Here is a 1110381-nt window from a genome sequence, read left to right on the forward strand (position 1 = left end):
CTCCAGGATGAATCAAAACTGTTGTGAAAGAGCCCCTGGGAGGATGGGAAGAGGAGGGAACTTGGTGGAGGTGGCTGGGAGAAGCAAACACCATCAGACAGCTTCCCCATCAGCCCCGTCCATTACCTTCCCATTGACCACAGCCGCTGGGAGAAGGTCGGCCTTTGATGTTGACCACGCTTAACTGCAGCCTCATTAGTTCAACGGGGTAATTAACCTCGTCAAACTGCCTTCTGGCCCATAAAACCCTGTGGTTTATGGCCGGGTCCTATTTATCGCATTTGGGAGGACAGGAAAGCAGCTCTGGTTTCCCTGGGTCGCGTCCAAGCGGGGCTCGAGGGGTCGATGCTTTGATGGAGGAGGGAGACGAGGCCGGTGGGTGTGAGTGGCTCAAGTTCAAGCCTCATGAAGTGTTTTCCAGGCGTTTTCTCCTCTCGATGCCTGGCTGATCCATGAAACAGCAGCAAAAAAAAAGCCCCCAAATGAATGATTAAAAGCACCCAGACGGATTACCCTGAGCCGGCGTGGCTTGCAGTGCAAGCACAGATGTGTGCGGCAACGTCTGGGTTTGCATTTGCAGACGAGGCAGAGGGAAGGGGAGGCTGAAGAATTCGTGGAAAAAAGAGAAAGTTGGAGGTGGAGAGCAAAACTGCTCTGGCAGAGAACCTCCATGGGGCCTCTGCACGAGCCTGGGCGTGCTGGGGCCGGTCCTACCTGTGTGGATGGGGAGGAACAAAGCCCAGGAGGGATTGCATTGGGGTGCAAGGTACAAAACAGGATTTTGGAAAGGGTCTCTGGGGGTTCGGTGTGGTTTGGGGACGCAGTGCTGCTCCAGGTCCCCCTCTGTTATCCCACCGCTGCGTCCCCGCATCCCTTGGCAGCAAGGAAAGGAGTGGCTGGGAGCCCAGAGCAGCCAGGAATGCCCGTGTTTAGTCTAGTGCAGTCTGCACATCCAGCCCTGGAGCGCGCGGGTTCAACGCCATCAGGGAGAGGAACCACTGGGACGTGCTGGGGGGAAATGAAGTTCTTGGCTGCTTGGCTGTCTGCCGCCCGCATGAAGACCAGACCGACGTTGTGATGTGCAGGAGGCTCAGTGGGCTCACTGCAGGATTTCCTCTCCTTTGAGGTCCAGCCATGCGCGCCCACAGCTCATAATGTCTTCTATTTTTTTCTGCCAAAAGAGCCTTTTTTTCCCCACATCGTTTTGCTCCTAAACGCAGAGGGCCGGGCCCCCTCCAGTTCCAAACTTACGTTCAGTGGGCAAAAATGGTGTGCAAACCTCTGACACACAGCACTGGGAGACCCAGGGCAGCTGGCACGGAGCTGTGCCCTGTGCTGCCATATGCAGTCAATCTGCGGTGTCTGGGGAGGGAGCAGTTACCAGGGCTGCTTCCTTCTACCCCAGAAGGTAGAGCAAGCTCTGCAGGCTCTGCAGTGAGTCACGGAGCTGTGCCCTGTTTTACAGCACACGGAGGGCGGTGTCAGGCCGTGTGCTGGGCCATAAACCATTCGCTCATCATTTCGGGGAAAAAAGGGAGAGGATTGTGACACAGGGCTGCTTTCTTGTGAATTCAGCGTGCAGGAGAGGCTGGGAGCAGAAGTGCAGCTGTGAGCTTATCTCTTCTGTCTGAGCTCAGCCTTACAGCCCCGGTGGCATTAACCCGTCCCACCCAGGCAGCGACTCACACAGACAAGCAGGAGGCCGTCAGGAATTTAATTGTACTTGGCACTTGAAACTGTACAAAGCCATTTACAGAGAACCGTGCGGGTTTCGTGGCTGCGTGCCCCCTCTTCCCATTCCCAACAAAACCAGAACCTCATCCGAGACTCAGGGCTCCCAGGTTGGTGTCACGGAGGGCGGTGGGATCAGCCGTACTGCAGGAACAACCTTTTGGCTTTGATCAGAGCTGTCACCACTTCGTTTCCTACAACACTTTGCAGCACAGGTTCCAAGCTGGCATCTCACAAGAATCTTTGGATCACTGTAGAACATGGCAGTGCTACCATTGTACACCTATATACAGCCGTGTCTCTGTCTGTAACTCATCAGCTTCAGCTGCTTTCTTTTCTCTACGCTTTCTTTTCTCTATGCTTTCTACCACATGCAGTATCCTCTTGGTTGCCTCCACCCCTGCCTCTCACGGGCAGTGAGAGGCGTTTCATTTGCAAAAGACAACAGAACAATAAAGCTACTCCTGCTCCCTCTATTCCTTCTATCTGCTCTTCCCCCTCCCCAAACCCTTTGCAACGTGCCTAAAACCTTCCTACGCCCCGTACAACCCAGTTCTGTGAGTGACGTGAGAAGCAATTTGTACATCTCTGAACAAGAAGGATGGAGTACTCGAAAGGAAATGCCAAGTCTGAAAGACTAAAAGATGACAAGAGCAATACAAAAGTAAAAAAAGAAAACCAAAGAAAAACGGAACAAAAACCCCAAACCAACCCGAAACAAAAACAACTAATTAAAAAAAAAACAACAACAAAATTAAATACGTGGCAGGTTATGTGAGTGAAAATGAGGAATGTACAAATGGACACTCTAAAAATGAAAGATTCCAGTAGGTAAATTGAGAACCTGTTGAACCTGGGGTCTGTTTTTTTTTTGGTGGGATGGGTGGTGATAACCACACACTGCAAAAGACAGAAAGAAAATGGTGATTTCAGCTTCAGAGTGCTTGAGGGGATTCTCACAGCACTGATAGGACTGCGAGGAGGGGCTCTGCCAGGCTCCAGGTGAGGCACAAACTTCTGCTTTAGAAACCTCAACCACCACACGTGAAAATCTTCCCCAAACCAACAAGGTGTTCTTCACAAACCTGCTGTAAAGAGGTCAAAATGCTGCCTGGCAGTGGCAGAGCGGGCTCAGACTGCTCCCTTTTGTAAAAACAGACTCCGGTTCAACAGTGTTAACTGCATACCAGTAGCTGCCATTACAACATACAAAAAAAAAGACACTTCTGTTCAGTAGAGCAAATCCAATCGTGCTCACATGACAAGGAAAATGTACACGTTATTTATAAATAAGCAGTTCCACCAGGATGGCACTGGGCTCCTCCCTACACCAGTGTTTCTTTCCGCTTGCTGCTGAGCTGCTTCTCCCTGGTTTTCCTGTGCCCAGACAGTGTTCTGTGTGTTTTCGTGCCCTTGGCTGCTTCCTCTGAGTCCAGGACGGAGCCGCACTCGGCTGCGCTCTCATCGAGCTCCATCTCAGTGATGCCTGACATGGCAGATTGCCTCCTCTGCGCTCTGACGTTGGGCACGGAGGGGTTGTTCTCCTCTGACTCCTCGCTGAGCTCTGGCAGCTCCTTCAGCTCCGTGGCAGCAGCGGGTCGCTGGAAGGGGGCAATGGCGGTTCGGATGCAGTTCACCCACTGCTGCTTGTGGAAGATATCGTTGGCCTGCAGCGTGTGGGACTGGCCTGGGGAGGGGTCTTGGAAACGGACTCGGAAGATATTTTTAGCTGAAGGTAAACATAGGAAAAAGCAGATCAGTCCTGAGCTCAGTATTTAGATTCCGTTATTGGACCCAATCTGCCCTGTTTTGCTTCAGGGAAAGCGTTCAGCATCTCCCCAACATCCTCCCCCCCCTCTGAAAATCCCCAGCAATGATATGTTGAAGTATTTTCTAATCTTAGCACCGACTGCAAGGCGCCATTTCAAAGCTTACGGCCTCCAGATACAACAGTGCAGAGCTCAGCAATGACAGCACTGTGGTGGATCCCATAGGGATCCGTGCCCGGACGTACCCTCCTGTCCTCAAACAACCCCCACACGGAAGGGTTGGGTTGCTTTGTACCTTTATCTGAATTGCCAAACGCTCCTCGGAAAGAACCTCCCATTTTCACATCGCCGTCCTGCAGGTCTTCCAGGATCAGCTCCTGCACAGGGATGGGCTGCCTGTACACTTGGTAGGACTGACGTTCATTGCGAGTGACCGGCCGGGTCAGAACCAGGATGTCTTGGAAGAGGAAGACGTAGAGTTTCTGAAAGGGAAAGCGTGTGTGAGCATGAGGAAAACGTTGAGCTCTATATGCCAGGTGATTACACACCCTCTGCAATTCAAGGTCACATTATCTCAAGTCTCACCCATGTTAACTTTCAGATAGCTTTCTGTTGCAGTCACGTAGAGCTCTGACAGCAATGGCATATGCAGGATTTACATTAACAGGTTTACTGTCTTGTTACCCTTACATTGGATTACGATGTGCAGATGGCAAGGATAAAACAATGAGAACCAATACCTTTCCTGCCTATGTAAAATGCTCCATAGAATCACAGAATGGCCAGGGTTGGAAGGGACCTCAAGGGTCACGAAGCTCCAACCCTCCTGCTGCATGCAGGGCCACCAACCTCCATATTTAATACCAGCCCAGGCTGCCCAGGGCCCCATCCAACCAGGCCTTGAACACCTCCAGGATGGATGGGGCGTCCACAACCTCTCTGGGCAGCTGTTCCAGCACCTCACCACTCTCTCTGTAAAGAACTTCATGTCTCCTGTGGCGTAATGAGTGAATTCAACAAACCAATCAACCACACACAAAAAAAACCCAAAGAAAATAGAAAAAGATTTCATGTTTAAACTGAGGCTAAGTCAGGACAAAAGGCAGCAAACCCTTGAGTACAGCAGGGTCTTTCAGGGCTGCTGCAGAGGGAGATAAACTCCTGGCAGTTCATCTCAAAGCCAAACAGGCTTTTGCAGGAACGCTTTTGTTTGGAAGAACTGTGGCCAGTGTTCACAATGGGGAATGTCAGAGCACCTGAAAGTAAACAGCCGGCAGGAAATCCCTTCTGATGGAGTGCTGGGGCACGGAGCATACTTTCTACAGTAATTTTGTGCTAATTATTTTCCAGCTCCTGAAGGCCAATTGTCAAACTGTCAGCAGGAAACTTTCCCTTACACCCTGTAACGCGCTCTGCCATCAGGTCCTTTCTCTTCTGCTTCTAAAAACGTAGCTAATTGCCCAAACTAAGGAGATAAGAGCTCCTGGTCATGTTATGACAGACAGTTTCAATTGTTTCTGAGGGTAAGGTTTCAACGTTGATTATTAATTACTATCAACTGAAGGGACTTACATGCCCGTTTTTGTTCTTCAGCTCCCCATGGCACAGTAAAGCTTTGCTTCCTTCAATCCTCGGGTCCTTCTGCTTCTCATCCAGATACTCCAGTTTGTCAATGTAATACTGGCATTCCGACTCTCCCTTCTTTAAGTTGATGTCAGAGAGGACTCCTTGGATTATAGATATCTATAAAACAAAGCATTTAAAAATGATTCAATAAGGATTTACGCTTGAGCATCTTTCATCGAAGCGCTACTAAAGAAAAATCCCCATGATGGAACCCATGTGGACTGATTGCTCCTTTGCTTTCAGAAGGGGTTACAGCCACAGGTTTAAACCACTCCACAAAACTGCTGAAGGTTTAAGAAAGCCTTCTTTTTCCTCCCAAATGCCACGGTGCTGTCAGAAGCCCAATCCCACAAACGCTGTTACTTACAGCTTCTTCCAGAATCTGAATATCAGGATGGTCTTTGGGAGTGTGCCTCAGGATCTCCTTTAGGAGCAGTGGGTATTTGACCAGCCGACTTCGAGGGATGTCCAAGAAGCTCCAGAGGTCCAACTTGCGGCTGAAAGGAGACTCGAGGCAACGCTGCAGGAAGTCCTGCACCCTTCGGTCCTGTTTCTTCTGATCCAGCAGCGCTTTGGCTGCCAGCTGATTGCTGCAGTAACCTTTGTAGGCATGGAGTCGTGGTAACTGCAGGAGAACACAACCATGGAGTCAAACCAGGAGTCAAACTCTGCATGGCAAAAGCAAATTGCATTAACACGTCCAACTCGGGGAGTTCTGCTTCCCATTCTGCTTCCCAGGCTTTCCACTCTTGGCCCAATAAAAAAGCTAACAGAGCATCTTGTATGTGTAGCTACTCTTGAGTGAGGAGAACAGGGCGTCCTCCATGCAGTGCCTTTGAAGTTCAGATGTTTACTACTGTTAGCACTAACGAAATCACATCAGCTGCAAACAGCCCAGAAGATAGAGATATTTCTAACATAAATCACTAAGTAATTGTAGTCACACTACTGCGAGCCTCCCAGATGAAACAGTGGCCCATTAAAGCTGACAGAGTCCCATTGTTTTCAGTGCAGTCAGGATTTCCGTTTCAATCTTTCACTCCACGCCACAAAAGCCTGCGAGCTTTTCAGCTTCTAGCTCTAAATGTTCTTTAATCTCACAATCATTTTCAGCCTGGTGCCTGACAGTTATGTACTCACCCACTTCACAAGGATGGGCCCGATCTGCTCCACCGTTCCGTCTGGTTTTGTTGCTTCTCCTAAACTTGCCAACAAATCTGGAATTGAAACACACAAACAGAAGTTGCCACAATGCCCCAGCTAACTGTTCTGATGTGAGAAAGCACAGAGCATCACTCTTAGTCAATACGTCATGTTGGCTTAGCTCTTACCTTCGTGCAGAGGAATGTAAGAATCCAAGTCCCCAAATATGTGGGTGAGTTCCTCCTCAGACATGATAGAGAGTTTCAGCATAGGATCATGATAAGCCTGTCAAAGAAAGTCAGTATTAAAACACATCCAGATCTTGGAAGCCCAGAAGCTGACAATATTAATACAATATTAATGGGAGGTGGAGGGAGTGCAGGACAGATCTGAAGTGGAGCTGGTTGGAAGAGTGACTTGGATCAGTGCAAGACACAACTCTGCATAGAGGTATCAAGGCCTACAGATGAAATGGGCTTTCCTGTCCCAACAGGAGGAGTTCCCTTAGTTGTACCCAGGACTGCAAAGCTACACCTGCTTTTGGATGAGCTTGTTGCAATCAAACCAGTATTGCCAGCACTGCTCACTTCAGCTTTCCAGGATAGTTTTCAAAAGGTGGATGCTGGGCCTGACAAAGGTGACGTGCAATGTTTGCAGGTGTAAGTACACTTCTTTATTTACAGTATGATTACTGAGTGCAGGAAAAACTCACTCACCTTCCTGGCAAGCTTCAGATCTTCAATCAGGTCCTGTTCTCCTCTGGACATCTCATATATTGCCTGTGAGGAGGGGGATAAAGCATTGAGAGTCATTTTTAATCCCAGTCTTCCTCTGAAAGAGCCATTCAGTTCACATAATGTACATCCTGTCTTGAACAGGCAGCTTTGCCTTCTGAATCACTCAATGCCACCTGGGCACGACAACCTCGAGTCAATCTGCCCGCTTTCCCAGCTTGGAGAAAGCTGCATTCCTTACAACTGTGTGAAAGCTCTGCCACTCACACACAAGCCAAATTAAATATTAGCAACTTTTAAATCACTGCTTTTACACAGGCGAGTACGAAAAAGAACAAAACCCAGAAAACCGCAGAGGTCAAATCCCAGGCGCCTTTAAGTCAGCTTCTGTGTTGTCATTAGAAGATTTGTCTAAGAACTACAGGAAAAAAGCAAGCCAAGGCCTTGCTATTTGGCTTGCAACCAATTGTCAAGAGCTTTAAGAGAAAGACAGCTGGCTGCACAACCACCCGACTTCGGGTCTGCTGCAGAGCAACCAGTGTGGCTGGGGCTCAAATTTCAGCAATGCTGAGCACCCCTGTGGAAAGCGTTTGGCATCTCTGAAGGGTCAAAGAGGGGAGAGTAACTCCCCAGTGACTCACTTTGAGGGAGAAGCCTGCACCTTTTCCCGTGCCTACAGCCGAAATAAATCTAACAGCTCAGAAATGAAGGTGGGGAGGAAGATACAACCACCCAGAGATGCTCGTTTCTCCTTTTCCCACCCAGGCAATGGACCCAATGGAGGCTTCAGCTGCCTTTCCCTGCCCTGCTGCTTAACGGGCAGCTTACCTCCTGGCGTTTGATTTCTTTGGTGCTCAGGGATTCTTTCATGTTGACATCTAACATCTCAGACCAAAGGACGCTGTTTCTTCTTTTAGGAGGGGTAGGGGCAGCAGATCTGCTACATGACTTCTGGGCACAGCTGGGAGATTTGCTGTCACTGCGAAGGGCAAATGACTACAGGGATGGAAGAAAAAAAAAACAACAAACCACAACAGTAAAAAAATACAGTTTGGAGCCAACATTTCAGGAGTGCAGAAGTGTTATTCTATGCCCCTCCCAATCTTTCATCCTCCTCTGTTGTGCAGGGCAGGAAAACACACCCAGACACTTTTCCCTCAGATAAAGGAACACTTTAATCAAGTTGCTGAGAAGGCCCCCAGAGCCCTGAGGTTGGCAGCCTTTTCCCTGTGCCTCTCTGCACTGATCCAGCAGCACTGAGGAGGAAGGTGGGCTGCTAAAGCGTGGGTCTCTTGCCAAGGTATGAGGAAGTAGACGAATCAGAATCATAATTCTGCTTTTAATGGGGCTAATCAGGAGCCACTTGAACTTTGCTCTCCTGATCTGCCATGTTGTTACAACACAGCCTGAGCAGCGATCTTATCCGAGTGCATGGGGTGTGCAGCTCCTCAGACAACACTTCTCCAACCTTATCACTAAGCAGTGGGGTCATTTCACTTCTAGGCACACACTTCACGTACTGCAAGAGTTCAGCAACACGTTTCTCTCTATGTGAATCAGGCTTTATTTTTCTTGCCTCCCTAAACCTTCTATCACCTGATATCTAGCAAGCCACCTCTGAACTCCTGAACTCTTCTTTGTCCCCCAGGCAAGCTTTGTGTCCTTGCATTAATCAGACAGCAGATTTTCCTATCAATGCCTTGAAATCCCAGTGCCTGCTTTGCTCCCACACAGCCAGCATGGCCCTGTGTCTCCACAGAGGACCAGAAAGCTCTGCTTTTTACCTGTATCGTTTGCCCAAAGCGCCGAACTGCACCATTTCTTACAGGAGAGATCAAGTTGGCCAAGGATGTGACCCGTGCTAAAGGCCGAACCCGTTTATTGCTTGGCTCCTGTAAATAAAGCAGAGAACAAATTGTACTGGCTGCGACTCCCACTTCATTTCTCAAGCTGTCCGGGCAGGTTTAGAAAGCATCAACACCCTTAAGGAGTGGGAAACACTGCAAAGAAAGCATTCTGAAGTAGCCATTCATCTTAAATGGAAAGCAGAGGCTGTAAATATTTGTCTGAACTTTAGGGTTACAATTGGATTGCAAGGACCTTGCCCAGTGTGAGGGAGACAAGATAACACACACGTCAGAACTGAAAATAAGGCTCAAACTGGGACGGTTATGGGACAGAAATAGACTGAAGTGCTCTCCTTTACAGGGCAAGCGACTCATCTCAAGACGGAGCTGTGATCCACTCCTCCCTTTTATCATGCTTTCCTTTGTAGAACTAATGTGCTTTTCCATTTTTAATTCTGTTTTGGAGAGAAAAGGAGCAGTCAGAGCCCAGCACAGCCTCACAGCTCTTCTAACAAATGGCAAACGATGACATGCTGAACATTCCTGCGGGGGATACGCACGCATGAAGCAGATGAAGTTTAAAACCTTTGGTTTCCCAAAGCTCCCCTCCTCCTCCTGCTCTCCCCCCCACGGCAGCTTATTGTAATTTTTCTCCTGCGTTGTTTAGATTGGAGAAACAGCTTCTGCTTCTCTATGCCACTAATCTGTAGTGAGCCCAGTGTGCTAAATGCTGTCCTAACGCTGCCAAGAAAGAGGAAATGGCCCCAAGAAACCTACTGGTGCTTAAATTCACTCGTTAAAACCATGCTGGTGACCCCACATATCCTGGATCAAAAGCACTGTGCTGTAAGAACTGTAAAGGAAAGGCGTGCAGCTCCAAGAGGAACTTGGAGCTTGAGGCTGGGAGAAAGGCTGCAGAAGGTGCTCTTAAACATCTGGCAAATAGCTGGACTTGACTCATCAGGACAATCAAGCCTCTCAGCATGAAGGTAGGACGAGTTGATGGAAGCTTCTTCTTTGAATTGATCTTAGCTGAAGTTTTACCATAGCTTTATTAGGTGGTTTCGGTTTTTTTTTTGTTAATTGCAAAGATAAGGAGCCCAAACCCTTTGCTTCTGTATAGCAACGGAAGTGACAAATGCTGGGAACTGAAAAGGGGGAATAGGAACACACTGAGCTGGATTCCAGTTACAAGGCTGAGGAAGCATGAAGGCTACGTATGTCAGATCTGCTTTCAGTAACGTGAGCCCAGGGCTGCCCTGCCTGCCTGCCTACAGGCAGCGTGAAGCAACAGAGGAGCTTAACTCACACTGAATTAAGCCTTTAAAGTTGGAGGGGAGAACATGAAAAGAAACCATTTATGACTGATGCAGAGCAGAAAGAACCTCTCTGGCACAGCACAAAGGCTGTTCGAGGCTGTGCTTGAAATGCTTGGGTAATCTCAGGGCTATGAAATGGGAAAAAGCTACCAGAGCACCCTGGAGCCCAGGCCCCGAGCCTCAGCTGGCTGTAGGTACAGTGCTGAAGTCACTTCTCTCCTTCCAGCCTGAAGATACCACATTCAAGAAGGAGTCAGCTGGGAAAAGTGTTATCCAGACGGCTGGGAAGTCAGGCTGGGCACTTTAATTAACGACAGACACTTCTGGCCAGAGTAAAAGAAGAGGTAATTTAGTTCTATAAAACCATGTAACTGCGTGCTGGAATAAAGGGATACGAGCCAAGAGAAACTGCAGGAACGTAAGCAGACAATATACAGACACAAACCATCCACAGCTATGTCAAGGCTAGAGATATAAATAGCACAGCAAAGAAAAATGTGACACTGAAAATTAACAACCTCAGGACTTCGGGATGCTTGAGGGCTGCTTTACAGCTTGCTGTAGGAGGGTCAGCTGGGCATCCTTTCCAGCTATGAGACACAAGGACACACTATCTGGCCACAGGACGTGTGGGAATGCCTTCCCAGCACATCTGTGCCAGGCTGAGGGACACGTGCATATGCACACTGTCTTGCAGGAGGCATTCCTGCCTCTGCTTTGGGATGGGCAGCACAAAGGGGCTCCCTGTTCCCGTGGGATTATAAAGCAGCAGTTGATACTGAGCCACGCAAAGACAGGCGTGGAGCAAACAAGAGCAGCGCTGCTCGTTTGGAGGATTTTGCATGGGCTGGTGAGACCAGAGCGTTGCTGTGCATGCGATGCACTTCCTCGGGGTGTTTGGCCAGCAGAAAAACCTCTGTGTGCTATAAATTCAGTTTAGCACAAGGCCATTTCCTATGTCTTAAAGAAAAGGTAATCACGCTTTGTGATGTCTCGGACTCGAATGGCTCGACTGCCAAAAAACGGCATCTGTTTCTTCTTCTCTCCTTCTGATTGCATCACTTGACCCAAAGCAGAGGGGGAAAATTCCTCCTCCTTAGGACCCTCTCTTTCTCTGAGGTCTGCATTTCAGTTTGGGGTTACGTCCTCCCCTTACAGACTCGGCCGCGATGGAAGCTGAGACTCAGCACAGTTCATCCTATGGATAACTTTGGCTCAGCACCATTTGTTTCTTCTCAAAGCTCTGTATGTGCAAACAATGAGCAGACTGTCTCCACGCTGTATTACTTACGGAAGCCCAGATTAGAAGGAAGCCTGCAAAATTTCCTTCACAAGTTGCTGGTGTTAAGCATTACAGCACCGACAGATAATTACAACCCCCAGAGCTCAGCAGCACTCTGCTTCCATTCACACGTTCCCCAAAAACTCTATTAAAATCATATATACCTATATATATATAAACTCAGAATTGGACTAGATGACCTTTAAGGGTCCCTTCCAACTCAAGTGATTCTATTTCACAAAGATACACACAAAATCTCTGAGTGCTCCCACTGAAGGGCAAGGCTTCCACGTTAAAGAGGAGCACTTGAAGAAGCTCCACTAAAGTGTGGGGTTCCCTCGTTAGCGCAGCTTAGAATCATAGAATCCTTAAGGCTGGCAGAGACCTTTTGAGGTCACCTCATCCAACTCCCCTGCAAAACACAGGGACATCATCCAAAGCTCCATCACCTGAACTTCTTCACTTTGCATTGGGAAGACTTTGCCATCTTGCAGCCTCTACACCTGAACACAGAAACGCTTCCCCTCAGCAGCACGCACGCATGCAACCTTTACCTCTCTGCTAGGTAATAATTAGTGGTTTTTATAGGGATCATTTACTAGAGGACAATGTTCCAAGTGCCAGCCCCATGGCAAGGCACACAAACACGGTGACAAATCCAAAAACCATGCGTGGCCAAACTCCTACAGAGCAAAAGATGACCACAACCATTGGCTCGAAGGATTCCTGCTGGAAGTCACTGCCACCTGACTCTACCTGTAAGATCCACGTGCCAGCTCAACCCGAGCCATCACACTGCCATGGAGTTTTCCACCCACTGCCTTTGACCACCTCAATGGGGACAATCCAGCCCTGCTAAGTTCAGTGGCTCCTGATAGCACTGTTGGCTTTGGGGGCTTTGCTCGAGCCCAGACCCCCCCAGTGTCACTTCCCCAAATTACACCTTCCAGAAATACACATTTTTTTTTAACGACTAGAGGTGATTTGAAAGACTTTGACTCCTATTGGTTGATTTTACTTCTCTCTCAGGACCTGGTTTGCCTTTGATGCAGTGCAGTTGCCCAAATTTGGCCGTTTTAAGGCTGGATTTTCAGTCAGGGAGCTCAGAGCCCCCAAGCTGCCTTCTTTCTGCTGCTTTTTTTCCACTTCCCCATAATCTCAACAAAAAGCCCAGCCCAGGGCACCCTATGTCCGTGCTGGACTTTTTACCTGCAGATAATCTACTAGAAATGCAATTAACTTCATCTGCATAACAACGCAGCATAGAAATAACAACACTTCCAAACGAGTGAAGCAAAAGAAAGGAAACCCAAAACCAACACTTCCTTTTTTTTTTTGGTTTGAAAAGCAAACAGCCGCCTTAATAAGGAAAAAACCCTGCCAGCCACCCAAATGCACCGTATCTACCTTTAAAAAAAAACCCCAAACTCCCCCCAAAAACACACTCCCAACCCTCCGAGCCCCTCTCCTCCTCACCTCTTGCTCCCTGAAGGACTGGTTCTGTGAATCGATCACCCGAATAGTCCTTTTGATAGGCAGCAGCCCCCCGAGCTCATCGTGAGCCACCATGGCGCAGCCCCCCGGCCCTCAGCGCACCGCTCCGCTCTCCGCGCTCATCCCCACTCTGCGCCCGCAGCCGCACCGCGCCCCGATCTCACCGCTGGGGGCGGGGCCACGGCCCAAAGCCACGCCCACTCAGTGCAAAGCCACGCCCACCCTGCACGTGGCCCCGCCCCCTCGCTCTGCGGTCCCCCTGCCGGTGCTCGTGGGGTGAAGGTTCAATGGCGTCTTTACCTGCGCTGTTTCCCTCCCCAAGTCAGCTTTCCCTGCGCTGTTTTTTTCTCCTAAAACTCCCAAAAGAGAGGCTCTGCTTTAAGGCGGTGTGATGGCAGCTCCCTTCGAATGTCAAGAAGGGCGTGCCATCACGCTGTGTGATAGTTCTTTGCTATGAGAGTGGTGAAGTGCTGGAACTGCTGCCCAGAGAGGCTGTGGATGCCCCGTCCATCCCTGGAGGTGTCCGAGGGCAGACTGGATGGGGACCTGGGCACCTGGGTTGGTATTAAATGTGGAAGTTGGTGGCCCTGCATGTGGCAGTGGGGTTGGAGCTTCATGATCCTTGAGGTCCCTTCCAACCCGGGCCGTTCTGTGATTCTGTGATCTGTGAAAGTGTTTTGGAAAGCTGAGATTTTCCACTCTCTGTGCTGAAAAAAAAAAGGTGAAGCAAAACATTTGGGTAGTGAAGCACTGGCACAGGTTGCCCAGGGAAGTGGTGGGTGCCCCATCCCTGGAGAGACCCAAGGTCAGGCTGGACGGGGCTCTGAGCACTGTAGGTGTCCCTGTCATTGCACGGGGTTGGACCAAATGATCTTTAAAGGTCCTTTCCAGCTTAAATGCTTCTGTGATTTCATGTTTTCTGGTCTTATTTTCCTCTTCTTTTTGTTCACCATCTCACAAGGGCAGCGCGACATGCTCCTCCTGATGGCAGCGAAATCATTTGCTGCTGCAAATTGTGTTGCTTATTTTTTTGTTATGGTTTTTACCCTCGTGTGTTCAAAAAGCTGAATTCTTGTCTAGACCTGTGCTTTGAAGTCTGCTCTCAGCTTTCAAGGCTCTGCTGGCACCGCTCTGCTAGCCAGGGGCTGAGCCTCTCCCCCTCTGCTAACAGGGCAGCCTGTCCTGGCAAGCCTGGCTTTGGATGCAAAGGGTTTTGTACTTTTGTTTGTTTGTTCAAGTTATATTATTCCTGGCACTGCTGCAAATCTCCAAAGTAAAAGGTCTCTTGAGCTGGTAAAAACACACTGAGTTTATTTGGTGGCTGCGTGGCTGCTTATAGCTGCTGTTTGGAGGGGGAAGGGTGGCAGGAGGATATAGTGATAGGACAAGGGGGAATGGCTTTAAACTAAGAGGGGAGGATTTAGGTCAGATGTTAGGAGGAAAGTCTACTTAGAGGGCAGTGAGGAAGTGGCACAGGCTGCCCAAAGAATTGTGGGTGCCTCATCTGCAGCTCAAGGCAAGTTGGATGGGGTGGTGGGCAAGCTGATATGGTAGGGGGCGACCAGCCATGGCAGGGGTGGGGGCTGGGTGGGCTTTGAGATCCCTTCCAACCCAACCTTTCTGTGGTTCTGTGATCTTTAAGGCCCCTCCTAACCTATGATTCTATGATCTCTAAGGATATTTCCAGCCTGACCATCCCATAGTTCTGTAATCTTTAAGGACCATCCAGGCCATTCTATGATATGAATATTTGATGTGTTGGGATAAACCTCAGCTGAGAGCGGGATGTTTGGGGTCATCCAACACAGGATTCTCACAAACTCAAGGCACGGTGAGTTCCTGCAGACTCTCTGATGGGGCCAATCCTGTTTTTAAGACAACAAATAACCAACAGGACTGTGACTCTGGCAAACCATTCACTGAGTTTCATTAGGGTTTTCAGGAGTATCTAAATGCCTGCTTCCCCTTATAACCTGAAGACAGAGGTTTGTTAAACTCACTTTAAAGATCCAGGGTCTGTGATCTAGGGGTTGAGAGGAGGGAATGCTTATCAACCTAGCATCTCTTTCTTCATTGATGTAGATGGGCTGTCAACTAAAAATAGGGCACAAACAACCAGGACCCTGGAGGGAAGGCATGGAGCAGTCGCACGCACAAAGGCAGCACTTACACGAGTCTTGTTAGGACCAGAACGTGATGTCCTCCTGTGTCCTGAAGCACTTCATGCCATATTAAGTGGTTTTTGTGACGTAGGAGTTAAATTGTTCCCCTCCTTCCAGAGCCTTTGGGGAAGGGACAGCTCACGGGCAGGGAGATCCCTGTTTCACCACCTGGTGAGGGTGGCTCATCCGTGGTGATGCAAGCCCTGGCTGATGCAGACTGCTGAAGTCATGTTATGGAAACTTAAAGCTCTGGCCTGACACATTGGAGCTCCCTGTTTGCCTCCTGGTATGGCACGTGCAATGGGTTATGTGCCCTGGACAATGGGTTACATGCCCTAGAAGATGAGTTATTGCCCTGGATGAGGTTATTGCCCTGGACGACTGCCCTTTGTTCAAAGCAAGGTGTGGTTAAGGCTTTAATACAACACAGCGAACAGCAAGCATTTCCCAGCTGCCCCTATAGCAGATGGGATGATTTCTGTACATCAGTTTCAGGGTAAAATCCAACTGCAAGTAGATCTGTAATGGGTACTCCCTGAACAATGTGCAACACTGAGCATGCAGAGAAGGGAGTAAATCTGGAGAAGCTTAAAGATAGCAAGGGTGGAAGGTGAGCTTGCACAAGTTCCCAGGCTCATGCTGTTCTCTCAACAGCAATGCCATCAGTATGACCTTCGAGCAGCTCAGGGCGTGCTGTGATACCTGTGCTTTGCTTCATTGCCTCTGCTCCACTTACAACACAAGCAAGAGGCAGTGAGCAAAGCTGTGGTACTCCAATGAAAGCCAAAACAAATGAAAAAAGAAAGGAAAATCATTCCTTGTGTAGCAAAAGCAATGAAGCCTGACTTACGGATCTGTACCCTACACAAAATGTAGCCCAGATGGTATTTTTCTATCCAACCCCTCTGGGCTCTGGGTAGGGTCTGGCCCACGCTGCGGATCTGAAGCCACGAGAATGCTGCCTGGCTGGTCTCTGCATGGGGTGACGGAAAACAGACGAGTTCTTCCTGCTCTCCTGCCATTGAGTATTAATAGCATTCCTCACCTATACTCAAATGTGAATTTTCACTTCTAGGAGTGAAATACCTTGGTGACTCCTGTCGTGCTATCATTAAATTAGGGAGTCAGGAAGAGTTTGAGTGACAGAGGAATCACCTGGATCTCACTGATGCTCATTTTTAGCTTGGGTTTTTATTTCCATGGAGAAGAGTGGACTGCTGTTTCACTGAGAGTTTGCCTGTAGTCCTGGGCAGCTTCACACTTACTACTTTCTTTGCTCCTGTGCTTTATTCTAGGTGGGGTCGCTACTAAATAAAAGTTACCTCGGGGGATACTCACATGTTCTTTTGTTATTTTAGCCCCCAAAATGTTGTCAAATACATTTTAGATTAGAAATGATGAATTCCAATTTCCAGTGTGCAGTTCCTGACTGATCTGAGTTTTCACTGCTAAAAAAATACCCGGCTGCTTAAGCAACATGTGGTATCTGGCTAGAGCCAGGGGGTACCAAGCATGCCCTGCAGACCTCTCATGGCAGCAGGAGTGCTGTCCTATGGCTGAATACGTCCTCCAGCCCGTGTCCAGGGTGGCCAGCACTCAATGACCTGATATCTGCCTCTTCTTTTGTCAGCACTCAAGGAAATCACGTGTGACAACGGCAGGCAGATGCAATTAATATAAAATCTTAGCAGATCTGAATGTGACTTTCGGCCTATCTCCAAAGGAGGTTATTACAGCACTCTCAATATCCTCGCACCTCAAGTCTGCCCGGGTTACACAGCCCAGTCATCAGCCAGGACACTTCAGGTTGCTTTGTTTTATACCTAACCTTACGAGAAGGATGTTTGCTGCTGCAGACAGGAGCCAAAGACAAAAGATCTCAGTTCTGCCACTGCCCCGGGGTGAAAAAGACCCGAGCTGGTGCACAACAGCAGCCCAGAGGCAGGGGGCATTCCTCAGTGGGCACTCTTCCCAGTTTTCACAGGTCCCGGATGCCTCCAACGTGACTGACATCTGGATTCAATTTCTTCAAAGAAAGAACCTGCGACATTTTAATCCCTTTGGCGGCTCGAAGTCTCGCAGAAAACGAAAGCATCCATTACATTCGTGGCGTATTCATTTCCATTGTTGTGTGCGTACAGTTTGAGATGTCGCTTACTAGGAACTGAAATCCAACTGAAAACTACCATTACAGCTATTCTTAATGTGCCATATATAGCATAACATGCAGAACATTCGAGGACTGGAATAAATAAGAACTCCACGGGCAGTCTTCTTCCTTACATTTTCACGTCCTCGGAGCAGTCAGACCCCCGCTGCTGTACACAACATTGTTTACTGTCCATGAGCTGTGTTTAACATTCCACTCCCTGATATTTATATTCAGAGTGGAATTCGGAGCAGTATTCTGGAAAATGAGCAAAAGTAGGCTATGACCCATCCAGACACTGTTGGGTCATCTGAAATGTTTATGAGCCGGTCTGGAATCTAGCATTTATTTTGGATGGTGGAGGTCACTATAATTAGCTGCCATTCAACTCCATCATAAGTAGGAAAAAAAAAACCCATCCCGCAATGCAGATTGCATTTTTACTGAAACACAACCTACAGCATTTTGCAGAGCTTGCTAGAAAGGGTTACCTCAACTGAATGTTGGTGCGTTCAGGCTAGCAAAGCAATTTCCATCTTATGAATATGAATGCAACACCAGAAAACACAAACCTTCCGAGCCTGTGATATTATTAAACACAACATCTAACCTAACAACAGGGTAATGGAGCGAGAAGTTGACTTCAGCTCCCAACCTGCTCACGTGCCAAATGTTGTTTTTCAGTTGCAAAGCGCGGCCGATGCCAGCGATGTTCGTTTTGATCAAAGTCTGTTTCCAAATACAAATTGGTAACTTATGCATGGGCACGTTCCTGCATGAATCAGACACGCCAATAAAATTCCCATAAAAGTCCTCTGCAGCCGTTGTATCTCTGGGAGGGAGAAATGGAGGAGGGAGAGACTGTTTGTGTTCTTTCTTTAAAGCTTGTGGATGTATATTCTGAAGAAAGATGTTACAGCTGCAGTTTCTTGCATTATTTGGTGATGTTCTTTTGGCTGTGTTATCTCTGCCTCAAGCCAAGCTGCTTCTGGGGATTCCGACCATGGAAAGATACTTACTGGTGGCTTTCGGTGATCTGGACCGAAAGAATGCAGACATGTAGGGATTCTCTCTCCCCCTTCCTCTTCTTTCCAAGTCATTTTCTACCTTAAAAACATTCGTGGTTTATCTGCCTTTCCTGGGGAGATGGTTGCTGTCAGCTTTATCATCACAGCCTCTCTCTGCTGCCAGCACCAGTACAGCTCCAGGGCTTGTTTGGGCTGGACTCTTCTCTCATCCAGGATGAGTAATATTCACACAGCTGGTCCCAGGAGGTGAGTAAGGCTTGGAGAGGCCACAACATGGAGGTTCATGTAAGGGTCTTCACTACGATTTCACTTCCTCTGTGGAATCCCTCCTCCTAAGCCTTAAAAAGACATCCTATAACCACCAGAAAACACCATCCAGACCAGGCGTGATTCTTCCAGCATTACTCAGCCTGGCTTCGTTTTGCCTCAGGTAAAATACACTATCACATCCGTGTATTCCTTGTCATGCACTGAAAAGTATTTATCCAGTTGCTAACAAACATCAAGATATACACACACCTTCAAAAAACACAGTCCCGCTTCCTCCCGTGAATCATTCACCACCTTAATTAACTGTGGGGTAATATGCAATCAATTAGCAAAAAAGTAGCTCAGAAACCCACCTGAAATGCAAAAATACCTTTCAGTATCACAGCATGAAGATCTGCTTAACAAATTCCTGTCCTCAATTTCTTGTTTGGTTCCCTGCACTGCGGATCTCCCTTCTGCCTGACCCAGACAGTTATCAATAATGCAACTTGTGTGGAAATGATCTGGGGAGAAAATACCTTCATTTCTCCCGAAAGATGTGTGTTACTGGCACACGAGAAGGGCTGGGCTCAGCACTGAAGGAAGCAGATGCTCTACCTGCCTTCTCAGGTTATAACTTCTCACTCATATTTTGGTAATCTTTGGAGTGTTTTAGGCTGTATGTCAAAGAAGAAGCTTAGCAGGCCTAAGAGATCTGGTTCATTGTGGAGCAGGACTCTGGGGCCAAGGAGTAGGTGAACAAGACAAAATAAACAGGAATAGCCTGAGCATTGCAGACCGTCTGGGCTGGTGTCATCTCCCCTGTCATTTTGCATATCATCTTCCTGGTATGTGGCACAACTATCTACAGTATGTGAGTTTTAAACATTATTAAAGGACTGCTCAACTGCAGGTATACACATCCAAATTAAATTAAACCTTCTCTACTTATATTGGAAAAACACTCAGTGGGTAGAGTGCCAGGTTTGGGTACTTGGGTGCTCCAAAACAAGATCACGATTCTACACGAGGTAGTTTTGTCAGCACAAGTATGTCTAACAGGAGAGTAAATGCAGCATGCAGGCAAAACTTGGTGACAAAACAGCAGCTTGTCAGCTGAGCTATATTTGCTGGGTGAGATAGTGGAGCTGAAATAAGAGATACGTGATGGAGTTAGACACTTAATATAGACAAACTCTGAAAATCAGTTCCCATGTATAAGATGGGGGTAAACAATGTATGACCTAACCTACACATAACATCCTTAAATTATCTCGAAATTCTTTTGAGACCTTCTTTCATTAATGAAACAGATACATCTGTGTCTGCTGGAGCTAAATTTTAGCCTATGGGGTCACCCTCATAAAACCTAGACAGAGCAAAACATAATCTGTACTGCTGCATAAGTGCGTGATGAGCCTCTAAAGTCCCAGTGACGTGTTTTGAAAGTGTAACTATAAATAGCTGATAGTATTGCTTTTAAAACTTTTAATAACCTTGAGGACTGGAGTCAAAAAAAAGCCTGCAAAAGACAACCCAGTCCGTACCATTAACGTATTTTAACAAGGCTAGAGTGTGTTTGGTGGGTGTGCCTTAAGCTCTTAAATATCCCCCAGAGCCTGACCCTTTCAAAACAATAAGGTAAAAAGTCAGCTGGAACAAAAGCTGCAGTCTGAACTTTGACTGTTTTAGCCTAGGGATTTCCCTTCTTGTTGGAAGATTCCAGTTAAAACTCTTAAAAACGCAAACTATTGTTGATATTTCAGTTTTGCTTTCAAGCGATTGCTACGTGGGAGAATCTCTCATTTACCCAATTTTACCCAACACCCAAAAATATAGCCCAATTCAACAGAAGAAAAAAAAGAAAATCCTCTTCCCTGAGGGCAGCTTTCCTAGCTATCTGCATCAGAAAACCATGAAGACCTGAGAAAGGAAACAAGCCCCAAAACACTCACTTCAGAGGCATCAGCGCTGCTGTGTCAGAGCTCTCTGCAGATAATCTTTTCCCTTCCCTACTAGGTAATGACAGTATACACAGGGATGGTCTTATCTGGAACAGAAGATCTAGTCTAGAGCCCTGGAAGCCCAGAGTTAGGATAGTCAGCCATGGAACATTGCCAGCAGTAGCCAGGCTAAATTAGGCTCATAAATAATGCACAAATGCAAAGTAAATGTCAGCTACAGAGGATGAGCTGGTCATTAGGTCAAGCAGGAAATTCCCCACTAACAAATCACTTTTAACTCCAGTTTATTAACTGTAAAACCCACTTGTTAACTCTCACCTTAATAGCTCCTATTTCTCTTCCTTCCCTTCTTCAGATAAGTGATGGTGAGATCTTCGGGGTAGATGGAGAATTGGAAGCAGTTTCCCGTTAAGGAAACCAAGCTTGGGTTGTCCTTGGTAAGAGATACAATTCCTTACCCTCAACTTTTAAAGTCGCTTTAATCCTCAGCTTTACAGACAATTTACCACCCAGCCAGTCCAGCTTGTTTGCAATACAATGAAGTGCATTTGAAGGGCTTCTGCACAGTTTTCCTTCTCATGCTTGAAAATGCTTATGTTCTCCCTAAGTGCAGTTTACACACATTCATTTCACACAACACTAAAACTGAGGTGGATTTAGGATTCAGCTGATTAAAAGAGGAGATCACAAGCAGTGTTGTGGATATCCACAGCAGGACTCAGCCCACCCCAGAGGTGTAGCCGAGAGCTAACACAGCTGTACCTGTCTCTGAGCTCTTGATGGTGAAATGCAAACACAGAAAGTATGGCATTACCCAGTGTAAGCCGCTGGGGTTGCACAATACTTAAGAGCAATGTGTTTTCCTTACCTTAAAGTCAAGGCTGCAAAGACTGACAACATCATCGTCTTTGTCTCGGCGTTTCCTCTTCTGTAAGAAACAAAACCAAGTTATAGCAGTGCACTTGATTTGCAAACAGAAATCAGGCTCTGTTTTTTGCTATGGTCAGCGATAAACTTCAGCTTTTTGAAAGAGTTAGATATCGAGGGGGTCAGACTTGGTGATCATTAGGATTTGAGGTCTCCAGGAGGACACTGGATGATACCGTATCTAATTCTTATCGTGGTTAATCATCAGCCTGGCAGGGGTTCACGAGTGAGGGATCCACAGATTTTGTCCTGCATGAAGCAGTTTAGCACTAGGTTGCTTGAAGAGCTGTATGCACGTATGTGAGAGCTTTTAGATCTCCTATTTAATTAATTACAGTGGACAGGGCCAGCAGACAGCTGTGGCTGAAGCATCCCTGTCAAGGATGCAATGGGCTAAGAAATAAGCGTGTTTGTGGAAGAAAGATGAGGCTTTTGGCTGGGGTGCTCTCAGCTGTTTTCCTTTCTGAAGAGCACAAGCTGGTGGAACCATGATCAAAGACATCTGCACTGAGCTTCCTGATGCCTCCCACTATTTCTGTACTATCTGGGTTTCAGTGTTATTTTTACACTATCCAGATAATGGAAAACTAAACATGGATTCATCCTGTTAGACTGTGCCATCTTGGAAATCACCCCTTCTGGAAAAAAACATGGGTGATGGCATAAATTGTTTGGTTACCCACAGAACAAGTTGTTGATTTTCATCCTGTGTTTGACCCTCGTCGATCAAAATTAAAGGATGAGTAGAGGCCACCTTCTTCCACTTCACTAAGAACAATGGAAATCAAAAACAACGTTGTGTTTTGTCCCTGCCTATAGCAGGGGGGGGTGGAACTAGATGATCTTAAAGGTCCCATCCAACCAAAACCATTCAATGATTCTGTATTAGTCTAAATGTTACTGGCCTGTAACAGATTAGACATTGACCTGAAGTGAGAAGAGCTGCCTCTCAGCAGCTGCAGAGGAAACCACCACAATTCTGCTCTGAACTTCAGCAAATCTCTGTTCCTTGTGCTCTCCCAGTCTGACAGGTGCAAATAGGCAACTTCTTTTTTCTTAGAATAATCTATTCTAATAACTTAAAAGTTACAGCTTTAATTGGTATCATCACTGTAAATGTATTTGACTGCAAGTGTTTAAATTACTTTTAAACGTTGACCCGTCCACCTCCCATGGTTTCTCTGAAAATCTTATGCTGTTGAGGGGATGTCCAGTTTCCCTGCAGGGTTTTCACAAACCTGTCCTCTGGTTTCCTAGTCCCTTTAGACCAGGTTAGGCTTTCATACCATTCTTAGGCTCTAATGTGTTTTCTCACCTGTCCTCCTTATGCTGGCTCTACCATTTAACTATAAAGTTAAATACATGTATTTAATGGTGAGATATTGAAGCTCGCTGACAAGTTTCTTTTATTTGGGGTTCTGGTGTGGTGGTCTTTTTTATTTTTTTTCCTCTCAGTTGATCAAACTTAGCTCAATAATTGGATTCAATGACAAAGTTCTCCAGTTACTTCAAGCAGTGTTTCTGTTTTGTGTTTGGGAAGACAAGATACTGCTTCTGTTACGTCACAGAGCCCCTTCCCTGACACTTGCTAACTGCAGAGGAAAATTATTCTCATGTTAGACTTCTGTCTGACCAAATTGTAGCGTTGACACGGAATTAATGTCCCAGCACACTCCATCCTTTTTGAACAGTATTTTGGCAGGCTTGAGAACGCGTGGAAACGCAGACATTTGTTTTTTAGGTTTAGTAAAACATTCAGGGTTGGTTATTTATCAAAACCTACAATAAAAGACTGCTATAACCACACCTTTTTGGTCTGCAGATTATTTTTCCCATATGTAAGTCAAAGATATTAGCATCTATTTAACAGAAGAGAACTTGCAACAAAGACACCACGCCTTTCTGGTCTGAATATTATTCGTTCCTTATGTACTTGAGTATATTAACATCTTTAACATACAGCTCCAGACCAAAGCCCAGACACGAAAGGAAGGCCAAGGTTTTGTTTTTAAACTGGCTAGACTGATGCAATAAGTACTGCATTGGCTGGACCCCATTTCCTTTGCCCAATATAGTTTTGTACAAAAACTGAGACGTTTGAGTAGGGAGCCAGCTGTATCATTCCTGTATGGTGCCAAAACAGAAACAGATTCCAGGAAAACTGCCTCTTCAGCCTGCTCCAACCTGGGTGTTTAAAGCCACACGACAGAAAAGCAACGGCCCTGGCCCTGTTTTCTCACATTTTTGAGACGGTTGCAATCAAAGATCTGATACGTTCTCCTTCTCATGAAACTCGAGTGATGTGGAAAAAGTTACTTCGACGAAAGTTATTAAACTGTAAAAACCGTGAGACCTGATTTAGGCTCTCAAAGAGGTATTGTAAAGGAGAAGCCTTAAAAAAGCAAATCAGGAGGGGAAATCTAAATATTCATAGAACCTTTTGAGTTCGAAGAGACCTTTAAAAGTCATCTGCTTCCCTTGCAGTGAGCAGGGACACCCACACCTCCATCAGGTTGCTCAGAGCCCCATCCAGTCAGACCTCGGATGTCTCCAAGGACAGGGCTTCCAACACCTCTCTGGGCAACCTGTTCCAGTGCATCACCACCCTTATTGTGAAAATCTTCTTCCTTGTATCCAATCTAAATCTCTCCTCTTTTAGCTTGAAACCATTTTGCCTTGTATTATTTTAGAGAAACCTAATCAGTGCCGTGAGCACGAATGTTAATTACATTTCAAGGATTCTCTTTAAAGCTCCAGGAGAGCTTTTTAAGAATCTGCTGGTTTTCAGTTTGTAAATCATTCTAGTCATTTAGTTTTCCTCACTCAGTACTAAGAGCTTTTGCGTGAAAGCAGAATGCTTTTTTAATTAGGGATCAGCCTATTTTTGTGTTCATTACTGCCCACTTGAAGTTATAAAACACCAGTAAGGCACTGGGTGAGGAAATGCATCAGGACTGTTAAAACAACAAAGATCAAGTGATGGTTTCTCGTAAGTGCATCCTTCTTAATGGAGAAGAAGAAAGGAAAGCAGACCTTGAGTAACAGTGCTTTCAATATGAAGCCATCCAGAGAGGTGGTGGGTGCCCCGTTCCTGAAGCAGGCTCTGGGCACTGTGACTGTGTTCTAGGTGTTCCTGTTCATTGCAGGGGAGCTGGACTAGATGACCTTTAAAGGTCCCTTCCAAATCAAACGATTCCATGATTCTGTGTTTTGCCCTAGATTGCATTGGTCTTGTCTTAGCATTGTGTAGCATATGCATTGGTCCTTCTCTTTAAACCCACTCCATCTCTGCAGGCATGAAAACAACCTTAAGGACTGTATGACATTTGGCTTGGCTACCCACTACTCCTGAGACTCAGGCCAGGTATGTTTTACAGGCTGTTGGCTGAAGCACTGCACAAACTAAGGTAGGAAGAGATGCTGTTTTGCTCAGTACTCGAGTACTTGGTGGTGGCTGTGGGGAACAAAATGCCTCGTGTGTTGCACATGGGAGGGATGACAGGGAAAAGGGCAGTTCTCACTTGCCTATGGGCTGCTGCCAAAAGAAAGCTTTGGTCAGTAAACGTCAGCATAATTACACCAGCAAAGCCTCTGAGCAGAGACCTGGTCCCAGGCCATGTAGCAAGGGTATGTCTGCTCAGCAACTGAGGTGCACTCTCCTTCAATGTTTATTCTCTCCTCTATTTTCTTACCTGCCAATGGTAGGTTTATCTGTCCAAGATTAACTTCCAGGAAAGCTGGGATCTCCAGATAAGGTCTGGAGCTCAGGGGTGCTCAATGTAGCTATAAATAAAGCTATTTGGGCTCGGAGGGTGACGTGGAAGACCAGGATGATGAGGGACACGATGGAGAAATGCGAATAAGCAATCAAATCCTTCAAACAGTTTCTTTGCTTTTTGCAGTCTGTGTTATGACTACAAAGCCTAGCAATAAGTTCTAACTGTAACGGAGAGTTTAACTGAAGATGAGTACAGCCAAATAAAAGCAGACTTAAAAAACCATAGAGAGAACAAGAATGACTTGAAATTCAGTCAAAATACTTTTAATTTCTGATGATACAATACAATATTTTTCATTCTGAAAGAATGCAATTTCTAGGGCTTGGTAATATTCAAATGAATATGTTTAATGTAGCTGTAGTCACCAGATGAAAGTTCCTTAAATTAAGTGAAAACCATCAGGTCTGGTTTTTTCCATTCCCATGCTGGACTGGTGTTTGTGCAGCCTCAAAATTGCACATGGCTGCCCTTCAAGGCACAGGGAGAAAAGTGTCTGTCTACATACGTGCTTGCATAAGAAGCTCCAGCTGATTTGAGATTGGATTTCCTTCATAAAAGGTAGTCCTGCCCTTTTCCCCCCCCCGGAGATGCTGTCACACCCTTCCTCGTGCCGACACTGGCACGAGAATAAGACAGCTTGTGCAGTCATCTGGATCAGCTCATCCAAAACATCTTGTTTTCTTTTTGGTAAGGCAAAGTTTTTCAGCCAGGTCATTTTTGCTGGTCAATGATGGGATCACTGCTTCTAGGGACAGTAGGGTCAGGTCAGCTTAGGTGGCTCATGGAAATGAGCTTTAAGATAGGATGGCATTTCTATACACAGCACCTACTTCAGCTGACTAATCACATTGCAATCCTCAGTGCATGAAAGGGACAGACTTAATGAAGAAGCATAAGAGATACCCAGTAAAAGTGCTCTGCATCATTCTCCAGGGTGGTCTGTCTTTGTCTATCAGCTCTAAAAGCTGAAGCTAGATATGAACCACCTCCCTAATAGGGGATACCTGTTAGAGAATGGAAAGCAGAGTACAAGTCTTACAGCAGTAAGACCACACATTTGTTTTAAGCAGTCTCTATACTAAATAAAATACAGATTTTTGTATTTAAGAAAAAGAATCTTCACTTCTACAGCATGATTTACATCTCACATTGCTAGTTTGGTTAGCAGAATTTGTTTTTTCCCTTTTTTCAGTTTGGATATTAGGACAAATTTCTTGTCAGAAAGAATGGTGAGACATTGGAACACACTGCCCACGGAGGTGGTGGAGTCACTGTCCCTGGAGGTGGACAGAAGTGGCACTGGGGGATATGGTTAGTGGGCATGGTGGTGATGCACTGACAGTTGGTCTCGATGATCTTAGAAGTCTTTTCCAACCTTAATGATTCTATGATCTGCTGAAACACATCAGAAAGTAATCATAATCTCCATGACATCCTGTCTTCTCTTCACCTGTGTGTGAAAAGCACCCTCCAGGAGCTCGAGTGGCTCAGAATGTACATGTATAGCCAGGGAAAGGGAAGAATATGGTGATTTTCTTTTCTTTCTCCAGGAAGCAGGACCTTCACATCCCTATTCCTGATTTTGTTCATGTGCACCCACCAGTGGTTTACTTACCAGGGTGAAGTCCCAGTGTGGTCCTGGAGTGAGAAATGTGAAAGAGCTGCCTCGTCTCAGTGGGCACCTGTGAGCAGAAAAAAAGGATTAAGGTAAATAACTTGTGGTTTGCTGCATTAATAAACTACATCTGTTTTCCACAGCTTTGATGGTATCACAGGCCCTCAGCTCCAAGCCCCAGAAGTCTCAAAGATAATGACATAGAACAGTCTTTGGGAAGGAGAGCCAAAGGGATCGTGAGTATTCCCTGTGATAATTGCAGGAGTTAGATTAAAAATCCTGACTTACTCCAAGAAATGACTCTGTGCAGCAGAGGAAGGCAAAGTCCTCCCACTGAGCCCTCTTTTGACCACAAATCTAGCAATTGTTTTAAACCCAACCAAGAGGAAGGATAAAAATAATAATAATAACAATAAAAAATAATAATATTCTGACCTCATTTTCCAAGGTTAATGAAGCCGAAATGAAAGGAAGCACCAAACGGCACCTTTGACAATGCAGCCTTGTAGTTTCCCATAAAGTTACAACCAGGAATTGAGTCGTGGTCTTTCATTAAGTCATTCTCCATCCAAGAAAGTTAAACCACCAGAAAGTAATACATACAATGGACCGTTTGTATAATCCATGCTCTTTGAACAATGGTAAACGAATTGCCTTATGCAAGTCATTTATTGTACTAGCATGGAGTTAAGCAAACAAGTTACATTCCAACTTTCACTGTCTGGTGGACTTAAGGTATGTTTCCAGTAACTATTTTTTAAAGCTTATTCTGGCTGTAGCATGGAGAAACCTTTTTGTCTGTCACTGAGTTTCTGCATGCAGAACTTCAGTCCCAAATGGACCACACACTTTTTCTCAAAGACGGCCAGCTGCCTTACTGAATGGGGAGAACTTTTCCCCCTTGCTGTCAGAAATTCAGACAGAAAAAGCATCTCCCTGCCAGCTGCATCTTTCTTCTTCATGCTGATATCCCACAGGACTTTCAAAAACCTGGAAAGAATACAGGAATGCAAATCCTTCCGACTTTCAGGGGACTTACGCACCAGCATTGTTCAGGCATTGCTGAAAATTCATCACCCAGAGCATGAGTAGCATTTAACGTCAACAGCTCTCTGTATCAGAAGAGAAAAAGCACTTGTCTGTAAAAGGTTTGTGAGGATGCAGTGTTCCGGATTGGTATTTGGAAAATATAAGTCAACCACCCTGAAAATACTGCAGCACTTCGATGAGCACCAAGATAAATGTATTGTGAGCTGCACCATACTGGAAGAACGATGTGAAGGAAAGCAGGATGTTTTCAGTGATGAGACAAACATTTTATGCAGATGGTATACACTACAGAGGTGAGTTTATATTAGCAGATTCCTCCCCAAAATGATCCTTTGCTTAGCATCCTTCTAATAATGCAAGTGACTTGATGACTGTTTTACCTGCTGAGAAGACATCCAACCAACTGCTAAATGCCTAAGCTCGTGTTGCACTCCTGACTCCAGGAAGGGCAACAGATTTTGTTTCCTGAGATGACTGTAGAATCATAGAATGACTTGGGTTGGAAGGGACTTCTGAGATCATAGAATCACAGAATGGCTTGTATTGGAAGAGACCTTAAAGCCCATACAGCTCCAATCTCATGCTGTGGGCTGGTTGCCACCCATCAGATCAGGCTGCCCAGGGCTCCATCCAGCCTGACCTTCGGTTGGGAGAGACCTTAAAGATTATAGAATCACAGAATGGTTGGGTTGGAAGGGACCTCAAAAGCCATCCAGCCCCTACCCCTGCCATGGGCTGGTTGCCCTCCACCTGATCAGGCTGCCCAGGGCCCCATGCAACCTGGCCTTGAGCACCTTCAGGGATGGGGCATCCACAACTTCTGTGAGCAACCTAAATGATGCAAGGTGCCAAAACTGGTACCTGGTACCAAAAAGATGGAGCCACTCTGTGCAAGAAGGGCTTCTTCACTCCTCACCTGCAATGAAGAAATAGGTCTGCCAGACAAAAGAGCATGGAGTAGGAACAACTCTTTCCTGCAGGTTCTGGGGAGGCCGATGTCCCCTTAGGGCTAGTTTAGGGAACATTTCAGTTGTGCCAATGGTTTGTGCACAGCAGCCACAATGTGAAAATGCAAAGTAAGCAGCATCAGTGGAAAATCACAAAGCTGGAACGTTTAAAGTGGTTCGAACACTAAATATGCCATATGTGTTATATATACTCGTGTATTTAGATATTTAAATATAAAGATATCTATAATACCTAAAAAGCAGAAAATATATAAGTATAAAAAACAAGGCTTTTCAAAATATCATATGCACGTATTACAATTTACGTGAAGCCAGAGGAAATTATTCCTTAGACCACACCACTTTCAGGTACTTTATGATCAGCCAAAAGCTTTTAACACAATCACTTTGTCTCTGATACCTCTCCAGAAAGGAAGGTGGCATTTCCAAGGGCTGCATACCAGTACACTGGATGGGGAAGAAATTTCTAGAAGGGAACATTCTTTGGGATTTAAAAGAGTACATACTGCTCAAGAGAAAGAAATCTGGGAACGAGCGTTGGATTTCTTTGAAATTTAAAATAGAGCAATTTTTTTTGCTCACGAGAAAGCAAAATCCTCCCTGTTTAATCACAACCTGCTTGGCTGCCAAGAACAAAACTTGATTAAACTCTCCTTGAATACAAATAGAAAAGTAGAGAGGTGAATAGTCTGCAAACTGCAGCTATAAAGAGCCACCAGAATGGACCAAGCCTCAGGCTCTGATGAAGGCATGAGCTTTCATGCTGGGGAACGTGAATATGATTTTATTTCGTGACTCTTGATCTCAGACAAGAGAGTCGGCCAAGTGGTGAGCTGGAAGCCACGTGAGGCTTGTAAGCTGTTCAGAGCTGCTCCCAGTCATCCCAGTATGGATGTGGGTTTGCTGTCCCAGCTGTGTTGCCTGGGGTTCTTTGCAGTGGGGGAGAGGTGGGATGGCAGGCACGGAGCTGCCATGGAGAACCAGATGCAGCTTGGCCCACTTGTACGAGTGCACTCAGTTCCAAATGGGGATTTTATGAGGTTTAATCAAGTAAGTTTGGCAATAGCAGCTTTTCAAAAAGCTCAAATTTAAAGGTATTCTACACAATCATCACATCCTTAACCCTCACAGGTTTAAGGAAATTGCTGTAAAGAAATTGTGTAAATTTCCATTTACACATCTCCTTCCAATTATGTAGCTGTTATAACAGGATTTCAATCCAAAGCAGTGTTTAATTTTGTCCTGTGCATTATAAGACAGTGTGCCTCACAGGACTGCCTATGCAGTATTTCATTTTCCCCTCTGCTCATGCTGCAGTGTGGATCATTTAGCTGATTGTGTGAGGTGCCTCCCATGCTGACCCTTGCAAAAAAGCCTTACTTAACGTCAGTTGGGAATCCATGCAGAAAACAACCCACAGAGACCATCATACAGGTATTAACCTCTCTGCTGCTATTGCCCAATATCAAGAGCACACAGCCACTGTTCCTTCATGAGAAGGAGAAATGGTCGGGTATGAGAGGCACTAACTTGCAAACCTCAGCATTCTGAAATGAGTCAGAGGTGAGGAGAAGAGTAGGACCAAGGTTCAAAAGTCTGCCGACAGCTTGGTTTCCAGTTGTCCAACAGAGATGGAGAGAAATGTCTCCACCTCCCAGTCCATCATCTACATTTTCTTTGTTGCTCAATCACCACAAAAGGCAAGCAATACAGAAGCATCCACCCCAATGAGAAAGTTCCCTTCAGTTCTCCAAGTGCCCAACGTGTATCTTCTGCAGTACTGGAGCAGGTTGCAGACAGGCCGCTCTTTCCCTCTCTCCAGTGGTCCTCTAAGAGGAATAAATCAAGAGTGGAAGTCAGAAACTGCTCCTTCCCATGTGCCAACACCTACTGCAGTGCTGGAATATCCTCATTTCTTACAGGTCTTGGTACCACAGACATTTCTCAACTATCTTTTGTTAAAAGGAATAAGCCTTTTGTTGTGTAAAGAGTTCTTACTGAACCTCCTTCCTTTTCAGGTCTTTGGTAAAGCAGAGGGATCTGCCATCTGCCAGGAACTGTTGGGTTTGGACACTGAGGGTAACAGACCTTGGTGCTAAGTGGAAAAAGTAACTTCAGGAGAAGTAGCTTCCATCATCTCAAACTTCATCACACCTACTATCTGTATCCCTTCTTGCTAACCAAGTCACAATGAAGTATCATTTATGCAGAGATCGTGGGGACGACTGCCTGCAGTCCTTCAGCTTCAATTATCCTTCAGCTTTGCCTGCTTAACCCTGCAAAGCTCTCCAAAAACACAGAGCCAAATTTAGACATCTGCATGATTACCACGTGCATTATGTGCAAATGGATGAGTCACGATTGCAGTGCTCAGCTGGGCATCCCTCACAAGGTCCCTCAAGAACGTGAAGACAGCACTGGTGAAAGCAAGGTCAGCGATGATGGCAAGAGCAATCCTGGAAGTTTTACCTAACACATCTCACCACGCAGCAGGAAAAGAAGCAGAGCAGTGTGATGGAGCGCTGCACTGGAGGTCATTGCTCAAAACATTGTGTGATTAATGGAAAGAAGTGCAGAGCGGCTTTGATGTAATGTTTTAATTCCTGAAGACAGCAGAATAAAGCATTGTGTCGGTGCCAACAGTCGGATGGAGTTAATTGCTGTGTTTACAGCAAAATGTTGCAACAGGCCTGTTGTAGAAAGAACCATAGAAATTACTGCTGTGTCACCCAAACGAAGACTAAATTTGGGTTCCGTCACTTCCTGAGTTTCTTGAAAAAGATTCTTCTTGATAGACCGTGTCTGCCATCATTTTCTTGTTTATGGCAGGATGAGCAGATACGCAGGGAAAGAGAGCCCAGCCTCTTTCTTATCTTGTCAGGACTCAAGACAAGCAGAAGGAGTTAATTACAGTTGGCTAATACATTTCAAAGTGATGAAGAACTTTGGAGTTACGAAGAAGATTGCGTGAACAGACAAAATAATTTTCTAGATGTAAAACGTTGCGGCAACACGTTGGCAAAGCAAACTTCTCCCAACCGAGGGCAGGGGAGGGGCAACAGTGTTGAGACTGTACAGAGAGAACAAACAATTCTGTTTTGGTGCCCTCTGTTTGCTTTGAGAAATGAATGTTCCAGGCTGCTTACCAGCAAGTGATGACACTGCCATCTTGCCAAGAGAAAATCTTTTCACTGCTTGCTAAAATCCAAGTTGCCATGCTGGTGGTCCCTAAAGAGATCAGTTATGAAACATTCTTGACCTGAAAAGAACGTGTGTATACTTATAATATTCTCAAGCTGGTCTGCAAACAGTTAGAAAACCAGGTACTTAAATGGAGGAAAGCTGGGGAAGTCCTGAGCACAAAACTTGTTTGGCAACATAGCAGGAAAGGCAGTGAGGCCCCAATAATCTTAATAGAGGAAGTTTGGGTGATTTAGTAGATAACATATTGATAAAAGCCACCGGGCAGGCTCAATTGTTTCGCATGAAGCCAGGCTAAGGAAACAGTCATTGTTCAACACCCTCCTTGAATAAACATCAGGATCCTCTCACTAGTGTAGGTTGGGATGGATGCAATTGTGGCAGGGAGCTAAAGTTGTCCTCAGAATTTAATTTGAAGGTTGACAACACCATTCAGAGGTTGATAAATTTTGAAGCTGAGAAGGAGGTAAACAGCAGTGATACAAACACCTTGTCTTCAGTTTGTCAGCAAGCAAATGCTTCTGTCAAACAGTTTACACTGTGTGGCTTCTTAAGCATCTTTTGCTTTGCCTTATCCAGATATAGGTCTTCTTGTTTTGACTTTTGCTTAAGTTTTTGAGGAAGAAGGGGAAAAAAATTCATAAATCAGATCTTGGTGTAAACAGAAATCCAAAAGACATCCACAAAAGGCGTGCTAAAATGGATTCCCATTTTTCAGCCTACAGGGCAAAGCACAGCAGAGCTGCACTCATCAGGTTAGGGCAACTTCCCTTCAATGGTTTTTGAAACATTTTTCTCCCCTTTTACTGTAAATCCACACAGCCCAGTCAGCATCATTTGACAATCTGCACTCTTTTTTTTTTTTCTTTTGGCTTATTTTTGATGACTTATCCAGGAAACTGCAGAAATGCTTTGATCTGGCAGTTCTCTTCACTTTCTGAAGTTCCAAAATACATTCTTCAGACTGGGCAGCAGTTGTGTGTTTCCTTCCCCTCTGACTTCCAAACCATTTTTGGGGGGGGGGGGGAGGGAATGTTTTCAGTGCGAGCTGTTCTTAAATATAAACCACTTGTGCCAGCTAAGGACCGAGATGGTGAATATTACAGCAACATGTTGCCTAAACAAGCAACATCATTTTGAATGGGTGAGCCCCATTTTGAACGACAAGCACGGAAAGCTCCACAAAGAGCCTTTTGAATTTTAATGTAAAGCTTTTCTGTAGGAAAAAGAAGAAAAAAAAAAGAAGAAACAGCCTCTGGATCCCTAACTTAATGTCGTTAATATTTCCACTCCCAACAATATCCAGAGGCCTTGGCCAGTGTGAGAGGCCTCCCAAGCGCTGTGCAAACAACTGCTGACTAAGGGCACTTACTGTAGAGTTTGTCACGGTTCCTTATCTTGAAAAGCTCCAGGGTGAAAGCCTTAATTGGAGAAAAACCTATTGACAGACATTTTAAATATCTAAAAGCAAGACAGAAGGACTCAGTGCTTCAGTGGCTGAGAAGAAAATGGTGCGATGAACTCCGTGAGGAGTTCAAGTTTGCAGACTGCTTCTCCGTCATTAATGCTGCCTCATTAATGCTCTCACTGCACACAAAAGGAAGTGGGATACTTATAGCCGTAATTATACGGAGAGCAAAAGAATGACGGGTTGCTCTCTGGAAATGTGGTTTAGAAAGCTGCAATAACTTTCTGGCAGCAGCAGCATCACACTTTGCAACGCGGGTGCAATTAGGAATTCTAGCAGGCTCAGCTTTCAAACAGCCAAGCCATGAAAACGCGGGGCAGCGGAGTTAAACAGCGATCAAAACCACTCGAACCCATCCACCACTTGGACAGGAGCAAGCAGTGCTACTGCTGAGCTGAGAACTTCTTGTACTTTTGCAGACGCTCTGGAATAGCCATTACTTTCTTCTTTTCTGTTGGAACAAGCCCTGCTTCGAAAGGAAGCGCCTTCAGACACTCTGGGCAGGTTTACACTGTACAAAGAACATTTAATTTTAAGTAGCTTTATGAAGCTCGGTGCAGACTGAAGGGGAAGGCTGCTTTTCCATTTTAGAAGCGTTTGCTCCTCATGGGTAGGAGTGGATTATGGTGGCTATTTGTCTGAAGAAGCAATCTGCAGCAGCACCAAACATGAGCAGATAAGCGCTGAGGAGATTAAACACGCGCTGATATCCTTCCATAATCACACGTCTGACCTCTCCAGAGCTGCACACTAACAATCTCTCCACAGCCAACACAGCAACATCTAGTTCCATCTGAGCACTGAAATGATATCTTTGCACCACAGACTTCCCTTATGACCCAAGCATCTTCCTTCCAGTTTGCCTTCAGACTTCCCTCCCCGGCTGCGTATCTACTCCAAATTAAAGTCAGCAAACACTGAGCTCCTAGCAGTGCTGCTGAGGCTGGCAGCCAGATTTCTCTGCAAAAGAACAAGAAGGATATTTCAACAGCACATGGTCAGGTCTCCTCTCTCCAGCAAACCTCACCCCAACTGCTCAGATTACTCCAGCTCGGCACACAGTGGCATTTTCAAAGGCTTCTGGTCTGATGACACACTGCAGCACAACGTCATGAAAACAATAGTCTTTTGTGATGATTATTTGTAAGAGCACAGTTGCTGCGATTGAGTTAACAAGGTGACTGAACAAACATTTGCACTGGCCAAACTGAGAGGTAGCAAACATAAGCCTGGAGAGGAAAAGCTTTGGTGCTTTGCAAGCTGGCATGCTGAGGCAACTCTCTGTGTGTGCAAAATCAATCTTCAACAGTTGGGGCCTAAGGTCACCTCTACATTTGCACACCAATGTGCTGAGAAGGCAATGGGAACACCTTGAGAGAACCTACACTGTTGAGGAAACAAAGCCTACATGCCTCTATTGATCTTGCAGGGCACAAGAGGGAGATGGTATCTCTACAGACATCGATATTAACACCCTCATGGCTTCCACACGTGGCCATTCTCTCACCCTGCATTTGCCCTCACTTCCATCCATGCTTTCAAAGTGAAGACCAGCAAGAATGGGCTCTCCTCTGCAAAGACCCATGGCAGAGCTGGCTCTGAAAGCAGGTATTCTTGTTTGCAATCATGTAACAGAAGACTGTGGCAACTACCCATTATTAGAAAGAGGAAACTGTATTCCTCTTCATCAGACCAAATGAAAGCTACTGATAGAACAAATGTCTCCTGATACGCTGCGTGTAGTCATCCTGTCCATTTCACAGAGCTATTTGTACTCTCATTTCCAGAGATATGATGTAAATGCTGAAGCAGAAGGGGGAGGAGGACTTTAGGGAGAAGCTGTGCAGCTGCTGACAAAATATTTTGCTTGTCAGCAGCCATGCAATCGCTCTCACTGCTGCGGGGTCATCTCTGGCAGAAGAGTGCAGTGCATCCTCAGCCCCTGAGCCGCTGGGTTTCGTGCACCAGGCCCTTGTCAATCAGCTCTGTCAGTCCTGCATGGCTTCTCAGATGAATGATGGGCTGGAAGATAATCCTAACAATTAAAAAGCAGGAACAGAAATACAAGAGCACCGACCCCGCATGCCGAACCTCGGCTCCCCTTTTCCTGCTGTGCACGTGGCTCATCTGTCAGCCCATGACAGGCAGGCAGTTGTCCAGGCTTCCCTGTCAGTCCTGCAGGGAGGCTGACACCTCTGGCCAGGCATTTGAAGCTGCTTTGGCCATGCCCTGGAGGCGCCTCTCTTTCTGCGTGACTATAAAGGAACCTTGGGTGAGGCTCAGATTTAAGCAATCAGTTTTTTGGGGGGTCCAAAGTTAAGTGAAATGAAAGGGAAAAGTTTCTAGCAGGAGCTCAAATGCAATTGTCATTCAGTTATATAAAAGACTATCTACACCTTTTTTGACTCACTTAGTCATGCCCTAGATGTGCAGGCTTAGAGAAATCTTTAGTCAGGCTTTATCTTAAATAATTCCCATCCCCTCCAGCAGTTTTGGTCCCAGATTCAGTAGTGAGCTGGGTTCCAGAGAAACTGCCACTACTACAAAATGAAAGCAGGCTTCTCGGTAGAGCAGTGTTAAACTTTGCATCACCAGGTAACAAAAAACAAAAACCCCCATCAATAAATGTTTGGCTGCCTGGACTGCATTCAAGGAGGAAAGGGAAAGGAAACAAATGTTGTAAACAATACACAGTTTTACAGGAAAGCATCCTCTCATAGAGACTAGACTTGAAAATACAGTGTTTTGTGTACAGTGGTGAAGGCCACCATCTCTGAGTGCTTTATGAACCACTTACCCTTTCTGCTTAACTTCACCTGATGCTCAATTCCCACAAAACCACACACTCAATTCTCCAAGTGAACATTACGCTTTTTCAGCATTTCCAGGCAGGGAGCAAAAGGTTCCAAGTTCAGCTGAAATGAGTTGTACTTTAAACTGTTTCCATTGAATGCCATCCCCAGAGCCCCTTTCCCTCTGGTACCTATTTTGAATGCTCCCAGGGGAGAGCAGTCAGGATGGAGGAATTCCAAGTGCCCAGAAGCCATGGGAGCGAGCTCTGCGTCCCACAGCCATGCCAGCCGAGGAGGGCTGCGTCCCTTCAAATCCAGATGGCTATTTTGAGTTCTTGTGGGAACTAAGCTTGATGCAATAAATATTACAAATCATCACGAGAGAACGCTCGGGAAAAGATACGTTTCAGTGTTAACAGGCAGAAACTTTTTATTTTTTTTAATTCTAAATGGCTCCGTGTTTTTTCTCCTTTAAGCAAGCAGTTGCTGCAGCCCTTACTAGGAAAGCAGTTACGCCAGGGCTGGAAAAACAACACAGCATGACAAGTTACCAACAACCAATGCACTCCATATACATTCCCCACGCGTCCTTGCAACCTGCAGAAATACAAGGTAATCTGAATGACAAGGTAGGCTTGTGCTCAGTGAGACAATTATCTGCTTAAGCTGCACATGTGCATATGAAAAAGCTATGAAAGAACACTGCAATGCGGTTGCTTGCTTGTTTCTATTCCACAGGACGATATTGCAGCTCAGGACTCTTGTAAGTGGAGGTGGGGGATTGATGGCAGCAGTGGAATTGCTATGTTTGAAGGGAGCCATCCTGCCCTCCGCTACAGAGACTCATCAGCACCAGAATAACGCGTTTGTAATGATTTATGGTTCACAACAAAAGCAGAGTCACAGGATGACTTTGGCTTGAGCTCATCAAACCTCAGGGGCAGTTCTGCAGAAGCTGTGCAGCACAGGGGCAGGGCACATCTCTTTTCCTGCCTATTTCAGTGGAAAAGAGCCCTTTCCAGCCACGGAAAGAAAAAAAAAACGGAAAGAAAAAGAGCCCTTTCCACCTCACACAAACAACTGACCTGAGGGAATTCTTACCAAAAGCTGTCAGAAATACAAGCTGTCAGAAATTCCACATAGGGGAAGATGAAACTATCTGAAAGGAGGTTGTAGCAAGGTGAGGGTTGGTTCTTCTCCTGGGTAAAACAGTCATAGAAAGAGGGGTAGTGGGCTTCAGTTGCACCAGGGGAGATTCATGTGGGATATTAGGAAATATTTCTTCTCTGAAGAGTGATGAAGCATTGGCACAGGCTGCCCAGGGAGGCGGTGGAGTCACCATCCCTGCAGGCAAACAAGAAATGTGGAAATGTGGCACCGAGGGATGTGGTTCACTGGGCATAGTGGGGATGGGCTGACTGTTGGACTTGCTCGTAAAGGTCTTCCCCTACCTTAAAGATTCTATGATTAACTAGACCAGGCGTAGGAAGAGTTATTGAGTTGGTCTGAAAACTTCTGGAGACTGGGACAGTGTGGGAGAAAGGAGCATTATAAATGCCAGTTCTGATCCTAATAGTAGTCCCTTAGTGCCCAGAACAAGCACATCGGGTCAGAGGGACCCTTGGCCTGAATCAGCTCTTATGTTCTTAGGAAAGTTTAACTCCTCATCATCTTCAGCAGGGCTATAAAAAGATGCCCTGCACTGCTTTGGAAGCTGAAGGTGATTAGCACTTATCCCACACAGGGGAAAAAAGAACAGGAGAGAGGGCTAGATTTGGGCAGGCAGAGTAAGCCAGCAGCAGTTCAGGAACTTCACTTCCTAGACTCCAAAAAAAGCCAGAGCTGTAGGAAAAACAGAAAAGGAGACAGGAGAAAAAATAATTGGAAAAGAGTGAGAACTGAGGAGCTGGGCAGGAAATGGCTGCAGGGTGGAGTTGTGTAATGTAATGTCTATACAATTTCAGGGTAAGTCTGTAAGAGAAACAGACCTCAGTAGGTGGGTGGTAAGGCAGCACTGAATGACTTCATATTTTAAATATTTAAACATCATAAGGACTTGAAGGTGTACTTTACTCTTACAAAAGAGATTGTTTAATGCTTTTACTTTTTGAGGGGACAACCCTTTTCATTCTTCTCTTACTAAATGCAAGAAAAAGTAAACACATTTAGCGCTGATATCCCAGGCAGCTCTGCAAGCCAGTAACAAATTAGCCTGTGCTGAGTTGACATAGGCCAGTAACCACCCCAAGAGAATTTATTTTCACAAGCAGGGTTTGCACTGTTGTATTAAATCAGTTTAAGGCACTTCATCTAGTGCACCTTCTGTGCTCAGGCAAGACACTCTCCTTTCACAGAGACTACCTTTCCTAACTCTGTTTCAACCTTTAGCAATCTTTTTCTTCCCAGTGGCTTCACTTCTCACGCAGCATATTTTGGGCTTGTCCTTTTCACAGGAGCTTCAGCAGGAGGCTACAACTGAAGTTGGTCCAGCGGGCTGGCACCTGTGTCTGACCTAAGCTTGTAGTCAGAACCCTGATGTTAAGATCACAACAGTGCTTCTCGGTCCTCTGTAGCTACTGAAATATGTTTAGGAACATCTCACGATGCTTTGTACTGAGGCCCTCCAACCCCTTGTGCTGTTGGGAAAGCATTAGAGGAGCAAGTTCTGTTTGTTAAGTTCCAGTTGGTGAGCCTTCCTATTACCCACATCTAGCCCGTTTTACTCAGGTTGTGCACAGATGGCAGTAGAGATCAGGTTAGACGGCAGTGGAGAACAGATTAGACCAGTCTACAGCCCCAATTCCCTTGGAGGAGATGACAGCCACTGATATCATTTGGATATCTGACCATAAAGGTTTAGGAGGGAGCAGCCAATAAGGAACAGTGTAACGAAAGGCCTGCAAGGAGTGAAAGAGCTTGAAAATCAGACAAAGCAATAAAAGATGCAGGATTAAGAAATGTAGTTACTACAGTAGACGAGGAAACGTTGCCTGCAGGGATAATTTTATGGAGGCTGGCAGGGAAAGGCTGCATCTTGGGGGCCAAGGAAGACACATAAGCTGGCATGCTGAGAAGGGGAGGAGAGTTCAGACACAAGGCTCTAATCTCTTTCCATGGGAGAAGCATAAATACACCTGAAGTCTGTTTTCAATTCTTAAACACAGTAGGAATGCAGTTTTAATAAAAGCATTGTAGCCGCTTGCAGCTATAACAGCAAACAAACAAACCACCCACACACAAAATAAATCTCAGTGCAAGTGAAACAAACAGCACTTCACTAGAAAGAACATACAGGCTTTGGAGAAGAGAAAGTCTGCCAGACGTCCACAGGAAACCCGCTATTAAAACTCACTCAGCACAAGCAGTGGTTATACATGTTCAGCAGAACATTCTTGGACAGTTAGTACAAAGATTGCTGTGTCTCTTCTAAAGATTATCCCAAAGTCTTTTTTTTTTTTTTTTTTTCTTTTTACACAAAGAAAATGGAGTTTGGTTGCAGAATAATCTCAAATCTGCCCCCTTATGTGTATGAATTAGTACTGCAGCAGCCTCACTACATGGAGACCACAAAGTGTTGTAATCCGTGCAAAGAGATGAACACAAATGAAATCCAGGGTCCAAAACCAACAGGGAGTTGCATCAGTCTGCTGAAATAACAAGCAGCAGCACAGCACATCACACAGGTAAACTGGGTTCTGAAAACAGGGCCTGATGCAATGATAAAGATTGCTGCACTGACAACATGGTGCCTGTCAACACCTCACCCTTTGTAAAGAGCACTTTCTTTCTCACCTGTTGGCAGAACACAAAACAGTTTCCTGTGACTGATTAAAAACCCCCATAGGGAAGGTGATGGGACACTGACAGCAGCTGGCAGTCTTGTAGGTGGGAGAGGCAGAGGCCAAGCTGTGTCGTGGTTGATTTTGCTGAATGTCAGCTCTTCTGCACTGGCCTTGCTCTGTCGTTAACTGTTCTGAGTTTTGAAGCTGAGCCCTTTGTGAAACAGCCGTAACAAAATCAGCTGCCCAGCCCCACCGCAATGCTTTTGAGAAATGGCTGCGTGAAGTGCAAAGTCCCTGGAAGTAATGCATGGCATTAGGAAAGGACTTTGAGTACAGGCCACTAATTAGTTAATGCTTCATAGTACTCTGGGTGATATTTTCCAGTCAGTTCAAGGGACTTATGAACAAAACTGCCATTCAAAAAAACAACAAAACCCAAACCACTCACAGGAATTAAATCACTTCAGCTCACTGGAAGGCCTTGTTTCATCTAGGGATCTACGCTAAGCCAAGCACTATAACTGACTGTTCTCACTGAGCAAGATACAGAAGCAGTTCAGTCTTAACATACTTATGTGTGCGGGGGTGAGAAATCAGCTTAATTGGAACTTCATGCAATAAACTTTTGTGGTCTCTCTGATGCCAAAGAAAAATGTATTCTGGGTTGTCAGAAATGAACCTGGAACCATCCCGACCGCTTTGCAGAAGGGCTTTTAAGTGAAGATGCAGGTGATGAACACTCCCTGCCCTTCTGTGTGCCTCCTCCAGACCACCCACACTCCCAGATTTATTCATTTGTTTTGGTTCTCTGCTCGCTTTTCTTCCCCACAAGTCATCTTGGAGCTTGTAGAGCTTAAATGGTTTAAGAAAAGGACCTGGTCAGCAGGCAGCATGTCATGAAAGAAGATTAATTGTGCAGGAAACAGCAAAAAAAAAAAACTGTCATCCTGTAGTAGGCAAGAAATTATTTCCCTTCACCCTGGGTGGGGGAGCATTACACATTTGACTTGGTACAATGAAATTAATTCCAAATGTAGCCCAGCTGGTCGACTTACTGTAATATTAAACTCAAATATAAACCCTTAAGTTGTACCTTGGGGTGAAACCAAAGGGAGAGCTGTTTCCCAATCCAGAGGTGACATCTAGAGGAGGAGGATTTCATTGCATCCTCAGTGATGAAGTAAAGCTCTGCCTGATTCAGCCCCAGCAGTTCTGGAGTCTCTAAGCTTGTACTAGAAAATTCCCAGTGTGTGTACTCTAAAACACAAGGATGACAGACCAAGAAGAAAGCTCTTGCTGCACACCAAAGGAAAAGTGTATTGGATAGCATCAGTGGTTTGCAAATGATGCTCTGATGCCTCTGGGATCAGAGGCCAGGAGGGCCCAGAACCCCCAGCAGGGGTTTATTGGTTTATGCCTTCCCCAAAGCAACTTGCATCCATTGAACAGACTCACAGACTCAACTTTCACACACTTTATCTTTCCAAACCATTTTCTATCTCCACACATCATGAATGATGTGTTATGCTTCAGCCATGGAAGTGGAGATAAAAAGACATCAGTGAAGCCAAGCATGAGCCAGCTCCATAGGAAATCAGGCTACACCACTGCCTGTCCTTGGGACTACTTGCTGAAACATGCAGGAAACCTGAGCCAACGTTGTTGTTACTCCTACACGTTAGGCAGGGCTGACTCAGATTTGCAATTCTAATCACATTATTGGCTTTAGGCCTTTTTTGTTGTTGTCTGTTTTCTACAGCTTCACCAAAACAACCATTGGGAATAAAGGTGAGCAGCAAGCCATCCAAATAGAGCAGGGATTATGCTATGAGCGTGAAGTCTGCAGCCATGGGCTCACACAGAAGACCTTACATCCCTTTTTATGGGTATAAATACCTCTTTTGGAGAACTTGTTGGGAAGTACTGAGGGTCCTGATCAAGGAATAAAAATTATCTTGTCCACGTGGGAGCATCCATACATCTGACAGTCAGGTCTGATATTATCTGTGTCTTTTTCCTTCCTGTTAAAAGGCTACTTATTGGGAGGGTCTCCATCCAGCTTTAATTTCTGGAAAGACTTCAAAGTAACCCTAAATAAAATTGCCTGAGGAGAGCAAGACACCAGGAAGTCAAGTCCTGTGATCAAGCCTGCCTTCCTGTCCATTTGCAGGTAAAGTTGAAGGTTTGGTCAGGTAATTGCTTGCAATTATGGTAAACATTTAATAAGGTACTTCCCCTCTCACCAGGATGTGGTAACTGTGGGACCACCAACCCTATGGCACTGGAGTTAGGCAGATTTTGCTGGCAGGCTGTAATTCTCTGCGGGGAAACTGTGGAATTGTTTATACTTCTCACAACGAAGGAAGGAGATTCTGCAAGCGAATCAAAGCTGCAAATGTTAAACTGTTAAAAGAACAAGGCTGTATTTGGGCATGTGAACGCTACGTGCAACTGCAGCTGCTTCCCAGGGACTGCTGAGGTTTGCCCTGCAGAGTCTACATGCTAGAAGCAAAGAGTATGTGCAGCTAGGAAGGTAAACTTAATGGCCATTTAAAATGCTATTTGAAAGCAAGTCACAAGCCACTTGTGTTCTCCAACTCTGAGTATTTTAGTAGTATGGTTTGGTTCAGAAGACCAAGTTCCTTAAACTCACACCTGCAGTCTTCGTGGTCACAGCTTGTCAGGAGGTGACAAAGTCATGCCCCAATGGGACATGGCTCTCACATGAAAACCTGCACAAGGCAAAGCTTTGTTAGCTGTCCATGATGACACACGTAATACATTTAGTGGAGGCTCAGCACTACATGGCTCCCTCCCCACTGCATGAGGTATTTCCTAATCTGGAATATTTGATAGTTGTCTTTTAGCACGGGGCTGTCATGTTTATGTAGAATCAAAGAATGGTTTGGGTTGGATGGGACCTTTAAGATCATCTAGTTCCAACCCCCTGCTATAGGCAGGGACACCTCCCTCTAGACCAGGTAATTCTGATTAGCAGATGGAGCAATCCCTGCATTCACCTACATTTTAGGTTTCTAAAAAGTCCTTCAGTTGCAGCAATAAAAGGACACCAGCTTCACCATTACAGACATCCTCACTCAGTAAGAACCCACCTTATGTAAGATACATTGGGGGAAAAGGGCTTTTCCATCCTCATTAACTGTTTTACTCAGCAGCATCAAGTCCATCACCAAGTTTCCTCCTCACTTATGAATTATTTTTCAGGGAAATTTTCATTGTAGTTTCGTTTCTCACTGCAGTGCTTCCCAGCACTCATCCATCTTTCACTACTTATTGTGTTTCTTTCTGGGAAGAGTTCTTCCTTCCACAAATTATTCACAGGGCTCTTATCACTGCTTTCCTTTCTCAGGCATTTCAAAACGTTCCTTTAAGTTTCAGTGCTGCAGGGCCCTGACACTCACCAGAAAACCCCACACTTCCGCTGCTTCTTCAGAGCAAGAATGCAGTGATAGCAGACTCAAAGCTGCTTACATAAATGAAAGTATAAAATACATTGGCACATCTGCCTGGAAAGGAAGAGAAGGGAGAAAAGGAAAAAAAAAGAGGTGACAACAAGCAACTTTAGCCAACTGATAGCAGAGGTAGAAAGAAAGCATTTATTGTAAGGAGTTTTTCTAGTATCCAAAATAAGTCTTTACAAGTCAGGTTGGAAAGGACCTCAAGGATCATGAAGCTCCAACCCCCCTGCCTCATACAGAGCCACCAACCTCCACATTTCATAGCAGCCCAGGCTGCCCAGAGCCCCATCCAGCCTGGCCTTGATCACCTGCAGGGATGGATGGGGCATCACAGCCTCTCTGGGCAGCTGTTCCACCACCTCACCACTCTCAGAGCAAAGAACTTCCTCTGGACATCTCATCTAAATCTTCACTCCTTCAACTTCAAACCATTTCCCCTTGTATTTCCAAAGTAGAAAAATCAAACTGTAAAGACAAGTTCTCAGTGTAAGTAAGGTCCATATGAAATCAGGTGACTCTAGGTCCAGACAATGTTTACAGTCTAAGCTATCTTTTACCAGCATGCCTCGTTCACATACTTACAATCCTAAATTCTTAAGCTGTTTGTCACAAGCAGCAACATCCTCTGCTACTGCCAAAACAATATAAAGATACCTCTTCCCACCAGGGGACCTCGGCACGTGTAGGACATCTACTTTGGCACTTCTGAAAAGTGGCCTCAGATGTTTGCTCACATCCTTCCACATGTAAACAGTTCCCAAAATTCCAGCCCTCGGGAAGAAGAAACATTTTTTAATCCTCTTGGGCTCGGTTTTACCTCAAATGACTTTGGCAAGACCAATATCCCAGAAAATTGAAACCAAAAGCAATTAATGCAACAGAAACTGAAAGCCTTGAGGTCTGCTATGATGTCAGACTTGAGCACCAGCATTCATCTCAGCAGGAACAATGCGAATACTTCACTGTGTGCTCTGCTCTGGCATTTGGAAGCTTGACCTGACAGTGAAAGCTGCAATGTCCCATAAATTCTCAGCAGCACTGGCTTGCTCTTCTCTCATCAGATAAGTGAACACTTCTTTAATCTGTACACGATTTTCCTCCTCTCTTCCTTGCCCTTTATTTTCTTGAGCCTTCACTTTCACATGGTCTGAGGTCCAGCCCTGCAGGGAGCTGGCAATGCTATGGCTCTCCACTTCCTTGAGCTGCCTCACATTTCCATCCCTCCACTGCAGAATATCAAACACTAAAGCCTATCCACAAGACAGACAATTTCATAGGTTAATAACAATTCTGCCTCTACTTGACATGCTCAGCACTCTATTAAACTCACTCAAATCCCATTTCTGTGAAGAAGCAAAGAGTTTCGAGGCTGTCAGTTTTCCTCACTTCTGCAGTTTGCTTAACCATGCAAGCAGGGAGCAAAGCCTATGGCAAACAGTGATCACTGCCTTCCCTAGGGATGTTTTGGGATGTGTTCAGCAGGCATACCAAGGACATGAGGCTTGCTGGCTGCCACTTGGAAACCCACGTGCCATCATGTGAGAATGAATGACAGATGAATGGCAGCTGGTGAAATAGTCCAAGCTCAACAGTTTCAAAGGCAAAGCAGCTGCACCTTGAGTCTCTGTTAGTATCACAGAAAGAATGAAAGCACCACAATGTTGGTCTGAAGCACAGTATCCACACTCCCAGTTAGAGCTCAAGTTCTTACTCTCCTTTTTTATCCAGTAAAGATGTAAGTAAAAGGGCTGCTGCATTTCTGGAGTTGAGAAGATTAATAAAGCCAGGTCTTTTTTTCCTTCACAGTAAGCTGTTCTTCAACTATAAACTTTTCTCATCTAAGCTCATAAGTCCTCCATATTAACTGCATCATTCTCTGCACTTCCCAGCCCACTTTATAGGATTCCTCTTCTACTGCATCACATGCATTTGCCTTCTTTTAAAGACTCCTCAGAAGAGATCCACTGCTATCTTCAGATAAGCCTGTGCCTGTCACCACTGCTTGGAAGGAAGGCTGCCAGCCTCCTCTTGTTCTTGATTAGCTGATATCTGCTATTTCCCAATATAGTCTGGGACTATCTGCTGCCCTCCAGGGCAACAGAGACAATAATCCAAACTTGAAATCCCACTGCCTGCCCTTACCTGTTGTCTCTCACACTGGATTTCAGTCCTTTAAGAAAAACCACCTTTACATACTGACATTGCTGTAGTGCTTTGCTTTTTAAATTGTGGTCCCTTTCAACCCAGGCCATTCTATGATGAACTACTAATTAAGTGAAAAATAGAAAAACGAGGTCCTCTCCCCATCACATTGGACTGTGCCACTTTTGTGGGCTAAGCCCAACCTTTGCCTCACTCAGGCCAGAAGCAAAAGCAGCCAGAAAATACATTTAGAATTAAGAACATTTCTTTTTGAGGAAAAAGTACCTTCAGCACGTGGAAAAGGATTACTTCACTGGGTGCCAAGGCACTGATGGGATCTTCCTTATCATCAAAGGGCTATGTTTACAGAAGAGATGTCTTATCTTTTGACTGTAGGACTGAAGTTGTCTGGGCTGCAAAAATCTCTCCTCCTAACCCACCATGATTTACTTATCTGATGGAAGCATCCTGGAAGGCATCTGTGACAAGTTTGCCCTGAAAAATATTAATTGCAGCAGTAATAGCATGGATTAAGCAAATGAACATTGAGGATAATCGTTTATGAGTGAAGATAATTACTTGGTAAGTGTAGCGTGACTTCTGTTTTACAAGACAATAACGAGTCAGGCTATCATCAGCACATAGTAATTAAGAGACTGGTGTTAACCCACAATCAGCGTTCAGATAAAGGGAAGCTGAGAGTGCTAAAAGCTACCCGAGGTTTCAATAACTGGCTGGTGGCATTTGCCATGTATTTTGGCAAAGCACAAGCATCACGCTTTAGAAAAAAAGCTAAGTTTTGAATGATTTCACGGGTTTTTCTTTCGTCCCTCTGCTCCCATGTTATCTCCTCTGTGAGAAACCTAATTTCCATCATCTGCAAGCACTGAGGTGCACAGGGAGCACACACAGGAGGTGAGTGCTCCACAGGTGTTATCAACATTTCTTAGATATTTGCACAGAGGCCACTGAAAGCACACACAGTGCTTACTTCAGTTCGTTATATTCATTTTGTCTATGCTTTAATACACTCAGAATGGCCTGACAAAGAGATACAAGTGTACAGGGCTGTGACCAGTCAGGTATGCTCAGGTTTCTTTGCTCCTTGCAGAAGAACACCAGTATTCTTACATCAGCAGGTGTTAATTGGTGTCCAGTAAGGTCAGGATTTCAATCCAGTTTGCTACAGGAACATACAGATTTTATTAAACCTTCAGACACTCAAGAGTGCAGGGAGAGTTGAAAAGCATAAAAAGCTAACAGGTTTCACTGAAAATGAGTCTATCCGAGGCAAAAGTACAGTGCCACAATTTTATCACTTTAAATACAAAGCCCCAGTTTTAGAGATACTTTGTTCCCAGCTGTTGAAAAGTAGAGCTCCTGCACGAAAGAAAACTGAAGAGCAGAAGTAACAAAGTAAAAGCTTTTTAAAAGATGAAACCCTGATTGATTCCTGTTTACACCACTGCCCAAGTGCAGCATCTCCCACCTCCTGTGAGCTGGGCATTGAAGCACAACTGACTGAAGCCACTGCATGTTTGCATACCAAGCCCTGAACACATTGAGGCCCTGAACACATTGAGACCCAGACACTCACAGTCTGCTTTGGAATAAAAGCAGTGGTAATATGAGAGCCTCTAGACATTTTCTGAAAGCTGCACTGTAGCTTCCAATTATGTTCAAGCGATGCATTTTAATCGCTACCTTCTTCAGTGGAGTAAAAGTTTCCATTTGTGCTAACTTTGATGTGATAATAGGAAAGAAAAGTGTATGTTTGCACTCTGCATTATTATTTTACCAGTCCAAGAAAGTCTGACGGAATATAGGCTTTAATCACAAAAGAGATCAAGAGCAAACAAACATTCATTTCAGAAAAGCCATAATTAGAAAGAAGAAAGAGGTATCACCATCAAAACACTTGGCATTAGGTCATAGGCCAACAAACAACTGACATTAAACAGGCTAAATGTGTAGTGAATAAACACAAGCCAGTTGAAGACTTCACTGCAAACCGTGCAGAATAAATGGGTGATCACAGATTTCGAAAGACTTTTTGTTATTCAGAAAGGACTCGCTTCAGATGCCTCTTTAAAATCCATCCAAGTTGACAACCAGCTTCTTTGCTCCTAACTCAGCTATGAAATCTCTCTACAAAGCTCCTTCAGCAGCTGCAGCGAAGGCTCTTGCTTGACGTGACTGCAGGCTGACACCAAAAAATGCATCCCCCTCGCAGTCAGAACCCTAAAGCAGAGTTCAGCAATCCCCCAGCCATAAGGAAAGGTGGTTTGGTCAGCAATCACATGTTTTTTGGGGTGTTGGTTCAACAGAAAAACCCTGCAGTCACACTGAGTGGGATTTCTGCAAGGGAAGCAGCGGAAACAGAATTGTTTTGGGGAACACAAGCCCCCATCCACCCCCCTTTGGTAGGGGGTTCACAGTTGCACCACCCATGAGAAAACACACATGGATGCTGTCAGTCTCCAACACCTGCTGCTCTGCCAGTCCCATCCACTCACCACACTGCCAGCAGCTGTCTGTCCTTGCTTTCTCAGTCCAACAGTGGCCGGCCTCCTTCAGGCCTCAAAGGCTTAATGTGACACGAAGTTGACAACTGAGCAGCTTCTCCATCTTCCACACTAAATGTGATCTACATAAAAAGCACTTTCTTTAATCCTTACAAAGTCAGCAGGATAATTGGGATTAATCCCATTTGAATAACAACTGAGAACTGATGGTTACAATTAAAATGTTTACAAGTACATGAATATGCATCTTTCCCCTTCCCACTGCGGAGTTCGACTCAAGTAGCACCTCCTTGTTTTAATACTGAGACCTCAAAAGCTGAGCAAGGATCAGCCGACCACAGAACCACATTTGATCACAGGATCAGCTACAAATAACAGTGACTCTGTACTACCAAAACACGAGACACAGACACTAGAGCAGGGGAACGTGAGTTAGGGCTGAAATTAAATGATGCGACAGTCCACTTCTGTCCTCAGCACAGCAGTATTTCAACCCTGCACAATTCCCTCCGGCTGCTTTTGCAATATGAATGCCATGGACTATTTCTAGATACCAGAACAGTTAGACCCTGGACAAAGATAAGAACATTTTGCAAACTCCAGGCTTGCCTGGGGTTGGAGGGTACCTGTCTCCTCCCCTCAGGGTGCTGAGCTATGGGTCTTGCAGCTTGGCAGAAGAGGTATGAGAAGTGCAAACTGGGGTTAGATAGTGTGTCTGGGGCAAGAGAACACTCACTGTTTTATCTGTGTTGCCTCAGAAGAGATAACATGCCCCTGAGCCGTCAGCTTTACCTGGATTCACCTCAATACGAGATAAACTACGAAGTCAGGAACAGGATTACAGAACAAACAAAAACCCAAACAAGATTTCTTTTATCCATCCCAGAAGCCTTTTTGCAGTTTCTTCGCCACTCAGCTGTCAAAGCCAAGGACGTGAAGTTCATAGAAACATTCCCCTAGCACTGCACCCTGATTCCAGGTCTGAAACCAGCTGGCAATAGAGCAAATAATCTCAGTAAATGTACTCCTCTCTCTCACCTCAGCACTGCTCTGGGCACGTTATCTTCCTCTCCCTCTGTTAAACAGAGAAATTACCTGCCCTGCTCATACCTTAAATCCGACTGACATAATCATGGAAGAACTACTGCACCATTGTGGTTGGAGTAGATGATTTATGTTGGACTACATGATCTTAGTGGTCTTTTCTAACCTTGATTCTATTGCTGAAGGAAGGAAAGACCTAAAGGGAAAATAAGATGTTAGAGCAATCCCCAGATCAGAGCTCTCACGTGAAATACCCACAGCCAAGTGAAGTCACCATCTATCACACTAACTGTCTCCTCCCTTTTTTAGACACAGCTGTGGGATTACACAAAGGGCTGATTACAAATACTCTATCAAAACGGCATCCCTTCACATCTCCCTGGTCACAAACGCTTTTGGAAACAAAAATTGATGCTTTCTACAAAATATGGTGGTGAGGTGCTAGAACAGGTTGCAGTTGCCCCATCCCTGGAAGCATTCAGTGCCAGGGTGAGTGGGGCTCCGTGCAGTCTGGTTTACTACTCGATCAGTTGACAACCCTGGCACTTCACGACCCTTGAGGATCCTTCCAACCCAAACAATTTTATGCTAATCCTCAGCAGGTTTGAGACTGCTTGGGAACATCAACATCCATGAGGGTCTACGAGTAGAAAAGCAAAGCAGTGTGTGCAAAGGGGCACATCTAATAAAGGCTATTACCTCGCCCTCAAACACTGCTGAATGTATTTCACGCATTCATAGACTTTCAACGAGAGGCCCCAGGCCTGCAACCGGAGCTCCGGGTTTGCCTGGAGATATTTGACTAAAATCAGCCTGGTGGGCAGAGGACTCCTCCTCCAGGGTCGGGTTACAGGGCTGGAGACAAAAGGCTTTTTCATGCATGCCTGCACAAGTGTTAAGGCAAATCAATAGAGGATGGAGGTAGCCAAGGTCAGATTGGTTGAAAGCTTTAGAACTGAACCCTGTAGCAGGAGCATTCAGACATAAGACACAAACTTGGCTAAGGTGTAAACAAAAATAAAGCAGAGAAAACAAACCTATTTCCAGATATTTTTTTTGCTCCCTCCTCATTTTCCACTTCACCACAGTTGAGAAGATTAAGCAATGTAAATGATGTCACTTGTGTTCTGCAGCAAGGTGGCTGGATGGGGTGCTACAAGATATGGTTTACAGCTTGTGGCAGTAATGGAGACAGGAGGACAGTTAGGCTAGATGATCTTGTAGCTCCTTTCCAACCTTGTGATTCTACGATTCTCTCCATTAGTAGAGTAGCAAAACCACAGCAAACAGGTCAAGAGATGACAGTATTGGTGAGAATCCATCTACGGACCAGGTCCAGCTTTGGGCCTCCCAGCACAGGGAACATCAGTAACTAGAACACATCCAGACAAGGGCAAAAGAGAACGTGCTACAGCTGGAACACAGAATGGATGAAGAAAAACAGAATGGGCTTCCTTTGCATGAGGAGAGACTGCAAAGCAGGCTCTAGCTATCTGAAAAGAGGTAGAGAAGGCAAAAAACAGCTATCTTGTGTGCACACAGCAGAATGGAAAGAGTCACAGCAAGGAAAAATTCCATTAGATATGAAGAAAAATACATTTGCACAATAAATGTGGTCAAACTTTGAAATACAGACCCCCTAGAGGCAATGACATTTGTCTTTGGATGATTCTGATCTCACCTGGCCAATGCTCTGAGCAATTTGAGCTGAATTTGTAGTTGGCCCTATTTTAAGGAAGGGCTGAACTGGAGACCACCAAGAGTCTCTACTTGTTATTAAACTCTTCTGTTACTCTCAAGCCAGCAGCTTCATCATCTTGCCCATGTCTCAAGATGAAGACTTAATGCATATGTGTCCTTTCCACATCAACTCCTTTCCCAATTTCTCCATGATTTCTCTGAGTCTCTCCACACAGACAATCCTCACAATGGAATGTGTGACCATCCCAAAAACAGAGCCAGCCAGCGTGTTTCGCCACCTCACCAAGACACTGAAGCCTTCAATTACTCTGCATTTTTCAAATGTAGTAATTACAAGCTACAGTTTGATCATCAAGACAATACTGCAACATATTTCTATGAAAATGTGTGATTTAAGGCTCATTGAAGCATTCAACCATATGAAACACTCCCTGGGTACTAAAGCCAGCCATTATCAAAACCAACATTTTAACATTTATAACACCAACATTCACTTTGCTTTCATTTAAATCATAGAGCACACCCACACAGCTTGTGAGAGATTTCAACACATTTCAAAACAAGGGTTACCTTCCAAGGGCTCAAGCAGGACTGGAGGAAAAACAGGAGTTTTTCCTCACCACTCCAACCCAGGCAGGTTGCAGCAGCCAGGCAGGGTTACAAAGAACTGCAGTCTTGCAAAGGGCACAAAGAACCAGAGCAGTGAGGAAAAGATCCAGATCACAGGCCCACTGCCTCTAAATCTGTATCTATCTGAACATGAATTTGCTTTCTACATCACCAGCAAAGTTGGAAGAGTAATTTCCTAACCCTGAAAACAATAAAAACACAAACCTGTGCTGATCAAACTGAGTTTGTCCTGATAAAAATCAGGAGTTGAGTCACTCAGATCCACGACTGCCTATAAACACATTCAGGTATCAGGGTCAACACAGATAAGATCATCCATAGGTTAACTTAAGACATAATGGTTTCTTTCACAGGGTGGTCTCTAGAAGGGTCTCTCAAGTCCAGCACATCAAAATAACAGTAATAAATGGTACACAGAGGGATTTAAAAACAAGAGTAAAAGCCAGGGCTGACACCGGATCCCTTCCACACCCAAAGGACAGAGTTGATCTAGTGTTATGACTGGAGGAGATCCTGGAAGCTTGGCCCAGCCCTCCAAGAGTGCTGGTGATGGCCAAGGGATATTGACCCCAGCCCAATGCTCCCTAAAGGACCGAAACAGAGCAATCCCAAACTCTGTATTTAACAACAGCCACTACACCCAACAGGAGCCCTGCAGAAATCAGTATCTGAAATGGGTGATAAAGAGGCAGAGGGGGAGCAGCGTGACAACAGACAAGGGAAAGAGAAACCCCACCCCAACATTGCACCAACACCCACCCTGAGGAGCAAAGAGCCTCTCTTCCTTCTCCAAGACAAATAGGGGCTGCAAGGATCCCACAAAAGGTGGTGGGGAATAACATTTGCACAGAAACCTTTGAGCAGTTGGGGTCACAGGCTGAAATGGGACCAAAGTCCCCTTTTACGGGACAGAAATAGGCAGGAAAACGTGTGATAGCCTAAGGAATGCCCCCTCCCACACACATTTAAAGCGTACAACGGAGCAATGGGGAACCCTGTGCCCAATTACAGGACACTCAGGGCCCCCCGAAGCCGTGGACACATCCACCTTATAAGGTGGGAAAACCTGCAGCAGCGTGGGGAGAAAGCCCACTTTGTAAGGTGTCAGAGGTCCCGTAAAGCCGTCGGAAGGGAATTCCCCCATTAGACAGAAGGGCGCAGGGTCCCTTTTACAAGGCAAGGAAGCGCGGAGCTCCCCGAGGGTTGAGGAAACGTCCCCTTTACATTACAGGAAGACAAGAGGAAACCCCCTTTTCACGGTACGCGCACACCCAGGGAGAAGCACGGGCCGCAGCCCCTGACAGAAGGACGGGGAGGGATGGCGGCTCCTACCGGCTGCAGGACGCGGCCCCACCGGGGGTGCTGTCCGCCGGGGGCGAGCGGCCGGCGCTGGTCCCAGCACTGACCCTACTCCTTCTCCGCCGAGGGGGCTTCTGGCCCACGGGCTCGGCTTCCATGGTGAAGAGTCAGGTTGAGGAACGAGAGGAAGGGGGAAACCGGACGACACCGCGCCGCTTCCGCTCGGCGGAAAATGGCGGCAGCGAAAAACAGCGGCGGCGGCGAACCGGCGGTTTGAAAATGGCGGCGGTGGAGGTGGCAGCCAATCAGCGCGTTGCTGGGAGACGCGGGGGCGGGACGAGCGAGGGGGGAGGTGAGAGGAGTGGTTGGGGGGAAGACTGTCGCCGCCGTTGAGCACAGCGCCCCCTTGTGTCCTGCGCTGCATCGGGCAGCTTGGAGGACTTAGGAGAGGGGAAACTGAGGCACGGAGTCATTCCTCCCCCAACCTCTCCGTCCTCGTCCCATTCTCATCTTTTGACAGAATCACAGAATCACAGAATGGCCAGGGTTGGAAGGGACATCAAGGATCATGAAGCTCCCAACCCCCTGCCACATGCAGGGCCACCAACCTCCACACTCAATACCAGCCCAGGCTGCCCAGGGCCCCATCCAACCTGGCCTTGAAGACCTTCAGGGACGGACGGGGCATCCATAACCTCTCTGGGCAGCTGTTCCAGCACCTCACCACCCTCTCTGTAAAGAAAACCCCTCGGAAAACGCAGAGCCAACACCTCACAGCCTCGAGGAGGGTAGCAGTGTCAACCCCAAAGGCAGAAATCACCTGAGGAATAGAGGAAAAATGTGTCCCTCCTGAATCTCAAAAATATACCTTAAATAAAGAGGATGAAATATTTAAAAATATACCTCAGAAATAGGGTGAAATATTAAGAATATACCTCAGGCACTGCCTCAAAATACACACTGAAGTGGTTTAAATGTGGGATGCAGCCCAGCGTGGGTGAGATCCCACAGGCCATAGCCTTTTAGAGAAGCCTGCAGTGCCCCAGCATGAAACCGATGCGTAAACTGTTTTAAACGGGGTCTGAAGCTGTGATAGTGCTGGAGAAAAGCAGATGTCTTGGCTACAAACCCCCATAAATTCTGCCTTGGGAAGCTATCATGCACCTGTGAGCTCCCACCCACCCCACTTCAGCTTAAAGGGTGTTTTGAGCAAGGTGCTCGAATGGGAAAATGTGTCCTCCTTGGATGAAATCTCAATTTTCCTCCATTTCAGCCCTTCCCCTCTGTGAAAAGTGGCTGTTAATGGTGGGGCAGAGTCTGTCCTGGAGTGGCAGCCCCAAAGGGTCCCAGAAGAGAGGAGAGGTAATGGTTTATCTTCACTTAGAAATTGGAATGATCTCCTTTGGAATGCCTTTGGACCAGAAAGTTTTGGCCAAAAAATCTCCCTTTAACAACGCTGGCACCCCAGAGTGCTGTGTTGGAACCACCTTTTGCAATTTATCATGTTCATTCCAGGTGCAGGTCGGTCTCAAATTCTGTGCAGCAGTTAGACGAAATGCTTTGAAACCCATTTAAAACCCCACATATGTGCCAGGTATTGGCTGTTTTTTAGTCAGGAATCAGAAATGGATTCTTCAGAGGTACTAAAATACAAACCCAAACTTTTGAAGTGGGGTCTGCAACTTGATTCAGAAGTCGATACCCCTTCTTTAAGCTGAACAGAGAAGCCTGCCAAAGGGTTAAACATAACCATATGCAAGGCAAAGGTTTGGAGGTTTTAGAAAGAAGTTGTACTTCTATTTTGAAATGTACTGGTGGGAAGGGAGGAAGACTGAGCGCACGCAGTACACCAGACTTAGAGTATGCCAGAGTAGTCAGACTCAGCACTGATACCATGCCAAAGCAAAAGGAATTAGATGTGCTTATTCTATTTTAACACAGAATTAACATAACAAAACTGTGAAGTTTCTTTATTTGTCCAAGCCTGAACAGCTTAGCAAATTTTACTGCCCCACTCAGTATTTCTTTTACACTGCTAGGCATTCATCTGAACCAGACCAATTCTTTCATTTCTTTCCAGTCCTTCTCCAAAACTCTGTCTCCTACCCTAGAGACCCTTTTCTCCTCAGCGGAGTCCTGGTTTCTAGGTTTGAAAAGCTCCAAGTCTTTCAGAACCTCCTGATTTTTGCATTCTGCAGTGGCCTCAGCCACATCCATCCCCCCAGCAGTGGGCAGCAAGCCATGGTCAAATGATTTTTCCATCTGGTTGGAGGACTTGGAACAGGCATTTGTGATCTGAAAGGTACTTGGGGCATACTTCTTCTGCTAAAACTACAGGTGTGGAGGTCATGAGTGCATATCCAAAGATGGGGTCACCAGGCAGAGTCAATGCTCTCTTGCTGAAATCAAGGACAATATGGGGAGAACACCCATGGCAGGGAGGTTGGAACTTGATGATCTATAAGGTCCTTTCCAACCTAAGGCATTCTATGATACAATGACACATCATTTCATAGTACCATCATCAGGTACAGGTGAGATGCTGAGTATCCAGCTTGCAGTTGACATGGCTTTATTGCCCCCTGAGTCCTTCAGGGTAAGGTGGAAGGTCAGCATGGAGCTATATGTGGAAGGTGACAAGTTTTCCCATCTTCCAGGAGAACTGCAGAACTACAGCTTGGATCTGAATGACCAAAGCTTGGAATTTTAATAAGCATAAGTGGATTTAGGATACTATGTAGTAACAGCTCAAAGCCAGGCATTAAGCTCAATGCAGGTTGGTACATCATCCTCTTTCTTGGCAGTCAGGAGATCAGGACAGAATCTCCGTCTTCCTGCAGACAACATGCTGGCTTTATGGCCACATCCCCAGTAGTGTCTGAGGCATTTTATATCATTGAAGGTTGACTAAGGCAGCCCAGTGCATGTCAAAGACAAATTGGGGTTGAAGATTATGCCCACACAGGGTCTCATGAGCAGAGCAGAAGTAGAACTACTTACCAAACACACCTCTCAGGGGCTTGCAAGGGGGTGATGAGAGTCCCACGAGTGCTACAGGACCCACCTGCTAGCAAGTGCTGTTGGGTTTGAAAACTGCATTTCCAGAAGCCTGTGATGCTCCAGGAGAAATTTTAATTTTGATCTTTGCTTCACGCTTCATCTTCAGGGCGATAACATATTTTGCTCAAACCCAGCTTTTGCCTGCTGGGTTTTTTTTCTCCCTGTTCTCAGCAACGAGTAATAGGGACTACACCAACCTAAATGCATAGCCTGTCTCATTTTGGAAAGACTTTTTGGATTAAGTAGAGAACCAGTGACCCATGTGTTAAGGACTTATGGCTCTCAAACAAGAAAACTTAATTAAATGAAGATTAAAGCATGCTTCATTGACAGCAATCTTTTTCAGGATTCAGAGCATTGAGTTATTTTTCGGAATTTTATACCCTTGGCAACATTGCTCATTTAAGCACTTACACTACTTTGAAAGTAGTTGTCTTGAGGATTTGAAGCAGCTTAGACATTTACGATGCAGTAAAACCTTAGGCCATAAATTGCGCATGATTAAGGTGTGTGTCACCATCACTATTTAGAGCCATTAAAAATATTACTGTATTTTCATCTTGAAAAACCTAGAAAATAAATGCCATAACACTACAGGAAAATTGCCCTTGCGTTCCAGGTAGTCAGCGAGCATAAAGATAAATAGCACATGTGGTTCACAGTCACAGCAGGAACTCTGCCAAGTGACACAGTCAGTGTGTGAAAGCTCTTCCATAAGGCTTAGAAGATACCCTAGCTGCTGCTGTAAGCCTCGAGTGATGCGTTTCCCAACTGTCACACACCATACAGAATTAATTCCTTTTAGAATATAAAATTAAGTAAATTAATTTGGATAGTCCAAAACACTCTGCTCTTCCATTCTCACTTTCTACAGACATTACAGTTGGACCTCGTTTGTTTGTTGCCTCATCCTATGAGCTGGCCAATGTGAAAAAGAAACGGTTCTAATAACAATGAAGCCTTGCGTGTGTTATTACAGTGCATTCCATCTTTCAGAAAATAAAAGAAAAAAATGTTTTGCTTTTACATCTTCAAACCAGTTGTTTACACGGGCTCAACGACAGCATTTATCATTGTCAGAGATTTAGGGCCATTAGAGAAGCCACATGAGCTGCAAGTAATCAGAAATGTCAATCATGTGTTGGCTTTGTCTGCGGCGATTGGAAGGACCCTTGCTCAAAACTTTGCACAGCAGGGGAGCAGGTCTTCAACTGCAACGTTACAATGTCCTTTTGACAGTCTTGTGAATTTATTTTCAACACCACTCAACCAATCCTTTTCCAAAAAAGAATGGAGAGGCTTCCAGAAATGAGAAAATTTCATACCGCCAACAACAGTGGAATCGTAGAATCATAGAAGATCCCAAGTTGGAAGGAATCCATAAGGATGATCAAGTCCAACTCCGGAAAATCAAATGTGTCTACATGTCTACACAACGTTCAGATTAATCTTAATAATTCAAATTAATGGTGAAACTTAATTCTTCCAAATCTCTTGATGCAAAGCTTCAGTTTTCCATCCCACTAAAGGCAGTGCTGCTAGCTCTGAAATTGAACAAAGGGAAGCACGAATGCTGAGTTCTTAGATGGCTTATGAGCTTTCCTTGATCTTGGAGTTGAACTCAGTGATCCTCATGGTTCCCTTCCAACTCATAATATCCTATGATTCTTTGATTTTCTACCTCTACCTTCCTGTGGAGCCAAGGTATCTTTCAAATGACTCTCACAGAGGGAGGTGTTCAAGAAAAGCATAGATGAGGCACTGAGGGACATGGTTTAGTGGCCATAGTGGGGATGGGTTGATGGTTGGATTAAATGATCTTAGTGGCCTTTTCCAACTTTAATGATTCTATTAGGGTCAATGAAGAAGTGAATCCACGCTGAATTGGGGCAGTTTCACAGTATTAACAATAACGTCCTAGTGAACAATAAGGGATATGGCTCAGCTCTTCATTTGTTTTAAACAAAGACCTTGCAAGACTGGCAGTTGGGTCAGCCATTAAGAGCTGCTAGGTTACTCTGCAGAACCAGATAAAGTCACATCATTGGCAGGGGAAAAGACACAACCTTTCACCAAGGAATCTGCACTTGCTCTTGCTGGATGAGATGGTTTCGGCTTTACAGCCAGGGGAATGCAGGAAGTTGGTTACTTGAAGTCCTGCAGAACAAATTGAAAGTAAAAGTGCCCATGAGCTGATGCTAACGTTGGACAACATTCAAGGGCACGAGACGAATTGATGGCAGGGAAATGCATTGAGGGTTGTTGAGTATGTGGAAATCACACGTGGTTTGGAAAGTCCCTGAGCTGAATTAAAATCAGCAGGGAGACTACAGGGGATGTTATATGCATTTTCAATGCCCTCTGCACACCTCTAAGCAGCTGCTCGTAGGTATGGCTAGGAGCAGGGCACAGAGGGGCAGACCTTTGCCCCTCTGAAACTCATTAAAGATTAGAAGTCCATCTTTCTCCAATTTACATTAGAAGAATGCTTTTCCTTAAAGCATTTGCTTTGTTACTTTTAATGCAATTAAAGGAAGAAAGAAGAAATAACCCTTTGCAACTGGAGAATAAATAATAATATATTCTTGCTGCAGCTCATCTCTACCACTAAGAAGCCCCTTCCCCACAGCTGGTTGCTATCTGCTTTAGGGAATGCACAGCTGTGCAGACACAAATAGAGGGTGCTTTCTCCACCCTGGGTTATGGGAATAGCTCTGAGGCAGAGCTGGTTGGGAGAATTCTGCTGGAAGCTTGCTCTGCTGAAATATGCAGTTCCACTCCAATTGAGCTGTCTCACAGAATGGGGATGGGTCTGCCAGGGTTTTATTTGGAAAGAAAAATGAGAGGATAGGGAGGGGAGAACCTGGAACGTCAAAACAACCCATCGTGATAGCTCTGAAATGAAGGTTTTCAGTTTTAACCACTTTTTACTGTACGTTTTTGCATTGCAATGGAGAATGCTGAGATTTCCTACTGATACTGAATGCTTCTCTTGACAGTTTGTTCTTGTAGTAACACTTATTCTTTTTTTTTCTTTTAAAGCTATATCTGAAAGGATCCCTTCCATCCAATTTGCTCCTTTTGTCTTGCATTTCAAGGATGTGTTTTGCAGATGGTGTTGGCCAGGAGTAGGATACCATGTAAGCAAAAGAAGTACAGTTGTATCCCTCAAGCAGAAAAGCAGGGAAGCAGCAGTGTAAAACCAAACAGTGCGTGAACAGAGGCACACACAGTCAAATGCTAGAGATATCCAGGCTAATGCTTGGATAAATCATCTCTGCTTATCAGTAACAGATGCCTGAGCTGAGGTTGGGGCCTCAGTGCATGATAGATAAAGGACAACTGCTATCGGGAGCAGCACTTCAGCTTCAGCCCTGGCAAACCTAAAATAGGGTAACTGTGGCTAGAGGCCTTTTTTAAAGCCTGGAGGGAGAAGCACGGTGTCCAGAGGTCTAGGAGGCCCAGCAGTAAATGGGAGCCGTTTGGGAGGCTCTTCATTTGCTCACCAGATATGGCGCTGAAGACCATGTAATAAAATTTGCTTGGCCACCAAAGCCTCCTCAAGTTCTCAAATGTCTCGTGAGATGTGCCAGCCAGCCACTGGCTGAGCTTTGTGAGCTACTGGGTAGGATGAGTTCCTTCCCAATTGGAAGCTTGGTCGTTGTATTTGGTGTCGTGGTTTTAGTGTCTTTATGTCTCTGGATGACAATGGAGAAAGACAGAGAGCTGCTGGAGAACGGGATCTGGCAGTTCAGGCTAATGGAAAGGACGGAGATCTTTAGGACTATTGTTCTGAATATTTTTGGCCAGCCTTAAATTCACTTGAAAAGACAACAGCCGCCTTCAGAGGGATGAGGGTGTGGAAAGTTGGCAGCTTTCACTCCCCTGCAAAAGGCATAATGAGAGCCAGTGACTGAAAGCTGATGCTAGGCAAGTGCACGTGTAGAATGGAGCAAAATGAAGTAGGTGAACAATTAAAGACAGGAGCAAATTACTCCTAAAATGGTGGATTTCAGAGCTAAGTAAATCTCTTCTGTTTGTTTTTTTTTTTTCTTTCAGTTTAGCTAATTAACCAGAAAACACACTCACACACACAAAACAAACATTTGGCTCAGCCTGAAGCAAAATGAGGATTTTTTTTACCCTTCCTGATGATTCAAGAGCTTGCTCAGAGTGTGGCCACAGTTCTTTCTTCCACCTGAGGACTCCTTCTCTTTTGGGACAGCACTTGCATCCTCATAGGTAAAGATTTGCTCCATAGAGGCAAACAGCAGCTGGTGCCAGACTATGTGATGGGGACAGCAATAAGAGGACCAGGATGCAATATTTAGGACACTGGAGTGGGAAAAAAGAGGCAGCAGCTGTGAGGTCTGGCTATAAAAAGGCTGAGAGCTGCTGCAGTGGGTCTACAGGGGGGTTGGCCTCTGTCTTTCTCATTGATGCTGTTCTAAATATGTCCTGGAGCTGAGACTGCAGGCAGGTTGTCACCACCAGACTATAGTACTACTCTTCTTTACTCTCCATTTCCTTAGAAAGATGGAATTTAGCCACCCAAAAATGTGGACTTGTGAGCAGTTTTGGGTTGACCCCATCATCCAGCCAATGAATACTTTGTTCTCTGAGCTGCTGGAGCTCCTCATTTTCTCATTTCTTATTGAGAAATAGATGGCTCTTGAAAAAAGAAGATCTTGTCTGACTGGCATGCTTGGTGCACACGTTTTGGGAGCTGCTCACAAACAAATAGCTTCTCTGTCCTCAGAGGCCACTTTTATTCCCAGCAGAGGTTTGGAGACCACAACGCTGACAAACGTGTTTGCATGATGCTGTATCTAACAAAAGAACCCAGCCTGACCCAATTAGGTCTGAATTCTCCCACTTCCAAAACAGGCACAACCGTGCACTCAACCTGCTTAACTCGATTTCTCTAAACCTTTGGCATAGCCCTCAGCAAGAATAGGATAAAGCTCCCATCTGCCCTCAGAGACAGAGGCTGGGCTAAACACACCAGTGCTGAGCAGAGCTGTTCCATCTATGCCTCCCAAAACTCATCTCTTTACCCATCAAAACTGCAGCCTTGTGCTCATGTTTTTGGAAGAGTGGGAAGATAAACATCCTACACTTTAGGCTCCGCTGAGCCCATATATGATGTTGACATTAGAAGGTTACCTTATTGCTGATGATGTTCTAGCCTGGTCTAGTATTAGATATGGAGTTTGGTGGCCCTGCATGCAGCAGAGGGGTTGGAGCTTGATGATCCTTGAGGTCCCTTCCAACCCAAGCCATTCTATGATTCCACAATGCTATGATTCCATGTTCCTATAATCATCAGATGCATGTATATCCATAGTGAAAGGGTGAATTTTTACTTCCTACAAATACCTTACACTCATCTTGGGGATTTAGGGATTCAGGTTGCGTGAGGACTTGTGCAGGAGAATTCTGAATATATTCAAGGAAGAAAATTCCTCCATCTTTAGGTCCCTGTTCAATGCTTGACTACCCTCAGGATACAATGAAAGCATTCTGCTTTTTTTCGGCAATGAACAAGCTGCTCTCTAACCCTTTCTTGATATGTCCTGTCCTCCAAACCTGACCAGTTTGATTTTGCTGCAGTGTACCAATGGAAACATTGGAGAGCATCTCACAAAACAGAAAGAAACTCACTGCCCTTGGCTGCATTCATATCTGTTGCTGTCTGGGACGTGATTATCCTGCCTGACCCCAAGAGCTGCCAACTTACTGCAACAGTGGCTTAACCAAAGCAGGTTCAGGAACCTCTTAATGGCTGAATGAAGAGGTAAATAAAGATGTTCCTATGATGTGCAGGATACAGTCAAGGGCAAAACGAGCACTTTGTGTCTAGCAGATGGGGCAAACGGTGGATCTAAGCCTGAACCTTAATGCCATGGGGTACAAAAATCAGTGGATTCCCATGGAGGTTAGTGGAGATATGGAACAAAGACCAAAATAACAGGACTGGGTCTGAAACCAGACAAGATACAGCATATCACCAACACTGCTCTGAATAATGGCAAAGGGAAGATTGTTTCTTCTGGAAAAACTAAATTACATGGGGGCACTCAAACTTCCCCAGTTTCCTTCTTTCTAGCCAGGCTTTGACATCCATCACCCAACTCTGTGATGCCTTTGGGATCTGGGTCTCCAGCACTGTTGGGCTCTGGATCTTTGTCACCCAGATCTGTGATGCCAGTGGGGTCTGAAACTCTGGCACCACTGGGCTTTGGATCTTTTACACCCAGCTCTGTGATGCCTTTGAGGTCTGGATCTCCATCACCCGAATCTGAGGTTGGAAATAGCTGATCCTTAAGGTCCCTTCCAGCCCAACCATCCTTTGATTCTATAATTTTGCTTTCTTAGTTTTATTTTTTCCAGTTGAGGCAGTTTAGAAAACAAAAACAACTCACGCTGCACTGTGCCCAAGGCAGTTTAATCACAGGAATCACACCGTCCAGACACTAACAGATCATTTATCCTTTGCTCTTTCTGGGAATGCACAGGAAAAGGATCTCTGCTCCTTTAAGCTAGCAGAAAGCTTCTTTATATTCAGGTGGAGTCAAGCCTTCCTGGGCTATAAAGTTGCAGGGAGAGGCAGGGTAGCAGCTGTTTTGCTTAGATCTTAGCAAGTCTCCAGTCTCATCATGGTAAGAGCATGCCTTACGTTTGTATTAGCCTAAACTTAAAATACTGACTGTTTGTTTTCCAAGTGTGCCGAGCTGAACAGCTTGCTTGCTCTTTTCTTTCACCTTTCTCTCGTGGATGTTAATTCTAAGCAGCTTTGTTTAATTGCCAATTACCTTCTGGTTTATTGATTCAGTGTTTGCTCCTTATAAGGGAAAAGTGAGGGATGTGCAGAGCAGCTCCTTCAGTGGCCTCGCTGCTTTTTTCTGCTCTGAGTTTGCAGCTCCTGGGATGGGGTCTGTAGAGTCGTGACTGCCTCTTTAATGCAAGATGGGTTTTACTTTTTTTTTTGAGGTGGGGGGGGGGGACCAGTATATCTTGAGACACAAATATATGATATGCTAAAATTGAAAGTTTGACACTGTTGGCCTCGTTCCCGAATTGAACACTTCATCTCTCACACTGCTGTAGGGAACTTGTACAACTTGCAGAGACCTTTAGGGTTTTTTCCTTAGGAGTGAGCTGCCATGTTGCCTTTGTCTTCTAGAAACCCTTCCGATTAGATATTAAATGAATGAAATCCCTCCTCCCCCTTTTATTTTCTTTTCTCTGTTTGAATCTTTGCTCTTAGGAGTTTGCAGCTGTAAAACTGAAGTGGACTGATATGGTTCCTTAAAAAAACAAACCTGCGACTCCAAACAGCACTGGTTGAAACTTTTAGTGAGGAATGACACAACTGTCACTTTGTGAATGCAAAAGGGCAAATTGTTGGAAAATCTGATGGTGTCCTTTTGCATGTTGCAAGTAGAAAACTTCAAAGTAGCACCCAGTGAGGCAGCTTTTGAACTTTTTCCTTTTATCTGCTGACTTTTAGGACTCTGTCTTGGTTACAAAACAGTTAAAAATTTATGTGGGATTTCCAAAGGGAAAATCAGCTGGACAACAATAGGTTGCTTATAGCCAGAGTCTGTAAAATGCAATTTATCTGGATGCTAAAATTGAAAGTCTGGGATCTCAAAAAAAACCTTCCAGCATATGGGAGTGGGGATTAAAAAAACCCAAACCTGCAGAATATGAGATGTCTTCCCCCCTCCCCCCCCCCCCCTCCCCCCATCCAATAGGCTTTCTTTCTTTCTTTTTTTCCCCCCCTCTCTCCATTCCCTATGCTGAAAATGCCAGTGCCCCTTGAAGCAGGTGCTGGGACTGCAAGCTGGGAGAGGACAGAGAGCAGAGCAGCTGTCCCAGCGGGTCCTGGTGACCCATGCAAAGTGTGGTGAGGAGCTATTGCAACCATCTTGCTGGGAGGGATGGGCAAATGGCAGCCAGCATTTCCCAAATAGTGCAAATATCAACTGAGAGAGGAAGGGCTTAAAAACAGCCCCCACGCCCAGCCCAGACCTGGATTAGATTGTTCTCCCAGCTGTGGGCAAAGGGTTTGCTGTCTGTCTGCAAAGAGCGTTCATCCAGTTGGTGTCCAACCTTATGGCAGTTGACCTGGATGCACGGTGGCCATCAGTCTTGCTTGACTGCTGGGAAATCTCTTGGCACATCCATGGAGACAAAGGGGGGAGAAGTTGCCTTGCATCTGTCTCCTGATGACTCTTGCAGTGCTATGAGTAATGGGTCCCCAGGGCTGTCTAGCATTAGGGTAGTGCCTTTGAGGGCAGTCATGTCTGTGAGTGTGCATACACAAGGTGTCCTCTCCGTCAACACCAGGAAAAACTGTTGGCCATTCCTGGGTGGGCTCACCAGCTCCCTTCAATGGGAACCCATCAACACCAGGAACGATGGCACTGCTGGCCATTCCTGGGTGAGCTCACCATCTCCCTTCAATGGTAATCCCTGCGCTATGGGTGGCTACAACTGGGAGCTGAGATGTGAGCTGTTGTTGCTGCAGCAGCACTTTGATCTCGGGGTGGTGGAAACAGCAAAGATGCCAATTACTGAGGGGAGTGTACAACCATCAAAAGTATCTCAAAGATGTCGATGCCTCCACTATCCTGGAGGTTGCTGGGATGCTCCTGGAGGATGACCTGGTTACATCAGGACTTTGAGCCTCTCCCCAGGTGCTGGCTTCCCTTTGTTTTTGACTGGAGTGACTGCTGGTTTCCTCTGGCTTCGTTTCCTGGTATGACTCCATGCTTGGCTTCTCCCTGCTCGTTGAAGAGCTCTTTAGCTCAAGGAGCCTGGAGCTGTTGTCCTTGGGTCCCCATTGCCCTGGGACCCAGTGGATCCACTGCTCTGTAATGAAACCAGTTGAGCACTGCTGGCTCGGTGCTCAGCTTCTTCCTGCCTTGGCATGAAGCCCATCACCTCCTTCCTTCCTTCTCCCTTGGGCTGGGAGAGTCCTTCCTAGGGATGCTATGTGTCCAGCAGCCTACAGAACACAGTCTGATCCTTGCTCCAAGTCGTGGCAGTGGGCGGAAGCCACCTGTTTCCCTCATCATCTGCAGCAGCAAATGGCTCAAACAAGAACCACAGGGGCTAATGCTAGGCCACAGGATGTCTTAAAAAATCACCTTAACAAACCATTTCCCCTTGCAGAGGGAGTGCATTTCCATCCACATCGGGCAGGCTGGCGTGCAGATGGGCAATGCCTGTTGGGAGCTGTATTGCCTTGAGCATGGGATCCAGGCAGATGGGACCATTCCTGGCTCCAAGCTGGTGAAACCTGTGGAGCCGCAGTCTGAGCAAGTGGATTCTTCTTTTGAGACCTTCTTCTGTGAGACAGCGTCTGGGAAGCACGTGCCTCGGGCAGTGTTCATAGACTTGGAGCCCACTGTCATTGGTAATAATGGGTCGAGTGGGCATTGTGGCACCATAAAATGTGAATCTTGGGCAGGGATTGCATTTCCAAATGGACCGGGAAGTAACAAACCCATTACTCCTCATATGCTGACTTGTCTTCACCTGGAATAAGTTGCCCAGAGATCTGATGGGTGCCTTGTCATTCAAGATCAGGCTGGTGCAGGTTCTGAGCAACCTGATCTAGCTGTAGATGTCCCTGTTCATTGCAGGGGAGTTGCATTAGATGGCCTTTAATGGTCTCCCCCAACTCAAACAATTGTATGAATCTCTCTTTTTTAAGAGACCTGCATCTTAATTCTCAGCAGATATAGAGAGGTGTGGGTTTGTCAATCTCGTAGCTGTGGGCTGAATTGCACTATCCTATGACTTATTTGGCACATCTGGTTTTAAGACTGCCTCTGAAGCTTCTTTAAGCAGATGGGTGTTCGAAATTTCATGCTTCTGTATATTTTGCTACAGCAGCATTTCTGCTTCCCTTTCATCCCCAGCTCTGTTAGTGATCTCAGAGGGTTTGATTCAGTTTGGCATTTTGATTTAATTCAGAATACCTTCCTAGACAAATTCTTATTTCTCTACAACCTGGTGGAAATGACCTGGTGGAAACTGCATCCACTTTAGATTGCACACCCAACCTGCCTCTGCCTTCTAGGCTTCTCCTGTAGGTGAATGTGTCTGCTCTTATCTTAACATTTAAGATGTGACTCATTATTTTATTTAATGGAAGGAATGTAGACTTTGTTTTGGTTCCACTTAATTTTAGGCACCCAATCAAGGCACTAAATTGGGAACCAAGTCACTGAGCCAACAGAATATGAAATGTATCCAGCATTTTGACTGAGTGGGTCTAAATAACCTCTGGGGGTGTCTCACAACCTCATTGACTGAATGGAGCCTGGAGAAATTACTCCTAATGCCTGTCTCCATTAGATGCCTGAAGCTGGGAGGGATGGATCTGGCATGAATGTGTTTTGTTGTACTACACTGATGTCCAGAACCTGTAACTGTGCTGCTCTCCATGACTGCTTCTCCCTATAGATGAGATCCGAACTGGCACCTATCACGGACTCTTCCACCCAGAGCAGCTCATCAGTGGCAAGGAGGATGCTGCCAACAACTATGCCCGTGGCCACTACACCATTGGGAAGGAGATTATAGACACTGTCCTCAGCAGAATTCGCAAAATGGTAAGAGGAGAAGAGCCTTTCTCTTAAAACAGCACATCATGATCAATGCTGTTTAGCCTTTGGAGTAATAGATTTAAAGGGCTTTTTTTCTTCTGAGCTCAAGAGTTGCTGATGGCTGGATTAGGTTACCATAGTGGTCTTTCCAAACTTAATGATTCTATGGTCTTGTGAGTGAGATTCAATAAAGTGAGGGGCCATCTGATCATGTATGCCTACAATTAACACTGCACATTATACGTGTATTGGGGGCTAGAATGAGAAAACATTAGGTGTAAGAGAGAAAAGAGAAGGACTTCTGACCAGAGGGATTGTAAGATTGCAGAGATTAATTCCAAATGGACAATTGGTAGCCAGGCTGGGAAGACCTAACTCCACGTTTGATAAATGTGAAGCAAGTTTCTAACACTGCACTTGGATGCTAAAATGTTTTTAAGATCTCTTCTAGGGGTCCAGGACACACAGGCTACTTCCTTTTTCCTCTCAGATGCTTAGATGTACATCGAGCATTGATGTACAATTGAGTAACTTGGTCAGTTACCATTTGATAATGTGGATATTCTGCATCTACTTAAAGATGTAGAGCAGGTTGTAGCAGAATGAAAAAAAATGAGTGAATTCACTCTAGGGATTGAAAGTGCTCTAGATGGAACTTGGTTTTCATAGAATCATTAAAGTTGGAAAAGATTACTAAGATGATCTATTCCAATCATTGAGCCATCACAACCATGCGTGACAAACCATGTCCCTCAGTGTGATATACACCCTCTTCCTGAAAACCAACAGGTGTGGTGACTCCACCACTTCCCTGGACAACCTGTTCCCCTTCCTGACCACTCTTACTGAAAAGAATTTCCTCCTAATGTCTAACAAGAACCTCCCTCAGCAAAACTTAAGGCCACTGCCTACATTTACTGTTGTTTAGCTAATTAGCTTCTGGTGAGAAGATGCTCCAGGTAGAATTTATTGCTGTGTTATTTGGAATAATCCTTAAGAGAGAGGTAAATATGCATTGTTCCACTGTAGGCTGACCAGTGCAGCGGCCTCCAGGGGTTCCTGGTCTTCCACAGCTTTGGGGGAGGCACAGGCTCGGGGTTCACCTCCCTCCTCATGGAGCGGCTCTCTGTAGAGTACAGCAAGAAGTCCAAGCTGGAGTTCTCTGTGTACCCAGCACCACAGGTCTCCACGGCAGTGGTGGAGCCCTACAACTCCATCCTCACCACTCACACCACCCTGGAGCACTCGGACTGCTCCTTCATGGTGGACAACGAGGCCATCTATGACATCTGCAACCGCAACCTGGACATCGAGCGGCCCACCTACACCAACCTCAACAGGCTCATTGGGCAGATCGTCTCCTCCGTTACCGCCTCTTTGAGATTTAACGGTGCCTTGAACGTTGACCTGATTGAATTCCAGACCAACCTGGTGCCCTACCCACGGATACACTTCCCCCTCACCACCTATGCACCCATCATCTCGGCAGAGAAAGCCTACCACGAGCAGCTGTCGGTGCCAGAGATCACCAACGCTTGCTTTGAGTTCTCCAACCAGATGGTGAAATGTGACCCACGGCGTGGCAAGTACATGGCGTGCTGCCTGCTGTACCGCGGTGACGTGGTGCCCAAGGACGTGAACGCGGCCATTGCGGCCATCAAAACGCGCCGCTCCATCCAGTTTGTGGACTGGTGCCCCACTGGCTTCAAGGTGGGCATCAACTATCAGCCCCCAACGGTGGTGCCTGGTGGGGACCTGGCCAAGGTGCAGCGGGCTGTGTGCATGCTGAGCAACACCACGGCCATCGCCGAGGCCTGGGCGCGCCTGGACCACAAGTTTGACCTGATGTATGCCAAGCGAGCCTTTGTGCACTGGTACGTGGGTGAAGGCATGGAGGAGGGCGAGTTCTCAGAGGCCAGGGAGGACCTGGCTGCCCTGGAGAAGGATTACGAGGAGGTTGGAAGGGACTCAGCAGATGGAGAAGAAGATGAGGCTGATGAGGATGAGTACTAACAAACTTCTGTCTGTTCTTCTTGAAGTCAAACCTCAGATGAAATACAAACTCTCTGTCATCAGGCTAAACTGGTCTTGAGTGCCTGGAGGTGCCAAAGGATTGTCCTGAACCTCAGTGCTACTGTTTGACATATTATGCCTTTTTTGCTTGCGTAGTCTATGTGCTCATAGTGCACTTCTGTAGCATGGGTGTCTTGAGCTTAATCACACTGCTGTTTATCAATGAGTGAAGCTGAATAGGTGCCTGGCTCAGTGTTGGGGATGCGTCCTGCCTGAGCAGAGGACCCTGCTTGCTAGCCCAGGGAAACATTGCAAGCTGCCTGCTTTGGTTGACATGGCAAACTCTTGCTCTGGCTTTTACTGCAAAAAAGCACCTTTTAATTAAAATGTACCAGTACACTTCTATGCAACTGTCATTTGTATTTGAATAAAGATGTTCTATCACTCTGAGTTTTCTGGATTTAATGGATACTTTGTATGGAGAAGTCATTAGTGTGGGGATGTTGTCTTTAGGGAAATGGCCAATGGTCTGAGTACTTTGAATATTACTGATTGTAGTTATTGCTATGGGAAGTGTCCTATGTCCTGCAGAGCTTGCCTGGTTGAAGCTGGATGCTGCTTTTATCATCTTAAAGAAAGTAAGTCTGGGAGAAGGCACAAAAACTCCAATTGGACCACTGTCCAGTGGTGCTCATGTAAAGGGTACCATTCTGGTGGGGTTTTGCTGTATTCCCATCTCTGGTGCAGCTTGCTGGGAACCTGAACAAGTGCTCCCTGGGGCTATGGTGTCACTTGGGCATTCCATTAGCCTGTTGGTGTGAGCATGAAACCAACCTCATATGGCTGAGGTCAGAGTTTGCCCTGGGACTTCAGGTTCTGGTGACTCAGGAGAAAAGGCAATGAAGCGTCCCATTGATCAGACATGAAGAAAGAGTGTTTATAAACATCTGAGAGGTGAGAATGACTTTCTCCATGCTGAATTGTGTTTCTAAGTGCCCTGTTCATGGTGGGCTACGTCAGTACCATTGGACTGAAGCTTCTGTACTCAAATCACCATTGTGAGATTTACCAAGCTAAAAAAGTTACTAGGACTGTTGGAAATGATGGTCCTCATGGGGACATGGATGAGTTGAGGGTTGAACTGGGTGATCTTAGTGATCTTTTCCAACCTTAATGGTTCTATGAAGCAACCAGATCCTACCATATCTAAGTTGGCTTCTGGTCCATCTCCAGCTCTTGTGTGGCAACAGATCCCCAAAGCTGGTCAATCCAATGAACTCTACGCTTACAGGTAAACGTCTTGAGGTTTCCAAACTTGGTCTCAAGGGCTGCCACCTTCTCCTAATGGCTCCACTATCTATAAGCAGCAGGGTTTGAATCTGCTGGTTAAATTCCCCCCCGCAAAAAAACTCAACAAAACCAGTGACATTGGTGTGGACTTGGTTGAAGATCCCTCCTGCCCGGAGCTATGAGCCAGGGAAGGAGCACAGCCACACTTGCACCTAAGAAAGCAATCAGCTCAACGCCAGGGCTGATGTCATTGAAAAGGCTATTAATGAAGTCAACTATTGGGCACATCCATCAGCATGGCCCTGCTCCAGCCATCCCATGAACACATTGAGGGTGGGAAGGATTTTCCTTACTTTTGGGGAAGTAGTGTCCTTTGTTGATGATTGTAGGACGCACTCTGTCCCCTCCACAAGCAATGTATCCTACAGAATCTCTCCCAAGAGCAGTGCATTTTGTTGTGCAGTGTCTCTTTTATTTTCCCTATTTGTATACTGAGATAGCAGAGCTGGTCATAAAATAAAAAATAAGAGTCCTTTGGAATGCAATACACTGAGCCCTCAGGTCTGGGATTACCAGTACGTGGCTCCAGCCCATTTGTTAACTAATAAGGATAGATAGTGGGGTTGGGGGTCAGGTTTGTTCCTCAGTGTCCTACAGCAGAGAGTACACAGAGCTCCACCAACTCCTCCCTCGACTGACAGCCAGACTTCTCCTCCATCCCTGGTGCAGGGAAGAGCCACACACCAGTTCTTTGCAGCCATGGCACTGCCAACCCAAGCAGCTTTGCTCCCCCAGGCTGAGGGCAGCTAGAGGTGAGACAGCCCCTAGGAGCTCCTTTACTTGTTGACCTTGGGACACTGCCATTCCTTTGAGCCCAGCTGTGAAATGGCAAGCTGAGGCAGGTTTTAATAAGAACTCTCCCCATCATCTCAGGTTGTTTAAGCTTTCCTCCAGTGCAACCCAGAGCCAGCACTGTCAGCCCTTCAATTACAGCCTGACTACAGATCCAGCTTCCCCACTGCATCACAGCCAGTTCTTTTTCTCAAATCACTTACTGGGAGGAGACTCCCAGTGGTGTCATAACCTGCTCCAGACCAGAGATCAAGTTAAAAATCAATTTTTCCAACTAATTAGGTGCTTGCAGAGATTCTTGTGTAGTGCAAGGTGGGCAACTTTCACCCAGCTTCTTGATTTAATGCCTGGAATGAGCTAGACACAGGTCAAACACCCCCAGAGATGTCTGACAGACAGCAGAGTATTTCAGTTCTCATCTCCAGACTCCAATTAGACTTCCAGGCAAGCCCAGCCCTGGCAGCCAGACGTGGATTGCTTTAACAGGGCTCTGCATGATGGTGGGGGACTAGAGAAACCTGATCCCAGCCCCTGCTGCACCTCAGAGGGGAGAGCAGCCTGGAGCAGCAGAGCCAGCTGCATTTTGCAACAGGGAGAAAGCAGAGCCCAAGTGGGGTCACCAGCTCAAGGTGCATTTTAGCAGGGCACTTGGCAAATCCATCCCAGCACTTACAAGTGCAAAAACCCCATGGGTAGGGCTGCAGAAGCAAAGGCACCAGAGTGCACCCCCACCCCAACAATGAGCAAAATTCAGTGGTACTTCAATAAGAGAGTTCTTGTTTTTTGCTGGTCACCATTTATTCAAGCAAATTCATGCATAACAAAGAGTTGTTTTTGGCTAATCTGTGCAGTTCCCCAGTCACAATGCCTTAAATCCAGCCCCTAACTCCCTTCCAGCTCCTATAGGACAAAGGAAAAAAAGCTATTCACAACCCAAGCTGCCTTCCCATAGGTGGAGTTATTCCTCAAACTCTCCCCCATCTGCTGAGTCCCTTCCAACCTCCTCGTAATCCTTCTCCAGGGCAGCCAGGTCCTCCCTGGCCTCTGAGAACTCACCCTCCTCCATGCCTTCACCCACGTACCAATGCACAAAGGCTCGCTTGGCATACATCAGGTCAAACTTGTGGTCCAGGCGCGCCCAGGCCTCGGCGATGGCCGTGGTGTTGCTCAGCATGCACACAGCCTGCTGCACCTTGGCCAGGTCCCCACCAGGCACCACCGTTGGGGGCTGATAGTTGATGCCCACCTTGAAGCCAGTGGGGCACCAGTCCACAAACTGGATGGAGCGGCGCGTTTTGATGGCCGCAATGGCCGCGTTCACGTCCTTGGGCACCACGTCACCGCGGTACAGCAGGCAGCACGCCATGTACTTGCCACGCCGTGGGTCACATTTCACCATCTGGTTGGAGAACTCAAAGCAAGCGTTGGTGATCTCTGGCACCGACAGCTGCTCGTGGTAGGCTTTCTCTGCCGAGATGATGGGTGCATAGGTGGTGAGGGGGAAGTGTATCCGTGGGTAGGGCACCAGGTTGGTCTGGAATTCAATCAGGTCAACGTTCAAGGCACCGTTAAATCTCAAAGAGGCGGTAACGGAGGAGACAATCTGCCCAATGAGCCTGTTGAGGTTGGTGTAGGTGGGCCGCTCGATGTCCAGGTTGCGGTTGCAGATGTCATAGATGGCCTCGTTGTCCACCATGAAGGAGCAGTCTGAGTGCTCCAGGGTGGTGTGAGTGGTGAGGATGGAGTTGTAGGGCTCCACCACTGCCGTGGAGACCTGTGGTGCCGGGTACACAGAGAACTCCAGCTTGGACTTCTTGCTGTACTCTACAGAGAGCCGCTCCATGAGGAGGGAGGTGAACCCCGAGCCTGTGCCTCCCCCAAAGCTGTGGAAGACCAGGAACCCCTGGAGGCCGCTGCACTGGTCAGCCTGTAGCACCAGAAAGTGCCAGGACAATCAAGTCACTGGGGCTTCATCAGACTTAAGCTAGAAGTAGTGCATTCAACCATGAAATTTGTGGCCCTAAGTTTCACTTCTGCTTTTACCCTCCTTCTACTTCTAATAGTAAAAATGTTAAATACAATAAATTATCTTTTTTTCTTAGTAGAGAGAGGATCCTGGCCATGGCATTGTAGGGCAGGTAGAGATTCATAACATCAGCAGTCAATAGGACCAGCAGGTCACTATGAGGTTCTACCCAAATCAAGTATGCTTCAGAGTTATCACAGCACTTCTGAAGTTCTGCAGCAGGAAGACTGCACAGGGAAGAAGAGGCATAAAGAGAAAACACCAGCCAGAAGGTGACCTGTGACATTGGTTGGAATGAGTTCTTGGTGGATCTTCTGCCCCTTGTTTCCCAAGAAGGGCAACACACACCAGTGTGCATCTCATCACGTCACTCCAGGTCACAGTGGAAGGATCAATCTGATAAAGATCCATCCACACCATCACCTCTTGATGATCAGGGCAACAGCAACCACTGTCTAGTGCAGAGGACTTCCCTGTAGTGTTATTACCATTTTACGAGCTCTTTCAACAACTGGGTCTATGATCTCCTTCCCAGTGGTGTAGCGGCCCTGAGCGTAGTTGTTGGCAGCATCTTCTTTGCCACTGATGATTTGCTCTGGGTGGAAGAGCGTGCGGTAGGTCCCTGTCCTGATCTCATCTGGAAGAAATTGAGATATCATGATTGCCACTAGCATTGTCTGCCACATTACTTGCTCTAGTTTAGATGCGGTTCCATGCTGAAACTAGTAACCTCACTAGGAGTTTAGGTGGCCAACACCACTCTTCAGGTCAGCAGGAGTCACCCCAACAAGAGGTTTGGGGGACCTTCAACAACTTACCAATGACAGTGGGCTCCAGGTCAACAAACACTGCTCTAGGCACATGCTTCCCTGAGCCTGTCTCATTGAAGAAAGTCCCAAAGGAAGAGTCTGTTTGCCCTGAGGATGTCATGGAGGAGATGGTGCCATCTGACTGAATCCCATGCTCCAGGCAATACAGTTCCCAACAGGAATTGCCCATCTGGACACCAGCCTGGCCAATGTGGATGGAAATGCACTCCCTCTGCATTGGGATGGCAGAGGGAAGAAAGTTATGAGTATGCACTAAGGAAGTCTAAAGGAGCCATTTCTTTTTATATTTGTGGGGCATACAGCCCACAACCTACATCAAGAGGAACCTTATCCCAGCTTAATGGCAGCCAGAAGACTTTCTCCATAGCAGGCACTAAAGAAATACTGATCTAGCAGGAACTATGCATTCACCCTTCAGGGAGTTGTTGCAGTCTCTCACTAAGACAGATGCCTAGTGGTAGGTCCTTCTGCATCTCAGCACTGTCATTATATTGCACAATGATTCTGTTCCCAGGAACAGGCCACAGAGCTGATAACCTACAGCAATACTGTTGTCAAGTCAAACTGCTCATGATTTTTCTTTTCTCTGCTGTGGGGCAGAAGGCAAGGTGCCACCACAGCCTCCCCGTATGCTCTCACAGCCCAACTGATCTTGGGCAGCAGTACAAAGACACCCCTCCACTGCACAGATAAGTTAAGTTTGGAAAAGATCTCTTGATGAAGAAATGATGGGAGAGGTCCCTTTCACTGTTAGGACCCAGTTATTGACTTGCAGAACAGTTTCTCAACCTAATTTAGATTAAGTGTAGGATAAACCTTCTGGAGATAGCTAGAATGGATCCAAGGAAGGATGAGTAAGGACTGATAGCTCATCTCTCTACAAGAGTCATCCCATGAAGCAACTGCTCATAGCTTGAGCCATATGGAGAAGGGCTCATGCACAGGATGTAGCTAAGGTGCTGAACTCTTTGACAGAGGAAACTTCTGGGAGGAATGTGATGAAAACACCCAACACAAGCACCAAGCTTTCAGTTACAAGACTAGAGATACCCAAAGAGTATTAATAGAGAAAAGTTTTGTCTTCGGCCAAGAAGGCCCTGAGCTACAATATATTTAAGATAGATATGATAGGAAAGTTCATACCCATCTTAAATATCTTGATCTACAGCTTCCCTGAAGTTTGGTTTGCCTTTACTACCTGCTTTGAGTTATGGTCTGGGTAGGATTTGTGCCTGGAGAACCAACATAGCTGTAACACCCACTGCAGGGCCAACACATGGATGCAGGAACTGTCTCCTCAAGGAGAGACCTTCACCCCCCCCCCCCCCCCCCCCCACTCCTGATCTGTCCCAGCCCTACAGCAGCATCAGAGGCACATCCATCTTCATCTTAATATCACCACCAACACAACCTCCAAGTTATCCTCATAATAAAGTGGAGGAAGGTATGAAAACATCAGCAGGCAAGTCTTCCCAGGGCTAAGGGCCCATCACAGGAAACCTCTTTTCAAGGCTTCCACGTTCTTTATACCCCACAGCCACTTTCCTTCAATGAAACCCCAAAGTCAAGGGGAAGCACCTTCCCCCAGCAAGAAGGAAGACACCCCAGCTCCTACCCCCTGCACAGCTGTTGTCATGGTTTTATGATTTTTGGTCATCAGTATTCCACACCATAACATCATGTAATGCATTGGGGGTGGGGTTTGATATCTGCCGAATGTTCGTCCGTCGGAGAAGAACTACTTTTCCCCAGGAGACTTTGCGGTCAGCAAGGGGATATAACTCCAAGCAAGGTCACCTGATCCTTCTTCTTCGCCTGCTCTTCGCTGTCTGCGCTTCGCTATCTGCGCTTCGCCGCCTGCGCTTCGCCGCCTGCGCTTCGCCGCCTGCGCTTCGCCGTCTGTACTTCAGTCACTCAACTGGACTGCACTTCTCACCCCAGCATTGTGGTGAGGTCTATACAATTCAAACAGACTCTCTCTCTCTCTCTCTCTCTCTCTCTCTCATTGTATTTTACTAATACTATATTTAGTAAAATCATTTGTTTCACCTCAGATCAGTGCTGTTGTTTTCAAGTATTTTGGGGTCCCCTGCTTCCCCTTTCCCAGAGGCGCGGATCCGCAGATCCCTCCGCCCTGCTGGTCACGGAACTGGGCCGGACCAGCCCATAAACCGTTGACAGCTGTTGAAAAACAAGCCCAAGCATCACAACTACTCACCATGACTCCAAACTGGAATGGACTGCCAAGGGAGGTGGTGGAGTCACCGACCCTGGGGGTGTTCAAGGAAAGGCTGGATGTTGTGTTGAGGGCCATGGTTTAGTGGGAGCTATTGGGAATAGGTGAACGGTTGGACTGGATGATCTTTTAGGTCTTTTCCAACCTTGGTGATTCTATGATTCTATTCTATAAACCACCAAGGCTCCTCAACAAAAAACACAGCACCTAACTTGGAACATACCTGACTGCTCTCTTGGGGACTCTTCTGTAGGGAGGTAGAGCCAGGCTTGCACTTAGAGGGCTCCCTCCTGACTCCTTCCCCCTCCTCTTGCACCTGTGGGCAAAGTGTTCAGGTGTTTCTTTTCAGGAAGTGAATGTGGGGTAATGATGTACTCTGTAGGACTTGTACCTGCAGACTTGGAGATTCTTTGGTCTTTCAAATTTTCATTGCTGGTGGGAAATAGGACTGTTATGTGCCTCAGTTTCCCTCCTTTAAAATAGGGATAAGAAACATGGTATAGCAAAAATTGATCAGAGATGCTAAGGCTATTGTGGAACTGATGGATGTCCTGGAGGACCTGAAACAGCTGTGGGGAGAGGTGATGATACACAGTATAACACCAGGACTGAGAAGCACCAATGAGACCATCACACTGCAAATGGAAAATGCTTTTATTTTCTATACAGCATACACCAAAGCAAGAAACTCATTGACTTGGGACGTTCCAGAAGCTAGTAACACAAGTTTTAAAATGTGAAGTACACCAAGGTGTGGGGACTGACTCTATGAAGGCTACTAAACCTTATTGTATGGTCCCCCGAACATAGTTTGGTCAACCCAACTGTGGGGTTACCTACTGTAGGGAATCTGCTTTAGCAAGGGGTTGAACTCAGTGATCTTTAGAGGTCCCTTCTAAACCCTGTAGTACCGTGATTTTGTGAGCCCCCATCTCACCACCCTTTCTGGGTGCACCCCTGGGTGGTGGGGCCTGTGAAGGGGGAGAGCAGAAAATGAGGTGTGATGGGGAGGCTAAGCAGCTCTGTGTCTCCCAGAAAACTCTGTTTTTCCTCAAAGAGTGGCCAGGATGTGGCACTGGCAGCAAGGGAAGAGGACAGGTTCTTGAAGTTGTAGGTACTTGGTAAGAGTGAGGGAGTTTCTCATCCTTCTCAAGAGAGAGGGGTTGACTTTTGCACCTGATGTGCTCCATGCCCATGTCACCAGATGTGATGCAGGGGATCCATGTGGGCTGCTGGGGTTGGCTCTGTCCCTGGTCACAGCCCCTCCTGGCCCAGCTCAAAGTAGCACAGGACATCCCAGTGGCAGGGTAGGACATAGAGGAGTGGAACAGAACAACTCGTGTGTGGGATGGCGCATTGCAAGTGCAGGGTAGGGCATACAAAGAGGAGGAGAGGTCAACCTGGAACAAAATGGGACATCTCAAAGGTAGGATAGGACATCTCAGAACAAGATGAGACATCTCAGGGGCAGGGAAGGAAACGCCGGTGGTGGCTTCTGATGTATCACTATAGAAGGTCCCTATGCCCCTGGTGTTCTGTGTTTCTGGTACTTTATCTTCTGCATATATGGGATTCATGGGATACACCTTTTGTGGTCACAACTGGAAATCAGCTTGTTTTTTTCCCCAGCCAAGACCTCATAGATGTGAACACGGGCACCTTCCCATACAGCAGGAGGGTATTTTTGGCCAGATACTTGATGCTCATTACATTATACTGCCTGAATTCCTTCCTCAGCCAGATGGGCATGGGGTTCCGGGAAGGGATTCAGGACCTACTGTCCTTGGGGAATTGCCAAAATCCCTGCAACATCTCTGGTTTGCATTTATATGATAAAGGAGCATTGGCATGTGGAGGAGGAGAAGGAGGGTGAGGGGGGTCCTGGAGGCCAGGGGATGCCTGGGGGAAAGGATTATGTAGAGGCTGAAAGGGAGCCGACAGTAAAAACAGAAGGATATGATGGTCAGAGTAGACCCACACTTGACTGCACAGCAAAGTGCAATCAATACCTTTTGAATGCAATACCTGAAATTGTGTTCCATCCCTGCACAAAGTGTGGCAGGAAAGACTGAATCCTCACCCAGCTTTTAGGAAACTGCTGTCTGAAAGTCAGTGCTGTCCTTCCTAAGCCTTGGCTCCAGTTGCTGCCAGAACCAGGTGGTGGCTGATGGAGATTTCAGCGCTCCTGTTTCTATCCCACTTCCTTGGGAAATCCGGCTCCTCTGACCTTCGCCTCCCTCTTGGCCCCTCTGACCAGCCTCCAGCCTCGCTTGGCAGAGGCTAAGAAGGAGGATTAATTTTGGAAAGATTTGTCCAAACCGGTGCTGGCTGTGGGTGAGTCCCCCACAGGGATGCAGCTGAAGAGGGAGGATCTCTGCTTTCCCCATCACTTGCCGTCAGCTGCTATCTGCTGTCCCTGGCTCGGCTTTGAGCTTGTAGTCATGGTCTGGTGCTGGCATACACGTGTAGACACCCGTAGACAACCCTATGCTTTGGAAAGACAGTCTGGACAGCCTTGGGACATCTCTGGCCAAACCTACAAAGGGACAAGAGCATATCTGACCTTGCTTTTTCCAGTGAGATGTGTGTGAGCATCTCTCGATTTTCCAGCTGTAAAATGGGCACAACCACTGTGTAGCACTGAACAGCTCAATATACTCGTGGGGGATGGACATGTAGGTTGCTGGGCTGTAAAATGCATAAAGCTATGTAGATCTTTATGTAAAGATCCGTATAGACTAATGCTATAGAATAAGCTCACCGATCCATCCTCAGCTCCAGGGTGCAGGCAGGAGGGGGTCACTGCACAGAGATGCTGTGGGCATGTTGGTGTGTTTTCTGTTGGAAATGTGTGTTAGGAAGGGAAGATGCTGGAGGATTGGTATATTTATTTGATTTTTGCTTTTTGGTCAACTCCCAGTTCTAAGGCCCTGGGCTGGGGGTCAGCTAGGAGCCTTGGCTGCCCAACCGTGGTCTCTCTGGGCATGAATTCAGCTGTCTTGCCTCCAGCTATGTCCTTGCAAGTGGCTTGTGGATCTATCTGCCAACCCTTCAACCAAAGACCTGTCCTCCGTAATATCCCACCTGGTGTTCCCTGTAGCTATGACATGGATGGGATTGGTGGGAACTGTTTTGCTGCTCTTGGTAAATTTCTTCTGGAGGAAGAGGGCCAAATTTCTCTCCGTCTCCCAGTTTCCTCTCCACGTGCTGGGATGGAGGTCAGGAGAGGGTTTCATCTTGGAACTGGGCTGTGAGGTGAAGAGAGAAGGGGATTGAGAGGAAGGGATATATAGCCCAAAGTAAAGTGGGTGCTTGATGATCTCTGGCTTGATGGAGAGTGGGTGAAGGGAATCAGGGTGAGCAGGGGTGGTTTGGCCAGGAATATACCTTGAAAATGAAGCACCTGGATCTGCATGGATGGTGGGGATGTGGATGGGGGTAGACTGGACAACACAGACAGCCCTGCAGGTGGGTCTGGAGTGGCTGGTTAGTGATCCATGACTCTTGGGGTCCAAACTCACCTTAAGCTGTGAGAGAGAGGCAAAGCCATGCTGCATTCTGTGGTTGCTTATAAATGATCATTTGGATGAAAGGTGATGGCTTCTTGGATGAAGGTTTTGGCAGGGAAAAGAGTGGTTGCAAAATAACCTGAAATCTAGCATTCCCAGTAGGAGAAATTGTGAAATCTCTCTGGAGGTCATAGTCAGAGAATCATTTGAGTTGGAAGGGACCCTTAAATGTCATCTAGTCCAATTCCCCAGCAATGAATAGGGACATCTACAGCTGGATCAGGTTGCTTAGAATCCTCTCTAGCCTGACCTTGAATGTCTGCAGGTATGGGGCACGATCCTCTTACCAATCAAGGTTTTCCCTTCCCAATATAGTTGTGACTGTGTATGGGGACAACCGTGTTTGGAGACTTGAGTGAGAGCATGACCAGGGCTGTTGTAGGAAAGGGAGCTTTTACAAAGGCTATGGACCTCAATGAGCAGCCGCTGGAGGCGATGGGAGAACCAAGCATTGGAAACTCAACAGATTGTAGCTTTAATAGGGACCTTTCCAAAACAACATGTCCCCCTGCCCTGCTGAGGACACCACCCTCTTCCCCACACATGGAAATGTCCAGGAGAAGGAATAGGGGAGACTGGGAAGGAAAGCAGGAGGAAGAAGAGATATGAAAGTTAGGTAGCTCTATGGGTCAAAAATATACAACACTGATATCATACACGGCTGTCAGTCCTCTCCAACCAGCAGGTTGGGGCCGGGTGTTGGCCCCGTGTGGCCATCCCTGCTCCAAGTCAACCCCTGCCCCGCGAGCATCACTTCCGCCGCCCAATTTGGGCCATGAGGTGTGCATTGGCAGCAGCCTTCGCCCGCAAGTTTTTGGCTTTGGCGATGTTGAAGAGGATATTCATGATGTTGGTGGGGACGTCGAGGGACAGGGTGACCTTGGTGCGGCGGTCGCTTTTGGCACGGTTTTGGTAGGTCTTCCCCTTCACCTGCGCCTGGGAGGTGTATTTGTAATGGCCTTCCCCTGGGAATGTCCTTTTCCCTCTCTCTTCCTCTGCTTCCTCCTCCTCCTCGGATGCTTCCTCTGCTGGATGGTAGTCATAGCCACGCTTGTCCAAGACGGTGTTTTCCTCTGGGAGGCTCTTCTGGGCCTCGGTGATGGCCGCGTTGAGGCAGCTGAAAATGGAGGCAGCGTTGTAGAGGCGGAAGGCCCTGCTGGTTTCTGTGGCACAGAGGAGGGCGAGGAGGAGCAACAGCTTGGCGTGGGGCATGATGGTGGCCTGCCCAGTGGAGAGAGCAAGAGGAGGGCAGAGATGGGTGTCAGCTTCCCAGCAGGCATGGGGCAGAGTACCACCATCCCTTCATCATCTCCTGTCCCAGACTCATGGGTTCAACTCCCAGATCCCAAAATCATAGAATCATTTGGGTTGGAAGGGATCTTTAAGATCACCTAGTTCCAACCCCCTTGCTATAGGCAAGGACACTTTCCACTAGACCAGGTTGCTCAGAACCCCATCCAGCCTGGATTCACCTCCCATGTTTCAGAGTCTTGACTTCACCTCCCAGATCCCAAAGACTTGTGTTCACCTCCTGTGTCCCACAGTCCTGAGTTCATCTCCCTCATCCCACTCTCCTGGGTTCGCCTCCTACTTTCCGAGATCTCGGGTTCACCTCCCACATCTTGAAGTCCTGTGTTCACCTCCCACACCCCAAAGCCTTGGATTTGCCTCCCATATCCTACACTCTTGGGTTCACCTCTCATGTCCCAAAGTCCAGAACTCACCTCCTAAATCTCAAAGTCATGGGTTCATCTCCCATGTAAAAAAATCATGAGTTAATCTAACAAGTCTCCCCCAAGGTTCCATCTAACATTTGGGGCAAGTGGGAATGAATTACTTTAGGACATCTTCCTCTAAAGTTCAACCTCCAAACTCCGGGTTTGGGGGTACTGGGTAGGATGACCAAGGTGTTTTGCAAAATTGAAGCCTCTATGGAAGATTTGGCCTTCTCACTGTTGACATCATGACACAGTAACATCACTCACTACTTGAAATACGATCATTTTAATGTCCCAAAACCTTGGTTAAAAAAACTTGAAAATTTTTGAGATAACCTCAATATTGCAAAACCTTCCCATCTTCAAGTCCATATGTGCACCCATCTGCTCAGCTAAAGGTCTACAAAGAATTTCCAGGCGGGGATTCTTTCACCTTATCGACAACGGTACAACCAGCCCCCCAGCCAGCCCCAATGTCACCCTGACCCTGAAAGCACCTGGAGGTGGACTGCCATTCCCAATCTTCTGGCCCCATCTTGTGGCAAGAGCATCTCATGGCAAGCTCTGGCCAGCAGGACAAGTCAGTCACAAGGATGCAACAGCATCTCTTGGGGTCTTCTGGGTGAGTGGATGTCCTCCAAAATTCAACCAGCCCCCTTATCTCATGAAATGTCATCACGAATCTGCTCTTCAGTCAGTCTGTGAAATTGGAGTCATTTTAACTGTCCTTTGCTGTCCCTTGGGAGGAGCAGATCAGGGCAGGTTCATCCCCTTAACTCTGCCCTTTGCTGTCCCTTGGGAGGTGCAGATCAGGGCAAGTTCATCCCCTTAACTCTGCCCTTTCTTTCCCTGGCAGAGGGAGATCAGGGCAGGTTTATATCTTAAATCTGCCTTTTCGCTGTCCCTTGTGGAAGGGGTTAAGTGTGGATTTATCCCCTTTATCCAGAGAAAAGAAGGGTGTGAAACATCTGTGTTATGACCCAGGTAGCATTATCAAAACTGCTACTGCAGGACGATGAGCAAAACCATTCCCAGGCACACAACCCCCACATGAATGTGATTTGGGACCCAAAGTTCTTCTTCCTTCAGCCCCAAATCAGACATTGAGATCCTGGGGTTCAGGTTTTGCTTACAAATCCTATCAAGGCGAGCATCTGTTCTTCCACCCCAAAGCAGATGTCTTTTTTGCCCCAGATGATGCGGCCATCCCAGCAAACTCCTAGCAGAACAGAGGGGCTCAGGGCATGAATTTGGAAACTGCCATCCTTCCTCTTACCCTTTCCTGCTACCTTACACATCCCCAGGCTGCTATTGGAATGGCAGGAATAGCTCTGAAAATGCTCACAGAGACAGTGAGGCTGCTGGCAGTGAACTGCACTGATATGAGAAGCTGCTGCTGAGCATCTCCCTGTCCTCTTCACCTCTCCCTGGTATTTCTCAGCTGTTTGAAATGGGCGGTTTGGCTCCCCAGCTGGAAAAAAACCTCTGTGGGGACCTTGGCTGAGCAAAGAGAAAGGCAGGACAGAAATCAAAGCGAAGCAGTAAGGAAATGAAGCATCCTGATGAGCAAATCTGATTTCTAGCTTGTTATTATTTTTGCGTGGGGACTTTTCTCCCCTGTCAGAAAGTTTTGTTTCGTTTTGTTTTTAATAACTGGAAATGGGTCATCCCTTCCTAAGATCAGGAAGAAGAAGAAAAATTGCAGCAAATCTGAGAAAGTCGGAGTGAAATCTGCCGCTGCCGGAGGGTGACCCATGAGTGGGAATTGCAGGGACCCCGTGAGCAGTTTCCAGGCATTATTATGGGATGGTGCCCATCGATGGACAACTCTACCTCTTGGATTTAAAAGAGAAAAGTGAATCACTGCAGCACGGCAGCTCCGGCAGAGTGGGGACAGAGCTGTATCATCCACAGCAGAGGTATAGCATAAATCTGTTTTTTTTTTTTTCCCCAGCAGAAATGTAAGTCTGGAATAAAATAATACTGCAAATGAGACTTGCAGACTTTTAAACTCTTTCTGTCTGATGTTGCCTCCACTTCCCCAGTGAACCTCTCCTGGGAATGCTGATTCCCAGGGCTCCAAACCCATGCTGACCCGGTGAGGATAAGGCTATGCCCTCGTCTCTCCATCCCTTTACCCACAGCAGTGATTTATATTCCCACTTTCTGATTTCCCAACATTTCCATACCCTTTTCCTGCCTGGTCTCCCTCCAAAAATTGCTATAATAACCCCAAATCTATTTATTCTGGAGAGAGTCTTACTACTTTTCCCTATCCCATTTTTATTTTCTCTTGCAGAAAGACGTGGAACCTGATCTCCCGAGCACTGAAATATTTCAAGTTTGTGCAAACGAAGCTGGTTAATAAATGAAATCCAGGCACTCACCTGGCAGTCCTCGGTGCTGGGATGGGAAGGGGCTGCTGCGTGCGGCTCTCACTCCGAGCAGAGAGACATCAGCGCCTTCCCCTCAACTTCTGCACCCTCTCTTTTCTTTTATTGTTATTAAGAGGGCTGTGATATTTTTTCTCTCTATGGAAACGCTTTTCCCCTCCCTCGTGTATATATAAAAATGAGCGATCACGGGGTTTGAGTCGTAACTCCAGACGTGGAGCCTTCGTTTGGGCATGATTGCATTAAAATGAAATCAGAAGGAGCTGGCGACGTCACGGGGCTGCAGTGCCTCTCCCCATTCAGAAAGTAAAAAAATAAAAAGGGAGGGGGGGGAGAAAAAGACCTCTGAACCCGACAAGCAGGTGACGCTCACCCAAAAACAGGGCTGTCGTCAGTGCTGGGGCTTTGCAGGGTCACACAGACACGTTTCTTCCACTCTTCTTGCACTCAGTGCAAGGATATTTTAAATGCAAAGAATTGCTGTGGCCCCTAAAGATGCCCGTTTAGGTTTTCAGCAGCGTTATCCCAGTCATTTATTTTCAAAGTGTGGAGCTGGTGCATCTTCTTGGCTGGGTTTTGCCCACAAGCCCTGTCCACAGTCCCTCAGACTCCTTAAACACACTGAGATCCAGCAGAACAAATTCAGATTGCTCCAAGGTTGCAACCAAGAAGAAAACCTCAGTCCATTGCCCCAGGACTCCTGGTGTAGTCAGTCTGTAGTCCCAGCACTGCTCTAATCCTGGTGTAGTCTTGGTGCTAAAGAGAGAGTGAGATTGGAGGTCTTCCCCAAGTTCTTTACTATGAAAGTGGTGAGGTGCTGGAAAAGGCTGCCCAGAGAGGTTGTGGATGACCTGACCATCCCTGGAGGTGTTCAAGGTCAGGTTGGATGGGCCCTGGGAAGCCTGGCCCCTTCCAACCGGGCCATTCTGTGATTCCTGTTGGAAATGAGGACTGTTCCATGTGGTGCTGGTATGATAGACCTCAAAAAGTCACGTTTCTGGGAAAGGATTCCTCCAAAACTCACCACAGATTGGATGGGCTGCAGGCTCCTGAATGGCTTTAAAGCCCGTTATCATTAATTGTCATTGTCTGGGAAAAGAACAAATCCTACTGAACTTGGGGAAAGCCCTCTGAGTCCCCTGCCAAAAGTCTTGTCTTCCACAAATGACTCTGAGTGGGTTCTGAGTGAGGATGGGGAGATGCTCTCACCCCTGGACCACACGCCTGCAGTGGTCACAGGTGCTCCTTGGAGAAATAAAGCTGTGGATCTTCTTGGATGAAGATCTTTGGGCTTTTCACCAGGCCCTTGAAGTTTCCCTTGAAGCTGAAATGTAACAACTGTCAACAGCAAGAGCTCCCCATTGCCTTCTGTCCCAGGTTGAGCATTTTCCCCTTAACCGCCTCCAGCTGTTGGCTGAGACACGTTGGCACCCACTGCTGCAGCAATCCATTCCTCTTTTCATCCTAGGCTTCTAACTTCCCATTTCCATTTCCCCTCCATCACTAAGACCTGGAAGACAGTTTTGTTATCCAAATCCTTGGAGCCAGTGGTTGTCACCGGAAACCAACCTGCCTGCAGATGCTAGTGCAAGGACCTGAGTGAAAAAATCCATTGGAGGGACTCCTTCCTAGCAAAGAGAAAGGGAAACCACCACCTGGCCCACGATTCGCACTCTTCAGAAAACATTTCCAACCAAATTTGTTGCAGAGGGATGAACTTCCTCTAAGGGCTGCAGGATCTCTGAGCTATTGAAATCCTTCGTCTCATCCTTTGTGAAAACAGTGATGGATGAGAGCTATTTCCAACTCATCCCTCATGGTGGAGATCCACTAAAAATGATTTCCCTTTACTCTCATTGCAGACGTCGGAGTGCTGAATCTTGGCAACCTTTGGCTTCCTTGGGTTGTGTCCTCAACCTTGGTGAGGTGAGGAGGGCTGGGTCAGCCCCATTACCTGATGTATTATTTATCACTGGGGGACTGGTCCAACTCCTAAGTTTTGTGCCTAGAGTGAGTGGTGAGGGCTTGGCTAGGATTTATATCCTTGTGCTTCCTTGGAGACATGTTTGGCATCTTCTTGATCCCTGGGGACTGTACATAGCAGCAGTGGTCCTTGCAAAAAGCTCAGGAGAACCTTGGATCCTGTTGGGCTCAGACCACTGACAACTCCACGTGTTTCAAAGTGGGTTAGGGATGATCCACCCACTTTCTTCCCCTGATTTTATGGGGCTGAGGTTGGAAGAAGGGGGTTGAACTTGCAAATCCGTGTGGGATGGGGACTCTTAGTGCCAAGTTGGATGATGAGTGCTTCATGAATGGTGTGTGGGTCCCTCTGTTCCCCTGCCTATCAGAAGGATAGGCATGTCTCACTATGGCAGAGGGGAACCACTGAAAGTCTCTTGGGGGGGCATTTTGCATTTAACAGTCTGGAGATCAATGGAGGAACTCCTTCTTCTAGTGTGAGGCGTGGGTCTGGCATCCCATGGGCCCAAAGGTGGGGAAGAACTGCTAACCCCAAAATCAAAGCCTGTTGCACCTCTCTGACACAAGGACCTCATGGCTCTGATCATCTCCAGGAGTTTCAGACCTTCAGGTCAAGATGGAAACCCTGCCATTGCCAGAACTTTGTAACCTGGGGTACATGAGGAAGGGGTTATAGGATAGGGAGCAGTATGATGTTAAATTAGATTACCTGACCCATCTTAAAGCTCACATTCATCCAGAGGTGGTGGGGCCTTAAATTCATTTCAGTGCATCACTAAAGTGAATTAAATTGTATAAAATTGCAGCTGCTTTCACAACAGTGATCGGTGCTCCACCTTTTCAATTGGTCTGTCCCTTGTGAAGGGGTGCATGTCCTTCCACACTAATGTTTTCTTGGGGCTGGATGTGTGATGAGAACATATCAGCATGCAGTTTTTATCCATTGCAATCACTTCAGGTTGTGCCCATGGGTTGTGCCCATGCTCCAAATTGTTAGGCATGTGGTGATCAGCTCTTCTTGGTTGGTGGCAATGGGGACATGGTGGAGGGAAAGGCTGCTTCCATGCCAGGAGGTCTTGTAGGACCCTGAGGAGGTGTTTGGCAGTACCATCTCTCACTTGAGCTCTTTGACGTCTGCAGCTTTGCATGGGAGGGTGACAAGCAAGAGTCCATCAGGGTTGAGCACATCTCTGTTTGGGGAAATGTGATGGCAGCAGTTTCCAAAGATCAAAAAGCAAGGAAGGAGTTAATGGTTAATAAACTGCTTTCTTTCAGGTTAGGGATGATTTGTCCCCATGACTATCAAGTTGTTGGGTGAAAAGCAATCAAAGCCACACTGAAGACGCGCTACATTGGAAGGAAATGGGGTATACACATGGGTCTTGTTCAAAAGTCAATCAAGTCAATCCTGTAGTGCTAATAGCCCATATAATTCTGTGTTGTTGTGGGTTTCTTTTTGCTTAGTTTAGTTTTTTTCTTCTTCTTCTTTCTTTTTCTTTTTCAAATGATGAAAACTACCTAAGAATGAAGCCAAAGCATGGTGATGAATGCACTTATCATCCAGTAGATACTGGTGGAGCCATGTAGTGAAAGCCATCTCCATCTCCCATACTGCCAGCAGACGATGGGGCATATTTCTGTGGCTATTTACCCATAAAATGCTTCACTGTTGGGCAAGGAGGCAAATCTGCACGCTAGACATGGAGACTTCAGTGTGATTTTATTAGAGGAAAATAGAAAAGAGAGGCCAGTTCTTAAGGAAGAGAGATGAAAGAAGTCAAGCTGTCTGGTTCATCTCTATTGGACTGTTTTAGCTGTCACTGGCTACTGTGGCTCACCGATCCTTGCATTACTCTTTGCTTTTTGCGGAGCTCAGAGGGAAGATTTTTCCTGTACAATCTGAAAATATCAGAGCACAAAAATGAACCTCAGGAAAGGGCACTCTCAGGAGCTCGCAGGTGGCCCAAAGTCCCCAAAGTTTCTCCAAAGAATTACCTAACTTTGAAAAATGAAGGCTTTGTCATGAGCGTCCTCGCAGGTCTCCCTTTGTGCGTCTGTCTCTCCAGGAGCAGGACACTTTCCCACCTCTCCACAGCCTCTCTCACTCTTGCCAAGCTCAATTTCCTTCTGTGATTCATCATTTAAGTCTAAACGTGGGCAGCTGGAGAGGATCTTATTAAAATTTCATCACCACAAACGTTCCACTACTGGGAAAAATAAGACACAGTGTCTCATGGTCATAGCACACCAGAAGCAAAACTCACATCCCAAATACCCAGACGAAAGTTTTGACTTGATCAGGAAGGCAATGTGATGATGCACAGTCCTGGATTTACACCAGGATTGCATAGAGGAGGGGGACGTGGATGCTCTGAAGGTCCATGGATGGGCAAAAAAGGATTTTCTGAGTTGCTTTGTCTCATGTTTAATAACCTCTGGGACTCTTTACACTCCCAGGGCTATGGATGTTGGACACTCGAGTCTGCCTATTCTCCATCTCACTCTAACCCAATGGCAAAGGACTCTTCCTCTCCCACAAAGCTCATTTCTGTTGGGATTTTCCTCTCCATTACACAGTTTTGGGAGTGGTTTTTGCCCCTGCTGACAGCATGGCAGCTCCAAAAGGGATGTAGAGATCATGCCAATGGCTTGGAAAGTCCCATGACTTTAAGGTAGGACCTTGGTAATGTGTGCCAAATTTTTGTTGACCCAACCACTTTTTCAAGAACTACCAAGCTTTACCATTAACAGCTTATTGGCCATGAACTAGATCTTGGTTCTTGATGATTTCCCTCTAAGTGAAGAAAACAAAATAACACTGGAGAAGAAACATTAATCTGAAATCTTCCACATAACCTTCACCAGTGGTTTTTGTTTGCTATCTCTGTGTCACATTTCCTACCCATTCTCCAAATAGGCATTTCATATAATAGAATGACAGAATCATTAAGGTTGGAAAAGACCACTTAGATCATCTAGTCCAACCATCAACCCATCACCACCATGCCCACTAAACCATGTCCTGTGCACCGTGTGCACGGCGTGCGCCTGTAGCTATGTGGATATCACACCTCCAGTAGGAATAAACATCTGAAATGAAGAAAAAGTGCAAGAAATATAATGGCTGCATCTCTATTGTTGGGTTATATTGCTTCTCCAGCAATTTTTTGCTGCAGGAGACATGGCCAAGGACTGGCCACTTGGTTTCATGAGCCACATGGAGGTACTCAGGGTGGCTTTAAGGGCAAAGTTGGACGTATGCTGGGGACATGGAGACCTGGTGGTGGAGCTCCAAGTGTTGTGTAGGAAACGCTCAAGGCAGGAGATGGGTGAACTAAACCCTGAGGGATCAGAAAGGATTTTCCTTGGTGGTTTCTGGAGTGAGACCAAGGCAGCTCTTATCAATCACCAGTTCCTGGACAAGGAGTGTTTCTCTGTGGTTTTGCTCCAAACCCACGCAGTAATTCTGCTGGAGGTGAATCCATCCCAGTTTTTGCTCTTGCTCACCCCAGCTCAGAGCTGCCTGCCCAGCATCAAAGGATTTTGAGGATTTTTCAGTATTTTTCCTCCCTCTCCACAATGTCACAGCCATGGGGTTGCCATTCCATCTCTGCTATGGACAGAAGATAGTGCTCACCAACAGGATTCTTACCTTCACCAGCAGTGCTGCCAAGTGGCTGCATACACCAAAGCAGTGGCACAGTGATTGCTGTTACTCCACCAAGCAATGGATATCACCCAGAAGTCACCTCCATCACACAGACCAGACAAGGAGGATGGATGTTTTTGCAAGATGCACCTTGCTGATGCTTGGGTCCAGCCCTGCATTAACTCCATGCCCAATTGCATCTCCAGAGCCTAAATTACTCTCGCTCTGAAAATACTGGGTGATTAATTTACCTCACTGGATGTAATTCAGGCTGGTGACACAGTGGTGAACTTCTTTGTTGCTTTTGACTCTTGCAGGAGTGAAGACAGGGACTTTTGTCAGCTCCCTCCCAAACAACCTGTCTGCTTTCATCTGCCAGCAAGGCCAGAGGATGCTGGATGATGCTCGGGTCTTGGCTGTCATTGTGGCCGTTTCAAGGGCTGTATCATTACTGAATTACTCAATTACTCCAGTCCAGCCTCTTCATTTCTCACGGTCCATTTTCTTTTGTCAAGGTTGCTAAGGAACTACCTGCTGACTTTGGATACCTCGATCAGGCAAGTTTCTCCTCCCTGCACCTCCTTGCAAGGCTTTGCTGGCCTGATGTGCCAGACAGAGCTGAAATCCCAATGCTAAGAGGCTGAGTGTGCTTGAGCTATCGGTGCACATATGGCCATATAGCCCATGCACCTTCACAGCTGCAAAAGGAGCAGTGGGGCCACCCATGCTCTAAAATCACCCAGCACTTTGCAAACTCCACGAGGATTATTGAAGCTGACTTTATGTTAATTAAAACCCAAACGTGCATCTCTCCTCCTATGCTCTTCGCTTTTTATGGCCGTTCTCCAACGTGTGATGTTCAGGAATCTTCTGGCTTTGCCCCGTTTGGAGCAGCCCCAACTCCCTGCACCTGGAAAGCCAACAGCTTGCCAGCAAATCACTCGGCCCTAAAAGTCTCCCCGACCCCACAATCAAATCATTTCAAGAAACTCAATTAGAGTGACGTGACATTTCCAAGGAAACACCGAAGAGGCATTCCGGTAATATTTTGGCCCTGCCAAAACAGTTCAGATGGCAAATCAATAATAAATGTTTAAGGTTAGATGTATTAAAAAAAAAAAAAAAAAAATCAAGTTATCAATTTCCCATTATGCCTAAGCTCACAGAGCACTGATGGGAAATTCAAACTACATTTAATACACCCAGCAGAGGACTGAACAGCTTGATATTATACACTTGCCTACAGTACTGGCTTCCACTCCCCAGCTCTTCCAGGCTGCTTTGAAGACTGGATTAAATCTCCCATCTGCCTGGTGAGCTGCTGCTTTGACCTGTATTGTCAGCATGGTTTATGATGAAAAGTCCTGAGCAAAATCAGCCCCAGGAGGCTCTGCCCCTCTCCTTAACCATGAAATCAGGGAGCTAAATCGTAGAATCATGGAATGAATTGGGTTGGAAGGGACCTTTAAGATCATCTAGTTCCAACCTCCCTCCTATAGGCAGGGGCACCTCCCTCTAGACCAGGTTGCTCAAAGCCCCATCCAGCCTGGCCAATTCGACCACAAAATTTAGGTTTGAGATATGCTCTCTCCTGGCCAAGCATGGAACTCAAAACTGCCAAGAAATTCTGCACTCTCTGTGAGGAGACGAAGCCCTATTTAAGCTGATGGCAGTAGACTCAAGAGCAAAAATTTGTCCCATTCCTTCAGTGTCCTGGGAATAATGAGGCAGAAAGAGAAATTCTGGGAATCCTTTGTGTTCTCAGGTAGGTACCAGATCTTGTGTCCATGGTCCCACATCCATGGTCCCAGGTCCATTGTCTCACCCACAGCTGCCTCCTGACCATCACTGTGCTGCTGATTCACAGCAATAAAAATTATCTTCATGCAATTACCATTGCTTATCTTCTCCTCAGACTTGATGTCAGCATAACATGTCTGCCAAGTGCTTTGCTGGCCCACAGAAATACACCCTCCTGTTCTCCAATGCCCTGGTAAAATTGATAGGTGGACAAAGAAATGTGGGCCTGGGGCCACTCGGGGAGAAGCCAAGGGATGGAGGAAATCTTCCTGCCTTGTTTTTGATCTGCCCATATAAATATTTTTTGTTCCAATCCAGCTGTGGGCTGGTTTGCATCAGGAAGGATCATTCCATGTCCCTGTTCATTGCAGGGGAGTTGGACCAGATGTCCTGTAAGAGCCCCTTCCAACTCAAATGATTCTATGATTCTATGACTCAGGGCACGGGATGTTGCAGCTAGATACATCCCAGCTCAGGTCAGTGTGGATGAACTGCTATACAGGTGCCCTTCCTACATCCAAGTCCCTTTTCTCCATCTCTTTCAAGGCTCTGAAATGTTTGCTCTGCAAAACTGTGGCATTTCAACACATTGTTCCCCTTGGCAAGTTTCCACCTAAAGATGAATTTTCCTACCTGTGCATGGTGACTGTTCTTTCTCAGTCCAATATCTCCTGGGCTGCAGCACCTGCACAGCCGGGCACCCCAGAAACATCGCTTTATGCTGTGGCCTCACCTGGAAACACAGCAAAGCTTTAATTTGGATGAGGCTGCAGCCAATATTTTGCTCAGCCAGGAACATTTTGTTTCTACTCTGAGGGAATTTCTTTTTCTTTTTTTTTTCTTTTGCTGTGATGCAGTGCCTGAATGTTTTTTTGTCTTGCCGAAGTACAGGAGAGACTGGAAACGTTAGTCTGAAAATGTCACTTCTCTTGTTTCCAGCTTTTACCAAATTCTATTTATCTATCTATCTATCTATCTATTTATTATTATCTATTATTTTGGTTGCAGAAGGAATGAAAAACCCAGATTTTTCTGCTAAACTCTCCTTGGAACCTGGGACATTGTGGGCAAGGGAAATCCTGCTGTTCTACCTGTAGCAACGAGGCAACCCTGCTCAGCCTGGGAAATCTGAGCTCAACCTTTTAATAAACACCCCTGATAATTTCCTATTTATTTCCCCCAGTTTCTCACCACCATAAATCCTCATTTAACCATTACATTCTCACCAAGGCTGTTTGGAGGAAGAAAGGCAATCCCCAGTGCAATCCTTGAAGACATGATGCAGTGAGTGGTGTTGTTTTCAGGCACCACATTTCCTGCCTCGATGCATCACGACAGTGCTTTTTTCACTCTTGTAGAAGACAGAATCTTCCACTTTTGTGGTTGCTTTGGCAAATTATGAGTATTTGAGGACACAGGAGAGACTTTCACGCTGTTGGATCTGCTTTGTCCCTTCCAGGAGTCCATGTTGTCCCATGATATGCACGTGGAGGAGATGTTACTGGACAGGACCCCTCTAATCTGGGCCCACAGGGACTCCAAAACCCAAAGGTTTACCCTCCCACTTGATCTCCACGTCTCTCCTTGAAGACATGGAGATGGCATCTGTAGGGAGAAGTTCATTTGCTTTCTTATCATACAATCTGAGACAGAGAAATTGGACTTGCTGAAGACCAAGGGGAGTTTGTCTGCCATAGGATGGGGCTCAATCTACTCACTTGATTGGACACTGGGCAATGGAAATTTCCACTATTCTATCTGCTTTTCTTAAAAGGGTCACTGGTCCCGAGTTGAATTATGAGCTAGAAACGATACTCAGCAGCATTAACACACTTTTATTTTACAAAAATAAACTCATGGTAGGTGTCACCTGGATTTGCACAGTCATGCTGCAGGACAAAGAGTACAGTTGTGAGCCTCTGGGCTTTCCTGAGCACTCAGATGATTCCCTCTCTTCATACCATTTTGTTTCCTAATCATGATTACAAGTATTCCAACATTGCTTCTTCTTCATGTTGAATGGCTTGTCTTGCTTGTTAAGCCTCCAAAATGTCCCAGAGAAACTTCTTGCAGCTTCATTTATCTTTGATTTATGCATGGCAACTGCAGCTGATCACCTCCCTCTGACTGGTGTCGGAAAGCAAGGAAAGAGAAAACAAAGAGGATGTTGGAGGTTAGGTGTGGCATGGGCTTTATTTTGAACCTCCCCTGTCTGGAGAGGCTCAGGAGGTCTCTGACGCCATGGGATGTCCATGCCTGGTCACATTGTGACATGCCAGACATTGATACAGCAAATCCTGATCCAGGTCAGCTTTAGGAACTCTTCAGGGTCAGTGAGGAGAAATCATAAAATCATTGTAGAATCATTCAAGTTGGAAGGGACCCCAAAAGGTCATATAATCCAACTCCCCTGCAATGAACAGGGATACCTACAGCTTGATCAGGTTGCTCAGAGCTCCGAGCCTGACCGTGAATGTCTCCAAGGATGGAGCATCTACCACATCTCTGGGCAAACTCTTCCAGTGCTTCTCTACCCTTATGGTGGTTCATGGAGGACACTGACTTGGCCTGGTTTTGTAGGACTATTACTCCACAGTGGCTGCTTCTCTCTATAAAGGGAGATATGGAGCTGAAGATATCTACAGCTACTACAGGGAGCCTATATGCTCATTTAATGCTCATGCCCCAGGCTTGCAGCATTGGACATGAAGCAGCTCATTTCTTACTCAGGGATTTAAAGCACTGAGAGTGACTTCCCCAGGTGTGGTGCACTGCAAAGAGACAGACCAGTAAATGTGAGCACTAGCCAGGCTAAGTGAGTGCCAACTAGCAGATGAACCTCATCAAAATCATTATTGTATTATTTGTTTTGGAGAACTAATACATTTCTTCTGCTGCCCAGAAGGATTTCTTCCATTTAAAGAAAAGGCTGAGAGAGGAGCACCTTTCTAGGAAAGCATTTCAGCTGCAGCTCATGTATTGCTTGGCAGCCGTAGCATTTGCATTACTGTCAGGGCCAGGAGGAGCTAATTTCATACAATCATAGAATAGCTTATGTTGGAGGGGACCTTAATGATCGTCTCATTCCAACTCTCCCACCATGGACAGGATTGCCAGCCATCAGATCAGGCTGTTCAGGATCCCCCTCCAACCTGGCCTTGAATGCCCCCAAGGAAATCTTCCACTGGTGCTTGTATGGACCCTCCACCTCACCCCCATGTCCACCCTGTGTTTTATCAAGCTCAAGGAAGGAGATGTTCAGGAGCTTTCAGGATGGGCTGGAGGGGATCTGAGTGGGGAGTCCACTGGGAGCAAGAGGAGAAGCAGACTTTCAAACTAGAGGCACCACTCCAAGTGAAACTTGGATGTATGGATGGAGAAGGTTATAGGATTGCCTGGGCGGGAAGGGTATGTCAAAAGCTACAACAGCTGGGCAGCCCATCCGGAGAAGTCTATGGGCAAATTGGCCTCCTCAAGGCCTTTGCTGCCATAGAAAGTGGCAACTCTGCCTTGAAAACATCCTTTTTCCCTACAGGTGAAAGGAACAGCTTCTCCTCCTTCTCCCTTTTTCATCTGACCTCACCGCCATCCTCGCATGCTGCTCCAAATCATCCTTCTATCATCCTGGCTTATTAAAAGAAGCAGAGTAGCAGAGCTGCCCTCGTCCTGCTGCAGCTTGCAGCCTGGGTCCTTGGTGGCACACCATAAGGCAATGGAGGCGGACAGATCCTGGATGTGTTTTCCTGCTTCCTCCTAGGAGGAGGATCAGAGAGCCTAGTGGATTTCTCACCTGCTGAGATTTTGCACAGCCGTTCACACTTCCTTTTGGTTTCAAAGCGGTTGCTGTTCCCTTGGCATCCCCCAAAGATGAAGGGTCGACAGGCTTTTGCTGCTGGGTGGAAGTACCAGCGCAGGGTGTAGTGTCGACAGGAGCCCTCGTCCATTGGCTGTAGGCAGGGGGCTGCAGGGAGACACCCCACAACCACTCACATGTGGGATTTAGGTGAGAAAAGACCACCTTGGACAAACACATGGGGCTGGTGCAACGGCTCCCATTGTCCCACAGTCATCACAATGAGGTTGGAAGAGCAAAAGGGGCAGCAAGGACCAAGGGTGGATTCCCGTAGTGGGATAAGCACAAAGCTCCTTACTGTAGGGTTGGTTGCTTCCGGGGACATTGCACAGGAAGCTGTCACCCTGCACTTTTTTTTGGTATGGTTGGACAACACAGAATGGTCTGAAATCACCCCCTACTTTGTTCACTACCAGAACGAATGCAGCTACTTTAAGCCAAGCATGAAGCTGAGATTTGAACCTCTGCTTGCTGGCGTGTGTAGCTTTTTCAGCCCCACATCCCCTTGATCTCAGAGCCAAAAAGCACTTCCCACCCGAGTAGTGACTTCCCTAAATGTCACTTAATTCAGTTTATTTCACCTGGTAATTGATCGTGAGCTTCTCGGCGCTTGTACAAAGGAAGACCTCTTATTGGCTGCACACTGGAAGCTGCTGGGGAAGCAAAAGGAAATCACACATAATAAGGGCACGCAAACAAATTAGCCATCATTTAAATATTGATCATTGGAGCCTTACATGGCTTTCTGCTGGCTATCAAGTTCCCTTAATAAATGTCATGGAGTTATTGGTGAGGCAGGGGGAAGAACTGGCAGCAATAAAATTCTTAATGGTATTAAACAACTCAGTCAAAAAGGTTGGGTGTTAGTCAGAGAAAATGGAAGTATTTGTGGTTGCTTGCAGGAGATAAATGTCAGGCTGGAGTTTTGTAAATCTGGAAGCTTTGAAAAGCCAGCGGCGATTGTAATCTGGCAGTAATAACCCTCCGACTGCAGAATCCTGTTAACATTTCCAGCGCCTATCGGCACTCATCACTTAGTGGAGCGATTTATGGGCCCTCCTGCCTCAGACCCAGGCTTTAATGGGATTGTCGGCTGGCGACGGCGGCAGCTGTGATTCAATAACATGTGGTACGCTCTGCCGATCTCAAACCGCCCCGATCCCAAACACTGCCTTGATATAAAGTGAGTTTAAAGCCAGATGGATGACGTCTCCCAAATGCAGCACAGATATTAGGTGAGAGTTTGAGTGATGGGCAAGAGGAAAGCGGAGATGGTTGAGGCCAGCTTCAGGTTTAGCTGGATATGTGGGGATTATTTGTTCCTTAGAGGATTACATGGGGAAAAAAATGAGATAATCATCACTAGGTTTGACTTAAAACTCTTTCCAGAGCTCAGGAAAGTACCATCATGTGTAATAAAGGTAAAGATATTTAAAATGTAGGTCAACAACCTGTGTAGGCTGCCACTTGTTGTGAGGTTTGAAAGTATGTATTATTGGAGTCACACTTTTTAAATATATTCCAAAGTAGCAGAATTGATTGCCCAAATCATTTGTCTTTCAGAATGCATCTTGCCCTATCAATACCTATCTCTCTGAGCTGAATCAGTGACTGCTCCCCTCAGGGCTGCTCCCTTCATACAACTCAACCCTCCTCCTCCTGTTGACAAAATCTGAGAAGTCGTGGTGTAAACATCTGAATGTTTACTGAACTGGAAGAAGTGAGACTCAACTCTCCCCTCCTCTACTGCACTTTCTTGCAATATGTTTGGACTTTGAGTACTGAGTGAAGAAAGCAGTTCATAAGCAAGCCCATAATCGCCCTATTCCTGTCCACCACCATTTCTGCACAGTGCTTTCACTCTCTATCTCCCAAAAATCAAGACTAAAAGGCAAATGTCGCAGATGAAGTCAGAAGGACCATGGGTGAATGCGGAGTGGTCTGAAGATGTGATGGATATGTGGGAAGGTGGTTCATATGAGTCACATTTGGTGAAGGTAATTTCCATCTTGCTGCCAAGATTCAGGGCAGAAATGCTCAGAAACTCCTAAAATCAATTATATCAAAGGCTTTGCTCACCTCCATTTAGTGTGCACGGCACAGGGATGCCCATAGATCCCAGAAAAGCCACCCATGAGTTATTAGCCCATGGCGATAGAAGGAGGTATAAGACTTGTATTTGCTGAAGGGATCTGATGGGTCATCAGGTCTCCATGACTGAGCAAAGATGTTCCTCACTCTAATGCTCATAACAGTGGTTCACAGAAAAAAAGGGTTGATGATCTGAAATTAAGCTGAAACTGCCCCATCCTGTCTTTTCTCTGGAGAGATGGTCATTCTTAGCCAAGCTTTAATGGATCTCCTGGTACCCAACAGATCTGTCTCCTGGGCTTTTCTCCCAGGACACCATCCCAGTTAATCCCAGAGTGGTCCTGGAGCAAACTGGGGATTCATCCTATCTGTGCCTGCAGGCCAGGCCATAACATCTTTCCACTTCTGTACAGACAGGACTGTACTGCATGCATCTGCAGAGCAGGACCTTGGTTGTTCTGTCTCCCCCTCTCTCTTGGCCAACATAAAGGGTGAGAAATAGAGCCAGTTGTTTTTCCATTAGCTGCAATCATGAGTTTTACCCATTAATATGTTCATGAGGCCCTGGGCAGAAATAGTCTGTAATAGCTCGAGTGTTTGGTCTCAAAGATGCAATTTTTGGCTGATAGAAAGCCTTACTAGAAGTTGCAAAGGACATGAGGGGGACAGCATCAGCCTGAAAATGTTGGCTGCTTTCTTCCAGCACTTAAAAATGTGTTCTTTGGTAGGTGGTGATCTCCAATGGTGCCACGTGTGTTTGGCATTTCCCTCACCCACACACTGGAGTGTTGGATGATCTCACCTCTGAGTCACAGAGAAACACGGGGGATCTCATGTAGGAGCCCTTGTTGGAAATCCCATATCTGTGTCCTTTCTAACACAGAGGAAAGGAATTCAGCACTGGGTTCATGCTGTGTTCTGGGAGAGGTGAAGACATCATCTCCCATGATAGAAAAGCTCAAAAGCAATCAGCCAGGCAGCTGTACTTACCTGTCGTAAGAGAAGGTGTCTCCAGGAAGGACTCTGATGGTGTCATCCATGTGGTCATGCTCTGGGTTTTGTTAGGCATTTCCTCCCAGTTTTCACCATCCCTTCCAGGGTGTTTTTGAGGCTGAAAATACCCTTGAAGCTGCCTCTTGAGTTCAATTGCTCCCAGGCCTGTGGATTTAATTGCTGGGTCAGTGATGATGAAATCTGGCACCACAGTTTGACAGCTGAGCTCTTATGCTTAGAAAAAAAATTGTAGTTCAACAAAGTGACTACTAGTATGGGAGAAAAGTCACAACTCAATGTTGCACCTTCAAAAACTCACAGACTCACAGGTATGGCGTCAGATTAGGAAACCATTTTTCAAATCATATAAGCTGTAAAGAAGGGCAAGAGCTTATAGACAAATCATACTGTCTCCCATCTTCCCAAGGAAGGCTGGGATATGTTAAACTTACTCAGAATAAAGGTTGGTTTTAAAGGAAACTGTTCCCAAGGAGTGATGGATCTCATTGGTACCTCCATGGCTGTGTTCACAGTGTCATTTGGGATGGAGTTCTGATCAAAGCTATAATTAAAGGTCTGTGGGACCTGTAGCATCTTCATGACACGTTGAGCTGTGCCAGTCTTCTTGGTGGATGGGCAGCATGTTAGCAGGGCAGGTCTTTTATGAAGTTTTGGCTTTACGTATGTACAGGGTTGGAAACTACAGTGTGGTAGATCTAATGGAGCCTGGCTGTGCAAAATTGACCCAGAAACATGTTTTAAAGCAATGTGGACCAGCAAACTGAATCCATTCCATATCAACTCTGTAGCATGTCCACTGTGGTTTTGATCTGGCTTTGCAAACTTACTGCTATTTCTAAAAAGATGCCTTGAACATGAGTTGGAGACAGGACGATGTGCTTCTGGCTGAGCATCTGGATAACACACAGAGCCCTTGGGTAACATCCGAGTTATGAATGCAAAACATTTCACCAAAGGTTTTTTTTTTGTAGGAGCACGGAGGCTTCCGTGTCCAAGAGCATTCAGCACGCAGGATTCATTTGCCCTGATTTATTACAGCAGCAAGTAGAGGCCAATGCAAGGGCAGGATCCCAGGGATGGGGCCATGGATAATACCAGGGAGAAACCTCTACCCTGATAGCTTTGCTTTCTAAATACAGAGCAGGAGAGGGGGACGCAGAGTTTGGAAAGGACTATATTGTTCCTAATGTAATTGGGAATGTCCCATGCCAAGGGAGTCCCCATCTGCTCCGTGTGTCTGTGATTACATTGGCTCAGCACAACCAGAGCAAGGTTGCTGCCAAGCAGCTTGGCTATTTGCTTCTTGACCCATCTCTCTGTTTAGTAAGTCCCTGCCTTTGTGAAATGCTCTGCTTTATATACTATGAAACAATGTGCTATGAAGGCTAAAACAACAACAACAACAACAACAACAACAACAACAACAACAAACAATTATGGAGGAAAAATTAAAGCAAATCCATTTCTGGAGAAGGTATATTCATTTTAGAGGCAAGCTGCTGCTCATCCTTTGATTATGCCTGTTTTAAGCACTGAACAGGTAGGGAAAGACTAACTGCAGTGGCTGCAAGGAGAGTGTCTGGTGCCATCCAAGTCAGTAATGCCCTCATGTTACAAAGCCCAAAAACTTCCCATGATGACATACAGAGTGTAAGATACATCCACGCATACCTTTCCTGAGGTTGGATGCATCACCCTGGGCACTGCCCACCCAGAAAGTGACTCTTCTAAGTGTTCTTTAATTCAGCAGAGAGGATAAGCCCTTGGCCAAATGTTGGAGTTGGACTCCATGATCCTTATAGGTGCATTCTGACTCAGGATATTCTAAGATTCTATGATTCTGAATGTGGAGTCTCCTAAATATCAGCAGATTAACCATCCAGATGACATGGACCATAAGAAATAGGACTCCAAAGCAGGAGATGGAATGTTTTATTCTGTCTTGCAGTACAGGGTGGAAATTGGTGACCTCTTGGCTTTTCTCTTAACCCTGTTTCACCATTTCCCTCAAGAAATAGCCCTCCTAAAAGCTGGGACCTAAAAACGTTTGGTGATCCAGGGTCATTTTCCATGTTGAAACTCAGAAAAAGGTATTTAATGATATCTTTTCACTCAGTCTAGGGGTAAGGAGAAACATCCTCTAAGACAGAGCACACTCCCATGTATTTCAGTATGGATATCAGCAGACTTACCCTTTTCCACAAGCATCCTTCCCAGCTCATCTCCACAATCTGCAAAGAGAAGACAGGGCAGAGTTTGTTTGCTGCTTCTTTTTTTCTTTTTTGGCCATTGGAAAGAATTTTTTTAAATGAAATGATTATTGTTATTGGCAGCACATGCTTTCATGGGTTATATTCGATTTCTACCCCTTAAAACATTCAGATGTTTCCTAATGTCAGAAACAAGCGTGATTCCATTTTAATCATCTTGGCAAGTGCAGTGGTGACCTCCAATCCTCTTTGGCCATAGGAATGCTCGAAAGAGTTGGGCAGCTCTGCTGGACCTTTGCAGGGCAAGGAAGCAACAACCACAAAAGCCAAAAACCTTTGTGATGTGGGGGTTTGGGGTTTAAAAAATCCCAAAATGTGGTCTTCCCCACTATTTTTTTTGTCACCTTCTGGTCTTGGTTGACAGATCTGGAACAGGCTGCCCATGGAGCTGGTGGAGTCACTTGCCTGGAGATGTTCAAAATACGAGGAGATTTGGCACTGAGGGACATGGTTAGTGGGCAGTATTGGTGGACAGTTAGACTGGATGATCTTAGAGGTCTTTTCCAGCCTTAATGATTCTATTCTTCTGCTTTCACTGAAGAGGTGTCAAGAAGTGCCATGAAGCAGAGAGGAATTAAAGTGTTGTTATCAAGCAAAATTTCCCCCATTTATCTCCAAAGTTTATCTCCAAACTTTCCCCCGTGACCCAGAACCTTTCACCAATCAGTGGGGAAATGGAGATGAGCGGGGAGGAAAGCTTTGCTGACAAAACCACCAGGGAAGAAACGTGAAGACAGAGGTTTTAAAGGAAACGTGAAAACAGAGGTTTTAAAGGGAAAGATTTAAAGTGTGACTAGGAGGTCAGGGTTACAGCAGAGACTCTGCAGCCCAAAAGCCCACACTCATCTCCAAGTAGACGCGAGGTGACGCATCTCTGCTCACTGTTAATGGGGTGATATTTGCTGGGTCGAGCAAGCATGTGCTGCCACTCAAATTACTCCAATTTAGTCGCTGCCAGCAGCTCGCCAGCTGACTTACCACATTGGCCTCTCATTTCGCTCCTGACCACCTCCTTCACCTCTTCCTCCTGTGCCACAGGGAGAAAAAAAATGATTAATAGAGATTTTCTACCCCTGCACCATCTCCCTCAGCTTTTTCTTTCCCATTCTGCTGGTGCAACCTCACCTGGAGCACTCTTTGCAGTTTTGGGTGCCACAATAGAATAAAAACATAAAACGATTGGAAAGCACCCAAAGGAGGGATCTGAAGGTGGAGAAGGCTCTGGAGGGCAAGATGTGTGACGAGTGGCTGAGGTCCCTAGGTTTGTTTGGCCCAGAGCAGAAGAGGATGAGGAGAGGCCTCATGGCTGCCAACAATCACCTTGTGGTGGCCTAGAACTCCTTAATGGTGGCCCTACAGCCTTCTCATGTTAAGATTCTGCATCAGAGGATGATGGGCATGGAGCATGCTCCCAAGGATAGTGGGCCCAGCACCTAGCTGTTAGAGCTCAAGGAGTGCTTGGACAACACTCTCAGACATAGGGTTTAGGTGGTGTGGAGTCAGGGATCCTTGTGGGTCCCTTCCAAGTGGGGATATTCTATGATTATGTCCCAGCCAGACTTCTCTTCATAGAATCACAGAATCATTAAGGTTGGAAAAGACCATTAAGATCATCTAGTCCAACCATCAACCTGTTTTTACGATAAGGGTATTGAGGCACTGGAATGTGCTGCCAAGAGGTGTGTGGATGCCCCATACTTTGAGACATTCATGGTCAGGCTGGACCAGGCTCTGAGCACCTGATCAAGCTGTAGATGTCTCTTTTCACTGCAGGAGAATTGGACTAAATGCCCTTTTAAAGTCCCTTCCAACTCATATGGTTCTATGATTCTGTGAGTTTAAGTTGAGCATCCTGCATGTCCAGTGGCAGGCATCCTAATGCAACTTTGTATGATATGGTCACTGTTTTTTCAGGATGACAAATTTCGGGGCATTTGTTGTATAGAAAGCTTATCTTAACTCAGTATCCCATTCATAGGACACCCTTACCATTAACATCTATTATAAAACTAATAGTGCCAGATATCTACACACTGAAAAGATGCAAATACAGCATGGTATCAATCCTATCTGCCAAGCATGAGTTTGAAAAAACACGGTAAGGATGGAAGAGGAGAAATATGCCCCAAGCTCTGGGTCATTGTTTGCACTCTCAGTGTGCTGCCTAGCACACTGCTCCTGCTTCAGCCCATGCAAATCTGACCCATGTCTGGGTAAAGGCCAACACTCTCATTTCCCGGATATTCTCTGCATGAATTTATTTCTCATCATTTCCCTCCTCCCTTACGCTTCTTAGGGGCATTTTGCCCTATTTTCTCTATTCAGCCCTGTGTAACACGATGAAATCTTAGACTAAAGTACTCACAGAAAGACCAGGATCTCCCTTTTCTCCTTTCTGACCAGCTGGACCATTTTCACCCTGTTAAAAACACTTAAGTCATTACAAAAGCTCAGTAAATTGAACATTAAACGCTCCAAGAATAAGTGCACCTTAGAGAGGAAAGGATGCTCTAGAAATGGAGATGGGGAAAAATGCTCACGTGTTTTCTCATAAATTTAAGGGTTATCAGTGAGCAGGAAGGAATGGTATCATCCACATGCAGGGAGACAAAGCGTGTGTCAGAGGGCTGGTGCAGGCTCCCTCACCAGGACACAAGGATGGCTCATCCTCATACTGACCATTACTCCTTTTTGCCCATCCATGCCTGGAGGACCTCTGAGGCAGAGCTGAGGTCTTCCTCTTCTCCCTCGTGGACCCTAGAGAAGATGAGAACAGCTCCATTAGCAGTACTGGGACAATCTCTGGAGATCTTTCATGACACAACTTGGGGTATTTCCCCTAAAGCTCAGTGTGGGGATCAGTAGAGGAATTGAAGAGTCCTCTGGATCTCCAAACAGATCAGATGTGATGAGACAGAACCCTGGACTTTGCACCATCTGCCCCATGTGGGCAACCACAAGGATCTCCTTATAGCCAACAACCTTCAGAAAGGGCAAATGCTATGGGGCAGAAGTTTTCTTTCTCCAGCTCTTTGTTCAGCACTAATTTAAGAAGCAGAGTCTCAGCAGGAGGAGAAGGACTTGCAGAGTAAGATAACACCCTCTCACATTAGAAACAGTTCAAACCCAGCGGATTTCTCTTCTTATTTAGGGAAAAGACAAGTAGATGTTGTGAGTGTAGAAAGTGGCATCTCATAGTCTCTCGTTAATCACTGTCTAAATGAAAGTCATTTATTATCTCATACCTGGCTTTCTGAGCATGCAGTGCTTGTAAATGCTAATTTAAAAACTTCCAGCCTTTTTAAACATGCATGAAGGGCTCTCATACTTTTGGCTCCTTCCTCCTCTGTGTGATTCTTTCGATAAATTTTTCATGACAAGGTGCAGCCCGGGGAGTGAGGAAGGAAAGAGCAATGGTCTGGGGCTGGATTTGGCCCATACTTCAGTGTTCTAGAAAGGGGATTTCTATACTTTGCCCGCTGTAAGGACAGTTCTTCCAATAATCACCCATGGTTTCATGATGAAACACAGCGTGGGATTCAGCTGTAGCTGCTGAGCAATGCTGGAGTCCCAAAGCTTCCTCTATGTTCAGGCTGTTCTGAATCAAGCCTTTATTTGATGCCACAGGACACAATACAGACGATCAACCTGATTATCACTACAACACGGACTTGGCTCCACCACCTTCCTTAATTCTTCCCTAGGACTTAAACCCCAGCATTTGGTATTCCTTGTGTTCTGGTTACAAACTTTCTCAACACATGACATTCTTTTGGTTAATAATCAACAAACCTGCACAGATACCTTTAACCAATCCTCTGCTAGGCTCCAGTTGGAGTTGGAAGGCTTTAGAGTTGGAAGGGATTTTTAAAGGCCATCTGGTCCAACTCCCTTGCAATGAATAGGGACATCTACAGCTCAGTCAGGTGCTCAGACACACCATCCTGACCTTGGATGCCTCTAGGGACAAGGCATCCTCTATGTCACTGGGCAGCTTGTAAAGGTGCCTCACTGCCCTTATTGTAAAAATGGCAGTGAATCTAGTTGACCTAATGAGGTCCAGACTCATTTGGACTTCATACAGAATTGTGCCTGAACAATCCCAAATTCTACCTTTGACAGCAAGAACATTTTTCACTGATGTATCTTCACCAGCATAGACCTGTAATGTCAAATGTAGCTGCACATCGACTAAGTTCATCGTGCTTTTAAACGTGTTTGTAATTTGGCACAGGACCATGATGCAGTGGCCATGAGAGTTTGGATTATTTGGCTGGGATAAATCTGCAGTACATAAAAGATTAAAGCCAGAGTTCCTACTTCTTTTCCTTATCTCCAAACTACAGCGCAATCTACTTCCCATCTGGCAGCAAAATGAAGTATTTTTTTGCATTTGGGGATAAGGTTTAGTGGGCGTGGTGGTGTTGGGTTGATGGTTAATCTTGATGACCCTTGATTTCTTTTCCAGCCTTAATGATTCTATGATTTTGCAGACAGTATGTGTACACGTGTTGTCTACATACACACACACAGATGGATTAACTCCTTAGACTTACTTTTGTTAAGGACAAATCACTCAATGGTGTTACATGTCACACCAAGTGAGGCCAGTGCAAGTTAAAACAAGGCTATCTCTGAGATGGCTTATTTGACATAGTCCATCTTTCAGGTAGTTACTCAACTTCAGTTTTTCTTTTGTTCTCTCTTCCTTCATATTAATGTATATATTCTTTCATTCAAGCCTAAAACTCAGTCAGTTTCACCACTCGAAAAAGGTATTTTCACTTCCAGTCCTCTTCCACTTGAAAAACTTTTCGTTACTTAATGGATGCTATCTAAGGGTGGATGATTAACATTAATCTCTAGTATTGTCCCTCTGCATTGTGTTGGCAGCAGCAAGACACCCTTCATTACCATAGAATCTGGAGGCAGCATGTTCCTACTCATAAACAGCATTAGCATGTCTCATTTCCAAGTCTTTTTGTTACATTCAAAAGATGCCTAGCATGTCTTGCATGCAAAGACACCTGTTAAGAGTGGGCTTCAAACAGGGTTTGAAAGCCATTTGCTCCTTCTGGGGCCTGGGCATCCTGCTCCCTAGATAATTAGCAATAGGAGGGGTGCACTTGATGCTAACTTGAAATTAGCAGCCTTCCTTCCTTCACTGAGAGGTCATGTCTTGCACTGCAGATAGGAAGAGGGGAAAGGAAAAAATACTTATGGGGATAAATACACCAAGAGATGAAGTATATTGACCAAGATCCCACAGAAAGATAGCAGATGTTGCAGCCATCCTCTTTCAGTTTGGGAGACCTCAGGTGCCAGTTCGTAAGTGGAGGATATGTATAGAATCATAGAATCATTAAGGTTGGAAAAGACCTCTAAGATCAAGTCCAACCATCGACCCACTCCCACCATGTCCACTAAACCATGCCCTCAAAGTGCCACATCTCCACAGTTTTTGAGCACCTCCAGGGACAACAACTCCACCACATCCCTGGGCAGCCTGTATACATGGTGATGTGGGGGGATCCATCTGGGGTTCTGTGTCACATGAGGGTGTGAGATGCAACCCCTTGGATGGCAACTGGAGCAGAGCCCTCCAAGGAAGATAAATCCATGAGGTCTAGGGCAGTGTCTTATCTCCTCCAGCTCTTGGAGAAGCACAGCTGTGTGCTGATCCTTGCTGGAGTTGCTCTGTAAGCATTGGTATATGGGTTTCCAGACAGCACAGGTGTCATGGCATTAAGAATCATAGAATCATAGTATTGCTCAGGTTGGAAAAGACCTTAAAGATCATCAAGTCCAACAACAACCTAACCATACTACCCTAACTCTAGCAACCCTCTGCTTAATCACGTCCCTTGCTGCTCACCTGTGGTCCTGGTTTGCCCTGGGGCCCTTGAGGTCCATCTGGTCCTGCTGCTCCAGCTTTTCCAGGCCATCCCATTTGTCCTTTGAAGCCTCCCAAACCAGGAATTCCCTTTGACCCCTAAGAATCAGCAGTAGAGAGCAGTTCAGAGATTTTATCAAGCACAGGTGGTTTTAGAGACAGGCAAACCAGATATTATCCAAATATCTTCATGGGCCTTGGCTATACAGTGAGACCCTTCTGTTTTGCTTTCCATGTCCACTCTTCCAGAAAGCACATCATTGCTTGGTGACATGGATGTCCCTCCCCTCTAGGATGATGCCCAACAACTCCTAATGCCCAACTTTCTTTAAATATGTAAGAAGATTCCTTTAGTCTGTCTTTTCCCATATCCATGTCTACAGCACCTAGGAGGCAGCAGTGTTATCCATTTTCTCTCCTCTGCAGCATGCCCAGCATCCTGTGTATGGTGATGTTAAAATCATAGAACTACAGAAAATCCCAAGATGGGAGGGACCCATAAGGATCATCCAGTCCAAGTCATTGAGTTGAATAAACTCTGACAACTCATCCCACTTCAAAGGTCTGGATGGCTTTTCCTCATGCTAAGCATGCACCCTCCTGGGGTTTCATGCATCAGCAGGAGGTGAATTTAAGAAGACCTCCTTCTCCTGCCCTTTCCACCTGCAGTCCCAGCCTTAATGCTCCAGACAGTTGACATTTGACCGCTGAAAAGGGTACCTATGATGCATAAAGTGCATAATATTGTAAACTTGACCTGATGGATGTGGGATTCATTCTTTTATAAATGGCAGCTCGATGCAGTGTGGTAAGCACTAACCTTTTCTCCTTTCTCCCCAGGAATCCCAAAGGCACCGTCATCACCTGGTGCTCCTTGTTCACCCTGGAGGGAGCCAAGATAAAATCACTGCCGATGCAGACTTGGCATGGTTGCAATTTTCTGAACAAACCGCCTCTTCTTCACATTACAGTATTATTTATTAAGTGTAACCCATCAGAATCTCTCAGCCTGTGCACTAGTGCTACTCAAAGAGACTGAAAGTAATCATATTAAAAAGCCCCATTACTTATCATGTGCAGTAGTGCATGAGAAGCATCTGGGTGGGGGTGGATGAAGTTGGCTGAGTTGAGTGAAGAGGTCCCTAACCCCAGATGTCCAAGAATTTTCACCCAAATATATGTCGGGCTATAGGATTAGATACAGAATAACCCTGTTTGTGCTGTCAAAAAGAAAGAAGCACATTACACAGGTTGTTTCCCAAAGGTTTTAGGCAATTTCCCATTTGTTGGCAGATGTGCAATTTAGGTATTCACCTTTGGTCCATATGGTCCATCTGCTCCTGGGATTCCTGGTTTTCCAGGACTGCCAATTTCTCCCTATGGATGCAAAATCAATGAATGGGATGTAAGCAAACACAATCTCTAAAACACTGGGAAAACTAGCTCCAAAATGGCAAGGCGAGTAAATGGCACTGTGGAGGGTATGGAAATAATGACACTTCCGGTAGGAGAAACCCTAAATACAGGAAAATTCCTACTTCAGATTGATACAGACTTTAGACTGCCCTGACTTCATAATCACTTATGTGAAAGTAGGTGGGAAGTCCACTGAACAGTACTTAATTTGCCCAATAGGCCAAGGCAGATGAAGGAAAATATTAATAATAAAAATATATCCCCTTGGTTCAGTTGTCAAGTGTTCCCTTACATCTTACTGAGCTCTTCAAAACCCTTCATAAAAAGACCATTAAGGGCCATTATCCCTGTTTATAGAGAAAGGACTGCTGGTGCTGGCAATCAGTGCAATGTGCCTGGCAGTAATTGCAAATTAAGTCCAGGCAGTTGCTAAGCCACAGACCAGAAGGATATTTCAGAAGGAGTTCAGATTGTAAAAAAAAAAGGAAGTGTCAATCCCCAGACTGTGACCACATATCTCTATACTGCAGCCTGGAGCTTCAAGCCATAGAATCATAGAATCTTTAAGGTTGGGAAAGACCACTAAGATCATCTGGTCCAGCCATCAATCCAACACCACTGTGCAGAGGGTCTTCTGCATGAGCTAGCATGGTTTTTTCAAGCATGGTGCTACCCTCGTAACGAGTAAGAAATAGGAATGACTGCTGGAAATGGGGCTACCAGAGCAGGAGATAGAGCTAGGCTGAGCTCACCTTGATGCCCTTGGCTCCTGGAGCACCAATGCGTCCTGGCAGCCCACGTAAGCCCTGGGGAGAAAGCAAATCATGGGAAGTCATTGATGTTGTATCAAGGTGAAGGCAAGTAGGATGAAAACTGTGCACTTGGTTAGCCTTAGTGCAAGAATATCCCTGACCCACAGGACCCTTCCCCATGAACCCCATCCAGCCTGGAGTCTGATTTCTCCTCTCTGCCTGTTTCAACCTTTGTTTCACAGGATGACAGAGTGGCTGAGGTTGGAAGGGACCTTTGGAGGTCATTTTATCCAACCATTCTGCTCAAACAAGGCCATAAAGTGATGGCTGTCCAGGACAACATCCAGACAGTTTTTTGAATATGGAGATTTCATAGGATCTCACCCAGCTCCTACCTTTATTCCTTTCCGCCCAATGTCTCCAGTGATCCCAGGATCACCTTTTTCTCCCTAAAAATGAAATGAAATGAAATGAAATAAGATAAACATATAACACACATCCTGACAGGTTAAGAATGCCTCCCTGGTGGTTAAAGGTAGCATCATTTTACATTTCTTTGTTCTTTTAACCACTTGGGACTCCTGGAAAATTTGCAGATCATAGATTCATAGAATCACTGGATGATTTGGGTTGAGAGGGACCTTTAAAGATCATCTACTTCAGCACTCCTGCCATAAGCAGGGACATCTTTAAACAGAACAGCTTGTTTTAAACCCTGTCCAACATGACTTCCATATGGGAAATCCACAGCTTTTCTGGTCCAGGATTTCTCCACTCTCCTTATTGAAAATTTCTTCCTCATATCCAATCTAAATCTATACTTTTATTTTCTGTTTAAAACCTTTCCCCCTTGTTTTGTTACCATAGGACCAAATAAAAAGTCTTCCTTTGTCTTTCTTATAACCCCTGTTACACATGGAGTTAAACAACCCCAACTCTCAAGTAACAAAGGAAAACACATTGTGAATGGGAAAAGTTGAACGGCACCACTAGAGATACATACATAAATTCTCTACTGGCATCTAGAGAAGACTCCTAAAAACTGGGCCAGGATGTGCATTAGAGCCCTCTCTAGGAAGTTTAGGCAGAAATTTCATCTCTCTTTTTGAAAGAGTCGCCCTGAACTCTTATTTCTAATTCCAGTAATGGGAAACACAGGATGTGGGAGGAGAAATGAGCTCAGGTTTGAGAAAGACCAGGAGCCTCTTTCTGCCTTCCAAACTAACCATATCCTTTCTTGCTACTCACTGGCTTCCCCTTCTGTCCCTGAAGACCTCTGTCACCTTTGGCTCCCTTGATTCCATTCCTCCCATCGAGGCCTGCTGTACCCTGCCAAAGAGGAGCACAATGAATTTCTGGGTTAGCTTTTGCAAGGAGATCACAGAGTACAGTCATCAGGGTGGAAATTCAGTAGTAAGAGCCTGAGTAGAACGTTCCAACAGTTGGAGATCAGAAGCCATCCTAATACTAGTACTGAAAGATGAGGCTTGGGTTTACAACCATTGACAACCAGTAGCAAGTGCAATCCAGAAGCTGGCTTTTTTACAATCACAGGTTGGGAAACTGAGGCACACAGAGGTTAAAGAGTAGTTCTGGGGAAGAAAATTGGGATGGTGATGATTGCAGTTGGAAATAGGAGCAGAAACACTAAGCTGGCAGCATCCCACTGTGTGAGTTGTTTTGTTGGGTTGCCCACAATCCTGGGCACTGGGTCAGCAGCTCAGTTTCAGACCCATTCAGTCAAGGGAAGAAGTGCTATGTGGTGAAATTCAATTTGTGAACAACCATTCTACTTGCTGAGTGCAGATCCATGTATGGGGTTGTTCACCGTTGCAGTGCAGAGAATACCTCCCATCTGGGGATGAAAGAGATTCTCATCCAGCCCAAACACATGGGCAACATAGGACAGAGTTATTCCTCCATGAAAACACCACAGCATTGCAATCTGGAGGTCTATGAGCCATTCTACGTCTTAGCTCATCCTGGGACATACAGTACTTCATCAAATATTTATTTATATTTTGGATTAAAGGCAGTATTTGAGGACACACAGCATGCTCTTCCATGGCTCTGTTGATCACATCTGGATTGGGTAAAGTCCGTGCTCCTCAAGCCCTGCTTGCATGATCAGACCTGAATATCTCATGCATGCTGTTTATTTATTGGTAACTATTTATTGAAACAATCAATATGAAGCTCTTGCCGAGGAAGTAAATGGACTATAAAAAGCACAACTAATTAGAATTCCTGTTTGCTAGGACAGATTGAATGCTTAGAGGGTAATAAACCTTTTGGTTCAATGGTTAAATCTCAAGAGCCCAGGATACCTTCAATTGCCTGGCATTTTTCAGATTGCTCTGAACTAGGTACAGATCCATCTGGCTAGGGATTTATATATATACACCTGTACCCAAGGGGATGGGCTAAGGCTTATTCTTGAATACTGCCTGGTCCTGAAGGAACTTGACACTAGCTAGCAACTTCCCAATTAGCTCTAATAGCCCTCTCAGCACCTGAATTTATTCATCCATAGGGGTTTCTGTGTCAAAGTGAGACCTTTCTGTCTTTACTTGTGCTTCCTTTACCTTCCTGTCTCCAACTCATAGCTCTCCAGTGAGCCTTAGACTGCAAGGTGCTTCTTGCCTTCAGCCTGAAGGGAACCCAGATGGCTTTAGGAAGAGTAAAGCTCAGAGTATGTGCTGTTAAGTAGAAGGGTAAATGGTCTTAGGTACTCAGTACTCCAGTAAATCATAAAATCATTAAAGTTGGAAAAGGCCTCTAAGATAATCAGATCCAACCATCAACCCATTGCCACCATGCCCAGTAAGCCATGTCCCTCAGTGCCAAATCTCCTCATATCTTGAGCACCTCCAGGGATGGTGATTCCCCCACCTCCTTGACCATCCTGTTCCAATGCATCATCACTCTTTCAGAGAAGAAATTGCCCCTTATAACCAACTTGAACCTCCCTGTCTGAAAAGAGTCATGGAGGAAGAGGATTTAAAAACGAGAATGAGAGGAAAATGTTCATGCACTGAGCAAGGGAAACAAGCTGAATGGGAATTTGTTCCCTACGATTTACATTCTGTGTTTTGCCAGGACAAATGGAGGCTGGGCAATAAAAGCTAGTAAAATGACAGTTCAAAGGCAATTACTGGTGGACTACTGGAAACGGCTTTTGCTGTTTGGTTCTGTTATTAAAGTGTTGCTGGAACAGGCTTCATTTAACTGTAAAGACACCAGGTTCCACGAAAGCACGGCAATGGAGAAGCTTAGTCATAAGTCCTGACGCAAAGATGACTTTGAACTGAGGTTCTCTGCACAAATTCCTGCAAAGATTTGGGCTGGAGCCAGGGAGGAGCCTGTGTGATCACCAGGCTCAACGTCTCCATTCAGATGAGATGAGAAATTAGCTGGGTCACCCTTGGAAAGCATCAAATCCATCTGCAGGAATGCATTGCAACCCGAAAAAAATCAATCCAAAGCAGCAGGGAAGACACATGAAAGGACAAATGCATTTCCAAACCATGATAGAGGCCAGCCACGTTCAATCCAGGCACTGGGAGGGCAGTGATGTGCAGTGCAGACTCAATTGATAGCAAATAATTGTATGCATCTTGCTGCACTGGCTAAACACAGTGAAGAATATGCAGATGTTATTTCCATTTTGATAAAGGAGTTTGAAAACAGGTTTCAACATTGAAAAAAAAAATTAAAAAATCATAAATTTACGTTTACGGCACCATTTTCAGTTCATATCAATACAAGACCTGCAAGTCTTGGAACACATAGAGTTGCAATCAGATATGCAACTAAAAAAATCTGATCATGTCTCTCTACCCCTTTCATTACCCCTCTCTTACCAGAGAAAAATATCCCTTGCTTCACACTCACACCTTATTCATTAGCATACTGCCAAAAAGCAACGGCATTTGTGAACAGTTGTCAAGGATGAAGTGCAGGAAAAGTAAAGTTTCATCAAAAAAGCCCTGATGAACACCTTGAGAATGTTCTAAGAATTGCAGCCACTTCCACTGAACCAGACTGATGCATCACAAAATCAAGGTCAAATATTCCACCAGCTGTATGCTTTTGTTCCTCTCTCTCTTTTCTTTTAAACACTTTAAGAAAAATATTAAAAATTAAAATGTCTTGTTACTTATATTCTGATGATGGCATATAATTTAACTAGGGTTCCTCCAAAAGTAATGCCTCCTGTTTTATGATGTTGGCCCATAATGTCAGAGGCGGATGTTGATGATGATATGGTAGAAGTTGATTCTTCCCATCAGTATCCTCTCACATTTTTGTTGCTATGTGACAGGAGGCAGCAGAGGGGCACAGTCTGACAGAATGTCACTTGACATGGAAGTGTGTATGGAACAAGGGTGTATCACTGAATTCACCCATGTGGAAAATATTGCACCCATTGGTATTCACTGACACTTGCTGAATGTTTATGGAAACCAAACAATAAATGCTGCACAGTGAGGCAGTGGGTGGTACATTAAACAGTGGCAGTAATGGGTCACCTCTGCTGGTGCACATTTTTACGAGCACAACATGTGAGTTCTTGTCTATCATTGGTGAAAATACATAGCTGCTGGTGGTAACTCTGTTGAAAAATAGTAGCTCATAGCTGAGAATTTGCCCTATCAAACAGTGTTATTCTGCCCTCTGTGTCTGTCGTAGTCTTCATGGAAATAATTAGGAAGCATTACTTTCGGAGCAACTTATGTGCATGGGGCTCAAGGTCCAAGTATGCCAAAAGTTCGGAGACTCATGGCATAGGCTGTTAGCTTTGCTAAAATGTTTCCCACCTCCTGGCCTTCAGTGCTCAATATTTGATGGGATGATACACCTGAAGTAGCTGAGTGTCTCGATGTGAGAGTTCAACTGTGTTTTTATCCCTTCCCTGCTGTGTCTTGTATCTGGAAGTCAATTTGTTTGGGCAGAGATTTCCACCTGTGGCTACAAGGTCTAGATGACCAAAGTTCCTGATTACCTTGGACTTTCCAGAAATGCTCATGGCACCCTCTTTGGCAAAATCATCTCAGATAATGGCTTTTCCTACCCTACGTGGGAAGTCAGAGGCACCTCTTGTCAAGCCCAGGATGGACATCCACACCCCACCTATCCTCACCTCTGGCTTGAAACCACCCACTGCTCAGCAGGCAGGAGAATTGGGTTTCCAAATGGGGTTAACTATTAGGCTTTCATTAGGTTCATGCAGCTGGTGGAGGGAGGTAGGGCTCTCATGTTGGTTCCCTGAATAGCTCTTCAATAGCTCTATCTGCTTCAAGAGCTCTGGTGCTCTTATGTTGTCTGATAAAGTCAAATTCATGTTGGGTATTATCAAACCTAACATAGTCTTGAGTTAGAGGGCCTTGGTTGTAATGTAATGAAGTGGTTCTCTGCACAAATTCCTGCAAAGATTTGGGTTGGAGCCAGGGAGGAGCCTGAGTCAACAGCCATTTGGCTTCCTCAGATATAGGGCAAGGATCCAAGGACTGCTGGGCAGCTACAGAGCCCAGTTCTCATGAGGACATGAAGAACATCTTTGAGACTCTATCTGTAAAGCTAGTGAGGAGGACTGCAAGCCAGGATGGAGAGGGCCTAAGAACACTCATAACTGTGGACTCTGGAAACACAAAATAGGGAGTAATAGCAAGAGATGGGGAGAAGAGTATTCATAATACAGCTTTAGGGAGAATAATGGGTTAATCTGCCAGAATTTTAATGCATTGAAAGAAGAGGTATATAGAAGAGGAGTTGGAAGCTCTAATACATGATCAAGATTGCACTTTAATAGGCATAACACAGACTAGAATATTAATATCAAAGGTGAAGCAGGGCAGGAATATAAATGTAAGTGTGTAGTGCTTTTAGAAAAGAGGGAAGTGTCTTGAATACCAAGAATGCACTCATTTGCCTTGAGATCCAGTTGTAAAGTCATCTAAATCCATTGAAATTCTCTGGACAGTGATTATAGGGAGGGGATACAAACGTTGTCACTTGGTTGGGAAGTCCTATAGACCATCAAATCAAAAAGGTAATTGGATGAGACTTATTACAAGCTGGTTTACAGGAGTGATTTTTGGTCGTGCTGGAACTTCTGTCTCCCCAGATACCAGCCAGGAGGGAATGCAGTAGGATGTAAAGCAACTGGCAAGTTTTTGCAGTAAATTGGTGGTGATTTGTAGATACGATGGATGGAATTAGAGGTGGCTGAAGGAAAATGAAGACAGCGAGATATTATCACTGAGGCTTTGCATAAAAGATTGGGTACAGGCAGAGTGGAACAAGTCATATCTGCCTTGAAGAAAAGGGAAAAAGAAGACTAGAGCAATGATAGATGAAATAGCCTAAACCCCCCCTCTCCCTTAACATGGGAGAAAACAATCAAAGCATCTGTGAACACTCTGAAGACAAAGTGAGACATTGTCAACCTGGTTTTGTGCAGAGCAAGTTACACCGGGATGTCATGTCCTACCACGGGTGTCTGAAATAGATTATATGAGTCATGGTCTGAGAGTACCTAAAACTCTCTATTAAATAGTCTCAGTCCAGCGTGCTTGGATGCAGAAAGCGAACACGGCAGACATCTAACCTGAGGTCAGATGAATTTCATCCAGGCTGTCGTATATCATGGCTCCTCTGTCACAGCCCTGGCTTTGATGTGAGAGTTGCAATTTTAGAAATTTAATGAAAAAACAAAACCAAGCATAGTGTTCTTAGTCCAGCTCTAAGCACAGCAGGGATTGTGTTCCCTGCACCAGCAAAATCACCAAATATTTTCCAAAGAAGGATTACTTAGCTCTCCTCGGATAATGATCAACAAGATGCCAATTTCTGGTCATTAATTATGTCATGAACTGATCTTTATGGGTGCTGGTAGAAAACTGCACATCTCGCATCCACAGGTGGACTGCTGCTGGTCAGGATGGTGGATTCCCACTGGAATTCAATTGAGCTTCCTTTGATGCACTACAAACATCTCTATTCACTCCCTGCGAGTTGAATTTTAATGCTAATAGTTGTCACCTATGGATTCAGGTGCTCATAGTGAAGCAGTTTCCAAAATGTACTCTATACGCTGTGATCAGAGAATCATAGAGTGGCTTGGTTTGGAAGGGACCTCAAAGATCACCCATTTCCATCCCCCAGTAATGAGGGGTGCAGCATACTGATGTCTTATGTCGTTCTCATTGCTCTGGTGAAGTGCTCATCAGCTGCTTGCAGTCAAGCAGAGGTTGAAATGCTTAATTGAATGAGGGCATTTTTCTCAGTAAGCAATTACCAGTTTGGATCACGAGCTCATAAACACTACACAACCATCACCAGTAATCAGCTGAGCAACTTCATCTGTTCATGTCTGGAAATGCCCCTGGAAATGCTAAAGGCATTAAAAATAATAAGTAGATGCATATTTCATGTGCATTCATATTGCATGTTTGTGATGCAAAACACAATGTCCTATTACAACTTACCTTTGGCTTTGGTCCCTCTTGCCCAAGGCTGATTTTCCAGCAAAACCTCTCTGAATGTGGGCTTTGTGGAAAAGCACAGAGCCAACATCACCTCACCTCCCCCGTGACCCATTCATGTGGCCATAGGTGGAAGTGCCAGCCCAGCTATGTGCCCAAAGACAGAGAAACATGCTCCAACTCACGGCAGAGCCCAGCAGGCCTGGTTCTCCTGGCTCCCCCTGAAAGGAAAACGATGATGAGTAACAAGGGGAAAGTGCTGCTGTACTTCCTGTGGAATTGGGGATTGTCAGAGGACATAACTACAGCAGATGGAAGGGGCAGATAGGATCCCTTAAACATCTCAGATGGGCAACTGAAGGGAGCCCTACGTCTCCATTGAGTATGATTTAGACAGGAATTCATACCTTGCATATAAATGCTGACATTTCAGCAAACCATTACTATCATAGCACAGGGAAGATGTCAGAGCACTCTGCTGCTTTAGAAAAAGGGAAGAATCTCTTGGGCTTTCCTGGCTACTTCTGCTTTTTGGTAACTCCACAACATTTAAATCAGCGATTTCAAAGAAGAAATAATACAATCAATCATAGAATCATAGAATGGTTTAGCTTGGAAGGGACCTTAGTGATCATGCAACTCCAACCCCCCTGCTGTGGGCAGGCTGCCCCAAACCACATCAGGCAGCCCAGAGCTCCATCCAACCTGGCTTTGAATGCCTTCAAGGATGCAACATCCACACCTTCTTTGGGCAAAGAATCATATGTTGAAAAAAAGAAGTATATGAAATCCTGTCAAAGGATTTTATATATCAACTCATGTGTGATTTTACAGTTCAGTCCTTAAAGATGATACCTTAGAATAGGTGTTGGGCATACTCACTTTCTGTCCCACTGGTCCTCTTGTTCCAAAAAGCCCCATGGCTCCCTTGGAGCCAGCTTCACCTCTGATTCCCTAAAATTATAGAATATCTGTCAGATACATTCTGAGTACACTGTGCTCTTGAAGTGGCCCCTCCTGAGAGAGAACCCTATGAAGATGAAAGAGTGAAGGACAATAAGAATCACTTCTATAGCAGGCTTCACCTCCAAGGATCCCAAAGATGTTTATGGCAGCCAGTGCCAGGGAAGGAAGCCACCAGCAGAAACATGGCTCAGTTCTGAAAGGGAATTAGTGCCTGGTGATGGGGACCGAAGGAAAATAAGCAGAGAAGGGCCTCAGATATTTTAAAGAAGTTGCCTCTTTGCTAATGCTGAAGTACAAAACCCTGGTTGAATGTCTAGTGGTGGAGTAGTGGTGCTCCATCTAAATACACTCAGATATTCAGCCAAAAGGTGCTGTTGCTTTAGGAGACGCTTACATTTTATTATTATTATTATTATTATTTAATAAGAGAGCAGTCTGACAGATATTGTGTGTGAGACTTCATCTGACAAAAACACAAGTATCACCCATGGGACCTTCTGCACCTTGCTTTTACAGTCACTGGGGATCTAATCAGGGATGCTGCTGTTGTAGACACATTTATTCTGCACCATGTCAGACTTTTAGAACAAAACCCATTAACATGATACAAAAATAGGGATGACTGGTGCATGGAGATTTAATTCATGACTCAGTCTGAGTGGGAGAGCTATGTGATTCCTTCCAGTGGAGTGATGGGTTGAGACCTGACACCTCCACAGGTGCCAAGGCTCAAGTCCAATCCCAGCCCATCCCCATCGTATCCTTCAGTGCCACGTCTCCACATTTCTTGAACATCTCCAGGGACAGTGATTCCACCACCTCCCTGGCAGCCTGTGCCAATGCATTACCACTTTTTCTGAGCTTCAGGGTTTCAAGCAGCATGTCCAGCTCTTGGAGAGAAACAGGACTCTTCCAATGTTATGTGTCTCTGTCCCATTGGGAGGTTCATACCTTTTCTCCTGCAGGCCCATCCTCTCCCTTCTCGCCTTTGTCTCCATCAAAACCTGGCAGGCCTTGTTCACCCTGAATGATAGGACAGAAATTGTGGGGTTGTGCCTCTCTCAAGAAAGGACCCATCTCTCAGTCAGTGGCTTTGGAACAAAGCACTGGTTTGCAGTGGATACCCAAGCTGTGCTGAATCACAACAACAGTAGAACTTATAGAATAACCTGAATTGGAAAGGACTTATATAAGGGTCATCAACTTACAGGATCTCCTTTACTGCCTTTGTAGCCTTGGGGTCCAAAACCAGTCATGGTCTCACCCTAGAGAAAGGAGACACAGAAGAGATGTAGATAACAAGCGGTACCTGAACTCATGGCTCCCACTGGATAGGACCACACTTGCTGTGATGGGGAAAACAGCAAAACGGTAACAAACATCTGCAATGAAGGTGAGCATTTTCTAAACTGTGGTCCATATGGAAGGTATGGGTGGACAGTAATAAGTAAGTTTAATTTTTTCTCAACTAAAAGCTAGGTGATGAATATGCATGGAAGATAACAAGTTCTGAATTTTGACAGTGATCTCTTGCTCAAGAAAATGTTGGGGCCCAATGGCATAGCCAGTCTAGATGTCCCAACTAGAAGTGGAGCTGTGCATGGGAAAGTGGAACCCCAAGGTTCAATTCCCAATCTGAAGTCATGAGTGATCAGACAGGTCCATATCTGACATGGTGGCTTGGCTCCTTCATCACCATGTGTCACTTCGGATGTCAAGGTTTGCATCTCCTCCCACGTGCAGGACCTGGTTGTAGGCTCATGGTGCCCTGATTTATGGTCATGCAGCTGGAGCTGAGGTTGGTGAGTAGTACTTATGGCACCCATCAGAGCTAGCTTTTTTTACATCAGAAACATTGATTCTGCAAGCCAGGGCACTGTGACCAGCTGACAAGTACATGTTTCTAATATGCTTCCCCAAAAGCATTCCAGAGATTGCCATTAGCATCTCTGGGACACCCTGAAACTCTACATGGCAATAAGAAGAACAGGTGCAGATGCAGCAAGGCATGGGTTTTGGAGGCAGGACAGTATGGAGGGTGATCTCCTATTACAGACACAGAAAGAAGCACCTTTCCCCTTTGGAAGATTTTAAAATTCGATTTGGATGCTGAGTGCAGCCTGCAGTTAGAATTTCACTATTGTTATTAGCAGCGTACAGCATGGATTTATTCATTTTTTTCCCCTTGGAAGATAAATTAACCCCTTACAGGCTGGTAATTCTCCTTGCTAGCCCCTTTTGGCAACTGTAGCCTATCTGAAACAGTCTCCCTTTGTACCAGCTCTCTTCAATGTTGCAAATATCCATCCCTTTTCAGGAAGACTGTGTTTTGCTGCTAGACTCTTAACAAACATCCATGAATCAACATTCCCCAGAATTTGACCATCTTTTGCAACTTATACAGTGATCACTATCAGATCCTGCTCCAAGTCTATCTTCATATGCTTCCTGCTTTCCTGCTTTTCAGTGTTTGTAATGGAGATGGGATGGGGCTCGAGCAATTTTGCAGACAAAAGGGAGCATAAAGATTCTGTAGTTTAATCCAATGCACAGCAGAGGCTCTGAAAAGCACACAGTTCCACTTGTATTGATGGAGAGGGAGTTATAAAGTAAGTTAAACTGTAACCATGGGGAATGAATCCAAGCCAATCATCCCTCTCTCTCAGTTCTATCTCATACACCTCTTCATATTTTACTAAGGTATTCTTTGGAAAATGCATTACACATTCCTTCAACTCGGGAAGTGTTTTGGGGCCTCCTCACGAAGCAGATTAGGAGTTGATTTGTCTCTGGAGCAAGTCCCTTTTGAAAGCAGCCTCCTCAGAGACAAATTGGCCCTGATCATTTAATGCTGCATGACTCAAAGGCGAAATCATCATGTAGGTTTTCAAAAACTCATTTTCTTACAAGCCACCTCAGTAAGGGAGGAAGTTAACAAAACACTGGACAGAAATTCAGCATTTTCTGTTCACTTTCTGCTCTCGGGGTTATTTTGCATTACCTGCCATGAGCCAGACTGGGGTGTGCTTTGGGGCGAGCTCATTAACAAAAGTCAGTGGCACTTTTTTTTCTTCCCTTACATCATAGAAAGCATTTTTGTGCCCAAAAAAACTGCTGCTGAAATGACTTCTTTTTTGCTCCTATTGACAATGGCTGTTGTCAATGGCTGTTTGTCAGCCCATTAAAACTGTGGTGCCAGATCCACTCTGACCATTGCATAGAGTGCAAGCAAGAAGCCAGCAAAGTGGATTGAACCCACTGGGAAATCCCATGAAGGAAGGAAGCATCTAAAACTTGCATTCAACTGCATGGGTGTATAAATGTAGAGAGAATGGTCCCAAACTCTTGGGTGTACATAGTGAAGGGACCATCTGTAAATAGGGAAACACCCATTAGACAGAAGGAAAACACATACCAGTATTTCTTATCATTTATGTCTCTACTTTGTCTGATCACTGAACTGTTCAAATAACTGTCCATCTGCTCACAGGTAACAATAAAGCCCTAACAGCCTTTTACCCCATCTGCCCCAAAAGGTCACAATCTGGAACGTTCTTACTCTTTCTCCCTTGGGTCCCAGAAGTCCCCGATCACCCTGAAACCAAGCAAGAAATAAAGGCAGTGAGTGATTCCCTTTTTATTCACGCTTTCTGTGCTACTCAGTCCACTGATTTGCACACCAAGCCCACCTATCATAGCTGGGAGTCAGCTCCCCTAGGCACTCCGCCAAAGCTTACCATGGGAAATTGTGCACAACTAAAATATATTGTGCTGACCAAAATTAAAGACCTGGGACTGACATGTTTTGATTGACTTCATGCTCAATATGTCCACACTGCAGAACTGTCATTGGATTTCCACCTCCCAGTGGGGCATGGAAGCTCTGGTAACATGTCAGTATTACACCTAGGGTGGGAAGGCATCCTGTGTTTTATAGAATTTCCCAAATTTCAATCTCAAATCTTGGATTTTGCAGTAAAAGTGTATGAAATACTAACTCTTCCACAAGGCTTTTTGTAGGAGGTGGGATATGAAGCTAAAGGGCAGGATTTGGTACTGATGGCATCTCATACCCTTCTTCAGTGCTCATGACTGGCAAAGTGACAGCAGATGGAAGAGACTGGAAGGCCCAGGTGGGGATATGAGAGCAAAGAGAGACTGTAAAACTGCACTGAGTTGCTTTTGAGTAGCAGCATTATATGTGGTTGCCTTCATTCCAGTGTTTGATTGCACATCCCTACATTTGGACAAGATTTACTCTTCCCATTGCTGCATTTTTCAACTGCCCAAGGCTTGCAAGAGGGAAATGGCAGAAGGAGAGCAAAGGGATTCCTTTCTGTCCAAACTCCCAAATTTCCTCCCTTCCCACCATCCTAAAAAATACTTTAAAAAGAGGCTTGCAGAAAAATAACATGCACCCTGATCCCAGCCCAGACCTTACAGGGGACTGCTTGTCACTTCAGACTTCCACACATCGATTAAAGTTCCCTCCCAGTCTGTCCCAGAAAGATTCCCCACAATGGTGTGCCCTCCTTTTCAGGAACTGCATAGGAAAAGGTGACAGTGACTGTTGCTTACTCTTTCGCCTTTCACACCTGGGAGACCTTTTAGACCCTGCAAGGACACAAAACAAGATGTGAGGATAAATACAAGTGAGGGAAGATATTAGGAAAAAAAGAGCAGTCTACACTCTAAGACAGAGCTGCCTTCAAGAAGAGATTTCAGCATAGAGAAGCTGCTGGTGGAAGGGGTGCAGAAGCTAGATCGGACAACTTGCCCTGTTTTGCAAGCCTCATGTGGAGACTTCTGTATGCTTAACAGCAACTAGACACAGCCACAATCTCTCAGGTCTCCCATAGGCCCCTCTAGGTGGAGGTGACAGGATCTCCAGTCATCCCTCATCACAGGAGTGGGCAGGGACAGGATAGACTGGGATGGCCCATGGCCAAGTGGCCAAGAGGATAAAGCAATTATGCTTGGCATGACAGCTTATGTCTCACATGTGGCTAAAGGTTTTACAGTCAACCGTTCCAACACAGCATAAGAATTTGGGTTCCCTAAGTTTCTATTTCCCACTGGAAGCATCAAACTACTCAATTTTTTTTTAATTGCTCATAGGAATTTTTTTCCAGCTCTGAAGCTGCCCATACATCATGCAGCCCTGAAATTGTCTATACTGTGAAATCAGCACATTAACACTCACCATCATACCAATGGGGCCCTGGACTCCCATGATGCCCTCGTCACCCTGTTAGGAAAGAGAGGTGTAGTGATGGCCGTCAGCAGACACATGCAACACACACAGTTCCAGATCCACAATCCATCCCATGGGGGTCAATAGGAGTTGAGAATGCAGAAGCCTAGATCTGTAAAGGGAGTTTTGCAACTCCGTTCACTTATATGTCTACGTGCATTAGGTGTCCCATGGTTCTGGATTAAAGGACTTAAAGATCTCCATACCACACACATGCCACTGTAGTTGGACAATGTACTCTGTATTCAGAAAATACTCTGGTCAGCTTCAAGTTTCAGCTTCTCCTCAGCTTTCAAGAGAAACACATCTGTAGGATGATCTGAACCTGATTCAGCATGATATTAATCACTCTAAAAAGGTGCCTTCTCTCTGTTTCCATAGGGAGGCATTGGTTGGAATGGCTTAGAAGAAGCAATCTGAGGTTGGGTATCCTAGTGTGTCCTTTCTCAAGCTGTATTTACACGTGACAAAAGCATGGACAGCAAAGGGCAGAGGTCTGAGATGTTCCCAGTGTCCCAGGAGAATTCTCACCCTCAATCAGAGAGCTCAGTAGATTTTTATGTGCATTCATAACTTGATTTCAGTAGGACACACCACAGCAAAAAGGTAATCAGAAATTTATCTGAGAACCCACATCGCTGGCTTTCAGAAGGAAGATACCACCAGTCAACTGCTCAATTCATGCCTTTGGAGGCCAATGTGGGGCTTATCTTCATACCTAGCTCTTGCTCCCAGATGCCAGAGAACTTCTTAATGTTTCTTCAAGTGTGCTACTGACTCTTTTTAAACCTTACTACAAGGGATAGCTGGTGGATCTGTGAAGTGCTTCAATGATTTCACTGAGTAGAACCCACAAGACATACATGTCTTTGAGATGCCTAGACTTGGGCATCATCCCGCAAGGCCAAATCTCTCCTATCTGGTCAATATAGTCTGTGATTCTGTAATTCTCTCCAGATTTATGCTGGAGTCAGAAGAGCAGAAACATTATTTCATCTTTCCATTCAGATAATAAAGCTTGAGTGAGGTTTACCCCAGACCTTTCACAGCTGTTGACATTCTCATTAACTGTTTTGTCTCAGGGGCCTCATCGAACCATTCTGCTGGCAGATGGGGAATTTGCCTAAATGGATTGCACCATAAAATCAGTTTATTCATGGAACAGCCACAGATGGAGCAAATTGAAACGTGGCCCTTGATTATGACTCAAGAAGGTCTCCCTGGGGTCTTTGCCAGAAGGGGACCAAAACTTCTCAGCAGCCCGAGGAAAAGTGAGCATTGCTTCCCCAGGGATGACAGAGGGTCAGGAGGGAAGGGGGGAACAAGAGTAAGAAAGTTGGAGGTGGATTCCTGAAGGAATGAGTTTGCAGGTAGCATCCCTCAAGCATACAAAATGAGGTCCTTCCTCACTGAGATGTGCAGATGTATGAATGTAGATGTTACCACTGAAGCTTCCACAGCAAGGGCACAGACATGATGATCAATGCAACACACAGTGCTTGAGGGTGTTCTAATTGCAGAGAGGATTCTAATTGCAATCTGTGGAGAGAATCTGGTCAGTGCCAATTCCAGCTGGGTGTAGCAGTGTCTGTCACCTCCAAATCTGGCCAATGAAAAATTAAAGCAGGCTCTGTTATCAGCTCTTTTGGCATCTTCTGTGATGGGTGAGTAGACAGTGATGGTATATAGTTGCCTCCAAAGGAGGTTAGCTTGCAACAAGCCAAGCAAAGAACATTTACAGAGAACCTACTTGAGAACCAGGCAATCCTCGGGGACCTCTTGGACCAACAGCTCCAATCCCAGTTTCTCCCTGCAGGTCAGAAAGACAGAAGTCTAATTTGGAGGAAGGACACCATATGCCATGACTACTGCTCAGACTGACCATAGAATCATAGAATCATTAAAGTTGGAAAAGATCTCTAAGTTCATCTAATGCACCTGTCTACCTAACACAGTACTGCCCTCTAAACCATGCTGTCCCTAAGCACCACATCTCCATGTATCTTGAACACCTCCAGCAATAATGACTCCACCACCTCCCTGGGCAGCCTGTTCCAGAGCCTGACCACTTTCTTAGAGAAGATTTTTCTATTGTCCAACACTGTGGTGGGACTCGATGATCTTTAAGGTCTTTTCCGACCTCAGTGATTCTATGATTTTGTGGTTCTATGAAATGATTTAAAAGTTACAGAAAGGGGACTCATTTCCATTGACTTTGTGCAGCTCTCTCTGGAAAATGCCCCAACAAATTGGGGGAAGAAGGGCATGAAGGTGAGAGGGGGTGAAGCATCTAGATGGGATCAAAAATAAGGAGCCAGGAGATAGCAGTGGGCTGTCACATTACTGCCCAAGGTTCTAAGCTATCTGTGCCCTTCCTGGAAAGCTGGCACTCACCTTGTTGCCTTTGGGCCCAGGTGTCCCAGGAATCCCCTGTAGGATGAAAAAAAAAACAAAAAAACACAAACAACTTTATTTTGCAAGTCCTTGATGCTCTCCCATCCCAATGAAAAGATAAAAGCACACTCAGCCCAGATACCAGGGCCTCAGCCTCTCTCCCCAGCCAAGTCTCTATGTCTCGCAGAAGGCAAAGGGGGTGATGTATAAAAGTCACCTCTTTTCCTGGGGATCCTGATGGTCCTGCAGGCCCAGCAAGTCCATTCCGGCCTCTCTTCCCACTCTCACCCTTGAAAACAAAATCCTTTAAGGAGGAAAACATCAAAAGGCAAAAGTCCCACTTCTCCCAAGCCAGCCTGAAAGCAGAAGTGTGTCCCTAGGTGCTCCTAGGAGTAGTCTTTGAAATGCTCCCAATGTGGGGGCATCATTGAAGAGATTGTGGACTTCAGTGGACTGGTGTAGGCAGTATCAGGAGGACCACCCTTGTTTTCTCCTTGGGTTAGACAACACAACATGCACAGTGCCCTCACACCACCTGCCTTCTGTCCTGGTGTCCCACGTAGACCTGGAGCCCCTCTGTCTCCCTGTGAGCCAGGAATGCCAGCATTGCCACGAATACCTTGAATGCCCTGGGCTCCTGGAGGTCCTGGAGCCCCTGGCTCACCCTGTGGAATGAATAAGAAGGAATTTAGATTTGAGGTGAGATTAATAACCCTCCAGAAGTCCTGAAGAAAGCCCAGTGGTGTATCCTTGAATTCACATAAGTGGTACGTAGAAATGGGGGTTTTCCAGTAAGAGGTGTTCATAGGGATGGAGTAGAGGCTGTGCCATGCCTTAGTAAATGCAGAAGACCATGGACAGACATTTTTATCCTCTGGACCTGACTTGATCTAAAGTGGTCACTTGGAGGACACAGAACACTCCCTCCATCCCAAACCCTCTTACTGTCTTTGCAAGATGGGTCTAACTTCAATGCTGTTACCATCTTCAGTGTCTTTCCCATCTCAGTCACCACTGTGCCCCACACCTAGCAGTGGGATGATCAGCAAAGACAATGGAATGTAACACCCACAGAAAAGCAAGTGAGATCCTATCCAGAGGAGAAGAAAGATCTACCTTAAATCCTGGGGGTCCAGCCTGACCAACAGGGCCTCTGAACCCAATTCCTGGTTCTCCCTGTGAAGAGAAGAAGGTCAGGAAAAAGCAAGACCACTCTTTGCACTATGGGACCATCAAAAAGCACAAACTGGAACACAAGAGATTCCATGCCAGGAAACACTCCTTTCCTGTGTGGATGGTGGAGCACTGGAACACGTTGCCCAGATAGTCCTGTATCTTCTGACATTACCCTTTTATGATGTGTGCCCTGTCTATATAAGCCATCAGGAGTCCCTACATAGGAGGGATAAATGCTGGGTCCCCTGTGAGTATCCCATTCCAGTTGTGACAAGCCCACATCTCAGGAGTTTATCTGGACTCCTCAGCTTGAGATGGGAGGTTAGATATTGGGAAGGTAGAAGAGTCATAGTGGGAGAAGAGATACCTATGGTAACAGTGCTGTTCTTTACCTTTTGACCACTTTCACCTCTGTCTCCTTTGGTGCCCTGTGAAATGAAGAGAGAGAGTTATCAAGCCTGCTGGAGTGGCTGTGTGAAGCACAACCTCACTGGAACACTAAGCAAGAGAGAAGGTTTCCAGTTGTGCTCATAGTCTGTGGCAGGATGGAGTAACTGGAAGTTCAGGGACACCCCTAATGTCCAGTTCTTTTCCCCCGAGAAGGTTGGAAGTGGCTGTGTGCCAATGGAGGAGCCAAATGCTCTAACATAAGAGCATGCTGCTCCTGGTGTGTTACTGGGCTCTGGGTCTACTGGGCTGAGCTCAGCGGGTGATGGGTTCACATAGCGGCCAGGGATCTCACTTCTCTATGATAACCCTCAGTGCTGGATTTGGGCCACTTAGCTGGTGACACTGTCCTGTGCCAGTGGCTGAGCCTGACTCCACATCTCACCTTTTCTCCAGGCTCCCCCATCTCCCCAGGCTGCCCCTGCAAGACAAAAAGATCCATCTTCCAGCCACCTCCCTTCTCATGCCCATGGTCCCTGCACAAAGGCATTGAAATTCATGATAACCCATGCAAAATACCCTCTTTCCATTGGACTGTGAAACAACCCTCCCTTGTCCACTTTTCTTTTGAATATTTGGGTCCCAACACCTCAGATCTGTTTGTCCCTTATGAGAAGTATTCATGAAGAGGCACTTTGTATGGCTGAATGCCTGCTTTGGTGGCAGAAACCATAAGAAACCTGGGGCTGGATCTGACCCTTTCCTCTATCCCTGTTTACATCAGCACAATCTCCCACAGACCCTGAATGTCCACTTCACCAGGATGTCCCAGCTTCTTATCTTCCAGACCCTATTACAACAGGGAGCCTTCTCCAAGTCCCAGAGGCTCACAAAAGCCTTATTGCTACCTTTTCTCCTTTGTTTCCACGGGCTCCTGGAGCTCCCATTTCTCCCTGGAAAACAAATAGCCCCTTTAGTTCAAGTATAAGGAACATTTCCTTCCCTTTTTGGTCAAGGTAGGTGCTGCTTTCATTCCTGCATCATATTTCAGGAAGCAGTAATGGAGGACCATCTCCTTTCCATTGCATTTCTGATGGATCATCTGGTTGGGCTATCCCAACCAGATCCAAACCATAGAATCATAGAATATCCTGAGTTGGAAGGGAGCCATAAGGATTACTGAGTCCAACTCCTAAGTCCAACCAGAGTCCAACCAGATTAGGACTGTCCCTGAACCCATCCCTCCTATCCTGCACAGTGGAAATGCAGAGAGTGAAAACAAACTTGAGTAATTGTAAGATATGAGCAGTACTGTGAACCTCCCAGGCCAAGAATAATGCAGATATTAATGTAATACTGCAGATACCATGAGTTTGAGGGAGAAGGGAGAAGTTCACCAAGGAGAGAATTACTGAGGAGCCAAAAAACCACTACAAATATGTCTAAAGCAGATGTGAAAAACTCAAAGTAGGGTCCTCTGCTCATTCTCAGTGGTCCAAACCATGGATTACTAACTCCTGAACCCACCAGTTCCAATGGCCAATTTTTACCTGTGACTTTTAGCCTCTAAATGAGACTGCCCTGGGGAGATAGACCTCCATCCTGTCCCACACCAGCACTGTTAGGTATCTGCATTAAAGGTAGAACAAAAGCACTGACCTTTTGGCAATGGTAGAGTGGAACTGGACGGCCCATTTCCTCCTTCTGTAAGAAAACAAATGATGGTACAAAACAGAGTTTGGATTCTGCATGACGGGAGAAAAGACTATTCACATCTTCACCATGTGCAGTGGTGGTGAGAAGAGCCCTGGGCATGAATATTATAATATTATACCTTAATTCTCTTTGGGCGCTGAGGTCCTGGATATGTCTTGAAAAGAAAGGAAGAAAGCATGAGAGCAGATGGGGAAATGTTTCCCCTCTTGAGCTGTGGAAAGGCTATCTTCAAGCAGTGAGATGTTACACAGCAAATCACTGCATTGTAGCAGGGGTAGAGGTGTCTTGCAGGGCCTCCATGTGTGGTCAAGAATTGTGAGATCCTCATTGAAACACTCCTGGTTGGATATGAGGTGGTCTCCAGGCTCACTCTGAGCCACTCCAGCCTGGATAGGATACCTGAGATCTGATTGTACCCATTGGAAATGGGCTGTAGGGTCCACAAACCATGAAATGCCTTGGCACAGACATCCCACCATAACTCTGACTGTCTACAGACGTCTATGGAATCATAGAATCATTTGAGTTGGAAGGGACATTTAAAGCTCATCTAGTCCTCTGCAGTCAACAGGGACACCTACAGCTAGATCAAGAGCAACATGTCACCTCATGGCACAGATAAGCTGAGCTCAGTGCTACCATAGCCCACTGCAAGGACAGGGCAATGGTCAATTACTGCTTTCAAGTAAGTTAAATTAATTCAAACTCAGAGATCTAGATCTATGTGTTTATAAACACACATTTACATGTTTATATACTCCCACAAATATCTTCTATAGTCTCAGGACGAAAAAAAAACAAATCAGGCTATCATGTTCCATCATTGATTAAGTTTGATTTTCTCCACTTCTGCTTTGTGAGCATCACGTTTCCCTTGCCAAACACAGTGAGAACACTCTGCTCTGCCAAGAAATTCAGCTTCATCAGCAGATGTTCCTTGCTTTATTTATTAATATTTATCACTAACCTTTCACATACACCCTCTACATTCGCCACTGAGAAGAAGCAAATTGGGCTTCCTTTGCATCCATGTGTTTGAAGACAACCTTGTATCAGGTATTCACTTACCATGGATCCAGATGGGGATTTTGGAGCTCCTGGGGCACCAGGAGGGTGAACCTATGATAGAGCCAACAAGAAATGGTCCCCATTCCCTTATGGCTCTGCTCTTAGACATTGCTAGCCCAAAGCCATTGGGGTGTAATGAGGCCTTACCATGTGTCTGTCATGCTGGGTTGATCTCCTGGCTCTAGGATGCCTTGGGAGTGCAGAGCCATCTTCTGAATTCATGTTTTCCTACAGGAAAGAAAGCAGCATCATAGAATCACAGAATCATTAAGGTTGGAAAAGACCTCTAATCAACTCTCCACCTACCACCAACTACATCTTACAACCAATCATCCCACTGAGCATCTCTTGTGCAATTAACTTATGGCTATTTCAGAGGAATAATACCTAAAATCTTGCAACTTTGAACTCTACTTTCCTCCCTGCAGCATCCATGTCTGGGTAACACAGATATGCATTTACTGCACCCAATATATCTGACTGCAGTAATACAACTGCTGATGTTTGATCACTCTACTCAGTAATCTTGCTGACATTTGCAATGCTCATAGTTTTTGTTGATACATATTTAAGACACACATTGTAAAGCTTGTACAAATAGTTACTGGCTTGTATCATGAATTGGTCATAATACTAGCAACAGTCATTTATCTGCTTGCTGTTTTAAAACCAATCATACTCCTAGCTCAGCGTACAGCAATTATTCCCTGACCCACATGGTGGTGAACTGCAGAGCAGCTTTGACAAATATTCTGATATGAAAGCAAAAAAGCAATAGACTGATTCACAACAACAGAAGGCAGGAAGCCTCCGTGCACTAAAACCTCAGCCCTGAGCCTTGCCAGGAGCATAGGTAAAAGAGAAACGTTTTGGGATGGGATGCAGTTATTTGGCACTATTTCCACATTCATATTATTATTATTTTCAGAATCAAAGACCTGGATTGACCTCAAAATTTAATCTAGAATCATGTGTTGAGTTCTGTTTTGATGGATTTAACTAACTGGATGATAGTTTCATTTACTGGCTAATAAACACAGGAAGTTTCTGACTCACTAAAATACATAATGAAAAAAGATATTTTTGCCCAAAGAAAACTGAAATTCTTTACTGAATCATGGTGAGGAGCAAGAAAGAGGAAGAAAAGATTCACCAGTGATGTACTGGCACACATTGCTCAGGAGTGCTCGTTTGGGATGGGTTTTGGCCATCCTGCACTGGGTTGCAGCTGATCTGCATGCAGAGCAGATACAAAATGCTGCTGCTGCTTTGCTGTGGGTCCGTATTTACCGTGAAGAGCATCGTAAGGAAAAGGCAAGGCAAGCCCATGGGTTGCCAGGACCTTGCAGAGATTTTATGGCAACCCATATGCATGGGATCTGATAATGCTGCCATTTACAAGGATGGTGGGAAATTGCAGGGGGTAATAACTCTCCTTCATTCTGCAATTCCTCCGCAATTTTAGCAGTTTCCAGCTTTCCAAATCTGAGATGCCAGCAATAAGGTACCTCAAGAGAAAGGAGAGAAGCTGCTGCTTTCTGAAGCAGTGATTTGCTGATAGTGAGTGGCACTGTCAGGAAAAAGGAAAAAGGAGAAAGGAAAAGGGAAAGGAAAAATAGGGAAAGGATACAGAGGAGAGGAGAGGAGAGGAGAGGAGAGGAGAGGAGAGGAGAGGAGAGGAGAGGAGAGGAGAGGAGAGGAGAGGAGAGGAGAAGGAGAAGGAGAAGGAGAAGGAGAAGGAGAAGGAGAAGGAGAAGGAGAAGGAGAAGGGAAGGGAAGGGAAGGGAAGGGAAGGGAAGGGAAGGGAAGGGAAGGGAAGGGAAGGGAAGGGAAAGTGAAAAGAGAAAAGAGAAAAGAGAAAAGAGAAAAGAGAAAAGCAGAAGGAAAAGAGCTGATGTAATGAGCTCTGGAAAGAAAAAAACAGAAATAAAATGAGGAGGAAGAAATAGTTCTGCAAAGAAAGAGAGAAACAGCAAAGAGCATGAAGATATCAGGTTTAAAAAAAAAGAAAAAAAAAAAGGAGAGAGACTGAAGGTATATCCGTACGAAGAAAACAAGGGGCATTTATCTGTATTAACTCTGAAAACGAGTGAGTTGAGGCTGGGAGATGGAGGGGATTGACCTGTCCAATCCCATAATGCTAAAGAATTGGTTCACCCATGGAAAGAGTCACCTCCCACCTCTTCTTGCATGGGCATGTGTACCAGGGCTCATCCTGTCTCTATATCAGTTAATTTGCTTCCCCCATTAACTCCTGCCAGTCAGAAATTGCATCTCTGAGATGAAGCTTCTTGGGCTATTACAGACTGCTTCTCTCTGGGGCCCTGTGAACCTTTTAACAGGTAAAATTTGTGATTGCAGCTGCTGCTGACGGGAAAACAAGCGGCTCTTATTTTGCTCTCTTTGCATTGTGGGGATCTGTGCTGTGGGGAGAGAAGGACTGCTCCTGGCTCCTGCCTATGGGCCATGGTTTTTTTCTCTTCCTGAGGACAGAGGGGATAAATGGAGCAGGTGGTAAACCCAAAGTGCTAACTTTTGGATAAAGAGCATCTCAACGTTTGTCTCAAGCGATAAATAAGCCCCTGGTGATAAATGATTGTGACTCTGCTTCCCATGTAGGGGATGTAAGCCCAGATGTAGGGATTAATTGAACTAATGACACCCCTAATTACTGAAGACAACACTACATTTGGTCCCAAAGCTCTCTTCCTTCCCAGTGCCATGGTCATAATGTTTGCTCACACAGATGCATTTAGTTCCCTTAAAACAGACCAATAGGGCTCACTCACTTTTCATTAAGGTGGAAGATGCTCTGTCTGATTGATTAAATCCAGATGCAATGAGGTTGCTCATGAGAAGCATCCAGAATAACTCAAGTCCACAATTCCAGATTTGGGATGGTCTAATTCATAGGCTGTGGGTGCAGGTCCATAGGGTCTGAGGTCTGTTTACTTTAGAGAATGGGGCACTACAAAGCTCCTACCTCAGCCAGGGTCCTACAGCCATTAGAAATGAAGGGTCACTGTCCCTGGAGGTATACAAGGAAAGAGTAGATGTGGTACTGGTTTAGTGGACATGGAGGTGATGGGTTGATGGTTGGACTCGTTGATCTTAGACATCTTTCCAACCTTAATGATTCTGTGATTTTATGATTCCCTGTCTGCTGGAAACAGACTCTGCATGCTCCTGACTGCATGCACTGTGGCACACAAGTACGTGTGAATGCTCAGTTTGTGTGTTTGTGCTGGGAGCCCTCTCCTGGCTGCTGCAACTATTGTGAGTCTGTGCAGAGGTAATTTGCAATAGGAGAGGAGGCAACTTTCCAGCAAACTATTCAAATCAGAGCAAGATTTCCTCTTGACAGAGCCTCTCCACTTTAAGCTACCTCCCACATGGCTATTCCTAGAAATATTGGATGCTGTTCATAGCAGAAACAGTGCTTGCAGCTGTAAGCAAACGCTCAAGGGATTTTTCTGTTCAGGCTGTAGGCATCCTGTCTCCAAATGTTTTATACTGTCCCACATGACATCCTGGTCATCAAATGGGAGAAGAGTGGATGTGAAGGATGGACTCTGGATAAGGAATTGGCTGGATGATTGCACTCAGAGAACTGCAGTCAGTGGCTCAAATGGGAAGACATTATATTGAAATCATAGAATTGTAGAATCATTAAGGTTGGAAAAGACCTCTGAGATCATCCAGTCCAACCACCAACCCATCCCCACTATACCCACTAAACCATGACCCTCAATGCCACATCTCCATGTTTCTTGAACACATCCAAGGATGGTGACTCCACCACCTCCCTGGGCAGCCTGGTCCAATGTCTGACCACTCTCTTGGAAAAGGAATTTTTCCCAGTATCTGACCTGAGATGTGTTAAAACAGCACAGACGACTGCCTTTGTCCTCTCTTCATCACTGAGGTTGGTGTCACTTAGTACATGGTATTGGCGTAGGGTCTACCAGCATGACTCACTGCTCTCATAATTACAGTGATGTGAAAGCAAAAAGATGTTGGGTTTGGTAGATAGAAGTTGAGCATGACATGGGCTCTTGGAAGAAAATGAATATCTGGGAGAGCAGAAATAAAGAGTGAATTTGGATGCTAGGACTCAGACAACCACATCTTTGCAGAACACCAATGTATTGCTCATCAGCTCACCTCTGATAACTGCTATCAGCCTCAATGTACCATATAACTTTGCTGCAAATGTTATAACACAACTTAGAGGGTGAACATGGACTTTTAAAGCAGCTGTACCTCCTGATTATGGAAGAAGCCTCTCTCTTTCTTACTGTCCCTCAGTAACTCATCTCTTCAGTTTTTTAATAGACAAACTTCTCACAGATCTTGAAAAAGAGCTGTGTCACCCTACAACATTTCCTCTGGGACAGTCACTTTGTCTCAATCGACCCACAAAGTTTGTTATATTCCAATCTCATCTTGTTGAAATTGTCATTCCCCCCCCCCCATCAAAATGTGTAATTAACCTCCAAGAAAATTTATCAAGGGTTCTAGGGGATTCCCTGACATATATCAAGGACACAGTTGGCCAACAGCATCCTGCCCAGACCCCATGTCCAAGCAGTGCTCTTCTCTGTGGATGTGTTTGGGGGCTGTTTCAGGGCTCAGAGCAGTGGGTGTGAGATGAGCATCCCAGCCTCCTCCAGTCTATCACTGATCTCCACAATGGTCCTGGTATGACCTACTGCTGCTGGGGAATACCTACAAGTCTGTTGTCCTCTTGTGGTTGTCCTTCCATTCTTTCCTCCAGGGATTCGAGAAGCTCTATGGACAGGTTTCCTTCCAGATCATCTTCTGGTTGTGGTGAGAGCACAGAGAAGCTCTGCAGAAGGTGATGGAATAAATACAGCATAATCTTAATGATTACCAGAGTGGAACATGGAAAGCAAAGGTACTGAAAGTGATTCATGCAGAAATCCTTATCTTTTCACTAAATTAATTTTTCACTGCAGTAAAATAGAGGAAGAATCCACAATATTGCAAAGGGTTTGTCTAATCAAGTTCTTCAGAATGTAATCCCTTTGCATCTATTTAATCAGCACAAGTAGGAATGTAATTAAAAGTCACTGAACAGGCATTTACATACATTGCTGAGAGACATATTTGTCCCTTTTGAGTCTCCCTCCCTCTTTCTCTCCTCAGACTCCAATGATTCGGGAGTGTTCCCCAGGGGCTGGTGCTCAGAGTCAGAACCATCAACAGATGGACCCTGTGGAGAACAAAGTGACTGCTTTTCTACGTCAAGACCTAATCCACAACACACTGCTTTACTCACATTGCCATTCATTAGAGGCCCAGGACAAACCTGGAGAATCAAGCTGCCAAGGTCTCTCTTGCACCTTATTTGGGAAATGCCAATGATGTTGGGCTGTGGCATCCAACAAAGATCCCCAGTGGGTCAGGGGGCTGCTCAGGGGCTTTGAGGTGAATGTTTTGTCTCTTCTCACCTTAAACCCCAAACCAGGTCCTTAGAAAGAAGCGTTCAGCTCCTTCCCACTCTGTCCTGGACAAACAGCCCAAGCCATCTAATTATACCCCATACCCCCATTCATAGTGGCAGAGATAGTGACAACATTTATGAAAAACCCTGATCATTAAGATGAACAAAACTTCCTTATTGTCATAGCTTTGGTGTCTTTGCTTCCTAAATCTGGCTCCAGGCTTGCTGGTATTTGTCCATTTTTGGTTTCTTGGTACCTCTGATGCAAATAAACCTATTGGTGAGCACTTCATTCCCCCTCAAGGCCCTAAAATGTTGTCATCCTGGTTGCTGTGATCTGAAAAAGCACAGTAAGATCCTGGAGCAGAGTGAGGATGAGCCTGCCTTACCCTAAGTGCCTGAGCAACAGGTCATCATTGAACCAACCACAGAGAAAGACAAATTCACCATGAGCTGACTCCAAAAACTCCCACATCTCTTGTGCTCCAGTTACAAACAACATTTCCACCCATGACTAACAAGGGTTTATGGTGAGTCACTGCTTGACTGTCATAAGAGAAGATTAGAAAAGCCTCACCACAGCTGCCAGTGATGTTTTCCAGACTATCTTTTATAAGACTGTCTACTATGGGCAAATTAAGACCCAGGACTTGTCCTGCAGCTATGAGAGGTAGCCTGGATACAGCTCTCTATATTTATTCCTGGATGTGTACTGCAACATACAGGAACTTGGGTCCAGGATGGAGATGAGCCATAACATCACTAGTAAATTCCTAATTTCCATAACAACAAATTATCTGTTACTTGCAATTGCCAAGGCTGTAGGCAATTAGATTATCTCTAGAAATTAGCATGGTTACTTGAGCAAATGAGAGCCATGGAGTCATGGCAGGGACAAGAAGGAGCTGTATTTGAGTAGAGGGGAAAGGAGGATGAGGGATGAGCAGAATGCATCATTGGAGCATGGACTGGAAGCTCTGGCATGCATCAGAGGTGTGAGCTCTTACTGTTATTCCTGCAGAAAACTGAATGGACAAGAGCACAGATCTATGACTATACCTCATGAACTCTGTTGCTTGTTCCCACCTTAGGGAGTCCTTCAGACACCAGCACCCTAAATGGAGTGTCCACTGCCAGACTCTGTGCTTCTTCTGTCACCCCAGTGCTGGTCAGGACATCATGGGAATTATCAACTGTCAATGAACCCTGTAACATCAAAAAAAAACAACAACATGGTTTTGTGTGACCATGACAAACATGATCTTCTAGGAACCACAAATGAAAAAATACAGATTCTGATGACTTGTTTCTGCCCATCACCCTGGCACTCCAGCAGTCTCTGTCCCACATGCTGGTCTTCCTCTACCAAGATGGAGAGAGTAATAAGCAGTCCCTGCTCACCATTTCATAGAATCACGGAATCATAGCATCAGTCCCAGCACAGAGTACTGAGGGACAACACCTGTCATTGATCTTCATCTGGGCGTTGAGCCACTGACCTCTACTCTCTTTCCAGTTTAGAGAGAAGAATGCTATGGGGGACTGTGTCAAATGCTTTACTGAAGTCCAGATAGATGATATCAGTGGCTCTTCCCTTGTCCATTGCTGCAGCTATGCCATCGTAGGCCACTAGGTTGGTCAGGAAGGCCCTATTCTTGGTGAAGCCATACTAGTTGTCCTGTATCACCCCCTCTGTCTTACGTGTGCCTTAGCATAGCTTCCAGGAGGATCTACTCCATGATCTTCCCCAGCACAGGGATGGCGCTGACAGGTTGCGGTTTCCTGAGTTGTCCATTCTACCCTTCTTAAAAATGGGTGCACAGTGACTTTTTTTCCAGTCACCATGGACTTCACCATGATTTTTCAAATATCATCAAGAGTGGCTTGGTGACTACATCAGCCAATTCCCTCAAGACTCTAGGATGCATCTCAGTGGGATCCCAAGTCTTCCTACCCAGGCTATTCCGTGTCCTTTACTTTTGAAGCCAACCTTGTGATCATTTCTCATGTTTTCAGCTGCTTTGCTCTCCAAATCCCAATTCCAATCCAACAAACCTTCCTGGTGTGAGCCTTTAGCCTTTTTCAGATTAACATGCCTGCAAGTCACTATAAACTGGATGACTGAGGTGACCTTGAAGCCTTCATTGTCTCATTTCCTTCTAGGTCTGTCCATGCCCTGAAGATGACAAATACTTACACCATGTTTGGGTGTGTATGGAAATGCCTGCTTTCTCCTGGAGGTCTTAGAGCTGCCCAAGTGCTGCATCAGCCAATCCAGCCCCTCCTGCAGGATCGCGTTGGAGAGGTGCTTCAACAATGCCAGCTGCAACCAACAGAGGCCATAGTTTATTGTCACTCTCCCATCACCAAGAAATAACAGTGCTATAGCCAACCTGGAATGATGACTGATGTGTTTCCAAGAGGGTAACAGAGCATTTGGCCCTGAGTGCCAGCAGTTGATCTAAATGTAAGTGCTTATGGCTTGGGCATCTAGGAATTGATTGATGGAAGTTATGCAATGGCTCTCTCCATTCTAAATAAATCCCCCTACACTTGATTAGATAAGTCAGATCCTCATCTCCCTTACTTACTTCTCTAGGGCTTACAATAAGGAGCTGAGGGCGATGAGCTCATCTATAAAGGTGTAGTTAATGAGACACTAAAAGCTGGGGCTCATCGCAATTACTGAGCTTGCTGACTGCCATGAGATTGGAATGACACCATGGCTGTATTACACACTAAAAAGTGTGTACACTGTGATTTGGGTTATCAGCAAAGGAGAAACCCCAACTTCATGCTAAAGATAGACAATATGACCAACATCTACAACAGAGCCCTGTGGCTCACTTCTTCTTGGCTCTGCAGATGCAGAACTGAAGTACACTTCATACAAGCTAAGCCAAGTGGTAGCACCAAGCTCTAAGTGGGTATTTTCTAAGATCTCAATTTCACATGGGCCTCAAAGCCCCCGTTTATCCCAGGAGCAAAGCTGTCCAAGAAGAAGTTACATACACATGGAAAGTTGTAAAGTGAAATCTAATAACCCTGACTTCTTGTGAGGGCCAGTGATGGACTGGGAGGTGCACATGTCATCTCCAGAAGGCCACAGGGGATAGGTAGAAAAGTTATTAGAGTCATCTTATCAGAACGAAAGTCAGAGCATTACCTACCTTGATACCATTTTCTTCAAAAAGTCTCTCCAGATCCTGAAAGAAGAAAAAAGTGTAAGAATACAACCAAAGCTCTGACTCAAAGAGCAGCAGAAACGTCCCCCTCTGAGCAGGAGCCTGACTTCAGTGCTCTGGGAAGCACTGGGTGTAAGAAAATGGCATTTCTCAAAAGACTGAACACAGTGATATCTTTCCACTCCAACCTAGGGAGCTAGTCTTGCAGGTGGTGATGGCTAAGCCTGGTGCATTCATAAGGTCTCCTCTGATATCCTGAACACAGGCAGAGGGAAGGTGTTTCCAACATTAATATCTTCTGTAGTTTTTATTTTCCTTACCTTCATTTCCACTCCTTTTCCTGGTGGACCAGGCTCTCCCTTCAAACGAACAAGAACAATTCATTACTTATGACTGGCATCAAGAATGAACAGAGGTCACAGAAATCTGGCCCTTGCTTTGCTGCTATCCTGCTCCATTACCCCAAACAAATCCCTTTTGTTGATTCACAGGAGGATTTAAATCCCACCCTGATAAATTGGCTCCTTCCCCTCCCACCAGACACAGCTAGTGGTTGTGTTTTATAGCGCAGGGATGGACCAGGGCATTGCCAAAAAAAATTCTTGGAATGGAGCTTTGCACCATCTCCTTGGCTGGGGGAATGTGTTTTGTACTGAATTAGCAATGTTTCCCACCAGAGTTATGCAATTCTTTATTGAAAGGAGGGACAGATACCTGAAAACTGGTCCTCAGTCATTCATAATATGTAAACAGTGAAATCTGGATGGTTCTTCACTGCCACCAATGCTGCCACTACAGTAAAAATTGTGTGGAGATGGCAGCAAGGCAGAGGATGGGCAAGTTGCTCCCAAGGTTGGTGGTCCTGTTTAGAGGTGGCTGCGGTCCTGCTGGTCCTTCACACTACCACATTTGATCTGGGTCAGATGTCTCTGATAGGTTTAAGTGTGGACTTCCATATGCAAGTCCCAAGGACAGGTTGTCTACAGGTTGTCTACAGGGCTGTCTATGTCTCCTTGCCATCATCCAGCGTGATGTGGATCTTCAGGTGAGTGATCCTGGGCTGCTGACATGGATGAAATGCCAGATAAGCTGTAGCAGCTTTGGATCTCCTCTGGTAGGGGAAGGAGCTCTGATGAGACAGGGAGCTGAGCTGCCTCTCTGATGGGCTTCATTTCACTGAAATCTGGTTTCTGCATTGACAGATTCCGGTGGAATGAAGGGCATCAGGAAGGCCCTAGAAGTATATCTCATCCGGCTTCTGAACATCTTCCTGCCTAAATATTGTATATTTACCAAATGGAGTTGTAGAACTACAGCATCACTGTGACCACAAGTTTACAAGCCCAACTCATGACTTTGAGAAACCCAACATTCTGGGGAATAAGAGATCTGAGATAGGTGTTCTTCCCTTCTGGCCAACCCAACCCAACGGCACCAATGCAAAAATCCTTCCATACATCTGAGAACATACCTTTGGGCCTGGAGGACCTCTTTCACCTTTCAAACCATCCTTCCCTCGATCTCCCTGTAAGCCAGCAGGAACGTATTAGTTCTTTATCCCCTCTAAAATTCACAGTGATCATTGCACATTACGGTGTTTCCCATGTACTGGCCTCAGACTAACAACATCCAAGTCTTCGTCCACATGGACCAACCAGCCCTTTCTTCCAACTATCTCATTGACTCACATAAGGAAAAATCAGGAGTATCTCTGTCCTTTACTCGAAATACACTATTTAGGTCCTTGAGAGGAGTTCCCATGCCTGAGACCTTTTCTATTGATTCTTTTCCCTGATAATGACTTTGGTTAATAATGCCATTACTGCCCTTCACTGATGCTTCCATCTGTGCTGGATCCATTCTATTGGATAGAATAGGACCCACTCAAGCACTAGATAAAATCTCCTCTTACCCACTCAGAAGCAGAGCTATTGCTATAGCAAGGGAGCTTCTGTAATAGCAATATACTTGTTGTGCTAGAAAAAATGCCGGAGCCATTCTGGCATCCAAATCATCTTATTCCCTTTAAGCCGAACAGGCTGACAGCAAACTTCAGAACCTGAATGTATTCCCCTAATTACTGAGTTAACTCGTTTGCCCTGCAAAAACACATGGGTCTTGGAAGGAGAATTGATGTTCACCTTTTGTTGGAATCCTCAAAAGCAATACATTAATTTTGAAGTAGCTTTGCTGTTGAAGGTGGGAACAGCAAGAATTTGCTTGAGAGTTTCAGGATGTGTTTGCAGACTTTGTCTTATAAAAGCAATGAAGCTACGCAACATCTCAGAAATGCAGAATAGTTACACATTCAGCTTCAAGACAAATATTTTTAAGCAAAATACCTTTTCCCCTTTCAGGACGATGGTATTCTCCAGAGAAGACATCTGCAATAGATGGAAGAAACCTGGTGATGGAAGATGTCTCATCTCCACGTGCTTCTTATCCCAGATAAACCATAGGCACAAAGCCAGCAGCTCAACCAGCGATGTGAACATGCTGTGTTTGGACTCAAAACAAAAGGGAGCCAGTGTATCCTCCTCCTGCTCATGTATCAGAGATTCAGGGTGGTTGTGATGTTGGTATCTGTGTCTATGTTTCCAAAGTTCAAGTTCACAGCCAGGTTTTATTCTCTTCTGTGTCATGAGCTTCTTGCATGACCAGTGATAAATGATTTGGAGTGACATTCATTTGACCACATGCAGAGGAACTAGCTGTACTGCTTTATCTCTTCTGATAAGGCTAAGAGGTAAATTGTTCTACAGCATATACTATATGTTCTGGCAGTGTGTTGTGTTCCCTGTGGTACCCAGGATTCATGATAAATCTCAAAAATGAATCAAAGCATCCTTAAAGTTGGAAAGACCAATAAGATCATCTAGTCTAATCATCAACATATCCCTTTCCTGATGCCTAAATGCAAAATACATAAGTCAGCAGAAGAAGGCAATACTCACAATACTTCCAGGAGTCCCAGGCAGCCCAGGCATACCCTGTGAAAATACAATACCCCCATAAAAAGAGTGAGTGGTACAATTCAGCATTTTAGCCACCAAGCAGACATTCTATCATGCAAGTTTATAAATGAGAATGTGCAAACCTACAGATTCACCCTTGTCTCCCTTCTCTCCAGTAATTCCCTAGGAAGGGGAGAGAGAGGCAGGATGAGAACAAGCTGTGGTAGGGGAGGGGAGTCTCAGCATCTTCTAGCTGGCACAGCCTTCAATAGACTAACAAGCCCTTCCTTGAGCAGCTAAGCTAATAAAATCTGGAATTCACCCTCACTCCTGCAGAGGAACTCTGATATTTAATAAGGGGTGTGACTGTAGCCTCTTCCTCAGCAGGTAGGCTCATTAGGGACTTTCTCTCTCCCATTCAGTTGCTCATTTTCACAGAGTTTAGAAACATCACATCCTTAAGATCTCTGTCCCTTTGTTAACCAGTGTTTTCCTAAGCTGTTAGAGGGAGATCAGACAGAACATAGGTGCAGCTGCCCTTTTAGGATTTGCCTTACATCCTTTCCAGGTTCTCCTGGGTCGCCTTTTATCCCCTGCTCTCCAGGTCGTCCTGGGAGTCCAAGTGGACCCTAATGAGAAAAGGTTCAGAGAAACAATCAGAAAGAGAACACATCCAGCAGTTCCAAAAAGGGGAAGCAAACAAGAAAAATGCTCACCGAGGCAGAAAATTATGATAACAACAATTATTACCCTCATTCCTCTCTCTCCTGGTTCTCCTGGGGCACCAGCTTCTCCCTAAAAAAGAGAAGTAGAAGCTTTAAAAAGCCTTCTTTGTTCGAGCCTGAACCTTCACTGGTGGTACTAATTTTACTGCACTTTCACATAGAGAAAATATTTTAGAGGGTGAGAACCAAGCCCGGCTACTATTCCAATGGCTCCAAAGCAGCTAGGGTCTCCTCTTTGGAATTAATGCTTTTAAAGTTGGTACCAAGACAGCCCTATGGGGATCTGAATTATAATTAACCAGGGTTGATGTTTTGGATCTACCCTAGTGCTGGAGTAAATGGAGTTGAAGGTATATGGTAACACCAGACTACTCATATCTATGGAGGAAATGGGGTAATTTCCACCAGACCCCACTGTGAGTTGTTGTAATCTGCTTTCTGCTGCTGAGCATAAAGAACTATCTCCCAAATAAAACACGACTTGATTCTTTTTGGCCTTTCTTTTTCATCCTTTAGCTTTAGAAGATGAAAAATCAAACCTGAAACAAAATAAAGTCATAGGAAATATAATGAGTATTCTTCTCATAGTCTCATGTAATTCAAGGGCAAGGCAACAGAAAATAAAATAAGTAGAAGTTGGCTTCAAAGCAAATCAAAGGGACAGGTTTTGCAGATGCTGCTCAACTAATTCATGCTTAATTAACTGGAGAAGAGATTCTGGGCTACAAGGAACTTCACCCTAAGTACTACCATTCTCCTACACTGCTGTACCCACTGCAGTCATGAGTGAGGCTGTTGTCTTTGGCACCTACACAACCCCAGAAGAGTTGGAAATCCCCCTGATTACCTTCATCCCAGAGATGCCTTTCTTCCCTGGTTCTCCCTAAAACACAATGCAAAAATGCTAGGTTACATTTAGCCTTGTAACCATTTTATTTTCACTGTAATTTCCTCAAGCCTTCTCTTGGTGGTCCTATTCCACTTGATGCTCAGGCATCAACTCAGCCCTTTGGACTAAAGGAAAGTCTTCAGTGACTAATGGTAGGAGAGGTTTACCTGAACCCACCATGAAGCTCTTGGGGAATGCCACCTTGATTGACTGAAAGAGGGATCTATTGTACCATAAAAACAAAATAGTCAGGGCTGGTGTGACACCATGGTCGTTCTTGTACTTAACACTGATTCAACAACAAAAAAAGCTCACCATGTTGAATAGCAAATCAACTATGGTGCCGTGTGCTCATTTCACTTTGACCAAAGGTAAAGAGAATTCACCCCAAAACAGAGCCTGAAAAATACCCTGAAAAGGATCCATCTTCTCATCTGCTGTGAAAAGACAGAGCAAATAAGAAGGTGTATCCCTTGATGAACAACCCACTATGCCTAATTTGAGGCAGCCTGCCTAGACTCATGTTGCTGGCCACTATTGGGCTGAGACTTGTCTCTTCCCCTCCCCAGCCAGACTTATGTAAGATGTGTGTTTCTGACTGGTCCCATGTTGTCTCTTGCTCCTAATTCTGCAAGGGCATAACCTAGGGTTGTTGGCTTGGCCCAGTCTTATCAGCATAACCATCCACCTGTAGCTTCTACTTACATCTTTACCTCTTAGGCCGGTCTCGCCTGGTTTCCCAGGTAATCCTGGTTCACCTTTCTCTCCCTTTGGACCTATTTCCCCCTAAAGAAAGCAAGGCAGTTGTTACGTTCCTCTTGTGTATTTCATAGTGCTGTCATTTTAGACATCATGGGACAGGCTCACGGCACAATGGCCGTGCAATTGCTTCCACACTGCTGGCTGAAGTCTGGGCTCAGAGTATCTACCCTGCACTGGGAAAGGCTGTGTTCTGCTTTTTTGCTTAGCAGGCCTCGGATGGGAACATCCATCTTAAAATTGGCCCATTCAGATCCCACAGGCAGCCATTGCTCATAAATCCTACAAGACAGTGTTTGTAGAATTTATGCCTTTTGCCATGTCATCTTGTCATTATTTACCTGTGCAAGGCTCTGTGCGTCACATGGAGACTCCAGCAAAGCAGGATCTGTTCAAACTTTTCAGCTTTTGAATGCCCCTCACATCTTGACTCTACTCCCACAGCAAAGATAAAACTTCACTGACTCAAGTTATGTTGAGTGACACAGATATCAGTCATGAAACAGTGCTGCAGTCACTGCATCATATACTAACCTTGTAACCTGGTCTGCCAGACAAGCCTACGTTTCCCTGCAGAAATAGACACTATTAGTCACATGGTCAGAGTAACCAAGTAGGAAAATTTCAGATAAGGGTCCTTTGCCATATCTAAAGGGTCAGCATCAGACTTAATGCTGCAAAGCCGCTCCTTGATTGCAGGTACTAGCAGATGGAAAAGATTAGTATGATGCAGAGAAGGAGAAACCATATGGTGTCCCAGGAGATGAAGGGCTACTGCAAGCACACACTGTCTAGATGCATCTGTCTTCACCACTTCTAAAAACATTGACTTTGATAGAGGGGTGGGGATCTCAAAGATTCTGAATTTTACAAGTCATTGTTGGAGTAAATCAAAATGGACTATTAATATTCTCATAGGAGGAAACACAAACTCAACCCTCACTAGATATTAGTGAACACAAGTGGGAACCACCAGATTCTTGCACCTTTGACACATAAGTCAGGAAGATAAAGGTCAAGTTTCCTTTCATAGAATCACAGTATAATTAAGGTTGGAAAAGATCACTAGGAACCTCTAGTCCAACAATCACCAAGCCCATCACCATCATGCTCACTAAACCATGTCAGGACACAAAGCCATTGGAAATTGGGCTTCCTTGGTTTTGTTCCCCACAGAGTTCCCAGATGATCTTTGACTTTCCATGCTTTCTTCTAGAGTCAGGAGTGTTCTGCATTGCCTTCCACAGTTGGGTGCAGACTGCTCCGTAACACATGATCAGCATGGGAGCACCAAAGACAGAGTGACAGTTCAGCTTCTCATTACCAGTGTGGTATTAATTTGATGATGACTGGCCTTCTGAGTGACAGCCATTGAGCTCATATGCATGGAGGTGATTGAGAAATTGTTTCTGATTTGTATCCTTAGCTGTTCCCTATTCACACCCAGTGTGTTGCCCCACTTACCCTGTCCCCTGTGTCTCCCTTCAGCCCTGGTTGACCAGGAATGCCAAAACCTGGACTTCCCTGAAAAAATCAATGACAGTGACATAGTGTAAACCCTCTGCCAGTCTCACTTTCCAGTTCTCTGTATAGCTATCACATCCTTCTCCCCTCCCAAACACACTGCTTGCCACCTCTAGGAGATGCTATTGTGGAGAGACAACTTTCACTGAAACATGGCTTAGGAAACCCAGTGTCTCAATTTCCCCATCTGAAATTTGCACACCTTGGCTACTATTCTTCAATTGCCTTTCATTAGTTGTGGAGACACTATCCCACTCCACTCTTCATTCATGGTAGCATGCCCTGTGCCATATTAATTGTTAGCTATCTCTAACCCATTATCACTTTGCAGTCCTAAAAGGGCCAGCCTGTTCCTCCTCCTTGCTACAACTGTTGGGAATTATTTGCTAATGTTGTGCTTGGTTCTAAACAAGATGCAAAGGGAGATGATGCAGTGTCATGCAAGAGCAGCTTCCAAACTCAAGACATGAGTCATAGAATCATTAAGGTTGGAAATGACCACATCTAGTTCAACCATCAATCTAAAAACCAAACCACATCCCTAAGTGCCACACCTACCCCTCTCTTGAAAATGTTCAGAGAACAAGAGCAAGTATGTTACCTTCTCTCCTTTGTCTCCTTGTATTCCTTTGTCTCCTTGTGGTCCTGGGGCCCCTGTTGGTCCAATATCCCCCTATGTATGAAAACAACCCAAAAGCTAGTAACATCATGCAGGAAAACCAAGCCATTTTCAAGTGGTTTGCTAAAGCTACATTCTGCACTTTCAATCCACTCTGAAAATCCATTCTGTTGGGAAATCTATCCAATCCATCCATCCATACCATTCATCCTTCCATTCAGTCCATCCACCCCATTCCTCTTTGGGTTGAAGTTTTCCCTTTAGTACTTGGGGCTTCTACACAACTACGAAGTGCTATGTGGATTTAAAGTAGTATCAAGCAAGACAAAATTCAGGCCCAAGGTCATTACCTAACATCATTGAGACTAAAAGAAGAGAAATATTTTGATAACCACTATTAAGCAGTCTGGAGAATAAAATCAATGAATGGAGGTGACTCCAACATTCAAGTTCAGAGAGAAGGGCAGAACTCGTTATCTCTAAAGGGCAAGGGAAGTATGAAGATAATTTCATGAATGCCAGGAGTCAAAAAGCCAAGAGGAGTTTCTCCTGCAGTAAATACTCCTTGCAAAGATAAGAGAGATCTTTTATTTCTCTGCAGATTGACATTATAAAATATAATGAATTATAAAGAATAAAAAAAAATACGTGCTTTAAATACTCCAGGCCCTGTACAACCACAAAAACTTTGCAGAAGTGAACAATTTGTGCTGCACTATAGAGCAGATGCACAATATGGCCAACAGTCAGGGAGCAGCTCTATCTCAGGAATCACTTTCATTTGGGAAATTCAGATTCCTCCAGTCATGGAGAGGCCAATCACTGGCTCAGAGCCTCAGGTACTTGGGAACTCTCTGCCATTGGACATGCTTTCTAAATGGTTGAAGGAGTCTGACCTGGTATTGAAGTTGGCCATGTTTTAAGGAGGAGGTAAGACTAGAGACCCCTAGAAGTTCCCTCCTGCCTCATCTATTCTATGGTTTAATGTCAATGCCTTCCTTGTCTGGATAGTAACTTCTGTGTGTAGGCTGGATCTGTGCTTCTGTGAACCCTATGTCCTAAAACTAGCACATGGAAATACCAAATTTCCCCCATGGACTAGAGACAGAAGGAGAATGACAGGCACAAAATGTTAATAAAAGCAAAAGAATTATCAGCAGGGCAAGATTACCACTATTTTTCCAACCTCTCCTCTCCCATCTATCACAAGGGATATATGATTCACACAGTGAAACATAGTCCAGCCCTCCCTTTTTCAGGCAAAGTTTTATCTAAATTTCAAGCAGCACTAATTAGTGGACTTACCCTGACACCTTTCTTGCCTGGTGGCCCCAAAACCTGAGGATAAAATAAATCACAGAAGTACCCTCTTATTTAGGCAATAGTCTCCCTTTCGAAGAAGAGGCTCATATGGCCTCTTCCTAAACAAGATAATGTCAGCCTTGCTATGGGATAAGAAATGCATCACCTACAGTGGATCATAAAATGCCCAACAGGGATACAAGCTAAATCCCAAACTCAGTGAAGGTTGTGACAGAATCCCACCATCTCCAGTAGGTTTTGGGTCTAGGGATGAGACTGAAGGATCATTCTTATAAAAAGGGTAGTTGGCAAATAGCTGCTTTAGCCTGTGCTAATATACACCAAGGACTGACCTTTGGACAGCAATGAATCTTCATGTCTGTACTATGACCCTGATTTAGGGACTATAAAGCTGCCTTTCTTCCTTTTGTCTCTAAATCAATTCTGCCAATGCTACTCTGAAATAAACCAGCAGTGCATGCCCCTGATCATAAAATATCATGCAGGATGCACCAGTCTGTCTTGGTGATAGGTCTCGGCAGAAGACATGGTTGAAGGGTCAGGGGTGAGATCTTATAGTTTTCTCTGAAGTTTAGTGGGACACATCTGCCTCGGTCCTTGGTCTACTGGCACAACTGTTGGTGGTGCTCAATGGCTATAGCACAAGAAAGGCTGTAATCCACTCATAGTTACACCCAGAGCTGGAGTGCCTGGAAATCCTGTGTTCCCTTGCAAAGCAAGATGACATAAAGTGAACAATCTGGGGCAGTGCTCATTGTTCTCCTCCATACACTCCTGAAATCAACTCAAAACTCAGTTTTGCAAAACCAAAAGAGCAAAAGAGCAAAAGAGCAGAAGAGCAAAACAGAGCGGAGATTCTGAGCTTCCAGGGATGCTCACTTGACTCCCTGTTGGCTTATTCTCTGTGTAGCCCCACCATAAACACACCTGACTGTGTCTACAAACTGCAGAAATTCAAGACACCTTCAGCTGAGCTAGTCAAACCTATTCTCTTGCTATTTGACTTACTTGGACTCCCTTCTGCCCTGGAGGTCCTGGAAGTCCCTATAAGACATCAAAAGAGAATTTCCACCAGACTGAAAGCAGGTTCAGTATTTTCAATATGTGGGGTATAGTGTAAGTTATAAGTCCTTGGGTATGGGTAACATCACCAGTGACCACCCTAATAAGGTTTGCTTTTCCTCAGGAGGAGTCCATGGAGCATCTGGCCACAGGCTCACGTTTGTGTGGACCAGGACTGTGCAATTCAAAGACATCTTTTCTATCATGAAGAGCAATGCATGAACAGCAAGCTGGCTGTTACCACTTGCAATGACCTTACATTTTATGTAACAACCCTCCTCCATTTTATGATATGTATAGAAAACAACAACAACAACAAAAAAGAACCCAACAAAAAAGCAAAAAACCCCAAACCAACAAAAAACGAAAACACAGCAAAACAAAGAAAAATATTTTGTTGAATGAAACATTTCTTTGGAGATTACTTTTTCCTTCTCTTTTCACATCTCCTGAAAGTATGGCAAGAATTTATTTTGGGTTCAAGGTGAATATTTTTGACCTTATTTAACCTAACGTGGATATTCTTGACCTCATCTGACCTGAAATAAGTTAATCGGCTCAGATTTAATTGGTCATCATCTCAATGCCTGAGCTACTTGTAGAAGGGGACATGCAGAAAGCCATACAACCTGATCGTAAGAGTTTGCACCTCCAAGAGCTATAAGAACCTGGAAGAGTAATGAGGTAGCTTATGTACCACCTGAACCCATGCCTGGCACCCCTTGTGCCAGGCAAATTCAGGTCTCCTGAGCAAGGCCCGTGGAAATTTGGTGTGCTGGGTTGCAGTCTTGTTCTGGTATCAAACATCTATCCAAGGACATCTTTCTGCCCTCTTGAGTTCATTCCTGATCAGTCCTTGCTATGCTTCATCTACCTACGGTTCACAGCAGCATTGCCAGATATGGACTGGAGATACAGTAGTCCAGACCTTTGCCTCTGACAGCACCAGGACCCCCAGATCCTTCCTTCCCACAGCCCTCAAGCCTTTGAGCAAGCTGAAAGAATTGGCCAAGCTAAGGTTTCCTCTTTCCTCAACAGCTGGAAAAGATGGGCACTTCTTACCAAGACAGTGCATCTCACTGCCATTCCAATGTTTCCAACATCCCACAGCAATGACTTTTATGGGTCAGTGACTTCCATGGGTCAATGACTGCACAGAATTATTTCCATTGCTTTTCAGTAAGAGACCCACGTTTCTACAGCATATGATGATCATTAGAGCTGGTTTCTTTCCTTGGCACTTTTAGTGCCAGGCACAGTGACTCAGGTTCAGTGTTTTGGTACCTACCTTTGGTCCAGGTACTCCTGGAGGGCCCATCACCCCCTTAAAAAAAAAAAAAAAAAAAAAGAAAGAAAAAATGAAAGCTCAGACTTTAAAACTCACTTTCTGTATTCCTTTCCATTTGCAACCACAGGATGTACCCACTAGGGGCAACCTACAGAAGAGGTACTGGAGAAGACTCTGGAGACACTGAACGCTCCAAGGGGATTTTAGCAGAAATCTCACAGCAAAATGGCAAACCTACCTGCTGTCCTTCTTCCCCCTTTGGGCCAGCAGTGCCAGGAATGCCAATTCCTGCCATCCCCTGCAAGGTAAGCACAGCATTGTGCACACAAGTACCAAATGCTAAACTGCAAAGTATGATACATCCTATTCTCCCTGCAGTCTGCTTCAGAGCTCTGTTCTTAACCATCCTGCTGAGGAGCAGGTGAGAAATTTGCTCTCTAACCATTCAGCTAAGATATATGTCTAGCCAGTAACCTCAGACAAGGCACACACAATGATTTGGAGAAGAGAATTAAAAGCAAAGATGTTTTCAGGGACTACTTGAAGCAGTCCCATCCAGGGGGTAGGAAGCATGCAGGGCTGGGAGGCAGCAGGAACTGCAGAGATCTTCCACTGGTGGAAAAAAGAGCACAGAGAGAAAACAAGAGCTTGGATGGAGAGGAAGCAACTACTCCACCATGCACAGACTTGAGCACATATGAGCTGGGAGTAGAGAATGGGGGAAAATCCCTATATATCTCCACTTTATTTTCACATTGATATTACTTTATCTCAGCTACTCTTAAATCCCTCTTGGGATGATGGATCTCACAAGCATCTGATAAGAGTAATGACCTTCTCTCCCTTTTCTCCCTTTGGTCCAGGCAGTCCAGGGACACCATCCAGCCCTACAGGGCCTGGCAAGCCAGGTTTCCCCTGGAAAGGAAAATACATTATCACATCTTTCTTCTCTCATACTGTTTGTTACCAATCATACTGAAGAGAAGTCTGCAGAAACACAAGCAGAGAAATATATTTCCTGATGTGCCTGTCTTACCAGTTGCTTTGCAATTGAGGATTTACAGAGATGATTACGTGTACTCAAGATGTCCCCCATCTCCCCCCTCCCAAGAATGAGTTATGGATGATTGGTCACTCAGGAAGGGAAAAACAGAAGTGTTTGTTTGCTGTATGGGAAGATAGAGGCTGGGTACTCATCTCTCAAGTTTGAATTATTTGTACACACTTTCCAAACTGGACATGGTTTCTTTATCCTTAGTAGCTCCCCATGGACTATTTCTTTTCTTGTGTCTCTCTTCTGATGCTGAAAATATCCATGTGGGGTTTCTTGTGTGAAGAGTCACCTCCTTTTTGTTTGTCCCAAATCTGCCACCTGCACAGTCTGTTTACCATCCTACACTTTTGAGCCACCTCATTGCCCCCTCTGGACTTGCCCCAGCTCTTTTCTGTCCTCCTGAAAGGGGGAGAGAGTTGGGATGTGGGAAGGTGCCAGGCTGCACTCAGCTGCTCCATGGGTAATACAGGCACTCAAGGTGGAATCACTGCCACTTTGGAGTAGCCTTGATCATGTAGCATTTTCTATTGTCCATCAGCATGATTGATCATGTCAAAGGGTTTGTGGTCATTGTGAGCACAGTAATGGGTGTAGTTCTCACAGGTTTGCTCTGAGCCATGAGAACATGTCCTTGCTTTTAGTATAATGAGTGTCTGTTTTGTGATCCTAACTTTTTCCTTTTGGTTATTCACAAGTGGGGGATCAGCAGGATGAAGACTACAATGCAAGAAATGCTTAATTGGTCGTGCTTCATGTGCCAGTCCTCATCAGCAGATCAAAGCATCTCACAGTGGTGGCTGACATGAGCTGGCAGTAGATGCTGTCCCTCCCCACCCACCCTATGTGACAGCTGGTGTTCCCTGGCCAGTGCCCCCTCCCATTATGGCCAATGGCTCTTCCATAGTGACTGACCATTGATGGACAACTCACCGGCTCTCCCATGCCTCCTCTGTCCCCTTTGATGCCATTCCTTCCACGAGGGCCCTGCATGAAGCACAGAACAATCTTACATTTTGTCCCACTGATCCTTTCAGGTCTGGTTGGATGTCTGGAAAGTATTGAAATCAGAACCTATTGGGTGAGTTATAAATCATAAAAAAAGAAGATTGCCATCATACAGTAACATGAATGTCAATCTCAGGTACTTACCCTGAGACCTGAATCTCCTGGCTCACCCTGAAACACAAAAAAGACAAGGAGTATTCCTGCAGGATAATAATCTCTCTCCATTTAAATCCTGGCCAAAATCTCCTGCAGGATGACAGCCCCAGAGACCAAAACTTCCCACTCTCAAAGGAAATTGAGCTTCATTAGAGGTATCTGCTATCTTGCGTGGGCCAGACTCAGCCTGAAAAATTTATCAGCCACTACACTTGGGATAGATAAGAGGGGAGTTCAGGTCTCTATAACTCTTCTGAGACTTTTTGACACATTTTATTTATGTAGTTTTGGCTGTGCACAGCACAAGTAATCCTGGGTATTTCACTCCAGCTACTGAACAACCTTCATGGGGACCTAGAGTCGTAAATGGATATTGGGAAAATGTCTTCTCTGAAAGAGTGGTCAGGCACTGGAACAGGCTGCTCAGGGTTGTGGTGGAGTCACTGTCCCTGGAGATGTTCAAGAAACATGGAGATATGGCACTGAGGAACATGGTTTAGTGGGCAACACTGGTAGTGGCAGCGCATGGATGGTTGGACTAGATAATCTTAGAGGTCTTTTCCAACCTTAATGATTCTATGTCTTAGTGGCCACTGAATCTGCTTTCATGTCAGACAAAGCTGACTATATTACAAGCTCCATTACTGATCTCCACTGTGTTGAACAGCAGGGTCCTGGTGGCAAGGAAAGCCACGCAGAGTTCATCCCTCTGTGTCTCAGTGAGATCATCCCATGATGGAGAGAAGAAATGTGTGGTCTTAGGGCTCTCGAATAAGCAGAGTATCTAGAGGTTCTGGATTAAGGCAGATTCTCCCTTTCTGGGATGAGCATCACAGAGCTATGGTGCAGATAGCCTTGCTCACCTTGATGGAGATGCCTGGTGGCCCTTGTGGTCCTGGTAAGCCGGGTAAACCCTGTGGTCCTGCTACCCCAGGAACCCCTGGCTGTCCTTTCTGTCCCTGTAATAATGAAAACCAAGGGAAACAGAGATGTGATCTTTCCCAGATTCTTTGCTGCTCTGTCAGTGCCACAGACTGAAGGGAACAATACTCACAGGTGGACCAGGGTGCCCATTTCGGCCAGGAATCACCTCCACTCCTCCTAGAACATAACCAGGTTCTCCCTGTGAGCAAGGAAATAAAGATGCACATTCAGCTGTGTTGGGAGATCCAGGCAAAAGAGGGCACGGCACAGCCATACAGACAGCTCAAGTGGGTGCAAGGAAAGAGTAGAAACAAGTATTTGGGGACAAGGGAAGGACAGGACAGCTGCTTCTAGGAACTGCTTACAGCTGGTCTTGAAACCTTATCTTTCCGTGTCTTAAACATGTACAAACAGGCTTATTCATAATGAAAACTCTCAAAAATGCAGAATGACTCAACCAACAGCTACCTGCTACTGCAAATATCCCACTGAAACATGCCAAGGACCTGTGATAAGAACTGAGCAGTTTTCTCCATGAAGACACTAAATTTCTCCTAGCCAAACTGAAGGACAACTCCCACAGATGATGACTAGAGATGTTACACATAACTCAAAAGTTCATATACACCAAAGATCCCTGTGCAACTGCTCAGAAACAAGAGATCACAGCAATATACGAGCTTTTTTTGCAAATAAACCCAGGAATGAAACTCACCCTGTCACCTTTTGGCCCCACTGGTCCTGGATAGCCTGGAGATCCCTGGAATTAAAAATAAATCATGAAACATTAAACCACAAAGCACCCACAAAATCATCATTGTGAAATGATCAAGCTTTAGGTTCCCTCTGTATGATGATATTCACTACATTCAAAATACTTACAACATCACCTTGGATGCCAGGGAGACCCTGCGAAACAGGAAAGAGGGAATTGAGAGTCATGCTCACTTCTCCTCATTAAATGCCATTCTTATGGGGTTTGCTAAAGCAAGCACATACCATGAGTCCAGGGGGACCAGGAGGACCTGTTCGTCCAGGTCTGCCTGGCAGTCCAGGAATGCCATCCTTCCCAGGTAGACCCTAAATTAAAAATAATAGCCTGCAAGTTATGGGTGCAGACCTGCCAACCTGAATGTCTTAATGCATCACTGGCTTCCTGCACTGCTTGAGGGAATCCTCAGCTGCCAGTAAATACAAACATGTAAAAGTTCCTTTTTGCCTGATTTTCAAAGCCAGCATAGAGCAACATTTATTAAAACACCAGCATAAAAAGATCTGAAGATCTCCTTGTTGTTACTAGTCATTTAATTGTAATTAATTAACCAAGCAAATGAAATGGGACTCACCCTCTCTCCTTTCTCTCCCTTCATAGTAAACCCATATGGGTCATAACCTCCACGACCTGATGAGCCCCTGGAGTTCTTGAAAGGAAAAGGAAAATGGAAGAAATGATCTATAGATTCAGCAAAGGATGGCAAATAAAACCAAACGAATGTGACCATGAAACACAGGCTAGCACACGCCTTGTTTACAAAGCAGAAGTGAGGGATGAGCTCTACCACTATGGACTGGTTCCTATCCTCACTAAGGGATATAGTTTAGTGATGGGACTCAGTGGGTCAGGTTGGTGGTTGAACATAGTGGTCTTGAAGGTCTTCAACCTAGATGACTTGAAGATTCTATGTATTATTTACATTCCTGTGAATTGGTGAAGGAATTCTCACCTTTAGACACCAGGGACCACAAGCCTCCACTCCTTTCTGGATGTCTGGTTCAGCTGGTGATGGATCGGGGAGGTGTACCTTGTTGTCTGTATCATCAAATGGCAATTGCTTGTCAGCTTCAGGTCTGGCAACCTACAGCGTGGAGTTTGGGTTAGACTGGTGATCCACCATGTTTTGGGCCAGACATCACATATCAGCCCTCAACGTGTCTCAAGAGATTACTGTGCTTTCATGTCGCCAGCCTATTCATTGAAATAGCTGTAGCACTGTTAGAGAAAACCCATCATACACATCCTTACCAAAGATCCATAAATCAGAATTAGAAGAGGGCAAAATATTTATAATACATTCAAATACTTTGGCCCTGCAGGGGCTGTATGTGACAAAACATTTGAAGCTCTTTTCTGTCTTCCCCAGTTCTACTGCCTTGTTTTCAAAGTTTTTGTTCTTCACACTGATGGGTTGATGGCTGATGGTTGGACTAGATGATCTCAGTGGTCATTTCCAACCTTAATGATCCTATCATTCTATGGCCACTGTGACAGTGGGTGAATTCAGGATTGGACTCAGTATTCTGAATCTGTTACTTCCTTTCTTTGAAAGTTTGGTTTGGAAAGAAGATTGTCCTTGTGCATGACCTATGCCAGATAATTTCTTTTATTCAAAGTTCTGTAAAGCAGCTCACCTCCCCAGATGGCGGCGGGGCCCCTGAGGGCTGAAGGTCAGAGCAAATGACTTCTATTAGCTCTCGGAGGATCTGGGGGAACTCATCAAATGTGCTCACATAGAAAACATTCTGGAGGTTCTGCTGCAGTAAAATGTCGTTGAGCTCAGCAGGGTCAGCTCCCGAGACACCCACAGCAATGACGCGGATTCCTGAAACACATCACTCTTTCAACAGAAGCAAAAATGTCTAACATCAGAGTTTCCAAACCCCTCACCACAGCCTTGCTGTTAACAACCTCTGATGGGAGTAGGTACTCTACTAGCTGCTACAGAATTCACTGACAGCAGTGTGTGTGAGTTACAGCAACACAAAGGTTCTTAAGTCAGGAACAGGAAGAAGAAAGGATGAAGAAGTGATGAAAGCCAACGATGCACTTGAAGTGGACAGGTTGCCCAAGGAGGTTGTGGATGCCCCATCCCTGCAGGCATTCAAGGCCAAGCTGGATGTGGCTCTGGGCAGCCTGGTCTGGTGGCTGGTGACATAGCAGGGGGTTGAAACTGGATGATCATTGTGGTCCTTTTCAACCCAGGCCATTCTATGATCCTATGATTCTATGGATTCACATAAACCCTCTGGAAAGTCAGCACCTAGCTGTACATGGAGGACAACCAAGGCCTTAGGGAAACACAATAGGGTAATTCTTACCCAAAGCATGGGCTGCTCTGGCAGGTGGCAACACATCATCCTGGGATCGCCCATCAGTCACAAGCATCAGCACATGAGGGAACTCTGGTCTCATCCCTCTGGAGGGTTGGAATAACTCCTTTAGCATAAAGGCTATACCACGACCTGGGCAAACGTGGAGAGAAACAAATTAAATCTACAGAAGTGTTAAGTGTACAGGAAGGTTCCCATTCCATGCACAGAGGGATGAGGGCATTCAGTGTGGCCTCACAAATAGCCAGTAGACCTTAAAGAGGGGCAATGCATTTTGAGGGAGGAAGACAGCAGTAAATCAGACTGGCTGGAATGGTTCAGGTTGAAATCTGCAGATAGTTTTGGAAAAGGAAATATATTTGGGAGATATGAAGCATTTTCCATAAATTTTAGGAAAAAAAACCCACAGAATTCTCATTTCCAAATTTCCTTAGAAAGACCAGGAAAGTTTCCTAAAGGTCTCTCCCTCCAGCTGAAATGGGTAAGAAGCCCCAAAATAACATGGACTCCTAAGGGAGGTAAAATGCCTCTGTTGACACAAATCCCACACACACAAAAATAATAGTACTAGAGGCAAGGTAACTGAAGAGTTTGCAGTCTGCCCAGTTTCACAGCCACTCTCCCTATCCATTTGGATTTCCCATCCAAATTATTGCATTCTGACCACCTCTATATGTTCCTGACCAATACCATTGAGCCAGGATGAGGTTTACAAGTCTTTATTTAACGTATGTGGATTCCTCAAGGCTTCCTTTTACGTTTACTGATTAGAAGACATTTAGGTGGGCCATTTAAAGAAGTTAAAACTAATCACCTTCAATTTAATATTACTGCTTTTGTACTTTCAAGGAAGTAGGTATACCCCACCATCCTGCTGGGAACGTGTAGGTAGAAAGGGTTGCCTGAGGTTTTGACAGTATAAGATAAGTTTCTGAATTTCTGAGAAATGAAGCTGATGAAGAGCTGTGTTCTTTGTACAACAGGGGGAAACACAGAACATTTATGTGATGGCAAGTCATGAAAGTAAGACTAGGTTCATTGTTTTGTTGTTAGGGTAGCAAAGCAATAACCATTGGAACTTGCTGATTAAAATGTGCATGGAGAGGGTAATAAGGATGCTTCAGCATAAACCATCCTTATCTAATGTTTATGGGCTAGGTCTCCAAGCTAAGTATAAAAATCTCCCTCAAGGTTATAAAACAATGAAGAGAAACCCAGAGGTAAAACTAGGACACAAATAAAGGACACCAGACTAGTTGGATAGACCATCCCTGGGAATAAAAACACATATAATTCTCTGCTCTCAAATTTTACAGAACTTTAGACCGTAACTTTCTAACCAGGTAAACTGGTTCAAAATATTCATACAGCTTCTCAGGCCTCGACCCTCTGTCTTGGCCCAAAATTGCTTCCCAACCTGTATAGATTCACACATACACACCTGTTTTTGTGTTGCCTCCTAGGTAGTGTAGCTCCTTGACAGCTTTCAGAGCACCTTTGCGGTCCTGGTGCTGGTTGAAGTGGAAGGCTGCTCTGGGCTCCTCACTATACTGTGCAACAGCAACCTGATAAAAAAAAACCACAAATGGATGAGAGATGTGGAGGGCTCAGGAGCACAGCAAAGGTGTCATCACTTGGAGACATCCAAGGTCAGGCTGAACCAGGTTTTGAGCAAACTGATTTAGCTGTAGGTGTCCCTGTTCAATGTTGGAGAGTTGGGCTAGATGGCCATTAATTAAAGTCCCTTCCAACTCAAATGATTCTATGACTCACTGATCACTCAGTAAATCTTGAGTGGATAACACAACCACTGGCACTGCAATATAAGTGGTATTCCTTAGTCTGTATCTCTTACAGGTTAAAAAAAAAAAAAAAAGGCACAAAAACACCTATTTCACAGACAACACATATGTTACAATTCAAATGCTTAAGCATGGGCAAGGTACTATTTTGTACTCTAGGGCACCAGAAATTTTGGCACAGGCTCGTAGATACAGCATAGACCTGATGGGAAATACAATTCTGGCAGCTCATGAATGGGTGGGAGCAACATCTCCCCTGACACTGTGCATCCCTCCTCAATCAAATCTTCATCCTCCATCGACAGCAAAGAGAGCTCAGCTACTCAGTTCATGTGATACCAGCCTAAATTGAGGTGGCTTCATCTCCCCAGAATTATTTGTTAAATTAGGGTAAACTCATCACTTGCCTAAACCTTCAAGGCTGCCTACAAGGAAAGAGTGCAAGAAGCTTCCCATTTCCTTTTCAACTGAAAGCTGCATTCAATGGACTAGTTCATATAGAATGTTAATTAATCACAAATGACCCCAAATAAAATATTTACGGAGTCCTGTAGCTTTGCTTTGCTTGGTCATGGTTTTAATACTGTGGAAGTTTCATACCACAGATTGAGAATTGGGATTTCTTCTCATTAGTGGATTGGATGTGGGATGAAATAGGATCCCAGGAAGGCACCCAAAGGCTGATACATCACTGGGCTCTATAAACTGGATAGTATTTCAATAGGTTTGGAATTTGCATTCCTAATGACTTGTTCTTAGCAAAATAACCAAGCAATGGGAATGTCTCCATACAAATAGGGATTCAGGCTGAGATTTAGAAGATTTCTATTCTGGTCTTTGTTAGATGTGTGTTTTTAGTCAAAACCTCTCTGAATCTCAGCATGAGTGAGCAGACTGCTGGCACTGCAGAGGTGAGCAATGGGTAAAGACTTGGATGGAAATCACCTTCAGGAAACAGAATAACAAATGCTTGCCTGTGTCCCTTCAGGCCCAATCTTAGGGAAATAGGAAATGATCCGGAAGAGGAAATCCTTCACTTTGTTGAAATTACTCCAGCCAATACTTGAGGACTCATCCACCAGGAACCCAATGTCTGCTTTGAACTTGCCACAGACTGCAGAGAGAAGAGAGAATCTCTGTAAGTTGTGGGGCCCTAGAGTGTATGGAACAATGAAACAAATGCCAGCTCAAGTATATTCTGTGATGCCAAGTATTGGTGAGCAAGCACCTTCACCCCACAGGATGGTGCCGAGAGCTTAATTGCATTATATATGGTTTGTGTCTCCAATTTCCCCAACTCTGGCTACTCTTACTATATACTGAATGAAGATTAGGATTTCAGCTCCTGAGATCAGAGGAAAAAAATCATTCCTGGTGGTTTGACCCAGTTCTACATCATCCTGAAATCAAACATAGATAACACGCTCACTTGGCCCAGGGAGAGCTGTCAGCGGTGCAGAAGCTGTGGTAGATGACAGGAGGGTGTTTGGGGTTGGTTGTAATGTAGTGGTGGCTAATGGAAGAGGAGTGGTCTTCACATTGCTTGGAGATGGGGATCTCATGGTAGCCTGTTTTGCAGAAGTCATGGGAGAGACCAGTGGAGGTGAATCGCCGTGAGGTCCAGCTGTCAGCCGACATAGAACCAAAGAATCATTAAGGTTGGAAAGGACACTCAGATCATCTAGTCCATCAATCAACCCATCACTGTCAACATCTTAGTTATGATGGTATTACCTTGAAAAGCAACAGAATATTAGGAAAACAAAACAAAACAAAACAAAAAACAACAGGAAATTAACTTCAACAGCAGTTACCTAGGAAAAACTACAGAATGACCTTTCTGACTTCATACCTGTTTGCCCAACGAGTGTTGTCTCTGGTCCCTCTCTATCTCCAAAGACCGGTCTTATGGAAAACAAATACGTCTCCTCAGAGCTCAGTCCTGTCACTCGATACGATCTCAAAGCTGCTGGTAGCACTTCCAGGGAGAGATCAGAAGCTGAAAAAAAGGGAGAAACATCCATTATAGTTTGCAAAGGCCGGTGTGTATAAAAGCAGGACTCTTTGTTAATGAATGGAAAGCTTGCTGAGAAGTAAGCTTAACTTGAGAAATGCTTTTGTGTACCACAGATAGTTCTAGTTTAAAATGGTGGGAAAAAATCTGTGTAAAAGTCATAACAATGTTTTGACATTTTTAAAGTGTCTCATTTTTGAAAATGCTGAATGATGAGTTTTGACAGCGATCAAAATGAAATTTGTACCTTTTCATTCTGAAATAACATTTTTCCTTAAAAGAATAATGGTTAGCTTATAGGGAAATAAATTAAGTAGTTGTAAATAACCTGTTTCATTTACATTACATTACATTTACACTGTGGCTGTGCAGCTATCTAGCACTAAAAACCTTTGTTTCATGTTTGGTTTTTCACATAATGAGAAAGTGTAAGGTTACCACACTCTGCCACAAGCAGAAGTTGGTAGTAGACTGAGGTAGGAAATACCTCTGATCACATCCAGGGTAGAATACACGGCATGAGGCTGGTAAGCTTATGGAGGAAGAGGTCTACAAGCACTAGAGAAGGACCATGGTTTTTCTGGAGACAGTTTTCAAAGAATGAATGCAAAACATTGATTGAATAGAAGCAAACGTTGTGGCTTTTGTAGTACTCAAGAGATGAGAGAAAGAAGAGAGAGAAAGGCAACATGGTGAGGAGTTGATGGTGATCTTTTCCAAAATTAATGAGTCTGTGATTCTATAATATCTAGCTGAATCTCTCCAACGTCCCTCCTATCAGAGAGGGCAGGAAGATTGGATATGGATGGAGCCCTATCAAGGTGAATGGGGTTTGTTTTATGTAGCACCAGAGATGGAGATTTACAACTGTGATGACCTCCAGCTGAGTGGAAGGGGATCTAAACTCTTACAGAGCAGGATGGTTAGAGCAGGCAGGTAGGGAGGAGGGCATTAAATGAGCCCAACTGGAGGGAAAGGCAAATGAGTAATGAATGAGCATTCATTTAGAAAAAAATTCAAGTTGCTGAGAAAAAAATTAATAAAGGCACCAAGAGGAAAAAAAAAGGGCATAATTCTTAACGGTCTTTCTATACTTGGATAATTAAACAAGAGAAATTCGAACTACTCAAGAGCATAAATTTAATCTCATTGGTACTATTGAAACTCAGTGGCAAGATTCATGGGATTGTGATGTTAAATCAATAATTATAAACCTATTTCAGAAGGAGCGATCGAGTGAGGGCACAGTGGGACTGTCAGATGTGCTATTATCCATTTCTGAGCCCCTGACAACTCTGAAACCAATGATTTTTGAATGCTTACAGATCGATACTTTAACAGCACAGCACAGGGGAGGAACAGTTACATTAGATCACTTAAATCACCCTAGAGAGCTGAATGTTCTGTTCCCTAATCATTTATCTATAATATGTAGAGGAAAAAAAATGATGTTATCGCAGGAGACTTCATCCTGAGTGACATATGCTGCAAGCCTTAGGCTGCCAATACTAAAATGTCCTCGGAATTAAAAAAAAATTAAAGTTGATGACCTGGTAACTCATAAAGGCACTGCAGGGAGCACAGGGGAATTTTGTCGGATCTGTTTTCTTTATTGGCTTGTGAAGATTAAAAAAAAAGCTAGTAGCTGAAGCTGAAGCAATGACAGGAAAATTGCTATATCAAAACAGGCTTAAGCCTATTCCTGAAAAAATAAGAAACCTGGTTCTTTAAAATGACAAACCTATTAGGGCCAAATCAATTGGGTAAAAAAAAAACAAAAACAAACCGAAACAAATATATGCTAAAAATTATAAGCAATGATTAGGAAAGTTTTGAAAGATCTTTGCTGTATGGTAAAGCATTTGAACAGAAAGGAGTTAAGGCTATATGGAAAACAAAACCAACCACTTCTTGGTTAACTATTCCCAACAGCCTCAAGTTGCACTAGGGGAATTACAGGTTAGGTATTAGGAAAAGATTTCTTCTCAGAAAGAGTGGTGAGGCATTGAACAGACTGCCCACGGAAATGTGGAGTTGCCACAAGCCAGGTGAAAAGCCTTGCACTTGGCTTTGTTGAACCTCATGAGGGCCACCTGGGCACATTGCTCGTGCCTGCCTAGGGCTCTCTGGATGGTAATTAAGGCTGTTGGTGGAAAGAAATTTCTTCTATATTACCTGCCACTTTCATCTTCTGCTGCATCAGCTGTCTCTAAGACCAAGTACTGAACTGAATAGACCACAAGCCAAGCCACACTTGTCCATGCTCCATCCTCAAATACTCTTAGTTAGGGCAGCTCATCTCAGATGAGTCCAATTTACAAGCCATCCTTCCTTTCCAACCATATGAATATTACCTGAGGACAAGCGCCATGTTAGTAGGTACGTGGATACTCCAGGAACAGCAGTCCAAGTCAGCAAAACACTGGTCTCTGCAGCTTCCTGCATAGTGAACTCAGTCACTTTGGGTAAATCCACTGTTGCAAAGAAAAAGAAAGCAAGCTTATCATAGAATCATTAAGATTGGATAGACCACTAAGATCATCAAGTCCAAGTGACAACCCATCACTACCATGCCCTCTATGTCAGGGTGCAATGAAGGGTATGCTAGAAAACACGTCTTCATCCGTGATGAGTTTCAGAGACCTTCACCATTAAGGTTGGAAAAAACCTCTAGGATCATCTGGTCCAACTGTCCACCTACCATCAATATTGACCACTAAATCATTCCCTAAATGAGAACCGATATAATTTTATCAAATAATTGTCATATCTTCAGCCTGGATTTTGCCGGGTTTTTCTCCCAACCAATCATTAAATTTGAGTTGTTGAGGTGGGAAATTAACTTTATGCCTGTTCACTTGTACCAGATGCTATTACTCCTTGAAGCCTCCGTGACTGTTTTATGCACCTGATCTCCACCCCTGGATTTCCAAATCTCCCTATTCTGCAGCATCAGTCACATTACACGGTGCCATAAACTTGTGAATGATATTTACATTCAACCTGCTGAGAATGGTGAAGATATTTCCCATCGATACTGCCCAACTATATTTCTCCTTGCCCAATCCCATCTCCCATCACAATCCCTGGCACTGCCTGGTGACATTTATTCCATACTCACAAGTTTTGGCTGTGAGGAGTGTGGGGTTTCCCTCCTGTCCTCCAATCACTGCAGACACACCAATGGTGTAGGTGGTGCTCTCCTTCAGCTTGGGGATGGTGAATGAGTTGCTCTCGGCTCCAACTAACTGTGAGGTTTCCAAGCCACCTATCCACAATTGCAGCGACACCACAAAACAAATAAACAAACAAATAAATAAATCCATGATACTACATAGAAAGAGCAGGGTGAATTGCTATTAACAATTACTGTTACAGTTGTTTTCTTCCCTGGCCTGGCATCATATACACTGCTGGAATGGAATCCCTTCCCTGACTTCTTGAATACAACTACACTTAAATCCAACTGATCTCCAGATTACAGATGAAAACTTGGCCAACTTTCAGGCCTTCAACCTGTCCCTGGAGATACTATAGCCCCCATCCACCCTGATGATCTGTGGGAAAAGGATTGAGTTAAGTTTGTGTTTTCTGGTGATCTTTGTTCTTTGTCCTCACACTGCACCTAAGGGAGTAGGATGCTTACTTCTGAGTGGTACCCAGGATATCTTATAGTGAGTTGCCTCTGGAAGCCTCCTCCAAGACAGCTTCAAACTATTGATAGCAGTGTTGGTAATTTTCAGATCTTGGATGGTTTGGATGGGGCTGGAGTCTGTGAGAGATGCTGCAAAATAGAAAAGTGTAAAAATTCATGCACTAAGGGCAGTTTAATAAGAAAGAAATAAGGGGAAGTTAAAAAAATAAATAAAACAAATTTTTAAAAGTAAGTGATACAGAACACAGTTCCTCACCACTCCCTGACTGATGTTCAACCAGTCCCTGAGAAATGGTGGAGCCTTTGGCCTCAGTTTTACTGTTCAGCACGATGCCATATGATACGGGATGTCCCTGTGGCCACTTTGGGTCAGTTGTCCTGCCTCTGTCCCCTCCCAGCTCCTTGCTAGCAGGAGAGTGTGAGGAGCTGAAAAGTTCTTGTTTTAGTGTAAGTACTGCTCTGCAACAACTAAAACATTGGTGCGCTATCAAAGTTTTCTCATTCTAAATCCAAAACGCAGCATCAGATCAACTACTGGGAAGAAAAATTAACTCTATCCCAGCCAAAACTGGGTCAGATGTTGGAAGTAATGAAGTGCTTGTTGTTCTAAGTCATGACACTGAAGAAAAACTCAGTAGTTATGAATTATAACTCCCTAGTCGTTGATTGCATTTTGGAAGAAAAGGCAAGAGGTGAAGTTCAGGTTCAGGTTGGATATTAGGAAAAATTTCTTCAAGCAAAGGAACAGACTGCCCAGGGAAGATGTTGGGTCACCACCATCCCTGGAGGTGTTCAAGGAATGTGTAGTTATGACACTTAGGGACATGGTTGGTGGGCATGGTAAGGATGAGTTGATGGTTGGACTGGATGATCTCAGAGGTCCTTTCCAACCTCAGTGATTCTATGACTCTACCCAGAGATACCAGGCTGTATTTACTAGAAGAATCCATGAAGCAGAGCACTGTGCAGTTAAATTGAGGGGTCTCATCCATATTTTTATTGCCAGCACCAAACTCTGGTTGCAGATCACAGGGACGTGAAGGGAGGAACAAGAGGATAGATCATTCAGAGGCACATTTAAACGCTATGAGTTCTGATAAACTCGTGAAAAATATACTGGAAGAAGCAAAACCCCATGAATCCAACCCCAGTGTCCCAACACAGAGGGCTGTTCCATAAGGACGTACCTGTGCGGTGAGTCAGAGACACCTCTGGCCCCTCAGTCTTGCTGAAGACAGCCCTAATGCTGACTTTATACAGGGTGTCAGGTAACAGGTGGTCAATCTGGTGAGCCAACAACCTGCTGCCCAGGTACTGAGTCTTGGCCACCTGTTTTTCTGTAAAAGAAGGGATGCTTCTTATAGCTCATCAGTGAGGCTGGCGGCATCCCCTTCAAGGGAAACAGCCTTTCTTTGCTTCACTGCAATTCCAGAGCTTTGGGGATTAACTTCATAAATAGAAGAGCACGAACACAAAGAGAGAAAGATCTATCAGCAATGGGTGCTGGCTGAAGATTGTTTCGTAGCAGTGAGATCTCTTTCCTGCTCCAGGCAGTGGATAAGGACTTTGGAAAGGTATCTTCCATGGCCACTGACATGGGTCTTTGACAGGAATAAGTATGTTCACCCTTTTTCTGCTCACCATTGCTGGCTCCCACAGGTCTCCAGGTGACTTTGAATTTGGTGGCAGCCGACATGATGCTCCATGCCAGAGACAGGCTTGAGCTGGTGTAGGATGTCACCTTGAAGTTGGAGATGTAGCCAAGAGGAGCTGCAAGATTAAGTTGGCGTTAGTGCACTGATTGCTGCCCCGAAGGCTCCATGTTGGCAGTACAGTAAAGCCAAAATTGGAGAATATTTAAAAGTGCCATCTTTGCTTATCCCTGGTGCCTAATTGCTCTCATTTGGAGGGAAACTGATCTGAACACTCTAAGGCTTTGCATGTACATCCTATTGCCCTTAGCACCAAAGTGTATGTTTCATTGTAGCTTCAGCTAGGAGCATGTCTGTGAATCCAAAAGAGGCAGCATGGGGATTCAGACAGCTATGGGATCCTATCTGCAGGACTGAAACATCCACCTGGAGCTCCCATGGGTGCTGTGAATATGTTTGCCCATGTCAACCTTTCAATACAATGCTCAGGCCATTATCTCCGTACTGGATTCTAGTCCTCTTCCTCTACCTTTCCATCTCTGATGATAAATCTGGAACCTCCCCTCAGTAGACATACACCAACTTGAACCATCCACCCAATGGATGCATGCTATGGTAGTTACTTGAACACTCTGCTCATACTCACATGTCCTGGCTGTGGTTGTGATCCCTGGTCCTTCCACCGAGCCAAAGAGCACATAGAGGGAAATCACATACTCAGTGTCATGGGCCAGGTTGCGGAGCTGGTAGGTTGTGATTGACTTGTTGAGGGCCAGCTGCCGAGGTCGATCTTTCCCAAGAAATTCTTTGCAAAAGAGAGAAAAAGAAATAGAAGAGGATAAAGACTAAAATCTGGGGAGTAGCTTTATCGTACACTAGGAGATGCACCATAGTTTCCCCATCTTTGACTCAGCCTGTGTTTGTTGGAACAAGAGAATATTCCTTTGATTGTTTATTAAGGAATCTGAATGACCAAAGCAATTGAACTCACCAAGAGGATCCAAAAGAACCAGCTCTCACACCCAAGGCCCCAGTTAACATAATATGGGTCATAGGATGCACCTACATGTTCTCTGCCTCACCCCAGCCCTCCAGGGAGTTGCAGAGCCCCTGCACTGCTGATGTGACTCAGCTCATCCTCAAGGACCAGGCAAGGTAACGTAGAACCATTACCAGTGGTACCCACTGGGATATGAATTGGGATGGCGTCAGGTTGCAGAGACCCTATCTGCCAGCACTGCAAGACAGGCCCTGGAATAATTTCTGGTTTCAGCTCATGCCCTGAAGTAGCTCAGGTCAGTTAATGAGCTGGAGTTGTTCCTATGTTCATCATTCCTGAGGTTCCCAGAGCCTTATCTCCTGTGCTACTGGAGGAGGTGTGGGTGATTCAGGATGGAGGGCAGTGGGATCTTACCTGGTGTAGGACCCCAAGCTACTCGGTAGCCAGTGGCCCCAGCAACTGAGTCCCAGGAGACCAGAGCAGCATTGGTGGATATCTCACTCACATTCAACATCTGCACAGTGCTTGAAGCCACTGCAAGAAAGATTTGCCTGTTCAGTTCAAAGACCCCATAGCTTCTAAGTGACTCCCCCAGAAGCTACTATCAGAGTAGGATAGGATAGGATAGGATAGGATAGGATAGGATAGGATAGGATAGGATAGGATAGGATAGGATAGGACAGGACAGGACAGGACAGGACAGGATAGAACAGAACAGAACAGAACAGAACAGAACAGAACAGAATAGAATAGAATAGAATAGAATAGAATAGAATAGAATAGAATAGAATAGAATAGAATAGAATAGAATAGAATAGAATAGAATAGAATAGAATAGAACCACTGAGGTTGGAAGAGACCTCTAAGATCATCAAGTCCAACCATCAACCCATTGCCATGACACCCACCAAACGATGTCCCCAGGTGTCACACATCCACAGCTGCTCTTTACATCAGGTAACAGGCTAGATAGTGACCACAAATGACACCAACTTGGTGATGCCAGCACAATCTCACCCCAATCTATGTCCTCTTGGACTTCTTCCCCTGCCTATACTGCTATTGTGGGGCACACACCTGTGGTTGCTTTTCTGCTCACCACTGGCCCCTCAACATCTCCAAAGATGGGGTTGATGGTAACAGTGTATTCTGTGCCAGGCTGCAGCCCTTGGATCATGTAGTAGCTGTAGGTGCTGCTGAGGTTCACATCCTGGATGCTGCCATCTGCAAATGGAAATGATGGTTGATGAATAGGTCAGGCCAAGGAGGATCACCCAGCTGGGATCCTACAAACGATCACTTGAGGATTATATGGTTGCATGAGGTTGAATGGCATTTGTCCTCCTAGCTTGCACCTGTGCCCATGAGGTCCTCAAACCAAGGACAGTAGAGACAGGGCAGAATAAGCACAAGTATTTTTTGAGGAGATGATGGAAATAACCCACACCACCCAATAATCACCAACAGATCAAGGTGATTTGGGGCTTTTCAGGTCCAAGAAATCAGGTAGCGACAGAAAAATCATAAAATCATTAAGATTGGAAAAGATCACTCAGATCATCAAGTCCAACTGCACACCCATCCCCACCATATCCACTATGCCATGTCCCTCATTGCCACATCTACCCTTTTCTTGAACACCTCAAGGAATGGTGACTCCATCAGCTCCCTGGGCAGCCTGTTCCAAATGAATGTATATGGGGCTCAGAGCAGTCCTCTAACAGGGTCCACACTCTGTCCAGCCCTGGGTGACTTAGTGTTGGAGCCATCCTTCCTTCCCTGCTGGACATGGGAGACGAAATGCCACAAAAGACATATTCTCCATTGGTTTTGTATCCCTGCTACAGACTAGAATACTCTCAGCAGAACTTCTCAGCATCATTCTAGAGGGAGGCATGAACAGAGAAGAGTTAATACCTAATCCCTGCCGGTCGCAGCTCGTTTTCGGAGAAGCAGAGAGATGCTGGCAACACGATGGGAGTGAGGGAGGGGTGAGCGGAGGGATGCCATTTCCAGTTTGGTCACTGGAGGGTGCCATGTCCCCATTTTCTGCTTCCATCAGCACCCTACGCCCCATCCCCCTCTCTCAACCCATACACTATGGACGGTTATAAGGAGTTGGTTTGTTTTTGTCTATTCTCTGTTAAAGAGGAAAAATCAACATCCTCCAGCACTCGGCATGGCTGAACGGGGGCGGTCAGCACTGATCCCAGCACCACTGTAATGCATGACCTGGAATGGGATGGAGTGCGGGAGAACAGTGGTGACGGTGGGATTTTTGTCACCCCTGGATTTGGGGTGAGCTGGTATTGAGTGAAAGATCTGCTCATATACAATAAACCCAGCACAGAAGTGATGTGATCACACTTTGGCTGAACACATCTTGCTCATTCCCCTTCAGAAGAGGTGGAAGGCTGAGGGTGCTCTATTTAGCTTATAAATCAAAGACTGGATAAAAAGCAGTTTTGGGGTGTGCTTGGATTTCTTTTTATAGAGAACCATTCTTTACAAAGCAATAAAAGCAGTGTTATACCTTCCCTGGAAAGATTTTTCCCTTCTGATTACCTTAGAGCTGTTCTCCATCTAATCCCCTCCATCTCCAGTGAGAAATCTCTTCTTATTTCATAAGCCATAGGAAGGAATGCTGGTTTTTTTCAAAGTTTGTGATGGAGTCCAGGTGTCCTGACACACATCTCATCTTTGAACCACAGAATCATCCATCTCTCAAGGCTAAAATATGCCATCAAGCCTGAATTTCTAACTCCTGCTCCCCCACACCAGCAATGAAGCTATGTTTGGGCTCAGAGCATGGAGAGGCTCCAGCTGCAAATGCAGATCTGTCTTCAAACACAAAAATCTGCCTGAGAAAGAGGGTACAATATGGAATGATGGCAGATTAAGTCAGGTCTTGGTGCAACAGACCCAAAAAACCTGGGAATCATTTGAGTTGGAAGGGACCTTTAAAACTCATCTAGTCCAACTGCCCTGCAGTGAACAGGGAGACCTACAGCTAGCCTTTGCCAATTGTTGCATGCTCAGCAGAAAACTGGTCAGTGCTTCTAGTGCCTCCCCACCTCCCTGACCACCAATGCTTGCACCCCGTTCCCATGCTTTTACCTGCTGATGTCCAGGTGAGCCTGTAGCCTGTTGCTCCCCGGACAGAGCTCCACCGCATCTGGAGTGTATCAGTGGTCTCATTCTGCAGCAAAATGCTCCTCACAGGCAGGGGCTTCACTGGAAGGACAGGGAACAAATATTTCAAAGTGCATACTGACCAACAGAGGACTTTGTTGGCTGCCCTCCTGGTGCTGTTGTCTCCACTGATTGGAGAGGGATTTCCGAGGGCTCTGTCTTTGCCTGGAAGGACGAAAGCATCTTACGAAAATAGTGATGAGAAAACCTAAACCTATGGCCATTGCTTTTCAGGACTGATCCTTCACGGGCAACATTGCTTGCTTTCTGCAGCATGGGCACATAACAGATCTCCTTCCTTTCCTCTTGACTGGTGTGGTGTGGCCACATCCCATGCATGTGATGAGGGAAGAGCATGGCTCAAGGATGGACTTAGGAAGGACCTGTTGAGCAATGCTCTTTTGGTGCACACTTGCCACATGCCCAATGGTGGGGTGCTTATCAACAGCAAAGGGCGTGAATGCAGTGCCCAAGACAAGAAGGAGTCAAGGAGTCAAACCTCTTACATGTTCTCCCCATGGCAGTCACGGGCTGGCTTGGACCCTGGGGGTACACTGCATAGATGCTGATGCTGTACTCTCTATCCTCCTGCAAGTTATCTAGCACATGGGAGGAGACATCACCCTGCAGAACCCACTCGTAGGTCATTCCAGGTCTGTTGGCTGAAAAACCAAGGAGAAGAGTGATGGTGAAGCCTTCCCAGTGCCTAAAGTCTACACCCCATTGCAACGTACTCAAGGCAACAGCAAAGAGCATGCCTTTGAAATTTTGCTAACCCTCGGGTCTGTAGTTAAGACTTGATGCATCTGTGCTGTCCCCAGCCCCACAAACCACACAGAGGTGAATGTTGGCTATACCAAAGGCTTGAACTCATCCCACATGCACACCAAAGCAGGCACTTATGAAAAATATCCAGGGTGGTAGAGCGAACAGTATAATGCATCCACACCATCATCCCTATCTCTTCCTTCAAAAGATTCTTGTCCTTCATTCTAGAGGAACTATACTGACTGGAAAAACTAACTCAGCTTTATTCTGGAGTGATATCACTCTTTTCTTGGATGAAAAGGCACCTTTTCTGCTCTCAGGTCACTGCTCTTTTCAAAGCAAGCTCCAAGGAAACCAAACTCACCTCCAGGGATGTAGACTTTGTAGCCTTCCAGCTTGCCCAAGGGAGGAGTCCAAGCAACCTTCAAGCTAAAAAGTCCTTCTTCAATCACACGGAAATTAGTGACTGGAGGCACTGGTGCTATGGGGTACAAAAATTGATGGAACAGTGCTTTAATAGAGAGCCACATCAAAGACACCTGGAAAAGCTTTTGACTTCAAAGACAAAGAGACAAAACAGCGAGCAGCAACATTTCTCCCTATTCTATCAGCCATATCCTCAAAAGTAAACTCTTCCCTTGATCACAGCCTTGTCCACTTGAAAAATGAGCATAAAAACCCCATGACAGAGTGCCTGGGGGCTTCCTCTTTGAATGGTGTTGGAAACTGTGAAGTATCTACCCACAGGGCATTGTCTCCTGAGCAGAGAAAACTCCGCAGTGGTTTCAGGCAGGCTGAGCAAGAGCACATGAATCAAATGTTACTTGTACCTATGGATGCGACTCTTAGAAAGAGGAGCCCATTTCGATCCAGCCAGCCATGGCAGGCAGATTTATAGCTCCTGCCTCTGCCTTCACGTTGGGGATAATAAGAGAAGAGATCAAATGACTTTATCCCAACCCATAGAGCCATTCCATCTTATTTGTGGCAAGTACATATGAGTCAACCTTATTGAGGCTCTTTATTTATTCATCCTGTCAGAGATCTTCCCTCAAGAAGACAAACAATTTAGACATTGCGGAGATAGGGAGAAGAAGTAAAAGAAAAGGAAAAAGGAATCATTATTTTCAAAACCCCCTGGGCAAAGCAGGCTTGGTTCTTCATGCAAAACAGAGGGAGGAGTACAACTACTGTACTCCTTTAGCCTTTACATCATCTGAAAGTAGTGGAGAGATTTCTGGGCCAAAACTTGCTGAATTTGTCACTTCTGACCCAACGTCTTACAGTCCAGGGCTTGACCAAGAGTCCATTTACTTTTTTGTTTCCAAGAACCTCATTGTTACAGCCAGCAATATGACAGCAAAGGAATGTGGCATGGCCGACTGTAATCCAGGAGATATCTAGATCATTTCACAGGACAGAGATCACTACTTAGGACATTTCCTAAGGGCTGTGATCTTGCTCCCTTGGTGTTCTCCTTAAGTGAAGTGAAATTCTAAGTAGTACACAATGCCAACCCAAAGTTTTTGGTCCATCTGCTTCCAAACCAAGATATTTAGAACGTACATCTCTCCATAAAATTCATGTTTCTAAACACATGGTCTCCAGAAGCTTCTTTCATCCTATGTACATTAGAGTTACAGTAACTGAAGCCCAGCCTGGATTCATCAAATTCCACATCACAGCACACGAGATGAGCTATCCAATGGGCTGTACACATGGCACATGGTTGGGTTACTCTGCATCTGCTCATAGTGCTTCACTCCACACCAGGGACGTTTCTATAGATGTTTCTCCTACTCCTACATCCCCCACTCCTTGGGTGTATGATACTGATGTGGTTTCTTTTCCTGTGCCCACATGAACAAGAAGATGGAATGGTTTCAGAAGAGACACTCACTGGTTCTCCCCTTGACCGCTGCTGACTCTCCGAGGGCATCTGCATACATGGCTCTCACTGTGAAGACGTACTTGGTGTTGGGTTTCAGATCAGTCACCAGCACAGTGCATTTGTCACCATCCACCAAAATCTGTCACACAGGCGGACGAGAGTTATCATTACATCTCTGTGAGGGTAGAAGATTCCCACATTCACAGCAGTTTAGAAGCACAAGGCTTCTCCTCTAGTGCAAGGTGCTTCCATGAGCAGGATCAGTGCACTGCAATCCTTGAAAGATACCCAGGCTCTCAAGGGACATGTCACTGACACGGGATAACGCCAAAGCTGGATCGCATGCAGTAGAAACTCCATGAAAACAAGAACATTCACAATGGTGAGGGTCCCCAATCCTCACCTTAAAGAAAATGGAGGAAAACCCACTATTTTTGACAAAGAGAGTTTCTTTGAAGCTCATATAGGGAAATTTCAATATTGCCTGAGGGCGAAAGAAATAAACATAACTTCTGTGTTTTTATGATGTTCTTATGAGATTCTGAAGCAGTCAAGGATGATCATTCTTGTTAAATGCAATCTGAATAATTAATACAATTAATAATCTTAACTTTAATATTTTATGCTTTCATAGGTTTGTTCTATTATTAGAAATGAAAGCTTTCAGGCATACATTTTCTATCCTTCAGTCCTGCTTTGTTCAGTGACCAAGCTGTCCCAGAGTGAGCTGGTACACAGCATCATCCTTCTCACAAAGATATGGGAAAATAAAAATGTGCAGAAACCCTACCAAGATTTAAGGATGGCAACAAGAGGAATAGGAGCTGCTGTGGACTTATTTGAGAGGTCATGTCACAGAAGTAGGGAAAGAAAGGAGTGGTTCCCATTGACTTGTTCTTATCCATCCCAACAGAGTTAATGACAGCTTGTGTCATATTCTCCTTCCTTTCTTCCTTCCCTGCCTCACTCCCATAGTAATGCCATCATGCACAAACAGTCGACACATCTGCAAATTCGATGGTCCCCTATAGACCTTCACTTCAAAAAAAAGCAGTTTCAGCAATTTATTGGGATGCACTCAGCCACGACCTGGATGGCTGAGTGACACAGTGCCATCTCCCACCTGGACTGTGCCATCAACAGCCTCGGCAGAGGATTAATCTCCAACACTGTGAGCACAACTGGGGCTCTACAACAAGGGAATGCAAGCCTACCTGCTGCTGATCCTCCAAAACTGGCTGTCCTGAAGGCAACAAGGGATACACATGGACACGGTACCCCATCACCCTCCCTGTAGCTGGCATCCACGTGAACCTCAGCGAGCTGTGGCTGTGATCACTGACATGCAGATCCCAGGGGCCGATGATCTTCTCAACTGCAAAAGAAGATAAGAAGGGTCTTTTGTTTGGGCCACGATGGCACTGGTGTTGGATGCGTGAAGGTCTTTCACTGGGGGAGTCATAATATTCAGTGCAGAGAAAGAATTTGGTGTTGGACTTTATCCACAAAGTTCTCCCAAGCTCTGCTCTAAGCTTTTTTAACTTATCGTTTTTGGGTTCCAAGAGAACAATAAGAACTCATCGCCACCACCTCTGGACTTGGACATCTGCATCTTTTGGGAGAGATCTAGATCTCTATTGGGATCTTTTTATCTGCTCTTCGCATCTTCGTAAGGATGAAAATTATACCCAAGACTATGCCATCACAGTTCACCATGATAAGCCCATCATGAAAATCCCAAGGTGCAGAACTACTGCGCCAAAATATTGCTACTCTCCTGTCGAAAAGACAGTAAGAACTTCAGCATCTGGTATCACAGAATCATAAAGGTTGAAAAGACAACAAAGATCATCCAGTCTAACCATCAACCACCATGTCCACTAAACTATATATTCAGTGCCACATCTCCATGTTTCTTGAATGCCTCCAGGGACAGTGACTCCACCAGCTCCCTGGGCAGCCTGTTCCAATGCATTACCACTCTTTCGGAGAAGAAATTTTTCCTAATATCCAACCTGAGACTAACCATGGTAATGCGGACAACAAGCAAAATGCATAGGACCACTGCTCCTGAGCAACAGATGCTCCACTGAGCTGGTTGCTCCTCCAGGCTCAGCCAACCCATAGAGTTCCCCTGAGATGAATGAGAATATGGGAGACCCATCTCCATGGTGTGGTTGGCACATCTATGGAATAGGAATTGCCTGTTTGGGGCGGGATAAAAGGAGAACCCCAACAAACCTTGCACAGGTTGTTTGATGGGCCGTGGGGGCTCTGAGGCAGTGAAACAGAGCCTTCGTGAGAGTTTTTGGGCTGCATTGTGGAGCAGGTGAAAGTCATCAACATAAATCACATGCTCTGCTGTGGGTTCCGAAGCTATTTTGTTCAGTTCATGCTTGTCAGCATCTTTAATTCCTATAGGAAGAAAAAAAAAGAGAGAAAGGAGGACCCCAGAGACTCGCAGTGGAGGAGGTCAAGCATTAGTAAAAGTCTTTGAAGAATGAATGGGACAAATGTACTGGAATGGAATGGAGCCAAAATCTGGGTGGGGGATTGTGGAGCAGGTGTGGCCTTTTGCACAAGGGAAAAGAAGCCAAGTTTGTTTTCAGAGGCATATTAGAGACTGCCCAAGGGGACCTGGCCGTTAATGGGATGCTTTGGGTGGACAGTGAAAGGGAGGAGGGTAGGATCTGCCTTCATTCTCCCCATTAAACACAGAGTCATTTCTGTCCTTCTGACAGACAATCAGACAAAGAGAGTTTGAGGAGGCTGTGTGAAATTTTTCGGGTTTTCCAGTGGCTGAATTAAAAAAAAGTAATAATAATATTAAAAATAATAAAAAAATCAACCATAATTTTGTGCTTCCATTGGTCCAAATTAACCTAGCTGCTCTCCACAATAAAACACCACCAACTCTTTTTTCTCCCCAAACTGCTTGGCAAAGAGAAGGGTTTGACTTGTAATAAGTGGCTTTATTTGGCTTTTGGAAAGGGGTTAAAATTTTTCCATGCCTATGGAATTATTCTGATGGACAACTTAACACAGCTAAAGTCAGTCTCTAAATCCCGTTAAGAGAAACCTTCAAATGTGAAAAAAAAAAACACCCAAAACATTTCATTTTTGAAAATGCCGCATCAAAACATTTTGACTTTAATGGAACTATTTATTGAACTCCTCCTGAATTTGCAAGTCGTTTTGACAGATGCAAAACCACAGATATCAACTGAATAAATCAGCAATCGACAACAACAAAATCCAAGCACAGTGCAGATGTGATTTTCCTGTTCATGCAGTAGTTGCTAGTGGCTGTGCCAGGGGACGGATGCAATGTTTGGAGGTAGGTGCTGTTATACATCTGCAGCCTTCCCTGATGTGTAGATTGTGTACAGTGTTTGTGCACACTGTATTTGGTAGCTTAGCATGTCTAGAATCTAGTTGTAAATATCTCTGTTCATTGTAGGGTAGCTGGATCTTTGAAGGTTCCTTCCAACTCAAACAATTCTATGATTCTATGTCCATACATACCTACAGCAAACACGGTCACTCCTGCATCCTGCAGGACTTGGGCTTTGTCTTCAACCAAATCACTGGATTTCCCACTTGTGATCAAAACAACTACCTAAAAGAATTGGAATCAGGGCTAGAGAATGAGAGAGCACAATATGAGGAGTTCAAAGAGTCAACTGTAGGATTTCCAAACCAACATCTCAGATCTCGGTTGAGATTTAACCCACATGAGTTAGGAAGGAATTAAAACACAGATGCTTGAGAGATAATTCAATCAGTCCTTTGAAAATCTGGGCTTGCCTCTCTTTCTGCCATAGACCTGAACCTGAATGAGCTTATAAGTGAGGAACCTCAAAAACAAAAACAAAAACAAAAACAAAAAACAGATAGGGTGAATGCAACCCAACTGGCTCATTCATGCCTGGGTGAAACATCAGAACTCTGATCCCTACTGAGTGTTACATCAGAGCAATGGTAGAAGAAGGCTGCTTACCTTTGCTGCATCCTCTCGCAGTGTATCTGGGCGAGACATGGCATGAGCTGCAAATGCCAGGGCAGACCCCACTTTCAAGCTATTGCCTTTGATTGAAATTTCCTGAATTGCCACCAGCATTTCTTCGATGGTCACATAGTCTGTCAGTTCAATACACATCCTGGGAATGAGAAATGGGGGAATATGGGTGAATAAAGGGCAAGAAAGTGTTGTTATTACAGCAAGGATGCAACATTAATGGTAATGGCCAACAGTGAGGTTGACACTTAGATGGTTACACAAGGCTTATAGGTAGTCAGAATCTTCTTTACAGTGGTCAGGGAAGCCTTCTATCTTAAAACAGTATCTAAGATTAGAGAGCGGGGAGTTTCTTCCGTCTGCATTAAGTATCACCCTCCCTATCTGGGAAAAGTTCCCCATGGCCAAATGTCTCTGTACTTTGCTGACCTTGTTAGGGGTTGAACTCTTGCTTTGCTCTTGCAGCGGTTCAACCAAGTAGCAAGAGCCCTTTATTAAGAGAAATAGTTTCTTAGCAAAAATTGTCCCCATCTAGAGCTGTAGGGCTATAGGAACCCGTGTGCTGGTGGTAGAGGATGCACTGACCCACCTTGGTTTCTCTCCATAGAGTGCCACTGCCAGCCGGATGCCTCCTTTGCCCATCACCACATTCTCAAAGGAGCGGGCCACGCTGCTGATGAAGTCCTTGAGCAGTCGGGAGCTCTCTCTCCCTGCACCCTGGGATTGCCCCACGAGGAACAGGACATCGGCCACCTCTGCTGTCCTGCACACTGAAGGAGAAGAAGGGCAGAAAAGTCCATCTCATGAGTTGGACTCAATGATCCTTATGCGTCCCTTCCAACTTGGGACATTGTATGACTCTATGATCTCACCACACAGTGCGGCAGCCAGGAAAGAAACCCTTCATGTGAACACCTGAAATGTTACAGCTAAGAGAGAGACCCTCATCATCTTATAATCAGAGACAATGTAAGTCATCCAATGCACCTGTAGGGCCACCTAAAAGAACATCTTCTAGACTTGCATGCAGAGAGCCTGGGACACCCCATGCATTCAGATCTGCAATGTACTCCTCTTGCTAAACTTCCAGCACAAAAAAAAAGTCATTTGCAAGGAATGAACAATTTGAGTGTTTTTTTCTGTACAAGCCAGAACTAACCAATGGCAGCTGGCAGGGAACGGACAGGTGTATGAGAAAATCTGTTTAAAGAACATCAACTGTTTAGTCGTTTTAAATTTAATTTCACTTTCTTTAGGCATTCAATAAATACATTTCATGGACACAAATCTGGTGACTTTTAGGGATGCTTAAATTAAAGACTGCTTTAAAAGGGAAATTCAAAATGTCTATTTTCTTTGGCATTTCTCTCTTTTACAGATAGATGCTGAGTTATTACTGTTGGCCTGCTAAAAAGTGGAGTGTTCTGACTGCTGGAGGAAGGCTTCCACAGCAGGACTGGGGTCAACCTCTTCACCTTTTTTTTTCCATTTTGTTTCACTGATGCTTTGGACTTCATTCACTGCCTTGACTTTCAGCTGGGGACCCAACCCACACTCATCCAGGTTGAAGCATTTCCCGGGGAGAAGTGCTAGGTGGATTTTTCTCACTCTCTCACTATAGAAAGCCCATTTTAGCTCATCCTCTCTAATTTACCCAAGTTTTACCCCATTCCTAAGAGCAGGTTTCCTGTAGAGATTAGAAGGATGCAGGTTTTGTGCTCTCTTTCATTTCTACTTGTCCCTGATCAATCCCTTTGGCCACACAGCAGGAAAAGAGCATCATTTGCTGGCTGCAAACAGATATCTGTCCACAGCTCTTTATTGCCCAGGGTTTTTCATTTCTTCATTTTTCATTGTGCCTCCTGATGCTGAGCTCTTTACAACTTAACAGTTCTGTTTACTACAGAAAAAAAAAAAACCATGACTGGCTCTTTTTGGTTTAACTTACCCAACTGGAAATACAAAGTACTTTCCCCTGACAAAAAATGGCAGATAATTATTCCAATTTTCCTTTCCAGAGCTCCTTTTTAAGATCTCCTTTCCTTTCTCCATAAGTGCCTTTCAGCTGAAATGTCAGGGTTGTCTTGGAGGCAGCTCAGCCATTAACAGCAGATCACCATAAGCTTATTTTTGGATCAACCCCTCTCTCCCAAAGCCTGGACCTTGATGTCCCTTCTATCCCAGAAGACTCTGAGAGAAAGCAATGCCAATCCTTGGCTTCCTCACAGCTTTCCATGTTATCCATAACCTGTGTTATCATGAGAAAACCCCAACAAAAGCTGAACAAGACTGAGAACACTTTCCAAAATCTTTCCCAGAATCACCCACATCTTGGGGTTCTGTGTACAGAAATTTCCTGGAAGATCTGCATCTTCGTAACCAATCTGAAAATCTTGCTCAGAATGCTGTTGATATCAGAGGGCTATCTATCTCTACATCCCAAAACCCCAGAAAGAATCCTCCATCCATGACTTGTCCATGGGAGTCTTGCTCACCCTACAAAATGCTCCCACCCTTGTTTGCATTCAGGGATAACAAGGAGAAAGACAACGGTGAGCTGCAGGAGTTCCATGGGATTAAAAAGAGAAGGTCGGTGCCCTGTTCTCTACAAAGGGGCAACCAGAGCTCATTCTGTGAGACACTAAGCCAGAGGGGGCTGGCTTGGCAATGAAACCCAAATGCATTCACTACTTGGATCAGGTGTATCTGAAGCTGTCACTGGAAACATGTTATGTGAAGCATATTTGAATTGGTACCTTCTGGAGAAAATACCAACACAGACAGCTATATTAATCACCAGGGAATATGATTTTATTTGAAATTTTCCATGCACCTCCAAAATTACCACGTTTCATCAATCACAGGTTTGCCAGAGACATCTGTAAACATTGATTTATTGCACTGTTCCCAGCTTCAAATTAAATAGCATTATAGTCGAGTATATTGGCTTAATTGACGGACAGGAACTTAATCAAGTTAATTTTGCCTTTGATGCCAAAGCTTCCATTAACTCCTTGTTGAATGCACTGAATTTACTCCAGGTGAATTTACACTTTCACAGCTTGAGGGCTTGTTCCTGCAGAAGGATTCAAAGAGAAGGGCCCCACTGTTTCATACTGAGCCCACGGCACTCCTGGGAGCTTGCAAGGAGCCCTCCCTTCCCACAGGACCCTGAAGCTACAGAGACATGGGCTTGATTATGCTGTAAGTGTTTGAAGCTCTTCTCCAGGATCCCTTTGGCTCCTGTCTTTCAGATCTGGTTATTCCTCATCAAAAACTCTGTGGGTTTTTGGGGACATTGGGGAGCCAGGGAGGAGGTAAGACAATGTTATCATAGAATCACTGGAGTTGGAAGGGACTATTAAGGTCAGCTAGTCCAACTCCCTTGCAATGAACAGGAATATCTACAGCTAGATCGAGGTGCTCAGTCTTACTCTAGGGAGCAACAGGAGGTTTCAAGGCTACTTTGAGATCTTCTGCCTCATGTCCTCTGGTTGGTGGCTTGTACCAGCTTTCAGAGATCACTGTTGGCCAGCCATTCCCAACCAAAAAGAAGATCCCTAATGAAAAAGTCAAAGGAACCAGCACTACAGCTGCACCCCATACTCGCATTAGCAAAAACAGTTGCTTGGAAAACACTTTTTTCTCCTCAGTGTGTCATCACCACCCCCAGGGGTCACATTCACCCTCTTACCACATACCTTCGTGAACAGCCATGGCTCTGTAATGTGCCATGGCTACTGCCAGGGCAAGGATCTTGGCATACATTTTCTTTTCCCTTTGGAAGAGGCCACACAGTTCCTGGAGTCAACACCCAGCCTGGAAATTCATTCATCTGCAGGAGAGAAGAGGCTTTAAAACATGCCATCTGAATGAGATGCTCCTACCTGCTTGCAGTAGTAAGGGAAGCCTTCTTCCATCTACCAAAGTTCATCTTGACTTAGGGAATCAGCCTTAAACTCCTCCTTAAATTTCCCAATCACTTTGCTGAGGCTGGCTACAGGGGAGAGCTCTGCTTTGTTTTCCCAGCATCTTTCTCTGACAGCACCCTTCTTCAGGCAGTAACAACCATCAGCAATTAAACCTAAAGGTGAATATTACTGCTGCAGTAGAAGAGGGAAGCATCTGCTGCCTCAGTCACATGGGGAGCAAAGATCTGTCCATGAGCACCATTGCAGACATCAACCACTCACACTTTATCAGCCTGTTTTGCAAATATCCTCCAGGTCCCTAAATCCCATGCCTGGAAATCTATCCTATCATCATGGAGAAGTCAAAGAGACCTGAAAGCTGTGGTTCTGCTCACAGACAGTCCCCAAACAAATGCTCATTAGGGCTACAGAATAGCCCTTGGCAAAGCAGTGACTTATTTCTATGACATAATAACTACAGCGTTGCAAGAAGGGGTTTTATTCCTTTTTTTAGCGGGCAATAAAAATTTGTTCTCCTGTTCTGAGTCTCACCTGCATGTCTGGGGCTGAGCAGACTTCAAAGGGAGACATGGACTATTTCCAGGGTGGAAATTACAGACGTGGGGAAAAGATGAGCTTGATGACTTCATCTAGCTTTTTGCCATGGATGGAAATTTTCTTACAGCTAACCACATTCAGCTTCAAAATTCCACTGCATTATAGATTTGATCCCTTTTGGAAAACAAGACTAGGTGTGGGGTAGTCCAACCTAAATAAATCCCTATGTAAGATGAAGGTCAAGTGTCCACCTTAAAGAAGGCTGTTGTCACTTTGTTTATCATGTACACCAGCCTTTCAGACCATCAGGACTGAAGTGTCCCCAATGTGTTTTCTGTCTTTTTATTTCCCTCTCTATTCTAATTGCTGTCTGTACTTCAAGATCTTTGCCATGCAGTGATTGACTTGTGCTGCATACTTCCTTCCTACCTCCAGTGCAGTTGTTGTGGAAAGGAGTTCCGGGTGAAATCAACAGCAAAAATAATACAATCACCACAATTTGTAGGCTTTCAAAACATTCAAATAAAGGCTTAACAACAGGATCAAGCATCTAGGAAATCAAGTATTGGAGCTAAGATCTGAGACAACTGTTTCATCCCACATCTTCTGCAAGAGTCACATTATAAGTTTTGATGAGTTCACCCCACCACCTCTCAACATCCTTCTTGCAATGCTAACCTGACAGCATCCTCTTTTCCCTTGCTATTTATTTAATTCTCAGCTATGCAGTGCAGGGTCTGTTCTGGACCACGAGTGAACCCAGCACGGAGCACAAGAACACTCATCAACACCTTGACATGAACATTGAGCCATTGACCACAACTCTCTGGCTGTGACATCCAACCAATTCCTTATTCACCAAATAGTCCACCCTTAGAACCCACATTTCTCCAATGTAGAGGTAAGGATGTGATGCGGGACCTTGTCAAATGCCTTGCACAAATCTGGGTAGGTGACATCAGCTGCCCTTCCTTAAACCACTGATGCCATCACTCCATCATAGAAATATAAACAAGGTGAAAGATAATTTAGATTGTAAATACATCACTTTTTTTTTCTGGGAATATATGTATTTAAAATAACATCAGAAATGCTATATATTATGCACCAAGGTAGCTAACATATCTACTTCATGAGCACATATATGGCTGAGACTGAAGCCTGCTCTCATACACTTGCTGGTCTGTTTGGGGTAGGCATCCAGAAAAGCTTAAATGCTAACATACATCTCTCTCCCTCCTTGTAATTCCAAGAAAATATTGTTCTGTTCTTAAAAACTTCCTTGGCAGAGTGATGAGCCACAGGAAGGGGTCCATGGTGATGTCCTGGGAGCAATACACAGCCAAAGGGACAAAGGACAGAACTAAAAGCACATCTGAATGATCAGCAATTGCTGTCCATGGTCACACATACACAGGAAATTAAAAAAAAAAAAAGGCCTAAGCAGCCAATAAATAAATCTGAGGTTTTGCAGTCCCCATGTGCTATGCCAAAGCACATTTTTAAACATCTGATATGCAATTCTTTTCTTTTTTTTCTTTTCTCCTCAGTACTGTTTAATGGTTCAGCACTGAACAAATACACTAAGAATTCGCATTGCAAAGGTGAAAGAAAGGATGCAATCCCATAGATTTCACATGTTCATGTGCAGGGATGAACTCATATATGCAAACTTGCATGCAAGTTGAGCTTTTACACGTTACATTTTTGAACATGTTGGACTTGTGCTGGGTACTGCATTGGCACACCTGGATTTGCTCCTTCCATGCATTCCATCTTTCAGGATGCAACATTCTGTGTTGGCCAAGACCAATGAGGACTGCCATTTGCTGCATCATCCATCCTAGGGCAGCTCAGTTCAGTTTACCACTTAGGTGTCACCACAACACTCATTTTATGCATTAAATATTAGAAAAATGCAATCCAGCAGCTCTCAGCTCGTCTTGTAGACAATGACTGTCATCACCCTTGTTAAAGACCTCCTAAATCATTACAGAGAGCTACCAGGTTTAGTCGGAACAGGGCAATGACCCCATAAATTTCAGGGTTTTGCAAGCAATCCCAGTAATTTCTTTTATCTTTTATAGTGCCTGGTAAATAATCTATAGGAACAAACGTCCCCAGGTCCTCTAGGAGAACAAATAACCTCCAAACTCCAAAATGCTGAGGGACCAAGTTCTCCCTTTGCCACTCCTGGAACAGAAGAGTGAAAAGCATGACAAGAGGGGGAAGGAAGGAAACAGGTCTCACATACTTAACAGCAGTGCCAGAGGCTGAGCTGTTTCTCTGAATTTATTTTTTCCTGTGTATATGTTTGTAATAAACTCATACTCCATTTTGCTTTGCCAACAAATACGGAGATAAATAAATAACTCCTGTCAGCAAAGTCTGTCTAAAAATGATGGGACTCAGTGGGTTTGCAGACCCATCTGGCTGATGCTTGCCTCCTGTTTGGCTGCATCTCTAGCTGGATGCTATGCTTCTTTCATCCCTGGATCTCCCATAGCAGATGTTCCATCCACTAAAGAACTATCCCTGTTGCATACAGATAAAAAAACCTTCATCACAGTGCTATCTGGGCACCCAGAGCTTTTCCAGATGATCCACTCAAACTCACATCCCTACGCTTACCACCGTGCCATGGTGCACATCACACAACCACACAGATCCTCCACCTCAAAACCCAGCAAAATCTTGACAACTTCAGTCAAATCTGACAAAGGAAAACAAATATTGGAAATATTTTCATACAAGTCTCCTGCAAACAGCTACCTGGGCAGAGGAAGCATATCCAAGAGGTAATGGCCTTAAGTTGTGCTCAGGGAAGGTTCAGGTTGGATATTAGAAAAAATTCATTCTCAGAGAAAGCGGTGAGGCATTGGAACAGGCTGTCCAGGAAAGTGGGGGAGTCACTGGAGGTGTTCAAGAAACATGGAGATGTGGCACTGAGGGACGTTGTTAGTGGGGGTGGTTGGGATGGGTTGATGGTTGGACTTGATGATCTGGAAGGTCTTTTCTAGCCTTAATGACTCTATGGTTCTATTTGCAGCCACAGCACTCTAGGGCTCCTGTTCATGGAGCATCATCAGGGACATCACAAAATCCTACTGAGAAAGCTCAGCAGCCCCACAGGAGATCACACTGAGGTGTGTAATAGAAATAGTGAGGTTGCCCTAAATGAAGAATTAATGGGAACTTCAAGAAGCAGCAGAGATACCAGCAGGACAAGGGTATGAAGAAGGTCCAATATTGGATGGCATCGGTGTTAACAGATAACTGAGGTCCTAGCACATAGACATACCATTTTGGAGGACAATGAAGGAAAACGAAGAGACAGACTGCACCCAACCCAAAGCAAAGGCCAGGCACAAATCATTTGAGTGTCAAGATGAAAGATAAAAATAAGGACTTGAGGCTTAGCACACCAACAAGGATTCAAAGGATGGAATAAATCCTAATGGCTCATAAAAATGGAGCGAAAACGTCACAGTTTTTCCCAGTTCCTAAAAAGTAACAAGAACTCACTCAAAATAACCAATGTAAGTAAACTCAGGAGGCAGGTTGAAGGTGCAATAGCTGGTGTCAATTTGAGCAATATCAGCTTTGCAAGCAAACGTGTTCATAATTTGCTGCAGAGGAAATTCCAGCTCAGATTTTTGCTCCATCCCATACATCTCTGCTGTTTTAAGACTTCAGGTGCCATACACAACACACACCCTGATCTGAACATATAGACTCTGAGGAGTCCGCACTGAGCCTCCTCTGGTTACCAACACCTCGAACCCCTGACCATCAGATAGAAGGAACTGCCATGAAGTGAATTGATCTTTTTTGTCCCAGAAAGCAAACTGCAAGCCCTGCAGCACTTGGCATTCCCTACCCAAGGCACCTCCTGCTCCCCAGTGCCAATTGCATCCATGCTACCAGGATATCATAGAATCATTAAGATTGGAACAGCCTCTAAGATAATATAGTCCAACTCATGCCTGTGACTGCTCAAGACTGTATCACTCAGTTATGTTGTATAGGCATGGACATCTCAGAAGAAGAAAGTGCAGCAAGCCATGAGCTCATTCACTGCCATATGACAGAGCTAGTATCATGGAACACAGTGTTGCATCTAGACATTAAGAGGATGGATCAAAGTGGATGCATCCTCCTGAAGCACCCCCTACTGTTAGTGAGAGCTATGGACTGGATGATCTTTTCCAGTCTTGGTGATTCTATAATTCCACAACCCCAGAACTGATCAGACTCTTGCCAGATGATATTTTGAGTAACACATATCCATTCACCCCAGGTGACTGTATTTGACCACGTGAACTTTTTAGAGCAAAGCTCAAATTCTGAAATTCTGATCCAGCACCATCCCTAGGCAAGGTGTACCCATAAAGAATGTCCCAAAGGAAGCCTGAAGAGCCAAGAAGCTGCTATAGGGGCATACATTAAGGCATCTCTCATGCAGATGCTCGTATTTTGGAACAGGCTGCTTGGGAAAGAGGTGGAGCCACTTTCCCTAGAGGTGTTCAATGAATGTGGAGATGTGGCACTGAGAGATGTTGTTAGTAGCCACAGCGGAGATGGGTCAGTGGTTCTCCCACTCTGGAGGGCCTGCCCTCTCTGTTCCAGGTAATTCTGCCATGAAACAGGAGAAATTTAAAGCGATGAAAGGAGCAAACACTGCAGCACAGAGCCTGTTTAAACAGCAGCATCAGCAATAACAAGAAACTGCTGCTTCTTGCAGAATGGGTAAATAGCTAAACAGCTCCCCTCCCTCCCTCAGAGCAAGAGCTTTGAGCAAGTGTTTTGTAGATTTTTTTTATAAAATATATAAATATCATTGATCTTCAGATTTAAAGGGGTTGCTCTGCCTAGTAATGCTTAACAGAGATGGAGAGAGGAGGGGGGGAATCCTGAGAGGCTGCTCAATAAAAGAAGATGAAGTGAGAGTGGGAAGAAGCCTATTTTCTACTTCAGCACCCAAATGAACGTGCCTGGTTTGTCTAAAGGCAACGACTTTCAAGGGCTGTGCTGACTACCCGGCCCCACTGACTCACGGTTCGGACACCACAGCTGTTGATTCCCCAGGAAATGTCATTGTGGAAAGATGGAGCTAGATATTAAAAGAGGACAGATTGACATCTCATACAGGAGTACTAATGAGAGCATGGTAAGGTCTGGCTACAGCTTTTCTGTAAGGTGGAAGATGTGTTTTAGGGAGAGTTTCTGCCCCATGCATCAGTGTATCTCCAATATCCTTCTCCAGGACTCTTTGCAGTTGTTCACATCAGCATCACAAAACACAGGGCAAAGCACAGGTTAGGATTTGTGCTGATCCAGTGGAAACATCCTCCTGGGGGCAAAACAACATTGAGAAGAGATCTCAATGGACATTTTGGGCATTCCTTTCTAGGCAGTCAGTAGAAAAGTAGATGAAAAGGTGGCAAACAGCTAACTGGAAGTAACTGGTAGGTCATACCTCTTCCCCTACTATGGAACAACTTGAGAAGTATATCCAATTGGGGCTGGTTTTGCCATTTTCCACCCCTTACAGAAAATATTCATACAGCTTCTAGGACCACTGGATAGAATATTTCGGCTTAAAAGCACCAAGGAGAAAAGCAGAAAAATATCTTATAAACCCAAACCCTGGAAATGAAAGCTAGACTGCTTTTTTCCACACCGTGGTGACTTCCCCACACATCAGGTTTTCACATTAACAATAGTAAAAATACCTTCTCAGCTAAATCTAGAAAACTTTCCAAGCAGAATCACTGAACTGCTCAGAAATCTGCAGTTGGATGTTGGCTGTGGTGATCATCTCCATCCAATCTCCTTCTACAAGAGATCCTGTTTGGAGGGGACTGAAAGTTTTGCTTGCATAGCAAAGGAGGGTTTGGTGGCTTCCCTCAGCCTCTCCTTACAAAATAATGCAAAGGGTGCAGTAAAGGTTTGGTGTGGATAACTATGAAGGGGAGTTTTGATGGAGACCCTTGGTCACCAGAAGTTCACATAATACAAATGGCTCTGTCTTGACCCCAGTGGAGGAGTCCACAAGCTAGAAAGGAACACAATGCAGTTCCTACTTAAACAGTGAAAATTTCACTCAAAAAAAGTTAAGAGAGACACCTAGTAATGCTCGAACCATCATTGCATAAATAGGAAATACCCCCAAAACAATTCAGCTTCTTCCTGCCACCTCCATTCATTTTAACACTCTGCTTTGGAACAAGGCACCCTGCTTCATGTTGCAAGGTTAGGAGAATCCCTTCCCAAACATGACACAAAGACCCACTAAACAGGTCTCCCAGCATTCATAGTTTGAGGATGTTTGCATCTTCTCCATCCTATTACCATCTGGGACATTCATGAGATACAACTACTCATTAATCTGTCTTCCCATAGTGGAGGCGAAAGGTCTGCCCTGCAGGATTATGCATCAGCAGTGTCAAAGGCAATATTTCCAGGTGGGCATGTAGATGTTACAGGCAGGGAGATCAATAGAAGGGGAGGTTAAAAATAAAAGGGTTAAGGAAGTCAATGGATGAATGGATTGACTGCTTGGCTGGCAGCCAGGTCTGCATTGCTCGTGTTGCTCACTCTCAGGCTGGCTGCTTTCCAGGAGGCTGTTTGCTTTGCAAAGTGCCCCTCAGCATGACTGAGGGGAGTGGAGACAGAAAAACATCCCAGCCCAGGTGCCACATCCCCTGAGAGCAGAGGAATCTTGTTTTTGGGGCAGGAAAAATTCTCCCTGCTGTTGCTGGACCAATGCTGGTTCATTGCCTCCAACAGATTTGTTCTGCTCTTGCTGAGCCGAAGACTGTGGCTGATTGTTTTGGAGCAATAGAAGGGTGACTTGTGCATGGGACTTGCATGCCCCATTTCCTCTTCAGGACTCTCAGCCCTGACTCTCAACTCTAACAATCTGCTCCTCCAACCCTCCAAGCAAACCTATAGAACCCACATGCCACCCTAGTCAATGTGTGATACCATGTGATACCATGAACCCAGGTCATGATGATACCTGAGAACTGCACTTGTATGCACTCCCTACAATGAGTATTGACCCTGAATCTTCCCAAAGATCTCCTGGCATGATCATTAAGCAAACACCAATCACAGACTTACACTGACAGCCTCTGCTGAGTAAGATGGAGCCACCACAAATCTCCACTTTTGTTTTATAATGCAGAATAAACCCCTATGAGATTCCTCCTCCCATATTTTCCACACTGCTGAGATGGTGCGAAGGGATGGCCATGTTGATTTGAACTTTTATCTCTGGGTACTGAGCAACAGGATTGTGACAGACAGATATCTCCTTGAACAGACAGCACACAACATAATTCATCATTTTACCTTGCTTTTATGTTTTTATTATATATATATTAATTAGCTGTACCTATACTTGCCGCCTGGTGCAATCATATTTTATGTCCACCATAAATGGGCATTAATGGTTAACAAAAGGAGAACTGGCTTCACTTCTATGTCTAGTGTCAGGTTAGGTTTTTATGGACTGGCTGTACAAACAAAATCAATTGATATGATGCTGGTGACTGGGTGTTGATGAGTAAACTGTACAAGCCTTCCCCAAAACCCCTATCCTCCCACTGTGGGGCACCACAGGGTGTTCATACCAAGGCCTTTGCAGACACAGCTAATCCCAATTTTGGATGCTTCTCTCCCAGAAGTCACTGCTGGGTCTGTGCTCAGCAAGACATGGGAGAAGTGTTTTCAGATGTGGAGTTACTGAGCAAGGCATCCATTCCCCAGTCAGTGCAAGAGCATCCAGTCCTGGAGCCCTCAATAACCAGCCTATGGGGTCCATGAGAAGATTTGGACCCAAACCTCTCATCACTACATGAATTTCTTTACTGCCTTCCTTACACTCATTGGTGAAGTCCAAGATGAACAAATCACCACCTTTTCACCATCACCGCCACCTGCATCACCTCCTGAATTCCCTTCAAGTCTGCTCCCCACCATAGCATGATGACAAGATGACTTTTCCCATGGGCCAGGGGACATGGTACCCACACTATATCCTACAGCAGGGTTCCACACGGCCTGATAAAAGAGCTGAAGGTGTCTTCTCTGTCCACTACCTTGAAAGCAATGGCCAGAGGGACAGAACCATCAGAACTATTTGGGGCAGAAGGACCTGAAAACAGATGAAATGTGAGACAAGCCATGCCAGGCGGAAAAAGCAGACAGCCTTTCATGCACATAAGCTCTCTATCGAGAAAATAGCCCCAGTGCACCAATATTTAAGACCAGGGAGAGCTGACAGAGCTGCTCCATTGAGAAACCTGTAAATGGCCATTATCCAAATAGCCTCTGGAGAGGAAATATTCCACCCCCAAACATTCCCAGCCTCACTGTATAAAACATCACACCTCCAGCTCCTGCCTCAGCCAGGTTCACTCCTCCTGTGGGACCATGCCAGGACCTGCAGGTAAGGACATGTCCCCATGTCATTTATGTCAGTGAAGCACTGGAAAAGGTTGCCCAGAGAGGTGGTGGATGTCTCGCCCTTGGAGGCATTCAAGGTCAGGCTGGTGCAGGCTCTGAGCAACTTGACTGAGCTGTAGGTGTCCCTGTTCAATGCAGGGGAGCTGGACCAGATGATGACCTTTAAAGTTCCCTTCCAACTCAATTCTTTGATTCTGTGCTCCCTTCAAACAATCCGAAGCACTTTCCAGCCTAATGCATCTCCCCACCCATAACCAACCTGATGTTGTTTAGGGCATCAGAGGGGCCACTTTGCAGGAGCATCAGGGAGCCCAAACAGCATCCACCATCCATCCCCTTTCTGGATAGATCCGCTTCTTCAAACATACAGAATGAGATGCACACTTCATCCTACAACCTGATCAGAGCCACACAGACATTTCAGACACCCCATGAATCACCTGCCTGGTGGCCAATTTTCCTCTTTCCCTGGAAGGAAGGCATTTTCTTGTAATTCCTGATCGTAAGCAGAGATTACCTTATTTTGGGCCTGTGATGGCTTGCAGCCAAATGAAATTGTTCATTATTGCTGTTCCCTGTGAGATATCAATTTCAGAGGTTACAGGGAAGTGGTGGGCTGAAGGATCTTAGTCACTATAAACACTGGTGCTGCCGAGATTTGAAAGCCTCTGGGGTGACCAATTGAAAGATCAGGAAAGGAGCAGAGCCACATTGTAAAACTTTATAAACACAGTTTGCATCTGACTGGTCACTGCATCCACTGCAATTTATTGGATGCTACAATCATTACATCTCTGCAGTCTCACCCTTGTCCAGATGTAGGAAAGCAGAATCCAGCCCAGATGTATACAACCTCTCCCCTTAAAGAATCTAGCTTCCCCAGCCAGGAATGGCCTCAGACCGACCCTTTCTGCTATTTCTCTCATAACTCACTGAAATATTAATTGTGTCTGGAGTTATAACTAGTCCTGGAGGGGTTTGCTCCATTGTTGCAGCTTTGATCCAGGACTTGCTTTCAGTGCTAGCTATTTTACCAGCATCCACCTCACACAATCCAATCGAATAAGAGAAAAACTGTTTCTTATTCCACCAGTAGGAAGATAATCAGGGAAGTGTTCTGCCCATTGCAATGCTTGAATCCTCCAAGCACATGAAATTACACGATCAGAACCCAATTCCCCCCACACAGCCTCCAAAAGAAAAAAAAAAAAAAAAAAAAAAGAAAAAAAAGAAAACCCCACAAAAAAAAACTCCCATCAATCCACTGACATTTCTTTACAACATCTGAGACCAGCCACAAGTCACTTCCCATCATAAGGAGCCCAAAGTCACCCCCAGATTCACACCGCAGACTGGTTTAGGTGCTCTGGGAAGCTATGCTGCCATTTGCAGCCCTTTCTTCCCTCCCCACAGCCCCCAGCCTGTTCTCACGCCATTGCTCCTTGAACTGCAACCTGAGAACAGGAAGAGTGGAAAAAAACACAACCAGGCACAAAACCCAACACCTGAGCAGATGGACAGACAGCCACAGGCGGACGGCACCGCTTACCTGCACAAATCAGTTGCAAGTTGGCTTCTCCCCATGGGTAAGAGGGGGTGGCAGCCCTAAGAGCCTGTGAACACGTCAGCCAGGCTGCAGCGCAACTCCCTGCACACTTGGAAGGAGTTATGAAGCAGGAGGAGGGGCTGCTGTGGGTATCCCCCCCACCTCCAGCTCCTTCTGCACTGTTCACAGCTGGGACGAGCACCGGGCATGGGATGCCGCCCCGCGTGCTTTTGGCAGGAATGTGGGAGAGAAGGAGGGGAGAAAAAGGGAGGGGAGGGGAGATATATATATATATCTTCACTTTGTGGGTACAAAATAATAATAAAGCAACTGGGACGTTTGAAAAGGAAGGAGGCGGCTTGGGGAAAAGGTTTAAGGAGGGGGGAAAGTCTCTGTTTGCAGGCAGCTAAGGAGCTTTTCCCTTGTTGGAGAGGATGGAAACCCAAGGAGAAGGGTGCAAATCTAATTTATGGCTCAAGTGCAAGGGTCTGTTGAAGCATCTCAAAATGGGGAATCAAAACACCTCAAATATAATTGTGATTGCACTTTGTTCCATTGCACAACACTAGAGAGCTTTCTACAAGACCATCTCTTAGATGCATTCTTATGGAGGATATCAGCATTGCTATTGACAGAAAAGAAGCTGAGGTACAGGGTGGTGAAAAGAACTGGGATGTCCAGTTGACATATATGGGAAATTACTCCCAAAAGACTCCCATCATATCCTGCACCCAAACCCACAGGAGCTGCATCCTATGGCAACCCAACAAGAGGGTGAAATCCATCCATCCCTAGAGCTCAATCCTCTGGCTACCCAACCAGAGGGTGAAAATCATCCACTCCTAGAAGTCACGGCACTTAAATATAGGAGATTTTATCTCAGAAGACACTCAGAAGGAGAACCAGGGCTTTCATACTACAAGAGGTTGAGCTGCTGGAAGTTGGTGATCACCAAGGTCTTCTCCCTGCACTGATGGTCTTTTTGTAGTGCTGTGTGTTCATGCATCACCATGGTCAAATGCATCCATCCCTGCAGACCTCACAGCCAAGAGATAAACAGGCCAAAAAGGTGAAAGACAGAGGAAGAGTGAAAAAATAGGAACCTCTTTGAGGAAAAGGAAGGGCACTGGTTTGAGAAGCAAAGTGTGAGTGAATCCTTGTCCCGACCCAAAGTCAAAACATGATGCATAAAGTGGTCTTGGAGTTCTATCTTGCTACAGCTTATGGGAGCATCACAGCCTCAGTAATAACCACTTCATGCACATAAGTAAACAGATTTTTTTTTTGCCCATTCCTGCTTCAAAACACCCAAAGGTCTCCAGGATTACACCAACAAAGGACTGCCTGAAGATCCAAGACTTCAGAAGAGCACACCACAAGGCTCAGATTTAACAATTGAATCTAATTGAACCATATAAAGCTCCTAAATCCCTGAATGCCTTGTTACTGGACTGAATAGGCTTAATTTCAATTGCAATTGCTGCATTTGGAAATTAAATCTATTCACATCCCCCAAGTGGGGCAATCAGGACATATTTGTGTTCCAGCAGGGCTTCAACTGCCTTTTGGAGATGTCCAGAATGATGGAGGCCACCAAGCTGTGGGACCACCAGATTCACTGGGCTTTCACTGGACTGCAAATATGCCTGGGCATATTTGGCCTCTTGCTGCTCTGTGGAAATGCACTGAGCAAACAAGTAGGTTCTCAGTGACTGCAGTATCCATAGCAGCTTCCTCTTCAATACATAACAAATTGAGATTTCCCATTGCTTGTGGCATTTTTCTCCCAAAGCTCAGCCAACCTATTGTCTCAAAATCATACACCAAAGTCTTAAACAGGGATATCTCCACACCAGTTTGATCAGGTAGCCCTTGTTTCTCCAGGCATCCAGAGCCCTCCCAGCCTAAACAATCCATCAGAGTATGGCAGTGGGGAATGAACAAGGAGATGGTTAAGTGGTGGACAGAAAATCCCATTTTCTAAACTCATATTTATGACACCTCAAAGGAGACTTAGTGAAGTGCTTTGGATATACAAGTCTGCATGCACAGGACCAAACCTGAAACACCCAGAAGCCTTACTGTGGCTTCAACTCACACTTTGGGAACTGCATCTACAAGTAAAGGCATCTCTGTAGGCATTTGCATTACATCTATGTTCAGAGAGCTGTCTTGAGCAATGAGCCCAAGGATGTCCAGCATCTCCACTGGGCTGTTGAGAAGAGGCCCATTTAACCTTTATGTCACTGGTTACCTTTACCCGAGGAAATGGTCCCAAGCCATGTTGCAGATTTGAGTTAGATCATTGAGAAGTAGGTGGGTGTGATGTGAACACCCAGAGCTGAATGGTGAGGCATACTGTTACAAAATGCTACACCCAAACAATCCTTCTATTAAAAGGATGGGGCAAGGGTACAGAGTGAAACTATTTAATTGTAAAAAAAAAAAAAAAAAAAGGAATAAAATATGTACAAAATACCAAACTCAGGCCAAAGGCAAATAAAAAAAGAACACAAAACTGCACTGAAGTATATTTGGTAGATTTCCAAGAGAGTCTTCTCAGCTACTTCAGCAATCAGCAATATTTTAAAGCAATCAAGTGAAAGTAAGATAAGGCAAACAAAGAGGATCATTCATGTGCAGTTGTCACTTACCTTAATGCCAACCTTTCCGGAAAGGAAAGACTTTCCATTTTCTAAAGTTCAGGCTTAATATTTAGCCAAATGTCTCAGCACTCACACATAATTCATCAGATAAAAGCCAGGAACGCTCCAGCAGTGTTTTCTGATCCCCTACCACTTCTTGCCTCAAAAAGCCAATAGAAAAGAGATCAGATTGTGTTTCTCATGCCCTTGTCCTTCATTGGCTCATGGCCTGGGAAGCAGTGATGGGACCAGTATGGACGCAGCACTGTCCTCATTGAGCTGAGAGCCTGGACAAGGTGTCTGAAGGCAAACAAGATGTTACATGAGCTCTCATCCAAACTAGTTGTGCCCTGAAAATGCCCAGTTCCCAGGGTAGTTCATATCAGTCCCACTTCAAACTAAGTGCTCTCATTCAGCTTTGATCAATTCAGCCCTAAGTTCACTGGAGCAGCTTTTCCTCACAATTTTCCCTGCAGAGCTTTCCCACCACACCACTGCCTCCTGCAAATTGCACCCCTCTGTTCCCATTCATCCACCACTTCACTCCTGACAGAGGTCCTTCACAGCTTAATTTCTTCAGCCTCTTCCTCTGCTTCTCTAATTGCCTTTCCACAGCTTCCAAGGGCACGTGAACGTCTTTATGTAGCCCCACGATCCTCCAGAAACATCTTTAACTATCTGGAACATAGAACTTGGTCACACCCTTCATAGATGTTTGCACTTCTACACAGACTTTTTAAGAAGCACCTGGGCCTATTTCTTATTTCATCCTCAATTCCTCTTTCAAAAAGAAATGTCAACGAATGCTATGCAAAGAAGAAGTGGCACTTCAAAGGAGAAAAGCTGACCTTACAGAAAGCAGGTCCTTTAGGGATGCAGCCTTGTAGGATCACCTCCAAATCATGAGGCTGTATTGAGGCACAAGATAAACCAGAATTTATGGGAATGAGTCATCACAGAATCATTAAGGTGGGAGAAGACCATTAAGATCATCTAGTCCAACCATCAACCCATCCCTACCATGCCCACTAAACCACGTCCCTCAGTATCACACCTACCCTTTTCTTGAACGCCTCCAGGTATGGTAACTCCACCACCTCTCCGGGCAGACTGTTCCAATGTATCATCACTCTTTCTGAGGAGAAATTTTTCCTAACATCCAACCTGAACCTCACCCTGCAGACACTTAACACCTTTAAGACTACTGATAGAAGGACTGTAGCCCCATTATAATGACCTTGTCCAGAGCAATTGAAGCCCAGCTTCACCTGGTCATGAGCAGACAGTGACTTTGCCAGGAGGTGACATTATATGTACAGTATCAGACAACCCTACACAGATTCTGAGTATCATAGGAAATGAGATCAAGGGCAGAAGCCATGAGATACTAGAGGAACTGGGAATAGGGTTAGATGGAATTTTAGTGTGCGGTGTAGGGAATGGAAAGCACCAATCCTTCTCCATGCTCATCCTGATGGATCACAACGGCCATGGACTTTGCAGCCACTTTGGGAACTTCAATGCCCAGGCCTCTGGTGCATGGCAAGAGGATGAGGGGAAGCACTGGGAAACAGCAGGGACACCTTTGCTTCTCTGCTTCGTCTCATCTTGGCAAACCATCTCAGTGCCATGCACGTGGATCTACTGAGGTGTAGAACAAAGATGAGGATATTTAGCTCCCTTCTAATGCATAATAAGGTCTCTGAGTGAAAAACAAGCAGAATGAAACCTGGAGCACTTCTTAGAGACAACTGAACACATATACGTGCACATAGGATCATGATTTAGTGGATATGGTGGTGATGGGTCAACAGTTGGTCTAGAAGATCTTAGTAGTCTTTTTCAACCTTAATGATGACTGTTTTTCAATCTTGTATCAGTCTATGATATAAATGGTATTACAAGAAGTGGGTTATTCTGACCACTGCAGTTTTATATGGTTTCCCCTGCAGACACTTGTTACCTTTTAATTTATTTATTATCAAGCTAAGATTTGCTCTTTTTTCAATGGGGAATGTTGATAGCAACAAGAAATGACCTCCCAGGGAGCCATCCTTAAACCAGTGACATGTTTTTTTGTGTGTGGAAGGTTGCTTCAATTCATTGGAAAAATAATTAGAAAATGAAGATGATATGACTGAACTGACTTCCCTACATGGTCTGTGGCAGTGAGCCACATTAAATTTCCAGCAAGAAACTGAGCACAGCCACTCACATGGGATACCAGGGCAAACATGCTTAGAGAAGTAAAATTTGGCAGAGGTTTGGTATGCAACTTACCAAAGCATGACCCTCTTTATGTGTCCTATCGGAATATAGTGGAAACAACTTTAAATGTTCCCTGTCTATATTATTCATTAGCTTAGAAATAGCAAGTAAAGAAAGAAAAATCATGCAAACAATTTCTTTTTGGACAATAGTACCTTTTAGGTACTTCCAATCTCAGGATGAAAAAGATTTCATGGGAAAAGAGATTTTGCTTATGAGAATCAGAAAAAGGCTGCTATAGTACCCTGGTGGAGTCCTCTAAACTTGTACATCCAAGGAAATAAATGCCAGTCTAACTCAGAGATGCAGTCCAAACTAGTCACAGTGGACAGGCCGAAAAAATGAAGGGGATGGAGAAATGACCTCATTCTGGTAACTGAGTACAGAAGTAGACTGAGCTCTGAATTTCCAACCCAAGAGTCATGTTCTCACCAGTCTATGCAATGCTTTGTAGACCGAAAGGATATGACTTCAGTGCTCCTACCATAGATGTCCTCTAAATAGAGAATCTGTGCTTTTGAGACAGCAATGCAAGGTGGTTGCAAAACCACCAATGCTGGATGACTCTGGCAGTGTGTTCTGGACTCATCCCATTTCAATAAGGAGTGCAGTTCAGGAACTCAGGAGTGCTGGGAATTTTGGGCCACTCCATTACGAGGACAGAACAAATCAGGGAAAAATTCTGCTGCTCAAAAAATAAAAAAACAAACCAAACCAAAAGACACCTTAACTTTGGCTGAAGACATGAAGTATTTAAAGTTTTATCCACGTGATACATCTACTTTCACCATTTCAAAACACATCCTTGAGTCCAGGACAGAGAAATCTATCATTTCAGATGTTCCCAGCAAGCCGTTGCATTCTGACACCAATGGGAAATCAGTCTCTGACACATCCTCCTGCAGCCCAGCAACACCCAGCAGTGAAGCTGTTAACCCAGCATGGCTTGCAAGTGGTACCTTTGCCCCTTGCTGTTGTACAAAGTCTTCCTTGCAGAGTTTAGGAACTGAGGCTGATTACTTTCCCACTCAGGCTGGAGATTATGGCCGTTTTCCCATCTCTTCTGAAAGCTGTTTTCTAAGGCTGCTTTGGTCTATGAGCTCATTCTCATCTGGCACACAGAGCCAGATAGTATTACACTCCAGGAACGGATATTATTTGCAATTCAGTGCATTAGGGACCAAGGTAATTGCAGAGCAGGGTGACCCCTTGCTTACAATTCAGCAGCAATTTTGCCTGCCTTGCTTTTGTAATAGAATAAAGTCACGTGCAGCCATTTATTTCGAGTACATTTGCAGTTAGCCAAAACCATGTTCAAAATTTGCCTTTTCCCTTTTTAGCATTTACTGAATGAAAAAGGAAATAAACTGAAGGAAAGCCTTCAGAGAACTCAACTGTGGTTAAGCCTGTAAGTACCTATAAGGTAAGCCTATAAGTACCAACCATACAATGAAGGACAGAGACCCAGTCAAAACCCTATCCTTGATTCTGCCCAAGCATTGCAACAATATGCGTTTTAAACACGCAGAAATGTTATGTTTTTAAACCAAAATGACATCAAATCGTTGTAGCTTTTACTATTTCATAAAAGCCAGGGAGATTTAGGGCTTAAATCCATGAGCAAATTGCCATGGCTTAATGAAATGTCATGTTCAAGTGGAGAGAAAGCACTGCAGCAGGAAAACGCTTCTTGCTCAAAGTGTATACAAGGGAAGAGTGCTTTGTTTTAGGCACAGAGGAATAGGTGCAAACTCATCTGCCTTAAATTCGATAGTTTAGTAACCATTCAGCTTTATGGTTTGTTCCAACCCTAATTATTCCATGATTCTAAATCACAATGGCCATGGACAGCTCAGGACCATGCACACAGCACTGTGCACAGCTGTTTAGGTTCAGCTGGTGCCCAACAACTTCCTAAGGCGGAGTGGGTTTGGTTCTTTTGCCTAAATATTGGCATTTAGTGCCATAAGAAGTGCCACTGGACAGCTGGGACAGCTCTTCCTTGGAAGCATTTCAAATTTTTGAGCTATTTCCCTGCTTGCAAATCAGAGTTTCCCAAAAGAAATGCAACAATTCATATTTTCTTAATGAAGATCAACATCCAGAAAATTCACCTGTGCAATTCCACATTCACGAGCCCTTTTGCAGCATCTAAACTCCTGTGGACATTTCCCTGGTCCCATTGCCTTCACTTTTCCTAACATGATGGAGTTGGCCCTATTTGCTGTAAGGACACACTGCTAAGCACAGCACCCATCTTATTCAATTTCGTTTTTTTTCCCCACCTTTTTATGTGTATTTCTTGGAAAGGAGGCATGTGCTGGTGTATTATAGCTCAGCCTAGGGCTCCTTGTTCACTGAGATCACATTTTACATCAGTTCTTTCCCCCTCGAGCAGCAGATACTGCCTGTACTTGACAACCTTCCCATTCATTCCTGTCCTGTGCCGACTTAAAATTACAGCTTCCAAACTCAATTTGGAGACATGAGAAGAAACAGGAGCTCCTGGGCTTTTTTATATTTAATGTCGCTCAGCAAGTCCATTAATCTTCCCTGTCAAACTGCATGTTTCAGCAGCCCACAGCCCCTACCATTCCTGCACCTGAAGGGAAGGAACTAAACACCTGCTCACTTATAGGATATAGAATAGTTTGAGTTGGAAGGAACCCTTAAAGGTCATGTAGTCCAGCTCCCAAGCGATGAACAGGGACTCCAAGGTCTCAAAGCCTCCTCTTGTTCTAGGACACATGGGTGGAAGTGGTAGGAAGGGTTGCACATCTCACTTTCCTCACTTACCTCCTTGGAAAGGACTGGGAAGAGACTCATTGGGAAACTGATGACTGTGGTTCACCCTAAATTCATGCAAAACAAACACAACTGGAGAGGATTTGGCATGTCTCAGGTGGACCATCAGCACAATCCTTTATCCCCAGCTCTTTTGACCAGACCATGCAGGAAGAGACAGGTGCTCTTGGAAATAGGTTGCCAGAACTTGTGAGAAGAGCCTCTTCTTCTCATCGTCCTCTCCAAGATTTATTTCATGTTGCCTGTATGATTGTACACAGAGGCCAGAACATATGCCTACTGACGTCCCAACATCTGAAGAGAATGTCTCAGCTCCTAGAAGTTCTTGTATAGCCATTCTCATCACCCTACATTTGCAGACCTGTTGTATCCATAAAGTTTCAGCACAGACCTCCCTTTGGCACAGGTATCTCCCACGGGACATGGTCTACATCTAATCATGTTCCCAGCAGAATTACCACTGTTGGATGTGCTCTTGCTTTGAGCCAAGCCATGTCCATGCTCAGTCCAACAAAGGATGCATGGATCTGTCCAACCAGCACCTTTTTGGGTTAGGATGTAGACCAGAAGATCAAATCTGGATTAGGAATCACATTCTCCAATGTTCTTGAGCTTTCTATGTTTGAGGACACTGCAATCAGGTTGCAAGCAATAGATGTTAAGGTTTCACCCAAGGATTTGATCCCCACTGGAAGCAACTGAAACCCCAAATCCCAGCAATTTACACTACATTCAGCTCTTCATGTCCTACTTCATTCAGCACTATAAAAAAAATCTATAATTCCTCTGCCAAGTTTTATGGTAATCCCTGGTCACAGCTCTACTTTTGATGGAGAGAAGGCTGGAAGCACCAGCTTCAGCTCAGGGCAACACCACATTTTTCAGACCACAGAAAAAACTGCACACAAAGGGAGGAGAGTCAAGATAACAGATGAAAGCAGAGAACAAAACCCAGCCAAAATGAAAGGTTCAACATTTTAATATCTCATATCTTCCCTGTGCATTGTTTGGAGTACATGAACCAAATCAACCACTTCCAGCCTGTGACGGGTCACAAACTAGCTGAGGCATTTTCAACAGGCAATGATCAAAACACAAGTACAGGCATTCTCAAAACCTTTCTGCTTAGGCTCAAGTTATTAAAGCAACAGCAGCATGGCTCTGGAGGCTGCCAAGGGGTTATGAAATATCTCCCCTCTGGCCTATCTGCTCATCTTTGCTCATGGCTGAGCTCCACAAGCATCCATCAGCTATTTAATGCTCCATGTGGCTAAGGGACCATCTATATACAGTGACAGACCAAAGAAGTGTGGTCCTCCAATACCTGATAGGAAAGCCTATCCGATGGATGGAGAAGAGATCTCTCAATCCTATTTCTGGATCCAGGTGGGCTGCGCAGCACCTTATTGAGAAGGGTCAAAAGCGTATTGTGTCATGTTCATCATACCTTTCAGGGTCATATGTATAGAGTCCCAGATTTGCCCTATACAGATATAAAGGGCCCCAGTCTTCCATACCAACAACCTAAACTGGAGAGCACTGATCCATGTACTGCTTCAGCTCATGCACAGCAGCCTGTAAGATACCACTGTTGTAGCTTAAGATGTACTGTATAAATTACAAACCTTTGGGAACTGACATTCCCCTCTCTGGTATTTCACAGTGCTGATCCAGCAAGCACTAACCACCAAAAAAGACCAAAGCAGACCCCTGGAGCTACATATGAGATGTACGGAAATGGTTTCATTTATGTCATGTGATGCTAAGCCAGATCTCCAGACTTATCCATCTGTACATCCATATCTTTGGGGTTTTGCCATATTTTGCATAAGATTCCAAATGAAATTCCTACAGGTTTCACAGAAAACAGCAGCCAGGAAATGTCTGGTAAATGTCTCATCCCAAACATCCCATCCGCAGGAAAAATCCATATGTAGATCTCAGAGAAACAGGACAGGAGGGATAACTCAAATGTGAAGGCAATATGGCTTGGGACACCATGCAGGGGAAATATCCTTTATTAAATTAGGTGAATCAGGAACCATTTGATCAGTTAAATCCCACAGGGTAGAAGGCATATGGGAGAGAGAAAATACCTTGAGATTAAAAAAAAATAATCCTTTAAACAGTGTTACAAATAAATAAACTTAAGCCTGATCAGAAAAAAAGAGAGCTTCTTCATGCCCAATCCTTAGAAATAATACAGAGCACATTTCACTGACTGCAGCTGAATGCTCTGCAGAAGGCACAAGGAAATATCCTGCCAGGTTACATTCCCTTCCTGTCCAGATAGCATGGCAAGATGTGATTGAAAAAGCTGGGCTTGAGTGTCTGATGGACTGGTCCCATCTCCCATTCCAGTTACTGAGACTGTTTGGTAGTCCAATTCACTGTCACAGCAGACAATCAGACACATGGCAGATGTTAGAAATTGGAAACATGGCAGGGCATAAGTCCCAAGCCTACACATGGACAGATGTACAAGGAGCTCAAGATGGTATTTCCTCATGTGATGGCAGCAACTGTGCTTGCTGGTATTCTGTCCTCAGTTGGGGACATCTAATCTAATGTCTTTGTATGGTTATCCACATCGTTTGGATATGGTTATGGTATATATCCACTCTGCTCAGACATTCTTTAACAAGGCAACACTCAAATACTCAGTAGAAGTAAGATCTCTACTCCAGATACAAATGTTGGTCCCAGTCTTGCTAGACATTTTGTGTCTAGGGTGTCATTGCCTTTCATTTCCCAGTGGTCAACATCCAAGCTTGATGGGTCTTGAAAATGACAGTAATTGGTAGATCAGATGAGTAATGGGTAAAACATGTAGTAGATCATGGATTGTCTTGGAAGTACTTTCATGAGTTCACTGAACACAAAGAAACAACTTCTAAATATCTCCAGACAGATGTGAACCAACTACCAATGCAACTCAAGTTCGATTCCCACCAAATTTTAGTGAGAGCTCTGATGGCTTTACTTTGTCCTTCAAGATCTCAGAAAGAGTGGCGGCTGAAGAAATACCATCTCTATTATGAGTAGATGTTGGAATGAGTGAAGGATGCCTGATCACACAGAAATGAGCTCATCAGCTTGGAGTTAACAGTCCAAAGCTGGAAGGCAGCACTGTCAAGTTGTGTAACTTGATCATATTTTTAATTATTTAGAGTTGATGTTTAAAAAATTCCACGTCTCAGCTGAATTTTAGTTTCAGAAGTTCAAGAAGTTCTGAGAACAGGTGCAAAAGAAATGAGCACCTTTTTCATTTTAGGGTAGGGGATCCCTACAGAACCCTTCACCCTTCAGATGTATCGCAATGGGATTCACTGGGATAAATAACATCCTGCAAACTTGTAATCAGCACCCTTGCTTCTGCAGACAATACCCACTGAACTTAGTTTGGGAACAGATTTACCTGGAAAGTCCAAGCATGGCCTTTACCCCAACCACTGCCAATGGCCAGCGTGGCCAACACATGTGACATAGTCACATCGCTGTCCAGTTGTCTTTTCCCTGCTCCCTTTGGGTTTTCTAGTGATCATAGGCTTTATGTCACATTAGGAAGCATCAAAGCCCTTCCACAAAAGGTGGCAACAATGTGTGATAAGTTATGTTGATTTAAACCACACAAGAATGGCACCCTGCTCAGGGATGGCCAACCTGGTAGCAATAATGAGAAGAAAACAAGACAAGACACCATTCCTTTGGGATACTGAGCAACATTCCCAGACCTTTTGACACTTCAGTGCTAACACCCTTTGCAGGCTGAGAGCAAAGGATTTTCTTCCCTCGGTGTAACAAAGGCACATTTTGTGTCTTCAGCTGGAAGCTCCTTGCTCGTGTATTCAAAATTTGTGTCGGCAGGGTGGTTTCCACGTGGATCTGTAAGAGTGGAAACACAAATTGAATGTGGGATTGCAAACTTAAAGGCTCAGTCATACAGGGAAAAGCATCTGCAGTGGTGCACAAGGGTGTTGCAGGACCTCTGGAAACACTGAAAGGCAACAGTAATCTCAAAGTGATTTATCTACTGATATTTACCATGGCAAGGAGGATTTCAAGTCAGATATCAAGTGGGTTGACCAATGCTGCACTCCTGTATGTAGAACTGAAAAGCTTGTCAGGATACTGGCATGTCTACAGCTTCAAGTAAATAAATTAACAAGGGCAAAAGGAGTGATGTGTTAGCACGGAGACTAATGAGGACAAAGTCTGAGAGGACTCCAAAGCCCACCAGCCAAACTGATGTTCCCTCAAGTCAAAACTCCCTTAATTCTGGATCAAATTATCAGAACTAAATAAAGAAGTTCAAAAGGAAAGGACTCTCGCCTCCATTTCTTGCTTCTTCCTGAGATCACCATATGGCTCTTCAGTACCAGGGAAAGAAGCCATTGTGTTTGCATCAAAGGAAATTAAATGGACGGTAGAGATGAAATTAGGAATAACAGCCGTTTATGACATTAAACACCACCAGGCTGATAATTGTTACTTCAGAATAGAAAGAAACAGGGACAAGATAACACTGGGTGCCACATTCCCAAGTATTCACATCATCAAGAGCTGTTTGGCCACATAACCCACATGGCTGAATGTTTGGACACGGCGTCACCTCCACAGGCTTCCTAGGGTGGCACAGGGATTTAGGAATGCTGAATGGCTCCCAGGGCCAACTGGGGCCTTGCTTACTTGCTATCCCCTGTGATATCATAGCTTTGATGACAGTTACCCAGAGCAGACCTGGTACAGGATCTCAGCTGTGTATAATTGCAATTCTCATTTATACAGATGGAGATAACAAGGATTGATTATTAAAAATACTTAAAGCTACTCTTACACATGAGATTTTAAGACTGCTTCAAATTGTATCTACTCTGTAAATATTAGACCATAAGATTGGATCTAATGCTGAGGAGTAAGTTATCCCAAAAAGCACATCATAACCAGCTCACATCTCCTGAAATCAAGTTTCCAAAGGGGCACCTCACAGCTCTCCTCATTTTTGTCCTTTTCCAAATATGTCTTGCTAAAAGAAGGATTTTCCAAACTGCAAATTCATTAGAATGTCACAGAATAACACTCCAGCACAGTGGCAATAACAACATGCAAATGCCCCTCACTTTCCCCCTTTGCAATATTTTTTGCAGTATTCAGAATCGCAAAGAGAGTTGCATCATCTCATCTCCTCACTTTATTATTCCAGAGTGTTTGGACTGTGACTCACAGTGACTACAATATATATTCCATTTTCACTTACCTTGTCAACAAGAGACAAAATGAAAAGGGAGCATCGGATGCACCTGTAATGTGTTCCAGACTGCTTCTCCCTCTGAAACCTCGCCAAAGACAAAGCTTGGAGAAAGATGATGAACACTCTGACCTCTCTGGAGGATACTGTGAAAATCCTGCAGAGTCTGGGAAAGCTAAGAGAGCTGAGTGTCTATCCTGCTAGCTCTCATTCCGCCAGAGAGTTGCAGCTGGTGCCAGGGAAATATTTATGCAAAGACAGCAGATATTGTGAGCAATGTATGGAGAAAGAGATGAGAGCAGCAGTCCTAGGTTGGGGCAATCGGTGCAGCATGTGCTTCCTATAGTGACAAACATTAGATGGCTAACAAGAGTGTAAGAACAGGACTTTTCCTTTCTCTTTCCAGTCTCCAGAGACCTATAGCCTAGAGACTGTATGGAATAATAGCTTGGTTTGAGTTGGGAGAGACCTTCAAAGGCCATCTAGTCCAACTCCCATGCAGTGAACAGGGACATCTACAGCTCAGAGCCGAGTCCAGCCTGGCCTTGACCGTCCCTAGGATGGGGCATCCACCACTTCTCTGGGCAACTTGGTGCAATGCCTCACTACCCTTATGATAAACAACTTTTTCCTTACATCCAGTCTAAATCTTCCCTCTTTTGGTTTGAAATCATATGAGAGATTGCATCCTGCAGCCTTTGCATTCGAAACCCTGTGTGAACTTTCCTTTCTTTTTTTTTACTGAATGTCTGATTCTTCCATATCATCACTACCATCTCTAAGGCTTAGGAAAATTTGTCTGTACATGAGAGATAACATTTAATCATCAGTACTGCATACTGGATGGTAATGAAGTGCCTGTGGTCACGAAGAGACTGGAGAAGCCTGGAATCATAGAATCATCATGGTTGGAAAAGACCTCTAAGATCATCATGTCCAACTGTCCAGCTATGACATATATTGCCCACTAAACTATATGCACAAGCATCTCTTAACATAGAGCTCAACTGAACCCAGATCTTGGCTTAGCAATGACTATAAATGTCATGTTGCTCCAGTGCTAATTGTGAATATTTAGAGCATCTAGAGATGCCCAATGTCTGCCTGGCATCAGCCTCCTCTCAAAGAGATTTTTGCATCTAAGCAAAGCCCACAAGAAGTCAGATTGGCTGGTGCTACAGAAGAAGTGGGCTTAGCTGCATCCCATGTGAATCACAGAACCAGAGAATATCCCAAGCTGGAAGGGACCCACAAGGATCGTTGGATCCAACCTTTGGTTTCATTTGGTATAACCCCTTGAGCCTGACCCATCAGGCAATTGCTCACTCATCACATTATAAATCTTCCTAGCTATATGCTGGAAATAAATCTAAAATTGTCAGTTTTGGTAATAAATACATAAAGAAAAGGTATGAGAGAGCTGCTGCACTGCTTGCTGAGGGGTTAAATGCAGTGCTACCCAGAGATAGCTCCTTTCCCAGCTCATCTCCTAGCTGCTGGGCTCTGCAGTGTTTAATGAAGATGGATTGCCTACGGGAGGCCAGCTCTGTTTAGACTGCCTATGGCCCCTTTCTGTTACCCCCACCCACACAAGTGAACTCAGGACCCAGGCATGGAGAAATTCCAGACAGCAAAGCAACAAGTGAATAAATTGAGTTTACTCAGAGGAAACAGATCCAGGTCTTCCCCAGCTCTTTCTTTCAGGAGTGGATTCTCTTGGGTCTAATAAAGGCTGAGACGTTGGCATCTTTTTGTCAATAGGGGCCCAGAGAATGTTTCATTTCTCTACCTTGACCTATATTCATGAAGTTTGCGGTAATCTACTGCCTCCAAGGCCTTTTGTTTTTAGGTTATGACAGCATGGGGGAAGCTTGTGTCTTCGCTGCAACAACTTTGCTCAGCTATTACAGCTTGTGTATGCCTGCCTGCAGAAAGGCTAAAATGCAGAAGCTCCTGATGAGAGGCCCCTGGACTGCAGGACTTGTGCCTTACAGGCTTATCATAAGACAATGGGAGAGAAAAGGAGAACATGAGATTATTGATGGCCAACTAAAGAAAGCCCTCAGGCCATACTTATGTTATCGAGGAATTGGAGTAAGGGAATGTCTTCCAGCTCTGAGGCCAAAAGACAATATCATTTCTGTCCATAGAAATGGATTATCTTAATTCCACCAACCCCAATTAGGAGTTGTATTGGCACTGCTTAGTCTTTGGCCCATGCATTATTTAGGAGTGTGATAGTTCACTTTGACTGAAGGCATGCCAAGCACTGTGCTAGCCATGGAAAAAACTGACCATCCATTAACTTAGAAGCCCCAGTTTTGCTCATACCACAGGAATGAACAGAAGTCACAGGTGGAGCAATAAATAGAATCATAGAATCATTAAGGTTGGAAAGACTTCTAAGATCAACAAGACCAACTGTCAGCCCATCCTCATCATGCCCACTAATCCATGTCCCTAGAGAGGACCTAGACACAATGTCTGTTCTCTGAATGCACTCTTGAAGACAGTAAAAGCAGAGAAGGGGAAGGAAGACCAATACATGGGAATGGGTAGATAAGAACCAGACATGGATATATTCAATATGGGGAAAATTTAGAGTAGTAAATGTTTCCCACCACCTTGTTTAAGCTTGCATGAAGTCACATGAAGTCAGCTTGCTCGAGGAGTATCATGGTGCCAAAGGTCTTTGCTAGACCACAAAACTTCTTCAGAATAGGTGGTAGGTCCAATCTTCAAAATCTCACATGTTCCCCAGTGCACTGAAATGACAAATTGGTACCACAAGGTTGGAAAGAACTAATTCCCGTAGTGTTGGAGGCAATACAAAAAAAGTACATTAATAATGGACACGACACTTAGATAAAGACATCTTAGTGATGATTTCTATGGTTTTTATTGAAGAAAAAGTGAATTTGGGGCAACAATTTACAGAACACTGAGGAAAGGAAGGTTGGAGCAGTGGACTGCAATGCCACAGCTTGCACAACTCCCTACTACCTAGAGAAGCATTCCCTTTAATTTCCCTGTCATTAAAGGCTTTTAAAGCAACAAGCTCTACCCTTGGTGAACGCATAGTTTAGATGTTTAATGATAATGATTCCCTGATGCCTTGAGGGTAAAGTGAATTAGTGCGTTCATTCTTCATCTCAAGGCATGAAGGGGGTCAAACTCAGCCTTAAATCATATGAAAAAAATAAATCCTGTAGTTATCACTCATGGTCATGTGCCTGCAACCCTTTATGAACACCCAGGCCTCTCGTTGCAGAAAGGAAGCAGCTGTGTTCAAGGAGACCCACTGCCATGACTTAATGGAGAGGATAAGCTGAGCTCACTCAAATGCTGCTTTCCAGGGGTAAGGTGTGTTAAAGCAGATGGTGCTGGGGATCAGGACTGGGTGTTGGGAGGGAAGCCAGTTAAATGTGAGGCTCCACAAGACGAGAAAACTTATCAGTGTATTGGATGCAGCTAATTCTGATTTACTGCCTAGGTAATAGTGAAAACCCATAATTTTTTCCCCCATCTTTGGATGCGTGGGGGTTATTTTAATTGAAAGAACACTTCAACGAGTTCCCATCAATCACCTCTGGAAAGTCATGTTCACTCACCTCCAGCATTGAGAGATATGTTCAGTGCGGGGAAATTCTCAAAACTGCTTCAGGTTGAAGTTCTTCCAGCTCATGTTAAGAGATGTCAAGTTAATGATTCTAAGGAATGAAGAGGAGGAAGGGGGAGAGAGGTAAAAAAGAAGAAGCTATTTCCAGTTTTCCCCCAGGCAACCCCCCAAATATGCCTGGAGTTTATAGCCTTTATCATTTTTGACATGTAGAAACACACATAGGCAATTCCAGCACCAGTACTGCTTGATGGAGTGGGTCTGCCTTGGAAATCACCCAAATAAAATCTGGCAGGGAAAAAATAGAAGAAAGAAAAAAAGAAAAAGAAAAAAAGAAAGAAAGGAAAAGGGAAAAGAAAGAAAAAAAAAAAGGAAAGGGGAAAGGGGACAGGGAAAGGGAAAGGGAAAGGGAAAGGGAAAGGGAAAGGGAAAGGGAAAGGGAAAGGAAGAGGGAAAGGGAAAGGGAAAGGGAAAGGGAAAGGGAAAGGGAAAGGGAAAGGGAAAGGGAAAGGGAAAGGGAAAGGGAAAGGGAAAGGGAAAGGGAAAGGGAAAGGAGAAGAAGAAAAAGAAGGGAGGGGGAGTTTAAGAAGTGACAGAGCATCCTCAGCCGAGCATCTCTTCTTTGTCAAGGGAGCCCTGCTGCTTTACACTACTAAGTGACAAGTTCTGAGCATGCAGAAAAACATTTGTGAGCAAACCAGCTCATGTCCCTCACTGAAAATGAAATGGTTGGAGGAGCCAGCAGGAATGTCTCCTGCTCTATTCAGAGACATGGTGATCGTTTCTGATCTGTACAGGAACGTGCATGTTGCTGAGCTGAGATGCATTTAGCAAATAGCTGAAATTGCTGAGAAGATATCTACTGGGGAAAGGAGGAATGTTTGGGGGACCTGGAAATTGACTGATCATGTAAATCCCAGGAATGTGACAATTTAAGGAAAGGAAAGGTGTTTGCCTCATCTAATGCATGTAAAAATGCATCAGTGATTTATTTTAGTTATTTGAAATGATGTGATATCACAAAGGAAAACGAAATTTTAAGCTGACTACCACAAAAACCTTCCTTACAGAGAAGGAAAAGACTCCTCCCCTGGCCAAAGCTATAAAAGCCCAAAGGTTGAGGGCATTTCAAACAAAACTGGTAAAATTGAAGTACCACTTCTCAAAGGTTTCCACTGCCATATCCTGACAGCTCCTGGTTTGTAGCCAAAGAGATGCAGCTCAGCCTCCCTTACAGTGGAAGGGTTTGCATGTTGGGAAGTGCTCAGATGAGCAGTAATGGAATCTTGGTCATAGGATGACCATATTTGCTCACAGGTGCTAAGGAGATGAAAGTAATGCTTCCTCTTGGAGTGAGACTCTCAGCAGATCAAGTCTCACCACTGCCTGCTATCCTGTTAAATCCATTCTCTCACCTTGCCAACACACTATTCAGAGAACATGCTTGTGATGAAAAATGGTTGAAATAAACCCATGAGTTCACTCTCTGCATTTTCTTCCCCAGATTGACAGAACTGATGTTGGTTTAAAACCTGAAATCTCTTCTTTACCCTTCAGGGAATTCAGTTATAGGAAACAAGAAGGAAACTGAATTTGTTCTGATAGGACAAAGGGAAATGGTACCAAACTAAAAGAGGGGAGATTTGGACTGGGTATAAAGACAAAAAAAGTTATGATAAGGATAGTGAAGAGCTGGAACAGGCTGACCAGAGAAGTGGTGGATTCCCCATCCCTGGAGACAAGGCTGGATGGGGCTGTAAGCACCTGATCTGGTTATATGTGTCCCTGTTCATTGCATGGGAGTTGGATTAGATGGTCTTTGAACGCCCCTTCCAACTCAAACAATTCTATGACACTATGAAATAACTGCCTGGAAGAGAAAATGAGTCCAGCCTCGTTAGCACAGCCAAATACCTCAAGAGTTCTTCATCTTTTAGTATGATAATCAGCCTGATTTGATTCAGACCTAAGCAGGGTCACCACTGCCCAACATTATTGTTGTCAAAATGATGTTGTCCTTAGAGATGATACATCATCACACTCCATTTCAGCAGAGACATCATTCCTGGAAGGGAGTTGAGAAGTGCCCAGGGAGGTCGTGGAGTCTCCTTCTCTGGAGATGTTCAAGACCTGCCTGGATGCCTACCTGTGTGACCTGCTGTAGGGAACCTGCTTTGGCAGGGGGGTTGGACTCGATGACCTCTGGAGGTCCCTTCCAACCCCTACAGTTCTGTGATTCTGTGATTCTGTGAAGTCTGGAAGAACTGCATAATATATAGAATCACAGAATCATTACGGTTGGCAAAGACCTCTGAAGATCATCAAGCACAGCTGCCAACCCATCCCCACTATGCCTGCTGATCCACGTCCCACACTGCCACATCTCCATGGTTCATGAACACCTCCAGGGACAGTGACTCCACCACCTCCCTGGGCAGCCTGCTCCAATGCATCACCACTCTTTCAGAGAAGAATTTTTTTCCTTACATCCAACCTAGTGACTAGTGAAGCAGCACAGACACTTATTAATATTTATATGCTTCCCTATGTATATATCTAATTCGATATGTATATATCTAAAATCAAACCAGTGCAGCGCTCACCAAATTGCTTGTTCTGGCTTTAGCTGGGATGGAGCTGATTTTTGTTTCGGATACACCAAAGATCCTGGTAAACAAGAATCAGAGAATCATAGAATGGCCTGGGTTGAAAAGGACCACGAAGATCATCTAGTTTCAACTCCCCTGCTATGTGCAGGGTCACCAACCCTAGACCAGGCTGCCCAGTTAATGTCTCCATTTGCAGTAGCTCTGTATAATAAATGGTGTATCCTTATGTATCCTACGTATCTAAATGGCATATCCTATGGTATCTCCATTTGACTACAAAGCCACAGGTGAAATAGTCTATGAAATCATGACTGGCCAGGACTGCAGAATTCACTGTCTCAGAGATGCTTCAATTAAACATGCTGCTTTGGCACCTCTGCTTCAGTGATAGCCCCACCACCTCTGGTATCCTAGGGCTCCAATGGGCACCTGCAGCACTGAAAGAACAGTTTTAGGCTGAGCCAAAGGTCTGTGATGGATTCATGGATTGCCTGTATCCCACAGCCTCTGCAGAACAGTGTCCATTTCAGAATGAGGTGCCCTTTCCTGGCTTTTCCATATGCACTGACTGCAGAACAGGAAAAATTGCTTTGATTGATCTACTGCCCACACGTAGAGAATGCAGTCAGTTTACTTTTTTATTATTTTTTATTCTTCCTGGAAATGAAACAAGAACTTTTCATGTCCTGGAGCTTGCAGCTTTGTCTGGTTTTGTTCATCACTGCATTTGTTCCTAAAGCAAAGGCTGAATATCTACGTCCCTTTGGGAAGTCAAGGACTGACTGTGTGTTGGGGCAAACAAACTACCAAACAGAACTGGATTCTTACATGCTTTGTTTTCATTCTCTTGCTGATAACACAGACAGGCACTCACAATGTAGTTTCCAGACAGAGCTGAAGGACAGATTTCTGATGTATTCAGCAAGTCAACACCAAAGAGCTGACTCTTTCCCCCAGCAAAGGGTCCGCAATTCTGCTTTGAACTGTGTTTCAGAAGACAGGAATTTAAAATGTTTACACAAACCTTGAAGTGCTGCAGATTGGTACTACAGAAAACATTGCTGTGCACTCAGCCTGCCCGCTTTCCAGGCAGAAACAGACTCCCCAGTGTTTCCGTGATGTGAAAACACATACTGGTTCATTTTAGCCACCTCAGAAGGAAACCCAAATAACAGTGGCAGAAGCAAAGTGATGTTTGTAGGTAGAAGAAATATCTTTTCTAAGAACATCTGCTGTTGTTGGGAAAAGAAATAATAGTACAGATAAGCCCTGGGCAGTAAAGAAAAGCTTTTGTCCTATAGCTGAAAGCTTATTTAATTTTCCAGCTATATTATCATGACCTACAAACCTTAGCTTGTCTGTGTGTTTAGACTGTTCCAGCTGCAGAACATGGCCTTGAGAGCAACACTGTCCAATCATGGTATGCAAGAATCACAGAATCATAGAATGGCTTGGGTTGGAAGGGACATCAAGGATCACGAAGCTCCAACCCTCCCACCACAGGCAGGGCCACCAACCTCCACATTTAATACCAGACCAGGCTGCCCAGGGCCCCATCCAACCTGGCCTTGAACACCTCCAGGGATGGACGGGGCATCCACAACCTCTCTGGGCAGCTGTTCCAGCACCTCACCACTCTCACAGTAAAGAACTTCCCCTGACATCCAACCTCTTCCCTCCTTTAACTTCAAACCATTTTCTGCTATTATCTACCCTTGTAAAGAGTTGAGTAAGTCACTACGTGCTCCTGGTAGAGAGATGGGGCTAAAAAATCACTCCTGATCATCAGACGTTCACACTGACATCACTGGGCTTGTGCCTTTTCAATACAATTTAATGGAGCTGAATTTAAATAACTTCTGAAATCATATTTATTATGCAATATGCTTTTTTTCCCCCCTATTTTCTGACATTATTTGTCATTCATTGCAATGTGATACAGAATCACAGAGTACTATAATTGATATGAGTTTCCAACAAAGTGGATTTTGATTTTAATGAGAGAGAGGTGTAATGAGAGCTAGGTCTGTGACTGGGATTGCTTGTGAGGAACACATGAATCTGCAAACAGGGAGCTCAGCAAGCTGGTCCAGCGTCAAAGCTGGGATGAACCAAGGGAAAAAAGCAAGTCCAGGAATGACACCCTCTATCCCTGCATTGAGATGACCTCGAAGTTTATGCAGAGATTTGAGCCTCCATCCCTGAAGAATTAGAGCATAAACTCAGCCTGACAATTCATCCCAGAACCTACCCTGTAGTTAGAACATTAGAAAGGATGTTGAGTACTCACTAAGCCATACAGAACTGCCCTCCCAGAGGTGTCAGGCTACAATGCACAGCTCAAAATGCTTTATGAGCTGAGATTTGGGTTTCACTGTTACACTGGAGCAGTTCAAAAGAAGCAATTTGTTCTGTGGCTTAATGCATTTAGCAACGGAGGTGCGGCACATTTATTGTGGCAGAAAAACAACCTCAGCCCCCCTACCCTTTGAAGCACAAAGAAAGCAAATGAAAGGCAAAGAAGTGAGCACCTACGGTAGCAAAATCTTATTAGTGAAGGGAACGTAAAAATCGATCATTCTGACCTATGCAGCAGCTGAGGATGTGGAAGCAGGAAACCCTGGAGACGTTACAGAGAGCCAGCGAGCCTGAACAATCTTCTTTGTTTGTCGCTAATGAACCGTGGTGCTTTTTAATAATATATAAGCCGTTTAAAAGGACTTGATAGGAAGCTCAGGAAAGTAAGCTGAGGCATTTCTACCTGGAGCGAGGTCAGAAAACACTGATTTATTATTATTATTATTATTATTATTATTATTATTATTATTATTATTATTATTATTATTTTGTAGAAAGGGGGGAACAGTGAACTTCAGCCAACTACAGAGTAAAATCACAGGGGTTCCCAGACGGTCTGACAGTTGGATCCCCAAAGTACTGTTTTCTGGCAGACTGCTCTCCTAGAAAACATATCATCAGCTAGGATTCCTGGAAACACCACAAGAGAGGCCCCAGATTCTTTGGGTCTCTGGTACTTTTAGCAAGAAATGCAGGGTTTCTATCTGTAGGCGAAGCCCAGCAGGTACCCAAGGATTCTTGGATATCATTGCTGTAGTTTCCAGGCTTTCAGCCACAGGTTGTGTAAGCCCTGAGGTCACATGGAATCATAAAGATTGGAAAAGATCACTAAGATCATCTAGTTCAACCATCAACCCATCAAACCCATGCTACAACCAGTCTTGGTTTCCAGACCTTAGTAAGGAGCTTGGAAGCCCTGAGATCAACTTGGAGTCAAGGAACTCTCACAATGAGCAAATAAAATGGGGAAATTCTGGCAAATTCACCACTGTCATTAGTTGATTTTGATAACAGGGAACCAGGTCTGGCATTCCTCAAAAATCTGGAATTCATTTAAAAAATAATAATAATAATTTTTGGACTCACTGTAGTTCTTTGCAATATTTTCATGGGATTTCACACTTGTGGGAAAGAAAGGAAAAGAAGAAATAAAGAATGAGTGAAAGGGAAGAAAAGAAAGAAAGAAAAAGAAAGAGAAGGGCAAAAGGAGAGAAAGATGGAAGGGAAGGGAAGGGAAGGGAAGGGAAGGGAAGGGAAGGGAAGGGAAGGGAAGGGAAGGGAAGGGAAGGGAAGGGAAGGGAAGGGAAGGGAAGGGAAGGGAAGGGAAGGGAAGGGAAGGGAAGGGAAGGGAAGGGAAGGGAAGGGAAGGGAAGGGAAGGGAAGGGAAGGGAAGGGAAGGGAAGGGAAGGGAAGGGAAGGGAAGGGAAGGGGAGGGAAGGGAAGGGAAGTGGGAGAAACAATAAAAGATTTGGGTCTGATTCAAATAAAAACTTTGTAAAAATCAAAATGAAACATCTACAGGATAAAAATCCCACTTTTTGATCCTTCTGGCTTCACTTGATCACAGAGATCTTGGACAGATGCTGGTACATCTCAGTAGGGCTCCACACAAGCTTAGGAAAGAAGACCCTACATCCATAATGAATATACATACACAGCTGTATTAATAACGTTAAACTTATGGTGCTCCAACTGCAGGAATGCAAGAACAGGGATCAGGAATGAAAAAAAAACAACCCACACAGTAGGAACAGGGATGAAGAATAGGAGAGCAACAACGCAATGTGAAATATCTGTAGAAATTCAATACTCTTTTTTTCTTTTTACAATGTTTCCAGAGCAGACAGAAATGGATCTTTTGTCTGTAATTACTTCTGGTCTTTCCCATTTCTCAACTGCTGCTGAAGGCTCATGCTTGGTGTTTGGTTCACATAAAACTCCAGCAGTCTTCTCACTTGATATTCTATTCTAGCCTGAAGAAGCACGTTGGGATGACAACTTATCAAGCAGTAAATATTCTGAGGAGGATCATGAAGCAGAGTCCATCTACTGGGACAGGATCACAAAATGATAGAATCATAGGATCTTTGGGGCAGGGCATGGCAGTGATAGGTCAGTGGTTGGAGTAGATGATCTCAGTGCTCTTTTCCAACCTTATCAGCAGTTGCACTGTTTGATTTGTGTTTCTTCTGTCATTGACACAACAGTGTCTTCACCCTTGATGAGGGAAGCCAAAGCGCTGAGACATGAGGGTAAATTATTCATTGTGGATGGGTTCTTGCATGTGTCATGGTCAGGGATACAAGGAGGACACATTATTTTTTCCTCTGTCTTCTTCATGAAGCAGTTGGCACCTCATGGTGCCACTGGGTTTGGTAGGTCCCCAAAACACGCTCAGAGGATCACACCATTGGGTCAGCTCTATTTCACATCTCAGCAAATAGTTTCATTATCTAAAACCCAAAACGGCAATGGCCAGCTGTTTGATTTGTGTTCGAGCCCGTTTCCTTCACTCGTCCTCATCAGCCACATCAGCGCCGCCATTACAGCCCGCCCTCCCACCAGCGTGAAACTACAAGTCCCATCATGCCCCGCGCGTCCATCCCCATGGGAGGAGACGGGAAGGCGCCGCGGGGGTTGCTGGGATTTGTAGCCCGGACCGTGACGGAGCGGCGGTGATCGCGAACGTGCAGCGGGCGGAGAGCGAACTACCGGCTGCCGGGAGGAAGCGGGGGTGGCGGGGCCGACAGCGGGGCAGAGGCCCGGGAACGGGATGAGGTGGAGGCCCGGGAAGGCCGCTTCGTTGCTTGGGGTTGCGCTATGCACCCGGCCTTGGCGGTGTGTTTGGTGTTCTGCGGCTGCTGCAGCAACGTGGTGTTCCTGGAGCTGCTGGTCAGGTGAGGGCGGGGGGGGGGAAGGGGGGGAGGGGAATGAAGGGAGGGGGAATGCAGAGCCTGGGTGCACATTGCAATGGCAGTGATGGGTTTTGTGGGGTTGTCCAGCTCTACGAGTGCCTGGATTGATTTTGTTGCTGCAGGCAGGCCTCAGCATCCCATCACAGATGCGGGGGCCACCAAAATGTCCCCTCAGTCTTTTCTCTCTGCTCCCTGCTCCTCATGGAGTGGAAATCCCAAAAAGAAAATGCACAGTAGCTGGCTAGGGACAGCAGGTAAAGCCAAGGGAATGCCTTCCATCCATCTTCAACAGCCTCATGTGGCAGCCAAGCCAAGGCAATGAGGATGAGGATTCTCAGGGTGAAGGTGAACTGTCATGTGGCAGAGAAAGGAGAGCTGATGTTTGGGATCCATCTGAGCTCTGCACATCACCTTCCTCACCCTGATGGAGGCAGAGAAAGGAGAGCTGATGTTTGGGATCCATCTGAGCTGTGCATCGCCTTCCTCATCCTGAGGGAGGTAGGCTGCTGCAGCTTGGAGGAAGCAATGGTCTGTTGGTTTGGTTTCCAGGTCAAGTCTGCCAGCAAAAGTACTAGATCTGACTGGAAAAAATAAGGATTGAATTGGTTGTGTGTCTACCTTCATACTTAGTCATCATGGAGTGGCGTTCCCTGACTGACTGTTGGCTGTGTGCACTATAAAAATGCCCATGCTTTAGAAATAATAAGCCTTAAAGCCTGTCCTCACTTCCTCCCCACCCATCACTGTCTCAGACTATTAGACAAAAGGGAGTGGGAAAATGAACCCAGTACTCCAGTAGTAGGGTTAATTGCTTCAAAGTGGAAGACCAGTAACACAAGGTTGCACAATCACTCAGCAATCACTGGATAAATCACGAAGCTGCTCTTGGAGGGAGAGACCTTACATAACAAAATATCCCCTTCCTCTTGAGGATTGCTCTAATCTGTGCTACAGCATCACTGAGGGAGAAGGAATGACCCTTTCTCCCCACCCTCCAAGATAAAAAGAGCTTGGGATTGGGGTTTTTCCATTTGCTTGTCACCAGACTTCTGTTTCCTCCAGCCATTTGGCCCTGCTCAAAGGCTGCTCAAATATATCTAAGAAAAGGAGCTTTTCACAAGTAAGCTCTTGAGCCTTGCCTCATATCCACTGTAGAAATTCCCCTGTTCCCAGTAGTCCAGTTCCTGTGTCCTCCCTTCTGTTCACCTTCAGTCCCCAAACTGGGGCAGTACTGCTTGTTTCTTTGGGTCTTGCTGTTGTCTGAAGGGAAGAGGCCTTGAAAATGAACGTGCCTATAACAAAGGAGATCTTGGAGCTGAACAACAGAAAAATGCAGTAACCAGAGTCTAGTGGGGAATGACAGAGGTGATTGAAAGAAATTTGCTTGGGATCCATGTGGAAAGAGTAAAGGAACGAGGACTGCTTAGTCTAAAGATGCTGAAGGACAGACAGAAGACTTGAAATACACAGAAAATGGCTGTGGAGAAGAGGAGACAGGACAAGAAATAATGGGCTTCAGTTGCTATGAAAGTGATGTAAAGCAGGCCAAACAAACAGGTTTGCTCCCTCCTGGTGTAGTGAAGTGGGTCCCTAAGAGGGAGGGCAGGGAAACTCCTTGTTGGATGTTTTCAAGAGCATGTTAAGCAATCTGCTGTCTGAAGAAAAGGGGCTTGAGTAGAGCAAGAAACACTTCAATTCTTCCCATCTCCTGCATTCAGAGCCTTTTCTGCTGGCATCCTTTCCTCGTTGATACTGTGGGACTGTCCTTGTGCCAGGCTTGCTTAGAAAGCCCATGATATGCATGTGACCTTCTGAAGTCGTGTCCTTGGGAGGTGTCTTCCCTGTAAAGATATTTGAAGCACTGCTTGTTAGATCTCAACAGGGTTTCTCCCCTTGTCATCCACCATCTGCTGAGGCTGCTAGATGCTGATAGCCCGGGCAGTTCAATCCTAGGAAGCATCATAGATTGACAGTGCTTTGCTTCTGAAGGTCTCTCAATCAGTTGTCTACAGCTGAAGAATTTATTTGGTTGACACACTCAGACTACTTGCTGTTTCTTTTAAGTCTATGAGTGTGCTAGGATTGTGAGTCAAGCATCTGGGTGGATACAGCCTGGGTTTGTTTATTTTGGAGGTCTTTTTTTGTTTGTTTGCCTTTTTATTATCTGTCAACACATAACCCTCTGCCAACGTTGTATTGGTAATGTAAGGTGATATGTACAGCAAGCAGCTGGATGCAAGGATCTGTGAATTGGGAGGAAAGAAAAGCTAGTGTTTGAGAACAGTCTTGGCTTGTTTTCAGTCCAGGTTTACTCTTGCTTTATGTTTTCCTGCAGAGGCATGGTTTATAATCCTGAGCCTGGCCTTTGTGATTCAGTTTCTCTTCTTTTCCCCCATGCAACCTGGCTTCTGGTCTCAGGTTCACTCTGCTTTCTATTCCATCACGTAACTTCTGAACCTTTTAACCATGTTGGACAGCAGGAATTGGAGTTCTGTGGACTATTGATCTTTAAAAAACGTGGAAGTTGGCAGGTGGGTAGAGGGGTGGCACTCAGGGTGATGCCATGAAACATACAGGGAGAAGATGGCCTTTCCAGGAGCTGTTTGGTGGTAGGGTGTTTACATGAGCAAGCTGCCTGCTGGTGCAGCAGGGACTTGGCAGCATGCATTGCCTCCATTAAGTCCTTGGCCTCAGCTTCTGTCTTGCAGCAGAGGAAGAGAAGTCCTCCCTGTGTCTCCTGCTGCAAATAACAACAAGCTTTCTGATCATCTGATGTCTCATAGCCTCTCAACAGCTGACAGTGTGCCTGCTGGGAAATCTCTTGTTCCATATAAACTTCTTAGGAAGAAGGCAGAGCCTGCAGCAGGCACACCCACCAGGGGTGCTTTAGCTACCAGGGTCTCTTCTTTGAGGTCAGACACCATTTTGTGCCTTTCAGTACCTTGTAGTGGTTGAAAACTTCAGTGGAAAGCAACATTGCATTAGCAAACTCGCTGTCTTGCTGTCTGTCCTGTGGCATTTAGTGCTGGCACCTTTTTGGGTTCCAGTGATGAGCTGTTATAGGCTCCTTGCCTACAGCAAATGCAGCAGGGCAGGAAGCTGAAGTTTGCTGAGCGAGTTAAAAGCAGCTCCAAGCTGATGTTTGTGTGTTGTGGGGATGGGGTACACGCAGAACCAAGGCCATAAAGCCTTGCTGTGCTGACATGAGCCTCACCTCAGCTCTTCCTTCCCATGGTGGAAATAGGGGTTATGAGAAATCCTGCTGCCTTCTTGCAATCATAGTCATCATTTCACCTGGCCTGTACACAGCAGCGTGAATGGAGTGAGAGAGCCCTGTCAAAACCACTTCCCCATGAGAATGGAGACCCTGCTTCACTATGGTTACATCAGTGCTCGATGTTGTGCATTCACACCTTGTACCATGGTGGGGCACTATGGAGATCCAGATCAGAGCAATTTCTTCTTTCACTTCTTGACCTATTTCACTGTGTCCGCCATAAAGGGAATGGCTGCTTCCTTCATCTTTGGAAATGGAAGGGGAACAGGTGAGTCAGTGCCTGCAGGGAAGCATTTAACAAAAGCAACATGAGAATCTGGGCAGATAAAACAGTGGAGTCCCTCCAGGTTGATGTTTGCTGTGAGATTGCGAGCTGCTAGACAGATTTTATTACAGCCCAGTGCACTGTGCTCTGTGACATTGCTCTTATGCTTGTCTTTCTTCTCCACACCTGCAGGCAGTTTCCAGGATGTGGGAACATAGTGACATTCTCCCAGTTCCTATTTATTGCAGTGGAAGGCTTTATCTTCGAAGCCAACTTCGGGAGGAAGCGGCCAGCCATACCAATGAGGTACAGTGGGCCTGAATGTTTTCACCTGTTGCAAATTGGCTGGCTATATTATCTCAAGAAGTGTTTAATAAAATGGCTTATCTGTTTATCCTGTCCAAATCCTATCCATTCTGCAGCATTTGCAAAGCCTCATTGAGAACCTGTCATGCCTGGTAAAATACAAACTCCTTTTTTATCGAGAATGCTTAATAGGAAATTGCTGTCAGATATGCACCTGTCTGAGAAACAGGGCAATATTTTGCACATTTAAGAATCTTTTGTGGTTGAAGAGCTCACTGTCTCTCTGGGGCTTCCTGCAGTGGATGTGGAAGGGAGAGCTTTACTGGAAATCTAGCTGGATTCACTTTCACTTTTCTGCCTCAGGGTTTAATTTGTCCCAGGTTTAGCCTGGCGTGTTCATGCTCTCCTCTCTGGCACTCTGTAGTTGATGTGACATGGGGAACTTTTGTGGGGTTTCTTAGCAGACTGCCTCGCCTGCAGCAGAATGCTGTGCTCAGCACTTGGGATACAGATCCTCCTGCTAAATGCAAATTCATGGCTGCATGACAGCAAGGAGCTCCCTAGGTTAGGTGTGGGACCATGGAAGTGTTCAGCCTAGGTTTGAATGATTTCTTCTTTTGTTCAGGGTAGTGATGCCTGCTGACAGAAATCAAATTCCTCAAATCAAGCCCTGTCTTAAACCACATTCCTTAGGTGAAAGGGGTCTGGAGGAAGTCCATGCTAAGAGATTCCAGCTGGGGTATCCTCAGCTCCCCTTTGCTTCTGCAGTTGGCAAAAGGGAGCTGGTGTAGATCAGCCCACTTCCAATTTCACTTTCTTGCTGCATCCAAATTGTACTGATCTCTTTGTCACAGACCAAGAGTTATGTGGGTTCCTGCTCAGCTCCAGGCCTCTCTTTGTACCACTTGTCTCTTCTCAAGGTGTGTCCCAGCGTGCTCAGCCATGGGCTGATTTTGCTGACCACCACTTTGTGTTTGTGTTCCAGGTATTACCTCATCATGGTGGCCATGTTCTTCACTGTCAGTGTGGTGAATAACTATGCTTTGAACTTAAATATTGCCATGCCACTGCACATGATCTTCAGATCGGTGAGTACTGCCATACTGTCCTTTCCTACCTCCTGTGACATCTCTCCCCATCATCTCTGCAAACGCTCTCTCTGGTGCATCTGTTCTTAGACCATTTTTTCTTTCCTGAGGACAACAAAATCCTGTGCAAAAACAATTCCAGCCCACAATTAATTGTGGGGAGAGCAGCCTTGCTGTGATAGCTCAGCTCTAAGTCTTACTTTCATAATTTTAACCATTAGATGTCCCTAGACAGGTGAAGAAACTGAAGCATACTTCATCTTTCTTGAGCTGATGAGGAAGTAAGAGTGACAAAACCAAGCCCAGGCTCTATCTGTCAGACTTACATGGGCTCAGTTGCTGGCCAGAGGAACTCAGCTTTCCTTTCCACCTCATAATTAAGCAAAATGGTTCATGTTCTACAGTAGGTGCCTTTGTTAAATGCCTTGGGTCAGAGAGGACGCATTTGGCCATGTGCTCCCTGGGCCTCTGCTCTGGAAGGTGCTATTAAAATGCATCTTCACTTAAGTGTTTGCACGTGAGTGTCTGGCTAAAAATACCTATTAAAACCAAAGAAAATAGAGCCCTGGTTGCTGGGAATAACAGAATCTGCTGGGCACATCTGCTGGGTGGAGGCTTTTCTTCCACAACTTATAGCATAAAGCTTCATAGCTTTATAGCATCTTCATAGCATTGAGATACGTGCAATCAAGGGGCATTAAAAAGAAGAAAAACAGACAGTGCTGTAGGAGCCCTGTCCTGCATTAACCATGAGAGATTTGTGTATTGCAGCCCTGCAGTCAATCTCTGCAGCTGCACTCCTGTTCCCAATTAAAAACACAGTGGTTTGGCTACGTGCTGCTCTGTAGCACGTTGAGTGTTGGGAGTGGGCAAAAAAAGGGAAGGTCCATGGGCCAGGAGACCTTAAGAGCCTGTTGGCATCCTTGTTCCCAAAACATTTGGCTTGATTTCTCCCTTGCTGATAGTTGAAGTGAGACTCCCTTTACCTTGTCAGACTCCCTCATCCCGTTCTTCCATTTCACTTGATGCTTTCATGGTAGTTGTACTGAGCTCAAGGTTATTTGTCTGAGCACAAGGAATTCCATCATGCTGACCTTCTGTTTTGTGTTTTTCTTTCTGTCTTTTCCTTTCCCCAGGGCTCTCTCATAGCAAGCATGGCTCTAGGTATCATCATTTTGAAAAAAAGGTAAATCACAAGCACTTTTCTTACCATCTTACACCATCATGCAATGCACTGCCACTGGCTTAATCCTGACTGATGTTAAATGCCTTCCCCTTTCCTCATAAATAGCCTTGTTTTACTGATAGTGAAGATGAGGCACAGGGTCTGCCTGGACTAAAGGTCCTTTCCAGCACTCTCACTGCCCCTCACTCCTTCACTTAAGGCAAGTGTAGACTGGATGAGAGTTTTTAAACATGGCTGCAGACCACTGTTAGCTCTTTTCTTTCCTATTCCATCTCACATTTACTTCTCTTCTACTTGGTATACTGACTCTGGCTGGGACAGAGTTAACTTTCTTCACAGCAGCTCATAAGAGTTCTGTTTTTTGGCTTTCTAAGACACTGTTGATAACACACCAACGTGTCCAGGCTTCTTTTTTATGAACTCTGCCTCTCTGCTCAGTAAGTTGACCTTCTGTTCCCAGCAATGTCCAGCATTAGGTAAAGTGTTTGTTCCCATGGTGCCAAGTCCGTAACAGTGTAACAGAACAAAATACAAAGCAAAGGAGAAATAGATGAACCTTGTAAATCTGAGCTGATCACTGGCATTTCTCTTCTCTCCTGTGCAGATACAGTTTGTCAAAATACACGTCCATAGCCCTGGTTTCCATGGGGATCTTTACCTGCACTTTCATGTCTGCAAAGCAAGTGGTAAGGATTGCAAGGGGCCTGAAGTCACAGCTGTGAAACTTTTTGACAGGAGGAGCTGCCCTGGGCACCTTCATCAGTAATTCCCTTTGCCTGAGTGTTCATAGAGAGGCAAGATGTCTCCTAGATCTGCTCCCTGAAATGATTTGTTCTTCATTTTTCAGTAGGCCAGAGGGAAGGAAAACACCTGCATATGGCTTAATTAGAGATGCCTTACCCTGTGTTACTCAGGTTGCTTTTTGTTGAGAATCATCCATTATTTTTTTTGCCACACAGGTAACAGCTAGGAGCTATTTTCTCTTGCCCTTACTGCAATGTGTTACAGTCAGGAGCAAGAAAATCTTTAACAGAAATGAGCCATTTTATTTCTTTTCTCTCTTTATCCTGGAAGAGTCTGTCAGGATTCACAGTTTTCCAAATCTGTTATCATCCAACATGACTTTCTCTGACCCTTGAAATGAAATACATATGCTTGGAGAACAGGAGGGAGTGAAGAAAATCCACGGGTAGCACCAGTTTGGGCTTTATTTGGGTCAGCATTCACAGCCTGATCTTGTCAGCTATAAAGTGACAGTCAAGTGAAAACCTGTTTCACTTCATCCAGCTCTAAGAGACTGGATAGCTGTCAAGCACAAAGAATGCCATCATTTCATAGCTACTTATCCTCTCAGGGTCTGAGGAAGGTCTGTGCTTTACAGCCTTGCTCTGTATTAATCCAGATTATCTATTAATAGGTGTGGGGTTTTGGAAGGAATGACATATGGTATGCAGAGTTACAGAAATATAATGTGTAATCTAATTTGCCCTAAACCATAGCAGAAGAGTTTAGATAAATCATGCCACCAAGTGTTTTACCATCAGCTAACAGCATGGACAGGTCTGGTTCCCTCAGTGCCTTGACCATAAGCCAGTTGTAGCACCTCACTGGGACTTGGCCAGAGCCCTTGTTGTTTCCTCTGTGTCCACTGTGACATGTGGACAGATGAGGCTGCCAGTGGGCCATCTGAGAGCTTTCTAAGCAGCACTGGTTATTTTTATTGTTGAAGAGTTCGGTCTTTGGCCAAGCCAGGCCATTTCTGTAAGAAAAATGCCTTTCTTGATCAGACATTTATACTTTTAACTGGGATCTGGTTTGTTCCTCAAAGCAGAGTGGAAATGTGCTGTAGTTGCTGTCACTTCCATTTAGCTGAAGAAGCAACTCTGGAGTGAGCATTCTTTTCTTTATGGGCTTGCTTGAAGCATAACACAAGCCAGGAATGAGGTAGAGACAGGCTGAAGGAATGCAGAGCTGTGGTAGCTCATGATGACTGCTGTGTCTTCCTCCACCAGGCATCCGACTCCAGCTTGAATGAAGAGGATGGACTCCATGTTTTCTTGTGGTGGCTGCTAGGTATGTGAGCACATCTCCAGCCACCCCTGCTGAGATGCAGGCAAGGCTCAGCTCTTTGAGGTCTCAAACTTGGACACGTGGGTTGCGCAGAGCAGACTGTGGTGGGAGTCCATGTGCTGGTGTTGTTAACATTAAGCTTCCAGTAGATGTTGATTTGCAAAGAGTGGGAGTTTGTGGCACTCATTAGGAGCTTTGTGCAAGGAGGTGCTTTTCGTTTGGCCAACAAGTCAAATACAGCACCTGAAGGATAGTTGCAGGGTAGTAGTCTAGTGAGGGAATGAGACTACAGTCAGGCATGGTTGCAGGTACCTTCTTGATTCCTCCCTGCCTGTTGTAGCTGAGGCTGTGAGCTTTGCAGCAGTGAGGAAGAGGGGCAGTTGCCAGTTCAAGTTTTTACTCAGCACAGTGCTTCATGGAGGACATTTTACAGTCTGGCAGTTGTTTTATACATTCCAGCCTATATTTACTGATGGCTTTTCAGGGAACCTGAGGTTGATATTTCATCCACAGTTACAAGTAACTGCATATTCCACCAACTCTGTTTTCCAGCGCTGTGTCCCTGCTTTTAAGATATATTCAGGACTGTTTTGGCATCTCAAGCTTTGCAAATAAGATACCTCTGTTCCAAGGACCACTAATAGTTTTCTGCCCATCTTGCCAAGTCTGGGAGTTCTGTCTTCTCTCAGTCTTTTCTCTCACTGCAAGCCAAATCACAGGAGTCCTTAGGCTGGTTGACTTGAGCTGAGCCATGCTTAAGCAATGCTTCCAGGCTGTGCTTCTCTTCCAGGTATTGCTGCACTCACCTTTGCCCTCCTCATGTCTGCAAGAATGGGAATTTTCCAGGAGACACTGTACAAGCAGTTTGGGAAGCACTCCAAAGAGGCCCTTTTTTACAACGTGAGTCACTGCATCTTTTCTGTTTTTTTTCACTGGGCACAGAGAGCTATTCAGACACCCTTTCCCTCCCTCCATCCAGCACTCAGATCCATACTGGCAGCCCTGTGAGCTACTTCAAATGATGGTGGTTTCAACTGTGTGTAGTCCTCAGAACCCAAAAGATTCCTTTGGAGGTGCAGCCCATGTGGTGAATTTTAAAAAGAGGGGAGGCTTGGCTTCCTGAATTTTCCCTGCTCAGCAGCAGACTGGTGACTTCTCTACAACAGTGCTTTGCATGGTGGAATTCACAGTCTGTATACCTGGGCTGTAGTAGATCCTTCTTCATCAGGGGGAAGTTTTCCACAGAGAAAGTGGTGAGGTGCTGGAACAGCTGCCCAGAGAGGCTGTGGATGCCCCGTCCATCCCTGAAGGTGTTCAAGGCCAGGTTGGATGGAGCCCTGGGCAGCCTGGGCTGCTGTGAAATGTGGAGGTTGGTGGCCCTGCATGTGGTAGAGGGCTTCATGATCCTTGAGGTCCCTTCCAAACCAGGCCATTGTTTGTTCTGCGATCCTATCTTCCCCCTTTGCTTCCTAGAGGGAGGAGGTTTTTTTGCTGCTGTAGGTGCACAGGGCATGTTAAAAACAGGCAATATTCCTGATTGTGAGGATGGAGCAGTGAAGCATGCGCTTGCATCCACAGAGATGTGTGAGACTGATTTTTCAGAATGAGAAGTGAGTGGATTCACGTGATTTATTAACATCATGCCTTCCTTTACCTTTTCTTTCCAGCATGCGTTACCACTCCCTGGCTTTGTCCTCCTGGCTCCAAACATCTACCACCATGCAGTTCTCTTCAGCCAGTCTGGTGAGTGTTGCATAGGTGGAGCCTTGTTCTTACACCTTTCTGTCCTCTGGAAAATGCTGGATGAAGTTTTTGTCATTCATGGACAGGAGAGACGTTCTTTCTCCTTGCATCTCCTCTTAGCATTAGCAAGCCTTGCTCCCTTCTGGCCCACGCTTTGTGTGCCTACAGCAGATAACATTTTTTCTTGAAATAATTGATGTTGAGAGACCTCCTTGTCCTTTCTCCCCACAGAGCCATTCCAGATCCCAGTGATTGGGCTGACCATGCCAATCATGTGGTTCTACCTCCTCATGAACGTCATCACTCAGTATCCTTCCAGTGTGCAGCTTGAGACGAGCTCTGGAGACAGCAGCACAATGGGAGAGGTGAAATGGAGTGGGGATGCTGAGCTGATGGTGCCTTCCCTGCATTTTGGTAGCTGATGTTTGTGTAACTCTTGGAAAACACAGAGTGGAATTTAACCTGGAACTTTGAAGTTGTCCAGGATGGCTGAAATCTGCCACCACCTCTCCAGGGTCAGGCTGGCTGGTAAAAGCTCACAGTGGTTCTGCCAGCCATTAGAAGGGATAACTGTCACTCATATCTGTGTGCAATCTCCCAGGCAGCAAGGGAAGATCTGCAAGTCTGATGAAGCCAAGGTACCCTGGAAAATGGGGCCATTCAGTTAGCAATTTTGTCACTGTTGACAGGTTAGTGTGCCTTATAGCTGCTCAGGCCCTTCAGTGAGACCACCCATTTATCTGCCTTTCCTTTGCCCCCTTCGGGAGGAAAGGGAACTTCTGTTAGTTACAGATGCAGAAGTCTGATTTTAGTTTCCCTTAGCTTCATTGCGAGAGCTGCAAACCCTGTTTGCCATTAACCTTTTGCTAGCACATCAGCTCTGGCTCCTGTAGTGGAGGAGTTTTGCTTTCCCATAGAGCAGGCTGAAGGGGATTTTGAGAATCCAAGGTGTCCCTGAGGTTCAGAGCTGTAGCACAGCTGAGCTGGGAAGGGACGTTTATTCCTCTATAACCAAACCGGGGTTATCCATTGCCCAAACCTTTGCATTCCTGAGGCTAGGAGAACCTGCCTTTTCAGCTCTGATGCTCCCTAACCTCCCACCAACCAAGATACGTCTGCATTCGGGGCGTCTTCATCCTCACCACGGAGTGCACCTCCCTCACTGTCACACTGGTGGTGACGCTGCGCAAGTTCGTCAGCCTCATCTTCTCCATCCTCTATTTCCGCAACCCCTTCACGGTCTGGCACTGGCTGGGCACTGCCTTTGTCTTCGTGGGGACTCTCATGTACACAGAGGTGTGGAACAGCCTCGGGCCCCTCCTGGCCCGCTGGAGGAAGAGGCCGAAGGAGGAATAGCAGCTGGATACTCTCTGCATGGACCTTTTTATTGTTTTATAGAGCAGAGCAGCAGGAAATCCCCCTAAAGGGGTTCCTTTTTATAACACAGGGGAGGTGTTGGCTGTGCCAAGCTCCTGGGAAACGTGGAGCCTCTGCTTGGAACCTGCCTGGAGTAATGGATCGTGGTGGGAGGATACGGTTACATTTGAGAGGTGCATTTTGTTATGCAACCCATTTTGCTTCCCCCCTTTTTCCCACCCCCCAGCCCTTCACCTCCTTCACGTTTAAATAACCCTTTTAAAGTAATTTAAAAGCTGACCCAACTCTTGATTAGGATCCCAACCTTGTGCTTTTCTCCAATCCTGCCAGCTTTGTTGAACTGAACACTGAGCCTGTTTGGTGCCGTCCTTTAACAGCCAGGTTACTGTAGTGGATGACTGAGCCCCAGGGAGCCACCAAGACACTGCTGTTCATGGAGCAGGTTTTTAGTTGCACTGGAAATGCCAGGCTGTCCTTGTTGCCTGATCCTACCACTTTTGCTGCGAGTTACAACCCATAGCTTCCACTTTCTCCAGACTCTCTACCAGGGAGTGGCTTTGGGGACTTACCTCTAAGCCACCAAGCTCCTGTCACTAATATCATGATGCTGCGCTGGTACTTAATGAGGTAGAGGGTGTCAGGGGTTCCTGCTTCTGGTAGTCCTTAGTGTAGGTCACTTTTCAGCCACCTCTTCCTCCTTTTTCCATCATCCCAAGCGTGGCCACAGGGGAATTTATTACCTACAGTCAGCTGCAGTGATTTGTGCTGAATCACTTGTGGGCCTGGGACATTCCAGTGTAGAATCATGGAACAGTTTGGCTTGGGAAGGACCTTCTATGAACCCCACCACCAGAAAGGTTGCCTAAAGGCCCATCCAGCCTGGTCTTGAGCATTTTGAGGGATGATCCACGGCCTCTCTGGGCAGTCTGTTCCAGTGCCTCCCCACCCTCAGAGCGAAGAATTTGTTTTTAACACCAAATCTAACTCTTATTTTAAAACAGCTACCCCTTGCCCTATCACTACACACCTCAGGGTACAAACATTACCAAGGAATTTCAGAAGGGCCAGAACAGCTGAACTTACTTCTATTGCTGGAAAGGGGCTGGTTTTCCTGTCCTTTTACTCAGCCCTCCCCTTTTCTTTCTGTCTACCACTCCTAGGGGATCAGCTTCACTCATGACATTTCTATGCACCCACCTGGTGCAGGACCAGTGTCCCATACCATCCCCTCTTGCACAGCACATGGGAACACTTGCAAGAGCTTTGGATGCGTGTCTTCCAGGAAGGCAAAGAGCAGCACTGTTCTAGGAGCTGTTCGTGGTTGAGCAAATCAAAGGTTGACAGGCAGCCTTGTTTTTCTTGGTCTTGAAGCGGCAGGGGAGCACATGCATGGATTTTATTGTCTTGATTTTCCTTTAGCACCGTGGTTACTTCATTGTGATGCTCCCCCTATTCAGCCATGAGAGCATCCAGTAGTGTCAAGTTGATCACATCAAGCTTGGCCAAGGGAGGAGAGCAGTAATCTGATATTCCTCCACCAACATCTTCATGGCTTTTGGCTTCAGTATCTACAGCCCCTTCAACATGAGAGCTGTGCTTGTAGTGCATTGCTCTTGTCAGTAACAGAGCTCCAGACGGCCCTGGGTGTAGGGAGAAGAAAGAGCAAAACCTGCAGTACTTGTGAGTACTGCTAATAAGCAAAGAAAAGAAGAAGAAGGAAAAACAAACATGATGCAAAGACAATCCCTCACTGCCTCCCAGTTAAACCAATGCCAACCACTCCCCGAGCAATGGCTGCCATCCCAAAACTCCTTCCCCTCCTTTTTATTGCAGATTTTTATTGAGAGCAGCTGTGTGGCTGTCCCCCAGCTTATTACCAGTCCATGGCCTAATCACAATGAGGGCAGAGTGGGGGGAAAAAGAGAAAGCATTGACCCTGTGCTGCTCAGCAATAGGTTAAACACTGGTGTACTGTTAGCATTAACCCCATCCCAGCCAGAACCAGGTGAAGGTTTTGTCCTTCTAGGTTGATTTCTCCTGAGCAGCAAAAAAACCTTTCATATTATCAGAACTGGGATATTTCCAAGGATTTTCTGGATGTGGAAACCCAGCAGCTTCCCTGTATGTCGTGCAGCTCAGCTCTTGCTTGTGGCTGTGGTTTTTGCAGCCTGGGTTGAGGACTTAGCAAAACAACAGCTGAGCAGGTGCCTGAGTGCCTGTAACATAGTGTACATAGCCTACTCCCCAGGTTGCTGCCCTTTGTATCAACAAAACTGCATGTTGTCACCCATTTCTGTGTGATGATGGTACATTTGGGAATGTTTGGGTTCCTTTTTTTTTTAAGCTGTAATTCCCTCAAACCAGGTATCAATCATGGGTTATATTTTTATTGTTATCCCGTACTTTTTTTTTTAACTGTCTGCAGTGTGATTCTGTGTGTTTCCAAGTGTTTATTGTTGTAGAAGTGTCAGCGATTCCTTTTCTGCTGTGGGAGAGCTCCCCTGGTTTGTGAGGTGAAGGGAAGGTCCGTGCAAAAGTGTCCCAATAGCCAAAAATAATATTTGAGTCCTCCTTACCCAGAATGGGGTACTGATCTGTTTGGGTTTTACGTTTGAAGTAGAAATGATAGAGTGATAGGACCCTTTTTTGTTTTTCTTTTAGCAGAGGCAGGCAAAGTGATGAGCCAAGATGCTTTTAGACCAGCGCTTTGGATTGACAGCCTTTGGGTTGGCTGGTTGGGCTTGGGGGCATTTTTGATGTTGAGGTTTGGTTTTGTTGAACAAAATAAATATCTCCTGTTCAAAACATGAGGGTCCTTTTGTTTCTCCTTGCGTATTTGGCTTCTGGCCGTCGGCTGGCGGCGATCAGAAAATTACAGGGGAACTGAAAACACACAATTTATCCTCCCTTTAATATGAGGAAAGGTAGGAATGATTCAGTCTTGCTGAGCTTCAAGGGAAGAACTCAGCCTTATCTCCTTTTCCTGCCGGTGGCACACAGCAGGAGATGTGTTTTTCTTGGCAACGCTGCTGGAAGGAAAAGCCCAATAAAGGACCCTTTTCCCTAATCCATCTCCCTGCAGCAAGGACACGGTTGGGATGTTCCCGAGCCAGTGGTTATGCCATGGTTAATGGAACAATGCCAGCAACAAGATGTCCTGTGGCAAAGTGTGCTGTAGGACTTTCTTGGTTGTGCCGTGATGAGTCCATCAGCTCAGCCCCAGTTGTGTATCTGCCCTGTTTGCCTGCTCAGTGCCCATGGGCTTACCGTGACAGACTTGGGGGTCAACTACCCTCACCTTCACTTACCAGAGAATGGCTTAGGTTGGAAAGGGACCTTAAAGTTCATCCGCTTCCAACCCCCCACTGTGGTCTTACCACCCATCAGATCAGGTTGCCCAGCGCCCCGTCCAACCTGCCTTTGAGCACCTCCAGGAACTGGGCATCCACTTTGGGCACTTCCATCTTGCACAAGGGAAATGCAGCTAAAACAATAACGAGCTGCACATCTGTGGTGCCTACAGAATGGTGGGGTGGCTGTTTTCCTCCTCTGCAGCCCTAAATCGCGACCACCTGCCTTGTCCCCTTGTGTCCATCCCTTTTAGCCTTGGTTCCTACTGATGGGAGAAATTAAGTGAGATCTGGGCTGAGTGCAGGAAGAGGAAGATGGCAGGAAAGAGAAAGGGGGCTATGGGGAAGGCTCCTATTTAATTGCATTTATAATAACTGATATCCACTAACAGTCCTAATTGCACTCAGGTGGGTGAGTTGGGCAGCCAAATCTGCACCTGCAGAGTTGGGCAGCTGAGGTGCCCATGTTCTGGACTTGGGGCCATGGCTCAGATCTGGATGAGAGCTGGAACCCCAACTCAGTTGGTGCTGAGGACACCAGCAGGATTTGAAGACCCCAAACTAGACCCATGGGTTGCTTCAGGCTCCTGGGAATCTTGTCCATGCTGCACTGCTTTACTTGCCATGGTTTTATTCCCTCAAACCTCCCCACCTCACTGCATCAATGGGTGTATAACTCCCAAGCAGTTACCAAGTGTATACATTTCTAACTCAACAAATCATCTTTCCCCAGACTCCTTCATTTAATAAATCCTCATTGGCTGGGCACTGCTTTCATCAACTCAACACTTCTGTTCCAAATCTTTACCTTTCATTACATTTAGGTTTGTGTTTATTAATGCTTTCAATCTGTCCTCACCATGGTTCACCACGGTGGGATGGAGAAAAACAAGGGATTTTTTTTTATTAAGTGAGAGGGAAACTCTTGAACTCCTTTGGGAACCTCCATGAGATCTCTGTCACTTCCTAAGTGTAAAAAACTTACTCCCAATACTAAATTAAATGAGAAAGGAAGGAGAGGGATAAAGATGTCTCTGTAAATCACTTGGAGACACACAGTTAGTTTCTGTTCAGCATCATTCATTATACCAATCATAAATCAGCAGCTGAAACCCAAGAGAGTACGAAGGTGAGATTTATTGACATGGAAAACCTGGGAGAGAAAGATCTTGGAGGATATAGAGCCATTATTTTTGCCTCCAGCATAGGTTGTGGATCTCTTCTGGCCCCCTTCCTTCTCCAAAACGTGCTGGAAATTTTTTGTAATTACTATTATTTTCCCTCTTCCATACAATTATAATCAACTTGGCTTCACCTTTCACCCTCTGCTCTTTGTGAAGATGGATGCGCTGACCCTGCATTGACCAAAGGACAGCAGTGCAGGGAATACATGTTAATTTACCCCTTTAAAGCCTGAGAGAGAGGAGGCAAAGTGGGAGCATCTGTCAGAGCCACAAGGTCCCATTTGGCATGGAGGAGGTGCGAGGGGACAGCCATGGGAAGATGCATGTTGTCTTCCACGTCCAGACAGAGGGTTAACCCTGCTTTGAGTCACCATGGGTGGAAATAATCCCTGGGCTGGCAGCTGCCCAAAGCTTAGCACAGAGGTGATGGCTGGTGACCTGGTGACCTTGAAGCAAAACGAGGAAAACTAATGTTATGTAAAGCAGAGATGTCTTCTGTCAGGATCATAGAATGGCTGGGTTGGAAGGAGCCTTAAAGCTCACCCTGATCCAGTAGTGGTTACCCCCTACCTGATCAGGCTGCCCACGGCCCCTTCTAACATGCCCTTGAGCACCTCCAGGGATGGGTCTTCCAGAACGTCTTCATGCAGCCTGTTTCAGGGCCCCCCACCCCCTGAGAAAAGACTTTGATTCTCACATTTCACCTAAATCTCCCCTCTTTTAGTTTAAGACCATTCCCTGTTGTCCTGTCACTATCAGACCATGTTAAAGGTAGGGGAGGAGAGCAGCACAGTCCTTCATGGTCTCCATGGTTGATTACAGGAAGCCATAACACATGGGATTAATGCAAGAAAAACTACTCCAGGCTCATTTTAAACCAAAGGAAATCTCTCCTTTCTCCCTGGACAGGGATGTTTTCTATGTTGATACCCGCAGGGAAGCACAAGATTGCCACGTGGGTCCAAAGAGAAGATATAATCTCTGGAAGTACCTGTGGCACAAGGGATTTTTCACCATGGAGCTCTCGTGACTCTGATGGACACTGTTTTATACCTTCATGCTTCTACTTGCTCTGAGGTATAAGTGGGGAGAAGCAAGAATGATAAAAATGTAGGAGCTGCATCCCCCTCCTCCCCACAGCAAAAAAGGCTCAGCAACAAGGGCTCTTCTCTCTCTACCCTCCAGGAGACAGAACAAATATCTCAGAAGCTTGAAATATTTCAGGAGGGTTACCAAAAGGGTATGTCCAAGCAGCAAGATTTACTGCAGAGGCTACGGTGGGTAGCAAGAAGCATTTGCTTAAGCTCCAGCTCCAATGGAATGGGCACCTGAGTTGGGTTTGCAAACAGAGCAAAGTGGAAACAGTGACTAGGAACACTGTTGGAAGAGCTGGAGCTGTTGAATGTGTGTGGGGTGAGATCAAGGAAGGACCTAAATGGGCCTTCATCAAACCCTTTTTTGGCTCTCCCTTAATTGAGGGATGCAAAGAGGAACATGGTCAGTTGGTGTAACCACACCACGCAACAACTTCTCTCACCCCCACTGCTCTACTGTTAAAGAAAAAAAATTGTAATTCAGTTTGACAGCTGCCAAATTAGCAGCATATTATGCAGCATATTCAATTAGACAAGCTCCTGAGGGAGCAGGCAGAGCTAGCAGGGCAGCCAGCTGCTGCCGGGATGCAATGCAGTGCTTCAATAAAGTATTTTTAGACATGGACGTGGGCATTCAGCAAAGGAATAAGGATCCCTTTGGTCAATCCAAGCCAACTCTTCACCATCTGCTTCCAAAAAATATTTGTAAAAAGTAAAAATAAAAAGGTGTTGCTGCTGGATTCACAGTAGTTCTTGCATCAAGCCTCTACCAGCCTGTATCAGTGAGGTTAGTGGGGGAGGAAGCAGGGCAGTGATGGTACAAAAGTAGCAAAGCAAATAATTTCATGTCCATTTTTTCCCAGGTCCAACTGTCTAATTTGGGAAGTGGGTGCTGGAGAATTGAGCCAGCACTTGTCTCCTGCTCTCGTCTTCCACTGAGCCCATAGCTGCTTGCCCTGGCTGTCTACATTCTCCTTGTCCATGGAGCACTCAGCCTCTAGCACTCAATGTGCTGAGCAATTTGCACGAGGAAACATTTATGGACCTCTGCAAGTCTTTCTTGAGTTGTAAAACGTTTAGCCAACAAATTTCATATCCCCTCATTTGGGAGGATGTCTGAATCAATGCACTCTACTCTTATTCATCATTCCTTAATTCAGCAGCTCCTTGTCCTACAGCATCCACATGGTCCTACGCCATCCATGGTTACTTCTACCACGTTGCTATGGGCTTGGGGGAGGAATGGGGATAACAGGATCATAGAATCATTAAGGTTGGAAAAAACCACTAAGATCATCTGGCCCAACCATCCACCTACCACCAATATTGCCCACTATGCCACCATGCCCCTCAGTCCACATTTCTTGAACATCTCTAGAGACAGGGATTCTACCACCTCCCTGGGCAGCCTCTTCCAGTGCCAAATCACTCTTTTGGAGAAGTTTTCCTCCAGCATCCAATCTGAAGAGCTGCCTTCAGCATAAAGCAAAGACTGGTAAAGTCTTTTCCATTCATGTGGATCACCAGTATGGATTTTATTGGATGCTGAATATTTAATTAAAAAAAAAAAAGGGGGGGAATTAAAGAGCTTGTTATGCTCCCCTCCATAAAATTCAGGACTCAGAGACTTGTTTGACTATGACTAACTTAAGGTGTTACTCTGCTGTAATCCAAACATGCTTTCTGCCAATGAAAACAGAGTTCCCTGAAACAGCCCTGCTTTTATCTGCCAGCCTATAAATAAAAAGGCACCGAGTTGCAAGTTCTGTACTTTCAGCCAAAAATAAACCTTCTAAACTAAGAACACCGAACTGCAAAGCTTCACAATCTGCTGAACAAAACGTAAATATTGCACTATGGCAATCCAACAGCACTGCTGCCTTCTGACTTGGCCAGATGTTCCATGCTTTAGGGTGCTGTGGGCAAAAGACGAGTCCACATAACATGGTTTTTGCTGGGAATCTCGTAAATTGAGTGAGCAATTTGATCTGCAGTCTGCTGGGAAATGGGAGGAAACCAAGCAAAAGTGCATGGAGGTAAAATGTTGGGGAGGGAAGGCAAGAAATGGTTTCTAACTATAAGAGGGGAGATGGAATACAGATAAAAGAGGAAAAAAATCACAGTGAGGTAATGAAGCATTGGAACAGGTTGCTCAGACAGGTGGTGGATGCCACATTCCTGGAGACATTCAGGGTCAGGCTGGATGAGGCTCTGAACACTGAGGTGTCCCTGTTCAGTGCAATGGAGTCGGACCAGAAGATCTTTAAGGGTCCCTTCCAACTCAAACGATCTATGAAAGTGAATATTTGGCTGAATTGGCTTCAGCATGTTTCTAACCTGAGCTTCTCTCTGGTATTTTTAAAATCCCATGGTCTATTCGCCCACTGGGGATGAGTAACCCTATGGAATGTCCCACATTTGGAAGCATTTGAGAGCTCAGGGTCCAGTAATTGCTTGCAAACTGGGAGATTCTCTTCCAGTTATGTTATTCTGATACATGTTCTATTATTATCTGATACAAACCCAAGCAAGCTAACCAAAATCCCAAAGGAGACACTGATGTAGCTGGGGTATCACCCACCACTGCCCTGATTTTCCAGACATACAGAAATTAGTGTCTAGGAAACAAACAAACAAACAAACAACAAAACAACTGATCCATCTGCACTGCATTCCTAATTTAAGCAGCTCTGTTACCAGGCTCAGCTAGGAGGTGTGATCACCCCTGGCTCTGCTGCATGCAAAACACGAGCTATCTTGTACATATTCATTAACCATGACATTAACAATACTACTATCACCTGTACAACAGCACAAACTGATGCACTGATCAGCATCCATGTCAATCAAGCGTGCAGTCGGCCGTAACAGCCAGGATAACATCTGCAAAGGTATTTGTAGAGACAACACAGCCATGCAGAGATCTGTTGGAGATACTGTGATGATGCGGTGGCAGTCAGGCACTCACCTGGCTGTGATGCCATGGTCAAAGCCATCAAGGTTCACACTGCAGCCTCAGCTACTTGAACTCCTGCTGAACCCAACAGAGCTGCCCTGCTTTTTGTTCTGTCCAAAAGTGGTAATAACTGGTGCTTCTGACAGGCTGTGCTTCAGTTTGAGGATATGGTCAGCTGCAGTGTGGAAAGGAAGCTACTTAATAAAAGGCCGAGCTGTTTTACAAGCTTGCCTGGAATTTAAGGTCAGGGTATCTGCATTGACTCATTACTTACTTTGCTCACTTCATCCTATTTAAACAACATAACCACTCAGCCACATTCTGAACAGGCATAGTGAGATACTGCAAAGCTGTTCCATGGACATGAAGCTGCACTGTGGCAGCGAGTTGTATCTTCTATGCACACAAGGACTACTGAGGACCTCTGTCATGTAAATAGCAAACAGTCTTCTTCTGGGGAGGCTGCTCAGGTAAAGGGCTGTACTATCTGTTCTACGAATGGATGGCAATGGAAATTAATCAGGACATACACTGACTCAAGAGTTTTATTTATTTGTCAGAGCTCTGTTCCACATATAGAAGAACAAGTCTTCACTGACCGCTTCAGCCAGTTCTCAAAAATTGTTACAATTTTTCTGAGGTTGTTTGTATAAATACATGTGCAAATGAAATAATTATGTCTCCTCTCTTAAGAAAACACATTTTATTAAAAAAAACAACCCAACAACTTGCAACCAGTTTTCACTACCAACAATCCTGAACGTTTCGCAAAATCGCTCTTGAAAATAATTCACTACTCCTACAGCACAGGCAATATTACCAGGAGCTCTTATGCTTCCACACCTCAATTAAATCTATAAAACGAGAGGGGGAGGAAATAAATAAATGAACAGAAGATATGGACGTGTGGTGGTGAGGAAAAATTCTACAGCATTTCCCAGCTGAGAATGCCTGGGGAAATCATTTCTAGCGTTGGGAAACACAGAAATTACTTTTTAATAAAGTTATAAATAAATAACTTTTTTTGGAGAGTTAATCAGAAATGGATTTAGAAATAATCTTTGATAGACTTTGCTTTGTCAAAGAGAAATTCTATCAAATTCAGTACTGCTGCTAGACAGAAAGCTTCAGTGTGATTGAGACCAAGATTCCTAGCCGTGGCCATCAAGGATTGGTGCCCTTTCGCCCAGATGGGATTGGAGGCAGGACAGGTTTGGAGTTGGTGAGCTGAGGCATGTGGGAAGAACCAGTCTTGGCTTTGCTGTATTTTCTCTGAAGATTGTCACTATGAAGTTCAGTCTCTGCAGAAATTATAAATAAATAAGTGAAGAAACTTAAGGGGTATTGATTTTAATGAAAAGCCAGAATTTACCAACACAAAGTGCATCTCCAGCTGAAAATCCTGTGTGTTGTAGGGAAGAAAGACTACTATATACAGGTAGTCTAACAGCAATACTAACTCATGTAAACAGAGGGGTAATTTTATGCCAAAGCAGCCATTATTTTGAATTTTTCCTGAAATTCACTGCTGCATTAAGCATGTTGCCTCTGCAATGTGATGATGCTGTCACATCAGAACGTTGCTTTTTGTGTCATTACCACAGAGGCACAAAGGCTGCCCTATCACCCAAATAAAGCTAATATAGAATCATAAAATTGTTTGAGATGGAAGAGACCTTTAAAGGCCACCTAATCCAAGTGCCCTGCAATGAACAGGGACATCTACAGCTACATCAGGTGCTCAGAGCCTGCTCCAGCCTGACATCAGTTATCTCCAGAGATGGGGCATCTACCACCTCTCTAGGCAACTTGTTCTACTGCCTCACCACCCTTACTGTTCTATCCTTCTTCCTTATGTCCAATCTAAATCTCTCTTCTTTCAGCTTGAAACCATTTTCCTTTGTCCTGTCAGAACAGACCTTACTAAGAAGTCTGTCCTCTTCTTTCTCAGTGCCCCCTTTAGATAGCATTCCCTTCTCCAGGCTGAACAGACCCAGTGCCCTTAGCCTGTCCTCATAGGGGATGTGTTCCAACCCTAGGATAATTTTTGTGGCCCTCCTCTGGACACGTTCCAACAGATCTATGTCTCAGTTGTACTGAGGACTCCACATACCTGCACTATCTGAAGAATAGTTGGACTAAATGACCTTTAAATGTCCCTTTCAACTGAAACAAATTCTATGATTCTACGATCGTTACAGTAAGCATAAGCAAGACTGTTACTTTGAATAAGCTTCAAACCTTTCAAACTGTCCACTCCATTTTCAGCTCCCCTTGGACCTTGATGCTGAGCTTTGGCAGCTTCAGGAAGATGAGCAGGGGGAAGAGGGCTCCGAACGGGCAAAGCTTCAGCAGCAGGTGCACCAGTTGAGTTTAGAAATAGTCTGCTAGCAGGACCAAATCCTCTACAGCTAAGAGAAGAAAATGATTTATGCTTTAAAATAACGATTAAAAAAGCATATATACCAAGTCTGGTATTATTAGTAATGTTGCAAACACACAACTCAACCAGAAGTCAGAAATAAATGCCAGTGCTCATCAGTTACAGAAAGATTTTTCACACACTACAGTTCTCTCAAAACATCCAGCGCTTGCAAATACAACTGCTGTCTCTCTCCATTTTCATTTATCAATTTACCTAATTAATCACACAAAGAGGTGTTACAAAGGGGTTCATGCCACACAGTGAATCAACTTCAGAGCATCACAGAGCTTAAAGTGGAAAGGACCTCTGAATCTATCTAGTCCAACTCCCCTGCTCAAGCATGGCCAACTAGAGCAGGTTGTCCAAGACCATGGCCAGATGGCTTTTGAATCTGAAATGGCTTTTTGATCTGAAATCAGAACTCATGGCTCCTTATTTGGAGTCTGACAGTGATAGGATAGGGGTTATTGTTTTAAACTAAAAGAGGTGAGATTTAGGTCAGATGTTAGAAGGAAATACTTTACTCAGAGGGTGTGAGGAACTGGAGCAGTTGACTAGGGAACTTGTGGATGCCCATCCATGGAGGTGCTCCAGGCTAGGCTGGATGGGGTCCTGGGCAGCCTGATTTGGTGAGAGGCAGCCAGGATCCCTTCCAAACCAATCATTGTATGAGTCTATGATTCTGCAGACAATGGCTTCTTTTGGTAAGTAAAATAAAATGGGAATTGCCTTGAAAAGCAGCAGTTCTGTAGTACTCACTGACAACCTGGATCACAAGTAGCCATCTACCAATGAGATGCAACTAAGGCACCTCTGACCTATTAGGTGTCTTACAGAAAAACTAACCCAAAACAAAGCCTGAGTGGTCTGAAAGACTCTTCCCCCTGTACTCAGCACTGGTGAGGCCGCACCTCGAGTATTGTGTTCAGTTTTGGGCCCCTCACTACAAGAAAGACATTGAGGAACATGTCCAGAGAAGGGCAACGAAACTGGTGAGGGGTCTGGAGCACAAGTCTTATGAGGAGCAGCTGTAGGAGCTGGGATTGTTCAGTCTAGAGAAGAGGAGGCTCAGGGGAGACCTCATTGCACTCTACAACTTCCTGAAGGGAGGTTGTGGTGCAAAAGGGTCTGGCCTCTTCTCCCAGGCAAATAGTAGGACTGAGGAAATGGCCAGAAGTTATACCAGAGGAGGTTTAGGTTGGATATTAGGAGAAACTTTCTCTCAAAGGGTGGTCAGGCACTGGAATGGCTGCCCAGGGAGGTGGTGGAGTCGCCGTCCCTGGTAGTGTTCAAGAGACTCCTGGATGAGGAGCTACGAGAGATGGTTTAGTAGCTTGTGGCACTGATAGGAATGGGAGGGTGGTTGGACTGGATGATCTTGCAGGTTGTTTCCAACCTTGTGATTCTGTGATTCTGTGATTCATATTAAGGCAAAAATGAGTAAATGTGACAAAGATAATGACCAGACTGTAGCTTATTATGATATAGGATTTCCATTTCATATCTAGGTTCATATCTATATAATATCAATTTACTTGAAGAAAAGTGAAAGGCCCTGATTGATACAGAGAGATCAGTAACTCCTCTTCAATGCAAAACCATAACGTATTTCTGGAGCAACGCCTAAGACATTTGATAATGTCTGTCTTCATGTGCTTTTCATACTGCTTTTCTAAGCACTGTTCTGATCTGCAAGGTCGAACTGATTCATAGGTTTAATGAACTTGTGAGGAAGCTCTAAGATTATCCACCCTGACCCTACTGATAGTGCAGGCCAAAAGAATTTCACCCTCTAATTCTTGCAAGATGCATTATATCTTGTGAGAATACTGTGATTACAGCATTCCAAGGAATAGAGAGAGAATTTCTGTGGTATTTTAATAAAACCATGCAGTAAGAAGAAAGGATCATGAATAATGAGATTGAAAAGTGTGTTACTCCCATAAGAAACAGGTAATTATCTTCTAACTAGAGGTAGTGTAGAAGTCCATGTGATTTTTCTACTGCCTTCAAGGTAAAGGAATATTACATTCTGTAATGAGTGTTCCTGTCCTCTATTGAGGTCTAATTGAATCCAAGGATGCTCACCAAACACTGAATGCTATAGCCCTGTGCTCAACCCTAGCTGTAATCCCATTTTAGCTGCCCATAATATGCATCAGACGTAACTGTGGGAAGGATGAGAAATTATGAGCAGTGAATCCAGCTTCAGTATAAAAACAGCTTGGACAATTCAACAGCATCAAAATCCAGCATGCTTAGTGTTGAAGAAACATTGTCACTGCTCCTGAGTGTAGCAGTAAGGCAGGCACCCATGTCCCCCTCAAACTATACAGATAGGTTAATGACAAGAACCCTACCAATGCAGCACTACAGCAGAAATCTCGGTACGTAGCTTGTAAGCAAGCAACTCACAAGATAAAAACCAAATTACCAATATGATTATCCTGTGTTGGCTGTAATTATGATTTCTCTGTGAGGAAATAGTGCTTTTGATGTAGCACCTTCTTCCACACAGGGAAGTAGTGTAAATTATAATGACAGCTGCAGTCTTGCAAGTGTAACCCATGTTTACTTGTGGCAGCAGACAAGCACTTTGTCTTAGGACACTCAATAATTCTGACTAAGGAGTTATAGTATGTTAGCTCTGACAGCAGCTATAACAAAACTAACACAGGGGAAGACTGGGTGCTTCACTAAATGCCTCACTATTATTTCAGTCTTATCCAAGCAGTGAGTTTTAATAAACCTTGACATGAGGCTTTAGTGTAATGCTCATTTCCTTGTTTAGTTGCACAGAGTTTAGCAAAAGGCTTCTCTAGCACAAACATCATGGGAAATGATTAAGGTTTCTTGGAATGCTACTCAGAATAAGAAAGCTATCAAAAAATAAGTGGAGAAATTACAGCTTAAAGTCTGCTAATAATCTATAGTCTATATAATCTAATCTAATAGTCTAGACCTTCCCCAGCACAGAAAACTACCACATATGGAGTAGGAATGTGCCCTAACTTTAAGCTTTTACCTCTACCTATATTTTCCCATCATTTAAATGGAAAGAAAATGAATTTTTAAAAGAGGACCTGAATACCCCATGGAATAATGAGAATAATGGAGTCTGTGTGCACTAAACACAGATTGTGTTAGTAATGAGTAGAAGACTAAAGACTAAAGCCCTGGACTGCTACACGTTCTGTTTAGATTATGCTTGCACTGGACTGCCAAACCCCAACATACATCATTTCATATGTTGGCACAATATTTCAATTGACAGATATTCTTCATTTGATTGTATTTTGAGATAGCTCCTTGCTAAATGCATAGTTCAGTTATAGGTGAGGTTCTGCCTCCACTCTCAAAAGTACAGATGAAGGTACACTAACAGGTTAAGAAGTTTCCACTCACCAGCTACTAGTTCCTAACTCCACTCTGTATTTCACTCCTCCTCTCTTCTCCTCACCTTGCTATGCTGTAACCAGATCATTTTAATAGCTGGCTTATACAGTAGCCTTACAAGAACCTCTACTGGTACAGGTGAATACCCCTCTAGAATGAGAAGTAATGGCCTTAAGCAGTGTCAGGGGAGGTTCTGTTGGAAATTAGAAAACATTTATTCTCAGAAAGAGTGTTGAGGCATTGGAACAAGCTGCTCAGGGAGATGGGGAACTCACTGTCCCTGGAGGTGTACAAGAAACATGAGATTGGCACTGAGGGACATGGTTAATGGGCATGATGGGTCGATGGTTGGACTTTATGATCTTAGAGATCTTTCCCAACCTTAATGACTCTGTGGTCCTATTTGCAGTCCCAGCACCCTAGGGTTTATGTTCATGGAGCATCATAAGGGACATCATACAATCCTACTAAGAAAGATCTCAGCATTGAGAAATAAAGCAACAAAATTGGGACCTGGACACAGTTGTCCAGCAAGATGTCAGACTAATCTGCAGACCCTGATCCTGGCAAACAATATTTGCATTTTTTGCCTGTGCCTGGAGGTCAAAACATTAATGATCTTACCCCTTGTTGGCTTTTTTAATTTTACTCTTTCTTCCATTCCAAATGTGAAAAGCATAACATTGGGAAAAAGCAAAAGAAAAGATTAAACCACCTCAATATTCAGACAAGTAAAATCACTACAGGTTTTACTGCAGTACTTCAGAAGGAAGGGATTATTTCTGCCAGTATTTCAAATGCATTTACACAACAGCATTTCCAACAACCATTCCTATTAGAAAATTTATTCCAACCTTCCCTTATTTCCCTTGCAAAAGAATTTGACAACATGACTCCGTACAGTTTTGTGGTAGGCCTTGATGCACGCACAGAAAATGAATCAGATTAGCAGTTTGCATTTTCCCTCCTCACAGTTGTTTTTCCACTCTGTTATTAACAGTGCTAAATGAAAACACTGTTAAAGTCAAAACACCAAAATGTGGTGGAGTGGAAAGACATATTTATTCCCATATGCGAAGGGTGAGACCTTTACAATTCATCAGAGCCTCACACTCATTTGAGTTATAGGTCTTGCCACTTACTGCTAAGGACAGATGATGCATAACCCCTCTGCAACCTATTATGCACTCAGTTTCTCTCATATGCTCACTCTGTTCCCCTTCAGCACACTCCACTGTGGCACAAATACTCAGGACAAATGAATCTGCAGAGGCCTACGGTTTCAACCTCTTTACAGCATGCTAATTAACTACTTGTAATTACAGTGGCAGGTAGTACATCACATAGAGGGAACTGGCAGCCTCCCTAGGATATAAAAGGAACACAGATTTCTTTTTTTCAATAGTAAGTTTATCTAAGAATTCTGCTTCAATAGATCGAGAACGCAGTGAATGGGTTGAAATCTTACAAAGATATTAGCATTTCTCATTGCTTTGACTTATGTGAAAAGCTTTCTAATGTGTGTTTTGGTTTTGTTATTTAATGCAGTGATTTGTTCACTTAAATAGTTGGAAAATACATGGTATGGGTGTTTTAATACATCTGGAAAGGTAGCTTGGTTTGTATGGAGTGAGAATAAGGTATCAGCTATGGGATTCAACCCATGATCTAATTCCAGATTTCCATCAGCCATACAGCATAGACATCAGCTCACAGTTGCAGCTTTCAGATGAGCTTTCCGCAGGTTCATAAGAGTGAGGAAAGCTCATTTTAAGGTGGCCCAGGGCACAGCCATAAGTGCAAACCCATTTCCATGTGTGGATGGGGGTTCTGGCATGTTACACTGCACTGGGTCATGCTGTGTGGCACCTGCTGCTTCTGTGTATCCCATCTGGGCGTGAGATTACAACAGATGGCCAGGAGAGGGGAAAAAAAGCTTATTCAGAATTCTGCATAGAAAAGCTGCAGTGTCACTTGCTCTAATAGTTGGCAGCCAGAGCTCAGACATTCTTATGGAACAGGACAATAAGAGCAAGTCACAGCTGTCTTGGCAGGATGGCAACGTGGACTTGCAAAACTAGTCAGCAAAACATAGCTTCCTTCATAGCAGGATGCCTGAAAGACAGTGTAGATGTAGCTTTTTCAAATCTTCTTTACTTCTCTCTCTACAAGCTTTACATGAGATAGGAGCTGTCTCCATTTCATACTTCGAAACATATGAACATATAAATGAGGATGCTCATCACTCATTGGATGAGATATGCCACATAGCAACAATGTCTGAGTAAGGAAAGGCAAAGGTACTACAGAGGATCCTGGCAGGGTCTGCTGTTATCATCGATGAGATATGAATCTGAAGATTGTGCTATTACCCATAGCTATTACCCACACCTCCCAAATGGTATTCAATGTTAACTATGATAATCCTTCAAAAAGGGAAAGAAATAATTCTGATAGCAATATCTGACAATTTGTCTAAAAAAAATAGGTGTCACTGAAGTTCTTTTTCTCTATACCTGGGCCAAGTTTCGTTCAGCATCATTTCCCCTTCAAATATCCTGTTAATTGAAAGCTCTGGAAATTCTCTCTCTTTTTTATGAATTATGGTGCCTAAATGAAACCATTCCTGTGAATGACAAGATTTGTATACTGTACATTTAATAAGGCTGTTGTGACAGATGAGACAACTGCATTACTTTGGACAGTAGTTTTACATCTTATGTACTGCAGCATTAACTTTCACTGCACTCAGTGGCAGTCTCAGAAATGGAACTCACCTGCTTTCTGTGTTAATCAGGGGGAAGCTGTGGGCTTGGGTGACACTCTTTCCATCTGAGACCAGAGAACTATGTGTTGTTGGCTCCAATAATTGTTGCTGGGAGCTGCCTGGTGCAGGAGTGATTCCAACGTCCCTGGAAAAAAAAAACACAAAAAGAAAATACAGGGCTTGTTACAGGCTTTTATATACTCTGACAGAATAGTTAGTGCTTAGCTAGCTCATCAGATGTGAACTATCTCCAGTAGAAGAGAAGCAGGAATAAGCAGTTGAGATAGTAGTCCAGGTTCTGCTTAGAGCCAGTGGAAAGGAACAGTCACATTCATGGCGATTGCAGTATTGACATCACTTCATTTATAGACTTGAACCATAGAATTATTTGAGTTGGAAGGGACCTTTAAAGGTCATTTAGCCCAGCTGCCCTGCAATGAAGAGGGATACCTAGTCAGGGATCCTGTAGAACTAAGACCAAGCACAAGCAGCACTGAAGACTGCCAGAAATAAGACATTCCCAATGAAATGCTGAATTTAAAATTGCACCTCTTAGGAGATTCCATACATCTACTCTACTAAAGCCACCCCACTGACACAGCTTAATGACCTCGGAAGGAATCAATGTATTTCTAAGGGCTAAGAGGCCATTTAAGTTCCGCATTTTCTGCTTTCCCTAGGAAGCTTGTTAAGAGCATTTTTAATCACAGCAGCAACTGCTGAATGCTTGTTCCATGTGAGAAACGAGGTTTCAAAGAATCAGTGGAAAAGACCCCTAAGATCATGTAGTCTGACCATCAGCCTGTCCCACTAACCATGACCCTCAGTGCACCATCTCCATGCTTCTTGAACACCTCCAAGGATGACGACTCCCATCTCCACAATTTCTTAGTTTAAATTTATTTAAATCTTCCTATGCTTCAAGCTTTTGTTTCATTGTCATCCACTGCTGGCTAGCAATGGTTTGTTCATTATTGGCTCAGATAAAAACCTGAACCAAATTCATGGAAAAAAAGGGTCCCTAGAGCTATTGAGTGCTCTCAGAAATCAATTTGTGTACATCAGCAAAATGGAAATAAAAATTAAAAAGAAATTAAGAAATTTTTGTAACAGAAAACTTTGGTCAATGGAAGGTAGAAGAATTAAGGCAGAAGTCTGAAGGCAAACTTCAAGGCCACACCTCTAAGGACTGGATCCCCACAACAAAATGGTCTCTACTATTTGGAGTAAAGCTTGGTATACACAACCTATGATCAACTCAGAAGCTACATCTCAGCTGAAAAATAAATTTAAACCAATCTATCAGACAGTTAAGGAACACAAGCATTTTTAAAGTTGAAAGGGATGTTTTTCCACTACCTACCTGTGTGCCAAATGTCTTCTTCACACTTGGTCTTGAGTTTTGTGCTGTTGTTAGAGGTTTATAAGGCTTAGTGTAGCTCTAATTGCACTAGTATGCCTCAGATCAAATGAAAAAAGGAAATTGGTTGAGATAATTTAAATAGCTCCCATGTAGTTCATACCCATGTAGTTCTGTCCTAGTTTTGTCACTAGCATGGGCATAAAAAGAAAACTGAAAAGTGAAATTATATTGAAGTCAGAAGCTGGCCAGACAACAGGGTCTGCAAGACATGTAGGCTAAATGCATGCAAATCTTATGCTTACAGCAAGCAAATCCAGCCTGAAGAGAGTGTCAACCATAGGTAGACCACACACCTTTGCTCTTCCAGTTCTGGCAGGGAGCTCTTTTGAGACTGTAAAGTGTATGAATCTCCTCCAACTCAGAAACGTGAGTTCACAGGTTATAAATGTTCTGCTTGGAGATGTCTGCTCTTGCTTACTTCAGTTCTTTCAGCAACATTCCAAGAAAAACCAACAAGTTAATCATTAGACAAAGGTCTGATCTGAATGAGACTTCACCCCAACTCCTTATTTATTACCCTCAGCCACAGAGACAGTGAAATTATTCAGATCAAACCACGAAACATTGCCTTTACATTGTATCAGGCAATGAGACATCAGAATGACTTTAATTACACACAGCCGCAGGCAGAAAAAAAAAGAGGCTAGGTTTTCAGTAATTTAGATTTAAGAATCCAAATTTATGTAGATAACCCTGTGGGGTTGCAATAAATAAAGCAGGATGGATGCTTGTGTGACACCACTTTTAAAATTTTCTAATGCATGCTTTGGAAAATTGAGCAATATATATCAGTCTGGATTAAAATGTGCAATGGAGAGATTAAGCATTAAAGAATCTTTTAATATTTACTGATATATGAGAAATTCAAAACATTTAGTACCTTAAGAACTTTTTTGCATCTATCACTCTTGGCACCAGTTTGATATATCTCCCAGTATTTAGATACACTCCTAGCTGAAGTAGGGTTTTCATTCTCTGCAATAGCACTGCTCAGAAGCAAGTTGACATGCTTCTGTCCTCCACCATTTTGGGTCCACAGCCACTCACTCACCCTCCCAGTCTGCTGTCAGCATCACACCAGCATAATTAATTATTCTGCAAGTGAGTGAAATGGATTAGAGGACTGAACAAAAACAAAACCAAAACAACAAAATCCACCAAAACTCACCACCTTTTTTGGCTTTGCAAAACCTATGGCAGCAAGTTTCCTACATTTAGGTGCTGGAACAGGCTGCCCAGAGAGATTGTGGATGCCCCGTCCATCCCTGGAGGTGTTCAAGGCCAGGTTGGATGGAGCCCTGGGCAGACTGGTCTAGTATTAAATGGGGAGGTTGGTGGCCCTGCCTGTGGTAGAGGGGTTGGAGCTTTGTGATCCTTGAGGTCACTCCCAACCCTGGCCATTTTGTGATTCTGTGATTAAGACTCATCTGCTAAAAGCCTCTGTAAGGTCAGAGATGTTACCAGTGAAAGAAATTATTTTTACACAAACAGCAGATTAGGCAGACAGATTTTATGCACTGCTGCTGACAATGGAAATTAAAAAAAGGTGTCTCATATTCTAAAAAAAAAAAAAAAAAAAATTAAATTTAGGACAAAGCTGATGAGATTCAAGCAAAAAAAGCGTGTTTTTCAAAAGCAGATTTCAAACAGCATGATTTCTGTCCTATTTACATAGCTGAGTAAAAAGAGAAAGAAAAACCTCCAAATAGCTTAAAATAAGTATTTTTCCATGAGAGAGAAAAACCTGATGAGTATTGAAGACAAGGTGGATCTAGACATAATAGTGAGATGAGATGTCTAACCTGAATGCCTATTGCAATTTGACTGCATGAAAGGATTGATGCCCATTTTTAGTATCATATACTGAGACAATAAAGTGGTGTGCCTCAGACATGCTATTGACTTTTATTTGCCTGCACTTCTAAGGACGTTTAATGTTCTCTGGTCAATTTTGAGAGTTAATTCACAAATTAGAGAGAACTTACAGTAACATTACTGAATTTACTAAGCACAGGCTTGCAGAGAAAGGTGAAAGGACATGGATTTGAAGGGTGGACTGTCAGGTGCATAAACAATTGGGTGAATGGTTGCAGCCAGAGGGATTTAGTCAATGGTTTGATGTTCAGGTGGAGGCAGTGATGAGAGGTGTCCTCTAGGGGTCCATCTTGGGAACAATGCTCTTCAAGACCTTTATCAATGACATCAGTGATGGAATTGAGTGTACCCTCAGCAAGTTTCTGATGACAGCACGTTGAGTGATGCAGTTGACACAACAGAAGGAAAGGGAAGGAATCCAGAGTGACTTGGAAAGGGTTGAAAAGTGGGCCCCATGAGAACATAGTGAACTCTAACTAGGCCATACGCAGAGTGTTGGGTTGAGGCAATCCCAGATATGTCTACAGATTGGAAAAAGAAATAATTGCAAGCAGCCCTGATGAGAAGGACTGGGGGTTCTAATGGACAAAAAAGCTGGACATTAGCCAGTAGTGTGCTCTTGAAGCCTGGAAGGCCATCTGCATCAAAAGAGGGGAGGCAGCAGAGTTAGGAGGTGATTGGCTCTCTCTCCTCTGTCCTTGTGAGGCCCCCATCTGGAGTACTGCATCCAGGTCTGGGTCTCTCAGTACAGTAGGAATGTAGACCTCCTGGACTGGGGCCAGAGGAGGGCCATGAAAATAATCAAAGGGCTCCACTACCTAATAGTTATGTTCCAGGAATCAGATTCTCTCTCAGAATTTAAATCATTTTGTAACATTTACATTAATGGCATTTCTTGACTTCTTGCATGGAATGGTGCGTTGTCTACTCTTGCCTCCAATTCTGCTGAGTGCATCTATCCCTTGAGGCCTGGTAATTGCAAACACTGATTGGGAGTGACAGGATTTTCTCTCACCTGCCTGACAGCTCTGCTGAAACAGCTTCATATTTAACTCCTCAACCAGTTTCCTTGGAATGACTATTATGGAATAGAGGCTGCAAAGAGCAATGGATGCAAGAGAACAGTTTACACTGCCACACTAAATCAAAACCAAAACATCCAGCATAAGGAAATACTGATTTCCATTCTTCTTCTCAGTACAACATAGTTTAAATGAATGAGTGGAAAGAAAAGTCTTCCTTCAGCTACTTAAAAAACTTTTTTTTAAGGTTTAGAAAATGTTTCATAATTATGCATCTCTGCTGTAAGCTTCTGCCATTGTTTTTTCTAAAGATAGTTTAACCCACTGATTTGTTTCTTTCCTTATTTATTTTTAAAGAATCAATTTTCAGTCTTCATTACAGAAAAGTTGATATGTGTAATTAATGAACTGAAAGTCTGTTCTATTCATTTTGATAGGTGCTGATATAGAGGCCCATGTGCTACTTTTAAGTGTCAACATTGTGATGAGCCTTTTCACAACAGGTAGGAGAAGCAAGCAAAAAAGAATCCAAAATAGGAAGATTTGCAATGGTATTTATCAGGGAAAGGAAGAGCTACCACAAAAGGCCAACCAAAGAAAATACACTAAGATTTACAGACTTAACACTATTTTTGCAGGGCTGTGACTATAAGAAAAGGCAGAAGAGACAGTAAAGATATGATCCACCTTCATTAAAGAAAAAGAGCCAGAAAATGGAGTCAGCTTTCAGAAATTCTGCTTTAAACAAAAGTATGCACACAAGTGCACTGCAAAGAACCTCGTGCTAAGCAAGGTCCAGCACTAATCAGCAGAAGCACTAAAAAACATCTTGGAGACTGTGTACTGCCAGAAGCAGCCTTTCAGTATGTAAATGGAGGCTATGAGAAAGAAGGGGATAGAGTCTTTAGCAGGGTCTGTTGTGATAGAACAGGGGGAAATGGTTTCAAGCCTAAAGAGGGGAGATTTAGGCTAGATATAAGGAAAAAGTATTTTACACTGAGGGTGGTGAGGCACTGGAACAGGTTGACCAGAGAGGTGGTGGATGCCCTGCTCCTGCCTGCAGACATCCAAAGAGTAGAGCTGGAGTAGGCTCTGAGCACCTGATCTAGCTGTAGATGTCTCTATTCATTGCAGGGAAGCTGGACTAGACGAGCTCAAAGGATCCCTTCCAACTCAAATGATTCTGTGGTTCTACATTACCTTTGAAACAGCTGGACATATGCACTAGGAGCCTTTCCTGACAGAGCCTGACGTGCTGCAGCATGACGTCTTCGGAGAGAAGCTTCTTCCTGATGAAGAAATACAACCAACTTCACACAGGAACTTAAAGGTATATAGGGTAACTTAATTGGTTGTGATATTCCTCTCTATTGTTAAGTTTCTAAAATGTATGCATTTATTCTGGGAAAATAGAGTTTCGCTATAAGTAACAAGATGCTAAGTATAATTCACCAATAACAAGATGCTAAGTATAATTCACCAATCTGTACAAAGCAAATTTTGGTCTGAAATCCTGTAGGCTTTGAATAATGAAAATATTCATCTCCAGTGAAGCCCTATTTCTTCATACAACATTCAAAACTGCCAGGACATAGCAGGAAGGAGCATCTGCAGAGAACTGCTTCTGATGCATTCCTACCTCATAGTATAACAGAGTTGGGATAATTCAAGGTATGCTCTTGTCTTCAGCTTGTTATCACCAGCAAGGGGTTGAACTCAGAAAAAAACTGCTTCTGCTACAACTTAAATACATCAGCTTTCTCTCTTTGCTCCAACAATAATGAAAACCTGTGTTTCTTTCTATATAAACCAATAACCAGTATTTCCCTCTCAGAGTTGGAATTAACCAACTGAAATTTGCATAAGGTAAAATGATTCCATACAACGAACACATTATGATCTTAGCAGACTGAAAAATATGGTCTTGATTTTCAAGGGTGTGTTAATTAACATGTGTTGTGCACAGTGTAATTTCTCAGGTCAGACAAACACCGAACAACAGCGTGCTTAAAAAATGAAACGTAAATCTCAGAGCAAAGTTATTACATCCTGCTTTGTTATCAACTGATAGCCATCGATAGTTATCAATTTAATAGCTAAATCACATGTCTGTAACAGAGGTGTTTTGTTATGGTATGAGGAATGAAAGAGAATACAGTGAATCTGCTAACAGCTCACATGATGAATACTGTGAATTCCTGCACTTTCCTTCACTATCACGATAAATAAGGGTCTGTTTAAAAGCTCACTGAGCTTGAGTTACGTTTTGCTTTCTTTTGATAAAGATGCAGCTCCGTTCCTGCTTTTGTTGGTGCGGATTACAGGCATGGATTCCTTTATGTTCATCCCTTATATAGTTAATTGCAGCTACGTGACATTGGTGCTCGTTTGGCATGCTCACAAGGGAGAAGGCTGTAGGGAATCAGATCTGCTGTCTTTCTCTAAGCAGCAGACTCTGCTTCTTAATTTGCTCATGGACAACTCACATCCATGATTTCTTCTTTTTTTTTTTTTTTTTTACTTTCTCATTCTACATGATGGGAGTGGAATGCAGTTACTGCAGTGACAGCAAATTATTTCAGTGCTTAAAGTAAAAAAAAAAAAAAAAGCATAGTCTCAAATGTAACAGTTTAGACAAAATTTTACTTTAAAGCCACAGACATATTTATATTCTTCTCATTAAATACAGTCCAAGAGGCACCTGTGTTTCACCTTGGATGTTTTACTACATTCACACTTCAGCTGATGCTATAAAGCTTCCTCTGCACATAAAAATGTATTGGAAACTTAGCATAGTAAATAACTAAAAGTTATTACCAGCATCGAACAAGGAGACTAATAAGAAAGAGAGCCTTGCAGCCACCAAGTAAGTAGAACCCACATTAAATGATTGCCTACTTCATCATAAACCACTTCTCCCTGACTTGACAAAATGTAAACGTTCAAGATAATATTAAAAAAAAAAGATGAAATAAAAAGTGAGAGAAATAAATTGCTGGGGCAGGAGAGCTGTCAGAGAGCCACCAAGGTAAGAAAAATCCTGCTTTCTGTCTCACCTTAAACTAACAAACCTTTACATGAAAGAAACATGAAAATGAACAACACTTGTGACAGTTTTTGAATTCTGCAAGGCTTGAACAGAGGCATTTCATTTCAGAAAATTGGAAGATAGGAGGTTCCTTATTTATGTCAGCCATTTTACCATCATACCCTTCCCCACACTCAAGAGAGCCTTTTTTAAACCCTGGGAAGCCCAGGAGGGGGTCTTCTACTTTGCTCCATCTAGAACACTAATTCTATACATCAGAGGTAGTTATAAATATAGAGATAGTGGCAAAATTGTGCAGCAAGTCATCCTGCCCAGCCATCATTCATCATAATGACATCATAAACCTGGAATGGAACAAAGTTTAAAGCCTTCATTTTTCTTTTTCTCTTTCTCCTGTCATTGACATATAAAAAGAGCATTAGACACATCTGCTTCGTATTCTCAGCTCCCCCACTGCCTGCAAGGAGAATGAATACCTTTAGGGAAAACACTATTGAGAAGGAAAAAAAAAAAAAAGAGATGAAGCCAAAGTTGCAAGAGGTTATTTGAAATCCAAGCACACTGTTGGATCTGTTGATTGAAAAAGTGAAAGCAGGTGAAAAATGTGCTTAAATTTGATCCCTGGCAGTCATTACCAGCACTCACTCTGAGACACTTGGCTGAATGAGTTTTTCCACTGCCACGGGATGGCATTCATAAGTAATCTTCATTGTCCTGTTAACTGCATCTAACTGTTTGCTCTGAACAGGAAGGTTTCAATGTTATGTAACAGAACTGAGAGAGATGCTATTCAGCTCCCTTACATCAGGGCATAACTGGATGAAATCCATTATGATAAATGGTTTTATTTTGGTGTGAAATTGAGCAGATAAGTTAGTCTTACTCATCTGCCTTGAACTCTAGGTAACTTGTAAATGGTTGGAAGGAAAGATAGCCAGAGAACAGAATTTAATTCTTTTCTGGAGAAAGAAAAGTCTGATATACAAATAGTTTTCTTTCCATATAAGTTACTTCTATCCTAAGACTAGAGCAAATGCTACTTACCACAGCGCTCAGTTGTGCAGTAAGTTTGTCTAAAGTCTCTCCTGAATAATTTTTGGCAGAAGAGTCCAAGAATTCATTGATAGTTGAAGACTGAGTACTGCCAGTCACTCCTCTGCTGGGTGACAATCTTTGCTCTTGCAAGAAACGTACCCTTGAACCTAACATGGAAAAGACACTTCTCAAAAAATAAAATTCTGAACAGCACTTTGCTTACAGCAGTCAGAAAGAACCTGGGCATTTGCAGCTATGAACTGGCTTTCGGTACCATTTTGGATTTACAAAAGATAACTGAGAAGGTTACAAAGGATATAAACCATTCCAAGCTAACTGAAATCCACTTACTTAGGAATTTTTACTTTCTTATTGTGGTCAGAATGTGATAGGGAGCTAGAATGGGACATCTGTTCATAGAATCATAGAATGGCTTGGGTTGGAAGTGACCTCAGGGATCATCAAGTTCCAACTCCCTACCACAAGCAGGACCACCAACCTCTAGAGCTGGTACCAGACCAGGCTGTCCAGGGCCCCATCCAACCTGGCCTGGAACACCTCCAGGGATGGACGGGGCATCCACAGCGTCTCTGGACAGCTGTTCCAGTACCTCACCACTCTCTCTATGGAGAACTTCCCCCTGACATCCGAATTTTTTTCTGTTACTTCTCTAAAGTTTAAAAAACAAGAAATCCAAAGACTTGTAATATGCTGTACTGCAAGGAATCAAACAAAAATGTAAGCTGAAAATACAGGTAACTCCTTCATTTTTAAATTTTTTTCGAATTTGAGAAATCTGTAAGCTGGAATGGGTGAATGGATGAAAGATAGATGTCCCGTTCCTGGAGCTATTCAAGGTCAGGCTGGACAGGGTGCTGAGCAACCTGATCCAGCTGTAGGTGTCCTTGTTCATTGCAGGGGAGCTGGACAAGATCGTTCTTAAGGGTCCCTTCCAATTCAAACAATTCTATGACTTATTCTGTCTATAAAGTAATATCTAAATATTACACTCAATCACAGAAAAATATCTACTATTGGTACATGGCACATTTTGTAGAAATTCAATCATTTCTTACTGTAAATTCACTCATTTAATCTTACTGTACTGTGTGTCATGTCATATATTATCACACACAATCGGGATAGACGAGAGTCAAAAAGATATCCAATCCATTTGCATGTTCATATCACAGAATCACAGAATCACAAGGTTGGAAACGACCTGCAAGATCATCTAGTCCAACCACCCTCCCATTCCTATCAGTGCCACAAGCTACTAAACCATCTCTCGTAGCTCCTCATCCAGGCGCCTCTTGAACACTGCCAGGGATGGCGACTCCACCACCTCCCTGGGCAGCCATTCCAGTGCCTGACCACCCTTTGAGAGAAAGTTTCTCCTAATATCCAACCTAAACCTCCTCTGGTATAACTTCTTGCCATTTCCTCGGGTCCTACTATTTGCCTGGGAGAAGAGGCCAGACCCTTTTGCACCACAACCTCCCTTCAGGAAGTTGTAGAGTGCAATGAGGTCTCCCCTGAGCCTCCTCTTCTCCAGACTGAACAATCCCAGCTCCTTCAGCCGCTCCTCATAAGACTTGTGCTCCAGACCCCTCACCAGTTTCGTTGCCCTTCTCTGGACACGCTCCAGGGCCTCAATGACTTTCTTGAAGTGAGGGGCCCAAAACTGAACACAGTACTCGAGGTGCGGCCTCACCAGAGCTGAGTACAGGGGGATGATCACCTCCCTGCTCCTGCTGGCCACACTATTTATATAACCATATATTAAAAATGGTTACTTTTCTTACTATATGCACCTATTAAAAAAAAGTTTCAACAGTCATCAGATGACTTTCAGCCCAGCCATTAAATATATACTGCTGGCTTGTAGCTGCCAGGAATTCTGGTGTTAAAAACAGAGGAGACAAGACGTGAGATTGGTAGGCTCTGTTTCACTCACAGTAAATCACTCATTTTGACACTGAGTAAGTGGTGGAGTCCAACCTTCAGAAGCGCAGAGCTTCACAATACAAAAAATTCTGTGGGCTTGCTGGTGCCCAGCATCACAAATAATCAGTCTTTAACGCAAATGTTCCTTTACTCACTTGTAAAATACAAATAGTAACACATACTCTACAGGACTGCTGGAGGAAATAATTAATAGTTGTATAGTACCAAGTTCTGTGGATGAAAGCTGATAACACAAGTATAAAACATTATCAGTCCTGCACTGTATTAAATTTCTCCTCTAAAAAGTTTCTAAAAAGAAGAACTTATCTATTTTCTCCCAGTATTTTCACTTTGCATATGAGCAAAGGATCTTGCACAGCAGTTCATTAAAAAGAGAATTAACAACCTATCATAATCTCACACAACCAATCTTCCCCCTGCTTCTATCTTACTAAAAATGTCCATTTAAAGACAACCTTGAGGCAAGTTTTAAAAAATAAATTATTTCACACAGTCCATAAGAAGGGATGATCACTAGAAACAGGATAGTTAAATTCATTTAAACACCTATAAATGAAGCTCCAAATGAATTTAATGGTGCATAGTAAATTTAAAAGTTGCTTTATAGACAGTAGAATTACCAAAATGTAGCACTGTTAATGAAGTTTCTGTAACTAGTGACAAGCCACTCACAGAAAGAACTCAGAACCTCTGAGGAATACAGAGACCTTTAAAGAAACCTCACGTATGTACACACACATCTTCAAAAATGTGATTGCATACAAATCTTTTGTCTTTATACCTTTTCCTTTTTGTCCTGATAATCTAGTTAGGGCTTGGTGGGTTTTATTGCCTCTCAGGACAAAACATCTCCAGTGATTTTAAGACAAATAAGTACCAAGACTATAGGCAGTAAGGCAAGGAATTCCTCCCCTCTGACTTCAAACAAATACGCAAGCCCTAGAAATAAAAATAAAATCTATATAGATAAGATTAAATAAGATTCTTCAGAAAATGTGCTCACTGTTATAGCACTGGGACACCACAATATGCATAGGAGCTTTTCCGTCCCCCCCTGGGAAATCAGTATTTATTAATTCTTTCAGGAGACAAAATTACTTGAAATGATGAACTGATGAATTTTGCACTATCCTTCATTAACATTTTCAAACGTTTTTGCCCTCCTTCATCTACTTTTATTTGCAGCCTTCTGAGCCACACAGAAGGTCATGAATATTGGCTCTATGTAACTTCGGAAACTAATTACTCTCCTATTGCAATGGATCTAACCAAGAGAGCCATAAACCACAGAGGTTCTTAGAGGTAAGAGTTCACATAAATGAGCTTGTTGTTAGTCTCTGTTGTGTAACATCTTACTGCTGTGATATCTCCTTCTTATTCCTTTTTCTCCCATCCTTTAGAGACTATATTCTTCTGCTTTTATCTCAGGTTGTAATGTGTCCTGTTTGGAATAAATCATGAGTAGAGCTGGGTTCTCATAAGCTAATCTTAGGACTTCTCTCTGACAAGAGCAGTCCTTTCTTCTAGAAGCACTCGTGAAGCTCTTCTCCCCTACCCTTCTCTCCTTGAGCCAACCCTGTAGCTACAGAATGAGGTTGATCAAGGAATTACTCTGTCTGAAAGTCAGGTGTGTTCTTTTCTGGGTTAGTTTTTGGAGGAATTATATGTGACTGCACTATCAGGGGAATGAGAGCAAGGGAGGACTAGAAACGTACAGGCAGGAGAGGTAAGTTGGGCAGAACTGCTTTTTGTAGCAGCATGTGTTTGGGTTAGCCTGAAGTCATCAAGAGGCTTCATCTTCAGTTATTCAAGTAGTTAAAGGGTTCTTTTAAACACAGTGCCAATCATCTGGGTTTATGCTGCAGTGGGTAACCCCAAAAGCACTTGGAGTGAATTTTTAAGATGCCTTCACTCATCTTACTATCCTGGTTTTCATATATCTCTTCATGCTTCTGGCTATCCTGAGGGAAAGAGAAAACTAAGCTCTCAATGCTATGCCCTTTTCTTGTTGTTCGAGTTTGATAGGCACAAAGCTCTCAGCCAGGGACACATATCCAGCTTGTGATTCATCTGGAATGAATGGGAGATCCCCAGCCCAAAAGCATCCTCAGAAGAGTCTGGTAACTTTACTTTCTGCATATTATTGCCTCAGGGCACACAGCAGTATAAAATACCAAGAAAGATCTCCATTAAAGATTTACATCCCAGGGAGGAAACAGCCCAGGAGACCCATTACAGAGAAACACACAAAGCTTTCAGAGGCGAGCGGTCTCACAGGTTGCATCATTCACAGATTTTAATTCTCATAACAAATAAGCAGGAATACTCTACTGATAAAAGCAAAAGTAGCATGTGCCCAGACACAGTACCTGTTCCTGCTTTGCTATTCATGTTTTGACTGCTATCAGAAACTGCAGGTGGCTCCAGACCCAGGTATGCCTTTATCAGGAAACTCAGCTCTGCAAATGCCTCATCCAATTCATCTGCAGAAAGGGATAAGCATTTGGTGAAAAAACAAGCTTCCATCAGAACAAAGTCACAAATCACAGAAACTGCAATCTTAACTCATGCATTCTGAACTCATCCAGCTCATCTCTGAAAAATCTTCCTCTTCATAAGCAGCACATTCAAGCAAATAATCTGGAATTCAGCTTGAAGTTTCTACACTCTTCTACAGTTTGGTTTACTGTGTTTTAGGGTGGTTTTTTTTATGCTTTATTTTAACTGTAAGCTCCATAAACCCTTGACAATGACTACAGATAATGTTTTTGTTACCACTATGATATAAATATTTCACCATCACTGTGATGAACTGAAAAGTGACCTCAACAAAAGGGCACATGCTGAATGAATTAGAGAAAGATTCCTCTCCACCTTCTGCTGCCCTCAATCCCTTAATATCAAGAAGCAAACACTGGTTTTAATGAAATATTGACCACTCATGCGTTGCCTGTCTCAGGCTGGAAGACTTGAACAAGTTACTAATTAGAAGAGTCCGACAAGGAAAATCATTGCAGCAACCTCTCCTTTATAGCAAGATGCATATCAGCCGTCAATTCAACACTTGAAAAAGTCTATCTGGTCCAGAGATAATTAGATCTGTTAGGTCAAAAGCTCCTCCGACCTCTACTCAGAAGCTAACAGACAATTAACATAAATCACTGAACATCTGTTTGACATTCTTACAGGAGACAACTCTTAGTGTTGCTGAGTTCAATTATTTGGTTTCCTTTCTAGATGGCCTTGAGACAACTTGGACACAAAATAATTCACTCCTGACAAATCTGCAGAGTGTTTGGATTCCCGGGACAAAAATGAACACAGCAAATCAATGATGGGATCCACCTGTTGTTGTAACAGTCCATTTACTGCTGTAACATGAGAAGTCAGGTTTAAAGTATAAAAGAGATTAACTCACCTGTGCTGATTACCGCATCAAAGTATCCTGGGATGTCCTCACTTGTTCTGATGTACATGCCCACTCTGGATACAGCTTCTTCTATCTCTGGCCTGCTGAATAATCCTGTCCTTCGCAGATGTCCCTCATATTTTACTTTGTTCATTGGTACCACCAGGATATATCTGGGTTTAAAGTAGGTAGTTTTCAAGCTCCGCACACCCTTTAGAACGAAACAGAAAATCACAATGTTTTGTTCCTGAAACCGAGTGTCCATTGAATTTATACCTGAGCTGAGGACAACTCTATTTATCACAAAGCACTGTAAAAGCAGTACTGGTAACCTGAGTCCAAGATCTCAAGATCCAGAATCCAGCTTGACAAAAGCGGTAAGTTCCAGGTGAAGTGCCACGATGTTTACATGTGATGAATGTAAGAATAGCACTACTTTATTCCAAACACACTTCTAAAGGAATCCCTTCAGTCAAATTCTTACAGCGATTTAAAGCATTATACTTCATCATACTTCTGATTTAGGTACCAATTCTGAACTTTCAACAGCTCTCATTTGCACCAACTCATATATCGAATAATCTTTTTTCTCTCCTTCTACATAAATAAAACAGAATACTGTAACCATGGAGCCCTATAATATGGTATTGCCACTGCTTGTGATACTGAGTTTTCAGGGCTTCAGGACTAAGGCTTGTCCTGCTCCCTCTGGACATCTCTTGACTTACCCTTATCTTTGTTTTACTTGGCTCAGCTGTGACAGCAATTTCTTTTGTTGACCAGATGTGGTATCTATCTGATTTTTTTTTCTCTTAGTGTAGTAAAACCATAGTTTTATTTAGATAGCAGTAACAAGCAATTGTTCCAGGTACTATGGGATGTTTACAACTGAACATAACAATATAGAGTAGATAAATAAAGGCCTAATACAATAGCAGAGACCTGAAGAAGCTGAGACAGGACACAGTGCAAAGGAGTACAGACACACGACAGTAGCAGATGGGGCACAGGCCTGACAGTACAGATCTCACAGCAATAAACTGTCAGTAATAGTCATTAAAAAATGCAGATCTGGAGGTGGACAACGCTGGTTAAAGGGGGACAAATTAAAAACAGTGTGTAGCACTGTTTAGTAATAGGAATCCTATATAGCCCAGAGCTGCAGACCAGCGATGAAAGAGAAAGGTGTAAATGTGTGCTACCAAAAACATAAAGAAGTTCTCAAGATAATCTCAGAAAGAAAAAGAAGCTACAAGCATGAATATTCTCTGAGCAAAGGACTCAAATGTTGACAACTCATTTTAAACCCCCCCTGCTAACAACACCAAAGGCAAAACACCTTTCCCTTTTTAGGGCCAAAATTCTTCAGAGATTACAGAAGAATAGCAAAGGATTGTTTTGACCATTTTGGAAGAACACCAATATCAAGGACTGCCAACAATCATTGTATTGCACAGTGATGAACAAATTATCTTGAGAGCATACACTTACTGCACTATAGAAAATGCAGGGAAGCTTACTTTGTTTTCATTGAGGCATGCTTCTTTGCTACAGTGGGCAGGAATAGAAGGGAACTAATATGACAAAACTGAACACTGTTGTTCCATCAGAACTGAAAGCCACATGCTTAAAGCTGGGGTTTCCCATGATAATTCAATAGTCAAATATAAGCCAAATTATACAACAAGCAATAACTGGCTGAACACTTACTGGCTTTTAATTTGCTTAGCATGCTAGGTATGGAACTGTATTTCGATCCATTCAAACAAGTTTCAGGGAATAATTCTGGGGAAAATCCTATTAATTTTGGTGAAAAATGGAAAGGAGAATTTGGGGCACAAATCTTTGGCTTCTGGCTATGTGGCCACCTACAGCTATGCTTGTAAATTTTCAGAGATGAAACAACCGGCAGAAAGCACCCCTACATTCAAGCCGAGGAACATCCTCCACATCTCAAGCCACACCATGAGTTATGTCTCTTTCTGATCAGGAAGTAACGTAGCAAACAATTTACATGACCACACACTTCATTGGAATAGGAAGGTGGCACATCAGGGATGGACAGGGAAGAGAAATAAAGAAGAGATACAGAAAGTTCCTGGTGTGCCCAATAAATTTACTACATGGAGACTATAGGTTGAGTGACTAATGTGAAATAAAAAAAAATGACCTTAAAATAAAGAATAAGAAAATGCAGAAGTTGAAACTGTTTGAAAGCAACGAGATACTCAGAAAATTAGAAAAAAAGCATTTTGAGTTTCCTGAGATTCTGTATGAGAATCATAGAATCACAGAATCATAGAATCATAGAATCACCAAGGTTGGAAAAGACCTAAAAGATCATCCAGTCCAACCGTTCACCTATTCCCAGTAGCTCCCACTAAACCATGTCCCTCAACACAACATCCAGCCTTTCCTTGAACACCCCCAGGCTCGGTGACTCCACCACCTCCCTGGGCATCCATTCCAGTGCCTGACCACCCTTTCTGAAAAGTAATACTTCCTCATGTCCAGCCTGAATCTCCCCTGCCGTAGCTTGAAGTCATTCCCTCTGGTCCTATCACTAACGACACGAGAGAAGAGGCCGACCCCCAGCTCACTACAACCTCCCTTCAGGAAGTTAGAGAGAGCAATGAGGTCTCCCCTGAGCCTCCTCTTCTCCAGGCTGAACATTCCCAGCTCCTTCAGCCTCTCCTCATATGGCCTGTGTTCCAGAACCCTCACCAGCTTTGTTGCCCTCCTTTGAACACGTTCCAGGGCCTCAATATCTTTCTTGCAGTGAGGGGCCCAAAACTGAACACAGCACTCGAGGTGCGGCCTCACTAGTGCTGAATATAGGGGAACAATCACCTCTCTGCTCCTGCTTGCAACGCTGTTTCTGATGCAAGCCAGGATGCCATTGACCTTCTTGGCCACCTGGGCACACTGTCGGCTCATGTTCAGCCAAGCATCAATCAATACCCCCAGGTCCATTTCCTCTACGCAGTCCTCCAGCCACACTGCCCCAAGCCTGTAGCGTCGCCTGGGGTTGTTGTAGCCGAAGTGCAGGACCCGGCATTTGGCCTTGTTGAACCTCATCCCATTGGCTTCAGCCCAGCTCTCCAGCCTGTCCAGATCCCTCTGTAGGGCCTCGCTACCCCCAGGCAGATCCACACTTCCAGCCAATTTGGTGTCATCTGTGAATTTACTGAGGGTGCACTCGATGCCCACATCAAGGTCATCAATAAAGATATTGAAGAGGACAGGCCCCAGCACCAACGCCTGGGGAACACCACTCATGACCGGTCACCAGCTGGATTTGACTCCATTCACCACCACAATCACAGCATCATAGAATGGCCTGGGTTGAAAAGGACCACAATGATCATTGAGTTTCACCCCCCTGCTGTGTACAGGGTCACCAACGACCAGACCAGGCTGCCCAGAGCCACATCCAGCCTGGCCTTGAATGCATCCAGGGATGGGGCACCCACAACCTCCTTGGGCAACCTGTTCCAGTTTGTCACCACCCTCTGTGCGAAAAACTTCCTCCTGATACCTAACCTAAACCTTCCCTGTCTAAGTTTAAAGCCATTCCCCTTTGTCATATCACTATCCACCCTCATAAACAGCCGTTCCCCCTCCTGTTTATACGCTCCCTTCAAATACTGGAAGGCCACTATGCGACTTTCTTGGAGCCTTCTCTAAGTCAAACAAGCCCAGTTCCCTCAAACTTTCTTCATAGGAGAGGTGCTCCAGCCCTCTGATCATCTTAGTGACCCTCCTCTGGACCATTCTAAGAGCTCCAGATCCTTCCTGTACTGAGGTCAAGAAAGGCCAAAGGGCTACCTGACTTAAAGATGCCCATCCATTTAAAGTTTCTTCAGTTAACAGCATGGGATTATGGAAAAGATATAACTAACATTTACCTAATTTCCTCTGACTCCACAGCCTGGATCTATAACCAGCATCAAATGCAAAGGAATATGATCTTAGGGAGGAGACAAGGTGTACAAGGTGGAATCGTTGCCCAGTTCAAGAAAAGGGTAGATGCCACACTAAGGGACAACGCTTACTGGGCATGATTAGGACAGGTTGATGGTTGGACTAGATGATCTTTGTAGTGTTTTCCAGCCTTAATGACCCTATGTTTCTGCTTACAGTCCTGGGAGCATAATGAAACACGTGAGCCACTCTGCCACTAAGCCCTCAGCTGGAACATGCAGCTCCTCTGTTACTATCTAGATATTCATGGCTGCACAAGCAAATGAAAAGCACTGCAAATGTGCATATTGTGTGTCAGAATTGCAGCAGCTTCACTAACTGCAAGTGTGGACTCAGCGAGATATAAATGTTAAAATCTGCGTCAGTCTCCTTTATCAGTAAAAGATATACTGTAGATTAAAGGGAATGAACAGCTCTAAATTTTTAGTCTCAGCCTATGGACCATAATTAAAATTTCTTTTAATGGTGCTAAATCACTTTTGTTATGAGCCTAGCAGAAGATAATGGAGTTGGATAATTTCTATTCAGGTACATAACTCACCATTATTGTTTCTCATCTGCTAGAAGAGTCCACAGTGATACGAGAGTGCACATTATAACTATGTGACCTCAAAACTTCAGTGACAAAGGAATTTCCTAGCTGTCTGTCCATTCCAACAACTTCAGTAATACCCAGAGGTGTAGTAGTATCTATGAACTTGTAGCAATCCCTTAGAGGTAGAGCTAAGCCCTACAAACACAGTGAAATACAGAAATATTCAGTATCATGTTTTGGGCACTCCGTAGAGTCTCTTGTTCTGGAAACTTACGTAGATAGATGGAGCTTTGGATTTTAGCAGCAAATGAAGCCTGCCTTTCCTCTTTGTTTCTTCAACCCTTGCCTAGTATACCATCTAAGGTAATGAAATGTTCTTAATTAGAGAGCGAGGTAAAATGTTGTTATTTGGGGATTCCAATAGATGGGTTTTGGCACATTGTTGTGACTTTGTTTCCTAACACAGCAAGACTTTTGAGATTCTGCCATCTGTGCATGTGCACCTGACAAATCTCAAAGAAGGTAAAATAATCCCTTACAGAGATTCCATCTTTTAACCGTTCTGCCCCAAATATTGCTCCTCTGTTGCCTCATCAGGAAAGGAGAAGCATGGCATTGTTTTAGAGAATGTGCAGCTCTAGACCACTCCCTCTCTAAGCTGGGGATAGGTGGAAAGAACGTGGATGAAAAGTTGAAGATACCATAATGGAAATATCAATGACATGGAGGGGAGATAAGGTGACTGAAGATGGGAAAAATTAAGAAATTTTAAGATGCCAGCCATGGGGTGCACGTGACTAAATGTGGGTATCTGTAAAGGAAATGTTAGGTATTGTTTCATGCATAGACAATGGAGAGCTACTTGATGCAAGCGGAGGAATTAAAGATACCATTCATTCAACCCAAAGAGTGCATTTCCAATGACACAAAAGAAGCCCAAAGAAGTCACTGAAATCCATCCAAGGAACCTGCTTTGGCAGGGGGGTTGGACTCGATGATCTCTGGAGGTCCCTTCCAACCCCTACGATTCTGTTTGTGATTTTGTGATCCACAGCAGGCCTGGTGTAAGGCCTTAGAATGCCTCTAAAGTCACTAAGTTGATAGGTCTAGGCTGCTGAAACAAACCTTAGTCAAACTGCACGAACTCCTCCCCGCAGCAGTTCTCACAAAATTATTTATTCAAAAATGTTAAAGCAAGATCAATTCTTACCTCCAGTTCTAAATGAATACATGTCGCAAGACCCTCTCTGGCAATTGAATCCACAGTGTCTCTTCCAAGTCCATAGTAATAGCCACTGTATTTATAGGTTGCTATAAACTTCCCCTGAAATTCAAAACAGTGAGTATAATGACAAAGGAAGTACTTTAATGAAAACACTTTCTTAAAGGAGCATAATTACTGTGAACTTCTTAGCTTGCTTTACCAACAGATTTTCTCTCTGACTAAATCATCAATGATAATAAGGCCAGTGGGAACACAACATTTGCAGAGAAGAGCACATAGCTAGCCTGCAGGGTATGGGTTTATATGCTGTTCATGGATAATAAAACACCAGAGCCTTGAAAACAAGCTGCTGACAGGTTACAGCTTTCATTGGTTATTCATTCCCTCTGTAAAAAAGCAGGATCTAAAATGAAGGGGCATCCTTTTTTTTGACAATACATCAAACCATATGGCTATGCCAGATAAAATGGGAGATGCCAAAGAAAAGAGGACAGAAACAATCCTGCAAGGAGAATGCATAATTGGCCAAGACATTTCAAAGTTAATACCTAACAACTGAAAATTTGGTTTCTAGCAGTATTTCTAGAGAAATGTAAGCAAAACTGCTTGGTTACTGAGAGTTACTATTAAGAACCATTAAAATCAGTCACTTAAGACTGTGTTGTCTCCCTTGTTTGCACATGTACAAAATAATGAGCTCTGTTGTGGCTTTTCAAGCCAAAATTTTATTGCAGGCAGCAAAAGACATCAGAAACAATAGCTGGAGGCACAATGCCTTCAGGGGGAATTTGCTAAAATTCAAAAGACTGCATTCCCTGCAGGGTTACTAGAAAATTTAGAGTGGAGATGACAGATATTTCATGAATTTATGTTTCTTGTACCCGCATTAGATACTTGTACATGCAAATAAGATTATTTCTACTTTATAATGCTATTTAAAGATTCCTACTGACCATTAGGCCTGCTGAATAGCTCCTATGTATGCATACAGAAGAAGAGACAACATAAATATACAATGAACTTTTGGTTGTTTTATATGAGCTTTCATATTCATTCACATAACTGTGAATGATGACTTGGATGGAAAAGTTGAGTTAACTCTGCAGCAAACAGTCCTGCCAGAATACTAGTGAGGCACTCACCGCTTTCAACATTTTGTCAAATGCTTCTTGAGAAACAAAATGATAATCAAGTCTGTTTTCTTCACCAAAGTAAGCTGCCCTGGTGGTGTGACAGGGACTGGAAGATAAATGGTGTAATAAAGAAAAAACCTGTTTTCAATCACAGAAGCAGCCATGGGATAGGAAGGGGGGAAAAAAAAGGAAGAGTTCTACAAATCATTTTATTTTTAAGAAGAGAAGAAATATGAGAAATACAAAGAGGTGCAAATCATACCACTAATGCTGCATGTTTGAAAGATTAACTCATAAATACACACAAAAAAGTTTAAATGTAACATTACATTTTGGCTATAAATCCCCTCCAACCCAGGATAGCCAGAGCTGAAGCTGTCATAGCACCCTGTAATAGAGAAATGATGAAACCATTTTTTCCCAGTTATGTCAGCTTGTGAATGATATAAAGTAGAATCCTGAATACAGAAAAGGAGACCAGGAATTAGGCTGAACTGTGAGGTTAAGAAAGAGATACAAAGACCAATCTTTAAATAGTGCCCTAATATCGAGAGGAGATACAGTCCTGAAACTAGGGAGATAAGTGGGACGCAAGGCAAGAAAAGTAATTGCCTGTCACCATGTAAGGATAATGGGATAAGCCTCAGAAATGGGAACTTAACTACCAGAAAAAAAAAACAAAAAACAACAAAAAACACTAAAACAAGACCAGTCCAAAAAGCCCCAGCTAAGTCAATGCATGTAGCAAGTTTGGATTAAGCTTGGATTAATACCAGCTTTGCTATTCAGTGGCTCATGTTCTTAGGAAATGATATTTTGCTAATTGTTTCTGGTTTGATTTTGCTTCTAATTTTCACATTGTTGGATAACAGGAATAAAAGCATGACATGGAATTCACGCTGACAGCATTTTCTCCTTAACTGCTGTTGGACTGTTTTGGAAAATATGGCAAAAAACATACCATGCTAGTATAACACCTACTGGGTTCACCCACATTGCCATATTTCTGGAGAAAGTTTTAATAGATTTTCAAGAGACAGGGAAAGGTAACTTAGAGATTAGAGCTGGAAGTGATAGAAAACCAGGAGCCACTTCATACCAAGTCAGTATTGTCTAAAACATGGGCCAAGGACTCAACTCTTGTTTTTCTAGCCTAGGATTTGCCCAGAGCATTGCTATTCTGAGTCATTAATTTTCTTTCTTTCTTTTCTTTTCACATCAGGAAGCAATGGCAAATGAGAACAACGTGCTACACATGGAGTCTGTAAAATAGCACTTCAAAGGCTTGATTTTTTCTTAAGATACTATGAACGCATCCAGCTTTAAAGGTCAATCCTGAGCACAAGCCAGATGGTTTGAGGGTCTAATTTCACTTTATTTTTTGAAACACTTTTAAACATTACAACCCTTTTTAATTGCAAAGCCATGTTTACATTCAAACTGCTAGAGTATCTTGCATGAAATACATTTTTAATGAGTGGAATGTTTGAAATTTAAAAGAGTAAGCCATAAAATTGCTTAAATCTCCACTGAATAATTAAAATACAACTTTGCTTTATGGTTGCAATTATCTGCTCTGTTAAGATTCTGTCTCTATTCCCCTTCCCGCCCCCCTCCCCCCTTGTGCATAAAACTTTTAGGAAATAAAATAGTATAAACAGTATAAAAACAATGCTCCTGAAAAAAAAACAAAGCAAAACAAAACTCAACACACAGTGCTTAGAAAATTTCAATTGACATTCAATTAGTTTGTAATTTCCCATCTCATCTTTCAAAACACTGCAGTTTTTTGGTTTTTTTTTAAGATAAAGAAAATACATTTTTCCAATTGCATAACCCTCTCAGGTCTTTTCTTACAATGTCCTTTTGATTCGCCCATTTATAGCCATGTGCTGGATTGGGTCATTAATCTGAGAACAGTGCAGGAATGTAAGCTTCTTCACTGTGGAATATTGTGGTAGCCAAGAAAGGTATATCAGATATTGAGAGATGTGGTTTAGTGGGCATGGTGGTGATGGCTGGACTGGATGACCTGTTTTTCAACCTCGATGATTTTATGTTATTACAACAACATGCAGATTGTGGTTCCATGATGTTGTGAAACTGAGAAATATTTCTCAAATATTCACTTGCCCATGGTCCATTTCTTACAAATTATGCTCAGTATGACAGCATGAATATGGATCCAAGATATTGTGACAAATACCATATGTACAAAACTATGGCCAAGGTATGGTTAAAAAAATTAACAGATAAAGTTGTGTGATTATAAAAACAACAAACAATTCAGGAAGAGTGACAAAAATAGAGGAGAGATGGTATAAGAGGCATACAGGGTTTCAGATCAGTGCCATATAGTGCACAGATCTATAAGAGGATCTCTGGAAATTAGCTACCATGAATAATGAGGTGAGTAGACAAAAGAAACAGCTTGTACCACCTAGTTTTAGGTGCCAGACAGTGGTGATTTGACTTAGCCACAATTCCTATCCATAGGCACTGAGGAAAGGTATGTGATTCACAAAAGCTGAATCCCCTCTGGAAAGAGCTGGTTTCTCTCCACTAAATACACAGGGAGCCCAAGGCAGAAAGGATCCTAATTCAGGCCTTTCAGAGTGGGAGAATTACTCCTCCCAGCAGGTGGTGAAGGCTGCAAAGTGCCATTTACTTTGATAGCACTACTTGCAAGATAATAAACTGGTCCAGCAATTGCACTTGCTTCTTGCCTAGCTTCTGGATGCAGCGTGCACATGCATGCTAATGTGTTTACATGCAGGTACATTATAAAAATTTAAGAGAAATGGATACATATCTAAACAGATGTTTAGACTGAAGGGCATGTGTGAGAGTAGATAGAACAGATCAATAAACAGAGCATAAATGACACTTTCTTGTTTGCTTCCTTGCCATTCACCTTTGAAAAGAACAAGACAATTTAAATGGCATTTCTTTTAAAGAAAGTATCTGATGACTTCAGGCAATTAAGCACTACAAAGAGATAAAATGCACAGCTACTAACATTTATTGGTTGTATTTAACTTTTAACTTCTTTGGGGAAAAAAAAAAAAAAACAATAAAAAACCCCAGCAATTTAAGTCTTGATCTCTGTGTTCTTTTAACCTCAAGGAGTGAACTTACCCATATCTGAAGAAATTATTGAACTGTCTGCAGATCCTATGAGCAAGCTCTCTCTTCCCACAGGCGAGAGGGCCAACCAATACCAGCATGGGGTAGGGAGCATCGAGACTAGGGAGAGTGCTACAAGAAAGGAAAACAAGGAGGCGTTAGGTTAGTTGGAAATAAAGTCTTCACAACATTGCATAAAGCTTCTGCAGAGACTTCATCATCATTTCCACTAATTTCCTCTATCAATCACGATATTCACATTGTTCACAGCATAGATTAAGATGAGGAAAAGCATGTGCTCAATTTGACACACTCTAAACATAAAAACAGAATAGAATGCTACAATAAAGACCCCTGGGTCTCTTTTGCTGAGGGTATAATATTATGTGTACAATATCTTCTCTGATTTACAGTCTTTTTGAAGTTGCCTCTGCAGTTATGGCATTGCTGGGTTTTGTTAAGAGTTTTCCAATTCTATTGCAGGGATGGTAATATTTTAATGATCGGGACAATAAACCTGGAGTGAACCCCAACTCAGTCCTACAAATCTTTATGTGCTCCTGCATATATTCTTGCTAACCTTGCCAGATGAAGGTAGTAATTTGTGAAGAGTTCTTCAGTTCAGTACAATGAGAGACACTAAGAAACTTAAACTCCACTGAACACAAATAACACTACAATGAAAGAAATCAAATCGTTGCAAAAACACAAAGCCTTCACTTTGGCTCCATTTTCTCCATGCTGTGCAGATGGTTTGATTCTTGAATTTTCTCTTCCAGCTTTAAATACTGGAATAAATGGTATTTCTGCATTTCTGAAAGTCCAGCAATTTAGGGATATAAAAATAGAATTCAACTTTAAACTCATTTTTTACTCTCACTTGGGCTGTAAGATCATGCCACTTGATGACATGTCAAAAATAGCTGAAATGATTTCAGAAACACACGTTTTTAACTAATGAATAGCTTTAAAACAACTTCAATTTTAAAGGAAGAAAACCACCTCTGTGCACTAGGATTACATTTAATGTGATTTACAGCAGGTGAGCATAAATTCCTGAAAACAGATTCCTTTCTTTTAACTCTTCCCTTGCACAGGACAAGATCCACAAGAAGTAATGATGGCCATCAAACACAAGCATGGGGAGAAATAACTATAAATAAATAAATAAATGAAATCACAGTAATAGCTTTACCTCTACTTAGGTTCAACAAAACAACTCCATCTTCTACCAGATTATACGGATGTAATGGGACTGAATGTTTGAGAAGCACTGAGATAATAATGTAATTCAGTCTCCTAGTTCTCCAGTGAAGTAGATAAATACTACCCTCACAGAAGACATAGCACACACACACCTAATAAATTGGCTGGCTTGAGGCTGTATATATGTGGGGTTACTAAATTGTAAAATGAAGTAAGACCCTGGTCCAGTGCTCCATTTACTGGACTAATTTCAAGCAAGAGAGCAGCAGCACCATTTGGAGACCTAAGGTTGTTTTGGTTTTGTTTATAAATGTACTGTGACATTTACAAAAATTAGACAACATTGACACAATAAGCTTATTAGCAGAATCATAGAATGATTTTGAGTTGGAATGGATCTTTAAAGGTCATCTAGCCCAACTTCCCTGCAAGGAACAGGGACACTTACAGCAAGATCAGGGCCTATTTACTTGGGATTGTCACTCTCTCTAAATAAATTCCCATTACTGGAACAGAGAACATATCTTCACATTCCTTGGCTTTATTGTTTCCACAGTACTATCTCTCATTACATCACCACTTACCTATTTTCAGAAGTTTTGGTTTTGCTAAAATGTAAAAGCAGGATCTGGTAAGGAGTTCTTGGTTTATTTAATGTTCATCTTTCAACTTCCTTTAGTGAGTAGAGCAATACACTGCTGTGAACAATTAATAGATTTCAAGGCCAGAAGGGACTCATGATCATCTAGCCAGATCCCCTTCATCACACTGGCTCCCCAAGTCAGTTCTTGTTTCAAGCCTGACGCTGAGGGTTCTGTCAGAGCATATTTTAATTAAAACGTTCCAGTTGTGGAGATTTCTTGGTACCCATGGTAAATTGTTCCAGTGGTTAATTACATTCATTGTTTAAAATAATCCTGCCCTCTTTTTTCTCTGAATAAATTTATCCTCAAAAGCCAGATAGTAAGTCTCATCATGTGCTTGCCCAATAGACTGAAGAGCCCTCTGTTATTAAATTTCCACTCCCCCCACAGCAGTTATAACTATGTCAAGCCACCTTTTTAAATGTCACATGCATTTAGAGTCAGGGAAAAAATATACATAATATTGTTCAGTGGTCTGTTACTATGTAATTAAAGATAGCATCAGGAAGCACACAGAGAGGGAATGGCATAAGTAACTTATGTTAATATTTTCTGACTGGAGTAAGTAACAGTATAACCTTTTCCTTTGATTTCAGGCTTTATTTTTAATAGAAATATTACTAAAACCAGAATTAATTATAAACTCATCTAACAAGATCGATGCAAATGAACTACAGCAATCTTGTTCCAGTAAGCAGTTTATAGCGTGGAAGACAGCAACGTATCATCATTAGGAAGATTTCATTAATGACTGTGTTGTGTATTTTCCAGCTGAGCATAGGCAAACACTCGAAGCATCATTAACAATTTTGGTCAGTACCATAAAGATTGCTTTGCTTATTTATATGTTTGTGTACACGATGCCTCTGACAGAGCTGTTCCTTTCTAGCAATGAAGACACACATGCACAATCCAATAAACAAATATTTAAATAAGGCCTATGTCTGCATTGGAAGAAATCCATGCCTTTAGGTAAAACTACTCTTTTTGGTTTGGTTGGTTGGCTTTTCTGTTTTTTTTAATAGGCTGATACAAATTCTCAGAGCTATCATCACCACAGGGATAGTTCCTATCTGTCATCATCAAGCCCAGAAATAAAACCAGCTTTACAATACAGACATCTAAAAATGTAAATTAAGTCACTGAATCATGGATCTTGAATCACGTTACTTAGCTATGAATTAAGATGCCCATAATGATGCTAAGACAGGATGTTGGGCACAAACTGATTTCAACACCCACTGTAGCTGATAAAATAACAAACCACTTATATGTCATTGCATCCTCCATCAGTGTACGTCAAAGCACTTTCCAAACTTATCAAGCAACTATCATAATTCGTCTACAGAACAGCAAAGTATGCTGATTTCCATTTTCTAAATGAGAAAGAAGACAGAATGAAGTCACCTGGCATGACAATGGCAATGTCAGAAAAAGAACATTGATTTGCTTCTCCCTTCTGTTCTTTAAATGGCAGACAGCATCATCTCCTCCCACGGGCACAAGTTGGACTTCCTTAAGTACAAACTTGAAAATTTTGCCTTATGAATATAGAAACGTGTCCCAGAGCCACAAAATAAAGCCATTCTGCTCACGCCGGTACGCCAGTAGCGTGAAGAGGAATAAGCAGAACAGGAAGAAATGTTTTACAGCTCTCTTCTCCCTCTAGAGACTTTCAAATTGCCTTTTAGAAATAGAAATTTTACATCTCTCATTTATGGTGCAAATGGCCATCTGTTTCAACAGATTGTTTAAAAGAAATGGAGTTGTGGACAATCTGTCTCCGACTTCAGAGGTGAATGACTAACTTCATTTCATAATCCATTTCAACCAAACAAGATCTGCCTAATTTGCAGACTGCTAACAGAATGCGATGGAACATGTCCTCTTCATTAGATTAATTTAAAGGTGGGAGAGGGATGGAAAAAAATGTCCCTCTAAATATGCCAACATATTCTGCTTTACATGAGTGCCACCCTCAGGAGCAGATGTGAAGTGGAGGTAAGCTTACCTGTCAAAGATTCTCTGGGGCTGCAGCATGCTATACATAAGCTGAGTCATATGATCTTTAGCAGCAACAACTTCTGGAGGAGGATCATATTGATTCACAGCATCAACCTGTCTCCAGAGTTTAGGGACAAAAGAAAGAAGAAGGGCAGTGATGTAATTGTTTCCAACTGCAATACGTTTCTAAGATCACTATGAATAAAGAGGGCTTCGTACTTTTGATAGTCAGTCCTTGCATTTGGCTTGTCTACACTCTGCTACATAAATGTGTTGGGGAGATTTAAACACAGTCTGATAGATGGATGGAAGGTAGCCAGAAGTAGCTCACCATCGTTAATATATTCAACCTTTTACTGGAAAGAAAACAGGATGCTACATAAGACACAAGGTAATTCTGCTTAGGTTTTAATTATCCATTAATTTGCATCCTTTCAGTGCTGGTAGAAGATGCCAAATTAAAATCCTTGGGGACTGAAGCCATTCATTTATTTGTTAGAAGAGAAACAATGGGTATTAACAAAGTAAGCAAACTGCAATTTTCTCCTGACAAAGCATTTCTGCCTTTCCTGGGAGGAAGAGCATTGAAACTACAAGGATTCTCCCTATTTATTCTATTGAAGGTACTGACCTCTAATGGGCTGTATTTATTTTATTTTACTTTTTTTGTTATTAATGCTTGCCTCTCCTACAATAACCTGAGGAAAGGATTTTTGAAGTAACTTCAACCACACAAAAGTTGTGTGCTAGTCTCAATCAGTCATCTAGGCTTACTCTTACAGTCCATAAAGAAAGAAAGATTTCTTGAATATATGAGTGTGGAAGGAAAGCAGATAGTCACATGAGACAAAGAATAAGATCAACATCTCTGGTATCATCCATTCATACTCATGATAGCAAGAGGCTGGCATTAAACAAGAGCCTTGATCCCTGATGTTTATGCAGCTGAAGTTAGGAGTGACGAATTTCCTGCAAGGATCCTTTATACATTTTTTTTTAAAGAATGCTTCCCTTAAATCCAACACCAATATGCAACTGTTAACCCTAGCAGTTCTAGATATGGCAGCACTAGAAGAAAAGTTTACAATAGAAAGTTACTGTAAGCAGTCTGAGCATTTATCTAAGGGAGGAAGATTTTACAGAGAAAATTGTATTGAGTAGACCTGGAAACAAATATCATTATAACATCCAGAATACATTATAAAAGAACACATTATAACCACAGCTGCTAAGTAAATATTCTGCCCAGAATGCTCCATCCCCAGAGGTGTTCAAAGCCAGGTTGGATGGGGCCCTGGGCAGCCTGGTCTAGTATTAGATATGGAGGTTGATGGCCCTGCCTGCGCTGGGGAGGTTGGAGCTTCATGATCCTTGGGGTCCCTTTCGACTCAAGCCATTTCATGATGGCTTTTAGCTAAGTTTTGCATTTTCACTTACATGCACGTGCTCCATATCTGGATTTAGAAGCAGAAGTCTCTGAATTTGTAGTCTATCAGATAGTCTGAAATATGGGACACCCATCACACTCAAATGACAAAAATCCTGTATTTGCATGCACAGCTGTTCAGGTTTTTTGTTTGTTTGTTTGTTTGCTTGTTTTTGTATTTGCATTCTTTACTTAGAAAAAAATCAGAATGATACACTTACATACCTTTTCTTCCACTGAAATATTCTTGAGATCCAGTTCTGTTAGTTGTTGCAACATGAAAATCACCAAGAGCCAATAATCTGTTTGTTCCTGAAGGAAAAAAGAACCTAGATTCATCAATCTAATATTTAATATCTCTCAGCTGAAATTAAGTTGGTTTTAATACAGTGTGATATAAGAAGACTGCTGGAGAACCAAAAGCATTATCTATTCTGGGACTACATGATCATCCATGTCTAATACTTCCAACCTTAGAAGGACTGCAGGAACTTTAGAAGAGAACTTGCATTATATAAGCATTTATAACAATGAATTTAAGTCTGGGACAATAAAAACGAATAATTAAAATTCAAATAAAAAGTTGACACCAATAAACAAAACTCAAATGGCTGTCTTAAGGTGATTGTTGTTCATGTAAGCTATTGAAACAGTAATTTAAAGGAATAAGATCAGAATCTGCTTAAGAGAAGGTCATATAAAGAGAAAAAGGTTTTCAGTACAGGGAGGGGCCTGGGACAGCCTATCTCAAAAGAAGAGTCAAAGCAAAGTTGAGCTGTGTAAGAAGATGGAGAGGATGTGTTTTCAGCCATTGTTTTGGCTTAACTAGCCTACTCTACTTTTAATTGGTAATAAATGAATCTTCCCCCAGTCAAGTCTGTTTTGCCTGTGATCATGATTGGTGACTTATCTCCCTGTCCTTATTCTGAATCATGAGTGTTTTAATCTTATTTTCTCCCCATCTTGCTGAGAAGGGGAAGTGAGAGCATGGTTTGGTGAGCAACTGGAGGAGAACCAAGGTCAATTCAGCACCATCTCAAACAACCTAGAAGTCACAAAAGTCAGGAGAGAGTCATCTTGGATTACTGAGGACAAGTTACAAATGCAAAGTCAGTATATCTGACATTTTGTGAATCATAAAATCGTTAAGGTTGAAAAAGACCTCCAAGATCAGATAGTCCAACTGTCCACATATTACCACCATGCCCACTAAACCACATCCCTCAGTGCCACATCTACACATTTCTTGAAAACCTGAGTAAAACAGATGTTTAATTCATTAGTTGAGGAATAGGGAGCCATAAACGAGGACTGAGTAAATCCTGGATGAAAAGATGATAGAGATTCCAGAGACACATTATTTGAAAAGGGCTACTATTAAGTTCCTTTCAGCTTTTCTCATGAACAAGACAGTACCTTCAAAGCAAACAAAAATGGGATCTTCTACCCAAAAAAATATCATTGCATACTATGAATACAAAAGTATTAACAAATTGATCAAATTCATGGATTTATTGTGTGAATATGAAACATGATACATTTGTAGCTTTGGCTAGGAAGTTCCCAAAGAAAGGTGGGTAAACATGCTGGCAGAACAACTGCTCATCACTACTTTGTTCCTAATCTTCACTCCCTGAGATGACCTGGCTACTCTCAGCGACAGAAAAGGAATCTAAATGGAATCTAGTGTGACACAAAACAGCAGCTCTAGGTTCATATTTTTGCCTTCATTTTTACTTTCTTCTTACCTGCACAGGATTTTTCAAAAGATTTAAAGCCCTGAGGAGAGGCAGATCTTGAATACTTTCAAGTTCACTCAGCTCAGCAATCTAATTAGCAACAAAAACAGAACATAAATTAGCAGCAACAGAGTCAATGATAACTATGGGGAAAAAAAAGTTTTTCATTCCTGTTCCTAAAATCTGGAAATAAAGAAGTCATTATACTCACAAACTGGGTATACATGTTAACTGCATTCAATAAGGCATTTTCAGCCACAAAAGGCAGACAACTTGGATGTTAGCTGGAGAAGCAATATAACACAGTAATTTCGAACCACCTGCGTTTTTCCCGTTCTTTCAAACGTCAAGCCATAACACATTTAACTTTTATGTGGCTGATGTGCTTAAGTGAGGCAATTCTGCAGTTATATTTGTGCTTCATGACTAGCGAAAATAATTCCTTCTAAGGAGATTTTCTTTTCACTGAAGCTCAAGTTAGAACACCCTATCTAACTTGCAGCACTTAACTGAAAAGCATCAGCATACTTATTCTTACCTCTATTTATGTCCAGAGGGTAATGCATCCCACTTAACGTCTCATCTGTTCACAAAGAAAACCTTGGTTGGCTGCACTCAGCCATAGCCATTAAGCTTTAGAAGTTACGTGGGACTGACCAAAGCTTGTGTGCCCAAAGTGAAGTCACGCCAGTGGCACTCAGTGAACACTTGTAAGGCTATCAGTTAAAACAAAGTGGGTAAAAAGGAATTCCTTCTGACTCATTTTAACCATCTGTAAATTAATTAGCCCAGATCAGCCACTTAGCAATTTCACTTTATAATCAGTGGAAAAAGACAGTTTCAGAGGACATGACCCATGCAAGGCTGGGATGAATGGAATTCTAAAGAAACTAATTTTCCTTTAAATGCTGGAAGATGGAGCCATCCCCATGTGTTAGTTAGCTTATGTGAGGTTCCTAAAAACCTTCAACCACACTCAATTCAATATTCCTTCTGAGATAACAAGCCCCCTGCAGAACAATTTTGACTAGGTTGTCATTTGAGTGGATTTCCCAGATAAGTCATAGAAAACCAACAGTCCATAACTGAAAACCCCTAAATATGTACAGGTTATATATGGGTTATACATGGGGCACCCAGCATAAGAAAGACAGGGAGCTCTTGGAATGGTCCAGAGGAGGACCACTAAGATGATCAGAGAGCTGGAGCACCTCTCCTAAGAAAAAAAGTTGAGGGAATTGGGCTTGTTTGACTTGGAGAAGAGAAGACTCCAGGAGATCTCATTGTGGCCTTCCAGTATTTGAAGGGAGCGTATAAACAGGAGGGGGAACGGCTGTTTATGAGGGTGGATAGTGATAGGACAAAGGGGAATGGTTTTAAACTTAGACAGGGAAGGTTTAGGTTAGATATCAGGAGGAAGTTTTTTGCACAGAGGGTGGTGACACACTGGAACAGGTTGCCCAAGGAGGTTGTGGATGCCCCATCCCTGGATGCATTCAAGGCCAGGCTGGATGTGGCTCTGGGCAGCCTGGTGTGGTGGTTGGCAACCCTGCACATAGCAGGGGGGTGAAACTCAATGATCATTGTGGTCCTTTTCAACCCAGGCCATTCTGTGATTCTATATATAGATAATGATATATGTGAGAGCTACATACTGCAGATAAACCTACTGTCCTCATTGGCCAACTGACAGCATGTGGGATTATTCCAGAGAGATAATTCCACCTTGTGGATGCAGAAGTGAAATAAAACATTGAGAGTTCTGTCCTATGTCTGCTGACTGGCCTTACAGATCTGCAGAATATCATGTCCACCCAGCTCTCCAGAGACACCAAGCAGCTGGCATCCTACTCTCACCACAGATGCAGGCAGACCAATGTAACTTTACCTTGGAACAATGAGTTCCAGTGAGAACCCTTAACACAGCTTTTTTAGACAGATAAAACTTGAGGCTAAAGCAACTGTGCCAATATTCTCTTTACATTATTCTGCAGAAAGAAATGTTCAAAAATGGTGACTCATTAAACAGCTTCAACAACATCATTAACAGAGGTAGGTTTTGATGAGGCAAAATTAATAGTTCCTACGTGCCGTGAAGAACAGTAGAATCTATATGAGGCAATGGAAGTGGCATTATTAATACTAATAACAGCTACACCATTAGATAGTTTCCTGTCTTGTGTAATTTCAAACACTGATGCACCTTGAAATGTCAACCTGAACACATCATGAGAAAAAGAATTCATAGTGTACTGTATTCCTATTCTCTTATAAATGTATCTTGCGTGGGGAAAATTACAGAAAATGTTCAGTTCCTGGTTTATACTGTTATTTCTCATTTTCTTCTTTTTTTTTTCCACATGCAGATCTATCTTTGATGTCAGAATGATTCATGAATTGACAGTCTTTTCAGCTAGAGACTCCAGGAACTCAACATCAAAAGGATTAGGCATACGTAGTCTGGGTTTCAAAATTCAAATACAAATGAGTTAGATTGTATCATCGTACTCCCTGTGAAAATCTTGCTGCAGAACAAAACACAATTTATAGCAGAGTACACGCAGTTCTGCCTTACAGAAACGTACCACTTGAGAGCTCAGAAGAATCTGTGGTCATAAAATCAGGCTGAGAGATATTAGCAAACCCTCCCGACAGTAGGAAAGCTGTGATGTAAGTAAAGATCCTCAAGAATAATCAAACTGAAAAAAAACCACCAATACTCACCTCTATCATATCTACACAAGGGAATTGTGTTAGGTCTTTATGTACACGAGCACTAAATGCAACAGAAGTGATCCTTACATAACAATAAACCTGGAGATGTCAAATAAAGCCTGAGGAATATACTACTAATCAACATGTGAAACAATACTGGAGCAAAACATCGAAGGAAAAATGGCATCTTATCTAATATTCCTTTCTTGGAGTATTGTAAGATTCATTGTTTGACGTTTCTAGGGATTGGATTTAAGGAGAAACAAAAAAGGATGCATTCTCAGAACAAGTTGAGATCAATATTAAATATGTTACCTTGTTATCCTCTAGATTGATCACCTCTAGTAAATCATGTCCCTCCAAGCCTTCTAGAGTAGCTATTTTATTGCTAGAAAGGTCCAGCTTCCATAGAGTTTTCAATCTATCCAAGCCGGTTATCTTCTCAAGCAGGTTAGAGCTCTAAGGATACAGGAAAACATATGAAGTATGATGAAGTTCTACAGATGGGAAACAACATCTCTGAGGAAGAGCAGTGTTCACTTTATTATTGAGAATCCTATTACAAACAGGCCTTTTATGCACTGGCCCCATCATGAGATGACATACTGCAGCTCTCCATACTCCTCAAGGAGAAAAGAACTACCTTCTGATTAACTTCTGCTCACCTTGAATAACAGCAAGTGACAACAGCAGTATAAAAAGAGCTCTAGCATTCTTTTTGAGATCATACTGCCTAGAGAATACACTTGCCACCATCAAACTCAAATTTAGAAAATAGATATACACATAAAAATATAGAATACATACAATATACATACATACAATTTTCCTCCATAATTGTGGTTATATTTACATTTATGATTAGAGAATAATGAAAATATTAAGGTAGAACAAAACAGTACTGCCTTCTTTGGGCTACAGGCAATCTATAAAATCTCTCTGGGATACACAAGTTCATTAATATGTACAAAGTGAAGACAGACTATTTGCTGTCAGTGACAGCATGCCCTGAAATGTTCCAATAAAAACCCCTACCTACCTCTACTGTAAATTCACCTGGACAGGAAATTACCCAAGCTTCTGGGAACTCAAGCAATTATCATTGTTTTACATTGCTTCCAAACAAGTTACAAGATAGAAAACTATATTAATCACGGGACACCAGATGGCTTCATTTCTCTGGACCCCACAAATCATACACTCATTCCTGCTAAACTCTAAACAGATACAACATGCAGGATTCTCCACTCATCTCTGTCTCAGTGGCTACATGTACCCAGATGGCCTCTCAACATGATTCTCTCCCTATAACCTTGCAAGTTATATTTTTCCATCAGCATCACCTTGTGCTGAAACCTCAGAAGCCTCATATTCTATTTATAAATATTTAGGAACTGTTGAAATAAATAAGCCAGCTGACTCTAATGTTAATCCAGTTGTCTGTCCTTGACATTTTTCCTGACTTTTAAATCTTTAATTAGGTTATTAATAGCATGGAAGCACTCTCTTCCTGTATGCTGTTAGACCTCCTTAATAAGATAAAGCTCAGAGTTCTAGTTGCAAAATGCTATGCAAGAGGTACACATAGAATTCTGTGAACAAAAGAGATTTTTGTAGAGGTCCTTTCTTGCTAAGCATAAAATTCCTAAGAGTCCAGTTCATTAGAGTTGCACTTGTTATTTTTTGCAAGCTTAAGCAGAACAGAGGCTTTTTTGCAATAGTTAGGCAGTATTTACAGTTTCTGAAGTCTTTCTTCCAAACTTCAGACCTTTACTACTCTTTCAACCTGAAAGCTCAGTGGAAAATAGAAAGGGAATCTGAATCAATGGGTAGAAAGGGGGAAAAAAAAGAGAGGAACTGCATCTTGTTCTAATTAGCAAAAGAAAACGCTACGTTAAAATCTGTCTATTTACATAATTTTCACAACTATCTACTTTGCTAATTAAAAAAGAGAAGCAGTTGGATAAATAATCGTATCAGCATGTAAGAACCCAAACTGAAGAACGTGTTCATATTAATAAGCCTTAGCTGTTAACACGATCTCCAAAGCACTTTACAGGGCAGATAACCATTACTAACAGAATTATTATTAGGCCTTTTAACAGACGAGGAAATCAAGGTACACAATGGCTAAGCAATTTAGTAGAGAGGAGTTATTTAGAGAGAAGATTTTCCTGTCAGCTTAGATTTTTGTATTCCTATAGTTCATTTCAAAACTCCTAGACAAGATTTTGCCAATCTTTTCCACTAAAAAATTAGAAAAAAATACTATTATTGCCACTGAAGGCACTAGATAGAAATATAAATCCATTAAAAATATACTGCTGAATGATTTTTGAATATATTATTCAAAATATACAACTGCCCACTTATGAATGTGAATGCCTGTACCAAAGCAGCAAAAAAGTATAAGGGACAATCAGGTGAAATGGACACAGACCTTACTTCTGCTCTTCTACTTGAATTACTACAGCACACACATTAAAAAATCTTAAAAATTTTACAAGGATTGAAAAAGAATTCTATACTTGAATAAAGGATTCATTCGCTTTACCTAAAATATTTATGTAGGTGCTTAACACTAATGTAGCAGATATGAACATATTTCTATGTATAGCTTTTTCATACTCAGTTTTAAATTACTATTTTAAAGTACTATTACAAAGTAAAACCTATTAAGACGTGGACTTGCATTTTTATAGCAATTGCATTAAAAGTAGTTTTTGCTTGTACTTTGCAGCCTCTATACTGATAGCCCTCCCTACTACGCATCTTGAAATAATTTAGAAGAAATTGGTATATTTTACTGATGTGGAACTGAGGAATACTGGAATAAACACCTACCCAAGACTCAAAAAAGGGCCAGATGCATTCAAGTGTAGGCATTGACACATAGAGATCTACAATGGGTTCTCAGCAATCTTTATAAACAACAGAGAGCAAGAGATGCTTCCAAGGACTGATGCATCTTGCATTAAGAGAGATGTCATCCACTGAGGATGAGGATAATGCAGTACTTTAGATGTCCATTTCTCTCCACTGATTTTTGAGGCATCAGAGAACAAGCTCTGATGCAGTGATGTACACTACAGAAATCTGTAACCAGACATGATAAATCCCACTAAAAATCTAAAATATGCCCTAGAAATGTTGTATTGCAAATATACCCTGGAACAGGTTGCCCAAGGAGGCTGTGCATGCCCCCTCCCTGCAGGCATTCAAGGCCAGGCTGGATGTGGCTCTGGGCAGCCTGGTCTGCTGGTTGGCGACCCTGCACACAGCAGGGGGTTGAAACTGGATGATCACTGTGGTCCTTTTCAACCCAGGCCATTCTTATGATGACTCTATGATACCCTGATATCTTCATGCAAAATTAGCAATGTAAGACTTTCAGTCACATTACAAAATCCTTAAAGATAAATAAGATTCTTTAATAACACTACATTTGCATACTAAACTTGTTTTCTAAAAGTGAATGCAAGCTGCTCAGTCCTCCTTTTTCTCTTGTGTCTAGTTCACTGCCGTCACAAACACAGCTTTGAGGAAATGTATCTCTGAAGATAACCAGTGTTAGGACAAGAAACAATGGCTTGAAGTCATACCAAGTGAGGTTCAGTTGGATATTAGGAAAAAATTCTCAAAAAGAGTGGTAAAGTATTGGAATGGGCTGCCCAGGGGGGTGGTGGAACCATCATCACTGGAGGTGTTCAAGAAGTGTGAAGATGTGGCACTAAAGGCCACGGTTTAGTGGACATGGTGAGGATGGGCTGACAGTTGGAGTTGAAAATTTGTTATGTAATTACCTTCACTTTTATTATGGCCTTAATATATTGATAAAGATTGACAGCAAAGCAATAAGAAATACTTTCTTACCAGATTGAGTATTCTGATAGGTAAGTTCTCAAGGCCACGGATTGCAGTGAGTCTGTTGTGTGACAAACTAAGGTGAGTCAGACTACGACACCTCTCCAGTCCTCTTATCTCCTCTATGTTATTAACTTGGTAAAGGATTTGGAATTCAAGGAAAATAACTGGATGCAAAACTCATAGCAATAGTTGCTGGCCACATTACTCACTGGGATTGAAGTTTGTGGTATGGGGAGCTGGATGTCAAATGCTTCATGCTAAAGAGTTTAACATTCCAGCTGCTCATGCCCATGCCTGCTCTGAAACGTACTGCTTCCTTGTTTGAATGATACAACTTTCTGTGGAACTGCAGAATAAGTGACTTAATTTACCCTCCTCTCCTTTTTTGTGGGTAAGTGTCCAATGTGGAACTATTTATGTGAAAAACAAGCAACAGAACCAAGCAAAATAGCCAGAAGAAGCAGGACACAGAGAAATGCCTTTAGGCAATCTCAGAAGAAAACACTTTTTAATTGACTCAAGATAATGAACTCTGCCTGCAAAAACAGATGAGTTCTCACTCTTATCAGGCAGTGGACAAGTTATCTGGATTTTTTTCTTCTAACTCTGAATGATATTGTAAATCTAAATGAAATGTAAGCTTAGACAGTGCCAATATAATCCTTTTTAATAACCATAACCTTACTCTGTTTTTCGTTTTTTTTTTTTTCTTTAGCCACCATCTTATATGAGGATTTCATTATATTTTACCTCTAAGTTCTGCACTCAGGCTGAGGTAGGAAAGGAGAGGAGAAGAAATGAGCTGGAAAGCTGAGATTTATCTTTTCAAAGGACCTCACTTGGCTGTTTCCTACACTTAGGAAAGAAACCAGAAGCATGCACAAGCACTGATAGCTGACAGATATTCACTGATGCAAATACAGCATGGGACTGCTCCTCTTTCAACCAAGGAGGAAAAGCTTTAGTGAGCAAAGAATTAAGGTCGATATGAAGGAGATCAACAAATCATTCACTGCCAGTAAACACAAGCACCAGCCTGTTTCGAGACAAACAGGTTTAAGCCATAAGCATCAATATGAGGCAGCAAATTGCTCAGCACTAAGAACTAATATAATCAGTTTTCTAGCAGCCCACTAGAATGCCTTGTCAGCTATTATCGTCCAAGCTGTCTCCTCTCTGGTTTGGGCAGCTTCCTCCTTGAAAACTCATTCATACTCCTGTCAGGTGTGCTTCTATGTGCACCTGTCAGAAAGAAAGTTACAATGACCTTACCATCTGCATTAGAATTCTTTTAAATATGGTAAGAAATGCTTAGTTGCTGTCAAAAAGGAAATGCATGCCAAACATTTCCACGACTGCACAATATTTATTATTAATTTTTTTTTTTTTCCCCATTTATGATTACAAAGAACAGCTTGTTTTGTCTGCCATGTCTTCCGTGAGGAATGCCTGACGTGGGTTAGGAACAGTGTCACTTTACTGTTCTAAATTCTGTCCTCATTTGCCTCTGTTTCTGAGAGTCCCATTATAATCGCACACATGAAACAGCTTTTATTTCCATTACATTGGCATCAGTGCAAATGAAGAAACTGAAGACAGCATGCTGTAGCATTCCAATCAAATGAAGAAATACTGATTCAGATCTATAATATAAAAATCTGTTCTTTTTCCCTTTTCATTTTTGTCATACGTATAAATTTTTTTGCACTACGATGGAAAATTAGAATTGCAAAGGAATAGCATCTCCATGCCATTTTCTGACAAGAATTATGTCACCTGCACACCTTGTAAAACGTGTGAATAAGGTAACCTGGAAACCCTGCAAATCCTTAATCTGTTCCCACATTAAAAAGACATTGTATTAATACTGTTAGGTAATGGGCTACTTTAAGGACAAGAGACAGAGAAAAAAAAACGGCCTGCTGACTTCTTTTCAGAGAGCAGAACATCAAGATGCAACTTATGAAGCAAAGAGGAAAGGGTTGCAAGGCTTCAGGAAGCAATTGTAGATGAGGCTACACGTCACTGTGAAGCTCCAGAAGAGTTTTCAGAGAAGCATATATAATCTATACGGAGACTAAGAGCACTGTGAACAACCTTAGAAAAGTAAGCAATCAAGAAATTCTATCTGCAGATTCACACTTCCCTGATTTCTGCCACAATAGTGTTTTTAGTCATGTGAAATAGGAACCAGTGACACTGTAGCACATACGGTTTCCCTGTCTCTGGAAGTGTTCAAGGCCAAACTGGATGGTCTGGTATTAAATGTGGAGGTTGGTGGTGCTGTGGCAGGGGGGCTGGAGATTCCTGCTCCTCGAGGTCCCTTCCAACCCTGGCCATTCTGTGATTCTGTGTAGCAAAATACTCTGCCTCTGTGTGTGTATGCAATGGTATACTCCAGGAAATTTCCTCTCCCTTAAAGATTCTCTTCACTAGCACTAAACAACCTTGCTCTCCATAGAGCCTCTGTAGGCCCTCAGTAATAGTAGCTAAGTCTAAGATTAAATAACACACGACTTGTTCACTTAAGGGATCTTAGTGTTCCAGGCTGATTTCCTATTAACTTCTCTTATTTTAAAACAGTGGGGTTATTAGCTCTGCTATGTGAAGGCAGTGTAACATGTCACATTTTCAGTTTAACATGATGCAAAGTTGAAGATTTTCTGTGTTCCTCTGGCAGGCTAGCTTTACATACATCTACAAACAGCTTTAACTCATTAAACTCAGTAAATTCAGATCAGTATCACAATCAGAATTATAATGCTTAAGCTTCCTTCTAAAGAAAAGCATGACATGAAGGAAAAAATACAAAGAACTGCTTGAAGCAAAAATTTGTTCATAAGGCAACCAAGCAACATTTCTTCCACTCAAATCTCCATGAAGGATACAGTCCAGCAAGAGTTTAGTTAATGACTGGTATGCTGACAAATCTTGCATTTTAGGTATTTGATTGTGCGAAAAATCTACTTCCTAAAGAGAAAGGAAGACAAAATTAGTTTTCTTTTTTCACCACTTATAGATGTCTTGTGAAATTAAATGGCTGTTATATTAAACTTGTGATCAATTTTACAGACATTAGAAGAACATCAACATTAGTACTGGAACCTAAGCAGGAAGGCTCATTTTTACAAGGAGGAATTCAAAACTACGTTTTTTCAAACAAACATGACATTAGAGGTCCTGCAATTATGCATACGTATTAAAAATACACCTTCCCATGGAATGCTGAGGTTCTGAAGGTGTAAGAAAATAAAATCTGAAACGTACAATGTAAAACACCCAGAGGTTTGGTAAATATACTAAAACGTCAAATGAAGTATCAGAGAAGAACAAGGAAAGCTCAAAAGTTGGCTTCTGCACACATCCAAACACAATGTCTAAAGTTGATTTAAAAAAACATTCTGAATTGAACCTATAAAATGCATCTATTTGCAACTTACCTTGAGATTTTTCGGTGGCTTAAAACCAAAATATGTAGTCAATTCGTTGTTGGAAGCATTCAGTTCTAGTAAATAAGGCATCTGACTGACACAAGAAAGATCTAATAACAAAACAAATGCCAAATGCTTCACATGAATGCATAGGTAAATGCAGATGTCATCATGTCAGAATGTGATAATTATGTTCAATAGCAACTGAAAATCAGCTCGTGATTACACATTCAGAAAGCAGTGTTTGAAATGCAGAAGTCTGATACATTAATGCCTTGTACTAGAAAAAAAAAAATGATTACTAAACATCAAAGAACAAATATTCAAATTCTACATAAAATCTCCATTAGGAAACATATTTGTCTGTGAGCCATAATATAGCTCTGTATTCTAATTCTCTTTAAAGTAACAGAGAGACTACCTCTGTCCTAACTTATTAATTACTGGAGAAAAGTATTTGAGTCATTACTGATAACTAAATAACGAGTGCTACAAAAAAGTCCACGCTCTGCTCAGACCTAGGCTTGCTTTTACTAACAGTCTGTCTGTCAAACAGAGAAGTGCTGCCCTACCAAAGTGCTGCTATGACACAACTCAGCACCTCAACTGAAATGAAGTTGAAAGCAAAACTGTAATCTGCTGCTACTACAGATCATTTGTTTTCATGTTAAATTAAAAAGATGAGTTGGGGGGTACAAGGCAGAGGAAAGGAGCGGAAAATAACAGGTTTTACTTCAGTCTCCATTAGTTATCTCTCTAAATACAGTGTGCTATTTGTTCTTTGGTCCGCAATGGAAAACCTTGAGGAAGGATAGCCCAAGGCTTGCAAAACTGTACCAGCCATAATTTTACACACTGTGACATTTGTATGTGCAAAGTCTCAACCTTAATCTTGTACTGACATGCTTGCTTGCATTTTAGTTGTGGATAATAAACTGGACAATAATCTCCATGTTCCCACTGATAAGCATATGCTGGTGCAGCACTCTGAACAGTCCATACATCATCCATGACAAGATCGAGCCATTGCCTCAGTCTGTAGAGCCAGCACAGTTATGCCATTAAAATGTAGACCAAGGTTTGTGATATTAAGCCTACACGGTACGCTGCATTTCTTATCTTAAATGATTTCACAATCCAAGAATTTACTAGTGTATTTAGTACATACCATTAATTTTATTATATGAAAGTTCCAACTTCTGTAGGTGGACGTATCTGGAGAGAATGTTAATGTTGCTCAACTCACGACCCTGGAAAAATAAAGCAAAGAGACTTTAATAACTAACTGTATAACCTCGCCTTTCTCTCTCAAGAGATGTGAAGTATCAGAAGACACTGAAGACATCCCCCAAGGTCCCTCCAGCTGGATCTCTGAACAGAACAGCAGAAAGCATGTTAGACCAGCCATTAATGGAGACAATGTCAAAAGAATACTTTAGAGCACAATCACGACACAGCTGCAGCTAGGAATAGTGCCACAGAAGCAAGGCTCCACAGAAGGATGCCTACAGCAAGAAATTTTTAAGGCAACCATTTTAACTTTCTGTCCAGAAGACACTGAACGCAGCTTTCTTAAATGTTTAGCATGTTCTTCTTTTTCTTTCTCTAGCTGATTAAAGAATGAAGATACACTTCCATACCTGAAAAGGGAGCATGAAAAAACATTACTACTGCTGCAACTAAGTGAAAAGAACAGTCCTGATGTGGCAATTGTGAGTAGAAGCTGTGTTGTGTCTTATCAAGTGTCCCAGATATGGGAAATTGATGCGTATAGACAATTTTATTTCTTAACATTATTTTACCAGGCCAACTATTTGCTGTTACAAAGAAGAAACCTTTGAGTGGAAAAGCACTTTATAATGATGCTCTTCACTTATACTTACTGAAAGTGACAGATTAAGATAAACGTATTCAGTACCAGGCGCTGAGCGCCCCAGCTTGTGGAGACCCTCAGCCACAGTGTCTTCATCCAACATTCCTTCCAAACACTCCTATAAAACACCAGGAAGGAGGGAAAGGGAGAGGAATGGATTTAGGGGAGATTTATGAAACAAAATTCCAATCTATAGAATCTAAGAGCTGTAACTGGGAACAGTTTAATATAAGACCTCAATCAAATGCTACTTTAAGTGCTCCATCACTTTGTTAAGGCACTACACATTAGGAAGAAGGATGAATAGAGCCCTCAAAACTAATAAATAGAAACACATTACATGCTAACTCCAGCCATTGAAAAAGGTTCGTAGTCAATCTTTCCAAAGCTTTTTTTTTGTTGTTGTTGGGATTTTTTTTTTAACTTTCTGATTTACAGGCTCAGCCTGTTTTCAGAGATGTTGAGCCATGAAACTCACATTGATTATGGATGTTAACATCTCGGCAAATCAGCATTAACATAACCCCTGTGTTGTATACCCCAATACACGCATTATTGGAGGCCCTTTGCATTTGTTCAGCATGAGCAGCTAGTGCTACTCTCCAGAGAACACTCTTTGCCAAAGAGGCTACTTGACAGATGGCACTAATGAACCACTGCGTAGATTTAATGAGAAAATAAGCCAATGGCTTGTGAAATTCCTATGAGCCAAGAGAAGTCACACAATGATCCCTTATCTACAGACAAGGATAAATAATGTTTCCAATGGCAGTCATCTAAATCATAGCACCTATATGTTCTTATCTACAGACAAGGATAAATAATGTTTCCAGTGGCAATCATTTAAATTATTACACCTATATGTTATAGCAATGGTGACTGCAGAGATATTTTCATGACTGTTGTAGCAGTGGACACAAAAGCCCAGCCAAGAAGGTAGATCCAGGAGCTTATTTAACCTCAGGGCTGGGGGTATATGCAAGAAAGGGACTTAATTTGCTAATTCATATTCCCTGGATTAATTAATCAATCTATATTTGTCTTTGTCTTCATAGAAGGAGAGGTAGGGAGCAATATAGAACTCTCCAGGATACAGTAGGGATGGAAGGGATCCTAACAAGAAAATGAAGCACCAAAGCATCCTTTTCTCTTGTTGGGGAAATGAAAATCACTTCCTTTTGCCCTCATTACCTCTCTACTTTTCCCCCCACAACTACCCTGACAGATGAGGAGGGAAAAGACACTGTCCCTATAGGCACACCCCTTCCCAAAGAGCAGGGGAAGCTCTGAGCTGAACCTCTGTGGGATGCAAATCCTTGAGTTCATCCTCTTTCTCCTCCTCTTCGTCCTCTTGCTGAGGAGGGTGGTGCTGCAGGTCGGACCCCTCGAAGTGCCCCTGGGAAAAGTCGTGCTGGAGGTCAGAAGAAGGAACGGGCAGCTCTTCTTGCTTCTCCTCGGTCCCCGCCATGAACTGTGAGAAATGAGCAGAGAAGCAGAGAAATCTGCGTTATCGACGCTTCGCAATCGAGCTCAGCCCTCAGCCCGGGCCGCCACCATCTTGTTTACTCTCTCGTTGTCATGGAGACGGGAAAAGCACCGCCTTCCCCTCTCCCCCCATTCGCGCCATCTCGACAGCCAGCCAATCAGAAAAGCGGCGGTTGGAGCGGTGCACGCTGGGAGTTGTAGTTCTCTGCGCGCGGCTCGTCCGTAGGGGACAGGCGTGCCGCAGAGCATCTTGGGAGTTGTAGTCTGCTTCAGAGGCGCTCTCCTCAGCCAACCTCCTCACCCAGCTATTTTCTTACGGTTCCAACTCCTTCTCCGTTTGTGTTCTGACCCATGGGGAGAATACAGCTGCTCATGGTAAAACAATTTAATGTGGGAGACAATGGATTCGTGCTGATTGCAGTGGCTATCCAATGTGGGCCATGGCAGCCAGCTGACAGTCCTGAAATTCAGCTTCTCGTTGCCACATAATTGCCTTCTCCACCTGTGTTCATTAAAGGACACCCATCTTTGATTTCAATTGTTGTTTTTTTTTAAAAAAAAGAGAGGAAAAAAAAGGACATAAAACCTCCTTATGGACACCATCCGCTGACTTTTATCTCTGTGCTTCAGGGAAACATTATGATAACTGCAATAAAGCTACTCCAAATTGCCTTCCTTCATTATCTCGCCAGCCATAAATGTTAAAACCCTTAATGAGATTTACTCCTTTTCCATTAAGCACCGTGTGCCTCCTCCCAGAGCCCTCTGGGCACAGTGGCTGCCCTGCAATGGCTCTTCTCCAGGTAGGGCATGGCTGGGGCTGTGTTCAGAGGAGGGCAGCAAAGGCACAGGATGGAGAGCTTGTGGAAAGATGGAAAATCCTGAAGGGGAAGGCTGAGTCCTGTCAGGATATGCACAGGGAGGCTTTTAGAATCATAGGGTCATAGAATTGATTGAATTGGAAGGGACCTTGAAAGGTCAGCTAGTCCAACTCTCCTGCAATGAGCAGGGATACCTATAACTAGATCAGTGTGCTCAGAGCCTGCTCCAGTGTGATCCTCCAGGGATGGGGCATCCACCACCCCTCTGGGCAACCTCTGCCAGTGTCTCACCACCTTTATTATTTTTCTTTATATCCAGTCCAAATCTTCCCTGTTTTCATTTGAAAACATTTCCCCATGTCCTGTTACAACGGACCCTGCTAAGGAGTTGGTCCCCTTCTTTCTCCCATCTCCCCTTTAGATATTGAAAGGTCACTATCAGGTCTCCCCAGAGCCTCCTCTTCTCCAAGCTGATCAGCCACAGCTCTCTCAGCCTGGGGAAGTGTTCTATCCCTTGGATCATTTTTTGTGGCCCTCCCCTGGATGTGCTCCAGCAAGTCTATGTCTCTCCTGTACTGAAGATTCCACATCCGGATGCATTACTCTAGGTGAGACCTCACCAGCACAGAGTAGAGGGGCAGGATCACCTCCCTTGCCCTGCTGGCCATGCTTCTTTTGATGCCAGAGCTTCAAAGCCAAGCAGGAGCTGCTTGATGAGAGCAGGCTTCCTAGAAAGCTGGATGATATGCCATGTCTGTCAGGTTGATGTGCCAAGAGGTATTTGGGTTATGCCCTTAATAATATGCTTTAACTTTTGGTTAGCCTTGAAGTGGTCAGACAGCTGGACTTGGTGATCTTTTAGGTTGGTTCCAACTATCCCTCCCCTCTCTCTATTCACACCCTGGACTGCAAACAGCATGGGAGGGCTGACCTCATTTGGCCAACCAGTGTTCCCTGGCTTCTCACTGCCTTCCCCATTCAACAAGCACAGGTGAACCATCAGCCAACACACAGTGAGCAAACACTGAGCATGTACAGTACAAATATCTGCTCTCTGCAAACCTGAAACGTCACTTGCATGGAGCTTCATATTGCACAAGGCTCATGAGCTTTCTGGCTGTAAAATACTGCTGCAGTGAAATAGCACAGTTTTGCTACCTCTTTCAACTGTCATGGAGGTTTTCTTATCGTGCCTCCCATATTTTAAAGCAGAGGGCAATTGGGTCACCCCCAAGAGAGGTGGCACACCTTTAACTCAATTGAGTTGCAGAAACATTTACCTTTCAGTGGGGCTTGTTCAAAGGACACTAAAAGGGCTTTGAGATATCTACAAGCCCAGCAAGCTTTGTGCTATGGAAAAGCTATGAAGTTTTAGACAGAGAAAACTGCAGAGTACCTCTTTTTCCAGATGACAGCTTTGGCAGTCTGACATCCAGCAACCACAAAAAGAGGAGCAGGCTGCCAGCTAAGCCAGATCTCTACTGCATCCATAAGCACCTACCACAGCAGAAACACCCATAGGGACGTGTGCTGGGACTGAGAAAATCACTGCAGCCAGTGCAAAGCATAACAACATTAGCTGTGGCTGGACTTAATCCATTTACATGCATGTACATTCAATACCAAATACCTCTTTATTCCTCGGATTGCACAGGCAGGTTAACATTAGAAGAGTGGTGGGCTGATGGGAGGTGTGAAGGCAGCTGAGATGCTTGGATTGGTGAGCAGTATGTTTGCAGGAAAGAGACTTGCCTGAGCTCCAAGCTCTCCAAGAGGTAAAGGCAACAATGTAATCAAATTCCAACTAGCTGGACAGCTGGTCCCTATAAAAGGGGGCTGGAGATTTCACGGGAACAGATTATATAAAAAGGGCAGGTCCAGACAAAGTTTAGATGGGCTGCCATTGAGCTTGGAGCAGTGCCAGCAGGGCTAATGAGTTCTCTGCATGGAAGACTCCCAGAGTTTATTTCCTACCATCTGGAAAATGCCTGCCCTTCCACTGGGATCTGCGATGATTCAGACAGGAGTAAGGGTTATTAAAACCTCAGAACCATGCTTGTCCTCCCTCCTTGTCCCCTCCCCATCCCATCTGTTTGGCTTGGTGATGCAGGGACCAGCTGCTGGCTCATGAGCTCCGAGTTGAAACGGCTTCTTTAAGACCATGCTCCATGGAGGATGGCAATGGGAGTGAAATGAGTCTTATGTATTTTGGGCCAGAGACAGATTGTTCCTGAATGGGGCTATTAAAAAGAAAAAGAAACAGATTAGAAAATGCCTAGGTGGTAAAGGTAGTTTTGGTGGATGCAGAAAATGTGTGGGGTGATGGGAAAGGTCACCCTTCCTGTGTTGCACCCCTAGTCCAGCACAGCATGTCCAACCAGGATATTTCCTTAGATATGATGTATTCTTCTTCCCTAGCACCTAAGACAAAAACTGAGTTTTTCCTACAGCAATTACATTGAACAAACTGCACATGAAAAGCTTATAATGGCCAACCCAAATGGCCAAACACTATCTGCCCATCTTCTGTTGGGAGCAACATCTATTTTTATGCTGTGGATTTGTGCCCAGTTCTGAAGATCTGTGCATTTCCCTCGGCTTCTTCTTCATCCCCCTATGTTTCTAGGTGCTGCCATCACTTTTTAGCTTCAGCTTGCCCATGGTTGTTGGTAGGTCATTTCCCTGTCAAGGTTTGTTGTCCCCAGCCCCAAAATATTAGCCTGGCCTTCTGGCTTGCTTAGTTATTGCACGCCTGGAAGGCTAGGATGGGCAGGAACCATTGAAGAAACCATTTGCTGACAGCCAGTTGATACCTCTGTGGGTAGCAGTTCACTCTGAGGGACTCTGCAAGAATGTGTGGGGTTTGATTTGGGGCTGATGCCCTCAAAGTCATCAGGTGAGTTGCCATCTTTGTGTTTCAGCTCCTCTTATTCAGCCTTCCCTTCCTCCGTGTTCTGCACACAGCACTGGTGACCCTTCCATGATAGCTGTGTGCACAAAGATGTCTCAAGGTCCCCGCCATCCAACCTATGCATTCAGTAATTGGGAAGGACTCTCCTGATGGGATGACAAAAAGGACTGTCTCTATTTGCTCAGTGCTTTGGGGGCATCCTACTGATGTTCGAGGAGTCATTAAAAACAAGAGCTGTACAAAGAATGTCCTTCTATCATCAGCTGGCAAAGAACTAATCATGCAGATGAGAGACTTTACAGTTCCCTTAAATGCCTGGGCTTCTCTTCTGAGTGATTAATGAGCAACAGCTCAGTGTGCAGGCTCAGTTATTCATAGCCTCATCTGACATGATCCTGTTCTTCATGTGAGAAGGGGGATTTCTGGATGCACCAAGGAGAGATAAATCTTCTAGACTGATATTCAAGCAGGGAATGAGAACAGATGAGGGTAAGACAAAGGGCAACCCACAACATGGTCAGCCTGGCCCAGTGAAGAACATTTTGAAGTGGCCACAGTACAAAAACATGTTTAAAGAGCCTTCATTGCATTCAACTTCACAAGCTTAAAGCTCAAGGTAGGGATAGTAGTAGTTCAGATAGGTGAGAAATGCCCCCAGTTCTGCTAATCATGGAGAACTCATTTATTTGCTGATGCCAGATGGCCTGTTAGGGCCCAAAGGGGCTGATGTGGCAAAAAAGGGTGGGAGATATTCCCTAGACATCCAGTCTTACGTTGCTGCATTTCAGATGTTGCGTGGCTGCAGTGTGAATTGTTCCCCAAGTTCTCCTGGCTCTGGAACAGCAAACACTGAACTGAACATGTGAAAAAAATCCAGAATTGAAGCTTTCAATCCACAGTTATTATTCTAATAAAACCTTCCCAGTATCGACAGAGGGAACATTTAATACTCAGAAGTGTTAACGGCAAACGCTGGCCTTAAACACATTGATTTACAATTCAATTACAAAAACAATCAGCTCCCAAATACATGCCACATGCAAAGCAGATTTATAGGGAGCCCTGGCACTCTGATAGCACTTTGCAGTCACAAAAAAACCATGCAAACTCTCTTGGTGATTCACCGGTAAGTACTAGGCAATAAAAGGACCCAGCTGGATGAACGGGGAAAGGGGAAACCTGAAATGCTGCCAAGGTGCTCCTGAGCAGGGAGAGAAGCAAGGTATAAAGCAGGCACTGTGCATCCCACTGAGATCCAACTTCAGCCAACTTTGCAGGCGCAGCTTTTCATGGTGATGATGGGGCACAGCTTTGGAAGCGCTCAACACCAGTGGGTGCGATTCAGGCTGCTTCTTATTTCTCTTTCCTTTTCCCCAGGCCTGCTTTTGCCTCTCCAATTTTCAGAGCCATGGAGGTAGCCAAGTGCACACTGAATTGTAGCAGCAGAGCGATTTGTCTGCGCCAAATCTATTTCATGCTGCAATTCCATAGAGGAAATAGCAAACACTGGAGTCCGAGGCCCTAACAGTCCAATTTTCTCCACTGATTGCTGCTGTGCCTAAGCCTAACAGAGTAAATAATGAACACTGATGCAATGAACTTCCCAATAAATCGCTCCTGATGAATTTCAGACAGGTCACCCAAAAGCAAATTTAATGATTATATGCTGGCCGCAGCCACCTCATTTTTTTTTCTTCCTGGCTCAGTTGTTAGCTTCGATCAGCAAATGAAGGAACAGAAAATAAAGTAAAATGCCTCATTTCTGAGCACGCTTCCCATTTGAAGAAAAAAGGTAAAATGTGAACTACGGGGCACGTACAGCTTGGGTAGATAAGATGGATTTGCCCAGCAATGAGAACAGGGCTGATACCCCAGGGACCATGGCCTGAAGAGCATCATTTGACTTCCCTGCATCTCAGCTTCCTTTGAGTTTATCATCCATCACGGCTGTTTTGAGTACAAACTCTTCAGGGCACAACATACCCTGCAATGTACATATGCACCAGTGGACATCCAGCCTTGCCTGAGGCTCATGTTGCTGCTGTGATATAATTGATATGGGTCACTGGGTATTTAAAGGGCGGGGGGGGAATGAAGCCTAGGGTAATAAATCCCTGAAATGAGAGCACAGTCAGCTTTGTGGCTGAGGTCTAGCGATGAATGAGGCTTGGGCAGCATAGTGTGTTCCTGCTATGGGAATTAATCCCCAAGAATAAGGATCAGTGTGTAAGCGGCCGCCGCTCATTTGTGTGACTTCTCCATAGCTCAGCTCAGGAAAGTGTCTCCCTTTCCCCCTACAAAAAGTTCCCCAGTTGCCTAAGAGCAATAGGACTGACATTACTGCAATGCTAATTTCCTCTTGGCAGCTCTCCCCTGCTCTCTGAGTGCCCTCTCCTTTATTGCCATGTATCACATTGAAAAAGAAATTTGCAATTATGACTCGTGCTAATAAAACAAAAGCACAGCCAATAAAAGGCAAGAAGAGAGACTTTGTAGAACGACTGCTCAGGAAATCTTTCCAGTAGCACTGTCTCTCATCAGCACTCATCACATCCACAGCAGCTTATGAGGTTGAAGGGCCCCACACCATAGTATCTCTGGCCCTTTGTAAATGTATGTATATATAGTGATATATATACACATAGGAACGTGCATGTGCACATCCATATAGTTGTATAAGCACCTGTTGATCAGACAGCTTTATATTCTCCTTGATCAAGAGGTTGCCAGCAGGGAGGAGGTACTTGGGAGAGGATGAGCTGGTGACTGTGGTGATACTGTGATACAAAACCGTGGCAGGAACAGGAGCAATTTACCTTCTTTTTCTATGTCTGGCACAGGCTTCAAAACAGCATGATAATTAAAACCCAGTAAAGATTACGAGGCTGTAAAGGGGAAATAGTGAAACCCTCATGAACTCTTACAGCTCCCATGAAAATATTTCATTTTGTGGTCTGGAGGAGTATTTCCTTGTCTCTTTAAGCACCAAAGGGCCACATTCGTGTAACAATTACTTTCTAAGGGCTGGTGGAGCTGATAGGATTTCACATTGCATTACAAACAACATCGCTAAGCACTGTCCATAAAACATTGTGTCTTGCAGGGTTACATGAGGACTGTAAAACCACTGTAGGCAAGAAATGGTGCAGAGAACAGAACAGGAAATGACACCTGTGGTCTCCTAAGAAAGTACAAGACTGACGATAGGTCCTTCCTTCAGGGCAGAAGGGTATGTCACCCTATATAGTTGTGCACAGAATTACAGAATGATTAAGGATGGAAAAGACCACTAAGATAATCAAGTCCAACCACCAAACCATCCCCACTACACTCTAAGCCATGTTGCTAAGATAAAGGGGTTCTTGTGGTCTTTGCACGGTTTTCAAGACCTTCACAGTTTGTTCCCTTTGGGAGCCCATCATTTGCCCTGAATGTGTTATGAATGCCCTCTCTGAATTTGTGTGAGTACATTCCACACATTGAGATGGAGGAACAGTTACTAGAAGACAACGTGCTGAAGGATTGCAAGGAAAGTAATGTGAGAAAGTTTTCCAAGGGCTCAGAGACTTGTGCTTGTCTTGAATTTGCAAGAAGTAGTAAATTCATAATCATGGAATGGCCTGGGTTGAAAAGGACCACAATGATCATCTAGTTTCAACACCCATGCTATGTGCAGGGTCACCAACCACTAGACCAAGCTGTCCAGAGACAACCAGAGCCTGCCAAATCTGCACCATACCACAAGCACACATACAGTTCATCAAGGAGATTGTACAACTTGGACAGCACCCAAGAATAGAATCATAGACTCATAGAATTGTATGAGTTGCAAGGGACCTTTAAAGGCCAACTGATCCAACTCCCCTGGAATGATCAAGAACATCTACAGCTTGATCACGTCACTTATAGCCTGGTCCAACCTGAGCACGAGTATCTCCAGGTACAGGACATCCAACCACATCTCTAGGCAAGACTGTTCCAAGTATGTGGTGGCTGCTATGGAAATGATGAGTTATAAAGACATCTGATGAGACATGTTCTCGAGAGCCTTTCCAAACACCTATTCAGAAACCAGTGGTGTGTGAGTACCACCCTTGGGTTTGGAACCCAACTGTGGCTCCAGATGGGCATGGACGGGTGTGGACCATGTGAGAGGGTAAGCCAACATGTTGTATGAATAATTACTTGCTTACTAAAACAGCTTGACTCTACCCACAATAACAGCTTAATGAACACAAGGTGTTCCCAAAAGATCTTTCCCCCACTTACTCAATCCTCTACTAGTGAGAGAGGATTGCAACAAACGCCAAGATGGAAGTCAGACCCTCTACAAGGGACTTCTTTGTTCCAGGCAGGTTTGGTGCCAAAGAACCCCCTCATTGTTCATCTTGTCCAGGTGTGTTGTAGCAAGAGGGTTGTTACTGTGCCATCCATGCTATCTGGAAACATATATGTGATGTAATTACCTCAATTGCAAATCCTTTTTGTTTCTTGATCCCATGATCTAGGTAGGTGCCAGCATGTCACTGCCTCTCCTCTCTTCATAGTCATGCCATGCTGTTCTTGAACCCTGCAGTCCAACAAATTCCTTCTCACACCTCAAGACAGTGAACAGACCTGACCCAGGTCTGTAAATCCCAGGACTTGGTATTTATTGCTTGTGGTGGTGTGATGGACAATGTGATGTGTAATTCAAAGAAAAATCTTTTAAATAATTTACTTTGGAAGAATACAGACTGGTACATTTGAAATTTTCTTATTTTCATGTGTCGTGGCATCTACCAGCACAGCTGCTCAGTGGGTAGAAAATGTGGACTTCAAAGCTTGAGATCAGCCGTGTAAAGATGAGGCAATCTCAGATTATTAAGCAATTAGAGACAAATGGAATCCAAAATAGTTTGACTTTAGGTCACAATAGCCCAGCCTGAATTCAGAGCTCCACACCTACCTCAAAGGGTCTGAAATCTATCTTACATTTACCGTGCAGCTTCTTTTCCATCCTCTCATGTCTGGATCCATAACAGGCTCCTGTCTTGCATCCTCTCTGCAGCACATCTTGGATGCCACAGTTAGTGAATACAGAGCTCATGTATTGTCCCAGGAAGATCCCACATCATCATGCATGATCATGGTGGCTGCTCTCCACTCTTACTCATGCAAATTCCTCATTGAAAGAAATGAACTCTTGGATTTAATGGCCAAAACTGACACGAAAAACTGAGTTTATGAAAAAAATGAGAACAGAAATCAAAGGATTCTTAACAATTGGAATTACTGGGTTCTTTTAACACAGCAGTTGTGAAATTCTTGTTCAGTTAGACTGTGGCAGCTGGGAATTGGACTGATTGATTCAGAAGACCACTTCTTGGAGGACACCATATGACTTTGGACCTGGAAAAGAATCTTTTCAATACCACAAACATTCTTAAAAAAACAAAGCACCAGAGCCTTTGAGGAGTCCTCAAATATCTTTTAATTCTGAAGTTTCAAGACAGATGCACGAGCAGTTACACAGCTCAGAGAGAACCCATCTCAGAATGCGAAACTCAGCCGGGTTTGCTATTCACCTGACAAATACAAGTGCAGTGCATCCTTGGGTTGGAAAGCTGACATAAACTTACCAGCCCCAGTGAATAAGGAATCTTTTATCAGGCAGGTACAAATGGCCAAGGCAGGACAGAATGGTGATGTGAGCTCTCCTCATTCTGCAGAGCTAGAATGTGCCCTCCTCCTGCCCTTGCTGAGCATTCAGTGCTGAGCTACTGTGTGTCCTTCCAGCACATCAAATGGTGATTAGAAAATATCTTCTCAGCTGGGCATATTCTAAAGATATATTCAGAAAAAGAGAATTAAGTTCAGCTATTACCTTTATACTGACAATTTTCTCCTACATTCACTATCATCCAGTGCAGTATGAGCTGCAGAAACTGATGCCATATGCTCTGTGATAATGAAAAAGTGGAAGTGGAAACAAATGGTCCCACGTTACCTTCCATTACGAGAATTGGCTTATTACTATCTAGAGGAATAAGCAACTAGATCTCTTTGCAGTGGAAACAGCAGAAAACTAAATGCATCTATGACTGTCACTGCAAAAAGTAATGGCAGAGCTGAAACAGGCTTCCCGTGCAGCAATGCTGTTGGAACAGCTTCAAAATCATCATGATCCCACATGTTACCAACAAATAATGTCATGGTGCTTTTTACTTCAGTGTGGTCTGAACTTTCACTGATGGCTCTGGCCTCAGCCGGTGTGAAATCTCTTTTTCCATCCTGCCTTACATCCCAAGGCAAAGCAGCAGCGACAGAGCAAAGCCAAACACCCCACCTAAATCTCCACCAGAATGCCTGTTCCTCCTGCAGTGCAACCACTACTGGGAGAACACATTAAGGAAGCATTACATGATTACACATCAACCCCTACCCCAAGAAAATCCCCAAACCAAATTTTAAATTGCATTTCCTTTCTTGCTAGTGGTCACCCAGAAGATACATTCTTTTGCCATAAATTATAACAGAAACACAGAAATCTGAACTTGCAACCTGACAGCCCCTGCTGCTCACTGTGGCTGAGCAGATTAAACAGTGGTGATTTTCTTGTCCTTGGTGGCCTGTTTGATAGCAGCCTGCTCACAAATGATCTCCTTCAGCCTCTGCAGCCTCATGTTCTGTGTGGTTTGGTCTCCCACACCCGTCTGGCTCCGGTGCAGTAAGTTCAGGGCATAGATGTATTCCAGCTCTGTGTACTTCACACCTTGATCCACCACCAGGTTTAAGAGCTCATCTGCTGTGTTGTAGAGCATTTCATAATACTGCCTGGAAAACAAGCAAACAACCATCTGGTGAGTATTGATATTTGATGCTCCAGACCTTTAATTCTATAGGATATCATCAGTGATTATTTTTTATTCAGCACTGCCATGAGCTGAGAAGGTTGCATCAGGTGCTGGACAAGCAGAGCACAAAGGCATTCCTATTTAACACAAAGTTAATACAAAGTGCAGAAGTGCATGGGAGCAAACCTCTTACTCTCCCTGCTCCCAACACTTCCATACTCAAAACACAAATTATGGGGAACTGAGGGATCCTCTTTGCTAATTGTTACCTTCAGCCAAGATGTCACACATTCATGCTCTGTGTCTCAATTTCCCCCTCTGTACTAAGGTGAAATATCTCTTGCAGGTCTGTGATCTAGATAATACCAACAGAAAAGCATCCTGTCCAGGGGAAGCCATGCAAGCATAACGTTTTACAAAGCTCCTTTAGGCAGAGGGGGTCCCAAACCTGGGCAGACCCTTCAAAGTCAGGGATAAGGGGAAGTTTCTCCTTTATGACTCCACAGTACTAAGATCCAGGGAGCAGTGAATCTTGGCTGTGGGTTTTGGTCTGTTTGGGGTATCAAAGCAAGCAAAAAAAAAAAAAAAGAAGTGGTGCATGGATAGAAAGTACTCCTTTTTCTAGAGGAACTGGTAAACTGTGTAACTTGCACAGATGTAACAGAGCCCTATATAGAAATAAGGGTCTGAAAAGCTTAGGGAAGAAGTAAAAATATCCCTTTCTTGCATCACGTTGCAGCAAGGATTCTTTCAACCAAACACTGTAACTTCCAGCATTTGCATGACTTCCCCATGCGTCTGCAGGACAAGGCTGCAGTCTAATCCTTATGTCTTGGTAGGATCAATTATTTAAAACCCAAGAGGAAGGGCTCCAGGAAAAGTTATCACCTGGTTCCCTCTCTCTGCTCTTTGACTACATTAAAATAACAATCAGGGCAAGCATGGCAAAAATGCATATTAAATTCCTCCTGTTCTTTACTTTGCAGGCTCTTGGGTCTGGTTTAGCTGTGCTTTTGCAGAGCATGCAGCTTGCCAGCAGACTGCAAATCACTGCAGCAATGACTGGAACTGGCTGTAACAAAACCATGTGTTTGCAGCTTCGTGCCTGGTTGTGTGGCCAAGGCTCCTGGGCTTCAGAGCTCTGCATTTTCATCCGCTGTCTCCTTCTAGACATTGCCTGCTGCTGTGAGATGAGACTTTGCTCCTGTGGCTGAAAGACTGCAGCAGCATCACTGCTATCATAGACCAGGTGGGATGAAGGGCTTGCACGTAGAGGAAGGGGACTCAAAAAACCATCACTTCCAAGAATAAGGACTGATAGGATTTGTGTTCAGTGATCAGAGAAGAAGGAAGTCTGCTTGTGCAAGTGAAGGTACACACAGAAAGTACAAGAAGCAAATAAAAAATAGCTACTGCTGATAAACAACAAGCTGAAAAACCAATCAGTTAGGCTCCACACAAATGAGATACAGAATACAAAATCCTGAAACCGAAGGAGGATGAGTTTTCCAGCATCACCAACAGTCCCAGGGGACACTGAGCTGGGCTGTGGTACAAGGGCACAAGGGAAAACTGGGCAGGCTAACTTTTGCTTCTTGAGAACACAAGATATTCTGTGATTCTGCAATACAATTCTTTTCTCTTGGAAAAGAAAGGGGAACCATGCAAGCTGCTTAAGAATAGCATTGTCAAGAATTGTTCAGCAGCAATTTTGATCAAAAGGATTCCTCAAATCCCCCTAACTTAAGAGAAGGATTCCAGACTGTACATCTGCAAAGGCAGGTGGATATGTAAGGATGGGAGAGACCCTGCATATCCTTGTATCAGCTGATATTTGCAGACGGCATTTGGGTAATCCCTACAAGCTACAAACTCATCAGCTCTTGTGGTTCTGATAATGCCAAATGAGGCCAGTGCTTCAGAGAATGACTGAAAGTACCCATGGGGTTCAGGTAAGAAGATTCTGCAAGGCTGATTTGGTCCCCTGGAAAGCCATGGCATCAAATTTTATCTTTTGATAGAACAATAACAAAAGCCACTAAACTCTGGGACTGCACTTCTTAATTCTGGATTCAGAAGGCAGGAGACTAAACGAATCCTCACCTCCAGTCACTGGAACAGATGGAGAATAATTAAACAGTTTTATCTGGGATGCTGCAGAAAGGCCAGAGAGTCCAAATTCGAATAGCAGTACCTACCAGCGGGCTCTACAGCATCCTTCTGGCATCCTGGTGTGTTCACTCAGTGAAGCACAAAGTGCCCAGATGCTGCTGTGAGCCTCAACATGTTAACAAGATTAAGCTATTTATAAAGCTGTTTCAATACACAGGGAGAAATCTACTCTTAGGTTAACTCTGAGGGTATTGGCAATATCTCAAGTACAGTTATATACACAAAGTATAGAAAAAAACAACCAGTACAGCTGCCAAAGTAAACAGTGAGATTTAGGAAACATTGATCACCTTCAGATATTTTAAGCTGAACAGACGTGAAATGAAATTTTGCTTTTCCCAGTTCTGGTGGGATTTTGGGAAGAACACCAGAGAGTGTATCTTGGCTGGGGCAATCTCTCTGAGATGGAAGGCTCTGCTCAAAGCATGGAACTCTTGGTCTTTCTAAAAGAAGAACCTAAAAGAATAAGATATCCCTCCTACTTCTACCTTCCCCCAGCCATATTCTCAGAGAAACATTAACTGTTGCACCTGGAATGTTTCTACTTATTTCCCCATCAGGCAAATTTTAAACTCAGAGACTGTCCGACAAGAATGCAATTATATAGAGAGTAAACTGGAGGCTGGAGCTGTGCTACCAGTTTTGCTCTCATGTGCTAAAACAGTTTCCAGTTCCTGCAAGATAAGTCCTTCAGAATGCTTCAGAACATTTCTTCAGAACATTCTCCTCTCGGTATTTTGATTCTCCTTTGCAGCAGGGGATCAGGAGGGAGAAGAAACAACTGCAGCCTCTTTGCACATCTGTCCATCTGGTTCCACCTCTACTGCTGAAATACCTTTTGGGTGTATTACTCTGGGGCACAGCCTTGAGCATCCCCTGGTTCTTCAGGCTGGCTCTGTGATGGTGAAGGGCAGGGGAGGTTCAGGTTGGATATCAGGAAAAACTTCTCTGAAAGAGTGGTGAGGCACTGGAACAGGTGCTGAGGGAGAGGGTGAAGTCATGGTCCTTGGAGGTGTTCAAGAAACATGGAGATGTGGTACTTAGGGAGATGGCTTAGTGGGCCACATTGGTGGTAGGTGGACGTTTGGACCAGATGATCTTAGAGGTCTTTTCCAACCTTATTGATGCTATGATTCTACGACTAGTCAAGGTGTCAACGGGCATCTGGGTGACCATTACAACTTTATAGCCTCTCCTGAGATGCTAAAGTTGCTCTGTCTGCAGCACCATTATTCAATGCAAACCTTGTCTTTACTCTGTCCTTACAACTGCTTTTCTTCTTAGCCTGTCCCAAATCCTGGGTTACTGCAGATGAATTCCGTACCTAATAAACACAGGACTCATCTGTCACTCTGTTCAGGATCAGATTATTTTTTAATTAAAAATTTCCTGCAAAATGAAAAAAAAAAAAAAAAAAAGAGCAAGCGAGACTGTACGAGTGAGCAAAAGGTATGCATTTTTAATTGGGAGCAATTAAAAAACTGCTGCTTTGGCATGGCATTGCCTTTGGCCAAACTTTATTTGCATGAGTAATTATTCACTCCATTATGAAGTCTGCTCAACTTTGCCTCCCTTGTCTTTGAAAGTATTAATAAATATTGATCAGACACACTCCTGTTTGCCTTTGCCCAAGCAGCTCTGATGGACTCATCTTCTGATGTTATCAAATAATGAAATATGAAAGAGTGAGTGGGATGAGCCTCTTGTTCTCTGATTTTTTATTTAGGCTCTTCATTTTACTTTCAGAAGTGTATTTGTCCCTGCCATTATAAATGCTCTTTTGATTATCAAGAGGAGGTTGTGAAAAGCAAGTTAGTAAGGGATGGGGAAAATAAATGGATGACAGGTGAGGGAGATCTCTATTCAGTGAAATGCTGGCAGACTGCTCTGGTTTTTAAAGTTGAGATTTAAAGCCAGGAAGAAGAATTAATATTTATCAAAAGTTGATTCTATCATCTGACAAATGGGTTAATAAATAATAATAGCAGATTAAAATACCTAACTGGAAAATGAATTTAGTTTCCCAAGCCTTCCGTTGGCTTCCATGTGAGCACAGCTAAACACGTGTAAGATGATTTATCCTAAACTGACCATGAGTTTGGGCACCAAGATCCACTGAGCAGTCTGATACTTGGGTTAAGAAGAGAACAGAGCGGAGAACAGATCAGGAATCTTTACCCACCTCAGTCAGGAACGTGGCTGATGGGAACAAAGTCACCTGGGTGACTCAGCTCGTCAGGGAAATCTTATTTGTATGCTTACTTGCATCGTTAGTATTTATTTGCCTTATGCTGAAATGTGTAGATAGGGCTTGTTGAGTTCATCCCTAAGGCAAATGAATAAATGCAGCACAAGTTGTTTCAGAGTGACTTGTTCTGGATGTTGTCTTCAAGAAATTGGAAGGAAAGAAGATTATTAGTAGTCAACATGGACGCACCAAGGGAAATCATGCCCTACCAACCTGGTAGACTTCTGTGATGTCTTCACTGACTGGGTAGATGGGGGGAGAACAGCAGATGTTGTGCACCTTGACTTCAGCAAGGCTTTTCACACTGTCTCCCACAGCATCCTTGTAATGAAGCTTAGTAAATGCAGGCTAGATAAGATAGATGCAAACTGCCTCAGCAGCACAGACATAAGCAGCACAGAGTACAGTCAGAGGCCTGTAAGTAGTGATGTTACCCAGGAGTTGGTGTTGGGTATCTCTTGTTCAACATCTTAATCATTGGTCTGGATGAAGGGACAGAATCCCACCTTAGCAAGTTTCCTAATCATATAAAGCTGGGAGGAGTGGCTGACACACCAGAAGGCTGTGCTGCCATTCAGTGACACCTGGGCAGGCTGATAGTTGGGCACAGTGGATCCTGATCAAGTTCAACAAGAGCAAGTGTAGAGTCCTTCACTTGGGAGAAATAACAGCATGCACCTCTATAGTTAAGGGGCTGACCTGTTGGAAAGGAGCTCTGCAGGGAAGGACTGAAGAGTCCTGGTGGACAACAGATTGGCCATGAGCCAGCAGTTGTGCCCTTCTGTCCAAAAAGGCCAATAGCAGGTTGGGGTGCATTCAATAAAGTGTGGCCAGCAGGATGAGGGAGGTTCTCCTTTCCCTCTACTCTGCCTTCATGAGGCCACAACTGCAGTCCTGTGTCCAGTTTTGGGCTCCTCAGTTCAAGAATGACAGAGTACTGCCAAAGAGAGTCCACTGGAGGGCTACAGAGATTACAAGGGGCCTGGAGGAACATCTCTCTTAGGAGGAAAGGCTGAGAGATCTGGGGCTGAAGTCTGAGAGGGAATCTTGTCAATGCTTGTAAATATTTTAAGGGCTGAGGTCCAATGGGGCCAAGCTCTTTCTGGTGGTGAGCAGCTATACTTCAAGGAGCAACAGGAAAAAACTGCAATATAGGAAGTTCCATACAAACACGAGGAAGAACTTATTGTAAGTGTGACAGAACCCAGGCACAAGCTGCCCAGAGAGGCTGTGGAGTCTCCTTCTCTGGAGGCATTCAAAACATGCCTGGATGCCTTCCTGTGCGACCTACTTGAGGGGATCCGGTTTGGCAGAGAAGGCTGGACTAGGTGATCTCCAGAGGTTCCTTCCAACCCCTACAATTCTTTGATTCTATGATCTCTCCTGATTTCTCCTAATTTCCTGTGGAAGCGCTGACAATTGCTGTTCTACAAAGGGAAGGAGACATCCATTTGCCTCCAAGACTTCAGTTCTTCAGAATCATGGAATCGTAGAATGGCTTGGGTTGAAAGGGACCTCAAGGATCATCGAGTTCCAACCCCTCTTCCACAGGCAAGGCTTCCTGTGGGCAGGATGGTAAACACCTAGCTAAAGCCTCCTTTACATTCAGCCTCAGGGTTGATGGTTCTGTTTTGAGATGAGGAGTGAAGGACTGCGTAAGGTATCCAAGACCAAAAGAAAATGCCCTCACTGCCCAATCCAAAGCTCAAATATTGCTGTACCCTTTCTGCTGACTTAGGAGGTCCAGGAAAATCTAACTTCATATGAACATCTTTGTATGAACAAGAAATAAATGAAGACATATCACAGATGGAAATGGTTCCCAGGTCAAGCAAAAAATTTCTCATAGGCAAATCAAAATTGCTAAAGCCAATTACAGAATCAGAGGATCATTAAAGTTGGAAAAGACCTCTAAGATCATCTAGTCCAACTGTTCACCTACCACCAGTATTGCCCTCTAAACATGTCCTTAAGTACCACACCTCCACATTTCTTGAATACCTCCAAGAATGGTGACTCCACCAGCTTCTTTGCCAGCCAATTACAACATTTTCCTTTTCTTTCTGTTAAATATCAGTTTTAAAACAGAACACCAACTTGCCTAAAAGGAATCCAAAGATGCACTTTTAGTATATTTATCAAAGAAGATGGTAACATGAACTCTTCTCTTAGAGAAAGGGAAAAAAAATGAAGAGGCTCTCTCATTAAGAAAAAATCTCTGAAAAGGCAATCAGGTTGAGACAGGATCCTCTGAGGACTATTAATACCATTCTACATACAAATGCTAATGCCAACCTATAACCCAAGGCTTGCACACACAAAAGTTTTTCAAAAGATGGCCAGGTGAATTCAAAATTTAATTCTGATTTCCCTCAGAATGACTTGATCTCTTCTTAAGAGAAGGACCTTCAGACGAACAGTGTGATGTTTAAGAATAGAGAATCTTACTTTAATTATTCACTCATTATACTACTGGGTGCCTACTCTGTAATGATGTGGACTGAAGCAGATTCAGAAGGGCAGAACTTGGATCTGGGTGCTGACTTACCCAAAGGGAACAAAAGAAACGTTCTATGCTTTATCTCTTGCACTTTTGGGGGATTAGGGAGTCACTTTTACAATACTCTAATAAGAAATCTAGTAAGAAAGTAAAAAAGGTGAAGTATGAAGTACTTACAGACTAAATCTAGACACACACCCCCCAAAAAAGCACCCACAAGATAGAACAATGAATATGTACTTGAAAAGGAAAAAAGGACCAAAGCTGCAGTAATGAAGTCACTTCATTTAGATAAAGGCAGATCTCAGCAGAACTATTACATTCACATACGTGGAGGAGGTGAGCGAGCGCAAGAAGGGAGGGTGCAGAAAGAAATGAGGTAACTTCGGTTCACGTAATACGGAAGACAGAGTTTTGGGTCTGAGGTGAATGAGAAGAGATGCCCATGGAGGATGGAGCTGATGGTTACCTGGGCACCAGAGATGGGACAGGAGGGATAAACAGCTGCATGTTAGATTTTGCAAAGCGAGTTCTCAAAAACTTCAATACCAGTCAATGGAAAATACACATAAACCTGCAACTGCTGTAATTTCTACACCTCATGAAGACTGCAATGATGTTTGCATAGAATCATAGTCATTAAGGTTGGAAAAAAACACTAAGATCATCTAGTCCAACTGCCCACCCATCTCCACCATGCGCACTAACCACGTCCCTCAGTGCCACATCTGCCCTTCTCTCGAACACCTCCAGGATGGCGACTTCACCACCCCTTTGGGCACCCTGTTCCAATGTCTCACCACTCCTTCTGAGAAGAAAAGTTTCCAAATATGCAACCTGGGCCACCTCTGGCACAACCTGAGACCATTACCTCTTGTCCTATTGCTGTTACCTGGGTAAAGGGGCCAAACCCCACCTTGCTACAACCTCCTTTCAGGGAGTTGCAGAGAGCAATAAGGTCATCCAGTGATCAGCATTTTAAAACAAGAGGCTGCAAGCACGGATGCTGGGTCTTCAATCATTTTGGGAGCTTATGATAACAAAATAGGAGTTGCTGCTGGAAGGCACCTACTACATATACCTATTCCCTAAACACTGCCTATCTTAAACCATGTTCTTCAATGCATTTCATAGCCCTAAAACACAGGAGAGAATATCATTACAAACTCAGGACACTATTCCACAGATGAATGCATATCCTGTTTGTCATTTTTTTTTAAGATTTCCTTCTGGATTTTTAATTAATCTGGACCTGTTCTGGGCACAATAATATTAATGTCCATTTTCTGCCTCCTGAAGAACCCAAAGCACTTATGGGGAATTCAGATGGGTTTAATTGTCCACATCAAAAATGTCATTGCTGTGCTAGTCACGGAGTTTGAAAAAGGCCACAAAGAACATGTCCAAACATCTAGTCAACTTCAGCTCCTCTTACAACCATGTAAATAAATGGGCATCTCTGATGTCAGCATAGGGTGAACTATGGCCAAAAAGGATGTGTTTCTATCTATGGGCTATAGAGCGAACCTAGAATGAGGCTAAACCAGCCAAAAATGTATGTGTGGTGCTGTGATCTACACCTTTTCAAGCTGCACCATGGGCAGCCTCATCCACAGCCTCTTGGAAGCCCAAAAGCAGATGTCCCATCGCCATACACCATGACTTGGGCAGGAGGCCACAAGCTGTGTTCCTACAGCAGCAGAACATTAAGAACATTAAGAGCACTTAAAAAGCCAAAATATGCAAGTGCCCAGGATGTGAAACAGTTTGCAATCGAAAATAAAACACGAGAGAAAGAAATAAAGGAGAGTTGATAGCATAATGGTTCTTCATGTGGTATCTCTGCAAATCAGAGCCCTTAAATAAAGGCACAAATCTGGGCTCTGATGTTAAGATATGCATTATATGACTATTTCTTTTGTTGTTGTTAATATTTGCTTATTTGCTTATATTTGCTTCTTATTTCCTTCTCCCCACAGTTTGTCCCTCATGCCTGGGGGCTCCATGCCCTACTGGGGACACATGGCATACGGGGATCTCTGTCTCAGATGGCATCATCGTGGATGGGAACGCATGCTTGGATCATTTACAAACCATTCCCCGAAAGACAGCAGCCACCCTCACACTGCGCAGGAATACACAGTGATTACACGGCTTTTTCAAAGGAAGGATAAATCCATTAAAACCCATTAAATGATATTTTTCAAAAACAATGTCTGAGACACTCCTCGTAGCTCCATCCTGGCTGCTACAAGGAAGGACGGAATTTCTCACTCTCCAAATGGAACTTTATAGGGTATTAAATAAGCACCCTCAGCACTTATCTAAATCTTTAATTAGTTCTATAATATACTGATGATATCAAGGCTAATTAAATTTATACAGATAAAGAGCAATGAAATTCTAACCAAGTGAGCTGGAAAGTACATATTAAATAGTAAATGTAATGGTTCAAGCAGATAAATGCAGTTTTAAATAAAAAAAATTAAATTCAATTTGCATGTTGTATTAAAATTGATTTTGAGTGTGCAAATGATTGGAAAAAATCTTTTAAATATATCAGTAAAAGTGCTAATCCGGCCTGTTCAAATATCAGTTATTAATGCCAGCATTTGCAAATAAGCTACACACATTTGCATTTTTACTGCATATAGTAAAAAGAAAAAAAATTATCTATACCATATGCCAGTTTATAAAGAATATTAAACAATTTTTCCCCTTGCCTCATGCATAAATGAGAGGAGATGTGGAAATGAATGTAGCCCTAAAGAAGAGTGTCAGCAGTTCGATGGAAACTACTGCAAAGATTGCTCCAGTCAGCAAAAAATAACACAATTTTAGCTACCCTCTGGGAACAACCATTACTGGGAGGGAAAAAAGCCAACGAAAAAACAACCAAACCCAACAACCAGTTTTATTTAGGATCAAGTGGCTTGGAACCAGATAAAAAAACCCCAATGTTGTAATGGGGGAGATGTTCAGTGGTGCATGTTTGCTGATTTTTAATATAAAGGGGAATGTTTGGTAGTCACCGATGGGTGAAGGACACATCTGCTTGCTAGGCAGAACAGGATGTAACATGTAAACTGTGAGGTCCACCAAGCCAATATCTGCCTGTAGGAGGCTGAGGTTGACCGTAGATGCTTCAAAGGAGGCTTGAACCACTCACTGGGGTCAGACAAATTGCCAAAAAATCCTTGAAAACTCCCATTTACTTTTTTTTTTTTTCTTGCCATCTTTGTTCATTTGGTTTGAATGCTGTAGTAGCTTCAAGAGTTAGGAAATAGAGCTTTTATGACAAAGCTGATGTAAAAATCAGTGTGCTGTCATTTGTTTATTGAACGTGTTGATGCTTCCCATGCAAGAGTCCTTGTTTTTATATTCACTTGCCTCATAGCACTACTGTGTTTTCTCCTGGTAGCACCATCCATTATCCTGTGCAAGTCTAGAAACCTCTGTGACTGAGGAAGCACAGAAGAACAGAATCACAGAAACCTTAAAGTTGGAAAAGACTACTAAGATCATCCAGCCCAACCACCAACCCATCCTTCCCGTGTCCACTAAACCACGTGTCTCAGTGCCACATCTACCTCTTTCATGAACACCTCCAGAGAGGGAGACTCCACCACCTCCCTGGGCAGCCTGTTCCAATGCCTCACCACTCTTTCAAAGTTTTTTTAATATCCAGTGCAGGGATTGCTACTTGCTCAACACTGGGCAAGATCTATCCAAGCAAACAGGATAATAAAACCATACAGCAGCCTCAAACCCTACCATTGGGCACATCAGCAAGGAGTTACCACCACCATGACCTAAGGGGATTGAGGACAATGACCTCCCATCTATGAATGGACAAGGAATGGTGCGAGGCCAGTTCATTCTGCACTAAAGTACATTATACTGAGTTGAAGTGCCATATGGAGGTTGGTTACTACAAAGAAACCAGGCAACCAGTGTGGATTTAATGCCAGATTTTTAGATGGTCAGAAGCTGTGGACTTTATGTCTCCTCAATGGAGGAATTAAAGATTAAAGGCTTCAGCATTCTTCTCCAAGCCTTGTTTGTTGGCCACTGCCCACATGAACATCTCATCACACTTAATATGCCAGTTCTCAATAATTCTGATGCTTGGAAAGCTTCAGATTTGCAGGCTGGATGTATTTATGGCCAGCTGTTACTCATTTGCTCTAGCAGCAATATTTTTGGTTTGAATTGTTTCTCCTTCTCTAACATGCCTAGGGCAAAAGAGGGGAAAGTCACAGCCTCTCTACAGCATTGTAGTGGGCAAAGCAAGAAAGTCACTTTCAATTACTACTTTTTAAGTCTGCTTCTCCTGAAAGGAAGAACATTTGCTTACCCCGGAGTGAGCATGGATGCTGCTGTGCGCAGCACAACTGTGGCTTCTCCTGCCTGTTCTTGGTGAAATTTTACCTCCAACAATCTCAACAGATCCATGCCAGGATATTTTTTTGCTAGGCAGCACAAGCCTCTTAGCATGTATGACGAAGCCAATCATCAAGGCAATGCCAGAGCAAGGTAAAACCCATAGCCATGGCTGTGGTTTCTATCTCCATTCTCCAGTGTATGGGAAAAAAACAAACCAACAAACCAGATCTGCTTGTCTTTGCTTACTATTCTTTAGGTACAAGCTGCAAATGTTATGACCTCACTGCAAAAGGTGATGGCTCCATGGCTGGTCCCTATAGAGTGAGGAGAGAATCCCAGCACTGTTTCTAAACTGATGGAGTAGCTCACGGCCATTAAAACTAGAGAAATCACCCTGAATCATTAATTTTATCTCATTCCTGAAATGCATCTTCTCATTGTACAAAATCCTGACACTATTGAAAGAACTCTGCTGTGAACACCGGACCTGTAATTTTTTGTATTATTTCGTTAACTTTCTCTTCCAGTTCAATTTGTGTATCTCAGAGCACTTAAATACCATTTACAGCACATCTCTGTTTTATGAAACAGATGCTTTTATGCTTTGTGGTTGAGAAAACTATGGTCTGCTGACATTAAGGGGTCAGGCTGAAGCCCTTCGTGCTTGCAACAGCCTGGATATCATGGGATAACAGAATCATTAAAGTTGGGAAAGCCCTCTAAGACCATCCAATCCAACCATCAACCCCTCCCCACCATGCCCACTAACCATGTCCCTCAGTGCCACATCTCCATGTTTCTTGAACACCTCCAAAGATGATGATTCCACCATTTCCCAGGGCAGCCTCTTGTACCACTCTTCCCAACAGTCCATTTTTCTGACTATCCAACCTGGTACAACCCAGTAAAAGCCATCTCCATGCTGATAACCTCCCAGGAGGGCCAGCTTCACCACGAGTCTCAAACTTGGAATGTCCTCCAGAGACAAAAAAGCACATTTTCCTGGTGATTCTGAGAATCTGCCCATTTGCATGCTACAAGTGAAGGCAGAACAAATCTCATGCGGCGTGCCAAGCAGTTAACAGATTGCAAAAAAACACAATCATTTACCAAGTTGTGTTGGGCTTAAGAAAACAACCGAGAACACGAAGACACTGAATCTTATTATAAAATGATGCATTTTACATATTGCTTCTTCATAATACAAGCTGTTCTTCATGAAAGCGTGGAACTTGCTATTATTTGCACCTCTTTTCTTTTTCTCTCCGTTTTTGCACACAAAACAACACAGTGTGGAATCCATCTCTAATGTATGACTTCTGTACGCACTGGAGGGACTCACTTCATCTTTAGAAGTCAATGCACTTATATGACACTTAGTGGGCAATATTGGTGGGTGGTGAACGGTTGGATTAAGTGATTTTAAAGGTCTTTTTCAACCATAATGACTCTAACAGTCCCTGACATGACATGCCATCTGAATTTTATATCCTGTATGTACTGTTTGATCTCAAATCTGGAATACAAATTGTAAAATACAAGGCAAGATTTACAGCCTTCAATGAAATCCAAGTAAGAGATGACACACTGCAGATCATTTCCTGAAGGTGATACATATTCATGTATGCTGGCATCATAAGTATAGATTCAAGCACAGTGGTCTGGATGTAATTATTTTAATATCTTGCTAAAATACAAGAATTAAGACTTTCAGTCTTCAAGTGAGTGCATGGATTTCTCTTGGTTATCAAGCCCAGGTTCATTACAGGACAGATTTAATTGCTGCATCAGAGTTTGTGTGTTGATACTCTGCATCTGATGTGTGAAAGTTCAGGGATGCCAATCAGTCACAGTGCAGATGCCACTCTGCAAAACGTTCCCAGACAGTCTCCATCTGTCAGATATGGTAATAGTTGCACTCAATCAATAATTCACCTCCTTAACTCTGTGTTTCCTGCATCTGAGTCAGAATTTTTAATGTCAGCCTTACCACAGGACCTTCCTTGGGCATACAAGAACTGCCTGATCTGCATTCCCCTGTGGGATTCCGTGCCCTGGAGTCAGTCACCTTTTGCAGCTGAAGAACCATTCTCTTAGTTTACTCAGTTCTTTCCTGATTTAGCTGTAAAAATCACAGCTTCCCCTTGCAGTCAGCATTTTAGTCTCGTAGGTTGGAAGCCAGACGGTGGTTAGGACATTCAAACCAAAGTCCAGCTCACATGGAACACAGCTTATCTGGGAAAGCTCTTGATGAAAGCCACTAAGGTGGCAGAATACGAAAAACAGAATGCTACCGTATGAACTTGAAGAGTTCAGTGATGACCTGGAGCTGATCTTCCATGATCCAAAGCTGCAGCAAGGCAACTTGCCGTCATATGAGGCAACTTCAAGCCTGTTCTCTAATCAAGAACATGATTAGAACCCAAATCCAGGAGATGGCCTCATTGGTGGTCTCTGTGTGAGGCTGTGGATTCTTTGTATACTGATCAGTGGTCCCTTGCTCTAGAGAAAGGCTCTGGAGAACCCATAGAAAATCAACTGGAAGTGAGAATATTCCTTAGCAGGAGGACAAATTACCACCCTAATCGTCAGTGCTTTAGTATTGCTGAGAAAGGAAAGTTCCCAATGTAATTAAAGATGTTTGCATAAGCCCCAGCTCTCAGCATCTCAAATGTGGAACAACAGCCTTTGAAATTTCACTGGCCAACTCAGGTTTGGAATGTGACACAGGAAAAGAAATCCCAGTGATACTGAGGGTGTTGCACACCCTAATGGCTATGTCGGAAACATCACCCAGAATGGCCTGCAGATCCCTGGGCCTAAATGATCCTCATTCTGTGGATGGCAACACAAGGAGCATAGACAACCTAAGATCCTTGAGTTTCAGGCTGGGTATTAGGGAAAACTTTTCCAAAGGAGTGGTCAGGAACTGGCACAGGCTGCCCAGGGAGGTGGTGAAATCACTGTCCCTGGAGAGGTTCAAGAAATGTATAGATATGGTACTGGGAACCTGGTTAGGGAGCAATATTGGTGGTAGGTGGATGGTTGGACTTGCTGATCTTAGAGGTCTTTTCCAACCTTTATGATTCTGTGGTTCTATGTGTTCAGTCCTAAAGCAATTGAGTGTGACTGCTATGCCTAGAGCACATGACAAGGTGAGCACACGTACTTGTACAAGCGTATTTCATAGAATTATTTCATTTCTCATAGAATCATAGAATGGTCTCAGTTGGATATTGGAACATGTTGGCACAGTGTTGTTGGTCACAGGGATCCTAGGGTCTGCTCATCCCTGCAGGATAAGACAAACACCCAGGGAGCTGCCATGTAATGCAGGGTCTACTAAAAGTCCATCTTCTGGTGTCCCAAATCTGTGGCCAATAGCACCTGCCCAGAGACGAGCAGGTCAGACAGCGATCAGAGAATCACAGAATCATTAAGGTTGAAAAAGACCTCTAAGATAACAGTCCAACCATTGATCCATCCCTGCCATGCCCACTAACCACGTCCCTCTGTGCTACATCTCCCCCTTTCTTGAACACCTCCAAGGATGATGACTCCACCACCTCCCTGGGCAGCCTGTTCCAATGCCTCTCCACTCTTCCTGAGGAGAAATATTTCCCTAATATCCAACCTGGATATATAACAGTGATGATTCCCTGGACCACTTTCCCCATCACTGAGTACACGCTGAGTCAGAGAGAAGCCTCCAAGATACTTGGAGAAATGCTCTTACTTCTATAGGCATGAGCTACATTTCTTGGACTTCCTGGTCATGGAGAGATTCCCATACACAACTTAAAGGAGATGGAAACTTGTCTGGCTCTGCAGTGTGACTTCTATATTGCACCCTTCCATTCAGATGTCTTGCTCCTCCCTAACCCCATCAGTATGGCATGACTCAACCAGGCACTTTGCTCATTTTCCCTCTGACAGGAATTGGCCCTGTGCCACTGCCGCCCCCTGCTCTTTTGCCCTCACTCACGTGACTCTGAAAACCACCCTTTCCAAACTGGCCATTTCTGCACCATTTTCTTCTCCTATCAGCCATGCCCTGCCAACTGGTACACCTTCCAGGTGAAGCATTTCTGATTCCTGGGTGCCAGCACGTACACTCTGCTCCCTGGCTCAATCTAAGAAAGAGACCCCTGAAAAAGATACGACTTCAGTGCATGGAAAAGTGATGAGTGGCAATTCTTAAAAAAGGTATCACACTGCACCAATATCTGTGGCTTCTGAGCAGATTACCGGGTATGAAGCATTGCAGTTTCTAATGAGATCTGACTGACAGGATAAACCAATCTGCTACTTAAAGACTTGCGTGTGTCTTTCTATCTGTGGGGCTTGTGTTAGAAAGAAGCAGCCTACTGTGAAAAAAGCAGGACATTTTTCTAATTGCTTCCATTTGCAGGCTGGAGGTAGGCAATAGAGATGCATTTCAAGCTGACAATCCAATATTTACCTTTATATCAGCTGCAGACAAATGTCTGGGAAGACTGTTCTTTCCATGCTGATGGTCTTCCCTTTCCTTGCCTTTTTTGGGGGGAGGCCCACACAAACTTCTCTTCTTATGACATTTCTCCTTTCTCTAATAGCTGTTTGCTGTGCATTTATGTGGAAAGTCCCCCAGAGGGTAACGACACCTGCAGCACAAATGCACACCTACAGAACCTGCCTTTAAGCATGGAAGCAGAAGGCAGTTTCTTAAAGCTGTTTTTGGAGCAGTATTTGTGAGGGCTCAGACATGCGGTTCACATTCACGTATAACATCCCATGGGATGTGTGTTCCCATGGGATGACTCTGAAGGTTTCTGATCTGCAGAGGATCTGCAGCCTGGAGCCAAATTTTGACCTCTTTTGAACAGTGTCACAGAATAGTATCATCACTGAATCATAGAATGGCCAGGGTTGAAAAGGATCACAATGATCATCCAGTTTCAATCCCTCTGCTATGTGCAAGAGTCGTCAACCACCAGACCAGAGCCACATCCAGCCTGGCCTTGAATGCCTCCAGGGGCATCCACAACCTCCTTGGGCAGCATGTTCCAGTTTGTCACCATCGTCTATGTGAAAAGCTTCCCCCTAATATCTAATCTAAACCTTCCCTGTCTCAGTTTAAAACCATTCCCCCTTGTCCTATCGCTATCCACCCTAGTAAACAGCTGTTCCCCCTCCTGTTTATTTGCTACCTTCAAGTCCTGGAATGAGGCCTCCCTGGAGCCTTCTCTTCTCCAAGCTAAACAAGCTCAGCTTTACAAGCCCACTCCTCCTTTTCAGCCATTCTGCTCGTGTCTTGAATTAAAAACCAGCATGTGTTTGCTCTGCAGGGGAGCTGTGCCACTCCATGCAGCACGCACATCGGTGAGAGCCGCACCAGCTGAATGACAGCCATCTGCCACCAACGTGTGAGTCAGGACAACAGGCATTGCCAGGCAGTATAGGGATGTGCCACAGCCATGCAGGAATGGAGAAATGCTGAGGGTCCACAACAAGGGCTGGAAGAGAAGTTGTGGATGCCTCATCATCCTTGCAGGTGCTCAAGATCAGGCTGGATGGGGCACTGGGCAACCAAATCTGGTGTGGGGCAACCAACTTATGGCAAGGGGGGTTGGAACTTGATGATCTTTAAGGTCCCTTTCAACCTAAGCCATTTTATGATGGCATCGCTTTCTATTTTGGCACTCTTCTATAGATCATCTAGTCCGACTGTTCACCTACCAACAATATTGCCCACTAAAGCACATCCATAATGTACCACATCTCCACAGTTTTTGAACACCTCCAGGGATGGTGACTCGGACACTTCCCTGGGCCGTCTGTTCCAATGCCCGACCATTCTTTCATGGAATTTTTTCCTAAAATTCAACCTGAATCTCCCCTGATGCAACTTAAGGCCATCGCCTCTTGTCCTGTCAGTGTTACCTGGAAGAAGCTGACCCCCACCTCACCATGACCTCAGAGGGCAATAAGGCCTCCCCTCATCCTCCTCTTCTCCAGACTGAGCAATCTCAGTTCCCTCAGCTGCTTCTCATAGGACTATGCTCCAGACACCTCACAGCTTTGCTGTCCTTCTCTCGACATGTTCCAGGGACTCGATGTCTTTCTTGTAGAGAAGAGCCCTAAACTGAAGAAGTACTTGAGGTACAGCCTCACCAGTGCTGAGTACAGACAAACGATCACCTCCTGTTCTGCTGGATGCAGTCTTTCTGATACAAGCCAGGATGCCACTGGCCTTCTTGGCCACTGGGCACACTGCTGGCTCATGTTCAGCTGAGCATCGACCAACAGCCACTGATCCTTTTTCTCTGTGCAGTCTGCCAGCCAGTCTGTCTCAAGCTTGTAGCATTGCCTGGGGTTGTTGTGATCAAAGTACAGGGCCCAGAAGTTGGCCTCGCTGAATTTCAGGCCACTGATCTCAGCCCATTGAACCAGCCTGTTCAGATCCCTTCTGCAGAGCTTTCCTACCCTCAGACAGATCTACACTTTCCCCAGCTTGGTGCCATTTGCAAACTTACTGAGGGTGCACTCCATTTCCTCATTCACGTCATCAATAGAGATATTAAACAGGATGGGACCCAATACCAACCCCTAAGGAACAGCACTCCTGACCAGCTGGACTTAACTCCATTCACCACCACTCTCTGGGCCTGGCCATGCAGCCAGTTCTTTACCCAGCAAAGGGTGCACGTGTCTAAGGAATGAACTGCAGCTTCTCCAAGAGAATACTGTGGGAAACAGTGCCAAGGGCTTTGCACTGCAGGCCTGGGTAAACAAAATGACCCAGTTCCAGTTGGACAGTCAAAATGTCCTGAACTTACAATAAGTGGCTGCAGTTCTACACGTAACTGGTCAGTATTTCCAGGGAGACCAACGTCACTAAAGGTAAAAAGTAACAAGAAAAACTTCTACAAAGAAAAATCCTTTCCCTTTAATTACCATTAGCAATGCAGCATGACAGAAAGAGATAAACACACAGGCACCTACACAAATAAGGAGCTTGGGAACATAAAGTAATTACTTTGATTTTTTTTTTTTTTTTTCCCAGCGACATTCAAAACTTATTAGTCTCAAGAAACCACATATCAGCAAAAGACTGTCACCTCAGGGATAAATGAGGAATTTGTAATTCATTTCAGGAGAATATATCCTGATGCTGTTAATGCAGAATGGGAACGCGCTGTGGCCAAGCCTAAGAGCCAAAAACACTTCTTAAAAATGTTTATTTGCATCTTCCTGAGCTTGTGTCCCTGGAAATGTGAATGCAGGCTTTGGATGGCTGAGAAGTTCACCTCCATTGATTGTTTCACTAACACACCAAGAACCAAGCGGAGAAAGTCAATGAAGTCTCTCTGTTTTTTCACTCCATTTCCAGTGTAGGAAAATTGAATTAATCTCTTTACTTGGAGCAACTCAAACAACCACATGAAAATCATTACGGAGGCCGCTAAAACCTCTATCTTTAAAGGTTACAGTGCGAAGATTAAAAGCACCTCCGGGAAAAAGCGAAATGGCTGATCAAAATTCAATGTTGAGTCAACAGCGGAAAGCCTGGGCAGGACAGCTGCCTTCCAGCACGCAATGGGTATTTTAAGATGCTCCTGCTATAGGGAGCAATACCAGCAAAGAGAGGATGTGATGGGATTTTGCACATCACGACGTTTGGACACTGGGGATGTAGGAAGTGCCAAACAATTTCAGGCCCCCTAATCCTTTTAATAAGGGGCTGCTACCTGGAGTAAATCCTCCCAAGGGTGCTTACAGATTGATTTACACATCTGCAAAGTCACTTCCCGGCCTGGGCAGCTGCTGAGGTGGCCCTGCATCTCGTTTCAATTGGTTTAAAGAAGTTTAGAGAATCACAACCTAAAGGTGCTCACTTCTCACCGCTCACTGTAAAGGACTGAGGGTAACCAGCTCTGATGGAGACATGACTGTGGAGCTAGAGAGCAAGTATTTATAAGCTCAGTGGGTCAATGTCTGTATCTGAAAGTTGAGGCTTGGATGCCTTGCTGGACATGAGTGTGCATTCTTTGGGTTTCTAGGGCCTCTTTTTCTGCAAAATGCCTGGTGAGTGTTTTAATTACAAAGCTAGCAGAATCCCTTCCTTGAGGAATTCATAATCCATGCATGCACCAAAGGTAGGGGAGGGACATGCTGCCATTACCCGGTGGTTCCAGCCACTTTCTTTCCATCTCCATGTGCTCAAGTGCTCTCATTATGCAAAAATTACTTAAGGACAAACAGGAGAAATGTCATCCCCCAAGAGTCAGGTCCTTTGCTTCTGAACAGCTGGCAAATCACCATCTTGGACTTTTTTTCTAATGGGAAGAAAGAGCAGCAGGCAAGGCATTTCCCATATACACACAGTGAATAAGAAACCTGCTACTCAGCAAACCTGAGAATGAAAGTTGTCCATCCTCAGGCTGGAGTGAGGCCAAAGATGAGGAGGGAAGAGTAATAATGCCTTCTGCACAAGGATGTGTTTGTTCTTCCTGCTGCATCTCTGGTGCTACTTACAGCAATTCTCTTATTCACACCTGATATCTTAACTTAAGGCAAAGTTCAATTTTCAGGAACATTATCATTTCAGAGCATTACACCTCATTTCTTTGTTTGCTCCCTCTCCTTTGATTGTGCTAGCACAGCTGTTTGCAAGGCCTGCTGTGAACCAGACCAGGGAGCTGATCCTGCCAAAAATGAGGAAAAAATAATGTAAAAAGCAAACCATATCCCTTCTCCCCCCAAGCTGGATCATTTCCCCTCTCTAATTTACTGTGTTGCACCAGTGCTTGCTATGCTGACATAACCAAAAGAATGGGAAGAGGAAGATGGCATCATGGAGCAATATGCAATCACCATCCACAATCTCTTTTATTACCTCTGCAAAACAATACGTGTTTTGCAGAGGTAATAAAATTGAAGGTATCTCAGAGGTAGTTTTTGAGACAAGAGAAAGTACCAAGTGCTGTTCTGGGGGAGGAGTACTTTGGACAAACCAGAGGTGTTTGGATCCATTCTCATCTGGTGTCCATCAGGATGCTATGAGGTGGGAAGATCATAGGATCATTAAGGTTGGAAAAGACCTCATTCAGTCCAACTGTCAACCCATCCCCACCATGACCACTAAACCACATCCTTCAGTGTCACATCTCCACACTTCTTGAATGCCTCCAGTGATGGTGATCTCACCACTTCCCTGAGCACAGGTCTGCTTTTGAGGCAATACCTGGAGATGATGGCTGTGAATCCACAAAAGAAGTGCATTTCCTGGCCTTGGCAAGGCTTCCTTTCCCAAAATGATGAACCTGGACAGAGAAAGATGGCTTCTGAGCCCTGCAAGGCTGAGGGATTCAGAGTATGAGTTCCCAGTGCTGTGGTGAGATGACCTGAAAACTACTGAAAGACTTCAAGATGCGCTGCCTTTCCTGTACATCTCAGTGACCCAGTGTTCAAAAGAAAAAACTGTCCAAACTCTTTTCTTAAACACTGATGGATGTAAAGCTTAAACCTGAACTTCAAACTCTTCATCTGAGGAAAGGATAAAGAGTCTTTTGGTTCCTGGCCCTACAAGGAGATGGGGTACACGCACAAGATTGAAACACCTGATTTTGACACAGTTGTGCCACGTAGAAATACTTGATTCACAATGAACAGGGATCCATCTGTGATCCCCAGTCTTCTTCCAGTCTATAACTGGCACCTTACTGCAAATCTATTGTATTGCAGAGTCAGAAACTCCAAGAAGTATCTCTATAAAATGTCATGAAGGCATAAACTGATGCCTTGCTAAAACTCATAGCAGCTGCAGATTTAACTGGAAATTAAACTCTGTGGATGGGTGATTTGTTCCAGCATAGTTTTCATGCACATGTAGTGGGGTGGCTGATTGGGATGCATGGGGCATCACCCAGCAGCACCCATCTGCTGAAGCACCATATGGGGAAGCAGTCTCTGATCTCCCAAAACAGGGGAAGAATGGGAGAAAGGACAGAGAGTCATCAAGCTGAGGGATGTTTTTAATCCTTTATAGTTGGGATTTTTGGTTAATGCAGTGAAACCACTAATTACAGCTAATTAAACCTGCACTGAGATCAAAGCTCAGTGGAAACTACAGGGGGGAGAAAACAAGGGAGAAAAGAAAGGAAAAGAAAATACAGATTTTGTTGTAAGCAAGTCCTTAATTGAAAACTAAAGCAGCTTTGTTAATTAAAAACAGCAAAACCAAAATGAGGGCATGCTCCACAGATACAAAACATGAGTCCAGCACTGAGATGGAGATAACACATCTTTCCCACGCTGTCAGTGAAGAAAAGCTTTTCTTCCAGAGCCTGTTCTGCTTCTGGCTCCTCCATATGGATGGGTCTTAGGATCCACACTACAAACTTTGGTTGGTGAGCTTTACCTTCCACAGCACTGACTGCACTGGGCTACAAAGTGAGGAGAGAAGAATTCTTCCAGACTAACAAATATATAGCTTTTAGGAACAAATGTTGTTCTCTCTAACACTGAATCAAGAGGGATGGATCAGAGACCAGCCTGTCTACTCCTACGTGCCAGAATATCCCATCATTTAAAAAAAAAAACAAAGGGGGTTCAACCCATACAGCTGTACAGCCCTAATGAGACACCATAGGATAGGTATGTGTGCACTTATCCAGTATTGGGAGCCACACACACTTTCCAGCCATCTGCTGTCACTGCCATGCAGGGAAAGAACATTTCACGTGTGTTGAAATTCCACCCCAAATCTTAAAATCCATCAGTTTGGGAGAATCTCATGGCTCTTTCAGGACGGAAGTGGTTCTGCTGTACTTTGGAACCAAAATTCCTTTCTCTGACATGAAGAAGAGGTGATGACTTAGGTCAACAGGGACCCAAGATTTTAGGCAATGGCTGCTCCTTGTCCGCAGGTAGACCTCAGCTATTTTGGCCACAGCCCTGTGCCTGGTACCAAGTCTCATCCCTTTCTCAGTGATTAATATTACAGTGGTTGGCACCCAGGTTTTGTAATCAACCAATGTGAGTTTTATTCAAACAAAATAATATTAAATGGCCCACATTTGCTGTTTTGAATGCTGTCCAGTACTGAACCACAAGTGAAGAGAGGTAGTGGAGGAGTACTGCAGATGGACCTGAGAGCAGAAGAGCAGTTTGCCAATGAATCAAGGGGATCCAAGTTCCAATCTGCTTAACCTGGGGCTCAACGTGCACAAGTTCATGTATATATCAAGACGAAAACCAGGAAGAGAAATAATATCAGGCAATGAAAAGGACTTAGAGCACTGGGATCTCTAAGGCACATTGGCTTTCCTTACCCTGTGCAGCACCCAGTAGATGGCAGCATGTTATTGCTTATTCAACTTGCATGGGACAGCATCGAGCAGGAGGCATAAATCTCTCCTAACTCTCCACAGTAAACAAATCCTTTGCTGCTGGTCGTTGCAGGAAAGGAACCCAAAACACTCTGTAATAAAGCCTCCTCCAAAATCCTGCTCCTCAAAGGGCTGGATGGGACAGCCACCTCTGTGGATGTTTGTGTTGAAAGCAGTGTGCCTGTTTGCACTGGGAATTTTAGCACACGGTCATTCTCTGCCTTTTGCTACCAGCTGAGATAGAACAAAATCCAGAGGGTCTATACCCACTCTGCTGCTGTGATTCATGCAAACTTACAAGCAAAAATTAAGGGTTTTCTAGGTGCCAGAGCACAGCTCAGATGGATTTGCTGATTCCCAGTCCTCATTTACTTTGAAATCAGTGCAAGAATTGGTGCAGCTCTCCCCTGATGCTGTCGGTGGCTGTATGGGTGCAGGGAAGGTGTTTGCCCCAAGGATGTTAGTATCCAAGCATTTACACCATAGCATCACAGGTGTCACTGGGGGAATGTGGGCATGAAGGAACGGGGTCAGAGCAGCAGTTGCAACTGTATTTTGGTGGGGAGAGGAAGCAAAGGTCATTTCTCTTTTGTGAAGAGCAAAAATTCAAGCGGAGTTTGTATACGGACACATTTGATCACAGGTGTCTGAACTGCATTTCAAAGCTTTATTCACGTCCGATCTGAGGACAACTGCCTGACATGCTGATGCCTTCTCCCTGTGCCTTTGCACTGTGGATTTCTCCAGCATGGCCAGGATCCACCAGCAGGAATAAGGTGGGTGTCACATTATTAGAAAGCTGTGGCCAGAACCAATGACCCTGTTAACATCTTCAGCAGCAGGAAAAGATGTTAGTGGTCCTTTGGGATGGATGGTCACTGCAACTGCTAGCTTGAATGGTAGCAGCAGGGAAACAGCCCTTAGGTGTACAGACAGCTCTGCTTCACTGTGAAAGGATGAAGGATGCTTTCAGACCCAATAATGAAGAGTAGCACCACTCAAAACCCATCATCTCAGAGGTTAGAATTATACTGCTTTGTATGAAATAGCCACATTTCACCACCAGTCCCCTCCCTTCCCTCAGAATCAACTCCATTAACTTTTGGGAAAAGGGCAATGTTATCATTGCTGTGTGCCTGAAAAAGTGGTGATTTTTTTTTTTTTTTTCCCAATGGAAAATGAACATCTAAGAACTGAATGATATTTTCTGTAAGGATAAGTCTCAACAGAAGCCTAAGCCTTTTTTGAATGTCTCTGATGAAATCTCTGCATAAACATGTAATTACATTTCAGGTGGATAGAGAGGAGGTAAAGGAGATAGAGAAGAAAAGATCTGAACTGGAGTCTGTATTTGCAAGTGAATTCTATCCCTGTAATGACAGAAATCTAAATCTGGGTCTGAATCTTACCAAATGTGGAGGTATTCAGAATCCATGCTCTATTCTAGACTTCGCAGCATGTGATCAGATGCTATATACAGAAAGAAAATACTACTTTTTCTTTAATATAGTGGTGGATGTCCTAATAATTGTCTGCATTTCTGCTGGCCTAGATATGGAACACACATAAGAGAAAACCTTATTCATATTTGCAGGAAACTTAGAGACTGATACACGTCCTTTTGTGACACCTTAGCAGACAGAACCAGCCTATTTTACCCTTTCTTCTTGTGGTGGAGATACTCCTTCCTACAGCTCACAGGGCTTGGCAATTTCTTTCTTTCCATTGGAAATGTGCTCCATCTCTGCTTTGTGATGCTCTGCAGAGAGTTTCCCTCTCCACTCTACCTTGAATGGAGAATCGCAAAGCAAAACCCATCTGAAACAGATTCTTCCTATTCCATGGCATTGTTCCCAAAGCAGCACATGTTGCCAGAGCCTGTTGTCACCTGCAGGTTGCAAATCTTTTGAAGAACGTGGTTTAACCTGCAAGAGTCTCACCAGAACTATCTGTGTTACATGGGTAGGATTTTGCTGTGAACCCTCTACATGACCTTGGCTTCAGAAGAGGAAGATCTTCCTCGTCCACCTTCCCTGATCGGGGTTTCTACTGCCTACGAATGAAGGGACATCATCTAATGGGACAGAGACGAAAGAGGAATACCAGTGCTCTGTGGAGCACATAAATAGTCTTGAAGAATTGTAAAGTCATAAAGGTTTGAAAAGACTGAGATGATCCAGTCCTACCACCAACCATCTCCACCATGCCCACTAACCATGTCCCTCAGTGCCACATCTCCACAATTCTTGAACACCTCCAGGGCTGGTGACTCTACCACTCCTTGGTCAGCCTGTTCCAATGCATCACCACTCTTTCAGAGAAGAAGTTTCTCCTACTATCCAACTGAACATCCCTTGGTGCAACTTGAGGCCATTCCCTCTCATCCTATTTCCTCTGCAACTCTGCCACTGATCCTACATGTGAAATAACCACTTGCTCTCAACTTCCTACCTTTAAAAAAGGCAAAACCGGTAGTCGGCCACTGCGCAGAGCATTCACAGATTGCTATATGAGAGAGATCACAGAAGCACAAATCACTTTTATCCCACATTGATGCTTTTTTATGCTTTTGGGGTGTGAATGGTTATGTTTATTTTACAGTTGGAATAGACCTCAGCAACTGGACTCCCTAGGGTAATGTGAGGACTTGCTCGGGTAATTGTATATTCAGGTGAGCAGGGCAGGGTTTAGATGCACAAGATGCCTTGTATATGTAAAAGGGTAATCCAGATAATGAGTATTCAGGAGTCATCTGTAGAACAAAAGAATAAAACATATTCTCTACATTACAGAAGTCTGCCCCAAAAGAAAAAGGGAAGCAATGCAGTCAAGAAAGCTAAAAAAAAAAAAGCCCACAAAACCCCACAAAAAAAAACAAGGAACAAGCTGTTGAATTTGTATTATGGGAAGAAATCTGCATGGGAACTCATGCTGCTGTACAGAACAAGTACCTCAGTGAGCTCTCAGTGATGGTACTCAGCATCTCAAATGATGCAGGAGAAAATCTATGTGCCACGTAGCCCATACATTATATGAGTGCTTCCTATTGTGAAAACTGCTTGCATGATCATCCATCTAGCAAGACCAGAAGGGGGGAATGTGTTCCCTCCTCGCCCTTCCCTTCAAACTCCACGTCAAATTATGCAGCACATAAGTCACAGATCTGTCATTCAACGCAGATTGCAAAGAGCCATAGGAAAATGGCCAGCACCAAGCCAGCCTCCAACAGCACTTGGTCAGCATTTCATTAGTTGGGTGCCAGTTTCTGTCAGCATATGATCAAGTCCTGTTCTGCCTGCCAAAAAACTGGGCTAATTTACTTAACATTTCAACAGATCAGGGGAAAAAAAATAATAATAATAAAAAATTAAAAAGGAAAGATTCAATTTGGGAACTTTATTCCCTGGAGAATTAGTAATGGATCTATTGCTCTCACTCTCTTCTCTCTCCTCCAGGCCTCAGCATTCATAATTTCCCCACGTCAATGTTATTATGAAAAGACAAATTCAATAATGAGATCATTCCCCATATGAGAGCCCAAGTAAATGAGGCACTCAGTCATATCTCCTCTCCCTTCTCTAAGGGAGTCATACTTCTCCAGTAATTCAGGCTCCAAGAGTGATGGCCAAATGGTGACACCAGTGTTGGCAGAGGGTCACAGCTGAGCGTCATGCAAAACTTTAGTCATCTGAGCTTACAAGCCATCAATTGCAAGTTCTAGGCTCTTCTTCTGGCTATTTCTTGGACCCAGCTGCCCACTGTCTTTCAGTATCTGAAGAGGATAGAAGAGGATAGCCTCTTCAGCAGGGTCTGTTCTGATAGGTCAAGGGGAAACGGTCTCAAACTAGAACAGGGGAGTTTAGATTGGATATGAGGAAGAAGTTTTTTACAATAAGGGAGGTGAGGCAGTGACAAAGGCTGCCCAGAGAGGTGGTGGATGCCCCATCCTTGGAGAGGAATCCAAAGTAATGTTGAGCAGGACTCTGAGCAACCGGATGGAGATGTAGATGTCCCTGTTCACTGCAGGGGAGTTGTACTAGATGGCCTTTAAGGTTCCCTTCCAACTCAAATGATTCTATGGTTCTATGATTGCTTCCACAGAGATTCAGACAACACAGCTCTGCTGAGTTACACCCTGTGATTAATGCCTCAAATGATCCCCCTTCAATGAATAAAGCAGCAAAACAGAAAAGAAACTTGCAGCTGAGCTCCCATGTCCAGTTTTGGCTTTGGTATTGCTACAATTTTGGGAGCAACAGAACACAAAGGAAGACATGGCTTAAGTTTAAATTTTCAACAAACTGAAGCGTAACTCATTTGGGCAATCAGAGGTCCCACCTTCATCCAGCTGAAATTCCACACAGCAGTTGCATCTAGAAACATTTCCTTGCCTGAGTTTAGATGTTAAGAGAATCACATGAACAGAAATCACCCAGCACGGACACACCGAGCTGACGCTGAGCTCTGAAGGGATCTTGGCTGAACCTCCCACACAACAAAGGGGGAAAGTGAATATTACAGTTACCACTTCTGTACATTTAACTTCACCATACCACCCATCCAGTTGCATGGTGGGCATCACAATAATAACAAACACAATTAAGGCTCTTAGCTCACCTTGCAAAGTCCAGGTCAGCCTCACGTGACATGGTGATGTTTGTCAAGTTTTGTTGGAGGATGAAAATGTTCCTGCACATTTTCTTGATGCCAGATTCACTGATGCGCTTGAAGTAGTGGGCTCCGTTGATGAGAATGCAGGAGATGAGGTGGCCCAACCCTGTAAAAGAAGGAAAGAAACAAATAATAAGAAAGACATTTACTGGCAATAATTCATCATAAAACCTGGGAATGGGCATGGAATGGGTGTGTGAACTGGAAAGAGAGATACACCAGACCGCATCTGGAAACAGTTCACCATCTTCCTTGTGAATTTTTTGGCTTTCCTCAAGGTTTTGCCTTTGTTAGCAAAAATACAAAAAAACAAAACAAAACCCTATAAAACTATACAAAACTATAAAAACTCAAAGTTGCACTATTGTAGCCATTGAGTTTTACAGGACACTCCCAGATTTATCAGCACACACCTTTCCATTCCTTTCTCTCCAGCAGATCAATGGACCACCACTGCTCTGACAAAATGATACTATTCTAATCTGTTATCAAGGATGGTATTTTTTCCTGGCAAATTCTCACAAGAGCAAAAATGAGCTGCATTTCAATGCACTTGATGCACAGCTTCTCTGATAGTTTCTTTTGATTGAGTGATGTCTCCATCTTTCCTTTGCTACTGAAGGACATGGCAGGCTGCTAAAAGTCACAGGAAATCTCAGAATGATGTACCCACGCATGAAGCATTAAAAATAGAAAAAATGTAGCCCAATTCACTCAGTACAGGGGTCTGGAAAAGACTAAACATTGATTAGAAGTCTGAATTATGAACGTACGCTCATGCTTAGGCTTCCTAAATGCTGATCAGAAAAAGGCTAACAAGGCTTGCACAGCCTTCATCCCTGCCAGCAATAAAACGAGTGCATCTCCAGTCCTCACTCTTCTGATTTTGACATCATCACACCCTGGCACACCACTGTGCATCAGTGCCACAAATAAATACAGGGAGATGAACCAAGATGTGATTTATATTCTCCAAGGTAATCACAACAGATGAGACATCAGAAGAGCTAATGTTCTCAAAATTTAATTTTGGTATTGGAATGGCTACACTTTGGATAGGGTCTGTGCTATAACAGAGCTGTGCCTGCAATACATACGGCTTCCTGGTGAACTGTCCTGCGTGTACATCAGCCTACCCTTTTTGTGCTCAGAATGGGTTGATTGGTTCTATCAAAGACACTCAGAAATGGTAAAGAAGCAACAAGTTTCTGACTTATGTCTGCATGGGTCTCACCAATCAATTTGCTGTAGATGGCAACAATAGCACAGTGTGTGTTTGAGTCATAGAATCACAGAATCATTTGAGTTGGAAGGGATCCTTAAAGGTCATCTGGTCCAACTCCCCTGCAATGAACAGGGACACCTACAGCTTGATCAGGTTCTCAGAGCCCTGTCCAGTGACCCTGAATATCTCCAGGAATGGGGGAATCCACCACCTCTATGGGCAACCTGTTCCAGTGCCTCACCACTCTTCCTTCCTGTAAAAAACTTTTTCCTTATATCCAACCAAAATCTCCCCCCTAGTTTGCAACAATTTCCTCTTGTCTTACCCTGAAAGATAATACTTCTGAGCTCTGTGATAAAAACGAAAGATCATTTCATAAAACCAAACTCTTACAAACTTGTTGACAAATGTCTGACCTTCAAAGATGTACTGGAACTTGTGCTGCTGGAGGCTGGCGCTCATGGCTTCCTCGATGGCACTGATGTCCTTATTGAGCCGGACAACAAGGGGGTCATAGTCCATGCTCTCCACGTTGGCAACGATGGCATAGTTCCCTTGTTTAGCCAATGGGATCAGGTAGTGGAAGCAATGAACTCTGCAAGACAGAAGAGAGTGTTACAGCACAACAATGCCAACATTAAAATATCAATGGGTGTTACTCAGAAGTGGTTCTAGGCAGAAAAAAACATGATAGTAGGATGCTTATTTTCATTGAGAGAAATGCTTGCAATCTGTACCTTCAAGTCCTCTAAAGGCTGTGCAGATTCCAGAGAAGAGAGTGAAAGCCTATCAACAAAAACACGACTCAAGAGCCGAATGATTTGGACAAAGAAGAGCATGTCTGCACTGCTTGTTCCGTTTTTGGTTTCTTAGCCAGGACTGGAAAAAATGAGGATAACTGAAGGGACCATTCCCTTAGGAGCAAAACATCCCTCATGGGATGCCTGGTATGGATGCCAGCTGCAAAGGTGCCTACTGCCAGCACACCAAGCAGCTCTGGGAGGCTTGGAGGATGTACGGACATTCCAGTGCCCATTTTCCCTTGCTCTAATGTGAAGACCTAAGAGATTTTTTTTTTTTAAATCTCATTACCAGTCCATGGAGGCCTTCAAAGTTTCCAATTGTTAGATAATTATCTCATCTTTTTTGTCAAGCGTTAGCCAGTTCCCCGGCAGAATCATAGAACTATTTGAGTTGGAAAGGACCCTTAAAGATCATCTACTCCAATTCCTCTGCAATGAACAGCGATATCTACATCCCAGTCAGGCTCTGATGAAGACTATCTCTGTAACACCTCTGCAGCGGTTAAGGCTGCCAAGGAGGGCAGTTGTTCCTTTTATTTCTCCCTCTAAACACCAGCATGTTTGTGGTGACCTTGACATGGCTCTGTGGTTAGGTCTTCTGAAAAGCACTGCTGATTACACTGTGGAAAAATGACATATATAAGGATACTGCAGGGATATAGAGGGGCTAGAGAGCATAGTTAAGCTCTCTTGAACATACATCTTTTATTTTTGGAATAATAAAAACCAATGGAACAAAAAAGCCCCGAGCGAATTACTTATCATGACAATGTATTAAATACATTAGAGGTAAAAGTGCTTCCTTATAATTTTCCTTCTAAAGTTCAAGCAAGTAAAAAGCAATTTTAAGAAATGAGTGGCTACATCTGCATTAAATGCATCTGTCTCTTGACCTATCTTGAGAGGTGAATACAAAGGATCCTCTATTAACAGATACGACCTACACCATCACTCTGAAATGCCAAGTGCCTTTTAACCAGGTTCTCCATTTTCAAACATGTTGGTTCTGCAGCACTTCAATACTGATGCTCCAATGATACTCCTTGCATGTACTGTTAGCCCCTTATAACTGGAAAAAATGAGTGAGCCAGGAGGCATTCAGTGGTAATTTGAAGGCTGAGATTGCATCTTCCCAAACATTTAATACCATTGCAACTTCTTTCCAGTTTGCCAGACATGTTGATCTGCTGGCAACATGCCTTACCATCATCTTTTCCATCAAAGGAAAAAGTCCTGTGCACTCACATTTTGTTCTGCAAAAATCTGCAATTAGGTCATTTCTCTTGAACTCACAAGTGGAAAATGCTATGATCAGCAAAGTCAATAGCAAAACTCCTTTGACTTTTGTAATTCTTGGGTTTCACCCACATCACTCAATGGGGATGGGGTCAGGATTTTGGTTGGACTCTTCTGAATTTCATCCATCAGGGAATCATAGCCGAACTGCAGCCTGGCTGAAATACCCCTTGCATTAAAAGTGTGTCTCAGGTTCAGCACACTGAGACATAAAATTCATGCCAGACTGGCTGGCTCAAAAAGCACTGGGTTGGGATGGGGTGAGAGTTGTAGTACATGCCCCATCCCTGGAGACATTCAAGGTCAGGCTGGACTGGGCTCCAAGCACCTGACCAAGCTGTAGATGCCCCTGTTCACCGCAAAGGAATTGGAGTAGATGACTTTTAAAGGTTGCTTCCAACTCGAACAATTCTATGATTCTCTAAGTTGTGATGAGTAAGTTCTGGCTTCTGTGTACCAGTCCTCATGGAAAATGTCCTTGAGGTGGCCATCACATGCAAGTTCAAGCTAGGCCAACCTCCAGAGTGAAAATATACCTATCATTTAGGACCTGCTCCTATATAATGTTGCATTGGTGTTTTTTTTAATAGTAAAACATGGTAACAGATTAAGTAATCTGAAATTTCATGGTTATTTGTGACTAAGGAGTCATAGAATCACTCGAGTTGGTACGGACTCTTAAAGGTCTCCTAGTCCAACTTCCCTGCAAAGGGACACCTACAGCTCAGTCAGATTGCTCAGAGCCTGGTCCAGCCTGTCCTGTAATGCCTCCATGGTTGAGGCATCCACCACCTCTCTGGGCAACCCCAAAAGAAATGGTTAATGATCTGGATGTGCCAACAGTTTCATTTGAGGAAGGAGATGTAAACCCAAGGTGCAGGGTCTCAGAGACCATGGTCCTTGGGTCATGCTCTGATAGTTGTAGAGGAGAATCTAAACCCAGGCTTGTGCCAATCAGCATCTGGCAAAGCTGTAAACAAATGGGGGCTCCCTAAGGTAAGAGAAAACCAAGGGGATCACTGCAAAGTCTCAACCCCTCTTTCGCTGTCTGTAGCAGTGAAAATTGTCCTGAATTATATTTGCACCTATTTCTGCTTAACCAAAGTGTGATGGAAAACCAGAAACCCATTCAGGCTGGTGCCTATATCATGAGTCTGGGTTAGGCCAGGCATCACCTTGCATTACACTGCAGCTGGAAAGCTGCTCCATTTCCATATTTTAACAATCTTTTCTTCAAGTCCCAACTCATCTGTGATGCCTGCAATCAAGTGGGCAGCAGATGATGGATAGCAGGTTGAAGGGCTGCTGACAATAACTGATGTGTATTTTTTTAAAGCTACATACTGACTTCATGAGAGCTCTGTCAACATACATGAAGACAAAATATGGCTCAGGATATGCCACAGAAGAAAAAATGGCCCATCAAGTCTCATTGCCTGTCTATGACATCCACTTATATTTGATGCTTCAGAAAAAAATGAAGCAGTGAAAATGCACCTGGCCAATGCATGAGGGACAAATGCTTTCCCAGCCCCAGAGTGGACAGCTGGCAGCCTGAAGAAAGGGATTTGCTGCTTTTCATCTTTGCATGTGTAGTCAGAGACATCACAAAACTCTCCAGCCCTTTAAAAGTTCCAGCTGGTGCTTACCTTATATTCCCCAGATTCTCTCACTATTTGAAAAAAAAAAGCAGTAAGAAAAGCTTTTATTTGCAATCCAAAGCGCAATGGCTAATAAATATGCAGACACCTGTTAGGCTTTAAAAACACTGTGCAATTATCTACAGACAAAGCCTGCAAAAAACTTTTTTTCCTAGTTTCTGACACAAGATACAGACCCTCTTACAAAGCCCCATCTTGCCTCTGCCCCACATTTGGCCACCCATAGTTATGGGACCTGGCATTTCTGGATACATCATAGAATCACAGAATGGCCTGGGTTGAAAGGGACCACAATGATCATTGAGTTTCAACCCTCTCTGCTGTGTGCAGGGTCACCAACCACCAGGCCAGGCTGCCCAGAACCACATCCAGCCTGGCCTTGAATGCATTTGGGAATGGGGCATCCACAACCTCCTTGGGCAACCTGTTCCAATTTGTCACCACCCTCTGTGAGAAAAATGTCTCCCTGATATCTAACCTAAACCTTCCCTGTCACAATTTAAAACCATTCCCCCTTTCTATAGTGTTCTATCACTATCAACACCCATAAACAGCCGTTCCCCCTCCTGTTTATACGTTCCTTTCAAGTCCTGGAAGGCCACAATGAGGTTTCCCCAGAGCCTTCTCTTCTCCAAGCTAAACAAGCCCAGTTCCCTCAACCTTTCTTCACAGGAAGGCTGGCACATATACCATTCATATGCCATAATACGACCTCTGGACACAGTTTTGACCTGCAGCTTTCTGAGCTCACTACAACCCCCAAATTCTGGGCTTTTACCTGACTTCCAAATGTAGAACCAGCAGGCAGCGGTCAGCCATCTCTTGGAAAGACCTGGCCAGCTCACTCAGGGTTTGCAGGATCTGTTCGGATGCAGGAAGGTTTTCCATGCTGGCATGGCTGTCCTGGCCAGGAGACATAGCTAGCAAAAAAAAAAGAAGGGATAAATTAGTGACATATTTCATCGATACCACTTGGCTTTAGCAACTATAGCACATTGACTGCTTCCACCCTAAGCATGTGTGCTCTCTTCCATCTTTGGCTGAGCAGTGAAATCTATGATTTGGGAATGTAAGAAGCAACAAACTGCTCCTGTGATTGGTTTAAACTCCAGAATGAATCTTATGGGTTTCATCAACCACCATAATACATGTGCTTGGGAAGATACTGCTCTGTGAAAAGTATTTCTGCAAAATCCAGGAATGTTTAGCTTGCTTTGCTTGGAGTGAGGGAGGAGCTGCTCTGGGGCCAAACCATGGCACCAGTAAGAAAGTTGACCCTTTTTGGTCACGATAGACTTCCTTATGTAATCACAAGTGAACCCCATCTGCAGAAATCATGGAGAGCAGAGACGTTTTCATCATTTATTTCTTATCATCCCACTGCGAGCCAGCAAACAACTACTATTTCTGCTTCGTGGGCAACAAACTCAGAAAAGAAGAGTTGTGGGTACTGGCCATGGCCATAGTTGTGAGATTGCTGTCCTGTATATATCGTCCTGTGGGTCTAACTCATTTAATTTTGTCTGTATCACTCACACCAAGAGCTCTTCAAAACACAGTTATCAAATATTCTGCCCAAATTAGAGGAAGCAAATTCCAAATATCTGAGTTCTAGCTCTCATTCAAGCAGCACTTTAGCAATGACTTCGTGCATAGGGTGATTAGCAGTGTTTGAAATTATGCAGACCTGTTCAGGCACCTTGCATCTGAATTAAACAGTGTGATGGGAAGGGATGTCCTGTGCCATCAAGTCCATCACGTCCCACAGCCTTGGGTAGATAATAGTATGCCGTACTGAAGTCATTCAGGTTTCTACCCTCCTTACTTCCCTGAACTACTCCTTCAAAACCTCACTTCTCCAACACTGATTTTAGAGGTTAGGATCTAATTTCCAGCCTACGCTTATTCACTGATGTTTTATATTTAGTTCTTCATATGCCATCATTATTCTTTGCCTGATGGAGGTTTCCATCATTGGTATTCATCTCCTGCTGCAGTACAAGAAACTCATTGAGGAGTGGGAATTTCCATCCCCTCTTCATCCTAGGAGCAACTCTGCACCCCTTCCAGGCTCAATTATGTTTTTGAGCACAGCTAACCAGAGCTGTGTGCTGTATTTCAGCTCTCATTGCTGCCACAATGGGACCAGAGCTTTCCCATCTCTCCAGGGAATATTCTTTTTTGCTCTTTTGCTCCGACATCTGCTTTCTTTTCATGGTTGTTTCACATTTTCAGCTCGTATTTGTTCCGTGGTCAACCTGAATAATGAAGGTGTGCTATCTGCTGGTGCTAAGAATTGGCTTGTTTTCTTGTTTTCTCTTGCCTTCCCTAATGTTTAGTACATGACAAACAGTCAGACAGACACCAACGCAGCGCAGTACAGAAAGGATTTGTACATTGCTAAGGAACTGTTGACAACAAACTTTAATTGTGATGGAGACGGATCAGATAAATGTCTCTTGCCACTGTTTGTACAGCCAGAGACTTTCTTTGAAAGAAGAACCTATGTGGAGCTTTGGATTTGCTTGTAAAATTCAATACAACTTCAGATCCAGTCTGAAAAGCAAAGACAAAATGAGGAGTCAAAAGTCCCAATGTATTTTGTCTGAAACAGTGCTATACGTATAAGACAGATCTGTACAACTAAAGGAGTGTGACAAAGCAAAAGGAAAAGACTGCACACAGCAAAGCACCAAATTGTGCATCTTATTTTACTATGAATGACTACAGAGAAAACTATGCAAGGAAAAGGCCATGTTAAATACAGATCCAGGAAGCAGCCTCCTTCAGCAGCTCCTCCAATCACAGCAATATGGATGAAGTTTAATTTTAACAAACCTTTCAGCTACGACATTTGTTTCCCTAGAGGGTGGCGGGGCTTTTGGATCATGCAGATTCAGGTCTGCAGAATGGGGGAAAAAAATCCATTTTTAGTCATATAACTCTAAATACTGACGAGTTTCTATTGGTGCTGCTCCTGGAGATGGACTTGCTGTTACAGCACAGAAATGTTGCTGCAGTCTCAGGTTTGATTGTGCCAACTCGCCCCAGCAGTGGAGATGGATGGATCCATCACCTGAAATGCAAGAGTCAGCTAATTTCTGCAGCGGAGAAATATATGCACATTTTTCTGCTCTCTATAATTCATTTACAGCAATTTAAGTGAAGTGGTAATTGTATTTGTCAGTGGAGATAAGAGCAGGAGGAAGACGGGGGCAATCTGTGCTTTATTTAAAGCCTGAGTGCTTAAATTCCTCTGAGTGTTCACTGTCCCCGGAGTGAGAACTTCTGAGTGTTCCACATCCAGAAGGTGGGAAGTTCTTCTGAGTATCCCATGTTCCCAGGGTGGGAAGTTTCTGGGTGTTCCACATCCCCAAGGTGAGAAGCTATGGGTGTTCCATGTCCTGAAGTGGGGAAGTTCTTCTGGGTCTTCCATGTTCCAGGGTGGGAAGTTCTTGGTGTTCCATGTCCTAAAGGTGGGAAGTTCTGGGTGTTTTGCATCCCCAAGGTGGAAAGTTCTATTGGGTCTTCCTTGTCCCCAGGGTGGGAGGTTCTGAGTGTTGTGCATCCCCAAGGTGGGAAGTTCTCCTGGGTGTTCTGGGTGTTCTGTGTCCCCAGGGTGAGAAGTTGTGGGTGTTCCATGCCCCCAAGGTGGGGAGTTCCAGGTATTCCATGTCCTCAGGGTGGGGAGTTCTTCTGTTTGTGTTCTGTGTCCCCAGGTTGGGAAGGAAGACCAAGTGCTGGCTTAGGAAGGTATATCCACTTCTCAAGTGATACGAAGGCCCTGAAGTATACTGTCACTTTTTGAGATCAAAAGACTTCCAGAGCCCTCCACTTGTCCCTTCTCCTTCCTCAGGCATCCAGAATGGATTGTCTCAGTGCTGAGTCAACCAAGGAGAAAATCCTATTTCTTAAAGCCTTGTTCAGGAGACGTGAACCTGCAGAAGGAGTAAGATAATCACAGCCTAAAGGGGTATTGAACAAAAGCATATTTTGGAACTTTTGTTTTGGAGATGGGCAGTTCTTTGGGCAGACACCAAGTGATGGGTGATTCCCCATAGTCATTCAACCCACCAGAACACTCTCAGCTCTCCACTTAAAGGGCAGAGGGAGGCATCTCAAACTGAAATGCTGGAAAAGCAACACCACAGATCTACAGTCATACATATCTTCTCCTCCTTTGTAAGTACCTTGGCCCGTTTACACCAAGTCAAACGAGCCCTTCTAGCCAACAAAACACCCAACGGTTGGGTAAGCAGCAGCCAACAACTTGCTCCTTAGTCCCTTATCATCCTGCAGCCTCAACAGATGAATTTCAGTTGTCCTGAGTCGTCTTCCTGTGCTGCTGGATAACAATTACAGCTTTGTTTGGAATTTCTTTTAGCTCGCTGCAAGCACAGCCAAGATATCTCACTCTGAGGAGAGGGAACATTTCATTCCAGCAAACATGAGAAAAATAAACTTAACACGCTAGTTGTCACCCATGATTTCAATCATTTTGCAATTCAATGGGACGCTGGTGTCTCTTGACAGATTGTGCCTTGTAAATCGATGGATGTAAATTACCAGACCTCTGGAATATTAAACAAAACCTGCAGCGTTGCCCATAAACAAACCTCTGTATCCAATCAAGGTCTACAATAGTGCGTCCTGCTTGAGCAGAGAGACCGTTAACAGATTTGAATGATTTAAGAGTGCAAGGAGAAAAATCAATCTAAGGTTACTGCCTCTGCTTTGGCTCCGGTGCAACCTGAGCCTGAGAAATAAACCTGCAACATGTTCACACTTTACATATAGCACTATATGCCACTGCCTTGCAGAGGGAAGAGGAAAGGTTCACAGAAAAATTTTACAACTCTGTTGGAAGAAAAACTCAGAGACATGGTCTGAAACCCTTACTGTGTCCCAGAAGTAATATTAGGGATCAGCTTGCACCTTTTCGATCTTTAATTTCTTACTCCCTTCCTCTCTGGAAAAGGAAATCCCAAAATAATCATTAGTACACACATGCAAAAGGAAATTGCTATTGGTTCAGTGCTGGACCATGCCTTTGGAGACTTGGGGTTAACCCCCATCTCTGCTGGTGACTTTTTGGAGCTCTTGGCATACCACTTTGTCTCTCCATGCTTTCGTTTGCAGTGGGTAAAACCTGAGGTGTTTTTTTGTATCAATAAAAGCAGGATCTAAGGTCTCCTCATCTCCTATTCTTGCAGCCTTTTGAATCACAGAGTCAATAAAGGTGGAAAAACCATTACGACCATCTAGTCCAACCATCAGCCCACGTCTGTGACCACTGTAGAGCTTGGACATGGTGTAGATTCACCCTCTAGACTCACTGCCACGTCTGCTCTTCTTTTGAACGCCTCCAGGACAGTGACTCCACCACCTCCCTGGGCAGCCTGTTTCAATGCTTCACCACTTTTTCTAAAAAGTTCTTCCTAATATCCAACCTGAACCTCCCCTGGTGCATCTTGAGGCCATTCTCTCTCACCCCATCACTGTCACCTGGGAGAAGAGACTGACTTCCACCTTGCTACAACCTCCTTTCAGGTAGTTGTAGGGAGCAATAAGGTCTCCCCCTGGGCCTCCTCTTTTCCAGACTAAAATGCCTTCAGCCATCCAAAAGTAGTGGAAAGCACTGGGGTATCACCTCTGCACAGCTGCATGGAGATGGCTGCATTCTGCCCTGGCAGCAGGAGATTTGCTGGAGATGAAAAGCCTTAAGTAACTACAGAGAACCAGACAAAGCAAGTCAACTCAAATGTTTTTCTTTCTGTGGGAATAACTACCAGGACCCTGCTCTCAAGCCACTTTTCTCTTTGTGGTTACACATCTTTCTTTCCAATTTGATTTCCTATTGCTCTTGAGATGCTGTCTCAATCTAATTTAGAGTATAAGCTCCCCAAGGAGCAAGGGTCTTCTCTTTTCATCCTTTTGCAAAGTGCTCTGCACACCTGTGGTGCTCGAGAAATAATGGAAAACAACAACTATATGCAACCCATATGGCCACTTGGACTGGTTTCTGGCTTCAGGAGTATTATTTGTAGCTCTAAGGCATAGATCACTCACTGCCTGCCTCTAAACACGACTGTTTGGGGATCTCAGAGCTGCAGCTCTGCAGGAAAGTAATGGAATGAGCCATAAAATCTGGAACTGGATTTTGATTTTTTTTCCCAAGCTCATGAGATTTATTTCAAAGGTACAGGAACCTGTTGATTTATCTGTAAAAAGACAGATTTTGGCTTTGACATCCTTTCCCTTACTTCTCAAGCGTGTCTGAACCTCTGGGCCTCTCAGATATGGATAACAACTGAAGATATTTACGTAGTTATTGATGCACTATTCCTTCTGACATAAATTGTTTTCTGTGTAAGTTTTAAGCAGAATCATACAATCACTAAGGTTGGAAAGACCACTCATATCATCCAGTCCAACCATCAACCCATGACTGTGATTGATTGAGACCATGTCCCTCAGTGTCACATTTACCTTTTTCTTGCAAACCACCAGGAACCAACGTTGGGCAGGATTAAATCTTGTGCCCAACTCTTGTGCTTACAGATGAGCCAGTGAGCAGAAGTGAGGACAGCCTGCACCTACATAAGATACACCACTGAGTCTCTCCTACACTGGATCCAACTCTTCTCTTCTAAAAAACAAGTAACCTTGAGGTGAGAAAAGTTCTGAGATACAGAGAACATCTCTACTACATGCAGGTGGGATGAGTATGCAGCTGAAAGTATCGATTGATAGCGAAACACTGGGAAGAACAGGGATTCTTGTTAAAGCAAAGCAAATACCAAGAAAGGACAAGCTTTAATAGGCGAGGACCTTTCAAACAACAGATGTGAGGGTGGAATTTTCTAAGTACTCAGAACTAGCCTGGCTCACCTTTTACTGCGACCGTCAGAAAATTGCTCATCAATGTTGAAGTGGAAAAGTTATGTCAACACTTCAAGGTGAAGGCAGGAGTTGGACTCAACGATTCTTGTTGTTCCCTTCCAACTTGGGATGTATTATGATTCTATAGTATGACTGTTACATAGTTTGAGTTTTGCTATGAATGAATCCGGTTCTTTAGCAGAGGCAACTGTGATCATATGCAAAGAATCACACATATTATGGTTCAACTAGATGATCTCAGTTGTCTTTTCCAACCTTAATGATTCTATGACTCTATACTGGAAGATCCTTAAGGAGGGGATTTTCTCTTGCCAATCTTCTCAAGAATGGAGAAGGAAACAGAACTTAAATGCAAAATCTGAAAAAAAAAAAGACAAAACTTGAGAGTATCCTTCTATGCCCCTGTCCTACACTCCATGGTAAAATTCAAGTGCAGGAGATGGGACAAAGTAACTGTGATGGAAAAAAAGCACTGCAACCTCATTTACGATGAGTGCTGATAAGCAAGCTGGGCTGCAGCCCCCATCAGTTCAGTAAACACTAATGATGAGGAGAGCACAGACTGTCACTGGTGATAAAGAACAGGCTAAACACTCTATTAGTTTTTCATTTTACGAATTAATGTTTTTTATGGTGTGTGTACACTTGCTAGTTAATGAATTGTCTCGTTAGAGCTGTCTGCAGAGCTCCTCTCTGCCTCTGCTGGCAGACATAAATTTCAATGAGGAAATTAGCACTTTAAAAAAGGCAATAACTCCTCTAAAACTGGTTTGTTTTCCATTAGTTTCTGCAAACACCCGGCTTCAAGAAAGGGATTATCATGGAAAAAAGTCCATGTCCCCTGAGCTAGGGGGGCAGGACAAAAACTGTGGTGGGAGGGTCTACCTCCACTGTACAATAACCTCCTGGAAGGTCTGGTGGCTGGACACTTTTCTTTAAATATGTGGCATTCAAGTCTGGAAAGGGCTTAGGAATTAGGTGGAAGGGAAGGGAAGGGAAGGGAAGGGAAGGGAAGGGAAGGGAAGGGAAGGGAAGGGAAGGGAAGGGAAGGGAAGGGAAGGGAAGGGAAGGGAAGGGAAGGGAAGGGAAGGGAAGGGAAGGGAAGGGAAGGGAAGGGAAGGGAAGGGAAGGGAAAAAAGACTTTTCATTTAAAATATCTAAAAAGGGTGTGGGTTTTTTTGTTTTGTTTTGTTTTGTTTTGTTTTGCTTTTCCCCTTAAGGAAGCATGATTGTGTAAATGCAGCTTAAAGCAAGAAAGTTATCTCATCTGAAGACTCTGAATATGTAGAGATCTCCTTCAACAGGTCAGGGATTGCTGTTCCAGTACTATTCAGATATAAAAACTACGTGAAATTTTCCTGTTTTCAATACCTTATAATAGAACTTTCTCCTTCCTCTCCCCCTCTTTTGGGGCAAACTCTATTATGAGAGAAGCAAACTTGATTTAGAAACTTCTGTCAAGGTACAATGGAGCCAAAAATTTACCTGAAAACGAATTTCTTTCCTAATTAAAGTCAGCAAGAGCACTGCCACTGGCTTCAAATGGGAGATCTTTTAAAAACTGTCCAAAGCTGTGAATGAATGAGCAAAAACGAGTGGAAGCAAAACAGAAAACTTCAAGAACAGCTGCTTAGCAAAAGGTCCTCAGAGCTGATGACTTCCTCTCAACTGTTAATAAAGAATGCTTCGCAGCACTCAGAACACACACAATGTACATATCACCAAATTAACAACATTTCAGCAGTGTCTGACTCCGATCATGGCAGCTCAGCTATCAACTCAGTGGTGAGCATGGGGCAGAAAAGCCAAGCATTGTGAAAACTGCAGAAACATTTGCAGGAACATGTGAAGCGAAGCAGGGGGGAACTTCAGGCATTTATGCACTGACTTAACGTGTGCTTTACCCCAGACCATTATTAGGATATGCCTTTCATAAACCACAATGTTTGATTTCTGTGACAGCTGAAAGAATAAGACAGATGGGTGATGGCCACCTGGGTTAGTAATAAAAAAGAAAAACAACCAACAAAGAGTTATCAACCTGCACATAAAGCCATATCAGAACTAGAACAGAATAATCAGTGATTTCTGTTAGGACACTTAAAACGAACCATAACTAAGCCCTGAAATAAGAACAGAGGGATCAAGATGACACTGGCACAGGTTGCCCAGAGAGGCGGTGGATGCCCCATCCACGGAGATGTTCAAGGTCAGCCTGGAGCAGGCACTGAGCAACCTGACTGAGATGTAGGTGTCCCTGTTCACTGCAGAGGAGTTGACTAAGTGGCCTTTTAGGGTCCCTTCCCACTCAAACGATTTTATGGTTCTATTTTTCGCTTCTACCCTTGCTTTGCAAAACAATTTATTACTGAAGGAACAGCTTGATCAGGTGCTCAGAGCCCCATCCGGCCTGACCCTCATAGTCTGACTTCTCCACCATTCCTGGTTGTTTAAGAATTATATTCTGCAAGACCCATGTGAGTAAAGCCAGAGGTTAGATCAGAGCAATCCTATTACATGCCCTCTGTAGCCACTGTGCAGAACGACTCACTGGTGATGTCAACAGTTGACTACGCCGCTTTCTAGTCCATCCACCTAATTTTGGAAATGATTTTGCCCCAGCCCTATAGGAAGCTGTCACCTCTTAACACACCAAGGAGGAACAGGTGGATTTACTGCTATTAATCTTTGTTGCCCATGAGGCATTCGCTTTGGAAGAGATAAACACATCCTAATGCATCAACCAACTGGTGTGGACAGCAGGCTCTTCGGAGTTATTTCCACAAAAACCCTGATTTCCTGGTATTACTCATGAGGGATCCTCATTTTAAAATGGTTTGAAAGCACTGCTAATTGGGTCACTTATTTACATGACAATCCCCTGCCTTTAAGGCTGGTGGGTGGGAGGAAAGAATGCTGGAAGAAGAGTAATTAGTGTAATCATGAGGGTAAGCTAAGTGCTGACCCAAGGCACCAGATCAATACTGGGACTGCATCCTGGTGGTGTGCTTATTGTCTGAGATAAAGAACAGTGAATGTTGAGCATCGAGGTCAGAAAAACAACGTCTCATTTTCTAACCATTAAATATTTGATGTAAAGCATGGAGGCTGGAGAAAGGAGTAACCACTAATCCATATAGACAGCTTCTCTGCAGACATTCAAAGGCACTGAAAGGCACTGGGAAATGACTTTGACAACAAAACAAGAGCTCTCAGTTGGCTGACGACTGTGTCATTTTATTTCCTAGCAAAGCAGACCCATATCTGAACTATGAAAATTTATAGTCAAAATCATAAACCAAACCAGAATAATTTCCTAATGCTCAGGCCTTACAAAAACAGCTGTTTTGTCTTCATGAGGCCACCAGTTCCCTACTGGTTTGGAAGGTTAAACTTACCACTTTGCTGTCCCAAACAAACTTTCATTGGCTTTGTTCCTCCAGAAGCCAGCTCCACTAAGATAGTACCAGCTGGACTCTTGTCTCCTACCTGCATTGCTCTGCTCAGCTCTTGTTCAGCTTCAGGTGGTGTTAGGAGGCACAACTTTGCTTTTGGATCCAAGACAATTCTGCTGAATTGACACTCAGAGGGAAAAAAAATAAATCCCACTTTCATTTGTTAAGTCAATCCATTGAAGCTTGAGGCTCTAAGTGAAAACACATCTCTGAGCATTGCTGATGGCTCTTGGAGTCATTGATACAGCAACAAACACAATTCTGCTTTTGGATCCAAGACAATTATGCTGAATTGGCACTTGGAGAGGAAAAAAAAATCCCATTTTGATATTCTAATTCAATGCATTGAAGCCCAAGGCTCTCTAAGAGAAAACACATTTCTGAGCATTGCTGATGGCTCTTAGAGTAATCAATACAAGGCTTACATATGTAGAATGTCAGGATATTGCCAGACATTTAATATTTCCTCTCTGGACATCTTCTGAAAGGCCTCTGTACTCTGACACTGTTCCCTCCAATCACCTTTTACCATTCAGTAGAGAGTAACTGTGGATGCTGAACCTAAGCTCTAAATACTATCTAAGAGTTCCCAGTCTGTTTGAAGCATCTTTCCATAAGTTTAAGCACATTCGTAGCTCCTACTAAGGCTACAAATTGTGATTAATTTGGTGATTAGATATGGTTTGGTTTGGACTTAACAGATCTTCATTCTGCTGTGCTTGAGGATGGTAAAGCTTTCGTGTTCTTGCTCACGGTCCCAGCTAGGGAAACCCATGACTCAAGACTTGTATCTTAACTAAATACCAGCCCCAGATATGTTATAGTCAACGACAGGATTTGCAGTAGTGGGAAAATGGCACTGGTCATCACTGCAACATTTGAAAGACATCAGACAAGGATGAGGATCAGCTCTGTGACTGACTAGATATGTAGATGTTATGGCCAAAAAGATCTATTCCTATCAGCTTCCTCAGACTTTCCTTCAAACCAAATATCTCCAACTAACACCAGTCTGAACCTGCTGTCCCCAGCAATGCTAACACGCTCAGCCCCGAAGAAGGACATGACATTTTCAGGATTAGCCATATTCATGGAACTTGAGATCGGCCCATGGTATGGGCAGAGTGAACTTGTGTGTAAAACACCTCATATGCACAAAATAAGTTAACTTTATCAAACAGGCTGGATGGCAGAGATGGGGAGAGATCCCACCAGGATGCTGACATCTCCCTTCATCCATCATCTCCTTCTCCACCTTCAGCACAGCTGAGATGGAAAAAAAACAAGTTGTTTTATGGAGGTCCAGAGCAACTGAGAACGGGGAACTGATCCCCTTTTAAGCACCTTCAGAGCTGCACTGATTGTCCAGGTAGAGAAACAGGAAAAAATGGAATTGGAAAATGAGACTGCTTAAGAAGCAAAATGGGAAAGCTGTCATTTAGACTAAGTTATACTGCAGCAACTGGAATTCATCAAATGATACAAGCATGCATGATTTATCTTTTAAAGGTAATGGCAGATGTTTTACATTTGGAAGAAATTTGTGGCTTTTTCTGTTTTAGAAATGCAGTTTCTTTGAAATAATAACGCAGTAGCATTCAATTCTCCTGCGTGGGGTCAGGTATGTGCAGATCATCTTTAATCTGGCTTTTAAATAAGCCTCTCTATTAATAGATCTCTACAGAAAAGTTCCCCGTGAGCAATCAATACGGCAAGATGCCTTACAAGCTTGGTGACAGAAAAAAAATAAGCTCCAACTGGAGAGAAATACAGCCACATTTAAGAGCTGAATTCAGTTCATTAGAAACACCAGGGTTAAACACAAAGACCTGCCCGGGTTCACCACTGTGGTGTGGTCTGACTGCAAAATGAAAGACATCAATTTTACCACCGCGTCGGCCCTGATTTTCATTTGTGCCGAGACCCCTTTACACCACTCTGTCAGTGGAAAGGGGCCTTAAAGTGACTATAAATTACAGCTCTTTTACTCTGGCAGAGTGGTATAAAAGCGCTCCGCCATCCATTTCCAAAGGCATCACTTTCTCAAGTGTTGCGGGACGCTTTCTATTAGCCATCAAAGCCTATTTCACTATGAGGAGACCCACAGAGCCAGGCAATGGGGAGGCTGACCCACAGGTGCAAAGTGGCCCAGGATAGTCTTGATTCTATAATGGCCTTCACTAACCGTTTCAAAGTATTTCAGGATCTACGGCTGGAAAAGGCAATGCAAATGCTTGGTATTATCATTGCTAAGAGCAAGCCAATGACAGAAACCTGCAGTATTTGGCAAAAAGCTGTTCTATAAGCCATTTTTCCCCCCCTTCTTGCTTTTGGATGAAGTGGTAGCTCACCAGAACTACTGCATGTCTGGAGGGTGAAGTGCTGCCCATCCACAGAAGAAATGGCAATGGTGTCTTCTCTATATTGCCCTGCGATTTTGGGGTGAAAGCACCCCTGAATGGAAGGAAACAACTGGCTTTTAAAGAACTGGGGATAAAGAAGTGACGAGGCTGAAGGTCTTTTTAGTTACTTCAAAAGTACCAAACTTCGTCCTTGCCAACCTAACCATAATCTGTAAAATGGGGAGAACCATAGATCCATGTCCTTCCAGTTAGAAGGGTGTCCAAATGCTCAATTTGACAAGAGACTGTGATATTTTCATATTTATCATTAAAATGACATGCACTTGTATTAATCAAATGCAGTAATTAGCTCCATGCCTAATGCAAATTGTCCTTAGGTTTTCCATGTTTCTTGCCTAACACTGAGTTCTTCCCTTCCAGATAGGAAGGTCAAAGCATTGAACATCAAGAGCTTTGACAACAAAGTAACCATTGGCTTAGATCTGGTTTTAAAACAGTATGTTTTGAGTCCCTCAGACTTTTACTTTCTGCTAAGAAAACGGATAAACGTACATGTATGTGTGTGATTCTCAAATGTAGCAAGATTCTCACTTAACAGTATAAATCCAGGACCTTGGATGCCACAAAAAGCAACAAGCACCATACAATAAAAGCATTCAGGCTTTTGCTTTTCTTTTTTCTATTTCTACCTTGATTTCAGCGCTCTCCTCATCAAGCTTTTCTTCCTGTGGTGCTCCTTGATGGACCTCCCTACTCTGAACATGGAGTTCCACAATCCATTACTAAAGAGACTTTCCATCTGTGGACAAGGATGTGACAGGAGAGATGTCTTTCTTGGGACTACTTCTAGAGTCCTGACAAAACTGTTAAGGTACTAAAATTGTATTAAAAATATTCCTCATTAAGAATCAGAAACGGAAAACATACCCAGAAACTGAACATGATATAATGAACAACCTTTGAGTTGACAACTCTTTGATGCAAGTGTATCTATTTCTTTATAAGCATAAGCCAATACAAGGGTAACTTCTCCATAAGCATATGCCAATACAAGGGCAACAACTTCCAACAAGCCATTGAGAAGAGAAAGGCAATCTGGATTTAAAATAAATAAATAAATAAATAAAACAGGCAGATCAGTTCATCAGAGAATATACTTAAAAATAAGAGAAGCCATCAGTATTAAAACAAAGATTTTTCTAACACTTTTACCAGCTAACAAAACTAGGTTTACGTTTTATGAGAGCTCAGTGAAGAAGTCAAAAGGGTAGTTGCAACTCACTCAGCTAATAGCTAATCTTTCATCTTCCCACCTACACGCAGCATGCAACCATCTTAGAGATGGAAAGATGGCCCCGTTTTCTTCATCATGCACAATAATTAATTCTTTGTAAAATATCCGGAGGGCTTCTGAGAGTTGAACCTCTGACAAGAGGATTAGTGCTTTTTGTATCTGCCAATGCAAGGCTGAGAAGCAGGAGAGGAAGTGGGGAGGAAACCCTGCTTCCATTTTCATATATAACTCATTCAAAACGTACATGACTTCCTCAATTAATTTATCCACTTCCAGCAACTTTAATCCTTAAATGGTTATTGTTAAAAAAGAAGTTTGTATTCCCTCAAAAGACAAGAGAAAAAGAAAATTACTTTGTCATATCTGACTGGTTCAGAAAATATAAAATCCAATTCTGTAGCACTGTAGATAAGGGAAGAGCTATGGAAGATCCATCAGCTTAGCAAACACTAAATAATGAAGAATGCAGAGACTGCCCAGCATGATAAAACACTCTATTAGTGAGACTGTTTTTAAATGAGTGATAATTGTGGCACATCCACAGGAAAATGTTATTGAATTTTTATCTATGGAAAGGGGCTTTTTGCCAGCCAAACTGAAAAGCCACCAACATACATTCCCTTGTTCAGGATTTTCCAAAACACTTCCTATACCCGACCAGCTCTGCCTTGTGGTTTGTGAACACTGACAGCTATGTCTACAAATGGCCCATTTACAGCCAAGGAAGCTTTTCTGGGAAAGCTACCCAATTTTTGTGAGGAAGGAAAATGGGGTCACTACCACCACTTGTCGGTGGTTATTTTTTCTGGCAATGACCCCAAAATTCTGGACCCAGCCATTCTCTAAGGCCTTTGGTGATGCTCTGAGTGGTACTTCATCTCACATGACTGGGACAGAAAGATGCTTGCAGAGACCCAAGACCTGAACCTGTGCTCTTTCTGACACTTTCCCACCAGTGAGAAGCAAAGGGAATTTCTCCAAATGTTGGGAAAATAAGTTACCCTATAAAGTGAAGCACAGACACCATAGAAAACAGGATCAAACCATGACTGCAGTTAAGATGCATTCTGAATCGTTTCAACATGACAGATAGTGTTACTTTCACTGTTACTCAACAGCAATTGTGCTTGTAATTTACTGGTTGCTTTTGAACGTTGAGCTGAGGTCAGCTCAGTATCCAAATCAAATTGGTTCCCCGTGCTTTTTCAGCAATGCTTTTATTGAATCACTGTGAGGTCCAACTATTCTGTTGGCCCAACATAAGGTGAGGATGTAAGATAAAACCCCACTGTTGCTACCAGCATCATTACTGTTCTTGTTCAAGCATGAACACTTCAACAAAACATCTTGTCCAAGGAGAAAAACAAGGAGAAGGAAGAGTTGCTCCAAGGATTATAACAACTGCCATCTGTCCAAAGTCAGCTACCAAAAAACAGAGCTGGGCGACTAATGGCCCGTCCACTCGGGTATAATGAGCCATAGATTCCAGTTGCACTGCACTGCAAGACTTGGGTTTCATCTGGGCATGTCTGAAAATCAAAGTTACTGATGCCAAAATGATAAAGCTGGCTCTACTTCTGGCAAGCTGAGCTTGAATTGGATGGGCTTCAGTGCGTGGCAGAAACCCTCTTTATTTAGCTTTACTTTTAGTTAGGTTATTTCCTTTTCCTCCCACTCTTCCCTCTCATTCTTATTTATTCACTGTGTCTTGCAGCAATCAGATGCTCAGAAATTCAGATGATCAAACAGCACAGAAGAGAGTAACTCGTGTGACAGATGAGTGTTACGTTATTAACACCGCATGAACCTTTGAAACAATAGGCAGTTCTCCTTTTTCCTCCTCCCACACTTGTGTTGCTCTTCTCCTCCAGACGAGGTGGGATGGAAAGAAAAATCTCATCTCATTTTAACTCTGTTCTTTATTCTTTGTATGCTTCCCCAAAAGAATCACAACCCTCTGTAGATCACTGCAGCTTGCTGGGTTTGTAAATACGTCTGACTTATCCCACCACCTCTGCCCCATGGCATCACTTTTTACTTCTCCCATACAGATTGCAATCTATGTTCCATTTATGAGAAATACTCCACCAGGTTTCATTTATAACCATGAGGTCAATAGCCTCTATCATTTCCTAACCCTGCTCCTTCTTCCACTTGTTTCAGATACTCCTGGCATTTGTGTACAGACATTTCAGCGTGTTGGTATGAAGTTATTACAAAGCAAGATGAATTTTTATTGTCAGGAGGATGCTGCTAAGTAAAATATTACACTTTGTACTTTTATTTTTATTCACTGCTGTGTGTAACATCCTCTTGGAAGCTTGAAAGTCATTCTCATACCCTTTTATGTTTGGAAACATTGATATTTTTTTTTTTTTAATTCGAGTTTCTACCAGAACTGAAATTATGAATGATGGTTTTATTTCTAACAGCCCCAACTCCTCAGTCCCAACAACTCCTCAGGTTATAAATTTCTGGGAAACTCAGCTATTGAATTTTAATAGCATTTCTGATTCTTTTTTTTTTTTTTTTTAATAATCTTTTAAATACACATTGTGAGAGCACAGCAGTTCTTCGTCTCACTCAGGTATCCAAAACACACAGTATGGCTTATAGAAATAGTAAAACTACCCGTTTTATTTTGTTAACTGTCAGCTGATTGTAAAATCTTAATTATCCTTCTGGGTCAGGGACAGCTAGAGTAAAGAGTTCAGAGGTCCTGCTTTATGCCAAGTTATAAGCCATAGGAAGGACTGTCACCCAACCAGACGATGCCCTCTTAGAGAGTCAAACAAATCCTAACACTGTCACAGAAAAGCAGTGTTGTCAAGGGGCAACTATTTTAACTGAGATATAACACCATGATTTTTCCTATCCAGCACTGCCAGGTTTCCCCCAGCATTTCTCCAGAAGTGATTTTTCAGTGCCCATAGTCCTCGGGAGGCATCTCCCAATACTCTGCTCTCCTAGAGCCTGCATTTGTACAGCAGACTTCATACAAAGTTCAGGATGGTGTCCTCACCATCTCCCCATGTGTCCTGGTGCCCTAAGAAGTGGTGCAGAATTTGTTATTTAGTGCTTTGATCTTCTCTGGATCATTCCCAAAGAGATGGCCAGCGTGGCTGGTGGGTGCAGGTGAAGAAGTTTGCAAAACATGTTGATTTCATACTGTGTTAAGAACAATTATGGGGTCTCCTCCAAGTAGAGTTGGTGTTGGACTGCTAGAAAGCTGCTTTGGACTCTCCTACCTTTGTTTTGTTACACAAAAGTTTAAGATGGGCAAAAGTCAGCATGTCTGACATATGGACCTACGAAGATACTGTTAACCTAACCGATTAACCTAACCTGGACACTTACGATTAAATCAACAGCTACAAAAATGGGGATGTATAACCCAGACTTTAATTATTACTGATTCTCTTCAATAATTGTATCTACGACATAGTATTACAATGATAAAGATGCTTCTTCCCACAGATAAGCTGCACACAGACAATGTTCAATGGAATGCTTGTGGGCATGGTGGCCATGGGCTGGTGGTTGGACGAGATGTCTTAGTGGTATTTTCCAACCTTAACGATTCTGTATTTGTAAAATTGATACATTATAGGGATCTAAGGAAATGTGAAATGCTATAAAAAATGCACGAGCTCCTCCCCAGGGAGAACATTTAGTAAAGGACAACTATTGGGAATGTCTTGATAGGCAGCTGAGATGCAAACCCTTGGTCCTAAGAAGAGCTTAGTTCTGTGTCAGCTCAGTGAAAGGTGAATCCTTTTGAGATATAAGACATATAAGGAGATCTGTTGCTTAACATATAAGCAAAACATTGTGTAATTGATAAAAGTGTATGGTATTGATAAAGTCTTTCTCTTATCTAAAAGTCTGTTTTAAGCAACCAGAGGATGACTGGGAGAGTGCACTGTTGGAGGGCTGATGAGCTACTGATTTTAAACAAGGGGGAAGAGTAATAATCACACTTAGCTGCATCCCATGGGCTGCCTTGCTGCTGCTATGAAATGTGACAGTGGCAGCTCTTAGGTCAAAGACATCACCTCTGGTACAATGCTGCATTTTGAACACCATCTATTGACATTCACTACACTGAGGCACTCAGCGATGTGCAAACAGCAGCTCTGTCATACTGCATATGGAATTTTATTCATAAACAGCTTTTTTTGTGTGTGTGTGTGATTAAAACAGCTTAATGTGCTTTTGTCGGAGCAGCAGAGCTGTGCTCTGTTTATGCTGAGCTCCACTTCTGGACACAGACACAACCCTCCTGTGGTGACCCTATGCACACAACGCCAATGATGGTGATAAGAGAAGAAGCAACACCGATCACGTCTCTGACACTTCCCAGACAGAAAAAAAAACCTAATCTCAGAGGGAAAGAACTGACAGTTGAAGCAAAGAGAAGTAAAATGATCTCACAAAGGTAGCACCAGCAATCCCTGACAGCCAGGAGCAGAAGTGACATCTCCAGGCTCCCTTGGCTCTGCCCTTCCTGCCCCCTGGTTCACCAGGGGCTGCTTTTCCCTTTGCAGACTGAGCAGCACTGCCACAGTGACACGCACATTAGGGTACTCCTCGTTAAGAGCTGCTCAGCTTCTCCACTGAATTTATAATACGTATATTTTTAAATATTCAGTGATCTAGCAACGCTTGAAAGAAATTGAAACCTGTCTCAGCACTGTGGATTGTCATTAGCAGGGATTGCTGAAAAGCTCAAGCCTTGAAAGACCCATCAGAGCTTCTGCTAGAAGTGATGCTCCTGGCACCCTGGCACCACAGGCTGAGAGATGTCACACCACACGTTCACCAAGAAGAAAGAGATGGAGCTGCTTTGCTTTCTGCTCTCCTCTGACATAAGCCACCTTTGAAATCAAGAAGTCAAGATGCTCCCTCCTGCTAAAAAATCACATAATTATGCTGGTTTCCAGCTCTATGACAAAGGAGCTACATGTGTGCTTGCAGCCCAGAAAGCCAAGTGCATCCTGGGCTGCATCAGCAGAGGGGTGGCAGCAGTGCAGAGAAGTGGTTGTCCCCCTCTGCTCTGCCCTTGTGAGGTCGTACTGTGTCCAAGCCTGGGGCCTCCAGCACAAGTAAATCACTGAGTAGGTTCAGGGTAGGCTACTAAGATGATCAGAGTCCCATTCCATGAACGGAGCCCTGGGCAACAAGGTCTATGGGAAGTGTCCTTGCCCATGACAGGAGGCTGGAAAGGGATGGGCTTTGATGTCTCTTCCAACCCACTCCATTCTGTGATTCAGTGCTTTTGTACTTACTCTGGGCAGCTGAGAGGTTGGAGAAGGCTGCCTTGGTGCGGCCTGCTAACCACTCCAGGCTCTCGTGCATGTTGGCCAAAGCCTTGAGGTCGCTGACATCCCGCAGGATCTCCTGTTGGGGGATGAGTTTATCTCCCAGGTTGCCAATGAGAACTTCTGACTCTTTGCCGAAAGCAGCCCTGAAATTCAAAGCAAAGCCACCCTCAGACAGACAGCACAGGTCAGCAAGTGGGAGACACTGGTTCCACCATGGAGAAGGTCAAACCATTCAGTGCAAAACACCCCAGGGCAGCATTGCAGGAAGCTCACCTTGTGAAGGTTAACAAATCTCATCAAAGTGAACAAAACACGTCATATTATGCAGATCCTGACCCCCTCTGTCTCAGGCAATGTTTGTCTACCATTCTCCCTTTACCCACAATCTCCGAATCTCATTTCGTTCTCAAACTTCATCCCAATCAATTCCCACACTCTTTTCTCCCAGCATTTACACCCTTCCCACACATGCAGGTGATTTCAGAACCTCCTTGCGGTACATAACAAATAACTCACTCGTGGTGTTTTCCACCTCTCCTTGTAAATCAGCTCTTCTAGTCCCTGCGTCAATCTTTTTCGTACATACATCAAAATACACCTCCTGCAAAGTGTGGTGGCTTATCACGACAAACAGACAGATAAATGATTCTGAATATTAGTCAGTGCATTATTTTGCCTCTACAGATAACAGCTGGTGAAAAATGACCACCAAGACAAATGTGCTCACCGCACAGAAACTGAAAAAGCTCTTTCAAGGTGCGTTGCCACTCACTCCATCTCATGCTCCATCTATTGCACTGAGATTTAGCTTTATAATACTCGTCTTCATGAAGCACTTTGTCTGGCAAAATACCAAAGCATCTCCATTGCTTTTGCAGGCAAGAGGAGCCTTCTTCCTTCATGACTTTTTGTGTGCCGTTAGGATGGAGAAAATCAGGTGACAGCTCCACCATCTATTTACAGTAGCCCCTGGATGAAACCAAGAGCGTTTTATTGAAAGGCAGCATGCTTACCATGGTGCTCAGTACACTGTTCCCATTATTAGCTGCTCTTTTTAGGCATCTGCATTCCACTTTCGTTCAACACTGCAAAACTTCACTTCCTGTCATTAGCTCCTTTATGAACTTACAATGAGGAATCATGCTGCTGAGCATAATAGCTGCAACGAACTGCAGCAAAATAATCCCATCAGTGGCATTTTATATACCATCTAAGCAGCTTTACTGCCAGCATCTCACTAGATTTGTGGGACTTCACTGTCATTGAGGAAAAAAAACAAAAAAAACAACCCTGAAATGGCTTTAAGTTGCTCAATGGAATCCATTAGTGGCAAAATAAATAAATAAATAAATAAATAAGTAAAAGTAGCCTTCATTAAAAAACTATCTTGGACGATTTTTTTCTCTGACTACAGAAAATACGTTGCTTTGGGCTGTATACTGGATACTACAGTTTCAGAGAGAAATTTGCCTATTGGTTGTGTTTGAGGACTGAGACACAGTAACATCTTGCTTTATTTGCCTAGGGAAGCGGCGGAGTCACCATTCCTGGAGGTGTTCAAGAAATGTGGAGATGTGGCACTGAGGGATGTGGTTTAGTGGGCATGGTGGGGTTGGACTTTGTCACCTTGGAGGTCTCTTCTAACCTTAATGATTTTGTGACTCTTTGAGTAGGCACATTGGGAATGGGTTGATGGCTGGACTGGATTTTCTCATGGGTCTTTTCTGACCTCAGTGATTCTATGAGTTTATCTCCAGCTCCAGTGCAATATGGCAGTGGTAATTCAGCTGGTCTCCCTCTCCATAAGATGGGCTTAATAAGACTTTCTGGTGACTGGAAATAGATTAAATCCTTTGTGCACTTCTGGGAAGGTCTTAACAAGCTTCCCTGCCTGAGCATTTCTAAGATATTAGTGACAGGCAGCAAAGTTTTGGGTAGTGGGGACAGGCTGAGTGACTCACCAAAGTTCCAACCCACGGCTGTACTGGGTGGTCAAGCTCATAGCCAGGTTTGACCATTTTTTGTTCTGCAGTGCATGGGGAGGTTCAGGTTGGGTAGTAGGAAAAAACTTGTACTCCAAAAGAATGTTCAAGCACTGTAATAGGCTGCCCAGAGTGGTGGTGGAGTCACCATCACTGGAGGCGTTGAAGAAGATGGAGATGCGATACTTAAGGACATGGCGGGCAACACTGGTGGTAGGAGGGCAGTCGGACAAGATGATCTTTGAGATCTTTTCCAACCTCAGTGATTCCATGATTCTGGGATCATTCATTTAAACAAAACCCGTTACTGGCTTTTACAAGAGGCGTGAAACACCTCGCTCAGCTCTACCACCTACGTGCATTCAGATGTCCTCTTCTGTTCCTGGGGAGCCGAAGGCATTTCACCGATGTGTTTTTCCCACCCAAGCTGAACCACTCCTCGTGATTTACACTATCAAATGCATCGATTACTCGGAAAAGTTAAGAAATGAAACATTTGGTGAATTTCTACCTTCACTAGCTTCACAAAGCACAGTAGAGAAAGCACATGTTTGTGAATCATAATCTGAGAGCTGTCAAATGTGGAGTCACCAACATAGCACTGCCCACAACCATGCTTAGAAGCTGGGTTTGCTCACAGGGACAACTCTGCTGCCTTCCCACACGCAAAGAGAAAAGGGTTTGGCACTGCTCTGGATGGACAGCCTGTACATGAATAATACAGTGCTTCCAAGCAGGCTGGAAAAAAAAATGGAATCTACGTAATACAAAGCTTGGTGTATTTCCTATTTTTACCCCTGGGAGGAATATGAATAAAGTTTTCTATACTCCAAAACGCTGTTGGGATAAATGTACTTCTGACTCTCTCTTACGCAAGAACAGGAGTTTGTGCCAAAAGCACAGCAAATACATTTAATTGTTGGGTCGCTTCTTTTTGAAATACAGATCCTCAGCTGCAGAAACCTCAACTCCCTTTCACACAAGCTGAAACCTATAACAGAGACAGCCTTCAGCAAGCAGCTCCCTTTTAAAGAGGACTTTAAAGTGTCCTCGTGGATTCCAGTAATTTAATTTTCAACCTACTGTTAGCAAGTGCTCAAGAAAGCTTGAAGCAAACTGTTGCTATTTGGGATGCTTCCTTCAGAGAATGTGTTTGTCTTCATTAAATTTGCAAAGCTAAATGTTTAATGATAAGGATATATTAAAAAAAAACAACTCAAATCAATTGAATATCCAACCTTAACTCTGAAAATTAGACCTTTGATTCCCATATTGTTTTTCAGCCAGTATTTTTTCAGACTCATTTATATCTAAAAGCATTTATCTAATATAGAGACAGACATACAAACCTATCTGCAGCACTTTACACATTTAACTTACAAGTTTTGGATGGTTGAGTTGGTACCCTTGGTTTGAATTACCACGACTTGGAAAAATCAAATCCTGTTGTAACTTAACTACAAATTTCCTTTGGATTTTGCTAAAGCTTTCCAATAGGAAAAACAAAAAAGACACTTCAGGTTTTGGTGAGCACTCAGAGATGGAATTTCCAGCAAGAAAATCTCATAACCAAGCGGTTCATCATGGAGTGTTTTACAGAACTGGAACAAAAGGCAATGCTCCACACTCCTGCAGTTAATTCAGGTGTGTATATACTGATGCTCAAGACAGAGATCAATACTGCACATCAACTACACAGTAAATAAAGAGAATTCAGGTACATTTCTGCACTGCCCAGCTGTTTCTATATGGGAGCTCTTTAAGAGTATGTGATGCTGGTGCCACAATGCTTTGCTGCCTTTTTGGTCTTGATTCCTATGGGATTTGTACGTGCCACAAGAGGGTTCACTCTTACATTTCTGCTTTGTCAGAGGACAGTTGTGCTAGCTAAATCCTTGGATTAACAAAGCACTTGATTTAGTTTCCCTTTGTTAAGCCATTAACTTCCATGTATTTTTTTTCTCTCCAACACAGTGGCCAGTGACATATCAGCACCAGATCCACTCTGTTCTCATGGATGCTGCCCAGAAAGCACAGTGCATCTCAGTTACCAGCAGCAACGGGGAGAAATTGTGGTTTCCTTGAACAGTTTTCTACAGACAAATCATCTTCCCTTCTTCTCCTTCAGAAATCAAGAGCAATAGCGATGCATTTAAGGGATGAGCTGTTAATAAAATCAAACAACCTACTGAGCTGAACTGACTGGAAACACAGGGACTGATGACAGCATGTGAGGCTTCCCTCCCAGCATATATGGGAGGACGAGAAGTTTGTACATTAGGGAAGAAGAGCCAGGGAAGAGCATATGTGATAAATTAAGATGACCTGGGCGACATTTAAGGCACTCTAACAGTGCCAGAGAGGAGCTGAAAAGCAGCCAAGTGTCCCCATCAGTATGGCAGAACGAGGGAGGAGGTCTCTGATGTACCCTTGGCAGTGGCTTTGCATTTGCTTATTGCTCCTCTCTCTTTTCTCTGCCAAGAAATTAGCTTCAATTATCCCTTCTGCAAATAAGGCCAAGGAAGCAGCTCCCTTGGAGGGGGCATGGAGCTGCAGGAGGTGGGGAGGCAGCAAGAAACTCCCCTTGTAATGACCCTATGAACACATTGACCCGATGAGGACCTCCTGTCCTTTCCCACACCTTCTTGACCTCAGAGAGATGCTCTCCACTGAGCACTGACTGCTTGCAGAGAAGAAACAAAGCAAATTTAAATCAAGGCTAAGAGCAGCGGGTAGAGCTGTGGCTATCTGGAAATATCCTAAAATTAACTACTGAACCATTAACAGGACAAAGATACTTTGTTTTCTATTCCTGCAACTTAGCCATAGGGTCAATGCTTTAAAAACTGTATATAGAAACTATGCAGACAGATCTCCCCTGAATCAATTCAAAGAAATTCTTATTATGTTCTTATTTATAAAGCAAAGGAGAAGAAAAATGGCTTGTTGCTTCATATTGCACCGGAATTTGTACAACAATCATAAAGAAATCGTGCAAGCACAAAAACAAACAACCCACGTGGGTTAATTTCTGCCCAAGAAGCCATCCGCAATGATTCGCTGCCACCAGAACAATAAAACCAAGCCCAGCCCTATTTCTACACAAGCTGTGGTTTCACTTGTTTCAAAGATTCAACACCTCAAGGTATTTTAAAAATTCAGCACAAGAACTTTTTTTTGTGTGTGTTGCAGCACATCCAAACAGCATTGTAGTCATGATGAAAAGATGCTGCAGAGAATCCTCGGCGGATATAAATTCACTCTGCCAACCTACAGTATTCAGCTTTAAAGGACTGAAGATCCAGCCCAGCCTAAAGTCAACCCTGATTTGAGGTTCGGTGGGATTTGCAAAGCCCTGACAACAATCTGTGCATCTCTATTAGGGAGCAGGGTGATGGGTGCCAGCTCCTCATCTCTGCTAGGAAGTCGTAACACCATTGAGAAACAGACACTGCTAATGGACAGTTATAAGCTGCAACATTACATGCCATCGTCTCACATTTATTTGACTATTCTGGTCTTGTTAGGTTTGTATTATATAATTTATCACAGCAGACAAGCACTTGGAGTATATTGTGTAGTTCTAATGATGGGATTTAATGTTATTGAATCTCGTGAATGTAGGAGTTGTTGTTAAACATTTGCAGAGAAGTTGAAACTCCACATTCTTGCTCTGCCTTCCCTTTCCAGGTAGGAGACACACACATCACCCAGAAGGGTACCATGGCAGAGCTGAACACTGCTGCACTCATTTCAATAGATATTGCAATCTGTAGGATTAATGAATCTGAAGTTAAGACATTCTTCTGGGATTCAGGTCGAGAACACAGATAATCCTCCAGTGTCCCCATCCCAAATTAATCAAAACACCCAAATCCAGCACAAATCCCCCCAAACTTCTCTGCCTTCACAAGAAAAGCAAAAGCAGAAGGGAACTTCTCAGATCAGGGGAGGCCATGTGAAGATCACAGCATCATTTGAGTTGGAAGGGACCATTAAAGGCCACTCAGTCCACGCGTTCGCCCTATTTTGTACCTCTCAGATAAGACCCAGCAGCAATAGGATTTCTCATCAGTTCTGCTCATCACGAAAACATTCAGACACATTTTTCTACAGGGTTTGAGAAGAGATCTGGAAACTCATTTCACATAAAGGAGCAGATTGTCGTCAAATGAAAATGACTCACACCTACAGTATACCCAGATTTGTAGTCCCAGCAGAGGAAAAAGAAGGTCTACGGAGACGGCTGCCAATCTTCCATAACCATTTTTTTACCCTTTTTGTATTATGAACACAATAAATAGAGCCTGAAAAGCTGGAGAGGAAAAGCTTTTATTCTTGAGAGAGAAAAAGACAAGAAAAGAGAGACAGGGAAGCCACTGCTGAAAACAGGGGAGAAAGCTAAGAAGTAAAGAAAGGGAAAAGCCTTCCTTGAAACATCAAGGCTCCAGCATCAGAAGACAATAAGAATAATGGAAAGCTCCAAACCTAACGCAACAAAAGACACCTATCTGACAGCAGATGGATTAACCTAGGACTCAGCTTTTGACAAAGACCCTTGCTAGTTTCTTCTGTCTGCCCAGAGAGAGGTGGAAGAAGGGAAGAACACCCAATCCCAGGGCAGAGAAGAACACTATGCTCTTGTCTTTGCAGCTCTCACCTTGCACACCAACAAAAGAGCTTGCAGCTCCAATGCAAATTGCCCCAGCTCATTTCTGGTTGGAAAAGACCTCCAAGATCATCAAATCCACTCCCACTCACTAAACCATGTCCCTCAGTGCCAAGCGTCCACTTTTCTTGAACACCTCTAACGATGATGACTCCACCACCTTCCTCGGCAGCCTGTTGGCACAGACTTATGCCACATCTTCCACTTATGCAATGGAAAATGTAAAGGATGCCAGTCCCCTTGGAAGCAGCTGAACCAATTCAAGCTGTGATCAAGAGCGGACACCGAACTTGTACAACCCCAATTTCATGAACTTGCATGAATTTCAAGACTGGAGGATATACTTTTTGCCATGCATTCTCGTCAGACTTCCTTTAGTCCATTTTCACTCTCATCCAACTTATCCAACTTGTCCAAGCCCTCTGTCTTGTCCAGTTGTGTAATATTTCCAGTGTACTCCCAAATTTCCATGCAGGCTCCAGTTTTCCATTGGAAATACTGTTAGAGAACTGCATTGCCTGAATCAAGGGAGGAGAGGTGATCCTATTAAGCAGCTAGGATAACATAACTATCCTGACCAAAGCCATTTGGGATCATTTGGTGAAGGATCTGCTGCTGTACAGGCATCCTTCCATGTTGCTTCAATAGACCCCTTCCTTTTGGTGCAGAGTGCGTGAGTTTGACTGTCTGCAGGTGAGCTGGAGAGGCAGCAGGCAGCTGTTGCACTCTGGCCCTGCAGTCAGGGTTATTAATAGAATCATAGGATCATTAAAGTTGGAAAAGACCACTGAGATCATCTTGTCCAATGGTCTATCCAACCATGCCTATTAAACCACATCCTTCAGTGCCACATCCACTCCCTTCTTGAAAACTTGAAAATTCTCATTGTTTTCCTAATTTTCAACAGAAAAGCAAAGGCAGTGAGAAGAAAATGCATGTGGAAAAAGGAGACACTGAGAACTGTGGTTTTATTTTATTGCTACACCAGCTGCAGCCTGAGAATCTGCTCCTAAGTTTGGTGTTCAGCATTCTGCTGGAACCCAAAGATGAAAAGAAGTGAAATTATTCCATCCTCCTCCTAACACAGATTGGGTGTCCTAGATCTGCAACCATAATAATCTGTGCTGTGGGGTGATCTTGAAATCAACTTGGGGTTTCCAGGCAAACACAAATTGCAAGCCTGCCTTCCTCAGCTCCCCAAACCCACAATTTCTCTCGGGTGCAACATGTCCTTGCTACTTGCAACCCCTTCTGCTGCAGAGCTGCACTGAAAACCAGGAATTTCTGCTGTAACTCGAGTGTGACCAGATCTGAAGCTCTTTTCACATTGCTTTTCCTCATCAAAGGCAAACTTGGAAATCGTACATCTCTGGATTTTATCACCAACATATCTGATTCAGTAATGAACTGAAGGGTAACCTTTATCAAGCGATAAGGGCAGCATATTTCACACTCACCCCACTGCCAAATAGCCTTCAGAGCTTTAAAAACTAATGATATGAATAGAGGCACGACTTTTCTTTCCTTTCTCCCCTTGCCAAGTGCTGAGCTACTATAATATGCTCAATCAGGTCCCTTTGTCTGGCCAGCCATGCCAGAATATTAATGGGGAGATTCTGCTAGTATCCAACCCTGCCTTTTGACACGCATTCGCAAAAGAGAGTGGCAGGTTAAGACAACAGAATCAATCACTGTCAACACAGATACGCACGAGGATTTTTTTTTGCAAAGGCACTGCGTTTGGATTCTTCCTTTTAATTAAACAAATGAGTTACAGGAAAGCTGAGGAGGCAGAGGGAAAGAAAACAGTGCACCGGTAACTCTTCCTGCCACGGTCTAAAAACCAGTTGTAAACTTTCAGGACATGTTTAATTCAGCAACACTCATCAAACTGAGTGGGTGAACACAGGTGGGTTTCTATGTATTAACTTTTAAATATCTTGGGTGGGCTCTGTATCACAGAGATGACCCTAACCAAGATATCTGCAATACCCATTTCCCTTTGGCTCTGCAGCTGCCTTCAGGCAGTGATAGCTATGGCAGAATTATTCCCAATTCATCAGCAACGCCGAGAGGGAAAGAAAGAAGCAACAGCAGCAAAGAATTCACTTTCCTGTGTATTAGGAGAAAGTCTGAAAAAAAAAGTGTGTTTAAATGGAAAGAAGATGACAAAAATTGGACAAGCAATTAATTTTATTTTGAAGCTTTCAGGAGAGACCTATTCAACCATGCAGAGATTCTTGAAGAAGTTTATAAGCCACGTCGCTTACCATCAATGGCTAAAACTGGACCAGACCAATTATTATCATTCAAATTAATGCCACAGGAGCATTCTAACAGCACTCTGAGGAACTGAGGCTTAATACACAATGCTCTGTGCAAACAGATACTGAGAAAAGATTTTTGTCCTAATGTCTAGGCTAAAAAATAGGCAGAGTATAGGAGCTTTTCTCAGTGAATTCAATGTAGATGACCTAATAGGGCTTTCTATTTTAATATTTCTGATACAATTTCACAAAATGCTTTGACTGATGGTTAGTAAACTGACAATATTGGAATAAAATGAATGCTAGGATCAAAATGCTGGCACTGTTATCTTCAGACTGAGCTTGGCCAGTCCAGGAATATATGTTAGCAGGTTATACTCAGTAGTATCCAGCACTGAGTCACTGTGGGTTCTGGTGCCTGAGGCTCATGGTTCATAAATCACAAAAAGAGCCAGTGGGGCATCCCAGCATCCCTTCATGTCAAGAAACAAAGGAATAATATGAAGACAAAAATGGAGACCAGGACCGAATCCACAAATCTCAAAAAAAGCCCAACCCACCTTAAGGGCTCTGCATCCTTTTGGTATCATCAGACTTGCAAAAACACTGGCAGTGCTGATTACACCCACTGCAGTACAAGCAAATGTTTCTGTGACTAGACGTATTTTATACTTCTTGTCACTTCCCTCTCTAGACTCCCTCATCTTTATGTTATTGTGCTTGCATTCAGTGAACAAGGAAAATGACAATCTGGGCAAATTAGACTTTAATTTTCAACAGCTTCACTTACTCCTACAGTTTTATAGCCAAATGCCAATCACGGATGTGATGAATAGTAATGGGAATGTGCAGACAAGATTTTTGACTCGCCGGAATGACAAAGAGGACCTGGTTCTTCAAGATGGGCCAATGATTCAAAGAACAAGCAATTTACAGTGTGCAAGGAAATGTAATCTGCCCACATACAGGCTAAAAAGAAAAGGTAGAAACCATTTTTTTTGGATACAGAAAGTTGCCTCTGAATGAATCCCCTCTAGAGGTACCACTGCTTTTTGAAACCAGTCACCTTTTGGGTGTCCTAAGTAGATGCTGGGGTCTGGATGGAGATGAAAAACTGCTTTGGTGTAGAAAGCAGCTTTGGTGGCAATTCCTGATGTGGGAATTCCTCCCCAGTACAATCAGCTGTTTCCACCATTAGGTTGAAGGACAGTGCTCTGTCCATTGCGTGGGTCATCAAGCAGGACAAGGAACCTGCCCTAAACAGGAATGGTACAGAATGGAAAGAAGCTCAATTCCTCTAGAGACAGAAATAAGCCTTTCAGGTTCAAGACCGGAAGGAAAGCAGTCATGAAAAGATCTGAGGAAGGTGTTACAGAATACAAATCAGTGATTCTGGCTTAATTTCAAACTGGGTGAAGGGTGTTTTAGGATACAGTGTTCAGTGCAATGTTGACAAGATCAAGTGGTGATCACAATGCTGAGTCTTAACTGGTTTTCTTAATGGTCTTAAGTTGTGCCAGAGGAGGTTTAGAATGGATACTGTGGAGAATTTATTCATGGAATGGGCGGCTGAGCACCGGAACAGGCTGCCCACTACAGTGGTGGATTCCTCAGCACTAGAGATATTGAAGGACATGGTTTAGAGATGAGATTCAGCAGGTCAGGTTGACGGTTGGATTTGATGATCTTGAAGGTCGTTTCTATCTTGAATAATTCTATGATTCTGTTCTATTCTATGAATTAAAACAACCCTTCCTCTTCTTCCTTTGTGCCACTTTCCTGATTTGTTTTACATCCAAATACCTATGTATGAACAACAGAGAGAGAGCAGGAATAGTAGAAAAATGAAGGAATGTAGTGAGCTGGTGGCTGCTACTGAAATCTCCTTACTGACTTGTGGTCTCCCTCTCTTTCTTGCTGCATCTGAGGAGCTCCGCTTTCTTCTTGTTCTTGAAGGATGAAGAGCTTCAGAATGGTATGGAATCATGGAATTAAAGGGTATCCTGAATTGTAAGGGGCACATAAGGATCACTGACTCCAACCCCTGGCTACACACAGGACCATCCCAAAACGCAACCCTGTATCTGAGTGTTGTTTGAACCCAGGTAATGCACAGGAAGTTCTCAGTTCAACAAAGATGGTGCCTTCGTATAAGGACATATGAACTCGTGTTTTATTATTCCACTCAAGGAAAGATCACTTCTGAAACTCCCCTCATACCTGGAGACACAGCACTGTAATTACTTTGCTTCCAGCTGTTTTTACCATTGTTACTTCTATTTTAAAACCTTTTGCAATTTCAGCTACAAAATATTTTACCTTATAAAATCTTCCTCCTCCTCTCTCTTGGGTCTCAGTTGCTTGGGCTGAGCCATGTTGCTCCAGTTGGGCAGAGATTTCAGGAGCCTGCTGATATCATCATCCTTAGCCCAGGATGCACTGATCACCAGCTTTTCATCTGACTGCACGATGCTCCTGTGGGAAACCAGCAACAATCACATTACTGCAAAGTAAATTCAACTTTTTAGAGGATTCCACACATTTTAATTAAAATCTTTACCACGTACTGATCTGCAAAACAGAGTATTAATGTGTGGGTCCAAAGAAGAGTTCAACAAAGAACCTGTGGGGAAGGCATAAGAACACCAGCAGATGTGATATAAATTCCTCATGACTCAAGATATATGTTGATAGAGCCTCCTGGCCATATTCTCCCACCCTTGAAATCATTCAACTTATCATTTTACACAAGTGGAGGAGGTCATTCTGTACTAAGAGAATGAGAAGGCAGTTTCTCTACAGCTCATTTGCTCTCTACCATCTCAACTGAGGCCACCATTGGCTGGTGATTGTGCTGTGAGTGCCATGTGGAAACCTGCCCAGGAAGACCTGGGTGGGAGGCATCAGTTCACTGCACACCAGCTGGCCCTACATGGGGAGCAGGTCTGAAGCAATGAAAGGAAATGGAGGGGCCTGAATCTTCCCTCCAGACATCCAAAACAACTAATAACACAGTTTGCAGCTGAATTGTATATATGTGTGAAATTGAATAAAGATCACAGTGTATTCTGGTTATGAAGACTTTCCCTGTTTAATCAGAAATCCTCACTGTCAATTGCAAGAGATAAAAGGGATTCTGTACCTGGAGGAGTCAATTAGCTGTCTAATTTGTGTGCTGCGATTGCTCGAGATCACAGCACAGTGCTCTTCCATGCTTACTTGCTATTTCTGTGGCACTGAGGGACATGATTTAGTGGGCATGGTAGTGATGGGTCAACAGTTGGACTAGATGACTTTAGTGGTCTTTTCCAACCTAAATGATTCTATGATCTACTAGCACACCAGTGAGCTGAAAGTCCTCTCCCACTCTTGAGTTGTTCAGCAGATTGCAAAGATCTGGGAGATATTTTTTACCTTCTTAGAAAAAAACAAGGGGGAATGAGGGGTACTGGTGTTTCCTTCTACATCCTATCACCAATTTCCTTCACTGGCAAAACTCTAAAAGGTTCTTTTAGAAGGTCTTTGCATAGTAACAAGTTGGACTACATTCTCAGCTCAAGAAGAAGAGATGTCATCCATCCACACCACTCAAAGCAAGAACATGGTGATACTGCCCTCTTTCTGGTGTACATGAAAAAGATGCAGGGATTCAATGCAGGGCTTGCCAGCTGAGAACTGGAGTTGCTGGGTGCTGCACTATGGACAGATGGGTGCTGGCTCAACCCATGCCAGCTGAATCTGGACTTCACAGTGACATTCACTGGGCTGCACACTTCAGGATGTCATTTGGAATGCTGCATGGGGCACTACCATTCCAGTGGTGGTTTTGGAAGGGTTATGCAGGATCACAAATAAGGATCCTCCAGGTTTCTAAGGGGTTCTGCAAGTTAACCAGTCTCGCATTAATTAGGCTTTGCCAATGAACAGGCTTATGCAATTTGAAAAAGAGTGAAAATGGCACTGAGGTAGGAACCAACACTGATTTATCTTGAAAGAGAGCAGATTACTTCTTTTTCCACCAGCAACCAGTTGCTCCTTTCACCTACCACCAAGGAAACAACCTCTGCTTGGTAAGTACACATGATTTGTGAGAATGAATTTGTCACATGCGCTTACATACAAATATTCCTTATCTTTAAATTTCACGTTCAATTTACCACAGACAAAAAAAAAAAGAAAAAAAAAAGAAAAAAAAAAAGGAATGAATTCTATTTTCAGCCACAGAAGACCTCAGCTTGAAAATATCAATTTGGCCTTCTGCTGCTGTTTAGGAACTTGGTATTTTTCTGTTTATGAAAAAAAGCACTGCTCAACACATTAGGAAAAAAAACACTCCACTAGAATCTCTGACATCCAAGCTAGAAAAACTGGATTTGAGGATATTTGGCCATTTCTTTGCCAAGGCAGGACAACTGTTCCATGGAACACATCAGCCATCGCTTTTGCCTTTCCAGATTTAAATGACTAAAGTAATAGACTCCTTCCCTCGGGAGTCTATTTCACAGATGAACAAATCTAACTCTTGGACAAAGAAAAGAATCCTAGTACTGTGCTTATGTTTTACTTTGCTCAGTTTCATCTCACTGCTCCCTGATATTTTCCCTTACAGTTGACTCAGTACACAGCCTGAGTACTCAGTTATTTACAGCATTATCATAGCCCCTTAGATGTATACAATTGAAAGCCATCTGGGAGTCTTCTATGGAGTCAGACAGAGGACAGAGATCCCTCTGTGTTTTACGATCCTTATTATCCGCTGTCCAAAAACGCCATTGCTTTTTGAAGTGGATGTCAAGGGAAAAGAGAAGGATGTCCATCTGGCTGCTATAGCGAGTTCCAAACTGAGATAGGTCTCCTTGCTTTTTTCGGGTTAGCTTTTTCCAACAACCTAACCCACACAGTTCTGTTTTTTTCTTACATTTTACTGACATTTTGCTCCGTGGCACCGTGAGCCATTGGAATCCTTGGCAGATTTCTTCATTGCAATCAGTAGGATGCCTCAATGCTGGGACACTGCCACCACTACACGGATCCCTTTGAATTATTTCCTTACTCTTTCCCATGGTTGCAACACCTCCTAATTTTTATTGACAGGCTGGTTTTATGTAACCACCTCCTCATTATGGAAGGTGTTAAATAAGGTGGAACGTGCCCTGATCTCTGCTGGAAGCCCAGCTTTCCCCATCAATTAAAGACACCTTTTTCCTTTCCTTTTCTTTTTAACATCTCAGTCAGCCTCCATACCTTCTTATCAATGTCAACCTAATTTAAGTCCTTGAGTAAATTATCACAAGACAGGATGACATGTTTTAGTGCAGAGTGCTTCCTTCCAAACACCCCTGTTCTTCCAAAGTCCTGTGCAATTATTCCTGCTGCTGTAATAGGGTTACTTGCCACCACCAGAGCCATAATCAACTAATTAATTCACAGCTCAATGGGCCCAGAAAAATGCCATCTGTTTGTACCCAGCTCTCAGGAGTGCACAGGGAATAGGTGTAAGTCTTGCACAGGTGACAGCACATGTGCAAGAGGGTTTGCTTTTCTACAGCTCAGTGAGTTTTAGCCAGAAAACATCTGCTGGTGGTCGTGGTCCCAGGTTGGCATCAGGGTATCCCCAGGCTGGGAGTAGAGTGATGGAGAACATCTCTGGACACAGCTGGGGATCAAAGATTTTCATTAGGTAAACATCTGTGCACCACAGAGGCTAACTGGGCTCTGTTGAGTTGTGTCAGTAGTATTTGGGAATGATTTTTTTCTCTTCCCATGGCCACGGGGATGTTGCCACGTTGAGCTCTGCTCGAATTGCTAAGAGTTTAAAAGAAGTATGTTCAGCACATGGCAGGCACCTGCTGGCCTGAGGGACACAGAACCTGCCTGGAAAGTTTTTAGATTCAAAGACAACTTACAAATAAAAAAAAACTGAATGCAAGAAGGGGAAGATGTCAGTAAAGTGTACTGAACTGAGTGGTAAAAGCACTTCTTGGGGACTTGAGAAATCCCATTTGGACTTCCCATCCCTCAGATTCATCTTCTCATTTCCTTACCTATAAAAGGGGGGGGCTTAGTTTTATTTGGGTTTGCTGATAATGTTTGCAGAGGGCTACAACCAGCTTTACCCCACCTAACAAACACAGCAGGTAGTTCAACCAGGAGGCTGATCACCATAAGCTTCCTTTATAACTGATGCTGAGAACTGGGCACCTCCAGACAGCACAGCCATGTTTTAAGATGAATGTCTCTTTGGAAATGTCCATCTCTTTTCACAGACTGGAGAGTCATTTGTGTGACTGAATTCAGATTCTTCAAACAGGTTGAAAAAAGCACAAGTAAATACAATGGAGATGGGGTGAAAAAAGATGGAGATGGGGTGAAAAACAGAACTCAACGTTTGTAAACAGTCTGTGTCGAACTTCTCACAAACAGAAGACATCTCATTTAGTTTGGATTCAATACGCTTGCAAAATTTGTCATCAATTAAAGCAAGAAAATCTGTAGTTGCTGCTTATATAAAGGACCAATCCATTCACAATCATCCCTGTTAGTTTTCATATTCGCTAGAAAATCAGAGCCAAGTGGAAATCAAACTTGAAACATCTCAGCTTGGCATTTTTCATGCTGACGTCCTGACGGAGATCTCTGTACTGCGAAGACTCCAAATGAAAGCATCTTCCTCTGAAGAGCCTGTATTTGAATACATTTCATCCATGTTTCTTCCTATTCCCCTTCAGAAAACACATGCACATGGGAAGGGAACAAATGCCACGTGTACATCTTACGTAAACCATCTCTCTGCCTTCCCAAATTCTAATTATTTTGACATCTCAAGAACAGATGCACACTCCCTTCCTCCAATAGCCTTGCATTAGGATACAGCTCTAAAGGGCTGATTCTGATTTTAAGCAGAATTCTAACTCTATCATTGTGAAGATTCATCCTTCTGAAACCCTGAAGGAAAACCACGGTCAGTGCTGAGCCGTAGAGATGCAATGTCCCTGCAGAGGGCATGCCGACCCCGTGCATTGAACTGCTCACAGGGATAGCTGCTGTATTCCTCCAAATCATTTGAAATGTATATAGATTTCTATTTCAGTCAGTCATTTGCTAGCAGCAAAACTAGAACATTTCCTGTTTTTCCTCCTGCTGTAATCAGGATATTGCCAAATGAGGGCTGTCCTAATTACGCCTCAGCAGGTGCCAAAGCCAGGAATGGTATCAGGAAAGGAAGGAAGGAAGGACCTTTAAGTTCAAGCCAAAGAAATTACATCTATTGTCTGGCTCCAGTCAATGAAGTTTCATATAAAATATGAGCATTTTGGACAATGGCACAAGCATAGCTACCAATTTACACGCGCGCTCGGACGCCGTTTAGCCCCCATATGTTCTCACTGCTATTGTTGGTGCTATTAATAATAATAATGAGCCCATACGCAGCCGCTCGCCAGATGAAGCTTCTTCTGAATGAAATCAGGCAATAGGAAATAATTTCTTAATGCTTTTGGTCAGAAAACACAAGGGGCTTTTTCAGCTTCCCCTGCTATCGCCAGCCTCAATTAGCTATTAAAGGAGATTATGTATAGCAGCTATTATAGCCCACATTGCCGCAGCATCTTTAGTGTCTTTCAATGCCAGTATTTATCCCCGCGGCGTGGGGCATGCTCCTGGCCCCTCTCTCCAGGGAGAGCCATTTTACAGATGGGCAGCTGAGATGTACATAGAATATGTTACTTATTGATGGTTACCAAGGAAATCTATGATAAAGTACCCAAAGGACTCAAAGTCTGTGTCCCAACCCTGAGCCCAGCGGGATCTCACTGAGTCTAACTTCCACACCATGGTTTGGGAAGCAGTTAGAGACAGATCTTCCTCCCCCCAAAACAACGATGAACAGCACAGAACAGAGTATATAACAGCCCCTTAAAAGAGTAAATTTATGTGAAGGTTTTGGGCAAGTGCCACAAAACCCAGCATGTGCATATTTACATGGAGTGTTGTGGTTATGAATTTCTACACTGGCATGATATCTGAATACTCAAATCTCTATATAACTAAAATACAGCTGTTCTTTAAAAAAAAAAAAATTGGGGGAACAAAGAATGGAATGGTTCAAATGGAAAGATTTGACTTGTTTCACAACCAAGCAATAGCTTTAGAGAATCACAGAATGATAAAGGTTGGAAAAGGCCTCCAAGATTGTCAGGTCTAACTGTCAGCCCACTATACATCCATTTATATTAGAGACGATGCTTTATGCTCTCCATCTCCAACTTGAAGCCAACTTTTACCTGATTAAGAACAAAGTCATGCTGTTTCTAAGCTCTGCTATCACCTACCAGGCACTGGAATGGGCTGCCCAGGGAGGTGGTTGAGACACTGTCCTTGGAAATGTTGAAGAAACGTTTACATGTTGCACTAAGGGACCTGGTTTAGTGGGGAAATATTGGTAGTAGGCGGACGGTTGAACTGAAAGATCTTAAAGATCTTTTCTAATTTTGGCAATTCTATCACTTAAAAAGCTTAAACCATAGGGTAATGTGTACAAAGTCATTGGAAAGCCAAAACTCTGCATATAGCAACGATCACTATTTCAGATTTCTAGAAGTAATTCCTTCCTACTCGTGTCATGAAGCAAAAGACAATGAGAAGTATCTCCAGCATTCATGGGTTTCTGATCCTGTTCATACCTGTAGGCAAGGGTGCAGGTGTCCTTGTACTCCTGGAGCTTCACACACACCATGTTGAGGAACTGATCCGAATAGGCACTCAAGTCATGCATCAGGTTCATCAGGTCTTGAACAGTCTTCTCCACAATTACTGTGCTCTGGAAGAGAAAGAAAACAGAAACACGAATAGCCAATATATCTTAATATCAGCCTTCTCATGTTTTCCTAATTAATGTGACAGATGCAATCATACAGCTGATCCTCTCTGACACTGAGCAGATGCTGGAAGAGTCCATGCCACCAAGTGACATAAAACAGAACAAAAGAAGAAAAAGCAGAAACCATGTGAGAGAGGAAGAGGGATGGCTAAAGGGCTTGAATATCAGGATGGGAAAATTCTGGCCCAGGACCAACAAAGCTCAATGGGTTTGTTGTTCACGAGATGAAACCTCAACATTCAGATGTTTGATCATAGAAACGTTTGAGTTGGAAGGGACCCTCAAAGGTCATCTAGTTCAACTCCCATGCACTGAACAGTGACACCTACAGCTCCATCAGGTCACTCAGAGCACCATCCAGTCTGACCTTGAGTGTTTCCAGGGATGGCACATCCAACACCTCTCCGGGCAACCTGTGCCAGTGCTTCACTACCCTACACCCACTGCTCACATCTGTACAAACTACATGTGTTAGGAACAAGCATTCTGCCAGAGGCTGAGGGTTAAGCAGCACCTTGCAATCCTTTTGTTACTACAAACAATTTTAATACACAGGAAGTACAGGGCAAATCTGAAAAGCAAAAACACTGTTTCACAGTCCTAAGACAGCCTGCAGGAGGAAGGAGGTACTGTGCATCTGATAACATCCAAGATTTATAGAGCCCTACAAGAATTTTGGGATTTCTGAGGCACCCCAAGGTGACTTGCCTGCTGTATTTAATTTTGTTGCTATAAACAATACAGAAAGAAGGTTATCAAAGTCCCAAGCTGATACAAATTGAATTAATATTAGGCTCGCTAGAATGAAGGGCTCCTCCTGAGCTAAGCACAAAGGCAAAGGTAGGAGACTGAGGCACTGGGAGTTGTGTTTCATTTGAGAAATGTTGGACTCCATTTACACTGGGGACATGCTGGCTTGGAGCTCAATGATATTTAAGGTCTCTTCAAACACATGATTCTGTGATTCTTGACTCCAGGGACTTCCAGAAAACATAAGCAGGAGGAAAATTGACTCTTTATACAGACTAACAGGGATAGGTCAAAGGGAGATGGCTTTAAACTACAAGAAAGGGGACATTTAAGTTACATGTTAGGAAGAAATTCTTTACTCGGAGGCACTGAGACAGGTTGTCCAGAGAAGCTGTAGCTGCCCCATCCCTAGAGGTGTTCAAGGCCAGGCTGGATGGGGCCCTGGGCAGCCTGATCTGGTGGGTAGCAACCCTGTTAACAGTAGTTGGTTGGAACTAGGTGATCTTTAAGATTATAAAATCATTAAGGTTGGAAAAGACCATTAATACCATCTAGTCCAACCATCAAGCTGTCCCCACCATGCACACTAGACCTGGTCCCCAAGTGCCACCTCTCCATGTTTCTTGAACACCTCCAGGGATGACCACCACCTCCCTGGACAGTCAGTTCCAATGCCTCATCACTCCTTTTGAGAAGAATTTTTTCATACAGTCATAGAATCATGGAATGGCCTGGGTTGAAAAGGAGCACAATGATCATCTAGTTCCAACTCCCTGCTATGTCCAGGGTTGCCAACCACCAGACCAGGCTGCAACTTAGAGCCATTATCCCATGTCCTATCAAGATGTTCTAGTTGATGCTGCTGCTCCTGTTACTACAAGCAGTTGCCTACATTGCATTTGAGCTGATAAACGAGCTGCTGTCCCCCAACCCTCAGCTTCAAAGCTAAGCCAGCCCAAAAGTAATGGAAAGGGGTTGAGCAAAGGTGCCTCACTTTGCACCAAAATGGCTAAATGTGCCACAAAGGCCAATGTTTGGCTCTAAGCAGAGGACAAGGTGATCTCCCAACCTGCTGATGGGATTCAGAAGAATATCTATGACTGCACACATGGAAAATAAAGAATTTGCCTTGTCATCTCAGTCCAAATCCAGCTGTTTTCTTTTGGGGTTGGTTCTAACAGGGAGGCATTAAAGTTAACATTTATACATGGGGAAAAAGAATACCAGACTTACTAGCTTATATAAGAGAAAGAAAAGCAGTGACTTGCCTCTTTCCATGGATAACCACACTTTTCATTATCCAGTGATAGTTCACTGTGAGACATGAGTGGGATTTCCAGACCCATGATATTCACTGATATCTCTTAAGTCTACAAGGTGAAGACTCTGTCCTTCCATATGTCCTCGTATAGCAGAGAACTTCATGCCTTGGATGTGCAACCATGCTAAGAGGTTCCAATATTTGAAGGGAGCATATAAACAGGAGTATGTCTGTCTACAAGGGTGGACAGCGATGGGACAAGGGGGAATGGTTTTAAACTGAGACAGGGGAGGTTTAGGTTAGATATCAGGAGGAGGTTTTTCACTCAGAGGGTGGTGACACACTGGAACAAGTTGCCCAAGGAGGTTGTGGATGCCCCATTCCCAAATGCATTCAAGGCCAGGCTGGATGTGGCTCCGGGCAGCCTGGTCTGGTGGTTGGTGACCCTGCACACAGCAGGGGGTTTGAAACTAGATGATCACTGTGGTCCTTTTCAACCCAGGTCATTCTATGATTATATGAATGAGAACTGGTTTCAATCTGCCACATCAATATTTCATTGTGTAACTCAGTATTTGAGAAAACAACAACTTAGAAAAACAAATACTGGATGCTAAAAAGGAGGGCATTGCTGGTTTCTTTGTTGTTTCTCCCATTTCCTGTCTACAACAACATTAAGACCAGAGCTGAGTTCCTGCTAATATCTTGATTTTAGAATAAGGTCTTTTGATTTAATGAGAATATTAAGCTAGTTGTATGACTTTGAAAAAAAAAAAAAAGAAAAGAAAAAAAAGAAAAAAAGAAGACAGAAAAGAGAATTACCATATGAAAGAAGACAGCACCAGATATGTAATGGCTATTTTTCTGAACCATTCTAACCTTTTCCAAAGCAATCCTGACACATCTGCATGTGTCTCTGGGGATGCTATGTATGAGGATGCATTAGGCCATGTTAATACAGCTGGATTCGTTAGCTGGGACAGCACAGGATCTTCCAAAACTCCGTGTGAGAAAATGAAAGGCAGCGCATGTATTATCAGAGAGTTACAATCCGGTTGCTGCTCACCCATCTGGATTCATTAACAGCAAATGGATATGATCAAAGCATAATTTTATGGCAAGGCACTTCAATGAACCCTTTTAAAAAAACCCACGCTAACAAGGAACCTCGTCTGCAGAACAATATCCATCGCCTCGCACCTGAAAACACGGCGTGCTGCTGAATCCTAACATCACGCCGAGGGGACGATTCATTACTCTTACAGCACATCGGGGTGAAGGTTTTAAAAGGGTCTCATGGCTACTGAAAATAAAAAGAGATTCCTTCGTACGACCTCCCGTCCGTTAGCTACTGCCAATGCGAGATGATGAAACAGAATAGCGCCAGTCGTTATTGACACCGTGGGTTTTATCTTTCATGTATTTTGCAAACATTTATCACTGCTCCTTGATACAGCCCTTATTCTCAGTCGGACTGAAGCTTCAGATAATGTAAAGCAGCTCCAGGGCATGTATAATTTACGTGCTGACTGTAGTGCTTTCGTCAGCCCAAAATGATGGAGAAGAATAAGCAGCCCCAGAGGAATTAGCCCCCATTTGACAGATGGGGCAGGAAAACAACAACAACAACAAAAACCACATGATGGGATTTCCTTTTCTGTACTCACAACCTCCTCCTCTTGAAAATCCTTAATTCCCCAAGCCAAGGTTGCTCACTGCTGAAACTCTTCCTCAGTTTTGACTTGTGCATCCCATCTAAGGCTTAAAGTGTCCAAATTCCTCCACCCTGTGGATCTAAAATCTTTTGGCTTGCCTGGGTTGCGTTGAGTGAAGAGGAACTGTCTAGGGCTGCATCTAGGAAGGCTGCTCTGAAAGTAATGCCCCCCAATTATTTCCACGGAAATGACAACAGATACGAAGAGCACAACAACACAGTTGAATAGTGCAAATTCTTGGCTACAAAACACTCTTTTTTTCCACACAGTCACCACTATCAGCTATGCATTTTCACCAGCCTGCATGCCACGCTCATACGAATCTGCACCAGCAGAGGGGACCCAATGTCACTGTCACCATTGTTGAAATGCACTCCTCACCACCTCACTTGCTCACATCCACTGTTTGGTCTCCACAAACATTCAGCAAGCAGCAATGAGTAGCAATGGGTGAAATTTTTTCTGCATGGAGGAATTCAGTAACACTCCTTTGCTCCATACACATTTCCATGTAAGATGCCATTCTGTCTGCTGCCATCTGTCATATGGCAACAAAATGTAAGGGAATATTGGTGGGAAGGTTGAACCTCTACTGCCATACCACCACCATCTACCTTTGATGCTGTGGGCCAACATTGAGCAACAGGAAGCACTATTCTTGGAGCAGCCCTCATAAAATATATAATGTACGTATGTAAGTAACAAAACATGCTAATTTCTAACGCTTTCTATTAAAATATGTGAAAAAGAGGGCAACAAAACCATAAAACTAGTGGGATGTTTGACCTTGCTTTTGTGAAACTGCTGCGTTGGTTTGATGGATGCATCTGCAATTCTTAGTGAGCTCTCAAGGTGTTCATCAGAGATTTTTGATGAAAAATACTCTTCCTGTGCTTCATCCTTGAAAACCTTTGTTCACAAATGTGTGTGCTGCCAAAAAGCAATGATAGGAATACATGAATAAGGTGAGACTGTGAAGTGAGGGATGTTTCCCTCTGGAAAGAGAGGGCTTATAGAAGTCTGGTAGAGCCACACGACTGGGGTGCTTGATGGGGAAATGCTGCCATGTGTGCTGGGCTGGGCTGCATGCTTCCCATGGGGCTTTGGGTTGGACATGTCTGTCCTACAGAAAGAGATCACTCAATGTACAATGATGTAAATGGTGTTTCCAATGGTCCCCATAGCAAATGCAAAGGTGCATGGCACAATAAAGCAGAGACCAGTGAGCTGCCAACACACAGAGAAAGTTAGAGGCAACAGGTCAAACTCACACAAGCCTCCAGCTTTCAATCTGTTGCTCTGTTTCCTCTGACTTCCCACCAAGGAGCAACAGATTACAAGAAAAATCTCCACCCTGAATGATTTTTTTCTGCATAAATCACAGCTTCTTCCAGGCCCATTCACTTGCAAACTCTTCATTGTCTTGGGGAAAGAATGGTGAGGATGGGAATTTCCCTGTGCAGGGATGTCTTGAGCATATGATGGGCTCTTGAAAAGGCAGCAGATGGAGGAAGAGACCTTGGCGCTGTAGAGGTTGTCGATTATTAGTTTATTATTGCCCATCACTTAAATCTCCTTGAGATGCCTTGGCAGAGGAAGGCACCAGATGAGTGCAGGATGTGGCTGTCTCAAAGGAGAAAATAAATAAAGCCTAATCTAATTTTTGAGCTGGAGTGTAGCTGACACCCCACAATTTAAAAGCTGCTACACAGAGCACAGCTGTAATTAAAGGCAGAACTGGAGGGACAAAATCTTTGCAAACCTCAGTGCTGACCCACAGCTCTGGGTTTGGGACCACTTCCAAAGCACACTGGTGGTTAAACCTCACACTGACACCTTGACATGAAACATTTACTTCTGCAATTTCTTTTTTTTTTTTTTTTTTTTTTAATTACAGCTTCTTTGCTGCCCCCTGAGGACTTTTAATTCCTTTTTTCCAATCGTTATTCATCTTTCCTTCCCGGCACTGAGAAGGTATGTTCAGCAGGGGGCTCCAATGACCCACGCTGGGGCACTACTCATCAAGAAAGAGCTAAAAATATATAAATCAACACATTGAGGGAGGAAACCTATGCTTGTCCCAGCAGGAATCCATCATCCATACAGATTTGTTCTGCTCAAAGCTACTCTCACCTGTCTTGGGTGCTGTGTGCAGTGTAATCACCCACTGTGGTAACAAACTCCCCCACAGGTCCCTATGGCTTCCTCATGTGGCCCCAGCATCTTACAAAGGCCTGACACAAAATCATAGTTTGGTTTGGAAGGGACCCTTAAAAATCATCTAGTTTCAGCCTCACACTGTGGAGATGCCTTCCATTGGATTAAGGCACCTGGTACATGGACTGATTTTTTTCTGCTGTCTTTCTGCTTCATGTGATCTGCTTCCAGGCTTGAAGCTTGGAGTCATAAGCCGCCCTGTATTTCCCTTAGCATAGAAAAAAACCACAGGATAGCAAAGTGGACAACAAGTTTTGAAGCCTGGTTCACCACCACTATGCTCATATATCACAGGATCATAGAACTGTTGGGGTCAGAAGCACCATCTGTTCCTCCTCTGCTCCAACAAGGCCAACAGAGCTGTGCCCCACATCCAGGTGGGTTTGGAGATCTGCAGGGGATTGAATGCACTCTCAACTGACACCAAGTCTGGGGGAAATGTCGATATGTCTGAGGGTAGGAAGGCCCTACAGAAGGACCTGGACAGGTTGGACTGATGAGTTGAGGCTGAGGGGACGAGGTTCAACAAGACCAACTGGGGGTGTTGCGGGTCACAACAACCCTGTACAGAGCTACAGGCTTGGGGCAGAGTGGCTGGAAAGCTGTGTGAAGAAAAAGGATCTGTGGGTGTTGGTCGATGCTCAGCTGAACATGAGACAGCAGTTCACCCAGGTGGCCAAGAAAGCCAACAGCATCCTGGCTTGTATCAGAAACTGTGCAGTCAACAGAAGCAGAGAAGTGATCTTCTCCCTGTGCTCAGCTCTGGTGAGGCTGTAACTCGAGTATTGTGTTCAGTTTTGGGCCCCTCACAGACATTGAGGCCAAACTGTCACCATCCCTGGAGATGTTCAAGAAACATGGAGAGGTAGCACGGAGGGATGTGGTCAGTAGGCATGGTGGGGCTGAGCTGGGCTTGGACTGGATGATCTGGGAGTTTTTTTCCAACTTTAAAGATTCTATGATTCTACCTGACATGCAGGGCTTAGGATCTTGGATTAATTTTATTATGGCATTAATGATTATTAATATTATTCCAACTCCTATTGCTGCTATAAATTTTATTGTGACATTTATAGAGACTGATGGGATTTCATCAGCTGTGAGAGCTTCTCCACATTCACCCAAGGCAAACAGCTCTGAAATGGAAACCTCCTGCCTGAGCTGCCTCCCAGCCAACGTCCCCCACCTGCAATTCCATCTCCTCCAGGCTGTGACCCGTGATGCTCCGCAGTGTTACGCTGCCAGTTGCAATTTAGTTACCCTGCTGTCAATTCATAACGCTTTATTACCCAGCAGGCGCGTGAAACGGAGCTCTGAGGCAATCTCCCAGCATGTGCTGTGCTTTACTGGTGTGGATAGGGAAGGAAGGGAGCTGCTGAAATACCTGGGCAGCACAACGAATGGCGATGGAGAGAAAATGGATGGAGGTACGAACACAAATGCATTCACTTCTTTTCTCTAAATTCTGGCAGTTGAAAAAACATCCTGCAAGGCCAATGACATAACTATTCTCTCACCTCATTAGATTATAGAATCATAGAATCATAGAATCACCAAGGTTGGAAAAGACCTAAAAGATCACCCAGTCCAACCGTTCACCTATTCCCAATAGCTCCTACTAAACCACGTCCCTCAACACAACATCCAGCCTTTCCTTGAACACCCCCAGGGTCGGTGATTCCACCACCTCCCTGGGCATCCATTCCAGTGCCTGACCACCCTTTCTGAAAAGTAATACTTCCTCATGTCCAGCCTGAATCTCCCCTGCCGTAGCTTGAAACCATTCCCCGCTGATGCTGATGAAGCTGATGTTGGGTGATTAGGTGATGTTGGTGGAGTGAAGAGATGGAAACCACTAAAAGCTGAACTGGGAACCCAGCTTGCTGTGAATACTGCCACAGGTTGCCTGCTTAAGCCTACTTATGTCTGAAAATGAACCCAGATAAGCTCCTGTGGGCAGGGGAACAGGTATGGACAAGGCAAGAGAGCAGGGTGCTCCCCAAGCACCCAGAGACACAACCTGCACCCCTACTTCTATACAGCAACTCCCTCACTAAAACAGGAAAAAGAAATAACACCAAAACCCTGAACCAACATATATATGTTTTTAGCTATCAGAGGGAAGATGACAGTCCAAATTGCCTGTTTTACTGATTAGTGGTTATTTCACACTGAGCGATAAGGGGGCTTTTCAATTTGTTTTCTTCTGAGGCACATCCAGGCTTTACAAAGGGCAGGAGTTTTTAGTATGTATCAATTCAAATACATGTTTAAATGCAGGACTCTTTTTACGGTCTCAAAATCTGATAGCTTGCTTTTCTCATACAGTATATATATATATATTTTTTTTTTCTTTTCTTTTTTCAGCAAAATTCATTATTCCAGTATCAGTTCTTCAGAATCCTGCTTGTTACTATGGTTATACTACATCCTACTATAACTTTGCTTCCAAATGCTCCTAACTCTGGGGGATGTTTTTAAAATGATAGCTCTGTTTCTCTGCAGGTGATACTTGTCACCTCATGGGAAGCAATGGGATTCTGAGGGATCCCAAGTACAGTATTTAAACACACGAGTCTCTATTGTACACAAGGCTAACAAAAACTGCAGCCAACCCTGCCAAAGTGCTCCAAATACCAAATCAATCATAACCATTTGAAGCACCATAACAGGAACCTGCCAGGAATACTTCCAAACTATGCTGTACATCAGTTTAAAAAAAGGGAAATGATATTCAGACAATTTCAACAAAAGCCTTTGCACTCTGAAAGCAAATGTGCCATTTCTGTGCTACCTGAGATCACATCACAAAGCTAGAGAAAACTGGAAGAGGAAGCACAGAGATTGTGAGTATTTCTGGATGAGACCTTTTTTTAATAATAGTTTGTCCAAATTTGAGACAGGCTTTTCAGAGAATCATGAAGTCAGAAAAGACCACGAAGATCATCGAATCCAGTTGTTGACACGTAGCACTATGCTCACTCACAGAATCAAAAGAATCATTCAGGTTGGAAAAGACCACCATGATCACCCATCACCCACAGACCACCATGATCACCCAGTCATCAGCCCATCCCATCCCCACTGTGCCCAATAAGCCATGCCCCCAAGCATATCTATCCTTCTCTTGAACACCTCCAGGGATGGTGACTCCACCAGCTCCTTGGGCAGCCTGTTCCAATGCCTCATCACTCTTTCTGAGTATATATTTTTTTCCCAATATCAAACCTTTGCTCCAGATTGCAAGGAGATGCTGCCTTAGAAAGATTTCCCCCATTTCTGTTGAAATGAAGTCAGTCCTTACAGCATCACAGGTCAGGCTCAGCCAGCACCAGCCTGTGTGTACTCTTACACCTTGCAGGACATGGAATTAACAGCTGGGTTATAATTCAGCTCTTCTTCCCACTAATTACTGACCAGTGCACACTGACATGCATACTCTGCAAAGCCCAAACGAACTAGACTTGTTTATCATGACATTTCTGTTCAGACCTTTGCACAGAAAGAAGATGAAGGGCCTTTTCTGACCACCTTTCTGGCTGTGACATCAGGATATTTTTTGAGCTCCTTGTTTATTTTATTTAAGCCCTTTAAATCAGTATAAAAAGCCATAATGAGATCCAGCAGGATAGGATCTGAAGCGAGCTACTCCTTTTTAACATTGTAGGTAATTAACCACTTAAACAGCAACTGTGTGTGCTGGATTCTTCATCTCTGAAAGTCTCTAAATAAAGCATAGGAGCTTTTCTATAAGATAAGCTACTCCAAACAGGAGTTATGGAGTAGAAATTTCTGGGTGAATTCTGTGGCTGATTACACAGGATACATTTAGTCTGATTTTGAGCTCAAATAAATTCCATGGGAAAAGATGGCCATGTTCTCCTGTTTAACAAGAGAACAAAACCACCCTGACAGTCCAGAAGCTCTGAAACAAGCATCTAAGAGCAGTGATGTTTTCTTCTCCAGTACTGGTAATGCAAATCTGTCCACAAAAATGGGACTATAATCATTCAGATCTCTGAAATTCCCCATAAAACACAGATTCATGGCACATTAACTCTTAGCCAATGCGCAGGTGCTTGGCAGCATGGCAACAAAATTCAGCAGGTCCATTCTGCTGGAGATGGACCTTTGGCAGAAGGTACTGAGCTCCTCAGCCACCAAAAATCAGAGTGCTGTAGGCATCTGCTTGGGAAGACATCTTTCCATAGACTTCAGACAAGCATGCATCTCCAACACCAACCAGTTTGGTATCACAGCATTGCTACGAGCAGGAGATATTAAAGTTAGCATTTGGATAAGGATTTCCTTCCAATTATTCCCACCACACATCAACTGGTGCAGCACAGGAGCCGAGAGGAGAAGGAAACACAAGGTTGCACAGAGGGGAAAGTTTGTGAAAGTCCATCTCCCAGCTTTTAGATCGCTCTCCCATCAGTGGCACCGGCACTTGAGACATTTAAATCTTCACCAAATGCTACAGGAGTAATTGCATAATAAGGAATACTGCTGGCTTGGCAGGGAGATGGACTGGATAACTTAATAGGTCTTTTGTATCTCTCACTTCTCTGATCCTGCTGAGTTCTGTAGCTATTATTAAAGACATTTTTTAAGGTATTTTAATTTACTTCTCTAAATGGATTTCTATTCATTCACTCCCACCAAGTGAATGTTGTCAGGGACATTAGCAGCATGATAAAATAGCTGTAGCTTCATGCTGGTTTTAATGCGTTACATACATAAGGAAAGTCATTAGCTCTTACCCTTTAATATACCCTCTTTACTGCTGCGTAACTGTTTATCACTCAAAAGTGCCAGGCACAGACCATGCCCTTCCTTTATTAATCAATACACATTTGTGCAAGGCTGCAATGAAAAGGAATAACACTCAGTTATTTTGAGCACAGATTGTACTGCAGGAGCTCAAAGGCCGGTCCCTGACATTTTCATCCACCCTGAATATTCCCAGAAGTGGCTCTTCGTATATTGCACAACTCTTCCAATTACAGGTAAACTCGTGGCAAGGTGGAGATTTATTTCCCAAGCACTGAGTGGCAGCCTTCCTTCTCCTTTGTAATATCTGTTCTAGAACATCATTAGCAGCCTGCAATGTGACACAAATTGAACCCAGACCAGCAAATTAATGACACTGAGAAGTAGGGCATCAATTCTGGAAGCGGAGCAAAACTCATTTTTAAATAAATGTTTTCATATGGTTAGTCCAGTTTGGAGAATAAGAGCCATCTGTATTATTTTTATGAATACTCTATCTGCTTGGACGTCTACTCTCTTCAATCTGGGAGTCCCAAGATTAAAAGAGCTTTTATGTGAAAAAAAAACTTTACTGCTGGAGAGGAAGAGCATATGCAAAGGGGAGATGCTCCTGGGCAGACCATGATGCAAAACAACCTAAAAGAACAGAAGGGAATAGAACAGGACTGAGCCTCAAAAAGAAGATACTGTGCCTCTGGATTTCTGTTGCACACGTGGACACCAATGCAAAGACATATTCAGATACAGCATAAATGTGGTATAAATTCAGAAATGAAAGCAATGAAGACAGAAGGAGCGTGAGACTGTAAGAAACAAAATGGCCAAATAATATATAAACCACAAATATCGACTTTGACAGGTAACCAAGGCTGAGCTTGAGAGACCATTTCTCCAAAATTACACAACCATTTGTCAGACTTTGGAACAGGTGTCAAAAAGCCTCATTTGTAGGGCTTAAATCACATCACAGAGCATCACGACCAATGTCACCGGAGGATTTCTGTCTTCTGTTACAGGGTGAGTACCGGAAATGGATCAAACATCACCTAAGAGCACTGCATTTCATGTTTCTGTTCACTGAGCCTCTTATTCTTCATTAACCAATGACAATCAATAAGATAACTGGGAATAATAACTGGGAACTCCAAATTTTTGAATATGTTCCCAAATGCTCTCACAGGCCACCTACCACCAATGAACTTGAGATGCATTTCTGCAGCTCAGCAGCTGTATTTTTGCTAAAACCCTTACTATGCTTGTTTCAGGGAGAACTTGTTGCCTCGTGCAACGCAGCCTGAGCATGCAGGCCTGGGCATTACCACTGACAGCTGTGATTGATGGGCTGCATCAACAGCCACTGGCTCCTGGAGTGCTACCTTCAAGTTGGAGCTATTGGATTCTGCTAAGGTTGAATTTCATTTTAAAGAGGAGAAAAAAAGGTCTTTCTAAGGGGAATTTATACCCCAGTGCACTCAAACAAAGAGTGTCACGGAAGACTGGAGGACGACAATTTGGTTTCATGGCAAATTTTAACTTTTCTCACTTAGAGTGGGTGAAATCATAACCTTTTCCATATTCTCTCTAGAACTAACCAGTGCTGAAACACATTTATATACAAAAATGATCTCTGCCTGGTTAGGAAACCAAGAGGAAGGAGTAGAATGTTTCTCCTATATCATTCAATCAGCAGGACTCAAACTTGGATGTCCCACTGTGCAGGTCAATGGTTTAACCGATGGACTGTCTTGACCAAGAGAGACATTGGACTCTTCAGGCCCTACTTCCTTTGCCTTTTTGTATTTCAACCAAGTGTATTGATGGTATGGGATGAGTAAATCAGAAATCAGCAAAAAGAATGCTTTCCAAACACCTCCAGACATAACCAAAGAGGAGCTGACATCTTCAGTGGAGAGCTTCCCACGCTTACCATTTTAGGTACATTTTAGTAACTATTCCAGGTACAACTTAGCAACTGAAAAGCAGAGCTGCTATGAATTGAGTTGCACTATATTCAAGGTAGAAACACACACACCTATATATAGACACAGAAAAGAAAATCAAAATATCCTCAGCCTTGTGAAATCTTGATTCTGTAAAGCTTCAACATTTGTGAATAGCTTAATTAGTTGGAAACTACACCAGGATCAGTTTTATCTTCCCGTGCAAAAACTTCAGCCATTCATTTATTCTTCTTGTTTATGTTTCTGCATCTTACTCTTGGAGCATGAGCAAAGTTTGATTTGACCATTCAAGGGTGTCTCAGGGTGCCCTGGGTGCCCTTCAGTCCAGTGTGGGCCCAAAAGGGGAAATAAAGCATGCAGCATTCTGCCAGAAGAGTGTGGAGAGGAGAAAACTCTTACGTTGCACCTGACAGCATCACTTGTGATTTATTCAATAAATTAAAGTGTCGTGTTCTACACCTCAAAGACTAAGGAGATCACAGTTCTGTCCCTGGATGTCTCCAAAGGATTATTTTGAAATTGCTCACGCATGGAGATTGAGAGCAGATCGCTCAAAGTATCTGACAGTTTGTATTAACATCACATTAATCACATTAAAAAGTGAGTGACCACACAAAAACCCTGGTGATTCAGGTCTGACAAACCCTTCTGCTCAAGAGATGGGAAAAAAGACAACGTTAGCCTTTGATTCATGCAAACAGAAGCAGTGACTGCAACGAGGCTTGGTGTAAAATTTGGGCAGGGTGAAAAATTTAATCATTGAAACACTGTTTCCTTCTGCTTGAATACAGCTATTTACCTTTTCTTAATTCAGACTCCAAGTGGCAACAGGTTCACAAGTGGAATCTTTGAAAGGATGCTTTCAACGTTGATGTCAGGATGGAAACTGAGACAGTCACACACACACATGCCATACTTTCTAGGAAACAGCAAGGTACTGGGGAAATGTTGTGAGTCTGCAGAGCACTTCCCCTTCTTGACCATCTTCAGTGGGAGCTGCACTGGATGAAAGGTTGGCTGCACCAGGGTAAGACAGCATGAAGAAATGGGATTCACTCAAATGTGTGCAGAGAATCTCATATAGATGGAGCACAGCCACAGCCACAGAAAATCTCACCACTCTGTTCTTGTGGAGAGTGATGGGAAAGGGAAAAGCTTTGGTAGGGCTCCACTTACCACCTTCCAACATAAAACAAGGTCTGGATGGGGGCCAAGCTCTGCAATAAATATTTGTGCTAGGAACCAGATTCGCTGCTTGCTCACACTGTAAAGTCAAACATCGTGTTTTGAGAAATGCTCCAACAGATAAACCCTGAATTACACATGTCAGGGGAAGTCTTATTTCCTCCACCTTTGTCCTCTTCCTTTCGCAACCACAGTACACACGGTGACAAAACCTCAGCTGCACTGCTGTGGTATTTTATCATGATCTTTCTAGAAACCTGTGTTTAAATCTAAAAAAACAAACACAACTCAGAGAAGCAAAGAAGTGTTCCACTGTAGTTCACAATTTTCCACAGTATGCAATGAATATTTCTGCTCCTTTGAGCTCCCTGCAAGAAGCAAAATGAATTAAATGAAATACTCAGCAGTTCAGTAACTCACAGAATCATTTGAGTTGGAAGGAACTCCTTAAAAGTCTTCTGCCCTGCAATGAACAGGGACATCTACAGCTCGGTCTGGTTGAATGTCTCTAAAGATGGGACATCCACCACCTCTCTGGGCAACACGTTCCAATGCCTTATCACCCTTACTGGAAAAAAGCTCTCTGCTTATAACTCAGGATTTCCATCATAGTAAAGATACACAAAACTCTTCATGACCACAAAATCCTGCTTCCAAAACCCAATTAAAAAGGCAGCAAAAAAGTCCTCATCTTTTCCTTCAAATTCCATTCCAAAAGGGGGGGAAAAAAAAACAACAAATGGGGAAATGAAAGATCCACTGGGTCAACTCATTACGAGAGATGTCTAATAACAGTGGAGATACCATTGTTCAATTGCCAGCCAGAGCAGCAGAGCAGTAATGAGCAGTTCCACTCAGCAAATGGTCTAGATGATACTATAGATCTTCTCTTCCCATCTCTAACTTGTGTATCATTTCCTGACAGTCCCATCTCCCCTTCTGAGCAGATGGCTCCCTACAGTACATCTTTAAGAGACCTCCCAGGCATTTATGGATGACAGAGAATGAGCATTTTGTTTTATCGCTTGCTCATACATTATTTTCCCCATGCTAATGACAGGCAAGTTATTGTCCTGTGAATAAATCCATTTAGGCCTCGCAACGTTGGCTGCAAGTGAGAAGGAGAGGGAGCAGAGGAAGCCAAACTTGGCACCAACAGAGCACAGATACAGTCATCCACAAAACATTCATCTATTAACCAAACAGCAGCATTTCCAAACTCAGCAGGGTCACAGCAGAGCCCTGCTGGGAAACAGAAATTAGCTCCGAATGGAGATAATTTGTCTCTCGAATGTTGTCATATTTGCAAGATCTCTCTGGCAATGCCATGCTGCTGCGAGGAGCGATATCCCTGACAAGTGAACCAGAGGAAATGCAGGCTCTATCAGGAAGCCAGGTGGCACTCACGATCGCTCGTGTGCCGTCCTTTTTGCCTCTGGGAGTGGTGCTTGGAATGCAGAGAGAGTAGGGAAGAAATCTGTCTGTGACATCAAGATGTTGTAGTAATTAATGGCCGCAGATCCGCCTCACATCCCCACAGGATGAGCAAATTAAAGCACTTCAGTTAGCTGCTGGCTTGTTTTTTTGTTCCATTCCAACACAGGAGAAATATTTTTCTTCTTATCTGGCCAAAGCCATTGAGGCCTTGTGTGATGGGGAGTGCAGCATCGGTGGAGCTGAAGCACTTCACGTATTTTGGAAAAGGAATGGCTTCTGCTTTGATGTAAAATCAGTAGGACCCTGAAGTACAATAGTAAGGAGTTTCTATGAGGCAGGAATCACTGGGCCTGTGACCAGGCAAAAGAGATGAGAAATTCTGGAGGTAGAGGCGTAATCTTTAGTGCTTAAACATGATCAGAGGGCTGGTGCACCTTCCCTGTGAGGAAAGGTTGAGGGTGTCAGGCTTGTTTAGCTTGGAGAAGAGAAGGCTCTGGAGAGATGCCATTGCGGCCTTCCAGCGCTTGAAGGAAGGGCAGCAACTTTTTACATGGTCTAATAGTGATACGATAAAGGAGGATGGCTTTAAACTAAAAGAAGGGAAATTTAGGTTAGATGCTAGGAAGAAATTCTTTACTCAGAGGGTGGTGATGCACTGGAACAGGTTGTCCAGAGTGCACGTCCCATCCTCGGAGGTGTTCAAAGCCAGGCTGGATGCAGCTCTGGGCAGCCTGAGCTTGTGGGGGCAACCCTGTCCATGGCAGGGGTTTGGAACTGGATGTGGACTTTAAGTCCCTTCCACACAAACCATTCTATGATAATATGAAATGTGGAGATGTGTTTCTGCAACATCACGTCATTCTGCATTTATGCATCCTCCATCCAAGAAGCACAAAGCAAGCTGATGAATGCGGCTATGGAATCTTTCTGAATGGAATTTCCTTACTTTATAGATGAGAAAACAGAGCACAGAAATGTTAAAGCGTTTGAAGTCCTCTTGGAAGAAAAAGTAGTAATTATCATGACAGAGCCTGTACTAAAGTATATAATGCCCTGTGTTCCTTTCTTGAAAGCACATCCAGTGGATCCCACCAGGTATCAGTCATTCCTCGACATGTGGAGGATGCAGAAGGCTGAAGCAGAGAGGCAGTGTTACAAAATCCAAGGATTTCCCCTTTACTCAAACAACAGACCATGTACCCTTGAGAAATGTGGCTTACTGGCCCAACTGTTTACAAGTTTTCTTCTCCAAATAGAATCATTGCCTGTTGCTGCAGAACACCATATCTGGAAAAGGCAGGAATTTTTTCATTAAATATGCAACTGTTTTTCAGTAAAACAGCCCCATATGTATTGGTAAATTCTGAACTTCCACGTCAACAGAAACCACCATCTGGAGGATTATTCATGAATGGCAGTGGGAATGAAACCTTGTACTATAAGACTTGTGCTATTAAATCACCAACATGGCCTTATTGGGCTGCAAAGATGTTTTCCTTTTTGCCTTCCTACAGTGAAGGGTGCTCCAATGCTGGATCACACAATTACACATAGGAAAAATATTACTCTATCACCCCATTTCAGACAGTCTGAGAGTCTTATGGCTTATGACTTGTGTGAATTCAGCATCATGAATATTGTGAATAGAACCAAGTAGCACTGGTGACACAGCAGAGATTTTTGTGGCCCATATAGTCTTACTGTACTTGATCAAAGGGTGTCACATCTAAAATAGATGCCCTTTCTCACTCTCTTATTTGTTTCTAAGCTGTGAACAAGGAGAACGAAGAGCTGGTTCAGTGCAGATAGCCAATGCTAAGAAGTCAACCCCATCTGGGAGCCAGGACAGAAAGAGAACGTGCACAGTATGTTTGTCACCCAATGTCACATGAAATCTCTTCCTCTCTCTTGTGTCCCCTTCTCCCATGAATCGTCACAATCACTGACACACCTGAGGAATCTAAGGTGGGAAAGTGTTCTCTGATGGATGCTGAGGAATAGAATCATAGAATCATAGAATTGGCTGGGTTGGAAAGAGCCATAATGATCATCTAGTTTCAACCCCCTGCTATGTGCAGGGTGATCAACCACCAGACCAGGCTGCCCAGAGCCACATCCAGCCTGGCTTTGAATGCCTCCAGGGATGGGGCATCCACAGCCTCCTTGGGCAGCTAGTTAGAGAACTGCTCAAAGCAATCTTGAGTAGTTCAGCTATTGGGAAAATCAAGCATTCCTTATCACTGAAAGTCCTACCAATTTATTGTTGCTAAGACCACGTTTTTGAGAAAGAAGATGGAAATTATTTATAATAAGTCTGACTCCTTTTAAAAAACTTTCCACTTTCCACCAGAAAAGCTGAGTGCTTCTGAGCAGACCCACTATAGATACCTCCAAACCACTACACCAGTGGGGCCCGAAGTGAAATATAGCAAAGCTCAGGTGGACCAAATTCAGTAGCCTGTATGAACCCTGGCTATCAGTTATGCTAGAAATCAGAAGGATGGTAGAGCATTAAAAAAACACTACTTTGAAGACAGACATAGAATGTTTCTGAGAAGTGATTACGCGATGCTGTGCATCTGATGGCAAAGACCAGGACTTCATGACCCTTCCAAATCTGGCCTGGAGGAAAATATATCAGACCTATTTGCACAACTTGCTGAACTCTAACAGCTGGCAATTCAAAACTGAAACAAGCAAATAGTTTTTATTCTATGTGTAATAAGAATGTGATTAGATTCGGCAACAGGAGGTATCAAGGCACATGTTTCAACGGGGCCGACCGTTTACACATCTATCAAGGCAATCCAGAGCTGTCAGACTTAATGTGATTTGGAAAGAATATTGCACACAGCATGTAGGGATTGAGCTGAACTATCAGAAACCACAAAGAAACTTAATGAACAGGGAAGATTCTCCTTAATATATATACACACACATATATATATATATTTTTTTTTTCCAGCAGACTCAATAGCAATTCTTGTTGACCATTTCAAGATGGAAAAGAAGAATGGCTAAGTCTCCTTCCCAGATTTCTACTTCTAGGAGAGACTAATCAGATGCCAAGCCCCCAGATCTTTACAGTACTGCTTCTGCCACACAACCGTACCTGTTCAACAACTGATAGGGATAGAATTGGAAAATAATCTCTAAGAAGTTCTGAGGCTGAAGATGAGTGAGGAGGAGGACACCAATCTGACCACCTCCAAAATGGGATATACAACCCTGATTTCTGAGGAGCTGTGTCCTGCTCCCATCAGAACACATGTCAGCATGGATCTTAACAAAATCTTCATGGGCTGAGAGGAAATCACAGACTAAAATCACTCCACTAAAGAGCACGACCTAGGGGCATCTCACCTACCTGTGAATCTGCACCTAAACCTTCACGGAATTCAGATAAACTGATATCTAGGTTATGTCTGCTTGAAAATATCATGTGAAAACTAGAGCTTTTCAGCAACGGATTCACAGGCAGTTCTGATATCCTCACCTTTCAAGCAACAGCCATCAAATGGATGGGGCAGATGGCTGGGGGCAGGAACTTGTTCAGCCATATAATTTTAATTTGCTGCCACGTGTTTAGTAGGGCTCTCAGAAGATGCTGGCCCAATCTGCACTGTCATAACCAACCGTGAATGTTAACACTCATGGCAAGTAATATAGGAGGGTATAAAGACCTTTTTTATTTTCTTAATAAAGTTAGAATGGTGGAAAATGTGAGAAGCTCTGCTGCCTGTGAGATCATATTGGGCAGAAACCACTCTTGCAGGAAATACACCTGAGTCAACTATGCTTTCTAGAAGAGTAAGAAAAAAGGAGAAAAAATACAGAGGTGTCAATATAATAGACTTATAGCTTGCCTTAACCTTTCTCATTACCCCACTTCAGCACGGGACACCAGGCCATTCAGACAGGTGGGTGATTTTATACCAGGGCAAAGTGATGGCTCATCTGCTCCAACCAGCCAGAACGTGCTTCTGTGTCCCCGAAGTCCTTCTGAATGCATTTTCTCCACCATTGGAGACTCCCTGGGTGATACAGGGGCTCCCTTGAAGATATGAGGTTGCCCTACTCCCATTGGGACCCCCGGCTGTTCCTTCTTTCATGTTATTTGAGCTGTGAGGCACAGTAATGAACGTACTTGGCAAATGCAAACAAAATCCACATCAAATGCCTTTTTCTTGGTTTGTTTGTAACAAAATCAGAAGCACGGAAACCAAAACATTACCTCATCTCACACAGTGTTACCAGTTTCATAAAATGTTTTCAAACAGCTGCGCAGAAATTTCATCAGCATGTTAATAAATACATTAAAAATAATCACTCGGAACAACACAATTCTGAAAACCCAGCTCTGTAATTCTGTGGTTACACAAAATGTAGCCACATTAACTACAATGCATTCAATCTTCCTTTTCTGGCACGGTTGATTTAAATGTGAAGGGTGTATAAGAGACATGGAAATCTCATTTTCCCTACGTTCAATGAATACGGATGCAAGCACTCACAAAAATAATACTTATGGACACGTTTTGGGCAAACGTTTGCTTGGCATGTACTGCCTGCCTCATCCACCCTCATCTGCCAACACACATTACCCTTGAGCTACAGATCTTCAGTCACTTGAATCTTGAGCTGTTCCAGTAGACACTGACATAAGTCTTGAAGCCCTGCATCTTCTCTAGTTCCCTCTTCACAAAGGACAAGCACCAATGAGCCACGAGCCACCATATTCTGCTGATGGATTTTCAGAATTGCTATTTTATGATTCCTCAAAGTACATGTCATGGTATTAGAAAGTTTCTTATCGCTTGAAATCTTTCTCTCTCTCTTTTTTTTTTTTTTGGCAAGCCCTAAACATTCAGGCTCTTGAGCCATTCCTGGAATTTCCTTATTGTACAGAAGACTCAAATGAACAATTATAAATTGGGCAGCAATCCATCATTTATAGAAATACATAATCCCTTCTATTCTCTGCCTTAACCTCAAATCTCACTCTTCAACTCTTTCATCTCCATTCCAGGAACTGTGTATACCCATGGCCATCACCAGAGCATATGTACTCTACCATTTCTTGGCGCTGGGATAAAGCTGCTCATGAATGCTGGACACTTGGACAAATCCAAATGTTTGCCTCCACAGACCCCCTCAGCTAAGTAAAATCCCAGAATAAACTCTGAATAAAGAAAGTGAGGGTTTCACCCTGTGCTGTGACCCTGCGTATACTGCACACAACCAATTTATAACAGTCAACCAAGAAAAATGCTGCCAATCCATTTCCAGCAAAGGACACAAAAGGTTTAGGAGAAAGTATGCTTTTACTGACCAATTTCCATTGGCCTTCCCTAAATGCTACCCCCATCCATTTAATAATTTGCTGTGCCAAGGATATCTACTTCAGAAGACAGCAGAAAAGGTATCTGAGCACTTTTTCTGCTACGAATTGGAAACATAAACATATTTTTAAATGTTCATGCATTTTGTTCTTACAGCAGTTCACTAAAATTGGTTGAAAAGCAATTTCAGTATTCAAGCCTCTCTGCTCTTTCTGTTTTCATTTTTCTTTCATAAGAGAGTGGTACACAACAATAAATGAGGAGGGATGCTGGAGGCTTCATGTGATTCCAAATTGATAGGAAAGCAAAGAGAGAGCAGACATAGAATCATACAGTTTTGACTGAAGATCGGATCATAAGTGTGAAAAATACTTTTAATTGTGGCACGACTGATATTTTTATCATAATAAAGATGCTTAAAACAGACAACTCGTAAACGCAAATGCCTTTTTATGTGATTAAATGAAAAGTAATTTGGGGGCATGAACTAATGCTCATTATAAATGATCTTTATGTTTAATTATTGCAATGATGTGGCTGCAGCAAGCAGCTGGGGATTTAATTGTTGTCTGACACGAGGTGGGAGGAGGGTCAGAGAAAAGATCTTGGACAGCTTAAGTTATGTTCTGGAGCAGATGTTCTCATCAAAAGTCAACCAGCATAAGGCTGTCAGCTGCCAAATAACGTCCTTCTGCATTCATATCCATCTCTGGAAATTTTCCTCTATTATTCCCTGTGGCTTCTTCACCTGTGGATATCAAATCTCCAAAAGCAAAGACTTAAGAGCAGCTGTCCAACATTCTGCCACAATTTTTTTCCCACATCAGACTTCGTCTACATGGTCTAACTCCATGAAACCACAAGGGGCCATCAGAATATCAAACAAAAGAAAATCAGCTCCTTCTTTTTCCCAGCAATGGATGCAGCTCAAAGTCAGCACCTTGAATTGGATGTTAAAAAAAAAAAAAGCAAACAAGTTGATTTTGACCCAAGCTTGTATGACAAACAGAGCTGTCAAGTTGCTCTGTAAATACCTGCTCCCTGCCTCTGCTGACATGAACTTTTCAACAGCCTGTTTCTGAGTCTCCTTTCGTTTCCCTCTCCAGTCCAGTGAATGCTATCTCTCAATGTGGACCCAAAGCTGAGTTTTAGAAGTTTCTTAAAAGTGCTGAATATGCAAAACATATCAGTGGTGGGGATGGGAATGGAGCAGCTTCCTAGGCCAAAGATGCTCTGCTCCTTGCCAGCCACTACACCGCTGCCTTCTCACCTATTGTCCTCTACTCTGGTAAAAAATACTCATCTTGAACAAATCATTTATTTCCCAGCAGAACGGTTTCAGGACTTTTGAGACTTCTGATGCATGGAAAATCCCCCCATTGGCTAACCAAGCCATCCTCACCTTCAATTCTATTTCTTGAAGCAAGAAATGATGTAACTAAAAGAAGCCGAGTGCGGAATGATCTATAAATAACCTTTAATTATGGCACTGCTACAAGTTATAACCAGTCACTTGGGCTTTAGAGGAAGAAAAGAGGAAGGGAAGAGGCAATGATATCTACCAGCACCTGCAAAAGCAAGCTGTAGAGTACTGAACTGGTATTGGTGGTTGAGGTTGGTGTGGGTATACTGGCTGGTGGAGACAGACTGGACTTATTTTCTTGTGGCCACTCTATGCCTTCAAGAGCTGTTTGATTATTAAGAGCAGAATAGAAGTGCAAAGGGAATAAACCTGGAAGCAAAATGCAAAATCTGGTGAGGAGCTTGTTTTTCACTGCTGCTCACAAGGAGATGTCATTATTTCATTACATCAATTTCAACACTTGCTCATCTATTAGCAGAAAAACATTTAAAATAATTTTCCTCATCAGAGGGAAAACAACCTCTCCTATTACCTAAAGATGGATCAGAGCAAAATGATACAAGGTGGAAACATACTCTGACAGAGAAAAGCCAAGCTGCAAAAACACCAAAAAGGGATTTTGGGGAACAGCTTGGAAGAAAGGCACGTGGCATGGAAGCAACTCAAAGATTAAGCTCAACCTCCCATAAATACTGTATGTATCAAAATCAGAAAATATATAAATGAACACATGTGTACAAGCATCAAACCTGCTGGAGTTCAAGAAGTGTTTGGATGATGCTATCAGACATAGGCTTTCATGTTTAGGTGGCCCTGTGTGAAGCCCGGAGTTGGGCTTGATGATCCTTGTGTCCCTTGAAATACTCTCTGGTTTGACGTGCATTTTAGACCATTTTCGGAGAGTTTTGTGCTACTGCAGATCTGGCATCACTGTGTAAGCTGTGCCAAATACTTTTCCTTTCTAACGCAAGTATAAAAGAGTAAGAGCACTAACTTACAGAGCTGCACATCAGCCATGAATTTGTGCTTTCTTGGCTCCATTAGGACTATTTCTTTCCATTTCTTTTCTTTTTAATGCTGATGCAAACATTAGTCTGAGACCAAACTGAGAAAAAAAAGAGTCGAAGGTGCTGATAAATGCCTTCCTCTTTTTAAAGCTGTGTTGTTTAATGCTCGAGAGCTCTCATTCCCATTATATAAAAAACTGAGTTTATTTGCAAAGCTCACATCTTTCCAGATACCCAAACAGATCTGCTTGAGCATAACAACTCCCATGTTAAGCTCTTTGCAGTAGCTCACTATCAAATCAACACTTCAATCTGAAAAGTCTTTCCCTTCTGTTCAAAACTTTCTGACTCTTCTTTATATCTCCAGTGCTATGGTTGTGGTGAATTATTAATGTAAAAATTAGCAGGAGTACTTATTCTTCTTCACTTGATACCTGACTTGATAGATAGCAGCTTTTCTGGCCACTTTTCAGCCCAGCTGTGAAAAGCAATGCCGAATACAATTAAGAGATGCTCATGCTGTATTACCAGTTTGAGGCTGCGATACAGGAACTTCAATATGCATTTATGTACACACAGGCGATTCGTTTCAATTAAACAAGATTTTGTTGGCTTGACAAGCCATGCAAGTGTTGCCAAATTACTTCTAAGAACCTAGAAGACCAAGTAAGCCCTGATATCCTCCAGCTATTTATTGATTTACATTCAGCAGTGGGTAGATCCTGCTTGCCTGAGCCCATTTGTCACAGATGTTCTTCCCTCATCTAACAGCATGTTCTTGCTTTCCAAGCATAGTGTCACAGAATCATAGAATGGATTGGGTTGGAAGAGACTTTAAAGATCAGCGAGCTCCAACCCCTGCTGTGAGCTGGTTGCCTCCCACCAGGTCTGGCTGCCCATAGCCCCATCCAACCTCACCTTGAATGCCTCCAGTGGGGGTATTAGCTATTCATCTTATCCTCCGTAGCTACGCAGATGATTCAGAGGAAGGCCTAAAAATCTTTATAATTATGGGCCCGAAACATTTGGTGCTGTTCAGAGCAGGGACACATCAGAAATGTAACGTGGTCCACTCTTTGAAGATGCTGTGATAGTTAGGAAGCCATGGGCATGCTCACAGCTCTGCTGGTCACTCTGGTGACCTTGTGGTTATTCAGAAAATCAAAGAATAGACTGAAAGGTTGGAAGGGATCCCCAAGGATCACTGAATCCAACTCCCAACTCCACACAGGACCACTCCAAATCCAAACCCTGTGTCTGAGAGCTGTGTTTAAATGCTCCTTAGACTCCACGAGGCTGGAAGACATCTCACAGAATCACAGAATGGCCCAGGTTGGAAGGGAACTCAAGGATCATGAATCTCCAATCCCCCTGCCACAGGCAGGGCCACCAACCTCCCCATTTTATACTAGACCGGGTTAGGACTAACCTAACTAACCCTAGCATCTCAAAGGTCATCTAGCTCCAACCCCCAGAGAAACACTACTTGAAGTGATTTTGAGACAAATGAGTAGAAAGCAGGTAATTCCATCTAGGCAATGAAGCAGGCAAACCAAAATTACACTGTTCGTTAAGGGTGAATAGGTTTTCTGTGTCATGGGTGGAAATATCACAGTGGCTGGAAAGAGAATAGGAAGCTGCTATGGAAATTTGAGATCGTGTTGTTTCCAGCAAAGTGCAATGGAAAACAACAGAGCAGGAATTTAATACGACATGCTGCGTTAATACAAAAAAAGAGTCTTTAACCTGTCACCAACCTGCCCTTAAAATAGTTTCTGACACAACTCTTCAAGGAGAAATCATACAGTCAAGCAGAGAAATCTCAGCTTTTTTTGTTAGAAGCCTTTTGCAACAAGCAGAGCTCCCCCGGTGGCTTGAATGTTTGGTTTGCTTCACGTTCAAGCCTGTTTTTCTTTTAATTGTATGCAACTCAAGAGGTTGTCGAGGCTGATGTTATTCATGCAAACAGGAGTTGGATGCAGCTGAATGGACATATCTTTTCCTACCCTTTTATGTTTAAAATGACTGACTACAGAAATTATTTAGAGTTAATGGGATAGATCTCATCTCACTCGTGCTGGAAGAAATCCCATGTAACTCCATTGACTTCAAGGTCAGCTGAGATCAGAATTTGGGATATCATCTTCACAAATTCAATGTTTTCAATTTTCTCTTGTCTTTACCTTTTCCAGCAGCTATAATTAGCACTTAATTAATTAAAATAGAACACAGACCCTGGTAGGACTCTCCCATAGTGTATCATTCTGCTCTAATCTCACTCCATGTATCAATTTTCTTAACAGGCACATGAGGTCTCTGAATGCTTTAATTAGAAAAGCCAAGCTTAATGTTTCCAGCTCTCCATCAAGCCCTGGGTCAGGCCCAGAATATTCACAACTGAGGCTGCAGAACATGGCAGCACCCAAGAACTTCATAGAGCTCCCATATGGGTCCATCACATTTGCAATGCAAGGGAAGAGCTTTCACCTTCTGTAGGGTGAAGTTGATGCAAGTAAACACACTAAATTAATTAACTATATAATTAATACACAGCACTAAAGCAGATCATTAGCAAGAAAGAGAAATATTACCATTCCGCTTTGTGAGTGTGTGTAAAACTGATTTTTTTTACAACAGAAAGGTACTATTTACAGATTACTGTCTTCTCTCAGTTCCTTCAGATGTGAGTTAGAGTGCTATTAACCTTTAAGCTGCTAGTGAAGTTTACACACTCTTGCAAGATCCCTTCTCTCTGCCAGTGGAGGGGAGAGGGGAAACCCACGTGCAAGAAAGGAAGCTCTGATCACAGCATCCATGCATCTGTTTTTTGGTTTTCAGTTCTTCTGTTGACAAGTCCCTTCCTTCAAAAATCACAGCTCCTTCTCTGCAGTCCTCCCACTGAAAGGGACTTGTCAGGGAGGGGTGGCCCTGACAAGGAAAAATAGCTTCTTTACCTTTCCTTTTAACAATGGATTAATCTCTCTTTTGTTCTCCATGAGAACTAGGTGTCACATTTCAAAATGCACTTTTAAAACAGGTATAATTAAAGCTCGGCAAAAGGAGGGAGGCAGAGAAATTAGCAGTAAAAATGGTAATAAAGGCATTTTAGAGCCCGCATGAGCTGGAAGGTGCTTCATCCCACCCCAATGCCACACAGCTACAATTACACACCATTGCAAAAGAAAGAAAGAAAGAAAAAAAAGTAATTATAAAAATGAACTTTTCTTCAAAAAATAAGCACTTTGGAAAAAGATTACTCCTTTGAACACCCAAGCACTTCAAAAAGAGGATGAATTAGCGCTGACAACTTAATAAAGTAGCCATCAATTATTTAAAATGCGATGGCTCTTCTCATACAGCACTTCTGATTAGGAAAACATTTCAAAAATGAGAAATTAAGTGTTATTCTTCCAAAGTGAAATGGACTCAGGCTTCAAGTGCAGGAAAAAGAAAAAAAAAAAAGAATGTGACTTTCAATGAGCCCAGCAAGAATGCAGGAAAGTTCTTTCTCTGGAAGTCAACTGTAAACTGCATTGCCTGGGACTGCATTACAGTATGTTTTGGGATGCACAAAGCAAACCAAGCAAAGAGAAGGGAGAAAATACACACTGTTGTGATGAAGAGACACTACCCTGAGCTAATAGGTGTGGAGACAGTCAAGAAAACCACCCCAAATTCCAGCACTGCCAAGTTTAGAAAAGCAAGCAATGAAACTTCCCTAGTGAAAAGACAGTTAAGAATGAGAATCATAGAATCAGAGAATGACCTGGATTGTAAAGGACCACAATGATCATCCAGTTTCAACCCCCTGCTTTGTGCAGGGTCACCAATCACCAGACCAGGCTGCCCAGAGCCACATCTTAGAGGGTTGTTGGTTTCATAGTGATACATTTCTTATTTAAGTGCAATTCACCAGACTTTGCCTTATATACTTACAAGCGGATACTAAGAGCCTTCTGGACATTGCAGATAAGGTCATCCATCACTGAAACAACCCTAGCAACATCCAAACGCTGATTTAAGGTGAAGAAACACACTGGAAGAAAGGTAGCTGGAGAGAGAAATGGAAAACTGGGTGAAGCAGAGCTTTTGTGGTTGTTGTATCTGAGCTTCAACACCTAATTTTGGAAGCACCCCTAGGTGAATGAGGTCAACTCTACCTCTGCATCCTAGGGACATACTCTCCTGCTATGGATGCATAGGCTTAATGAGGTGACAAACAAGAAATGGGATGTTTAAGGTCTATGATTCTATGATTCTATGATTCTATGATTCTAAACAAACAGAAGTGCAGCCAAGCCAAACAGCTTCTCCTCTGGACATAAAGATAAGGGGCTCTTTCTGACACCAGCAATCTGGGCTCAGCCATGTGAGGGAAAATGAGGATGTATGGGAGCAATACTACAAGTGAAGGAGTCTAGACTGCTTTGCTAATTAAAATAATCAATCCAACTCTGCAGTTGAGTCTGGGGTAGGTATATTTGTTTTACTCCCAACTTTTGAAAGAGCTGACTGCAAAAAAAAAAAAAAAAAAGAAAAAAAAAAAAGAGCAAAACAGGGAAGTTGCAGTGGTTTTATCAGTCCAGCAATTATTCAATGAACTGCCATGTGGTTCTGGGTGAAGACAAACCTAGCACAACAGAGTTCCCTCAAAGGGGTTAATTCTGCATGAAGCTTCTCTGCATCCCACTGATGGCAGCAAATCTGATGCAGTTGGTATTTTACAGGCATTCCCAGTACTATGCTGGTACATATCCCATAATCTTCAATTACTGCATACTCCTGTTGACTTCTGGCCAAGCAGAAATAGTTGTATGTGTGATGAGTGCAGGATTTAAAATTAAAATCCTATCAAAAGAAATTGAAAAAGGGAAGGCAGACAATGCACAGAGTTCCTCCCATCACCCTAGGAAGAACATTAATTCAGGAGCAAAAGAAATGTAATAAAAACCCTTCCAGCTCAATATAGTGCATCTATGGAGACAGGATTAATCCAGAAGGTGTACTGGGAATTGCAATGACACAGACAGGATATGCCAATGAGATGTCAATCTTTGAGGCCAAGAAGATAATGCCACCTATCTCCTTTTTTAATTCTCTTTTTGTTTTCTGTCATCTCCAGTGTGCAAGAAATGGAGTGCACTTCTCTTTCTGCTTTGGTTGGAGCCCCACTTATCAGACCAATGTCCAGAAAAAAAACAGAAAGACATAGAAAATTCACAGTGGCAAATTCAACCTCTCTTCTCATCCATTCCAGTTCCCAGGGTAACCTTGAGGGCCAAGAGCCCTTTCTGCTCCCTTGATCTCCATGGAGTCACATTGGCCATGCAGCAATCCATCTCTCCCTTGGCTGGCTGCTCCTCTTCCCACACAGACCAAAAACTGAGGATGCCTTTGACGGCTGGTAAAGTCAAATACATCTCAAAAACAAAGGCAGCTCTTGGAAGATCAGATTGACAGAGTGCTAATGCGGTTCTGTCCCTGTCAGCACATGTGTCAGAAACCATTACTTCTCTTCTGCTTGTCCACCAAAAAATCCTGCTGCAGAAAGATCAAAAGAGACAGCAGTCGCTCTATCCCCTCCAACCCACCCTGAAAACACAAAGTTTGACCCTGTTCCAGATGGGTTTCTCACCACCATCAGCTCAGGAGGTTGTGCTTTTCCGACACGATGCTGCCCGTTTCAAAGATGTTCAGAGCAATGGTTATTGCTTTTGCTCAAACCCAGAGCTTAAGGCTGGAAATACAGCTTTCCCAGCCTGGACCATCATCTAAAATAAGCCAGCAGAAACAACCCTAAGCAAGGGAAGCTAATGAGATGAATTCAATCACCTTCAAGTATTGGACCATAGGAATGATGCTGGCTGATGCCCTACAAAGATAGAGATTTAGAAAGAAAGTCACATCAGCCAGACAAACTTTAAATAGCAAGCTTTACCAATTAAATTCTTGAAGAAGCATTTAAGATTTACTGATGAAAAGCACGTTGTAATTGCTGAGAGACAAGACTGGATGATCTCTTTTTATTAACCGATCTGTTTTTCCCATACCATCTTTTGATTAGACTCATTGGTACAACTGCTATACAGACACTTTTATCTCTAGTACTGACAAGATCATAGTAGCTAAACTGACCCTAGTAACGCAAACGGAGAGGCACACTTTAATAACACTGCAGTAATTTAAACCAGACATCACACATACCAATATACAACCACAGGCTGTGGTTGTGTGAAGGATGTAATGTGGACATTGGATTATTTTATCTGTTTCATATTTAATGCAGCTCTGAGACACAGAATCACAGAAAGGAGTCATAAGTCCAACTCCTGGCTCCATGCAAGACATCCAAAACCCAAATCCTAAGTCTGAGAGCAGTGTCCAAACGCTCCTTAAGCTCCACCAGCTCAGGGCTGTGCTGAACCAGCGTCCAGATGCTCTCCACCTCTGGAAGTTAACAAGACTTACTGAAAGTCTTCCTGGGCAAGTGGGTCTGGTGGTCCAGCTTGAACACAGGAGTTGAACTGAGCTCTGGAGGTCCCTCCCAAACCAAACAACCTGTGATTCTGTCAAAAAAACCCACCATTATTGACCTTACATGCCATTGATCAGTGTCTGGTTTCGGGCTGGAGGTCCAGACAGATGAGACCAACCTTCTTCCACTAACAGAGCTATGATCCTAGGATACCATATACGTACATACTGAAAAAACAGTTATTAAATACCTGGAAATACTGGTTACACATCATCTATGAAGTTCAAAACCAATCTGAGCAGGTATGGGCAAAAAGCCGTAGTCATATGATTGACACTTAGCAAGGCGAACAGAGCAAGTTGGTAGTTCCAGGAAGGACCATGATTATCTTTACCCAGTTCTCACAGCTTGCCATCAGGACTCAGGCTTTTCACATTTCTCTGTATTGTTACTTTCTAACAGGTAGATAAGGTGTGATTTTACTTGCTTCCAAATGTTTGTTCAAACTGGAAAGCGATTCTCATACATTTTAGACAACACCATATAGAACCACAGAATCACCAAGGTTAGAAAAGACCTCCAAAATCATCCAATCCAACCATCCCTTTATCACCAGTATTTCCCACTAAACCATGCCTCTCAGTACAACATCACATTTCTTGAACACCTCCAGGGTTGATGACTCCACCACCTCCCTGGGCAGCCTATTCCAGCTCCTGATCACTCTTTCAGAGAAGCTGTTTTTCCTAACATCCAACCTGAATCTCCCCTGGTGCAACTTGAAGCCATTCTCTCATAGTCCTATCGCTAGTTATATGGCCAAGATCGGCTTCGTGTGGAGTCTTGTGAACCATGAGAGATACAGTATGCTAGCCTACATTCAGGAATGAATAAACAGGCATTACATGGATTCTGGCCAACTCCAATGCAACACTGCACCTGCCAATGGAACAGACACCCAGAGATTGCAGGGATTAATGACAGGCCATAGAGATCTCAAATCACAGAATCATACAATCACAGAATGGCCAGGGTTGGAAGGGATCTCAAGGATCATGAAGCTCCAACCCCCTTGCCACATGCAGGGCCACCAACCTCCCCATTTCACAGCAGCCCAGGCTGCCCAGGGCCCCATCCAAACTGGCCTTGAACACCTCCAGGGATGGATGGGGGCATCCACAGCCTCTCTGGGCAGCTGTTCCAGCACCTCTCCACTCTCTCTGTAAAGAACATCTCCCTGACACCCAACCTAAAACTTCTCTCTTTCAACTTAAAGCCATTCTCCTTGTCCTGCTGTTATCTATCTTTACAAAGAGTGGACCCCTCTCCTGTTTGTAGGTTCCCTTTAGGTCCTGGAAGGCTGCAACGAGGTCACCCCACAGCCTTTTTTTCTCCAGGCTGAACAAGCCCAGCTGTGTCTTCATAGGGGAGCCTTCTGATCATCCTTGTGGCCCTCCTCTGGACTCTCTCCAACAGCTCCCAAACATGCAACTGCTTACATTGGGTCCAACGTGACACAGCCATACAATGCTTTGTGCAAGATGACTTTGCACTTCCAGTTCTGGAGAGGAAGAAAATAATTCTGCCTGCAAGGAACGCTGCTCCAATATGTCTACGTGCAACTTAAAGCCATCTCCTGCCTAGGCTTTACATTCAGTAAATGTTAAGCTTGATTTTTAAAATAAATTGAAGCACTGCCATAATGGTTTGCCTAAAGCTAGCAATTGCTTTTATATAACTTACAGCTTCACGATCAGCCTCAGTGGAGAACTTGCACATCTGCATACGACTTACAAGGGAGCCTCATAAAGCCTTCCCCAAAAGGCAGTAACTACTCTAAACGTTTCCCCCAGAGGAAGAATTATCTAAAGAAATATTTAAAGGAACAGGGAGATTCAGACTCCCACAGAGAGATAATTTTGTCTATCTATTCAAAGTGAAAAAGAAGATTCGTGACATGGGTTCAGCTGGCAATGCCGCTGCTGCTGACTTGGTCAGTCTTCACAGAGATGAAGACACTTGCAAAGCTCTTTTTCAGACACCATGTTGCTGAAAACCAGGTGAAACGCAAGGACCAGCACCACAGGTGGTGTCTCTAAAGCCACGCTTGTCCTCGAATGGGAAAAAACCAACTGATCAGCCAGGCCTACTCCTTAATGGCTTTTTGATCGCTGGAAGCCAGACTGAAAAGACAGCTAATTTGTTTACACTAATAAATAATAACACCCACTTGCTATCAAGGCATGCACTCATCTCGACTGGTGAGCCATTTAAATGCCACTCACTGCGTCCATTCTTCTTCTTAACACCCAGTAATCTGACAGGGAGAAAACATGCCAAAGCCACCAGCAACGCTTCCTTAGAAAGTCACTAGCAATGACTTTGTGAGTGGGGTAAGCAGTGCTAGCAGTGAAGTAATTAGCTCCAGCAAGCAATTATCCTGCAAACAGCCGCACGCTCTGACTTCTGAAGGAGTTTTTTACTTGATTTTCAGCCACTGGAGCTTTGCCAGAAAACCATCAGGCCCGTCATTGACATAATTCTGCTAGAAAAAACAGCAGCCACACTGATGCTTTAAGGGAAAATCCTGCCCTGCTGGTGGAAAGATGGAAGCCACGTGCACTTCACGTTGGATGGAAATGGGGTGATGCATCTTCAAGGCCACCATTCGTTGTGACCAGCTGGCTGGAAAGATTGATCACGCTGACATGAAACATACAAGAACAGGCCATGGGAAGCTGTCGAGCTGCTTGCAGCCTAATTTAGTATTGATTTAAGCAATTACAGCATAAAGTTTAACGTGGAATAATTCTGAAACAAATTAGTTTCACGGTTATTCAGTCACTCTGAGTAAAAGGAGAGGAATTTACAATATTTCACATTTACGGCTGGAAGAATGGAAACAAGATCATCCTCCTTGTTAAATGCACTATTTACTATGGGCAGCTGCAATCTTTTCTTAGCATAATCTTTAAAGAACTGCATTTGTCTGAAGATACGGTGGTGTAAGATACTAGAAAACCTCTCATCTGAAAGCTAATTCAGGTCAAACACGTAGTGATAGTTATCACCAAGAAGTTATTATCACTCTGTGCGGTGGGAGCTGATAAATGCTTGAGTCGTGTTCACATCACAGCAGTGGCTCCTGCTGCAGGAGCTTCAGAAAGATGTTCAGGATAAGAAGGAGTGGGTGGTTGAACCATGAACCCGTCCATTGATGACACAAGGGAGAAAAAAGTAACACAGCTTAAGGAGAGAGGTGCAAGGATGACTCACAGCACACACCTTGTTTTCTTTACATCTGTGATCTGGGCATCCATGATCTCTGGGCAGCCTGGGCTGGTGGTTGGCAACCTTGCCTGTGGCAGGGGGTTTGAAACTAGATGATCTTTGACGTCCTTTTCAACCCAGGCCATTCTATGATTCTATGATGTGATGAGGGCAAAGATTCCAGGCTCCAGAACTGTCAGTGTAAGAATAGCCCTTCTCCTTTTAATGCAAAATCAATAAAATTATTTTAGGGAGCTATTTGGATGACTTGGTTCAAAGAGGCAGCCATTTTTCTTCTCTTGCACAAAATTACCCTTCTGTAATGCTGGGAACAGGCAGACCTTCTGACCGTGTAAACTCTGACCAAGAATAATTCCAGTTCATAATGATTTCCATCCATCATGAGAAATAAATTACAGGGGCTAGACAAGAAAATTCCAAGCCATTCTGTCTCTTCAACCCCCAATGAACTATAAGAAAATGCTTTGCTATTATATAACACATTTTCATGGCTACCAACAAGTCACAACACACAGAAATACATTACTGCATTAAGAATCCAAAACAAATTGGTGAGGTTAACAACCTCTATGGTCCTGCTCCAAAGCTTGTGTGTTAATGCTACTGTAAAACATTTTCAGCTCTCAGTAAGGTCAGCTGCCTGTGCAGGCTGAGTTCAGGCTCTCACTCACTTCAATTCCCAGAAGAGAAAACAAAAGGAAGGCAAACAATACACAATGGAACACAATATACCTAATTATCTCCAGATCTCTCAACGTGAACCTCAAACAACATCCTCAGTGCAGCCCTGGAAACATGGAAGAGTAGAGTTCTGATTTTAATTGTAACTCAGAGTTTCACTCTTCAGATGCTTCTCCTGTTATGGAAGCCAGAATGACTCTAAAATTTACTTTTTTTCCTACCCTTTTCCAAAAAATCAAAGTTTGGAAGATTTCTGCATGTCTTGCAGATTTGGCCTATTTCTCTTCTCCAAGGTACTCACAATGTTGAGGAATTACTGGCAAATAACTGCAAAACAAGGGCACATTTTGTAGTTTCTTCCCACTCTCTGCTATTATTGCTCAACCGACGCACTCAAGTTCATCTATAAAACTCCTTCTGTTCTCATTAAAGTTGCTTTCAATACTCAGCTGTTGTTTCATAACCACCCCTGCTGTGGTTCTGCTATAACATCTCATACCTGATTGGCAGTGCCAAGGGAGGAGAAAACAACAAATGTCATCAACTCCGTCTTCTTAAGCTTAAAAGAGGGCTCAATGTGTGATACCCAGCCATAAAGTGCTCTTGGGGCCCTGCCCTGTTCTCAACTTAAGCTGTGTATGCTCAGTGAAACCATTTTCACGTTGGTAATTATTTACAAAGGGCTTTATTTCTCCACTCCTCAGTTTTGATAGCAGAGTTTCAGAGAAGGCTGTTAAAGCTCTGTCTTTGCAAGAATGTAGTCCAGAGATGCTGTGCTTCTCCAAAACTTTATTTGAACTCGTGGACATTTTCTAGATCACATATAGAAGGTTTTGCCCCCACCTTTTAAGGTGCCCGTTCCCTTCTAAGGGCTTCAAATCTAATTTTGCTTTGCCACTGTAAAAAACATCCCATACCCAAGCCCAAAGCACCCAGACAGGTGCTGCTTTAGTAACCATCAATACATGCAAAAAACCCAGCGACGTTCACCCAAATAACAATGAGAACAGTAAATGCAACTAGTATGCATCATTAAAATACACATACATTTTTAGAGATATAAACTAAGGTTGAAAGAAGCCATAAAAACCTTGGGAGATACACATTACTGCCTAAGAACTTTGCAAATATTATTCATTCCCAAAGAGACGATTTTATAGATAAGAGGGAATTATTTAAAAGGATTAAAAGAGCTTGACCCTAATCACAGCAAGAGTCTGTTAATTCATTCTTTTCAGTCCCATGCAACACGTATAATATCAGGATGTTTTTCTGAGGCTTCTGAACTGTCCCATTACCCATGTAGTTAGGATAAGATGTGTGTTTATTGCTATTATCACTGCTTCACATCAGAGCTTTAAAAAGCTGTTTCATAAGAGACTTCTCATAGAAATACTCTTAACTTCAAAGCCAAATCTCTCAAATCTCTCTTATCTGGCTGAGGTAGCAATACAGTTGCCTTGCTGCGACAGCACCACGTGAATCACAAACACACTGCACTAGGGAGGCAAAACATCTCAGACCTGCTCCTCCTCTGGAGTTTGCACATGTGTGTAGTCCAACTGCACCACCCTATGATCTGCAAGCACTCCCAGAACTCCCAAGGGAGACAAGCATCAAAACCCTTGAAAATTAGCTTTTGCAGTAGGGCTTTCATTTGTCATCACAGTGGCTTTAATAATTGGTATGCTCCTGAAGCTTCCAGGGAGGGGGCATCCACAACCTCGCTGGGCAACCCATTCCAGTGTCTCACCACCCTCACAGTAAAGAACTTCTCCCTGATATCTAGTCTAGATCTATACTCTTCCACTTTAAAGCCATTTCCCCTGGTCCTGTTGCTATCCACTCTTCTAAAAAGTCCCTCCCCAGCTTTCCTGTAGGCCCCCTTCAGGTACGACCCAGGACTTGATATCATCATTAGGTGGGCAGTAAGGGAAGCTGCTGGCAGCTCCCCTGGTTCCTACCTGCAGAAGAGGCCGCTGCACACCCAGGACCTTCATGGTATCTGCATTAGCCAACAACTTCAGGGGGTCAGACGCCTTCGTGACTCCTTCGATTTCTTTGTTGATCTCAGCCAGGACCTGATTGAGGAAGATGTTCTTGATGTACATGGTGAGGAACTCACGGAGAGGACACTGTTTGGTTGCACCAAGCTCCATGGCGTGCTCTATCTCCTTGATGAATCTGGAAAACGAGAAACAAAGCTTTCAATGGAGTTCAACCATGCAGTTAAAAACATGACAGTTGCATTTGTGATTCCTACACCCAAAAGCCAAGCACCAGTAATGGGGAAGACAAGACAGACTGTGATTTGAAGTGTGAAGAGTAGAAAAGGTTTATAGGGTGGCCTTCAAAAAAGCATATAATGCCAACAGATGGTGAGACAGACTTGATGGCTGGAGAAGGACAACAGACAACATGGGGAACTGGTGAGAATCTACAAGCCAGGCACAATTTTTGTTTATCAGCCCCAAAAATGACTGATTTTGCTCTACTTGATACATACTGGAAAGTCCTTTTCTTTTAAACAAAATCAGGATGTCAGAAATCACTCTGAGAAGGCAAACTTCTGGGGATGGTCACTTGATTCATACAGGTTAATTCCCCACCTCTAAAACAAACAGATGTATTTAACAGCTCAAAGTCTAGAGATACCATAAAATAATTTAAAAAAAAGCAATGGAATAAATGCCAATATCATACTGCATTATGCATATCTGTATTATGCTATATTTTTATTACGTGTTATTGTTTCATTCTAGGATCCATTTCTGTGCATGCAGAACGACATACCAATTCTGGGAATATTTTAGCACAGAATGTTTGCCATCTCCTGCAAAATATCTTCATCTCAGTGATGCCATCTGTTTACTAGATAGGAGTTTCTTCTAGAAACTACCTCGTCATTGCTTTCATTTACATTTGAGGCAACAAAATTAGTCTTCCTTTTAAATTTGTATATATTTACATAATTAGGTGTTGAATAGCAGGGTCATAATGGACTAAGATGTTCTATCCAAAAGAGAGAAATATGGATGGTATTTGCGTTGCCCTTCCAACACTGCGTGCAGTCTTTTGAATCTTAATTCCACTCCTGGATGAGCTGGAATTGTTTTTCTCTTTGTTTTATAGATCAGAAGTAGAAGCAAGTGTTTGAACCTGGATCCCCCAGCACACATAGCAGCCCAGCACACCACCATTTCTTCACTAAGAAATATTTTTCTTTGGCAATTAATGCATATTTCAACAGTTCCATACTGGTCAGCATTTACAAAGGATGAATTTGCACTAACCATTTCTTCCCCACACACTTCAGTGAGGTCTGTTTCTGCAAACCCATAACTTCCTGCCTTCTCCTTCAGCACTCCAAGAGGAGGCAGCCTCCTATCAGAGCATCTGTCAATTTCAGTAGCATGATTTCCTTCAAATCCAAACCATTTCCTCCCTAATGCCCCTGCAGTGTTGACTCCATCACAGCAGAATGACACATCTGGGATGATACAGTGGAGGGAACCATTTACACTGAGTTTGAAAAGTGCTTCTCCAAAGAGACATACTGCACAGGGAGAAGTGCAAAGGATGGCAGCTTTACTTCCCAGCTTTCATGGATCGATAGAGTGAATAGGCTTTATCAAAGAGGGAAACTGCAGAGTCATCTGGGAAGAGAGCACAGAAAACACCACCGAGTTTATCTCTGAAATAATAGATTTAATGTCACCAGTTCCAAGTGACAATCACTGATGCCCTTAAGAGAACGCTGTCAGGTTTGATGGAACCTCATTCAACTGACTGACTGACTGCATTTTTCCACGTCTGCCAACAAATCTGCAATGTTCTCCTGTATTTTTAAAGCCTCATTTACACAGTGCTCGTGATGGGGTAGAACTCACTTAAAAAAAAAAAAAAAAAAGTGAATTAGCTTTTATAATTCCTGCACCCTACAACTACATACCACTATCGCTCTTTCAGATGGAAAAGGGAAGACAAAGCAACTTGATCCTTTCAGTATATAAGGGAGGATGCTATGAGAAAGAGTGGGACAGACTCTTCAGCAGGGTTTGTTGTGATAGCACAAGGGGAAGTGGTTTAAAACTAAGAGAGGGGAGATTTAGACTGGGTACAAGGAAAAAGTTCTTTACAATAATGATGGAGAAGCACTGGAACAGGTTGCTCAGAGATGTGGTGGATGCCCCATCCCTGGAGACACACGAGGTCAGGACGGATGGGGCTCTGAGCACCTGATCTGACTGTATGTGGGTGTTCCTGTTCACTGCAAGGAGTTGGACTAGATGATCTTTAAGGTCTTTTCCAACTCAAATGAATCTATGAAACTCAGCTTTCAGTGAAATGAGGGGAACAGCTCTCAATTCTGTAACTCAGCACATGCTTAAACATGGCTGAACTAACAGAAACACAAGAAAACTTTCAGAAAGAGAATGGCCCATACAAACTAGAAGAGCTCAGATTTGCTGATCTACAATCAACCTCTTATCAGGCAGTGGTGTGATGCTGTTTCTAAGTGTTTCCCACAGCAGAGACTAAATTGCTTGTGTGAGGCCACAGGAAAGGTCAGTGCTAGCAAAAGGTGTAATCAAGAATGTTGGACTCCTTGTACCCAGCATTAATCACCATCTCAGGCCTCCCCTGAAGACCCGCGGTTCAATCTCCACCAAATTTCATCTTCATTGGAGAACTGAATTCTGGCAGTTCAAGTGTTCTAACAGGCTTTAATTTCTTGGCATAAACAAGACAACAGCAGTTCACTTAATACCAGTAAGAATCCAAAAGATACCCTTATTTTACTTGATACAAACCATAAAGTAATCACAGATTAGTAGAAAGCTGCTAGATAGCAATGACTCTGTGAGAGGGATTTTATGAGCGCTCAGCAACACTTGTGATAAAGAACAAATGGTCAGGACCTTAAGAAAGCAGATTTAAACTTGATAGCAGAGAAAAGTTATTAAGAATGAAACTGTGTGTGGTGAGGAGGACAAGAGGATATGGATGAGCGACCTTAGGCTTGAGTGTTCAAAGATAGCTTGATTAAATGATAATGGTAATGAAAAACAGATTATTTCTGAAGTCTTCATTTAATCAAAGGATCTCTACTGAAGGAAATGGAAGTAGAGGAGTATGGATGTCAGAGCTACTCTTACAGTGGGGAGCATAGGCTATATGCTATATGCTAAAGTTCAAGGTTGACTTGTCCTCACCACGTCTACACCAGGCAGAATTCCTAACTGCTGGTGGTCCCAGCATCTGCTCAGCAATTGTAGAATTCCAGGTAGCAGTTGTGCAGCTCAGCGTTCATCCCATAAAGGGGAAAAGCCCTTTGAACACAGCACCATGGTGGCTGAGCAAGCATTACAAGGCTTCAAGTGAAAATGCAGCAAGAATCCTCTGACCACATTACATTGCAACACTGATACACTATACAGGTTCTGTATCAGCAGGAATACACAGAATGTCATTAGAAATAAATTAAACTAATAGAAACATAAATAATAAAACACTCATTTAATGCATGCCTTAGGAGAATTAAGAATGCAAAGTCAAACACTGAAGATTTGGGAAAGTAAGGATTGGAGTAGCTTGTGTCACCTTAATTTGCCTGCCGTCCACAATGCCATATTAACTACACAATAGCACTGTTGCTCTTTTCAGCAGATCCTGGTCTTGTCTGAGGACAAAGACTTGGTTCAAAACACACTGCAATGGAAGGAAGTCCTTAGCTCGGGAGCAGGAACCTTTCCAAGGTCCTTGTCCTTAGCTCAGTCCCCCTTATGGGCAGAACTGTGCCTACGAGGGGCTTCACCCATTACAAACCAGAAGCCTTTTACAAAGCTGTGTGCACTGCAGTTCTTCAAAGCTGTGTAACTGAGCCAAATTTTTGGTGCATTTTCAGAGAAATGGCAAAAAGGCACAACCTTAACACAACAGTTCTTATTGAGAACTGTGAAGATGCAAATTCTCAGCCTGAATATCTTCCAAAGAAGAGGTCACTGGAATTTGCTAACACATGCAATGTATTTCTTCTTCTCCTCCTTAGAAAGAGTATTTTAGATAATTTTCTAAAAATAAATCTAGCCTCAGTTGGCAATTAAGTTTTATAAACGAGAAGCACTGGGTGGCATGAAAGACCTAACAGATACTCTCTATTTTTTGCTTTGAAGACACATTCGCAGTCACACACTGTACTATTCATTTAATTCCTGGTTAACTTATTCTAACAAAAGTCAGTCTTTGTGCACAATAAATACATTTAACAGTCATTAAGAGAAATATTCTAAAAGTACCCTCCAAAAATGTTCTCATTTTACTCATACCCACATAACTAGGAAGATGTCAGAAAAGCAATTTGACCCATGGCTGTTCCAGAGATCAACATTTATGTCTGTGTGTGAACCACCATACGTGAATAGAAACTGCATTTTGACCAATGATAGAGTATGTAAAAGTAAGCACAGTGAAAACCTGTAGGTAGATCTGGATACTTTATGCACACACAGTTCTTCAAATGGGTTTTGGACATACCTGTGTGTGCATAACCCCAATAATCCTAATTTTCACTGCTATGGTGAAAGGCTGCATCACGTCGGCCTTTTATCCTGTACTTTTTACTCCCTAAAGAGGGAAATCTGAGATACAGCTCACTGTAAAAATAGGCCATAAAGAAAGCCTTGGAGCTTTGATTCACATCCCATCTGCTTTGATTATTCTACTAGAAGAAGAATCATTCAGTTGTAATTTAGTAGGGTTCCTGAAACAGTATCAACAACCCCATTTAAAATCATCACTTACTGACCCAGGAAAACTTAAGAAAAAGCCTATAAAGGTTAACATACCGTGGGGTACAAGCTCTAAATGTGTGAGAATGAGTCCCATTTGGGATAGAAAATTCCCCTAATGCAGAGCAATTACACATATATATCATAACTGTCGCAGATTTCAAACCCATAAAATGGGAAGATGCTTTTCCTGGACAAAAACACAGCCTGAGGTGCATCACCAGAGGTTGGATAATAACCACTCTGAAAATGGCCATGATAACTATCTTGGTTCCTAACAAAGGTTGTTGGGATGTCCCAAAGAATGCTTTTGCAAAGATGTCTTGCTAGGATGGAGCAGTTGAAGAGAGCACACAAGGGAAAAAAAAAATATATATAAACCTGCATCTCATATTGAATTCAGAACCTGCATTTTCAAAATGATGCGCAATTTTTAACTTGTTTTATCTTTGTATGAAAGCGTTCGAGGTGATTTGTGGCTGCAATTAAGCATTCCCCTTAGACAGAAAAGCACTTTGGGTAAAATGAAGTATCTTTTGTAAATGACAGTCATTTGGATTAAAAAAGAAAAAAAAAAAAAAAGGCAAAGCATTTCAGAAAATTTAATTCATTCTAACTCACAACTTAATTGCCTATGAGGTCTGTCTTACCTGGGCTGAAAGTGCGTTATAAAAAACATAAAGCCTAAAAATGCTATATGGATTGATTTAGAAGCCGACAACTTCCACCTTCCTTAGGCTTTCTTCTCTCTCCATGGCATCAGATCTCTTCTAAAATATCATTAAAAGAAACTGAAGACGTGTCATTGAAAAGTGCATAACATCAACTTCTCACTTTTTAAAAGATGATAACACTGTCTGAAATTTCCTCCTCAAACAAATGAATGACAGTAGAAAGAAAAAACTTCCAAACCTTATTAAGAAATTCTTTCAGACATTCAGCCCAAATTTACATTTCCATTTGTTTAATTTTCATATGACACTAAACTGCTGTTTTCTCTCTCAGTAATTGAACAAGAATAAATGTTTTGGTGAGGTTCCACAAAGTAAGGAAATAGTAGGGAAAAATCAGAAATTTTTGAAAGGAGATGATGGTTATTGGTAAAAAGGCAAATCCCAAGCTGGTTGTTCAGACTTAAGGCAATCAGTTCTTCATAGAATCATAGAATGGCCTGGGTTGGAAGGGACCTCAAGGATCATGAAGCTCCAACCCCCCTGCCACAGGCAGGGCCACCAACTTCCACATTTAATATTAGACCAGGCTGCCAAGGGCCCCATCCAACCTGGCCTCCAACACCTCCAGGGATGGACGGGGCATCCACAACCTCTCTGGGCAGCTGTTCCAGCACCTCACCACTCCCATAGCAAAGAACTTCACCCTCACATCCAACCTAAATCTGCCCTCCTTCAACTTCAAACCATTTCTCCTTGTCCTGCTATTATCTCCCTTTCTTGAAGGTCTGAAGACATATTCAAACTGAGGACACCTGAAAGTCCCTGGGTTAACCATTCCCTGTCCAGAAAGCTGCCTACCCTAAATGTTGGCATTTCAGGAGATGATGTTCTCCTGAAATTCTCTTCGACAACCCTCAAGGCACAGCTTTAATTCCCAATTTACTGCCTTTGTGATAATGTGGTCAGACAAGGATATCTCTTCAATAAATCAATAAATCGCAAATCAAACTGGTACTACTGATTTTAAGCTATTATTTCAGTATACCACTGGTTTACAAAACGTTCTAGCTGGAATAAAACCAGTTTCTCATTCATTCCAAAGTATGGCCCGTTCTTCTCTCTTCTCTACCAAAGAGAGAGAACTGGTAGTCCTAAACCAAAAGGTACTGACCACTGCGTGCCTATGGAATACAATGAATACAGTTAAGTTAAAACATTGCAGCACGTAGACCAAAGATCATTTCCAACTGAAGATCACTCAACTAGGAACTAAAGTAATAAAAAGCACATTACTTTGTGTAAAAACTTGACTACAGGGAATTATTCCTGTTACATTATCAGTTATCCCAAGATTGATATTTCTCTGAGGAGCACGGTGCTGATAAATACTGTGGCTATAAACAAGATAACAGAGAAGCTTCTGTGGAAAGTCAGTATAAAGGGAGTTGTATGCAGGGGACAACAGCAGGAATAAAGGCTTAAGCACTTCTCTAGACAACACAAGTTGTGATTAAAATTACAATAAAAAAGTATAATCAGTGCTGGGACACTCAATGGTGATTTAAATCATAGAATCATAAAGCTTGGAAAAGACTGATAAGATCATCTAGTCTAGCTATGCTAAGTGCACTTAAAATCTTAGCAAAAACAAACCAAAGAATTTTAAATACTATATGGTGTAGAAAATACCCAGGAAAGCAATAACTAAGAGAAATCACCAGTGGTTGAGTTGGACTTAATGGCTTTTGTGGGTCTGTTCCAACTCGGGATATTCTGTGCATCTAAAGCTTCGTAATATACAGAACTATACACTCACTGCCTGAGCCAGAACCACTGAGCACTGTTCATTGTGGATTCTTGTGGAGAGATCAAACCCTGAAGGCAAATTTTGATAGGTCTATTACAACTTTCCCAACTGCATCATTTGCACAGCATCCTGCATTTTCACACTCTTCTCACGGCATCAAAGCTGGTTTTATTTGCCTTCTGGTATGAAAGAAAAAGAGCCAGGTGAAGAAGAGACAGAATCTCCAAGCTTTGCTGTTGCAATCAGCATTTGGTTTGTTAATGGCAGTGTAATTGCAACGGTGTAATGGCAGCTTGTAGGTGCAATGCTGTAAAAGCCTCTTTCTTCCTTTACATTCTCATCTTGTCAGAGGGAAACCCCATCTGCAGGAGTGATGATCCTCTCAACAGAGCCAGCACAATGTAATTCATGCATAACATCAGCAAGAGCCCACTTCATAGGAAGTTCTGGTGCAATGGTGCTCACACCTCATGTTCTCCATCCTCTCATCACTTGTGAGGGCACGAGCAAGCTTCAGGACATGTCTGCATTTCCGTTCCAGGTGGGAGTTGCCAAACCTCTGCTAAGATCTGGATGTGATTTCTCCAGAAGTAGTAAATCTAAGCAAGGAACAGCCTCGAGCTTGGCAATCCTTGCTGAGAAATTGAGTTTGTAAAGGAATAAAATGGCATAACTCAGAGCTGTTACCGTGAAATTCAAGCTATGAAATGCATTGCTATATCACAGTCCTGGGCAAAACATGGGAAAATATACTGTACAGACCACTGGAACAGTGCTATGTTACATGGCTTTGAAACAGAAGCTGGGTAGATGTTGAGCCTTGTTATAAATTTGTAAAAGCATTAGATTCAGTGACACTTGCTTGCAGAGTTAAAAAGCAGTCTATTCGTCTATGAATTTACAGCAGTGAAAATCTATCTTTATACCCCTTCTATCTCTAGACACTATTCTTGAAAGACGTTATTTCCCTTCCTGCAGATGAAACAGAGCAATAACCAGTGCCACAGATCTGAATTTATACATCTGGGAGACACAAGAGCAGCTCGCCCTGAAGCAAATGCAGCACAGCTGCTCCTTTGAGGGCAGGAAAAGGGGAGTAACTCAACAGCGGATCACATCAGCTCGTTCTGTTAAGGTAGATTTATCCAGAAAAAAAAAAAGATCATCAGTTGGTGGAGGTTTGGGGGATTTATTCCCCTTCCCGTGAGTGCAAGGCAATGGCTCACTCATCACATAATGCAAATTACCAGCTGTAGATTAGGGTGGCATCTCCATGCCTGCAAAATCATTTCTGCCTATTTGGTACCAAGAGATGATCTCCACCATTATGACCGATTAACTAAGGTTAAGCAGTTGGATATGTTCTTATCCCTGTTGCAAAACACGGCTTACAGTATAGTTGGCATGTAGAAGAACCAGGAACATGTGGCTGGTAGGCAAGAATTCACCACAACTTGTCTGTAATGCAGAATGAGGCCAAATGGATGCTGAACATTTTCATTATTCACAGTAACAAGCAAGGAAGAATCATAACTACTAATGAAAACGTTGCATGGGACATGGGTTGAGAGAGCTGGGACTGAGAGAAGGCTTTGGGGAAACCTGATAGCAGCCTTTCAGTATCTAAAGAGAGCTATGACAAAGAAGGGGATGCAGAGACAGACTCTTTAGCAGGGTCTGTTGTGATCGGACAAGTGAATATGGCTTCAAACTAAAAGAGGGGAGATTTAATGAAGATATAATCGATATAATGAAGAAAATTTTTAAAATAAGGGAGGTGAAGCACTGAGGCAGGTTACCCAGAGAAGTGGTGGATGCCCCCATTCCTGGAGACATTCAAGGTGAGGCTGGAGCATGCTCTGAGCACCTTATTGAGCTGCAGGTGTCCCTGTTCACTGCAGGGGATTTGAACCAGGTAACCTTTAATGGTCTCTCCCAGCTCAACCAATTCTATGATTCTATGGTTGAATGCTGTTGTTGACTCTTGGCACCAAATTAAGAAACACATCAAGTTGCTTTAAGCAACAAGCATTAGAAGGCTATTCTTATTAACAATCACTGAATAATGAGAAACTTGTTTCATGCTCTCATGGAGTCCTTTCAGATCAAACCTAAAAAACTAGAGCTCTGTTCACACTCAAAGGACTCTCCACAGCATATTTGGCAAGAGATGGGCTTTTGTCCCAAGATAAAAAACCTCTTTGGATGTCACTGTTAAGTAGTGCTATGATTGCTCCCCTCTACAAGGCTGCATTTTGATGAAGCTGTGTATGCATCCAGCCACACATAGCTACGTGAAATGCAGCCTTGTATCAGAACAACCTATGTGGATGCCTTTGTGTTGTCTTCCACTTTGATTTCACATACCCTCTAGACTCCTGACCACGCTATGTGGCCTCATTTTGAGAGCAAATATAATGTAGCTTTATTCCCTACATGTTGAGAACTTTCCTTTTAATCCTTTTGAGCAGGTACCAGTTGTTTGTAATGTGAGGCTAGAAGAAGGAGACTTGTGGTCAAAAGTCTTTGTCTCTTCCTAATTTGCAGAGGAGTGCTGTGGGGTTGATTCAGTACTAAGGGCCTCAGTTTCCCCCTTAATGAAACAGTGCTATGAACCTTGTAGGGGTGCATTAACAAGAGATGAAGTCTGCAAAAGACAAGACTCTAAACCTGCAGAAGAGTATGGCATCGTACCCATTGGGGGAGTTGGACTAGATTACCTTTAAGGGTCCCTTCCAACTCAAACAACTCTATGACTCTATCATTAGGATGCCAGGAAATCACAGCTGTGAACATCTAAGTAAGAGGAAAACATAAATTGCTGCACCCCCAGTTAATGGGGACAGCAAGAGCTGTGATGTACAGCTCAGGAACCAGACTACAAGCCTCAACTTCAGCCCAAAACACAGCTTTGATAGGTTACTGCTTTAACATTTCTCACTCAAACAAAAAAGATGAGACCAAGATTAATTTAGGCGCTTAAGTTCACATCAAAATGGGTAATGACCACTTCTACATCCAGCCACCTTCCTTCTCTCACAAAAATACATTGCCAAATCTCTTCACTCCAGTCCCCGAAACTGAAAATGAGACTGACACTGAGCAGAGCTGCCAGCTACCTCTGTGATACCCGACTGCTTCATGATGGAGATGACAGTCCAAATGACCACTGAACTAAATTACCCACTGCTGATCCATTTGTAATTTGAATTCAATCCTGCAGAAGCCAGAAGATAAATGTACTAACCATGGTCAATCTGTGTCTCTACACAGAAGTTCTGGTACGTATTTCTTTCATGTGAATCCAGGGCATGTGTATGCCTAGATCTCCTTTCTGCCCTGACCAGAAGGCTGTTCAATCCATAGGATCCCACTGCCTTGACTGGTTGTAATTTACTGGATGAGCACACACAGCACTTTACTTCCAATGGCACTATGAGAAGTAATGCAGCTTCGCTTCTACTGATGTGTCTGGTCCTCTGCAAGGTAGAAAACGCACACAGCCTTACCTAAAAAGCATTATAAGCAATTCTGAAATGAAATCTTGCCTATTGCATAGAAATATCATGAGGCTTCATTAAATGTGTATAAACCACTTAAACATCATGCATCAATAAAGATATTAACAGAGCCATCATAAAACGTCTTCCTATTACACAAAGTGATCTGAATTATGGAGCTCACTTACTTCAGCTTTTCATATTATTAAATCCTATTTCCTTTAATGCCATATTGCATTCAGTTTGTTGACCATCACAGAAATACAGTGGTACCCCCTGCCTGAGCTTCACATTCTCTTCTGAACACAACTGCTTTGTGAAAATTAACTTATTATTCATATTATTTTCAAATGTGATCTGGTGGCACTTTCTACGTGCTCAAACCACACCGCTCTCAATCTGGCCTCTGTAAGAAGTAACATATGCTGACTATAAATCTTTAAAATGGCTCTATTAATAGAGTAGCTGTGGTGACAGCTTTATAAATGGGCACCATCTTTATGCAAACTGTTTTTTATTAGATTGCATTATAATGATTTGTAATACGAATGCAAGGATGGATTTGGAGGGGATGGAAACCAGCAACAGCTCCGACGAGCCGGCTGTTCCCAAGCCCATGAATTTGGTGTGGCAGATTGGGTGCACTTGCAACAACAGACACCATCAGATTAGCTTTGCTACATCGCTCTGCTCCTCTGCTTTTCCCAATCAGATAGCAAACAGTCTAATAACTGGCTCCGTGTCTGTCAATCCAATTACTTCCTATTTGCTATGTGCTGACATTCCATTAAATAAGCAGACAGATGGTGCGATCTTTCATTATCATCCGGCTGACCGATGAGCCTTCAGTTTGCAGTCAACTGAACCAGGGGTTACTTCCAAAAAAACCACTGGGACAAATGAAAAGCACAGTTCAGGAGACCCTAAGCTCAGAACCCATGCTGAGATCTCATTGCACTGTACAACCTCCTGAAGGGAGGTTGTGGTGAAGAGGGATTTGGCCTCTTCTCCCAGGCAACGAGCAGGACATGGGGTAATGGCCGCAAGTTGTATCAGAGGAGGTTTAGGTTGGACATAAGGAAGAACTTTTTCTCTCAGAGAATGGTCAGGCAATGGAATGGCTGCCCAGGGTGGTGGTGGAGTCGCCGTCCCTGGCAGTGTTCAAAAGGCGTCTGGATGACGTGCTGCGTGACGTGGTTTAGTGCTAGTGGTGGCAGTGGTGATGAGGAGATGGTTGGACTAGATGATCTTATAGGTCGTTTCCAACCTTGTGATTCTATGATTCTATGATTCTATGAGATGCCCCAAATTAGAGGGGCTTGATGCTTCCCTCAGGCCCCAAGGTTCTACACACAACACTGCTTTCTTCACGTGGAACCACTTCCCTTTTACAGTAAGAGCTAAGACAGCATGACCCAAGAAATCTAAGATAGAGAAATACATCCCTCCATCCCAGTCAATGTCCCACCCAGTGGTTCATCCCTTAACCTTCCTTGCCATATTTTGATTCTGAAACCAATATTTCTTCTAAATTATTCTCTTCCTTACTAATGAGAGAGACTCACTGTACCCTGTGGTAAACCCATCTTTATCTGTTCTTTCCCCCTTCTGAGGACTGTAAGCCAAAGGCCACGTCATGATTAGGAGCAACAAGTAAATAAATACAAAGCCTCCTCTGTAGATTCTCATTCCTTATCAGCCTGTTGTAATGAATACTTGTTGCACTGCAACAGAAATTGAGAAATGGGTAAAACTGTAGACAGCCCCAGGGAAAGAATTAATGCATCGATCCCCAGTAAAAAGATGCGCATCGTCCACTTGACTCAGAGGGACCTCTGAGGGGCTTTCAGTTAATAACAGCCAATTCAGCTCCTGACATTTGTAAATTAAGAGATCAAATAATGCCAAGCAATGATATTTTTTTCTGCCATGCACACAAGTGACCTATAGGAAACAGAATGGGATCTCTACTGATTTTCACAGAGATCTCGCAGTTGACTTGAGATGCTATTGAGCTGGGCTGGGTTTTAACTGTACTCTATCACCCCAATCACAATCAAATTATGACACTGTAAGCAAGTACACAAATATCAGAGTGCAGTTTGAGTACAACTGCTTTACCTGCTTGCTGACCTCAGGCATGCAGCACCGTGGGAGAAATCTCACTGCCATTCATGCCATGAATCTGGCACCAACACAGCCATGTCCACACTGCTGTATTACAGCCATGGACATGGGAATATGAAGATCCTATACATAAGTAGCTGCCAGTGTAAACACACTGCACTTTTGAGATCTAGATCACCAAACAAGGCAGGCTACACACAGTTGCAACCTAATTACATTCCCTATTAAGTTGGCAAAAGAACTTAACCCAAGTGGGGCACTCTAATATTGCTATTTAGCAAGAAAAAATGATCAAAGAAGAAGCTGTGATCCAGGCTTTAGTCATTAACAAGAGCACACCTTGCCTTCAGAGCCATAGCTGAAGGAAAAGGAACACAGGAAATTTTATCACATGCCCCTGAAGGTATTTACAGCAGGGATATTGCACCACAATTTCAGCACCCACTCTGAAGGGCTGAGATGAGGCTCAGTGGGTTTGTATTACAGGGAGAGATGCGTGCAGAAAGTGCTGGTGAAAAACAGTTTCCACAGTAAATATAGAGTAAATACAGATGAAAAGCAGATATCTGAATTGCTTCCCATCCACCCCGTTCGGCCCAAGGGTCTGGCCCAAGCTAACTAATGACTAGCAGAGAACTGGATTTGTATCACAGCAGACCTGAGCAACAACACCGTGCTGCAGGAGGCAGCAAATTTGGACAGATTGGATGCTATACCTCCATTAAGGATCTTATTCCTATTCTCAGAAGAGTGAGGGCATTTATTTCAATGTCCTCAACCATTTCCGACACCAGGAATTACACTCTCCCAAACAACCTAAACCCCCATGTAGTTCAATTTTTGTACTTTTTTCTTCTTAACTCCTTATCTTTATAGTTGAAATGAAGAATCACAGACAGGTGATGCCTTCTGTCCTGGATAGCTGTTTTCTGTCCACAGAGGAATCCTTATAGAACACACGTAATGCAATAAAGTGAGTGAAGTTGATGTAAAACACTGCATAAATGCACAAGGGCAGTACTGCTTTAGATAAAACTATGTTCTGACCCTGGTACATGTCATTGGATGTTCATATGTGCATATATTTTATTATGCTATAATTATCATGCACAGATAATATGTAGTGCATTTGGAGGTGCAGTCAGTTCTGTAAACATACAATTGTGTAAAACAGGGCTGACAGAACAGTCTAAAAGCACACTGTGATTCGTGATTACAGACTATCAGGCTAAAAGACCAATGTTTTAGAGTGAGACACAATTACCTTCAGAGCAAGAGAAGGCAGCACATCACCTAGAAAACTCTCTTTACTGAGCTGATAAATCAGAGCTGGAAGAGGCCAGTAGGATGCTATGAGATGCTGTCCTGTAGCAAAGGAGCAGCTGCTGTGCTAACAGTGACCTCCCACTACCATAAGTCAACCACAGAATAGGACCATAGAATCCTCAAGGTTGGAAAAGACCACTGAGATTATCGAGTCTAACCATCAATCACCACCATACCTACTCATAGAATCATCAGGGTTGGAAAAGACCACTAAGATCACCAAGTCCAATTATCAACCCATCATCATCTTGCCAATTAAACCATGGCCACACCTACTCTCTTCATGACCTCCTCCAGGGACAGTGACTCCACCATCCCCTTGGACAGCCTTTTCCAACATCTCACCACTCTTTTTGAGACTAAATTTTTCCTAACATACAAATTGAACCTCCCCTGGTGCAACTTAAGGACATCACCTCTCATCCTATCACTGTTACCTGAGAGAAGAGGTTGACTCCCTCCTTGCCATAACCTCCTTTCAGTCAGTTGTAGCCTTATGGAGTTCAAGGAGTGTTTGGCCAACGCTCTCAGTCATATGATCTGAATTCTGGGAGGTCCTATGCAGAGCCAGCAGTTGGACTCCTTGGTCCTTATAAGTCTCTTCCAACCCGGGATATTCTATGACTCTGAATTGCACTGATGTGACAGATGGGCTGCTATAACAGGCTTTCAGCCTTGGTGATCCCACTCTGCTCTGCACCAGCACCCTTCCAGCTCAGACAGGATGGCAGCTTTGCGGTGTCATCTCCCAGCTACAAAGTGCATTGGGATGGGCTGTGGTGTTACACTGCAAACCTTGCTGTGGGCAAAAGGACACAGCATTTGCAGGAGGCTGCCAGGCTATTAACTCTTAAATATCCATCAAAATAATCCACAAAGTCTGGATTAATCACAGAATAATTCAGCTACAATAACACTAACATAGGGTTAGCACAAAGCTTTGGTCTTTTTGGCTACAAAGACATTTCTTGCAGCAATAGGCAGCAAGTATTCTCTGAATCAGAATCCTAAAGGCATCGCATAAACCAACTTTCATGTTTGTGTTCTATACTCCTCCATGGCAAGAGATATCTTGAAGTATGTCCAGTGAGCTTGGGGAGATGAAATAGGTGGAAATAAATGCTGAGAACAGCAAAGATATCATTCAGGGGAAATCTTTCAAAATACAACTATGCTTTCCTGATATATAATGCTATTTTTGTGGCTACCTGCATTGTAAATCGTGCTCAGTTTCTTCACACTTTCTTCTTGCAATTCTCTCACATTAACAAAAATAGGTAAAAATATGAGTGCAACTATAGGAAATGTAGCAATGCAAGCACTGCAATAGGATGGATGTTGCAGCATTTTGACTTTTTTTTTTCCTATAAATGTTCTTTTCTTGCACTGTAAAACCTGGGCCAGGAAGCAGGATCCTAATGCTGGCTGCAACTCAGCCAGCCTGTGTGAATCATTTCAGCCCCCTGAATTTTATCTTTTTCTCTACAAAATAGTGTGAACAGTGCTTGAAAGATGTGCATAATAACTCGAGGCGGGGCTGCCAAATTCATTCTTGTGTTCTTGCAAGGAAATATGCTTTCAGAAGATGCTGATTGTAAGGTGTCACATACAGGGCATCTCAAAGCATTTTTTTAAAGTTTGCTTTTAGAGAATGAAGGTTTCTCAGCAAAGCATTATAAACTAAAATGCCCTAAATCACCATCTACATTTCAAAATACATATATATGTACTCTGATGGTCAATTGCTGCTTCTTAGCATTTAAAGTGGGCTTATAAAATGATGGACTTTTTACACAGCCTGATAGAGACAGGACAAGGAAGAATGGTTTGGAACTAAAAGAGTGGAAATATAGGTTAGATGTCAGGAGAAGACACTTTACCTGGATGGGGTGAGGCCCTGGAATAGCTGCCCAGAGAAGTGTGACTGCTCCATCCATGCAGGTGCTCAAGGCCAGTCTGGATGGGGCCCTGGGCAGCCTGAACTGGTGGATGCCACTCAGCCCAGGCAGGGGCATTGGAGCTTGATAATCCTTGAGGTCCCTTCCAATCCGAGCTATTTTATAATTTTACAACTCTACCAGTTTCATCATGCTGAGAAAATATCTATGAATTTACCCTTCTTCCCGAAAGAGACAGATTATCAGAAGTGACAATTACACTCCTCTCTGTTCCAATACAGAAACTTCCCCCACATTCCCGTGCCAGCACTTATCACCTGTGACCTAAACAGGACATTTTGGGGTGAACACAAAGTTCACTCTCCACAACCAGCCGTGGATCTATCTGTTAACATCCTCACCTGTGAGCAGCTGTAGTCTCAGAGATTCCTTTCCTCAAGTCATTGTGCTTTTCCAATCTGCCTTGATTGGATTTCTTATGGCTGTACTGGAAGATGTATTTCTCCTGCCTGCAAGCTTTCCTTTCTGTCCCAGCAGCAATAACCACACACTCACGGCTTCTGTGGTTTGATTTAGCACAATAAAGCAGCACACGTGGGATTGCTCTCACTGCAGCAGAGCAATATCAGATTTAAGAGCCACGTTAGTGAGACACTTGCTCTTTAGACAGACGGCCAAAATGCCTCTTAACATGTGAAGCCTGTTAGGATGCTCAGTGTCAGCACCATTTTTTATTTTTCTCTACTGACATGAGTTAATCTAGACCACAATGTGTGGAGGGGTCAATTATAGGGATGCTCCTTCTCATCATTTCATTTCAGTTTAGTGGAACCACTTCAGATCTAGGGAGGGGACGTGTCCATGCACTAAGTTAATCTTTTCCATCTAAAAGCTTGAATTATGTCTCTCAAGCTGGACAGCTAGATGATGCTGTTTTGTGCTACTGTTGCTACTGTGCACAAACAAGACAGTGAGTTGCTGGTCCAAACTAAAGGCTACCAGCAGAGATCAACCATGACCAATTAACATCTTGTATGGTTACCAATCCTCCTATTTTCATAGGCAAAACAAACCAAATCATAGAATGGCTTGGGTTGGAAGGGACCTTAAGGATCATCAAGCTCCAACAGTGAAGGAGGAGAATACAATTCTCCTCTCTGACACATTTGTCTCCTTTGGACATTCAATACTGATGACTGTGGAAGAAGCCACAACAAAATCATTCATTGCCTCCAGCCATTGAAAAAAAGTTTCAGATCAGCCATGGACAAAGGGGGAAAAAGAAAGGACTGTGATATCATGATTTGTTCCTTTAATATTTACCCTAAAATAAATGCTGCTGTTAGGTTTATGTACACAGCAGCATATTTGGACTTGATAGCTCCACAGATGTACAATATGGCCTGCCATAAACGTGAATGAATGGGTCAGACTCAAATGAAATCAATTGATAAATAGTAGGAATTAGAAAATAGGCTTTTCATTTTTTCATTTCTCTTCCAATTTATGAGCCTTTAGGCTTCATCTCAGTCCCAGTTTCAAGCCAACTTTCTCAGGAATAAAAACTAAAAACAACTATGGAGACACAAATATCCTACTACTGCCATCATGGGTGGCAAGCAGCCTTGTCCAAAGCAGGGGGATTGGAACTAGGCTGTCTTTAAGATCCCGTCCAACCTGAGCCATTCTGCAATTCTATGATCTCTCTCTCTCAAATTCCTAGATGTTGATTTGTTACTGTAATGCAAATCCACAAAACAACACCAGTAAGCAGAAGATATCACTTGATCCCTATTGCTGAAAAAGGAGGACTGTGTATCTCTTGGAGACCAACACCAAACAATCACATCCCAATAGGACTTTGACTTTCCCTCTTTTTGAATGGACCTTGTAGTACCAACAAATGACTTTGTACCTTCTGGTTGCTGCTTTTGAATCATACCGTCCTTTTTATATCCATCATTATTTCCAATCTGGCAACAGACCTGGGCTTCAACGTACACACAATCCTTTCCAGGCTGGCACTGCTCGGATACAAGTGCTGGATGGCATTCATAGAATCATTCAGGTTGGAAAGACCACTAGGAAAATCAAGTCCAATCACCAACCCATCACCACCCACTAAACCATGCCCCTCAGTGCCACATCTCCACATTTCTTAGAGACAGTGACTCCACCACCTCCCTGGGCAGCCTGTTTCAATACATCATCACTCCTTTGGAGAACAATTTTTTCCTAATATCCAACTTGAAAGTTCTCTTAGGAACTTCACTTATCTGAAGTTCCAAAAGTTTTCTCAGATGGCATCTTTTTAAGTGAGTCTTTGCCACAAGTATGCAGAATACACAGACATCCAGCACGCAAATCTTAATAAGCTTAATAAGCTTTCTGTTGAAAGTAAGGATGACCTTATCTATTCACATCTTTGCAATTCCAGGGGTTGCTTAGCTTTTGGATTCTGTTCTATTGTCAGATTAATTTTATGGGGTAATTTCCCCAATGAATCAACATTGAACATCTGATCTATTTTGGGGGTATAAAATAGATGCAGCACATACTAAAGCTTAACTTAAATCTTTCTTTAAATTAATACTGTATGAATAAGATTAAGATATCTTTCGATTTTCTGTCTCCTTCCCTACAACTGCAGATTACCATTGCTTATCTGTACATAAACTGCAGTCATCCTGCCTAAAGTCACCTTTTTCTGCAGATGGACAGGGTGGCACATCCTATCCTCACAACATGCATGCAGACAAGCTCACAAATCTCTCAGTCTCCAATGACCCAGGCAGGACAGAAACTGCCTGGGTCATTGGAGGAGCAGCTTGGGATCTGATGGGAACAGGAGAGAAAAAAATGTGTGAGTGAATATTTCAGAATAGAATAGCAGTCCATGTAACTACTGAACACACCTCTGATGTATCTAAAGGGGGGATGCAAGAAGAGGACAGACTCTTTAGCAGGGTGTGAGTGGTAGGACAAGGGAAAGCAGTTTCCATCTTAAAGAGGGGAGATTTTGAGAGGGAAAAAAATTTTTACAGTAAGGGTGATGAAGCAGAGGCACAGGTTGCCTGGAAATGTGGTGGATGCCACATCCTTGAAGACACTCAAGGTCAGGCTGGATGGAGCTCTGAGCAACCTGATGGAGCTGCAGGTGTCCCTGTTCATTGCAGGGGAGTCAGGCTAGATGACCTTTAAAGGTCCCTTCCAACTCAAAGAGTTCTATAATTCTATGTCCTCACCTATTTAAAACAGTGTCCCTACAACCCCAAGAAAAATGAGCAAAAATGAAGAAAATAAGCAAAAAGTGCTGGCCCAGGTTAAGATCAAGTATGCAGTGCTTGAAATTTGAAGTGCAGTTACAGTCAGAAATCCTCCTGCACGATAAAGCAGCACCTCCCACTCTGCAGATCTGCTCTTTGCAAGTACACAAACCCATCTGAGCTCTGAACACAAACTTCCATCTCTATCTCCCAGCAGGTCCTAAGTGACCTGAAAACGTGCTAAGTATCTTCTGCTTGGAGCAGCTTAGAAATTCCAACTTTCGAATCAATATTGCTAATGGTCGAGAATTAAAGAGAGAGAGAAGGAGAAAGAAAGAAAGAATACAAACTTTAATATCTCAAAGAACTTTTGGAGCACCAGAAGTTACACAAATTGTTCCTTTTTTTTGACACACAATTTGGGGTCCTTCCATAGGGAATCCTTCGAATGAGACGGCTGAGTTTGATAGTTGTGTTGTCACTTTTTGCACATATTTCTTTTTCCTTTACCTGCTTAGGAAGCACTGTCATACTGAAAGCAATCAACTTTAGAAATATGTTTCCCAGTTTCACTTCTGATGTCAACAAAAATGTTTCAAGTTGAGAAGGAGAGAGAAAATAGCTGATTACTGATCACTACTTATTTTGGCTTCTCAGGCTTTTTAAGGAAAAGAAATTTATGAGTTTCGATTTTTATTTCTCTTCACTTAGCACTCATGCATGAGCAATTATTTTTGTTGGATCCAAGCCCAAATTATATATACAGAATGCTTAGCACCTCCCACCCCCTCATACATACTGCTGAAAATAAGCATGCAGAGATTGCAAGCAAAGCAATGCCTACATATCCATACACAACATCTCTCCAACTAACTACAAAAGCCTGATTTTAAAACTACATCCGCAGTTGTATCTGACTGTATCACCCTAAGAACTTGAACCAGTAACACACTTACCAGGCTACAACTCTTCTACAATGAACCACGCTCAAGTAGGTCTCAAAAAGCTTTCCTGGAGCAGTTCCACACTTGTGCTTCTCCAATACTCAGTACCACCCTCCTCCCCTTAATGGGATGTTTTAGCCTTCTGACTTTTACAGCAGATGCATTTAAGGCTCAGTGATGTCATTTAATTACAGACTGAGGGAAGAAGGCTTGGAGCTTTATTATAACCAGGCTGTGCTGTCAGCTCTCCAGATGGAGCCACAAACTATGCCATATTGCTCAGGCATAAATGCCGATGAGGGGAAAGTGGGGACTGGGAAGAGGAATCCAATAACTCACTTGTGGCTTTTTTTCCCCTTAAACATTAATACACAGCAGTCAGCCCTGATAAAATAATAGTTTCAGATTAGTCTCTTCTCAGTTCCTGACTCCCTCTATATTTACACACACATACAGTTATCGATATAATCATAATTGCACAGATAGCAAAGCAGAAGTATACATGCAACAGCAGACAGGCCTATGGAAAGTTTAAATAAATGCATGATTCTCCCAATTCAATGTATTCACTGATTTATATACCTGTACTTTTTTTGTATCACAGACCCACCTTATTTGAGATAGGCTCTAAGTACCTACAGATCAGCTTATCTTAAAAAGCCCAGTGTGATTCTGAAGACTTGCAACTTTCCAGAAAGGTATTAAATGGAAGGAAAAGTGAAAAGGAACAGAAAATGATAAGGAAGGAGAAATGAGAATAAATGACAATACAAAGTTGACTTGTTGGTCAATGATTCTAGAGAAAAAAAACAAGTAAAAGAGGGCTTGGTGAAGACAAGTAGGAATTCAGTCCGTCCACATGTAGCCATCCTTCCCAATACATCCATCACACATAAAATGTATCCCCTGATTTGTCTCTAGGAACCCTGTACAATAATATAAATGGGAACAAAACAACCTATTGTTCTTTAAAAGCCTCCAACCCACAGCGAGCACAAAATCCAGTGCTCCTGCACAGCAGGTAATCAACCTGACCGTAGGTCTTAAATGGACACGAAGCTGGACCTATGAGGAGACAGAATACAAATTACTGGCTATATCAAAGTAATGGTAAAACACTGGTGAAAGAAGCAGATTCTCAACTCCTACTCCATCCAATAGTAATTAGGAGCTAGCTGGAAACTGAAGACAGGTGTGGTTAAGGATGCTGTGATTAAAACTAGCTGCAGAAGTTGACAAGCCAGCCAAAGGAATCAGCCCAAACTGTACATCTTGGAGCTTCAGTGGAGCTCTCAGCCCTTGAAGAAAATCGTTTCAATTTGATATGAATTTTGGATAAAAGTAATAGAAAATAGAAGTTTTTGCATTTCTTTACCCATTCTGTTCAACCCCACCTTAGGATGCCAGTATGGCATATTGGAAGGTAATGTATTTATAGCTCAATAGATGCATTCAGCATTACAGAGGCATTGACACTTCACCTCAATCCAGTAAAATCCTCATCACTCTTCAGATTTACAAACCCTTGTGTTGACAGTAGTGTCTGAATGAAGTCAAGAAAAGTTAATTAAAAAATAATAGGGTCCCTTATGTGTTACCCCTCTTGGCTGCTCTTCTCTTTCACCTCCTTTTCCAATGACCTTGAAGAACTGAGGACCCCAAAATCAAGTTAATGAGAAAAAAAAGGATGATTGAAGTTATACAAGCAAAGGCATGCTCAGAAAATTATTATTTTTTTTTCTCAATACTTCACAAACTTTCCAGTCTGATTTGAAAAGCTGTTGGATAAAGATGGAAAGCGACTGCTTGCAGCACGTGCCTACTTCTGTAGACCTGAGACCCACTTCTACCACAGGGCTCCCAAGCACAACTCAACATGAGAACAGGTCATCCCTTCCCTCTGAGGCTCTGGAAATCAATGCATGAACCCATCTCCCCACATTTTATTTCCTTGAATCTACACTTGTAATTGAACTCATGTACCTCGAGCACGTTCAATGCTGGTACAAGGAATTGCAATTCTAAGCCAGCTAATTAGCAAATTCCTACTAACGTGGTGACAATGCAGTTCATGGAAAAAAAAACAAACCAGAATGAGAGGATGGAAAAGAATGACATTCCTTTGATTTTGGAAATAAAATCTAGGCAGAGTTCACACAAGGCAGGAGGAGAAAATGCTGCTGTGCACACAGCAGCACCATTTCCCTACCAGTTCTGGACAACAAAAAAGGGCTAAGATTTTTTGCACTGTTTTGCATGGTTTTTTTGTTCCAATAAAGCCTCAAATGGATGGTGCTGAAAGAGTACACAGGGGTGAGAGGATACTGAACAGTCCCTAGGAAATCAATTTCCAGCTGTTGCTTACAGCGTTTGGATTTAAGAAAAACCCATGCACATACAGGGATGCAAGTTTGAACTACTGAAAAATGAAAAACAACATGTAAAAGTTAGCAGCATCGAGTAAACTATTAAAAATATCAATTTATAGACAGGGACATTAAATATTTTGTACTTAGGCTTTTTGCTCAAACAGCGAAAATGGCAACTGGATACAAATTTCATGGTCAAGGAAAAGCAGAAGCTTGTAGCCTACAAAAACAAAATTATAATGCAATTTTGGAATGGAAATTTAAACTCCAAAGGTAATTTTCCATTGACGGTGCTCACCGATGCATGAATTATACTCAGAGGGATGAGTAAATAGGATTTGTTTGATTGCTTTATCATTCCTCCATTATAGCAAATCTTTTAAAGCAGTGGGAGACATCATAGGGCTGTTTGTAGATTTCTTGTTTGAAGACGCTGTGGGGGCAAAATTGTATCACTCCTATGGAGGAACAGGACCTGACCATGAAATCATAATTAACGCCACTACAATCTACTTATAAGTCTCTGAAGCAGCCAGGATGGGGATAAATTAGAAACAAAATATTGTTAGCAATTTATTTAAATTTAATTTTAAAAAGCCTGACATGACAGGAACCATATTACAGGCTAATAAGGGATTAGACGAAGCAATTACAGCACAGGATTTTTTTTCAACGATGCTAAGACACAAGCTTCACTGACATCTGTGCTTTGAAGACACAATTCCAAATTTTACTGAGTGGGATGACACCTGCCAACAGTTGTGGCTTTCAAGAGAGTGTCTCAAGTGTAGAAATCCAACCAGGTGAATTATCCCACTCAAAGGCTGAAAATTCAGATCCAGACAGATTTCCTGCTGAATCACAGTAATAAATGGTCAATATGGGAAAGAAAGGTTGGTGGAACAACCAGGAGAAGACTGTACAAGCTGTCTGTGTACTATGGTAACAAAGAAAAAAATCTCTGTTGAGTTAGACAAGGGTAAAGTCAGAGAAGACAGCCAAAGAGCACTGCTCTCAGCTGGAAAACAGGCATTAGAAACCTGGCTTCAGAAGAAGTCTTCATTCATTAATGACTGCAGGAAAGAGCCAAGCAACCAACCAAAGAAAAACACACAGACGTCTAAAACCAACCAACCAACCAACCAACCAACACTTCTGCTGTGCAAAGCAATTGAGGATGAAGTCAACTCTGAGTCTCACGGAAAGAACCTTCTGAAGGCTATGATGGTACCTTCTGAACACAAAGTGAAGTTGACTTTTCACCTGTTTGAACCTTTATTACCACTGCTAGCGTACAAACAGCCAGAACTCTCAGCCTTCAGCTCAAGAAGACAAGAAGATAAGAAGTATATTATCACCTAAATGCAAGGCAACATCTTTAATGACGGCTTTTAAACAACAGATTGTATTTTAAGGCCAAGATTTCTAAATACAATGGGTAGCTGAGCAAGTGGGTGATACATCAGCAGTAAGGATATCAATCTGAAAACCATAACGATGATGACCTCCAGAATCTGAGATACTTCTTGATTTGTCAGTTAATAAGCTGTTCTGGTACACAGGTCCTTGGGCTCACATGTGTGACTGGCTAATGGGCAGAACAACGGCCCAAAATCTTGACTTCCAAATTATGGCTTGACATATGCTGTGTTTTGCTCTGCTGGCAAAGAGGACTCACACAGTGTTTTACTAAGATGCTTTCTATGATCTTTCTAAGATCTTTCTTTCTAAGATTTTCTTTCTAAGATGCTTTTCCCCTATATTCAGCACTCGTGAGGCCGCACCTCGAGTACTGTGTCCAGTTTTGGGCCCCTCACTACAAGAAAGATATTGAGGCCCTGGAACGTGTTCAAAGAAGGGCAACAAAGCTGGTGAGGGGTCTGGAACACAGGCCATATGAGGAGAGGCTGAAGGAGCTGGGAATGTTCAGCCTGGAGAAGAGGAGGCTCAGGGGAGACCTTATTGCTCTCTATAACTTCCTGAAGGGAGGTTGTAGTGAGCTGGGCGTCGGCCTCTTCCCTCGTGTCATCAGTGATAGGACCAGGGGGAATGGTTTCAAGCTACGCCAGGGGAGATTCAGGCTGGACATGAGGAAGTATTACTGTTCAGAAAGGGTGGTCAGGCACTGGAATGGATGCCCAGGGAGGTGGTGGAGTCACCGACCCTGGGGGTGTTCAAGGAAAGACTGGATGTTGTGTTGAGGGACATGGTTTAGTAGGAGCTATTGGGAATAGGTGAACGGTTGGACTGGGTGATCTTTTAGGTCTTTTCCAACCTTAGTGATTCTATGATTCTAAGCTCTTGAATGTCGATATGGATGGCTCATGGCTCTTGAATATTGTAACCTACTATCTTTGAACTCCAGCCAGCACAAATGAGATTTCTCCAAAATACTGTGCTACATGGGAGTGTCAGTGTAGAGATCATGATGTGGTACAATTGCTATAACCTGAAGCAAACCTGACCAGATGCAAACATTCCTCTTCCAGAGTGTTACACCTGGTTGTCCATCAGGAAAAGAGAAATGGTTATCAATCTGCACAAATCCTGCCTGGATCAGTTACGTTTGCTTCAGTTTTTTACCCTTGAGTCCTACCAGTATTTAAATAACTCAGCGTATTTAACCTCAAGCCACCTTGTGAACTGTGGAAACTAACACAGGCTGGGGATGGCTCTCAGAAACGTTCCTCTGGAGTACCACATTTCCACATTCCTCTGGAAAATCACATCCCTTTCACTTTGCTACAATACCCACACACATACACAACACACCAAGCACAGCAGGAATTACAGTCCTGCCTCATGGCACGTGGGGAAAGGCTACGTTAGCTGTCAAACCACCATTTCATATCTTCGTAGTTAATTCTGGCAACTGATTTCAATTACAGCAAGGAGGGGGGGAGGAAGTTCTTCCGTCCTTCACGTTACTAGACATGTATTAGAAATGACAGCCTATGATTGCTGCAGACAGCATCTAATTAACTGTCATTATAAAACACATGTCAAAGCCTGGGGCCTATGCTGGATCCGCTGTCTAATTTAGCTCTAGAATATTAAAAATCCCCTTGAAACAAGCTAGTGAATGAATTTGTTGTCTTATTAAGCATTCCCCACTCCCCATTCCTAAACCCTCCTTCCTCTTTGGTACTCAGTATTTGGAACAAATGATGGATTAAAACTGTTCCTTTTCTTCCTCCTTACTGAAGTCAGCCTTAAAGAGAAGGATTAGAACACAAATACGACATGAAAGTGGAAGCTGTCTGCAGAACTATTAGATGACTAATGAAACAATTATATCTAAACAACAACGACAATTACTTGTGGAGCTTATTTCTTCCATAGCACGCTGCACAGGCAGACCTGAGGTCTTTTTTTTTTATTTTTATTATTAATTAGAGCAAGCATAAATTAATCCATTTCCATTTCTGCAGCCATAGCTTGCATGGAGAAGTACAGTGGAAAAGCTGGATGGAAACCTCTTTGTTTAATTTCTGATGGCATCTATCCCTTTGCTGCACAGTTACCTCGTGTAAGACCACAGCTGTCAACATGGCGGCAGACAGGAATATAGTGGGGTAAAAGGGAGGGAAGATACACCAGCTAGTGGGATTTTAATCCCTCTTCCAACCAAACTTGATAAAAGCAGCTCACTGTGGACAGATGTGCAAACAATCTGAAATTCCCATTCAATTATGGAGAAAGGAGCCTTTCCAAAATGAGCTTTCTTTACAGAACTATTCGGTACTCTCCCTGATCCACAGGGATGTGCCTTAGGACAGCAGCAAGTTTCAGGTGTTTGCAGCCCTATTTCAGAAACAGAATGAAATTCAGACACACCCTCCAGGCAAAAAGAAAGATTCAATCTATGAGAAATAACAGCTCAGGGGATATCAGAGAGTACATTAATCATTAAAGCATGATTTTCCCTTGCTCCCTATCTTTGTTTGGTGTTTGTAAATATGGTACCTTACTATAGTTAAAGCTCGATATAAAACACAGCTGTAGTGCCCCATGGACTGATACTGAAGAGCATGATTTCCTAGACTCAACACACCAGAATTCTCTCAAGCTTAGAACTTGCTCCAGAGAATGTTAAGGTAGACACGACCATTTTGCATCTGGCTTTCCAGCAGAGCCTTGCAGACTCCCTGTACTTGAGACAGGAGCCCATAGTTATTTCACAGCTTTCAGCATCGTGATGTAAATGTACCACCATTTTGTTCAGCTTGCTGAAGATGCTGTTTAAAGGCTGATCCTGTGATGGCACCAACCCAACATGTCAAAGACCTAGGTTCAAATTTCTAGTCTATGCAGATATCAGTATATCAGACATCTTAGAACAGGGTGCACAGTGGAACAGAATACAGTAGAATACGTCAATTGGAAGAGACCTTTGAAGACCATCTCATCCAACGGCCTGTCTTTAAAATTTGAGTTCTTTCAACAATATTTGTTTGTTCCATGTCAAATAAAAGTAATGTACAGACAAAGCATGAAAACTAAAAAAGACATCTGCAAAAACGTTATTGCTGGAAAAAGGTTTTAGACCTGGAAAATATTTCCAGTAGGTCTTCTCCAAATAACAAGGAGAGAATTTACAGTCTCCTTGGGATTTCTGAATTCCTGGAAACTTATAGCTAATATGGCTTTTATCTGCCTTTTTAGTTTCTGCTCTCAGAAAGAAAATATATCTCTGTGCTTCCAATTCGCTAAAGCAAAACCTGACTCACATTGCCTCACTCATGTATTTCATATTCTATTCCAGTCATGTATTTATTTCCACTTTATTCCTGTCTTATCTACTGCACTAAATTAGCAAAAGTCACTGAGTCTAAAACATATCCACTCCTTTGCTAAGTACATCAGAGCCAAACTCACACCCACACAGATGAAAGGCTCCACACAAAGCCATGGGCCCCACTAACGTTGATTGACATTCTGCAGTAGGCTTCAGAGAAAGACAGACATCAATCTGTAAAATTTGGTTTTTCACCCCAGTTTTATTGCCATGCATGGCCTCTGGTAGCCGTGATCTTTGTCTTGACATAAAGAAGGAAACAAATTTAGAATCACAGAATCGTGGAGGTTGGAAGGGACCTCTGAAGTCCAATCCTCTGCAATGGCAGGTCATGCAGCAAAGTGTCCAGGTGGGTCCTGTGTATCACCAGAAAAGGAGACTCCGTGGCCCCCCTGGGCTGCCTGTTCCAACGCTGTCATTCTCAGAGTAAAGAAGTTCTTCCTCACGTTTGTATGGAACCTCCTATGTTGCCATTTTGTTTGTCCCAGTTCATTGCAGGGAAGTTGGACTAGATAACCTTCAAGGGTCCCTTCCAACTTAAAAACGCTTCTATGATTCCATGAACAGGGCTCTAAGCACCCCTCAAAGTTTCTCTCCCCATATGGGATGGCAGTGTCCATGATTGGAAATGATTCCTGAAACACTGGTGCCCAGGACTATCAGCAGGCATTTCCAGCATTTGTCATTAATACTGTGACCAGTTCTTGAAGTTTTTTCCTTTTTCTCCTATGATTCTTCAATTACTATACCTAACAGTGGAATTTTCCCCTGTACGGAGGAAGAAGTCACTCATTTCTTTAAAATGCTCATTTCCCAGTAGATCAAGGACGGTGATTATTAACACAAAAAATGCACTTTAAGAAATTTAACTGTGGTTTGGAAAAATGTACTGCTGTTGAGAAAAGCATTTAAGCACGTGGCACTGAAACGCTCTTAAATTCTGGTTTTATGACTCTATTCCCATGGTATCTCAGTCACAGGCCAGCATTCAAATGAAAGATTAAGATGACAATTGCATGGACTTAACAGCGTGCCAAGTTCTACAGCTGTGTTTTTAAAAACTCTTTTTCTCTCTGTTGATTTTGTGGCATACGTAAAAATGATTAACTTCAATTAGTGAATATAGAAGAACAGATACTGCTTCTGTGTAGTCTATAGGAAGACCTCAGGAGTGTCTGCATTATCTGCCCAGCTTCATTTCAGTGATTACAGAGACACCGAAGCGTCTCCACTGTAGGCCCGCCATGCTCATTAATATTCTGCTCTTCTCTCGATAAAGTTCTCATTCACTGGCACGTTCTAACTTGAAAAATGCAAAGAAACACTCCTAACCCTTGTCAGGATGAGAAAAAATCCCTTCTATCTTGCTACATAATCCTGGCCGTGTTTGTAGTTTGCTTTAGAAGAATTATTTCTTCCATATGCTCCTAATGCACTGGTCTAAGAAGTTGCATCCTTCTGACTGCTTTGCCCAGTTCCTCAGCTTAAATACATTAATATACTGTGCTTCACCGATGCCCTCAGTACTAAACACATTTTGCAGTATTGATCAGCAGGTCACTGTTTGAATGAGAAACCACCCATAGAAACCAGTGCTATAAAACCAGAGCAGTACATCTGCTGGATACGTAGAGACAATGCATATGTGTGTGGGTGTACACACACACACAAGCTCTACCCATGTCATACAGCACTCAGTCTCAGAAACAATTAGAAACATGGTTATTAGTTTCCTTATTGAACATGATGAAAAAAATGTTTACCCTATCACAGTCCTTTTAATCTTATGGACTACATATAAATTCACAGACAAAAATTAGAGCTAGTGGGCATCGAGTTAAGAAACAAATAGGTACCCATCTGGATAATACTGTTTATAGTACTCTATGTTTCAAAAAGTAATTAAAGGCTTGGTAAAAGGTCAGTGGTTCCAATGGGTTACATTTTTCAAGGATGAGAAAGTAGTTTCCTTCCAAAGTCTCAAGACAAACAAGACAAATGTACTTTTTCTTTGTCAGATGGTAAAAGGTCTTGGTGGGTGATAAATTGCAGGCCCATCCATTTTTGTAATCCAGTAAGAAAAAATATACATCTTTGTGCTGAAGTACAAATCAGACTAGGTTTCCTACTCTTTGCTTAATCACCAATTAAAAATATATTAAGTTAAGTTTTACTTAGTCTAAATTGAATTTCTTTCACATTAAATAATGCAACCTATCATTTGACAAAAATGGAGCAACCATTCTTTCAGAAAGCAAACCAAATCAGTAATTTCATTTAACTAGAAACTGTGCGGCTTTTCTGGAAAGAATTACACTGTTGATCGTGCTAAGCAAATAATAATTAACGCAAGTACATACAGCTCTAATTAGCAAGGAATTTAATTAAACAAATGTGCCAACATAACAAGATGAATAACAAAGCAATTGTACTATGTCTTGTCAACATAGTCCTTACTATTTCAAAGTTTTCACACAGTGATTACAAAACAATTTTGAAAGACTGGGTACAAAAGAGCAGCAGACTCTATGTAGCCCTGCCAAAACGCACAGACTCTCATAAAGCCAAAACATGTCAGAAAGGATTTCATTGTCTGTTGAATTCCCTGTGTTGCTCCATTACTATGCATATTTTCTATGACCTGAAATCATAGAATCATAGAATGGTTTGGGTGGGAAGGGACCCCAAGGATCATCAAGTTCCAGGCAGGGCCACCAACCTCCTTATCTAATACTATGTCAGGTTGCCCAGGTCTCCATCCAACCTGGCCTTGAACACCTCCAGGGACGGGGCATCCACAGCCTCTTTGGGCAGCCTGTTCCAGCACCTCACCACTCTCTTGGTAAAGAACTTTCCCCTGACATCTAATCTAAACCTTAAAGTTACATCCATGAACATCCATGGAAGTTACATCCATGAACACTCTCAGCAGTGCTTGCATAAAGGATTACAAAGTAGGGTTCCTGCTACCCTAAATTAACAAAATACGAAAGACAAACCTGTAATAGCTGACCTTTTATCTTGTTTTAACCACCACAAAAATGTGAAGTGATGTAAGGACACAGTATCAGAGGAGACTTGTGGTTGGAGGACCATCCAGCCCAAGCAGAGGCAGGCAGAGTTAGTCTCCCGAGATCAAGTCTGGTTGCATTTTGGTATCTCCAAAGATGAAGACTCCATAACCTCCCAGAGCAATTCACTCACACATCTGACACCTACACAGAAAAAGTGCTTCCTTATGTTTAAGTGAAAGCTTAAACTTGCTCTTCATTCATGGAAACCTCCACACCTCCATGTCCAAGATCTGTATTACCATGCTCAAAGCAATTCAGCTTTACCCACCATTTTTCTTCTGCATTCAAGTAACTCTACAAAGACTGGATGAGAAGGGATTCCACAGTCCTTCTAACACAGTGTTGTTGACATGGGATCTTCTCAAGGTATTTCTAGTGTTTTACTGAAAAGCCTCCTGAACCACCCAAAATTCTTATGGGAGCTCCCCCCCATAGACAAACCATCATAATTAACTGAAAGTGGTTTATTTCACAAGAAATACTAGAATCTTTCAAAACTCACTTCTAATTTTGCCGATGCTGTGTCCACAAATTCCTGGAATGAAGAAGTGGTTTTCACTGTCTACAATATCCTTTAGATCACGGTTTGCAAATGCCTACAACTGCCCTGTTATCCAGCTCACTCAGTGCTCTCACCAAGATGAAAATCTTCAGTATAGCAACTGCTGCTTTTGTGAAGGGCAAGATTATGGCCAAAGATTGATCAACACATTCGCAAATCAAGTTATTGTGCTTAGTAACAAATTTGAATGTGTTTAATCATCTTTACCAAGAGAATGGAGAGGTGCTGGAACAGGCTGCCCAGAGAGGCTGTGATGCCCCGTCCATCCCTGGAGGTGTTCAAGGCCAGGTTGGATGGGGGCCTGGGCAGCCCGGTCTGGTACTGAATGTGGAGGTTGGTAGCCCTGCGTGTAGCAGGGAGGTTGGAGCTTCATGATCCTTTAGGTCCCTTCCAATCCAAGCCATTCTATGATTCTATGATTCTATGATCACCAGTAAGGAACCATGAGATGAAGGAAGATGTTTTAGTCTCTAAATGTTCATTAATATTTTGGTGGATACCTCAACCATCTACATAGTCGCTGCTCCTTCATGAATGGTAAAAAGTCCTTTGGTAGTAAACTCCCATTTTCTCCACAAGTGCTTGCTATATAGTTACAGGGCTGAAATTTTGTTCAAAATCATTTCTAAAAGACATATGGTAGCAAAAGTGATTCTTGCCTCTGTCCCCCATTACATATTTCCAGTCACAGTACAGGTATTTTTAAGCACTAGACAGAATATGAAGGGAAAAAAGAATACAAGGAAACTATATGCTTTGCAAAGCTCTTTACGACCTAGGAAGCATGGAAGAGTCATGGACATTTTTGAAACAAATATACAATACCCCGACTGCATCAGTTAATATCTTTTATGAGCCTGTTTCAAAAGCCACAGCAGAAGTGGTATTATACAGACTAATTAAATCAATTCATCTGTGTAACTTTGCAATGGTTGGACTTTTTCCAGAAGGGCTCCTTAGAGCATCTTTTGTTCATTTGCTGTCTCTTCCTAAATTTCCGAGGTAAACAACAACAACAACAAAAATGCTAATTTCCATCCTGACACTCTGTAATCAGTGAAGGCTGAAGCCCCGAAGGATTTCTTCTTAATGTTAAACTCCCTGCTTATCAGTCCCATTTTCAGCCTAAAGCTGAACACCACTATTCTGCACTTTATTATTTCTTAATTTATTATTTGTATTACCATAGCGCCTGGAGGCTTTGGAGTGAACTGATTTAGTAGTTTGTTGTTGTTTCTCTCTTTGTTTTTTTTTCTCCCCCCTAATGATAAACAGAAAGATCAGGCTTCCTATTGGCATGAAATTCACTGAACAAGGACTCCAGAAACTCAGTATGTAATTTGGTATCTCAGGCATCGTGCTTTTCTCAAGGTGTTAGTGCTGTTTTACAACAGGATGTTTTCTATTACCATGTGTCACAATGCAAGCACTTGCTTGTCAAGGATATTGACATCTGCAGCAAGAAAGCTGCTGCGACTTACTTTTTCACTTGTTTTTCATGTTTTGATTGCCATATATATCATGTCAGCATCTTCTTTTGTGATTAAAGGAGCTAGAGAATCTGTAGGCAATTTAATGAAATGTAAAAACCTGCTGACATTAAGGGCTACTGTACATGAATGTAAGCACACTGTGAGTTACAACACACTGGAGAACTGAAGCAAGAGATAGACACACTTATCTGAAAGCCAAAGACTCTGGAAAGTGATGTTTTAGATGGGCTGCGTGTTGCATTTACAGAATCCCAGTAAGGTTGGGTTTTAAAGCATTTCAACACCAGGAAAGTATCCTAGTCCAAAAGACTTTGGCTTTCAAGGATTCAAATCCAGAAAACCTAATGTGAAGCAAATGGAGGAATTAATTTACAAGATAACTGCTGCTTGTTTATTAGCAGTGGGCATTTAGAGCTGAGTGAATTTACTTCTCCTTGGCTAAGAGGTCAGTTGTCACACATACATTAATGGCTATGAAAGAAGGGCCAGTATATACCAAACTACTGCTAAGTAGCTCACGCTTGTACAACCAGGGAAAAGAAAAATGATATCATTTGCTGGATTTAAGATGGTAAAATAAACTTACAGTGGGCAATAGAACAATCAAAAGTACAACCAACCAACCAACCTTGCAAGTCTCATCTCACAACAAGAGTTCCATTCTCACCACATCATATTCCCATATTTTACAGCTAGACCCTCTCACTAAGCAAGGATATTTCACCATCCATTCACTCAAGTCACTCCTTTCTTTTCATCTCCCTTTTATTTCACTGCAAAGTATTCTCAGAATTTGATAGCGATGCATGTTTCAAAACTAAAAGAAAATATAAAGCATGAGTTCACAATAAAGAAAAGCTTAAAGGAATCTGGTCTGTGAAAAAAAAAAAAAGGCAATCTTAGAAACAAGTCTCTTAAAGAAATGAGGTATTAAAAAAGGAGAGAAAAAGATTTGATTTTGTACAAGATATGCAGACCTCCATAACAGCAGAAATTAGTTTGATAATATAAATGCAGGTGCAGGTATTCAATCAATGCTTCCTTACAGAGGACCTTCTCAGTTTAAACTAAAACAGCAACAGGAATATAATGTAAAATTCTTTCATCCTTTTTCAGCTCCACTGGGGATGATATTAGAAAGTCCAAGTGGGCTACTTAGCAATAACATTTCCAAGCGCAAGCCAAGATGCAAACTCTATCCAATCTGATCACAATATAAGCTTTGGAAGGTGTTTTCTTTCTCCTACCTTATTCCTTATCTTGTAAAGCTTAAAAGGCTAAGCAGAATTTAGGATTTATAAAAACAAGATTTACCCAGAAACACATAATGGGTCAATGTTCAAAATGAAAGAGTTTGGCTTGGGAAATGGGTTCAGATGGCCTTTAACTTCCACTTTGACAACAGTGTTGAAAAATTCACGCATATGCACCTAATTCTACAAGTTCTGGGCACTACATACAGCAATGACAACCTGCCTGCAGTACAGTCTCTTGGCTAGGATTGGTCGTATCCATTTTTGGATGGCTAGAGATTGTGGCTGGTTCACAAAAGCCTTTTGTGAAAGGTGAGAAAACAGAACGGTGAGGGGGAGATTAAACCCTGACTAGGAAGAAAACTGTGTAGGTGAAAGAAGTAGCTGTCACATGTAGCAGCCTCCGACCCCTGCATTTACACCCTACTTACAGACAGCAAGCAGCTCCGTGCCAGCCCTCATTCTGTTAACAGAAACAAGCCGACCTCGTTAATCTGCTCCTGCCAAAGAGGTTCCTGCTCCTGCTAATGGCTTTTTCTTCACACCTTTTTTTGAAGATGAGTAATCAGAATGTCACCAGTTATCACAGGGAATGTTTTAGCTGTGTCCAGTCTAACAGCATTAACATTTCGCATTAATACCTCATTAATACCCCAATGAAAATGTTTTTTAGATCATGCTTGCCACTTCCCCAGCTGCACTACCCAGCCTTCTCATGGTCACACACCACATCTCTCTCCTTCTCCACAGTCTCCAGTTTCCACCTGATCAGCCCTTAGCCACAGCTTTTATAACATCAACTTCTTCTCGCTTTTCCTTCCTTCAAAGCCGCCACGAGAAACTTTGAGCTGCTTAAGCGGAGCAATAAAATTTTATTACGTTCAATAACTCACAGCAAAATCAAATCCTTTCTCTGAAAGGATCTAATTCTGAAGCCAAGATCCACTGCCTTTCCTGCAAAAGCTAGATATATTGGAGGAGAGACCAAAATTAACGCAGGCTGTTAACTCTTGCTTGTCCTCTCTACCAGGCAATACACAGAATCATAGAATGGCTTGGGTTGGAAGGGACCTCAAGGATCATGAAGCTCCAGTCCCCCCTCCACAGGCAGGGCCACCAACCTCTACATTTAATACCAGACCAGGTTCCCCAGGGCCCCATCCAACCTGGCCTTGAACACCTCCAGGTGTTTCTGGGAATTCCTGGGAACGTATTTAACTTTTTATTTTACCTGTTGTGAGTAAATAGATGATCACACAATAGGCTAAATGGCTTTTTGGATATAGCACGCTTTCTGGAGTGATGCAATCGATGTGATCAGATGAAATCCAGCTACATCAATGCAAAAGCCTTCACGTAAAAGGTTAGTTAAAAAGCTTAATGCTTTTACAAACACTCAGCAATGCAGCTTACTATTCAGCAGGATTTAATGGAAGCGTGAAGAGAAACATTATCAAGAAAATGCAATAGTTGTGTGATGGATAAAATACAAATACCTTAACTTTTGTATTATTTCATTACTCACCATCTAGCTAAACAAGGTCTGACTGGAATACAATAAGAACAACGAAACCTGCAGGAAGTTTTGCTTAACGAGCTTGATGACACCTAAATTCTAAGCTAATTCTAAGCACACAATTACCCTAACAAACATTTTCAGTGATCCCTGTGGGACAGAGCCCATCTGTAATCTCTCCTGCAGTATTCTTCACATTCAGGAAATAACTACTCAAGCACCTTTGAAAGGCACGATGGAGTGCAGCACATTAAGATTGTAATGTGTGTTAAAGAATGGTGAGTGGATTATGCAGTGCCAGAAGTATGTTCCTTTTTATGCCCTTTTTAGATGCAGCAAACCACCTGGCCAGCTGCTGCCCCCAACATCCTCCTTTGGCCTGTTATGGCCAGGAATGATAATGATTGATACCAGTGACCTGCTAAGTACTGTAACTATGAGCCAATCATCTTATCCCATAGTGAGCAACCCAAGAGCCCCTTCAGCTCTCATTCTCATAAGAAGACTGCATCCGATCTCCCCAGTTTAGGACAAGAAGTAATGACCTCACCACCAAGGGAGGTTCAGGTTGGATATTAGGAAAGATTTCTTCTCTAGAAGAGTGGTGAAGTATTGGAATGGGCTGTCCAGGGAAGTGGTGGAGTCACCATCCCTGGAGGTGTTCAAGAAGAGAGCAGATGAGGCACTGAGGGATGTGGTTTAATGGGCATGGGGGGGATGGGTTGACAGCTGGACTTGGTGACCTTAGTGGTCTTTTCAAACCTCAATGATTTTATCATATAATCACAGAATCACCAAAGTTGGAAAAGACCTACAAGATCATCCATTCCAACAGTCTACCCATCACCAATAGATCTCACTAAAACATGTCCTTCAACACAATGTCTAAATCTTCCTTGAACACCTCCATGGTCAGTGACTATGAGTCAGTTCCTCCTAAATAATGAAAAGCTTTTGAGTGACCATAGTCACGGGGTGGACTGTGAGAAGTAATGATTGGAAATAACATATTGGGATAGTCTCTAAAAAGAAGAAAAGCACTGAAGAAAAATCCAGTAAATACGTAGGGATTCTGTTCCATAATACTTCACTAAACAACATAAGACCTGCAAAACTTAATACTGTTAGTAGCAAGAAAGGAGCTTGGTAAGCTGACTCTAAGAGATACAGCACTTAGGGTGGAGGGAGGTGTAAAACTCCATGGCCAGGCTCTGCGATAAGACCACATGGATGGAGACTTGGTGGCACTATGGAACTATTAAAATGCATTGCAGTCATTCTGAGTCAGCAGTGTTCCAATTTTATATTGCACCACTAACAGAGATAGTATGATTAGAGTCAGCTGAGCAACCACCTGAAAATAGAGTAAAAATGGCTTGAGAGACAAGGAATTTTGGGAAAGATACCATCACAGATGAGTCAGGAGGACACTGCTGGCTTCCTGGAGCAGTCAGCAGATTGAGCTTCTCTTCCCTCCTCATAGTTTAATGTGTTTCTGGTCAGCTGTATTCTCCACATTATTGGTATTTGCACAAGCTCTGCAGTGTATTTTTCACCAATCATGCCACAACGATGTGAACAGAAGCAGCACTTGGCCATTGAATCCAACTCAGCATTGGAACTGCCTTAACCCTACAGACCTAAACATGACTGTTTCCGGTGTTACCAGCTAAAAAGTATTTCACAGAATCACTTACATTGGAAAAGGTCTTCAAAATCATCGAGTCCAACTGTCAGAAAGACCTACTGAGTCCCATCATCAAAGCACGTCCCTAAGTGACACATGTTTCTTAAATACTTCCAGAGATGGGGACTCCATCAGCTCTCTGGGCAGCATGTTCCAGTGCTTGAGCACCTGCTTCATGAAGAAATTCTTCCTAATATGTAATCTAAACTACTCCTGCAGAATATTGAGATTGTTTCCTTATATCTGATTGCTTGCCACCGGAGAAAAGAGGCTGAGACCCTCCTCACTGTACTATCCTTTCAAGAAGTTGTGGAGATTGATGAGGTCTTCCCTCGGCTCCTTCTTCTCCACGCTTAACAACCCCAATTCCTTTATGCTCTTACCTACGCTTTCTATACAGGGTGTCAAGAAGAAGGCAGCCCAAATCATAGAAACACAGAATATCCTGAGTGGGGAGGGATCCCCATGGATCATCGAGTCCAACTCCTGGCTCCACACAAGACCACCCAAAATTAAAACCCTATGTCTAAGAGCACTGTCCTCGAGCTCCAGCTGCTTGGGGCAGTGTTCACTGCCCTGATCAGCTTGTTCTGTGCCCAACCATTCTCTTTTGGACAGATACACACAGGATGCTCAGACCAAGGGCTCAGGAGCTGCTCCACACCATATGGCCATCACTTCTGCATCGGGTAAAGGAACCAAGACTAAAAAGAACATAAATATCAGTGTTAGGGGATTTAATGCAAGATATCAGGACACGTCCCTCATCATGCAACTAATAGGGGTTGAGAATGGCATCCAGGCATATCAGAAGTCTGCAGCATTTCCAGGCCTCTTGTTTGCATGGATCTTTCACCCTCACTGCATTTCTGTCACTTAACTAATTGGAGCTGCGTATTTCCAGCATATGTTTTCAACTGTAATTTGGTGCAGCTGTTTCACACTGTAACTACAATCTGAAATGATTTAATTATAACATGCAGGCAACAGGAACAGCAACGAAATTACAAATAATGACCATACAAATGGTAATAAATGCCACTCTGCTGGGATGGAGAAGAGCAAGAAAATAGGGTGGTGACGCACTGCAAAAGGTTGCTAAGAGAGGAAGTGGATCCCCCATCCTTGGTGACATTTAAAGTCAGGCTGGATGGGACTCTGAGCACCTGATGGAACTGCAGGTGCCCCTGTTCACTGCAGGGGAGTTAGACCAGATGACCCTTAAAAGGTCCCTTCCAACTTAAATGATTCTATGAACAATTGATAGAGGCAACATATCACACAGCAAAGTCGCAACAAGACATTCACATGTGGAAGAAATGCAAACTAACACAAATGAAGCCTTGCAGCACAGCAGCATCAGGGTCAGCACGTTTTTAACAGCTTCAAATGCACACAGGACCCTTTAAAAAGCAAACAGTTGGAGCTCAGCTCAGCAATTCCTGCAAGCAGCCAGTACAGATTTGCAACAGACTGTGAAGCCTTTTGGTCAACAGAGGCAGGGAAGGTTTAAGTCAGATATTAGGAGGAAGTTTTTCACTCATAGGGTAGTGACACACTAGAACAGGTTGCCCAAGGAGGTTGTGGATGCCCCATCCCTGCAGGCATTCAAGGCCAGGCTGGATGTGGCTCTGGGCAGCCTGGTCTGTTGGCTGGTGACCCTGCACATAGCAAGGGGCTTGAAACTGAATGAGCATTGTGGTCCTTTTCAACCCAGGCCATTCTATGATTCTGTGATCTCAGGCCTGGCACTGCTCTTGTTCCCATCCAGTGTTGGTTCTGTGATTGCCCTTCAGTTATTCATAATCCATGTACCTGGATATGATATTCTGATTTCCCATCAGACTTCTACAGCCTCAAGAGGAATAAAATCTGAAGTGTTTCAAATCCATGATTTAGTTGGCATGGTGGTGATGGGTTGATGATTGGGCTACATGATCGTCGTGGTCTTTTCCACCCTTCATTATTTCATGATTCCATGAAATCCCGTGGGACCTTTGCAGATAAGCAGCAACAAGCAGCAGCCTGCACAAACCTGGAGGTAACTGCAGATTATTACCCCTGCTGTTTCAAGGCAGTACAACAGCCTTCAACATCTGCCCCAGGCAGTTCAGATGATGGTTTGAACAGGGAGATGACGCCACCTGAAAGAAATGATAGTCTACCTACATACCTATGCCTTTTCAGACTGTTTTTGCTCATTTATTTTCCAAAGCACTGTCTGAACATCCAGCAAGGAAAGCAATCTATAAAATGCATTACAGCATTTATCATTGGACAGATTATACAATGGATTGGGTTGACATTTAATCACAGTATTATCCACGACTTAAAAAGCCAATGCTAAGGATCTCCTTTAGCTTTTCTGATAGCATCACTCCTTTGCCTCTGTGGAGGAAAGGTAAGACTCCCTGCGTAAATGTGACAAAGTGTATGTGTGGAGAGGGGAAAATTGCTCCAATAAATGCATTTCTAAACCCCACTTTTGGTTGTTGTCTTGTGCAACTCCACTAAAAGCCTTCATTGCTTGTGATTTGAAAAACGTCCTAATGCAAGTTTCCCAGATGTGATTCAGTCGTCTTTCTACGCTGGAAAGGGAAACATGATAAGGAAACAATGCTTGCAAGAGCCTCTTTACAAATCAAAGGAGGAACGCAGGAGGTGAGCTTAAAAGGGCTCCACCTATGTCCTCACTAATGCAAAAAGTACAACAAAGCCACAGTGCAGCACTAAATTAAAAGGGAAACTTTGGGACCTAAAGGTGGGCTTTGAAAGCTGATATCATCAAATAGCCACTCCAAAGGAAGGTAAACGTGGAAAGGCAATCATAAAGACAAAATGTCTACATTAGCATTACATTGTTTTGAAGCGAATCCCCCGTCCTCATTTGGATCCTTCTTGCTCACTGTTTGGGTGCACACAAACAAAATTTCTTTTGGAGAAGACTAATCTGTAAGATTTGTTACTGATTCAGACACCTTAATCTAGGTGTCTACATATAAACTAAAAGCTCAGCCTAGTTGCCAAGACCAATGCTACGTGAGATGTCCTCACGTATCTCTGTCTCAAGATTCCAGATCCCACAACTCTTCTGTAGGTCCTGCATCATATCTGCTGGTCCATGCGGATGTGTAATTGCTAGGACTGGCATAACAAAATAATGTAGGGTATTTCCCAGAGAAATGAGACCATCACCTGCAGTGTAAGTTCTGATTCATCTTTTAGCTTAACGTAATAAACTTGTGTCATTTCACTACTTCTTAAAAAACTATCATATCTGTTCCCAAAAATGGACACATATATATCAGGGAAATGGACAGCACTCCTGAACCTCTGGAAGTCACAACTTCAAGCAAGGTGAGACTCAAAAAAAACCCCATAATGCCCTTTACACTAACTGTATAAAACTAACTGGTGATTAACAGAAAGGAGATCATTTCCTAATTAGCAGTGTTAATCACTTAAACTGCTTGTAAAACAAGCTTCAGGTCCTGGAAGTAAGTCTGCTTCCAAAACAAATAGCAGACAGATGGCTCATCAGCTTTTGGTACCTGTGAATCTTCACCATCATCAACTGAAATATTTTCCTACTACTGACATATGATATTTCCATCTAAGGCCAAGATAACTAAACACCACTATGACACAGAACGACTGCTGAAAGTAATGGCTGACCTGTTCTGTCATCTTAAAAACAGCAGAGCTCCCCCACTGCAAGGAATCCAAGCTTAATCCTACTTGGCTACGGTCCATCTCCAAGGAAAGAAACGAAGCTCTTTTCATCAGTGCACACCCCTTAACATATATTCACAGGCTGAGGCCCTTAGCGACCACTAAAACCATCTAACATGACCTCCCATCTACTCAGGCCATCGTATTTTTCCCAGAAGCTGAATTAAAGCTTTCCTTTTCAAAAGATAGCTGTAACTAATCTCCATTACTTGACAACCTTTATCTTCCCCATGGTTCACCCAATACAGGGCAGTATGATTATGCACAGCTGAGACACTGTAGAGAACTAGGTTTCATGGTCAGTGCGAAAGCTACTGACTTTAAAGCAAAAACTGAGCCTTTTTGAGAGTTTAATACAGGTGAAAAGATTGGTTTCAGATTGGCTCCATCTCACAAACGGCTTAAAACCTGAACAATCTCATCCCTGCTTTGTCTGGGTCAAATTATACTCTGCCACGACTTTCACCATTCTGCTCCACTCTTTGTGCATTGACTGTGAATGGAAGTAAAGCAAAGCCAACTCAAATGAGCAGAATTCATCTTGAAATGAGGAGAATTCGATTCTGATAATATCCTTTGCAATCAATGGCATAGTATTACGTGTCCAATACACGAGTGCTGCTCCAGAAGCAATGCCTCCTGTTTTATTTTTTTGGCCTATGACATTATGGGCAAATGGTGGTATGGTGTAGAGGTTGAACCTTCTCACCAATATTCTGCAACATGAAAGACAATGTTCCACACAGCCATATACAGCTGTACACATCGCTAAATGAAGAGTGTCTTGATCACTTCACCTTTACAAACTGATGGATTATCACCACAGAACTGTGTACACAACTGAGTATCAGCTTCTGTGTATTAGAAACGATGGTGAAAATGTTGGAATACAAGAAAGTTTTCTGTATCCTCACACAGAAACAGAAAGAAGACTGTATGCAAGTTTGTCAGGACTCACTGAACCAATATGAGTCTCAAGGTGACAGTGTCCTGTATCGCATCATTACTGGTGATGAGCTGTGGTGTGACCACTATGAGCTGGGGTCAAAATGGCAGTCCAAGGTGTGGTGATGTGAGTTCCCCATGGAAGAGAAAGTTCAGTACACAACCTTCAGTGGGTAAAGCGATGTGCGCTGTCTTTTGGGAAAGGAAAAGGGTGATCCTTCCGGATTTCCTGGAAACCAAACAAGCCATCAGTTCTGACCACCACATTCCAACAATGACTAAGTTGAAAGCTCAGGTTTCTAGAATCAGGCCAGAGAAGAAGACAGTCTTTCCCTTGCAACATGTTAACACCAGGCCTCATACAATTTGAAGACTGTGAGGCAAACTGCAAATCTTGGCTGGACTGTTCTACAACACCCACCCTACAGTCTAGATTTGGCACATTCTGACTTGTTGTGGATGCCCCATCCCTGGAGGTGTTCAAGGACAGGTTGGATGGGGCCCTGGGCAACCTGATCTAGTACCAGATCTGCAGGTTGGTGTCCCTGCCTGTGGCAGGGAGGTTGGAGCTTGATGATCCTTCCAACCCAAGCCATTCGATGATTCTATGACTTCCATCTATTTGGGCCAATGAAAGACAGACTGCATGAGCAATATCTTCCAAGCAATAAAGCCATCATAGCAGCTGTCAAACAGTGGTTTTAACTCCACTGGTGTGGATTTTTATGAGCATGCAGGCTCTTGTTCATCTCTGATGAAACTGCACAGCAAATAGTGGTGACTATATTGAAAAAGTGTCATGTAGCAAATAATTTGCTCTATTAAGTAGTGTTACAGTGTCTTTGTATCTGCTGTAATATCCATTAAAATAAATAGAAAGCATTAATTTTGGAGCAACCAACATATCTCAATTGATTAAATCATCAAGGTTACCTGCAAGACTGACAGAGACTGACAGAGACACCAGAAAATAAACATGTCAAAGCAGAACATTTCTAAATGCTAACAGGTAGAAGGGATTGGACAAGCCAATTCTGTATTTAAAGAATTGAGACACACTTTGAGGGCTTCTTTCAGCTTTAGTTCCAGTACTCTAGTTTAGGATTAACTTCTTTCTCCAGATTTAACTTAGCTTGATTTTTGACAAAGTTCTTCTTGCTATGTGTCTTGGTATCTTTCTTTTCTCATAAAGTCTTCGCCTTGTGCCACACAATCTCTTCTGTCTTGTTAAGTCCTTTTTGAGATTCATCCAGGTAGATTTGGTGCCATCCCTACAGCTTGTCACTTAATCAGTAGGGAAAATACTTGATGAGTAGTTTCTCTATTCCATGTCTGTTGCACATTCAACTTTAAATCCAGCTTTTCAGGGGAGTTAAGGGGAGCTTTCTGTTCGTTGCACAAAATGTGATGCTGACTTCTTGTGCAGTTCTTAAATGGATCCGTGCCAACTGGCCTTGGTGATAACACTGGGAAGCAAGTAAATTTTACACTGGAGAATGATCTTCCATCTCATGCCTTTTGGTCAACAGCAGAGGAAGACAATCTCAAAGACACCTGGAAGAAGCTTTTATGATCTTGAGACTAGTGGCCACACTGTTGACCCAATTCTTTTCTGTATGGCTCATCCGGGCTATCAGCATCTGAGTATTTGTCAAATTTTGTCTTTAACTTTATATCCCCAACTATGAGGTTGGGAGAAGGGACCATCTGTTTTCCCTCACTAGAAAGCATTTACATACACTATAGCTTGATTGATTATGAAGGTTTCCAGATTCCAAAATAAATTAACAGGACCAAATTGAAGGATGCAGTTATGTGAAAATCTTACTGATCACACTGAGCAATTCTAACACCTTGAATGCCACCTTTGAAGTGTTCAGTCTGTTAGTGGTCTATGCCTTGGCTAGTGTATGAGGAGGGTGAAAGGAGGCTGCTCCCTGGATACACAATCATTGTGATTCAGAGATTTCACCTTCTTTTAAACAAATCTGCAGTGTAAGAAGACTGACAGAAAGCAGGGAAGCCTGGGTCATCACCATATGGCAGCACAGCAAGAACAGACCACCACAACATAGAAAAATCAAGATTTCTAAAAGCTGCCTTGAATCTTGAAGAATGACAAAAAGCTTCTGTACATTTTTTGGGGAAAAAAAAAATTATAAAAAACATCTTTCATTTCTCCACAAAGAGCCAAGCTCTGACAGCTCTTTGGGGGATTTTGCAGGTCCTAAGTGCTTTTACAGCTGTGTCTACCAGTAATCCTCACTAACACTTTCAAATTAATTCCAACACTTCCCACATGAAAAGAAGAACTTTTGGAAATGGGAGTAAAAGAATGTGCAATAAATTCAGCTATTATAAAAAGGCTGCTCCTTTCTGCCTTTTTTAATGACTGTTTCTAGCTCTGGCTGTATTGGCCAAACCAAAATTGCGTGGGATCCAGTCCAGTCCCTCTGGATGCTGGAATAAGGCAGAGAAGACAGGCTCCATTTTGCATGACTTTAAAATGATGGAGAGAAAGGATGAAAAGGGTTTCTTGTGCCCTATGAATTGGTTCAGGTATCAGCCTGCTCCTCTCTGACACAGCATTGCTTGTACAGAGCAGCCTGTTTGGAAAATGAGATTTGTGGACATGAGGCCCTTTTTCGGATCCTCAAGTAACAAGTCGATTTGTGGAGAAGCAGACAGCATGAGATAATGAAACATTTTTTTCCTCCACACAACTACGAATGTGTTCCAAGAAGAAAGCCTTAACCAATCTCACCAGGGAAGGACCACTAAGTGCCTTTCACACGCTGAAGCCAAGAAATGATAATGCAGTCTGCAGACAGAGAATGGAGAAAATGCCCAGCAGACATTGAGGATCCCAGGTTTCACCCCACGTGAAGGTGCTCATTATTTGGCTACCTATAGCACAGGCAAGTCAGTGTGGATACAAAGACCCTCCAGCGCTTTGCCGAAGATGAAATGAATCTTTCTCAGGAGAGATCAGCATGATGCTCTGAGATGCCTTTCATTTGCATGAAAGGACTTTCTCTTGTGCAAACTCATTTGTACATGCATGCATGTATGGTTAGTTCACACCATTTTTACTGTAAGTTGCCATCAGTTCTAAACACAATCACAGTAGGACTTGGGGGAATTTCTTCTCCCTTAATAATGAGGCTAACTCGAGCATGGCATGATCTTCAAGCCATCCACAATTTTCTTCCCTATCAGTTCAGTGTTTTTGCTCCAATCATAGAATCATAGAATGGCCTGGGTTGAAAAGGATCACAATGATCATGTAGTTCCAACCCCCTGCTATGTGCAAGGTTGCCAACCAGCAGACCAGGCTGCCCAGAGCCACATCCAGCCTGGCCTCGAATGCCTCCAGGGATGGGGCATCCACAACCTCCTTGGGCAACCTATTCCAGTGTGTTACCAGCCTCTGGGGGAAAAATCTTCCTCCTAATATCTAACCTAAACCTCTTCTGTCTTAGTTTAAAACCATTCCCCCTTGTCCTATCACTGTCAACCCATGTAATCAATCATTTCCCCTCACGTGTATATGCCCCCTTCAAGTACTGGAAGGCCACAATGAGGTCTCCCTGGAGCTTTCTTTTTTCCAGGCTAAACAAGCCCAGTTCCCTCAACCTTTCTTCATAGGAGAGGTGCTCCAGCCCTCTGATCATCATCCATGGTTGTGATAAAGCCAATGAGAAACAAGCCATGCACTCCTCCAAACTCTGTTCCTCTGGATGGCACCTCTACCCACAGTGCTTCAAGGGATGTGAGCCCCTGGGTTACTGCCAGGAGAAGAGATGTTGCAAGGCAGGAAAATGAGGATAAACAGGTAAGAGAGAATGGCACAGCTGCTAGCTGGCATCATCTGAAAATCAAGGCTATTCTTCCCCTGCCTCCCTGTGAAGCCCCTTCTTGCACTAAAACAAAGAGCGCTAATTTGACTTCCCGCTTGACTTTGCTGAATCCTGACATGTCCTCAGCCAAGCAAGATCTCCTCCTTCAATCAGGCACCATTTTCTTGAGACGTTAGGAAAGGAGGGAACTGAAGTAATTATTGAAAACTCATAAGCAGCAGCTTTAGCCTAATTACCATGACTCCTTTTTAATTTTTTTTATTGATCGCTTCCCATGAATACACAAGCATTGACTAAACATGCAGAGCCTTGTGCTGCTGTGATAAGAACAGCAGCCAGCAAAAACCAAAATGCAATTAGTTGACCCAATATCCTGCTGAACACTGGGGATTAGGAAAAAAAAAAAAAAAGAAAGAAAAAAAAAAAAAGAAAGGAAGGAAAAATAAAGCCTGGAAAAAAACACACTTGTGTCTTATGTTACCCATGTGGCAGTTTTTAATTCCACATTGCCAGGGCAAGACCCAAAGTTCAAGTGCAGATGACCTACTGGTTTCAATGACCTGGATGGGTGTGATGATCAGGCTGGATGTGGCTCTGGGCAGCCTGATCTGGTGGTTGGCAACCCTGCACATAGCAGGGGGGTTGAAACTAAATGATCATTGTGGTCCTTTTGAATCCAGGCCGTTCTATGATTCTATGATCTGCAGATAAGGGGTCGGACCAACTCTCACTTCCATACATGCAAAAGCTTGCCCTGAGAGGTCATAATCCCCAAACTGCCTTGCTGCACAGAGTCCTCAAACACAGCCAACCAACTAAAATACAAACAAAAACCTCAGCCAGTTATCTGGCAAAACCACAGCTGAGAACTCAGTTTTCTGTGTGCAGTACATCACGTGCATGGCAGCATGTTCTGATTTGTTGTCCTCTTTAATCTCTTTGCTGGCCTTTTTGGCACTCTTGATTACTGTATAAACCCAGATCCATTCACAACATCGTGGGCAAGTGAATTTTTGTGGTTTGTTGCTGGATCCAATAAGCCATGCTGATTCTTTGCTCTGCTTCCTTCCCCTGCTAAAATATAATGAAAACATCCTTATTTCCAGCTGCTGAAAAGAAAAGAACTGGATTCTGTGAATTCCAGTTGGGTTCATGAAATCACAGAATCATTAAAGTTGGAAAGATCACTAAGATCATCCAATTCAACCATCAACCCACCACCACCATGCCCACAAACCACATCCCCCAGTGCCACATCTCCATGTTTCTTGAACACCTCTGGGGATGGTGACCCCACCACCTCCCTGGGCAGTATCCAACTTGAATCTTCCCTGGTGCAACTTAAAGCCATTACCTCTCATCCTATCAGTTCTGTTCAGAGCATCAAATGATTTTTAAAAAGATGCTTTGATTGGAACAATTAAATGAATAATTTTTAATCACATTCATTCATTAGATAAACCTCTTTATTCCAAAGCAGCATCTGTGAATGTAACAGAAGAAAGAAATTACATTCTGACCCCCAAGAATCATATGCTTTCAAACAGACGAGGAAACTTCCATTAGGCTCAGTCAGATAAGCACTCTTTTTACGTGGCTAGGGATTGCTGGAATTGATTTCTTATTTTTTCTTCTAGATATGATAAGTGTAAGTAATGGAGAACTACTGAGTTAGCAGATAGAGCTCTCTTCATCACTGTCCCATGCCAGGGCAGAGTCAGTAATGATTTTTCTTACAAAAATAAACCGTACATGAATTTTTAGCATTTCAACTATATTTTCTATACAGACCACCACTAGAGCTACTGTAGCTTCTGAACCACAGTGAGCTTTGCCTGTATGTTGTTAAATACACTCTTAAAGACAGGTGAAGGAAAAAGAAGGTATTTTAATATTTTCTAAGCCCTTCAGTTACAGTGAATTCTAAATCACAAAATCACAAAATTATAAGCAAAATCATATCTTGGGTTGGGTTGGAAGAGACCTCAAGGACCATCAAGCTCCAACCCCCTGCTGCAGACAGGGCCGCCAACCTCCACATCTAATACTAAATATGGATATAATGGAAATAATGCTTCTCTGTAGCTAATTCTAAATGCAGGCACATACAATGACATTATGAACAAATCACTGACATTTCCAAATAAGCAGAGCTCCCATTTTCAGGCACTCATATCCCTCTTCTTTTCTGATTGTCTAAAGAACAGCATGGCATGAACAGCACGTGCGTAATGTGTCTGCTTGACACATTATCTGCTTGTGGTCAGAAAACGATGAAAAACAAAGGAAATTCTGTGGTTTCACTGACATGGGACAAAAACTGCACACTGCCACCAAGTGGCAGCTGGCAGAGGGGTCCAGGTTGTAAGCAGATCCCAAGGGATGAGGAATGATCCCAGCAACCTTAGATACAGGTGAGGTTCCAAACACCCGAGAATGACTTCAGACCAATTAAAAAGAAGTCCCAGTGTGCTTCAAGAAGACTTTCATGCTCTCATCCTGGGTCAGGATTCTGTTAATCAGTTTTGGAGTATGACCAGAAAAGAGAAAGGAAACATAAATAGCCCTTCATTAACTTTATGTCTCGTCTTCCCTCCCACTGCAGTCACAATGAACTGAAGATATCTGTATCCTCGCATAAAGCCAGAAGATGAAGCCAGAATTGTGAACAGAGAGTACCAAGTGTATGCATAGGCAGAAAGGCCCGTAAATTATTATCAAGCACACTCCATTCAAAGATCCCACTTCAAATGTGATAGTTCTTGCTTAATCCTACAGGAAGATTCAATCTATAAAATGCCCTCCTTTCACTTAACAACCACAGAAGATGAAAGTTGTTTCAGCCTCCACTCTCTTTAGTAACCTATAAGCGACCTGTAAGGATGGATGGAGAGGTGGGAAGAGTTTCAAGCACTGTCACAGCAGATGATGGGAGTCATCCTGGAGCCACAGCACAGTTCAAAAAATATGAAAGTGAATAAATAAAAACACCATCCTTCTTTCCTCTCCCTCCTCACATGCTCGTCTTCAATCAGGGAGAGAGTCACTAGTGCTGGGAAATGGTTTGGATAAAAATCCATATATTGAATTCAGTGAAATGAAATAAAACTCAAGATCTGCCAGAATGCCAACTATGGGGTTTGCAAAATGGCCCTTTCTTCTCTTCAGGTTTTGTAAGTTGTTGACTTTGGCAATTTGCAAAATCAAATGCAGTTAGATTTCAACACCTCATTTTCCAGCATCTCAGGGTCGTACTCAGAAAATGTGCACAACACCACCTTGGTGAAAGGAAGATAAACATCATTTATCCTCAACCAATGTCACAAAGCCAATCACTTTACGTCTCCCTAGATCACAATCACCAGCATGTATTACAGGTATAACGAGATATTTAAAGAATTTAGGTAGGGGTAATTAATAGCTGTAATGAGCTATGCAGGGTTATTCAGAGATGTTAAATATGCAGGATGGGGTGCGATGGGAGGGCTGGTCAGATCTTTGAACTTTTCCCTAGATTCAGCTCTAGCTCATTTGGTTTTGCAATAAAATACATTTTTAAGATGGAAAAATTCTTCCAAAGTGATTTTCTCCCTCTGTTTCAAAAAATATTTACCTGTGCTTCTGGGTTATAAAACCAAACTAGAATTAAATTTAACTCAATTATTATCAAGGCCACGCTGGATGTAGCTGTGAGCAGCCCACCCCTGGTGGGAGGTGACCCTGTCTATAGCAGTTAGGTTGGAATTTGATGTTCTTAAAGGTCCCTTCCAAACCAAACCTTCCTATGGTTCTATGATTGACTTTTTTTTTTTTGTGATACTAGACAAGGAAAGTAGACACTCAACTTAAGATGTTTTGCCTGCAAAAAAAAAACCAACAAGCATGTATACACCAGCTCACTGCAAGCAAATTTTCCCTCTGCAAACATGCTGTAAAATGAGGAACTATGGTTGACTCACAACCCACCACAAAAGATTATAATTTCTGTTAGCTGAGCAAACACAAATGCACGCCATTGAAACTACAGGCAAAACTGACACAAAGAGCATGCCAGCACTGGAGTTCAAGCAAAGAGTTCACACACTGCTCTTGCTTCAAGTATAATGACTGAATCCCTAACCCTGGAGTATTTCCAAATGCTAAATAGCAGCAAGAACTCAGCACAGGTTCAGAGGGATTTGCCTTTTGCATCCTAGCAGATATTTTTGTTGAGCCATTTCCACTGAGCAGATCCAGCACGGCATTAGAGAAGACCCCAGCAGTTGTGCACATGATGGAGAAACCATCCTGCTGTAGCACCTCAGGCTACAACAGTGCTTACATCTCCTCCACGTTGCTTTTTCTAACAACAAAACAGCTGTGGGATGGGTTTTTAGTCATGACAGCCACAGATATTCCCTTGTTTGGTGATGGTTTCACATTAAAGGGTTATTTCTGTTATCCTTGCAAGCTGCCTTCAGAATCGTGCTCTGTCACCTCCTTCTAGTTTTGCTCATGGCACAAGAGGTGGGTGGCAAAAACCTCCTCCATTCTCATCTTGTCAAAGGGAAATCTCACCTGCAGGAGCAATGATTTCCTCAGCAAAGCCTGCACACTGTAACTTATGCATGGCCAATATCAGCAAGACCCACCTGATAGAAATTCTGGAGCAATGGGCCAGCTGGTGCTCACATCTCATGTTCTCCATTCTCTCAGCTGCTCCGAAGGCACAGGGAAGCTTCACAGAATCATAAAGGTTGGAAAGACCTCTAAGATTATCAAGCCCAACTGTCCACCACCCACCACCAATACTGCCCCCTAACCATGTCTCCAGTTACCACAACTACATGTTTCTTGAACGCCTCCAGGGACACTGACTCCACCACCTCCCTGGGCAGCCTGCTTGAGGACATGGCTGCATTTCCATCCCACATGGGAGCTGCCAAACCTCTGTTGATATCTGGAGAAACTGCATCTTGAAGTGGTAAATTTATGCGAGGAACAGCCTGGAGTTTGGTGACTGAGAAACTGAGTTTGTAAAGGAACAAACCAGCGTAATCTGTAGCCATTACTATGAGATGAAATACATTGGTCTGGGCTTTCAGCTCCCAGGAGCAAAGTTTAGATATCAGGAATACAGACAATTGTTGCAGAATAAAAATGGGACTTCTTCCATGCTTCCTTTCTTTTTATGTTAATGTCGAAGGTGAAGTGCACATTAAGAGCATCACAGGTACTTCTTATGTCCCTTGGTTGAAATTAAGTTGGAAGAAATCCTCCGAGCTCAACAAAAGATAAAGGAAAAGAATATTTAAAGCTTGTATACCCACATGCACACAGACTGGATTCCCTTAGGAAGAAACCTGGGACTGATAACTTTTATGCAGAACTGAATGAATTGCTTCTTTTTGTGGTGAGGTTTGAAAACTGTTATCTACAGATGTGCTGAAGCCTTGCACTCCCCTCCTCAAACCTGAAACAACACGTTCTTAATGAAATATTTAAAGGTTTGATGAAAAAAGTCGTAAGTATTGAGTTTTACTCCAGCTCTTTCCTGCTCAGTGTTGCTTTTGCTGATGAACAAGACAAGCAGTATTTCAGAGTACATTCAGAATGGGCTACATGGGGACTCAATAATCAAGGCAATGAGAAATAGAAGATCTTAATATGTGGTATGCAGGACCACTTCTAGGAGCTTTGATTTCCAGATTCTAGTTGCATTTGCGTGCTGTTTTCTTTTTTCCATAATCCTACAGCAAGAAGCTCAGGAGGACAGTGACTCTGGGGCAGAAAAATCACTAGTTGGCAAACGTAAAATCCATTAATGATATCCCTATAAACCACTAAGACAGGTTGCCTTGAGCTCTATGACTCCTCAGTCCTAGATGAATGGTTGGACTGGATGACCTTGTAGGTCTTTTCCAACCTTGGTATTTCTGTGATTCTGGGATTCAGTGTGCACTGGACATCTTTCAGGTGGTGACATGGCAACGCTTCCATTCATAAGTATCTTCATTTTTTAATTACTGTTGATGTCATCTCTAAAATAACATTTGCTTTAAATCTGCTGCCTGGAAAGAAAGTAACCTTGGTCTCAGAGAAAGCAATCTGCAAGTAGATGGTGATTGACAGTGGGAGAAGAAAAGAGCAATGCTTAAATAATACATGTAAACCTGTAATTCAGCCTGACACAAATTCATTTTCCTTGCTATGACATACAGATGTAATCCAATCAATGAGACAGCTTGCACGGCAAAACCATTATTTAAGGAAAGCTAGCTTGGCTTAAAAACGCAACAATTTGGGGCACAATTTGAGACAATTTAGGACTGTGATATTATGCACCATTTTGCATTGTGAAGTGCTGAGAGATGCGACGAGCTGACAAAAAAAAAAAGTAGCAACAGTTTGATAGTTCATAGATTTCCCCCTCCCTGTGACTCCAGCATCCCAAATTGCGTTATGCAGTCCAGCATCCCTCACCTCTGCTTACCGTCCTGGTTTTATTATCAATAAAAGCAGAGCTGGAAAGACTGCTTAAAAGGCAGTAAGAACACATAACTACTTAAATGCTGCTTTAACAATAGTGCTCTCTCCCTTCTGAAATAAGCATCGCTTTGATAAAAATGTATTTGAATGCTGCCTCCAAACACATTACCAAAGATACACAAAATGGCAGAAAACATAGAATAAGAACTATTCCTTGGGTCAGAGGATGGGCTTATGCTTAAAGTGAAGAACTGGGACTTGGGAAACTTCAGCTCAACTCCTGCTTCCATCCTAAAACACCAGGGCTATTCATGTAATTAAAGATCAAGAGACGCTCAGACCACTTCCTCCATCAAGGGCAGAGGAGTCCAGAGCTTTAAGCAATCTCTCCCTTCATTTTCCCACGCCTTCTTTCACCATTTGTAAAATGGGAGTCATTATCCCTCTCCTCTCCCATCCCATGTTTGCCCTATTTAGTTGCATTATGCCCTCTCTCGTTCCATCTACTGCTGTTGGGTCTCGGCTGAAGTACCAACTCATTGCCATAATGCACAGAACAAACAGCAGTTTGGTGCTGGCTGGATGATCCAATCTACTTTCTTCACCTCTGGCTTTTGTAGTTTCCCTCAGCAGAGGAAGCACCGAATCATCACAGCTTAACAGATGCTGCTGTGCCATCTACCACTGTTTACAGCAACTGCCTAAAAACTGTGATGATTATGAAGGAGACAGACAAGATCAGAGGTTAAAAATGCAATCTGATGTAACACCTCCAACAAAAGCAAAAGGACAAACTTTTCTTTTATTGATTTACAATGGAATTTCACTGCAGTTTCAATGGGAAAAGATGAATAGTCTCTATGGATGCAGCTTGACTCTGAACGTCTCCAGGAAGACAACATGAGTTTGCAAAGAGCTAATCATGGCAAGGTGAGACCCATTTCTCATACATCACTTTGTTTTCAGAGATTAAAATCAAAGTCCTGGGGGTTTATTGCTCTGCAAGAAACAGTAATCACAATTGCACTGCAAAACAATGCCAACCCAAAACATTACACCACTGAAGCTGCTCTAATCCAGACAGGCTTTGGGAATTAACCCTGTAAGGCACTAAGAGATTCCAAAGTGAAAAGGAGTTTTTGAGGACTTCTGTCTTTGGTAACTTCTAAATTGGAAATGTCAGCGCTGGCTCGTGGCAAATAATCACACTTAGCAGCTCAAATTGTGGTTTTTACTGCTGTGATGTGACCGACAACAGCCTCCCCATGCTGTTTCTGTTCAGCACATGGTCCACAGAACAGATCCTTCAGCAGCTCAGCAGGAGGTACATCCTCGCTGCTACTGGCAACTGTGTGTGAGGGCTTTGGCAGTGCTCAAAGCTGCATCAAAGCTATTTGGTAAAGCTGGGACACTGCTTCCTTAGGAGGCAGCTCTGTGCTTCCCCGGGACTCGAAGAAATCTGCTGCTGCAGACTAATAAATGAAAATGTTTCCAACCTCGCCATGTCCTTTCCACTGTTCCATTTGCACAGCTACCTCTGAGCCTCGAAACACATGGTTTGTCTGGAGAACAGGAGAATTAAGGCATGAGAAAAAGCTATATTAGGTCCTTAGTGGTGCAGGCAGAAAGGCACCCACATGGACTGTCAGTGTCTGTTGTGCTGTAGGTGGGTAGGATCTTCTGCTGGCTAAGTCAGGAAGCAACAAACCTTGGCCACAGATAGAAATGAGAAACAAGAAACAAGGCTGGCAATTAATACAAAACCTAAGGCTTACTGACAGGAACGTACCAACAGAAGAGCTCGTATGCACACATGATGTCATTTATTAAAATCAGGATGCATCAGCTGAGAAGAAAGCCTTAAATTCATTTGGTTAATCCTGTCATGTCCCTTTCTTAAGAACGGGTGATGAAGTTGAGATAATTAATAAAAAGTGTTTCTACCAAATTGCATTGACAGGATGTGCTACCAGGATGAGATTCTTCCCTTAAGTCTAGGTTCTAAGTTGGAGGTTCCTGTCGTGGGCTGAGTTATTAAGAAATGGTTGTTCACAGTGACCCCAACACACAGATAAATCTGAGCACATCTCTGGGAGATGCTGGTATGAAATGAGCCTAAAGCAAAGACCTGTAGTAGGAATTAACAGTGATAGGGATTTTATCGAGACTGGATTTCAATACAATTCCACTCCTCTCCTGGGGGAAGCTGACAGCTTTTCATGATCAGGAAGAGAGTTAATAGACAAGCAGAGTTATTATAAAGCTAGATTAAATTTGGAAGCACCACCCTTGACAGTGGCCCTTTAAGGTGCAATTTGAGAATCACAGCAGGAGAAAATAAAAAATAAAAAGCCTGGCCTTGGTCATATTGTAAAGCTGAGTTATAATAAGCTCCTGAGAGCTGAGGGAAACAGCAAATTGCAAAATGATACAACAAACAATAAAGGCACCAAGTGAGGATATCTCTCCTAATCAGGACGCCAGAAGGCAGCCAGGAGCTGTGCAACCTGCCTGCTTCCCATCACAGGGCTGAGAACTCTGTGATGGGGAGAACGGGCTTCTTCTACACCCTCTGTTTTCCTTTAATTAGACCCACTTGCAAGACAAAGCCTGCAGAAAGCCTGGGAAAAAGAGATAGCAAAGTGCTGAGTCCTGATCAGGTTTGCTGTTCTGCTGGTTTATTTACCTAGAAAATAGACTTCTCTACACTCACCCTCCTCTTTCATTCACTGTATTTAAAGTAAAGGCTGATTTTCAGAAAAGAAATGGCCATTATCTAAAATTTCAAACATCATTTTGAATTTGGGACTTTTTCAGCTCTCCAAGACAGAAGATGACTTCAAAATTCCTAATGCATGGCTCTCACCTGAACATCCCCAGAAACTCCTTACCCCATATTTCCCCACCTCTGAATGTAACACAACTTAGTAGGATAAGCTCTGTACTTTCTTGAGGTCTACTCAGTCTGACACTGAAACAAGCTTTAGAATCAAAGCATTTAATTTCTGAATGTAATACTAATTTTAATCGTAACCAGAACGGCAAAGTTGATACTTGGAAAACTCTGCATGTAGATCCTGATCTAAATTACAGAAGTCGTGAGAGCAGCTCACACCCCAAAATCCACCTCTAAGGAGTCACCGGTTACTGCTGTTGAGTAGAGTTGGTAGAGTTGCTGCTTCTGCAGGTATCAGTGTTACTGAATCTGAAGCACTTATGCAGAAAAGAACAATGAGAATCACAGAACAGTTTGAGATGGAAGGGACCCTTAAAGGCCATTTGGTCCAGCTTCCGTGCAGTGAACAGGGACACCTACAGCTAGACCTGGTGCTCAGAGCCCCAAACAAGAAGAAACAGGTTTTGTGGTACTGGAATGAGACTATTTAATATAAAGAAGCAGAACTCAGGTTGCTACTTATAAAAGTCACTATACTAACCAAACAGCAGCCACCTCTTCCTTTAACAGGTTTCTTTTTTTTTTTTCCCCATCACATAATAGTGATGCACACATAACAGTGATGCAATGTGTGTGGGTTTCATTTTTTTTTCTTTCTTTCAATAAAAAAAGATAAATTCTGTCATCTAAAAATAACAAAATGTTCAGTGCTCAGAGCAATCATTGCCTAATAATTACTGATCATCACCTTGAAATTGCAGCTACAGCTGCAGACTGCACTGAGCTGCCTTAACAATATGGTACAAGCAGATATGGGCAAGCATACATGATTTGAAGTACTGGCTGGTCCTGTTCTGATTTTCAGACCATAGAATCACAGAACCATAGAATCACTCAGGTTGGAAAAGACCTTAAAGATCATCAAGTCCAACCACAATGTAACCAAACTACCTTAACTCTAACAATCCTCTGCTAAATCGTGTCCCTGAGCACCACATCCAAACGTTTTATAAACACATTCAGATAATTAGTCATTGCCTCAGATATTGTTTTTCACCCCAAAACAGAAGAATCTGGGATTGAACAACACACCATGTGCAGCCACTCACTTAACAAGACAAATGGATGTTACTGACTTCATCAAGGAGAATAACAACTCAATATCTCACTTCTTCATTGCTGGCAAAAACAAACTCTGGGAGCACGAGGAGAAGTAGTAAAACAGAGTCTATGAATTATTAAAGTTTATAAAAGAAATGCCAATTGAAACAGTGTCAAAATTAAACGCCCAAGCTCTGCACGGCTTCCAAGCAAGTGGGCCAAATATCAGCTGTTAACAAATGAGGCAAGCAATCTACACATAACATATCAGAGGAAAGTCCATCGTTTTTCTCTTTCGACTGATCAGATTATTCTAGTGTACTGCCCCAGATTAGCTGAGTGTGCTGTGGAAGGAGCAAATCCAGCTCAGGTTGAGCACTAATGGCAATAGTGATGGCATTTAGGATGCAGTAGGCTGCTGAGGGAACTGGTGGTGTCATTGTCCCTGGAGGTGTTCAAGAGACACACAGATTGGCACTGATGGTTTACAGGGCATGGTGGGATGGGTTGATGGTTGGACCAGATGATCTTAGTAACATTTCCAGCCTTAATAACTGTATGATTCAGATGGAGGAATGAGTTGAACTGGGCAAAGACAGATAAGAAGGCCCCGACGCTTACTTTCAATAGAAGGGAGCATAAATTTTCCTAGGAAATATCTGCTGTCAATGATTCCTGGGAAGAGAAGAAGATAAAAACATCCCCCTGGCCATCCAGAATGGAGCACAGGACAAGAGGTAACGACCTTAAGTTGCAGCAGGGGAGGTTCAGGTTGGATATTAGGAAACATTTCTTCTCAGGAAGAGTGGTGATGCATTGCAACAGGCTGCCCAGGGAGGCGGAGGGGTCACTGACCCTGGAAGAGTTCAAGAAATGAGGAGATGTGGCACTGAGGGACATGATTAGAACAGTCAGCCATAGCGATGGTTGCAATGAATGATCTTAGTGGTCTTTTCAACCTCCATGATTCTATGATTGAATGCTCAGAGGTTACTGGATGAGTGAAATGTCGGGCAATAATCTTTATGTACAAAGGCCCAGGGAGGACACACTGAGAAAGACCAGGAAAAGAGGGTAAAGCAAGTAAGTGCTGCACCAGTTAATATTAGCAGCAAGCCTACAGAATACCAAAACTGAAGCATTTTCTTCAAGATAACTTAATGCCTGCATTCAAAACAAAACATTTAAAAGCAGAATCAAATAGCTATTAAATTGATTTGTACACAGTGAGCCACAGGAATACAAAGTATAAATGAGAACAAGAAGAAAAAAAGAAGAGACAATGTTTATAATAATCTGAAATATTCCTCTCAGGGGTCCGTAGTGATCAAGACAGAAGAAACTTCAGTTCCAAGAGTTTTGATCTTATTTCCTGACAAATACAAGCAAGCATCCTTTGTTTGTTAAAATAATTGACAACATTTCTAAATGAAAACAAATCGTAAGGAGGCCTGCACATGCTAACTTGAATATTTACTGATCCTAAGGGGCCAAAATACAGTGCTGATGGTTAAGACTCAAGCCTTGAAGACTGTATCTCAGCTTGACAATGAATGGGCTTGTAATGCATCAAGCCTTTGATCTCAAGAATCCTGGACTGGATCCACGATGACGGTGAGTTTATTCTATATCTGCCGATCATCTGCAGTTATTTTTAGGCCATTTTAAGATAGAATGGGCTAAAGCCTGGCCATGCCATACCTGGCAGTGTGGCACTTCCACTCCTGCCACTGCATATGCTGTATGCTGTACAGATCTGGATTTCTGCTTTCTAGATGTTTTTCTGAAGGCAGTTGGAGGTTCTCAATAATCATCAGAGAAGAAAAAAAGCCACAGAAGTACCGTCCCAGCAGTTTGGGAAAAGATGGTATCAAGGCTACATTTCAGCTCTCCTATTTGCCTCTTGTCTGTTGCTGCTGCCCTTAGAGCCACACACTGCCTTGAGGACTTATAACAGCATGGCATGGACAACAGACAAAGAAGTTCCCAACTCACCCCATCCTCCACGTTAAACACTTTCAATTTTAACTTGCTTCTGTGTTCTGTGTTTCTGCTTCCTACAAGTGCGTGAGAAATTAAGAAGCAGAGCCCAGAGCAAATACAGCGGAGAAAACGATCTTATTATTAACAGCATTACATTCAAAGCTAAATATAAAGGTCAGCGCTTGGATAAAGAATTGGGCAATGGACTGTATTCCCTCTCACGTATCCTACAAACTAACATATTACTGCTTTCATTGCTCTGATTGTTTCCAGTCTTGAGAAGCCTTCAGACATACAGCCACAGAGCAGGTCTACAGAGGTCAGACGCAGGGAGCACACACCAGGAGATGAGAGTTCGACTTCTTGCTGTGCCAGGTTATTTAGTGCTTCTCCCCATCTGTTGTTTTTTGTGTTTTCCTATCAAAAAAACTGGGATAATGAATCTTTCAGAACATGACTTGCCACAATCTTCAGACTGAAGCCCCCTTGCTTCCAGTTGGCAGTGACAGGATGAGAGGTAATGGCTTAAGTTGCACCAGGGGAGGCTGAGGTTGTATATTAGGAAAAAAAATCTTTCTTAGAGTTGTGAGGCATTGGAACAGGCTGCCCAGGGAGGTGGGGGAGTCACCATTCCCTGGAAGCATTCAAGGAAAGTGGAGATGTGGCACTGAAGGACATGGTTAGTGGGCATGGGGGGGATGGGTTGCAGTTGGTCTAGATAATCTCAGTGGTCTTTTTCAATCTTAATGATTTATGAAATGTCACACCAACCACGCAGAGATGTAAATGCACAGCACTATTAGCATGTGCTTAAGAACATAACTACTGTATTTCCAACTTTAGGATGGACTTAGAGATTTTGCATAATAGATGCTGAATCGGTAACTTCTTCTGAGCTCTTTCAAGCACACCAAATCCAAAGACAAACTTCTGCCAAGCACAAGGACTGTGAAATCAAATTCTACAGTTTAAAGGGAACTTCAGGTTAACAAGGATTCAGACATTCACACGATGCAGAAGTACTTATCCTATGATATCCTCACCATGTCCACTAACCACATACCTTAGTGCCATGTTACCCCTTCCTTTAATACTTCCAAGGACACTGACTCCCCACTGCCCTGGGCAGCCTGTTCTAATCCCTCACAACATCCCCTGAGAATATTTTACTGACAAACACCATACAACCACTTTGAATCATATACAGTCAGGAGACATACTAGTGAATGCAGCTCCTGTTGGAGGATTTGTGTGTGTAATGCCTTCCACAAAGCCTCTGCTTTCTGCCTTACCCAAAATCATCTTGCGCTTCTGCCTGAGCATTTCAATACGACTCTACAGGTAGCAAATTGAAATGTTCAGTCCTGCATTGCAGTGGGATTGAATCAGAAAAAAGAGTGGCAATAAGAAGGCAGCAAGGCATCAATAGCACACACTGAAGCTCTCACCGACACCAGCAATGATGTCGGATGAATGACTGAGCATTTGTTAAACTTCTACCATTGTGAAAGCACCCTATTATTTTCCTGGTTGCGCTCTGAAATGCCTCAATCACCGACAGAACAAGTGAGTGAGAAATAATACAGTTCATTTTCAATTGCTTTTGTTCAATAGATACATTGCTGTATACCTTATCATTCATTGTTTCAGCATCAACATGGCTAATACTTTTTCCCTCATCCCCTTTTCTGATATCATGTTGTTACAATGATGACTCCGCTGTTTAAGAACTGTGTGCATCTTTAAAGTTCATCCATAACATCCCATAACATGATGAATTGTTCAGTTCAGGCCTGTTTTTGTAAAGCAAAACATGACGCCACAGCAGTCATCTGAAGGCTATATAAATCTGCTAATGCAAGAAAGCAGCTTCCAAATACTGTGCTTTGCCATAGGAGACACTCTGATGTCAAAACTGCTGTTGTAGCAGCTTAACAGAGTAAAGCTTTGTTTTTGTAGCCATGGATCCCTCCTGGTGGCCACACACTGCTAGCATGACATTCCATGCCAGTTTTCCAACAGGATTTTGACCCCTGTCTGTAAAACGTCCACAGGTGTTTCTTCAATACATGGTAGTGACAGCACTACCATGAATACACACATCATAAAATCGTGGAACGGCTGGAGTTGGAAGGGACCTCAGATCATCTAGCTCCAAACCTCCTGCTGTGGGCTGGTTACCCCCACCAGATCAGGCTGCCCAGGGCCCCATCCAACCTCTCTGGGCAGCCAGTTCTGGCACTTCTAGACATGGAGGCTGGCAAACAAAACCCTTCAGTGGATGGTGTTACGTGAGAAAAGTAACAATCTAAGAATTCTGTTTTAATTAGTAATAAAATGCAATGAGAACTGGTGCAGGATGCTACAAAACACGGTGCGATGGAGAAGGAAAACCCTCTGTGTTCTCCTGCAGTTCAGACATCTCTCATTACTGGCTTGGAAATGAGGGTGGTTGCTAGAATGAGAAATCTAAGCACATGGGGATCATCTCAGCTAGCAAGAGAGAGACGATACGCAGCTAAGGCACAATGTGGGTTTTTACCACATCTACATTGCATAAAACTGCAAAAGGGAAAGCTAACAGACTGCCACAGACAGCTACAGATACTTGTGGCTCTAGAGATGAAATTTCAGTTCTCCTTAGGAAGGCAATGAGTCATCACAAATGATGCAACAACTGCTTGAGAGCAGTTAAGGCATCCCTGGAAGTTCATGAGTACATCGTACAAACCACAAAGAGCAATGACTTCTTAGCTGTGGAGGGTTTGCAGAGTCTGAAAGGCACCGACTCGTGGAGGGTACACCCAAAGTGAGCTGAAGATGACTAGGCAGCTGGTAAAGGAAGCAAACAGAAATATAAATTCTATTTTATGTCATTTTGCTGACAGAAGAGTAAATTGCTATTTTCTCTCTGCAAAGATGCATTCTCTCTTCCTGGGGGCTTACATAAGCTTTTGCCTGAGTAAGTAGTAGGCCTTGAATCACTGCCTGCAGGAAGCCACCAGCTCGTGGTCCAAGCACAGCAGAGCGATCTGTGTGTCCTGCTGTGGCTGCCTTTGCATGTTGTGGCCCCATCCACACTGTAAGCTTCCCCTGTGGAAATGCAGTTTCCTTAAAAAAAGGCGAAGGGCCACCTCTCTAAGAATAAAAACACACGCTGGAATGTTAAAATGTAGTTCTCAAGTCTTTGCACCGCAGTGAGCAAAATCAATCTAAATACAGACTGACAACAGAAGCCAGCCCTTAGCAATAAGGTTTGCAAGAGCAAAGCAATATGTTTAGCAATTCAAAATCACTGCTAATGCAGAGAAATAGTTGGAACAAACTGGGGATTTCTGTCACTCTAGAGGAAAAAAACCATAAGCTGGAGTACATTAGAAAAGTAAGTGCTGCACCAGTGTTACCCTTCTTTACTTTTAATAGTGTATTTTGTCTCCATCAGCAAAGAACTGCTCTGAAGTAATTGCTCCAAATGACTTTTTGAAGACACACGTCTATTTGCAAACCTCATCAAGTTACATGTTAGACAAGTCCTTAATCTTCGTTTCTTAATTTACAGTAAGAATGAACAAATACAAGGAACTCAACGCAGCAATTACTGCTCGCACGCTTCCCACAGGGCTGAGCTGCTTTTCCCAGCATTTGGAAGGAGATGCTATTCTCACTCTGTTATTTTTGTAGGATTTCAGGATTCCAAAAGGGGTTTTGTGTTTAGCAGATCCAGCTCTGTAAGTAGTAATCACAGAATCATTAAGGTTGGAAAAGACCACTAAGATCATCCATCCAACCATCCGAGCATCCCCACCGTGCCCACTAACCGTGTCCCTCACTGCAGTGTCTATCTTCTTCTGTATCCAAGTGGAACCAATGCATCCAAGTGCATCTCTTAGCAAACAGCATCAATCTAATAGACCCTTAACCTCTCTGCTCCTTCTCAACATTCTCCAGTGGTTATTAAAGCCAATTTCAGCCCGGCTGTACCAATGCTAAGATCAAGCCCTGTGGATGAGGATAAGCACGTTAGGTGGACATTAAAACAAAATCCCTTGTTGGCTAAACATGAGTCAGCAGTGTGCCCAGGTGGCCAAAGAAGGCCAAGGGCATCATGGCTTGTATCAGAATCAGTGCAGCCAGCAGAAGGGATGTGATCATCCCCTTTATTTGTGTTTAAGAAACATGAAAATGTGGCACAAGAGACATAGTTTAGTGGGCACAATTTGGGAGGGTTGATGGTTGACCTGGATGGTCTTAGAGGTCTTTTCCAACCATAATGATTCTATGATTCTAGGCACCAATGTAAGCCAGTGTAAATTCTGAACGCACTACCAATCTGGTAATTCATACAGCACAGGCTGAATCATCCCGGGACATGAATAAAGATGAGAGCATTTAACACCAGAACAGACTTTTTACCATGTAAACTGCGCCATGGATAAGAGCTAGATCAAAAGTGTTTATTTCTTGCTGATGGAGGTTGGCATACTGTATATTATAAAAGCCAAGATCAAGATTTTAAGTGCAACAATGTATTCCATCACCTGCAGCAGGCAAAGAATAAAGTTTAAAAGATTTAATATAGTAATAATTCCCTTTAAGTACACGCTAGAACAGAAATCAAAATATAGAGCACTCATTCTAACCTCAGTCACTGTCTAATGCATTTCACTTTCATATACTTACATGCTGCAGGGTATTACTTTAGAAACAGAGGACAGAATTTGCAAGCTTTTCCTGTTCTATCTTTTAATGCCTACTCCTCAACTCTATGAAAGTTTGTAAATAAAGACAGGCTGCCTTCCAGGGTTCCAACCCCAGTGACACTACTGAAAAAACGACAGGATTGAAGTGTATTTGAAAAACTGCATTACTTGAGTCTTGACAAATACACATGTCTGGGTCGGGTATTAATTCTGTAAAAATGTCAACTCCAGTTTGGCTGTTCTGAAATGCACCCACACTCCAGAGTTTGCAAAGTGACCCTACAGTGGGTTCTGATGCTCCACAGATAAGGTCTTAAAAATATCACTTCTGATGAAAACAACAATCTGCACTTCGAGCATGAGCATTGCCTGGATATGCCCACGTACACCCAGATCACTCTCAATTACACCATCTACAAATCTGCATTTTTATCAAGCTGGCATGCCTGGAGTTTCCCTGCAAGGTTTTGGCAGCTTGCCTTGCAGTTTGGGGCAAAAGGAACTGGCATCACTACAAAGGCGCCTTCGCAGCTTTTTGATAGATGGATATTGCCAGCAACCTGAAGAGACTTAGAAAAACAATCAAACCCAGCCGTTGCCATTAGGCTTTGTTGACAGGTATGGGAATATGGCTGTAGACTTTGCAGTTGATGGTAGATCACATAAGCAAATAGGTTGTGAGGTTTTGTAAAGAACAACAGAGCTCTCGATAGTGCATAACTATTGAGCAAATATTCACTAATTAATAAGTACAGAACTTCAATAATTTCCTTCCAATTCAGAGGGACAAGACAGCTCAATGTCATCTTCAGAATTTAGATGAATGGGGGGGCATCTCACAGAATGGGAACAACACAATAATGTTGAATCAATTTATATATTATCCAAGACGATCCTTAAAATTGTGAAGAAAATTTCTCTTACCTACTCTCTTTTTTTCACCAAGTACAGCGTACATGAAATATCACAGTTTCATATACCAAAGGCTAAAATTCTAGAGCCTTGACTGCATGAGAATTTTAGCTCCTATTAATAATGTCCCATCCTTAGAGGTGAACAAGGCCAAGTTGGATGGGGCCTTGGGCAGCCTGAGCTGCTGGTGGGCAATGGCAGGAGGGTTGGAACAAGATAATCACTGAGGTTTCTCCAACCCAAGCCATTCTATGATAATTACAGTGAAAAGAGTTTAATTCTTACAATTTAGAAGTGATGCTCAATGTGGCCCAAGAGTAAGCAGCACTAGGAAATCTGCTCTGTCTTCAGCAAGCTCAACAAATGCCTGCTGCTTTCTGGGATGAAGATAATGAGTAGCATTTCTCCCAGCAAGACCACTTTGGAAATAAGGTCATACAGCTTGATGGGAAACCCTGCTATAAATGAGAGGAGGAAAGAAAAGATGGCATGCAAACTGTGATCCATTGAGAAAAACTAGGTGCGTTTGGAAGAAGATGCTTCAATCAAGAATGAAGATGTCAATCTGCGCTGAGAGGAAGACATTCTCCAGCACAATGCAATTAAGAGTTTGTTATGTAAAATTTCAATACAGCTAAGAGAAGGGAAAGTCAGTATTTTTCAAGAAGAGTACAGTCAATAAAAAAAAAAATACATTTTCAGCTTAGAATTAAAAATGTACTTTCAGACACCTTGGAACAAAGCTTTCATTTTAACAATCCCATCTCCTGCTTCGTACAACTTTATTAGCTTAAAAACACTGCTCAGCTCTGCCCTTTGGCTCCCCATCACTGTGCCACTTAGCATGGAGAATAATAATAAGTTATATAATGGAGCACCATTTCCATCCCTGCCAGTCTCTGGGGAAGGGTAATCATATCTACACTGTCATTGCTAATGCAAACTACTATCGCTAATCCACTGGGACTCCGGGTAAAATACATAGGGAGATTGTTTTGCTATTGCCTATTCTTTCTTCCTTCCCTTTTCAAAATACAAACATCTCTCTCCTGCAGGAGACTGAGACGTTATTAAGCCCACTGACACTGAAACATGAAATGAATGAGGCAGATGGATAAACATTGCTCGATTTCTCTGCAAAACCTCATGTGAAGGTCAACCATGGCACAGACTTAACGCAAGCCTACTTTGTTGAGGGCTGCTATTAAATTGCACAGTTGCCTGAAGACGCCACTATTATATTATATGGCTTGATTCATGGACTGAATTCCAAGCCATGAATGCGTGAATAGAGCATGAATGGTTTTAACCAGTTCATACAGCCTGCAAACATTCATTAATACAGCGAAATGAACGATATTCTGAGGCAACCTCATTTTTCATGCCACTGTAAATAAAATGATAAAGCAAACAAGATCTAATTCTTCATTTTTGTAAATAAGCAGAGCTCCAGTAATGACACAAATATATGCACCCACAGCACAGATTATTTTGCTGCCAACAGTCAAGACCTATGCAGTAATATCTTTGTTTGATGCTAAAATTTTAGGCAGAAATTTTATGATGTGTGTTCTGCTACAGGAGCTGGTTTCAACTTACATGAAAAAGTTTCATTCCAGAAGTTAAATTTAGCAGGATTATGGCCTTTAACATAAGATCAAGGGATGTTCACTCCAATACCTGTAGTAAAGACACACAGACAACCACTGGGAAAGCGTCGGAAGGGAAGAAAGCAGCAGGCTTACGGAATGACATGGCAGGAACAATCTCATAGCATCTCCCATCCATGAGGTCACAGTCCCTTGATGGATTGGCAGTTATCTAGAAGGCTTAGAATGAGCAAAAGGCCAAGCTAATGGACTTCTACCAGAATTTCAAGCATCTGATTTGACTATTATAATGATATTTTGCCCCATATTGCCCAGAAAGTCCAGCAAATACCCAGGATATACAACATTTGGGTCCACCAGCAAAACACCAACAAACAACAACAACAAAAAAACAATGCCAAACTCTCTCCCCTTCATTCTCCATATACCCATTTCAATCTAAGTCGGTATTCAGCTAGTCAAGCCCACATTAAGTCAACCTTGCACTCAGCCACAAAGTTGATATTGATCAATCATCACTGCACTGAGCAATCAGAGAGCGCTACCACTGAGAACAAACTTGTTGACCCAGAAGAATTTGCACCAGCACTCCCACAAATTTTAGTCCTCTTATCTGCCTGATAAGAGTAACAAAAGGTGTCAGCCCCACTGAGCCAGACAGAGGAGGAGGAGGGAAGGCTCACGAAGGAAGAAAGGACAGCTCAGAAGAGATGAGATCCGCAAAAGAAAGGAGCAGAAAGGCTTTACAATTGGAAAAGAGCAGATGACATTCCAGAGGGTCACACAGTACAGAAAATGAACCAGGAGACTGAAAGGTTTTGGAGGAAGCGCTGACTCTGAAAACATGCCTTGATCTATTTTCCTTCATTGCAATGTTTTCTTCACAAGACCAAAACACCAAACAGATCAAGGACAAGGAACGTGCATTTGAAATTTGTATCTATGAGTTTTTCTCTTATCAGCCTCCAGTTTGCTGGTGGTTAAATTTGTTTCTTATCTGTCACACATTAGGAAAAGTAGGTATGAGGTACCAAGCCAGCCAGCTAGGTATAAACTTCTTATCTGAAATACAACTACATCACACACTTCTTCCTCATCTCCCTGGAAAAACCACCCATGGATTTAAATTTAATACTATGGAAGTACACTTATTTTAACTGCATGAGGATCTGAGTTCATTCTACTGTGAGTTACTAAAGCCAGGACAATACTGAAATCCCAATTCATTCAAACAGTAGCCAAAGGCAACTCTGGATATGAAAACTCATTTTAAGTTAGGAAGAAAAGGCCCCGAGTTCGTTACCAGCTTTGAAGGAGCTTGGCCATTGTGTGGACAGTGCCACCAAAGATGTGTCAGGTTATGTTCCTGGTGTGTCATGTAGTTCTCCCTTTTTGAGACAGAAAGGCACAGATGGAAGATGATGATTTCAGAGGCTATGGAGCAGCACTGTCACCATTAAAACAGCTAAGAGTGGGTAGAAAGATCTATTTTCCTACTGGACCCAAAATTTCAATCTCTTCCAAGCAAAGCATGCATGCCTTCAGTTCAGGCTTGCATTCTTCTCTTCGTTATTCCTTCTATCCCCCTCTGGTTTTTGAGTGCATAGGAAAATCTAGGCCAGACTCAATTCCCAAACCTGAACATCTCCGAAGACTTTATCACTACTACTTCGAGTTCCTCTTTGTAGAGTCTTCCACTTCAGAAACTACATCTGAGCAGCCACAGCACCTCAGATACAATCTCTACCTCAGTCTGTTTTCAGTTTCCCATGTCAATATGCACCAAACCGTTTCTCAATGTACCCAATAAAGTATTATGGCTATTATATGTTTTCCCCTTGGTCTGTTTCCAATTGGGTTTCATTGGAGGGTCTTGATATAGATCTCATCCCCTTCTTCATCCACTGAAGTCTCTTTTTATTTTACCTGTAGGGAAGGTTTCATTCTGCTTTTTGCTTCAGGAACAAAGAATTTGGCACAGTTCAAGAAATAAAGCTCCTCATTTTCTCTCTTTCATGAACATTATAACAAACTAAAAGGGAAGATAACATCTAGGAGCAATCGGAACCTCAAAGCTATATGAGTCAAAACACCAGCATCAGCATTTAAATGTCTTGTGCTGGCAAAGTATCTTCTTGATTCACACTAATGGGGCTGACTCTCATTTAAAGGTTGAGATTGTTCCTGCCATGTCATTCCGTAAGCCTACTGCTTTCTTCCCTTCTGACACTTTCCCAGTGGTTGTCTGTGTGTCTTTACTACAGGTATTGGAATGAACATCCCTTGATCTTATGTTAAAGGCCATAATCCTGCTAAATTTAACTTTTGGAATGAAACTTTTTCATGTAAGTTGAAACCAGCTCCTGTAGCAGAACACACATCATAAAATTTGTGCCTAAAATTGTGGCAGTTTCACTGTGTTCTAACTACTTTGATGCTGAAGTGAACCAATCAAAGATGGGAGAAGACAAAATTGAAACATGGGCCTGTATAATCATTTTGTAGTCCTTAAAATCAGATCCTCTTAACACCTATTGGGAAATGCTGCTGACAGCTGCACTCACACAGACCCATGAGCATTGAAGGACTCGAGTCATGTACCCTGTTCACTCACACACTGGGAAGAGTTTTCTATAAGATGAGAAGAAATGGGCTTTGACATTACAATTTCTCCCACCGAGTGAAATATTTCAAAAATAAAGTCACATGAAATCAGCATCATTCAATGATTTTCTCTATAGATGGTGCCTTATTACGTTAACATCAATCATCACAGGGTGAAGGTGTAAGCAAGAAGCATGTGATTGATTTGAAAACTGGGAAGTCCCATGGCTTATTATAAATAATAACATTACCCAAGAAGGCATCATCCCTGGAATGATTAAAGATTAAAAAGGCTAAAAAGGGTGAAAACGTTGCATTTATGAAGACATTTGAAGACACAGTAATGGTTGGTTTAGTGAAAATCTGCATAAATAAAGAAGAGCAGCTGTCTTTGTAAAAAGGGGCTTATTAATTCAGCTGCTCCTTTCTGTTGTCTTTCCTTATCTATGCCACATGGATTGAACACAGCTCGGGGCCACGTCTCTATTGTAAGAAGCACTAAACTTGGTAATCTGTACATGTTCTAACACATGTACAAGTGCAAACTGTGCAGACGCCTCACTGATCACCAAATTAAAAGAGACTTCATGGTAAATACCAGAAGGTTTTAAGGATTATTTATTTTAATGACAGAAATACTCATCAAAATCTATGCAAAGCCAATAGAAGGTTTGCATAAAAAGCTGTACAAGATGACAATTGCCAGACCAAATACTTCTCTTCCAATACTTCAAATTGTGCAGACCACAGTATGTTTTTCCCTCCAAGTGCTTTGTTTTCTGCATATTACATCCTGCATATATGCATCCCACAGTGTGATGCTCACACAGATTAACAGGATGGTTTCCTCACAACTCTAGACAAGCACTTTTCTATCTAGCAGGGTAAAGGTGATCCCAGAGAGTTCTGGAATATTTCTCATTCTTCTAAAACCAATGACTACCCTAGAAAACAGATTATTAAACAGCATGATTAAAAATCATGATTCTACAACGCACGACACCACAAAGCCCACTCCACTTGGAGGGCTCAAGAAATGCAATGGAAACATTATTTGCTGACTTAGCCAAGTTTTAGGTCAAATCCTTAAATATTCTCCTTGAATCAAACCAAGCACATCACTAGCATCTACAGAGGTGTTTAGGGTCCACATAGAACCCAACATCTCTCCAGAATGTTATGTTTCTCATCCATGGAAGCACAGAAAAGGGGATGAACTTTGATCCTTCTGGGTCCCTTTCAATTTGGGATTTTCTATGTTCCTATGAAAATACTTTGGAAACCAAGCATTAAAGCCTGTTTTTCCACTCTGGTTCACTGGTCAAAGATTTTCCAGTGTGTTTATTGCTGGAAGCAAAGCCAAAAAAGTTCAGTTCAGCCAAGTTGTTAAAATGAAGGTTGTCATTTGCTTCACAGCGTTATTTCTAAGAAGCTTATAACCAATCTCTAGTAATAAACAACATTAATAAAGAACTGAGAAACTAACTTCCAGGAGCAGATGAAAGCAGAAAATCATGTATAGGCCAAAATTGCTTCCACTTTCTGACATCAATCTTCCAACTTTGATGTATTTCCAGTTTGTGTAGATCTGAGCAGGAAAAGGTGGGAAATTAAACCAATTTCTCCCCCATGAAAGCAGCATAGCTCTCACTGTTTGGTTTCTATGTATTTTTTTTTAAGTCTGGAGAGCCTGGTGCACAATTTCTGGCATGCAGCTCCAACCAAAGCAGAAAGTGCTAACAAAGAGTTAACCTTATAGTGGTACAAACACCAAACCAGACATCTCCTTTACCGTGCAATTAAAAATAGCTAGAATAAAACCTCTTATTTATCTTCTTTTTTAACTGGAATTTAATTCCTTGAGCCCCTGGAGGCATCCAAAGTCGGGTTGGATGGGGCCCTGGGCAGCCTGACCTAGTGGCTGGCAACTCTGTCCATGGTAGAGGGGCTAGAACTGGGTGATCCATAAGGTCCCCTGCAACCTAAGCCATCCTATGAATAAGAGAAACATAAATGACATGGACTTCAGAGTACTATCAGAAATACTTAGCAAAGGACTGGAAGAAGAAGGGCAGGAAAAATGGGCCTGCTCCCCACAGAATTCATCCTATATTTCTAAGAAACAATCAGACAAGTCAAGGTTGGTTTCACACAGTATTAGGCACTGATGTATAGTCCTCTAAGGAGGATCCTTCAAACCCAAGGCTTCTCAGACACCCAAAAACGGACCATTTTCAACAGCATCCCTCACTCAATCCATTTCCAGACGAACTTCTTCCAGCCTTGTTTGCAGATTCATTCCACATTTGGTAGGAAGTAAAACTATTCCAACCTTCTGCTTCCCAAACAGAAAGACATTAAGAAATCTCACTCCAAGCTAAGTCTGCTGTAAATACATGCATTTCCTTTGACAGGCTTCAGATCAGCCTTTTGGTGTCTAAACAACGCTGGATTACAAGTTACCTACGGTAGACTGATGCCCACTGTCGTTCCTAGAAAACAACACTGCTGCAGAAAGCAGAAACCAATACAGAGACACAAACACAAAAAAATAACTCTTGCTCACAAAGACCAATTAGTTTGCTTATTCCTATTCCTCCCAAAACATCCAGCATCTACAAACATGCTATTAGGGAAGCCCACAACACCCCTGACCTGATTTGCTCAGTCCAGCAGTTGATTCCTCCACAACCCCCTACAAATAATTCTTATAATAGAGGTTTTCTGCAAGGAAAAGAGAACATATTTTGCCCGGGAAGGTGGAAATTCTTGGTGTGATTGTAATCAGACTGCACAGGGTTTCCAATTTCTCTTTTCATTAGGCAGCAACTGGCTTCTTTTATGCAGAGATGTGCACACAGTTGCAGAAGAGATCTCTCTAGTGGGTTTGCTGATGCCATCCTCCCCCTCCTAAACATAACCAATTGAGGCTATTCCTTCAAGATACCTTTCGTATACTGCTTGAATAGATTATGTGAAACCTGCATATCGAAGCACACAGCTTTATTCTCCTGCGCAGGAAAGGATTTATTTAACCAAAATGAAAAAGAAACCCAACAGAAGACAGATATCCACCCATACAACTGGGATTTCCAACCATCTGAATCATATGTAAATTATATCCGCTTTTCAAATGTGTGCCTCCCTGGAAGAGAGCCAAGTCAAAAACAGCCCCTTCGTGCACGTGAAATCAACAAGAACTGATGACTAAGGGTGGTCACAAATTAATTTTCAAAGTTCTTTTTAGTCCAGGATTAATTTTCTACTAACTGTTTTTGTTCTCTCTGGCAGCATCCATTTTTTTTCCTCCACAAAAAGCTGATATTTTGCTGAAAACAAATGCGTGTACATGCAACGAGAGACTTTTCAGTTAACTGAAAATTGAATCGTGACTCATTTTCTACCTTATTTCTTTCTAAACTAGTCCCTGTTTCCAGACACACTATGTCTCCCATACCATGATGAGATCTCATCCCATCAGATCCTCCAAAGGATGCTCCATGTTAGCTCAGACGCAGGGCTGAAACTTCAAGCATCTTACTGACTCTACTTTCAATGTCTGTAGGACACCTGGAGTCCTTCCCATGTCCTTGTAGCCTTACAGAGTGCAACCAGCCAAGAAATAAAGCTCACCTCTATTTCCTCATTTTTTTTTTTCTGCATAGAATCAGAATTGTTATGATTGGAAAGACCACTAAGATCCTCTAGTCTAACCATCGACGCACACCTTCCATGCCCACTAAACTGTGCCCCTCAGTGCCACATTTGCCCTCTTCTTGAACACTTCCAGCGACAGTAATTCCACCAACACCCTGGGCTGGCTGCTCACCACACCACTCCTTCAGAGAAGAAATCTTCCTAATATCCAACCTGAACCTCTCCCAGCACAACTTACAGCTATTACCTCTTGTCCTATTGCTCACAGGATTACTTCCCCATCCGAACACACCCTCTGATGAGGCTGAAACACATTGCTGAGAAACTAAAGGGAAAGCAGAGTAACTCAAACACAACAATCTAGGACATAATGATTTGTTCCTGGAGAAGATCAAAAGCAGCAAAGAGATTCAGGAGTTAATTTGCAAGACCTATGATTACAGAAACATCACATTTTATTTTTAAAACAGGAAATGCACCGGATTATTGACAGCTTAAAGAGCATGTTAAAATTGAAGTACAAATGACTCCATTATAATTTCATCACTTTGTTCTGCCATTTGTATTTCTAATACTTCCACTTTTCAAATGCTTGATAAAGAAACAGATAGAAGAGTTCTATGATAGGTTGTTATTACCAAATATAGCTTGTTATGTCCAAAGTATGACAGCATGTACTGTACCAAAAGTATCTGAATAGTGATTTCTTACATTTATTTTTAAAGTGCATTTATTTCATCTTCCAGTGCCCAAAACCTAAATCGAGTGCAAATTTCCTCATTACTTCCCTCTGAGTAGAAAACTGCTTAGAAAAGGAAGTGCAAAATCACACGAGATGCAAACACTACCGTGGTAACATTAATGTGTGCCACTGTTGCTCACATCATGCACATTGGGAGCAATATTTCATCTTTTACACTGAAACAGGAAACAGGGTTTCTAACTATGTTGCCTTTTACCCCTCCTAAAAATCCTAACAAGTTTCATGCCAGAAGACAAAAGAGCTATCATTGGCCAGGCTTGTGCGATTTTATTATTAAGTATTGACCAAGTCTAGAGACTTCTCATACACTCATAAAAGCTATCATGGATGGAAAGTTCAAATGCATTTTGAGAGGAGAAAATGCCAATTCATAAAATAGACTTCAGCAGAATACTTAAAATAAAGAAAAGAATAGTCAGCTTGGAAAACAAACCTACACAGATCATTTGAGTCTAACTCTCAGACTACTTTGGGGCAAGCCAACGTTAAAACGCAGCATTAAAAGCAAATGCCTGCTAAACACAGGCATAAGTCATCAACCATCTCCCTAGGAACCCTGCCCCTGTGCTAACTGCCCTCTTGGTAAAGACATCCCTCAAGTCTAGCTTGAACACCCCTCTCGAGCAGCTTTAAGCTATTACTCCCCCAAAAAATCCAGTGTCATAGCACCACCCAGGTTGGAAATGACCTCCAAGATCATCTAGTCCAACTGTCTACCTACCACCAATATTTCTCCAGGCAGCCCATTCCAGTGTCTGACCACTCTGGCGGAGAAGAAATTTTTCCTAATATCCAACCAGAACCTCCCCTGGTGCAACTTGAGGCCATTCCCTCTAGTCCTATCGCTAGTTATGTGGAAGAAGAGGTTGACCCCCACCTCACCACAACCTCCTTTCAGGTGTGTCCTCAGCGTCTCCTCATAGAACATACCTTCCAGCTCCATCACCAGCTTCATTCCTCCTTTTTTAGACACTTTCAGGTATCTTAATATGTGTTTTGTATTCTGTAGACCAGAACTGCATACAGTGCTCATGATGACACACATCAATGCTAAACATAAAGAGATAATTAACTCTTTTGACCAGCTCAATGCTGGCCATCTATACCTTTGCTTTGTACTGTCCCATCCCAGCTGCAGCACCTCATATTTTCCCTTGCTGAACTCCATGCTGTTGATGATCACCCAGTACTCCAAAGGATCTAGAAACAAGGCCTATTCACCCTCCAAGGAGCCAACAGCACCTCTCCATCAGCAAATTCACTATGGATGCATTAAACTCTTACATCCACATCACAAAAATGTGTTGGACTGGCCCTAAGATTGAGTCTACTGCAACTCCATTAGGGACCATCCACCTTCCAGCTGGAGTCCTTTCACTATGACCCTTTTAGCCCAACCTTTCAGCCTGCTCTTCACCCAACGTACCCCATAACCTTTCATCTCACAGTTGTCCAGAAGGATACTGTGAGGGACAGTGCCAAAAGTCTTGCTAAAATTCAGCAAAACTATCACCACCGCTGTGCAAGTGGACTTAGCATTGAAGGAGACCAAGTTAGACAAACAGGATTTCATGGGCCCATGTTGACCAGCAAGAAGAAAGCTTGCCTTAGAGGAGATTTTACCAGGCAGTGAAGAAGATTCTGAGTGATTCTGTAATTCTGTGAAGAAGAAAGTGGAGGTAATCCAAGAGCCAGCACGTTACTCACATCTCTTGCTATCTATTTGACGCTTCAGGTTCAGCTAATATGGATATACATTCCTCACTGTCGGTCTCATTACATTCAGATCCCGGTGCTAAGCACGTTGTTAAGCACTGTAATTCTTTCTTTATTAGATTCAGGTATATAAATGGCATCCCAGGGAACACTGTGAATTTTGATCATTATTTCTCTACTCGAGCTGTGTTCATCTGCCTGCTGAGAAGATGATCACCAACTTACCCCACGCCCCTGTGGGACCCGTTATTTATCTTATTACATTTTATAGTGTGGAGTAAATAAATAGCATTAAAGTGCTAAATTTATTCATCAAAATGTGTTGCATTCGCAGATTGGAGCCATTTCTTAAATGAAGAAAATGCTGCTAATAGACATTCTACAAAGATGTGGAAAACATTCATTCTAATATGGCAGTAATAAAGCAAGACTGCAAGGAGCTGCTGATGACATTTCACATGTGCTGAGCAGGACAGAGATACTTTAATATCTCCACTTCTGCAGATCACTTCCATCACATGTGGCCCAAGAGGGCGCTATTAATTATTCTGGTGTCATTTCTCAGAAATTAATTTCAGTCATTATTAGAGCATGCACATTAAGCAATGACTGTATGACTGCTTGAGAAATGAGCTTCGAAAATCCTACATGGGATTTTCTGGGAGGAAACAGAAGAATGGTGACAGCCAGGCAGCCATACAGCCAATTTCATCTCTAATTTTCACACCATTTATGCAATTAAGGCACCATGGAACCAGAGTAAAAGCAGGTAGGAAGGCAACACAACGTCAACAGGGCAGTGAGGCAAAGCAGATGAAGGCATGCCATTTGTGCTGAAGGTGGGCATGACAACAGTGGGAGACATGGGACAAAGACCAAGGGTCCTATTTCCTCAATTAAAGCAACTGATTGACATCAAGTGTTTGCCTTCTTCTAAAACTTGTTCTTGCAAAGAAAAAATCAACTCAGTTTTCCCACAAACTCAACTGTACTAAAACAAAAATGCATACTGCAAAGAGAAGTTAATCTCTCCTTTAATTGTTCTTAACTTACACAAGTCACCAGAGTAAAATATACATCTACAGAGCAGACTATTTAAAGCTCTACCCACCATGCACGAAGACATTATGCAACTTGTTCACCTTTAAAGCAAATAAAATACTTCAATAAATGTCGCTGCTCATGCAAGAACTAGGCACTGGGATGATTATTCCCTTCTCCACTCCCTCTGGGAACACAGCATACTCAGCCCATACAAATGATGCCACATTTTTCATTCTGATTTTATTGTTGACCTCTAAGAGCCAAGCACCCAAGCCAAAGGACGAGTTACTTCACACAGTCACTCTCTTGCTATAGATTAAGGTGAGCTGCTGTTTAGAGATAGCAGCATGATGTCACTTTGTCTTGTACACCATTTTTATTCATTTCTACCATTAAATCAAAAGGACTCCTAAACCAACGATTTATCTTACGATAAATAAGTGCCAAGATATCACCAGCAGATATCTGAATGAACAGCAAGGATAACAAAGTAAGATAACAAATTGTATCTTACTAAGTGATGGAAGAGAACATCTATATCCACTCAGCCAACATCAGCCAAGTGGCTATTTGCCCTTCTCAGCATTTATGAATGTGGTATGCTTAGAGATAGCAAGTGCATCCTCAGATCTAATTAAATTCAGAAGAGGAGGCAAGAAGTGGAATTTTGAGTTTTTCACCAGTACTGAGTGGGCTCTTGCTCCATATTTTTCTTCTAAAGATGTCAGATTGTTCCTGCAACAACCACTGCTGCTGACAGATGGGTGCCAAAAGACACAATGGTACATACAACACTGCTCCAAGAAAACCCAGTCATTAAAGTGGTCCTAAATACACCAAATTTGACTAAAACACCATAATTGCGTGTTAGGTGATACCCACAGAAAGCAGAAAGCACCATAAAAAAGCAGTCTCTTCATGTTAACCTACAAAGAAGAACAAGTATTCACAAAATAAAAGTGAAAGAGGAGATGAGATGAGGTCAGTTGGTTCAGGACTGAAAAGGGAGGTGACTTCAGTATGTTGTTATACAAATGAATGAAGCAATGCCATCAAAGGAAGCATTCCTTCTGTCTAGCTGAAACAATTTCTTCAAACATGACACAGTAAAATAGAATTTATAAATGTTAATAAAATTTTTTAAAGGTCAGGTCAGTATTTTCTGTAATGTGTGTCAGAGGGAAACAAATGCATCTCAGCATCAGGTCACTGTGGGACAGCACTGACATTAAGGGGAAGAGGAACTGCAACTCTTCTGGTAGTGAATTAGTTACTGAAATAAGATTTGCTTCCCAGTCCCTTTCACTGTGGTCACCCTGATGTGGCAGCAAGGTAATGGAAAGTTTAGTGAAACGAATCCCCACGTTATCAATCTGTACCAAATGGTCAGAAAAGCAGAACAGCTTTTAAAAAGTAAAGAGCAAGCAATCACTACAAGTGCTGTGAAGTTTCAGTGCTCTATGCACCATGCAGAATGGCAGAGAAGTGGAGGAAAGGCCTTGTTACAAGGATCAGACTGCCCTACTCTTTGAAGCTCAGCTGTGAAAAAGGACGGGGAGAAGAGATTTTGAGATTTGTCACAACGCTTGCACATCATGGGCTGAAAGGTTACGCTTGTTACATTCACCCTTCAATGGCTATGATTCATCCTTGGTGAAGAAGTTATTTTTGTTGATCATTTAGTGATGGTCACAGGGCGAAGATGACACTTGCTGTCAACAGAGGATGTCCAATTGGTTAAATGCAAGGATCAGCATAAGGCAAAAATAAAAATATACGGTGCAGATCTCACTGACACCTCAAAAGCTTGAGACACTCAAATCATTGGGGGAGAGGGAGACATCGAAGGCGATGCTCACTGTAGCTGAAATGACAATAGGTTAATCTTAAAGCATCCTATCGGTCTTTAATAGCTCCATAAAATTTGATCACTTTCCAACCCTCTATCCCTTCCAGTGGAAGATTCCAACGCAGGGAAAACAGCAATATAAGGATGTAGTTTATCCAGACTTAAATTAATGGAAGATTCACTTATGTCTCAGCTTTACACTACTTGGCAGCACCCTTTTCCCAGAAGCAGCCTTGTTTTAATTAATTGTTGTGAAATTCAGCCCAGAGAAATAAAAATGGCTTGTCCTCACCTTAATATGTCACTTAAAACATGCTTAAGCATAAAATAATTGGAGTAATTACTATAATAATAAATTATCCCAATAATTCAAATAAATATTCTGCATTTTTAGATTATTTTAATGCTTTGACTACAAGAGTCTAAGAGACAGCCATAAGGTCACTGTGAGAACTGTCACATTTTTCTCGTTTAAAACAGATTTTAAAAGCTTAATGGAGATTTTTTTTTAACTTTTCCTTTACTGGCCTCAGTCCCCTCTCCACCACAGATACACACAATTTCACTGTTGTCCTAAGAAAAAATTAACTGGCAGTGACCGTAAGAGAAGAATCTCCAATGTGATCTTCAAAGAAGACCATAAGTTCTATCTAAAGTAGACAAACAACACAACGTGGTAAAATATGTATTGAAAATACTATGATTTAATAAAATTAATGGCAAATGTCCGCATCCTCTCATGATGTCTTCTGCACTAATCCTCTGATGAGCTTACAAACAGCAAGTCATCACCCAACAAGTATCACGTCTCTGTAAGTGCACACAATCTCACAGTGGTGTAAATGTTTGTAGATTCATTAAACTTCAAGCCTCCCCCAAATTCTCAGACCTTTCTGAAGTTCCTTTGAATACAATGAACATTTCAGTCTATTGCGTTCAACCCTATGCAGCCTTGCTCATCAAAATGCTCTACGCCTTGCCCTTGAACTGCAGGCATCAACTTGGTGTTGAGGCAACAAAGGAGGCGATGGGATGAGAAGTGGAATGAATTAGTTTGAGGTAAAAGATAAGTATCTATTAACGTTTCAGAAGTTACCTTGGGACTTTACCCATGGTAACTCATTATCCTGGAACTGGCAAGGTCTTAGCTAAACCAAAGGTTTAGTTTTGTTTTATAAGGCTTATCAATATCAGAATAGATCTTTGAATCTTTACCTAGGAGACGTTATTTGCATGTCATCACATAATTATAAGATACACTTACTTCTTTGCTCTCTTTGGTGAATACTGAAATTATGGAAATTCTAGGATCAATGACAAAAATCAGCGGTTTTAAAAAATACCCAGAAAGCTGAAAGACTTCACGTAGATGGAAAATGTGAGGCAAGATAATTAGGTCATGTCCTTCCTGACATTTATTCTAGCAAGCAGAGAATCAGAAGATATTCTTTCCTTTGTATGTAATTCAGAAGGTGAAAACATATATTCATACTGTACTTAGTGTGGATGGAATTTAACTGTTGAAACAGATATTCCCATTTATTTCACATTCAGTGCAAGAGCAAATTTCTCAACGCATTTATTAACATACCAACTGAAAATGTAAAGATGTCATTACCAGTAGAGATGTGTTCTTGTACATAAGGACAAGTGTCTGGCAAACAGGTTGTCGAGCCCTGCTTAAAGCTCATACCTGGAAATGTATGGGTGGTGGTCGGCCCTTTTTCCCATGTAACTGGGGATAGGGTGAGAGGTAATGTACTTCTCCCATGCACCATGGGAGCTTCAGATTGGATATGAAGAAAATTTCTTCTAAGAAAGAGTGGTAATGTATTGGAACAGGCTGCCCAGAGAGGTGGTACAGCCACTGTCCTTTGGGTGTTCAAGAAACGTGGAGATACAGCATTGAGGGACATGATCAGTGGGCTTGGTGGGGATGGGCTTTTCCAACCTTAATGATTTTATGATACATGCTCTATTTGTTCAGTTTTTTCCTGCTGTTGTGCCATGGAATTGAAAAGCAAGGCTCTGTGGGACTGAAAATTGATGGTGTTTGAGGAACCAACTCCCTAAGCATAGATGCTCAAGTCTCATAAGCCATCTCAGCCTTGTAAGAACATCTCAAGCATTCCTTGAGGATTGACACAGACCTGCTGTGATGTGTATACATCATGGTATTGCTGTTAGAAGACTTTAGAGAAAGCTGGCTTGCCTCATACACCAGCACAGCTCAGCACTTCCCAGTAACCCATGAACACACATTTGTTAATTCATCTCACTCTGTATGTCAGAAAAACAGACCAAAAACAGACCAGGCTACTCTAGCAGTTGGATACTGCGGAAACTTGTATAATAGAGTCTGATGGTGCTTATGTTTTGTTTCATAGCTGTAACTGTGCCCTATTTTTCTACAGAAATAGGAAGAACAAAATAAATGGGACACTAACATAAGAGAGGATACTTTTTTTTTTTGTCCTATATATCACTGTGCTATTTCTTACACACCAAATGGATAAACAAAGGGGGAAAAAAAGAAAAAAAAAGCAAAGAAGCCTGATTTGAAATACAGTGAATTGTGAGAGGCAGTGATTTTTCCAGCTGACCATCCCTGCTGGCACCACAGGGGAGCTGTGATAATGCAAAGGCCTGAGGATACCATCTGAACACATTGCTCCTTGTGTGCACTGCACGCAGTCTGGCATCAGCCAACTCCAACTCCTGCCCTAGGAAGCGTCCCTTAGAGCACACAGGCTTCGTCTGTTTCCATAAACCAACATTTCCCATTAAAACCAAAGTGACACTGAAGTCATGTGCTCCCTGCCAACAATTTGGTATGGACGCCTTCTGGGCTAATAGGGATTTTGAGATGCTACATTCGAGAGGCAGCCCTTGAGCTTGAAACTTCACTTCTTGCCTTCCAGACAAACCTTGACAGAGCTCAACAAGGGGAAAAACCACAATATCCATTGCAATGATGAACATTAATAGTGTGTGACACAGCTGGTCTCTCTGGGGTGGCCTGTCATTCAAGGTGGGAACTTCACCCTAACTTTGTAATAACATGGATATCAAAAAACATCAACAGATGCACCTCCAAGCTAAGTTCAAGGTGATTTTCATGCTGTTTTGCTTCTTACTTTTTTGAGAAAATTACTCTGCATTTCTTATTCTGCAATTATTTTTGAAGTTTTGCATCAGTTCTAAATAAAAAAAAAAGACCATCGCAATGACAAGACACAGGAGATGGAAGAATTCAAGCATATGCTTTAAATTTTACACACGGCGAAGACTGCTACAGTAAAAGCTATTATAAGCCATAAAAAAGTGTTAAAAAAAGAAGAAAAAAAGAAAGCTGTATATAATTAGGCACTTAATTAGAGCACCAACCCATTACTAATATATCCTTTAAAACTTAGGAATTCATAGCATGTAAACCAAATCGAAGCCTTTCTATTTCTGTACGACTACGTGCAAAAAAAAAAAATCATCTACAAAAATAACTCCCTATGAACCAGAGGATCAACACCCTTGGGTAGCAGCAGCACTTTGTATCTGAGAATTTGGAGAAAAAAAGCTTCTAAATGAGGTTCCCAAAATCCGCCACTTAAAGGAACAGAAGGGGAATATATTTCACATATCCCCTAATATCAGACTTTGGTTTCAGTGGTTATGCTGGAGCAGCAAATATCCCAAGGGAGACCACAACATGGACCCTGAGCAGAAGAAAGCAAAGAAGGAGGAAGCCTTTGCCAGTACCTGTGGCTCTAGATGGATTTTGCAACAACAGCTAAATCAGAGAGAAAGAAAATTCATGGGCTGAAGAAGCCTGTAAGGGTAAACCAAATTCTAATGTTCTTTGAGACAACAAGTGATGAAGGATTCCTACCTGGACTATGCTGATTGAAAGACTTCATGGGAAATCCTGTTCTACAGCACATCAGTGATTCTTCATAGCCTACCTAATCAGCCTTCTCTTTCCTTCATCAAACTGCCATAATTGGCAATCAAAAGGTAGCCAATTAGAAGCTAAGGAATAAAGCTGTGGGAAGGACACTCATTGATAAACAGAAGCAAACAGCATCATTTACTACTGACCTTGTTTTATGCAGACCCATGGAAACAGAGCAACTATATTTATTTAAAATGCTAGCTCACTAAAATAACAGTATTTTAGTAGAAGGTTGGACTAGATGATCTTAGCAGCCTTTCCAGCCTTAATGGTTCCGTGAATGGGTTAAATCTCATCAGTTTATGTAAAACATCTCATTGTCCTACTTAAAGAATAACAACAAAAAGAAAATCATTCCACTGCAATTCCAAATGGGGAATTCCAGTCTGAAGGTCTACGAAGTGACAACCCCTAATGGCTTCTGACAATTTGGCTTTTTTCTGTGTTAAGCTGCTGGGACTTGCCACCAAACACAAGGAAGTCACAGAAAATGCCTGTTGGCGACACTGACATCGTTTTCTCGTGCCTGATGCTAATTCTATCCAGAGAGGTTTTTTGCCTTTTAAGCTCTGCAAGAATCAGCTCCAGTTATCCCAGTTTGATTTTATACAAAAAAGAGAGGAAAATGCTATACTGTATATTGCCTATAAAATTGGCTAGGTCAACTGAACGTGAACACATCTCTAAAAACATTTAATTGAGGTACCAGAATTTAAAATAATCATTAAAAAGATTTAATTTATTTATTTTTTTTTTAAAGCAAAAAAGCATCACTGTTGTTACACCATTAATTTCTCCTATTTTTTTTTGGTGTCAACATCTGTTAAATTAGAGGAACAATTACTAAACGCCATAGGCCAGGGGAAACATTGGTCTTGATTTTAGAGGGTTTGCAATATGGATCCCATCATGAAAACACACAAGGAACATGCACCTCCTTGCTGAAAAAACGATGCTCACTTTTGTGCCAATTTAAATCTCTTAATAAAAGGTAGAGAATAAAATATATATCATGTGGCATTTTAATTCATTTTCCACGTGCTGCTTTGTTACACAAATAAATACACAAACAAATGTGAGTAGGTGTGGAGCTTAGCCAGCTAAATAGGGATGCTTCTATCTTCTGGTATGGTTTGTGGTACTGAGGATGAATGTGAAAAGGTGACAGTTTACCAGTGTTAATTCTTCATTCTTACAAATCAGCAGCATTGCCATGAATTACAATTAATTTCTGCAGTGGTAATGGGATCGTAATGTGTGGTTTCATCAAAATTCAACTTGGCTGATTAAATATCTTCAGGAATTTGGGTGTTCTACATCAGAGTTACAGCAGTAGGTAAAGGTCATTGGGATCCAAACTACTGTTCATTAGGCTCTAGACCTTTTCCATCCCTCCTCCTCCTTTCTAGGCACAGCAGTGAACCAACAGTGCATACAAATGTGGTGCTTCAATCTCCCACATTGTTGGTGTTTTGGGTTTTTTTTGCGTCTGTTGACTCATTTGTGCATATACACAAAGTGCAAATTGAAGCCTCTGCCTTTATAAAGCTTTACACCATCTACCAGTTAGCACAATCATTTCTCCTGCAGAATTCGGGGCAGAGTTTTTCTCTCCTGACTGGTACCATTGCAAAGGCAAAATGAGCAGTAATCCCTTTGGGTTTAAACACAAAGAGGCTTCCTGGATAGTGCTTTATGCACAACACACAATACTTTCCAGACTGGGTGTGTGTGCAGACAGCTCTGAAATAGTTTTTTTCATTTATCAGCCCTCCAGGCATGTTGCTACTTCTGCCAACCTTTTGGGAAGCTTTAAGGGCACTGGAAGAATATATGAAATAAATAATAAAAAAAAAAAACAGCCATGCAACCATCATTTTGTTTACCTGACTTGATTGACGTTTTAAAATGATATTGTACTCGCAATAACCATTGCCTTCAATTCAAAGAACTTAGCTACATTACTTCAAAGATCATGTTTTTAACATTATAAAGCACTTGATGGTAGGTAATTACAATGCATTATCACAATAACTCAAATACTGCATATACTACATTACAAATGACAACCAGCAATTAATTCCGTTATTGTCTTTCATCAAGCTAACCAGAGAAAAACACTTAACTACTGGCCTGGGCGTACCTAAAACTGATAATAAGCACCCATTCTGCTTACAATAACAATAGTTCTCTGTCCTTGACAACTCCTATTTATTTTTTTTTAATATGGAAGAGATGCCAAACTCTTTCTTCAGGGAGCTGTGGGGGATGCACATGACTGATCCCCCATCATACAAGGAAAAATGTGCACTTCACACACGTGAAAAGCCATTCAGGAGCCCCCATGCTCAGTTCTGGAGAAGCAGCAGAAGGGACACTGGGGAAAAAAACCTCTGAGTGGAGGGTGGTGAATTGATCAGTGGATCAGATAGGCAACAATTTTGGCATCAATTCTACAGAAGAAAGATGGGCCCTGATGAATGGGCAGCAAAAAATACTCCCAGCTACCCAAAGTGTCATAAACAACTGGGAAGAATTCTGTCTGCGGCAGAGATAGAACAGTAATTCAGGAAAGAAGCAAATGAGAGGGAGAGCAATAACGACGTTAACGAAACACAGCAACTAGCAATCTAGAAACTCCTCCCAATTAATTAACTTTTATTACTTTCTGAACAACAATTTGCTTTCAGTTCAGGTTACTGATTTACCCAATCTGACTTTCTGAGTAAACCGCATAGCCTGTTTTCACTACCATCATTTGTGTGCTATGTACCAAGAGGGATGATGGTCACAGTGAGGAATGACTTGCAGTGATAAACTGCACAGCCCTGTAAAACAAAATGAAGAATGGCTCCAGACTGAAGACTTGTCTGCACCTTTTGTGAAGATGAAGGGAAAGAAACAGATTTTACTTCCCTTCTATAGTACTACAATATTTCAGACCAACTTTCCTACTGCGTGTATCAGTTTTGAGTTTCAGCACTGTTATCTATGCCCTGCCTGGCCATCAATCATACCATAACTGCCCATGGCAGTCATCTTCATCACCATGCAGCAGAATGATGACTCCTTCCCCCCCTTGAGAGTCCTAGGAATCTATTAGAAAAGAAGCAAATGAGACATTTCCTCATCTTTCTTCCTTCTTGTTGTACTTAGTCTTTGGAAGGTCTTAACCTTCCCTTTATATTTGGAACAATTACGTTGATGTAACATCTTGTGTCCATTGAACTAGATATCTGTCTCAACTTGGGTATCCCAAAACCAAGTAACATTTTCTGAGGAATCTGTTCTTATTCAGCAATGTTATTTGACCTGATGGAGGGTAAACATTTGGTCGCTTTCAACTTTGCAAACAGGCACTGTCTCACTACAGAGAAAATGGCTTACCTGAAAAAAGTCACTTCAAGGATCCTCAGCCAGTGTCCAATCATCATTACATTTTACAGAGTATACAGCACTGCTAGAGCATGCCTTCTCCAGAATCTCTTTCTCCTATGATGAATCAGCTAGGGCTGCTAAAAGAAAACCTAAATCCAAAGAACAGCTTTTCTGTTCAGTCGACGCTCATTGAGGACATCACTGAGTGTCCTTCGTACCACTATTCCATTAGCTTTAATTGTTATTATAGAGACTGGTTCTTCAATCACAATGAAGACTCAAAAAGAGTTGGCTGTAGTTTCCATTATTTTGTAACATTTCTTTTAGCATTCACACACGGCAAAAAAAAAGCAAAACCAGAAACCCAGGAGCTTGATGGAAACAAACGGAATGAAGGTGATAACCTTAAACAGTACTATTGGGCTCACAAAATTTCCCAGTCGCTGATAACTTCAGCATCATCTGAATGTAAAAGTTTATTTCAAAAATACAGTTCATGGTCACATCTCACAGTCTGGATGTTCTCTAGAAAGATAACTACTGCTTTGTGTCCATATACTCAAATAAACATCCATAACACCCAGACAAGCTGTGATTCATTGAAGTCTACCTCCATAGAAACTCAGCCCCATACACTTCTATAAGTGTGTGTCCATGATTGCAGAACCACCGGCCTCAATATCCCACAAAACCAGCACAGAGCACCACAGTTAGTTGTCTGATAGGGCTATTCATATACAGATGACAAAGTACTCAATGGACATACGCAATAAACAATGCGTTCAATTCACTGATGAGAAAGCAGAGGCAGAAGTAATTAAGCAGTGTCAATCCATGGTATGAGAGCACTTGCATTTGGCTCTGCCGTTTTAATTATCTGTAGAGAATGCAGCACAGCCAAAGACAAGTCTGAACAAGGAAAATGTGGATGGGGTTACAGTGATGAGAAGAAAACTGCCCAAAGCTTGCACGAGGCATTCATACAACGTTGTGCCAGATGTGGTTCTCAAACGGAAAAGCTGAGATCACCCACATATGAACTGAGTAGGATCTGCCCAAAGAGGTAGTGGATGCTCCATTCCTGGAGACACTCCAGGTCAGGCTGGATGGGGCTCTGAGCACCTGATGGAGCTGTAGGTGTCCCTGTTCAGTGCAGGGGAGTTGGACAAGCCGACCTTTAAAGGTCACTTCCAACTCAACCATTTCTATGACTGATTCTATAAACTGCCTGCACAGCCTTCAGCTCCAGGAGGACTCCACCAGATGAACGGAGCTGTCACAAAACTGCTGCACACTCCAGAGCAAAATCCATTTGTAAAAATGTAACCTGGAGAGACAAAGCTAGAACGAAACAGAATGTCTGGACCTTGATTAATAACAGTGGGGATTTATGACTTTCAGTTACATTCCACCTACTCCAAACCTGCACAGAATTTATGACTGTTTAGCTCACTGCTTCAACCACAATGGTTTCACTCCTGGCCGTCACACAGCCAGAATTTCCATGCAATACACTTCATGCTGAGGTGTTAATGAACTGATGTCTATAAAGAACTTGGAAGTTATCAGATAAAAGGAGCTACAGAAGTGCTTCATAGTGGTGTTACGCCATATGCAATTACTGGTAATCTAGCCGGTATTCAAGATGCCTGGGACTCAAAATAACCAAAATAAAGGCCCACTTCTTTCCTGCAATTTTTTTTTTCATGACTATTTTGCAGATTGATAAAAATTAGCAGAAGTTTAGATGTAATTCCAGAGGAACATTCCACTAAAAAGTGATTCTGTGTATGACTCAATGTCTGAAAAACATGCTCTCCAATGGGTTGACTCCCCTGCAAGGCAATGACTTTCCTCCTGTTGCCCCAGGGCACATGGCACACAGTCATAAGACAGAAGAAAACAAAACACTCTGAAAAACTTATTTAAATATCTTTGGAGATGTTTGAAATTCAACTCTGTGCTCTTCATAACTGCTGTACTTTCTCCCAAGTTTACAATTTTATATTTTAAAGGAGAATGCCAGTTCACTATCAAGAGTTTTTTCCCATGTCATATACGTAAAATAAATTCAAATACAATAATAAATTTAAAAACCTTTCCCTTCAGCTGTGCGTTCCTCTAATTGCTCTATAGGGGAAATGAAGCCCCAAAAGCTCTGTTATCCTAAGCTCTATATCTTTGCTGCTACAACCACGTACAAAATGCAGCAGTCACCATTTCAGTTTTCATCACAGAACGGTTCTACTCCAATAAAAAAATTCATCAAGATTTATGAACATAAACACATGAACTCAACTAAATTTCTTAGGATCACAATATCATAACTCAGATCTAAACCACAGTACACTTTCATCCTTGGATTCCTTCTATTACACCCAGGGAAAGCCCACACTGATGTCTTATGTGAACAACTTCCGTCAGTAGATTGCAAACATTGAATTTGTCAAGTTTCTTTTTTCACTCCTAAGAAACAGAAGGATTAGTTCCTATTTTTGCCAGCTATGCCACATTTTTGTGTTGTCTTGCAGGCTTTTTTTTCCAGAGTAATACACAGTCCATTTGAAATGAAAACCACAGTAAGTGTCAGCTCCTGCCGAAGTTCATTCCCCAGCACCAGGGGAGCTGGCAGAAAAGCCTTGCCTCCTGCATGGGGGACCCTCACCTCAGGCTTGAAGAGTTTCATAGCTCAAATTCAATAAATGGACCCAAAGTTCCCTTCCAGCTTCGCTAACTGCTGACCAGCAGGCTTTTAAGAACAGCAATGCTCATGCTTTTGCTTGGGGAGAAAGGAAGAAAAAGAAAATAAACAGAATAAAAATGTTAACTTCAGTACAGGTAAAATCCATTTCAGTTGTATTTAACTTCTCATTTCACAGATGTAACACCTACAAACTTCTGCAGAACGCTGCATATAACAGTCCAACATGTAATCAGTCATAAAAATAAAAATACAATTCCAGGTCCATGCTTCCATGCTGCCAGCTCCTTCCCTTCACTCTCAGCTGCAACCTGAAAAGATGACCTTCTGGTAACAAAGGAAGGTTACTCCCCATCTCTCATCAAATTCTTGCACCTGTCCTGCTAACAAGGTGCCACTGGGTGATTATAATTTACAGCCAGCATGAACTCACACAAGATTCAAGTTTCTCTTGAAAGCTAGCAATGCATTTTACATGCCTCACCTTGCAGGTCCCCACTACAATGATCTGCACCAATTCATTTGTCTGCCTGGGTGAAGCACCAGCAGCACATCAGTCAGCCACAGCTGGTACGTTTGTGTTGGACAAAATGGATTAATGGGGGAAAAAAAAAAAAAAAAAAGAGAACTTTTTTTCCCAGATGTTAGCTAAGAGACAAAACTGTACATGGAAAGAGAGCTTTAAAAAGCCAAAGAATTTCAGGTATATTCGATTCTTTTAAGGGAAAATACGCTTGTATTCTGTACACTCTGGAAGGAAAAATACACTGGAAAGTGTTTAATAGGGTTGTCTTTCAAAGGTCTTGGCTGACAAGCAAGGAATGTTCTGATGTAGAAATACCTGGTCTAGTGATGTGCTGTGAGAAACGTAACAGGAATCCCTGGACTACTTACCAGGTCTGGCATTGGCCAGGAATCACTAAGTGCATTTTCACATATCTATCTCTCCCTTTATAGAACTGCCCCAAGAAACTGCCAGCAAGAAGAGCTTCTGGTGGTGGGCTGATTATGGCTGACTTTGCTTGGACCACATCCACCTACTGCAGTCTGGGTTCCTCCATGGGCAGCAAGGGGACGGCCTCCTTCACCATGGGCTCAGCTGTGCCCCAAGGTGGGGCCATTTTGGAGTTGTTTGGGAAAGGATTTGTCTGTCACGGGGCAGTCCTGGCCTCTCCTTACAGAGCCCACCTCTGCAGCCTCCCTACAGCCAACTCACATCACCGTAACTCCTATCACCTACAAAAAATCATCATCCTCATAGAAGTGATTTCATCTTTCCAGCGGGTGCTCGGAAGAAGCCGAGTTGGTAACTGTGAATACAGGATTTTGAACATCAGCTGTTAGCAAGGACTCAAAAGGAAAGTTATAAATTGTATTAATGGGAGCTAGAAAAAAGTTGGGAGTTTCAGCATCACATCTAAGAACAACTTATGGAAAGAGCAAAAACAGAAGCCAAACACTATCAGCTCTGGCCTATGTATTCACTTCAGGAATTTTGGACACTAGAACTAAATAATGATAATAAAACCCATCAGCAGAGAGGAATTGTTATATGGTACTTAGCAATAACGTAAATCAACTGCAGATGATTCACAGCTATGATTCACCTGAACAATGTATTGGAGAGCTTAGCTAACACCAAAGAAAGCTGTAGATACTAGAGAGTTTATGGAGATCATTTCTAATTGAATTATTTAGCAGAATCGGTACGAATTGGATTGTCTGGTTTATACATCCACGTTTTTATACTTATTGATCTCACAATTAGTGGCAAAACAGTAGTTACAGTACCATTATGTTCATAGGTCCATATGTAAGACATGCTGGTTTTGCCCACCTTCCATTTTTGTGTTACACTAGAATAAGCTTGAAAAGTCAAAAATACCCCTTTTCCAGTCCAACATCAACTCTACTTGGAGAAAGCCCCATAATTATTCTTAATATAGTATGAAATCAGCATTTTTTTTGCTAAATTTTAACCTATATCCACCAGCCACACTCATAATCTCTTTGGGAGTGAACCAGAGGAGTAGATCTCATAAGGTTTGCTGGTGTACCTCAAGACTGGCTGTCAAGGCATGACTCAGGTCTTGTCAAGCAGTATTCAAAAGGAATAAGTAAGTCATTGAAAATTCCTGTGACTAAATCTCTGCTTACACTGCAATGAAAATAATAAGTGTTCAGCAATACAGGGAACTTTAATCATGCTGCATGAAAACGAGTTAAGAGCTAGAACTAAACCTAAACAGTGCTTATAGTACAAAATGAGCCAAAAAAACTTTGTTGGCTTGATGAACATAATACGTGTTAGCAGTAATTATTTATCACAGAAATGAACGAACGCTGCTCTCAGCTATTCAGTGCAAGTTCTTGCAAATGTCAAATTGCTACGCTGCTTCAGGTTATATTTCATCTGACAGAAAGGAGGAGCTGCAGAGATGTGAAATTTCTGACAGGCTGTTGATTTCCTCTATGGATGAAGCATGTTTGAAAACTCAAAACTTGACTGATCTGCTGGAGCATGTTCTCTGACAGACAATATAAAATCAATGCATCACATATTAAGAGGTTGGGGTTTTTTTTTGGCATGTAAGAGTTTTTGTTTGCGTGGGAGGTGGGGGGAGATTGCTTTATTTTCTGTCATCGAAAATGAACAGCCTTTACCTTAAGGTTTTTATAAACTGTCATCTTTAATCAGACACACACAGTAGGACTGTCAGTTCTCATAAGGCATTGGGGAAACGAAAAAGAAAAAAAAGGCACAAAACGTGAAGCTGTTCCCCATCCTCTTCCTGTGCACGCGCCCTGTTTTTGAGATGGCCTCAGTCAGAACGAAACCTTTTCTTAGCAGTGTCACAACAACAAGCTTTGCTGAAATGTGTCTATAATTCAACGATGCAGACTTTATGAGAGCTTGTCAAAGGGAAAAGAGTTAGGATTCGCCTGCAAAAAACGTTCATTCTTGCTGTTGACAGATATAAAGTACTAAATGTCAACAGCAAGGGACTTGTCAACTAAATGTCTGCTAAACACTCATTAAACCAGGGGGAGAGAAAGCGGCAGCAGGGGGTGTCAAACTGCTCCCTTAAGATTTTGTTGCTTGCAATTGAGGTCAATTGAAGTAAACAGAGAATGTATGGGAAGTTGCATCAAGCACCTGCCACGCTCAAGGATGAGCATTAATGACACCAAAATAAAGATGGGAACGTTAAGCAGCATGGCGACTAAGGGTACCATAATCATAGAATCATGGAATCATAGAATTGCTCAGGCTGGAAAAGACCTTCAAGATCATAGAATCATAGAATGGCCACAATGAAAAGGACACAATGCTCATCCAGTTCCAACCCTCTGCTATGTGCAGGGTCACCAACCACCAGACCAGGCTGCCCAGAGCCACATCCAGCCTGGCCTTGAATGCCTCCAGGGATGGGGCATCCACAGCCTCCTTGGGCAACCTGTTCCAATGTGTCACCACCCTCTGGGTGAAAAACTTCCTCCTAATATCTGATCTAAACCTCCCGTCTCAGTTTAAAACCATTCCCCCTTGTCCTGTCACTATCCACCCTTGTAAACAACTGTTCCCCTGTTTATACAGTCCCTTGAAGTACTGGAAGGCCACAATGAGGTCTCCCTGGAGCCTTCTCTTATCTAAGCTAAACAAAGCCAGTTCCCTCAACCTTTCTCCACAGGAGAGGTGCTCCAGCCCTCTGACCTTCTTAGCAGCCCTCCCCTGAACCCCTTCTAAGATCATCAAGCCCAACCAGAATGAGAAGCAGCAGTTGAGATCTACTGATCTGAATCCCATCTGCCTTGTTGCATTGCAGAGCACTGTCTCCCTGACTCAGCAGGAGGACCCTGCCTCTCTTGCAGAAACAAGACTCAGATGAGCTGTGTGATATTTTCCCATCTCTTTGAAGATAAGGGGTATTTTCGACTCTAAGACTTAAGAAAAATTGTATTCATGACATCTGGACAGTTTCATTTTGAAGAGGCCACTGGCACTAAAAGTTTGCGAATAATGTGTACGTAACCAATTTACATCTGATTGTTCCTTCTCTGAACATTATTCTTTTGGAAATACAGACTTTAATGAGTCGGCATTACAAGTTTCATCTTCTAGCTTGAGTCACTATTGATTTCTCGAAAATTGAGTACTCTGGGTTTGATTTCAAAGCGCTAAAAACATCAGCTCTCATTATTTACCATTATCTGTGCCCTAAGATTATTTTCCACCTACTTCAATAACAATATATTACTCTTAGGCTGATAAAATGCCACGCATTTTTCTTACCAACCCTGGTGCTATTTAACACACTCCCAACATACTTCAAGCAACGAATGAGCTAATCCAATTCACACACTCCTTCTGCTTACAAAAGAACACATTCTGCACAGTATCAGGCATTAATTTTACAGCATACCACTAGGAGGTATTACAGCAGATTTTAAAAGCACATGAGTTGTCTGTTACTACAGCTGTAAAAATGTGACAGTAACAAAAGGGATTATCGATGACATACCTCTGTTCTCAATTATATGCACAGATTCATTTCAATTACAGGTATGCAGATATGAACACTGCTCAACCACAACAGCATCTGATGCTCACAAAGACCAAAGGATTCATATGCCCCATAGGAACTGATGGTGACTTTGCCACCTCCTCCCAACATTGTGAAAACAGAGAACTTACATTCTAAACATGGCACCTTCGATTTTGACATATCCTGAATTAAACAGTAGCTTGACACAATTATTTCTGAAGTATGGAAAGCTACAACATCACTGCTAACATACATGTAGCTGGGTATATATTCTATACACTGAGCACCTCCCTCCCAAGGACAGGTTATCAGTGGAGTCTGAAATGTGACCTTCCACACTGGCAAGCAGATTGCCACCAGTTGGCGAGGAGCAGACTGGTATCAACAAGCAGCAAAAGAAAATTACTCTTCTCCATCACTACTCCCCTGCAGCATTCATTTTACTTATAAGAAGAGCAATCACTCTTTTCACCATTAGCACAAATGAAAGCATTAAAAAAAACCTCATCCTAAGATGCTACCAGTTGAAAAGCCGCTGCTTTAAATAATGGGGAAATTGAAATGAGGAAATCCATGCAATTGTTAGACTGAATCCATGAATTGTTAGATCTGCCTGCATACTGTTCTATTTGCCCTACCTCTGAGCAGTCCAAACCACCAGGAACCAACAAACCCTGCACTGCTTCGGTGCGCCCACACACCTCAGCATTAAGCATCTCAAACAACACCAGCAGGAGTCCAATTGGTTGTACACCCCTCTTCCTCTTTTCCTTTTGTTTTGGTTTGCAAATAAATCAACATTTTGTTTCTCACTTTCTTATTGTCCAGGCTTGGAAACCAAAGGCAGAACACTGCTGGCACGGTGCAGTTGCTCCCACTTGGTAAAGAATGCACTGCTGTACTGCTCAGTTCAGCCCTTCCAGAGCACTTCTTTACAAGGATACAGTTTTGCTCAGAAGTGATTGCTTCTTCCGAATCAATGAACACTGAGCTTTCTCTGCTGTCCTACAATCATTTTAATTGCTGCTTGATCTTAATGAAGTGTGGCTGGTATTAATAAACGGATCCCCTCGCGGCTTTAATACCCAACATCCAAACAATGTTCAACTGCATGAGCACCAGCAGTGCTTTCATGATTCAAAACGCCATCATCTCCTCCATCTCCAGCCCCTCCCCCTTAAGCCTCAAGACTGCAGACATCTGTTCTTCAATTGTCTGGTAATAAACATACTCTATAAAGCATATGTAAAATGATTATTACCCTGAAGAGCCAAGTGCCTTTCAAACGCCAGATGAAACAAATAAACAACGGGAAAAAAACCCTCCACCAGACAAATGTTACAACAGACATCGCTCAGGCTGTTCCATATTCCACAACGTCAGGGCTTCAACCTTGGTCCCACGTGCATCCATCCTCCAACGGGAGACGTTCATCCACACACCAATAACGCCAACGCTGCCACGATCCAAGCAGATGCTGGTTAGCAATGAAGGATGAAAAAAGCAACTGGACTTCCTGGGTAACTTTTATACTTTGACACCTCCCGCAACATGTAATTAAGGAAAATCAGATGTGCGGTTCTCTTCAATTTATAAACACAATTAGTTTTCATATGTAGTTAGTAAAATCTATTCCCAGGAATCATCCGTGCTAGAATACCCACTTGTCTTGCAAAAACTCACTATTCATCTATTATGTGTGTGGTGGTGTCATTAAATCCTGGTAATTAATCTGGGGCTTAGTGAGCCTCAATTGTCCTAGTGGAAATAAGGGATACACTTCCCAACCTGCATGACAACTCATTTCCCAGTGCTGGCTCACTGCTCTAACTGGATTCAGGGGAAGGCAGACTTTGAAACCCACTTGTGTGTTATTTGCCCTTCGACTCTCCGTGGCTGTAAGAGTTTCTCTGAAAGAAGGTCCCTTACTGGAGACATGGGGGCAACGTACAGCCCTTGGAGTGCCTGCTGACTCCTGCATTCTTCTGAAAGGTCTGAAGCCAAGCTCAGTTTCATCTTGCAAACAAAAAAGGATCCAAAAAAGGCTATTATAATAAAAAAAAATGAACTCTGTGACTGTGCAACTCTGATGCAACAGAAAATGACACCTTTTCATATTAGTAGTACGAAAATGATGAATTCAAATTGATGAATATGAATGCTTTGGTTACAACTCTCCATCCAAACTTACTGCACTGTGCAGAATTATACTGCCCAGAGCCCCATCCAGTCTGGTCTTGAGCACCTCCAGGGATGGACGGGGCATCCACAGCCTCTCTGGGCAGCCTGTTCCAGCACCTCACCACTCTCTCTGTAAAGAACTTCCCCTTGACATCCAATCTAAATCTTCCCTCCCCCAACTTCAAAGTTCTCCTTGTCCTTCTATTATCTACCCTTCCAAAGAGTTGGCTCTCTTTAGGTACTGGAAGGCTACAATGAGGTCACCCTGCAGCCTTCTCTTCTCCAGGCTGAACAAGCCCAGTTCCCTCAGCCTGTCTTCATAGGGGAGGTGCTCCAGCCCTACAGTCATCTTAGTGGCCCTCCTCTGGACCCTTTCCAACACTAGAAGCCCTTGAGCTCCTAACAAAATCAGCTAGGTTGTATGGTGTTAAAACTTCTCTGCCAACATACTTATGTGAACTCGACAGAAATAAGAAAAAAGACTTTGAAATAAAATATTGATCTTTCTGAATTCAAAACAGATTCATTTCATGCCTATGACACTGATGGAAGCCGATTGAGAGTAGCCGTAAGAAGTCTTGAAAGCAAATGGAAAATAAAACAAGTGAGAACTTCACACCTCTGCAGCAATTACCTCCTGGAGACCTTGACACTTAACATGATAACATCAAGAAAAGGGTGACAAAGATTTAACCAACAAGCAATGGACAGAAATAATTGCACATGTCAATATTTTTGCAAATCCCTCCATACTCAGCATTTCCAAGTGACAAGCAGCACCTTACAGACAATTTTAACAGGAAGCAATGAGTAAAGCCAGTTTGCTAGTAGGATAGTCACTGCTTTGACTCCCATCAGAATCACAGAATCAAAGAATGGCCTGGGTTGAAAAGGACCTCAAAGTTCATCCAGTTTCAGTCCCTCTGCCACAGGCAGAGTCATCAACCATTAGACCAGGCTGCCCAGAGCCACGTCCAGCCTGGCCTTCAATACCTTCAGCACGAAGTATCCACAATCTCTCTGGACAAGAAAGGAAGAGAATTCCACGAAGGGAATTATGAAAGAAAGAAATCCAGTGCTATGCTCATTCCAAATACGCTGCCAAAGTTGCAGATCACAAGTTAAAACTGAGACTGTAAGGACACCTGTAAAATATTTATTCTGTTGATGATTAAGGCAAGTAAAATCACATTTGTAAAGTTTCTACATTGTTGACCTGAACCCAAACTCACCCCATCCAACAGTGAGAAAAAGGTAAGCTGGGTCATGGAGCGTTATCTTTCGCTTCATTCCATTCTTGATGCTCCACTCAAGAAGCTAAGATGTTGCAGATGGTTGGTGAAAAAAAAATATATTGCAGGCAGATAACTTAATGTTGATGTAACTATTTTTTATGAAGCACATTAATTCTGCTGCATATCTTGCAAGCTGGTATCGAAGGTGAAGTGTTTGTAAGAAATGTTTTTTAAAGCACTCGTGTTTGACTTGTATGGCAAAAAAAAACCAAACCAAAACAGAAAAAGAAACGAAGCAGGGAGAAAAATGGAAAGAAAGTATTTAACCAGTTTGTAAATCAATGTGGAACAACTCATCAATAAAAAGAAGAGCATTCCCACCCCACTCTGTGCTTGAAAGAAGATTGCAAATTCGTTAGAAATGAAGAGACTGAAGTCTGTGTCCTAGTGGCTGTCTTGAACAGCTCATCCCATCAACTACTCCTTCTTTTCTCACAACAAAATAGCTGAAAAATAAACATTATGTTCCAGTAAAGTAATTTTTAGCACGTTTCCTTCAATTTAAAAGAGATTGGTGTTGATATAAAACGTGCTTATGAAATTATCATTATAGGCATCTTGCAATAAATAGAGAGCACGCCGATTTCCTTTTGTAAAGGAAAGATCTGAAACAGCCAACAAACTGTAATATGTCCTCAAAACTGGTGCTGTTCTAAAGATTACTCCAATATCTGATGTCATGACATCAGAAATATGCATTTGGAGGGATTAATGTACTTTCCCCCCACATTTTTACGTCCCAAGAAGTAACAACAGCTAAGTTCTCAGCTACCAAGATGACATTCAGAATACTCTTGCTCTCAGGATCAGATTCCACTTTTTTATCTTTATTACTATTTTATTATTGCTTGGCTTTAGTGCTGAAGAACGCCCTGTTGCTTCAGTGAATCATGACAGTGAGTAATACAAACAGCAAAGGAGGGAAATGCACTTTGAAGGTGCAAGCAGTGAATAGGGAAGGATGTGTGTGACATGCAAGGAACAAGCAGAGGTGAAAGACTGACATCAACTGAGAAAAATTTAATATTATTTAACTCTGGCAAAAGTAAGAAAACGTACTGTTAAATTGCAAAGTTAAAAAGAGCAAAATTAAAGCATCAGAAGTGAATGACTTGGTGAGAGGAGACTTATTACAGACTTGTTTGAAATCCCAGCCATCCTTGATAAGCTCTGAATTTCTATGATCTTAGCAACTGGCACAGCTCTTTACATCACACATTTAATTTTCAGTCCATAGAGCACACTTGTTTATCAAGGAACGAACTTACCTTGCAGTTCATAAAGTATCCTTCTGACTTTTTAAGCATAATAGCGAGCGATAAACAATTTGTGACAGGCTGAAACTAAAAACTTCCCAGCTTGGGTCAATAATAAATGACACTGTTCAATGGAAAGGGTCACCTAGGCAAGCATTTCCACCTGAAGTGTTAGTTAATCTTGACAATGATGAAACAAGCATTGGCAACACACCCAACTGGTGTTTACTTTTTACATGTGTGCACAAAAGCTTCTCCACAAGCCACAAATACACACATGGTGCTGGGGAGTGTTATCTCAGAAGTCACAACATGCCCATAAATAAAATGGGTTAATTCTACTTATCCTAATTATTTTCATAGCAGAACTACGTGGAAAGCTTCACTTACCTGAGGAGTGGGTGAAAGATGATGGTGATGTTTCTGGCTCCCGGTTTGCAGACGAACTTGGATCCTCCACCTTCGATTAAATTATCATCTGGTCCTCCTGGAAAACAATACAGAAGTTGTTCGACAGAATCTGAACATCCCTTGATTTTCAGATAGTAACTGATAATTAGAGATTTAGCTTTGTCTGTAAGTGTCATTACACTTAACACTAGTCTCAAGAGTCCATTTGGGGCTCTTCAGAGTCCATTTCCTACATTGAGCTTTGTAATTTCCCAGCAGAAGTCCCCATTGCCCAAACAAAAGTTGCATACAAACAGGCTCTCGTCTATGGGAAAAACAGATATATTGAGCTTGGTATGCTTTTGGGAAGTCAGATAAGCTCAGAGAGTAATTTATACACATTGAGCACAGACTGCAGGGTTTCAAGTGGCATGAAGCACCCATCTCCATGTCACTGCAGCTGAAGCAAAGCCACTTCCACCAGCAGCTCCTAACAGCGAGATACATTAAATCAGGATATTGAAATAGAAAAAAGGAGGAAGACAAATACTTAGCCTACATCTCCCAGAACTCTTGCATTTCCTGAGTGCAACAAAGACCACTCCTTACTCTTACAGAAGAACACACTTTAAAAGAACAGGGCAGATGCCTCTCACATTAGCATAAAAAAAATTACATGATCCTGAAATTAGCAGAAATTCATCATATAATGCCCCTGAGCTTTGGTCAAACTCTCTCATCACAAAGCTCAGACAATCTTCTTGCCTATATCATCTGACAAATAACCCTATCAACTCTGTTTTTGGACTTGGGCAAAGTCACTATCCCAAATGTCATTAAGCCATTTTTATGTTGCATGTGAACTCCCCTTTAATGATTGAATAATAATTAAATACAGAACCTAATCACATTATTATGATAACTTTACAGGCAGGAAAATGACAAAGTACTTGAAATCATAACAACACCAACAGATTATTGAATTTTTTGACCCTGACATCCTTCTGCCTTAAAATGAGAAGAAGAATGTCTTCAAATTGGAAGGTGGCAGAGGAGGAGGAACAAAACCAACTACTAAGTGCCTCCAATTCTCTTCTCAAAGAGAAGTTTATGTGCTTTAGGCCATTACCTGCAAACAATCTATAAAAAATAATACAAACAAAAAAACAAACGACAACAACAACAAAAAAAAACACCTTAATGAGCTGATTTAATTGGCTCTCCTGTTAGCAACTTCACAGCAATGCCCAAGGACTGAGCCGGTCACTGACACCAATTCTTTCACACCCTACAGCGGTCCCTCCAGGTCAGGATTGTTCTGTACAAGAACTCACAGTGCAGATGCAAACTCAAAGGTGTTGTTTCTGTGCCCCAGTGAGGGTGAAGATATTAAACTCCCTGTGGATTGGGCAAGGAAAACAGGAAACAAGACGAATCAACCGGCTGAGGTCAACAAGAGAAACAAAAGCAAAGCAAAGAAGCTCCCTGTTCTTATTAACTACACCATGGGAAGTTTACCTATACAGATACCACCCGATGCATTTTGGATGCTGTTCTATCTTGTTACAAGATCATGAATGTGTTTGGATTTGGGGGTTGGTTATAGATGAATCACAGAATCATTAAGGTTGGGAAGATCAGTAAGATCATCCAGTCCAACCATCAACCCATCATCACCATGCACACTAAATCACATCCCTCAGTGACACATCTACCCTTTTACTGAACACCTCCATAGATGGTGACTCCACCACTTCCCTGGGAAGCCTGTTCCAATACCTCACCACTCTTTCTGAGATTTTCTTCCTAATACCCAACCTAAAACTCCCCATACAAACACTGCAGCAGGGACACGGTCCTTCTTGATGCTCTCCACATCGACATAAGGATTCATGAAATACAAAGGAACAGCAGTCTATAACACTTCACTGACTGCAATTAGAGAAAGCTTCAAAAAAAAAAAAAGAAAAAAAGTTCAGGCATTCAACATTGAAAAAAGTTGGGCACAAGTTGTAGGAAAAGAAAATTACCCATTTCCCCTATTAACGTCAGACTCTGCGATTCCAGGGGTGGGAAGATCTGTGTCTAAGCTGACATATTGAGGAATTCATCCAAGCGTGAACTACTGAGGCAGGAAGCGAGAAATCCAGGCTCAAATTAAGGAAGGGGTGTTATTCTTGTTACACCAAGCCACCCTGTGCTAATCAATATTATTGACTGGGATGAACTCCATAGCAAGGAATAAAGCCATATATCTCATCTATTTGGTCACAATAGGTAAGATTTGAGAAGAACAGAACACCAGCACTGACAGAAAAATTTGCTTTTTTACCTTCTCCGCTCTCAGCTTTCAGTTAATAATAATGAATGCTCCGTATGCCACATGGAGAATAAATTCTGTTTGCAGTAAAATATTCTACATCCAACCACTGAGATGCAAATCTTATCCCCAATGATACCCTGTAAATACCAACAACACAGTACTGCAAGAGTTCTTGTTAACATCAGCAGCCTTACATCTCTCGATGCTGCTGTTGCAACCCTAAGGATCCTTCACTATACCTATGCAGCCCAACATGAGCACAGCCCCATTGGTGCAGATCATGTCCCAGACCAACTCCTGAGCTGCAGACCTAAGACGTACTTTCATAGAAACACACTCTTAATATCTTTCCATCCTTACTCGTTTGCTCTATTTCTTGCATGGAGGTGAACTGCCATTCATCCAACCTGAGAAGAAATCAAGGGCTCTGTACCAGTTGGCTGCAGAGAATCATAAACAATCAGATAGCTTAGGTTGAAGAGGACCTTAAATATCTTCTAGTTCCAGTCCCTCCACCATGGGAAGGGCTGCCAACCATCAGATCAGTCTGCTCAGCTGGCCTTGAATGGCTCCAAGAATGGGGCATCCACAGCTTTTCTGAGCAGCCTGTTCCAGTGAAAAACATGTAGGAAATAATGGAAATGGGGAAAAACACCCCTTCTTCGGTTCCTTACCAAAATGATTATCAGACAGGCAGTTTGCACGGTACATGGATCAAATATAAGCTAAGTAAGCAAACAGAGTATTGCTGGGCTGTCCCACATAAATGCCATATCCCCATGAGCAGACTACAAGGGAAGAAAACGTTCCACTGCACGAAGGAAAAGGAGCTGTAAAGCCCACTTCCCAGTTAGCACTGAAGATTTTAAGCTGTAAGTGCCCAACTTTAAGTCATGACAGCTCAGTGTAAGCACTGACTACAGGACTAACCATCCACGCTCACTGATGTACAACATCACGATGCACACAGCCCTCCAACAACCATTGGGACTGAGCATACATCACTGCTTCAGCAACACCACATTACACAACTCCTTCATTTGGACTGCAGGGTTTTTCTTTAGTTTGAGGCAAGAAATTATAACAGCCGTGTGTCACAGGCACTAGAACAAAGCCTAAATGTTTCACAGCTGTCACAAAGTACTACTGTTGTAGCTGTTCTTTGTTAAGAGCACCAGCTTGCTGATTTCATCTGCCTGGTAATAAATTACAAAAAAAAAAAAAGAAGAAAAACTTGGAGGTGAAGCAAAATTTGTCATACAGTTAATGGCATCCTCATGCTGTGCTAGCAATGAAGTGTGCCCACCTGAATGTCACTGTGAGTGGGAGTCAGACTGGTCCATTAGGAACACAGTTGAACGCTTCTGAAGTGGAGCCAAAAGCTTCGTGCTTCAGCAGGAAAAAGGATGTAAGATTACCAAGAAAGCTAGAATCCCTGCATGCACATAAAGTCTGATCAAACACGAACGTTGTGTCCAGTTCTCCATTCTGTTTGTATTTTACTGGGAGAAACACCAGCCATGGTACCTCTCAGGGACAATGCCACCTATGCACACAGGAGATCTCAAAGTGATGATGGCAAGTGTTCTCATCAGAGAGAAGTGCAAGGATCCTTCTCAAGACTGACAGGAGAGACAACAACCAGCATTCTGTTCTATCCAGCAAAAAAGGGTGAAGAAGGAAGGCATTTTTATTAATGAGCACCAAAGGAAGTCAATAAAACACATTGCAAATTTGTGACAACATTGAGAAATCCATAGAATTTTCCAGGAAGATCATGCTTTGCTGATCCATTAAGTCAACACAAACACTGAAACCAGTCTTCAGCAGTAAGATTTATTCATCTATCTATCTATCTATCTATCTATCTATCTATCTATCTATCTATCTATCTATTTTTAATTAACCAGTCTTTTGCCTGGTCAATTCCTTTTGCCATTAAGTTATTCAAAGCTGTCTACCACCATTTGAAGTACGTGTGCACTTACCCAGTTCACTCTTTTCAGAAAACATACTGAAAACACATGGTAACAACAGAAAGGATTAGCAGGGTTCCTCAGAAAGCATCTCAGTTTGTGCTTTATAAATGCATTAAGCTTCTTTAGTATTCCTGTATCTATTTTGTACACCGAAGCAGCAATGATGACATTAAGTTAGATGCAGCACATCACACAAATTATGTCTCCTCATTTAAAGATAAAGCTCTGGAACACACTGCATGGAGTTTCCTTGCACTGACCCACAACCTTGCAATTGATGCAATTAACACAGAGATGATTACCTCCTATAACCATGGACTGTCATATGATGGGAGAAGATTGAAGCAGGGAGAGGGGTCAGAATTACACAGACATCCTGTAATTTCCACATCTGTCAGGTTAACTTCCCTATCATCAAATTAAAATAAAAATTAAAAGAAGAAAGTATTATCAATTTATAAAACAATAACAGCAAACAATGAAAAAACAAAAACAAAAGCAATGGAAAGCTCTGTTTGCCTCTCAATAAGCATACTTTTAGAAGGTGAGATATCATATATTTTCTATATTCTATATCACTGCAGAGCACTATAACACCTTACCAAACTGTTTTGGAGGTAAGTGTCTTAAAGCACTTCACCCTCAGCCCCAATACAAAGAATCATAGAATCATAGAACCACAGAATGACCTGAGTTGAAAAGGACCACAATGATCAGCTGGTTTTATGTACAGGGTCACCAACCACCAGACCAGGCTGCCCAGAGCCACATCCAGCCAGGCCTTGAATGCCTCCAGGGATGGGGCATCCACAACCCCCTTGGGCAACCTGTTCCAGTGCCTCACCACCATCTGTGTTAAAACACTTAAAATGCACTTTAAATCCTATCAGCAACAAAGATTTTCACTGCATTTAGTGAATAAGTAATTTCCTTCCTGAAACATCCAGTAAATATCAACCAAGATTCAATGGAAACTACAGCCACCCAAAAACCCTGAGTGCTGTCAGCAAATGCAGTCAGATCTTTCCCAGTTACTTCTTCCCCTTCCACTGCACTGGCACAGGACAACTTCATTTACTACTCTACGACTGCAAACTTTTCAGCTAAACAAGTCCCAGGCACGTAGTGAACAATTCTTCTGCACCTCTCTGTGATCAAAGTGCCTTTCTTAGCAAGCCACTTCACGTTAATCTATGCAGCCATAAAAAGAATCAAAAAAACAGGCTTTGAAGCCACAACAATCAAGCAATCAACACAGCTTGCTAATCAATGCCACCTCCTCCATCCTAAGCATCAGAGCAAATTTTGATAAGAGAAAAGGATCGGGTGTTATGGTCCTTCCCAAAAGTTCTTGATTATTGGGAGATCAACAGAATAGCTATTACCTGCATATCATCTTCAGGGTATGGAAATAAAAACGTTCATTTAGCATCAAAGGAAAGAAAGCCCGAAGACAGCAAAGCAGGTTATTAGAAAACAGAGCTCAATAGAAAAGAACAATTGATCTGCGCTACTGTGGAACAATACGTATGAGGTTATATAAACCAAGTCTCTTGCTTTTTCATTTCTGTACATTAGGGCTCAATTGTCTCCCAACTACACCTCCTTAAAAAGCCACACATGAGCACCACGTTCTGTTTTCTCTATGCTGATTCACAGCGGTGAGTCAATGGATTGGTATTTATCTTCAAGTTCTTTATATAAAGAAACAGTCACGATTATCTTCTCCATAGTTCTTTCACATGCCTTGAGTCATCAAACCTACCTGCATTCAGGTCATTTTCCAAACTACTTTAGGATACTTGCTTTTGGAGAGCCTGCTGCTCTGCATATTAAGAAACAAGACAAGTAACTTTCCTACAGGGATGAGGAAAGGGAAGGTGCAGGATCAGGTCTGCTCTCCAGACCCAACTTTTCATCCTTCCACTGAAGAATCTAGCGTCCCTAAATTAGCATTTGGGAGTGCTTCAAGCACCTAGACCAGCAATCCTGTAAGTAGTATGATGGAATTTAGGCAAGTTCTCCTCAAAGCCAAGAACTATTTAAAGGAAAAAATATTCAGCACCTACTAGTAGGCCCAAAAGTGCCCAGTTGCCTCTGTGCTTTGATGCCAGCCCTACAGAAAATAACCAGGAAACTTCCAAATCCAAAGACCCTTCCCTTTGAGCAAACACAATATTTGAAGCCTTATACTTTTATTTAAAATTCTGTTTGACAGACAGCATTGAAACACAACAATTCTCCATTAGTGTAGGTCAGTGTGAGGTTAATGCTTTCTGTTTCTGAGCCATGTTCTCTTCCCTCCTTGTTGGACTACTGTGAACCAGCAGTTATGGGGCCAGCAGTGCATCTGGAGCTGAAACTCAACATTACAAATACTACAATAAAGGTTGTTTATAAGTAACTGATACAAAATTCTTCTGGAGAGTCCTTCAAATGCCAACCAATCTAAGATGGCAGAGAAAAAAATGAGAGGTTTCATTTCTAGTGGCACCTGGTGGATTATTTTAAGCAGACTGCTCTGCCTACTCCTATTTATGTTCTCTTTGTGCTCTTCATCACAAATTGCTATGGAGACAGCACTACACAACTAGGGTAGGTTGGCACTGGGTGACATGGTTTAGTGGTGGCAATGGGTTGATGGTTGGACTAGATGACCTTACTGATCTTCCTACCTTAATGATTCTATGATTCTAACTACTGCTGCTGACAGCAAAGTACCTGCCCACAGTCACCACACATGGGGTTCCTATTCCCTCTTGCAAGAGGAAGGAGGGAGGTGAAATGAGCCTGGAAAAAAATATTTCTATGTATTATCAAAATTGACAAGAGTAACCTTCAGCCATTATGTTTGAGGGTAGAAGCAATTGAAGAAAACAAAGAAAAGACTGTATTATGTTTGCTTAATTACATATTCTGTTCTAATCATGGCAGCTGGGGATTTCTAGACTAGGCCATCAAGTGTAGGGAACTCATGTTTATAAACATGAAGGCACCTTCTACCCAAACAGACAGAGATCAGCAAGATGATGACACTGGCACTAGAAGAGATCCAAAATCAGTGGAAATTAGGTGGCTAGCTACTTGAAAAACACTGGTTGTCAGTCCTTGGGCAAGGACTCTGCAGTGGTAGGAAAGGAGCTCCCAGCTCCCAGTCTGTACATCACTTGTGACCAGCAATAACACTGTGCAGGAGATACCAGCACCAGTGCACATCCACCCCAAATCACACAGACCACATGCTTACATCTGGTCAGTTAGCCTGCCAATACTTTGACAGAAAGGCGAGCTGAGAATTAAAAAGAAAGGAATGTGAAGGGGAAAAAAAAAAACCAAAATAAAACAGGAAACTGACCTTTAAGGTTATGAAGTACATCACATTTCATTTCTGTACTATTCCCTTAACTGAAGATCTCAACAGTTCTCCCAGAAGCAGAGCATGGGGTGATGCTCTCTGATATGGCTGCAGAGCAGCTTCCAAACTAACAAGCTTTCACTAGAGTTCTGCAGAAATCCAAGCAGGATCAAGAGCAGATCTAGATTCAAGTCATGGGACCGATGGCCTCTATGACCATGATCACGTTTCCAGGTTTCAGTGTCCCAAGAATGGAACAGACATAGTGACTCCAGCATTCTTTTGATAAAGTTATTTTGAAAAATGCTGTGGACAGAATAGCAAAGGTTTCATTCCCTGTTTTTGAATTTAAGCTTTCCATTTAATAGAAAATGAACTCAACTGACCAAATGGACTGCCAGTAGTTTGTGACTGCACCAGCTGTTCCAGTCACTGCCTAAATCTCTCCCTGACACAACGGCTTTGCTTGCATTTGACTAAATCTCATCACCCTTCATTGCTACGTACCAGGCTTCAGTACAAGAAGCTGATTTGGATGCAGTCACATAGCTGATGCACAGACATATTGTTCTGCTGATGTTCCCATGCCCAATCCTTTTACTCTCCCCTATACTCCCTTGTCTGAGATCCAACACCATGTGCATTTAAATAAGTTGTTCTTTAATGTTTCAAAACCTGATTTATTAGTTGCTCACACTCCATCTGCCTTGAAAAACTGCTGCATGCCTTCAGTTTCACAGGCCGTACAAAAGGTTGAGGTACAATTTGACTCTACTTTATCATTTGATCAGTGTGTCAGCCACATACGTGAAGTCTTCTTTTGGGTACTGAATTTGTTAAAAATGCAAACCTTTCTTTCTCCTTTTCTTTCCTTCCCAAGCCAAGGAACACAGCAGCAGCCACTTTGATTAATGTATTTGTCAGCTTACATATTTGCTATTTGGTTGCTTTCCCTAAAACTACTGCATGCAGATATAAGCTCTTCCAAAGCACGGCTGCAGCACAAACCCCAATTCAACGCCAGTAAGCATGCTAGAGCTAATGAACTGTGATTACTTACAGGCTATGCACACTTTTGAACTACTTCCTTCTGAAAGATTTCTTTATTTTAACTCCTGGATTGGAAATCACCTCAGATGTGCATTTTTTTTTTATTCTCCTGACATGTTTTCTTACAGTTTTAATGTCAGAAGAAAAAAAAAAAGAGCAAGCAAGCAGAAAGCAAGTGAAATAAGACAAAGACATGTCTTGACATTCAGCTCATTTACAGTTTTATATTCCAATAAACTGTTTAATGCCAACACCACCCACATTTCAACTTCTTTTTTCCAACTGAAAAACCCATGGCAGTAGTAGACAATGGGAGTTCTAAGAGATGCAGCTGGCAAACATGGAATTCACTGTGCAATACTGCAGACTGCTGCATCTCAACTCATCTCCTGAGATGGAAAAGATTTACCAGCCCCACTTACAGGCCTCTTACAAGAAATAATGAAATAAAAAAGAGCATAAAACATTCTACAACCTAAAAGAATTACAGGAATGCAAATATACAAAGAAACAGGTTTATTTTTTAACAGAAAAAAAAAAAAAAAAAAAAAAGAAGGCTCAGAGAAGTTAATGGCTTAGGAAGGAGGGCCTGGAAAAGAAGGATATGGGAGTGCCATCTCCAGACAACTGGAAGAAAAGGAGGTTATCAGGAGTAGTCAGCATGCGTTCACCAGGGGGAGGTCATGCTTGACTAACCTGGTAGCCTTCTATGATGTTGTTGCTGGCTGGGTGGATGGGGGGAGAGCGGTAGATGTAGTCTACCTTGATTTCAGCAAGGCGTTTGATACTCTCTCCCACGACATCCTTATAACAAAGCTGAGGAAGAGTGGGATAGATGAATGGACGGTGAGGTGGGTTGAGAACTGTCTGACTGGCAGAGCGCAGAGGGTCGTTGTTGGCGGTGCAGAGTCCGGTTGGAGGCCTGTGACCAGCGGTGTTCCTCAGGAGACGGTGCTGGGTCCGGTCTTGTCCAACATCTTCATCAATGACCTTGATGAGGGGATGGTGGCCACCCTCAGCAAGTTTGCTGATGATATGAAGTTGGGAGGATTGGCTGACACACCTGAAGGCCGTGCTGCCATTCAGCGAGAGCTGGACAGGCCAGAGAGCTGGGCAGTAAGAAACCAGATGAGGTTTAACAAATGAGGTTTAACTCTACAACAAATTGTAGAGTCTTGCATCTAGGAAGGAATAATTGCATGCACCAATACAGGCTGGGGGATGACCTGCTGGAGAGGAGCTCTGAGGAGAGGGACCTGGGTGTCCTGGTGGATGACAGGTTGCCATGAGCCAGCAGTGTGCCCTCGTGGCCAAAAAGGCCAATGGCATTCTGGGGTGCATTAAAAAGAGCATGGCCAGCAGGTCAAGGGAGGTGATCCTCCCCCTCTGCTCTGCCCTGGTAAGGCCTCATCTGGAGCACTGCGTCCAGTTCTGGGCTCCCCAGTACAAAAAAGACAGGGATCTCTTGGAAAGAGTCCAGCAGAGGGCCACAAAGATGGTGAAGGGCCTGGAGCATCTCTCCTATGGAGAAAGGCTGAGTGAACTGGGTCTGTTCAGCCTTGAGAAAAGAAGACTGAGAGGGGACCTGATCCAGGTCTATAAGTATCTAAGGTGTGGGGGGCAGAATGGCGAGGCTGGACTCTTTCCAGCAGTGTGTGGAGACAGTGTGGAGCAGTGTGTGCCTACCTGTGTGACCTGGTGTAGGGAATCTGCTTTGGCAGGGGGTTGGACTCCATGATCTCTGGAGGTCCCTTCCAACCCCTACAATTCTGAGATTCTGTGAGTGGAAGCTGATGAAAGATTCAATGCGAGTTGGTATAATGTGCATGCAGCCCAAAAGGCTGACTGTATCCTGGGTTGCATCAAGAGAAGTGGGGAAAAAAGGTTGGAGGAGGTGATTCTGCCTCTCTACTCTGTTCTCACAGAACCTCACCTAAACTACTGTATCCAGTTCTGGAGCCCTCAAAACAAGGAGGACACAGAGCTGTTGAAGCACGGCCAGAAGAAGGCAATGAAGATGATGAGAGGGCTGGAACGCCTCCCCTGTGAGGACAGGTTGAGTGAGCTGGGAGTCATCAGCCTGGATAAGAGAAGGCTCCGAGAAGACCTAACGACAGCCTTCCAGTACCTGAAAGGGAACCTACAGGAAAGCTGGGGAGGGTCTTCTTTCAAGGACATGTAGCAAAAGGACAAAGGGAATCAGCTTTAAACTGGAAGAGGTAGATACTAAAAAGAAATTCTCAATTGTGACGCACTGGAACAGGCTGACTGAGGTTGTAGATGCCCCCGCCATGAAAGCATTCAAGGCCAGGCCTGATGGGGCTTTGAGCAGCCTGGACTGGTGGAAGGTGTCTATGACTGTGAGAAGGGGTCTGCCATCACATGCACAGAGAGCAGCTGCACACGCAGCTTCCATCTGCCCTGCACTGCAGATGGGGAATGCATCACCCAGTACTGCAGGGAACACAGGTAAGGGCTGTCAGCAGCAGCCAAGCCAGGGAGGAACCCACAGTGTCAACCCCCAGCAGCATGCCAGAGCCAGAGACAGGGCCTGGGGTTCCTTCCTGCTCCTCTGCCATCCTCACAGGTCCTTCTGTTGGGAGTACTGCACTCAACAGAACCGCAGTGACAGCTTCAGCAGAAGACACAACCTGCGTCGTCTGCCAGGAGACCGTGAGGGATAGCTTGTCCTACCACATCCTGGTGTGTCCAGTGTGCACACATGCCGGGTTCCACTGGGGCTGCATCCAGGTAGGAGCCCTCCTCTCATCCCGCAGGCACGCTTGGTGCTCAGCAGCACCAAGCACTGCTCGTGCTCACCCTGCTTGTGCTTCTCCTGCAGAAACAAGCACGGAATGCTGGCAATACGTGCTTCCAGCGCCCCAGTTGCAGAGACAACACAATATTCTGCACTGAAATGTCCAACATGGGGATCCAAATCTCAGACAGGTTGGTGTCCTTCTGCCAAACCATGCAGATGAGAAGGTACAAGTGCTGGGCCTGCCCAGGGAGCGTCTCTGCAGGCCTGACCCTTTACTGTCTCACGAGCACACACTTGAGCTTCACGGAGAAACTAAAAATGGCATTGGGGTGGATGAGATGGGATAACCTTGGATCTGATGCTGGGGCCTCACCACTTTCCCTCCCTTCTCTTGTAGAAGACTATCATAGGACAACTACAGTGCATACACATTACTCCTCCAAAGACACCAGCGTTGTGATGCCATCAAGTGCCTTTACCCTAGAGGCGGACGACAGGCAAATATAAGGGGGTGAGTTACCACAGCAGCTCTCTGAGGCTCTGCGGGGGATCTCAGCTTCAGCACAGGCTGGGGGATCAAGGACTGAGCAGCAGAGATGTGCTGTGCTGGGCACTCCCTGGCTTGGCTCCCTTGGTCCTCACGGTGACTACCCCTTTGCTTCCCCAGGCCCTGGCAGCTGCTCCTGTGCAGCTCCTGTGCTGCTGAGGGCACCCACCGACGATGCTCCCACTTGAATGACACCACAGCCACGTGGGAGTGCAACAGCTGTGCTGGCCTGGGTACCGGTAAGAGGCAATCAGTGCTCAGGGCAGCTTTGCCAGAGTCTCTCTGCCCTAGGAGGGATGACAGCCTGTCCCTACCCGGGGCTACAGCTTCATCCCGCTGACCTTCCTGCCTCCCCCTACAGCCTCCAGCACCATCTTGGAACTTGCTGGGCCCAGCACTGCCAGCCAGGAGGGCCTGCAACCATCCCACAGCCCCAAGGAACCAGAGGAGAGCAGGTCCAGCCCCACCAGCCTTAAAGCATCGGGGCCATCACACAGTTCCCAGCTGCCAGTGCTCAGCAGTCAGACCAGTGAGCTGGAGACAGAACATGGGACAATCTGCTCACATTTTCTTGACCGTTAGGATGCATCTGAGCTGCAGCAAGCACACCATGGCAGCAAAAGTGCAGCGGCTCCAAGAGCTGAAAGCAGCTCACACCAATCCACCAGATAGGGCAGATCAAGATCCTCCAGAGCAGCCACAGCAGCTGCACGGAGAAGGCATATCAGGTAGTGGAGAACATGCCGCACATGGAGACGCCCCCCACTGCTGTGTACTCAAAAGAGAGTGGACAGCAGGGCAAAAGAAGTTCTACCCAGACTGTTAGAGGAAACCTGCTGTACAGGAGGAGCTGGACGGGATAATCTCCTGAACTGCCTTCCAACCGCTACTATTTTTGTGACTGATCAACCGTATGCAGCTGATTTGCCTTCCAAAATGCTTTCCAATATAGCTGTCATGGACTTGTTTTCTATTTATTATTATTATTTATTATTTTAATAAATATAATTTTACCCATCTTTTTAGAAGTCTTGAAAATGTTACAAATCTTGTACGTGGAGACAAGGCAGAACATATCCCACTTAATTATCCAACACTGTTCTGCCTCTATGTATTTACAGCAATAAAATAGCCTTATTCCTCATCTGTGCATACACTAGTGTGAATTAATTCATTTTCCAGCAATATGCGGAATGATCCCCACTAATAACATGGCTTTTCCCCAAGCGAACTGAAATGGATTGTCCATGCCAGTGCTCAAAATGCACAAAACAACTTCCAGCTCCAGCAGGGATTATCAGATTGCTCAGAGTATGACCTGTCAGGCAGCATTTTTCAACCTGTTCATCCATAATCTCTTTTAGATGGGTTTCCCCACCTCCTTATCCTGCCTGCTTTGCTTTGCCTGAAATTCAATCAAAGATGAATTAGGTTTTAGAAAACAACCAACACTGTGGCTATTAAGTTGCACTGGAAATTGTAGACCTCTGTGTTAATTTTGCTATAGCTTTTACTTCTTGCATTTTAATGCAAAATCGCTTCCCTCTGGAGATTATCACCGATATCGGCATGAAATTGCAAGGGGCTCAAATTGAACTTCAGCATCAACAAAAAGGAGCTAACTGAACCCGAGCACACATTAAGAATCGCAGGAAAACAGCTGGAACTTTAATCACAATTCTCTCAAATGCAGCCTGGGATTTAGAAATGCTGTTATTCTAGGATATGACCCTAATATAGTGCTTAATCAAAGCCACTGCTAGCACAAGAAACAACCCGGTGACTTTAATAAAAAACAATTTCATAGAAGTCAGTGTGTCGGGATCACACCAGATCTAATATAGGAAACTCTGGAAAGGAGAATGACCAGCCTTTGCTGTATGTTTCTGTACCTTTCTGAAGACATGACACTTAAGATTTCTCCTAAATTTTGACCAGAGAACTCATATTTGCTCCGATTTACAGAACTCCATTAAGAGCTCTCTAAATTACCATTTTTATTTGTTGCTGCTGTTGTGCAGTACAAGTAAGAAAATCATAGAAGGTACACATTTAAAAAAGCCATTCAAGCAGCAATCATTTACTTATTTTAAAAGACCTTCATCAGCAACAACAGCCTTTCCTGTACTGATAGCATCCTGACCCACTGAGTGCCAAGCCAAGTCTAGTGGCTGCAATTTGGCATCAAGGTGGGAGAGGAATGGGCACAAACCCAAGTTATTCCCATGTCAAGATGTACACTCCCTAAGAGTGGAAGCTGCTTCTTGCAGCAACACTGAGAAGCCTGGACAACAGTATTTCCAAGATGTGTTCTATCATCTGTAACTGCAGTCTGGAAATCCAACTTTCTCTCTTTAAAAATAGATATAAGACGTTCTGCATCTGGAAGGAGTAAAGGAGTACTGAGTTCAGAGGTCCCCCTCTGCTGTGGTCCTAACCTTTCTGCTTCAAACAGCCACAAAACTTACTTTGAAAACTGCTGTTCATCAAGAAAAATCAGAGGCAGAAGAATCCTCATCTGATGGGGAACTGCTCAGACAGCACTTTCCCCCCTATTTTTCCCCTACAAGGGCTACTTACGAGTGAGGAAAGCAGCCAAGCTCCAACACAGGAAGGGAGCTGTGTTATTCCGAGTGACGCTCAGTAATATAAAGGGTCCCACAGCACAGGAGAAACTGCAGAACTAAAAGGTTTCCCACCTCCCCCAGAATTTCAAGATCTATATTACACTCCTACAGCAAGGTGCTGTGCCGCAGGGCGCAGAGGAAGAAGTTATCTTTTGGCACCAAGGAATGGGCAAGCACGGGTCCTCTGTGGGTTCTGCACCCCAAAAGCTGATGGCGAGCCCACGTGTCCAACAGAACACTGCTGGGCCATCGCAGCGACACTCCACACCCCAACCCATGGCTTTTGATGTAAATCAATGCACTGACATCAGCCAAAAATTGCCTGCTCTACAAGGAGGAATTTCCACCCTTTTCAAAGAATCACAGGATCATTAAGGTTGGAAAAGAACTCTGAGATCATCCAGTCCAACCATCTACCTACCACCAATACTGCCCACTAAATCATGTCCCTAAGAACCACATCTCTACTCTTCTTGAATCCCACTAGGGATGCTGACTCCACCGCTTCCCTGGGCAGCCTGACCAATGCCTAAACACTCTCTATGAGAAGAAATTCTTCCTAATATCCAACCATTTAATAATGGGATTTTTAGGTATGGCTGATGTTTGACTTAACTGTCCAAGAGCAGAGAAAATCAATGGATGAGGCAGGGAAGGTGACAGCGTGCCTCTTGCTACCAACCAGCTGATGGAGTGAAGATTTCCCCCATTTACACACACACAAAACTCAGCCATATTTGAGCAGAAGAAGAGTCTGGAAGATCTAAGGCTGGAAATCATCAGCCTCTGATGACCACCTTTGCCACTGAGGCTACAAGGCCTGTCAACAATTACCCCTGAGTCAGACATAATGTAAAACAGCTTTATAGCATTAAAACAAAGCTATGCTCTCCAAGCACACCATACACGGAGTGGTTAAACCAATGGTTTTTTGCCTGTAGAGCAGAATTACAACGAGGACTTTAGTTCTAGAGGTTAATACCTGCTAAGATCCCTAACTGGCAGAAATGTGCAAATAGCTGTAATGCTGTAAACTCTGCCAGAAGACTGGTGCCCATTACTAGAATGCAACGTGACATGCCTCTCACGGGATCACTGCAGATGAAGGTGTAAAAGCACCTGCTCTCTTCCGCTGCCAAAAAATGACAAAGCCCTTCAGTGCTAGGCTGCTATGCTACCACTTAACTCAAAGACTGCAGAGGAGAATGGTGGTGAGAAGCAGCTGAAGTCAGAAAAATATCGTACAAACATCCATTATTCTAAAAATAATAGGTTTCTGAACAAGATTGTCACGGCTGCTACTTTTGTTGTATGCACCACACCCCTAAGCCAGACCTCCAAGCAACCCACTGCTATTTTTACACTTTTCTTTGCCATGTAACATCCTTCCCAAATGACAGTTTTAAATGCACCCACGCTCAGTGGACTACTGCTTTATACTACACACTTAAGCACTGCAGCGTACCCTCCTTTTCCAGCCATCCTGTTGAACTAATTCAAACTATTACCAGCTTTACCTACAAGAAAAGATGCTATGAGCTTCAAGGAGAGACAGCTACAGTTTCACCAGGGGAGGAAATAAAAAAATTTTAAAAAAGGCAGCACAAGGAAGCTAGTCTAACAATGAGAGAAATGTCAAGAAATAGAAATGTCAAATCCCTTAGGGTGGATTAAAAAAACCAACTCCAGTTCATCTGCAAGCAGTGTATTTTGTAATGAAATTACACTCCATAGTCTTCCCCTGGGGGAAACCTGCTCCAACTAATCAGACTGTTGTTTTTTAAAGTTCAAAACAAATGCAAGAAGGGCTACACAGCATTCATGGCCTGGATGCCAAGAGCTCCATTTAACTCTTCACATGCAAATGATTCTTTCACCACCAAGAAGCACAAAAAGCTTCTCTGTCTGTCAGTACTAAAATAGTTCAAGACATTGAATGCTTTCCTTGAAGCTCACCACTTAGTGCATCTTCACTCTGTCTTTTAAATCAGCCTTCCAAAGCTCCCCAACAGCAAATCAAAAGGCTCTTCTACCCTTCTTCAATCCTCCAAAAGCCTTTACAATGCTGTCATTTCACATGATGTCCCTCATATTCTTGGCAGGGTCACCTCATGATTCTGCCAATTTATTTTTTTTTTTAATCATTATTTTTAAAAATATACTTATCCTAAAATCACAGAATGGCTTGGCTTGGAAAGGACCTTAAAGCTCATCCAGTCACAACTCTCTACTATGGGCAGGGTTACCACCTAGCAGATGAGGCTGCCAGGGTTCATCCAACCCAGCCTCCAACATTTCCATGGCCAGGGCACCATAGGACAAATGGTCACTGATTTACAGCAGCAGAACTGAGGTTGCTTCCTGTCCTTTGAAATGCTTCGCTTAAATATCAACAGTGATCATCTTCGTTTAGAATACAATCAAGTAGATTGCATTATAATCCATTATAATGACATCATAATTGGTTCAACTTAACGATCTTGAAGATCTTTTCCAGCTCAAATAAACTATGCTTCATTTCAAGCTCAGTTACATGCCTTCAACACAGCTATAAAGCAAGTGACTGAAGCACTCGTGGCTTCTTCTGCAGCTTCAGTGCCACAGGATAACAACAGCAATTTTTACACTGATGGAATTTCGGCTCTTCCCAATATGCACCAAATGGGTAGAACAAAATAGATACACTAAATGCCATCTGGTCCAAAATCTCTGGGTATCACTGTTTCACACCATCCAGATCTACATCATAAGCCCAGATGCTACAAAAAGTCAAAACTGTCTTAAGAACAGTAAGCACTTGGAACTTCTCCCTAGCCAGGTTCTTTGTACAATATGTCATAGCCTTCAGTCTTCCTCGTGTAACAAATCAAAAGGAGAGCTATCATAGAACTGACTTAACTGAAGTGCATTTTGGTGTGGGCACATCTATTAGCATGAGTCCACGCAGATGCGAAAGGATGAATTTGGTGGCTCAAGCACAGAAATGTTGGACAGCACTGCTGTATCCAAGCCAGAGAACACACAGAGCAAACACCAATATCCACCTGCATCAACGAACACTTCTGTGTTTTCCACCTATGCCCTTGAGAAGTGGAAGTTTAGCAGAAGTTAGAAAAGTTTAAAACTTCTGTCTCAAAAGGAGAAGTTTACTACATCAAGTTTTTAGAGTTCAATGTCTCTCATTTACAACCAGGTGATAAAACTAATCTCATCTGTTAGCCACGGGACCTTGTTTACTTGCTTTCTGCTCCGCAGAACCAGCAAGCTGTCAAATTCCAGCACAGAAACAATTTCTCTTGCTTTGCCAATTTGGACAGCACTGTCATACAGAGCGTTTGAATTTTGGGTAGTGCTGCATAGAGTAAGAAGATGGGGCCAATGATCCTTGTGGGTCTCTTCCAACTCAGGCTATTTGAAGATTTAGTGATTCATAATAGATAATTCCTTTAGGATATTATGGTGATCATGTGTCTAACTCCAAGTTGAGTTACCATGCGATAACTCCAAGCTGCTCCAGCCCATAGAAGATGCACTTGGAGCAAGCAGAGCCCTTCTCCTGCCTCCCAACTGACCCTCACGTGTCTCTTTTTACCTGAAAAAGGGCCACAGCCTCTCAGAATCACAGGATCATCAAGGTTGGAAAACACCTCCAAGATCATCTAGTCCAACCACTTACCCATCCCCACCATACCACCAAGCCATGGCCCTCAGTGCCACATCTCCACACCTCATGGACCTCTCCAGTGATGGTAACTCCACCACCTCCCTGGGCAGCCTGATCCAATACCATTCTTTCTGAGAATAAATTATTCCTAATAGCCAAATTGAACCTCCCCTACTATTGCCTCTCATGCTGGGAGAACCACTGTTACCTAGGAGAAAAGGCCGACCCCCACATCACCACAACCTCCTTTCAGAGAGTTGGAGAGAATGATGAGGTCTCCCCTGAGCCTCCTCTTCCGCAGACTGAACAATCCCAGTTCCCTCAGACATTCCCCATAACATTTGTGCTCCAGACCCTTCTCTGGACATGCTCCAGGGCCCAATGCCTTTCCTGTAGTGAGGGACCTAAAATTGAACACAGTAAGTCCTTTTCTTAGACTGCAGCACTCTGTCAGTTATTTCTGTTATGTTTAGCTCCACACAAACAAAAGGCTTGTATCTGTTCAGTTAATTGTTTACCCTGAACAGTTTCATTACTTGTTTTCATATAAATGAAATGAATGCTCTTTTCCTTATTGATAATTAAAAAACACTACCGGATTTCTTCTGCTTGGTTATCCTTGTAAAATTCCTCTCCATTAGCAAAACCAGTTGTAAGGGCTGGATGAATAATTCTGGAGCAACCATTCATAATGTTTTACTGCTTGAAGATTTGCACATTCCTCTTCAGAACTATTCACTAACTGGAGATATTTACTAGCTGCCTGCAACCCAACTATTTACGTACCACTCAAACCTTCACCTTCCTTAATTTAAAGCCAGCAGAAAGCTGTAGTCTAAGTCAGCAACACCAAAGCACGCTTTCTGCAATGAAGCTGATGAAGTGAAATAAGTGCAGTTGAAGAAATAACTGGGATGGAGCAAATGTGGTTCCAATGGTGTCTTCTCCTTCAAGGAGAACACCGGAGCCTCTGCACCCTGAAAACCAAAAAGCAATTCTTTCTCGACATCCACTCCCCCTCCGCACCTCCCTGCACTTAAATAAAACTGTTTGTGGGTGTTTGGAGACCTAAAAACCCAAGTACCACTCCATCATTAATATTTTAATTGAAGACATGAATATTCATGACTCTTTTGCTTCTTTAGAGGACAAGATACGATAATTAAATAATTCTAATATGTAAATGTGTTCCTGTCATGACACCTTGCCTTCATCTACATTACAAAACCAAGGCATTTTTAGCTCTTTCATTATTTATGTAATCCGGATTCTTTTCTTTTTTTTTTTCCTCCTCTCCTTCCAGACTGACAAGAGTTACTGAATGCAGACAACACTTTCTGAGTTACAGCAGTGATTATGGACTATTTCTTGACTTTGCCCATTTTGGAGGATTTTCATGTTGTTGTGCTTTTGTCTGACATCTCCTGTTTCCAAGTTAATTTCAACAGTATCTCTAAGACCTGATGTCTGCCACAAGCCCAGGAGAACAGAGGCAAGCACAGAGTTATTAAAGATTTCATCATTTTTCAGACTTCAAGAATGCTCCAGTAACAACAAAAATGTATTGGTTTCCAGAAGAGAAAACAGCAGTAGCCTCTTCCTACAGTAAATATTACATTTCTTTCATTTGCAGCTATAATTGACAACAGCAAACTTAGGCTGATTCTGGAAAACATTCCCTGTAACTGCTTTGAAAGTCCCCATTTAAATACAAACTGAATTAAAAAGCATGTCAAATGAGGACAAAAAACTGGAAAGGATTTCCAGTTTCATTAAGCTTCCCCTTCAGCAACTGAGCCCCATCTCCCACATCTGCCTCTCTGTAACCATCATAAGCTCAAACACCAGAAGTTTCTTGCTTTCACTGCTCAGAGCTCACTTCTCTACTTCTTGCAAACCTTTTTCCAATTCCTGGATTACATTCTTTTTTGGCTGGTTTACTCCTGTCTGTAGCAACACCATTTTCTGCTTTTTAACAAAAAGCTCCTCACCCTCACTCGAGGAATCTGATGCCTTTGTTAAAAAAAATGCATCACCTTTCTGACTACTTTGTCCCAATACAAAATGGTCTTTTATTTCCCCCCTCAACAGTAGCAGCCAGAAACTGCACCCAGTGTTTCAGATGCAATCTCAGGGACTTGTACAGTGACATCAATGCCCTCCAATCTCTGCCTGGGTTGCATTTGCCTTTTTTTTTCCCTTCGGCATCTCAAAGTCATTCTGTAATCAACTAGTGGTATAATCACCACTTCTTATCCTCTGTCATTTCCAATTGATTAGCTCCCAGTTTTATAGCTGAAATTTCTGTTCTCAAACCCCATCTATGTGTACCCTGCATTTCAACCTACTGAATTCATCCCCTTTCTAATATTCTGGTTCCTAAGGTCACCCAACTTCTGCTGGGCATTTCATCATCATCACCATGGTGGCCACTCCTATAGGAATGCAAGTCATTAAAATACTTCCTAAGACAAACATAATGAGAAAGCCAAGTCCTCAAGACCTCTGAAGACATCAGGTAACAGATTGCCAATTAAATACAAATAGTATTTGAGAACTAACTTCAGTGCAACTTCTGTTGGGCACTTCTACTTATTTTGGGTAATGTGCTCTTGTACAGAACTGGAGACTCCAAATGAGCCATCAAGAAAAGGACAATTTGGTAGGTCAGGTAGGAGCAGGCAGCTGCTTGCAGATGGAAACCATTCCCAAAATCACACTACCTTTGCTAAAAGCTCGAGCAACACTTGAAATGTACTTTGCTTATTTGATAAATAAGTCTCGTAACAACAGATAATGCAGTAAAGGCTGGAGCTGCTGTAAAAGCATCTCCTCCCAGCTCCAAGTTGCACCCTGAGAACTGCAGATGTTTAAAAGCACCTTTGTTTACACTGCTCTTGGCTCACCTGAACATGGAATCAGAATCACAAAAGCTGGGAATGATCATCCAAGTCTAAACACCCACCTATCACCAATAGTTCCCACTAGACCACCTCCCTCAATATGACCTTCCTGTGTAGAATTTGTTCTACGCAAAACCATTTGACAGCCAATAGATGGAACAGGGACTGCTAGAAATTCAAAGCACTCAACTTCTAACTTCAGTTTGGTCCAACTTCAGTTGGACTTTTCTGAGCTGGGTTGAGCAACACTGGCATCCTGCAAGGCAAGGCAGATGGGTACATTCTTTCCTTTTACACAGTTCTGTTTCATTTCAACAGAGATGAAAGAAAAAAATCATAATTTCAAGAGTAATTAATCTCTCCAATTATATTAGAAAACAGAGAAAAGTGCTGAAATAGAGCAGTCTTTGCTGGAAGTCTGACTTTATTGCGGAGCCACCAGTCCCAGCACTGATTGTCCACAATAGAAGATCAAATAATAACAGGTACAGCAGGGAAAAAAAGAGCATCACAAGCACTTGAGGCACTCAAACCACAGAGGGTTTCCCAGTGGTGTTCGGAGAGCTTTCAAATCTCCTGCAACACAAAGATGCTTAACATGGATACCATGGAAAGAGGCCAACAGATTCTGTATATTTCGTTGTCCTGCCAATGGCTGCATGTTCTGCTGATGCTGGCATGCTCAGATGTTTCCTGGTGAGCTTCATCGTGTCTGGTTTGGCATTCCTAATCGGTACTACAATAACAACTCCCTCCCAGAGCGTGTCAAACAAGCACTGCTTTCCCCACCTGCACAGGTTTGGTGGGGTGTAATTTTTTAATTCCTAAGTGAGGATTTTTATATATCGCTTCTCTCCCTGAAGGTTAATACTGTCTTCTGATAATCCCACTGCATACAGAAGACTCAGAAAAAGTGATGGAAACAGAGTAATTCAGCCTTCTAAGAAAGGAACTTGCACAAAAGTGGGTTATGGTGTGGCTATGCTATGGTTAGATGTAGAGATGTCCAACAAAGTGCTGTGCAAGCTGGAGCCACAGGAAAGCAGCAGGATGGCCACAACCAAACCCTACTATTATCCAGATCATGCAGGAGCCAAGCAAGGGTCTGCCTGTCCACCCCATCCCATGCCAACAAGGAGATCCTCAACAGTAATCTTCATCCCCTAACAACAGAAAGCATTCATACTTTTGACAATTCTGATCAAAAAAAGCCATGAAACACAAGGAAAAAGGATTCTCCAAGTCCCAGCTGAGGACTTATTTTAGTGTGTTTAATTCTAGGCTGGTATCAGCCAGATTTCACTCATGCAATTGTTGTTGATTTCAATATCCAAGTCGGGACTGGAACAGCCACTTGAGAGCCACCTTTGAGATCTAGAGATCCTTACTTCCAAAACTGAGCTCCAGGGAAAAAAACAAAAGAAAGCAGCTGACAGAAGCACAAAAGATGACACCCATCTGCCCCAATACCTTCCCACTTAAACAAGAAAACAAAATCAAGGTCTGAAAATTCCAAGCAAAGGAGAAGTGGTGGCACTGATATCAAGGAAATTAAGAGAGAAAAGAGAAAAAGCCATGTGACTCGTAAAAAGCAGCAAAACACCACAGCACACACACAGACCCTGAGTCAGAGAAAAGCAGTGCACACTGATGGAGATGCATGAGGCATCCCAAGCTCCAAACCCATCCATAGCTCGTACTGAAAGGTGGTGGCAGACTTACCCATCCTCTGGCCTGCTCCCCTCGTGCATCTCGGTCCAACCATACTGAAACATTCCTCCAGATACATATATATACACGCACACACACACACCACAGTTACCATTTTTCTGTAATTAAGCCTAGCACACTATGCAACCACAACAAGATGTTGATTAATTTACTGATTTGATTTAAACGCATCCTAGTTGCGTCAATCTCCTCCCTCCAGATCTTCTGAACAACCTTCACTTCTTTATTAAGATTGGGGATGTAATCATTTCCTTTTCCTTTTCACATATGCAGATGGGACAATTATTCAGACGTCCCTCAGAACAGCTTGCAACAGCGAGAAATTCACTGTAAGCCCGTTTGCCGCGTGCACTGCCTGAATGTACAAATCTGATCACACGTGGTAAGTTTGCTAAAGATATGACAGTGCTCCCTAGGTCATTGCAGAGAGTCAGAAGCTAAGACAGCAGTAAAAAAATATAATAATAATAAAAAGGAAACTCCTGACTCAGAGTGTGCTGAGGCACTGGCACAGATGCCCAAAGAAGCTGTGGATTGCCCATCCCTGGAGGTGCCCACAGGCTCACATCCCTTGAAGTATTCCAGGTAGAGGTGCCATCCAGAGGAACAGAGTTTGGAGGAATGCATTGCTTGTTTCTCATTGGCTTTGTCACAACCACGTGTTACCCCACTTGGTGACGATCAGAGAGCTGGAGCACCTCTCCTATGAAGAGACGTTGAGGGAACTGGGCTTGTTTAGCCTGGAAAAGAGAAGGCTCCAGGGAGACCTCATTGTGGCCTTCCAGTACTTGAAGGGACTGTATGAACAGGAGGGGGAATGACTGATTACATGAGTTGGCAGTGATAGGACAAGGGGGAATGGTTTTAAACTAAGACAGAAGAGGTTCAGATTGGGGGTTCTTCAGGGGGAAGTTTTTCAAACAGAGGGTGGTGATGCACTGGAACAGGTTGCCCAAGGAGGTTGTGGATGCCCCATCCCTGGAGGGCACTGGTGGCTCTGGGCAGCCTGGTCTGGTGGTTGGAGACCCTGCACATAGCAAAGGGTTGAAACTAGGTGATCACTGTGGTTCTTTTCAACCCAGGCCACTCCATGATTCTATGATATGATTCTATGAAAACACGAAGCGCTGTGCAGTTGAATAGAACCAAACTCACACCCAACAGTTCAGCCAAGCCATCCTCAACGAAGGTCTGCAGACAATTTGTGGTCCATAAAATCCACTCACATAAGCTGACTTACTGTCTGCAGCTACTAAACCGAAATAAAGGGATACCATAAATAAATTGGCTGCTTTCCTGACTTCTGGGTTGCTTTTTTTTTTGTTCCTGAGCTGTCACAGGGTTCTTAAATGATTGAAGACCATCACTTAAAAAAAAAAAACAAAAAAAACCTGATATTTAACTGACCTAAATGCTATTTCTTTAAAGACAATATCTGCCAGCCCTCACAAAGACTACAGACCCTAATATTTCCGTTCTGGGCCATATGTGCTATTCTCAGGCAAAAATAAATTTGTTAACAAGTCTGCAAGAGCAGTTGGCACTTACTTATGCCAGTCTGTACTAACATCTTGAGACTTTCTTTAATAAGAAAAAAAAAGAAGGAAAAAAAACCAAGAATGTTTCAGGAAAGCACAAGCCCAGCAGAACATGCCTAGGATGCATGGGAAAAAATAGTAATTTAAGGAAATATTTTAAATTCTTCTGCTAATGGATAACAGAAATGTTGGCAAAGTTTGTTGTTCGTAAACGTGGGTATCATCCAGAGGTCCTGAACATTTTAAACATTCAGTGTGACCATCTGTCATTGACACAGTCACTGAACAGAACGAGCAATTACTGAAGCCCTTCTCAGACATAATCTGTCAACCATATCCAGTTTGGCTGCCAAGAGAAATCACGCTGAGGACTAGGAAAGCAGATTGCCCCTCTGGGAAATGGAATGGATCCACCTGAGCAGGTGAACTGTGGCTGTGAAAGGGGGTGGGATCCAAAAACCTCACAGCAGTCCCCGATCACCCATCAGGTTGTGCACCATGTTTTCATACATAATGGTGTCTGGATGCTCCATCCCCTTGCTCTGTACAGGGTGGGGAGAGAAAGCAAAGGATGCAGAATCAAAGCTATGGGGATGGGGGCAATAAGGATTTGGTCAGAGGTGTTTGCAGGTCAGCAGAAGCAGCAAAAGCAGCTCAGTACTGCGAGTCACACAAGTTTGGTGCAGGTTTAGTGGCACAGAGGTGATGGGTTGGTGGTTGGACTAAATGTAACATTTAGTAAGGCCTTTTGCAGAGAAGAATCCATTGAGTTTTACTTCTCAATTGTTCCTAACAGTGTGGAGGTAGCACCCAGAGATGATTTAGCCAGCCAGAAATCTGCCTCTGCCCTTACCACTTCGTGCTCGTTGTTCAAGTCTGCATCTAGTTTGAATATATCTCAATTCAGCTTTGAGCTACTGTTTTTTCTTACATCTTTGTGCACTAATGCAGCATTTCAATACTCAGCACTTTCTCCCTTTGAATGAATGTAATCCTTTTTTCCCCCTCACCCCCAAACTCGGAGACAGTAGAGAGACTGCGGCTTTAAAACCTCTCGTAAATGGCATTTTTTTCTGTATCCCTCAACCATAATCAGCTCTCCTCTGTCTCTGTCCAATGTTGACCATTTATATTAAAGAGTGCAGGCTGTAGCCTAAGCACGGGATCAGTGTGAACACTCTGTGTCCTTCAGGAACATTTAGGTTGGAGGTCAGGGGGAAGTTCTTCACAGAGAGAGTGGAGAGGTGCTGGAACAGCTGCCCAGAGAGGTTGTGGATGCCCCATCCATCCCTGGAGGTGTTCAAGGCCAGGTAGGATGGGGCCCTGGGCAGCCTGGTCTGACATTAAATGTGGAGGTTGGTGGCCCTGCCTGCGGCGTGGGGGTTGGAGCTTCAAGATCCTTGAGGTCACTTTCAGCTCAAGCCATTCTATGATTTCAGAAAGGAGTGGTTTATTCTCAGTCCTCACATGAATAAAACTTTGATTCTGGATGCAAAACCCATTTCAAACAGACCACAGCTCACCAAGGAACCTGACCAATCTGCACAATGCTGGAGTCATTTCTCTGTAAATCTTAATATCAGAAGCATTTCTTTTTCTTTTTAGTTAGCATCTGCTTTATATGTTATAAGGACATAAGTAAATACAAGACTGCCTAAGGAAACCTGCTAAATGCTGTGTTGGTATATAGAAGCTTTAATTCCTCAGTAATCCTAAAATATTCCAAGTTGGAACCCATATTGATCATCAAATCCAACTCCTGGTTCTAAACAACACCACCCAAAAATGAAGCCATAATATCCATCAATACAGTCAGATTAAAGACAGGTAGGACATGGAAGAAATAATGATTCCACAGTTAGAAGTGATTTCTGCCCACGCCATGCTTCTTCAGCAGAAGAAATTTCCATTTTGGAAATGCACATTTGCATACAGCAGAAATTAGGAAAGCATCCATTATTTTGGATTATGTTCTTACTGACATTGCTAGTTGTCCGTTTTAAAAGAAATAGATGAATGAATGAATGAACAAACAAAACCCTATGCAAACTCTAGTATGATCGTGGCTTAAAACATATAAAATAAGAGGAGAAAGAGAAAGATTCATCCCTTTTTTCATGAGGCAGGAAACAAGAAATTATTTTCAAAGCTTTCGGAAGCCAAGCTAAAGCTCTCATCAGAAAACCCAGCAGGGTAGGCTAGCACACACTGCCCACCCATCCAAAAAAGTTTTCCCTGATGATTACCTGAATCCACCCCTAGCTTTTGTTGAGGAACTTATCAAGAATCTTCAGAAACATCACAATTCATAAAAGCTCCATAAAACTTAGCTAGAAAGACCTTCAAAGAATAAAGATATACTCTATTATACAGGCAGGATAATTTAGAATTACCACAAGATCTGGACAGAAGCTATAGACCAGCTGCTTCCATCTGGCTCAATGGCCAGTGCAGCAGTTTTGGAAAGGCGTTTGCTGCCCACTGCTGCCCAGCAGTGACCAGATGGCAGCAATGTATGAGAACAGGCTACACTGATGTGGGGCGAGGATGACTCCACTGCACAAACAGTGAGCAGGACTTTAAGAACATCAGGCTCTTTCAGAATATCAGCTCTTGCACAGTTACTGCACTGGTCATTTGGAAGCATCATTTAATAAATGACTTTAAAACTAGGCACAATATACCTTTAGTGTTATCATTGGATACATAGAACCAACTCTGAAGAACCATTGGAGTTAGAAGGGACCCTTAGAGGCCATCTAGTCCAACCCTCCTGCAACGAACAGGGATACCTACAGCTCCATCAGGTGCTCAGAGCCCCGTCCTGACCTTGAATGACCATCCACCATCAGCCCAAGCATCCACCACATCTCTGGGCAGCCTGTTCAAGTACTTCACTAAAATTACTAGCCTTGATTTCTTACAATCCCATACCAGTTCCCAATAAAGGTCTTGCCGAAGTTCTGTGTCCTCATCAATCACTATTTTGTGTAACATCACATCCTGCTCTATGCGAACCATCTGCAGTAAGCAGTAAGATGATGGTGTTACTGTAAGGTCTCAGAAATCAAGATCTGGGGGACAGACTGAACTGAAAGAAGCCAAGTCACTCAACCAACCAAGTTCCTTTTAAAATAATAATAAAAATATACATTTGATGGACCTGATAGATATAATGAAGTATACAGTAATTAAGGAAATCACCAGGGTGGAGATAGTAGAAAATAGTAATGTGAATGCGCAGTGGTTAATGAACTACAGAACAAAAATAATTACTTATGCTGGAAGAACTCCTGGTCTGCAAGTAGGTTACTAATAAAATTCCATAAGGATGAGCTCCTGGACTCCTCTTACCTATAATCTTTAATCACAGCTTCACAAAAGTTAACGTGCAAAAATAGCTGCTGAGGAAACCAGAATGGAAGCTATTACCAACACAGAGGAGAATGTCATAATGCATACCTTGAGCACAAGAGAAACATAATTTGATGCTACATATTTTAGTGCAGGAGGGAACACTGTTGGTATTTAAGGAACTCGTGAGACATCATCTGGAATACCAATCTAAAATAAAGGGATAACAGAACTGAAATAGAAAAACTGTTTGCAGGACAGGAGGATGACCAGCACCTTAAAGATCATAGAATGGCCTGGGTTGAAAAGGACCATAATGATCATCCAGTTTCAACCCCCTGCTGTGTGCAGGGTCGCCAACCACCAGACCAGGCTGCCCAGAGCCACATCCAGCCTGGCCTTGAATGCCTCCAGGGATGGGGCATCCACAGCCTCCTTGGGCAACCTGTTCCAGTGCATCACCACCCTCTATGTGATCTTACAAGAAAAAAAAAATGGGGGTTTGGATAATTAAATAAAAAGATCAGGAAGCGATAATAGATAACTCAACAGCCCACATCCCAACAATGCATTCTTCTACTTGGAGATGGTCAACAGATACACTGTGTAGGCTCTATTCACTCCCATTTCTGCAGAACTTCCCTACCATATTGCAAGCTATTATTCTTTGACAACTATTATGATATGCCAGTTATGAATATCAGCTATCAAAATATTGTCAGCAGCTTAGCAAATACTAAATGGAAGAAAAATGCTTTCTAATTAAGTCATTAAAAACAACCATTTTCTGCAGTAGCTCTGTCTAGGAGTCTACATGTTGATCAGAACATTAGCGTGCTCATCACCACATAATGACAAAAACACACACGGTCTCTATGGAGTTGACAACAGAAGTATAATTTAAGACAAGAGGTGTAGAGGAGAAAGGACAACTCAGCTACAGAACACGATAGCTGGGGGTCTTAGAAAACACAGATCTACTCATTTCCAATGACTTCTTTGGAGCACCTGATACATCTTCTAAATTGGGCCATTTATTACAGAATCAACTTTAAAACAACTTTCAAATTCTTTTTTGTTTCCAAAGAGACTTGCATTTTCTCACTGCTAATCTGCCTTATGGAACTTGGATTCTAACTGAAAAATACATCAGTAAATTGGCATCCCCCACTGAGAGAGATAAGAGCTTTAGTCTCTAAATAAAGATGCTGAAACACTGACAGGTATTTCTGAAAGCTCTTTTGAAAATTCCTTTATAAACAGTATTTATTTGGCTAAACTATCTGATCAGAGCAGCACTTCTGCAATATGAGCGTTTGCAAAGTGCTTCAGTTCTTCAGATAAAAGTCGCTGCGGAGCTATTAGCATCATTTGGAGAACTACCTCCCACGAACGTGTCAAAGTCATTTGTCCCCAGCGAGGTCTAATTTCATGGCAAGTTGGGCTTATTTTGAAATCTTTATTCTCAAGTTATCCAAGTACACAAAGCCCACGTGGAAAAAAAGAAAACACATTAGGTTGGGAGCGTGTCTCTAAAGCACCGGGAAATCTTCGCAATGTCTTTGCAACAGAGAAGAGGATGCCATTAAGTGCCTTTGTGCGACCTGCTGACAGCCAGGCTAATAGTTTATTGGTAGCACACATGGCACAGTTACACAAACAATTCCCTCCCCTTGGTGTGCAATCGTCCGCCTGCTCTTTGTTACCCTGGTATTTACAGCTTTGCAAACAGCTTCCAGCAGGTTGTGTTTCTCCCACTGTTCAGCTCAGCATTTCAACTCTTAAAGAGTTAACACGTCTTCACCAAATAATATCTCTGCAGGTGTCAGCTCCTTGGAAGCAGATAGGTCCAAAGGGCAGACACATCCTTATAATGAGAGAAAGATTATGAGGGGGAAAGAAAAGGAGCCAGCATGAGGCGTAAGGAGTGCTTTGATGAATGATATAGCCCAGCATTAATGAGATCTGGTAATTCTACATTTCCAGAAAGCTGTGGTCGTTAGGACTATGAGGATCATCATTTTATTCCGCGGGAACAGAAGAAAGTTTGGGACAAAAGGCGGCTTATCAAGAAATCAATCTCCTTTGAATTAACTCAGCTGTGATTTGCAATGTTTCCCATCCCCTCCAGTACCCGCATTTGTTTAGCTCTGGTTACTGCTGTCCTCAGCACATCAAATACACGGTACCTAATCCACATCCAAACAGACTGTGCCTCTTTTAACACAAATAAAGTGCCTTGGCTGGAGAACTGTGTCTCCCACCGTGCCTACTGCCATGAGCCCATCTCCTTCCCAAAACAGAAGGCTATCATTCCACTCAATCACTCCTTTCAAGGCACAAGAGGCAACATCTCCATCTTTCCCCCCTCTCAAATCTTAGTGCAATTCCATTTGTAGTTCTGCAACCTACTCCCATGTAAACCACAGAAAAAACACACAGTGACACACCCTATGGATCAAATCATGCAAATCCACGTCAGTACAAATTTAAAGCCATCTCACAGAATCATACAATGGCCCGGGTTAAAAAGGACCACAATGATCATCCAGTTCCAATCCCTCTGCTATGTGCAGGGCGGCCAACCACCAGACCAGGCTGCCCAAAGCCACATCCAGCCTGGCCCTGAATGCCTACAGAGATGGGGCATCCACAGCCTCCTTGGGCAACCTGTTCCATGTGTAAGTTCTGATGATGCTTTCACTATTATTCAGCAGCAAGCCTAGTCCACGATTACAAAGTAGTGTGATAAACCATCACCAAACAGCCTGAACAAACCTGAACCCCTTTTGTTTTCCAAAATAATCCAAACCTGCATAAGCACAGTATTATCCAAAGTGGTTAACCAAGGCCCTTTCCCATTATGTGGCTGCGCTGGTGTGCCGAAACCTAATTCTCTCCATAAATGCCAGTGAACGAAGATGGGAAAAATCACAGGACAAACATCGAGATAAAATCTAGTTCACCAAGCCATGCCCCACGAACAGCACAGTGTCCCAGGGCAAAGTAGGGGCCTTGGGATACAGAATCATTAAGGCTGGAAAAGACCACTAAGATGGTCTAGTTCAACCCCAGCCCATCCCCACCAAGCCCAATGACCATATCCTTCAGTGCCAGATATCCACAGTTCCTGAATACCTCCAGGGACAGCAACTCCCCCATCTGCCTGGGCAGCCTGTTCCAATGCCTCACCACTCTTTCAAGAGCTTTTTCCTCATAGCCAACCTGACCTCCCCTGGGGCAGCACTGGGGTATCCCTGGAGGGTCTATTCCAGGCAGCATAAGCCACTAGTGAAAGGTCTCACATTCAAGCTGCTGAATTCCCTTCTATGCCTAACCTCAGTGAGATCAGCCACAGCAGTATGTAACAAACCTGTCTGATCGTTTTCCATTTCCAGAGCCACCCCTCTCCCCCCTCCCCAAATATGCACTTTCTCTCCATTCAAGAAATCACGGTGCAGTTCACACAGTTTGCCACCTTCACACATCGTCCCCAAAGCGACGCTACAACACGGTCATTGTATTAAACCATAAGTGATCACAGAAAAACCCAACACCATACAAACCTTGATGCTTTTTTCCTGCCCTCGTTTGCTTCCAGCGTAAGATTCATTCTGAAAGATCCACCTTTTTATGAATTTAAATCAGCTTGAATAAATCTGAGTGTTTTGATTGACACAAAGCCTTTTGAGATGGCTCTGCTTCCTCACTACTGCTATTTCTACTCATAAATATTTATATGGAGTTTTTAGCTTTAAAAAAAAACCTAATTCCAAATATTCATACCTACTTTAGTTGATCCTTCCTTGCATCTTTATAAATATGTCTTTCAACTAACTTTTGCTTAACATATTTGCTTTCCACTGCAAACAGATAATGTGCTCACCTGGAACAGGAATCCTCCCCGTCTCCAGGCATCTCCTGACTCTTAAAAGGGATCTGCTCTGCTCACAGGTCTTAGACTCCCAGACTGTAGCTAAGAAACCAACAATACATTAAAAACACTCAAATAAAACACAACACAAGCAGATGCTATCAAGAACTAAATCGGTTGATTCTTTTATTTTTTATTTTTTTTTCCTCCCCCCTCCTCTCTCACTATATTTGAAATTTCACTTTGGCACAACTACTGCTCCACTATCAACCCCCCCCTACAAAACCTGATTACTTCAGAAGGATTGAGGCAGTATGGTTTCCATCTCTTGCTGGCTGGCACAGCTCCTATCCCCTCTTTCACACCTCTCAATTTGGTACTTTCGGAGTTCAGCCAGACTTCAGGAAGCTGCAACATCTGATCACCTGCTCTGCTGCACCACTCCTTTTCTCTATGTTCTTCTCCCTCCCCTATTTTTCCTCTCTGACATCTGTTCCACCATCCTCCTTAAAAAAAGTTAAACCAAATAACTTTATTTTGTACATATTCTGATATTTTACCATTTTTGCTAAAAGCTTCCATCTTCTCCTAACGGTGGGAGCATTTGCAGTTGTAAGCATCTTATACTTCAGTAGACATTCACACTCTCCTTCTCTTCAGGCTGCTCTTGTACGTCATTTTTATTCTCTTGACTTTATCTCATAATGTCCCCTCTCTTCCTTCTCACAACTATTCCACAATCCTCTGCCTCATCAATACAACTGCCACATCACACCTTTTCCTTACTTTACTTTCGCTTTAAAAGTAATCCATTAAAAAAAACTAATAATTCTATTTCTTTTCCCCTTTTTTTTTTTTATTATTTTTTTCTTTGTTTTCATCCAACTACTCTGACACATTTCAAAACCTTTTGGTTTTAAAGCTGGGAGTCACATTAACCTGCCAGCTGCCCTACTACCACTGCTGACTGTGGATAATCCAAACACCCCAAAATGAAGCACAAGCACAGAGCAGTTTCTTTGGAGATCACAGCAGTCACAGTGACCCAGTGGCTGAAGAGGTCACTCTTCAGTCCCACCTCATCTACCACTTACATCAGCCATCTCCCAGCACTTCGGACTCACTAATCCAATGCCTTCGAATCACTTTCTCCACTGAAGTAGTGCCAACTTCCCCTCGTGTGAGGTTTATCTGCTCCAGCCCATATCATCACCTGCCGTTTCCAAAGAAAAAGCACCAGCTGTTCTTCATCCCTCCTACACACAGCTTAATCCTTCCTGGCAGAAGAACAAGCTGGTAGTAAAACGGGTCATTAGCGGGTTTCAACTGGAAACGAGAGAGCAGCTTCTGCCCATTGGGAGCAGTGAGAACCTGCATTTCCCTTCCAGTTGCATTGTATTGCCAAATGTCCTTTACTTGAGCCAGGGTGGAGCTGGACAAGTTTCCCACCTCCTTAATTGGAAACATCCATCTCTAAGAAAGAAACCAGTTAACAATAATTTATACAGCAATATGCTACGTTATATTTATGTTATAATATGCCATACGATTATATTGCGGTCCCTGAAATGCACAGAAGTGTGTTTTAATTTTAAAAGAGTAAATATTTTGGCATAAGAATGCCACTCACTTTGCCAGATGTTCCATCAGATGTTATTAAGATTTTTAGTGGGTTTTTTTTTTGTTTTTTTTTTTTTGTTTTTTTTTTTAATACATAAATATTTTGATGCTCACCATACAGCTTTTCCGCTCAACCCATCCTTTTCTAAAACCATTACCGCTAATAATTACAAGTGCACATCCAGCCTGGCCTTGAATGCCTGCAGGGATGGGGCATCCACAGCCTCCTTGGGCAACCTGTTCCAGTGCTTCCCCAACCTCTGAGTGAAAATCTTCCTCCAAAACACAAACCTTCCCTGTTTCAGTTTAAGACCATTCCCCCTTGTCCTATCACTATCAGCCCATGTCAACAGTGGTTACAAAGCACATCTTAAAATTCACAATAAATATACAAGATCTAAGCACTCAGTGCCAGTTTTAATCTCCTAATTCCAAGAAATGGTGAAGCTGAACAGTTGATTAACTGGTAGACAGGAAGAATCACCAGTGGTTTTGTGGAGGGACATAATAAAAATACATGCTTGGCCACTCAGCAGATAGTATATTCCAAAATCCTGAGGCTTCAGGTCAGTTTAAGGCCTCGTTCATACCTTGTAGCTTCCCGCTTCCAGCTAGCTCTGCTATCTCTACCAGTGGATTGTGCTGAGGCCACAGCTGAACTCGTTCTTTAGATTATTTTCATGAGTCTACAAGGAGTGAAGAAGCACTAAAACCACACTTACATTCACATGTCAGACAAAAGAAAAAACAGCTGAAAGAATTTTGTCCCTTCCCTTTTCACTACTGAAAGTTCCACTCCACAAACCATCCATTGCTGCCTGCTAAGAGGTTGTGGATGCCCCATCCCTGGAGGCATTCAAGGCCAGGCTGGATGTGGCTCTGGGCAGCCTGGTCTGCTGGTTGGCAACCCTGCACACAGCAGGGAGTTGAAACTGGATGATCATTGTGGTCCTTTTCAACCCAGGCCATTCTATGATTCTATGACTCTAACATTAAAAAGAAGAAGAAGAAGAAGAAAACAGGAAAGTAAACACATTCAATAAACGAAGTTCTCAAACACCTTTCCACCCCCACTCTATCTCTACAACCAGCTGGAACCCATTGATGCTCAACGGTAAGAGGTGCCTACAAAAGGATGCTCTGTCAGATAAGCCCACTTCTCTTTAGGAGGGCTCCTTGAAAGGGATGTCTATGTGCATATGTGTGTTATTATTTACTTTTTAACATGCCAAAAAGAAAAAAAAATCCAAAACAAATGACACCAGGAAACCATAGGAAAAAGGAAATGAGATACTAAGTAAAAGAAAGAAAAAAACCCCACAACCCTACAATCAGAGCCAGCTGTAGGCCAATTAAACTCAACAGTTTACAGATGTTCACAGGAGAATACTCATTCACAATTTAGCTAAATTAATCCACTTTCTTAAAAACTCTTGGGACTTGGTGCACAAAGCTTACTTCTCTTTAGGGCTCTCAAAATAAAGTTTACAGCCCCTTTTGCTCTAACAGATGCCAGGAAACTCTCCCTGGAAAAGAGATCAAACTGAGTGCTTAACCCCTTCCACACCAACACCTCTGGGAGAACCTCTTCCACTGCTCCAGACAGAGCTTTGAGAAGTTCAGCTGAAACTCCATAAATCATTTCTGCCGTTCACATCCCTCTCAACCACTCTTTCTCTCAGAACAACATACCTCGCTAATGACTCCCTTCTATGATTAAATTTAATTAGGAAGGTACTTGGTTAGGGCACAGGGGGCTAGCAAACAAGAAAAAAAAAAGGGGGAAGAAAAAAGGAGAGGAAGGAGGGAAGGAGGGAAGGAGGGAAGGAGGGAAGGAGGGAAGGAGGGAAGGAGGGAAGGAGGGAAGGAAGGAAGGAAGGAAGGAAGGAAGGAAGGAAGGAAGGAAGGAAGGAAGGAAGGAAGGAAGGAAGGAAGGAAGGAAGGAAGGAAGGAAGGAAGGAAGGAAGGAAGGAAGATTACAGCAATTAATGTTAAAAACTGCTATTAAGGGGTGTGAGAATTAATAAGACGACACAAAGCTCCTTTCAGTCTGGATTCCTTAAGCAGTTAGGCCTGTATGAGAATAAGGATGCCCCATGACTTGCACTGTTCCAATAACACTGCTACTCTTTTCCAGGGTTTCCTCCTGATATGACTGCCTGTGTTTCAGTTTTTTCCCCCTCCCTCTTACAGGAGCTCTTACGGAAGTATTACAAGTGAGACCAATGCTTTTTCACACATAAGAGATGGAACATTATTAACAAATATTACATTACAGATCATTTTTTCCTGTGATTTCTCAGTATTAACTAATCAGTCTTCACAATCAGTGAGGTCTTAAAAGTCATTAGTGTCATTATCTCCTTTTCACAGACAAGGAAATTAAGGCTCAGGATACTCCAGCAGTTCCTCCCACAGGACAGTCAGACAAGGCAGACGCAAAAGGTCAGCCACTGCCATCCCTATGTCTACTCCAGCAAACATTAAATACCAAAGTAGTCTACGTTCAACTTGCTTCACCCTGTGCTGTCTAATCAGGGGTGACTACTCAAAGCTGATGCCCCTTAGACCTCAGAATATTCCTCACGCAGCAGGTTTTGTTTGTCTGATGTTTTATGTGGCCAAAGCTTTTTGCTTCCTCTAATAAATCCGTGTGACATTTGCAAAAGGCTTGCCTGAAAAAAACAAACAAACAAACTACCAACACTGGACCTGTGAGCATCCAATGCAACACAAACAACACATGCAGCTTGTAGAAAACAAGACACAGAGACAATATGAAGATTGAACTCCTGGGGGAGTGGGGGGAGGTTCTGGCTCATGCAATATCCTGAACAGGATCACAGAATATCCCAAGTTGGCAGGGACCCACAGGGATCAAAGTCCAACTCCTGGTTCCATACAGAACCACCCAGAACACAAACCCTGTGTCTCAGAGAGGTGACTAAATGCTCCCGGTGCTTTGGCAGCTTGGGGCTGTGCTCACTGCCTTGATGAGCCTGTTTCATGCCCACCACCCTCTGGAGAAAAACCTCCTCACATGCTAGTTAGCTGCAGTGGTAAGCGTCCCCAAGATGCCCCATCCTTCAAAGAACACCAGCATAAAGTCTCAGTAACCTCAGGGATATTCACAATATATCTTTGGAAGTCAAGAGCTGATCACATGGCTGGAACATCTCTTCTATGAAGAGCAGTCAGGTGCTGGAATGGGCGGCTCAGGGAGGCAGTGATCATCCTGGAGGTGTTCAAGAAACGTTTAGATGTGGTACTAAGGGACACGGTTTAGTGGAGAAACATTGATAGTAGATGGATGGTTGGAGTGGATGACCTTGGAGGTCTTTTCCAACCTTGGTGATTCTACACTATTCTATTCTCAAGAAGCAAAGGTTAATTACTGTATAATAGAATCACAGAATTGTTTCAGTTGGAAAGGACTCTTAAAGGTCAGCTGGTCCAACTTTACTGCAGTGGACAGGGACACCTACAGCTAGATCGGATTGCTCAGAGCCCAGTCCAGCCTGACCTTGAACGTCTCCAGGGACATCTCTGTGCAATCTGTTCCAGTGCTTCATCACTTTGTATACTGTAGTGAGAAATCGTGGTTCTAGACTGGGAAAAACAAGTGTGTATGAGGGAACCATGTCAGATTTGAGAAAAATGAAGTTACGCTGCTTTCAAACGCAACATTCCAACCGTTTACTCTCAGTACAGCAGGTAATCTTGAATATAAGAAAAAACCAGCCCAAATTCTATAATGAAGACAGCCGGTAATAGCTAAATGCCATTTCCACCTCCAGTTACAAAAATCTTTCAAGAATCAACACTCTAAGAACACATTCTTTGTCTCTTAAGTTCTTCCCACACTCCATACAGCAATAATCCATGAATCTCCATGTGTTCTCTACCCAGAAGGAGCCACCAAATGCGGGTTGTTTGAAACTCTGCGTCTCATCCCTGGACAGTGGCTTCTAACCACTGCACAGAATGGCCAAATTTTGCCTCTTTTTCCCTTACAGTTTATCTTCTCTGCATAGCTGCTGATGCACATTTTTTTCCCCATGAATTGCATTAGTCTTTGCACCTACCATTTACTTCTCCCAAATTTGGCTGATATCAATCATGTTAACGGAAGGAGCAGACAGCACAATCAAAGAACTCATTTCCTTCATGATAGGACTCATTTCCTATAAAATCAAGCTAAAACCATAATAGAGCTGCTATCAATTGAATTTTAAATCTATTTTCATCTCCTAGTAAGATAGCATTCGTTACACTCTCCTCTAAAAAGACAGGGTTATTTTTTCCCAAATCAAGAGGATATTGAAGAAATTATCATTGATATACTGGTGATCAAATACCTGAAAGCACAACCATGATCAAGATATCATTTCCTTCCATCAATCTCCACACAGCAGAAAATCATCAGTCCAGCAATGCTCCGAGGGGGATGTGCACCTCAGGAAGAGTATACAATAAACTGTGTATTGATGACAGGAGAGCATTTGAGAACACAAACTAACAAAAGGGAAAGAACCTGTATTTGAATTCCCTCAACTCCCATTATAAGAGAGCAGAGTTCCTCTGGTTGCTGGTATGACAGATTCAAGTCGCATCACTTCATGCTTTTCTGGATCTCTCTCCAGAGATGAGGATTATTTGGGAAAAAAGTGTCAAGGAAAAAAGGAAACAAATCACATGAACACTACTCTGTATTGCTGCAGGAACATTTTCCTTGAATAACCACTACTGCTTAATTTCATAAATATTGAAGATGTGCAAAAATTCAGCATCAATATAAAACAGCCTGAAAGCAGCAAAAATTACCCTGCACTAAAATTTATGTGATGTCAAACTGCATTACACTTTCCCAGCTTTGCAGTGTGTAGCTAAAGAGTATTTTCTGACTCCTCTTCAGACCCCCTGTAAGAATATACAGCACTGCACTACATGGAAAACATACAAACCAGCAAATCAATTAGTTTTGCTTACCTCCTTCCAAATCCTCAGGGATCTAAAATTCATGTAAAATGCATAAGTCACTCATAAAATCTCAACAAACCTTCCCCATCTTTTTTATGGCAACAGGAGGGTGAGGAGGCACTTGTTATTTGATACCTGTGTTGATGGCTAAGGGCCATACAAACGATAAAAATCCTTTAGAAATACATCAAAGACAATAACTTGACTTGTTGGTGCAATGAGTCTCTCAGAGATTTCAAGTTTCAACTTGCTTGGCTTGTTTCCTTCCTTCCTCCTCGTCAGTAACATTGATGTAAAGCCCAAATCTCACACGTAAGAGACCTTAAAGGGGCTCTTAAAGATGGACAGAGATAAAGATGTTGCTCACCAAGCCCATAACCCTGGTTTAATGGTAAAACACCACAACAAACAGAACAAAGTCAATGGGAAAATGAGCAGATCTCACACAAGGTGTGGTGACCAAATGATGACTACAGAGAGCTTCCCTCTGCCCCCAAAGATCGCATATGCGTCGTACATAGGAAGGCTCCAACCAACTGGACTGCATGAAATCCATGCAGGTATGAAGAAGTTCAATTCAAAATGGAGGAAACTTTCTGAGCGTTGAATTGCTGTGGACAACTATTGCAGGAGGCTGTCTTCATGTCTGTAGCACAAGACATTGTATGCTTGCAAATGCACACTGAGCTTAAATATCTGAATGTATCTCAGAAGTGTCAGATTGCAGAAGTTCCATTAGGACTAATATGGGAACAACGCATAGAGAGTGGGCCCTTTTCCCTGCAAGCTGTTTAAATTACTTGCTGTAAACATCAAGAATTAGGAAAAAAAAAAGCTAAATTATTTCTATGTTAATCCTCACGGGCCTTGATCCCACCAATAATTAGGCATACTGTGATTAGTCAAAACGACTTCCATACATTCAGCAACACTTACATTTTTACAGTATGTGGACATATGGCAATATTAAAGAGATGAAAATCTGTCAATATTTTTGATATAGAAGCTTGTCTCCGAGAAAAGAAAGCAGAAAAAAAACCTGAAGGTTTTGATTACCACATAGAGATGGTAGTGGAAACTAAAAGAGTCATCAGTCCTCATGAAACCCAACTCCATTTTCTTCAGCCTTGGTCTATTGTGCTCGCTTGTACTTTCAAGCTCCAAATCAACATACTCAGGATTTTCTAATTGTGACAGATTTGTGTTATACCCCCCAGATAAAAGTTGAGATTTTTTTTTTTTTTTAACCTTTCTATCATCTCTTTATATTAAAAAAAAAAAAAAAAAAAAAAAAAAAAAAAAAAAAAAAAAAAAAAAAGGAAGAAAGCAAGGGATTTATTTCCTAGCCTGTGTGACTTCAATACCCAGGCAGAATGGTCACCGTATGTAAAACATCTCTTCTCTATTGTTGCAAAAAACGCAGACAGTAAAAGAAAGCTCAGAGTATAAGTCACACTGTGCAGAGAAAAGGCCGAGCAGATGATTGCTTTTGAGGAAAATGCCACTGCAGCAACTGCATAATACATAACACATCCTCCTCTTTAGAAAGAGGGAGCCGAAGCTGGAGAAAGCTCCTTTGGATGTCAGAAGAATTAGCTCCACACACGTATGGAAATTCCATTTAGGATAAGAATCAGTGACAGGAAACAGCCAGGAGGGACTATTTGTTCTGAAATACAAGCCATTAACTTGAGCCAAGCTAACAGCAAATGACTACACCGGCAACTGCCGGCTGCAGATAATTAGTTTAGAACCTATTTTAACATGAATATTTTATCATGCAGCACAAAACTCGTTATGGAGAAGAATTAGAGAGCCAGGACGTCTGGAAGCACTGGAGAGGTGATCTGTCAGGTCCCTGTAAAGAGCTTTCCAGGAGAAAGCAAGTTTAGTGATTCACTGAGACTGGATTTCATTAAGGCTACAACAATCCATTAAGAACTTATCTGGTGGCAAGCTCAGAGTGCAGGTAACTGTATTTTAATGACTTAACTACATCCTGTCACACATTTACCACCTCAGCTGGTACTTTCCTCTGAGATGCAAGGCTTGTTCTTACTGCGAGCAGGTGAAACATTCTGCACATTCTTCCTGGGAAATTCAACAACTTCACAGAGTCATTGAATGCCTTAGGTTGCAAGGGATCTTAAAGATCTTTGAGATCCCTTCCAATCCAAGCCATTCTGCGATTTTATGACATCTAGCTCTAACCCCCTGCCATGGGCTGGTTGCCCTCCACCACATTACGGCCCCATCCAACCTGCCCTTGAACGCTTCCAGGGATGGAGCATTCACAACCTTTCTGGGCAGCTGTGCCTCACCACCCTATGAGTATAAATCTTCCTCCTAATATCTAACTTAAATATCCCCTCTTATATTTTAAAGCCATTCCTCGTGGTCCTGTCACTATCCGACCAGGTAAAAAATTGTTCTCTCTTTAGTTTGTGAGCTCTGTTCACGTACTGTGAGGATGCAATAAGGTCTCCTCGGAGCCTTCTCCTCTCTAAGCTAAACAAGCCCAACTCCTTCAATCTTTTTTCATAGGAGAGATGCTCCAGCCCTCTTATCACTCTGCATCCTTCCTGTACTGAGGACCCCAGGCCTGGATGCAGTACTCCAGATGTGGCCTCACAAGAGCTGAGCAGAGGGGACAATTCACCTCCCTGCCCTGCTGGCCACAACCCGTTGGTGCAGCTCAGGATACTGCTGATTCTCTGGGCTGCAAGCACACACTGCTGGTTCATGTCCAGCTTCTCATCCTTCAGGACCCTCAAGTCCTTCTTCCACGGGGCTGCTCTCAATGAGTTCTACTCCCAGTCTGTAGACATATCTGAGATTGCCTGGACCTATGTGCAATGCTTGGCACTTGCCCTTGGTGAACCTCATGTGGTCCATACAGGTCTACTTGCTCTGTCCCCACAACAGAGCTATACATCCTGGTGCATTAAAGCCTGCCTTATACATACATGAGGATACTGACCTCTGGGTGAGGGAACATTATAAAGGTGGTTCAGATGCGTATTTGCAACCCTGGTTAGAAAGAGAACGCAAAAAGGTAATTTCATGGGATTTCTCCTTTTTTCCAGCTGGGAAGAAATTAAACACAGATCCCAAAGGTCTTGAGAAGGTTCAGTTCCAAAGAATGCCTACATTAGTTAAGAAAAAAAAAACAACAACAAAAAAAAACAACAAAAAAAACCTGCATCTTCAGTAATATCTTCTATCTGGAACTGAACAGAAAAGCTGGGGCTTTAAAATAAAAGGAAATAAAGTAAACGTCTGTTTTCAATTTTACAAGCACTTATTTGAGAAGAAAGACTCTCAAAATAATTGTGTAGGCATAGCAAACTGAAACCTCTTCTGATTTGTCCTAAGTTGTTATCTATTACATTCAACCCCTTAAACTGCCTTCATCATTTAGAACACCATCTAATATACATTAAAAACCATCTTATCTAGACAAGTATCTGCCGTACACAGTTAGCATCTGTGGCATGATTTAAACACCAGCTGCAAGCACTCTTGGAAAGCATGGGCTAGAACTTCAGATCTCTGCTGCTTCTTCCTTTATGACCCAAAATGCTGCACATCTCTCTGGTTGCAATCCAGACACCAGAACAAAACTCAAGACATGTAACAGAGCACCCAAACTAGAGATCATTGCAAACTCATGTATGACTTTACTAAAAAAATGTTTAAAAGGAAATATGGGATATATTTTAAAAACCTCTATTAGGACAGGAACCGGCTTCACATCCCCCTGTTCAACTTCTTGTACCAGTGCAACACGTACAACACTGCTCAACAACAGCACTGGTACAGAGAACCTCACTGCTAGGGATAGCAAATAATTGCACAAACTGGACTATATCGACTACATTTCATCTCTGCCTGTTGCAAAGCATTTTCAAATCCAGCTTCATTTTGGTTCAAAAAACAAGGACTTGCACAGGATCTTGTCCTAGTAAAGGAATCCTGCCCATCTCAACTCCTAAGTTGCTTCCGTAATGAAAAATCCAATTGAACAAGAAACAGAGGAGGTCTGACAAAAGAACTGGGATTCTAAAAAAAAGAGTTTGGGTGCTACTGATCTCAGCAACAGATGACAGAAATGCATCGCAACCATACTGACCCATGGCAGCTATGCACAGCTATGCTTAGCTCCCTGTTACTCTCTATACTGTATTTCATTGAACAAAACCAATTTCTCCCATCTGCTGCATTTAAGGCGATGCACAAAATAAGTAACCTTCATTGAAGAAAGACATGAAATAAAAACAAAACAAGAGGGTAACAAAAGCACCATCACAGGAGACTACAGGTGATCTCCAAGAGATCTTTTAGTTGCTAATATAAGCAGCTGTGATTATACAGATGGAACAACTCCTTTGGGAGAAAAAGCAGCTTAGAGCCTACTCAAAAGGTCCTCACTATTCTCTGAAGTGCTTAAATGCGTTGCTGGATCAAGTGATTATGATGCACGTGCAAGGTTTTGAACACACAGGGTCCTACTTCAGAGCCCAAACGTTCACTTTCTCTATGAGAGAAAAGGAAAGAAGATGGCATTATGCCACAGCAGGGTAGACAAGTTCTACCAAGATTCATTTAATTGGGTAACATCAAGCTCAGCACCACACAAGATGCCAGTTCCTGGTTTGCACCTACCCTGCTGAATTGTAGACTCTTGCCTGGAAGAAACCTCAGCTGCATGGATCAAGGACAGTTCCCAGACAAAATCTCCTACAAAATCAAAGCTTTAGGGTTGTCACAACTGTCCCCGGGCTCTCTATGAGCCTTGGAACACCATTCAAAAGAATCAGGAGCATCCAACTGCAACCAAGATCACTCAACTGAGTAACAATTTTAGAAGAACCAAATGGAATTCTCTTTAGCTATATGAAAGTGGACATGATGAGAACCTAAAGCTGCTCAAAATCTTCCTCATGAATGAAGAACGTTGGTTATCTTAAATGTGCAGGTAAGACCATAACCTACTTTGGGAAGGTTCTAACATCCAATGAATAGATGTATAATAAGTGACCAGGAATGTCCACAGATCTGGGCAGTCCCATTCTCACCAGGCAGCTGTCAACCAGACCCTAATCTCAGAAGACAGCCCTAAAAACCTGAAGCAGCTACATCATGCCCATATTATTACAGGAACAACTTAGATACCTGAGAAAAGTGCTCTCTGGCAAGCAGCAGGAGACAGAGCATTAACAGAACAAAGAGACAGCATGCCTACAGGTCTTCCTACCTTAGAGCAATAAGCAGTAGAAAACAGCCAACTGAAGTCACCCAAAATGGCATCTCTGGAGAATGGCTTTTTAAGATTAGAGGTGGGGAATCACGCTAGCCAAAACTGTATGCTGTGCACAGTCACCGAGCCATCGGCTTAAATAGTTCTGCAATTACCTGTGATGTAACTACATGGCTTTACACCACCAAAACAGCAACACAACTGCTTAAAAACAAGATATAAAGAAACTAGAGGGACGTACATACAAAATAATTTAATATTTAAAATCACAGAATGGCTTGGGTTGGAAGGGACCTCAAGGATCATCAAGCTCCAGCTCCTCTGCCACAGCCAGGGCTGCCAACCTCCAGATCTAATACTAAATATATATATATATATATATATATATATATATAAAATATATAATTAAATATATACTATATATATATGTATATTATTTCAAATAAACTAGACTTAACAGCATAGGGAGACTGCAAATCATTCAGAGGAGGTACTTTCCTTGCCTTATCATTCAAAACTTTAAAAGTTACTTGTTACACCACTACTTCTGAACAGCAAAAGCATATTTAAACCAGTTAGCAGCATTACTTTTAAAGACACTCAAACTCCTTTAATTCCATTTTGTCACAGAAGCTGAATCAAATCAAAAATTATTTCTTTTGGAGACAAGAAAGCGTTTTTCTCTATTCCCCCACTAATGAGGTGTTAGAAACAATCGTTCCTGTGTTACTGACATGCTCATTAAATCCATTTGTTTATTTTTTTTTTCTTCTTCTGCTAGTAATTACTGCAACAACACTAAGTCACATAAAACTTCAGTCTTTGCTACTGCCATAAAGCTACAGTTATTTTGCTTTATCGCTTGGGCAAATTCAGTGACTGAAAATCAGCTCAACTACAGGTGGTGGAGACCCAGCAAGAGTCACCATATGGAGATCCATATGCTTTGGCACTGCATCAGCATGTGACAGAATACTGGGATAAGACCACAGAACAACCAAGGGACGCTGCATTACTTTTCTCTCCAACTGACCTCAAGTATTTCGATTTTAATCTCATGCTACAGAAGGCATTCAAACCACTCAAAGACACCAAGTGTAGAGGAGCCATTTTTTACTCTTTCATATAATGTGAGTTGGGCAGGCACTGATAGAGCCAAATCCTCAACGAATTTTTAACAGTAAGTACTGAATTGGTCCCTTTGCAACAATCCTGTGTCAGTGCCTGCTCCTAGATGTTGGGATTGCTGCTATCAGCAGCCACTGTAAGGTCACCACAACTCTGTACATGTCCAACTTTGTAAGCACTGCAAGCTCCCACCTCCCTCTTACATTCAGCTCACATAAGAATATGACTATATCGAAGACTTGGCATAGTACCTGTACAACCACCCTGTGCAAAGACTTGTGCCTAACTGCAAGCCAACACACTGAAACTCAAAATGTGAACCAAATTCACTTGCTTGGGCTTAACACATCATGGTTTGCATGCATCTCACTTCAATCTCAAAGAGGCATTTAACAGGAACCCTTATCACAGCTAAAAAAACTTTCAGACAAAGCTCAGCTTCAGATCCCCTCGCTTTTATCACTGGTACAAGGCAGAAAAAGGAAGCACAGAATGAAGCACAAGATCTATCCCCCTAATAACCTAAATCTGATCTCCGTGTTCTTTCATATCACTCAATGCAAAGATAACTAAAACATGCTCCTCCAGAAAAATAAACTGGGAAGATAACAGAGAATTTTTTTTTATTTTTTTTTATTATTTAAAGACTTCAACCCAGCGGATCAATATCCTGTTGCTTAAGAAAAGGAATGTAAAAAAGACGGGCCTTTAATTTCCATTTCAAGAACTGGGTTCAGCATCACCTACCATTCAGTAACAGCTACAGTGCTTTTTAATTTTGTCCTCGTGCCAAAGCATTCAAGGAACAACAACCAAAAGGACAAAGCCAAAGTTCAAAGATTCAAGACACAAAGCAGAACTGAAGCTCTTGTACAGATGGGACACCAAGCTGTAACCTCATTTAATTTGTTGCAAGGAGATGTATTCAGAAATCCCTGTTAATGGCAATGAAAAAAAAAAAGAAAAAAAGAAAAAAAGAAAAATGAAACAGGCAGTCAAAAATCATGATGTTGGAATAAAAGAATGTAGGGAAATAGCCATCGCACAAAGGGGCAATGAGCATTTGGTGGAAATCTGCAACACAGGTCAATGCACCAAATAGCACTGTGCAGGAAATCCATTCGTGCTCATGTCGAAAGGATTGCAGAGACCGGGCTGCAGAAAGAACACAGAGTGTCTATTTTCAGGTCTCTCTAGATTTAAGAAATGAACTGAATACTCAGTGACATCCTACGCTCTTACCTGGATGCAGATATGAGCTGGAAGTCAACTCTTCTCCAAGGACCGTATTTGGGGCAAGAGAACAAAAATGAGGGACAAAAAGCATGCTATTGCTGCTGACTTTTCTGACATATAAAACACCTCCCAGATTAATGATGGGTAGCAACATTTGGTTCTTTCAAGACAGCAATGTCAAAAATACATCACGACTTCCAGTACCTGAAAGGGACCTACAGGAAAGCTGGGGAGGGACTTCTTATAAGGGCACGTAGAGATAGGATGATAGGAAATGGCTTTAAACTTGAAGAAGGTAGGTTTAGACCAGATATTAGGAAAAAGTTCTATACTGTGAGGGTGGTGACACACTGGAACAGGTTGCTCAAGGAGGTTGTGGATGCCTTCCCTCCCTGGAAGTACTCAAGGCCAGGTTGGATGGGACTTTCAGCAACCTGCTCTGGTGCGAGGTGTCCCTGCCTATAGCAGGAGGTGGGAACTAGATGAGCTGAAAGGTCTTTTCCAGCCCAAACCATTCTATAAGTCTATGATACCACTGGAGAAAGAGAAGGGCTCCAGAGAGAATTCAAGAAATTATGTGTTAAGTCAGGGGAGTCTGTCCTTTCCTTTCGTATCCGTTCACTATCTGCTGGATCAGACACATGAAGGGATCCTCCTCTATTACTGGAAGCTGTATTACAAGGTGACAGTGAGTTCTCCTCCTCCTCCTCTGCTGCTAACTTGGGATACAGGTTAATCCTTGCATGCGAAACTTGGACATGGATGAATGTCCAAATATTGGAGCAAGAGAGAGGAAGGCTGCTGGCTGCAAGGTGGAAGGAAGAAAACAGATCTCTTTTCAGTTCAGTTGTCTTCCACTGTTCAAAAAATCTACCAAAAAAAGTGAAGGCAAAAAATTTTACAAAAAAAAAAAAATGAAGCAAGAGACAGAAACAGAACTGTCTGCAGATTTACTGTAATCCAAGGGATACTCCATCCAACAAAGCATGGAAGCAGTTTAACACATGCAGAGAAGCTGTGGGTTTCGAAGATTCATCATGAATTGTGGATCAGCACGTAACCAAGACAGCTGTAAGAGTCAGGTTATACACACAGCCCCTGGTCCTGCACTTAAATGTAGAAAAAAGTCCTCCTTGCTTTTCTTTTAATATTCTGTAAAACTGACTTAACATTCCGAGGCTCACACTGCCTAATAAGCAACACTTGCAAAATATTTCAAGAGCCCTTATGAGATGAGAACAAATAAGAGAAAGGTGTTTTTTATAACTTATAAAGCTGTCAAAGAAGGGACAGTTAGCATTCTGTCTGGGAACTCAAACTAAATGAATCTGAAAAGAGAAACAGAATACAACCAGGAGGAGGAAAACAAAACAAAACGGTGCTGTGTTAAGGAGATTGAACTGTGCACAGGAAAAGCCTTGGGAATTTTTGGTAATAAACATGACATCAACTCAGCAATTAAAAGAAGAAAAAAAAAAAAAGCATTGATAAAAATAAAGCTGTTCCTAAACTCACAACGTTCCTCCAACAGTTTCTTTTGGGAGCAGAGATGTAATTGTGTATAAACAGCTGAAATTACTCTTGTTTGTAAACTGTGCCGTGGTTTTTTCATTTCCCCTGTGTGGCAGCTCCAGGAAAGTTTCAGCAACAATTTGTTGAGAAATAATACACCCTGAAACCCAACACTACTTATAGCATATGTGGATGTAATAAGAAAACAGTTATCCTTGTTGGCTGCTTCCTAAGTGAAATACAGCTTGCAAAAATCTAGTGCACCAAAATGCTACTCCTGTACAACTAAGACAGCAGAAAATTTGTATGGGGACTGTGGGTTCAATTAAAGCCTTAGACAAACAGCTGTCAACACATTATTTATCCATAAATACATAAAAACAGCATTACTTCCGTACTAGTAATTTCCATACAGCTACACCTCCACCCATAACACCTCACAACTTGGAAGATATAAAATACGTCTGTCCTCAGGTGATCCTTTTGGGCTAGGATGGACTTGCATTCATTTTTATGCTTTTCAGGCTTCACTGCAGTCTTAAAACTGCAGGGCAGTAACTAATAAAACCAAATTTAAGCTGATTTTTCAACCTGCCTTGTCTCTGCTGAGCTCCAGTATGAAGCTTTCACCTGCAGATGCTGCTACGGCAATATGGAAGTTCTGGCTGAGTTATAATCACGAAATCATGGAGGCTGGAAAATACCAATGTGTTCACCTAGTCCAACCATCAACCCATCACCACAGTGCCCTCCAAAACACGCCCATTTGAATGTCATTTTGAATATATATTACAAACAAATAAGAAAAAGAAAAAGAAATGCAAAGAAGGAAACAGTAACTGAGCTTATTCCCAAAGAATGTTTCTTTGAGAACTAAGTCAGCACTACTGCCTATCCCCCCTACTACCAAGGGACAGAAGCCACCAGGGCATTCCGGTTTAAAGACTCCCATTAAATCCAGGTCTCACTAATGAAGAACACCCAAAGGGACTGGGTGTTTCCAATACATGCAAGCTCTTATACTTTGTTGGTTTTTTGTTGAGAAAAAGCCTGCATTTTCCTTCTACTTTTTTTTTTTTCTTCTAAGTTTTTCTATTTTTATTATTACTTTCATGTAGTCTTTTGAGGGGCTGGCTAGGAAATTACCTCTGGAGTCAGTTGGGCTCTTGGGAAGACTATGCTGAAACACTGGAGTACTGGCAGTGCCCTGGTGCCAGAAGCAAGACATTAACCTTTAACCAGGTCTGATGGCAGCCAAAGAGGATGGAAGCACCTTTTAGCCGCCATCATAACTGGTTAAAGGTTAACTATAACTCCCAACGACAGGGCAGGTCTGCCACTGACAAATACTGTATGGCGGTCTTTTTTCTTCATTAAAGTGAAGAAAACAAGGTTTGTATGCTCCTTGATTAATTAAGCCTAGTGCCAGTGAAGTCTATGGCAGTCCTGACTCCATCACAACACTAACAGTTGGACCAAAACCTTTGAGAAAGCACTACGCTGAGGGAGGAAACATCCTTACCAAATCAAATCCTTTGGGTGTCCTCTCCTGTATGCAGTGCAAAGCAGTTTGCCAGAGCCTTGCTCATACTGCATCACCAAGAAGGAGCCTGGTCTCTGGTGCAGAAAATGCATTACAAACCTCTTAGCGTGATGCTTGTTCCAGCACTGAGTGTTAAATGCACACACATGGATGGATGGATGTAATCTGAGCATAAATACATTTTCTTAGTGTGGCAACACTGAGATTTACGTAGGCAGTTAAATTAGTGCCTGACCAGCTTTGCTCTGTCACTCCGGACTCCTGTAATGCCACTGGGCTCCAATGCTGGTTAACTTGCAATTCCAGCTAATTGCTAATAAATTACTCCTAGCATTGGACTGGAACCTTTTGTGCTCACAGTTAAACAAGTAAAACGTCAATCTGGGAAAAGCAAATTATTTTTTAAAGGACACGTGGTCGACCTACTGGAAGGCAACGTGCCTCCTTCAAATTCAGCAGTGCACTGACAGACTTGATGAATAACAGCAGTAACAATATTTAATGCTCACAGTTTCTACTTATGTTTGTAATCTACAAGAAAAACAACCACACCAACCAACAAATATGTTCAGCTTTACATTCTACACAACGTTGTGTCTGAGGACATTCACTGGCTATTGTGGGAATGGGCAACGTTTGGCGTATTTAGAATCACAGAATCATTAAAGCTGGAAAAGACCTCTAAGATCATCCAGTCCAACCATCAACCTGTCACCAATACTGCCCACTAACCATGTCCCTCAGTGCCACATCTGCCCTTTTCTTGAACGCCTCCAGGGACAGTGACTCCACCACCTCCCTGGGCAGCCTGTGCTGATGCCTCACCACTCTTTCTGAGAAGAAGTTTCCCTAATATCCAACATGAACCTCCCCTGGTACAATTTGAGCTCATTCCCTCTCATCCTATCACTGTCATCTGGGAGAAGAGGCCAACCCCACCTCACCACAGAACTTCAGAGAGTTGGAGAGAGTGACGAGGTCTCCCCTGAGCTCCTCTTCTCTAGACTGAACAACCCCAGTTCCCTCAATCGCTCCCCATAGGACTTGTGCTCCAGACTCTTCATAGCTTCATCACACTTCTCTGGACAAGCTTCAGGGCCTCGATGTCTTTCTTATAATGAGGGGCCCAAAACCGAATGCTTGTGGTACTCGTGATTCTCTGTGCTAACCACCAGTTCACATCCCCTCCCACTTAAATGATTTCTCACCTTCCCAATCTTCAGTCTTACACAGCAATTCTTAAATACTTCCACTCTCACGGAGTTTGAGAACAATTTATCAACCTAAACCAGGTTTCCACTCAAGTTTTGATACAGTGCGTTCAAGAAAAATGAGGAATAGATGTATTAACAGAATCCAAAAGCAGGAAGGTAACAACCAGCAAACAGTTACAAGCTCATGACAAGGCCTGCATTAAACTATCAGGGCCCCATGAAAAATCCAGCTGATGAGACTCTATTTGGCCACACACAGAGCAGTGATTTCCATCCACTTTAATAATCAGAGAGCTCAGATTTACTGTTAATGCGACACTGATGAACAAGAATGACGTTAATGTGACATTGATGAACAAGAATGACAGTCCAGGCTTGATTAAAATTAGCCACAGCTCTTCGACACAGGACAGGAAAAAATAGAAGGGCTTAACAGAGCACTTGCAACTGAAATACTTTCAAAGCAAGAAGAGCATGAGGCAAAGGATGACAATGGGGGAAAGCAGTGAAGGTAATCAACAAAGGGGGTTCTCAGACAAAATCCTGGGGCACCTACACACAATACCTCATACTCACCATTACAGCTCCTAGATTATAGCTCCTATAGCTCCTACTTGGCTTTAGCACCCCAGGGCAGAAAGCACAAGGCAGGAAGACTTATCAGAAGCTCCAAAGCAACTCAGCACTAGATGTGGAAACGGGGCAGAACAGCTATGATTGAGAATTAGAAAAATAAACTTATAAAGTCAGATAAGTTGATCCCAACCTTAAAAATGAGATTCTGAAAAGCACTGAACAGGTTGTCCAGAGAAGCTTTGGAATCCCCATCCCTGAAGGTGCTGAAATCCCAGTTGGATTGGATCCGGGACAGACTGATCTGATCCTTGGCGACACTGTCGATGGCAGGGGATTGGAATTAGATTGTCTTTAATGTCCCTTCCAACCTAAGCCATTCTATGATTCTATGAATCTATTTTGAATGGATAATGCATGCTAATTCATCAAAACTGCTTTAAGGATACTCAGAAAAATGCTAAAGAAAAGATTAAAACACAGATGAGCTCAGGACTGCATTCTGCTCACTGCCATAAACATGGGGAAGTGCAGAGTGCTGTTCCTGCAGAGGAACAACCGCAGCACCAAAAAGCTGCAGCATCCAGCTGGAAGCAGCTCTGCAGGAAGGGCCTGGGGGTACTGAGCTGAGCATGAGCCAGCAGTGGGTTCTGATGCTAAGAAGGCCGGTGGTGTTTTTGGCTTCATTAGGCAAAATATTGCCAGAAGGAAAAGAGAGGTGATCGTGCCCCTCTATCCAGCACTGGTGGGGCTGCATGCGGAGAATTGGAGCCAGTGCCGGGCCCCCAGAGATGCCATGGCACACTGTGTATATAATGGATAGTAAAATCCCTAAGAGTGTGCACAGATTAATCTGTGTGAATCATAGAGGATGGGCAAGTTCACGATCTGGGAAAAAAAGCAATCAAAAGACTGGGAACAGAGAAGAAACTGTGGGTGGGGGGGTAGGCACATGGAATAGTGTCCATCTCTGGACCTCAAGATGGAACAGACTGACCCAAAGTTCCTCCAACCTGAACCTTTCTGTGATAAGGCGTACGTTTAATAAGGCTGCTCATGAACTTTCATCAACAAGTTCGGCTCCATAAACACCAACCCCATCCACAACAAAGTTTTGGGAACACTGGAGTTACGTATTTGCAGGATAATAGCCTTGTTAACAACCCAGTGCCAATATCTCAGAATGTACAGCATTTACACTGCAGTTAAAAGCAATCTCCCAGATTTCGTTTCCAGCTGTGAATTAGTTGAAATGGCCCTAACCTTCTGTAGTTACATTACTTGTCCCTTTTATATACAAAATATTCTTTCATTCATGATATAATTTCCTAGATTATCCATTATTAAAATTCCCCTCTCAAAAATGAATTTACATCTGAATTATCTCATTACTTTTGAACAAGCCAATTATTGCCTCTAGTGAACAAAATAATTAGACTTGTGCTCACTGCATTCGAGATCTTCTGCAGCAGTCCCAGTGTAGTCACAGCCCCAGAACACAGAAGTACGTAATGCAAAAGGACACAAACATATACATGTGTATAAAACAAGCAAAAGGAGCAGCCTTCTCCTCCTGAATATTGTTCTTTAGATGAATAGGATGGTTTTTAGTGCCTATATACACTCAGGTTTTAAGAGCACGCAATGAAAAACAAAAATTTAAACTCCACTCATCAGTCAGCAAAGAACCTGATCAGATTTGGTTCTCCAAAACCAAGGTCAGAACGTCTCTCTCCACTGATGTACTGCCAGTTCTGTACCGTGGAATCACAAATATAAAGCACTGCTTGCAGATAGGAAATAATGCAATCACCAAGGTTGAAAAAGACCTCCAAGATCACCCAGTCCAACCATCCACCCATCACCAATATTTCCCCACTAAACCACGTCCCTCAGTACAACATCAAAACGGTTCTTCAACACCTCCACAACTGGTGATTCCACCACCTCCCTGGGCAGCCTCCTCCAATGCCTCATCACTCTTTCAGAGAAAGAGTTCATTTCTAAGGATTGGGAACAGGATGGTCTTCTTAGTGCATCAGATGTTAAGCTACATTCATAGGAGAGCTACATTCATTAGAAGCATTTAAAACTTTCCTCCAAAGCCCTGGCCTTTTCTATGAACGGTGATTTTGTCAGTAATCCCCCAGGTTTCTATTTTCACTACAGTATTCATAAAATTGCTTCAGTACAGAACTGCTATTTTCAGGCTGCACACCACAGTGAAATACAACTAATGCTTTTCTGTGCTGAAATATCCTTTACAAAATCAGAACTATATCTTAAGCTTACAGGAGGCTGTTAAATAGTGCAACTGCTTACAACCCCAGCCAACAGTGAGGGGTGCAGGACTTACCCTGAAGTCATACGTGACATTGGCATCACATGGAAACAGAGTTAATCCAGCGTTTCACCCCAGCAATCAACTTTCCCACCTCATCAACACCTAGCATTTCTTTTTCAGATGTTTGGATGTGTAGTAGATACAACAGATGATTCAGTATTGCGATACAATACTCGGGATTCCTTTGCTCTCGTGGTCTCTTTGAAAACTGGATGTGGAACTCTCTCCCAAATATACACCATTATATATATATATCTATATATCTATATATCTATATATCTATATATCTATATATCTATATATCTATATATCTATATATCTTATCATTCCCATTTATTTGGTTATTATTAGCTTTGAAAATCTCTCAGTAATCCACTGAACTTAGCTGTTTGGAAATCACTTGACACCCCATCTATGAAATACGATCACTCTATCACTCTGATTACTTTCCTACATTCCTTCCCACACATATGTCAGCTCTAGCATGCTTTTAGCAGCTAATACATCACAAATCTGTAGGGTCAGAGGCTAACGCTTTATAACATGTGAAAACAGGGCTTTCCCAGCTGCTTTCAGGTGATATAAATCACTGATCCCAAGCTCTAGTGGTCCTTGCAATAGCAGTTGCTAAAAGCAGACCAGAATGGATGTGGGGTGAATGGAGTCAAAACGGCAGTTTGTGATGCAGATGTTTATGGACCCAGCCCACCTCAACATGCCTGGGGCAGAAATTAATCCATTTTAAAATCTGTGGTATGTGCAACACAGTTGTTTCTCTGCAATGAACAATATCAATGAACAAAACTGAGCTTACCAGCGAGGTCCCTTATGCACTCATTCCCTTAAGAACATGCATTTCCATGCATATCCTCTGATTAGCTTGAAGCTATGTAGAAAACACATCTCTTAATACTAATATGACTCAAACACTGGACTCCATGAGTCCTTTTTGACAAAGGAGATGAAATGGAACTAAATAACATCTTTGGTTATTCTTCTTACAGAAAGTGACAGAAAGATAAAATAGAGAAGCACCTCACCATCAGTGGAGGTTCAGCATCTAAGAGGAACTATGCCCCACAACCCACATCAACACTACGAAAAGGTATACAAGGAGAAACAAAAGGCAAATGGGCCTTTGGGTAGATGGAACTTAAGCAAAGGACAGGTCAATATTCTTTTACATTTACTGCTAGATAAAATAAAGCATTATTTTTCCTTCCCCATCCTTCCCCTTAAAGAAAAGAATAGCAAATCAGAAGAATAGAGACAGTTATTTCTTCACCTATCAAATCCTTCTTGTTTAAAACCAATTCCTACTCTGCTGCATTAACAACATGGTAATGATTTAGAAATTGGACTTTCAACCAACCATCAGTGGAAGATCAACTGAAGCAGAGAACGTCCACAGGTTACAAAATTCAGCTGGAAGAAGTCTTGCTATGGCTCACATTATCAGCACTTGGAAACTATCAGTGCTTTGACTGAATGAATATTAGCACTTAGTTTATACTAAAATTCCTTAAATTATGACTACTAAATCATGTCCTCTTTGATTCTATGAGAGGATCTCCTTTGATTTTATGACTATAGAGGTTGGTGGCCCTACCTTTGTCAGAGAGGGTTGATGATCCTTGAGGTCTCTTCCAACCCAAGCCATTCTGTGAATTCTGTGCTAAGATACTCATTTTTTCCATTTGTAAAGCAGGACAGATGCCACCTCAGCTTTGCAAATCTTTATTATAGAATCAGCAGGGTTGGAAAAGACCTCCAAGATCTTCCAGCCCAACCATCCACTTATCACCAGTATTTCCCCACTAAACCATATCCTTCAGTACAACACCTAAACTCTTCCTGAACACCTCAAGGGTTGGCTTCTCCTCGTAAGACTTGTGCACCAGTCTCCTCTCCAGCTTCACTGCCCTCCTCTGGACACAATGCAGGGCCTTGATGTCTTTCTTGTAGCGAAGGGCTCACTCTATGACAAACTTTTCTGAAAATCATCACATATCATAATTCATGAAGACAAATGAATATCAAAAGCAAAATGAAAGATGGCAGTGGAAAGGTATTAGTTTACATGAACCACGCTGAACCTAAAGTTCTCAGAATGAGCTGTTCTCTTGAAGGAAATGAAGGACAAGTGTAGAGAAATGCATGACTTGGGCCTTGCCATGAAAATGTGTCTCTGCTGCTCATCTCAATACTGAGAGAAGTATAAAACATCTCTCTTTCTCCCAGAGGAGGAAAAGAGCAACCAACTTTCATGCTTAGTTCCCTTACCAATGACCCTGAAGGTGCACAATGAGTGACGCCAGAGGAGCCTGGCTCACAATTCCATTAATGATTTGCAAAGCCTTTCTGCCAGCTGTCAGAACGAATACTCAGCTTTAGCCTCAGAAATTTCTGAAGCAAAAAGATTCATTTTTCTATTTCGTAGATAAGTTAACAAGCAGAGAAAATCAGATACCTCATATCTGCTTCTGGGGCCCCTTGGATCCTTCAGTGATTCCCTGGATTAGATATAGCAGGAATTTCTCCTGCCACTAACCATTAACAGCACAGTACACAACACATTGGAGTATAACAAAAACAATGCAACCCTCATTTATCAGCTGGATGAAAAGCTGTCAAGGCAATCGGCTGGGTAAGATGACCCATCAAGAAAGCCTGAGAAACAGAAGATGAAGAGGTTTGGGTTTCTTTCCCCTCAGCTAGAAATGATGCACTGCTCAAGTTGCACTACAGACAATTCTAAGTGCAGGGAATTGGAAGGAAAGCTTTTCCTCTCCTTCCCCTCTTGCCAGCACTATTTATGTGAAATGTCTGACAGGCCTTTGTATTCTGAGTAAGGTTTGAACTTCTCTCATTCATTTCTCCACGTGGCCCTCCCCTCCTCTGTACAAGATATGCTGCAGATGCAATCTAACCCATAACATTTATTTCTCGTCTTTAAATTAATGAGCTGTTTCAAATGGAAGATGAAAAACTAAGTTTTCCCTTCTTTGGGGGAGGGCAATACAAGACACTGACAGTACCAGAAAGTCAAACAAAGCAAATGCATCCTTTAGTGTCCAAAATGTCAGATGCAGCATCAAACAGAAAAGGTCCAAGCAAATGCATATGGTTGCTGCTTCTCAGAAACCATGAACATGTGCTGGTCCTGCCAAGTAACCGATCATTTTCCTCTCTCCGATACCCAGAAATTGTTGAGAAATGCTGAGAACACCGAGGTGTCCTGGTCTCACCAGGGAAATTATTTTCTACAGCTGATTTGATCTGTGCCAACATTATAACCCAACAGCAGCAGCTGTGCCCAGAAAGCAGAGGATTCCTGTGAAATAGCACTGTACTGACTTGTCTCACCGACAAGTTCTGTTAGCCTATAAAACCCAAACCACTGCTAATTTGATGTGTGGAGAAAAGCTAAGCTCACAGCCAAGCAGTGAATCAAAGTCAGCTCAGGGGTATCGACTGGGAACAGAAAACAGCGTGGCCAAAACACACACAGCTTCCCCACCACCACCTAGGTGGAGCAGGTTATTTTTAAATGCCTCAGTTAAGGTGCTCCTGACAGCTGTGTGCACAGTCCAGCACTAGCTGAAATAATTATAGGCAATGGCTGCAGCCTGCACTGCTGCTATCTAAGCTGGTTTTGCTCTTTGGTATGAAGATTTATCTTTCCCTCAACAAGCCCTAACAGCAGTATCTGATCAATTTAACTCAAAACCACTTTGTTACCAGAAATCTGTCTCTGCCTCTGTTGATATTATTTCCTTGAGAAGAGCAGAATAGATCCTGGGAGGTGTGTAAAAGCTTCCCAGTGCTCACACTGCACGACCAACCTGCTCTGTAGGCAGCTTTGTTCAGCATCCAGCCCAGCTCCAGCAGCCACCTATTTTCCTTTGCGCTTCAAACACCTATTTCCACTTCTAGGAGTGCTGAAGAAAAGCAAATGGATGTTTATGTATAAAACTTCTAAAACAAGTAAAAAAATCACATTGTTAGACTGTAACTGTAGCTGAATTTCTAAGGGAAATAAGGTCAATGCTTCTGTTTTTCTTGACTCTCCAGCCTCCTAGTCCTAAATCGGTAGATCCCAATCTTTTCAGTATCTAAAGGGGGGCCATGAGAAAAAAATGGGACAGATTCTTCACCAGTCTGTTATAATAGAACAAGGGGAAATGGTTTCAAATTAAAAGAGGAGAGATTTACACTGGATGCAAGGAAAAGGTGTTTCACAATAAGGGTGATGAAGCACGTTCCAGTGCCCAGAGAGATGGTGGATGCCCCACCCCTGGAGACATTCAGGGTCAGGCTGGAGTAAGCAGTGAGCAACTGATGGAGCTGTAGGTCCCTGTTCATTGCAGGGGAGTTGGACCAGATGACCCTTAAGGGTCCCTTCCTACTCAAACAATCCTATGATGCTATACTCTTCAATGAATCTCACGTGTTTTGTTTTGGTTGTTTTGGTTTTTTTAATACAAATGGATAAGATTACTCTTTGCTGTTAGATTAAATAGGAAAAAAATCTTGTAGAATTTTTTTTCCCCTCTAACTAATCATCACAGCTTGAGGAGAGTTGTTGTGGTGTGGTTATAGGACATTTATTACTATTGCTGACAGAGAAGGATCAGAGGGTGGTCGGGCTCTGGAACAGGCTCCCCAGGGCAGTGATCATGGCACCAAGCTTGCCAGAGCTCACTAAATGTCTGGACAACGCTCTCAAACACATGGTCTGACTTTCGTGTGGTGCTGCATGGAGCCAGCAGTAGGATTTGATGATCCTCAGGGGCCCCTTGCAACTTAGGATATGCTACGATTCTATGACTTTTGGACCTCAAGAAATTAAGCAGAGATCATAGAATCATAGAATCACCAAGGTTGGAAAAGACCTAAGAGATCATCCAGTCCAACCGTTCACCTATTCCCAATAGCTCCCACTAAACCATGTCCCTCAACACAACATCCAGCCTTTCCTTCAACACCCCCAGGCTCCGTGACTCCACCACCTCCCTGGGCATCCATTCCAGTGCCTGACCACCCTTTCTGAACAGTAATACTTCCTCATGTCCAGCCTGAATCTCCCCTGCCGTAGCTTGAAACCATTCCCTATGGTCCTATCACTGATGACACGAGAGAAGAGGCCGACCCCCAGCTCACCACAACCTCCGTTCAGGAAGTGATAGAGAGCAATGAGGTCTCCCCTGAGCCTCCTCTTCTCCAGGCTGAACATTCCCAGCTCCTTCAGCCTCTCCTCATATGGCCTGTGTTCCAGACCCCTCACCAGCTTTGTTGCCCTCCTTTGAACACGTTCCAGGGCCTCAATATCTTTCTTGCAGTGAGGGGCCCAAAACTGGACACAGCACTCGAGGTGCGGCCTCACTAGTGCTGAATATAGGGGAACAATCACCTCTCTGCTCCGGCTTGCAACACTGTTTCTGATGCAAGCCAGGATGCCATTGGCCTTCTTGGCCACCTGGGCACACTGTCGGCTCACGTTCAGCCGAGCAAGAGATGTAGAGACCTCCAGGATACAACACTGCTGAAAGGTTCATTAAAGACTGGAAAGTGGAGGCAACGAACCCCAGAAGAACATCCCACCTGAAGAAAAAACTCAACTCATTCCCTTCTTTCCATGAGGCAAGACAGAGTATTATGACTGACCACTGCTCTAAGACCTTTGCTTTAAGCCAATGCTCCCACATTGTTGAAAAGCAGTAGTTTCACCAGCATCCTCCAAATAACTCAAACTCTTATTTAGATCCTTACTCCTTAAGAAGGAATCTTCCTGCAGCATCGTAGGGAAGTACACCGTTTCCCCTCCTCCTCATGTATTTGAATTACGTATGAACACGAGAAATTCAGATGAAAATTATTCAACTACGCTTTTCCTTTACCACTCAGTAAATCCACTCAATGAAATTCAGAAGCTGTACATGGATTTCGTAAAAGGTCAGGCACCACAACTAGAGGAGAGCTATTTTCTATTCATCTCTACAGCAACCAAGGGCTCAGCCTTGCCAGAACACAAACATTATGGCGTGTTTTGTGACATTTCTGATACTCCAAGGAAGAGTGGAAGTATTTTAAAGCAAAATAGGTTGGTTATGTGACCTTGAAAGTCAAGTTCTACTTTTTCTTTTAAATAAAATAAAGTACAACTATGCATCCAAACTTTCAGGGCTCACTCATTTTCTTCAAGTGATGCTTTTCAGAGCCTTGAAAAGGAGCTCTCAACAAGGGACTGGCTGATCAAAAGAGGGAGAAAAAAAAGTGGTTACAGAAAATATATGTGCCAGCATTACTATTAAAGGAAAGTTGCATTTTGTCCTAATGCCTGATGCTCTTTGAAGACATTTTCCTTTCCTCTCAATACACTGTCTGTTGGGTTGCTTTTTATTCCTCCCATGCCTGTCCATCAGTGCTGCTGCTCAACCCCAAGAGATGAACGCTCCTGGCCCACACCCAGCCATGGTACAAACACCCAGCCTCTGGGACAAGTGGTGATAATGGGAGCACTCAGCTCCAGCTCTGCTTCTTGTTGGCACCTGGCGAATCTAAAACACAAAGGACTATAAACCAGACATATATAAACCACACATCAGACTCTGTGCCCCAACCTCCCACCCACAAATCCACACCCGGTATTCTAAATAATGGTGTTTGTCAAAAAGACCTCTTTCCACACGATGTCAGAGTAATGGAAAACAGCTCTATACCTAGTTAAGAGAGACACCTATATTTGGTATCTTTAAGCCTCAACGCTCAAGCAGCTTGCCTTACTACTAAAATGGGTATTTATTCTTTCCATGGGAATGCCACTGCAGCCAGTCATTAGTAAAGGCTTCCTTGTATGGCACTGTAATCATGTTAAAACAGGTTATTCCATCTGCTTATTTAACTTGTCTTTGCAGAAATGTTTTCTACTTGCATTCAATGCTGGTTATGTTTTCATTGCACATTATAATTTCAGCATACAAAGGTTGCAGCTTACCTTAGGTGAAACTACAGTTTCTCCCATGCGAAGCCCAACTCTACTGAGATCATTCTTGAACCTCTTGGCCTTACAGACACTCAAAACAATGCACTCCGAGGCACTCACTCTATTTTTGATCACAGCAAGAGAAGCTGCATAATAGAAGGAACACTACACAGAAACTAATGAGCGTCTGTATCACTATTCAGAAAATGAAGAATTACCAACAGCATTTGCAACTTCTACTTCTTTATGTTATGGATAGCCATAACAGTACTCCGAAGAACATTTCAGAGTGTTTCTTGGTAGTGACTCAAGTGAGGAAATGAAGGAAACCAGAGCCCAGCGAGGTGTTGTAACAGTTAAAATTAACATGCAACATAGCATGAGGTTAGCATCAAGCCTGCTTAGGGTTAGGAGCAATGCAAGTATCTTTTAAGACATGGAACAGACTGGGATTTAGTCCTGCCAAATTCCCAAATAAGGTAAGAGAAACAGATAATGAGAAGATGACTTCTCATTTATCCAGGTTTCCAGAGAAATTGCCTATTTTCTGCTGTGCTGTTGCTCCATGTAGTATGACTGATGCTACCTGAAACGTGAAAAGCTATTTGCAATATTGAAGCCTACACTGAGAAGTACTTGCATGAAAACCGACAAAGCTCTCCAGTTCTGTTCTCTGCTAAATCCAATTTCTACTTACGCTGCCTAAGAATACAAATGTACCTTCAGTGGTGTTGTCACTTGGTCACACTGAGCCAGTGCAACTAAGAGAAAATGAGGCTATTCCTACTCCTTCTGAACAGCAGCACGACCCCTTCTAACAGCCAATCTGTTTTACTTGGACAAATCTGCCAAGAGCAATGGTGCTGTGCATGTATCCCTGACAGCACAGAAAAGAATGGGCTTCCAGCGGTTTGGTTAACAGCAGAACTCGTGCGTGTTTCCCAAGTACTTATTAAATTTTCACAGAATGGATGTTTTGGATATCATGAAATGGCTTGAAAGGGACCTTAAAGATGATCCAGGTCCAACCCAAATGTCATTGGCAGGGTTGCCACCCACCAGATCAGGCTGCCCAGGGCCCCATCCAACCTGGCCTTCAGCACCTCCAGGGATGCGGCATCCACAACCACTCTGCACAACCTGTTCCAGTGCCTCACTACCCCTGGAGCACCACATTTCTTCCTAACATCCAAGCTAAATTGTCCCTCTTTTAGTTTACAGCCTTTCCTCCCTCTCCTATCACCATCAGATCATCTAAGAAGTCACTCCCCATCCTGCTTGGAAGCTCCCTTCAAGTACTCCAAGGCCACAATGAGGTCTCCCCGGAGCCTTCTCTTCTCCAGGCTCAACACCAACAACTCCTTCAGCCTTTCTTTGTACGAAAGGAGCTCCAGCTCTCCAAGTATCTTCAGGGCCTCCTCTGGACCTGCCCCAACAGCTCTGTGTCTTTCTTGTGACTGGGGCCACAGACCCATGTGCACTACTCCAGATGGGACCTCAGGAGGGCAGAGTAGAGGGGACAGTCACCTCCCTCCCTGCTGCCACATCTCTGTTGATGCAGCTCAGGATACAGTTGGCCTTCCAGGCTGCCAGATCACACTGCTGGCTCATATTAGGTTTTTCATCTACCAGGACCAAGTCTCTCCTTGCAGGGCTGTTTTCAGTGAGTCCTTCTCCCCATCTGTAGACATATTTTGGACTGCCCTGACCCCAGTGCAATACCCTGCACTTGGCCTAGTAGAGATTATGAAACAGTTCTCATACAGAGTTGCATGCCATCCTAGAAAATAACAACACTGCTTCAGTATCAATATCAGATCCTAGCAGAATAAACTTTACCTGCAACTAATTGAAGGCTTGGACAAGATCAGTATGGTCTCATCCTTTCTCACTGTCACTTCTCAAGATGTAGAACACCTGAAGCTATCTGGCTGGTATTAATGAAAGAGAATGTGCATAGAGGAGCTAAAATCTAGAAGGCAAGACAGACATCTCTCCTCTTACTTTATATACATAGGTTACTCCAAAAGTAGTGCCTCCGATTGATTTTCATGGAAGCAACAACAGATACAAAGAGCCAATTCCCAGCCACAAAACACTATTTTTTAACAGTCACCACCATTAGTGATGCAATTCCACCAGCAATCAATGAGAACCTGCATTCCACGCTCACAAAAATGTGAAGCAGTGAAGTTGCCCCACTGTTTCACAGCCGTTATTATGAAATCTTTTATAGGAAAACCTTGTCCATGCAGTCCATCTTTCAACAGCCCAAAGAGAAGATAGAAGGCACCAAATCTGGACTGTAGAGTGGGTGTAGTAGGACAGTCCAGCCAAGATTGGCAATGTACTCCATTGACTTCAAAATGCTTTGGGGCACAGCATTATCACACTGCAAAACAAAGGTTGTCTTCTTCTCTGGCCTGACTCGGGAAGTTTGAGCTTTCAAGCTTACCCAGCAGCACAATGTGGAGGCCAGAGTTGACAGTTTGTCTGGGTTCCACAAAATCCAGAAGGATCAGCCCTCTTCTACCAGAAAAAAAGCACAGTGCCCATCACTTTACCCACCAAAGGCTGCATCTTGAGTTTTTTTTCCTCTATGTGGAATTCACATGCCACCACTCCACAGACTGCCATTTTGACCCCAACTGATAGTGGTGACACAGTGTCTCATCACCAGTAATGATGTGATCCAGGCAGCTGTCACCTTCAGCCTCATAGTAGTTCAACAGCTCCTGACAAACTTGCATGCAGTTTTCTTTTTGTTTTGTGTGAGGGTTCATGGGACCAACCCAATGCAAACTGCGCAATATTCCAACATTGCCACCACTGTTTCCAACGCACTGAAGCTGATATTCAGCAGAGTACACAGTTCCCTAGCAGTGATCTGCCAGCTTGTGAGGATGGAATGTGGCTCATCTTACAAGTTGCTGCTCCCACTGCTGAAACACCACTCACCACCTCATTGTGCTCACATCCACTGTTTGGTCTCCATAAATGTCCAGCACACATCAGTGAATGCCAATGCATGCCATTTTTTCTGCACAGAAGAATTCAGTGACACACCTTTGCTTCATACACACTTCCACGTCAAGACACAGTTTTGTCAGATCACCCATCTGTTATGTGCCAACAAAATGGAGTATTGGTGGGAAGGTTCAGTTTTTACTGTCATACCACCAACATCCACCTCTGACTTCACAGATTATAGAATCATAGAATCACCAAGGTTGGAAAAGACCTAAAAGATCATCCAGTCCAACCGTTCACCTATTCCCAATAGCTCCCACTAAACCATGTCCCTCAACACAACATCCAGCCTTTCCTTCAACACCCCCAGGCTCCGTGATTCCACCACCTCCCTGGGCATCCATTCCACTGCCTGACCACCCCTTCTGAAAAGTAATACTTCCTCATGTCCAGCCTGAATCTCCCCTGCCGTAGCTTGAAGTCATTCCCTCTGGTCCTATCACTAATGACACGAGAGAAGAGGCCGACCCCCAGCTCACTACAACCTCCCTTCAGGAAGTTATAGAGAGCAATGAGGTCTGCCCTGAGCCTCCTCTTCTCCAGGCTGAACATTCCCAGCTCCTTCAGCCTCTCATATGGCCTGTGTTCCAGACCCCTCACCAGCTTTGTTGCCCTCCTTTGAACACGTTCCAGGGCCTCAATGCCTTTCTTGCAGTGAGGGGCCCAAAACTGGACACAGCACTCGAGGTGCGGCCTCACGAGTGCTGAATATAGGGGAACAATCACCTCTCTGCTCCTGCTTGCAACGCTGTTTCTGATGCAAGCCAGGATGCCATTGGCCTTCTTGGCCACCTGGGCACACTGTCGGCTCATGTTCAGCCGAGCATCAATCAATACCCCCAGGTCCATTTCCTCTACGCAGTCCTCCAGCCACACCGCCCCAAGCCTGTAGCGTCGCCTGGGGTTGTTGTGGCCAAAGTGCAGGACCCGGCATTTGGCCTTGCTGAAACTCATCCCATTGGCTGACATAATCCCAATCATCCCATTGGATCACATAATAAAAGTCACTACTTTCAGAGCAGTCATTGTAGATATTCCTCCAATAGACTACTAGCTAGAAAAAAAAAATAAGAGAAAGAAAAGAAAGGAAAAAAACACAGTAAAAAAATGATATAAGAAAAATAGATTGTAAATCAAGCACAGCAGTCTTTTCTAGATAAATCTTATAGGTCAAATCCCTGCTGTGCTGCTCCCTAGGAACACCAGCAACTGGACACAAAGTGCACAATTTCTGGTTATTTTCCAACAATTTTCTATGTTTCTGAGAAAAAAGAAAAAAAAAATGAAGTCAAATACAACTATCCTTTGGTCTTTAGCATATGCACTATCAGAAAGCATTAAGTGAGCTAAATACATTAGGTAACTGTAATAATTTGCACTCAGGCTGCAGAGTAATGGAGTCTTGCATCAAGGCCTGGAATTAAGCTGCTTAATTTCACTGGTATTCCATCCACCACATCCATCCCCTCACTCTGCTTCCTAACTGCGTCATTAACTTCTTATATAGACAATCACACCTATCATTCCTGCTTGACACTTTTTCATCAAAAATGTATTATAATTTGCTTATCCAATGCCATTTGCATCAACTTCCTATTAAAATGGAGAGAAGGGAGTTTTAATCTTCTTCCTCTACATTTAATTCAATTGTATGGCATTACTCAGTTGTAATGACTCTTCTCAGTGCATAAGACATGCTTTATGCTTGTTATAGACAAAACTGGAAGGTTCAACATCCAGTAAAGAAGAAAAGGTATGGAAAAAAAACAAAACAGGATTAAATACAGCATGTCTGGTATTGTGAATAAGGTTTGTACTGTTGTACGCTCCCCAGCCCCCCAGACAACTGATTTCCTGCAATCCAAGAAATAACTGGCAGGTGACGAATCACTCAATACCTAAAACCAACTTTGCTCAGAACATTTCTAACATAATCTACCAGAACAGACAAGAAAAAGAAACCAGCTGGGACTAATGTGGATTTCATCTACTTTAGTGGGTAAGGAGGAAAATTCATTTGTATGCTCCTTTTGTGATTCAATAATACATGATTTACTGGATTTGTTATTAAATACAGAGTCAACATTAAAAACAGAAAAGACTTCCTGCATTCAGTCACGTTTTTCACCTAAAGACTGGCTCTGCATAGCCACGAAGGTCAGCTTTGCTTTACTAAACCAAATAGCAAAGATGTAAAAGCAATGCTTTCTGCACTCTTCCAATGATGAAACTATAAAGCTTTCCATTAATGCAGCTAAGCATTACTTTATCAAAACGGGTCTGAAATAGACACATACATGTAAAAGGCAGCACACAGTGGCAAACAGCATAGATCTTAGAGGTATTGCTGCCATCTGTCACAGCAACAAAACGTAATGGAATGTTGGTGGAAAGTTCAACCTCTACTGTCATACCATCAACATCTGATTCTGACATTGTGGGCCAACACCATAAAAGAGGAAGCATCACTTTCGGAGCATCCATCACACATATAACAGCAGCCATTACCTAACCCACTATCTTAGATATCTGGAATACTTAATATCTTTTTTCAAGGTTTCTGTGCACAGACTGCAGTTTTCCAAAGGAGTAAGAACAGGATTCAGGAATGCTGAAGCCTTATGAAGATCAGCTGAGGGAGCAGGGATTGTTCAGTCCGAAGGAGCAGAAGCTTGAGGGTGATCTTGTGGCTCCTTACAACTGCCTGAAGGGAGGTTGTGGTGAGCTGGGGGTCAGCCTCTTCTCCCATGTAACTAGTGATAGGATGAGAGACAATGGCTGTACCAGGGGAGATTCAGGTTGGAAGTACCATTCAGTTAGGAAATACTTCTTGTAGAAAGTGGTCAGGTGCTGGAATGGGCTGCCCAGGGAGGTGGTGGAGTCACCAACCCTGGAGGTGTCCAAGAAACGTTTAGATGTCGTACTGAGAGATGTGGTTTAATAAGAAGTATTGGTGATAGGTGGACAGTTGGACTGGATGATCTTGGAGATTTTTTCCAAGCTTGGTGACTCTACTATTCTATGATTCTTTTAGTTTCCAGCCAAGAGATGCTGTATTTTTCTCCTCGTACTTCAGGCAGATTTGTATTTTAGATCTCTATCCCCACTCAATAGGAGAAAATAACATTTATTCTCCCTTTTTTTCCTTTGTAGTTGTAGCACCTGTAATGGGGTAAAACGCTTTTTGTCATACAAAGGTGAAGGCCAAGCTACAATGGGTGATTTTTTGTTAAATTCCTAAATTGGATCCTCCAGCTATAAAAGTAGTCTTTAAAAGAGAGCTTTTAGCTAGACAAATTTCTCCTACCTGCAGGACACCAGGTGAAATTAAGGCGTGCAGTGGCACAGTGCCATTCCACACGGCCCGGTGGCTCAGTTTACCCTGCCCAACTCTGCATGCCCGTAGGAACACAAAGCAGCCTTGGTCTGAATCTGAACAGTTCAGACACACAAATGCATGAACCAGCCATTATCTGCGGATGAAAAATGTAGGCTCCGAAAAAGGATCGAGTAACCGATGATTATTAATAAGGAAAATAGAGCACTTAACTATAACAGAAACCAAGATAAGCCCGAAAAGCAATTACATAAAGTTTTTAAATGAAATGAATACCTAAAACAACAAGAGGAAAAAAGAGCTATAAATAATGTCAGTAAAAACCATCCTTGGCTTTTATCTTTAATACGCTGTTCTACATTCCAAACAAGCTCTAAGAGAATACACCGGTAGGAAGACATTGTATAATTACAAACACAATATAAAAGCAGAGATAAGTGCTCAGTCTGGTATGGTTAATGTAATAATGCTAAACTGGTCTATTGAAACTAAAAATTATAGGCTGACATTTGTGTTTGTAAGAGTAATGCAGCTGGGTATTCAGGCAGAGCACACCTCCTTATCACACCTCTAAATAAACATTTGACTTCCTCCAGTTATCAAGCACGCTGACAGAGGAAGGAAAAGTCTTTTGTGGAGTCTTTTTGTCCCCTGGATATGTGGAATACTCAACCCAGCACTGAACTCATCAATTAGGGATAAGAGATAGGCATCAGCACCACCAGGAGTGTCAGATACACACGTGGAAGCACACCTTGCATACATCCTCCCCTCTGTATACATATACACGCACCAGCTATTAGCACTAATGGAGTCCTGAACACTTCTCATCCTGGGAACTAATTAGAAAGCAAAAGCATCCAGATTGCGGGGTGAAGTTGGCATTTTGGGACACCTAAGGGCTGATTAGGTCAGATAGGGGATTCGTGTAAAGACATACTATTGGTGAATTATTTATTTTTTGCTTTCTGTATCACCCTCTTCACCTACAAACTAATTCAAATGACAAAAAAAAATAGAATAAAATTGAGATAGAAACAATGCTTAGAAGGATACAGATTGTAGTTCTGGCAACAGAAGGCTGCTTCCTATGCAATGTGCCATAGTGGTACCTCGCCAGCTAATTCAGACGTCAGAGCATTTTTCCTCACTCCTCCTCCCTTCCCTCCAAAGCAATACATCTCACAACTAAGAAAGATCTCTCTTGCATATAAGCCCCAATTCTCAAAAAATCTTGTTTTAGGTCATTTGAGTTGGAAGGGAACCTTAAAGGCTGTCTAATCCAACCCCCCTTCAATGAGCAGGGACACCCACAGCTCCATAAGGTGCACAGAGCCCTGTCTAATGACCTTCAGCGCGTCCAGGAATTCCTGCCTGGGACATTCAAAGTACAAGACTGAGCACAGTCTCTCCAAACTCAGTCTACATACTTATTTTATCAGCTGTAAAATTCGTCATTGAGCTCTGTACCATTGTCCCATCTTCCAACAATGTGGCCACTAAGATGGTCAGAGAGCTGGAGCACCTCTCCTATGAAGAAAGGCAGAGGGAAAACGGGGCTTAACTTGGAGAAGAGAAGGCTGCAGGGAGACCTCGTTGTGACCTTCCAATATTTGAAGGGAGCATATAAACAGCAGAGGGAATGGCTGTTTATAAGAGTGGACAGTGATAGGACAAAGGGGAACGGTTTTAAACTGTGACAGGGAAGGTTTAGATTAGATATTAGGAGGAAGTGTTCCACACAGAGGGTGGTGAGGCACTGGATCATGCTGCCCAAGGAGGTTGTGGTTGCCCCATCCCTGCAGGCATTCAAGGCCAGGCTGGATGTGGCTCTGGGCAGCCTGGTCTGGTGGTTGGTGACCCTGCACACAGCAGGAGGGTTGAAAGTAGATGATCATTGTGGTCTTTTTAACCCAGCCCATTCTATGATTCCTCAAATACTTCTCCATTTTATGATTCTGCAAGGTCACTGAGAAACTGCCTGCTTCTCTTGAGCTGAAATAACTAACAACAACAAAAAAACCTGGCACATTTTCAGATGAAGTGGGATTTGATTGCTTTTTGCATAGCAATTATCTTTAAAACATAGTAACGCCCTTCTGGCTGCGTATACCACAAAAACCATTCAATGCTTTGGCCCCTGAACTCTCACAGACTTTAGAATTCGCCTGCTCAGTGCAAATAACTTTTAGTCAACTATAATGCAATGCTCACAGTCCAACAGTAGCTAAAAAGGCATTATTCCCCATGGTTGGCAACTGACCCCGAGCATCATGAGATCCTACAAGCGCACGGCGGTCACATGCTGCTTCCTTACTTAACCTGGTCATGCCAAATTGGTGTCTTACCTTGCTGAGAGAAAAGCACTCAGTGCACTATAAACCAATTATTACGGAAATTATAGCTTTTCTGCAGAATATCAACATATCTCCTATTATAAAAAAAATTGCATAGTTATAATCTAGGGAAGAGGCCATTTGAAATCACTTACATATTCATTAAGCAGACAAAGAAAGTGCCATTTGCTACATTTGCTCACACATTTCTAGATGCCATCGAGGTGCAGTGAATACAGTGCTTAGGCAAGGGATCTCATCCAGTAACTACTGATGACAATTAAGTCAAACACAGCCACATGATCAGTGCAATTAAAATTCCCAAAGAGGAGCACAGATGCACTCTAAGCCCCCAGTCACTTGAATATTTTTGATATTATGTAAAAAAAAAATCCAACTACTGAGCATTATTATACTATTAAGTAATTACAATGAAATTTGAAAACACTAATGAGATCTTCAGAGACTATTTGCTGTACCCACTATTTAGAGGAAAAAGAAGCAATCTGGGTTTCTCTGGCAAACTTGGAACAATCTCCCTCAAGCAGCTGCAATAGTTTCTCTTAATGAAGAAAACAAACAGAAAAATCTGGTTTTAACAACTTCTCTGCATTTGGGGTGGCCGCACGGCAATAGATACGTGACAATTTGGGTAATGTACATAGAGAGTAGGAATTTAAATTCAGAGCATGGTGTGCCTGGGCATGAAAGGATCTGCAAAATCCACTTTGAACATGGGGATTGGTTACCTTCCCTGTCCTCTTTTTTTTTAATCTTCTGCTTTGTAAATGAAATTAGATACAGATGTGGCATATTAAAAAAGGATAAAGTGTTGCCAGTTGTGTTTGGTGTCCATTCAAATGGCAGCTTCCCAGAAAAATGAGGCTTCAAGCACACGCTCCTGAAACAAGCCAACAGATCCAATGCCGACAGCATCAGCCACTTGCTGAAACTGTGAACCCACTGACAAAGAAGGATTAACTGTCATCAGCAGACACAAGTATCACCATTTTAAAAGGAGACTGGATGGGAACTGAAGGCAAAGTATCCACAGAAGAGAATCCACAACAAGAAATGACAATCAGAGGGCTCTGAAAAGTTTCTCTCCTGACACTCCAAAATGCTCCAGAATGAAGGAAATGCCTTTCATTTTGTCTTAAACTCCTTTTTTCTTTTTGACAGTTGAAATAGAAAGAGTTGACTTTGAACCCTTCCTAGCTATCCCCCACTTCAACTACCCCATATAAAACCTAAGTTTATCTACAACTTATCCAGAGAAGTCTAAGCCTAGACGTATCTACAACTCCAGCAGAAGGACAAGCAAAGCTGCCAGCAAATCAGAAGACATACCTCTGACCCCACAGTCCTGCTTTTGCCTTTGGGTAAGATGAGGGCCTTGCCCAGGACGTGTTCCAAACAGCATCTGGCCACAATGGTCACTACTACGAATCCTGTGCAAATCACACTGCTGTTAGCTGGTCAGAGGTGGCTGGGCACAGATAAGGTTGGAGATGAAGAAACTCATTCTCAGAACTATGTTATTCATTAAATTATTTTTCCATTCATGCATCCAGTTTCAGACTTCTGAGGCCAAGTCAAATTGGACTAGCAACCAAAGAAACCATTGGAGATGTTGCTAGCATGCATATCACTGCCTTTTTATGACCTCCTCAATCCTGTGGGGCATGTAACATAACCAAAATGATGGTGTGACTCTGTTGTACTACAGAGTACAATTCTGATGGCACTCAGGCTCCTTGAGCACCAACAAAAAACATAAAATTAGAGACCAAGAAGCCTGTTGGCATAAAGCTTCAAAGTTTCTGATGCTTTTCATGAACATTCTTTCGCCATCTCCAATCTCCACAAAGGTAGCAGCTGACCATCCATATTCTACCATTATAAACTGATTAAAAGCATTCTTCTAGTATATTCTCCTTGTCAGAAAAATATTTCTATCTTCTGACTATAAAATATTCTAATACTGTGCGTGTCATATAAAAGGAAAAAAAATGTTAACAACAGTTTATGCACTTAGTCCCCAAAGCCCTCCACTCATAGCCTTTGTATCTTCAAAACTCTATGTCACATCACTTCATGAATTAACATCAACTTCTTATTCTATACAAGGGAATCCCCTACTCAACACACAACTATCTCTCTAGAAAAAGCAGGACATCATGCATATATGAAAGCTGTTGCTATTTTTTGTCATAATTTCAGAACTATTGCACAAAACAGGATGGCAGTGCTGCACGTTAAATTCATATGTTGGATAGAAAGAATAGCAACTTTCATAAAAGCAAGTATGTAATATTTTAATCCTCTAATTAGGTAAGAATCAGCTTCTTCACAACAATTTCTGCCTTATTAAGAAGGAATTCAAGACATCTACAGATCCTCCAACTGTTATTCTAACTCTAAGCTACAAAAGTCTTCCAAGCATCTGGCGTGTTTTATGCTCCGTGGCAGCTTTTTTAGCATTGAATCGAATGATTTATTACCGTATAACCTGAGCCTCTGATGAGATTATGCTGCCAATTTGTGCCTTCTTTGCGTAGAGAGGTCTCCTGGATCCCAGGCTTTGGACTGAACGTGGTGAATCTCAATTAAAGGGCGACCTTTACCAGACAAGGGAAATGTTAATTCATGCTCACCTAAATGGTTTTAACCCTACTTGAAAGCAGGGCTCTCTAAAGCTGCCCACCACTTTGTCACTGTAAAGTTTCATTTCCACATAATCAAGATAAAAATCTCTTCAGTGTAAAAAAAAAATATATATAATAATATATCTATCAGTCAAAGCCAAAGGCAAAAATCCAAATGCTAATATAGCTGTCCCTGGTGCATTTTTTATGCCACTTGAAAAACAACAGTTTCACATTTTTCAGGGACTTCAAACACGGATTAGAAACATTAGAATGACAAGGCCAGAGATTAAACACTTCTTTACCACTGAACAGGTACAAGACAAGGCAAGAGCAACGGCTTCTGCTTCCACACTCACCCTTAAGGCACGTGTTGTAATTTGACATAGCCCATGATACCCAACTGCTTTCTTTAGCTGTCTCAGTTTGCAGGATATACAACTGGCAGAAAAGGCAGTTCAGCCTCCACAGATAACTCTTACACTTCTTTTTTTTAATTAGGATTGGCTATTCTGTCAAGCAAGAGAAATGAAAGCAATGTTTCAGCAATGTACTTAGCGTCTTCCAAATTAAGTTGGGGAAAACAAAACAGTTCCCCAACTGACAGAAAGGCAACCAAAAATCTGACCTGCATAAAGAAATGGATCAGGGCAACCTTCAGTAAAAGAAAAAAGAAATTACTTAAAAGTCCAAATGTCACTAAGATTTCATCATAGAATAGAATCATAAATGGCCTGGGTTGAAAAGGACCACAATGATCATCCAGTTTCAACCCCCTGCTGTGTGCAGGGTCGCCAACCATCAGACCAGGCTGCCCAGAGCCACATCCAGCCTGGCCTTGAATGCCTGCAGGGATGGGGCATCCACAACCTCCTTGGGCAACCAGTTCCAGTCACCACCTGGGTGAAAAACTTCCTCTTAATATCTAACCTAAACCTCTCTTGTCTCAGTTTAAAACCATTCACCCTCGTAAACAGCCATTCCCCTCCTGTTTATACGCTCCCTTCAAGTATTGGAAGGCCACATGAGGTCTCCCCTGAGCCTTCTCTTCTCCAAGCTACACAAGCTTTAAAAAAAAAACAAACCACAAATAAAACACAAACACCTCAGAGCATCTTAGAACTCCACTCTGTTCAACTTGCCAGACTAAAAAATACCCACACAAGTACACACATGCACAAAATGCCATCAAAAAGATTTCAAAATAAAATTAGTGTTCCAGAAAGCACTCTTGGAGAGTGCACAAATCTCTTTCTAAAAGTGTATGTCATTTTGAAGGATATTTATTACAGCTTTGGTCATTAAAGGTCTCAGAAGAACAGAATTACTGGCTCTCATTGACCAAACTGAATTCCTGAATACTACTCGTATTCGGCTGATCCACATTCCCACTGGACAACGTATTGTTCATTTTATAGCCTAGCTCTACACACAGTGGTACTGCACAGGATCAAGCAACTGCCAAACTCTGATTCAAATGAAAGTATTTTATTAGCATCTACAGTAACTGAATCATAGAATCATTAAGGTTGCAGAAGACCATTAAGACCATCAGGCCAAACCAACAACCCATCCCCAATATGCCCACCAAACCACGTCCCCAAAGTCCAACATCTAACAGAAGAGAGGAAGGAATCTAAACCTAGGGGACTAAAGGTGCCCTGTAATGCCTTGGTAACAAACAAAAAAGGAAACATATATATACGCATTCCTTAAACAAGTCAAGGAATAACAGAATCACTGAATCACAGAATGGCCAGGGTTGGAAGGGACCTCAAGGATCATGAAGCTCCAACCGCCCCAACACAGGCAGGCCCACAAACCTCCGCATTTAATACCAGACCGGGCTGCCCAGGGCCCCATCCAACGTGGCCCTGAACACCTCTAGGGATGGGCAGGGCATCCACAATCTCTCTGGACAGCTGTTCCAGAACCTCTCCACTCACTCTGTAAAGAACTTCCCCCTGACATCCAAACCTAATTCTCCCCTCCTTCACTTTCAAACTATTCCCCTTGCCCTGCTATTATCTACCATTTCAAAGAGTTGACTCCTTTCCTGTTTGTAGGCTCCCTTTCGGTACAATAGCTACAATACTTTAGGCTACAATGAAGTCACCCTGCAGCCTTCTCTTCTCCAGGCTGAACAAGCCCAGCTCTCTCAGTCTGTCTTGGTAGGTGAGGAGCTCCAGCCCTAAAATCATCTTAGTGGCCCTCTTCTGCACCCTCTCCAACAACTTCCAAAGGAAGCTTTCCCAAGGAAATGACTCTTCATTAAATAACATCCAATGGATAGCTGGAGCTCAAAACTAGGATCTTGGTTTCAGATAGTTACAATTTTGGAAGAGAAAACGGCAGTACCAACCACTTAAACTATGGAAACTGTTTCATCCTTTCAGTTTGTTGCAGTCCACCTCCACCAGAGCAGCAATGACTGTTGTTCAAAGAGAAGCAGATGATCAGAAACTGGACCTCCTCAGACCAAACTGAGAGAACACTGATCCTAAACAGCAAGATAGAACCATTTTAAATATATGGTTTACTACTGAACTCTACACAAAGGCACAAATTCCAGGAGAGTACGAAGCTCTCATACGGAGAGAAAAGAAGAAAGTATTACTTCAGATCACAGTAAGAAGAGTACCTGTTGAACTGTATCATGGTTATTTTATTGCTAGCTGTAGTGATGAAATGTTTCCGCAGTCCTTCTAAAAAGCAAAGCATGATTTCTGTTTCAGACTGGAACACATCTCACCCACTGAACCAGCACGGCCTGCTGCATGGCACACAGCAGCTCTTGCTGATGATAGAGGGGAAGAAGGAGAGCAGGCACCAATTCAGACAAAGTCACATTACTGAACTGTGTCTATCCTGTTACTTCCCCGTGTTCACTGCTAAATTCAGACCATCTGACAGTCGCTTTGTTGAACTTATATCCAATTAGAAATTAAACATATGAAAATGCGTGCCCTCAAATTCTTTAGTCATCCAGAACTCAAAGCTGAAAAGAAGCTGTAAATAAGTACCTTGAAAATCAATGATTCTAAACAAGGGACGCTGTTACAGAGCGAGTCCCAGAAAACCTGAAATGTTTTCTTCTCTGAATTGGCACAATAAACCACAAAGCATACCTGGCCAGAGCAGCCTCCCAGCAATACTGAAGCAATCATCTGTGGGAACAGTGTTTTTAAACACTGAGTACCTTCTTCTATGTCTTTCCTCATATCAAGATTGGACAGAAGTTTAGTGCTGGTAATTGACATAAAGAGAATGGAAAAAAAAAAAAAATCAAAGCTCGTGCAGGAATTCGTAATTGATTCCATCACCTCTGATTTTCAGCCTTTATCTGACAAACTCCTCTACTGACACTACACCTTGATGCCTTGATGCCCTGGTATTACTGTTTTTCATATTAAGAAAGGACAAGGTGGTATCTGGTAAGCTGCAAAGAAGAGTTATGAGAGGTCTGAAGTGACAGAAACCTAAGGCTTAAGAAGAAAAGGGCCTCAAGCCAAGAATGAGGATTTACTGGGGTGTCCCTAAGTGGAGAGCAATAGCCAAATTCTGAAGGCTGCCAGAGCTGAACATGGAGGTGCCCTGCCCAAGGATGGAAATCAGTGAGCGAATCAGCGAGCAAAGCACATCAGGGAGCAAAGGGCAACTGGTGTGCACTGCCAGACTTGCGCAAGGCCTCAGAATTGGTGGGCATGGTAGTGACATGTCAATGCTTGTACTAGGTGATCTCTGGTCTTTTCCAACCTTAATGATTCTATGATTCCAAGGTGTGACCTGTGAGCATAAATTGACAGTGCAAGCTAGGATTGAGCATCCTTAAAAACCTGACTGCTGCAAAAAGGGATGCAACAGCTGTGGGCATTGCTAGGTAAGATGTGGGACCAAGAACGTGGCTAACATGGCTTCTAGCAACAGTTAACTTCATAACATTTGCTTTCACAAACACTTTCACTCAAAAATAATACATTAAGTAATGTAAATCATAGTAATTGAACTTTATGGTCATACTAAAAGCAGAAGCGGGAGGATAGGCAGCTTTTAAGTTTGGTCTGAAGTTGAAAGAGGGGAGAATTAGGTTGGATGTCAGGGGGAAGTTCTTTACAGATAGAGTGGTGAGGTGCTGGAACAGCTGTCCAGACAGGTTGTGGATGCCCCGTCCTTCCAAAGGCCAGGTTGGATGGGGCTCTGGGCAGTCTGGTCTGGTATTAAATGTGGAGCTTGGTGGCTCTGCCTGCAGCAGGACAGGGTGGAGCTTCATGATCCTTGTGGCCCCTTCCAACCCAAGTGATTCTATCATTCTATGACAAGCCTTCAGATACCTGCAGCGGATCAGGAAATAGCTTAAAAACGCAAACGCCACACACTCAGAAGTAAAAGCAGCCCATCTATTAAAATGAACACACACTGCCTCCTTTCCCAGGATGCAAATATTTTGACTATTTAAAAACCACTACAGAACTCTCAAAACACATCAGTTAGGGATGCAGACTAACCCAAGGAAGCAATGGAAACCTGTTGCTGTCACTGAAATGCAAAGTGAGCACACTTGCTAACGCTGGGACTCGGACAGCTCTCGACACAGCAAGGAAGACAGCACCAGGTTTCTCCTGCTTCCTTTTCTTTGGAATCTTCTCCCTCCACTCTTTGCCTCCCTCTGAATTCACCGTATCTTTAATAACAATCTCGGAGGCAAAATCAAGAAACAAATTATTTTCTTACACATAATCCCCCTTCTGCTGTCAAGTGCCTGACCCCAGTTTGATAATCTCATTTCCTGAGAATCAAAATGCTGGAAATTTAAGCTTCCTAGAGTGTTAATTGCGGCCCTGCTCCATTGCTAATCAAAAAATTGGATGTTTTGCATGAAAATGCTGCTCTAATTAATTCTCAGTCATAAAGCGCCCCGGTTTTAATAACCCCTTCTTGATTGGATAGCCTTTGAAGAGACAGTGCAGCTAATCCGCTAAACCAGAAAAAACACACGCAGAGGAAATAATAAGTGGGCTTACAAGGTCTGAACGAGATGATTGCATTAATACTGTCAAACCACAAAAAAGCGATTCTCTCCCCTCTCCTCCCCCCCCTCCCAGCTCAAAGAGAACTGTGATCCTCTGCACCATGGGGAGACCAAAGCAGCTGCATGGCAGGAAGAGCCTGACATCAAACCACCTCCCCCCCCCATCATCAACTTTGGGTTCTTCAATGGGTTATCCCTCTTTTTTTTTTTTCCTAAAGGGGATTTTTAACTAGGACTGTCCACTTGTCACAACATCTCCTTTAAGCAGACAAGAGTGATGCCGTTTCCCCCCTCCTCACTGCCTCCGACTGACAACGTATTATCATACACATCTCTAAAAGGTGCTGAACCAAATTTTCATTATCCAAAGTGTCAAGATTCGTTTTTGTCAGCAGCACACACAGCTGGCTCCCTCCGGCAGCATTTTGGTGAATTCAAATGGAACAAGGCACCTACAAATAACTGCATTTTCCCTGGACCTGGCCTTACACTGTGCCCTTGTCATACCAGATAGCATTTGCCTCCACTGCTATTTCTCGGCATCAAAGTCTTAATTAGCTGAGTTTCTCTTTGATTTCCTTAATTACTTAAAACCTTCTGCTAAGAAATGTTCAGCCTTCGATCAAAAATACTTAAAAGCAGCACAGCAGCAAGTAACCCAGCCCCATTCCCCATCTCCAATTCATAGCACAGGGATCCTCAATGCTTTCCATTTTTCTCTTGGCCAACAAGAAAAAAATCTTCAGAGGTTCCACTTACAAGAAATAAGCAAAAAAATCAATCAATCAGTACCTACAGTCTCATTGCAAGAGACCTTTGTTTCCCAGCACAATTTGCCATCCTTAGGGCATGACACACCTTCAGTTCTGTAGCCCTCCTACTGATTCACTTGGTGCTTGAGACTTTCAATGCGCAGAAAGCAGGTAATGTTAGTTACGCCTGAAAACCATTCACCCACAGTCCCAACTTCTAGCAGGATCCAACTGAAACTGAACAAAACTTTTAGAAAACAGAAAGAAAAGCATTGCATCACAGGGGATCCTAGGCAGAAACCACTAAACAGCTTCAAAAGAAACAGATTTTTTCCTGTTTCAGTTCAGCACACAAATTCTGTCTGGTAGTTGGGGGAATACAGCTTGGGAGCACGAATTTCATTCTGCGCTCCATCAAACACTTTCTCTGTGAAGTCAACTTCTTTCTGGCTGCCTTGTATAGCTAGCACTGCCCTACCTTCAGAGACAGTAAGAGCACAAACCATAGAACCACTGAATAGCTTAGGTAGGAGGAAACCATAAAGATGATCCAGGTCCAACCCAAATGTCATTGGCAGGGTTGCCACCCACCAGATCAGGCTGCCCAGGGCCCCATCCAACCTGGCCTTCAGCACCTCCAGGGATGCGGCATCCACAACCACTCTGCACAACCTGTTCCAGTGCCTCACTACCCCTGGAGCACCACATTTCTTCCTAACATCCAAGCTAAATTGTCCCTCTCTTAGTTTACAGCCATTCCTCCCTCTCCTATCACCATCAGATCATCTAAGAAGTCACTCCCCATCCTGCTTGGAAGCTCCCTTCAAGTACTCCAAGGCCACAATGAGGTCTCCCCGGAGCCTTCTCTTCTCCGGGCTCAACACCAACAACTCCTTCAGCCTTTCCGTGTACGAAAGGAGCTCCAGCTCTCCAAGTATCTTCAGGGCCTCCTCTGGACCTGCCCCAACAGCTCTGTGTCTTTCTTGTGACTGGGGCCACAGACCCATGTGCACTACTCCAGATGGGACCTCAGGAGGGCAGAGTAGAGGGGACAGTCACCTCCCTCCCTGCTGCCACATCTCTGTTGATGCAGCTCAGGATACAGTTGGCCTTCCAGGCTGCCAGATCACACTGCTGGCTCATATTAGGTTTTTCATCTACCAGGACCAAGTCTCTCCTTGCAGGACTGCTTTCAATGAGTCCTTCTCCCCATCTGTAGACATATTTTGGACTGCCCTGACCCAAGTGCAATACCCTGCATTGGCTTTGTAGAGATTATGAAACAGTTCTTGTACAGAGCTGCATACCATCCTGGAAACAAAAGTACATGCAGGCAGTGATTTCTCATGGGGCACTGCAAGGGAGCATAGAATCACAAGTTGGAAGGGATCCATAAGGATCACAGAGTATCACAAGTTGGAAGGGATCCATAAGGATCACAGAGTCCAACTCCTGGCTCATACACAATGCCCTTCAGACCCTTCCCCATCTTTGCAGCCCTCCTTTGGATGCCATAATGTATTCAGACTTCAATCAGTGCAATCTAACAGAAGACTGGGACTGGAATTAGGACTAATTCTGCTCCACCACCCCTCCCAGGATGATTCGATTCATCCCTCAGCTTGCACAGCTACAATCAAAGTAAAATCCTACTTCACAAAGGCCTGGAGAGGTTTAATTAATTTTGAATTGTGCAATCTTCTGGGGTGAAAGCATTAAGAAGCCTAAATTTTAAGAGGTGATGAGCAGCTGTGGAGTCCATTAACATCCATGGGAACAACAGCTGCTCAGGAGCACTTCACATTTCATTCTTAAAAACGTCCCAGATGTACAACACAAGCAAAGCTGACCTCGATAGGAATTACCAGGCCCTGCACTCGCAGAGATAACAGAAGCCGGATGCTATTTTCATGCTGATCAGCACCCTCAAAGCTGTTCAGATTTTCACAGAGTACAAAAACATCTTTTACCATTTCTGCTGATAAATTCAACTGTGGCCACAGTGAGCATAGCTATGTTAATTCCCTATGGCCACAAGACTGAAACAATACCTGACATATCTAGAAAAAAGTGCTCCTGCCATGGCTCTAGCCACAGCTTTGCAAAATGTAGACATGTAGATGTCTGGAAGACAGATTTCCAAATCCTTGTACAGTGGAGCTGTGCTGGTGAAGGCTGCTGGACCACGTGAAAGCCTTTCAGGTATGGAAACACATGAGTATCATGCTCAGTACAATGAAATTGAAAGGTTGGTGCCTTTAAACATTGCCAGAATACCAATCCAGAAATCCAGACATGCATAGATGTTATTCAGACTACAAGTGGCTTTTCCTCTTAATTTTTTCTTGAAACCACATTTTCCTGACACCAACCACATCCAACTTAATGAGAAAAAAAAACAAGGCCCTTGCAGACCATCTCCAGCCCAAATGACCCCTCCTACCATCCACTGCTCCTCTTGCAGTCTCTGACTCCCCCCATCCACACAGAGAAACCACATTTTTCTTCTGCTCCCAAGGATTTGTTGGTAATTGAAGGCAATAGTGGAATAAAATAAGAGGCACGCACAGGATTCATTCCAACAGTCACTGACAAGCAACCACCTCTGCAATGAAATACAGCAACGTTTTAGCCAAGTTTCTTACAAAAAGAAGAGTTATCTGATCTTCTGTCTGTCCCACCCTCACAACAACTGAGCTGGAGAGCCAATTTCAGCCAAACGTGACAGGGAATAGATTTTAAAAGTAGTAAATTCTTAGAGGTTTTGTGGAAACAGACAGCCCTGCAGCTGACAGTGGGATAAATGTGTGCCTCCAGAGAAGGAAGAGCTTCAGCGAGTATTCATTAGCCCTCCATGCTGCTGAACCTACCAGCACAGGGCTTCCATGGCACAGGGCTTCCATGCTACAGGGCTGCTTGCTTGGTGCATACTTTACTGGATCCAGCCATGGCACAGGCTGCTTTTTGCTTAGCAGGTAGTTTGGGTACACAAGCATGTGCTGGGAGCAAAGAAGTGAGGGGTCTGAATATGCTGGTCAGACATGGTGAGAGGTGTGGTTAATGAAGAAGAACTATTAAGGGAGAAAAGAACACATCTGCATTGAACCGAGCAGCAGTCATTCAGCTGCTCCTGCAATAAACGTATTTGCTTTTGAAATATACCCCTATTCTTTAAGACTTCACATAAACAAGAGGGAATGGTTTTAAACTAAGACAGGGGAGGTTTAGGTTAGATATAAGGAGGAAGTTTTTCCACACAGAGGGTGGTGACACACTGGAACAGGCTGCCCAAGGAGGCTGTGGATTCCCCATGGGCCCTGCAGGCATTCAAGGCCAGGCTGGATGTGGCTCTGGGCAGCCTGGTCTGCTGGCTGGTGACCCTGCACACAGCAGGGGGTTGAAACTGGATGATCACTGTGGTCCTTTTCAACCCAGGCCATTCTATACTTCTACGATAAAAAGAACATCATATTTGACAACGGGCGGAAGGACTCAAAGAAGGAAAATGTAAATTGCCCTGCTAGCACATGGCCAAGGCATACACTTGGAGGAGAAAAAAAGAAAAAAAAAAAAGCTTTATAATGATCATTTTTCCTTTGTAATTTTTTTCTAATGACATTGTACTTCTGACAGCATCCCAGGGCAGCACACCTGCGTCAGTCTATAAGGAGATATTGCTTCTGTTTTCTTCTGTTAATGACAGCTGTCAAATGACTTCTGTGTCCAACTTAAAGGGAAAAATACATGGCCTAAGTCATCCTCTAACTGTTCCAGGGGAATAAGGTGCCAGCACTATTCCTTCCATCTCTAAACCACTTACAGAAGTTCCCTTTCTCCCACTGAGGGATAATGTCTGCTTTACACACTGCATTATTTCAGTCCAAACGGAAGAGGTTAATGACAAAGCATTGCTCAGATCTTGGCACATTTTAAGGCCATTTAAATTAAATTTTTACTTCAAAAAGTTGGCACGGGCCAAACTTTCATAAGTTTTTCTTTTTTTTTTTAATGCACATGTTTCTTTGAAGATCTTTCAGGAAAAAGATGTCCTAACAAGCCACCCTCCTCCTGCTGCCACTGATACATCATCCCTGTGGATAAGGCTGTCAAGGAAGAGAAACTGCGTGGCATTCACAGAAGAGAGAGTGTCACATGCCTGCCTTCCAGTAACCTGACTGAACAATTAAATTGTATTCCTCTTTAAAAGGGATAAAAATCAAAATGCAGATCTTGCTGAGGTCTGGGATTCAGGAAGATTAATGAGCTACCTAAAAGGGAACAGTAGCTTATAATAGAAAGAGAAGATAGTACATTTTTAACATAAAGTTCAAAGGGAAACTTTTCTTGATGGTTAAACAGCAAAGATTTCATAGCAAAATCATCTCATCCATTGTCCCTATTGACTCCCTACATTGACTTTTTGTCACCTACTGCATCACGTTCCAGCTCTTCCAATTCATCCATAAAGGGCGATACCATCTTGTCCCTATCCATGCTAATTCCTATATTTTGTCCTTTCCTCTTTTGTCAGCTCATAAGCTTTGTTCTTCCCAACCCCACACTAGCTCTAAGGCTGGAAGTCTGCATACATCTCCTTCAGAGTCTTCTCTTGAAAACTCTCACAATATTCAGCACATGGCAAATGCTGCCTCAACATTTGTCTTCTATCAAGGAGGAGTTCTCCCTCAAGAAACATGGCCATGCTCTACAGCAGTAGCAAGTTCCAAACCTAAAGGAACTGTTTAAAAACGCATCCTCAGCTTGGTGTGACAGTAATGGCCACTGCACCATGAGAAGCCTCAGCATCTGTGCCATACAGTGGCTCACACTTCGGACCCTGCTGAACTGGATCACTTCTTTCAGATGACCCCAAGTTCAAGTACAGGTGACAAGATTCTGAAGGTGAGAATCTGAGTCTTGAAAGATGCAGGGCTGTAAGATGAACACCTTCCAAGCGTACCAAGAGGTGATATCATAATTTGAAAGACAAGTATCTTCACTTTATTTTATATGCTGTCAGATTATAGCGTCCTGAAGTTGACAGTTGCTGCCCACATCTTTTTATCTCAGATTCTTCCTTCCAGTAAATGGAAAAGTGTCTGAATATTAGCCAGTGTCATTACGTACTTGAGCATCGATAAGAAGATCCCCTTTTTAAAGGCACTTAAGCAAAGCAACTGGTCCATAAAAACACTGTACACCTCTGAGTGCTTCTTACTCCACTCTTTCAGGTGGAGTTGAGCATAACTAAATTATCTAAGGAAGAAGGGAACACAAATATCCAGTATTTTGACTGGATTACCAATCGTCCTCAAATAAAAGCCATCTGAGAATTACCACGTGCAAGATTTCAGGGAGAAATTCTACCCTCGTCCATCAATATAGATATATATAGACTTTTCAGAGACTACAGTATATTCTTTTTTGGTTAGTCCAATATAGGAAACTCCAATGGATGATACAGAAAAAAAATAATCCTGCTATTCAATGCACGGCAGTCTTAAGACATTTCCCTGCTGTTGCTCTCAAAACTAAGAGCTCACAGTGAATTAAGACATCCAGGAAAAAATATGTGAAATGACACCATGCCCAGAGAACGTTTTTCTGTGTACAAAGAACATTTGTCACAAGCAATATAAACCAGCACGAGTAGTCCAGTGCCTCACATTCACCATTTTCAAACGCTTTAACTCTTCATCTTTAAGTGCTGTATAAAAGAAGAATCAGTCACTTCAGTCCATCCAATGGAAATTCATGCTTCAAACGTGAGACTATTGAGTTGAGCTCCCAAAGTAATCCAGGAGAAGTATATAACATTCAGTGCATGACAGAGGGAAATAAATTGCAGATAAAGAAGCAAACATTAACTCCAAGTACCCAAACGCAATGCTCGCAGAGAGACTGTTCATATTTCACCTATTGTTTTATGACAAGAACCTTTAGCTGGAAGTGCAAAGGGCATAAATAGAAGCCCAGGTGCAAGAATAAACCAAACTGCAGTGATTTAGACAAGCCACATGGCAAACTGGAAAGGTATTCTTTGATGTAGCACGGATGAGATACTCAGTTTCTACAAAACAGAATTATTCAAACTTTCACAGAATCTATTTTCATACCTTGAAGTTCTCCACTTCTGCTGTACAGCTCCCTTCTCTGCTCACGTAAATAGGCACTCATGCTAATAGCATGGGAGGAGGATTCAAACCTGTAATTAAAAAATATATAAATCCAGTCAGCCTTCTTGTAAGCACCCATCAGCTCTAAACAAAACGCATTTCCCTGCATATCTGAGCAAAACGATGAAGGCAGACAAAACCACTCTTTCCCTATAAAATTTGATCACCGTTGCACCAAATTCTGGCACTTCCAATCAGTGCAGCTCTGCTGGAAAAAGACACAGAGCTGCCTGCATGGCATGGAGATGGCTCCTCTGAGCCACCAGCTGGGAACACTCAATCATTCACATAGGAATGGCCCCAAAAAATTGGTAAAATCCAAACCAAAGTGATAAGTTAGTATCATATAAGTTGTCAACAGGCATATATGTAAAGCCACAAATTATTAACTAATACTTCCATTGCAACTAAGAATTAATTATTACTTATTGTATGGCTCCAATACTCTACAAGGATTAATCTGAGAAGAGACACTTTTCAACCAATGGAGCCCCATTAACACAGTGTTTGTCACTAAGAGTAGAAATGACACTGCAGCATTTCAGGACAGCTCTGGGCTTGCCATGATTTGAGCTGGATGCTCCTGGGGTCTAATGTCCCATGGCCAAGGAGCATGAGGTCAGCAGCAGCCCTTTGTATCCAGGTTGGGCAGTTCTGCCACAGTCAGTGGGAACAAAGCATTTTCAAACTATCAAAGTGAACTGAAGTATTCATGGTGAAGATCACAAGATGTTGAGGTGCTTCTGCCAAGGATGAATGAATCAGCCTCAGCATCAAGCAGAGGGACACTCACAAGGTATCATGCCGCATGGACGGTGTGATGCTTACATTATTTTTTGTGAGCATTTATAAGCCCTCTTTCCTGGATCCATTCTTCTCCCATGCTCCTCTTTCCACTCACCATCTCTACTCTCATAATCCTTTCCTATCCTCATGCTGGTCCTCCAGTGGCACATTGCTCTTTAGAACATAGAATCATAGAATGGCTTGGGTTGGAAGGGATCCTCCCAAGGATTATCAAGTTTCAATCCTCTGCCACAGGCAGGGCCACCAACCTCCAGAGTTACACATAATTATAGTCAAGCATGAGACTAACATGTTGAGTATTCAACAGCTGCTTCTACAATCCATTCCTTCATTCCTTTCCCAATAATGCCCGATCTCAGTCTTGCCAATCCAATCTGCAAGGGAGATGGCAACCCAAATATGAGGCTAGCAGTCTATAAGAAAGAAGGAGATAGACTCTTCAGCACAGTCTGTTGTGATAGGACAAGGGGAAATGGTTTCCAACTATAAGAGGGGAGATTTAAAGTTTTTTGGTTTGCCTTTTTCCTTTTTTTTTATTTTTTATTTTATTATAATAAGGGTGGTGAGGCAACAGAACGCAATGCCCAGAAAGCAGGTGGATGCCCCATCCATGGAGACACTCAATCAGCATGGTGCAGGCTCTGAGCAACTTGACCAAGCTGTAGGTGCCCCTGCTGACTGTAAGGGAGTTGGATGAGATGTCCCTTCTACAATTCTATGATTCTAAAAATGCAAATGGCACCTTTTTGGAAAAGAAGAAAGCCAGGCTTATGATGACTCAACCTACCAGGTCTGTCAAAGAAACCTGCACCTGAAGTTCTACTTTCTCAATCAATATTAAACAACTAAACCCATCAAGACCCCCCTCCTCCCCCCCCCTGAGAATTGTACCTATTTTTGAGATAAGGAATGATTCAAAGTCTCTTCCAAATGCTGATTTCCACATTGTGAGACCCAATTCAAGAGTCCTCACTCTCTCCACTACTGCTACATCACACAATACATGTGAGCACACAACTAGCAAAAGTACTCAGTATTTAGAAAATTAGCTTCTAACAAGCTATCACAGGGCACAGCACAAACACCTGCATCAAGCTGCAGGGAAAACACAAGGTGGAGCTCTGCCCTAAGAGACTTCTGAAGGGAGGAATTAAACACAGATATTCTGATGACAAGTGGATGGCTCGTCTGATTTGGACAGAGCTAATGGAAAGGCACAAAAAGAATCTTGCAGCCGATGTGAAAAGCACTGAAGATGAGAGAGAAGACAAGAATAACACTCCATCAAACATGTACATCCCTCAGTGGACTGAGAAATTCCATTTCAACTGAGATTTCCATAGATATGGTGACAGCTGACAGAAGACAGATAACCAAATAAGAGATCCCAATAAGTGCTGCTGTCACCACAGTGCCAGCAATGACTTGGTGACAGGACCACGAGTGGTAAGAGACATGCTGTTCCTATGAGGTTAGTCACCTTCACTTTAAACAATTACACCTACCTTCACTCTCTGCTGACAAACTAATATACACGCTTAAATTGCTGTAGGTGAAACAGAGCATCCTTATTCCTCAAGCCTAAATGCCCCAAGTACACCCAAGAACAGATATAAAATGAAAATGTGAACAGCCCTATTTAGTTCCAGTAGAGATCTGTAAGACAGAGTAAATTCAAAGAGCATGATTTTCACCCAAATAACAATGGGAATGTTAAAAAACAGGTGGGGAGGAATAACCATGGGTTGACAGGGTGGCAGGAGATACTCTGACATCCTACAGGCAAACGTTTAACCTTCTAATAATAAGAGATTACATAGACAGCTAAACCTATGAGAGGGAAGAGCGAAAGACTGGTTTATAACTGAAGCCTAGAGGTACCATGAGAACACAGCTGCTATACAGCCATGCACAAAGGGCAAAGAATCACAGAATCATAGAATCACCAAGGTTGGAAAAGACCTAAAAGATCATCCAGTCCAACCGTTCACCTATTACCAAGAGCTCCCACTAAACCATGTCCCTCAACACAACATCCAGCCTTTCCTTCAACACCCCCAGGCTCGGTGACTCCACCACCTCCCTGGGCATCCATTCCAGTGCCTGACCACCCTTTCTGAAAAGAAATACTTCCTCATGTCCAGCCTGAATCTCCTCTGGTGTAGTTTGAAGCCATTCCCTCTGCTCCTATCACTGATGACACGAGAGAAGAGGCCGACCCCCAGCTCACCACAACCTCCCTTCAGGAAGTTATAGAGAGCAATGAGGTCTCCCCTGAGCCTCCTCTTCTCCAGGCTGAACATTCCCAGCTCCTTCAGCCTCTCCTCATATGGCCTGTGTTCCAGACCCCTCACCAGCTTTGTTGCCCTCCTTTGAACACGTTCCAGGGCCTCAATATCTTTCTTGCAGTGAGGGGCCCTCACTGCAAGAGTTCCAGCAAGTTCTGGATAACCAAAATAGATATAAGATATAGTTGGGAAAAAAAAAAACAAAAACCAACAACGAACAATCTGTACATAGGTCACAGAATGAAAAGTTCCCAATTACTACTATTTCCCATCACTCAGCCTTTCCCATTACTGAAGTTCCTCCTTAGGAACTTCATGATGGAGCGTTAACTCTCCATCATGGTAATGATCTACTCCAACTTGGGATTTTGTATATTAAAGACACCCAGTTGCCCATCTCCAGAAAACTAAATGGGGAAACCACAAGCTCTTGCTTCCGATTCCTCCTCCTTCATGCAAACATCTCAGTACACATATTTTTTTTTAATTTATACTGGACTCTACGTGGGAGAGCAAAGCCTCATAAGGCTCACTACTGAACTAATGAGCAGTGAAAGACAGCTCACAGTCCTGCAGCAGCTTGTAGTTCAGACTCTACCCATCAGACAAGCTGTTTCTGCTGCAGTTGAGCATGGGGGAAAGATTGCTGCCCCAAGCTACTGGTACTCCCTAGCACCATTCCCTTTGCTGCCTTTCCCTCAGATCTGCCATTAAACTTATATGCTCCCTTAGCAACTGCTTTAGAACAGTTTCATTGCAGAAAAAAAAAAAAAAAAGTCATTAAAAAGATTATTCTGGCAGTTCTGAGTTCAGGAAGCCACACACATGGTTATGCTAGCAGAGCTGCAGCATCAGATCAAAACTGTGATCTTTCAGCACAGAGCCCCTGCTGTCAAAACAGCACATTTTGGTAATTCCTCAAAACCCTCAAGAGACCAAAACTGGATGTCAGTAAATGAGATGAAAATTCAGCAAAGCTCACCTGAATCTCAGTGTATTAACAAGGTGGTTTCTCCTCTGCTAACAGAGCTGCTCACCAACAATCCTCATCCATGCACATCAAACCCAGTTCCCTGAATCCCTCCCTTGTCCACCTACCCTTTCATCCTCTTATTGTCTCCCCTCGATCACTTCTTTCTTTTCACTCTGAACTCTGAATTAAAGAAGCTAGTGATAGGATTAACCACTTAGTCCATCTAGTAATTATATAGTTATCTTAATTCTCTTTGTCCAGTTCCTTTGATCGCTGCCTTTAACACAGGTCTTGAACACACTGTGCACAAAGACAGGCAGAATACATTGCTGCATGCTTTGCAGCAGCTTGGGTAAAGGGATCCCAACACTGGGATGTGTTTGAAAGAGCTGAGCTCTAAAAATCAACAATGAATCCACAGCAGTGACCTTACTGAGGCTTCAGCACTGAGTATCAACTTTCCATCACCAAACTTGCACCCTACTTACACTGTGAAACTGCAATTATCAGCCAGCTCATGCAATACTCAAGGCAACGGAGGAAGATTATACAGCTTCAACATCATCCCAGCACTTACTTGAACAAAGGGTTTTTAGGCCTTTGGGGCTTCTTCTTCGCAAAGAATGCTGCAAATTCTCTCCCAGAGCTGGCATAGCTGAGCTGAGCGGATGGCTCCGAGGCAGTGCGGGTGTTCTTCATATCCAGGTATTCTGTCAGGAGCATCTGCAAACAGAAGGGAGAGGACCACAACAATTGAGATAAAGCAACATTATAATGTAATGGGAACAGGCAAGATCTTTAAGTACTCTACAGGACTGGAAAAACCATGAAAAATCCCAAAAATTCTAGTTAACAGAAAGCCAGCTCCATTTTCAGAAATGAGATCCTAGTGACCTGAACTGCTTTTTTTTTTTTTTTTTTTTTTTTTTTTTTTTTTTTTTAATAAAAGCCCACCCTGCATTACTGAACCAACTGAATCTGCTACAAAACCCTGACCAACCTGAGATGACAGCCTCTTTTCTCATGTGAAAAGTGATAGGACACGAGGAAACTGTGCACCAAGGGAGTTTATTGGGTATTAGGAAGAATTTCTTCACAGAGAGCGGTCAAGCACGATTCTACTCAGGGGAAGTTCTTCACAGAGAGAGTGGTGAAGTGCTGGAACAGCTGCCCAGAGAGGCTGTGGATGCTCCATCCATCCCAGGAGGTGTTCAAGGCCAGGCTGGATGGGGCCATGGGCAGCCTGGGCTGGTATTAAATGGGGAGGTTGGTGGTTCTGCCTGCGGCAGGGGGGTTGGAGCTTCATGATCCTTGAGATCCCTTCCAACTCACGCCATTCTGTGATTCTATGAAGCATTGCAGTGGGTTGCCCAAGAAAGTGGGGGAAACCCAATTGCTGGAGTTAGTTAAGAGATGTGTGGATGTGGCACTAAGGGACACAGTTTGCAGTGTGATAGAGTTGGTCAGGTTGATGGTTGCATTTGATGTTCTCAAAGGTCCCTCCAAAGTAGAGGATTCTGTGAATTTCCCACCCCTCCCCATAGTGATTCCCAGCAGCAGCAGGGAGATGGTGGGTGGGCTGTTGGCTGGCCTTTTTAGACTGATTACATGCCACAGCTCTTACAAACATACAGGTCAGCAATACTGATATGTTCTGTTATAAAAACTTTTATATTTGTAGAAAATTCATAGCCATACATACACACATTTGTACATCTTAATATAAAACATGCATGTGTGGGTTTGTGTGGATGTATGGGTCACGTATGCTGCATGTTGGAAAAAAATCTGGAAATGCTGCAAAAATTGCCCTTTATTAGCTCCCAAATGAACCACACGTGTCTTTTTTTAGTCACTATAAATATAAATACCCACAGCCATTAGTTCTGCTAACTTAGTTTAAAATTGATTTTCCTCTAGCCCAATAAATCCAGTATGAGGGTGTGGGGTCTGATTGTGAACAGGATCCTTTTGTGAAGCCTCTGCAGCCTTAAATCATGGTCTGATGTTTGGTGCTGTTTAGGCAACTCCATGGTGCAGAAGCAGAAATAGATTCCAAGTCATTCACTTTTAATTTCTGGGCCTGAAGACAGATAGAAACGCCTTATAATTTACTTTTGACACTGTGTGAACAAATTCACTCCTGGTGTTGAGAAAACTCTTACCTACGTGGAGGCCATTAGTAAAGTGTTCCATTTTAATAACTAGCAAGTTAGAACCCTTCAAAGAGATTTGTTTGTAATGAAAGGAATGCATCAGTGCAGTGCTACGTCTATACAAACTGCCTGGTAATAAACATCTAGGCAAATGGTATCATTCCCTAATTAGAAATTATTCAGGATTGCTTAAAAAAACAAAAGAATACCAATGCAAAGAAAGTTCAACTCCTGAAACATCTCAATTAAAACTTTACTTGAGCACAAGCTTTTAAAATGTACGCTCATTGTTAGGAGGAAAAATAATCACCGTGCTAATTTTTAACAGTAATTTACCAAATCCGTTTGTACTCGCATATTTGCATTTCATCTCCTCTACTTGAATTAACAACCTTAAAATCACCACAAAAATGTAATTAAACCCTCAAACTTAATCAAGTTTAAAAAAAAAAAAAAAAAAAAAGAAAAACATTTAGCAATATGTTCTCATGTTATAGACGAAATTTATTTAGCACTGTGGTCTGGTGGGAGGCGTCCCTGCCTATAGAAGGGGGTTGGAACTAGATCTGAAAGGTCCCTTCCAACTCAAACCATTCTATGATTCTACCATAATGGGTTCCGTGACTTTGATGTTGTTTTATAACCAGGACTGGGAGGTGCAAAATGTGCTGTACAAGACTTAAAAGTTACAAGTCAGGAAGAGTTGCAGCTAGGAACATAAAGAATTGCCCATCAGTTAAAAGGGAAACGGAGAAACAAAAGATCAGTTGTGGTAAGATGCTCAGAACAGTTCTGGTAACATCACACTTTAGGAAAAAGAGAAAATTATGGCAATGTTAGGCAGGCAGAGCAAGGCACCATCAGTCTCTAAAAAGCTAAAAGCTGCAAGAGCAGCAAAAATCAGTGGTTTTGGTAACTATTCTCAAAGTTCATCTTTAAGTTATAAAATCCAACTGCAGCAAAACCGTGCTAGACACATCAAAGCTCTTTCTGCTCCAGTGCCCCGTGCTCAACAGTTACATAAATTCTTCAGAACGAAGTAATTAAGTGTAAGCTTGGCTGAGCGGTTACAATGCACAGCCAAGCAGGAGAGAAGTTAAGACAGGAGACACCTACAGCATACAGTGCATTTGGTTTTAATCTTCGTGCTGGAGTTATAAGCCCTTATAATTTAAGCAATCTTAATACTTGTATGTGGGACGGTCTTAAAATCTTGCCTCACAAATAGCCTGAAGATTCACTTTCTCATTTCTCTATACAATACGTGCCCTTGGCCCAACGTCATCAGCCTCACTTTACTCCTTCCTTCCACGTGGGCAGTCCAAGTTATCCAAAGCTAGTGCTTAGAGATGAATTTAAGTATCATGTTCCAGTGGAAGTTGTGGCACAGCCACGTACTTATTAAAAGGCACAGCAAGCTATTTAAAAATGCACTTTAAAAAAAGAGAAGAAAAAAAAGAGACATCTTCCTGTCTATCCAAGTGAACCAGAGCCTTCCTTAACAGTGAAATAAGGGATTTCAGCATTTTGTCCCATAACACCCAGTTAGGAGTTGCTAAGCCATCAATCAAAAACCTTGTTAGGCATTAATCACATGGACATACAGCAAGATGCATGAGTGGCCGTAAAGCTTGCAACATCCCATTCATCTGTAACAAGGACTTTTGACTTTCTGTTCAGTGGTCGAATTCTGTCATCCTTGTACTGTATTTATATTGATGTCAAACAAATAAAGCAAGAGAACAAAGCATTCTTCATCCAGCTGCTCTTTGGAAAAGAAAATTAATATAGATGTTGTACTAAAAAGGCAATATGTATGGATTTGGAGGCGTAATTAAATTCTCCAATTTTGAAAGGTCAAATCAGTACATGTGGCCTGTCTATCACATTGACCTGGTAGCAGCCTGCAGTACACTCTGAACTACAGTGGAGGAAGAGTTTGCTTCTGTGTCTGATCACTGACTGCACGTGCTGTACCTCTCCAGATCCACGACCTCAGTTTTCGGTTGAGCCTTGTGGGAAGCTGAACAAGACTATGAACAAAACACAGGCAATAAAACATGGATGGACACAGAGTGACAGAAGAAACGGCCACAAGTTCGCCAGGGGAGATTAGATTAGATATAAGGAAAAACTTTTCCTCTCAGAAAGTAGACAGGCACTGGAATGGTCTGCCCAGGAAGGTGGTGATGTCACCATCTCTGGTGGTGTTCAAGAGGCATCTGGATGAGGTGCTACGAGATATGGTTTGGTAGCTTAGTGGGTAGTAATGGTGACGGGTAGACGGTTGGACCAGATGATCTTATAGGTCCTTTCCAACCTTGTGATTCTATGACTCTGTGATTTATTTGTGCTTCTTCTGAGGGTTTACATAAGAGGCCTCAATTCAGAGCAAGTTCTATTGCATTAACTAAAAGCTGTACATAGGTATGAACTATCATCACCATCTCTGAATTAAGGTGGATAATGAAGGATGAGCAGTTGAAAATCATGCTTCAAAACAGGATCCCTAAAACACCACTTTCTCTCACGGCTTATCTTTGGAGACAATTCCATCTCCAGCAGCTCTGGTTGGCACAGCAGCAATGGGACCTCCAGAAAACAGATATTTTAGGTAACCGAATCCCAAGACATTTACACCAACAACAACCCTTCTGTATTTTGATAAAATTTGGAAGAAAACATAACACTCAAAGCTCTGTTTCGCTATGTTCCTTGTTAGCAGTTACCATGAGATAGCAATTCAGTATAATAACACTGATGCATGAAGTTATTGAAGAGTAGCCACCAAATCATAGAATGTACCAAGTTGGAGGGGACCCTTAAGGATCACAGAGTCCAACTCCTGGCTCAGCTGCCCCACATACACATTGCCCTCCAGACCCTTCCCCATCTTTGCAGCCCTCTTTTGGATGCCATAACGTACTCAGACTTCAATCAGCATGATCTAACAGAAGAGCGGGACTGGAATTCTGATATACTGAAATAACCTTTAAACCTGCCTGAAAAGCTCTCTACACTATGAACACAGTTTATGCCTTCATGCATTTGGGGGATCTTGAAGATCTAATGAAAACTAACACCATACCCTGAATTTTACAAGGGTAAACTGAATGAACAGGTAATTACTGGCCTCTCCACCTCCTATTGATCAGGGACATAATTAAAGAAGAGATGACAGAAGACTCTATTAAAAAAGAATTAAGGAATAATAGCAGAATTCATGTCCAGCAAAAAGGACTTGCAGAAAACAGACCTTGGCTAACCAGCATTTCATAGGGATGACTAATTTGGTTTGAAATAAACCCAGACAGGTGAAGTTATTTTCACCAAGGACGCAACAGAAAAGCCAAAACAATGGAAGAAAACACAGCATCCACTACAACAGAAACCAGCAGCTTAGTGAAGCAACTTAATATCTTAGTAGAAATTGGAGGAAGCCACCAAAAGTGGATTTTGCAAAGTACCAGAAATCTTAATTCCTCTTTTCTTTTTTGTCTTCTGTATTCCAAGCAAAATAATTGTTCCAGAACCTCTTTTGTCTGGTTAGAAATCTTCTAACTTACAGACTAAGCTTGGAATGCTTTCATTTTTAAAACAGAAACAATTACAAGCTCTGCACCTACAGAAAAAGAATGAAAGTCTTGACCTACAGGACTACTGCGTAAAGCAGTGACTGTAGAAAACTTGGTAATGAAGATATACAGCAGCAGAGATGTTCCCATTGTGACAATGGAAACTAATTAGCAAATTGGAAGTGATGTACAGAGCACGGAGCTTTGTCAGAAGTAAAAGTTGACACTCTCTCCACAAGAGGTCACACATTTGGAAGGCCAAACAAAACCAAGGCACTCCTACAAAGGAAGAACAGGCAAAAATGGGGCAGGGGTGCACAAAAGAAGCCTGGAAGTTATTAAATGGCTGCAAGGCACAACTTGGAGGAACACACCGAGAAATCACAACCTCAGCCTTGTTAGCTTCGCAAAGGGAAGGCTGAGAGGTTACTAGATCAGCCTGCAACACGTAACAAGGAGCACAGAACTGATGAGAAAAATCTTCACTAATGAATTTCTTTAAAAAAAAAAAAATTGAAAGGTTGGAAAGTTGAAGCTGGACAGACTTCCACTAGCAGTTCGGCATACACTTCCAGAGCATAATTAACCACTTACATCAAAGGTTACATTGTATTCTCTGTCATTGATTTTTTAATTTTACTTTTTTTTAAGCACTCCCCCAGTCAAACTGGATGGCTTTCTAAAGGATGTGCCCTCTTTCAAGCAGGAATTAACTCAAGAAAGTACCACGGCTTGTTTTACGCAGAGGTCAGACAAGAGGATCACAGCAGCTCCAATTGGCCTTACAGCCTGGGAATCTCAATAAATGCACAGGAGCACTCAGTGCCAGCTCTCCAGCTCCTCCATGACAGAGTCATTGATGTTCAAAGTGCTGTTCTTACACAGCACCTTTAATTACCATCTCCATTGATAGAGGAAATTAAAGCAGCCACTGTTAATGTTTGTGTTTGTGAGCAGGTTTGCACTGGAGGAAGTTTCTGCCCACGCCTTTCTTGGGCACAAAACTGCAAACATCACTTCTGCTCCGAGGAAGCTGTAAAAAAAAATCAAAACAAAACAAATCCCACTCTCAGAATAGAGACTGTATCTCTTGTTTGCAACTGCCAGCACCACGCAGCAGAATGAGATCTATTTTCAGCTTCTTGCTCTGTCACAGTGAGCACCTGCAGAAACGCTGGCATTTCAGCTGCACTGACACACTGCACTCCTCCTGCACTGCATCAGCCTCCAAGAATGCTCTGGAGTTACATTTTAGTTGGAGCTAGCAGGAAGAACAGGAAGCTGAGATTGTAAAGTGGAAGACAGATTTCCTAACAGGAATCCAGTGAGAGAAGTCAGTTACAAACAGAACAGAAGAGAGCGTTCAAATTATAACACAACCCCCGGATCAATGGGAAAGCAAACAGACGCCTCGTGACAACAAAACACAGTGCCAAGCATTGGCAAAAACATCCCTGAAATGATGATATGGAGCTGTAGACAACTTCAGGGGTAGTAAAAGTAGAACCAGTAGGATGCAGTGCTGTGAAGTGCCCTCTGAAGTCCCCTTTCTCTAAAAGGGGATAAAAAGGAGGGGAATCGACTTTTTACAAGGATAGATAGTGACAGAACAAGGAGGAATGGTTTTAAGCTCAAGGAGGGAAGGTTCAGATTGGATGTCAGTGGGAAGTTCTTTAGAGAGAGAGTGGAGAGGTGCTGGAACAGCTGCCCAGAGAGGTTGTGGATGCCCCGTCCATCCCTGGAGGTGTTCAAGGCCAGGTTGGATGGGGCCCTGGGCATCCATGTGGTATTAAATATTTCTTATATTTAATATTAAATGTGGAGGTTGGTGGTTCTGCCTGCAGCAGGGGGGTTGGAGCTTCATGACCCTTGAGGTCCCTTCCAACCCAAGTCATTCTATGATTCTAAGCCATTTTGTGATTTTATTCTATGATTCTGTGACTCTGCTTCTTTGTAAACATAAAAAATGGAATCATTACTGAAGCTGTGGAGACCAGATGTAACTATTAGCAAAGTGCCAGAAAAGGGCAAGAAAAGCTGTGGTGTTCAGTGTGAGCAGTCTATAGCTAATTACATAGTAATTTGCAGAAAGAAAATTTTTAATAATTAAAATGCTGCAGTAACTGTTGAATTTAACCAAGAAAATCCACCAAACAATTGGTTGACTGAATTCTATGAGCATTGAGCTTTTTGCTTAAGTTGTACCATGCTGAGAACAGGAGCAACATATGGCAAACACTACAAAGAGCAAAGCAGGAAGGTAAGTCAGAAAGAATAAAATGACTTTTCAGGTGCCATGAATACCATCTAATGCTGCACAACCTGATTTATCTAATCCTCTTGTTGCCCATGAAATTAATTTAACTGAAACATAATAATAAGAATTAATTCTCTCAAGGCATTGCCCAATTCCACTACTGAACAAGAAGCAAAAATTCTTACTGCTTTCCATTTTTGGGAAAAAAAGTAAAAAATAACCCCAGAACTATTTAGATAATACTATCACTGCCAGTGCTACTAGAGTCATTATCAATGCTAATTGTCAATTAGCACAGCTATTGCTGTAGACCTGCGAACGTGCATCTACCTCCAGGGAGCAAGCGAACAAACCTTATAACTACTCTAAACGCAGAACTTCTTAAAAGCTGTTTTAATTGGCAACGGATTGTACACCTTCCTGGATTGCTGTGGGTTGTTTAAAGCCAGAACCTTTGCATTTCATACACTTCTGACAATGTGTGAGGACTTCACATCCAACCCAGGAGCAGCACAGGCTCTGGCTGCACTTGGTGCGTAGGTAAGTTGAAGTCACTTGAGATATAATATATACTGATGTATGTTTCAGAGCAACCACCATCATCAGGCTGTAGATCACTTGAATGAACCAGTGCTGACCAGCACTCATTTTATCTTCCCACTCCACATAAAGCTGCCATAACAGCTTGTGCAGCTAGCAGGCAAGTGATGGGTTCAGAATCAAACACACAGCATAATTCAAACTGCAGTGTTTTCTACTAATTAACCCTTTGATGCATCAACAGCACTATGACATATCATTATCCAATCAGATTTGAAGTGAAACCCTGTTGCTACTACAAGCACCAAGAAAAACGTCACCAAGTTGCACAGGGTTTGCAGATCTCTCCTCCATCCCTACTCACCTACTGCACCAGTAGTAGGAGATTCATCCATCCTAGCCTACACTTGTGGCTCTGAAAATAAGCAGCTAGAAGAAAAAGCTGATGAGAAACACGTTACAGAAAGTAAATTATTTTCCACAAGGTGCAGCAGGCACATGGAAGCAGGAGCTCTGTTTCAGCATCATGTCCTCAAAGGTGGTTTTGCAATTACTTCCCAACTTCATTTGCTTTAATATCCATAACCACCAATCTGCTGCCAGCTCACAAAAAGGTACATAGTGAAGGTCATCCTCAGTTTCCTGATGCATGAAGTTTTAAGATGTTTGCTTTGAAATGCAGTCATTTGGCCCACACAAAAGGAACAACAGCTGGACTGCCATTTTCTAGAGCTCTCCCAGTAGTTCTGCTCATTTATTTATTTAAATAAAACAAATAAATTTGCTGTTGGTATTTGTTCCAGCAACCAACAGTCAACTTGAATAGCTGAGTCATAAAACAAACGGACAGCACTTAGTTTTCTCCAGGCACATCAGCTGTTTTGCCAACACAGACGGAGCTCACAAAAACAACCCAAGGAACGAGGCTGCTTCCTCACTTCGGTGTCAAGACCTCCACACCAAAGCAAAAAACACACAAAGAAAGAAAACACCAGAATGAAGGTGGGTGGCACAAGGAGTCAGATTATTCATTTCCTCAAAGGAAAAGCAATGCTGACGTACGTTTCCATAGTAAAGCAGATGTGTCATCTGCCAAGACTATGACTGGAATCAGTGAGACCTACACATTTACACAGCTTGGGTAGAGACTGAAAAATGCTTGGGAGGCAGAGGAATCCAACTGTAAATTCTGAGAAGTAAACCCCATTGGCCTCTAGGCAGTAATTTGGAATTCCTAGGATTGTTTAATGACTACACAAAAGTACATAGGCAGGTATATGTGTATAAAGGTACATTATATATATATAGATAGACAGACAGATGCACACGTGTATCTTTAGTGCTTGGTCCTTCTGATATGACTGATGAGAAGTTGTAAAATTCATATGGTTCAGTGCTATGTAGAGCATGGGTAAGTAACCAACTGTACTCTAAGATGGTCCAAAAAGCAATAAAGTTAATCCAAAAGGCATAATTACCACCTGCCTCATAGACTGTACAAAATGAAGTATTTCCCTGCATGTTTAAAACCCTGTCTTTCAGTTTGACTGGATTCTATTTTGTTCATGTAGCATATAAAAAGGTCAAGGAGGAGTGTAAGAGTTGAACAGGTAATTGAGTGCAGATTACTGCTGTGCAATTATAATTTAGTGAAACTTCACTGCTTCTGCACATTTTGTAGAGGAGGAAGTTACAGATGGAAACTTCTGTTTATAACTGAAGCAAGGCTAAGCATCTCTAAATCACAAAAATTCAGGAAGAGGGCTGATGTGGCACTAAGGGACATGGCTAGAGGTCATGGTGGGGATGGGTTGATGGTTGGACTGCATGATCTTAGTGGCCTTTTCCACCCTTAATGATTCTATGAAAGAGGACATATTCACTCATGTTTAGTGCCTGCTGCACATTCACATCTCAGAGCATCCTCCTTCCCATGGAAGAGATGTGCAACTGTAATGCATGTGAGAAACAGGGCAACATTTAACCCACCTCACACCAGCTTCTGCTACTCAAACTGGCACATACTACCCAGCAGCAGCAAAGAGAGGAAAAGGCAACATGCTGTTTAAATACCATCCGTGTTAACTCACGTAATACAGCACACTTCGTGTATTTCATGCTTTCAACTAATTGCTTAAGACATCCTGCTACAGTGCAGATAGTAACAGTAGTGTGCCCTCAGTCTTCATTAAATGCCAGCTCTTAATAACAGACTCCAAAAGGGCTTTAATTGCATTTACTTGGAGCTCCTGAACTTTAAAAGTTGTTAATCAGACTTCTATGTAAATGGAATGACGATTAAAGGTTAAGTACAGGTTTCTGAAATTTCAGCAGTTGAAGACGTATTGCCCTTAACAGGGAAGAGAAACTACCAGGCTTGACAGGAACTAAACATCTTAATTAAATACTCAGAAGTACAGTACTTATTTCTGCGTGAAGTTCTATTTTCAAATGTCAAACTTAATCAGGCACTCGACAAAAACGTGCAATATCCCCACAGCACAGAACAAAAATGCCTTGGGATCCCTTCCTGACAAAACACCTGCACATCTCCCAGCCCTCAGCTCCTTAGCAAATTCCAGCCCTCCAAGCCACTTATCCCAAACAACAAGACAGAAAGTTTTACGGCCCTAAAGCTGCAGGAGTCCAGTTCAGAAATAGGAGACAACATTTCTCAACCCGTCAGATTTTCTTCCCTTTGCTTGGTTTATCCCTGTAACAACAGTGTCATGCTGACAAATAAACATAAGGGCTCTCTATAAATTCGACTTTGCATAGATTTATTTCCCTCCAGGGTACAGTCCATCAATTATTACCGGCAAAGAGTATAAAAACTTCTTTGGTGGGAGTAAATTTAGTATGTCTGCTCTGTGAGTGCTGTTTGCTCTGGATTTTGTGCTGAATACTCACACTGACCTGAGATGTATTTTAATTAACTATGATTCCAGCCCCCGATTTCCAGTCATTTGCAAAAACATCAGCTCTGTTAGCAGTACGTGTCCTGCAGTTATGTACAGGGTTGTACAGAAGAGACAAATCAACCTAAATGGGATCCACGAACAGAGACTTTATGGCAAAGTATTACCAAGTAAGAACTTCGTACAGCTTGGGATTCAAATTGTAATCCTGGTGAAGAGTAACTGCACCCAAGCTTATCCCAGGGCCTGAGCAAAGGACTTCAAGACCTCTGCCTTAGGTCTTAAACACAGACTGACCCATGTGTTTCACATATGCAATGATTTGACTACATTGCAAACTACCACATATTTTCAAAATTAAGTACAAGCCTGCATCTTTATATATATATATTTATATATATATATATATTTAATTACAAACTCCACCTAATCCTAGGAGAATATATTTATATCAAGGCTGGATGTGGTTCTGGGCAGCCTGGTCTGGTGACTGGTGATCCTGCACACAGCAGGGGGATTGAAATCGGATGATCTTTGAGGTCCTTTTCAACCCAGACCACTTTATGATTCTATAACTTTACCAGTAAGGTACACAGCAGCTGCAGTAACTACTGCTCTGCAACGACAGTGCTGTACGAGATAGAAAAATAAGTCCAGGAAAACTTGCACAATGAAGGTTACTATTATACATGCAACCAAAAGCGTGAAAGAAATTTAGCAGTGCAAGCTGCAGAGGCAGATTCAGCCTTCAGACAATGCAACACAGTGAGAAAGAAGTAACATAAGCACCAATGAAATTCAATAGAAGCGAGTGAAAGATCTGCACTGATCAATGGAGATAATTAAAAACTTCGTGAGAGCGACTTGAAAAAAGGAGGAAGAGTAAGGAAACTTCCACCCATAGCACGGTGCTGTAGTAGGGGGCATTACCCACAATGATTCACCAACGAGCATCACGTGAACTGAAAGAGGCTTAAAAATACCTGCTGCAGTTAAACCCAGTATTGTTAATTTATTATACATGAAAGGCTTTTAAACAGATCTACAGGAACAGCTACAACGTTGCACTTAGAAAAGCCTACCGAGGAACTTACCAAGCGTAATTTCCTGTGTTCGTCAAAATTAACTGGAAGACTTTTAGACCTCACTCCTTTCTCAAAGTGCCTTAATAATAAGGTCATTCCAAGGCAGCCCTGTATAGCCAGCACTACACTTCATAAAAAACTTTTCTCAGACTCTTTAAATACACGATGGCATTTTCTAATTGCCCAAATCCTTGAAGATCCAACCACATCTGAATCTACAACCGTGACCCAGAAGCAAAGCACCTAACAGAGAGAAACGGCCCATGAAATTAGACACAAGGGGTTTTTATACAAAGGAACAGCAAAATGCTACAGCAGCAAATGTATGCTTCTGTACGAACAAGCCTAGAGACTCCAAGACATTGACAAAAGGGCACTGTCCCCTTTGACACCAACCCCAGCAGCCACCATTTCAAGGCCAGCTTATGAGGCCGGCTTATAAGGCCACTGATATCTTTGAAATGACATCAGAACTGTAAGACCTGCTTTGTGAAACTTACAATAAGTAGAGTCTGATTTTCCTCCCATCCCCAAATGGATGGAGGTGTGCACCACTGCGGTGCTCTCTGCAGTCTGGGTATGGAGACTGAGTATCACACTTCAGTAAGAAATTACCACTGACCTTATTCCAGAAATATATGCTTCCCTAATGCTTCAGGATCTTTGATGTTATCAGAAATATCCTGATGCCAGAGGGGGGAGCTCAGAGCATAGGCAAGATTCTTGCTTTCAGGCTTTGGGGGTAAAACAATAACAATCTGAAGCAGCTCAAAGCTCTCCTGTATGAGCCATTCCTTCTTTTTGAAGTACTCATCAGGACCGCTACACTCCTTTGCCTTTTATGTTGTTCTACAAAAGGCACTGCACCAGGCCACCAAAACGCCGGCGTTAAGCAGATTATACCATTTCTGATCGTGTACCATTACAGTAGACACTTGAATGTCTTTCTGCATCAGGGAGCCTTTTCCTCCCCCTTTCATCAGCTTATCAAATGAAGCTTAAACAGTAACGCTTGCATCTAATGATACTAGGGACCTTGTAATGGGATTAGGAAAAACACCATCATTAGTTTTGAGGAGGAATGTGACCTTGAAGAGGTTTCTTACTTCACATTTAAGCTAACACAGCAGGAACAGTGAAACAGATTCCTGAAGAGATAAAGAATGGATACGGAGAAGCAAGGGACCCACTCTTCCCAAGTAGATCCTGTATTGCTCCCACACTAATACCATGTACAGAAAGAAACTGATAACCACATCACATCCTGGATCATAGAAAGGAAAGACAGACCCTTTCCAAGGCCAGTTTGAGAGGCTATTTGCTTATCAAAAGTGCTTTTTACGCATCAAACTACAGACAAGCAAAGGCCAGCGCTCATGTCACGGCTTCTTCCCTGGTACTCTCAGCTCATGATTCTCCTTCCATATGCAACACCAAAATCCTTGTGGGACTCAGCACACAGCACCAACGTTTCCTGAGCTCTCTTCTTCCACAACCCCACCAGTAAGCATCTTTCAGCTGCTCCTAAGGGATCTGTTGACAAGTGCACATGGGGACAACTCCCTGCAATCCATCCACAGTCTCTGGTGGCAAAGTGGAGACCCCCAAGTTCATTTCCAAAGTGTTTCTCCACAGTGAGAATGCTCTGCACCCCACTGAAACATACCCGATTTGGAAAGTGTTCATGGGAGAGAAATTATTTTAGATGAAATTTCTCCAGTAAGACCTGCAACCGTTGCTTTTGTTTACTCAGAAAAGTGTAAGTGCTTCTGGAATAACTGTGTGGTTTCCAATATCCAAACCAATCATGCATGTCACTGTTTCCTTCAATAAAAACATTCCTTTAGATTGCCAAAAGGAAGTGTAAATGCAATAGCAACAGAAATCCATTTTACAGCTAAAAAGCCTAAGAGAAAAAAAAAAAAAAAAAACCACCACCAATAAAAACAACACTTTCTATTTTTACCATTTATACATATAAGCTCTAAAGCAAACAACAGTACTGCTCAGAAGGGACCTCCTCCTACACACACCACGGCATCTCTATCCAGCTCTTTACTACCTTACTGCAAAATACTTCCCTTGCTCTTTGAGATGCAGGGTGTGAATCCAACTCTATTTTCCTCAGCAGGGAGCCCCTACAAGACTGGTCCCTCCCAGAGGAATTCCAGATGCAGGAACATCATCAGGCTATGGTCATACAGTGAATTTTTAATACTTGTCATTTGCGCTGCAAGTGCACGATTCAGGCAGAGATTTATTCCAAACACTGAAAGAAAAACAGTGCAGTGTGTCAGGTCAGTGAGTACGCTGCTCCAGAGGGCTGGATCTTTGCAAACAGGTTCCAGCTTTGGCTGTGCTGTCTCCATATAAACAGGAGGAGGTACGACTGTTTACAAGGGTGGATAGCGACAGGATAAGGGGAAATGGTTTTAAACTGAGACAGGGGAGGTTTAGGTTAGATATTAGGAGGAAGCTTTTCCACACAAAGAGTGATGACAGACTGGAAAATGTTGCCCTAGGAGGTTGTGGATGCCCCATCCCTGCAGGCATTCGAGGCCAGGCTGGATGTGGCTCTGGGCAGCCTGGTCTGGTGACCCTGCACACAGCAGGGGATTGAAACTAGATGATCACTGTGGTCCTTTTCAACCCATTCTATGATTCAAATACAAATTTCAGTGATGAATGGCTCATTTTCAGAGCAAATGATTCATTTTAGTCTGAACAACATCAAATACAGGGACCAGGACAACTGAAGTCCAATCACAAGCTCTGCCATCCAGGTCAGGACATGAAGGCAGAGTGCATCTGGACAACACCTTAAATTTTACAGAAGTCAACACTCACCCATCCCAGGTTTATGCAGAAGTTGCAGTGTGTGAAACTGGCAGGCTCGTGCCACTGGGTGGAGCCAAGATAAAGCAGATGGTTGTAACATAAATTTCAGATCTCAACCAATATTGCTACCATTGAAGTGCCAGCTTTCTCAAAAGAAAAGCTGCCACTACCGTGGCAAACTCTGTCCTCTGAGGTATAACCAGACCCATCCCCTCAGCACACTCCTGCTCCTCGATTCTGGCAACTAAGAATGAATTTATTGCATCAGCACACTGCACAGACAGACCATCACTTTGTGCTACTGAAATAATTACAACTGCCTTTTTGCATCCCCCGTAATGCCATATTTTTTTTTTTTAATGTCTTTCTTTTAAAGACAGAGTACCACCAAATTCATCTCAGCTGCTGAAGGCACTATTTACCATTTCCAGCTTCTGTGCAATCACTTTAAAATGCATCATGTTGCAATCTGCAAAGCTCACCCTTCACAGCACACGACTGCAGTTGGACACGCAAACCTGACTCAGTAATGTTATCACAGATAAGGATGTCCGTGGGTCTGGTTACGCTATGGTACATTTAACATATATACATGTAAACATGTAAAAATTAAAGCACTGAATGGCTTCTAACCACGAACAAGGGCTGGAAGAAATGAGTATACAAAACCTGCATTAACTTGTCTCAATTTCAGATAATTACTTTTGAGGATTTTTAAGACATTGTGACTCACAAGGGAGTCTGCAAATTTACCATCTTTTGCAATCTAATAATGTTGGCAGCTCTGAGAATTACCTATTTATTGATGTGTGACACCAATCTATCATCAATGGATAAAAAAGCTGTTACTTAAGGCTTCTTTGTCCCCTTTATAGAATACACAATTTCTGGCCAACAGAATTTTTCAAGTGTAAAACATATCAAGCTGATACAAATGAGAGGAGATGGAAGAGGTTATGCTACTGAACTGGACAACACTGTAGGGAGATTTATCACTTTTATTTACCACTGATGCAACAGGGAGTCCCAGAAGAGATCACACACATGGAGCAAAGCTACAGGACCAGGGATCAGAGGGATACAGAGCATATTTTCAGTGCATGTAGCATCTGCAGCACTACCTCAGTTTTTTCTCTTTCACAACCAATAGCCTTTGTCTTCAGCAACATTCAGCAGAGAAAATCCACTGTCTGTTCAGCATCAAGTATCCGAGGGTCTGATCCGTGCTGTAGTCTTTGATATGACACAGACACAATTAACAAAAATTGCACTGAGAACAGATGCAACTCTGACACAGCCCCAAGGAAGGGCAAAAAAAATCCAGGACCACTGCTAGCCCTAAAGCCCTTTCAAGTAGATGAGAGCAGTCCACAGTCATACAAAGAAAAGGCAACAGGCACAATTTTACAATACACTGTGCACTTCAATAACCCACAGACATACAAATCACTGTCAAGCGAGAGCCAGCAGCTCCCAAGTGCTTCCTCATTCCCTTCCATTAGTCTGTTGCTTTCCCCTGATCCTATCACTCATAAATGGAGCTCTAATATATACCTTTATTTTCAAAAAGTTTGAACGCATCACAGTCCAAGTGTAAATAATTTATAAATCAAGAGGCAAGGAGGATTCTGGTGTGTGGCTGGAGCAAAGATAAAGCTTTTAAGGAGAGGAAGATGGAGACGTATGCACATCCATATAAACAAACACACACAGTTTGCCACTGCCAATAAAGATTTCACAAGGAAACCACCACTCCCCCTCCCTCCTCCTTCAGATTCCCTTGATTTTAATATAGGTTCTTCAGCCAAAAGCTCATTACTAATCCAATTTTAATGTCACTTGAATTCTTATAAATAAGGGGACCACACAGAGAGCTGATGATTTTAATTCTGGCACTTAAATCAGAAGTGTGAAGTTAAATGCAGTACATATCATCCCTCTTTTGTTAGTTCTACATTTAATTGCAATGTCTTCTTCCAAATCCCAACTTGCAAGGCAGAATTCAGAGCTAAATCAAACAAGTGACGTTTCAAAGCCTTGCCAACCAATGAGCTGGTGGATTGGTTCTCCAGCATTTCATCCATCATTAAGGATGGCAGGACTATAATCCCAGTGATTTTCCTGGAATCACAGAAAATTGGATAAGACCTCAGGAGATCACCCAGTCCATCTTCATGCCCTAAAGAACCCATTCAGTTGTCATGCCTGACAGATGCTTGGAAGACTTTAAGGATGCTACACAACATATAACACCCCTAAATCATTCACTGCTTACACACACTGGCCATTAGGTTAGACATAAAGCCAAGAAATGTTTGTCTCCCTGGCCAGTCTTCAAGCTCAGTACTTCCTCTATCACACCCTGGAAAACACACAAGCTCCCTCTTCTTTTCAACTCTTGATATATTTGAAAGCAAAAGACTCCCTCTGCCCCTTAAGCTTTCTCATCTCTAAGCAGATCATTCCTTTCTTAATTCAAGTCAATTTTCCCTAGACATCTGATCATTCCAGCTGATCTCCTTTGAATTCCCTCTGATCGTTTGGCTTCCTCCCTCACAGACAAAAGCCTAAGAGGATACAGGACTGCAGCTGAAATCTTTTCAACAGTGACTAGAACAGGATTACTTCCCTACATCCTGCAGGCCATGTTCCTCTGGTACTCAGCAGGGGTAAGTTTTTAGTTGTTTCTTTCAGTTATTTGCTTGGTGTTTATGACATGCTCACAGCCCGTTTATGATCCTCTGTACCATACAAGTCCTTGTCTGAATGTGAGAGGTACCCAGCTACTCCCCTCATACCCAGACAGAAACAACACCACACACATTTCTCTTTTAAAATTCAGTACATTAAGACCCTCTAAATACTAATCATGTCCTTCAAAGTGTTTCCAAAGCCCTCCTTCCAGTATGGTATTTGCAAGCTAAACGATTCTCTACTGCATTATTCAAGCCATTAACAGAAACATTGGATAGCACCAAGCCCCACACAAAGCACTCAAAAGAGCCATTAGATAAATCCCTTAATAGTGAACCCTTCATAACTTCTCCTTTTCCAGCCAGTTGTTTACCCCACCTCATTACAGCTTTATCTACATCACAGTTCCCCAGCTCAGTTATCAGAAAAAGTGCACGACCTGCTTAGAGGCTGCTCACAGTCACCAGGACATGGGCCACCCCCTGCTCCTCCCTGCTCCACAATTCCTGCCACCATCTCTTGGAAGGAAACTAAACCAAGTGTATGCTCGACAGTACCTAAGAAAAAAAAGGGGTTACAATAAATAAGAAATGCATTTGGATGTTGAAAAAAGCAGGTGAGTGAATTTTGGAGGCACTGCTCATTTTCACACTGTAACGTGTAACCCACCTTTAAGCTGCTGACTTGCAGAAAGAAGTTATCCCATAATTGCTATGCATTTCACCTGGGATTTTGCATTTCGTATCTGGGGCTCCTCGTATTTTTGGTCATTAACAACAGAATGAATTCTAACGTTTCTCTACAATACAGAATTCATTTCTTTTCCAGCTGCTTAGCAGATGGCATGTGAGAAGCCTGGTTTTTTTTCTGTGGCACTGGTTAACACAGTTGATTCATCTCATGTATACCACAAAGCATAAGCTCTGGTGGAAGCTCTTCCCACTGCAAGGTCATTCACAGTATCACTCTCCTCTGAAGATTTCTATACATTTATTATCACAGTCTTTCACTCAGAAGCAGCACTAACCAGGTCATGCATCTCCACCAAACCTGTAAAAATGTCCAAAGTTGCATCTGACTGACAGATAAAAAATTAACCGACCAAGGGGTTCAAGGTATTAGGAAAAGGAATTTCGGACAACAAAAAAGCAAATCTCTCACTTGGGCTACCAGGCTAAAAAATGACACCACATCTTAATTACTGCTTCTGTTCTCAGCTCTCAATGGAATTTACTGCATTTTTTTCTTTAAAACTTGGTCTTTGTTTTCTCTGCGTGGTCCAGGTTTACTCTGACAATTTCTCCAACACTTAATCCAGTATCAACCTTACAAAATCACAGAATCAGAGAACTGTTTGGGTTGGACGGAACCTTTAAAAGTCTTCGAGTCCAACTCCCCTGCAATGAACAGCACCATCCACAGCTTCATAAGGTTGCCCAGAGCTGATTATGAAGAGGACAATATGCTCTTTGCCCCCATCAATCCATCCAGCACGTAGCACTTAAAGTGTACACAAAATAAATATTAAAAATGTTTTGTCATTAAATTACATAGATCTTCCACCACTGGATTTCACAGTATTTTGTTCTGACCTGTCCTGTTCTTCAACGCATTTGATTTTGTCAGACACTTTTTTAAACCCAAACCCCTGAAGAGATAATAAACCAAAGCAATCATAATGTTAGCAAAGCAAGTTTCAGATTAACTGTAGTCACATTACAAACCTATTTGCAATCATTCTGAATTTTCTGAGTCTTTGCTGAGCTGAAGACCATTCTTACATGTTCCTACAGCAGGATAAAACAGGAACTGCCATCCACGTTTCCTATCCCATTCATCATTTTATCACACTCCTTGAAGAAAAGTCCAAGTTTTTCTACCTTTCATCAGACCTTCCATCAGTTTCCATGGACACTATGACCTCCCCAGCCCCTCCCCTAATCCCTTCTAGTTCCACAAAACATTTCAAGATGAGCACAGACTATTCAAGGCAGAGACCAAGCTGAGGCCCTTCAATACTCCTTTCTATACAGCCAGTATCAAATGCAGTCTGAGTCTAATTCTTTATACACCCAGCATCTTCTTAGCCTGAGTCACAGTTTGCACATGCATAGGTGCCACTGAGCTTTGAGACCCACTTTTCTGTCTTGTGCTAATTTAGTCACTGGAATAAAATAATTTTCCTCTTTAAACACTCATTTGCCAACTTGTTTAAACATCCAACATGTTGATTACTCCCTCCTTGTACCACATAACCCTGAAGATTTTAAAGCAGGTATCAAAGTCCGCTGTCCTCCTGCACAGTCCTTTCAGAAGACCACTAAAAGGCCTCATAACCATCATGCATGTTCTTACAAAAAAAAGTTTTTTTGTTTTTGTTTTTTAAAGTTCTTTACTATGGAAGAGGAGAGGTGCTGGAACAGCTGCCCACATAGAGGCTGCGGATGCCCCGTCCATCCCTGGAGGCGTTCAAGGCCAGGTTGGATGGGGCCCTGGGCAGCCTGGGCTGCTATGAAATGTGGAGGTTGGTGGCCCTGCCTATGGTAGAGGGGTTGGAGCTTTGTGATCCTTGAGGTCCCTTCCAACCCAAGCCATTCTGTGATTCTGATTCTTCTTTTCCTTCTGATCATTTCCCACCCATTCTCGTTTTATGCCTCCAGCTCAGGCTTTTTAATCAACTATAAGAGAAACAAAACACACAAAAATAAAAAACACCAAATCCAAAGCCTACTTCAAGTTGTTGGAAAGTTCTTTATCCCTTACAAGTGCACTATGTAAACTCTAGAAAACTCTTAAGAGCCTTTTTTTCCCCAAAAGAAATAATTTCTACAGCCTTTTGTAAATAAAGACTGTGACACTTTTTCCCCTATCCTCAACTGTGGGCTTTGAGGGAAAGTTACTTAAGACGTCTCGGTGACTTCCTACTTTTTCTCCCTAAAAAGTCTCTTCTGACACACTGCTTTTGAGTTTAATTTAATTTCAATTTCAAAGACCTGAGCTCTGCCTGTGTACGTTTATCATCAGAAGAACTTCAAGATAGCTTCTTCATCTACAATTTCAAAACCAAGACTGGTTTCAGATAAGTCATTTAGATTCCCTGTTTGATGCTAACACAGTCATGGACAATTAAAGTCACATCTCCTGCAGGCAGCTTGCCTTTAATGGCCTAAAGATATATCAAATATATTTTATCCCCCAGACCCACAATGGTCACCTTCCATCCCACTGCCTAATCTAAACATATGTTTCACAGTATTAGCTCTCCTAAGCTTTGATTTCTAAACTTACTGTAACAAACAAACCCATCTCTAATCTTGGCAGCCATGCTGTTCATCTATCTACTGCTTTTCTTACTGTTTGAAGAGACATAATACTGCAACTGGACAACTGAAAAGCAGCAAGCTAAGAATTCTGCTTCCTTTCCTTATATAGGACTTTGCAATTTAACCATTATTCACCTCCTCTGCCATCAATTTTATTCTTCATGTTATTCTGTTCACAGCTTGCTTCTCTGGATGCTTCACATAATAACCCTCTAGGAACAACTACCAGGTGGCTCAATTTACTCATTTTGAACCCAAGGTTCAGCCTTAAAACTACTTGTGACCTATGGTGGGCTCTTGAAGCAGCCATTATGAGAACCATTGAAGAACTGCATCAGCTAGGTCCAACTCTTCCACTCACTCAACTGCAACATCAATAACAGAGACAGCAGCCACCATTATTTCGTGCCGGTCTCAGAACATTCACAGAAAACAGACCCCATTCCCATTTCTCAATCCAGATTAAAAACAACTGCTAATACACTTCAATTTTTACAGCATAATATTTTCATCCCTATATGTGATTCCCCCCCCACTCTGAATTTTTATGTCACTAGACAGAGGAATTCTTTAAATAAAGCCATGTTCCTCCACCTCCTACAAAAAGTCTGTCTTCCATGCACAGTCTGCAAACACAGATTTCCACTGACATTTGTCATCTCACCACCTTTGCATGATACACTCCATATCTTGGTTTTCTCGATCACTAGGGAATCCAACCACCTGATTTTTATTTAACTTAGTTTTTAATTCTATCTGGTATCTGCTTTTCATTCAGTTGCCTCATCTTTAATTTTTACGTACTTTCATGCATTCTCCTTCTTGCAATACATCGCTGTTTGTAAGTGATTTGTTCAGTGATGGAGATGCTTAGACAGCAAATATTTACCTTACTACTGCAGACAAATTTTTTTGACATCTATCATCACCCAATTTTCATACAGATAAGAAAACAGTCCCTACTGAATTATCATGACAACTAGATGCATCCAACATAGTATTTGTTCATCCACCTCTGACTGAGGAGCCCATCATGTATATTAGACACTCGTAAAGATTAAAAAAAAAAAAAGAAAACGTTTGAGTTCAATGCTTTCTTTGTCATTATTTTTAAGATCACATACTTTAATTTGCTGAAAGGGATTGCTATTCATCCTTCCCTTTAAAAAAAAAAAAAAACAAGCAAAAATACTTTTTATTCTGTGCCCTTAATGTTTGATCTGAGTCACTTTGTCTCAGATATTACTAGACAGATTTCGTACATTTTCTTTAATTGCTTGCATTCTATCAGAAGCTTTCTGCGAAATGTTCCATTTCAATCTAATTGTCTCAACCCATAGCATGCTCCTAGTCAGCTTTTACAGACAAGTACTTCTGAAGTGCGTTTGAAATAACCACCATCAGCCAAATAACCTTTGGGCTGAGAAAGTCATCTCTTGTTCGGGGAAGAGCCCATTGGTTTGGAGAATCAGACTAAAAAACAACAAAACAAAACAAAAAAAAACCCCACTTTTCTACTTTTTCCCTGACAATATTTTTTATCTTGAGTTCTTGTTAAATATCAACTTAGATGCTTCCTTTCCAAGTCTTCTTCCTGGTCTTTGTTACAGGTATAGATAGAAGGGAAACAATTTTAATTTATAAGAGGAGATCTAGATTGGTGTCAGTGGAAATTTTTCACTAAGAATGAAGTGCTGGAACAGGCTGTCCTGAGAAGCTGTAGATGCCCCATCCTGGGAGGTGATCAAGGCCATGCTGGCTGGGTCCTGGACAACCTGATCTAGACCTGATGTAGTGGTTAGCATCCTTGTCCACAGCAGTGATTTGGAACCAGAAAACCTTTGAAGGCCCTTCCAACCCAAGCCACTCTACAACACTGTGGTATCAGGTAGATCTGTGGTCTCTTGGGAACTTGTCCAGCAGGATAGGAACTTGGTGCATCTATGCAGTCTGCTTTAGATGAGGACTTGAACACTCAAATTCTTGAAGCAGCTACATGCTCGTGTCTTACCAAACAGTTTCCCCCTATTTACTACATACTAATAATGCTACAACTGAAAGTGCAAGAAAAAAGTGTTTTTATCCATTTATATATGGAAACAATATCACATTGACACAGGTGTTATGTTTGTAATTGTTAGTATATCAAAGCCTTCACTTTTTGAGTATTGTTTTTAATCCCCAGCACGACAGATTTTGTTAAGTGGATAATGAACTGGCAGCCACAGATCACTCACAGATTGACAAAATGAGTGAAAACGGCCACTTTGTTCTCATAACCTGCAAGTCCCACAAGTGACATTCAGGAAACACACAGAACTCCCCACAGCTGCTCTGAGCCTTGGAGATTCAAGCTGGGTTACTTCCCAGTAACAATATGGAAATAAGCTTCCGTCACCTTCTGACAAGAGGTTCTACCTTAGCTCATTACAGAAATATCTTCACCCTGCCAGGTGCTGGGCAGCCTGGCTGTTAGCCAGCGAAGCACTTAAGCATGCACACAACTTATAACATGTGAACGGTCCCAATCAAACCATACACCTAATTGCTTTTCTGGATGAGGGCCAACGCACTCAACACATTGTAGATCAAGACCTCACTGACAACACCAATATCCCCATCCATGCAAATCTCAGGCAAAAAACAAAATGAAAAGATCCAGTAGCATCCTTAAAGCCTGCTCTGAACTGCTCCTCTATCCATCTGAATACCAGATAATAACAGATAATTTCCATTCTGTTAGTTCTAGTGTATGAATGAATCGTTTAACAAGAATGCATTCAAACTCTGACAGATTATGTGACAGATTAATCACTTATCTCTGCAATTCAGAACCTGCAGATCAATATTCGCTAATAAATATCCTTCCACCTCAAAGAGCTCAATTCTCCTCAAATTCTGCACAAGAGGGGTTTCACTGACAATGATGAAATTATAAACAATTTGTTCTGTGAAAGTGAATCTCCTGCTGCTCTGTATATATCTTCCAGTATATGGCTTGGAGAGGAACCCCAAAAAGGAATATTACACTTATTTCATACTTAAAAACTTTTCTAAGCAAAACAGTACAAAAATAAATAAGTAAATAAATAAATAGATAAACACCAGCTTTTCACGCTGCGCTGAAAACAAAGCTTTCCAAAGAGAAAGGAATGCACAAAGTGACCTCAACGAAATAACAACTTAATTAGAAAAAATATCAAACATCTTCAAATCAGGTTACAGAAAAGGTTTTAAATGATCCTCTGGATTCTAGGAAGCACAAAACCTTCTCAGACCAAATTACTTTCAATTCTTCACAACTGCGTTGAGAAAGGAAATAGTCACCAACACAGAAAATCAATAGGAAATGTTCCAGACAATAAGGCAGCAGTAAGATGAACCAGAACAGTAAATTCGGGGCAGATAGGAGCTTGGAGAATGAAGAAATGAAGTGAGCTAAGCAGCACAACAGCTAGTGAGCAGCCTCTGCATCCACCTCCGACTCAAAAACAACATGGCCATTTGTTTAATCAATCAGATTACAGGAAAATAAAGATACGAAAGGTTATTAGCAGAGTAATTCCCCCAAACAAAGCAAAGGGTTTTTGTGAATCGTGCACCTGAGAGTTCAAACATCAAACCACACAAGCCAATACATTGGTGTGGCACTGGCACGTTACAGCCTTTGGTTCAGCACACAACGTTGTCAGGAAAAGTTTACTTTGAATATGCAACAGTCCAAGGTTTTGCAGAGAAAACCAAATGCAGAAGCAGGACTGACACATGCCCACTGTTCTCCAAGCTGATACTCAATCTGCTGCAGTAAATCCCACTTCAAACAAGAGGGCTCTAAGAATATCAACTATTGCCATGGAAATTGAGGTCATTTACGGACTTTATGTATATACGTATCTTGCATATACATACAAGATCTTCTCCTTGTGTATAAGGAGGCAACGTCAAAGTTGCTTACTGTGCAACTGTATATACAGCATGCATGAATTTTTAGAGTATAACCATACCCTCTGGTATTATACAATCAATACAGAATAGTTGTGCTTAAGAGAAATCAGAATTTTGGGCATAATTTCCTTTATGCAAGTGGATGGTCAGTCTTCCATCAACTAATGGGCTGCTCTCAAGATTGCAAGAATAAACTGCGGCTTAGCAAAGACCTGACAGAAACCTTTTTAGACTCATTAAGAACACCAAGTCAGCTTTATTCTGCTAAGCCAGCACATATTTTAAGTTAAGTCTCACAGGCAGTTCTGCTGGCTGGATTACTTGCACAAGTCAAATTTAGCAGGTGGATAAATGCCAGCATCATCAAGATCTTCCTGAGGCGCTGGGACTCGATATCACAGAATGATAAAGCTTGGAAAAGAACACCAAGATCACCAAGTCCAACTGCCATTTTAATGTAACCATAAGAAGTTTAGTACGGCAAAACACAACAACTATGAACTCAGTTACAGCCCAGAGCATCTAAAAAAGTTCATATTCACCCCCAAATGCCGTTTCCCTCCTTGAACAGACAAGCCAACGTGTTACCTTCTGTTGTTTTGTTGCTGCTTTGTAGTTGTTGGGATTTTTTGTTGGTGTTTTGCTTTGGTTTTATTTTAACTTCTTACCTTAGCACTAAGTAGACACAATCCCCTAAATCCCATCCCCTTCCACCCCTCCCAAAATACCCAAGTTTGGCACTGTGAAGCTCTGAAAGAGCAATAGCCTTTGCAACCACTATCAGTGCAACTGAAGCATTTTCACTGGGCCACTGCAGCTCCTTCAGCAGCACACAGAGTCTTTTCAGACACGATAACATAAAACAAGCCATATTCCAGAAGTTTCGATTCTGTACTCATAAAGGTATTTCAAGTATCCTAGGCACGTTCAAGAAATCTTGTCTTTCCACTATTTCAGCCTGGACTGCATAGAAGAAAAATTTTAGCAAGTGGAATGCACAGATGCGAGGTAACAGGAGAGCTGGGGGAGTGAGAGAGCCCTGTTAAACTCAAAAGAATGGGAACATGGAGAAGAAGAGCTCTTCGAAAGATCTTTCAAGCACATGACAGCAAAGATGGTACAACATTCTTCAAAAAGTTTGTTTCTCCACTCCCATTCTACTAGGGAGAGTTACACAGGAGGAGGATTACAATTGTACTTCCACTAAATTACCGCTGCACTGAGTCAGAAGACCTGCAAACTGCACCACAGGTATGTTGTTAAGCCATTCAGCACTAGATATTCTAAGAATAAAAGCATCAAAATAAATAAAAAACCAAAAAACCCAAACCAATAACAAAACCAATTACCACTTAAATACCACCTGCTCCTTGGTTCTTCCCTGGCCCAACACGGACACAACTACACGTAACTACCCAAAGTCTGCACTGCAAATTGGCTTGCAGATATGAATCATTTAGGTATTGACAAACAAGGACAACTGATACATGAAACTGCCCATCTCAAGCTGGATATGAACTTGTGTCCTGCAATGCAGCTGGTGTTATAATGGTCACTATATGCAGCTAGTTGAGCTCCTCTGCTTTTTCTCATTAAAGCTACTGCTTTGCCTTTACTTCAGGCTGCAGAAGCTACATATTAATCTGTTTCTCAGTCAAAAAAAAAAATCAAAATTAAGTTCCGTCAAGTTAACAATATTGCTCCACCCTGATTACATCTGAGAGCTGCACTGCTCTATTTTTCAGCACTTACCCACCTAGCAAACACTGATTTACAGTACTGAGGATGCTGCTCATGAGCAAAGTTGAAGAGATTCACACTCATTCTGTGCCACATTTCAGAACGAAGCAAAAAATCTCATGATCGTTAACACAATATTATGCATCCAGATGAACACAACCCTAATAGATCATGTCTTACAATCTAGATAGATTGATAGATCTAGAATAGATAGATCAATCTTACACAGACCATGAAGGACTATTACAGCTTGTGCAAGAGACTGTGTTTCTATACCACTAATTATTATGCAAACCTTGAACTCGATCTTTAAGGAAAATGTTAATTATAAAGCTCACAGCAAAACTAAATGCAAAAGAAAAGAATGTTTAACAAAACCTTCAACCTGAACCCTTGGCATTAAAAAAGTGCTAACAGACAGTACAAGGCTAGCTTGATCACTGGAGGCTGAACTGCTGGGAAAACCCAACGCCAGGTACAGCACAACCATCCACTCAACATTACAATGCACACTTCTCTCAAGGCAGAGCACACTTTTTGTGACCTTGAAGATAAACTTCATAATCTCATTCTCATCTGCATTCCTTCATTTGGGTATTTGATGTCCGGATTTTCATTCAAATGGCTTTGCAAGGAATGTCAACACATGTTTAGGTGGTCTGTAAGAAATAGGAAATCATTTTGGTTCTTCTCATGTTTATACACTAGACATTTGGTTCTTCTCTAGTTTATACACTAGAACCCAAAAAAATATTCAGATTAATATCTAGCTAGTTTTTCAGAAAATGATAGATATACACACATATATAAAAATCATAAGGTGCAGAGAATACAAATGTAACAGTAGATAAACAGAATAAGAAACAACACTTTTCAAACTGTCTCAGAAGAACATTACATCAGATCACCTCTTTTCTTCAATACTTCTTCCCACAGAGCTGAATAGGAAGGCTGTTCATTTGGACTGTAACATGAAGCTTTCCACTTAGCAGCAGGAGAAACAAAGCCTCACCACACACTTAAAATTATTTTCACAATTTAACTGCAGTTAGAAGTGTCTCATCCCCCTGGAATACTTATTTCTTAGTATTCTTCCAAGCATGAAGGCAAAAGCAAAGATCTGAAGCATATTTGTGAACATATCTCCTAATTGCCTGAGCCATGGATGTTAAGCACTGAAGAGTCATGAAACGTGTTGGTTTTGTTGAGACGAATGCCTCAAAAAAAGAAGACATGGCACCTGCTCTATTGGAAATAAGAGTCCTTTACAACAGGTTACCCAACTACATTTGCATTCAGCCTGGAGAAGAGAAGGCTGCGGGGTGACCTCATTGCAGCCTATCAATACCTGAAGGGAACCTACACCCAGGAGGGGAGTAAACTCTTCAAAAGGGCTGACAACAGCAGGACTAGGGGAAATGGATCCAAGTTGAAGGAGGGAAGATTTAGGTTGGATGTTAGGGGGAAGTTCTTTACTAGGAGAGTGGTGAGGCCCTGGAACGGGCTGCCCAGGGAGGTTGTGGATGCCCCGTCCTTGGACGTGTTTAAGGCCAGGTTGGATGGGGTCCTGGGCAACCTGATCTGAATATGTATGTTTGGTGGCCCTGCTAGGCAGGGGGGTTGGAACTACATGATCCTTGGGGTCCCTTCCAACCCGGGTGATTCTGTGATTCTGTGATTTGCCTTGCAGCACAGAAGGAAAACGACGTTTTCAGAGTGAAAATATGGCAAATATAAGAAGAAAATAATATATAAACACACGTGTGCATATAGACTGCTTGTCTTAACAACACCAAGGAGCTCCAAGCCATGCAGCTTTAATAACAGCACACCAGTAGAAACATAAGCTCTACTGCTCATCATGGATGGAACTGCAATAGTTGAACTGCACGTCAGGTACCACACTGAAGGACGTTGTCAGCTTTGTCAAATGCAAACAATCTGTAGAGATTAGCAGCACTTTCACTGCTACATCACAGAAATTTTAGGAACGCTCTCCACCACAGTCACCACGTCCAAAGATCTTTGGCAATGTCTTAATTTTTCCACCATTAGGAGCTAGACAGGCTCTAAAGAAAAGACATCATCATGAATTAAAGAAAATTACCAAGAGAGGTTAGCATGAGAGAACAATTCAAAGGCACCATCATTTATCATTCTGGCAGGTAACGTGGTTGGGAAATGCAGTTTTTCTAACAGGGCATCAGGCATGTGACACACTGATTAAACTGCAAGGGAACATAGCACCAAATCGCTGTAATAAAGTGAGATCATCCTTTTACTGCATCCTAGCTAATCATGAGCAAGTCTGCTTGTTTTATTTCATTGTCCTTTGTGAATAAAAAGGGAATGATTTTTGATATTGTGCTTAAGGAACCATTCTGATTTACTGACCTGCTGGGAGGTCTGATTTGGGCTCTTCTCCTGGTCACATGCAAGAACTTCAGACTGCTTAAGCAGAGGGAAAATTAATGACACGATTAACCTGTCTGCAATTGAAATGAATCTGCTATGCAGACATGAGTCCTGTTTCTTGCTTTCATCTGAGGTGTTGCAACAGGCTGCAGTTCAGCCCCTGGACATGACAACAACCAGCTCCCCACTCTCTATCTCTTGCCATGAGTCACTGGGATAGGAGGCTTGACACAAGAGACTTGGCCATCAACACGCCTTCTTTAAAAGAAAGAAAAAGGTCACACAAGTCGTTATTTTTCTTAGTGGTTATTATAATGCAAAATTACATGTGGGATTTTCAAATGAATCTAAAGCAATTAGTTGCCCAAGTCCCACTGGATCACCAAGGGAGTTAGATCCTACATGCCTTTGGCTCTTCTGGAAAACCCCATTCATCAAAGAAATTCACAGGTGGCTCAATACCAACTATAGAAAAAACAAGTAATGATCTGAGCAGAGTTTCAGAGCTATTTTTGAAGAATTTTACAGGGCTCCTCAGTCACCACAACACCGTGAATAACGGCATCACCACCAAGCGATCAGTGACACTAAGTCACATTGTATTACTAAAAATAAAAAGCAATGCTCCAGTAAATAAAAGCACCAGACCACATCACTCAAACCACAGCATCTAAGCTAAGCACACATGTATTTTTCATTCTCCTCTTTTAATACTGCTCTTTGATGTTTTCTCAGGCCTATGCTATAAATGTAAAGCAGGGGGAGTCCAGCTTTTATTACTGGAAAGAATGAATTAACAATGCAACACATTTTATTATTATTTTAATCAGTTTCCAGCTCACAGCTTCACTCAGGGTACACCAACAATCACACATTTCTTAGTCTCTTTCCAGCAAACGAGGACCCCAAAGAGCTCTGCAAGATATTTAATTACATTCTATATGTAGAACATCTGCATACAGGTCACATTTAATTAGCCAGTTCCCTCATCTCCCCCTTTCTCAGGTGAAAATAGGTTTCCATGGTTCCTAGCATGGACATGGTTACTGTCTTTTACGTTTTAAGAACAACAATTAACATGCAGATTCTTGAATAATCCTATTATTTTTGCATATGTAGTCTATATTGTGGGCCCTATTCAAAGAAAACGGAAGAGAAAAACAGAGTGTTTGCCAACAGCTAATCAGCAAGCCCTACAGAGAGCTACCACCACTTGTATTTGTTGCATGAAGTCATAGAATGGCCTGGGTTGAAAAGGACCACAGTGATCATCCTGTTTCAACCCCCTGCTGTGTGCAGGGTCGCCAACCACCACAGCAGGCTGCCCAGAGCCACATCCAGCCTGGCCTTGAATGCCTCGAGGGATCCAGGGGCATCCACAGCCTCCTTGGGCAACCTGTTCCAGTGGTCACCACCCTCTGTGTGAAAAGCTTCCTCCTAATATCTAACCTAAACCTTCCCTCTCTCAGTTTAAACCCATTTTTTTCCTGCTTCCACAAGTTCAGGATATGGGCGCTTCTGTTACCATTAAGATCATTTTCTCCTCATCTTTGTAAACCCTGTTTTGGTGGCTGTGTTTGCTGAAGGAATACAGGTTTGGAATTCCACAAAGTACAGTTTGATAGGGAAGAGGGATTTCCAGAAACACTGTAGAATCATTCAGAATTTATCTAAATCCCCCCATGAACTTCCATTAGCTACTGCTGGCTCTTGGCCAATCAAAACACAGAGACTGGCACACTGCATGGCTAGAAGAATACTCCTTAAATTATTATGCAAATTGGTATGCTGCTTTGTGAGGCAAAAGGAACTGCACACCTCACCTTTAAAGCTTGTTTTTTGGTGTCACCAATCACACGAGTCCAGTCAGCAGGCACACTGGACTTCAGTGCCAAGAGTTAAAACTGGATCTACAGATTTGCAAACTCACCACGTGCAAAGAATCTAAAAGCACGTAAAACCAAAAGGAAATAAAGGCAGCTTGTTAACTACATGAAGCATTGTTCAATTTTGATTTTAGTTCATAGTTCTAAAATAGCCTCACTGTGCGATTAGCTAGAAATCAGAAATGTTTATAACAGGGAAATACGTATCAGCTTATTTCAGACCCTGTGTCACATCAGCATCTCCCACGTTGATTTGTTCCAATCAATCTTGAGTTGTTCTTCATTTATTTTTTTCAAACTTGTGGTTAGATGTCAGCAGCTGCCATTATCAGAACTCTGAGGAGAGCAACAGAAGGATTTGGAGGTGGAGGAGAGTTGTTTGTTCTCAGTGCAAGTTGGAGTTTGTCATTCCCAGCAAAGCACGCAGGCTTTGAGCTCTTCAGACTTTGTCAGTCTAGAAATCACTGGTGAATCATCAGCCACTTGCTGCTGGTTTGTACATACACAGTTACACAATATACATAGAGGCAGAGACTATGTTCTCTGAGCAATTGGGATAAAAGATGGTGAAAACCCAGTACAGAAGTTACTCAAGCCAAAGAATGTATATGAACTAATTATGAGCAAATAAGGCTGATTGTGTTTTAATACTTTCTCACCATGGCTCCCAATCATGTACCCTCACTCTACCCACTTCAGACTCAGCTCCTCAGTTTCCATAACCAGAGTTCACATTAACCATTGAAAAAAGAATGCGTATATAAATCCAGTGACACATTACTCAAAATCACTGAGAACTGCTTGCAGACTTGCTAAATAAAGCCACTTGAAAAGGCAGCTGGTCAGCGAGACTATGAAAGAAAGCACAAAATAAGCAGAATATTGAAGCCTGTGGATTGTCATCAAAGCATTAATTGAAACACCCAATTTTAAGTGTTGGGTATTATGCATATTCATGTCCTGATTCTCAGCAGTGCAGAACATCCACAGTGTCAAGAGAAACAAGAAGCTCAAAAGCTCTTAATAAAACCAACCAAAAAGCTCGCACAATACACTCTCTCCTTCTGCAGTATTGAAATGCACACCAAAACTAATAAGTATTTCCAAATCTTTTTTTTTTTTTCTTCCACTCATTCAAACACTGACTTCCCCATGTGCAAAACACAGAATGGCATCACCCTGGTGAGATCAGATGACTTAAGTCACTTTGATGATGAGAAGCGTGCTGTGAAAGAGATGCTCCTAAAACATTTTATGCATACTACCTAGTGATCCACAGCACGTTTCAAAGTGGTGACTACGTGCCTGGAGCTGCAGCAGCAACACCGTCCCAAGTGTATATGCACAGCCTGGCAGCTGCCTTCACAAATGAAAAGAAGCTGTTGTTTTCCCAGACATAGTGTCAGATCTTTGCATATGCATCCCCATGCTGGACCTTCTTTTCTGCCCAGCAAGTTTGCCCCCTCCCTGGAAGCAATCAAGGCCGGAGTGGATGGGGGCTGTGAGCAACCTGGTCTAGAGGGAGATGCCCCTGCCTATAGCAGGGGGGTTGGAACTAGGTGGTCTTAAAGGTCCCTTCCAATGCAAACCGTTCTGTGATTCTGGCTTGAGACAAAGCTGAGAAAGAGTGCGACACTGGTGAAAGAAGGAGAAAAGATCTGGGGAGAGGTAGAAGAAAGGCGTGCATGTGTGTGCATGAAGCAGCAATGGGTGTGCAGAACAAAAGAGAAAGAAATTAATACTCTTGTAGCCCTTTTCTGAATATGATATAAGTGTGGCAATTGCCAACTGAGGAGGACTGAGCATCTTCACTCAGTTTGCTCTCAGTCTCAGGAGTCAATTGCTAAGGGCTCACCTGCAAACACTCCTATCTATGAGCAAAAAAACAAAGAAAATTTAACAGAAGGAAAAACTGAAGAAAACTTTACCTAACACAATTCCACAGCTTCCTATGTCACCAAATTACTGAAGAGAATCACACAGGCCTCCAGAAAAATAAAGCTGAGATTTCACATCAGGAAAGAAATAGCAGGAGCTGATAAACCTCTGGAGTTGGTAAAAAAAAGATTCTACCTTAGCATTTTGTAAATGTCATGCATGTTAAACACAACAAGTGCACAGCACAGGAGTGGAAAGGCTTTCAAGCACAACAGTTTCCAAACATTTCCCTAGGATCTCAGCTAGTCTGTAACATTAACAGGAATTTGCCTGCATGAATCCCTCATGCACTGCTGTCAGATTAGACGCCTTGCAGAGAGGACATGATGAGCATTTGGCCTTTTCCCGTTCACAGCATTTTTATGATGCTGGTAAGAGTATGTCTCACTGCCTTTAAAGCTAGTCACACAGGGACCAAGTGTGAATAACGTCAGCACATCAAAAGTAGCGTGGTTTTATAGTCCTATAAAACATGTCTACAAATGCTGATAAATTACTTGTAGTCTCTCCTAATTCTAGCTGACAGCAGAAATAAAGTGCAGCGGACATTGATAGTAACTGGGAAAAAAAAAAGCACATCAGATCTAACAAAACTGTTTGAGAATCTAGGGAAATGGTTACAACCAAAGACACTGTGTGTATCTACAGCCACGTTACTATTTAGAATCATAGAACCACCAAGGTTGGAAAAGACCTAAAAGATCATCCAGTCCAACCGTTCACCTATCACCAATAGCTCCCACTAAACCATGTCCCTCAACACAACATCCAGCCTTTCCTTCAACACCCCCAGGCTCGGTGACTCCACCACCTCCCTGGGCATCCATTCCAATGCCTGACCACCCTTTCTGAAAAGTAATACTTCCTCATGTCCAGCCTGAATCTCCCCTGCCGTAGCTTGAAGCCATTCCCTCTGCTCCTATCACTAATGACATGAGAGAAGAGGCCGACCCCCAGCTCACCACAACCTCCCTTCAGAAGTTATAGAGAGCAATGAGGTCTCCCCTGAGCCTCCTCTTCTCCAGGCTGAACATTCCCAGCTCCTTCAGCCTCTCCTCATCAGCCCTGTGTTCCAGACCCCTCACCAGCTTTGTTGCCCTCCTTTGAACACGTTCCAGGGCCTCAATATCTTTCTTGCAGTGAGGGGCCCAAAACTGGACACAGCACTCGAGGTGCAGCCTCGCTAGTGCTGAATATAGGGGAACAATCTTCTATATAAGAGAATCATTGAATGGTTTGGGTTGGAAGGGACCTCAGGGATCATCAAGCTCCAAACCCCTGCCACAGGCAGGGCTGCCAACCTCCCCATTTAATACCAGACCAAGATGCCCAGGGCCCCATCCAACCTGACCTTGAACGCCTCCAGAGATGGACAGGGCATCCACAGCCTCTCTGGGCAGCCTGTTCCAGCACCTCACAATTCTGTGAGGAGCTTTCCCCCGATATCCAACCTAAATCTTCCCTCCTTCAACTTCACACCATTTCCCACTGTCCTGCTATTACCTACCCTTTCAAAGAGTTGGTTCCCCTCCTGTTTATAGGCTCCCCCTTTAGGAACTGGAAGGCTGCAATGAGGTCACCCCACAGCCTTCTCTTCCCCAGGTTTATTCTGTATCTTCTATTTCTTCTATATCATTCCATACATTAACAGCTGCAGAACATGAAAGCTAAGGAGCAATTTATGGGCTGGGAATTTTGTACATTTTTGTATAGAATACCCATATTGTTGTTGGCAATTTGAATCACAGCCTTCATACCAGGTGTGGTGGCCACTCAACAGCCTTCATATTCATCTTCTGAGAACTTCCAACTTGCTAAAGAACTTTAAGAAACAACGATGGAATAAAGCTTAAAAAAAAAAAAAAAAAAATGGTTTCTGTGGTCTCAAACTGTACAAATTAGAGAGCATTTGACAGCGAAGAAGGATTCAAAAATGCACAGTTTCCATTCAAACTGCCAAAAATCAAAGTAGGAAACAATGCTACTCTCCCTCATTCTGTATTCCTGACCTTTTCATAGAATTGTTTGAGTTGGAAAGGACCATTAAAGGCCATCTACTCTAATTACCCTGCAATAAAAAGGGACACCTACAGCTGGACCAGATGCTTGGAGCTCCAACCAGCCTGACCTTGAACATGTTCAGGGATGGGGCAGCCACCACCTCTCTGGGCAAACTGTGCAGTGCCTCACTACCCTTACTTTAAAGAACTTCTTCCTTACATCCAGTCTAAATCTTCCTTCTTTTAGTATGAAACCATTTCCCCTTGTCCTCGGAGCACACCTTCTTACAACCTAGCAGAACTAATTTCTGCTTTAACAACTACATAAAACAGTCTTCTGAAATCATTTACTGATGGGGCTCTCAGCAAGAAGTTTTGCACCTTTCTCCTTCTGTAAAATACAGCCTTTAAGGGGGAAAAAAAATATGTATATGCTTGTAATTGACTTATATGCATTTAGTTATTTAAATATTCATAAATTCCTGCCAAGACTACAACTTCATAGCCATGCTCAACTATCAGAAGGGAAATACACCCAAACTGAAGAGCCATTCAAGTTCACTGCAGCTTAAGACTTGACAGTATGACCAGAAGAGGGTTATTTTTTTCCCTTGCTCACATACCAGCAAGCATTTCATTACATGAGCTCATCTTTTTATACCTCCCAAACCATAAGCTCAGTGACCCCTTCTGCAATAAAATGCACAAGTGTGTGTACACTGTTCAAGTATCTTATTCTTATGCAGGGCTTTATCTCTTTGAACTTTAAAGTAAACGTTAGTGTTTATCAAATAAATTGGATCAACAGCTCTGGGATACATATGACTGCTGAAATAAAAAGCTGGAGCATAGAATTATTCACACCTATTTGTGCTGTGTCACCATGCTAATACAGCACAGTTCAATTAACGAGGACATTCCTGGGAAAAACAATAACCCAGCATTCATAGTTCAGCTCTGGACCTCTTCCAGGTATCTGTTACCAAAGCCATTCTAGTCAGTTTTAAACACACTTCCTTAAGAATCATTCAGTGAAAAGGAAAACAGATCGATGTGCATTTCTGCTTCACATTCTTTGCTTCTGACAGCAAAGCGTGCCATTGCTACCTCGTTCTTTGCCCTTCCAATTGCATAATACACCCTACACTGTGACACTTCGCACTTGACAACTTTGTCACCTTTACCTGGGCAATTTTTAGCCATCCTGAATTCACAACACATTTCCTGGGGAGCTTAAGTACCCAATTACTTCCTGTTTGAAAGCATAAGGAGATAACTTGAATCATTAGATAAGCTGGAACAAGTCTGTCAAATGCTTTAGATCACAAGACATCTCATATTCCTCCTGAAGTATACTTAGTGTGACCAAAGTTTAAGGAAACACCTTCCTGCAGTGTTACCTTGTCCCTTCTTGGATTCAAACAGATGACACACATCCTGGCCCATACATTTTCAATGAAAGTTTTTCATGCTCCTAGCAAATATTAACAGAGAAAAAAAAAAAGTCATGTAACACTCACTGTGCTTGATTTCTTACTAAATAATGCATGCTACGTGTTTACTTCCAATAAGAGATGGGGAAAAAAACATGCCAAGTTGCCTGCTCTGTAATTATTTAAATTCCAATTTTCAATATCAGCATCCTGGAGAGCATAATGCTCTCCCTCCCTCCTTTGTGCACCCAAGATTGAAACGGTATTTTTCAAAAGCTGCACAAAAATCACTTTCACAGCCATCATCCTCTCAGCGAAATGAGAGATGAGCATTAACGAGACAAACCAGGCAGGAGTCCGAGGGCATCAGTTCCACACATTTAAGACCATTTAAAGGGAACCAGAAAAACTGTCAGGCACATTATTTCGAGGACAACCATGAAGCCATTAATTTCCCCAAGCCAACATTCTGAAAATTAATTCTATTGTATGTCCAAGATATTACCTGGTGAACTTGCAAGATGTAATGGCTATTTCATATATTGCTCTGACATTTCAACTAGTATTTATGACATATTGACAATAACACTTCTCATACAAGAGTTTGGCTTTATTAGTATTAACCGTGCCATAAATAGTTAAATCACCCTTTAAATGCAAAGCTTCAGCAAAGAGAGATTTCTTATTCCAGAGCACATTCTTCTCAACTGAATGAAATCACTACTGCAGAGATTCAGGGCTCACGACAGGCTACCACTCCTGAACTCCTGCTTTTAGCATCACCATCCATTCCAGTAAGCTTTTTACACTGCTGTCAGGACTGTGCTGATCCACCTAGGTTAAGCAATAAGCCACCTGGTTTTTACATGAGTGCTCTGAGGTGCTGCTCCACATAGCAGCTTTGGCTGAGGGAAAGATGCAGATGCCAGGATCAACCCTTTGCTTCCCTTCTTTGCTTCTCTCTCCTCCCCTGTGCCAACACTGACATAGTTCAGGGACCTGAGCAAGCAGAACATGCAGCCAGCAGAAAACAACTGATCAAACCAACTCCCTCAAATTAGATACCTGCTAGGAAAATGAGCAACAATGCCAGAGGAAGAGAAGCATCCTCAGATGTGGAGATGGACGAAAAGGCATTGCAGCGTAGCTGACAGATCTGCATGGCCTGCCATGGAGTTGAACCCCCTCTACACTTCTTCCAGAAGGATGCAACAGGGTAAATCAAGTGACTGCTGAACCTCACTGCCTTACCCTGCTTAAAGGAGCAATATCTTCTGCTGTTAATGTACCCCCATGAAGCACTACTCCCTCAGAAGCATGGCACGGCAACTACAAGTGAAGCCCAGCTTTTCAGCAAGTCATCACATTGCTGGCCACCAGATTTAGCTGCATACTGCACAACTGCTCCGTCTCCCTGCTTGAACCATGGAAATCACAGAATCACAGAATTGTAGGGGTTGGAAGGGACCTCCAGAGATCATCGAGTCCAACCCCCCTGCCAAAGCAGGTTCCCTACACCAGGTCACACAGGTCGGCATCCAGGCAGGTCTTGAACATCTCCAGAGAAGGAGACTCCACCACCTCCCTGGGCAGCCTGTTCCAGTGCTCCGTCACCTCACTGTAAAGAAGTTCTTGCGCACGTTTGTGCACAACTTCCTATGCTGCAGTTTCTGGCCGTTTCCCCTTGTCCTGTCTCCACTCACCACTGAAAAGAGTCCAGCCTCGCCATTCAGCCCCCCACACCTTAGATATTTATAGACCTGGATCAGGTCCCCTCTCAGTCTCCTTTTCTCAAGGCTGAACAGACCCAGTTCACTCAGCCTTTCCTCATAGCACAGATGCTCCAGGCCCTTCACCATCTTCGTGGCCCTCCGCTGGACTCTTTCCAAGAGATCCCTGTCTTTTTTGTACTGGGGAGCCCAGAACTGGACGCAGTACTCCAGATGAGGTCTTACCAGGGCAGAGTAGAGGGGGAGGATCACCTCCCTCGACCTGCTGGACATGCTCTTTTTAATGCATCCCAGTAATGGGAAATGTGTTGTTCCCTTTACAGGTAGGAAAATGCCATGCACCTTTTGGGCAGAGGAGCATGATATGTAAAGGAAAAGGGTGTATCATTCAAGAGTTTCTGGTACTTCCAACTCTGCAGTAATGGAACAGAAGAACGTTGGCAGGGGATAGGTTTCAATCTCTCCTGTCACAATTTTCTTATGTTTTCAGCAATGCATAAGCTGCTAAATAACACTGTTTTTGGACAACACCTGACAGCATCAAACAGAAGACCACAAAACAGGGACAGCAACAGCCCGAATGTGTGTGTTCTGTCCCACTGGTGCTGCAAAGATGTGACATGCATCCCACAGCACCAATGTGAATTTCCTTCTCTTCTGCAGCAGAGAGAAATCAAAGATTGGCCACCTCCTTAAAAGGCTGAGAACTGTCAACTACAAACACCACTACTATAAAAGAAAAGATCTCTTCCTTGGAGGCAAACAGCACTGGCATAAGCTAATAACAGGATACTGAGGATGCATGGAGATGTCACGTTTTGTGGGCATTTTCTCCAGCAGCAGGGTACTGCACTCATACAAAAGCTGACAGGATGATCGCCCTGTCAACAGGAAGGTGACATTTCTGAAGAAGCTGAATGAACGCTGGTATTATTCAGCAGGGACAGATGCTTCTCTCTCATCTTGGTATCAAAAGACAGTGCCAAAAAAATAAAAAGGTGAATGAGCTGTTAAGTGTTCTCTGCAACACAGAACAGCAAGAAAAAAACAGCACACCAAGTACCAGTTGCTGCTATAGCATGTCCTCTGTCAGCCCCCTGACTCTAACACAACAGGACAGAAGGCATGCCTGCCTTTAGCCCAAGGATGTACAAGGGCTGCTCCAAAAGTAACACCTCCCATTTTATTATATTGGCCCACAGCATCACAAGTGGATGTTGGTGGCATGCAAGTAGAGGTTGAATCTTCCCACCAGTATTTCCATTACATTTTGTTGCTGTGTTCCAGATGGCAGCAGAGGGGCAGTCTGACAAAAATCATGCCTGACATGGAGAACAAAGAGTAGATGCTGCTCAGTGAGGCAGTAGGTGATAAATTTCAGCAGTGGTGACTGTGGGTCACCTCCACTGGTGCAGATTTCTGCACACGTGGCATGCAGGTTCTTGTTCACCACTGGTGAAAATATACATCTAATAGTGGTGACTTTGTTGTAAGATAGTGTTTTGCAGCTGAAAATTTTCTCTTTCAAACAGTATTACAGAGCTATTTGCATCCGTTTTACTTTCCGTGGAAATAAATAAGAGGCATTACTTTCACAGCGACCTAGGTGTATCACTGTGCCTCTCACACAACACAACACTTCATATTTTCAGATGGGAGGATACCAAATACACACACTGAACTGCGGCAGAACACTCAGAATTCCTTCGCTGCGCAGTCCTGGAGGAACTATTCACACCAGTACAGCTGTGAGGGCTGTTCTAACAGCTCACAGCTCTCTCTCCAACCAAGTACTCGGTCCTACTCCTCAGAAAGATATTTTTAAGAGGAAGCTTCCCACACAGAGGGTGGTGACACACTGGAACAGGTTGCCCAAGGAGATTTTGGATGCCCTGGATCCCTGGAGGCATTCAAGGCCAGGCTGGATGTGGCTCTGTGCAGCCTGCTCTGGTGGTTGGCGACCCTGCACATAGCAGGGGGGTTGAAAATGGATGATCATTGTGGTGCTTTTCAACCCAAGCCATTCTATCATTCTATAATCCCACCCATTTCCACTTTGAAGAACTAAATTCACTCCATACATAAAATAGCACATTAAAACTGGAACAACTTGCACACCTCTCTTGTTGGTAGGGCAATACAACTACAGGCAAGGCTGGCTCTGGTCCAAATAACTTCAAGCTGTGTTTTACCAAACAAGGCTGTTCTAATATTTTGACAAACTGATTTTTCTGTTTGTTTATTCTCTGGCAGCTAGCTCTAAAAGGTCATTCTGCCTTTCTCCTGATGACTTCAATGTTATTCTTCTATTATTCACAGAGAAGGTCAAAAATATATCCACATGCTCAGTATCTGAACATTGCATGACTTTGAACCACCTCGCTAATATTATACCACAGTGATTTGTGCTGTTATTAGGCAGCACTCAGAAATCCAGCTAAACAACAAAAAAAAAAAAGGACAATTTCCAGCCCACTGTGAGCACACATTATGACTTGGGTACAGAGCTATAAAGAGATAACCTTGCTGTAACATATTTCACATGCAGAGATGCACAATGTGTGTGTGGAAGAGATTATCTGTGTGAATTACAGAGCCACGTAGTACTGTTCCAGCACTATGAATAAGTTTCATTCATTATGATCTACAGGATCATAATGTTTCCCCGATGCACCCCACTACTAACCTACCTCCTCCACGTTTTCACCTTCCCCCAACAGCATTTTAAATTTTTCTGCTCCCCCTTAACACAAATGTAAGGTCTCCCCTTACAAAATTACCCCTGCTTGGAAACACTGCAATGAAATGACTTTGTCTTGGGCTCAGAGATTTTTTTTTAAATTGCAAGGTAAAAGAAATCCATTCCTAGGAACATACACACACACACAAAAAAAAAAGCCATGAGGTTTTGAACAGAGAAATAGATTTCCCCCCTCACCAAGTCAGTCAATGCTCATCTCTTACCCTAAAGCTGCAAGAGATTACAGAGTTTAAAGTGCAGCTTTTGTGCATTGGCAAAGCTATCTGTGGCTCCTGTAGAAGCTTTTCAGGCACCTTCTGACACTCGTGCTGTCACACCAATAGCAATGAGATCTTTACAGTTGGGCTGCTGTGTTTTCCTTGGCATCTCTTTTTTTTGTAGAAAGCTTTGTTACATATTTTCTCCCTAATAAAGAAAGCTCACTCACCCTCTGTATGTGCACACCTACATAGGCTTCTACATAAAAGTTTTATCAATGTTATTTTGTAACAGCCAGCATAACTCAGTCCTGACTTAACCACTCATGAGGAATGAAACCATCACAAGCCCTCACTGATAAGTGGGAATTACCAGCCTTGTCAGTCTGCTTCCCTAAAGAGAAAATCTTGGAGGATTTTTAGTCCCAGGTCTTGTCCTGCTACAGCAAAGTTTGCAGAATTCAAAGCTCTCATAGGATTTCTCAACCTTGTGTATGACAATAAGATGGCTGGAGATACTCACTGCCAAACTCTTTCCTTATGCCCTGAAGCCTAACTCTTTGCTTTGCTGGGGCCAGATAGCTCCAACTTTGTGACACTCTTTCATCTAGAAAAATCTATTATTACCCTCTGTCTGGATATTCCCAATCAAGTTTTTCCAAGAATAATGAAGGAAGGTAAAAATCCTTCACAAAGACATGTAAGTGGATAAGAAGACAGTGGGTGTGATCAAAAAGTCCAAGAAGTGCCTGAAATCACAGCATGCATGGAGTTGGCCATATCTGTGCAAGTAAAAATCCTACGTGCATCATTCTACAGTGTAGCAATCAGATCAATACAATGGGAAAGGCATTACAACAAAGGTGTGATGACAGAAGGACTGACACAATAGAGGTGCTATGAAGGAAGGGAAGAAGATTGCTCACCCATATCAGAAGATCCTAGGTTTGCAGGGGAAAGCTTCACCAAGGAGGGATCTCCAGAAAGAGAACCTTCCCCAGTGGCAGCCAGCCCTTAAACGAGGTCCAAGAGAAGTGCAGCCATGCTCCACCCCTTCCAGCTGCACAGGTGAATTGCCTTCACCTGTGCTCCCAGGGCTGACCAGGTCCTTTCCCCAGGTGCTCAATCAGTGGTTCAGGCCATTAGTCAGCAGTTCCCACACACATAGTCAAATAAGTTTTTAGAGAAACAGGAATAGACCTGTGCCCTACAATGAAAATGTGTGTTAAGTGTTGGAGACAGTATTTTTTAGGAACAGGACAGAGGTGAAATGACTAACATAAATCTCATAAACAACGCCAGGTTTATTTCTTTGACCTCCTCTAGCAAACAGTGGGTGAGTTGTACACTCCTATATGTGAAGACAATTCAAAATTTAAAAAGGAAAATCTGCTAAGCATGTCTTAACCTCACATCAAGAATGAGAGAAAAGATGTGTGACAGACAGCTCCGCTGCTCAGATGCTGTGGTGATAGGCGTGGTACCAAAATAAGTCTAAGCAAGGTTCAGCTTTAGCACACTATGGTTTAGAATAGGAATCAAATAAGGCTTCCCTGAAAACATGCTGGCAGCTACTGTCTCAGCTGACTACAACCAAGGCATAATGACAAGGCAAGACAAGCGATTAGAGCAGTGACACTTTATAAGGCAGGCATGGCATGGGAACATGGAACAAAAGTGTCACTATTTGAAAGCTTCTGCTAAATCACTCAGTAGACAAAAGGAATCAACTTCTCCCAGTATAAGGGTGAATCCATACTTTCTGTCTTGCTGGTATTTAAGCTCTTTGGAATCTAGACGCCTGCTAGAAATGCGTCCACTCACCAAAAGACAACTTCCAGTGAGACTGTCCCTTGAGCATAATAGAACTGTTTTCTGTGGTATTCTGGTTTAAAGAGCTGCTACAAGCTGAAACTGTACCCATCTGAAGGACTCTTACCTGCAAAACATCTTGGATCTTCACCCACACATCAACCATGTCGTAGAGCTTGATATCACCATCGTACTGGCTGCAAGGAGAGGCCACCGTCTGCTGAAGATGTCCAAGGACTATGGAGTGTGCAGCAGCCACAGCATTGAATTTGTCAAAAAGAAGCTCCAGCAGCTCCAGCAGCAACCTGCAAAGGACCAAGACAACCTCCACTCAGTTTTCAGAATTCACTGTAACCCTGTAACCATACTGTAAGGCAGCGCATCAGGGCAACGGGCAGGAATCAGAAGATTTTTACTTCAGATCCAGTTTTGTGACAACCAGGCAATCCACAACGCAGCATCAATCTCAGTGGCCTCTAGGGGACCAGATCAAGTTTCATTCCTCCTTGCTTTCTACCAACTTCCTTTTTGCACTCTCCTCTATACTCAGGCTGCTCATCTCTAACGTGCTCTGCCTGGGGTGCAGGAAAGACAAATGCATTCCTAACGTCAGAACACTTCAATGCTGAGACATTATAGATCATTTTAGGGTTCCAGATAGACAACCTGCTTTTTCTCCAGAAGAGAGGAGTGTCAGTTCAAGAAGCATTTACTTACACACACAAACAGAATGTAAGATACTCATTTTAAATTATGAAATGAGCAGCACAGAATGTTTTAAACACGAAAGATCAAAACAGATTAAACAACATGAAATGTGAAACACAACAGCTCATCAGCTGCTTAAGTTATAAAGATTTTATTACTAAGTGTAAAGGAGCTACAGCTACAACCTCAACACATGACCTGTTCCTATAGCTTCTCTACAACCCAATTACTGTAATCAATGCACATCTGCAAAGTCCTAAATATTCTGTGACAAAGAATCACCTTTGATCATATTATCTAGTAAAAGGAAGACATGGATAATTTCACTGCTTTTTAATGAGCAATTCAAGTCCACACTTAATCCCAACAAAATGTGACGTTAACACTTCCCAAATCCATATGTTAGGTGCTAGTGATCTCTGACAGACAGGCTCCATCCCATTTAACTGAAGCAGTTAGGAATTAACACACACTTGCTGTGTCTCCCCAGCAGAAGGACAGAAGGGCTGCAGGAAAAGCAGAGCTCCCTCCGCTCATTGACCATCACATTGCAGCATTGTGTTAACAGACACCTACAAGGTGTGCTTTCATGCCTTGGCCTCTTCAGTTCAAGGGTGCATACCTCCTGCTACATCAGCTGTTTTAAGCCAGAAGCTAGATAGTTAACTGGAGAAACAGAAAAGCTGTTGCCCATTTGCAAGAATAGCCCGGCGTGATGCTGTGGCTAAAACCACTCATCTCAGCTTATACTTCGATTTTGCCAAGGACAGAGGTTAGCTATTATTTAGAATAACAGTAGTTAAATAAATAAATGAATAGACACAGAAGGTGCATAAGCTCATTACATGTCATGCATCCATGATCATTTGACATAAACACGTATAGTATTATACAGCAGTCTATCAAAGTTCTCACATGGACCATCCCCATCTGCCCACACAGCCCAATGGTTAAGCAGAAAACACCTTGATTCAACTGCAAGAGCTATTGGATAAGTCCAGGAGGGTGCAGCAAGGAACATTTCAAGTGGTCCAGAATATGTTCATGTTAATCATTAGTTATCACTGTACATACAAGATACACAGGGAGGTTAATTAACAGTGGCATACCTTAAGTGACTGTAGAACTAAGACACACATTGAAGCAATCCAAAAGAAACTGGTATCAATATCTATTTCCTTCTTTTAAGAAAAGTAAGGAATCCCTGAAGAGAAAGCACTGAGAGAGAACATACTACTATTTTTATTATTTTTAGTAAGCCCTTATGTATTTATATAAGACACCATCAGGGGATATAGAGAAGCATAAAAGATGTACACAAATGATAAAGGAAAATCTAGCGTGGAAGCCATTCTCTTCCATATAGGTTTTGTTTAAATCTTAATAACTATCCTGTTGAAGCTAAACAGAGAAGTTGCTCCTGTGGAATGACCTACACAGCTCCAGCCTTCTCTGACCGCCCTTGTCTATCACCAGTGTTATCAGTGAAGAAGACAGGGGAATGTGCAGCCAAGGCTGCCTGAAAACCACCTGCATTATTTAAGCAAGTACCTGGTCCAGCGTATTACAGGACACGGGAGAGGTGACTATTGCTACAGAAGCCCCTACAAGATGCACACAACTTCCCACAGGAAGTAACAGAGATAGCTAAAGGAGCAGCTAGGGCAGGTGGCTGCTCAGCTAAAAGAACTGCAGGAGACTTTGGAAAGAAAAAGAATTTCCTTCTCGAGGAACCGACGTGTCATTGACTGACATGCCAACAAGATGGCCTTATGGGATCACATTAATTCTTTGCCACTAAGAAAATTTAGCAATGCAAGCCCAAGTTCTGCTAACATCCCACTGCTAATGAAAATTTAATTATCCACATACCTCATTGTTGCCCCAGGAAAGCACAATTTTGCAGAATGAAACTAGCTGGATTTTTGACAAATTCATTTCTCTTGATTCTAAGTGAGCTTGATCTCACATTATCAACTTGTTTACAAAGCCACTGCTAAAATAGGATTATATTGAACAGTTGTTTGGTTTTCCTATGTTCCAGTTCTCCTAGTACAGACCAGCAGAAATGAAAGCTTCCCCACCCATGTTATTCAGCATCACTAACACAACGTTACATACTCCATTCTCAACCAAAAATCATTTTTCCACTTCTCCCTGTTTTCAAATTAGCCAGCACCTCTTATCTTAATTTTCCTTTCTCTGAAAGTCTTCTAAAACCGCCAGGTCATTTTTGAAACAAGGTGACCTAAAGGAGACAGACACAAGCCGTGTCAGACAGCCAATAAGACAAAACAGCATAAAATGATATGGCCACGATTTTATGCACACGGGGTTGCAGCACCGAGCGACCTAAACAGAACACATACAGACAATGACAGAAGAGTGGCTTAGGCAATTTGTCAAAGCAATCTCATAACCCCTTCATCGAGAAATATGCTAAGTATGTTGAGAGACAGTGACACAGACCCGGAAGCAACTCCTATTGTCTGGGCAATAACGGAGAACAAATTGATGCAAAGTGACTGCTGGCACCTGAGCGAGGTCGCTAATGACAATTCAGGCATTTTAGCAGCAACGATGTTCTCTGCCAGGTCAGAGTGTTGGCATGTATATAATTTCTATACTCATTTGAAATAAAAGGCCAGAAATAGATTACAGGAAAAATGCACTGAGTTCAGGCAATGGGATTTAAGAACAAAACTGGCAATATACCTCTTCCTTCCGGGCTGGATCTTCAAATATAAATAAAGCTAAAGCAATGTGCCCCTACCAAACTCCTGTTCCAGAAATCTGGCCATGTGTGTCCAGATTATTTCTCAAGTCAGCAGCCTTGAGTAACTGAGACCCAGAAGTTCATGAAGACATAGCAATGCTAACATGGACTCCACTGAGTCTCACCCTCCACAATGAATACATGTTTCTAAACATGGAGGTACTGTGCTCTAATGAGCAATCAGATAAATCAATGGCAAATTTAAGCATTTTTTCCATAAACTCATTCCAAGTACAGACGTCTATAAATGTTATAGAACTTACCTAGACAAAAATCTAAGTTTATAACTTTCAAAATGATCTTCTAGCAGGGACAAGAAACTGCTAGGAATCTGCTAATGCCCTTTACCACATTTTAAAATATCCACATCATTCACAATTTATGGGGCAAATACACATGAGTAAAGAGTTAACGTTCATAGAAAAGCAGAGCCAAACATGTTGTCTAGTTAGATCCATACTAAATCAGGTGTACACCATCACTGAACCCAGAAAATCTAACATCAAAAACATAGGCTGTCACAGAGCCGTGCAAGCCTTCCTTTCATGAGCACATTGGTAATAACAAATAAATAAATAAATATCCTGCTGCCACTGCACAAAGGTCCTTCCAATTTCACACCAACTCTCCAAGCAGCCAAACTGCTTACCAAGGAGAGAAGTGCTCAATGCAAGAGACAGTGATAGGATATCCACGACAGAATGGGTCGCACAGTATAAATACTAGAACTGCTGCTTGCACTTGTGTGTATATTCACTAACAAACCCAGTGCCAACACCTTTTTATAGCACAGCCAAGGCTTGCTTCTAGGAAGCAGACAGGGTCTGCCCTGTCTGAAAAAGAATTCAGGAAACTCTGAAGATCTGAGCCAGGAGCCCAATGCGTGCTGGCTCCACAAAGAGCACACTGGGAGATAAGTAAGAGATGGCACTCTTTGGGCCCTAGTTGCTTTGACAAAAATAATAGTCTTGATCTTAAAAAAAAAAAAAAAAAATTGGATGCAATTCATAATGGTTTTCATATACAAATGTACAAGTTGGCCACACAAAAGGTAGTCAAAAAAAAAAAAGAAAAAGAAAAAGAAAGAATGCAAGAACACTGTCTGATGTCTTTGGACTCTGGAAGCCTTTTCCAGAGATTAGTTCTCTCTTGTACAATGAGGGGGCTTTATATTATTTTCCTGATGATTCCCTAAAAGAATTACACCAGAATCTCCACAGGCACATTCATCAAGTGGCATCCAACGTCATCTTTTTCGTAAAGAAAAAGAAGTGAGCCAACCTCAGAGAGTCGACACAATGATGAAGATGCATACAGTGATGCACATCGTTCGGTCTGTACGTACCTAACAAGCAGAAGGGAACTGTCCAGCAGAACGCTCAGCATAAAGCCTCAGCCCCTGCTCTGCCCTTACCTCCTCCCTGCCATCTCATTAGTCATTTTATTTGCCAGAATTGAGAGTTTTGTATGGACATCATACACAGCACAGTACCTGAATACAGGCACTGAGCTCTGAAAGGCATTCACATGCGACTTGTGCTAAGGTGAATTGAAAAACATTTTATTATCATCCTAACATCCTAAAATCCTAACATCTATTAACATCCTAAGGTCAAATAGTCATTGAGGCTGACTGGCTAATGAACAGTTAAGCAGTTTCAGGCTCTGAATTACTCTCAAATTTGGAGTCTTACAGAGCTCTCTTGAAATAGGAGGACCTTGTCGTCCTGGCTTTGTTTTCTTCTTGACACCAGGAAAAAGTCACTTCATTTTGATTTGAAACTGTAGCTAATTGACGGGATGGTATACCTTTCCATACTATAATTTATCCTTTTCAGTATAAATGAATTTACCTGCTTGCTGTAAACTTCCCATGTAATTTTGGCTTAGAATCAGTTCTAATTATCTCCTTACTCAACAGGAATTCAAGACACTTTCCAAAGCTTTATAATATAGGCATCCTAAGGGATCACAAACTGCTATTAATCAAATGCCAAAATCCACTGAAGTTTTTGGTATCTCACCCAGGCCTCTGGGCTCCTTAACATCACTGAAGTATGATCCAACCCAACTTCATCAATTTCAAATGGCATCCAAGAGCCATGTAACCTCTCAAAACAAGAATTGAGAATATGTTAAGTTCCATTTTTGCATCAACAACAAAAGCACTGCTTTTCAACCCTATATATAATTTAATATATAATTTATATATATAATTTTTTATATATATATATAAATTTATATATTAATATATAATATATTATTATATAATTATATATTTAATCGAGATATCAATACCACAACTCTAATTCTAATTCTTCACAGCGTAATTGTTTCCACAGCAATGGCATTTGGAACAGGCTGCCCAGGGAAGTGGTGGAGTCACCATCCACCATTAAAAAAAGGTTAGATGTGGCACTGTGGAAGATGGCTAGTGGCTCAGTGATGATAGGTCAATGGTTGGTAGATGATCTTAGTGGTCTTTTCCAACTGTAGTGATTCTATGATTCTACTCTAAAATAATAAGAGGAATTGGAAAATAATTCTTTACCAATTTTTTCCTCAAGAACTATTTCCACAATAAATATTATGTACAATGAAGACAAATTTTTGTTTTCAGATTTCTTCTCCAGTATTAATTTCTTCTGGTGGTGATCATTGCAATGAGCAGTATCACAAATTAAGAATTCAGCTACAAGCAATAGCTAGCCATTAAATGTTCTGTTCTAGCAAATCATAAAGAACAGCAGAAATGTATTTCTCAGTGGGCTTTCACACTTCGCAACTAATGGAGCTGCAAAACAAATAGATTTTTGGCCATATATTTATTGATATAATTAGTTCCATCTATGATTACAAAGCTTTGCACCTGCATCACCTTAATTAGAATCTACTGCACTTGAAATGAGCAACTGAGTCGAATCTTCTCTTCCCAAGTGCAACACAAGAACATAATATTTGTTTCAGCACCAAGTGTTCTTTATACCATACATACCAGCAATCTGAGACAGCATTACGATTCAATCTATTGTAAAGCTGCTTAAAAATGAAAGGTTTAGGTTAAAAAAAAATAAATAACCAAGTGCTTAACATCACATACCTTTTACTAGTTAAGTAATTCTGCAGAGCTTCTACCTTCAAATCTGGATTTCAAACATGTTTATAGAATCACAGAATGGCTTAGGTTGGAAAGGACTTGAAAGACGACTGAGTTCCAGTCCCCTGTCATGAGCATGATTGTCTACTGCCACATCAGGTTGCCCAGGGCCCCAACCAACCTGGCCCTGAATGTCTTCAGGGATATGGCATCCACAGCTTCTCCAAGCAGCCTGTTTCAGTGCCTCATCACCCTCTCAACATGGAATTTATTCCTAACATATATTCTAAACTTTCACTGTTTAAGTTTAAAGCCATTCCTCCTTGTCCTATCAGTATTAGGCAGTGTAAAATCTTACCCCTTTTCTGCTTATAAGCTCCCTGCGAGTACTGGAAATTTAACCAGAAGACTCTTCTGTGAACAACCACAGAAGGAAGCATCTCCTTTTTCCACAACCTCAGCTGAAAAGCAACAGTATTTCCCCCTTTTTGAATACATTTCCTAAATTCCCAAGCCTTTTAGGTGCTCAAGGTACTTCAGCCCTTCAGAGAGACACAGACATTTCTCAAAAAAATTACTATTTAATATCTCTCCTACTGCAAGGAAAAAAAAAGCCAAACAAACATTGGCATTCCTTCTCCAGACATCTTTTTTGCAGCAATCACATTTCAGTGCTTGAAATATCCTTACCTAGGCTGATTTTCCTGGGAAATATTTTCCCCCCTCTGGTAATCATTGTCTGCCACCTGAGTCGTGGAACGCTTAACAATCTGCTTCAGTTCTTGTTCTAGGCGATCCTGGATGGCTTTCACTGTTTCAGGGATTTTTTTCAGCTTGGCCAGCCCTTTGATGAGTATGCCCATGAAGACAGTGCTGTTCTCCTCTGGATCCAGTTCCATATCTTCTTTAATTTCCAGAAGGCTTGTTTCTCGCACTGGAATATATTTAAGAAGGCATAATCCAAGATTTAAACTACTAGAAACAACACTTGGCAACGAAGTTTAAATGCTTTTTCTGCACGGTGCCATCAGAGAACTCTCAAGGAATAAACAAGGAAACATCAGCACTCAGATTTTAGTTGGGTGGGAGAGGGCAATGGAAGTTTTAGCTTGCTTGGAGGAAACGTTATGTATCTATACATAAACACACCATTGCACATTTGACTGATTTAGAAATAAAGCTTATGGTGTTATGTATTAGTTATGAAGCAGAGGAAGCCTGGTGCAATTAACATATGCATAAACGAGGAGGTGTTCTATCACTATGAATCCCCTGAACGAGTTTCAAGGAGCTAAAAACTACATTTCCAACCCAGCTGTTTTTCTTCATGATATTTTTCACAGGAGAGGAATTTTCATTATAAACACTATCAAGCTTAACAGACTCCTGATAAATTCGGCAAAGTTTACACTGTCGAAGTGAATTATTGTTTGATGTTATCCCATTCTGCTTTATTATGTCTGTCAAGAGGTTGATGAAGTTACCCAAATCTTTTAGCAAAGCTTCCTGAAAGGAAAAACTAAAAGAATTAGAGAGGATATCATAGATACGGTCCTCCTGAAGTGACAGGGACAGCACTGGGAGAAATTCTGTTGCTAAGCGACAAAAGGAGAAAAGCAAGAGGTACCGTGCTTGTTCTAAGTACGTTCATTAATCAACATTTCTTAATTTACAGATAATGCCCAGGAACAACAAAAGGATGTCTCTGCTGAAGACTGAGTGAAGGACTTAATAAACATATTGAGGCGATCCATGGCAAATAAGTGTCTGGAAAGCAAACTGAACTAACTCCTTGTTAACAGGGATAGTGCATGGACAAATGCCACCTGAGCAGTGCCATCCACTATACTGGCTCCTCATATAGGAATTAAGCCAGAATGGCAGTTTCATCTTACTGTTGCTGAAGTCCTGTCAGAGAGCTGTTGGGTGACAGATGACTCCCATGGTATCTACTACTCAACTGCTTATCCAAGAACCTGAATAAATATCAAAAGATCCACCTGTACAATTGAAATAACACGGCAGAAATGCAAAGTGGCATGTGACAAGCAGTGTGCAGCCCTGTCACTGGCCAAAGCTACAACACTCGGCTTTCCAGGACTTGAAGGGAGCTTATAAACGGGAGGGGGAACCGCTGCTTACAAGGGTGGATAGTGATAGGACAAGGGGGAATGGTCTTAAACTGATACAGGGGTGGTTTAGGTTAGATATTAGGGGGAAGTTTTTCACACAGACGGTGGTGACACACTGGAAAATAATGCCCAAGGAGGTTGTGGATGTCCCATCCCTGGAGGCATTCAAGCTGGATGTGGCTCTGGGCAGCCTGCTCTGGTGGTTGGCGACCCTACAGATAGCAGGGGGTTGAAACTAGATGATCATTGTGGTCCTTTTCAACCCAGGCCATTCTGTGATGAACACTCCCAGGAGAGCAACAAGCTCTGTCCAAGTTAGCACAAAAGCAAAAAAAAAAGTCCCAAAGAGCCTGTATGGTACTGCTTTACAAATTGCACCACTACAAATGGATAACACTTATTTCAGTGCCAGCTGACACCAACCTCCTCAGCACAGTGGGCCTTTCTGTCCCGTAATCCCAACAACAGCACCTTGAGCTCATATCAGACTTGCTGCTTACTCTTGTATTTCAACGTGGAAACCAGCAATACTGCTCAGTAAGATGGAGTAAGTACTCTATAAGATCCTTGTACACTGTGATAGAGAATGACATCAAGTTTTGAATAATCAACATAGGAGGCAGAGTGCCTGTGAGATCACAGAGTGCTTTCTTCTCCTCTTGTGTGTATGCTTCTTGCAATTAAAGTCTAATTAAACTTGTAATTTTGCAATTTAAGGGGGTAGATTCAACAAACCCATAAGCACTCAGAATACGCTTATTAAATAAAAATGCAGTGATAATAAAGGAGACATTCTGAATGCACATAAACCATAATACTAATTGTAAGGTATCACAGAAACACGGCTTAAGTTGGAGGGGACCGTGAAGATCAGCTAGTTTCAACCCCCTGGCCATGGGGGCAGGGTTGCCAACCACTGGATCAGGCTGTTCAGGACCCCATCCATCCTGGCCTTGAACACCTTCAGGGATAGATCATCCACAACTTCCCTGGGCACTCTGAGTAAATAATTTCCTCCTAACATCTAACCTAAATCTACCCTCTTATACTTTAAAGCCATTCCCCCTTGTTCTATCGCTATGAGGCCATGGAAAAATTCAGTCCCTCCCCTGCATATAAGCTCCCTTAAGTTATTGGAAGGCCACAAGGAGGTCTCCCCAGAGCCTCCTCTTCTCCAAGCTGAACAAGCCCGACTCCTTCAGCCTTTCTTCATAGGAGAGGTGCTCCAGGTCTCTGATCATCACCCTTCTCTGGACCTGCAACAGCAGTTCTACATCCTTCCTGTACTGGGAGTGTCAGACCTGGATGCAGTACCACAGGGGCATTACAAGGGCAGAGTAGAGGGGGACAATCACCTGCCTCATCCTGCTGCTACCTCTCTGCTGATGGAGCCCAGGATACAGTTGGCCTTCTGGGCTGCGAGACCACGCTGTTGGCTCTTGCCCAGTTTTTTTATCCCTCAGGACACCCAAGTCCTTCTCCACAGGGTTGCTTTCAAGGAGTTCTTCTACCTGTCTGTACTCATATCTAAGACTGTCCCAACCCAAGTGCAACACCTTCTTAAACCTCATTAGATTCTCACATGCATACTTTTTGAGCATGTCCAGGTCCCTCTGGCTGGCATCCCTCTCTTCTATTGTATCAACTGCACCATTCACCTTGGTGGCATCAGCAAACTTGCTGAGAGTATGCTCAATCCCACTAGCTACGCCACTGATTAAAATGCTGAAGAGTACTGCTACCAGAACAGGCCCTCTCATGACCAGCTTCCATCTGGACATTGAGCTGTTGACAACAACCCTCTGGCTGTCTCAGATCACCTGCTCATCTCTCATGTGCCTTAACATCTCTTCCAGGAGGATGTGCTCCATGATCCTCCCAAGGACAAAGGTGAGGCTCACCAGCCTATTGTTCCCCAGGTCTTTCTTTCTCCCTTACTTGAATACAGGAGTGATATTTCTCTTTTTCCAGTCACCAGGGACTTTGCCTGACAGCCATGATTTTTCAAATACAATAGAGGGCAGCTCAGCAACCACATCAGCCATTTCTTTCAGAATCCTGGGATGCATATCATCTGGCCCCATAGACTTGAAAGCATCCAGCTTCATGAGATGGTTGGGGACTTGCTCTGCTCTTATGCTGGGAGGGATTTTCTTCCCTGCTTAGAAGTTCTAGAACAGAAGAGGTATGAGAAGGCTGACTAGCTGTGAACACCGAGGCAAAGAACTCATTAAGTACCTCAGCCTTCTCCATGTGTACGGATGTTAGCTCTCCATTTTCATTCATCAGAGGAGGAATGCTCTCCTTTGACTGCCTTGTCTGCCAATGTACCTAAAGAATCCCTTCTTGTTTTGTTGTTTTTTTTTTTTTCACCTTCCTTGCCAAGTTCACTTCCAACTGCATCCCTATATTCTTCCCAGGCCAGGCCAAGCCACCAGGGAGGGCATGGTCACTGCAGCCCAGACTGCCTCCAATCTTAGCCTCTTTTATGATCCCTTCTGCATTGCTGAACATCAGGTCCAGCAACACCTCACCTCTGGTGGATGTGTCCAAGACCTGAACCAGGAAGCTGTCATCCATGGACACCAGGAGTCTCCCAGACTTCTTGCAGCTCACTGTGCTGTTTTCCCTGCAGATATCCAGGTGGTTGAAATCCCCCACCAGGATGAGACCCTACACAAAGGACATCTCTTGCAGATGATGCAAGAAGGACCACTCAGCAGGTTCCCCTTTATCAGTTCGCTTGTAGTAGACCCCAACCACCTGATACCCCTTATTAGTCTGGTCCAGTTTTAACCCACAAGCTCTCGACCTTTTCATGAGCTGCTCAGGCACAGCTCCTCACAGATTATCCACTTTTTAATACAGAGGACAACTCCACCAGCCCTCCTACCTCACCTATTCCTTCTATAAAGCTGAGAGCCCTTTATCATGATATTCCAGTTACATAAATCATCCCACCATGTTTCTGTGATAGCAGTAAGACTGTAGTTTTCCAACTGCACCTCTGATTCCAGTTCCTCTTTATTTTTTGTGCTGTGTGCATTGGTATCAAGACACTTCAGCTGGGCTTCTGGCTGTGTTGTCTTCTTGGAGGAAACCTCTGGGAAAAACCTGAGGCACGCATTTCCACTCAAAGCTCTCATCTCTCACACACCTTTCAACCCATGAGGCTGCAAAGCACTTTGTGCACTGTGCATGTGGTCCACTTGTTTTGTTTGCTACTTGTTGTTCTTTATAAACCACAGCGTGCCAGGCACAAACAAAGAAAATGAGCTCCTTGGAACAACAGCTGTGGAAAAGACATTGGAAATGCTGGAGGAGAAAAGGTTCTCACATACTGTTTAAAAGTAAAAATGAAAATCTTGTTGCTCCGAGTTCAGTGCACAGCATTCAGAGCCTAAACAACCTTTCAGGCAGGTCCTCACCATTACACCACAGCACCTTTGTAAGGGGGGGCTGTAAATTACTCTTAATATCACGCAATGAAAATGAGAGAGAGGAAGCACTGCTACATCCAAATGCGAGGACAACATTTAAGAGGAATGAAGGCAGCAATCTTTCTGAGAATTCTGCCATCACATGAACACCCTTCCATTTTCAAAAAGAGCAAACCAATTTTGAAACACCCTTTTATACTCAGGACAATGATTTACGTCTCTTACAAATAACAGCACACTTCAATACCTAGTAGCAACACACCAGTATATACATTCTGTTAGATCTTATCTTTTGATAAAACAGTAGAAATTTTGTTTCCTACACATTCTGCCTATTAAAGAGATATTCTGGGTAGCCTGGGGGGCCCATTTATCTACAAGATCCGACAAGATCCCAACCCTGGGATACTGAAGATGTCCCTTTCTTGTGTCTTCCCTACCTCAAACATCCCCTTCTACAATTTAATGTCATCAAGGGGTTATTCGACCACAAAGCTCTGGGCCACAAATCCGTCCCTCACCTCTTCAAAAAAAGCACGAAAGCAAACCAACATTTACAAAGTTCACCTTTAAAACACACATTACTTCCTGGGGGCTGAGGAGCTCCATGGGTGAAAGACGATATCCACAAATAGCCTCTGCATGCTCCATCTATATTTATTCTTAAACTGTGATTATGAATAATTCTGTCATTTGTTGGGATGTGGACAAAAGCATAAGACTTCCTTGGTTTCAACATGCACCAGATTCAACCTAAACTGCATCTGTATAATGCATGCTCTCTCTTTACAGAGCTAATTTTAGTTCATGCCATAAGCACCTGCTTTATGCAGAGAGCCCATGAACGATTAAGTTATTCCTTCAATGCTTGTCTTTATTAATTAATCTGTATTGTGGGACTGCTGTTTATATTTGGTTACCATCTTTTTTTTTTTTAATAAAAAGAAGGGAAAAAGTAATTTTAATTAAACACAACTTTGAATCACAGCTTCATTAAGGTTGGAAAAGAACACTAAGATCATTTAGTCCAATCATCCACCCACCACCATTACTGCACACTAGACCATGTCTCTAAGTACTACACCCACCCTTTTCTTGAACACCTGCTGAGACTCCACCACCTCCCTGAGCAACCTGTGCCAGTATCTCACCACTCCTGAGAATAAATTCTTTGTAATACCCAGCCTGAACCTTTCCTTCATTCACAAAATAATACAGAAACACCAAATAACAACCCCACAGGATGTTTTCAGTAACAACAAGAACTAAATTTCACAGAGTTCCAGCTTGGATGAGGCTGAAGGCACCTTGGGTCATCAATATATTTACTGATGGTGCAAACAATTCCTAATGAAGATGTTAAACAGGAGTGGACCCAGACCCTGGGTGACTCTACTCATTGCCAGCCTTCCCCACCCTTTCAGAGTGTAATAATGAATAAAATAACATGAAAAAAATAATATTCCTAGCTCCAGATTCAGCTGTCTTTATTATCTCCACTGTAAGGATGCCTTTAAACTTCAATTTATAACTTTAAACAGATCTTTGTCATATTATTTTGCTGTATCAGCCTAATGATCAACATCTGTATATAGGCCCATATAAACCAACTTAAAGAGAACAACAACTTCAAGTAGCAGTGTCTTTGCCACAACCTCTCTAATGAAGCACAGAGACATTTTCAGATGCTTTACAACACGAGAGTTGGGTATTGGAAAAAACCACTCAACTCCATGTCTAAGCCAAAATCCATATCCAGTTCAAATCACCAGAAAGTTTAATCATGTGCATCATTGATTTATCACCTCCACAGACAGAAAGGGAGAGAAGTTTTCCTGCTTTGACAATACCCTATAAAAACATCTGCTCCAACCGATGATACTCTAATCTGTGCTGTTCTGCCATTCCACAAGAAATCTGCTGCAAGAGACATTTCAATATCACTGATCCCCAGAAAAGCTTATGTTGATAACTCATTTAAGTGTAACAGGCCTAAGAAAAGATTCTTGGGTCTTGTTTTTCATTCCAATGAATCTTCAAAATTTGCTGCTACTTATTACAGATGTGCACATTTATGGGCAACCACTAAAATTTAACATACTATTTTCCATGATTCATGTCCTTCCAGATGATAAATTCTGTGTCTTTGATACTTTCAGAGAAAATAATGCCAATTCACAGTCTCCCAAAGGCATGTGATATCTGAAGAAATTTAACCTGCTAATTGTGGTGCTGAATCCTTTTTTTGATCTGTAAGTGGAGATAACAGGCAGCAAATGGGCAGTTCCTTCAGAAATGGTCCCTTAAAGATTTTGATCATTTCCTGACCTGCCTTAGTACCAAGACCAAAAGAAAAAAGACCTAAGAGATCAATAACCTCAAAGCCTGAAGGCAAATCTCCAACTGTGACTGATACAGGTCTATGTACAGTTTTTAAGACAGTAGTCTTCCAAAAGCAGAGATGTTGGAATTTGACAAGGCCACTCTCTCAAACCTACTGTAACCTCATTTAAGAAAACTGTACTAAGCAACCCTATGAGCCACTCTGAAAATCCACCCCATGCACTGTTTCCAAGTTCCAAAGAAAAAAAAGCATAGCAGTCAAATAACTTCATGACTGCATACAGAAACAACTAATCAAATTCTTCAAGAAGGGAGACAAGTATTCCTTTTGGATTTCACCACGTGGATCTAAAGCTCTCTCCATTTTCCCTTTCCTCCTCTAAACACACATGCATTACGTGTGTCTGTGCTCAGCATCAAGCCAGAATGTGAACCATTGGTGAAGATCAGTGAGAAAGCACAGCCCTGCAAAACAGCACATTAAAAGTTACTTCACAGGCTTTCATGTTTGTTGTGCAGTAGCAAAACAGTCTTAAACTGCAGGAAAAGCCTTCCTCCTTAAGTAAGTAGGCACAAAAATTTACCCTGAAACAATCAAGACAAACTGTGCTTTTCACACTGCACTATAATGACAGCAGGAAAAAAAACACAGATTCACTGCTGGGTTCCACCACCTTCTGATTAAGTCCTCAATTGGACCTGTGCAAAAGCAAAACAGCTCACAGGACAAGTCAGGTTTAGCAAGAGGATTTAACTTTTAGTGTGAATGCTTGAGAAAAAAAATCACCCTGCTGGTGTCAAATCCCCAAGTGATATTAATAAAGAAAAAACACTTTTATTTATTTATTGAGCATGCTTAAGGTGGAATCAACTGTGACACCAAAAAGGGAATGTCAGAATGGTATTTTTGGAGCACCTTTAAAAGTGGACCTTAAAGCTCCAGGATTCCTCAGGGTATTTCACAGGTATCCCCATGCTTCCACCTACACAGAGGGACTTGCACTCTTGAGCAGTAACCACACATTTAATCTTTGAAGCCACCATACTGATTGGATCTGGAAGCTTAGTTTTTCTCTTGTTGCTGAGGAATATCCATCACAGAAGAATATCACCTACATAAAATTTACAAACCCCATCCATAAGAACATGTTACCAACACTGTTTCCACTTCAGGTTGCCTTCTGTTGGCTTTCTAAGATGCAATTTCATGAGTTTTTCAGGAAAGAAATCTCCTAGGTTTTCTGTGTACTGAGTGAGAACATTTTATAGTTCCAGGAAGAGCCTGGCAAGGCAGAAGCTGCCATAAATACGCTTCAGAATAGAGAAAGTTCATGCAGAGAAATAAAATTTAGAAGTGAATTTATTTCTCTGAACTGGCATGAAGGGAAAGTGCTGCCATGAGCTGCCGTTTCTACAATCCTCAGGTGAATGTTACCAAAGATTCTGTTTATTTTAAAGTGCAGGAGGAACTGCTTTAATTTCCTTATAAAGATTCTACAGCACAAAGTAACGTCTCTTTTGGGAAGCAAATGCAGAAAGGACTCAAAAATGTTGGCATCTTCTTTGCTGAGATAGGTTGAATGAGTCAGTGCTTCATAGTGGTGTATATTAATATGCATGGCCACTTCGTTTCATCAATAAAAAGCTAAAGAACCTCAATGACTAAAGGCAGAAACAGCTTTCATTATGCACACACATAAGTTTTAAATTTCTAATAGTTTTGCAGCCCTGGAAAAGACTACTTTTAAATAAAATTATCTGGGAAAAAAAGTACATAAGTACATTGTGAGCTTCAAGCAAAACCATATGCATGCTTCATGCTGACCAAACGTTTGCTATTATATCCTCTATCTTTCCCATTCTGAAGGACACTTGCCCAGCACAACACTGTGTAATAGAGTGAAACAAGGATCCAGGTGAAAGATTTTCTGGTGCAATGAGCATGAACAGGAAAAGATCTGAACAAATGAGAGGTTTGATGGCAGATCCTCAGATGATGTATAACAATTTACATCAGTTGAGAATGAAGCTATCAAAGCCTTGTTTTCAGGTGTTTGGAGTCAAAGCAGCCATGCTGTTTTATGCCCACAACCAACCTATTTCTTAGAGATCTCTTTGTATTTTTACCTGTTGCTGGTATCTTTGCACGTCCACTCAAACACTGCACAAAATAACTTTATCAGAGAATCTTAGAACAAGAAATGTCATCAACACTGCATCAGATCTGAGATGCCTAAAATACATAAATCAAAAAACAATCTCTCTCATCCTTATTAACTCTTCTGTTCTTATTTTTGTCTGCTTAATTCCATTTTTCCTTGCCAGTTCTAGATATTAATGAACCCTTTCTCAGTCTCAGCAGGTGAGATGAGAATTGGTTGGGCTGTGAAAGTCTTCAAAGATGAAAATGTCAAAAAAATAATTTCAAAGCAGATTTAAGATTGTTGTTACACTAGCAATAAAAAAAGAAAAAGAAGACAAAAGATGATGAAGGATAGGGATTCCATTTTTCAACAGGCGCATCTCCAGCTGTCTACTCCCCATCAATAAAACACAATGGGAGATTCCTATCAGCTCTGCAACTTCAGACTTTTTTCTTCATTATTATCACTATCATTATTTTGCTAGGAGGATTCATGGTTTAGATGGAAAACTATCAGCAATGGCAGATATTACACAATTCACTTACAGCAAAAGTAGTAGGCCTGGGGCCCTCAGCACAAGGAGGATATGGAGCTCTTGGAGCAGGTCCAGAGGAGGGCTACTAAGATGATCAGAGGGCTGGAGCACCTCTGCTATGAAGTAAGGTTGAGGGAACTGGACTTGTTTAGCTTGGAGAAGACTCTGGGGAGACCTCATTGTGGCCTTCCCTTATTTGAAGAGAGTGTATAAACAGAAGGGGTGTGATGCTTGTGAAGGTTGGATAGTGATAGCACAAGGGGGAATGGTTTTAAACTACGACAGGAGATTTAAGTTAAATATTAGGAGGAAGTTTTTCCACTCAGAGAGTGGTGAAGCACTTGAACAGGTTACCGAGAGAGGTTGTGGATGCCCCATCCCTGGAGGCATTCAAGGCCAGGCTGGATGTGGCTCTGGGCACCTTGGCCTGGTGGTTGGCAACCCTGCACACAGCGTAAGGGTTGAAACTGGATGATCACTGTGGTCCTCTTCAACCCAGGCCATTCTGTGATTCTATGAAAAGTAGGTTAACATTTACAGTGGTGGGAACAGCATACAGCTGTGCATGGTTTATTCTTTTATCTCCCCAAATCATGTGATTTTGGAAAGAACTGAGCTTCACTGTTTATATGGGTTAAGTACAATAATTCTGACAGTGACGCTCAGAATTTTTGCATGCTTTTTATCCTAGGGTTCCATGATGAAGCTGCTCTTTCCAGCTTTGTAAATTTGTATTGGCACATCACAAATCTCAAAAACTCCCACTAGGAAGAATTACAGCCTCCGCCTGAGAGACAAGCCACCTCAACAGAAACGCAGCCACATAACAAAAATGAGCAGAAGAATGATCACAGAAGAGAGGTTGGAGGCAAGTATAGCACAAAACAACAGACTCAAGCTGACAAAAATAAGGAAAGAAATGGTTAAGGGTGAGAAGACTAAAAAAATATCCCAATTTGAGGAAGATTGACAAGGAAGCAAGTGGGACAGACATGTAGGTCACTTCTGTATTCTTCATTTTACTCATTTGTTGAACAAGGACAACCACACGTTAATCCACTGAAACAATACAAGGATTAATTCCCCATCTGTGCAGTGCTTTCAAAGCTTCGTACAAAATAATAAAAAATAAATCTGAGTATTTTGCTTAGTATCTGTTGCATCAGGTATACAAAGACAACCAGATTAATCCTGTGTCTAGGGAGTCCTTTAGTCAAACTTGGAAAGTTCCCACAAGGAAAAGCTTTGACCTTTTGGCTCCAACACAACAAAATACTTCTGTGATATCTACATATACTTGCTTGACTACATAAAATATAGAGGAGACTCCTATGGAAACTGAACTGACTGCCGATCTCTTGTCCTAGATATCACAGATATGATCAACACAAGAACAGACAAAGAAAACAAAGTGTATTTAATTTAAGTAAGGATTACTTGCCAAAAAATCTGCAGATATGATTGAATTCTGCCCCTCGATTTACCACTCTCTCATTTCACAGTATTTTACAAATTTTCTTTACATCTTTTTATCTCAGGACCCCCACTAGCAGACATCTGTGAAGAGGGGAAGACACATCCTCTACTACTCTTGAAAAACCAACTGAAGTGCTACAAAATAAGCCAGGTAGGAACACAAGTGACTGAAATACTCACTGCTGGAGCTTCCAGGAGTACTGAACTGGGAAGTTTCGAGGAACTTTCGAGGTGTAGACAAGTTAGTAACATCCATGAGGGGTACAGAGGAAGCATCTTTCACAAGTGAACTGTATGAGGGGGAAAATTAAAGCAAACTCTTTACTATCATGTAGAATCTTCATTCACAAAAAATAATTATTTCTTAAATGTGTGTGCAAAAGAGATAAACGTAACAGTTCTGATAAAGAGGTTTATGAAACCTAAATTAAAGCACAAGTCCATAGATGGGTACAAGTGACAACGTGTAAATACACTTGAAAGAAAAAGACAAAAGCCAAAAAGCAACAATGAGGGAACACTGTTGCATCAGCGACAAAAATCTGGTAACCCAAGGCCACTCTGAATTTATTACAGCTCTAGACTCCTCTGAATGGTGGCCACAGCAGCATTCACCTCCAACACAATTAACTCCTGATAAAAAACTGACAAAGAATTGTTATGATCTTTCTAGAAAACCACATATGGAATAGAGATGATCCCATTTCCATAGCCTTTAGGGGGAAATTCTTTACAGAGAGAGAGGGGGAGGTGCTGGAACAGGCTGCACAGAGAGGTTGTGGATGCCCGGTCCCTGGAGGTGTTCAAGGCCAGATTGGATGGAGCCCTGGGCAGCCTGGGCTGGTATTAAATGTGGAGGTTGGTGGCCCCGCCTGTGGCAGGGGGGTTGGAGATTCCTGATCCTTGAGGTCCCTTCCAACCCTGTGATTCTGTGATTCTTTGTAAACTACTTACTCCTTCAAGCTTTTCTAGCACCCTCTAGCAATATTCACTTTCTCCTCCCCTCCAAATTCCTGTTCTGTGTACATCTACATAAACCCTTCTCCAAAGGAATCTTCTTACTCTGAAAGCAGAAAGACTTGGTCATTTCCATAATTCATATAGTATCATTTGCCAAAAATACGTTGCATTGCTTCAGCTGCATAATGAAAGCCATAAAGCTGGATATGGCAGGGGAGCAAATGCAAGAAATCATTTCAAAGATAAGGAAGCAGAGAAGGCTCCCTCTAATGAGTTTTGTGTTTTCCCTTAGAGGTCAAAATACTTACAGAAACATGCAGAAACAAGGGCTAACCTTACTATCCACCTACACTCTATATAACTACAACACCACACTTAAAGGGACTGGCTACACATTCCAGATTAGCACTGTTAGATCTAACACACTTGCTCTGTTGATTTTAAGTAACTATAACCATAATTGCATCCTAATTGACAGCAGTCTAGGGCAGTGCACCAAAAAGAAGCTACAAGATTGTCCTTGATCCAAGTGTTCATATTAATATCGTATCAATGATGTATAACGAGGAATATGGAAAAAGACAAAGAAAGAAAAAGATAAGGGTCCCTGTAGCAGTCATACAAAATCGCAGTTAATTAGTAGTTGCATAGTCTGGGTACACCAAAGCTTTTTGTCTGTTTTTAATTAACAAGATGAGTAAGGAAGAGAGAAAGGCCTTGCTAACAACTCCCTTTCCTAGAAACTTCAACTTCAAACAATTCTTAGTTTCATGAATTTATTTAATGAAACTTACTATCTCTCCTCTTATTTTTGGTTAGCATTTTTTATTCCTCCTTCCACATAATAGGATGCTAATTTATCTTTTCTCTGCATCTTAATTATATGCTGACTCCTCTGTTGCTCCCCACCATTGTTTATTATCTCTCCTGCTCTACAAAAAGTGACAATCACTCACTTTCTTTTTTCTAGCCAGTATCTTCCTTTCTTCCCTCCCAAAAAAGTTACTGACATCAAATTTAGAATTCACAACATTAGGAAAAAGTACCAGTTGAACTGAACTCCCACTGATCAGAAACACCGAACAAGTAAAGTGTTTCAACATCCTTAAAACACCTTTGGAACACTACAAAGCTAAGATGCTTTGCTTGGGTGCTTCAATGCTGTGGCTTCTGGCCAGTAACCTTATGATCACTTGAAGTTTTTTAAACCCTGGCAGCGTGATAAAACAGATGAGCACTTCTCCACTGTGATATTCCCTTTGCCTGACCTGAGAGCCTCACGATCATGGCATCTGTGGGAAGGGTACATGGGAAGGAAAAGAATGCTGAAAGGAACTGATCTCATCATAATTCCGTGAGAAGCAGCAAAAAAACAACAGAATTGCTAAGCAAAAGAACTGCTCGAAGGCTCCACAGAGCACCAACATACATGGGGGTTTCAGGATCTTCACAGCCATGAGCAAAAGGAAGTTGCTAACAAATCTAAGAATGAAAATTCCAGCTGATGTTACTGTCCCAAGAAATTTTCAGCTGATGACTGGGTGAAGGTTGTCCTCTTCCCTCCCAGAGCCACTGCCCTTAGTCAGCATCAATCAAACCAACCTTATTCTCCCCTTCTCCTTGTTGCGCTGTCCCACTTTGTTAGTTGATTTGATGTAAAGATGACGGTGTAACTCATCTATCAGGACTAAGTGCATGTTCATCTTCTTGCTGTGGAGCTCCAGTCTCAGATCACTCAATCCCTCCACTTGAAGAAGGGGACCCTCCAAGGAATCCACTGCTGACACCTGGAATGAAAACACACATGACAACTTCCCAAGGTCATTTCACGCACCTCTCAGAGTCCTTCCCTTCAGTTGGAGGAATATCTAAATACCAGGACAGCTCTATCCACAAATTCTTTTGAAGTAGAAAAGGCTCAAGTTGTGTTTCACTATCTGTACTCTTAAGAGAAAAATCAACATACAGAGAGGATTCAGTATGCAAATAATTGAAATCTAATGAGCATTCTTCAAAAATCATGAACATACTTATAAGACAAGCTACTTTAAATATCATTTATTAAATAAATTAAAGCAAAGGGTATCAAACTAAAAGGATTATAGTGTGGAAAAGTGTTAAGATATTGACATTGTTGTTTCAGTATCTTTATTCTTTTAATTACATTAACACCCATGAAACATTACTCCAGTTTCTAGTTTATTTGTGGTGTGTTTTGCTTTGTTTTTTGTTTTAATGTTTGCTTATCAAGTTCCAAATAAAGGACAATAATTCTGCACAAGCACCAGACTGGGATCATAGCATCATATGCAACAGTAACAAGGAGTTCACAATTGGCTTGGAATGGGGGAGTTTGGGTTGAAAGGGACTCCTCCCACTAGGTCACATTGATCAAAGCTCCATCTGAGCCAGCCTTGAACACTTCCAGGGATGAAAATGCAGACATGCAATGATGTGTACAAGCCATAAGCAACGCTGCCCTGCTCGTGCACTTCAACAGACCGGCATCCAGTGGGCACTAGAATGAGAAACTTAATTAATCTTCTTTGTGCCCTGAAAAAAGGCCATGAACAAAATGTACCAGGAAGGACAAATTAAGGTATTAAAGCAGCACTGTTATCAGTTTGGATCTCTCCCAGTTTACTATTTCTAAAAATTTCACAAATCTCCTAAATTGCTTAGATAGATCCAGCACTCCCCAGCAGCATCCCTAACTTTAAGGTTGATGTTGAAATGAATTGGAAATAACTGCAAGCATAGCTTATTTTACTGTGCATCACCTTTTACAGAGAAAAGCAGGTATTTACATTTTTAGAAGAAAATATCTAATAATTTAAGTTACTATTGGTGAAATATGGCATTTGCTTGCTTTTCAGGATTTAAGTTTGTAGCAAACCTGTCAGCTAAACATTAAAAATGAGAAGCAAGGAGATGCAGTAAGCAGACATCCAAGCTAAGGTCTGGTCTCTTAATACCAGTAAATATTAACCATACTGAAAGAAGATACATCAACAGTGCATTATTGTGCTTGCCTTCAAGTCAAGAATGACCCCGAAATAGCTTTGGGGCACTCCAACTTTTTAAATTAAGAGCAGTTTCTATGAGAAAACTGCATTCCTTCCTTCCTTGCTCCTGAAAAGTGTTGCTAAACATGAACTTATCTTTTTTGCATGGAAGGAGAGCATCCATTTGCTGCTCTGCCATATGCACCTGCATCTAGATTACTCAGCATCGCTTAATAGAAGTCACAGAACAATCAAACAATGATATATTGGCAATCCACAGGGGAGAACTTCATCATGATTTCCTTAAAGACCTCTTGAAAGCCTAAATTTTGTCAACAGAATTTCTGTCTGTCAATCAGAGGACTGAACAAGATTCTTCCTAATCCCAGCTATACTGAAGTCAAAGAGCACTTACATGGCTCCTATCATTTCACACAATGAACTATCCATCTTCTTCTTCCCAAAATCTATTTTGAGCAGTTATTTAAATATGATCATAAAACCATGCTGCAGATGAAAGAAAAAACCAAATTCACGTCTCCCCAAAGAGGTAACACGTCAGAGTGCACACAAATGGAGAAGGGTCAACAAGCAGTGCAGACGCAGCTTAGAAACTTTGGGTAGAAGTAAACATAAGTTCTAATTTTATCTCCTTCCTCTGGCAGGTGGGAATGTATCCCAAATTTCCCAATCACAAAGGTGCTTTAACCCCCAGTCACTCTGGGGGGGTGTGCAGGCATTCATCACTGCCCTGCGAGCTGTCAGCAATTTCAACAAAGCAAGAACAAAATCAGGAACAACATTTGTCAAACTGAGAAGCTGAGAGATGAAAATGCAGCAAGGAAAGCAAAGAGGAAAATGTCATTAGAAAAAGCTACGACATCCAGTGAAAGTATCATCTAAAACAAAATCTAAAGCTTTGCACTCAAATCCTGCAGCTCAATTTTTACCTTTCCAGTTACTAAAAAGCTATTCTCAAAGCTAATCATTAAAACCAAACATCCAGCTCTCAAATGTGTTAAGAAACAAATGGAACAATCAATCATTTACTGTACTTAAAAACGAAAAACCTCACGCTGTCATGCACTGAACTTTCTTTTTCTGTGGAAAAAAAACAGCTTTTTGGTTTTTTTTTGCAGGGTCTGCTATTGGACTTTAAGTTGTCTTTCCTGACAGTCCATATTTGCAGTCAGACAAGTTGAAGTTATGTCCTTGATAAATGCCACTTTCCCAGTGATTGAACTGCACAGACAAGTTTCCATGTCATGCACACCTGGAGCCTTTTAACTTGATGCAGCCCCACTCCAGTGAAGCCTCAAATAAATGCTCCTTTCTTTTCAGGCATTTCATTTCCTATTACCACCAATTATCAAGACAAGAGCTCAAGACAAAAAGACTTTTTTATGTTCAGAACAGTTCAAGTCTGGAAAGTAACCACAAGCTCAGTCCAAGTTCATGGAGGTCAACGGAAGATCTCCAGTCAGTTTAGGAGTGTAGACACTACATACAAAAAGAAATCCTCTTCAATAGTTCCACCTACGTAGAACTTTCTTAAATCCTGGCAGCAAGCAAGCTATAGAGCAGCACCCTAAATCATATTTCAGAATACAAAATATAAGATTAAAACATTTTGTTAACTTGTATGGTGGATATGGAGGTTGGTGGCCCTGCATGAGGCAGGGGGGTTGGAGCTCGATGATCCTTGAGGTCCCTGCCAACCCAAGCCATGCTATGATTCTATGATAACCTAACATAAAGCAAAACCATAAGCAAACAAAACGATGCAGAGTTGACTATAAAGAATGCTCAAAATTAAAAGCACAATACAGATAGATCAGCAAATGTAACTGTTGTAGAAAAAAATTTAAGAAACATTGGTAAGCTAGTGCTTCACCTTACTGTCCTGTGAAAGACCAGTTCTAACAGCTGATTTTTAGCAAATAACTGTAACTGATAGGCTCTAAAATCAAAAAGGATTCATTCTCCAGACGTCTAGCAGTTCTAAGAGTTACAGAGGTGGATGGAAATGAAGGGGAAGCAGCAAGCGAATAGCAAGAGCAGTAACAACAACAGCAGCTCTGGTGACTACCTACAAACACAAACAGGAACAGTTTACAAGTGGTTTTATTTAAAACCAAAGTGCACATTATGACCATGTTAACATGATGGTCAGCTGCCTTGAGGAGCTGGAAGGCTACAACAGGGCTCAGAAACTCAAGGCTGTGTGTCAACCAAGAGCACAGCCAATGCAAAGCGAATCCAAGAAGAGTCTGGACATCAGCAACAGCAAGACTAGAAATACAGTATTTTTAACGAAACTCATAACTGGGACCAGACTAATACATCTATCATTGCCAAAGTTCAATTAAAAACCCAAGTTTTACATCCCTACTTGGCCAATATCACACAATCTTCAGTACTGTGCAAGAGACACAAGCATATGATAAAATACTTTAACCTTTGAAGATCAGAAGAGTTTTAGTTCCAGTTGCACTGTCAACTCATATTCAACTTGGACATGGCACTTCAATTAGGATGAGAGGTAATGGCCCCACATTGCCAGCCAACCAGGGGAGATTCAGGTTGGATATTAGGAAAAAAATCTCTGGAGACGTTCAAGATGAGAGTAGATGTTCCACTGAGGGACATCTGGTCTGATGGTTCACTGTTACAGTGGTGATGGGGTGATGGTCAGACTAGATGATCTCTGTGGTCTTTCCCAACCTCAATAAGTCTGTGATTCTATGATTCATAACCTCTTCTCATTTCAGATTCTAACATGGAAAAGGAGGCAGGTGAGTTGCACAAAGTACAGCTGGTCAGAGTAAAACACAAAAACTACTCCATAAAACATGACATTGCTCCTGCTCAACTTAATAGCTATTTCTCCTGTTAAAGAGAACATTAACCCCAACAAAATACTCTTATTAGGGATTTTTCTCTATTTTAGTTTGGACATCGAGCCTCTGTTCTTTGAATAAAGAAGAAATCAGTAAGATGTACTGCAGAAAGAAGCCTAAATATTGGGTTGAACATATTATATATATTGCTAGGACCACTCCTAAACATAAAAGTAGCTTTTAAGATTTTAAAAAGCAACTGCCTCCCTCCTTCTTAAATAAGAAACTTAAAATAAATATTAAGTAGTTGAATTGCACAATTTTTTTTTCCTACTCATTTATCACAAAGTTACCCAGAGTACTCAAATAAGAGCCATCTAACTACTTACAACACTCTTCAGGATTTTAATTTTATTATTTCAAACAATTAAGAATAGCAAAAAATCCCAACAAGTTACAACACTTCAGATTTTAGCATTTACAGCACCTTATAAAAGTACACTTTTTTTTTTTAGTTCATGGTGTTTTGTACACTCACTTTAAAAAGAACTGAAGAAGAACAATCCTACATTTAGAGTAGCAGTAGAACCCATTCTTATATCCATTTTCAGAACAGTCTAGCTTTTCTGATTCCTACTCTCTACCATATTTAACTCTGCTTTACAGAACTTATTATAAATCAAAATTTGAAAGCAACTCAGCTATTTCATATGGCAGCTGTTATTAAATACAGTGGTGAAGCCAAACGCTATCCATGCCTACCAAGGAGGGATCTCAGCTGCAGGACTGCATCATCTCCATATTCCTTGAGAAGGGGTAGCTCAGTATTGTGGTAGCTTAGGAACACTCAGTGGTCCCCAAGTAAATGCTGATGTGTAACAGCAGTAAGCACAGACTTCAAGATTTTCCATTAGAATAAGCCAAATAATTTTCTGGAAGTCAGGAATTAGCATTCATACCATTAACAGAATAACATACTAACTATGCTTGGAAGGGACCTCTGGAGTTTTCCAGTCCAAATCAGAGCTCAAAGCAGGGCTAACTCCAAATGTTAGATGATGTTCACCAAGACCTCCAGTCAAGGTTTAAAAATCTGCACAGATAGAGATTTGGAGCCTCTCTGGTCTCTCATTTCTAGTGTTTAATTGCTTTTCTTCTTGCACTCAGTTTCCCCCATCAAGACTTGTGATGGTTGCTTCTTGTTGCTTCACTATGCATTCTGCAGAGAAGCCTGGCTACATACAGCCTCTGCTTCTCCAGATGGTCACAGATGGCAAAACCCTCCCTTCTTCTCTGCAGACTGAACAAATTCAGTTTTCACAGACTCTTCTTACACCCCATGTGCTTCTAACCTGGGTGTTCTCCACTGGAATTCTCTTGCAAACCCTTTCTGTCACAATGCCAACATCGTTCTTGTAGCAAAGACTTCCAAACAGACACAGCCTTACAAGTGTATGGTCACTTCCCATGATACGGAAGCATATCACATATATATCTTGAAGGTGACACGAGTGAGATTTGGAAAAAGAAATGCATTACTCAGCAAGTTGGTGCGGGACCTGAACCTTGCCTTCCACATGTCACTGCCACCTCAGACACTTCCTGAACTGAGGGCACAATTAATATACCTTTTCTTTTTTCTTCTTACCCTTGGTTGGACAAAGAAGATTGAAGATCACAGAATCACACAGAATCACAGAATCACCTGGGTTGGAAGGGACCCCAAGGATCATGTAGTTCCAACCCCCCTGCCTAGCAGGGCCACCAAACATACACATTCAGATCAGGTTGCCCAGGACCCCGTCCAACCTGGCCTTAAACACGTCCAAGGACGGAGCATCCACAACCTCCCTGGTTACAAGATGTTACAAAACAAAGAACAGTATGATACGTATGATATGCAGTTAGATTTTCTCCTCTTTAGTTTATCCTTTCAGCTTAGACTAGCTCTTCAAAGTAGTTGCCTGTTCTTTTTAATATTCCTATTACACACTGCACTTATACTAATAAAAGGGCTAATAGAAGTAGAACAGCATACAGAGGGAAGGAGTTCTTTAAACAGAAATTCTACCACAAGTAAATGGTACCAAAAGAAAAGGGGGGTGTAATCCTTATCACCACTTTTCTCGTGTTGACATATTTTTTTTTTTAATCTCTGAGAGTAGTCTGGCTCTCTCAGTGAAATTACTCTATTTGTTGAAAGAATAATAAAAACATTGGCTCGTCCAACAACAGAATTTGAGTTACATAAACTCACAGTCACCTCTGACGTTACAATATACTTACGTATGAAGCACAATAATATGCAGTGACCCTTTATAAAATAAGGATCATTGAAATATGGCTGAAAAAAGAGCTCTGTTCCATATGCACTAAAAATCAAGTTCATAAAAAAAAATAACTGTGGCACCAGAAACATCATGCAGCTGGTTTAAAGGTCACAGTCAGTTTACAGTAGAGCTTTACTGTCTGAAAAAGAAGATATAGTTATACATTTGCCTATCATAACAACCCATTTGGGAGGTTTTAATTTAGTATTTACACTATAACCTAAGCATGAGAAAGATATGTCTTAAAAAAAGTCTTCTCAACTTTGTCCAAAGTTTTTCAATCTGCTTTCAGTTAGATCCCTTTAGGTGGTTTTCAACAGTATTTAAGTTTTCCAAAAAGTATTGTAAAATAGAGAAATTCTTTTAATTCTAGACCTCCAATATTGTGGAAGTCTATAAGCAGAGATAAAAATGAAAGGCTTGAAGTTCTCCTTCAGGGTAGAAAAACAGAATAATGGTAGTGCAGACCAGGAAACAAAATGCTTTCCATCTGGGATACCAGTCTACTCTCAATTCAGATGACAGATACAAAAAGACGAAGAGCAAACAACTGAGAAAGGTTAAAGGAAAACAATGTGGTAGGTCACAATTTGAAGGGAAAAAAGTCAAGTCATACACAAACACAGTATGACAAATGGAGAAAAGCTGAACCCTTTGAATAAAACAGCAAATAAACAGCAGCAGCCTAGAAGGTTTCAGCTGCCTTGCTGGATGAATAAAGACAATGCTGACATTTAAAAGAACTGATCTATTACTTTTACAAGTAACTTGCTTTCAAAAGGTACAGGAAAGGAGAATGGCTTTAAAAAAAAAAAAAAAGAGGTCTAAATGCATGTAGCCTGATCTAAACAAGCAGTTTGCTGAATTCTGTCTACATCTGGATTGTGTGAGAATCACAGAATCACCAAGGTTGGAAAAGACCTCCGAAATCATCCAGTCCAACCGTCTACCTACCACCAGTATTTCCCCACTAAACCACATCCCTCAATACAACATCTCAACAGTACTTTGAATCTTCAGTGTTTGGGTAATGAACAACAGATTAAGCCTGCTTTTAAACTGCATTTATATTTTTCTAATTAGAAGCTTGACATAAGTCTTATCAAGTGAACTGGTTTTTCAACTGCAAAATTTGTTCAGTATTTTGGTAGCAAGGTCATTTAGGATGAAGCTACTGTGTTTCTGTCCTTAAGAATGTCACAGCCGAATGAAGGAATGTAAGGAAATCTTGCACCCAAGCTACATTAACAAATCCAAGGACAGGGAATCATTCACTACCAAATCACCCTCGGCCAGTGTACAGCGTGGTGTGAAATGGTATGAGGACAAGGCAAGCTAAGATGACCCTGGACTTGAAGGAACATCCACACAGTCTCAAAGCAAGGAGCCTTTGGCAAAAAAAGCATGGAGAACACGAAAAGCACACAAATCAGAGAGCTACTCTTGACTGCCACTGCCTCTTTTCCCTTAAAAAAAAAAGGAGAAAAGGCACACAGGATGTGTGGGGATTAATGAATGCTTAGAAAGCACTCATAATGAACAGTACTGAGCGTTGATTAGCACGCTGGATATTAAGATGATGGAAAAAATTACAAGTAATTCTGTTTGCCTTTAAACCATCTTGAAAGAATTCACAAGCTAAAAGTGTTCCAAAACTGCTCCAAAAGACAGAAGTAAAGAAGGCAAGCCCTGCAGCAGTGTTTTGGAAATAGCTGAGGTCACTTCTTTTTTAGAAATACAGGGATTTGCTGATCATTGAGGAAGAAAGTAGGGAGAAAACTAGGAGGTTCTGACCTACACACCAAAAACGATGCTCAGGTTGCAAGAGAACAGCCCATCCTGAGAAGCCAACAGGGTAAGTTTATTTAGTAGTGCAAGGACAGGGAAAATGTAAAGAGTAAAAAGGCTTTCTTTTTGTTGGTGGGGTTTGCTTTCTCTTTAGTGCCTTAGATTAGATTGCCCACTCGTGCATTCATCTAACAACTGAAATGCAGGCACTTCCACAAAAATAGGCAGCAAGTAGCCAGCATGCAGTACAACACCAAACAGTAAGAAGGTGTAGTGAAGGCAAAAGAATAACACACTTCTTTAATGCTTCAATGGAGCAGAAAAGTGTCGTCCAGACAAGTTCCAAAAAGCTGAATTCCACGATCCTATATTCCAAATCAACCATCCCAGCTAGTCTTATCTTCTTTAAGAGAAAAATAATGATCAGTAATATCAGATACAAGCACAGAGGTCAATTAGATGACAAAGCCATTTCCCCACAACTATTTTACCACCTTAATTCTATTTTACAATATTGGTTTTACATCTTTTGCTGATAAGAATACTGCTACTACGAAAATACCTAAGCAAATCTGTTACAAACATGGTAATACAAAGTGCAGCCATCCTTTACTGTTATTAAATCTTTATGCAAATGGTGGTGGCCCAACCTAACTTACTACTTTTCTCTACAAATTTTAAAATAATTACAGAATTATGTCCCTCACCTGCTGTCCTTTACTCCACCTACATAAATTTAATTCTTGCCATTTTCTCTTAGTCCTGCCACCCATCCATCACTCTCCTTCCTCCTCCACTCTCTCTAATTCATCAATGTCTTTCTAGTAACAAAGTGCTGAAACCACAAGCTGTGCTCAAGGAACAGACCAGCTAAAAGCCATGAGGATCAGCCAACTGCTCCGTTGAACTTCAACACAATATATGAGCTACCTCAGCAACACTATGGCTAAGGACTTGGTACCTGTGACAGCTGAATGCCTCGAATCCTTAGTAGCTCCTTGGCAATTGGATGAAATTAGCAAATTAAAAGTTGGGTATCACCTCTGAGAGGCTCACATAGCTCAGCCACACACCTCAGCTCCCACGGGACACTGCTGAGGCCATAAGTTTAAACTGGTTCCAAAGTAAAAAGGACAGAGTCAAGGAAGAAATCTACTGAGCACTATTCAACACAAAAGACAGAAGCTTCTCAGTGAAAGGCTGCCTGCTGATGGAAGCTCACAGTGCTTTGGAAAAGGCTGCTATTGCTTGCTCCATCTTCATCTTCTTTCTGAGCATCCCCTCCATCAGACATCAGACAGTGGCCTCAGCACACCTTTGGTCTGACCTTGTGCTGCCATCTACATTAAATCTCACTGGAGCACTATCATGGAATAGAGATACCATTGTAGGTATTATTAAATCAGAAAAAAAAAACTTTTAAGGCTCTTTCTTCTATTCTTCCTTTCCACACTAGATCTCTGATTTCACGCACCCTCATTCATCCTTAACTTCCATTAAGAAAAGTGTGGTTTTTCAGGACCATTCATCCCAAGCATGCTCTGCCAACATAAATGATGTCTACAGCAATGGGGGCTTAATGCACTACAGGAAAACACTGGGACTTTTTTTTTTTTTTAAATGCAAACCTGCAGTTTCCAAAATTGATCTCCTTCTATCTTTGAGACAGCATCTCAAATCTTTCACACTCCCCAACCCATTTGTATGTTGTTGAAGGAATCCAACTCTTCCCAATTAGCTCTTTACCTACTAATTTTCATACAGAGGGTGGTGAAACACTGGAACAGGTTGCCCAAGGAGGTTGTGGATGCCCCATCCCTGCAGGCATTCAAGGCCAGGCTGGATGTGGCTCTGGGCAGCCTGCTCTGGTGGTTGGCGACCCTGCAGATAGCAGGGCGGTTGAAACTGGATTGTCATTGTGGTCCTTTGCAACCCAGGCCATTCTATAATTTTATAATTATTAACTTGGTTATTACAGAGTTCATGAAGATGTCACAGTAGGTAACACTGAACTGTATTCTTAGACAACCAATGCCTCCTCAATCAGGCATGCTGCCTATAAATCTTCATTTAAGAGCTGATCAGTGCAAACCTTCCTCTAAGTCTTCATGATAGACGAAATGTTGTCGTGTAATTTGAAGGCTATTTCGAAGGTTACTTGGTAGCATTACACCAACTTCACCAGCTATAAATCAGTTAACTCCACTTGAAAATTTCCGGGATAACTCACTCCTGTGTTTCAGACACCCTGGTGAAAATTAAATGACTCTTCTTCACCCATCATTCCCTGCCTTTTGAGCTGCATTAAAAAATACGATCAATTTTATCTAGATTACACTTTACATTGTCCCATAACCCACAACAACTCCCAACAAATTCTGCTGGTATTTGTTGCCAGGGCAGGATTACACCTGTACAAATCAGAGGTCAAAAAACAAATCATAGAAAGACCAATGGTTACTGGAAGTGTTAAAAAGTCTCACAGAATTAGGTCCATAAAATATCTCAATAATAAAGGTTATCAACAATATTCATGGCAAAAGAAATACTAACCTCAAGGTACGTAATACTCCTAGCTTCATGAGTTTAAAAGTCAACCAATATAAATTAAAGAACAGAGCTCTCAAACTGCCATTCCAAAGAAAAGATACATCATTAAATGGCAGAGACAACTGCCTTCAGCAAAGAACTTCTCATCACTGCATCTGCACTATGATCAGGAAAGATTAAGCTTCACGTTGAGAAATGTCAATTCCCAAAAGCATAGATCAAAACTTCACCAACATCTCCCCTTTCATCATGACCACTGCCTGTTGTACAGCTGAATCTTACCGTAGTAAAACACTAGACACATGCATTCCACCTTCATTACAGCATGTTTTCTTACTTAATAAACTTTCATCAGCTTAAATGAATGGTTGTTATTAGTTGAGCTAACAGCCACATGATAATACTCCAGAGAGATATCAATGCTTGTTGGTGCATTAACCAAGAGCAGAGGGGCTGAGGTCAAGCGCGTGCCAACGCAAATGAAGCAGTATTAAGCAGTAACAGCTTAATGTACTAGACTGTCTCAGATAATGAAAATTACAGGATAAAAAGAATGAGATAAAGTCATCTGCAAGCTTAGTAACAACAAAAAAAATAAGATGTTTCAAAGGGAAAGCAGCCTTCCATTTTCTAATGCCTTCAATTGTACCCAAGCAAGGTGAGGGCTTTTTTTTTTCCTAAATTTGAAAAGAACAGAAAAAGAAGGAATAGAAGTGAAATATATTCTAATGACACACAACACCAATGTTTCTCATATAAAGAACTTACAAGTACTCTTCCAAACTTTCCAAGCTAAAATAATTATTTCAGCTTTACAATGCTCCTCTGGGGCAAACAAATAATGCTAATAAGCTCTGTCATCTGAGTAAAGGTACAGCATTCAAAATGAATCTTCAGGAAAGACCCAAGAAAGCTCATAATTTCCTTGTTTACGAATCACATACATGCAGCAGCTTAATAAAAACAAAGCTGCCTTCTTTGTCTTCCAAGCCTCGATAATGCAACTATCAGAAATAATAAAATCTGCCAATCATTAAAAACTAGGACAAAATAATACTTTTAAGTATAAATGCTTTGCACACATCAAACCTAAAATGAGACACAACCCTGGAGATGTCATCTTCTCAATTCTGCTTTCTGAAGCCACTGAGTCTACAATGAGAAGACACTGTGCTAAGAGGGGAAAGACTTCAAGGCAAGAAGTAATGAAAAGTATTACTATTTTTGTAACTCTAAAGAAGGAATCTGAAGCAGGGCCAAAACTTAAATTCCGTAATTAAAAAATTTCTGTAGAAATCCAAATGAACAAAAGTCTCTTATTTTCACTGAAGGCATTAATTACAAAATTACAACACTCTTCCACCGCAGCGTTTCAATTCCAGAATTGAAGAAACAAAAGGAAAGACTTCCTTTATTAACGTTCTTTGTTTTGGCTGAAAGGAATGCAGGCAGGAAATAAAATGCATACCAAGAATTCTGTTGCTTTTTCAAATTATTTATTTCATACCCGTAGTATCAGAAGAGATGTCACCACACCTTACTTTTAACTGAAAGCCTCTCCTCATCCTACACTAAAGAACACAGCCACATTCAGACAAAGAGATCAAACCATGTGCCCAAGGTTACAAACATCCAGCATTTTCTGGGAAGATGTAATGACTCCAAATGCCACAAACTCTAGGGGAAACTGTTTTCAAAAAGGACACTTCCCATGGAAGCAGTGGAGACATCGACCCTGGAGGTGTTTGAGAAAAGGGCAGATGTGGCACTGAGCGATCACAGAATCATAGAATAGCCTGGGTTGAAAAGGACCACAATGATCATCCAGTTTCAACCCCCCTGCTATGCACAGGGTCACCAACCACCAGACCAGGCTGCCCAGAGCCACATCCAGCCTGGCCTTGGATCCCCTCCAGGGATCCAGGGGCATCCACAGCCTCCTTAGGCAGCCTGTTCCAGTGTGTGTGAAACACTTCCTCCTAATATTTAACCTAAACCTGCCCTGTCTCAGTTTAAAACCATTCCCCCTTGTCCTATCACAGTCCACCCTTGTAAACAGTCATAAGTGGGCATGGTGATGATGGGCTGACTGCTGGATTAGATGATCTAAGAGATCTTTTCCAATCTTAATGATTCTATGATTCTTTGATTATGAGATGGGAAAGAAAAGGCCAAATAAGTAAGCAGCATTCCTTCCTTGGTCCTGAGAAAATATCAGAATCATTGCATCAACAAGGTTGGAAAAGACCTCCAAGATCATCCAGTCCACTGTACTGGGAAGTATTTTCATATTTAAGCTTCTTGTTTGACTCCCCCTTTGCAGAGGAAGCTAAATCCTTTGTCATCATGCACTGTTCTCCAAATATCTTCCTCATGGTTTGTCTCTCCTCTTTCCTTTCTTTATGTCACCTCTCCATTTTCACTGCCTCAGTAGCTTTACAATCATTTCTGCATAGCATGTCTTCCATATTAGAATGTCTTCTGACTGTATTCCCACCTACCAGAGCCCACCTGAAAAAAATAAGGAACTTTTGTAAAATGCTCTATTATGCAGACACTGGGGCTGATTAGTATTTCTAATTTAGACGAGATCCTGACAGAAGGATTAGATTTCATAACAAACTATTATTAAAAAAATAGATTCATTAACCCTACAGATCTTAACAAAGGAGTCTCTAAAGCTGTGTAGAAATTCATTTAATACGTCATAAGGAAGCAATGGTGAACTCTATGCTCTGAGTGGGCATTATCCAACACAAATGAAAATGACCATTATGTTAAATACACTTAATTGAATGCAACAACAAAAAACAGTCACTCAGGTCTAGAAATTCAACCAACTGGCAACAGTGCAAATTGGCACTAAGACAGCAGTCAGCTCTGAGAAAAGCCCAATGCTATTATTCACTTCAGAAAGGAACAGGAGACATTATTCTTCCCTTGAGAGAAGGAAACTAAAATCCTCCTTAACATTGAGAAAGGAAGAAAAGTCAGTGTTGGAGTGTTCCCTGGCCTACTTCTCGATAAACAAATTACTCCCTCTCTTCAACTTTCTACTGATTTAGACAATTGCAGACAGGCTCAAGGAAAAGGATGTGCTCCTGGGTAAAACCAGACACACATCGCTTCCTAGCTCTGTAACAAAACCAGGTGTGATATCAAGCCAAAGTGAAGAACAGTCAGAAGGCTCTTTACTTCCTCCTTCTCATCTATTCTTTGCTTTCTGTCATTCTCTTAATAAAAAAAGAATTCAGCTGGTATGACAGTAATCCTTACTCTTATCCTACGAATCCATTTGTGCAGTTTCACATTGTTTTGCTACGTGCTACAATCCTGCACTCAACGGAACTGTACTCTTACAATAAGAAATCAAGTTCAGAGTAAGCATACCATGGTCTATGGGATTTAAAAGTTGTTTTTAAAAGTCTATATGCTTTGACAAAGTGATATTAGCTCATTAAAATTGCAAAGCTGGACAGTTAAAAGCCAGGCAATGCAAAGAAAGTAGCCTAAGCAATTTTCATTTAATTGTGTTATGATATGACCTTTAATTACTTGATTCAACAACATTTCTTCCTTCAACTGTTTTCAGCATTTCATCTCTGTTAGACTATTTTAACACATGAAAATATAAATTCCTCCCTATGGGTACCTCATGGGTCAAAAGTAGAGCCAGAACAATTAGATCAACACCACGGACCTCTGTGCTATTTGAGTTAATTAAGAAACTGCAGTCGCAGCATACTGCCCTTCAAAACATCACCCACTGCTGAAGGAAACTAGCCAAGAACCTCTAAGCAAGAGCCCTTCAGTCCTCACCCACTGACCATTGTGTGCCCTCACCCACTGACTGCTGTGCCCTCTTCTTCAAGGTTTGACTTGACTATAGGGTTCCGTAGCCCAGATCTTCTCTTCCAGCCTCAGGTGAGAATAATTCAGATTCCTGCCTTCCAGCAATTACAGGAAAGCCTCCAGGCCAAGAGCTTTATAAGTCAGCCCCATCTTGCCACCATCACCAGCTCTGCTGCTCTTCCACTGAGACACTGCACTGCCTTCTCATGAAGCTCCTTCCATGTTAGAATTCCTTTCTAAGCACTGACTGTGCTTCACAATAAGGACAAAATACAAATACACGTGTGCACCTGCACTCAATTGCCAAATTGAAGTGAATTTCACTTTTAGCAGTAATGTGAGTCATGCAACAGATCCTTTACAGATTGACGTACAAACTCATACTTCAAAAACCAAAAATACAAAAGTTGAAGATAACTGAAATGTTTCACCTCAATCAGGAGTTTGGGGTGCTCTGGATCCTTTTAATTTCTCCAGAGCTTTACAGTTCAACAGAAGTTGGAACTGGAATTTCAAGACAAAGCGTGCAACCTGCAGTTGTAGAACAGCAAACCCTGGCCGTGCTCACAGGAGTGTGCATTATAAAGACACCAGAACACACAACGTGAACAAGTGATAATCAAAGCTCACCTGCACTATGTTAGACAAATATAGAATGAGAAACACAACACCAGCCTCTTAAAATTGTTGACTTCATACCGTCAAGAGATATTCTTCACATCTTGTTCATGCTCCTGGGAAAAGCTGCCACTCTTATATTAATAATTCTTCCCAGCATTACTCAGTCATTGCACATTAGAACCAGCAGCTGGAGAGTTCTGACTGATAATGAAACCTGTAACAAGCCATCTTCAGCCATCTTTTCCAAACAATAAGGGAATTAAAATTTCAATTTAAATGCAGAGGTTTGAAACACGCTTCAGTGGCAAAATTACTTCAATTAATGTGAGAGGAATACAAAGAACAGACTGCAGAAATGTGTTGCAGCAACCAGAAATTATGCTATTAGCGTGCTTGCATTCACCTAACACAGCAACTGCAAAGGTCTAATTTAGACTGTACATATCACAAAGCTACAGGCAACAATATTAATCGGTGCTCCAATTTCAATGTGAGGGATACAAGCTCCTTGTCAGATCACTCTGTGCTTTTCGTAAGCCAGGAGCATCTGTTTACCTTGAGGAACAATACTGAAGACAAAGAGATCCATAAACATTCTGCATTTCTGACAGGTTAGTCATTATTTTACATAATATCCTTATCATAAAGAAGGAGAAAGGAATTATCCTGCAGCCAGAGAGCAATTACAACATCACAGTCTTGCAGAGGCATCGTTAAGAGAAGATGGCAAAAGCCAATGAGCCCACAGCCATTTTTGTACATAAAAAGGCTCCGAATGCAGGTTGGTTACTATTTCTCTGTTTCAGGTGAAATTTGTCTTCAAATGAAAATTTGAAGAGTAAATGAGCAGCTGAAAGCATTTGATTTTCACTCAAGTTTTCACTGCATTCCTGATTTAACAAAAATCTAAACAGTAGCTTCTTATATCATTATCATTTAACTTCTTTAAAACAGATACTCCATCATGGGGCAAAAGTAATGTGATATACTACAGAAGTTTGTACTTCTAATACTGTCTGTATCGTGTGGGCTTGGCAAGCTTACCTACACATGCACACCACATTTACACACATGCATGTATGCATACACAGATACACCACAGAAACTGCACACAATGTATTGCTAACTGTTAATGGTTTTTCACCCAGAGGGCGGTGACACACTGGAACAGGCTCCCAAGGAGGCTGTGGATGCCCCTGGATCCCTGCAGGCATTCAAGGCCAGGCTGGATGTGGCTCTGGGCAGCCTGGTCTGCTGGTTGGCAACTCTGCACACAGCAGGGGGTTGGAACTAGATGACCATTGTGGTCCTTTTCAACCCAGGCTATTCTATGATTCTATGAATACAACTCAAGTATGTATTCCAAAACATTTCTAAAACTTAGGAGCATTACAAGTCATGTCATTTATCTTTTTACACTTCTTACCTTTCGTTTCTGATAGAAAATGATTTATTTTTTTTTCTGCAATTTCCCACTGAAAAGAATTTTTCAACAAAAAGAAACCCACAAGCAAACTAGCTCAAGTCTATCAATAAAAGAAATTATCAACATTGGCTGACATTTCTACCAATAACAATATTAACACCGAATTGAAATGGATACATTACCCAACTCAGATGACTTACAGACTGGTAGGAAATATATAACACAATAGTTTATATTTGAAAGAAAGTGAGAATCTAAGGAAAATAAGTTTGAGAGTGTCCCTGGAAGATGGTTTTAAAAAGAGAAAAGGGAAAATTGTGACCAGGTATGGAAAGATTACTGCACCATGAAAACAGAACATGGGCAACAGAAAAGACCAGGAAAGTGACAATAGGGAGAAATCAGGCGAGAAAGCGTGACATGTATCAACAAAAATCAAGATACATTTACACAAACCATCAGAATAAATGAGGAGACTGCCTAATACAGTTCAGAGGTACAGAAAAAGTCATATTTAAGGTAAAGTAAGGGAAAACAGAAAATAAAGTAACAGGCTTTAGGAGTACAGGATGACAATGCTGAGATTTTCAGCTCTTCATCCTGTTGATGAATGAATGGCTTATTAAAAAAAAAGTGAAGTGAGGCCCTGGGCAGCCTGGTACAGTATTAAATGTGGAGACTGGAGGCCATGCATGTGGCAGGGGGGTTGGAGATTCGTGATCCTTGAGGTCCCTTCCAATCCTGGCCATTCTGTGAATCTGTGAAGAGGCACAGCTAAGACTGAAGTTGCGAGAAATGCAAATGACAGTGAAGTTAATAAAGGAAACAAAAAAGAAAGCAATGAAAAGTCTTCTTTAAAGCATTATTGGCCAAAAAAATGTGAATATTTTTGCCTTCACTTCTGAATTACAGAATTGTTGAGGCTGCAAGGACCTCTAGAGATCTTTGAATCTAACTCCCCTGCTGATGCAAGGCCAGCTGCAGCAGGCTGCCCAGGACCATGCCCAGTTTGGTTCTGAAAATTATCAACAGACACTCCATAATCTCTCTGGGCAACCCATCACACTGTTCAGCCATCCTTGCAGTGAAGTGTTCTCTTACATTTAGATAGTATTTCCTGTATTTCAGTCTGTCCCCAGTGCCTCTTGTCCCGGCTTTGGGTACCGCTGATAAAAGCTTGGCTGTTTTCTCTGCAGCCTCCTATCAGATCAGATCTCCACATTTCTTTTCCCAAAGCAAAGCAGTCCCAGTGCTCTCAGCTCCTCCTAATAGGAGAGATGCTCCTAAAACCATCTTTCTGGCCCTTTCACCAGCCTTGCTTCATAAAGTCCTTTCCTCCTGTACTGAGGATCTCAGAACTGGACATGTGTCAGGAATGGATATAATCTCTCTCAAACGTTTTGGTTACTGTAGAAGATAGTTTCAAGAAATAAAGGACTGGAGTCTGGTTAGGAAATCTGCTTGTTAAGTTTACAAATGTGTCATGGTTCTATGTTCTTTGGTTTTTTTGGGTTTCAGCATTCCACATCAAAACATCATGTAGTGTACAGGGTATTAAAGTGTCACTGCCCCAATCCCAGGTACTTATCCCTGTACATTACAGAAGTCACGGGATCTGGCCCTTCCATGTGGGGGGGCGCTCTCTTGCTGCCTTGCAGTGGGTGCTGGAGGTGCTTTCCTAGCCGTTCCAAGCTTTTCAGGTTTGAATCGGTCCTGGGAACTCTCTCTCTCTCATCTTGTCTAATTTATTCATCTCAATTTCAATTAAATTGTATATATTGTGTTGTATTGTATTCCGATATTGTAGTAAAATAAGTTGGAGAGATACATGAGAACACTAAATGAAAAAAAAAAAAATCGCATAGAGAAATATAAAGTTCCTAAAGCAGCAGGAAATTCTATGTGCAGATCACATGGGTAAAGAAACAACTGGTTATAAAAAGGATCAGGACAAGCAAGCAGGTAAAAACAGCTCTGAAAGTACAAAATAAAAACAAGAGATAACCAAACAAGATCAGAGACTGTGACCCAAAGTCCAGCCAGAAAAGATCAAAACAGAAAAACAAACAGAAACTTCAGTTAAAGAAAGCAGCAACTGACAAAACAAGTAGGAAAACAAAAAGCAAATAACATAAAAACACAAATGGCAGATCTGCCTGCAGATGATCAGACAGCTGACCAGGATATTTACACTGAGTATCTGCCCAGGACAAGGTATGACATCTTACCAGCATGTCTGTTGCATTGAGGTAGTGCTTGCTGGCCATGCACTGCTCCAGCTTCTGCGGCACTTGTTTGATGTTCTCTATCTCATCCAGCAAATTCAGGACATGTTTGTGTTCAATTCCTTCAATCCACAGCTTGCGCAGCTCATCCCTCTTGCAATGCAGCAGCATCTTGCATGACAACAGGTTCTCCTTCACCTACAAGGAATGTGTCAAAAGACTAATTAAATCTGTCCCTGTAACTTGCACTTCTAACACAAATCAGCCCTTTCCCACACCTACTTCATTAGGAATTCCAAAAATATCATGAGACAATAAGAATTTTCTTTAAAATTGCTGGTTATTCCTCTAGCTAAAAGAAACTGGAATTGTTTTCAAAGTGAAATGCTTTTAGTATAAGTTTTGTACTATTAGTGAGAAGTCAAATCAATGCAGGATCCTATTAACCGTGACCAAGGACTTATTTGCAGTTCTGCAAAAATCATTTCAGTATTTTGGCATACAACAACAATCTAATTTGCAGTGAAAGCAAATCAACCACTACTAATTTTTCTGCTGTAAACATTTTCCATCTGTCTATTGAATCTTCTGGCACATCCCCTCCCTTCCTTCAAGTTGCATGTCAATTTCTTGAAGCCTAATTGTCTGATGGTACAATCACTTTTCCAATACAGCAATATTGGGTTTGTTTCTACGAGATCTGGTTTCAATGAAACAAATAGCTGTTGGGATACAACGCAACTCAGCATTTCTACTACTTACCAAGGCTACTTTATGACCTATTTACCATTTGCCATTCTCAGTTTGAGCCTCATACCATCGTATGTCAGACGCTTGTTGAACTGGCAAAGTCTCCTCTTATTCCGTCCCACTCTTAACAAGAAGCAGCTTTTCTTATCCATACTCCTCAGTCATATCCATAGCCTATACTCCCTGCTTTAAGGTTCTTCTAGTATCCTCTAATAAGGTCAGTACAACCTAACTTTTCTTACATAATATAAATCAGTCACATATTAAAACATGGAAGCAATTAACAACACAGCTTCACACATTGCTTTCACACTACTCTCGTTTTCGAGATAAGTTTTGAACAGTCAGGCTTCAGTCTTCTCTCAGGAACTCTCACTGAATTACACATGAAGAGAGACACTGACAAGTAGGCCCTATTTTTTAAACAGCAAGACTTCAAAGTACTCCAGAAATCCCACTTCGATGCACCTTGTCCACATAAAGGCAGTTAGCCTTTAGAAGATGCCAAACACACAGACAGAGCAAAATACAGACATTTGGTAATTAGATATATAGGGCAGCCTCTACGCAGCCAAAAGAGACTGACTTCAACACAATAACACGATTCTTTTCAGAAAGACAAAGTTTAGTGCTGAAAAACCTACAGACCAACAGAAAAGCTAATGTAAGCGTTATAACTTGCCACAAAAGCAAAGGGAAACTAAAACGCACAGAGATTTCATTTTGGACATAATCCCTGTTCAATACCTTAATTAAAAGTGTTTCACTGACCTAGCACACCATCAGCAGTGGATTGCTGTTACACAGAGCAAAACTGGGTCAAGTACAATTGTGGGGTTAGAAGGAATCTCACAAGACATTCCTATATCTGTCCCTGCATGAAAGATGATGAACTATATCTACATTTGGGAGCACAGACAGGAATGAACAGCAAGTCTTTAAGAACCAACCTTCTTGTGGCAGGTCTAAGTGCTTCTCCTTTGTAACTCAGTTTTACAGGTAACACCTGTAAAGCTACATCCCAAACCAAGCCAAAAGCAAGCTGTTCCCAATAGGTATTCATGCAAGAACTAACTACAGAAGGCAGATACACAGAGGGATCTGGACTACCCATCATTTCCACAGTTCCTAACATAAGTAAATGCCTGTGCAATCAAAATCAAAAGTCTGATAGTGTAATACAGACTGATGACAAATCAGATCTGGGGCTTCCCATGAGCTTAGGGCAAAGCTACTGCAATACGTGTTGCCCAAAACTAAGAAAACTTAAATATCAAAAAGTCCTCCACCTTCACAGTCTTTCTTCCATGCAGGACCAAAAGGTCTCCCCCCTGTATGTTTGTTTTGACCTCTGCAAAGCTTAGTATACTGTGTGAAAACAAGCCACCTGTATAGTTTACTTCAAGTTTAGTGCAATTGATCTCTGCTTTCAAAACGCTGAGCTTTGTACATAAATCCTGGAATGAAACTCTTACCTTCGGAAAGCATCAAGATGTCTCATTCTCTTTGAAAATGCTAAATGAAGTTTAAAAGGCAGAAGGGTCAGTACGTAGCACCAGAAGGGTCACAGCCTACTGTTCCTAAGGCAATGCTGTGAAAGGTTCTGAGACCTCCTCAGAGCCAGAAAAATAAATAAATAAATGAAACAATTCTGGCGCTTAGTTTGCAAAGTTCAGGTGAGACAAACCACATAGCAAATAGAAGACAGGACAGGAGACCAAAGAATTTATCTATTGCTACAGTAGTCAGAGCTGGAAGGAGAGAGCAGATGGAACAAGTCCACAACAAAGAGCGCCAGAGTTATTTATTCACACACTACTGAAGCGAGTGAGCACTCAAAACACAGAAATACACAGGGGCACAGAGTTCATGTACATTCACACAACAGAACTGAGTTTGGAAATAGCACCAAAAATCATATTCTCTGAGGAAAAAAAGCAAGCTGATTCACCCAGACTACTCAGGAGGTTGTTGGAGGCCAACATACAAAGACATGAACAGATCAGATTGAAAGGTGTTAGCTTAGCAGCCCTTAAACTTCAAAAACCTGACAGCAACTTGCCCAGACAGTAAATGGAGGGCACTGCAAAGCTTTGCTCTTCTTATCCTCCTCTAATTTTTCTCTTTAATTACTTGTGTTCTCAAAAGACAACAGGAGATCCTATGGAAAATACACTGGCAGTAAGACATAGCCTGGGACCACTGCATTAAGACTGGATGCTCTGCACCCAGCCATACTACAGTTCCATCAGCAGCCAGCAATGCTTTCTCAATTCAATTTTTAGTTCACTTAAAGATGATGACAAGTAGCTGGGAAAAAAAGTGAGAAATGAGAGGTTAAAACATGAGCACGTGTTCTACCACCAGTAAGGGAACAGAACTCAGGAGAAGAAGTCGCATACATTTGTACTAAGTCTAGACACCCTGGGGGTGTTGGTTGATGCTCGGCTGAACGTGAGCCGACAGTGTGCCCAGGTGGCCAAGAGGGCCAATGGCATCCTGGCCTGCATTAGAAATAGTGTGGCCAGCAGGAGCAGGGAGGTGATCATCCCCCTCTACTCAGCACTGGTGAGGCCACACCTCAAGTACTGTGTTCAGTTTTGGGCCCCTCACTACAAGAAAGAAATTGAGGTCCTGGAACGTGACCAGAGAAGGGCAACAAAACTGGTGAGGGGTCTGGAGCACAAGTCTTATGAGGAGCGGCTGAGGGAGCTGGGATTGTTCAGTCTGGAGAAGAGGAGGCTCAGGGCAGACCTCATTGCACTCTACAACTTCCTGAAGGGAGGTTGTGGTGCAAAAGGGTCTAGCCTCTTCTCCCAGGCAAATAGTAGGACCCAAGGAAACGGCCAGAAGTTATACCAGAGGAGGTTTAGGTTGGATATTAGGAGAAACTTTCTCTCAAAGGGTGGTCAGGCACTGGAATGGCTGCCCAGGGAGGTGGTGGAGTCGCCATCCCTGGTGGTGTTCAAGAGGTGCCTGGATGAGGAGCTACAACAGATGGTTTAGTAGCTTGTGGCACTGATTGGAATGGGAGGGTGGTTGGACTAGATGATCTTGCAGGTCGTTTCCAACCTTGTGATTCTGTGATAGAGGCTACCAAGGGGATGCAAGCTGAGCAACACAGGTAAAGTCAGCCTTCACCTGTTTGATTTTGTTCCGGGAGTTGGTGATGCGCTCTGTGATGCTCTGGTAGGTGCGAATCGCAGTGGTGAGCTCAGTGTAGTGCTGGACAATGAGCTCATCCAAATCCCGGTCACATTTCTCATAAGCTTCTTCCAGGCGGCCCTTCTCATTCTCCCGGTCCTCAACATCATCGCTGGTAGACAGAGTCCTAAGGATAAAAATTCAAATGTTTTTAAGTTACTGATCAGGACAAGAAGCTTCTTCTTAAGATATTCACCATGTACCAGAAACCAGTCACTGCTTTCAGCTTAACATCACCAAGTTATTTTTTCTCCTGCTAAATGTCTGTGTGGTGACCCACAAAGAGCAATGTACTTCAAGAAAGTAAAAAAACAAAACAATTGTTTTATCCATTCCTGGACTTTCAGATGCTTGGGAACCTTTTTTTTTTTTTTTAATTAACAATATTACTGCATTTATGAAAAGGGAAATGGATGTCAGTTTCTGAATGTCCCAATTGTCATGACCATGGGCATGGTATAGCATCTAAAATATATTCCCATTTATAGCTTACAAAGTGTTATGAAGAATTCTATTTTAGTAGAGACAAAAATCCACCAAAAGCCATCCATGCCTTCCAACAGTCAATGTGTTTTCAACCATGATATCACTACAGTGAAAAAGGGTAACATACCCTTATTTCTGCCACACACCTGTTTAGCCTTTGAGTAGCATCATCCAGCAAGAGTATTTTTATTTACTTAAATTGATGTTATCTAAGATTCCAACTAAGATAATGAAAATGTAATCAAAGCAGCAAGGAGGACAAAAGGACAAAATTTCACAGAATCATAGAATGGCCAGGGTTAAAAAGGACCACAATGATCAACCAGTTCCAACCCCCTGCTGTGTGCAGGGTCACCAACCACCAGACCAGGCAGCCTGCAGTCACATCCAGCCTGGCCTTGAATGCCTGCAGGGATGGGGCATCCACAGCCTCCTTGGGCAACCCGTTCCAGTGCGTCACCACCCTCTGGGTGAAAAACTTCCTCCTAATATCTAACCTGAAGTTTCATGGCATCACTCCAACACCCCCAGATTTGCAGAAGGATTAAGAAGTTTTGAACATCTACTTGCAGAAATTGAGATGCCTTCAAAAACAGACCCAGCAGAGCATGAAGATAGAGGCCATTATCTCATAAAAATTACCCAAGTTCAGACTTCTACTGAGCACTGGCACCACTTTAAGATGGTACAGTATATAATGGAAAAGTAGATGAACAGAAAAGCAGTAGAACAGCCAGAGTATGCAATCCCTTAGGCATAGGAAGAAGTACACAGCCCAGGAGTGAGAATTTTTCCTAGATTTTTTAAGCTATTTCAGTGGAGGAGGTGAAATAGGTTGAAGGAAACAAAAACAAAGCAAAAGGAAAAAAAACCCACAACCATTGCTGAACTGTTGCTCTCTCTACTGGAGTGCTTTTGTTTTGGATTTGTTGAAGCAATGAGGTTCAGGCAAACTCAAACCACCACCTCCTGCTGTCAGTAAGAAAATACCAACCTGCCTTCCAGTAATGGCCACTTGTTGTCTGCAGTTAAGTCAGAAGGTACAAGCAAAGTACTGAACAATTATGAAAAATAAAGCAGTGAAGGAGAGAAACCTATTTTCTTAAGGTGCATCTAAGAGTATCTTTAGTGACAAACCAAGGAGTTCCTACTTAACAGATTTTTCTGCATTCTTGACTGACATTAATAGCCAGAACTCAAGTGCAAAATCTTGTTTCTTTCTTCACTTTTGTCTGGGACAAAACACTACAAACAAATGCTCCCTTTCTCTCGAAGTCAAAGGAAACACACCCAGAACTTCCAGTTCATTACTCGTGCTTCTCTACAAAGAAAAACAGGCTGTGCCACCCACTCAAGGGCTTCATCTTGAAAAGAAGAGGGAGGGAAAAAAACAAAAAAACAAGCCATTTCACCAGAGATCACGATCCCAGAAAAAACAGCTAAGAAAACTCAAATGAACAAGCAAATCTGTACTACCAGATGGAACGTGGCACAACAGGAGGATGAGTACACTTGTCCAAGTCAACTACCAAGAAGGAAAGAAGAATTAAAGCCACAATGCCTCCTACAATGCCCTGAATGGCAGTGCACCTAAGTGGTGTATTTTATTTGACATAATTCTAATATCTTTACCCTTTCAGATGGCAGTGGCAGAAGGCCTGAATAGATACCATGTGGAAACAAGGAACCAAGTCTTTCCCTTTGTTAAGGCTCAAACTATCAGTGTAGGTTCTTCACACCTTCCCTCTCCTTCCAAATACAGAGCTGCCATAGTTACAGGTGATGAGGGAGCACCTCTGCTTTTGTACAAGCAACACCTAGAAATGAGCCCTGCCCTCCCTACCCCCCCATTCACCCTCCTCATTCAGGAGGACTTAACCTTTTCCAATGCATAAGATTTACTTGTGGTATTTAGAGCACCATATTTCATAGCAGCTACAGAAATGGAAATGCTTTCCCGTGTTACTACACCAAGATTCCATTCTTAGTTATGCCTTACTGTTTTCTCAAAGCTATCTCAAATAGCTTCTACTGCATGCAAAGCATTTTAATATCATGCAAAAAGGACCTGAAAAGAAAGAAAGAACAATGATAGAGTGGTTAGAAAACAAAACAGGAATTAAGAAAGTTGGATTACAGCCTCTGCTCAACTGCTGATATCTAATGCAGAGCACCCCCCACTGCAGCTTTACACAGCTCTCTACTGCTACAGAACCCACTTGGAAATGGGAAACCCCTGCCTTGCAATGAGCTAAGAAGGAAGATCCGTATCTCCATGGCCATTTTTCTTCCCTACCTGGTGAACACACAGCTTTGGTTCATCAAATAATGGAGCTGCAACTACATGCACTGAGTACTACTGAAACACTGCAACACTGTTAGCAGAGGTCATGTAATCACTTCCAACGAATTCATGTAGGAAGATGTGCTAGAAAACAAAGCTAAAGCAACAGAATACACAGTAGCTGGGAGTTTGGGTTCAGACTGTAATAAATGAAAAGAAAGCAAGTAAAAGAATGTGTTCAGCTTTCAAAAAGCTCATCATTTAAACCACAATACAGCCAGCAGTAGTATGTAATATTAGTACTGTGAAAACCATTAGTAATCCATCCAAAATAAAAAAAAAAAAAAAAAGGGGTAATGTGAACACTGTGGTCTCAATGCCTCAGTCCATTCATCCTGAGTTCAGGAACCTCAGCAGCACATGTTGGAAAAGCAGCTGTCAAGGTCTTTTTCTACACATCTAGTTCTCTGGAAGCACAAGCTTCATACACAGAAGTCACCCAGAATTCAGCAAGATGAGAGCAAAGTAAAGGACTCGCTCTGCTGCCGTGCAGAACTTTGCTCTGTCAACAGCTTGAGCAATGGCTGCAGTTCTGGTCTGTTTTCAGTTGGCCTTGAACACACAACTAAAACAGTGGAAGTGATGAAGCAGTTGTTCTCCCTGCTAAGGCAAAGGCTCTTCAGTTTGGAGAAGACTGAAAGGAGGTACATATCTGATGGGTGCAGAACTCAGAAGTCATAGATTAGATTGGAAGGGACCTTAAAGATCATCAAAGTGAGGCATATAATGGAAACACATCACTAAGCAGTGTACTGCTAGCACTATGGCAGTACTTACTGAAACTCAGAGATGCCTGTTTCAGACTCACCTTGAGCACTGGGTGCAGGTTTGGATACTACAATTTAAGGACATAAAACCATCAGTGTCTCCAAAGGAGGGCTATGAAGATGGGGGAAGGCCTGGACGGGAAGGCATGTGGGGAGAAGTTGAGGTCCCTTGGTTTGCTCAATCCAGAGAAGGCTGAGGGTGGACCTCATTGTGTCCTACAACCTCCCTAACCCAGCAACCACAGACACCACAGATGTACAAGGCACCAGGCACCTCTAAGTGGCCAGATCTGAGTCTCCTAACATCATGTATTGCCACTGTTTGAGGCCAACTACTGAGCTACTTCACCACTAATCCGTCTCAGTAGAGCATTTATTTCTTCTTATCCCTGGAAGATCGTCACAATTTAGATCACCTAAAGCTTGAGTGACATTTTGGAGGAGCTGGAGGTGAAGTTACCCCACTCCTGTGCATGTATACACAAACATGAACGCACCACAGGCCAACAAGGGACCTGCCCTCCTTACCAGGATATTTCAGCTCCCACATGTAAAGAAAAGACAGCAGTGATCCATTCTGACAAAGTTCCAGGTTAAACCAAGGTGCTATTTCATGTCAGGACAGGGATCCCATCCACACGGGTTTGCCTCAAATAACTGCAAATGATTTTCTTACAGATAAGCCAGAAGTTAAAATCACAACCCAAGATCCAAGTGGAGAAAAGCAATAGCAGAGACTCCTTTTTCATTTACTTTACCATAAAGTTTCAGAAGTTTAAGGTTTTCATTTCAGCAACTGTCACTACAGATATCTGGATGGACAGCTGGGGAAACAGAGCATGTGTGATCCATCCTATGATCACGTACTGAAGAACCATCAAAGAGCACTCAGAAAAAGCGAACTCAACTTAAGAATACAGATTGCAATATAGTAAGAAGCTGAAATGAAGCTGTTTTGAGCCACATCAGAAATTACTCTGCTATAAAACTGAGAATGCCTCTTCTCAAGTTTTCAAAAATCCATATTAGATTTTTTCCCCCACAAAATAACTTACATTTTTGTGCACTCTGGTTCTAAGGTACAAATTACTGCTACATATTTGAAAGAACGTTTCCAATTGCTCATAGCCAGCAGCAAGACCTTTCTTCTCCGGTTACAGTGCCAATATGCTCAGCCTTAATTTTACCTGCTGCAACCAAAACGAACCACTTTCTCTCTACTCAAGCAATTTGTTACCATTTCTTCTTCTTCTTTAAAAAAAATAAATAAATCCACAACATTAAATCCTTGAAGTGGCATCTGCAACTACAAAAGGAGCCCTGTCACTCTGAATCTCAAACATTACTCTGTACACCTGAATTTCCTAAGCCCCTCAGTACAGGAGCCATTTCTTGTTCTGCACAGCGAAGAGGAAAGCAAGGAATACTTAATATTCTTGAGATTATACATGTTCCTGCTAACACTGCAGAAAAGTAAGCCAAGGGCATCTTTACTTGTTTCAGTTGTATTAAAATGTGTGGCAAGGAAGAAGAAAAGTCAACACGCTGTTTGCCAAATAGAAAGGATCAGAACTGTTTGGGAAAGGAACTTTGCAGCAAGAACTTCGAAGGGAAGAATTACAAAACAGGACAGGATTATGAAAGGATTACCAAACAATAAATCTACATCAGCTTCTCAGAACTCCCTGAAAAGCAGAAGCATTGAGAACACACGACAAACAGAAGAAATGTCAATCTGCATACCTAGTGTATAGATGTTATGAACTCAGTGGGGATTTCCAGAAGGGCTCCCTGATCAGCTCAGTTGTTTTTTCGTTTTCATTTTACTAAATGAGAATCCGCCTCTCCTGTAAAATACCTGTAATTTGTACTTGGCAGCTGCATGGTTGCATATGCCTGTCTCATTAGCAAGAGCTCAATTGGATTAGAATAATTCCAACTGGATGTTAGTCTGAAAAGGGACGTTTTTATGCTACAGTAAAACCGAAATCCATTCAGCCAAACCTCACTGCCCCTTTTGAATTTACATAGTTAAAAATACAGATTGTACAAATGCTTAATTTGGTGGAGCTGCTTTCAGGCATCCTTCAGAAGAAGAAGGATGGGGAAGATGATCAGGCAAAATCCCTGCTATGTTTTTAATCATGCAACGCACAACATATTTCCTACAAGAATGAAACAAACCTTGCTTCTTCCCCAGTATCAGTGAATACACAGTGATATCAGGTTAATTTTAAAAGTCCATTGGGACTGTTCATTCCAGTAGAATCATAGAATAGCGTGGGTTGAAAACGACCATAATGATCATCTAGTTTCAGTGTGCAGGGTCGCCAACCACCAGAGCAGGCTGCCCAGAGCCACATCCAGCCTGGCCTTGAATGCCTCCAGGGGCATCCAAAATCTCCTTGGGCAACCTGTTCCAGTGTGTCACCACCCCCCAAGTGAAAAACTTCCTCCTAAAAAAGACAGACAGAAGCAGAATTTGACCTTTAGGTCAGGAGCATTTTTCACATCTGTTTTCCAGCACCCAATTCAAACGACCAAGACAGGGAGTAGGTGAAAAGACATCTACAGGAGCCCTGAAGCACTGTCAAACAGCAAGATGCCTCCACTGAGACAGGAATCACTTATTTCTAAAGGTAAATACAAAAGAAAATGCACACTCTGACGAAATGCAATTGCCATCTCTACCATTTCTGCAAGAGACAAAACTGCATCATTCTAGAAAACAGAACGACCCCTGCAGCTCTGGTCCTCCTTCCTCAGCACCACAGATGAAGGAACAAAGTGGGACAAACGAGAACCTCAAGTATCACAGAATCACAGGGTGGCTTGGATTGGAAGGGACCTCAAGGATCATGAAGCTCCCACTCCCCTGCTGCACGCAAGGCCATCAACCTCCATATCTAATACTAGACCAGGCTGCCCTGGTACATTGGAATCCACCTTCACCTACTGCTTTCCAGCAGTTCAACAGATTGTAGTCATCAAAAGCTAAACAGCAATTCCAAACACTGGGATACCAGATTTCTGACACCATCTCACCTGTAAATTTACCCCTAGAGTATAATGGATTCATTTGAGGAGGGAGATAAGGAAAACAGGAGCTGTAAACTCTCTTCAAACCATGCCCAGAACTCAACGCAGCCTTGTGATCTAAACAGCACAGAAAACAAGCCATTGTTATTTCACAAGTTAATAAATTTCTCCCATTGTTGTGAACTGAAAAGAACACAATTTTCACTAAGCTATTCAACAGCAAAAGAAAACAAACACCATTGTGGTACACATCATGTGGCACAAGAGATAACTACAGGAGTACAGAAATGCTGCACAGAGCTGAGCAGAACTCAGAGATTCACCTCCCTTCGTAATGCTGTACTTCTGAGTTCCAAATGAACTCCAGCCCCAAAGCAGGATTTTACACCGTAGCTCCCAGCACCACAGAAAGCATGCTGCACTCGGATTAGTGTTTAGTTCATGTAACACCCGTATTCCTCACCTGTGCCAAATTACTCCAAAATAAGCTCTGATGTGAATGAAATGCATAACAGATGACTTTATGTTGTCGCTCTGTGACCAGGATGATGCCAACTGAGAACACCCACCAGGGCAGTTAAAAGAGTGCTTATTCTGGGGTATCCTGCTGCATTCAGTACAAATAAGAAAAAACCTACTGCAAAGCCAGCAGCAGAACTGTACATCTTTATGTGCTGCCACTTCAGCTGGTGATGCTTACTACCAGCCACAAAGCTTTACAGCCACTAAGTGTTTGGTTTGCTCACAGAAATACATATAGCAAAGGCTCAAATACTGTGGTGCCTTAAGAAAACTGCTTGCCTTCCTCCCAAAGGGATCCATGAACAATTAGGATGCTCAATCAGCGTTTTCAACTTCAGAACCTTTCTTGACACTGAAGATTTGGTTTTAGCATCCATCTCCAGAATAGCGAACCTCATTCTGAAGCATCAGACAAGCAACTGTGCTTTGTGACACCCCCCCATTTTATTCTACACAGGCCAATAACCAGGACAGTTCCTGGGCAGAGAAATCCCTGAATTCCTCAGCCCTGAATGCTCAGGCCAACCTCCTCGCTTTGCAAAGCTCTGCATGCGTTTACAGCACACACAAGCTCTCAGTCTTCTGAACCCAAACTCAAGGTGCACTGCACATCGTCCTTACTTCATCTCAAAAACCCACTGCTTCTTTCACTGCAGTGTATTTTGCCTTTAAATCCTGTATTTAGTTAGTCCTCCACGCCTGCATCTGACATATCTGCAAAAAAAGAAGTTAGCATTAACCTTTAAGACCATTCATTTACAGGCACAGGCAGCAATCTCAAAGTTACAGGGCCAGCAGCAATCAGATTTCAGACTCAACAAGAATTTCTACTTGCACCAATCAGTCCTCAATCTCCCCCACAAGCTCTGTGTTATCAAAGGCTTTATTCTGTCCTATAGGGCAGATGGGTGTGCTTTGTTTTGTTTTTTACTCGCCCACATTAAGCACCAATTTCAAGAGGAAACTGATAATGAGTAATAAATGTTTCATTTCTGCAAATTTGCTTTCCCTGATGCTCCCAGCGAGGCTGGTGGATAAACTGCCTGCCTATTTTACCAACCCTAAAGCCAGCCCTGCTAAGGATGATTACTGCTAAGCTATGGATTGTAAACAGTCTTAAATACCTGTTTCTTGACTAGCAAATTTCTCTTGCATGCAGAACACCATAGTAACTCTATGTAGGCATTGTTACTGTAGAATTTTTTATTGCATCAAAGTGAAAGGACACATACTCTGTGTCCAAGTGCGCACCCTAGAAAATTGATGTTAAGTGAGTACCTGCAACATGCAGTCCTTGTGGGGAGGTACAAGGCTTATTTGGCAGGAAAGGACTGTTCAGCCCCCTTGTGAACACTGTTGTGGGTTTACAGCATCTGGGCATCCCTGCAAAGTCCCCTCTTCCTCTGCTCCCCAAAATCAGGGGGAGCCTGTACCTAAAGGGAGCCTATAAATAAGAAGGGAGACAACCCTTTGAAAGGGTAGATAATAGCAGGACAATGGGAAATGGTCAGAAGTTGAAGGAGGGAAGATTTAGGCTGGATGCCAGGGGGAAGTTCTTTGCTATGAGAGTGGTGAGGTGCTGGAACAGCTGCCCAGAGAGGTTGTGGATGCCCCGTCCATCCCTGGAGGTGTTCAAGGCCAGGTTGGATGGGGCCCTGGGCAGCCTGGGCTGGTATTAAATGGGGAGGTTGGTGGCCCTGCCTGCAGCACAGGGGTTGGAACTTGATGACCCTTGAGGTTCCTTCCAACCCAAGCCATGTGTGAGTCTGTGATCAGATCAGCTACACGAGAATATCTGAGCTCAAGAAGATAAAGAGTAACATGATGCACAGGTGAGGTTTGGAAATCCAGGAGGAAGACTCCATCATGTGTGGATCAAGCTCCTTCACAAGTGCAATTCACTTGCCTTCAGTCAGCATCATGAAAACAGTCACTCACATGAAAACACTCATTAAAGACAGTGGGAAACACCAACAAAAAAAAAAAAAGGCAAGCTGATCAAATTGAAATATTTCTCACTTGATTGAGAAAATGAACATTTGAGCAAAGCATAATTGCGAGCGTTACATCAGCAGGGGAGCAAACAAAGCTCCACTTTTAACAGCAATCCCCAGCAAACTTTCTGCCACCTGTTTCGCTGCTGCTCAGCACCGTATCCTGTGCTTTGTTAAGCCTACCAGTTCCTTGCTTTCAAACACCTTTGAAGCCACAATAATACAGACAGCTTGTGGTATCAACTGCACACAAAACAGCTGGGCTTAAAACTTGTCATAGTAAAAGCTGAGGCTATGCTTAAAGCGTGTCCAACTTACGTGACTCACATATGTTAGCACCTTCTCCTCCAGGAAAAACAACGCCAGGCATCATTCTATAGAGGAAGGCTCTATGTGCCCACTGCAGTCTAGGGGATTTGGTTTTTTACATCATACCAAATACTTAATAAACAGAATGCAACAAATCTATATAGGATGCAGGAAAATCTCTCTCTCTCTCTCAAAGCATGGCCTTGGCCTACGGACAATTTTTGACCAAAGGATCTCTGGGGCTAAATGAAGAAAGCAGTTGCTAGAAGCAACAAATAATCATTTAAACAGAGCAAAGTGGATGTCTAGAAAGACCATGCTCCTCTCTTCAGGAATTGGCTGCAGTATGCCAAGGAGAATTCACTGTGGAAGAAAAAAATGAGAGTAAAAAGAAACTCGTGACAATCTTGTTACTCCTCATAGTGTTACTCCTCTCGCTGATGACTGTGGCCACGCATCCATCACAGCATTTGCTTTACTGCTTTGGTTTGAACCGTTGTGATCACTGCCAGACATCGATGGCTGCACTAACACCTGGAGGCAGCCACACCACTGGCTACACAGATCAACAGCCCAGGCTTTTCATGGGAGGAAATCCAGCAGACAAGAAACAACAGCAGGTGAATAAGAGAGAAGGGGTCAGGATGCACAGGAAAGGGAAAAGAAAAAAAAAAAACAAGCTGAGAGCATCTGCCCACATCTCTTCTGTCCAGCAGAAACAACCCTCATTAGCCACTTACTCAGAGGCTGCCAAGTTACAAATAAACCAAGTGCAGGTTGCTGGGAGGTTAAAGCACTGGTTTGACACACATGGAAGATGCATCCAAGTGCTGTTCAAGAAGCTTTACAGGAAAACGCACTCACTCATCAATGCTTTTTCCTCCTCCAGAAGAGAACATCACACAGGGCTCGGATCTGCTCAAAGATCAGGCTTCATCCTGACAACACTGAGCAACATTTAAGATCAAATGTGCTTTATGAGGATGCTATCAGAGGCATGACATTATTTATTACGGGGCCTTGAGCAATCTGGTCTAGAGCGAGGTATCCCTGCCTGCAGCAGTGGGGTTGGAACTACATGATCTGAAAGGTCTGTTCCAACACAAACCATTCTGTGAGTTAACTAGAATAAAACACAACTTAAACCACATATGGAGCAAAAAAAAAACACCAAAAAAAAACCACATCGGAGCTCACCAGGCTTTCCTCCCCTCTGCTGTGCCAGCCTGAGACCTCAGGAGGCTGCATTTCAACACAGCACAATGAGAAGAAAGTTGCTGAGCACCATGGGACAAGAACAGCCCACTGTCTACACTGCTCGATACATTTCAAAAGGTTCATTAAACCAAACAGACTTATTTGAATTTTATAATTGAAAATTGCAGTCTTAAAGACAAGTCCCAAATGGAGTGATCTACAGCTTCCAGCACTATTTAACCTCGAAACGTAGAATCTGAGAATACATGTTTTAATACCTCTGCAGAATCCCACTGAAACCAACCGCAAAAAGTTTCTTCATAAGGAAATAAAAAGCCTGCTTGAAACAGTCTGGAAAGAAGAAAAGAATCCAGAAGGTATTTAACAATTTAACTCGGTAGCAATGCATTGAATGCCTTCTCATCACTTTCACAGGTTGCTCAATTGTTCCCAATCAACTCTGGATTTGAAGACACGAGTTAAAATGCTCACAGTGCCAGAAAGAAAGCAGTCAGAAGCTGCACTGTACAAGTCAATAGCTGAGGAAAGCAGGTTATCACTGTAAAATGGCTATAAAAATATAAGGAATTTTATCCTATTAAAAAATAAAAATAGTGAAATGTGGGACCAGCACGTTCCTTCCTCAGCAAGAGGAGCACAGGGTATCCACCCTCCAGACCAACAGATCTCTGTTGTGCAAACAGAGAAACAACTCACTCCTTTTATATGGGAAACAGCAGAACTGAATCTCTTCAAAATGCTGTTAAATACAGAAAGTAAACAGAGCATTATAAAACATTTTCCTCCTCTACTTACATTCTATTAATCTTTCATGCTGCTTACACAGTTGGTTAGAGCACTTTCAACAGAAATTAATGATCTTTTATCATTGAGGACTTGCACATTTGTGCACGGCAGCTGTAGCGAAAAGGCTGAGCCCACAACCATCTAAATAAATATCACAAAATCATAGAATGGCCTGGGTTGAAATCATCTATGATCATCCAGTTTCAACCCCCTGCTATATATGCAGGGTTGCCAACCAGCAGACCAGGCTGCCCAGAGCCACATCCAGCCTGGCCTTGAATGCCTCCAGGGATCCAGGGGCATCCACAACATCCTTGGGCAACCTGTTCCAGTGTGTCACCACGCTCCAAGTGAAAAACTTCCTCCTAATATCTAACCTAAACCTCCCGTCTCAGTTTAAAACCATTCCCCCTTTGTCCTATCACTATTCATCCCCATAAAGCCATTCCCCCCTCCTGTCTATATGCTCCCTTCAAATATTGGAAGGTCGCGATGAGGTCTTTCAGGAGCCAAGGGGAGACAAGCTAAACAAGCCCAATTCCCTCAACCTTTCCTCATAGCAGAGGTGCTCCAGCCCCCGATCATCTTAGTAGCCCTCTTCTGGACCCGCTCCAAGAGCTCCACATCCTTCCTGTACTGGGGGCCCCAGGCCTGGACACAGTGCTGCAGATGGGGCCTCACAAGAGCCGAGCAGAGGGGGATGATCACCTCCCTCTCCCTGCTGGCTCCTCCTCTTTTAATGCAACCCAGAACACAGTTGGCCTTCTGGGCTGCAAGCACACACTACTGGCTCATGTCCAGCTTCTTGTCCACCAGGACCCCCAAGTCCTTCTCTGCAGGGCTGCTCTCAAGCAGATTTTCCCCCAATCTGTATAAATACCTGGGATTGCCCCAACCCAAGTGCAACACCTTGCATTTGGCCTTGCTGAACGTTATTAGGCTCTCATGGGCCCTCTTCTCCAGGCTGTCCAGGTCCCTCTGGATGCCTTTCCTTCAGTGTATCCATTGCACCGCTCAGCTTAGTGTTGTCTGCAAACTCACTCAAAGTGCACTCAATGCCATCATCTCTGTCACAGATGAAGATGCTGATAAGCACATATAATCAGAACTTTCTGTATTTTGCTACATTAACCACCCTTTAATCCAGCATGTCATTGAGCGTTCAGAGGGACCTCGACAGGCTGGAGGGCTGGGCTCGGGTGAACCTAATGAGGTTCAACACGGCAAAGTGCAAGGTTTTGCATTTGGGCCGGAGGAACCCCAGGCACCTGTACAGGCTGGGAGGAGTGGTCCTTGAGAGCAGCTCGGCAGAGAAGGACCTGGGGGTCCTGATGGACGAGAGACTGAATATGAGCCAGCAGTGCGCTCTGGCAGCTCGAAAGACAAATGGGATCCTGGGCTCCATCAGGAGAGGGGTGGCCAGCAGGGACAGGGAGGTGATTGACCCTCTCTACTCGGCTCTTGTGAGGCCCCACCTGGAGTACTGTGTCCAGGTGTGGAGCCCTCAGTACAAGAAAGACATTGAGATTTTGGAAAGGGTCCAGAGGAGGGCGACTAAGATGATCAGGGGGCTGGAGCACCTCCCCTATGAGGACAGGCTGAAGGAGTTGGGCTTGTTCAGCCTGGAGGAGAGAAGGCTGCGGGGTGACCTCATTGCAGCCTATCAATACCTGAAGGGAACCTACACCCAGGAGGGGAGTAAACTCTTCACAAGGGCTGACAACAGCAGGACTAGGGGAAATGGATCCAAGTTGAAGGAGGGAAGATTTAGGTTGGATGTTAGGGGGAAGTTCTTTACTAGGAGAGTGGTTAGGCCCTGGAACGGGCTGCCCAGGGAGGTTGTGGATGCCCCGTCCTTGGACGTGTTTAAGGCCAGGTTGGACGGGGTCCTGGGCAACCTGATCTGAATGTGTATGTTTGGTGGCCCTGCTAGGCAGGGGGGTTGGAACTACATGATCCTTGGGGTCCCTTCCAACCCGGGTGATTCTGTGATTCTGTGAGCATCTACATGGGCTGGGAAATTCTTTACAGAGACAATGGGGAGGTGCTGGAACAGGCTGCCCAGAGAGGTTGTGGATGCCTCGACCCTGAAGGTGTTCAAGGCCAGGTTGGATGGGGCCCTGGGCAGCCTGGGCTGCTATGAAATGGGGAGGTTGGTGGCCCTGCATGAGGCAGGGGGGTTGGAGATTCCTGATCCTTGAGGTCCCTTCCAACCCTGGCCATTCTGTGATTCTTTAATCCCACTTTTCCAGGCGAGTACAAGCTACAGCAGTATGGGTAGCAACGGGTTGATTTCTGGAAGAAAAAGAAGTAAAGGATTGGACTGCACACATTTAAGATAACCACTCTGATAAAAGAATCTTACTATCAAGGATAGAAAAGACCACTAAAATCATCCAGCCCAAGCGAAGTACTACACGAGCACATGTCACACATGTCCAGGTGCCCACAGGCACTCATTTCCTTTCAATGCAATTCCTCTGAGAACCACGCATTCGGCACAGCCATTACATGAATCACCATGCTCCCAGGAGAAAAATGAAGTCCTAAGCATCAATGCTTTCAAATCTCCACAAGTACAAGCTGTGCAGCATGACCTGGACCTGCTGGCTGGATGATAAAAGGAGTGCTTGAGGGCTGCTGGTCACCCTGCGCTGTGAATCCATCCCTGCAGCATCCAGCAGCGAGAGGCTCTGCAAATTTTGTTATTAACTTGAAGGTTTCAATCTTGCGCTGGAAGGGAGAGTTGGTAGAGGGGATGTAATTGCAGAAGTTGGAAGCACAGAACTGATAATCATTTATTAACAAAACCGCCTCTTTCTGCTTCCTTGTTTTGTGGAGAACACCAGCTCTGTGCTGCACCTTGCCTACAGCTGAAATAAAAGCTGCAAGGCTCTGTGCCTCGAGATTTAACAGTGTGGCCACACACACTGTGCTCTTCTATATTGTTGTGTATTCACACCTGTACCCTAACCCATCTGCTGCTCTTTAACCCTAGTATCTGTGCCAAGCTGCAATTCAATGCTTAACATACGTTTTATACAACTGTCCCAAGATCACTTCAGGCAAATCGATAGTTTAGAACCATATTCTGCCATACACAGTTTCTTCTCAATGCATTTCCGAGCTACTAATATTTTAGAACTGCTGCTTCTATAATGTTGGAAAACACCATTTGCAATAAAAGTGGTTTTAAGAGACCATTACAGTACATACAGATCAGAGTAACTCAGCTTTATTTCTTGTAGCAGCTATTTCCCAAATGTAACAGCTATACATCCATCTCTCTCACCCCACATCACAAACTGGGATCTCACTTCTATTGCTTCAGACAGAAAGAGGCGATCAAATGCCAGGTCATTAGTAAGAAACCATTTAACCAAGTTCACTGTAAATGTAATGAAAATAATGGTCAAAACCTATTAAAAAGGAAAAGGAGAATTTCAGTTGCGAAACATAAAATATGTTCAAGGTTTTTGCCCATAATTTCAACTCCCTCAGACATAAAAGTAAGAAACGCACTGCACCTCGTCTCACTTTTAGTTCTCCTTGACATCTGTCATACACGTTTGCCTGAGTGAAAACTTAGCTAAAACATTTCTGTAAGGTCTTATAGAGTCAGTGCTAAAGTTTGTTTTCTCCCAATTAAAGCAGCTATTAAAGGCCAGTTTTAAAAAAAAAACAGAAACCTTTAATTGGAAAGAAAAACACCCAACAATAAACAAAAGGCAGACGTGCACCAATTAAAAATCTGACAAGATATTTCAAAAAAAAAGAAAAATAATAGCATTTGCTAAATGCCAAGTTGCTTGTTTCAGACTACAAAAGCTGCTTCAACCGGCTACCAACAAAACAAAAGGTTAAGGAAATCAATATACATACACATTTGTCCTCTGAAAGATTAATATAAATATATATTCCCTAAGTGGTTCCGCAGCAAATGAACAGAACATCCTCCATTCTGTGCACATTCTCTGCTTTTTAAAAGACTTGACAGCACACGTGATGAGTATTGGACTGCTCTAATGGAAGCTCCTGGTCTCCATTTTAACCCCAGAATCATAGAATTATTTGGGTTGGAAGGAATCTTTAAAGCTCATCTCGTCCAACTCCCCTTCAATGAACATGAGCATCCACAGCTGATACCCAGACTCTACTCCAAGAGCCACAATCCCACAAGCTATGCCTTATCAAAACGTTCACCACATCTCAGCAGTGTGAGGACAACAGCAAACTGAAGAGACTCCCATATCCCCCAAAGACTGCGGATAAAGAAAAAAGGCAGCCCGTGCAGCAGCAAAGTTGGGGATTTTATTAGTGCACTGTGCAAACAATCACATTCCCAAATACTCTCTACTTTTAGGAGTATTACTATGAACATACATACACTGCACCCGAGAACACATCACTCACTCCTGGCAGCTCTCCTATAGAAGGAACGCATGGCATCATCCTGATGCTCCCGTAGCCTTGGGCTTGAAACACAATCACAGCATAACACCATAAAACAACTCACTCCTGGTCTGTAAGATATGTTCTGCCATGGTTAAGTGATTTGAACTGCAATTGATGGACATGTACAACTAGGTTTTGGAGCCAATGAGACACTATGAGGACCACAGAGGAGACCTCAGCACAGCAGCTTGCTGTGTTGACTCAGCCAGACTGCGTGAGCACAGGCACCACACGCACGCAAATTGGGAGCCAGAAATCACCTCTCCAAGATGTGCTTCACAGGGCTATCATCACTCCACAGGGCTTTTTCTTCAGTTCTGTGCTCTGGCTACCAAGCAATGTGACTCCTTGTGCTCAGGAAATAGCTTCTTCCTAGTTAGTCCATACAGGAGCCTGGCAACAACTGGAGAACCAAGGAGAACTCGCTCAGCGCATGGCTCCTGCTGCAGGAAACAACTCCCAGAAAACAATTGTGTTCCTCAACGCAACAGGAAAAGCTGACACTTCACAGGGACAGATAAGGGACTAAAAGCGAGATGGCCGTGCCTGCTGCTTCCTCCTTCAGCTCAATTACCAGCACACAAAGTAGCTGGAAGGCAACACTGCAGAGATGAGCGATGGGTCCACATTTCCTTTTACAGAGACACAGTTTAGGAGTGTTATTGTGGGGTCAGAGGACCTCAGAAACACTCTGACACTCCTTTTTAAAGCTGAATGGCCAACTGGTGTGACAAAGCAAACTCTTAACACTGAGCTGGGACATATATACTGGCTTTTATGGAGTTAATTTCCTAATTTCCCTGCAGCAACAGCACTATTATTTTCAATCAGAGCCCAGCTTACAAAAAAATGCCATTTCTCAATTTCTCTGCTGCTGTAATATATCATAGCTTTGTCAGAGATTTGCCCCAAATACTCTCACTGAAAGCAAGACCAGTTCTGCTCCTTCCAAGTCTGGTGATGCAAATACTGAGTCCCAAAATCTACATCAGAGCAAAGTAAATTAGTCCCTTCCAATAGAGAGCTACTTAGCTTGAGTAAATATAAGAAATTATCCCTTCATTAATAAAATCATTTATATTTATAAAACACTTATCTCCACATCTCAATGTGCTCTGCAAATTAAACACATTTGCTGATCTAATCTAAACATTCCCTTTCACCATCTTTGCTGTTAAAGAGTAAAATACCGTAATGCACAAAGAGCGACAGAATCACAGGGGTTGGAAAAAACCTCTGGAGATCATAAAATGGCCTGGGTTGAAAAGGACCGCAATGATCAACACCAACCACCAGACCAGGCTGCCCAGAGCCACATCCAGCCTGGCCTTGAATGCCTTCAGGGATCCAGGGGCATCCACAGCCTCCTTGGGCAACCTGTTCCAGTGTGTCACCACCCTCTGTGTGAAAAACTTCCTCCAAATATCTAACCTAAACCTCCCCATCTGAGTTTAAAACCATTCCCCCTCGTCCTATCACCATCTACCCTCATAAACAGTCTTTCCCCCTCCTGTTTATACGCTCCCTTCAAATATTGGAAAGTCACAACGAGGACCCCCGAGTCCTCCTCCACAGGGCTGCTCTCAAGGACTTCTTCCCCAGTTTGTATAAATACCTGGGATTGTCCTGGCCTTGCTGAACCTCACTGGGTTCACATGAGCCTACTTACCCAGTTTGTCCAGGTCCCTCTGGATGGCTTTCCTTCTTTCCGACGTATTGACTGCACTGCTCAGCTTGCTGTTGTCTGCATCCACTTGGTGTCATTGAGATCGTCAAGTCCAACTCCCCTGCCACTCTGCTTTTGTTTATTTACTGCAGAAGAACACAAAGTTCTCCTGCTTTTCATACATCGTTTCCTCTCAAGGGTATTTTGCAGAGCAACAACAGAAATGAACAGCCTTCTAAATAAAGAGGAACGCAAGCATAAAACGAAGAGGACCGGCAGGAGAAACTCCACTTAAATGTTTTGGAAATAAAAAGCATCAAGAAAAGAAAACTTCGTTGCATTTCAAACCAACAGCAGACAGTTAAGGCTTTTGATATCTTTCTGAAGCTAAGTCATAAGAAAAACAAATTCAACTCACCCAGCTCTGAAGTTGTTTGCCAGCGGTATTTTATGAACACACAAAACAGCAAGTAATGTCACCTGTTGCTTAAAAGGCTCATATTCACCCAAGCTGCCGTACGAAAACAACAGAGAAAACTGATTGAAATTCCTTCACGTGCCATTTGCTTTTTGTACTTGGCTAACTGTAAGAAATGTGAATATTAACACAACAGTTCTTCCTTCCTTTGCAATCAGTTCTACCTTCAGGTTTTCATGGTCTGGCTCAACGCTACCCAGCAAGCACTGCAAAGAGCCTCCACATCCACACTAAGTTCTAATTACATTTTGGAGGTTCAGTTATCAGTCTGTTCTATTAAATAATTCTAATTTAATAAAGTCAACATCCTCAGTGTTGCATCTAAATGCTGGACATCGGCTGACTAAGGTATCAGAGCATGTAAGCCAAAGATTACTAGACAAATATGAGTTCCTACTCAGTAAGAACGCTCATTCTCATTTTATATTATAAAAGAAACAAGAAGTTTACATGAATTGAAGTAGAAATCTGGAAATCCCTTACAATTCTTCTTAAATTTCTGTTGAAATTATAGAAAATATGCAAAAAAAAAAAAGAAAAAAAAAGATTATTAGAGGAAATGCTGCAGCAATTAATTTATACTATTCATTCTTCCACTGCTCACAAATTACTGTATTTTCTGTAAGTGAAAATTACCCAGCTAGGACCTACCACACTGCCTCTCCCACTTACTCAAACTTGAGGTTGACAAAGAAATAATAAGCACAACACACTTGAAATTCACACTACCTACCTCTGGCCAAATACAAGGCACAAGTGCACAGTAAAAAAGAAAAAATTAAAAAAAAAAAAAAAAAAAAATCAGGATCCAGGATTTGTTACTTATTAGCACACACTTCCAAGACCACGCTCATGAAGCTGGGAAGGCCAAGAAGAGCAGTGAAGCAGCTGCTTTGTTTGGTTGCCATCTACCTCGAGTTTGCAAGATCTGAAAGACCAGCTTAAAGAAATAATGAAAAGGAATAGAATTCAGCCCTAAACACTATGATTCATACAGTACTTCAGTATTAGATCATTACACGTGCTGGATACTGAATCATTACTAATATAACTTCTCCAAAGTAGAATAACTACAGTTTCTAGCAAAGTAGTCTCTTGCAACGTAGGAACTGAAGTTTGTAAGTTCTTTACAAGGCACAGTACCACTGTAGTAGGACTGCCTGCTGCCTACAGCCACTTTGGAAAGTGTATATAAAGCCAGTATTTCAAAGCTTAAGTGTGGGAAATCAGCTGCCAACTCACTGAGCGGAAGCTACCCAAAAAAAGACTTAAAAGCATTTAGAAAAGGCACCGAGGGAAATAGAAAAATGCCAGGTCTTGCTTGGCTCCGAGATAATCACCGAATCAGATTCCAGGAGAGGAAAGAGTAGGAACAAGGGCAGACAAAAATCAATAGCCAGAACATGACCAGACAACTGCTTTCTTGTCACTCCTGCGTGGTGGTGAGACAAGCTGAGGTGGCGATTTTTCCAGTCTCACATCCTGAAATAGGATGGAATCATAGAACAGAACCATTAAGGCTGGAAAAGACCACAAAGATCATTTAATCCAAACACCAACCTATCCCCACCATGTCCACTAAACAACGTCCCCCATTGCCAAACCTCCATGTTCCTTGAACACCTCCAGGGACTCCCCCACCTCCCTGAGCAGCCTGTTCCAATGCCTCAGCACTCTTTCTGAGAAGAAACTTTTCCTAATATCCAACCCGACCACATATTGGACTTCCTAGGCAAGCCTTATTTCCAACCAGCCTTATTTTATACTCAGTGCTGCTGTGTGTTGGCAGATGAGGGTAAACTACAGATTCTACAGCAGTAGGGAGACAGTGACTTGACTCTCCCAGTATGGCACAAAGCTGGTGCTCACTGCAGGCATCACTCCTCTGACCTCCTGATGCTGAAAAGCAGTGGAAAGTGGAGCAGAATCACAGAATGTCTTGGGTTGGAAAACACTTCAAAAATTTCCTACTTCTAACTTCCTGCCATAAGTATGGACAATCAGAGCAGGATTAGAATGCCCAAACTGAGCAGCACCGCCCAAACTGGGCAGCACCGCCCAAACTGGCCCTGAACACCTGCAGGGATGGGGCACCCACAGCTTCTATAGGCAGCTGTGCAGTGGCCTCACCACCTTCATTGTAAAGAATTTCTTCCAGACCCCTAAATTATATCCACCTCTTTTCTGTGTGAGCCCATTACCCCTTGTGCCATCACTACGTCCCCTAACAGAGGAACTATTCCCAATTTCCTCAGGCTGCTTTTAGGTGCTAGAAGGACACTATTAGGTCTCTCTGGGGCTTTCTCTTCCCCAGGCTGAAAAGCCCCATCTCTCTCAGCATTTATTCACAGAAGAAGTACTCCATCCTCTGAGTACCTTCAAGACTTCCTCTATATCCCCTCCTTACCCTGGGAGTGCTCTGAGATGAACGCAACACAGCAGATAAGGGCTCATGAGGGCACAGCAGAGGAGGCCCCACTCCAGCCCGGAGCCCTCCTCACAGCTGTCCGGGCCCCGCAACGACCCCGAGCTCTGAAGGCCCCCACAGCACCACAAGGCCTACATACAGCCCAAAGTCGGTCCTGAGGGCGGGCCGGGAGGCTGCGGAGCGGAGCCGCGCCGCCCATACCTGATCACAGAGATGAGCAGCCCCGAAGGGTCCTTGCTTCTGCTCATGCTGCTCCGGTAGCGTCCCACCGCCTCTCCCGCCGCCATCTTGCGCCCCCTTCAAACACAGAGCAACCGCCCCTACTGGCGCCGCGGCCAATCAGAAGAAAGGGAAGCGGGCTCCCACCCAATAGGAGGCTGGGGAAGGCGGGGCGGGAGCTATCAGCCTTCTATGCATCGTGCGGGGGCGCCGCGGTGCCTTCTGGGAGTTGTAGTTTCTCTGGCTCTGCTTCAGCCTCAGGCTGACTCAGGGTTGTGGCTCTTGCCAGTTCCTCCCGCTGTTCTCATTTTAATTTATCTTTCTAAAACCCCGCTGAATAAGAACAGTCGCCTCTGTTAAAAGCTGTTTTCACTGGGGAACGCATTTTTTGTTCTGGATGTTAAAGTGTAAATGGCCAAGTTTGCCCACTCCCCTGACAGGAGCCCAAAATGGAGGCACTGGGTGAGCTCAGCCAAGTGGGGCAGCTGTGGTTGCATGTAGGATTTTAAACACACAAAACGTGTCAGTCACTATGAGTACAGTGTTATACAATCCAGAGTGAGCAAGAGAAACGTTAAAATAGTGGGATATTTGGCCAAAAGAGAGGATGTGATTAAGGCATGACTGAAGAGAGGGATGTTTTGCTCTGGTAAGAGAGGGCTGGTAGAAGTGTGGTACAAAGACATGATCAGATTTTTATGCTGAATATCTGACTGCAACTCTATACAGCATGGTGAGGCCTTGGACTGACAGACTGCAATTACATCTGTAAGGAGTTACCAGAGCATCAGTGCCACTATATTTGAATTTCATGCCCACTCATTTGCGCAGCTAGGAGTTGGAACTAAAAGTTCTTTAAGTTCCTTTTCGTGAGTCAGCTGGGAGCTTTCTGCATCTTTGATGCTTACTGAAGGCCAAACTCCTTGTCTAGTCCGCTTGTTTTACTATCCATAAGCTCCATGTCTTGCCACAGTACCATCTCCCTTAAAAAAAAGAAGAAAAAAAAAACAAGAAAAAGAAAAGTGTATGCTGCTGTATTCAGAGGTTAGAAAATAAAAGGTCATTTTTGGGGGCAGCATCAAAAAAGCTACCTTACAACTCTTACCTGCCTTTCCCTATTTGCAAATGTACAGTAAATATATCTCCCCTAAGTGCTCTTAGATCTCATGTTGAAAGCATCACTGAGGACTCAGGCTTGTTAAAAGAATAGAAAAATTCCCTACCAAGTGTACTAATAGATATCCAGATACTAATAGCCACTAGGAATTCTCTAAACCAAGTTCACTCCATCATGTCAAAGATGCTATTCCTGGCTGCTATTTTGGAGCTGTTTCTTCAGCACAAAGCCACGCATTAATTATTTTTAATTGCAGGAAAACTGCTGAAATTTCCATGTAGGTCAACTGTACCCATTTATACATGCTGTATTTGAAATATAAGGTAATTGAAAACATGGTATTTCCAGGTCTTATTTACAAGGCGAAGATTTCCACAGCAGCTATTGTGGAAGCACCTTTATATTATGAGTGACTATATCTATTTTCATTAGAAAAATGGCAGAATATGTTAAAGTGTAGGCACTTTGATTCTGAAATAAAAGACATTCCTGAATAACTGCTGTGTTTTCACAGCAGAAAAAAAATTATTCCAAAGCAAAATGATTTTTATCTTGAGATAGGTTGTGCACATGAAGTGTATTCCTTTATAGCAGTTCTGCTCCATTTCCTCTGTGCAGACAGGCTCTCAGTGCTACAATTTGCTATCTAGCTTCGCCAAAAAAAGCTTATCTTTGTCAATTTTCTGGGCAGGTTTGCTAATGCTTTTGCTTGAGGATGGTGATTTGAATGGCAGGAGTTTTATGCACTGGCTGGAGGGAGTTTTTTCCTCGAACTTGCCAATATTGTTTTTTTCTTAATTGGCAATTCACATTGACTGCTCTGTACCGGCACGTCCTGGAGATTGCAGTGGGGATGAAATCAATGTGTCCTACCTTTGAATTCCTGACAGCTACAATAATCACCTCATTTAGGAGGAACTTCATCAGAACAAACAATGGCAAATCTCCCCCAGAAATGTAACCTCGGTGACTTTGAGTCCTGAGCCCTAATTGCTGAACCACAGCCTTGTTCCTTTTACAATCCATTCGCTCCCAAATGAAGCAGAGGCATAGATGTGAATCTGTTTTCTTTAAATGAAAGAAGAAAAAAAATCAACACAGTAGAGACTGATGCAGCACATGAACACCGAGGTCTTTCTTCATTAATAATATATGACGCAGTGAGGATAAAGGGCTAAAAGAACAGCACTTTCTCTTGTGAGAAAGATTTCAGACTGAAAAATAAATGGATTGGAGGTAGGGAAACAGAAATACACATTTTCTTTTCACTTTTTTTTTTTTGAATAACATTTTAGTAATTTGAGGTATATCTGGTAAAATGCATGCTTCCTTCAGTACTCAAATAAAATATATTCCAAAGTCGCCAAAACATTTTCACGATGATGAACTAATCAGTATCGTAATGTGTCTGTAGATTTCAGAGGGGCTTTGTAGAGTATTGCTCCAAACTAGAAAGAACAGGGAAGCACAGATGGCTTCACTCCTCCTCCCTATCCTCCCATTGTAAGGAAAGCAAGCAAAAAATTGCAGAGATAAACATATACTGTGCTGCTTCTCATCCACTGCACCAGTCACCTATGGGACCACTGCAGAGACAGAGAGCTGTGCCAAAAGGAAACCTAAATAGGCACAGACAGGCCAATTCTTCTGCAAATGTGTACCTTTAAAATCTTCTCTGGCAAAAAAATCAGTTTTACCCACATGATATGTGTGACATTAGGGGATTTCTTTACCCCTTTCTCAAGATAATATTACCTAAAATCTCTTTCCTCAATTTATCCATTGGTGATTTCTAGGTGTTACTAGTGAGTTCCTAAGTCCGATTTACCAATGCTCAGCATCATTGTGCACATGAGCCTCTCATCTACAGGTTTAACATTTTACAAATATCACATTTTACATCATTATTTCATTTCAGACATTAGCAGAAATGTCAGAGAGAGGGGTTCAGCTCACACCAATATCTTACAGATGTAATTGCCTTGTCTGTAATGTGTTTATATTAGTTATAATGAAATTACCTTTGACTTGCATCAGTGTAAATGGGAGCAAAGTGAAGGCCAGAGTTTTCATCTAAGACTGTAGGAGCAATTTTACTTGTATAAAGCAAGCATAATTCAGTTGGCATATATCAGTTGGTTTAATAAAATACATTACCTCTTCTTGCAGAGTTTGTCACCTCAACATCAGATGCATTGCACTGAAATTGGTCCGTGGTCAAAGAATTAGGTTCCAGGCACCTTAATTCTGTTTTCCTTGTGAAGCTTTAGCAGTCCTTATCAATTTGCCTGAATAAGAACTGGAAAAAGTGTTCAGAAACAACAGAATTTGATCTTACAGTTAGTAACTTGTCTGAGCGACCTTGCTATTCCTGTTTACCATTACATAAATCAGAGCTAAGGGTGTTTGGAATTAGGGTTCTGTTGTGCTTGGTGGTGGTGGTTTTGGATTTTTTTTGGTACGACAACAATCAGAATCTTTTCTTAGCACATAGCTGCCATCAATTCCTTCTGTTTCAGCTTGTGAATAAAAAGTAAGCAACCCATGGGGTAGGGGAAGAAATCGGTTGGCTTAATGCTGGAAATCAAGACAGAGATACGATTCAAATGCTTTCTTTTTGTTTTTTTTGCATCCTGACATTTCCCACATTGCACTGTGCACAGCTGCTGCAGGAAAAACAGTAACTAAGACTAAGCAAAATGGAAAAGTACTGTTGCATTTTCAGTGTCAAAACCATAGAACCTATAGCAACACATTCCCTGGAGGAAATCAGACCAGAAGTCTCTTCATGTGCAGGTAATAGACTGTGAAAGAAGACGAGTTGTTCTCCATCTGTAAACTTAAAAGAAAATAAATTTGGGGGGGGGGGGGGGGGGGGGGGTTATTATTTGGGGTTTATTTTTTATACCCTTTAATTGTTCCACTTTTACAGGGAATGTTCTTTTTTGCAATTGTATAAATTGTAACAGTACAGAAAGACTGAACCCCTTTGTTCATGCAGTTTCTGAATTGGCCAGAATGATGTGTGGCCAGAATGAAGAAGGGACAGAAACTCTGCAGTGGATCTCATGGAATAATTTTTTGTTTTACTCATTTTATTAATTGATGCCATTCCTTGAGAAGCAATAAACTGCAAGGTAGAGGAGCAGCTTTCCTATCTAGTTCTGTCTTAACATAGTTAAAGTTTTGTGTGAAGCTCGAGCCCCAGTACCTGCATTCATCTTCATCTTACAATTAAGACAAACCTCCAATTTGATGAGACCAGCATCCAGTGGTCCTCAGCCACCTTCCAAACTAAAAATCTTCAACCTGCCCTTCTTCATCTTGTAAACAACTTCAAGCTGCAAGACAGCCGGTTGAAATTCAAATCTTTAATAATTATCTTCATTGGGAACCATGGAAAACGTTAGGTGTGTATGAAATACAAGAAGCAACACATTCACACCCTCTCACTCACTCACATTCCTAATTAGGTGGTGGTTGGTTCTTTTTTTGCCTAACTCTTAGAGCCTTACCATAAGCTGCTCATTTTGACCCAGCTGCATAAGTTCACCATATCTTTCTCACCCCCTTTACGACTGTTTACGAGAGTGGACAGTGATAGGACAAGGATGAATGGTTTTAAACTGAGACAGGGGAGGTTTAGGTTAGATATTAGGAGGAAGTTTTTCACACAGAGGGTGGTGACACACTGGAACAGGCTGCCCAAGGAGGCTGTGGATGCCCCTGGATCCCTGGAAGCATTCAAGGCCAGGCTGGATGTGGCTCTGGGCAGCCTGGTCTGCTGGTTGGCAACCCTGCACACAGCAGGGGGTTGAAACTGGATGATCATTGTGGTCCTTTTCACTGTGGCCATTCTATGATTCTATGATTCTATGACTTTATGACCATCACTCTCCTCATAATGATTTGTGAATCTCTTGGGTGTCAGTACTTGCCCCAGCTGATACCTGATATGATTTGATGCAAATACAGGGCCGGATAGAAAAGAAATTCCCAAATTCTTGTCTGCTCTGCACTGATCCAGAACTGCAAGCAGGGCCGTTCTATTCCAGAAAATTCATGTGGGAGAGAGAGGTAACAAATGCCTCAACCCCAGGAAAAAAAAAAAAAAAGAAAAAAAAAAAGAAAGATCAGAGATCCACCTTATTAATCTATAGACAGACAAGCATACAAACCCACCAGAGATAAGATTTCATAAATCCGACTACTCACAGAAGTATTTCATTCTACTGAACGCAGCTTTGGAAATTTTCTGCTTTGTGTTCTAGAAGCTTCAGGCAAGAGAAATGACAAAAAAATTGAACTGAAGTAAAACTCCCAGTATCAGCAGCACACTCTTGTATTTTCAAGATAAACAGAAGTGCAACCAATCCATCCAAAATGAGACATCAGACAACAAATTTCAACTCTTCCCTAGCAGAAAATGGGGCATAACTTTCAGCAGCCGAACAGTCCTTTTGGCTTTAAATTTAATTTACTACGAAGTTATATAAGAGAGAGATAACATGACAGTTGTTGTATTTCTATAGCACTTTTGACAAAGTAAATGTATCACTAAAAACATCATAATCCCCATTCTACAGAAGAAACTCTGACCCATAGGTACTAAAATCTAACAAACAAGAAGCCCCATTTACCTTACAATCTTAAAGTTTTGCTGCCAAAAAGAACTGGAATGATCTAGACTTAGTACACAGCTCAATACAGTTGGAGGACTGCTATGTTGAAGGACGTTTCATGGAGTCAGTATCCCCGAAAGGGCTTTCCACAGTCTTTGCATGGTCAAAATCTGTTTGACTGGCACCTTCTTTATCCTGAGACAAAATACCAGCAAAGCATTTGCTTTCGGGATTCTTCTTACATGGAAAAAACCTGCCAGCTTTTTGCAACGCAATACCACAGTGCCAAAACAGCAGCATGTTCCAAACGTGCTGCAGTGGTTTTCAGTCATGTAGACTCTATGCTATCTTCAATGGAGCCAACCAGCTCCATTTGGTATTGCCACTCTGATCTGCTGTGCCCCTGCTTCAGGTGTAGGACACCATGATTTGGTCAGGCAGTTTTGGTGATAGTGAAAGTCTGATTTTCCCCTCGTCCGAGAAAGTTACCACCTATCCCCTCTGAACTGTTCCAGCTTGGTGGGCAAGATGAACCCAGCAGAAGTGGTCACCAAGCTAAATCTCAGGCTGGACAAAGATGAAATCTTTGGATACAGCTATCAAACCACTTAGAGATTCAGATTGGAAACTGTTCAATAGTAACTAGTCTCTAAGATAGCAGTAGTGATAACTCCAGAATATTATTGTGAGGTGTTGGTGGATAGTCGAAGACTGAGGATACTCACACAGCTATAGCACTGTAGCTTTAAAAGCATTGTGATAAAGAGCCAACAGAAGAACCAAATCTACAGGAACAGACTTAAATCAACTTCACTGTACAGCAGAATTATGCAGGCACTGAGTAAGGTTGAAGATAGACTTTTTGCCTCTGTTGTCAGCAAGAACAAGATCACCAATAGAGATATTTACAGATGAACTCCATAACACCACCACCACTAACGCAGGCTTTAAACATACACGTCAGGATGGAAGATCACTCCATCTTCAGCATTTTGTGCAGTTGATCACCTGATGTCCGTAGAGTAGAGCCAGCCCATAACCTTACAAAAGCATGGTCCAGGTGGCATTCGAGAAAGTGAGAATGATGAGTACCTTGCAGATTTTCTTGATGATGTTGCAGGAATTTACGCTGTCACTGCATCATAGAAGATCCTAGAGATGGTGGTGTAACTAAGTACTTTACAAATGATGCAGCAATGGTTTTGCAATTCCCATTTAAAGACTGGTAAGGCAGAATTAAATGCTCAGCTGGAAAATGAAGTGTAATATATTGTAGAACTATAAAACGAAATGTAGTATAATACAATTAACAAAAATACTTTATCATCCCTACTTTGAAGGTGTCACTGGTTGGAATGGTGATCTTTTGTTTCGTTTTCTTTTGGTTTTCCTTCCTTTTTTGGGATAGGGAAGACTTACCAGCAGTATGATAAATTTTTGTTCAAATTTTGCAGATTTGGAGAAGAAAAAAACTTTCAAGTTGCAGTCAGCTCCAGCAATTGCTTCAGCAACACAATGCAATTGCTCACTGCCTCCCATTGGTGTTTGGCTTGTCCCCCAGTGTTGCCTGTCTCCCTCAACCAACTCTTGTGGGTTCATTGTTTTTCAACCTACTTCACATTGTATGAAATATCCTTTCGGCCAGTCCTGGTTCTGTCTCCTCCCAGCATCTTGAGCTCAGCTTGTCCCCCTCGCTGGGAGGACAGAAGGAGAAAGAGGAATGTCCTTGGATCTGTGCAGAACTGCTCAGCAGCAACTAAAATACTGGTGTTTGATCAATGCTTTTTTTTCTCCTAAAGCTGAAACTCAGCATCATACTGGACACTAGGAAGAAAAGTCAACTGTTCCAGCTGAAACCAGAACACTGACTTTTCAAAGGGGACAGAGAGTGGTTCAGCAATCACTTCTTACAAGTCCATCAGCATGTGTGGGTGCAAGCAGCCTGGTGGAGGCATCTGGCCTGGCAAGGCCACAGCTCAGCCCAGAGAGCTGCCCTGCCCTGCCTTGCCCTGCCCGCACATGCCCGAGGTTTGCAGCATCCCCAGACCAGAACCAGCCATCAGACTTGACAGCACTGCCCACATGCAGGAGGAAAGCACAAGCTCTTACACAGCTGGAAGCAGCCCTGAGGCTGACACACACCCAAGCCCAAATCCGGACTGCCCCTGCCAGTGCAGCTTGGGTTCTTGAGGAATTTGGACACTGCGCCCCACTGGGGATCTGGCCAAAACTGTGCCAGGTGAAGTCTGAGAAGGAGACAACCCTGCTGTCAAGGTCCCTCTGCCCACCTCAGCAGAAGTAGGTAAGGATGACACTGACAAATGTGGGTGGGGGAATTTCTGATCTTTATTGTGTTGGTGTAGCAATTTGACAGATTGATACAATGGGAAAGTGTTATAACAAAGGTATGATAACAAACAGACTGGCACGATAGAGAGGTGCTGTAAAGGAAGGCAAGAAGATTGCTTGCCTGTATCAGAAAATTGTAGGTTTGTAGGAAAAAGCTTCACCAAGGAAAAATCTCTGGAAAGAGAACCTTCCCCAGTGGCAGTCAGCCCTTAAATGGGGTCTAAGAGAGGGGCAGCCAGACTCCACCCCTTCTGGTTGCACAGCTGAACTGCCTTCAGCTGTGCTTCTAGGGCTGACCAAGTCCTTTTCCTAGCTGGTCAATCAGTGGTTTGGGCTGTGATTCAGCAGTTCCCATACAGTCGGACTCGGGACCAGAGAAAGCAGGTGGGACTGGTACATGGCTACTCCTGTACAGGCTTGGGGGCTGGCTGCACAGACTTTGGCTCTGATGTTGGATCTAGGAGTAGCTTTATGCCTGAGGTGGTCTCCGGTGGTGGGACTGGCTCCTGCTGCTTACTCAGAGCCAGCTGTGGAAATTTTAATCTCTGCACCTCGCTGGGTAACGGCTTTCTGTGAGAGCCTGCGCTCCATGCACAGATCGTCCCCTTTGTTCAGGCACTGGGGAAGCCCTTGAGGACCTCAGTGTTGCCAATCTTGCTGATCTGCGGATGCTGCTCTGATCACGAGGAGCTGGTGTTCCTCTGCTCCCATGGCGTCTTCTTGGCCGGCTCTGGGAACTCAAGGCCCGACCTTGCAGCGGGGAGCGGCTTCGTGTGCGGCTTGTTCTCCGCTGCCTGGGACGCCTCCTGCGTGCAGCCCCTGGGGACTCTCTGGAAGATTCTGATGTGCCCCGTCTGGTGGAGGTGCGGGAGCAACACTCAGCACTTTGGGCTGCTGTTTGTCTGCTCCTGTGGCATCTTTGGTGCTGCTCAGCCATATCCTCTGGTAAACATGAGGGGATTGTCCTGTGTTCTGTCCCCAGCTCTCTACTCTGGCAGCTGAGCTCTGGCAGCTGGGAACTGTATGATGGCTCTGATGCTGCCTGGCTAGTGGGGCTGGAACAGCTGTCCTCATGTTCCTGGAGGCTGTGGGACGGCCCTTGCCTGTCCTGGTTGGCAGTGCTGGAGCTGGCAAGCTCTGAGTTGCTGCTGGAAGCTGTAAGGGGAGACGGGCAAGTCAGCAGGGTGAACCCCTGAGTTGGGAGAAGCTGACATCCCTCCTGGGGCAGAGAGACTCTGGCAAAGCTGCCCTGAGCACTTGCTGCAAGGCCTTGCCTGGCCCCAGTGCGGAGCCATGTGGCTGATTGCCTCTTACCGGTACCCAGGCCAGCACATCTGTCACACTCCCACATGGCCGTTGTGTTGTTCAGGTAGGAGCACTGCCGGTGGGTGCTCTCCACTCCACAGGAGCTGCACAGGATCAGCTGCCAGGGCCTGGGGAAGCAAGGGGGTTGTGGCTGTGAGGACCAAGTGAGTCAAGCCAGAGAGAGCCTGGCACAGCACATCTCTGCTGCTCAGTCCTTGCTCTCCCAGACTGTGCTGAGGCTGAGATCCTCCACAGAGCTACAGAGAGCTGCTGCGGTAACTCACCCCTCTTCTTCTGCCAGCTCCCTGCCTTCAGGGTGACGGCACCTGATGGCATCACAGCGCCTGTGCCTCTGTAGAAGTGATGCATATGTATCATTGTCCTCCTGTTCTGGTCTTCTACAAGAGAAGGAAGGGAAAGTGATGAGGCCCCAGCATTGCCAGCATCAGATCCAAGGTTATCCCCTCTCATCCACCCCAACCCCATTTCCAGCTTCTCCATGAAGCTGAGGCACGTGCTCCTGTGACGGCCAAAGGCCAGGACTGCCAAGACACTCCCTGGCAGGCCCAGTGCTCACGCCTTCTCATCTGCATGGTTTGGCAGAAGGACACCAACCTGTCTGGGATTTGGATCCCCATGGTGGACATTTCCAATAAGAACAGAAGACTGTTTCGACATCCGGGGCACCGGAAGCACGCATTGCCAGTTAAGGCCTGTTGCTGCAGGAGAAGAACAAGCAGAGTGAGCGTGAGCAGTGCCTGGTGCTGCTTAGCACTAAGCGTGCCTGCAGGGTGAGGGGAGGACTCCTACCTGGATGCAGCCCCGGTGGAACCAAGTGTGTCTGCATGCTGGACAGACCAGGGTGTGGTAGGACAAACTGTCCCCCACAGGCCCAAGGCAGATGACACAGGTGGTATCTTTTGCTGGAGCTGTCACTGCTGTCTGTCGAGGGCGGTGCTCAAAGCAGAAGGACCTGGGGGAAGATGGAAGGGATGGGCACGCTGAGAAGAGCTATGAGGAAGGCAGAGGACCATGAAGAAGCTCCAGGCCCTGTGTCTGGCTCTGGCAGGCTGCTGGGAGCTGTCGCTGCGGGATCCTCCCTGGCTTGGCTGCTGCTGACAGCCCTTACCTGTGCTGCCCAAAGAACTGGGTGATGCACTGCCCGTCCTTGGCACACGGCAGGTGGAAGCTTCGTTCACAGCCGCTCTCAGCACAGGTGATGGCAGCGCCCCTCTCTCCACAAACACAGCATTGCTGGAAAGAGCAGAACAGCCCCATCAGCAGCAGGCTCAGGGCCTCTGCAGCCGGCCCCAGACCTCTGGGCAGGGCACAGGGTGTGGGAATTGCTTGGTCACACTCTACAAAGCTGCCTGGCAGACAGGCGCATCTCCAATCGCAGGACTTTGTCCTGGAAGGGGGTTGGAAAAGTTCCAATTGCTTTCTTGGTGTCCAGGCTAAGCTGGTGTGAGCCCCTTGGGGCACAAATCTGCCTGCTCCGTTCAGATCCTCACCTTCTGGTTTGCCTGCTTGACTTTGCGTGTGATGTCATCAAGGGGGATGCCCACAGTTCCACCTCTTGAGAGTGCATAGAAGATGTTGGCAAAAATCTGTAGGAGAGAAAAGAGCAGGTTCTCATTAGGACAGGAAGGGGAGTATCTCTGGCAGTAATTTGGAAGGAGCCCTTGAGGGAACTCACCAAGCAGAACTCATGGACACGAATCCAACCCTGGCCAAATGTGCGCCCAAAGATGTTTGGGTCATCTTCTGCCCGGCCACAAAGCATGCATGCTGAAGAGAAGAGAACAAATGTGAGCAGCAGTGAGCACCTTAGAACCAGGTATCCCTAAGGGCCGTCCCCAGGGTACTGCTCTGTGCCTGCCATGCTGGCTGAGGGGCAGAGCTGGTCGTGGTGGTGGAAAAGTTCCCAATGAAGGCTCAGTAGTGCCAGCAAGCAGCGCAGCCCGAGCTGGGCTCCTTGCCAAGCAGCGAAGGGACTCTGCTGCATGGTGGGTGGGAGCCCCTGCCTGCTCCTTCCTTGCCCCTCATCCACAGGCACACCCCCCAGCTCTCCTCTGCCTGTTGGCAGGAGCTGTGCTCAGGGATGCTGTGCTCTCACCTGGCTCCTCCGAGCCGGAGAACTTCCTCTTCCTATTGGACATCATTGTGCGTTGATAGCGAGCACTGCGAGATAGCGAGCACTGCAAGAGTCCTTGCTCTCTCTGCGCCTCACCAGGCCGCACTGACACTCGGCCTGAGCCCGGCAGCCTTTGCTCTGCTCCAAGCTTCACGTGTCACAATGGCTGCTCTGTGACACCCACTGTGACATCACGGTCACTGCCTCATGGGCGCCTGTGGGCGTGGGCCCTTGGTTTCCATGCAAAATAGTGGCAGCTTCACAGCTCCTAGGTCTCTCATCCTTTCTCAAACAAGAAATGCTGCTGGTCCCTCATCATCTCTGCCAGACTCTTTCTAGAACATCCCTGCCTGTTTTGAACAGGGGAGGCCGGAATTGAATACGGCATATTCCAGGCATGGCCTCACCAGGCCAGAGAAGAGGAAGAGGATCACCTCCCTCACCCTAACTTCTTGCAGTAGTTAGATCAGGGGACTAAACACACTAAAACCTACCTCTGACAATGATCTGCTCATGGGTTACTCACCCATTCCTATCATAACCGCTTCCAACAGGATTTTGTCCATCCTCCTAAAACGTGTCCCATATGTCCTGTTTTGCCTTGCCCAAGTCTTCAGACATTTGACTTTGCTATGCCAGAAGGTGTCCAGAATTCACCTTCTTGCAAGTGAGTAATCCGAGACTCTCTGATGTGAAAAGCACTGAAGGCTTATTGTCTGCCCTCACAGAGTTGTTGCATTTCCTCAGCATGCAACAGCCCTTTCTGTTCTCTCAGATATTCACATAAAATGGTAATTTGTGCTACAACTGCTGAAATGTAAGCCTGGCTTTGGAGGAGTAGGTGTCAAACACTTTCCATCTTACAAGCAATGCGTGTGACTTGAGAAATCTTGCTGTCAATCTCTTTGAGTTTTATCCACATGTTCAGGACCCGTTTGTCTTAGTGAACACAACAGCAATGAGAAGAAACATTGATGCTAATCTTACGCTCTTCTGAAAGTCCTGTTATTCCTATCAAGATGTCCCCACAGCAAATCTTTGCTGGGACACCGTTCCAGGGAGCAGGTTGCCCCAGCCACAACCCTGTGCATGGGAACACAAAGCAGCCACAGACCATGGTTTTCAGGCAGGCAGTAAGAAAAGAGTTAAGAAGAGACTGAACAACCTTTGTTGATGTGATATTCTCACCAGAGTAAAGAGGAATGGAAGAAAGTACAGTATAACACATACTTTTTTTTTTTCCAAGGGAAAAGAAAACAAGAAGTGCATAGTAGCTTTGGGTTATGAACATCTTGATTGCTCAACACAGACTCAGCAACTGGCTGCAGTCACTACAAGCTAAGTAAATTTTGGAACCTTTGGAAAACTACTGTTGCCCTTTCTGTAAGAAGCCATTTGGTTTAAGTGTTTTTAGTTCAGCGAGTCCAGAAGTCTCTGGTATGTGATGGCAGGAAAAACCATAGTTGTATGTATATTCTTCAGTATATTTATGCCTTCAATACTTGTGAAGACGACATTCCTTTGCTGCAATGGAGGTAAGAAGGGGCTAGAACATCTATGAACATCTTAAATCCACCAAAACTTGAGATATAAATCAGCATGCTGTAGAATGAAAACAAAATCCAGAGGCTTTTTCCCTTGTTTGACTTCACTCTTTTCCCATGCTTCCGTGCCAGTCCCACGTGCACTGCTCTCCCTGTGTTGGGAAAGAGCATTGAATATAGAAAGCAGTTTGGAATCAAGGATCATGAAGCAAACAACATGGTAGACACCTGAAAACTCTGATGATGCAGGTTTGGCTCTCTCTTCTACACGCTACAGTCATCTGACTTCAGGAACTTTGGTTCACTTTGGGCTGAGCACCTGTCAGCAGCTGGGATAACTGACTGCAAACCAACCAAAAATGGAATGCCTGGGCTGCGCTCAGCAGCAGCTCTGATGTTGGGATTTGGGAAAGGATTAATGTAATCTGCACTATTAAAGAACAACAGGGAAGGAACACAAACATGCGTGTTACGTAGCCAAGCTTTATTTCACAATAGCTCTTTTCTGTAACTTTGCTATATTTTGAAAAAATATACATTGTTGTCTCTGCAGTGAAGTATGCCGAGTGGGCATCCCTGGTGGGGAAGGAGCCGCCCTGCCTGTGTTACCTGGGAGACCAGAAAGACAGTAGAATGTACAATCGCAAGGGTCCTCTGTCAAAGCAAGCAAAACAAATCAACAAAAATATTTGACCTGGAATGTAAAATTCCAGTGCTCCCAACTCATGCAAGTATTAAAGGAAAAGAGACGAGGTTCAGGCTGAGAAGGAGCGATGAGGAAAGATTTGATTAGGAAAGTTGCAATGGGGGCATAATGGAGGAATGAGAACATTACAATGCACCAGAGGGTCTTGAGTTGAACACTGGGAATTGACTATCAAAATACAGACAGATGAAATTATAAAATGATGAAACCTGAGCACTGAATAATATTCTGCTGGGGATTGTTTTACTGTGCTGCAAATAGCAAATTTCAGCTTGTCTCTGCTTGAAAATCCTTTATGCAAAGAAGACCTTTGGCAACTTATACCTGAATTTGGCATTACAAAGTAACTTTAATCCTCAGAGCACTTTCTAGACAAACCTCATTCCACATCGGAACAGGAAGGAGGAAAGGACAAATTTTGTAATTTGTCTCCAAGGACTGAGTTATAATGGAAATATTTATGCAGCAATCAGACTGCAGCTGTACACCATGCAGATAAACCTGTGAGAACTTTGAATAGCTAAATAGCTGTCTTGGGGACAGAGATCAGGGCAGCAGCCACTAGATGAGCACTCATTTCTTGCTCCAAACCCTGCCTGAGGCACAGGTTATGCAGGAGCTGGGCATTCTTTTTTTGCTGTTGTTGTAGGTCTTCACCCAGATGACTCCAAGAATCAGCTGATGGAAAACAGTGGGGTCCTTAGCTGGAAACATTGGTGTGTGGGTGCACTCTGGAGGACAAATTAGCCCATAGGGATCCCTGGAGCTATAGTGAGTGGCCAGCAAAGTGAAAGGCTACGGAGAAGAGATTTTTTTCCCCCCAAAAAGAGCCTCAATCAAGAAGGAAGGATAATTGCCTGGCTAATTTTACAAGGAAGAAGAAATACTGCAATTTGTGGGATAAAACCTTAACTAGATTCTGGAAGTGGTCCATGGATCACTCCTATGTTGTTGAGGGAAGGAGGCAGCAGCCCACCAGGGCTAATCCTTGACAATTTTAAGCATGTGGCTCAGCTTTCCTCCCAGAGAGTGGCCAAGTACAAACGGAGATGAGAAGGGGACTCCCTGGGAAGGAAGCAATACTGCAGAGTAAGATTTTGTAGGATGGATTGAGTCACTTGGGAGAATCCCCTGATGTTGATGGAGTGGCCAAGGTCCTCTTTCACCTTCCTACTCCTTTCAAGGATGTTTTCCAACAATAAAAAGAAAAACCCATTTCCTCACTGAATCAGCATTTAGACTGCTGAAACAGTAGAAGAGAATGATAAAGTTCCTTAGAGCATTTTGCCTGGTTTGTTTTTTTTTTTTTTTCACAGAATGTGATTCCCAAAATGAAGGGTAGCCAGAAGATGGAATCTAAGATTATAAATAAATATTAGATCCTAAGAGGCTGTAAACAACTCAACCATCTGTAAATCCTACATTCCATGGGGCAGGTCCTGCTGAAGGGGGATGAAAACTCAGTACAGACACGCTGCTCTTTTCTGCTGTAGAAGTATTTTCCTGCTGAGAATAATGAATGGGCAGAGCCAAATTGCTGCCAGATGATCCCAATCAGCTGTTGTTTATATCAAGACCTGGAAGGCAGGTCAGTCAAGCTGCCCTGACCCTAATATTTTCTGTTGAAAAATAATCAATTTACAAGGCTGGGATGAGTGACCTGTTAGCCCTGTTTGTTGATCCAAAATATAATGGCTCAATGGCTTTAATTATTAAAGCCGGGAAGATACAACCATTGATCATTCCATTTAGTGCCATCTCTCTAGCTTAGATATCAGAATTTTTATCAAGGACACTTGGAAGGAAAGAGAGAGAAATAAAACACCTTGAATGGCTGATCCACCGGCATCACCTCAATTTTGGACCCTGATATTGATAGTGCATCTCCTTCAGCCTGCATTACGTCTTCTCAGAGCAATCAAGGGATGGCACTTCCCTGAGAACGCAAGTCCTGACTTTTGGCTAATAAGACATTGAAAAGACCATTTATGAGTTGACCCAGATCATCTTTTCTCTCCAACAGTTCAAAAAGCAGTTGGTAGAAAGGACATTAATTGAGTTGGCACTAAGAGGTAATTGAAGGTTGTAATTGCTCAGTTTTTATAAAGCTGGAAATGTAATAAGGATTTTAAGAAAGTAATAACTGAAGCTTTCTGCAGAGAGATCCCCTGGTGCATACAGTTTAGCTAAGGGCCTAGGATTTTGGAAATACATTTTCTTGTAGTTATTACATCACTGTCTTGCTGGGACATCTCTCCTGAGCCTTTCTAGCTGTAATGGGCTTTGCTAAATCTGAATATACTTTCTCTCTGCGTTCTGACTTACTCTGTTGCACTGACACGTTCAACATAGCAATAATTCAGAGAACAGAAAACATCCCCATTTATATGCTCTACCTTCTCTGAGCTCCTGGCTTCCCTTTTCAAAGCTGGCAGATTTCTGTCAGTCTCCCAATTTTTCTTTCTCCTTTGGATGTCATGAGAGAAAAGGATCTGAGTCAATATCTCAGAGGCATATGCACCTCACCTGGTAGCTCCTAGGCTTTGTGGACAAAAGTTGATGCAGATTTTCCCAGCAGGCTCAGAGCACACTTTATCTTGCTGTGTGTTTAGTTGCTTAAATCACAAGACTGCAACTGAAAGATGAACACCAATGAAATGGCAGATTCAGCTTCATTTAAACCTGGTGAAATTTGGCAGAAGTTTCCCTCTCTGTTAACTTCTATCTAAATTATCTACTTCGTTCTTGGGAACTGGACTTCACACTACTGCTTGTGCCATCCCAGAATTTGGACTGAGAACTTGTTCCTCTATTTCAGTGTTAAAAGAACAAAGCAATCTGGCTCCCTTCACAGCAAGGCAGCCTGTTACTTTTTTTAGGACAGGATCTCCACTTCCACTGCAAAAGACAGGTCAGATAGACAGATGGACCTCAAGAGGAGCATTGCTCTTTGTAGTTGCTTCTCACCTAGCATACACTGTGCTTTGAACTCCCATTTCCTGCTATGCAATGGCCTTCCTTCTGCTCTTTACGTGTCGTAAACTGAATATTTACTCTTTTCTTATCTTCCCTCTCTGCAGAACCATATACAAGTTGAGTATCAGACCATATAAATACATTTAAGTAGTCCAGAGCTGTCTCTTGGCAGAGACCGTAAATTCTTTAAGGTGAGCAGCAAACATGTTCTGAATTTGTACCGTGCTTTGCACAACAGTGCTGGCAGAATCAGGTATGGCTGTACCGAGAAGAAACATTGATCTTGGATGAATAGTCTGCAGCTCGTGTGTATATAGTGAGATGAAGAATCACAGAATCATGGAATCACTCAGGTTGGAAAAGACCTTAAAGATCATTGAGTCCAACCACAACATAACCAAACTACCCTAACAACCCTCCGTTAAATCATGTCCGTGAGCACCACATCCAAGTGGTCTTTAAACACATTCAGGGATGATGACTCAACCTAAACTTACCCTGGCGCAACTTAAGGCCATTTCCCCTCATCCTGTCACCTGTCACCAGTGAGAAGAGACCAACCCCGCTCTCGCTGTAAGCACCTTTCAGATATTGGAAGAGAGCAATAAGGTCTCCCTTATGGTCTGGTCCATGTGTTCAAACTCATCATTTGTAATATCCTTGTTTTTTGCTCAGTTGCTGTGAATGTTTTGTGGAAGAGCAGATGTCTGCACAAGTGACAACCACAACATCCACCTTTCGTGACAACCACAACATCCACCCTTATAGTGTGTGAACTGTTGCTCTCACAGTTTTGCCACATATCTCAGCTTGCTCAGCTCTGAGGGATATGAATTGTATCAGGCTCCTACGATTGTTGTGGAGGCCGTTGGTGCCTGGTTGGAAAATAGAAAAGCACTGGGCAAACACTGAGCAGTGCTCCCTTGCCTGAGTCCCGAGGATGCAATAGAAGATATTCCTTCACTCATCACTCATGCCTTCACTCATCTCTGTACACATAGAAAGGATCCTATTCCTCCTTCACATGGTGGCATAATAAGTTTTTCTACGTTTGATATTGTGTCAATTTTTACAAATGTTTTAATACATATTCCAGCTACAACTGCATTCAAATGTCTCTGGGCGGGGAGGACACATTTGTACTGGGAGGTGTGAAGAGAAAGCCGAAGCCTGACAACCACATTTGAGTTATGTCTTGTGCTGGCTCTCACTCAAGTGCAAACAGCTCATTAGGAGCAGAATCACACACAGAATCACAGAATCAGCCGGGTTGGAAGGGACCCCAAGGATCATGTAGTTCCAACCCCCCTGCCTAGCAGGGCCACCAAACATACACATTCAGATCAGGTTGCCCAGGACCCCGTCCAACCTGGCCTTAAACACGTCCAAGGACGGGGCATCCACAACCTCCCTGGGCAGCCCGTTCCAGGGCCTAACCACTCTCCTAGTAAAGAACTTCCCCCTAACATCCAACCTAAATCTTCCCTCCTTCAACTTAAAACCATTTCCCCTAGTCCTGCTGTTGTCAGCCCTTTTGAAGAGTTTACTCCCCTCCTGGGTGTAGGTTCCCTTCAGGTATTGATAGGCTGCAATGAGGTCACCCCGCAGCCTTCTCTTCTCCAGGCTGAACAAGCCCAACTCCCTCAGCCTGTCCTCATAGGGGAGGTGCTCCAGCCCCCTGATCATCTTAGTCGCCCTCCTCTGGACCCTTTCCAAAATCTCTATGTCTTTCTTGTACTGAGGGCTCCACACCTGGACACAGTACTCCAGGTGGGGCCTCACAAGAGCCGAGTAGAGAGGGACAATCACCTCCCTGTCCCTGCTGGCCACCCCTCTCCTGATGGAGCCCAGGATCCCATTTGCCTTTCGAGCTGCCAGAGCGCACTGCTGGCTCATATTCAGTCTCTCGTCCATCAGGACCCCCAGGTCCTTCTCTGCCGAGCTGCTCTCAAGGACCACTCCTCCCAGCCTGTACAGGTGCCTGGGGTTCTTCCGGCCCAAATGCAAAACCCTGCACTTTGCCGTGTTGAACCTCATCAGGTTCACCTGAGCCCAGCCCTCCAGCTTGTCGAGGTCCCTCTGAATGGCATCCCTTCCTTCCACCGTATCAACCGCACCACTCAGCTTGGTGTCGTCAGCAAACTTGCTGAGGGTGCACTCAATTCCCTCATCGATGTCATTAATAAAGATGTTAAAGAGCACCGGTCCCAAGACAGACCCTTGGGGGACACCACTTGTTACCGGCCTCCACCTGGACATAGAGCCATTGACCACCACCCTCTGTCTGCGGCCTTTCAACCAATTGCTTATCCATCGGGTCGTCCACCCATCAAATCCACTTCCCTCCAATTTGGAGATGAGGATGTGGTGGGGGACCATGTCAAAGGCCTTGCTCAGGTCCAGGTAAATGACATCGGTCGCCTTCCCTTCGTCCACCAATGCCGTCACTCCATCATAGAAGGCCACAAGATTAGTTAGACATGACCTTCCTTTGGTGAAGCCATGCTGACTGTCTCGGATCACATGCTCATTCTTTATGTGACCGAGCATGTTGTCCAGGAGGATTTGTTCCATGATCTTCCCAGGCACGGAGGTAAGACTCACCAGCCTGTAGTTCCCCGGGTCCTCCCTGCTCCCCTTCTTGTGTATGGGAGTGACGTGACCCTTCCTCCAGTCATCCGGGACCTCACCTGACAGCCACGACTTCTCAAATATGATGGAGAGCGGCTCGGCAACCACCTCAGCCAGCTCCTTCAGGACCCTGGGATGCACGCCATCCGGCCCCATAGACTTGTATTCATTCAAAGGAGGCACTCTCGGACTTGCTCTGCCCTTACAGTGGGGAGGGATTTACCTCCTTGGTCCCCACATAGAGGTTTGGGGATGCAGGGTTCAGGGACGTGAAAAAGACTAGAATCCTGGCCACTAGTGAAGACCGAGGTGAAGAACTCATTCAGCACCTTGGCTTTCTCTTCATCTGTTGAAGCCAGTTCTCCTTTTAAATTTACCAAAGTAGGTACGCCCGTTTTGGCCTGTCTCTTCTGGGCAATGTACCTGTAGAAGGTTTTCTTATTGTTTTTCACGTCCCTTGCCAAGTTCAGTTCTGCCTGCGCCTTGGCTTCCCTGATCCCACGTCTGCAAGTCCGGACGGCATTCCTGTACTCTTCCCAGGTGGAAGGAGCAGGGTGCTTCTGTCCTGCAGGATGTAGAAGCTTGATGGCTCAAAGCTTCATTTCAAGACAGGGGTCTCCTCAGTGCCTTCTGCTTAACTAGGACCATTCCCTCCAGAGGAAAAAAAAACACTTTCTTGTCCTTTGCTAGGATGTGTCCATCTGGACTGCTTCTTAAATGGCTCTGTTTCCATTCTTTCCCTGCCACACAACCAAATAAAGATTTCTGGAGCTCTGAGAAGAGAAAATTGTATTTGTCATGGTTCTATGTTTTTTGTTTGTTTGTTTTTTTGTTTTTATTTTGGGTTTCAGTATTCCACATCAAAACATCATGTAGTGTACGGGGCATTAAAGTGTCACTGCCCCAATCCCAGGTACCTATCCCTGTACAGTATTTAAATTAATTGCTTGTGGTTCTAGATGTAGAACTTCTCTGCATTTTCTTCATCATGTAATTCATCTCTTAATGAGATTTGGACTTAATGAGATTTGCTGGCTTTTGCAGACTTGAGATAGTGTAAATTTATGCTAAAATGTCAACAAATGCCAGTCAAATAAAGTTCTGTATCATGCCTGAATGCAAAAGACGCAGAGAGTTCTGGTGAATCATTTTTGTCAACATGTTAACTCCAGGAATCACATCGATTTACATTTAGTTATACTTGCCTAAGCCAAAACCTCTGTTCTGTGAGTACTTTCTGCCTGTTCAGAGGCAGTTGTTTTAGCTTTAGGAGACCAATTTCTCTCATATATATGATATTAATAGAATCATAGAATGGTTTAGTTTGGAAGGGCCCTTTACAATCATCTAATTCCAATACCCCACCCACATTTTTTGAAACTGTGAGCTTAAAGTGGATGACCTAAAATCTACAAGACATCAACATAGATCTGAGAGTGTGCAGAATACACCATTGTTTTTGTAAGAGGAGTGCATTTGGGAAAGGTGAAGGTATCGGTGCTGTTTGGTGAGAGGCAGATAAGCATAACTTAATTCCAACTGACCTTTCTCTGCAAAGCTGATTAGGTTTAGCATTGTCCCTGTTGAAATGATGCAGCTCTTCTTGCACTGCTTTCCAGTTTACCAAAGGTCTATTTATCGTCTTTGTATTTGTGCTGATGTCCTCTAAGAGAGGTGCATACCCAGCCCTGGGCAACTGGCAGTCTAAATAGAAAGCACTGACTCCAGGCACAGCAGGAGCACAGAACGCCATGATGACTTTCCCCAAGTTGGGCCACAGAGTGGTGGCAGACTCACAGAGAGTCCAGATGTCCCAGATGGAGATGATTTAACAGGGACTCTGCCTTTTACTTACATGTACAATGTATGATGGCTGCTCCAAAAGCAATGCTTCCCATTTTATTATGCTGGACCACGATGTCTGAAGAAGATGTTGGTGGTATGGCAGTCGAGGTTGAACCTTCCCACCACTATTTCACCACATTCTGTCACCATGTGATAGATGGCAGAAGAGGAGCAGTCTAACAAAACAGCATCTGACATGGAAATGTGCATGAAAAAATCACAGAATCACAGAATCACCCGGGTTGGAAGGGACCCCAAGGATCATGTAGTTCCAACCCCCCTGCCTAGCAGGGCCACCAAACATACACATTCAGATCAGGTTGCCCAGGACCCCATCCAACCTGGCCTTAAACACGTCCAAGGAGGGGGCATCCACAACCTCCCTGGGCAGCCCGTTCCAGGGCCTAACCACTCTCCTAGTAAAGAACTTCCCCCTAACATCCAACCTAAATCTTCCCTCCTTCAACTTAAAACCATTTCCCCTAGTCCTGCTGTTGTCAGCCCTTGTGAAGAGTTTACTCCCCTCCTGGGTGTAGGTTCCCTTCAGGTATTGATAGGCTGCAATGAGGTCACCCCGCAGCCTTCTCTTCTCCAGGCTGAACAAGCCCAACTCCCTCAGCCTGTCCTCATAGGGGAGGTGCTCCAGCCCCCTGATCATCTTAGTCGCTCTCCTCTGGACCCTTTCCAAAATCTCAATGTCTTTCTTGTACTGAGGGCTCCACACCTGGACACAGTACTCCAGATGGGGCCTCACAAGAGCCGAGTAGAGAGGGACAATCACCTCCCTGTCCCTGCTGGCCAGCCCTCTCCTGATGGAGCCCAGGATCCCATTTGCCTTTCGAGCTGCCAGAGCGCACTGCTGGCTCATGTTCAGTCTCTCGTCCATCAGGACCCCCAGGTCCTTCTCTGCCGAGCTGCTCTCAAGGACCACTCCTCCCAGCCTGTACAGGTGCCTGGGGTTCTTCCGGCCCAAATGCAAAACCCTGCACTTTGCCGTGTTGAACCTCATTAGGTTCACCTGAGCCCAGCCCTCCAGCCTGTCGAGGTCCCTCTGAATGGCATCCCTTCCTTCCACCGTATCAACCGCACCACTCAGCTTGGTGTCGTCAGCAAACTTGCTGAGGGTGCACTCAATTCCCTCATCAATGTCATTAATAAAGATGTTAAAGAGCACCGGTCCCAAGACAGACCCTTGGGGGACACCACTTGTTACCGGCCTCCACCTGGACATAGAGCCATTGACCACCACCCTCTGTCTGCGGCCTTTCAACCAATTGCTTATCCATCGGGTCGTCCACCCATCAAATCCACTTCCATCCAATTTGGAGATGAGGATGTGGTGGGGGACCATGTCAAAGGCCTTGCTCAGGTCCAGGTAAATGACATCGGTCGCCTTCCCTTTGTCGACCAATGCCGTCACAATAACGTAATGAAATCAATGTGAAAAAAAATGGAACTCAATGACATTCATTAATGCTTGTTGAACTATTCTGGACACCAAACAGTGTCTCCACAGCTGTGAGCAGAGTTAAGTGGTACATGGTGCCTTTCAGTAGTGGCAAAAGCATGAGTAGATAACCTGTGCTGATGCAGATTTTCATAAGCATTGCATACAGGCTCTTGTTCATTGCTAGAGAGGCTACATATGCCAATGGTGGTGGCTATGTTAAAACACAGTAGCCAAGAATTTGCTCTATAAAATACTGTTCTTGAGCTCTCTGTCTCTTGCACTTACAATTGAAATAAATACGAGGGATTACACTCAGAGTGACCTACATATACACAAGTTTTGTAGCAGTGTGTATTAAAAATAAAGGAAGACAGGGAGTATAAATCTAGCTCCCTCAAAATAAAAAAACATCAGTCGTTAATACACAAGAATGTTAGAGAACACAGTCTGTATGATATGAAAATTTCTATTATTTGCTCCAAGAAGTAGTTGTTCAAGAGTTTCGCTGAGTAACCATTCTTTACCAGTTGTTCCAAATGGAGAGAATTGTATATATTTGAGATAATTAGCTAATTTGACTGAATAATTAAGCGTTAATACTAAAGTTGTAAGTTAAATATCACAAAAAAAATAGCCTGGGAAGAATATACGGAGATTGCCTGCATGTTCAGAGATAAGATCAAAAAACACAAGACAAAGATGGAGTTGAAATTGGCAAGGGGCGAGAAAAATAGCAAGAAGGGGTTATGCAGGTACATAGGCAGGAGGAAACAGAGCAAGGAGAGCGTAACCCCTCTAATAAACGAGAACAGAGACCTGGCTTCCTCAGAGATGGAAAAAGCTGAGGTGCAAAGTCAGCCAGTCTGAAGATGACACCAAGCTGAGCTCGTGGTAGTAATGGTGATGAGAGCACGGTTGGACTAGATGGAGGAGCAGCTGAGGGAGCTGGGATTGTTTAGTCTGGAGAAGAGGAGGCTCAGGGCAGACCTCATTGCACTCTACAACTTCCTGAAGGGAGGCTGTGAAGAGGAATTTGGCCTCTTCTCACAGGCAACAAACAGGACCCAAGGAAATGGCCACAAGTTGTACCGGAGGAGGCTAAGATCAGACATGAGGAAAAACTTTTTCCCCCCGACAGTGGTCAGGCACTGGAATGGCTGCCCACGGAGGCGGTGGAGTCGCCGTCTCTGGCAGTGTTCAGGAGGCGTCCGGATGAGGAGCTACGAGATATGGTTTAGTGGCTCGTGGTACGAATGGTGACGGGAGGACGGTTGGACTAGATGGGCCTGTATGTCCTTTCCAACCTTGTGATTCTACAATTCTATGATTCTATGAAAGGTTGCCCCCAGAAACCTTTGGTGGAGCTGCCACCCTCCTGCTTGGAAGCCAAGGGCCCGCGCCCATGAGGCGGTGACCGTGATGTCACAGTGGGTGTCACAGAGCGGCCATTGTGACGCGTGAAGCTTGGAGCAGAGCAAAGGCTGCCGGGCTCAGGGGGAGTCACTGCGGCCTGGTGAGGCGTGGAGAGAGGAGGGACTCTCGCAGTGCTCACCGTCGACGCAAATCATGTATGCTAGGAAGCGGAAGTTGTCTGACTCGCAAGAGCCAGGTGAGAGCGCAGCATCCCTGAGCCCCGCTCCCGACACTGGGCAGAGGGGTGCTGGGGCTGTGCCTGCTGCTGAGAGCTGAGAGGGGAGGAAGGGGCAGGCAGGAGCTCCCAGACAGGCCTGGGGCAGGGCCCCTCTGCTCCTTGGCAAGGGGGCCCATCTTGGGCTGTGGCTGCCTTGCCTTGGGCCTGCCGTGGCCCCTTCCCCTCCACCGCCTCCAGCCAGCACGGCAGGCACAGAGCAGGACCCTGGGGACAGCCCTCAGGGACACCTGGCCCCGCCACCTGCTCACCGCTGTTCACATTTGCTCTCTCTCTGCAGCGTGCGTGCTGTGTGGCTCGGTCGATTACGACCTGGACACCTACGGGCGCATGTTTGACCAGATCGGGTTTAGGGTCCACGAGTTCTGCTTGGTGAGTTCCCTCGAGCGATCCTGACTGCTTTCTGCCGGGACGCTCCCCTTCTTCCTGTCCTCATGAGATCCTGCTCTTTTCTCTCCTGCAGATTTTTGCCAACATCTCTTTTGACGAAACACCAACAGACCAGGGAACTGTGCACATTGATTATGCTGCCCTCACAACCAAGGTCAAGCAGGCAAACCAGAAGGTGAGGACCTGAACGGAGCAGGCAGATTTGTGCCCCGAGGGGCTCACACCAGCTTAGCCTGGGCGCAAAGAAAGCAATTGCAGCCTTTCCAACCGCCTCCAGGACAAAGTCCTGCAATTGGAGATGCGCCCTGTCCGCCAGGCGGCTTTGTAGAGTGTGACCAAGCAATTCCCACACCCTGTGCCCTGCCCAGAGGTCTGGGGCCGGCTGCAGAGGCCCTGAGCCTGCTGCTGATGGGGCTGTTCTGCTCTTTCCAGCAATGCTGTGTTTGTGGAGAGAGGGGCGCTGCCATCACGTGCACAGAGAGCGGCTGTGAACGAAGCTTCCACCTGCCGTGTGCCAAGGACGGGCAGTGCATCACCCAGTTCTTTGGGCTGAACAGGTAAGGGCTGTCAGCAGCAGCCAAGCCAGGGAGGATCCCGCAGCGACAGCTCCCAGCAGCCTGCCAGAGCCAGAGACAGGGCCTGGGGCTCCTTCGCAGTCCTCTGCCTTCCACCCATCACTTCTCAGCGTGCCCATCCCTTCCATCTTCCCCCAGGTCCTACTGCTTCGAGCACTGCCCTCGACAGACAGCAGTGACAGCTTCAGCAACCGGCACCCGCTGCGCCATCTGCCAGGAGACCGTGGGGAACATTGCATCCTACCACACCCTGACGTGCTCGGTTTGCAAACATGCCTGGTTCCACCGGGACTGCATCCAGGTAGGAGTCCTCCCCTCACCCTGCAGGCACGCTTAGTGCTAAGCAGCACCAGGCGCTGCTCACGCTCACTCTGCTTGTTCTTCTCCTGCAGCAACAGGCCTTGAATGATGGCAAGGAGTGCTTCCGCTGCCCTGTCTGTCAAGACAATGCTCTTTTCTGCATAGAGATGTCCATCCTCGGGATCCGAATCCCAGACAGCGTGGTGTCCTTCTGCCAAACCATGCAGATGAGAAGGTGTGAACACTGGGCCTGCCAGCGAGTGTCTCTGCAGTCCTGGCCTTTGGCCGTCACAGGAGCACGTGCCTCAGCTTCATGGAGAAGCTGGAAATGGGGTTGGGGTGGATGAGAGGGGATAACCTTGGATCTGGTGCTGGCAATGCTGGAGCCTCATCACTTTCCCTCCCTTCTTTTATAGAACACCAGCATGGGAGGACGAGCGTGCATTCGCAACACTTCAGCAGAGGCACAGGTGCTGTGATGCCATCGTGTGCTTTTACCACGGAGGCAGGGAGCTGGCAGAAGAAGAGGGGTGAGTTACCGCAGCAGCTCTCTGTGGATCCGTGGGGGATGTCACGGAGCCTCAGCACAGGCTGGGGCAGCAAGGACTGAGCAGCAGAGATGTGCCGGGGACTCCCTGGCTAGGCTCACTTGGTCCTCAAAGCCACAACCCCCTTGCTTCCCCAGGCCCTGGCAGCTGATCCTGTGCAGCTCCTGTGGAGTGGAGAGCACCCACCGGCAGTGCTCCTACTCAAGCATCAGGATGAACATGTGGGACTGTGACAGATGTGCTGGCCTGGGTACCGGTAAGAGGCGATGAGTCGCGAGGCACGGGGATGGGGCCAGGCAAGGCCTGGCAGCAAGTGCTCGGGGCAGCTTTGCCAGAGTCTCTCTGCTCCAGGAGGGATGGCAGCCTGTCCCTACCCGGAGCTACAGGTTCCTCCTGCTGACCTTCCGCCTCCCCTTACAGCCTCCGCCGCCATCTCGGAGCTCGCGGCACTCAGCACTGCCAGCCAGCAGAGCAGCCTGGAGCCATCCCACAGCCCCCAGGAGCACGAGCACAACTGCTCCGGCCCCGACAGCCAGGCAGCATCCGAGCCATCACACAGGTCCCAGCTGCCGCAGCTCAGCTGCCAGACCAGTGAGCTGGGGACAACCTGCTCACATGGTCCTGACCATCAGGATACAGTGGAGCAGCACCAAGCACAGCATGGGAGCAGCCATACACCCACCCCAGCCACTGAAAGCAGCTCCCGCATCTCCACCAGACGGGGCAGATCGGGATCCTCCAGAGCAGCCACAGCAGCTGCACGCAGGAGGCGTCCCAGGCAGCGGAGAACAAGCCGCACACGAAGCCGCTCCCCGCTGCAAGGTCGGGCCCCAGGATCCCAGAGCCCGACCAGAAGACCTCGAGGCAGCAGGCGAACACCATCTCCAGCTGCTCAGAACAGAACCCGCAGCACCACCAGAGCGGCAAGGCGGAGGTCCTCGAGGGCTCCCCTGCATTCACACCCTGCGGAGTGGCCCGGGCAGACAGGGGAGGCCCGCATGCAAAGCCGTTCCTCAGTGGCACAACGAGCCACATATGTCCTCAGCCGGTGCAGAAGAGGCTGCAGGAGAAAGCCCCAACAGCAGAGGCTTTCCCGGCCATGAAGTGACTCCCGGGTCTAACATTGAAGCCAACAACCACCTCCCATAAGCCCAAAAGAAGATGCCGTGTTCCAACAGTGCGGTCTATCCAGGCATGTTGTCACTCCTGGGTGCAACATCGATCCAACATCTGCTGACCCCCCGCACAATCAGCCCAAAAAAGGTGACATGGAAGCAGTTCCAACCGGGGGGGCATCCCAGGCACAAAGGCACTCCTGGGTCTAAGATCGGAGCCAACATCCGCACCCCGGCACAATTTGCCTGAAGGCAGACGCATGGAAACAGCCGCGGGCCAGTACCATGTGCTGGCTCTAGCCCCAAGTGTCCAACACAATAAACCCAACCATCCCCCACCCATTTCTTTGTCAGCTTCCTTTTCTCCGCTTGTCCTGATGTGGGCAGACTAAGGCGCTGGGATCACAGGGTTTCCTCCTCCTCAGCACCTTCCTTGATGAGGCCCTCTTGCTTCAGCTGCAGCAAGTGTCACGCTTGCAGGCTCTTGTCCTGATGGGGGATTTCAACCACCCGCACGTATGGCCGCTGGGATAGCGGCACGGCGGGTGGCAGACAATCCAGGGCATTCCTGGGGCCTGTTGAGGATAACTTCCTGGTCCAGGCATTAGATGGAGCGAGCCGAGGTGAAGCCTTACAAGAGCCGCTCTCCATCAGATTTGAAAAACCATGGCAGTTGGGTGAAATCCCTGGTGACTGGCAAAAAGGAAACATGACTCCAAGTTTAAGAAGGGCAGAAAGGATGACCCGGGGACCTAGAGGCTGGTGAGCCTCACCTCTGTGCCTGGGATGATCATGGAGCAGATCCTCCTGCTCACCATGTGAAGGCACACAGGAGACCAAGAGGTGACCCGAGACAGCTGGCGTGGCTTCACCAAAGGCGGATCTTGCCTGACCAATCAATCTGGTGGCCCTTTGTGATGGAGGGTGGCAGCGGTGGACGGGGAAAAGGCGAGGGATGTCATCTCCCCGGCCTTCTGCAAAGCCTTTGACACGGTCCCTCACCTCATCCTTCTCTGTAAATGGGAATGGTATGGATTTGAAGGAGGCAGTGCTCGCTGGATGAAGAAGTGGTTGGCTGATGGCAGCCAAAGGCTTGTGATCAACGGTTCTCTGTCTGGGTGGAGGCCGGTCACGAGAGGTGCCCCCTAGGGATCAGCGGGCTTGGGATGGGTGCTGCCATTGTCTGCATGTGTAGAGATGAGATCAGGAAAGCAAAGCCACAGGAGGATCTGAACTTGGAAGGGATGTGAAAAATAGCAAGGGTTTCTACAGGTCCATGGGCAGGTAGAGACTGACCAAGGAAAGTGTTCCACCTCTGATAAATGAAAACAGAGAACTTGGGTCCTGTGCTCTTCAACACCTTGATAAAGGATATAGACGATGGAGTTGGGCGCACTCTCAGCAAGTCTGCAGACAACACCCAGCTCAGTGATGCTGTCGATCCATTCGAGGTAAGGGAAACCATCCAGAGGAACCTGGACAGGCTGGAGAAGTGGGCCTATTGGAACCTAAGGCGGTGCTCTGTGGCTTGGGCAATCCCAGATATTTACACAGACTAGAGGAAGAACCCCTTGAGAGCAAGCCTGCAGAGAAGAACTTACATGTCCTGGTGTTCAAGAAGGTGGTCATGAGGCAGCAGTGTGGCTAGCAGCCCAACAAGCCAGCTGTATCCTGGGTAGTATTAAACAAGGAGTGGCCTGCAGGGAGAGCTAGGGGATTGTCCCCCTTTACTCACCTCCTGTGAGACTGCATTTGGAGTATTGCATCCAGGCCTGGGGCTCCCAGTACATGAAGGACGTGGAGCTCTTGGAGCAGGTGCAGAGGAGGGCCACTAAGATGACCAGAGGGCTGGAGCACCTCTGCTATGAGGAAAGGTTGAGGGAACCGGGTTTGTTGCTTGGGGAAGAGAAGGATTCAGGAGACCTCATTGTGGCCTTCCAGTACTTGTACTGAGCGTAGAAACAGAAGGGAGCCCCTCTTCAACTTTTTAACAACTTGAAGCTGCAAGACGGCTGGTTGAAATTCAAATCTTTAAGAGCTGTTTTCACTGGGAACTGTGGAAAATGTCAGGTGCGTATGAAATACAAAAAGCAACACATTCACATCCTCTCACTCATTCACATTCTTAATTAGTTTTGTTTTGTTTTTTTTTCTTTTTATTTTTCTCCCAGATCTTCTAAGGAGTTCTTAGAGCCTCAGCATAAGCTGCTCATTTTGACCCTGGTGCATAAGATCACCATATCTTTCTGACCCCTTTTACAACTGCTTACAGGGGTGGATAACGATAGGATACAAAGGGGAATGGTTTTAAAACTAAGACAGGAGAGGCTTAGATTAGATATTAGGGGGAAGTTTTTTCACTCAGAGGGTGGTGATGCACTGGAACAGGTTGCCCAAGGAGGCTGTGGATGCTCCATCCCTGGAGGTATTCAAGGCCAGGCTGGATGTGGCTCTGGGCAGCCTGGTCTGGTGGCTGACAATCCTGCCCATGGCAGGAGGGTTGAAACTGGATGATTTTTGAGACACTTTTCAACCCAGGCCATTCTCTGATTCCATGAAATGTACTCATTAAAGAGAAAAATCTGCGTTTTCTCCCATTTTTCCTGTGATTTTTTACTCTTAGCAAGATGCACTGGTGAAAACAGGACTTCAGGGAAATTCATGTGATTAAATAAATGAGGTTCTATTGCTGGACAAAAAGGGATGTATCAGAATGTGAAAAACCTTTTACAGAAATATAGCAGTCTCATCTGACCTGTTGAGCAACGACTCCGGGCTCCTGCTCAATTGTTCCTCCTGAATTTTTCCCATCTCTATGTGCCACACTTCTCATCCAGAGGGCTTTTCAGGAAAGAATCTTTTCAGGCAGTGCTACAAGTCTCCTTTTCTCACACATCCTTCTTCTCTAATGTCCTGGCTCACTTTTTCCCATCTCTATGTGCCACAGAATCCATTGTTCAAATAGGGTAAGTCAACAAGGTGTATATGCAAAGCTGGATCATTTGAGACTTAGGGATACTGCAGTAAGAAAAAGGATGGAGAGCTAGAGTTCTGGGATATAAGCAAACAGGAACACTCCTTGAGGAGCAACAGAACAGGATGATGTTAACTACCTTCATTTTGTTCTCGTAATTCTTTGCAAGAAGTCGTGGTCATGGTATTAGGAAATGAGCAAATCTTTAAAAACCCTTTGTGTCAGCGTGACTAAGGACACAGGGATGTAGCCATCTGCTCAGCCAAAGACTATGCTTCATTACTTCAGATACTGGGGTCAGTGAGATGATCTCCAGAGGTTTGTTTCAGTGTCAGCTGTCCTGTGATTCTCTAATTTCTTCTATTTCATTGGAATCTGATTGTAAAATCGATATAATAATGAAAGGAATTGCAATGCGAAGATACTTTACTCATGGAGATACTCAGGCATACCAGCCACAGAGATTGCAAAATATCCTATGTGTATACAAGTTCTGCACCAAAACCTGCAATGGGATGGTTGTTGGTGCGAAGATGCATTTTTTCCAAGGGACTAAGGCACTCCTGAAGGTACCTCAGGTGAGAAAACACACAGACAGATTGGGGATCTCAAGAGGAGACATAAACATGGAGGGCTGCAAGGAGAGAGAGGCTCTTCTACGTTTTCAGTTTCAGCACTAATGAAGAGCAGTGAGCGTGCTTACATTGAAGTTGCTCATTAGGAAAAAATTCTTTCCAGAAAGAGTGGTTGGACGTTGGAGCAGCCTGCTCAGGGAGGTGGGGGATTCACTTTCCCTTGTGGTGTTGAAGAAGAGGATAGATGTGGCACTGAGAGACATGACTTCTGTGATGTACAGGGATAAGTACCTGGAACTGGGGCAGTGACACTTTAATGCCCCGTACACTACATGACGTTTTGATGTGGAATACTGAAACCCAAAAACAAAAAACAAAAACAAAAACAAAAACATCGAACCATGACATTCCACCCCTTATTCTACATCGTTACATCATGCTTAAAATATATATACATATATACAAACAAACAAAAAACAAAAAACAAACAAACAAAAAAATTAAAATGCATTACACACACATGGTTATATGCATATACATAGAATTAGTAACTGCACTCCCCCAGCATCAAGTTTCCTTGTGGTACACATTGGACATCCCCATTCTTCTGCATTACCCACCAAGTGGATCCTGGTCCCTGGGCAAAAACTGTACCACGGAGAGGTTTGCCCTTTCCAGAAGCTGGAAGAACCCAAACTGCCTTTCCTAACATGTTCTTTACATGTACAACAGGGACTTTATCTCCCTCTACGGTATGTAGGGAACTGGATTGGTTAGGACCATCACGACTGATAGATCCTCTGGTATTGACTAACCAGGTAGCTTCTGCCAGATGTTTCTCCCAGTGCTTAAATGTTCCGCCACCCAGTGCTTTTAGCATCGTTTTTAACAATCCATTGTAGTGTTCAATTTTACCAGAGGCTGGTGCACGATAGGGAATATGGTAAATCCACTCGATGCCATGATCTTTGGCCCAAGTATTTACAAGAGAATTTTTGGAATGAGTCCCATTATCTGACTCAATCCTTTCTGGGGTGCCATGTCGCCACAGGACTTGATTCTCAAGACCCAGTGTGGTGTTTCGGGCAGTAGCATGGGGTACTGCATATGTTTTGAGCCACCCAGTGGTTGCCTCCACCAGTAGTAAGCACATAATGCTTACCATTGCGAGATCGTGGCAAGGAGATATAATCAACCTGCCATGCCTCCCCATGTTTGTACTTTTGCCATCGCCCTTCCTCCCAGAGAGGTTTCATCCTCTTGGCTTGTTTGATGATGGCACATGTTTCACAGTTATGATGCTTCCCATTTTATTATGCTGGACCACGATGTCTGAAGCAGATGTTGGTGGTATGGCAGTCGAGGTTGAACCTTCCCACCACTATTTCACCACATTCTGTCAGCATGTGATAGATGGCAGAAGAGGAGCAGTCTAACAAAACAGCATCTGACATGGAAATGTGCATGAAAAAAATAACGTAATGAAATCAATGTGAAAAAAAATGGAACTCAATGACATTCATTAATGCTTGTTGAACTATTCTGGACACCAAACAGTGTCTCCACAGCTGTGAGCAGAGTTAAGTGGTACATGGTGCCTTTCAGTAGTGGCAAAAGCGTGAGTAGATAGCCTGTAGTAGATGATGCAGATTTTCATAAGCATGGCATACAGGCTCTTGTTCATTGCTAGAGAGGTTGCATATGCTAATGGTGGTGGCTATGTTAAAACACAGTAGCCAAGAATTTGCTCTATAAAATACTGTTCTTGAGCTCTCTGTCTCTTGCACTTACAATTGAAATAAATACGAGGGATTACACTCAGAGTGACCTACATATACACAAGTTTTGTAGCAGTGTGTATTAAAAATAAAGGAAGACAGGGAGTACAAATCTAGCTCCCTCAAAATAAAAAAACATCAGTCGTTAATACACAAGAATGTTAGAGAACACAGTCTGTATGATATGAAAATTTCTATTATTTGCTCCAAGAAGTAGTTGTTCAAGAGTTTCGCTGAGTAACCATTCTTTACCCGTTGTTCCAAATGGAGAGAATTGTATATATTTGAGATAATTAGCTAATTTGACTAAATAATTAAGCGTTAATCACAGAATCACAGAATCACAGAATCACAGAATTGTAGGGGTTGGAAGGGACCTCCAGAGATCATCGAGTCCAACCCCCCTGCCAAAGCAGGTTCCCTACACCAGGTAGCACAGGTAGGCATCCAGGCAGGTCTTGAACGTCTCCAGAGAAGGAGACTCCATCACCTCCCTGGGCAGCCTGTTCCAGTGCTCCGTCACCCTCACTGTAAAGAAGTTCTTGCGCATGTTTGTGCGGAACTTCCTATGCTCCAGTTTCTGGCCGTTTCCCCTTGTCCTGTCTCCACTCACCACTGAAAAGAGTCCGGCCTCGCCATTCTGCCCCCCACACCTTAGATATTTATAGACCTGGATCAGGTCCCCTCTCAGTCTCCTTTTCTCAAGGCTGAACAGACCCAGTTCACTCAGCCTTTAATACTAAAGTTGTAAGTTAAATATCACAAAAAAAATAGCCTGGGAAGAATATACGGAGATTGCCTGCATGTTCAGAGATAAGATCAAAAAACACAAGACAAAGATGGAGTTGAAATTGGCAAGGGGCGAGAAAAATAGCAAGAAGGGGTTATGCAGGTACATAGGCAGGAGGAAACAGAGCAAGGAGAGCGTAAGCCCTCTAATAAACGAGAACAGAGACCTGGCTTCCTCAGAGATGGAAAAAGCTGAGGTGCAAAGTCAGCCAGTCTGAAGATGACACCAAGCTGAGCTCGTGGTAGTAATGGTGATGAGAGCACGGTTGGACTAGATGGAGGAGCAGCTGAGGGAGCTGGGATTGTTTAGTCTGGAGAAGAGGAGGCTCAGGGCAGACCTCATTGCACTCTACAACTTCCTGAAGGGAGGCTGTGAAGAGGAATTTGGCCTCTTCTCCCAGGCAACAAACAGGACCCAAGGAAATGGCCACAAGTTGTACCGGAGGAGGCTACGATCAGACATGAGGAAAAACTTTTTCCCCCCGACAGTGGTCAGGCACTGGAATGGCTGCCCACGGAGGCGGTGGAGTCGCCGTCCCTGGCAGTGTTCAGGAGGCGTCCGGATGAGGAGCTACGAGATATGGTTTAGTGGCTCGTGGTACGAATGGTGACGGGAGGACGGTTGGACTAGATGGGCCTGTATGTCCTTTCCAACCTTGTGATTCTACAATTCTATGATTCTATGAAAGGTTGCCCCCAGAAACCTTTGGTGGAGCTGCCACCCTCCTGCTTGGAAGCCAAGGGCCCGCGCCCATGAGGCGGTGACCGTGATGTCACAGTGGGTGTCACAGAGCGGCCATTGTGACGCGTGAAGCTTGGAGCAGAGCAAAGGCTGCCGGGCTCAGGGGGAGTCACTGCGGCCTGGTGAGGCGTGGAGAGAGGAGGGACTCTCGCAGTGCTCACCGTCGACGCAAATCATGTATGCTAGGAAGCGGAAGTTGTCTGACTCGCAAGAGCCAGGTGAGAGCGCAGCATCCCTGAGCCCCGCTCCCGACACTGGGCAGAGGGGTGCTGGGGCTGTGCCTGCTGCTGAGAGCTGAGAGGGGAGGAAGGGGCAGGCAGGAGCTCCCAGACAGGCCTGGGGCAGGGCCCCTCTGCTCCTTGGCAAGGGGGCCCATCTTGGGCTGTGGCTGCCTTGCCTTGGGCCTGCCGTGGCCCCTTCCCCTCCACCGCCTCCAGCCAGCACGGCAGGCACAGAGCAGGACCCTGGGGACGGCCCTCAGGGACACCTGGCCCCGCCACCTGCTCACCGCTGCTCACATTTGCTCTCTCCTCTGCAGCGTGCGTGCTGTGTGGCTCGGTCGATTACGACCTGGACACCTACGGGCGCATGTTTGACCAGATCGGGTTTAGGGTCCACGAGTTCTGCTTGGTGAGTTCCCTCGAGCGATCCTGACTGCTTCCTGCCGGGACGCTCCCCTTCTTCCTGTCCTCATGAGATCCTGCTCTTTTCTCTCCTACAGATTTTTGCCAACATCTCTTTTGACGAAACACCAACAGACCAGGGAACTGTGCACATTGATTATGCTGCCCTCACAACCAAGGTCAAGCAGGCAAACCAGAAGGTGAGGACCTGAACGGAGCAGGCAGATTTGTGCCCCGAGGGGCTCACACCAGCTTAGCCTGGGCGCAAAGAAAGCAATTGCAGCCTTTCCAACCGCCTCCAGGACAAAGTCCTGCAATTGGAGATGCGCCCTGTCCGCCAGGCGGCTTTGTAGAGTGTGACCAAGCAATTCCCACACCCTGTGCCCTGCCCAGAGGTCTGGGGCCGGCTGCAGAGGCCCTGAGCCTGCTGCTGATGGGGCTGTTCTGCTCTTTCCAGCAATGCTGTGTTTGTGGAGAGAGGGGCGCTGCCATCACGTGCACAGAGAGCGGCTGTGAACGAAGCTTCCACCTGCCGTGTGCCAAGGACGGGCAGTGCATCACCCAGTTCTTTGGGCTGAACAGGTAAGGGCTGTCAGCAGCAGCCAAGCCAGGGAGGATCCCACAGCGACAGCTCCCAGCAGCCTGCCAGAGCCAGAGACAGGGCCTGGGGCTCCTTCGCAGTCCTCTGCCTTCCACCCATCACTTCTCAGCGTGCCCATCCCTTCCATCTTCCCCCAGGTCCTACTGCTTTGAGCACTGCCCTCGACAGACAGCAGTGACAGCTTCAGCAACCGGCACCCGCTGCGCCATCTGCCAGGAGACCGTGGGGAACATTGCATCCTACCACACCCTGACGTGCTCGGTTTGCAAACATGCCTGGTTCCACCGGGACTGCATCCAGGTAGGAGTCCTCCCCTCACCCTGCAGGCACGCTTAGTGCTAAGCAGCACCAGGCGCTGCTCACGCTCACTCTGCTTGTTCTTCTCCTGCAGCAACAGGCCTTGAATGATGGCAAGGAGTGCTTCCGCTGCCCTGTCTGTCAAGACAATGCTCTTTTCTGCATAGAGATGTCCATCCTCGGGATCCGAATCCCAGATAGCTTGGAGTCCTTCTGCCAAACCATGCAGATGAGAAGGTGTGAACACTGGGCCTGCCAGCGAGTGTCTCTGCAGTCCTGGCCTTTGGCCGTCACAGGAGCACGTGCCTCAGCTTCATGGAGAAGCTGGAAATGGGGTTGGGGTGGATGAGAGGGGATAACCTTGGATCTGGTGCTGGCAATGCTGGAGCCTCATCACTTTCCCTCCCTTCTTTTATAGAACACCAGCATGGGAGGACGAGCGTGCATTCGCAACACTTCAGCAGAGGCACAGGTGCTGTGATGCCATCGTGTGCTTTTACCACGGAGGCAGGGAGCTGGCAGAAGAAGAGGGGTGAGTTACCGCAGCAGCTCTCTGTGGATCCGTGGGGGATGTCACGGAGCCTCAGCACAGGCTGGGGCAGCAAGGACTGAGCAGCAGAGATGTGCCGGGGACTCCCTGGCTAGGCTCACTTGGTCCTCAAAGCCACAACCCCCTTGCTTCCCCAGGCCCTGGCAGCTGATCCTGTGCAGCTCCTGTGGAGTGGAGAGCACCCACCGGCAGTGCTCCTACTCAAGCATCAGGATGAACATGTGGGACTGTGACAGATGTGCTGGCCTGGGTACCGGTAAGAGGCGATGAGTCGCGAGGCACGGGGATGGGGCCAGGCAAGGCCTGGCAGCAAGTGCTCGGGGCAGCTTTGCCAGAGTCTCTCTGCTCCAGGAGGGATGGCAGCCTGTCCCTACCCGGAGCTACAGGTTCCTCCTGCTGACCTTCCGCCTCCCCTTACAGCCTCCGCCGCCATCTCGGAGCTCGCGGCACTCAGCACTGCCAGCCAGCAGAGCAGCCTGGAGCCATCCCACAGCCCCCAGGAGCACGAGCACAACTGCTCCGGCCCCGACAGCCAGGCAGCATCCGAGCCATCACACAGGTCCCAGCTGCCGCAGCTCAGCTGCCAGACCAGTGAGCTGGGGACAACCTGCTCACATGGTCCTGACCATCAGGATACAGTGGAGCAGCACCAAGCACAGCATGGGAGCAGCCATACACCCACCCCAGCCACTGAAAGCAGCTCCCGCATCTCCACCAGACGGGGCAGATCGGGATCCTCCAGAGCAGCCACAGCAGCTGCACGCAGGAGGCGTCCCAGGCAGCGGAGAACAAGCCGCACACGAAGCCGCTCCCCGCTGCAAGGTCGGGCCCCAGGATCCCAGAGCCCGACCAGAAGACCTCGAGGCAGCAGGCGAACACCATCTCCAGCTGCTCAGAACAGAACCCGCAGCACCACCAGAGCGGCAAGGCGGAGGTCCTCGAGGGCTCCCCTGCATTCACACCCTGCGGAGTGGCCCGGGCAGACAGGGGAGGCCCGCATGCAAAGCTGTTCCTCAGTGGCACAACGAGCCACATATGTCCTCAGCCGGTGCAGAAGAGGCTGCAGGAGAAAGCCCCAACAGCAGAGGCTTTCCCGGCCATGAAGTGACTCCCGGGTCTAACATTGAAGCCAACAACCACCTCCCATAAGCCCAAAAGAAGATGCCGTGTTCCAACAGTGCGGTCTATCCAGGCATGTTGTCACTCCTGGGTGCAACATCGATCCAACATCTGCTGACCCCCCGCACAATCAGCCCAAAAAAGGTGACATGGAAGCAGTTCCAACCGGGGGGGCATCCCAGGCACAAAGGCACTCCTGGGTCTAAGATCGGAGCCAACATCCGCACCCCGGCACAATTTGCCTGAAGGCAGACGCATGGAAACAGCCGCGGGCCAGTACCATGTGCTGGCTCTAGCCCCAAGTGTCCAACACAATAAACCCAACCATCCCCCACCCATTTCTTTGTCAGCTTCCTTTTCTCCGCTTGTCCTGATGTGGGCAGACTAAGGCGCTGGGATCACAGGGTTTCCTCCTCCTCAGCACCTTCCTTGATGAGGCCCTCTTGCTTCAGCTGCAGCAAGTGTCACGCTTGCAGGCTCTTGTCCTGATGGGGGATTTCAACCACCCGCACGTATGGCCGCTGGGATAGCGGCACGGCGGGTGGCAGACAATCCAGGGCATTCCTGGGGCCTGTTGAGGATAACTTCCTGGTCCAGGCATTAGATGGAGCGAGCCGAGGTGAAGCCTTACAAGAGCCGCTCTCCATCAGATTTGAGAAACCATGGCAGTTGGGTGAAATCCCTGGTGACTGGCAAAAAGGAAACATGACTCCAAGTTTAAGAAGGGCAGAAAGGATGACCCGGGGACCTAGAGGCTGGTGAGCCTCACCTCTGTGCCTGGGATGATCATGGAGCAGATCCTCCTGCTCACCATGTGAAGGCACACAGGAGACCAAGAGGTGACCCGAGACAGCCGGCGTGGCTTCACCAAAGGCGGATCTTGCCTGACCAATCAATCTGGTGGCCCTTTGTGATGGAGGGTGGCAGCGGTGGACGGGGAAAAGGCGAGGGATGTCATCTCCCCGGCCTTCTGCAAAGCCTTTGACACGGTCCCTCACCTCATCCTTCTCTGTAAATGGGAATGGTATGGATTTGAAGGAGGCAGTGCTCGCTGGATGAAGAAGTGGTTGGCTGATGGCAGCCAAAGGCTTGTGATCAACGGTTCTCTGTCTGGGTGGAGGCCGGTCACGAGAGGTGCCCCCTAGGAATCAGGGGGCTTGGGATGGGTGCTGCCATTGTCTGCATGTGTAGAGATGAGATCAGGAAAGCAAAGCCACAGGAGGATCTGAACTTGGAAGGGATGTGAAAAATAGCAAGGGTTTCTACAGGTCCATGGGCAGGTAGAGACTGACCAAGGAAAGTGTTCCACCTCTGATAAATGAAAACAGAGAACTTGGGTCCTGTGCTCTTCAACACCTTGATAAAGGATATAGACGATGGAGTTGGGCGCACTCTCAGCAAGTCTGCAGACAACACCCAGCTCAGTGATGCTGTCGATCCATTCGAGGTAAGGGAAACCATCCAGAGGAACCTGGACAGGCTGGAGAAGTGGGCCTATTGGAACCTAAGGCGTTGCTCTGTGGCTTGGGCAATCCCAGATATTTACACAGACTAGAGGAAGAACCCCTTGAGAGCAAGCCTGCAGAGAAGAACTTACATGTCCTGGTGTTCAAGAAGGTGGTCATGAGGCAGCAGTGTGGCTAGCAGCCCAACAAGCCAGCTGTATCCTGGGTAGTATTAAACAAGGAGTGGCCTGCAGGGAGAGCTAGGGGATTGTCCCCCTTTACTCACCTCCTGTGAGACTGCATTTGGAGTATTGCATCCAGGCCTGGGGCTCCCAGTACATGAAGGACGTGGAGCTCTTGGAGCAGGTGCAGAGGAGGGCCACTAAGATGACCAGAGGGCTGGAGCACCTCTGCTATGAGGAAAGGTTGAGGGAACCGGGTTTGTTGCTTGGGGAAGAGAAGGATTCAGGAGACCTCATTGTGGCCTTCCAGTACTTGTACTGAGCGTAGAAACAGAAGGGAGCCCCTCTTCAACTTTTTAACAACTTGAAGCTGCAAGACGGCTGGTTGAAATTCAAATCTTTAAGAGCTGTTTTCACTGGGAACTGTGGAAAATGTCAGGTGCGTATGAAATACAAAAAGCAACACATTCACATCCTCTCACTCATTCACATTCTTAATTAGTTTTGTTTTGTTTTTTTTTCTTTTTATTTTTCTCCCAGATCTTCTAAGGAGTTCTTAGAGCCTCAGCATAAGCTGCTCATTTTGACCCTGGTGCATAAGATCACCATATCTTTCTGACCCCTTTTACAACTGCTTACAGGGGTGGATAACGATAGGATACAAAGGGGAATGGTTTTAAAACTAAGACAGGAGAGGTTTAGATTAGATATTAGGGGGAAGTTTTTTCACTCAGAGGGTGGTGATGCACTGGAACAGGTTGCCCAAGGAGGCTGTGGATGCTCCATCCCTGGAGGTATTCAAGGCCAGGCTGGATGTGGCTCTGGGCAGCCTGGTCTGGTGGCTGACAATCCTGCCCATGGCAGGAGGGTTGAAACTGGATGATTTTTGAGACACTTTTCAACCCAGGCCATTCTCTGATTCCATGAAATGTACTCATTAAAGAGAAAAATCTGCGTTTTCTCCCATTTTTCCTGTGATTTTTTACTCTTAGCAAGATGCACTGGTGAAAACAGGACTTCAGGGAAATTCATGTGATTAAATAAATGAGGTTCTATTGCTGGACAAAAAGGGATGTATCAGAATGTGAAAAACCTTTTACAGAAATATAGCAGTCTCATCTGACCTGTTGAGCAACGACTCCGGGCTCCTGCTCAATTGTTCCTCCTGAATTTTTCCCATCTCTATGTGCCACACTTCTCATCCAGAGGGCTTTTCAGGAAAGAATCTTTTCAGGCAGTGCTACAAGTCTCCTTTTCTCACACATCCTTCTTCTCTAATGTCCTGGCTCACTTTTTCCCATCTCTATGTGCCACAGAATCCATTGTTCAAATAGGGTAAGTCAACAAGGTGTATATGCAAAGCTGGATCATTTGAGACTTAGGGATACTGCAGTAAGAAAAAGGATGGAGAGCTAGAGTTCTGGGATATAAGCAAACAGGAACACTCCTTGAGGAGCAACAGAACAGGATGATGTTAACTACCTTCATTTTGTTCTCGTAATTCTTTGCAAGAAGTCGTGGTCATGGTATTAGGAAATGAGCAAATCTTTAAAAACCCTTTGTGTCAGCGTGACTAAGGACACAGGGATGTAGCCATCTGCTCAGCCAAAGACTATGCTTCATTACTTCAGATACTGGGGTCAGTGAGATGATCTCCAGAGGTTTGTTTCAGTGTCAGCTGTCCTGTGATTCTCTAATTTCTTCTATTTCATTGGAATCTGATTGTAAAATCGATATAATAATGAAAGGAATTGCAATGCGAAGATAGTTTACTCATGGAGATACTCAGGCATACCAGCCACAGAGATTGCAAAATATCCTATGTGTATACAAGTTCTGCACCAAAACCTGCAATGGGATGGTTGTTGGTGCGAAGATGCATTTTTTCCAAGGGACTAAGGCACTCCTGAAGGTACCTCAGGTGAGAAAACACACAGACAGATTGGGGATCTCAAGAGGAGACATAAACATGGAGGGCTGCAAGGAGAGAGAGGCTCTTGAACGTTTTCAGTTTCAGCACTAATGAAGAGCAGTGAGCGTGCTTACATTGAAGTTGCTCATTAGGAAAAAATTCTTTCCAGAAAGAGTGGTTGGACGTTGGAGCAGCCTGCTCAGGGAGGTGGGGGATTCACTTTCCCTTGTGGTGTTGAAGAAGAGGATAGATGTGGCACTGAGAGACATGACTTCTGTGATGTACAGGGATAAGTACCTGGAATTGGGGCAGTGACACTTTAATGCCCCGTACACTACATGACGTTTTGATGTGGAATACTGAAATCCAAAAACAAAAAACAAAAACAAAAACAAAAACATAGAACCATGACATTCCACCCCTTATTCTACATCGTTACATCATGCTTAAAATATATATACATATATACAAACAAACAAAAAACAAAAAACAAAACAACAAAAAAATTAAAATGCATTACACACACATGGTTATATGCATATACATAGAATCAGTGACAGCACTCCCCCAGCATCAAGTTTCCTTTTGGTACACATTGGACATCCCCATTCTTCTGCATTACCCACCAAGTGGATCCTGGTCCCTGGGCAAAAACTGTACCACGGAGAGGTTTGCCCTTTCCAGAAGCTGGAAGAACCCAAACTGCCTTTCCTAACATGTTCTTTACATGTACAACAGGGACTTTATCTCCCTCTACGGTATGTAGGGAACTGGATTGGTTAGGACCATCACGACTGATAGATCCTCTGGTATTGACCAACCAGGTAGCTTCTGCCAGATGTTTCTCCCAGTGCTTAAATGTTCCGCCACCCAGTGCTTTTAGCATCGTTTTTAACAATCCATTGTATCGTTCAATTTTACCAGAGGCTGGTGCATGATAGGGAATATGGTAAATCCACTCGATGCCATGATCTTTGGCCCAAGTGTTTACAAGAGAATTTTTGGAATGAGTCCCATTATCTGACTCAATCCTTTCTGGGGTGCCATGTCGCCACAGGACTTGATTCTCAAGACCCAGTGTGGTGTTTCGGGCAGTAGCATGGGGTACTGCATATGTTTTGAGCCACCCAGTGGTTGCCTCCACCAGTAGTAAGCACATAATGCTTACCATTGCGAGATCGTGGCAAGGAGATATAATCAACCTGCCATGCCTCCCCATATTTGTACTTTTGCCATCGCCCTTCCTCCCAGAGAGGTTTCATCCTCTTGGCTTGTTTGATGATGGCACATGTTTCACAGTTATGATGCTTCCCATTTTATTATGCTGGACCACGATGTCTGAAGCAGATGTTGGTGGTATGGCAGTCGAGGTTGAACCTTCCCACCACTATTTCACCACATTCTGTCAGCATGTGATAGATGGCAGAAGAGGAGCAGTCTAACAAAACAGCATCTGACATGGAAATGTGCATGAAAAAAATAACGTAATGAAATCAATGTGAAAAAAAATGGAACTCAATGACATTCATTAATGCTTGTTGAACTATTCTGGACACCAAACAGTGTCTCCACAGCTGTGAGCAGAGTTAAGTGGTACATGGTGCCTTTCAGTAGTGGCAAAAGCGTGAGTAGAGAGCCTGTAGTAGATGATGCAGATTTTCATAAGCATGGCATACAGGCTCTTGTTCATTGCTAGAGAGGTTGCATATGCTAATGGTGGTGGCTATGTTAAAACACAGTAGCCAAGAATTTGCTCTATAAAATACTGTTCTTGAGCTCTCTGTCTCTTGCACTTACAATTGAAATAAATACGAGGGATTACACTCAGAGTGACCTACATATACACAAGTTTTGTAGCAGTGTGTATTAAAAATAAAGGAAGACAGGGAGTATAAATCTAGCTCCCTCAAAATAAAAAAACATCAGTCGTTAATACACAAGAATGTTAGAGAACACAGTCTGTATGATATGAAAATTTCTATTATTTGCTCCAAGAAGTAGTTGTTCAAGAGTTTTGCTGAGTAACCATTCTTTACCCGTTGTTCCAAATGGAGAGAATTGTATATATTTGAGATAATTAGCTAATTTGACTAAATAATTAAGCGTTAATCACAGAATCACAGAATCACAGAATCACAGAATTGTAGGGGTTGGAAGGGACCTCCAGAGATCATCGAGTCCAACCCCCCTGCCAAAGCAGGTTCCCTACACCAGGTAGCACAGGTAGGCATCCAGGCAGGTCTTGAACGTCTCCAGAGAAGGAGACTCCATCACCTCCCTGGGCAGCCTGTTCCAGTGCTCCGTCACCCTCACTGTAAAGAAGTTCTTGCGCATGTTTGTGCGGAACTTCCTATGCTCCAGTTTCTGGCCGTTTCCCCTTGTCCTGTCTCCACTCACCACTGAAAAGAGTCCGGCCTCGCCATTCTGCCCCCCACACCTTAGATATTTATAGACCTGGATCAGGTCCCCTCTCAGTCTCCTTTTCTCAAGGCTGAACAGACCCAGTTCACTCAGCCTTTAATACTAAAGTTGTAAGTTAAATATCACAAAAAAAATAGCCTGGGAAGAATATACGGAGATTGCCTGCATGTTCAGAGATAAGATCAAAAAACACAAGACAAAGATGGAGTTGAAATTGGCAAGGGGCGAGAAAAATAGCAAGAAGGGGTTATGCAGGTACATAGGCAGGAGGAAACAGAGCAAGGAGAGCGTAAGCCCTCTAATAAACGAGAACAGAGACCTGGCTTCCTCAGAGATGGAAAAAGCTGAGGTGCAAAGTCAGCCAGTCTGAAGATGACACCAAGCTGAGCTCGTGGTAGTAATGGTGATGAGAGCACGGTTGGACTAGATGGAGGAGCAGCTGAGGGAGCTGGGATTGTTTAGTCTGGAGAAGAGGAGGCTCAGGGCAGACCTCATTGCACTCTACAACTTCCTGAAGGGAGGCTGTGAAGAGGAATTTGGCCTCTTCTCCCAGGCAACAAACAGGACCCAAGGAAATGGCCACAAGTTGTACCGGAGGAGGCTAAGATCAGACATGAGGAAAAACTTTTTCCCCCCGACAGTGGTCAGGCACTGGAATGGCTGCCCACGGAGGCGGTGGAGTCGCCGTCCCTGGCAGTGTTCAGGAGGCGTCCGGATGAGGAGCTACGAGAGATGGTTTAGTGGCTCGTGGTACGAATGGTGACGGGAGGACGGTTGGACTAGATGGGCCTGTATGTCCTTTCCAACCTTGTGATTCTACAATTCTATGATTCTATGAAAGGTTGCCCCCAGAAACCTTTGGTGGAGCTGCCACCCTCCTGCTTGGAAGCCAAGGGCCCACGCCCATGAGGCGGTGACCGTGATGTCACAGTGGGTGTCACAGAGCGGCCATTGTGACGCGTGAAGCTTGGAGCAGAGCAAAGGCTGCCGGGCTCAGGGGGAGTCACTGCGGCCTGGTGAGGCGTGGAGAGAGGAGGGACTCTCGCAGTGCTCACCGTCGACGCAAATCATGTATGCTAGGAAGCGGAAGTTGTCTGACTCGCAAGAGCCAGGTGAGAGCGCAGCATCGCTGAGCCCCGCTCCCGACACTGGGCAGAGGGGTGCTGGGGCTGTGCCTGCTGCTGAGAGCTGAGAGGGGAGGAAGGGGCAGGCAGGAGCTCCCAGACAGGCCTGGGGCAGGGCCCCTCTGCTCCTTGGCAAGGGGGCCCATCTTGGGCTGTGGCTGCCTTGCCTTGGGCCTGCCGTGGCCCCTTCCCCTCCACCGCCTCCAGCCAGCACGGCAGGCACAGAGCAGGACCCTGGGGACGGCCCTCAGGGACACCTGGCCCCGCCACCTGCTCACCGCTGCTCACATTTGCTCTCTCCTCTGCAGCGTGCGTGCTGTGTGGCTCGGTCGATTACGACCTGGACACCTACGGGCGCATGTTTGACCAGATCGGGTTTAGGGTCCACGAGTTCTGCTTGGTGAGTTCCCTCGAGCAATCCTGACTGCTTCCTGCCGGGACGCTCCCCTTCTTCCTGTCCTCATGAGATCCTGCTCTTTTCTCTCCTACAGATTTTTGCCAACATCTCTTTTGACGAAACACCAACAGACCAGGGAAATGTGCACATTGATTATGCTGCCCTCACAACCAAGGTCAAGCAGGCAAACCAGAAGGTGAGGACCTGAACGGAGCAGGCAGATTTGTGCCCCGAGGGGCTCACACCAGCTTAGCCTGGGCGCAAAGAAAGCAATTGCAGCCTTTCCAACCGCCTCCAGGACAAACTCCTGCAATTGGAGATGCGCCCTGTCCGCCAGGCGGCTTTGTAGAGTGTGACCAAGCAATTCCCACACCCTGTGCCCTGCCCAGAGGTCTGGGGCCGGCTGCAGAGGCCCTGAGCCTGCTGCTGATGGGGCTGTTCTGCTCTTTCCAGCAATGCTGTGTTTGTGGAGAGAGGGGCGCTGCCATCACGTGCACAGAGAGCGGCTGTGAACGAAGCTTCCACCTGCCGTGTGCCAAGGACGGGCAGTGCATCACCCAGTTCTTTGGGCTGAACAGGTAAGGGCTGTCAGCAGCAGCCAAGCCAGGGAGGATCCCACAGCGACAGCTCCCAGCAGCCTGCCAGAGCCAGAGACAGGGCCTGGGGCTCCTTCGCAGTCCTCTGCCTTCCACCCATCACTTCTCAGCGTGCCCATCCCTTCCATCTTCCCCCAGGTCCTACTGCTTTGAGCACCGCCCTCGACAGACAGCAGTGACAGCTTCAGCAACCGGCACCCGCTGCGCCATCTGCCAGGAGACCGTGGGGAACATTGCATCCTACCACACCCTGACGTGCTCGGTTTGCAAACATGCCTGGTTCCACCGGGGCTGCATCCAGGTAGGAGTCCTCCCCTCACCCTGCAGGCACGCTTAGTGCTAAGCAGCACCAGGCGCTGCTCACGCTCACTCTGCTTGTTCTTCTCCTGCAGCAACAGGCCTTGAATGATGGCAAGGAGTGCTTCCGCTGCCCTGTCTGTCAAGACAATGCTCTTTTCTGCATAGAGATGTCCATCCTCGGGATCCGAATCCCAGACAGCGTGGTGTCCTTCTGCCAAACCATGCAGATGAGAAGGTGTGAACACTGGGCCTGCCAGCGAGTGTCTCTGCAGTCCTGGCCTTTGGCCGTCACAGGAGCACGTGCCTCAGCTTCATGGAGAAGCTGGAAATGGGGTTGGGGTGGATGAGAGGGGATAACCTTGGATCTGGTGCTGGCAATGCTGGAGCCTCATCACTTTCCCTCCCTTCTTTTATAGAACACCAGCATGGGAGGACGAGCGTGCATTCGCAACACTTCAGCAGAGGCACAGGTGCTGTGATGCCATCGTGTGCTTTTACCACGGAGGCAGGGAGCTGGCAGAAGAAGAGGGGTGAGTTACCGCAGCAGCTCTCTGTGGATCCGTGGGGGATGTCACGGAGCCTCAGCACAGGCTGGGGCAGCAAGGACTGAGCAGCAGAGATGTGCCGGGGACTCCCTGGCTAGGCTCACTTGGTCCTCAAAGCCACAACCCCCTTGCTTCCCCAGGCCCTGGCAGCTGATCCTGTGCAGCTCCTGTGGAGTGGAGAGCACCCACCGGCAGTGCTCCTACTCAAGCATCAGGATGAACATGTGGGACTGTGACAGATGTGCTGGCCTGGGTACCGGTAAGAGGCGATGAGTCGCAAGGCACGGGGCTGGGGCCAGGCAAGGCCTGGCAGCAAGTGCTCGGGGCAGCTTTGCCAGAGTCTCTCTGCTCCAGGAGGGATGGCAGCCTGTCCCTACCCGGAGCTACAGGTTCCTCCTGCTGACCTTCCGCCTCCCCTTACAGCCTCCGCCGCCATCTCGGAGCTCGCGGCACTCAGCACTGCCAGCCAGCAGAGCAGCCTGGAGCCATCCCACAGCCCCCAGGAGCACGAGCACAACTGCTCCGGCCCCGACAGCCAGGCAGCATCCGAGCCATCACACAGGTCCCAGCTGCCGCAGCTCAGCTGCCAGACCAGTGAGCTGGGGACAACCTGCTCACATGGTCCTGACCATCAGGATACAGTGGAGCAGCACCAAGCACAGCATGGGAGCAGCCATACACCCACCCCAGCCACTGAAAGCAGCTCCCGCATCTCCACCAGACGGGGCAGATCGGGATCCTCCAGAGCAGCCACAGCAGCTGCACGCAGGAGGCGTCCCAGGCAGCGGAGAACAAGCCGCACACGAAGCCGCTCCCCGCTGCAAGGTCGGGCCCCAGGATCCCAGAGCCCGACCAGAAGACCTCGAGGCAGCAGGCGAACACCATCTCCAGCTGCTCAGAACAGAACCCGCAGCACCACCAGAGCGGCAAGGCGGAGGTCCTCGAGGGCTCCCCTGCATTCACACCCTGCGGAGTGGCCCGGGCAGACAGGGGAGGCCCGCATGCAAAGCCGTTCCTCAGTGGCACAACGAGCCACATATGTCCTCAGCCGGTGCAGAAGAGGCTGCAGGAGAAAGCCCCAACAGCAGAGGCTTTCCCGGCCATGAAGTGACTCCCGGGTCTAACATTGAAGCCAACAACCACCTCCCATAAGCCCAAAAGAAGATGCCGTGTTCCAACAGTGCGGTCTATCCAGGCATGTTGTCACTCCTGGGTGCAACATCGATCCAACATCTGCTGACCCCCCGCACAATCAGCCCAAAAAAGGTGACATGGAAGCAGTTCCAACCGGGGGGGCATCCCAGGCACAAAGGCACTCCTGGGTCTAAGATCGGAGCCAACATCCGCACCCCGGCACAATTTGCCTGAAGGCAGACGCATGGAAACAGCCGCGGGCCAGTACCATGTGCTGGCTCTAGCCCCAAGTGTCCAACACAATAAACCCAACCATCCCCCACCCATTTCTTTGTCAGCTTCCTTTTCTCCGCTTGTCCTGATGTGGGCAGACTAAGGCGCTGGGATCACAGGGTTTCCTCCTCCTCAGCACCTTCCTTGATGAGGCCCTCTTGCTTCAGCTGCAGCAAGTGTCACGCTTGCAGGCTCTTGTCCTGATGGGGGATTTCAACCACCCGCACGTATGGCCGCTGGGATAGCGGCACGGCGGGTGGCAGACAATCCAGGGCATTCCTGGGGCCTGTTGAGGATAACTTCCTGGTCCAGGCATTAGATGGAGCGAGCCGAGGTGAAGCCTTACAAGAGCCGCTCTCCATCAGATTTGAGAAACCATGGCAGTTGGGTGAAATCCCTGGTGACTGGCAAAAAGGAAACATGACTCCAAGTTTAAGAAGGGCAGAAAGGATGACCCGGGGACCTAGAGGCTGGTGAGCCTCACCTCTGTGCCTGGGATGATCATGGAGCAGATCCTCCTGCTCACCATGTGAAGGCACACAGGAGACCAAGAGGTGACCCGAGACAGCTGGCGTGGCTTCACCAAAGGCGGATCTTGCATGACCAATTAATCTGGTGGCCCTTTGTGATGGAGGGTGGCAGCGGTGGACGGGGAAAAGGCGAGGGATGTCATCTCCCCGGCCTTCTGCAAAGCCTTTGACACGGTCCCTCACCTCATCCTTCTCTGTAAATGGGAATGGTATGGATTTGAAGGAGGCAGTGCTCGCTGGATGAAGAAGTGGTTGGCTGATGGCAGCCAAAGGCTTGTGATCAACGGTTCTCTGTCTGGGTGGAGGCCGGTCACGAGAGGTGCCCCCTAGGGATCAGCGGGCTTGGGATGGGTGCTGCCATTGTCTGCATGTGTAGAGATGAGATCAGGAAAGCAAAGCCACAGGAGGATCTGAACTTGGAAGGGATGTGAAAAATAGCAAGGGTTTCTACAGGTCCATGGGCAGGTAGAGACTGACCAAGGAAAGTGTTCCACCTCTGATAAATGAAAACAGAGAACTTGGGTCCTGTGCTCTTCAACACCTTGATAAAGGATATAGACGATGGAGTTGGGCGCACTCTCAGCAAGTCTGCAGACAACACCCAGCTCAGTGATGCTGTCGATCCATTCGAGGTAAGGGAAACCATCCAGAGGAACCTGGACAGGCTGGAGAAGTGGGCCTATTGGAACCTAAGGCGTTGCTCTGTGGCTTGGGCAATCCCAGATATTTACACAGACTAGAGGAAGAACCCCTTGAGAGCAAGCCTGCAGAGAAGAACTTACATGTCCTGGTGTTCAAGAAGGTGGTCATGAGGCAGCAGTGTGGCTAGCAGCCCAACAAGCCAGCTGTATCCTGGGTAGTATTAAACAAGGAGTGGCCTGCAGGGAGAGCTAGGGGATTGTCCCCCTTTACTCACCTCCTGTGAGACTGCATTTGGAGTATTGCATCCAGGCCTGGGGCTCCCAGTACATGAAGGACGTGGAGCTCTTGGAGCAGGTGCAGAGGAGGGCCACTAAGATGACCAGAGGGCTGGAGCACCTCTGCTATGAGGAAAGGTTGAGGGAACCGGGTTTGTTGCTTGGGGAAGAGAAGGACCCAGGAGACCTCATTGTGGCCTTCCAGTACTTGTACTGAGCGTAGAAACAGAAGGGAGCCCCTCTTCAACTTTTTAACAACTTGAAGCTGCAAGACGGCTGGTTGAAATTCAAATCTTTAAGAGCTGTTTTCACTGGGAACTGTGGAAAATGTCAGGTGCGTATGAAATACAAAAAGCAACACATTCACATCCTCTCACTCATTCACATTCTTAATTAGTTTTGTTTTGTTTTGTTTTTTCTTTTTATTTTTCTCCCAGATCTTCTAAGGAGTTCTTAGAGCCTCAGCATAAGCTGCTCATTTTGACCCTGGTGCATAAGTTCACCATATCTTTCTGACCCCTTTTACAACTGCTTACAGGGGTGGATAATGATAGGATACAAAGGGGAATGGTTTTAAAACTAAGACAGGAGAGGTTTAGATTAGATATTAGGGGGAAGTTTTTTCACTCAGAGGGTGGTGATGCACTGGAACAGGTTGCCCAAGGAGGCTGTGGATGCTCCATCCCTGGAGGTATTCAAGGCCAGGCTGGATGTGGCTCTGGGCAGCCTGGTCTGGTGGCTGACAATCCTGCCCATGGCAGGAGGGTTGAAACTGGATGATTTTTGAGACACTTTTCAACCCAGGCCATTCTCTGATTCCATGAAATGTACTCATTAAAGAGAAAAATCTGCGTTTTCTCCCATTTTTCCTGTGTTTTTTACTCTTAGCAAGATGCACTGGTGAAAACAGGACTTCAGGGAAATTCATGTGATTAAATAAATGAGGTTCTATTGCTGGACAAAAAGGGATGTATCAGAATGTGAAAAACCTTTTACAGAAATATAGCAGTCTCATCTGACCTGTTGAGCAACGACTCCAGGCTCCTGCTCAATTGTTCCTCCTGAATTTTTCCCATCTCTATGTGCCACACTTCTCATCCAGAGGGCTTTTCAGGAAAGAATCTTTTCAGGCAGTGCTACAAGTCTCCTTTTCTCACACATCCTTCTTCTCTAATGTCCTGGCTCACTTTTTCCCATCTCTATGTGCCACAGAATCCATTGTTCAAATAGGGTAAGTCAACAAGGTGTATATGCAAAGCTGGATCATTTGAGACTTAGGGATACTGCAGTAAGAAAAAGGATGGAGAGCTAGAGTTCTGGGATATAAGCAAACAGGAACACTCCTTGAGGAGCAACAGAACAGGATGATGTTAACTACCTTCATTTTGATCTCGTAATTCTTTGCAAGAAGTCGTGGTCATGGTATTAGGAAATGAGCAAATCTTTAAAAACCCTTTGTGTCAGCGTGACTAAGGACACAGGGATGTAGCCATCTGCTCAGCCAAAGACTATGCTTCATTACTTCAGATACTGGGGTCAGTGAGATGATCTCCAGAGGTTTGTTTCAGTGTCAGCTGTCCTGTGATTCTCTAATTTCTTCTATTTCATTGGAATCTGATTGTAAAATCGATATAATAATGAAAGGAATTGCAATGCGAAGATAGTTTACTCATGGAGATACTCAGGCATACCAGCCACAGAGATTGCAAAATATCCTATGTGTATACAAGTTCTGCACCAAAACCTGCAATGGGATGGTTGTTGGTGCGAAGATGCATTTTTTCCAAGGGACTAAGGCACTCCTGAAGGTACCTCAGGTGAGAAAACACACAGACAGATTGGGGATCTCAAGAGGAGACATGAACGTGGAGGGCTGCAAGGAGAGAGAGGCTCTTGTACGTTTTCAGTTTCAGCACTAATGAAGAGCAGTGAGCGTGCTTACATTGAAGTTGCTTATTAGGAAAAAATTCTTTCCAGAAAGAGTGGTTGGACGTTGGAGCAGCCTGCTCAGGGAGGTGGTGGATTCACTTTCCCTTGTGGTGTTGAAGAAGAGGATAGATGAGGCACTGAGAGACATGACTTCTGTGATGTACAGGGATAGGTACCTGGAATTGGGGCAGTGACACTTTAATGCCCCGTACACTACATGACGTTTTGATGTGGAATACTGAAACCCAAAAACAAAAAACAAAAACAAAAACAAAAACATAGAACCATGACATTCCACCCCTTATTCTACATCGTTACATCATGCTTAAAATATATATACATATATACAAACAAACAAAAAACAAAAAACAAACAATCAAAAAAATTAAAATGCATTACACACACATGGTTATACGCATATACATAGAATTAGTAACTGCACTCCCCCAGCATCAAGTTTCCTTGTGGTACACATTGGACATCCCCATTCTTCTGCATTACCCACCAAGTGGATCCTGGTCCCTTGGCCAAAAACTGTACCACGGAGAGGTTTGCCCTTTCCAGAAGCTGGAAGAACCCAAACTGCCTTTCCTAACATGTTCTTTACATGTACAACAGGGACTTTATCTCCCTCTACGGTATGTAGGGAACTGGATTGGTTAGGACCATCACGACTGATAGATCCTCTGGTATTGACTAACCAGGTAGCTTCTGCCAGATGTTTCTCCCAGTGCTTAAATGTTCCGCCACCCAGTGCTTTTAGCATCGTTTTTAACAATCCATTGTAGTGTTCAATTTTACCAGAGGCTGGTGCACGATAGGGAATATGGTAAATCCACTCGATGCCATGATCTTTGGCCCAAGTATTTACAAGAGAATTTTTGGAATGAGTCCCATTATCTGACTCAATCCTTTCTGGGGTGCCATGTCGCCACAGGACTTGATTCTCAAGACCCAGTGTGGTGTTTCGGGCAGTAGCATGGGGTACTGCATATGTTTTGAGCCACCCAGTGGTTGCCTCCACCAGTAGTAAGCACATAATGCTTACCATTGCGAGATCGTGGCAAGGAGATATAATCAACCTGCCATGCCTCCCCATATTTGTACTTTTGCCATCGCCCTTCCTCCCAGAGAGGTTTCATCCTCTTGGCTTGTTTGATGATGGCACATGTTTCACAGTTATGATGCTTCCCATTTTATTATGCTGGACCACGATGTCTGAAGCAGATGTTGGTGGTATGGCAGTCGAGGTTGAACCTTCCCACCACTATTTCACCACATTCTGTCAGCATGTGATAGATGGCAGAAGAGGAGCAGTCTAACAAAACAGCATCTGACATGGAAATGTGCATGAAAAAAATAACGTAATGAAATCAATGTGAAAAACAATGGAACTCAATGACATTCATTAATGCTTGTTGAACTATTCTGGACACCAAACAGTGTCTCCACAGCTGTGAGCAGAGTTAAGTGGTACATGGTGCCTTTCAGTAGTGGCAAAAGCGTGAGTAGATAGCCTGTAGTAGATGATGCAGATTTTCATAAGCATGGCATACAGGCTCTTGTTCATTGCTAGAGAGGTTGCATATGCTAATGGTGGTGGCTATGTTAAAACACAGTAGCCAAGAATTTGCTCTATAAAATACTGTTCTTGAGCTCTCTGTCTCTTGCACTTACAATTGAAATAAATACGAGGGATTACACTCAGAGTGACCTGCATATACACAAGTTTTGTAGCAGTGTGTATTAAAAATAAAGGAAGACAGGGAGTATAAATCTAGCTCCCTCAAAATAAAAAAACATCAGTCGTTAATACACAAGAATGTTAGAGAACACAGTCTGTATGATATGAAAATTTCTATTATTTGCTCCAAGAAGTAGTTGTTCAAGAGTTTTGCTGAGTAACCATTCTTTACCCGTTGTTCCAAATGGAGAGAATTGTATATATTTGAGATAATTAGCTAATTTGACTAAATAATTAAGCGTTAATCACAGAATCACAGAATCACAGAATTGTAGGGGTTGGAAGGGACCTCCAGAGATCATCGAGTCCAACCCCCCTGCCAAAGCAGGTTCCCTACACCAGGTAGCACAGGTAGGCATCCAGGCAGGTCTTGAACGTCTCCAGAGAAGGAGACTCCATCACCTCCCTGGGCAGCCTGTTCCAGTGCTCCGTCACCCTCACTGTAAAGAAGTTCTTGCGCATGTTTGTGCGGAACTTCCTATGCTCCAGTTTCTGGCCGTTTCCCCTTGTCCTGTCTCCACTCACCACTGAAAAGAGTCCGGCCTCGCCATTCTGCCCCCCACACCTTAGATATTTATAGACCTGGATCAGGTCCCCTCTCAGTCTCCTTTTCTCAAGGCTGAACAGACCCAGTTCACTCAGCCTTTAATACTAAAGTTGTAAGTTAAATATCACAAAAAAAATAGCCTGGGAAGAATATACGGAGATTGCCTGCATGTTCAGAGATAAGATCAAAAAACACAAGACAAAGATGGAGTTGAAATTGGCAAGGGGCGAGAAAAATAGCAAGAAGGGGTTATGCAGGTACATAGGCAGGAGGAAACAGAGCAAGGAGAGCGTAAGCCCTCTAATAAACGAGAACAGAGACCTGGCTTCCTCAGAGATGGAAAAAGCTGAGGTGCAAAGTCAGCCAGTCTGAAGATGACACCAAGCTGAGCTCGTGGTAGTAATGGTGATGAGAGCACGGTTGGACTAGATGGAGGAGCAGCTGAGGGAGCTGGGATTGTTTAGTCTGGAGAAGAGGAGGCTCAGGGCAGACCTCATTGCACTCTACAACTTCCTGAAGGGAGGCTGTGAAGAGGAATTTGGCCTCTTCTCCCAGGCAACAAACAGGACCCAAGGAAATGGCCACAAGTTGTACCGGAGGAGGCTAAGATCAGACATGAGGAAAAACTTTTTCCCCCCAACAGTGGTCAGGCACTGGAATGGCTGCCCACGGAGGCGGTGGAGTCGCCGTCCCTGGCAGTGTTCAGGAGGCGTCCGGATGAGGAGCTACGAGATATGGTTTAGTGGCTCGTGGTACGAATGGTGATGGGAGGACGGTTGGACTAGATGGGCCTGTATGTCCTTTCCAACCTTGTGATTCTACAATTCTATGATTCTATGAAAGGTTGCCCCCAGAAACCTTTGGTGGAGCTGCCACCCTCCTGCTTGGAAGCCAAGGGCCCGCGCCCATGAGGCGGTGACCGTGATGTCACAGTGGGTGTCACAGAGCGGCCATTGTGACGCGTGAAGCTTGGAGCAGAGCAAAGGCTGCCGGGCTCAGGGGGAGTCACTGCGGCCTGGTGAGGCGTGGAGAGAGGAGGGACTCTCGCAGTGCTCACCGTCGACGCAAATCATGTATGCTAGGAAGCGGAAGTTGTCTGACTCGCAAGAGCCAGGTGAGAGCGCAGCATCCCTGAGCCCCGCTCCCGACACTGGGCAGAGGGGTGCTGGGGCTGTGCCTGCTGCTGAGAGCTGAGAGGGGAGGAAGGGGCAGGCAGGAGCTCCCAGACAGGCCTGGGGCAGGGCCCCTCTGCTCCTTGGCAAGGGGGCCCATCTTGGGCTGTGGCTGCCTTGCCTTGGGCCTGCCGTGGCCCCTTCCCCTCCACCGCCTCCAGCCAGCACGGCAGGCACAGAGCAGGACCCTGGGGACGGCCCTCAGGGACACCTGGCCCCGCCACCTGCTCACCGCTGCTCACTTTTCCTCTCTCCTCTGCAGCGTGCGTGCTGTGTGGCTCGGTCGATTACGACCTGGACACCTATGGGCGCATGTTTGACCAGATCGGGTTTAGGGTCCACGAGTTCTGCTTGGTGAGTTCCCTCGAGCAATCCTGACTGCTTCCTGCCGGGACGCTCCCCTTCTTCCTGTCCTCATGAGATCCTGCTCTTTTCTCTCCTACAGATTTTTGCCAACATCTCTTTTGATGAAACACCAACAGACCAGGGAACTGTGCACATTGATTATGCTGCCCTCACAACCAAGGTCAAGCAGGCAAACCAGAAGGTGAGGACCTGAACGGAGCAGGCAGATTTGTGCCCCGAGGGGCTCACACCAGCTTAGCCTGGGCGCAAAGAAAGCAATTGCAGCCTTTCCAACCACCTCCAGGACAAAGTCCTGCAATTGGAGATGCGCCCTGTCCGCCAGGCGGCTTTGTAGAGTGTGACCAAGCAATTCCCACACCCTGTGCCCTGCCCAGAGGTCTGGGGCCGGCTGCAGAGGCCCTGAGCCTGCTGCTGATGGGGCTGTTCTGCTCTTTCCAGAAATGCTGTGTTTGTGGAGAGAGGGGAGCTGCCATCACGTGCACAGAGAGCGGCTGTGAACGAAGCTTCCACCTGCCGTGTGCCAAGGACGGGCAGTGCATCACCCAGTTCTTTGGGCTGCACAGGTAAGGGCTGTCAGCAGCAGCCAAGCCAGGGAGGATCCCACAGCGACAGCTCCCAGCAGCCTGCCAGAGCCAGAGACAGGGCCTGGGGCTCCTTTGCAGTCCTCTGCCTTCCACCCATCACTTCTCAGCGTGCCCATCCCTTCCATCTTCCCCCAGGTCCTACTGCTTTGAGCACTGCCCTCGACAGACAGCAGTGACAGCTTCAGCAACCGGCACCCGCTGCGCCATCTGCCAGGAGACCGTGGGGAACATTGCATCCTACCACACCCTGACGTGCTCGGTTTGCAAACATGCCTGGTTCCACCGGGACTGCATCCAGGTAGGAGTCCTCCCCTCACCCTGCAGGCACGCTTAGTGCTAAGCAGCACCAGGCGCTGCTCACGCTCACTCTGCTTGTTCTTCTCCTGCAGCAACAGGCCTTGAATGATGGCAAGGAGTGCTTCCGCTGCCCTGTCTGTCAAGACAATGCTCTTTTCTGCATAGAGATGTCCATCCTCGGGATCCGAATCCCAGACAGCGTGGATTCCTTCTGCCAAACCATGCAGATGAGAAGGTGTGAACACTGGGCCTGCCAGCGAGTGTCTCTGCAGTCCTGGCCTTTGGCCGTCACAGGAGCACGTGCCTCAGCTTCATGGAGAAGCTGGAAATGGGGTTGGGGTGGATGAGAGGGGATAACCTTGGATCTGGTGCTGGCAATGCTGGAGCCTCATCACTTTCCCTCCCTTCTTTTATAGAACACCAGCATGGGAGGACGAGCGTGCATTCGCAACACTTCAGCAGAGGCACAGGTGCTGTGATGCCATCGTGTGCTTTTACCACGGAGGCAGGGAGCTGGCAGAAGAAGAGGGGTGAGTTACCGCAGCAGCTCTCTGTGGATCCGTGGGGGATGTCACGGAGCCTCAGCACAGGCTGGGGCAGCAAGGACTGAGCAGCAGAGATGTGCCGGGGACTCCCTGGCTAGGCTCACTTGGTCCTCAAAGCCACAACCCCCTTGCTTCCCCAGGCCCTGGCAGCTGATCCTGTGCAGCTCCTGTGGAGTGGAGAGCACCCACCGGCAGTGCTCCTACTCAAGCATCAGGATGAACATGTGGGACTGTGACAGATGTGCTGGCCTGGGTACCGGTAAGAGGCGATGAGTCGCGAGGCACGGGGATGGGGCCAGGCAAGGCCTGGCAGCAAGTGCTCGGGGCAGCTTTGCCAGAGTCTCTCTGCTCCAGGAGGGATGGCAGCCTGTCCCTACCCGGAGCTACAGGTTCCTCCTGCTGACCTTCCGCCTCCCCTTACAGCCTCCGCCGCCATCTCGGAGCTCGCGGCACTCAGCACTGCCAGCCAGCAGAGCAGCCTGGAGCCATCCCACAGCCCCCAGGAGCACGAGCACAACTGCTCCGGCCCCGACAGCCAGGCAGCATCCGAGCCATCACACAGGTCCCAGCTGCCGCAGCTCAGCTGCCAGACCAGTGAGCTGGGGACAACCTGCTCACATGGTCCTGACCATCAGGATACAGTGGAGCAGCACCAAGCACAGCATGGGAGCAGCCATACACCCACCCCAGCCACTGAAAGCAGCTCCCGCATCTCCACCAGACGGGGCAGATCGGGATCCTCCAGAGCAGCCACAGCAGCTGCACGCAGGAGGCGTCCCAGGCAGCGGAGAACAAGCCGCACACGAAGCCGCTCCCCGCTGCAAGGTCGGGCCCCAGGATCCCAGAGCCCGACCAGAAGACCTCGAGGCAGCAGGCGAACACCATCTCCAGCTGCTCAGAACAGAACCCGCAGCACCACCAGAGCGGCAAGGCGGAGGTCCTCGAGGGCTCCCCTGCATTCACACCCTGCGGAGTGGCCCGGGCAGACAGGGGAGGCCCGCATGCAAAGCCGTTCCTCAGTGGCACAACGAGCCACATATGTCCTCAGCCGGTGCAGAAGAGGCTGCAGGAGAAAGCCCCAACAGCAGAGGCTTTCCCGGCCATGAAGTGACTCCCGGGTCTAACATTGAAGCCAACAACCACCTCCCATAAGCCCAAAAGAAGATGCCGTGTTCCAACAGTGCGGTCTATCCAGGCATGTTGTCACTCCTGGGTGCAACATCGATCCAACATCTGCTGACCCCCCACACAATCAGCCCAAAAAAGGTGACATGGAAGCAGTTCCAACCGGGGGGGCATCCCAGGCACAAAGGCACTCCTGGGTCTAAGATCGGAGCCAACATCCGCACCCCGGCACAATTTGCCTGAAGGCAGACGCATGGAAACAGCCACGGGCCAGTACCATGTGCTGGCTCTAGCCCCAAGTGTCCAACACAATAAACCCAACCATCCCCCACCCATTTCTTTGTCAGCTTCCTTTTCTCCGCTTGTCCTGATGTGGGCAGACTAAGGCGCTGGGATCACAGGGTTTCCTCCTCCTCAGCACCTTCCTTGATGAGGCCCTCTTGCTTCAGCTGCAGCAAGTGTCACGCTTGCAGGCTCTTGTCCTGATGGGGGATTTCAACCACCCGCACGTATGGCCGCTGGGATAGCGGCACGGCGGGTGGCAGACAATCCAGGGCATTCCTGGGGCCTGTTGAGGATAACTTCCTGGTCCAGGCATTAGATGGAGCGAGCCGAGGTGAAGCCTTACAAGAGCCGCTCTCCATCAGATTTGAGAAACCATGGCAGTTGGGTGAAATCCCTGGTGACTGGCAAAAAGGAAACATGACTCCAAGTTTAAGAAGGGCAGAAAGGATGACCCGGGGACCTAGAGGCTGGTGAGCCTCACCTCTGTGCCTGGGATGATCATGGAGCAGATCCTCCTGCTCACCATGTGAAGGCACACAGGAGACCAAGAGGTGACCCGAGACAGCCGGCGTGGCTTCACCAAAGGCGGATCTTGCCTGACCAATCAATCTGGTGGCCCTTTGAGATGGAGGGTGGCAGCGGTGGACGGGGAAAAGGCGAGGGATGTCATCTCCCCGGCCTTCTGCAAAGCCTTTGACACGGTCCCTCACCTCATCCTTCTCTGTAAATGGGAATGGTATGGATTTGAAGGAGGCAGTGCTCGCTGGATGAAGAAGTGGTTGGCTGATGGCAGCCAAAGGCTTGTGATCAACGGTTCTCTGTCTGGGTGGAGGCCGGTCACGAGAGGTGCCCCCTAGGGATCAGCGGGCTTGGGATGGGTGCTGCCATTGTCTGCATGTGTAGAGATGAGATCAGGAAAGCAAAGCCACAGGAGGATCTGAACTTGGAAGGGATGTGAAAAATAGCAAGGGTTTCTACAGGTCCATGGGCAGGTAGAGACTGACCAAGGAAAGTGTTCCACCTCTGATAAATGAAAACAGAGAACTTGGGTCCTGTGCTCTTCAACACCTTGATAAAGGATATAGACGATGGAGTTGGGCGCACTCTCAGCAAGTCTGCAGACAACACCCAGCTCAGTGATGCTGTCGATCCATTCGAGGTAAGGGAAACCATCCAGAGGAACCTGGACAGGCTGGAGAAGTGGGCCTATTGGAACCTAAGGCGTTGCTCTGTGGCTTGGGCAATCCCAGATATTTACACAGACTAGAGGAAGAACCCCTTGAGAGCAAGCCTGCAGAGAAGAACTTACATGTCCTGGTGTTCAAGAAGGTGGTCATGAGGCAGCAGTGTGGCTAGCAGCCCAACAAGCCAGCTGTATCCTGGGTAGTATTAAACAAGGAGTGGCCTGCAGGGAGAGCTAGGGGATTGTCCCCCTTTACTCACCTCCTGTGAGACTGCATTTGGAGTATTGCATCCAGGCCTGGGGCTCCCAGTACATGAAGGACGTGGAGCTCTTGGAGCAGGTGCAGAGGAGGGCCACTAAGATGACCAGAGGGCTGGAGCACCTCTGCTATGAGGAAAGGTTGAGGGAACCGGGTTTGTTGCTTGGGGAAGAGAAGGATTCAGGAGACCTCATTGTGGCCTTCCAGTACTTGTACTGAGCGTAGAAACAGAAGGGAGCCCCTCTTCAACTTTTTAACAACTTGAAGCTGCAAGACGGCTGGTTGAAATTCAAATCTTTAAGAGCTGTTTTCACTGGGAACTGTGGAAAATGTCAGGTGCGTATGAAATACAAAAAGCAACACATTCACATCCTCTCACTCATTCACATTCTTAATTAGTTTTGTTTTGTTTTTTTTTTCTTTTTATTTTTCTCCCAGATCTTCTAAGGAGTTCTTAGAGCCTCAGCATAAGCTGCTCATTTTGACCCTGGTGCATAAGATCACCATATCTTTCTGACCCCTTTTACAACTGCTTACAGGGGTGGATAACGATAGGATACAAAGGGGAATGGTTTTAAAACTAAGACAGGAGAGGTTTAGATTAGATACTAGGGGGAAGTTTTTTCACTCAGAGGGTGGTGATGCACTGGAACAGGTTGCCCAAGGAGGCTGTGGATGCTCCATCCCTGGAGGTATTCAAGGCCAGGCTGGATGTGGCTCTGGGCAGCCTGGTCTGGTGGCTGACAATCCTGCCCATGGCAGGAGGGTTGAAACTGGATGATTTTTGAGACACTTTTCAACCCAGGCCATTCTCTGATTCCATGAAATGTACTCATTAAAGAGAAAAATCTGCGTTTTCTCCCATTTTTCCTGTGTTTTTTACTCTTAGCAAGATGCACTGGTGAAATCAGGACTTCAGGGAAATTCATGTGATTAAATAAATGAGGTTCTATTGCTGGACAAAAAGGGATGTATCAGAATGTGAAAAACCTTTCACAGAAATATAGCAGTCTCATCTGACCTGTTGAGCAACGACTCCGGGCTCCTGCTCAATTGTTCCTCCTGAATTTTTCCCATCTCTATGTGCCACACTTCTCATCCAGAGGGCTTTTCAGGAAAGAATCTTTTCAGGCAGTGCTACAAGTCTCCTTTTCTCACACATCCTTCTTCTCTAATGTCCTGGCTCACTTTTTCCCATCTCTATGTGCCACAGAATCCATTGTTCAAATAGGGTAAGTCAACAAGGTGTATATGCAAAGCTGTATCATTTGAGACTTAGGGATACTGCAGTAAGAAAAAGGATGGAGAGCTAGAGTTCTGGGATATAAGCAAACAGGAACACTCCTTGAGGAGCAACAGAACAGGATGATGTTAACTACCTTCATTTTGATCTCGTAATTCTTTGCAAGAAGTCGTGGTCATGGTATTAGGAAATGAGCAAATCTTTAAAAACCCTTTGTGTCAGCGTGACTAAGGACACAGGGATGTAGCCATCTGCTCAGCCAAAGACTATGCTTCATTACTTCAGATACTGGGGTCAGTGAGATGATCTCCAGAGGTTTGTTTCAGTGTCAGCTGTCCTGTGATTCTCTAATTTCTTCTATTTCATTGGAGTCTGATTGTAAAATCGATATAATAATGAAAGGAATTGAAATGCGAAGATACTTTACTCATGGAGATACTCAGGCATACCAGCCACAGAGATTGCAAAATATCCTATGTGTATACAAGTTGTGCACCAAAACCTGCAATGGGATGGTTGTTGGTGCGAAGATGCATTTTTTCCAAGGGACTAAGGCACTCCTGAAGGTACCTCAGGTGAGAAAACACACAGACAGATTGGGGATCTCAAGAGGAGACATAAACATGGAGGGCTGCAAGGAGAGAGAGGCTCTTCTACGTTTTCAGTTTCAGCACTAATGAAGAGCAGTGAGCGTGCTTACATTGAAGTTGCTCATTAGGAAAAAATTCTTTCCAGAAAGAGTGGTTGGACGTTGGAGCAGCCTGCTCAGGGAGGTGGTGGATTCACTTTCCCTTGTGGTGTTGAAGAAGAGGATAGATGTGGCACTGAGAGACATGACTTCTGTGATGTACAGGGATAAGTACCTGGAATTGGGGCAGTGACACTTTAATGCCCCGTACACTACATGATGTTTTGATGTGGAATACTGAAACCCAAAAACAAAAAACAAAAACAAAAACAAAAACATCGAACCATGACATTCCACCCCTTATTCTACATCGTTACATCATGCTTAAAATATATATACATATATACAAACAAACAAAAAACAAACAAACAAACAAACAAAAAATTAAAATGCATTACACACACATGGTTATATGCATATACATAGAATTAGTAACTGCACTCCCCCAGCATCAAGTTTCCTTGTGGTACACATTGGACATCCCCATTCTTCTGCATTACCCACCAAGTGGATCCTGGTCCCTTGGCCAAAAACTGTACCACGGAGAGGTTTGCCCTTTCCAGAAGCTGGAAGAACCCAAACTGCCTTTCCTAACATGTTCTTTACATGTACAACAGGGACTTTATCTCCCTCTACGGTATGTAGGGAACTGGATTGGTTAGGACCATCACGACGGATAGATCCTCTGGTATTGACTAACCAGGTAGCTTCTGCCAGATGTTTCTCCCAGTGCTTAAATGTTCCGCCACCCAGTGCTTTTAGCATCGTTTTTAACAATCCATTGTAGCGTTCAATTTTACCAGAGGCTGGTGCATGATAGGGAATATGGTAAATCCACTCAATGCCATGATCTTTGGCCCAAGTATTTACAAGAGAATTTTTGGAATGAGTCCCATTATCTGACTCAATCCTTTCTGGGGTGCCATGTCGCCACAGGACTTGATTCTCAAGACCCAGTGTGGTGTTTCGGGCAGTAGCATGGGGTACTGCATATGTTTTGAGCCACCCAGTGGTTGCCTCCACCAGTAGTAAGCACATAATGCTTACCATTGCGAGATCGTGGCAAGGAGATATAATCAACCTGCCATGCCTCCCCATATTTGTACTTTTGCCATCGCCCTTCCTCCCAGAGAGGTTTCATCCCCTTGGCTTGTTTGATGATGGCACATGTTTCACAGTTATGATGCTTCCCATTTTATTATGCTGGACCACGATGTCTGAAGCAGATGTTGGTGGTATGGCAGTCGAGGTTGAACCTTCCCACCACTATTTCACCACATTCTGTCAGCATGTGATAGATGGCAGAAGAGGAGCAGTCTAACAAAACAGCATCTGACATGGAAATGTGCATGAAAAAAATAACGTAATGAAATCAATGTGAAAAACAATGGAACTCAATGACATTCATTAATGCTTGTTGAACTATTCTGGACACCAAACAGTGTCTCCACAGCTGTGAGCAGAGTTAAGTGGTACATGGTGCCTTTCAGTAGTGGCAAAAGCGTGAGTAGATAGCCTGTAGTAGATGATGCAGATTTTCATAAGCATGGCATACAGGCTCTTGTTCATTGCTAGAGAGGTTGCATATGCTAATGGTGGTGGCTATGTTAAAACACAGTAGCCAAGAATTTGCTCTATAAAATACTGTTCTTGAGCTCTCTGTCTCTTGCACTTACAATTGAAATAAATACGAGGGATTACACTCAGAGTGACCTACATATACACAAGTTTTGTAGCAGTGTGTATTAAAAATAAAGGAAGACAGGGAGTACAAATCTAGCTCCCTCAAAATAAAAAAACATCAGTCGTTAATACACAAGAATGTTAGAGAACACAGTCTGTATGATATGAAAATTTCTATTATTTGCTCCAAGAAGTAGTTGTTCAAGAGTTTCGCTGAGTAACCATTCTTTACCCGTTGTTCCAAATGGAGAGAATTGTATATATTTGAGATAATTAGCTAATTTGACTAAATAATTAAGCGTTAATCACAGAATCACAGAATCACAGAATTGTAGGGGTTGGAAGGGACCTCCAGAGATCATCGAGTCCAACCCCCCTGCCAAAGCAGGTTCCCTACACCAGGTAGCACAGGTAGGCATCCAGGCAGGTCTTGAACGTCTCCAGAGAAGGAGACTCCACCACCTCCCTGGGCAGCCTGTTCCAGTGCTCCGTCACCCTCACTGTAAAGAAGTTCTTGCGCATGTTTGTGCGGAACTTCCTATGCTCCAGTTTCTGGCCGTTTCCCCTTGTCCTGTCTCCACTCACCACTGAAAAGAGTCCGGCCTCGCCATTCTGCCCCCCACACCTTAGATATTTATAGACCTGGATCAGGTCCCCTCTCAGTCTCCTTTTCTCAAGGCTGAACAGACCCAGTTCACTCAGCCTTTAATACTAAAGTTGTAAGTTAAATATCACAAAAAAAATAGCCTGGGAAGAATATACGGAGATTGCCTGCATGTTCAGAGATAAGATCAAAAAACACAAGACAAAGATGGAGTTGAAATTGGCAAGGGGCGAGAAAAATAGCAAGAAGGGGTTATGCAGGTACATAGGCAGGAGGAAACAGAGCAAGGAGAGCGTAAGCCCTCTAATAAACGAGAACAGAGACCTGGCTTCCTCAGAGATGGAAAAAGCTGAGGTGCAAAGTCAGCCAGTCTGAAGATGACACCAAGCTGAGCTCGTGGTAGTAATGGTGATGAGAGCACGGTTGGACTAGATGGAGGAGCAGCTGAGGGAGCTGGGATTGTTTAGTCTGGAGAAGAGGAGGCTCAGGGCAGACCTCATTGCACTCTACAACTTCCTGAAGGGAGGCTGTGAAGAGGAATTTGGCCTCTTCTCCCAGGCAACAAACAGGACCCAAGGAAATGGCCACAAGTTGTACCGGAGGAGGCTAAGATCAGACATGAGGAAAAACTTTTTCCCCCCGACAGTGGTCAGGCACTGGAATGGCTGCCCACGGAGGCGGTGGAGTCGCCGTCCCTGGCAGTGTTCAGGAGGCGTCCGGATGAGGAGCTACGAGATATGGTTTAGTGGCTCGTGGTACGAATGGTGACGGGAGGACGGTTGGACTAGATGGGCCTGTATGTCCTTTCCAACCTTGTGATTCTACAATTCTATGATTCTATGAAAGGTTGCCCCCAGAAACCTTTGGTGGAGCTGCCACCCTCCTGCTTGGAAGCCAAGGGCCCGCGCCCATGAGGCGGTGACCGTGATGTCACAGTGGGTGTCACAGAGCGGCCATTGTGACGCGTGAAGCTTGGAGCAGAGCAAAGGGTGCCGGGCTCAGGGGGAGTCACTGCGGCCTGGTGAGGCGTGGAGAGAGGAGGGACTCTCGCAGTGCTCACCGTCGACGCAAATCATGTATGCTAGGAAGCGGAAGTTGTCTGACTCGCAAGAGCCAGGTGAGAGCGCAGCATCGCTGAGCCCCGCTCCCGACACTGGGCAGAGGGGTGCTGGGGCTGTGCCTGCTGCTGAGAGCTGAGAGGGGAGGAAGGGGCAGGCAGGAGCTCCCAGACAGGCCTGGGGCAGGGCCCCTCTGCTCCTTGGCAAGGGGGCCCATCTTGGGCTGTGGCTGCCTTGCCTTGGGCCTGCCGTGGCCCCTTCCCCTCCACCGCCTCCAGCCAGCACGGCAGGCACAGAGCAGGACCCTGGGGACGGCCCTCAGGGACACCTGGCCCCGCCACCTGCTCACCGCTGCTCACTTTTCCTCTCTCCTCTGCAGCGTGCGTGCTGTGTGGCTCGGTCGATTACGACCTGGACACCTACGGGCGCATGTTTGACCAGATCGGGTTTAGGGTCCACGAGTTCTGCTTGGTGAGTTCCCTCGAGCAATCCTGACTGCTTCCTGCCGGGACGCTCCCCTTCTTCCTGTCCTCATGAGATCCTGCTCTTTTCTCTCCTACAGATTTTTGCCAACATCTCTTTTGACGAAACACCAACAGACCAGGGAACTGTGCACATTGATTATGCTGCCCTCACAACCAAGGTCAAGCAGGCAAACCAGAAGGTGAGGACCTGAACGGAGCAGGCAGATTTGTGCCCCGAGGGGCTCACACCAGCTTAGCCTGGACGCAAAGAAAGCAATTGCAGCCTTTCCAACCGCCTCCAGGACAAAGTCCTGCAATTGGAGATGCGCCCTGTCCGCCAGGCGGCTTTGTAGAGTGTGACCAAGCAATTCCCACACCCTGTGCCCTGCCCAGAGGTCTGGGGCTGGCTGCAGAGGCCCTGAGCCTGCTGCTGATGGGGCTGTTCTGCTCTTTCCAGAAATGCTGTGTTTGTGGAGAGAGGGGCGCTGCCATCACGTGCACAGAGAGCGGCTGTAAACGAAGCTTCCACCTGCCGTGTGCCAAGGACGGGCAGTGCGTCACCCAGTTCTTTGGGCTGCACAGGTAAGGGCTGTCAGCAGCAGCCAAGCCAGGGAGGATCCCACAGCGACAGCTCCCAGCAGCCTGCCAGAGCCAGAGACAGGGCCTGGGGCTCCTTCGCAGTCCTCTGCCTTCCACCCATCACTTCTCAGCGTGCCCATCCCTTCCATCTTCCCCCAGGTCCTACTGCTTTGAGCACTGCCCTCGACAGACAGCAGTGACAGCTTCAGCAACCGGCACCCGCTGCGCCATCTGCCAGGAGACCGTGGGGAACATTGCATCCTACCACACCCTGACGTGCTCGGTTTGCAAACATGCCTGGTTCCACCGGGACTGCATCCAGGTAGGAGTCCTCCCCTCACCCTGCAGGCACGCTTAGTGCTAAGCAGCACCAGGCGCTGCTCACGCTCACTCTGCTTGTTCTTCTCCTGCAGCAACAGGCCTTGAATGATGGCAAGGAGTGCTTCCGCTGCCCTGTCTGTCAAGACAATGCTCTTTTCTGCATAGAGATGTCCATCCTCGGGATCCGAATCCCAGACAGCGTGGAGTCCTTCTGCCAAACCATGCAGATGAGAAGGTGTGAACACTGGGCCTGCCAGCGAGTGTCTCTGCAGTCCTGGCCTTTGGCCGTCACAGGAGCACGTGCCTCAGCTTCATGGAGAAGCTGGAAATGGGGTTGGGGTGGATGAGAGGGGATAACCTTGGATCTGGTGCTGGCAATGCTGGAGCCTCATCACTTTCCCTCCCTTCTTTTATAGAACACCAGCATGGGAGGACGAGCGTGCATTCGCAACACTTCAGCAGAGGCACAGGTGCTGTGATGCCATCGTGTGCTTTTACCACGGAGGCAGGGAGCTGGCAGAAGAAGAGGGGTGAGTTACCGCAGCAGCTCTCTGTGGATCCGTGGGGGATGTCACGGAGCCTCAGCACAGGCTGGGGCAGCAAGGACTGAGCAGCAGAGATGTGCCGGGGACTCCCTGGCTAGGCTCACTTGGTCCTCAAAGCCACAACCCCCTTGCTTCCCCAGGCCCTGGCAGCTGATCCTGTGCAGCTCCTGTGGAGTGGAGAGCACCCACCGGCAGTGCTCCTACTCAAGCATCAGGATGAACATGTGGGACTGTGACAGATGTGCTGGCCTGGGTACCGGTAAGAGGCGATGAGTCGCGAGGCACGGGGATGGGGCCAGGCAAGGCCTGGCAGCAAGTGCTCGGGGCAGCTTTGCCAGAGTCTCTCTGCTCCAGGAGGGATGGCAGCCTGTCCCTACCCGGAGCTACAGGTTCCTCCTGCTGACCTTCCGCCTCCCCTTACAGCCTCCGCCGCCATCTCGGAGCTCGCGGCACTCAGCACTGCCAGCCAGCAGAGCAGCCTGGAGCCATCCCACAGCCCCCAGGAGCACGAGCACAACTGCTCCGGCCCCGACAGCCAGGCAGCATCCGAGCCATCACACAGGTCCCAGCTGCCGCAGCTCAGCTGCCAGACCAGTGAGCTGGGGACAACCTGCTCACATGGTCCTGACCATCAGGATACAGTGGAGCAGCACCAAGCACAGCATGGGAGCAGCCATACACCCACCCCAGACACTGAAAGCAGCTCCCGCATCTCCACCAGACGGGGCAGATCGGGATCCTCCAGAGCAGCCACAGCAGCTGCACGCAGGAGGCGTCCCAGGCAGCGGAGAACAAGCCGCACACGAAGCCGCTCCCCGCTGCAAGGTCGGGCCCCAGGATCCCAGAGCCCGACCAGAAGACCTCGAGGCAGCAGGCGAACACCATCTCCAGCTGCTCAGAACAGAACCCGCAGCACCACCAGAGCGGCAAGGCGGAGGTCCTCGAGGGCTCCCCTGCATTCACACCCTGCGGAGTGGCCCGGGCAGACAGGGGAGGCCCGCATGCAAAGCCGTTCCTCAGTGGCACAACGAGCCACATATGTCCTCAGCCGGTGCAGAAGAGGCTGCAGGAGAAAGCCCCAACAGCAGAGGCTTTCCCGGCCATGAAGTGACTCCCGGGTCTAACATTGAAGCCAACAACCACCTCCCATAAGCCCAAAAGAAGATGCCGTGTTCCAACAGTGCGGTCTATCCAGGCATGTTGTCACTCCTGGGTGCAACATCGATCCAACATCTGCTGACCCCCCGCACAATCAGCCCAAAAAAGGTGACATGGAAGCAGTTCCAACCGGGGGGGCATCCCAGGCACAAAGGCACTCCTGGGTCTAAGATCGGAGCCAACATCCGCACCCCGGCACAATTTGCCTGAAGGCAGACGCATGGAAACAGCCGCGGGCCAGTACCATGTGCTGGCTCTAGCCCCAAGTGTCCAACACAATAAACCCAACCATCCCCCACCCATTTCTTTGTCAGCTTCCTTTTCTCCGCTTGTCCTGATGTGGGCAGACTAAGGCGCTGGGATCACAGGGTTTCCTCCTCCTCAGCACCTTCCTTGATGAGGCCCTCTTGCTTCAGCTGCAGCAAGTGTCACGCTTGCAGGCTCTTGTCCTGATGGGGGATTTCAACCACCCGCACGTGTGGCCGCTGGGATAGCGGCACGGCGGGTGGCAGACAATCCAGGGCATTCCTGGGGCCTGTTGAGGATAACTTCCTGGTCCAGGCATTAGATGGAGCGAGCCGAGGTGAAGCCTTACAAGAGCCGCTCTCCATCAGATTTGAGAAACCATGGCAGTTGGGTGAAATCCCTGGTGACTGGCAAAAAGGAAACATGACTCCAAGTTTAAGAAGGGCAGAAAGGATGACCCGGGGACCTAGAGGCTGGTGAGCCTCACCTCTGTGCCTGGGATGATCATGGAGCAGATCCTCCTGCTCACCATGTGAAGGCACACAGGAGACCAAGAGGTGACCCGAGACAGCCGGCGTGGCTTCACCAAAGGCGGATCTTGCCTGACCAATTAATCTGGTGGCCCTTTGTGATGGAGGGTGGCAGCGGTGGACGGGGAAAAGGCGAGGGATGTCATCTCCCCGGCCTTCTGCAAAGCCTTTGACACGGTCCCTCACCTCATCCTTCTCTGTAAATGGGAATGGTATGGATTTGAAGGAGGCAGTGCTCGCTGGATGAAGAAGTGGTTGGCTGATGGCAGCCAAAGGCTTGTGATCAACGGTTCTCTGTCTGGGTGGAGGCCGGTCACGAGAGGTGCCCCCTAGGGATCAGGGGGCTTGGGATGGGTGCTGCCATTGTCTGCATGTTTAGAGATGATATCAGGAAAGCGAAGCCACAGGAGGATCTGAACTTGGAAGGGATGTGAAAAATAGCAAGGGTTTCTACAGGTCCATGGGCAGGTAGAGACTGACCAAGGAAAGTGTTCCACCTCTGATAAATGAAAACAGAGAACTTGGGTCCTGTGCTCTTCAACACCTTGATAAAGGATATAGACGATGGAGTTGGGCGCACTCTCAGCAAGTCTGCAGACAACACCCAGCTCAGTGATGCTGTCGATCCATTCGAGGAAAGGGAAACCATCCAGAGGAACCTGGACAGGCTGGAGAAGTGGGCCTATTGGAACCTAAGGCGTTGCTCTGTGGCTTGGGCAATCCCAGATATTTACACAGACTAGAGGAAGAACCCCTTGAGAGCAAGCCTGCAGAGAAGAACTTACATGTCCTGGTGTTCAAGAAGGTGGTCATGAGGCAGCAGTGTGGCTAGCAGCCCAACAAGCCAGCTGTATCCTGGGTAGTATTAAACAAGGAGTGGCCTGCAGGGACAGCTAGGGGATTGTCCCCCTTTTCTCACCTCCTGTGAGACTGCATTTGGAGTATTGCATCCAGGCCTGGGGCTCCCAGTACATGAAGGACGTGGAGCTCTTGGAGCAGGTGCAGAGGAGGGCCACTAAGATGACCAGAGGGCTGGAGCACCTCTGCCATGAGGAAAGGTTGAGGGAACCGGGTTTGTTGCTTGGGGAAGAGAAGGATTCAGGAGACCTCATTGTGGCCTTCCAGTACTTGTACTGAGCGTAGAAACAGAAGGGAGCCCCTCTTCAACTTTTTAACAACTTGAAGCTGCAAGACGGCTGGTTGAAATTCATATGTTTAAGAGCTGTTTTCACTGGGAACTGTGGAAAATGTCAGGTGCGTATGAAATACAAAAAGCAACACATTCACATCCTCTCACTCATTCACATTCTTAATTAGTTTTGTTTTGTTTTTTTTTCTTTTTATTTTTCTCCCAGATCTTCTAAGGAGTTCTTAGAGCCTCAGCATAAGCTGCTCATTTTGACCCTGGTGCATAAGATCACCATATCTTTCTGACCCCTTTTACAACTGCTTACAGGGGTGGATAACGATAGGATACAAAGGGGAATGGTTTTAAAACTAAGACAGGAGAGGTTTAGATTAGATATTAGGGGGAAGTTTTTTCACTCGGAGGGTGGTGATGCACTGGAACAGGTTGCCCAAGGAGGCTGTGGATGCTCCATCCCTGGAGGTATTCAAGGCCAGGCTGGATGTGGCTCTGGGCAGCCTGGTCTGGTGGCTGACAATCCTGCCCATGGCAGGAGGGTTGAAACTGGATGATTTTTGAGACACTTTTCAACCCAGGCCATTCTCTGATTCCATGAAATGTACTCATTAAAGAGAAAAATCTGTGTTTTCTCCCATTTTTCCTGTGTTTTTTACTCTTAGCAAGATGCACTGGTGAAATCAGGACTTCAGGGAAATTCATGTGATTAAATAAATGAGGTTCTATTGCTGGACAAAAAGGGATGTATCAGAATGTGAAAAACCTTTTACAGAAATATAGCAGTCTCATCTGACCTGTTGAGCAACGACTCCGGGCTCCTGCTCAATTGTTCCTCCTGAATTTTTCCCATCTCTATGTGCCACACTTCTCATCCAGAGGGCTTTTCAGGAAAGAATCTTTTCAGGCAGTGCTACAAGTCTCCTTTTCTCACACATCCTTCTTCTCTAATGTCCTGGCTCACTTTTTCCCATCTCTATGTGCCACAGAATCCATTGTTCAAATAGGGTAAGTCAACAAGGTGTATATGCAAAGCTGGATCATTTGAGACTTAGGGATACTGCAGTAAGAAAAAGGATGGAGAGCTAGAGTTCTGGGATATAAGCAAACAGGAACACTCCTTGAGGAGCAACAGAACAGGATGATGTTAACTACCTTCATTTTGATCTCGTAATTCTTTGCAAGAAGTCGTGGTCATGGTATTAGGAAATGAGCAAATCTTTAAAAACCCTTTGTGTCAGCGTGACTAAGGACACAGGGATGTAGCCATCTGCTCAGCCAAAGACTATGCTTCATTACTTCAGATACTGGGGTCAGGGAGATGATCTCCAGAGGTTTGTTTCAGTGTCAGCTGTCCTGTGATTCTCTAATTTCTTCTATTTCATTGGAGTCTGATTGTAAAATCGATATAATAATGAAAGGAATTGCAATGCGAAGATACTTTACTCATGGAGATACTCAGGCATACCAGCCACAGAGATTGCAAAATATCCTATGTGTATACAAGTTCTGCACCAAATCCTGCAATTGGATGGTTGTTGGTGCGAAGATGTATTTTTTCCAAGGGACTAAGGCACTCCTGAAGGTACCTCAGGTGAGAAAACACACAGACAGATTGGGGATCTCAAGAGGAGACATAAACATGGAGGGCTGCAAGGAGAGAGAGGCTCTTCAACGTTTTCAGTTTCAGCACTAATGAAGAGCAGTGAGCGTGCTTACATTGAAGTTGCTTATTAGGAAAAAATTCTTTCCAGAAAGAGTGGTTGGACGTTGGAGCAGCGTGCTCAGGGAGGTGGGGGATTCACTTTCCCTTGTGGTGTTGAAGAAGAGGATAGATGTGGCACTGAGAGACATGGTTGGGTGGGCATGGTGGGGATGGGTTGGGGGTTGGTCTACGTGATCTTAGTGGTGCTTTCCAACCTTACTTATTTTGTTTCTATGATTCCTTGATCAACAATTTTTTGGAAAGATGGTAATCCAGTGGAGAATGTGTCACGGAGTTGACCAGATCAATCTATGTCCGTGACAGGGGCGACAGGCCTCTGCCCTCCCCCCCCACCCCAGTCCCACAAAAATGGAAAGGAAGGAAGGAAGGGAGGAAAAGAGCAGCGGCAACAATCTATGGGGGAAAACTTATTTTACTATAATATTGGAATACAAAATAACACAATATATACAATTTAATTGCAATTGAGATCAATAAATCAGACAAGATGAGAGAGAGAGAGTTCCCGGGACCGATTCAAACCTGAAAAGCTTGGAACGGCTAGGAAAGCACCTCCAGCACCCACTGCAAGGCAGCAAGAGAGCGCCCCCCCCACCCAGAAGGGCCAGATCCCGTGACTGCTGTAATGTACAGGGATAGGTACTTGGAATTGGGGCAGTGACACTTTAATGCCCCGTACACTACATGATGTTTTGATGTGGAATACTGAAATCCAAAAACAGAAAACAAAACCCAAAACAAAAACATCGAACCATGACATTCCACCCCTTATTCTACATCGTTACATCATGCTTAAAATATATATATATATATACAAACAAACAAAAAACAAAAAACAAACAAAAAAAATTAAAATGCATTACACACACATGGTTATATGCATATGCATAGAATTAGTGACTGCACTCCCCCAGCATCAAGTTTCCTTGTGGTACACATTGGACATCCCCATTCTTCTGCATTACCCACCAAGTGGATCCTGGTCCCTGGGCAAAAACTGTACCACGGAGAGGTTTGCCCTTTCCAGAAGCTGGAAGAACCCAAACTGCCTTTCCTAACATGTTCTTTACATGTACAACAGGGACTTTATCTCCCTCTACGGTATGTAGGGAACTGGATTGGTTAGGACCATCACGACTGATAGATCCTCTGGTATTGACTAACCAGGTAGCTTCTGCCAGATGTTTCTCCCAGTGCTTAAATGTTCCGCCACCCAGTGCTTTTAGCATTGTTTTTAACAATCCATTGTAGCGTTCAATTTTACCAGAGGCTGGTGCACGATAGGGAATATGGTAAATCCACTCGATGCCATGATCTTTGGCCCAAGTATTTACAAGAGAATTTTTGGAATGAGTCCCATTATCTGACTCAATCCTTTCTGGGGTGCCATGTCGCCACAGGACTTGATTCTCGAGACCCAGTGTGGTGTTTCGGGCAGTAGCATGGGGTACTGCATATGTTTTGAGCCACCCAGTGGTTGCCTCCACCAGTAGTAAGCACATAATGCTTACCATTGCGAGATCGTGGCAAGGAGATATAATCAACCTGCCATGCCTCCCCATATTTGTACTTTTGCCATCGCCCTTCCTCCCAGAGAGGTTTCATCCTCTTGGCTTGTTTGATGATGGCACATGTTTCACAGTTATGATGCTTCCCATTTTATTATGCTGGACCACGATGTCTGAAGCAGATGTTGGTGGTATGGCAGTCGAGGTTGAACCTTCCCACCACTATTTCACCACATTCTGTCAGCATGTGATAGATGGCAGAAGAGGAGCAGTCTAACAAAACAGCATCTGACATGGAAATGTGCATGAAAAAAATAACGTAATGAAATCAATGTGAAAAAAAATGGAACTCAATGACATTCATTAATGCTTGTTGAACTATTCTGGACACCAAACAGTGTCTCCACAGCTGTGAGCAGAGTTAAGTGGTACATGGTGCCTTTCAGTAGTGGCAAAAGCGTGAGTAGATAGCCTGTAGTAGATGATGCAGATTTTCATAAGCATGGCATACAGGCTCTTGCTCATTGCTAGAGAGGTTGCATATGCTAATGGTGGTGGCTATGTTAAAACACAGTAGCCAAGAATTTGCTCTATAAAATACTGTTCTTGAGCTCTCTGTCTCTTGCACTTACAATTGAAATAAATACGAGGGATTACACTCATAGTGACCTACATATACACAAGTTTTGTAGCAGTGTGTATTAAAAATAAAGGAAGACAGGGAGTATAAATCTAGCTCCCTCAAAATAAAAAAACATCAGTCGTTAATACACAAGAATGTTAGAGAACACAGTCTGTATGATATGAAAATTTCTATTATTTGCTCCAAGAAGTAGTTGTTCAAGAGTTTAGCTGAGTAACCATTCTTTACCCGTTGTTCCAAATGGAGAGAATTGTATATATTTGAGATAATTAGCTAATTTGACTAAATAATTAAGCGTTAATCACAGAATCACAGAATCACAGAATTGTAGGGGTTGGAAGGGACCTCCAGAGATCATCGAGTCCAACCCCCCTGCCAAAGCAGGTTCCCTACACCAGGTAGCACAGGTAGGCATCCAGGCAGGTCTTGAACGTCTCCAGAGAAGGAGACTCCATCACCTCCCTGGGCAGCCTGTTCCAGTGCTCCGTCACCCTCACTGTAAAGAAGTTCTTGCGCATGTTTGTGCGGAACTTCCTATGCTCCAGTTTCTGGCCGTTTCCCCTTGTCCTGTCTCCACTCACCACTGAAAAGAGTCCGGCCTCGCCATTCTGCCCCCCACACCTTAGATATTTATAGACCTGGATCAGGTCCCCTCTCAGTCTCCTTTTCTCAAGGCTGAACAGACCCAGTTCACTCAGCCTTTAATACTAAAGTTGTAAGTTAAATATCACAAAAAAAATAGCCTGGGAAGAATATACGGAGATTGCCTGCATGTTCAGAGATAAGATCAAAAAACACAAGACAAAGATGGAGTTGAAATTGGCAAGGGGCGAGAAAAATAGCAAGAAGGGGTTATGCAGGTACATAGGCAGGAGGAAACAGAGCAAGGAGAGTGTAAGCCCTCTAATAAACGAGAACAGAGACCTGGCTTCCTCAGAGATGGAAAAAGCTGAGGTGCAAAGTCAGCCAGTCTGAAGATGACACCAAGCTGAGCTCGTGGTAGTAATGGTGATGAGAGCACGGTTGGACTAGATGGAGGAGCAGCTGAGGGAGCTGGGATTGTTTAGTCTGGAGAAGAGGAGGCTCAGGGCAGACCTCATTGCACTCTACAAGTTCCTGAAGGGAGGCTGTGAAGAGGAATTTGGCCTCTTCTCCCAGGCAACAAACAGGACCCAAGGAAATGGCCACAAGTTGTACTGGAGGAGGCTAAGATCAGACATGAGGAAAAACTTTTTCCCCCCGACAGTGGTCAGGCACTGGAATGGCTGCCCACGGAGGCGGTGGAGTCGCCATCCCTGGCAGTGTTCAGGAGGCGTCCGGATGAGGAGCTACGAGATATGGTTTAGTGGCTCGTGGTACGAATGGTGACGGGAGGACGGTTGGACTAGATGGGCCTGTATGTCCTTTCCAACCTTGTGATTCTACAATTCTATGATTCTATGAAAGGTTGCCCCCAGAAACCTTTGGTGGAGCTGCCACCCTCCTGCTTGGAAGCCAAGGGCCCACGCCCATGAGGCGGTGACCGTGATGTCACAGTGGGTGTCACAGAGCGGCCATTGTGACGCGTGAAGCTTGGAGCAGAGCAAAGGCTGCCGGGCTCAGGGGGAGTCACTGCGGCCTGGTGAGGCGTGGAGAGAGGAGGGACTCTCGCAGTGCTCACCGTCGACGCAAATCATGTATGCTAGGAAGCGGAAGTTGTCTGACTCGCAAGAGCCAGGTGAGAGCGCAGCATCCCTGAGCCCCGCTCCCGACACTGGGCAGAGGGGTGCTGGGGCTGTGCCTGCTGCTGAGAGCTGAGAGGGGAGGAAGGGGCAGGCAGGAGCTCCCAGACAGGCCTGGGGCAGGGCCCCTCTGCTCCTTGGCAAGGGGGCCCATCTTGGGCTGTGGCCGCCTTGCCTTGGGCCTGCCGTGGCCCCTTCCCCTCCACCGCCTCCAGCCAGCACGGCAGGCACAGAGCAGGACCCTGGGGACGGCCCTCAGGGACACCTGGCCCCGCCACCTGCTCACCGCTGCTCACATTTGCTCTCTCCTCTGCAGCGTGCGTGCTGTGTGGCTCGGTCGATTACGACCTGGACACCTACGGGCGCATGTTTGACCAGATCGGGTTTAGGGTCCACGAGTTCTGCTTGGTGAGTTCCCTCGAGCAATCCTGACTGCTTCCTGCCGGGACGCTCCCCTTCTTCCTGTCCTCATGAGATCCTGCTCTTTTCTCTCCTACAGATTTTTGCCAACATCTCTTTTGACGAAACACCAACAGACCAGGGAACTGTGCACATTGATTATGCTGCCCTCACAACCAAGGTCAAGCAGGCAAACCAGAAGGTGAGGACCTGAACGGAGCAGGCAGATTTGTGCCCCGAGGGGCTCACACCAGCTTAGCCTGGACGCAAAGAAAGCAATTGCAGCCTTTCCAACCGCCTCCAGGACAAAGTCCTGCAATTGGAGATGCGCCCTGTCCGCCAGGCGGCTTTGTAGAGTGTGACCAAGCAATTCCCACACCCTGTGCCCTGCCCAGAGGTCTGGGGCCGGCTGCAGAGGCCCTGAGCCTGCTGCTGATGGGGCTGTTCTGCTCTTTCCAGCAATGCTGTGTTTGTGGAGAGAGGGGCGCTGCCATCACGTGCACAGAGAGCGGCTGTGAACGAAGCTTCCACCTGCCGTGTGCCAAGGACGGGCAGTGCGTCACCCAGTTCTTTGGGCTGCACAGGTAAGGGCTGTCAGCAGCAGCCAAGCCAGGGAGGATCCCACAGCGACAGCTCCCAGCAGCCTGCCAGAGCCAGAGACAGGGCCTGGGGCTCCTTCGCAGTCCTCTGCCTTCCACCCATCACTTCTCAGCGTGCCCATCCCTTCCATCTTCCCCCAGGTCCTACTGCTTTGAGCACTGCCCTCGACAGACAGCAGTGACAGCTTCAGCAACCGGCACCCGCTGTGCCATCTGCCAGGAGACCGTGGGGAACATTGCATCCTACCACACCCTGACGTGCTCGGTTTGCAAACATGCCTGGTTCCACCGGGGCTGCATCCAGGTAGGAGTCCTCCCCTCACCCTGCAGGCACGCTTAGTGCTAAGCAGCACCAGGCGCTGCTCACGCTCACTCTGCTTGTTCTTCTCCTGCAGCAACAGGCCTTGAATGATGGCAAGGAGTGCTTCCGCTGCCCTGTCTGTCAAGACAATGCTCTTTTCTGCATAGAGATGTCCATCCTCGGGATCCGAATCCCAGACAGCGTGGTGTCCTTCTGCCAAACCATGCAGATGAGAAGGTGTGAACACTGGGCCTGCCAGCGAGTGTCTCTGCAGTCCTGGCCTTTGGCCGTCACAGGAGCACGTGCCTCAGCTTCATGGAGAAGCTGGAAATGGGGTTGGGGTGGATGAGAGGGGATAACCTTGGATCTGGTGCTGGCAATTCTGGAGCCTCATCACTTTTCCTCCCTTCTTTTATAGAACACCAGCATGGGAGGACGAGCGTGCATTCACATCACTTCGGCAGAGGCACAGGTGCTGTGATGCCATCGTGTGCTTTTACCACGGAGGCAGGGAGCTGGCAGAAGAAGAGGGGTGAGTTACCGCAGCAGCTCTCTGTGGATCCGTGGGGGATGTCACGGAGCCTCAGCACAGGCTGGGGCAGCAAGGACTGAGCAGCAGAGATGTGCCGGGGACTCCCTGGCTAGGCTCACTTGGTCCTCAAAGCCACAACCCCCTTGCTTCCCCAGGCCCTGGCAGCTGATCCTGTGCAGCTCCTGTGGAGTGGAGAGCACCCACCGGCAGTGCTCCTACTCAAGCATCAGGATGAACATGTGGGACTGTGACAGATGTGCTGGCCTGGGTACCGGTAAGAGGCGATGAGTCGCAAGGCACGGGGCTGGGGCCAGGCAAGGCCTGGCAGCAAGTGCTCGGGGCAGCTTTGCCAGAGTCTCTCTGCTCCAGGAGGGATGGCAGCCTGTCCCTACCCGGAGCTACAGGTTCCTCCTGCTGACCTTCCGCCTCCCCTTACAGCCTCCGCCGCCATCTCGGAGCTCGCGGCACTCAGCACTGCCAGCCAGCAGAGCAGCCTGGAGCCATCCCACAGCCCCCAGGAGCACGAGCACAACTGCTCCGGCCCCGACAGCCAGGCAGCATCCGAGCCATCACACAGGTCCCAGCTGCCGCAGCTCAGCTGCCAGACCAGTGAGCTGGGGACAACCTGCTCACATGGTCCTGACCATCAGGATACAGTGGAGCAGCACCAAGCACAGCATGGGAGCAGCCATACACCCACCCCAGACACTGAAAGCAGCTCCCGCATCTCCACCAGACGGGGCAGATCGGGATCCTCCAGAGCAGCCACAGCAGCTGCACGCAGGAGGCGTCCCAGGCAGCGGAGAACAAGCCGCACACGAAGCCGCTCCCCGCTGCAAGGTCGGGCCCCAGGATCCCAGAGCCCGACCAGAAGACCTCGAGGCAGCAGGCGAACACCATCTCCAGCTGCTCAGAACAGAACCCGCAGCACCACCAGAGCGGCAAGGCGGAGGTCCTCGAGGGCTCCCCTGCATTCACACCCTGCGGAGTGGCCCGGGCAGACAGGGGAGGCCCGCATGCAAAGCCGTTCCTCAGTGGCACAACGAGCCACATATGTCCTCAGCCGGTGCAGAAGAGGCTGCAGGAGAAAGCCCCAACAGCAGAGGCTTTCCCGGCCATGAAGTGACTCCCGGGTCTAACATTGAAGCCAACAACCACCTCCCATAAGCCCAAAAGAAGATGCCGTGTTCCAACAGTGCGGTCTATCCAGGCATGTTGTCACTCCTGGGTGCAACATCGATCCAACATCTGCTGACCCCCCGCACAATCAGCCCAAAAAAGGTGACATGGAAGCAGTTCCAACCGGGGGGGCATCCCAGGCACAAAGGCACTCCTGGGTCTAAGATCGGAGCCAACATCCGCACCCCGGCACAATTTGCCTGAAGGCAGACGCATGGAAACAGCCGCGGGCCAGTACCATGTGCTGGCTCTAGCCCCAAGTGTCCAACACAATAAACCCAACCATCCCCCACCCATTTCTTTGTCAGCTTCCTTTTCTCCGCTTGTCCTGATGTGGGCAGACTAAGGCGCTGGGATCACAGGGTTTCCTCCTCCTCAGCACCTTCCTTGATGAGGCCCTCCTGCTTCAGCTGCAGCAAGTGTCACGCTTGCAGGCTCTTGTCCTGATGGGGGATTTCAACCACCCGCACGTATGGCCGCTGGGATAGCGGCACGGCGGGTGGCAGACAATCCAGGGCATTCCTGGGGCCTGTTGAGGATAACTTCCTGGTCCAGGCATTAGATGGAGCGAGCCGAGGTGAAGCCTTACAAGAGCCGCTCTCCATCAGATTTGAGAAACCATGGCAGTTGGGTGAAATCCCTGGTGACTGGCAAAAAGGAAACATGACTCCAAGTTTAAGAAGGGCAGAAAGGATGACCCGGGGACCTAGAGGCTGGTGAGCCTCACCTCTGTGCCTGGGATGATCATGGAGCAGATCCTCCTGCTCACCATGTGAAGGCACACAGGAGACCAAGAGGTGACCCGAGACAGCCGGCGTGGCTTCACCAAAGGCGGATCTTGCCTGACCAATTAATCTGGTGGCCCTTTGTGATGGAGGGTGGCAGCGGTGGACGGGGAAAAGGCGAGGGATGTCATCTCCCCGGCCTTCTGCAAAGCCTTTGACACGGTCCCTCACCTCATCCTTCTCTGTAAATGGGAATGGTATGGATTTGAAGGAGGCAGTGCTCGCTGGATGAAGAAGTGGTTGGCTGATGGCAGCCAAAGGCTTGTGATCAACGGTTCTCTGTCTGGGTGGAGGCCGGTCACGAGAGGTGCCCCCTAGGAATCAGGGGGCTTGGGATGGGTGCTGCCATTGTCTGCATGTGTAGAGATGAGATCAGGAAAGCAAAGCCACAGGAGGATCTGAACTTGGAAGGGATGTGAAAAATAGCAAGGGTTTCTACAGGTCCATGGGCAGGTAGAGACTGACCAAGGAAAGTGTTCCACCTCTGATAAATGAAAACAGAGAACTTGGGTCCTGTGCTCTTCAACACCTTGATAAAGGATATAGACGATGGAGTTGGGCGCACTCTCAGCAAGTCTGCAGACAACACCCAGCTCAGTGATGCTGTCGATCCATTCGAGGTAAGGGAAACCATCCAGAGGAACCTGGACAGGCTGGAGAAGTGGGCCTATTGGAACCTAAGGCGTTGCTCTGTGGCTTGGGCAATCCCAGATATTTACACAGACTAGAGGAAGAACCCCTTGAGAGCAAGCCTGCAGAGAAGAACTTACATGTCCTGGTGTTCAAGAAGGTGGTCATGAGGCAGCAGTGTGGCTAGCAGCCCAACAAGCCAGCTGTATCCTGGGTAGTATTAAACAAGGAGTGGCCTGCAGGGAGAGCTAGGGGATTGTCCCCCTTTACGCACCTCCTGTGAGACTGCATTTGGAGTATTGCATCCAGGCCTGGGGCTCCCAGTACATGAAGGACGTGGAGCTCTTGGAGCAGGTGCAGAGGAGGGCCACTAAGATGACCAGAGGCCTGGAGCACCTCTGCTATGAGGAAAGGTTGAGGGAAGCGGGTTTGTTGCTTGGGGAAGAGAAGGATTCAGGAGACCTCATTGTGGCCTTCCAGTACTTGTACTGAGCGTAGAAACAGAAGGGAGCCCCTCTTCAACTTTTTAACAACTTGAAGCTGCAAGACGGCTGGTTGAAATTCAAATCTTTAAGAGCTGTTTTCACTGGGAACTGTGGAAAATGTCAGGTGCGTATGAAATACAAAAAGCAACACATTCACATCCTCTCACTCATTCACATTCTTAATTAGTTTTGTTTTGTTTTTTTTTCTTTTTATTTTTCTCCCAGATCTTCTAAGGAGTTCTTAGAGCCTCAGCATAAGCTGCTCATTTTGACCCTGGTGCATAAGATCACCATATCTTTCTGACCCCTTTTACAACTGCTTACAGGGGTGGATAACGATAGGATACAAAGGGGAATGGTTTTAAAACTAAGACAGGAGAGGTTTAGATTAGATATTAGGGGGAAGTTTTTTCACTCAGAGGGTGGTGATGCACTGGAACAGGTTGCCCAAGGAGGCTGTGGATGCTCCATCCCTGGAGGTATTCAAGGCCAGGCTGGATGTGGCTCTGGGCAGCCTGGTCTGGTGGCTGACAATCCTGCTCATGGCAGGAGGGTTGAAACTGGATGATTTTTGAGACACTTTTCAACCCAGGCCATTCTCTGATTCCATGAAATGTACTCATTAAAGAGAAAAATCTGTGTTTTCTCCCATTTTTCCTGTGTTTTTTACTCTTAGCAAGATGCACTGGTGAAATCAGGACTTCAGGGAAATTCATGTGATTAAATAAATGAGGTTCTATTGCTGGACAAAAAGGGATGTATCAGAATGTGAAAAACCTTTTACAGAAATATAGCAGTCTCATCTGACCTGTTGAGCAACGACTCCGGGCTCCTGCTCAATTGTTCCTCCTGAATTTTTCCCATCTCTATGTGCCACACTTCTCATCCAGAGGGCTTTTCAGGAAAGAATCTTTTCAGGCAGTGCTACAAGTCTCCTTTTCTCACACATCCTTCTTCTCTAATGTCCTGGCTCACTTTTTCCCATCTCTATGTGCCACAGAATCCATTGTTCAAATAGGGTAAGTCAACAAGGTGTATATGCAAAGCTGGATCATTTGAGACTTAGGGATACTGCAGTAAGAAAAAGGATGGAGAGCTAGAGTTCTGGGATATAAGCAAACAGGAACACTCCTTGAGGAGCAACAGAACAGGATGATGTTAACTACCTTCATTTTGATCTCGTAATTCTTTGCAAGAAGTCGTGGTCATGGTATTAGGAAATGAGCAAATCTTTAAAAACCCTTTGTGTCAGCGTGACTAAGGACACAGGGATGTAGCCATCTGCTCAGCCAAAGACTATGCTTCATTACTTCAGATACTGGGGTCAGTGAGATGATCTCCAGAGGTTTGTTTCAGTGTCAGCTGTCCTGTGATTCTCTAATTTCTTCTATTTCATTGGAGTCTGATTGTAAAATCGATATAATAATGAAAGGAATTGCAATGCGAAGATACTTTACTCATGGAGATACTCAGGCATACCAGCCACAGAGATTGCAAAATATCCTATGTGTATACAAGTTCTGCACCAAAACCTGCAATGGGATGGTTGTTGGTGCGAAGATGCATTTTTTCCAAGGGACTAAGGCACTCCTGAAGGTACCTCAGGTGAGAAAACACACAGACAGATTGGGGATCTCAAGAGGAGACATAAACATGGAGGGCTGCAAGGAGAGAGAGGCTCTTCTACGTTTTCAGTTTCAGCACTAATGAAGAGCAGTGAGCGTGCTTACATTGAAGTTGCTCATTAGGAAAAAATTCTTTCCAGAAAGAGTGGTTGGACGTTGGAGCAGCCTGCTCAGGGAGGTGGTGGATTCACTTTCCCTTGTGGTGTTGAAGAAGAGGATAGATGTGGCACTGAGAGACATGACTTCTGTGATGTACAGGGATAAGTACCTGGAATTGGGGCAGTGACACTTTAATGCCCCGTACACTACATGACGTTTTGATGTGGAATACTGAAACCCAAAAACCAAAAACAAAAACAAAAACATCGAACCATGACATTCCACCCCTTATTCTACATCGTTACATCATGCTTAAAATATATATACATATATACAAACAAACAAAAAACAAAAAACAAACAAACAAAAAAATTAAAATGCATTACACACACATGGTTATATGCATATACATAGAATTAGTAACTGCACTCCCCCAGCATCAAGTTTCCTTGTGGTACACATTGGACATCCCCATTCTTCTGCATTACCCACCAAGTGGATCCTGGTCCCTTGGCCAAAAACTGTACCACGGAGAGGTTTGCCCTTTCCAGAAGCTGGAAGAACCCAAACTGCCTTTCCTAACATGTTCTTTACATGTACAACAGGGACTTTATCTCCCTCTACGGTATGTAGGGAACTGGATTGGTTAGGACCATCACGACGGATAGATCCTCTGGTATTGACTAACCAGGTAGCTTCTGCCAGATGTTTCTCCCAGTGCTTAAATGTTCCGCCACCCAGTGCTTTTAGCATCGTTTTTAACAATCCATTGTAGTGTTCAATTTTACCAGAGGCTGGTGCACGATAGGGAATATGGTAAATCCACTCGATGCCATGATCTTTGGCCCAAGTATTTACAAGAGAATTTTTGGAATGAGTCCCATTATCTGACTCAATCCTTTCTGGGGTGCCATGTCGCCACAGGACTTGATTCTCAAGACCCAGTGTGGTGTTTCGGGCAGTAGCATGGGGTACTGCATACGTTTTGAGCCACCCAGTGGTTGCCTCCACCAGTAGTAAGCACATAATGCTTACCATTGCGAGATCGTGGCAAGGAGATATAATCAACCTGCCATGCCTCCCCATATTTGTACTTTTGCCATCGCCCTTCCTCCCAGAGAGGTTTCATCCTCTTGGCTTGTTTGATGATGGCACATGTTTCACAGTTATGATGCTTCCCATTTTATTATGCTGGACCACGATGTCTGAAGCAGATGTTGGTGGTATGGCAGTCGAGGTTGAACCTTCCCACCACTATTTCACCACATTCTGTCAGCATGTGATAGATGGCAGAAGAGGAGCAGTCTAACAAAACAGCATCTGACATGGAAATGTGCATGAAAAAAATAACGTAATGAAATCAATGTGAAAAAAAATGGAACTCAATGACATTCATTAATGCTTGTTGAACTATTCTGGACACCAAACAGTGTCTCCACAGCTGTGAGCAGAGTTAAGTGGTACATGGTGCCTTTCAGTAGTGGCAAAAGCGTGAGTAGATAGCCTGTAGTAGATGATGCAGATTTTCATAAGCATGGCATACAGGCTCTTGTTCATTGCTAGAGAGGTTGCATATGCTAATGGTGGTGGCTATGTTAAAACACAGTAGCCAAGAATTTGCTCTATAAAATACTGTTCTTGAGCTCTCTGTCTCTTGCACTTACAATTGAAATAAATACGAGGGATTACACTCAGAGTGACCTACATATACACAAGTTTTGTAGCAGTGTGTATTAAAAATAAAGGAAGACAGGGAGTACAAATCTAGCTCCCTCAAAATAAAAAAACATCAGTCGTTAATACACAAGAATGTTAGAGAACACAGTCTGTATGATATGAAAATTTCTATTATTTGCTCCAAGAAGTAGTTGTTCAAGAGTTTCGCTGAGTAACCATTCTTTACCCGTTGTTCCAAATGGAGAGAATTGTATATATTTGAGATAATTAGCTAATTTGACTAAATAATTAAGCGTTAATCACAGAATCACAGAATCACAGAATCACAGAATTGTAGGGGTTGGAAGGGACCTCCAGAGATCATCGAGTCCAACCCCCCTGCCAAAGCAGGTTCCCTACACCAGGTAGCACAGGTAGGCATCCAGGCAGGTCTTGAACGTCTCCAGAGAAGGAGACTCCATCACCTCCCTGGGCAGCCTGTTCCAGTGCTCCGTCACCCTCACTGTAAAGAAGTTCTTGCGCATGTTTGTGCGGAACTTCCTATGCTCCAGTTTCTGGCCGTTTCCCCTTGTCCTGTCTCCACTCACCACTGAAAAGAGTCCGGCCTCGCCATTCTGCCCCCCACACCTTAGATATTTATAGACCTGGATCAGGTCCCCTCTCAGTCTCCTTTTCTCAAGGCTGAACAGACCCAGTTCACTCAGCCTTTAATACTAAAGTTGTAAGTTAAATATCACAAAAAAAATAGCCTGGGAAGAATATACGGAGATTGCCCGCATGTTCAGAGATAAGATCAAAAAACACAAGACAAAGATGGAGTTGAAATTGGCAAGGGGCAAGAAAAATAGCAAGAAGGGGTTATGCAGGTACATAGGCAGGAGGAAACAGAGCAAGGAGAGCGTAAGCCCTCTAATAAACGAGAACAGAGACCTGGCTTCCTCAGAGATGGAAAAAGCTGAGGTGCAAAGTCAGCCAGTCTGAAGATGACACCAAGCTGAGCTCGTGGTAGTAATGGTGATGAGAGCACGGTTGGACTAGATGGAGGAGCAGCTGAGGGAGCTGGGATTGTTTAGTCTGGAGAAGAGGAGGCTCAGGGCAGACCTCATTGCACTCTACAACTTCCTGAAGGGAGGCTGTGAAGAGGAATTTGGCTTCTTCTCCCAGGCAACAAACAGGACCCAAGGAAATGGCCACAAGTTGTACCGGAGGAGGCTAAGATCAGACATGAGGAAAAACTTTTTCCCCCCGACAGTGGTCAGGCACTGGAATGGCTGCCCACGGAGGCGGTGGAGTCGCCGTCCCTGGCAGTGTTCAGGAGGCGTCCGGATGAGGAGCTGCGCGATATGGTTTAGTGGCTCGTGGTACGAATGGTGACGGGAGGACGGTTGGACTAGATGGGCCTGTATGTCCTTTCCAACCTTGTGATTCTACAATTGTATGATTCTATGAAAGGTTGCCCCCAGAAACCTTTGGTGGAGCTGCCACCCTCCTGCTTGGAAGCCAAGGGCCCGCGCCCATGAGGCGGTGACCGTGATGTCACAGTGGGTGTCACAGAGCGGCCATTGTGACGCGTGAAGCTTGGAGCAGAGCAAAGGCTGCCGGGCTCAGGGGGAGTCACTGCGGCCTGGTGAGGCGTGGAGAGAGGAGGGACTCTCGCAGTGCTCACCGTCGACGCAAATCATGTATGCTAGGAAGCGGAAGTTGTCTGACTCGCAAGAGCCAGGTGAGAGCGCAGCATCCCTGAGCCCCGCTCCCGACACTGGGCAGAGGGGTGCTGGGGCTGTGCCTGCTGCTGAGAGCTGAGAGGGGAGGAAGGGGCAGGCAGGAGCTCCCAGACAGGCCTGGGGCAGGGCCCCTCTGCTCCTTGGCAAGGGGGCCCATCTTGGGCTGTGGCTGCCTTGCCTTGGGCCTGCCGTGGCCCCTTCCCCTCCACCGCCTCCAGCCAGCACAGCAGGCACAGAGCAGGACCCTGGGGACGGCCCTCAGGGACACCTGGCCCCGCCACCTGCTCACCGCTGCTCACTTTTCCTCTCTCCTCTGCAGCGTGCGTGCTGTGTGGCTCGGTCGATTACGACCTGGACACCTACGGGCGCATGTTTGACCAGATCGGGTTTAGGGTCCACGAGTTCTGCTTGGTGAGTTCCCTCGAGCAATCCTGACTGCTTCCTGCCGGGACGCTCCCCTTGTTCCTGTCCTCATGAGATCCTGCTCTTTTCTCTCCTACAGATTTTTGCCAACATCTCTTTTGACGAAACACCAACAGACCAGGGAACTGTGCACATTGATTATGCTGCCCTCACAACCAAGGTCAAGCAGGCAAACCAGAAGGTGAGGACCTGAACGGAGCAGGCAGATTTGTGCCCCGAGGGGCTCACACCAGCTTAGCCTGGGCGCAAAGAAAGCAATTGCAGACTTTCCAACCGCCTCCAGGACAAAGTCCTGCAATTGGAGATGCGCCCTGTCCGCCAGGCGGCTTTGTAGAGTGTGACCAAGCAATTCCCACACCCTGTGCCCTGCCCAGAGGTCTGGGGCCGGCTGCAGAGGCCCTGAGCCTGCTGCTGATGGGGCTGTTCTGCTCTTTCCAGCAATGCTGTGTTTGTGGAGAGAGGGGCGCTGCCATCACGTGCACAGAGAGCGGCTGTGAACGAAGCTTCCACCTGCCGTGTGCCAAGGACGGGCAGTGCGTCACCCAGTTCTTTGGGCTGCACAGGTAAGGGCTGTCAGCAGCAGCCAAGCCAGGGAGGATCCCACAGCGACAGCTCCCAGCAGCCTGCCAGAGCCAGAGACAGGGCCTGGGGCTCCTTCGCAGTCCTCTGCCTTCCACCCATCACTTCTCAGCGTGCCCATCCCTTCCATCTTCCCCCAGGTCCTACTGCTTTGAGCACTGCCCTCGACAGACAGCAGTGACAGCTTCAGCAACCGGCACCCGCTGCGCCATCTGCCAGGAGACCGTGGGGAACATTGCATCCTACCACACCCTGACGTGCTCGGTTTGCAAACATGCCTGGTTCCACCGGGACTGCATCCAGGTAGGAGTCCTCCCCTCACCCTGCAGGCACGCTTAGTGCTAAGCAGCACCAGGCGCTGCTCACGCTCACTCTGCTTGTTCTTCTCCTGCAGCAACAGGCCTTGAATGATGGCAAGGAGTGCTTCCGCTGCCCTGTCTGTCAAGACAATGCTCTTTTCTGCATAGAGATGTCCATCCTCGGGATCCGAATCCCAGACAGCGTGGTGTCCTTCTGCCAAACCATGCAGATGAGAAGGTGTGAACACTGGGCCTGCCAGCGAGTGTCTCTGCAGTCCTGGCCTTTGGCCGTCACAGGAGCACGTGCCTCAGCTTCATGGAGAAGCTGGAAATGGGGTTGGGGTGGATGAGAGGGGATAACCTTGGATCTGGTGCTGGCAATGCTGGAGCCTCATCACTTTCCCTCCCTTCTTTTATAGAACACCAGCATGGGAGGACGAGCGTGCATTCGCAACACTTCAGCAGAGGCACAGGTGCTGTGATGCCATCGTGTGCTTTTACCACGGAGGCAGGGAGCTGGCAGAAGAAGAGGGGTGAGTTACCGCAGCAGCTCTCTGTGGATCCGTGGGGGATGTCACGGAGCCTCAGCACAGGCTGGGGCAGCAAGGACTGAGCAGCAGAGATGTGCCGGGGACTCCCTGGCTAGGCTCACTTGGTCCTCAAAGCCACAACCCCCTTGCTTCCCCAGGCCCTGGCAGCTGATCCTGTGCAGCTCCTGTGGAGTGGAGAGCACCCACCGGCAGTGCTCCTACTCAAGCATCAGGATGAACATGTGGGACTGTGACAGATGTGCTGGCCTGGGTACCGGTAAGAGGCGATGAGTCGCGAGGCACGGGGCTGGGGCCAGGCAAGGCCTGGCAGCAAGTGCTCGGGGCAGCTTTGCCAGAGTCTCTCTGCTCCAGGAGGGATGGCAGCTTGTCCCTACCCGGAGCTACAGGTTCCTCCTGCTGACCTTCCGCCTCCCCTTACAGCCTCCGCCGCCATCTCGGAGCTCGCGGCACTCAGCACTGCCAGCCAGCAGAGCAGCCTGGAGCCATCCCACAGCCCCCAGGAGCACGAGCACAACTGCTCCGGCCCCGACAGCCAGGCAGCATCCGAGCCATCACACAGGTCCCAGCTGCCGCAGCTCAGCTGCCAGACCAGTGAGCTGGGGACAACCTGCTCACATGGTCCTGACCATCAGGATACAGTGGAGCAGCACCAAGCACAGCATGGGAGCAGCCATACACCCACCCCAGCCACTGAAAGCAGCTCCCGCATCTCCACCAGACGGGGCAGATCGGGATCCTCCAGAGCAGCCACAGCAGCCGCACGCAGGAGGCGTCCCAGGCAGCGGAGAACAAGCCGCACACGAAGCCGCTCCCCGCTGCAAGGTCGGGCCCCAGGATCCCAGAGCCCGACCAGAAGACCTCGAGGCAGCAGGCGAACACCATCTCCAGCTGCTCAGAACAGAACCCGCAGCACCACCAGAGCGGCAAGGCGGAGGTCCTCGAGGGCTCCCCTGCATTCACACCCTGCGGAGTGGCCCGGGCAGACAGGGGAGGCCCGCATGCAAAGCCGTTCCTCAGTGGCACAACGAGCCACATATGTCCTCAGCCGGTGCAGAAGAGGCTGCAGGAGAAAGCCCCAACAGCAGAGGCTTTCCCGGCCATGAAGTGACTCCTGGGTCTAACATTGAAGCCAACAACCACCTCCCATAAGCCCAAAAGAAGATGCCGTGTTCCAACAGTGCGGTCTATCCAGGCATGTTGTCACTCCTGGGTGCAACATCGATCCAACATCTGCTGACCCCCCGCACAATCAGCCCAAAAAAGGTGACATGGAAGCAGTTCCAACCGGGGGGGCATCCCAGGCACAAAGGCACTCCTGGGTCTAAGATCGGAGCCAACATCCGCACCCCGGCACAATTTGCCTGAAGGCAGACGCATGGAAACAGCCACGGGCCAGTACCATGTGCTGGCTCTAGCCCCAAGTGTCCAACACAATAAACCCAACCATCCCCCACCCATTTCTTTGTCAGCTTCCTTTTCTCCGCTTGTCCTGATGTGGGCAGACTAAGGCGCTGGGATCACAGGGTTTCCTCCTCCTCAGCACCTTCCTTGATGAGGCCCTCTTGCTTCAGCTGCAGCAAGTGTCACGCTTGCAGGCTCTTGTCCTGATGGGGGATTTCAACCACCTGCACGTATGGCCGCTGGGATAGCGGCACGGCGGGTGGCAGACAATCCAGGGCATTCCTGGGGCCTGTTGAGGATAACTTCCTGGTCCAGGCATTAGATGGAGCGAGCCGAGGTGAAGCCTTACAAGAGCCGCTCTCCATCAGATTTGAGAAACCATGGCAGTTGGGTGAAATCCCTGGTGACTGGCAAAAAGGAAACATGACTCCAAGTTTAAGAAGGGCAGAAAGGATGACCCGGGGACCTAGAGGCTGGTGAGCCTCACCTCTGTGCCTGGGATGATCATGGAGCAGATCCTCCTGCTCACCATGTGAAGGCACACAGGAGACCAAGAGGTGACCCGAGACAGCCGGCGTGGCTTCACCAAAGGCGGATCTTGCCTGACCAATCAATCTGGTGGCCCTTTGTGATGGAGGGTGGCAGCGGTGGACGGGGAAAAGGCGAGGGATGTCATCTCCCCGGCCTTCTGCAAAGCCTTTGACACGGTCCCTCACCTCATCCTTCTCTGTAAATGGGAATGGTATGGATTTGAAGGAGGCAGTGCTCGCTGGATGAAGAAGTGGTTGGCTGATGGCAGCCAAAGGCTTGTGATCAACGGTTCTCTGTCTGGGTGGAGGCCGGTCACGAGAGGTGCCCCCTAGGGATCAGCGGGCTTGGGATGGGTGCTGCCATTGTCTGCATGTGTAGAGATGAGATCAGGAAAGCAAAGCCACAGGAGGATCTGAACTTGGAAGGGATGTGAAAAATAGCAAGGGTTTCTACAGGTCCATGGGCAGGTAGAGACTGACCAAGGAAAGTGTTCCACCTCTGATAAATGAAAACAGAGAACTTGGGTCCTGTGCTCTTCAACACCTTGATAAAGGATATAGACGATGGAGTTGGGCGCACTCTCAGCAAGTCTGCAGACAACACCCAGCTCAGTGATGCTGTCGATCCATTCGAGGTAAGGGAAACCATCCAGAGGAACCTGGACAGGCTGGAGAAGTGGGCCTATTGGAACCTAAGGCGTTGCTCTGTGGCTTGGGCAATCCCAGATATTTACACAGACTAGAGGAAGAACCCCTTGAGAGCAAGCCTGCAGAGAAGAACTTACATGTCCTGGTGTTCAAGAAGGTGGTCATGAGGCAGCAGTGTGGCTAGCAGCCCAACAAGCCAGCTGTATCCTGGGTAGTATTAAACAAGGAGTGGCCTGCAGGGAGAGCTAGGGGATTGTCCCCCTTTACTCACCTCCTGTGAGACTGCATTTGGAGTATTGCATCCAGGCCTGGGGCTCCCAGTACATGAAGGACGTGGAGCTCTTGGAGCAGGTGCAGAGGAGGGCCACTAAGATGACCAGAGGGCTGGAGCACCTCTGCTATGAGGAAAGGTTGAGGGAACCGGGTTTGTTGCTTGGGGAAGAGAAGGATTCAGGAGACCTCATTGTGGCCTTCCAGTACTTGTACTGAGCGTAGAAACAGAAGGGAGCCCCTCTTCAACTTTTTAACAACTTGAAGCTGCAAGACGGCTGGTTGAAATTCAAATCTTTAAGAGCTGTTTTCACTGGGAACTGTGGAAAATGTCAGGTGCGTATGAAATACAAAAAGCAACACATTCACATCCTCTCACTCATTCACATTCTTAATTAGTTTTGTTTTGTTTTTTTTTCTTTTTATTTTTCTCCCAGATCTTCTAAGGAGTTCTTAGAGCCTCAGCATAAGCTGCTCATTTTGACCCTGGTGCATAAGATCACCATATCTTTCTGACCCCTTTTACAACTGCTTACAGGGGTGGATAACGATAGGATACAAAGGGGAATGGTTTTAAAACTAAGACAGGAGAGGTTTAGATTAGATATTAGGGGGAAGTTTTTTCACTCAGAGGGTGGTGATGCACTGGAACAGGTTGCCCAAGGAGGCTGTGGATGCTCCATCCCTGGAGGTATTCAAGGCCAGGCTGGATGTGGCTCTGGGCAGCCTGGTCTGGTGGCTGACAATCCTGCCCATGGCAGGAGGGTTGAAACTGGATGATTTTTGAGACACTTTTCAACCCAGGCCATTCTCTGATTCCATGAAATGTACTCATTAAAGAGAAAAATCTGCGTTTTCTCCCATTTTTCCTGTGTTTTTTACTCTTAGCAAGATGCACTGGTGAAAACAGGACTTCAGGGAAATTCATGTGATTAAATAAATGAGGTTCTATTGCTGGACAAAAAGGGATGTATCAGAATGTGAAAAACCTTTTACAGAAATATAGCAGTCTCATCTGACCTGTTGAGCAACGACTCCGGGCTCCTGCTCAATTGTTCCTCCTGAATTTTTCCCATCTCTATGTGCCACACTTCTCATCCAGAGGGCTTTTCAGGAAAGAATCTTTTCAGGCAGTGCTACAAGTCTCCTTTTCTCACACATCCTTCTTCTCTAATGTCCTGGCTCACTTTTTCCCATCTCTATGTGCCACAGAATCCATTGTTCAAATAGGGTAAGTCAACAAGGTGTATATGCAAAGCTGGATCATTTGAGACTTAGGGATACTGCAGTAAGAAAAAGGATGGAGAGCTAGAGTTCTGGGATATAAGCAAACAGGAACACTCCTTGAGGAGCAACAGAACAGGATGATGTTAACTACCTTCATTTTGATCTCGTAATTCTTTGCAAGAAGTCGTGGTCATGGTATTAGGAAATGAGCAAATCTTTAAAAACCCTTTGTGTCAGCGTGACTAAGGACACAGGGATGTAGCCATCTGCTCAGCCAAAGACTATGCTTCATTACTTCAGATACTGGGGTCAGGGAGATGATCTCCAGAGGTTTGTTTCAGTGTCAGCTGTCCTGTGATTCTCTAATTTCTTCTATTTCATTGGAGTCTGATTGTAAAATAGATATAATAATGAAAGGAATTGCAATGCGAAGATACTTTACTCATGGAGATACTCAGGCATACCAGCCACAGAGATTGCAAAATATCCTATGTGTATACAAGTTGTGCACCAAAACCTACAATTGGATGGTTGTTGGTGCGAAGATGCATTTTTTGCAAGGGACTAAGGCACTCCTGAAGGTACCTCAGGTGAGAAAACACACAGACAGATTGGGGATCTCAAGAGGAGACATAAACATGGAGGGCTGCAAGGAGAGAGAGGCTCTTGTACGTTTTCAGTTTCAGCACTAATGAAGAGCAGTGAGCGTGCTTACATTGAAGTTGCTCATTAGGAAAAAATTCTTTCCAGAAAGAGTGGTTGGACGTTGGAGCAGCCTGCTCAGGGAGGTGGTGGATTCACTTTCCCTTGTGGTGTTGAAGAAGAGGATAGATGTGGCACTGAGAGACATGACTTCTGTGATGTACAGGGATAAGTACCTGGAATTGGGGCAGTGACACTTTAATGCCCCGTACACTACATGATGTTTTGATGTGGAATACTGAAACCCAAAAACAAAAAACAAAAACATCGAACCATGACATTCCACCCCTTATTCTACATCGTTACATCATGCTTAAAATATATATACATATATACAAACAAACAAAAAACAAAAAACAAACAAACAAAAAAATTAAAATGCATTACACACACATGGTTATATGCATATACATAGAATTAGTAACTGCACTCCCCCAGCATCAAGTTTCCTTGTGGTACACATTGGACATCCCCATTCTTCTGCATTACCCACCAAGTGGATCCTGGTCCCTTGGCCAAAAACTGTACCACGGAGAGGTTTGCCCTTTCCAGAAGCTGGAAGAACCCAAACTGCCTTTCCTAACATGTTCTTTACATGTACAACAGGGACTTTATCTCCCTCTACGGTATGTAGGGAACTGGATTGGTTAGGACCATCACGACTGATAGATCCTCTGGTATTGACTAACCAGGTAGCTTCTGCCAGATGTTTCTCCCAGTGCTTAAATGTTCCACCACCCAGTGCTTTTAGCATCGTTTTTAACAATCCATTGTATCGTTCAATTTTACCAGAGGCTGGTGCATGATAGGGAATATGGTAAATCCACTCGATGCCATGATCTTTGGCCCAAGTATTTACAAGAGAATTTTTGGAATGAGTCCCATTATCTGACTCAATCCTTTCTGGGGTGCCATGTCGCCACAGGACTTGATTCTCAAGACCCAGTGTGGTGTTTCGGGCAGTAGCATGGGGTACTGCATATGTTTTGAGCCACCCAGTGGTTGCCTCCACCAGTAGTAAGCACATAATGCTTACCATTGCGAGATCGTGGCAAGGAGATATAATCAACCTGCCATGCCTCCCCATATTTGTACTTTTGCCATCGCCCTTCCTCCCAGAGAGGTTTCATCCTCTTGGCTTGTTTGATGATGGCACATGTTTCACAGTTATGATGCTTCCCATTTTATTATGCTGGACCACGATGTCTGAAGCAGATGTTGGTGGTATGGCAGTCGAGGTTGAACCTTCCCACCACTATTTCACCACATTCTGTCAGCATGTGATAGATGGCAGAAGAGGAGCAGTCTAACAAAACAGCATCTGACATGGAAATGTGCATGAAAAAAATAACGTAATGAAATCAATGTGAAAAAAAATGGAACTCAATGACATTCATTAATGCTTGTTGAACTATTCTGGACACCAAACAGTGTCTCCACAGCTGTGAGCAGAGTTAAGTGGTACATGGTGCCTTTCAGTAGTGGCAAAAGCGTGAGTAGATAGCCTGTAGTAGATGATGCAGATTTTCATAAGCATGGCATACAGGCTCTTGTTCATTGCTAGAGAGGTTGCATATGCTAATGGTGGTGGCTATGTTAAAACACAGTAGCCAAGAATTTGCTCTATAAAATACTGTTCTTGAGCTCTCTGTCTCTTGCACTTACAATTGAAATAAATACGAGGGATTACACTCAGAGTGACCTGCATATACACAAGTTTTGTAGCAGTGTGTATTAAAAATAAAGGAAGACAGGGAGTATAAATCTAGCTCCCTCAAAATAAAAAAACATCAGTCGTTAATACACAAGAATGTTAGAGAACACAGTCTGTATGATATGAAAATTTCTATTATTTGCTCCAAGAAGTAGTTGTTCAAGAGTTTCGCTGAGTAACCATTCTTTACCCGTTGTTCCAAATGGAGAGAATTGTATATATTTGAGATAATTAGCTAATTTGACTAAATAATTAAGCGTTAATCACAGAATCACAGAATCACAGAATCACAGAATTGTAGGGGTTGGAAGGGACCTCCAGAGATCATCGAGTCCAACCCCCCTGCCAAAGCAGGTTCCCTACACCAGGTAGCACAGGTAGGCATCCAGGCAGGTCTTGAACGTCTCCAGAGAAGGAGACTCCATCACCTCCCTGGGCAGCCTGTTCCAGTGCTCCGTCACCCTCACTGTAAAGAAGTTCTTGCGCATGTTTGTGCGGAACTTCCTATGCTCCAGTTTCTGGCCGTTTCCCCTTGTCCTGTCTCCACTCACCACTGAAAAGAGTCCGGCCTCGCCATTCTGCCCCCCACACCTTAGATATTTATAGACCTGGATCAGGTCCCCTCTCAGTCTCCTTTTCTCAAGGCTGAACAGACCCAGTTCACTCAGCCTTTAATACTAAAGTTGTAAGTTAAATATCACAAAAAAAATAGCCTGGGAAGAATATACGGAGATTGCCTGCATGTTCAGAGATAAGATCAAAAAACACAAGACAAAGATGGAGTTGAAATTGGCAAGGGGTGAGAAAAATAGCAAGAAGGGGTTATGCAGGTACATAGGCAGGAGGAAACAGAGCAAGGAGAGCGTAAGCCCTCTAATAAACGAGAACAGAGACCTGGCTTCCTCAGAGATGGAAAAAGCTGAGGTGCAAAGTCAGCCAGTCTGAAGATGACACCAAGCTGAGCTCGTGGTAGTAATGGTGATGAGAGCACGGTTGGACTAGATGGAGGAGCAGCTGAGGGAGCTGGGATTGTTTAGTCTGGAGAAGAGGAGGCTCAGGGCAGACCTCATTGCACTCTACAAGTTCCTGAAGGGAGGCTGTGAAGAGGAATTTGGCCTCTTCTCCCAGGCAACAAACAGGACCCAAGGAAATGGCCACAAGTTGTACCGGAGGAGGCTAAGATCAGACATGAGGAAAAACTTTTTCCCCCCGACAGTGGTCAGGCACTGGAATGGCTGCCCACGGAGGCGGTGGAGTCGCCGTCCCTGGCAGTGTTCAGGAGGCGTCCGGATGAGGAGCTACGAGATATGGTTTAGTGGCTCGTGGTACGAATGGTGACGGGAGGACGGTTGGACTAGATGGGCCTGTATGTCCTTTCCAACCTTGTGATTCTACAATTCTATGATTCTATGAAAGGTTGCCCCCAGAAACCTTTGGTGGAGCTGCCACCCTCCTGCTTGGAAGCCAAGGGCCCGCGCCCATGAGGCGGTGACCGTGATGTCACAGTGGGTGTCACAGAGCGGCCATTGTGACGCGTGAAGCTTGGAGCAGAGCAAAGGCTGCCGGGCTCAGGGGGAGTCACTGCGGCCTGGTGAGGCGTGGAGAGAGGAGGGACTCTCGCAGTGCTCACCGTCGACGCAAATCATGTATGCTAGGAAGCGGAAGTTGTCTGACTCGCAAGAGCCAGGTGAGAGCGCAGCATCGCTGAGCCCCGCTCCCGACACTGGGCAGAGGGGTGCTGGGGCTGTGCCTGCTGCTGAGAGCTGAGAGGGGAGGAAGGGGCAGGCAGGAGCTCCCAGACAGGCCTGGGGCAGGGCCCCTCTGCTCCTTGGCAAGGGGGCCCATCTTGGGCTGTGGCTGCCTTGCCTTGGGCCTGCCGTGGCCCCTTCCCCTCCACCGCCTCCAGCCAGCACGACAGGCACAGAGCAGGACCCTGGGGACGGCCCTCAGGGACACCTGGCCCCGCCACCTGCTCACCGCTGCTCACATTTGCTCTCTCCTCTGCAGCGTGCGTGCTGTGTGGCTCGGTCGATTACGACCTGGACACCTACGGGCGCATGTTTGACCAGATCGGGTTTAGGGTCCACGAGTTCTGCTTGGTGAGTTCCCTCGAGCAATCCTGACTGCTTCCTGCCGGGACGCTCCCCTTCTTCCTGTCCTCATGAGATCCTGCTCTTTTCTCTCCTACAGATTTTTGCCAACATCTCTTTTGACGAAACACCAACAGACCAGGGAACTGTGCACCTTGATTATGCTGCCCTCACAACCAAGGTCAAGCAGGCAAACCAGAAGGTGAGGACCTGAACGGAGCAGGCAGATTTGTGCCCCGAGGGGCTCACACCAGCTTAGCCTGGGCGCAAAGAAAGCAATTGCAGCCTTTCCAACCGCCTCCAGGACAAAGTCCTGCAATTGGAGATGCGCCCTGTCCGCCAGGCGGCTTTGTAGAGTGTGACCAAGCAATTCCCACACCCTGTGCCCTGCCCAGAGGTCTGGGGCCGGCTGCAGAGGCCCTGAGCCTGCTGCTGATGGGGCTGTTCTGCTCTTTCCAGCAATGCTGTGTTTGTGGAGAGAGGGGCGCTGCCATCACGTGCACAGAGAGCGGCTGTGAACGAAGCTTCCACCTGCCGTGTGCCAAGGATGGGCAGTGCGTCACCCAGTTCTTTGGGCTGCACAGGTAAGGGCTGTCAGCAGCAGCCAAGCCAGGGAGGATCCCACAGCGACAGCTCCCAGCAGCCTGCCAGAGCCAGAGACAGGGCCTGGGGCTCCTTCGCAGTCCTCTGCCTTCCACCCATCACTTCTCAGCATGCCCATCCCTTCCATCTTCCCCCAGGTCCTACTGCTTTGAGCACTGCCCTCGACAGACAGCAGTGACAGCTTCAGCAACCGGCACCCGCTGCGCCATCTGCCAGGAGACCGTGGGGAACATTGCATCCTACCACACCCTGATGTGCTCGGTTTGCAAACATGCCTGGTTCCACCGGGACTGCATCCAGGTAGGAGTCCTCCCCTCACCCTGCAGGCACGCTTAGTGCTAAGCAGCACCAGGCGCTGCTCACGCTCACTCTGCTTGTTCTTCTCCTGCAGCAACAGGCCTTGAATGATGGCAAGGAGTGCTTCCGCTGCCCTGTCTGTCAAGACAATGCTCTTTTCTGCATAGAGATGTCCATCCTCGGGATCCGAATCCCAGACAGCGTGGAGTCCTTCTGCCAAACCATGCAGATGAGAAGGTGTGAACACTGGGCCTGCCAGCGAGTGTCTCTGCAGTCCTGGCCTTTGGCCGTCACAGGAGCACGTGCCTCAGCTTCATGGAGAAGCTGGAAATGGGGTTGGGGTGGATGAGAGGGGATAACCTTGGATCTGGTGCTGGCAATGCTGGAGCCTCATCACTTTCCCTCCCTTCTTTTATAGAACACCAGCATGGGAGGACGAGCGTGCATTCGCAACACTTCAGCAGAGGCACAGGTGCTGTGATGCCATCGTGTGCTTTTACCACGGAGGCAGGGAGCTGGCAGAAGAAGAGGGGTGAGTTACCGCAGCAGCTCTCTGTGGATCCGTGGGGGATGTCATGGAGCCTCAGCACAGGCTGGGGCAGCAAGGACTGAGCAGCAGAGATGTGCCGGGGACTCCCTGGCTAGGCTCACTTGGTCCTCAAAGCCACAACCCCCTTGCTTCCCCAGGCCCTGGCAGCTGATCCTGTGCAGCTCCTGTGGAGTGGAGAGCACCCACCGGCAGTGCTCCTACTCAAGCATCAGGATGAACATGTGGGACTGTGACAGATGTGCTGGCCTGGGTACCGGTAAGAGGCGATGAGTCGCAAGGCACGGGGCTGGGGCCAGGCAAGGCCTGGCAGCAAGTGCTCGGGGCAGCTTTGCCAGAGTCTCTCTGCTCCAGGAGGGATGGCAGCCTGTCCCTACCCGGAGCTACAGGTTCCTCCTGCTGACCTTCCGCCTCCCCTTACAGCCTCCGCCGCCATCTCGGAGCTCGCGGCACTCAGCACTGCCAGCCAGCAGAGCAGCCTGGAGCCATCCCACAGCCCCCAGGAGCACGAGCACAACTGCTCCAGCCCCGACAGCCAGGCAGCATCCGAGCCATCACACAGGTCCCAGCTGCCGCAGCTCAGCTGCCAGACCAGTGAGCTGGGGACAACCTGCTCACATGGTCCTGACCATCAGGATACAGTGGAGCAGCACCAAGCACAGCATGGGAGCAGCCATACACCCACCCCAGCCACTGAAAGCAGCTCCCGCATCTCCACCAGACGGAGCAGATCGGGATCCTCCAGAGCAGCCACAGCAGCTGCACGCAGGAGGCGTCCCAGGCAGCGGAGAACAAGCCGCACACGAAGCCGCTCTCCGCTGCAAGGTCGGGCCCCAGGATCCCAGAGCCCGACCAGAAGACCTCGAGGCAGCAGGCGAACACCATCTCCAGCTGCTCAGAACAGAACCCGCAGCACCACCAGAGCGGCAAGGCGGAGGTCCTCGAGGGCTCCCCTGCATTCACACCCTGCGGAGTGGCCCGGGCAGACAGGGGAGGCCCGCATGCAAAGCCGTTCCTCAGTGGCACAACGAGCCACATATGTCCTCAGCCGGTGCAGAAGAGGCTGCAGGAGAAAGCCCCAACAGCAGAGGCTTTCCCGGCCATGAAGTGACTCCCGGGTCTAACACTGAAGCCAACAACCACCTCCCATAAGCCCAAAAGAAGATGCCGTGTTCCAACAGTGCGGTCTATCCAGGCATGTTGTCACTCCTGGGTGCAACATCGATCCAACATCTGCTGACCCCCCGCACAATCAGCCCAAAAAAGGTGACATGGAAGCAGTTCCAACCGGGGGGGCATCCCAGGCACAAAGGCACTCCTGGGTCTAAGATCGGAGCCAACATCCGCACCCCGGCACAATTTGCCTGAAGGCAGACGCATGGAAACAGCCGCGGGCCAGTACCATGTGCTGGCTCTAGCCCCAAGTGTCCAACACAATAAACCCAACCATCCCCCACCCATTTCTTTGTCAGCTTCCTTTTCTCCGCTTGTCCTGATGTGGGCAGACTAAGGCGCTGGGATCACAGGGTTTCCTCCTCCTCAGCACCTTCCTTGATGAGGCCCTCCTGCTTCAGCTGCAGCAAGTGTCACGCTTGCAGGCTCTTGTCCTGATGGGGGATTTCAACCACCCGCACGTATGGCCGCTGGGATAGCGGCACGGCGGGTGGCAGACAATCCAGGGCATTCCTGGGGCCTGTTGAGGATAACTTCCTGGTCCAGGCATTAGATGGAGCGAGCCGAGGTGAAGCCTTACAAGAGCCGCTCTCCATCAGATTTGAGAAACCATGGCAGTTGGGTGAAATCCCTGGTGACTGGCAAAAAGGAAACATGACTCCAAGTTTAAGAAGGGCAGAAAGGATGACCCGGGGACCTAGAGGCTGGTGAGCCTCACCTCTGTGCCTGGGATGATCATGGAGCAGATCCTCCTGCTCACCATGTGAAGGCACACAGGAGACCAAGAGGTGACCCGAGACAGCTGGCGTGGCTTCACCAAAGGCGGATCTTGCATGACCAATTAATCTGGTGGCCCTTTGTGATGGAGGGTGGCAGCGGTGGACGGGGAAAAGGCGAGGGATGTCATCTCCCCGGCCTTCTGCAAAGCCTTTGACACGGTCCCTCACCTCATCCTTCTCTGTAACTGGGAATGGTATGGATTTGAAGGAGGCAGTGCTCGCTGGATGAAGAAGTGGTTGGCTGATGGCAGCCAAAGGCTTGTGATCAACGGTTCTCTGTCTGGGTGGAGGCCGGTCACGAGAGGTGCCCCCTAGGGATCAGGGGGCTTGGGATGGGTGCTGCCATTGTCTGCATGTGTAGAGATGAGATCAGGAAAGCAAAGCCACAGGAGGATCTGAACTTGGAAGGGATGTGAAAAATAGCAAGGGTTTCTACAGGTCCATGGGCAGGTAGAGACTGACCAAGGAAAGTGTTCCACCTCTGATAAATGAAAACAGAGAACTTGGGTCCTGTGCTCTTCAACACCTTGATAAAGGATATAGACGATGGAGTTGGGCGCACTCTCAGCAAGTCTGCAGACAACACCCAGCTCAGTGATGCTGTCGATCCATTCGAGGTAAGGGAAACCATCCAGAGGAACCTGGACAGGCTGGAGAAGTGGGCCTATTGGAACCTAAGGCGTTGCTCTGTGGCTTGGGCAATCCCAGATATTTACACAGACTAGAGGAAGAACCCCTTGAGAGCAAGCCTGCAGAGAAGAACTTACATGTCCTGGTGTTCAAGAAGGTGGTCATGAGGCAGCAGTGTGGCTAGCAGCCCAACAAGCCAGCTGTATCCTGGGTAGTATTAAACAAGGAGTGGCCTGCAGGGAGAGCTAGGGGATTGTCCCCCTTTACTCACCTCCTGTGAGACTGCATTTGGAGTATTGCATCCAGGCCTGGGGCTCCCAGTACATGAAGGACGTGGAGCTCTTGGAGCAGGTGCAGAGGAGGGCCACTAAGATGACCAGAGGGCTGGAGCACCTCTGCTATGAGGAAAGGTTGAGGGAACCGGGTTTGTTGCTTGGGGAAGAGAAGGATTCAGGAGACCTCATTGTGGCCTTCCAGTACTTGTACTGAGCGTAGAAACAGAAGGGAGCCCCTCTTCAACTTTTTAACAACTTGAAGCTGCAAGACGGCTGGTTGAAATTCAAATCTTTAAGAGCTGTTTTCACTGGGAACTGTGGAAAATGTCAGGTGCGTATGAAATACAAAAAGCAACACATTCACATCCTCTCACTCATTCACATTCTTAATTAGTTTTGTTTTGTTTTTTTTTCTTTTTATTTTTCTCCCAGATCTTCTAAGGAGTTCTTAGAGCCTCAGCATAAGCTGCTCATTTTGACCCTGGTGCATAAGATCACCATATCTTTCTGACCCCTTTTACAACTGCTTACAGGGGTGGATAACGATAGGATACAAAGGGGAATGGTTTTCAAACTAAGACAGGAGAGGTTTAGATTAGATATTAGGGGGAAGTTTTTTCACTCAGAGGGTGGTGATGCACTGGAACAGGTTGCCCAAGGAGGCTGTGGATGCTCCATCCCTGGAGGTATTCAAGGCCAGGCTGGATGTGGCTCTGGGCAGCCTGGTCTGGTGGCTGACAATCCTGCCCATGGCAGGAGGGTTGAAACTGGATGATTTTTGAGACACTTTTCAACCCAGGCCATTCTCTGATTCCATGAAATGTACTCATTAAAGAGAAAAATCTGTGTTTTCTCCCATTTTTCCTGTGATTTTTACTCTTAGCAAGATGCACTGGTGAAAACAGGACTTCAGGGAAATTCATGTGATTAAATAAATGAGGTTCTATTGCTGGACAAAAAGGGATGTATCAGAATGTGAAAAACCTTTTACAGAAATATAGCAGTCTCATCTGACCTGTTGAGCAATGACTCCGGGCTCCTGCTCAATTGTTCCTCCTGAATTTTTCCCATCTCTATGTGCCACACTTCTCATCCAGAGGGCTTTTCAGGAAAGAATCTTTTCAGGCAGTGCTACAAGTCTCCTTTTCTCACACATCCTTCTTCTCTAATGTCCTGGCTCACTTTTTCCCATCTCTATGTGCCACAGAATCCATTGTTCAAATAGGGTAAGTCAACAAGGTGTATATGCAAAGCTGGATCATTTGAGACTTAGGGATACTGCAGTAAGAAAAAGGATGGAGAGCTAGAGTTCTGGGATATAAGCAAACAGGAACACTCCTTGAGGAGCAACAGAATAGGATGATGTTAACTACCTTCATTTTGATCTCGTAATTCTTTGCAAGAAGTCGTGGTCATGGTATTAGGAAATGAGCAAATCTTTAAAAACCCTTTGTGTCAGCGTGACTAAGGACACAGGGATGTAGCCATCTGCTCAGCCAAAGACTATGCTTCATTACTTCAGATACTGGGGTCAGTGAGATGATCTCCAGAGGTTTGTTTCAGTGTCAGCTGTCCTGTGATTCTCTAATTTCTTCTATTTCATTGGAGTCTGATTGTAAAATCGATATAATAATGAAAGGAATTGCAATGCGAAGATACTTTACTCATGGAGATACTCAGGCATACCAGCCACAGAGATTGCAAAATATCCTATGTGTATACAAGTTCTGCACCAAAACCTGCAATGGGATGGTTGTTGGTGCGAAGATGCATTTTTTGCAAGGGACTAAGGCACTCCTGAAGGTACCTCAGGTGAGAAAACACACAGACAGATTGGGGATCTCAAGAGGAGACATAAACATGGAGGGCTGCAAGGAGAGAGAGGCTCTTCTACGTTTTCAGTTTCAGCACTAATGAAGAGCAGTGAGCGTGCTTACATTGAAGTTGCTTATTAGGAAAAAATTCTTTCCAGAAAGAGAGGTTGGACGTTGGAGCAGCCTGCTCAGGGAGGTGGTGGATTCACTTTCCCTTGTGGTGTTGAAGAAGAGGATAGATGTGGCACTGAGAGACATGGTTTGGTGGGCATGGTGGGGATGGGTTGGGGGTTGGTCTACGTGATCTTAGTGGTGCTTTCCAACCTTACTTATTTTGTTTCTATGATTCCATGATCAACAATTTTTTGGAAAGATGGTAATCCAGTGGAGAATGTGTCACGGAGTTGACCAGATCAATCTATGTCCGTGACAGGGGCGACAGGCCTCTGCCCTCCCCCCCCACCCCAGTCCCACAAAAATGGGAAGGAAGGAAGGGAGGAAAAGAGCAGCGGCAACAATCTATGGAGGAAAACTTATTCTACTATAATATCGGAATACAAGATAACACAATATATACAATTTAATTTCAATTGAGATTAATAAATCAGACAAGATGAGAGAGAGAGAGTTCCCGGGACCGATTCAAACCTGAAAAGCTTGGAATGGCTAGGAAAGCACCTCCAGCACCCACTGCAAGGCAGCAAGAGAGCGCCCCCCCCACCCAGAAGGGCCAGATCCCGTGACTGCTGTAATGTACAGGGATAGGTACCTGGAACTGGGGCAGTGACACTTTAATGCCCTGTACACTACATGATGTTTTGATGTGGAATACTGAAATCCAAAAACAAAAACAAAAACATAGAACCATGACAATGACTCAACCTAAACTTACCCTGGCGCAACTTAAGGCCATTTCCCCTCATCCTGTCACCTGTCACCGGTGAGAAGAGACCAACCCCGCTCTCGCTGTAAGCACCTTTCAGATATTGGAAGAGAGCAATAAGGTCTCCCTTATGGTCTGGTCCATGTGCTCAAACTCATCATTTGTAATATCCTTGTTTTTTGCTCAGTTGCTGTGAATGTTTTGTGGAAGAGCAGATGTCTGCACAAGTGACAACCACAACATCCACCTTTCGTGACAACCACAACATCCACCCTTATAGTGTGTGAACTGTTGCTCTCACAGTTTTGCCACGTATCTCAGCTTGCTCAGATCTGAGGGATATGAATTGTATCAGGCTCCTACGATTGTTGTGGAGGCCGTTGGTGCCTGGTTGGAAAATAGAAAAGCACTGGGCAAACACTGAGCAGTGCTCCCTTGCCTGAGTCCCGAGGATGCAATAGAAGATATTCCTTCACTCATCACTCATGCCTTCACTCATCTCTGTACACATAGAAAGGATCCTATTTTTCCTTCACATGGTGGCATAGTAAGTTTTTCTACGTTTGATATTGTGTCAATTTTTACAAATGTTTTAATACATATTCCAGCTACAACTGCATTCAAATGTCTCTGGGCGGGGAGGACACATTCGTACTGGGAGGTGTGAAGAGAAAGCCGAAGCCTGACAACCACATTTGAGTTATGCCTTGAGCTGGCTCTCACTCAAGTGCAAACAGCTCACTAGGAGCAGGGTGCTTCTGTCCTGCAGGATGTAGAAGCTTGCTGGCTCAGAGCTTCATTTCAAGACAGGGGTCTCCTCAGTGCCTTCTGCTTAACTAGGACCATTCCCTCCAGAGGAAAAAAAACCACTTTCTTGTCCTTTGCTGGGATGTGTCCATCTGGATTGCTTCTTAAATGGCTCTGTTTCCATTCTTTCCCTGACGCACAACCAAATAAAGATTTCTGGAGCTCTGAGAAGAGAAAATTGTATTTAAATTAATTGCTTGTGGGTTCCTGTCAGCAAATGCCAGTCAAATAAATTTCTGTATCATGCCTGAATGCAAAAGACGCACAGAGTTCTGGTGAATCATTTCTGTCAACATGTTAACTCCAGGAATCACATCGATTTACATTTAGTTATACTTGCCTAAGCCAAAACCTCTGTTCTGTGAGTACTTTCTGCCTGGTCAGAGGCAGTTGTTTTAGCTTTAGGAGACCAATTTCTCTCATATATATCATATTAATAGAATCATAGAATGGTTTAGTTTGGAAGGGCCCTTTACAATCATCTAGTTCCAACACCCCACCCACATTTTTTGAAAGTGTGAGCTTAAAGTGGATGACCTAAAATCTACAAGACATCAACATAGATCTGAGAGTGTGCAGAATACACCATTGTTTTTGTAAGAGGAGTGCATTTGGGAAAGGTGAAGGTATCGGTGCTGTTTGGTGAGAGGCAGATAAGCATAACTTAATTCCAACTGACCTTTCTCTGCAAAGCTAATTAGGTTTAGCATTGTCCCTGTTGAAATGATGCAGCTCTTCTTGCACTGCTTTCCAGTTTACCAAAGGTCTATTTTATCGTCTTTGTATTTGTGCTGATGTCCTCTAAGAGAGGTGCATACCCAGCCCTGGGCAACTGGCAGCCTAAATAGAAAGCACTGACTCCAGGCACAGCAGGAGCACAGAACGCCATGATGACTTTCCCCAAGTTGGGCCACAGAGTGGTGGCAGACTCACAGAGAGTCCAGATGTCCCAGATGGAGATGATTTAACAGGGACACTGCCTTTTACTTACATGTACAATGTATGATGGCGGCTCCAAAAGCAATGCTTGCCATTTTATTATGCTGGACCACGATGTCTGAAGCAGATGTTGGTGGTATGGCAGTCGAGGTTGAACCTTCCCACCACTATTTCACCACATTCTGTCACCATGTGATAGATGGCAGAAGAGGAGCAGTCTAACAAAACAGCATCTGACATGGAAATGTGCATGAAAAAAATAACGTAATGAAATCAATGTGAAAAAAAATGGAACTCAATGACATTCATTAATGCTTGTTGAACTATTCTGGACACCAAACAGTGTCTCCACAGCTGTGAGCAGAGTTAAGTGGTACATGGTGCCTTTCAGTAGTGGCAAAAGCGTGAGTAGATAGCCTGTAGTAGATGATGCAGATTTTCATAAGCATGGCATACAGGCTCTTGTTCATTGCTAGAGAGGTTGCATATGCTAATGGTGGTGGCTATGTTAAAACACAGTAGCCAAGAATTTGCTCTATAAAATACTGTTCTTGAGCTCTCTGTCTCTTGCACTTACAATTGAAATAAATACGAGGGATTACACTCAGAGTGACCTGCATATACACAAGTTTTGTAGCAGTGTGTATTAAAAATAAAGGAAGACAGGGAGTATAAATCTAGCTCCCTCAAAATAAAAAAACATCAGTCGTTAATACACAAGAATGTTAGAGAACACAGTCTGTATGATATGAAAATTTCTATTATTTGCTCCAAGAAGTAGTTGTTCAAGAGTTTCGCTGAGTAACCATTCTTTACCCGTTGTTCCAAATGGAGAGAATTGTATATATTTGAGATAATTAGCTAATTTGACTAAATAATTAAGCGTTAATCACAGAATCACAGAATCACAGAATCACAGAATTGTAGGGGTTGGAAGGGACCTCCAGAGATCATCGAGTCCAACCCCCCTGCCAAAGCAGGTTCCCTACACCAGGTAGCACAGGTAGGCATCCAGGCAGGTCTTGAACGTCTCCAGAGAAGGAGACTCCATCACCTCCCTGGGCAGCCTGTTCCAGTGCTCCGTCACCCTCACTGTAAAGAAGTTCTTGCGCATGTTTGTGCGGAACTTCCTATGCTCCAGTTTCTGGCCGTTTCCCCTTGTCCTGTCTCCACTCACCACTGAAAAGAGTCCGGCCTCGCCATTCTGCCCCCCACACCTTAGATATTTATAGACCTGGATCAGGTCCCCTCTCAGTCTCCTTTTCTCAAGGCTGAACAGACCCAGTTCACTCAGCCTTTAATACTAAAGTTGTAAGTTAAATATCACAAAAAAAATAGCCTGGGAAGAATATACGGAGATTGCCTGCATGTTCAGAGATAAGATCAAAAAACACAAGACAAAGATGGAGTTGAAATTGGCAAGGGGCGAGAAAAATAGCAAGAAGGGGTTATGCAGGTACATAGGCAGGAGGAAACAGAGCAAGGAGAGCGTAACCCCTCTAATAAACGAGAACAGAGACCTGGCTTCCTCAGAGATGGAAAAAGCTGAGGTGCAAAGTCAGCCAGTCTGAAGATGACACCAAGCTGAGCTCGTGGTAGTAATGGTGATGAGAGCACGGTTGGACTAGATGGAGGAGCAGCTGAGGGAGCTGGAATTGTTTAGTCTGGAGAAGAGGAGGCTCAGGGCAGACCTCATTGCACTCAACAACTTCCTGAAGGGAGGCTGTGAAGAGGAATTTGGCCTCTTCTCCCAGGCAACAAACAGGACCCAAGGAAATGGCCACAAGTTGTACCGGAGGAGGCTAAGATCAGACATGAGGAAAAACTTTTTCCCCCCGACAGTGGTCAGGCACTGGAATGGCTGCCCACGGAGGCGGTGGAGTCGCCGTCCCTGGCAGTGTTCAGGAGGCGTCCGGATGAGGAGCTACGAGATATGGATTAGTGGCTCGTGGTATGAATGGTGACGGGAGGACGGTTGGACTAGATGGGCCTGTATGTCCTTTCCAACCTTGTGATTCTACAATTCTATGATTCTATGAAAGGTTGCCCCCAGAAACCTTTGGTGGAGCTGCCACCCTTCTGCTTGGAAGCCAAGGGCCCGCGCCCATGAGGCGGTGACCGTGATGTCACAGTGGGTGTCACAGAGCGGCCATTGTGACGCGTGAAGCTTGGAGCAGAGCAAAGGCTGCCGGGCTCAGGGGGAGTCACTGCGGCCTGGTGAGGCGTGGAGAGAGGAGGGACTCTCGCAGTGCTCACCGTCGACGCAAATCATGTATGCTAGGAAGCGGAAGTTGTCTGACTCGCAAGAGCCAGGTGAGAGCGCAGCATCGCTGAGCCCCGCTCCCGACACTGGGCAGAGGGGTGCTGGGGCTGTGCCTGCTGCTGAGAGCTGAGAGGGGAGGAAGGGGCAGGCAGGAGCTCCCAGACAGGCCTGGGGCAGGGCCCCTCTGCTCCTTGGCAAGGGGGCCCATCTTGGGCTGTGGCTGCCTTGCCTTGGGCCTGCCGTGGCCCCTTCCCCTCCACCGCCTCCAGCCAGCACGGCAGGCACAGAGCAGGACCCTGGGGACGGCCCTCAGGGACACCTGGCCCCGCCACCTGCTCACCGCTGCTCACATTTGCTCTCTCCTCTGCAGCGTGCGTGCTGTGTGGCTCGGTCGATTACGACCTGGACACCTACGGGCGCATGTTTGACCAGATCGGGTTTAGGGTCCACGAGTTCTGCTTGGTGAGTTCCCTCGAGCGATCCTGACTGCTTCCTGCCGGGACGCTCCCCTTCTTCCTGTCCTCATGAGATCCTGCTCTTTTCTCTCCTACAGATTTTTGCCAACATCTCTTTTGACGAAACACCAACAGACCAGGGAACTGTGCACATTGATTATGCTGCCCTCACAACCAAGGTCAAGCAGGCAAACCAGAAGGTGAGAACCTGAACGGAGCAGGCAGATTTGTGCCCCGAGGGGCTCACACCAGCTTAGCCTGGGCGCAAAGAAAGCAATTGCAGCCTTTCCAACCGCCTCCAGGACAAAGTCCTGCAATTGGAGATGCGCCCTGTCCGCCAGGCGGCTTTGTAGAGTGTGACCAAGCAATTCCCACACCCTGTGCCCTGCCCAGAGGTCTGGGGCCGGCTGCAGAGGCCCTGAGCCTGCTGCTGATGGGGCTGTTCTGCTCTTTCCAGCAATGCTGTGTTTGTGGAGAGAGGGGCGCTGCCATCACGTGCACAGAGAGCGGCTGTAAACGAAGCTTCCACCTGCCGTGTGCCAAGGACGGGCAGTGCGTCACCCAGTTCTTTGGGCTGAACAGGTAAGGGCTGTCAGCAGCAGCCAAGCCAGGGAGGATCCCACAGCGACAGCTCCCAGCAGCCTGCCAGAGCCAGAGACAGGGCCTGAGGCTCCTTCGCAGTCCTCTGCCTTCCACCCATCACTTCTCAGCGTGCCCATCCCTTCCATCTTCCCCCAGGTCCTACTGCTTTGAGCACTGCCCTCGACAGACAGCAGTGACAGCTTCAGCAACCGGCACCCGCTGCGCCATCTGCCAGGAGACCGTGGGGAACATTGCATCCTACCACACCCTGACGTGCTCGGTTTGCAAACAGGCCTGGTTCCACCGGGGCTGCATCCAGGTAGGAGTCCTCCCCTCACCCTGCAGGCACGCTTAGTGCTAAGCAGCACCAGGCGCTGCTCACGCTCACTCTGCTTGTTCTTCTCCTGCAGCAACAGGCCTTGAATGATGGCAAGGAGTGCTTCCGTTGCCCTGTCTGTCAAGACAATGCTCTTTTCTGCATAGAGATGTCCATCCTCGGGATCCGAATCCCAGACAGCGTGGAGTCCTTCTGCCAAACCATGCAGATGAGAAGGTGTGAACACTGGGCCTGCCAGCGAGTGTCTCTGCAGTCCTGGCCTTTGGCCGTCACAGGAGCACGTGCCTCAGCTTCATGGAGAAGCTGGAAATGGGGTTGGGGTGGATGAGAGGGGATAACCTTGGATCTGGTGCTGGCAATGCTGGAGCCTCATCACTTTCCCTCCCTTCTTTTATAGAACACCAGCATGGGAGGACGAGCGTGCATTCACATCACTTCGGCAGAGGCACAGGTGCTGTGATGCCATCGTGTGCTTTTACCACGGAGGCAGGGAGCTGGCAGAAGAAGAGGGGTGAGTTACCGCAGCAGCTCTCTGTGGATCCGTGGGGGATGTCACGGAGCCTCAGCACAGGCTGGGGCAGCAAGGACTGAGCAGCAGAGATGTGCCGGGGACTCCCTGGCTAGGCTCACTTGGTCCTCAAAGCCACAACCCCCTTGCTTCCCCAGGCCCTGGCAGCTGATCCTGTGCAGCTCCTGTGGAGTGGAGAGCACCCACCGGCAGTGCTCCTACTCAAGCATCAGGATGAACATGTGGGACTGTGACAGATGTGCTGGCCTGGGTACCGGTAAGAGGCGATGAGTCGCGAGGCACAGGGCTGGGGCCAGGCAAGGCCTGGCAGCAAGTGCTCGGGGCAGATTTGCCAGAGTCTCTCTGCTCCAGGAGGGATGGCAGCCTGTCCCTACCCGGAGCTACAGGTTCCTCCTGCTGACCTTCCGCCTCCCCTTACAGCCTCCGCCGCCATCTCGGAGCTCGCGGCACTCAGCACTGCCAGCCAGCAGAGCAGCCTGGAGCCATCCCACAGCCCCCAGGAGCACGAGCACAACTGCTCCAGCCCCGACAGCCAGGCAGCATCCGAGCCATCACACAGGTCCCAGCTGCCGCAGCTCAGCTGCCAGACCAGTGAGCTGGGGACAACCTGCTCACATGGTCCTGACCATCAGGATACAGTGGAGCAGCACCAAGCACAGCATGGGAGCAGCCATACGCCCACCCCAGCCACTGAAAGCAGCTCCCGCATCTCCACCAGACGGAGCAGATCGGGATCCTCCAGAGCAGCCACAGCAGCTGCACGCAGGAGGCGTCCCAGGCAGCGGAGAACAAGCCGCACACGAAGCCGCTCCCCGCTGCAAGGTCGGGCCCCAGGATCCCAGAGCCCGACCAGAAGACCTCGAGGCAGCAGGCGAACACCATCTCCAGCTGCTCAGAACAGAACCCGCAGCACCACCAGAGCGGCAAGGCGGAGGTCCTCGAGGGCTCCCCTGCATTCACACCCTGCGGAGTGGCCCGGGCAGACAGGGGAGGCCCGCATGCAAAGCCGTTCCTCAGTGGCACAACGAGCCACATATGTCCTCAGCCGGTGCAGAAGAGGCTTCAGGAGAAAGCCCCAACAGCAGAGGCTTTCCCGGCCATGAAGTGACTCCCGGGTCTAACATCGAAGCCAACAACCACCTCCCATAAGCCCAAAAGAAGATGCCGTGTTCCAACAGTGCGGTCCATCCAGGCATGTTGTCACTCCTGGGTGCAACATCGATCCAACATCTGCTGACCCCCCGCACAATCAGCCCAAAAAAGGTGACATGGAAGCAGTTCCAACCGGGGGGGCATCCCAGGCACAAAGGCACTCCTGGGTCTAAGATCGGAGCCAACATCCGCACCCCGGCACAATTTGCCTGAAGGCAGACGCATGGAAACAGCCGCGGGCCAGTACCATGTGCTGGCTCTAGCCCCAAGTGTCCAACACAATAAACCCAACCATCCCCCACCCATTTCTTTGTCAGCTTCCTTTTCTCCGCTTGTCCTGATGTGGGCAGACTAAGGCGCTGGGATCACAGGGTTTCCTCCTCCTCAGCACCTTCCTTGATGAGGCCCTCTTGCTTCAGCTGCAGCAAGTGTCACGCTTGCAGGCTCTTGTCCTGATGGGGGATTTCAACCACCCGCACGTATGGCCGCTGGGATAGCGGCACGGCGGGTGGCAGACAATCCAGGGCATTCCTGGGGCCTGTTGAGGATAACTTCCTGGTCCAGGCATTAGATGGAGCGAGCCGAGGTGAAGCCTTACAAGAGCCGCTCTCCATCAGATTTGAGAAACCATGGCAGTTGGGTGAAATCCCTGGTGACTGGCAAAAAGGAAACATGACTCCAAGTTTAAGAAGGGCAGAAAGGATGACCCGGGGACCTAGAGGCTGGTGAGCCTCACCTCTGTGCCTGGGATGATCATGGAGCAGATCCTCCTGCTCACCATGTGAAGGCACACAGGAGACCAAGAGGTGACCCGAGACAGCCGGCGTGGCTTCACCAAAGGCGGATCTTGCCTGACCAATCAATCTGGTGGCCCTTTGAGATGGAGGGTGGCAGCGGTGGACGGGGAAAAGGCGAGGGATGTCATCTCCCCGGCCTTCTGCAAAGCCTTTGACACGGTCCCTCACCTCATCCTTCTCTCTAAATGGGAATGGTATGGATTTGAAGGAGGCAGTGCTCGCTGGATGAAGAAGTGGTTGGCTGATGGCAGCCAAAGGCTTGTGATCAATGGTTCTCTGTCTGGGTGGAGGCCGGTCACGAGAGGTGCCCCCTAGGGATCAGCGGGCTTGGGATGGGTGCTGCCATTGTCTGCATGTGTAGAGATGAGATCAGGAAAGCGAAGCCACAGGAGGATCTGAACTTGGAAGGGATGTGAAAAATAGCAAGGGTTTCTACAGGTCCATGGGCAGGTAGAGACTGACCAAGGAAAGTGTTCCACCTCTGATAAATGAAAACAGAGAACTTGGGTCCTGTGCTCTTCAACACCTTGAGATAGACGATGATATAAAAGATATAGACGATGGAGTTGGGCGCACTCTCAGCAAGTCTGCAGACAACACCCAGCTCAGTGATGCTGTCGATCCATTCGAGGTAAGGGAAACCATCCAGAGGAACCTGGACAGGCTGGAGAAGTGGGCCTATTGGAACCTAAGGCGTTGCTCTGTGGCTTGGGCAATCCCAGATATTTACACAGACTAGAGGAAGAACCCCTTGAGAGCAAGCCTGCAGAGAAGATCTTACATGTCCTGGTGTTCAAGAAGGTGGTCATGAGGCAGCAGTGTGGCTAGCAGCCCAACAAGCCAGCTGTATCCTGGGTAGTATTAAACAAGGAGTGGCCTGCAGGGAGAGCTAGGGGATTGTCCCCCTTTACTCACCTCCTGTGAGACTGCATTTGGAGTATTGCATCCAGGCCTGGGGCTCCCAGTACATGAAGGACGTGGAGCTCTTGGAGCAGGTGCAGAGGAGGGCCACTAAGATGACCAGAGGGCTGGAGCACCTCTGCTATGAGGAAAGGTTGAGGGAACCGGGTTTGTTGCTTGGGGAAGAGAAGGATTCAGGAGACCTCATTGTGGCCTTCCAGTACTTGTACTGAGCGTAGAAACAGAAGGGAGCCCCTCTTCAACTTTTTAACAACTTGAAGCTGCAAGACGGCTGGTTGAAATTCAAATCTTTAAGAGCTGTTTTCACTGGGAACTGTGGAAAATGTCAGGTGCGTATGAAATACAAAAAGCAACACATTCACATCCTCTCACTCATTCACATTCTTAATTAGTTTTGTTTTTTTGTTTTTTTTCTTTTTATTTTTCTCCCAGATCTTCTAAGGAGTTCTTAGAGCCTCAGCATAAGCTGCTCATTTTGACCCTGGTGCATAAGTTCACCATATCTTTCTGACCCCTTTTACAACTGCATACAGGGGTGGATAATGATAGGATACAAAGGGGAATGGTTTTAAAACTAAGACAGGAGAGGTTTAGATTAGATATTAGGGGGAAGTTTTTTCACTCAGAGGGTGGTGATGCACTGGAACAGGTTGCCCAAGGAGGCTGTGGATGCTCCATCCCTGGAGGTATTCAAGGCCAGGCTGGATGTGGCTCTGGGCAGCCTGGTCTGGTGGCTGACAATCCTGCCCATGGCAGGAGGGTTGAAACTGGATGATTTTTGAGACACTTTTCAACCCAGGCCATTCTCTGATTCCATGAAATGTACTCATTAAAGAGAAAAATCTGCGTTTTCTCCCATTTTTCCTGTGATTTTTTACTCTTAGCAAGATGCACTGGTGAAAACAGGACTTCAGGGAAATTCATGTGATTAAATAAATGAGGTTCTATTGCTGGACAAAAAGGGATGTATCAGAATGTGAAAAACCTTTTACAGAAATATAGCAGTCTCATCTGACCTGTTGAGGAACGACTCCAGGCTCCTGCTCAATTGTTCCTCCTGAATTTTTCCCATCTCTATGTGCCACACTTCTCATCCAGAGGGCTTTTCAGGAAAGAATCTTTTCAGGCAGTGCTACAAGTCTCCTTTTCTCACACATCCTTCTTCTCTAATGTCCTGGCTCACTTTTTCCCATCTCTATGTGCCACAGAATCCATTGTTCAAATAGGGTAAGTCAACAAGGTGTATATGCAAAGCTGGATCATTTGAGACTTAGGGATACTGCAGTAAGAAAAAGGATGGAGAGCTAGAGTTCTGGGATATAAGCAAACAGGAACACTCCTTGAGGAGCAACAGAACAGGATGATGTTAACTACCTTCATTTTGATCTCATAATTCTTTGCAAGAAGTCGTGGTCATGGTATTAGGAAATGAGCAAATCTTTAAAAACCCTTTGTGTCAGCGTGACTAAGGACACAGGGATGTAGCCATCTGCTCAGCCAAAGACTATGCTTCATTACTTCAGATACTGGGGTCAGGGAGATGATCTCCAGAGGTTTGTTTCAGTGTCAGCTGTCCTGTGATTCTCTAATTTCTTCTATTTCATTGGAGTCTGATTGTAAAATCGATATAATAATGAAAGGAATTGCAATGCGAAGATACTTTACTCATGGAGATACTCAGGCATACCAGCCACAGAGATTGCAAAATATCCTATGTGTATACAAGTTGTGCACCAAAACCTACAATTGGATGGTTGTTGGTGCGAAGATGCATTTTTTCCAAGGGACTAAGGCACTCCTGAAGGTACCTCAGGTGAGAAAACACACAGACAGATTGGGGATCTCAAGAGGAGACATAAACATGGAGGGCTGCAAGGAGAGAGAGGCTCTTCTACGCTTTCAGTTTCAGCACTAATGAAGAGCAGTGAGCGTGCTTACATTGAAGTTGCTCATTAGGAAAAAATTCTTTCCAGAAAGAGTGGTTGGACGTTGGAGCAGCCTGCTCAGGGAGGTGGTGGATTCACTTTCCCTTGTGGTGTTGAAGAAGGGGATAGATGTGGCACTGAGAGACATGGTTTGGTGGGCATGGTGGGGATGGGTTGGGGGTTGGTCTACGTGATCTTAGTGGTGCTTTCCAACCTTACTTATTTTGTTTCTATGATTCCATGATCAACAATTTTTTGGAAAGATGGTAATCCAGTGGAGAATGTTACATCACGGGATCTGGCGGACAATAAGCTTTACCTATCTCAAAAGCTGACCCTGACCATTTCCTGTTATCTAAGCCGATCATTCCATTCCGTTGATGCTATTTAGAATAGTGCAGGAATATCCTTGCATAACTTTGCAGCTAAATTAATCCTTGGTTCAAGTGTGTGTGTGTGTATGAACAATAGTTTTTCTGTGCGAAAACTATCAAAGCCTCTGATAGGCAGCTGCTCCGCTCCCTTGGGGAAATATCTTATAAGGAGCTGCTGCAACAGCCCTGATTTGCATGTTTGATGCATTGCTGTGTCTCAGTTTAAAAGGAGGCAATCTGCTGGGTCTTAGTTCATTGCATGCCTGTTGAAGCCTTGGCACTGGACTGCAGCACAGTAGCAATGGTGGAGTTTTTTTTGAGACATAGAAATAATTTTCTCTCCCAGGAGTATCATTTATATCTTGATTAATCTAAAAATTTGGGGGTTGTATGCTAGGGGATGCAGGGGGAATTTTTTAGTAGCACAAAAAAGGAAAGGAAAGCATCTGCTGAAATTGCTTTCATACTGGAAAATCAGCTACGCTGTAGGCAAATGCTGTGCCTCAGCAGAGCAGAGACAATTTCAGGTAATTAATGTTCTTCCTTTACCAGCACTGGGAAAATTGTGGACTTTAGCAGGAGATTTATACAACTTCATGTCAAAACTTGAAGGTGTGGAAAGAGGGTGATTCATAAGAGAAAGTTCAGAATTTGCATGCTGGAGCTAAGTCCTGAGTCAAGGACACTGAGTTGTAATTGAGGTTTAAGCCATTCTCTTCCATAGGTAGTGAGTTGCTTAAGTCATTTTTCTTATTCTGAGTCAGACATCCTCCTAACAAACCCATGTTTGGGAAATAGATGCAGTAATCCCTTGTTTACCCAAACAGCAGGGAACTGAACTCTGCTTTACAGCTCCAGGAACACATGCCTGCCCTGGCATGTGACAGTGACAGCAGTGGAAGCAATAGAATTTTTTTGTCATCTCAATGGATACCTTCATCAGCCAAGAAAGCTTCATCTTGGAGGTCAGAAATTAAGAACTGCAAAAGCCAATCTGAGATAAATCTACTCATGAAATGAAACTAAACGTGAAAAAGTCCCTATGAATTGCACTTGCAGTGACATAAGGTTGAGGATTCAGATGTTGGAGATTCCCTCACCTGCAGTAATCACTGACAGACATTTATCTTTTTACCATACTCCTAGGGTATAGGCAGACCAACAGTTACTTATTTCTTAGTCTTGAACATGCAGAGCAGAGCAATGTAGTGTGAATATAACTAAAAATGGATATATCAGGTTTAATGGAAGTAAGTCTAATTCTATTTCTTTTTCTTTTTTAGCCAACCTTTCCTAAGAGATGGAGTATTTACTCCATCTCACTTGCTACCACAGCCTGTCCTGGAACACAGCTGTCAAACTATTGTGATGAGTTGGCTTCTTGCAAGTATGTGGTAGGCTTGCACTTTTGCTGTTTGTGCTTTGTCCTCCAACGTAAAATTTTACCAGGCTCTTATATAGTCAATGGTTGTGCAAAGGATGCTTGAGAGATGTCCTGCTAGAAGTGTGGAAAAAAATCAAAAGTTAACGTTGTGGTTTCTACAGCCTTTCAACTTTATTTGTATCCTCTACTTTTTAATATGTTATCTGTCCTACATTTGATCACATGGGATTAGAAGAGCTTTCAGGCCCTTTGAAGACATAAAACACATAGATGTGTTAAATACACGCACATTAACATTTGTCTACAAATTATTCCATTTGGTTATTTCTTGATGAAATAACTGAAGAGGTTTTGGCAATGCCATACCATGTGGCTGCTCTTGACTATTTTTCTATAACAGGTTCTGGCTATTTCCAAACTCAGCAAGTGTTGTGGTTTTGGACATGAAGAAACTTCAGCCTCAGACAGATAGAGAGGACACGACCTGTACTAAACCTGCTAATAAATTGCTCAAATCTAAAATATGGTACGTTTAAGGAAAGATTCCCCCTTTTCTCTCTCTTTCTGTTCTTAGCTCCTTTTGTAAATCAGTGTCATTGTAAATCACATCTCTCAGTTTTCTTGTCCTCAAGACAAACCACGTTTTCTCTAGTCACAGCTCCATACAGCTGCTTCTGGAAATTATCTTGGGGCTTGTGGTGGCATTTTGCTGTGCACTAAGCTGACATTGCTCAGTACTGCTAAGAATTTCTAGGAGCTAAGTGCTCCCAGAATCTCCTTCAGTATGGTGCAGTTTTTTGGAATGGCCTCAAGCAAGAGAGGACAATTTGCCTGCCAGAAAGATAGGATGGTGCAAGGGTAAGAGCAATGGAGATGAGGTTGATATAGAGGGCAAGGCCTGGATTTATTTTAAGGACTCTAGACTTTCGCTCGGCAGAAACATCCACAAAAGCTGCATGAGCAGAGACAGGAGAAAGGTGTGCATGTGTAGAATCATAGAATCATTAAGGTCGGAAAGACCAGTAAGATCATCTAGTCCAAACCATCAGCCCATCCCTGTGACCATTCTAGACCATGTCCCTCAGTGCAACATCTTCACTTTTACTGAAATCCTCCAGGTTTGGTGACTCCACTGCTGAGCATAAGTAGAGATGGAAAACTGAATTTTGTTTTCATGTCTATTTTTGTGAATCCGTTGCTCTTGACACGAGAAGTGCTGAATCAGAGCTCCTGGAAATTGATTCAAAACCAGAAATCGTCTATTTACAATTTTTTTCTACTGGGACAAGAGACCTGACCAAGGAAGATGTAAATAGACCCTACACCTGTCCTAGGACTAACTTGACAGTGCCCTTGGATACAACTGATGTATCCAGACAAAATGTTTACAGACAAAAAGTTTACAACAAACTTTTCAGAAATACACCTGTACTTATCCTTAACAGGAGGAGAACAGGAAAATAGTTCTGTAGCTCTTAGGACTTCATTAGCTGAAAGATCCGTGTAGGTGCCTATTGGTATTCACAGGTCGCCTACTGTTAAAAACATCACAACTCTGTTGGTAAGAAACCTCATCCTCTAGACTGAAGTTCCGCTTCCAAATTGTCTGACCTTTATCTCTGCAGCTTGATGAGTTAAATCAGTGTCACAGCCCATGGAGCTGTGAGGTTCCTTTGACAGAAGTGCAGAGCCACTGTCAGGTCTGTTTTTCATGCTCAAGGATCTCACTGCTCCTGTAAGATGCAATTTGCACTCCCTTCACTTGCAACACCTCAGCGTGGAGGGGAGGGCACAGGGGGAGGATTTGGATCTCTGAGGTGCACAGAGGATTGGTTTGAGTGAGGTGCGATCCTATGGGGGGCAGAGGGGTGAACCAGAAGACCAGGGTTTATCACCACCTCCACCACCTGTGAGGTACAGAGCCATTGCTGAGGTCAGCCATCAAACCCCAAGCAAATCCCAAGTGCCCTCCGAACAATAGGCTAATTAAATTTAAAATGGATTTGTATTCTTGCTATGAGACACTTGATTTCATAACTATGATTAGCAGCATAAAAATAAAAAGAACATCTAACACTGATTAACATCTGAGTCATGGATTTTTGGGCTGTGTTACGCCAGCTGAATTTAGCTATTCAACTGGCATGACGACTCCTCTGTAATATTAAACTTTTCTGGCATCATTTGCCATCCCTCATTCATTTGTGCATATGCTCAGCACACGGTCCCAAAGCTTGCACAATGATTTTCCCATACATAAAAGACACACTGACCTTTCATCAATAAGATCTGTATCGTTATTTGACAAGAACAATGTGCTCAGAGAACAGGTTCACAATAGCTTCTATCAATCAAGCACTCTGTGGAAAATAAAAAATGACAATGGAAACTACAGCATTAAATAACCCACGTTGCTGGAAATTAATCAGGAATCTGGTGCGGTTGAAAAACTAATGTGTTTTTAATAAATTGGATTTGAGTATCACTTATAAGTTGTAGATTACCAGCTGCATGGAGGCTGTTTTGATTTGCACTGATAAACTCTGAGGGAGCTTGCCCTTGTATGTATTCAAAACTTTGAGGCTACTATAAACCTGCTGGGCTTGGTGACATTTAAGCTATGTGGACACTATTCTTTTAATACAAGCAGAACACATGCTTATAAATAAACCCAAGTCTCGGATCCTGCTCCCAACTATGCCTGAACAACCTAATGGTTAATAAAAACCTCTGAAAACCAAATTCTTCCCAACATGTAACAGCTCACCCTTGGAGGAAAAGATGAAAGAGAATGAAGAGCATATGACATAAATTAGCAGTGTCACTGGTTGTCTGAGCGGAAGGAACTTGGGTGTGACATGAAAAGGGAGGGAGAAGACCTCACCAGAAATAGCACAGAAGGCAGAGGACTCCCATATTTTCAAGTGCTTGCTACAGTGCTAATATTAACTCATTCTTCCGAGCAAGCTGAGAATGAGTAGCTACTCTTCCAGTAGATGTTCCTTCTTGATTCAAAATTTCTAGTGCTCAGAATGAGGATAAGTTGGAATCATAGAATTGTTAAAGGTGGAGGAGGCCCCTAAGGTCATCCAGTCCAACCATCAGCCCATCAAAGTTGTTCTCTTTCCATTTATTTTCAGTATTTGCTATCTACCGCCAGCAGTCCCTCTTCCCTTTTTTCTCCATCCTTTTGTTTCAATAAAAATAGAATATTTCCAAGAGTCTCCTCATTATCAGAATCAGGATTGAACCCCCTCTCACCAATCTGTTGCTCTAGTGAGACGCTCATTGAGGACAGGAAGAAAACTGAATACTGTTCCTGGGATTTGGCTTATAAGGTTAGCACATGTAAAGATAATTTCAGCTATTGAGGACTGCAGTCTTAACAGCACAAACATAGACAGTTAGCTTGGTATTTGGGGGAGTCCTGAGATTGTATCTATTCTACTACATGGAATAAATATTCTTAAGTGAATGAAAATGCAGAAGACTGTACCTCAGAATTACATAGTAAATCTCCTTAATGGTGGGAAAAATTTGCAGGAAACCAAATAGTCTGTGGAATGCAGAGTAAGATTTCTAGTCTTTTCCCACCACATGACAGCAAAGCAGACAAAATGGTGAAGCAACAAATTCAAAGTGGAGGAAAATACTTTTTTTTTTGCCAAATTTCTTTGCCCTTTTCATGCAACGGTGCCCCATCCCTGGAGCTGTTTGAGGCCAGGTTGGATGGGGACCTTGGCCGCCTGACCCTGTAGGGGGCAACCAGCCCATGGCAGGACTTTGAACTGGATGAATTTTGATGTCCTTTCCAACCCAAGCCACTCTATGATTTTGTGATTCTACTTCATCAGGGATTTATTAGTTAATCTGCACTCAAACACAGTAGTGGATACGCACAGAAGTTAATGTACATGTTTGAAATAAGCACAAATTTCCAGAAGAACTCAGAAAAGAATATATATATTTAAGCTTAGGTGTATAAGCCGTGTCCTCACTCTGAAAGGATGGGAACAAACTCTTTCCAAGATGTATAGTAGTAGGTCACAGCTGAGCCTCCTGGGAGCCAACCACCATTGGCTGCCCTCAAAGACAACTGTAAGAGTTACACGGCCTGATGGTCTGGTCATCTCTGAGTGTCCCTGTGTGCCTGTCACAGACTTCTGATTTGAAGGAAGCTCATTCTTTTCCAGGACAATTGCCTCCAACATTGTTAGATGCAGATCTGGGTACACTACACGTATCATTCTCATCTGAACAGAATTCTCATTGACTTCAGTGGGAAATATCACTCTAGCTCACAGAGAATTAGCAAACTTCTGAACAAAACTCCAAACCTGAGTGTGTAATTCCTGTTGATCTCAGCCAAAGCTGTGAGCATATCAGAAAGGAATGAGTCCCAGCTTCTGTGGTTTCTTGTCCAGCCCAGCTAGTCTTATGGATCCTGGGCTCTCCTCTACAATTATACTGATAATTAAGAAATAACAGCATAATATAAATGAATAGTTGATGGCTACCACTGTTAATATCAGGGATAAATTGAGCAGTAATCTGCAAAGGATGTTATTGCTATTATAAAAATAAAGATCTGTCTCCCCAGCCAATCAATTCAGCAGATATATACCAACAATCAAATTGTTAAAAATGACTTCTATAAATTACCCAGTCTTCCATCTAATGGAGCTAGAAACAGCTGTGAGACAATTTAGAGCTGATATAACCATACGTTGGGAGTGCTTTTTCATCCTGATGCCTTTCCATTCTCTTCAAAGCTGTTGTACTGTAGCAGGCATCTTTGTTTAATGCACCCATGTGAAAACAGACTGTATTTCACACCGTGGGTTAGCAGAGTAATTTTGGCAGAAACACTCAAGAATATATGCATTTAATATGGGTGGAATAATTCAATTTCCTCCTTATTATTTCAGCTATGCAGTTACAATCTCCTTAATTCTTCATTAAACCCTCAGGGCTTGGGGGATGTTGCTGTGTTTTATATTCTGCCATACTTCTTTCAAATGAACATGGAAAGACACACAAAGGAGCAGTTACAATCATGTATTTTTTAGTCAGATATATCAGTGATCTCAGCTAAAGCAGAACAATTTAGCACCTTGCTTTGGTCATGGCAGCACCAGCAGCATGGCACATTCATGCTGCTGACTGTTGGCACTTGAGGCTGATCATACAATGGGATTTATGGGTGGCACATTTTTCCTTTTGCATCCTCACCCTGGCTGTGCCCCAGCATGGAGTCCTCCAGCTGGAGGCCACCAAGTGGCACTTCTCTGCCTCCAAGATACTATCTGTGCATTGATGTAAGGTCAAATGGAAATTTTCCATGCTGGCTGCTGCATAGAGTCCTTAGGGGAATAAATCAGGGAAATCCTGCCTGGGTAGGGTGGGGAATAGGCTGATGTCCATTGGAAGCTGTTCTAACATCTCTGGCAATCTAGTCCTGTGAGTCGCAGCTGATGGCTGCTCCAATGGCTTTCCCAGTCCCTAAGAAGCACTTTGCCTGTTGGTTTCCAGAAAGCTTTCCATGAGTTCTGCTCTCCATCATGCAGTGAGTTCTTACCTCTCTGCTCAAGGCCCTGAGCACATTGCTTCTCCTTGACTACCACACTACCAAACCACTGCCCAGATTTTAGATGCAAGAAGATGCTGCCATGGTCAGCTTAATGCAGAATGGACATCAGATGGGAATTAACCTGAAAACATTCTGGTTGAAGAACTCATCTACATGCAAAAGTAGATCTTCCCATTTTTTTCTGCTCTTTCTGATTCTGTGCAACTCTTAAGTTGCTTTGAATTAACTTATCATGCTTCTCATTTCAGGCCTTAAAACCAGCTCCAACTTCTTCACTCTCTGTACCCTGATCCATAAACATTTTCTTCTTCCTCACCTACCTTAATTCCAGTTTCAGTAACACTCTTGTCTTCATGAAATACATTCTACAAGGTTCATCCTCCTTTCCTGTTATAGCTCCATCTCTTTTCACTCCCTCCTGTTTATGCACCTCTCTCATATTAATTTTTCCCTCCCCACTTACTTCCATTCTGATATCCTTTGTCTCCGTGGAAACTGCTTTCAAATTATTTCCACCTGCATGAGTGTACAAAACTTTACTTCTTTTTCATCTTCCACCATATTTCCCTTTTTCTTTCTGCAACTTGTTGTCACCTCTCTGGGTGCTCTCCTGAGCGTTCCCCTCTCTGAAGGTACCTTCTTCTTCTCAGTTGTTCCAATATTTTGGAATCCTTCTCCAGATTTTATTTTTCCTATCAACTGATGATTTTTGGCTAAGGCAGAATTGAAACTATCCTGCACATCTTGCTAGCATCTGTCTTCTTGCACCTTCACCCACCTTTCTGAGCTCTCAGTTTGATCATCTTTTGGAGAGCACAAACTACGTGCATTATTTATCCACACTGGCAGACCTCAGGTCATATCAGGGGCACTATTTTATCATTCATTTATGCCTTTCATCTATTTGCTGTTGTTTAAAATGTTATTTCAATTTCCACTCCGGCAGCTCAGAAACTGTACTTTTCAGATTGAGCTTCCCAGAGCAGTCACCTTCCTCTAAACTCTTGCTATTACCTCCGTTAACTAATACACCCAACAACACCATTTTTTTCTCTTTCCTTCTGGCTGATTAAACTGAAGATCATGTTTGACTTCCCTTTTCTCTCCTATTCCACTTAATGCTATAAACCGCCCCCCACCCTATTTGTCCTGACAGCTAAATTACCTTCCCACTTTTCCTAAAGCAATATGCCTCTGTCTGTCTTTGCTTCATCAGACCCTAAAAACTTGCTATTGCAGCACTGATGTCAAGGCACTCGCTTCTCTTGGAACAAAGTATGTTGGGATACACAACTGGTGCTGAGAGACTGATAGCCATGAGAATCCCAATCTGTGTCCTGCACTACATGGACCCTCTAGACATGCTGAAATGCTTCACTTGCTTTTAATGACATCTGAGGAGTTCAGATGCTCTAGAGCAGGTTATGATGCACTGAATTTTACAGCACAGGTTCAGCTTGGTATTCTTAGACAGGGAAAGGCGATCATGTAATAGATTGCAGACTTCATTGTAGATGTCCCAGGTGCATCTATTTGGGGGCAAGGTACATCTCTTTCCTGCAAAACGTTCAGCAACTTGTTTTATGACTGAAAAGTGACAAATAATAGTCGTAATTTCATATGTCAACTGGCAGTAAGCAGTATCTCCCACATGCACTCCATCCACCCAGAGGCAGGTATCTTGCAGTGTAGGAGGTATTTCACACTTAATTCCACCCAGATCATGTTCTTCCCAGAACTGTATTCACTGCTTCCACAAGTGGGTAATTTAAGTAATAACACTATAACTTAAGCAATTCTGTGTTGTCAGCTGGAACGAGCACGTCACATTTTGATAAGAAGATGCCAGTGCCTTTCCTCTTGTTCAGCTTTTCTAGCATGCCTCCCCATTAGAGATGTCTTTCTTGAGTAATGCCAAGACCAGCTAGAGTGGGTCAGAAGTGTCAGTGGTACCCTACTGCCATTAGACCAGCACAGCAGGGGTAGTCTTCATGGACATGCTTGACATACTCATCAAAACAGCAGGTGCACCATATGTGGATATTGCCTAAACTTTCAGTAGTAACCAAGCAGTTATGATACCCAGGATGGCAGTTGTACAAATAAAATGAGGAGGAGGAGGAGGAGGGGGAAGAACAGCATTCCTGTTTGCTGCACTATACTGAGTTTAGATGTACAGTATTGTTTAGATGTTAGTTTGTATAATACTGTTCTTATACATGTATCTAAATACCAAAAAGCCCAGTGAGGTGGGTATTTACCTTGACCAACTTGTCTGCCTGTCTCTACAGGCAGCAGAGACAGATTGGTTCCCCAAGGGCAGTGCTGAGGAGTTAAGTGCTTTGAGCCGTGTGCTGGAGAAACTTCTGCCCCTACACAGAAATTTAAAAAAAAAAAAAAAAAAAAGATTAGTTTCCCATCTTGTCTGATTTAATGTAAAAATACAGATAAGGAGTATCTGTCGAAAGTACAAGCACTGTAACAGTGCTCTGGTCTAAACAGAGATGTGTTTGTGTGCAAAGTTAAACACACCAGTGCATAATGAAGTGCTCTTTGTCATAACATGTCATGCTTGATATCATTAGGACCCAAGCTGATGCAATCCAACCGACCAGACTGTACTACCCTAATGATACATGCAGGGAACACAGAGCAGTATGTCAGTGCACTTAGTCAGACAAGGCAATAAAATAAATAAAACAAAAGGGACCTCTTCTCTTGGCATCTTAGCAACAGAATGGTTTTGTGTTACAATTTGGTTTGTTTTTAGTTTTGTTGTTTTTTATTTTTATTTTCTTATTTGCAGCTACAAGTATAATATATATTTTATAATAATTAAATTAGTCAGAAAAAATTGGACAACTCCAGAACGGATGCACTGCTGCTGTACTTCATATTATGCCACCACCATTTTATTTCAAAACCCAGAATGAAAACACAACATAAAATCACCTTTGGGAGGAAAAGACAAAGGGAGCATTTCCTACAAGAAACAATGCACTACATCAAGAACCTGAGGTCTGCATCAAATGTGCTAAGAGGATCCCCATTCAGAAGGCATCACAGTGGTCCTGTTACTCCAAATTATGTTCTGAACTGGGACTCTGCCTTTGATACAGAATGCATCTCTGTTGTCATGTGTCTGTTGTAAAGAGACTCAGAGAAACAGGGAAAATTGGGTTGTTTCACTGAAAAAAAAAAAAAATATATATATATATATATATATGGAAATATATAAATAAATATATATGTAAGTATATATGTATTTTATAGATATAGATATATGCATGTATATACAGGTGCAGTTTCTTCCTACTTATGCAAAGACCTGAATTTTGCAAGTGCATAGAAAGGATCTTAAGAGCAAATATCCCAACTCAATCTAAAGGTGCTTCTAAAGGGCTATGAGTCCCCTCTTTAGCAGGGCCTGTTGTAACAGGACAAGGAGAAATGGTTTCAATCTAAAAAAGGAGAGATTTAGACTGGATATAAGGAAAAAAATTATGATGATAAGGGTAGTGAAGCACTGCCACAGGTTGCCCAGAGATGTTGCAGACACCCTGTCCCTGGAGACACTCAAGGTCAGGCTGGACAGGGCTCCAAGGACCTGATGGAGCTGCAGGTATCCGTGTTCATTGCAGGGGGACTTGACTAGACGATCTTTGAAGATCTCTTCCAACTCAAACCATTCTATGATTCTATTAAACTATTAGTGAACAAGAGACCCCTCTTCATGGTCTCCACGTCCTTTCATCTTTTTACAGATCTCTATTACACCCTTCCCTTCCCCTTATCTTTTCCTCATATCCCCATACAGAAAAGCCGTGTAGCCCTTATAAACATTCCAGCCATGAAAACCATTCCACTGCTTGCCACCTTTCTCTCAACCCTTTCTAGCTCCACATTATCCTTTCCCATAATGGAAATCCAGTGCTATGCCATATTCATGGCACACTGGGGATATTTTCAGCAACACTGTGATGCTCTGCTGCATTTTCACACATGTCTAAGTGAGAATGTATATTGGCAATGTGCAAGTGGAAAAGCAGAACACAGCAAGATCAAGGAGCTACACAAAATCCTTCATGCCGAATTGTACCAGGACTTATTTACACTGGGAATTGGGGCAGTAGCACATATTAACAGTTAGGAAATATTGGCAACTGGTAAGAAAATTTAAGGATATCAACAGCAAATCAATGGCTGGGGGGAAGTATGGACAATAAGATGCCCCAATAACAAGGCTAGTGTGAAAATATAAGAAACAAATGAAACCTTTAGGATATGCATAATACCAAATAAAGCTGATAAAATTGGTGATTGTGGTTTAGGAAAATATGAAAAGCTTCATAAGTATTCATTTTTAATAGAAAGAAGACAGATTTTATATTCATGTCTTAGTGTAATGAGGAGATGCTTTTGATTTTAAGAGTGATTAGGAGGCATATTAAACAGCATCTATTAAAGTTAAACATACTTATATTAGCAGGCCATATAAGTAACTCCTAAGAGTATTAAAGAAATAACTGAAAGGCTCTCTGAGCTGTTAAGTGTGGATTTTTCATAAATCTAATACCACTGGGAAAGCTCTAGAGGACTGGTAAAAGTTCATGCAGCACCACTATCCCACAGGATAAGTGTGGCAGCCTCGAAAGCTTCTTTTCTACAATTCCTTGAAAGGAGGTTGTGGCAAGGTGGGTATTGGCCTCTTATCCTGGGTGTCAGCGATAGGGTGAGAGGTGATGGCCGTACTTTGTGCCAGGGGACGTTCAGGTTGGATATTAGGAAACATTTCTTCTCAGAAAGAGTGGTGAGGCATTTGAACAGGCTGCCCAGGGAGGTGGTAGAGTCACCATCCCTGGAAGTGTTCAAGAAATGTGGAGAGGTAGCACTGAATGACAAGTTTCAGTGGGCAATATTGGTGGTAGGTGGATGGTTGGACTTGATGAACATAAAGGTCTTTTCTAGCCTTAATAAGTCTATGATTCTATACTCAACCTGGGATAAAATTATGGGAAGATCGACATGGATTGCAATCAGTACAAGCTTATAAGGAGGTGGGATAATTGTGGCAATAGGTTGGCCTGTGTGGACTCCCAACAAGCAAGTTTAATTTTTTGCTGGTCTGCAAGCTTGGTTGTGAAAGATGACTGTGATGGCATAATAGATACAATAGAAGGCTCTGAGAGACGGACACTGGAGAACCTTGCTGTATCAGGGATTTGCTGGGGCAGGGCTTGGGGTAGAGCATTCTGATGGGGAATACTACTCTGTCCTCTGATAGAAGGCACAGCTGGTGGCTGTGCTGCCTTGCACTTCCATAGAAAGATTTGCCACTCTTCAGCCAAAGTTGTGATCGGACAAAAGGGAATGGCTTTAAAATAAAAGAGAAGAATTTAGGTTACAAATCAGAAATTACTCAGAGGGTGGCGAGTCCCTGGAACAGGCTGCCCAGAGAAGTTGTGGATGCCCCATCCCTAGAGATGTTCAAAACCAGGTTGGATGGGGCCCTGGTCAGCTTGATCATGGCCATTAAGGTCTCTCCCAGCCTAAGACATTCTATGATTCTATGATCTAATGACTTCCCTTGGCATCAAATAACTATGCCTGTAACTGCTAGGACTTCACTGTGAAGTGACCCTGCAAGTCACATTTGCAGATGACTCAGAAATTGGAGACTGTAAGTACTTTCTGAGCTGGAGTGATCTGGCCAGGTAGAGTCATTTGAACTTGATTGTTAATGGAGTCACTGCAAGGTTATGGATCCAGCTCTGAAGAATGTAGGTCACGCTGACAAGACAGGAGACAGAATCTGAAATGGCTGTGTGTCAATGACAGAGCCTCACCTGGAGGTGAGCTCACAGCATGATGCTATTGCTCAAAGGGAAGATGTGATTCTCAAGCACAGGAGTGAAAGAAAGACCGAGAAATGAAAACACAGCAATCTTTCTCCATCCTTCCTATTTCTTTGTTCCTTTTGAAAACTGGCTTCAACTTAGTTGGAAGCCTAGAAATGCTTTTAGGAGCTTGATGTGTTAGAATTTGGAGCATATCTCCATGGCTCAGTGAAGAGTTCACAATGGACAGCCTCATAGATACCTGTGAAGTGCAGCTCTGAAAAGTCCGATTGCTGCTGGTGCTAAATCTGCACAGCCTGTAGCTAACCTGTACAAATCTCCAAGGTGCTGTATTTTACTCTATAGGCAATAATCTATGCCTGGACAGTGGCGACAGCAAAATTATTCTTCTGCTTCGCTCTATTCCAGTACCATACATGGATTTCTGCCAAAAAAGGCTATTGATTCTGAATGGCTTTTTGTTCAGGGGATTCTAAAGCAGGGGCTAGAGATGTGTTAGAAGCCATTTTAAAATGGGAACACTTCAAGCCAAGAAGTTGCCTCTGTACAGCCTTTGTGTTTTGTAGAATGGCTGCGTACATCTGAGTATGCATGTTTGAGTAGGTTTGAATTATGGCTGAGTAAGAAACTCCATTGCTTTGGCTGGTTTTTGTTTCTTTATTCACCTGTTGCTCATTATGATTGAAATCAGAAAAACAGAGTTGTTCCAGGCAAGTTCAGAGAATGAGGTGAGAATGTGACAAAAGATCCAGGCAGCACAGCCCAAGAAGGGCACCAGACAGAAGTTCAGCACCAGAGCTGTTTGCAAACCCAATGGAGAACAGTGTCAAGTCTTGACTGAGAAACAGAAGATCGTAGAATCACAGAATGGCGAAGGTAGGATGGGAACTTAAAGGCCATCTAGTTCCAACCCCTGCCATGGCCTGGATGCCCCCTACCAGATCAGGTTGCCCAGGGCCTCGTGCAGTCCAACCTTGAGCACTCTCAGGGATGGGGCACCCACAGTTTCTTTAGGAAAAGGATATCAACCATATCAGATTCAATTGCTACATTCAAAATTGAGGCGAGACAGATTATAAGGTGAAGAAGACTTGATCACAATTTACAGGCTGTAAACAACACCTTATGTGTGTTGAGCTGCTGTGACTAAAGGCATGAGGAAGGTCAGGGGGGAGAAAATGGTGATGGATTTATTCAGCAATCTGACAGGATTGGAAGAAATAAGCAAGATCTGAGGGTCTCAACAGTTTTGGAAGTTATGACAAGGCATAAAAAGGATCTATGTGTCCAAAAGTTAGTCTCCTCCAGCTGGATCACTCATTTTGGTTGAGGCTATCAGTTTGCCTTCCACACACCTTGCCTCACCCATTGGTGTAAATTAGGTAGATCCAGCGATATCTGTAAATGTCTGAAAGCTTTTAGCAGCAGAGCATCTGGCTCATTCATTTGCAAAATGTTCAGGGATTAGTAGAGGTTAAACATACTACATAAATGTCAGATGTTGACAGCGTTACATTTGGTGATAATAAACTTTAAGCAGAAGAAAGTTCCCTTAAAATACCAACCTTTCACCCAGCAGTGCTCATGTAAGAGTTTAAAAGATGCTGAACACTACAGGCCTATAAATATTAGTAATGAAAAGGTTGAGCAACCTGTTAGAAAGATACTGTTCAGTGAATGAGCCTGCTGAATCACAGCCAGTGTGGAAACCCAGAATTAGAGCTCTGGGTTTCATTTGTGTCTGATCTGCCCGAAATTAAGGTGGAAGAGCTGGAAAATCTTGCAAACCATTTATATTGGTAAGGTTAGCAATTTTTTCAACAAGAATGCTTTGGTCTTGAAAAAAAGCACCACCTTTTCCTCTTACAGAGAACATCAAAAGCTTTGGAAACAAGTGTTTTACTGGGGGAAAAGAAAGCAAAGAATGGAAAAAAAAGGCTATGGTAGAGGTAAAAATATAGAACTGACCCTCAAAATAGAATGAAAGCCTTTGGGGAAATGTTGACTTAAAATTTAAAGAGAAAAGATTAGATTTTGTTGATTTTTTTCTTTTTTTTTTTCCCCCCAATGAAAACGGAATTACAGGATCATAGAACTGTAGAATCATTAAGGTTAGAAAAGGCCACTAGGATCATCCAGTGCAACCATCAATCCATTCCCACCATGCACACTAATCCATGTCCCTCAGCGCCACATCTGCCCTGTAGGACCATCTTCCCATGGATGGTGACTCCCCCACCTTCCTGGCCAGCCCATTCCAACACCTTACCACTCCTAATATTTTCCTAATATCCAACCTAAACCTTCCCTGGCACAACTTAAGGCCATTACCTCGTCTCATCGCCATTACCTGGGAGAAGAGGCCAACCCTCACCTCGCCACAGTGTTTTTCGCAGAACATCTTTCCAGGTATTTCAGAAGTTTATTTAAAAAAACAAAAAACAAACAACCAAACCAAACAAAGAAACAAACAAAAAAATGGAATTGGTTTAATAAACTTTGAAAGAGATGGAACAGGGAGCAAAGCTTGTAGGAGATTCTCAAAGGTAGGAGCTTTCTCCATGAGATTGTCTCAGTTTGACCCCACACAAACAGTGCTGCTCATTTAAACCATTCAAAATCTCCTCTCCTGATCATTTATCTCCACATTTGCATCTTGTATCACATCTCACACATTGCTGTAGTTCTTCTGGAAATTTTACTCTCAAGTCTTTTTCAGCAGTGCCATTCACTGTTGGACTTATTAGATCTTTTATTAGATCTTGCAGAAGTCCTTCAAGTGCTTTGGCTTTGACATAAGAAGCAGAATGCCAGCCCTTGGAAATCTTCCACTGTGTTTTTAAAAGCAGAACTAAATGATGCAGAAAGTTTCTACCATGCAAGTTGCATTCATTGGTGTGATCTCACCAAAACATTTGTTTTTTTAATTATTTGATTTCATTTATTTCATTTTTTTTTCTATTTCCAGTGAAAACATAATTCTGGGGGAAAGAAAGCAAGTTTTATGAAGTTTTCTGTCAGAACCAGGCTTCTCTAAACATTTCTGAATGCTCAGCAGTATTATTATTTTGGCTGTTTCACTGGAACTGTATGATCTGGGTCAGATCCACAAACCCACTGAGGCACTTGGCCTGAGTGAGACCACAAGGATTCAGTTTCATTGGTTTTGAGGGTATGATGTAGAAATTGAACAAGGGACAGAGAAATAGCAGGCAACCCACCTTCCTCTGCTTCCTCCACTGGATTCCAGTGGTAACTGATGTATCTCCTAGAGCTGGGAAGGCAAGACAGGACTTATATCTCCCAATCCTCTTCTAACCATCAGACCACTTTAATAAAAATATCTTAGTTCATACTGATGATTCAGTATATTTTTCTTCCAAAAGCACCAAAAAGCAGTGTCAATCTTTTTTCCTGTTGTTTCCAAAAGCTGAATATCTATGGAAAATAAAAAGTGTGTATGAATTTACAGCAGGGTTTTTATTTCCCTTATTAGGTTGCAATACAGATTAGGCAGGTCAGTGCTGTGCTGTTCAAAAGTTTATTTACCTCACACTGTGATTTCTCCTTGAAAGAGTAAGGGCAGACAAACCTTTGCATCTTCAAAAGCTCTGACACTGCTGTGATTTCTCCAAGAGAAATTTGTATATTGTTAGGTTGGCAGTGAGCTGCTCAATCCCACCAGAGATTCAGCTAATAGCTCAGGTGAGCTGAGAAGAGCTCTGGTTACTGGGATGTTTCTATACTGCATATCATTAATTAATCTACTACAGCTTGCTCTTTTTGAGCTATTGTAGATTCCTTGCTTATACAGTCCGATCGACCTGACCCTAGGGAAAATCAATTCTTGTAATGTATCTTCTTACATTTAAATTTATCTATAGAACCTGAAACAGTACAAAAGCAGTTGGGATGGAAAGAGACAAGGAAAAATGGGCAGAAAGAAGGAGAAAAAGGAAGGGGAAAACATAATAATTCTATACACGAAGGTAAGACCTTCAGATCTGTCCAACTTCAGTTTTTCCAAATTTGCACCATTATAACTGAAGAACTTGGTCTGATGCTCCAAAGGAAGACACTGAAAGCACTTCCTGTGTGTTTAATGCAAGTACAACCTGGGGGCATGTGTGCAAGTGTGAAACCCATGGCACATCTATTACAGCCTCATCTAAGGATTCTTAAGGCTTACAGAAGTCCTTGCAGTTCACACTTCAATTATTTAATCCCTGCTGTGTTGGCTGGAATACAATATCTTAAAAGCAATCCCCAATTTCCTTATCCTGTAAAAACTGCATCATTGTTATGCTTTTGTGGTTATAAAGACCAGGTTCTTAAATAGCAATGGAACGTGATAGATAATCTGATTTGATTTTCCTACAATCATAGAATTGTTAAGGTTGGAAAAGACCACTGAGATCATCTAGTCCAATCTCAACTCATCCCCATCATACCCTCTGACCACGTCCCTCAGTGCCATGTTTCTTGAAAACCTCCAGGGACAGAGACAACAGGAATAATTTCCTTAGAGATTAGGCAGACAAGAAAACATGAGGCCAAAAGGATGATCAGTGAGAGCAGAGGCTGGTCAGACTCCCTTTGGTCTCTGGGAAAATCATGGAGTGTTTCTTCTTGAGTGTATTTCTGGGCATAGGAAGGAGTATTCTTTGGAATTTCTCCAAAGAGATTGGGAGAGGTTAGCATGGATTACCCCAGCACAGATCATGGCTGACCAACTTGACCAGACTCTTCCTGGCGCTACCTTGTAGGAGCACAATAGACAGTGGATATGAAAACAAGAGTGAGTCAGACTAGAAATAACTACAATTTTGTCACAGATTGCAGTGGTAGAGGTTTCCCAGTGAGGCCATGCAGTTTCCATCCTCAGAAGTTTTCAAGATGCAAATGTTAACCCCTTTGCAGCCTGGTCTGATCTGAAGGGTGACATTGCCTTGCACAGGTTGGCATAGAGATCTCCTAAGTTTCCCTCCAGCTTGAATAATTCTGTGATTCAGAGACTCTACATATTGTAGAAGCAGCTAAGACACAGTTGTTGCCATTAAGAGAATGGCAAATCCTCCATTTTCACTTGGTGAGCCCAACATTCAGAGTCACTCTTGAGAAATAGGGATGGGGATTCACATAACGGAGAACCAAAATTTGCTGGTGTGGGAGAGGGCATTACATGGGGTAATACTATACTGTAAAAAAAAACTTGATTTGCCCATTGTTGGTAAATCTGCTTCTCTACAAAAGAATCGTGTAGATTGCAAAAAATAGGAATTGCATTAAATTCTAAGGGAGAAAATTGATTCTCTTGTCATCATTTTTACTTTCATTTGTATGTATGTATGATGAGTACTGAAACAGACCCACCAAGAGATTAGAAGTACAGGCACTATAAAAAAATTTGTTAAGACAAAGGGCAGATATGGTGAGGGTGATTTTGTAGTACAGACGGAATTGTTGGTATGAGCTGTTGAGCTGTTGGGTTATTTGTTTAAAATTGGTGAATTATTTAAAAGTGGCCAATATAACCCCCGGAGCTTTGAACAGTTGGAGTTACCATCAGCTAAGTAAAGTTATCATAGAGCACTTGTGTCTCCTGTTGTCCCATTTTCAGCTATGCCTTTTGTATGAAATGGGAAATGTGTGAAGTTACCACAGCCAGCTGAATCCATGAAAGCTTTCCTGTGATCTAGAACAATACTGGAGTAGATTAGCATGGGTGCAAGTGCTAGAGATCGGGGTAATTATGTGAAAACACAAGTTTATAATGAGAATTTGAGCATGTGATGAAGATGTTTCACACGGGTGCCTTTCAGCCCTCTCTCACCGCTTTGCACCTCTGTTTTGTTTTCATAAGCCAACTGGAGAAAAGGGATAGGAAAATCCAAAAGCTTTGCTTTGGCTCCCTTCCCTCCAACAGCAGAGGCAATGACAAACCTGAGGTGCTCCCAGCCCTCCTTGAAGGGCTGGATTGATGTCCCTGCCTTGTGGTTAGACCCAGCTGGGAGAAGGGGAATTAGGCCTTGTCTTTCAATTACTGCTGTTTTGCTCAGGGCCGCACACTGAAGCCTCCCAGCGGACAAGTCCTTCTTACTGCTTATAATCTCTGAATTGTATTTGAAAATAAAGCTTTTAATTAAAACTGGCATTTCTCAGCTTCCCACTGGCAGCCGACATCTGCCTGCAAAGAGATATCCTTTGTGACACTTGCAGTACAGAAGCCCAGTGTTAAAAAGAGTAAACTAATTCCCCCCTCTCCTGCCATCAGACGAGATGTGAAAGACAAGCTCCTCAACACTGACAGCCATTAAAAATCCCAGGGCATTGCGCAGCAGCGAGGAGCTTAACCCCACTGACCCGGCTGGATTCCAGCTCCACTATTCTCTATTTCAAATCCCCTCCTGCAGTTTCTTACTGACTTGATCCCCTTCCCACCCTGTGCTCTATCGCTACGGGGAGTGGTTGGTGCAAACAGTTCAAGAGCTGCTTGGGTGGCTCTAAGGCAATAGTGCTTTGTAGGTGGGCCATTCCCCATGCGCCCAGAAATAATACAGTGCCATCTTTTTGCAATATTCTGACCGGAAAACAAATGTCACAAAAAAATTTTGTGCCCAGGGCAAGATTTGGCAGAATCTTCTGCAGCTGTCATGGCCCATTTCAAGCCAAAGTCCTGGTATAACCTAAGCATTTCAGTAATGCCATCTGAATGATCTTTCTTAATTAACATTCATGGATGTAGAGAGTCTTAACAATACTGGCAAGGTTCTTTAAGGGTATCAAATTCACAGTGATAAAATCGAATCCTTTTATAACATCTTTTGAGTCAGATGGGAGACTTTTTGTGTTTTAAGTGAGGATCTTGATATGTAAATTAATTTTATTACATCTCTTTCTCCAGGGGTCCTGAGGGCAAGGTTTTTCCTCTGTCTGCTCACAGTCGTGTAGCCTGATGAGGGCACTTGTCCTCCTCCCTGCAGCAGGCAGTGCTTCAGGCATTTTTTGCACCAAATCTGTCATGTGCAGTGTGATCCTAGTGAGGGAAAGCTTGAAGATGGCAGATTGGAACTCCTTATTGGTAATATCTCTGGCACGTTGGAGGTCTGTGTTGTGAGTTTTACAGCAAGTTTCATGATTTCCTGGAATTCCATCCACCAACAAAACATGATGTGAAATACTGTGGATTCAAAACCAGAAAATCAAAATCAAAATCTCTCCTCCTCCAGCACTGATAATCCCAAAGTGCCATGAAAGTCAAGGGAAAAACAACAGATAGAAAACAAATGTGGCCTCAGGAGTTTGCTCATAAATTTATACAGCAATAACACTGCATGGAATAGCCTCAGATAAGATATTAAAATCCAGAATTGTCTCTGCTATTGTATTATTTCTACCTGATACAACAGAGATTACCCTGTAGTTATTTTATGTTTTTAGCATATCTTTTGCTCCCACCATTACATATTTAATAGCTCTAATTTATCACTTTAATATTGAGTTGTTTTGGCTCAGATGTTTGGACTATGAACTGAATTGCACCTACAAAATAGGAACCTCAGCGCACTTTCATTCGAGATTCATACCGAAGACAGACACTCCATACTTACACCTGCAATGCCTTGTGCTACAGTAATTACTTATATCAAGAGAAGATTCAGTACCCCTTCTGTGAACTAGTGCTATGTGGCACCAGCTCAGCCTAAAATTGTTATTTTCATTCCCTAAGCTTTAAAAGCTTAAGAGATCAAGGCTTCAGCATGCCAGGTACCCTACAGACATAAGGAAGGGACAGAGCACCTCAAAATACAAATGGGCAGACAGTGAAAAGAGGCCCCAGCATCTCATGCCCCATTCAATGCTCTGTGCATTGCTGCGTTCTTCTTGATGCTAACACACAAGGTAGCCAAGAGATGAGTGCCCTGGAGTGGAATTTATCTGCCCTGACTTGGGTACGCAAGTATCAGATGGCTACATTTAAGTTAGTTACACCAGGTTCCCCTTATAAACAGAGGAAAGCAAGAGGCCCATCCAGAGGACAATGTATTGCATCTTAAAAACAGATGTCTAGGACAGCTTCAGAGAGCAGACACCTATTTCCACTGCTGTCTCTGTGCTGGAGTATGGATATACAGTGCACAATCCATTTCACTGTGCCTTTCCTATTAGGAGAGCAAAGACAACTCATCTGTCTTCAGTTTCAGCACATAGCCTCTGCCAACAGCCAAGCTTTGTCTGTGATGACTGGCTCTCTAAGCCAGGAAAAACCATTAGGAGTCTTTCCAGCCTTGGTTGTACTGGCTACATTTGTGTAGGAAGCCCAATAACCTTGTTTAGCCTTTTCCCTTAAAACTGCTTCTAGAACACTGCATTCAACTTCTGCCATGGTGATGACATCTGCTTTAAGCCAGCCAACCTCAATATCTGGAGATAGTGAGGGTATGTGGAGAGCATGAGAAGTGACACCAGACCAAGAGAATCTGTGTACAACAGAAGCTGGGGATGCTAACTCATAGCCTGAACAGTGTTGTGTTAACAGTGCCAAGGAGAAATTGAAAGAATAGCATCAGCATTTCAGGAATACCTGAACTTCTAAAATCATGACAGGGAAATTGTGAAGCATGAAAATGAATCACGTTGTGGTGCTGCTTAGCAAACTGAGACCAGACTGCTTTCATCCTCATCCTAAGAGCCAGGTCATTATGAGAAGGTAGGGACTTCAGCTGGCTGTGAGCACAGTGCAAAAAATTGTCATAGCTTCAGTCCCACTGGCTGTAGGTGATTCAGACATGAATGCAGACATGAATCACTGTGAGGGACTTGGGGAGTCCAGCTACAGGTCTAATGTGCCAAACCAGTACTTCAGTGTAGACAACAGCATCAGAGTAAGAAAGAACATTTCAAGGGCAAGGCAATTTTGGGCCCCTCAGTACAAGAAAGACATCAAGGCCCTGGAGCACGTCCAGAGAAGAGCAACAAACTGTGAAGGCTCTGGAGCGCAAGAGTTATGGGCAATGGCTGAGGGAACTGGGATTGCTCAGTCTGGAGAAGGGAAGGCTCAGAGGAGACCTTATTGCTCTCTACAACTGCTTGAAAGGAGTTTGTGACGAGATGGGAGTAATAGGAATAGGATGGGAGGGAATGGGCTCAAGTTACACCAGGGGAGGTTCAAGTTGGATATTAGGAAAACTTTCTTTTCAGAAAGGCTGTTTGGGCACTGGAACAGGCTGCCCAGGGAGGCGGGGAACTCACTGTCCCTGGAAGTACTCAAAAAACATGGAGATGTGGCACTGAGGGCATGGTGGGGCTGGATTGATGATTGGACTGGATGATCTTAGTGGATTTTTCCAACCATAACGATTCTATGATGAGCAGTGCCATGTCTTCCTGGTCTTCCTGCCTTGGGTCTCTTCACACTGAAAAGCAGCACACTGGAAAAAGAGATGAGAATTGATACTATCCCAGTGGAAGATCCAATAGAGAAACCACATGAATCTTGATGGAAGAGACTTGGCCATCTCTCGTACCTGTCTACTGAGTGGACATATCTGCAAAAAACAGTCTGTTCCTCCATATTCAACAAACTGTGGCCTGTGGCCTGTTCTGTAATAGTCTTGGCAAAAAGTTCTAGTATCTTTCTGACTTAGGCATTTCCCAAAAGGACTTGAGTGAGAGAAGGAAGAACTATATTCTCTCGAGGCTCTTCTGAAAAATCATACCCTTAAAATGTTTTGAGTTCCCTGAACAGCAAATGTGATAGAAGTGGACATTTCCCCACGGGATGTGATGCTTCAGGCCTGAGCTGTCTTTCAGTGAGGGTCATTTCATTAATTCAGCCTCACTCTGCTACACTCAAGATTTTCTGCATTCAGAACAGGGCTCTGTGCTTATTCTAGACAGCCATTAAGAGAAAAGAAGAGTAATCCAAATTTGTATGAAGATCTGAACAGAGAGAACCTGAGTTGCATTTAAAAAGTGAAGTACAATCAGCATTTCTACTAGAAATCAAAATATAACTCATGAAGTCTAAATCTTTCCTCACACTCAGCTGTCCGTGGAAATAGTAACATTCACTTCTGCAAGTTCCCAGTGATTGACTGGCAGTGAAAATCAGACAGAAGAACTGGCCTTAGGCTGATTTGTGAGTTAGAACATGAATGATTGAGTGAAAGTTGTCAAATATCTTGCTTGCAAGTGAGTACAAACAAACAAGTCTCATATTTCTTCCCATCTGATGTGCAGAAAGTCACATAACACCAGAGAAAAGGGGTTATGCCTAGGAAAGCTTATTTTTTGTATAATGATTTAAATTGCTTTATTGACGAGTCAATAATTAACATTAATTAGGAATTTTGGAATATTAGACTTTCAAAATATTAATTGGAATTACAGATTCCGGGCTTTCACAATTTCAATCTGCTAACAAATTATTGGCTCCATCTTTATTGTGTATATATTTCTATATATATCTATATTTCTCCCTTTTTTTTTTTCTCTCTTTTTCCATAACAATAGTTTGGAAGGAGAGTAGCCTGTTCTGGGTTTCATTCCCTTAGGGCTGAGAGCTCAAGAAGCTGATTTTGTTTTGCCCTGCAGCATAATTTCCAGCCCTGAGCTGGCTTTGAGCTCAACCAAGTACAGCTCTGAGGGTATCTTAAACTATCTGTCTTTGACTTGGCTTCACCAGTAATACTGACCCTACATCTTGCAGAGCAAAATTTTCTTCTACAGACAACAACATTATTAAGAAAATATTCACCACTTGATTTTCAAAAGGGAATCAAACACTCCTCTCTCCTCTCTTCTATCTCAGCAGCACCCAGGGCTGAAGAGATGCAGGAATTTCTCTGCCCCTGACAACACTGTCCCTGAGAACAAAACGAAGTGTAAGCTGGTTGCCAGTGTCATCTCCAAGATAATCAACTATTGACTTAATTAAAAAAATCCTTTTAAGTGATTCACGGAGATAATTTTTTTTTAAGTGTTCCTCATTTGTAATTATTATTTCACTTGTGAATCTTGCACACTCCATTGAAAATGCCATATGGAAAACAAATTAGTTTGCTACTGTGACTAATGTTTACTGCCACTTCTGCTCTGAAGTTTTGGGCCAAGTTTTTAAATCATCAGACCTTTCTCTGGCAAAACTGCTGGTGGGACTGGTCTGTACAATTAAAGCCAGAATTTAAGTAAAAGCAGTGCAGTAGGAAATGGCAGCATGCCTAATCTGGTCACCAAGAGCAATCGAGGTATGTAACAGCAGGCAGATCTTTATTTAAGCAGTTGCCTGAAAGTATTTTATATGCTAAATATGATGGAATTTAAATTGCACTGCTTTCCATGGGAGAGGGATGATATAGCCTGGTTGCATCATGTTGCTGATTACGGAGAGCGTCACACTCTCTTAGGACCTTCACAACCTTGCAAGTCATTTGTACTTTTCCTTAGCTCAGGCTCTCAATTTGGAATAATACCATACTCTAGTTCTGAAATATGATTTCCTTAATTATACACTCATACTGCACCTGTCACTCCTGTCTCATATATTTCCCCTCCCCTTTGCTGTTCCCTGATCCTCCAGGGTAACAGTAAGCACATTTTTTTCCTTGCAGTATTGCCCTTAATTTCACTGAGTGTAGGAGTTACTCGTACAGAATAGTGACTCTCAGGGTTATACTCTTCTCTTTTTTGAAGTCTGGCTTTAAATTGGATTTTCTCGCACCTTCTGCTGTTTTCTCAGTGTACTCTGTACTGTTTCCCAGCAGTCAGTAGTACAAGAAATTCATTTATTGTCAAGGATTGGCCTTATACTGCACATATTTGCTCAGATAGAAGTCGTCGGCTCGCCTTCCGGCCATGTACAGAAGGTTATCGCAATAACTGTAAAGAATGGGATTTTACTTTTCCTTTCAAATGAACACTTGAGTTCTGTGGAATTGGAAGGGGCCGACTAGATATGAATGCGTGAAGCAGGCCAGAGTTTTTGGCTCCTCAGCTCTGGGTATCTAATGAAAGTTTTGATTAAAGTTGCTGTGGCTGAGTCCTGCATGAGCAAATTCTGTTCTAAGCACCATATGGAATTCCCATTGGTGAGAGCTCACGCGGAGGATGCCATGAGAATCTGTATTAAAAAAATACCGATTGCTAACAGAGATCAGAAAGGAGGACTTGGCTCTGTTGAGCAAAACACTTAGTCATCCAAAGATACGAGTACAAAGTACTGAAGGGTGTAGGAGTTGCTTAGGACTGAGGACTTCAGGGTTTGGACTGTTTGTATCATTATTATGTATTATTTATTAATAATAGTAAATCTAATCACTACTTGGAGGACAGGACAGTTGGCAACAGTAACTCTATTAGCCAAAATCATGAGTGTTTCAAAACACCATCTGTTGATGGTTACCTCTAAGCAATGAAAATAGAAACCAAACTGACATCGTGATTTACGATGGAGCAATCCAGGACTCAAGGATTCTGGCTGAGGACACACAGTTGGGCATAGACTTTATTACTTAAAGGACAACTGCTTTTTACTGTTCCCATTTATTTCTGTGTGGATGGACGTCTTGGCTTCTTTTCCCCAATAGTCTTGTAAATTACCTCATTTTTGTCACATACAACCATTTGTTACTAATCCTAAGTAGAAGAATAGGACAGAAGTGTCCCTTTTGCATCACCAAATGTATCTCCCAATTATCACAGGCAACCACATCATACGGAGTGGAAAGTATTCTGCTACATCTACCTGAGCAATCTTTGAAATCAAAGTAGACATCTACATTTAAGGTTTCCATCCCAGAGCAAAGCCTAGTATTTAAAATATAGGGCACAACACATATCAATTTAACAGAAAACCCTGTTAATGTTGCAAAGTAAAGCACTTGAAAATTAGGGAATGACAGATTGATTGTTGCCATGGAGAAGTTCTTGAGAGCATTAATCACTGACTTGAGTGCTGGGATTGAATAGTGTGTAGAAAAGAAAGCACGTGGCCACACACAGAACCACAATGTGAAAGCAAAATATCACATAGCTGCTCATTAGAGGAGTACCATTATCCTGCACACTGAAGGTAGGTGTCCTGTGCAAAGGAACAGTATGGGATCACATAATTAACATTCTACATCATGCATATGCACAGTGAATGTTCTGAGAGCTTGCTGGCATCTCTGAACATTTGAGCACTTGACTATGAAAGTTTGTTCTTTTATGCAGTTGTGGTTGAATGAAAAATCTGCATTTATTTCTCCTAGAAAAGATGTGCACTGACAGAAGATTTGTTATAGTTTGCACTGCTTCATTTCAGCCCAAGGGTCCTCATTTACAGTGGAAGGAGGGCAATGTTCAGACTACAGAAAGCACGGTTAACAGCCTGGAGATTTGGGTCATGGCTTCACTGTAAGGCAGGTGAGCAACTTGTGGGGCTCTGGGTCTGCTCCCTTGGGATTTCGGGCAGGAAACCTTGTGCAGCACACCATAGAGCTAGAGAGAAAAGTAGAGCAGGGCTGGGATGAAGATGTGCACCAGCCTGGATGTACAGGATGCTCCACAGAGCATCTTCCCACAGTGAAAACGCCGAGGTCCTCTCTGCTCTGACACAAACACGCTGTGTGATATTGAGGAAGACACTCTTCTGTTCTGCACCTCAGCTTTTCTATCTTTAAAAAAGGGTAACAGTGCTTAACCTTCCAAATGTCTTCGCGAGCAATGGGTAAAAATATATTTAAGCTCAGTATGTTATATGGATGCATTTATAAAGTAATTCAGAATTTTTCAAAATAGCAATCTACATTTTAGATGGCCATTTTTGTTTCTCTCTCCCTGCTTTGTTCCTTATTTACCATTTTAATTGATTAAAAAAAAAACTTACTCTTTTACTGCTCATTTATGTGAGCATTGGCTGCCCTTTACACACCAGTCACGTTTAATATTCCCAATTTTTATTTATCTGTTATTTACAAACTGCCTAATCAAACAGATTAACAAGCAAGACTCAAAACAAGACAAAAGATCCTGTGTTAGTCTCTTACTGAGTAAATAATCTGCTTGGGTCATGTATAATTAATCAATCTGCAGTTTCACAGTCAACCATTCCTGTCCATCCTGGCAAACAATACAGTGCTCTACATTTTGTTGTGGTCACCTCTGCTGCAAAAAAACTTAGCAGAATGACTCTCTGGAGAAGGTAGAGAACTGTCAGCACAAACTGGAGACTACTGGGGTGTATGAGTGGAAGGGCCAATGTGTGACCACTGTTCCCTCTGCTAGATTGAGTCGAACTCTGTGATGGACCAGACTTATTGTAACTGCCCACACTGGATGCTCTGGCCTCTGTCAGAAGGAATAAAGCTTGACAGAAACTGGTGTGACAGGTTGCTTTGAGGCCTCAGCCTCAAATGAGAGCCTCAGCCAGCTTGCATTTCTGAAAGTCACACTTTCAGCACAGGCTGAGGGGCTTAACCATGGCAATATCATAATATGGTTTCCTGAGTTACACTCTCTTGTTTGCGTAGGATGACCCCACACAGATCTGAGTAGATACCTCACTTTCCAAAGCAGTGTGAGAGTTTGTTCCCTATTTTCTTCTTCCATGTGCCTGTGATAGGCAGGTAAGTTGATAGAGAAGTCCTAGCAGTCACAGGCATAGTTTTTTAATCTCAAGTCATTAGATCACCTACTTTGACTGATGCCATTCACAAATGCTATTCATTCAGTTTCAACCACTTAACCATTTACAAATAACTTCTGCCTTTCTGATGAAGAACTTGTGGTGCACACTCAGGTAGGGGCCAGAAGGTTCGCCTCCTCCTGAGAGTTTGTCTCAGTTCGTTGTGGATCTGTTCTGCAAATTGCATGACTTAACATCCATTTGCTATTATACTTTATTCTCTTAGATTGAAAAGCTCCAATATTTTCTCTTTGTAAAGTGCTTAAGCACTACAATCAAATTACCTATCAATCTTCTTCGTGTCAAGATAGAAACATCAAACTCTCTGATTCACTTTCAAGCTTTGTTTTAACCTTTTAATTGTTTCCTGGACTCTCATCTGTCCTGCCTCTACTTTGGAATACTTCAAAATTTTGGGGGCAGAATGCCATTATTTGTGTTACTCACCCTATATGCAGAGGTAAATTCACTTCTTTACATAGTTACACCACTCATGAATTGTTTAATCTCCTGTTTAATTATGATGGCACTTCACTAACTTAGCTGACAGCCTCCTTGAAGATTTACTACCGGAAAAGTAAACAGTGTAAATGGAATACCCTGGATAGCAAATAGAGGACTTTTCCCCATTGATTCCCACAGACTATGTCTTGTTTAAAGCTACTATAATGAGATAAAGGGAATGCAGGTACTTTTCAATTAAATAAAAATAATCTCCTTGGGGGAAATTCTTCAAGACCATTGTGTGAAGAAAGAATCTAATGCTACTCCATTTTCTTTTTGGATACATGAAATTAAGATCACTTGAAGAACAAAATACTTCTAGCTTCAGGCAATTTCCAGCTACGTGGTGTTGATCATTTTTCCTTCAGTATCACTTGGGGCATTAGATTTAACCAAAGGTTTACATTTCTCCCAGATATTAACCATAAGATTGAGGCTAGTTCACTTGGGATGAGTTTCCCTGTGGAAATGACTATAGGAAGAGTTTCAATGAAGTTAGTATTCAGAACTGCTAAGTATTGCTTTTTCTCTTGAATACCAACCTACTAAGAATAGCCTTCCATTTTGGAATAGTTCTGCATGCATCCTGTGTTTCATACTTGTCTTTTCCTTTTGGACTATGTCAAACAATATAATAGGCATGCCAAATAAGCTTTTATAAAGGAAGAAACAAGGTCCTTTTAGTAGCTGTGTTGATGATATTCCAACACACAATGACTTCTCCAATGCTTACTGGAGGGATTGGGGATCATGGAATCATAGAATGACTTGGGTTGGAAGAGACCTGAAAGATCAATTAGTTCCAGCCTCCCTGCTATGGGCAGAGTTGCCAGCTACTAAATCAGGCACTAGATCAGATTGTCCAGGGCCTTATCCAACACCTTTGAACACCTCCAGGCATGGGGTGTGTACAGCTTTCCTGAGCAACCTGTTCATGTTAAGGTTTTGGGCTGAGGCTGAGTTCTTCAGCATCGGAAAGTTCACATATCATTTGGGATTTGCAGTGTTGTGTGTCTCTACAAAGCTCACCATAATCATCCTCTTCCTACTTGCTTGCTCTGCCCACTGTTCAGGCCTATTCTGTGACAAGGTGCCTGCCTAGGTGGTGAGGAAGCATAAATAATATGCAGAAGTATCAGGTAACTGTTTTCCAGAGAGGAATTGTACATTTCAGCCCCAAAAAGTTGAAGTAGCAGAGGAAGCATCTAATGATATGATGGAAGAAGAAGTGAATATTAACTGAGATTACTTCAAATCTCTCTCTCTTCAGGCAGAGCAGAAAGAATAGATAATGATCAAAAAAACCTGCTTCTGAAAATGCAGCTCCCAGCCCTTGTGACTCAAGCCCCAGTGGAGCGAGGCCACAGAGACTATCAATGCTGAGTCCTCTAGCCCTTGATGCTCTCTGCAGGAGGCACTTGAATGTGTCTAAGATGATGCTACAGCCCAGCCAAGTTTTCTGATGAATAACTCCATAGGGGGCAGAGGCCTGCTGAAGGTCATGAAACGTTTCTGCTGACATTGATGTTAAATACTAAATCCTTCTGCTTTTGTACCAAAGCAGCTTGAACCCAGTTCTGTGCTGCAGTCCCAGCCACTTGTCTATTTATGAAGGCAAGTGCAATGAAGCTGGCACAGAAGACCACCTCTGATAGGCAAACCCTGTCTTCAGCAATCACCTGAATCCATGAATCTCTTTGTGACATCCAGTACAATCCAGATAAACTTCCTCTACTAAGAAATTAATTTTTGTATTCCCTTAGACCTTCCTGCGTATTAAAGAGACAATTTCAGGAAAAACAACAATCCAAAAGACAAAAACAAAAAGCTTTTCTCTTTGCCCTGCATTGCCAGAAGCATCTTAATTTATTAAAAAAAAAAAAAAAAAAAAAAAAAAAAAAAAGCAGATAAAACTGAATTTTCATTCTCTATAGGCTTTTAGAAATTGAAGTGAGGCTTCAATTTCTGTGCCAGACTTCAAGACCTTTCTGTATGTCCAAATATATTTGTTTCTTCCAAGTATTTTTACTGTTCTTATTCTCTGTCCTGCAGACCCTGTCACATTGATAATGTAGCCTATTAATGTGTAGTAAATGTGATTTTTAGCAGCAGTCGAAGCCCATGGGCTTTGTGCTGACCCAGCACTGCAGCATCTCAAGATAGCTAGGCTTGCTGTGGGCTGAGCTGGGTGTCCTCATGATCACAAATGTCCCCTGCCCAAGGGACGCAAGCATGAGCTCAGTGGCCAAGGGCTGGGAAATGGGGCAGCTCTGACACTGGCACTGGAGATCAGGGGAAAGGGCAGGAGGTGGGAGGTGGGAGAAGATGCTGAAGGTGGCTTTGGGGATTCAAGAATGAGAAGGCAGAAACCTCACTCTGGCATCATAGTCTTTCCAAGGAAGGCCTTAGGGTGGAAATGACTTGTAATCCTATCCCTTGACTTGGCTCAAGGGAGACTGAACCTGTCAACCCTGGGATGCAGAAGAATGTTGGCAGCATGAGCATCACACCAGAGATTAGGGGAATGGAGCAAAAAGGCTTTTCTGTATAGCAGTTCAAACTGCATTATTGATGAGTCTTCAAAAATATTAACTTGTTTGGACTACCATAATGTTACAATATTATCTGGTCTAACAAATTCTTTGCTCTACTCCATAACATAAATTTCAGTGCAACAAGTGAAAGCCTCTCATACCACAGACAGGTGGTTAGGCTTTTCCTTGTAGGTGTCTTCATAGATAATGTCATGGATGCAGGATTGTTTCAAATACCTCAGCTGTCTGAAGGAGTTGAGCCTGATTTCTTCAGTGCAGACACATTGCTTGGCTGTTAGACCTCATACTAGGCACATATTCCTTCTTTAGGAATACAGTTGCATCGGGTTGTTTTGTTATCTCTAAAGGTAATTCAAGTATGGGTGACTTAATTATGAAGCTTATTTGAGTTTAAGGGAACCAACCTCTAGAGGGAGATACGAGCTGTGATAGGGCCATGACCTGTGCTTTTTGTGATCGTACACTCATCTGCAGATCTCATCCACCAGCACTCTTCTGGGAAGTACCACAGACACCTCTTGGCCAGATGAGTAATTCTGTTGCCTAAAAGCAGCAGGAGATTGTTGTCACAAACTGGATGAACCACTCAAGGAGACAGACCACAAGCTTTGTACTGTGTGCCTCTTTTGAAATAATTTGAGAAACCTATTTGTACAAGATACACCGGACACTTCGAAATGTTTTCAGATGCTCTCCAATTGGAAAGTGTGCTCTATAAAACTCAAAATATAACCTAGAATAGAAGTGCTTTCATCTGACTCATCTGACCAGACACAGAGGAGTGCATGAATGCACAGAGCAAACTGAAAGCAAACCATAGCCTACGAAGTGTATTGTTAGAGTGTGAATTCAGCTCCCTGCACAATGTACTTGGCTGTGCCTGGACTGCAGATGTTTCCTTGTGACAAAAGTTCTAATAGTCAGTTCTGCGAATGATTATTTGATTTTTTTTTCCCCCAAGTGTTAGTTTCCCTTTAGAAGTATACCTGTTGTATGCTAATGGGTGAAGAAAGGGAAATATTCTTAGCTTATCCCTTGTATATGCCCCTGCTCTTGCCCTTGCGTAAACCGCAACCCAGGAACTCCTGAAGTGGCACAGGTGAAGGAAGGATGTGGGACCATATATATCCCTGGCACCTTTGAAAACCAATCTAAATTGCTGCTGGAACTCAGCAACACTCTTTACTTGCACAAATACTTTCAGGTGGAGCCCCAGTTGGATCTACTGTTCCTGTTCAACCATGGTTGGCAGGAGACAGCTTCCTCACTTCTATTTGAGACTTCACCAATTGCTTTTGCTGTATCAGTGCCTAGCACTGGTCCAAATCCCTGCTAAAGCAGGTTTACTATAGTGGGATGCATTCCACACTTCTGGTGTTCAGTTCATATAGCAGCGTATACAGAAAGCCATATAAACATTATTCACCTAACATTGTGCTTTTGCTCTTGCAGGCCTTATAGCAGTGTTTGGTAATTTCACAATTTCTCCTACTGACATTGCTTGGAATTGATGGAATCATGCTTCTTTTTCATTTATTCAGTCAGTAGGGAAGGCCGAGCTCATCATCTGAACAGGCAAGCTAGATAAGACAGGTTTGGAAAAGAATTTTTATTGTTCCAAAGATTTCGTATTCAGATATTATAGACTTGAGTAAATTCTAATTGTGTTTCTAACTCTACATTTAATAAATGGACCATGGAGAAGGAAAAAAAGAGCTGTGAGCAGTGGGAGGAAAAACAGGAAATGAGACCATGAATCAAATCTGGTCTTGGAAGTGACAGGCTGGCTACAAATCCTGCAGCTCACTCGCTACTGATGTGAACCACACTCGTCAGATAAAAGTATATCAACATAAATAATCACAGATTAATATGACATAATATTAATATATTAAGCTTGGAAGCCCACAGGCAAATCCGAGGGTCCTGAACTGCACAATATGCATTAACTAAATAAGCTTTGCAACAACTTCCTGTGGATAGTGCTGCAAGGCGTGGAACCCAGGCTGCCCAATGTGGAAAGTACAGAGATCTCTGGGGTGATTTGAGCATAATTGTAATCCAGTATCAGTGTGTAGTAGCCAACAGGGAAACAAAGAATAGAAAAATAGCACAGGTACCCTAGAACTGATCTTGAGGAGGTAGTAGTATTCTGAAAATGGCACTCATCACATGGAGGTCTCAAACACCGACTAGAAATCCAGTTTCATGCCTGCAATGTGTATGATGGGTTGAATTTGACTTTTTTGCTCAGAAAAATAATTAGTTATTATTTACTGATGAGGTTGTTAACTTTCATTGCACAGGAAACCAAACCATATAGATGTCATATCAACTGGTAATTGTTGCAGATAGGGTGCCACTGAGCGTGTGGCAAAATTCAAAAGTGCCCCTGTCTTAAACTAATGTGAATAAAACACTGTGAAAAATGAAACAATGATTGCAGCATCGATTCTGAGATAAGCCATGGTCATTCATCCTCTGGAAGAGCTGAACTAGAATTGAAAAGGAATGTATCCTGTCCTCTATATAACCAAAGCTCTTAAATATGTATGAAAAACTCATTTAGAAGAATTTGATGGTTCAGCTTAATGTGCCCTGTAGCCATAACAGGTACCAAAAGTTGTGCCAATAGTACCAAAGGAGGCAGGATCTAGCACACTAGGAATGCACTGATGATACATTATTTACAGATGAAGTTTCATCTTAGAGCAGAAAGCACGTGGGCTGTTACATCCAACAGGAAAGAGTAATTTCCAGACCTGGAGAACTTGCAGACTTTGCAATTCTGATCAATGCTGACAGGAGGAACCTAGGTACTACCAAAGTCCATCCATGCTGAACATTTCTAAGGACTAGATTACCATCAAGGGACAACCATTTTAAGTCATGCAGTACAACACGCTCACCCTGGCAAGGACTGAACTGGATGACCCTCTGCAGAATAAAAACTCACAGTGGGTGTGCAATGAGCCTTTATATGTCACCTCACCTATCAAGTGTTTTCGTGGCATTTTATAAACCTTGAGACAACAGTCAGAAATTTAATACTGACATGTTCCTGGGTTCATTGGGATTTATTTGTTAGTGAATGTCTGGCAACCCTGTCCTTCACTGCTCTGTGGCTTCACATTGTAGCTAACATCTTGAGTATTGAGTGGTACAAGACCTATTTCTACCACAAAGGAATATGTTAAGGCAAGAACAAATCCAGACTGGACAAGAGCACTGCTTTTTAATGAAGTATCAGTTGTTTATTATCTGCCCATGGAAATGTCTGGAGTATGTGGAAAAGATCACGGCACCATGAGAAATAAATGTTTTAAATCTAGTAAAATACTGCTTGTTTTTCAGCTACACGATGAAATATTTGAAGCCAACCAGTTTGAGATGGATTTTCAGCTTACACAATTCATAAATACTTTCAGATCAAACAAGAATCAGAAGCAGTTAATAAGCTTGTATTGATTGCTATATTTTTATGTGCCACTTTGCTCTTGCATTATCTTTTCTTCTTAGTAGAAAAATACTCTCTAGGAAGCACTAAAAAGAAGTAAGACCAGCATTCTACTTTGGCACTGACTTACTGCATGTCCTTGGTCATGTCACTTTATCAAATATACTTCAGAAAAGTTTTGCTATGACTGAAGATTAGGATGCAGTCATTTGAGGTAACACACATCAAAATAAGCCTGACTTAGCTGCACAGAACTCCTGTAGATGGATTAACACTGCTGAGTAGTAATGGAAATTATTCTGTGCTGAGCTCTTTTTTGATGCTTTACTTATGTCTGCTGCTTGCACTGCTTAGTCTAAACTAGGTTGTTGTTTTTTCTATGGCACAGTGCAGCCAGATCTATATACCACATTGATAAACACTAGTTTTAAAATATGCATGTTACTCATGAGAACATGTAAACCGTTTGAAGTTATACACAGAACGACTTCTTTTTCTATTTGCAAATCACTTGTGAGAGTTGCAAAATAAACATGAGTATTTGCCAGTTGTTAATGAATGTTTTTTCATCTGCAAATGTGAAGTAGCTTTTTCTGCCATTGATTTGCAATAGTTTTCATCTGGCAGTGTCCTTGAAAGAGCTCTCAAATATGTTTGACAGTCCACCAGAAAAGCTTCTGACATATAGATTGCTCTGGCCTGCAGCAAATAGTCTTTCATTTCCACCTATTATAGGGGAACCATAAATTCTGGGGTACCTCAGCCCTGCTTTTTCTACAGTGACTGAACCTTATGGACACATTAAAATGACCCAAAGCAATTTGGGGTTGTAATTTCTGACCATTTGTTCTTTAAGAATGATCTCTCCCCTTGCCCACGATCTATGCATATATTACAGAGTTCTGTAATTCCAAGTCATTCAAAGCAAACATAAAAAACCACAGTAGGAAATAGGTGCTGTTAAAACCTTAATTCCTAAATATAAATCTTTCTGCTCGGTGAGACATGAGTATTTTCTCAGAACTCGTCAAGCAGAGGAGAGGACAAATATATTAGAAGACATATATTCAGGGTTGAAGAAGGCATTCCCACAGTAGTTCCATAGCTAACTGAATAAATACAATTTGACCCTGGTGCAGAAAAAAAAAATACAATACCCTCAGCTTGCTGGTGCTAACAAAGTGTCATGCCAAACAGATACACAGTCCATTTATTCCCTTAGAAGTTTACAGCTACATGGGTGTTGAATTTCTAATACTGACCCTTCATAAAAACTACTTTAACATTTATAAAAACAGGCATCAACATTACGTCACACACATCAAGCTCATCTGTCTTGGATATAGTTTCAAGCAATTTTTATTTGGTAGTAAAGTGGCTATCAGCCAATGCTTCAGCAATATCTTAAGCCCCAAGGAAGGCAGATACTGCTGAAATGCCAGCTGACAAACACTTTAAATCCAAATAAAAATTGCTTGAAAATATATTGAGAACATGTGAGCAGTGCTGTTGATACAACCATCATGATGTTTATATCTACTCAGAGAAATGAAATGAGTCAGTTGACACAGGCTGCAGTAATCCATTGTGATCAGCAGTAAACACATTGGGACAGACGTCTTGCAAAGGAGTGGAAAGGATCAGTGTAATTTAGTACAAATAGTACTGCCTTCCTCAAGCCAGGAAGAAGACTTGGAAGGGGGGCAAAAAAATCTGCTGTACCAAATGCATCCCACTATAGTAAACCTGCTTTAGCAGGGACTTGGACATGATGATCCTCATTGGTCCTTTCCAACCTCTACAAATCTGTGATTCCATGAAAAAAAGACTTTGCAAATTATTATGGTTATTATTATTCTTCAGCAGTGCAACAAGTCCCAGAAGACAAGAGAGGCTTCACTGTGCATTATATCTTGGCTAATAACAAAATGCAGTGAATGGGTAAAATAAGTGAAGAGGCCAGATGGTAGAAGAGGAAAAATCACGTATATTCATGTATGCTGGAAAAGACTTGGAGGTACTGGTGTATGGTAAGCTGGACATGAACCAGCAACATCCATATCCTGGGCTGCATAAAAAGCAGCGTGGTCAGCAGGTCGAGGGAGCTGTTCCCCCTCCTCTGCTCTGTGCTGGTGAGAACTCACCTGGAGCACTGGAGTCCAGATGTGGAGTCCTCAGTACAGCAGAAATGTGGACCTGTCAGAGTGCATCCAGAAGAGGGCCACAGAAAAGATCCAAGGGATGGAACATTTTCCTTACGGGGACAGGCTGAGAGAGCTGCTGCTGTTCAGCCTGGAGAAGAGAAGGCTCCTGGGAGACTTGAGAGCAGCATTTCAAGATCTAAAGAAGGGGTATGAAAAAGAAGAGGACAGATTCTTCAGCAGGGTATGGTACAACAGGATAAGGGAAAAACGTTTCAATCTAAAAGAGAAGAGATTTTACAGAAATGGTGGTGAGGCACTGGAAAAGGATGCCTGGAGAGGTGATGGATGTCTCATCCCTGGAGACAGTCCAGGTCAGGCTGGATGGGGCTCTGAGCAACCTGATGTAGATGTAGGTGTCCCTGTTCACTGCAGGGAGTTGGACCAGATGACCTTTAAATTTCCCTTCCAACCAAAATAATTCTATAATTCTGTGAGATATACCTGCTATGTATTTCTTGCCTCACATTTAGGACAGAGAAATTCAGAGATGTTTCCAACATTACTGGCATCCAAAATGCAACATGTTTTCCGAGGTTATACACCAGAGAACACCTTGTTCTCCTCTCAGGCCTCTCCCCAGCACAAATCTCTGCAGTTCTGGCAATCTTGGCAGGCCACCAGCCCCATCCAACCTACAGAACAGATGTTACCTGCAGAGCAGCCAGATCCAAGTGAACCTTTTATTTTAGGCTGAGGAGAAAATACATTATGTGTTACTAACATTATTCAGTTCTTGGAACGAAGATTACATGTCTAAAGGGCTAATGGTAATTACTGACAGGAGTTAATGGTCCAAGAGGGTTAATGGTAATTTTATAACGTTATAAAAATGGATTGAGGTGCCAATTTGGACTGGATGACCTTCAAAGGTCCCTTCCAACTCAAACATCCTATGATACAGGCTTAGGGCTCCAGCACAGCCTTGAGGAACACTTCCCACAGGGGCCCATCCTGAGGCATTGTAACATCTTTGGGATGACAGATGTACAACTACACCCCAAATCCAGAACGTACCTTCACACAGGGATAGCCACATTGGGCCACGACGAACGGCATTTCCCCACATGCACAGCTCCCTCAGCCGGGGGCCAGAGAGAACTACACTACCCAGCGGGCCATGCGCAGGAGCCCAGCACTCCGCCCCCGCCTGTCAGCGCTAAGGATCCTGGGAGTAGTAGTCTGTGTCCCTCCCTCGGGAAGTTTAACTGAAAAAGTTTCCTCAGCCTTTCCGGGTGCCTCGCCGCTCTTCGGCGGGTGTGCGCGGTTTCCATGGCTACGGCCTCGCTGCCAATAGGAAGAAGGTTTCTAGGCGCGGAGGGCGGGGTGAAGCGAGCGACGGCCCAATGAGAGGCGGCGTTGTTGAGGGGCGCGCTGGCAGCGGGTACAGAGAGTCTCCTTGGGGCCGTCCCTGGCAGCGGCCTGGTAGCGCCGGGCGAAGATGGGCGCCACCGGCAGTACTCGGCGTGTCACCTTCGAGGCGGACGAGAATGAGAACATCACGGTGGTGAAGGGCGTGCGGGTGAGAGCGGGGCTGCCCCGGGCCTGGGCGTCTTCTCTGGGACAGATTCTTCTCCGTTCTCTGAGGGGCACGTGGGGCCTGGCCTGCCCGGCGCTGCCCCTGCGCCTCTCTCGTCTTTCTCCCCGTTTTGTGCCGCTGTGCTGCCGGCGTCTGCCTCCCGTTCCCTTCTCTCCTTGAGCTTTGCTCGTTTCCTCCTCTTACTCCTTATTATCCTAAAGTCTTGCTGTCACTTTCTCCTTTGGTGAGAAGCTTGCTGTGACTGTGCTGGCCCCTCGGCCTTGTCTCCAAGGGCAGCACGGTGCTGAGAGAGATGTGTGACTGGAAGAACTTGTTTTGTGCCTTCTCTGATCTCCACGTCTCAGAGCTGATCATTTTCCCACGTTCTCTTACAAGCTGTGTGAGCCAGCAACATGCTCTCGCAGCCCAGAAGGCCAACAATATCCTGAGCTGTATCAACAGAGAGGTGGCAGCAGGGAGGGAGGTGATTGCTACTCTCTACTCTGCCCGTGTGAGGCCTCATTCGGAGAACTGTGTCAGGGTCTGGGGTCCCCAGTACAGTGGAACTGTTGGAGTGGGTCCAGAGGAGGGCACGAAGATGATCAGAGGGTTGGAACACCTTTCCTGTGAAGACAGGCCGAGGGAACTGGGCTTGTTCAGCCTGGAGAAGGCTCCAGGGACACCTAATTGCAGCCTTTCAGTATTTAGAAGGAGTTTATGAACAAGAGGGAAGTCAACTTTTTTTGCAGGTAGATAGTGATAGCACAAATGGGTGCTTATAATCATAGGAATGGTTTTAAACTAAAAAAGGGAAGATTCAGAATAGGTGTCAGGAGGGAACTGCTCACTGAGAGGATGGTGAGGAGCTGGCATGGGCTCCCTGGGGAAGTTGTGGATGCCCCATCTCTGGAGATGTTTAATGTTAGGCTGGATGGGGCACTGGGCAGCCTGATCTGGTAGGTGTCAGCCCTGCCTGTGGCAGAGGGGCTTGGACCTCAATGAACCTCAATGAATCTTGAGATCCCTTCGAATCCAATAAATTCTGTGATTCCATGATTCCGTATATCCAGTTTTCAGTTCACTCTACAGAAGCATTCGCGTTCTTTCCCAGTTTGTGGCATGCTGTTGCCTGTAACACAGCAAAGGGCAGATAGCTCGTGGCACAAGACACTGCAAAATCTTGCAGCACAGTGATTTGTCAACAGAAGGCACTGCAGTTCATAGCAGGAATGATAAGGTGTCTTTTATCCCTGCTGATAGGGAGGAGTGTTGCACAACGAAGGATGGTGGTAACTCCTGCTTTTTCTTTTGTCATACTAATATTTCCCTGTTCTGGATGTGTAATGGTCTTGGTCAAATAGGTGACTGTATCTTAAGTTACTATTTAATTACTGTCACTATTAAGTTACTGCAGAGTTTATCATCTTTGTAACTTCTTTTTATTTGATTCCTGTGCTTGGTGAGCTTTTGTTGCTTTATTGTTGGCTCCAGCTGCTTCAGTACTAGGAAGTGCTGTTGAATTTTCTGTGTTGTATCGTATTGAAACTTCTATAAAGTATTCTGTATCTTGAAACATTGACTATGAAAACTGCATGATATCACAGGTGATAGGGAAATACAGATTCATTAATCAGTGGGATATCTGTAACTGGTTCTCTTTATATTCCTAAGACTAATTGTGTCAAGTTTGGTTGAAAGATTTGATATTAAGGCAAGAAATCTTATGATGGAGGAATTTTACCTCTTCAATTGCATGTTAGAGCTCAAATTGTAGCAAAACTTCTTTATTGCAGATTTCTGCCAGTGAGAAACATTGTGCTGTAAAGAACTCTCTAATGAAAAATAGTTTTTAAGGGTAGTCGAAGCGGTGTTCATGGTGTTCAAGGAAAGTTCTAAGTTGAAACATAAGAACTTACATGATGTTTTTTTCTGTTAGATGTAGGGTTGCTCCAGAAGTAATGCCTTCTTTTTATTTCTGTGGAGAATACAGCAATTACAAAGAGCATAATAACACTGTTTAATAGAGCAGTTTCTCAGCTGCGAAACTTTGTTTTTCAGTGTGATCATCACTATTAGCTCTGTATTTTTGCCAGTGATGAACAAGAGCCTGCGTGCTGTGCACTAAAAAATCTGTACCAGTGGAAGTAACCTGCTGTTGCCACCGCTGACAGGCACCACCACCTCACTGTGCTCACATCCACTCTTTGGAATCCATAAACATTCAGCAAGTGTTGATGAATGTCAGTGGGTGCCGTTTTTGCCACATGGAGGAGTTCAATTCCACCTCTTTGCTTCATACGCACTTTTGTGTCAGATACCGCTTTGTCAGACTGCCCCTCTTCTGCCTCTGTTGCACAGCAACAAAATGTAATGGGACGTTGGTTGGAGGGTTCAACATCTACTGCCATACCACCAACATCCACCTTTGACGTTGTGGGCCAGCGGGCATTATTTCCAGGGCAGCCTTTGTGTTTTTTCCTTGGGGTACAGTAGATCTGATATTGGGTGCTCCTCTTACTCTCAGTTTGATTTCATGTGATTTGTGACAGTGTTTTTGGGTATGCACGTGTCAGCAGTAGGCTGAACCCTGTGGGTGACAATCCTTGCTATGACTGCTGTTGCTCCAGTGCTTTGGGAGCCCTATTAGAATGAAGTTCCTGTTGGCCCAGGTGCTCTGCAACTGCACAGTGTGGTGTTTGACCATCATCCAATAGCAGAGAAAGGCAAAAAGGCTGATTTAATAGAAGCAACGATGTGCTGGGGGATGGTGGTGTATCCTGTGTTTGATTGTACAGCTTTCTTGTGTTCCACGAGAAGCAAAATGTTCTGATTCTTTGTACTCACAGAGAAGTGCTCGCCCCACCAAGGAGGGGAAGGCTGCTGGAAATAACATGTTGTTCTGTTGATAACATTTCAGCTGTCCTTGTGTCTTATTCTGAAGCTCTGTCCTATTTTATTTAATAAGTTTTACTTCATTTTTGTGAGGGCAGGGGGTAATGGAGGTGAAGGAGGAGATGCAGGCTGACTGATGGGGCTGGGGGTTTTGTTTTCCAGCTATCTGATAGCGTGATTGATCGGATGAAGGAACCTTCTTCGCCCAGTGGAAGACCGCAGTCTCAGCGCCGTTCACCTGGTGCAGGTATGCATTTATTGTCTCTGTTCTAGTGGAGGAAAAAAAAAAATGAAATGTGTCATTCAGATTATTGTAATGAACTCATTGCCATTTAATTGATCTGGCTTTTATCTGACATCCAACATTTTTCCTTTCAAAGAAAGAAGCAGCTGATGGCTTTTAGATGAGTTACATTACTCTTTGGTTTTCTTCTAACAGTAAAATTTAAAACACAGCTGTTCTATAGACTTTGTTTTCTAAGTTATTATCTGTTCTTAAAAGCTCTTCTTCATTTTTATTTATATAAAGACATATACAGAAGTATACATTGAGTTTTGAAGTGAAAATTCTTGTGCATTTAATCAACATTGAGTTTTCCTTACAGCAAGTTGCAGTTGAAATACACTTAAGCAAATGATAAAAGAATGATGTTATTCCCCTGTTGTGTAAGAGCGAAAATGAGTTGTGTACAGTTTGTACAGATTGCTGTCTGAAAATGATGGCTTTCCTAATATTTTTATTTCATTACTGAGGTCTGTCTGCATGTAGTCTAATTTAAAATAGTTCAGCACTGTGGACATGAAAATGAATGGCAGAGAATTGGATTTATGGCAGTGGTGCCTTGTGATTTATGTCTGTTGACTATGTGGGACCTGTAAGGTTCAAGGCTTCTTACCACTTCTCCAGAAATATTCCTGATATCAGTATTCCTGAGGGGCCTACTGCCTTGTTATTTACAAAGCAGAACCCCCAGATCTCCCCTCATGATAAGAAGTGTGTCAGAGGCGGACCTTGCAGCAAGACTTGAATGAGTGTCATCTTTCATCCAGCTTAAGCATAGAAAGTTGGTTTCCTTTTGCTTAACTGAAGATGTTTATGGAGTAGAGGTGGCTTTATCATGGCTGGGTTCCTTCTATAGTCAACGGAAAGAAAAATGTATTTTTGGGAGGCAATTCATGTATTTTATTTGAAAAATCTACTTCAGGATGAGACAAACTGCCCTCTAGGAATACCAGGGTGAAGAGGTCAGGTGTCAGAGTCTATGTGCTTCAGGTGAACCTACCCCAGAATGTTTTATTTATAATGATGCTCCCAAATGTTGCTGCTCTAGAGGTTATTTTTCAGCTTTATAAGTGGTAGAAGTGTGACATGTTGAAGACTGATAAAATATCAGTGCTAAAAAAGCCTCAAGTTGTCACCTGGCTGCTGAAATGTAGATTGTTCAATAAAATTACTTAGGATTTGGAGCTTGCCTAAGTCAGGTTTAGATGAAATAGGGCTGTAGTTTTGTGTCTGAACTGCCGGGTTGTCCATCTTCTCTTGTTTGAATAGCATCCATATGATGATGTTAATGTGTTTTACTGTGGTGGAGAATTTATTTTAAGACAATGATTTATGTGAAATAATATTTGTGCATCCTAACTGCTTACACTGTGATACCTGTTGCTTTTCATCCTTAAATGAGTTATGGAAGTAACCTCGAGAACAAGAAAGTGGGATTTTTGGGATGTGATTGCAGGGAATTTCTGAGGCATTCCAGCCTTCTTTACTAATCCACAGTTTGCACATAGCTTGGTCTTCTGCTTCTCTTTGTGTGTTGGAAATCTTCACTGAAAGGCTTAATGAATCTCTCAATCCTTTGCAAGCCTGGGAGATGTTACTTGTATTTCTGCTTTAAGAGCCAGTAATTGAGGTGGAGTGCTTGTATTTACACAGGATAATCAAGGTTATACCTCTGTTGCTCAAATGATTTGTATTTGAGAAGATTAAATTATACTTAAGTACACGTTGCCATACCGTCTATTCCTCAGCCACTGAATGATTTTTGATGAAGAATTACAATTGAGTTTCTTTGCTGTAAGAACAGTCAAGTCTTATTTTGGATCTACGTCTTAACTTTTCAGGGGCTGCACTTGTTTGATACAGTGTCATTACAAGAAGGACACTCCTATCAAAGCCAGTGCTCTGGTGATTTAGTATTGAACTACGGCTTTGGGGTCTGGATCCCAAATCTGGAGGTCTTCCTTCTGCTGTGATGCAGCTGTGCTTGGTGTTGGTTTCTTCCTTAAGCCCTCTTGCTGCTGATGAGACGCGTCTCCCACGGCTCCTCCTGCGTATGAATCTGGTTAGAGTGACTTGCTTTTCCATCTGGGTGGATCACCCACAGCTTCTGAAGAGAGTTTTTGAAGAGCGGTGTTGTTTGAAGGCTGGTTCTGGCTGCTGGATTCCCAGCTGGCCGATTTCAGAACTTGGCAGTTTCTTAGCCTGCATTTACATCATGGTGCATTCTAGATAAACGACGCTTGTTTCTCCCTCTAGAGTTTTCTAATTTATGTAGGCAATAGAAACAATCCTTAACTCAAGTCTTCGGTAGCTTTTGGTTGAGGAATAATTGATTGGATTACATGTAAAAGTGTGTATCTTGCTGCTTGCTGGTATATGATGTATTTATTGACTTCAGTTTCGGGTTGGAAAATGAAATTGCATACATTTACAATGAAACCTGACATCTAAATACTGCGTCTTAAAACATCCTTGCTTGCTCGGATCATTTTATGACTGTTGAGTAATATTGAATGCGCTGAAATATTTAACAAGAGTAAAATCTTTAAAGTATGTCTGTAATTCCTGAAGCGATATTGATGAAAAGTAATTTGGTCAGATGAGAGGTTTTTTTTTTTGTTTTTTTTTTGAGGATTCATTATACCTAAAGCTTCAGTTGGAACAGACAAAGGGAATGGTTTAATTTGTTTTAGTATAGTGGATATCTGGAAAGCTCGTAGTCTATTATAAGTGAGTTTAAAAAAAAAAAAAAAGTGATTAAATTATCAAGTTTCTGCATCTCAGCTTTTTTTTTCCTTGGTTGTCATTACAGAAGCAAACTACACTGTGGACGCAGAGGATTGTTTTATTTATTTTTAACTGTATGTTTGCTGTTGTTACCATGCCTATGAAAAGACAGTAAAGGACCCATATCACAGTGCTGTGTGTTGTGAAGGTGTGAAATAAGGCTGGTACTGCTGGTGCCTCTCCAGAAGTTGGATTAGATTTGAAATGCTTCCCGTGGGGAAAAATGTATTTCACAACCTTGTTTGTTTGTGTGGAATGACATCTTTTCATTGTGTGCTCTGTTGTGTTGGTGTCCATATATTTTTGGTGAAGTTTCTGGAGCCCACGGTATCTCAGTTCAGTCAGAAACACAAGAAAGTATTGCTGAGATGGGCAGGAATGTGCATTTGAAGAATTAGGTTCTAGTTGAAGATGCAACTGAAATTGAACTAAACTTTAGTAGAGCAAACTTAAGCTTCCTCAAGCTTGTTAGTAGGATCCCATGGGAGGCAGCTCTGAGAAATGAGTTCAGGAAAGCTGTCAAATCTGTAAGGGCGACCTCTTCCTACTGCAAGAGCAGTCCATCCTCATACTCAAGGGAATGAACAGATCCCCATATAATGAGACCACTCTCAGGATGGAACTCATGACAGGGCTCAGGAGGAGCTTTGGCAGGAGATAGAAGCAGAAATTTACTACGAAAAGATGGGATCTTTCTATGAGGTAAGGACAGTAAGCATCACTTACTTCAACCTTGACAAGACTTTCAGTGCTCTTACAATATTACTGCATCCATATTAGGATGTTAGAATGTGGATGGCCAAAAGACAAGCTGGATTAAAAAACTTTAGTCAGGATTAGCAGGTTGTGGTTAATGGGTTTCCTCTTTCTGGAGGCTGGCCACAAATGATCTACTGCTGGAGCTTGTCTCGTATAACAGATCTAATCTTCCAGAACATGTATAAAGGTGGAGTGCATATTCCTTAATGCAGGTGACTCCAGTTAGATCGACTCTGACAATATGCTCAAGGGCAGGGCTGCCATCCAGAGGAACCTAGGCAGGCTGGAGGAGTGAAGCCAACAGGAGCCTCATGAAATGTAACAAGGATAAATGCAAAGTCCTGCAGCAGGTGAGAAGCAATCAATTGCTGCAGTGCAGGCTGGGACGCCCTCTAGGGAACAGCTGTGCAGGAAAGGAACTGGATGCTGGAAGGCAGCATACTGTGTGTGAGTCAGCTCTGTGTCCAGGAGGCAGTTAGCTAGCAGCATCCTGGGCTGTAGAAATGGGAGCAAATTAGCACAGCAGGGGAAGGGGTTTTCCTCTTCTCTTCAGCAGTTTTCTGATCACCTCTAGATTACTGCGTACAGTTTTAGACCCATCAGTACAAGGCATTGATCAGCTGGCTTGAGGTCAGCAATGGTCAGCTGCTGAAGTGTCTTCTCTATGAGGAGAGGAAGCTTGGCTGCTTCAGCTTGCAGAAAAGTAAGATTTTGGAGACATTATAATAGCATCCTTCCTATAGCTTATTGAAATGGTGGCAACAGCTATTTTATGGTGATGCGCTGTGTAGGAATAAGAGATAGTGGATGGGAAAGCAGGAGAGATTCAGACTGGAAATAAGGAAAAACTATGTCATGGTGAGGCTGGTCAAGCACTGGAAGAGGCCTCCCAGTTGAGGCTATGCAGCCTTCATCGTTGGAGGCTTTCAAGGTACAAGTGGTTAAAACTTCTGGGCAACCTGATCTGATCTCAGGGCTGACTCCGCTTTGAACATTGCATTTGACAAAGTTACTTCCTAAGCCTTTTGTAATCCCATAATTTGGTTGCAGAGTGTGAAAATAAAATGCTTGGCTGCACCTAACAAATTTATTCTTTATAATGCAAGTGGAAACGGTTAAAGTCACCTGGGCTGGTGCAGTGTGCAGTTCCAGGAGAACATAGCTGAGAGGTTTTACACTGCAGTTACTTGGTCCAATATTTAGGAAAATCTTATTTCAACACTAAAGAATGACAGCATATATATATATATTCTCCTTACTCCTGCTGATGGTGTTTCTGGAGAGTTGGATGCTGGATGAAGAAAATAAAACTGTTTTCTGATGACAAGTATTTTTGGAGGCTGTGCTGTGTTGCTCGTGACTTTGAGTTGTGTTGTATTTACGTGTTTTGTGTATATCTGGAGGTTTACAGAATTTTGCTAAGTTTATGCTAGTTAAGCAAGAATCTTCTGGAAATAAATCCTTAGTTCTGTGCCCTTTAATGTATTTGCTATTTTCATCTATTTTTTGTTGCAGTAACACTTTTTCTCTGCATAAATGGAAGATTAAGTAAATTGACATTTCTGTGATGTTATTGTGTAACATTGACTCTTATTTCTAGGAAAGAAAAACAGCTTATAACCTTAGGAAAAAAAGCAAGATATTTTTGATGCCTTGTTGTTTGTCTTGCTATGTACATCTCTTGCTATACTTGTACATCTCTGACTGTTTATTTCAGCCACTGGCATTCTTTTTTTAGCAGGTCTCTCCATTTGCTAATACTTTGTCCTGCTCTATCTGCAGCTCTGGGTATTCTTTAGTAGTTTTTAGGTGTAAAATCAATTGGGTTGGAATCCCCAGGCAACAAACTGAGCTAACCTATGGGCCACCACAAGTAGCCTGAATGGCCCAGATTTGAATCTTATACAAACCACCACACTTGTGGTTTTGCACTAATTTCCCTTTGACTGTTCTTTTCTTTTTTCACCAAGTTTAGAGAGATTTGTGAGAATTTCTGAAGCTTCTCATCATGCTATTGTGACAGAAATATATAATAAGACTATACAATTCTGTGGTATTTCAGAAAACATTCTGCAGGCATAAAGGCATATCCTTATGAGGGAAGTGGTATAAAACACAGCTTCATCTGATCATCATTGCTGCTCACTCCCAGGCTTTTGTCTGCACAGGATATGTAGCTTTTTTGGTGCTTGATTTAAAGCTGAGCAAAGTTCTTGGGTGTTCTTGGATGTGATGCTGCAGTGTTCACTCATGCTCTCACATGGCTTGTTATATTGCCACTTAGTTGTCACTGAGTTTCTTGGAGATAACATTATTTTCAGTGATGTATATTGATATTCTTTGGGTTAAAGGTTCACTATTGATGGAAGTATTTTATTATCAAAAGGTGAAACGTCTTGTAACTCACTCAACTACTGAAGATGCCTAACTTTTAGTGCTGTCACTCTAACAGCAAATCTTTAGCTGAGCCTGACATTCATGTCACTGGATTGCAGGAGTATAGGGAATGTAGAATTATGCATGGGAGATGAAGTAAGTATTGCATAAATTTAAGTTCTCACTGTCTGTGTGACACACAAGGTGTTCTGCGAATGCTTTCAGATGGCTGGCTATGTCCTTGTAAATTAGTTCTTAAATTAGAAGGATAAATGAGTAACTAATGCAACCCGTACTTCTGGTTTTGTTTTCACCCATAGTAATTGGAAGATGAAAGCTGTGGGAGAGCTTAGTTCTTCACTCTGAGTCCTGAAAATACAGTATTAGCTGTGTCACAAATGGTGTGAAGAGTTGGGTAGATGTAATGAGAATGTTAGAGAGCAGGGAAAAGTCCACATTTAATTGTTTGGAAGACTTTCACATTCGTTGAATGTGAAAAAGTTGCTCAGTTGTATGGGAGCAGTGCCTAGAACCTTGCTGGTTTCTTATGGTGAGAATACAAGAGTCTGTATGTACAGACTTAATGTGATGCTCATCTATAAGAAAGGTCATAACGAGGAATTTCTTGGCAGAAATAGTGGTTAGGCATTGAAACAGTTGCCCAGGGAAGTGGTGGAGTCACCATCCCTGAAGGTGTTCAAAAAGAGGGTCAGTGTGTCTCTGAAGATATCTATGGTTCAGTGGGCAGTATTGGTGGTAAGTGGGTGGTTGGACCAGATGATCACAGAGTTCTTTCCCAACCATAATGATTCTATTATTCTGTGGTAGGGAGTATTCTGTTGCCCTGCGTGCCCAATGTTTGTCAAATTCAAACTAGTTGTGATTCTTCACTGAAATGCTGTCTTTGAGATAACATCACAACCGTGCCTTTAGGCCGCCTACTTTGAGTTTTGTGTACTTGTACATTCTGGACTGCAATAGTTGTCTTAAGTGACCAGAAGCAGGAGCTGTTGAAACTTCTCAAGCAAACATCACGTATCCTAAGGCTGCGGTCTTTGAAGAAGTTTTGCACATCATGTCTAACTTAAGGGTTTTTTTTCTCTGAAGCAGCTTCTTTAGCAACTTCACTACTGGTGTTTTAAGTGCAAATGACAGTGGGAAGGAACGAGCACAAAGATGCTGTTGCTGGAACTGGAGAGTGTGGAGATGGCTTGAGCAGGCTGGGATGTGGGAAGAGCACCAAGTCTTGTGCATTTCAGCTCTGGGGATTACACCATCAGTTAAGGGAAAAGCTGAACTGGGATGATTTGTAGTACAGGCTTCTATTTGAAACTATTATGTGGAAATTCTTGGAATGGTATCATTGAGTGCCAGAGATGTTATAATTGCTGCATACGGTACAACAGTCCTTACCTTTCCAGGTATTAATTTTGACAGTGTTTTCTCAGAAGTACACTTAGTCCAATGTGTAATAGTCCAGAAAATGGTTTGGATTGTTTTCTGTAAGGTAGTTTGTGTTGCTGCTCATAATAATGATCTTGAAATAATCCTTAAGTTGTCACAGGCTAGGGTTTTTATCCCTAATAAAGAAATAATGTGCTATTCAAGGAAGGAGTCGCTGTTTTCTGTTTAACCAAAAAACGCCACTTACAGTTAAATTATCGATAGCAAAGCCCAGAAAACCTACTTAACCCCTGAAAAACCTTACTCACCTCTGAAGTGGACTGTGTGATACACGTACACTTAAATACGGTCCAAGAATGGCATCAGCATTATCGTTATCCCAGAGTTTGGCGTGGTGCACATTTGACTTGTACAATTTTGCAATTGAAAGGGCCCCATGCAGAAGATGTCTCTCTGTCTCTCTTTTTCTGTGTTTTATTGTAATGTAATGATTGTGTTGAACTTTGTATGAAGAAGTGGCCCATTTGGGGGAGGCATTTAAGGCTGGAATTGAACTAATCGCTCCCCCTACTTTTCTCCTGCTTTTTTTTTTTACTTCTTGTTGTTCAGTGTTGTAAAAGGAGCTTAAAAAGCCAATTCTGAAAGCTTTCAACTGTTCTGCAAGTATAGGCATTGAATTTTTGAGAGCTTATGGCATTGAGTTGTTTTTTCTCTTTTGCATTCTCACTCTGACCTGCATGTAGGTCTACCACATGGATATTGCTGTGTGTTAGGTGGGCATCTGATGTAATTAGAGGATCTTGTTTTACAATTGATAAAGAACTTCTGATATTCCGAATGAAATTTAAAGAGAGAATAGTCTGTGTGAGGTCCTGTCCTGTCTGTGTGCATAAATACGTAGGTCTTAGGTCTAGATAGATTCATATAAAAGAATTGGCTTCTTTTATAGTTTATTTTTTTCCTGTTACAAATGGTTTTCTGTGTTCGTGGCTTTTGGTGGATAGACAGAATTTAGCTGTCAACTGGCACTCAATTAGAAGTGTCATTTTTTGGTTCCATATTATATTCTTTGAAACAGGTAAGTCTTGTGTACTGCACACTGTGTGCTTTTTTGGTCTCAAGTGGATTTGTCAAAATTAAATTTCATGCTATTCTGCTTAAGGCTTCATGTGCTCTATTAGGGTTTACCGAGTGCAGGCATTTCCTCCAAAAAATCTTTCTGAGGAGTTGTGCAGTGCACGCATAAAGCAATTTTGTCATAGGTAGTGTGAAAGGCATAGCCAAAGAATTTGCTTAGAAACGGCTTCTAGGTCCGAACCGTCTGCTTTTTAATGTTAAAAGCACAGGATCTGTGTGTGCTACAGCGCAGCTTTCTGGTATTTAGGGGGAAATTCCTGGAGGCATTCAAGGCCAGGCTGGATGTGGCTCTGGGCACCTGGTCTGCTGGTTGGCAAACCTGCGCATAGCAGGGGGTTGAATCCCGATGGTCATTTTCAATTCTGTGATTCTATAAAAATCAACTGCTTGTTGTGGCATGTGGATCTCATGTTAATTTCTAGTGCTACAACAAGCTGGATTAAAAAAAAAAAAAAACAAAAACAACAAAACAACAACAGTGAAACTATCTCAAAAAATGTAGGGAAAGACCCAACCTCGAAAAAAGAGATTGCAAAGGGCTCTGTGAAATGTGTACAAAATAGCATGCAGTAAATAATTTTAGGGTCTAAATGGTTATGCATTTATGCATGGAATTGGTGCTTTTACTCGTGCTGAGCAGTGCATTGTTTGGGAGTGAACTCCTGATAAAGATTCAGACCTTTGATCAGAGTCTTAGGCTGAACTTGGGGAAAATGCTGCCTGAATCCATCATACGTTTATAATGCAGACTTGGGGAAGCGACAGAAATCACAGTTCACACGTGCTGAAATTCTCGGTTCGTACAGAGAGTTGAATGTGCTGGAAATTACCCAGAGAAGAAGAGCTCTGAACAATTTAACATTTCCTGTGAAATTTCTGCCTTTGACTTCTTCAGTCCATGCAGTGACGAGGCACCAGAACAAAACCCAGCTATTTCTCCTTTGTCCTTCAGAGACCTTTCGTGGGATTAGAGGTTGGAAAGGGTCAAAAAGACCAGATAGCTGGCTGAGATAAAAGGGTGTGTAATTGAAATGATTGTTAGAGTAAAAGTCATTTGGAGCAGCTTGAATAGTTCTGCTATCTTGAAGAACAAAATCAAAAATATTGATAGTCTTAGTGGTGTAAAGCTGAGAAGTAAATTAGAATACTTGGCTTTTACCAGTATTTGTCCTGATAGCTCTATGCCAAGGAATTGTCGTTCTACTCTGCAGCATCCTCTCCAGTTTTTCAGTAAAATATGTTCTTGCCCAACTCTCCACTGACTACAACTGTCAATAAAATGAAAATAAGTGGGGCCCTGTAATAGGGGCAGAATGCTTCAGAATATTTCTAAACCAAGTTTTCGGTAAGAAATGATTTTAAATCACATGAAGGGGAAGTGGGTTCTGAGTGCATTTTTTTCTCTTTCCTTATTTAAAAATGCCACTTGTTAGGTGTTATGTTACTCAGAGGTCTCCTTATCCTGTGTAAATAATACGACTTGGTGGTTTTAATAGATTATGCTACTTTTCTTTCTATCATGCTTTATATACAGGCGATCTTTAGCGTGATGTTAAAGAATACTTCAGAGGTATGGTTTATCACATTAAGATGAAAAGAGAAGCTTTGTTTTATTCTTTCATCTTCCAGCTGCAACCAAGTGTTACTAAACCTCTTCATCACCTGTCAGATCAGACAAGTTAAGTATATTGTATAGTGCTTTTTTTTTTTTCCTGAAAGCTTTCTACTACTTGTTTTTTTTTTTTTTTAGTTAAACAGGAGGTAACCACTTAGAGACATTTCTCCTACCTCAAGGGAGCTGTCGGCAGTTTCATTTACTGCTACAGTTTCCTTTTTTTTCCAAGACTTCTGCATGTTTGCATGTATACTGAATTTCTTGAGCTCATGTTGAAATATATTCCTGAAGTTCTGAGGAGCACCAGACTGGAAATTTCAGTTTTCAGGTACTGCTACCCATTGTTTTAAAACTAGAAAACAGATGAAGGAAATTCTTTTATGGTAGAATCACAGAATGGCTTGGTTTGGAAGGGACCTCAAGGATCATGAATCTCCAACCCCCCTGCCACATGCAGGGCCACCAACCTCCCCATTTAATACCAGACCAGGCTGCCCAGGGCCCAATCCAACCTGGCCTTGAACACCTCCAGGGATGGATGGGGCATCCACAGCCTCTCTGGGCAGCCTGTTCCAGCACCTCACCTCTCTCATAGTAAAGAACTTCCCCCTGACATCCAACCTAAATCTTCCCTCCTTCAACTTAAAACCATTTCCTCTTGTTGTGTAGTTATCTATTCTTCCAAAATGTTGGTTCCCCTCCTGTTTGTAGGCTCCCTTTAGGTACTGAAAGGCTGCAATGAGGTCACCCAGCAGCCTTCTTTTCTTTCTTCTCTTTGGCCTCAAGGTTTGTTGTGTATCTGTTTTAACATCTGTGTGTTTCTTCTGTTATCCAGCAGTGTTTCATAAAGCCAATTAATTGGATTCTCATTTTTTAGCTTTGTAAGTGCTTGATGTCACCTGTAGACTAGCATCAAGTCTAAGGTGAAGCATTGGGGTTTATCCCATTCTGTGAAAGTCTTCTATTTCTCTTAGCTCTCAAGAGCTCTCTACAGAAAGAACATTCATGAATTGTTCATCTGTGATGATTTTTTAATTATTTTTTCTTTCACGTGTGCGAGAAGGGATAGCTTTATTTAAGGGAAAGGACTCAATTATCCTTGATGATACTGAGTGACACTTCTCAACAGGCAGAGATGGCACTGAGTGTTCTGCAGTCTAAGTAGGAAAAGCAGTATGTGCAGAAATTGGCTGGAAGAATTAGAAAGCCATTAGATTAGCCATGATAATTATTTAAGGGTGATTTCAATCAGACACCCAAGGAATCTGATTTTTGGAGAAGGAGCACTGGATGATGCCTTATGTCTCTGTCAACTAAGTTTTGACCAATTGACTACTAAGGCTACACCCAGTTTACTTTTAATCTGCACTTTTTTTTGCGGAAGAGGGGGCAGAATGTTTTAATGGAAGGAAGAAATGAACCTCATGAATTCCTAAATTAATGGGAAGCATCTTTGCTGACAATCAAACTATTATTTTTTTTGTGAGGACAAACAGCACCGTTAAAAAAGCTGTCAGTGGGGAGGGGTGGTACATCAATTTAAAGATCAGTCATTTTGAGAAGTTGTTTTTGTTAATGTGTCTCATTAACACATACATTTTTAATAACAAGTAGATTGTAGTTGCAACGACTTAAAACATTTCAGTGTGGCCTTCCAAGCATCTGAAGGGAGCCTACAGAAAAGCTGGGGAGGGATTTTTAATAACGGTGTGTAATGACAAAACGAGGGAAAATGGCTTTAAGCTGGAAGGGGGTAGATTTGGGCTAGATACTAGGAAGTCATGCTTTACTGTGAGGGTGGTGAGACACTGGAACAGGTTGCCCAGCGAGGCTGTGGATGCCCCCTCCCTGGAAGCATTCAAAGGCAGGCTGGATGGGGCTGTGAGCAGCCTGGTCTGGGGGGAGGCATCCCTGCCTATAGCAAGAGTTGGAACTAGATGATCTCAAAGGTCTCTTCCACCCCAAACCATTCTATGATTTTTTTTTTTTTTTTTTTCATTTCTGATTATTTTCAGTGCTCAGAAATGATTGCAAGTGTCACAGTTTTGTATGTAGTTTTCATTTCTGATTACAAGCAGCTATATGGGGCTAAATGCTGGTTTGAGACTATTTCAGCTCCCACACTTCAAGTTTAACAATTTTGTAGCACTTGGTGATGAATACACTGGCTTCAGCAAAACTGGCTTTGTAAGACACATTACAGTGTTTTGTAGTTCTCTTCCATTTTCCTCAACAGAGATGAATCCTTGCTCCTGTGTACAACCTTAACACCCTCCATAGCCAGAGTGCTTTGATGTTCTTCCCTCTGTGAGTCAGTGATTTTGATTGACAAGACCTTCTAACAAATGCTGATTACATGTTCTTATACTTTAGGTATGGATTTAGTTTCTTTGTATATTCTGGTTGTCATCTGATTCTAGTCTCGCCATCCTGTTGACCAGACTGCATGCTCTGTAGTTTTCATCTGAGCTGAATAAACAAACTCTGGAATTACTGTTTTCTCTGCGCTGAGACAAAACATCAATGTTATCAGTCTGTTATTGTAACTTGAATGAATCAATTGGAGATTAGGTGTGAGAGCGCCACAACAGCTGTTAAAGATCCACTTATTTATCTCTGCAGGCTTCCCTTTGTATCTAATTTGAAGTGAAGTGATTGCTTTCAGACTTTGTACACAGATTCGGTGCCCATCTCATTGGTTAAAATTATGATTTGATGTGGTTATAGTTTTTCTGAATACTGGCTTCTACTGGATTTTTATTTTATACTCTTTAAAACTTAGTGATAACTTTGTTAAATTGCTTTAAACACACAAGGTAGAAGTTTGGCGTCTTGCTTTATATTTGTACACAACTCCAACCGCTGAGAAATCACGTTAAGAGGATCAGCAGGTGTATTGATCAGTGTTATCTTTGTATAAAACGCTTTCTTTTTTTCTCTTTATCCTTTCATTAACCTTTATAGGTAACAACCTACTTTCTCTGCATGTTCCCCCCTCCCTCCCGCACTGTGATTGCCTTAAGGCCTTTCATATAACTTGGTTTTATCTCTTCTCTTTCCCACAGTAATTTTCAAAGCTGTTAACCAGTTTTATCCAAACTTCTCAGAGGGATTTTCTAAATTCTCAGAAAGCATGTAAATAAATTCTTCATCTTTTTAGAAGTCGCTTGGTGACAAATGGTACAACCGCAATGCTTCTGGATAAGATTACTGATCAGTATTATGGACTGCCTTCGTACTGGTGAACAGCTTCACAAAATGAAAATAACCACTGCTGTTCCTACAGACAGCATGTTCTGTATTTTGACCATTAAGGCTTTTCTTGTGCTCCTAGGAATTTCCTCAAAACAAAAAGGTTGAGCAGAGCTTCTTGCTGAGTGATGCTGATCTGTGACGCAATATTTACAATGAATGCTTCTCATCACAAACACTCATACCTCACAAACAGTCTTTTCCCATCATTATAGTTTTTGCTGGCTTAATTGTAGCTTGCCCTCCCTGAATTCAGTACCTCTTCCCTTTCACCTTATCAGTGCTTTAAAATTGCTTTTTCCCATTGTTGTCTCTTATCTTTTTCCTTGCTGGACTTCTTCTCTAGCCCCTTTCCCTGAAGAGGGTCAGTCTCCTTGGTTGGAAGGGTAACTGCAGTGTTCTCTGATGTCTGTCCCTGTCTAGAAAAACTTGGAGCACTATGAGGCATGGAGGCTTCCTGATGCTTATTGAATGGCAGAGTAGGGAAAGTCCTGGAGTGTTGGAAGGTTGCAGAAAAGCCCATCTGTGAGCTGGGGGATTTGGGAGAGCTTGGATAAATAGAAAGGGGGAGATTCTTCAGGGCAGTGAATGTGCCACGTGAGGTTTTGGGATCTGATACTGCTCTTTGTGTGCTTCCTGATGCCTGGCTGTTGCATGCATTTGAAATTTGGTATCTGGAAGGAGCCAGGTGCAGAAAGATGTCGTTCTTCAAAAGCAGCTGTGGGATGGGACAAATAAGCAGTTGCTCTGCTCCTGATAAAATAAAAAGAGGATTTCTTAAATTGTCTGATGTTGGCTTTAAGTAACAGAGTACAAGTTGGTAATGGGCACAGGTATCAGTGAGTGATGGTGTTGGTATGGGATAGTCCTTTGGAACCAGTTTTATTGTGTTACTTACTATGTGACCCCCTCAGGAGACTGGGAGACCTGTGGTTTGTGCCCTGCTACTGGGCAGGTAGGCAAAATGCTTCTGTAATGTACTGTGCAGCTGATGAGCTGATACAGAGATGTACAGATACAAAGCCGTGTGTGAAGCTTTGGGCCAGTTATAGAATTCACCTTCCTGGTTTAAATAGTACGGTGCCCTGAAAGAAAGCAGGGTTAATGTGTTTATGAGAGAAATGGGGCCTAAATCCACAAGAAGCCAGGTTATCATTGATTTTAGTGCAAAGGAAAATATTGCTGGTTGTTAATTTTGCAGAGCAGGCAGAATTTCCTTTGGCACTGGGAGCTGTGAATCAGCAGCAAGCTTTGGAAATTGTGAAAGGATTGAATGTCAGAAAGCTGAAGCGTCGTCGTCATCACAAAGCTGTATCCACCATCAAATACCAACCTGTGGTTATCTTTCATTGTGTTTGCCCTCTTCTTCCTGATTGATTGTTCAGTTTGGTTTTGTTTGGAATCTCTTTGTGGCTGTTAGAGAAGGACTGACTATTACAGAGCATGCTAAGATCATTTGAAGTTATCAATACCTGGGTGCAAATGGAAAACACAAAAATCAGCTTAGGTTGGAAAGTTAAATGAATATAGATTTATATGTTTCAAGACATTTATTTGAAGAAGGGGAAAAAACAGTTCCATACACATATGTATAGTCACTTGTGCTGTGTATGAGATACACAACATTAGTCTGTCTTTATCCCATTACATACTCCTGCTCATCCCATTCAGTCACTCATTGAGTCTTTACTTACACTGTTTTCCAATGCCTAAAGCTACTGTGAGCTGGTGTTCCCACCAATGGAAAGGTATGTGAAATTATTCTCAACAGAGGCCTTTTTGTCTGAGTGATGAACGACTTTGTGAATCTTATTCTTGTTGAAAGCTACTGCAATCCTGAGCTGTAATTGGCTAAAATTGACTTTTCAGTGCTGCTGATAGTATGCAATCACAGCTGGAGAATCTTCTTTAAAGACAGTGGTAGTAGATGGAACATGAAAATGTGCTATTTATGTAGCCTTGACAGTACAGACGGTCCTATTCTGGAATGCTGGCCTGGGCAATAGTAGTTATAATTCCTTGCAGTTAATGGTAACTTCTAAATGTAAAATTAGGGAGATGTTTTAGTTTATGTGCTTTTTACTCGGCTGTTACACGTAGTTATACCTGATAGCATGCTGTCCCATGTAGTGGTAGAGGATGTTGATTGAGATACATGTTATAAAATAACATAATTTTAGGCGTTTTATTTTCCCCAACCTGCCCAAGCAAGAATTCAGATAAGGCTGACTATCACAGCTTCTGTAGCGTTCACTTGGTTCCATCTTATTACTTTTGTGAAACAAGATTGTTTTTATTGAAGTTTCTTTGATATTACCTAGCTTTAATCAATAACCTTCAAGTTTATTTTTTGTGTTAACAAAAATTGTGGGTTCCATTGCAAATGTAGTGATATTGAAGTGATATTTAGTGGTATAGCAGTACCTGAAGGGGACCTATAGGAAAGCTGGGAAGGACTTTTTATAAGGGCAGGTACCAGCAGGACGAGGGGAAATGGCTTTAAGCTGGAAGGGGGTAGATTTGGGCTAGATACTAGGAAGTCATGCTTTACTGTGAGGGTGGTGAGACACTGGAACAGGTTGCCCAGCGAGGCTGTGGATGCCCCCTCCCTGGAAGCATTCAAAGGCAGGCTGCATGGAGCTGTGAGCAGCCTGGTCTGCTGGGGGTGTCCCTGCCTATAGTGAGGTTGGAACTAGATGATCTGAAAGGCCCCTTTCAACCCAAACCGTTTTATGACATACATATTCAGAAAACACTGCAGTTTATTAAAAATGAGGCAAATATTTTCAGATTTCACATTGTTCTTTGTATACAGGGTTAGATGTGATTTTTTTTTTTCTCCAAGAAGATAGAAGGAGTAGCAGTAAATTCCCCATATGGTCAGATAAAATAATTTCACTGTAAACTTCTGAGCCATGAAGATCAGAAACAAGACAGCTTAAATTGTCTTGAAAGGACACTACATGTTTAATCCAACTGAAGGCAGTCTGATAAAATCCTTCCCATTATCATCTACAGTGTGTTTGTTTATTTTTTAAATGGTGAGTTATGGGAACCTGATGCTTTTATCCATTGTATTCAGCAACAAAACACTTGCAGCTGATGTACAGTAGGAAGTACCAGTGCAGACAGCTGAAATAGCAAGTCTCTCACCTGTTGCTTGAAATCTAAGGACGTGCTGCTAGTGATAGCCTTATAAAGGTATGTGATTCTTCTCTATTTAATGTGTACACAAACATGTTAAATGAAGAGGACAACAAACTGGCTTATGGCTGAATAGTGGTGAAACCAATTATTGTGTGTGTGTGTGTGTGTGTGTGTGTGTGTGTGTGTGTGTCGCAGAGGCACATGGGAAGTGTGAGTTATTAAGAAAACTTGGTTGAAAAGATTCACAACTTTGTAACGATAATGACTTGAATTTATATCACTATGTGAAGATTTATTGTATCTGACAAAGCATGATTCTTAGAGAAGATGCACGCTTGTACCTAATTTTTAACTGCCTTTTTTTTAAATTCAGTCTTACTGGTGATAAATTATTTATTGTATCAGCTCTTGGATGTTAGATAGATACTTCATATTTCATGTTTCTTTTCTTGCAGTATTTCCCTATCTCTGTCCACCTGTTATACGTAATTTAAGTTCTCTACGACAGGAAATCTTTTGTCATAATGTTTTTGTTTTTTTTTTCTCTGCAACTAATTTTAAGTTTGAAGAAAATTCTAAGCATAAACATCATTCGAGGCCAGGCTGGATGGGCTTTGAGCAACCTGCTCTGGTGGGAGGTGTTCCTACCTACAGCAGGGCATTGGAATTAAATAATCTGAAAGGTCCCTTCCAACCCAAACCATTCTAGCATTCTACGAAGCTTCCCCTCATAGATTTTTTGAGGGGTCTCTGCATTGCATTGAAATTCATTCTCCGTGCACACATCCACACAGACGTGGTTTTTTTTTTTTTTAATAATCATGAAGTCTTACAGAGGAATTGCACCAACACAAAATCATGTATTAGAAGAGCTCAGCCAATGGCAATGAATCTCAGGAATGAGTTATTGGTAAACAGATCTTGTAAGCACAGATAGAAACCCATCAAAAGAAATACAAGGCAAAACCTTGCAGTTCAGCTCTCTCCTGTTTTTTTCCAGACCACCCTTATTAAGTCTGCACTGATTCACTATTGGGATTTACTGCTGAAGTTACAATAATGGAATACTGGAAAGAAAATGTTCCCAATGCAATGTAACTAACTTTGCTTCGTTATTTCTAGATCATCTACCAGCTTATTGCTAATTTAAATGAGTATAAATTGGTTGAGATCCGCATTTACATTGTAAAACAGATACTGTAATATATGCAAGAGCGCCTTTTGAAACTAAAATATTAAATAATTTTAAATTATGCACACTTAATTGCATTGTTTTTTGTATTAATTATTCTGTGAGCTTGCTTAGGTATCGCTGCACATTACCAATATTTAACAGTTAATACAAAATCCTGTCCTTGGAGACGCGCTCTGTGTTTGTACTGAATCCCTGATTGCTGGAAGTGGCTGTAATTCTGAATTGAAATGGAAGAGCTGCTGTATGTTTTGGTAGCTAAATTTGTACGAGTCTGAAAACTGAGCTTATGCTTAACTATATTATTATTTAGAAAAGATGTTGTATGGTAGGAAGACCAGTGTGCTGTTTGCAACAGTTACAATCCCTAAGAGATTGATGGCTCTGAGCTGAAGCTTTTGTGAGCGCACAGTTGTACGTGGAGGAGTGAATGAAGCTGCCTTGCAGTGATTCACCATTGCTCTTTAACCTGGACCTCACGTAACCTATTTTGGGAATAGGATGAATTTATGTCCGTGGTTCGTCAGTCACTTGAGATAATTTTGAGAATGCAAGTAAAGGCTGCAGTGTTTTGATTAAATGAATAAGAAATAATATGAACACTTATTTCAGTCTAGTCTACTGGAAGTTATTGTGTGCTGCTTAAGCGTGTGTTCCTTGTTTAGATTTCTCCTGGTTAGAAATGAATTCACAGATCAAATGTTTTGTCTTTGCTGTCCTACTTAGACAGCTGCTGTTGATATTGATGGTTATTTGTGTGATGTGTGGAATTTAGATATGGTCCAAACTGGAGAGCTTATTAAGTGGAAAGAATAATTTGAGAGTATATGCATATTATCTTTGGATGTTATGGATTTGATTGGAGTATGCGTGGGAAAACGTTTTAATTGTGGAAGACTCATAACTTATTTATAAGCCCATAGCTTGATGTCATGAATCCATCAGGTTGCCACTGTGCTTTCTGATTCAATATTTATGGCTGTTAGTGTGCTGTTAGGAATCTTCCTTGTGACATCTTCATTAACTTTAACGTCTACAAAGCTCTAGTTGCTCTGCCAGCTCCTGAGAGAGATGATGGGGTGGAAACCAGCCCTAGGGTGGGTTGTCCCAGGTGAGGTGGTTAATGCTCATCCTTAATGCACGCAGGGACATGAGAAATGCTTTGTTGCAGCAGATCAATGGTTTGAATGGCCTGATGCTCTGTTGTCAATACCAGGTGCTACGGAGGTGAACACAAGAAGTTCTGTAGTGATTGGGGAATGTTCTTATTTTTTGTAGGGGGAAAAAGTAAATTCCTTCTGGTATCGAAGCCAAATCCTCTGACTGCACTTCATATATTTTATAGCCTGTTGGTGTTCTTCAGTGTTTTACTCACCTTTTGATTTTACTTGATTTTAGTTTGGCTTCAACAATTTGAAGAAAAAGGTGCCTGTTGTTCATTTCAAGCAATACAAAATCTGTCTTTTAAGTACTGCCCAATCAACTTTTCTGTTAGTCTCTTCAACAGTGTGTTATGGAAGAGTGAATAGAAGCCCTGAACTGCCTGTTTTGCATTAATATCTGGCCCTCTGTCTTCTCTGTGTTGAGTCATTCCAGGTTTTCTTGCCGTTATTTCACAGAATATTGGGGATCGTGGAGTCCAATCTCCCTGCCAGATGAGGAACACCTAGTGCTTTTCCAATGGGAAAGGGCTGTGTGGTAGTGCCATATGTCATATATATATTATATAATAATATATTATATATAACATATATATAATATATGTATTATGACGTATTATTTTCAATATATATAATCATTATTTCAACTGAATCTAATGGGAGCTTAATGCCCTGATGTTTCTGTAAGTTTTGATGGGGCTGTGTTGAAAAAGAGACTGCGTGACAAAGGCCTTTATGCCTCATTCACTGACCGTCTTTGTGTTGTTAGCAAAGCTGAATGTGAAAGATGAGTAGATCTGCTGGTTTTCCTTTTTTTTTTTTTTTTCTTTTAATTTTGTAAATTCAGTCTCTGAATATTGTTTTCCTAAGCATTCTCTAAAACGTGTGATTGTACCAAACCTAAGTGTCTCTTAATAACTTAATGCGCCTGCCCTTTCAGGAGGATTTAGTTAAGGTGCCTGATGGTAAATGCTGTTTCCATTAACGTTATTTTTTTAAATCCCAAAACTAACAGCAGACTCCTAGCTCTGCAAGCTAGAGGTTGTTTGATTAATTTGTCTGTATGATATTTTCACTTCTCTATCTAATCGTTTTCAAGCTGCAAGTAACTAATGTATGTTGTTTGCAGCTTTGGGTGCTGCCTTCTTGCTACGCTGTACTATCTTGTTAAATACTTTTTCTACAAGACAGCTTTAAGCAAGAGAAGTTATGAATCTCGATCTTTTGATTTGAATGAACAAGGATGAAGCAAAAGGATGGAAGAAAGTACTGTCCAAATGCATGAGTTGCATACATCCTAACACAGCAATCCATAGTAGACCTAGAGTTTAGGGTTGCTGTTGTCTTCCAAAGAATTTTGCTTGTTACAAAGCTCTTGGCTTTGGGTCCATGGTGCTGGTCGATGGCTTTTGAGTGTTCCAGCTTGAGTTCTTCAGTACCCCTGGAAGCCATCAATGAGGATTGAGGAGTTATAACTAGTCTTTTGGACTACTCTGTTAGTCTTTTGGGCCCTGTGAATATGTATGTTTTATTTTTTCATCTGATTTTGAAGGACACATAAAGAATGTTAATTACTTTGTACACTCCTGTCGTTCTGTGGGCTTTTTTTCTTAAAGCAATTATATTACACTTAATGTAGATTACAGAGAACAATATCTATCTGTATGAGTGAGGTATTCTGCTCTTTTTTTATTAAAACAAAATAGCATTGATGCAGAAATGCTGTTGCACTTGCATAACTGTTGGTCTGCTTGTGTGTTTGTCAAAACCCTGCTGCATTGTAAATGTGCTGCAGCTTTTATTTTGGAAGTTTTCTTTCTGTTGGGCATAGCCATAGGTTTTAGCCATTAAATAGCTGTTGGCTGTAACTTATAGTTTCTCCAGATCTCTTAAGTCTTTGTCTTGAGTGTTGAAGAAGCTGAATGTACCAAGTCCATGTATTGGCATGTCACTGAAGTACACAGAAATGGTTTGTTTAAAAATTGGTGAACTTAACTTTGCTCATCTTCAATTTAAATTCTGTGTGCGAAGGGGAGGAAACGCATCTTATGTTTGTGAGTTTGTGACTTACTATTAGACATAAATATCTGTGTATCAAAGCATTTCAGAGGAGGAGGTAGCCAGATGTCAAAGCCCAGGTTCCTTCATCCTGGAGGCATCCGAATGGCAAAGTGTTCTCTGACCATCATTGCTTGGTCTGAGAGGCTCCAGGCAAGAGCTCTTTGTTTTAACTTGGCTCTTACACCAGTGTTCACATCTGTGGTGATGTTACACAGGGCAGGATGGTCAGTCTGTTAAGCACTGTGCAACCTGCTGCTGGAGCTGAGCAGGGTAAGGAGCCTATTGGCAGTGCAGCTGGTGGTACTCGATTTCCATTATTGCAGGGAGAATACAGCTTATCAGACACCTATCAGCATCCCCAACTCGCATGCTAAGAGGACAGAGTTATTTCTGGGTAGAGCACTATGGCTTTCAGAGCATAGTTCCCATTACTGACCATCTATCTAAATTGTCCTGTGATGTGAACTGTGCATTAGTGCATTCAGACTTGGTGAAAGGCAGAGATGCATTTTACCCTCTTGTAGGAGCATAGCAAAGCACTAAGGTTAAGTGTGACCTTCCTAAATATAGTTGTCTGAAAATCTTCCAGGTTTCTCTTCTCTGGGATGCAGTTAAAGACGAGTTTGACACTGATTACAGTGTCCTGAAGAACTTGAAATACTAAGGGGATAGGAATAGCTAAGTAATTTTTGGCAGCTGTTGTATGCTTATTGTGTCCTGATTATGCTTATTTTTGCAGACTTATATCTACCATATTGTGATATTCTCCACTAGCTTGCCAGCTGTTTGGTTTTAACATCCTGCAGTCTGAGCAGAGATTTCCATTGCAGGGAAATAGTGTTGGTTTTACCTAGAACAGTTCCATTTTTTTCCTCATCCACATTGTAATAAATTAACTCTTTTTTTGTTCTAAAAGCTTCTTCTCCCAGAACAAATCTCTCCTACTTATAAAACTGCAATTTTTTACCGAAACATCATAAACTTCCCACTGGGGAGCTACCTAATTATATCTTACAATAATTCTATTGAGTGATCTATGGCTCCAGTTTTATTCCCTATTAGTATTTGGCAGATCGATGGGCAATCTAATTGATTGTTAAGGTCAAATGTCTTTATTGGCCGATGCCTGAATCTCTTCTTATTATGACTTTAAAGGCTATTTTATGGTCTGTTGAAGTTCCTGTATTTGTTTTTGTGTACCAAAGCAACGAGGCTCATGATATAAATGCTGGTGAACAACATTCTTACACAACGTTTCCTGTATTCTCAGGCACAGTATTAAAAGAATGTGAAATATTGAGGTATCAGAGTTGAACAAAACTGCAGTAAGAAACACTTGATCGTGGGTTTTCAGATTGTTCTGTGAATAAGGTAGCTGTGATGTGAAATACTTTTTTTTTTTTGCTTTATGACAGCTTAATCATTTCTAAGTGTACAAACGCAGAACCTTAACAGCTTTCATTTTGGCTTGCGGTGCTTACTGAGGTACGGGGAGGTTCGTGTGTGCTGCAATACGAAACCAGCATCCTTGTGATTGCCTGATATTTGGCTAAACTTTTTGTCTCTTTGGGTGAGTGTTCTCTCTGATCTTTGTTTGGGAATGTACAGGTGTGGTGCAGCAGCTCAGTGTCTCCCAAACAGAGGTTGTGAGCATGTACTCGTGTAGCCTCAGATCAGAAAATAGGGGAACAGCGATGGCAGTCAGTAGAGATAGTCCCAATAAAATGGACATTTGCTTTTCTTTCAGGGTTTGTAGTAATTTAAATATCTGTTTAAATATATGTATATTTACCTCTGGATTGTCATATATAATTTGACTTCAGAGTGAATTTTACAGACACTCACTTTACAGAATCACAGATTCAGGCTCACAAGTGTCCCCTCGTCCTTTCCTGTTACAACTCCATCATCTGAGTAAGCTTTTGCTGTGTCTGGCAGAATGGCTATTGATTTCTTTACTGCTTTACTTAGGGTGCTTATAACTGATTTAGTTGCTCAGGATTCCCATAGAGTCATGGAGATGCTTCGTTCATTCATAAAACTTGTTATTATGAACATCTGCTATAGATGAGAGACTTACACACTGGGCTCTTTTAACTGTAAAAGGAATGTGGGCTAATGATGCTGGGTAATGTTTGCAGATCAAAATGACTCCTGAAGTCAGTATCACAGAGATCATGTTTGTCATTGTTTTTTTTTTGTTTTGGTTTTGTTTTTGTGCATCCTTTTGGTTCACAAAATCTGATTGCTGCTTAATGCAAAACAAAAAGTTGGTTCCACAAAGGAGATACCAGAACTGGGCACTGCCCTGATTTGTGTTGTGATCAATAGGCACCCTCTAAAGCATTTCTTTAGCTGAGAAATTTGTCCCAAAAAAGCCTAACCCAAATACTTACTTTGTCTTTACTTAAATTTGATGCCAGTTTGGTGATTGATGCACTTTGCTGGAGTATGTATGGCATATAGGCTCAAACCTGACCGTCTGAGGAAGTCTAAACTGAAAATGTTCCACTTCTTTTATATATGTGTGTGTGTGTGTATATATATATTTTATATACATGCGTACGTGTGTGTATGTATGTGTATATAGCATATATATGTGTGTGTGTGTGTGTATACATATATATATATACACATATATATATAGCAGTAATTACAAATCAACATTGTCTGCAACTTTTGGTTACGAAGCCAATGCATTTTCTGAAAATGGAGAGCATTGTAAATACTTGTAAGAATGAGCAAGTATTGCTCAATCTTAACAGTATTTGATTTGTTTTATTCCTGCTGTGCTTGTGTCAATTTGCCTTTGTATGGAGGAAAAAAAATGTATGAAACCATCTCAAAAATGAGCAAATGTCTGGTTGGTTTGTTTGCGTTCTGATTGAAACAACCTTTCCTCTGGAAATCTGCTGAAACATGTTTAATTGCTACAGCTTCAGTTGAAGGAAGTGAATGCAAAATTTCTTATCTCTACAGTTCTGTGCTCATGGGTGCACAGATTGATGCTATTGAATATGAACAGTGTAGAAGCTTGCAAGACCGAGCACTTGAATATCAATTCAGATTGGATATTAGGAAAAATTTCTTCTCAGAAAGAGTGGTGATGCATTGAAACAGGCTGCCCAGGGAGATGGAGTTGATGTCTGTGGGAGTGTTGAAGAGACATGTTAATGTGGCACTGAGGAATGGGCATGGTTTAGTGGACATGGGGAGGATGTTGATGGTTAGGTGGGATGATCTGAGTGGACTTCAGGAGCTTTTATGATTCTGTGATCAGTGATGAAGGGAGGCGGTGAGTGCCCTGTCCTGGAGGTGTTCAAGGCCAGGTTGGATGGGGCTGTGGGCAGCCTGCTCTGGTATTAGATATGGAGGTTGATCCTTGGGGTTCCTTCCAACCCAAGCCATTCTGTAAAGGGAGTTTTTTTTGTGTGTGTGTGTGAACAGAAGTCTCACTGAATGGCTTTTGGTAGACTTGGATGTTTTTCAAGCTTGTAGAATCAGTGGATCTTACACTGTATGTACTTACACTACTTGTGTGTGGGAAAGTTAATTATAGACTTGAAGAATTCAGCTGAGTCAAAATAAAATAAATGCTTATTCTGTGCCCACCTGCTTAAGTGAAATGAAGAGAATTTGAGGCAAAAACTTTTTTTCCAACAAGAGAGACTAAAAATATCAGTACGTAAGATGTTAGAAATGCTCCGTAGTTGAGGAAAAATGTGTATAAAAATACTTGATTAATTACATAGGAATTTATTTCCCTCTGTTTCATATGAGTAAAAAGCATGTTTGCCTTTTCTACCTAAAGTTCAGGTGTTTGTCCTGATTTTACTTTATAACAGTGTGTGTGTGTGTGTATATATATATATATATATTTTTTTTTTTAAGAAAAATGTCCTTAATTTAATTATATCACCTTTAATTTAACTGTATGCTTTTTCATAATTTTCAGAAGATACTGTTAATGGAAAAGTTGTTTAATAAAGTATAATTTTTAATGGCTCTCTAGTGTTGTGCATTAAAATTTGAAAGGCAGTTAAATCACAAGAAAGCACTTTGCTTTATAGAAAAAAACAAAATAATGTATTATGCAGTTGTTTCCGTAATGAGGAATATATTGTGTTCTGTTAACACTTCATTTAATTTTCTTTTAATTGTAGTTAATGATGAAGAACTAAAGAAAAGAATTGCAGAAGAATTGGCATTAGAACGAGCCAGGAGAGACTCTGAAGCTCAAAAGAGAAGGTTTGTTTGTTAATAACAGTATTTGAAACAAATGTTCTTAATGCTTTTATTACTGCTATTTACCTATTTATTATCAACAGTTAAATTTTGTGCCCTCAAGACAAATGGTAGGTAAGACCCTGGGGCTATATAACCAATTTTGATATTAAATACATATTAAAAGCAGCAAATCAGCTGATGCTGCCTTGTCAACGTTCTGTATCAATTTTTACCTGAATTCTTTGGTCTTTTAAAATCAATCTTTCTTAACTTCTCTTTTTTCTTTTAAAAAAAAAAAAAATCATTGTAGAAAGATAGCAATAGGGAGAGCTGTACGGGTGGATTACTTGTAATCCCTCTGTTTTAAGTCTTCTGTTTGATCAAAAGTATGTTTGAACAGCAGTAGAAATGGTAGTTGTTGTTATTTCTGTGAATTCTAGATTTCTCTGTATTGCAGAATGTTTTCAACTGCTTTAATATTTAATGTCTTAGCACTTTGAAGATGCAAAGTATGGTAGTTAGATGGTTTACCTGAAAAACAAACAAACCAACAACCCTTTTTGATAGCTCTTTTGTATGTAAAACCATTACTTTATTAGTTGTGTACTTTCAGAGCCTGTAGAGATTGTAATTACTGTGAGAAACTTGATACAAACACACAGAACGCAGCTGCAGAGTTGGGTGTAGCATTTCAAAGATATATTCCCTCTGTTGAGTTTGATGCTGGTAATTATTAGCAAGTAAAGACTTCCAATTTGAATTGGACATCAGTTTGGCTGTATGGTGAACTTGGTGGATTTGTGTGGTAATTCGTAGTTCCTTTCAGTGGTTTTATTTAGAAGGTAATACAACACACAGATCACAAATATTAATCTACTCATTGTCTTCCCCTCTGAGAATGGGAAGAAAGACTCATTATGATGGATTTTAAAAATTAGGGTGTAATTAGTGCTACTTAAACTGTCTGCATATATAGCAGTTGTTTTCTAGACATCATTATATTGTTATTTAATTGTGTTAGGCTGATGGAGTATGTAATTAGCTAGGACTATATAAATGCCCAAGAAAATGAATCGGGCTTTTTTTTAATCAGCAGTAAAGGAAATCAATACGTAATAGAAAAATCTCTCCTCTTTGAACTGGACTTTGACAGGAAAGCTCGTGTTGCATTCGAGCTGAATGTTGGCTGCTTAGAGTTCATCTAAACGTGCTTACAGTATGGAAATGTTTGTTTTGTAACTTCAGTATTTTGTCCCTTGACACTTCTCAGTGATTCTCATCAGGTTTTCCGTAGCTCAGTTTCTGTTAGCTGTGCATTGGCATGTGGAAGGTAGGGAGTAGGCTGGCTTTTCACACGCCTGATGGTGTGTTTTACAGAGGCTATTTGCTGTTTTACAGGGGCTATTGCTGTGTTCTCTTAAACTTGGTTTGAAGAATCTGTGCTTTTGAAGTGTAAACTATCAGACTAAATCTAAAACAAAAATATCCTCATGAAAATAACATGTTAAGAGTCTTCTTAGCAGCTTTTGTGTCTTCACTAGGTGTTTTTTTTTTTCTAGAGATAATCAAGAATTTCTTATTTTACTTTCTATGTACTATATGTGTATATATATATATATGATTAAAAATAAATACTTGGCTGGAGTGTAAAGGCTCTTGTCTCATAAAATAGATTTAAAAGATGGAAGTGTTTACTTAGCTGTTACTTGAGGTGTTTTACGGACTGAGCTCTGGTGGAAGCTTGTGTTGTTAAAAACACTGAAGAAGCACTGTAGCAAATGGAGCTGTTCTCCTTCAGAACATGTTCTGCTGAGAGTGAAGTGACTGCTGCTATGCCGACCTCATGAAGAACAGATTTCTGTTGTTCGGATTCAGCATACCTACCCCTCCTGTTCTATTCCAATTGAGAAAGCAATCTCTCCCGAATTCAGGGCCATGAGAAATGTCTGTGCAGTGTGTGGTGGTTGTTTTTTAAGTCAAGATCCATACTTTCAAGTGGAAAAAGCCTGCAATTTTCTATACAGCTCAGGTATCTATCAGTCTTCTGGGCACTTACATACTTTTAGAGCTGGTATAATTTTTCATCATTACTGGACTTCAGTTTTGAAACATAAACTTAAGAGCTCAGTGTACACTGTTCAGATAGAACATTTTATACCTTTCACTTTGGTGCAATGCAGAGACTTCTAGGTAATACAGACAAGAAAAACCTAAAAATACTCCTTTTGTATTTAGTTATGTAGTAAACATGAAAGCACATGGATGGTTGTAAGATGGAACAAAACCTGTGTTCCCAGCTGTACTGTGCTTAAAACATATACTGGAATAAAACTGTTACAGAGAACAGTTGTTAGCATGCATAGGGTATATTCCAAGAGCAACTGGAAGCCATTCCAGAGTTCAGGAGCTTTAGACCACATTATTCAAGTCTTCAAAACCTGCAGCTCATGGAAGCAATAACAGAAGTACTTTCTTTGTTGTATCAAACATGTTCACGAATGACGTTGACAGGTAAGGGTGCCACATCTGGAGGTTGATGGCCCTGTCTGTGGCAGGGGGGTTGGAACTGGATAGTCTTTGGGGTCCCTCCCAACCCAAGCCATTCTGTGATTCTATGGTGTTAATCCTTGAACACGTGAAAAAAGGAAGTGAAATGTAGGCTTCGTAACCTATACGAAGAATGCAGAGTACAAATGCACCAGTGTTTAAGGCTGGTTGGATTGAGAAGGATGGTGTCTGATGTCTGTGCTGGTAGTGCATTGTAGAACGGTGATTCAGTAGCTCTTTCAGCTTTATTATTTCAGGCACTTTGGTAGGCAAGTGAGCAGAATGAAGCCAGACCTCTGCATTTGGATGAAAGATTTGCCACTTTTAACTGGTGAGAAGCAACTTGGGAATGCTGTAGTTCTGGTGTTTAAATTTTTTGAATAGTTATGGTAGGGGCATAAGCCCCATAATCAGTTAATTTAATGGATACCATAGTATTAAAAACTACTTTGCTTTGCACTTTCAGTGCATTAAAAAAAATACATATGAAATTGATAACCTACTACTTTTTTCTTGACTATCTTTAAGTCAAATATTGATGGCAGGTGATGCTGATATCCATAATGTCTTTGGTAAACATTTTATGAGATAGAGAAACACAAAGGTTATGTATTTAGAAAGTGTGTATATCCATTGCCTTCTCAAACACAGTTTTGCTATCTTTAAGTAAAAAATTAAACATAGGTAAACTTTTGACTGTCAGTTGTCTAACTCTATACAATGGATAATTTCAGTACTGTTTCTGTATGCATTGATCACCACATTTTGATCAGATGTGTAGTATATCCATGTAAGACTCTGAAAGAAGATTTTTTTTTTTTAATTAACTTGCTATGTAGTTTATTTATTCATACATACCTAGGCAAATGGTTAAAACTTCCCTGAAACTATGACAAGTCTCTCCAGGATTTTCTTCTCTTAGAGTCTGTGAGTATGTAGTGGTTGGGAAGCGTCATAAATTAATGCAAAACTTAATAACTACTGTCATGAGAACATGTGTGGCTTGTAATCTGTTGATGGAAATTGGACTGCTGCCAGTGACTGAATTCCCTCATGTTTAACCATTCTGGGCCAGAACACCACCTCATCTCACATATTGCTTTCCCAGGCCAACTAATGGACAAATGTTGCTGGAAGTGCTTTACTAAAGCTGCCTTCTGGCTGAATTTCCCCTGGGAGTTTCTCTACTTAATTTGATAGACTGGATGAATAAAGTCTCTGTCTATAGAAGTACTTATTTATTTCCATCTCCTTAAGTGAAAGCAATGTTTATCCTCTCAGAAAAAGGCAGAGTTATATGTGGATGAACTTACTCGTGTTAGAGGTTGGGTATTTAGTCCTTGAGTCTGACCAGTAGGTATTCCTATGCTCTCTAATCAGTTCTGGAGATTAAGAATAGGTTAGCAGAACTTTATAATGATACCATATTGGCCAAAAACCCCACTGAAGACACAAAGTTCAAGCTAATGCATTGGTTCTTTTACTCAGCTCAGCTGTTGTCTCTCACTGTGGCTTTAGAACATGAAGAAAGTTTCCTCTCAAGAGTCATTTAATTTGAAAAGTTAAGCTGGTTTTTATTCAATTGCAACAGAACTTGCGGTGACTGCATTAGTAGATGTGACCAGTTAATGTGTTGGAGCTACAGTCGTATGATAATGCTCAAGCTAATTTATAGGTTGTAATACTATTAGTATTAGGAACAATAATATAGAAATAATACTGCTATTACAGTTATAATTACTAGAGAACTTACTATTTTGAACAGAATAGGAAAGAATATAGTGTGTTATTTCCCCTAGATTAAGAATACCATTAATATTCTCATAGTCTGTTTCCAGTTCATGTCAGTACCTACCATTAACTCGGAATAATACATTGCTTTTATGACGTTGATTATTTAATGAAAACAGCCAGTACCTCAGTGATGTATTTGAGGCTTATTGAACAATTAATTGAGCATATTTAATGGCGTTCTGCTATGATGTTTCTTACTGCCACTGGTATATATGTATGTGTGTATATGTATATATGTATGTGTGTATATGTATATATGTATGTGTGTATATGTATATATGTATGTGTGTATATGTATATATGTATGTGTGTATATGTATATATGTATGTGTGTATATGTATATATGTATGTGTGTATGGACTCAGAAGAAGTGAAAAAGCAAGATTTTGTCCCCTCTTAAATACCTGCCATAGCCTGTTAGACATGTCTGAAAGAGAAGCCTCCTAAAAGAGAGAATCATAGAATCACAAAGTTGGAAAGGACATAGAAGACCACCTACTCCAACTGTCGTCCCATCACCATTACTACCAGGAGCCACTAAACCGTATCTCATACTTCCTCATCCATATGCCTCCTGAACACCATCAGGGACGGCGACTCCACCACTAATTCCACTCCAGCTAATTCCCTCGATTGCTCACCACCTTTCTCCAAGGTTGTCCACTTGCCTGGGTAACATCCCAGATCTTCCTTGGAAGGCTGCCTGTCCTTCACGGCTGACAAGGATCACCTCCAGCAGGTGAGAATGGCCAGCCGGGTATCCACCAGGAGACCCAGGTCCTTCTGTGCAGAGCTCTTCTCCAGCAGGTCAGCCCCTCGTCTGGACTGACGTGTGCAGATATTCCCCCCCAGGTGCACCACCCTGCACTCGCACTTGTGAAACCCCACCAGGTTCCTCTTTGGCCAGCTCTCATCGTGGCTAACAGTTGCTAAATCACAGCACTGCCTTCTGGCGTGTCCGCCACATCTAGACACAGGCCAGGGGCACACTTTGTCCCTTTGTCCCGGTCCTTGATGAAGATGTTAGTGTCCTCCCGGATTGCCAGGATAGGTTCTGAACAACCCATCCCGTCCAAGCTGTGGAAGTTTGCGCATTTGGAAAGTACAGCGGAGCGTTGTTTCATTTTTCGCTGAATCACAGCAACGGGTTGAGTTGGAAGGGACCTTTCAGGCCATCTAGTTCCAAGCTCTCTGCTACAGACAGGGACACCTCCCAGTGGAACAGGTTGCTCAAGGCCCCATCCAGCCTGGCCTTGAATGCTTCCAGGGACGGGGCATCCACAGCCTCCTTGGGCAGCCTGTTCCAGGGCCTCACTACCCTCCGAGTGAAAAACTTCCTCCAAATATCTAACCTAAATCTCCCCTGTCTTAGCTTAAAGCCATTCCCCCTTGTCCTATCACTATCAACCCATGTCAAAAAGCCGCTCCCCCTCCTTCCCTTCGAGTGCTGGAAGGCCACAGTGAGGTCTCCCCAGAGCCTTCTCTTCTGCACGCTGCAGAAGCCCAGTTCCCTCAATATTTCTTCAAAGGAGAGGTGCTCCGGCCCTTTGGACATCGCTCCCTCTCCTGGCAAGCAACCCCTTGTTTCACGATGCCCAGGATACAGCTGCTCTTTTGGGCTGCAGGCGCACGCTGCTGCCTCACGGCCAGCTTCTTGTCCACCAGGCCTTCTCCGCAGGCCTGCTCTCAAGGAGTTCTTCCCCCAGCCAGTGTAAGTACTTGGGATTGCCCAGCCCAAGTGCAGCACCTTGCACATGGCCTTGTTGAACCTCGCTGTGTTCACATGGGCCCACTTCTTCAGCCTGCCCAGGTCCCTTCCCTCCAGTGGATGCACTGCGCCACTCAGCTTGGTGTAGTCCGCAAACTCGCTGAGGGTGCGCTCAGTGCCGTCATCCGTGTCCTTGATAAAGGTGTTGAAGAGCACCCATCCCAAGCCCCCTGATCCCTAGGGGACACCTCTCGTGACCGGCCTCCACCCAGACACAGAACCGTTGATCACAAGCCTTTGGCTGCCATCAGCCAACCACTTCTTCATCCAGCGAGCACTGCCTCCTTCAAATCCATACCATTCCCATTTACAGAGAAGGATGAGGTGAGGGACCGTGTCAAAGGCTTTGCAGAAGGCTGGGGAGATGACATCCCTCGCCTTTTCCCCGTCCACCGCTGCCACCCTCCATCTCAAAGGGCCACCAGATTGATTGGTCAGGCAAGATCTGCCTTTGGTGAAGCCACGCCGGCTGTCTCGGGTCACCTCTTGGTCTCCTGTGTGCCTTCACATGGTGAGCAGGAGGATCTGCTCCATGATCATCCCAGGCACAGAGGTGAGGCTCACCAGCCTCTAGGTCCCCGGGTCATCCTTTCTGCCCTTCTTAAACTTGGAGTCATGTTTCCTTTTTGCCAGTCACCAGGGATTTCACCCAACTGCCATGGTTTCTCAAATCTGATGGAGAGCGGCTCTTGTAAGGCTTCACCTCGGCTCGCTCCATCTAATGCCTGGACCAGGAAGTTATCCTCAACAGGCCCCAGGAATGCCCTGGATTGTCTGCCACCCGCCGTGCCGCTATCCCAGTGCGGGAATTCAACCACCCCATCAGGACAAGAGCCTGCAAGCGTGACACTTGCTGCAGCTGAAGCAAGAAGGCCTCGTCAACGGGCTCCCCGTAATCAGGTGGCCCGTTGTAGAGCCCGGTAAAAGCAATTTGAGATGCTCCCTGCTGCGTCTGGCCTCATCCTCTTGGCAGCCCCCATTTAAGTATTGATAAGCATTGGTGAGCTCCCCTCTCAGACTACTGCAAGCTAAACAGCAGCGGGTGCGTCAGCCTTTCCTGCTGAGGAAGATGCTCCTGCAGGCCCCTCCTCAGCTTTGTAGCCCACTGCTGGACTCTCCAGCAACGTTCCCTGTCTTTCTTGAGCTGCAAGAGCCCAGAAGTGGGCACAGGACTCCAGGTGTGGCGTCACCGGGGCAGAGTAGAGGAGAGGTGAACTTCTTTTGCCCCGCTGGCCACGCTGTCTTGAATGCACCCCAGGCTGCCATTGGTGGTCTTGGCCACAAGGTGGCACTCTGATGGCTCCCGCCCGCCCCACCGGGAACTAAGGCGGGAAATCCTTCTCCACAGAGCTCCTGTCCAGGGGGTCAGCTTGTTACTTTACAGAAGCGTGCCCTGGTTCCTCCCCAGGTGTAGGGCCCTGCACTCAGCCTTCTGGAAGCTCGGCAGGTTCCTCTGCGCCCAATCCTCCAGGCTGCCCAAGGGCTGCAGAGCAGCCTTTGCACAGCCACTGGGAAGGTGCTGAGGAGGAGGAAACCCTGTGATCCCAGCGCCTTAGTCTGCCCACATCAGGACAAGCGGAGAAAAGGAAGCTGACAAAGAAATGGGTGGGGGATGGTTGGGTTTATTGTGTTGGACACTTGGGGCTAGAGCCAGCACATGGTACTGGCCCGTGGCTGTTTCCATGCGTCTGCCTTCAGGCAAATTGTGCTGGGGTGCGGATGTTGGCTCCGATCTTAGACCCAGGAGTGCCTTTGTGCCTGGGATGCCCCCCCTGGTTGGAACTGCTTCCATGTCACCTTTTTTGGGCTGATTGTGCGGGGGGTCAGCAGATGTTGGATCGATGTTGCACCCAGGAGTGACAACATGCCTGGATGGACCGCACTGTTGGAACACGGCATCTTCTTTTGGGCTTATGGGAGGTGGTTGTTGGCTTCGATGTTAGACCCGGGAGTCACTTCATGGCCGGGAAAGCCTCTGCTGTTGGGGCTTTCTCCTGCAGCCTCTTCTGCGCCGGCTGCGGGCATTTGTGGCTCGTTGTGCCACTGAGGAACAGCTTTGCATGCGGGCCTCCCCTGTCTGCCCGGGCCACTCCGCAGGGTGTGAATGCAGGGGAGCCCTCGAGGACCTCCGCCTTGCCGCTCTGGTGGTGCTGCGGGTTCTGTTCTGAGCAGCTGGAGATGGTGTTCGCCTGCTGCCTCGAGGTCTTCTGGTCGGGCTCTGGGATCCTGGGGCCCGACCTTGCAGCGGGGAGCGGCTTCGTGTGCAGCTTGTTCTCCGCTGCCTGGGACGCCTCCTGCGTGCAGCTGCTGTGGCTGCTCTGGAGGATCCCGATCTGCCCCGTCTGGTGGAGATGCGGGAGCTGCTTTCAGTGGCTGGGGTGGGTGTATGGCTGCTCCCATGCTGTGCTTGGTGCTGCTCCACTGTATCCTGATGGTCAGGACCATGTGAGCAGGTTGTCCCCAGCTCACTGGTCTGGCAGCTGAGCTGCGGCAGCTGGGACCTGTGTGATGGCTCGGATGCTGCCTGGCTGTCGGGGCTCGAGCAGTTGCGCTCGTGCTCCTGGGGGCTGTGGGATGGCTCCAGGCTGCTCTGCTGGCTGGCAGTGCTGAGTGCCGCGAGCTCCGAGATGGCGGCGGAGGCTGTAAGAGGAGGCGGAAGGTCAGCAGGAGGAACCTGTAGCTCCGGGTAGGGACAGGCTGCCATCCCTCCTGGAGCAGAGAGACTCTGGCAAAGCTGCCCCGAGCACTTGCTGCCAGGCCTTGCCTGGCCCCAGCCCTCATCGCCTCTTACCGGTACCCAGGCCAGCACATCTGTCACAGTCCCACATGTTCATCCTGATGCTTGAGTAGGAGCACTGCCGGTGGGTGCTCTCCACTCCACAGGAGCTGCACAGGATCAGCTGCCAGGGCCTGGGGAAGCAAGGGGGTTGTGGCTTTGAGGACCAAGTGAGCCTAGCCAGGGAGTCCCCGGCACATCTCTGCTGCTCAGTCCTTGCTCCCCCAGCCTGTGCTGAGGCTCCGTGACATCCCCCACGGATCCACAGAGAGCTGCTGCGGTAACTTACCCCTCTTCTTCTGCCAGCTCCCTGCCTCCGTGGTAAAAGCACACGATGGCATCACAGCACCTGTGCGTCTGCTGAAGTGTTGCGAATGCACGCTCGTCCTCCCATGCTGGTGTTCTATAAAAGAAGGGAGGGAAAGTGATGAGGCTCCAGCATTGCCAGCACCAGATCCAAGGTTATCCCCTCTCATCCACCCCAACCCCATTTCCAGCTTCTCCATGAAGCTGAGGCACGTGCTCCTGTGACGGCCAAAGGCCAGGACTGCAGAGACACTCGCTGGCAGGCCCAGTGTTCACACCTTCTCATCTGCATGGTTTGGCAGAAGGACACCACGCTGTCTGGGATTCGGATCCCGAGGATGGACATCTCTATGCAGAAAAGAGCATTGTCTTGACAGACAGGGCAGCGGAAGCACTCCTTGCCATCATTCAAGGCCTGTTGCTGCAGGAGAAGAACAAGCAGAGTGAGCGTGAGCAGTGCCTGGTGCTGCTTAGCACTAAGCGTGCCTGCAGGGTGAGGGGAGGACTCCTACCTGGATGCAGCCCCGGTGGAACCAGGCATGTTTGCAAACCGAGCACATCAGGGTGTGGTAGGATGCAATGTTCCCCACGATCTCCTGGCAGATGGCGCAGCGGGTGCCGGTTGCTGAAGCTGTCACTGCTGTCTGTTGAGGGCGGTGCTCAAAGCAGTAGGACCTGGGGGAAGATGGAAGGGATGGGCACGCTGAGAAGTGATGGGTGGAAGGCAGAGGACTGCGAAGGAGCCCCAGGCCCTGTCTCTGGCTCTGGCAGGCTGCTGGGAGCTGTTGCTGCGGGATCCTCCCTGGCTTGGCTGCTGCTGACAGCCCTTACCTGTTTAGCCCAAAGAACTGGGTGACGCACTGCCCGTCCTTGGCACACGGCAGGTGGAAGCTTCGTTCACAGCCGCTCTCTGTGCACGTGATGGCAGCGCCCCTCTCTCCACAAACACAGCATTGCTGGAAAGAGCAGAACAGCCCCATCAGCAGCAGGCTCAGGGCCTCTGCAGCCAGCCCCAGACCTCTGGGCAGGGCACAGGGTGTGGGAATTGCTTGGTCACACTCTACAAAGCCGCCTGGCGGACAGGGCGCATCTCCAATTGCAGGACTTTGTCCTGGAGGCGGTTGGAAAGGCTGCAGTTGCTTTCTTTGCGTCCAGGCTAAGCTGGTGTGAGCCCCTCGGGGCACAAATCTGCCCGCTCCGTTCAGGTCCTCACCTTCTGGTTTGCCTGCTTGACCTTGGTTGTGAGGGCAGCATAATCAATGTGCACAGTTCCCTGGTCTGTTGGTGTTTCGTCAAAAGAGATGTTGGCAAAAATCTGTAGGAGAGAAAAGAGCAGGATCTCATGAGGACAGGAAGAAGGGGAGCGTCCCGGCAGGAAGCAGTCAGGATCGCTCGAGGGAACTCACCAAGCAGAACTCGTGGACCCTACACCAGATCTGGTCAAACATGCGCCCGTAGGTGTCCAGGTCGTAATCGACCGAGCCACACAGCACGCACGCTGCAGAGGAGAGAGGAAAAGTGAGCAGCGGTGAGCAGGTGGCGGGGCCAGGTGTCCCTGAGGGCCGTCCCCAGGGTCCTGCTCTGTGCCTGCCGTGCTGGCTGGAGGCGGTGGAGGGGAAGGGGCCACGGCAGGCCCAAGGCAAGGCAGCCACAGCCCAAGATGGGCCCCCTTGCCAAGGAGCAGAGGGGCCCTGCCCCAGGCCTGTCTGGGAGCTCCTGCCTGCCCCTTCCTCCCCTCTCAGCTCTCAGCAGCAGGCACAGCCCCAGCACCCCTCTGCCCAGTGTCAGGAGCGGGGCTCAGCGATGCTGCGCTCTCACCTGGCTCTTGCGAGTCAGACAACTTCCGCTTCCTAGCATACATGATTTGCGTCGACGGTGAGCACTGCGAGAGTCCCTCCTCTCTCCACGCCTCACCAGGCCGCAGTGACTCCCCCTGAGCCCGGCAGCCTTTGCTCTGCTCCAAGCTTCACGCGTCACAATGGCCGCTCTGTGACACCCACTGTGACATCACGGTCACCGCCTCATGGGCGCGGGCCCTTGGCTTCCAAGCAGGAGGGTGGCAGCTCCACCAAAGGTTTCTGGGGGCAACCTTTCATAGAATCATAGAATTGTAGAATCACAAGGTTGGAAAGGACATACAGGCCCATCTAGTCCAACCGTCCTCCCGTCACCATTCGTACCACGAGCCACTAAACCATATCTCGTAGCTCCTCATCCAGACGCCTCCTGAGCACTGCCAGGGACGGCGACTCCACCACCTCCGTGGGCAGCCATTCCAGTGCCTGACCACTGTTGGGGGGAAAAAGTTTTTCCTCATGAGTATGAAGAGGAAAGGGACCCGGGGCTATTGGTTGATGCTCGGCTGAACATGAGCCAACAGCGTGCCCAGGTGTTCAAGAGGGCCAACGGCATTCTGGCCTGCATTAGCAATAGCGTGGCCAGCAGAAGCAGGGAGGTGATCATCCCCCTGTACTCAGCACTGGTGAGGCCGCCCGTCGAGTACGGTGTTCACTTTTGGGCCCCTCACTACAGGAATGACGTCGAGGCCCTGGGACGTGACCAGAGAAGGGCAACAAAAACGGCGAGGGGTCTGGAGCACAAGTCTTATGAGGTGCAGCTGAGGGAGCTGGGATTGTTCAGTCTGGAGGAGGCTCAGGGCAGACCTCATTGCACTCTACAACTTCCTGAAGGGAGGCTGTGAAGAGGAATTTGGCCTGTTCTCCCAGGCAATAAACAGGACCCAAGGAAATGGCCACAAGTTGTACCGGAGGAGGCTAAGATCAGACATGAGGAAAAAGTTTTTTCTCCCCGACAGTGGTCAGGCACTGGAATGGCTGCCCACGGAGGCGGTGGAGTCGCCGTCCCTGGCAGTGTTCAGGGGCATCTGGATGACGTGCTGCGTGATATGGTTTAGTGCTAGTGGTGGCAGTGGTAATGGGGAAACGGTTGGACTAGATGATCTATAGGTCGTTTCTAACCTTGTGATTCTATGATTCTGTGAATGATATCTTCACCACCTTCCTAGGCAACCTATTTCAAAACGTCAACAGTCTTTCTGGAATGTTTTTCCTAATAGTCACCCTGAGCCTCCCCTGGGACATCTTGATGCCATTATTTTTTGCACCACTACTGTTGCTGTTACTTGGAGAAGGGGCTGACTCCCACCTTGCTACACCTCCTTTCATAGAATTGTTGGGGCTCATAATCTTCTCCCCTGAGCCTTCTCTTCTCCAGGCTAATTCCTGGTTCCCTCAGCTGTTCTTATAAGACTCATTAAGCTATTTTTTAAGCAGAATATGTGATGCCTTTGTGGTCTTTTTCAATCTAGGTCATTCTATGATTCTGTGATTCTATGATTCTACGTCATGCTGATGATGGCTGATTTTATTAGTTTATAAAGGTTTTGCATTCTGAGAGACAGAAGAAAAGAGAGTTTTGAAAAGTAAGAATGAACATCAGTGTATATAATCAACATAATAAAATTTATCTCATGTCAGCCTTCCAGGCTACTGGATTCATGAACTGAAATGCACACAAGAAATACTTAAATATCTGGCAAAGGAAAAATGTGTTTTCTGACAGGAATTGTACATAAAATAGTACTCACCATTTTTTGTCCTTGAATGTGGGGGCAAATTCAACCTTTATTTATTTTCAACTAGACCAATTATATTAATGATTTTACAGTATTTTTTACTCGACAGATGTTTCCCAACTCTTGTTGTATAATTTCATATATGAGGCATGTTAGTTCTATGCAGAATGAGGTGTTTTTGCAAAATGCTGGTGATTTTCAGTCTCTTCGATACTGCAGAAAGTTTATTTTGATCAGGTCTTCCATATGTATCTGCATATAATATGCCAGGTGTATTTCTGTGTGCAGTTTGCTCATGTACAATTGTCCCAATTCCCTATGGTTAGTTCTGCTACAATTGTCCTACACTGTATGTTCTGTGATTCCAGCACTAGTTTCATCTGGGGAAATAAGAGGTAATTTTAGTGTAGGGAAAGTCTCAAAAGTAGACATTTGTTTGGACATTGGCCCTTCACTTTCTGCTTCTGGTCTAAAATTAGGGCATAAGACAGGTAGGACCTTTTAAGGACTGGCACTGAGCAGTGTGTGAGTGTTGCTCAGGATCTTATTAAAAGGATCTGATGCAGGTAGATCTTATGATAGTACATCTTAAATCTTTTTTAAAATCTCTGATCAGACAGTCTCAACCTTGACAGTTTACTTTTAGTTAAATAAGGGTCATGGCCATGTGTGTTCTACAGAGAAGCATTTCTAGTGTAGCCTTTACCAAAACCAGATACTTCTCTATCTGCTCAGCACATAAACAAAGAGGTGGAAGGGTAACCTCCCACTGTTCTTCAACCAAGGTCCAGTGGGGTTCACTTAAAGATCCAAAAAATGTACTTGAGCTTCTCCCTGTGATTTCCTTTGAGGTAGAACAAGAAAGGTTCGTGTGATCCCTTGCAAAGGGAGTTGGGTGGATGGTGACCATCAGTAGATGAGAAATGGTATCTGGATATCAACAATTTCAACCTGCAGTTCCAGAAGAGAAATAGCAGCTGCAGTAGGAAGAAGAATTTTGTGTCTTCAGTCCACTTTGTAGTGCAGTTACAGATACAATCCCTGTTATCCCTTCCCTGGATTGGCTTCTGTTTTGGTCAACAAAAGAGATAATTAGTTGGGAATGGCTCTTGATAGCTCTTAAACTTAGCTATGCTTTGACTGGCTCATCTCCTATGAGTTCCTTGGTAAACTTTTGCCTTGAAAAGCTACAAGAAAAATGCTTTCTTGAATAAGACAGACCATAGATTTTCAAACATTCCATGCTAATGACTTGCTGAAGTCTGCGGGGTTCCATATGGTGTCGTATTTCATCTGTCATTAGCAGGATGAATTATTACAGCCTCTGTATTTCTAAACATACTCACCTGCTTAAAGAAAATCTTTCTAAACTCTAAATCAGCTTTTAAAAATATGTACACACAGTCCACAGAGGTGGTTCTCAGTGGTGGGTTATTAGATTGCAGCCATTCATTTCTTACTCCTTGTGTTTGGAAGGGGTCTCTGTGTAACTGTGATTAACTTTTCGATTTAATTGATACTCTCATGAGTCTGAGTGCCTCCTCCCGACCTTGTTTTGTCATGTCTCAGCAGCACATCGCATACATGATGTGCTCATAGGAAACTTCATGGAGTGGACAGCTTTTGCAGAAAAGAACAACGAATTCACCAGTGCAAATGTAAAGTGAAGGAAGAATGAAGAGCAATATTAGAGAAGAACCCTTTGGGAAACTACACACCAAAAATGTTACATTAAAATCAATACTGGAGCTTGACCTTTTTGCAGTACTGTGTATTTTAAAGCTTACTATTGATTTCTGTTTTAATAACATGTTTATTTTAGTTTACTGGCATTGGTCTGGAGAATGTAAGAAAAAGTAAAATGATTGATTTATTTAAAATATTCATTTTATATTTTACTGAAGAACATTGTAACTTATTTCATTTTATATGGGTTGTGCATTAAATATGCTGAAAAATCTTTTGAATAGATTTTTTTTCCTTCCTAAAGGATTCTTTTTTCCAAGGTAATTAGGTACTCAATTTGACATAACTGGCTTTTTCTCCCAGTATTTTTTTTCCATAAAGGACAAAAAGCCTCTTTGTTAGTAAGAAAGGAGTTATAATCTAGTATTCTATTAGAGGGACCTCGCAGTAATGTGAAAACACTCAGAAAAATTGCATCATTTCTGCTGCTGACTGTGGGATAGAATCCTTTCATGGAAGAACTTCCATGGAAAATTCTTATTCCACGGAATAAGAATTTTCTGTTTTCTCACCCAAATGATTGTACTGCTTTTAAAAAGCAGCTTGAAGAATTTTACTCAGTTGGTAATCAGATTGGGGAGTGCAAGAATTGTCACAGCAGACTCACACCAGAGGCTTGCCTCCTCTGAGAGTCCTTCTGACAAGCTTTCATGGATTCACAGAATGGCCTGGGATGAAAAGGACCACAATGATCATCCAGTTTCAACCCTTCTGCTGTGTGCAGGGTCGCCAACCACCAAACCAGGCTGCACAGAGCCACATCCAGCCTGGCCTTGAATGCCTCCAGGGATCCAGGGGCATCCACAACCTCCTTGGGCAGCCTGTTCCAGTGTGTCACCACCCTCTGGGTGAAAGACGTCCCCCTAATATCTAACCTAAACCTCCCCTGTCTCATTTTAAAACCATTCCCCCTTGTCCTACCACTGTCCACCTTCGTAAACAGCCGTCCTCCCTCCTGTTTGTACGCTCCCTTGAAATACTGGAAGGCCACAATGAGGTCTCCCCACAGCTCTCTCTTCTCCAAGCTAAACAATCCCAGTTCCCTCTGTGAAGAAAGGCAACCTGTCTTCACAGGAGAGGTGCTCCAGCCCTCTGATCATCTTAGTGGCCCTTCCTGTACTGGGGGCTCAAGGCCTGGACACAATATGCCAGATGGAGCCTCACAAAAGCTGAGTATAGGGGGAAAATCACCTCCCTTTCCATGAAGTACTGCAGAGATTTGAGCAATGTTCAAATACAATTGGGAGAAACTGCTTTTAGAGGGAGGTTTCTTGATTACTGTTGCCATTCCTGGGGTAGAAAAATGGTGTTGCACACTGGAGTGAGGAGCTATACGTGTCACATAGAGCTCTGCTGTCGGTGCTGCCACAGTTGATGGAAACTTATTCTGTGTCCATACACTTTTATACATTATAACTTGTCTTCCATGAATGCTGGGAAGATTAACCTTTCTCTAATATAATATTCAGTATACTGGGGGAAAATAATTGACTACTGATTTGAGAGAGCAAAACTTGGATATTTACTGCGACAAACAGGACTTTGGAAAAGAGAAGATATAAATTACATATGAACTGGAGAGAAAGACTAATCTAACGACATCCAATAAGGGCCTCCTATCTCTGAACTTGACGTGTAAGTTTGTGTGACTCTTGTTCCCCATTTTGAAAGTGTTCAGCTGGTTACTCAGCAGAGAGAGGACTTCAAATAGCAGTCAATAAGATTGTTGAATAAGCTTTTCCGAAGTGCAAAAAGAGATGCATAGTGGTTTGGTGACAACTATTTGTTTACCAGAACAAAATATTCAAGTTTGATATGCGACTGAAATCATAACAATAAAATAATGACAATAAAGTAAAACCTACTTGCATTGCCTGCAGAAAAGGCCAGTTCAGCCTTGGGACTGGGGAATATTCATGGAGAAAAGAGCGTATTTTGCACTGATTCCACTAATTGAGTTTCTCCTATTCTCCCTTTGTAGTTAATTTCTCCTGTTCTCCCTTTATAGTTATACCTCTTTCTCCTTTTCACAACAGAAGTGCCCCTGTCCTGTCACATCTAGCAGAAGGTTTAGATGTGAACTTATTCTGTAATGTTGCTGAGGTCCAGAGGATTGTGGGATAACTGCTCTGCCAGAGGAAAGGAAGGGATGAGCAAGGTCAGGCCGGGTCAAAGCTTTTCAAGTGTGAGAAGAAGCCAAGACTAAATGTGAAGATGTGAGATTTGAGCACAGTTCTGGCTGTAAAACAAGTACTGTGGACAGGTGAGATACTGATCCACTGTCACCAGCCTACTGTTAAAAATGATTATTTTATGATGGAGGCCAAGTCAACTTCAGAATGGGGCTGTATCACACCTTCTACTTTTTATAACCTCCAAAGCATCACACGTGATCCCACCTGCAAAATGCGAAGGGAATAAAAATACTGATGAGACAGAGAGTTTGGAAATACCTGACTGGTTTTCTTTGTTATTTTCTTGGAAGAAAAGAATACTATTTGGTGATGGTGGAGTTACTCTCCACGATTTTGTTACTGGTCTTATTCTCCATTAATGCCATTATGCCTAGTTCTCAGTATATGCAGAGATGAATTTTGGAGGCGTGGATGGAAATAGGAGAAAGTGTTGCTATAATTCACTGCAACCTTTATAAACCCCCATTTTCAAGGGGTTTATTTTTCACTCTGATTTTAAAACTTGGCATCTCAACTGACAACTTCCATGCAGAGCTTCATCTTGATAAGTTTATTTCTCAGGGAGATTGGAAAATGACTTCAAGCCACTGAGTTCATTTGGAGGGAGCATCAACAAAAATAACACTGCTTCGAAGTCTCAGATTCAAGTAGGGAGGAGGGCAAAAGTTTCCCCCTGGCAATTTAAAACAAATCTTTGCTTTCAAACTGCTGAGCTCTTTTGTTTTGAAGAGTAGCAAATGAGTAGACAAAGCAAAGAAACAAAATAATAACAATAATAAAATGTGGTAACTGTCCCTTCACTTTAATGAAGAATTAATCTTGTCATAATTTCATGACTGCCTTTGCAGATCCCAAGAGGAGTGATATTAAATTGGAAAGTATTTTCAGCTGGAGTTATGAGAATATCGGGAAAAGTCTCAACTAAATACTTACACAAATTATGCAAAACAGTTTTACTATTCTGACTTATGTTCCTTGCATGCCTCTGGCATAAAGGTAGAAATTTGTTCATATGTTCTGTCTTTATATAATAGTGATCTATATGCACATATTTTAAAAATGGTAGATTTAAGTGGTATAATTACACCCCCCCACACACACACTTGAACAGTCTCCCCTCTCCCCTACTCACTCTCCCTCTGCTCAATCACTGCCTTCCTTCTGCCAAAAAAAAAATGAAGAGAACCCACAAAACACAAAGAACACTAATAAGGAAATTCAACTGAGCCAACTTCTGTAAGGGATCAACAGACTGAGAATGGCCAGCTTCCATATTGCACCAGGTATTGCCAAGCTGTCCATGGAAATCATGTTTGTAAGTTGAGGGCTGTATATAATGACTGGTTTTGAAATTAGTGTCTTTATCTCTTGATCAAGAACTGGCATATAAAAGAACATGGCCATTAGTAAAGCTTTCAATTGACAGTTATGCTGAGGCTGAAGGGCAGCTGGAAAAAGGAAGTTAATGGAACATTCAACTGAAGTTATTAGTCAGATTGTCATGGGTGATTTTGAAAGTACAGCATTTGAAACAGAGGATAATTGGGAGAATGGAAATAAATGGTTAAGTGGGTAAGGTGGAACGTAGTTTTATCCAAGATAAATTGTGCAGATTATGGTCAGTGTGTTACACTACCCAAAAAAAGAAAGACAGCAACCCAGAATTCCTGGTGTAGAGCAACTAACTTGATATTTTGCTCTCTTGCATGCTGTTACTACTGGATATGAAAATGCAAGAACTGTAGAATGATTTGCAACCGATCAAAGATGAGATTGTAATGGGATGAACTGGAGAGGGAAATTAACATTATAGCAGAAGTTTACTTGCTGCTGATGCTTTCATATTTTCACTAATATTTCTAAGAAATGGTTCACAAATTTTATGTATGTGTGTGGTCTGCATTAAGGAGGGTCATCACGAGGAAGAAATGGATATAGAATTAAGTAGTGGAGTTCTTGTTAAATTTAACGATGTGGAATACAAACAGAAAAAAAGAGTAGTATAGTATCAATCCATACTGAAATCTCTATGGAGATACATGAAACAGGTGATTATGAATATTTCTTTCTTCATGTTAACCCACAAGATCCAGAGCTGCTCCAGCTCTCATTAGATGACAAGAAGGAAAGCCTAACCCACATTCTAAACACATAAATTTATTCTCATTTTCTTTCTTCTCATTTGTTTCTGTATTTCAGTTTAAAGCTTTTGATGATGTTTTTAAAACTCTAGCATTTTTACTTTGCCTTGCTTCTTTTCTATTTTACCAGTTCTGATTCTGTCTTTGTTAATGAGATCTGTTCAGCATGTAGATCATAGAATTAGGGAGTCATAGAATGGTTGGGAGGGACCTTTCAGATCATCAGGTTCCAAACCCCGCTTTAGGCAGGGATGCCTCCCACCAGGCCAGGCTGCTCACAGCTCCATGCAGCCTGGCCTTGAATGCTTCCAGGAAGGGGGCATCCACAACCTCACTGGGCAACCTGTTCCAGTGTCTTCTTTCTTGCTATTATCTAGTCTCAATCTACCCTCTTCAGTTTAAAAGCGTTTCAAAAGCCACTTGGGTAGAACAAAGTTACAGGAAAGTTGTATTCCAGTCTTAAATTTAGAAGAGGTTTCTGTTCTCCTGATATTGATGATATTTTCTCTCAGCTTTTCCAGAAATCAATTCAGGATGGATTTTTAGAGAGAAGGGATGCTACCTAAGTTAGAAGTAGCCTCTTTCACCTGTAGTATGCAATGACCTATGTGAATTGAAATTAAGTTTTTAATGTTTTCATTTTTTAGGAAGAAGTTTTTCACTCAGAGGGTGGTGACACACTGGAACAGGTTGCCCAAGGAAGTTGGGATTTGGACAATTTGGTTTTAAATCTCTGTCCTTGGCCACACTTTGCAGAAGAAGATCAGCATTAGATAATCATAGAATATCCTGACTTGGAAGGGACTCCTGTGGATCATATAATATAGCAGATTTGGCAGTCAAGTGAGTACTAGAATTGGAGCAAGAGAGATACCCATTTCACGCTTCTCAGACTCCAGTTTAAGTTTAGGTTAAAGGTTTTCCTGGTGTCTCTAGCATCTTTTCAAGTCCCTTGTTAGCTCCAGTGATTTTCAACCACATCTTTCTATGGCACATTCTGTATGCATTCATTAAATATTGAAGCTCAGTACTCGGAAACATTATTCATTCATTAATATTGCATCGTAGCCTAAACTGCATTGTTCAAAACATTTTTGGATGTTATGCAAGTCCGTCAGAATGCATTAAAAAACTCCATTGCATCAAACTAGGCAAAAACCACGATGAGCAGTTTCTACTGTAAACATGTTGTGCTCTTGTTTTTAATTATTGTAAGCTTTCTGGGTTGAGGAGGTGTCGTATAGAAAGGAAAATGTTCAGAGATCATGAAAGATGAAGGATGCTGGATTAAATTAACAGTAATTGAAAAAACAACTAAGTGTACAGATGTACTTCTTCAATGCTGAAATGTTTTAGCTTTGTGTCTTCTTCCATGGGCTTCATCCTTCAAGATCACTTCCAGCATTTAATCCCAAAATATCTTCAGATTTTTCTACATTTTATAGAAAAGAAGATGATTTTCTTGATAGTGGGCTTTGAAACAGGAAATACTTTGTTTTGGTTGTTGGAGGTAGCGAAAAATGACAGAGTTCACACTCTAAACTTGAATGAGTTTATCTTGGATCACCAGAAATCCATCAGATTGTGTAACTCGGAGACTGTAATAAAGATGCAACAACTGGCAAGTAATCATTTCCCTAGAAAATAACAGAAAGGATATGTTTTGCTTTGATAGTGTAATAAATTTTCAATATCTGGAAATAAGAAGGGCTGAAAATGATACATCACTGTATTTGCTTTTAATACTGTAGTGTTTACCAGTTTGGGGTTTCCTGTGGATCGTGAAATAGTTCAGAACAAAGTCTGTCATGGCTGTCGAAGCTGAAAGCACAGAAGACTGTTGGTGTTATTCTGTTTGTTTGTCATTTAGACTTTTAGCATTTTCTCTGTGTTGCTGTTTTTCATGAATTAAAGGGTGCTTTTTTGTTAATGACAACCTCTAACACCTGCAGGTGTTTTCTCAAGAATGACAGAAATGGATTTTTTGGAGTAAACAAAAGAATGATTTCTTCTGGATTGCGAATTAAATTATTCATCTTGTTAGTGTGGCTTACATGGTTCATGCTGTGCAAGATTACAGTACCATGTCGTAATTTCATGTGGTTTTATTAACAATTCCCTTTTCTTGAACTCTTTAAAAAATGGATCTAAAAAGCATGAAAGGTTTTCTTCGGAGTGCAGTGAAGTTGTTGGTTTTGGGTTTTTTTTTTCTTTCCTGGAAAACATATTTATATTTCTTAAAAAGAGATTTTAGCAAACGCCACATTTAGAGGGGCTTTGCTATTTTTTCCCTTAAACTTCGAATTCTGCTTCACAAGTGTTTAGAGACTGGAACTAGTTGGGTATTTCAACTTTTCTCCAATTTCTTTGATGGTCAGATGTAACTGTATTTGGAATATCTGTGTTTAGGAGACAGTTTGGTTTTCTGCTTACCACAGAATCACACAATTGTTTGGAAGTTGGAGGGGACCTTGAGAGGTCCCCTAGTGCAACTCCATGTGTGTAAATTATGTTGTTATTTAAAATACATTTAACAAAAGGATTCCTGTGCCTTAACACAAAGAGAATCATATATATCATTATAGGCGTGCACTGATATGTTTTTCTATTCAGTGTTCATCGGTTTGGATTTACTGAAAGCATATTTCCAGAAGGATGGGAGCTGGCAGGAATATGTTATTTTGAAGTATCAGAGTTACAAGATGCCTATCCAATAGGTTGTGTCAGTCCCTGGCTGCATAATTGTGCTGTCTGATAAAAACTAGGTTGTATTAACACTGAACAGGTCCAGAAATTGAACTTTGTGTGTACTTGATTGTGAAAAAAATTAGGGTGGGATGCATGCATTTTCCTATCTTCAGTGTGTACGCAGAATCTTCACAGAAATAGCAAAATGAAACTTTAATTTGGACAAGGAAAAGGGGAAATGGTTTTAAGTTGAAGGAGAGGGAAGATTTAGGTTGGATATCAGGGGGAAGTTCTTTACTATGAGAGTGGAGAGGTGCTGGAACAGCTGCCCAGAGAGGCTGTGGATGCCCTGTCCATCTCTGGAAGGCCAGGTTGGATGGAGCCCTGGGCAGCGTGGTCTAGTATTAGATATGGAGGTTGGTGGCCCTGCATGTGGCAGGGGGGTTGCGGCTTCATGATCCTTGAGATCCCTTCCAACCCAAGCCATTCTGTGATTCTATGAATCTATGATTCCATGATTCCATGGCTTACTTTGGTAACTTAGTTTGGATCATTTTAGGAACACCTACACAAACTGGACATACATAAATCCATGAGGACTGATGAGATTCTGAGGGAGCTGACTTGTGTCATTGTGAGGCCACTCCCAATTTGCTTTGAAATGTGATGGTGGTCAGAAAAGCTTCCTGAAGATGGTAGGAAAGCAAATGTCACTCTCATTTTCAAAAAGGGCAAGCAAGGAGATCTAGGACTAGGACAAGAGGCAATAGAAACAAACTGGAAAACGTGAAAATCCATCTGAATAGTGGAAATTACAAGGCCAGTGGTCAGAGAAGGCTGCCCAGAGTCTATGTGAAGGTTCCAACAGAGGAGATATTTGAAACCCAAGTGGACATTGTCCCAGGTAGCCTGCCTTATCTGCGCCTGCTTGAACAGGGAATTCAGAGATGATGGCACAAAATCCCTTTCAGCCCAAATGATGGGGTGATTCTGTGAGAGCTGCAGGCTGTGCTTTTCATAACAAAGCAAGAAACAATCGTCACGTGTTTACAAGATGTGTGAAAGAAGTTACCGTGTAGAATTCGTGAGTGTTGGAAGACCTAGAGGTAATAACAAGATAACTTAATAGTGTAATAGTGCAGTGCAAGAATAAACGCTTTTTATAGCATTAACTCAGAGCTCTGAAGTTCTGAAAGCCAGTAGAAAGGGAGGAATTTTTGGTTTCTGTATATAAGATTGTATGCTGTAGGACAGTTGAGAGTATGAAATACTGTGAAGTGTGAATCCAGACTTCAGTATGAGTAGGGTTTTGGTACTTTCAAATAGCACTATGGAAAAGTGATAGGTTTGCATCCTTTATTTCAGTAAATAACTGCTGTAACTAGATGGCTGTGTGCTTCTTGAAACAGTATTTCATAATTATTTAGAAGTATTTTATTCCAGCTATCAACTCCGTAGAAAAGTGTATAGCAAGCAGCCTTATCTGCTGCTTCAGCAGCTTTTTTAAAGCTCTTTCCTTATAAATGATCAGTGTAATGCAGAATGTCTTTTGTCTGTTAACTAAAGCTTTCGGCTTTAACATGAGAGCTGTTATACTGAGCCTTCAATTGTGTTGTAATTAAAAATGCCATTTTAAGTGGTCTGTTTCTATGGCATTCTTGGAGTAGTGGACTTTACTGTCAAATTGTGCTATTTAATTGCTTATCAACTGCAGATACTGAGTTATTTATTTATTTTACTTTTGGCTAGGTAATAATATAATTTATTATGGTAGATTTAGCTGATGTTTGCTTTCATTCGGCAGCAGTACATGTTGAATGCCAGTAAAATGAATCTGTAATGTCAAGGAAGGAAACTACCGTAAGTTGATGCAAGCAAATGTTTGAGATCAGAATGTAGCTGCCTTCTGTTTGTTTCATTAAGCTCCTACAAGCTACCCAATTATGTAACTCAAATAAATGCAAATTACTTCAAAATCCTACTTCTTATTTTAAAACTCTGGTGAATTTAAATCAGTTGTGATGAGCATTTAGGACATTGTTTGTGGATGAAAGTTGCCCTAAGTGAAAAAGTCTAGGGAATGCTCTAGGAGGACAACTAGTTGTCGTTTGTTGTGTAGATACGATGGCATACATTTCTGATCTAGTGGTTGGCAACCCTGCACACAGCACGGGGTTTGAATCTAGATGATCATCGTGGTCCTTTTCAACCCAGGCCATTCTTTGATTCTGCGATCGCATGAATGAGGATTAAGGTAGAATCACAGAATCACAGAACGGCTTTGGTTGGAAGGGAGCTCAAAGATCATTTGCTTCCAACGCTTCTGCCATGGGCAGGGTTGCCAACCACTACATTGGATAGGTAGATAGGAAAGACTTTTTGCCTTTGGGTGCTGTCATGTGCAAGTCATTACATAATTGAATAGTATGCCTTTTAAAAAAAAATACATTATAATGCCACACCAAAAAATGAGCAAAATTTTTGTGCTCCTTTCTTTGGTTGAGATGGTTTAAGTGCCTTGTTTACAGTCGAGGCATCTAAAATCAAAGTACCTAATCTATTCTCTAGTGCTTTTTCCCTGCGGTAAACCTGTATTTTGTCTCACCTGTTGGCCCCTAAATGAAGGTGTTGGAATGGGTCAAGTAATAATTGAGCTTGGAAACTATGTGAATGTTCCATTCTCCAGAATATGAACTTACGCAGTGGTCTTTCAGGTAGAGCAGGGGCAGCAGTAAGATTCTTTTGTTTATTTTATTTGTTCATTAGTTTTTGCTTTTTTTTTTTATCTGGGTGAAGTTGATCAGTTTTTGCAAAACGTTTCTGTGGCTTAGCACCAAAACTGGAAGCTGTAGGGTGAGCCAGGGAATGCTTACAGTTTTGTGGCTGGATATTTATGCTGATGATGTTGTACCTTCCTACCATTATAAGTGTGTTTTTAAAGAAACGGGGAAATCACATTTTTAAGGAGGAAGGATGCTCTGTAATAATTCAGAAAGCTGCTTTTGGGCGAGCTGTTACAAACACTACAGCACAGATAAGATCTTTCCGTTTTTGATGTGAGTATCTCACATCATTTTTATTGGTATTAATGAGCTAGCTAATATTTAACATTCTTTTATTCATCAGATACTTGGAAAGAACACATCACTTATCTGTTTAGTAATCTCTTCTTGATTTTACATCTGCAGAGGTAGCAAAAGAGTTGAGGGAGAATGGAACATCTCTTTGGCCACTTCAGGTCAGCTGTCCTAATTCTGTTCTCTCTCAGCTCCTTGGGCTCCTTTCTGAGAATGGCCTTGGCCCTTTAGCAGCCTTTACAGATATAGTCTGACTTCATATACTTTAATTACTGTGCTGCTAGGTGTAATATGCACAAAGAACCAGGAGAAAAGCATGTACGAGAAGTAAAATCTATAAAGGGTGAGGAAGGAGTTTACTTCAATCTCTGGGAATGTGAAGTGCTTTCTCTGTTGTTTCTCCTAAGAAAAAGCTGCTGAGATGTCTATTTTGACACTTTTTAAACAAAACATTATTTCTCCAATGGAAAAGACGACCAGAATGTTTTGACTGAAGCATTGATTGTGTGAACGATTTGATACACCAATGCTTTTGGAATAATTTGGGGGACCTTGGGAAATCACTTAATGGAATTTGGTCCATGTCTACATAATCAGACTTTTCCTAGAGTAATTGAAGATGCCGCTTAATAAACTTTTTATAAAGACTCCCAGTTGGTTGCTGCATTTCAGAGGGTTGTCTGAGCACTGAAGTAATACATCTTGTAATTGTCTTTTTCCCCCCCACCCCACTTAGATATTTTCCCCGGGGAAGAATCTAATGTACTGTAATGCTCATACCTTTTACAAAGTGACCCTACTCATTACGATTTGCTCTCCGAAGCTCCCTTGACAACATATAAATGCACTGAGAATCCTTAAGCTTTGTCTCCTTCACTCCTGGAAAAAATCCATTTGAAAACTTGTGTTTAATTCTGCCATTATGGCTCTGAGTTCCTGAATGTCAGCACCTTGCTCTGTGTCACAATGCACGCTCAACAGATAGATTCTAATAGCTATATTCTAATAGCTATCCTACTTATACCTACTTTCATAAAAAATAGGTGCAGTGTGCATAGTAAATGTTTTGAGTAAAGTTATGTTTTGTGATGTGTAAATGTTCAGACCTGATTGTGGCCTTCCGATACTTGAAGGGAGCATATAAATAGGAGGGGGAATGGCTGTTTGCAAGAGTGAATAGTGATAGGACAAGGGGGAATGGTTTTAAACTGAGACAGAGGAGGTTTAGGTTAGATATTAGGAGGAAGCTTTCCACACAGGGGGTGGTGACACACTGGAACAGGTTGCCCAAGGAGGCTGTGGATGCTCCATCCCTGGAAACATTCAAGGCCAGGCTGGATGTGGCTCTGGGCAGCCTGGTCTGGTGGTTGGCAACCCTGCACACAGCAGGGCACTGAAACTTGATGATCATCATGGTCCTTTTCAACCCAGGCCATTCTGTGATTCTTTGAGTTTCTGGGGCTGGTGGTAACTGTGTTAACTCTATTGCAATAGGTTCTATAGCTCTTTTCATTTCTTCTCAAGTTGCTGGGAAATGTTTATTCTGATTGTTTCATCTGTTTCCCAGCTCTGTAAGCAGGTACCACGTTTAGGTTGATGGTGTGTCTGGAGATCAAAAAACATTATCCCGCTGCAGAAAAGAATGGTGATTTTAGGAGAAAGTTGGATTGTGGGGCAGGGAAGAATTTCCTTGAAAAAACATTCCTTAAAAACAACAAACTGAGTACTCCTCATAAAAACAAACAGAGCTGTGTCCATACCCATAGTACTCAAGATGCTTTTTCACAAACCCTTGAACGATCAGTGCTCAGTGTGATTTATGAAGTAGCGTTCCTAAGTCTTGTTGATTTGTGTTTTTGTATTTTGATGCTTGAATCTGAAATAATCCGGAATTTCATGTGAATTCATGTTCTGCTGTTTTCAAAAGCCTGTAATAATTTGCTACAGGGACTGCTTTCAAAGCGATTGTGTTTACATCTCTTAAAATGAATTTAGATAATAAGCTTTCCATCTGAATTTCCCTCTGTCTTCTGTAGACTGAAACAAGAACAAGAGTATGTACGTGACGAGTTTGGCAAAATCCTGGAACGAGAAAGGATTTCTTCAAATGAGCACCTGACCCGAGCCATCCTTCGTGAGAGAGCTGCCACAGAAGAGGAGCGTCAGAAGGCGCAGCGCTTTGTAAGTTCAGGATCTCGTAGAATGCTTGCATTTCTGAACAGCCATCTCTTCTGACTTGTTTCAAACTATTAGTAGAAGCAGAAAGTGTAAATCACAAGTGTTGCCTTGTGATTTATTTAGTATAGAGTAGTGCGATAGAAGAATAGTTGAATAATAGTAGAATATGATAGAAGAATAGTTGATCGTTTAGGTCAGTCTTTACTATGAGAGTGGTGAGGTGCTGGAACAGGCCTGCCCAGAGAGGCTGTGGATGCCCTGTCCATCCCTGGAGGTGTTCAAGGGCAGGTTGGATGGGGCCCTGGGCAGCCTGCTCTGATATGAAATGTGGAGGTTGGTGGCCCTGCCTGCGGCAGGGGGGTTGGTGATTCCTGATCCTTGAGGTCCCTTCCAACCCAAGCCATTCTATGATATGATTCTATGAATCTGCTTACTAAGTTGAATTATCAAAGAGTTACAGAATACAAGATCCTCTTCCATAAGTTAATTACTTTCATATTTCAAGGAAGTCCATAATATTCCTCATTTGAAAACTGACTATCACTAAGGAATCAAAAAGTGTAATTTTGAAGTCTCCTTCATGCTAGAAAGCAAAAAGAACTGTTTAACTCTTGTTGATTGCCTCACACCTTGGTACTGGCTTAGTGAGAAATTCTGTATCAAAGAATCCTATTTTAATAGAGCTGCTGTATAAAAACTTCTGTACAAAGAAGTTACAAAATGCAGCTGCCTGTTTTCTTTTGAAAACTGACTACTGTATATTTCAGTCAATTTCAAATGTCTGGCAGATTCATAGCTTCCTATGTAACATTTCCTTGGTATATTGAGTCTGTACTGAGCTTTCCTAGGAGCAATAGTCATTATGCTCTGAGATACAAATATCACTTAGGATTTAAGGTTGTCAGAGTATAAATGATTAACAGATCATTAACAAGAACAAGAGTTTCAAATAACTTACAGGAGCATTCCTTTTAAAATACAGTGGATTAGTTATACCAACATCTATATAAATATCTGCATCAAAGATGAATTCAAAGCTTTCTAAGAGCTACTGGGGGGTAAGAGAGGCAACCAGTCACTTCAGTAATCAATAGCTTTATCTATGCTGTGTAAATACAAATCTGTTGCCTCTACTATCTTTCCAAACCATCTGTGACTTAAATTTCAAACAAACAAAAACCAAACAATAAAAAATTATTAGATAAATTATTAACATTTTGGAATTTGGGGGAAAAAAGGAAAATGGAGGGGAGTTATGTCTAAGATAGAGCTTTAGTCTTATGCCTTTAACCCTCGGGTTGTTAATGTGAAGAATGGATAAGGGCTTTGTGGTCTCAGCCTGATGGAGAACTGAAGAGTTACATTGGGGTTTAATATTTGCATGACTTACCTTGAACTTTGCATCTTTCACTTAGTGCTGTGCTTAGCACTGTGCTTTTGTGAAGCATGTGATGCCTCTCTCATCATCCCAATGCCTGAGAGATACCTAATTATGATATGAAACAGGTGTATTCAGTTATTATGTTGATTGTATTGTTAATTTGCACTTATTCTAGAATTTTTAAGGTACAACTGCCTACATGAAAGAATCACCTGTGAGGTTTTAAAAGATCCTGGAGTTCTCTGGTGAAGTCCCATATGTAATTCTGCTGAAACTACTGCAATTTTTTGTTTGTTTGTTTCCACCATAGTTTATTATTAGCTGTTTATTCATCTAATGTATCCAACTTGAATTTATAACATTTGCAACACGAGGATACATCTGTGTGCTCCGTTCTTCAGGTGGAGTGAGTGATCCCACATGCTGGTTAACTGCTAGAGCAGGTTGATTTTTTTATTTAGTCCAGATTTGATCACATCTGTCAGATTCTTTATTGGAGAAAGGACTAGTGTTTAGGAAATGTCAATAGCATTATCTTCAATGTTAATTCCTTTGCTGCTAAATTGTTTAAATAGTGAGCAGGCAAAGATGGTAAAACAGGAAAGAATGTTTTTGTACAAAGGCTGCTAATTCAGCTTTAACAAATAGACATGAAATTGTTAGATTGAAGTAATATTTCCCAGTCTTAAACCATTTAAAACTGGCTGCTGCTTATAGGTTCAAACAGGAAACTTTTAAGTATTAGAACACCAAAAGTTGACATTGGCTCTTCATACAGATGAAGAAAATTGGCAAGATGAAGCTGACAGCTAAAAGAGTAAAAGCTTTGCAGGTGATAAGAAGTAAAGATGTCATTTGTCTTTTTAAGCAAAAGTGTTGCAATTTTGAACAAAGATATCTAAAGGAATCCAGCAGAGCTTGAACAGCAAGGTGAGGCAAAGGAATGCACCCTTAAAAAATTGGAAATAATTTCTAAGTGAGCAGAATGAGCACGTTAGGCTAAATATTAAAAAACAAACCTCCCAGAATATTAACTGTGACTAGAAGGGTTCAGTCACAGAATCACTGACTATCCCAAGTTGGAATGGACACACAAGGATCATGGAGTCCAACTTCTGGCTCCACACAGGAGCACCCAAAACCCAAACCCTGAGCATGTTGTCCAAATGCTTCTTGAGCTCTGGCAGCTCAGGGCCGCGCTCACTGCCCTGGGCAGCCTGTTCCATGCCCACTGCCCACTGATGCAGAACCTTTCCCTAACCCTCAGGCCCTATCACTGTCACCAGAGAGCAGAATGTGTGTGTGCAAGCCCACAGACTCCATGGAACTGAGATCCCAGCAAGGACTGTAGAGTCAGAATATCTCTGGGGAATGTGATGTGTGATCAGAAGAGATGAACCCATAGCAGCAAAACAATTCCGAATTAATTCTTTCATATATGCCTTTAAAATGGAGGAACTTTGCAAGCTCTCGTGCCAGAAGTTTTCTTTGCAGAGATTTCCTCAGACAAAGCCATTGATCTGAAGATTCAGTAGAAAACACTAAGGAAAATTGATGGTTTTACCAATAACAGCTCATCAGGCCTGGGTGGTATTCATGAAGGCTTTGAAAGAAACTTGATGATAGATGAGCTAATGATAGCTGAGCTACTTACATGCTGTGTAAGCTCTTAGGGGAAACTCCCTCAGTACAGGGTGGAGAATTGGCTGATGGGATATCAGCTTCTTAAAATATGATTCTGGGGGAGATCCAGACACATAAAACGCAGCAGTTCTGATGTTTGTACCAAGTGAGGTAGGAGTGATAAAATTTAGAGTCGAATTTCCAGATCCTCAGGTGCAGAATGTGCTTGAAGTTGTGCTTGAGAACTATCTGTAGCAGTGTAGCATGTCAAAAATATTTCTTTCTTCCATACCCTTAGCACATACAGGGTGATATTTCTTCTGTCCATCCTTCCTGAGGGAGGACTTCATAATGGATTAAGGCATTTATTTCAGGCTGACCACAGAAGAATTTTGATACGGGATTGACCCCCTCTGAGTCTGTGTAGTGTTCCATACTTGTGACTGCTCCAAGAATACTTCCATTGTGTTTATGCAGGCAGCAGACCTGTCTTCCTTTTCACTGTTTGTGGTTGGAGGCCTTCACTACACATCTAAGCATTGTGGATAGTTGAGCTGGGCACAGTGCTGTTGAGTGCCTTTCAATGCGGTAGCTTTGCCATAAACAGCGTATTGATGTTCCATCACTGCAGTCATTATGAGAGCCAGGGTGAGACACAGAGAACATGTAGGAAAAAATCAATAGTTATCCAAAGTGCAGAGGACCTGTTGTATTTCCATCTCCTTGTAATGACCTGGAGTTTACTGTTAACATGTTTGCTTCACTGTCTGGACTGAAACAAGCTGTCATTAAGACCCTATATGTTAGAAAATGCTTTTATTGAGCTGCCAATGACATTAAAGTCTCATTTCCCTTTGAAGAGGCACAGAAATATTGTTCTGTTCATTTGCTGTAACCATAACATTAAAATTTGATTACTGCTATCATTAGAAATCTGTATCCATACTAATATAATTATATATATTTCCCCATGTATTGTTCAGGCTTTCACAGAAGTACCTGTTAGAGAATGGAGTCTGGCGTTGCTGAGGTATTTTCCTGTTGTGTAAATTATTTGCTATATGAGAGAGTCTATTAATAAGTTCTGTGCTCAAAAAGTCAAACTGGCAGAAGTATCCTTACTTTAAAAAGCAGTTTCTGCACTTCAGGTGTATGTGGTAATCAATCTATTGGATTTTTGAGGTAGGTGTAGAATTCTTTTTTTTTTCTTTTTCTTTTCTGAGCACTGAAATCAATAGACAAAATACATTCTTTGATATGTTAGAGCTGAAGCACGCTGAATTATGATAGGAGTGAATTTGAGCTATTGTCATAATTGAATACGTTTTGTTAAAATGGAGCGTTTCCATCTTCTCTGTCTCAATGTAAGGATATTTTCCCTGTCATCCTTGGGTGGCATGTCCATATCACTGCATGCGCGTGATGTGCAGCCTTTCCTTTAGGGTTGCATTTATTTTTCCTGTCCCCAATTCATTAGCTTTTTCAAGAGGAGATTCTCTATTTTCTCTAAGCAGATTATGTGCTGACTCTTCCTGCTCTTTCCAAACAGTCCTGTGCTAACCATATTTTAAGGATGACTTCACTAGAAAATACCAGGGGGAAGAATTACTAAACGAGTTAAAGCATTAGTTCTCAGGAGAAAAGAAGTCTGTTTACAAACCTGCAGTATTTATTACATACCTCATTTAGCTCATTCATCATTTTAATAGAAAAATGAATCTTTTTAGATGATTCTGAAATAATTCGAGGTAAACTACATAGCCTGAGGCAAAACATGATTGCTTACTGCAGAGAGGACGAGGCTGTTTCTGGGAAGTACGGTATGATTGGTGGCTATAATTTACAATTTATGACAGTGAAAATACTAAAGGCTTGCATTTGAAAATTAGACTTAAGATTTGAAAACAACATGGTGCAGAGCTAAACCTAGTGACATTTCTTTTGTCTCTCGTTCTTCAGTTTTATAATGTAGAAGTATTTGTACTCTTTGAATGCTTATATTTTTTCAGATCTACTGGTAAGATTTGATTCAGTTTCACGTGGTACTTTGTTGCCAAGTGCTTTTTCCCTTGCCATTTAGAAATAGCTGTTTTGTTGCAGCAAATGATCCCTTTGCCTTCATGCTCATGATGTGGGAGAGAGAGCAAAATTCCAATGAGGAAGAAGAAATTGTTTTTGAATGCTGAGGATGAGATCTACGGGTCTTTTATTGGCTTTGTTTTGGGGGAGAGGGATTTGGTTGCTTTTTTACAGAAGCAGAATACACTGAAACAATCATTTACACTTTAAAAATATTAAACTCCATTGCACTTTACATGCTTATCTTCATTTGAATAAACACGATGTTATGGATATGGCTTATGTCTCTCCTGACACACATTTATTTTCTCACTGACTCTCCTTCTCATTGGCATTTCTGATGCAGCTGTAAGGTGTGTAGGATAGGAATCTGGCTTTCTGTCTGTTCTGGGATGCTGTATAGATGATATGAAACTACTGCACGAACAAGAAGGTGCTACTATGCAAATAGAGATCAGTAATGTTGGTTTCCAGCAATGCAAGAAATGGGACTCACTACCAAATATTTGCAAACTGTGAGTGGTTTTCTTATCTGGCAGGATGTATGTGCCTTAAGGAAATGCCCATTTGCATGTTTAAAATTACTTTATTAATGAGTGAACAATCTCTTCCCCCTTGATGTAGTTAAACAGTAAAAATAATTTAAAATAGCCTGTGGGTGATCACACTGTTGTTGCTGTAGGTTGTAATCCAAGTATGACCTCTGTCACGTCAACAGTTAATGCTTTATTTCATCTCTGAAACTGCCATTAAATGCCCGTGAAGTAGAATAAGAAATTTCTTACCTGTTTCTCTTTTCTGCCCCTTCATAACATCTGTATTGACATTAAAAATATTTGTTTCAATGGAACAATACAAATAATTTTCTCTTTCCTCCGGTTTTTGACTTGACAATGTTGTAGACCTATAATTTTTTATTCTTATATCTAGCAATCATTTTTTTCTCTCAAAGTTAGACATATAAGAAAAAAAAATACAGTAAAAATAGAAAATTTTGAAGGCAAGGAAAGTGCACAAAGTGAATATTTATTTCCCTCAAAGTTTGTTTGAATGGTGAGAGAAATGTGTTTTGTTAGTCAAACAGCATTTAAGAGCTTGCTTTTTTTATTTTTAAATTCATATATAGCAAAACCCAAGATACTTGACAGAAGCAAAATTAATCACTGTGTTATCTCAGCATCCAGATGAAGATCTAGTGCTTTACAAAGCCTGCTGCTCCATCAATTTGTTCTTTTGGTTGAATTCAAATTGAGTTCATTTTTATAGATTCGCTGCATAATGCTCTCCTCTCTCCTCCCTCATTCATTAACCAATTTGTTCTTGCTACTCCCTTTTTATTGAACAGCTAACAAAATTGCTATGCTATCTTTTCAAATGAATGTCATCATTCCTTGTCATGCATGGGCAAAAAGTAAGCATATGCATCCTTTTTACATGTACATTTGCTTCTTCCAGAGAGAATACCCATTTCTGCCCTCAAGATATCATGAAAGGGAGGTTTTAAATAACATTCTTAAGGTGTTTTTGGCACAGTGCTTCTATAGAAGTATTCCTACCCAAACTCCATTTCAGGGCACAACTGCTGGTTGTTGAACACAACAAAGGCCACAGAGGACTTGAAACAGCACATATACAGTCTCTTTCATTTCTTCATAAGGATTTGTGTATGGGAACTGCTGAGTCATGGCCTGAACCTCTGATTGATCACCTGAGGCGAGCCATGAGTCAGTCAGAGGAGCACAGGTGAAGGCAATTCACCTGTGCTGCCGGAAGGGGTGGAGCCTGGCTGCACCCCTCCTAGACCTATTTAAGAGCTGGCTACCAGAGGGGAAGGATCTCTTCTGGAGATTACCTCTCTTGGTGGTGAGCTCAGCCGAAGGGTAAGCTCTTCTACTTATTCTCTTTTGTGATTGTTGTTTACTTTGCCTAATTCTCTTGATTATATTGTGATAATAACATCTTGATATCTATTGATTATACAATTATATTGTGATTATAACATCTTGATTATACAGATTTGCCAGCTCTTAAGATTCTCTTTCTGACTTTTATTTAATATCTATTCACTCTGAATTTAGGCTGATTTTGGCTGGGCAGATATTTCTGTTATGTCTCCTTTAGAATACTTTAGTTACCTTCTTATCTTTGGGTTGAATTAGAAGACTTAAGAGAAGAAAGGGAGGAGAAATGAAGAGCAATTTGTTTTACTAATGACCTACCCTTAACTAATGCCAGGACTCTTGTCCACAACACATGGTGGACACAACGTGGGTGTTTTGGGAACACAATCTGAGAGAAGGGAAGCAAACCACTGAAAGAGTATAATTTGGAAGATATGCAGCAGTCTGTACCTTGAAAATAGTAATAAGAAAAATCAGTAGGTTGATTAGTGGTGGTGATGTTGCTGTTCTCTGGTGTTCACTCTGTATTAGAGTTTTTCCTATAATCAGGACTCTACATGTTCTGTTGTAAGCAAACTCTGAGACAAAAGCCATTCTCTTGTAAGTAGAAAATACTAGAATGAAGCTAGAAAAAGATTGGAAGAGTGATGAGGCAATAGAACAGGTTGTCTAGAGAGGTGGTGGAAGCCCCATCCTTGGAGACATTCAAGCTGGAGCAAGCTCTGAGCACCTGATCAAGCTATGGATGTCCATATTCACTGCAGGGGAGTTGGACTAGACGGCCTTCAAAGGTCTCTGCCAACACAAAAGATTCTGTGGTTCTTTAAAATCTTGAATTGGTCAGTTTCTGAGGAGATTGATAGCATATCTTCTTCCAGTATTTATATTTACAACTGTGCCCAAGATTAGGTTTCAAACTTGAGTATAGTTAAGGGTGACAGGGTGATAGGTTAGTAGTTAATTTAGTTTATGTTGTCCTTTTTAGGAGAAGTTGAGAGTCCACTTTCATGTTTGATCTACGCTGTAAACCCTTTTTGCATCCAGGAGCCCCATCGGTGTATTCTTTTACATCTGATTCCCATTTAGAAAATGAATGTCTTTTCTATAAGCGGAAAAGCAGTTCGTTTTTATTCTGTTTTGTTTTGCTTTCCCACTGAATGCTTATTCTGTAGTACTCTCAATTAGGGAATGGACCGATATGCAGGCTGTAAGGCACGGGAATGACCTTCCAACCCTCGTACCAACAGGGCAGTGTTAATGAAGTATCTTCCCGTTATGCATTTCTGCAAGCTGTGTGTTTGTATTTCTGTGTTTGTATGAGGGAAAGAAAGTGCATTTTAGAAAAACTCTGTTAAATATCTTCAAACAAACAAACCCTTAAACTTTAATGTTAGAAAGGCTGAAGTGAAAGGACTATCCATATATCAACATTTTTAGCAGGGATGTCATATTCTCCTTACACCAAAACACAAACAGAAGTGGTGCTGGAAAAGGTGTTTTTGTTTTGTTTTTTAACTTTCTCTGTTCTTTGTGCACTTCGGCATTTCTTTATTTATTAGTACAAAGTTGGTTGACTTGTATTTCTGCTCCAAGTTATTGAAATAGTACAACTGCATTGTTTCCATAGGTGAAGTAAATGGTGACTGTGAAATACTGTTGTATGCCCTGTTTATTTTATTTTTGTAGTTCAAAAACAGTTTTTAAGATTGAAGAGACAGGTTCTGTTGCATCACATTCATTTGTCTGAGTTACCACCTTTGGCTAGAAGCAAGTCTGCAATAGATGACATGTAGTCTTCAGGAAGAAAAGATTTAACCTCCCACCACGGATATCATTTTATCAGTTTATCAGAAGAAACAATTAAATGCATTAGATGGCACTTTTTGGTCACAATTGCTATTAGTACTGTCACTGCTGTGTGCTTTAAGGTACTTTAAGTGAATCAATAATTATACTGGTAGAGTTGATAATAGTGTGAATTCTAGAAAATACATTGTGACAAGAATGATATTTTGGGGAAAAAAGAAGTTACAGATCGAAAACTTTCTCACTTTTTGATGGGATTTCATCAGTTCTGATTTGTAATTTTGGTATAATTTGTCCTTTGATTTAAGCAGAATATGACATACCTGTTGAAGTTACTGATATGTAGACTGTCCTTTCCCTCTTTCCCTCTGTCTTTTCCAAGCTGTTGTATATCAGTCCTGCTGGCTGTCTAGCAAAAGGTGAAGTACTTAGATATTGTAGCAATAGATGCTAACATATCCAAAGTAGATGTACGCAAATCCAGTTTAAAAGGATCTATTAGAGGGTGAGGAAGGTTAAGTCTGTAGATTTTTATTAAGATTTGTTTCTTCTATCCAGTATTACTTGTATTGTCATAGAATCATAGAATCACTGAGGTTGGAAAAGGCCCTCAAGATCGTCCAGTCCAACTGTCCACCTGTCAACAAAAGTTCTCACTAAACCATGCCTCAACACAACGTCTGATCATGTATTCTACAACAGATTTGCTAGCATGTGCATGGAAAAAAATACTTTGCCTCATGGATTTTTTTTAAAGGAGGGAAGACATTAAAGTGGAAGGGTTGATAAATTGGGGACGTTAATATACCATTTTATTTAAGTAATAAAAACTATTCTCTTGACAGGCCTATTCTCTAAAGACTGGAAACTGTTTAATTTCACAGTTCCCAGTAGCATAGTATGTCATTTCTGTCCAGCACAGTGGAACGGAGTTTTTAGCTGGAAATTCAGTCTTCTTTGAAGAAATATATGGATAATAGTCTTCATATGGACATTTGCATGCGTGTGTGCATGTAACGTAATCTAGTGAGTTGAAGCCAAACCATTCTCTTTTCACGAAGTAGCTGCTGCTTAAAAGTATACGGACTTCAACACATGGTCTACAGAACATTTTTCTTATTTTACATGAATTTTGAAAGCAAAATCTGGTTTCAGTTGTTAAGTCTGCTGTTTAAGCCACTTCGTAAGGATGATGTAGTAGAAAAGCGTCAACGCTCACTTTTAGGAAGCCATGGTAAAAGATAATACTGTGTACTTGTTGCATTGCTTTTTGATTGATAGGGCTGATGCTTCTAACTTGGCTTTGATTTTGGCAGATCCTGCAGCCTGTTCACGTAGTGATCGCCGCATTGTCTTTTTCTTAGATGTTTGAATTCAAGTCAGGTTCATAAATAAATAAATAACAGATTTTCCTTCCTTCTCATTTTCTTAATTATCATGCAGATAAACAGTGGGGTTCATGACATTAGGATAAGTGTCTTATGATTTTGCCTTGGATAAAGAAGCCTGTGCAGTTCTCCCTTTTTCCCCCCCCTTGGGCTATGCAGCAGTAATAAATGAGCAAGTCCAGAGTACTTTATGATAGATAGTTAATGGTGCTGCGCCTGAGCCAACAGGCTTGTTTCCGCAGCAGCTGTCACAATTCATAGTCATTAGCATACCTTTAATGGTTACATTTCAAAATAATTTCTGCCAGAGCATTTAGCATACATAAAGGGAAAAAGCCATGACATTGAGGAAGGAGTTCTAGAGGTGTAGGTGAATTTTTTTAGACTGCGTGTAGTACTGGAGAACAGGCATTCAGAGGGTGTAAGAGTGAATTGAAAATTATTAAAGTAATTTTGGAGGTAAAATACCGATCGACCTTCAAGGCCTATTTGTGACCAGGAGTCTATCTTTAAACCCGTGAGCATCCAGAGCCTTCTGTGCTGTTTTATCGAGTGCTTCTTGCATTTACATCTGCAGAAAGACTGTTCTGAAATCTTCTTTTCAATGGGAAGGGAATAGTTGTGTGTGACTGTGATACCAAGTCATTTCTAGCTTGTAAGGCAGAACTGAAGGGCCACCACATGTTCAAATCGAAGTCGTGACGGCAGACATCACAGCACTAGCTTGATGTATCTGCTATTTTGATGTAAGAGAAGAAATACGTGCATCTAATATCTATTAATGAAGTTTTTTGAAGGCTTTTGAAGATAGGCAGGAAGGATGATGGGAGGAGGGGTAATGAGCAAGTGCCACATCTACCTCAGCAACAGGGGATCTTCTAAGAAGTAGTCTGATAAATAGGTTGGTTGGATTTTTGTTTTACATTGTAATAACTCATGTTTTAATTTTCCTTCTCACTTTTATCTGTCTGTTTAAAGCATGAAAAGAAAAATCACAGTTATTTCTTTTGAAAGCAGTGATGTTGGAAGATACTGAAAATCTTTCTTTGAACGCTACCTCCAAGCAAGCAGGAGTGCCTATTATTTTCCCTTCTAATTTGCTCTCTCTAAAATATCATTTAAAATTTGTATGTGAGCAGATTTGATCCTAACAAAAATAAGGAGTATTAGGTATGAAGGTAAACTTTCATTCTCCTGAAGCAGATGTTTTTACTTCTCAGCACCTTTCCACTGCTGCCAGTTTTATTTCCATGTTCCCATTCGTTTTGGAGATTCATGGAAAAATTCATTTGTCTTACTGCTCTAAATTATTAGCAGTTGATTGAGACTCATTGACTTTGAATGCAGTGAATTAGTTGTAGCGGGAGAGGAGGATGACTGCTTAATTATTATTACCCATTATGTCAGGGGTGTGACCTTAGAGTAAGGTCACAACCCCTGATAGATCTCTCAAAATCTGCCATATGTTTGAAAAATCTGTTGTTTTCTTTTTTAATGGTCAGTCCTGGTATGTTAGGGAAAGAACATCCGTGTAGCCTTAAGAGTAAGAGATCTTCTGTTGGAAGCATGGAGTATTCTGCTGAGACTGAAAACTGGGATGGTCCAGATTAATAGAAATGTTGATCAGAATTAGCACGCTATCCATGTTTTATCATACAAAGCAGGTTTTGAAAGGACTTCAGTGCCTGTGGCCAAAGTACCAGTTCAGTACCAGTGGCTAAATTGTTGGAACAGATAGGATGAATTTATGTTGTGTCATTGCTGCCCCATTTAAAAATTTGATAGTTGCAGTGTGCTCAGCCACTGGGCAACTTTTAGATAACTTCTTGATTTTTGCTTGGTTCATTTGACATTCTTGACCATAATTCTGGTTTCCCTTATAAGCAAATCTGTCAGTTGGCTAGGATTACTAAGATTGCAGAATCAATGCCTTCAAAGTTAAACGTTTTGCTCTCTTAGTGATGCTTACTGTTAATGTAAAAAAACCCAAACCATAAGTATTGTGAAAGTTAAAGCCTTAATGTTTTTCAGTCAGAATGCAGAACTGGTGAACTTGTGTGATTGTATTGGTGTTCATTTCTGTACTCAAGCCTCACTTTCAAGGCATGTAATCTGAAGCATTAGCTTATCTGAAAGCATTGTGAACTGTTTTTTAAACTATTATGTCATTTGTGTTGTCTCACTGTAGTGGCCTGTAGCAGAATGTGTGTGGACTATGCAGTGTTCAGGGATGGGATTTAGCAGAGGGTTATTAGAGTTAGGGATAGCGTGGCTGAGTTGCAGTTGGATTTCATGATCTTTAAGGTCTTTTCCAACCAAACAATTCTATGATTCTGTGATGTATAATAGAAAAATCTGGGTGTAATTATAAACCAGGAAGCATTGACAGTACCACATAAGAGTGTGAAGGTGGTAAATATCTTGGATTTAAATATTACATAAACACAGTGTTTAGAGCTGAAGTTCAACAGATAAGGAATGCCAGGTAAAATAGCTTCTGAAATCATAATTTTGCTGTTACTACTGTCTTGAAGTAGCTTACTAGACTGTAATTTTCTCTATTTAAAAAAAAAAACTTAAAACCTTTTTTTCTGTTTATCTTTTCAAAGTCACAAATAAGAAAAGACCTTTAATTTCACCTACGACTTAATTATTGGGGAGAGGTATATAATTGTATTACCACTTAAAAAGTGGGGCTCTATGAACCAAATGAGGTTCAACAAGGTGGAGTTGCATCCATCCCAGATATGAGTACAGACTGAGAGAACTCACTGAGAGGAACCCTGCAGAGAAAAAACTTGAAGGTTCTGGTGAGCTGGACATGAGCCAGCAGTGTGTGCTTGCAGTCCAGAAGGCCAATTGATCTTAGAATCATAGAATCACAAGGTTGGAAAGGGTCTACAAGATCATCTAGTCCAGCCTTCCTCCCATTGCAACCACGAGCCACTAAACCATATCTCGAAGCTCCTCATCCAGAGGCCTCCTGAACACTGCCAAGGACGGCTACTCCACCACTCCATTCTTCATTTTCACATCCTTCTTTTCATTTTATTCTCACCACCTTCTATTTTCCTTTCTTCTTTCCCTCTACAACCTCCAAGTCTGTCAGTTCTTAGTTTCAGAATGAGGTACTACTTTGTTTCAGTGATGCCTGGGAGCTAATTGTACCTTTCACTTCTGCTGCCTGATGTTACGATATTTTGGACCTAATGGAAAGAAGAATTGCAGGAGAAATCTGCTTTAACACCTGCAGCCCTTGCAGGATTCCTGCAGGTAGTCAGGTTGTACATATTGGCTTCTGGGAGCGTGCACATGATGGATGAAATTATACAGAACCATATTGCCATGCTTTGACAGAAATTATCAAACCTGAGCTGAGCTTTTTTTAATTTGCTTTTTCCTCCAGAGGCTTATGGACATAGTGAAGTTTGATTTTGTTTTATTGGAGGTGGAAGAAGAAAGTGCCCTGATGTGATCTGGACTGATTTCCTGGCTGATAGCAGATTCCTTTAGAAGCTATGTGAATGCTGGAACCTAAAGAAATTTCACTTATTGTTAGTAGAGAGTGTTATCTCTAAGTGAATGGAATGCATTTGGCCTAGGCCTTCAGAAAAGTTGAAGGTGATGTGTAACATCTTTAACTCTTTTTATCTTGCTTCAGAAAGTCTGTAGCTTGAGGCTCTGTAGAGCTGGAAATGAATGGAAAGTAATCTTTTTTTCTGGGGGGATGACACAGGTGTTACAACAGCAAGGAGAAAACTTCACCATTCACAGAGCTTGTATTACATTCAGGTTTACTTTTGATAGTGTGCATGCAGGGTGAACAAACGGAAGCAGGGACATCTCCAATCTGTGCTGCCTTACATGCTAAGCATTTAGATTTTCCTTTCTTACTGTTGGCTGTCCTCCCAAGTATTGCTGCACAGCCCATTTCAAGCAGAGGTAGGTTTTCTCTGCCTACATTTTCAGCAAGGCGTGGGTCTGATCAGCTGTGCCAGAACTCTGCACCCTGGGATCTCTTTATAACTGAGGAGAAATGGGTATGTTGGGGGTGTGATTCTGACATGTTTCAGATGTCAACTTGATGATGATGTTGATTGCCTTGTAGAAGGAGCTTAAATGTGTATGTCTTACTGTATAGATTATTTAGGCAATTAAGGTTGTTTGGACCTGAAACGTAAATATCATAACCCTTCCTGCATCCATGTCACACAAAATACACTTACAATAAATCAGAAAATGAGTCATAATGAAAATTACTCCCATGAGCCTTGTTTTTTTTATGACCTTTTCTTTGTCCTTAATATCTTTTTTTTTTTTTTTGAAAGCTTTGTCTAATGCACCAGAATAAATTACTTCTTCATAATCATTTGTGAAGAGCTGGTGGGAGCTACTGGTTTTGCACTGGCTACCTAAATCCCTTATGATGCACAGTATGTTCTGTAGTTGCATCATTTGAAGGTTTTAACTGTGAAGTGTTTAAATCCCTTTTGGTTTTGCCAGTGGGTAAGCACAAATTCCTACTCATTCACATGTTCTGGGAGATTGGAGCACATTCCTCATGACTCAGTGACTGAAAGTCGCAGTGGGAAATGAAAATTGATCTTAGTGCACCTTCCCATAGCAGTGGTTTTGATGCTGCAGTGTTGGACCACGTGTAGGATGTAGGGCTTTTCCTGTATTTCTGAAGGAACTGAGTCTTGTGACTTATTTGAAGTTCATGCAGTTCAACAGTGCATTCTCTGCAGGGTACTACAATAACACTTTAAGATAATAACATATAGGTTATATAAGTAATTCCTCAAAGTTAGAGTTTATAAAGAACAATTTTTAAAATGGTTGCATCTGTCATGATTGTAAATGGGTCGGGGATGTTTCTGAGTGCAGAGCTGACAGCAACAACAAAAATCAGAACTTCTACTACCAGTGAGGAGAAAAAAACCTATTTTATACTCCATTAAACTGTTACACATCATAAATAATTTATGCTCACCTTGCTCTGTTCTGCAGCAAAGATGATAAACTAGTCATTCTACGAGCATTTTAATGAATATAATAGTTTTCTTGACTTTCTCTGAAACCGAAACCCTGGTCATTATGTGTATGTAAGTGGGTTAAATTATGGGAATACGTTTTAAAATGAGTCGTTCAGTCTTACTCTGAATTCCACAGGTATCTAGGAATGGATCCAAATTTTGTGTAGCTTCCTTCATCTTATTTACAATAGTAAAATTTGTATTAGTTATTTTTGTCATTCCCAAAAGTGTGTAAACACCTCCCTGCAATATTGTGACATTAGAATATTCCAGTTGGAATATTGGAATGGTATTTGTTTTGTATGGTTTGTAATAAACTTTCAGATAATAGAGGTATTTTCCCTTAGCCGTTGGGGTTATTTTGTGTTATGTAGAATTTTACAGTCGAGTTCAGGTGAAGTTTTCAGAAGTATAGGCGGTTAGCTTTATATTCAGACATTCATGCCCATCTTTTGTGTGGTGTTTGGTGCTTCTGAGTATGCTGCTTGTATGTTCCAGTGAAATGTGCTCGATGTTCTGAAAATCTAAATAGCTGAAAATTGTACTTCATTTAGCATTGCCTCATTTGCTTTTGTTAATGAAAGTGTAAAATGTGATATTCCTAGCAGGTAGCAATCTGGTCAGGTGAGTGATTCAGTAGAGGAGACGGGGACTCGTACTTGGCTTTCAGCATCACTGCTGAATTTAAGTGTGAATCCAGAGACTGCTGTTAGTAGAAATTGCTATTCAGGTTCACATTTTGATAGTGTGAATTCCTCTTTAAACTTTCTATTGAAATACCATCAACTTTTCCCCCATTTTCATATCCTGTGCAGTGCATTGAAATCTACTTTCCAGTGCTCTTGAACGTAATAACTGAAATCTCTTTGGAGAGAATATTCTTTCTGACAATTAACTTTTATTGTTGTTTATATGTCTAGAGAAATTACAGTGTCTGATCCATCACCAGTACTCCTGATGGAGCACTGATGTGTATGTGTAAAGCTCTGTGTATTTCCTGTCAAATGGGGATTAGTTGGCTTTCGTCTTAAATGCATCACCTTCAACTGATTTAGCCTTAAAAAACTAATCAAGCAGTTTTGTTTCTTCGGGAAAGGACAGGTCCATAATTGCCTTTTAATAAATATGTTTTTGCCCATCATTTCCTGCTCCCTTGTAATTTTTTAGACTTTTCAGATTGGATGAACTATTGCAGAAAATAGTTTGCAAAGAATTAAATTCATGGTGCTCTGCCAGTTGCTTACTTTGACTAAGGACTGTCCTCTGACAAATTAGTGATCGTTCTCTTTCTGTAGTACATTGCAGAAACAGCAACAGCCATATTAAATCTTAATCAATAACAATGTTTCACTAATTACAGGAGCGAGTTTATATATTGGATAAATTGCTGTTTGCAAATGTTGTATTATATTAACTAAAACAGCTAATTACCAGCAGCAGAATAAACATAAGGTTTGCTAAAAGCTTCCATCCGTAGCTTGGAGCATTGCTGCTGCCTGGTATTTCAGTCAATGTGGAAAATAAGGTAATGACATTATAAATACATTTATAATGCAGGACAATTTCTTCTAAAATGCATGTAAGTATTATTGCTTTACTACGAAATATGATTTATTTAATGCATTTCAGCCCCCACAATATTAAGATATAATTGAGATGGGGGGGGAGGGAATTGCATGCAGTCAGAGCCTGCATGAAAGTGAATCATGGTCTAAATTGCTTGTAATTTTGAAGGCACTTTGGGGAATCGTGAAATTTATATAAAGCCGTCTTCAGTTTAAAAAATGTGAAGAAAACAGCCATCCAGTTTTCCAAGTTTTATTTGATTTTAAGTATTTTTTGTACGCAAATGAAAGACTGGATCAGAATGAATAAACGGAGATTCTAAAGTCTTACACACATAACTAGATACCGACCCTGGAGGTGTTCAAGGTGTTTGGATGTTGTGCTGAGGGACATGGTTTAGTGAGAACTCTTGGTGATGGGTGAACGGTTGGACTGGGTGATCCTGTGGGTCCAACCCTGTAGATAGACATGAATAGTGATTGTTCAGTAAAACAGCCAGCAGTGCGGTGTACCTTGGATAGAACTACTAGCATGGGCATATAAAGGGAATGAATGATAACACAAATAGTGCCAGTGATCTTAACTGGAAATCATTTAAATGCAGCTGGGAGTTCTGATGATTATTATTTTGAAAGACTGAAAATCACAAGTCTTCATCGTTTAATTACCTGTTAAACAACTGCTAGTGACTTCACTAAATCAAGAAGCTCCCAAAGAAGTAACACCAGTAACTGCAGCCATGCTTGAGCAATTCCAGTTTCCTTGGTAGTGGCCATCAGCCTGTGCTTGGCACAACATACATTACCAGTTGGAAAGGCATCAGTAGTGTGACTCAGCATGTTTTTTGGTCCGAAGATGTAATAAAGAACTCTTAGTAACCCATATATCTGTGGCAAGATTCACTGTATCTCAGTAGATGATAAAACTAGTTTTTGTAAAAATTATGCTGTTTTTGAATTCATGATATGTAGAATAATTAAGCTTCTTTTGGATCAATGACTTCATCCTTTAAAGATGTGTAATTTCTTCTTGTGTCAAATAATTTAATAAGCTTGTGGAATGTAAATAATGTGTCATTGCCCATAATTCCAGTTGGCAGCTAGGATGTCAAAGGGCTGAAGCTGAAACTGGGAGCCGTGTATACATCTCATCTCTGCCCTTTCTTACCTACACAGACTTCACTCTCTTTGGTAAGCACTCTTCTAGGTCCAGTAGTATTAGTGGAGAATGCTACAGGCTCCAGCAGCCCCTTGCTAGAGGTGAGTGTCCCTCACCAGATGGCCTAGTAGCAATTCAGGCAAGCTCTTCCCTAATTTGCTTTGGGCAAAATCTATGTGCTGAAATAGTTTAAACTGTTAGAGCTAAACTGTTTCCCTCGCTGCCAGATTCACATGCACAGCTCTGCACTGCAGGCACATCAGTGGGATCAGTAACCTTTTCAGTGGGAGCAGCTGCACCTGGAAGATGATGTTGAATCTCATTTGACCCAAATTAATTTAAATCTCTTCCAATGATTAGTTACTTTGTTAGTAGTACAGGCTGGAAAATTCTATGAGGCTTTCTGATATTAACTCCAGATTACTGGATGTAATCACGTTTTTAATAAATGAGAACTTTAAGGCTGGCAAAGCACATTCAGTTTTATTTTGTTTCATTAATTAAAAAGCATGGTGAGGATGAATGATAAACAAAAAGAATTGGTAGCTTGACTGAAATGCTGCAACTCACTTCTCTCTGTATACTTCCTGCACGCTGTTGTCAAGAGATTTGGTAAGGATTGATTAAAATGGTTTCAAATAAGGCACTGTCTCCGGAAGTTCAAGGTAATTGCTATAAGTACTTTTATTAATAAAGAGAGCTTGCATAGAATGAATTCTATCTTGGGGGCCCTCTAAGGGCTTTTACTAGCTAAATATATAATTAACTGCATTATCTCACGCTATTCATAGATATAATTTTTTGGTGCATGATAGAACACAGTAGCAATTTACTGTGTGTAGACGTACAGTGAGGAGTTTCCTTTAAATGTGAAGAATGTAATACTGGAGTTGTAAAAAAGCAATGATACTAAGTTGATTTAGTGCTAGACAGAGAGAGGGGGCAAACAGATATAAAACCAATCAGCAGCATGGGTTCAGGTAGGCAAGGCAAATATTGGACAGGACATTGCTTTAATATCTACTGTGATTTGGTAGTTTGCATAGATTCTTAATGCTATCTATTTGGGACCTTAACTTCATTTTGAAGCATTAATTGCAAGCCTATTGCTTTTTAACATAATTCCATATTTTTTGTTAAATCTAATCTGGTTTAACAAGTGACAGTTGGACTTGATGATATCGAAAGTCTATTCCAATCTAAATGAATCCATGATTCTATGACTCCAAGGTGATAACTGCATTTATTTATTTTGGAGTAGCTTTGTGTAGAAGCCACAAATTTTGTAACTTAAAGTTGCTGGGAACTGCAGGAGGAGCACATGATGATGGATGAAGCAGAGTGGATCCGCTTCTAGCTGTGAGCTGAAGTTACTTCAGAATAACTGTAAAATGAAATGTCCCTCAAAAATAGTCTGCTCCAGCTTCGAGTATTCAAGACTAAGTGTTGAAGGGTGGTATAAGAATGGGAAATGTAGTACAGTCCGTGAAATAGTGCAGACTACTGTGGTATAAAGTGTGGAATAAGTAAAAGAATGTAGATCATCCTTAGTACCCTTGCACTTGCATCTCCTTATAGAAGGTAATAACCAGACTTAAAATGGACTGATGTAGTTCTTTTTCTGTACTGTCTTGGTTCTCATGTATCAGTGGCTTCCCCTCCTGTGTTTGTTCTGGGGATGCTGGATTCTTTAGTAAAGAACCTCAGTGATCACCTCTGGCTGCTCCTCTCCCAACCCTCCCAAGTCCTGTCTCTCTACCTGATGATACCTTGGGCTTTCCAATAAACTTGATGACCACATGATGCCTACCTGCCAAGTGGCCAGTCGAGATGTGAGCTCAGCACTGATGTCAGCTATGTCAACTTTATCTGCTTCCTCTCTCTCTTGATCCCCATGACTCGCTATACCACTTAGAATTACAGAATAATTAAGGTTGGAAAAGCACACTAAGTTCATCTTGTCAGCCCATTGTGGGGTTGATGGGGACAGTCCAGGTATGGCAGCCGAAGGTTTGCTTTTGTTTCTTGGGGAGCAGCAAATACAACAGAAGTGCTGTTGGTTGATGCCAGGAATGTATTTCTTGGAAACGCCTAACAAAGCAGTTAGAGCTTATTTAAATATACTGAAAACATAGTGTGCATTTCTACAGTGTAACAGTTTTATTGGAAACTATTTCTAATGTGAAAAATAAAGCTTTTTTCCCTGAAGCCCAGTGATTTTTGTGCTCTTTAAGCCTTCAGCTAGTTGTTTTCATGACTCCTAACACAGTGGGAAATTGGCTTCTTTTCTCACAACACCTACTTGCTCAGTAGGAATATTGCTTTGAAACATGCTGACGTGGTTTAACGTGGATGCCTTAGTGTATAGGTGCCTGCATCTGAGCTTCTCACATTGTCGTCATTAATGCAGTATCTGAGTGACTGTGAGAAGAGAGGTTTCTTTTTACTGACTTATGTTGTGCTGGGTGAAATTGCTTTCTAAAAACAGAGGTAGTTCTTATGCTCCATATCTAATTGCTAGGTTGTTATGATGGATAATTTGTGTGATCGTACTGAGGCTTGGATCTAAAATGCTGTTTCAAATAGCATATAGAAGTGCATGCTTTATCAAGCTGTGGCCTTCATAAAATTTGACTTCATAATTGGCAAAATAATGAAATAAATGGCCATTGATACAGCAAGCTGGAAAAAAATGGTGGCTCTCTCAGTGTCTTCTAACCATTTGTTCTGCAAATGGTTTGGAACATTGCAGTCTTTTTAAACAGTTGGTCTTTGTGAGTAGTGGAAATTAAAGGAAACGAGGCAAAGTGTACAAACTAACATCCAAATTCTTGGTGCTAATGGTAGTTTCTCTGTCCCAGCCCGTAACAGTCCCTAACAGCAGGTATAATCATGATAGCCTTGGGTTGGAAGAGACCTCAGAGATCATCCACTTCCCACCCCTTTGCCATGGACAGAGTTGCCGGCCACTCAGGCACATCCAAGGACAACCTGATCTAGTGAAACAAATTTTGCCTAAAGGACGTGGTTTGTCACGAGCATCATTTAATTCAGACCTCAGACTTAACTGCTAGGTGTGATATGTGCAAGTTCTTGGGTTAATGCCAAATATAGGAGGTACGTATTTGTGCTATGTGCTAAAATGCATGTAAATGTCTGTGTACTTACATACGTAACTTTCTTTTTTCTCTCCAATTTGCAAAATAAGGAAGTCTCAAATTCTGAAAACTGATACAATTACAACACTAGTGTTTTGTCCTTCCTCAAGCATATGGAGATACAGATTTGCTTCCAGGGGGAAATAAAAATCTCGTTTTCTAGAGCAGAAGGTTATTGAGAAATACGCAGGGCATCTCTATATGCGCATATTGTTTGAACTGTCATTCTAAAGAGTAACAGCTGTATTTTCTAGTTTTCCTGTGTCATGTTCTCTTTTTATTTTTTTCTGGCTTTGCTGTGTAGCTGCTGTCAGCTTGGAATCCCCCATGTGGCAATTCCCTGCAGTGCAGCAGCCAGAGTGCTTTAATTTGCAGAATTCATCGCTAATATCTTTTGTCAGAAATGGCAATGAGAAGGGGTTGAGGAGATGTGAACTGACAGGCTTTACTTTGAGAGAAAAATAGTATGGAAGGCAAATACAGAATGTTTTGTCCTTTTCCTATTAGTTATTTTTTATTTCTTCTTCTACTTGAGACGGAGAAATTGTTGTAAAGCTGGAGGGTGTGATAATATGCAAAATGCCAAAACTTGTGTATTTAATTATAATAAGGATTTACAAATCAAAGTGTTTTACACATTCACTGTGGTACAAAATATATTTTTTTTCCTTAGGAAATTCAACTTTGTTGCTAGGAAAATGGAGTAAAAGTGACTTAGACAAACAATAGCTCGTACTTCCAAAGAAAAGGAAGTTTTTAACAGCAGAAGTAATTTTGTCTGGCACTGTGGAGAACTAAAGCATGTGCAAGGCACTGAGTTTATTAATCTCAGTCCTATGACAATAGTTTTGTAGTATCACTGTTCTCCTACACAGTATTTTATTTTCTACTGACTCTTTGCCCATGAAGAGCTCTGCATACGTGCATGTTTATTTGGTGAGTCTTCTCTTCTAGTACTTTTCAGTACTGCCTATAATTGGCTTTTCTCGGGCTTGTTGACTCAGTGGCTGAGGACAACGTTGTGTACACAGAACTTCTCTCATTTCCTTTATTATTCAGCTTTATGTGTAATGACAATTCCATTTTAAGAGTTTTTTTTAGCTTCTTTCAAATCTTGTTTATTAGCTCAACTAAATTAATATTAAGGGCTGTATTTGATATTAAAGATTTCTTTGAGAAACTAGTCTGTGACCTTAAACTGGTGAGTGCAAATGATAGCTCAGATAGCAAGTAATTTTCAAAGACTAAGCTTCAGCAAACTGAGCCTTCCTTCCGTAATCATGTCTCTTGTATTTAATTTCCGTTTACATGACCTTCCATTATCATTTAGCTATAATCCATATAACAGTTGTCTGCATGATAGATAATCATCTAACATCAACTTCAGTGTTTTGGAATAATAAGAGATAAATTAGTACTTTCTGTTCATATTGGACTTCTTACAGCCTATTGCTTTCCACTGAATTCTGCAATAATTTTGTACAGAAGTAACAAATACAGTTGTGAGCTTGGGAAATTTCATCAATAGTTCTTTTCAATTGGAGAAGAATCAAATAAACAAACAATGGAATAGGCTCCCCAGGGAGGTGGTTGAGTCGCCATCCCTGGATGTGTTTAAAAACCATTTGGACGTGGTGCTCAGGGACGTGATTTAGTGGTGTGTTGTTAACATTTGGTTACATTGTGGTCGGACTTGATGATCTTTAAGGTCTTTTCCAACCTGAGCGATTCTACGGTTCTATGATTTTAAACACGAGGAATCTCCATGTTATCTTGAAGTCAGAAGTTCTCTGGGCTCAGCTTAAAAGTTTCCATGGATCTTGAACTTCGTTGAGTAATGAGGTGGAGAGGAAGAGAGAAGGGAACCTCAGATTTTAGCTGAAAGTTATCAGACGTTTCTTAAGTATCAAAATTCCACTATAGGAAAGACAGTCTTGTCCTCACAAAAACAAACATTGTTGTACTGATTGGTAAAAGCTCCTAATTAAATTTGATTGCTAAAGGTGCTTGTTAAGTTCCTCCATGCATGTGGAGCCCTGAACTTCTCCCAGTACCTCCAAACCACTGGTGGGATGAGTTAACGGAAGCTTGCGTTAATGGAAGATAATAGAGGTGTTTCACTTTTCTAGAGCTGATGTGATCTTTGGTGATAGTGAAATTATACCCACAAAAGGCCACGAAAAAGCCTGTACAACCCATCACCATCACTCTTGTGAAATACTTTTTCATGAGGAAACCACTGAGTTACCGTGTCCTAACGACAGCATTCACAGAATCACAGAATTGTAGGGGTTGGAAGGGACCTCCAGAGATCATAGAGTCCAACCCCCCTGCCAAAGCAGGTTCCCTGCACCAGGTAGCACAGGTAGGCATCCAGGCAGGTTCTCATTCACATGAGAATTTTCTAATGTAACAGATGCAGAAAAACTCTTCTTGACGTAACTAAATGCTACATCACAGTTAAGCCTCAAATAATGCATATTTTATTCTCCCTTCAGTTTGTCCACTTTAATGACATGTAAACATGAATTTAGCAGTGTGCCTAAGTGAAGAATCATAGAATCGCAGGTGTTGGAAGGGACCTCGAGATCATAGAGTCCAACCCCCTGCTAATGCAGGCTCCCTACAACAGGTCACACAGGGATGGGTCTTGAATATCTCTGAAGAAGGGGACTCCACAACCTCTTTGGGCAACCTGTTCCAGTGCTTTGTCATCCTTGCCACAAAGAAGTTCTTCATGTTAGTACAGAACTTCTTATTTTCAAGTTTTAGGCCATTACTCCTTGTCCTATCACTACACACCACCAAGAAGAGCCTGGCCTCATCCATTTCCCTCCCACCTCCCTTCAGATGTTTATAAACATTTATCTGATCCCCTCTCAGTCTTCTTTTCCCTGAGTGAACCCAGACTGAATACTGAATATATATTAGAAACCTACCAAGCTGATAATCTGGGAGAAAATGCAAATATTTGGTGTCAGATGTGTTGGGGTTTTTTTGGTGGTGGTGGTGGCTTTTTTGTTTGTTTCTTTTTTAACTTAGATTTATTTTACTTTTTTTTTTTTTTACTTTTTTTTCTTGCAATTTTAAACCAGGTGTGAGGTTTTCCTCTACTAAAGGAAAGCATTCCAAAGTTTGGAAACAGTGACAGATACCAGACAAAGATAGAACTTTCTGTAAATATTTATAGTCAAAAACAGATAATCCTATAAAAGCTAAGAAATCCAGAACCTGGAGGTGTTCAGGGCCAGGTTGGATGGGGCACTGGGCAGCCTGGTCTAGTTTTAAATGGGGAGGTTGGTGGCCCTGTCAGTGACAGGGGGGTTGGAGCTTTATGATCCTTGAAGTCCCTTCCAACTCGGGCCATTCTGTGATTCTGTGAAATCCTGAGCTCCTGTTGAAGATTTCGTTCTCACCAGGCCTCAGTGCAGGTCACTCCTCGTGGAGTTTGGGTTTCCCTTGTGATTTTGGGGCTGTTCTGTTGTACCTGTAGGGCTGGAGCCACACGCTTTTATTGCACTGTGATGTGGGTGGAGAAACAAATTGGGATTTAAGAGCCACAGCTTTGGGGTGCTCAGTGTGTGTGAGAGGTACATTTCCAGGGACGGCTACTGAAGCAGAGAGCTTCAGACTGCCTGTTACTTTGTTTCTCAGTAAAAGAGCCATGAGCTTGAGGTTTGGAGCACAGCTTGGTGCATGCACCCACCTCCTGAATGGTAGCTGCAGCAAACTGAAGAATGGAGGATTCTGTGAAGGTTGCTGTGATATCATTTAAGCAGGAAAAGCCTGTGCAAATATTAGGAGGGAAATCATTACATGTAGTGTGACTGTAGCACATTCTCTTCTATAACAGAAGCAGCTGATAAATTGCTTTTCTGTAGAAACTCATAGTTTGGCAGCTGCCACTCTCTGTACCCAAGGCCGCTCAAAGGGTCTGTGGTTAACAAAGCAATACATACAGCTCAGTGCTGACAACAACTAATCTGCCAGACGTGAATAAAAACATCACTGGTAGGGCTGCCAACTTTTTAGCAGCTAGGAGTTATTCAGAAAGAAAACCAGAGATACTGTTGTGCAGTCACAGAACAGCTGGGACTGGATGGGACCTCCTGTCCCAGGGGAGATTTAGATAAGACATAAGGAAAAACTTTTTCTCTCAGAGTGGTCAGACAGTGAAATGGCTGCCCAGGGAGGTGGTAGAGTCACTACCCCTAATGGTGGTCAAGAGGCATCTGGATGAGGTGCTAAAAGATCTGGTTTAGTGGCTTGTGGTGGTAATGTGAAAGGAGGACGGTTGGACTGTGTGATCTTGTAGGTCCTTTCCAACCTTGTGATTCTATGATCCTGTGACCGCTGGAGGTGATGTAGTGCAACCACCCTGCTACAAGCTGGCTTTGCTAGAGCAGGCTGCTTTCTTTCCTCAAAATCTCTCTTTAGCAAGAGTGTTTTTAAGAAGATTTGCCCCGTCCTTGGACGTGTTTAAGGCCAGGTTGGACGGGGTCCTGGGCAACCTGATCTGAATGTGTATGTTTGGTGGCCCTGCTAGGCAGGGGGGTTGGAACTACATGATCCTTGGGGTCCCTTCCAACCCGGGTGATTCTGTGATTCTGTGAAGATCAGAACAAACAACTTAATTAAAAAAAAAATTAAATGCCATATTTTGATGTACAGGTTTTTTTTGTGTTGACTTATGGTGGAGGTCTTAGCATAATCATCACTGAGATATGACTGGAAGCACACATAACTGAGCAAAAATATAAACTCTGTGAAGTACCCCCAGGTCACATTTTCAATACTGTTTCATTTTAATGTGTGCCATGTGATCTTGCTTGTATGTGAGTGAGTGTTGCTTTGCATTCTTAGCATCCTTTTGTAACAGCCTGTCAAATACTCCATTAAAATGTTTTTCTTTTCGTAGAAAAAGAGATTGAAATATGGAGGAAGGGATCTAAGTCTGTGCTGCAGCACTAATAGGGGGTTGGAAAGATAAAACTCTTGTCCTTCCATTTTTAATTTAACAACATAAAAAAATCACGCTTCTCTTTCTAGTTTGATTTACTTTTTTAATCACAGTTGCATTCCAGTCAGTACAGAACGACATATTGGGTACAATCAATATTTTAATTCACATTCTTCTTTTCACTGTGATTTTCATATTTGTAATAATTAAAAATAATGTTTGGAAGTGGGAGCTGGACTTCAATCGAGAGGAGCATCTGAGATGGGCAGAGAATGCTGGAGAAAATAGTAATTCTTATTTATTTTTCACCTTCTGACTCTCCTAAGCACATTTAATCCATGCATTGCTCAGCCCTGCTTTCATCTATTATAAATGATTTTCATTTGAGCGTGTCATTTTACTTTTTCCGTTACGATGAAGATCAAAGTGACACAGGATCACCACAAGTGTTGAGCAGCTCTTTCAGTCCGGGACCTTAAAGTAATGGGATTAAGTTAATTTGTTCCTGTCTTAGATCTCTCTCAAGGCATGTGGCACCAGGATGGTTGGTTATTGTTGCATGCTGAGTGCGTTGCAGTATTTTCAGTTGTAAATAAAGATATGTTCCTTCCAAGAAAAAAATATTTGAAGAGTAAAAACTGTGCTGGTGAGTATTAAGTCAATAACGTTTGAACCTCAGTTCCTTAGCACAATTTTCTTTCTATGGTCTTATGGGAGAAGGTTATCCCAACTCTCCACGTCGTGCTGCAGGAGCTCTCTGGTTTTCTATTTTGCCGTTAATAAATATTTCCATTTCTCTGGCCTTTTTGTGTCTTCATAATTTATCACAGTCTGAGCACGCTCAGCTCGTGTAGCCCAGAGCAGGAGATGAGCTGTGACTGCACTTTTACCCGAGTCTTCCCCAGTACTCAGCCTCAGATATAAACAGCTTTTTGCTTGTTAAGCCTGTAAATGTCTTTGAGCAGAGAGAGGAATAAAATATTTGTCAGAATTATTCCTCCCATAAATTTTAGACAGAAAATCTGAACTTATGTGAAGGGAAATATAATGATAAAAGCTATTGCTCTTCTGTAGCTCAAAAGACCTTGTGTGTACCTGTGCTTATGCTCCCTGATCTGTTGTACTGTTTCTCTGTGCCTTTCCTTTTGAACTTGTAACTACTGGGGTAGGTCTTTGTCTGTACAACTTCTTACTTTGGGTTTCTATTTTTTTTGTTGTTTGCACAAAAATACATCTCAAAAAGATGAATGAAGAGAAATTGAGGGAACTGGGCTTGTTTAGCTTGGAGAAGAAAAGGCTCTGGGAGAACCTCACTGTGGCCTTCCAGTACTTGAATGGAGAGTATAAACAGGAGGGGTATGACTGTTTATGAGGTTGGATAGTGATAGAACAAGGGGGAATGGTCTTAGACTGAGACAGGGGAGTTTTAGGTTAGATATTAGGAGGAAGTTTTTCACCCAGAGGGTGGTGACACACTGGAACAGGTTGCCCAAGGAGGTTGTGGATGCCCCTGGATCCCTGGAGGCATTCAAGGCCAGGCTGGATGTGGCTCTGGGCAGCCTGGTCTGGTGGTTGTCGACCCTGCACACAGCAGGGGGGTTGAAACAGTGATCATTGTGGTTCTTTTCAGCCCAGGCCATTCTATGAATTAGCCTGGTCTGCCACGAAATGACAGCAGCAGTGTAGAAATCAGTGCCTTCCCTGATCATCAGCTCATTGGAGGAAGAAGAGGTGAGATCCCACCCTTCCAATGCTCTGTAAAAGAAGTGCTGATTCCTGAACACAGGTTTGGTTCTGGATATATGACCACAAAAAAATCCTTGTAAGTGGCTGCTTCCTCAAAATCCATGGGTTTCCTATGCATATTGGTCTCACTCTTGAGGAATGGCACAGGCGCTGAAGGTTTTCTTACTATAAGAACAAGAAAGTGAGCATACTTTTACTCCAAAATAAATATTCTAGTGGCAAACAAGTATATTTTCAGAGAATGTTGGAGTTACTTAACATTCAGAAGCTCAAGTTAAAATAGAGCTACTGTTGTAGCTGTGGATAAATTGCATAAGAAGTTAAAGCAGGGATTTGGACTTCTTAATTGCAATAAATCTTACAGCTTGAAAAATAATACACCTGCATTGGGCAAACAAACTTTTTCTCCCCAACACAAATACATCACTTCAGACATATTTGTATGTGTATACATACGTAACTTGAGTGTTCCTTTATGTATTATATTTATATATACGTATTTCCTTTTCAACCCCAGCCATTCTGTGATTCTGCGATTCTATGATTCTATGAAAAATAAAAGGCTTCTACAAAATAGTACATGAAAATGTTAACTAGCATCTTAGAAAAAGACAAAAACCAGCTCCTTTGTGAGGCCTGAAACTTTTTAGTCTTATCCCTGCATGTGGCTTCCAAATGTTACCAGAATTGAATCTGAATCAAAATACAGAGAGAGCAGCAGCACTACATACAAAAAACAGGATGAAATTTTTAAAAGGATCAGTGGTTTTTGTGAAAACTGAATGTCTTTAAGCAAATTTGGTGGGACCAAGACTAGACCTAGATAATTCTGCAGAGATCTGTTTGTTTGTTTTAAACATAACAGGGAATGAAAAACGGAGAATATTTGACTAATCTCTTCTTTGTTCACCTCCCCAAAAGCATTCAAAGCCTTAATGCAAGCATTCCCAAACTGGTAAGAAGAGCCAACCGCATCTTCATAGAATCATAGAATGGCCTGGGTTGAAAATGACCACAGTGATCATCCAGTTTCAACCCCCTGCTGTGTGCAGGGTCGCCAACCACCAGACCAGGCTGCCTACAGCCACATCCAGCCTGGCCTTGAATGCCTCCAGGAATCCAGGGCATCCACAACCTCCTTGGGCAGCCTGTTCCAGTGTGTCACCACCCTCTGTGTGAAAAACTTCCTCCTAATATCTAACCTAAACCTCCCCTGTCTCAGTTTAAAACCATTCCCCCTTGTTCTATCACTATCCATCCTCATAAACAGTCATACCCTTCCTGTTTATACACTCCCTTCAAATATTGGAAGGTCATGATGAGGTCTCTCAGGAGCCAAGTGGAGACAAGCTAAACAAGCCCAGTTCCCTCAACCTTTCCTCATAGCAGAGGTGCTCCAGCCCCCTGATCATCTTAGTGGCCCTCCTCTGGACCTGCTCCCAGAGCTCCACATCCTTCCTGTCCTGGAGCCCCAGGTCTGGATGCAGTGCTGCAGATGGGGCCTTAGAAGAGCTGAGTAGAGGGGGACGATCACTTCCCTCTCTCTCCTGGTTCCATTCCTGTCCCAAGTGCACAGGGCAGGAGGAAGGAATGCATAATCAGAATTGCACAGGGACAAGTTTGGTTTGAATAGACAGATTCCAATCTGATTATTGCAGCCTTTATTTTATCTATCTTTTGGTTTTGGTTATTTTTAATCTCAATATACAAAGCAGCCCAATTTACTTGGGCCACTGATGAGGTGCTTTTGAATCATTTTGTTACAGAACTGCCTGCAGATTGATCTTAAAATTAGCATTGGCCTTTTCTGCTATAGTAAAACCTTGGAGTTTAAATTCCCAGGTAAACTACTCAGGCCGTTCTGGTTTTTTTTTACTGACTCCAGTTAAATAAGAGGAGATATAAAACTATTTCCCCACCATTAAAAAAATACTGCTTGCTGTGTGTTACGTATAAAGATTTCATAAAAGTAAATAGGACTCTCTTTAATTTTAATTTATAGGAGCAGAATTTATGCATCTGTGCCGATCCTTGGCATAATGGAGATTCATGCTCATCTGTTCATCTCTTCTTTGGAGTGTGTCTGTGCTGAGCTGAGACTGTATGTCACTGGTGGCAATAACATTTGTGCTTCTTCAACAGTTACCTTGTCGGTATTTCAGAGACGGAATACATTTTAACTTCTACCTGTAAATATATTGCTCCTTCCACCTATAAATTGAGGCTGTGAACGTGGCAGACGTCTAATAGGGCTCAGTAGCATAAAGAAAGAAGTGAAAAATAGTCATTGTGGAGACTGCCTGTTGCATTTTGGTAGGTAGATTAAAGTTAATGAAGCTGATGTTCAGTTGTGGCAACGAGGGAACCCAGTTTTCGTGGGAAACCTTTGTAACTGTTACTGGCAGGTGGTTAGGACACTGATGTTGTGTTCAATTTGAAAATAGCCTCACCTTTTCTTAGCACCTTTTAAGGCACAGGTTCAGTAATAGCTTCAATGAAACCATACCAATATCTATAATGGTCAAAGTTGATTTTCGCTTCTAAAGAGATAATTATAATTTCCATAATTTGACTTCAACTCTTACAACGAAGCTGTATTGACATCGCAGCTTTTCTTTCTAAGTATACTGCATCCAGTCCTGGTGCCCCCAGCACATGAAAGATGTGGAGCTCTTGGAATGGTTTCAGAGGAGGACCACTAAGATGGTGAGGGGGCTGGAGCACCTCTTCTATGAAGAAAGGTCGAGGGAACTGGGCTTGTTTTGCTTGGAGAAGAAAAGCTTCATGGAAACCTCATTGTGGCCTTCCAAACATTTGAAGGGAGCGTACAAACAGGAGGGAGAACGGCTGTTTCTGAGGATGGATAGTGATAGGACAAGGGAGAGTGGTTTTAAACTGAGACAGGGGAGGTTTAGGTTAGATATCAGGAGGAAGTTTTCTACACAGAGGGTGGTGGAACAGGTTGCCAAGGAGGTTGTGGATGCCCCTGGATCCCTGGAGGCATTCAAGGCCAGGCTGGATGTGGCTCTGGGCAGCCTGGTCTGGTGGTTGGTAACCCTGCATATATAGCAGGGGGTTGAAACTGGATGATCATAGATGATTTCAACCCAGGCCATTCTATGATTCTACGATTCTATGACTTGGCTGTGTTCTCTCTCTCAGTAACTAACTCAACATCTCCAGTCTCCAAAATCAGGATCACGCCACTACATGTTGATAAATGTACAGAGTGCCTGCGAGTGTTTTGTTGCATACAGATAGTTTTCACACAAAGATTCCAACAGAAGAAAAGTCTAGAAAAGTCAATTATGCATTTCCTTTCCGGTGTTTTTTTCTCTAAAATCTGGCTCACCTTGCACTTCACAAGGCAGCTTGGGAAGAAATAAATGGATAAAAGAAGTTCAGCTCTTTCCTGACATTTTCAGTCAGTCTTCTAGTCCGTCTGCCCTGGTCACATCCCCATAATTTCTGCATTTGTTTGATATCAGACCAGGGCACTTGGGAAACAGTGGGACGTCCTTCAATCCCTGTTCAGATTGTTTCACTGCAGGACCATACCCTGTTTAATAACCTGAATTGGGGTGTATTGCACTCTGTATTCACAAGGAATGAATCCACATTTTATTAATCTTTTGCCTATTTATGATCAGTCATGTTTTGTTCTGCAGAATCTTTTTTCTTCCTATTTAAGGACAGAGGAAGGTTGTTACTTTTCTCCCATTTCTGAATTAATCCAATTTTAACAATTCTTTGCTCTTCTCTGTTTCATGCAAATGCCAGAGATGTTCCTTCTGTGAGTAGTTGGTATGTTTCTCCACGTTCAGAAAATTAAGCACTAATTCTCACTGTGGCCTGGAACAGTTTGTATTGCAGGACAAATAAAGTTTAAGCATGCATTAAAAAATAAAAACCCTTCACCAATTCAGAGAAGAGCTTTGCTTTCTAGCACTCTAAATGCTGGGCAGTACACAAAAGATTGTGTAAAACTGACATGTTTTAGCAACTCCCAAAATGCAGGAGGTTTTTCTTTTTTGGCTGTTATTATGAAAGTACTTGTCAGCTTATATTTTCCTGAAGCACTCTATTGACTGGGATGAAACCGCTTTTCTGTAAAGCTCTTGTAAGTGCTTGCTTTCACGCACAAACTTTCTCACCCACAACATGAAATGGACTTGTTAGAAGAATAGTATTCTTGTATTAAAAATGTGGGGATTGTGGATCCTCTGTGAGCTGTGCATACAGCCTTGGGGTCCTTGCAAGCATCACCAATATCTAGGAGGAAAGAAGCCTTTCCTGAGGCTGCACAATGAGTTGTGCTTAAGGTGCAGCTCACACTGCTGCGCCCCAGATCTGTGCTTACTCCACGTTAGGGACGCAATGCTTGGCAGGCACTAAGGGCACTGTGTTGGATGTCATTTAAATGGAAAGCCCTTGAGGCAGAAGCTGTTTGTGCTGGAGTCCTAATTCTCTTCTGCTTAAAACAACAAGCAAACAATAAGTTGTCAATGTCAGGATAGTTCTGGTGGCTAGAAACATTCACAACTGTGGAAGTTACAGCAAAGGCTAGCACATTTTGCTTATTTGTTACTATTCCTTTTAGCATGCATGTTTTCTAAGAATGGAAAAGATCCAGATATACCTCAAGGAATGGCTTATTGGATGTTAATTATTGTCTGCAGTCTTTTTTTAACCCTCTTGTCTCTCAAATATGTATTACATTAAGTTTTGCAGGTGTTCTTCCTTCCACTAATTGTCCACATCGCATTTGTGTATTGCTGAATGCAGAAGGATTCTAATCAATGTCTAAGGTTGAGCTGCTCTATTTGTGGTACAGCAATAAGCAATAGGAAAAACCAACATAGTAATTAATAGTTTCTCTAGCGGTGGAGCATAATGGAACATCCTCATCCATTTCTACCCTTCCTTTTCAGTGATAATATTTGATTTTCAAGTGATTGACTCATTGCTATTTCTCTCAAAATTGCTGGCCTAATTTATACTCTGCATATATTGTTATTTAAGCAGCCAAAGTGACAAAGCAGAGTTGCAATGACAATTTTACCTTTTTCTTACGAGGTAAGAGCACAGGTCCGAGGAGGGACACTGAGATGATCAGAGGGCTGGAGCACCTCTGCTGTGAAGAAAGGTTGAGGGAACTGGGTTTAGCTGGGAGAAGAGAAGACTCTGGGGAGACCTCATTGTGGCCTTCCAGTAGTATAAACAGGAGGGGGAACGGCTGTTTACGAAGGTGGATAGTGGTAGGACAAGAGGGAATGGTTTTAAACTGAGACAGGGGAGATTTAGGTTAGATATTAGGAGGAAGTTTTCCACACAGAGGGTGGAGATGCACTGGAAGAGGCTGCCCAAGGAGGCTGTGGATGCCCCTGGATCCCTGGAGGCATTCAAGGCCAGGCTGGATGTGGCTCTGAGCAGCCTGGTCTGCTGGTTGGCAACCCTGCACACAGTAGGGGGTTGAAACTGGATGATCATTGCGGTCCCTTTCAACCCAGGTCATTCTATGATTCCATGAAGAGAAGAAAGGGAGGAAGCAGAAAGAGGAAGGAGGACACTGGAGTCACTGTCAGTGTTGCTTTGGTTCAGTAAACTTAGAGCTTGGACACACTGTCCTTGTCTTCATTGTATTCCTCAGCACTTTTGTGCTTTCTTCTTCAGTCTGAAAAATTGTGCCTTTTGCTGCATGGATTTCTCTGTCTCACGAACAATAAGCTTAATGGTAGGAAATTTGCTGAGCTGAGAGCTCAGCAGTCTTTTTTTTTTTTCTGCAAAAGCCTTTTGAACCAGCTTAGTATTCTGGTTTCAACGCTATTTAAATTTACTTGTTAGCTATTTTTTTTTTTTCCCTGCAGAAGAAGTGCTTTGTTTCGCTTTACACCCCGAGTTTCATTTGACAATAGAGTAGTTCCTCATACCATTTTGGCCATTACCAACACAGATGAGAGGCAGCTCTGCAAGACTTCTTGGAGCTTTCTGGTTAGATCTGCAGAATCCCTGTATGGATAGCAATTCTGAAAGAAGGAAGAGTTGTCAGGCTGTATTTTTTTTTAATTATTTTTATTTTTTGTCTTTTTAAATACAGTGTTAAAACAGCTTTCTGAAGTGGCTACATTTGTCTCACAGAATCATAGAATCATAGAATGGTTTGGGTTGGAAGGGACCTCAAGGATCAGGAATCTCCAACCCCCCTGCCACATGCAGGGCCACCAACCTCCACATTTAATATCATCCCAGGCTGCCCAGGGTCCATCCAACCTGCCCTTGAACACCTCCAGGGATGGACGGGGCATCCACAGCCTCTCTGAGCAGCTGTTCCAGCACCCCTCTACTCTCTCTGTGAAGAACTTCCCCCTGATATCCAGCCTAAATCTTCCCTCCTTCAATTTCAAACCATTTCCTCTTATCCCACTATTATCTACCCTTCCAAAGAGTTTAAACTCTTTGAAAGACTCAAGCAAGAAAAGGAGTAGTCTGGAGACTCTTTATAACATTCAGGAGGTATGAAAATGATGGAGAGTTTCATCCTGATCTCTAATAGTTCATGCTTGACAAACTTCAGTATTTTAAATTGTTCTCCAAATGATGAGGTGTACAACCTTCAAAGGAATCCATTCTCAGTTATACCTGATAGGTATAACTGTATAACTGTGATTGTTTTTGGAGTTAATACAAACATCTCAAGTTTGTTTTTTTTCTTTTTTTAATTTTGCTAAGCGATTGACTTCACTGATAACTCGTGGCAATGAGTTCTGCAGGTTAATTATGCATTTAATTGGTTTCAAATTTGTTGCTTTTCAATTTCACTGTTCACTGAATATCTCTTCAGTCTTGTATGATGAGAAGGAGCCCAGCTTACCTTCTCTGAATGTGTACCTGTCCTGTACCCTTCTGTGCACACAAGGCACTGCTAGTGGTGTTGATCATTGGGCATCTCCAGCTCCTTATTTTATGAAGTTTTTGAGTGTAGTGACCAGAGCTTGCAGAAGATCTGCTTTTAGTCCCAAGTGATGTGATCACAGTGCGTGATACTGCTTTCTCTTTCTCTGTTTGTCCGTGTATCTCTTTCCATCCTTGCTCTGCTGTTGTTATGGATTGGACAGGTTTTTATTGGCTTGCCTGCAGGAATATAAAGTCTTTCTCTTGGGCTTTAAAATGAGATTAAAAATGCTTCATATGAGTGGTACAGGCTTTTGTTTTTTTCCTCATTGTATCCTCCCTTCTTCCAGGCTGCCTGCTCCTTGTCACTTAGATAGCTTTGGTTTTGTTCTACCTGGTCTTCCCTGATCTCTAGTAACACGAGGTGAATGCAGATGGTCACCAGTTTCAGTTGTTTCAACATTGCCCTTTTTCTAGATGATTGAAATCACTGGGATTGTAGATTGCCTGAAACATAGACATTGACCACAAGCTGTTCTGGTTTGGTCTTTTGGGCCATTTCAATCTAGTAGTTTTCACTGAGCCTTTGAGAATTGCATTGGATTTTATGATTGTTTGCTTTTCATTTTTCTTTCATGTAAGATATTCCCGAATTGTTTGTGAATATTACATTCATCAGCAGTTTAATGAATTCTTATTGCCAGAAAGAGTGTAGCACCACGTTTCTGTTACAGCCAGTCTCTGCCCTTTTGTGTTTCTCTCTCTAAACGTTCTGTCAACAAATTGACATGACAAGGAAGTCAAAATAAGATAAGGAATACAAATGTTAGCATCAGGCCATCTTTAACATCTATTTTCTGTCTCCAATTAGTAATTTATATTTGTAAGTTTTTTTAGTTGCTCAGTTCCAAATTACGTGCATACTTGACATGCGCCATCTGAACTGAGCCGGGCTTTAAATTAAAAACCACATATATATCGTTATATTTGTCCAGCACATTCATTAGAAAAATCAGGTGCTTGTCTTCCTTACTGTCCTGTATTAAATCTGCCTTTGTAAATCAAATTTTCTAAATATTTTTGTAATTTTTCCATGCTTAGAATATTGTTCATATCTGATAGAATAATGCCGCCAGCAGAGCTTGAAGTATAATTATGTTAAACATTGCACAGATGTATAGTGAGTTCCAGGCTCTGCCCTAGAGACTTTGCAATCAAATGAGAGGAGAAATAAAAGTGCAATGAATGGAAGTTGGATGCAGAAATTCAATGACATGTTATAGGATTTTACAAAAGGAAGATGCTCACCAATAATCAATATATAAATCAATCCTCCCTTGTTCTAGCAGCTCGGGGCAATAATTCTCTTGTGGGCTTATTTCAGAATAATTTGCTTCAACTTTAAGGAAAATTTTGAAAGATCAGGGTTGTAATGTGCTAGTTGAAAGGGAAAAGATAGGATTCGTGCTGTATACATGCTTCCTGTGTTTCTCCACTTTGCTTCCCAAGACTTTGCTTTCTAGTTTTGCTAAATGTTAGGTGATATTTCACATTTCAAACAGATAAAGTAGCTTTTCTTATGACACTGAATTTTCAACCCTGGGTAAGTATTTTAGGGAGGTGATGGAAAGATCTATGTATCAGTCCTATATAGTGCTTACATTGAGGTTTTTGAAGTGTTAGAAAGTTGTCCATGCGATAAATTTGTTGTACAGCCCTGATATGTATGGCATATCAAGTCACTATAAATATTTTCTTCACTGCGTCAATTTTTTTCTTTGTCTTGATGGAAAATGATCTCTTCTGGAAGCTGTAGCTCTCACAAAACTGACCAAACTGATATTCCCTCAGCAGTGCTGATGGTGAGCACCAAAATATTTCACAGTTGTAGATTAATTAATTCATGTGCGCCACTTAAAAGATCAGCTTGTTGCTGAGTGGCAACTTCTATCTTAAATTATCTCCAGTTTGCAGGTTTTTTTGTCAGGCTGATTACGAAAATCTCTGTTTCAAGATAATAGTAAATAGGATGGCTTAATTATTTAGGAGACAATGTGTTCAGATTGTTTGCTTATTACAGAAAATAAGAGTTCGATTTAACAAGATTTAATTTCGGAGAATCACAGAATCACAGAATGGCCTGGGTTGAAAAGGACCACAGTGATCATCCAGTTCCAACCCCCTGCTGTGTGCAGGGTCACCAACCAGCAGACCAGGCTGCCCAGAGCCACATCCAGCCTGGCCTTGAATGCCTGCAGGGATGGGGCATCCACAGCCTCCTTGGGCAACCTGTTCCAGTGCCTCACCACGCTCAGAGTGAAAAGATTATTCCAAAAGATTATTTCCATTATCACAAAGATATTTTTCAGTAGCATTTTCATGAATATCCAAAAACGAAGGTCTGTTTATATTATATCTTTGAATTTGAGAAAGACCTGATGTAGCTATGAGTGATTCACTTTTGTGTCTTAACCAGAAACCAATAGCTTGAATAGCTGAGAGAAAATAAATGTACCTTTTTTTCTCTTTTCAATACGGCCTTTACCTTCTTGAGCATCGGCATTCTTTGCTTCAGTGAAAACTGGTTCCTGGGGTAAGAGGTCAAGCAGCCATTTCCAGTAGTGCAACTTCTGTTCAAAGGAAATAAGGAAATCACATCGATTTAGGTATAGTTTTGATTATTTGATACCAGAATTAGGATATTTGCAGATGTAAAATAATGCTGGGGAATGAGTGATCAGCCCATGATTCTGCTAGACTTCTGAAAAATAGAATCATAGTATAGAATACAAAGCAAGTTTTCAGTGGGATTTTAGGAGACTGACTTTGAAGTGGGTTCCAGTGAAATTTAGTGCAGTACCTATGAGAATTATTTCACTGTTTACCTTCAGTCTACTGAATCTTTAATTTACCAAGCAAATAATTAAATTATGGCTGAAAAAATTTAATGTTATAGTATGAAAATGTTAACAACAGATGTTAGATTCCTGAAACAAAAATAAAATGTTCCTTGATAGGCAGCATAAAATGTTCCAATACTATCTCTAGTCTAAACAGTTATTAAGAAGCTGAGATTTTGTTTGATTTCGGGGCAGTGATGTGGCCTGAAAATCTCTTCTGAAAGAGTGTTGAGTCCTTATGATTTCCTTTGTTTTATGCGACTCATTGTTTTACAGTGCATCAAATACTGGCTCCCAGTGCTTGTTTATAATTTTCTTTGCCTTTCTGCTGTTTATTTCATCTAGGAATTTCAAAGTGCTTCTATAAAATTACGATTAGATCATTTTTAAACAGTAAAAATTAGAGAAAAAAAAAAAGACAAATATTAGGAATGCCTAGAATAGTGATATGATAACGTAGCTGGCAGTAGAACACGATCCTACATCTGCTTGCTGACAGTTGTTCTTTCTGAATTTTACAGACTAATAATTCTCTTACTCTGTTTTTACACAGAGAAATCCAGTTTGGCACATGCAGAACAGTCAGTGGCTGCTTCCTTAAGATTAGTGGAAAACTGTAAATGTTTGACATATGACTGTAACATCAGAAGCTGTCAGAAAAGGTTGTACACATTACTTGAATTACTACAAATACCTGGCAGCAGTACAGATAATCTTTAATATGCTTGATCTTTTAAGACTACATTAGTTAAATGAAAAGAATGTATATAGTTTCAGAAAGAAGTCGTGCTTTTCCTTTTTTTCCACTGGCATGCATGAATGCAATACAGATTTGGTTAGTGTCTGTTATTTCTTTGAACCATGACTGGATGGAAACATGAGGCTTTTCTGCAAATTGCTAATTAATATAATAATCCTTAATGTATTTTAATTTTCATTTTCAAGGATATAAAATCTTCAAGAAAGTGAAATCTTCAAAACATGTTATTTCGTGCTGAGCAATCCAGATGCTTCACCAGTGAGGAGCAAAGTCTGATAACTGCAGCTTTTCTGTAATACTTCCATTGCTCCTTTCATGGTAGCTTGGTACAGCTGCATGACCATTCTGCCCCTTGTTTTGGGGGCAGAAACATAAAATAATTCAGGATGGAAGTAGCCTAGAGTCTCTCAAGTGTTGCCAACTCAAACTCTGACCACTGCCATTGATTCTTCTTCTCCATGGACTTAATTTGTACACAGAGACCTTGCAGAGGAGGAAGACATGGTATAAGTTGAGTTATTCAGTCTCCATGCTCAGAGATTTTTTACACCCAACTGGATGCAGCCCTAAGAAACTCAGTCTGGCCTCTTGGTTGGTCCTGCTTTGATCAGGAGCTTGTATTACGTGGCTTCCTGAGGTCCCTTCCAACTGTGGTTATCTGCTGGTCCCACTGAGTACTGGAGCCATAGGTCTGCCCTGCTGAAATCATCCGCCTGGTTCAGCAGTTGCCCAGATGTTCCTCATTCAGCCTCTTCTAAAGTAAAGATAGATGCTCTTTTAGCTGAGACAAAAGCATCCATGAATGTCTATCTTGCTGGATAGCAACTTGCCCATGAATTCCAGTTGCATATTCCCAAGGCTTACACAAGAAATTGGAGTCTCATTGAATCATAGAATCATAGAATCTGAAGCTTTTTTGTTTAATGCAGTGTGCAGGGGGGTTTTTGAATGTGGTTTTTGATGTTCAGGGTTGGTTTTTTTTGTCTATTTGGTCTCTCTTTTTTTTTTTTTCTTTTTTTTTCTCTTTTGGTCCATAACTAGATTTAGTAAATGAAGCTTAATGTCATGTGTTCTGGATAAAATAGATCCTAACTTGTTCATAAATTCAATTTTTTAATTTTCTCCATTAGCTTACTCTTAATGTGATCTTTTCTACTTTCATTCTTCTAGGACTTCATTATTTTTAGAAAATGTACTGTAGCACATTTACTGGTAATTACAAAAGCTTGTTTTAATTACAGTTGTCAAAGAATATGTTTTATGATGCATTATTGTTGCTGCTGTTTCTAATTCATAACTATTTTCCACCTTTACAAGTGGAAATGAGCAGGGCTTTTTTGTAAGTAATGTGTTTGGATCATTTTTTGTGGTTAGGAATGATTTTATGAGCTGTGATGTCTTCAAAAGAAATCATGTTGGGGGGTAAGGGAGAACCATATGCTCCTAAATAATATCCATAAGTTACTTCTAGTACCCATTTAGGATGATGTGTGTATATATATACATACCTACATATGAATGCATAGCCTATATATTGGTTGAGTTAGAGGGTTAAAAATTCAAGTATCTTGTAATCCAGAGTAGGTTAAGTGTGGAAACTGGGAACTGGAAATTGGGATGCCATACACAGTTAATGAAGATTGGAGTTTTGGTGGTCATAATAATGTATATGAGAAACCAATCTTTTTCATCTTAGAGTTTATCAGCACATAAAATGTGAATGCATCACACTACACGTGGTGAATGTAGTCTGCTGCAGAAGTGTTTCCACGTAGAGCATCTTGGTGGACATCAAAAGCTGAGTTTTGCCACGTCACCATCACAGTCTGTACATGAGTGATGTTAGCGTCGACAAGCTTGTGAAATCCCACTGTTTTAACACAAAGATACACTCACCCAGCAAGCCTGTGTTGTAAAACAAACAGAACATCTTTAGCTACTAATGAAAGATAATGTTTGGAATGGCATTTGAGATCTGCTCCCCTGCAGTTCTGGTTTGTCACCCTCACCCTGCCCTGTCAGCAGTTCTGTCACATCCTCCTCTTCTGGAGTTACTGAAGGCCAGCTCTCTGCTGCTGCTTTCTTTGCCCATTACTCCGTTAACCTTTTTTCTCAAACAACACAGGCTTTCCTTAAGGCCTGTAGATATTTTCTGTGACCTTTCCCTTTACTCGGTGGCTAAAAAATGCCGCAATTCTGTAGTCAGGATTTTATCAGGCAAATCCCTGTAGTCTTGTAAACTCTGACAGAGCACACTTTCAGCCCCTGGACCTGATGCTGCTTGCAGCCTTGAATATCATGTAGGAAGCCTGGTCCTTGGTTGTCTTCTTGCTCCTTCCTTCACTATATGTGAGACTTGGTCCCTTTGTTGTCCTCTTTAATAGTATTATCCTGTTTACAAGGGTAGATAATGAAAGAAAAAGGGGAATGGTTTTAAACTGAGACGGGGGAGGTTTAGGTTAGATGTTAGGAGGAAATTTTTCACACAGAGGGTGGTGACACACTGGATCATGCTGCCCAAGGAGCTTGTGGATGCCCCATCCCTGCAGGCATTCAAGGCCAGGCTGGATGTGGCTCTGGGCAGCCTGGTCTGGTGGTTGGCAACCCTGCATGCAGCAGGGGGTTGAAACTGGATGATCATTGTGGTCCTTTTTAACCCAGGCTGTTCTATGATTCTGTGATTGTATGATTCTTGCTCCTTCCTCCACCATTTTTGGGGCCTGGTTGTTTGGTTGCCCACTTGCCCCTTTGCTATTTTGAGGTGGTGCTGAGGAAATCATCATGAAGCAGCTTAGCAAGGCCCAGCAGAGCACTCTGTCCCTTTTCAACGGCAGTTGATGCTTTGTATAAATTCAGCATTGCACTCTTATTTTGAAGCACGCTGTTCTTTTGCAGAAAAATGCAAACTGAAGTGATCTCAGGGGCGTACTTCTGTAAACTCCATGGATGTTAATGAATTTGGAGCTTGGAGTCCTTACTGAGGGGCAGCTGTAAGCTGGGGACTGTAAAAGCTAATTTTGAAATCTGCATATAAACCTCTCCTCCTAAACTACCTGGTATTGCTTTATCCACTGCAACTCCATAAAGAAAAGCTATAATAACAGACTAAACACATCTCCAACCTTTCTGCATCCAGCTGCCTGGATTCCTTTGTTCTTTTTCACAGAATCACAGAATCACAGAATCACCCGGGTTGGAAGGGACCCCAAGGATCATGTAGTTCCAACCCCCCTGCCTAGCAGGGCCACCAAACATACACATTCAGATCAGGTTGCCCAGGACCCCGTCCAACCTGGCCTTAAACACGTCCAAGGATGGGGCATCCACAACCTCCCTGGGCAGCCCGTTCCAGGGCCTAACCACTCTCCTAGTAAAGAACTTCCCCCTAACATCTAACCTAAATCTTCCCTCCTTCAGCTTAAAACCATTTCCCCTAGTCCTGCTGTTGTCAGCCCTTTTGAAGAGTTTACTCCCCTCCTGGGTGTAGGTTCCCTTCAGGTATTGATAGGCTGCAATGAGGTCACCCCGCAGCCTTCTCTTCTCCAGGCTGAACAAGCCCAACTCCCTCAGCCTGTCCTCATAGGGGAGGTGCTCCAGCCCCCTGATCATCTTAGTCGCCCTCCTCTGGACCCTTTCCAAAATCTCAATGTCTTTCTTGTACTGAGGGCTCCACACCTGGACACAGTACTCCAGATGGGGCCTCACAAGAGCCGAGTAGAGAGGGACAATCACCTCCCTGTCCCTGCTGGCCACCCCTCTCCTGATGGAGCCCAGGATCCCATTTGCCTTTCGAGCTGAATTTTTATTCAAAGATAATTATTAGTCATTTGTTTTCAATTGTCTGCTTGTTTTCTCAGTCCTACAAATGACAGAACAAGTCCGTATGTGTTGTAACCACAGGCTGATTGAGGCTCGAGGTACCTCAGATCCATCTGATCCCCCCCTGCCCAACAGGGCCACGAGGGCTGTGCCCAGCCCCACATCCAGGTGGATTTGAAGATCCCCAAAGAAGAGACCTCACAGTGTTTGAGTCCCTTTGCAGAGCAGCTTTCCCTACATCCACATACAGGATGACGTGCAGGAGTGTTTTGTAGGCATTCATGGAATCTCAAGCCAGTGCTGTGCCAGATCCAGATACTACTTCTGAAAATGAAAATCAAGTTGACCTTTAAATCTTGGTCCAACTTTCTAGTGATTCTGAAGAATAATAATAGAGAGTTGGTTTTCACTTTTAATTTTGGGTTGCCTTGGCAAGCTGGGCTGCTTCTCAAAGGTGACCTTCTGGAGCTCTTTTCTAAATAACACCCAAGAAACTGCTTTGTTTATTAGAGTTACTTTGTGAAGAAGCAATGAACCTGTTACAATATCTCATTTACAACTAAAGTGCAGCATTCAGCTAATTGAATACACGGCTACTGTTAATTATTTTGTTACGGCTAATTGGTATTCACTGGGATCGTGTTGCTGCGGTCCCATAAATATATTATTACCTTAAAGTTTTTATTTCTTCAGTGAAATCTCTTCTGTTGGAATATTTATGTAGTCTTCTGTGTAAATGTGTTTATATTTATAAATATATATATATATATATATATATATATTTTCATTTTGCTGTGTCTGTATTATTTTACAAATACCAGAGGCTTTAGCTATATGGAATACTGTTATATTGGGTTTTTTTACTGGCCTACCCAATCTTCCAGTTTCTTTCACTATAGAGGGAACTGCACCTTTGGCTTAATGTACTATTTAGTGTTCTTATAATCTAATATTTCTACTTTATCGGTGATACAAAAGCTTGGATAGGTTCAAGGCAAAAGGCACCGTGAATATGGTTTGCTGCTTGACCCCGTGTCCTTAGAGCAATAAAATCCAGCTGTTTTGATCGCTAGTTGACTTGGGGGAAAAGGATAGTAAGCAAATAAACAGGGCAGAAGTTCTCATTCAGATGGATATCTCCTGAATAAATGCTGTTTGCATTCCTCTGGTTGTACTACCTTTTGTATATATATTTAGTGATCAGATACCAAGCAACAAATCAATTTTCTATTTTAATGGTTTTTGATCAGCAAGACTGACACAAATTGGAAGAATTTGGGCTAAGGTGTGGGTCCTGTGGAGGTCTCCTTGCAAGTTTTTTTTCAGATCAGACTTTCTGGCTATTCTATGACGATGGTTTTAGAATTAATTTTATCTATATAAGACAAAATTACAGGTTAGTAGATATGAACCTCTAAAGCAGTATTTTCGAACAGAATTTTAGTTTTCACCTATACGTACTCAAATTCTTGTTTAAATAGGAATGGTCAGTGACAGTCTAATTCTGTCAAATCCATTTTTCATCGTTCTCTTACTTTATTTCTGCTGACCCATATAATAGGATAACATGAATGTATGAATTGCAGATGCAGTATCTTAAATGATCCATCTTAAACATGCTTGTCTATGGTGTGAGAGCTGAAGCATACTTTACTATCAAGAGCATCTTGTGGTAATTTAGTTAAAATCAACACTAGAGTTTTTGAAGTAATTTTTTTTTTTTTTAATGCTTTCTATTTGGATTCTTCCATTATAAAGATATCCAGAGCAATATACTGTGATCTGGAAACTTTTTATTAGTTATTTTTCAGCTTTCATGTCTTCCCTTCTCTATATTTCTGTTTTATGAAGAAAAATACAAATGGGCAACTTGCGTTGCTCTATAAAAGTTTTTTTGCCATTTTTCTAGGAACATAGTTATTTGCCCAGACATCATAGAATCATAGAATCATAGAATCACTAAGGTTGGAAAAGACCCAAAAGATCACCCAGTCCAACCGTTCACCTATTCCCAATAGCTCCTACTAAACCATGTCCCTCAACGCAACATCCAGTCTCTCCTTGAACACCCCCAGGGTCGGTGATTCCACCACCTCCCTGGGCATCCATTCCAGTGCCTGACCACCCTTTCTGAAAAGTAATACTTCCTAAAACAGAGAGCTTTTCTTGATGCAGAACTTTTAAGATGAGTGGGTCTTAAGTCCCTTAGCACTCTAAGGAATAACCTGCAAAATATTGGGAATTGAAAATAGTAGATAATGTAGATAAAACATAATGTTGCAGTTACAAAAGGTGTAAAAGCTATGCAGAAATGCTCCAAGTTCTTCTACAAATGAGAAATGGGACTGGATCATGGTGCAGCCTACAGCCGCGCTTTGATGGCATCGTGAGAACACAATCGATGGCTTTAGCATTGCTGTACAAGGTGTCTGGATTTTTTGATTGAACTTACTGGGATCTGTCTGTTTCATAAAAAGCGCATTGTGAATATTCAATTGTGAATGTTGTTTCTCATTCTTTCACTGCTCATCTTTATCTATCAGAGAAAGGTTCTGCTAATCTTTTACCATTGTTTTCTTTCTGTGAGATGAAAAGAATTGATTCTGATTGATCAGCTGGACTGGAGGAGAGGACGAGGTTCTGATATGAAGCCTTTTTCATTTCCTCCATCATTGCAATGTGTATCTTTACCTGTTGTTGCCAGAAGTGTGGCAGGTGCAGTAAATCATGCCAATCTTGCTCTTTTTAAAATATATCTTATTGGTTATCCAGTGATTTTATTCCTTAGTTTCAGGATATCCGTAGAATCGTGTGAAACACATTTGAATTCTAAGAAGTAAAGCTTAACTAAGTTCTTGTGAGAGTAATGGAACATTAATTTTTACCATTCCTTTGTCACTGGCCTATTTAACTGCACTCGAACAAAAGGCATGAGTTTGCAAATATTTGAGAGATCATGAGGTGGTTATGCATAAAATGATTGCATATGGGAAGCTATGATAATGCATTGAAGTGTAGTATTAAATGCCGGGAAGGTGATGGTTTGGGGAGGCACAGTCTGGGGTGAATTTTTATTTCTTATGACCGGGACAAAAGGCAGGTTTGAGAGGCAATTCATGGATTATCTGGGAAAAGCAAAACCATGATCAATACAAAGCGTGCTAGTTAGATTGATTTAGCCTAATCAGCTTTGGAAAAGCATGTAATCAGTTTTCTTTAGTGTACAAAAGCTGATTTAAATGATGGCAGACAGAGCTGTAGCATGTGCTCCATGATTCTATACTGAATGTAGGATAGTAGAGGAAGAGCAAGATTTGGTTAAACCAAGTAAAAGCGAAATTTGGCTGTGTGCTTTTTGTGTGAGCAGGGATGTTTTTGGTGCAGTTGCGTAAGAAAACGTCCTGTCTTGACATCTTTGTAAGGGAACACCTCCCCTATGAAGACAGGCTTGAAGGAGCTGGGCTTGTTCAGCCTGGAGGAGGCTGTGAGGAGACCTCATTGCAGCCTCCCAGTATTTAAAAAGGGATTATAAACAGGAGGGGAATCAACTTTTTACTAGGGTAGATAGTGATAGGACAAGAGGGAATGGTTTTAAGCTCATGGAGGGAAGATTTAGATTGGGTGTCAGGGGGAAGTTCTTTACTATGAGAGCAACGAGGTGCAGGAACAGGATGCCCAGAGAGGCTGTGGTTGCTCCATCCCTGGAGGTGTTCAAGACCAGGTTGGATGACTGAGCAGCCCAGTCTGGAGGCTGGTGACCCTGCCTGTGACAGGAGGGTTGGAACTTGATAATCCTTGGTGTCCCTTCCTACCCAAGCCATTCTGTGATGATTCTAAGACTGTGTGTGGTTTTCAGCACTGTTCTGGATTACAGATGTGCCTCACATACTTACACTGTTATGCATTCCTTCTCTCCACTGTTAGATAATCAATTTAACTTGAACTTTTTGACTTTTTGCATGCTTCAGGAGATAGAAAAAAAGGTAAGTGCTCCAGGAAAGTCTAACCAAAACCTCGAAGTCTTTGTTTTATTCATTGCCTAACATCCAAGACAAACCTTGAGGAGGAGAATTAAGCCCTGTACAAGAAGAGCATCTGTACAAGAAATGCAGCACAGTGTCTGGTATAAGGAAGTTTTCTGACACGCTTCTGTGAGCATGACCTATAAACTCTTGGTAGGAGGAGTTTACATTTCCTATTTTTCATGATGCAGTTAGGAAGGGGAACTGTTTGCAGTTAACTCTGTGTTACCAGTACCTGAATGAAAGTGTTAGTGATGAATGACCAATTTTGAGTAGACAATTGTGGTAATGGCCACTGATGGTTAATTATTGTTTGCTAAAGATGCCTTATCATTAATTAGGTAGGGTAACATGGTTGGTCTTGATGATCTTTAAGGTCTTTACCCACCTGAGCAGTTCTATGATTCTATGACTTTATGAAAGGATTATTTGCCTGAGTTTGCATTGTATAGTTGACGTCATAGTTGATGTTTATATACATTTGGTATGCATGTGTGTACTTTTAATCATAGGATCAATATAGCTTGGGTTAGAAAGGATCTTAAGGAGCATCCAGTTCTGACCCCCTGCTGCGGGCAGGGATGCCAACCACTAGATCAGGCACTAAAGCAGGTTGCCCAGAGAATGTATTAATGTATTCTGTAATTCTTAATGAGTCCCTATAATATGCATAGTAGAGCATATTACAGATGAAAAAGAAAAAAAAAAATCAATTTGCTCAGTAGTGCTGAAAACATCTTAACATGAATACTCTGCATTATTTTAAGGTACTGAACATGCAAATGACCATACGTTAAAGGGTTTCAGCTTAGCTGGATACTTCAAGTGAACTAGGAGTTTCCAGAAGAATAATAATTAAAGAGGACATCAGAGTTTTAAATACGCTTTTTAGATCTGCTTTTGCAAATGTGCAAGCATTTGGTTCTTCTGAAACATTCACATGTTCAAAATTAAGTGCACGCTAAACGCTGCTACGCTTGTAGAGAAAAAGCACTACTTCAAAAATCTTCTTTTTACCACAGCCTGCAAATGTGCAGATGCAAGTTTAGCTATTCTCATGTCAAAATGCCCACTCAGTAACAATTTGCAAATAAAAATTGAGTGAGTCTCTCCATATACTCTGTTGGGTAGCTTGAGCACATTTCCCTAAGTTGAGAAGTGATCTACAAAGTTAATAACAAATTTTGTCTCAGCATGGAACACTTGGTTCTGCCTTTCTGACGCGTCCAGCTACATTTGAACAAACCATGGCACAGCTGTTGAGGAGGCAAGGGAAGAACAGTACAATAGACAATCTCTTCCCATTTTCAATGCAGCAATCATCATCTTATTAATGCACTGTTTGGCAAAAACTAATAGACTGCAGTTTTCAATCACTGTGTATTCCTTACTGGTACAATTTATGGTAGATGTTTTGCTTTGTGAGTGATGCTCTTTCCTGATCCAGTTTTATCTTTCTATTTCTTTTTTTAGGCCAGGCAGCTGGAAGAGAAAGACAGAGAACTAAAGAAGCATGATGCCTACTACAAAGAGCAGCTGGCTCGACTGGAAGAAAGGGTAAGCCTTTCTTCCTTCTTAATGAAGAGTTTTCTGTTTATTTCTGCTACTGACTTTCTGGTTATGTTTTATTGTTAAACAAGATGACTTTTCTAAGGAGAGGAAGATTAAAGCTGTGGCTAGAGAGGGGTTTTTTTTGGTATTAACTGCTACTGTTTCTGGCTTATTTTATATTGACAAGATGGAGGCTTTAAAGTTGAGGATATTCTTTTCCTTATTAGCTAAGTTCTCATGTTTCAGTGAGATTTTATCTGTCATAGCAATTACATATAGAGAATCATTACCTTCCTACCAGTACAGATGAAGAACCAGTGCAAGTAAATAGGCATCACCAACCAGTCTGAAAATCCTATGTGAAATGGGGAGATACCTACTGAATTTCATTACTTGCATTGTGATCCACAGTTACTCCCATCGAGCAGTTTGTGGTTCCACCAAACCCACCTGCAGTTTAATATTAATTGCAGGTTGTTTAGGACATGTTTAAAAACGTACTTTTGTGTCTCTTTTGCGATAGAATTGAGACTAAACTGTACAGAACAGTTTGGTATTGTGGGAAGAGCTTAAGTATATTTAATAGGAAGTGCTTCAAAATATTACTGTTATTTATTTATAGAGTACTTTTCTATAAGATTCTGTTTTCAAACTACTTGTTATTGCCATCATGTTCTAGATCCCACGTTTGTTGTAACCTTCAGCCTGAATATGTTTTCCTCTTTCTCCTTCTTTCTGAGCCTACTTATTGTTTAATTTGGATTTTTTGTTAGTTTTGAAAACAATGTTAACATGATATATATTCATTTGTGGAGTTTAGCAGGATAAAGAGAAGAAGATTGCTTGTTTTTATGGATTAAAAAGAAGAGTGTGTTGCCTGAATTATCAGTCTGTATAATTGATCTTAATGAATATTTTAAACAGAGGGCATACCAGATTCCATCTCATTATTTTGATCAACCTTTTTGAATATTGCATTAATAAGGGCATGTTCTTGGCAATGAGGAGCAGTTTGAAAGGATGACGTTAAATTATTTTAATGATTCTAAAAGTGTGTTATTTAAACAGTCACAAATGAAGATCCCTCATTCAAAATCCCCACAGAATACCTTTCTTGTTCTCAAGCAGCTGACTGATGATAGAGCTAAAAGTATCTGTAGTAGCTCATCCAAGCTAGATCCAAGCATGGTTGTACCTGTTCACTTAGTTATTGGTCTTCCATTCTGTTGTTAAAGTCCAAGTAGTGTTGGGGTAGGCCAGGTTGGGCAGCCTGGTCTAATATTAAATGTGGAGGTTGGTGGCCTTGCTTGCAGAGGGGAGCTTGGAGCTTGATGATCCTTCAGGTCTCTTCCAACCCAAGCCATTCTATGATTCTGTGATTATATGGAGTAACTGATGGCAAAGGACATGAAAAAAAAACATGGTTCTTTGCTTGTGTTTTACCTTTTTAAGGTGCTATGCAGCAAATAAGGTTTTTATTCTTTTCTATTTTTAATCTTAAAGTAGGTCACTGGTACAGTGCCTTCACTTGCTGCTGTTAAATGGCCACTTCCAGCATGGAATTTCATTTTAAAAAGCATGTGAATATATCTTTGTTGCATAGAAATGATGTAGTGAACTATAAACACCTGTGTTTGTTACTGCTGAAATGTTGTCCCTTCATATCATACGGGTGATCTTCGCCAGCTCTTGTTCCACGTCTTGATCTTAAGGTCTCCAAGACTACAGCAGACAGTTCTGAATTGACTCCCTTGTTCTGTGGGTGATGTTTGCTCTGTCTTCAGAGTGGAGTTCCTGTGGTACTGAGGCAAGTCTTTACTTTCTGACTTCGGTGTCATGCTGGAACAGGTTGCCCAAGGAGGTTGTGGATGCCCCATCCCTGGAGTCATTGAAGGCCAGGCTGTATGTGGCTCTGGGCAGCCTGGTCTGATGGTTGGCAACTCTGCACGTAGCAGGGGGGTTGAAACTTGATGATCATTGTGGTTCTTTTCAACCCAGGCCATTCTGTGATTCTATGACTTTCTATTTGTAAGTAAAGAACTTTTGCTTTGCTAAGCTGTCATCAGGTTTGTTTTCAAAGTACATGTGCATATCTCTTCTACACAAAAAAACAAAACAGTTGTTCAAGCTCTAAGAGGAGGTGAACTCTGTGCTCCAAATCGGGCTTTGAACTTTTTCAGAGATGTGGAGATTACAGAATGAAAACCTACAAAAGCAGAGAGGTCGTGTATCTTGCAATCCAAGCTTCACTGAGGCTGGTGCCTGCAGCCGTTATTAAGGTCATTTGTGAGTTTCACTGTTGCTTATTTTTTGAGCACTGGGATGGAAATAGAGCTTTAAGAAAAAAGAAAGGTCTGTAAAGGCCTTACATGCTGGAAATTACAGAGCACAGTAACAGGCTGTTTGTTTGCTCCTAAGCTTGTCCTGATTTCAGTGGAAGGTGCACGGTGTTTGAGTATGTGCTGTTCAACAGAGAAAAGCTGAGAGTGGAAGGTAGGATGGGAGTGGAGCAAGTGGAGCTCAGAGAGATAATGTCAGTATGAGGAAATGTGCAATATTGGGCTGTCATTTGTGACAAAGAATGCTAATTGCATTCTCAGATCATTCTTACATCAAATAAACACACTTTAAAAATACTTCAGCTGCGCATATGTGGTATTTCTGTCTGTTGCATCACTGAATGTCAGAGCTCATCTGTATGATTAATTGGCTTTTTGATTACCTAGCTTTTTCAATTAGAAGCTTCATATTTGTGTTCCTCAGTGCTGCTGAAAAAACAGTGCAGACGTTGATAATGAAGGGAGACGACAACAGAACAGATTAGTGTCAGCACAGGATGCTCCTTATGGAGAAAATTATTATACATATTCAGTGCCAGATGAAGTCTGTCAATTATAAAATATTTCAGTGACTGAGTGAAGATGCTCAACCTTTTGAGGAGATTAATACAGGACAAAATAACTGTGCACCAGTGACAGCTGTGATACTAAAACATAAACAATTCCATTCTCTGGGGCAATATCTGTTCATAAATTTAGTTTATGTGCTAAAAACCTTTTGATACTTTCCAAAAACCCGGCGATTCCCCTAACAGCTGCCAGTGCTTCTAGGTCAAAGATAGCACATAAGCGATGAGTTATTGCATGCTCCACAGCAGCAAAGCAAAATGAGATCGTTTAACAAAGGAGTTAAAGAATAACCTTCTGTATTCTGTATATCTAACTAGACTGTAAGGCTGTTATTTAAGAGTTCACACATCAAGCTTTGAGAAGAATCTGTGATCCTTCGTTATGTGTTTACAGGATAATGATGCTTCTTGACTAGAGCAAACAAGTGGAGGGTAAGACAGCAGAATTCAGATGGTGAATGTGCGCATATCCTACATCATTTCAATTGCTTAATACAATAAGCAGGCCTTAGTGGTGTTTTTAGCTATCTATTTTTTCTTTTAAAAGGTAGTGCAGCAAGAAATAGGAAAATGGGCATCTCAGATTGTGCAGCTTGGGACCTTGAAGACTGTGGCCTCTCTGTAGCGTTGTCTCATGTGCATCTACACCGATAGACACACACACATATTCTCACATGCTTCTGTCCATCGTTTTTCTGTTCAGCTTCTCTGCGTCCATCATCCTTCCATTATGCCACTGGATTGCATGTAAATTCAAAGCCCTGGTGGATATAGACTTCATAACTACTTTTACATCCCTACTATAACTGTGATGTATAGGTTCCAGCCAACGTCAACAGTTGCATTAATTTTGTCTGCAGAGCAGCTGACGTCCTGTCACTCCTTCACCCAGTTGCTTTTGCTTTAGAATGTTTTTAATGCATGGGAAATCGTGACTGCATGCTTTCCTCTTCTGCTTGGAGTTCTGGCATCAAACACAACGAGGTGTGTCTGCGTGCTTCTGCAGCTTACAGAGAGTCACTCAACTCTCCCTAGATCGACCTTTCCTCAACAAATCCAGCTATTTTCATTTACGTTACGCTACTTCATAATACTGTTAAGCGTCGTTGCAAGAATCATGCCCCCCAGTCATGGGAGCAGAAGGAAATTAATTTTAATAGACTGCTGTATGACACAACTACTTAGTTTATCTATGTGAATGAGCAAGATGTGTATCCCCATATTAATCAGGATATTTCTCTTTCAAGCTAAGCTTTTGTGCTTGCAAATTTCCTAGAAATGCTTTCAGTGAGTATTGTTTAGTATGCATGTGAATATGCATGCAGCATAAGGTAAAGAAAATAATTCTGTTAGCGTTTAGAAGTTTCAACATTATGTTATACTGCCCAGCAGTCAACAAGTCACTGCTCCCTGTGGTTCTTGAGGGTTTTGTGATTTCTGTGCAATCCCTTGCTGACTTCAGTGGCCTTTTTGCAGGGAACTTCCTGCACTGCACAAGGCTTACTGCCAGATCAGAGCCTGAGAATATAGACATAAGTTCTGCAAATGTGATCCTCTTATCTGCATCCATTTCTTTCACGACTTACATTTTTAGGAAGGATTTGCAAATCAGAGGTTCAGCACTTAATTTGGGGATTCTACTTACCATGTAGGCTGTCAAGGAGCATTAACCTTAAGGTAAGACGAGCACACAGAGCACGAAGCTGTGAGCTGATGGCACATACTATACCAGGTGTTAAATAGTATTATCCATCCTGCTTGCTACAGTAAATAGGATTTCACTATTATGATGTGTCAGGATTTTCAGAGAAATCGAATTTACTAGACACTAAACTGCCATTCTCACTGCTGAGCAGCTTTATTCTGGGATCTTGTGTTCATGCTAATCCTGTTGGTAGGAAATGCTTATACCAATTGTACGGGGAAATTATAATTTAATGATCTCTTCCTTTTTTCTATTCAAGTCTTAGAATGGACCAGTGTGCTTTGCAGTGATAGAGCCAGTGCTCAGAAAGGAGATAACATACAGCTCAGCTTCACAGCCAAGTATTGGCTTTTTGTATGTGATTATAATGAACATAAGTGCTAGGATGCAAACAATGCGAGTTCCACATTTGTTCAGATTCTTCAGAATCTTGTTTACCTTTTCAAAGTCTAAACAACCAAATAATCAGAATCTGTTTGCTGTGTTTTTTTGTAAACTGTGGTTTGCAAGATGCGAATAATAGGGAACTATTATAAGGCACTATTGTAACTGCAATCATTTTCATTCCCTGTGATGTATTTTAGCAGTTTAGACATTTTTTGTTTCTGTTTATTTCAAATTATCAGTTTGTTGACTCTCTTTGATCTCACATGATTGTATCAGAATTCCATAACCAGGAGATGATTCTGTTCTCACCTCTTGTGTTTAGAAGTTTGTATTCGGTAGAGCAAACATGTTTACACTCCACACATTCGTAGCGTATTCTTTCATGTCTTTCAAAATCAAACAGCAGTGATGTAGGTACAGTGTTTTAAGATTTCAAACTGCATCTAGCAAAGCAGAGAACAGTTTTGGCTGATGATGCTGTGTTCTGAGCATTTGAGGAAGGCACAGAGAAAGCTCAGCAAACCTTTTGTCGTTGTTCCTATGAAGAAATGGAATTACCTCTAGCACACTGCTGACAGTTAGTTGCAGTTGTTGCTTCTGTGCAATATGTGCTTTCTTTGTTGGATGCACGTAACACCAGTAGGGTTTTCCAAATTGTCCATTGCAGTTCAAAATACTGGCCATATGCATTTATTTCCTAAACATAATGCATAGCTGTATAACCACTGTCCTGTCAGCAAAATAACCACTCAGTAGAGGCCTTATGTAGGATGCCAACATTTTATATTTTCCATAAAGGAATCTTTTTCGACTTCCCCAGCTTGTGGAGTTTCTCCAGTTTACCCTTGTAGAGATATTTCATAGTCTTCAGTCCAGAGAGATGGCTTTGGCGACTGCAGTCCAGCTACAAATGCCTGATCCTTTCTGCTCTATTTAAATTGATGCTTCCACTAATATCTGTCTTAGCTTTACTAACTGAACTCCAGTGTTTCAGGAAAGTCTTGTTTGCTGACATTTTACAGACCTTTCTTCTCTTTACACTTGAAGTGGGTATGCCAGTGTCGCATTACTTAACAAATTTGAACTTCAACCAGAGCTTAGGGCAGCAGTATCTGTCAGTGGTTTAAAAGAAAACAATTTCATCCTTCTTACTCCCCTCCCATTTTTATGAGATTTTCTCATTTTTTTTTTCCTTCTAACTACCTCTTCATTTTATCTCTTCATATTTATCTGCATAAACAGATCAAATACGTGTATTACGCCGTGTCTCTCTGTACATATGTAGAGGGAGTGATGCTACGTACAGAAATACAGAGAGACAGACTGGAAGCCAGAGATTTGTAGATGTTGAAACTCTGTTATCATTTCTTCCTTGAACTACATTTGAACAGGATTAGGTCATGGTTCTGTCTGTGTATCAAACCAGTCCAACCACTGCATTAATCTGCCGGCATCGAGTTCTATCTACTCAACTCAATTTAGCCATAATAAAGGGGAAAAGAAAATGTCAAACAACACTGATTTTCAAACATTTTTCAGATAGAAGCAGTAAAATGTATTATGGCTTGCACTGTAGCCATATACCATACCATTCTTATCTGTGTAAGGCTACTGGTGGGACAATATTCAACCTCAACAGAGAATTCTTGCAGATTTCCCCAAATCAGTGCAGGAGGAGACCTGAATATAAAATCAAGACACATTCATTTCTCATTCTGTACTTGGGCCAGGAGACTTTGTAATGTCACCAGACATGTGCTGCACCAGAGAGATAAAAGCAAAAGTTCATGATAGTTTCCCAATGCTTTGTATTTCCATACTGCTCATGAACCCCCCCCCCCCCCTTTTTAGTATTGACCAGAGCATAATGTTTTTGTCAGTTTAGCATAATAAAGCTGTCAGCCCAACCTGTGATCTTGCTTCATGTTGCCAATATTAGAAAATTCCTCTCTTCAAATTTCATTATATTTTGGGGATAGAGCTTTTGTTGAGCTCTTCTTGCCTGGCAGGTTGAGATTAGGAAACTTGCTACCAATTACAATATCTGAAACCTCAACCTGATTGACAAAGACAGACGGAGCTGTAGCCTTCTGACTGGAGTGCTGCATTAATGCTCTACCTCCATATCTTTCTGAGCCACAATCACTATTCCAAATAATTGTTTTTAAGCCTTTTTTGTTTAGTTTAGTTCTTTAACTCATTATCTTTTATTTGCTATTTTTAAATAAGTAGCTAATATGTGTATCAGTTATGAAATACACACCCACCCATATATATTTTTGCATAAAACCCTGAAAATGTTTATTCTGAGACATTTTCCTATTAAAATACCCCTTTCACTATCACATATCCAATCAATAGCAATGCTGAAACGCTGCTTAATAACAAAATAACGAGTTGTTCCACACTGAATAGTAGAGATTGATGTTTCTCTAAATGTTTGCTTATAGATTATTTTTTCCATCCTGTGTGCATGTCTTTAAATAAATGGAGACAAAAACCAAACTGTGATAAGTAGTACTCCAGGCTTTTCTGCCCCTGCAGTAAGACATTTGATAGCTGCTAGAATGTAGCAGATAGTTCCATCTAGGTTGTTTGCAATCCTTTTTTCCTACTTACCCAATACGTATATTACCTTGTTTTCAGATAGTTCTTTGTTTGTTTGTTTGTTTTGTAATTTCAGTTTGGAGCAAAAGATGGGTAATTTCATGTTCACATTTTGTAAGTACTTGCAGAAGACGAAGGGGTAAGGGTATGTTGGATGCAAAATAATAATTCAGGCCCACGAGCAGGGGTGTGTTTGCATGAGCTTGCAAGACTTTGTTAAAATGCACGCTGCCTTTTGTTACGTAGTTGTGCTTTTTTCTTTATTTTTAACTCCATTGGTGCATCTCTTCAACCCATCATCATTCTTGCAGCTTTCTTTTTCTGGCTTACTACCTTTTCATGCATCACTTTAGTAATTTACCCCCAGTCTCAGCTAGAACTAACCACACAGGTACCAGCTTTTCCTCTGATGCTGTTTATTTTTATAGGCAAGCTCAAGTCTTCACTCTTTCTGCTTTATTTCATTGTACTTTATTGGCCTAAAATGTCGCTATAAAATCATCCTGAAGGCTCTTTCTCAGCCTACAGGATACCCCAGTGTTGTTTCCTGAAGAATTTATGCACTGGCATTTCCTCAGATGGGGAGGATGGTGGTTTTTATTTATGTGAAATTCCACTGTCTTGGTAAAACCAAACTCAGTGTGTGTTAAGCAGGAGTGTGCTCTAACAGGATGGACAGAGCTCCATGAGTGGCTGAGCAGGGACGCTCGTTGGAAATGGGGATGCTCAAAACTTCTGAAGTTCAAATTCCTGAAGATTTTGGTTGTTGGTGTGGGTTTCCCCCAGTATTGGAAATACTGTACTGGGCCCCCAATACAGGAGAGATGTGGAGCTGGTGAATACGGTTCAGAGGAGGGCCACAAAGATGATCAGAGGGCTGGAGCCCTTCCCTACAAAGACAAGCTGAGGGAGCTGGGCTTGTTCAGCCTAGAGAAGAGAAGGCTGTGGGGAGACCTCATTGCAGCCTTCCAGTATGTAAAAAGGATTATAAATGAGAGGGGAATCAACTTTTTACAAGGGTAGATAGTGATAGGACAAGGAGGGGGTGGTTTTAAGCTCAAGGGGGGAAGGTTTATATTGGATGTCAGAGGGAAGTTCTCCACAGAGTGGTGAGGTACTGGAAGATGCTGCCCAGAAAGGCTGTGGATGCTCCATCCTTGGAGGTGTTCAAGACCAGGTTGGATGGAGCCCTGGGCAGCCTTCTCTAGTTCCAGATCTGGAAGTTGGTGCCCCTGCCTGTAGCAGGAAGGTTGGAACTTGATGATCCTTGGTGTCTCTTCCAATCCAAGCTATTCAATGATTCTATGATTCACTGACCCAATAGACGGTGAAATACTGTTTTTCAGGAAATGGCTTTTTATATGGTATGGCTGTTTATGTCAGCCCTCTGTTTTCCTACCTATCGTGTTGCTTTGTAAAGGTGATTTCTGTCATAAACCCATTTCTAGTCCTGCAGCTCACAAGTCCTCACTGCTTGTATCTCACTTTCTTCTTAACTCTTCCTTGCTTATACAGTTTTCACCACGCTGGGTGTCACCATTTGCTAACTTCCAACTGTATTTTAACAACAGGAATTTGATCATGTTCCCATGATTACTAGCCATTGCTAACCACTGTTTTTCCCTGCGATGGTTTCAGTTTCTCTTAAAGCTTCTTCAGTCATGGTGTTTGTGAAGTCTGAACACATAAGCACGTGCATCCCATGAATAAAAATTGCAGATGAGGATAAACTGTGAGACAAGTGGGAATGCAGGAAGCAATACCAAAAAAACAAAGCAGCGCGTTGGACATCTCCTTCAGTCCCTGTCTGCTTTATTCTCACATATGAAATCATTGCTGGGTGCTTGTTAGGGTAAGTTGTTCATCCAGCACTGCTTGGTTTAATGAAAACAAATTAGTGGATGCATACAGTTAAACATAAACATGTCAGCGTTGCCTAAGTCACCCTTAGTGATTGTGTCTGCATCTGTTTTCCTTGATAGCTTCAGCTGCACTATTTCCCTTCCCCTTCCTGAGAAGCAACAAAAAATACCATGAGAAAAATGTTTAATAGGCAAAATGGAATAAACCAAAGAAATGTGTCATTGGAATGTCAAAAGGCAGTGCTTATTGCATTTCGTTGGATATGGCAAGGAGTTGTAACAGATGTGTGGTTAATGAATAAGCAGCTTTCCTTTCTCCTATGCCTGTTCCCTCCTCCCACCTTTTTTCCTTCGTGGAAGTTTTGGTACAAGAGCTGTATTATAAGTTAACACTGTTTAACACAACCCTCAGTGAGACGGTTTGCTTGCAGTTCTTTGTCAAAGTATCACGTAGAAAATACTCCAACTCCAAGTAGAACCTTGTGACAGGTAAGCCACTGGATGTTAGGGTATCTGTTAGAGATTTCAGTGACTATACAATATGAGGAATAATTGAACTGCAATAATTCTTTAATCTCTTGCACTTTCCTGGGTATCTGACGGATATGTATTCCCTTAAAGTTATTTATCTTTAAAATATATATTGCATACGGTTTTCCAATGGCCCAATCGTTTCATTTTTTGGACAAACTGAGCAAGAAATGAGAAGAAGCGCACTTACAGGCCAGTGTGTTTTCACTTGTTTTCTCTTCCCAACCTTCTGTGTATTTGTATTTGAAAACAAGAAGTACCCAATTTAAATACACCTTCCATTTAAAGAGGTATCAGTGACAAGATGTGCATTAAAGCGTTTTCTGAGCATCTTTTCATATTAAAAAGTTCCCTTTTCATTCAAGGCAGTAGTTAGTGATTTTTCTCATTACAAGCAATAATAATTATGTGAAATGCTTCCCTACATTTTTGTAAATCATCTTGTAAACCCAAAGGCTGAAACAGCCTTCCTGAGCACATACCGGCTTCATTTTCATTGCTGTCAGTCTGAGTGATATTTTAATTTTTCTGCCCCTAAAAATACTCCAGTCCTGTAACAGATAGATAAATGAGAGAATCCCCAGGAAATGCTGCAGAATGTTTCTATTTGCCAGCACAATAAATGCAGAAGCTAATAAATGTCCTCTTACATCAGAAGGAGGCGTATAATGAGTAAATGATGGGAAAAGGAATTTGGGAAATAAATGATCAATCCAATCTAAGTCGACAAACAATTTCTTAATAACTTGGCCTTCGGTTGGAGAGAGGGCTGTGCTCAGCACAGAGGAGAAGGACTGTTTCCATCTGGTGGCTGATAGATTTTGTGAGGCTGTTTTAGCTTCACTGAACAATAAGCTGTGATTCACATACAGCCTTTCTAATGCAAAGTTGGGATAGTTTGCCATTTGTCTGTGGGGGCCTTTAGGGAAAAGGGACCGTTAGCAGAATCTAATCTTCATTTCTAATTCCTTACTGTAAGCATCGAGTCGTTCTTCAGGACAAATGATGGGAAAGGGCACAATTCCACAATATCAGGCAAAAGCAGTGCTCTGCCCTGTATTCTCCCCTATTGCAGGTTTATTTTGTCTTTCTCATCTGATTTTATTGTGCTCTTCATGTACAAGGGATTAAGTCCAACCTAGCTTTGCTTGTGATGATATTCTTAACATCTGGGAGAGTCCAGCCACAGAAAGAGCTGAGCCAAAACCTTAAGGTGTGACCACAGACCACAAGCCTGCTGCAAATAAAGGGGAAGATAAACGCACCAGATTTTGTGCAATGTTCTGACATGGATCTCTGCTTTGTCTGGGCTTGTTACAGAAGCCAAAGGTTAAGTACAATTTTTCTCTGTTGCATTACCCGTGAAGCTCCCTGAAACCAGCGCTCTAGCTTTAAAGGTGGGAGAAGGAGTTCAAGATGAGCAGGAGGGCTATGGGAAGAAACCTGGGGAGAACAGACAAGGAAAAAATCACAGTAATGGACTTGGTGACAAGCCTACTGACAACTTCTTTTCAGCTGAAGTTTTTGCTTTGAAGAGAGCAAAACCAATTTGTCTTGTGCATTACCCAGGTGCCTTTAAAATCCCCGACTCCCCGATCCTTCAATAAAGAAGGAACAGACAGCTGGCATTGCACTTCTGTAGCAGAGGCACCGTATTTGTGAGATCCTTCCTAGAAAAATGTGTGATCTTTACACTGATATTTCAAAGGTAAAGGTTTCTTCTTCCTTGTATTCTCTTTCACAGAGCTGTTTTTCAGCCTGCGGATGGGTTCTGTGGCTGGCAATGTGCTCAGTATGCTGTGGGTCCAGTTGGGCTGCGGAGGGGCTTGTGTTGCTTTTAATTGGAATTTCCAGACAGCTTAGAAGTGGTGGTGAGCCATCGGTGGGGAGAGGGGATGGCAGCGATAATGCAAGCCTGGTGGCGTGTTCAGTTCTCTTTAAGTGTGTCACAGGGAATTGAAAGTTCTTCCATCTTATGCCTTTCTAACTGAAAAGCATTATACCTGAAAGCTGAGACTTTTCAATATGTTTCTATTCACATGCATATTGCTGTGCCTCAAAAGGCCTTTCCTTTTGAAATATGGAAAGATAATCATGTGTTTGAAATGAGTAGATACTCTCCTGCCACTTTTGAAATCTTTATTTTTTTCCCCCTTGTCAGAGAGTTTAACTGTTTGCATTACTGTGGGCCGTAATCATCTAGGCACATGTATTTATGCACACTAGAATACAAAAACATAGCTGCAGTAATTATGAAGGAAATTCAAATGAACCATAGCAGAAGAGTTCAAATGTGTGTCTAATGCTCAGGGAAGAATTACCATTTTTTTTAATGTCTTACCTTAACATTTCACTGTTTTGCCTGTTCGGTGTAACCCGGTTGGAAATTCTTTCTGCAACCAAATTTGTTGCCTTTTTGTCTATATATTTATTAAACACAAAGCCCTCCTTCCCACCCCCCAAATAATCCTTGCTCCTAAAACATCTGTAGTAGTGATGCAAAGTATGTTTTTTGCTGATGATGCCATAGGTCTTTTTAAAAGCACTGCAGATCATTGTTGCTGCATGCCTGCTCACACGTCTATTTGTGCCTTGCCCCTGATTTCAGTACTTAATTCTCACTGGCCTGTAGTCTTCAGAAGTAAAATCCTATTGGTGTTCTGCAGTGGTTAATGTCCAAACCATAACTGCTGCTTTTGACGGTGCAAATGAGCTGTGTTAGAGCAACTATCCCAGTTTCTTGAGACAATGGAAATGTTGCCTTTAAGTACTGAGGAACAATTTGAAAAGAGAGGGTGATAATTCCATTTCTGCTTTATGCCATGGAAAATTCACTATTTTTTTCTTTGCCTCAGTTTCTTTGATCATCAACAGCAGAACAGCGTAATCATCAAAATACCGCATCAGAAGTGAATTCTCTGATAACTTGCTCACTTTTCTAGGGAATAAATAAGAAATAACACATTTTATAGAATTTAACATATAGAGTGTTTTGAATTAGCCATGTCCAGGCCTGGGGTCCCCAGCACAAGAAAGATGTGGAGCTCTTGGAGCAGGTCCAGAGGAGGGCTACTAAGATGATCAGAGGGCTGAAGCACCTCTCCTGTGAGGAAAGGTTGAGGGAACTGGGCTTGTTTAGCTGGGAGAAGAGAAGGCTCCGGGGAGAGCTCATTGTAGCCTTCCAGTACTTGAACAGGAGGAGGAATGGCTGTTTGTGAGGGTAGAGAGTGACAGGACAAAGGGAACGGTCTTAAACTGAGACAGGGGAGGTTTAGATCAGATATTAGGAGGAAGTTTTTCACACAGAGGGTGGTGACACTCTGGAACAGGTTGCCCAAGGAGGTTGTGGATGCCCCATCCCTGGAGGCATTCAAGGCCAGGCTGGATGTGGCTGTAGGCAGCCTGGTCTGCTGGTTGGCGACCCTGCACACAGCAGGGGGTTGAAACTGGATGATCACTGTGGTCCTTTTCAACCCAGGCCATTCTGTGATTCTATTCTATGATTCTATTCCATTCTGTGTTACTGTTTACTCATTTCTTGGTCAACTTGTCTAGCAAGCAGGCTTTTAAAGCATGCTTCATAGTTGTTTTTTTAACAGAATTTTTTTTTATATTCAGCAGGTTACACTGGTAGCAAGCACAGCATGCCAAAATGCCCTTTCTTAGAATCTATGTATTGTTGAGTGAAGCACGAAGAGAAAATAAAGGTGTTTTGGAGGAAAAGCCACTGTCTTAAATCAGCACTCCAGGCACTCCTTTTTCAGGGGGTACTGTGTACTGTGTGGATCACTCAGCAGCCCTATCTGTCCTTACTCATGAGATAGTTCTCTGCTTCCTGTAGTTGAAGCTGTTCAACTCGATGAGTTGAGGCTTTTGCTATCTTGTTCCCTGCACTTAACCCTACCAAATAATGCATTGCTAGCATGAAATTTGAAATGAACGTGAACCATATTTTATCCATTTACACATTTCAGACAGCTTTCGTGGGCTTCCTTTCTTGGTAGGACTTTACTGCTGCTACTGCCAGTTGGTTTTTGGAAACTTTCTTCAATTGTGCATGTTTCAGATAATGCTGGAGACTTGAGGATCTTTTGTGGCTAGACAGGCACAGGTGTCTCAGAAGGATTTCAACAGAGCAAAGCAAACATTTCTGATATAGACAAGCTGAAATATTGGATAGCAGTGCAGGTTGAACTTCATTTTATTAGGAAATGTGGAGAAGTGTTAAAAATGTTTTAAAAAATGCATTTTCAAAAGCAGAAAATTGCTCCTGTAAATTGGGAAAACTTCAGTCAATTTTTTTTTTCGTATGGTTGTTTCCAATAATTGATGAAGGGTCTCAGATATTTCTCACACTAAAAGAAAGAACTTCTTTAAAATAAACAAATAACTAAAATAATCCTTACAGGATCCTGACTTTTCTATTGAAAAAATAAAGTGTAAAATGCTACATATGCCATCCCATACTATTGGTGGAACATTTTTAAAGTAGAGTTTATCCATGGTTAATGGTTGATAAGTTGTAGAATCGCCATGGAGTTTTTCAAGAAAAGGGTAAATGTGACACTTAAAGACGTGGTTTAAGGGCACGGTGGGGATGGGTTGGTGGTTGGACCAGTATTATTTTCCAACTTTAATGATTCCATGATTCTGTAATAATACTTGTGGGGGTGGATGATACCTTTCTATTTGATTAGTTAATACAACTTAAGGAAATTTTGGGGAATGTGGATGTTTTTCAGGTATCTTTGAATTAACTGGCAATGTCCTACTACTCTTCTTGGTCAGGCTTTAAAGACTAGCTTGAAAAGAGAGAGACTAAGTAGAAAGCTTCACTGTATGTGTAGCATAAATGCAATGCAATTCCTGGTGGCATGATCCATAAGGCACAGATGTAAGCAATATAATCATCCTTGGAAGTGTTCAGGACATGATTTTTCAGTGTCCTCTTCTAGTTGAGCCTGATTTGGGTTAGATGGCCTGTGAAGGTTCATCCTAAGCTTTCACTATAAAATGAAGTGAGTTTTCGCTATAAAATGAAGCTTGCTGATTGAGATAATTTAACTTCATGCTTCTTACTTCTGGAGAATGGAGACCTTACACTGCACTAATACAGTCAGCATTGCAAAGAGATTCTTTAGTGTGTGGTAAGCTTACAATGATGCTGATCCTACAAGGCATTGCCAGGTCTCACAATAACCAAGTGGATGTTTTTCCCGTGGTAGGTTTAAGATAGCTGGCTATGAGGGCACATAGAGGATTTTGTTAAGGAGCTTCATGTGGGAAAAGGAAGAGCATGTCCTTCTTGGTAAGACCAAGTGGCTGTCACACATTTAAGGTGGGAACATCTAGTCTACATTGAGTATCTGGAGTCAATCAGCAGTTGCTGATGAGAGATAGCTGCCACTGAATGGTTATCAATCCATCCCCTTAGTTTGGCAAGAGAATGACTTGCCTTGGTTCTGTTCCTATGTTTTGCCGTCAATTATCAAGGAATCACAGTTTAAACATCTATCTAAGGGCAGCAGAGGTTTTTCATGATGAATTCCATAGAGACAAGTGCTGTGGAGCACTGCCACTGTGGGCAGGGGATGAGCAGACCTGCTCTGTAATGCCATCAGTGACCTACAGAGAGAAATGAGTTCATTTGCCAAAACAGATGGATGGTGTGAAGGGGAATATGCATAGAACAGAGACTGTGTTCCTAAAAACACCTAAAAATCCGTTCAGACTAATGAGGAAGAGGTGTCTTTGGAGGGTTGTGGATTTCTAGAAAAATAGAGATAGTGAAGCACAAGTGATGGCTTATGAATGGAGAAGAAAAATAAAGAAACCAGTAGAAGAATTTACATATGTAGGAGAGAACATGCACTAAATAACTTCAGGAAGGTTGAAAGGCAGAATAACAGCTATGGCTTGAAAAATGGGCTGAGCACTGTGGGAGGGGGAATTGAAATTGATGGTGAGAATATACAGAACTGCACCAAAAAAAAAAAAAAAAAGGCAGGAAAAAGAAACCAGGTAGTGAGAATAGTCCTCAGAGGTCATGAAACATAGCTATAATTTGTGAATGTTGTCTAGGTCTGCATCTGAATTATTTGCTGCGGTATAACTTCCAGCTGTAGGCATTTTGTGGTGCTACTGACAGCAACAGAACCGTGTTTTTCATTTCTGAAGCAGTGTACTTGGTGCTAATGATTACACACTGTAGTATGCTGAACACTTTCTTTTTCGTAGATCCTGGATTTTTTATTTAGCATATTTTTGAGTGCGAAGGCCACCTGCCTAGTTTTGGCTGTGTTTCTTTCAGAAGACTGTTTCCAAACAAAATGAGTCTTCTGGGATACGCTGTTGTAAGAGCACTGAAAAATCCTCACATTAGTTTGATTTAAATTTGCTTATACCTCATTTCATTTCTTGCTTACCTAATTATCAGCATAGCTCTTAATGTAGACTGAGTAGGAAATATAATTTTCTAGGAGTCTGATCATTACCAGTCATCCAAACAAATCTGTATGATGTTTTTCATCAAGCACTTTTTTACATCCTCAGCATTTGTACTGTAGCAATCTTGATCTTTTCACACTGCTCAAACTAGCCTAAAGCAGCTACAAGAGGCTATCCTTGAAGTACTTCAGTCACTTCATAGTCACCAAAAGCTGTTACTGGTACGTAATTTTGTGAGTTTTGCTTAGCTTTAGTTTTACATCAGCTGCCAGTCAGTTGATATTTTGGGATTCAGAGACTTTCTGCCTGGATATCTTGTAGGTGGTTTGACATAAGTCATGAGCTAGTCCAACTGTCCATCTACCAGCACTAAACCATGTCCCTGAGTACAGCCTCTAAACATTTCTTGAGCACGTCCGTGGATGGTGACTCAACCACCTCTCTAGGCAGCCTGTTCCAGGACCTGACCACTCTCTTGGAGAAAAAGGATTTCCTAATACCCAAACTGAACCTACTCTGGCACAACTTGAGGCCATTTCCTCTAATCCAGTCAGTAGTTATGCAGAAGGGGCCAATCTCCACCTTGCCACAACCTCCTTTCAGGGAGTTGTAGAGAGCAGTAAGGTCTCACCTGGGCTTTCTCTTCTCCAGGAAGACAATCCCAGCTCCCTCAGCTGCTCCTCATAAGCCTTGCACTCCAGATCCCTGGCCAGCTTCACTGCCCTTCTTTGGACATGCTCCAGATGTCTTCCTTGCAGTGAGGGGCCCAAAACTGAGCACAACACTCAAGACATGGCCTCACCAGATCTGAGTACAGGGGGATGATCACCACCCTGCTCCTGCTAGCAGTGCTGTTTCTGATACAAGCCAGGATGCCATTGGCCTTCTTGTCCACCTGCGCACACTGCTGGCTCATGTTCAGCTGAGTATTGACCAATACTTCCAGGTCCATTTCCTCAACACAGTCTTCCAGCCACTCTGCCCCAAGCCTATATTGTTGCATGTGGTTGTTGTGGCTGAAGTGCAATCTTTGGTTGGCACTTAGTCCTGTTGAATTGCATCCCAATAGCCTCTGGGCAGCTATCCAGCTTGTCCAGATACCTCCGAAAGGCCTTCCTTCTCTCAGGCAAATCTACACTTTCCCCAACTTGATGTGATCTTACAACTTAATGATGGTGCCCTCAATTCCCTCATTCAGATTATCAATAAAGATATTAAACAGGACAGGCCTCAGTACCAACTTTTGGGGAACACTACCCATGACCATTTGACAGCTGGATTTAACTCCGTTCACCAGCACTCTCTGGGCCCAGCTCTCCAGCCAGTTATTTACCCAACAAAGAGTGTACCAGTCCAGGTGACGAGCTGCAGCTTCTCCAGGAGCATTCTGTGAAAGACAGTGTCAAAGCCTTTGCTGAGGCCTGGGTAGATATGTTGACAACCTTTCTGTCATCCCCCAGGTAGGTCACTTGATCATAGAAGGAGATGAGATTGGTCATGCAGGACCTGCTTTTTAAGAACCCATGCTGGCTGGGCCTGATCTCCTGGTTGTCCAGCACACGCTGTGTGATATCATTGAAGATGGTCTGTTGTCTCTGTGTCTTCTGTGGCATCGAGGTCAGGCTGACAGGCATGTAGTTCCCCCGATCCTCCTGTCAACCTTTCTTGCAGAAGGGATTCACACAGTTAAGCCTCCAGTCCTCTGGGACCATTCCAGTTGACCAGGACCATTGGTAGATGGTGGTAAGTGGCTTACCAATTCACCTCTGCCAGCTCCCTCATCAATCTCAGGTAGATCTCATCTGGTCCCATGGACTTGTGACAGTACAGGTGAACTATCAGGTCTCTGTTTCCACCTGTATTGTGGGGAGTTTATTCTGCTCCTCATCCCAGACTTCCAGGTCAGAAGGGAGACTAAGGACTTTTAAAGACAGATTATGCCTTCAGGCAACTGAGTAGAGATCTAGCAACTGAGTGGTAGATCTAATAAACAAAGCTAAACCCAGCTACTTTCCGTTTATTTGAAAGAAGCCAATCCTTAATTCTGTATGTTTGACTTCAGCCACAAAATGAATTTCATGTACAGCTGCAGAGCAGACTACACACCCACTAACTGAAATAGATTTTCATTCTGGTATCGGACATATCATTGAGTGTAGGCATGCATGTCCATAGAAATATTCAGTTCGGAAGGGGCCATGGGAAGTCCAACCGTCTGCTCCAGAGATTGTCACTGAAGACAGACAAGGTGGATCAGGGCTATCTGTCATCAGATCTTTGTCAGCCACAGAGGCTGGAGATACCACAGCCTATTAGGGTCTCCATCTCTCTTCTTAATTATACTTGGAAGAAAGTATTTTTCCTTATACCCATTCAGAAACTCAGTTGTCTTGATTTACAGCCACAGCTCTTGTTTTCCCACTGTGCAGGTCAGTAAGGAGCCCATCTCTTTCTTGTTGATGAACTCTTAGGGCTTTTAAGGCTGCTAGATCGTAGAATCATAGAATCGTTTGAGTTGAAAGGGACCTTTGAAGGTGATCTAGTCCAGCTTCCCTGTAATGAACAGGGATGCCTACAGCTCAATCAGCTCAGAGCCCTGTCTGGCATGACATTGAGTGTCTCCAGGACCAGGGCATCCACTAGCTCTCTGAGTAACCTCTTCCAGCGCTTCACTACTTATATATATATTTATATATTTATATATTTTTATATTTATATATTTATGTATTTTTATATATATATATATATTTTTTTTTTTACATATATATATATATATATATATATATATATATATATATATAACCCCAATAAGGGCTTTTTATCCAATCTAAATCTCCTTTCTTTTAGTTTGAAACCATTTCCCCTTGTCCTATCACAACAGACCCTGCTAAGGAGTCTGTCCCCTTCTTTCTCACAGGCCACCTTTAGATACTAAAAGGCTCCTCAGATCTTCTCAGAGCCTTCTCTTCAGCCTCAGCTCTCTCAGCCTGTCCTCATTAGGAGAGTTCTTCCATCCTTTGGATCATTTTTGTGACTCTCTTCTGGGCATGCTCCAGCAGATCATTCCAAGACTTGCTCTCCTCCAGGCTGAACAGTTCATATTCCACTTGCGCCTCCTAATAGGGTGTGTGCCCCCATTTTGGTGTCATTTGCAAACTTGGTGAGCTTGTGTTCCATCTCTGCGCCATTAGATAAGGCATTAGGGAACATTGTGCTGTAGAGACTTGAGAAACGCTACATGTAACTGACTCTTAAGTGGAGACTGATGATCCAGCCACATTTTCACCTGCAATTCACAGAAGAAATTTTCTATTATTCTTCTGGACACTTTAATGAGGTAACTGTCTGCCTCTGAAAGCTGGCCAAAATGAGTCTGAAACATGTGGAAATGAGTGATTGTCCCACACCACTCCTCTGACTGTGGAGATTGAGCAACATAATCTCAAAATCATGGCTGCTGTAGTCCATAGGAGGGCTACATTGGCCTTGGAGTTGTCTTTGTAATAAGTTTGCAATAACAGCTCCTTGGGTAAGCTCAAGTTTTCTTCCCCTGCATGTAACACCACTGTATTTTCTAAGAGTTATCCACGCAGCAGATGAGCTACATCTGTGTGTGAATGTAATGGAAGACTTAAGCTAAGCTGCCTTTGTGCTGCTCTAGATATGGGATGCTCTGTGTGTCCATACTGATGATGAAAACTATCTGCAGTGCAGGATTGCAGTTTTATATTGCCGTATTTGAAATAGCTGTATCCAGCTAGTGCGAGTGGGGAGGTGGGAAGAAAGAAACATATTTGTACTCTATGCATTGAAATAAAGTACTCAGTTCTCCGTGTAATCCATAGACAGCTCATGATCATCCTAATTTGCCTGTGAGCTGGTGTTGTTCCTTTTAACATGGCTTTTGCTATGCAAAAGTTGCTGGTTGGACCCCTGTTTGAGAATTAATTCAATAAAGGTAACTAACAATGGGAATTTTAAATGTGAATATGCTATTCCTAGTGCCATAATCTGTACTCAGCACCACTGAGAGAAGGGATTCCTCATCATATATTGCCTGGGCATCATTCCTGACAGCAACAATAGCCATTCCTATATGCTTTGAAGACAGCATTTGTCAACTTGGATAATACTCATATGCCTTTAGGGAATTCCAAGTTCCAGAGACTAGGCCAGGAGGGTGTACCCTTGGTGGAAGAAGATCTGCTCAGTACTTAAGGTGCTTAAGCAAACTGAACATTCCTAAGTCCACAGGTTCTGATGGAGTGCTCCCATGAGTGCTGAGGGAAGTGGCAGTTGTCACTGTGAGGCCGCTCTTGATGTCTGGCCGATCATGGTGAATGAGAGAAGTGCCAAAGGCTGAAAGAAAACAAATGTCAAGAAGGGAAAAAAGGAGGACCCAAGGACCTACAGGCATATAAGCCTCACCTTGATTCCCGGGAATGTAATCAACAGATAATCTTGGAAACCATTTCCAGGCACATGAAAGAGAAAATTATCAGGAGCAATAATCATGGGTTCACCAAGGAGTAGACATGCTTGATCAACCTGATAAGCTTCTATAATGAAATCACTAACTTCACAGATGGAGAGGGAGCAGTGGATATTGTTTTCCTGGACTTCAATAAGAAAACTGTCCTCCATAAAATCCTCATAGAGAAGCCGTTGAAATATGGGCTGTATGAGCAGTGAGGTGGATTGAAAACTATCTGAATGGCTGGGTCCAGGAGGTGGTGGTCAGTGGTGCAAAGTGCAGCTGGAAGCCAATGATGAGCTAAGTACTGCAGTGGGTCCAGTCCTCATCAGTGATTTGGACAAGGAAGTAGATTGAACCCTCAGGTTATGAGGTTTTCTTCTTGGAGATCTCCAAACTTATCTGGAAATAGTGCTGGGCAGCCTGCTGTGTGTCCTACTTGAGCAGGGTTGTCATATTATCATATCATAGAATGGACTGGGTCAAAAAGGACCACAATGATCATCTAGTTTCAACCTCCCTGCTATGTGCAGGGTCTCCAGCCGCCAGACCAGGCTGCCTACAGCCACATCCAGCCTGGCCTTGAATGCCTCCAGGGGTGGAGCATTCACAGCCTCCTTGGTCAACGTGTGGTTGGAGCACATGGACCCAGAGGTCCCTTCCCACTTCAGCCATTCTGTGTTTCTTGCATTTTGGGGATGGAGGTGGGTGGAAAGTCTGCTTATGGTTGTGGAAAAATAGTAACCAATGGATACCCTTAGGGAGAATGTAATTTATAATGTGTGAGAGTGAAAGGAGTGAGACTAAGAAGAAAAGTTGTAAATAAGAATGATTTAGATTAGGCGTCTTGTCATCAGCAGGAGATGTAAATATAGTTGTGCATTTATACATGCATCTCTAAGATTGAGAACATTTGTATTAAAGACTGTACTACAATTACATGCAGATTAGATGCTTGGCTGAATAGCTGTAAGAATTTTGAATAGATTTGTCCTTTTCACAAAGGTTTTCATTTTCTTTGGCAGTTCTGAGTGTTAACAAATTAGAGATCAATGCTCTACTAGGGCAGAAACGTGAAGTGCAGCATATCTTGGAAAAAACTTTAGAAGCATTAATAATTGCAGCTAAAGGTATTAGTGGTGCCTGAAAAACAGGATTGGAAATTCAAAAGAAAGGGTTGGAAAAAAAGCTATTTTGCCCATTTTCTGCTGGGAAATGAGATAGATCTTGTACACCATTTGGAAACTCTTTTTCAAACAGAATGTATAGTCTTTGACAAACACATGTAATGAAATAGAGGAAATCATGTTGGGAAGTGAATTGTCTGCTGGCAGAACATTTGCCAAGATGCCATGTTTTCTTTCCTTTGGGTAGGTTGCAGTTCTGTCTCTGGCATCTTCAGCACTATTTTAGGTACCTGTTTCACTTGTAATCCCTCTGTAGAAACAGTTATTTGGTGGCGTTGGTGTCCAAAGTGCTTCCTGCAGTCTCTAGTAGTTCGGACATGCAATCTGTTAGTGGAGCACTGTGGTCCAGAGCCAATTTCTTTAAGAGGAGATGACCATAGTGGTTCTACAAAGCCGTGACAGTAAAGGGCAGAGGAGAGGGAATTTGCACTCGAGTTTCAGCTAACATAGAACATACTTACCTCCAGGCAAGCTAAACTAAACTGCTGAAAACAAGTCTTGGTCTTGTTGTTTGGATGTCCTCTGCAGGGTAAGTTCAGAATCCCAGATCATTACCTGAGCTTTTCTGAATTACAGAGTTTCTCCAACAGCTTGTCTTCTCTCTCCCTACCTCACATCTAATTCTCCTCTTTCTTGCAGTTATCATTACTTTCTGCTTTGAAAGCATGTCTCCCAGTGCAGGCATGTCCCCAGATTTGTGCATATCTCTTTTGTTTATGTGAATGTCTCTAAATAGTCCTGAGAATCCTCATGCTATGGTTGTGGTCTCCCATCAAGGAATTTCTTGGCTGTTTCTCTGGGAGCTCCAAAACTCTGGAAGTTATCTTTATGCTGGAGCTCAGAATTAGAAAACTAGTTCGCATTGGAGAGCAGCCATTCTCTTATGTTCAATTTGTGTAGATTATCACAAAAGCTGAATAACTGATGTTTTCAGCCCTGTAACCAGATACAGAGAACTTTCCTGCTCCATCCAGTTAGGTCTTCTGATGAAGGCAGAACAGCACCAAACACATTCAGCCTATTCATTCAAAATGGGTTCAGAATAGCACATTAAAAAGCCCAACAAGAGCAGAAAGCATAAGATGTGGTAGATTCCCTAAATGGGGAGTTGGACCTTTCTTGTTTCATCTCCGGAGCTGAAAAATGCAACAGTTGGCTGCATAGTGCAGCTGGACCGAATGAGAGTGGTCATAACTTCTATGAAAATAACTTGTTTAAAAATTGAAGCAAAGGCCTGGTTTGATGAGATTTCAAGAGAAATTACTTCCTTCATGTATCACTTTAATAGCATTTGAGGTAGAATAAAGATGCAGTATTATGTGGGAATCTGTACACTGTTATATGCTTGGCTTTCCCTGGTTGATTAAAATAAATTCAGAGACAAATAGAGGTTTTTAATTCAAATAAAGATGCAGTAAAAATGGCCATATATTTATAAAGCACTAAGTTAATATAGTTTGGAACTTAGATATATGCACACTGTTTAGCACTGCAATAGACAGCCTTATTGTCTTACTGTCATTCCCTCTTCCCCAGTTCTTCCTCTTTTTTTGCACATTTGTTGCTTTTATTGGCAGCTTCGGAGATTAAGCATGACCGTGTTGTAAAGGCATTTCTTTCTGCAGTATTTCTTGCCTTTTTCTTTGTAATCCATATAGTCAACTTTGTGTGCCTAACAGTGGGGCATAATCTAGTGATCATGCATCTTACACAGTGCCTCCTGCTACCCAAACCACTGTTCTCTATGGGTTTTCTTTGCTGTGATGTCTCACTTTGGGCACTTGTGGCTGTGCTTGGCTGCTGATCCCTACTTTGTGGCACCGAAACAGAGTGGGGACTGTGGCTGCCTTGAGGTTGGGTAAAAATCTGTGAAGCAACTGTAGGCTTAAGAACAGTTTCTTCCTAAGGGCTTTGGAAATCTTTTCATTTAAGGCCATATAGGTCTCAGGCTGTGTGTCAACAGAATGAATAAAACAAAATGCTTCATGTTATCTACAAATGAGTTCATAAAGGATACTGAGATGAAATGGCCAGAAGTTCAATTATGGGATAAAAGAAAGCCCAGCTTCAGCAGCAATGGATTAAAAAGAAGCAGAGAAAACTTTCCAATTTGCCATTTAAGGAGCATGGTAATCTTTGCCTGCCGATGCTTTGAGTCCTTCCGTGGGGGAGGATGACAAGGAAAAAGAAGTCTTTAAATTAAAAAATTCTCCCCTGATTCTCAAAGGTGCCAAACAGCCCAAGCTCTTCATTCCTTTGGTGGGTGGAGCAGGTGCTGAGCTGCTCTGAAGTCAAGCTGTGCTCATTTTTGTCTTTCGCAGCACTGACTTGAAGCAAAGGCCACATTTGTCTCCTTTGTGTGGAAGTCACACGACTTTTCCTTTGTCAAATAAACTGTTAACTACGAAACTATTAAATTAAAAATAAAATTAAAAAAAAAAAAACCACCTTAGATAGAATGCATAAATGTTATGTTCATATTGAATTTGATCAGGGCTTTACAAGCCAAGAGGCTTAAAAGGAAAACTTCAGTAGCAAAAAAAGAAGTCGCGGTACATCTGCAGTGAAAACAGCTTCAACACGTTTGTTATAAAATAGTGCATATAGGTTATGTATCTTTAGTGAAATTAAATGAGGACTGTCAAGTTCTCTTGGTTCTTTTGAGAACCTTTTATCAGCTCGGATGACATGAGATCTTTCAGAACTTGATCATCCTGGAAATCTGAAGATTTTCAGCCGAGAGTAAAAGATGCACTTCTGCTTTGAGGTCCTGCATGCAGACAAAACAGCTGACCTCCTCAGGAGCTATGGGACTTTATTTCCTTACACAGACTTTTGATATCAGAGCCGTCTAGTTAAATAATCATACTCCTGTTCCTCCACAATATGCTCTTTAAGGAGTGTCTGCTCCTACTTTTGTTCAGGGAAGTTTTGTTTTTTTTTTTTGAGGGCAAACATGAGGAGAATACTTCTTTTTGCAGAGCATATTTTGTTCCACCTGAACTACAATGTGCCCATATTCTTGCTAAGGCTCTGTGTATTTATCAGGGGAAATTGGATAGATTTAAAGTTAAATTGCTGACCTCTTTTCTTTGGCTTCTCTTCCATAATGCCAGCCTACATCTCCCTCTGTTCCCATACTTTTCTAAAGCTTTTACAAAAATCCCGACCTTTCCTTTAAAAGAAGGATATTAAATGAGATGCACAGCAAATGCTGATTATCAGTCGTTTTAATTTGGTTGCATCCTGTGTTATCTGCTTAGTCTTCGAGCCATAAACGCTTAAGTAACTTAACATGTGGTGGTCCTATTCAGGCTAATTAGATTACAGTCACATGTAACATTAGTCACTGCTGTGAGTTTTTGCAGGCTTTTCAACAGAACTCCTGTAATTGCATACTGCCTGCACTGTAAATAACACAAAGTTACAGCAAATAACACAAAGTGACACTGTTTTGAAAAATGCTGATGTGTTATGTTGGACCTGAAGGTTAAGGATTTTGTGCCAAGAAGCAAAAACTGTGCCCAGTTTGGATCATTTATGTTTTGGGGTGGTTGTTTTTTATTTTGTGCCTAAACTTTTCCTGTTCCAGTTAAGCAGAACAACTGATATTCCTATTAAAGTATCCATTTATGCATTTGTTAAAGCAGTGTTCTCCCTCCTCTGGCTCTGATTTTTGTTATCATAGCAAGAACCTTTGGCCATACAAACCCAGGCGGATAAGCAGAGCAACAAAGCCATGTTTCCTACATTGTATTTATCTGCTTGCAAGTTGGAAAAATCAGCATAAAAGGCAGTGGGCTTCTGCAGTTGATGCAGATCTCTAATGTGTAACCACACCTGCTCATGTAATTGCTATGAATCCCCCATATGATCCCATGTAATCAATACGCACAGTGCTTGCTGTGCATGGCATCCATTATTTATTTCAGAGCATTCAAACTCCACAAAATTGACGTGGGCCCTTCTGTGTTACCATTTCCACAGTATTAAAGAACTGAAAATAAATGTCTTAATTCCTAAGGGTAAAGCTTTTTTTTTTACACATAACAAATGCACGGTGGCTAAAACCAAAACTATCCCAGGTTCTATTTGTGCTTGTAAGAGGAAGGTAAGGATGACTTGGATTCTTAGTTTGGGGTTTAATTACCCCCTGTTTCAGCAGCTTAAATCTTAAATCTCCATGTTGAGCTACTTTCTGAGCCCCTCTTTCTGTCAGCAGTGGTAGTGAAATTCAAGCTATTCTCCATATTCCGTGAGGTGTGAGATCTGCTGGCCTGAATCCTCAATGATCAGACTGGATTCTTTGAACAAGCTGAAGTTTAGTCATCAAGAACCACATTTGCCACTTTGTTTTGATATTGAAGTCAAGCAACAAGCCCACATTGTGTAAGAACTCCATAACAGATGCAGAAATAGCATCTTCCACATAATCTGGGAGGATGATTAATTGCCATAACCCTGACATTTCTTGTTCCCTTCTGGAAGTTCCTCGCCTCCTTCATAACATAATTCCTGTACTTTCATACTTCTTTCCACAAATAAGACCATAATAAAGGTCTGCAGAAAGGCATGGTTTCATTATACAGCTTTGGAGAAAAGTATAAATGAGAGGAAAATGCTGCATAACTCTGTAAGCAAAGATTGTTTGATAATGTGCACTCCCAAAGGACCCAAATCAAAGACAGAAGGAATTCAGCTGTATTGTTTGCTACCATTTTAGTAGCATCGTTAAGAGAATGGAACGGGCTGCCCAGGGAGGTGGTGGAGTCTCCTTCTCTGGAGACGTTCAAGACCTGCCTGGATGCCTACCTGTGCAACCTGCTGTAGGGAACCTGCTTTGGCAGGGGGGTTGGACTCGATGATCTCTGGAGGTCCCTTCCAACCCTTACGATTCTGTGATTCTGTGATTCTGTGAATCCTTGAAATACATAGATAGGTAGATTCCACGTATTTTAAAAAGGCACGTTTATGACCTTAAACATCTGACATATTTTTAACATATTCTTAACATATCTGTAGAGATATTTTTTAGATATCTGTCTATGTAAGTGGAATGTAGCTTGGAGAAGAGAAGGCTCTGGGGAGACCTCATCATGGCCTTCCAGTATTTGAAGGGAACATATAAACAGGAGGGGAAACGGCTGTTTATGAGGGTGGACAGTGATAGGACAAGGGGGAATAGTTTTAAACTGAGGCAGGGGAGGTTTAGGTTAGATATTGGGAGCAAGTTTTTCACACAGAGGGTGGTGACACACTGGAACAGGCTGCCCAAGGAAGTTGTGGATGCCCCTGGATTACTGGAGGCATTCAAGGCCAAACTGGATGTGGCTCTGGGCAGCCTGGTTTGGTGGTTGGTGACTCTACACATAGCAGGGGGGTTGAAACTGGATGATCACTGTGGTCCTTTGCAACTCAGACCATTCTATGATTCTGTGATTCTATGATTCTAATCCAAAATCACTCCGATAATCTGCCACTGCTGCTAATCTCTGAATTGGACCATAGTTTTTATCTTGCACTTGGTGTTGAGCAGTCCATGAATATTTGGACTATACATACACAACATAAATGCAGAGACGGGGGAAATTACCCGTGTTAGCAGTGCTGTGTTTTATCACCCTGTTTTCTGAGTTTAGAGGAATGCTCACTGCATTCTTATCTGGAGGATTAGAGAGGACTTCTGAAATGGTATTTCCTCTCTGGGTTATAGAGAATATCTCTCTGAAAGAGAGACTGAATGACTTTCAAAGGAAGATCTTATCCAAGAAACACGGCACACTTTATCTAAGATAACAAATGATTTCTTGATAGCTTGAGTCTACTGTAGGATTGAAACTTCTTGGCATATATAGCAGCTCAGCTGATCACTTGAACTGCAATTAAAAAGTAGAACGAGTACACTCAAAATATTGTTTTTGTGTCAAAAACGCTCCTTCATGCTTGAAAATGATAAAAAATTGCAATCGATCCTTACAACTGTTGTGTTCATCTTTATTGATCAGGCCAAAGAAAGACAAATCGCAACCCAAATAAGATTATAGTAAATGTTGGCGTCGTAGGGGACTGTAGGATGATAGAGAGCTATTCATCATCTCAAATGGTGACCTGTCCGCACTCGCCCCGCAGTCAGCCTGCTGTCTAATCACATCCCTATTGATTGCATCTATGTCCAAGGAACCTGGACCCCGCTGTCATTGGGCAGCTGGGATTGCCAAACGCGAGGGGGTCACTGGTGTGAGGAGGATTTCATTTTCATTTTCTTACTGGCCAGCGGTGATTCATGAAAAAATAAATGACCCCGAGTCGCATGCGTGGAAACCTTGATTTTGGTACAAATGAATGATTAAGTCTGAAGCTCCGAAGCAGGGCTGCAGCAGACCACCGTGCTCTTTGTGATCCGTGCGTGCCCTTTGACCATGGGAGACGCAGCAAGATTTGTTATCATTTGCAGTAAAATATTGGCCTGGCAATGTAATTGTAGCCGTGTTCGGAGTCGGTGTTACTGTCGGTGATTTCTGTACGTATTGAGTTCATAATTCACATGGAAGGACCTTGGAAGGTGATTTCCTCAAATGGAAAGGGAAAATGTTTTTATTTTTCTAGCTAGCGCTGCACGCATTGTAGTTTCCATCAGATATTTATACCATAGTGGGCTTTCTTCCCTGCATTTCTCATAACCCAATTAGGCACAGGTACATTTTGTTCGGGACGTGTTTGCTAAGTTACTGATCGAGGAGACTGTCATCTTCGGCACTTGCAAAAGAGTGATCTTTCCACTTAAAGGGCTTTTTTTGCTTATTTTCTGGCAGTGTTTTAGGCACACTGCTTTTTCAGTGTCTTCAGTAAATAACTTAAAGCGCTTGCTTTACCCAAAATAGAACTGGAATGACACTTCCCTGGACTGTATTGTTCCAATGCATGTATGCTAAATGCTCCAAAGAAGCACAGTCGTGTTAAGGAATGAATAACCTTAAACCGTAGCATTAATAGGTAGGTTGTTAAAATAAGGATTCAATAAGGCTTTTTCAGTAATCACACAGCGTGTAATTGTAAGAGTTTTGTTGCCATGTTAACGTGCCTTCCTGGGATGCCAGATGACTCGAGAGTTGCAAAGCTAAGAAGGGGATCTTGCAAATGCCAAAAAAACCGTCGTGCTTCTCCACAGCATTGTTTCTCCTGTTGGCTCCTCCATTCACGGAAAAATAATGTTTCAGAGAACTTTTGAACTGCTTTAACTTTTCATTATTCCTCCAACTGTGAAGCCAGGTGCCTTTGCTATTACATCTTAAGTCCAACTGTGCTAGGACTATAAAAATCTCTTTTAAAATACCAGGTATATATTATCCAGACATGAAGCATCACAACATTATAGTGATTTGTCTTTGAATATTGTATGTCCCACTGAGAAATTTGGCCATTTTCCTGTATAGAAAAGTTTTACTGCTTGATGACTCAATTTTGTCTGACCTGCATTTTGGAAATTGATCATTTGCACGTGCATAGTTTTGCACTTTGACTGGAGGAATCCCAGGCATATATATATATACAGACTGGAAGGAACAGTCCTTGCAAGTAGCCCTGCAGAAGAGAACCTGGTGGATGAAAAACTTAACATGAGCCAGCAGTGTGCTCTTGCAGCTCAGAAAGTAAATGGTATCCTGGTTGCATCAGTGGCCAGCAGGGACAGGGAGGTGATTATCCCTCCCTACGCTGCCCTCATGAGGCCCCATCTGCACTAATGCATCCAGGTCTGAGGCACCCAATACTAGAAATACAAGGAGCTGTTGGTGAGGGTCCAGAGGAGAGCCATATAAATTACCAGAGGGCTGGAGCACCTCCCCTATGAAGACAGGCTGAGGGAGCTGGGCTTGTTCAGCCTGGAGAAAAGAAGGCTGCAGGGTGACCTCATTGCAGCCTTTCAGTAACTAAAGGGAGCCTAAAAACAGGAGAGGGGTCAACTATTTGAAAGGCTAGATAACAGCAGGACAAGGGGAAATGCTTTGAAGTTGAAGGAGGGAAGATTTAGGTTGGATGTCAGGGGGAAGTTCTTTACTGTGAGAGTGGAGAGGTGCTGGAACAGGCTGCCCAGAGAGGTTGTGGATGCCCCGTCCATCCCTGGAGGTGTTCAAGGCCAGGTTGGATGGGGCCCTGGGCGGCCTGGTCTGGTATTAAATGGGGAGGTTGGTGGCCCTGCATGTGGCAGGGGGTTGGACCTTCATGATCCTTGAGGACCCTTCCATCCGAAGCCAATCTATGATTCTATGAAGCTGTTGAAATGAACTTGGAAATGTGGGAAATTAAACTAAATTTCTGCAAGAGGCATTGTCAAGGCAAAGAGCAAAAGGAAGAGTCAAGCTGTGGTTAATTTATTGTTCAACCTTGGAGCCTGACATTGGTATCGTGTGCAAACTAGATGGGGATGTATGTGTAAGTAACACAAAGAGACGCATGCAAAGAAGCAAGGATTCAATATTTTGATTTTTTTTCCTCGTGGAGAAGCTTCACAGGTTGCAATATTTCCTAGTGCTTAACTGTGTGAATTGCACCCTCTGTCTCGTCAGTTTCCTTCTTGAAAGTCATCTCTTTCGCAGAACCTTCCAGAGCCAACAGGACACACTTAACAAGAAAGTCTGTGGAGCTTTGCAGTATAGTAGAGATGAGGGCTCTTGGGTGGTTGTCATTGTATGTTTGTTTCCTTTCTGTTGGTGGTTTGGCTTTGAGCAGCTGAAATGTGTGAAATATCTAAATTAATGCTACTTACCAGCTGTTCACGTGTATATAACAGATGTTATGTGAAAACTGTATTATTAACTTTTTTTTTTTTTTTTTTTAACTTTACAGAGTGCCCAATTCTACAAAGTAACCACAGAGCAATACCAGAAAGCTGCCGATGAAGTGTCAGCCCGGTTCAAGTAAGTCTTTTCTACCTTTGTGTTTGAGCCTGGCAAGTAGATGAATTCTTATCCGTTTTAAAATGAATCGTAACTCCCATTTCTGCTATCACAGATCCTATCAGTCCGTGTTGGAAAAAATGCTGGTTGTTCAGATGAGAGAATTTTGAAGAATTTTGAGGCCAGTGCATAGTAACCATAAGCTGCATAGAAATTAGATGCACAGTTAGTAATGTCCTAATTAATCTGCATTTGATAAGAAGTATCCTAAAAATATATTCTTTAACACTTTTTTTTCTCTACTGGGACAACAAAAATGTAATTCCAGCTTTGCATTACAATAGTATTCATCCCGTGCTTGCATGACATGAAAGGATTTAAATTAGCAACTTCACTTTGCCCCTACCAGTGAAGGTCAAATTAAATAAATTTTATTAGTTCTGAGGATGGTTAAATGAAGATGCAGTAATTGATGTATCAAAGTGACTCTGACCCTTAGCCTTGGACTCTTCCCTTTTTGCTAGTTCATCCATTAGGTAGAAGGTCCCATTTATCATTTCAATGAGGATACAAAGAGAACTTCATACAACCTTATAGTCTCAGCAGTAACCAAGAAATGCTGTGCAAAGGGAATTATTTTGTTCCTGTTTTTAGGTTTTTGGAGGGTTTTTGTTTTGCTTTCGATTTTGTTTTGTTTCTCTCTTTGATGAGAAAGAGGAGAAAAAGTTTTTTTTGAGCTGCTGATAGTGATGGAAACTTCTTAACTGAAAGATAAAATCATTTTAATATGAGGAGTTGCTAATATTCTCAAGTGTGTATGTGAAATCTTTGTGCTGGTTAATGATGCGCAGTTTATATAAGTGAGGACTGAATTCGTACGTCCCTTAAGAGGGACAGAATGACCATTGACATTGGTGTGATTTTAATATAATTTGGAGGTCTCTCTGTTACAGATGGGAAGCCTGGTATGTTGTCATTCATTGTCATTATTTTCATCTGTGTGTGAACCTCATCAAGGGGGGTATTTTTCCTTCCCTTGTTATGTTCTGTTACTTTCATGTTTTTAAATCTTAATTATTGCCTAACCTGCCTTGTACTATTTCAAAATGGGATGTTATTGTTATTTGAAATGGTAGTTGATAGCTTTGTGTTTTTATGGCCAGAGGTAGGAAACTTTTTAAAATCTGTTTATTTTTCCTTGGTGTATAATCAATTTCCTGAATAAATCAAATGCTTTTGGGTTCTTTTTGCATACAGAGAACTGGCTAAGGGACCAGTCGGTGTCGAACAACAGCTACACATTTTAAGAAAGCCATTTTAAAGGATGCTTCAGTCTATCTGCATAATGGAAAGAGTATTTAACAAAGAGGGCTTTGATAATTGGAGATTCCTATCATTTGAGTGGATTGGTCAGTTCTTCATTTTCTAGGTTCTAGAGGTGCTGCAGAATCACAGAACCATCAAGGTTGGTAAAGTCCTCCAGGATCATCCAGTCCAACCATCCACCTATCACCAGTATTTCCCACTAATCCATGGCCCTCAATACAGCATCCAAGCATTTCTTAAACACAGTAGGTATCAACTATTTGACCAGTCTTCATTGCAGTCCCAGTACTGAAACTGCAGTGCTTCCTTTGCACTTCAAGCCAGTTTTTCTTGAAAATTATTTGGAGCTTTCAGATGAGTGGATCTGATTTTGATCCATTGCATTACATACAAAAGGAAAACGTTATCAGAAAGAAAAGAAATTTGAAATAAGGACATAAATTGGAATAGATTTGATGAAGGGCATAAAATCTCTGTGTTACTGTGCCATTTAAAATTCTTGCTTGTGTAAAATCCTTTTAAATGGCATGTCTTTTTTACTGAAGGTTTAAATTCAGCAGACGTAATTTTAGCACTGCCTTTTGTGTGTAGCTTGATGGATAAATTATGAATGATTTAGTGAGACCTAAAGATGAGCTCTTTTGGCGTCGCCAGGCACTTCTCATGTTCAGTTTAATTGCATGTGAGGATTGTGGACAGAGTTTCAGGCAGGGGTGTTTAAAGAGCTTGTTTAATTGGCTGTAAAAGGAGAATTAAATAAGGTTGAACTGCTAAATTTTGTTAATGCATAAACCAGTGTGCTGCGTGTCAGTGTGATTTCAGGTTCTAAGTGAGAGACTAATAGATCTAATTGTGGAATTATTACAAAAGTCTCCTTTTTAAGCATCTGCAATGCAATGAGTTACTAGCTGTTATTGAGATAACTTGTATTACTATAACTATTTAAACTGTATCTCTTTCAAGAGCAAAGTGTTCTGGTTAATTACTTGAATATTTCCTGGATTTTCCTTTCCTTCCTCCATTTAGTCCTTGCAATTACATCAGCTGTGGCTTCATCAGTCTTCAGGGATAGTTCAGTCCATTGCAGGGGAATATCCAACTATCCCATATAGGTTTTGTATCTGAGAAGTGACAGCTCTTCTGTACTTTGTCTGCAGACCTTATTGATGCCTGTTTATTACCTTCTGCAGCACTGCCTGGATTAGGCTGATATTCCAAATGTTCATGATAAATGTTTTATCTCCATGGGGTCCTGATACACATTGATCAAATTCTGAATTATCAAATGGTTCATCTCTTTAAGACACTAATTCACATTGATCAAATTCTAAATGACCAGCTTCAGTCAGTTCCTGCAGTACACAAATTACATTAAAACAACATTACTAGGGCATGCTGCCTTTTCTAATGTAGGAGTTATGTTACCCGCAGTTACATTATAACCAGAATTATTATATTATGAAGATGTCTCTGTTATAATGAGAAGTTTACACAAGAAGAAAAGAATGTGATGTTACAGGAAGAGCCAGGCTTTAGGCAAAGATTTGGACTTTTCACTAATCAAATTGTACATTCATATTCATTTTTTTTTCCTTAATTTGAAGGGCTGGAAGCGGGAAATTTGGCAGCTGCAATGGTGACATTTTATTCCCCCATGTGTTTAGAGCCCATGTGTTTAGAGCCAAGTAACGTCTTGATTACTCATTTAGGAAAAGAGTAAGCAGAGAGCACAAATCCTGCCTAAAATAAATATTTCTCCTTTATTTCCTGTGTTTTTTGATTCCTTATGGTAGATTACACTTCATAGCTATGCACTAATGCTTGTTCAAAATATTTAGCCGTTCCCATCCTCTTTCTTAGCTAGCATGAAGTTGCTTCTGGCTGCAAAAAATGTGGCAAAACCACATTCCTTGGCTGTTTGTTTGGATTTGCACTGCCCTGGTGGTGGTTGTGCAAAGCAAAGCATGAATCACACAGATTCATAGAATCACTGAGGTTGGAAAAAGTTGGACCATCCAGTCCGACAGTCAACCCATCTTCACAATGCCCACCAGGCTATGTCTCTGAAATGAATCATAGAATGGCCTGGATTGAAAAGGACCACAATGATCATCCAGTTCCAACCCCCCTGCTATGTACAGGGTCACCAGCCAGCAGACCAGGCTGCCCAGAGCCACATCCAGCCTGGCCTTGAATGCCTCCAGGGATCCAGGGGCATCCACAGCCTCCTTGGGCAACCTCTCCAATGCACCACTGCTCTCTGGGTGAAAAACTTGCTCCCAATATCTAACCTAAACCTCCCCTGTCTCAGTTTAAAACCATTCCTCCTTGTTCTATCACTGTCCACCCCTGTAAACAGTTGTTCCCCCTCCTGTTTATACACTCCCTAATGGAAATGGAGTAGATGAGGGAACTTTGTCCTGGTGTCACTTCAGCATCACTTCTACATTCCTGTCTCTGCAACACAGCCAAAACTGGATCTGCAGTGTTTAGATATGTTTACATAGGTAGGCTGCTAGATGAAATTATCCCCTGCAAACAGAGAATTCTTTGCGTCACAAGCTACAAGGATGTTTGAGTATTTACCCTAAATTTCAAGTTTTGATAGTTTTATTCCCTCACTGTGAGACATCTGATGATGAACCCTGCCATCAGAGGAAATATCTTCAGGAAACTGTAGGGGTTTGTTTGGTAATACACAGCAAGGTTTGAGATTTGCTCAGGGTGCTTCACACGGGTGCAGTCCTTTAAGAATTCTTTACAAAGCAAATCATTCCATTTCTGATGGTTCTGGCTCGTTTCTGTTGCTTTCATAATTTGATCTTTGATGGAGGTGAGGCCTTATGGCCAGCCAGGAAGCTGTAGTGGTCTTGAATATAGTTCAGTGTGGGGAATGATTTGGGACATGGGGATCTCAAAGGGTGGTGACGCACTGGAACAAGCTGCCCAAGGAGGTTGTGGATGCCCCTGGATCCCTGGAGGCATTCAAGGCCAGGCTGCATGTGGCTCTGGGCAGCCTGGTCTGCTGGTTGGTGACCCTGCACATAGCAGGGGGCTGTCAGGTTGGCAACCCTGCACATAGCAGGGGGTGTTGAAACTAGATGATCACTGTGGTCCTTTTCAACCCAGGCCATTGTATGATTCTATGAGGAGTATTAGGCAAAACATCAATATCATGCCTTCCTTTACTTACTGGCTTCTGTGACTTGAAGCCTGGTTTGCTAACGATCGTTGAAGGTAAAAAAATAAAGCACTGTCATGTTGTGTGGTCATATGTAATGACACAGTATTCCTTTTAGTTGTGTTTTAGCTAAAATTCACAATGGAAACCGTAAGTGAGGAGGTTTGTGATGAAGCCACATTAAATGAGTAACAGTGGCAGTCTCACAAAGCAGTGATGGACACTAGAAATAAAAATAGTGCAGTTCAGAGAGAAGATAAGGTTTGTAATGACACCTTTGGACTGAAAGCAGAGAATGTCAGGTCATTTCAGGGCACATATGGTGATTTTTCATGGCGTCTTCTGTGCGAACTGTAAATTAGTAATATTGATGGTTCCTTAATGCAAATGTCTTCGGTAACTACCATGTGATACTCACATCACTGTAACATAGAAATCCATCCTAGATACCCATGTGAATAGCTGGTGCTGCTCCCTCTGCTTGTGCAGATCTGATGTTGAGAAACAGCTTTTTCTGCTACCTTAATTAGAATTTGTTGCTTTTAAAAACTGAGATTATAAGCGCAGAGTATAAATTATTTACGAAGTATTACATAATACTTCCCAATAATAGAAAATAGAATTCTATGTAGAAATCCTTGGACAGAGCCTTGAGTTTTGCCTTCGAGTTGAGCTTCCTTTGCTCAGCAAAGAATCGTAAAATTGCTCAGGTTGGAAAAGACCTTAAAGATCATCAAGTCACCAAACATCATCAAGTCCAACCACAAAGACAGGACTGAATAGAAACATCCTGAATTCATTTCTTCCCCCACAAGCATAGCATGCATTGGAGTGCACTGTTATGAAACAGTTGTTTAGTGTTGGTAGTGATACTGTTGCTGATCATGTTCTTAAATTCCTTTTCCTGACTATGTAAAAGAATTGTCTTACTTTTGTGTATGTTTATGTGTAACTAATTACCGATTTCAATATTTATGTATAATATGATCATCCTTGTCACATCAGCAGTTGCAGTGTCCTCTTCTCAGGCTGAAGAAGCAAGAACAAGCCAAAAAAAAACCAACACCACAGCTTTACTCGTATCTTATTCAGAAAGTCAGTGAGAGAAGCACAGCTCAGCACAGCACTGTTTGGAAACAGTGCCATGAGTCACAGCTGGGGACGATGGTCCTGAGTTACCCAAAACATCCCACAGTTTAGCACAGGGCTAGTATAGGTGTAAGTTATGCTAGGAGTGCTAAATAGCATTAACTCCGCTTTTTGCAGTGGCAGAGTTCCTTCTTTCTGCTCCACTGCTTCGTCTGCTTTCTGGGAGCCTCAGTGCCCCAAGGCTGCTTTGCTGTGGCTGCTCCAGCAGTTGTGTTCACAGCACACAGAGGGTGACACAGAAGTGAGTTGCTTAAATAGATTTAAGCATTGCTGTTGGCCGATAGCATTGCACAGTAATGCACTTAATGAAAGAAGTGTAAATGGTGTTTTGTGGAGTGGAGGTGATGCTGTCACCCCACCTGGTTTTGTGGCAGTCTGAATTCAGAACACATAGAGCTGCTTAAGGTGGGAAAAGAAGTTGATAAAGAGACTACAAATCTTTTCTGTCTCTATTATTTATTTAGTACATCCCAAATCCTGTTCCTTTTGAATGCAAAAGGAGTAAAACCAAATTTCTTGGCTCAACGCTTTCAGCCAGAACTTGGGCCTAATGGGCTTGTCTCAAGGCTCCTTGAAGGGAGGAGGGGGCAACGATTGTTTAGCATGAGTTGATAGTAATAGGACAAGGGGGAACGGTTTTAAACTAAAAGAGACTTAGAGTAGATGTCATGAGGAAATCCTTCTCAGAGGGGGTGATGAGGTGCTGGCACAGGCTTCCCGGAGAGGCTGTGGATACCCCATCCCTGTAGGCATTCTAGACCAGGTTGGATGAAGCCCCAGGCAACCTGGTCTGGTGCCTAATACAGTGGGTGGCAACTCTGCCCATGACAAGGGGGTTAGAGCTGGATGATTTTTGAGGTGCCTTCCAACCCAAGCCATTCTATGATAATTATATAATATTAGAATTGCAACTCTATGAGTCATGAATTTCTGCCTTTGGATAGATTTGCCTGTTGCTTCAGTGGGTTGGTGGAAGGACATTGGTCAGTAGTTATCATTTTCTTAGCTTTCATCCAACCCATGGACATACATAGGAGAATTTCGTTTGAAAAGCTTCAGAATCAAAATTCTATAAACCCTTTATCCAGTACATTTACCTACGAAATGATCGGTTCGTAAATGACAACTTCAGTTTTCCCTGCAGCAACACAGATATTTAACTTTCTCCCTTTGATCGATAGAGCCCATTAGGAATGAGAGTGCTCAACAGAGCTGGATGAAATATTAATTGCATGCTTTTTAGATGGATGCAGATTCATCCTGAGCAAGGTGGGAGCAGGGGATTCTGGCATAATATCTGTGTTTCTGTGGTGAGCTCAGAACCATGAGTCTGTTTGCCTGGGTGCTTGTTTTCATTGCAATGTTTGAACTGCAGTGTCGACTTTAAATGTGCTTATTTGTGCTGCAGATAGTTCTGAAGCATTGAGTGCATTTCTGAGAGTTATATTATTATTATTTTTTTTTAATCCATTATTGAAAATGTAGGTAGGGCATTAGCTAAGAGGCTCAAGCCAATTTTTTCCGTGTTTGCCCTAATCCTTTTTTCCCCAGTCTCCCTTTTGGAAATCCTGGCTACATTCATTAAAGCTCTCCTCATCCCATTGCAGATTTTTCACACTGTTAGATGCTTTACAGTCTGTAATAGAGAAAGCAATCGTAACATTAATTTTGGGAAAGCACAAAGTCTTTGGAAAAGAGAAGGCTCTGGGGAGACCTCATCATGGCCAGCACTTGAAAGGAACATGTGAACAGGAGGGGGAATGGCTGTTTGCAAGGGTGAATAGTGATAGGACAAAGGGGAATGGTTTTAAACTAAGACATGGAGGTGTAGGTTAGATATTAGGAGGAAATTTTTCACACAGAGGGTGGTGGCACACTGGAACAGGCTGCCCAAGGATGTTGTGGATGCCCTGGATCCCTGCAGGCATTCAAGGCCAGGCTGGATGTGGCTCTGGGCAGCCTGGTCTGGTGGTTGGCGACCCTGCACACAGCAGGGAGGTTGAAACAGTGATTATTGTGGTCCTTTACAATCCAGTCCATTGTATGGTTCTGTGATTCTATAAATAGGAATTTTATTTGATATGAGTTAGTACTTAAAATAACAAAAGTTTTTTGGTAAAGCAGTTATAGTAGGATAAGCTTTCTAACAGATGTGGGCAAACTATGCCTGTTTATCCAAATGCCCTTTTCCTCTTCAGGTGCATCAGGTTGGTGTGTTAGGAGGAGAAAGCACATGCCTGTGTTTCAGCACACCGCGGGCTTTCTGTATTTGCTTACACAGCCGCGCTAAGTAATTTTATAGACTTCTCATGAAAGTGAGCAAGTGAAACTCTTCCTTCATGCATCAGTGGCCAACAGCTAAATTGGCACGCTCCCTACTTCTGTGTCCTGGTAATCAAGCAAGTCCCCTGAAAATTGATGGATGCACTCATTAAGGGCAGTTCTTGCTGCTGGCTGCAGTTTCCTGAGCCGTTCGGAGCCGGCGAGCGCTGACGTTTCGCGGCGCAGTTGGCACATTGTGCTCCACGCAGTGCATCTGGCTCCCCGTTCCCTTTCAAGGACTAAAGCCTCTTGTTTTAATACGTTAAGCATCCTTTGTTGGGATTTTGTGTGCACACAAATAAATGATTTCCCACTTAGGGTATTAAAAACCGGGGAAGGTTAAAATCCACAGTCTCTTCCCTTTGTTATTAATTTGTTCTCTGTATAATCTCGTGTTGCTGAGATTTGCCAGTACCTTTTTAAGGACGTTTTTATGAGTCTAAGCCATCTGCAGGACCAAAGCCTACAAATCTCGCAACCCCCACTTCTGAGCACACAGCAGCGAGCCTCTCTTTCTGGAAGGGAGCAGGATTTACAGAGTTGATGGTACGGCTTTTTTTTTAAGACTCATACACCTGTTTCCGCTTAGAGGGTGAAGAATGAATTGCCAATTACCTCTACATGTTCCAACACGACGCTTCATATTGCAGGAGCATGTGCTACCTGCTCAGCCAAGGCCTCCAGCTATGTAACCAGCCGTTCCAAAACCACGGAGTGGAAAGATGGAAAGCAACCCTCCATCGGTCGCTAATATTTGTGCGTGTGGAAGCCAGGTCACTGCCACTGACCTTTGTTTTCCCAGCAGAGCTCTTGAACAAGATGAAGTGATCAAAGCAGGATGCCAGCACATCAGCACGATCTCATTACTTTGTAAGCTGCACGTACAGATGCTGCTGCTGCTGCATCAGGCGATGCTGATTTACATTCACAACACCTCCATTACCGCTCATTTGTTGCTACTTGTAATTAACCACTTCTTCCCCCTTTTTTTTTCCCCCCCTCCCTTCCCGTACTGTTGGGCAACAGAGACAAAATAGACTACATTCATTCTGTTTAGATTCCATCTAAGTGAATTCAAAATTGTCAAGCCAAAGTATACATTAAACATTTTAGGAAATAATATCAAATCATATGCTTTGTGACCGAGTGTGGTTACACTCAGAAAATCACATTTTAAAGATAGAATTAAGATGTCTTACGATGCAGTTAAGCTGTCCTGTTGGCTTCAAGTTCACATGTGGTTAAGTTCAAAAGTAAAACTTCCCTCTTTAATTGCCTATAGTAAAAATTATTACCTGGACTTGAAAATTGGACACTTTCGTTGGCGTCGAACAAGTATCTTCCACTCACTCAGTAATTATGGAAAGCTAAATGGCAGAAATGTGTTATTTATGTTTCCTGTATGGGAAGTTGACATTGGGCATGTGGAGAACAGGAATGCTTTAATAGCTCTTTCTCTGAGCAGTGGGACACTTTTAATTGCATTGTATCTTCCATTATTGCTCTTTGTCTTCCTGTTTGCTCAGGGCAGTCCAAATCGCAATGAATCTCAGAGCATGGAGAGAACCATGAAGATTTTGACCTTAGCGAGCAGTCAGGGCTTCAGCGAAAGGTGACAGTTGGACCTGGAGCATTCAAGAAGCTGGTCCTCCTGTGTCTGTGCCACAGTACATTCTGTGCAGAGCTGCAGCTGTCCTCATCTGGAGCAGGGGATGCTGCAGCTGTTGGCAGCTGGAAGGGCAACACTGGATTGCTGTGTCACGGGTGTCACCTTTCTGTTTGGATGGAGGAGGAAGTTTGTCTGCTGCTGTTCTGTGCTGCTGATAGGCTCAAACAATTAAATACAAGTTTGCCAGGTTGTGCTCAGTTTAATTTGTTGTGCAATAGAAGAAAACGGTGCAGCAGGCAGTTGGCAACAGGTTTACTACATGGATACAGCATCACAGAGAAGCCTTTATTATCTCAGTGTAGTATTGATGCTTTTTTATGAACTAGAATGCCTAGCAAATTGCTTCCTAATGTCAATTTTTCCTTAATTAATTCATCTAGGTGCTACTGTAATAAAAATAATGAAAGGAGCTTCATATATGTGACCTAAGTGCATTCAGTTATCCTTAAGGTTAGGGGACTGAACTGAGATCAGAGAGGTAACATGAGCCAAAGCTGAGTCTGGAATTAAAAGGTCATCAATTGCCATTTTTCACACAAACCTTATAAGCTGTTCTTTTTAACATAGTACATCTCTTTTTGTTGACCTCACTGGTTTGGGCCTCATTTACAGGTAAGAGATCAGGAGTCCCCAAACTTTTCCATCTATAACTAGCATTAAGTAGTGGCATTTTGTCTTTGTTGATCCCGCCAGTAGCGTAAAATAATTTTGTTTTTGAAAAATATAATCATAGAATCATAGAATCCTTAGAGTTGGGAGAGACCTCTGAAGGCCATCCAGTCCAACTCCCCTGCAGTGCACAGGGACACAGCTCCATCAGGTTGCCCAAGGCCTGATTCAGCCTCTCCTTGAAAGTCTCCAGGGATGAGGCATCAACCACATCTCTGGGCAACCTGTGCCAGTGCCTCACTGTAAAAGATTTCTTCCTTCTATCTAACCTAAATCTAACCTCTTGGAGCTTGAAACCATTTCCCCTTGTTCTATCACTGCAGACCCTGATGTTGGTTATTTAGCGCTTCCTATGAGTTGACCACAGCACCAACGTGTGCGTTTTTTAGTAGCTTTGAAGAGGAAAGCAGAATCAGTTGTGTCCTCATGAGCATTATTATTTTATCACACCTCCAAATGTGAATATCTTAGCACTTTTCCTCCTTCAGTCAGAGGAAATTTTACATTCAGATAACTGAATTTTAGACATTAGTGACTTTTTGTGAATGTAAGGCTTATTATGTGAATATAAATATTTTTCCCCACAAAGTAAAGATAAAGTGAAATCTCAAAATACAATTGTATTCTTCTTAGCTTAAAATTTTCAGCAAGTTTTCACAATTGATATCTCCTTAAATGCAACTGTGCAAGTCGGTTAATTGATCAGAACACAGCCATGTTAGCCACAAGAGCTAGCTTTGTTGGTTGGAAGCACTCAGATCCAACAGGATAGTCTATGTCCCCAGCAGAAAATTCATGTTTTACTTATTTCCCTTGAATTTCCCTTGAAATACCATTTGTTATTTAATGTATACTCTATACAGGACATTTTTTTACTGATGTTCTGGCTGCATTTTCTTCCGGTTTTGCTGTTATTCTCAGTATTCCTCATTGCAAAATTCTGAATATGCTTTTTGATTCTTTCAGTGCTTATCACTGCATCTTAAAGCAAGAGTCCTGAGAAACATACAAGAAAATACATGTATTGGTTGTAGAATCATAGAATGGCTCAAGTTGGAAAGGATCTTAAAGACCATCCAGTTCCAGCCATTAAATATCCTAACCAGTTTTTGGGATGCTTCTACAGCTGCTAACCACGTGTTCACACTTTCTTGAGCATAGTCTTCATTTTTAAGGAAATCAAAAGCCTTTTGCAGGTATTTGTGAAGAGGGCATTTCCTAAATATTTTTGTTTTACTTTGGGAATTTAAAACATGTAGACTTGGATAGATAAGACCTGATATTAATGTGTCACGGCACATTTAGAAGCTTGAAGAGCACCCCGCCCTCTCAGCCTAAACGAACACGAAAAAGCACAAAGGAGGCATTCTTCCCTCTTAATGCTTATGGAACAGTTAAGCATTAGTAGCTTTTGCCAATTCAAGTACTGTGCGTCTCCATGGAGGAGCCATAACTGGAACTGGAAAACTTGTCAATATTTTGAAAAATAGTCCTAATTGTCATAAAAACGCACTCTCTCACACTGTCCTCTGCCTCTCCATTAATATGCATGCAATATAAAATCAAAGTAGGGTCCAAAATCACGCATTTAAGCCTTGGGGGATGGGACTGAACAAAACAGATAAAGCTAATACGTGTATCTTTAAGGAGAATATCAGAGTGCCATGTCTGTGGCTATAAATACTATAAAGATACAGCCCTTTGTCAGGGGTGTGTTAAGTTGGATAATACTGCATAGCAAATGCTGCCCTGTGCCATATGCATTACTGGAAGCACGAGAAGATCAGGATCGAAAGATTTTGCGAGACAGCCTTTATGGATCTGTGTGTAATAGACTGCTTCTCTGTCTGCACCACTTTACTGTTAATGAAATCTTGCTCTTAGTGGGCTGGTGAAATGCAGCCCCTTTTGTTCCATCACATATGTTCTTTTCCCTTTGCCTTGACTAGATGCTGTACTTTAGCAAAAAAAATTGTTAGAACCCTTTCAGTAAGAATATGTAGCCTGCACAACCAGTGTTGAATTTTAATTCTTTTCAGGTAATTTAGTGCTGAACAAATCTAGCTCAGACCCTTCTTCCACTAAATATTTGGCTCTTTTAGGTAGAGACATTGCAAATCTTTTTCTGGGCAGTCTACAAAGGAGGTTTTGGTGGCTCTAAAAGAAAATTGATTGAGGATAGAGCAATCTATGTAATGACACTATGGCAGTTTGCCTTTCTTTGAAACACAGAGGTGGTGACACACTGGAACAGGCTGCCCAAGGAGGTTGTGGATGCCCCTGGATCCCTGGAGGCATTCGAGGCCAGGCTGGATGTGGCTCTGGGCAGCCTGGTCTGCTGGTTGGTGACCCTGCACACAGCAGGGGGGTTGAAACTCAATGATCGTTGTGGTCCTTTTCAACCCAGGCCATTCTATGAATCTATGATTCTATGAAATCTGAAGACCTTTTGGTCCTTCTCTATACATAAAGTAATTCTGTGTCAAACAGGAGCAGTCTTCAGGTACCTGCTAACTCTTATGTTTAGGCAAATAAAGTTTTCTTGCTTCTTTTTGGTTACTTGCAGTATGAATATGTGTGAAAGTCAAACTCCACCATTAGCTCTTGTTCTGTGTATGCATTGTAAACTGAGTTTTTCAGGTAATATCCAAATACATCTTGTATCATGCACTACTCCTTTCTCTCCTTAATAGGGCATCTGTACTGCTGTAATAAGTTTGTGATTCTGTCAAACTTACTGTTAGGTGCTCAGGTGTAAAACACTCTGGGTCACTGAAAAGGACAATCATTTTATCTAATATTAAAGAAATTGAGAGAAACAGTTATATCTTCAAAACTTTCCTTGGCATTTAGCACAGATCCCAGTTTCCAGCCATTTAAGAGATACATTAAGCCACTGGGCTGCTCCTCTGCATGCGTTAGTAACAAACTCAGTGTAATATGGAACAGGCTTGCCGTATCATGGACACGTTTATGAAGATTGATAACAGCCAGGGTTCAGTGTTAACTTTTATTGTCAAACAGGCTGCAGGAGAAACTGCCTCGTATTGCTTTTCCTTTGATTTATGAAAAGGTTGCTACATGAAAAAGACATCACATAAAATAGCTCTGCTGGCAGTAGCTTTATAAAATAGGGCCGTAAGTAGACCAAACAATAACTAAGTATAATTATCTTCATTATTGTCTCTCTGAGCTCTATTTACCTTCGCTAGGATGCTTTCACTCACCATGTTAAGGTGGACCAACCTTTCCCATCAAGTGTGTAAGGATGATAAAATCCTACTGTTTCAGATAGGTGCTACCCCAAAGAAGACCTCTGTGCTTTGTGCCATCTTTACTCCACAAAATGAAGGAGATGATTCCAGTTTCAACTACTTGTGCATTCCAGAGGTGGTACTGGGAGGAAGACGAAAGATGTTCAGAAAAAAAAAAATCTGCTTCTATTACCGTTTCCATCAGTGAGGTATTTTACTGGAAATTACCCATTCTCCAGAATGGGTTATTTCAGACTGTGATATATTTAGACCCTTTAAAATCCAAACCCAGTCCCCCAGCATAATGGTGGAGATCGCCAGTTTCAAGCTGTAGAGGATTACAAAGAGAATTACTTTATTTCTCTTTCCTTCTGCAAGGAAGTGTGCCAGAACAGGAGGAATCTCTTAGTAGCAATTAGCAGTAGAACTAGTGAAAATCCTAGAAAGGATGACCCAGGGAGCTACTGACCTGTCAACCTCCAAGATCATGGAGCAGATGCTCCTGGAAGCTATGCTAAGGCACATGGAAGAGAGGGAGGTGTTACAGGATAACCAGCATGGCTCAGCCAAGGGCAGGTCCTGCCTGATCAACTTAATAGCCTTCTATGATGGCATAACTGTCTTTCTAGACAAAGGGAACAGCCACTGGTGTCATCTATCTGGACTTCAGTAAGGCCTTTGACATAGCCCCCCACAACATCCTTCTCTCCAATTTGGAAAGATATGGATTTGTTGGGTAGACTGTTCAATAGATGAGGAGCTGGTTGTGAGAACATACCCAGAGAGTGATGGTCAATGGCTCAATGTCCAGATGGGGATCAGCAACATGTGGTGGTGTCCCTCAGGGGTCAGTTAACATCTTCATCAATGACATCAATGATCAAACTTCAACCAGTTTGCAGATGACACCAATGTCATAAAACACAAAAGCATTGCACCACCCAACTATATGAGACCTTGGTGAAAAATAGGGCCTTAGAAATCATACACTATAAGATTATAAAACACAAAGGGTTAAAATGACTTCTTTGGATCAGGTAAAAGTTCAGTCGTGTAACTAAGTGCCTAATTAATTCTGTCAGCGCACAGTGAATGTATTAAGGAGACCTTTGTAAGGTGTGAGATGGCACTGGCAATAACCCCCCACCCTTCTGGTGTTGAACTGCTTTTCCAGTACTATCATGTACTAAAACAGCCCCATGGAACCACAGCAGGAAAAATAACAGAATGAAACTTGAATGCTGTGCTTCACAACTCTTCTCTCAAAGTGCAGTTCATGGTTTGTTCACGGTGCATTTTCCCCACTGGGATGCTAGAAAGGATGTTGAGTTCATTATATTTTCCTTTATTTCTACAGAGCATTGGACAAGCACATTAAAGCTAAGATATATTACAACAAGGTCCAGTACGCACTTAGCAGCATGTTTGCAAGGTGATTATTCCTCTTTGTTAACACATTATTGTTTTTGCAGCACAGCTGATGATATTTTCTAAAAAGATTGACTCGCCACAGCCTGGTTGCAAGACCTGGGAAAGCACACATAGTCTTTGTAGCTTATCAGAGTGAATCCGAGCCTCCTTTTTGTTGAAAAATTTCATGCCCAAATGAAAAATTGGCATTTATTTTACTTTCTCTTAACTTTTAAGATTGCAACCTTCAGTTCCCTCCAGTAATCATCGCCCACGGGAGCAGTGATGCTTGAAGTGTTTAACTGTTGATTGCTTTTTCTGCACACTGCTTTTCCTCATAAAACGTCTTATGTTTGTGGTCAGTAGCAGGCTTTCAGGCCTCTTATGGCTGAATAAAATAGTTAAACATATATTGCTCGAGAGAGTAATATTTAGATAATAATGTGCCAAGAGTTGGTGTCCTATGGTGTTTCATATTTAGTGCAGCAGTTGACCTTTGCTATAGATAAGAAATGTGTCTCCTTATTACAACACACTTTATACCACCTATATAGGAGGAAAGCTGTTTTTTAGTGGAGTCGTGTAAGGTGCTGTGAAGATTTTATTATCACGAGTTTGGGATGATGATGTTACTCATGACTTTACAAAGCCTGAAGTGAATTGTGTAGCCCTTGGGAAATACACAGCAATAATAAATCCACAGTTGTGTATTTGGTTTATGCTGCTCATTTGGTTGGTTAGTCTTTACTCAGATCTGTCTGTGTTCTACTCTCTGTGTGTATGTGCTTCCACACACACTGTGATGTAACATTACTATGGAAAATTGAACACGGGGCATGAATAAAATTAAAATGATAATGTTATCCATTTTAATGGATAGTTTATCATGGTGTTGTTTCGCTACTTTTGTATAGAAAAAGATTTCAAACTATTGCAAAAAGTTCTTTTTTCTTCAGAAATTTGAGAGGTTTTGTTGTATTTTTACGTAGTATGTAATGCTAGTCAATACACCCACGTAGTCCTGGAACAGCAGTGGCTGCAGACCACTGGCATCACGCATCTATCAGAAATGTCAGCCAAAGCATCAATTAAATTTCCCAAAGACTGAATCTGCTTTGTGATGAGCTCAAGCTGGATCCGAGGAGAGCAATAATTCCCTGCTGCTTGCTGTAGCTCCTTTTGGAAGATGCACTGCTCGGACCTGCACAGTGCCAGGAAGCACCCCAAAACTCATAATGCTAAGAAATGGCACCACCTGGTGTCGTTGGCCATGGTGATCTCTGACTTTTCTGCTCACAAACAGCTGAGCGAGTGGAGTGTTGCCAGTCTTCATTAAATAACTTTTTGGGAGGAGTAATGAGACGGATCTGAAGTGATGCTGCATGCAAACTCAAAATAAGGTTTGAAATGCAGTCATCACAAAGTGACTGCATGTGCGTGGATGGATGGGGTTGTGTTCAAATCAGGCTGAGCAGATTTATGGTTGGATTTGTTTGTTTCCCATTCTGCCTTGTTCTTGGACAGGCTTCCATGCATCCAAGATGATCATTCTTTCCTAATTTACCAAAATAGAAGCTGGTTTTAATCAGTGCAAGATCAAGAAGTTCTTTCTGTTGTATTTATCTCATGTATTCACATTACATGGGTACAGTGTATTCCATCTAGATTAAGCTGAGCCTTTCCAAGCTGATTTTTATTAAAGATTATATTTGCTGTATTATCTTTATAGTACAAAGGCTTGTATGCCCAATTAGAAGTCTAAAATTTGCACTGCTGTCGTCCATGTAGGTGTTTGTTTTAGCATTTAAAGCTTATATCCTAGTATTCAGTGAAAACTGTTCTTCAAGCTCCAGGGTTAAAAATGTGCATCCCAATTTGGGTAATTCCAGCATGTGGTTCCCCTTGCAGCTGCAAGGACCAGCTGTGTGTAAGGTACATTTGTATAATAATTTGTTGGTGTATTGGGTGGTGTTTGTATTTTAAGGCTTTTGGTTTGCATGTGTTCTTCCAGGAGGTGAATTTTATTAACGAGTTATTTGGGATAATAAAATTCAAGGAATATCAATTGAAATAAAAGTGTTCCATCTAACGGTGTCTGTCAGGGTGGATGGCAGTCTCATTTCTTTTATGAAGGTGTTCAGAGGACACACAGCCTCAGCAGGTCAGATCAGAGGTCCTTCTAGCTTATCAGGCAGTCAGTAGGAGTAGATATCTCAGGAAAAGTGGAAAAACAGGGGAATCACACAGGGATGCCATTTAACCTTCAAAAAAGAAGTGCAGTGTGGCATTCCCGAGCCAAACATTGTATTTTTGCTCTTAATCCTTTGATGGACAGTCCCTTATAACTGGCTTCAGAACCCAACTGTGCTTGTGATACCCCAGTATCCTCTTGCAGTGACTTCCAGGTTTTCATTATGTGTTGTTTAGAAAATGCTTGAGTTGTTTCTTTAGTTGTGAACTTGCTGCTAGAAAACTTCATTGGCCAACTTCACTGGAAAACTTCATTGGAATAATTGGAATAATCCTTATGCCACTGATGATTTCATACAACTGCCTCATGTTCACTTGCAATTCTTATTCTAGGCTGGACAGATCTAGTCTACTTAATGTAATGTCCTAAAATGTTGAAAATTTACCTTAGCAATTGGTTCATTGGACTAATTAGGATTCACAACCAGGAAATCTTTTCTGATCCCCATTCTGATTTAATCCTATCAGAAGTCTCAGCCCAACAAAGAGTGTAAGACTGTGCATAACTCTGCACATGCAAATGTGAAATTACTCACTTCTCAAGTTGTGCTTGTATTTATGTGCTTTGCCAGATTTGGGATTGTAAATTCTCTCTATTAGTCTCTGCGGTGCTCTTTCCTCCCTGTATGCAAGAAATAAATTGTTGCACTACAAGGAAGCATTTCCACTTTGCTTATATTAAAAGTTGAACTGCTATCCTATCCTACCAGGTGGGAATCACAGAATCACAGAATGGGTTGGGTTGGAAGGGACTTTAAGAATCATGAACCTCCAACCCCCCTGCCACATGCAGGGCCAGCAACCTCCACGTTTAATACCAGACCAGGCTGCCCAGGGCCCAATCCAACCTGGCCTTGAACACCTGCAGGGATGGACGGGGCATCCACAACCTTTCTGGGCAGCTGTTCCAGCACCTCACCACTCTCACGGTAAAGAATTTCCCCCTGACATCCAACCTAAATCTGCCCTCCTTAACTTTCACCAGGCAAAGAAAAAAGCACCTAAAAAGGTCAAAGTGCTGTTTGCCAGTCCTCTTTGTTAAACCAGGTTTTCATCAACGTGTTAAACTTGACTTAGTGCACTCTAGACATAATTAGTTGTCTGTCTTTGAGTGGTTCATGTATAAGAACGTGCTGGAATGTGTCTTTCCTCCTCATCTGCATCCCTAAATTTCAGAGGTCAGACTGCTGAAAACAGATTTATATTTGCTTTTAAGAGAGTTGAAATAAATGAGAGGATGGCAAACATTTGCCAAAGCTTTTGTCAGTGCTGGAATTTTAGGCCAAAGGGTCTAAAAATAACATGAACAGCATTAACACTGAAGCTGATCCTTAATAGCACCAAAAATACATATTCTGGGGGCAAAGTTTGTAGAAACAGAATATCCCAAGTTGGAAAGGATCATAGAGTCCAACTTCAGGTTGTATTCAGACTTCTGCAGAAGTCATTTATTTAGTGGCACCATGCACGTTTGGCATTTTTTGAATGTAATAGAGCAGGAACAACTGTAGTTCTATTCCGCCACTTATCAGAGATTTGTTGGGAAAATTCTTTCCTTTGCAGCTTTTGGAGAAGTCTCACTATGTAGTCAAGAGTAAATAAAAGCAAGAAATCAACTCCACAGTACGTGAACTTTTGCTGGCAGCACTTCCCACATGGTAATTTGGAGGGCTTTGTGTGGGCACAGTTTGATTATGGACTGCTTCATAACATCAGTTACAGACACTCAGAAATCAGATTGTGGTATTCCTTCCAAATGATCTTTAGAAGAACATAACCATTTGGTTTGTGCTTTACATGTTTCATAATGCACTTGCAAGTCATCACCCACTTCACATGCAAAGACAGTTTTGAAAAATTATTTAATGTAAGGAGTAAATTAATTGAAGAGCTAAAAATAATGGTGCAGCAGAAAGGACCTTCATTACCATGAGCCCTTTCATGCTTTTTTTTCTCCTGCTATCTGTTTTGCAACTGTTTTCTATACTGTTCAACAACTCCTGCAAATTCACTGAGCATTGGGTCTGTGGAATTCACTCTTTTGGGATGAGGTAATCTTAGAAAAGGATGATCTCCTCACCACCACCTTTTGTGTAATGCTGGGAGATACCACTGTCTGTCTGCTGTTTCACACTTCTTGCTTGCAGAGAATCATTAAGGTTGGAAAGCATTTCCATCGGAAGAGGGATGGCCAGCAGGGACAGGGAGGTGATTGTCCCCCTCTACTCTGCTCTTGTGAGGCCCCGTCTGCAGTACTGTGCCCATTTCTGGAGACCCCAGTACAAGAAAGACAGCTGTTGGAGAGGGTCCAGAGGAGAGCCACTAGGATGATCAGGGGACTGGAGCACCTCCCCTACAAAGACAGGCTGAGGGACCTGGGCTTGCTCGGCCTGGAGAAAAGAAGGCTGCAGGGTGACCTCATTGCAGCCTTTCAGTATCTAAAGGGAGCCTACAAACAGGAGGGGAATCAACTCTTGGAAAGGGTAGATAACTGCAGGACAAGGGAAAATGGTTTTAAGTTGAAGGAGGGAAGATTTAGGTTGGATATCAGGGGGAAATTCTTTACAGAGGGAGTAGAGAGGTGCTGGAACAGGCTGCCCAGAGTGGTTGTGGATGCCCCATCCATCCCTGGAGGTGTTCAAGACCAGATTGGATGGGGCCCTGGGCAGCCTGGTTTGGTATTAAATGTGGAGGTTGGTGGTCCTGCATGTGGCAGGGGGGTTGGAGCTTCATGATCCTTGAGAACCCTTGCAATCCTGGCCATTCTGTGATTCTGTGAAAACCTCATCCAAGTGTCAAGTCTTCCCCGCCATGCCCACCAAACCACATCCCTCAGTGCCACATTTACCCTTTTCTTGAACACCTCCAGGAACAATGACTCTATCACCTCACTGGGCAGCCAGTTCCAGTGCCTCACCACTCTTTCTGAGAAGAAATTTTTCCTAATGCCCAACCTGAACCTCCCCTGACACAACTTAAGGCTATTACCTCTTATCTTATCACTGCTACTTGGGAAAAGAGGCCAACCTACATCTCACCACAGCCTCCTTCCATGGAGTTGCAGAGTCTTCTCTATCAAAGCTCTTCTTGTTTGCCACAAGTTGCACCAGAGGAGGTTTAGATTAGACATAAGGAAAAACACTTTCCCTCAGACAGTGATCAGGCTCTGGAATGGCTGCCCAGGGAGGTGATGGAGTCGCCGTCCCTGGCAGTGTTCAGGAGGCGTCCGGATGAGGAGCTACAAGAGATGGTTTAGTGGCTCCTGGTAGTAATGGTGACAGGAGGACAGTTGGACTAGATGGTCCTGTATGTCCTTTCCAACCTTGTGATTCTATGATTCTATGATTGTTCTTCACTGTTACTCCCAGTTAGCTGTTTGATGTCTCTCTGAACAACCCAATAATGATACTACCTTCCATCCATTGTGCATTCCCATGCATCAGTGCATTGCTTCTTTACGTACACTGTAAGCAACTTGAGGAAGAAACATATTTTTTTGTTACTTTGTGTGCTGCTCAGCAATAGTGGGCTCTGATAGCAGCAGCAGGAGCAAGTAAAGCAGGTCAGGACATTGGCTTCAGTTCTCCTGTGCTGCTAAATTGGGTCTACCAGGTAGCACAGTCCTTTGCAAGGCTGGATTTTGAAGCTAGCACTTCCTGGATGGCACCCAGCATAATGCACGTGCTGGAGACTGTCCCTGGGTTGTAATTTGGCCACACATATGCTGGTTTGTAGGGAAAGAGTTTGCACATAGTGTTGGGTTATGCTGTGCTTTGCCTGACCTCAGACCCAGAGCATCATTTAACTGAGCAGCACAGGGCTAGCACTGGATGCCAAGGGTTACACAAAGAACAGATGCTTCTGATGAGTGTCAGCATTTTAATGAGGAATCAAATTAAGCCCTGGATACTTCTGGCCATCTAATGGTACAATTTTTTCATAATCCATGCTGGTTTTTTGTTGCTATTTTTTTTTTCTATATTTTATGACAATTGCCTGAAGTCCTGATCTGGTGAGATTATGCCAGATACCTGCACAGTTGGAAACTCATCAGCCATTCAGATTCCTTCAGTCAGAATGTCAGTTTTATCACAAAACTTACCAGGGTGATTTCACATTTCCTCTTTAGTAGACATTTTGTTTGAATGCCATGAAGGGGCTCCTTTTCTCAGAGCCCCCGGGAATACGATAAGCTATGCTCTTTGAGAGAGGCTAGATGAGCACAAAGTTACTCTCATTAAATTTTCTCTTCGTGCTTTAGCATAGAATATTTCCTTTTAAAGCTCTCTCTTATTTTCTTTTGTGTCTTCATCCCATTACCTTTATGAGATTGTGGTGCATCAGCTTGATGGAAAAGGTGGGCGCGTGGCTGCCTCGGAGCACACAGAAATATTTTGCTGGCAGATGAGATGCTCGAGGAGCAGCTGGGAAAGCGAAAGCAGATCGAGTAATTGTAAACTTAATAAAAACACGTTAATAAAAGCATGCCGTGTGGTGCAGGGCGCAGATCAGGCTGCTGTTCATATTGACTCTGGAGAAGAAAGGTATTTTAAATTTCACGTGTATTGACTCTGGAAAGTAGTTACTGAGTTGCATTGAATGAGGATGGAGATCTGTCAGAGTGTCCTTCAGTCCCCGTTGACCACTACAGTATGTATTTTCCCAATTGTTTTCTTCAATTCAATTGTGAAATTCTTAAATGAGAAAAAATAACTAAAATTTGGGCAACTTCCCCGGGGTATATTCCAAAATATACCCCTCAGAACACAAGGTGAGTTCAGAGGAGGAATCTCCTGCTTCAATAGGGCCAGGTCTGGAATCAGACCACATTGCTTGATCCATTCAAGTCTTAAAAATCTTTATGTTTTCCCTGCAGATTCCTCATAACTACTGTTTTTGTATTGCTTACCTTTTCTTACAAGCTTCCTCTTCAGTCAAACCCCACCAGACTCTTAAATTCTGTAAAATTATCATTATTTACAGGAACATTGGAGAAGCTATCAGTGAGGGAGATGTTTCATTTCCCTTTTGAGGAGTTTCCTTGCTGTTGGCCATTTCTGACTGTTCTGAGAGTCCTGCCATCCATCACCCACCAGAAATCAATCACAGACCTTTTGCTTGCTTTACCATAATGTGCAATGCAGCCTTTTTTCCTGAACGGGAGATCCTGCCCTGCATGCTTTATGGCCATCTAATGTTGGATAGTAATCTCATTTAGTGTTTTCCCAAAAGTGCAAATAGTGCATTAGGGGAGCATAACAAGCACAGCAGATCAATACAGAGCTGGTGCTCGCCTTGAACAGATTAATCCAAGAAAATGGACTTCGTTGACTTCAAGAAAGTGGCTCTGTTTGCTGCATTGACCAGCACTGGGACTGCGTTGCTGGAGTGGGCTGAGGGCACAGCTGGAAACATCACCAATGGGAAATGATGAGATGAAAATAAATCAACATGTCTTACGGTGCTCCGGTACTGTGGGCACTGTAAAGTATCCATTGCAGCATTCCAATCAGGAGTTATATGTGGGCGCTGATGGCATGGCTTAGGGAAAAATCAATCAACAGAGGGTAAGAGCTGAGTCACACATTTACAAAGAGCATCCACAGTGCTTCCTCTCTTACTTCTGTTTCACCCCAGTACAGCCATACACTCTGCTGAAGTCAGTCAGTGTACAGCATTTTGTGGTCGTACATTTTGATGCCTGACACGCTTTTGAAATGCTTGCTGATAGCAGTAGAGGGGGGGATTAAGGGGAAATCCTCATCCACAAGAGCCTGCAGAAGTTTGAACTTCAGATCATAACGTGTTTTAAGCTCCAGGGACGGTGTTTAAATTCTGTTTTAGGTATTTCACAAATGCACGGTAATGAATGAAAGGAGTAAGAGAGCTGTTTTATATCGGTATATACTGTAAAATCAAGGAGACTTTGCATTTCTTTTTTGGTACTACATCTTGAGTGATTGCCAAGAAGTCAATTCCCCCAAGGAACAGCACTGTGCTTCACGTTTCATTTTCTCACTGTACTAAAGCAGAGATCTGCCCGGGCCAATCAGCAAAATAAGAAAGAACAGAATATTCATCTGAGGATGCAGCTGCTGCTAAGTCCTGTTCTTTTTACGACCTCATTGAACTAAAAATAATGTGGGCTGCAATGGATGTTGCAACAGCCATAGTCAGGCTTTCCTGGTAGGTTAAATGGGAAAGTGTATTAAGTATGCAGTTGCCACACATAAGACAAATGGTATTATATAAACCTTAGCTGCTGTTTTTCTGTGAAGTGTCAAGTGTGGGTTTGTTTTTTTTTTGCTGTTTGTTTTTTCCTACCACTGAAATTTATTATTTTTTGGTGTAAAAGAGGTATAGCAGTGAGTAAGGACATTGTTTAGTGGGGAAGTATTGGTGGTAGGTGGGTGGTTGCACTAGATGGTCTTGGAGGTCTTTTCCAGCCTTGGTCATTCTGTTATTTTAGATTTTGAGTACCTTAAAAGTTGTTCATAAATTAAATATCTGATTAGCTTAAAATTACATCGGAATTCTGAACGCTTTGCCAACCTTTTGCTTCCAAAATAGGATTTGTATTTCTATTTCAATTCTGTGTCACTGTGTGGATAACATTATATAGATTAATACCAATGACAGGATTTTTGTCCAAGAAAGATTTGGTTTTGCAGAATAGTTTCCATTCCTTTGTGTATTACATCAGCCAAAAAGATGGCAAGAGTAATTAATTCACACAGTAAAGAAAACAGACAAAATTCCTAAATAACTTGCACATCTGGCAGCAGGGTTACAATTGAGGTGATGGGTAGAAGAGAAAGGGAGGAGGATGTGCCGAAAATAGAGGCTATCATCAGATCAGCAAAAGCAGATTGTGTAATTTGCTGATGGCAGCGGGTTTTCTGTATTCTGTAGGTCAGCCCAGTGGGTGCTTTCTGTCTTCTGCAGCAGCAATATTTAATAAGAGGCGAGACTGTATGGCCATAGGACTATACAGCAATGAAGCTTAATGAGTGCTGCATTTCTCTATTTTTCTTAATGTAGGTGAAATCAGACATGCTCAGTATGATCCTCAGTTCAAAACACAGAATTGTAGAATGGCCTGGGTTGAAAAGGACCACAGTGATCTTCAGTTTCAACCCCCTGCTGTGTGCAGGGTCACCAGCCAGCAGACCAGGCTGCCCAGAGCCACATCCAGCCTGGCCTTGAATGCCTCCAGGGATGGGGCATCCACAGCCTCCTTGGCAACCTGTTCCAGTGTGTCACCACTGGAAATAAAAAAACTTGTCCTCATATGAAGTTGGATGCTGATTTTCTCTGCCAGCTAGAACCAAGAACTAGATCAGGATGACTCTTGTGGTCCTAGCAGCTCACTTTCCCATTTGGGTCTGATGTTACCCAGATTATAACCCAAACAGCTCTAAAAAGCAGCCTTCCTTTTGTGACTTTAAAGTGTTCTCCCTCACTTCTGTTATTTAAAGTTGCATCTCTCCCGAAATGTTTTTGAGAAGGAAACCAAAATCTTCTTTCTTCTTTCCCCAGGCGATATGAGACTCAACCAGTCTGTGCTGATCTTCAGGGCAAAATTCTGCAGTGTTATCAGCAACATGCTCAGGAGACCCTCAGCTGCTCTGCACTGGCTAGCCAGTACCTGCATTGTGTCAATCATGCCAAACAGGTGAGTGTAGGAGTCTTGCTATTAGAGTAATTATAGAAGGCAAAAAAATAAGAGGAAACAGATTATCCAATTAGTCCCTTGTACATGTTAAGCAGTACTGTTCCCTGCGTGTTTGTTCTCACAAGCTCTGTGGTGTCCTCTTTCAATTTACTTAAATAATAGGGTTTCCATCTCTTCCCTTGGGAAACCATTGTTTAGTGTAGGAGCTAACACTGTTGGCAGATGTTTCCTGGTATCTGCAGGTTTAGCAGTCAAACAAGGGGATTAAACTAAGTGGTACTATTTGTCATAAATACCACCACTTTCAGTAACAAATTAATGGATGTCTCAAACTAGATTGCTCACCAGCTGGAAGTCTTGATTTCTTTTAAGTTAAGTATTCAGGGTCTAATGCTGACGTTTGCCTGCTCTTTCCCCGTTTACATTCAGTTTGCTACTCTACATGTTGCTACGTTAGATTATAAGCATATATGCTTCATTAGGGCAGCAGAGGGGAAATGACAGTACTATATAAATGTTCCAGTTAAAAGAAGCCAACGTTTCTAAAGATTATTCTTTTTAATCAGCTTGAATCTTTCAAATACAGACATGCATGTGTTGATTTCAGTTGTGTTCTTAAAGAAGCCATTTGGAAACATGCTTATAGGCCACATAAAATCACAGAATCAGAAAACGGCCTGGGTTGAAAGAGACCACAGTGATCACCTAGTTTCAACCCCCTGCTATGTGCCAGGTCACCAACCACCAGACCAGGCTGCCTACAGCCACATCCAGCCTGGCCTTGAATGTCTTCAGGGATGGGGCATCCACAGCCTCCTTAGGCAACCTGTTCCACTGCGTCATCACCCTCTGTGTGAAAAACTTCCTCCTAATATCTAACCTAAAGATGTAGGTAGAAAGTAGTTAAAGAAGTCTGTTAATCTTTGTTTCTGATAAAATCTATGAGTTAATATTTGAGCGTGTGAAAATCATAGAATTGTAGAACCATTAAGTTTGGAAAAAGACCACTGAGATGATCCAGTCCAACTGTCAACCCATTCCCACCATGCCCACTAAATCATATCCCTCAGTGCCACTCCTCTGCATTTCTTGAACACCTCCATGGACAGTGACTCCACCACCTCCCTGGGCAGCCTGTGCCAATGCCTCACCACTCTTTATGAGAAGAAATTTTTCCTAATACCCAACCTGAACCTCCCCTGACACAGTTCAAGGCTATTACCTCTTATCTTACCACTGCTACCTGGGAAAAGAGGCTAACCCCTATCTCACTAGAAAGAATTTGGCTGTCATCATTCACTCTGACCTTTCTGCAGTTAAACTCATGCAGTCTTGCTCCAGTACCGCTCGAGATCTTCCTAGAGTTAATGCTTCTCTCGGTTTAAGTGCTCTGTAAATTTTGGTGGGAGACAACAGTTGCAGTGCTAACGCTGTTTCTGCACTCTGCAGCACTTAATTCATTTGTGGGGTGCTATTATTGTAATTCTTTGTTTATATAGTTAGCGTGCTCCTGTCTGAATGGGCAGCCTGGCAGTGCTGGATGACAAGCTCAGCAGCTGCAGGTCGTTCTGTGAATGTGCTGCAATGCAGGATGAGGACAATTTGTGGGGCTGCCCGAGCAGCTCTGAAATCATCTCATGATATTAAACCTTGTTATCATCAGTAGAAACTTTGACCCAAGAGGATACCTGTGATAAAGTATAAAAATCAATGAGATCAACCTGTCCCTTTCAGATTTACCTCCTTCGTTACATCCTTGGATATTTCTCCTGCACACTTGTTAATGCACTTTAATGCACTCAGCTCCTGTGCTCCTTCACTGCCTTTAGAACTCTACAGCCTACTGCATCTCTCTGCTCATAAAAATCTTTCCTGATGTCATAGCCTGAGGGTCTCCTTTCTAAAGCTCCATGCTCACACACCCAGGTGTGAGAGGTGCAGTGGGTTTTGCCCAGGTCCCTTCCTACCATGTCAAGCAAGTGTTGATGTTTATATGTATTATTTTCAAAGCTTTCACTTAGTGTGATTTTTTATTTCAAAATCCAGTGTGAAGTTTCTAGAAAAATTATTTTTTGAGACATTCTAGAATCACAGAATCATAGAATGGCCTGGGTTGAAAAGGACCCAATGATCATTCAGTTTCAACCCCCTTCTGTGTGCAGGGTCACCAACCAGCAGACCAGGCTGCCCAGAGCCACATCCAGCCTGGCCTCGAATGCCTCCAGGGATCCAGAGGCATCCACAACCTCCTTGGGCAACCTGTTCCAGTGTGTCACCACCCTCTGTGTGGAAAGCTTCCTCCTAATATCTGATCTAAACCTCCCCTGTCTCAGTTTAAAACGATTCCTCCTTGTCCTATCTCTATCCAACCTCGTAAACAGTCGTACCCCCTTCTTAGAAGAAGAAAATAAAGGCTAGTAAATTATATTAGGTCGCTGTGTAGTTGGCATCTCTGATGCTTGCGTCATCTGGAAAAGTCATTTACTGAATTTATAATTCTATGCTATTTTTAACAGGAACTGTAGATTTTAATTAATTATACGTGTTTAAGCTATAACTGAAGTTTATATCTGGTAGGAATGTTTTCAGAAGGCTATGATGAGGGCGAATTAATTCATGTTCAGAAGGTGCAGGAAAAGGAAATTGCATAAATCTGAGCATTAAGTTTCGGAGTCCTTTTAAACACCTTTTTTTGTTGAAGATCTTCAGCCGAGCCTGTCAAGGAGTTAAAAGTGTTTCCTAAATGCTTCTTATTCTCTTCCACACGTGGTTCAAGATGAGAATTCAGAGGTTTCTCTCTTATGATAACAGAGAAAGAGGAGCCTTTTATGATGGAAATATTTGCAAGCAGAAATGATTGTTTCTCATAACGAACATCAGTCCTCTAGAGCTCATCCTCCATGTGTTGCAGCTGTAATTGTAATTATTTTTACTCGCTGATTGCCTGGAAGTCCAGACAAGCAGTTACTTTGAAATAATTGCCAAACACCGCTATAGAATACTGCAGAATTACCTATTATGTCTGCTTGGTCGGAAGACAGAAGAGCAGGATAAATAGCAGATTCAGAAATGAAAAAGTTAACTGACATTGGCTACAAGAAACAAACAAAGAAGAAAATTTGCTAGAGGGAATAGACCAAGATATTGAAAACCAAATAAGTTAACTAATCCGATTTCCTGGCGGTGAGTCTGGGCACTTGTGCTCAGGCTGAGCACACTCTGTGCTTTTCATAAATTGAATTTATTGACTCCTCTTTCTTTCCTATCTTGCTTATAATTATCTCACCCTCTCTTCTGTATGCTCCTTATTTCTCATCCTGTCTGTAATCTCATGTCTCTATCTGTCCTTTTCTCCCCTTGTTAGAAAGTCCCAGAGAGCTGTTAATTCAGAGGAGTTTGACACATTGCTGTATCTTCAGTTTAAATCTTCTCCCAAAGTCATGAGAAGCTAGTGAGATAAATTAAGCTCTATTATTAATGTTTGTATTTTATTATAATAGAAGCAGAGAGAAAAACTGCTTAATGGAGCCATTAAAGGGAAGACATTAGGATTGTCTGTGCCATGGATTTGTGTTCCCACTGCTGAAGGATCTCCAGCTATTGCAGCATCTGCAGTAATACGGACCATCCACTGGCATTTGTATTGCTTGTCCTAATCTACTTCTTACTGATGTGGTCAATGTGGCTGTTGAATACTCGAGCAACAGGGAGTCCTAATTCCTATATGGAAACACAACAGCAGCATAGCTTGATGACATCTGTGCAATATTTTCCTATTAGACCTCTTATTTCACAGAGGTGCAAGTATCTGCAGGCGGGTTAGGTCCAAAAGTACTCGAAGGAATGATAACAACAGCTGCTGTTGTCTGACAGTCTGGCTACAAAATGCTGTCCTTCAGCCTCTTCAGCCTTGTAACCATTACTTTAAGTTGTAGGACAGAGTGGTCCTCAATCACGCATCCTCGTCAGAGTAACCATTTCATTCAGCCTCATTCTCCAGTATTTTCACTAGGTACTGTCTACTGCCTAATGGAAGGGTATGTAAAATGAGCGTGGCTGTGAACTGAAACGCAATAAAAAGACACTGTCTTTTGTGGACACCATTTAGCACTACCTTGATTAAATGATGTTAATTATGAGAGGTTTAGACCACGTTCCCTTCACACCTGCATTGATGTCATGGAAAAAAAAATAATCAAGGAAATAATGTAAATACGTGAAGTAATTAAATGCTGTGGGCAGAAATATGCACCCAGTGAACAAATACCTGTGATTTCTTTCCCTAGGACACTAAATGAAAGAAAAGTAACAGCATTTTTTTTCTGCTCTTTCGGGAATTTCCAGTGTTAATTTATGCAGTGATAAATTTACCCCACATTGATGTTCAGCCCAGCAATGGCTTGGAGCAAGTTTCTGCATTACCGCTGCAAAAGGAGACTTCCAGTAGAAATAGCCTTCATCAGTTCTACAGAAATCTCTGAGGGGATCCTGTCAGTAAACTGAGATGGAGGATTTTCTTAATTAATACAAGTTTCCCCTATCTTTGTTTATAAAAGCAGTGAGGGAGCCTAAAACTGATTCCTTTTATTCTGTTAGAATGAACCTCTCTATCATGAGTTCTGGGTATTATTTGTGAACAGAGACGTTCAGCATCTTTCCATGTGCTCACTGTTGACTCCTTGGGCTGTATCTTCATCCTTCTCACAGTAACACTGCTTGATACAGTTGAGTGTTTCTCCATATGATTTTTGGAAAGGCTGTGAGGATTTAAATCATAGAATGATTAAGGTTGCAAAAGACATCCAGTCCAACTACTGACCCATGCTCACCATGACCCCACGCACCACATCCACCCTTTTCTTGAACACCTCCAGGAATGATGACCACCGCCTCCTGGGCAGCCAGATCGAATGCATTAACATTCCTTCTGGGAAGAAACATTTCATAATATCCAATCTGAACCCTGGCACAACTTCAACCTATTGCCTCTCATCCTGAAAAGACAACACATTTCCATTCCCTTTTTTTGCTAATTTTCCTGAGCTCTAACTTCTAAGACTCCGTGCTGTGCAGATCGGCAGAGAATGTTCCCAGTCTGGCCAGATAGTGTTCCAGTATTTGAGTCAGCTATTTGTAGGTCTCCTGTGAGATTTCAAAGTTCACATTTGGGCCTTTTCCTGACAGAAGCCCAAAACATTGTCAGACCCCTTCCTATCGTTTTTCAGAAGGAGATTCATAATTTCTTCCCTATTTTTTGGATACTGAAGGCAAGAACAGTAGATTGCTTTGGTCAACTTCATAGCCCACCAATGAGTGTAGATGATCTCTAGCATGCTAGATCCTGCTTTCTATTCTGTTCTAGATATGTGGTATCTGTACATCTGCTCATTTCTAAAGACCCTTCATTTATGGTTCATGACAGTAGGAAACTCTTTATACAGCTCTGCATATTATCCCTGCAAGTCTGTGTTTTCACAGTAGAGGCCAGGACTTCTGAATGGAGTCAAGACCCTGTAGCAGAGCTTGCTGGTGTGGCAGTAGGAATAATTCTTGGAGTACTTGACAGATCTATCCTTTTAGCTCTGGGTGGCCCGACTGTGCACAGGAGGTGAATAATGAAGTGAAAGTTCAGTGCGACATGTTCAGACTATCAAGATTATGATGATGACTCGGAATATAGGAAGAGTGTAGGTAGGGGACATACTTAGTGCTGTGTGACTTCGGGATATATTTCCTCCAGTATGTAACTGCTGGGAACAGGATTTATCTTACTGTAAGGTCAGACATTTTAATTTCCTTAATAGCCATAGCATGACTGGAGCTATGATAGCATTAAGATGGATGAATAGGAATCGTTCCTGCAGCTCTTCAGTCCTCCAAATGTCTGACTTGTTGAGCCCTCAAATAGCTCCATTCTGCCTCTGTGACTTGTCTCTGCAATGACATGCATGTTAACAATGGTTCTTTTTTTGTATTTTAATTGGAAAAAAAAAAATTGCAAATCCCAAATTCCGTGGGTTTCTGGAATAACTTTGAATTATTGAAACACGTGTTTCTCCCTCTCTCTTCCCTCCCCTCTGACCATTTTCTCAGCAGAGCATGCTTGGGAGAGGAGGATAAAGGCATTGTCCAAATCAAGCACAAGACCATCAACTCTAATTTCAGCAGAAGAGCATTTTTTCCCAAGAGTGATATGACAGCCCATTTACAGGGCAGACCAATAAAGAGAAGAACTGGAAGAGCCATTTCAAGAGCAGCAGCCATCACGGCTCAATCAGTGTGGCCATTTGAAAAGCCAAGACCTATATCTTATTACATCAGAAATCATACATCCGAAGACACTGTTCAGTCTTAGTAAAATCCACTTATTGGTGATTGAAGAAAGGAAAAGAAAAGAACCTCTCACTGACCTTAGAAAGGGGAAATATCCTTCAAATGCTGCTATTTCATTGCAGAATCTCCTTGAAAACTTCTCACTGTCAGAGACATGGGTATGTAACACTTGGTGTGCCGGGATGTGGCAGCGCATTGTGAGTAAGTCAGCTGCTGCTCCTCGCCGTATTTGTTGCTTATATAAAGCTTTCCTTACAGTGGATAATGACATAAATTTTACTTTAACTTATTTCGCAAATGATGTAGTCTAATGAAGTCTCTCATCAGGCCTTCTGCTGGAATGATGTTAATGATCCAACGCTTACGATTTAACACGGCCTTCATGAAATGATTCTGTTGTGCTCTTCACTCTGATAAAGTACTGATGAATATGCCTCATTCTGTACCAACAATAAATATATTTTATGAACAAAGTTGATGTTTCACTGTCTCTCTTTCCGGTTATCAGAGGCTGGTGATGTTCCTTTCGCTGTGCTGTTATGTTTTTCCAGCAGATGTTATTACAGAAGCTTTAAAGCATAGGATTTTGTGCATCACCAGCCTTGGTTTCAGGAATACTACTTACATATTACTGTTTTCTATCAAAGCAACCTAAAACGATGCCATGTGATATAGCATGTTGTCATTCATGGACTACCAGAGCTTCCTTTCTTCGGAGTACGTGGGAATGGAAGGGCATGCAGCACCCAAAACTGTGAACCTTCTTAATACAAGTAATATTTTTGGGGAGCTAAATCATATGCTTTTAATATGGGGGGGTCGGTTTCATTCATTATGTCTATTCAGATAACTACTGCAGCATTCATCTTACCAAACAATCTTAGAAAAGGCTTTTACACCGTATTAATAGTTTCAAATGAGCAATGTGTCTCGAGCCTTCTGCTGTCTATTTACCTGTTCTGTTTCTCTAATTGGCTGCGTTTGAACTGCATCCTACTGTACAACTGCGTGTGCACCTGCAAATCTCATTTGTATTCAGAATGCTGCTAGTGTTTCTCCTATCCTAATTATTGAGATGCTTGTTGAGTACTGTTTAATTAAGGGTTCTTCTTTGTTTTTAATGTTACAAAAAAAGCTAGGTTTTTTGGTTTTTTTACTTGCAAAGGTACAGTAATAGCACAAGGAAAGGAAAATCCTGGCATACAGTGTCAGGTGCCAGGTAAACTGCTTGAGAGAAATAATAGGGACATAAGTGACATGTTTACATGGTGACTTGCTGCAGTGTTTACAAATCAGCTAACTCACAAATTCTCCTTTATAATGTTCTCTTTTGTAACAGAGAGCCAAGAAGTTGGCAGATCCATCCTTGCCAGACTTAGAGTTGGCAGCAAAATATAGCATAGAGAAAAAGCAGACGTTTATAAGGCCAGATGATGCTGTAAAATCAGAAGAGCTATGTCGGGAAGGAAGGTCTCTGTTATTGCCAAATGTTTATTGGTTTCCCATACTGAAAGCCTTGAGCAATGGGAGTCAGTCTTGCTTGCTTGCTTGCTTCCAACTGTGTTTCAGGCTTCATTTGAGATGATGTGTTCTTTAAACATCTTCTGTATCATCAGTGGTGTCATCTCTCGCATGTTTCGCTTGAGCTTGGAGGATGCTGACTGCAGCAGGCAGGGTGCAGTCCTTAAAATAGTTTGCTTTGTGGACAACTTTTGCCTTTAAAGTAGAGCAATGAGACTGAGTGTTTCTGGAGTGAGTGTCAGTTTGCCACATCTTCTGCCTGTCCCATCACTCCTTCTGCATGTCTGCACTCTAATCCCTTTAATTTTCGGCTTCTTCCTCCCTCCTTCTCACTTGCTGGTGCACAAGTCATGCAGGATGCACCTCTTTTGAAAACACTTGAGATGTGGTGTTGGACATTTCAGGGAACCTACGTCTGCCTAGGATGGGGACACTTTGCATGTTTTGGACTAACTGTATAAAAAAGGGACAATACTTCATAGGGAGGACTGGTCAAAGAATCATTAAGGTTGGAAAAGACAACGTGACCCAGTTCTACCCTCAGCCCATCCCCACAATACCCACTAACCATGTCTCTCAGTGCTACATCTCCACATTTCTTGAACATCTCCATGGACACTGACTCCACCACCTCCCCGGGCAGCCTGTTCCAATCTCTCATGTCTCCTGTGAATAAATTCGTCCTAATATCCGATGTTTACCTTTCCTGGCACAGCTTATGCTGGGATGATGAAGGGATGATGCACTGTACCCATGGTAAAGAGTAATTTCAGATATTCCTGTTGGTCATTTACAAGATCAGTTGTACGTAGAAGGTTTTCAATGGAAAACCAGTACTGTAGGAGCAAAATCAAAGTTTTTCATTGTTCTTTGCTCAGTTTCTATGGAACAAGTCACAACTCTTTCAATAGTGTCAAGATAATCACTGCTATCTCATCTAATTTAGCAGTGTTGGACTCTTTTAGGTACTAGACTTCCTTTCCTCAGGAATCATGTGCATCTGAGACATCACATAGCTTTACATAGTCATTTTTTGTTTTGTTTTTAACTTGTTAAGATATCCCTGCATTACAGTTTTAAACAGATACTTGGGACTGGCTTTAACACACAAAGACTTGGGGATGGGATACATTTTACAGCACAGACTGCCTCTGCTTTGTTCTTTTTTAGATCCTGTGCCTCTTTTTGAGGGAGTTAAAAGAGGGGAGTGGAGTCTCAGGTGGACTCCATCTGATGGATTCCTGGCATCTCTCAAGCTGAAGTCTCCTACTGGAGAAGTGACCCTTGCCTTTATTGATTCTTTTCTTCTTCTTGTCCTTCATATAAACATACCTGTGCATGAAATTCAGAGATCTGCCCCAATCCACCTGGTGTCCTTTCAGTCAGATCTATAAAGCAGACAGCTCCTGGTGTTGTGAGCCACAGCTGAAGCCCTGAGTCTTTGTCACACTGTCAACCCGTGGTGCTCAAGGAAACTATTTACCACTGTGAAGTTTGCTGGCTGGCACAATTCAGTCTCTGGCTGGCATTTTGTCACACACGCTAATGATCATTCACAGAACAGCTTCTGGGGGTTATTTCTCCTACCCCTTGGTTCAGTCTGAGTGATATTTATACCTCCTACATTGTCTGAATTCCTGATAGGAGAGGGAGTCCTTCCCTCTTCTGTCATTTTTGTTTTTCCTCTCCAAAATAACAGAAATTCTAGCCATTATTCTTCTCTGCAGACTGCTGCTTAACCTGCGAATGCTGCTCAGGTTTGGGCAAGGCAAACTGATTATTTCGTGTGCTTTCTTTATGTGTATCTTTCTGTTCTATTAGCACCTGGAAATCAGCTTTTCATCACATGGGTACCACCGAGAGATAGAGAAATGTTAGCCTTGCATTCCAAGGAAAGTGAAGAAGGCACTGCAGGTGCATGTCCATCCTACAGCACAAAAGTCCTTTCCGTGTTCAGGCTCTGATATCTCTACATTTGAAACCATCCACTCATCGTGATCGGCATTAATGAAACCATTTATGTCCATGCTATGAGAACCATGATTCTTCCTTAAAAAAGCCGGGGGCTCTTTTCAGGGCTGAGCACCCACTGTCACACTGAAGTTCAGCAGAGCATTGAGTCACTTCCAGACTCTGGCTCTTAAGAGCCCAAGGCAAGATCGGAGTGGAAGGCTGGAAAATGAGTAGGAAATTGGGGAGGTAAGGCAACTTGACAGCAATGTTCACGTTGGGTTTTGCTGAGTGAACACCCTGCTGTTTTCAACTCTGTGTTAGTGAGGAATGTCTGTCATCTCAAGTCACCTTCCTGTTTGCTCTCAGCTGCTGTACTTATCTTATTATCACACACGGCCTGAAGGCAACTGCATCTCTGGTTTGATCATCAGGGTGGTGGTAATCCCATAGCACCGTGCTCAAGGTATTCCCACTGGAGAAAATTCTGTGCAGCAAAGGTGCTGTGCCTTTCCTGAGGCTTTCTGACAGCAAAACACTGCAGTGCAAACTTACCCACGCCAACAGAGGAGCATCATCAGCATCCTTCTCTTCCCAAGGAATGGGGAGACATCCTGAATGTGGTGTGAGCAGGACCTGGTCTTCAAGTCATGGTGAAAAAGCCAGGCAGATTCCCAAGAGCACGAGGCGCTGAGCCAGGCCTCCTCTGCAAGAATGTCTGCTCCCTGTGAACAAAGACGCTGGGTAATTAGAGAGGTAATTAGTTTAGTAATTACTGAGGTAATTAGTTCATTTCTCTCTCAAGCCAGTAGCTGCTGGAAAGAGGAGCACATCAAGCCTTGTGCCGGTGGGAGCACCTTGAATCGCAGCCCTGCTTAGTTAACCCATCTCTATCTGGTGTGGAAACAGTGCTTGGAGTGGCTAAAAACAGAATGGTCCGGAGGAAAAGTAACCCTGAACACTATGTTTGCTTTGTGTCCAAAAGCTTTTGAAGCACCTTGCAGTGAGATCTGAAAGTCTTTGTGCCATAGCCAAGAGACTGAGGCAGCAGATATAACGTGCAGGAGTGATGCAGTATTTATTACCAATTCCAATTACCAATTGCATATTCCTGGGTGCACCTTTTGGGTAACCATTTCCAAGTGCCCCCATCACATTGCTGTCATTGGGTTACCCACCCTTTGTGTCAGATGTTGCACACCTCTTTTCCCGTGGGCTGCCTTGCTGCTTTAGCAGAGGCATTCTACCAGCCCAGGGTGCAGCTGGTGTTTTCTGTACAGCTGTCACGTGAAGCCTTGGTTATTTTCTATCCGCCCTACACAGGAAAGCTTTCTTCCCTTGCAGGTCCCAAGGGCAGTCAGGGGCAGAGCAGCTGTCCCAAAGCAGGGGTGACTGCACTGACGGTGTTGGGGCTGCAAGAGAATCAAATTCCCTAATAAACTGCAAGCCAAACAGGCTCTACTTGATGTTAATCTATTGCTTGTATAAAAATAGCAGAGCTGGAAAGGACTTAGAGCTCAATTCTCTGCTATTCTATAAAACCCGATATCAGAAAGTTGTTCTCACATTCCTTAAAGTCCACATTGCCTTCTCCTTGCAAAGATGTTTGGAAGTTTATTTCATTGTAGTGTAGGAGTTTGGCTCTGCAAAGGGATTAGTGGGAGAAGTGTGGCGGAAGGGTCAAAGAGATGAGCTGCTGAGTAGCCATGAATGGATAGGAGCCTTTTTCACCAGACTGCCCACCAGAATGTACTGCATCTCTCCTGTTTCTCATGTCAACCAGAGAGGATTATTTTTTTCTCCCCTCTCAGTTTTAATATTGTTAACACTTGGGCTGCTTTGAAAAGGTCAAAGTCAGTTTGAATGTCTTTGAATCTGACTCTCCTTAAAAACAAGCAAACAAGAAATCTTTATTCCACTTCTTTCAGGACCAGAGCCTGGTGTTTTATAAAGGAGGTGTGTGCAGAGGTGAGGAGCTGGTGAGTGAGGTCCAGCAGGTAGTACTCTGAAATACTCAAAAATTACTCAGGAAATACTCTGAATGAGTGATTTTGGATAGGGAAAAGTCTCATCATCTCTTTAATTCTGTGCTTTACTTAAGGTTCCCATGCCTGGAATCAGGTAACAAGTGAAAATCTGCCTGAAAATGAAACGGGATCCACATACACCTCCAGGAGCACAGAAGGGGCGAAAGGAGCGGAGCATGTATGCATTTTGTGGGTTCACAGCTTAGATGTGAATCCCTTCTATTATCAGCACTATTGCAAAGGGCTGCAGAAATGCTGAGAATGGGACGTGGGATCTGAGGTCAGAGCAGGTAGGTGGTAACACGCCAGCTCAGTGGGCAATGTCCTTTGTTCTATAGCACAAAGTAGGAAGGAAATCTCCCAGCTCCCATTCCTTAGTCCCAATTTGCCATTTGTTCATCTGCAAACACGTGCAGATGTTGTTTGTTCTTGCAGGTTTGGGGGAAAGCAGCAGAAGAGAAGAGGCGGGGGAGAGGCAGGGTGTCAACAGCAAGAGAATATTAAATAGCCTCCAGGAAAACAAGAGACAGTCGTGAATCCACTCCAGGCTCTCAGAATGGGTAATGTGCGGCTGCTGCTGATGTTACGGGAAGCAGAGTGCGTTGTAGGATCTGCCTATCGACCTGGGCGTGCTGCCTTTGTGGCACGGAGTCTAGCAAAATCATTCACTCAGTGCAAGCTGCATTTTCCTTCAATGGAGAGTGCACCCATTAGGGAGCCTGGAAAACAGCGTCATTATGAATCACTATCAAGTCTTGCCTTGTGTTGTTTTTTTTTGTGGTTTTTTTTTTTTCCTTTAAATGGAAGCTATTTAATCTGACGTGGAGCTTTTTGGGTGTTTAGAATGAAGCTGATTGCTGCTGTTGCAGCTTGGTCTGCTGTTACCAAGAAACCAAATATCATCGTGAAACTGTGTGTTGCAAAGCATGGTGACTCAGGGTTCCCTGGACAGGCAGAATTTTGCTGTATTGAACCTCCTGATATGTGGGGTCAGCCTCTTGGGCTTTGTGGCCTTTCATGTCCCTTCCTAACACTTTCTAGCTGGGTTTGAGGTTCTGACTTGTCCAATGGGAACCAGTGCACAACGTGAGACCACAGAATTGTAGAGTCATGCAGAATCAAAGAATCACAGAATCGCAGGTGTTGGATTTGATGATCAAGAGATCCTTTTTTAATCTATCCATCAAGGATAGGTTGTGTGAATATTAATCTCTTCCCTCTTTTGTCATTTCCTTTGCACAAGTTGATCGTGATCTCTTGATCATCAAGTCCAACCCCCCAGCTAAAGCAGGTTCCCTACAATAGGTCACACAGGGATGGGTCTTGAATATCTCCATAAAAAGAGACTCCACAACCTCTCTGAGCAATCTGTTCCAGTGCTTTATCACCCTTACCTTGAAGTAGTTCTTCCACATGTTTGTATGGAACTTCCTACATTCAAGTTTTAGGCCATTACTCCTTGTCCTATCACTACACACCACTGAGAAGAGTCTGGCCTGATTTGCATCGCACCTCCCTTTAGATATTTATAAACCTTTACCAGATCCCCACTCAGTAAGGTTGGAAATGATCACTAAGATCATCTTGTCCAACCATCAACCCATCACAACCATATGGTGATGATGGTGGACTTCAAGGCCTTGGAGGCCACAAGATGGTCTCACTCACATTTCTTCCCCAAGAGGCCACAGGTCGAACCAACCAGAGCATCATTTTTGGTTCACATAAGGGATTCTGAGTGCTTCATAACAGGCTCATTGAGATTTCTATTCTGTGTATTGCTGGGCATCATTCAGCTTTTCAATGCCTTTATTTCCCTTGCCTGGCGGAAATACTCTGTTAGGTTAGAAAATGCTTTATAGACACTAGGGCAGAGGATTTTTGGGATAGTTTTTAATCTATCCAGCAAGTATGGGTTGTGTGTATATTACTCTCTTTCCTCTTTTCAAATTTCCTTTGCACAAGTCGATCTAAGGAACTGAGTCTGATTTGACCTGTCAGCACAAGGTATGTGATCACAATGCCAAGGGCAGGGAACAGCCTCCCACATGAAAGCCCCAAAAGATGTATTATAGGTACTCCATGTCTGTCAAGCAAAAACAAACTTTTTTTTAACTGTTTAATATGGTGTGTTTTTAATTTTTCTTTTGAGGGGGGGAGGAAGGGAGGGGTGAGTAGGTGATGTACAACTGGGGAAGCTCTCATATCCGACAAATTCACAGAATCACAGAATTGTAGTGGTTGGAAGGCACCTCTGGGAATCACATAGTCCAACCCCCCTGCTAAAGCATGCTCCCCACAGTAAGCCCACCTTGGATAATCCTCAGCTACTCCGTGCTCTTCCCCTAACATTCACTCCTTGGCTCTGCCTCCTGTCCTTAAGCAATCCCTTCCCCCAGACAGGAGTTCCTCTCCACTTGATTTATGGGATTACAGAGCTGTTCATTTTGCCCAGGTCCATCTCAGCTGCCTCTGGGGAGGGCTCATTTCCTCCACATTGCAGGAGAGGAGGGGGAAGGAGAGGGCTCTGGGCTCCCAGGCTTCCTCTAAGTGGGCTCTTTCATTTTTAAATTGGGTTTGTGCTCAGAGGTTAATAATTCAGCTCTGGTCCTCCTTAAAAGTGGTGATTAATCCCCAGCACATATAGGAGGTACATGAACAGAAAATACCAACATGGTACCAGGCATTTTTTCCCCCAGTAATGAGAGCTATTCATAACCCAGCTTTCTTTAAAGATTCCAGTTACGGCGCAGAAGACAGTATTGTTCATAAAAACAATTCAGAAGTATTTTGTTCCCCAGTTCCTGGTGGGGAAAAGTCTTCAGAGAAAAGTAATTGTTGGCTTAAAACTTCAGGCTGCATTCAGCAGCAATCCATCACCTCCATGTGTGATTTGAAGCTCGGATTACTCAATATACAGGCTGGGAATGCTCGGTAGGAAAGAACGGAGTGGGGCAGCATGAAATATCACCAGGAAATTCTTTCTAACCTGCTTTCATTTCATGCCTTTCTCTTTGCTGAGAGACTCAAGATGAGGGAAAAGGAAGAAACTCAAATCCTTTTTCATGTTCCTGTCCTAAAAAAGGCACTAAGAATGTGGTGATGTGGGAACCTGCTGACTAACTGCCCAAGGATTCCATTATGCCAAAGTATCACTTATCCCTGCAGAGTGCTTGAGATTCTGCAGCAGAGACTAGAATGGCCTGGATGTTACCATGGGACCATCCCATCCCTGGAGGTGTTCAAGAAAAGTGCAGATGTAGCTCTGAGGGACATGGTTAGTGGGCATGGTGGGGATGGGTTGATAATTGGACTAGATGTTCTTAGTGGTGTTTTTCAATCTTGATGGCATATTCATCCCCCACTTGCAGGAGAACAGAGAGCCTGACAGCTAGGAGCATGTTCTCAGAAGTGCTTTGGATTTCTCTGTGCCATTGAAATCAATGGGCATTGGGTACCTCATTGCCTTTGTGGATGGGGATCAGACCTAGTCTCACACAATCAAGGGGCATCTTGCAATGTGTACTTCCACAGCAGTCACACAAGAAGTGAGAGAATAGCCCAGGCATCCCAATCCATAGCCATCAGCTGCTGGAAATTTGTAAGTTATGGCAGCAAGGGATTGAGCAAGTCTAGGAAACTAGAACAGGAGTTCTTGTGCTCTTTCTGTCCCCATAATGTGTCTCTGATGGATTTATTGCTCTGTCAAACCTCTAAAAAATGGCTGTTGAGGAGCCCAGAAACCCATCGGACCCATTCTGGGTCATACTACACACTTACAATAGGAACCACACTATCCAGCTTAGGAAATCAGAGCAGAGATATTTCCAACCCAAGCCTTGAGCACACATACTTCTCTTAAATAGCCCTAGTCTGTAGTTCAGCTGACCATCAATATCCTCAGAAAGCATAAATAGAACATGACTGACAGCAACTTTGTCCCCATGTCTAGGAAATCTCCTGCTAAAATAGATTCGGAAAGAAGCCAACTGAAAGTAAAATGCTAAAGAAGGAAGCACAAAAGATTGCTGGTACTTAATAGAAATTTACATCATAAAGGCCATTTCAGGCTCCAGTGTCTCAGAGACAAGCTTTCATTTGGGACCCACTTCAGTTTCATGTTAATTTGCTGTAGTTACAGCTACCTAAGTGGATGTGTGATGCCAAGCCTTTCATTTCTTGATGATAATTTTTAAAAGCTATTATTGACCCATTTGGTTTGAAAGCTTGCTGTAGCTTGAGGAAGCTGGGAAGATGTCTGCTCTGCAGCACGGGCATGATGAACACTTTTGACCTTTCATAGCCATGATGGAGGTGAGGATAACAAGGACAAATCTTCAGACTTCAGACCTATTTGGGGTTTGAAGCTCCATGCTATTTGAAAGTTGAAGAAGGCTGGTTTGCTTCCAGTTGCCAGTTTTTGTGGAGAGACGTGGAGATAAATGACTTGCTGGCTGAAAGAAAGGGAACATTCAACGTCTTTTGAAGTGTGAGATGGTTAAGTTGAGGTTGGACTTGGTGATCTTGAAGGTCGTTTCCAACCCGAACAATTCCATGGTTCTATGGGATGGAGTGGGGATTGGAGGAAGAAGCAGCATTGGCTCTAAGGCTCCTGACTATAGGAGTTAAAAGGGAGTGTTACACCCAGAAAACAGAATGATCCTGATGTTTTCATTTCTTGGAAAGTCTCTTCATTTGTATCTGGATGTCTGCTGGCTCTCAGTAGCCTGGTGTGACCATGGTAGCTGAAAGATGGTGGTATCTTGGAGTTACTGGGCAGTCTTCCCTCAGAACAAACAGCTTTATAATAGCCTTTACAAGGAGAAACACCAAGAAAAAGGTCATCTCCTGGGTAAAGAAGTTCTTTGAATCGTCTGCCCTGTATTAACAGAAGCACAAGGACCAGGCTCAATGGCTTGGGAAGCGGGAAGGCTTCTAGCTGTGGGTTGATGGACTGTAAATGGGCAGTGGTTGGACAGTGACTTATCTAATCTTAATCCTACTCACAGTATTGGGTGGACCAGTCACATTTTGTGTAAAAGCAGAAGAGTGAAAAGGGAAAATCCAGTGGGCCTACATGTATTGCTATCTCCAAATAAGCTCCTCTCTCTGCTGCTGTGAAGACGTTAGTGAGCCAGCTCATAAGCTAGTTAAGCTTCTGTATCTCTCATGGTCAGGAAATGCTCCCTGAAGCACCCGTGTGCAGTGCTGCCTGCATTTGTTTGGTAAAACCAAATCCCATCTCTCCATCCTGTGCCACAAGCAGACTTAAAGATTTGAGGGAAGTGTGACAAGGAGAAGGAGGTGCAGAAGCCATGTGAGCTGAAGGGCTGTATTACTGCTAGAGCTGGCCTGAGGCTCCTCAGCAATATGGGTTGTGAGGGCCTGATCCTTTCTATGTGTGGCAATTCGAGCATCTCAGTGACCAAACCACAGCTTCCCCATGAGGATCACCTCCAAAACGTGGCTATGGGAGAGGCACTGTCTGGCAGAGATGCCCAGGCACGGCCACCCACCCTACAAAGGCTGGAGTTGCTCCTCCCCCCCCCACGATTTCATATGCAGAAATGATGTTCGACCTACTTAATAAGACCTCCAGAGTAATAACCTTTTTATTGAGAGCCTTTAGGAATGGCACACAGGTCTGCATACATTAATGTGTCCTGGCTCCCAGCTCCTCTTTTCTTGCTGTCTGAGTAGAAGTGGGCATCGCGGAGTGCTGCAACCTGAGCTGGATAATTGATCGATCACCTGTGGCGTAAAGCTGGCCTGTAAATCTGAGTTATGGGGTGGATCACAGCTCAGAGTGATTGAGCAGGTTGTCACTTGGGGCATTATAACGCTTTATGTCTGGTAATATCCTGTAGAATAAAGATAAAATCTGACATAACATCCTAAATTATCATCTGATCGAGAACAGAATTTTTGGCTGGATGCAGTCTGCTATGCAAGGATGTCCAGGTCGTTACTATTGGCCATAATTATCTCCCTTGTTGGCAATCTCAGAAAAGAGGGTAGGCATTGAATTCACTGTGAATACTCGACTGCTCTAACACCACAAGCAACAGGAGCAAGGCATGTAGTAAATGACATTTCCAGGAGGGGCTGAGAATTACCTTTTGGTGCTGTTAGATCAGGACCTCTCACTGGGATTAAATAGCAACAACAGTTCTGCTCAGCTCTTTGTTATGGAAAGGAAGGAACAAAGCAGCATTTCTTACACCCCCACAAATTGTTTATTGGATTAGATTGATGCTTCTGGGAACAACCTGTTTGCATATGAGCTAAATTCTAGTCTTGCTAAACATCTTCATTAATTAACTCCATCTGGCTTGCCTGCTTTTAGATATAAAAGATATATTGCTTTGATCATTTGCTGTTTACATATTTCTTGCAGTTTGGTAAAACACAGCAGCGAATACACAATAAATACTGTGCAGAATGAAACAAACAAAAAAAAACCCTGAAATATACTGAAAAGACTGCAGAACACCTACAAAATGTGAATCCTGATAAAACGTGGGTTCAGTTCCCCTTGAGGACCACTGAGTATTAATCTGAACACATATACATGGTTTCAGGTGTTTTTTACCACCTCCAGGCATTTACGAAGCACCTCGAGGAGACAATGGTGTTGCTCCAAAGAACCCATTCCATGCCATTCCAGCCCTTCAAGGACTGATGTTAGTGAGTTTAAGTGGTAGATGGGGAAAAAGTAAACATGAGATTTGGACCCTGTGCCCATCCTTCCTTCACCACCTTCCTCGGAGCCAGAAAAGGGGATTTACACTGCTGCTTCTAACCTACCTTTAGGTTTTGGGTCTTTTCTATGACCAGGCTGGTGGTGGCACAAAGAGTCCAGCTGCCCTCAGGTGGGCACCATGATGCTTAGATGACATAGGTTTACATGATGTGATGCTCAGAAGGATATTTTATCTGGATATTTTAACAATACAACTCACCTTGCCTTCACCCATGAACTGAGTGAAGGGCCAAAGGGATCTTCCTTCTGACCTTCTTACCCAGTCCCTTCCTGATGCCCTGTCACCTCCTTTCTCCTAGCATGCACTCGCAGGCTTTTAGGAGGCTGTGCAGCCTTCCTGCCAAGTGCCAGGGCTAATGCATGGATGGGATTACAGTCTCCATGACCAAGGTGTGCAGAGCTTGATCCTGTCCCTTTTGTAGAGCCATGAGTGCCAGGGGCACCCTGTCCCTGCTGCTCCTTCCTTGGGGCCCTACAGCCACCCCATGATGTGAGCATTCCCTCGGGCAGCACAGGGATGATAGAGAATGGGTTTCCATGGTGACAGGCAGCACACTGAAAATTTCTCAGCATGTTCTTTTCCCCAGTCTGCCCAGCTTGGATGGCAGTAGGAGATATGAGAGCCAGTACATAGACGCAGTCCCCCCCATGCACACTCCATCATCCCATCTGCCCCATTCACCCCACTGTGGGCTGCCAGGCAGCTCTCCCAGCCCACAGAGTCATAGAATGCTAGAATCATAGATCGGCTTGGGTTGGAAGGGACCTCAGAGATCACCAAGTTCCAACCCCTCTGCCACAGGGGCAGCCTTTTCTTCTACAGACTGAACAAGCCCAGCTCCTTCAGCCTGTCTTCATAGAGCTGCTCCAGCCTTCTGATTATCTTAGTGCCTCTCCTGTGGACCTTTTCCAAAAGCTGCACATCTTCTCTATGTTGGGAACCCCAGAACTGAACACAGTACTTCAGTGGGGCCTCACAAGGGCAGAGTAGGGAGGAACAATCACCTCCTGCTGGCCACCCCTCTTCTGATACAGCCCAGGGTACTCCTGGCCTTCCAAGCTACAAGCACACACTGCTGGCTCATGTCAAGTTTTTCATCAGCCAGAACCTCAGCAGAGCTGCTCTCAAGGGGTTCTTCTCCCAGTCTGTATACACATCTGGGATTACACCGGCTCTAGTGCAAAACCTTGCACTTTGCTTTGTTGAACCTCATTCATTTCACAAGAGCCCACCTTTCGAGTTTGTCAAGGTCCCTATGAATTGTATCCCTTCCTTCTGCTGTGTCAGCTGCATCACTCGTCTTGGTGTCATAGATGTCCTGTGATCCCCTGTTACTCTGCTTCCCTAGCAAGCACTGAAACCACATTCCCTGTCTCTACCTTCCCTTGCCCCTGCATATCCATATCTCACCTGAGCCACCCCAGCAGCAATGATCTCTGCAACAACAATCCACAAAGGGACCTCTCCTTCCCAAGGCTGCAAAGAGTCTAAATGCCTCAGGCTCTAAAGATGGGAATGTCGGTTTGATTTTCCATGCAGACATCCTTTGACCTTCTCTTGTCTTTTCTCCAGTCATTATAAATGCAGTTGGATGATTTGCACCCTTGGTATTGTACAGGTGCAAGGTGGGATTTTCAAAGGAGAGGTTGTAGAAGTGATTGATCCCTGCCTATGTCACTACCTATTTAACACAGGACAGAGGATATTCTCCAAGCCTGAGACACAGCATAGCTGTGTCCACACACTTAAATTTTCCTTTGCTCTGAAACAGAGTGACCAAACCCAATCTATATTCTGGGAAGGGTTCTTGGCCAGTGCAGATCTCCAAATCTGGGAAGCTGCTAGCTGTGGTCTGAGCTGTGACAGATAGCCTGCCGACAGCTTAAAAGTATGCGTAATTTTGTGCTGGAGTTTGATCCTGTGCCCTGACCTTGTCTGGTTTACTATAATAGATGTAGGTTCATATATCTGTTCCTGTCAGGGCAGCTTTCGGGTCACAGTGCTGAATGACAATGGGGTTTGCATTGACCTAAGGACAAATCTGTTCTCAGCCGCTGGGCTCTCCCCAGCAGTGAATCCTCATGTGTGCTCTTATGGAAAAGATAAATATTTATTCTAGTTATTCTAGAGTGAAAAAGATTTACGATTTGAATATATATATATAAAAGGTGATACTGAGGGTGTCCCATTATGAAGGTACAGGGCAAGGGAAAGCTGCGGTTACAGACATCAGGGAACAGGTCCCAGATTTTGGGTAAGATGGGCAGCACGGGAAAAAAAATTGGGGGGAATTTTGCTGTATTGGAGGCTAGTAACTGTTGTGCACTGGCTTCCTTCTCCTTCCTAATCAGCTCCATGCTAGTGGAAAGGGAATATTAGCAAATGAGCCTAGACACGGTAGAAAGAGATGCTGCTTTGGGTGTTTGTGTATGAGAAAGAGATGGAACGAATGCACAGAAATAAAGGAATGTCATGTCCTTTCTCATCCTAGGACAGAAAGAAACCCTTCTCACCCTTTCCTGATAGATGTTCAGCCTCTGCTCAGGCTCTGACTTTGTCCATTAAAGGTGAATTATTTGCTATTATCAAAGCGTCTCTGGTCATGCCTTTGTGGTCAGCAGCTCATGGACCGGTCCACAGCTCTTCAGTTGCTCTTAGTGGAAGGTCAGTCAACGATAGGGTCTCCATCTCTGGAAGGGATGGACTTAAAATAACCTGGTCCTGGCATACACAAGTTGCAGACAGCAGCATTAAGAATCATAGAATCGTTAAGGTTAGAAAAGATGCCTAAGATCATCAAGTCCAACCATCAACCCATCACCACCCTGCCCACTAAGCCATGTCAAAAGGAAACAATGTGTAAGGAAGTGAAGAGGAATTGTCTTGGGCCAATGCTGCCTATTTATTTCCATAGAAACAACAACAGATACAAAAAGCACAATAAGACTGTTTGAGCGAAATATCAGCTACAAAAGACTGTTTTTCAACAGCCAGAACCATCGGCTATGCATTTTCACCAGCGATGACCAAGAGCTTTCATGCCATACTCATAAAAATCTGCACCAGCAGAGGTTACCCACTGTCACCACTGCTGAGATGCACTACCCACCACCTCACTGTGCTCACGTCCACTCTTTGGTCTCTACAGACATTCAGTAAGTATCGATGAATGTCAGTGGGTGCAATTTTTTCTAGTACTTGACATAGTGGCTGGCAACCCTGCTTGTGGCAGGGGGATTGGAACTTGAAGATCCTTGAGTTCCCTTTCAACCCAAGCCATTCTATGATTCTGTTGTTCTTTGAATACTGCAAAAGTGCCTGCTATCAGGTCAAACTGAACACACAACCTTGTTGACTCCAGGTAATGCTTCATTTGTATGCAGATCTGCTAATCACAAAGCAGGACAACTTGAAAGAGAATCAATGCTAAGCACAGCCTAATAAACCCATGACTCGTGCCTTAATAGTCACACAGACCGCAGAGCAGTCCACCTCATTAATAATGTGGTGACACAGAGAGATGGAAAGAAGGTCCCTAAGCATCTCCTCCTGCATCCCATCAGAGCTAGAAGGAAAGTGAGGATATATGGTTACCTGTGGGTTTGTTACCTCTTCTCCATCCCCACTTGTAAGAGAATATTTGGATACTTGGGGTGCTTGGTTGATCACAGTCCCCAGAAGGACCCATTTCCTTCTCCAACTGGATGCCAGGGAGCAGGCTGGGACGTGATTCCCCATAGCAGCCAAGAGCTGAGTTCTCCCTGGCAGATTTTGGTGTAATCTTGTGCTGTTTTACTTATGTAGCACTGCTTTTTTTTTTTTTCTTTCTTTCTTTTTTTTTATTTTCCCAACTGATTGCTTCAATTATCCAACATTGACTTTGTTGTCCTCTTCAAACCTTAGCCATGGGGGTGGTTATCACCCTATTTCCCTTCTGTAAAGTGGGGCATTGTCCCAAGTAGAGAGCTGCTCAGTGATGATGCTGGAGGCATCTATTTGAGGCATCAATTTGCATCTTAGGGAACAGAGAGAGACCCCACATCTTGATGCACGTACACCCTCGTTTGTATTAATCCAGCTGTTGCCATTGATAAAAAGTGCTGCCAGCATTTGGACTCAAAACGTATGTCTGAGTGTGATAGATGTGTTGATATTTTCTTTCTTTCTGCAGCTCAAATGCTTTGCATTGATTTGTGTCTTTGTTTGTATATTGCATGAGAAGCTCAGGCTGTAGTCAGCACTGCCTGTCGTCCATCAAACCCCCCGAGTGCTTTGTCTTCATTTTGACTTGGCTGCTCCTTTGTGGGCTTGTGGCCGGGCTTCTGCCAGACAGTGGTTGGTCTAAATCTGCTGCTGGGAACACTTCAGGCTCGCAAAAATATGGTGTTAAAACAAACCCTTTGCTTACCTGGCGATGTGGGACTACTTGTTTCCCTTGCAGGCTGGTGGGTGAGCTCCATTGGGTGTGTGAATGGTGCAATGCATCTGCATTTTGATCAGTTCTTTGTAGCCTGAATACAAAGAAATTCACCTCTTCCCTCTTTGTTTCTTCTGTACACTGCAGCTTGTCATCCCTGGTTGTCCCCATCCCCACTAAACATGCAGCAAACATTGGTGCTCATCCCAGATACCTCTAATAACTGGCCTAGAAGGATGAGTTATTGGTGTGGGAATTTCATAGAATCCAAGAATCATTTGAGTTGGAAGGCACCTTAATGGCCATCTAGCCCAATTCCCCTGCAATGAACAGGGACATCAACAGCTCCATCAGGTGCTCAGAGCGCCATCTAACCTGACCTTGAACGTCTCCAAGGGTGGAGCATCCACCACATCTCTGGGCATCTTGTTCCAATGCCTCATCAAATTTGTTTGGGCAAACAACCACCGTCCTTACTTTCTTGGCTGATACCTGGTCTTTGAAGAAACTGTTGGTTTTCTCCTATGAACTAGGTTTTGATTTCTTTCTCTTTCCAAGAAACCCAGACAGGGAGAACCTGGAGCACTTGGTGCTCATTGAATGCCATTTTTATCGTTGTTCCAATAATTTTCTGGGCTATGTGGGTATTTCCACCTAAAAAAAGAAATACTCCTGTATTCCAAAAAACAAAGTCAATGTCGAATTCTCCTTCTTTGGGAGCAGGTGTGTGTTGTCCATCACATGTGCCACAACTTCTGCACACTTTGTGCCCATCTTAGGAAATCAGTACCAACACTGCCCCTGTGTAGGCTCAGGACATGGTCACCTTCTGCATCCATTGTACATAAAACAAGATTCATATCCAGCCCTGACATGTTTCTGAACAGCCCCTACCAACTTCTGCATCAACAATACAGGAAGAGATGCCCAATAGAGAATGCCTTACGACAATAAAGTACTGAAAGTACCCACAGCTGCTCCCAGCTCAGTCTGGCAAGTAAGATCCATAACACCACCTCAGGCCAGTGATGATGTATTCAAAAACTGAACTGAGAAATAAATCTGACTGCAGCCATACTGGAGTGTGTGCACATGTTTGGACAACCATCCAGCAGCAATCCTCACCAAACACAGTGCTATTCAAATACCATCACTTGTCTGTGTACAAAAACCAGCAGACCTCTTGCTGGTGTTATCATCCTGGATCCAACTGAGAGCAATTTGCACGGGGGCACTAATTGCTCCCTGAGTTGGGAGCTGTTGCAGAAGAGGCAGGAGCTCAGTTTTTTCCTTCCCCTGTGGTGATGCGCTGAGGCTGTGTGTGATCTCTGCTAACGTATCAGTGTTGCTCTGGAGATGGAAAACACTTTCTGTAAATGGTTGTAAGATGAAAAGGATCTCCAGTGAGAAATACCCCCCAGGTATAAACTTTCCCCTATTAAGCCTATTATGACATCTCTCGGTGTGGTTTTGGAAGCACGTGCCAAGAGTTGGTATGGCTTTATGTAACGCTAATAACAGAATCACAGAATGGGTTACGTTGGAAAAGAACTTAAAGCCCATCCAGTTCTAACTCCATGCCACCCACCAGATCAGGTTGCCCATGGCCCCATCCAACCTGGCCTTGAGCATCTCCAGGCCAGGGGCATCAATTTCAAGGAAAAATTATGTGAGGCACCAGTGTGTTGGAAAACTTGCTCAGGTGGCAGCTGGCAACGTCCTGGGGCTGTCTGCTTCGATCTGTGCTCCGTTTGTTCCTGGATGGTGTCTGCATGATGAGGAATGTGAGCTGTGGGACATGTGTCCATGCTGGCAAGTCCATAAGCAGATGGAGCTAAAGAAAAGGTCGGATCTGTGAGCTGAAGACCACAGATCTCAGAGCTCAGTTAATGGAGGGATAATCAATCCTCCCATTACACTGATAATTTTGAGTTGTGTCTTTCCTTCTTACTGCCTAGGAATTACAAGTATCAATTAGGCTTTATTTATTAAGTACCAGTGGTGGGAAAAGCAAAAGCCAAGAAACAGCCCCCACTTGGAGGAATCATAGAATCATAGAATCACAAGGTTGGAAAGGATCTACAAGAGAAACTTGCAGACAGAGGACTTGTGGGTCTGCCCCGATGTTGGTGGGTTCCAATCCGCTGCCTCTGGGGGTGGGTGAGGGGTTGGAGGTGCAGGATCTCAGCTCTGCTGTAGTTAGTGCACATCGCCTCCATTCAGGGTGTGTTCTGTGTTTGTGCTTTTGCTTGCTTTTCTTGAAATTCTGCTTTGTTGTTTGGGTTTTTTCTTTATGTTTGTTTGTTTTAAGGTGAATTAATTTGATGGTTGAGGGGTTTTCCAGATTAAAATCTTTCTTCTTCTTTTTTTTTTTTTTTTTTTTTTAATTTCAAGGGATAGGTTTGAAGCTTTAGAAGTGTTTGGTCTTATGTAATGGCATTTCATTATTTTTTTACAGCAAGAGGATAAGCGCTTTAAAGACCTTGCTCCCCTAAAAGATGCATCTTCCAGCATATTTGCTTGCTTTATAATGTCTGTCCCCAGGCAATGCTGGCTGTTTCACCCAGCTATGGGATGTGGTGTTTGGTGTTTGCTGAGAGCAGAGCGTTTGGTGCTGCTCTTCTGACAAACAGCCATGGGTACAGGACCCTATCTTGCACAAACCCATGTCCACCTTTGCACTGATCAGCACCATGTAGCTTAGCAACCACCAAATCCTCCTCAAAGCCTCCTTTGCAAACATTTACACGCTGCGGAGGAGATGGGGACAGCTCAGCCTCCTGACTACAGTGAAGATTCTAGGTGTGCGTGGGCAGAGGTCCCCTGTCTGTGGACACTACCCTAGAAACTATGGGTTTTGCTGGCAGTGCTACAGCCAGCAGAGCAAATTCTAGCCTGTTCAAAGAATACAGCCAAATGTCCCAGACAAACAGCCTGGGAAAGCTGGCATGCACAGGGAAGTGTGTGCAGGTAGATGCTTGACTTGCAGCACATTCAGGGAAACCCCAGATTCAGCTTCCTGGGATACAATTGAGGGATTTTCCAGCAGAAGGAGAACCTTCCCCCCAAGCCCTAAGGGAAAACAAGGTCTGACCTATTTTTATCTCAGGAACTGACTACAGATGAATTCTTGATTCCCCAGAGAAAAGCACATTTTCCAGGCCAAATGTGACATGTCGCATGGGGGAGGATGTGGTTTTCTACCCTGAAGTATAAAACTCATCTATCTCTGACTGCATGAAGCTGACTTGGTGGTTGCAAAAATGTAAATATATTTATCTTGAAATTCAGATTAAGCAGACATGGACTGGCTTGGCCTCAGTTCGGATTGTCCTATACTCCCTAATGTGACAAATATCTGGGTTGGTGAGCTTCAGTGCATGTTGCCTGCAGTGAGCTCATGGTCACAAATGAATATAAAATGAGATTGGATAATTTTGCTAGGTGAGATGGTGCAGAATAAGGAAGTAGAAAGAGAGCAACTGCTAAAAGCACAAAGCTGATCTGAAGTAATCATTGCAATGAGTAAAAGTTGGGGTAATCATAGAATCATTAAAGTTGGAAAAGACCACTGAGATCATCTAGTCCAACTGACAACCCACCAACACAACTCGTGTTGGAGTCTCATTTAACCATAGGCACCAGGAGGAAATTGTCCTTGTGACACATGCAGTGCAGCCCAGCTGATTTTTTTCTTAGTCTTTCCAAGCACTGTCAGCTTCTGCAGCTCTGTGGCTGAAGAGTTTGGTGCTCAGCTCTGTACTGTACCTTGGTTCTGGTGCATCTCTACCGAGTTCTTACACCCAATTGGGTCCACCCTCATGAGTTGGCCCGGGATCCTGCTAGGGAGCTGCAGGATCACAGCAGATCTCTTGTTCTTGGAGCAAATTCATCCTCTTGCAGGCAGGAAGGAGATCTGATCATGATAAGCACTGACTGTACATATTTCTCTTAGCCAGTGTTCCTCCTCCAGCCTTGAGAACATTTCAGGAAATGGAAGGTGCCTCTTTCCCCATGTGGGCTGCAAACAAGGAGGTGCTGCTCAATGATGGATAGACGAACACTACTGAAGCAATACTTGCCATCATCATGTCAATATACTGTATTATATACTTCACTGAGACAACCATGATGGTGGCTATGAGCATCTCCTGCAGACACACCTTGCTTTTGCCTTAAAAAAGGCTAACTTTGGCTTTGCAAGGACCTGACATGGTGCCAGCCTGGAGGTCCACATGCTGGTGGCCTTCTGCCACCAATAGAGTGTCTCCTAGAAGATTTTGGTCCACACTACCCTTTGTTTCCATTGCATTGAGGGTATTTGCTCAGCCTTCAGCCTGTCATCATTCCCAAGGACTTTCAATTAATTCTTTCCTTGATTTCCTTTCCTTAGTTAGCTCAGCCTCTCCTGTCCACTCTGATGTCTGCTGCAACTGCACACCTACATCCTCAGCAGAAGTGTTTAAGCAACTGACTATATCAGAGCTGTGCTTAGCCATGGGCTTATGTTTTCGTGAGCTGTTTTATCCTCACAAGTACTGTACTCTGACCCCTAATACGCTGAGAGAAAAGGACGGACATCAAGCTGCTGAGGCTTAGGCCACGTTTGGAGTTTTTTTGTATTCCTGGGAAGTAGAAGGGTGAGTGAAGGGGAATGCGGATTTTCTTTATTTTCTGCTTTGTGTATTTATTAAAACATTTCACAGCCTCTTTTTTCTTTAGAAGGGAACAAACAAGTGAGATGTACTAGCATGCATCTCAGGTATTGAAGTGCTCTATGCCAGGAAATGACCAAGATATTTATTTCTTGCCTGGGTACCCTGGGCACATAGCAAAGCACAATAACACAAAGGAATAGTAGGAAGAGCAAAGATGAAGAAGGAAGGAGGGTATGGACTTCTTTCACGCTTTTTGTCTGGGTCTCCCGAGGGTTCTTTGGTCAACCAGAAACTACCCCATGCGGCTTGAATGTCTGCCCTCCTTTAGAAGCCAGTTACCTCAGTCAAGGTAATGTGACTGTGGGAGTGTTTATCGACAGAGTAGATCCTTGTGCCTTGCAACACACAGCACTCCAGTTGGCCATCCACTTTAATGCATCTCTTGCCACTGTTTGATGGACGCAACATAATCCAGCCTGCTTCAGACCTCTGCAGCTATGCTTTGATACTGGAGCTGGAGCTTGGAATCAAAGGGCACAGCTTTAACATGAATACAAACACAACTCTTGTATAGCTGCTGCTTTAGTAGACATCACTTGGGGTGGTTTTAGTTCATGTAGGTTGGTATATAATAATGTACTTTCTGTGGTTCCATAAGACACGGCCAAAGGTCCAAGGACAGTTCTATAATCACTTTATTCCATGGTGCATAAGATATTTACTGTTCATTCTTTATCTTATTTGTGCCTTGTCGCATTCAGGTCAACTCCTTGGTGGATCATTAGAAAATCACACAGCAAAGCAAGCAACCTGGGAAAATGTTGGAGCTGTACGAAATGGGAATTTGCTGGCTAAATTCGAGTCAGGATGAAGGGCTTGAATGCTCATTTATTGGCAGTGCTTCTTAATGTGTATTGTGATTTGGCAGGTGCAAACACAAGGATTTGAAATCACTGGGTATATGAAATCTGTGTCATATTTCATTGATACTTTTTTTTTTCTCACACATTCCATTCCCAAATTGTGGCCTGGGATTCCCATGAATGGAGAAGGCTGCGTATTGGGTTGGCAAAATGAATGGGCTAGTCCACCATCATTTTTGTTTTAATTATTAACTAAGAAAACTAGATCTGAGTATCTCGGTGCATGCAGCAAACATTTGCAAATTCTTTTTCATTAGACCAAAACCCAAGCCTTTAGTTATTTTTATTTCATTATTTATTAATAAAATAAATATCAGACTGCGACCACGATGATGAGTTGAAAGGCAGAGAGTGGGAAGATGGGACCAGGAATAACTAATTGCCCTCCAGTTAAAGTATTCAGTGGGAGTGTGCCCAGCCATGGATAATTGGCTCTTCTAGGGTTAATACAGCTTTGGATGCTGTACAAAAGATATGAAAGTTCCTGCTGAAAGTTCCATGAAAACCTTCCCTTGAAAACCTTCCCTTGAAAACTGTTTTGAAATTGTGGCATTTTGCAATAGTCATGTCACTGAAAAGGTCCTATTGGAATATTTGCAGTGAAGTCCCCAGAGCCTGTGTATTAATCCAGGTAGCATGTTCATTTTTACCAGGTTTATTCTTCCCTAGAGGCTGAGCCAAAGAGCTTCCAATTTACACAGGTCATTAGTGATTTATATGATAATTGGATCTAAGTTGATTTTAACTATTTGCTTTAAATCTCTGGGGATTTGTATTCTTAGACATTTTAATGCCATTGGAAATTTCACTGATTAAGCAAAGCCAAGTGTATGTACTTAATTAGTCCTGAAACCAATTAATTCTTTGTTGGTCAAATTATTCTTGTATCTGGACCTTGAAATGCATTCTAATAATTTGGCCATTGACCTTTTGAGGACTGAAGAGTAGACACAGACCATTGCCTGTATCCATTCTGGGGGATAACACCCCTTCCCAGGATGGGATTATGATCAGCTCTCTCTTCCCCAGATCCTTCTGACACCAAATGGTCTGAAATACAGTTCTGAATGATTATCTCAAAGGAAAAGTAATTACGGACCTGATGATGAAGCAGCTGGCAAGCCCTGGCTTCCTCAAGGCAACAATCCCACTGAAAAGCACCTAACTGTCCTCCTGCTCTAATGTCAATACCCCAAAGGATCTTTCTTGTTCTGGGATCCATAGATTACCTGTGGTTGTCTGACCAAGTCTTGGGTACAACAGATATGACACCATTTTCATGTGTAGTTCATGTTAGTGCCTATCAGACCCATACTACGGAGTTGGGATGCATCTTTCCCATCCCTGCAGAACCACCTCAGGGTGGTGATAACATTCAGTGTCCCACCTTTCTGCTGAAGGTCCTTCAAAGGTAGGACCCAAAAGGATGCTGGCAGGATGAGCATCACACATGCACTAATGACACACTGTAGGATAACTAACGTGTTCCATTTTTGCTCACAAATAGATTTTGAGTGAACAGCTGAACTATCAGGGAAAGGAGTCAGAGGGGTCTGTGATTTGTATGAACAGGAGGTTGTACCTGTTGGGTTTGGCAGTCTGAATCACGAGCGCTGCCAAAATTATGTTCATTTTTTTATATATACATTTTGTTGGTTGGAGAGGTTTTATTCCTTCCTAGATTTCAATTTAAAATGGCATTCCCAACTGTACTTTTGGCACTTTTTAGTTTGTTCATGGTTCATGGCACTAAGGGGACACACTTTAGTGGACATGGTGGTGATGGGTTGACTGACATGTTTCCAACCAGCCTTATGCCAGTGTGTGTCCACGGTGCATGAGTTTCCCATCCCATTTTATGCCGATTTTTTTGCTTTAGATTGATTGAATCCCCACCCCCTTGTTAATGGACTATTTTACTTGTCCCTTTTCCAGGTGACACAATTGATTGTACTGTAAACAATGATAAACCAATACCTTGGTCTTCTGTAAAAGAGGTCTTTTGCATGGACTTGAACTAGGGGAGGACTGCAGGTCTGTGGGACAGCTGATACCTACAGAAGACAAAAGTTTGAAAGAATGTGGGAGTTGGCACCACTTCAGAAATGGACTAAATCTGCTTCTTAATCCATAGATGAGAGGAGAGGAAATGGGCAGGGGAGGAAGGAGACCAGCTGGAGGGTGGGAGGTGGACAGGAGATGGGCAGAGATGGTGGCAGGGGTGGGTGTTGGCAAGAGCAATAAATAGAGGGACAGCAATAAGACTGATGCACCCCAAGATGAGAATTTTAGGCTCAGTATAGCAATACAAACTCCAGATTGCATCATCCACCCTTTGATCCTCCTACTGCTCCAAGCACTGCCAGTAGATATTCATCACAGCAGGGTACGACCCAGGGCAACCCAGGAATAGACAGAGTAACTCATTTTGCAGAGGGTTGGGGAGGAAGTCTGCAATGGAACCAAGAATAGAGCCCCACTCCCTCAGCTCCCAGTCGTGTGCCTGCTCTCCTCCCCTATTCTTCCTTCTGGCAAGCAGCAAGACAAATAGCTGGACACATCAAATCCACTGAGATCAGGAGCTGAGTCAAAGGTCAGGGCTTGGGCACAAAGATGCTTCTGTTTACAAGCCACTAATCTGGGCCACTGCTGAGCATCAAAGTTGGGTTCGCCATACAGATGAGGCCCAGAGCAGGAGGTCACAGCAGTGTGATGATTAGCTGCTTTGGGGAAAAGAAACTCATAGACAGAGGAGCTTGCAGGGAAGAAAGAGTGGAGATGGGCAAAGTTACATAGCTATTATTGGGGGAATGTGTCTCTCTGGCTCACCTGCTTAAATCTCCCTTCCAGTGCTGACTTTTGCACACTAGAGCTCTGCAAGCATAGAATCATAATAGAATCATTAAGATTAGAAAAGCCAGTGAGATCTTGCTCTCCATCATCCAGAGAAGGCACACACCTCCACAACCTGAGCATTCATCTGTGGAGATGTCTACAGTGTGATTCCCATCATTTGGGAGGCCTTCACACTGCTTGTTCACCATCTTGGCAAGTTCCTCCATAGAGGGCTTTGAGGGAGTTCCTAGAAGACAGATTTGTGGGTCAGTGACAAGGGATGGTCTACAGCAGTGCAGCTTTTTGATCCCCTCTGTACCATTTGGAGCCCTTTAGTCACCATACAGATAATAGAATCACAGAATGACAGCATGTTTGAAGCCCTTCCCCAGCAGGGCCACCCATAGCAGGTTGCCCAGATCACATCCAAGTGGCTTTGGAAGATCTCCAAGGAGGAAAGTTCACAAGCTGTATGAGCAATGTTCCAGAATTTCAAATCTTGACCAGATTTTAGCATTTGTTTGCAACGGCTTAGCTAGCTTTTAATCGCAGAAGACCCTTAAAAGACGTGTATAAATCATAGAATCATTTGGAGTTGGATGGGACTTTTAAAGGCTATCTAGCCCAATTCCCCTGCAATGAGTAAGGACATCTGACACTTTTTATTCCACCCCTGATAACTGTCCCCACTGTGCAGGTTAGGAGAATGGAGAGCCTGCCCAGAGCCAGAAGCCTTTGTTCCTGCAGCCCCAGCTTCTTCCCTGACCTACTCCCATGTCTATCTGCACAGAGCTTTGAACTCCACATTACAGGACAGAATTTGGCAGGCATTATCCGGTCAGGGGCTTCTGCAACCAGTGACCACCTCTGAGGACAACTTTTCATGAGCTTGACACCAGCATTTGAACTTGTTGTCAGATACAGCGATGGAAGTGTGCAGATCAGTTCACCAAAAAGCCAGCTGCACTGTCACAGCAGCTACAGGTGAAAGCACGTGTTGGATTTACTCTTGCAGACTGTGCTGGTTGTCAGTCAGCGTGGAAGGAGCCAAATTACAAAATGCAGCAGGAGAATACATTATCCAGCATGCAGCCTCTTGTTCTCCATCCAGCTGGAGTATGCTCAGCTTTAATTCACTCCCGGCTGCATCGGGCTGCATCACCTGCTCCTGCATGTTGCTTGCCATTGGAAGCCCACTTCTAGGATGTCTGAGAGCTGTTATTATCCATAGGAAACTATAAGATGAAATCTATAGCTGCAGCTTCAGTGAATGATAATTCACAAGGGCTGCCTGGTGGAGCTGGGAGCTAATGCTGTTAAAACACGACTCCTCCTGCAAAAAGCAAGTCTTTAATGACTCTCAAATGTAGCTTATACAACAACCACACCACTTTCCTCCTGTCCAAAGATCCGGACTTCACTAAATTGATTAACTGCTTAGGGAACTCTCCCATCATGGTGGCCAAGCTCTGACCCTGTAATGGACCAATTAGAAGGTCATCATTACTTAAGGTTGCAGCTTCCTTAGGTGAGAGCTTTCACACTCCCATCTGGTACTGAAGGCATATACCAGCATTTTGATGTGTTAATAATGCAGCAATAAATTAATCTTTCTGATTCCTCTCTGCTTTCTGAAAGGCACTGAAGAGTTAATGTGAGAGATGCTTGCAAAGCTAGGAAACAAAGACAGCAATAAATGCTTGTTGTCAAGGCTTTATCACTAACAGATCTCCTTGCAGAGAGATACCTGGAGAGATACCTTGTCACCTGGTCCAGCTCTGAGAACCCAGGCTGGATTCACACTGGGAGGCTCCTGCACCACCAGGCTGTTTCTAGAAAAGACATTCCATGTGGTTCCTAAGCAGTATGAAGCAAAAATTTCATGCCAGGCTTTCTTTACTACACCCTGGTCCTGACCCATCTCGGAATGAGAAGGATCTTAACTACTTGCGTGCAGAATATCCCTTCATACATAGTTAGATCTTGATGTCTACTGGCAGCAGAGCCCAAGGCGTTTCGCTATGTTACAGCTCTTTGTACCAAGCCACCCAGATGGCTGATTTCAGGGACGCCTGTTGTCCTCCAGGCTGCTTAAAGAAACCCTGCTGAGCACAAAAGATCATAGAATCATAGAATCGTTTGACTTGGAATGGAATCTTAAGGGTCATCCAGTCCAGCTCCCCTGCAATGAATAGGGACACCTGCAACTCTACCAGGACTCTTCTATCTTCTTTTCTGTTTTTCGTTTGGCAAGCAACGGGAGGGTTAATTCCTAGCAGAAACATTGCAATCCTTCTGATGTCCCCTGCCTGTCTGGTCCCTAACCTTGAATGATGCACCCTTCGGTCCCAAGGGGCCTCCTCTGATTGATGGATCCCTATCTAAGTTGGTGAATGAGGGAGGATATTTACTACGCAGCAGAGAGCCCTTCAGAAAGATGTTTTATTAAGGCTGCTCACAAAACAGGAAATGCAATAAAGCACCAAGAGACAAACGAAGAGAAGTAAATATACCATCCTGCCTATTGGGCCTGCCTAGCAGCTATAATATACCAGCCGATGCGCTCACATAGGTCACTCTTTGGCCATCACCTGAAGAAAGGAATAGCTTCTGTTTTCCAGCTGATGTATTGACCCAATAAAAGGTATTATTACATTGCCCATCACCGCTGACTACAGGATAGTGTTTTGAGGAGAGTGATGACTCCCTTTGGAGAGTCACAGAGCAGGAATAAGCATGTGCGTATGCGAGCATGTCAGCAAGAGAGAGATATTCCCTTGCCAGGGGGGAGCAGGGCTGGTTTGCTTTGGCTGCAGTGTAACAGGAGCAGCTCCTCTTTCCTGGGGCTGAGCTTGAAGTGGTTGGGAAAAGGGAAGCAAGGCCCTTTGCCAATTGAGGTTCAATCTAATATCAGTGGAGCAAGTTTAGATCACAAGAATGGACGCCCAAAGAGCTTGTTTCAGTGAGCCAGTGCTGAGCCTCCCTGCAAATTCCCCACATAGTATGTGCTCCTTCCATCGTAATGGGGAGGCAGGGGATTTAAGAGCTTCTGTTTCTGTTTACTTGATATGATGAATGTGTATATGAAATGCACGAGCAGCCCAAACTGCTGTACCACTCCTCTCCTTCCCCACCAATACTTGGACTGTCTCTGCGTCTTTCCCTCTCTCCCACAACTCTTGGCATGGGGAACTGATGTCCCTTGTAGGAAAGTAACTTCACTTTTTGGCCAGCATGTAAAGTGATGGATAAGCCCTTTTCTCAAAGAGATGTTGGATTTTTTGGATTTTGGAGTCTTTTGGATAAGCCATTCTATGATTCCTTGATTCTGTGATTCTATTATAAGATAAACCGATCAAGTTGTCCCATCAGTGGGTGCTTTCCTGCGTGGTTTCTGCAATGATGGTGCCATCAGTAGGGACCCAAGTGTCCTGAATGTCTTCCTACTGTAGAGCCTTGCTCCCAACATCTGTTACCAGAGATTATGCATCATGAGATGCTGGCTAATGCAAAAGCATAGATGTCCTGCTCTTGATAGTGCTATCCTCCCCACCTCCCTTTCCACACTTCAAGGTAGGACACACAGGGATTAGGTCAACGTGGCTCTGTTCTCTGCTCTTCAAGTATATGGATTACAATAAGGGACACGTGGGTAGTTAGTCAGTGCTGATAATCTTATTCACTAAAAGTGTTCCTTTTGAAGATTCAAATGGTGCTCCTGAGCTTTGTGATGCAAGGAGGAGTGCAGAGACAGAGGGAGATGCTAGGTAATTCAATTCAGAGCTTTTGTGGCCAAACGCATGGGAAATGCCATGGTAATTATAAAGCTGGCTGCACATTTTCAGCACTTTGTGCCTGCGAGGCTTGAAAACAGTCCTCCCCCCCCCCTCCCCTCTTCTTTTTTTTTTTTTTTTATAAGGCTTCATATTAAATATATACTTTATATACATGCAGGCACATGCACACTGAAAAGAGCTAATAACAGCTTTAAATTCCAAGTGGATTTTCTCTTCCCGTAAATCATGGACTAAATTTGCTCTAACAGCCTGAAGCAACATCAGCTCCCCAGCCCACCGCCTCACTGGCTGGAGGGAGCAGTGTGGGGGGTGTGCAGCTCCCACTGATCAGCCAGGACTCCACTGCCAGCCCCACACCCCAAAAATATTTGCAGCAGAGGTCACAGATGGTTCAGCAGCAGCCTGGGGTAATTCCAGTTGAGATGCTGTCTGCAACCCAGAAGTGGAATAGAGAAGAAAAAGAGAGAAACTGGCAGGACAGCAGCGTTGTGTCCAGCAGGGACAGGGAGGTGATTGCACCTCTCTACTCTGCCCTCGTGAGGCTCCTGGAGTACTGCGTCCAGGTCTGGAGCCCCCAGTACAAGAAAGACAGGGAGCTGGTGGAGAGGATGCAGAGGAGAGCCACAAGATGATCACGGGACTGGAGCACCTCCCCTACAAAGACAGACTGAGGGAGCTGGGCTTGTTCAGCCCGGAGAAAAGAAGGCTGCTGGGTGACCTCATTGCAGTCTTTCAGTACCTAAAGGGAGCCTACAAACAGGAGGGGAACCAACATTTTGGAAGAATAGATAACTGCAGGACAAGGGGAAATGGTTTTAAGTTGAAGGAGGGAAGATTAAGGTTGGATGTCAGGGGGAGGTTCTTTACCAAGAGAGTGGAGAGGTGCTGGAACTGCTGCCCAGAGAGGCTGTGGATGCCCCGTCCATCCCTGGAGGTGAACAAGACCAGGTTGGATGGGGCCCTGGGCACCCTGGTCTAAAATTAAATGTGGAGCTTGGTGGCCCTGCATGCAGCAGAGGGAGTAGGAGCTTCATGATCCTTGAGGTTTCTTCCAATCCAAGCCATTCTATGATTCTATGATTCCATGATTCTATTATTTTATGATTCTGTGATTAATGGAAGAGCTTCAAATGTTTGCATTCTGGATGAAAGCTCATGGTGGTCTTTAGCCACCTCTAGCAAGTCCCCATTTTGCTGTGTATAAAAGCAATTATCAAATATATTACAAATATACTCAAGGCCACATAATGTCCAAACACAAGCAGACATGTTGAGCTCTCTTTTACCTCTTGTTTTCTGTTTTCACCCATTCTCACCACAGCCTTTCTCCACATCTGTCCATCCTTTCAAGTGCACTGGGAAGGGGCAGAGAAGGACCCACCCACTGCTGGACCTGGGCATGGTCTTATGTTGCACAACAGGGATTTTAGATTGGGTATCGTGAAGGATTTATTCATGGAGAGGGTCGTCAAGCATTGGAATGGCCTGCCCAGGGAAGTGGTGGAGTCCTCATTCCTGGAAGTATTTAAGAAATGTATAGATGTGCCACAGAGAGAGACATGGCTTAGTGTTGGGATTCAGTTGGTCAGGCTGATGTTTTGGACTTTATGATCAGGAAGGTCTTCTCCAACCTAAATTAATATACGATTCTCTGGTGGGACCAGAGCTGGAGCACTGGACAAACCAGAGAATTGCCATCCTATGCATCCCATGCAAAGGTGAAACAGGCTCTAGCCTGCAGGAGCCAAGCTCCATGTCACCAGCCTCTATTCAGCTCCTCACTGGCTGGGGATCCTCCAGCATTTTCCTCTTAGGATGCAGTACACAACTGAACTTATTGAGCATTGCTGCATTGAGATTCTACTTCTCCCTTTCATGCATCTAATTGTAGATGGATGGAAACAGTAGCTGGGACATCATGTTCCCTTTTGAGCTTGTTGCATTATGTAGTTTAAGACCATGGCCACATGACGAGTACTGGGATATCTAAACTAATTTTCTGAGGTCCTTGGAGGCACAGGTTTATGCGTGTTTGCTGGATGAGCTGAGGACTGCAGAACAATGTGTACTCCATAATTTCAACACTGTGGGCTCTAGAAAGGAAGTCTCTCTTTGTTCAAGCAGTCATGACTCTCCATCAGAGCAAAAAGATTTGAGGTTTGTTTCCATGCCCACAGACTCATGAGAATTCATGATGGCAGCTGGGTTCTTCTGGATGGCAATGGGTTATGAACTAGAAAAGAGGGATTCATATCCTATGCCCAGACCCCTGGAACAGTTAGGGGTTGAAGGTTTTCTCTCTGTTTTGTTATTCTCCTTCTAAATTTGTACAGATAGTTTTGTACTGTGCTTACCAGTCTGTTTTTTCCTGTCCACACCAACATTTTCTGACCCAGACCAGCCGGCTAGAGACCACAATCCCAGCAGCAAGAAATGGAAACTGTTGGATACCAAGAAGAAAACTGCTGCTAGGTCAATCCAAGCCAGCACAGCCTCCAGGTATCAGAAATACTTGGACAGACAGATCCAAGACAGGCCGTGCACTCTGCTCAGCTCATCCTCTACCACTGCTCCTTCCTGCAAACACCTCCCACAGCTCAGTTCCCCTGAAGACAGAGAGGTAAGTGTGATATAAAAGGCAAAGCTGTGAACTAGAAAACTATGAGAACAGGCAGAAATTAATTCAGCAGTTCAAGGGATACAACTGAGAATCAACCAGAACATTTCAGAAATTGCTGCTGGCGACTGCACAGTTGTTTTGAAGAACGAGGAAGATATTGAGCAACTCTGGGCTGCACTGTAAGAAAAGTCACTGAATGTCCTGGTGAAGAGGCATAGTGGAAATGGCATGAAAAGGCTGGGAGGATGCACTTGGATGGAAACATAAGTTGTACTTGGGAGGGAGGGTTCATCGAGTCCCAGCAAAGAGGAAAGTATGAAACTCAGAGCTACCTCAGGCCTCCTCTGGCTCATGAATCCAGAAGAAAAAGCCATGCTCTTGTGTAGACGTTGTCTTACTAAAAAGGTTATTGGGCAGGGAGGAACAAGAGGCAGCTTTTGGTTTTGCCACAGTTTTCTGCTGTCATATTGAGGAAGGACTGTAAAGCTGAGGGCTAGATTTAACATGGAAAACTTATAGATAATTTGTTGATGTTCCGCTCTGCACAGTGTAGAAATTAGTTGAAACCAAGATGAAACACAGAACACTGGAACATCTTAATGGAGAAATGGGATAGCCATGACTATAATTTCAGCTTGACTTGTCAGCACTGGAATTCATTGGAGGGACATTTATCTGTAGAGAAGGACCTGGATGTTTTGGTGGACAACAGGTTGACCACAAGCCAGTAATGTGACCTTGTGGACAGTAGTATCCTAGGGTACATTTGAAAGAGTGCAATCAGCAGGGTAAGGAGGGTGATCTTTGCTCTCTACTCTGCCCTGGTGATGCCATATAGGGAGTTCTGTGTCCAGTTCTGTGCTCCCCAGTTCAAGAAAGACAAGGAACTACTGGAGAGAGTCCAGTGGAGGGCTAGAAAGATGGTGAGGTACATCTTCCTTAGGAATAGAGGTTGAGAGACCTGGGGCTGTTCAGTCTAGAGAAGTCTGAGAGAAGATCTTACCAATGTTCATAAATACCTAAAGGGCAGGAGTGAAATGGATGGGGTCGGGCTCTTTTCCGTGGTGCTCAATGACAGGACAAGGGGCAATGGGCACAAAGTGTAATAATGGGAAGTTCCATTTGAAAGTGAGCACAATATTCTCTGAGGGTGACAGAGCCCTGGAACAAGCTTCGCAGACAAGTGGTGGAGACATTAAAAACACACCTGGACACTTTCTTGGGCAGCCTGGGGGGAACCTGCTGTAGCAGAGGGAGGGCTGGACTGGTTAATCTCCTGAGGTCCCTTTCAACTCCTATGACTGTGATTCTGTGACATCTGCAAGACCTTGGGGGGTGATGTATGTGCACTGCTGACCACAGATGAAAGAGATTGTGTGGTTTGGGTGCTATGGAAGCTCCTCAAACTTGGCTGTTGAGGTTATCCTGTGAAGGCAGCCTTAATACCTCTGCTTTCAGGCAGCACAGAACCAATGTGCCATCACGGTGCAGCTGGAACATGCATCCTTCCCACAGTGCAAGGTCCCAACAGCAGATGGTTATTAAAGATCCCATGCTACTTTCAAAAGGTAACTCCAAGCTTTAATCTTGGCTCACTTTCCTTTTACTGGATTTTTTTTTTCTTAGAGGAAACCCTGCTATCTCCTCTGAAGTATCATCTGAATGTGGCATTTGCTCTTAAACTTCTCCCACATTGTACCACCAAGGAAGCCATTTCAATAATGACATATTAGTGCATATAAGTGCTCTAAAGTGTTTTAAAAAAACAGCCCTAAGTGCTTGATTTACCTTAAGGCACCCCATGCATCCCCCCAACAGATCAGAAATTCTTGTCTTTTCCTCCTAGTTGCTAAACAATTAGAACTGTCCTGTATTTTTTTGCCTATAATGCCCAGCATGATTTAAAAGCCTTTTTTTTTTTTTTTCTCCATAGTGCCTTGATGATTTATAGACAATGAGATTTTATCAGTAGAGAACCACATTAAGAAAATGCTTGTTAATTATCTGCTGGTTAATATGATAATTTAGCAAAAAAAAAAAAAAAAAAAAAAGAAAGAAAAGAAAAGAAAAAAAAGGAACAACACCTATTAAGAGCTTCTAATTAGGTGAAATGCTTCTCATTTTTAACACACAAAGTGTCCAAGTTAATGAGGTTCACCTTCGATTTGTAGCTTGCTCAGAGATTAAAAGCTCCCTCCATTTATAGCTCTTCACATCACTCCATTCGTAAAAGCAGACACAAGCCAAGCTTGAATACCTGACTGCTGCACTGTCTCTTCAAAGGTGAGATGACAAAAACCCATCTCCCTTCATGAAAGCCTTTCCAACCCAATGCACCTCTCCCTGCATCCCCTGCAGTTTCTATTTTTGCAGAGCTGGCGCGACTGCGGTGGAAGTTAGACGGAACCAGAAGCAAACCAGATGCCCACAGCGTTAGGGACAATTTGAGGACTGCTCTGCCAGCTCTGTGTCACCGAGACCAACCTCTGATCTCACTGACATCAGTGCAAACCTGACTAAGTCCACTGAAACGTGTGGAGTTCATCGCTTCCGGAAAATTCAGACTTTGGCTACATGGGAAGAACACATTCCTTTCTTTCTCTGTTTAAGATAGATTGTTTTTGAGAGGAAATCTGGTATATGCAACAACTTGGGCAACTTTGTCCTAGGGACTCTGATGGGATGGAGATTATTTAGAAGGAGGAATTTTGTTTAGAAGAAAGGAAGGATAATGACTTTTTACATGGTCTAATAGTGATAGGACAAAGGGGGAATAGCTTTAAACTAGAAGAGGGGAAGTTTAAGTTAGATGTTAGGAAGAAATTCTTTACTCAGAGGGTGGTGAGAACTGGAACAGGATGCCCAGAGAAGTGGGTGCCCCATCCCTGGAGGAGTTCAAGTCCAGTTTGGACGGGGCTTCCCCTGATCTGGTAGGGGACAACCAGCCCATGGCAGAGGGGTTGGAATTAGATGATCTTTAAGGTCCCTTCCAATCTAAGCCATTTTATATTTCTGTAATATCATGGCTCTGTGAGTTTGCTTTCTGGAAAATTGTCCCCTTTGTGAGATTCTGTCTATAAGCATAATTGCAAATACTACACCTTGCAGAATGTATTCAGATGCAGCTTCATCCTTTTCTCCCCTTTCTGGGCATTTTCTCCTGGATAAGGCCTTGTGGTTGTGCTGATACCTTTTTCCTGCAGGACAGCAACTTTTTCACAAAGCATGTTTTAAACCTGACTTACAGGCGGGGTAGAAGCAGCTCTTCAGGAATCATTTTGCAATTCAGAAGTACATTTTAGCCATCTATTCCATCTGGAAAATGCTCTTAAGCCCCAGGGAATGCTTTTAAATTCCACCTTTGTTTCTTCCTTCACCATTTTGGGGCAGACAGCAAAATTCCTGTGGGATTGGAAAAAAAAGAAGTCACATGAATGCTAAAAGTGCTGCCTTGGACATGGTTGTGAACAAACATTGCAGCAGTTTAGGGAAAATACTCACAACCAGACTCCTCTACCCCAAATTAACACTTCCCATTTCTGTGATTTTTTTTTCCTCCTACCAATCTCTACCACCCACAAGGAATATTCAGGCCAACTTTGTATAAACCAAGCGATAAAAAGAAATTCCTTCATCTTCCCCTTTTACATCCTTCCTTTTCATCCTTCAGCTATTCAACACGTGCCTCTATCTGAACAGATCAGCCAGTTTAATTTCATAGCGGCCCGTGGATTAAAGATGGTATCAAGCCTCAGAAATGACGGCGATAATCAGATTTGCGAGGGCCCTCGTTTATCTCACTTGGCAAGTTGCAGCTCAGATAAGCTCCACGCTGATGTGAAGAGCTCTTTTTATTTTGGTTTACGTTGTGTTGGGTTTTTTTTTCTATCCGTCTTGCAAACTCATCCTGAAATCTGAGACACGAGTTGGGTCCTCTCTGTCTTACAACACGTCACTGGTAATAACGGCTCAGCAGCCCAAATGAAGAACTTCTTGACAGCTCTGTAAAAAATACTGTCTTCAAATTATGCCTTTGGGGACCTGTCTCCCACCATGCTGCTGTCAAGAGGCTGGTGAAGGTGTAGCTGCCTGGAAATGAGTCAACAATCCAAGTGGGCCACTGGAAGGAGTAAAACCAAGTGCGTGCTGTATGTGATTACTGCCAAGCTGATGAAAAGCGAAAGAAAGAAGAACTTCCTTTTGTCGTCGTCGTTAACAAATCTCTGAGCACAGACAGCAGCTGCTGCGTGCAGGAAGAGGGCACTTTACGCGTTGCCCTTTTTTAGGACAGATCACTTTAAACACTTTAGTCACGCTGCTTTAATCATCTTCTGCAAAGGCTGAGTAATCACAGTCGTCTCACGCAACCCTTGTAAGCGAGACCCTCCAGGCTGCACGGTCATGTAAATAAATAATTACGTCCAAAATTCTACATTAAAAGGACATTAGGGCTACAGAAATGAGCTCTCCAAAGTTGGGAAAGGGCAGGATGTTGGTTGCCATTGCCCACGGGGGTACGTGCATTATGATAAAGGCTCTAATTGCACAATGGTAGAGGACAAGAGGCTATCATGTAGGCTGCATCTCTTGAGATGCTCACTTGGCCTTCTGGATCCCCTTTCTAATATATCTGGCTGGTTACACTCTTGTTATTTATTTCTCTGGCATCACATTATCTTGGATGCACTAATGAATGTAATTCAATATTGGTGTTTTAGACAGAGAATGCATGAACTTTTTTTAGAGAGAGGTCTAAATGTTGTTTGCATTTATCCCATTTGCAGTGTAGAGTAGGCTTGGTAACAGTTCATAAAGCACATCCATTTTTAAAAATTAGAGCAATAGGTGGAGACGTGCATACCTCACGTGTGAGGACAAGGCAAAATATTGCTCTTGTTACAGTTGGGCATGCTTACAGTCACAAATCTCCTGAGAAGAAACAGCAGAGCCTGTGGGGTCCCATAGCTTGTGAGACTTTACACAGGAAACACAGAATTGTAGACTCATTCGAGTTGAAAGAAATCTTTAAAGGTCATCTAGCCCAACTCTCCTGCAAAGAACAGGGACATCTACAGTTATATCAGGTTTTTCAGAGCCCCATCCAGGCTGACCTCAAATGTCTCCAGGGATGGAGCATCCACCAAAACCTGGATTACTTCTCTGCTAAAGCCACAGCTCAACTTTGAGCAACCTTTTTTAAATTCTGATCTGGATCTAACTTTGTAGTTGTCCTGGACCAGGACATCCAGAGGTCCCTACCAAGCTCTGTTATGCTGTAATTATGTACTTCTTTTTGTTGCTGTTGATGTTGCTGCATTTTCTCCAAAAATCTGAAAGTTTACCAAATCTGTAATGTCATGGACTCATTAAGGGAAGCAAAACTCTCATAAAGCCCTGATTTTCTCAAAAGAGTCCAATCTCTTTCACAGTGGAGATATGAAGGAAGTGATGAGGTGGGTGAGGTACCAAAGGGAGGATAGCTGGTGCTGAGGTTCAAACAGGGAAACGTAGAGCTGGTTTTAAATTTTGTTGTGAAACCTTTTCTTGATAGAAAAACATGATGGTGCATGATGGTGCTTTTGGAGATTAGGATAGGGTTTTGAATGACTGGTAACAAAGTTTGAGTGCTCATCTGTGGATGATAAAACCCAGACAGGGGAGGTTTAGGTTAGATATTAGCAGGAAGTTTTTCACACAGAGGGTGGTGACACACTGGAACAGGCTGCCCAAGGAGGTTGTGGATGCCCCTGGATCCCTGGAGGCATTCAGGGCCCAGCTGGATGTGGCTCTGGGCAGCCTGGTCTGGTGATTGGCGACCCTGCACACAGCAGGGGGTTGAAACGAGATGATCTTTGAGGGTTTTTTCAACCCAGGCCATTCTTTGATTCTATGATTCTTTGAGCTCCAGAGATGCAGGCAGCCCCATATTTTAAGGTGTTTGCCATTCATAAATGAGCCTCCAAATTCAGTTTTTCTCATTAGTCTGCCTCCTACTATGTGAATGGTTCCTTGAATGCTTCCTTTAGTTTTTATTTTATTTTTTTAACAAACACTTGGAACAACTTCAGGAGAGCTTGGTTCTATCTGGCTCAGATCAATAAAACCTGAACTAGCATCATCCCAAAATTAAACCTAATCACAGCTTTCCTCCTTTTTCTCCTCTTGTCTGTTGAAGAACATCTCAGATTCTTTTGAGAAGTTATTTTTTTAATTGAAGCTTTAATTATTCTTCTCCTTCAACATACAATTTTTGTTTTGTGGCCAGTCTTCCTCCAGTCCTGACTCCACATAAGTCCCTTAGTCATACACACAGGGAACATAATTCAAAGCAAAATCTTTGTTGAACATTCCTTGAGATCAACCGGTCTATTTTGTAGAAATGTTGAATAGTTAAAACTGAAAATAAAATGAATGTCACCTAAGAGATCTAACAAAGAAAGCTCTAAAAAAAAGCGAACCTCTTGGAAAAAAAAAGGATCACAGAAATCTCAAATCAAACAGTCATAATGGATAAGTGTTTTTTTATTTCTGTCTCCCCTCCTAGTGTTTACTGTGAGGATCCTACCACAGCTTTATTTCACAAGAGTTTTGAAAATAAATTCATTCACACCAGTAAAACTTCTGGCATAGAGGATCAACAGAGAAAACGATTTGTAATTTATAAGCCTGGAACAAGATTCATATAGCGTGCAGAAAAACTAAGGATGGGGTTATCTGCTGAATGACAAGGGAAAACCTAGTGTCTAATTAAATAAGCACATTGTGTCTTGCAAGCCAAGTTCTGGAAGGAACACTAAGCCAACCACATAATTAAGATTATGATATATGAATATATAAAAGAGGTTGAGTTAAAGCATAAGGGCTGATCAAAAAGTAATGCCTCCTATTATATTATGTTGGCCCACGACATCCGAGACAGATGTTGGGATGGCTGTAGAGGTTGAACCTTCCCACCAGTATTCTGTTACATTTTGTTGCTGTGAGACAGATGGCAGCAGAGGAGCAGTCTGTCAAAATGGTGTCTGGCATGGAAGTGTGCATGATGCAAAGGGATGGAATTGAATTCCTCCACTGCTGAAAAAAATTACACCCATCAGTACTCAGTGGGGCTTGCTGAATGTTTCTGGAGACCAAATAGTGAATGCTGGGTGGTGCATTTCAGCAATGATGCCATCATAGCAGCTGTGAAACAGTGGGTTACCTCCGCTGGTACAGATTTTTATGAGTACAGCATACAGGCTCTTGTTCATCACTGGCAAAAGTAAATAGCTAATGATAACGACTATACTGAAAAATAGTGTTTTGTAGCTGAGAATTTGCTCTCTCAAACAGTGTTATAGTGCTCATTTTATCTGTTGTACTTTTCATGGAATTAAATAGGAGGCATTACTTTCATGGCAACCAACAAAAGTATTCTGGTACTTCTGGAATTTCCTAACTTCAATTTTAAAACCTCAGTTTTCTATCTTGTGCTTGTAGATAGCTTCCTCAGTTATTTATTTTTTCCCTCTTATTTATTTTTAAAGAAAAAAGCTACATTTTCATGAGTTTTTCCTCCCCTTCTCTATTGGTTGTCACTAGAACACGTCTCTCAGATTCATCCCACAGAGCTTTTACCCTGGTGGGATTACAGTGAGCTCTGTGTTGATCAGCATGCAAGGATAAATATCTTCTTTATGGCTGCTGACAGCAGAGAAAACGTGAGGCAGGACCACAAGGCTATGTCTGTGCTGGAGACCTGGCGGTTCAGAGCTTGAGCTGGCAGCACCGACATGTGGTCACCAAGATGTTCTCATAATCCTTGGTGAGTTTTTGCTCCAAACTCACCAGCACTGCCCCAAAATGACGTCTCAGTGAGGTTTGGGTTGCAGCAAATATCCGTCCATCTCACCCTAGTTCATCTTGTCCAACACCTCTGCTTGCATAAAGGTCTTTCTTCTCCTTCTTCAGATGTTGCCTGGGAAGCAAGAAGTGGCATTATTGAGTTTATGGGGAGAATTTGCTATGCTCCAAGTTCTTGCCCTAAATAAGAGGGGACTGTTGCAAGGGAAGCCCTTAGCTCTGTGGGCTGGCAAACATTCAAGCATTCCTGGTTTATCCAGCCGCTTTCTGGGATGGGTGAGGGGAAGGAGCACAGTCAGTACAAACAAACTTCTCAGGGGATGCAGACACCAAACACTAACAACATTTTCTGAAACAAATGGAAAAAAAAAAAAAAAGCAAACCCAACAAACTGGAGTTTTTTGAGGTTTTTAACTTAACAAATATATAAATATATAATCCACAGGGAGTGAGAACATTCCCCAGAAATCAGAATGACTCAAAATCTTTTCTCATGTCAAATTTCCAAAGCAGGGGAGAGGCAGTGCTTTCCCCCTCCAAAGCTGTAAGATTCTTTTTTTTCTTTTTTTTGTTTGATGCATTTTGCTTTGGAACAAGTTGCAGTTCTTATTGAAACCAGTATTTCTTCTCCTTCTTCCCGCCTCCACCTCTTCTGTCAAAGAATAACACAGCTAACCAACCAACCTGCCTGCCTGCAGCAGACACCCGGCTTGAGAAGCATCAGCTGGACCAATTAAAGTTTGGCAAAGTAATAAAGATCAGAAAAGAGGGTATAAGCAGCCAGAGTCGCCTGACAGCTTTAAGTAGCAGCTGAGAATGATGCTTGGCATCAGGAAAAGCTGGAGCAAATGAGTCTCCCTCTAACTATCTTAAAGGTCATTAGCTGAGCCTGCTGTTGCCCTCACCTGCTTCTCTTGTTAACCTCCTGGGGATGCCTGACCCTCAGACATTATTTTGCAGCACTATACATTGGAGCAAGATGGGAAGGGTTGATTCTGTTGGTACATCTAGCTCACATCACTAATTCAGCACCATTTTAAATGCACTTAGCTTGAAGACCAGTCTTACCCTGTACTTCACTTCATGCTTAGCCACATTAGATTTTGTATGCTCCTCGATCAGCCTGCAAAATGGTTACGTCTGTCTGAGTCTTAACCACTTCCCTTATGTCATTATCTCCAGCAAATTCAATGATCTCCCTTGTTTGAGTCATTAGTAAAAAGCATTACAGGGTAGCAGCCTAAATGAAGATCCTTTTGAGATCTAATTCTTTGCCAGTTCTGCAGAGCATGCATAATACCTTTGTACAAGACCAGGTTAAAAAAGAAGGGAAGAAAAATACAGCGATGTCTGTGTTCTGTGAGTTCTTAAGTTCTGTCTGTACAGATGGACAATGCTGCACAAAACTCTTAAGATGGTTCCAAGGGAAGGATTTTCTCATCACAACATGTTGCAGTCAAAGAGGTTTGTTTCAACTGTATGCTTTTATTCAGCAATTATATAAAGCTTTGGCCAAAAGTATTGATGATGTTGGACTGATATCAGGAATTATGGCTTGTGTTTACAGGTTCTAAATCAGAGAATCATAGAATGTCTTAGGTTGGAAGGGGGCTTAAAGATCATATCGTTCCAAGCCCATAAATGAAATCAGAGATGTTGTTTTAACTCTTATAAATCCACAGTGAGAGATGGTCTGTATCTGAAAGGCACTGCTGATCCCATTGTACTTGATGAGAAAGGGGTGTCAGCCTGGTGCCTTGCTTTAAGGTGACCCAACTTTACCTAATCTTAATTGCATTGCCAGGATGCAAGGTCTCTGCACTGCATGTCAGTAACCGGTGCAGTGCTGGTGCAGCTTTGGGGTGGAAAGCACTGTTCTCTGCAATTATCTTTAAATAAGTACATTCTCTCTTGTGTAACTACTTCCAAAGGACTACAGTGCCAATACTGGTACCTTGGTATGGTACTATCAAGGTCAGCCTGGAGCAGGCTCTAAGCAACCTGATCAAGCTGCAGGCGTCCCTGCTCACTGCAGGGGAGTTGGACTAGGTGACCTTTAAGGCCCTTTTCAACTCAAGCGATTCTATGAATCTATGATTAACCTGTATGACTGACAAAGCAGAGTGAGCTCAGGGAGGAACAATGAGAGGGTCAAGGAGTAGATATGCAGTTTTCCAAGGTAATGACAAGCGGGGACACATCCTAAGACAGAAAAGATATATGGAGTGTGTTCAAACCAGAGAAAAGAAAGCTGTTGCACAGAAAACCAGATTATGACTAAAAGGGAATAACGCCTCAGGCTAAACACAAAAGATATCAGTTCCTGATGATCACGGTGCAGGACAGTGTACTGGAAGAATGACAGACACTCAGTGCTTGGAGTATTTAAACTTACTACTAAAGAGACAGTTCCACCATGTTGTAGGGATTCTGCCTCTGGCTGAAGACCATGGAATCATTAAGCTTGGAAAAAAACACTAAGATTACCTAGTCCAACTATCAACCCACCATGATCATACCACTAAATTATGTCCCTCAGTGCCATATTTATCCTTTTCTTGAATACTTCCAGGAATGGTGATTTCACCACCTCCCTGGGCATCTCCCTGTTCCAGTGTTGACACTCTTTCTTAGAAGAATACCACCACTGAGAATACTATGGTGGTATTCCCAGCTCTGAATGTAATTTTCAGTATGGTTTTGGAAAGTCAATTCATCTCCCTGTGTCTCTAGTTCCCTTCACACCTTGTCTTGACTATATAAATACTAAGCTCTACAGAACAGTGAGGATCTGCTTAATCTGTGTTGTGTCTAGTACAAGGAAACCTTGATTTTTGGCACTGTTGAAATCAAAACTGTATTTTTAAAGATGCTACATGGAACAGGACCACCACAGGAAGACAGATGGCTTGAGAAGAGAGATGACTTTATGAATACAACATAAAGTTTGTCCTTGGGATCCTTCTATCTGTTGTTGCTAATGATCAATGATTTTCCTGTTCATCTGGCACCAGAAGCAACAAGGAAAAGCAAGTGAACATCCCAGTTGCATTATGAATGAGATGGATGTGGAGCTGGGATTGAGATGGGCTTCCCTGTGTCACCACCATGTCATCCTCACCTGCCGTTAGGATCAGTCATCGCTCCCCCAGCAGCCGTCCCTTCTTGCTAATTGGCTCGGTCAGAGCTGTTTGCTGGCTTGAATACTGAATGTACTGACCGTAGGTGCTCTGAAAGAGCCCTTCTGGGAGAGGTGATGGAACAGGGCTGGAGGAAAGGCTGCCCATCATCAGAAAGAGCAAAGGCAGCCTTAAGGCTTGGTTTGACTTCAGGGAAAGGCACAGTAGTGGAGGTTTGAAGCTTCATTATTGATCTGCACCTGAAAGGATCTGAGAAACAAAGGCTTCCTCTCCTTTAAAGCTCACTTGCAGCAAATGGTATAACTTGTTCCTTGGGAGTCTGTTTCCCAGGGAAATGTTGTGCTATGCTGCTTGCTTCTACTTTGCACAGACTTTGTAAAGGTGATAACAACACTTCGTAGCATGGAAGAAGACGCATTTCAAAAGGAGAAAGATTTCTCTCTGCAGACCCTTTCTCCACCTGAATTGAGAGGGAGGGCCAGGGCTGGTCTGAGTGCGAGAGATCATTTCTGTGCAATCAACTCCACTGAGCCTCAGTCAAATCCTCCACAGTGGTGAAGACTTCTTTCACATAGGATCCCTTTGGGAAAGTCATTTGGCCAACTTGCATTTAGTTTCTTGGATGTTAACTCATTACTCTCTTTAGCAATGTTGCTACCAAATTCTGCATTTGGCTTAGAAGTAAGAATGCCACTTCAAATACAGCAATAAAAACGGGCCAACTATATTTTATCTGTTACAGCGTGGGCTGCTGTAAGTCAAATAGCTATCCTCCAGACAGAAGACAGTGCTGGAGATCCCTAAATCGTGAATGTTCTTCTGTAAGGGCAAGCAGAGGTGTGATGAGATTTTAGCTAGGAGGTGACAACACCACTGAGATAATATGCACCAAAATCAAGGAGCAGCGCAGGGCAAAAGTTGTCATCAGGCACCATGCTCAGGAAGAGCTTTGGGAAAGTAGGGGGCAATGCTTAATCATGTTCAAGTGAAAGTAAGAAAGGAGGGGATGTAAGAAAGAAAGAAAGAGACAGACTGTTTAGCAGGGACTGTTGTGATAGGACAAGGGGAAATGGTTTTAAACTAAAAGAGGGAAGATTCAGATTGGGTATGAGGAAAAAGTTCTTTATAATGGCACAGGTTGTCCAAAGATGTGATGGATGCTCTGTTCCTGGAGACATTCAAGGTGAGGCTGGAGCAGGCTCTGAGCACCTGATCAAGTTGTAGGTGTCCCTGTTCACTGCAGGGCAGTTGGACTAAATGACCTTTAAGGGTCCCATCCAACTCAAACGATTCTATAATTCCATGACTCTATGACTGGTTAGGGATAGATACCAAGCTGGCTGCTGACTATCAATCTGGTGGGGTCTGGTTTGAGTTTATCTGGCAAGAAATGCCTATCTGCCTGCAGAAGGACTCATCATCTCCTTATTGCAGTATCTTACTATATTATCTAAGAGATAACTAAATAGCCAGTGTGGTATGAGACAGACCCTGCCCAAGAAATCTTTCAGTACAGCTGTTTCTCTACTATGCATCATAGCTACTCAAAGCTTGGCAGAAATAAAATTCATAACCTTTCTACCCCAAAAGCTCTGTGTTACAGGACGTCTTGTTCACTGATTGCTGTGTAGTCTGTGATAGAGCTGCATTCTTACAAAGTTTGATTTCCGTCTCCTAGTGGGGTTTTAGTGTATATTTTTTTTTTAGAAATGCTTTGTTACAGAGCTGCGGTCATTTCCTATTTAAAAGCCATCAGTAATTTTTCATAATTCACCATGCCTCTGCTGAGTCTCTCTCCAAGATGTCTGTCTGGTTTAAGAGAGGATTTTTCTCCATAACAACCCCTTCTCCCCTCCTGTCACTGAGCCTGGTGTTTCTCTCAATGGATTTAATAAAAATGCTCTTCAGGCTTTTTATCAGCTGCGAAAAATAAGCCTGCTTGTCTTGCTGTGGCTCTGCAAACTTTCCAGTTGATTTCATGACACTGCAACCGATGCTGTTCTAACGCTCTGTGATGCTGGAAGTGCAGCTTTGAATTCATGGCATGCCGAGAGCAAACGAAATGGAGAAAAAAGTTCCCATGTAGATCCTCATAATTGCACTGAGGACATACAAATAAACTACAAGTGAGGCATTGCGACAAGCTGGCTGGAGCAGATGGAGTCCCCACTGGCTTCTACTGGACTGAGCTGAAACTGCTCCAAAGTGCACTGTGTGCCCTATGCCAATGACTTCTGATGGATTTTTTCTTTAACCCAGATAATAGGTCTATAATGCTGGTCTTGAGCTCCAAATCAAGAGAACATCAAGGGCAAGCTGTTGGCTTGCTGGTTGCTTCTCTAAACTGATCGTGTTCCAGAATTTGTCCCTGTAATAATCATGTTTCTTGACAGTCGTGTTCTCTGATTTGGTGAATTTTAGAAGGTGAGTTGATGATGTAGCTCCCCTAGCCAAAACTCAGTGAATGTTTCAGTCTCAAAAATGATACTGTAGAGGCCAATTCCCTCTTGGACCTTGTCCATTATCTTACAGACATGCCTTTTGGGTGGGCAGAGGTTGTCAGCTGCATGAACATGAGTATCTTTGGCCATTTTGGTGAGCTGATTGCCTGGAGAGAGGATGGTTGATGTACTCCTTTACTTTTACCTTCACCCCTACAAGATTTCAATCCTCTATTATTTTTGTGTATCTCCTCAGTTAAACTGGTTATGCTGTACTTCAGGCTCTACCACCCAGTATGTTGTCTCTACCATGGTGTGTCAGGCAAGATGATGATGCTTGGGGTCTCTGTCCCATAGTCCACAGGCCAACTATATTTATAAACCTGGTGGTCACTGTGTTGTTATCAGCAAGAAGGAAAGGATTCAGCACCTTGAGAAATGATAGTGACTGTATCAGACTTCCTTGCTAGTAGGCTGGTTGCCAGGGAAGGAGTGTGAAACACCCACTGAACAGCAGGGTACACCAAAACAGGGAATGGAAGTGCTGATGGAATAAGTATTGCAAGTCTTGGTCAAGAGCCAAATCCATTTCCTCTTACCAGGTCTCCAGTCCCGTGCAGCTCTGGCTGCAGCAGTGACAAGCAGTCATGACCACTGAATCCTCTCTGCTAATGACAGCCGCTCGGCAGTGTGTCTTACCCCGAGCTGAACTGAGTTAACAATCTGTTCCCAGTGAGCCAAGATGTGCCTGCTTATTTACCAGACTTCGAGCCTCTGGCAAGCTGCCTGCTCAACATGTAGATGGGAGCTGTATTAACTCCATCACTGCCTTCAACAGGGTGCACATGTAGTACTAAGCAATGCCCTTGGTCCTCCTCTCACATTCTATGGCTGTGGTTCTTTGTAAGTGCCTGAAGTTTGCTTTGGAGAGTTGAGAAGTACTTTATGGCTGCAGGGTGGGAACAGAGAATTTAGTTCATCCAGAATTTCATGAAATGAAAGCCATTTTCACATTAAGATTCATAGGAAGGGCTTAGGCACAAGCTGTGGTACACAGAAGGCTTCCCTGTAGGAATATATGGGATCACCAAATCTTGATTCCCTATAGTTATGGGAAGGATGTAGGTTCCATATTGAGAGTATATGCAGTAGGGTGGTTGCTCACAGCCTGCTCACTTCTCTACATTGACAGCAGAGAGGAGAGTCTTACAGCCTTGATAGCGTAAGTCAGAAACACTCCCCTCTTGAATTAAAACACAACACTGGCCCTAAGTTAAACCCACATGCCACAGGAAACAACTTAATTACCTTTTGACATGTCCATTGCCTGATTTCCTGTGCTTGTGGCTGAACAGTCTCCACTACCATGGGATTATCTCCACTTCAGGACCTCTGTAGCTCCTGGGTTGGCAGAACACAGTCATTCAGTAGAGTTTTTTGAGTTGGAAGGGACCCTTAAAGATCATCTGGGAGAACTCCTTTGCAGTGAACACAGTCATCTACAGCTGGATCAGGTTGCTCAGAGCCTTATTCAGTCTGATCTTGAATGCCTCCAGGGGTGAAGCATCCATCCCCTCTCTGGGCAGCCTTTTCCAGTGCTTCATACCTTGCGTGTTTGACCACCCAATGTGAGCCCTCAACTCCATCACTTCTCATATATATTTTCTTCTCTCCAGACTAGTTCTTCTACAGTGAAAACATTTTTATTTTTTTTCTGTATCTGAATTTTCAGGCTATTTCTTCTTGAATCTGTGACATCTTCTGCCTGATGTGTTATGCAGTGCTTTCTCCCCATACCTCTTCCTCTGTTGTCCCCATGTGCCCACGTGTACTTTGTGGTACTTGTAGCACATATGACTGAAGGATATAGACTAAGATCTTTTCCTAAAGATATTGCCAAAGAAGTTATATTCTAAATTGCTTTGTTGACAACTGTACCTGGCTCCTAAGGAAATCACTGTGGGCAATGTTAGTGGAGTTTCACTGCCTCATGATATAGCAGGAACATGTAATGGATGAATCTCAACACACTAGACCAGGGACTTGCATTTGATCATTAAATCACAGAATCATTAAGGTTGGAAAATACCGCTAAGATCATCTAGTCATCTGCCTGTCTCACCATATCCACTAAACCATGTCCCTAATACCATATCTCCATGTTTCTTGAACACCTCCAGGGACAGTGACTCCACCACCTTTTTGGGCAGCCTGTCCCAGTGCCTCACTACTCCTTAGGAGAAGAAATTTTTCATAATATCCAAACCAAATCTCCCCCGGCACAACTTAAGGCCATTAGCTCTCATCCTATTGCTGTTACGTGGGAGAAGAGGCTGACTCTCACCTCAGTACAACCTCCTTTCAAGGAATTGTAGAGGGCAACAAGGTCTCCCCTGAGACTCCTACAGAATAAACAATCCCAGTTTGTTCAGCCTCTCCCTATAAGTCTTGTGCTCCAGATCCCTGATCAGATTTGTTGCCCTTCTCTGGGCACACTCCAGGACCTTGATATCTTTCTTGTAGTGAGGGGCCCAAATCTGAGCAAAGCATTCGAGGTGCAGCCTCATCAGGGCTGAATACAGAGGGATGATCACCTCCCTGCACCTGCTGGCTGCACTATTGCTGATACAAGCCAGGATGCCATTGGCCCTCTTGGCTACCTGGGCACAATGCTGGCTCACGTTCAGCTGGGCATCAACAACATCCCCAAGTCCTTATCCTCTGCACAGCCTTCCAGCTACTCTGCTCGAAGAACATAGCCTTGCAAGGGGTTATTGTGACCAAAGTGCAGGACCCAGCACTTGGTCTTGTTGAAGCTTATCCCATTGGCCTCAGCCCATCAATCTGTCCTATGCAGATCCCTCTGTAGGGCTTTCCTTCCCTTAGGCAGATGAACACATCCTCCCAATTTGATGTCATCTGCAGACTTACTGAGGATGCATTCAATTCCCTCATCCAGATAATCAGCAAAAATTGAACAGAGCCAGACCCAAAAACTGTTCTACAAGACAAAATGACTCCATACAAACTGCTTGTTGGAGACAGCCTTTATCTTAGAGTGCTTCACGCACTGAGCCTGAGTGTTCTCCTTACACAAAAGACGTCTTGTATTTTCTGGAAACCGGAGTCTAATATTTGAGCTCGAGTTTTCTGAAAGCGTTGGAACAGCGCTGAAGGCCAGAGTCTTGGGTTTCTGTTCTGTGCTGTTTGGATGGGAAGATTAACCAGGATTTGAATTGCCTGCTCACTCTGTGCTCCTGGGAAAGACACTTAGGCAAATGCTCACTGCTGACCTTTTTTTTTTCCTTTTTTTCTTTTTTTTACAGCAGAAGCACGCTTAACTGCTTGCAAACAGCTCTTGTCCTGCCCCTCTGAGCTGGGAGCTCAGGATCAGCAGCAGGGTGTTAAACTACTTGCAAATAGCAGTTCCTCCCTCAGAGCTCCAGCCTGGGACAAACACTGAGTAAAATTGTAATTAATGCAGTTCCACATCACTTGATTCCATGCTCTGCAACAGTGTATTGGAAATGGTTATTCCTCTCCCCAGTAAAGTGTTACTTATTTGAAAATACTTCATATGTACTTGTGTGTATGCATGTATGTATTTTTATATAATATCATTTCTGCTTGTTACTCCCATTCTGTGCAAATCTTTCCTCATTTTTCTATCTGTTTCTAAGAAGTAAGTGCATTATCATGTAAAAACCACTTGAGACTCACACAGACCCTCCTGTGATGTGGCTGATTACTTTCCAGAGGGGTGCAGTATTTTGTGTGTGTGTACTCACCAGAATCTGCCCTCTTTCATTACAGTGTTAGACCTGCTCTTCTCTGCCATGATTTTATTCACACTGAATTTGTCTTTCACTTCATTTGTGCTTTCAAGAACTAGAATTAATGTTCTTCTCAGGCTTACAAAGCTCTGTCCACATAGCAAAGTATTAGCTAGCAGAGCATGGATTTGCAGTATGATACACAGTTTCTGCCTATGCTTGTGCCAAAGACAATGACTCTCTGAATGCACCATTGAATTGTATCTATCCACAAAGGCAGATCTTAGGACACAAAATGAATCAACACCCAAATAAAACTGCAGTAGGAATTTGAATAGCAAAATAAGTCATGATTGCTTGGATAAGAGTCTGTCCAGGCTGATACCCATACTTCCCATCTACTGACCTTGACTAAATGGTGTCCAGTTGAGGGATGACTATGTAGCAAATTGATGGGTTAACTTCTAACATTATCTGGATGCTGTTCTGAACTGACAAGCTGACAGAGTTGAGTCACCTCTGCCTTCATCCATAGTAGCCACATATTTGCCACCTCCCATAATCTGGTGACTTTCAGGTCACCCTTGTACTGAGCTGGTATGATCAGCTTTCTTCACAGAGCTCTTAGGGACGTAGTTTAGTGGGCATGGCCATGGTAGTGATGGGTTTGACTAGATGATCTTAATGGTTTTTTCCAACCTTAGTGATTCTATGATTTTGTGATTTTGTGATGCTGGAGATAGAATAATAGATTTGCATCTGGCCCAGAGGAGAGAGGTGTGTTGGATCTCAAGTCGGTCTGCATCCATCTGTGCCCTTGGAGACTGAGCACTACCTATGGAAAGTCAATGCTGTAAAAAGTAAGGGGAATGCTTCTTATAATGGAAGCTCCCCTCCCCCTGGAAAAGTAACTATTTCCAGTAAGTGAGAAGGAAGACTAGCCTCTGCCACCAGAGAGTATTTAGAAGTAATTGAATCACTGGATTAGCTAATGCAGCATCCATTAGGAGTCCATGCCATTCCCAGAGGACTCTGCAGCCATAAAGGAGAGCAAGGCAGCCCTGAGTATTTCATGAATGCACATAAACCTCCTGCTTCCAGGCTATAAATTGCTTCCCGGGTGACATCACAAAGGTGCTGTTGGCGCTCCTCCATTTCCCTTAGCATGAGGTCTGAGGTTCTCCAGATGGGCCTGAAAGGTAAGAGAAGCCAAAGCAGTTGCTCACTCCTGTTACAGCTGATGTGGGGGTAGGGGAAATGACAGCAGAGCTCCCAACTTGGCTCTTTGCTTGGGTTGAGAAAAGCAGTTGGAGTGTACAGAAGCACTTGGGCATATCTAGGCTAGGGAGGGCTGTGCATGGAGAAGCAGCCGGCACCAGACTTGGCCCGGGGCATGGCGCGCCTGGCAGATGGCAGGAAGGAGTGGGTGTGCAATGTGATGAAAGATTTAAACACAGAAGGCCAAGTCCTCAGCCAATGGAAATACGTCTTGCTGAGGATCCACTGACAGCTATTTCCACTCGATGGCCGAAGCTTGTGCTAGCCACAGTGTTACTTCATCTGGTTTCTGGCACAACATCGATGGCTGGGATTTTCTGTGTTTTTGAGCTGGTTCTCTTCTCTAAGGAGCAGCACCATCCTCCAGATACTACTGACTTAGTCTGTGCTTTGAATTCTAGTGGAAGATAAAGGTGGAATAGGCTTAGGCAATAGTGCACTGATCTGAGCAGTGCAGGTAGGCCTGAGGTGACGGAGACCAGCTCAAGACGCCTGGGACAGACGGGCTTAAGGCTCTGGTGGCGCAAAAGCAAAGTTTATTGTTGTTACAGGGTTTTTATATCTTTTAGCTACAGGAGTATACAATACTTAAATCAGATAACATTCATGTGGCTGACAGCAATACGTCATTATTTAATTAGCTCTTTCGTAGATTATGACGTGTACAGTAATTAGAAGGTGTTCTATTCACAGAACATTTTCTGCTCTTGGTCATGGAATGAAGAAGCTGTTAATTATGCTTGCTAGTTTCACGTGGCAGTCCTTCCCTTTCAGGAGGGGCCGCGTGTTCCCTGTTTGACCCTTTCAGGCCAGCCAGGTCTGTTTTGCTTAACAGTCTTCCTCACTGAGGCTTCACCTGTTTCCAAATGCAACTTCTACATTCAAAGATGGGTAAAATTGCTTTCAGTAGCACTGCCTTCTTGCTGAGGCCATACTTTAAAGGAGGATGAATGCAAGGCCAGCTATGTGAAAGGCTTGAATCTCAGCTACAGGGGAAATGGTTTCAAACTAAAAGAGGGGAGTTTTAGATTGAAATGAGGAAGAAGTTTTTTACAGTATGGATGGTGAGGCACTGAAACAGGTTGCCCAGAGATGTGGAGGATGATCTCTTCCTGGAGACATTCAAGACCAGCCTGGATGGAGCTCTGAGCATCCATTCCAGGTGTAGGTGTCCCTGCTCACTGCAGGATTGCAGGGTTGGAGTAGATGACTTTTCAGAGTCTTTTCAACTCAAGTGATTCTATGATTCTACATACAGCGCTGCTAATCGTATTTCAATTACTAAAGCTACTCTATGCTTTCTTCCACTTCTAAGTGCTCTCATTCAATAAGTGAAATAACAGAAAGTTTGCATCACTGAGTATTTTTTCAAACAGAGAGACGACAAAACTTTTCCCTGTTTCCCTCTCCCACGGTGACAAGTTCACAAGTGCAGTGATGGTTACCTTGTGTTGCTCTGGGAAGGGGAGGCCCAGTAGCAATCACACATGCACATAAGGAAACAAATGCTACCCTTGTAAATTTTGCCATCAGCAGCTGTGGTGGGACATACTATTGCTTAGCAGGAGATTAGTTTTGTAGGCTCTACGTGTCTAAAGGGAGAATCATCTATTGTTTCCTGTTTAAGATTTATTGCGTGACTGTTTAACTGAATAATTTATTGTGAATGAGCCCTGAAACCTGGTGCCAGTCAAAGGGAGAAAAACATTCCCCAGAAAAGAGCTTCACCCTAAAAGGAAAATATCAGCAGGCGGCAGACAGAGCAGAGGGGACTGGCGATTGGTGGTGGCTGGTTGCACTGTTGGAGACCTCAATGGTTATGTATCTTTTGTCATTACTTTATAATGATGAACTCCATAGTTAGGAGCCATTCATTACCGCTTAGCCTGTGTGATCTGATGCTGACTTGATAGGATCCAATTTAGCATTTCACTCTGGGCTCCATTCCATAGCCATTTGGGTTTGGATGTAAAAGGCAGTTTGATGCCGCCTTGATAGTGTTTTAAACTGCCGTAAAAAATGCTGGCACAGCAGTTCAATAGTCATCTAACTGGGGGCAACATTGCAGGCTTGCATGTTGAGGCAGCTGCTTTTCGTTGTCCAAAATGCAGGCACAAAACGGGTAGGGGTATCTTGACTGGTTTCGAAACAACAACATTGTGAAGTGCATATAGGAAACTGTTCTCCACCTTTGAGATGTGTACATGGGCAGGGCTTCCAACTTCATCCTAGTTTAGAAAAAAAGGGAAAAAATTGAAGTTTCCTATGTTATTTCGAGGGGGAAATGGTGGGAAATGATAGGTTCAAGATCTATCTCAGATGTCTCTCAAATGTCTCTCTAGCTGTTTCCACTGTTGAATCAGTGGGGCTGGATGTATGGATTTTCAGTTGAGCAAACCCGCCCTGATCCCCATCATCAAACTGATCTAATATCCCTTATCCTCAACTCTCTCTTTTTTTTTAATTAACACAGATTTGTTATCTGACTTCATTGCTGCTTTTGAACCTTATGTCTCTTGAATTGAATGCAGCAAAGCAATTCTCATCCAAGTAGAAGCAAGGATGGGAAAAATTTTCCTATGTACTCAGAGTAATATGGACCCAAGTCTTTAAGGGCAGCACTTCTCTAGATTACTCTTTGAATCTCTGCTGTGTCACCACAGTTCAAAAGCAGAGTCTGGAAACAACAGAGATTTCTAAATAATGAGTCCTGCCCAAGACACTCATTAAATATGAATAATTTTTACTTATTCCAAAAATGACACGAGTTCATTAAGACAGCAGCATCATAATTTAAGTATCTAGATTTTCTAGAATTATGTGAGTTAGAATAATATATATGAACATATGTCTGCTTAAAGCTACCTATCCACCATGTGTGCCATCCCACTGAAGGTGTACAGCTGTGATGGAAAGAAAAATGAGTCTTGAATGGATAAATCAGGGAATCAATCATTCTGTGGTTGCTGAGTTTTGTGTTCTCTATCTCTAGATATTTCTCTAGCTGTTTCTAGTTGGAAACAAGCAATTGGACTTTGGGGAGGATCTCTGGGTTGGCCTAACACAGCCAGGTTTATTATGTATTATTCTGTGGGATAATATGAGGAACTGTGGATGGGGACAACCATTTGGGGGCTTCTCACCTCCCTTTTTGTTGTTGTAAGATGGTTCTGCTGTCTTATAGGGGACCAGACTGGAATCAGAAAAGCTCTGCAAAGGGTGTGAGTGGGGGTATGCTTTTCTATCTCCTGCCAAATGCATCATGAAGGTCTAGTGAAAGGTAAGATAGGTCAACCAGCAACATGTTCAGTAGATGTCAGATGAAGCTACTACTTAGCTCTCTTCTTTCTTGGTAACCATAGTGAGCATCTGCTCTGTAATGAAAGGCATGACCAAGTGGTTAGAATGAAAACTAATGATAGCATCATTGTTCTGTAGATTAGCGAAGCGAGTCAGCCTTAGAGCAGTAAATAAAGCAATTGCATTGAAGGAAATGAATGGCCCAAGGGAGCGAGGGCTAGAAAAAAGAGACAGAAAGACCTATGAAATCATCTCATGGCCAGTACAACATTGTTTCTTTACTCACTGAGGCTAACCCAGTTTCAAATAATTCTAGTGAACAGGATATTTACTAACCCTTTGGGGAGAGTACTCCATGGTTCCTGCCAAGAAATATGTCACTGTAATGCTTATATGTTCTTTTTTGTTAGCTGCTTCAAAACACACAGTCTTCAGAGGTGTCCTTAATAGACTTGGCAGCTCCTTGGTATTAGACAAAGCATCTCTGTGGTTCAGGACCCAAAATACTTGCAAAGATGAGTTGCTATCCACTAGTGTTTTCTTGTAATTATGTTTTGCAAGTTCCACTGGCTCAAGCATGTCTAGTAAGGAAATACCAAAGACTTTCACCTCAAGGTCACCGAATTACAAGTCAATCCAAACCAGACCAATGATCAACTGAGGGATATTAATATTTGACAGTTGTTGGAAGAGTAACATGACAGGAACTGCTGATCAGGTTAGATGGGCCCTTGTCCAAAGCAGATTGGATCTCTTTTCAGCTGTTTCAGCAGAGAGGATCAGAAATGACAGAGGAAGAAGAGAAGAAATTGCTTCTCTCAATTCATCCAGTATCTTTTCTGTCATTCAAAGGTGGTATCCTAAGTTAGCAGCTTTCATAAAAGTTAACCTTAAAGTTAGTTCTTTAAAAGAAAGACACTAGGAAAAATTTGTTTCTCTGTTTGTTTTACTAATAATTTTTTTTAAAGGAATACCATTGTATTTATGAAGAAGTTCCTATCTCTGTGTTAAGAAATTTTTGGAAGGAGTCCAGTGAAAATACTAATTTGGGGAAAGAAAAGCTGGGAAATAAGAAAATTAGCTTCAATATACTGCTCCGGTGCCTAGATTCATTTACTCCATTTTTCTAGACTTTCTAGTTAGTCTTCCTGAAAAGAGTTGGTGGTATATGGTTAGGAATGTATTCCAGGCAGCTATCACATTGTAGGAGAATGGGGCTGAAGGCAGCTGAGCACCACTCCCATCCAAAAATTTCAGGTTTGAGGCACTAATCTGGTGATTTTGGCATTGAGGATACTACTGGAAAACAATGTTGTTTGAAAAAGAAATATGAGTTCTTTGAAAAATAATTTGTGATGGTAGATTTGCTGCTATTCCTAAATGCCTTGATGAGAAAGGAACATGCTGCATAGAATAATTATATACCCAAGGGCTTCATCAAAACAAGAGGATGGAAAGGCACTGGGAGGATTTAGAAGATGGCAGCACGAGGACTTGGCATGCCATAGGTCTCTATTACACATTCAACAAGTATAAGATTTCCAATGAATTTAGATTTTAAAAAGTGCCTATTCCTTGAGAACTTTCAGATTTTCAGATGACCTCAGTAACCAGCTGCTGATCTACCTTGAAAATAGGCCTTTGTTTGCAAAGCCTCTTTGAAAATCTATTGAGTTGCTTCCCAGATGTGTGATATGGTGTTATGTCAACAGATTACTTTGAAAATATAGCATCACAAATTTAATCCAGAGTCAAGTATAAGAGAACATGGTGGGAGAAATATGGTCCATGCAGTCCAACACTTTGCAGGCACAAAGAGGCTACTCAAGAGACACAGGGCTGTCAATGTCTAATTGACATTTTCCAAATTAATTATCTTTGCTCCCAAATACTGTCTTCTTTTTTGACTTAATAAATGATTTGGGCATGCACAGCTCCACACACTATAAAGTCTGCATTAAAGCTGAAAGCAGTGGGGTTGCTTGCAGTACAGATAAAATGTGTGTTTATGGCACTGTTGTAGGGTAAGAGAGCATTGTGCTGGGAATGGAAAGAATGTTCCTGTCCTCTTGGAGATCAAGTCACAACTGTTTCGGTGTCAGATTGGTTACTTACTGGATTGTTTTGGAGGGATCACGCCACTGGTCTAAATTGAGGAAAATAAAGTATTCTGAAGAGCTGTGTAAGGTGAATATTTGGTTATCACCAGTGAAGGCTGTTTTGCAAGCAAAGGTGTTTGGGACTGAAATCAAACCTTTCAGAGACTGAGAGCACTGATGATTATGTGGCTTTTATCTATCAGTTTTACTGAGGGTCAGTTAAACCACTTGAAGAAGAACTTCTCCCTCATTGTCCCCATGATTTCTCTGGGAACGTCAATGCAGGAATGAGCCAAAGCAGTGCATCTGCTGCTGGAATTGATCGAGGGGAGATTTGCCCAGCAAAATGCATATAACTGGATGGTCAGAAATGGGGAAGAAAGGATTCTTTCTGTTTGTTCGGCAGGGAATTTCTGTTTAATCAGCAGTTGTTTTCAAAACCAAACACTGCCTGCCATCAGCCAAGGTCCAGGAACGTAAATATCTGGGCCCTCTTCCAAGACATGGCTGAGTTCCAAACTGTTCATAAGGAGGGAGGAGGTGGGAAAGTGTCTCCCAATGCACTGCAGTTGGCAGTAGTGGTGTTTGCAGCAGCACAGTGACAATATTCAGCTTGCCAGGCCTGCGTCATATGACTGGGGTTGCTTTATAAAACTCTTTGGTTCTTTATGTGATGCAGACCCACCCAAATCTGACCACAACATCTTGCATCCCAGTGAGAGGAACAAACACAAAGGCTGCAGCAAGTTTTGATTGAGTCCTTACATAAATCTAGTGGAAGCGTCTGATGACTGTTGCTTTTCTGGTACAAATGGGAGTTTCCACAGGTTGGGCATTGTGGGAAATTTGAATTCCTCACCTGGAAGTCAAAAAAAAACCTCTTTATACAAAAAGTTCATGGGTCTGTTTTCTTCATTTCTGTTGTGTTTGCCATTTTTGACTGAGCATAAATTATACGAGCATGCACTACTTTAAGAGATTTGGTATTCTGCTATTGGATTTTCCAGATCTTTCAGGGAAAAAAACACACACAAAAAAAAAAAAACAACACAATTTCCCCCCCATTGTTTATGCTCAGTGGCTTGCTTTGTTTGTCTCCTGTCTCATAGAGTACTTCTGTGACTTTGCCATTTGCAGAAGTTGTTGCTGTTTCTGCATTATAATAACATTTTGAGGCATTAACTGAAGTCCGAGGCTGATTGAGGTGGGACATCCAAGTGGGAGAAATCTCTACATGGAATGCACTGGACTATGTAAAGACTAGAAAAGGGTACAATGCAGATGTAGATTGCTTGAAGTCATATATAAGAGCCAAATTAAGATGAGTTTTAACAGAGCCCCCAAAATGAACTTTGGCTTGTGTATATGCTGCTTTGCATTTATCTCTGGAAAGAACATGATAGAGCTCGTGTGGAAGAACTTTCCCATCTAGATGGCCATTATATATTTTACTTTGTAAAATCATAAAATCACAGAATCATTAAAGTAGGAAAAGGCCACTAAGAACTTCCAGTCCAACCATTGACCTATCACTGCCATGACCACAAAACCATGTCCTTTAGTGCCACACCTGCCCTTTCCTTGAACAGCTTTGAGTATAATAACTCAATTAAATTTTACCTAATATCCAACCTGAAATCCACACTCTATACAAATTTCTATACAAATTTCATCACAGACAAACTGACACAAAAACAAAACAGCACAGACACTGTAACACATAGGGCAGGTAGGATCAAACTAAGAGTCACCATCTACAGTGAGAAGCTTGGTCATCTCAAATTTGTTTTTTTTTCTCCCTCTACCTGTTGTAAATATCATGATTTCAACAGCTGTTGCTCTGTGTGTAGACTTTTTTTTTTCCTTTTCTTTTTCTTTCTTTTTAATTTTTTAAAGTATTTTTGTTTTGTAATTTCTCTGAAATAGTTGTAAAAAATGTCAACTTTCCAGCAGTTTACAAAGGAGGAGACTTGATGTGGCGGATTCAGATTTGGATGCCATGGTAGCCATTGTCCCACGAGACCTGAAAACAGAGTTCTGAGAGATGTAGCTTGACAAGTACATTTTAAATCTCACTGTATCTTTTCTCTGATAATAAATAAACAAACCAAAATCTTTTGAGTAACACTGATGAGAGATGCGAGTTTAAGAATGTAATAATTGGACTAGATAATCTCCAGAGGTCCTTATCAACACTTACAATTTTGTGATTCTGTGATAGATGTAATAAGTACCCCAACCTCTTACATTTCAGGATGACCTTCAGTGAATCTCTCTCCCATTCTTGTTTGTTTTTGGGGTTTTTTTGTGCCTGGTGCAAATCCTGGCTTCAGCCCAGTCTCACATTGGAAGCAACTCCAAATTTCCACCATTCCCTCTCCAGCTCCTCACCCTACTTCCTATGGGAAGAAATTTTGGTTCTGTAGGCCTCCAGATATCATGAATGAGGACCGAGAGATCCTTTGCTGTCAGCTGTAAAGATGCAGACTGGGAAGTCTTTTTCTCCCAGCATGTAGAAAGGCAAAAGAAGCATTGAGTGTTTTGGTCTGTCTATTCAACTGCCTGTAAATTTCAGCACTGCTAATGGCAATGCAGCAAGCATGAACTTGCTGGGGGAAAAAACCTTCTGGAGCTTTTCTAAGTTCACTTAGAAAATCTGTAGCAGAGGCAGTGATGAAATTAAGGTTCAGATAAGCTCTTTTATGACATGCTCATCTTGTCCACTCTTTGAATATGATTTTGTTCCACCAGGCTGATTGTAAACAGGTGAAGAAGAAGCCTAGGAGTCAGCACAGATAGTGCTAATGAGGGACCTGCTGTGCAAACAGCCTTGCTAACTATTTGTGGGGCAAATGGAGGTGGGAGAAAGGGAAGGGAAATTGCACTTGTGTATGCTGTGTTCTCTCCACCCCCATTTCTTTGCAACTCAGCTAGAAGGAGAGGGTGGAAGCCAGGGAAACCTACTTTGAATTGAGTAACACTTTGTTTAAAATAAAGTAAAAAAAAATCTGTTTTGTTTTTCCTCCAGATGAATATTAAAAGGTGGCATAACTGACAATCCAGCCCACTACAAGTTTGCCTCTTGTTTGGAGCTAAATTGGAATGAAATTCAGTGATTTTCTTACTGTGGGCATAAAGGGGACTGTGGGCCTCTAATCACTGCCTGTGGGTTTGACTCAGCCATCCATAAACTGCAATATTCACTCATTTATTCCTTTTCATTCAATTGCCTCCAAATTGCTTCAAACAAGCTCCTTGGCTGTTGAGGAAGGAGAAACTCTGCCTACTCCTCATTAGAGTGGACAGGAGCGAGGAGGAGAGAAACACGATCTTGGTGTCACCCATCCACTTCCTTCCTCCCTTTCTTTCCTTTGCTCTGAGAAGTGAGGGTGATTGAGGACATGCCCACCAAGCGTGCAAAGCTGGCAATTACACGCTGTTTGATGCTCTGTGTCTTGTACTGCCAATTAAATACATTGCTGGGCACACGCCAGAAGAGACTGCAACACCAATCCCTGTTCTTTTTTTTTTTTTTTTCTTTCCCAAAGTTTATCCAAGCACTTTTGGGGTTGCAATCTGCCTAGAAAGCCAAAGATATACTGAGAGTTTTAGAACAGAATCACAGAAACATAAAGTCATTTCGGTTGGAAAAGACATTCCAGATCCCCAAGTTTAACCATCACCATGACCTCCCATGGTGAATGTTTGTTGGATCACCTACCATTTCCTAGCTAGTCACCTTGTAACTCTGAGACAAAGACATCAGGGGGTAGCTTTTAAATTTTCAATCATTTTGAAAAGTAAAACACACCAAAACATGTTTTTAACCACAGAAGCTGTAGATACCCCATCCCTGGGGTTGTTCATGGTTGGATGGAGCTCTTAGCAGCCTGATCTGGTGGCTGGTAACCCTGTCCACAGCAGGGATGTTGGAACTCAATGATCTTTGAGGATCCTTCCAACCCAGGGCATTTTATGATTCTATGAATTAAGTCTAAGGGTCAAACCATTGGTCCAGTTCTCTACAGTGACAACATGTCAGCCCACCATAAAGGAACTAGTCGGTACAGATGGACTGTTCCCTGGCCAGCAAAAATCTGAATTTACCCAACTTTTTTTCTCCATCCTACATGTGACAAGCTGCATACTGTTGGTGTCTCCCCTTATCCCTCCCTACATCAACGAACACAGAATCATAGACTCATAGACTCATAGATTCACAGACTCATAGAATCATAGAATCATAAAGGTTGGAAAAGACCACTCAGATCATCTAAGCCAACCACTAAGCCGTCTTCACTATGGCCACTAAGCCATGTCCCTCAGTGCTACATCTACCTTTTTCTTGAACACCTCCTAAGAGATCTTGACACATCTTGAGTTGTGTTCAGGTCTGTAGGGAGGCGCAAATTTCCTAGAAACTGGGCTCCTCCACTAGACATCTTCACTGATCCTCTCTTCCTAGCCTTCACTTTTTGAGCAGCAGGCAGCAAAAGTGGGGCAGAAAAGGTCTTCATGCTCCTGCCCAATTGTTGGGCAAAATGTGGACCCACCAACTACAGGAACCTGGCAGGGAGGCTTTGCAAAGCAACCCCCTCGTTTTTCTCCAGCACTCACAGGGCTCCAGCAAGTGAAGCAGCTAAAGCAGAAAATACTGCATTGCACCAAAGGCACAGAGACAGGGAGAGAGAGAGAAATCCCACAATCTGACAGGCAAAGGCTGTGACTGTCCCACTCCTGACAGGCTGCTGCGTGGTGGCGGAGGAAGGCAGGAAGCATGCATGATGCTCAGAACAGAACTGCTCTGGCACGGAGAGCATTTACTGTGGTGCATTTTGTGATGAGCCACCCCCAAAAGCTTCTGTCTCAGCTCAGGCACCTTTGGCATCTGCAGACAGAGGAAACATTTCCAGCTTACTGCCTGGAAATGAAAACTGCAACGTTGGCTCAGCAAACAGAAAGAGTCAGGGAGATGACAACAGCCCATTTTCTATTATCAGTTTCTCCAATGGTCCTTCCCAGTTCTGTCTATTTAGCTCTGCTGTGACCCTGAGACCCTTTTGCTCTTTGCAATCAGCTGGGACCCTCTCCCACTGCTCCATCCACTACTGCAAGTCTCTTCAGCTAGAGATAATAGTAACTAACCCCAAATAGTGGCAAAGATCATCAGCTAAGGCTGCAAACCAACCACTTTCTCCTCAACTCCTTTTCCCTCAGTTGATGAAATGAACTATTATTTCATTCCTTTTGTCGCACCGATCTCTTCTATATAGTGAAGTCTTGGCAGCACTGAGGCAGCTCTACCTTTCCCTACGGAAAGCTACCATGATCCTGCTACCGTGATCCTGCTTCTCCATAACTGGCAGAATGAGGAAATCTATTTCCATTTTACACATATGGAAAGGTAGCTAAGTCCCATCGATGCCCATGGAAGTGAAGGGATTGTATAAATTCACTGTTAGGCCTTCTGTCCAGTTGCCTCTCTGCTGGAAGTCCATCCTGATCTTACCAAAACCAGTTACCAGTGTCACTGGCACCCAAGTTAAGCTATCCAAACACAGCCTTGCACTCATGCCAATTACCTTACATGTAAAGGATAAGCAATAAAATTTATCTCAAAAAATATTTTGGATATCTAAGCATTCTCTAGCTAGAAAATGGAGAAAGAAGGAAGGTTGGAATTGGAAACAAACTGAACAGTCATGATTTTAAGCTGTGAAAGACAATAATATCTCCTGCAGAGATAGTAAACACAGAGGAGCTGTTTCCAACCAGCACCCAGTAACAGATCCTTGAATCAGTGAAAGCTCAGAAGAAAGGGAAGGAGGGAGGCAAGCGTGCACACCTGTATCTTATTAACAGAGAAAATTAAGTGCATTTTTTATCCTCTTTGCTGTCATTGTTTATCCAAAACTCAAAATCGCACAACACTCGTATGTCACAAAAGATAAATCAGAGCACTGACAGAAAATGGGGTGGGAGGGGAGCACTCAAAACCTGTTTGGAGGTGGATTCCCTGGGGAGAAGCAGGGTTCAGTCCTGCACACTTGGCACCAGCAGTGTGGTACTACTTCTGGACAGCTGCTGGTTGCATGGGCAACTATCAGGCCTTGCCCAAAGTGCTAAGCTCCCCAAGGAGGGTAAGAGTAGACAGAGAACTCATGATCACTGCAGTCAGTATAATAAGGAGTTGACATGTTACATGTCAGGAAGCTGCATCTAGTGGTGACTGCCTTGGAGAAATGCTGGAGGAGCCCAGAACAAAGACAGGACAGCTGCCAGGTTTAACATGTATGGGCCTGGTGTCATTCTTTGTCTGTCATAACACTTTTGAGATGTTCCCAAGTCATTCTTTGCATTTTCTTCCTTCTTTCCGTTTGGAAGCCAAGGAGTTAATGGTTAGATGGTCTTTAAGGTCCCTTCCAACACAAGCAATTCTATGATTCTATGATTTGCTCTCAAACTGTTGCAAAACCTCCACTTGAGACACAGCAGACGAACCCTGAAAAATTTCATGCCTTATAGGTGATGCTGCATACAGAAGAATAAAGTGTAGGCTAGACCATGGAGATCACAATTCAACCAATGAGGGAATCTGGAGGACTTAATATTTGGGTGTCGGTAGGAAACACTTCAAAGAAAACTCATCCAGAAGGTCAAGCTGTGTGTCCTGGAGCTCCATTGCCTTAAAGAAATCTGAAAGCAGCCCTGTCAAGAGGAAGCACACAAAAAATCTCTGGCTACTTTTGATAATTGGAGAGCTCCTTTCTTCTGAAAAAATCTGAAGATGGTATTGTTCTGCCATGCAGGGTAATATATTTCTCAGTGCTCTCCATCTGCTTGGGTGTGGAGTTTATATTGCAATCAATAGTGGGCTTCTCTTTCAGCACCTTTGGTGTCTATCTGCTTTATCAACCACCTTATCATCATCTCACTATCTCTATTCTACTTTTTTGTTTTGTTTTGTTTTAAGTGGGATTTTCTAACATGCGGGAAAGGCTTAGGACTCCATTCTGATGAGATGTAATTCCAGTATTACTTCAGCTTACTTAAGGTCTTATGATGGGATGATACAGGTAACGCGTGAGAGCTAATCACTGTCCTTTTATTTTCTGATTGTTGGAGAAGGACAAGGCTTTTTCTAGGGTTCAAGCTGAGTGATGTATCAAGATGAGTGATGTTATGAGGTAAGTTGCACTTATTCATGCTTATTTGTCTCAAGGAAGAGCCAAGTGGTCAGGATATGACTGGTGGGATGGAGACTCACCCTTAGCATGTATGGATTGAAGCACAACAGGCAAGGAGCAGTGCCAATGGTGGCTTTAAACTTACTCAGATGGTTAATGTGGAGATGCTCTTGTCTGTGCGTACTGTTGGTCATGAATATTTGGCTGCAAGCTCAAGGCTGAAGCACTGTTGTTAGAGATGGGTCAGACATGCAGGTAATGTCCTTGCTCCTTCATTCAGACCATGGAGATTTGTGCTTCCAATGTTGGAAGCCTTCTATCAACCAGATAAGGAGCAATTAGATTTGAAAGGAAAGTGTCAGGTACCGGTATCTTCCTCACATTTTCTGCTGCCTTTCCTTATGGCTCATTAACATCTGCGTTGTGTTATCCATCTTCCATGAACTTCCAGGAGCTGGGACCTTGTTTGTCTGTGTCAGTGCCTGCGGATAGATCAGACAGAGGTGTCCAACCTTTCCAGCCTGAGGGCTGAGAATGCTTTTTCACAAAGGCCACGAGGTCATCATTGATGCTGTAACTAAGCCAAGGCTCAGCCAGCTGAGCTTCAAACCTTCTCTCCCTGAGGTCTGTGAGCCCCACAGGGAAAGCTGACATCAAAAGCTGTCCCCTTGCTGCCATGTCACTGCAGGATGCCTGGCTCAAGATGCACAAAGGCTGTCCTTTCTCAGTGTGAGGTGTAAAGGTTCAAGCCTCTGCTCTGAAAACCTATACTGTTAGATCGATACTGTTAATGATGGGAGCTGAGATGTTTCACATAGCTCACTCTGCTTTCAGGGCAAAAGAAATCTGGAGTCGTATGTGTGGAGCTTAATGCCTGCCAACATCAGCAGCACTGAACACATCAAGCAGCAATCCATCAGCATCTGAGATCCCATGCACAAGGGTGAACACCATGCTGCATGGTCAGTGGGTTGCTCTGTGCATGCCTGGGAGTCAAAGGTAGGAGATTTCCAGATGCCAAGAAGTTTTCTCTGTACCTGCTGGCTGCTTGGCACTTGGCTACTGTGCATCTAAAATCACAGTGCTCTGTGCTCGCTGCTGTTTACAACTGCTCAGTGTGAGCTCTCCCTGCTGTTTTCCTGCTGGAATTAGTTGCCTTGGTAGTGATTAAAGAAAACTCAAAATATTTTAAAGAAAGATTAATGTGAATATGTGATGCAGTTACCATAAACTCACTGACTCCCACTCAAATACATTCATCACACAGGCTCTGTTTCCAGTTCCTTTTTTGCACCTCTCCCCCTACCTCCAGTTCACCACCACCCCTTAAATCCCACGCCTGCACTTTTCCACGCAGCCAGAGGACAGATGTGTTTATTTGCACAGTACCAGGCTGTGATTCCTGATTCTGCTGCTTTTTGAAGCACTGGGCAAGTTATTTGTCAGACACCCTGTATGTCAAGTTCTGCTCCTGTAAAACAAGCAGGGGATGATGCTGGGAAAATAAATATGGCTCTGGCTGGCTGTACACAAAAATAGCGGTGATGGTGGTGAAATTTAAGCACCAAGCTGTGTGCTTGCTTTGTTAAGGGCTTGCAATGAATCGTGCTCGTTTCATTCAGATTCTGTGAAGCTTTGTGGGAAATCATCCTGGGGCTATCGTCATCCATCCTGGCCTTTAGAAAGGCATCGAGTGTACGCTGGTTTATGCCAGCTGAGGAAATACACCCCTGTTAAAACAGATTTTCTCTCTTTCACAGCTAGAACAACACAGGATATCCCCATCCTACCAGTGGAGACTGCTGTTATCTGGAGTCTGTACACATCATTAGTTCAAGAGCTGTAATCGCAATCATGGGTTCCCTATTGCCACGCTTTGCAGAGGAAACCCAACTTTCATGTTTCTCTCACAGTGCTGGTAAAAGATGAAGGGAAAAGAGGTGTAGGATGCAGAAAGGATTGACTTTAGAAACTGAAAGAGCCTTGAAAGCTGAGAAGAATCAGAGCCAGCCCTGTGGGGGAAGGAGAGGAATGGCTGGAGCTGCCTGCTGTCACCCCAGAGCCTCTTGACATGAGTTAGGAGGCAACAGAGTTGAAGCCTCAGATGCTGAGGCTGCGCATGTCTGGGTATGAATGCAGTCCCCCTGGCCTTGCTTCTGACCATCAGTATAAATAAGATTTTCTCTGCATTTCTCCCTCCTATTCCTTCAAAAAAATCTAAAGCAAAGCTCTCTGGGGGTGCTCAGGGGGACGTGGGTGCTTTCTCAGTGGGATGGGGATGGCAGAGATGCTCTCCTGAGGGCTCCTCCTGGCCTCATCAGCAGCACTGCAGGCATTGCCTGCAGCTTTTGGATGGGAATTGCAGAGTCAGGGCAGATCCCTTTTTCTTACTGTCACCATTAATCTTTATAGCCTTTCTGGGACTGCAGTTGCTGATCTGGGAATAGAGGAATAAGGGTGAATAGGCTCAGGCTTAAATATCGTTCCAACACAAGCTTGGTTTTTTTGGAGTAGGGGTGATTCTGAAAAAATGGGAATTGGGCTCAATTGAAAATAACCCTTAAAAAATGTGTTTTCCACACAACTGGACCAAACTAAACCAAACCAAACCAAACCACCCACAATCCCCCAACGATTCTCTCTTACCCAGATGTTTCAGTGTCAGATTTTCTAGCATGTTCTCTCAAGCATCTTTCCCAAACCATACTGCAGAGGAGAGAAGAAGGTGTTGGCCAACGAAATACCAAAAAATAGAAGTTTGTGGCTTTTGGAAGAGAAGGTGATTGGTGCTGCTGAAAAACTGTGCTCGTGGGACAGTCCCCTACAGGGAACCAGGCCCATCTGTGGAGCAGCCATCATTTGGGATGGTGCCATTAGAGTTCATAAATAAAATGGGACACATGGACCTCTAGGGAAATAAGCCTTGGTTCCAAGCACAATGCAAGAAGACAGACGCTTTCTTTTTATTTATAACAATGCTATGTGCCCATCTGACCCCCACTTACACATGCATACACACACTGATGCATGTACACATTTTGGGGCAGATTTTCACCTCAAGCAATGGAAAATCATCAAGTTCAAAGCAGCAAGAACCAAACACATCTTTTTTTTTCTTGGGAAATCACTGACCTCAAGCCATTTCAGACCTTACAATATATATGGAAAAGTATGGATCCATTCCTTTGCTCCAAAAATTGGAGGTGTAGATACTATATCTAGGTCTCATTTGTGAGTAAAGGAGAGCAACCTCCCTGGCTTGGGTATTTCCCTTTCGAGAACCCAGGAAATCTGTTTTGCAGTCTGCCATGAGCTGCAGGCAGCTCAAGAGCAAATTCATCTTCCTTTTTATTTTCTCCCAGAGAAATGTAGACTTTCATTACTAGCACTGCTGAGAGTCATTGCAGCAACATCACAGTCTGTCTGTCTGTCTTAATCACTGCAGTGCCATTATTTCACATCCTCTCTCTGCTCTGCTTTTTTTTTCTTTTTTTTTTTTTTTTGTGTGTGCCTTTAACATTTCAGTATTGATATTTCTTTTCCACTGTTAGATGGGATGATATGATAGCTGATAACTGCCACCTTAACCAAGCTTGCGGTCAATAGCAATAGATCCATCAGGCTCCCTCTGTCAATCTCTCTGCTGTCTGCTCTATTTCATTTTCCATATTTTGCCTCCCCAAGGAAGATTTGTTCCCTCCCCCCTCTCCCACCACGAGCCTCAATTCTAGACCAGGTAGAGAAGGCAGCATTTCTTACTTGCATTTCACTGATGCAGCTCTGAGATCAGCTTTAAAATGTTGCCCCATGGTATGAACTGTTCCCTGCTTCCAATACCATGTAGTTGCAAGAGCTGAGATCCAAAGTGAAATACATATCATGAATACACTGAGCTTATCTCCCTGTGCTCAACCCATGCATCTCTGAGAGCTTCTCAGATCTGAACCCAAAGTAGACTACTTCAATGCTTGGACAGATGAACGTATGGCTGAGTTCCTGCTTCTGTCTCTTGACCATGAAGATAACTGGGGAGGATTTATTGAGCTAGAAATGCTTCTGTGGCTGACTCCTGAGTGTCCATGGGATGGATGCATGTTGCTGTCAGCTGTGGATGGCAGCACATCTTTCTGTCTCTAAACTGTCTTTGGGTAACCAATGGGTTATGAACAACTGCTTACTGCTTGTGTCTACCATAGGTATCAGCCCCAACTTTTTCCACTGGCTGTGGAGCCAGGGCCAGAGAGTCGTGGTTTAGAAGGCAGGTATAGATATGGAGTTTAAATCAGGCATTTCTACAAAGAGACTTGAATGTAATCCTGCAATTCCTTGCATGCCTGCATTCCTGCATTGGTGATGATAACCAGTTGTCTTCCCTGTCACTGTCAGGGCTGCTCACTCTTGAAAGGACAGCATGAGACAGTACAGAAACAGAAGGGCTAGAAAGTGAAATTGCAAAGAGATGGTTGAAGGCTGTAGATCTGGTCAGTGAAGGACAGTCCAGTCTCACTTGTCCTCTTCCTTGGAGGATGAACACTTATCGTGAATGCTTTTTGTAGCTGCATGGACAGGCAGGGCTTGTCAGCTTGGGCAGCTTGGAATCTGCCCAAGACCAGGTAAAGAATAATTTCAAGAAGAGGCTTGGAAGGATTTGTTTGGTCAAAGCACCCACTTCAGGATCCAATGAAATACAATTTCACACTCATCCCTTTGAGGGATAAACTTTACTTTTGGGATCTTCTTCAGAATTTGTCATTTTCTCCTCCACTTTAATATGAATTTTGCCCTTCACTTGCTTTGCTCTGGAAATGCTGTATTTCCACAAAAACCTCACATTTGCTTTTTGACCAGCCAAACATCTGCTTTGTTTCTTTATATTCTCTTATTCCTAAAGGAAGATCTGCTCATTGAGATTGGATTGATGTGCAAAAGACTGAATGTTTCAACTTAGATATCAAAGTGCTGCCACCCAAGATATCAGAAACATAAAACTGCTGCTACTGCCAAATTAAAAAAAAAAAACAACAGATAAATAAATGAACACCCCTTCCTTTATGCTTGGATATGAGATGGTTGTGAGAAAGCTGACTTAAAATAAAGTACACGCCATGTAACTCATCAGTGTAGGCCATCCAATTGTTGGGTGTCCAGGATGAGCAAACCTTCCATCTTTTTCTGGAAGCTCCCTGTGAAGGTTGACTCAAAGCTATGGCTGATTCAGAGTCTTGTGATAAATGCTGGTGGGCAGGCAATATAAAACAGCTTAAACATCAGCATCTGAGGACCTACCCAAAACCCAGGGAGGCTTTGCATAGCCCACATGCCTCAGACTCTTGATACACTGAGAACAGTTAGATTAAACCTCAATATTCCTTCCAGCACTGAGATGCTGTTGAGGAAAAGCAGCACGCAGGATGGAGAAGCAGCATATAAAGCCTGATGAAAGGGTCTCAGGACTGCTTGCTGAGTGAGGGTTTGTGCTCAGAGCAAGGAAACCCTCTCTGGTAGTTTGATTACTTTTGTAATCAGCAAAATAGGTTGAAGGAATTTTATTTCTTTAGCCAAGAAGAGAGAAGCCAAGTGGAGATAGAATAATAGTTGTCCAGGAGACAAAAGATACTTGAAAATGTGATGAGAGCAATTCTTCTGGCCTGCTGGGAGAAAAATAGGAAGAAATGAGCTTAATTTTCAGCAAAGAAGATTTAGTTTGAATGCTAGGACAGAAAAGCCATGTTCACAACAAAATGCTAAAATGATTTAGCAAGGGGGGATGTAAAAGCTCCTTATTTAGGGTGGCTTTTTTTCCCAAGTAGTTTGGATAAACTTCTGTTGAGCATAATCCGTGAACCAGGAACTCCTGGTTCAGCAGTGATCCAAATTTGGTTCTGTGGATTGATACATTCCTTGCAAAGAGAGACAACTGCCATAAGGACATCCTGATTACACAGCTAATTTCTCCTCTTAGCAGGAACTCGGGTTTGGGGTAGGGAAGTAACAGTAGCGCAGCTGCATTTCCCTGTAATTTATCATCCTTGCACATGAACGCTGAAACTCCCCAGTATAGGGCTATACTCCACTTCTATGTCTCTCTACATGTTACCTCTTATGGGTAAATTCAGGCTTTACTCTGCACTTGCTATGACTCTTTGAGGCACTTTCCAAAAGCACTACCCATTTCTGCTGGGAAGAACTGTTGGATACAGAAAAAATTTAGTCCATCTTAACATGCCCCTAGGTGCAAACAGTTTCTAAAGGGTAAAGTGGACTAGTACAGGAAGGACTGACTTGGAGGCCAAGGGTTCTGGAGTCTGCTACCAACCTTGTGGCTCTCATTTCCATAACCGTGTGTCTTTTTAATGACTTGGCTAGAAATGTTTCCTGCAAAACAGTCATGGGAGTTCTTCCCCATTTGAAAGATAGGAAAATATTCAGTGATCAGTTTCAGCTAATGCTAGCCTATCATGTTACTGACAATTGTCAGGTTACTTCCCTTCAGAATGGTTGTACTTGATGTTTCTCTACAGTGTATTATAGGCTAATTAATGCTGTTAATGATAATGGTTCTACGTAAGAAGCCTAGAGTATTATCTCTATCTATCTTCTTGTCACCTTCCTTTTATCAAACCATTAAAGGAAAGCAAGCTATCTAATGGGGCTTTCAGCCCCCACCACACTAATTCACTTATCCACATGGAAATAGAAAGCACTCTACAAATGTAGGATGGATGCTTATGCTAATTGTGGAGACTATACATTGGAGCTCTGGCTTTCATTTCATGCTTTTCCCTTGCACTTTAAGCCATGATCCAACCCTTCTCAAAGTTGGAGGGCAATTTATCATCGGCAGTGCACATCTTCAGTTGTTCAGATTTCAATCTGTCATCTTTAATATCAGTTGGAGACACGTATATTGTACATTCTCCTAAACCACAAATCAGCAAAGCTGCTCCTTCTTCTTTCAATCTACCGCGAAACAATTACAGTGGTTGGAGACCATTTGTATTACTGGCACTGCAAAGAAGAGGGTAAGTGATATTTCATTTGGGAAAAAATATATATTCAATTGAGACGTTCTTTCCAGGTCAGTCACTACCCCCAAGTGAGAAAGCAGGAAATTCTCGACATTGGCTCCTTGACAAAAGGAGATGGGGTCTTTTGTGTTTCTGTGGTTGTGGAAAGAGCCACAGACACCTTTCCCAGGTGATAAAGGATCACAGCAACAGAAATCCATCAGACAGATGAAAGTAAACTGTACTTATGCTCAAAAGCAGCATAAATAGAAGTGAGAGAGGTCTGAGCACATGCTGCAGAAAGAGCCCCTTTCTGATACGTGTCTCTTCTCTGACAAAACAGTTTAATATTTTTTTTCTCTCAAATGAAAGCAGACTTTGTAAAAGGCAGTGTTTAAATAGAAAGATGTTCAAGAAGATGTAGGGATAATCTTCAGGGATCAGACGTTATCGCAAGAAACTTTGGAGAACACAGACACGATCCAGCCATTAATCTCACCACTGCCAATCCTAAATTGAAAATAAAGCAGTTTAGGGTTTGAAAAGCAGTGACATCTGGGTCCTTCTATGGCCCTCTGCTTTCACACCCTTGAGGGCTCACTCGTCCTAGCTTTGCTCCTTCACGGGAATTGCACAGCGTTTGCTTTTTAACGTAGCATCCTTTCACTAAAGACACTACTAGATGTGGTGAGGCTGGCAGCAAAATCACAAACGCTGGCATAGAGAGGCATAAGTGTCTTCCACCAGCACTCTGCAAACTGCGAGCCTGTTATTTTTTGTCATCCTTTTACACCTGGGGAGCTGTGATTCCTGCCGATTTCCTTCTGGCTGCCGCTCGAGCACGAGCCAAGTCTCATCTGTATGCAACATAGAGGACTTGCTTTATGCGACAGCAGTGAGAGACAGATGCACAACCCCAGTTCTCATCAGCTGAGGAGAGGGAGTCAGAAGCAGCAAAGTGCTGTGGGATGTGAATCAACACTATAAAATCATTAAATAAAAAAAAAAAAGTTATTGTAAGAAAAGCAGTGCACTGAGGCACTCTCCTTGGATGTGGTTTCACTGGGCGTATACTGAGAATGGATCCAGCTCATAATGTGAGCTGTGGAAGTCCCACAGCTTAGGTTCTGTGCGAAGTTACAGCAAAGGAAGGAGATGCTTCTCCACTGGCGACATGACTCCTTAAGCTGTCTATTTCCTGCACCACCTGATTCTGCAGCAGGAAAAATAGCTGGCATTTTTACCTCGAGACATCAAATCCATAGGAAATTAATAATAGGGGATTAATAATATTTTATCCCTCTCATTTGGCTATCAGCTTGTGCACTACAGAAAAAAAAAAAAAAAAGAAAAAAAAAAAAAGGAATGTTCCTAAGAATCACTTAGACCTGATAAAGTAAATTATACAACAATACAGTCATTTGAGTTGTAGGGATCCTTAAAGGTCATCTAGTCCAACTCCCCTGCAATGAACATGGATACCTACAGCTCAACCAGATGCTCAGAGCCTGATCCAGTCTAACCTTAAATGTCTGCAGGGATGGGGTATCCACCACGTCTCTGTTGAAACTGTTCCAGTGCTTCATAATGTATCATAAAAACATTTTCCTTACATCTAGTCTAAATCTCCCCTCTTTTAGTTTGAGACCATATCCCTTTGCCCTATCCCAACAGACTTGCCAGAGAGTGTATCCCCTTCTTTCTTTGAGTAAATAACATCAGAACTTCTCTGGAGATGAACAGACCAAAGGAAGTGCTGCTTATGCTGTCTGAATACCCAGCTGATACGCTGACCCTGCCTGGAGCTGCATCCCATCCTGGCACAAAGTACCAAACTATTGATTATTTTGGGTGGTGAATCCCATCAGATCTCACAGTAACGTTCCTCCTGAAGTAATAATGCTCCAACGTATCTCAGTAATAGAGGAAAAAACATGCTAAAACCTGCAGATAAGCAGAAAAACTTGAACTGAGAACTAAAAGTTTTTAAGCCTTGCTGTGTTAGAGCCTGGATAACACAGAACAGGACATGGCTGAGAGGTGGTTCTGTAAAGATGAATGTATGGGTCTGATTCTGACTCTGGTTGCTCCATCCATTACCCTGGGTGCGCACAGATGTAGCTGTGCTCGTATCTAGCCCCACTGTTGAAGGGCTGCGATGCTGGTGTCCTATGTACACTGAGGATATGAGAAATTGTTCTCATTAGTGAGCAGTTGTAAGACTATAGAAATAGAAAATATAAATCTGCGCAGAACTTCCTACCCCTGAGGCTTGGAAAGTGCCAGACAAATGGTTCGTCTTCCATCCAGATCTAGTTTTGGAGAGCTGTAAATCATCTTGAGTAACATTTAATCTTCATTTCAGTCAGAACACCCCAGATCAGGCCGTGAGTTTTGATGCAATCTGATTGAAGTGTGCCCATGAAATGATATGAAACATAAACTCTAGGGATGGCAAAAATCATCTGAACATGCCTAGTCATCTATTTACATCTGAAAGCATCCCTGGAGATAATGTCTGATTTCGTTCCACAAATGAGGAATAACAAGAAATAGAACATTGGCCAATGGCTGCCATTCTAGCAAACATCATCCACGGACTCAACATTTATCCCCATTTATGTATTTCACTGAAGTATTTGTCCTTTTTTTTTCAGACCTCACAAAGCTAATCACTCTACTAACTCTCTCCCTGCTTCTTTCTTGCTGACATTCTTGTTCCAGCTCTGAAATTCAGCAAGTTTTTCAGACTGATAGAATAGCCTGGTTCACAGGCTGCTGAAAACAACAGAAACCTCTGATCTGGGATCTCCAGCAGGCTTTGACATTTTGCTGGTGGGAAAAGAATTTGGTGCCAGTACCCAACATTTGATTAATATTTATAACAGCGATGACAAAATCAAATACAAGGAGATGATTGTAGCTCCTTGATGGATTAATGCTTATAACCAAATGCACTTTTAGATAATCCATAAAAACTTCTCTTAACGCCTGCCACGTTCTTTTCACCCTGCTCTCTCCTCCACCTACCAGCTAATTTGTTTTTCCTACTGCGTACCTCATACATTTTGAGATATATGAGCATTGCAAGTAGAACACATTATCACAACACGTGTAGAAATACCAAAGCTGGCCTTCCACTAGACTTTCTGGTGCAACATCATTGTCCCATGTCCTGTGAATCAATAGCACTTGGCGCTCCTTTTTCTTATCCAGTCATCCCACTTAGTCCTCTATGCACTTAGACTCTATGCAACTTGCTGTCTCTGCCTTTAATAGCTGTGATATAAGTTGGTACCAGCTTACTATTTACATCTGGATAAATTAGGTGGAATTGCGGTGCCCAAGCAAGTATAAAAAAACTCATGGTGTGTGACTATCATATACCCCTTGCTTACAATGCCATCCCACAGCTGGCTGAGATACCTCTTGGCTGTCTCTAATAAGATGGCTATGCAGCAAATGACTAGCACATTGGTGCTGTAATGCATGCATTTAGATGGTGTATCTAAATACATCTCCTGTACAAGCCAGAAAAATTAATCAATAGCCCTACAGCCTTCAGGGTCTAGAGAAATGGAACAAACACGTATTGTGGGAGCAGGACAGCAAAAGGCACTGCAGAAATTACACAGTGAAAGAAGAGGGGAAGGATTTGAGCAGAGATGGGAATGGCTTCAAGCTGCACCAGGGGAGATTTAGGCTGGATGTTAGGAAATACTACTTCTCTGAAAGAGTGGTCAGGCAGTGGAATGGGCTGACCAGGGAGATGGTGCAGTCACCGAGCCTGGAGGTATTCAAGGAACGTTTGGATTTTGCGTTGAGGGACATGATTTAGTGAGAACTATTGGTGATAGGTGCGTGGTTGGACTGGATGATCTTTTAGGTCTTTTCCAACCTTGCTGAATCTGTGATTCTGTGATCTGTGATCGGCTCAGAGGAAGGACTGAGAGGTGAGAGAGTTTAGTAAATATGCAAAGCGGTGTTTTTTATGTATTTTGAAACATATTTTTGCATTATGTAAAATAAAGAAAGCATATTTGATGAGCCTTTGTGAATATACCAGATCTGATTCTCATTTTTACTAGTATCTTCAACAAAGTGATGTTTTTATGTGTGTTTACTTTCACTTAAGTGCCACCAAAAAAGGCTTTTATATAAGAATCAAGTCCATCTTGTCATTTTTTCCACATTTTTAATTTCCCCTTTCACTCTCAAAAACCTCTCCAAGTTAAATCATTGAGAAGAAAAATATTTTAATGGAACTCTGAATTATTATTTAAGCCCACAAGAGCCAGAAAATGTGGAGTTAAAGCTCCCAAAGCCCAATGTTGTATTCTCAAGTAACGAAAGCTCCTGCATCCCAGCATAATGATTTGGAGAAGAGGTCAAAATTACAGTGGTCCAGGGAGCTTTAACTCTTCAGCCCTGAATCACAACTTGATCTTTCCATTAATGCACTTCTTGTTGCCTTCAAATGTGTTTTCTCCATTGTAAAGAGAAAAAGCTCCTGATCTCTAATATTCTAAACGTATTTTATATAGTAAATACTATTCAGTTTAATAGCACACACTTTTCTAATATCAGACATTAGGTTTAGTGATCCAATTTGTGAAAAAATATCCTCAGAAACCACTTTCTGTGGGTCTTTTCCCACTGGTAACTATGACAGAAACACAAAGTTATGCAGTTATATAAAGGCAAAGGAGAAAGGCTTTAATAGATAGGGCAGAAGGTCATTTTTGAGCCACATATGGCTGCACCCAGAAGGTGAGTTTAAAAAGGAAGAGAGATGAGTGCACAGAGAGCATAAATTGGGAGCAGGAAGAACAGACCCATGCCTATGGGTATTTCATTCTTAAGATGTTTGGAGTGTTTTGGAGTGATATAAATCCTTCCTGCCATCATCTGATCATTCTTCCTTTCTAAGCTGAGCTGAGTTCAGATCAAAACTTCTCCAAGCTTTCGCCTCCAGCATTTCTCAGAGTCTCATAAGCCTCTGGATATCTCCAAGAGGCTGTTGGAAGCTGTGAATTGATGCAGGAACAGGTTAAGTGAAACAATAATCAGAACTGTGTGGTTGTCAGTGCTGTGAAGTCATTATCTGAAGAATGCTTGTGCAAGTCATGGATGGGTTGGGCAGCTAGATGAAACTTGGTGCTAGAGAAGTCAGTGGAGGTTCTGCCTGGGATTTCAGTGAGATCAGTTCCTCCCTCCCCTGTATGTACACTCATACATTAGCCTTTTCCTAGATCTCAGACCTACAATTGATCCCAAATTGTCTGGGATGTGTCATGTCTCTGCTGTCCATGTCTTTCCCTCCATGCATGAAATAGAGCAAACACTATTCCTTATCCCTCCCTGGTGTACTATTCCAGCACCAGGCTGCTAATCCTGCTTTCAGGATGGCTCTAAAGGTGCAAATGGTAGATCCCACTGAACAGAGCTCCCAAGGATCCCCCAGTTCATGGTATTTCCCCTCAGCACCAGCAATTTATCACCTGCAACTAAGTCCTTGTTCATGTGCATCTCATTGCAAACGTGAATACAATGTGTAAGCAGCAGTTTCCCACTGAGATTGCTGAATTGATGACTCAGTGCCATCACAGCATTACTTGGCACCTTCTAGTGCATGGCTGCAGTGGTTGGTGCGATGAGCTGTTTGTGACCCTCAGCTTTAGATGCTGAACTGACATGGGGAATGTATAGTTTGTCCTTCATATTGCATGAGGGGAGGCACAGAACACAGTGCATGGTCAGGAGCTGGAGGTAATGAAGGCCTCATGATGAAGGCTGAAGGGAACAGTGACACTGCTGAAAACAGTGTTGGCTGTAGTGAGTCATAACCAGACTCATAACACAACCCTTCTGAAGATGCAGTGATATAGTTTGAAGGGATGCTGAGTCCTCACCTTTCTCATCAAGTTAAGTGAGATGAAAATACAAGTTTCTTCCTGTATATGGGATTGAGGCTACCATTAAATAGCCCTACACAAGGGTGAAGCTTTTTGGCTTTCATTTTAATGCAAAGGACTTCACAGGTTCAAGAACAGTAATATTTGTTTTGGGGAAGCCATTCTAGGAACATCACTGGTGCAAGCAGACCAGAGATAAAGGAATTTGGAATGGTGTTAGCCAGGGACATCAGAAAAGGAACAGTAACAACCTGTAGCTTTCCTAGGGCACAGAATAAAACAGCATTGTACAAATGCAAAGGGCAGAAGGACACGGAACAGGATCAGAGTATAAGCGATACAGGCTGGTCTACATTTCTTCAGCAGAAAAGATCCCAGAATGTATGATATATACATTTAGTCTTTGGAGTTGCTGGAAGCTTTTTGATCTACCAATATCTGTGAAATCAGAATTAACCTATCTGGGCTGTTCATTTAAATCCTTTGACCAATCCCATGTGGCACCATAATAGTCATATTGACCTTTGGCCAAGCACAATCTTACATGCTGCTTCTGCGTCCCACCGTGACACTTGTTGACTGGCCCCATGATGTGAAAATGTCCATGTGCCTGCCTCTCTCCCCTGCAAGAAAAGAGCCTGAATTACAGTATTGAGGAGGCAATGATCTTCGTGAATTAATCCACCAACACATCACACAAACTGAGCCATGTCCATAAAATTGGATTTCCTGGTAGCTGGGGGGATTTGCACTGAGCTCAGCCCTGACTCAGGTATTACAGGCATTCAGCTGTGCAAACAGCAGAGATGACAGCACGCAGCTGCCTGAAGAAAAAGCTCAAGGAAGCTGTATGTTCTGTGTGGATTCAGCACTGCTTGCTGACGCCGATCAGCCCTGCATCAAGGGAAGGGGCCATGGGGCAAAAGAACAGCCAGAAATGTGTTGGAGGGAAGTTTGCATCTCTCTGACTTGTTTTGACTCACAAAACAATGCTAGCAGAGTTAATGCTCCTCTATTCTTTGTAGTATTAGAAAATAACCCAAGAAGGTCTTTCTCAGCTGTTTGTTTGCTTTCCTACTTTATTTTTACCATAGGAATAATAAAAACATGAAGGAGCAGCAATGTCAGGACAGACAGGGGGTCTCAGTTGTGCTCTGGAGGTTTCATCATCTCTTCATCAGAGAGGTTAGTAGGTCTGTAACAAAACTCCTTCTTTGAGCTTTCAAGCTGAAGTGGAGTAAAAAAAAAAAAAAAGAAAAGCTGACTGGAAGATGAATTAAAATTCTTGTCCCCTTCTCAGTTATTCACTGTCTATCTCTTTTGACATCTTGGCCTTTCTAGGCATAGATTTGTCATTTGGAGCTTTTTTTTTCTCTATTTTTTTTTCTTCTTTTTAATAGTGGAAGTATTTCTCAAGAACAGTGTTTCTATAGCGCTAGCCATCTTCCCAGCACAATGCAGCCATTAACTAATCAAGCTTCTAAATAATGCCATGAGGTGGGGAAGCTGCCTATGCTTTGTACAGATGGGCCAATGAAGGCAGAAAGGGAGGTGGCTGAGTTAACCAGCCCTAACCCTACAGGTCTGCTTCAGCCAGCTATGATATCTGTGAGAGCTGATGCCTGAAGTTCCATGACAGCCTGTAAGGTCATAGAATCAGAGAATCATTAAGGTTAGAAAAGATCTCTAAGATCATCTAGTCCAACTGTCCTCCTACCACCAATACTGTCCACTAAACCATGTCCCATGTCCCTAAGTACAACACCGACCCTCTCCTCACATTTTTCTAGGCTGAAGAAAACCAGCCCTCTCATAGGAGAGATGTTCCAGCCATTGGGTCATCTCTTGATTCCCAAAGATGTAATGTGAATATCCCTGAGATTGCTGAGACTTCATTCTGATGTCTTTGAAGGATGAGGGCACCCTGAGGATGCTTAGCACTGCTGCTGTACACTTAGATGTGTGTCATTGGGGTCTGATAGACAGCTGTGTGATTACTTCTGTGGGCAAACGCCAGGAGTTGGTGTTGATGACACTGTCTCCCCCTAAAGGTGGTAAAATGCCTCAAATCTAGATTGATTTAGGGGAGGTGAATCCAGTTCCAAGGGGGTTATCCAGGACTGCTGTTGGAAACAGTCTAGGAACATGTGCATTGTAAACTTGTGACTTGATAGTTTCTCTCTTCTTTCCTTGCAAAAAAACTTGCTCAGCTTGCAGAGAAATGAGTTGCTATTAATGCAGCATAACTATTTTGAAGAAGAGACGTCTGAGAGTGGATGTGGGAGACGTCTGCAAAAGCTGAAGTGCTTCTGAGGTATGAAGAGGCAAAGCTTGTTCGCAAACTCTTCTGCTACAAGAGCAAGGAGACATCAGGTCTGGAAGGCAGACAGCATGTTGCAGAAAGCAAGCTGAAAACAAACATGAGGACATCCTTCAGACAGAGATTTGTTGCTTAGGCAGCTGTCTTCTCACATCAGTCATTTACACGGGCTCAAAAAGCCATTGGACAAATTCCTGAAAGAAAAACACAAAATTTGAAGGCCTCGTAAATATAGGAGTGCCCTTCTGACGATTTTGTGGTGGGACTCTGCCAGACAGAACGTTCTGGAGTTTAAGATGACGATGAATTCTGGGCAGCACCTCCATCTACCTTTCCATCCAGCTGTAGAATTATGGAACGGTTTTGGTTGAAAAGACCATTTAAAGATCATTTAGTTACAACTCTGTGCTCTGAGCAGGGACATCATGCATGGGCTTCACCCATCCATACACCTATCCATGCATCCACTCATGCATCCAGGACTTCAGGTGCTTCCAGATCCCACATGAAGCTGCTCATCAGTTCTTAAAATCACCAGTGAGAAACCCTATGACTCTGAGAGGTCATTTCTGAGCTTCTTGCCTCCATCATAAGGACTCTTTGCAGTAGGTGCTCTGCTATCTATCAGAGGGGGAAAGGACTGGATTGCACTTTAATCCTGTAAGGATGGTTAACCTCACTGGGAGGCTGTGGACAAGCATATCTGAGGGAAGACAGCAAAAAACACTTCCTCAAATGCACTTGCTATGCAACTAAATAAGCAGCAACAACCTGGCAGCTTTTGCAGTCACTAAACCTGTGTGTTGTTTGAGTTTAATAGCAGAGGCTGAACTGGCTACCAAGCCACAGCAAATGGCTTTGGGCTCAGTTCCATCCATGAACTGTGTGGCAATCTGCGGTGATCCAAGCCTTCAGCCATAACTGTTGTGAGAGGAGGATTTGGGAGCCTCCTCCGCCACCCAGCTGCAGGCTGAGCACCCCTTAAAATGCCTCATTGGTGCAGAGACAGGCATGCACCAGGATTTCTCTCTTTTGCTATTGCAGACTGTCCATTAGCAAACACAAGTCTGCAGTATGCTCTGAACTCCGTGCCATGGCTTTACCAGGCATTATCATGCCCTGTCAAATTTGAACCAAACTTTGTCTTTATTTCTTAATACACAGTTTTATGCAGTGCCAAGCACAGATTTGTCAGATCTGGGCTGCATCTACCCTGCATTAAGATCTTTGTTAGTGTCCCTTCTTTGCACTCCCACATCATGATGCTGGCAGCTCTTGAGCTCCAGTTACTGCATGTTGCTGTCACATCCCTGCAAAGCTGCAAAGAGAAACAACAGCATAGCCTGGCCCCTGGGCATGTGTGTTTGTGCTGCTGTCTATTCTCTCCTCTTGTGTTTGTAGCCCCTTGCAAGAGGGCAGCCTGCATTGTGTGACCTAAATAGGAAGAGAGGAAAGAGAAGACTCAAATTGTGGGTTTTTTTTATTATTTTAATATTTTTGCAGTGATTACCTGTTCATTAGGTAATCATTTCTTTTCCTGATAATTCCTACTGCAGGTTCCCTTTCTTTCTTCCTGGCTGTCTGGGCATCAAAGAAAGAAGAAGAGCACAACAACCATCCAAGGAGATGAAAGTGTGCCTTTTGTCCTCCATTTCCAAGTAGCATAAACACCAGAGCAGCTCATTTTTTTGAGCTCACATCACCTGTTGACCCAGCACTCTTCTGCAGGGAGCGGAGGCAGCCCAGGAGGGGAAGATGAAGTAAGAAGGGCTGCTGGGTGGAGGGATACTTCTCAGCTCCCACCTCCTTGGATCCATGGCATCTCTGGTGGCACAACGACCTCCCTTCTTCCTGAGCTGCAAAGGACACAGCAGGAGCATTCTGACTACAAAATGCCATCCCTGAGCAGCACTGAAAATGGAGTTGCAGAATATGCTCCCAGTAACGCCTACATCCAACTATTTCACACTGTGATAGAAAAGACCCCAGCTGTCACCTGACTAGAGAGCTAAAGCACTCCATGAAATAAATAATAATAATAGCAGTGTTACTCCTGTATGACATGTGCCCTTTGGTATCTGATTAATGCTTACCCAGGACACACAGCCCAGGGAAGCTGCATGTGAGGTTATACACCCCTTCTTGTGCTTGTGGAGCTGACAATCCACTCTGGCACCACTCTCATGGTTACCATGATACTGTTATTGTTATCTGCCTCTTCCCTCTCTGTCCCCATTGACTTTAGGCAGATTAGAGCAGAGAGATGATGGATGGCTGGATTAGATGCTGCACACCTCCTTCAGTTTTATAAAGCAATATTTTTCCATCCTGTTCGGATGCATCTCTCTTATTGTGAGCACAAAACAGAGAATAACAGGGAGTTATTGTTGCAGGGCAGTGACTCTGGTTTACGTGTACGTGCAGCATGAGTCCTTTCATGGTATTTATAAGAAAAAAAGTAAGCTGACAAATACAATCAATTACAGCAAACTAGCTGCAAGGTGAAATGGAATAACCATGTGCTTCACCATTCAAGGTTCAGTGAAAGTCCCAGGCAGAAAAAAAAAAAGGAAAGATTGCTGTTGGCCTTTAAGGAGGGCTACTTCCTCTCTGCTCAAAAGCTGAATCCCACATAATCCCATTTCACATCCTGCTTTTGGATCTTTGTGGAATTGATAAAAGTTGGAATTCTTGGAGGAGGAATGATGTGAACCAGCCACAAACCCACGTCTCCAATCTGTATTTATGGGGCTGGAATAACATAGGTGAGCTCTTGAGCAAAATTTGCAATTAAAACTCTCCTCCCTGGGGCTTGATCTATTATCAAGGGGGAGATATTGTGCCATTTAATTTCAAAAAGAATTCTGGATTTCAACCTGGAGATCTTTAGGAACAACTATTTTTCTGTATGTTTCCAGTGACTGGAATAGCCTACACTGACGCTGTGCTGGATGACCCTTCTCTCTATGAGGTCTCATCATTGCCTTGGTACAGTGACTTCTTCCTTTGCCTACCTCTTGCTTCTCCAGTCTCCACTGTCCATGGAATGCCCTTGGAGCAGGGTCAGTGTGAATGCTCAAAGGCACAAGGTATTGGGATCCTGATGACACACTGAGGGTGGTGTCCTAGATTGGGTGGTTCACCTAAAGTGGTGATAAAGGGTGATGAGGTGGATTTGAGCCTCTCTGTCTTACAGAGGACTTAATCTTGTGTGAATATATCATAACTTAATGTTGTTTATAATGTCCATAAATTGCATTTAGGGCTCCTTCTCCCACATCACTGAGACAGCTGCCTCTGGATAGAATCATAGAATCATAGAATCAGTAAGCTTGGAAAAGACCACTAAGACTGCTTAGTCCAATCATCAACCCATAGCATTGCCACAAAAGAAGGAAGAGAGTCTGATGGCACATCAGAGTCAGTTCATGCTGCTTTCCTCATACTCAGTGCAAGACTTGAGCTGGTGCTCATGGCTCATCTAGAATCAGGTCCTAATATCCTCAGACATTGAACACAAGGGAGACCATGAAGACACAAGGAAGCCATCAACTGGTACAGGCACTGGAGAACTGAAAAGTGAGGAACATCAGGGCTTTCCTCTCACCTTGCCCACATAATACCAAGAATGAGAATAGACAACACCAATTCAATTTAGGAAGAGTTTACTCAGATATTTCGGATATGCAAAACACGTGAGCTTTTGTACAGGAACCATCAGTTAATGCTTGGCCCTTAAGAAACTCTTGTTTGGTGCCAAATACTGCAGATTTGCCTTGTGGTTTGCTGCACGTAAGTGTGCCTAGCCTTCAGTAAGAGTGAATTATGGCACCTATTAACTGCTTATTTTATTGCTGAGGCTAATGAGTACTAGGTAAAGCCTCTTAATTACATACCCTCTCAGGATGCTGATGTAGTGGTTGCATGGACCCTGTCCTCACATCAGCCTTAGTGCCATTGTTGATGAAGGCTCAAGGCAGTCTGATCAACACCATCAGTTTTACCAACCCTTTCTCTCTAAATCCAAAAAATCACAAGCAAACAAAAAGATCCATCTGACACAACACAGGTCAGGTACTTGTTGGAGTGGCAAGTCTAACAAGGAGAGGAGAGGTGATGAGTATTTCTGTCTATTCAAGCAGAAAGATTTTGGTGGGAAGCACTTTTATTTGGAAATCCTACACGGATTCTAACTCAAACAATTCTATGATTTCCTATAAAAACACAGGCCTAGGTTTTCCAGGGAAGGGAGCCGTGCTAGCAAGATTTGGCACATCTTAAATAATAATCATCATTATCAGTTTAACAATAGTAATTACTGTAATTACAAGGAGGGCAAGTCACTGCAGAAGTTACAGATGAGGAGGGTGCCATATAGATGTATTGCTAGGTTTTCCCTTACTCTCTGCAGTCTAAAGGCAGCTGCATTGCTTGCACAGCAGGAGGAATCCGCTGCAGATGCACACACACACGCACACTTTTCTTCTGTACGTGTGTGTCAAGATCAGAGTGTCAGGTAGAAAATGCTGCCAGAGCCTGGTAGGCAAGAATTGACAAGGGAATCCAGTGTTATCTGGAACTGCTCTCTCCAGAGAGGCTGAAAGTCTTTGATAGGTTCACTCCAGGGGAAATAACTTCGAAGGATAAGAGGCATTGATGTGCGCTGAGCAAAAGGCAATGCGTGTGCATGCTGGTGCGGCAGTGGGGTTTGAGCTGACGTGCATTCTTTTCTTTTTTCTTTCTTCCTTTTCTCCCTTTCCCTATTTTTCCTTTTTTTAAAAAAAACAACAACAACAAAAACCAAAAAAAAAACAGCCCCGGGTCTCCTGGTGATGTGGGATGTTAAAAGGAATGGAGAGGATCCAGTGCCCCCATGGCGTGTGAGCAGGGGGAGCAAGGAGCGGGAGAGGGAGGGAGAAAGGAGGAATGTCAATAGGCAAATCCAAAAAGCAAACCTGGGGAATGACTGTGTGTCTGGTGTGTGTGTGTGTGTACATGCTGGTGGAGCCTCTGGTGGAATAAGGGATATACTTTCATAAATTTCCCCGTGTTTGGGAAGAAAGATGGAGCTCTCATCAGGAAAATCTGCAGCAAAATTCTGATCCCTTTGTAATTCTGCAGTCTGTCCTTGCATCCAGTGCTGTTCACTGCAAGGCACAGCCCACATCACCCTACGAGGGTTTTCAGCCTTTTTCATGCTGCCCAGTTCTGTTGCTGCAAAACCCATGTGAGCGCAGCCCTCTGCCATACTGCAGCCCCAAACACAGGTCTCAAATTCTGTATTACGGGCCAGCTCTGAGGCATGTGTCAGATAACACAACCATGGTAGGGGGATCATTCTGGCTTGAGTTTGGTGGAAAACACGCTGCCAACACACAGTTCTCCCCCTGATGCATTTATTCTGCTCCCCCGTGGGAGCTGTTTAGGGAAGCTGGCAGTTGTTTGCCGGTTATTTTGAGTGGGACTTTTCTCAGCTAACTGCAGCTTGCTGAGAGGTAGGCGGTTATGTCTGAGCTGCTTTATCGCCCCGACTTTTCTTTACGGTCGGGGAAGAGGGATGGTTCCTCCTAGAGCACAATTAATCTCTCCCAGCTGGGCTGAATTGCACCCGGGAAGTTCCTCTTTCTCTCCATCAACTATAAAAGGCGTCTAGACAACTCGCTCAGATTTACGCATCCGAACTGACGACACATAAAATTAGACAGATGAAACCTGGCCAGGCATCATTCTCCCTTTCATGCCACAGTTTTTTCATCCTGCTCTGTCTTTTTTTTTTCCTTCCTGTTTGGCAGAAGGGTCTGGAGAAAACAGTGCCATTGGGATGCAAACATCACATCTCTAGTGGGGAAATGACAAAATCTTTGGACAGGGAGGTGGGTCAGTGCAGTGTGATCCTGAACAAGGCAACGCTCAGCTATTCAAAGCTCACACTTGTTTTTAAGCTATTATAGCATCATGACAGAAACAATACTGGATGCATTACTCCAGGTGAGGTTTCACCAGCACAGCACAGAGGGGCAGGATCACTTCTTTTGCCCTGGTGACCATTCTGCTTTTGATGTAGCCCAGGATCTGGTTGGTTTTCTTAACTGCAAGGGTACATTGCTGGCTCATGTCCAGCTTGTCATTCACCAGTACCCCAAGTTCTTTTCGGCAGAGCCGTGCTCCATCCTTACATCCCCCACTTGAAGCAGAGGTTGCTGCTACCCATGTGCAAGATCTTGCACTTTTGTCTATTGAACCTCATAAGCTTCACCTGGTCCACTGCTCCAGCCTGTCTAGGTCTCTCTGAATGGCATTCTGTTCCTTGGGTGTGTTGAATGCACCACTTGCTGAGGATGCACTCAATCCCACTGCCGATGTCATTGATGAAGATGTTTAAGAGCTGGTTCCAGTACCTACCCTTGAAAGATACCATTTACCAACAACCTCCATCCAGACATTGAGCCATTGACCGCTGCTCTCTAGGTACGATCTCACATCCAGTTCCCTTTCCATCAAACCATCTATCCGTCAGATTCATACCTTCCAATTTGGAGAAAAGGATATTACAGGGGACCATGTCAAAGGCCTTACTGAAGTCAAGATAGATTACGTTAGTGGCTCTTCTCTCGTCCATTGATGCAGTTACGCCACTGTAAAAGGCCACTAGTTTGGTAGACAGGCCTGTCCTTGGTGAATCCATGCTAACAAGTCAGTAGTTCTCTGGATCATCCTTTCTACCCTTCTTAAAAATGGGTACAGTATTGCCGTTTTTCCAGTCACCAGAGACTTCAGTTGACCACCATGACTTTTCAAATATGGAGAGTCTCTAATCCGCTGTGTGAGCCAGTTCTCCCAGGACTCTCACTGGGAGCCATAGACTTATGGATCTTCATGTTCCTCAGGTGATTGCAAACCTGGTTATCACTTGCAGTGCTCCCCCAGTTCCCACCTTCAGAAATGAAAAAAAGTTTGTTGTGATCACTTTCCACCACACTGATTTTAGCTGTTTTTGCTTTTTGAGGAGCCTGAAAAGGGAGAGTTTTTGTGAACTCCAACTCAAACAATATTTTTGTCGTACTTATTTCATCCACAGAACTTTAAAAAGTTAAAGTCCAGGATCAGTCCTGAGAGTATATCTGAAAAAATACATGGGGCATAGCCAAAGGGGATGGGAATTGCCTCTGTCAAAGAGGATTCTGCAGATGTGCAAGGCAGTTGTGGACATCAAAGCCAGCCTCAGGAGCCCCAGTGCACAAATGTACAGTAAGAACAGAAACCTGTGGCCTGTCTGAAATAATAAATAAGTCACGACTGTCAAAAGTCTTGTAACAAGCTACTGGGATGAGTGGACATAATAGGAGATGGCATGCAGTAATCAGTAGCGAGTCTCCTTGCAGAGTCTGGGAAGAGCACAGTTGAAAACAAGGTGGTCTGAGGTGTGGTTTTTTTTTTTTTTTTTGTTATTAAATGTGTTTGCATGCATCATTAACACATTAGCTGGCATTCTTGAATTTACATCAGTGAATTATTAGCTTTGTTAAACCACCAGCTTTGCATGGGCAAGCAGCCCATGCAAAGAGTGGAAAAGAAATTGAGATGGAGGGAGGCATCAATTCTGATGCAGACTGCAAGGGCATTAGATTCATCTCCATCACTTGCTCCCAGGTCTAATCATCCTCATCCAGAAGCTGGCTAAGTCAGTCCCCATTACTGTTGGTGTATTGAACTCTGGTTCTGCCAGCGCTGTTTTGTTTTTGTCAACCTCAGAAGGCAGAAGAAGGCAAATGATTTTGATTATTCATTGCATTGCAGTAACTCGTAGATGCACCAAGTGAAATTACAATCCTAACCTGCTGGGAAGTGTTCCCATCACACTCTCTTGCAGTTCACTGTCCAAAGACACAAAATCTGTAATTTGATGCACAGACTGCACTGGAAGACATGTCAGGAATTGCTCTAGCAGTTGACATAATCCAGTGTTTAACCACAAAGCTATCTATATTTTTTGTGCCTATTTCAATCTCTTAAGATCTAGCTAGATTACTGTGAGGCAGAGTGGCTGATTTATCTCTGTAAAGCTCTCATAAGAACAATGGCTGCTGTACTCGAGGCCAAGTGAATGGCCACAGAGAACCTCTGCTTAATGTCCTGTCAACATTTTTCCTTCTTGAGTAAGTACAGAGCCATCTTCACTGGCATTATGAAGGGAATTATGAGTATTAACAACTGGAATAAATATCCAAAGGAGCTGTCTGTAGTTGTAAATTGCTGTGGATTTCAATCCTACTGTATCTTTGACTTTACCTAATGGTGTTGAGCCCCAAAGATCATAAAGAAGAATTGAATTATGTGGTTTATACCATGGGTGTCCAATCTTTTGGCTTGCCTGGGCCACACTGAGTGAACAGGAGTGATCCCGGGCTGCATAAATAGTTAATGTATATAAGCAACAAAACTTTTCTTTAATGCATTTTTATTATTACATGAAAAACAGGGAGCAACAAACCCATAAAACTAGTGGTATATTTGACCCCGTTTTTGTGAAATTAAAATGTCAATATCTCATTTGATGTCAGCGGTTGCAATTCTTAGTGAGTTCTCAAGGTATTCATCAGGGGTTTTTGATGAAATACTACTCTTCTTGTGCTTCATCCCTGGCAATGGTTAAAAAATGTGCGTACTGCCAAAAAGTGATGACATGAATGAAGTGCAATTGTGAAGCGAGGGCTATTTTTCTCTGTTAAGGTCTGATAAAATCCATTAAGGAGAGAAGACCAAATTTTTCTTTAAGTTGAATGTCTCATTGTAACTCTGTACATTCCGTCTGAAAATTTGCAGGTAACGCATTTATGTTGACTAAAAATGGAGTAACAAATATGCCAAAAATTAATTGAAAGCTTGAAACTTATTCTCAAATTCCTTTATCAAAACAGAAAGAATGGCTGTGGTTTTTTTTGTTGTTTTTTTTTTTTGTTGTTTTTTTTCTTTGCTGTTCATAGGACTGTTTTTAACCAAAGCATCAGAATGCATGAAATTATTTGCCATAACTTGAGTTTGCCATAATTCAAGTTTCATTTCAAATGCTTTGAAATGTAGCACATGTACATTGATTTTCACCATGAAGATGCAGGTTTAGCTCATTTAAGTCAGTGGTTGAATCCACTGAAAATGCTAAATCTGTGAGTAATTTTTAATCTTCATATTCTGGCACGAATTTTCCTTTTGATTCCATCAAGAACTTGTTTTTATTGCACAAATCATAAGGACTTTTTATCATTTTACCCCAACTTAGCCATCTTCTTTCAGAAAAATGAATGATATCCTCACAGTCAGTATCCATATTTCTAAGGAATTCCTGGTGTTGGTGGCTATTCAATCCTTCGGACTTTATGAAATTCACAGCTTTGATGACAATTTGCAAGATATTTTTAAAACTTTTGCAAATAAATTTCCTAAATGTATGATGCATTGATATTTCATAAAAAATAAATTGCTGGCAGCAATTGCACTGTCTTTTTGTTCTATTGTGTTAAGGTGACAGACTTTTTTTCAGTTCCTCTGTTTTGTCTTTAGGAAGCATTTTTTGATCTGCATCAAATCTGGCAGAAGGTTTCTGCATTTAACGTCCCTTCAAATTGTAATCTTTGAAAACTGTCATGATTTCCTTGCAAATTTTTACTCATCACATGGCACAGATGCACGTCAAGTGTAATACATGCAGGTTTCAATGCAGCTGAGTGTGTGCTATGGCCACAAGAGGAAGAGTCAGCGCTGCACTGTGCCTTCCCCACATCCCGGGGCCTCTAAGTCCTTCAAGTCACTGTTATTCATGAGGCTTCCAGAAGGCAGAAACCTTATCACAGGAATCTGTTAATGTGGCCAATCTGTCAGCAGCATCTCTCAGGGGACGGCAGTGTCCTGGTGCCAAAGTGATGGAGCCCCCAGGCAGGAGATAAGGCACATTTGCTGTGTAGACAAGTGGTGGTACCAGCCCTGCATTGCGCATAGATATGTCCCATTTTCCAAATTTTGCCAAATTTTTGGGATGGGAGACTCCTGCTGTAGGATATCAGGAGTTCAGACCTGTGGTTTTCAGGTAATGGAGCTCCTTCTAGCAAATTACCTACAGCCTCATACTGTTCAGGGAAGTCATCTGAAATTGGATGAGGCACGACTGGCTCAAGAGTCAGCTTGGAAGTCATGTTTCTGATCTGAGGGATGTCTTCCAGATTTAGAAAAAGTAGAAGAAGTACATAAAAACTTCTGCCTTGCCTTCGGAAAACTTTCAAAACCACAAATATGTTTCTGGATTGGCTTCTTAAAACAGTGTGGGTTGATTTATGTGAAACATTTCCTTCCAGCTATCATGGAAGGAGGCAGGCTGGTGCTGGAAATGCCTTTCCCAATATTGCCCAGCAGAGCTATAGCTTCTGACTTCTTCCAGTGCCTGGGAATACCAGAGGTCATTTATTCAGGAGGCCACGTTTCCTCTGTGGATGAGGGAAACCAGTCTATCTGATGGAAAGCTTTCAGCCTGGTATCAGTTGCCATGTGGAAGACGTGGGATTTGATACAGCAAACACTTGGGCTGCAGTTATTCACAAGGAAATAAATCCCAATGAGGGATCACACTGACCTTATAAAGTGTGTGGATGAACATGCTGGCTCCTTCCCTCCCTTGGTGGAATTAACTCCATCCAATACTTTGCAGTCCATTTCTTGTGGTCTGCATTTAAATATATTTTGTTACATAAAAATACATTTAATGTCCCCTTTGAAATTATTTCCTGCCCATATTTAAAACTCTGCATCATACTATGGCAGCAATTGGATAAAAAATAATTCAAACCATTAAGATCAGCTTTTCTTTCAAAGGGAAAAAAAAAAAATAAAAATCATAGCTGGAATGTGTCTTTTTCGGATTACACAGACCCTGGGATGCCTCCACCTCTGGTGTGTTTTAATGCTGTAACAAAATTACAACCCATTGAGGTTTTCCAATGAAATTTAATATTACATTTCTGACCACACAAGGCCATGGGGACCCTGAGACACCTGACTTTCTGGCTTCAGCTCAAAGCAGGGCTTATGTCCACAGGCTGTTTTCGGACATCAATTACGCTCCTGTGTTTTCCCTAGCCTTGCAATTGGATCTGGGACTCTCTCTGATTTTCTTCTTAGCCAAGAGTAGCTGTTATAAGCCGTTGCTGCTCTTGATTTGACATGAAAAGGGAAGCTTCAGGCTGGGGTTGGATGGAGTGAAGGCTATGTACTAACACCACGTGAATTTCAGCTATGTTAGATTATTTCTTTCCCTTTAAAAAATAATAAAAAAAAAATAATCAGTAGATCATCTGTCCGACCCCAGGCAAGCCTGCATGAGATTTCACATATTTGTGTCTGCATTTCTTATAATGGTGATTAAAAATGGGATAGAAGAAAATAAACAAGTTCTCTAGGTTCATAGAATCACAAATTCATTGAATGGCTTATGTTGGAAGGGACCATATAGATCATAGAGCTCAAACTTCCATGCCTTGTGCTGGTGGTACCCACCAGACCAGAATGCCCAAGGCTCCATCCATCCTGGCCTTGAGCTCTATCTTAGATGTGCACATTCCCAACTATTGTTTTGAAACGACCAATTCTCCTCTGCCTATGGGCAAGCTGACCTGTGCTGATGTAGAGTACATTTATACTGGCCAAAATATCTCCTTTTTTCGTGAGGTTTAATTTTATGTGCAAGCACTGATTTTTCTCACCTTCTTTTGTTTCCCCCTGAAAAAAATGGTATAAGAGCATTGCAAAACTATAGACATTGAGCTTGATATCAGTTTACTGCTTGGTTAAACCCAAGCAGGAGACCCTACAGAAATCCTGCTAGTAAAACTGGAACCAGCTCTCCAGACCTACCGCTTGGGCTGCACTTTGGAAGGGATGTCCCCATTGATGTGCATCTCTAGGACTCCTACCAGCTCTTTGTTTGCTTCCTGAGCATCAGTGGAGATTTTCCTGGTGTCCAGCTGTGTCCAAAATTACCCCATTCAGCAACATAAGAGAACTCTTCCCCACTGCTTGCTCCCAGCGCTGTGGTTTGGTTTAATTACAGATGCTTCTGTTCCTTCTGAGCATGGATCCTAATTAGAAGTAAGAGGCAAAGAAAGAAAGCGTAAGAGTTGCTGCGAGCTGCTGTTTGAGAAATATAGCCTGGAATAAAAGAAATTGGGGTCATCACCTGACTACACTTCTTTAATGCTGGTTGTTGATTAGCTTGTGTTGCCCCCATGGGAAGTGTTCTGCTCCTCATCAACGATAGGAGGTAACAAGTGTGGAGCAGTGGGCATCTTCTGGTATATTTATCAATTTGTATGATTTAATTGCCTGGAGGAACTTCAGAACTCTGAGTAATGGGAGAAATATTGATGGTTATAACACGATCACACAGTTCTACAAACCTATGGGGGAAACTGAGGCACAGCCAGGGTGAAGAGGTAATAAGAGCAGAACCTATGTTAAGCAAATGTCTGCTTCAGGTATTGCGTGTTATCCCCAGAATGATGGAGAGTTGGTTTTGATTTCCTTGTATGACCATGGAATAATAATATTGTCTCACCAAAGCGTGCAAGGTGGACATTTCAGAATTGTGTCCTGCCACATTTTTGCAGAATTTTCTCACTTGCTGCTTCCTGAACATAGCTTCTGCTGCACTAATGTGAGACATGAGGCCATGTCTAAGCTCCCTTGGTTAGTTGCTTTAAAACAGCGTATGTATGATGGCCTGTGAGTTCAAGCAAGGTTTCTTTTCTTTATTCACTTGCATGGACCACTAGAAAAGTGCAGCTCCTTTTCTCTGAGATATGGCATTGCTATAAAGACACGCCTTGGTTGCATCCAGCTAAATAAAAACCATCTGTGAGGTTATCCTGCTTGAAAGCAAGGCTGTGGAACTCCTTGCCAAGGACAGTGGAGATGCAAGAAAATTGTGGGTGCTCAAAAAAGTACAAGTCAGGATGAGTGGACAACAAGATAATTAAACAGCTGGTTGAATGGCCAGGCTTAGAGGACAATGTTTAAAGATTTATATCCTTCCTTACAGGCTGGTGAAAAGCAGAGTGACAGGGATCCGTCAGTGAAGAATTGCTGAACAATAGTGTTTTGTAGTTGAGAATTTGCTCTATCAAATAGTAGTGTGTGCTTTGTTCCCATTGTAATTCCCATGGAAATGAATAGGAGACATTCCTTTTGGAGTGATCTACGTGTTTCAAGTGACATGACCAATGTCATACAGGACACCCATGGCAGAGCTGAGGACTGAACCCACTTCTCCAAGCCTTGGTTCAACAAATGCCGTTGCCCATTGACTTCCACTGAAGTCAACAACCCTACAGTCCTCCAAGGAGGTGGGAGTTTTTCCGAGAAGAACAGCTTGTAAGAGGAGGGACTTGATGAGCAATAGAGAATGAGCCAAGCTAACAAACAATTAATTGCTACTAGCAAAAAAAAAAAAAGAAAAAAAAAGTCTGTTGATTCCTGTAGCTGAGATTTGTATACTGCCACAGGCACAAGATAAGAATCATTGTTGCATACAGACATGCAGGATGCTGTGTGGGTTTCTATCTATGCAATAGTCATAAGTTTAAAAAATTTATTGATTTTATAATTAAGGAACTCTGCAATACATAAAGTTAAAAGCCATGCAAACATACACAGAGACCACATAAAGATAAACAAACATTTAGATTTAGCACAGCATAAGTGCAATAATCACCCATAAACGCAGTAATCACCAACTGTTTAATATAGATCAGTAACAAACAAAAGAATAGATGGAATGGAAATTATTATTTGTACTAGAGGAGCATCAGAGGCCACAACCAGAATCACTGCTCTGTTATGCCAAGCAGCACCCACATACATAATGAGAGGCAGCCCTTGATGCAAAGAGCTCTCAAATGAAGACCAGACTTGAGAAGAGCAGGAGGGGAGATAGAGATGGCCACAAGGCATCAGACTGCCAGGGCAGAGCAGAGTCCTCCGATCCACCTCCACTTCACAGTATATGAATGAAATTAAACTGGCAGATGGCTTTATTTCAGGCATGTAATGAAACTGTCTGATAAAAAACCCCACATAATTTTAACCTGATCTGTTTTGGCAACTGTAGAAGTCCTGAAGTCCACAGGCTGAAAACAACCTGTGACTGTGGGCGATCTGGCTTCATGGATCACCCAACCATAGGTGTATCAGCGTGCACCTCTCCATCTCTCCTTCAATAATTTTCTGCTGTTTAGAAATCATGAAATGTCCATTGAGCAGGAACAGGGAACACAGTGTCCCAGCAAGAAGCCCACATGGTCATTTTTCTCCTGTTACTTCAGTCGCAGGGTAGGATTCATCTCATTTAACCAAGGATGTTTACATTTAAGAAACACTTCTCAGACTCCTTTTTCCCTCAGCAGAAAGTACATATATATATGTGCGTGTGTGCATATGTAATCGTGCTTTTTTTTTTAGCCTTTTGGGGAATATTCAGACATTTTGTCCAAAATGTGACCCTGAGTGTTACCTGAAGCCTTTCATCATCTAAAGGGGGGCTGTAAGAAAGAAGAGGACAGACTCTTTAGGAAGATGTGTTGTGATAGGACAAGGGGAAATTGTTTTAAACTGAAGGATGAGAGATTTAGATAGGACATATTAAAAAAGCTTTTTTTTTTACAGTAAGGGTGGTAAGGCACTGGCACAGGTTGCTCAAAGTGGTGGTGAATTCCCCCATTTTTGGAGACATTCAAGGTCAGGTTGGAGCAGGCTCAGCACCTGATTGAGCTGTAAGTTCCCTGTTGATTGCAGGGGAGCTGGACTAGATGACCCTTAAGGCTCTTTTCCAACTCAAATGATTCTGTGTTTCTATGAAAACTGGAGCAAGATGCTGCCCAAGCTGGGGGCTAAGGATGATCAACCTTATGGATGAATGGCCCAAACCCAAATCCTTTCTCTTCCCAGAACCAACAGAAATTGGGAGAGAACTCTCACACCTACCAGGGATGCAGGAGGGGTGAGGAGTGGGATGTACTCATCTTTGGTCACTATATACTTCATTTGGCTGTGTGGTGCATTTTCTCTGCTAGACACTGTTGCTTCTTTAGTGCAATTTGATGAGCCTTTCATGTTTTCTCAAGCTCCTTGAAAATAACATTTCTTAATTTATCATCCTGAATTGCAGTATTTTATTTCTCCTGCTGCCCACTCTCTCTCTCCTTTGTAGAAGGCTGGGATCCTAGGGCATGCAGGATATGCTGAGTTCTTTGTTGTCCAGTTCCCCCAACCATAGACAGATATTTTCAGAAATAAAGACAACTCTGGTAACTTTTTAAATTAAATTTTAAAAGCACTTGATTAAAGAGCCATAAACCAGTGAGCAGCCTTCTGTGTCCTATGTCCTGGCATGTACCATTTGCAATCACCATTTGGCTGAAGTGGTGAAAGACGTACCTCCAAATACTGGCCATCAGCCACCGGTCTTCTGTGAGGGAAAGGATAATGGGGAGAGGATGAAGGCAACCATTAAATCTCAGGCTAATAAAAATGTAGTGGCAGTACATCCCCTGGGGATTAGGACTTGTTTCCAGGAGGAAATCGTATTTCTTTTGCTGACCTGGTACAGTCAATGTAGAATGAGGGAAGCTGTAAACAGATTAAAATGTATTTTTAGCTGTGTGGCTTCATCCTAAGACTCCTGTTGTGGGTGAAGGCAGGACCATGGTACTTGCAGGACTGGAAATGTTGTCCACATTCCTGTGTGGTCCAGACCTGCTGCCATAGAGAAGATCCTCAGCAAATTCACTGTGCTGTGCTCTGTTGCAATGCAGAAGTGAGCAACTTTCAGTATCCTTTCAGTAACTAAAGAGGGACTTTAAGAAAGAAGGGGACAGACCCTTTAGCAGGGCCTATTGTGTTAGGACAAAGGAAAATGGCTTAGAATTAAAGGAGGAGAGATTAAGATTGGATTTAAGGAAAAAGGTTTTTTTATGATAAGGGTAGTGAGGCCCTCTAACAGACTGCCTAAAGATGTGATGGATGCCCTGTCCCTGGAGACATTCAAAGTCAGGCTGGATGGGCTCTGAGCATAGAATAGAATCATGGAATCATCAAGGTTGGAAGAGACCACTAGAATCATCTAGTCCAACCACTGATCTAAACCTGATCTAGATTTCACTGTTGCAGAGGAGTTGGACTAGGTGACTTTTCAAAGTCCCTTGCAACTCAAACAACATTATGATTCTATGATTCCTGTACTAAAGCACATCCAGTGTCAGCAAGCACAGCCAACACAGGGCTGAAGCAGAGCAGAGATGCAGAGCAGCCAGGATAGGTTCACCTTCATGGAAGAACACACCTGAAGAACCCCATGGCTCTGCCTCCTTCAGGTACCCAAATGATGCTCTTTAACCTTTATGATTTAGCTTGCCATGAATCTAGGTCCTGTGTAGAGCCAGGAGTTGAGATTGATGGTCTTCATGGATCCCTTCCAACTTGGGATATTCTATGATTCTGTGATTCTGATGTCTTGGACTGCAGGCAGGAGATGGGCAAGCCCTCATAGATCCTCTATGGGCATGAAGACATACTTAGGATCTGGTCCTGCATCGTGTATATTGCAAATCTAAACTATGCATGGTCAGGGTGTCAAGGAACATGCCAGGAAAATATAACTGTTCTGGAAAACCCCAAAAGGCTCATGCCTGGCCCACCAGACTGTGCAGTGTCGTTCTTTGCACTGGTGTAATGCATGAAGAAGGGCTCACCTCTCACTGATCCTCTACTGCAGGTGAATATAATACAATGCCTCGAAATGCAGCAAGGAATTTAATTATTTGGAAATTATGTGAAGGAAGGGAGGGTCAAACCTAGTGGATAATTTATTCATTACTAATTTTTCCAGCGGCTGTAATTGAGGTGCTCTTTTAATTGTCCAAGCCAATCCAAAAAACAGCTTTTCTAATAATGATTTCGAAAGTAACTGTCATTCAGCTGTACAAACCTCTATCAAAGCTGGCTTTTGACTGGCTGATGGTATCACCCACTGCTTTGACTTTATTTTAGCTTATTAAAATTGATCCTAAATAAACCTGATATGCCCCAAATTATTTCCCTTAAATTAATTTGAATGCAATTTGTTCTCTGCTAGATACGCTGCCATGTTGAATCTCGCAGTGCAAACACAAGTTTGTTGGGTCACTCTAATTAATTTGATTTTGTATTTCATCCCTCCTACCCGTCACCAGCACTAAACGGAATTATTTAGAAATAACAGAGATAATGCTGGCAAAATAATACACCATGACAGGACAAAGGTTTTCTTCTTTAGGAAAAAAAATAAATATACAATGTGTTGAGGGTTTTTTTGTGTGTTTTTATTATTATTATTACTATTATTATTATTATTAAATGCTTCTGCTTTACCTCGGATTTTATCTTTCAGAGACAGCTTCAGATCAGACAAGCTGCATCACTCCATTTACATTATCTCTCCGTACACTGGAGTGGGGTTCCCCAGATAATAAAGGGTTACAACATACGTGGCCAGCTTACACCTCCAGTAGCTTTTATTTCTTTGGTGGGGATTTGCACAAAAGGTGTTAGGAGGCGGAGAGGGAGGGGGAGGGATGCTGCTGCCAAGTTGTTTGGGTGAGAAGTCAAATGGCTTCAAAGAGATGGAGAAGAACTATTTAATTCAAAGGCCTTAACGCACACATCGGTACCGGGAGTTGTACAAAATGACCTGGGATTATAGAGATAATGTTGGGTTATTTTATTCAAAGGTTCCGACTGATGTGCTGAGCAACTTCGTGATGCAAGATAACTCCTGCACAGGGAGAGCTTTGTCTGGATGGAAATGGGAATGGGAGTGAAGTAGGTGCTGCAGATTATAGGAGACACGGGACAAATTCGGAATGAAAAGACCCCTCAAAAGGGGATGTGATGGTTTGGGAGAGATCATATAATCATAGAATAATTAAGGTTGGAAAGACCACAAAGGTCTTCAAGTCCAACCACCAACTCATGCCTGTGACCTGACACTAGTGCAATATCCACCCTTTTCTTGTAAACCCTTGTTTTTGCTTCACTTTAAGGAGGGAGATCTTCCAGGGAAGTTGTGAGGGAGCAAACCTGAAAGGTGTTTTCTTCCAGCTGATGTCCATGGAGCCTCATTAGCCAGCAAGAACTCACTGCCAGAGAGAGCAGAGAGGCTGAGATCTCAGCATGACTCAGAATGGAAATTACTGTTGGTGATGGGAATGACCAGAGAGGTAACTTGGAAAGTATGAAGTTGTTCCTCTACAGAGGCAAAACCTCTTTTGCAATGGCCATAAGTGTCCTCAGTGCCCATGGCTGAAGGCTGAATCTCATTCTTCACAGAATTATCCTGAGCTGCTTGGCAACTTTTATACACTCAGGAATGGCTAGAAAAATAGATTTTTGAAGAAGAGAATATAATTTGCACTCTTGAGATGTTACACCATCAAGTTATAGTACTGCAAAGTGGTCACAGCTGCCTTTGAAGCTGCCTTCCAGCATGGTTTGTTTGAACCATGGATAAATTCACCTGTTGTGGATTGGCAACAAAATTGTATAGGTCCTACTAGTAAACAGAGAATGCAGATGTCCCGTTTTTAACAATAGGGTTTAGAATAAATACATACATAATGTATAGGGTTTACAATAAATACATATATGTATGGATTCCTTGGAAGGTTGAGGAAGGACTGGTTGAATAAGCCTCACTTCAGCATTATGGAGAGGACATGTGAACACTGGGAGCATTTTAAGAGGTGCTTTGTGAAGAAGCTAATGGCACCACATAAATGTAACGTACCAGGGTGACCAAACACTCGTGATTTAAGAAGTGATATCATTTGTCAGGAAAATGACTTTTCCTTTCCCTCTCCCATTTCTCTTTCTTCAGTCGTCATGCTCCACTCCCCCCTGTTTTCTGTCATTTCTCCTTCTGTTCTTCCTTTCTGATACCATGGTGATGAAACTGACATATAAGAATAGCTATTCTTCACTGGGGTTCCCACAACATCCTTAGATGAGAATATGCTTCTCCTTTTCTCTGTCTCCCACGTTCACTAAGTGGGTAACTCCACGTGTGCTGCCAACCCCACATGCTAAAAAACATGGGCTAACCTCCCCCCTTCTCCTTCCCTCCTGTTTCCAAGAAATTGTATAAGAATCAGAGTTGAAATAATAAAAAAAAAAAATCACAAATGCTGGGCTTGCTTTGCTGCTTTGTCTATTTTTTTTTTGTCTGTTTGTTTGTTCATTTGTGTTTGTAGTTGTGTTTCTTTTTCTGACAGCCTTGTGTGCTAACAAAACACATGTATTGCAACCATGCAGTGTATCTGTACCCACCACTGCTTTTGGGGGCAGATAGAGACAATCATCCTAAAAGTTTTGTGGAAGTAGGTGGCTGGGTAGATATTCTCTGAGAAAGGGGAACGTCAAAGCTCCATAGGAAGGAGGCTTTATAAATACCCCTACTAGGGGTTATTTATATATAACAATACCCCAGCTCAGAAATATCCTTAGCTGTAAGATTCTTTCCTTTTTCTGCTCTCTGATGACAGGCAAACTTTCTGAAATGTCCTTTCATTGGTAAGCTTTGGGCAGTTCATGGTTCTGACCTTTTTTGTGTTTTCTTTGTACCTACCCACTGTTGCATGTCCTCTCTGACCCATTGAGGACCCAGCCAGCACCATCACAGAGGAACAGTATCAGAGCAGTGTGACCAAGCCAGGCTCTCAAATCCAAAATTAAAGCCCTAATCTCTGGATTAGGCCCTTCCCCTCATTAGGCTGTCCTGTTTTCCCTTGGATTTCCTCCAATTCGAGTGCTGCATCTCCCTGCTGAATCCTTTCCCACTGTGTGTCTCTAGTGTCAGCATCCAGCCTCCTTCTCCTTCATCAGTTGCTCTCCTTTCCTCCACCTCTCCTCCATCTCATCCCTCCATCTTGAACACCTCCCCACTCCTGATGATGCTTTTCAGCCCTCTAGATCTGGGATTGGTGGCTCTTCCCACTTGCACCATCCTCCAAAATGAAGAAAAAATAATGTGTGCCCAACACCCTCTGGTTGTATCTTACTGCTCCACCTGCCTGCTTTCTGGACAACAGTTCAGTCATAGACTTGGACAACACTCCCAGCCATACGCTCTGATTTTGGGGCTGTCCTTTGTGGAACCAGGAGTTGAACTCAGTGAACCTTATGGGTCCCTTCCAACTTGGGACATTCTATGATTCTGTGATTCCTTTTTGCCTGTCTCCTGCAGCCTGAAATAGCCCTTTTCATACATCCTCTCATTTAGTTCAACAGCCACAGCCTGTGTTTTATTTTCCCCTTATCATTATTGTCTGACTGCTCCCCTGGCTCTCATTTCTCCCTGCCTCCTTCCACCTGCCCCTTTTCTGTGGCCATCCTCTTTCTGTTTTCTTTGGACAAATGATAGTCTGGGTGTGACTGGCAGCGATAATGGTCAACAAATATTTGAAGGGAGAGGGAGAAAAATTGTTCCCAGGGGAGATTCAAAAGGGAGTGTGAAAGGATGGCTTTGAGTTGCACTATGAGGCTGGGATAGGGATAAGATGGGAAGATGATGAAGATGATGCTGTCACTCTGAGCATATGATAAATCCCCTCTCAATGGGTAAGGGATATGGGAATAAGCATCTTTCTCATCCTGATGTCTACTTGGAAGAAGGATGGGCTCTACCTGTGCTAGAACTGGAGAGGCAGAGATTATAGAACTGTAGAATTGTTAAGGTTGACTGCTAAGATCATCCAGTCCAACCATCAGCCCACCCCCACCATGCCCACTAAACCATGTCCCACAGTGCCATATCTACATGTTTCTAGCACACTCCAGGAATGGTGACTCCTCCACCTCCCTGGGCAGCCTGTGCCAATGCCCGACCACTCCTTCAGAGAAGAAATCTTTCCTAATATCCAAATTGAAAGTGGGTTGGAAGTGGGGTTGAACTGCAACAGAGGGACACAAAAGAGGGAATGGGAGAAATATCCAAAGGAATGTAGATATTACAAGGAAGGGTCAAAATTTGGGTGGAGTAACTCTAGAAAACACCCAGAAACTCACCTGGAGTGGATGATCTAATAGTTGAACCTAGATGTTAGCATGGACTGGAGATACACCTATGTGAAGGAGTACTGGGAATAAAGCTGGCATAGGGGACACTGAGCTCCTGCAGGTTCTATGGCTCATGCCTATCACTAAGTTTGGTTTTATTTACAGAAATAATGTACTAAGAAATCAGTCTCACAAAAATACACCTGCAAGCACTGATGGGGAAGGGAAGGGACTGCTAAAAGTCCTGAAGCAAACGAGTGGCAGAGGAGAGAGGGTGCCTTGCACTGTGCTGCTCTGCATCCGCACACCACTGGTGTCTCATATAAACCAAAGCACAAACCCCAAGACCCCAAACGCACCCTGGAACAAGGAAAAACTGACAAAGGATTGGTTGAATCGCCTTAAGGATCATTGGAAATTGTTTTCAGAGAGACCTGAACCGAAGGGCAAGGCAGTAGCTGGTGAGCAAATGCAAAACTCTGCTTTTCCCTGTGAAAGCCGCCTTCTCTTGTAGGATTTTTTTTATTGTTTTTTTCCTGTCATAACATTTCTGTCTCATTTTGGGTTAACGCGACCCTTCCCGGAGCTGCTAACAGATGACAACACAGCAACCCCGACAGCCATCAACTAACCCAAAAACTGCTCTGTGAGGCAGAGCTGATCCCATCCCTCCCTGCCATGTCATGAGAGCTAACACAAAGCCCTGGGACCAGCATCAGAACAGCTCCCAGTCAATTTTCCTACCCTCCAGAACCATCAGAAAGCCATCAGCGGGCACAGATCCGCGGAGAGATCAATTCTTCCCAAACCCGAGAAACGAGATGGAAGGGCCGGTGGTGAAAAAGCCAGACGGAGGAAGAAGCTTTTCTCCTTTCATCCTCCCCCCCCCCTCCTCCTCGGGGCTCTCGCAGGGTCTCGCCCCGCTGTCGGGTTTTGCAGGGCGGCCGCTGCAGATGGCGCTGCAATGTAGGATTTAGCGGAGCCGCACGAGCGTTCGGGAGGGAGAGGGAGCA

The 1110381-nt window shown here is 43.4% G+C and overlaps 16 protein-coding genes across 25 annotated transcripts; 9 read left to right on the forward strand and 7 right to left on the reverse strand.

Annotated features, from left to right (window-relative positions):
* Positions 1 to 1700: 1700 nt before the first annotated feature.
* Positions 1701 to 53072, reverse strand: NET1 (neuroepithelial cell transforming 1). Of its 4 annotated transcripts, none has more exons than XM_048929236.1 (12): positions 52933 to 53072; positions 26819 to 26885; positions 21366 to 21425; positions 8788 to 8895; positions 7832 to 7999; positions 6986 to 7048; positions 6458 to 6554; positions 6267 to 6343; positions 5494 to 5751; positions 5073 to 5243; positions 3796 to 3982; positions 1701 to 3460 (listed from the first exon to the last, which is right to left on the reverse strand). In XM_048929236.1, exons 1-12 carry the CDS (start codon positions 53055 to 53057, stop codon positions 3057 to 3059), a joined length of 1785 nt encoding a protein of 594 aa, XP_048785193.1. In that variant the 5' UTR covers positions 53058 to 53072; the 3' UTR covers positions 1701 to 3056. The 4 variants fall into 4 exon arrangements, with proteins under 4 accessions (XP_048785193.1, XP_048785892.1, XP_048786649.1 ...); XM_048929935.1 differs by lacking the exon at positions 52933 to 53072 and adding an exon at positions 27254 to 27273; XM_048930692.1 differs by lacking the exons at positions 21366 to 21425; positions 26819 to 26885; positions 52933 to 53072 and adding an exon at positions 12928 to 13104.
* A 9445-nt stretch (positions 53073 to 62517) lies between these two features.
* Positions 62518 to 69189, forward strand: LOC125687306 (tubulin alpha-3 chain-like). The gene is made up of 4 exons (XM_048932708.1): positions 62518 to 62621; positions 65143 to 65386; positions 66442 to 66590; positions 67614 to 69189. Exons 1-4 carry the CDS (start codon positions 62619 to 62621, stop codon positions 68595 to 68597), a joined length of 1380 nt encoding a protein of 459 aa, XP_048788665.1. The 5' UTR covers positions 62518 to 62618; the 3' UTR covers positions 68598 to 69189.
* Positions 69190 to 71697: 2508 nt separating this feature from the next.
* LOC125688044 (tubulin alpha-3 chain) lies at positions 71698 to 73800 on the reverse strand. The gene is made up of 3 exons (XM_048933574.1): positions 73584 to 73800; positions 73254 to 73402; positions 71698 to 72666 (listed from the first exon to the last, which is right to left on the reverse strand). Exons 1-3 carry the CDS (start codon positions 73762 to 73764, stop codon positions 71698 to 71700), a joined length of 1299 nt encoding a protein of 432 aa, XP_048789531.1. The 5' UTR covers positions 73765 to 73800.
* Positions 73801 to 79878: 6078 nt separating this feature from the next.
* On the reverse strand, positions 79879 to 83628 carry UCN3 (urocortin 3). Its single transcript, XM_048933908.1, has 2 exons — positions 83506 to 83628; positions 79879 to 80621 (listed from the first exon to the last, which is right to left on the reverse strand). Exon 2 carries the CDS (start codon positions 80610 to 80612, stop codon positions 80151 to 80153), a length of 462 nt encoding a protein of 153 aa, XP_048789865.1. The 5' UTR covers positions 80613 to 80621; positions 83506 to 83628; the 3' UTR covers positions 79879 to 80150.
* A 9191-nt stretch (positions 83629 to 92819) lies between these two features.
* On the reverse strand, positions 92820 to 189293 carry LOC125688321 (collagen alpha-1(VII) chain-like). The gene is made up of 88 exons (XM_048934306.1): positions 189208 to 189293; positions 178416 to 178549; positions 175304 to 175484; positions 174697 to 174856; positions 174222 to 174315; positions 172938 to 173111; positions 171911 to 172071; positions 170706 to 170835; positions 169170 to 169286; positions 168544 to 168699; positions 167963 to 168079; positions 165923 to 166069; positions 165260 to 165379; positions 164492 to 164650; positions 163835 to 163963; positions 163381 to 163530; positions 162185 to 162322; positions 161660 to 161806; positions 160893 to 161012; positions 158377 to 158523; positions 157954 to 158148; positions 157499 to 157638; positions 156164 to 156287; positions 154711 to 154854; positions 154024 to 154214; positions 153339 to 153470; positions 152961 to 153035; positions 152614 to 152694; positions 152497 to 152523; positions 152330 to 152374; positions 151745 to 151813; positions 151554 to 151649; positions 150679 to 150705; positions 150460 to 150513; positions 149310 to 149390; positions 148714 to 148773; positions 148476 to 148511; positions 147134 to 147169; positions 146108 to 146140; positions 144785 to 144856; positions 144124 to 144183; positions 143194 to 143229; positions 142606 to 142686; positions 141859 to 141894; positions 141037 to 141081; positions 140844 to 140915; positions 140287 to 140322; positions 139675 to 139716; positions 138804 to 138857; positions 137653 to 137691; positions 137318 to 137353; positions 136345 to 136470; positions 135234 to 135353; positions 133794 to 133916; positions 133413 to 133529; positions 128828 to 128908; positions 128681 to 128731; positions 127731 to 127766; positions 127556 to 127600; positions 126805 to 126849; positions 126342 to 126377; positions 125902 to 125937; positions 125450 to 125509; positions 124873 to 124998; positions 124551 to 124622; positions 124334 to 124369; positions 123690 to 123749; positions 121889 to 121933; positions 121264 to 121299; positions 120245 to 120280; positions 117894 to 117950; positions 117637 to 117708; positions 116602 to 116673; positions 115905 to 115940; positions 109481 to 109561; positions 108628 to 108681; positions 108233 to 108286; positions 107379 to 107441; positions 106885 to 106947; positions 106047 to 106163; positions 102851 to 102928; positions 102537 to 102590; positions 101150 to 101198; positions 100094 to 100132; positions 97878 to 98045; positions 95378 to 95449; positions 94734 to 94904; positions 92820 to 93070 (listed from the first exon to the last, which is right to left on the reverse strand). Exons 2-88 carry the CDS (start codon positions 178480 to 178482, stop codon positions 93057 to 93059), a joined length of 7470 nt encoding a protein of 2489 aa, XP_048790263.1. The 5' UTR covers positions 178483 to 178549; positions 189208 to 189293; the 3' UTR covers positions 92820 to 93056.
* A 24111-nt stretch (positions 189294 to 213404) lies between these two features.
* On the forward strand, positions 213405 to 225223 carry SLC35B4 (solute carrier family 35 member B4). The gene is made up of 10 exons (XM_048933209.1): positions 213405 to 213653; positions 217406 to 217519; positions 218505 to 218607; positions 219744 to 219793; positions 220398 to 220479; positions 221806 to 221866; positions 222654 to 222763; positions 223531 to 223606; positions 223838 to 223913; positions 224716 to 225223. Exons 1-10 carry the CDS (start codon positions 213577 to 213579, stop codon positions 224960 to 224962), a joined length of 996 nt encoding a protein of 331 aa, XP_048789166.1. The 5' UTR covers positions 213405 to 213576; the 3' UTR covers positions 224963 to 225223.
* An 8992-nt stretch (positions 225224 to 234215) lies between these two features.
* Positions 234216 to 286400, reverse strand: LRGUK (leucine rich repeats and guanylate kinase domain containing). Of its 3 annotated transcripts, XM_048928001.1 has the most exons (21): positions 286142 to 286400; positions 284855 to 284962; positions 284140 to 284221; positions 282981 to 283081; positions 282429 to 282510; positions 279547 to 279671; positions 275989 to 276132; positions 272968 to 273048; positions 271445 to 271531; positions 269801 to 269907; positions 265952 to 266071; positions 262823 to 262919; positions 261666 to 261779; positions 255946 to 256147; positions 254897 to 255010; positions 250569 to 250726; positions 247676 to 247764; positions 242166 to 242300; positions 240013 to 240042; positions 235809 to 235978; positions 234216 to 234868 (listed from the first exon to the last, which is right to left on the reverse strand). In XM_048928001.1, exons 1-21 carry the CDS (start codon positions 286310 to 286312, stop codon positions 234732 to 234734), a joined length of 2454 nt encoding a protein of 817 aa, XP_048783958.1. In that variant the 5' UTR covers positions 286313 to 286400; the 3' UTR covers positions 234216 to 234731. The 3 variants fall into 3 exon arrangements, 2 of the variants coding, with proteins under 2 accessions (XP_048783958.1, XP_048782674.1); XM_048926717.1 differs by lacking the exon at positions 240013 to 240042; XR_007373359.1 differs by lacking the exons at positions 234216 to 234868; positions 240013 to 240042; positions 247676 to 247764 and having other exon boundaries at positions 235880 to 235978.
* A 9123-nt stretch (positions 286401 to 295523) lies between these two features.
* EXOC4 (exocyst complex component 4) lies at positions 295524 to 694175 on the reverse strand. 4 transcript variants are annotated; one of them, XM_048966696.1, is made up of 20 exons: positions 694062 to 694175; positions 673306 to 673495; positions 669418 to 669612; positions 650380 to 650564; positions 647998 to 648107; positions 636438 to 636681; positions 629294 to 629471; positions 598464 to 598562; positions 586501 to 586646; positions 581796 to 581884; positions 530165 to 530254; positions 498447 to 498543; positions 401789 to 402008; positions 366170 to 366306; positions 359808 to 359963; positions 348535 to 348713; positions 330010 to 330151; positions 325888 to 326066; positions 324193 to 324352; positions 295524 to 296877 (listed from the first exon to the last, which is right to left on the reverse strand). In XM_048966696.1, the coding sequence occupies exons 1-20, from the start codon at positions 694145 to 694147 to the stop codon at positions 296640 to 296642; spliced, it is 3120 nt and encodes a 1039-aa protein (XP_048822653.1). In that variant the 5' UTR covers positions 694148 to 694175; the 3' UTR covers positions 295524 to 296639. The 4 variants fall into 4 exon arrangements, with proteins under 4 accessions (XP_048822653.1, XP_048824360.1, XP_048823494.1 ...); XM_048968403.1 differs by lacking the exon at positions 598464 to 598562; XM_048967537.1 differs by lacking the exon at positions 530165 to 530254.
* Positions 694176 to 702419: 8244 nt separating this feature from the next.
* Positions 702420 to 704119, reverse strand: LOC125687987 (G2/M phase-specific E3 ubiquitin-protein ligase-like). Its single transcript, XM_048933451.1, has 4 exons — positions 704088 to 704119; positions 703757 to 703870; positions 703482 to 703600; positions 702420 to 703322 (listed from the first exon to the last, which is right to left on the reverse strand). The coding sequence occupies exons 1-4, from the start codon at positions 704117 to 704119 to the stop codon at positions 702706 to 702708; spliced, it is 882 nt and encodes a 293-aa protein (XP_048789408.1). The 3' UTR covers positions 702420 to 702705.
* A 14205-nt stretch (positions 704120 to 718324) lies between these two features.
* On the forward strand, positions 718325 to 721327 carry LOC125685425 (PHD finger protein 7-like). Its single transcript, XM_048928440.1, has 10 exons — positions 718325 to 718367; positions 718687 to 718778; positions 718870 to 718971; positions 719229 to 719353; positions 719510 to 719672; positions 719764 to 719906; positions 720088 to 720201; positions 720357 to 720475; positions 720640 to 720665; positions 720938 to 721327. Exons 1-10 carry the CDS (start codon positions 718325 to 718327, stop codon positions 721325 to 721327), a joined length of 1317 nt encoding a protein of 438 aa, XP_048784397.1.
* A 17084-nt stretch (positions 721328 to 738411) lies between these two features.
* Positions 738412 to 741415, forward strand: LOC125685679 (PHD finger protein 7-like). The gene is made up of 10 exons (XM_048928962.1): positions 738412 to 738454; positions 738775 to 738866; positions 738958 to 739059; positions 739317 to 739441; positions 739598 to 739760; positions 739852 to 739994; positions 740176 to 740289; positions 740445 to 740563; positions 740728 to 740753; positions 741026 to 741415. Exons 1-10 carry the CDS (start codon positions 738412 to 738414, stop codon positions 741413 to 741415), a joined length of 1317 nt encoding a protein of 438 aa, XP_048784919.1.
* A 7034-nt stretch (positions 741416 to 748449) lies between these two features.
* On the forward strand, positions 748450 to 751453 carry LOC125685699 (PHD finger protein 7-like). The gene is made up of 10 exons (XM_048928989.1): positions 748450 to 748492; positions 748813 to 748904; positions 748996 to 749097; positions 749355 to 749479; positions 749636 to 749798; positions 749890 to 750032; positions 750214 to 750327; positions 750483 to 750601; positions 750766 to 750791; positions 751064 to 751453. The coding sequence occupies exons 1-10, from the start codon at positions 748450 to 748452 to the stop codon at positions 751451 to 751453; spliced, it is 1317 nt and encodes a 438-aa protein (XP_048784946.1).
* Positions 751454 to 758486: 7033 nt separating this feature from the next.
* Positions 758487 to 761490, forward strand: LOC125685709 (PHD finger protein 7-like). The gene is made up of 10 exons (XM_048929013.1): positions 758487 to 758529; positions 758850 to 758941; positions 759033 to 759134; positions 759392 to 759516; positions 759673 to 759835; positions 759927 to 760069; positions 760251 to 760364; positions 760520 to 760638; positions 760803 to 760828; positions 761101 to 761490. The coding sequence occupies exons 1-10, from the start codon at positions 758487 to 758489 to the stop codon at positions 761488 to 761490; spliced, it is 1317 nt and encodes a 438-aa protein (XP_048784970.1).
* Positions 761491 to 779043: 17553 nt separating this feature from the next.
* LOC125685792 (PHD finger protein 7-like) lies at positions 779044 to 782196 on the forward strand. Its single transcript, XM_048929205.1, has 8 exons — positions 779044 to 779086; positions 779407 to 779498; positions 779590 to 779691; positions 779949 to 780073; positions 780230 to 780392; positions 780484 to 780626; positions 780897 to 781195; positions 781360 to 782196. Exons 1-8 carry the CDS (start codon positions 779044 to 779046, stop codon positions 782040 to 782042), a joined length of 1650 nt encoding a protein of 549 aa, XP_048785162.1. The 3' UTR covers positions 782043 to 782196.
* Positions 782197 to 789075: 6879 nt separating this feature from the next.
* Positions 789076 to 792119, forward strand: LOC125685956 (PHD finger protein 7-like). Its single transcript, XM_048929498.1, has 9 exons — positions 789076 to 789118; positions 789439 to 789530; positions 789622 to 789723; positions 789981 to 790105; positions 790262 to 790424; positions 790516 to 790658; positions 790840 to 790953; positions 791067 to 791227; positions 791392 to 792119. The coding sequence occupies exons 1-9, from the start codon at positions 789076 to 789078 to the stop codon at positions 792072 to 792074; spliced, it is 1626 nt and encodes a 541-aa protein (XP_048785455.1). The 3' UTR covers positions 792075 to 792119.
* Positions 792120 to 845172: 53053 nt separating this feature from the next.
* Positions 845173 to 1010901, forward strand: CHCHD3 (coiled-coil-helix-coiled-coil-helix domain containing 3). Of its 2 annotated transcripts, none has more exons than XM_048933702.1 (8): positions 845173 to 845342; positions 848394 to 848478; positions 873568 to 873652; positions 900302 to 900446; positions 948111 to 948194; positions 979141 to 979211; positions 1003960 to 1004095; positions 1010189 to 1010901. In XM_048933702.1, exons 1-8 carry the CDS (start codon positions 845262 to 845264, stop codon positions 1010213 to 1010215), a joined length of 714 nt encoding a protein of 237 aa, XP_048789659.1. In that variant the 5' UTR covers positions 845173 to 845261; the 3' UTR covers positions 1010216 to 1010901. The 2 variants fall into 2 exon arrangements, with proteins under 2 accessions (XP_048789659.1, XP_048789744.1); XM_048933787.1 differs by having other exon boundaries at positions 845175 to 845342; positions 1010192 to 1010901.
* The last annotated feature ends 99480 nt before the right edge of the window (positions 1010902 to 1110381 follow it).

The sequence above is a fragment of the Lagopus muta genome, chromosome 1, assembly GCF_023343835.1.
Source record: "Lagopus muta isolate bLagMut1 chromosome 1, bLagMut1 primary, whole genome shotgun sequence".
In the NCBI taxonomy this organism is placed as follows: domain Eukaryota; kingdom Metazoa; phylum Chordata; class Aves; order Galliformes; family Phasianidae; genus Lagopus; species Lagopus muta.

Bases quoted from the DNA above. Each gene is read 5' to 3' on its own strand.
- LRGUK (XM_048928001.1), bottom strand. From the start codon at position 286,312: ATGGCGGGGACCGAGGAGAAGCAAGAAGAGCTGCCCGTTCCTTCTTCT. The intron at 283,082-284,139 runs GTATGTACTAAA...TTTTGTTATTAG, and splicing joins TTCATATAATAAAATTAATG to ATCTTTCTTGTGTCAGTCAG. The intron at 240,043-242,165 runs GTGAGTTCCATT...TTGGAATGGAAG, and splicing joins CTGATTAACACAGAAAGCAG to AAAGAGTAAAATTAAAAAAG.
- SLC35B4 (XM_048933209.1), top strand. From the start codon at position 213,577: ATGCACCCGGCCTTGGCGGTGTGTTTGGTGTTCTGCGGCTGCTGCAGC. The intron at 219,794-220,397 runs GTAAATCACAAG...TCTCCTGTGCAG, and splicing joins ATCATCATTTTGAAAAAAAG to ATACAGTTTGTCAAAATACA. The intron at 223,607-223,837 runs GTGAGTGTTGCA...TTCTCCCCACAG, and splicing joins AGTTCTCTTCAGCCAGTCTG to AGCCATTCCAGATCCCAGTG.
- LOC125685709 (XM_048929013.1), top strand. From the start codon at position 758,487: ATGTATGCTAGGAAGCGGAAGTTGTCTGACTCGCAAGAGCCAG. The intron at 759,135-759,391 runs GTGAGGACCTGA...TGCTCTTTCCAG, and splicing joins TCAAGCAGGCAAACCAGAAG to AAATGCTGTGTTTGTGGAGA. The intron at 760,070-760,250 runs GTGTGAACACTG...CTTCTTTTATAG, and splicing joins CAAACCATGCAGATGAGAAG to AACACCAGCATGGGAGGACG.
- LOC125688044 (XM_048933574.1), bottom strand. From the start codon at position 73,764: ATGGGCAATTCCTGTTGGGAACTGTATTGCCTGGAGCATGGGATTCAG. The intron at 73,403-73,583 runs GTAAGTTGTTGA...AATTTCTTCCAG, and splicing joins CCTGGAGCCCACTGTCATTG to ATGAGATCAGGACAGGGACC. The intron at 72,667-73,253 runs GTAATAACACTA...CTGGTGCTACAG, and splicing joins TTGAAAGAGCTCGTAAAATG to GCTGACCAGTGCAGCGGCCT.
- LOC125688321 (XM_048934306.1), bottom strand. From the start codon at position 178,482: ATGTATGCCAAGATCCTTGCCCTGGCAGTAGCCATGGCACATTACAGA. The intron at 126,850-127,555 runs GTCAGTGCTTTT...TTTGTTTTCCAG, and splicing joins CACTCTACCATTGCCAAAAG to GGAGAAATGGGAGCTCCAGG. The intron at 106,164-106,884 runs GTTAGTGCTTAC...GCTGATTCTTAG, and splicing joins CTGGGGAGAAAGGAGAAAAG to GGGTCAAAGGGAATTCCTGG.
- LOC125687987 (XM_048933451.1), bottom strand. From the start codon at position 704,119: ATGTCCACCATGGGGATCCAAATCCCAGACAG. The intron at 703,871-704,087 runs GTTGGTGTCCTT...CTTCTCTTGTAG, and splicing joins GGGATCCAAATCCCAGACAG to AAGACCAGAACAGGAGGACA. The intron at 703,601-703,756 runs GTGAGTTACCGC...TTGCTTCCCCAG, and splicing joins GAGCTGGCAGAAGAAGAGGG to GCCCTGGCAGCTGATCCTGT.
- LOC125685425 (XM_048928440.1), top strand. From the start codon at position 718,325: ATGTATGCTAGGAAGCGGAAGTTGTCTGACTCGCAAGAGCCAG. The intron at 718,779-718,869 runs GTGAGTTCCCTC...TCTCTCCTGCAG, and splicing joins GGGTCCACGAGTTCTGCTTG to ATTTTTGCCAACATCTCTTT. The intron at 720,666-720,937 runs GCACTCAGCACT...CATCTCCACCAG, and splicing joins CCGCCATCTCGGAGCTCGCG to ACGGGGCAGATCGGGATCCT.
- LOC125685792 (XM_048929205.1), top strand. From the start codon at position 779,044: ATGTATGCTAGGAAGCGGAAGTTGTCTGACTCGCAAGAGCCAG. The intron at 780,627-780,896 runs GTGTGAACACTG...TTTACCACGGAG, and splicing joins CAAACCATGCAGATGAGAAG to GCAGGGAGCTGGCAGAAGAA. The intron at 781,196-781,359 runs GTAAGAGGCGAT...CTCCCCTTACAG, and splicing joins ATGTGCTGGCCTGGGTACCG to CCTCCGCCGCCATCTCGGAG.
- LOC125685699 (XM_048928989.1), top strand. From the start codon at position 748,450: ATGTATGCTAGGAAGCGGAAGTTGTCTGACTCGCAAGAGCCAG. The intron at 748,905-748,995 runs GTGAGTTCCCTC...TCTCTCCTACAG, and splicing joins GGGTCCACGAGTTCTGCTTG to ATTTTTGCCAACATCTCTTT. The intron at 749,799-749,889 runs GTAGGAGTCCTC...CTTCTCCTGCAG, and splicing joins TCCACCGGGACTGCATCCAG to CAACAGGCCTTGAATGATGG.
- LOC125685956 (XM_048929498.1), top strand. From the start codon at position 789,076: ATGTATGCTAGGAAGCGGAAGTTGTCTGACTCGCAAGAGCCAG. The intron at 789,724-789,980 runs GTGAGGACCTGA...TGCTCTTTCCAG, and splicing joins TCAAGCAGGCAAACCAGAAG to CAATGCTGTGTTTGTGGAGA. The intron at 790,659-790,839 runs GTGTGAACACTG...CTTCTTTTATAG, and splicing joins CAAACCATGCAGATGAGAAG to AACACCAGCATGGGAGGACG.
- NET1 (XM_048929236.1), bottom strand. From the start codon at position 53,057: ATGGAAGCCGAGCCCGTGGGCCAGAAGCCCCCTCGGCGGAGAAGGAGT. The intron at 8,896-21,365 runs GTAAGGAAAACA...CTTTATTTACAG, and splicing joins TTTGCAGCCTTGACTTTAAG to GAGCCAAGCAATAAACGGGT. The intron at 7,049-7,831 runs GTAAGCTGCCCG...CCCTCCTCACAG, and splicing joins AAGAAATCAAACGCCAGGAG to GCAATATATGAGATGTCCAG.
- EXOC4 (XM_048966696.1), bottom strand. From the start codon at position 694,147: ATGGCGGCGGGAGAGGCGGTGGGACGCTACCGGAGCAGCATGAGCAGA. The intron at 636,682-647,997 runs GTGAGTATTTCA...AATATATTCCAG, and splicing joins TACTCCTGGAAGCTCCAGCA to TGCGAGAAACAAGCCTTCTG. The intron at 324,353-325,887 runs GTCAGACATTTG...CTTCTTTTACAG, and splicing joins GTTCCAGTACATCTTTGAAG to GGTTGGGCCACCTCATCTCC.
- LOC125687306 (XM_048932708.1), top strand. The intron at 65,387-66,441 runs GTAATAATGGGT...TTCTCCCTATAG, and splicing joins CTTGGAGCCCACTGTCATTG to ATGAGATCCGAACTGGCACC. The intron at 66,591-67,613 runs GTAAGAGGAGAA...GTTCCACTGTAG, and splicing joins TCAGCAGAATTCGCAAAATG to GCTGACCAGTGCAGCGGCCT.
- LOC125685679 (XM_048928962.1), top strand. From the start codon at position 738,412: ATGTATGCTAGGAAGCGGAAGTTGTCTGACTCGCAAGAGCCAG. The intron at 739,060-739,316 runs GTGAGGACCTGA...TGCTCTTTCCAG, and splicing joins TCAAGCAGGCAAACCAGAAG to CAATGCTGTGTTTGTGGAGA. The intron at 740,754-741,025 runs GCACTCAGCACT...CATCTCCACCAG, and splicing joins CCGCCATCTCGGAGCTCGCG to ACGGGGCAGATCGGGATCCT.
- UCN3 (XM_048933908.1), bottom strand. From the start codon at position 80,612: ATGCCCCACGCCAAGCTGTTGCTCCTCCTCGCCCTCCTCTGTGCCACA.
- CHCHD3 (XM_048933702.1), top strand. From the start codon at position 845,262: ATGGGCGCCACCGGCAGTACTCGGCGTGTCACCTTCGAGGCGGACGAG. The intron at 845,343-848,393 runs GTGAGAGCGGGG...TTTGTTTTCCAG, and splicing joins CGGTGGTGAAGGGCGTGCGG to CTATCTGATAGCGTGATTGA. The intron at 900,447-948,110 runs GTAAGTTCAGGA...TTCTTTTTTTAG, and splicing joins GTCAGAAGGCGCAGCGCTTT to GCCAGGCAGCTGGAAGAGAA.